Below are 915194 nucleotides of genomic sequence, written 5' to 3' on the forward strand. Positions count from 1 at the left end.
TGATGGGCCACTTGCTATGCATGTACGTTAACTGAAGTTGGCGCTGTTGTAGATTTATGGGTTTCATTAATACCACACACTGCGTAGCTGAGGAGTAACCTCTAATGCAGTTTCATTTTCAAGTACCAATTGACACGGCAACGGCTGTTAGAAGTGATAATATTGGGGAATGAGATGAACACGTTCACCGAGGTCCACCGAATTGTCACCCACTTGGGTGCCTTCTTGACCGAGAGAACAGCGTGCCTGAGGCATATATGCACTTGAAATTGGCGTGGAGGGGCAGTCCTTCCTGTCCCTTCGCTCTGCTACCACTAGTACCCCGCAGTCACCTACTAAAATTTCCCATCTCAGACTCACACAACCGATGCTCTCCCCTCTGCGTGCCATCCGACCCATCTCCCGCAGCCTCTCCCCCTTTCGACTCGCAAGAATGGCCTCCAACACTACCTACACTCCCAACGAGGAGACCGAGATTCAGCAGTGGCTCACCACTGCCGCCCGCCTGCAGCAGACAGCCTCCGCCGACGACGCATCCCCGATCCTCGACACCCTCAACTCCCACCTGAGCACCCGCACCACCCTCCTCGGCACCAAGCCCAGCAAGGCCGACACCGCCCTCTACTCCGCCGTCCGGCCCCTCGTCGCCGCCTGGTCTCCCGAGCAGCGCACCGGCGAGAAGGGCTACCCCCACATCGTCCGCCACCTCGACTTCGTCCAGAACTACCCCGCCTTCGCCGCCGACGTGAAGCCCGAGGAGAAGGTCCCCGTCCAGCTCGATGAGGTCCTCTACGTGAAGCCCCCCGTCGACGCCAAGGCCGAGAAGGAGCGCCTCAAGAAGGAGAAGGCCGCCGCTGCCGCCGCCGCCGGTGGCGACAAGCCCGCCGCCATCCCCGACCGCACCAAGGACAACAAGGACAAGTCCGCCGGCGAAAAGGTCAAGGAGGCCGTCGTCGAGGCCAAGGACAAGGTCAAGGCCGTCGTTGCCGGTGGCGACGCGAAGCCTAAGAAGGAGAAGAAGGAGAAGGCCCCCAAGCCCCAGAAGGCCGCCGCCCCCGCCGCGCCCCTGTCCCCCGCCCTCATCGACCTCCGCGTCGGCCACATCCTCAAGGCCATCAAGCACCCGGAGGCCGACTCGCTCTACGTCTCCACCATCGCCGTCGGCGACGAGCCCAACGACGACACCACCGAGTACGAGGGCCAGGTCTGCCGCACCGTCTGCTCCGGTCTCAACGGCCTCGTGCCCCTCGAGTCCATGCAGGGCCGCAAGGTCGTCGTCGTCTGCAACCTGAAGCCCGTCAAGATGCGCGGCATTAAGTCGTGCGCCATGGTCCTCGCCGCCTCCCCCAAGCTCAAGGAGGGCGAGGTCGACGACCACAAGGGCCCCGTCGAGCTCGTCACGCCCCCCGCTGACTCAAAGGCTGGCGAGAGAGTCTACTTCGAGGGCTGGGAGGGAGAACCCGAGGGTGTCCTGAACCCCAAGAAGAAGATCTGGGAGACCTTCCAGCCCGGATTTACCACCACCGATGACCTGGCTGTCGCCTTCGACGCCGGCGTCGTCGAGGCCCTCGGCAAGCAGGGTGTCGGCAAGCTGGTGACCAAGTCCGGTGGCCTTTGCACCGTTCCCAGCCTGAAGGACGCCGTTGTGCGGTAATGGGAGTAAGAAAGAAAGACAGGAAACAAGAGATGTTGAGGCTCTTTTGATGTCTTTATGGTCATTGATGAAAAACGAAAGCTGAACCTAGAAGTGAATTACTGGGTCATCAAAAGCTAGAAAAAATATTCCCCCCCTTTGCATCTAATAAGCCTCACGTGTTTGCTGTTGGGCCAGGCGTTTGTGACGGTCACTTTTCTGCTAGTTCCCCTGGACTTGTTGCATGGCCTCGTAAAGCGCACACCGACATTATCTTCCAAACGCAACAAGCCGCCATGTGTATGTTTGTTTTCCTTCCCGTTCTGGATCCTTTGAAAACCCTCTCCGTCCATCTTACCTTGCCTTCCCTAAGACCACTCCCCCGATCCTCGCCATCCGCAAACCACAAAAGTCAGAGGATATCCCACACCAGGCCGCCCCCTCCCCACGACCCTTCAAGAGAAACAAGAGCATCCATCGCCCACCATGGAAATCCCACAGCCGGTCCTCAAAGCCGTCGCCGTGGCCCTCTCGATCGGCATCCTCATCGAGCTCGTCGTCCTCGCGAACATCTCCAGCTGGTATCGCGAGAATCGCATGAGCTGGAAGCCCGACACGGGCCGCGCCGTCGCCGCCGACGACGACGACGATGACGGCGAGACTCGCCAGGAGTCTCTCCCTTCCCAGCGAGACACTCGGATGCCGCCGGTAGACCACACGATCTGAATGCGCGCCGCGGTTCTTTCGGTCAGTCGTCAGCTTCGTCAGCTTCGCCCAGTCCTTTCGTCTTCCATCGGGCCAGCGAGCGCTCCGACGCGCGGTACATGCTCCCATGAGACGCGACACCCGCAACATCTCTTGTCATGAAGGAAGCACATGCCAATACAAGTGAGGTGCTGGGTACGTGGAATGCTGTGATACGGACTTGGCAATGGCTAAAGGACTGCCAGCTGTATGAAATAGGACGCCTGAGTTTCTGAGTCGTTGAACCAACTTTTTACGAGCACGAGATACTCCCCCTTAAGTAGCAAGTTACGGGATACCATCACACACTAAAAAAGGACGAACCCTGTCCCCTTTTATGAGAAAACTCTCTTCGCATAGTGACCATGTGCTTTGTACATTTGCAATAACTTTTGAGCTCCATCCGCCGTCTAGGGTATGACCACACACGCGCGCACACGCCTCCCAACTGATAGGAAAATCTTACAGGACTCATGCCTATTTCTTGCCGGCCTTGCTGCTCGCCTTCTTCTTGACCGACGCCACGAGCCTGCTGAGCTCCTCGTCCTCCGCCTTCCTCTCCCCCTTGGACTTCTTGGCCTTCTTGCCCTCCCTCTCCGCGGGCGCCTCTTCGTCGTCGCCGGCGCCGGCCTTCCTCTTCTTGCGGCCCTCCTCGAGCAGCTTCTGCATCGCCTCGGTGCCCTTGAACTTGGGGTTCGACGGGTCGATGGCGTACTCGTGGCTCTCGAACACGGCCTTGAAGCGGTCGTCGTCGACGTCCATCCGGAAGTCCTGCTGCAAGCCGACGTTCTCGTCGCCGCCGGCCGCCGCCTTCTTGGCCGCCAGACGCTTGGCCGCCTTGCCCTTCTTCTTCTTGAGCTTCTCCGCCTTGAGAATCTCGTTCATGTCGAAATGGTCCAGGTGCGCCGCCTGCTCGTTGTCGTTCTCGTCCGCCATCAGCAGCTGCAGCTGTGCCTTCTGCTCCGCCTTCTCCTTTTCCTCGGCTTCGCGTGCCGCGCGCTTCGCCAGGCGCTCTTCCTTGCGGACCGACGTCTTGGTCTTGGACGCCGCCACCGGCTCATCGGTCGTGAAGAAAGGGTCGTCGAAGCCGAGGTCCTCTCCCGCGTCGCCAACCTCTTCTTCCTCTGCGGGCTCTGCGACCTCTGTGGTTGCCGTGCCGCCCTCGCGTCTGGCGCGGGCTGCCTCGCGCTTCTTCTCCTTGCGCTCGCGTTCCTTGCGCTTATACTTCTCGATAGTCGTCTCTTCCTCCTCTGGCTTCTTGTCCTTCTTGCTTTCTGTCAGGGCGGGCGTGAAAGTGATCTCCATTTCGCCGACGGGGCCATCCTTGGACTTCTTTTTCTCTTCCTCGGCGCCCAAACCCAGGGCCTCTCTCATCTTCCGGCGGGCGAGCTCCTTCTTGGAGAGCTTGGGCTCGGCAGCCGCCTCCTCATCCTCTTTCTTCTCCTCGTCTTCGAAGCCCGCGAACGAATCACCATCGTCCTCGCTGTCGCTGGCCAGGTATGCCTTCAGGTCGTTCTCCTCGAGCTGCGAGCGGCTACCGGTAAAAGCACGGTTGATGGAGGCCTTGCGCGCAGCGTCATCGGGGTTGACATCCCATGTGAGCTTGACCTTGGAGTGTTGCAGGGCGTCGGTGGTGAACTCGACGGGCTTGTATCCCTCCGGCATCTTGTCGCATTCGTCTCTGGGCTCGTCGTCAAAGGTGACATCGTCGGGGATGAATCGCAGGTCGAGGAAGTTGGATGATGACTGGTACTCGGTGCCGTCGGTGGCCTCGTAGAGCTTCTGTGCCGTCGTCTTGTCGGAGACGGTCATGACGGCGTAGAAGTATCGCAGCCGGTCGAGCTGGTACTTGCGCAGCGCATCGTGGTCAAAGTCCTCCGCGTCGCCCTCCTCCAACAGCTCCTTCTTGATCGCCTCTTCCTCTGCTTCGCTGTCTTCGCTATCTTCGTCGGAACCATCCGACTTCTTGAAGATCTCCTTCGGAGGACCCTCCAGCTCTTCGCGCCCCATGCGCTCCTTGCCGAACTCGCTAGGGTACACCGAGACCTTCTCGATGCGGCCGCCGGTGGAGGGCAAAAAACTGGCGAACAAAGCAAACAGATCTGCCGATTTGATGTTGTCCCAGTCAAGGTTGACGATCGCTATGCGGTTCGTGACTTCGCCATCCTCGACGTCGGCTTGCTCGTCGTGCAGGCGCGACATGGACGCTTTGGGGTCGGCCACGGCAGTGGTTTCTTCGTCCGACTCGTCGTCGTCCTCGGACTCGGACTCAGACTCAGACTCGGAGAAACCGCCGCCACGCGCGGGATCGTACTTGGCGTTGGCCTTTGCCAGCTCGCGCTCCACCACGTCGTCGGCCTCGACCTCCATACCCTTGTCCTGCTCCTCCTCATCCTCCTCTTCACCATCCTCAGGCTCGTAGAGTCGCTGCAGAGCCTTCTTCTTAGTGTCGGACTTGACTTTTCGGCCGTAACGATCGACTTTTGCGGTGCCTGTGAAAGAGTCGTCCTTCAGCATGCGGGAGAAGCGCTTGTCGATTGTCGTCTTGGTCTGCTTCTTGGACGGAAGTCGGAAGCGAGGGTCGGTCTCGAAATTCGAGAACCGGGAGTCAGCGATTTTGCCATTTTTGCCATTTTTGCTCGATTTTGAAGACATGGTTGCGATGTGGAATTGAAGGTTGCGGGATGATGCAAATCTTCGCCGTGTCGCATGCACCTGGAAAATGCTACTCGGCCGTGGGGGTCGATGAAAATTTAGTGGGGCACTCAATATGTTCTGCCAGAAAGCGGTCAGCTACTTTCTCGGTGAGATTCGGTGAGACTCAGTGAGACGGGCGGGGGTCTCCTTAGACACCTGGCCTGCCAGGTGGCTGTACTAAAACCAGCTGGCAACAGCTGAGCTCCCTTTGAGGAAGATGAAGATGAAGCTATTCCCACCTGCAAGTATATGAATACGCCTTTTGGTTTTTCTTCCTTGCACGTTCCTCTTGTAAATGGAACCTCGCCTCGTGTGCCTTCCGTAAACACAAGCCTGAGGTTTTTTTTTTTTTTTTCCAACACTACCTATAAGAGCCAGCCCTTTTCTTAACCCGCACACCCATTTCAACTTCCACCAGACCACAACACAACAAGCTCCATTCTTTAGTTGCTTGATTGATTTCAGGTCTCACTTATCCCTTTTAGAACCTTCCATACTCACCGCAAATTTGCTCCAGCTACCCAAGCTTTTGCTCTTTCCTTGTTATCCCTCCACCCTCTCCTTCCACCCTCTCCCTCATCTCAAATTTCGAACCCTCTGTGGCCAGGTATCTTTTCTTCCTACTCTCAATTTCTTCATCAAGTTCAGGAATTCTTTTTCTAGACTGCCCCTAACTTGAGTTGACGACGCTCTTGCCTTCATCATGGACTTCCCTCTCAAAGGCCACAAGGGAAAGAAGGCAACCCTTCCGCCTTGGTCGTCTTACAAATTATTAGAAGACAATCCCCAGAACAATTCGCAATCAGAAGAGCAGACCGCCTTTAACTCTCCTTCACACTCAGGAGATCGCAAGCCCGCCAACCTTTCTTCCCAGACTGAGGATGAACTTCTTCAACAGCAATTCATGAGTATGCATGATTTGTACGAGCCCAGTTGCCTTCCGCCAGTGCCCAACACTATGGAGGAAAACTCAGATCTCTTTGTCCGTCAAGAAGTTTTCGAAAATGACAGCACCAAGAGAGAAGAGGAAGAAGACACAGAAATGATCTTGGCCAGCTTGAACACTGTCGCGTCACCAGCTCAATCAACTGCAGCCACTGAACATTCTGCAATTCTAACTAGAACAATGGATTCAGAAGTCAGCCAGAGCGAGGTGGATGATGATGAAATGCAGGAAAGCATGGATGACGAACTGATGATGGACGCTGAAGACGATTCAGAGTACGAGGTCCAAGGACAGGCCCCAGGTACAAAGCTCGCCGGAAAGAAAAGAAAGCGGGTGGCATTTGCTGACGACAACACCACAAAAGATTCAGTCACACGGCAAGCTCGTACAGCCCAAGAGTACACAGCATTTCTCAGACAAAAGGCTGACAAGAACCTGAAGAGGGACTTCATCCGTCAGATCCAGGCGAAGCGTAAGGCAGGTATCACTGACATTGAGTTACAGCCCCCCAAAGCGAAACGCCGGCGGCAGCGAAGAACGACGAATAACCACCTCAGCGACCTAGAAGAGCTTGGTTCTAGTGCTTTGCCTGAACTTGGAGCTATCCCGAACCCCAACCAAGCCAAGGTGTCGAGGCAAGTGAGAATGCGGCAGATTGCAATGGCCACTACCGAAGGAGACAGTAACAGACACCTTGGGTCGCAGCGGGAGGACGCAAGACTGGGGATGAAGATCTGGGGCCGTGGGGCTATCACTTGCGTTGGTGTCTCTGACTACTTGCTGAGGGGCATGAAGACGCCTGTTCGAGGATGGCAGTTACAGGCCTCGGCCCGCATGGTCATCAGAGAGAATGCCACAGAGCGACCCAACGGAGGCATCTTGGGAGACCAAATGGGTATGGGAAAAACCCTCACCAGTCTTCTGCTCATAGTAGGTTGTCCCCCTCTTCCTGAGGACATTCAAGCGGGCTGCGGTGGTACGCTGGTGGTTGTTCCCGGGCCCAATGTCCTAAAGGAATGGTCAGAGGCCATCATCAAGCATACCAGCGACATTCAGCCTGGAGACGTGCTGGTTTTCAAAAAGGGATCAAACACGCTGGAGATCAGTCAGATCGCCCAGTACAAAATTGTGTAAGTCTTGCTTCGTTCGTTGCTCTACTTCAGCCACAGCCTCAACTGACCACTTTTGCCTAGCATCACGACATATCAGGAGCTCCTCAAGTATCCATCGGGAAAGAAGATGGAGGCTCTGATCACGAAGCATGGCAAGGGAACGCAAGCGCTCCGAGCGGCCGTGAAGCAAATCGCCGGCCCCCTGTTCGACATCGAGTGGTACCGCGTTGTGTTTGACGAGCTTCATACCATCAAGAATTCGGAGACTCAGAGTAGGTTCGCCTGTGAGGCTTCTTCACACAGCTGCTAACCGACACCTTCCACAGCATTCCTTTCCTGCTACCAGTTGAACACCAAGAGAGTCTGGGGACTCAGTGGAACTCCACTGATCAACCAATGCAAAGGTGTGACCTCACTTACTGCCTCCCCCTCCCCCTTTGTTCACACAATTGCTAACCAGGAATTTCAATCGCAGAGATCTATCCCTATGTGAAGCTCGTTCGGGTAGAGGGTATAGACACAAAGAAGGACTTCATCCGAATTTACAAGAAGGGAGTAAGTCTTGTGAACACCTGATAGGAGCGACGTTCCTTTAAGCTGATCGAGTCGCAGCCCGATGCCGCCAGGAAGTTGGACGCGTTGATCAACCAGATCACAATCCGCCGGTAAGCTTGATTCGGACTTTATCACTAACCCCCCCCCCCCGCCCCCAGAATAGACTGACATGATGATGGCATGGTAGGAACCATGAAGACGAGTTCTTGGGAAAGCAAATGCTGGAGGGCATTCCCAACTTCGACGCCGAGATCCGCTGGGTCAACCTGTCCGAGGAGGAACGACTCATCTATGAGTAAGTAGAACAAACCAGTCCTCGTCGGATCCTTCGTTTCTAATATGTTATCAAGTGCCATCACCGATCACTTCAAAAGCAAGGCATCGATTGTCGCAATGGCCAACAAGAGAAGAGCCATATCGCACCCCTATCTGCTGGAGAAGTCGTTCCTCGAAAAGATCGACTGCGCGACCATCCGGACGTTGATCGACAGACTCAAGGAATTCGAGGGCAAGAGATGGGTCTATCACCAGATCGGAAGACGTACAAGCAGAGTAGATCCTGACACCGCCTCTGCCAACGCCGTCGCCAGCAGCAGCAGCACCAACACCCAGCAGCCCGACAGCGATGACGAAGAGGGCCCCCCCCCTCTCACGCCCCAGGAAATCAGCTACGCCCCGATGGACCCTTTTGGCAAGTCCAGCTTTGGAGGCATGTTTTCCATGTCTCGCCTGCTCGAGGGTACGATTGCCGAAAAAGAGATTGTCGACATCAAATGCGGCATATGCAAGCAGAGGCAGCAAGCCGACCCTTGGCGCATCGCTGAGGTATGAGAATCGCCTCCCCCCCTCCCCAAAACCCTTTATCCCACATCTTGTTCTCTCCCCTTAATGTTGTGAACCTTGAGAAAACCATATGCTGAGTAGTCTCCAGTGCAACCACATCATCTGCGGTGCATGCTTCTACAAGAAGATGCTCAAACTGAAGAAATGCCCGACGTGCAAACACTCGTTGGACAAGCTCAAAATTGAACGGGTCCCGACCCTCAAGGCCATGGCTCAGGGGCACGTCTCGGAGGTGACGGAGGAGTCTGGCGACGAGGATTCGGACAACGACGAGTCCGACAACGAGGATCCCAAAGACGAGACCTTGGTCACCAACAATGCGACCAGCAGGCAGAAAATTGCGGCGAAAAGCCGCAAGGTCCAGGAGAATCGCGAGAGGAAGAGGGTCATGCGGCGCAAGCACGGTGCCGACTACATCAATAACCTCCCTGTCCTCGACGACAACGACGCCATGTTCGTCAACATCAGCGTGAACTGGAACGGCGGCGTCCCTTGCCCCGGCACCAAGCTCACAGTCACCAAGGAGATTATCCTCCAGTGGCAGATGGAGGCGCCCGAGGACAAGATTATCAGTGTGTTCTGACTGTCTACCCCCCCTCCCTCATCCACCCGTGGTGATCACACTCTCGTCCGCGTTCCTGCAGCACTAACTTTTTATCTTGCCAGTCTTTATTGAGTTCATCAAGACCGCGGTCCTGCTGGGTGTAGTCCTGAACCTCGAGGGGATTCCGTTCGTGTACCTCAACGGCAAGCTCACCACAAAGGAGAAGATTGATGCGGTGGACGCGTTCAAAAATGACCCAAAGGTCAAGATTCTTGTAAGTCAGCCCCCCTCGCCCTGTCGCCCCAGCTCCCCTGAGTACAACAAGTAAGTATGCTGACACTGGCTTCCTCCTCGACAAGATTGCCTCGATGAGAGTCGGCGGCCAGGCCCTCAACCTGACCTGCGCCAACCGGATCATCCAGATCGACTCGTGGTGGAACGAGTCCGCCGGCGACCAGGCCAACGGGCGCGTCAACCGCATGGGACAGCTGAAGCCCTCGCACGCCGTTGCTATCAAGGCGCGCGACACCATCGATGAGTACATCACGGACCTGCAAGGCCGCAAGACGCAGGAGATAGAATACGTCATGCAGGACGACGGCCGCGTCACCGAGATGCTCAGCGACTTTGAGAGGATGGCTCTTACTGCCCCTATCGCGTGGGACGAGACCAAGCAGCGCTTGATCGAAGAGATTGAGGAGGAGAACGGTCCCGAGAGTGTTCGGGGCGTTCATTGATCTTTTGACACAGCTTGCAGATTGGACGCGACACAGACTGGTTCAAGGCGGGAGTTTGCCATTGGGAAAGCGCGGCAGAGGCAGACAAAGGTGGGTAGGTCGTCTGGGCATCTGCAAGGGCTCTTGGAGACACAGACTTTGAGGTTGCTCTAACTACTGACTGCAGGGGAATTGAGGCCCTCTGGTTGGTGATAGGACGGTCAGGGCCTGGTCATGATGGAAGAAAACCTACCTCTCTCGACTTGGTCACTTAGATAGGAAAAGAGGTACGGCATGTAAGAATAGATAGAAAAAAGCACCAAAAGAGACAACCATCTCACCAAACCCAAGCTCCGTGTGCATATGATGAACCAAATGCCCATGGGAGTGTGCCTGTTAGGAGGTCAGCAGAGGACAACCCAGTTACTTAGCTATTGGGACGAGGCTCTTTTGAGAAAGGACGCAGACAGAAAGACTCCTTTCTTTCCCCCCCCAAGAAAAAAAGGAACATCCTTCAGCAAAATTCAGGGGGAAAAAAGGAAAGGAAAAGAAAGAACCTTGGTGTATGTAGTCTGTCAGAGTTGATTTATGATTGCAACCGGACGTCACGGAAGGGGGGCAAAGAAGCTGGCACTTTGCGTCTCTTACCAAAATCTTGCAGACAGAGAGTTTTCTTTCCTTTTTGACGATGATCTCCTGATGTTAAAAAAGTAGCAGACTAACAGGCCCCCCCCCCCCCCCCCCCCCTCCATCTTCCCCTTTCGTGGTCAGTTCTTTACCTGCCCTGGTGTATTACCCTGCCACATCCGGCACCCTGGTGTCCAATCGAAAGACTGCATGGATACCTGCAGAGGCTTGATGGAAGAGTTGAAGGAAAAGGGGGTTGGGGTTGCCGCAGGATCGACACAACCTGGCCAGGAAGCGGCCCTCCACGCCAGCCTTGTACGGGATCAACGACACGGGCCCTGCATACAGTACACTACTACATCGTACACTACACCATATTACCCCTTGCCTATCTCCCTGAAAGCTCAGGGGTCGGGATTCCACCCGAGGCCCCCTTGGCATCCCAGCGCTGTCCACCCGCAGGTGGCATCCACCCATTTTCTCCTTCCGTCAAATTGGAACTTGGATATTTGCAAATGGACGGGTATCCAACAGCCAGGACCCCGTCCTCCACGCCTGACGCCAACCGCGATACGTAACAAGTTCAACTTTTCTCATGACAGGCGCATGTAGGCGCAGGCGGTACAAGGACTCTGGCATGGGAACAGCTTGCGAGAAGAAACCCGACTCTCGCCGGAGTCGACTCCGTTGCCGGACCATCGAATTCCGCGACGAAACGGGTGTGTGACACCGCGAACGCCAGGCTTGCGAAGCGAGTCCTTCGGACTTGGAACCAGCCCTTTGTTCGCCTGAAAAGGAAAGCCCGAAATAACTTTCACTCTAACCTTTCCTCTCAGACAGCTGCAAAAAGTCAAGGTTTGGTTGAAGTGCTGACACGGGAGCTTGGGTACCGGGGTCATCGGTCTGTCGTGGGGGCGAGAGAGAGAGAGAGTTGGGAACTGAACACGGAAGCGCCCGGGAGCTCTCTAAAGACGCACCAGAGTGAGCAGTGTTCAGACTGTTGGCATGGTCTTCTATTCTTGCGAATGACCATAGCGTTGATAACATTCCCGTACGGTAGTACATGCTGGTAGACCGACTTTTGAGGATCTAGGTGGAGCCAAACGATCGACGTCTCGGTACCTTTGGAGCCTTGGTCCTCTGAGGAGAACATCCACGGCAAAAGGGATTACCTTCATCTCCGGTGTCGACATGTTAGCTGATACCAAAAAGGAGATAATGAGTGGCGTGTAGTCTAGTGGGAGGACCGCTGGCAATGGCTAAAGGATTACCTGCCCTGCTCCGATCGCAACAAGTGCATTGCCGGCTCTAGCATCAAAGTCTTTGTCGAGGGCGTCACGCGCTTCACCCAGACATGGTGTTGAGGCGAAGGCCTGAGAGTACCGATAGCATAGTGGGTTTTAGTCTGCGCGTCACATCGTAAACCTAGCGCGCTTATGTCGGGTGTTAAAGCGGTTAGGCTGCATGAGGTCCTCTGACGAACTCAATATGAAGGTCGCGGAGTGAACATCCCGTCACATTCGCAGAGCACCGTCACGGAAGCTGACGGAGATGGTCATAGCTCCCACTGGATGCTGGGGAGTTTTGAATGCTGGACCAGTAGAACCGGTTCGAGGAGACTTGTTTCTCTGTTCCATCAAAGTCTTCCTGCGTCGCATGTCGATTTCCTAAACAAATGGCAGCCAGATTCAGTCGAAGCATTCGGGAAGATGAATCCGATATAGGTACCGAGCGGAAGATACCGTGGGCCATGTCTGAGTCGCAGGTCTCTTCCGGGGTGTGAATGGAATGAATTCAATAGCACGAGATGTGAGCTAGACCGGCTACTAATTCCCATTTCCCATTGGGATCGACATACCCGCCAGAGTTACGAGGTTGGAAACATCGTATTGGCTGTTCGTGAGCCGCTCCGTCAGAAGGCCTTACCGCGGACAAAGAGACGGAAAAGCTCACGGAAGATAAAGTCCGTCGTCCGATGGCTGAGATGAAAGTGTACGTGTAACGGCTCTTCTAAAACGGGGTCAGAGAGCTCGCAACATGTCAAAGAGCCGACTTGCTTCTGAGTTTTTGGGGAAGAACAGCATCCAAAAGTCAAGCTCCCAACAAGCCGTCCGTTCGCAGAGGTGACGGCTGTGCGTTGGCTCGGTTTCGATTTTTTTTGGCAAGGTCGAGGGCGGAGTTGGGGTGCACGAGCGGTGGAGATGCGGAGGTGGAGTTGATTTGATGCCAACAATCGGTTCGGACGGATGGCCTTTTGCGGAGCCGAAACTCCTTGGAGCTGGGAAATAGGAGAACCGGCGCCTGATGGACCATGGTGGCGCCAAGAGTCACCGCCTTACGTGAGGGGGCAAGGGGGCAAGAGCCAGCAAGCCAAGGATGATGGGAGGAAGGGTGGTCTGTCGTGTGGTGCCTCGGCCAGCCCACCAACCTATCCCCTCCCCCTTTGTCCATTTCAAAAATGACAGCTGCGGGATTGCGGTGTTGAAGAATGGCCAAAGTGACCCAAAGCGGATACCCACGGCGCGTTACAGACTTTCAGTTGGTGAACGCAGGTATTCGTGGGTGTGTGGGTGGGGAGCTGGTTCCCCAGGATAGAGACTGGATGAGATAACCACCTAGCTAGGATAGGAGGGGGAGGGGGACCCCGTCGAGGCGCTCACAAACGACAGTCAGTGCCCAAGTCCCGGTCCGAAGGTTAAGCTTTCGATCTCTAACTGGGGTGGCACGGCTCAAGCGTCGGCATCGAGGCCGACAACCAATCACGAGTGGCGCGCAGGCGGGAGTTGGATCAACTCGGCAGATGCCGATACGATGCGATGGGCTAATCGTGGATTTCGAGCTTGCTTGGTCGAAATGAGCAAGGAAGGAAGGGGTGAGAGCGGTTCGCCTGTGTTGGTTCAGGAATTGGCATCAGGTCCAAGAGCAGGGCGGCCAGAAGTTGCAAATCCCATGGCGATGCGGATACAATACCTTAACTTGGTGTTGGCGCCTGTTCCCTTGGGTAGCTATATTAGCTGATGACGCGTATTGCCCAGCCGGCGGGCACTTGACGTTCGAGAGCGGGCTTGTTTTATTCGTCTGATTGTGTTTGAACTCGAGTCTTGAACGGGGGTTGAACGAGGGCTCGGACTACCTGTATTAGTTAAGGCGTGGACTCGTCGAGACGAGGGCCAGGAAGGACAGGCCTCTCCCTCCTTTGAGGGCGAGGGCATGCACGCACCTGGTATGTTTCTCCCGTCGAGCGGATCGCAGCAACAGCATCGCAACGTCGTACTGTCGATGCGGCCAGCCTGCTAGGACAGCCCCAAAGTCTCCTAGGTGCTGCCCTTTAAGGAGCAGCGTGGCCTGTCTGATAGCTTTGAGATCAATAGCGCAAGCCATTCGTGTCTTGCGAGATGAGTGTTCCGGCGCACCGGGAAGGCGAGGCACGGAAACAAGACAAATGTGTGGGTGTGGGCGTGGGCGTGAGCCTGGAAGAGAGGGAGAGAGGGAGAGGGGGGGGGAGGGAGACGATGGGTGACAGATGTCACCAGCCACGGGCCATGGCTCCCAGGGCGTCGAGACGTGTCTTGCCTGCGTTTTCGATCTGGACTGGGCCAATCTCACATCAGACTCGACCCAATGGGAAATGAAATTAGGGGTCGTGTCTCCTGGTGGTGGCGACTGGGAGCTCGGAAAGGCCCAAAGGGGGAATGTTGTGCCGGGCAGCGCGATGCGAAAAAGGAAAATACGGACGTAGAGCTGTTCCCAACCACAAAGAGGCCGGGCGGGGGGGGGGGGCGAGGCGATGGACGTGACGTCCCGTTCCGGTGACCGCATAGGGAGAGACGTCGCTGAAGCCTTTCTTCCCGGGTCTTGGACTCATGGACATGGCCAAGGGGTCTTTGGTTCCATAGCGGTCGTGGAAGGCTGTGAACGAGGACCAATCGACCAATCGACCATTCATCGACCCTTGGTCGGTGTCAAGTCTCTCAATGTCAAAGGGCGCGATACACACCTTGAGTAAGTAATGAGTCGTGATGTTTCGACGGTCGTAACGTCAGTGCGTCGTCTGCTGAACTAGGTAGGCAGGCAGAGGCGGACAGGTACTTCCCTGCCTGGTAAACAGCCAACTACCTGTAAAAGTTGGCTGCCATTGTGGAAAACACAACGGGCGTAAATTGCCATGAGAACCCCCCTGGGAAAGGGGGCAAAACGGAATTTTGGCTCTGAGCATGGACGCCCCCGCCAGCCCGGAGAGTCTCCCCAGCCCGGGCAGCCCCAGAGTCCTGCAGTAGTGCCTGTACACAAGACCTCGACCTCATAGTAGCCCGTGCTTCGGACAACAGACGTTTGGCGCTTGGGCCAACGGACTGTGTCAGCCAATGACGGCGGAAAGACAAGAAGGAAGGCACGTACAGGTAGGGTGCCTAGGCGTCCGCACCGCACCAAGGTACAACACCTACGAAGTCGGGTAGGTAGAAACGAGAGGGTAGGTAGGTGTGGGCAAGCAGAAGCAGAACGAACAGGAGGCAGGTGCGTCCAATCCAATCCAATCCAACAACTGGCCTGTGCGACAGTCCATCATGACAGTCGCGTCCCATCTCAAGTTCTCAACATCTACAATACGAAGTATGGACAACATCGGTGCCTTCCTACCTAGCTAGCTAGCTAAGGTAAGTAGTGTCCGGTCCGTGTATTACTTTCTAGGGATTCGAAAGGCACACCGCCTTACGCCTTGGGTAGCCCAGGTATCCCACCGGCAGAAATCAGGCTCCAGGTTACGGATGCATTGCCCCCGGGACGGAGCGAGCGGGAAAAATCAGAAAGGTTCAGGGCCGAGCTCGAGAGCGCCCGGCCACCTTGACCTGGTCACCTTGAATGATGCCTGACGTGGAGCATGCCCTTCAATTGACGTCATATCAATCATGTCAATCATGCCAGTCTGGTCGGGTCATGTCAGGCCATGTCCGGCCAGGCCACAATAAGACGATGGGGACAAGGGCGAAAAGAACCCCCAATAGCAAGAGCAGAGGAGAGAGAGAGAAAAGGAAAGGAAGAGGCGGGAATAGAAATAAGAAAATAAACCAGGAGTGATACCGTGTCCTGCGCGGCGTGACCTCTCTTTTTGCCCGCGTGCCGCCTCCGTCCCGCCTGCTACGACCCCCTGCCACTTACCTACCCCCTGCTCCACCGCCCGTCTGGAGCAACTCAGGTAGGTAGGCAGGCAGGTAGGTACCTACCCACCTTACAAGCGAGAGCTCCTGCCTTGCCTTAGCTTCAGCTCCACCCTGCTGATTTCGCAGTACGTCTCGGCCATGTGTCTTCCGTAATTCCGTCTCCTGGTTGTCAGCTGCCCCCTCATAGCTCTTGTACACAGATACCAGGTACACAGATGCACAGAGACTCGGATACACATACGCAGATGCACAAAGAGTATATGCATGGAGAACTCTGCGCACACTCTCTTCTCAGCCCTCTCGACGCTTCCGTATGCCGCTTTCGTCCTACTACTCCTCGGCGACGTTGTTATCCATCAAAACGTCAAAACGTCCGTCCCGAGTGTCTGTCCTACCCTATAGGTACATGTAACGCCCACGTCACTCACCCAGCAAGTCGATGGGGGGAAATACCGCCCGGCGCCAAATCTAAATCCGGTCTTGCGAACTTGTCCAAGCCACACCACGACTAACTATGCCCGACAAATCATGCTCGCTACTCCTGCGCTCCCGCTCCTCCACCATTGACTCATTCCTCCGAGCTCACACACTTTATCCCGCCGACAATGCACTTTATGCAAGAGGCACACATAACCTTATCCCACACTCTTACCTACAACAAAGCAAACTTACTGTTCGTTCTGTGCCCTTCATACCTAACTAGCCTTCAAAGCAGGCGGCCGAAGGGTATCCGGCCATCTCTGATTAGATCGTAGGCCCGTCTCAACATGACCATCTACCATCTATCTACCCGTGTCGCTCCTGGACACAGTGGGCACAGACAGGCAGGCAAAAAGCTCGACAAACAAGAGCTCAACAAACAACGAGAGCGCTTCAGAAACCCCAAGAAGGGGTTGTCGCATCCGCAATCCGTATCCGCAGAGATGGCTGAGCTGGCCAAGGGAAGATCCGCCAACAACAGCCTCCCGCCTCTTGTCCACCAAACGAGCAGTCCAGATTCGTATGCTCCATGCCATATCGTCCATCTGTACTCTGTATTTGTATCCGTACAGCAAACATTTCAGTCTTCATGTACCCCTGGCCAGCTCGACTCAGGCACCACTTACGAGCCCCCCGACATCTATCTGTACGAACGGACGGACACTCTCCCTTTCCTTCACCGCATCCGGTACCGTGCCCACATTACCAACTGTCGCCCTGGTTCCCTCGACCCCCAGCCCAGGCACACTCTTGATGGCGCTGGTGCTATCGCTGTCCGTCACTTGTCACGGCTCGCCAAGTCTGATCACTGGGTTTGTGATTTATCCAAACGCTGTCGATGTTGCCGACACCCAACCGGCAGCATCTGCACTGCACTGCACTGCACTGCACTTGCGCCTTGTCAATCGCTGTATCCTGCATTGGACGGCACAAGCCCTGTCGGCACACCTCCGGTCCCGTGCACCTTGGCATGTCGCGACCTGTGGCATACACTGGACGATACATACTGTCATGTTCGATCATCGGTTTAGATGTTGCGACCTCGCTCGCCCTCGCCCTCGCCCTCAACCTTAGTGACTGTAGCCTACGATGTGTAATCCCCCCGAGAGGGAAAAAATATTGCACAATCGGGGGGCCAGCACAGCAGCATATTTGGTTGCTTTTGTTATTTGGCGCCTGGGGGGACCAGATTACACCAGCAGACCAGTCTGACTGCCCACCCCCTTTCAGTCCTGTCTTCTCGGTTGGCAAACCCCCCTGTGCTGCAGCTGTCCAACAAGTGGTTGTCTCTCTCCTGTCTCTCGCCTAAGTGCTAAGTGTCACCGACTCGATCATTAGGACTGGCACTTGACGACTCGACGCTCGACACCCCTCCACCCCCTGGCCAAGAGAGAACTTGACCGCCAACCACCTACAGTCTCTCTTTCTCTCTCTCTCTGCTTCTCCCTCTGGTGACACTTTCAGCCCGGCCGAACCAAGCCAAACTTTGATGCGCGCTCGCGCGCTAGGCAAACACCCCATTTCGCTCACAGACGCCCCCCATCACAAGATCGACGCACAAACACTTACACACACACACACCGCACCGGATGCCTGTTGCACTCACCGCCGCTTATTGGCCGACCCAGCTTCCGCCCAAAAGCCTCAAACCACGACGCTTACAGCCTGTCTTGCTTTTTTCTGAGCGCCTCCGCCTCCCGACCCTCCTATTCGCGTTCAATTGTCTCGCCTGCGTCCGTCCCTTTTTAAACTTCTGTCGCCCTTTCCTGAGCGGCAATCTGATGCCAGGCGGAGAACGGACCTCATCTCCACGCACCACTGCACCCCCCCCTTCTAAGACCTGAAGACTTGCCAACGAAGGGCTTACATGCGCTGTCATCTCTTATAACCCCCATCTCCCCTACACTGCGCCCTGTATGCGTACAATACGTCTCCCCCCCCCCTCACTGGACGCCAAAAGAGATATCTCTGCAATCGTCAATCGATCTCAGCTCTCTCGACAAACATTACCGGCTCAAATCCGATCCCCGATTTGCACCCCGTGATCAGCAGCACCCAGACTCAACGTTCGAACAAAGTGAAGGCTGCTTTCGGCACTTCGGAAACAAGATACACTTCTCCCCTATCAGTGCAGCTTCCAGCTGCGCCCAATCATTGCCTTATTCTTGTGGAGGCTTGGTCGATCACCGTCAACCTGGGGCATCCCGAAGCGACCTTTACACACTGGAGGATAGCCGAGTGACGGATAAAATAGGAGCGCGGCCCAGCGGAACCAAGTCGGTCAGGCTTCAGAAAGAGAAGGGTTTCGAGACAGCCCCGAGGATCCAAGCTTGTATCCCCTCGACCTCGAGACATCTTCACCAACAGGTCCACCACTGGCCACAACCATTCGTCCCTCTCGATCACCATGAGGAATCCGAAGCCTCCCACGTGAACAGACTCCTTTACATCATTTCCCAGCCCCGACTGGCGACCAGGGAACCATAGCCGTCATGGCACCGTGGCCTCAGGATACTGACGCATTGCATTCGCTTGCTGCATCTTTTCCGGAGGTCATCATTGCCCGCGCGACCCCGGCTTACGACCGCATCCCCAACGGTCTGACTGACCGGCAATGGACAATCATTCAATCTACGTCGCTGGCAGTCGCCGCCTTGAGCTTTGCATCCGTCACTCTCGCCTTCTATTGGTTTTCTCGCATGAGGCGAAGCTTTAGACATGAGTAAGTGGATTTTGCTCTCATGGTTCACCGGCTTGCATTCAAATCTCGAAAAACTGGATAGTCTCAGATCCAAGACTGGGCCCGTGTTTGTCTTTCTTGGTGCAGGAATCTCTACTGACACTGAATATCACTTAGTCTTATCATGCTGCTCATGTCGAGCGACATGCTCAAGTCCTTGTGGTTCATCATATTTCCCATCGTCGACTTCAAGACCGGTTCGGTTGCATCAGAATCATCTTTCTGCCAAGCAAGCGGTTTCTTCCTCGCCGTCGGCATAGAGGCGTCTGACATCGCTGTTGTCCTCATCGCCCTCCATACCGCGATTTACATCTTCCGCCCGCGACACTCCGGACGCCAGAGCGGCCTCTATCCACACCGCCGTCTTGCGTTCAGCGTTTTTGCCCTCTTCCCGCTTTTGATGGCTTCTCTAGCCTTCATCAGCTGGCCCGGCTATGTGAACAATGGCGAGTACTGTTACTTACCAGTCCGTCCCGAGTGGCCGAGGCTTGCCCTCAGCTGGGTCCCCCGCTACATGATTCTTCTCACCATTGTTGCACTGTATGCCTACATCTACATATACGTCACGCTACGCATGCGGCGATTCGGTCGCCTCAGCGCCATGAGACGCGCGAGCGCAACACAAATACCGGATGACGGACACTGGGCTCACATCCCCTCGGTGCCCGCTACTCCCACATCTCGTCGTGGATCCGAGACCTCGATGGAGGACGCAGACCGGCACCGTACTTCGTCCACTGCCACCACGATGACGGCTGAGATCGAGCTCTTGCACAGTCGCCAAAAGATATCGTGGAACTGGCCGGCGTACGGCGCTGACGACGACAGCCGGATCCCTGTACAGGAGGAGGTGCTTTCGCCTCGCGCGTTGGAACCTAGCGGCAGTCCCCTCTCAGCAACTTTCGGTCCCATCTCGCCACCCCCCCAGAGCTATATTCGCCGCGACACCGTCGACCTGAGTCCGCCCGACCACCACTACCACCAACAACAAACCAGCTTCAGCTCGCACTGGCAGCCACTGAATAGCCCGACAAGTGCCCGCGCCAAATCACTGGCCAACATTTGGTCAATACTTCGCCGAGGCACATCCCTCGACTCGGACCCCGAACACAACGCAACCCCCTTTCTCTTCCACCCGACCATGGACGGCACGGGTATGGCAAAAACACGCGACAAGATTCGCCGCCAACTGCGACTGCTTTTTGTATACCCGCTTGTGTACATCTTGATCTGGGCGGTCCCCTTTGTCGCGCATGTCATGCGCTGGGACAACCCAGAGGAGACCGGCCCCTTTGCGGTTGTTTTATTATCACTGGTGAGCCTTTCGATACAAGGCCTCGTGAATTCATGTCTGTTTTGCGCCGTTGAGAAGCCTTGGATCGACAGGAAGGCAAAGTACAGGAGAGCACCGTCAAAGACGCGTCAAGATAAAGATGAAAACCGGTACCGGACCGGTCATCGGAGGATATCATCATTTTAGCGTAGTCGTTTTCCCTATTTCTTTCTTTTGTTTTTCCGCCTTGATACCACATGAATTGAATGACCACTTTCTTGATTACTTGGTTTGGGCATCTCGCCTTTTTGTATATCCGCAACGTGAACAATCGATGCAGTGAGTCCTCCCACCGATGACTTGACCGGTGACTTGAAGGTAAGGTTGGGTAGGTAGGTAGGTAGGTAGACACCACCCTCCTGGTGATTCGGGAGCGCTGTCGGCCCGTCGGCTCATCGACCCACACCGTCCGGCGCAGTGGATCCACGCCCGGCGCCGGACATGCGTCGGGCTCTGGAGGTCCCCACGTCAGCGCCGTCGGACAAATGAGGCCGAACGCCCTGTGAATGGCGCCTTGGAGGTGCTCCTATGCGATATTGGTGAGACGTCGTCGTCCTCGCCGGCTGCGTGGTTGCCAACACGGAAGGCACATGCCGCTTTTCGCCGACCGGGCCGAAAATAGAACATGTGAGCTCCTGTTTGGCAAAGGGGACGGACGGGTGAATTGGTGCTCCCTCGTCGGGCGGCCTGGGGAAGTCGTCCCCCCCTGGGTCTTGGAGCAGGGGTGACGATACACATACGACGCAACACGAAGTGCATGCATGTCGCGGGAGGTTAACTGAATGCAAAAACGGTCTATTTTGGGTGGTGTCTATTATTTCTCATCCTTCTTTCCCTCCCCCCTGGTCCCTCTATCTCTCTCTCTCCGTGTCTCCTCGTGATGCACAGTGCTACGCAAGAGTCGGGAAAGATGATGCCATGAAGATTGAAGACAGCTTGAAATGCCGGGGAAAATGATGCGCATGCCATCCAATCCTCCCAAGTGTCTCTTCAAACGCATGCAATGTTCCAGTCCATACGTCTCTGCTGGAAACACTTCAACGTGCACCTTCTCAACGACGCGCCGCTGTGCTGCTAAGGTGCACGGCGTCCCTTTCTATCCAGCGCGCTGGACATATACCCAGTTCGTCGAAAATGTGCAAGAAACATGAAAGTAGTAAAAATAAAAAAAAGAGATTCGCAAGAATGGGTGGGCGCTCGTCCATGCTGTAAAGCGTCGGTATGTCTCGCAGTTTCTTCCGTGACGTTGCTGAGCTTGCCCGTCAGCCCATACAACCCCTGTTGTTCCTCTTTCGTAGATGATGCGAGAAACAGGCGTGGAGCCATTCTCGAGTTGACGTGGAGTTTCTCGTGCCTGATCGAACCGGTGCGACTACTAGTCGTCCTCTTCGTCATCCTCATACTCTATCACGCCGTCGGGGACAACGAGGTCTTCCAGATCTTCCTCCTCCTCCTCTGCGTCACTTCTAAGGTCGTCTTCATCATCCTCATCCTCGTCGTCGTAGTCAGAGACGACATGCATGAGGCCGTCGCTGTTGGTGACGACCCTACCAAGAAGGCTGGCAATGTCCACCAGGGTAATCTTAGGTTTCCTGGCCTTGTCGTCCTGAAGTGCTGCATCGATACTGAGGATCTTAGAGACCTGCATCTGCAACATGCGTTGCTCGATGGGTGTATTGACGATGAAGCGTACAAAGTGGGTTTCCTTTATCTGGCCGATGCGGTAGACGCGGGCAAACGCTTGCTGCTCGACGGCATGGTTCCACCAAAGCTCCATGAGGATGACTCGGTTTCCGCGTGTGAGGTTGAGACACTGGCCTCCCGCACGCAGCGATGCAATAAGAATCTTGACCTTGTCACCGTTCTGAAACTCATCCACAGCCTTGTTGCGCTGGTCGGTATTCTGCTTGCCACTGAGGTAGGCGAAGCAGATGCCTTCCGACTCCAACATGCGGCCAATGACCTTCATTACGACGGTAAACTGGCTAAAGACTGGAGGTTATTTTGTCAGATACTTCCATTGAGATGTACAGCATGGAACCTGAACGTACTTATGATCTTGTCGTCGGGAGCTTCCGCCTGCCATCTCAAGACGGTCTCCTTGAGTGCTGTCATCTTGGCACTGGAAGTAACAGGCAAATCGGGCTGCTTGTCGCTGATCCGCAGGAACTTGTTCGATTTCTTGTTTTTTCCCTCGTCCTCGAAGGGTTGAAACTTGGCGTAATCGTTTCCCTGGATATAGTCTTTGTCTTTGACATTCGTGCCGGCATCGCTCTCGAGGTCTTCGTCCGCTTCGTTGCCGTCCAAGTTAAAAGGTTTGGGGACGCCAATGGTTTTGCGACATCTAGGGCACTTCTTGTAATTTGTTAGCTCTGGGATTAGGAGATACTCGTGGATGTTCCAAGCATGTACCTTTTGACCGAAACGGGCCATCAAACAGCGATTGCAGAAGATGCAGCCGCACTGAATACATTAGTGATAAGTTGAAAACTAGAAACCGCAAGAACTGTAACTTACATGGGCCTTTAATGGATCCAAGGGAGGTTCAGACTTGCAGTGAAAGCATACCGCGGCTTCGAGCTCCTTGAGCCTCTCAAGATACTCAAGCTGCTTGGTCATGTCGAAGCTCAAACCGAACTCACTCTGACCGAACGGCTGGAGCGGTGGTTCCTCGTTCTCACTGATTGGAGGCTCGTCATGATCGACAGCCAGAGGTCTGTCGTTGTTGTTGACATGATGCTCATCGCCAGTAGCTCTGTAGTTGTGCGGAACCATACCGTCCTCGTCCTCGTCCACCTCATCCTGGCTATTTACTTCGTCGGTGTCATCGCAAACAACCATAACGTCGTCGCTCGTTCTAGTGGTGTCTCGATTCTCGTTCTCTTGCGTCGCGCCTTGATTGTACGAACCATGGTTTCGGCTGTATCGTGATTCCAAATTCTGGCTGCGATGATCCCGGAGTTGGTCCTGTCGTCTTTTCTCGTCCTCCTCGATGACCTCTCGCGTACGCGGACTCAGAATTTGGTGCCTCTGAGTCCACGGCCCGATTTGGCTGTAAATGGTGGCGCGACCCTTGAGCGCCTTCAGCTTTTTCTTGGTAATGAGCAAGTCTTCCATAGAGAAGTGCTCCGCCATCATACCCTCGAGTAGGAAAGGATGAGTTGCGACTTGCCGAAGACGGAGCAGCATTACCAAGTAGCATTGAACTTGAATGTCAGTAATGCCGACTTTCATGTCAAGGTTAAGCTTTTGTCTGAAGCATCTCTCCATCATTCTGTTCTCGGTCAGAAGACTGAAATAGCCTGATTACTTTTTCTTGGATATCCTTACCGAAATATCACCATTTCCTCGGCTGACAGCGTGAGATACTGATGCGAAGGGTGAGGAGCCGGCAGATCTAAAATTGGCTGGCCAAGAAAGAAGTCGCCTTGAGTTCTTAAACAACATTAGCTCCCTCACTGTCTAGGTCAAGAATCCGCGACGTTACCTTCTGTACATGACTTCGTCCATGAGTCTGGCATAATTACTTTCGGCATTTTGCTTTCGGAGTCAGCAATTTCCACTTCATAAAGACGAACAGCAACCTTACGCTGGCTCGATACTCTCGATGATAATCGTCAAAGTCGTTCGTTGCAGAGCATCTGATGAACTTCAAATAAGAGTAAATCTCTGCAAGATTTTAGCAAAAGCCAGCAGAAGCATCAGGCTGTCAAACTAACCATCGGGGGAGTTGATGAGTGGCGTTCCACTCACAGCCCAACGATACTTGGCCTGGAGCTCATAAGCCGCAAAAGCCGCTTTGGTTTCATGGTCAGAAGGCCCAATCAAACAGAAGTAAAGGACACTCACAATGAGTCTTGTGGTTCTTGATGCAATGGGCCTCGTCGAGAACAACTCTGTACCAATCAATGCGGTGAAGCTCGCCGGATTCCTCTTCCAACCACTCTCGATATTTTTCCGGATCCGTAAGCTGCTTCTGCTTTGCCTCTCTTGCCTTGGCTGTAGGAGAACTATGTCTGAGTTGGTGGTAACTCGCAAAACTTGTAATCAGTCAGCCTCATCAACTCAACAAGTCTCCCGTGATGGACCCACGGGACTTACACAATGTTGAAGGAAGCCAGGAGGTCAATATCCATCTTGTTGCCAGCCTTGAAGTGCACAATGTTCTTTGCAAATGTCTTGTTGCAGTGCTTTTTGACCTCGGACATCCATTGCCTAATCATTTGCCCTGACGGACAAATAACTAGTGTTGCTCCCTTACCAGTTTCCTTAAGGCTCTCCGGAGCTTGGTTGCCCACAATGCAGGAAAGTGCCTCAATCGTCTTCCCAAGACCCATTGCATCGGCCAGAATACCTCCTTTCGGCAGAAGTCGCAGTTCCTTCAGCTCTCGGCCTAGCATCCAAGCACCGACAACAAGCTGGTGATGCAGCATCGGGCTGTTCAGACCTCTGACTTCCCATCCGCCGTTCTTGCATCGAACGGCGCGATGGCCCCAAGATTTTGTAGCCTCTTGAAGCTCACTCTTTTGCTCGTTCAAAACCTTTGGATGGAAGTAATCAGGTGCGGCTTCTCTCATTTGCTTCAATTGATCTTTTCTTTTAGTTGCTGTGATCCTTGGCGCGGGGGGCAGGTCACCCCGCTCTACCCGCTCCTGGATGGCATCGCGCGTCTGAAGCAGCGCGTCGATCTGTCGTTCATTCTCTTCTTCGTAAGAGTCACTTTCGGTGCTTTTTGAAGTCTTCGTTTTCTGGGTCTTGCGCAAACTGCTGTTGCTGTAAGTTCCCTTACGCTTAAGGCCTCTGGCCTCCCTTTCTCGATCATTCTCTTCTCTCCGTGCCCAATACTCTGCGGCTGTCTTTACGGGAGGCTTTCTCTTCTGTTTCGGTTTCTTCTCGTTTGCATGACCAGATGCTGGTTGATGATTGTCGGAATCAGGCAAGACGTTGCTGGTGAATGTCGTTGCGTTGCCGTTAGTGTGGGCCAAACTTCGCGCTTGACCGAGCTGAGTGTTGGCGGATAGCATTTCGGAAAGCTCTGCCTTGCTCATACCACCATGTACTGCTTTCAACTGGAGCTCACGACTTCTTGCCTCAAGTGCTTCTATGTCGAACTGGCTGCTCACAGCAGGAAGAATGGGATTGACATGGTCCACGGGCTCCTTCTTGATTGCGGGCTCGGTCTTGATTACGGGCTCCTTCTCAGGCACGTCAGTAAGATCGATGATGAACCGCTGGGGAAGAGACCAATGCTTCTGAGCTTCAGGAGAGGCATCCGCCTTTTGGATGACCATGAGGTCGTCATCAGAACCGGGTTCGGTCTTGACGTTTGTGATGTTGTTCGCAGACAGATAAACATCGACCTGCTCTTCTTCTGCGACGAAAAGCTCGCGCGACTCGGCAGGCAGAGATGGGCGAGTAGCGGGTTCGGTGTTGTCTGGCCCATGATCGCTGCGCATCTGGTTGATCGTGTTTTCGACCGACTCATCGAACAGATCGGGCACTTGAGCCTGGTCGTGATTTGCTCTTCTCCGGGCTGTCAAGCCCCGCGACTCATCGCCATCTGACTCATCGTCCTCCACAGGAAAGGAAGGTCCGTTTGGCCGGCGAACAGGCTTCTCTTGAGCATCGGCACCCGGAGACAATGACATGGTGAGCGGTGGGTATGTCGACAGAGAGATCAGTCTTGTGAGACAATGCTCGGGTGTTGCTAAGTAGTCGCTTGAAGTGATGAGGTCAGTGATGAATCTCTATCAGTGGATGTTAGAGAGGTGGAGGGGAAGAGGAAGAGAGTAATTGATTTAGCTGGAATTGGAAGAAAACGGCTTGTGAGGGAACTGGACAGGAGTTGACGAGAAAACGGGGCGGCCGGGTGTGAGAGACTAGCTATGAGGAGGAAAGAAAAACTAACGGGAAAGAAGGAGCAGGAGGTATCGGAAGAAGCTGCCAAAAGGCAGGAAGATGAAGCCTTACAGATAAGAAAACCTGTGAAGGACAAAATCAGCGACGAGTAAGAGTTGAGAAAAGGCAATGGTGGTAGATGACGGAGGTTGATGAAATGGTGAGTAACGGAGGAGACAAGGGTGAGGGCAGAAAGAGTGCGAAGAGAAAGCTATGAGAAAGTATGAGAATGAGGCGTAGGATTAGGCCGTTGTGTCCAGTGGATGAGTGCTCTCAGTTGCGAGAGAGAGAGAGAGAGAGAGAGACAGATTTCGTTTTGTTTGAAAAGAACGAAGAGATGAGTGAGATCTCAGGCAACGTGTTTTGTCTGCAGCTCGGTCTTCAGAAGGTAAGTGCAGACAGAGTAGGTAGACGTAAAAAGCTAGGATGTGGACGCGAAGAAGGAAGGAAACTGCATTGCAAATTGATTCGTGCCTTCCGTATCAAAATTCAGGTGGATGTGAGAAAAAGGCGGCAGAAGAGCCTTTGGGTCGAATTAGTTGGTTCGTGATGAGTTGCCTCACAGCAGATGATGGGAGTCTCTTTGGATGAGAACAACTCAAAATGAGGAAGAAGAGAACGTCACATTAAGAAAAGCCACAAACTCGAGGTTAACGCAAGAAGTTGACAGTTGAAAAGACTAATGTCCAAAACAATCGCTGGTCTATTTGGCTACATGCTGAGAAAAACAAAACAAACAAGGACGCCTCATTCTCGGAGGAAACGCAGGAAACCACGGGCAATGTTGACGCCGTCATGCTCGATATTCGCGCGGTTGATGGCGTCGGTAAAGGTCTCGTCGTCAAAGATGCCCGCCTTGTGGCGGACGTTGAGGATCTCGCTGACGATGGGTCCCGTGAACTCCGGGTGGCCCTGGACTGTGATGAACTTCTTGGGCGAGTAGAAGCCCTGGACGGGGCACAGCTCCGTGTAGGCGAGGGACTCGGCGCCGGGCGGGTTCGCCGTGACGACGTCCCGGTGCATTTGGTGGATGCGCTGGAGTGTCTACGTTAGCTCTTTGTGCGATTGCCGTAGGTTGACCAGGCAAAGGCGTCTTACCATCTTGTCCAGCTGGAAGATCTCCTTGCCCTTGGGCGTGAGCTTTACGTCGACTACGGCCACCTCCCAGCCCAGGTCGCTGCGCTTGACCTCGACGCCCAACGCGCGGCCGACGATCTGGTGGCCGAAGCAGACGCCGATGACCCGTACGCGGCCGCTGTCGATGCATCGCTTGGTGAAGTCGACGAGCTTCAGAATCCACGGGTCGTTATCGAATGAGTTGTGCTTGCTGCCGGAAATGAGGATGGCGTCGACCGAATCCAGGTCCGGGTAGACGGCGTCATCGCCCACGGCGTGGTACACCGAGAGGTCGACGATGCTGTCGAGCGGCGCGGGCGGGTCGTCGGCGCGGGCGGCGGTGCGGAGGAGCGCTGTGAAGACGCCGCCGTAGCCGCCGTACTCGGCGTTGGTCTGCGGCTGCGGCGTGTCGGCCTCGAGGATTGCCAGGCGGATGCGGGGTGGTTGGGAGCCCATCTTGGAGTGCGATATCTGGTGCTGGTGTCTTTGTTGGTGTCGGTGTTGGTGTCGGGGTATATGGTGTGTGGTGTATGATGTACGATGAGTAAAGATGAGATCCGAGACTGAGACTGGTGAGATCTGAATATGTACAGCGAGAAGGATATGAACCGGAGCAAGATAGATATGACAAAGAATGAGTGAGAGAGGGCCTCGTGACAAGTGACAGGTGGTTGCCGGCGCCCCGACCGCGGTCCGCGATGGTGGGGGGCGCTCGCGGGTCGCGGTTGAGTCAGTTGCCCCGCGATTCAGGGCGCCGCCACTCACTGGCAGAGGGCCGATAGCGGGGTGGACTGAACCGCGATAAGAGACCGCGCCAACGATAAGAGGTGTGTTTTGTAAGAAACGGCCGATAAGCCGATAAGAAACCTCGGCCGATGCCATCTGTAAAGTCAATTGTACCCCGTACCACTCTGCCTGTCGTCTGTGCTTGTGCGACTCTCCGACGTCATCCCACCAAACACCTTCAGATTCCATCTAACCCCCGGCGCGCTTCGATACTGAGATACAGCAATCCCGGCGGCAACCCGCATGTGCCTAATGTCCTTGTCCATGCATTGTTAACCTACCAAAGCCCTTCCCCCAAGATATCCGCTCAAAACTCCCGATGCCCCCCAGGGTCTCCCTCGGCGCCTTTCTCGCCAACGCGAGATCGGCCCTGACCGCGCCCGCCGCCCAACGAGCAAGCCCCTTGACCCTCGTCATGGGCAACGAGTCCGCAGGTACGAGAGACGCCTCCAAAGCCTCGACTTGCGACGCAACCAACGGCGGGAAACGCTGACTCGCTCCCTTCCCTTCTTCCCCCTTTCTAAAGACCTCGATTCACTCTGCTCCGCCGTCGTTTACGCCTACCTGCGCACCCACGCCCCGCCGCATACGCTGCACATCCCCATCTCGAACCTCCCCCGCGATGACCTCAAGCTGCGGCCCGAGATGACCGCCGCCCTGGCCCACGCCCGGCTGCGGCCGAGCGACCTCCTCACCCTCGACGAGCTCCCCGCCGACCTCGCCGCCGAGGACACACGGTGGGTGCTCGTCGACCACAACGCCCTCACCGGCGACCTCGCGACCAAGTACGCTGGCAGCGTCGTCGGCTGCGTCGACCACCACGCCGAAGAGGACAAGGTCCCTCAGGACACAGGAGACGAGCCGCGCGTTGTGGAGAAGTGTGGCAGCTGCTCGAGCCTGGTCGTGGAGTACTGCCGCCCGGCCTGGGAGGAAGCCCTCGCCCGCCGGCCCGGGGACGGCGGGGAAGACGCGGACACGGACGCGGACGTGGATGAGCACCTGGCCCGCCTCTCGCTGGCAGCCATCCTCATCGACACGACGAACCTCAAGTCCGCGGACAAGACCACCGACAGGGACGTCGCCGCCGTCTCGTTCCTCGAAGGGCTTACCCCAGCGCCGCCCTATGCGCGAGACTCCCTGTTCGACGAGATATCCGCCGTTAAGGAGGACATATCCTTGCTCGGCTTCCGCGACGTGTTCCGCAAGGACTACAAGCAGTGGGAGGACCGCCGCCAGGTCATGGGCATCTCGGCCGTCGTGCGAAACCTCGAGTACCTCCTCCTCGACAAGGCCGGCGGCGACCAGGGCGCGCTGCTGGACGCGTTCAGGGGGTGGGCCGGGGAGAAGGGGCTAGACATCGGGGTCGTCATGACCACGGCGAACACCAACGGCCGCTTCGAGAGGGACCTGCTTCTGTGGGCGTTTAACGAGGGCGCCGTCGAGTCGTGCAAGGCCTTCTACGAGGGGTACAAGGAGGAGCTGGGCCTGGAAACGTGGGGCGGCGGCCGGTTGGACGAGGCGGCCGGGGGAGAGTGGAGGATGGCCTGGAGACAGAGAAACCTGTCCTCCTCGCGCAAGCAGGTCGCGCCCATGCTGCGCGAGGCCATCAAGGGCTGCGGCACGCGGCTGTGAGCGCTGTCGAGAACGCAAACATCCAGAAGGACCTACCTGCCTGTCCATCTTCCACTTAGGCCAAGCTTGGGACTCCAGATACCGCTTGACGGCGTTTGGACGCAGGTCATCCAAGGATCCATGAATAAAAGATTGCACAACTGGGAAAAGTCTGCTTCAGATGATGGGATGCAAAATGAAATCTCTTGCTTTGGTTTTTTGTTTGTCCTTCCACCAGTCTCTCCGGACGATGGAAGAATACACTATGATACACGTGTTTATGCTTGTTTGTTTGTTTGTTTGTTTGTGTGGTGAGGTGGGAGGAGAAATCCCGCCCGCCGCCCATGTCAGGTCCAGTTCCCCCCAATTTTCTACTTTTTCAAACATCTATATTCATACACAGGACATCGTCTTGGAAACAGATAGTGTGAAAGAGAGAAGCAGCCTCGTGTAGAATCGTGTCCCCCAGGCGTGACCAAACATCTGCTCTTTTTTATTTTTCAAAGACACCGCCCCCGGAGTCATCAGAAACGCCTTTTTTTTCTCCCTCTTGACAGTGAGAAAAACAAATAAAAAGGACAAACGCCGTCGCAATATGCAATCCAGGAATTATCTGTGCAATGTAGCCCCTGCTCGCCAACTCCCCTCTCTCCCTGCTTTTTTATCTCCACAGGCCTTTTTGCTATGTTTTGTTGCGGTTTTTCTCCTCAAGAGAGTGAGAAAAGGAAAAGAGATGGAGAGAGAGAGGGGTAGAGAGACACGACCACACTTAGGAGAAGAAGTACTCGCTCTTCTTCAGCCTCTGGACATCGAAGTCGCCCTTCTCGGGGATGGCCGGGAAAGTCAGCGGGAGCCACACCTGGATGGCGCCGGCTTGTTTTTGCTTTGTTTTGGTCTGGCTGACGACGGTCCGTTCAAAGAATGAGACCTTTGCGTTCTCCGCCATTCTCTCCATCCACTTGGCTCCGGGCGAATCGTCCTTAGCGGCCTCGTCCTCGGCCTCAGGCGCTTCCGCGGCGATCTGGTCATCGATGCCCTCCTCAGACTCGCCGGCCTCGTCCTCGGCCAGGTCTAGGCCTTCCTTGTCGGAGATGGAACCGAGTCCGAGACCCTCCATGTCTTCCGGCTCGGCGAGGGACTCGTTAGCCGACATCTCCTCAAAGATGCTGGCGGGCGTCACCATCTGCTTGCCCTCGGCGACCTGCTCCGGGTCGAGGGAACGGAGGAGCGTCTGTCTCTTGTACTCGGCGAGAAGTTCATCGCGAGTTGACATCTTGAACTTCTTGCGAAGCGCTGTGATCTTCTTCTCCACGGGTGTACCCTGGTTAATCTTGGCGAGGTAGATGGATCCGCGGTACCGGGCCTCAAACTCGGCGGCGAGACGCCCGACGACGTCCTCCTCATGGATTCTAATAAAGGCGTCACGGAGGACACGGTTCATGGTGTTGACGTCGCAGGCGTGGGTCCAGAACGAGTCGTGGACGGCGGCGAAGTCGAGGCCGAGCTCATGACACTCGAGAGCAGATAGCAGCATGTGCGTCGCGTCGAGGGAATGGATAAAGTTGGGAGGGAAGGCCTGAAGCTGCTTCCTGCGGTGGACGGGGTCGGAGCGTTCGGGAATGATCAGGGACAGATCCTGAAGGGACGTCTTGATGCAACGGGTGCCGCTCTTGCGGTACGGCTGTGAGATGGGCATGCGGAGGGGCGTGGTCCAGACGATGGTCGCGCGGAACTGGGCAAGGATGTCGTCCGTCGTCGTCTTTCTGTCACCGGCCTTGGCCGTGGCGGACGACGAGGGTAGGATGTTGTCGTTCTTGATTCGCTCCAACTGCTCGGCGGATAGGGCTCGGCAGACGCGACCGCCGATCTCGCCGAGCCAGTACTGGATGTCGTGGGCGCCGCGGAACATGGACGAAAGGGCTTTGAACACAAGCGTGGCGACGTAGGAGGAGGTGATGATGTTGTCAAAGCCAGACTCCTTGGGCAGGTCCGGGTACAGCGAATCAAGCTGCTTGCAAACTTGCTTCTTGGCGCCGGCAAAGGTGACGCCATAGACGTTGGTCATGACGGTCTGCTTGACAACCTTTCTGGTGATCTTGTCACGCAGGGCCACGGCGATTACGTTGCCCGACTCGGCGTCCTTGGCAATATGCTCCTTGACAATGTTGGCGACGGCCGAGTAGACGTCGGCAGGCTTGTCGCCGGGCTCGAGGTTGACCTGCCGAGCACCCCACGAGTCACCGCCGAGGGCGGCATAATGCTGGAGACCGTTGCAGGTGCCGTCCTGGTGTACCGGGAGATGGGAGACGAACTTTGTTGGCTCCGGGGATTCGAGAGCGGCCTTGAGCTCGAAGCAGGTCGCGAGGCACTGCCACGGGTCTTCGGCCTTGAGCCACCACCGGCTGCCGTCGAGCGGGTTGTTTGCCGAGTCGAAGATGTTGACGAGGTTGTCCATGGCGAACGACTCTCTCTCCTTGAGGCTGGCCTTGTCGAAACCGAAGACGTTGGCCAAGTGGACCTTGAGCCACTTGAGGCCCTCCTCGCCCAGCTCTTTGCCGTTGGCAAAACGAAGGAGGCCTCGGACGTGGTCGGCACCCATGTGGTTGAGGTAGGTCGGCAACGGATAGGCGCGGCCTCGGAAGTCGATGTTGTGGGGGAAGTAAAAGGTCTGGTTCCTGAAGGCCCGGGCGATTTCCAGCTGGAAGTTCATGAAGCAGCGGACCGAGTGCATACCGCCGCGTTCGTTTTCGGCCGCCCTGACTGCCCTGACCCAGGCTCTGTGCGCCAGCGGGTCGTTGGTCGCTTCGGGCTCGCGCGGTATGGGGATGTTGGGGTTCAACGCGGGCAGGTTTGCCAGCGCCTCGCCCGTGTTCCAAGCGGCGAGCATGACGTTAAGAACGGAGGTGTTGACGCGCCATGCCGTCTTGCCCAGGACGTCCAGGCCCTTGAATACCTGGTCCATGTCTCCGCGGGCGATGGCAGCCTCGCTGTACAGCTTCTGGTCCTTGTCGCCCTGCTTGATGCGAACCAGATTGGCCCTGCTTTCCAAAAAGCCGCCCTTGTCGAAGGCCTGCCACGGCTCGGGCTCGACAACCATGGGCAGGTGCTTGGCAAGATAGTCGCCCTGGGGCTCCCGCTTCATGATGTTGACTAGCTCCTTGTTCAACAGTATCATGCCAGTCTTCTTGCCCTTCTTTAGCCGGCTGACGTGGGAGAAGGCGGGCTGATACTGGCTGACCAAGGCCTTGGTCTCGGGGTGCTCCTTTACCACCTTAATCTTGGCCGTCTCGATGAGGGCCGAGAGCAGCGCGGCGCCGACCTTTGCCCGGACGGCAACCGGCCATGGTTTGTCGGCCACGGCGGTTTCACTGAGCTGAGAAAAATGGTTGTTTGTTTCCTCGGCCGACCGTTTGTCGTTCGGCACGTTGGTGGGCGTCGGCGACATGACCATTCGTCTGGATTTCGGCTTTTGTGCGGTCTTTTTTTGCGTCGCAGCTTGATCTCGGATGTCCTCCTCGGCCATCTTGGCAAGACTGACAATGGCCGCCGAAAGGGGCATGCCTCGGTCGATGCCGGTAATGACGGTTGAGCTCAGAGCACCCAGAATGGTGACGGCAGCGAGACGGGTCGGGGTCGAGAGACGCAAAAAAGGCCCGTAGATGCACCGATCGTAGTCTGCGGGACTCTTTTTCACGGCGGTCTCGGCGGCTTCGATTGCGACCATTTCCTCTTTAAACCGAGCTTCCAAGGCGAGTTGCCAGTCGTAGAGTCGCGAGTTCAGGCTCGCGTGCGAGACGGCTGTGTTGAGACCCATCTTTTGCAGCGATTCATTCTCCTCGCGCCAACGATTCACGGCGGCGTCGATGCAGTCGCGCTCGAGGCGAGCTTGGATTTCCCGCCGCTCGCGCAGGGGCAAAGTCGAGATATCGCAGTTCTGGGGAATCTCATCGAACAGACTCAGGGTGTGCTTCAGGGTCTTCAACCCAAAGCCCTTCTGAGGCGTGGCCAAGACCTCGGGCATAGACTGCGGCTGATCGGCTTCACCGGCCTTGCGGGACAGTTCTCCGACGGCAGAAGGCTCGGCGTGTGGTTCAGGTTGAACGACATCAGATGAGTCGGGTCGTGGTTGGGGGGCGATATTGTAATCCGGGAAGATTTTGGTTATGATAGCAAGGTCCTTGTCGCTGAGGATGTCTGCCATTGACAAGACCTGAAGACCGGCCTCCCCGGGGGCCAAGCTCATGTAGTGAGTAATCAAGGCATCGCGATTGGAAATGGATCGCTCCGAGAGCAGCGAGGCCTTGACCATACAGGCGACGGTCTCGGCGGTCTGAGGGAGACCCTTGGATCGAATGTTCAGCACATACCACTTGTGGAGCTTCGCTGCTTGTTCGCGGTCGGGATGCAGGCGCAACTGTTCGAGAGAAGTGCGGAGGTATCGGTTGTATAGGAAAATGAGCTCTTCGCCGGGCAAAAAGTTGTAGAGGGCCATGCGCTTGAGAATCAGTTCGGCGCGGTCGACCTTTCCGACACGAAGACAAGCGTCGAAGACAAGTAGCATCTCGTCCAGGTTTCCCGATACTCCCAATCTGTTCATTTTCTTACGGGGTGTGTCATCCTCCATGGGACCGTCCACAACGAGGGGCGAGGAGGGATCGAACGGTCGCAGTTCATGGATGCTTTGGCGTGTCGAGCCGTTGCCGTACGGCGGCAAGATGGAGCTGGCAAGTCGATCATACTTGGAACTGTCGGCTGATTGGTGTTCGTCGACGCTGGTGGCGAGATTTCGTCCAGCGCTGAGACTGGTCCTCGTAGTCGTGGGACGAGCTGGTTGCTGCTGAGTGCCGAAGCAACGAGCGGGTCGTTGGCTCGCAGCGATTGCGGTCAGAGGGAATCGGGGTGTCGGGCGGAGGGGTCGAAAGACGGCTGCGTGGTGGAGGGAAAGGCTTCTCCGGCCGTTCCTGAGAAGCATCTTGTGGAACAGCTCACGCGACGGGCGGCGCAGACCGAAGGAGTGAGTGGCGATGTCTTCGTTGTTGGTCGAGATTCGCTCAACAGCGCCAGGTCTGTCGGGTGTCTAGCAGAAGTACCGGGGCATTAAAGTATTGGAGAAAAGGGTATAAAAGAACGTAGACTATATTACAGAGTACAGAGAGAAAAGACTTGCTGCGATCCGATGCCAGTGTTCGAGCACATGCAACTTTTTCTTCTGCTCGGAGGGGAGGAGGAAGAGGGAGGTGGTGGAGAGTTGGTCAGTCGCCTGATAACGGGGGAGGAAGAGGAAGATTGGAGCTTGTCGATAGGAGGCGCGAGCTATCAGAATTTTTGCCATTCTTAATTTTTTTCTTTTCTTTTTTTCCCCCTTCTGCTTCTTGTCTTTGGTCCTTCCCTGACTCGGGGCGGGTCAGTCGGCCCCACTCGGCCGGGATGGAGTGGCCAACGGCGTTTGACGGAATATTCTCTGCCCATTCAGAAAGGGGTCTGTGGGGCTGGTGACCAATCAAGCACATTCTCGGTGCTCATTCGCCACAGCACTCTCCCTTCTTTTTTCGCGTCCATCTCACAGCCGACAGCAACGGTACGTACTCTGTGCTTTCAACGCACAACGGATACTTGAGCTAAGGAGAAGGTATAGCATGACTTTGGAGGTAAAAAACGAAAGAAGGGCAGTGTTGATGATATGCAACTGAGCCGTCAATTGTAACTGACTGTATCCGTACGTACATACAAACTATGCTTACACCTGACCAGGCTGCTTGGGAATAGCTGTGGCAGCTCACCTTACCAAAGGTACCTAGGTAGGTACCTAGGCGCGGTGGCCGGAACATTTCCTGCCGAAGCGACAATGTTATGTAAGCACCTTTTTTCGTCCCCGAGCACGTCCCTTGGCGTCACCTCTGCCCGAGCTCTACGAATACTTCTCTGAGAGGTGGATGAGAATTTTGGCTCAAACCAAACCAAGCACAAGACGCGCTGCGCTGCTGCTACTTCACCCTCCAAGATGGCCTCGAGACCAGCCCTTGCAGCTCTCGGCTGCTTGCAGTGCCGCAATCAAGTTTTGAGAGCCATTGCCTCGACCAATCCGGCCACCTTTCTCCGGGCTCCTGTCGCCGCGACCACCTCAGCTGCTCTGCGGCCTCGCAATAACCTACACAGAGCCTTCTCGACTCTGCCCCCCGACACCAACCCCCAAGCGACAGACGAACCAACTCCTCAGACAGCGGAGCAACCCGTGTCCAAAGGAGCCGAGCAGCCCGCGGAACAGGTTGCAGAACCGCCCGCAGAAGAAACAGCGAGCGAGAAGGAAGATACGCCATGGTTCTTACAAGTCGACCCCCCCACCCACGCGCCTACCCAGCAAGCCTCGCCGTTGCCAGAACTGCCGGACTCTTCGCCGCCGATACTCGAGCCGTTGCTGAAGTACGTCTACGAGGAGATGGGTCTCGACGATCTCTCGCTTCTTGACTTGCGCGCACTCGACCCGCCCCCTGCCTTGGGGCCGAACCTCCTCATGCTCTTCGCCACGGCGCGAAGTGAACGCCATCTGCACGTCTCGTCGTCGCGCTTGGTGAAATGGCTTCGCCATCACCACAGGATCGAGGCCAATGCCGATGGACTCATCGGCCCCGGCGAGCTCAAGACGAAGCTGCGGAGAATGCGGAGGAAAGCGAAGCTCCTGGGCACCGGCGCCACGTCTGCCACGGGCGGCGACGACGGCATTTCCACCGGATGGATCTGCGTCAATCTCGGAACCAGCGGGTCGGCCTACAGCGAATCTGCCCGCTTCGATGCACAAGGAAACATGTCGGGTTTCGGTGGACCCGTCAACGGCTCGACCGTTGTCGTCCAGGTCATGACCGAGTCCCGTCGGAACGAGCTGGACCTCGAGCGTTTATGGAGTCAGCAGCTCATCCGGAGCCAGGCCCAGGAGCGCAAGGTCGCAGAGGAAACTTCCGAGTACCACAACCGCTTTGGCAAGTTACCTACCACAGCCGACGTTCGCGCCCGCAAACCCAACTACACCAAACGGACCCAGGCGAGAAGCTTCTCTACCCTCCCCCCCCGGCCGACGGAAGCCGCTGAACAGGCCCCCGCCGAGGCGGCCGGTGCAGGTATTACTCCTTCAGCAGACTCGAACTCCGTCGCAGACCCGCTGAACAAAACTCGCCAGCACGTTAACAAGATCCGATGGGACGGGGCACAGGTCAGCCTCCCCGAGTGCTTGGATCTCCTGAGGGCCATCTTCCGCAGCCCGGCGGCGTCGGATGCTCACGCCCAGAGCCAGGCCGATCTCGCCACGGAAGTCATCACGACGATGCACGAGCGCGGCATGCCCATCATGGACCACGAGATGCTTGTTACCATGATCGAGGCGATAGCAGCCTCTGGCGCGCAGGCCGAGAAGATTCGCAGCATTCAGTCGAATCTGGAGATGGTGATGCTCCAGGGGACGCAGTCCTCCCCCACCGAGGCCCAGCTCGTCCGTCTGCTCAAAGTGTACGCGGCCCAGGGCAACTGGGAGCAGTTTTGGGAGACGTGGGGCGTCCCCGCCCGCTACAGCCAGCGCCGAGGACCGATGATGTACAGAGAAGTGTTTGCGCTTTCCTCGCACACCCGCAACAAGGCCAGGTGCATCGAAACCCTGAGGAAGTGCGTACAGGAGATGAGGCTGGAGCAGCCACCGGTGCTGCCCGACAACACTGTCTGGCCTGACCTAAAGGCATGCATCTGGACTGCCGACCCCGACGCGGAACACATCAGCGAGCACATGGTGTCCCGCGGCGGCCAGTCCACCGAGAGCCACAAGGCGGCCAACACAGAGTTTGTTAGGATGCTGAAAGAGCTCGAAGCCATCCGCCGGAGTATCTGAGTCTTATCTCGGCGCACATGCGTCGTTTGGAATCCGACAATGATGGCCGTCGAGGAATGACGGCCGTGGGGAGAAAGGAGATCTGGGCGAGTTCAACCGTCAGATAACCAAAAAGGGCATCTTGGCCGTTGACGGGCTTCGGCGCTCACCGATGCTCACCGATTGCGAGGCGGCTTGGTCCCTGTCATTGTGGCAGCACTACAACCAGCCATCGGAGACTCGACGATAGAGCCTTTGGAAAAGGTCTTTGACAACCCTGTACAACAACAAATCCAATGTCTTTACAATCTGTATCATACGTAAAATAAGCACAAAAACAATATCGTCGACCTGAAGACGAAGCGAGAATCATTCCACTTTTCCGGGGGCTATCTACACTTTTTCTCCCCCGTCGCAGACCCTGCGCCTACCTGTGTTCCCAGGATGTGTGAAGTTCCCCCATTGTTGTGACGGCGAAGAAGCCCTCGACTATGTCGTTTCTGACCTTCCTCTTTGGGAAGGGCTCCGTCTTATCTCTGGCGAGGTCCGGATTCGGGACGCAAGATTGTGGGGGGGAAGGGATGGGAGGAGGGAACATGGCCGCGGCACGCACTACTGCAGGTGGAATTCAACCTCATGCACCCGAATTTTCCGCCGCAGATCTTGGACAAAATTGTGTCTGAAGAATCAGTCGAACTCGGCGAGAGAATCGGTGGTTGGCCAAGCCAGTGTCTGATATTCTTGCCAAGTGTCTCTCTCTCTCTCTCTGTCTCTCTTTCTCTCTCTCTCTTTCTCTGTCTCTCTTTCTCTCTCTCTCTTTCTCTGTCTGTCTACGGTCATCGGATGGCTGCACCCGGATCTTGGTCCGGCTTCTCGCTATCACCAACGCTTAAACCCCCCGGTCCCCCGGCTTCCGGAAGCCGGCACCCAGGCCTCCATTGATTGTGAGTTCGTGCGACTCTGGGGATTTCCTGTCCAATGACGCCTTGATTTGACTCCTCCGCGGTTGGATCGCCCGCCAAGTTCCATGTTAGCCCGGTACTTATGTGAAAGCTGACGATGCCCGAAGAAGCAGGAGGCACGACGATAGCCAACCTCACCGTGACACCAATGATGGCTTGACCTTTACCTGGCCAACATGGCCCTTGTTCCCACAGATTACCGCCTTTGTGGGAACTCCACTCACGATGTGGCAGTCCGTCCATCGGGACCTGGTCTTGGCTATCCACACGAGGACTGGAGGACCTCTTCCCCCCCTCTTCCGACTGCTACATAACCTGCATTGTCCCGCTGCCGTGACAGTTTCTTCTCTCCTCTCCCGCTTGCCAAGGACCATCTCCCGCCCTTCGCAGCCCCTCTTCCTTTCGTCCCTCTCGTCCCTCCCGTGTCCCTCGCCGCAGCACAAGGGTAGCATCCCCCCGCCATGGCCCGCCTCGCCTCCCTCACATTCCTGGCATCCGCCCTGCCCGGAGCCCTCGCCTGGGGCTCCATGGGTCACGCGACCATCGCCTACATCGCCACCAACTTCGTCGCCCCCGAGACCAAGACCTACATGCAGCAGCTCCTCGGCGACACGACGGACGACTACCTCGCCAACGTCGCCAGCTGGGCCGACTCATACCGCTACACGACCGAGGGCGCCTTCACCTCGACCTTCCACTACATTGACGCCCTCGACGACCCGCCGCACTCGTGCGGCATCGACCTCGAGCGCGACTGCGGGCCCACGGGCTGCATCGTCTCGGCCCACGCCAACTACACCCAGCGCCTGCTGCTCGGGCCGGCGCTCGACCTCGAGCAGCGCCAGATCGCCGCCAAGATGGTCATCCACTTCACCGGCGACATCGGCCAGCCGCTGCACTGCGAGAACCTCGAGGCCGGCGGCAACGGCATCGCCGTCGAGTTCAACGGCACCGACACCAACCTGCACGCCGCCTGGGACACCAACATCCCGCAGTCCATCACCGGCACCGGCAGCGTCCTCGCCGTCGCCAAGGCGTGGGCGTCGACGCTCAGCACGGCCATCGCCTCGGGCGAGTTCCGCGCCGCCGCCCGCTGCTGGGTCCAGGGCCTCAGCCTCGAGGACCCGGAGGCCACGGCGCTGTCGTGGGCCGCCGAGAGCAACAAGTTCGTGTGCACCGTCGTGCTACCCGAGGGCCGCGAGGCGGTCGAGGGCCTCGACATCAGCGGCGCCTACACGACCAACGCGCAGCCGACGGTGAGCATGCAGGTCGCCAAGCAGGGCTACAGGCTGGCCAAGTGGCTGGATGCCATCGTTGCCGAGGTGGCATAGCCTTGGAGACCATTGCCTAGCGGGGAGAGAGATACCGTCGAGAAGACCGTCGAAGTAGACCGTCCGTCGTTTCAGAGGGAGGGCTCCTGGGCCAGTTGAGACGGTCAAGTTGACAATACAAAGAACAATAATACATTTACGTTCCAGTCGGCAAATAATTACTGCCCTTTGTTTAACAAATGCTTGTTGTGACAAGGGAATGCTCATGAACGAAGCAGACCCCCTGTGTTGAGGGGCTTTGAACAAAGCTCCATGCCTCAAACATCGCAACAAATGGATGACAACTGTATAGACATGCATAGACCTTTTGAGCCATACACCACCTAAAGCCTAGGCGAAAGACAGCAGGGTGCCACCCGAGCTGATGACGGCGCTCAAGACCCCGAGATAGTCCACCAGCACGTCGTCGTCCCTGTGCAGGTCCTGCTGCACCCAGATGGCCTGGATCGTGTCCTTGACTCCCTGGATGCTCCGGATGCGGGCGTCCCTCCGCGTCCTCTCGATCAGGCCGACGATGGCCGCCCGCTGCTCATCCCGGCGCGCCTCGCAGGCGAGTATCAGCAGCGGGAAGAAGTGCTCACAGGTGCACGACCCGACGGCGGACCCGGAGAAGACCGCGTCGATGAGCGGGTCGAGGTCCGCCGGGGCCTCCCACGGGCTCTGCGAAGCCCGCGCGAGGTAGATGCGCGTCGCCATCCGGTACAACTCGACGGCGATGGCGGCGTCGGTGGTCGGGGCGGACGGGGCGGGTGCGTCCCCTATCCTTCGCCGGAAACCCTCGAGGCGGTCCTGGTACTCCCGGTCGCGGCTCCGGGGATCACGCGGGTCGACCAGGGTGTCGCAGATCTCGGAGAGCAGGTTCAATATCGCGTGCGTGGGGTTCACGGGGGGCAAGTTCTGCAAAGCTTCCGTTATTAGCACTGAGTGGTAAGAGACAGTTGCATCCCTCGGGGAAGTGTGCGCGTACAGGCCTGTGTCTCGCCAAGGGCGGATACCGGAGATCTCGCTGTCCGTGACTCCTCGGCGACGTCCCCGGGACCAGCGATTTGTGGCGCCAGTGGTGCACGGCGAAGCGAGAAAGAGTCTCATGGTAGTAGACCCAGTTGAGCAGGTGGCCGACATCGCTCTCGTGCGGTTGATCCATGAGCCTGGCCGTCGCCTGGATCGTGTCCATGGCCCCCCAAGTGTGCCACAGCCACTCGCCCGACCCTTCCGACGGTTGGAGGATCTAAGGAAGAACAGTCAGGTAAGCCCGACCTGGTTTCTTTCTGGTAACAGGTTCGCTGCTGCAACCTACCTCGAAAGCCCCGAGGAGCATGGACGCGGCCACCTGGTGGGCGGCCTTTGCCGGGGTCAGCGGCTCGTCCGCCACCGAAGCGGACAGAGACCGGAGTGCCTGTATCTTGAAGCGCGATGCCTGCTCGCTGGGTCCATGGCGGTGGAGGGAGGAGAAAGCAAGTAAGGCCTGGAGGAGAGCGAGGCCGGGAACTGCGTTGTGTGCCAGAGCCATGCTCAGGAGGGCGTCTCGGATCCGCAAAGGACTCTGGCCGAACGTGACCAACGACAGGTGGGCGGTTTCTTGAACTGGCGCGTTTGTGTCAATTTCTCCAGGGTTTTACCAGATGCATTCTTCTATCAGACGGCGCTGCTGCGAGCTTACAGTAGTGGACTAGATCCATGTGGCTCACATTTTGTTGCTGTGGCGGCCCCCATAGACTCGGGGAAGATGGAAGTAGACGAGAGGCGTGCATCTGCCCGGACAGATAGCCGTACAACTCCATATCCCGCCATGTCGTGTTGACGAAGAAGAGGTCCGCAGGCTGGTGACTCGACCGAGTTGATGACACCACCGCCAGCGGCGCGTTACTCCCCGTCATGGCGCGCCTCTCGTCGTTGTCTCTGGGCCACGACAAGCGCATTCCATATCCTTGGCAGTCTCGCCGGGCCTTATCGCAGTTCTTGCAGGTCGGCAGGCCCCCGTCGCACCGGATCTTCCGAGCTAGAGACGCGCGGTTAGTACACGCCCTTTCTTGAACCCCGGAAATCTTGGCGCGAAGAGGGGCGGGCGGGGGAAGGACATGGATTCGAGGACCACGACTGACCTGCGCAAGTCCAGCAGCCTCTGCGAGCCCTCATTGCAGCGACGGATAAACCGGCATGGTTTGTTTTGTTGGGACTTGAGATGCAGAACGTGATAGGCCCCAATATCCAACGATGAGGTTGGTGGTAGTGGTGGTGGTGGTGGTTCGGTTCAGTTCGGGTTCACGAACTCGGTGAAAGTTGCCCTCGATGGGGGCGCTGACGGTTTAAAGAACGTCGCCAGGCGGCACATTGCAGTCAGTAGTCATTTGTCAGCTTTCTCCTACTGTAATCTCCACCCCTTCGAGATGTGTTGCCCAAAGGGAACCAACCAAAAGGATCACTTCCTTGCATCTCATCACCCGTCCCCGCACGAAGCAACTTTTCTCGAGGCCGAGAGCTTGTTTTCTTTCTCGCTTGTCCCGTTTGGGAGACTTGCTTACTTTCGAGGTTCCGACCTCATCCTCACTTTACCCCCGGACGCCATGAGACAGAAGTCTCAGACGCCGACGGATCGTTGGTATACGTAACCTCGCCCTTGATTGACAACCAAAGCGAAGCCTGTTTGACCGTGTGAAGAGTTGCGTAGCTAGAAATTCAGTATAAGATGCCTGCTCCGTCTTCGACTTTCTAAATCGTCCTCTCTAAACACGTCTTAAAGTACACAAATCTCATCCCGGTCCAGTTATACACCACCTCATCCTTCACCGCACATACCGCCTCTTATTCTTGTCAAGACACTCAAGATGGCCACCTACCTAATCACCCAGGCCACCGGCCAGCAAAGCCGCTGGGTCGTCTCGCACCTACTCGCCGCCGGCGCCAAAATCCACGCCGTGGTACGCGACCTCCAAAAGGTCCCCCCAGTCCTGCAGGACCCGAACGTCACCCTCTTCCAAGGCGAGAGCAAGAACTTCGAAGATGTCCTTCAAGCGGCGCGCGGCTGCAAGGGCGTCTTCCTCAACACCGTCCCATTCCCTGGGTTGGAAGTCCTGCAGGCCAAAACCATCGTCGAGGCGTGCCGGGAGGCCGGCGTCGAGGGCATCGTCGCGGCCACGGCCAACGGCACGGCCAACAAGGCCATGTGGGACGACGACGCGACCAGGGAGATGCAGCTGCACGGCTACTTCTCCTCCAAGGAGGCTGTCGAAGACATCGTCAGAGCCGGGGGGTTCCAGGTGTACACCATCCTCCGTCCGGCCGTCCTCCATCACGACTTCTTCCTGCCGGGCTCCCTCATGAATTTCCCCCGCCTCTCCACGCACGGGGACCTGGATCACCTTCTCGAAGACGGCGCCCGCGTGCCGTACACGGACACGAGCGACGTTGGAAAGTACGCGGCGGCAGCTCTGCAGGACCCGGAGACGTTCGGCGGTCAGGAGATCGATCTCGGAAACGAGCTGCTCACCATCGAGGAGGTGCGCGACATCCTCGTCAGGGTCAGCGGAAGGGAGGTCGGGGTGGTGAAGCGGACCGAACAAGAGGTGGAAGAGCTGGGCATCAGCGTCTTCGGCCAGAAGTTCCATCTCATGTCGAACGTCAAGGATCTCAGCTGGACCACAACCGTCGCCAAGGGAGCCCAGGAGAAGTTTGGAATACCCTTCACCTCGCTGGAGGCGGCGTTGCAGAGGGACAGAGCGCTGCTCTTGGAGTGTCTGCCGGCCAACTAGGCTTCCAAAGGTCTCTTTTTGTTTGCTACTGACGCTTCTTGGAACATTCAAGCGGAGATTTTTCCGGGTACGTTGTCAAGTGGGAATAATCATGGTTGACGTGGGAGGAAACGGCCCGTCTGACATGAAGGCTGGCAAATTCTTTCTAGTCAAAGTGGTTAAACACATTTCTCATAGCTATATTATTGAACGAAGTCCCCTCATTTGGCGGATCTCATTGTTTTCAGCACCCTCCATAAATCTCAACAGGCGTATGTTACCAGCCTCCGTGTTCGTTTGCTGAAATGAAAAGGCGACAGCAAATCATGGTGCAAGTCAACCAACTTCCATGCTCGTGAACACATAGAAGATGCTCAAACCCCCATCACATAAACCACATGGACGCCCTGGGCAGTAAGTATTATCCAATGTGTCTTCCGTCTGAACAAACCTCTCAGTCATCTTCAGTAGAATTGCGAAAAACGTGGACAGCTGTTGATGTGTACGTGACAGCAGTATTCCGTGATCAAACTTCCGTCGGCACTGACCAAAGTCAAGAATGCCGCTTGTATCCCCGAATCCAGTATTGGGATTGTAGGAAGACCCCACAACAGACCGAGTGCCATGGTTCCGCAGGATTGACCAAAACCAGATCGAACCTCCTCAGCAGCTTGAGGGGTGTTAGTGAATATCCAGAGTGACAAGACTGTCGAAAGCGGCACGGTAACCAACCTCGACAAAGACTTTGTTCAGCTCCATCAGAGCCACGTTTCGGCCCAGGCAGTGCCATCGACCGTGGCCGAAGACAAGTTCCAACGTGCTCTCCATCACTCTTAATTTCTCTGCGTCGGCCTCGAGCCACCGCTCCGGTCGAAAGAAATGGGAGTCGGCCCCCCAGACGTCCGGTCTGCGGAAGATGCCCCACGCACAGTACCCTATCCTGGTGCCTTCGGGCAGGTGGACGCCCTTGAAAGTGTCACCGGCTCCTCCGTTGGACACTTCTTTCGACATCTGGCCTACGACCGGCGGGAAGATCCGAAGGCCCTCCTTGATGACGGCCTGCAGATACGGCATCTCACGCGCTTCCGCCTCGGAAACGACGGGCCGCGAGAGCCCGGCGGCATCGATCTCGGCCCGGAGGGCGGCGGTCACCCGAGGGCTCGTGATGATATGAAGCACAGTCGCCCGGATCGCCGTCGCCGTCGTGTCGGAGCCAGCCAGACTTTGCATTATTTGTTACTATCAGAGAACGGTACCACGAGGGGGAATTCTGGCCCCTTTCAGGCCTCGTAAGCTGTGGGATGGATTCTTACAGCTGCATGAGAATTTCCGACTCGGCTTCGGCTTGGGTGAGCCCTCGGGCGACAAAAGACCCGAGCATGTCTTTCTTAATCTTCTTTTTGGGCCCGAAACGCGTAGCCGCGACTTGCTTGGCGATACTGAAGTTTGCCAAAAATGGCATTGTGAGCGACTTCCATGAGGCCCAGAGAGAGGCACATCGAGGTGGGAAGAGAACGACATTACTAAACGTGTAATTCACTTACCTCATGATCTTTCCGACACCGATGCTATCTTCCTCCGAGGGCATCATCTTCCGGAAAAAGGGCGACGAGAGGAGCGTTAGCAGCCACGGCAACACACTGGTCATGATGATGGTCGGCATGTTCTGCTCCATCGTCTTGATGTACTCATGCACGTCCGAGTCGGTGTCTAAGTCCCCGAACGGCTCCCCGAAAGCGATATCCGAGATGGCGTCGAGTGTGAAGTACTGTGCCTTCAGTCCAAAGTCGAAAGGCTCGTCCCGGGAAACGTACATTTCGAGCAAGCCGATGAGCCGCAGGACGTTCTGGTCGATTTTGGCCTCGAGGTTCTCGATTTCCTTCCCGGAGTACTGTGGCTGACTTTCAGCTGTGTGATACTAGAAGGGTCTTCGATGCTGGCTCTGTTTTCCTTACACCTGCAGCCATCTTTGACCGAAGTTTTTGATGCAAGTCGTCGTCTCATCGACAGCACGTTGTCCTTTCCAGGCTTGAGCCTCATCCCATCGTACCAATTAGACCGCTTATAGGTCGATCGCACATTGAGCATATGCTTCATCAGGTCCGGATCGCTGGTGATGAGATCGTTCGGCCCGACGCGGACAATGGGCCCTGCTCAGCGGGAAGGAATCGGTCAGTCATTCATTCACACGTCGTCAAGGGGTCGAGGGCGATTAGGTTGAAGCGTGAGAAAGCCTACCGTACTTCTCACAAGCCTCATAGAAGTCAAGATGCGCCCTGCCGCCACCGATCGCCCGGATGAGCCACAACTTGGATAAGCCGGCGGATGGAGGCCCTCGGATGTGCCGCAGCCGCGTGTATTGGCGGACGGTTGATACGACGGCGTAAGCGATGAGCATCAAAACAGCGACCGCGACACTCGCGTATGCAGAGTAAGCCCGACTCATGGTCACCCTGAATATGGCGGACGACCGATTCGCGTGCAAAGGTGAAGGAAGCATGGACGCGAGAGGAAATCAGCGCCTTGGGCTGCGGGAAAGCGAGAGCGAAAAACTCAAAAGAAATTCAGTGACGAAGGTCCCTTGTTTACCTGCCATGTTTGTTCACCAAGGCCATTAGTTCCTGCAAAGAGGCATGCGGGCTTGCGTGATGATATGGCAATGCTGCTTAGTATTGTTAATCTCACGACAATGTCACCATCTACTACCCTTCTTCAACCAATACTGTCCATGGATAACACACTCGCGATGGGTCCAGACTGAAGATTTCTCGGGAAGCGGACACGGCAGATGTGGAAAAGTAGCTTTTTCCGCACGGAGCAAGACCCGGCATGACAAAGTTGCGATCCAATGAGGCGTTTGCCGTGCTGAGAACACACACACACAGACACACTCCAGACGTCATATTTTGGTCTCATCTGCTGTCTGATCCAGATAAGGAGGGGGGGAACATTTCCATCTTTAGCCTTGTCAGGATCAACCCTTGATCTGCAGACTCCGACTTGAGTCGCCAGTTCGCCACGCGCTCCGGGGAGCTTGTGTTCGATGAGACCACATGTCTTTCTTTTGACCTCCTGGAATTCGCATTCTCGATTTTCTCCCTACGTTTAATTCAACGTTTCTCTCAGTCGCACGCCGTCTCTTCGCTTTCCACCAAACAACCCGGGCATCTCATCTTCCGCCCGCCATCCGGCCCCCGAGCAGCTCACCATGGCGGACCCGACCCCGGCGTACGCCGATCCGCTCGAAGCAGACGTCAGTTGCGCAAGAAAAAAGCCTCACGACGCCCGTGGAAGCTCACCTCAATCATAGAACGCGAACGAAAACTACGCCGACAATGATGCGGATTCCGCCATGGGAGTCGTGAGTCGAACACTCGGTCGATGGTGGCCTGTTTTATTGTTTAAAAAAACAAACGCGGAGCCACTGACCAGTTTCTTGTAGTCCGTACTCGAGTCGTCTTCGTCCATGACGAGCAGCATCATGCAATACCGCGAGGAAAACGGGAGGACTTACCACGCGTTTCGAGAAGGGAGTGAGTTATTTTACTTGTTTTGCTGGAGCGGAGCTTTTCTCCTGACGTTGATCGATAACCAGGATATGTCCTGCCTAACGACGCGGTTAGAGACCCCAGAACCCACAACATCGTTCCCAATGCTTCGACGTTGGACATAAGCTGACGGAGAGGTGTGCAGGTCGAAAACGATAGGCTAGGTGAGGCTCACAAGCTCAGGGAGGGGGCCGGGATCTTTTGCTGAGTCCTGACGACCGAAGCTATCTAGACCTCCAACATCACCTATGCACACTCACCTTTGATGGGGAGCTATTCCTCTGTCCGGCGGGTCAGGATAAGCCGCTTTGCCGAGTTCTTGATGCAGGCACCGGCACTGGCATCTGGGCCATGGATTTTGGTAATTACAACAACCTTCAACCCCGGTTCCCAGGCAACCGATGAACGGGCTGACACTTTCTTCCATCGACAGCCGACGTCCACCCAGAGACACTGGTAGGCTGGGAAAAGCACCCGGGAACATCCAGGACTAACAAACCTCCTTCAGGTCACCGGCGTTGACCTCAGTCCGATACAGCCACCATTGTAAGACTTCCAAGCAAAGCGTGTTGTTCATGGCTTATTTCCAAAAAAACAAAACTCAGTGTCCCACCGAACGTAACTTTCTACATCGACGACCTGGAAGACGACTGGACGTACTCCTACAAGTTCGACTTCGTCTATGGCCGAATGCTCACAGGCTCGATTGCCGACTGGCCGAGGTTCATCCACCAAAGCTACGAGTACGTCCACAGGCCATAACATGAACACGGAGCGCACGGCATGAAGCTGCGGAAAGGGCTGATGGTCGATTCAGATTTCTCGAGCCTGGAGGGTGGATCGAGCTGACGGACATCCTGCTCGACTTGCAGAGCGACGACGGCACCGTCGGCCCGGACTGCGCCGCCCAGAGGTGGGCGGGGCACATGCGCGAGGCGGCGGCGATATGGAAGCGGCCGCTGAACAGCTGCAAGTTCTACAAGCAGCAGCTGGCAGAGGCGGGCTTCACCAACGTCACGGAGAGGGTCTACAAGTGGCCCTCAAACCCGTGGCCGAAGGACGGCAGGTTCAAGGAGCTAGGTGAGCGGTGTTCCCTCCCCCCCCCCCCCCCCCCCCCCCCTTGCGCGGGCCATGCCGGTACCTGTAGAGCGGCCGATTCCCGCCAGGTCAACTGACGCGAGGTTCCCTAGGCATGTGGACGTACGAGAACCTGGGCGTGGGCTTGTCCGGGTTGAGCCTGGCCCTGTTCACGAGGGCGTTGGGGTGGTCGAAAGAGCAACTGGAAGTGTTCCTGGTCGATGTGAGAAAGGACATGAAGGACAGATCGATACATGGCTGGTGGCCGATGTGAGTCGAGTCACTCCCCCCCCCCCCCCCTTTGTTCCCCGAACGAGAAGAAAATTGCTGAACGCTTTCTCGTAGATACGTCGTCTACGCACAGAAACCGAAATGAGCAGCTCTCAGATATTGGAGATGCTTGGAGACAAGTTAACGGCAGCATACGACGAAGCAAATATGTTTCCATCCTTCAGAGAGGTTCTACGAACAGTGAATACCATTCGAAGTCATTGCATGATCACATTCCATTATCACAAAAAAGTTGATGTAGTGGCGGCGACAGGACACAGGGAAAAAGGGCGTGTAGTTGGAGTTGGAAAATCACATTAGATTATATATCGGATTTTCTGGCTTGTCGGTAGAGGGTTGCAGAGACGTAGAAGGCTGCATCATATCATGCCATGACCTCCACAAACCGGTCGATTATTAAATTACACTAAATCAAGAAACAGCATGTTTGATCGCTTCTCGGTTCGACCACTAGATCTTGGTGACCACCTCGTCGCTGTGGGCCTCGCTGGTGCGAATGTGGTTGTTGTCCTCGACAGCCAAGGTCTGCTCGTCGTTCAACTTGGGGTTCCTCAGGAGGAAGGCGAAGGCGATCAAGGGGACCGTCAGGCAGATACCGGTGATGGTAAGCAGCCGCTGGACGTGCCTGTAGGACTCGATGATGGCGTCGCGCTCAGGGGTGCCGACGGGGTAGTCGATGATGGCGAACAGCGGCTGGCCGTAGGTGTAAGTGATGAGGGTCTCGTTGTTGAACTGCGCCAGGTTCTGCCGCAGGGTCGAGGGCAGGACCTGAGTCCAGATGGCGCCCGAGATGGTGTTACCAAAGGCCGAGCCGATGTTGTATGTGGCGAGATACAGGCCGGTCATGATGGCGAGGTGCTCGTGCTTGAGGCTGGCCTGGAGGGAGGCCTGGGCAGGGTACGGGAACATGCCGCCGGCGATACCGAGAAGGACCTGGGCGCCGATGACACCACCCTGGCCGGAGGGCGAACCTCGGTAGTGGATCAGCAGGCCAAAGGCGACCATGAAGAGCATGGTGCCGGCGACGATGAAGTACTTGAGGCGGCGGACCTTGAAGACGACGAAGCCGAGGATGAAGCCGGTGATGACGCTGCAGAAGGAGTACAGGGACGTGATGCGGGTGGCCTCGGTGACGCTGAAGTCAAAGGCGACGAGGCAGACGGTGTACAGGTAGTCGCCCTGCATGTACCAGGCCCAGTTGAGGCCCAGGGCGATGCCGAGAGGGGCGAGGATGCCACGGTCCCTCATGAGGTAGAAGGGGACGAGCGGGTGCTTGGCCTTGCGCTCCCAGAAGATGAAAGCGGGGATGCACAGGATGCCAACGACGAGGGGCGCGATGATGTGGGCCTCGTGCCAGGACGAGGTGAAGCCGCCGGCGATGGTGAAGGGCACGAGGATGAGGGCGAAGATGGCGATGACGAGGATGATGCCGATGACGTCGAGCTGCCAGAAGAGCTCGACGAGGAACTTCTTGAAGCCGAGGGCGCGGAAGGGCGAGGTGTATGAGTTGAGCAGGCCTTGCTTCCGGGCGCGGCGGCCGACGATGGACAGGCTGACGATGAGGGGCAGGGCGCAGACCGGGTAGATGATGCACCACATGCCGATGCCCCATTGCCACGAGCTGTCGGTGAGGACGGCGGCAGAGATGTTGCCGCTCACCCAGGTGTTGATGATGAAGGGCAGGGCGGGGATGTAGCTGAAGAGCAGGCGGGCGCGGGTGGAGGTGATGTCGGCGATGATGACCTCGACGAGCAGCATGATCATGGTGTAGCCGACCTGGTAGATGACGGCGCCGGCGGCGAAGGTCTCGACGCCGGTGGCACAGGTCTCGACGATGGTGCCGACGACGTAGAAGACGACGGAGACGCAGACGAGCTCGACGCGGCCGAAGACGTCGGCGATCTTGGCCGAGGTGGGCTGGGCGGCGGCGGCGATGACGGAGCGCAGGACGTTGACGGTGGCGAGCAGCGAGTGGGTGGCGTAGCTGTTGGTGGCGGTGGGCTGGTAGGCGTAGCGGAGGGTGCCGTCGAGGCCGTAGGCGTAGGCGACGAGGAAGACGCCGAAGAAGATGAAGATGCGGTCGGTGCGGGTGATGGCGGCGGTGAGGGCCTCGATGCGGACGACACCGGGCGACTTTTCGCCGATGATGTCCGTGTGCTCATAGGCCGGAGGTGGCGGGCTGGTCATGCCAGCGGCGTTCTTCTCGGGCGAGGAGGAGGTGTCTACCACGGGAGAGACGGGCGTCTCGGCGGCAGACGCGGCCTCGTCCTTCTTGCGTCCAAAGAGACCCATAGTGACGGATGAGTTTGGGGTGGTCTGAGAAGGGGAGTGTCAGTCGAAGCCTCATGAGGGCGAGAATCGGTAGAACATAGAGGCTCTCCCGAGATGCTTCTTCTTGAAGAATCAAAAGTCGGGAAGCCAAACTCCACTTGGGTGCGTCTCGGCACCTTGGAGGGCGGCACCGGAGACTTACCAGATAATGGGGATCTCGGGAGATGCGGTGACGTATCCGGCGCTGGGGGCGGAATATGCGACACAATATCAAGGGTCAAAGTCAGTGCGGACCGAGATGTCGTGCACGACCGAGGTGAATGTGCTCAAGCTTGGTTTTGCACAGACACAACACAGTCACACAAATGACTATGATTGACAACGACTGAGCAGAGGCGCTGATGAACAACCAACAAGACACAGGGCCCTGATGAAGAAGATGATGAAGAGGATGATGATGATGTGAAGAGGAAGAAGAAGGGCAGAAGAGAGAGAGAGAGAGAGTTTCCCAAAAGCTGGATCCGCCTGCAGGAGGAACAAACTGGGACAAGACAGGGAGGGAGGTTACATTGGCCGCCTTTTTAACTTTTTGCACGGTCAACACCAGCTTTTATCATTTTATCGGTACGATCAGAGCCTCCCAGATGCAGGCCGTCCAATCAAGGTGCGCACCGCCCGCCCTTCTCCGGTCCTTGGTGCTCATCGGAGCCATTTCGGGGGGGCGGCCGAGCCTGTGGATGAGCAGCTCACACGCGCTAGCTGTGCTAGTGAGAGAGAGTGAGATTGAGTGAGAGAGAGAAAGAGAAAACCCATCGCCGGGCTAGCTCCTCTAGGGGTCATGTCATGGTGGGTGGGTGGTGGTGCTGTCACTGGCTGGTCACCCACTCACTGCTGGTGGTGGTGTGACGGTGAGTGAGTGAGTGAGTGAGTGATCGGGGATCAGGCCTGCAGTGAAGTGAACGAAAAATTCCAAACCATCAGAATTTTCACTCTTATTTTTTTTATCAGATCCATCTTATCTGATCCTAGCGCCGACGCCTCTGGTCCCATGAACCGCTGGCCCGCCCGATACCGCAAACGGTTACGTTTCCTCGTGGCGTGTTTCCGAGCTTTACATTCCCAGCCGCCCTTGTCTTGCTCGGCTGTGCATTCTCGGAACGTCGGCCATGGCCGTCGGACTGAGCCACTGGCACACTCACTCACTCACTCGCTGTATGTGTGCTTACTCTCACAGGTGAAGAGGTACACTCAGAGAGAAAATGAGGTCGGCTGAGCAGCGAGACACGAATACAAATCGGCCCGGACGACAAGGCTATGCCCATCTGTCTCATCGTCTCTCAATTCTACAGACACAACAGCTTCTTCAGTTCATTAGTCCCACAGAGAACAACATCTTCGGCCCATCGTTCTTCAGAAGGCAACCTCGTAACAGTCCACATGTCCGGACCCCTGGTCTTCCCCCGTACCCACGATCTTATGTCCCCCTCCCCTCCCCCTCCCCACCTCGCGACCCTCCCAGCCATCTCCGCATGCTCCCGACTGGCCCAGGAACGGCGTGGCCAAGTGACCTCAGCATCGGTCAACCCGGTTCGCCTCGATAAACTCGACAAATGGCCGCCGTCAGCGCCACCAACCAAAAAAAAAAACGGCGGAGCCCAGCGGCCGAGCAAAGTCGGTTCTCCGCCGAAAAATGGGCTCACGCCGGCGTCTAGACTCGTGGCTCGCCATGGCAATGTCTCTTTCTCGCGCGTGCTCTCTCTCTCCATCTCTCTCTCTCTCTCTCTCTCTCTCTCTTTTTTGTCTTCCTTGGGGAAATTGAGGCTTATCATCGGCCCATCATCGGCCCGATCTGTGTTCGCTAGAGAATACCATGTGTCTGTATCATTCTTTGTCATTGCTTCCCGAGGTCCCTCGGCTTCTCTCCAGGAACGAAACAAAACAGCCACATCGTCCACGTCATCCACAAGCCATGTATCCTTGACCCTTCCCTGCAAAACCATGTGCCAGGTCTACACATATTCGCCCCCACGATACGCCCACCGGCCAGCCATCTGCACGAAGCTGAAGTCTCTTCCGGCGGCCAAGGAGGAAAACGCCACGAAAAGTCGGGGTTTTGCCCTTTTTTCCCCATCAATCTCGAGACTAAATGCCCGCCTGATTGCCGTCCTGCGCTAGCCTAGCAGCAGCAGCTAGCCCGCCACCATCGATCGACCCAAGTGCCGCTGCCTGCGACCAAGTCTGACGAGCAAGGGTCCCATCCCCCCCATTGACACATGGGAGGAAACAAAAAAGTAGGGTTGCTGCCATAGGAGAGAAGAAGAGTCTGCAGTACATCTGTATCCTCACTGGCCCCCAAAGAGCGTGTTCAGGGTCCCCGCCTCGGTGGCCGAGTTCCCCAGCGACCGATCTGTGTGGGTATCAAAACCAGAGTGTCGGGTGCGACCAGAGGGGCGAGTCCTCCGGCCACCGCTGCTCGCGAAAGGGGACTAGATGCTCACCGCCCGGGTCATGAGGGCCCTCTGCTGGATCCAGGCCCTCAGCCTTTGACTAAACGACTCTATCGTGAGGTGAGGTGGTCGCCGCGTAGAGCTACACTTTCACCTCTAGACCAATATGTCCGCCCCCTCCAACGTCGCTGGCCAGAACACCACCATGGTCAGCCGCATCGCATCGTCAACGCGCCCAGCGGCGGCCAACGGTCAAGTGATACGCGCCGGAGCGACTACCTTTGTCTCCCAACGACTGACCAGCCTCTCCGGCGCCACGGTCTTCCGCCGTCTCATGCGATGCGGGAATCAGATCCCCTTCCAAACCAGTTCGGCAGCTGGATGACCAGCCACGTCGTCTCGAGGCGGCCACAACCTCGCCTTGTCAGATCAGCCGTCCATCTTGGAACGCCTCGCAATTTTGGCCGTTGTTGACAAAACTGATACCCGAGGATCAGGCACAAGAAGCTGGGAATGTTATCGACCGTAGAAATGTGCTGGTGCCGAGCCGCTACGAGGAGACAAGGCATCAAGCCTGTTGAACAAGGCCGGACTCGGGGCAGTAGACGACGGCAAATGTCGCGAGAAATCCAGAGACAAAGGGGCATTGTTAATCACCCTGTAGAGCAGCGTGTCTTCGTGGGGACGTTGCGTCCGGTACTCTGGTTCTCCCCCGTCCTAACGAGTAGGTCGTCCAGGGACAAAGACCTTTTCAAAATGCCAAAAATGCAGTGAACACTCGAGGGCGCCGACGATGGCTGCTAGCTTTGATGATGCCAAAGAAGAACTGGCCCCTCCATGTAAGAACACGGCGAGGCTGAAGCTCCTGGTCCAGTTCTTGATTTATTACAGATCTTGCCTTCTTGCAAGGCCCGATATCGCGGTCGCCAACGTTGACAGTGTCGGGGTCGTTCATGTTTGTCCTCTCGACTCTCCCTAGGCTTGCGTCGTATCTTTGGGGAGCCCCCTCCCCCCGCACATATTTGACACCAGAGTAATGTCCTCTTGGCCGAGTTTGGCCATTCTCATATCTCTCGGGTCTGGGAATTCCTTGGGTACGATGGGATGTTTCGAGAACGGAAGGGCCCAGGGAAACGCCAGCCAGTGGCAGACAACGCGTGGGCCAGATGGTAAATGCCGTCTAACAGGCTGGTCGGGAATTAAGACATAGTAGTCCTGTCACATGATACTTTGGCTGTTTGATACATGGATTATTGAGACTTGTTTTGAGGAGACTCGCAGCGCCGAGTCTCGCCCGAGAATGCGTGGCTGCACAATAAACACCATTGTGTTAATGACAAGTTGTAAAACTTGAAAGAGAGGGGGCACATCCATAGTTCTAGGCCAGAGACAGCGCTCTCAGATCCAGATACGACTGAATGAGTTAAATTGAGGCGCGTCCAGAAAGTCTACACATTGATCGAAGCCCGTGATAACTTTGCTTCAACTGACCTCGTCAATGTGCGTCTATTACGCCGCTCTCTCCTTCTCTGCAGATCAGCCTTATGTTTCTGGATCGAGTCGACACAACGCAACGAGCTGTTTCCACGGTACCCAGCTCCGAACCCTTCCTTTCTCATACTCACACCTCTGATATATGAAAACGCTTTCAGGGCGCCCCTGCCCGGAACTCCTCTTTGTCTGGTCTGTCTGTGGTTAGGGTAGGTGCGGCGCGTCTGTCGTCTGTAGATATGGAGGACCGGTGGTTCGTTCCTGAAGCAAGTGATCAGCACAAACCGTGAGCACTCTCACAATTCAATAAGGTAAACGTGGACTCACACTACTTGACTCGCTTGTCAGTCACTATGTTCAAGATCCATCTCCGTTACAGCAGGAGGTCCATCACAGGAAGGCTCTTTTCTTCATGTTAACCATAGTTCTTGACATAAACACACGCACCTGGATTGTCAAGATTCGCTACCTCCTCGGCTTAGGGTTTAGTAGTTACTTGGATCTCCCACCCAAGAAACTCGTCTTGTTGTGAAGATGAAGCTGAGGTAAAGCCATCAGACTACACATTGGACTATAAATGAACCTCACTTTGCCCTCGTCATCTGGTCTCTTGTTCCAAAAACCATCTCGCTTCATCGACTCGTGTATTCATCCCCCAACAGGGTACGTATGCGTATTCACAACACAAGGGCACGCACAAAACTCCTTCCTTCCCATATCCAAAACCTACTTTCCTCCCTACCACCTAAACCTTCCTTCCAAATTCCCATCTCGGAAGATCCCATCCTCTCCTCAAAAGAATCCTTTTCCTTCACAAACCACAACGCCTGACCCATCAAGACGACCTCAAGTTCCGAACCTCAACCACCTCAACCACCTGAACAACTCGAACGAGCTGAACCTTGCGACGAACGCCGCAACAAGTTCGAGATGGACCAACCGCGAGACGTCCTCCTTCGGGCGGCCGTCATCGACCCCGTGAGCGGCAGACAGCCTGCCTACAAATCGACGCCCAGCCTGATCAACGCAAACAACATTGGCCGTTGCGACGGCGAAAGCTTGTCTTTCGTCGTCCGCTCTCATTTCCTCCATCACATGTACAGCTACATCGAGATCGAAGTTCACCAGCACGGCGTCGGCCTGAACGATTCCCGCGTGGGAACGATGACCGTTCATCTGAACTACGCCACCACCTTCCGTGCCGAGTTTCTGGGCGTCAATCAGACCGCGACGGAGGTGCGGGACTACTTCCACAGTCAGGCAAGCCCCTTCATCCCGTCGATCAAGATCACGCTCGGCGCCGAGGACCTGTTCCTCGACGTCAACGACCACACGCTCGCCACCCTCGGCAATGCGAGCGCCGCCGCCCTCGCCGACCTCTTGCAGCTTCAAAGGGTCATTCGCGGCGCAGACGAAGGCCGCCCGGCCCTTCTCGAGTGGTACGCCGCCAAGCAGAGCAACGACAACGTGGACGCCCTTCGAACCCGTTTCGTCCGACACCAGAACTTGGACCAGGCCCTTGTCGGCCCTCAGTGGTCTCTCGATCTTTGGTACGAGGATACGGATGAACCCCAAGTCATCCAGTTCGTCGACTTCTGCCGTCTTCATCGAGACGTCGACCTGCGCGCCCTCATCTGGCCCCCTCAGCATGAGGTTATCACCCGATTCGTCGATGTCAGCCACTACCAGGTCGTCCACGGCGTGGGAGCCGTCTACGAGCACCAGGACCTGGCCAACGCCTTCACAGTCTTGTCCAGAGTCGCTCACGCCGCCGTCGTCTTCAACAACGGCCGGACCAGCGAGACCTTCCTTCTTCGTCTCACACCTGCCGCTGACCAAGTCGAGTATCTCCCGGCCATCAACGAGGAATGCAACGTCCTGTTGCGTGGCACCCCTCTCGAGATATCTCTGCCCGTCATCCGAACGTCCGATGACCCCCTCTGGTGGCCCGCCAAGCGATGCGACGCCCCTCACGACCACCTTCCCCAGCCCGCCGACGCCATTTACTTTGTCGTCACCGTCCCGTCCGCCTTCCGCGACAAGCCGAACCTCCTCGGCGCACCTCGCAGCGCCAACTTGCGCGCCTGCGTCCGCAAGAACTTCGACAAGAAGTTGCTCAAGGCAGAGATCGCGGCCCTCGCCACGCTCGTCGACCAGAAGGAGAACCCCACCTCGCCGTCCGGTGAGGATCAAGACAACTTCCTCTACCTTTTGGACTTCGTCCCGCTGGAGGAGGAGCGGGAGGTCAACCTCCTCAAGGAGCTCCCAGGCCTCGGCAAGGCTGCAGGCGAGCCTCGCCACAGAAACCACTGGCCCATATCGCTGGCTGCGTCGGTTGACCAGCTCGATGAGCGTCAGCAGCACTTCATCCAAGCTCTCGGCCACATCAGTCCGAACATCGCCTTCCTCCCTGGCCCTGCCAGATCCGGAAAGACAACCCTCATCTTGGTCATCCTGGCGGCTTCGATCCTGGGCGTCCCTGGAGGCCACTGCCCTGCCCTGTGCATCGCCCATAATGAGACTGAGGCCCTCAGTCTGGCCAACAAGATTAATTCCTTTTTCAGCTCGCTCAGAGTGAACAACGCGCCCAAGGTTCTCTATGTCTCTGCCAAGGATTGCAACATCCTGTTGCCATCTGAAGTCTCATGCCCTTTTAGTCCAGCTCAGACTTGTTCCCAAGTTCAGATCGACTCAGTCACCTTCTGGCTGGAGCCCCTTGACAAGATCGCCGGATTCATTACTGAGTTCCAGAATCAAGCCTTCTATGCTCCGCGCGCCCAGGGCAGCAGCGCCAACAACAGCAACACCGACAATGGCCGGCCTGACCCCGTCTTTGTTGCCACCATCAAGCAGCTTGCTGTTGCTCATGTCCTTGCCCACCAACAGGAATACAGCATCATCATCATTCCAGTCACCAGGCTCCTGCAGGGCGACACAATGAGCAGAAATGCTGCTCTCCAGCTTACCAACAGAGTGTGCATGCTCTACCAGAAGATCCTCAAGAACTTCAAGGGCATCATCTGCTCCACCCCTGCCACCGCTGGACAGGCCCCGACCACCTCCTTCAAGCCTTCCCTTGTCTTGTTCGACAATGCAGAGCACATCAGAGAGCTGAGCACCACCGCCCTGCTCGTTCACTACAACCCGCTTGCCTGGCTCTTCTTTGGCGGAACGGACGAGAGCCAGATTAACGTCCCGCCCCGTGCTGACCTTGGTCAGAACCCCTTCACCGCTCAGCTGCGCCTCTCCCTCTTCGAGCGCGCCATCAGAGCCGGCGTGAACATCGGTCGCCTTGATGCCCCCCCTGACACGGCTGATGACTCTGACGACCTGGGCTTCAACTGGTGGAACTTGCCCCCTGCCCACTGAATGGATTTTTCCAGTTCTGTGGTTTCCTTTGAAAGGGTTAATTGGAGTTCAAAGGGATATAGTACCTGCTGGTTCTGTCTTGTCGTTGGAAGGGAGGGATTGGAGTTTGAGGGTAACACTTTCACGCAACGCACAAACATGGTTTGGGACTTGAAAACACAGATTCTTATGGAATACATGCACGGATCCATGGGCTTAGTCTAGAAGCAAACAAAAGTTTGACGATATCCTTTCTTCTTGCATAGTGAGTTGTGGCATATCCATTGTGAGGCATGGTGTTGAAGTACAAGAGCATGTTCCATGGCTTTCTAGACCATAACTACAACGTATTCAACCCCAATTCAAACCCCCTGATTGTCAGCGCAATGCCACCACCTGAATCGTCTGCCCCCTCAAACTCCACCGAATCCGATCCAGACGCCTCAGATACTCTAGCCCAGTCTCCCCAACCCTCCGCCCAGTGTTGATGCCAACGCCCGAGAGCTCATATCCCGCAACCCGTCCTCCGCTCCACGGCTTCACCTCTGCTTCTCCCACATCCTCCGAAACACTCTCAATACTCCTCAGACGAGCGTGTCGATCCACGAGGAGCCAGCGCACGACGCGCGGATACGGCCTCGCAGACTCCAGGGCACTCCTGAAGACAGGCACCCCGTCAACCATGGCTTGGTACGAGATGCTGGCGCCACTCCGCACAAGTAACTTCACGGCCTTCAGCTTGTGCCTGGTACAAGCAACCATGAGCGCCGAGCCCTCTGCTGAACCCTCGGCGTCGATATCCGCCCCGTGCCGAAGCAGCGTAGACACGCAATCCAGCCTATTCCTAACCACGGCGACGCAGAGCGGGCTGAAAAACGCTCCTGGAGTCGAGTTCGCCAGCTCCAGCGCATTTTCCCGCGGCAGCCGCTTGAACAGCCTCCGCAGCGTACCGTCGGCTCTTCGGTGATGCGATTTGATAACGAGCGACAGGAACCCCTTGCGTACGTCCCTGACCCTGGAAAAGTCGAGCCCGTGGTTGAAGACCAGGCCCGGAAACGCGTTGTTCAGTATCACTTTGTGGAGCGGCGTATAACCGGTCCCGTCGGGCTTGCAAGGGTCAAGGCCGAGGCTCATGAGCCAGATGAACATTTCGGGGTGATCCGAGGCGTCGGCGCAGGCGTTAAGTAGACTCATGCCGTCGATGTCGCGGGCGTGGACGTCGGCGCCACGCTCTACCAGCAGCTGCGCCATCTCCAAGTGGCCTCGCCGGACGGCCACGGTCAGCGGGGTAAAAGAATTCAAGTTGCAGAGGTTGGGGTCCGCCCCGTGCTCCAGAAGACGCCTGGCGCTGTCTATGCGGTTGACCATCGCGGCCCCGTGAAGTGGCGTGTCTGAGTTCTCCAAGTCGGACACGTTGACTTCTGCGCCGTGGTCCAGGAGGACCTCCATCATCTCGAAGCTGGGAATCCCCTCGATATTCGTCTCCTCCGCTGCAACCAGCAGTGGGGTCATGCCGAGGCGGAACATGGGCTGTAGATCGGGCGAGGCAACGCGTTTGTTGACGTGATGTTTGATGATGGCGTCGACTGCACCCTTTCCAGAGAACTCCCATGAAGGATCCTGATCGCCTGATTCCGCATCCTCGTTCGCAGAAAACGGTTGCACACCGTGGAGAAGTCTCGGATGATGCTCGGGGGACCGTTTGATCCAGTCGACAACCATACGGACCCTGTCTGGCACGCCGCTGGCGGCGGCATAGTGAAAGGGACTAAGCTCGTGGCGCGTCCAGTCCATCACACCGAGGAGTCGTCTGACAAACCTTTCCTCCGTGCCCGTGCTTGGGAGATGGCTCGGCCGCATGAGCGCTATATGCAGAGCGGTACAAGGATAGTGCAGGCGCTGGGATATGACGGAAAGATGCGAGCACCGATCGACGAGATTCCAGGCGGTCATGCCATGGTCGAGAAATATTTCGCCGAGAGTGAACCGGCCCTGAGCCGCCGCAAGGACGAGAGGCGAGCATCGTCCACAGCGCATCCTGATCGAGTTCATGATCTCGGGTCGGACCATCGTCATGGCTTGAGCCGCCAACTGCTCATAGCCATTTTGGATGCACAACTCCAGCACGGCGCCCAGGACACTGGTTTGGCCGGTGTTCCCAGCTGATGCCATGATTACTTTATGCATCAAGGGTAGAAACTGCTCCATCAGATTCGGCTCGCCGCTTCGGAAAGCTTCCACAAAGGCAGCTGGAATGTTCATCCGGCTGAAATTTTTCGGACCGACATCGAGGAGCAGTTGTACAGCTTCAGTGGCACCTGAGAGGGATGCGAGACTCAGGGGGTTCTGGTTCATCGGGAATGGCAACGTCGCCGTTGGGTCTGCGCCGTGCTCCAGAAGAAGCCGAACGCACGATCCGTCGTCGACGGCGCAGGCGGCGGCAAAGTGAAGCGGCCGCCAGCCATCGGCCGTTTGGGATTCCACATCGAGGTCTGGAAATCCGAGATAGAACTGAAGCACGTCCGCATGACCGTGGGCAGCTGCAAGATGGAGTGCGTTGCAGCGCCATTGCCTTGCCATTTCTGGGACGACTTTCGGACCAACGACTCGAGAGAAGTCGTATGTGCAACATTTACCCCAGGGATGGCCATCAGTGCTACTGATGGACCTGATCTTCTCCAGAACGATCAAGTCGCCACGCGAGGCGGCTGCCAGCGCTGCATCCAATCCACTCGGCAAGGACAATGCCGGATTCGCACCCTTTTCGAGCAAGATGATGGCGGCGTTGGTCTCGCGGTTCTTTATGTAAGCCATGACCATGGGCGCCCCGGCGGGAGTGAGCACGTTGGGGTCGCATCCTTTGTCCACCAAGGCCGACAGCTTATGCGTGCGATGCGAGACCCCATCGTCGAGGAGTCGGAAGAGAAAGTGGGACCTGAAACCGTCGACATCGTTCAGCTTGCTCGGGTCTGCATGCTCGAGAAGCTTGTCAAAAATGGCTGGCGGACAAGTTGATTCCGGCAAGCATGCCGACTCGAGAGCCGAGACGGACTCATGTCGTGCGTGTACTGAGACACCCAGGTCGAGCAGCATCACAACGACGTCTCTATGCTCCTGTTCAACGGCCAGCTTGAGACACTGTACTGCAGCCGGCGATTGTTGGAAGCTCTCGACCTTGGTCGACACCCGCAGGATTGAACAGAGCATCTCCCCCAACCGTACGGGCCACTTGTCGTGAGTTGTAGCGTAATCCATCCAGGCCGAGAGAATCGGAACCAGGGCACATTTGCCCGTCTCCTCTTCATATCTGACTGGGATTGCCTTCTCGACCAAACAATCCACGGCAGTTTGCAAAGACTCCCAGACATTGGAGCCTGGCGGCCACTTAGAAGCCCATGTACCCAGGACGCCGGTAGCGAAGCGCTCCCAGAGCCCGGAGCCTTCGCTGTTGCGAGAGCCAAGCACCTCATCGGTAAATAGACGGTTATATGCGCCAAAATCGAGCGGTCGGTGGTTGACGGGGCGCCTGATTGGTCTATCTGGATCTGGGTCCCAAAATAGCGACTCGTTGAAGGCCGTGAAGATGGTTTCCGCCGGTGACTGCCCGTCCTTTGTCAACACAGGCTCGACGTGCAAGTCCAAGAGCGTCTCAACAAGATCCTCTCCAGCATTGACCTCGAGATAATGTAGGGCGTTCCGGCCGTCATCGCCCATCTCGAATGGGTCGGCGCCGAAATCAATCAGTTTGCGGACCAACTCGCAAGAGCCCCACTCGACGGCGAGGAAGAGGAGGGGAGTTGGACTCTGGAGGTAAGCGGCGTTTGGTTCGCAGACCTCGAGCATATGAAGCGCCCCGGCAGCAGCTTTACGCTTAGAGATGCCCAATCTTTTCGTCCTGCTCAGTGGGTAGATGATGGACTGAGCAATAGGGGTTTGGCCATTTTTCATCAATGCCCTCAAGTTCCAGTCCGTGTGCTCATCAAAGGCGTGGAGAGCATCAATCATGCCAATGTCCGAGTTTGCCGCTGCGATGTGCCAGACGTTGCGGCCATCTTCGTCCGTGTCTGTCGTTCTCGCTCCATGGCTGAGGAGGAGTCTGAGGACGTCAGGTGTCTCGGACAGCATCAGAGGCGTCCTTTGACACTCGTCACGCACGTGAACATCGACGTCATCTCCCGACTGCAGAATGAGGGAAGCCGTGTCTGCGTCGCAAGACTCGACCGCGTCGTGAAGTATGGTAGAGGATTTTTGGAACGGCTCCTCCGAGTCGAGGCATGATGGTATTGATTGGTTGGGATTCCACCGAGGGTCAAGGATGAGTCTTCTGACGACTGCAGCCTTGTGGTCCTGGACGGCTTCTTGGACTAGGTCTGCGTACACCTTGTCCGATACGCTGAGAGGGCGTGACCCTCGACCCGAACAGGAATCAGCTAGGCCATGATGTTCGAGGATGTCATAGATGCCAGCCATCAGTAACGATGTCTCATCGTCGCCGTTGTACTGCATAGCTGCACTGTCGAGAATCTCGGGGAGGACAGAGGCTAGGAACGAGCGAGTCAGCGGAGGCAGCGGTGACGGCCAGTACTGTAGGATCGAGTTCTTCCCATGGAACAGCTGAAGGAACCGATCGTCGCGGCTGAATCCAGCTCGAAGAATGCGCACCAGGGCGTCTGGAGCGTCTATCGACTGACACGTAAAAAATGCCACGGTTGCCAGCGACAACACTTTATCCTGTTGAGACCCAGCCCAGACCGACGTGCCCGTAGCGCCCGCATCCAGAAGAACATGCAGGGTCGGCTCCTGACCGCTGGTCGGACGCCGGTCAGCTACCAGCTGAGCCGGATCATCGTAACGAGCGAAAAGTGCAGTGGGGCCGAGCAAAGCGCAATACAGAGGCGTTCCCATGAGACTTTGTTGGTTCACGTCCTGCTTCTCCAAGTGTATCAGGGCCTTGCATACGTGATGCAGACCGAGGGCAGAGGCGATGTGGAGAGTGCTGACGGACGCATCCGAGGCTGCTGTCATCAACCGACGAAGAGGTGACATGGACAGAGCACCTGACGCGGGTTTGAAGTGGCCTGGCCATTCTTGTCGAGCATACTCGAGGAGCCACTGCAGAAAGTTGGCCGACTTTCTCGGGTGGAAAAGCAGCCTGAGCTCGTTCTCGATGGAGCAGTGATAAGAGTGGGCTATTTTGGGTAGAAGCTTCGCGCAAACAACGTACTCGGGGTGCGTGGCGTCTCTCTCTGCGGCGTAAACCCTGTGAGAGTAGCAGCTGTCCAGTTTGCGATCGAACTCGGGACTCAACAACAGATTCAGACACTTTTCAGGAGACGTTTCTGAAGCCTCACAAGTCAGATCGTTCAACTCATCGGTTTCTCGCTTCCGCGATGGTTTACGAGGCCCGGTCGTAGACAGAAAGACGAGCAGGGTTGCCCAAGAATTGGCGTGAATTGCTGGGCTAAGTTGTGCGTGAAACTGGCGGATCTGGGACGCGAATTCGGGTGGTGACAGTATCTCGGTTCCTCTCCCCGGTGCTACAAAGTCACTCGACCAAGCCTGGGTCAGGTCGTCGAGCATGTCGCCCAACGAGTCGATGAGGGTGTGATCGGGACGTGTTGATGCTGTGTTGTGCTCCCCGTCTGCAAAGTCGTCGAACAGCAGTAAAAGGCTATGGAGAGTGCCACTTATAAGTCTGAGCGCCAAACGAAGCTCGTTATGACTGCCGGGATCGCGCATCGAGAGGTATGCCGTCTGCGTTTTTGCCTGTGTCTCTGTGAGAGCTTGACGGAGACCCCGGCCGCCGGCTTCCATTGTGGGTGGTGGCATTATCGAAAGCTTCTCATGAGGTGCGGTAGGAGAAAGGGGTTCGGATTAGAGTCAGGGTCCGTGAGAACAATCATGGCTCGAGGCTGGCAAGGCAAGTGAGTATGCGGTGATTGCTGTACGGTATTTGATTGTTGATCGTAGTCGAAAGAGGTTGAGGGAGGTCGAGGTCGATGTTGAGGTGGAGAATCACGAAATACGGGCCGTCGCATGTCAGCGAGCGGCGGCTTGCCGCTGTGCTGCGCTCTGTGGCGTACGATGGCATGGATAGAGCCTGAAGCGCCACTTGGGCAACCAGCGGTTTTGGATGGATTCTTGCTTACATAATGAGCTGGTCGGTCGCCGCCACCAGCCACACTCTGCATGATTGCATATCCCCTTAAGCGCCAGAAGACTATAGCGGTTCCACCTTATTTCCCCTCTTCTCCGCACTAGGTAGGTACTTAGAGCACACCTAATGCGCTAGAACAAGCTCACTGAGGCTACTACAAAATTTAGGCTCTAAGCTCTAAAGGCCCGCAAGACCATTGCATTTGCCAACAACTGTAGGCAAGTGACACGAGTCTGCTTTTATTGGCTACTACCCTAAAATGTAACCTTCTGGCGCCTGAGGGGATATAGCTCAAAGCACCTTGCCCTTTGGGACGAACATGTGTGGGAGACAAGCATAAGCAAATGCTTTTTGGATAATTCGTTCTCTTTGTAGGATTTTTCATTTTCATTTTGTTTTCTATTGGAATAGCCGTTGAAGAAGCCAGCGGCTGTCCTCGTCTAACTAAGCAAAATCTGATAGAAACATAGTCGTCAAGTGATAGCTTTTTAAGCGTTGCAAATCGGGGCGCAAAGCGCGTCTGTTCCACAGGTTAGTCAACCTTGCTTGTCAAGAAGCGGAATGGAGAAACACAAAGTCGACTTACTGCACTCGTCCTCGCTGGGCCTGGGACAGGTTCGCTGGCAGTCCTCGCAAGCACCCGCCATGGCAGTGGCGACATAGGTGGCGAGTATGGCGAAGACGATCTGGAAACGCATGTTGGCGGTGTGGCGGGTGGGATTTATCAATCAACGTTGTGTTGTATTGTGGTGAAGGTATCAGGATAGAGTTGGTCGAGACAAGAGATACGATGAACGGATGCGATGTTGCAATGATGGGATGGAATGATGTGATGGAAAGACCAATGCCATTATTTATACTCAACCTTTACCCAACTGCAGTCAGTTGATGATGCCTAGTATTATCATCTCGTTGTATGATTCATTTAGGCCACAGTGGCACGGCGCAATTCCATCACAAGTCAGCAAGCCAAAGACGCGTTGACGGTTTCACTCCTGTTTTGTCATGCCATGCCAAGAAAGTCTGCTGGCTTTCAGGTGAGGGCCTTTTCCAACGTTGAACCTCCCAAACAAGGCAGTTCCGCGCTGTCACAGTTGACGCGGTTGGTGTTAGGGCCCTTCTACACTGACTCGGAAATCGTCATCCAACGAGGAAAAGCCTTGGTGTGTTCATCCAAAAAGGGCGATCCGTCTCGCAGTCAACACCGATCACCACCTCGAGCGAACCCCGAAAGATCGGGTACCGCACTCGCTGAAACAACAGGCATCAAGCTCTCCAGCCTGCCGGGCTCTCATTGCCAATGCTGCTCCGGATCCCTGTAGTGAATGGGTTGGGCATTATATCCAGCATTCTACCTCGCGGCATCTAATGACAAACCGAAGGGTCATTATTTATTCTGTTCATTAATCGGGCTTCGGGGACCCGCGGCATCTACTGACAAACCGAAGGGCAGGTATTGATTCTGTTCATTAGTCGGGTTTCGGGGACCCGCGGCAGCCGGCCGACTGTATGACGTTAGCTCCCGCCCCGTCTGCCCCACCGTAAGTCGCCGGTCGCTAAACCGAGCTGATTTTACGAACGGCAACTCCTGACTCAATGCCGCCACACAGCCGCTGCATGCTTGATTCACGGTGACGGCTGATTTTCTGCCATCTTGTTGGGTTCTACGCCCGCCGGCCGCATCGAGAGCCTTGGCGCATGTTGCTGAGCCCTTGGGGCTGTTCCGTTCTTGGGGTTTAGCGAGAGCGAAGTCTTTGGAAATGGCATGGTCGACGGAGGCGTCCACGGTCAACGACGGAGTGCTCAGAGCCCCATACCGAGAAAGCTTAAATGTCCCCGATTACGCCGCAAGGTTGGAACAAGATCGACATTTCGAAACGCTTCAGTCGCATGTGAGCTCTTACATGGTGCCCCTGTGTTCCTGGATATGAATGCAGGGCTTCTCTTTCTTGCATGTTGCTCCATGGAGGCCAACAGGCCGGGGACTGGATGTCAATCGCACAAAATTAACCTTTCTGTCTCCATATCTGATGGTCGTAGTTGCTGCTGGCATTTATCACCACGAGAAGTCTAAAAGCTCCTAGCCACTGACAACTTTCGCCATATCCCATGACCCTGCCAGCGCTTCTTTGTCCACACTATGCACTAAGGTAAAGTCACTCATTCACTAGAGGCTTAGACCTTCTCCTACACAACGGACGACGCCTAGTTAATTAGACGCAGACCAAGGGAACGTTACTCACATTAGCAGAGCGGACATTACCGTTCTGAAAGTTTTTTCTTCACAAAAGGAATCGGTGTGGGCGGATACTACTAGCCATAAAGTTAATGAAAGGAATCGATGTCAGTGGAAATAACTAGCCTTAAACTTCATAGACAATGTAAGTAATGCTGGCAGAAACTACTTGTCGTAAAGGTAACGATACTGCGTTATAGAGAAGACTTCTTGAACTGAAAAATATAAGTATACATCAAAAGTTCTCTCTGCCTTGCGTATTCCCTACTCTGCTCTTCATACCTTCTCTTCCTAAGCATTAAAGAAACATGAAACTCTCACTTACTTTTCTGTTTGCAACTTCGCTCCTTGGAATAAATGTCCAAGCAGTGCGACAAAACTGCTGGTAATTTTTCAATTCAATGCCAACCTTTTAGACAAACGTAACTAACTAGCACAGGTGTACTCTAAACGGAGATTACAATGAGCACTACACCAAAAAAGCGTGCTACAAATATAGAATTTACACCAACCAAGATTATCGACGCCGTGCTGAGTGCAAACTCCCACGAGGTAAAGTCAATGATGATTGGTCTGAGGTAAGCAAAACTGCCTTCTTTGCTCATGTACAACTACTAATAAATCTAGAAATGTCTTTCTGTCAAAGGAACTGGGGGACAGTGTGCAAACCGCTAGGGTTGGTAAAAATCAACGTATGCGTGCGTAATGTGTGTTTAACACCATTTAGATTCCTCAAGGATTCTAGCTTTGCCAGGCTTAGCATTAATAGACCAGCTTGTCTTACTCCTGCTGCACAAGCAACCCTAAGTAGGAAGAGCCACTGTAGGTTCTTCCTCCTCCACGTATTGTTGATGGCACCGTCATCACCTCTACTCATCAAACAAGTGGCACGATTCCTAGTTTGCATTACGATACATGCATGTCATTTAGCTACGAGACAGAGTTGGCTTGCCATCAACCCGAGAAAAATACGGCGCCGGTTTGTTGTGCAAAACAGTCGAGGCACATGGCAGACCATGAATTACACGTCAAGTAAACCTTATTCAACGGCGTTAAGTGACAAACTTTTAAGTTACTCCCCAGAGCCGGAACGCCCCCCCCCCCCCCCCCATCTCTATGCGGCACACACGCGCACAAGCACATACACTCGCCCACTGTCCTCGACCCGACACAAACACTCCCATAACGGGCCCCCTTTTGTCCTTCATTTCATCCATTTTATAGGAAGAAAGCAGTCATGGCGAAAGCCGAGACGAACAGGGCGGCGTAGCCGACGGCGAGGGGCACGACGGTGCGGGAATTTGCGGTGACGACGGTGACGACGGTGCTCACAGCTGCGGGTAGTTTGGTCAGCGTTCATAAACACCACGCTGGACGTAAGTTTCTAAGTATACTTACCACCGGGAGGGTTCGATCCGGGGGCTGATCCAGCACCAGGAGCAGAGCCAGAGCCGCCGGGCAGAGCCAGGGTCAGAGCCGGGAACAGCGCCGGGAGCATCACCGGGAGCGCCGGGACCAGCAGCGGGGGCAGAAAGGGGCCTGCCGTCGGGGCCGCTGACTGGAGTGCCCTGAGGCTCGGTGATGGGGCGGGTGATGGTGGCAGTGATCGGTGTCGGGCCGCAAGTGGTGCAGGTCTGGACCTCCTTGGTGAAGCCAAGGGGGACGTCGGCGGAGGGGATGGTAGGCTTGGCGGCGACGCCCTTGTAGGTCTCGGTGACCTCGTACTTCTGGCGGGTGATGCCGGTGGAGCAGAAGGCGTCGTACTCGGTGGTGTACTTGACGGTCTGGGCGCAGGTGTTGCAGCCGCAGCGCTTGCACTCAGGGGCCTCGATCTCGACGCAGATGGGTCCGCCGGTGATTGTCGGCGGGTGGATGATCGGAATCGGGGCGCAGCCGGCGCAGATCGGGGGCAAGCCGGGGGTGACAGTGACACACTGGATCACGGTGGAGGTGCGGACGGCGAGGACCACCTGCTGGGCCATGGCGGCGGAGCCGAAGGCGAGGGCGGCCGCCAGGAGGGTAGAAGGTTGACGCATGACGAGGATGAAGCGGTTAGTAGGTAACGACAGGGTTTGTTTGTCGTTTCTGGTGGAAGCGAGTGAGGATGGCCCAAGCCCTCACGGGGGGGGGGGGGGGGGGGGGGGGAGAAGAGAAAGAATGAAACGGAAGTTGAGGCTTCTAGATGTTCAGAAAGGAGTGTGTTGGTTAACGAGAGGACGATACGTATGAGGCATGCGTGTTCAGGACGGTTGCCAGCTTGGAGAGGGTGGAAAGTTGAGGGAGGGCGCCGGGACCAGGACGAGCACTTCGAGGCATCCGTTAGTTGGGGCCCATAAAGGTCAAGCGCTCTTCGAGGCATGTAGATTGAATGGCCGGAAAGTGGTAAACAGACAAGCAATGAATGCTGTTACCTCCCCTCCCCCTTGTGGCTGACTGAGACTCGGAACCTGGAGCGCGTTGCCAGGGAGGGAGTGTCGATTTGACAGGGAGGTTCTTGGGAATCTTGAATTAGCTTAGCTGACTGACTTCTAGCTCGGATATCATGGAACATAACTCCATCCACTCGTTTTCTTCTGTGAGGGGAAAACCCCCTGACCTCGAACAAGCGTCTCTTCCTCCTCAGGCTCCTCGGTCGCCTCGGCGATGTAGTTGCCGTCCGGCCGGCCAAACTCGCCGGCAATGGCCTGTCCGCGACCTCCTGCTTCACCTACCTATCGCACCGACTGGCACCGGCGTCCTGGCCCCCCGGCGTCACCATGACCGTAATGCGGAGGAACCACCGTTACCGTCTCAGGCGGCGCGAACCCGACTGTCCCCTCCCCTCCCTCCGTCGACCTGCGGGAACGTCGACCGCCACCTCGACCATCTCCAGTGGAAGCCTGGCCACGGTCACAGCCTCCTCTACCTCTCCCACCGCCATGGCGCCCCAGCCCGTTATCTTCCTTGTTGTTCCCCGGATCGGCGGCGTCAAGAAATACGCCCTCCAGAAGCGAGCCCTTGGTGGCTTCCTGAAACCCAACAACGCTGGCATCAACCGCGACAGCTGCGCCGTCACCACTGTCTTCAACCTGTTGCTATTCCAGCTCCTCGGCTGCCCAGAGAGGGCGAACTGAACTTCTGCTGTTTGCGTGTGTGTGTGTGTGTGTGTGTGTGTGTGAGAGAGAGAGAGAGAGAGAGAGAGAGAGAGAGAGAGAGATCTGTCAAGACCGGTTGCTGATTTGTAATCCGCAAATTCGACAGCCCAGCAGTGCGTCAACGGAGTGATCGTCGGTGTTACGCTTCCCACGGACTCGAGCACATCGTCCTCGTCCACCTTGACCTCGACCTCATCCACGAGCACCTCCCACACCGCCAACACCACCGCCGCCGCCGCCACAACGTCTTCTACCACCACGACAGTTACCAGCGCCGTCTGAACGGATTCGAAGAGCCTGTTCGCACCTGCATCGAGGACGACTCTCGCTTGAAAAAGTCGTGGACAGTGCTGCCTCGCCGCCGCCGCTGCAGACGTCAGCAATCAGTGTACCTGTTCAGAACGGCATATCAGTCCTCAAAACAGCCTCTCTACCCGTAAATGGCCTTCTCTTCTGAGGCTCTCTAGCCCTCTGGCCCGGAAAGAAGGCGACGAGTCCGTTGCTTCCCCCAAGGCCCCCGATCAGGGCGCATGTTCCAGGTCGTTGGGAAGACAAGTCGGGAATTGGGGTGGTGCTGTCAGTGTTGTCCATGGTTTGTTTCGTGGCCAGTGATGTTTTCTCTGCGTCCTTCGCATGGAGGAGGGGCTGAGTTGATTGTGATTATGTGTCAGTGTTTGTGGGATTGTGAGTGAGTGTGTTGTGCCGATGGCACGGAGAGACGGATGCGGAGTAATCTGAGAGAAGGGGGCTCGTTTCTACGTCAGTGCGAGACTGTGTGTCAGTCGAGGCTGGGTAGTGTACTCCCGAGTATTTGGAATAACCCTTTTTTCATTTTGAACCTGGAGGTTTGTGAGTATAAGATATGCTTGGATGTGCGTGCGTGTGTGTGTGTGTGCATGTCGAATGGCGTTGGCCAAAACTCCGAAATCGCCAAAACGATACTCAATGGTGCTGACATGAACATCTGACGTTGTCCATGTCGATGGCTACACTTTGCTTCACCGGATCGGTCATCAGACATAAAAGAGCAGACAGGTTACATGCAGGATGGCAGACGCGGCGGTTCTAGTCAAAGTGACATCGGTCCAGGGGCGGCAGCAACCAACCAGCACTGACTGACGATTTCATCAACGAGGTCTACTTTCTTGAAAAGGGTGTAAATGCTGCCTCCTCCATTCAACGTGGCGTGCGGCGATCATTCCGATCTACCCACCTATCTCGAACCGGGTCTTGTTGGACTCATCGCGAAGCCAACGCTCGACCGGCGCAGCTTGGAATATATGAGCTCAGGAGGCATACTTGTTTGTGCCATCGACTCACTTCAACCAAGTGAGGATGGAGAAATTACACAATAGCGAGCGAGCAAGTGGCTGCATATTCTGGCCCATTGTTTTCCCCTTTTCATGTCCTCACCGTCTTACCCCTCCCTTCCTTCCATCTCACACATCGAGTCGCCTCAGCCATGCTTCCTTTTCTCTCTCCCTCCCTCTCTCTCTCCCTCCCTCTCTCTCCCCCTCTGCCTCTCTGCAGAGTGTTTCAGATACAACATGGCCTAGCCCGGAAACACACTGATTCGCGCATGGGTTCCCCACAACGTACAATGCCAGCCAGCGGGTTGTGTAAGCTGCGCAGGATGCGTCACGCATGATTCACGGCCCATCGACGTGGCTGCTTGTCGTCGAGCCTTGACTCCTCGCCTCCTGACTGACGGCAACTCAATTTCGTTTCTCGGGACCCGAAGGCGTCGCAACAGGCCAGCCATCACCGTTTGTAGCGGGAGAGCCGTGGCAGGGAGCGAGCGTTGCATGTTGCACAAAGAATTTGAGTGAGTGTCATGGAGGCTTGACGGGTGCCGGAGGCGTCGGTACGTATTTGTTCCCTTCATAGAATACATGTGCAATGACAAGAGGCATAAGACTGTTTATGCTACGTATGCCGAGCTCATGCGGCAAGAAATGGCAGTGATTAAATTTCAATGGAAATAGACACTCATTACATACAACAACAACAATCACCACCACCACCACCACCACCACCACCACCACCACGACGGCATCTTTTTGCCTGTTTGAGTCCGAGACAACTCGGCGTTTGTGTCCATCTTGGTCACCGAATACCCTCCCCCTCTCTTCTTGCTGCTTTCATAACCTCCATCATCCATCACAACTCTTCCTTCACCCTTCCATGCCCCTTCTTCCACCCATCAGTCACACAGACCACGGTGATTTTCATCGTCCAAAGTCTCCCCTCATGTAAGTCCCGTCTGATCATCCTTGCGCCCGGACCCTGGGGGGCGGGATCACGGACGAGCCTTGGCCTGCATGGGCCCCCCTTTCATTATCTTGGAGATTCCATCCCCTCACCAGCGAGGAGAGAGAGAGGTCTAGCCGCGATGGAGATCTCTTCGAAGTCTCCAGCAAAGAAGGGCGACCTGATACACCGAGCCAAAAGCCACGGCGGCGGCGGCGGCGCCGCCGCACTCTACTCCCGCCCCTCCCTCCTCTTCGACAACGGTCGCCGAGCCACACCAAACAGCAACATCACTACGTGTGGTGTTTGTGTTGGCCAGGTTGCGGACACCGTTGGTAGTGTTGGTCTCGTCGTCTGCCGTCCCCTCGTCTGAGTCTCCTAGCCGAAAGAGGGCGGCCGCCCGGTCGCACCACGTTGGAATTCCTCCGTCGGCTCGTCTTAGAAGAAGGGAGACATGTCTCCCATTCGATCTGCGACAAGCTGCTCATGGCACCCGAAACATTCGTTTGGACTGAGACGCTGACGCCAAAGTCCCTCTCTTTTCTCCTCTCCTTTCCTCTCTCTCCTCCCTCCTCTCGCTGCCATCCAGCCAGGTCTGGTTTGTCCATCTTTACTACATACGTACCTACACACCTATTTACATATACACAAGCTGTAATAGACACCGTCGAGCAACCAACTGCAGCATGCGACATCGGACCGTAGCCACCGGCCAAAGCGTCACAACGGCGTCATGCCCCTTCATAATGCCCGCCGGCCCCGACAGGGACAGGCGTCCCAATTAGGCGGTCTGGGAGAGGCCCAAAATAGGCCTGTACTATACATTTTTACCCTCACATCGTCACGCACCGGCCGGGAGATCGCCTCCCCGTGATGTGGCCCAAGATTCGGTTGGTCAACAAGCCTCGTCCCCATACTCTGCTACCAGAACACAGAGACCGATCTGGCCAATGTGTCTTGATAGGTTTTCTGCTACATATCATCGACGTCAGACTTTGGATGGCACGGTTGTCACACCCTGTTTATCCCGTCTCGCTCGACGGAGAGATCCGGGTGAGGAGATACCCAACGCCCCCCCCTTGCCACCATCAGCTCGCGAGCACAACTGCGACGCACGTCCTCATTGCTTTTTCCTGCGCCATATGCAGGCTGTTCCTGTATCAGTGAACGGGGCGAGGCCAGGAACGGTAGACCGACACTTGGCCAGGCCCCTCAGCTCATCGATCATTTAGAAAAACGGCTTGATGGAAAAAGGGTTGAATTGGTTGGCATCTCGGTCAGGGAGCGGGCAGGCCGGTAAGCAGCCATATGATGGACAAGACACCAGCAAACACAATGAAACAGTGACCACCCACCTACCCATCCATCCACACACACACACTCCTGCTTCTGGACAACGGCCCAGGCACAAGGCTCGTCGTTTGTATCCGTTGGCCTGTTCCTGAGGCGCCCTGGTGAGCTAGCAGAGCCCGACCTTTCCCCCGCAAGTTCGTGGCGTCGACCTAAGACATCCCACTGCCCATGGCGTTTGACAAGCCTGGCACAACTCCAAAGAGATGCCCACATGGCGAGTCAGAACCCGTCCGCCGGCGCCCTTTGCTATAAGCACCAACCGTCCGCCGTCTCCTTCATCTCCAGAGGAACCCTGCCACCACCACAACACCTTCCGCCCCTCCTCCTCCTCCTACTCCTTCTACACCTCCTCCACCTGTTCACAAGAGGCATGTGTAGCTGACGTGCGTCAGTGGTCGCTTGAGTGTTATCTGGGCTCCAAGACAAACAACATATGATGCCTTTCCGATCGTCCACCTTCATCGTTTAGACCTCTGCTTCTCCTTCTCGACGTTTTGTTTCCTCCTCTCTCTCTCTCTCTCTCTCTCTCTCTCTCTCTCTCTCTCTCTCTCTCCCTTCCTCCCTCGTCATCGACTTCTTTCACTCGTCTGGCCAAGCCTGCCCCCAAGGGCTAGTAACTGAACATCAACACATTCTTTTCTTGTCACTCATTCTTTGGTTCTTTTCTTCTTTCTTTTCTTTTTCTTTCCTTTCCTTTCCTTCTTTCTTACCAAAAACCCGGATTTCCCACTCACCATGGCCTCGCCCATGTCACTGAGATCGCCAGTCACCCCGCCGTACGATGAGGATTACAGCCAGGGTAGTCCCAAGGGCATGTTCGAGCCCGGCGTGAGAAACAGCCCGACGTCGTCTGCCCTGCCTGTGCCTACCATGACCCTTTCCCCCCCCGCGAGCCCGCGAGGCGCGCGGACGAGCAAGATGCCCATGAGGTTGCGGAGCAACTCGGGCCTGTCGCTCCACACGAACGAAGACGCCTTCCGCCGGTACACCGACTACAACCCCGACGGGTCCCCGCGATCCCCGACCTTCGGCACCGGCCTCTGGTCCAGCCTCGACGGCGTCTCGACGAGCCTGCGCCGCAGCTTCGCGCCGCCCGTCATGGAGGTCGAGCCCGAGACGTTGCCCATTCCGGACTTCCTCGGCCGCGAGGTCTTCCAGATGATCCTCGGCAACACCGCGGCGTCCCAGCGTTTCTTCCACTTCGCCCAGAACCGCGGCAGCGGGCCCGACGTCGAGTTCCTCCTGCGCATCCAGGAGTACTCCAAGTCGCTGACCCAGTTCGGCAAGCAGGCCTCGGCCATGCCCACGCCCGCGAACCTCCCGTCGGCCGTGAACAAGGCCCTCAACGCCGACATGAAGCAGCTGACCAACGCCGTCCTGCCGGGCCTCGAGACCCTCTTCGCCGAGTCGACCCGCTGCGTCGAGCGCCGCATCGCCCGCACGGTATATCCGGCCTTTGTGAAGCACCAGCTCGCCTTCTCCACGTCGGCCGCCATGGCCGGCGGCGCCCGCGTCGGCGGCTTCAAGTACCCCGGCCTCGCCGAGTCCTTCTGCCTCGCAGACGCCCTCGGCCCGGACTACCCCGTCGTCGCCGTCTCGGACGCCTTCGTCGCGGTGACGGGGTACCCCAAGACCGAGGCGGTGTCGCGGAACTGCAGGTTCCTGCAGGGCTCGCTCACCGACCGGGACGCCGTCAAGCGGCTCCGCGACAGCGTCGCGCGGGAGGAGGAGTCGCTCGAGCTCGTCCTCAACTACCATCGCGACGGCACCCCCTACTGGAACCTGCTCTTCACCTGCCCGCTGACGGACGCCTCTGGCAAGCTGCGGTACTACCTGGGCGGGCAGATCAACGTGTCCCGGGGCGTTGGCGACTACAAGGATCTCCTCCGGGTCCTCAACTCCGGCCCGCCGCCGGTCCTAGACGAAGCGAAGGAGGACGCCTCGGGCCGGGAATCTCGCGTGAGCCGCCGGATGAGCCGCGCCGGCAGCCGCGAGAGGAAACAAGAGCGGCGGACGAGTCTGCGCAGCCGGGACAGCTTGCACAACAAGGGACCCAAGAAGAGCCTCTTCCAACCCTTCCGGAAGCACGCGGCGGCGCACCACAATAGCAACAACAACACTGAAAACCAGGAGAACGCGCAGCAGCAGCAACAACACAACAACGTCGACCTCGTCCTTGAGCAGCTGCAGACCGTCTCAACCTCGGAGGAGCGCCTATCCCTCGCATCCCCGATCGACCCGGCCTACCCGGCCTACAGCCGCCTCATCGTCCTGCAGCACACCGACGGGCCCTCGGGCTTCCCGCCGCGGTCGTCGTCGCTGCCGGCCGACCCGAACAAGAGGAAGGCCACGCAGCTCAGCGTGGCCTTCTGCTCGGCGGCGGCGCTCGACGCCCTCGGCCTCGGCCTGTTCGCCGACAGCATCGCGCACCGCGATATCTTCGCCGTGCTCTCGGAGCTGGCGGACTCGCCGTCCGTGACCAAGAGCTTCCGGAACACGGTGCGAGAACGGATCCTGCGGGATGGCAAGTCGGCGACGCTGGACATCATGCTCGGGGGCGGGTATCTGGCGCGCAAAGGCAGCCTCATCGGCCTCGGCGGCGGCGGCGGTGGCGGTGGCGGGCGGTCTTCGAGGGCGGATGACGCGGACGGTGGCAGCGGCGGCGGCGCGAGGAGGCATGGTCGGCCGGTCAGCCGGTCCGGGTTCGCGAGCCTGGTGGGGGATGCGGGTGGCAAGATGGAGAAGCTAACGAGCCACTGGACGCCGCTCAAGACGGCCGACGAGAGGGTCGACTGGGTGGTGGTCATCATCACGCCGATGATGAAGTGAGGGGGGAGATGTGGCTGCGTGGCCGACCTGCGGAAATACAAAATTGTAATTATAATGTATATAAAAACCAAAGGGGGACGAAAGGTGGTTTGGCTGAGTTTCACGAGGAGTTTAGATAGATACCAAGCGGAGTCGTCAACTCCGTCTCTACCCCGAGTCAATACACCGGACATGAGAGACGAGCGCATTGCTATTTGCCCGGGCTGTTCGCATAGTCAATATCGGAAAGGTGAATGCAGGCGTTGTTGTGTATAAGTGCTTCGTCTCGAGAGGAGGAATACCTGGCCTCGTCATTTCCAACTGACATTTGTCTTTGTGTTTGTCCAAGAATACTCGACTCTTGGAAGGAAACACATGTGTGATATGAACCGTGTATGACAAAAGGAAAGATGGGGAGATAAGAGAGAAACGCTCGCTCATCGTAAGCTTCGCTTCTGAGCTACCTGTAGGCTGTGGACTCGGCGAGAGTCAGTTAAAATGAATGAGACTCTAAGCAAGGCGACAAACTGTGGTCTCGAGAATCAAAAATCCGTCGCCGATTGACACCAAAGTCATGGACTTGAGACTCGCAGACAGGACTGAACATGGACCTGGGGCTGCAACAGCAAGTTCGGTTCTGGGAACGGCCAGACTTGGTCGATATCATCGAGATTAGGACCCATATCCCCCTTTTTTCCCCCATTCACAGATGAGCATAGGAAATTCAGGGCCCTTTGCAATGCAGGACCGTTTGCTGTCCTCAACCTCGGGGTATCCCGTCCAGGGCCCAGACAGGTCCATCGTCCGTCCGTCTGCCAGGCTCGCTCTACGAGCACACTTCCATTCTGCGGGGGGAGCGGGATCGGATCATGGATGGGAGATCTGGGGGGTGGGGGGAAGAGGATGACAACGAGATATAAAGCGGCGCGAGGAAAAGGAGGGGGGGGGGGGGGGGGGGGGGGGGGGGGCGTTCATATGGGAAAATGATGAAAGCTGGGAACTTTCGCAATGAAATCACGCCGTTCTTTTCCTCCAGCCCACGTGTACGTGCGTACGTGCGCATACGGGGAAATGGAACGTTGTCTCGACTCTCGACTCCCTCGAGTAGGACCGCGATCCCCCCGTGCCTCCCCCCCTCCCTTTTGCCAAGAACGCGGATGAGCGGCGGCGGCGGCGGGCCAGGACCGGTGGCGGCAGAGGCTCCGCCGGCGTTGCTGCACCCCAGCGGTTCGCCGCGGGCTCCCGAGAGGGCGTTTGGCCACATGATGCATGCATGCAACGCAAGTCTTTACATGTTCCAGTAGTCCGTAATCTTGGTACAGAAACACAACCCCCAGGCCCAACGAGTCGACGAAAGTCTACGCTACGGAGATACACATACAACAGTTGACAAGGGGGGCGGAGCGAGTAAATCTGCGCAAAAGGCCGGTAGTCGGTCGGTCGGTCGGTGGTGGAGCGATCGAAAGCACGCGGGGGGGGAAAAAGGGACCGAATAGGTTTCTTTTGATCAGGGGGACCAGAGAACGGGGAGACTGAGTCACTTGCCTAAGCAGCGGCTGGCAGGCAATAATAATCTACTGTATAATGTATAATGTATAAGCAACGGGGGGCAGAATGGGCAATGGGCAGCTTGGGGAACCTGCGTTGGAAGGACGAAGGGGGAGGGACTTTTGCTCTCCACCGCCAACGGGGATGTGAACATTAGTAAAAACCCAAAATAAAAAAACCAAAAAACAAAACCGGCGCCCCGTGGTGGATATAATCACGTAACTATTAGCCAACGTGGTGGAGTTTTGGCGCCCGTTATCCGTTATGCGCGCCCGAAAACTTTTAACGAGGCGCGCATGGCAGCTGTGTGGTCCATCGCCTGGGCTCTTTGTTTCCTTTGTCTCTCTGCTACTTTTGGTTTCCCAATGGTGGACTGAAGCTTGGTAACTCGGGGTTGGGTTGGGGTAGTTTTGAGGGGGGGCGAGGGAAGGGAGGCGGACGAGGGTATAAGCCAAAGTCAACTGGAGCAGAGTCATACATAGTCTTTGGAAACTCCGTCTCCCCGAGACCGCAAAGATCGGATCTCTTCCTCAGTCAAGCATCCCATGATACCCTCACGCCCGAGCTTACCAAGACGTTGCGGAAGGCTTCCGTGCAGCAGTGGTGGTGGCGGATGAGGCTCTCCCACTCCCGTCCAGGGACTCATGGACTCGAGAGGGTCCAGGTCCCCAAATCGCCACCGTCCGAGTGGGCCGGAGGTGCGGGCCCGAGTCAGTCCTTGCTAAGAATGCACTGCGAGGTGCCGGTCCCTGGTCCACCGTCCCCCGTGTGTGTGTGTGTGTATGTGTGTATGTGTGTGTACCTGCGCATACGGATAGTGTGTGCGGATGCGCCGAGATCGCCTCGGCAGATGTCTCGTATGACACACCTCGCCCGCACTGGGGATTCCCACCTCACGAGGCCGATGACGGCGCGTGGTGGATTATATCAAAAAGAATCTGGGCCCCCCTTCATCAGATGCGCGTTTGGATCAAGGGGATTTTCTGCCGGTTTCCCCATACGTCGTGGTTCCAGTCTTCTTCGCTGTCCTCTTTCTCCCTCTCCCTCCCCGACCACTTACACCTTAATTCCTTCTTCCCATCCTCCCACCTCTCAAGCGCGCCTCGTCTGGTTCATTCGTACCCAGACCCAGCAACTCTCAAACGCGTTCGTGTGTGTGCGTGTGTGTGTAAGACATTGTGGAAAGAGAGAAGAAGGGTCAGCTCAAGACACCGGACGACCGACAGAAAAAAAAAGCCGCCTCATCGCGTCAAGACCACCCACCCCAACCGACGACAACCATGGGCAACGCGGCGGACGTGAGCGATAACCAGGCCACCCCCGACATGTCGGCGGCCCAGAAGCAGGCCAAGAAGGACGACGCCGCCGCCGAAGAGGCGGCGCCGGCCTACGCGCCCGCGACGACGGAGGAGAACAGCGTGCTGGCCGGCGAGGACGGCGAGCTGATCGATTACAAGACCTTGACGTGGTGGTACGTTCGACGACACACCCCCATCCCACCGGGATCCCCAACGATCTGAATCGTGGGAAGAGAAGAAAAGAAGAAAAAGAAGAGAGAAGAAAGCTGACCAACTCCTTCCCCCCGACGAATAGGCAGGGCGGCATCGTCCTCATCGCCGAGACCGTGTCCCTCGGGATCCTCTCGCTGCCCTCGGTGCTGGCGACGGTCGGCCTCGTGCCGGGCATCGTCCTCATCCTCGTCATGAGCTTCCTGTCAACGTACTCGGGCCTCGTGCTGGCCGAGTTCCGCAACGAGTACCCCTTCGTGCAGAACTTTGGCGACGCCGTCGAGGTCATCGGCAAGTCCATCGGCATGGGCGCCGTCTTCCAAGAGGTCTTTGGCTGGGCCCAGGTCACCTTCCAGGTCTTTGTCATGGGCTCCCACCTGCTCACCTGGACCATCTGCATGAACACCCTGACCAACTCGTCCACCTGCACCATCGTGTGGGCCGTCGTCGGCCTCGCCGTCTTTGCCGTCCTCAACTTCCCCCGGACGCTCAAGTACACGAGCTACATGTCCATGGCCTGTGAGTCAACCTGTGTACCCCCCCCTCTTGACTTGGAGGAGACTCTTTGAATGGAGATTTGGGTTTGCTGACCACTCGGTTTCACAGCTTGTCTGTCCATCACCCTCGCCGTCCTCATGACCCTCGGTGACGTCGCCGTCAGCCGTCCCATCGGCAGCGGCAGCATCGAGGTCGGCCGGCAACTCGGCTTCACCGGCGCGTTCCTGGCCGTCACCAACATTGCCATTGCTTTCTGTGAGTCCACCAAAAAAAAACAATGCCACAAACACTCGTCCGCCAATTCTCGCTAACAGTTATTTCCCTCCCTCTCTCTCAGCGAGCCACTCCTGCTTCTTCAGCGTCATCGGCGAGTTCAAGAAGCCCGAGGACTGGCCCAAGGCCCTGGCCCTCCTACAGATCGCTGACACGACGCTGTACCTGCTGGCGGCCATCTGCATCTACGTGTTCGTCGGACCCGACGTCCCCTCGCCCGCGCTCTCGGCCGCCGCGTCCAAGACGATGCGTAAGGCCATCTGGGGCATCGCCATCCCCACCATCGTCATCGCCGGCGTCATCTACGGCCACGTCGCGGCCAAGTACATCTTCTCGCGCCTGTTCCGCAACACCAAGCACATGATCCGACGCACCAAGCTCTCGGGCATCGCGTGGATCGCCATCGTCGTCGGCATCTGGGCGCTGTCCATGGTCATTGCCGAGTCGATCCCCGTCTTCAACAGCCTGCTCGGCCTCATCTGCGCCCTCTTCGCCTCGTGGTTCTCGTACGGCCTGCCCGGCATCTTCTGGCTCTGGATGCACTACGGCAACTGGTTCAAGGACGGCCGCCAGACGTGCAAGTTTGTTGCCAACGTGTGCCTGTTCCTAACGGGCTTCCTCATCTGCGTGCTCGGCCTGTGGGCGTCCATCGAAGCCATCGCGACGGAGAAGGCCACCAAGCCGTGGACGTGTGCGTCCAACGCGGCGCCGTAAATGCCGGCGGTGTCCGGGCTAGGGCTGGTTCCGTCATGGCTATCATGAATATGTAATAAATATAATGTGTTAAACTTCAACTTTTCCTCCTTGAGCACCTCATGGCCAGACGTGTTGGCCCTCATCAGCTCGAAATGCGCGACAACTACAGTCTATTTCGGAGCCCAGCAGCTGACTGTCGGCAACGGTTCGTCCAAAGACTTGTCCGCTAGCTGGCCATATGGTCCATTCAGGTGCAGGATCTGACGGCGCCACTTGTCGTCATGTCCCCAGATGATCTGACTCAAGCTGTGTTTGCTCGGCTTCAGATCCTGAGCCTCAGTCTTGGCACGCGGGAGATTCTCGGCAAGATCACGTGAGCCTATATCCACTCTACTCCACAAGCGCTAACACCATGTGCCGACTGATACCAGCTGGGACCAAGGCACGGGCCCTCACCTGCCTCGTCGGCTTATCTCATCTCATTTCACACCCATCTCACTATCTGCCTCACATCCCGAATTGACTCACTGAGCAAGCAAGTCACTCAAGAAAGAAACATTCCGGGTGAAAAACACAATGGCAGTGACGGAATCAACACGAGTAGCACAAGTCGTCGGCGCTTTAGCCTGTCAAACCCAGTCGTACCTCAAGACACTGGAGGCAGAAGTCATCTCGTGCGAGAAACGGCCTCCTCCCACGGCGGTCAAGAAGAATGGCAACAAGGACAAGAACAAGCCTGCGGATGCCGCCGACGGGAGCAACGCGCAGACATGGCTCATCGAGTTCGCCGACTCGGTCCTCTTCCCCGAAGGTACTCGCCGCCAATCCATCAAAGCCCTGAAGTGAGCAATACATAAGGGAAAAGGAGACGGAGAAACTGACAGAGACCCCGGCGTGTCCACTCCCAGGCGGCGGCCAGCCATCGGACCACGGAACCATCACGCCCCTGATACCAGACGCGGAGGACGCGACCGCGGCGGTCCCCATCCCGATCGAGTTCGTCGAGCGCGTCGGGCTGCGCTGCGTCTACCACTCACCCCGGCCCCTGACGCCGGGCGAGAGGGTCCGCCAGGAGGTCGACTTCCGGCGCCGGTGGGACCACATGCAGCAGCACACCGGCCAGCACCTCCTCTCCGCCGTCATGAAGGCGCACGACAACAGCCTCGACACCCTCGGCTGGGGCATGGGCAAGGGTGGCGCGATGAACTACGTCGACCTGCCGCGCCGGCCGTCCGACGCCGAGATCCAGGGCATCCAGGCCCGGTGCAACGAGATCGTGCGCTCGGCCTTGCCCATCACTGTCGAGACCCCGGTGGATGCCAAGGTCCACAAGATGCCGGGAGACTACGACCAGAGCAAGGGGGTCGTGCGCGTCATCCGCATCGGTGACATTGATCGCAACACGTACGGAGGAGTCTCGTCCCTATCCACCACGCACGATGTTATTGAAGAAAGCTTCATTCGCTAACAGATGACCGATAGATGCTGCGGAACCCATCTCTCGCAAACCTCCCACATCTCCCTCATCCTCATCCACCACGGCGAGCCGGTCCACGGCACGAACTTCCGCCTCTACTTCTCGGCCGGAGACCGCGCCATCGACATGGCGACGGCCTCCATCGGCGCCATGGGGTCCGTCTCGCGGCTGCTGTCGTGCAAGAACGCCGCCGACGAGGTGGTGCAGGGCGTCAGGGCGCTGCAGGGCTCCGTTTCGGAGCTGAAGAGGCGGGAGAAGAAGCTTCTTTCCGACGTGGCTGAGTTCGAGGCCGACTCCGCCCGGGCGAGGCTGCAGCTCGGGAAGAGCGTCTGGGTCCACCGCGCCGACGGCAACGCGGACTTTGTGAAGTGGGTCACGGCCGGTGTCAAAGACGCCGTCGCGGCGCGCGGCGGCGTGGTTGTCGTGGCCACGGGCGAGGAGAAGAAGAGCGGGCAGCTTGTCGTCCTCGGGGAGAAGGGCGGCGTCGAGGCGATGGTCCCGAGAATCAAAGACATCGTGACGGGTGTCAAGGGAGGCGGCGCCGGGGACAAGTGGCAGGGCAAGGTTGTCACTTGGGAGAAGGGCAACTTGGAGGCGCTCAAGAGGCTGGTGGAAGGCTCAGATGCCTGAGAGGGGGTGGGGTTCCAGGATGAACAGGATGAAGGGAGGCTGCCAAAGAGGGATTTCATAGACTACGAACAGCAAAGCCTCAACATTACTAGAACTAGACCGGGCTCCTATTTACAAATACCTATTTACATGAGTGTCTCGGGCGTTTAAGGAACCTCACCACCCAGATCCCCGGACCCAGACGTCCACGATCTGCCTTTTGTCAGGCCGGCTTGAGTCTACAACGAGGTACCACCCGTATAAAGCCCCCGTTACGCACGCATGGTTGGGGTAGATGTCTACCGTCTGCCCGACCTCCAGCGGAATCGGCGGCAGACCGGGCCCCTCCTCCTCCCCCGAGCCCGAGTCCCACGAGAGAACGGAATGCTCCTGGCTGATCCTCTCCACGACGAGCCTCCGACCCTCTTCACGTCCAGGGAACGGCCGGCGGCCGGTGACGCCCCAGCCGCTGTACGACGGGCAGGGTTCCCTCCCTAGGCCCAGCGTGCCGACGGCAACCAGGACCTCGGGCTGCGCCCGCTCGCCGTCGTTGTAGACGCTGCAGACCTCGGCGGCCACGGTGATGGCCACCTCGTCCTCGTAGCCGCCCAGGGTTGTCCTCGAGCGGGTGGATACCTGTTGCATGTCGAGGACCGAGTACACGCCGGCGTGGAGCTCGAGCTTCGGCTTCAACCCCTCCCGCGCCTCGGCCCCGGCCCCGGCCATGGCCATTCTGATCGCCGCGCGCAGGCGCTGCTCGCCCGGTCCCCCCTCCGCGCGCGCCGTCAAGTTCTCGATGGAAGTGACCTGCGGGGACGCGCCGACGCTGACGGTGATCTCTCTCGGGCCTCGGCTCAGGAGGAGGTCCGCATGGGCGTGCAGGGCCTCGAGGCAGCCCTCGATCTCGTCGGCCAGGTTGTGCATCGCCTGGTCGGCCGTCGTGTCTTTGTAGCTCAGGCTGCTGTGGGAGTACAGCCCCAAAAGGGTCGCCCGGCCCTCGGCATCGAGCTGGACGAGCTGTGCCAGCAGCCCCCCCTTGTTAAGCGCCGCCGCTGGCAGACCTGCCCGGTGGTAGCCCGTGTCCACTTTCAGAAACACGCCGACGGGGAACCCACCGAGTTCCTGCAGACGGCCGACGGACTCGAGCTGCGAAGGGTGGTCGACGATGACTGCGAGGCCGTTGCGTCCGAGGTGCTTGCTCAAGACCGCTAGCCGGACAACCTGGGACCCGAGGAGCGGGACTCCGTAGAGCACGTTGACACGTCGGCCGGCCTGCTTGAAGTCGTCAAGGACCGGCAGCAGGTGCTCGATCTCCGCCACAGTAGAGACGATGAAGTTGACCTCTTGTGACTTTTCTCCGGCCTGAAGACGGGCGACTTCCTTTGTCTATCTCACGGGTTAGTAATCCCTGGTGTTAGTCGAGTTGATGGTCACGGATACACTGCTCCGATAAATGGTCCGCTCGGACACTGGCAGTCAACACTACTGCAGCTTGCTTACCTTGTGAGTCTTTACATGAGCCCGGAACCCCACTCCGAGCGACTCTACGGCGTCCAGCATCGACTGGCAATGCCTCCGAATCTTGGCCACGTCCAAGACCGCTGCTGGCTTGGGGACTTCGTGCACATCCTTGCCGAGGTAGAAGTCTCTAAGGACTTCTGTAGAGGGCGCGATGCGCTGCGGGATAGACATGTCGGTGGTGGTGGTGTTTGTCAGAGTTGATGATGGAGACGGCGGACAAGTTTAACGCAGCCGACGTTTGTTTGTTTATAGGCGTTGTGGGCAGAACGTTTGACCGCGCTTGAACTATCAAGCGACTCCGCCCAGACATTGCTCCGAGTTGTCGAAACAGGATTTCGACACGATCTCTTCAGAGATGACTCACAACAAGAGTCCTTATTCTCATACATTTGCGGACTTTGTAACTCCGGGAGGCTGCCGACCGCTACTCAACACCGCGGTTCATCATGTCGCTGAAAAAGAGATTGGACAACTCCATGATATGGAAAGCCTGCTTCAACTCGATGAAGTATTCCTTTGAGATATTATTACCTTTTTTTTTTTTAGAGAGAATTGTATCACAAGACCTATGAAGATACATTATTACCGTCATTCGTCTTCCCTCAGGCTCTTTCACTGGAGCGCGAGGTTCGTTTCTCAACCTACTTTTCAACATGCGACATGGAGAACGCGATGGCACGAGATTCACATACCGACCAGTCCGCTACTCGACCAGGCTGGGACCATTGGCTTATAGCAAACTGCTTTGACTTATTGTCTGGAACATGAATGCTGTAAAGTCATATTCGCAGCAGAGTTGAGAATTGTTGCCAGGCACGAGACGGGTCCAAGACACCCACCCCAGCGAACTTCCGTCAGCGTAACAGTCACGCCTTGGTTCCCTCTGGATTCTAATGACCAAACAACAGGTTGAAAAGAACTAAGACCGAAAGGATTGACGGCATGCTCAGCCATGATATCCGACCAGGGGCAGATGCAGCCCGCCAATCGAAGAACAGCACCTCGAGTGAGAACTAAATGCTGGTGCCTAGCATCATCCCCGGTTTATTTGGCCCAAGGCGCATTGCATTGCCCAACTCGATGCAAGAAAGATTTGACGAAACTCCAATTACTCTCAGGAACAGAGCGTGAAGAGTTCAGAACCCGAGACCAACTTGAAGCAACCGGCACTTCCCACCTTACTCAACCTCTTGCTGTGCAGTCAACGATGGCTTCGTATTACCCCTACAAACCCCTCAACCTCCCACACGAAACCCGCATCCTCACGGTGCACCCCGGCAAGTTCGCCGACGAGGTCCGGTGCAGCATCACGCACCTCTCCCTCGCCTCGCCGCAGGAACCGTACGAGGCCCTCAGCTACTGCTGGAGCAAGGGCGTCGACCGCGACCCGGGCATCGATCCGGACACCGAGATCCCCTGGGCCGTCCACGGCAGAGACGAGGCCGGCAACACTATCGCCGAGTCCGGCCGGTCCAGGTGGAGGGACCTCGTCGACCACCCGTACCAGGGCGAGAACTACATCCGCATGGGGGGCCGGATGCCCGACGCGCCGGTCCTCTGCGACGGCGTCGAGGTCGTCGTTGGCGGCGAGCTGTTCCGCGCGCTGCGGCGCCTGCGGAGGGAAGACACCGCGCTGCGCATCTGGGTCGACGCGCTGTGCATCAACCAGAGGGACGTGGCGGAGCGGAACGAGCACGTCAAGATCATGGGGCGCGTGTACGCGGGCGCGGGGCGGACGCGGGTATGGTTGGGCGAGTCGACGCAGATGGACGTCCACGCCGTGCAGACCATGTTCGCGATATCTGACGTCTTTGACGACTTGTTCGTCAAGCGCAAGGTCGTTGGAGACGATTCGACGATGCAGGAGGTCCAGTGGCATTTCCACAATACCGCCGACACGTCCAGCTTGGACTGGGGTCTGCTGGCAGACTTGCTCGACCGGGCCTGGGTGAGATATCTGCGTGTTAGGTACTTGTGAGTGAGAGGCTGTAAGGTTCTAACCTGTTTGTCGGCAGTTCAAACGGACCTGGATCATCCAAGAGGTCGTCAACTCCCGCGACATCTCGGTCCACCTCGGCTCGATGGAGTTCCCGTGGGACCTGATGGCCCAGATCATCACGACGCTTTCCGCGTTCAAGCTCCAGACGCTCATCAGCGAGTGCAAGGCTTTCAAGGCCATCGGGTACATGGAGCACCTGCGCACGGCGCGCGCCGACGGATCTGGTTCTCCTCCTCCGACGGACCTCCTCACCATGCTCGAGGAGCTGCGAGATTTCAAAGCTACGATTCCCAGCGACAAGATCTACGGCATCCTCGGGCTCGCCCGGTATGAGGATGACTTTGTAGTGGACTATGCCCAGTCTCCCGAGGAAGTCTTTACAGGGTTCGCCGTGAAACAACTGCAGTCTGGTTCCCTGCACATTCTCGCTCACTGCGTGGACTCGTCGAAACCGACGACGTTGGCGCTGCCGTCTTGGGTCCCGGATTGGAGCCGCCCTGGCTGGACCGAGCCGTTCAGGATCCGTGGGCTGAAGGCGTCGGCATCCGGCAAGGCCAAGCCCAGCATCATCATCAATGAGAGCACAGGAGTCTTGCGTATCAAAGGGCGAATTCTCGACGTGGTAGCGGAGATTGAGACAGCAAGACAAATCCCGAACCCGAACCAGCGAGGCCCCTTGGATGGCGGCATCGAAGACGTGGATTTCCCCGAAATGGCACAATACGGAGGACCGACGATGGACGGAGAGCACCTCCAAGGTGACGACGGCGATGACGGCGATGGCGACTCCAAGATGAAGAAGAAGCCCGTCAACGATGCCGAGTACAGGCTTAGAAAGACCATGGAGAGGATGGGCGAGCACGCCGAGAAGTGGTACCGCAGCCTCGTCGACGTCGCGTTCCCCGACAAGAAGGCCACGCCGCGGCTGTGGGAGAACCTCTGGCGGACGCTGATGTGCGACCGCACGCGCGACAACGACCGCCCCGGCGATGAGTGTGCGGCCGGAATGGACGTCTACTACACGAGCGTCCTCGAGCCCCGGAAGGGCATCGCGCGGATTCTGCAGGACCGAACGGATCACCGTGTCGCGTCCCACGGGCTCGCGCCACGGGACGGAGAGGCATATTACATGAGGGAGAAGGTCGCCGCCGAGACGTTCATCGGGGCGCACACGAAATGGACGTATAACCGCCGGTTCTTCCGGTCCGGGGACGGGCGCTTCGGCTGGGCCGTCGACGGGACCGGGCCTGGAGACAGCGTGGTGGTGTTCTACGGGTGCGATTATCCTTTCATCCTCAGAGACACTGGCCGGGGTTCGTTTAGGATCATTGGTGATTGTTACATTCATGGGCTCATGGACGGCGAGGGAATGGAGAGCAAAGCCTCGTTTACGGAGATGGAGTTTGATATTGTGTAAAGGTAGGTAAGGGAGGGGGGGGAGGGAAGCTTATATAGAGTATGGTGTATGAAGACAACAGCAAACATCATCGTCATGCAGTTGGATGCAGCACTCCAGGAAGCAAGCTTTTTTGAAACATCTACGATGAGCGAACAACACGACTCGCCGTGGCGCGGATATCCCGAGAACTAAAGCCAACGCGGAACCCGATCGGACCATCCGGGATCACCCAGGTCTGCGACGGCACGTCCCAGTAGCTTACATCGCGCCGCAGCAGCTCGAAGTCAACAACAGCGGACTCCCCCGGCTCCAAGAAGACCTTCTCAAACCCCCGCAGCACCTGAACGGGCGTGCCCTCGGGGACGGCGTCCATCGGCAACGAGACGTAGAGCTGGGAGACTGTCGCGCCGGCAACAGGCCCGGTGTTCTTGACGCGAGCGGTCACACGGACGACGGGCTCCCAGAGCTCTGGGTTGCCTCCAGGGGCGTTGGGCGTGGAGGGGTCTGGCGCAGCCGCAACGCTGTCGACGAGTTGCTCGACCTTCAGAGACGACTCCAGGTCGAAGGTGGTGTAGCTCAGGCCGAAGCCGAACTCGTACAGGGGATCGATATCATTGGCGTCCAGCTGCCGGTAGTCTATCAGAAGGCCCTCGGTGAAGTTGGCCTGCCAGGCCGTGGGCGACGTGACCTCGGCCTCGGTGAGGTTGACGATGGGGATGTCCGTGTCTTTCGGGTCGACGGGGATCGAGTAGGGCAGCCTGCCCGACGGGTTCACGTCGCCCCAGAGGACGTCGACGATGGAGTTCCCCGTCTCCTGCCCAGGGAGATGGGCCGCCAAGATGGCCGTGACGTTCGGGTTGCCGGCCCATGGCAGCGTGTTGATGCCGGCCGAGTGCGTCACGACGACGGTGTTGGGGCACCGCCTCGCCACGTTCTCGACGACCAGCGTCGAGTTCCAGTCCGCCTCGTGGCTCGTCCGGTCGTAGGCCTCGGACGCGAACGTGTTGAGGAAGACGAGGCAGACCTCGGGCACCGGGTAGAGGCCGCTGAAGTCGCCGGCGGCCAGCACCCTGTTGTTCAGGATGTGCTGCACGCGGGCGCCGGTCCCGCGCGCCCTCGCCCTGATGGCCTCGAGCGGCGAGACGAGATACGTGTGCCTCCCCGTGCCGGACCCGCCGCCGACGGAGAGCGTGCCGATTTCGAAGCCGGCGCCGAAGACCAGCCCGTCGGCCGGATCGGCGGCGTCGTTGCCGAAGACGCCGATGTTGGTCGGGTTCCCGAGCGGCAAGGTGCCGTTGACGTTCTTGAGGAGGACCGTCGCCTCGGCACCCAGCTTCCGGATGAGCTTCGCGTGGTCGCGCCGCACGTCCCGGCTCGGCGGCGGCTCGAGGGGCACGAGGTCGAGCAGGTTCGACTGGGCCGCGATGGTGTAGATGATGGACGGGTCGACGGCCGGGTAGTCGGCGGCGTCTTGGTCGAAGAGGTAGTACTGCGTCATGATGAGCCGGACCATCTCGTCCAGGCGCGCCTCGGAGACGGAGCCGTCCCCGATCATGCGTGTGATGTTCGGCCCCCAGTACGTCTCGCCCGTGAGTGCCTGCGCGTGGCCGATGGGGCCGGGCATGTTCATGTCGAGGCCGTTGTTGATGGCGTCGGCGCCCGAGTGCGTGGCGAACCAGTCCGACATGACGTAGCCCTCGAAGGCCAGCTCCGTCTTGAGCACGTCGTTCAGCAGGGCCGAGTTCTCGCACGCGTACGTCTGGTTCAGGCGGTTGTAGCTGCACATGACGCTCGCCACGCCGGCCCGGACGGAGTCGGCAAAAGGCCAGAGGTACAGCTCGTGCAGAGTGCGGTCGTCCATGTTGGACGAGATGGCGGCGATCTCGGTGCCGTTGGCGAGCCACGAGTTGGTCCGCTGCGTCTCCTGCTCGTTGCCGATCAAGTGCTTGGCGCACGCCTGCACGCCCGCGGCCTGCATGCCCTCGATGGTGAGCTGCATGGCGACGCCCGTGAGATACGGGTCGACCGAAAAGCCCTCCCAGTTGCGGCCGCCCAGCGGCTGGCGTCCAAGGGGCCCGGCGACCGGGCTGTCGTGTCGAGGCACATGTTAGCAAACGAACGAGCTCTTTGGGGGGGGGTTCGAAAGATGGGAAAATAATCTTTGGGAAAACATAAAAACGTACCCGAGCCCGACGTGGACGCCCTTGTCGCGGAACTCGTCGCCCAGGGCCCTGCCGCGCTGGTAGATGAGCTCCTTGTCCCAGCTGGCGGCCGTCGTGAGCCCTGCCGGGAAGACGCTGACGAGGTCGGCGCGGTCCAGCGCCGTGGGGCCGTCGAGCAGGCAGAGGCCCGGGAAGCCGACGCGCTCAACCGGCGCGATGTTGCCGATGCAGCCGCCGGCCTCAAGACCGAGTCGGCCAGTGACCATGCGCGTCTTTTCCGTCAGGTTGAGCCGCGCCACAAAGGCGGCCGCCTTGGAGACGGCCGCCTCCCGGTTCCGGACTGGCGAGGCTGGAGAGACCGGAGAGACCGGAGAAGCAGCTGGTTGTGCTGGACGGCGGGCTGGGGCTGGCCAGCTGCCGGCGTCGAATAGCTTGCTGGCATAGTAGGCCGAGATTAGGATGAGGCCCGTGAGGTACAAGGCGAACACGCCGGTGATCCATGGTCTCGTGCATTTCGGCAGAAGGCGACGGCGGGCTGCTAGTCTGGACCTCTCGGCGGTAGAGCGGTTGTCGTAGTCGAGTTCCTTGGTGGTGCTGATGGTGCTGGTGGTGCAAGTCGTAGTAGTGGTGGCGCGAGGATGATGAGATTGGCTCCCATCGGGCATCATGTCGGTCGAGAAGCTGCAGGACTGGCCGTTCAAAAGGAGCGGCATCTTCTCGTCATCGGCAGCTCGGGGATGCATGGCATTGACGCATTCTGGCTCTCGGGCCTTGGAATCCATGGTGGGCTGGCTGGCGGGCACGGCGGGATCGATGCGTTCGTTGACCGATGCCTTCAACAACATGACACGGCGCGGCCAGGTTTCAAGAATCCGGGGTAGAAGGACGACACCAACGTTCCATGCGTCAGAGGGTTCGGCTCTCTGCTGGGACTATTCTGTTCTTGGACAGAGATCCAAGAACCGTGTTCGGGAGCAGCTTCGTGACGCGAGGTTTCAGGAAGGGGGATGTATGTTTTGGGAAAAGAGCTTGACCACGAAGAAGAGACCAAGGGCGGTCAATGTCATTCTTGCGTGACACCCAGACGGCCCAGGGGAGACAGGCTTTTTTGCCCCTTGACAGCACGCGCAGGGGGGATGGGGAGGAGAAGTGGAGGAGGGGAGACTCTGTGCCTGGTTCCTGATGCGACCGACCCCAAGCAGTTGATTGGCATGACTTTAGGAGAAGCCGAGAAGGGGGAGGGGGCGAAGGGGTGTGAAAGGGCCACATGGCGCGCTGATCGGTGGTTGGAGCCGTCGCGGAGTTTCGGGCTCGGATCCGGCCAGGCCAGGGCCAGGCATCGCCCATGTCATGCACGGTCTGGCGGTCTAGGTCCACGCGTATCACGAAGCGGTACGTGTAAGGCACGATACTCCTGCTTGGTACCAGGCCGTGGAAGGTTGAGATGAACGACTACTTGGTTGTTGATGTAAGGGGACGGGGGGGATCATCAGGAGTACATGCATGCTCGTTGCTTTTTGCGGATAATGCTCGGCCACAGTCAGTCTTATCCGCCGGCGTCGAGACTCGGCCGCTCAGTTGCGCCAAGTGAAAGTTGGTTGTACGGGGTAAGGCAATCCGAGTTGATTCCAATGGATGAGAGATCCCTGTTGAGAAACGTTACCGAGCGTTGTAATTTGCGGCATCGCATCTTGTCTACACGTTCCTCTTGGTAACTCCTCGCTACCTATGCTCACTAATCTAGACCTGACAACACCCTAACCAACTGCGCTGGCATACACCCACCCACCTGTAGGTAGAGTGACTTGCTGATTTCAACCAACTCAAGCTCAAGTTGACCGCCTGTAGGTTCTCTGACCGGAAAGAACAAAACAGCTGTATCTAAGAACGCTAGTCTTTGTACACATCCTCTTCAAATGACGTTATTCAATACACCTGTTTTCGATGCCGGTGGTGGAGCTCGTGGACAGCTGTCCGGGGTCCGGCCGGAATGAAATTTCAACGACTCATTTCGCAACTCCACTCAACCCCAATATCAATTCTCACAATGGATCCTCATTCAACAACAACCAATTGGTCGGTTAGCTCAGTTGGTTAGAGCGTGGTACTAATATTTCACATGAAATGTTGTGTAATGCCAAGGCCGGGAGTTCAAGCCTCCCACTGATCATATCTTTTGCCGGTGTTGGTGGTGATGGTACGTACGTACGTCTGTCTCGATCTTGTTCACGTTTTTTTAAAAGCTGTTTTTGCCCGCCTATTCGGGCATATAGGTTCACCGAGAGAGAAGTTTGGGCAACCAAGTCAGATGAGAGAAACATGTGGCTCAAAATCATTGTCTCGATTCTAAACAGAGTTGATGGATGATGGATGGATGAGCTGTGCTTTCGGACGCTTGAGAGTATGAGTGAGCTTGGCAGAAAAACACTTGGCTGGTTCAACAACCCATCCATCCCTGTAACCTCTCTTCCGATTTCGTGCTTTCATATGCTAAGAGAATAACAACAAGTACTGTCGATACGTCTAGGGAAATGTTTCATTGCAGAGAAGAGCTCTTTTTTGACTACCTTTACACGCTTAAGGGACACAGACGGCCTTTGACCCTGCAATGAATGCTCTGCAGAGGAACTTACATCTTGCAACTTACACATCAACTGGCCATCGACTTCCATTTTTGGCCCTTGAAAGCTCTTCTTCCGACTCGGTGGTGTCAAGACTGCGGATTTAGATAAACAAGACGAACTGACAACAAGCGGGTCGAGCACCAATCGCGTGACCAAGCTCGGAAGCTTGGAACTTCGCAACCAATTCCCAAAGTCTTACCGCAAACACCCTCTCAAATCGATCAGCCCCGAGGCTCAACGGTCGTGCATGACACCGAGCACCCCCCGGTTTCGATTCGTCGCGAGGCCATCGGGACGGACGAGTTTGACGGGGTCACGACCCCTCGCAAGCAACCGCCTGACTGCCACGTCTCTGACATGCGCCATGCCGCCAAGAGACGAATGCGCTCCCCGAGTTGTCTTCTGCAGGCCGTGGCCAGGTCCGTTTCAGCATGGAGAGAAACAGTCTCTCCTGTCAAAAAAGAAGAGAGACCGTTGTCGTCAATGCGGATTCGAGCCCCAGCACCGTCCAAGCGTTCGCCGTCTGCCAGTGCCAGAGCCGTCAATGTCATCATCATAGCTGGGGAATTGATGCGTTAGAACTTGGGGTCTCGGGACACGGGAGAGGAGGCGACCGGGCGCAGGCACGGTCTGACCATCCCAGAACCGACACCTCGGGAACAGATCGTTATAGTACGACAAGGGCCCGTTCATGCCCATCGGTTTCGTAAATAGAGAACTGAGAACCCGGTCTGTCAAGCCACAGGGGTCGGTATGAGATCCGTTCCTATGGTGGCGCGCGTCGAGCGACTGCCAAGGAACTCAAGGTATGAGCAGGAGATGCCCAAATGATGATCACGAGATGATTGGATTTTATATGGAACGGATTTTCGGTGACCGAAAACTCCCTGCCGTTATCCATGGCCTGGTCAGAGCTTTGAAGAAAATGATCGTCATGGAGGCCACGAAATGATCGAGTCGCAATAACATGGACGAATGATTGCCAACTTGCCAACACTCCCAATGCTTTGGTTCAATGCCTACTTTCGCAGATCTTGTATATCTGTACCAGTACTGTATTACCGTCCAGTCTTGTTGTCAATACGATGATGGCTTCATGGATTGCAACAACTTCGTCTTCGTCCAGCCTTCTAGTCCAAGGCTTCGATGGTCAGCTTCTTTTCGAGTGCCCTCTTAACAGTGTGGCTATCGTGTAGGTTGTATCAAGTGCCACAAAACTATACATATTCCCACGGTTCACTCCTATTTCACACATCATCTCGGGTCGGCTCGATACCCTCCGTGCCGAAGATAGTGAAGCGGTCTTGTAACTCTCTGGGCGCGGGCTTCCAGCCGTGGATCTACGACTTCCCTGACCTGCGCCACTTCCTACGATCTTTGCCGTCTCATATTTTAACTCATTACAAACGATGGCCACTTTGCATCTCATTTTCGGAGTCTTCGGAGATCACTCTCAAGTCAAGTGTTGTGCATGTATTGTTCTGCGGGTTTATCAATCTTGGTGTTGAGCTACCGCATCGTGGCACACAGCTCAACACCAAGATCTCATCAAGGGCCGTATGGCTGTGTGAAATCCGACCAATGAATCAATTGATTCAAATTTCGTCATCATAATTATTCCTAGTAGTCTTATCACTCCATTAACAACACCCCAATGGTTGTCGTCTGTGCCAAGTTGCTAGGTAACGCAACATACCTCTTGGGGGCCGACTTTGTTGGGAAGGACAAGACGGGCATTGCTGAGAAAGTGACAGAAAACCTGAGCCATCAGTATTTGGTCGAATAGGAGGAATGCATGCAAATGCAGATGTGGAACAGGAGAATCGAGATGGGCGACGGCCCGAACACACAAGAGCCCGAGGTATCGTTCACTCTTGAGCGCTCAGTGACGTCACGATGAACGGCTCATATTTTGTATCGCACTAACTGGACATGAGTCGATATATCTCCATCACATGTCGGCGTGTTTCTAATAGTGAAGTCCTGACTGGTTCACCACTCTTACAACCCCAATACCATCCAACATCAACTCTGCATCTACCAATAATCACAGTGCAAGATGGCGACCCTTGAAGATCACAACTACACAAAGATGCAACTGCCAACCAACAAGCTGGGCGAGCCTGTCGTTACCTCCATCCCGGAGGTTCCCGTCACGGTCCAGCGCAAGCCTTTCCTACAGCCAGAGTTGGACCAGAAACTCACCCATACCGGTATGCAGGGAAACCATGTCCCAATTGCGGCATTCATAGCTGACTTAAAGGTGTGGCCAAGGTACACCGAGAGCCAACATTGCCGCTACCTATGAAAAGCCCAATGGCACGACGGAGCGCGGCTGGGCGCAAAGACATCGCCACCAAACTGTACGCACTCTGGGCCGAGAGAACAAGAGTGAACGGCTGACGGTGATGTATGTCTAGGTTCTTCAGCAGCATTGTGACTTCTTTGATGCTGTAAGTCGCGCGTAGTCTTCTATCTATCTGGCTCCAACGTCTGACAATCCACGCAGGACAACGACGGCGTGATCTACCCCACGGACACATTCTGGGGCTTCCGGAAGCTCGGCTTCGGCATCTTCCTCTCCCTCCTCTCCGTCGTTATCATCCACAGCAACTTCTCCTACCCGACCCTGTCCGGCTACCTCCCCGACCCCCTGTTCCGCATCTACCTAGCCAACATCCACAAGGACAAGCACGGCAGCGACACGAACACGTACGACACCGAGGGCCGCTTCAACCCGCAGAAGTTCGAGGACATGTTCGCCAAGTACGCCGGCGGCCGCGACTACATGACCGTCTACGACATCCTGGCGATGCTCAAGGGCCAGAGGCTGGTTGCCGACCCGATCGGCTGGGGCGGCGCTTTCTTCGAGTGTGAGTACTATCGCGACAGGTCTTTTTTGTTTTTGTCTTGAATTCAGCACGATCGCTAATACGCCTCCAGGGACGGCGACGTATCTCATGCTCTGGCCCGCGGACGGCCGCATGACCAAGGAGGACATCCGCGGCATCTATGACGGCAGCATCTTTTACACTATTGCTGCGCGAAGGTCTCAGAAATGAGCACTCCCGCGATTCGGTGCACTGGTTTGCACCGGGAAAGGAGATTTTTGAGACTTTTCGTAAGCAGGTTTGACTCATTATATAAAGACTGGCAAGACTTTCGCCTTCAAGACATTGAGTTGTGACTTCGGCCTTGGGAGACATCGCGAGAAATCACAAGAAGTTATAAAGCTGGACGTCTTCGCTGACGTAGATTCCCTGAGAGCAGGCTTAGCATGCTGTCTTGGCCAGTGGCAAGATAAGAATACTATTTGTGAGGAATGAGAACAAATTGACCATGATCAATGTATGATACGAGTACACATCTCTCACCAAGTTCAATGTTTAAAATATTTTAAAAGTGCTGCGTATAAATATGGATACAACTTTGGGGTGTCAAAGTTGCAAAACATCTACTCTTTGACAGCAACCGCAACTGCTTTGTCTACGAGATCTGACACAGACTAGTTGGATGTACCGAGGTCGAGTTGTTGGTCTGGATGAACCATTCGCAAACGATATGTAGTTGGGCTCATGCTTGGAAAGTCATTAAATCATGAATTATAATCCGAGTCGGTATCTAAGATTCTGTTTCTCTCTGGTATAAGTCCCAAGCCACCGATAAACCCCGGTCCCAAGTCATCAAATAAAAAATTGTCGTTAATAAATCGACTGCGGAGGAATCTCTGCCGCCGTAAACGGGTCGACCCAGTACGGGTCGACGGGGTAGAACTCCATAAGGATGTACCACTGAATGAGACTCGCCACCAAGAAGCCGACCCCGGTCATCAACGAGAGCGAGGCAATCGTGACGGCTGCGTCCTTTGAGAGGAGGGTGACGACGCCCACGGCCAGGAAGCCGCTTGCGCCGACCAGGTTCCAGAAGCCGTTCTGCCAGCTCGCGTCGAGGATGAGGGGGAGGTACCAGTTGTTCTGGGACAAGTAGATCTGCAGCAGGCCGGCGAGGACGAAGAAGCTGCCGCCGATGAGCTGGGGCGAGGAGATGAAGATGATGTAGGCGTGCGGGTGGGTGAGGTCGAGCACGCCGGGCAGGGCGCCGACGGCGGCGATGGTGAAGAAGGACCCGGCCAGCAGCTGGAGGACGCCGGCGCGGAAGGCGGTGCTGGGCCAGAAGATGTTCTTGAACTCGTACCAGTTGGCCCACCAGACGAACTCGTCGCTGCCGAGGAGCGCCGGCTTGTACGCGTCGGGCGCGTCCTTCTTGGGGTCCAGCTCGGCGCGGTCGACGTTGAAGGCGGCGAGCAGGCCCATCCAGGAGCTGAGCGTCAGCAGCGAGCTGCCGAGGACGAAGGTGACCTGCGAGGCCAACTCGCTGCCGGGGAAGTCGAGCTGACGGGGGCTGACCGAGTGGACGAGGCTGAAGACGCCGTTCAGGGTGAAGCTCACGGCCGCCATGATGAAGACCATGGTGACAAGCCACCCCATGTCGCGGTACGGGTAGATAGTGAACATGGCCCCGAGCCTGGAGAAGCCGCGCCTGGTCGGGTTGGCCTCCACCGAGAAGATGTCCGGGTCGCGTTCGGGCCTGGCTGCCCTCTCGGCGTCGCAGGCCGCCTTGTACTCGGCGTAGTCGACGTGGTTGAAGGTGCGGTGCCAGATGGCCGATGCCATTTTCCCGTCAGCCGTCCTCGCTGACGGCGGATATCCGATGGAGCTGAGGGAAGGGTACGGCGAAGCCCAGGACTCGCGCGTCTCAAAGACCGTTGTGGGTGGCCTGAGGTAGGACACCCGGCGGGGGTTGAAGCTGTTCATGTTGGACCCGGGTTGCTTGATTCCCTTCTTTTTTATCTTTGGTGTATATCAAGATCGTGTTAGACAGAACGATAGGGATAATGGGAGGAGTTTCCCTTATTCCATGGCCACCCGACACGTCGTTGAAGATGGGGAGATATCGAACCGAACTAAACCACCGGACAAGTTTGGGGGAAGGGGGAACCAAGGGCCCTTATTTACGCCTCGCCCGTTAGTCTCCCCTTCTTCCCCAAACGTCATGAACCTTCTCTCTCTCTCAATCCATCTCTCGGCAGGTCTTCTAGCTTCGCCCGTGCCTGCGAGCCCAGCCCCTCTGGCGGCCTGAGCATGAATATTAGCGTCTGTCGTTTCAGTGCGTGCGTATTTTGGGGGGGGGGGGGGGGGGGGGGGGGGGGAGAAGGGAGGGGAAGGATGGAAGAGACGACATCGGGGAGCAGAACCAAAGCCTCATGCTGCAGGTTTTCCAGGGCAAAAGGAGCATCCGGTCCCGACGGTTGCTGGAATGAACACTCAATGTCGCTGTTGTGAGTCCTCCATATGCTTGCCTCGGTTATCATGGGTGGGTGGCCATGAGTTCAGATGATGTGCGTCCGCGCGTCCATCGGCGGCAGACTCTACTTGCCTTGCCCTCCTTGCCTTTCTCTATCTCACAGCAAGGCCGGCCGACTCGACGGAAGTCCTTCTGAGACACGCATTGCCTTGGTTCCGGTTGATAAGCTGTCGTCCAGAAGCTTAGCACAAAAGTGGGAGAAGGGGGGAGGGGGGCAGCCAGATGAGATTGGTCACCGGTGGCGAACTCTGTCCGGGGGTGAAACAAACCTTGGGCCCCTCCCTCCCCTGTTTGGCAGTATGAATTCTCTCTTTCTGAGTGTGTGTGTGTGTGTGTGTGTCCGCGAGTGTGTGCGTGTTGGGTTTCTTGTGCCTTGGCCCGTGATGTCACGCCAGAACAGTCGCACCAGGGGGCCGACGACCTCCCCGATGAATGCGGCCTGCTCGGCTGCATGCTGGCTGTGTTTCCTGCGTTCGCGGTTGAACATCAATTTTCTCCCTTGTATGCAGCTAGCAGAAGTCCGGCGTGTTAGTCATTTGGTCATCTGTAGACGCATTAGCAACTTGTCCGCACTATGCCGCTCGAACCTTTGACCAACTCCGGGCTCCTAAGCCCCTCTTGACATGAACGATGACCAAACACGACTACGGTTTCTCTCCGGATCACGAGGTTCGCGAGCTCTATCTCAAATTCCACTATCGATCAATGTTTGATTTCTCTCGTGACAGTTTAATAATCAGCGTGGGGAGGTTGACTCTCCTCTCCGAGACAGCTGACGGTTGAGGCTGGGATCTGAGAAATGTTAGTTAGCCGTGGAGCTGCGCGTCATCCTAAGATTTCGCCCTCACTATCTGAACTTTCTCTGTACCAATATCATCTCTGCTGCCAGCCTGCCCTCTCCGCTTTCGTCGAAGAAGGCTTGTTTACCTCCCTACTCTGTATCACTTTGCCATCCCACCTAAGGGAAAACACAACCGCCCTAGCCAAGGACAGCCTAGTTTGTTTCCAGCCAAGTGAGAGGTCACCTCGCACCAAGCCAAAGCCTCTCGAGTGCCTGTTTTTTTTGGCTCGCATATCATTTTGGGCTCCCTCCACTTGTATCCTTAGCGGCGGTCACGGCCAGGCACAATCCGATGCCTCGGCGCGCGGACGTGGCGCACGGCACCAAGTCGGGTTTGTGCTTTGAACATCTCCCTTGCCCTCCCCGGCTGATTGGCAGGGCGAACGATGGGCAGCTTTTCCCCCGCTTTGCATGTGTGTACTCTGTGTAAACACACCAGTTAGCTGACCCTCTCGCCTATCGGCTACTTCCCGAGCCTTGAAGAAAACGGCTACAACGGCTCCTCGGCGCCGGTACCAAGCAAGACTAAACATCAGGGGCAACTCTGTCGTCTCGGCTCCGGGCGATGGCTGAACGCAAAATGCTACGAGGGGGAGCTCGACTTTGCGGTCGTGGCGTCGCTTCGTGTAGGATGGATCCTGCGGTCTTGCCCAGGCTCTTTTGCTCACAGGCGGAAAATTCTTTCGATTGCGAACAGCTTGCGAGCGAGCGGGCGGGCGGGTGAACAGCCCACAACCATAATAACATCATCGGCTGTTCGAATCATGAATGGCTGGGTCTTTGCGCTCGGAGAATTATTTATGGAAGGCCAAGACACCAGAACCAGGCGCCAAGCACTGCCAAGTTTTGACAAGCCTCTCTATCTTCAATGCTTGACAGTCCTACTTTGGGGGGGGGGGAGAATGTTCGTGAGATGTGCGACTCCCCTCTCTGACAGGACGCCGACAGTGCGGTCAACGCAGGTAAACAGGTTTTGGCGTCGAGGGCGAGGTATATGTGCCTCTTAGCCGCGGCAGGGATCGACTAAGTTCGTTATTGAGACCAAAGGCGCCTCAAGACGATCGTCTTGGATCCCTCCTCCCTGGTCCCTTGCCGGCAGCCTCCTCGCCGGGATCGTCCAAGGACCGATTCCAATCGCCACAGGGGTCTTTTTTGGACTTTGGGGAAAGCTTATAGGATTGAGAATCCGAGATTCGCCCTGCATTTTCTCGGCGTTCCATAGGTGGGGGGGGTTCTTTTTTTCTTGTCTTTTTTTGGTTTGTGTTTCTATGGCACTCGAGCGTTGGAATAAACGTTTATCGTTCAGGGGCGCGCAGGTTCGAGATCCAAATAAGCTTCATGGAAAGGGGATGCAACTTTCGCAGTCTAGAATCAGACCAACCATCGATGATTTTGGATTCTCGGCGACGAGTTCCCGGAGGTTAGTCAGTGCAGCTGAGAAGGGCGGGCCGTTTTGAGTTTTCCAATCAGCTGGCAAGGCGGGCTTCCTGTCGAGTTGAAGCTTTTCGCCAGAGCGGATAGTGAGGAGACTTCAGTCGCACTGAACTCTGCCAGGAATAAGCCTCGAGAGCCTGGGTTTTCTTTCCTGTGCATAAAACAAGCACATGCACTCGGACGGCCTGGCAACTGTCAGTCAAGCCAAGTCAGGCCAGATCAGGTCAGGCCAGGTTCAGACAGCCCAACGTGACTCGACTTTGCAGTTGTTTATTATCCCTTGCTGCGAAACGAAAGACGAGGCAGACTCAACCATGAGAATTTGGTCTTGACACAGGTTACATAAACGTCGTCTGGGGCGGAAGCAGACACTGTTTCGAAACTGTTCTGGCATGTGTCTATAAGCAAGTCTTCAACGCTATTCCTCCTCGAACGACCCGGCCAGCACGGGTGGTAACACTTCCAATAAGACTGGAACGTAGTTATGTCTGCCATTATGTAACGCATCTCATTGGGCCCCTAGGGCTTCTCGCAAAAAAAGTCGCAAATAATAGCCCGAATCGGGTGCCGCCGACTTGAAGCACAGACATCTCGTCGTACATTGCCAGGACATCCGGTTGATATAACCTTCGAGGCGGGCAAGACAGCTGAAACCCCCACGACGGTCTATCTCCGCGGCCCGTCTCTTCTGCCGGGGACTTTACTGACTTTTCATCCCTAGTTGGCTTAGTCACCTGTCTCCGGAATGTAGTGACTGCAAGTGGTTGGGCTGCCCAGTCAGCTTCACCACTACTGGGGTAGACCTTTGCGACCATTCACTGGGCTCAAAGGAAGAATTCACTGGGCTCATTAGAAGATCCATGGGTGGCTGTATCACAAGATGCGAGGAGAAATTCGGACTAGATTGTTTCCATAGGTAATGGTAGTTGCAATGAACTGGGTACCCAGTATCGCGAAATCCCGACTCTGAAGGTGAAGTGAGGCGAGGCCTATTTTACCAGTCACCATATTTCTGAACCTCGACGCGAATTTCACTCTACCCACAACTCTTCTCATCCTACTTACTAATTATTCTTCTCTCTTTTTCAAAATCAATGAACAGCGATTAGATGAACCATTTGTCTCATCAGCTTCCAGTACCAACTTCATTCAACCTTTTTGTATAGCACGCTTTTTGGACACCAAATCATCGGAGATAACACGCACAATCGATTGGCGGGCCCGAGAGAACTAACATCAATAATTGAAATGGACCGCCCAAGCTCCAGAAGCAAGCAGACTCATGCGGCCTCTGATGGCAAGTGGCCCACGATGCCCGGCCAATATCCCCAGGTCCGACCCATCAGTTCTCGATCCGCAAGACAAACTTCCAGAAGAAGAGACATGCTGACCGGGAATGACCTGACTCCTAGACAAGCGTCTTCCCGTGGCCCATCATACAAAATGTCAGCGCCCCGAAGCCGCAGCAGCGGTCGCCTTCCCCCGTCGTTGTAGATCCGACGGTAGAGAAGCTGCTCCAGTGGAGCGCCGGCATCGACAAGAGCATTGTTGAGGTCAATCAGAAGCTCGAGTTCCTCCTCCACGAGACCAAGGCCTTCCGCGGGATGGAGACGCACTACAAGAAGCTCCAGGAGCAGACGGCCCTGGGCACGAACTTGGCCAACTCCTGCCAGCGTCTCGACATCCATCAGCAGAACATCTTGGACACCGCGCAGAAACTCGGCAAGACCATGAAGCAGGTTGAGTCCCTGTCCCATGACATCGACCGGCTGAAGGATGGCAACGAAGTCACTGTATCGATCAAGCCTACCCGAAAGTGAGCTTCTTCAACCATGGCTTGATGGGGGGGGCCCAATAACTAAAAGTACCGCAGGGAGAATTAGAGGTCTACATTATGGCAGTACAAGCGCGCTGTCACGAGAAAGGGCTGTAAGGGCATTGTTTGCGGCGTTCTTTTGTTATGACTGCAAGACCACGATTCATGAACACCCACACAGCAAACACATTGGTTTCTTTCTATGGCTTCGGCATGGCTGCATTCAGTTTGGCGCAAAAGTCGGCTGGCACTTATTTATCTGGTATGAACACGCACTGTTAATAGGGTGAGATGGGCTGATAGGTAAATCGGTGAGTAGCATGCGGTTACTGCTTGCTTTCTAGAACATTGCAAAGTATGGAAAGGCGTCGAGAGTTTTTTGAGCATAGGAGCAAGGCCCCTCAGTGGTGGCCTTCATTTTAGTATGGAGTGGGACAGATGGAATCGACTGCAAAGAGATTCTGTAATCATTGCTGCTATTTGCTTTGTTTGTTTTCTGATATTCTCAAAACCGACCCCAGTTGATACATTGAGCTCTATCACTGACCAAGGTGTTGGAGAGTCTGCAAGTTCCAAGTTGAATTAGGTACCCAGGCGCCAGTTTCGCTGTTCACGGCAACGGTAGCAGTTCTCTTACTTTAGAACCATTAGACCTGTCTTATTGAGAGAAGTGTTTGATCTTGAACTGCAAACGTGGACTGTGTAACTCGGGTCAACCGTCTACAAATTTTGGCAGTGGCTAAAAGAATTCGGAAAGGATTTGAGTTATTGGTAATCCTATTCGAATGTAAGGAAGAACGTTTTCCCATAAGAGCCTCTTTGGTCCTGGCATCATGATCCAGTGGTCAACGCCCAGCAGCCCATCCAAGTCCAAGTCAAATTCGAGATCACAGGACATTTTCGAGTCACATCATCCCCTTCAGCATGTTCAAGTAGTAGGAATACCACTACGGTGGCAAAACAAAAATCACGGGCATGTTTGTCACTAAAGTCCAGGGCTGGGATTGCTACATCTCCGATGACACAAATGAAGAAAGTTCACGGTACACTTTTTGGACAACCAAACTTCGCCAGTATCTGGTAGAGAGAACTGAGTTTGCAGTCCGGGTTCTACCATGAGATCAGTAAATGTCAACTTTAGCGGAGATAGGTGCGAGAGATGGCATATCTTCAGGGCGGCAGAGGCATCGGCAGGAGGAGAAATCCATCCAAATCACAACTCGATCAGAGTCGACTAGGACAGAGACTCACTTGCTACACCGGATCACCGTACTGCCAACTAAGTCGATCGTTATACCAAACTGGGCCCCCTGATGACCATGAACCCATCCGATTCATCGAACGTGGCCGGGCGACCCAACCGAGGCTCCATGCCCAGATCGGCGCCCGCACCAAACGAGCCTGGCCCTAGCCTCTCCACAGACTACAACTCTATCAGAGTGATGTTGGAAGAATGGCCCCAAGGGTCTCGGACGATTGCAGACACGGAGACATCCCGCTCATGGCCCGCGAACACCGCATATCCCGCGCTGCCGAGCCCGTTCCCCCCGGCCACTGGGACCGTCGCAAACCACCAATGGTGGCAACAAGCGTCCCTCATGGCGAGACAAGACATAGGAGAACCTTTCACATGGGTCCCAGGAGTCCCGTTTCCCCCCCTGATCGAGCGGTCTCTCCCAACCACCGGCGGCGGCGGTAGCGGTGGCACTCGCCCCGCGGCGTTCCCAACCCGGGTTTCTCGCCCGAACTCGGGCCGTCGAAGCGAGCAGAACAACTCTATGACACCGCTTGAACTGCGCCTCGTTCACGGAGCCTCGCTAATCCTCGCCCCCGACGTGTCTGAGGAGCAACGGCACCGCTGGGCGCGGATGATTCAGATGAGGAGGGACCACCAGGCTCGGAGGAACAGGTTGCGCGCGGGCGAGCCCCGCGTCAGGGTCGAGACTCGGAACACTGACCGGGAGATGACCAACGCGCCTCCCGAAGACGATCTGGGGGAGTTGGTAGAGGACTTTGACAACCTGGGTGTGTCGAGCGATGTGGGGGAGCTGGCGGACGAGTTTGGCAACCTGGACGTGTCGGACGACATCGACGGGGAGATGCAGGTCGACACGCGGCCTGAGACGCAGATGCCTTCTCCTCGGACGCAGACCGTCGTTTCGGATCCCGCGCGTCACCGCTCGCGAATGGAGGGATACAGAGTCTGTAGGCACACGTCGAGGTGTCGTAGAGCCTGCAGGACCGGCTTTGAGACCGAATTCTAAAGGGTTGGCGGGCATGAACACAACGATGAGAGGGCTCGGGCCAAACGAGAGAGAGAATGTGTATGTGTCCTTCATTCCTGTGGGTCGTCGATAGCAACAGGTCTATGTTCATTAATCATGGTGCAAGAGTGTGGAGTGTTGACCTCCGAGGATACCTGTAAGTGCTCCTTTGGCGCATAGTTAGGAGTAAATACTGTAACTTTAATCTTGTATCTAAGTTTGTTGTTTGCAGCACACGTGTTGTGTGTTGCTGATCCATGTAAGCCTAAAGAGATCGTGTTGTTGAAGAGTGGAGCACCAAACATCGGATGCCAAACAAGAGCAAAACCACCCTGCAACCCGACCCTGGGTTGTTTGACTTGTTCGTCGTCTCTCACAGTTAGTTAAACCCTGCCCATCGCACACACCTCTCCTCTACGGCAGGCAGGACAGGAAGTCGCGGAGCCTGTCCAACACCGGCTGCTGCTTCTCCTTGGACGCCGTCGTCTTGTCGTCGGAGTTGCCGACGCTGATGGAGATGTAGCACCCGGCGGTGAGGACGACCTTGGTCTCCTCGGGCAGCCTGTCGTCGGAGCCGCAGGTGGCGACGTCCGGGTCCGAAAGGAGGCCCGGGTTGATGCGGCTGAGCACCCACTTGAACTGGTCCGGGTCGTTGCACTCCGTGTCGGTGACCCGGGGGAAGTTGACGTTGAGCCAGGTCTTGGCGGGGAGGTAGGGCGCGCCGCCGCCGACGATCTTGTCGACGAGGCGCGTCGCGAGCTCGGCGTAGACGGAGCTGCGCGTGGGCACGGGGCTCGTGTTCCAGGCGAGGGCGCCCATGGAGAAACCCGAGAAGGCGATGGCGGGGATGCCCTTGGTGCCGGAGGCGTAGACGGCGGTGCCGATGGTGCTGGAGAAGGGGACCTGCAGCCAGAGGTTGGGGCCGACGTTGGGGCCGGAGACGGCGAGCTCGGGGGCGGCGCCGTCCCAGTGCTCCGGGGCGAACTGCTCGATGCCGTAGCGCATCGAGGTGACGGGGAACGAGTTGACCCAGCGGAGGTCCTTGCGGGTCTCGTTGAAGCCGACGGGGCCGCTGTTGGCGGGGCAGCTGTTGTACTGGCAGGGGCTGTCACGCGGGCTGGGTTCGATGTCGAGGGAGCCTGAGGGCAAAAGGTTAGTCAGTCGGTGAGCATGCATAGAGAGGAAGGCGGCGGCGGCGGCCTGGCGGAGGGACTGACTGGTGGCGGACTTGCTCTCGGCCGGGGCGGAGAGGAGCACGTCATGGCCCGAAGTCCTCAGCGCGTCATTGAAGGAGCGGAGATACAGGTCGGCCCAGCCATCGTCGTTGGACTGTATGATGCGCACGCCCTGGACGGCGAGGACCTGAGCGAGCAGGGCGAAGGTGGCGTCGGCGCGCATTGCAAGGGACGAGGAGGGTGGTCGACGCGTGGGTGGGGGGGAAGGGTGGGAAGGGAGTGTGAAGGCGTACGAAGATCAATTCTTGTCAGTCTTCCTCCTTCTCCTCTTCCCAGTAGAGATGAGCGCGGGACGTAGCGACTTTTAAGTACTCTGTCTGTTGGCAAGCACGTCGATCCGTCAGGGATCAATTATCACGGACGGCCCTTGTGTCGTCCTCATGATTCATCCAACTCGGTTCCTCCTCCGTCCCATTCACAACCTCATCCCCGAACCGGTCCTAACACGTGCCATTGGAAACCGAGCAAGCTGGACCAAAGGGGTTTCCTGCCCGCCCGCCGGTGGTATCATTGACAGGCTGCAGGCGGGCGGAAATGATCGTCGACTCTAATATCAAACATGCCATCCCATCCCCGTCTCAGCACCCAATGGCCGCCAGGCGTGCAGATGCGGCCCTGAATCAGTGAAACGTGTCGCGGAACAACCGAAAAGAGGGCGGAGAGTCGCTGTACGTCCGAAATATACTCTGCTCTTGTCTGTCAGTTGTTAGCTTTATTCGACCTGCCAAAAAAGCATCCCTCCCCGCAAGCCAGAACGATCATCTGCTTGAGCTCGCACTCTGCACGTGGACCGCAGTGCCGACGAGCGATGGCCCAAGAGGGTGGAAGTGCCGATGGGGTTCAATGCAACCATGGCCGGGAGGCAACAGGGGCCAGGGGGCGGGAGGTCCGTCCCTCTCGATATGGAGAAACAAGCTGCAAGGCCGTTGCCGGTCTTTTGCGGTCGTTGCGGTCATTTGCAGGGGGGGTTCATGCTCGTCATTTCGCCATCCGCCATTCACAGTCCTTGGATTGAGTGGTTTTGGAAAGCTTCGTAGAGAAGGGCGCGAAATAGCCAACGAAGGTTTTCCCGCACGATGAGATGACAGCTTGGGAGGGTGGGGGGGGGGGGGGGGGGGGGGGGGGGTGGGCGACTCGATGCTCTCCGGTGATGATCGGCGATCGGTAATCGTTCGGTCGACACACACACACAGTTATCCGAGACCCGAGGGCCTATCTCTTCCCTCTGTAGGAGAGCTAAGAGAAGCAAGCTTCTCTGCTCGATCGACAACTTGACGATGCCGGCCGCCCTGCCAGCCCACAAGAACCCATAAACTAGCCTGCCGCGCTCACCGAGCTGAAGGGATGGATATCCAACGTTGCCCCCGTCGACAACCATCGGAGAACGATTCATGAAACGACGCCACCCACGAACGGCCGCCTCTCAGCTCAACATCTGGCCTGTGCGTGTCAGCCGTCATGTCATGCAACGGAGCAGAGCCACGATGAGCCACCTTGGGGGGGGGGGGGGGGGGGGGGGGGGGGGGGGCAAACAGCAGCAATGTCAAGGGGCGCTTATCGACGGTATTGGAAAGTCCGGCTGATGCTCCCTGATGACAATGCGCACGAGTCTGAGGAGGCGGCTTCTACCGTCCTTCTACCGCGACGATCATGTTGAAAACAGGGCGATGCCCTGTTGGCAATGACCTGTCCTCTAGGTTTACCGATCCGTCTTGGTTGCAGGCGACTGTGCAAGCCATGACTTCTCTCCAGCAGCAACAACAACAAAAGCAGGTGAAAGCGGCTTAATTCTCCTAGACTACTACCTATGTGCCGGGCGACAGCATGCCTCAATACGCGTGCGGAACCGTCACGATGCAGGACAAGAGGACCTGTTATTCCGGCTACTGCGCATCCGTTCGGTCCGGGTGAATGGCTCCACTTGAGGGAGGCCATCACGACAGTGTCGTGCTAAAACAGGATATGTCACATGTTCTCGCGGCGATGAAAAGAAGAAAAATCCTCCCTCTCTGGATCCGATCACTGCAAAAAGTCGGCCGGCACCTCGGGCCCTAGACATTCCTCCGTCAGTACGTTTGCTTGCTCCACCGGGCAAATGAACCGACTTACCCCAGATGTGGAGATTGTCCGGCGATGCCGGGTTGTGGTGCGTCTCCTCTGTGTCGTCGAGCAGGTCGCCATCGACGTAGTGCTCCATGATGAAACGCGAGGGGTCGAACCTGTCGCAGTGTCAGCCTTCTCCGTTCGCCAAGGGCCGTTTTCCTAGCAGCATCCTGAACGCAACGTACCAGTAGTCGAAGATCTGGCTGCCCATGATGTGCCGGCCCACGCCCCAGCAGCTCTTGTGGCCCTGCTCTCTCAACCAGTCGTGCCCAAGCACCTGCGTGTCGAAGTCGTGCGTCTCAAACGACGAGTGGTGCACATGGAACTTGGGGCCCTCGAAGAAGAAGAAGCAGTGGTGGTCGACGAATTCCTTACCGCGCGCGAGGCGGAAGAAGACTGTCACCTTCTTGTCCTTGTTGTCCGGCGCGTGGACGAGCTGCGCGACTTATGTTAGACGACGATGTGGGGTCCATGCGACTTGCGCGACTTGGTAGTCGGCACTCGGTACTCACCTCGCTGGGGTAGAGGTTGAAGTGGCTGGTGTAGAACTCGTACGCCTTGTCAAAGTTGGTCAGGCAGACGCCGAAATGGCCGAGCTTATGCACCGGCGCCGGGCGCTTCGTGAAGCGCTGCTTGTGGTTGACCTCGCGGTGCTTCTCTGTCGGCTGCACAGGGATCGTCAGTCGAGTCCTACACAACGGGTAACCGCCTCTCTGTCTCGACTCACGAAGTTGAACTTGAGGTTAGGAAACCCCGGGTCGGCTCTCTCGACGGGTGTCTGGCCGTAGACGAGATGGAGCGGCCAGCCGTCGACCGGGTCCTTGAAGCTGACACATTTACCGCCCCCCGGCACGTCCTTGAGGTCGTAGATTTCTGTCGCGTCTGGCAGCGTTTTGGAGGCTTGCTCGAGGTCCGCCATCGACTCTACAACGAACGCCGGACCTCCGAACTCATCCTCGGCCGCCTCGATGGCGCATATCACAAACGGCTCTGTGCCGTAGCCGCGATAATAGGTTCTGTTTCCCGTGCGCTGGAACTCGAAGAAACCGAAGTCATCGTAGAACTTGCGGGCGGCCTCGATGTTCTTGTGCTTGTAAAAGACGTGCGCGAGGCGGACGAGCTGGATCTGTCTGTCGGGCATGGCTGCCTGTAATTCGAGCGTAGGCACGGTCGTCGGGATGATTCTGGAGTTGTAGAGTGCAGGCGAGCAGTATTGCGGCGATTTCGAGGCTTTGCCAGCACGTAACAAGCTACAGACAGGTCTTTCGAGAGTTGCAGTCGTATTATTTCGGCTGGTGGGTGGCTCTTCGTCGTATAATGTGCTGCTGGACGTGGGGGATCCATCATGTTTATCTCCCCGCATTACCCCAACATAGGTCCATCGGACGTCGTACGCTCGGTACTTGCGCTGCAGTGTCAGAGTCCGGTGGGAAGGATTAGTGGCGTCGGTCCTGTTCTTGGAGGCGTTGCTGTGCAACTTGGGATGGCGCGATGCCGAAACTCAGACAGCGGTTCGGGGTCGTGGCGTTCGGAGAGATGTCGTCGCCAGCGAATGTGCCGACCCCAGCGTCAGAGGTGCCGCTCAGCACCTCAGGGGGGCGAAACAGACTGATCACAGGTATGGATGTCTCTTTGATCTGCGATCTGCGTCATCCCCATTGCCGAGCGAATCTCCCGAGCGAGATGCCTGCCTGACAGCCCCTTTCGACAAGCCGAGAGTCAGACGAGGGAAGGACGAAATGCGCGTCGGGACGAGTGGCCATAGCTCCCGGGATCAAAAAGTAGCTCCGAATCGATACAACAAACAGCGAAAGTTTGCAGGGCCGCCAGGAACTGGTTGGTTCGTTCGTTCGTCGCCCAGCCGTGGGGTGTCTACTTGTAATTATCGATCGGCACCTTGCCGGCGGCGAAGAACCCCGTAAGTCCGCAAATCCGCAAAGTATCGGTTGAAATGGGGTGTGTCTCATGCAACAGACATTCGGCAAATGGCAACCGTACAGATCTCAACCCTCGACGACACGGCCGTCTCCAGCGGCTTGTCTGGACCACCAGTTCCAACTGACGGCACTTCCGGGCCCGGTCGCCTCCACCCGATTCCGTCCTGGGCCGAATAGTGACTCGGGAGTGGGCCAGCTGGCGGGGGAACGCGTTGGGGCCGATGTAGGCGGGCGGCCTTGTACCGAAAAGGTGAGTCAGGGCCGAAGCCCGCATGGTTAGAGTCCACCGGGGGTTCCCTCGCGTCGGCGCCCTTCACCGCCTCGGCCAGGACATTGACCATCCTCCAATGGAGGACACACCAGTCCCACGATGGCCGGGATGTCTCTCCTCCTTCTTGTCGCAGAGAGCACAATTCTTCCATCCCCGCTTCAAAGCGGATTCCTCATCTGGCGTTGTGGCAGAGTGGTCTAATGCGCAAGACTAGAAATCTTGTTCCTTCGGGAGCGTCTGTTCGAATCAGGCCAACGTCGAGTTAATCTTTTTGTCAGTTTCGCAGGTTGTTTGTCGCGTGGCATTTTGTTTGGAACATTGTCTCCCTAAATGACCTCTCTCATGTCAGTGAAATGAATTGTACCTCTGGATTTGGTCTCGTTTAGGATAGCATTTATTCATGGTGGGCATGAAAATGTCGTAGGACCAAGAATATTCCGCGTCGGCATCTCAATGTCCAAGCCGGATTCAGCATCAGTGGGAGGGACATGATGGGATTTGATTTTTCTCCATGATTTTCCCCTTCCTGTTCGTTTTTGCCCCCCCCCCCCCGTCCACCTATCGCTGGGGCCCTGGAAGGAAGGGGGGCTTCCTGGTCCGGGCGTATCCAAAAGTACGTACCTTTTCAGTGACCCCCACCACAATAGCCTGTGCGCCAGCGCAATGACGAAGCTCATCATCGCCAGGAGTCGCAATCGCAACCACCAGTTTTGCCCCTCCTCGGGATCATTTCACTCTCCCATTCACACCTCCCTCCACCATCGCCTAGATCTTCTCTCCCTCTTCGCCCTCCTCCTCAGCGCAACAAACAGGCAACCGACATCAATCCGTCGGTCAGACCCCCTCACCCGCCGCAATGCCCAAGAAACTCTCCAAGAACCCGCAGGGCGGCAGCACAACAACCCTCGGCACGCCCTCGACCTCGACGACGTCCTCCCTCTCCCTCCCGCGCATCCTCACTGACGACCTCCCGCTGCCCAAGCTCATCGTCTTTGACCTCGACTACACTCTATGGCCTTTCTGGGTCGACACCCACGTCGCCGCGCCCCTCAAGGCCAACGCCACGCACTCCGCCGTCGCCGACCGCCACGGCGAGTCCTTCGCCTTCTACCCGGATGTCCCGCGCATCCTTTACACTCTGCCGCTGGCCGGCGTCAAGATCGCTGTCGCCTCGCGCACCTCGGCGCCTGACCTCGCCCGCGACATGCTGAAGCTGCTGCACGTGCCGCCACCGAGCGTCGACGAAGGCGGCATCGGCAGCGGTAACGGGACGGGCAAGAAGGAGAAGACAAAGAAGGCGCTCGAGTACTTTGACGGCCCGCTCGAGATCTACCCGAGCAGCAAGATCCGCCACTTCGAGACCATCTTCCGCAAGACGGGGATCCCCTTCACCGACATGCTCTTCTTCGACGACGAGAGCCGGAACCGCGAGACCGAGAGCCTTGGCGTCACGATGCAGCTCGTGCGCGACGGCGTGTCGTGGGGCGAGATCGAGAAGGGCGTGGCGGAGTGGCGGAAGAGGAGGGGATACTCGGGGTAGATTGGCGGCGGTTGTGGCGGAGATAGACAATAGGGGGAGGCTTTTGGGATTTTGCTAGAGGGGCGTTGGGGCGGTATTAGGCTTTGTCTGCCTGCGTACACATCATTTACAACACCACATATAGACTACACACGGACGAAATGGACCCGGGGACCGTGCTGTCACAGATGGGATGATCGAATCTAGAGGTGGCCCTGCATGAGACCCAGGGTCCTCGGTAGATGGGACGATGCGACGTCATGAGATACCATGTTTTGAATTAAAATGATGCCTTGAACATATCGTTATTATATGTTTAAAAACTCCAGCCCATGTTGCCTCACCCGAAGATCCTGCTCCCGTTCGTTCCCTTGAAGAGGGCCAGCGCCCTCTGGGGTATTTCGTAAGCCGCACCCAAATTACAAAACAGACCGATGCTGTAATGCCCAACCAAGTGTGTGATCACAGCTTCTAACGATTCAGACCGAAGATGTCTATGCCGCTCCCGTGGGCGGCGACGCCGTGCTGCCCTCGGTGTGCTTCTCGGCGATCTCCTTGGTATCGGAGATGGACAGCCTCTGCATCTCCGACGCCGGCGCCGTCTGCGTTCCCTCCGTCACGCTGCCCTCCTTGGTTACGGGCGTGGCAGCGGGCGTTGGCTCGGCCGCTGGCGCGCTCGTCTTGGACGGCCACGCCTTGGGGACGGAGCAGATGAGCTCCTTTTGCTCGACGCCGTTGACGCTGCCAATGCCGACGCACTCTACGCGGGTGCCGTCCTCGTTCTCGCGCCAAATGGCGGGCCGCGACTTAAAAGAGCTGTGGCCGTTCTCCCACCGCACCACGCCCTCCCACGCCGGGTCGACCGTCGGCTGGTCGCCGAACTTGAACTCGAGTTCGCCGCCGTACTGCTTCGGGATGTTGCGTCGCTCGATGAACTGCTCGAGGGTCGGCAGCACCTCGTGGGGGCTCAGGATGAAGATCTTGGACACGGTGATGGGGTCGAACCAGCGCTTGATCCAGCCCCAGACGGTGGAGAAGAACACGGGCGCGCCGATGATGAAGATGCCTGCACGGGGTCTTGTCAGTCGCTCAATTCATGCTCGGGATGGAGGGACATCGTCACTCACGGTCTAGCGTCTCAGGGTAGTGCGCCGTCGCGAGCTGACTGGCGGCCTGCATGTGCGACTTGAGGTTCCAGAACTGCTTCAGGCTGACCCCGGAGATGTCCACAATGTTGGTGCTCAGCGTGATCGGGGTTTCGCGGTGCTCGCGGTCCTGGAGCTGCGTGGACAAGGGCTGGGTGAAGCGCGTGAGGTTCTCGTAGAGCGCAAAGAGGCGCAACATGCCGGCCGGGGTCTTGCCGTCGAACTTGGCCTTGCTGAAGCTCGAGTCCTTGCCCAGCTTCTCGTAGTTGGAGATGGCCTTGTTGTCAAGCGTCTTGACCTCAAACAGGTAGACGGGAATGCCGCGCTTGTCTCGACGACCGAGCCATTGGGGGTACAGCCGGCGGCTCTGCTCGAAAGCGTCAAGGTCGATGGTCTCGTAGAGCACGTCAATGTCGTTGGCGGCGCGCCAATCCTCCGTATCTTTGAACTGCGTCAGGGCGTCCTCGGGAACCCATCTTCGGGCGCGCAGGTATCGGCTGCAGTATGACGCAAAGGGGGGGGAAAGTCAGAACTACCGCTTCGTCTTCCGGCCATTCCGGCGCACACGAAGGCGCCGAGTACCTTAGGAGGGGTATGGAGAGGAGGGGGGCAGCTCACAGTAGAGTCGGGTCGTCGTGGGACGCTGGCGGGCCAGGCTTGTACAGCCCCTTCTCCTCTACCAGTGTCTTGAAGGCGGCTAACTGCGCCTCCTCGTGCTCGCTGAGGTGGCCCAGATGGCCGTGAGGGTACCCGACGTCGGATACCGTCGAAGCGGCGGATTTGACCCTGGTCGCAGGGTCGGCAGCGGCGGAGTCGGTCGTCATGGTGGTGGTTTTCAGTCTTTCCTCGGTCGAAATGGCGGCTCTTTGAGGGGATGCGGTGTAACAAAATCGCGGTTTCTGGAAGAAGAGGGAAAAGAAGAACGTCTACTCGCCAGCGCAATGTGCGAGGTCGCCCCAAGAAAGGTCTGGGGCGTCAGCGGGCATCTCTCGGGCAGGGCGGGCTACTTGGGGGGCGCGCGCCCGCGGGATGGGCGGGATCCATCGATTTGATGTGGTAATCGGCGAGGAACCAGCACGCAACGTGCGCCATGCGGCGTCCAGGGCGGGTGCCGCCCCCCCTGTGATCAAATTTCGACCCCTGTCAGCTGTCAACTTATCGCCCTCCGGCTCCGTTTGCCCGACTGATCCGGCGAACCAACGGACGAGAATTTTGGATTGATTACATCATACAGCCAAATGCACCTGGTCTGGATCCCACCTTGGACATTTATTGCCCTTCGACTGTCCGCACCGACATTAGGAATAACCTCAGTTCGACGTCAACACCACGGTTGTGCTCATCCACAATCCGCTGCGACTAACCTTCCCACAGCGGTACAATGCACCACATGATGAATCATGCACCTCAACAAACTAGCATGGTGCATATCCCATGCATTTGTCTCCTGTCTAGCTACTTGGCGAACGCCACAGCCTGTGTCCCGGAGGGTGTCGCGCCACCAAGATCCTTCGACGCAAGGCCAGCCAATGCAAGAATCGTCAAATGTATTGCGTGCGAGTCATGGCGGAGACACCAATGTTAAAATAAACAACTTGATTCTCAAAAACAAACAAAAGTATTCAAGATGGCTTTGGAGTGCGACGACGAACTCAGGGTTGTCCTTGAGTTCTTTCCCTTATCGCTGCTGATTGACTATTGTCCGCACAGATCAACACTCGTCTTTCCTTGCACAAAGCAAGTGAATCCCATGTTGGACTTCGGGGTCACGTTCATGCATCTGGAGGCTTCATCCTGACCTCGAGACCATCGAATGCTTCCTTCCGCCAATCGGAGGTCGTGAATATAACTCCACTTCGCCTGATGCGGCAATCTGTTGTGGTCCCGAATACGCGGATAAAAAATGGAGGCATGCCCGGCAGCACACTTGCATCGGACAATATAGAGAGTCAAGACTGGAACTTGGGCAGAAACTATATGGCGGTCTGTTACCGAAGCAGAAGGAAGCGGAGAACGGAGAGATAAGTAGGTGTGTACCTCGATTACCTGCCTACCTGATTTGCTGTGTCCGTATGTCACAATGAACGAGGCACGCCCAAGACACTTTGCATTAGATGTGTCTAGGTAAGCGCCTGGATAAGGTTGGTAGCCACTGCAAGCCATGACAACGAGTCGAGACTACAACAAGAGAAGAAACCACCGGCCGACCAGAATCCGACAACAAGGCAAAGGCAGGTAGTGCACGGCACGGCACCACAGACAATTGTGTGACTCAGTTAGACCATCTACCTATCTACCTACCTAGGTACGCTGCATGCCAAAGTGCAGTAGCTTTTGGCGTCAACCAAGTCTTTCCTACAAAGCTGTGTCAGAACGGGGCACGTTTCTTTCCCTGCACATACATACACCTTGATGGAACCGGTGAGTCAATTGAAAAAGTCTACATGGTTGACCTTGTCCATTCACTTCACACCGTGCGGATGTGCTTGCCTGACCTTTGGACCTGGTGCAGGGTTGTCGGCGCCCCTTCAGTCCTACAAGGGCTGATGCAACGCTGCTCCCTCCCTACTAGCCTTGGAATTCTTCTGTGCAAGCACTTACCAAGTACCTCCCCAGACCGGTACCCTTCCCCTTTTTTGGCATCAGTGGTTGGCCTGGGTCTCCCAAACGGGAACTTGCAAATGTGGATCCATCCCCGAGGCCGTTTAGTCTCACTGGAACCAAATTTCAACGTCGGTCCTGTCAACGTCCGCACCTGCTTCTCGGTTCTTTCCCCAGAAATCTGAAGCGTAACCTCCAGTGCACTCGGTGCTCGGGAAAGACCTTTGGCGAAAAGATAGAGTGAGTTTGTGCTTTCGTTGACCACATGGAACCCGGCCTGGCTGCACCTGCTCATCCTTCCATTCAACATAACCAGCTCAAGCTTTACGGCATATCACATACGACCATACCCACTGGAGAACTCGGGATCCCGTCCGCTCTCCCATAGATAAGCCAGTGAGGGCCGGATTAGTAGTTGGGTCGGTGACGACCAGCGAATACCTGGTGTTGTATGTTTTTTGTTCCATTTTGGTGTGGATCGTGGAATTGAGTCAACTGGCTTGTAGAATGACTGCGAAAGCGGTCCATCCGTGACTGCCCAGGGTGGTTCTCAAATCCAGACCCAGCAGTTCAACCATGCCTAAAGACTGCCCAATTCTATGATGCGCGGGCCATAAGACGTAGCTGCTCGCTGCCACTCACACTTTCCGGGTTTTTTTTTTTGAATGAGATATCAGGACCCACCCCCCCTTTCCCCTACTGTAAAAGAAAGTGGTCGCGGCATCTGGCCGAACAATCGAGGCATCGGAACAGGAAGTGGAGTCGGCACTTTATGGGACACTGGTAAGGCACATTCTCCGGAACCCGATGAGCCAGCAGAGTCAGCACTTGCCGAAAATCCTGAACGAACGCTGGATTTAGCATTAGGTTGTTGTCTAGATGGTCGATGAAGCAGCTGACTGGACAGAAGGTCACTGATCAAGGGCTTCTCTCCAGGCAGAGTCATTTCGGCAGACATGTTGAAGAACATGGGTTACCAGTTCCTCCCGTTCCACGAGTGTCAATGTGAGCTTTGGTTCAGTCGGCCCTCCCAAGGCCGTCTAACACGCTCTCAGCCATCTGAACCACCGAATCCAAAACTTTGAAGGCTTCTGGTTGTGCCAATGGTATTGGGGTCGCCTCCCCTAGGGTATAGGACACCTCAACCATCGGATCCCAGACCTTGGTACGTGGAATGATTGTAGCATCCATCGTAGACGGGTCGAGTCTCCCTATAAGAAGGCTCCCGGTCCCCCTTCAAATTGATCAGGATTTCTAAAAGAATCATCAACCATCAGAATCTCAAGCCAGACACCACTTCACTTCTGTCAAGCTGCTTTCTGATTGACCTTCACATCAAACAAACCTCTTCACACAATCACACACTTCTTCTTCACTCATACCACCTCCTCCTTCATACAAACCTCTCCTGAGACGATTCTTCATCTCTCGGACCCTCACTATCAAACAAACAAACAAACAACCGTCCAAGCAGTTAAGATGAGACTTCCTATTATCTTCACCTCTGCTCTCGCCATCGTCACTCGACGAGGCGAGCCCAAGGACACTGGAAGCCTTTCCAATGACCACCTTCCACTCGACCGTCTCCCCGAGTGCTGGCAGAAGTGCTTCCAATCCACCAACCACGCCTATCCCCCTGACGTTAACAAGGTCGGGATCCGGGACTTTTGCGAGGACAAGCTCTGGCACCTCCGCATGTGGGATATGAACTGGCTCAGCGCCTGTTCGACCTCGGACTGCAACGACGAGGATATCAACCTGGGCCAGACCTGGTTCGAGGATGTGTGCAACGCGCACTAGATCGCCAACATCGGAATTCATCGATTCGATGTCGCCACATCCTCGCAGAGAATAGAGGCACAACTACACACAGACTCTCTCTCTCTCATAGACACACAAACAACCACACACAACCACATACAATTACACAACCATACAAATCCACATACAGCCACACACAACCACACCCAAACACACAGAGACACACACACATACTCTCCATCTCTCTCTCTACCTCACACTCCTCTACATAATGGGTCGGCTTGGAATTGGTTTAAATACAACGGTTTTGTGTCTGTGCCTTCTTTGACCAGTTTCTTATCCAGTGATTCTTCTAGTGCTTGGTCCAATGCCTCATCCACTGACTAACCTAGTACATTGCTTGACATCCTATTGCCATCTCATGCGGTCTTTTATCTGTTGTATTGCCTAGGTGATAAATATTCTGTGCAGTGCCTTACCTTTGCAGTCAAATATCTACATCTATTTTCATACCCTATCTCATAACATCGGTCAACGTTGTCTAATATAACATACAACAGTGACCTCCGTCTGTTTTCTGACTGCCTTGCCCACTTTCCTCCTGCAAGCTGCGGTCTGCCCTATTACTTGCGGAACTCTATTGTCCTGGTCTGTTCTCGTCGCCTTTCTACCTTTGACTTTCAGCCGTCCCCCTCCTGCTAAAATCCAATTTCGATGTGCTACTTCCGGATTAAATGGCTCACCAGCCACGAAAAGAAGTCAGGCTTTATCGTCCGTCCCGTGGAAAGAGATGTGCGGATGACATAGGTTTGGGATGCTGCTTGGGATGCTGTCATTCCCGCTTTCCTTGTGAATCGAACTCTTACCATGTTGCCCCTGCCGTACTTGCCTTCTCCCACGAGCCATCCCCATCCTGCCACTTTGAAATGAGGAGGAGGAAGGAAGGTCTGCTAGACAACAGGGCAGGTGCGCGCCTGCCCTCCGTTCTTGCCTCTCGTTCGAAGTCGTGTACGGCTGATTTCCTTCTTATAAGCTCGCCTCGATCTCGTCCCTCTTCTTCTTCTTTTCTTCTCTCTTCAGCCTCTCGAGATTTAAAACCGGTTTGTCAACCCCGCCCTTTTCGGCCTTTCGCACGCTCGTTCGCCTGATTGACGATGTTCTGGATCGCTGACTTTTCCGTAGTCGAATTTCAAAAACACGAATCTGCCTCTTCGGTTTTGTCGACCTTTTTTTCTCACGGCTTCTGCTCGTTGTCTGCTCCGCCTCCTCTCCCTCTCCCTCTCCCTCGGCCGCCATGTCGTCCGAGTCGTCGCCTGAGTCGGTGCCTTTGGCATTGACGTCCCCCCGGGCTGTCCTCTCCCTGCTTCGGCAGGGTATTTTTGCACTCGTCGTCGCTGTCTTTTTCGGCGTGTCTGCGTGGATCCCGGTCTTGCTCGTGGTCGACCTCATCGGCCACACCTGGCTTGTCACTCACTTTCTTGGTAAGCATCCATTCTCTAATCCTTTCGTCTCATCAATAATAACATTGGACAATTTTCAGTGGGTTCTTACATTCTCCCGGCTTCCGGTCTTCGGAAGGGTCGTCTGCTCTTTCGTCCCGACCCGAACGACCTCCCCCGTGCCTGCACTCTGCTCGGTTTTTACCTTGTCGTCCTTGGCCTCACAGGAGGCAGTCTTGCCCACCTGTGGTGGACTAGTTGTCGTTTGTTGCGGAAGGGCTACCGGTTTCCTTCAGGAGCTGTGCTAGCCCTGAAGCCCACGATGCAGGCCCTCAGGGACCCAGTGGCATCTGCCCACTGGGTTGGTATTGGTCGCCGCCCCAACCAGTGTCTGGACTGCCTGAAAAGGCAGTGTCCTGAAGAGGGAGGGCACCGGCCGATCCTGGACCGCGTTTACCACGGGTACACGCACAAGAGGAAGGATCTCGACTGCTTCCCCTTGTGGGATCACTACGTAAGTCTTATCTCCTCTCTCATCTGGTCTGCAGAATCCATCTGACTGTTTCTCCAGTGTTGGTGGCTTTGGACGCCTGTGTGCTTGCCCACACAGAAATCCTACCTCCTTTTCACAGTGTACATCGTGATCTTTCATCTGGTTTCCCTCGGCATCATTTCGTGGTCCTTGGGATCGTGGTGGTCGACATGGACGCACCTGCCTTACGTCGTCGCCGCCCTCTTCCTCCCGATGGTTTTCCTTTGGGTTAAGCTGGCTCCTTTCTGGGGTCAGTGGAAGAACCAGGTATTCCGGAATCAGACTCACCACGAGTTGGGCACCTTCGTCCGAAACCGTCCGCAACCTGCCTGGCCTATTGGCCTCACAGGGCCGGATGGATTCGAGCATGTGGTCGTCCCTTTCAATCCGTGGGATCTGGGAACAATCGGCAACGTCCGTGCTGCGCTGGGAGACCACTGGTGGCAATGGCCCTGGTTTTGGTGCATCCCTCGCCGCGTCAATGAGTACGGTACGAACCCCGATTGGGACCTTCCCTTTGGTGAGCAATGGAGCAACTTCGTCGAAGGGCGGTCGTTCGAGCTGCCTCAGGGCATAGAGCTCACCCGCCCGCCGCGTGCCATCCGACGTCGACAGGGATTCTCGTCCGAGACCTAGTCTCGTCCGGGGCCTTGTCTTCTGTTGAGATGGTTTCGCTTTCGTCGTTGTTTCGGCCGCTTCTGGTTCTGGCTTCTGGTTTCCGGCTTTCATCCTTTTCGACTTGAGGTCGTGGTTCTCGCCTCGTCGAACGACAATACATGCTTCCTGCCGAGCACACAGGATCATTTACCCCCATCATGATGGGATGGGGTTTTCGCCCCCCGAACAGAGTTTCGGGTTTCTGAGGAGCTCCCCTCGTTAAAAAAGCAAGCCGACAATGTCGCACCTTCACGTGGTGTCGGCTGTCAGTAGTCGAAATCGCGATCGGGCGATCGAAGACGACGAAGCTAACACGACAACGGATCGAATATCATCATCATTCACGATCCGGCCTGGGGTTCTCATTCACTCACACCCGTCACACTTCATCTCTTGTGGCGGCCCAGTCATCATTGCCATCTGGAGAATATTCTCAACTCTGGACCAGCTGCAATCATTTGGGAGACTCATCATCTCTCTTGGTCTTGACCTTGGTTTTCTTTCTCAACCACTCACAGCCTTCGGTCTTCATCCAACTCATCACTTGAACCACTTTCATCAACACTATCTCAACATCTTGACCTCGAACACGGCTTCTCTCAACCACTCACAGCCTTCGGTCTCTCATCCAACACATCACTCGAACCACTTTCATCAACATGAGTTTCTTGACACCTCGATCTCTCATCCACTTTCGCCTTTCATCATAACAAACCAGTCCGGCAAATCGATGGTCTCTGAAGCAGCAGAACCATGACCAACCTCTTGAACCGTCACTTATCTCGACATTCACATCTCGCATTCTGGGGCAGCAGAACCTTCTTGGCTTTCGGCCATCTTCACTTCATCATCCTGGGTCTCGACCATCTTCACTCCGTCGTTTTGACTCTCGGTCATCCCCACTCAATCACTTTGGCTTTCACTCATCTTCACCTCATCGTCTCGTGTTTCTTGGGCAGCAGAATCATGACTTACACTCTTCAACCGTCACTTTACTTAAAATTCACATCTCGCATTCTTGGGCAATAGAATGAATCCCTTTGGGTCTCAGCCATCTCCACACCACCACCATCTTGGCTTTCGGCCATGCTTCATCTTCGCGTGTCTCTGGGGAAGCAGATTTACACTTTGCGGTATCACTTCTTGACTTCATTCACCAACTTCATCACAATCATTTTCTCGACTTCAAAAGTCTGGGGCAGCGCCATCCGCACTTCATCATCTCGTGTTTCTGGGGCAGCAGATTCACGGTTCAACCTCGATTACTCTCAACCTCGATCACTCACTTCATCATCATTTTCTTGACTTCAACATTCTGAGGCAGCAGATTGTTTGGCCTTCGGCCATCCGCACTTCATCATCTCGTGTCTCTGGGGCAGCAGATTCACGTTTCGCGTCTTCACTTCGCGGCACCACCCACACATTTTACTCAACCACTATTTTCCTTCGACATTCTGGGGCAGCAGATTGTTTTCTCTTGGCTCTCAGCCACCTCCACAACACCATATTGGCACTCGGCCATCCACAATTCATCTTGTGTTTCTGGGGCAGCAGATTCACTCTTCGCGGAATCATCGCGACTTCACTCACCCACCTCATCACCATCATTCTCTTGACTTCAACATTCTGGGGCAACAGATTGTTTCTGGCACTCGACCACCTCTTTCACTTTACAACCTTGACTCTTGCGTCTCTGGGGCAGCAGATCCACGCTTTCGGCACCACTTCGCCTTCATTCTCTCATTCCAATCCAACCACACTACCACCCCAACATTCTGAGGTAGCAGAATCTCTTTGGCCACCGGCCACTTTTCCGCTTTATCATCCGTAACTCTCGTATTTCCGAGGCAGCAGATCCACGCTTCGCGATATCACTCTCTCATTCCAATCCAACCACAGTACCGCTTCATCATTCTGAGGCAGCAGAATCTCTGTGGCTCTCCGTTATCTCCTTCACACCGTCTTGGGTTGCAATAGCAGACCCAAACTTTTTCACCACCCATTTCCTCCGGCACTCTTAGTAGTATGCTCGTTTCATCTCTCGACAACCTTGCGCAAGCCATCATTTTATTTTTCTGGGGCAACAGATTCAACCTTCACGGCTTCAACCTTTCCACATCAACCACTCATTTCAGCTCAACATTTCAGCTCAACATTTTGGAGCCGCATGTTCATGCTGCTTTCGGCCTTTCGGCCTTTTCACTTCCACCACCACCTCTGGCATGTTGCGATGCAAAATCAGACCTCCGTCCGTCTTACACCCGTCCTTTTCAGCTCGGCAATACTTCGATCCTAGCCCTCGGCAAGCACCCTCTTCTTTAATACTCATCAAAGAGTTCATCCAAGGGTTCATGTTTCTGGGCCGGCCACAGCAAATTCCATACATCTTAATCATCCACACCTCGTCTCCCTCAATTGGTTCATGAGACTGGATTCCTGGGGTAGTAGGAGCACAACTATCCCTCAGACGGAAAAGCGACTTGGACCCGGGATCTCGAGTCTCTCGGGCACCTGGAGGCACGAGGCATCATCGCATCCGACTCCTACCAGCGCCCGGAATCCAACCATGCGATTAAACAAAGTCAGCATCGCCCTAAATCTGATCGTTCGGCTCCGGTATTCCACGAACGAACCCTCCGACAGGAAAGCCTTTTCGCCAATCCGATGGTGGGTGCTCAGCGACAGCATGTTCTTCCCCATCGAGAAAGCCTGTAAAGCGCATACGCCACCGCGGTCGCGACAGGAGTCCTTGCTTTCTATCGACAATAGCTCAGAAGAGTCTTCAACCCAGGCCCTTTCGTATCGGCCTCTCGAGCACGCACAAGAGTAGTTGCACTCAAAGGGCAAGACGGAGGCACAGTTCTTCTTTGGGAGATACATGTACTTCGATACTTCGCAGCTGACCTCCAGAAACGCTGACTCGAGAGACAGAATCCACCCCTGGCCTGATGAACGCGACCATCAACCTCTCTTTCCACTGTGACTCTTTCCGCCGTCCACAAATTATCGACGCGTTGAAGGTTGGCAGATCGACGAGGCAAGTTCAGCACTATTCTCTGACCCGGGGTCTCTTCTGACCATCAATCACTCTGTCTAGGTCTCCGGCTTCACAGAAGGATCCTCGGGAAGAAAGTGTCCACTGACGGAAGAAAGCACTGGGATGCATGCAACGTTGCCTTTGCACATACTGCTTGGCGACTGCGGGTGCAATTGGAATAGCATGGGTGTTTGCAGTGTGCAGTGATGGAACGATTGATCAAGGAGGTTGAGGTTTTGTTTTCTTCGCCGGTCGCCGACTTGCCTGAAGTAGTGTAAGAACACATCCGGCCGCCCGGGACAGAGGTTCAATGAATCAAAGGTCATGACATTCGCATTATCTCTCTTCAAGTTCTTGATGATGTCCGTTTAGGCTAAAGCGGTGGGCATTTTGCCGTTCTCCCGGTCGAGGGCCACGAGGCCTTTGGATGCAACCCAAAGCAAAGCTCAGCCGCCAAATGTGCAGATGTCGGTTCTGACGACGAAGTTGAGGGGGAAGAAAGTTTTGGTACTGCGAAAGTGATGTTCCGGTCTTGTTTTGGGGATGCCAAGATGCCGAAGGCATTCTGGTATAAATATGGGCTTGTGACAGAAGGTATTGATCAAATACTGAGTCGGATCGTCGGCCAGAGTCGTTCAGCAACCGCGATTGTCGAAACATCAATTTGAACAATGCGCGCTACCATCTGCCTCATCCTGCCATGGGCGGCGCTACTTGGACTTGCGAGGGCACAGCAAGGCGCGTGGGCCCAATGCGGTGGTGTCGGGCACACGGGCGGAACGACATGCATCTCGGGATATTTCTGCCGATATCAGAATGACTGGTATTCGCAGTGTGTTCCAGGAAGCTCTTTACCCACAACAGGCCCAGCCCAACCGTCTCCTTCTTCTTATTCTTCGACTTTGCAAACCACCACGACATCGCCCGGTGGAAGCCCAGTCACGACCCCGTCGGCGACGTCCACGGTGCCCGGCGGTGGCGGCACCGCATGCCCCGCTCTTCCTAGCGGCCTCGGGGCCTCCAGTTCGGTTCTGCCCGATCCCTTCACGTTCCAGAACGGAGGTAAGGTCACATCCAAGGCCGACTGGACTTGCAAGCAAGCAGAAATCAGCTCCCAGCTCCAGCGCCTTGAGCTCGGCACCCTCCCTCCTAAACCGCAATCCATCACGGCGTCATACTCCGGGAACAAGCTCACCATCAACGTGTCGGACGGTGGCAAGTCCACCTCTTTCGCCGTGACAGTCACCAAGCCCAGCGGCAACAGCGTCCCGGCCATCATCGCCTTCGGCGCCGCAAGCATCCCCATCCCGTCGAACGTGGGCACCATCACCTTCAACAACGACGAGATCGCTCAGCAGCAAGGCAGCGGATCACGAGGCAAGGGAAAGTTTTACGACCTGTACGGGAGCGGGCACAGCGCAGGCGCCCTGATGGCCTGGTCGTGGGCCGTGTCCCGCATCGTCGACGCGTTGGAGCTGACGCCCTCGGTGGGCATCGACCCCAGGCGTCTGGGCGTGACGGGGTGCTCCCGCAACGGCAAGGGGGCCATGGTGGCCGGCGCGTTCGAACCCCGAATCGCGCTCACGCTGCCGCAGGAGTCCGGGGCCGGGGGCGCTGGATGCTGGCGGATCGCCGACTGGCAGAACCGAAACGGCTTCACGGTGCAGGATGCCAAGCAGATCGTCGGGGAGAACCCGTGGTTCGGGCCGGCCTTCAACCAGTACACGGGCAGCGTCGACCGGCTCCCGTTCGACCACCACATGCTCGCGGGGCTCATCGCGCCGAGGGCTGTATACGTGATGGAGAACCCCGACTTTGAGTGGCTGGGGACGATGAGCACGTACGGGTGCATGGGCGGTGCGCGGAAGCAGTGGCGGGCGCTTGGGGCGCTGGACGGATTCGGGTACAGCCAGGTCGGGAACCACGGGCACTGCAGCTTCCCCGCTGCGCAGCAGGGCGAGTTGAACGCGTTTATCGGCCGGTTCCTTCTCGGGCAAACCAGCGTGTCGACGGGGGTTTTCAGGACGGACCAGACGTATAACAACTTTAATGTTGATAGCTGGTCGCCGTGGACGGTTCCGACGTTGGTCTGACGACCTCTGACGATGTCTAACCCAGTCTGAGGGGGGTTGATGGTCCGGTCAGGGAGGACATGAGGAGGGTCATTAGGACGACCTTGATGAGGATCCAAATGAGTGTTTGTCTTGGTGGATGATGAGTCAGAGGCAGCCTGGGAACTGTGATTATCGTTTTACTTTTGCAGTTTTGCAGTCATGAGAGAAAATGTCGCTGTGCCATTTCTCCGCCAGCCGCGATGACCTTATTACTAGCCGAACTCTTCTTGAACAAACCCCGATGGTATGCCTCTTCGATTTTCTCGTTCTTCTCATTTTCCAATAAAGTTGTGAAAAGTAAGAGTCCAGCGGCATTCGCTCATTGAACCTCGGGGAACCTTGAGCGCCTAAGGTGAGGCTTCACTTGAGGTAGACTCGGTTGTCCGGGGTGGGTGGATGACACGCGCCTGTGATTCATTCACCGAGGAACGTGGTTTTGCGCTCGCGTCGTGATTGGAGGAAGCTCCGATATCGAATGTGTCATGGTGGATCTCCCATGCCCCCCGGAGCTAACGCTAACGCGACCCCGGGTTCCGCTTCCATCTTCCCCCGTGCTCTCGTTCTCTTGTTCATGTGTTGCTCGTTCCTCTTCCTCCCAATCTTTCCGCATCTATCATCGTATACCCGTCTCTACGTCTCCCAATATCCTTTAGACCTCTCCATCTGACCCCCCTCCCGACACATTGTTGGCTTGTGCTGGGATTCAGGACCTCACGCTCTGTCATCCCCATTCTCCGAACGCCCTCCCTTCGACTCTTATCAGCACGACCTCCAGGAACCCCCACCACGCCATCGCCGCGCTTATCGCCCTTATCGGCAGCCCTGAACCCTACCTCGTTGCCCATCTCGCTGCCTCTATCTCTCTCCTCTCGACAGCCATCCAAGGTCCGATCTAGCCGCCAAACCACCCGACATCACATCGCAACCGATTCCCGCCCAGCATGGCAATCTACGGCGCCGTCCCTCCTCCCGGAGACACCCACAACCCGACCGCCGAAGCGAACCCCGACGTCCCGCCCCAGTCCCAGACCCCGGTCGCCGCCCTCCTCGCCGCCCAGAGCGCGACGGCGGGCTCCGTTGACATCGAGGCATGGACCATCTCTGCCCTCGAGTCCCTGAGTGTGAGCCCTGTTGCCCGCGGTACCGGCGCGCCGCTCGCCATCAACCTTGATGAGCAGGCCAAGGCTAAGGCCGCCGTCACCATCGCCGCTGCCGCCGACGCCGATGACGCGCTGCCGCCCGCACAGCAGACTCCTATAAGAAGGCCCCTGAGCAGGAGGGACAGCCAGAAGAAGAGGGACGCGCTGCTGAAGGGCAACGAGGGCAGCCGGCAGCGTCGTCGCTGGGAAAACGGTCCGTCTTGCCCTGTCCCTCCATATTGTCTCATCTCTTTCATCCACCCGGCTTCCGTTTGCATCCATCACCGCTGACCCTTTCTCTCCTCCAGACCGTCTCGTCGGCGTCCCCAACGTCCAACCCCCTCTCCCTAGCGACTGGGAAGTCCACCCGACCTACCCGGTCCAGGTCGTCCCCTATCAGGTCGCCCAGTTCTGGGACACGGGACTCCGGCAACGCATCGAGGACAAGACGTCCAAGCTGCAGGCCCAGCGCAAGCGGCAGCAGCGAAAGGACGGCTCCGCCACGGGCCTCGGCGTCGGCGAGGTGCCGCGCGACCTACGCGACACGGCCAAGCGCACGCCCGCCGTCCGCGGGTGGGTCCGCGTGCTCGAGGAGCCCGTCCGGGACTTCCTGCGCGACCGCCGCGACGACAGCGACGCCGAGGGCGACAGCGAGGACGAGGAGATCGTCTTCGTCGGGCGCCGGGGCATGGCCGCCGCGGGGAAGGGGTGGAAGAAGGCGCGCAGGGAGGTGGGCAGCGAAGAGGTCGACACGGGCATGGTGTTTGACTCGCTGGGGGATGACGAGAGCGCCTCGTTCAAGTATGTGCATGATGGCCTCCCCTCTCCCCTCCTCTCCCTTTCTTCGACGTTTGTCATGTGGTTTCCAGAGAGAGAGAGATGGGGAGCACCTTCGCCTCACTGGGCATCCTTTGGCTGACTCTTGATTGACATAGGCGATGGCTTACGCACTCCATCTCGGACTACTACGGCCTCCAGTCCCACTCCGTCACGACGGGCGAGCCCGCCCGCAAGGTCGTCTACGTGACGGTGCGCGACACGAGCGGGCGTCCGGGGCCCAAGAAGCGCACGAACCTACCCCGGCCGTTGTGGGAGATGTGCTGATGATGCCTGGCCGACCGACCGACCGACCGACCGATTGTGAACCTCTCGCCCCTCACACGTACTTGTTCAACCACTTCGCCTTCCAACCTGTTTTTGTTCGTTTTTTCCATTTTGGTTTTGTTTGTCATAGACTTACCAGACTGCAACTGTCTTGGCTAGATGGATTGTGCATCAAGGGGGGGAAATCGCCCGATAGATGTGACCTCGACCTGACTTGAACTTAACCTCACTCATGGGGGAAGAGCGCATTAGACATGGGGGTTTCTCTTTTTTTTCGAGGCTCGTTTTGTCCTCTTCTCCGAGCAACTTCTTGAAAGACTTCTTTTCCTTGGGTTCTTGAGGAGACGAAATACAAGACGTGTGTGCCTCCGCTTGACAGCTTCCCGTGCCGTGGGACCCTGGCAGATGTGCCGGTGACGGCTCCGATGGGGGAGGGGGGGTTTAGTGGGGACGGAAGTGCGGTCCTGCTTCGTGATGGTCCTCCGTCGTCGGTGTACCTCTTGCCCCCCGACTGTCCGTGATGCGCGGCCACTATGTGATCCCATGGGCTCGTGTGTGTGTGTGTGTGTCTGTGTGTGTGTGTTCCATCGCTTTCCGTGGCCATGCTGTATAGCTTTTACTAAGCAAGACCAAGGCCGCGGCTGTAGATGCACCGTCCGGCTAGGTCTCGGTTCCTTGTAACGTTGCCTGCAAGAGCAAAACAGCCAGTCCACAGTGATCTGTTCCCCGGCAAATACATCCGGCAAATGATAGCCGTTGAGGAGCACGTTCGATGGCACGGAAGCTTGATATCCGATCCTGCGATCCAGCGCCATTTCAAAACCATCACCATTGGCGAATTCTCAAGTCACGGACAAGATGCATTCAAGGAACAAAGCTAATGCAATTTGCAAGGTCATCCATGATGTGTCATCGGTATGGCCCGCGAGAGATGAGATGAGAAAAATGAGATGGCGCGCCTCACGCCTTTAGTCGTCCGTGGCATTGTAGTTCTTGTGTGGGTCGCCAATGCCGCCCGGGCGAAGAAGGGGTCTCGTCTCCCTTTCGACCTGCCGCTCTTCCCTATCTTGTAGCCGCTCCAGCTCCTCCTCCGTGTCGGCGTACCGCTCGGGATGGGCCGTGTACGGGCCGGGCAGACCCTGCTCCCAGCCCTCCGAGTAGGTCCTGATTGGGTTGGGCCGTCTGGGTTCGTCGACGAGCGCTGGGGAGTGTATGTCCCCGTGGTGCTCCTGGAACTCGTAGTAGACGGCCATAACGAGCAGGACGCCCTGCATGAATGCGGTAAGGATAAAGATGCCCCAGGTGCTCCAGCCCTCCCAGCCCAGTCTTACAAACAGGCTGCCGGCGAAGAGGAAGCCGCCCGGAGTCTGGATGCACATCATAGGGATACTCAGACTGCCGACATGCTTGATGTGGTACGTCGTCCAGATCTGGGGAATGTACTGCACAGCCGCGAGGGCTGCCGCCATGACCCCGAGAAGATTGGCCCAGAAGTCGAGGTGGTCGCGGAGGGCGACGGTGAAGACAACGGTCAGGATTATGACCAGCAGGCCGTGCAGCAGGCAGAGCAGGCCGACCATGATGGCGGTATGCCACGACGGCGGGGTGTCGACGAGCTCCTCATCGGGAATGTTGGCGTCGCTGTAGCGGAAGAAGACGAGGAACAAGACAAGGCTGAGCACTGCGTTAGCATAATACAATCATCATGGAGATGAACAAGGGCGCCAGCGAAGGAGAAAGGGAAACTGAGAGGGAAAAGTTCCGACTCACATCAACGCAAAGGAGATCCACTGCACGCCCAGCTGGGCGATTCCCAGTAGACCAGCGGCGCATTCGAAAGTGCCCAGCTCGGAGCAGCATGCTATGTCGCGCCTCGAGGGAGCGACGGTTAGGATATTGGCAAATCCGGCAGTCGCGGACGTGACTCCCAGCAGGACGAACCACGGCGAGATGCCCTCCGAGGTGCCTCTGGCGATGATGCGGTAGTGTTGAGGCAAGTACGAGACGAGGAGTCCGATGAGGATAATGCTAGAGGCGGCAGGATGTCAGCCTACGTTCGGCATACAGGTGAAAGTAGGGGAGGAGGGGGTTTGTTTTAGCTCACATGGAGATTGTCAGGTTGAGGAAGCCGGGAGCGCGAAGCTCCGCACAGCGGTCGTCGAAGATGGTAGCAACCATCCTTGGAGGGTTATCGTGGAAAGCAAGGCGGTTGCTGGTGTCGGTTTACAGGACAGGTTTGGTCGAGAGCAGGTTGCAGCACAACAACACACAGCCCCCCAGCTGTCGAGATGGTTCTGCTTCGTGCTTGATTCGGGTATCCCCGTGGGCGGTATGTCCGTCGCGACGCGAGTGTGAGATGACGGAGGTTACAAGGCCACAGGCGAAAGCGGTAGGGTGGGAGAGGAAGGCAGGGCTAGCTCGGCATTGCGAAACCGTCGGGGGAGCAGGAATAAATCGGTAGGCCGCGGGATATGAGGTCGTCTCGCTTCGGTTCGTTCGGTCGGTCGGTCGGTGATTTGGGGCGGGGATGAAGCCGAAATGACAGAGAAGATGGTCGAGAGATGGGACGACACTGTGTTGGGTGGGCGGGTACGAAATGGTGTGTGGGCGAGGAAGTCCGGCGTCCGATTGACTAACTGACTGTGTCTGTGTGGTGGGTGAGGTGCGGTTAGCCTGGGCGCAGAAGAAACCGAATTTGAGTCGGCAGAGGGCAGACAAGAGCCATGAATCTGGAAGATGTCTCTGCAAAGACTCACCTGGCTGGATGGATCGCGGACGGGATGGGATGTATGTCAGGTGTAGATTTGGTTGAAACGGTGTGTTGAGTCCGGTGCTGTCTCCGAAAGGTTAGGTTGGCAGCGCAGATAACTAGGTAGGTAGGTAGGTAGGTACGGATACTTGGATGGGCGTACGGGGAGAATAGAAGCCGGATACAGCGGGGTTGGGGATTATGCGACTGCTGAGAGCGCCCCCGGCGCCTGGCTGCCCTGTGTTCTCAGCGCTAGGGCCAGGAACATGCATCGTTCGCAGTGCCATGACGTCGCGTCGTTGCCCTCACTGCGCGCCTGCCCGACGACGTCCCCACGGTATCTCACACGGTAACACCTGCCCAAGCTGGAGCGGGAGGCGCTGGATCCAGGTAAAGGTATCGGTATCTAGGTACCTAAGGTGGTAGCTAGACACCTTCCTAATCCTTACATTACCTTGGGGACCCTACCTAGGTACCTACCTAGGTAGATAAGGTAGGTAGGGACAGATAGATGGCTGGCTACCTACTTTAAGCATTTCCCACCGTTCTGTTTTGCTGGAATTATTTTCTTGGAGAAGCAGGAGAAGGAAGCCAACACCACAGGCTGAGAAAGGCCAGCACTTTCTCTCCCCCTCTCTCCTATCCTTTCCCCTCCCTCCCGCTCCTCTCACCACCATAACACGGACCACATCAAGGCCCACAACGCTACCCTCCAAATCCGTGTCCATGTGCGCTCCTCGGTGAAGCCCACGGTGGAAATGCTCGGCCTTCGGTAAGACAGCCTACTGGATCCCTCACCGAACAACAGTCAGTCTCCCTTCCCCACTCTTTTCCCAGTTGCACGCAAACACAGAAAGCAGCTCACAACATCAGCACAATTGCATGTTGTGTCTTCCTCCCCTTTACCTCACGCTCGGCCACCAGACGAAGGCATCACCACCCTTCATCGCATCCAGCTACAGCCCAATCGACAAGCCTGACTTGTTTTACCTAGCTATTTCTCCTGCAACTCACCGCACATCTCTAACTCGCCCCAGTTGGATCCTCACCACTGCAGATTCTTGATTCGTCTTCACCTCCAGCCTCACTTTTGCGTTGCCAATCACACTGGCCATCGAGTAATGCTAGCGCACCTCTTTGCCAACTTCCACACCGGCGATGCATTCTTCTGAAACCAAGGATGCAGACCCTGTACTGCTTCACGAAACCAGTAGTTCACCGCCCAAGGACCCTTCTGCCCCCTCGCTGGATCTCGTTGCTACTACCGAGATAGCCGCCGACGACCCTGTCAATCTCCCAAGACCGACCAACTTCTTTCGTCAAGTCCAATGGACTGCTGACGGCACAACCCTCGTCGCTTCTACCTCGGACAACTGCCTGTCGGCATACGTCTTGCCAGCAGACCTCCTCAGCCCAACCGGCCGGCCCCGGCTCTTGACGCCCCATGGTCAGCTGCAGCTCCCGGAACCCTTCTACTCGGCCGCTCTGTCGCCCTATTTTTCACTGTCCGAGCCGCAGACTCAACTCGCTCTGCTCGCCTGCAAAGACCATCCCCTCCAGCTGTATCACGTCTTCCCAGAGTCCCGGTCTTCGCCCCCGCTGTGCTCTTACAAGCTGATTCGCCGCGAGACAGAGGAGTACATCTGCCCCGAGTCTCTCCTGTGGTCTTGGCCCGGCACCCATTTCCTTGCCGGTTCGACAAATCGTCTCGACCACTTCGACGTGTCGAGAACCGGTTCTGATGGCCCTGTCTTGACAATCCCCACAATCCCCTCCAAGCGGCACCTTCTCAAGGGCGGCGGTGTTGGTATGAAGGGAATGGTCTCTACCCTGTCAAGCCAGCGCCCAGATGAGTCCGGCGCTTCCATCGTGGCGGCAGGCACTTGGTCTCGCTGGATGGGTCTCTACGACGTGACGCGCACGAACAAGCCCGTGGCGAATTGGAGCATTCATGGCGTTACCAAGGCTCACTTCGGCCGAGACGTTGGCGGCAACGGCATTGTTCAAACCATCTGGAGTCCATGTGGCCGATATCTGGCCATCAACGAGCGCCAGGCAAGCGGAATCCTTGTCTACGATGTTCGTGGGACGGGCCAGCCTCTGAACCTGCTCGTTGGCAGGACCGCGACCACACAGCAAAGGTTAACGTGTGATGTATTTCCGGGAAGCGGGGACTACGGTGGCTTCGAGCTCTGGGCCGGCACAGAACAGGGAAATGTTCTCGTTTATGAAGACGTTGGCGCCATGGATGGCGTCCTTGACAAGTCATGGGACTGGGCCGCCCACACATCACCCGTTGGAAGCGCTGCTGTTCACCCCACCGGCTCCGTCGTCGCCACTTGCTCTGGCGCGTGGACCAGCTATGCGGATCGCGAACTGGACAGTGAGGTTGGTTCTACGGACGACAACGGCCAACCGCGCTTGGCTTCGACATGCATCACCCCTGATTCCGCCCTCAAAGTCTGGACATTGTCGTCGAATACTACAGAACCCGTGGCTCAGGACAACCCCGAAGCCGTACAATGACAACTGTCGGCTAGCTATGACTCTCCGAGTACCATTTTACTGCCGTCTGTGCCCAAACGAAAAGCGTCCACACCTCCCCATTCGACAAGAACCGACTATGAAGGCTTTGCTAAGGCAGAGGTTCATCTTGCCCAGGCTTGGACATGAGCTGCCCGCATACTTGCTTCTTCACATCATCCTCATGCAGGCAGTTGACACATGGATGACGGGCCTCGGGTCAAGGTTACCCAGGCTCTTGGCACTCAAGTCTATCGCCAACAAAGTTTCGCGTGGCATGTAGCCAAGATCTACGAATAGCTTGGGAGAGCAGCTGTTCTGCACGGGAGGCTGCAGTCGCTGACGCAACCTGATGTCGATTGCGAGGATCCCATCCTCTTGCTGCCCGCTTGCATCGCGTGCTGCAGCCTCGGCCTTCCCAACAATCGACTGGGGCAAGGAAATCTCCTTCAGGCCGTCTGGGCCATGTTGTTTCTGCAGAATACTCAGCCACACGGCCCGGATATTGCCTGGTAAATCAGATGGAAGTTGAACCAGTGGGCGTTAGATGTCGAAACTGGCTCATGCCGTGCTGCAAAGAGTCAAGACAACCGAGGTACTTCCCGCGGCTCCGACTTGAGACTGATCAAGGATTGACAGGCGCGCCATCTGCCTCGCATACCCAAGCTCATGCTAGCGAATTCTGCCAAGAGGCCGAACGGGCTTCACTCATTTATCGTCGCATTCCTCTTTATACAACGTCTCTTCAGCCGAACGGCGGGTATCAGCGCGACACTTCCTACTTCAGCGGACCACATGTCGTCACCGCCGACTGACGGCTGGCCGACGGGAGAGGCTGAGCGGCTTGCGACTTCGGCATACTTTTGCATGTCACCATCACCACGTCGTTTAGCAATCCGAGTTGGTATCCCGTTTCCAACATGGCTTGACACGGACCCCCGGACACGCCCTCAAACACGTTCTCCAGCCAGCGTGCGGGCCTGGAACAGCGCCACGACCAAGCGTTCCTCCATCATCGGACCGTTTCTCATTCTGGATGTTGTCGTTGCTGACTAGGGACCTCCACGTAGCAGTCTCGGCCCAATGACCCTAAAAGTTCAGACGAGAGACGGAAGCCTGTTGCTTAGTTGGATTTGGGAGTCGTGAGCCTCCTCGTCGGCCTTCTGCACCAGCCCTTGCTTGAACTGCAACCCTTCCTCCTCGAGTCAGCAAAGCCGATGGTCTCCTGTTTCGGCGTTACTGCTGGGATCCTCGCCACGGCCAGATCAAGTAAAACTGTGATTTACCGGAAGCATTAGGCAAAACGATACGATCCCCATGCATGCGACGTGGCAGCTCATCATGAATGAATGACACAGAAGCCTCGGCACAAAGCAGGACACAAACAAACAAACCAGCCATCGTCCTCTAACATCAATCTCTTCTCTTGCTCTTTCGCGTCGTAACTAGAGGATTGCGGCAACCTTGGGGATAGACAGAGACTGCTTTGATCATCGTCGCAGCGCACGTCTCGGCAATGTGTAACATGGACGGACTTGGGCGACCAGAGTGTGCAGCCGCTCCGTCTACCTCTCTCCACGTCAGGAGTCAAACTTGAGATTGGTACGATCCAAGCGGTCGGCAGTCCACGAGCCGGAAGCTAAAGAAGCCTCGTAGAATATTCCGTGGCGGCTCTCGCCCGATGTATCTGACATAAATACAACTTACGATGCCAGTCGCCAACTCGACGCTCCCCAAGCTAGCACCCCCATCTCTCGCTTTCAGCTTTGCCTTCTTTCGCTTCCAACACCAAATCTTGGCCGGTCTGACTTTCGGGCGGACTCCGATTCGTTCCAGTCGTTTTCTCACTCTTGCCTTTCGTCGTTTCTGATCTAGAGCCGTTGCAGCTATGAGGACCGCGTCTCTCATTGCCGCCCTCGTGGCGGGCATTGCTCTCGCTCGTCCTGGCATGGACATCAAGAAGCTGATAGCCGACGCCCAGCTGCAGATCCGTCAGATTGGTGGCGGTGGCCCTTCGACAGAGCTGATCGGCGACCTCATCGAACTCCGCGAGCGCGAACTGACAGCGACCGGGGCCGCCATCAGGGATATCTTGATCACCGAGGCCTCGGGCCAGGATGTGGATACCTTTTACGACGATTCTGAATTAGCACCGAAGGGCTCCGAGGAGTGCGAGAGTGACGATTGTTGCATTTGGAAGTACATCGCCGACGACCTGGCCAAGCAGATGGTGGGCACTGCCGGCCGGTGCAACAGCGTCGCCCGCGGCGCCATCCGCCTTGGTTTCCACGACGCCGCCGCCTGGTCCAAGTCGACGGGCGGCACAGGCGCCGACGGCTCCATCATCATCGCCAACGAGTGCAAGACGCGCTCCGACAACAAGGGCCTTGAGGAGATCTGCGACATGACGGCGACCTGGTTTGCCAAGTACAAGAAGTTCGGCATCAGCATGGCAGACTTGATCCAGTTGTCCGCCAACGTCGCAACGGTCTCATGTCCTCTCGGCCCTCGCGTCCGCACTTTTATCGGCCGCAAGGACTCATCCACCCCCGCCACCAAGAACCTCCTCCCCGATCCCTCGGACAGCTCCGCCAAGCTGTTCAAACTGTTTGGGGAGAAGTCCTTCACGCCCGCCGGTCTCGTGGCCCTCCTGGGTGCCCACAGCACCAGCCAGCAACGCTTTGTCGACCCTTCGCGTGCCGACTCGCCCCAGGATAGCACGCCAGGCACGTGGGACATTGCCTTCTATCAGCAGACGCTCAACCCCAACGCGCCGCCCGCCGTCTTCAAATTCCAGAGCGACATCCACGTGTCCCTGGACCCCGAGACGAACGAGGTCTGGAGAATGTTTGCAGCGGGGCCGCGCGGTCAAGCCGTGTGGAACCAGGTATGGAAAAAGCTTTCCCGTCACACCTTCGTCCCATCTGATATAACCTTGTTTTCGACCTAACACCTAAAATTCAGGCCTATGCGTCCGAGTACGTTCGCATGTCTCTCCTCGGCGTCAACAACATCAACGACCTGACGGAGTGCACAAAGGTCTTGCCGCCTTTCCGCCCTGCCTTTGAGCAGCCTGACCAAGACATCCTCGACAAGGTCATGGGCTCCGTCATCAACTCGGACCTCGTCAAGCAGGCGTTGGAGAAGGGCGACAAGATTCCTCCCGCCGCATTGTCTAACCCGTAATGCCGAGTCCTGTATCGGGAGCGTACATAATTATTCACCATTCTCTATTCTTCTTCCATAACCAGATTCCCTTTTCTTCTACCATGCCAGCTTGTTAAATATATCTTGCACGTATAACAGTACCAGGGCGTTTCGAGGGTATCGCGTATCATCGCATGCATAGCGGGTACAAAAAGAGAGTCACGACACAAACCATGGGCCGAGGCTGGCCGGAGCCAGGCGTGTACCAGGAGGCTGAAGCATACTCTTGTTGTTCTGTGACGATAGTTTACTTGTAATTCTTTTCTCTTTCCTTTCCTTTTCTTCCATCTCATAAGACATCAAAGTAGACGGCAATTGTAGTTGTTCCTAACGATCCATTCTCAACTTCTGCTCAGTATTACGAGGCAAGCTTGCAAGAATTATGTCAACGGTTGGCACGGCTCTCTCGCTGAGCACTCCCTTCTGGTAGCCGAAGGTGGGATGCAAAGCCCGATTCAGATCACCTGGCGGTGTTGCCACGCGAACCTTGGCCCGAGCCAGCGGGGGGTTTGTTTCGTTCTGTTAAAGTTCTGTAACGAGGCCAAGGGGACCCAGGGCCGAACGCACACGCGGGAGAGGGGGATAAGTGTGCGAGGTGCTTATGGCGTTCGCTACTCAGATCCGTCCGAACAAAAGTTCCCTGCCGACGAAAGGTTTCCGGGAAGTCTCTAGCCTAGACGCGCACTGACTCTGTCGGCGAGATCCCGTCCGCCGAGGAATTCCTGCAGCATGTCCGCCCTCTCGGCAGGGCCCATTCCCAGGAACCGCACGAGCGTTCGGTCTTGGCCGTCTTCTGGATACATGCCCTTGACGACGGCGAGTGCGACCTGGGCGGCGTACATGTTGAGGCCGGCACGTCTGAGGAACACCTCCCATTCCGTCTCTTCAGGCATAAGGATCTGCTGCACGTTGGAGGCCGCCTCCTTGACATGGGTGGCGATGAGGGCGCACGTCCAGCTGGCAAGCGTCTGGTTTCCGCCGGCCACGTATAAAGCTCTGATACTGCAGCTTCCACGGCTGCCAAGAGAGGATGCGAAAGCGACAAAAGAAGCGTAAGCCTCGGCGTCGGCTCCGTTCAGGGGGCTGGCGTACTCCCCCGCGAGATTCCCCTCCGAGACGAGGACGATGAGCCGCTCGTAGAGTGGCGCGACGTTCACAAGGCGATGGCGGATCTGAGAGAACTGCACTTTGGAGCCTGGCAGCGGCTTCTGTCGGATCTTGAGGATAGTGGTGATGATGATGCCCGTCGCCGGGGACGGGATAATGTCAGCCTCGTACGAAAGCGGGGAGTCGACTTCGACGCGCCTAGTGCTGCCCGGGGACCAGGCCCAGGTATTGTGCCTTGTGAAGTCACGGTCCACAAGATCTATGCCTGGGATCTTGGCTTGGATGGCTGAGATGATGCAGCGCGGGAGGTAGACGGAGATGACGATGCGAGGGGGTTCTTGCAAGCTGTCGACGGGCGGGCATGGAGCGTCGGCAAGGACGATGCGTCTTTCTGGCTGGTGTGCCTGGGGTTTCTGTGTATTTGGCGGTGTCTGTTTTGACATGAGTTGGCACGAGGTTCTAGAAGTATTCGTTAGTGACGCCAACGATGGCTTGTGTCGCTTTACTGTGCGCAAGTCCATGTAGTTGGACAGCAGCCGTTCAGTTGCGTTGGCGTCGTTCTCGCCGAGCAATAGGCCGTCTCCCAGGATCTTCGTCGTGTTCATCTGCTTGGCCAATCGTCGGGACTTTACCCCTTCAGTCGGAGATATTAGGCTCGAGGGTTCTCCTTCATCGACATGCGCCGTTTTTCGTTTCCTGATCAGATCCATAAAATCGTCTTCTGACCCGAGTAGACTGAGTTGTTGGTGTTGGTGGTCATCTTCACAAGGAAGCGGCAACTCCTCGTCGTCATTTTCAGCAAGAGCCTTGAGTCGACGTCTATGGTGAACGTAGTCGGCACTGGTTGGAAGCGCCGAGGAGCAACTGCTCCCCAATAGCTCTTGAAATACGCGGGTGTCCCCCACAGACTCTCGTACATTGGCATTGGCTAGGGACACCGGAAAGGGTATCCATCGGAGGTCTCTCTGCTCCTGTGGGTTCCTCGGCCACCGGGGCGATTTGTACTGATGCCCATGCTTGCGTCGGATCCACGCGAACATGGTGGACGCGTCTTGCGTCATCCCTTGCCAGTCTGGCGTTGGTGTGCTGAAATCGAGAATCGGGGGTCGCATTCTGGCGATGGCGTCGATGACCTCGATCTGCTCCTGCTCCAGCTTGTTGGTCATGTCGTTCGCCTTATCCCTGATGAGAAGGTTGAACTGTTCGTCAAAACTGGATTCGCCTTCATCAATCGGAATCTCTCTGTCAGGATCAACGGGGTTGAAGCCTGGGAGCCCTGAGACGCTCTCGATCAGGCCCTGAAAGGCTTCTTCCTCTTGGCTCCTTGATATTTCATCGTCCGACATCGGCAAGATCGGTACCTCCATGATCAAATTCTTCCTTGGATGTTCAAGTGTGAAGATCTCGAAGCTCGGTGTGTCGGAATGAACGCCGATAATGTCGGACGTGGATGCCTCTGGGACTTGATCGTCATCATTCTCGTCATGAAGCTGGTTACGGGCTTGCTCGAGGTCTTCGCTGAGGAAACTTGAAGGTGAAGAAAGAGGGTCGATTTCGCAGACTTCGGCACTTGGTATGAAGACTTCTTCCTCGTCAGAGTCGTTAAGGGTGGGAGCGATCAAAGGAGGAGTCATGACTCGAACCCGTTTCTAGCCACATAGTAAGCATGGTCCGACATTCACAGGGCTTAGAGAGGACACTTACAATGGTGCAACCGACCTCCTCGTCGACCAATCTCTCGAGATCCTTGTCGGCCCAGTCATCGTACAGCGACTCAGCGACGTAGAGTATGTCCTCTTCGGAAAATTCCAGCTCGTCGGGCTCGACACCCCGTATGAGTTGACCATGGAAGTGCATAGCCGAGGAGGGAAGCCCCAGGCCCTCATCTTTCTGGTCGTCCACAGGCTCAAAGGGCAATGTACTCGGCTTGCAGAAGAAGTCGTGAAGCCTGGTTTCCGCCATATCACGGGCCAGGGCCTTTAAGTCATGTCTCGGGTCGCTCTTCAACAACGGGACATCGAGCTTGCGAACCGCGCGAGAGAAGCGAATGCCGGAAAAGGTCGATTCGAGGGCTAGTTTGAAGACTTCTTGTTGGTTATGGACTTCCATGGCATCTGCGAGGACCTTCTCGGCGGCAGTGTTGTGGTGATCTGTCTCGGAGGGGAACAACGGTTCTGGTATCACGAGTGGCTGTACTTCCGGAGGGTCGCCAAGGTCAACCGTGGACGATATGCATTCTGGATATTGGGATAGCTCGACGATAGAATGCCGAAGCTCCAGAAAATGCTTCTCGGAATCGGCGAACAACCCGTGGAACAAGGCGTATTCTGCTGGTTCGGGGTTCTCAGCGGTCATGGCGTTCTCGGGGCGGGTGTGATATAGTAGCTAAGATTCTATCGAGGATTAGGACAATTAGATAGCAGTTTGAGATCTGTAAGAGGACTACCACTGGTGACTGCAGTGGAGGCATCTGACTGCCCAATGTTGTGTATCTCGTGGTTCGTGATGCTAGGCAGAAGTTCATTGAAGGCGACTGCTCATTCAAGAGCAACAACTATCGACCAGCTAGCTCTTGCCTCCTTCGCGAACAAGCAGGGGCTCTGAGGCAGGAGCTCCGAGGTACGTACCCTATCCGGAAGATGGAATGGCGCCGAGCCCTTCCCATTCCGAAGTGGGGCCGGAGTTTGGCATACTGCGCTGCCGCGATGCCGACGGGCATCGGAACCCACGGCTGGCCCGGCAATCTTGCGGGCAATGTGTCGACTTGGACAAATCCACCACCGTCAGTGATACTATCGTGTGTGCTTTTCTGTCATGTGTCCAATTTTCCAAATCTTCAGGTCGTCGACCAACCCCCACTCTCGCCTCCCACTGATATATAAGTCGCGGTCTTGTCACCACGCGCAGTTACATGACTCGTCCACAGGTCCCGTCCTCGTGCCTTGCTGGAGCGCTATTGAATCACACCCGCGCGGCACGGTTCGTCTTTTGGGCAAGTTCCCGATAGCATCGGTCCAAGAGTGGAGATAGGGTTCGACCATCAGATGGAAGACGGCTTAGCGCAAGGGGGGAAACTGGAGACCGAACGACGAGGGGCAGCGGACCACCGCTGAGTAAGGCACGGTCTGAAGAGGAAGCTCGACACATCAGAGACCCCATCAATGCGGAGACGATGCGACTCTTGTTCCTTCCACTTGGCCCAACGATATAAAGAGCCCCTCCGCTGCTGAATTACTACCCTCTAAGCACCGTCGTGTCACCATCTAACTAACCCCCCACTTCAAGCTCTCTCTCCCGACTCAAACAACCACAAATTCTCGCAATGGCAACCCTCGGATCCAAAAAGTCCATTCGCATCGGCGTCATGCTCGAGGCCGTTCAGCTGAGCGACATCATGGGCATCGATCTCTTCGGCAATCTGTCCCGTGCGTACTACAACAAAGTCAAGGATTTCGACCCCGAGTTCGCGCAGTGGGCCGACCACCCGGTCGAGACGGAGTTCTTCTTCATCTCCTCGACCCTCGAGCCTGCCGAGATGACGCCGGGGCTGCGGTTCGTCCCCAACGTCACCTACGACGACTGCCCGCGCGACCTGGACCTCGTCCTCATCGGCGGACCCCTGCTCAACCACCGTCCGCCAGCTGCCGACCGTTTCATGAGGGAGGCGTTCTCCAAGACGAGGGTGTGGCTGACGACCTGCATCGGCAGCCCGTGGCTGGCCAGCGCCGGCGTGCTCAATGGCAAGAAGGCGACGACGAATCGCGAGTTCCTCAAGATCGTAAGGGAGATCCACCCCGAGACTGAGTGGCTCGATCAAAGATGGGTCGTCGAGGAGAAGGAGTACGACGGCGAGGGCAAGGGTGAGCTATGGACGGGGGGTGGAGCAGGAGCTGGTAAGTCTCGTGCCGCGTGAAGATGAGCCGCCGGTGGCTCTTGAGAAAACTTGACGCTCACAATAGGACAGGTCTTTCGATGATCATTACATACCTGAACAAGAACTTCGACCCGGGCTTTGTTCAGAAGCTGGCCCTGGAGGCGATCGCCTTTGAGGAGCTGGCCCTGAACCAGTTTTACAAGACGGCGAGGTAAACTCAGCCAGTTGCTGTTGTTGTTGGGCGGAAGGACAGACGGCACGGACAGCAGCAGCGAATAGCTTCTACGTGTTTTGACATGTGCGAAACAATCCAGAGAATTAATGAGAGATGCCCCCCCCCCTGAGCTAAGCCTGCACGTATCGAATGATGAACTCGGGAGAGTCGTACCGTTCCCAGCTCTCAGGGACGCTTCTATCCGCCATGATCTTCAACGCGAAGATGCTGAGCCGGTATCGCCCGGCCGGCGCCCATGAACCATCCGCTAGGTTCCCATTCCAGGAACTCAACCAGCCGATGGGTCTCCTGTACAGCACGGGATACCCAGCCACGTTCCCCAAGCTTGTGACACCAAGACCAAGGCCGTTGTCCTTTGCGTCCGGGTTCGGCTCGGACCCAGGAGCCGCAATCAGCACAGCCTCGAGACGAACCTCCGCGCTGCCCATGACCAGCCAGAGGAACTGGTCGGGGAGCGCTCCCAGGGGAAGAACTAGATCCGACGTTTCGAGCAGCGGCTGAGCCCAGTCGGGGTGGGCGGCAGGGGCAGCGACCTGGAAGGTCGTGTTCGCGAGCACCGTCGGATTCCTCGCGTCGTCACTGCGAGAGAGAAAAAGACGCTGAGAAGGGAGGACCGTGGCGTTCTTCATCGAGCCGGCGACGCCAATATACGGCACGGAGAGGGCGATGTCGTTGTCGGCGTTGGTGCCGTTGAGGACGACCCATCCGGAGTATACGGGCAGAGTTGCTGCGTCGAGCCCTTGCGGGGGTACGACGCTCACGCTGACCTCGGCACTCGCGTTCGGCTCTAGGGTGAAGGTGGCCGGCTCGAAGGTCAGGGTTGCGTACGTCGTGGAGAGCCCGGGCGTGCTCTGGCGGTAGATGTCGCTGAGCGTGATGGCCGTGAGGGCTGGGGCGTGTGAGACGTTGTAGGTCGCGACCGAGTCCCCGACGTTCGTGACCGTGAAGGAGGTCTCGGATACGAGGCTGTCCGTGTCGTTGAAGGAGATGCCGGCGACGCTGAGGATGGAGGTTGCGTAGGCCGCGTCGTAAGCCTGCACCATGCCCGCACCTTGCTGTGCGACCGGGCCGAGGCCGACGCTGAAGTCTCCTCCGCCGTAGCTCTGGGACAGATTCGGCTTGGCCGTCGACGCCAGGAGTCGCTTGATCAAGTCCGGGTCCCTAGTCCCACGAGCCTATCAAACGTCAGCCCTGCCATCTGTCACGTCGAAAGCGAGGGTCACCGTCAACACGAACTAGTCACGAACGACATACCTGGGAGACTAGGGCAACGATGCTGGCCACGAGAGGGGTTGCCATGGATGTGCCAGACGCCACGGCGTACTCTCCAAGCGCAACGGGCCAAGTGCTCATGATGCCGCCACCCGGAGCACCGAAGCTGGGTGCGAGGCCAAGCTCAAAGGTAGGCCCCCAGCTGGTATAAGCCGACACCTTCCCGGCACTGTCGGCGCCTTCGCTCTGGTACGACGAGATGGACATAACGCCGTCGCCGGAGCTCGGGTTGCTGAGGCCAAACAAGCCCTCGGTGCCGCCGACCTGGTTACCCGCGGCAAAGGTGCAAGGCACGCCGGCATCCACGATCCTCGAGACGGCCACAGAAAAGGCCTCCCCGGCCCACCCGTTGGGGCTCCCGATGGACCCTGTGATGATGTCGCTGCCATCCTCGAAGGCCCTGATGACGCCCGCCAGCATGACGTCTCCCGACGTCAGGCCGCTGCAGGAGAAGGTGCGGTATGCGCCCAGCCTGACGCCCGGCGACGCGCCGGTGAAGCCCATGGGGTTCTCCGTAGCCGCGACGATGCCGGCGACGTGCGTGCCGTGGCCTAGACATTCCTCGAACGGGTCGTCGTCCGGCACGGGCGCGCTGGTGCCGTCGTAGGAGTCGCCGACGAGGTCGTGGCCGAACTCGACGAGGCAGCCGGGGCCGAAGCAGCCGCCGAGGGCCGGGTGGGTGTAGTCGATACCAGTGTCGACGACGCCGATGCGCAGGCCCTCGCCGGTGAATCCGCCGGCGCGCAGCTTGTCGACCTGCGTCATGACGTGCGGCGGCCAGGCGGTCGAGTTCGTCTGGCGCTTGTGTTTGTGCTTGAGGTCCTTGCCGGTCCAGGATACGTCGATCTCGGGGACGGCGATGAGGGGGACGGGCCAGATGTTCTTGACCTGGGGCAGGGAGCCGATCCTGCTGATCGTCTTGTCGTCGTGGTCCTCGACGTTGAAGGAGACGCCCCTGAAGATCTTGGAGTTCAAGTTGAGGCGCCGGGACACTTTGACGATGCCGGCCTCTGACTCTAGGCGACTTAGAAACGCAGGTGCATCCTGATCAGCAGAGTTAGCAAAGTCTCACCCCGACAAAAGTGAGAGTGAGTAGGAAGGGTGAGGATGAGGGTGAGGGTTCGGTGACTTGCCTGGCTGTCGGCAAACTCAACAATAAACGCTCCAGGAACATGTGTCTGCTCGATGACGGGCGTCGTCTCGGACCTCTCGACTGTCGAAGCAACAGCAATAGTCACAAGACTAGCCAGAGCCGTAACAGAAGCTCTCCAAGCGACCATGATGAGTAGGTTCTCCTAAAGCTATGATTGGGTTTCGGGAGACGTTGTTCCTGAACAGATGGATCTCTGTTGTCTACATGCCATAGGCATTTATAGGTTTTCGATTACACGGACGGCGTATATGCGCTCGTCGACGGAAAGGACATCAATGTTGCATCGTCCACCGCAGCACGTCGATAGAGTGAGTGGGCGTCTCCTCCACCAACGGCCGATGGGCCGATGATTACTATCGTTGGCCTCGGTGCGGGGCCAAACCGGGCCACCGAGGGGAATTGAGCAAGATAAGGAGACTCACATGAGATTTCCGCCGTCACAGTCGATATTAACCCACCGGGGAAACGGTTGGAACCAGGGGGGGAAGCTCGCCCGTGCTACTGCATCGAATGCTAGTGTTGTAGCGGCCGGTGGCATCTACTAGGGAACTCATCAACGGGTGACAAGGCGCATAAGGGAAGGTGGTATTCGTGTCCCTGAGAATCCTGGTTATCCTGCGCGGCGCGAATGCGGCCAAACCTTGGCGCAGATTGCGAGTTTGCCCGGGTCGACGAGCCGGCCTCGACATTGAACCATACCAAGAGCCTTATTCGGATCCTCACGCTGTTGGTATAGGAAATGAGAGACACGAGGCTTGTTGATAATCGATCCGGACAGTCGCGCTGCTGATCAACATGAACAAACAGCCCCTCGGAATCATGTCCATCCCCCCCCCCCCCCCCGTCTTTCTAGTACCCGCCGTTTCATTTTCGTAGTCTTCGGCGTTGTCCTGCCTTGCCTTTTATACGGGATTTATTGTGCGGGCTCGTGTAACAGGGCCTCAAAGCTTCGCGTGGGCGTTGCCTCCTTTCCTCTTACACGCCGCATCCACGCAGCCCATGACATCAACCAACCTGTCGTCCTGCAGCCGCGGCACAACAACCTGGACGCTCAGCGGCGTCCCGAGATACACCCTCCTATCAACCTTGCTCTCATCCCAGAGCTCGCGGTTCCTCTCGTCCCAGCTCCCTAGAACCTTGCCACCCTGCGGCCTGCCGAGCTGCAAGTCGCTCTCCTTGACGTCCCGCACGGGCACCGTTGCCGCGGGATAGTCCAGCAGAACCCAACTGCTGGTCATCCCCACGGCGTTGTAGCCATCGATTGGCGGCACGGGGTGCGGTGCCACGGGGCAGACGAGGGCGTCGAGCTTCTGCCGGCGGCGGCCGTGCTCGTCGTCCTCGACCCAGACCCCGAGCATCTCGCGCTCCAGACGTGCGCGTTGGGCCTGGAGCTCGGCGAGGCGCGTGAGCGGCTGCGGCCTGCCCTTCTTGAAGCGCGACGCCGTCCACGGCACCAACGGTTCGCCCGTCGCCTCGATCATCTCGGCCATCGTGACACCCCCGTCGGCGCCCATCAGCTTGTTCATGACGGACTGCGCCTTGGTCCACGCCGGAGGGCATCCCAGTTCGACGACCTTGACTCCGGGGGTCGTCGCGAGGAAGTACGCCACCTCGTCCATCATGTTGGCGATGGGCGGGTGGAGGCTGCAGTTGCCGTCGGTGCGGAGGACGCCGACGACCAGCTCGCCGTGTTTGCCGCTGCCGGATGGTGATGCCAGTGACGATTCACGGGGACCCGGCGACCACGTGGCCGGCATGCAGTCTTCCCCCCACAGCGCGGCCCGGGGCACGATCTCGCGCATGAGCGCGTCAATGTCCTCGACGCTCCGGCCGATCGGACCGGCGACGGCCTGCACCGACGTGCGGCTCAGGCCCTCAACCCCCGTCAGCGCCTGGCCCCCGTAGGGCACGCGGCCGTTGGAGGGCTTGAAGCCGTAGACGCCGTTGCACATGGCCGGCACACGGATGCTGCCGCCGATGTCGGTCCCGATGCCGATCATGCAGCCCCTCATGGCGACGAGGACGCCCTCGCCGCCCGAGGACCCGCCGGCAGTGCACAGCCGGTTGACCGGGTTCATCGTGCGGCCGAAGACGTTGTTGACCGAGTCGAGGCTGGCGAGGGTCTGCGGCACGTTGGTCTTGGCCACGACGACGCAGCCCAGCGAGAGGAGGAGATCGGCCAGGGGCGCGTTCCGCGTGGCGGGCTTGTGGCACAGGTACGCCAGGCCTATGGACGTGTCGACACCGGCGACGTCGAAGGTGTCTTTGACCGACACGGGGAGGCCGTGCAAGGGCCCGAGGGGCACGCCGTGCTCGCGGAGGTGCTCGTCGAGGTACCGCGCGCGCTGCAGGGCCGCGTCGAAGAGGGGCTCCGTCAGACAATTTGTGAGCTGGTGGGCGATGGCCGCGCGATGGCAAAAGGCTTCTGCCACCTCCACCGCCGAGAGACGGCACGAAGAAACGGCCTGGCACAGCTGCGGGATTGTGTACGACTCGGTGATGGAGACTTCGGCCGGCGAGAGGAACCGGCGCGGGATGTCAAGGACGTTCTGGGGCCCGTCTTCAAACCTCGGCGGGTCTTTGGGGAGGACGTGGGGCGGTATGTGCCATTTTGAAGGGATGCGACCTGCTCGTTCGGCCTGCTTGCGTCGGGCGATGGTTTTCCACGATTCCTGCTTTGGTTGGGACGACATGATGAGAGCCAATAATAGTCAATGGAAAAACTGATCCGCAAAGAAGTCACCGCTGTGTTGAAGATGACCTGTGGACCCCCGACCCAAGAAGGACGTCGTTGTTGTGAGTGCTGGAATGAAGCCTTGAGGGAGGGGGGAGGGGGTGGAATGAGAAGATGCTACCTCGGCACAACTCTCAAAGGCTCAAAGGCAGGCAGGCCAAAGCGGCTTTTTTTTGTCGGCTCGGATGCTCTGTTCTCCAAACATGTTACACACAGCATGTTGAGTTTTAGCTGAACACCATGCGGGGAAGCTCAAAGAATCTCTGTTGACGCCGCCTGCGGACGGCCAGGCCGGAATGAATAAAATGTTCTAGACAATAGGCTATAGTGTTTACTAATTTTAAGGATGCCTACTTTACTTCTTTATAAGGTCGACTATGTTATAATACAATTTGTTTCAACTACTTTATGCTGAACATGTTAGCAACAATGCTTTACTTTGTACACAAGGCCAGTTTAAACAATGCCTGCTACTTAACATTTGGCTCCTAGTGATGTCGCATTTGAGGGAAGATACTAAATTGTACTTTCGCTAGCTCAAGCTAATTAGTACATTTAGAATCGGATTTCCTGCTGTAGGCACAAAAACACAGCTTTACATTCTACTGATAGAGAAAATGCTGCACCTTTGAAATGTAGCTGTTTACTTGTCAGAATACTCGGCTGTTGCAGTCAACTCTGCCCGAATACTGTCGAGCGCTTTCACCTGCCTTCCATGCTCATCAAAATTGCTCCGATCCAACCACTTCTCCAAGGCAATCCTTATCACTAGCCACTCGTTGTCGATTATGCTAAACCAACTCGTATCCCTCGACCTTCCCTTCACAATCTGATGGTTCCTCAATGTCCCCTCATACACATACCCGAGCCGCTCCGCCGCCCGGCGGGATGCCGCGTTCAGACTGTTACACTTCCACGACACTCTCCGATACGGCAGAGACTTTCCTTCCTGCACGCGAACCGGCTCCAGCACATTCTTCAACATGACGTAATGCGCCTCAGTTGCCGCTGCCGTCCGCTGTAGCGCCGGTGCAAACAACGCTCCCACCTCAATCTCACGGTGCGCCGTACCAGCCAGCGAATACGCCATGAATCCGAACACCTCTGCATGCCCCACAAAGCCTGCCTCTCCATCCGCCGCTTTCACCGGGTTCAGGTGTGCCGGATCAGCTAGGACGGCGTACAAAATAACATCCGGCACAGCAGCCAGATCGTCGAGTTGCTTGCGCAGGTCCGCTTCCGAGCGGACCTCGTCGAACGGAAAGTAGTCCACCAACCATTGGTTCTCAAGTAGCTGGAGGTTGCGCCAAAATCTGGCCCAGTGAGTTGGCGTTGACCAAGGTTCGAGTGTAGCGAGGGAGCCGTGCAGAACGACGGATCGGTCTGGTACAGCAGCGGGGAGGGTGCTGACGGTTGGGCCGAGTTCTGTGTTCGCGGGGGCGTCGGATTAGTGTGTTGTGCGAGAAGAGACGAAGAAGCGTACAGTCAATCAGTCAGTCAGTCACCTTTGTCAGTAGGAGTTCCGCCCAGGACCTGAACCTTGGAGGACATCTTGGGTGTTCTGGCCTAGCAAGTCACTGAAGACGATGGATTTCTCTGAGTGAAAGTCCGTGTTTGAATACTTATTTGGCGTGAGTTCTTGGAATAGAATAGAAAATGTTGTGTTGGATGGAAGTGATGGATGGGTATGCCTGGGTGAGGAGGCATTTTTGGGTGGTTCAAATGCGGGGTGGTTGAGTGTCACAGGGAACATCGGGCGCAATTGCTGCTTTGCAATTGAGGTTCCACTTTTGCGACATTGAGTCGTCCGAGGCGAGGCGACGTTAGACGAGATTTCTTTTCCAAGGCTCTCATTTCCCATGCCTTGCGGTGATATGGGCTCTGGTCTTTGACATTGGCGATCAGCCTCAACGCCTGCTAGGTCGTCAACCGTCTATAGAGATGCTCCCATTTCATTTGTTTCTGATAAGGTTGTAACATGCGATTCGAAGGACCCTGGCGCGTCTATGTCAGTAATGTTTCGTTGCATAGTGATAGTAGCTGTCGTCGAGGGAGGAAGTGATTGAGACTGCTGTTCCGGTCCAAGTATTTTTTTTACTCTTGGCCATCATCTATCTACGTAAACGGCCTTCCCGTGGGAAGCCTTGAAGGACTGTCTGTTAGTATGCTGAAATCGTAGGAAAACAACATAAAGGGAAATTGCCGCCTTTGAATTGGGCTCTCGCCATCTTGAAAGCCTCTCGGCCAGCCTTGGATGCTAATAAATACCTTTAGTAACTTTTTACTAGTAGTCTACATTCTATATAACTCATCATTTACACAATTAATTAATTACTGTATTCTCCAAAGACTTGATCCTCTTAGCACAACCTATATTGCTATTACTAGCTTTTCAGCCTTAGTTTCTACTAATAGATACTACTACAGAACGCCAACTGTAACAAAAGACTTCTAGGCGTTTTACAATGCGTTCTCTGTAGCCGCGCGCGGTAGTCTTCGCTGGCTCTATCCCGCGGAGTACCACTCCAGGGCCCTCATGCTTTCACATGTTAGACACCTGGAGGAGGTGTAATGCCAACTCGATCAGGGCCATGTCAGCATGTCTTGTCTGAAAGTAAATGCACCGAGGCTCTTCCACAGTCTTGATGTCGGCGAAAATAGGAACAGCTTGAAGATCAACTTCTTACCTCTTCTAGCTTCGCTCATGGATCAGATGCCTGAGATTCCCGAATCTAAAGGTCGTAGTGAACGCTTGCCGAAGGTTGTGGTCAAAAAGAGCGTCAAAGTCGGAAAAGAGGAAGACAAAAGGCAGGCTGGGGGGTTCTCAATCACACAAGGGGTGTGGAATTAGGGAAGACCATGGGATACTTAAGCTTAAGACTCATCGCAGGCAAGCAAGCACCCTGCGTAAGATAAGTCTGTCAGTAAGCAGGCCGGCAACTAACATCATGAGTTGGACATGCCATCTCGTCTTGTTCTGCTCCTACATCCCATACACCATTGCCCTGTTTTCCTTCCAAGGCCTATCAATACCCACCATAGAGGGACCGAGATAGACACATTATCAGGCCTGCCAGGCGGGAACACCAAGAACAACAAAAGCATCACAAAAACAGATGAAAAGGCAAGACGGAGGCGAACAACAGGACCTAGACCCTCTTCGGCCCGCGAATTCCACGAGACTCGAGGCGCCCACCCCCGTTGTCTCAATGCCTGACCGCAGCATGCACTAAACTCTTCATCCGGACCCGCTTGTTGCGCGTAGCAAACATTCAAGGATAAATGTTTGCTTAACTTGAGATCGCCACAGCCCGAATTCGAGTTACGCGGGCGGAACGCGGTTTCTCCGACGGCCGCCCTTTGTTCCGATGTGAGCCAAGTCTTCCAAACACAGGATGCAACTGGTTGGCTTTTACACCCTCTCCCCTGCGACTGTCATTTCCATGGTGCATCAACTGCGTGAACAATCACAGCGCGTTTCCATGGGACTATGGATCATTCACCTGCGGCGAAGTCGTCCGTTGCTCCAATCAACCCCCCAGCCGACCAGGTTGTATCTTCCAACAGCAAAAAAAAGAGACTCCCAACCACACCAACCCAGCACCCGACAGTGGTGAAAGCCGAGAAAGTTCCATAAGTCCGGTTCGAATCCTTGCGTGTAACTCCAAGTTTATCTTGTGACAAGACACCAAGGCCATCAACCTCAATCCGCCATGTGATGAGCTGCTCAAGGCGTCTCATCAAGGCACACGCTGCAGTATCGCGATCCCGGCGCCAACAGCGGAACCCAATCGCATCAAGGTCAGGCCACCGCTTCCGCACCCACTCTATCTCGGATTGGCCGGGCATTGTGCCGTCCAATACCCCCCATGTTTGCTGAAGACTGTTGAGCAGCAGGCCCTGCGGCCTACCTGCTCTATACGGCAACGGCCATTCTGCAGCAACAGCAGCCAAGTCTACATCACCAACACGCATTGTGTGATGGATTGCATAACCAAGAAATACCATTTGGGGGCCTGTCACCCTTGACCAGCTGTCGGATAACGCCTCTCCATAAAGATTGAAGGCACGTCACGCAAGAATCGGTCGATCTAGCATGTTCTCTTTTTCCATGTGATAATGGAGCTTGAAAATGGGTGTTCCTGTTGATAAAAAGCATCCCGAGCCCGAGCTATTCCCTGTTGGCCGTTTTAGTGTTGTTCTATTCAGCAAGTAGCAACTGACAACAATCTTGGATATGGACGTGTTCACTTTGCCTTCTACTGCTTTCAGTCCCGGCGAATTCTTTTACCAGAGCTTCACAACATGCACCATCGCCCTTGCGGTCTTGATTTCTCCTTTCCTGCTCACTTACGTCTTCACTTATACTCGTTTCGTTTTACAAAACCAGAAACAAAACGGCACCAGTACTCGCTCATCACTCGTTCCTCCATACTTCGTTCCTGGACTGGGACATGCCTACTCCATCCTTTTCAACGCCGAGAACTTCCTCCGTTCTCTACAGTAAAAGCAATCCCGTCACCAAATTTCAGTGAGAGCACCTTGCTAACGCCATACGCAGGGCAAAAGCCAAGCATGCGGTACTCTCGCTCTCTGTGCCCCTGGGTTCGCTCTGCTATGTTCTCCCTGGCGAAGGAGTGCGGCTACTCTTCAAGGCGCCCCGAGATCTCGTACCGGTCCCGGGAATATTCGACGCCTTGACAGTCTTCTTTGGGCTGACGCCGTCTGATTACCATGTGTTCAACCATGATCACATCTCGTCTTTTGAGGCAAACAAGGGGAAAGAACACTCGACATCCCACCCAGACGAATCAAGACGAATCATGGAACATCAGCGAAAGGACTTCGCCACCTTCTTGAACGGAGAGAATCTGAGGCTCGTAATGGATAGGTTCTCGTGCAATCTCCGGCAACAGTTCTGGCCCCGTCATCCTCCTCACCCAAGCTCGGAATTTGTGGATGTCCCGGATCTATACAGGTTTGTGCGCGACTCCCTTTTCAAAGCTGAGGTCGAGGCACTTTACGGCAAACGCATCTTCGCCGTCTGCCCCTCGTTCTGCGAAGACTTCTGGGCGTTTTACGACGCGTTCCCTGTGGTCTCGCGCGGTAGTCCTCGCTGGCTCTACCCCGCGGAGTACCACTCCAGGGACCTCATGCTTCGTAATTTGGACACCTGGAGGAGGTGGTGCAACGCCAACTCCCACCAGGACGACGAGGAGCCGGGCCATGCAGAGTCCAACCCGATCTGGGGCACGCGTTACGTGAAGAACATGGTGAGGCGATATGAGGGCCTGGGATTTTCGGATCCCGGGGTTTCGAGTCTGCTGCTTGGTTTTCTATTTGTGTAAGCTTTGCATGAATACCAACTCTTAATACTCACTCCTTGGCTTACACTGGCACCGCAGAACGACAGCAAACACGATACCAGCAGCGGCCTGGATGATTCTTCACACCCTCCTTGACCAATCTCTCGTGAGCCGACTGAGGAAAGAGTTGTCGGTCGATTCCGAGACCACAGAACTCCAAATCGACTACACGGCGCTGTCATCGGCCCCGCTGCTGAACTCGGTTTACCGCGAGACTCTCCGTCTACATGTTGCCGGGACCATTGGCCGCAAGGCCGTGGGCGCCGGAGTCCGCCTCCACGGGGACTCATTGTTGCCTCTTCAATCCGGAGCCACAGGCATGTCGGCAAACTGGCTCGGGGGGTTAGATGAATCTGTCTGGAACACCGGCCGCATCATCGAAGGGGTCGCCGAGCACTCGCTCGAGTCATTCTGGGCGGAGCGGTTCTTAGAATACCCAGACGACCCTGCGAGTGGTCCACTACTGAAACCTCAGTCATTATACACCGCCGCGAACAGAAGTTCCACGCAAGAGAAACCCGTTCGAGACGACTCCAAAGCTAAGTTGTCAAACCCGGCGGCCCTTCGGGGCCATTTTTTCCCATTTGGAGGAGGCACATGGCGGTGTCCAGGAGAGACATTGGCTAAGAACACTATTCTGGTCTCGGTTTTCCTGCTCCTGAGAGAATTGGATGTTGAGATTTGCGATCCTGTGAGTGCGGCCAGAGCCAACTCGCGTCATCGGGCCATGCCGTTTGGAACACATGCTTTTGATAGACCAGTGCCTGTTCGGTATCGAAAGAGGCGTTGGCAGTCTCATTGTTAGACAATCAACACCGAGCCGCGTTTTATTGTTATCCAGCGAGACACGGAATCAGAACCGACTACCGCAGCCTCTTGTATGTTATTTTATTATAAATCTGATTTTTGCCTCTTGAATCTGGACTCTTGAACTGGGACAACCTGGCGTTACAACTTCCCCTACGTTGAGTGGCTGCCGATATGAGTGACAAAGCAAGATATAATGCCGGCATAGCTCTTTATGCGTTAGTCGTATTGGCAAAAAGCAACGCCCCTTCCAGGTAAAGCTTGTCGAGAGCCGCCGAGGCCGTGACATTGTCCACTTTCAGGTTCAACCAGAACTGGTTGGTGACATTCCTGTCAAAGATCCACTCGTTTGAGCCATTCGCAAAGACAAAGTTGCGGCCGTACTCGTTGCCGTACTCGAAAAGGTCCCCAACGCCCTGCATGGCATACAGAACCGTGAGAGGATCCCACGACTGCCGGGGTCGGTAGAAGTTGTAGTAGATGTAGGCCTGGCGGACCGGATCCGACAGCGGGCCCTCGGCAAGGAGCCTGCCGCCGGACAGCAAATCGCCGCCGACCTCGGTGCCGCAGAAGACGATGCGGCCCTGCCAGTTATTGACGACGTGCGCCGTGCGCAGCGGGTTGTCCCCGAAGAAGTTGAACTCCCTGCCCGAGGGGTACCCGCCGCCCATGACGACCAGCTCCGCGACCTTGCTCGCGACGAGCGCGGGGCCGGCGAGGTCCGAGTGCGAGTCGGCCGTGGAGTTGAGCAGGCCCGAGAGGTTCTCGAAGAAGCCGATCGAGACGATGGTGACGGGCCCGTCCGCCTCGGCGAGGAGCTTGCGGTACAGCGAGACGGCGTCCCATGCCTCCTCTGCCGCCCCAAACGGGAGGGAGCCCCCGGAGAAGTGATACGATATCTTGCTCGCATACTCTCCCAGATCGTACGCGAACGTGTCGAGGAAGCCCTCGTCGGTCAACGGCCGGCGCGTCCCTATGGGGACCGCGGGCAGGCCGTAGTGCGCGAGGATAGCCGACGTTGCGGTCACGGAGTAGGTCGAAGGATAGTTGACGTTGACACCGAGCAAGTTCACGTCGGGGGACGTCGCGGCAAGGAGCAGCGCGGCGGTGTCACTAAAAGCCCATCCAAGGTCAGGAATGTAATAATTCTTTTGGGGGGGGGTTGAAAGGTTCAGACTGACTCGCAATCACTGAAGATGTCGGTGTCGATGATGATATTCTTGCGGGCTGCTGCAACGCATCGGGCCACGAGAGCAGCAAAAACGACTCTGGTGATTCTTGCGGACATCATTATGATCAACAACCTCAAGCCGGCTGTTCGAAATGGATGTTGAAGACGTAGGGAGTGAACGTCAGTGACACCGGAACCGGTCTTGCGGTCTTTATTGAAGATAAAAAAGTGACTGATCGGCTCCTATCTCTTCCCCTGGACTGGCTTCCAGCGGTGAACCCAGGTAAATCTGAGCCTAAACTCAGCTGCCGAGCTCCACCGGTCTCCTAACATCGGAGTTGAGCACTGAGAATTATGTAGTCTCAAGGATCCCCCTGCACTGATGTGCTGTGACAAGATAAGCATGCCCCTTCGGAATTCAAGCAGTGGTTCATCCAATACATCTCTCAGTTTTGATTCAACTGAGCTTGATTTTAACATCAGCTATTTTGTGCTCGGCTTAGAGACCTCGGGTTTCTTTTCTTACTTTATCCAGATTCACCTTCGTTACCCGACTGCGGTACACTCACCAATGTCGATTTCCTTGATTTCAAGGCCGATTTGGTATGACTACTGAGCAGGTTCTAAACCAGTCTGATAATATTAATTGGAAAACATAAACCGTGCCGTTGCTAGATGTGAAGAGAAGTACCCATCGCTGCAACGTAGTTCAAAATGTCAAATCTTGTGGACTAGGTATGCACTTTTCTATCATCTGGAAGTAATATGACTGGAGCTGTATTGATGCCCATGCAGAGTTCATGAAGAACACAGGTCGGCCAGCCGTAAACCCTTTCCCAGGAGCTCAGTAAGAGTCGTACGACGGGAAGACGTGGGTCGAAATTTGATTTCCTTCGGAGTCGTATCTCTTTGGGATGACGTTGAGCAAGCCACGGGAATCTCTGGGTTCGTAGTCCAGGCCCATGGTCGCCAACGTGAGAACTCCCACCCCATACGTTTCCTTGAACCATTGAGCCGTCATGTCCATGCCCGCGACGGCCCCTGCTGCCGTCCAGATATTTCCATCGACAACCCACTTGGTCTCGTCAGTCCACCGGACCTTCGGAAAGCGCTTCTTGATCCATGCCAGCTCCGCGTGATTGACAGTAGCCTCACGGCCGTCGAGAACCCCGGCAGTGGCCGCCACGAAAGCCCCGGTACAGTTGGTGAAGAGAGTCTTGCCAGCCTCGACATGCTGACGGATGTATTCCGCGTACTTGGGGTGCAACTCGAAGGTTGCCGGGTTGGGCCCGCCGAGGAGGAGGATGTCAATTTCCGGGGCGTTGTCGACTGTCGCCGTTGGCACGATGGAGACGCCAGCGGTTAACTCCACGGGGTCCAGACTGACTCCAATGTGATGGAATTCAATCTCTGGTGCTGAGGCGACGACCTCGTCGCTCACGGGGTGGTACTCCCTGAGAGCTTTGGCGAAGAGTTTACTGCCAGAACTGAGAACATCCAACGGGCCTACAACGTCGATGGTTTGATATCCATAGGCCAGCGAACCGATGCGAATGGTAGACATGATTGATATGAAGTGTTGATAGAATTGAGGGTCTGGAAACGGAAATGACAGGAATGCTGGTTGCGATGTGATCTGGTCGGAAGATAAACATCGGCCTAAAGAGGAGAGTTATACTTATACTTATACTTTATAACGAAAGTCAATCCCCACAAGCTCATAGAGTCGTTCAAGTCATTGCAGCGACAATGGCTTAGCTCGGAACGTGTCGCCGCCATCTGTCACAAGTTCCGAAGTTGCCCGGAGGTTGGAAGATCCGCGATGGGCTCCAGCTACTAGCAGCCGTTTGTGCGCGACATTCCCGGCACTACGGCCTACAAGGAAATGGTCTTCGCACGGAAAACGGGGACATTTGACGAACGTGCATAAAAACTTGGCGAGATGAGCCACAGGTAAGCTCCGACGCAGCCCGGCAATGAGTCTATTTTACAGTCCGTCCAACGGTCCGGCTCTCCCTACCGGACCTCCATCATAATTGAGTGCCTCGTTGTTCCATGGGACGATTTGTTGATGTAAACGTTTCCGGCATTGTGCTAAACTACAGAAATGACGCCCGACTTTGACCTAGAGATCTCATCCACGCAGCTTGGCTCCGAGAACCGCGGCACGAATTCTCTCCCCGAGGTCCTGATCAACTCTGGCGAACATTACTGGCAGAACCCATGATTAGTAGACTTTTCTTCTTTGCAATCAGTCCGTCGGGGCACTCACCGAAAGCTTTCTCGTGTACCGCTGCAGCTGCACCACCCATGTGTTGGGCGACGTTGTGCACCAGCGCCTCTTGTTCTCCCGGCTGCTGGCCAAGGACTTCCCAAAAGGCTCGAGCCTGCGCAAAGTCGTCGTCGACAACTTCCGAGGTGAAACCGCATACGCGTCCCACCCAGTCCTCGTGGCCGCCAATTGCATAGCCGCTCGCACCATGACTACCGACGTAGTTGACCGGCTTCAAGTCAGATCGCACGTAGTTCGGGTCGGCTCCGTAGTTGTCGCCAAAGGTCATGAAGCCGTCTCGCTGATAGGGGCAGTAGACGGGGGATACCGCCCGATTGCAGGGGAGCTGCTGATAGTTGACTCCGAGTCGGTAGCGGGCGGCGTCGTTGTAAGCGAACATGCGGGCCTGGAGCATGGGGTCTGCAGAGGGCGCGAATCCACGGACCATGTTGGACGGGGAGAAAGCAGCCTGCTCAATATCGGCAAAGTAGTTCGAAGGCTTCAAACAACTATTAGCTGATTGATCTCTGAGCATTTCATGTTTTGGACTGATAGTCAAAGCTCACGTTCTTGTTTAGTGTGAGCTTGCCCACAGGGATGAGAGGGTAGTCGGAGTGCGGCCAGACTTTGGTCATGTCAAAGATGTTCCAGCGATATTTCTCAGCATCCTGGGGCTCCATGATCTGAAAGAACACTGTCCACGAAGGGAAGTCGCCCGCTTCGATAGCCCCGTATAGGTCAGCGGTATGGTAGTCTGGGTTCTCGCCGGCAAGCCTGACTGCCTCGTCTTGCGACAAGTTTTGGACGCCCTGGTTTGTTTTGATGTGAATCTTCACATAGTGAAATGTGCCGTCCTGGTAGCAGTCAATGATTGCCCAAAAGATGACGGTTTGGCACATAGAACAATCGCACGATTACTTACGTCTTTCGTAAGCTTATACGTATGTCCACTGTAAGAGTTCAGGTGTCTGATACTCTTGGGGGTGCCTCGGCCACTAAAGAGATGCATAAGGGCATGGATACCCTCCTGGTTGTTGTTATGGAAACTAGAATGGTCAGCATGAAGATCAACAACGACATCAGGTTCACCTACTCCCAAAACTAGTTTACGGTCAGCAATTGTGCCCAACGCTCGTCTGAGGGATGAACATACCATAGTTGCATCTGTCACGTTTGTGCGAGGGTTCCTTTTATGCGAACGGTTGAGAGACGGGAACTTGATTGGGTCACGGACGAAGAACACAGGCTGTCTAATCAGTTTCACCTCCAGGAGACTGATGAAGGGTTGGCAACTTACGATGTCGTTGAAGACCCAGTCCTGGTTGCCCTCTTCCGTGAATATCTTCATGCCCCAACCCCGAACGTCACGCACGGTGTCGGCGCTTCCTCGCTCGGGTCCGACGGTTGACACCCGGAGGAGGACCTTTGACTTCGTCCCAAGGCCACTGAGGAATTTGGCGGAGGTGTACTGAGATACATCATGGGTAACCTCAAACTCGCCAAAGGCCCCGGCAGCTCGGGCGTGGACAACACGTTCCGGGATGCGCTCGCGGCTGAAGTGCGCCAGAGTCTCGATCAGCTGCGTGTCTTGCAGCAGCATCAGACCCTTGATTGAGTTGCCGCCAAAGTGCTGAGCGGTTGTCGGATCTGCGTAGGGAACGCCTGGACTAAGGTGAGCAAGCAAAAAAGAGACCAAGGTTGGTAGGGAGAAACTTTCATACCCTCGGCGAGTGTGTAAGTGGGAGCGGTCATTGTTCCGGCTTGCTCAGCTCAACTAGAATCGTGGGAGATTGTGAATGAATGATGGCGATTAAAGACGATAAAGTTAGTGGGCCTTTTGACTTCTTCGAAACGATAACGTGTAGTATGACCATTTATGTGATCTCGTCTTTGCCAAAGAATTCAACACCTTATATACATTGACTGAGGAGGATATCTCGACTGGCCTGGGTGAGGTCATTTCCAAGTTTGTAAGGTTCTCAGCCTGTGGCTTGTGGATCAGTAACGGGCTCGTTCATGCGTCAGTCAGCGTGTCTTACTGCCGCACTGCCGCACTGCCGCGCTGCCGTACTGCCATACTGCCGTGCTGTCGGGGCCAAAATAAATTCGGCATTCTCAGTTTTATCGGAATAGCTACATTCATTGACACGAGCCGTGAAATACCTGCTGCTTTGAGATCCGCAAGATTGGCAGGCTCCGCAAGCTGCCAGAACGACATGTGCTCCGAGCAGGCGGCATTCGGCATGATACGACACAGAGAAGCGTGGGCTTCGAGATCGTAATCAACATAATACTGCATCGGCGCTTGGTGCACTGAGTGCGAATTGAGTACTTCGCCGAGCTTATGGTGAAAGAAGCCGAGACAGCGAACTACGCCCGAGAGCGGATCCGACCTAGTCGGAGCCGACAGCCGGACCCGTCGCGCGTCGGCCCGGGTGCGTCGTCTTAGGCGGAAAACCTCACTAATGGATAGTGCCAGTCTGACGATTTGCCGAGCCAGAGTCTGTGTCATCAAATCCATGTGGAATTTATTGGGATGGATGCGGAGTTCCGCCGGGACATGTCATCAATCGGCGGCGTCCTATGAATTCGCGATGCAACGAAGCCACTTCCGGCGGATGACTTTGTCTCAAGCGAAGCCCGAGATCAAGGTGCTGACGTTGGCCAATTACGAATGGCGTATATTGATGATTGCGGGAACTCATGAGGCTGACACTGTAAATACACCCTTGCCTAATCGGCACTTCGGGACGGTGTGTCATCGGCATCATCAGCAACATGAAGATTGACGGCATTGCCGAAGCTTTCGCGGACGATTCCAGGGACAGCTCGAGGCTTGGTTAAAGTCAAAGTACAAAAGAAACCAAAGTTCGCAACGATGAGACCCTATCCCAAGACATCAAATCCTTACCAGTAACATCAACATCTTTCACACGACACTTCCCTACAACCCTAAATCTAATTCCTCCAACCTCATCCAATATGACTACCATCGATAGCACCAAGGACTTCGACTTCATAGTCATTGGCGGTACGACGGCTCATCAAGTAGATCTTTGAATGAATCAACTTGCTAACAACATTCTAGGTGGCACGGCCGGCTGCGTTGTCGCTGGACGCCTGGCCGAGAACCCCAATGTGAACATCCTCATCATCGAGGCCGGCGTCAGCAACCCGAAGGACAACGAAGCCATCACGACGCCCGCCCGAGCTTTCGAACTTAGAGGCAGCAAATGGGACTGGGGGTACAAGACGACCATGATCGACCGCCCCGAATATACTCGCATCGAGAAGCCCAACACCCGCGGCAAGGTTCTAGGCGGCAGCAGCTGTCTCAACTACTACACTTGGATCCGCGGCAGCGCGGCCACCTTTGATGACTGGGCTCCCTTCGGTGGAGATGAGTGGACATGGGCTGGCTGCAAAGAGTATTTCGACAAGCCAGCCACTTTCCACGACGACCAGAGCCTCTTCCCCAAGCACTTGCAGCACATCGGCACTTCGGGGCCCATCCATGTATCCCCTGCCGAGCTTGTCGCTGAGGCCGCTCCCTTCCGTGAAGCTCTAAAGAAGGCCTGGGTCAGCAAGGGTGAGAAGCTGAACGATGAGATCTACGACGGTGAGATGCATGGCCTGGCCACCGCCGTGAGCTCCATCTATAAGGGCACCCGGTCCTCCAGCTGGCTCTTCCTCGAAGGCAAGAAGAACGTGACTGTTCTGGGCCAGACCAACTCCAGGCGACTCATCATTGAAGACGGCCAGGCCGTCGGTGTTGAGGTCATCGGACCTAATGGCGAAGACCTCACTTTCCGGGCCAAGTACGAGGTTATCGTGTCCTCGGGCGTCTACGAATCACCCAAGCTCCTGATGCTTTCCGGTATTGGCCCCAAGGAACACCTCGATTCTTTTGGAATTGAGACGATCGTCGACTCGCCTCACGTTGGTCAGAACCTTCTTGACCACCCTATCATGCCCCACGTCTTCAAGCTTAAGGACGGCTATGGTCTCGACCAACACCTCCTACGTGCCGGTCCCGAGAGAGATGGCGCAGTGTCATCTTACCGCTGGAAGCACAAGGGCCCGTTGAGCAGTGGGCTTCTTGAGCTAGTTGGTCTGCCTCGTGTCGACGACCGCCTCAAGAACTGTCCAGAGTATATCGAGTATCTCGAGCGGAATGGAGGAGTCGACCCCTTCGGCCCTGGCGGCCAGCCTCATTTTGAGATCGACTTTGTCGTAGGTGTATCCCCACCAGAATGTTATCCCTGACTCCTGATGCTGACACAACATCCCTCCAGCCCATGTTCTGCGATGCGTTCCAGTGGCATATTCCCACCCCACCTCAGGGTGACTACTTCACCGTCATCGTCGACCTGCTTCGCCCCCTTTCTCAAAACGGCACCGTCACGCTGAACTCGACCGACCCCCTTGAGCAGGCGAAGATCAACATCAACTTCTTCTCCAACGATCTCGACCTCATCGCCATGCGCGAGGGCGTTCGCTTCGTTGACGACATCGTAATGAACGGAGAGGGCATGAAAGACATCATCGAGAGCGACTACCCGTGGCCCATGCCCCGCAACTCGGATGAAGCCATGATCAAGATGATCCTGGAGCGCTCGCAGACCGGCTTCCGTAAGTTTTTCTTGCCACCAACCTCTCGCATTGTTTCCTAAATCTCTTGAAAACATGACACTGATACTTGCGCAATTTTCAGACCCCTGCGGTACCACCCGTATGTCTCAGAACATCGGACAGGGCGTCGTTGACGGCAAGCTCCGTGTCCATGGCGTGGACAGACTCCGAGTTGTCGATGCTTCCGTCATCCCGGTCATCCCCGATTGCCGTATCCAGAACGCTGTCTACATGGTTGCCGAGAAGACCTCGGACATGATTAAGGCTACTTACCCAGAGCTGTACAACTAGGACAGATTGCCACCCCCCTTTAGCTCGTGGGGTTTATCGACTTTCACCCCGATGAGTAAACTATATAGATTGTGCTGCATTTAGACATAATTACCGAATAGACTTGACTTGATTCTTAAATCTCTCCTTAGACGCCGGAGACTTGGTGCTCACTATAGTTGACACAAAAGTAAAACTCTGCGTTTATCCTGGAACAAGTCAACATCAAGCAAATTAGCGGCTTTAGTTAAATTCCAAAGAAATTCCACATAAGAGAACGCAATGATGTTTACATTTGGGGTTGCCTGAATGTATGTGTCTTTTAATTTATGGAGTGAAGTTTCTTGAGAAGGGATCCTCACAAAGGACGCCAGCGATTTCTCTGCATGTTGAATTATCTGTCGAGGGACTGGTGGGATGAGAGCTCTGCCCATTTCCACCATATGTTTCTCATAACTTCTTAAATTACCAGAAAGACTAAGACGATCACAGATGCTGTTTAAAATGCGCGAACGGGTATTTTAAAATTTTAAAAAGAGCGGTTGTAACACTGAATGTACCCCATTGGTGGGAGATGAATCTTTTGACCATGATGTTGACTGGAGCAATATCACATCTAGGTCAAATACTCGAAGACCTTGAATATGTATCAAGGTACTATGCTTTTCCTACATTCCTTTCCGCCTTCGTAACAACCCAAAAGCTCCTAAAGTTGCCGCCGTCATCGTGGTTCCAACAAGAATGATGAACGCTCGCCACTTTCCAGAGCCGTATCCTGGCTGCACTCCAATGTGATCGCTTCGTTCCAACACAGCGGCGGCTATGTAACCCGAAACAACACCGATCACACCTCTCGTGAACAGCAAAATCCCAGAGACAAACGTCTCCTCAGCTATGCGACTGGGATCGTCCACAACGACAGCAGCCATGTGACTGCGTAGGACCATGAAACTGAAGGCAAATGCACCAAACAGAATGGAAGCAATGACCATGTTCCAGTAGAGCTTACCCAGACCCCAGATCACTAGGACCGCAAAACTGCTAACTAGAGTGCTGAGCAGCATGGGTATCAACGGACCGATCGCATCCCTATACGGACATGCTGTTAATACACTGGTTGTCATATGAGAAAAGCCACGAAAGGAGGCTTACGTGAGGGCTCCAAGTGATATTTGACCAACAATTCCAGACAGAGAGAGGAACGTCACCAACAAGGCCCCCTTTTCGGGGGACACTCCCAAGTCGCTTGCGTAGCTGGGTAGATAGTTGGCTGGAAGATTGTTCGCCAGACTCTGCAGAGTCATCGAGAAGACGAAGAGCCAGAAAACTGGACGTTTGAACAGTCTTCGCAGAGAAGCCGGCTTTTGAGCTGCGGTTGTTGCCATCTCCTCCTGATGTGTACGCCGAGGGCGGACACACATGATACCAAGAGAGATGACGATGGCAGTGAATACAGCCCACCCGATGAGAGTTGTGCGAGGTCCGAAACGCTTCAGGAGAATGGAGAAAATGGGCGATAGGCCAGCCGCCGCGATATTTGGGGCACCGAAACTACGGATCGAGATCAGCCTTACGCTTCTTTCGGCCGCCAGTTTGCTATGTGTCTCACAAGATGCCGTTGGCGATACCACGCCTCTTGGAAAACCACTCGTCCACAAATGTCAAGCAGGGCGCAAAAAGCAGCCCACTTGATAGGCCATACATGAGACCTTGAGTCATGATGACTTGCACTGCCTATAATGATTTAAGCATGGTTTTCTTTTCTTTTGACGGCCAGAGAGGATACACACCGAAGTAGAGAAAGCAGCGCCAAGAGAAGACGCCACTACCAGAACCATACCACTCCACATCATGTAGAATCGGTATCGAGGGTCTGTGCCAATGATTCTGAGTAGGAAAGGGGGTAAAGTTTGCAAGAGACCCTTTGACTGATAAGTTCTCAGGCATCGGTACAGAAGCTCTATGTGTCACTCACAACTACGAGGAGACCAGTGGATGCGACTAGCTGGTTTCCTTGAAGGGGGGGCGTTTTGAAATAGTACTCTCGAAAAACCCCTTGGGTAGCACCAAAGCCTGGTTACGAAGACGGGGGGTTCAGCGAAATGGTTCAAAAGAACTGGCATTTAGAAAACACGCTGGCTCACCCCAAGTGGCCATGGCGATGGCTGAAACAGCCACCAGGCTCGTCCAAGCAGCCCTGCCATGGTCCTGAGGAGGGAGTTCTCGGCCAGATTCATAGCCCCCGTCTTCGGACAGTGGAAGATGTCCAATGACCGACGCCACGTTTGCCGTCTTACTGTTGGGATCCAGGTCTGTCTGCCTCTTTCCAATCGACATCATGGCCACTGTTGAAGAGGGTTCGAAGCTTTTTAAACAATGGTGTGCAGAGAATCAGAAAAATGGTCTGAAAGGTAGAAAGGCCAAGTACAAATGGCGAGCAAGAAGCCAAGACAAAGGTGAAACTTTGAGAAGACATTCAAACGGATGCCACATTTCCCTCTTTTCCACCATTCAATGCAAGCCTATGCCCGTTGTGGAAGTGCTGGAAAGACTCATCAGTGCGAAGGATGCGTCTAGCCCAAGGTATCATGCATAACCGAATGCCCCAAAGCAGTTGCTAAGCCCGGCGCGATCCGAGACGCTGGCTCTGCTGCCTAGAAATCATGATTGCCCTACCAGTACAGAGTAAGACTTGAAGCTGCTAAGCCCGATGTGACCCGGGAAAATAGCCGAACAAGCGGCCCATCCAGTAGTACTACAGGGGGTTGTGTTATTGAGCACTCATCGGCAGCGGAAGTCGGTGTGTGATTTCATGATCGGGTCTCGGTCGTCAGCGGTTATGGTCAGTTCTAGCGAGACAGGTTGGCCGGGGTCCCAGCCACGTCCAGCAAAAGTACCAATATGACTGGGCTTTTCACAGAAGTCAGAATTGTGCTCACCACCTGCCTAACTACGTCTGGTGGTTCAATATCCATGAACGGCCAAGAGAGACGACCTCGTCTAGAATGGCCATCATTGAAGATATCCACCTAGCAATTCCTGTGACAAGAAAAACGATGCAACTCATTTAAAATCTTTATATTGGCGACCTCATCGAACTTTTGTCCTCATGGTCGCCCTTGGGACATACGAGGGAGATGGGTCTACGTCACCACTTCAAGCTAGACGCAGGTTTCCATTCCTGCTTTTCGACAATGTCGCCGCCCTCCTAGACTACCTCTTTTCATTCACAAGCTATGTCGTAGACTTTTCCAGCTAAAGTCAGAGGGTGTGACCTGTAATAACTCTGAAACGAGGCTTGTGGACTATAAAGGGGCGAGAAGCCCACAAAATGGTCTAAGAGCACTGTGAGGAACGTCAAAAGCATTGTGTTTTGCTTGAGGGTGTGACTCTCCCATCGGTTGCGGACCTCGCTACCTGCCCCAAGACGAAATTCTGCAGTCCTCGTCCTCGCCGTTGCCCATGGTGAATATGTAACAGTCTGTGCTGAGGCTGGTTCGCAAATGATTTCGATTTCACGCAATCCTCCCAGCACAACGCAAGCGGAGTTTAACTATCACACTCCAACTCTACACTGGATCAACTCCATCCTCATGCGGATTTGGTATCAAGAGCTTGCAAAGATTGTGGACCAGCAACGATGGGCAATCATGCGCATCGACCGATTTGCCACGTCCCCTCACGCACGGCAATCCCCATCCCAGCAATAAGATACATACCACCGATCCTTTAGGGTGCGAGGCTGTGTGGCTCTTGCGCCCTCAACTGAGGCCATAGTTCGAGAAAGCACGCAGTCCTCATCTTGAACCAGCCAAAGTAACGCTGCGGCATGCGATCTTTTTTTTTTTTTTTTTTTTGAATTATTTTTTTTGCATACCTATTGTTTACCACGTTCCCAGTGGGGGTCGAAAGTCGTAGTTGGCCTGGACGCACTTGATCCGGAAGTTTTCGGTGGCAGTATCGGCCAGGACCTCTTGGTCGGCGACGAAAGACATGATCTGCAGGGACGAGTCACCGCTCTGGAGAGCTTCCATTATGCGGACGTTGTCCGCGTCAGTTTGGCGCAGACGATCCAAGTTGGCACCCCTGGGTTCGAGATCGTCAGGGTTAGAGTAAACACGGAGGGTGAATCGACATCACGATCTTGGCGGCCCCAACTTGACGCTCATTTTCGTATCGCTTTTTGATCTGGATGCGTGTCTGAGTGCGGACGCCTTGACGAGGGTGTCCTAGGCCACATCGGACTCGATGCCGTCTTACGCGGCGCCACAGTTCTTCGTGTAGTAGAGAATTCAGTTCTCATTAAGCCCGCAAACGTCAACACCCGTCTTTTCAAGAAGAGTGGCGAGGAGCTCCAGAATCTCGGGGTCTCTGTCCATGGTTGAAGATGTTGCCACACGTGTTTTTGCCGCGGGCCGTTGGATCAGCTCATGGTTTGTACTGCCAAACATTGGTATTCAAATTTGCACGAAGACCAGACTATTCGGGTGGAGATGAGGAGACTGTTTTGAAGAAAGCTCTTGGTAATGATCAGCACTTGAGGTGTATGTTTTTCCTGGGGTTTTTTTTTGTTATGACCCCGTATATCTCAATAGGCTTTTGGGCAGAAAAGAGACAACTTGAGTGTTGCAGCAGCTGTTCGTGCGTACACACATTTAGCTCTCATATCTCCAAAAGTTGACGCCTTCTGCGGGCAAGTTTCATTAGGTATGGAAACCGCTATGGCGACGGCGTGCGTTGAACATGGTTTATACGAATGAACAAGAACGTCGCTCCTTACCTCCTCCATTCAACATTCAGGGCATAATTCATAGTGAGAATTCGGACGGGAAGGTGTTGGAATTGGCTGCCATAAGGGGATGTCCTGCCGATGACGGTGCTGAATAAATCCCGACAGTCGTTGAAAAGAGGATTTTCCTAACTGAAATACTGAACTCGGCCACTTGCGGAACCTTCAGTCATAAGTATGGCTCGCCACAATACACGACGAGCCAGTGACACGCTCCATAGATATATTTGCCTCTTTAAAACGACGAACACTGGTTAGCCGAGCCCGACCCGAACCCGAAACCACTCCAAGAGGAGAGCTCGCAATCGGGTAGTTGGGGCTGTATTTTGTTATTGATCTGCACGTCTTACAAGCCCCCAACAGTGGTTCAAACCTTATGTGAGAAGCTTCAATTAGACTGAAGACCGACCCAGAACATCAGATATCGAAGATGGCCTTAGTAACTCAGAGCTCAATCACACGACCCGTACTGTGCTCATGTATTAAATTGAAGGATCACATGCTCCCCTGGAGCGGAAACTGTAAAAGAATTCTGCGGGGAGTAAACTATTTGCACCTCGTTCCCCCCTCCCCAACTGCAGTATATCGTTCCGCCTCAAGTGTTTGGGGCCTTGAAGATTTATCAGGCACTTCCAACGCAGTTTGCCTAAACAGAAGAAAAAAAGTCCGCTCGCATCAGCCACGCGAAACCTTGAAATTGCCCCAAATACGAATCCAATGTTGCCAAAGTCAAAGAAAATGGCGTCTGACCAAGTAAAACGGGGGAAAAGTCCATCGGCCAAGGCGAATTGCTCCAATCAAAACCATGGGCTAAGCTTTTGAGTCCCTGGATTGCACGTTAGAAGAATCCGAAAGTCTGGAAGCAGCTCGGTGACGTGGCGCGGTTCGCATCCTGCACTGCCGGCGGCGTGGTGCCGTGATAACCGGGCTGTCCGGGGGGATCTTTCGTCACCCAAATCCAAATCCCATTCACCTACCTAAGCTAGTGCCTTCCTAGCACTGAATCCTAAATCTCGGGAGTATGGAGAATGGCATGCCGCGCAAATGAGCCAGGCCGTTTCGCAAAAATGATGGGCAATACGAGCAGGGGATTGCCGTCTACAAGGCAGCTCCACAATCCATTTCTGGGTCGTTGGTTTCCCATCTCTCGTAGGCACCCCGGCTCGAACTAGGAGCCAGGCTCAATCTTCCAAGTGACAATGTCATGAAGAGCATATACCCAGCGCCATATCAACTGGAGACCCTTCCCCGTCCCGTCCGCCGCCAAGAGAGTTCAATCATGATGATGACGACCAACGTTCCAGAGGTCCGCGTATTGTTCAGATGGCAGATGGCTCCAGCAGCACACGTGTGGGAACCCCTTGGCGGCAAATCCAGTGGCGGCTAGGCCGGCGTCCATGGGAGAAAACCTTAAACGCTTAATTGAACCCGCCGAAAACCGAGACCGACAGACATCTTAAGTGGGAGACTAAAGGAGGTCGACCCACACGACTAGGAAACCGAGACCGACGGGCTGATTGCACTGCCCAGCAAGCCCGTCGAGACTGACGCCAGCGCATGCTGTGCTCGCGTTGGGCGTTTTTGGTCCTTGCTCATACCTTGCTACGGATGAGCAGGAAAATCAGAAACCCATCATAGTGAGATATTTTGCGTGTTAGTCTGTGGTAGTTTGTAATTCGGAATTTCGTATAGAAACACAACTTGACCCGTCCCCTTTCTGTTGATGTCCCCAAGTCTAGATTTCAACTCAACCCATCTTAACTCCATCAAAGCATCCTTCCCGTGCCACGGCAGCAAAGCACAGCACCTCACACCTCTATACGACGAAACCCAAGAACCGAAAATCGCCACGGAAACACCGCCCCTTGAAAACCCTCGCCTAAGCCTGTCATGGATGCCAAACTCGCCAGAATGCCGTTGTTCGACAACCGCCACGTGTTCAAGGTGCAAATCCTCCAGATCATCGTCATCCACGTCGTCCTTGGCCTGTCCGGTGCCAACCTAATCCTCCGGTCCAAGGCCGGGCCGGTGACTCGGAACACGACTATGTCGTTGGCCATTGTAAGAAACCCGCGGAGTTCTGATCTGGGAGAGAGAAAGAGAGAGAGTGTGGACGTGTCCATGGCTCGGGTACCAGACAGCTAACGAGTCCGTTTCAAACACAAAGGGGGCCAAGTCGATGGTATTCCTCGCCTACGAGATAGGCACCCAGCACTTCTCCAAGCTCCGCAGGTTCTCCAGCCTGAAGACCAACATGATCCTCAACTGCCTCGAGCCCCTGTTCTGGGGCGCCGTCGCCTTCATGGGCATCCAGGGAAACATCCAGCGCTGCAACGGCATCACCTGCACCCTCGGCTGGGTCATTGCCGGATGTGGCATCTTTCTCAAGTATGCATCGTCTTCCCCTTTCCACTTCGAGTATTAGTGGGATAAATGCTAACCTGGACCCCGTTCTTGCAGCCTCCTCGCCGCCTACGTCGCCGTAGTATCGTACACCGACTTCCGCTTCATGAAGCGCACTGGCACAACCCGCGGCGTCTCGGTCGACCGCAACTACCCGCGGGCCGCGGAGGAGATCGCTTCGAATGGCTCAGTCGAGCAGCAGGAGACGGCATCGCCGGCGAGGAAGACGGAGCGCGTGCACAGGGAACAATGGACTCGCTGAGCGGAACCAAGCTCGCGGGATTCGACGGCCTAGATCATCTTGCTGGCCGATCCGGGGCTCTGTGTCTCGAAAAGATTTGTCTCATGGCTACAGGATGAATGGGGGATAACGGAATAAGGGGTGGGAAATGAGCCATGGCGTTATAAGACTTGAACGGCGCATCGTCGTGGGGCATGAATTCTCTCCTTTTTGTGTGAGAGCATAAACGTAATGTTAGTTTGAGTATGTTTTGCTTTGTATAGCCTACAATAGAAGTCACGATGGAAACGCGACATCTGCCATATTTGCCAGAGGAACTCATCGTCTATCGCATCTTGACGCAGACTGTCAACATCTCATGCCCGAGAGGGGTTACTCAACATCAGACCACAACTTCCACAACATGTTGTCGCCGAGCACAGAAAGAAGCCGTGACACGGAGTACTGTCCCAATGATGAACCAGAGTGTACAGCGACTTGCTTTGATCTCGGTGAGTATCTTCATTGGGAAGGACGGCCCGACTTGCCTCAACGCAACATGAACAAACGCTGTGTTCCATCAAGCCTTTATTTGCGCGGCTGATGCTCATCAAACGTCGTCGACGACCTCATTGCTCAGTAGCAATTTCAAAACATCTACCCCTTAACATTCCCCCCATTGGCATCCAAGAGAGGTTGACTCGATTGCTACTCCGGCCCTTCCATCAAGCAGCAAATCTTGCTCCGAGCACCTATGAGTCTCTTTCCACAACGCGGAAGATCAGACGACAGCGGCGCCCAGAACTCCGGATGATCAAACACCAGTCCACGCGCCCAATCGCAACTAATCGGCCATCATACGCACCCAAAATTCACTTTTCTAGAGGTTCTCGCCGATGCCATCTTTACCGCTTCCGGATTTGTACATGCGGTTGTCCATGCTCCCCTTCCTAACACAACCTCTTGGCCTCATATTCGGAATCATGAGTTGCATCGTCTGTTTCTCTGAGAAGTCTTTCCCACTTTCCGGCTCTTGTCTAACCGTCAAACGTCCACTTTCGTGAAACCACAAGATCGGGTGTCAGCTCCTCCGCGGCTGCTCTTGCTCTCTTGTAGTCCCGCTCCACATCCCGACCGGGACAACGCTGCCAGAAGCAACATTACGTATGAATCATCACGATCAAGGTGTGAGACGCAAAAAGCGACATTAGCATTCTCGATTACTCGCGTCTCCGAGTTGTCCTAAAAACTATATAGCTTGCGATGGTGTGCTTCTCCTATCGCCTCTGCATCTCTCCTCCCGCCACGACTTCAGCAACTATTCCCTACTAGCTTCCTTCGTCACAGCATATCATTCTAACCACTCGAATCGAGGTCCCAACCTCTCCAAAAGAACTGCCCACTGGCTCCTGGTATCTTGAACAAAAGAAACCTGTAGACAAATGCCCCTTGTGTTGAATCACCACCCGTCTCCCCTGGTCTCTTTCGCGGCCGTTTCGATCATTAACACCATGAGCCTCCTTGCCATCATCTTCACACATAACACCCCCTCATTATCCAACATCAAGTCCCCGAAGACACCACTCTCAGTCCGTATCAAAGAAACTCCCCGCCCTCCTCAACATACTCAGATCGACCAACCCCATCACCCGCCCGTCCAGTCCCCTCACGTAATCGTCGTAGAACCACCAGGCGCCGCACATGCCCGCCCCGACCAGGATCTGCGTGACCCCGAGTCCGACGACGATCGCTTTCAGCCCAGCCCACACGACGACGGTGTTCGGCAGCACCATGACAAACACCCCAGCGAGTAGATTCCGCCAGCAAGCCACGCCGGCATGCATGTCGGCCACGTTGCGCAGGCAGACGCCCATGTTGGACGACGTGAACTGCGTCGAGCGCCAGATGACGGGCCGAACCGCGCCGTCGAGCACCGCGACGCCCGCCGCCAGGAGGCCCAGCAGGAACGAGAGCAGCGGGAATGACAGGCGCGCCCCAACGCCGTCCATCTTGAAGGCGTCCGCCGTGCCGGATGCCCCGGACGCGGACATGACGGCGTGCGTCTCGAGGCCGAAGGCGAGGATGCCTGCGGCGGCGAGGGCCGTGCCGGCTGCCAGGATGCTGACGGTGTCGTAGGGCGTGTGATCAGCGGGCCGCTTACGGTAGAATCCGACCCCGCAGACGGTGACCACGGCGAAGACGAACGGTGCGGCCATGAGTGAGCCGATGGCGGACTCGTTGAGCATCCACGGCATGGGCGAGAAGAGAAGGGAGAGCGACTCGGTCAGGCCCCACAGCGCGCAGTACGGCATGAAGGTCACCACGACGAGAAGCAGCGTCGTCGGCGCGACAAAAGCGCGGGGCGCCTGCAAAAGAGTGGCAAGGTCTGGATCAACGGAGAACGATAATGGCTTCATGGTTCGGAGGTATGCCTTGACGTTCTCCACGGACGGCTTGCCGAGGGGCTTCGGATACCTCGACGTCCACGAGACGGAGGACGCCGGGGTCTGCGCCATGCTGAAGCTGAACCACCGTTCAAAGGATGTTTCGGGGGCGCCGAAGACGAGCAGCGGAACGGCGACAATCTGCAAGGCGTTGATGACCTCGAACTGGACGGTGAAGCGGGCCGCGTTGCGGGATGCGAGGCCGCCGAGGAGGGGCGCGCCCCAAGTGGTAGCGACAGAGAGGAGGTTGTACGCCGTGATGCGGACGTTCCGCTCATGTTCCTGGCTCATGTCAGCACCTCACGTCAAGTAATCGGGAGCCAGATGCGGGAGGAGACGTACAAAATAGGTGTCCTGGATCGAGCCGAGAACAAGGCTGTCGAACGCTCCCCAGCCCAGACCCTGGAAGACACGCGCTCCCATGCACTCCCCGAAACTGTTGCCCGCGCGCATGTTCCACATCGCGCCGATGAAGACCAACACCATCGAGACGAGGTAGACCGGCCTCTTGCCCCAGACCTTGGCCACCATGAGGCCCATGAGCCCCGTGAAGGCCGAGACGACGAGTGGCACGGCCGTCAGGGACGCGACGGCCGTGTACGAGGTATTGAATCTCACCGCGAGCACGCCGTTGACGCTCACGTACGCCGTCTTCATCCCCCCGATAAGCCCGACCGTCATCATGAGCGCAACATAGTTGAGCTCCTTCTTCCACTGTGGCCAGTTCTGCAATGAGGGGGGAAAGAGGCAAAGGTCAGCAAAGCCTCAGATGAAAGGGGGAGGGAGTTTGAACTAGCATCACCTACCAGGGGATCGTCGGGGTCGTCGGTCGGTTGGGGGCTCAGTTCCGTCTTGGAGTGTTTTCCCGTCCCGTACTTGATCCTGCGCGGGCTCATCGTCGTCGAGAAGGAAAGTCGCTTCGTCGAGCTCGTCATGGGTCGGTATCCATCGTCCTTGGGCGGCGTCGGCGGCGGCTTCGTCAGGGATATCCTCCTCGCCGTCTGTTCCGGCGCCGCGTGGCTCTCTTCTGGTTTGGCCACATCGACCTCGGCCTTTTCCACGTCCTTCTCCATGCTACTCATGATATTACCAACCCCGAATCGTCGATCGCTTCTTCGGAATCGTATAAAGGGAGCCCGGCTCCGGTAGTAATGAAAAAGACTGAACCAGCAGTGGGAGAAGTAGAAAAGAAAGTATGGAAAAGGTAAAGTTTGGAAGCCAGCTTGGCTCTTGGAGTATGAAAGAAGGAAAGAGGCTCTCAGCAGGAGTAGAGCGACAGCCAGAAAGCGAATGTGATTGTTGAATTTGGTATCAGATGGTCAAGGGTCACGTACAAGACTCCGCAACTGATACAACATGAAGATGCAAGGTAAAGAACGAAAAGTCGCATTCGACAATGGGCGGGCATCGACCAGGACGATATGTCAACCTGGGCCATATTAGATATAATGCGACCCGATGCGACCTCACGGGCCCTGGGCATGAGAGGCCCCCCTCCGACAGACCAGGCACCATGCACGCGGCGATGACCACGAGTTCAGCCCTGTTTTCGGCAGCATCATTGGACGAGAACATGGTTTACAGGGATGGCGAGCCCTGTCAAACCGGCCCCCCCGTCCGATGTATGCTTGGGCCACCGTCGGCCCAGGCGGGCGAGACACTGAAACGGTCCTGATGCTGGCACTGCCTCTTGACTGTCATAGGGGGGGGGGGGGCGTTGGCTATTCCTTCGTTATGCAGGCATCATCATACGGCTCTCGGGAGTCGGGGCCGTCGGAGGGAGGGAGCCCTGGGGCCTAAGAAGAGAAAGTTTAACCTCGAAGGGTTGTAATCTCTCGATTGCTGTCATACAATCTTCATGCATGAAGTTGGCCAATGTCGAAGAAAGCTAATCCAGCCAAGTGATTGGGGGGGCGTGCGTGCGATGACATTCCAAATGAGACAAGATCGCCGCGTGAAGAGAAAGTCGCAACGTGGGTTTCCCTCGTGCTCTTCGACCAGTCGACATGTTTTTGGGGGTCGAAATTGGAAAACCATTACTGCGCCGTCGGCCGCATGCAGCAGTCGGTAGGATGATGTCCTGACAGCCGCCGTTGACGATGCGTCTGTCAAGAATTCGGTGAGACTTCGATGCGAGGAGTGGGTACCCATGTCTCGGCCCGGTGGGTTCCTGTCGACAGGTTAGCGTCGTCTTTGAGTTCGTCGCAGGGCGCTGATCGCTCCTGTCACCAAGGCATTCGGAACGCGCCAACGCAGCTTGTTTCTCTGGTTCTCGACCAGGACCGTTGTCGCCTTCCGCGGAGTCGGCGGCGAAGGGGTCCCCGTTTCCAAGGTGAACTCTGGCACCAACATCTATCTGCATGCCGTCAAATGGAAGCCTCGTGTTGCAAAAAGCTCATAATGCATGGCGAACCAACCCCGTAAACTCATCCACTTGTCAGCTGAGTGGCTTTTGTTGCCCGGGAGCGAGTGCCTTGAGCTGAATCAACGCTGGTCATTTGCCATGCCAATCGGCGATGTCTCTTCTCACGTCGAATCCCGCTGCAGTTGGCCCTTCGCACACCCCACTGGCCGTGACACGGACGGCCTGGAGGTGACGGCAACTCGAGCATAGGTCGGTGGTGCCGACAGATGGAAAGTAAGAATGCAGGCTAATTCGGGGCGAGAGAGTGGTGAGTGTGGGGTTGCGTTCTTGGGCCTCTCTCCCGGCATCCGGCGGCTTCGCTCAAGCAGAGAGAGACGCTGTCCCCGCAGCGGCGATCACACACGGAGCGGTCGGAGGTGCGTGGAGCCGTCTCTAGGGGAAATGAACAAATATTATGGCTTATGCCCCCATGAAATTAATCTTTCTTGGGGTGCGTTGGCAATCAAATCACTCCATTGCCATGGTCGCGAGCGTCTATGTACGCCGCCGTCCTGTACACGTTGCTGTTCCTCGCTGTTTTCATCCCCAAGGCCGCGAACGGCTTTTCGATCTCTCGACCGGATTTCGAGTCCGCCAAAACGCCGAATTCAAATTATTCCGTGCCAGGAGTTTGAATATCATTCCGACAAGGCCGGTCATCGTCCATTATTACAAGTGCATTATCGTGTCGTGAACAACACTGAAACGTCAGCGTTTTCGATGTTTGGTTTCTGCATTGTTGCGTTGCGACATGGCCGGCCTCGCAGCCTCGACGTGAGCACCGATAGAGATGTTTCGTGTGTAGCCAGCCCCGTATATCCATTCTAGTTCGGCATTTGGGCCTGATCCAGCGCCCATGAACCTGGGCCTAGACTTGCTGTAACGAAGTTCTCTGGGTTTCCCTCAAAAGAATCGTGCGATTCGCATAACAGCCACAGGTTGGGTACGAGATGGGCACAGCGTAGGTGCCACCAGGGCGGTCCCGACCGTATGGGGGCTCTTTGCGTCGAGCTATGTAACAAAACCTGGAGCCCGAAGAGAAGTAAGTGACGTGGCCTTATGACTGCTTAAGTTTTTGCAGTGATTGTTCGAGTCGATAACTAATCGACAGTCTACTTCTAGCCTTCAGGTTGCGTGACAAGAGGGGTGGGTAATTAAAGTGAGTAGGGTGATGTTACGACACGTGAGCAAGTCAGGACTAGAAAACGGCTTGCGGACACATGGCCGTAACAGGCAAGATATGAGCCGTAATTTCAGTGATCAGTATGCTTCTCTGGGGGGGAAATAACCACATTTTACGGCCCAAAACCGGTCGGTGACTGGTGCAGCCTGAAGCAGCGCCTAGCACAAACAACCAGGCGAGGAGGCATCTAAGTGTGCAGGCGCGTAGCCCAGCCCAGATGACAGAACTGAAGAATCAAGGTCACGCAACAAATCAGCACAGCTTATCACTGATTTGACACAGTTCTTGCATTTACAATCAGCAAGTAAAAACACTGGTCCAGCATCTAGTCCATTCTAACAGCAGGAAGCAATCTAACGGGCTTAGCAGAGTTGCTGACCTACACCTCTTAATAATATAGTGACGTTAGGAATAATGAAAGCAAAGGCTAGGAACAGAGTAATAGTAAATTGAGGGTAATACTGAGCACCTTATTTTGTGGTTGTTTCTACGTACAAAGGAATATTTACTATGCACAATAATATATATTCTATGGATATGTAGGTTCCTGTGGAAGCAGGCAGTTATAACTTTATATACATAAGCTCTTTAAGATAGATAGAGCATTCCCCTTCGGCTTTCTAGTAGTTAACTTTATAGTTACCCTAGGAATACTCTAAGCACCCTTTAAGAGTAATAACCACCTAGGTTCATGCCCAGCATATACCTAACTATTGCACGGTCAGGTAAAATACAAATAAACGGATATATCCTTTAGAATTGTTGGTATGTGCTGTATAGGTACTGAACCTTCTATATCCTGCAACCGTTGGTAGACTCCTGTTGCGAACCGGGAACCAAAGATATACAGGATCTTATCTGCATATCATAAAGTAATCCACTAGCTGCAGTAGACGTTTAAGTGGTTTATTCTTAGCTGCATATGACATTTGGAATGATTTAATTTCGCCCTCTCGTCAAAACTATCGCAAAATCTATGCTGGCCCCCATGCTATCCAATCTGACACCCACAGAACTGCGTCCACTCCCAGAACTTCATCGCATCTGGCGCGCCGTCTGGATCTTTCCACTGATCTCTACTGGGGTATGGAGACACGTCAAATGTCAGCCGGTAGTTAAACTTCGGCGTTTCCGGCAGTTTCTCCTTTTGTCTCGCGTCGAACTGCGTGCCAAATGTTCCGGTTTCTAGTGTTATGTGCAGTCTTTTGGGCTTGAAGGCGTCGTCGGTGAGTATGTCCTCGTTGATTGTGTACCGGGACATGTCGGCTTCTCCGAGACTTGGAATTCGCCGTTTGGTTAGAGTCATCTCGAGCATAAAAACTGTCTCAGTTCTGTGGTCGACATTCCGGCCACTGCGCCACCAGCGCTTGTCTTCATCGCTCTGCTGCTTATTCGTCCCGATGGCAAGAAGCTTCCAGTCGAACTCGGTAGCGATCCAGACATTAAGCTCACCCCGGCAAACAAGCTGGCAGTGAGGGGTAGCGCAGTTAGTTAACGTGAAAGATCCCACGGATCTTGTTGATGCGATTGGGAGCCTCACCTTCCCACTGCCGTCTTCACCAAAAGTGATTATGTTCTCGTTTCTAGAATCCCAGTGCCAATCATGACCGCACAAGACCGATAAAACGGTTTCACTCATGGTTGATGCTGTAGGACTGTTTTGTCCTTGTTTGCAGAGGGCTACAGACAATAGCCAGTCTTCCCTCGTCGGTTTCATAGAAGGGCTAGATTTTTATCCAAGCGGCTAGTCGTTCAGCGGTGACTTTTTGAAAACAGTCAAACTACGATTGCGATAACAACCTAATGTGCAGTAAATGAAGAATGAACAGTGTATTACAAACGAAGGACTGGGTTGAAATCTTGCCGATGGGGTCACGTGATATATCATATTGTTCGTCCTATCGGTTGTGGCTGACTAGGCATTCCTCACGAGTTAAAGTGACGTATGTAAAGTGCTTAAAATGTGGGCCTGGAACTCTGGCTCGTATAGATACGGTCCCCACGAGCGGTCCCGAGATGTGGAGCTTGGCAAGGCCGAGCCTCTAAGCAACAACACCACCAATTTATCATGACAGCATTTCTGCTTCACGACACTGGTGCAACGTAATACAATGCGGCCCTAAGTCGACCTCTCCGTTGAGAAACCGCTCTGACTTTATGTGCATTCCTTGGAATGCGTCAAGACTAAGCAAGGATCAGTTACACAATCAGAACCCGCTCTCCGAAGCGAATGTTAAGACTAGAAGCGAATATACGGCCATCTCGACCGGGTTAAGGTGTGTAGGAAAGCAAGCAAGTGAGAAGCTGCTCTTAAAAATAAGGCAGCTAAGAACTGTAGTTGAGCAGTAGTCTTATTGCAGTGCGGAGTAAAAGCGGGCTAGAAATGAGGTTATCTTGCGGCCACGGGACGCGAGGCCAAGAGGATAGCAAAGAGAAGAAGCAGGGAATATTCATCTAAGAATGCGATGATGTCGCAAAATCGGATCCACAATTGCAGTGCGACAAATTGTAGTGTATTTCGAGTGATTTCCCAGTTGCATAATAACACCCGAATACGATGCACACGCACAATTGACGCTTGACCTTTATGGGCCCAACTAACCGATCATACTCTCCACACTAAAGGTAGGCTCATGACTAGAATAATGGCGCAAAAGTATTACTACAATCTAGATGAGGCTAGCTTGTGCCGGGGGCCTGCGGATGAGAGGATAGAAAAGAAAGGAAAGTTGGGAACTAAGAATGTCCAGCGCATCCCAACCATCGACTTACAACATCAGTAATCTAGATTACTGGTATAGAATTGCGCCTTCTGCTTCATATGTTTACCTTACTACCCTAATATACTCTTAATGATTAGTAAAGGAGACCAAGTGTGTCGCTAATAGTGGGATGGATCCACCAGTAACCAGCATATAGGAGATTCCAAGTGCTAGAAGCATGGTTACTTCCATGGCTCATCTGATTTTCAGGCTTCTGGCCATACCCCTGGCTATCTATGTATCTATACATCTAGCCATCTTACCGTTTGTTAGGACGGGCATCGGAATTCTGGTGCTAACCCAGACCAATATCTTTACTTGTATGTTATTAAGTACCTTTCAGGCTTCTTGTACAGACAGGGAGTTGCATTTCAACATGTGGATGGATAATTTCATTCTGATGATGGTGTTCTCCGGCAAACTTGGCAAATCTGTATGACACTGAGAGTGAAGACCATTGGAAGCATTTAAGAATTTAGGACATTCCAAGCCCAGAATCACGTCCTTTTCTCATCTCACACACTCATCATATGCCCTTCACTCATAATCCTTTCCCCCGTCGCTCTTTTATCTTGGCCTATTGCTTTACTGCATTCACTTTAGTTTGACTCCAGGATCCCATACGTTCCCTGTTTAATTCCGTGGCTACTCTGAGATCCGTTGTCAAAATGAGGGTTTTTGCTATTTACAAGCTTGCTTGCCTGCTCTTGACGTCTCAGGCGCTGGCATTGCCCGTGGAGCACAGCCTGGAAAAACGCGCCCAGAATATTATCATTGGGTACAGGACCGTTAGCGAAGTAAGGCTACACGCATCTGTAGACAATCCCATACAAAAGGTGCATGTTCTAACATGAGAACCTAGACCCAAGCAGCCCGATACAACAGAGCTGGCACCCTTACCGATGATGGGAATCTGATTGGGACTCAGATTGGTTCGGGCGTTTACACGACCCCTATGCGAGGTGGCTGGCCGGGAACCTCAAGTAGCTGGTAAGTCCTAAGGCTCTACTATGAATTGTTCGGCGACTGACTGACAAACCTCAGGTACTGTGTCATCATGGCGGACTCGGCTGCAATGGACAAAGTCTACAAGGCCAGGATCCCCCAGACATTCAGAGACAAGAATGTTTGGTTCCGGGGGGACGCAACCGTCGATGCCTACATTAAGCTTGTTGCGCCGTCTGCCAACCCGAAAAAGACTATCCGTATTTCCAAGATCTCCGGTAACGAGGACGAGCTCCAAATGGTTATTCCTCCCGGTCTTCTCAACTCCAACAGGGGTGGCTTGGGCATCACTGCTTCCTGCAAGGAGACTATAGACGAGCTACCTGCAGTCATCGTCGACTACGACGATTGGGTCAAGGTTTTCGGGTCGCCTTGATTGACAACCTTGAGTTGGGTGAACCTCAGAGCAACACCCTTCATCGATTCTAGGCTCAAAGGCGGTGGTCCAGCGAAACCTGAGGATCTAGCTGGAAAAGACTTGGACTTAAAAGTATGAAGGGGCACAGTTCCATAATCTGCGGAGGTTGTACATTTTCCTTTTCATCTTTAATCAACCTGTACGTCAAACAGTCATACAAACAACAGCTAGAGTAGAAGGTATTGGTCACGCGAGTATACATAGGAACAACAGTAATGACAAGCCATGTTCATCAAACCATCCCTTGGAACTTTTGGCTGGTGGTAGTAATAATTTGACTCAAGGCTGAGAAGTAGCTGGACTATAGATTTTAGTTTCAAACAACGAGAATTGCTGGCTAAAGCAGCCAGCCTTCTTTATTATGTACTCTTTATAGTTGTGGTCTTTACGTCTAATTCTTGCTAGTGAAGATTGTATAGTAGCGCAGGTCACCTAATTTATAATTGTTTGATGTTTGAAATCTTGGCTTGGTATCAGCTGCGCACAGAACCGGCCCCTAAATAGGAGCTATGATGGTTGCTCTGCCTGAATTGGCAACTTCTTGCAAAGCCGATTTCTCTATGGCCAGTAGGAGATGGCTTGTGCGAACCAGCAACTCTGATGCCATTGTCAGCTATTATGGTTCCGGGGCAACTTAATCAGGGAGCGAGTTGAGTTGAACTTACCCTCGTAATGAAGGAAGTACGCGACAGGTGGATCCTCGTCCAAGCCATGGTAAGGCGGTAGACGCTCTAGGGTCACTTCGGTGACTCGAAGTTTCAAGCCCACAGTCCTTGCGGCATCAGTCCACAAGATTGTGTTCTTGTCATTACTCCTACCAGCCGGGCAGATGGCACTGCTGGCGGCTGCCTCGGCCAGCCAATTCCTCCACACGCGCACCACGCCATGTGTGATGTTACTGTAGCAAGAGAGAAGGCTGGGGATTGAACCGGACTTGATCAGGCTCGTAGTGGTGCAGAGCTGGGAGAACAGCTCTCCATCGTCCAGGATGAGCTCTTGGGTGACTGGTTCGTCGCCAATATCTTGCTCGATGGGGGCGCCGGGCAGCCGTCGACCAAAAACCCTCCACATGCGCCGTGTCTCCTCGGAAACAACAGGACGGAAGTGCGAGTAGAGCTGAGAAAGGTCCCGGAGATCCATATCTTGTTCACCGGTCCGCGTGTGATTCGGGGAACTGAGTCCCAGGAACCGACATGTCATGGTCGGCGTCGACTGCTTGGCGACAGGATGGTAGCTCTCTAGGACCATGTCGTGGCCTTCCATCTTGACAGTATGGAGGAGGCGGTGTTGCAGGATGGTTGTTGCTGTGGCATCGAAGCGGCGGTCGACGAGGGTCAATGGGAGCAGATCGCGAGACTCGAGTGTGGATAGGACAGCGATCAGGAGCTAGCGGAAGAGGGCACAGTCAGATCGGAAAAGACAGCAAGGAGGGAGATTCCGTGGTCCCAGGAGGAGGTTGCTCACCTCGTTCGGTAACGAGTCTATTGGAGATTTGATGGCAGACATGTTGGTGACGTAGTCAATACGGTAGGGGTAGATAAGTTGGAGGAAACGTATGCTCTGTGCCGATTAGGGACACCAGTACAGGCCCCCGATTAGGTGCCGAGGACGGTCATATTTAAGGTACCCGTTGACGAGGCCAAAGGAACGTCGAAGGGGCAGGAAGTGTGCGGCGGCCTGAGAGGTGTGGACGGAGAGAAGTCGGAGTCGATAAGCACGAGACGGTGGTGCAGCGTATCTGTAGACCGCAAGCGCTAAAATAGATGCCGAAGGCCAGGGCTGAATGCCAGGGGCTGGCTAACTTGCCAGAGAGTCAGGCTATGGCCAATCAACGGGGCCCTTGCAGGTACAAAGGGCGCCGCCTGTTTGGATGGGACACGATGTTAAGATGTGTCTGCTGCGTAACCTGTGTGGTGGCGCGATCGGACTGATCCAATGCTCGTGCTTAGGTGCAAAGTTCATCAACGTCTGCTTCGTCCAGTGGCCGGTGCAAGGTTGATGGGCGCGGGAATCGAAAGCAAGCGAAGTGGGCGCGGTGACATGTCGGGCAGAAGTTGGATGATTCAGTTGCAAGGATTCAACGGTGAGAGTGGAGCATGGCCGGGCCGTCACGGGTCTGATTAGTGTCATTGGCGGTGCGGAATATCCGGCCAATAACCAATTGCTTGGTACGCCCGTGGTGTGGCTTGCTGGATCGGGGAACGGCTTGCCATAGGCTTGTCAGTCCACTGTGGCTTTGCATTCCTATTCAGCCACGACTTGGTAGGTCGCCGGAGTAAAGATTCCACAGCGCACAACTACAAGGTCGAGAATCATCATTTTGCTGTCGACAAACAAAGATTGCCTTTCTACAATGTGCTCGACAGTCGCACCAGAATTCAGTAATCCCTGCCATTTTCTTCCCAGATTCCAGCTTTGCCTTTTGTCTGCCGTGTTTGTCCGACCGCCTCGGATAACATCATCATCACCCCATCCCAAACCATCTTACGAGCAGCGAGCCTCCCCCGAGTCAGAACCCACTTCGGACGGGCCGAAAAAACAGGCGGTGGGAGCATCGCCCTCGGGATTCGTCCTGTTTTCGCAGTTCTAGCCCAGCCTTCCCGGCCTCACAGTCTGACACCACGGGCAGCCAGCCAACCTGTCGCTTAGCTCCTTACTCTTCCTTTCCGAGTTTTCAGCGAAGGTTCGCTCGCCAAAGCCCTTCTCGAACACGGATTCGGAATTCCCAAAACACTCATCCATGCTTCCCGTCGTAGTTCACTACCCGACCCGCCCTCGAAACCAACGCTCGTGGTGTGATAATGCCGTTACCCACAGCGACCGGAACCCATGTGAGCTGTCGATTCTAAACTGCGGCACTTGTATGCAAGAAATTCCCCAATGTGCATGCGCTTGTTCGTTTCTTGTTGTTATCGTACATATGCGCAGCGACTCGGAACCAGGAATCTTTGGACGAGAAAAAACTTCTGCCCGGCCAATCTCCGTCATTACAACTCGCACGCACTCACCCTGATGTGCCTGTCGTCAACGTCATGCCCCTTTCCCAATCGTCTGTATCTTCGAGACCGGCAGCAAGACTACTCCATTTGGACTCATAAAGCAACGGTCTACTGCTCGAGCATATACCACAGTCAGTACCAGAATGGCGTACTGCCGAAGGATCTGATGATCCGAACGTCAGCCTAGATGCTGAGGTCCGTTGCACTCACGCGCCAGGGGACTCGGCGGCCCGGGACACGCTGTCGATCGGTTGCGGACCCGCTGGTTCCTCACGGAGCACGCCGGAGCACGCCGGAGCCCCACCCATTTCCGCCCGGCCGTGCATCCATACTCGGCGATTCTGAAGAAACCAGACGAGCGATCCCGTCGGCCGCCGGCTTTTGGCAAGTCAGCCACTTTGCCCGGATCGACCTTGAGGGACCGGATCGGTTTCAGCGGCTTTGGCTTCCATGCTGCACAATCCCTCGTTCTGTGTTTGATGAAACCCTCACACATCCAGGTCTGCCCACAAGATCAAGACGTGCTCTCATGTGACGAAATCACATTTTCCCCCCGAAGTGCTTTGAAAATTGTTCCAGACCCAAAACCTTCATCCTTGGCCAGCTTGGCCAGTATGATTTAAGAGGTCCACGTTTGGCCTCGCCACACTCAATGCTTTCCCTTGGCGCCCGTGTTCTGCAAGATTGACATGGTCACTGAGTAAGCAATCTGCGACAGACGAACGCAGGCCAAGAACTGGGCCACCGCTTGTATGTGACTATTCCCACCAATTGGGCTGACTAGACCAACCGGTCAGATTTATTGCATAACTATTCTCGAAAAGTCTTGGGTTCAATGGGACTATCAACATTGTCGTATCTTCATAGCTGGCTCTCGTCTATACCTGCCTCATCTTGAATAATAGATATCAGTATGCCATGAGCTTGTCAACTTGCTCAAGGCGAGTTTGGTACAGTCATCGCGTCGATTCGGCGGACATCAATCTATGCCAAAGCCTCGGCCAACTATGTGCAGGACGTTGCTCTGGTGTAACTGATCGCATTCTGAAAAGGGAAGGTATAGGGAGCCGGACACATGCCACGGTATGGCGGGCTCAGTAAGCACGCGAACGAAGCGGGTCAGGCGGAGCGGGCCGATTGAACCCTCACTTCTTTTCATATTCCAGCTAAGGGCCTGGAAGCACGACGCGGAGTTCGATACAGCCTCTCTTCCATAGAAACAGTCTGTGTTGTGGGCAGTGGGGAAGCGAAACTTACTCAGCTGCCGCTGAACGACTAATTCATGCCAAGATGCTCGAGACTCCTGTGATCCAGAGCATTAAGTATTGCCAGTGGAGAACAAAATCAAGTATAAATGAGACGATCATGTCCTCGAAAGGCTCTGTTTTAATTAGAAGCAACAACATCTATCATAACAAGAAAACAGCCCAGTGATCCAACTTATCTAATCCACCTCACGCAAAGTACTTCCTGCCGTCACAATGGTGTCCAAGTTTCTCAGCGTCATAACTGCCTCTCTGGCCTTCTTCGCCGCGTCCTCAGCTTACGTGGTGCCTCTCGAGGGCGAGGACGGCATCTACGTCGTCCGTACCGACGGCTCCGGCGCCGAGGTCCACACCAAGATCGCCGACATCGACCTCTCCCTCGCCAACGCCACCGCCGCCGTCACTGACGCCGAGGGCCTTGAGAAGAGAGCCGTCGCCTGGCCCAGCGGCACTTATCCCGTCTGCGTCAACCTCCAGTGGATCGGCCAGTGGGACTTCTACAACGGCGGCGCCTGGCAGTACTTCTACAACGGCTGCCTGGAGGAGGGCGGCCGGCGGTTTTACAACGGCGAGTCGCTCTACAGCCGTTACGGCACCGCCGTCGCGTACATGTGCTCGTACTCCCCCAGCGGCAACCCTTGCAGCGTCGGGGAGTGGGTGGACGCCGTGAACTGGATTGCCGGCACCTGCTCCGCACGAGGCAACGGATACATGGAGTCCGGTAAGTCTCCTTTCATTGATTTTGTCAAGGTTCGAGATTCCATGCTGACATTTGACAGCGTACCTGAGCATTCCTGGCTGGAAAAAGGTAGGAACAGGCACATCACCTAAACCGCTTCAGCATCTTGGCTGACTCGTTAATTTAGGCATACGGATACACTACTGCTGGTTCCGGGTTCTGCTCTTGAAGAACCTTACCATGAGTTCTCCAGATAAACAACGGGACACAGTTTTGTAGCTACAATACTGATCAGCCATGTTGTTTGAGAAAACAAATGGTCTTTGATATTTTCCGAGGTGGGCAGTCGGTTGAGAAGCGTGATCGTCACCAAGTTACAGAATGGAGTTGCTGGAACCCTTTTCTTCGATTGCTGCTAGAAGTCGTTGGCATCTCTGTCTCGGAGACCGATAAATACCATCGTCATCTATTATGATGATCCATGTTCGAAGGAGCGAACCAAAAACACATACACTGCTTGAGATTGATAAGATTGACTACCATACATATAGCCGGGTGCTCCATCATCGACGAGCCGAAAGGAGTTGCACCTCTCAGGTCGTGTTCAGCAAGGAAAGCCGACCGGCCCAGAGTAGCCTAGACCATTTTCAATCCCAAATAATTGACGAGCGACCTAAAGTCGACAGACGTGTCTGACAGCCACGTGATTACGCCCCCACCCCCCCCCCCCAAAGGTGGATAATGGCCGCTGAGGCTGACGCCAAACCACGCCAAACCAACACCAACAAGCAAAGCAAGCAAGCTACTCGTTTCTCGGTCCTCAATTCTGTATGAACACCCGGGCGCTTCGTTCAACCCGATACTTTGGCATTATCTACGACAGCCAGTCAGTCAGAGTCTTCATAACAACCCTGACCCAATGGCTTCTCTCAACCCTTCCCCAGCCTTCTGGAAACCCGCGGCCCTCCCGCTCTTCACAGGCCTCCTCGCCCTCCTCGGCGCCGCTGACGGGGTCTTCAATCTCGTCAGGCCCGACAGCGGGGCTGCAACATTTGGGCTCGTCCCGCCGCGCCGAGACTCGGTAACGCCCGCCCAGTTTGACGCCTTCCACCACGCCCTAGTCAAGGTCAAGGGGGCTAGGAACCTACACATGTCCTCCTGCATCCTGGCCCTGATCCTCTATGGGAATCTCTCCGACGTCTGCCGGGCGTCGCCGATCGCTGCCACGGCGGTTCGCCGCTGCGTCGGTATCGTTTTGGTGCTGGGAGCCGGTGTCGGGTTCAGCGGCGCAGCCGTCCTTACAGAATACCTGAGCAGCCCGGGGGCATCGGCGGAAGCAGTCGAGGTTGGGAGGGCGAAGGCGAAAGCGCATCTGATCACCAACGTTCCCATTGTTGCTCTCGGGCTGGTTTATTTGTTTTATTGAGGGTCTTTTGTCAAACGTGATGCTTTCTGTATCCCGTATGATTCGATTTCAGGGCAGGGATTACCCTATGCCGAAGGCTCTCATCGTCAAGGGGTATTTCTCTTCTTCTGAGGTGTAGATAAGATGGTATCGGGCTTGGATCCCGTCAAGACTTCTCAAATGTGAGCTCTTTCACGCCGCTAAATGGCAAGTGCTGAATTTTCAAACAATACACCAAATCAGACTACAACAGTAGAAACCAAACACCTAAATCTGACAGGTTCAAGTCCCAAATCTATCATGGTGAAGACGATTTGAATCATAAACTTAACCCAGCAAGAAGAAACTCGGGCCGGCCATCATCAACCAGTGTTTCTAAGGAAGCTTACCGCCAACTTTCCGGGCTTCTCACAGACGTCATTCGTCAACTGCGCGGGTTGCAACGCACGCCTCCAGCATCTTTATTTCTCCACCAAATCCCTTGTCGCGATCCTCATTCTCTTGCCATACAGCCACAGCGGGACAGTTAGAAGCGAGAAGAGCCCCATGAGCATTCCAAAGATGCCGAACGGCTCTGCAGTGCCCTTCTTCTCGACCCACTTGGCAACGAAGAACGTCCAGGCAAAAGCAATGATGGCTCTCATAATAGTCACCATGACGAAGCAATCACTGGCGTGATGTTGATAGGCATCGATGATCTGTGTTTGACGAGATATGTGTCAGTAACCGTTCGTGATTAGAGGAGACTGCTGAACCTACGTAGTTAAACCCGATCGAGGGTAACTGCATCAGCCCAAAGGAAACCATGGCAAACCCGACACAGAGACCAACCCATCCGGCTCTGGATGGGTACTGGCCAGTAAATCCAAAGACGAAGAACCCGCCGGTTGAAATGACGAGAGAAAGGAACATGGTCGGCAGCCTGCTCTCTGCTTCCGCGAAACCGCTGCCCGAAGTCTTGACCTTCCTTTTAAGTTGTTTGTCGGAGAGAAAGTAGGTGTACAAGGCCCCCAAGATGGTGCCGATAATTCCTCCAATATTGATAAGCCCAGCATTGGCTCCCCAGAGATACGGTGGCGCGGCCATAATCTGGGGCCCGACTGTGGAGATTGTGACGATCCCACCAACGAGTCCGGCGTAGTGGAACATGACTACCCAAGTGCCAGGGAATCTGAGCGTCTTCCACGGTGCCAGGAAGTGGCTGGCCACATTGCCGCGATAATGAGTAAATCCAAGGGATCTGCCATAGGTGTATGGGCGGTAGTTCAGGGTTCGGCTTCGGGTATCCTCAAGATGGCTTTCCGTCCCCTTTTCTTCGCATTGCGAGCCAACTGGGGAGTCAATGTATGGGACGACCCGGTCGTAGAGGGTCTCGGGCACGAGAAATAAGGTGCCAACAAAGCAAGCTGCGGAAAGGGCGACTCCGACCCAGAAGATGTACGCCCATCCTACTTCGTAACCGATGTAGCCGCCGGCGATGCCGCCAATCAGCGATCCTGAGGCGAGAAAGACCGTGTAGATGGCCTTTCACAAATGGGTCAGAACCATGAAGACGTTCACGGCATTGTTGGTAAGGTTCGCTCACCATCGCGCGGCCGCGCTCGTCGACGAAAAAGACCTCGCCGATCAGAGCGGGCGCCACGGACTCGGAGGCGCCGGCTCCGATGCCCTGGAACAATCTCGCGGCCAGCACAGAGTTGTAAGAGGACGAAACGGCGCACCAGACGGTGCAGACAGTCATGATCAGAGTCGCGGCGAGCAGCACCGGCCTCCGGCCAAAGATGTTTGACAACGGTACCCACCAGATGTTGGATGCCCCGAGGAACAGAATGTTGACCTGTAGGAGCCGTCATGCGTTAGACCATCCGAGCTCCTGGCATGGGAGGATGGTGGGGACAACGTACAGCTATGAAGTACGACAGGTCGCTAAACGGCCGCACATCGTGTGGGAACTCCTTGAACCAGAGTGAGAGTGCCGGTGCAATGCCTGAACTGGTGAAGTTGCCGACGAAAGAGTAAAGCGAGACGGTCAACAGCAGCCCGAATTTGCGCCATTGGGCCCAGTTGAGGGGGTCTGCCGGGTCTTCGGATGGTTGCGGGAATCGGATCAGAGAGTTGGAAGACCTCAATGACCTGGTAGTGGACTCGTCTTCGGCTATAAGGAGAGATATCGTTGGCATAAAAGTCACGACCAGATGCCACGCATGGCCGACCATCTATACAAGTGTCACATTGCAGTGGTGAGAATGGAACACCTGAAAGCTTACCTAGCAGCCTTACTGTTCCCGGAGGTGTGGCAGTCAAGACATCTTGCTTGCTCAAAGCAAGTGCGTACTTCCAGCCCGACATCGCGTCGGCGTTGGTCAAAAGGTAAGCTGCGTAATGACGGCGACGGTTGCAGACGGGCTCTGTGGGAAGAGGTGTAACACGTACAACTGTGGTAATCTAATAATCGAACTATACCAGTCTTTTTGGTTTCTGCACCGTCTTTATGAACTCCTTGAATTTAGGCTCTGCAACAGTACACTCTTGTTTGAGCAACCTGCACTACTATTACCCCGGATTCCCCAGAATATCCACCTCAAATGACAGCCATGGCAACTCTAATGCTAGTTAGCTGCCGGAGTGGGGGACGAGGGGGTTCCGAGGTGGGGGACCCCAGGCACGGCAAATTGAGGCGGGATTTGCTCGTGGCTGAAGGGACAGCGATAAAGACGGCCATGTTGCAACTTCAGATGAATCGTGATAGAGGGCCGAGACGGTCCAAGGAAGACTAGTGAACCCAGAATGTGCGGCCAGCCTGCATTGTCTGCCAAGGTCTGTGAACTTGCTGATAACCGGCCGACTCACACAACATCGTCACGAAAAATAGTGACTTGTCGGCATGCATCACCAGACGACATTTTTTTTTAGTCAAGTCGCCAAGCATGCTATTTAAGGGATGCAGCTCTCTTGCGTGGTTTTGATAACTGATGAGAGTTGGCATTGACGTTGAGCTATCTTAGTTGGCTAGGGCCGGCCCCGCTGCCGGAACAGGGAGGGGTGGTGGGGTTCCGAGATCGACAGGAGGAGGTTGGTGGCATCCTCGTGGGATAGAGTAGGAACCATAATGCCTGTTTCCGAAGGTCGAGCTCGTTTCAGCGGGCTAGCTACAGGTCGCAGTCGAGTATGGAATCTGTCGGCACTGCAGGGGGCAAGCGGAAGGTGCAGAGGCTGTTCATGGAGCTGACTCTCTTGCGAAGCAGGGGGTTCTGGACTAGAGAATTACGCCCCGCAGCTCGGGTGGCAGAGTGTGAGGCGTAAACGAGAGCCATGCCTGGTACGTGAGCTGGGTGACAGCAGAAGCACGCAGGAAAAAGTCACGAGGTGGTTGTAGAAAGCGTTGTGCAGGTCGTTGAAGCCGTCGATAACCCGTAAGTACCTGCACCTTGCTGTGGTGAAGGCCCAAAGCCGAACTAAGTGTTGTGTTTCAGTTGGCCAACCCGCTCAAAAGTCTTTCACTCGATCTCACACAGACTTCAGCCCAGTTCAAATGTCAACGACAGAACTAGCAACAAGAATGAGCTTTGTAGAGTCGTTCTATGACGTGGATGGCATGGGCGGTAACATGGACTGGTCCGGCAAAACCATTGAGGCATCAAACGGTATCTGTCCAGGGCCGTCCAGCATCATCGCCTCCCAAAACCCCTGGTCCATCGAGATGCCCCCCAACCATGACAGGTTGGCCTCGTTCAAGAATGTTGTTGATTCGGAACCCAACTGTGACTGGTTCGTCGTCGTCGTCGTCGTCGTCGACTCATGCGGCGGCGGCACGGCTTTGGTCAGGTACCACTGCCGTATCCATCTGGCTCGGTGGGCGTAGTTGGACCACCTCGAGCTGTTGTCCTCGAACAGGCGCCGCTTCTGGCCGACGACGAGGGCCACATTGTCCGCCTCCTCGAACTTGTCTCCTACGCGGCGCGTGATCTCCGGCAAATCCAGCTTCTGACGCGCCATGGACACGTCCCAGTCGTTCGTCGTGTCCTCTAGCAACAGACGGTGCGATGCCATCATTGAATATGCCACGTCCGCAATCAAGTTGAAGGGAAGATAGGCGAACACCTCGGCCGCTAGATCCAGCAAAGCCGCCGAAGAGTTTTGGATTGCTTGGAGGCAGTGCCAGAGCGCTTCGGTCCGGCTGTATGGCTCAGTCGGGGACACCGCCTCCGAGGGACTCGCTGCACGTAAGCCTATGCACGGTTCGTATAACCTAACCATTAATGTTTGATAATGAGCCCATAACATGGCTGAGTCCCATGGCTGTCAGTACATCGACTCTGGGGAATGGGGATAAGGTCCGGACTCACGTTGCTCTTTGTTGACGATGGGCTCTTCGAGCGCGATGGCGAGGATCTCCTTGCGAATCGACGACAGAACTACATTGAAGTGTTCCCGAAAGATGGGAAGTGGCTCCCCCTCGTCCCTGTCCGGGCTTGGAAAAACGGCACGAATGCGGTCCCCAACATTTTGCATGCGGATGAGGGCAAGTAGTTGCTGATCAGACGGCAGTTCCGAGGCCTCGCGGATGGCCTTGGAGCATCGCACAAGATGTGGCGTGAACTGTATTTGCGAGTATCTTCGCATCGCCGCGGGTACACTGGCAGCAAACCTTAGTTCCCTTTCGACGATGTGGTCAGGGGAGAGGAAGGAAACATACCTAGACGCGATGAAATAGCCGCCCAGGATTGCCCTTTGCTCTTCAAGGGTGTGTTTTGTCAATTCGGACTGCTTTCCTCGGCCCACAAGAACCCACGCATCGGCCTGCAAGGTCTTCGGCATCCAGCCCAGTGGCCCGCCGAGTGTTTGTATGGTGAAGTCCATTACCAGACCAATAGCCATCTGGAGTAGTGAGTTGGCATTGATGCCCACTTGTTGATGAACCTCGCCCCTGTTTCGACAACTTGTCAGATCAACCCTTTCCCAACACAGACCAGTAACCGTTCCAAGGGCCACGGTTAGGTAAAACTTCGGCGAAGCAGAGGACGAACTCACCAAGCGACGTAGACCACGAGGCCCTGCAGTAGTTCGATCGAGTTGTCCTTTAGGACAATGACATGCATGGCAGCATGTCGACGGACCCAGTCATCAACAGCTTTTTGAACGGCAGCAGTCTGGGGCACGACGGCTTGCATGATGCACCAGAAAAGGAATCGCTTCTTGTCATGAAGCTCGGCGGCCGTTGTGCTGGGAGGGATGGGTACGAAGGGGAAGTTGGGAACCATGCGCGTTCGGTAAATGTTCAGGTACTCCTCCGCCTTCTCGACGGAGAGACTGAAATCAGGGACCAGATAGAAGGTCTTCTCCGTCTGCCCTGCATCCACTCCTGGGGGCATGTTGTGATTTTGGGTCGTGTCTGGACTCACACCGCTCGGAGTGGCCTGGGTGGCTGATGATCGATCGAGGCCAGGCATGGTCAGCCCCGTGTATGGCATCGGGTTGCGATCCCTGCTACTCGGGGTTGTCGTGGTCGAGTGCAGGCCTTGAGCCTCCCGGGACTGCTGCCGTGTCTGAAAGAGGTTGACCAGCCCGTCAATTTTCTTTTCCAGTTCCGTAACCCGACTACATGAGCGTCAGTCGCACTTCGGAGCTTGATAACACGCCGACACTGGGGTACAAAGACCATCAGACGGACTTGGCTACAGCAGGATGTGTGTTGTTTCTGCTCTCCCTTTTTTTACTTACCTCGACTTACCCCGTCTCTTCCTCGGGGCGGGCTCCGGCACGTGGCATGTTAACTTCATGCGGGAACATCTTTGCACACCGTAAGTCCGCTGCAAGTCCTGGTACAAGAGATAGACAACACTGCAAATAATGGAAATTACCTGGAACAGTCGGTCGGTTCATTATGGCCCGAGTCCGGTGGCCATCTACATCTGATTTTCAGACGAGCGCAGTTGGTGCAAGCCCGGGATTTCCTGGCGTGTGCAATGTCGGGGCTTCCGCCGTCGGACATGATGGGTGATTAAGATGCAAGCAAACTTCACCGTCTGGACCCTTTCAAAGAGACATATGAGCTGCATGTATCAAGAAAAAATCTGAGTCAACCGAGGGCTAGCGATCGTTGATGCTCGGTTGAATGCTGGTGATGGAAGAAGAGTCAAGGAGTGTAGACCGGAACCCGTGGAAAGGTACGGGGATCGGTAGCATTCTTAAGCTCCGTAGGTAGAAGGCCAACCATCAATGGTGAGGTATGATTGGTCCTGGGTGGTCGAAGAACCACGGAGTCGGGCGTCATTTTAACCCCCGACATCCGATGGTCAACGACAGGTTGCCGCATACTCCCGTCTTAAGCCCGGATTTAGGATGATATTAGCATCCACTCACTGTAAGCACTAGCCACAGGGATGGCTGTATGTCTGAAGAAAATAGCCTGCAACACAAAATACCAAACCGGAGTGCTGTACCAGGTTTTACTCCTGCTGGGTGGAAGACGAAAATGACGCGGGCATCGGTTTCTGTAAGTTCCGGTAGGTTCCAATTGCCATGATGGTTTCGGTCATCCTGGTCATCGTTGACGGGTTGAGCCCCATACGGACCGATATCGCTAATGGAAGACTTTTGGTCAGAAGAGATGCGAGATGCCGTTTCGTTCTTGGTACAAAAGCAGGACGGAAGCCTCTGACGATTTTGAAGGCTTGAATGACTGTTTGTGTTAGTCACACTCGAAAGACTTTGTTGTTGCGATCTTCGCGAAATCTCGACTTTGGTTAAACCTCCGTCTAATCGCACACTTATTTCGACAATGTAGTTCAACATGCGCCTTACTTACTAGGTAGATCAGACGAGTCCCCAGCTGACGCCTGTTCCTCGCCGTGCTGCTCGTCTTCGAGGCGGTATCCATCTTGTGCGTTATAGCCCCGAACTCCGTCCTCCTCATCGTCGGCTGAGCAATCTCAGGAGTGGTCGCAGTAGGCCTGGTGTCCGTAGCATCAATCGTAGGCCCAAGACACAAAACCCACCTCGGACCCTTGCATGGTTCCAAAGTAGAACTTGACCAAGATCATGCCTCTCCACCAACGTCCGCAATTCACGGCCGCATTCGGCACGGCCGCCGGGATCTCCCAGTACATTTTCCTTACGCTTGACAGCGTCTTTGTCGAAAAGGCTGCTTGGTGTATGATACGCCTCTTCTTTACGCTGGGATGTGGCCCGAGATTGACAGCCGGCAGGATGGTGTTTCTGAATCAATCGTCCCATGGGAGGTGTGACATTCACTGTTGTGCCTTCCTTGCTGAAGCTTCTACCCCATGCAAAGAAACACGCGGTTTCTTTCAGATCCTCGACTTGGTCGGTACATTGCCTCTTATCCCATGGATCATGTGCCTACTGCAGTAGGGCGGAACTGGGTACTCATGGGGTAAGTGGCGCATCATTGTGTGTTGGTGCATCTTTGCTGTATGCTTCCCTCTCTTGCGAGTTGTTTAGTTCAGAGAAGGAGATGAGGCAATGACCCCGTTTTGGACTCTCTTCAGATTTCGATGGCTTGCCCATTCTGGCTGATGTTCTTATTGTTTTCGATGCTTTTCATCAAACTCTATTACATCCCCATCTGGTTCCAGGCTGTTGACAATCACTCTGCTAACCAAAGCGGCATTGATCTCCTTGCATCTTCAAAATCATTGGCCGTGGCAACTACCAGTTCAGGGTTTCTGGTGAGTAAATAAGCGGTGAGATTCCAAAGTGACAGCTGGACCCAGTTAAACTTTTTTTCAGTCAAGCTACATTGGGTATTATGATACGCAACTCATCGCGTCATCGGTCATTTCTTCTCTAGGCGCGGGCTGATGAATTCATTCAATGAAAGAACCAACACAGGGTTTTGATCAGTACGACCGCTCTCTCCGTTTTCACAACTCTACAAGCTCTAATACCCGCCTCAGGATCGCTTCGCTCATCCTAATGGGAATGGGTGTCGGCTTGAGCGGACAATAGACCTCAATTGCTGTCCAGACCGTGTTTGAGGGCCGTGACGTGGCTCCAGCCACTTCTCTGATCGCCCTCCAGAGTCTGGTGAGCGCCGTGTTTCTCGCCGTCATCCAAGACATCTTTCACTCGCGGCTTTATGTTCGCTCTGCACCGAAACGCTCCCAGTGTAGACTCGGCTGTCACCGTTGATTCATCCAAGATTGTGGGTGCGATGCGGAGGATCTATCCGAATCTAGTGGACGGAATCATCGGATTGTACAACATGGCAAACACAGCACTCCGGGACATGTTTTTGATCGCCACCGTCCTCGGATGTTTGATAATCTTTGAGTGCGCCTTCATCGAGCGGAAGAGCGTCAAGAGAAAAGAGCCGAAGACGGAGACGCAGAGCTAGACGGCCATAGACGGGAACGGGGACGGGCAGAAATGAAGCATCCGTTGGCTTTGAGGGGCGACGGACTCGGAATTTCACTCTTTCACAAGTAAACGACAATGGTTTCAAGAGCTTGGGTTTCTTTCTTTTATTGGGTAATGTAGTCGTTCCTGACACGATCACAGAATGCTCACGTTTTCGCTGACATCGAACCTCTATCAACATCAGTCCTAAAACTCTACTGACGCCATCAGTACCCAAAACGTCTTGCCCGCGTTTATCGAGGATACCGCCTCCATCTTCCTGAACTAAATGGGTACCTTGCCGATCTCCCGTAGACAGACCCCTTGCTCTTGTTGCTCGAAGACCTTCCCCCCTCCCCCACAATCAGATTGCGAGTACCAACCTGCGGCCCTCGCACCGTTCGCTCTTCGAAACGACTCCGCAACCGTTTCACCCGCCGTCCTGGCAATGGGAAATGCCATTGAGCCGGATTCCGAGTCGATGGGTGTACTATGAAAATGACTGTGTTCCACGGTTTCTCCTCTGGCAGGTGTGTCGTCCCAACCGGGGAGGGGGTACGTGACACGACCAGACAGCGTTTGACTGACCAGTTTTTTCCCAGCTGTTCGAAAGGGGCAAGTAGGGATCTCCGCTCAGCCGCTTCCACTCTGCCAATGTTTAAGCAGCAAAGTTTCTGCACTCGCTCGTCTCTTATGCTAATTTCTAAGCACACTTCGGTATGCTATACGGCCGAAGAAACGAAACATGGCTTGTTTGAGGCACGGCACAACTCTCATTGGGCAGCTCGGTCATCTCATCTTTGTTCGAGGTAGCCCAAGCTTCGTTGCCGCCCTTGCACCAGTGCGACCACCCCGCCGAGTTTTAGGTCTAGCTTCTTGGGCAGCTTTTCGATCTCATGGTCGGGAGAAGTCTGCCCAGTTCGGAAGTTTAAGAGAGGGAAAGGTTCGTTCTTGTGATGGACAGGGCGGGTGTTGCGGGTGCAAAGTGCTCGTCCCGAATGCGTTGCTGGTTTGGGCTCATGCAGGCCGAGGGTGTTACCTTAAATATCGCAGGATCCTCCTCGACCATCCTCAAAGGGGTTTCTTTCAGGTAGTGTGTCTCTGCGAGAATCATATAGCCTATTGTTTACCGCAGCCGTTGCCCACCCAGCAGATACCCAAGAACCGACCACCACATCGAGCCGTCAAAATGAAGTTCGGCACCCTTGCTGTTTATCTTTCCGCCATGGTTGGAGCCTCTGTTGCTGCCACCATCAACGGTAAGCTGTCTTGCTTCGATTGCAAAAAGTCCGCATATCTGTTGTTGGCCTGTTGCTCACTCGATTGCAGAACGTCAGGCGGCCCCCGCACCGCCGGGCCCGGCACCCCCCAACCCCAAGGTCATTCCCGTCCTTGTCGGCAGTCCGACCCGCGAGAAGTCACTCTTGTTCTATCCTGAGATCGTCAAGGCGAACCCTGGCGACATCGTCCAGTTCCAGTTCTGGCCCAACAACCACTCCGTCACCCAGGCCGCTAACCCCCAGGCGCCATGCGTACCCCTCCAAGATCAAAACCCGAACGCCGTCCACTCTGGCTTCATCCCCGGCGTTACTGATGGGTCTCCCATCGGCACTTTCAACGTGCAGGTCGAGAACACTGAGCCGATGCTCATGTACTGCGCCCAGGGCATGCACTGCCAGCTGGGCATGGTCATGATCATCAACCCGTAAGAGAGCCTGGAAAAACGTCTGTCTACACACTTTGAATCTCACTGACCCCCGAACAGTAAGGCGGATGCGGATGTGCAAGCCTACAGGCAGGCCGCCGGACAGTCGCAGACGAACGTCCCGGCCAAGAACGTTGCTGGCGGCTCTGCGGGCAGGATCCCCTCCAATTTGGCTGTTCCTCCAGTTGTGTGAAGATTAGGCGAGAGAATCGGTATTGGAGTAAATGGTTTATGACGTATATGTGTACAACAATATGTTTGTAATCATGCCTGCACATGGGTTTTCAATGGATCGTTGCTGCTCTGCAGCCACATGCAGCATTCAAGTGTGCAAACTCGATCAAGGAATGGAGTGCAGGGACAAGGGGGCAATGATGACGCGGGCTCTCAGCTGCAGCGTTTGAGTTTGTCTGCACCGAGCTTTGAATAGCACGTCGTCTCCGGGGTTTGAGCGTCGAGCCGCAGGATTTGCCAATGCGTCTCTCCTCCCGCCGGGACACGCTCGAACGCGGACGTCCAAACCCATTCTCACTGATTGGCGCTTTCCCGCTTTGTTGCTTTGCCTACTACGATTATGTGCTGTGGTCTAACGTGATTCGGTGTGTGTTTGGGATAACTTGGCGTCCGATTTTTCTTCGTGTTTGTTTATCTCGGGATGCGTGTTTCGATGATTGGCAACAGCAGCACATGGTTATGTTGAACAAAGTTAGCATTTCTTTCTTTCTGTTTTCACTCCAGTCTAACCACATCTATATCCGTACTTCCAATAAGAGGGTGTTCGTGTATCCTTGGACAGCGCTATTTCAGCGTGGGCACCATGTGAATGAATGCTTCTTGTTCTCTCCCGGGAGCGTCATCCGCCGTATCATTGACCGAGTATGCCGGCAAAGCAGTTTGTTGGCATTAGGTAGTTGGGTCATCTGCCAGCCAACCTGGCCACGTCCTGCTCATTATGGAGATTTGCAGCGAGTAACTGTGTCGTGACGCCTACATAGGTTACAGTTGCTGCATGATAACTGTAGATACACATCTGCGCTATCAGCACAAACTGTAACCTGACCCAAGTTCGAGATGAGGGGAAATCCACGGTTTTTGTCCAACGCCAAGACGGCAATTCGACTGCCACTGACGGATTGGGAATGGATGTCATCCGGTCCATCATTCCGAACTCATGCCTCCAGATTTCAATCCAGACGCTGGGCTGGGTGCTTTGACGAGTTCCATTTGGCTCCGGATTTACTCCGTGCGATTATCTTTCCGGTTTCGGCTCCAGTGAACTGCGAGGTCTCTTTCAAGAACTCTTGGGCAAAGTTTTGCACGTTGGTTTTATGGATGCCTCCCTCCAAGAACTCTCGAAAGGCGGGGAAGGAGATGGATGGGTGGTCGATGCGCCCTCCTGACAGAAAGTCTGTCCATCGGAACCCAGGCAACCAGTGTATCCCCGGTTCAGACGGTAAGTATTTCTTGGCTTTGGAGATACTAAGGAGATGGGGAGGCGAGAGAGAGGAAGTTCGCGCTAGACAGTGAATATCAAGTTTGTCAAGACATCATGAGGCGTCGAGGTGTCACGAATCTGAGCTATTGACCGTACGCCTTTTCGGGGGTCGGCCCTAGGGAATTACCGTAATCCCTCCGCCTCACCCTGGTATTCGGCCGTCCCACCCGTCTGGATGCGAGCACTTCGGGAGGCGGTCAGTCTTCGGTGTCGGCATTTTGTAACCTCCGGATTTCCCGCGTCCAGGTGCGACCTCTACTCACCAGTAGTGAAGAGCCATGTGCGCTTAAACATCCAAAAGATGTGGATGATGCTAGCTAGAAAATTGCAACATAGTGAAGCAGTCAGTGTCCAAGAAGGATTCCCCCCTCACCCGCTTCAAGTTGTGACCAATCACAGCATTTGTGATCTCTCATTCGCTTCTCCATACGCCTGCCTTCAATCTCGGCTTCAATGACGCGTTGAAGTTGCTATTGGGGGAGAGTGCGATTGCATAGGGAACGACAGTCGGCTGGATGGTTTGCTTACATGCGTGTACGTAGGGGACCCAGAATGTCTGCCCCGTATCCAGAATATTGGCATGATGCCGGGATTGTAGTGGCTCAGTCTCGACTTGTCTCCGTTACCCGTGTCCTCAAGGCCTGTCTATGACTCGAATCATTATCCAGCGAGCCAATTACTGCTATATACCGTACGCCTTTACGTGTCTGACAACCTGGTCCGCATCCTGTCAGTCTTGAAGATGTCGTGGTCAAGATACTGTCACAAACGGACGACTGTTCCAAGGAATTGTGGAGTATAAAGGGTGCGCATATCTTCGTCTCCTACTGTGAATAAATCCCATCGCTAAGCTCAAGGACCAGCCAATTGTTGATTTTCAGCGTCCATCGAACGGACTGGCTCTACTACATCGCCCACTGTTTCGTTATAATGAACACGCAACTTGTATTGGCCGTCGGGGCTTTCGCATTATTTGCCCAACTCACGATCACCTTGATACGATGGTTTCGATCTCCCCTTCGTTCAGTGCCTGGGCCGTTGCTGGCCCGCTTCACAAACCTTTGGTACTTTTATCGCGTTAAGAGAGGCAACTTCGAAAAGGTCAACGTTCAGCTTCATGAGCGATTCGGTATGGTCGACATCTCGTTCTCCGGTCGATAATACAATTCGCTAATAGACCCCTGCTTGAGCCAGGCCCAATCGTTCGTTACGGTCCAAATCGATTTAGTTTCAGCGACGCCGAGTCACCCAAGACAATCTACGGTCATGGGACGCAATTTCCAAAATCGGACTTTTACACCACTTTCCAGCCGAGCGAGGACATGTGGAACATGTTTGCGGACCGGGACATCAAGCACCACGCCCACACCAGGAGGTTCTATGCCAACGCATACTCGATGGGCTCCCTTATTCACTACGAGCCCTACCTGAACGAGTGCGGCGCCCTCTTCTCCCAACGTCTTCTCGAGTTTTCCAAGGCCGGAACTGCGGCTGACTTCGGTCACTGGTTTCAGTGTTTCGCGTTCGATGCCATCGCCATGATGACGTACGGAAAGCGTCTCGGGTTTCTGGATCGAGGAGAGGATATTGCCAACGTCATCGACAACCTCGACAACAACCTGCTATATGCGAGCTTGATGGGAATCTTCCCTGCATTGCACAAGTTCGCTATGCCGTTGCTGGCCATGCTCGATGCTCGCATCGGTAGCGGCACGGGTATGTATGTGATCGACTTCACCCGGAAGACGATCGAGGACGAGCGAGCTTCGCCAAAGTCAGTCACCGAGGCCAAATACCAAGAAGACGGCGCGGCTGTCGGTGAGACTTTTCTCTCGAAGTTTCTCGCCAAGCACTCCAACAACCCCGATGAATATAACAATTTCCACGTTCTCACGGGATGCGCATCGAACATGTTCGCGGGCTCCGACACCACCGGCATCAGCCTGTCGGCCATTCTGTACAACCTTCTCAAGAACCCAGACAGCATGGGGAAGCTGCGCGAGGAGATTGACGACTTCACCCGCCGTGGCGAGCTTTCGCAAGCGCCCTCTTTCAAAGAGACTCAAAAGATGCCCTACCTTCAAGCTGTCATAAAAGAGGCGCTGCGTGTCCATCCAGCAGTGGGATTGCCATGGGAAAGGGTCGTGCCCGAAGGTGGCGCCACTATTGGTGGAAGATTCTTTCCAGAGGGGGTAAGTGTCACATCCACTCGTTCAAATCCATTGCTTTCTGGATGACTGATAAACCCTTCCCCTTATCCGCAGTCCATAGTGGGCATCAACAGCTGGGTCCAGCACAGGAACAAGGCACTGTTCGGAGAGGATGCTGAATACTTCCGTCCCGACCGATGGTTAATTAGTGACGAGGCCAGATTGTCCGTGATGAACAGGAACTGGATGCCCGTAGGTTTCACCGAATCTTCGTTGTCTCTATGCCCCCTGGACTAGTCGCTAACTTATTTTGACTGCAGTTTGGCCTGGGGTCAAGGACCTGCATGGGAAAGAATATTTCGATGCTGGAGATGTCAAAGCTCATTCCTAGGATCATCCGCGACTTTGAATTCAAGCTCGAAGGCACTTCTGCCATGCCTGGTTGCTCTTGGGAAACCCACAACGCTTGGTTTGTCAAGCCGCGCAAGTTTTATGCCACGGTACGGTCCAGGAAGACGGCCTAGGAAAGGCATTGCGTATCTGAGTTGGCCCTGTCACCGGTTTTTGCAACCAGTTCGCCATTTAAAGTGGCACTCTTCACGAGCATTCTGAATCATATCGATGTAGACCTACTTAAGACCAAGGACACAAATTTTGTTGCGGGAAAGGAATGGAAGAAGTTGTTTCATGGAAGAGCATCCATGAATGTTTGACAAAAAGCTTTTGTACATGTTGCAGGAACACCGCCTTTCCTTTTCATTCATACATTGTCCCTGTGCCAGCGCCTCCTCTGTCACCTCGGATACTTTCGTCTGATCGAGTCGGTATGTCGTTTGTTTGTTACAATCCTCCGTTCCTAAACAGAACCCCTTGCAGACAGCATTAGATCGCGCCGCAGTAGCCGCAACTGTTGCAAGAGTCGACGACGTAGACGTGGTAGCTGAGGCGGCCGGCGATGCTGCCGGTCTTGTCGTGTCCACCCGTGGGAACGTTGTTGCAGTACGTGATGCAGTTGGAGCTGGGGTTTCCGACCTCTTGGTTGTGGCCGGCCACCGTGCCGCCGATGGCCTTACATTCAGCGTCCATGACGGGATACTGCTCTACCGAGCAGGCTACCCAGCCTTGGACGGGGGAGGTGACGACTCCGCAGAACTGGGCGGCGGCGCAGCTGGCGAGAGCAGCAAGGGCGGCGACGGTGAGCTGCATTGTGATGATCCGGGGTAGATTAGGGTTGATGAGAGATTTGGGTATAGTTATCGAGTTGTCAAGGCTTAAAGAGGAAGGTTGAGTGTGCTTAGACTTTGGTACAACAACGAAGACACGAATTTGATCGTGTTTTTCTGGGAGTCACTCGTTTTTATGTTCGCCCTTACTCGTCAGGAAACCAGACGAACGTCACGGAGGCAATTCGCATCCGGCATTGTCCAATCATTATAGATATAGACCACAACGTGAGATTGATGCTGCGAGATCTCGTGGACAGTGGGGTGTGGACAAACAAAAGCCCGCTTACGATGGTACCGATATATGAAAGCACTTCGGTTGCTGACCGCTCCTTGTGGAAGGTTGCAGACAGATCCAAAGGGCGATAAGGTCCCGATATAGGCTCTACACTTGACTAAACAACAGTCGACAAAGTGGTTACCTACCGGGATCAATCGGACAATCCCCTTTTCGATGAGGTCGTCACAGCGGCCTCTGCAGATTCCCCACCGATCGTCACTACTTTCGGTGTTTTCCCGCCTCAAAAGCGATCAAGGATTCAAGAAGTTCCCACAAGCAGGGCGGGGATGACTTCTTGGGTTGGCAGCTGCTTTAATTGCACCGCCAACTTACCGCGCGGTAGCACTCTGGGAGTACAAGGATGGTCTACGCGGAGGGCGGAGTTGGGCGCGCGTCCGCTGCCTGTCAGTGGTCACAATCGTGGTGGATTTTGCGAAACCGAGCAGACTGCTTGCTTCTAAGGCTCAGGCAGGGAACTGATTACGCAGCAGCAATTTACTGATGTTCTGCCAGGGCCACTGTAGCATTGCTTTAATCGTCGATGTACCCTGTACTCTGTAAGACGGTCTTCTATAACATGCAATCCGCAGAGGAATGGAAGTTTGTCAGCCACACCGGTAGCGTCCACGAGGCTCGTCCCGTGCCACGCCGGTTGGAGTCTGGTTCCGTTCTCAGGACGTGTCCTATGGCTGGGTACATCCACTGCCCACCTCGTCAGGAGATGGATGCAGAGCTGGGCGACCGGGCAACGCCGATAGCTTCCGAGGTGTTGCTTGTCAGGGAAGAGACTGGCGTGAGTGCCAATTTATCCCGGACTGGTCAACATCACACCTCATCTGAGCCTCGGTCCGAGTCTAGACCGCCATCAAGTAGATCCTTCGTCTCCTAAGCAAGACAGGTGCAGAGGTGTCATTCCTTCACGTTCAAGCAGCAGGCTTCAAAACATCCTGTACTGGCGAGGATCGACTCCATCGGAATGTCCTCTCGCTCGGCCAGGCACGCCAATCTCGACTCTGCAGTCATGGATGCTATCTTCCGCCAACCACAGAGCCCATGAGCGGGATTGCTCTCCTGTCTCAAGCACAGGCTTTTCTGTGGCTTTTCCCACGAGTCGGGTACAGGGGTTCGGTTGGGTTGAGATCTCTCCCGTCCCAACGACGACTACGACTACGACGACAACGACGACGACGTCGATGATGATGGGACTCGGATTGGTGCAGGATGCATGCCCCATTGTCGCGTGGCGAAGTGCGTTGATTCACTTTCCCAGCGTGCCAGACCACGAGGTCGAGTGAGACTAGCACGCCAACTCGTTTCTTCTTGTGCGAGCCACCGACTCCAGATCGGCTCAAATGTCTCTGGATCTCGTGGGCGATTGGCCGCCGCCGCTTCGGAAAGTTGCCTGCTCTCTACACACGCGTGGCCCTCGCACTGAGACACTTACATCAAAAAGCCATAACAGGCCTGATAAATCAAAGACATTGGGGCTACTCAGACGAGGAGAGACACACTTGGGGTTTTGATCGATTCGTCGATCTGGCCGATTATTAACTCTGAGGCGCCCAATGGGGTGCCGGGATCGCAGCCTCCCTTATTTCTCCCTGCGTTCCGCTCAACAAGTGCCAACATTCTCGCGGGGAGGGGTTTTTTCTGTCCTTTTTCCCCCCCTCAAAAATCCAGGCATTACGGAAACGTCGGTGAGGATTTTGGTACTTCGGCGTCAATGGGTGTATATAAGGATCACTCGAGGCCGTTGATAGGCAAACTCTTGGTTGATAGTCCCCCATCACCTCGCGCGCACCGACTGTAGCATCGGGTCACGTCTGACAACGGATTCCCGACTCAGAGGAACCTTCGCACATCGAATGGCTTCGGTATCCTCCTTGTTCGGTAATATGCAGGTTCCCATTCTTCTACGTGATCGGAACGTCTGAATCAGATCAATTTGTTGACCAAGTCAGATGAGCCTAGGATTCGCTTCCCGGGACGCCAGCCAGCAAATTAAATCGCAGAACCCGAACCGGTCTGCTCGCCGCGGCCGACGCCGTGTAACGGCGCCCTTGTCCGCTTTGGCACCCTCAGCTGGTTCCAGGCTGTTCTACACTGCGACGCTTCGAGTGAGTGCGTGCGTTCGCCTTGGCTTTGGGAGGGCTCGGACGTTCGAATCTCGTCCGCCGTCCCATCTGCCAACGCGTAAAAGACGTGCCCCGCTGCTGCGGCGGGAAACGTTACTTTGACGGGATACTTTTGGCGCGGTATTCTCCCGTTGCGATTTGCGTTTCAAGAGAGGGGGGCTTGGTCGTGGGGAGGCATCGCCACCTGTTCAAAAGCGCTTTTTGTTTCCCGTCACTCGTGTCTCTCCTCCATCCACGCGTATCTGAGACATCTCACCCTCCCGTGCGACGACGCTCTCTGGTGGATTCTTCAAAAGTTTATTAGGAAGACACTTTTCTCTTCTTCTTCTGTCGACTCCCCTCCACGTTGGACTTCACCTCATCAACATGGTTCTTGTGAACACCCAGGACCCGACGCCCGAGGTCGCTGCCTCGGGCCGTGCCGCGTTGCCGGATTATGTCACGACGCCAAACGCCGTTTTCGACGATGAAGGGGTCCAGTGGAGATACGGCAGAGCGCCAGACTACACAAAAACCCGCAAGGTCTGGAGGGAGGGTGAGTCGCTTCCGAGGGTTTGCCATGTTATCCTGTGAGCTGACACTTTGTCCCCAGGCAAAAAGATGAGCCACAAGGCTGGCAGCCTCGAAGAGATCGTGGAGAACTTGGTCAAGAACTGGGAGGTCGAGGCCTCTTTCAAGACACGGCTTGAGGACTGGCGGACCGTCGACCACGCGAAATACACCTTCTCCGTCAACGGGGGCCCGCCGCAGACGGGCGAGTACATGCTCAAGGTCGGCACTTATAACGCTGTCATCACGCCCAACGAGTACTACAGTCCCGACTACTCCGACTTCGCATCGAGCCACAAGACTTTCAAGAGGATGATGCCTAACTTCGCGTGGGAGGTCCTTGAGGTCTACAGCGGCCCGCCCTGTGTGGCTTTCAGGTGGCGTCACTGGGGGTACATGAAGAACGACTATGTGGGATTTAACGAGTAAGTCTTGAAGTCTTAACTCCTACCTTTTGAGATTCCGTATCAATGGAAAAGGCTGACATGAGCGTTCCCTTCTTTAGCAAAGGAGACAAAGTCACAGCCAAGGCCCATGGAGGACCCATCGACATTGAAGGCGTGACAATCGCGAGGGTCGACGATCAGCTCCGCTTGCAGGCCGTAGACACTTGGTTCGACTCGCTGCAGATGTTTAGGCAGATCGCCCCGGACGGCGTGGTCAAAAAGGAAGCTAAGACTGATAACCGGGGGCCAGAAGCCAGGTTCGACGAGGCGGTGGCGCAAGATATCAAGCTGTCGCCTGAGGACATAAGTAAACTGCACAGCGATGTGGTGAACGGCAAGAGGTCAGGAGGATGTCCTGTGATGATGAATAGGGAGTAGAGGTCAGCATAGAATAGTTAGAAGAACGCAACCAATATGATCAAACTGATTGCCTATCAACAAGTGTCTTCTACCACGTCTGCCTTCTTATAAGTCACGTATGGAAGACGCCGCCGAGCATACCCGGCCCAATTCATAACTCGTCTCTGTAAATTTTAATGCCAACAGCCTGATAGGTGTAGGTGGTGTTGCAGGTTGACCAGAGACTGGCTATGAACGGGAATTGGCTGCGAGCTGGAGCAGGCAGTCGATAGCAGAGCTGAGTGATGGCCAGCTCTTGGGTGGCAAGGAAAATTCCCCGGATTACCGAAAACGTCCCCTCGTCAGTGCCAAAAAGCGGCGCCTCGAAGGATGACAAGTCGTTAAAGGTGTGGTCCGTCTTGGCCGAGTGAATCTGTCCAAATTTTCCCTCGAGAAGGGGTTTTCCAGACAGGACGGTGACAGGGAGGCCTTCAACAACGTAGTCATCTGTTAAAGATACCAAGGAGAAGTTCTGATGACCCTTGTGTACGTCAGGATTATGTCTTGCAGGCTGCCACCTGCAGTGCAACCTATGGCAGAGGCCTCTTATCAGTCCCAGAACAGAATCTATGAAGTCCTCAGAGACACATGCTTCCCATGAAGGTCGCCCTGTCTGTATTGATGCCAAACCAATTCATCTTGTTTTTGATTCATTCCAGTGCTGGTCTTTAGCTCAAAAGGATAGTATTGGAAACCGTTTCAGGTGCTTGTAGAGATGCTTCGGCGGACCATCCCAGCTCGCCTGTTCAGTAATCAACGGTGACGCAGATATTGTCCGGGCTGCCACCCCCCTAGCTGGTCATGATATGAACATTGGTTTTAAAACTGTGGTCGAATAGTTTGTCGCAAATAGCACACCCGCTGTCATGTAGCCTGGTGTCAAATTAGAGTAGAGTATATTGTTAATGTGATGACAGATAAGAGCTAGATACTCCCCAAACCAAGACAGGGGGCTCCCTTGTGGCTAGAAAAAATGTTCTCCCAGGTGATATTACGCACCTCGGCCCTGTCTGAAACAGATTTAGGCATCACAGTATCAAAAAACAAGCAATTCCCCGTCATAAAATCTTTGGGGTTTGCCCGCAGAGCTACCTATGGTCTATGACATGCCGCTGCAGCGTTGGCTGCTGACTCGGCATCAGTGTGTGTAAAGGTCGTTGTGTTACCAGCAGCGAACTTTTATACGACTTGCCTCTTATCTACACAAACCAGTATACAGGGTACGTCCTAGTGAAAAGCTTACAGGAGGCCCTGCGTAGTATGCGCGCGCCAGCTGAGCTGGCTGTTAATTCTAATATCTGTTACCCTCTGATTCAATAGTTGATGAAGTAACTGTACTTAGCTAATCACATTTACGGACAAGCTTCTGAAACCTAGGTTGGTTAGTTGCCAACTTAGAGTATAGAAACAGGAGTCAATGGCCGGCTTGGGCAGTATACGTGTATAACGTGGGGACAACGGTATGCAAAGCCCGTAGCTATGTTGTCAGGGCCGGACGGCCTCGACGCCAAACGAAGTAATCGGAGGACGGGACGGGAGGAGGCGCGAACTAAGAGAGGGGTCCCGCCGGGGGGTACCATGGGCCCACTAGTGTCTCAACAAAAGGGCTTGGGGGGTTATTATATTAGTCCGTCAGGAGCAGGTGGATAGAGAGGAGAACACTGTCATCTCGGGGTCAGGGAAGGCAGGTCGAAATATTACCAACTACTGACGTCTAACCTGGCCCCATGCGACTCCATCACTCTATACGATATCAGCCTGTGACATGTGGGCTGGCTAAAAGCCTTCGGAAGTTAAAGGTAGTGCCTGCCCGAGGCCCGCGCTTTGAACAGACTTCGTTGGGCGCTGGGACTGAGCATCACACAGGCACGGGCAATGCCAATTTTCCAATATGACACCAGCAGCTGAAACCTAGGTCGCAGGGAATCTATCGACACAGAGTCCCTCCCCATCTTGAACATTGTCTTTCTTGGAAACTACGAGTCTTGAAAGACCGTCCAATCGCCTCATGACCATCTTTGACCGGTCCGTAGTCATGAATCGAAAGTACTGGACGACAGCCGAGCTGATTCGGCGACAGCTGGGTGAAAGTTGAAGTTCCTTCATTTAACCCGAAAGCCAAATGTAGAACAACACAGTATGAATGTAGTTGGCTAGGAACTGTTGCTCCAATGACTTGCGGAAATGTTCCATCTGCTCAGTCTGAGGAGTTTCCACATTCGATTCGAGTAATCCACTACAATTTCCCATGGGTCACGTCTCTAGTCTCGAACAATCTTCAACATAAGTATAACCGCGACGTACCCTGCAATGGCTGCCTAAACCCAGAGGCTGTGCTGGAAACTCCAGATAATTGGCCGGTCACTTGGTGCTGGCCCAAACATTGTCGGACTGAACCTCCGCTGCTTGTTAATGCGCTTGACCTTTGTGAGCCCCAACTCATAGACTGAGTCATCGGCGAAAAGCCACCCTTTTTTCACGAACTTAACCAGTAGTTACTCTCTGTTGTAACACCCTGATAAATACCTTGAAATTCTAAGCTTCAGTGAGGCATGTTAGGAATAAACTCCATGGTTAACTCTGGGGGGGTTAAGATGCGGGCTCGATCGACCGTTAGACACCTTAAGGAATCCTCATCCAGCAAACACTAAATTACCCATAGGATCAAGATAGGCTGCTTGTTTGTCTCGTCGAGTCATTTCAGGTGAGTATGTCCCATTGTACTTCAGAACTACGATACAATCGTGATACGTACCCCTTCCCATGTATCCTAAAATTGTGCCGTCGAGCAATTGATCAGTTTGAAGTGTACCCTGAAACTGTTATTGCTTGAGCTTTGAATTGGGCAAAGCCTACTCTTGGCGAAAATAGTGTGGATTTTTACTCGACGGGACATAGGGGCAGCAGCACTTGTTAAACTGCTGCCTAAAACCTCATCTACATCTTTCCGTGTTAGTGGAGGCCATGCCATTGAGCCAAGTATCACAAGCCCCCTTCTGGCCCACTACGTCGCCCTGTGCGCCAAAAGCAGTACTTGATGTGTAGAAGGGCAAATCAGTATATATCCAGCTCGAAGGATGTGCTTTGGTCTAAAGCCAAGAAGATAAGTTCATTGGCTTTCAAGCTTTAAAAGCATTTTCAACACGAAACTCCATTTTCCTTTCTCAACCCAGGACGCGGCCGACTAAAGCAAGATGGTGCCACTCCTTGCAGTGACGTTACTACTTGCGGCTGGAATATCGCCCACACTGGCGCAGTTCAAGTGTGCCAACATCAATGCTGCGGCGGAAAGGCGCGACGCCATAGTTCATCCTGCTTACTATAAGCGACGGGGTGCGCCTAAGCCCGTGGATGTCTACTTCCATGTTACCAGCACGGAAGCGCACAAGGATCGTATTACGGACACGGTCGTTGACGCCCAGGTACTTTTTCCCATCATTCCTTCTTTGAGCTTCTTTGATAACTACGAAGACTTTCTTTCGAGACTGATATGGAGCACTGTCGCTAACACGTGAAATTCCAGTTCAAAGTCTTGCAATCAACTTACCAACGTCACGGCTTTGAACTTAAACTTGTCAACGTCTCGCGAATTGTCGACGATGTGGCAGGCAAGGGCTTCTATGATGCGGACCGCGTCATTACTGACCAAGAGGCCTATATGAGCTGGCGTCGCGCCACTCGCCGTGGTGGATATGACGCCCTCAACGTCTACTTCTTCTCAGATCTAAACGAGTTTGTCGGCGGTCAATGCAATCTGCCCACAAATGCGACCGCGGGTACCGATGCATTCTACCAGGACGGCTGCTGGATCAACGGGGACACTATGCCGGGCTTAGGACCGAGGAGCGCCAACGGCACGGGTATGTCGTCAGAGGGGCATATTGCGGTTCACGAGGTCGGTCATTGGTTCGGCCTACTCCATACTTTCGAGGGAGTAGATCTCTGTGATGAAGTAAACGACGGAATCGCCGACACGCCGGCAATTGCAACGCCCAGCTGGGGTTGTCCCATTGGTAGAGATTCTTGCCCTGGCTTACCAGGTCTTGATGCCATCCATAACTTCATGGATTACTCGAGCTGGTCGGTCGAAGCCCCCAACCATTGTTCCAATGCATCTATTTGCTAACAATTGTTTCAGCATGAAGGAGTTTACTGTTGGCCAGGAAGTGCGCATGCATCAGCAGTTTGACATGTTCAGAAGAAAGACTTGAATAGTGTGTTCCTGGGTTTTCGTTTTGCTGAAGTTTAGAGAAACAACAGCTGCGAGTGTGAAAAGGGAGGTAGCAAGGCAATGAACAAGGCAAAGGAACAACACAGACCTCCGGCAAAACATTCGTCAGAGGAATTAGAAACTTTTGCAGCAAGCAAGAAATGTAGATATACTATTGTTTAAATAGGCAGATTTCAATACTCTGGTATTTACAACTTTTGCATCTCTTAACTAATTACTAAATAAACTAAGAATACTTTCTAATTACTAGACTAAAAGCTTTAAATGGGAAGGAGGAATAATAGTTTTTTTCTCTTCTTATGAATAATAGAATCAAATATGAGATTGCTAATTAGAAAAAAGAATATTTTAATAAGTAAAAGTGCTACTTCTCTAGCTATAGCATGATAGTATATTTAGGCATTCTACTAGTAGTAGTAGTGTTAATACTAGTACTACTAATATTATTAGCCTGAGGTAAACTAAATGCATATATATATATTAGGGGTAAGAGTAGGGAGTCTCTAGTGTAGTACTCTAATATTTGTCGTGAAAAGAAATATATGCTAAGAGGGACGATACTACCTAATGCAGTTTGTAAGTACTAACTGCTCTTTCGCTTTATTCCATAGTTGGTAGCCCTGATCTGGTCGTAATACTAGGATTCAGTGCCTCGGATACCATTTCAAGACCCAATTTACAGGTTTAGATCAGCCATCTACAACGCGGCTAAGTCCTGGGGAAAACCCGTCTTATTAAGGTGGTGCTTCAAGCTATCTGTGACGACGGAGGAGGCAAAAACAGTGCTGTGAAGCGGTTGTATTGTAAGGGGATCCTCTTGAAGGGAGCCCCAGACGCTCGAGATATATATATGCGTGCCGGGGGCCCCAGTAGGGGCGTCCCAGCTACAAAAGGCTGTAGGGTGCCTCGCCACACTATCCGTAATACAATTTCCCCCTCAGTATCAATGTTAAATACCGAGTCGCTGGAGGCATGCATCCGGGACCCAACATAAGCATGGTGGACCGATGAGTGCCTAGTAGTAGCCGCCTCCGCCACCGCCGCTGGGAGCACCTCCACCGGGGCCGGAGGGGCTACCACCACCGGGGCCGGAGGGGCTACCACCACCAGGGGCCGGGGAATAACCACCACCGGGGCCGGAGGGGCCACCACCACCCGAGCCAGAAGGTTTTCCACCACTAGGGCCAGAGGTGCCACCGCCACCGCCCCCACCACCGTAGCCGTAATCTCTACGAAGAATGAAACTGAGGACACCGGGGCTGCCAGAGCCGGTCAAGAGCCGCTTGACATTATCGAAGGCCGAGAGCTTCGAGTCGTCGCGGGTGGCGAGGTCGCTGGTGAGCGGGTAGCCGAGAATGGGAGTGGCCACGAGGGCGGCCGCAAGGATTGAAACGCGCATGGTACTGACGAGGCCAGCGACGTAGGGGAAAGAATGGAGGTGTTGAGTGGTAGTGAATAAGTGAAAGTGTGTGTAGGCGGAAGGCTCTAGACCAGAGAGACTGAAACAATTGTGTTGAGGGCGGAGTGATCGTTGAAGGGAAGACGATGAAGCGAATGTGTTCTGATGATACCAAAATGGACAGACAGAGTGGGAGTCGCGGGCTTCTTATATATGCGGTGTGGAGATTTGTCCCGAGGCTCTGGCGCGCTGAACATGACTATCCGCTAAATGGTCCGTCGATTTGAGGCCGAACTTGAAGCAGGCTATGGAGAAAGGGAGTACGTCTTCCCGTCCATTGGTGCGAGTGGTATGTTCACGGCTCGTCCGCCCTCTTCTTTGGTTATGAGCCTGTTATTTCTCTCTCTTATTTTGCTCGGATACTCGGTTCGATGTTTCGGCGAACAACAATAAACCAAACCAAACCAAACCAAACCAAACCAAACCATGGGGCTGGACAAGACGTTAGTATCGGCCCGGATATCGGAGGCATTTTTGCTCCTAGCCAGCTTCTAATCAAAAGCTTCGAATCTAGTGGAGCTAATGGCTAACGGCTATCGTGGTGGTGTGGTGAAGGAGGCGTTGACCGAGAGGAGATTAAGGGGCTTGGACTAACCTGGACGGACAGGAAGACACTGCCGGATTTCCTAGTCCCGACTGCGGGGTTCTCTTTCTCTTCTCCAGGATTGACAGACATTTGGCTATAGCTCCCGGACAGCTTGCTTAGCGTTGACATCACGTCAAGTCCGAGTTCCTGGCAGAACCAACGAGGCCAGGCCTCGCGATGGCATTGAATGCAGGAAAAGCGGCGCACAGCTCGGAACTTTTGCCTCTCCTGAGACAATGTCCAAAGACACCGATCGATAAACGCCAAACGCCAAACGTCAAACGTCGAACGCCAACGCAAACGCCTATGGCTCTAAGCAAAGACATGGGCGAGCTTGGTTGTGGAGAAAAGCTGTGCGGCAGGAGTGGCTTTAATTGCTTCTTAACTTGTCTAACTGATCTGCAATTGAATTACAGTTGTGCTGCCAAAAGTTTCAGCCTCTCTTTCCTGCCCCACTGACTTTTTCTACCCTAGTGGCATAATACTCCCGGTACACGGCCCTCCGCATCGGCTTGCTCATCTTACTAAACAAAACCAGGGATTTAGCAGGCGCTTTCTCAAACCAGCTCCCACAGCTATGAACTCAGAGCCAAGTCGCTAGTTATCCCATCGACTGCTGAATGACTACAGTACATTGGCCCCCTTTTATCTCCCCACTTTTCCCCCTCACAACAATAGATTAGGCATTTTGATTGGTCAGAAAAGGGCTGGCTCGCCCCTGAGTGGCTGTTACTCCTCATGCTAAAGTACCTACTGTAGTCATTGAGCAGTCGATGGGATACACCACCATGCCGACGTGCCGCTGAGGCGTAGATGATACTCCTCGCGAAAGGAAACAGTGCTCGCTCAGGAAATATTGAACAAACTAGTGATTACGCCGAACAATTCTTTACCCGCGATGTATATAAGAGATGGAACCCGGTCGGCAATGTCCAACCGAAGCCTCATTCCTAAGCAAAAGAGGGCAGTCTCAAGTCCGTCAACATGGTTCTACTCAGCAAGTCAGCATCGACTATAGCAGTCTGCCTCCTGGCTGCCCTCGCCGTGGCTCAACCGGGTGGACCGCCGCGTCCTCCTGGTCGCGGGCCTCCAGGACCGCCACCTCCGGGACCGCCAGCTCGGGGACCGCCAGCTCGGGGACCCCCGCCTCCAGGGCCACCCGGCCGGGGGAGTCCTGCCCCGGCTCCCAACCCGGTATCGCAGACCCCTGCATCACAACGCTCGTCTTCACGGCTATCTTCGCCCACCGCTCAAGTTTCGCTGCAACCTGTATCCACAAGTGCACCGCAAAGGCCTGCTACAACCACCTCGTCCTTGAGCTCCTCCGTCGCAGCTGTGTCGTCGTCGTCGTCGTCGTCGTCGATATCCAGCAGGCAGGCACAGACGTCCCCATCGCCATCCGGGCCGTATGCGATCACGGGTCTGAAGACGGGCATAGACAGCACGTCGGGCCAGCGCCCGCTTCGCCAGAACATCAATGATCTTCAGGCGTCAGGCGCACAATGGTAGGAACCTGCCATGCTGTCGCATGATGGAAGTTTGGTAAGCTCACCACATCGCAGGGATTTATACATTTTAGGCCTTGCTGCAATGCAAAGAGATGTGTCCGAGGACGACAAGCTGTCGTACTTCCAGATTAGCGGTATGTATATTGCAAAAGCCAAGTCCCTGTCCGAAAATCAGACTGACCGGATTCTTAGGTATTCACGGGCGACCCTTTATCCCTTGGAACGGCGTCCAGGCGGTACCGAGCGGTTCCGGCGGCGGGTACTGCCCTCACGGTGTTAGTCTTCTCGTCATACACGACGGTGGTCATAGTACTAACCCCTGAGGTCCCGCAGAACGTTCAGTTTCCGATGTGGCATCGACCCTACGTTGCGCTATTCGAGGTGCGCACATGTCCAATAGGCAATCCGAAACGGGTTTTGGCTAAACTCAGCACAGCAAGTCCTCGGCGGCCACATCCAGGCCATCGCCGCCAACTACACCGGCAGTCGGGCGCAAGAGTACAAGACGGCAGCCGATAACTGGAGAGCTCCCTACTGGGACTGGGCGGCCGACGGTGGTGCCCAGCTTCCTCCGGTTACGACACGGGCAACCATCACTGTCAACGGGCCCGGCGGTCAGGTCCAGCTGCCTAATCCGTTGTTAGGATACAAATGGCAGAGGTTCCCCTTGAACACGGCCTCGAACTACTTCCCAAGGAGCGGCGATCGAAACTGCTGGGCTTGGCCCCAGACGACACGGTGGCCGGACGCGAATGGGAACAACAGGCCTAGCTTGGCCAACCAAGAGCTAAGTCAGGATGACTTGAAGTCAATCACGGTGAGCGTCAGGACTTGTTGCACCATATTGGTGCAGCAGCAATCAGGAGCCAGTTGTCTCACTAATTACGCCCGTAGTATAATGTCTTTACCACCGCCACGGACTTTGAGACCATGGCCAGCACGGGGAGCACTGGCAACAGCTTCGAGGCCGTGCACAACTCCGTGCATGCGGCCATCTACGCGGTCATGGCTTACATAGAGTATGCTGCCTTTGACCCGCTCTTGTAGGTTCTCCTGAAAATTTTGACATGTTGACGTCTGTCCCGGACTGACACGCGTCGCGCCGCCCAGCATGTTACACCACGCCAACGTCGACCGCCTCATCGCCATGTGGCAGGCTATACACTACAACGACAGGATGCAAACCAAGACCCTACCATCCAGCGCTCTCTTTGCCACAGCAGCCAACACGCCAATAACCGCAGACAGTCCGCTCAAGCCCTTTTATCGGGACACGTCCGGCAACTTCCACACAGGCAGAACGGCCTCGGACATCAAGACATTTGGGTATTCGTATCCCGAGATCACTGACTGGAATCAAACCCCGGACGCCCTGGCTCGGCAGGTGACGGTGTCTGTCAACCGGCTGTACAGCCCAGGTGGCACCAGCGCAAAGCTCAAGGCTCGCCACAACAGTCGTCGTTCCGGCTACGCTGCGCACAAGGAGTACACGGCCTTGGTCGACCTGGAGCGCAGCGAGCTTCCGCTGCCTTGCAGTGTCTCCGTCTACGTGAACGGCGAGTTCGCCGGTAAGATAAGCGTCATGAGCATGCCGGCATCGGGAATAATGCATAGCACTGTTCCGCTTAACAAAGCACTGGAGAAGCTGGGTAAAAGCATGGATGTTCCAGAATCCCAAGTCAACAACGGCAGTCCGGCAACAAACGGTACAGCTGCCCAGCAGCCAGCGGTTTCCTCGGAAGATGAAGAGATAATTCTTCAGAAGCAGTTGTCTGTGGAGATCAAGAGCGTGAGTGCTTTTCCACCACTTTCGAACATATTACAAGATGCATTGAATTCTAACGTGTAATAACAGATCGATGGGACAATTTTCCCCGTTTCTTCAGCTCCCTCACTCAAGATAAAAGTCGAGCTACAGCATGTTGTGACGCCCGAGTCTGAGGACAGTTTACCAACCATCACCCCTATCACTACAGGTCCTCTGGCCAAGCCTGTAGAGCATAGTACATCATATTAAGTATTAGAAAGCAGGATAGTTGTTATCTTATATACAGTAGACTTTTCGATTTCTTTACTAGAAGCTTCAAGTTAGAAGGGGGAATAAGAGTTTTTTTCCCTTTTTGTAGATTACAGGATTAGACATTGGATTTCCAGTTGGGATAAAGAATGTCTCATCAAGTAAAAGTGCTGCTTCCCCAGCCATAGGATAATGGTACGTCTAGGCATCTTTGCTAGTAGCAGTAGTACAGGTGCTAGCACTACTGAATTTCTTAGACCAAGGTTAAATTAGATGCGCGTGCATGTGAGGGGTGAGGGCGGGGAGTCTCCGGTGCGGCAGAGCGGTTCGGTTAGAAAAGCATGTGTAGTTGCAAGATGCCCAACAGAGTGCGGGGTTGGAAGAAGAAACAAACAGGGGACCATGAACAAGTGACCCGCGTGCATGTACGGTACTGACTCAATTCATCCAGATCGGTAGAGGGGGAAGGGTCCGATCTTAATATCGGGACAGCAAACCGGCAAATAACAGGCGCGCTCAATCCCCAGCACAGATAAATGGCGAGGCCGTTCTTCAATTGAACAGGCACAAGCGAATCAAAACGTAGGACTCTGTAATCCTCCAATAATCCCTTCAATATGAATCTTTCCTGGATCTTGACAACTGCGCTCGGCGCGTGTGCCGTGGCGGCACAAGACACTCCAGAGCCCCAGGCTCCCAAACTGACCTACCTCTACACCCTCACTGCGCTGCTCAATTCGTCAATTGAGATTGGCACGGGGATCTACAGCGACCGCAAAGTGATTCCCATCATCGGTGGCAGTTTCCACGGTCCCCGGCTGAACGGTAAGTTGTTCCTTTGCATACTCTGTCTCATCTTAGGTTGACTCTAATTGGGAACGACAGGCACGGTCCTCGATCTTGGTGCCGACTGGGGGCTCACGGACTCGAAGGGTGTCTTTCATCCCGATACGCGGTACAACTTGAGGACGGCGGATGGTGCAAACATTTACATCCAGACGAGTGGATCGAAACAATCGAATGGAAAGATTTACCTCAGACAGATCTTCGAGACGGGGAGCGAGGACTACTACTGGCTGAATAACGTTGTCTCAGTGGGGGTGTTGACATCTGGCAATGGTAGCGTTACTATTGAGGGATGGGTATTGGACCTGTGACGGTTGTTCAAAAGAGTGAAATCATAGGCTTGCAAGCTTCTAGACAGCTATCCACGGCTTCAAATCCTATTGAAGCCTAGCTTGGTTGTATACAAGTCTATCAACCGCGAAATCTGGCTACCACTGATATGTCGATGACTTGAATATCTGACAGTCCAATACCCAGTCCGCCAAGGCCTTAGGAATATTACGTAAATGCAGTATCCCATCGGGTGCTGCTTGACCCCATTTTCGCCAAGCCCGGAAATACCCACTAATTATCCACTTTTACTCCGCATTCAAAGGGATACATGACAGTACGTCATGTACCCCTATGATTTCCGACCTACTTTCACCACTAAAACCACCATTTTGGTTAATGCTGTGATGTCTTCTAGCGATTCTGATGCTTCTGACGCTTCTATTACTTCTATACGCAGCTGTATAGTAGTTGAGGTCCTTCCGGAAGACCTTACTACTGCCTGTAATACAGACTGTACGCTAGAGCGCTGTGACGCAGCAACAGTCTGGCCCCACGAACCTCCAGCTGCCGAGCATGGTCTTCCGGGCTCCTTCCGGCCCTTCAACGTGCCGGCCCGGGCCCAAGAGGTACGGCAGCTACCTGCAAGCCCGCTAGAACTATTCATCCAATACGTTCTGCAGGGCCTTGTGGAGCAGTGGGCCTAGTGGACGAATGCGGCGCCGTTATCTAAGGAGGGCCCTAGGGCCAGAACGTCTAGAGTGTATAAGTGGAGGAAGACTTTAGTAGAAGAGATCTACCTCTTCCTAGGGATCCTATTATATATAGGAATTCATAGGGAATCTAGATTATTAACCTACTGGTCGACCCAGCAGCAAAAGGAGGATCCTATCCACCTATTTACGCAGTTTATATCCTAGGACTGTTTTTAACTACTACTCTAGCGACTACGGATATTTAACACTGCTGAATTCCAGCCTAGCCAGCCAGCCCAGCCCAGCTAGGGCTGGGGTTGGGGCTGGGGTCAGACCTAAGATCAAATGCCAGATGTATACCGGAAGGTTAACTAGTGGTCATCCCACATCCAAGAGACTGGGGATTCCCTTTATATACCTGGTTTAGACCTTACAGTTGATGAGGCTATGGTCTGATTTACAGGTCGATCTCTTGAGACGACAACAATTCCAACAAAACCTATCCCAACTGGCTATAAGATCTGGATCCTTGCCTAGTCTGGCTACTGTGTACGGTGGCTGTAGCACGTCCATAGAAAGGGCCCATACGCATTAGTCCCCTAGGCCCAGCCCGCCCAGCCTAGCCCAGCTCAGCCTGGGTGGGCAGCCCGGTCGACTGGGACAGCTGCTGGAAAGCTGGCTCTGTTGACACCAACGCAGCAGGTAGTAACTACCCTTATCTCCCTACTTCCAGCTGCAACCTACCACGTCTTTCTTGACAACCTCTTTGCCTCTATACGTCTCTTTTGTACCCTACAGAATCAACAGGTTGGAGCTTCTGGTACCTGCCGGAAGGATAGTGGGATAGATGAGATCCTAGTTGCTGAGAAAGAGACTAAAGGACGGGGTATCCCCTGGGGCGAAATACACTGTATCCCTACTTTAGATGGAGAGGTAAGCTGCCAGCCAGCCAGCCTAGCCCTGTCCTACCCTGCCTAGTCTAGCCAGCCTACTTACCTAACTAGCAAATAGGTCAACCAGTTCACCTGGAAGGATAATGCCCTTGTGCTCTTCCTGTCAACTGTCTTCCAGGACGGCCAGGAAGTTATCCGCAGCCGCCGTCGCCCAGCTGGGAATTCCGCTGCTAAGAAGGCTGCCCGACAAGTCTTTGGCCCAGACGTCCGCAAGGACCTTCCAGTCCCTAGGGCAATCGATGAATACAACCATAAGATGAATGGGGTTGATGTAAGTGACCAGATGAGGTCCTATTACTAATACAGCCACCCTATTCGTCGAGGGGGCTGGCAGTCAATTGCCTGGAATTTCCTACTAGAAGTGGTAGTTGTGAATAGCTTCCTACTGCAGCTCTGGGGCAGCCCTAGGTGGCAGAAGGTGAAATCACACCACCAATGGCGGCAATTGCTTGCAGCCCAGCTTATTCAGCAGTTCGGACTATTAGCACAAGGGCGGCAGAGGTCACGGCCTAGACGGACTATAGATAAAAGGAATACCTCTATTCCATGGGAACAACATAGAAAGGGGTCGAGGAAGGTTAATTCGCCTTGCTCTTATTGTAGTAATCTAAGGGCAGTAAGAGCCCGCCAGACCCTAGGCGAGATCTCTGGGAATAACCTCACTCGAAAAAAAACACGGAAGGGCTGCTTAGACTGTAATGTACCATTATGTATTGATAGAGATTGCTGGTACCTCTGGCACACTTAGAATCTATAGGCAACAGAGGTATTTTAACCCTATTGGTTAACTTAATAGATTTACAACCCCTTATTGGCTCTACCCTGCTCTTGGCGAAAATGGGGTCAAGCAGCACCCGATGGGATAAAACAGGGAGAATTGAGATTATCAACGTAACGACTTCCAGTGGGATTGGGTTTCCCTTTAGTTCGCACCTAGAGTCTGTCCCCATTACGCTAAAGTAGCAACTTCCTTCCGCCTGCCTGATCTCAATGCTTTCCATGTTGTTGTGAAAGAGGGGGACGGCTCATTCACAAGAGCTTGCAATTATAAGTTATTGGGAAACGGTCAAGTCGCAGATTGCAAAAGAATAGTAAGCGAAAGAGCCAAGAAAGCGTATAGGCAAATGATAGCCGCTTAGGTTCAACTGCTTGGTATTCTATTTGACTCGGGAATCGAATTCTTAAATGGTTTTCTTTAGCAATGAAGGGTATTTCGTTTTGAACATATGTGCATAGCATTCCGTTTCATTGTAATAGTTCTAGGAAGCCTCTTGCCCTCTGTAGCAATTTCTCCTGAGATACACATCCCCGGCTGGCCGGGCTCGCGTTGGGATCGCCATGGTCGAATTCTTGCTATTTATCCGCCAAGCCGCCCACCCTTACATGCATTTTAAGCTGAAATAACCACCTATTGCCTTGGCAATACAAAGAAGATGCAAGGTATCCGGAGCCTAAAGAGTTGGGTTTCCGTTGTCGGAGTTGAGCCGACTGCCGCCATAATGAGTCGCGTGAGTGGGGTTTACAGCAATACCCTCCCAGCAATACTCAATGTTCCACACCTCCCCAATCCGATGTCGGGAATCTACCGCGCTATGTTATTAACAAGTAGATTATAGACAACTGGCTAGTGGAAGGAGGAAGACAGCACACATTGGATTACTGCATCATTTTGTTGTGTTTCTTTTGGAAACTTCTCCTGGTTATTCACTTTGGATAACAGTTGCAACAACCAGTCTTGGCCACGTAGTTCCTTAGCTGCTGGCCAAATATTTGGCAAGCTACAAGAGTAGAAGATGACTGCTCAGATCTCTAACCCAATACATAGTTTTTCTTATTGCTCTCCACAATTCCATTCCAAGATCTCCTATCTTTAGGACTTCATCTCGTCATTTGGCAAGTTTTTGCGCCTTCTACTTCGAGCGGGGCCCTTGGCGTCGTGAGTACATGGCACCGACAAGGATGATGAGAGCTGGAGGGGTAGGCCACCGGAACAAGATCGGCTCTGCGTGCTATTGAATGTAACCCCTTATAAACGGCTTGAAATGGAGGTGAGGGGTGTTCTGCAAAGCTGAACATCTTCAATCGAGCTTTTTCCTGCAACAACTTGGCTCTCCTCGGGTCAATCAAGCTGACCAAAATGTTATCAGCCTCCAGTTTCGAGGGCGGTCGGCTGAAGGCTAGCTTCCTCGGAGCCATTCTGCTCTCATCCGCTGGTCAAGCAGTACCTCTTTCTTTCAACAGCTCATTGACCGCTCATTTGCCCTCATACGGCTCTTTCATCGGAACAACTTTGAACACAACTACGTCCGGCTATCCTCTCGCAGCCCCCGTCGACGTTTGGTATGGCATCGACTTTGCAGAGCAACCCATTGGTGATCTCCGTTTGGCTCCGGTGGGGTGGCCCTCTGCATTCAACGGTACAAGAGACGCCAAGTCGTACGGCAAGGTTTGCATCCAAGAGCCAGGAAATTCAAACTTGGTCTCTTACATCAAGACTGAACTGGAATATGGCGAGGACTGCCTCAATCTCAACGTTTACAGGCCTTCCGGTTTTGGTCCGGAAGATAAGCTACCCGTTTTGATCTGGATCCATGGAGTCGGTTTATTCCAATTCTGTAATTGTACAAAGAGCGTTTGACAACTGTGACACTAACACGCCTGCCAGGGCCTGTATCGCAACGGCGCGGGCATTATCTTTGACGGGGCCTCATTCGTCGCATCGTCTCCTGAGCCTCTCATTGTTGTGACCTTCAACTATAGAGTAAGCACATTGCCGTCCGCTCGCTGCTCTAACCAAGGCTAATGTCATCTTCTCAGTTGGCCGCCCTTGGTTTCCTGGCCTCTCCCGCGTTCTCGGAACTCGGCATCACCAACCTCGGTCTCCAGGATCAGCGTCAACTGCTCCATTTCGTTCGCCGATACATCTCGTCATTCGGAGGCGACCCGGAACGTGTCACCCTAGGAGGTAAATCAGCTGGTGCACATTCCGTTGGCTTCCACTACCAGAACCCCTTTGCTCCTGGAGAGGAGCTCTTCCATCAAGCCATCTTTCAGTCAGGCGGGCCCACTGGCCGCTCGTTCCCCGAAGCTTCGGACCCGGTCACCGTTAAGCAGTTTGAGCAATTCCTGGGGCGGGTTGGCTGCCATGTCAACGAGACCACCGAGGCACAGCTGGCATGTCTGAGAGCGGTTGACGTCGGCCTCATCGAGAGAACAGCGAGGGACCTCTTGGCCGAATACCGGTACAATGGCACTCATCCTTTCCAGGCTGTTTCCAGTGAGTGCCCTATCTGTCCTTGGCTAGTAGTTCTTGCCATCACTAACAGTCAAACTTGCACAGACGCTACCATCATTCCCCGTCTTCCCTCCGAAACCTGGGAATTGGGGTCGTGGAACCGCGTGCCTGCTCTGGTATCTTTCATCACCGATGAGGGTAGCATGTACGCGCCCACAAACCTGACCACGGACGACGAGGCCTGGGGCTGGCTTTCCAACCTGTATCCAAACCTTGACCAAACCGACAGGGAGACATTTGACCGCCTGTACCCCGATCCTCAAACAAATCCCGGGTCCCCGTATGTTGACGCAAGAGGGCAGTCTGCCCAGTTCACGCGGCTGTCAGACGCGTATGCCGACACCACTTACACCGGCGTTGCGCAAGACATTGCCTTCCGCCTTGCGGCGGAGGGGGTTCCAGTGTGGAAGATGCACTGGAACACCAACAACAGCATCACCCCTTACCTTGGGTTCTCACATAGCTCTGACGTCCCTTACGCCTGGGCCGAGCCGGATACGCAATACCCTGAGGCAGGGACGGTACTCGCGAGATACTACGCGAGCTTTGTCGTCGGTGGCGACCCAAACCCCTTCAAGGCGCCCAGTGCCGTTGACTGGATTCGGTACAATGGCGCAGGCTCTGATGGTCTAGGCTGGCAGGTGAGGGTCAGCGCGAATGAAACGCGGATCGAGAAGGATGACATCAGGAGAGAGGCCATTGAGTTCTGGAGGGCAAACTCGAGAAAGCTGGATCATTGAGACGCCCGTTGGTGCTAGAAGGCCGTCGACCATGGGGCTATCAAGTCTAAGCCCCAGACAAGCATGTAGCTGAGAAAGACGGCAGAACGAAATGCATGGCGCACTTGTTTGTGCAAGCAGGCCAGGCCACAGTCTTCTGCCACGATAAGCCGTTTTAAGTACCATGTCCTCGGGTCAGTTTGGACATAGTAGTCTGAAACGACATGTATCTGAAATCACCCAATATGGCGCCGCCGTCGATGGGCCAGTGAGTTCGGTTCTGTGGTCCAGTCGAGAAAAGGGATCCATGTCTCGATGCACGTCAGCCCCCCCCTAAGAGACTGACTGTCGAATAATGAACTTAAGGGCCTGACACGTGGCATAGGCCTTGGGGATGGTACTAAGTAACGGGCTCCTTATTTCGTTGTTCAACGAAAAAATGCAAAACGTCGACGGAGAATGGCGGTTTCTAACCCAGGTGAAGGTTGTGTCTCCCCTGCTGACACTGGATGGCTTATGTTCAAAGTTTCGCCGGGGGGGATGAACATCAACATCCCCGGACCCCAATCTGTGTATGTTCCATCATTCTTAGACGATTCGGCTCAGCCTCAAACTGGGTAGCACTGGCGGTCGCCCGGCGCAAATCCATTATCCACCAAGCATCAAGGTCAGCCTTAGACTTCTTCCTCCCCGGACTCAACATATGAGGAGACAGCAGCCTCGAATAGCATCAGACAACTGTTGCGAGAGTCATGTTCAGCGACTGGCGATTTTGGTTGGCGCGGCCCGAGTAAAAGAACCACATGCCACCGTCAGCACTAGCAACGCGTCGACGCGACACAACGAGGCGGTGGCTGAGGTTCCGCTGAAAACCCCAACAAACATTCCTTCCCCGTAGCGGGGGGAATCTTTCCAGACCGAGTCATTCTCTCACTGGGTATACCAGCCAGGTCCTTTATAATCGGGAACGTCGAACGTGTGTAATGGCGTGCAAGATATCACGAGTTGCTGAGTATCAGTCAGCAGCTTCTCACTGCTTGCGGCGTTCAATTCACATCCCAAAATCCACAACGCAACCGGAACGGTATGGATGATGGTCAAGCCCACATTCTGGTCCTTCACAAAGAGTCGGACGACAAGCATATCCCTCCTGGCTGCGGTGTGCCCAGGCTGCACTGATGTCGACCCAGAGTTTTTGGGGGGCTAGGCTAATAAGTTTCTCGGGTGGTCAATGCTTGGGCGTGTTGCTGTGGGTTGTGCCAATGCTGTTTCGCCCACATGACGAAGCCGTCGCCAATGTGTTGTCTGCCTGCCTGCCATACAGAGAGTACTTAACCCTATCATGGAGGTCTGAATCAGGTTGTGGAACCATCAGAGGTCCCAGTGTCCCCAGAGAATGTAGAATCCTCTCAAGAGGGTCTTTGAAAACAATCCGCACCATGCTTCCTCCCCCAACAAATCACATCGCCTCGACGCATTTCGCGTCCCCATTATCGAAAACCAAGAGCGGGCCGCGTAATCTTAAACCTCGGAAGGTTCGCGACAGTCCCATTGGCTCGAGATGACGGTGCGAGGTCGGACCATTCTACATGGAACCTCCATGAAATCCCATCATCCCATCAGAGGCGGGACGTGAAGCTTCGGAAGCAAGGGGGGGTAGGTACTTTGAAGCTGATCCCTGTAAAGCACGAGAAACGCGAAGAAACGATGCCAGCTCCAAGTCGCCCGGACCGCTTCTTGCTCACGAGCGACGACAGGTTAGACAGGGGAAGAAGCAGTGCTTTTTCTATCGTCCATTGCAACAAACCCTTGGACCGGCTGAAAGTTCTTGAGACGTCACCCTCCAATAGCAAACGCAGCAGCTAGGAACCCTGTAGGAGCTAGCTGCAAGAACCCGTAATTCACCAACATCTTCGACTACCATTATATCTGCCTTATGAACGAGTACAGCCCACAGGACTAGCTGCGCCTCCTGCGTGCCGAGTTGCCATGAGCATGAACTAACTCACTTCCCCTTTCGCCTGATTCGCCTTTACCCCCTACCTCCCCGAAAGCACCTCGCCCGGTCGAGTAAGCACGCAGCGCCCAGCGTCGGGATTGGAATCCCACGACCCAATATGCCACGGCGAGGATGGCCGATCATGACATCATTTCTTAAGCAGGCAGCGACCGGAACCAGAACCAACTCTCAGCTGCGTCCTCTCCCTCGTCTGCATCAGGGTGGCCGGGACGCCCCAAAAGAGTTTTGAGGTTGCCGCCTCCATCGTCTCGGCGGCTACCTATCCGTAGGCTGAACGTCTGGGGCACGCACACCAGCCGGGCAATTTACATGGAGCAAGGGGGGGGGGGGGGGGGTGGGTTGTATGGCTGTCATGTATCAATATTGACAGGGCAAGGCGTGTATGATTAAAAGGGATGCTTCTCTGTCCACTGTCGTTTCGATCTCTCTTCTCTTCCGCCCGGAGGCCGCAAGCATCTCTCACACCTTACAATCGCTCTTCTTTTAGACAAGACTTTCACCGGTCTCTCAGTTTAATAACCCCGCTGTCTGACAACTCAAGCCAGCTCCAAGATGCAGTCCAAGCTCCTCATCGTCGCTGCCGCTGCCACCGGCGCCGTCGCCATCCGGGACCTCTCCGGGACATTCCCGCAAAACTTCCGCCGCGGTGCCGACGCCCTCGAGGCCCGTGACGAGGCGGCCTGCTTCTCCGTCGTCGCCGAGCACGCTACCCTGACCGCCGACTTCCCCGAGTTGCCCACGGCCCTTGCCACTGCCACCGACATCCAGATCCCCCAGATCACCGACCCGTGCCAATTCCCTTCTGTCACGGGCTCCGCCGGCCAGCTCGTCACCTCGTACTCGTCCGCCCTGCAGTCCTGGCAGGACGCCCACATCACCGAGATCCGCTCGCTCTGGTCCGCGTGCAGCGACGTGCCGCAGATCTCCTCCCTGCTCGACGAGTACGGCAACGTCATCTGCTCGACCGCGCTGGCGCCCATCACCGCCAACGGCACCGCCGCGACCACGGCGACGGCGACGGCGACTGTTACCGGCGAGGTTACCGTCACAACCACCGGCGACGCCACCGGTGCCACTGCCTCGGGCGACGCTGCGTCGACGACTGCCTCCCCCGCTGCCGCCGCTCCCCGCGAGACGGGATTGTTCCTAGCCGCTGCCGCCGCCGCCGCTGGCTTCGTCGGTGCCGCAATGCTCTAAGCTTTGGGATAGCTGTGACCGATGACAATGGGATTGGGACCACAAGATGTACATGAGGATAAGCCAAGTGTTGGAACAAGGGATATGATCGGTTGCTCATATGACGGCCTCACGATGTCTTGAGGGCTCATTGTCAACCGTAGCATACTCATGGGGCGCATGTATATATATATATATAATATACCCATCTAGGTTTTTCATGAAGTACTTTCTCATGAGAGTCTGCGTAGACGTAGCGTCAACATAAGGGTGTACGAATGTGGTCGCTCAGGCATGGTCTTCCTGGCGAAGATGGCATGTTGCATGATGCAGGAACCGGGATGGGAAGGGCGGAGTGCCGGCTCGAACCGTGACAGCATGTTGCTCCGGACATGCATGAACAAACACGGGGCGATCAGTGCGACCTGGGATGGGTTTCTGCTGCTTGCTGATAGATGAAGTAGCTGTAGGCGCAGATACAATAGCCCCTGTACAGTCCGCTATGGGCAGTACGATTTTAAACCAAGCCTTGGGATGCAGATAACTTCTGCTGATGGAGGCATAAGCTTCTGTCACAACACTCAGAATCAGCGACGGGAAGATGAAAGTACCTGGACGGGCGTTTGCCTACACGCATTTGTGTCAAAGAGGTCATGTCATTCGCTATACTTGGATGCAAGCAATGTTGGCAGATACGACGGTTCCCTTACACCTGGGTTCGGGAATTCCCATACACAAACGTGCTGGAGAGCGTGAATGAGAAAACACCGAGCATCAGTCCCCACGCCCATGGATTGGTATCATCATACACGATAATTAAGCAAGCTCCCCAATAGATGTTCAACGCCCTACTCCAAAAAAAAAAAACCCCCGGCAGCAACACATCGCCCCTTCTGACGCAACGCCCAAGATAAGCCCTCTCGGCGCAGATCTGAAGTCCCAAAAGCTTGCCAACTCGCGGGCGAGCTACGGTTGCCGCTGTGTTTACGCTCGGCCGACCCATCCGGCGTTGATAAAAAAGTCGAAGATGCGCCCGCCTTTCTGTGAGTCAAGTCTGCAGATCTCCTTAGCCTGCTTCTTCTTAAGGGTGCCGTTGGTCTTGAGAGCCTCTTTGAGAATCTGTTCTTTGATCATAAGGTACGGCTTCGGCTGCAACCGCACCACTTCACAGAGCTTGGCTTCCTCCGGCGTGAGGAGATGTAAGTCTGGTGCGCCATCCTGTGTGAGCTGGAGAGGCGTGACACCGGGCAGGGCCGCGGCCATGTACTTCTGCCGTGTAACAGGGCCAGAGGGAGCCACGCCGTTAGCAACGACGACCGTGCCATTAGTAGAGGCCCCGTTGAGAGCGCCGTTGGCCTGAGGGTTGCTGTCTCCGTTGGATTCCTTTGGCGGAATAGTGCCGTTGGTGCCGTCAGGAGCGGGCGCCGACCGAATGGGCAGCTCAGGTGCAACAAGCAAGGCGGCGCCGCTCGGGGGATCCGGCACAGCGGCTGCCTTAGACCGCTGTGCCGAAGCCAATCGGTCCCTATCCATAGATCCCATGGGTATCGCTTTTTGCGCTCGCTGCGCCTTCTCCGTTTCGTATTTCTCGCCACTGCGCAGGTCACCTATGCGCACGCTGCGCCATTCCTGAAGCTGCTGGATGGCCTGCCGCAGATTGAGCTCATCGATCAGGCCCTGGCACAGACTCTCAAAGTCGTCGTGGTTCATCATCCGGGCAAAAGGCTTCGCCTTGTTAAGGAGGTCCCTCTCTTCCTTGCTCCTCTTCTTTTCCACCTTTGTATTTTCACGGTACTCCAACAGATTGTGTTCGAAGACGACCTTTTTCCTGTCCACACGCTGCGTCAAACGGCAGTTGTAAATGTCCATGACCGTAAGCTTCAGCTCCATTTCCGGCTCCAGCTCCCCCGTCCGGGGATTCAGGCCATCACCTGGGTCGAACTGCATGAGCTGCACTGCTTCTTCGGCCTCGTTGGCGTATTCGGTCTCGAACTCCAAGCGCCCAGGCATGTAGCCCTGGATTTCGTGGCAGGACGGTACCGAAGCAGTCGGCTTCGTCTTGGGCTGTAATGTGGGTGCGTTCTTAGCGGCTTCTTTCCGCTCCTCTATCCTGCGCTTCTTCTTGGCCTGGAAATCTTCCCTAGAGATCTCGTTCGCAAGATCCATGTCGTTAGGACTACATCGTTTCGGCAGCGGGAATCGTGGTGAGTCGACGTAGACTTTGAGATAGTGGTCCCGCACTTCATCTTTGTGGCGAAAGCCGCCAATGTGGTCGGCGATGTCGGCCCATGATCCCAGGCCGTATATCTCCGCGCCCTCAAGCAGTAATAGTTCTTCGTCGGCACCCCAGTCGCGGTCGAAGATGGGGAACGAGTTCTGTTCGATGACTCGGTATGGATGTGATTCGGGCTTGTGGTTCGAGCTAGACTTCCCTTGAGAGAAGCATTGGACGCATAGGTCGTATTCGTTGCAAGAAGAGTGTGCACATCTGATGCGTACCTAAATACAAGAGAAGGTGGTCGTTAGCGCGCAGTGCGCAAGCATGCATGCATTGGTCGATTACTCCGGACGGTGTTGCGCCAGGAGTCGGCAACGGGGCGCAACCCGGACGGGAGCATCGAACCCAGCATGAGACCGACTTACTGTTGAAGTGATGTCTACAGAACAGATGTCGCAATGATATTTGACACCGCCCTCGCCACCCCGTGTGACGGTCTTCTTTCTTATGACTCCCATTTCGTCCAGGGCTGCGGTGGGGACGTGGAGGCCGGCCCCTGGTCAGGCTGATCCGACGACGGCCGAATTATCGCGATGCGAGAGACGGCATGTATGGCGGACGGGAGATATCGGCGAGCAATCGATGTTTTGGTGTAGAAAATGGGTACTATTCGATGCGGAAATGAGCTTCGTCGATGATGTCGATGGGTTTCGGATGGTAAGGCGCAGGCGTGTTGTCCAAGGTCAACCGTCGGGATACACAAAGACGCGGCCAGGCTCCAATCGAATGCCGTCCTGATGGGGATCGAGGACAGAACCTGGAGTGAAGGTTGTCCCGGAGTCTAGCCGACGCTTGGACCATGCGTGTCAGCCATAGTTGTGGCTTACAAGACGATGAGCCACAGATTTCACGGAGCTTTCCGTTACATAATCAATCAAGATTTCCTCCGCCTCCGCCTTTGCGCCCACGAATTCAATCCCTCCGGCTCCGCTATCCCCGCTGCTACAATCCGTCTGTTTCTTTCCATGCGAACGCCATCGCTCTGGCAAGCGACCAGGTTGCGCGGGAGGCATCTGCTATCGAATCATGGTGCAACGTCCGACCGACATTGCGCGCTGCAGAACCGAAGTCGCCCTTTGCCTCGAGAATGTTGAGGAATCTATCCTTTGACGCATGAGTCCTCCGGCTCCTCCCAGCACCAGACCTTTCTCACCCGATCCGCCGTTCCACAATGACGTTCTTCCCCCGAGGTTCAAGCTTTTCCGACAGTTTCCCGCCCGCTCCTCATCTTACAGCGCATAAAGCCGCCCGCTCGACAATGGCGCGCTTTTCGATGGTGGGGTTCGGGGGGCAATTCTTCACCTGTCCCTCCATCCATCCTTCTCTCCAACCTCTCCAACAAGCCCGACAGGCACTGGCGCGAAACCCTCGAAGCAGGGATCTGGACTTTTACTTGGATGAGCTGTTTTGTGGCAGCTTCATCGATTCTCCTGTCACTCGGCAGCTCGCGGCCGAGGGCTGGAGTCCCATCCATTCTTAGTTAGCTTCGTCAAAGAAACCGACACCGTGACTGTTTAAAATAATATCTCGCCCGTCCTTGATGGATATCTGCTCCAGTTCGTAAGCTGTCACGTATTGTTACCTGCTTGACGGCCCTTTCTCTTTTCACAGACGCTACCCCGCCATCACCGACACACCACCCATCTCTTCGTACTGTACATCACCCATCACCCATCACCTATCACCTTTCTGTCGCAATGCCCGAGAATATCCTCGACGACATCTCCCACAGACGGTACAACCCGTTGAAGGACACCTGGCTGCTGGTCTCTCCCCACCGGACCAAGCGCCCCTGGCAGTAAGAATGCGCCGCCTGAACCCGTGATGCGACAATGTGCTAAGATGTACAGAGGTCAGCAAGAGGGGCCGTCCACCACGAAGCTTCCCGAATACGACCCCAAGGCAAGCCGCTCATGTTACCGAGAGTCAAGGATTACGTTGCTGATTTCCCCAAGTGCTACCTCTGCCCTCGAAACCCCAGAGCGGCCGGTGATTCGAACCCGGACTACAAGAACACTTTTGTTTTCGTCAACGACTACAGTGCCGTAAAGGAGGAGCAGGCCGAGTACAAGCCGGAGATTGAAAGCAATGGTAGGTCCATGTTGCAATTCCCGGTTGCTCCGCGCAGATCTGACAGTTCACCAGACCTCGCGTCGTCGCTGCTGCGCGCCGAAGCGGCCACGGGCAAATGCTATGTCCTCACCTTCTCCGAGAAGCATCACGTCACCCTCGCCGACATGACGACCCAAGAGATCGCCCCCGTCATCGACGTATGGACGCACATCTACGCCTCCCACCTCTCCCCCTCGAACCCGCTCTCCGAGGTTGCCGCTGCGCTCGACCTGCCCGCCGCGACCCCCGAGAGCAGCGTGCCGCCCCCCAAGCAAAGCCTGCGGTACATGCAGATTTTCGAAAACAAAGGCGCCGCCATGGGTTGCTCAAATCCGCACCCGCACTGCCAGGTCTGGACGACGTCAACGATGCCCGAGGAGCCTGGCACGGAGCTGGCGCAAATGGCCAAGTACCGCCACCAGCATGCCGGACGGCACTTGCTGGCCGACTACGTCAAGGTCGAGCTGGAAAAGAAGGAGCGCACTGTGTTCGAGAACGAGCACTTCCTGGTGGTCGTCCCCTGGTGGGGTGTGTGGCCGTTTGAGGTTTTGGTTCTGCCCAAGAGGCACGTCCGCGCCCTCGTGGACCTGTCCGCCGAGGAGCGATTGCAGTTTGCCGAGGCCATTCAGGAAGTCGCGAGGAGATACGACAATCTGTTCGAGACGCACTTCCCCTACAGTAAGCACGCCCTATTGTCGTGTCACGGCATCTGACGGCTAATGTTTTTGACAGGCTCTGGTATTCACCAAGCACCCCTCGATGCTACCGAAGAGGAGGCTGAAAACAGCTACCTCCACATGCACTTCTATCCGCCTCTGCTCCGCTCTGCTACCGTGCGCAAGTTCCTTGTTGGTTACGAGCTGATGGCCGAGCCCCAGCGCGACATTACCCCCGAACAGGCGGCTGCCCGCCTCAGGGGTACCGGCGGCGAATTGTACCGCAAGACAATCCAGTAAATGACAGAAAAATACAAAAGCCCCGGTCGCAATATTTGATTATCACCTTCTCTATTAATGTTGCTGGGGTTTAGACGTTTTCATGATCATGTACACACAACTGTGATATAGCATCGACGTGGCCATCGCACTCGTTCATGACTGTGTCATAAGCGGATACACCAATGTCGTAGCCTGCGTAGAGCACACAATGCCCCGACCCTGCCATATTGACCGACCCTTTGGCCTTCCCTTGAACATGACTTATGCGCTCTCGATGTAGAAGTCGCGGACCAACGGCATCCAGATCAAAGCCGTACTGGCAAAGGCGAAGGGGAAGAACTGCGGTAGGCCGAAGGACATGCTCTTGAAAACGAATAACTCGCTGGCAAAGTGACCTAGTGCAACAACGTAGGTCCAGATGGCCAGGTCGTACATGTGGGCGTGGCGCAGGTGGTAGGCGGCGTAGAGACGAACGATGCTCGTGATGAAGGTCCAGGTGCCGAAGCAGCGGGCGGCAAGGGGCGTCGCCTGGTCGACGACGTCGGTCGCGCCGGCGGGGGCAGGGACGAACTTGTTCACCGAGTCCTCCGGGTTGAACTTGTCGGACCGGGCGGGTAGCTTGGGGTTACGGACGTATTTGCCGTCATAGAGGCGGCGCGAGTAGTGTAGCGTCATGAGGTTCTGGGCCGAGTTGCCGATGGAGATCAGAGAGAGCTGGAGGCCGTCTCCTCGTCAGTATCGTAACCTCAGAAACCATGCAAACTCGTCCTGCTTGGGATGCTTACAAGGAGCATGTAGTAGGGCAGAATGCCCTTTGCTTCGGGCAGCAGGTCTGTGATGGACACCATTGTAATTGATACTTGGGGTGGTCTGCGAAACTCAATTCGAGTCGATTGGCGTGAGATTTCAGGAGGAAGATCTCGACGCAAACATAAACATGGTAGGAAGTAGGCCGGTTGAACAAATCAAGATCGATGATTACCTACATAACCTTTGATTGCCTATGTATGGGTGGACTACGATGGATCCGAATACGAACAGCAGCTCATTGTGGCTGATAATATCCGTCTGTGGCTGAAGGAGCAATTTTCCCCGCTCATTGGTTACAGCTATACCCCTCGCATCCTCAAGGGACTCAATTCAACAATTGAGCAAGGTGCCGAGGTGTGGCTGGTGTAATTGATTCTGGGCATGCATTTTCCAACCCTTTGCGCATCTCAACATTTTGCCTGGCTGTGCTTCAAATCCCACGGACGAGACGCAGCATTGGCGTTATTACTATCGTCCTTCCTTCTCCACCACTCTACCTCGACTAATCGACCAAACATTGTGACGATAGTATACGATGGCAGGATTGACAGATAACCTGGCCTACGTGCCCCAGCCTGTTCAGCTTCTGCTGGCTGGTATTGGTGCTCTTTTCCTTACCTCCAAGGCGTTGAGCTACGTGAAATTCCTTCTTGGAGTCTTTTTGCTCAGTGGAACTAGCGTAAGCATCCCCGCATCCCCTCCCTACCTATATGAGAACTGGACTGACGGTGTCCGCCGCAACAGCTTCGCAAGTATGGCAAGCCTGGCACCTGGGCCGTTGTAACCGGTGCATCCGACGGCCTCGGCAAGGAGTTCGCCTACCAGCTCGCCAGCAAGGGTTTCAACCTCGTCCTCGTTTCCCGAACCCAGTCGAAGCTCGAGACCCTCGCCCACGAGCTCGAGGCTAAGTTCTCGGGCAAGATCCAGGTCAAGGTGTTGGCGATGGACTTCTCGCGCGACGACGACGCCGACTACGACAGGCTGGCCCAGCTCGTCAACGGCCTCGACGTCGGCATCCTCATCAACAACGTGGGCCAGAGCCACAGCATACCGGTGCCGTTCCTCGAGACGGCGCGTAGCGAGCTCCAGAGCATTATCTCCATCAACTGCCTTGGCACGCTGAAGACCACGCAGGTCGTCGCGCCCATCATGCAGCAGCGCAAGCGCGGTCTCATCCTCACCATGGGCTCCTTCGCCGGCTGGATGCCCACGCCGTACCTGGCCACCTACTCGGGTAGCAAGGCCTTCCTCCAGCACTGGAGCAGCTCCCTTGCCGCCGAGCTCAAGCCCCAGGGTGTCGATGTCGAGCTCGTCCTCAGCTACCTCATCACGACGGCCATGAGCAAGGTCCGCCGCTCGAGCGCCATGATCCCTAAGCCCCAGGACTTTGTGCGCGCGACGCTGAGCAAAATCGGCTCCGGAAGCTACCAGAACTTTGCCTACACCTACACGCCCTGGTGGACGCACGCACTGATGCTGTGGGTTGTTGAGAGCACCATCGGCGCCGCCCACAGCTTAGCCATCTGGTACAACCTGAAAATGCACGTTGACATCCGCAAGCGTGCGCTCAAGAAGGCTGCTCGCGAAGCCAAAAAGCAGTAGAGAGTCACCCATGATGACGGTACAGAATCAGGGATGAGATGAAACAGAACTGTAAAAGCCATTTCAGCGCAAAATGAGGAGCAGTAAGGAGAGGAGAGGGGTGGCTCTTTATGGCAGCCTGCAATAGTTATATTAAAGTAGCCCTTAATGATCTAGTTTACGCATATGAGGAAACTGGCCTATGCATCATGTGGGCTAGATACGTAGGGGTTCAAACCAGGAGGGATAGATAAATAAAAGTCTTTGTTTAAATGCCAGAACGAGGAAGGCAAAGTCGCCTGCCAACGGCCATCAATCATGGTGCTTCCCACAGCTCAAGCTGCAGAAACAATGGGAGAAAACCACAGGTTCAGCCTTGTGTCCCAATCGGGGTTAGCGCGGGTCCAGGCGCGAAAATTCCAAGTGCCAGGCGCCCCAGCCTCTTTGAGAGCTTCCCTCCAGAAATTGTTTACTGCTTGCTGCTTGCTGCTGCTGTTACTGCCGCTGCTACTACACTTTTGCTGCCCTCTTGAACTTCTCCTCTCACACCAAGAGCCACCGTAGCTCCTAATACTCTCCATCCTTCTCCGTTCTTTCTCTGTTCAGCTCGAGCTGCGCAAAAGCTTCTAGCATTGCAAACGCGCCCTCGGCGATCATCAAACGAAAAGAAGGGAAAAAAAAGACCACGCCCAATTGACAGGAAACAGCCCTGCCACCACCCGTTCATGATTCGGTAGCGCGACCTTCATCCGCCATCACTGGCCGCCAGTTTGCGACGCGTTTTCCAGCCAGCCAGTCACTCGATCGCCTCAGCTGCTCGACAGCAATGTCATACCCTCAGATGACCCCGGTACGGCCGGTACCGGGTGCCTTCTTCAACACGCCCGCAGCTTCGCGCTTCGCTAGCGACAATGAACCCGCCCGACGACGCCTGTTTGCCGAGAGCGATGCAGCTCAGGGAAGCTCAACATCCGGAGGCAGCGGCGCCTTGGTCGGATCATCCAACTTAGCTCCAGCCGCAGTCTCGTCGAGCACAACAGCTGGTGGTGGTCTGGTATCGACTTCTTCGTCGCAACCCACCCAACAGAACCTCCCGCCCGTCACGAGAGCTGCCCAGGCGGTCAATCAATTCCTCCAATCCGACGAGAACTACCCCGAACTGGATTCCTACTGCAGGCGTAAGTCTAGTCTTGCAAGCTGTTTACACCGCCTGGACCCTACGCGCCGTGACTGACAAACCACAACAGCGGGAGCGTCGTCCGAATATGATTTCAGCACGCTTGACTCGCCCTGGGCGCCCTTTCACAAAACCCAGATGTACCCGATCCCGAACCAGGTCTTCAGCCACTACAATACTGGCCAGCTTCAGACACTGATGGGCTTGTTCGCCGAGATCAACCATGCCTGGGTGGTCATCGACAACTCGCTCTTCCTTTGGGACTACACCCACCCTGACCCCGAGCTCATCGGGTTTGAAGACCAACCGCATACGATTCACGCTGTTGCTCTTGTTGCTCCCAAGCCCGGCATTTTTGTCAACACCATCACTCATATTCTGGTCGTTGCAACATCCTCCGAGATGATCTTGCTTGGCCTCTCCGCCGAGCCCACGCCGTCGGGAACGAAGACCGTCTCTCTATACAGCACCAAGCTCAATCTTCCCCTCCGAGGGACCGACGTCAGAGTCATTGCTGGTACTGCCGATGGCCGCATTTTCTTTGGAGGGAGCAATGATACCGATATTCACGAGCTCTATTATCAGCAGGAGGAGAAGTGGTTCTCCAACCGGTGCGGGAAGATCAACCATACCAACCCCGGATGGTCCTCGGTTGTCACCCTTCAAAGCGGCTTTTGGGCACCCAAGTCTCCGGAAGGCCTCCAGAGCATCGTCATTGACGACTCGCGGAAGCTCGTCTACACTCTGTCGACTCGATCTACGATTCGCACGTACCACATGGATGGGCCTAACAAGCTCACCAAGGTTATCGAGAAGGAGAGAAATGCCTGCCTCCGCGACATCACCCACATGATTACCCAGTCTCCTTTGCTCAACGACCGGACGACATTTGTTTCCATCAGCGCCATTCCCTCCCGGGAGGCATCGAAGCTCCATCTCATGGCCCTTACCAACACCGGCTGTCGACTCTTCCTCAGTGCCACAAGCTCCGCCTCGTACATGATCGGTGGCGTCTCTTCCAACACGCCCCCTCAAAGCATGCAGGTCCAGTTCATCAAGTTTCCTCCTTCCGACAAGCCCGGACGATCCGGTACCAATAGCGCCGGTGACGCCGTTATCGATCTGGGTTCAAGGGCGTTGGAGTTGAGCAGGTTGGGAGCTAGGTTTGCGCCGGGTTACTTCCTCGACTTCGTTGTAAAGGAGAATGATCCCAACATCGATCTCCTCTTCGTTTCCGCCCCCGAGACTGGTCGCATCAAGGCAAACTCGTCCTCGTCGGCGCTCAAGTACTACGAGCACGGAAACTGGATCGATATCGGAAGTAGAGCCGAAGATGTTGGTCTGGTGACGAAGCCATTTGCTGCCGCCAAGCAGCCCGTCGGCTTCGGAAACGAGCTCGCGGTCCAGTTCGATGAACCCAGCACCGAGTTTGCCGTCCTCACCAACACCGGTGTTCACATCATCCGTCGCCGCCGACTGGTGGACACCTTTGCTGCTGCCATCCGAGGTGCGGTCGGCGACGAAGGTTTGGAGATGGAAACCAGAAAGTTTATCTCGCGCTACGGCCGCGTCGAGACTATCTCGTGCGCCCTGGCAGTTGCTTGTGGACACGGCGGGGATGCCAGACCTGGCGCGACACGTGCGATCGACCAAGCGACAGAAGACCGCGCGCGGACTGTGTTTGTCGATTTCGGCGGGCAGCCCACCATCACCGAAGCCGATGGGACGCCTCTTAACACAACATCTGTCCGCTTGTCTCCACGACACGACGCTCTCTGTGTGTACCTCACTCGCCTCATTCGTACGCTGTGGAAAAACCATGTCGTTTCTGCTGCTCCAAGCCCGGCTGGTGGCATCGCAATCCAGTCCATGGTCCCTGTTGCCAGGCTTCACTCCGTTCAGGAGCAGCTGGAGCGTCTTCGCAGATTTCTTGACGCCAACAAGAGCTTCATCCAGGGTCTCTCTGGTCCCTCCGACCTACAGAGAGTGGCCAGCAAGCAAGAAGAGGTTGCTCTCCAGGCCGAGCACCAGGCGCTTCATGCGCTGCAGAAGTTGATGGAGAGCATCTCGGAAGGTATCTCTTTCGTCCTCATGCTTTTCGACGAGCGAGTGAGCGACATCTTTACAAGACTCGACGCAACGGCCCAACAGGGGCTGAGGAACCTCACATACGAAAGCCTTTTTTCCCAAGCTCCCGGAAGGGACTTGGCCAAGCTCCTTGTCAAGTCCATTGTCAACCGCAACATTGAGAGCGGCTCCAACGTTGAGACCGTGGCAGACGCACTGCGCAGACGCTGCGGCAGCTTCTGTAGCCCCGATGACGTTGTCATTTTCAAGGCCCAGGAGCAGTTGAAGAGGGCTTCTGAGCAGCTGCTCAATAGCAACCCTTCTCGCACCCTTTTGCACGAGAGCTTAAGACTTTTCGAGCGAGTTGCCGGCGCCCTCTCCTTTGCCAACCTTCATAGTGCTGTGTCACAGTACATCGAGCTCAAGTATTATGCAGGTGCCATTCAGCTCTGCTTGACCGTAGCCCGCGAAAAGGACAGAGGGAACACCGCCCTTTCGTGGGTTCACGATGGCAAGCCCGCTAATGATCCTCGGGCGAACGCTTTCTCCGAGCGCCGGAAATGCTACGAACTCATCCACGAAGCTCTGCAGCACTTGGACGCCGCATCAAGCAGAGAGCCCGAGACTATCGACGGCCGCCTGACGCTGATCGGCACTAAGCGCCTTGAAGCCTACAGTGTGGTGAACGACTCAGATGATGAGGTCTTCCACTTCGACCTCTACGAGTGGTACATCGAGCAGGGATGGACAGACAGGATCCTCGCTATCGAATCACCACACGTCATCACATACCTCCAAAGTTTGGCCAGAACAACAGTCGAACACGCGGATCTTCTTTGCAGATTCTATACACAACGTGAGCGATACTTCGAGGCCGCTCAGGTCCAAAACGACCTTGCCCAATCCGACTTCGCCATCGGCATCAAGGATAGAATCACTCTCCTTAGTAAGGCGAAGGCCAATGCCAATGTTGCCACCGCTGGCGTCGGCAGACAGCAACAGCAAGTCCTTGCCCACGAGGTCAGTGAACTTCTCGATATCGCCAACATCCAGGACGACCTCTTGGAGAGGCTCAAGGCCGACAGCCGTATCGCTCCCGAAAGACAAGCCGAGATCGAGGAGGCGCTCGACGGTCAGGTGATATCATTATCAGACGTGAGTTGCCCTTTTTTTCTTTTCCCCGCCATCGTTGCAAGCTGGAACTGATCACTTCCCAGTTGTTCAACCAATATGCGGATCAAGCAAACTACTATGATTTGTGTCTCCTCATCTACCACAGTGCCGACTACCGCAACCCGAACACAATTGCCCAAACCTGGGTTAGCCTCATCGAGCAGATCCACCAGGAGGCGGTTGATCGGATGGAGGAGGCGGGACCTGGTATTCCTGTTCTTCCCTCGCCATACGAGTCTGTGTCGGTCAAGGTGCAGAATATTGCCCACCGTACGTCGTTGGACAGCTTCATCTTCCCCGTCCCTGTCCTCCTGCCCGAAATCTGCCGGTACGCCGTCGAGTACCACCAGGATGCCGAGATCGGCGCCGACCCTACCTGGCCTGTGCAGCTCTTCCTCAGCCTAGGCGTCTCTCACGACATGGTCACCCGCGTCCTCGAGAGTGTGTTTGACACGCAAGATTACGGCTTCAGCGGCAACAACCGCAACCGCGTCATCGAGCTCATTGTGTTTACCGTTGATGTCTGGCAGCGCGAGGTGAAGCGCCGGGGTGGTACCTCGATGAAGGGGGATGGCGCCATCGGTGTCTGGGTTAAGGATCTGCTTAGCCGATGCGACAACTCGCTACCTCCTGCTGGACACGGTTCGAACCCCGGTGGCATGGACTTGGTGGAGGTGCGAAGACGTCTACGGACGGTTCGGAGAGACGTCGACGGCCTCGTTGAGAGGGGCCCATCTGGAAGCTTGCGCTTCTTGTAATATCTGAAGTTTGATTGTATTGCAGGGGATGATCCGGGTGGTTAGGGCTTCTCACAAAAAAAAGACACGAGAGATACACCTAGAGAAGACTGATTTGGAAGACCGTGGTCTTGTTTGAATTAGCCTCGGGGAGTGTACAAAGAGGACAAAAAAACGACACCTTGTATTTGATGGGGGATGGGGGTTTTGACCGGGCGCGGCTAGGACCAGGCGATGTAGGCTTAGGCTTTGGATGGCCAGTTTGGTGATTTTTTCTTCTTGACGAAGACGTTTCCCAGCGCCTAGGTGCGGGATGTTGACAGCGAGCCGTCTTCGAGAGACTGTGTGACTGCTGTGATGTGATGTTAATGGAGATAATCCCGCCACAATGCGTGAAGTCATGTACAAACTCTCCACCCTTGTCTGTCTCTGCGAAATGCCAACACAAGCTTCGAGAGGAAAATTTGTCTGTGTGATGGAGTACGGCGCCCACGGAGTTAATTGGGTTTGGCGACCAAGATCCTTAACCTCGTTAAGTCTCCCGCTTCTCCCCACGCGATGAGAGCAATCAATTGTGCCGGCTTAGATTGACTCCTTTTTCCAAAGTCCTTCATAAAATTGTTTGGTTCTGGAGATTTGATATTGAAAATGAGAAATGCAAGGTCGCGCATGCCGTATTCAAGGGAGGTTATTGGCAGTCCTATAGCAAGGGAATAAAATAATCCTGGTCGCGTAATAGAAATGCTCCGAGGCAGGGTTGATGACACTCTGCCAAACAGGGCTTCCCTGTTGCGCTTATTCACTTTAAGGTTGTTCCCGCCAGTTATCCCCTAACGTTGGAGCACACAAGAGCTTGTCAGCAACGATGACAAAATAAAGATAAGGATGCATTAACTAAATGTAGCTACTAAACATTAATACTATAACAGTAAAGCTCTTTCCCGTCTCCGAACCACGCACCAGTTCAAGATCAGGCAGACCCCACCAACATTAATGCGTCTTTGGCTTGTCGCAGCTAACCCTAACCTTCACTTCCAAACCCAGTTACTAGATCGTTCCTCGCGAGGAGCCCAGCTGCCATCAAAAGTACCAGCCATGCAATATTTGGAAACGATCTCTTTGCAACCATTGCGAAGATGCGAGGGTAACCAAAACCCGTGGACTCAGATCATAGGCGAACCACTCGCAAACATCATGCTAATGATTGCAAGAACGCTTGACCAATAATCTACAGGGCAGAGTGGCAAGCACCGATAGCCGCAGTGGTGACTCCAGCAACCTTTGCGCCGCACTCGATCGCGGCAGAGACGACGATGGGAGTGGCGGTGCCGACGGTGCCACCAATAGCGGCGAAGGCGGCACCGATGCAGCCGGCGATGCCGGAAGTGCCGGCAAACCCGGCGGCGACGACGCAGCTGCCGCAGGGCACGTTCTGGAAGCAGCCGTTGCGGCCGGACTGGATACGGGCGTTGTGGACGGAGAGGAGCTGACGCTCGACGGCGCGGATGGTTTCGGCGCGGGCGACGAGCTCGCGGCGCTCATCCTGGGGTGCGATGGCGACGGAAACCTCGGTCGAAAGCTCAGCGAGCACGTAGGCCTTGACATCGTCGGGCCAGGCCTTAACGGCCTCGACGGGCTGCTCCAGGAGCCCGGCCCACTCGCCAATGTCGATCTTGGAGTAGTCCGGGGCGTTGATCACGTCGACGATGAGGCCAACGGGGACGTGGACGTTCACAGCCAGCTCCTCAACAGGAGTCAGGGCCAAGGCGACGGTGGCGCTGGTGGCGGCAAGGAGAAGCTTGATGAAAGAGGGAGCCATTTTGGTTGGTTTTTTGGGTTTGGTGACGAACGAAGGTCGGGTGGGCTTTGTGGGTAAATGAAAGTGAGGTTGAGGTTGAGACTGAGAAGACTGAGCTGGTTGGAGTGCGGTATCATAAACATCTCGACGGCGGTATTTCTCTCAGCCTTTATAACTATTTGCAAAAAACCGAGAACTATCACAACATCGGACCATTGAAGAGAGCGCAAGTTCCGTTCAGACACAAGAACACGAGGCGGGAATCGGAGTTGAGGTGCCAAGAAATAGGTAATAAGGTGCCAAGCGTGCAAGAGTCAGTGGTTTGTAGGAAGGTTTCTGGGGTCAAGGCTACTTACACTTTTCCGCGTGCAAATAGTGCTGTCGATGACAATGAGGCACAGAGACGCCCCACCGGCCGGCTTCAAGTAGACCTCCAAGGGTCCGGCCTCCCAATCAAACCCCATTCCCTAGGATATTGAACCTAAACAGACTCTGCGGAACCAGCGGTCTCGGGGCAAAGTTGTTTGTGTTGTCGGACATTGGAGAACTCTTGTAACTCCGCGACATCCGCGTTCGAACACAGCAATAAACATGTACTTGGCCCACTTCTCGTATCTACGCCTGTAAGAGCCTTCTGTGTTGAGCTTAGTGACGCTTGGTCAATTTCCTTTACTCTAACAATCGCGCAACGGACGGGGCGACCGCCTTGCCTTAGCATACTTTCATTCCCCTGGTTAGCTGCGGTCAGACAAATCGATAACCTGAATGCGGAGGAGTTGAATCCGGCGCTGCGTTGAGTATCCTCGCTATCGGGTGAACAGCAATGTAACTGGTTTGCTGTGCCGAAGAACAGATGATGGAGTACCAAGCTGCTAGAGTCAATATCTGGTAATGACTGTTGGGGCCGAGATGGTGACACTATTCCTGAATCGTCTGCTTCGACATTTTAGAACTGCTGAACAATAGAATAAAGTTTTTGTCTCTCTCAGCTGAAAGGCCGTTACCAAAAAGGATTCTGCTGCGTTCTGTTACACAATGGGGGTACTTCAGCCATCGTACACTCCATCTCCGAGGAAATGTTTTTGATTCCTACTCAGTCTTTTACATGATCAGTAACCTCAACATTCTCAACCTGCAAGGTACTGAACTGAGGACTTACCAAAGACGTAGTGAAGTTAGCTTGTTGCGTTGATTAGTCAACACGTGTGGAGGCTAGGGTCACTGTTCGAAGACCAAATTGTAACACAGACACCACAGAGTAACGAGAGAGAGGGACAATTACTAACACTGAGCGTATAATAAACCACCAGCATTCACATACAGTGAAGAGACTGTTTGGGTTGTCACATGAGAAGATTTCGAGAGGACAGGGAACAGGGCTTTCAGTTGCCATCAAGACTGTTGCGGTAGATACGGATACCTCATATAAGCCACAACTGCCACACTGAAACTGTGCACTCACTTTTGCGCTATTATCATAGTTACCAACCCAGCTTTACTAAACTGTATGCTGTGCTTAAGAAAATTAAGGTGCAGGTAACAAATGTGAGTTTGAGTCAGACAGTGAGTCCAGACCACAGGGTTCCAGCCAGGGTTGGAGCCATCCAGACCTCGGCGAGATGTGCCGATTACAAACTTTTAAGGACTGCTAGATGCCTGATGGATCAGCCATCTGGGGGTGGTGTCGTAATGGGTACGGATACCCTATGTAAGCCACAATTGCTGCACTGCAATTGTGGATCCACTTTTGCGCCAGCATCACAAATGAGTTGACACCCGAGGGAAAAGTCAGGAAGGTGTTTCCCTCACATGACTGACAGGCAATTTACTATCCAGGGCAGTCTGCTAAATGTAAAGTTTTTATCCCCTGTAGGCCGTAGTTTGAAGGGCCATGGCAAAAGTTAATTCACAGGTGGCTCATGATTTTGGGAGCATTCTCAACTATTGCCCAGACATGCCGAATACGAAACCAAACCTCATGACAAATGCAAGTGTTGGGACATCGTCAATGTGGTTTCAAGTCTATAAAAGCTGACGAGCGGCCACGGACAAGAACGGTCTCTCTCTCATCACCAGCACTCTACAATACCATTCCACTCTTTCAACCAACATCATCCAATCTTTCAAAGTCTCCTTTGACCAACTCACAACTACTTCAAAATGTTCTCCAAGACCATCCTCATCACTCTCGTTGCCGTCTCATCGGTCTTCGCGGCTCCCTTGGAGTCTAGGCAGATCAACCCCAGTGTTACCCTCTGCAGCAACAAGGACTACAACGATTGTGACACTGTCCACTTCCACTTTGGCATCTGCGGTAAGAAAACCATTTGTCTTTTTGTTTCTCCTTGACTAACAAGCAACAGAGCCTGCTGGGAGACTCAATGACAAGGTCAGCTCGCTCAACGCCAACGGCCACAAGTGCGTCTTCTACAAGTAAGTAGACAAGTCTATTCCCCACCCTCTCTTGTGGAACTGCAATGGCTGACATTATGAAAGCGACACCGGATGCCGCAACGGCGGCGGCCAAATTGACACCTCTGGGGCGGTCTCCAACATCCGAACCCACCCCAACTTCTCCACCATGAACGACGATGTTTCCTCGTTCTTGTGCACCCTCTGAGTACATCTGGGTACAACTCCTACGGACTCGCGACATTGCTCGCAATTGTTTCCTGTCTCATTTTCTTAGGAGTAGTTACGTCACAGACGACTTGTGTGGAAGACGCGTCTTTGACTATGCCATGTAATCGGTGGATAATATGGGTCGCGGATAGTAGTCGGAGTTCTCTTCTTTCACTGTTCGATGCCTTGTACATTGGGCGACCGGGCAGTGGGTTTATTGTGTTGGAACATAGAGCTTCGGTTGCTGATATGGTTACGAACTGACCTCAAGCACCACAAAGCTCTTCAGCTAATAATTTACTTTGTTCTCACTAAAGACCCCATTTCGTGACCCGTTAAGTTCATAGGAATTCCAACACACCAGAGCGACGGTCGAAGCCTGAACCCAGAGTGATCCTTCCACCACTCCAATCGAGCATATTAACCTCAAGGGGCGCTTGGAGGCTGTCAGCATATTTCCAACCAGTGGCTGAAGAACCCAAGACCTTGAGAACCTAGCCGCTTGAAGCCCCTTAACATACCTACCGCAGGAAGCACAGCGTCGAGGCTACGCACAACCAGCCTCCTGTGGCTGAGGTGGGTGCATGCCGCTTTTGTAAGCGGTCTCAGTCGGCTTTAGAACGCAGCCGGCTACAGCAGCTATTCTAACTCTCAACCAAGTATCTCTTTATATGGGTCACAATCCCATCCCTACGTTCGTGGTCTGTCACAACATGCGTGGGAAGTTGACAGAAACATGGAAATGAGATGGGTTATCGCAAGTCGAAATAAGCATTTAAAGGCTAGACGGGTTTGAGTTGCTAGAAGGACACGTGACGCGGGCGATGCAGACCCACCTTTGTTCATTATCCCTTATCGGGCCGCCGCACGGAGCGCAGAGGTTCGGCGACAGCTGTCACTTTTTTGATTAAACCACCCATTTTATCTCCAGTTCAGCTCCGGGGAAAGCTGTCCCTACCCCGGATCGCTTTCCGTCACCCGTCCGTCCCTTTCCCGAGTCAAGGCAATGCACCCCCGGTCGACCTGCTAGGGACCCTTTCTCTGCCTTTGCCTCATCTCGGTGCTGTTTGCAAGACGACGTCAAACCACACGCCAACAACATCATGGCGTCCTTTGCGCATTTCCTGCTGGGCTTCGCCCTCTGCTTGGTTCAGCTCGTCGCCGCCAACCCCGAAGATGGCCTCCCTTCATACCACTACGGCGCACCCATCCACGTCGAGTGTATGAATCGCAGCTCGTGAGTCGCACCCAGAAACTGTTGGATGACATGGCAGCTTCTACTCTGCCCGAAGCCTCGTGTCGTACCTCTGCTAACACCTACCTCCCCTCCCTGCAGCGAAACAGGCGAGCACATCGAGAACTCGAACCACGAAATCGAATGGATTCCCTTCCCTGTCTGCGAAGAGACCAATAAGCCCCTCGAGTTCCGCTATGGCCACGAAGGCGAGCTAAACTGCACCATCCCCATGGTCTCGGACCCCTTCTTCCATCTCCTCGAGTTCTTCATCCATAACGACGCGCCCCTGGCCTGCCGCCTGCCCGCCCGTCCCGCCCCGGCCGTCGAGATCATCGGCGAGAAGCCATACGAGCAGGAATACATCCCCCTCGTCTTCGCCCTCGCCGGCACCCTCCAGCTGAGCCATCTGCACGTGAGCACCCACATGAACGTGCTTCTGCACAGCATGCCGAAGCACCACCTGCGGCCCCACGACTCGGGCGTCCTCGACTCCGGCACCGCCTACAGCACAAGTCCGCTGAGCCACATGGACGGCATCTACACAAAGAGGCTCGTCATCGGTGACCCGTTGCCCCTGCACTTCTCCGTCAGATGGTTCCCGACCCCCAACCTGCCTAAGTCGGAGGGTCACGTTGAGTGGCAGGGCATGGGCGGCCACGTGTACGCCAGCACTGTCTTCTATATCATCACGTCCTTCATCGCGGGCGTGCTCGTCGCGGCGACCTACTTCTTCGGCGTCGTGCTTCCCAAGCGGTTGAGGGGGAGGGGTATGGGCGGCGCGACGCCCTTGGGCTACGGCCTCAACGGAGTCGGCAATGGTTGGGGATACTCTAAAGCCGCCAAGCGGATGGACTAGGGATGCTTTCTTGGCTTTTTTTTTCTTTTCTAATTGGTTTACGAGGGAACCTGTATGATTGCTCCGACTCATGTATATTTGACGCCCCGTCTTCTCAACGACCCTTTCTGATGGACACTTGGAGTTTACTTTTTTGGAAGAAGAATTCGACTGGGCCCTCGCCCTGAACCTGTACGCAGTACGAGATGGACTGGAAAAGGAGTTTGGGACCCGGGTTCGGGGATGCTATATGACCGAACGGGATTGTACGGTATACTCATGGAAATGGAACCAAAAACTCATTGGAATTGCACGTCCGCCCGCCCCTCTACTGGGACTTCGTCTTGCCTCCGGCTTGGAGCCTGCCGAGGATGCGCATCCACATGTCTAACCCCATGAGTGCGGCTATCGAACGTCGGTCAGTGCCTAAACTACGAAGCTTCCGGTCTGGGAAGGTGAGCTTACGGATCACGACCCACGGGCCGTACAGGTTGAAGATGAAGACGTTCTTCTGGGCCTGGCTGTACACGGCCGGGTCCCAGTGGAGCGTGTCGTAGATGCAGGTCAGCGTCGTCAGGGCGCACTCGACGGCGAAGACGAGGATGGCGAGCTCGAAGCGGGGCGTGGTTCCGGCGCGGCCGGAGAACCGGTAGACCATCCAGACGGCCATGGGCAGCTGGTAGACGATCTCGATGTAGGTGAAGAGCTTGAACCATGAGGGTAGCCCGTCGTGGGGCGTGACAAAGTAGGGGTCGTTGTAGGTCGAGATGTAGAAGTCGCGAATCACCTGCAGGAAGTGCAGCGGCGCCGACGGCTCAGCGTAGAGGCTGGACGGGTAGAAAGGTACCAGGTCGACCACTGTTAGGGGACTCTTGGTCAGTTTCATATCCGTACAGGGATCGTGAGATGAGGATGAAGCGGCAAGGTTGTCGGGCTCTCGTCTGGCGAGAACGGCAACAATGCAGTAAGATGACCTGCCGCTGTTTTGAAAACATGAACGGTACTGCCCCAAGTGTAGGTTGACGCGGGAGTGATATGTTTGTGCTTGGGTCCCAGTGGTTGCTTAGGAGCTGCGGACTCACGAAGTATTGCTGAGAGCTGGATGCTTGAAATGACGAGGTATGCGCTGTCGCGCCAGTTTCTGGGTGAGGCCGACATCGTCTATCTCTGTACGTGTGAGCGGAATCGCTCGATTGGGTTTGTGGATGGTGAATGGGTGCGGCGTAACGGTTGCCAGTCACGACGCGATGCAGGACGAGCCCAGGACACGCTGGGAGCGTCGATCAACGCGAGGATGAGATAAAAACACGGCAGAGTCGTGACATGCTGACATAAGCGGCACCTCTCGTCGCAAGGTTGTTTGTTGGTGAACGTAAGCCATGGCATTACCTGTCCGCCGACTTCTACCTTATCCAAATAGAAAGAGTCATTGTTTCGGAGTACGACATGAATTTAAGGGTGCTCACAACATATCGAAGCGCTTCATGGTTTTCCAGCTCATGGGTAACTGACGAGACGGCGATTTCTTCCACCCGTTTTGTAGCTGTTGGCAACGAACGACGTCAAACAACATGCCGCATGATCCTCGGCCAACTCAGCAAACTAATGAACAAAAAAAATATCACCAAATCCTCGGCTCACAAGTAGGGAGTTGCTGCTGGGACGATGTGCTTTACGCGTTGTTTTCCTGGCCATACTTCAGAGCCCATTGTATTCCAAGCTTAGCAAACCTCTCCAGATACACACTGCATGACGACCAAATTGTCACTGCCTCCCAAGCAAAAATACATGAAGCATTCTTACAGCTCTCTCTTATCAAGCTGTTCCCAATAAGGAGATCAGAAGAAAGAGATGCAGAAGCGCTGTCTAATTGCACACGGGCAGAATTATCCTATCATTGAAGCCGCCCTCGTTTAGGTCTCCTTTCTGCCCATTACCAGGGTCAAATATGAGATCTTAGTAGTTGTCAGTGCTACAAAGTAAGCCAGTCTTTCCTTTTGGGTTTATTTCTCCGCAGACGACAGTGCTTACGGTTTTGGCAGCGGAGGCTTGTATCAAGACGGCGGTAGCAGCGAAGATGGCCTGGGCGTGCGCTTTGATCGACTGGATAGACGAACGAAAGCGAAAGCTAGGAATAATGTAATAAGGCCTGGAAGTTGGAAGGTTTTGGCTGTTGAGTGGCGAATGAGTAGGACATTGTGATACGGAGCAGGGAACTTGGTCAAGGAGTTCGAAACGTGATTTTGACGTCCAGGGTTCCATTCTCCTTCATTTGCATGTCCGAAATGCCCATAGCCTCATCGAAAGCCGTGCCACAGAATTAGGTATTCTCACTAGATAGAAAAGTTGAAATGAAGTGCTACTCGTCATAGCGAACCCAAAGTGCACTTAACACAAGGTATGATACCTTTGGAAATGGGAAAGGGGTTGGAGACAAAGTCGGCCTCTTTTGTGGCTGGTCTGCCCCCCCAGCATGAGAGAATAGAATGATGACGCATTTCTCCTTCACTACCTTTCATATAGGATCCAAATTCCCTCTTTCCTTTTCTCCAACTTCTACTCTTGTAGATTGTGATTCAAAAGTATTGTTCGGTCTTATCTTCGAAACGCGGAAACCTGTTGGCTGCAAGTAGAGAGCGTGAAGCTACCTAGGCGCTTGGGAATTCTCTAAAACTCCTGCTCAATTTCATGCAGTGCCGTTCTGTGCCTCGGTCTGTTGAAAAGAACGGGCGCAGAAATTTGGGTTTGTAGGGAATCAATCATATGCTCATGATCCGCGGAGTGCTCCGGTATCTCCGCAAAAAGTGTAGTGATAGGACACCGAAAAGTTATCATGACCCGCCCAAGCTACTCAGCACGAGACTCGGCAGTCCCTTTTAACTCTCGGCCCCGAGATTTATCTCGCTAGAGCCATACGTGACACACTCAGGAAATAAAGCAGAGGTATCACATGTGGCAATGTGGGGGACATGATGATAGTACGAGGCAGTAGATAATCGACGTTTTGGACTCCACGTTAATCGTCCCGTATGATGTACAATGCAGGAAATTGTTTCTTGGGGATTATTTCTTTTGTAGTCCCCGTCCCCCTTTCCCCCCTTTTTTTTCCGTCTTGTGTTTATTGTCAAGAACCCTGCCTGCATCAATGCCCAACAGCTCACATCCACACCAACATGGTTGCAAGCAGAGTGATGAACATGAAAATCGAACCAGCAGTTGCGATTGAAGCAGTGCTTCGACCGTTCCCATTGTTTCCGGTACTATTGTTGTTGTTGTTGTTGTTGTTGTTCCCGCCGCCGCCACCGTTACCGCTGCCGCTGCCGCTCGGAGCCATGTTCACCATGAAGAAGGTCCCGCCAATCGGCCGCCCGAGACCAGCCTGTTGACGGAATTGGGAAACCTGGAAAAGGTCAGCTCGAAGTCCTCTAGAATTTATTTCTTGGCATTCTCTCTCACGTTGAAGTTCTTGCGGTTCATTTTGTCCACACCCACCCCGTCGAAACCCATTTTGTTGAACTTCTCAGGCTGGACGTAGAGTAGATAAACGTATCTGTGCACCCCGCTTCCTGCCTTGGGCTCTGGCGATATGTAGTCGCTGAATGCGGGCGTAGAGTTCTTCATGATGATTGCCGAAGAGAGGACCTCCGATTTCGTCTGCTCCACGGTAAAGTTGCCGGCGAGGTAGTGTCTCACGCTACGATCGGTCGGATTCTCGCGTGTCGGATAGTCAGGTCCAATCTGTCAATCTTCGTAAGCAATCTCTACCAACAACAGTACCTCGCGCCGGATTATTTTACCATGTAAACTATGAACCTGGAGTTCCGCGTGATGTTTTGTGCGTTGGCCATGTTTTCGACGCTGAACTCGAACGGGAACTTGGCCTCCTTCATCTTAAGCCTGGAGTCGGGCATGATGAGAGCTTTGTCGCCATCGTGTGCCCGATACGCGGCATAGAAAGAAACAATGGGATCAAAGGACCCTAGGACATCTGGAACGATCCCGCCTTCCAAGAAAGCCTTGCGGAACTCCCTTGTTGACATGCTTCTCGGTGGCTCTGCATGGGAAGATACCATGGAGGCAAGCAACGCCACGATGCTGATGATGTACTTCATGATGACCACGTATTTTGGTTTTTGAAGAACTTGAGCTGCGGTGGGAGAAAAAAGCTGGCGTCCGTCGCCTGAAAGATGGCAACTAAAGTCGAAGCAGCCAGAGTAAAGCACCGCCGGCAAGCCAACGGCAGAGTGGGATTTAAGAGCCGAAATGATCTTAACCCACGCAAACTATCGAAACCAGCGTTAAGATCCTGGAATCACAGTCTCACTGACCAGTATCACGTCCTCGTGGGCCTACTTGTACCCCCGCGAATCATCGATTGCGTGGGAGACCCGGACATGCTCTTATCATGAGACAGCAATGGTGAGGCTTTCTGGCTCGATGTATCACCTTGGTGCTGTTAAATCGGCCGGACGTGCGCGGGGTTCTTTAGACTTTCTCACACAGAGTTTCAGCAACTTGGGAGTCTGCAGATCATGATTGGACCATGGGATAGAGAGAGGGAAACGAAGCTTTTGACGAAGCTCGCACTCATCCCACTGCATCCTGGAAGATCGCCTCAACCTCGCAAACCATGTCGGAGAACCGGGGAAGAATTCGTCTCGCAACTGGCAGATTTAAGTCCATGTGAACGAACCCTCATTTTCTGCCGATCTAGAATGCTTTACACCACTCGATGACAGTCCGTGTGCTAGTACCATAAGATGTTTTGTCGGCCATCCCGAGAACAGGCAACTGACCTCGCCGGTTTGTCGCTGTACACGAGCGACCAGAAGCCGACAGCGATCCTAAAGTACAACAGCAACTAATCGAGAGGGCAGATGCTTTCATCGCTTGCTACATATTTCCAATAACCTCCGAAGAGTATGCTTGAAAACCAATCTGTCAATCTGACAACAAAGCCTGGAGCCCAAGCTTCAGATCGCCGACGCATTGTTGCTTTTAGGAGCCGAGCTCCGAGAAACCGAGACCAGCTAGCTGCAACCTAGGTCCAACCCTGGGTTAATCGGCTCGGAAGCCTCTGTGATAACCGGCTTAATCTCTGGAGAATGTCGAATCGAAAAGCTGGCTCGCCGGCGGGAATCTTATTCGTGATCAACCTACCAGCACTGCCCTACTTCCGCCTACTTCCGTTAATTTTCCGTCTGTATTCTGCAGCCCAACTGTTTGGACATGACTCTGCTTCTCCAAAACTATCCAATCGGCCAGAAAAACGTAAGTCAAGTCCTGGCGTCAATGAGATGCAGATCACCCAACGTATTGGATGCCAAGGGCAGGCCTCTTCCGTTTCAGGATTTCAAGGGAACCAAGTCCAGCGATAGAGTTCATCAGCTTACGACTGGCCACAAATGGAAAAACTCGCCCTGTAAGACAGTAAGAGTGCGGGCAGTGACCTCAAGGTTGGGCTACCGGCTTACCGCACGCTTCAATGGCCGGCAAGCTTAATGGAATCCACTGTTAACCAGCCATGATTGACACTCAGAGTTTACCAGACTTATTATCATTTCGAACACAAACAGTGAAAGCCTGGTATTGATGTTTGCCATGATTGCAGGTGATGGGAAGGGGATCCCCGTGCGGGTGGACGCAAGGAACCAGCTTCGTCTGATTCGGGGTAGCTACGCACTCGGTTTCTCTTCGTAGCGATGCAGCCCCATTCGCTCTCCGGAGTGTGCCGTAATTACTCTGGGGTGGATAAATTAACCAACCGGCAGCGAGCCGTGAGCTGGGAAACAAGGGGCCAGGCCATTCTGCCCAAGCAATCAACTCTGCTCATGATCCGGGATCTGGGATTGCAGCCGTCTCTCGGAAACAAAGCGGCACTCAAGCACCAACTGAGTGGTAAGCCATTGAAATTGGGCTTCTTTAGTAACTTCATGAACGTGATAATACTTCACTGTCCGAGCCTGCCTGATTACTGACTACAAAATGTGGCTCTGTAATATGTGTAGTTCACATTGGTTGTGCTGGGCATGTTGGTAGCCTGTTGCACATTGACATCTTGGCCATCAACACTTGGTAAGTCTGTTGTGTACAGTAATTGCTACCAAACTGGTGAGAGAATGCAATTTTGGCAATGGCCCAACTATCTTGTGCATTGCAGACAGATGAGCTTGCCAGTCAATGGGCCAAAGAACTGATGGCGGGCATTTTGCCAACCCACGCCTCCGCTTTGCCCTCAACCGCATTGACAAGCCACCTAGCAAGCCCTGCTCTCCTAATAGACGACATCCACCCCTTCTCACCAATCCAACCCGTAAAAATGGCCCCCTCACGATCTTGCCGCCAGCTAGCCTCGTCAGACTCTCCCGGGATCTGTGCAATGCGAAAGATGGTCCAATCGAAGTTTTGACCTTCTTCGTCGAATAGCCTTGCAATGTTGAGCATGTTCCGGTAGACGGTGTTGTTGAACAATGGCATGAGCGTGGTAACCATTGTCTGCATAAGCGTCCAGTGATCTTCCGGTCTGCAGATGGTCAACGTGCCCATTGCGAGGAGACGCTTTACACGATGCTGCTTCATCAACGGAAACAGGTAAGATCGGTAGATGTCCGCGTAAAGCGACGGGTCAATGGTCCGGTCTCTGATATCCGGACCCAGTAAGGACACAACGACGGAGGTTCGAGCCAATGCCGAAGAAAGGATGGCAGTATCGGACATTTGTCCTTTGAGAACCTGTGAAAAGTTAGCTGATATAAGCGGCAACTATTTATTCCCCATGCCCAGGCCCGTTGGGGAGAACGCAAGGAAGCCAACCTCGACGCGAGAGTTGTCAAGCAAATCTCTGGGTATTTTGGACGGGTTCCGTGCGAACACAATCGTCTCGTGTTCGCGATGGACAAGTTCTCTCAGCAAACAGATCCCCGCCGGGCCCGTCCCACCAAGGACCAAAACCTTGCTCTCGGACATGGCTGTTACAAAGTGTCGGCTACGGCTTGGTGTCATGACTTACACTGGTCTCGCAACAGGCGCGAATGCCGCCCTTTTCATAATTTCCAAACCATTGAAAAAAAACACCAAGTGGAGGAGTGGACTTTCATTTTCATGGTGGATTTCATTTCTCATGACGGTTCTGGCATCATTACGTGCATGCGGTCGTAAGTCCGCCGCCGTTCTTTGTTTCCGCACGGTATTCACACCGAGCGGGAAAGAATTTTGGGAAATCCCAAGCGGGTCTCTTGGCAAGAGTGATTGAATACAGTGTTGGTGTCCGAGTTCATACAGAACCGCGCGGGGACGTTGTCTCCTCCCACTCTTCGTTTCGTTGTTTTGCGGTTACACAAGGGTTTCTCAACCATTTCCGACGAAATATTGACAACAGCGGTCGCTCAGAAGCATACGAAAAAAACCGGAATTCGACAGCGCGGACACGAAGGATGCCGCGGGAAACGGCGAGCTGTTGGACGTGCCGACTACGCCACAAGAAGTGCGACGAGTCCATGCCGGTGTGCAATGTCTGCGCCGGGCTCGAAATTACCTGCTACCCCAACCAACCCACGCCCGACTGGATAGATGGCGGGACAAGACAGCAGGCGATGGCGGACCAGTTGAAGACAGAGGTCACGAGGAGCGCCAAACTTCGGAGAGCGAGGAGAATTGTTCAGCGAATCGTCGGGAGCACGCAGGATATCCCCGGCGGCATGTTTCCGCCCAGTCTGTCTGTGGTCGTATCCCAGGAAATTCCTTCGCGGCCCATATCAGCCATCAGCAACGAAACCGAGAACCCGGCTCGAAACAAAACTCCTTCCAGACGTAGATCCGGCACTGAACCGTTGCCCGGCACACCGACCGATAGGCGGTCGCTTATACAGAAGCAACCAGAAACGGAGAGTGCTTCTCCGTCAGCAACAACACTGCCCACCGAGGTGGAGCAAGCTTACATCATGTCTTATCTCGACTATATGTTCCCGGCGCTATTTCCATTCTACAATCCATCCCCGCTCGAGGGCGGCCGTAGTTGGGTGCTCGTCCTCACGCTAGCTAACAAATCCCTTTGCCACGCCGCCACAAGCCTCTCATCCCATTTCTTCGCCGTCGTCCCCGTGCAACGCCGCAAGGAGAGACCCGCATGTGTGTCTCTGGTAGAGCAAGAGCTTTACAGCCAGACGTCGACGGCTATGCGGAAGGCCCAGCAGGACGTCAAGGAGGTCACGAGACGTGGGGTCCACGGCGACTTGATCACGAGCGTGCGCCTGGTAGACAGCATTGTCCATTTGTTGTTCCTGGAGGTCTCCTTGGGCAGCAGCGAGAATTGGATAATTCACCTAGACGCTGGCGTCAACTTGTTTAAAGACATCCTCGACAAACAAGCCATCGAGATCGGGTCTTCAAAGTGGACATCGGTCTGCAAAGAAGTCGGGCGGCTTGCCTACCCCAGCTTAGAAAGCCCTCCGCTGTGGCCTGTTTGGACCGTCGACCAGGCCGCATTCCGATTCTCCGTAGCTGCCCTTGTTATGCAGGATCTGATGGCCAGCATATCACTCGGCCGGACACCGCGTCTACGCGTTGACTATGACGACATCCTCGCTGATGAGACTGTGCCAGAGGAGAGCCCTGACCGAGATTGCCGGCTCCGTCTGCAGTCCTTTATCGGCTGTCAAAACTGGGCCGTAGTGTTGATCGCCGATGTTGTCATGCTTGATGCGTGGAAGAGGGACATGCATGACAGAGGAATGCTATCCAACCTCGAGCTGTTTAAGCGTGGCGCAGAGCTTGAAACCAGATTCCGTGATGGGCTTGCTCGGGTTTCCGCATCCGAGCCAAGGGCGCGCGATCACAGGCCTCCCTGGCTCGCCGAACCAGAACGCGCTGAAGAAGAGGCCAAGGCATGCGTGGTGGTGACGCAGATCTGGGCACAAGCTGGCTTAATATACCTCCACATTGTTCTCTCAGGCTGGCAACCAGCAAATCTAGAGATCTCCGAGTCGATTGACCAAATCATCGGCCTGATGAACAAGCGTGCCAAAGCAAAATGGGTTCACACACTTGCTTGGCCACTCTGCGTAACCGGATGTCTGGCAAAGAGGGAACAGGAGACGACGGTCCAGAGAATGTTCGATCTCATGGGCGACTTCGCAATGTTTGGCTCGACGCGTCTGGCACGGGAAGTCGTAGAGACTGTATGGGAGCACAGGAAACACACAACGACCGAGAACTGGGATTTTGCCGCAATTCTGAAAATCTTGGGTCGTCGGGTGTTGCTCGGATAGAAGCCATCGTCGCAGTTCAACCTGTACTATATTATGACGTCTTACATAGGGATTAGGGGAATTACAGAAACACACTAACCCAAGCCAAAGATTAGGTGTATATGTATGGGGAATCTGCTGCTGTTGGTTCTACCTTCCAGACATGCAGTTGGCTACTTTACTTGTCCAACTTTCGACGAACCGAGATGCTCTTTGAACGCAAGATGTAGTTAACTACACTATTTGATCCATAGTTTACCCGTGGCCTTAGCTGCATCCTCAACAAGATGAGGGTAACATGAGAGGGACTGATGTTGTGTCTTGACTAGAAAAATCAGAGCTAGAAGGTCTATTGCTTGTGAGAGAGAGCGCGACTCATCGCTTCGTTGATCATAAACATCGAGTTGACCTTCGCTGTAAGTGGTCTCCCCTCATGAATCTATCTGCTCGTAGTGCCGTTTCCGGCTACTGAGTACTTCAAGACAAACGGCACCGTCTTGATCACGTCCCAATCCTCCTTCTTCTTCCTGTCACCAAAAATCCTTAGCGCTCTTACCTCCATGGAATAGACGGCAGGCTCCAGAACAGTGCCGTCGGCCAGAAGACCGTTAAAGTATGCTCTCTGCTCTGAGCGAGACACAAACGATAAAGGCCAACCGGCTAAGCTTCCTAGGTTCTCCTCCTTAGCGCCGCTGACACGGAAGACGTCAACTTGAATAGCGGCAGTACCGACGGTGGGCGAGATGAACACATTAGGGGTTGATCCGGTGTCTCCACGGTCAGTAAGAGGAGGGTTAGCTGGATCGGGACGTGGAATGGTGTATGTTTGATTCGCGGGAGCCTCGCTATTATAGTTGGCGAGGAAGGCTTGCGAGGAAGTGAGAACCCGAGTGTCGTACATGCTTCCTGCGACGCCAAGATAGGGCAAGCTCAGAGAAGGAGCGTCGGTGGTACTGGTAAAGGTGATGAAGCCGCTGTAGACAGGAAGGAGGGTTGCGTTGACGTTGGACGGGGGGATGCAGACGACGGTCAACTCAGCGGAGCCGCCGGCGGGAACGGTGATTTTGCTAATCACGGTGTCAGCCCATCTTTTCGTGTTTCACTTGTTGGACATCGACTTACTCTGAGCTGAATTGGAGCTCTGCCCACTCCTCAAGTATAGGATTAGGAAACGAAGCAGCTCTCAACCGGTCCTGACTCGCCGTGAAGGTGTACATGGAGACAGCTTTGCGGTGGCTGACTTCAAAGATAAGATCTGCCGAACCCGTGTTTTGAATAGAGATGGTCTTGTTGCCGACGAAGTGGTCGGTGTCATTGAACGAGATGCTGTCGACGCTCAACACCGCCGTGCTACGGGCTGCGTCGAAGGCTTGGATTATACCGGCTCCCTGCTGGGGCACGGGGGCCAGAATATCGGGGTGCACGACGGTTCCGTCATACCAGTCTAGTGGCTTCGAGGTCGAGGCGACAATGGACCTGAGTCGCTTTGGGTCTTTGGTACCGTGGGCTTCCACGAGGAGCGCGTAGATAGCGGCGTTGAGAGGGCATGCTGAAGCAGATTAGCCTACCATGACTCCGTCTGTGTCGCGTATTGTCACCGAAGAGACCTGGGGTCTTACACATGCTTGTTCCAGTCATGACGCGGTAACCGCCCAAGGCGACGGGGAAGGTAGAAAGGATGTTGGCACCGGGTGCAACAAACTGAGGGCTGGCTTCCAACTCCCATGTTGGGCCCCAACTGGAGAAGGTTCCCATGTAAGAGCCGCCGAGATTATTCTCGAGCTCTTCCAGACGAGTCTTGGTGTTGTTGGCGTTGGGAATAGAGACAACGACGTTGCGTCCCTGCTCAAGAAGGGAGAGCCACTGTTGAGCCTGGTAAGGGGGGATCGAGGCAACACCTTGAATTCCCTGGGAGTAGACGTATTGCTGGTCGCGCATCGTGCTTCGTCCTCGTAAGCTTACTGTGACTGACCTGTGAATTCACTAGGGGGATAACTTACGTGTTGTCGTTGGTGTTGTAGAGAATGTAGCGGCCGCCTTTGGTAACCAAGCGGTCACCCTGGTCGATGGGGTAGCAGCCAGTTGCTCGAGAGTTGGGGAACTCCAGGAGAATTAACTTGTTACTTAGATCAGGGGTACTATCAGGCAGGTCGCTGCAAGCGTTGTTTTCACCCGGTGTCCAGAGTTGGAGCGAGAGATCGCCGACCAGCTCAGGAACGCCCGCCAAATAGGCAAAGGTGGACTCGGAGCCACCCGTTGAGTTGGAGTCCACGGTAAACGTGCCCTCATTGAGAATGGTGGGGAACTTGGAGTTCGTCACGGCACCGCTACCTGCTACACCGCGTCCCGTGGCGGGGGATGAAGCAAAGAACATTCCTATGCCGCCATCGTTGCCCTCGGAAATCACAACGGGAACGCCAGCATCGACGATACGGGCCGCGAGAACTCCCCACGCATCCCAGGCCCAGCCGGCAACACTGCGCAAAGAAGGACATTAGCAAAACAGCCCCGTTGATACAGCGTCGTCACCTGGAGGGGCACACGAACTCTCCATCTGAGCAAGAAATTATATCAGCCCCCTCGTCGAAAGCCCGAATGAAAGCGGCAAGCAGAATCTCGTTGGTGCCCACAGAGGCACATCCCCAAGCGCGGTACGCTGCCAACTTGACCCCCGGCGCGGCGCCAGTGAAGCCATACTCGTTGCCCTCCAACTGCGCGACGATGGTGCCGGCGACGTGTGTCCCGTGACCGGCACAATCATCCATCGGATCCGCGTCTGGCTGCAGCGGCCTGACTCCAGGCAAGAAATCGTCGCCGGTGAAGTCCCAGCCGGCCTCAACGATACATCCGGGGCCGAAGCAACCCCCGAGCGCCGGGTGGGTGTAGTCCACGCCGCTGTCGATGATGGCGATGCGGACGCCTTTGCCGGTGATGCCTTGCTCGCGCAGCTTATCGACCTGGGTCATGACGTGAGGGGAGAAGGTGTCCTTGGTCGAGTTCCCCGTAGTATCGTCTTGGCGCCTGGCGTGGCGGGCATGTTTGACGTTGTTCTTGATCGGGCCGCCGTTGTCCTCGGGCGCGCTGCGCTGGATGGTGCGGACGGGCCAGATGTTCCGGATGCGCGGCGATGCCTCCATCTGACGCCGGAAGAGCGCAGCATCGTGCTGCGTAGCAGCGTGGTTTTTGACCTGGAACGAAACCCCTTTGAAGAGGCTGTTGCTCAAGTCCATACGAGACTCGACCTCGAGGCCTTCGGCTTTGAGTCCTTCGTAGAAGCTCGTGGGGGTGTCATTGTCATCGGCGAACTCGACGATGTAGGTGCCGGGCAAGATCTCATTACCGCTCTTCAGGTCTTGGTTCGTGCTCTCGTCAGGTTTTGCCTTCGCGATGATGGTGGGCTCGTTCTTTGGGAAGACGCGGGGGTGAAGCGGGTTCGCCGCGGCGATATTCGCGCCCAGCAGGGCCGAGATGATCGTGCTTGAGACCCTCATCCTCGTTCTGTGATCACTCGCTCACCGGACGAATGTCAGTAGATGAAGAGAAAATAGAGAACGGGCATGAGAATTGGTCCACGCCGCTCATATGTACAAGCCCATGTCATTGATCTCATGAGCGCTGTTCAAGGGCGGCCCGCGATGTTGTCCCCGCCCTCCTTTTGGCGCTTTACGAGCGAACCCACGCGGCTTGGAGATGAAGAACGGCAAATACGAGATTCTTTCGTGATCTAAACCGCCCAACCCCGGACCTGACAGGGGGGACGATCCACTGCTGTGCGCCTGCCGAGATTCCCGGACGGTACCAGTATCGTCGGTAGGTGATGGCTGATAGCCTGCTTGGCCCATTGTTTTGGTGATATTTTACCGTATGTCGCGGTTAACAATTCATGCCCATAGCCGATCTTGAATCTCGAGCTCAATACATAGTACAACAGTTCTTTAAGAAATCGACATCCGTCTGCAACTCTTCTCTTTCCATGGATTTGTGGGTCGCTGGAGCAGATTGCGATGGAGACAATGAGGGAAGCCAAGACTTTTCGCTTCCTCGTTTTCGCAACCTAACGTAGCATCGGCTTGCAAGGGGAGTGATGTGACAAGCCATTAACACTCCATTCTACTCTGTAGGGCCCTTATGCACACCCCGCAAGCTTCTAAAATCCCCAATAGCGGCCCTGGACCTTTTATCTGTTTTCCATGGTTCTCGGATGTTTGTTTGGTCTCGCTTCAACGCGATGGTGAATGTTTAAAGTAAATGATTCGCTTTGGAGAAACTAAATCGAAGAGCAGTTTGGTAACTTGACTGACTTACAATTTCAAATCTCAGGTATAACGTCGACCGCTGGACATTCAAGGTTCCGTAAGCCTCTGCAAGTAACTTCACACGCGCACCCTAGTAAATATGGTAGAAAGCGTCGAATGCCACTGGTTGTTCCGGGGCAATGTTTCGTCTTTGTACGAGGGAGACTGAAGCATGGAACTAGGGACTATTCTCCAACAGGTATTGAAACAAGCCAAAGCTAGAAAGGTTCAACTTGGTGAAGTGAAAAGTTTCAACATAGCCATCAACTCCCGCGAGAGAAGATGTTGATAAACTCCTTCCTAGGGATATCATGTTTAATTGTCGGACAATACCGTATGGAACTGGTTGGGGTAGCTGCGTAGGTAAAATCTCATATCGATGAGGATTTCTTGAGCTGTCTAATCTCTGAGAACCGCACCAGATACACTTACACTTTTGTATAGCGCTGCTGGGGGAAGGAAGTCATCCGTTGACGGAGAAAGACCTGGGTGTTTGACGCCATCAATATTCCAGCGCAGAGAGCTAAGAAAAGCTTTACGAATCGCGGAAGCTTTAGAGTTCGTATAACAAAGAACGAAGTCGACATTCGTCGATTTACAGTGGCGAGAAGTACAAATGGGGGATCTCTCGTCCAGAAACATCAGATAGAGCATTGTTGGCATTTCTTCTTTTTCTTCACGTTGCAAAACTTCCTTCCAGTGTTTTTAAGAAATCCAAATGGCCGTCATGTCCCCGTGGAGGAGGATACATGCAATCAAGTCTCTGTTACGTGTTCAAGTGAGACGCCGGTTGGATCGGAAAACAGGAGCCTGCCGTGCTATTAGGGTCTTTCGTATGAAATCCACGAAAAGAAAAATCAACCAACCAAGACACAAGATGATCATTCGGTTAACTAAGATTTGCTAGACTGTCTCTGCTGGTCTGGAAGCAAGAGTGGGTGTTACCGGATGGAGCTGGGCACCCCGAAGATGAATATCTACTTGCATCAGCACTACCTGTGAACCTAATAAAGCATAATTAACAATTTCACAACAATTACCCAGTTGCACTCTTCACTGGTGAAGCTACTAGATAGAGAGTTTCTGAACGGACCTACCATATTCGGTCCCGGCCCGAGTGGATTTAGCCGAATCCGGCTTCTCTGGACCCACAGTTATCCGGCCGGTCTCTGATTTCCAGCCCGATCACATCCGTCTTCTATTATAGGACATGACAGCCAAAGTATGGTTTAATGAGTTGGAGGTGGCCGTGGTATATAGTAGCACATAGAGAAGAATTCACGGATACCGACTATTCGACATCTGACTCGGCCTGTCTCAAGTTGCAAAAGCGACCCCCTAGTCACAACAATGTGTGGCATCTCGGCCTGCTTGACTCTCCCACCGGGGCACCATTTCCATACCGAGGCACTCAACGGCTACGCGAATGGAACGGGTGTACAAAACGGGATAAAGACCGAGGAGGATTTTAAAGCCAGCAAGGATCTTCGGGATCAACTGAGCCTGAGCCTAGACGCCATCAGCCACCGAGCCGGATGCAAAGGGTGTCTGGGTCAGCGCCGACGGTTTTGTCGGTCAGTGCTTCCCAGACTTGCAAATCCGCCCTTTACAGAGCTGATTCAATGCAGGGCTGGGTCACTGCCGCCTGGCAATCAATGACTTGACCCCAGGGGGGAACCAACCCATCCACGGTGATGAAGGCACAACTCACGCAGTGGTCAGCGGGGAGATCTACGACCACGATAGAATTCGCCAAGATTGTAAACAAATGGGCTATAGATTCAAAGGTCACAGCGACAGCGAAGTGATTTTTGCACTGTACCAAGCCTACGGCGCTCCCCAGTTCTTAGAACATCTCCGCGGAGAGTTCGCCTTCGTTTTGTACGACGAAGTCGCCGAAAGAGTCATCCTAGTACGAGACCGTTTTGGCATCAAGCCGCTTTTGTGGACAATCATTCGTCAGCCAGATGGCAGAAGCAGACTGGTTGCGGCCCCGGAAGCGAAGGCCTTTCTGCCCCTAGGATGGAAACCCCAATGGGACGTTGGTGCAATTGTCGACGGTGGGTGGATGCAGGGTGGGCGCTCGCTTTTCAAGGGCGTGAGGAAGCTACCACCGGGGCACTGGATGGAAGTTTCAAAACACGGCGTGATGAAACTGCATCAGTACTGGGATGCCGATTACAAGGACAAGGTGTGCTGCAGATACCGGCCTCCAAAAGGTTTCTGTGCTGACAGTGGCGTAGACTGAACGAGAGATGCGAAGCGTTGATGAGATGGTGCTGGGCCTTCGCAAACGGCTGACAGAGGCTATCCGGCTCCGGTTGCGTGCAGATGTTCCAATCGGCATCTATCTTTCTGGTGGTATCGACTCTTCACTGGTCGCCGGTATTGTCACACACCTGATCAGAAATGAGGGCATCAAGATCGGCAACAAGGACGCGACCAGCCGGGTCATCTGTTTTACCATTGAGTTCCCAAAAGAGTCCGGGTTTGATGAGTCTGGTAAGTTTCTAGATCCTGTATTCGTGCTCAATACACTAAGTTTCTGACCATTTCTTCCAGATATTGCGGAACGCACGGCGGAACATCTAGGCGTCCAAATTCTAAAGAAGCAAATCAACGAGAAGGAACTGGCGGACAACTTTGCCGACTGCGCCTTTCATTGCGAGCATCACCATTTCGACCTCAATTGCGTAGGGAAGTTCGCCTTGTCAACTCTGCCAAATGAAAACGGGATCAAAGTCGTCTTACTTGGAGAGGGTGCCAATGAACACTTCGGCGGCTACGCCTTTTCCCCCCCAGATTTGCTGCGGGAATCGGATTTGTCTAAAGAAAGAGTCGACAACCTGGGCTTCGTTGACTACGTTCAAGTCGAGAACGCCCTCGCCAGAGGCTTCGGTGAAAAGGCGGATGTCAAATCGTTCAGGATGCTGATTTTTGTAGCGGCTTGGGTAGTCTTGAGTGAGAGACTTGGTATTCCAAAAGCAGCCCCAGAGGACTGGCTCCAGATCACTGTGGAGGGACAGATTTAGATTGCAGTTTGAGTCAATACGATTGCATGTATTGGTGTTTTACGTCTCCCGGTTTACAGCTACTTCATTTGAAGAGCCGTGACTGGTGCTGTTGTCGCTGCAACAGAGTCCCCCTCGTTTGAAAAGTCTACTCCATCTCGCTCTTCTGGGCCGCATTCGGAACAGCATTGACCCAGGAAAGACGTCGCGAGGTAAAGATTTCTGCAAAGGGAGCCATCGAACTCTGATCCTTCCAGTCATCCAGTGTGCCCGCCTTGAAGTACATCATCCCCTTCGTGGCGGGTCCGTCCCTCCAAAGCGTCACTCCACAGTCACTGCAGAAGTGGCTGATGACTGCGTTCCCGCTCTTGGCGGTGGTCGTGAAAGTCTTCGGGGTACCAGTGACTTCGACGTCTTTGCTTGCGAGGACCCAGTTGAAACCAAAAGCGCTTCCCGAGATTTTTCGGCATTCACTGCAGTGACACAAGGCCTGTATTTGTATCGACACAGTTAAAGTCCCGTTCGTGATATGCATCTGTTTGGAGACTTACGGCTGCCATTGGCTTCCCCAAGATGTTGACCTTGATGGCTTTGCAGAGGCAACTAGCGGTAGGCATCGTGAGTGGTGGTGTGGTGACTGATGGTTTGAGAGACTGAAGCTGATTGTACTTGAGATAGTTGCTCGTGAACGTGACTCTGATAGATCGAACGGCCGTCTTTATCCAAGAAACGTGGTTCCCTTATATAATTACAACCTACGCTTCTCGGAAACGGAAATATTCATCAGCGGCGTGAGCTAATGGTCGCCGACTCAAGTGTGGTTGCTAGTCCGATTCTGGGTCTTGATTGGCCTGCGTAGGTCGGTCGGACGGAAAACAGAAAATGCCGACCGGTATGCCAAAGCAGCGAGGACTGAAGCCGGACTCTCGCGCAAGTTTTCTCGCCTGGTAAACATTCAATTTTTAAAGCGTATAGAGACCTGAGCCGGAAAATTTGTACTTATAGAAACGCCGCGCGGAACAACGTGAATTGAGTTGACAAAATGATGCATGTGCGGATTGGAATCAGTCAATGGGACGTCATGGCACAAAGAGTAAGCAGCTTGAATTTGAAAAGAAAGGAAGTTGAATTGGATGAAACTAGGTTTTAGGTAAAGTCTATCAACCGGTTTGTCCCATCATTGATGTTATCAATCCTATGCCAGTGTCTGAACCAACCCAACGAAGCTTGTCTTTCGCCCATAGCTTGGTATCGTCATCCGCAATAACGGAATTTATAACAGCTACCATGGGCCATAACATGAACCATGCTCGCAAAGGTCTACCGCTTTGTGGTTCGTCGGCTGCACCTTTCTGTGTGAATCCGAGGAGAGTGGAAATGTATTTGCGTAGTATTTCAAGGTCCGAGATCCCAAGCATGGTGATGGCGCCCAGCCGGTCCCCAACGAGAGTCCGTTCATTATCTGCATTGATAATTCGCACCATGAGGTCAATCACTTGAAGCCTGACTGTAAGATACAGACTTGACGCGATAAGGGCGTTGGATCCGAGTGAAACATCAACTACGCCGTTGAAGCCTGTTCTGTTGCCGGGGGTCTCTTGCGACAACTGATGCTCAGCGGCGGTCTTCAGATCCTCAATAATTCTCATGCCCGATTTTAGGAGGGTGAACGTGGTAGATCCAGCAGCCAGGCTGTTGCAAGTCAACATTTCCTCGGCTACGATCTTGAATTCCACTGCCCGGCAAAGGAGGGGCTCAAAGCATGGCCCATCGGCAGTGGGTGCCGTGAGCGTGCGCAACTTAGACCATAGCAAGAAATCACCAGGATAAGTCATGAAGCACTCTGACAACTAAAACATGAGGTGATGAGCATTTAGGACAGCGACTTTTGATAGGTCGGTAGAGAGAACTGACCGCGACAAAGCTGAAAAACGCCAGGATGACTTTATCGATGTTGCCGTTAACCATGACCCCAGATCTGTATTGAAGCATCGCGAGCCCGCCTTCTGAGTGCGGATGACAGCTCGCTTCAGCCTTGACAGACCTGCTCTGGGATGGTCGTGCGGCGATCACCTAATTAGATCAGAACAATGTGGACTACCCCAAAGAAGATAGTACTGTGGACCACTACTCACTTCGAACAGCCCGAGTACAAACATTGCCACGAGAATCGAGTCGTCTCTGCTTATCACCGGACTTTGCAATGCCTCATTGAGTCCTGTCACGGCCTTGCTGTACAGTCGTATCGCCTGAACCATGAGTTCCGGTTGGTTGAGCTGCCGAGACGAGCTAGCTAGGGCCGTTGCCTTCAGAGCGTCGTGGAAGCAGCCAGCAGGGGTCGCTGAAGACATAGTCGGCAGAAGGCTGAAAAACGCAACTCCCGCATCCCGCGAATAGTCTCCGTAAAATTGGTTTAGGGCACAGGTGATTGGGCTGATGTGTATTCGCGGAGGGAGACTGTGCAGCCCGACGAGCTCTTGTCTCTCCCTTAGCTTTCTCGTGACCCTGGTCTGCACTAGAGTCGCTGCGTGGGTGTTTTCTTGCCGGTGCCACACTTCCCAGGGGTTCTTGTATCCCGGGCAGTCCCTTTTCAGAGCCAAGCATCGTTTGCAGTTGGGTCTTCCTTCATCGCACTTTGAGTACGTGTCAGCACGCCGCCATTGGTTCGGTTTGAGCATGACGGGGTCGGTCAGTGAGGGGGAACTGTCAGCCTCTTCAACGTACCTTGACCTTTCTTTTTTTACAGGCAAAGCAGCCGCCGGACGGTCTGCCTATGTTTCCCATTTGTGTGGAAAGAGCACGGCTTTGATGACGGCGTTTTCCCAATGTCCTCTCATGCGCAGATGTTGTGGATGTCTTTGAAACCAACCGGGGTCGGAGAAGTGGAAGGAACTTTCAAAGTCTCCGTGGCACAGCCGGCTTGCAAGCCATGGGTCGAAGCTAAACCTTTTCGAGTCGACCATCCGAGGAGGCCAGTGCGCGCGACTTCTAGTCTCCGAGAAGCATGGTTCATCTTACAAATTCTAGGTTGTGGGTTCAAAAACGATTTATAAGGAAAATGATGGAACCTAGATAGAATTCTGGAGTGCAGTGTGAGGTTGTCAAATAACTATGGTTGCGTGCCATAAAGCTGCAAGGGAGCAAAGTCGTCTGTCTACAATTGCCAATTTCACGACTCTCGCAGCCTTTAAGACACATTCCCTGAACCCGTACCGCATTCCCGCACCCAGAGCTTGCTGAGGTCACCTCGTACCGTGTGTAGACTACTGTTTTAGGATTTTCGACTAGTATACGGAGAAAGAGAGAGAAAAAAGCATCTCGATTGGCAGACCCGTAAGATGTACACCTTGTTGTAGTATTCCACTAGGCTACATGGAAACATAGACACTCACCTTCAAAAAGAGTCGAGTGAATGAATGTCTAGGATGACTAATTCCATAGCAACTCCATGGCTTTGCTAATTTAGGTGTGCGGTCCGACATCAGATCACCGAATCTTGTCCTCTAAGACCCCGAGGGGAGCATCGGCGCGGGACCCGGGAGTGACGTCATGAGCTCACCAGTTTAGGCAATTTTAACAGTTGTCCGCAGTAGTGCTCTGGGATATTAGCCGGTCATCCACCCAACCCAGAGCGCAGAGTCGTCGGGACGATGGCAATAGTGACTTTGCTGCACCCCTTCAACGTTGTGTGCTTTGGGGCGGCATTCGTGTTGCGATTCATGTTGCGAATTGTCGGAGTTTAACTGGCAAAGGAAGAAATAGTTCAATGAAATGATCCTGGACCCCATTCCACTAGACTACAGAGTAGTCTAATGTTGATTCGCACGCAACGACACCATCGACCCCGGACCTTGACCAGATGGTAGGTTCTTCGACTCTCGAGTTGACTGCGGATCGGCCGGGGAGTATCGGCGTTGGTCCCGACATGCCCCCCTCGATGCCGCGTCCGCGAGCCACAATTGCGAAGATGCCCCGCATCCACGGATCCGGGCATAAAAGGACGTCGAGCAGCTGGGGAATCGTTACCCAGAGCTTTCGAAGAAATCCAGCTCATTGTTCAAGATCAGTCATAGCTGGACGATATCGCCCAAACCTCCAACATGTCAACCATCAAAGTCGGTGTCGTGGGCTATGGCTTTGCCGCCAAGAGCTTCCACCTCCCATTTATCACGGCGAACAATGACTACGAGGTGATTGCGATCCTGCAAAGAGCCGAGGCGCCGAGCGACCCGTCTTCGGCACCGGCCGGCTCCCACTGCAAAGTCGACTTTCCCAACATCAGACACTACCGCACCGCCGAGGACTTCTTCGCCGACCCCGACACGCAGCTCATCGTTGTGGCCACCCACACCGACACACACGCATCGTTTGCAGAAAAGGCGCTGCAAGCCGGAAAGCATGGTACGGGCAATCCCGAGCTCCATCACGCGCAAGCTGGTCTTTGTGGATTTTGGAGGTTGACGTTGACAAAATGCACAGCCATCGTCGACAAGCCTTTCGCACGGTCGTCCGAAGAGGCGGACCGCGTCATCGAACTTGCCAACAGCAAGGGTCTGATTCTGACGTGTTTCCAGAACCGTAGATGGGTAATTGAGCCAACCTGACGGGCTTAGTGTCTCATAGGCAACTGACAAACTCACCAGGATGGAGACTTTCAAACGTTGCGAAAGCTCATCAAAGAGGATGCGCTGGGTGATATCAAGGAGGCTGAGATCCATTACGATTTTGAATCGCCCCCTTGGCTCGCCCATATGACCAAGAAGGAATACACCCCCGGAGACGGCATGGCCTTTGGCCTCGGTAAGCACACGTTCTCATCACTTTCAGCGTTGTACGACAATAGCTAAACGCCGTCCGACGCAGGAACCCACAGCATCGACCAAGCTGTTGTTCTGTTTGGTCGTCCGAAGTCGGTGACTGGCTTCTTCCGCGCGCAGCGAGGCATCGACAGTGGAGTCGAGGATTCTTTTACCATCGTGTTGCAGTACGACGGTCCCCAGAAGGACCTCCTGGTCACCGTCAAGACCTCCGTCACCACGCCCATGGCACAGCAGTTGAAGCACCTCGTCCGAGGAACAAAGGGATCATGGCTGAAGGTGAGTCCCATCCACAGTTTTCGCTTTCCTTCCGACCTTTCTAAACACCGCCCCCTTGCAGTTCCAACAAAGAAGCACGTGCCCCCAAGAAGAGCAGATCGCAGAGGGCCGCAAGCCGCTGGAGCCCGGATTCGGCGAGGAGCCAGCCGAGCTGTACGGGACTCTGACTACGTACAAGGAGTTCGACGGAAAGGTCCAACGGTTTGATGAGGCGACAAAGAAGTATGTCGGCAAGTACCCGTCCATCGTCGGTCGCTGGCTGGGCGTGTATGAGAACCTAGCCGATGCCATCAATGGTAAGGCCGAGCTGGAGGTGAAGGCCACGCAATCGCGCGATGCGATCAGAATCATTGAGCTAGCCAGAGAGTCTCACAACACCGGTGCCACAGTTGCGTGGAAGTAGCGCTTCAAGAGTTGGCCTAGTAAACCCACGTAGAGGTCAAGATAGTCAGATGGTCCATACGAGTACGAACACCGACTCAATGTACCAAACCAATCGAACATATGGTCCATTGTTTGTGTCCTCATCTTTGATTGCGGTGACTAGTAACTGCAACAGGTTGTGTTGAGGAGTCGGGGTGACCACTACTGCATCACCAACATTTGTTGATGAACAGTGCTATGATTCATTCTGACCAGAAGAGGGGAGAGTAGTTCATGATCTGCTATGGCCTCTCAAGACAAGAATTCCAATCCAAAGGGATGAAACTTGTTAAATCATAGCCTCAAGATGAGCCTTCTGTTCGTAAGAGCAGGCTTGCTTTTCTGATGTCGGTTTTCCAGTACAGGTTGAAAACTTTTGAATCCTTTGTGTTGTTGATGAAAGGGAACACAACATCATTGTTCTCGTTCAAAACAGGGGAAAGTTCGTCCTTCTAGGATAAGAAGAGGTGAATTTCGCCTGTTATCGCTCATTTTTCGACAGCAAGAGAACAACCAACAAAACACAACACTCCCATAAAGCAAAATGCTGCAACGCCTATTTACTCCCAGAAACCGTTCGAGTCGGCAGGACTTGACAGCCTTCCCGAGCACGTCCGAGCTGGGCTCTCCCAGCATCAGTTCAGGTGAGACTTCGCTTACCGATACTCGAATTGACCAAAGCGCAGGGACTACTGCTACAGCTCCTCGACCGACAACACCCGAAGCAACTCTTCGCGTCAATATCGACGCAGTAAGTGAAGACGTGGCAGACATGACATTGAGGTCAGTCTGCGCGCAAAACAACAGTGCAAAAGACTCCCCTATCACAAGCATCAACCACAACGGAGTCAAGGTCGAAAAGGATCGCTGGATTCAAACTCATTCGGGCGACCCCGTGACTCCACCTCCAGCCATGATACCCTCAGCTTCGCTGCTCAACAACCCGCACTCCTGCGGATCGTCAAGGCGTCCGCCACTGTATGACATTACCTCTTTCACAATGCGGCAGATTGCACAGATAGACAGACGTAACCGGGCTGTGACTGCTAGCGACCAGGCCATGAGCCGAACGGTGAGGGAACTAATGGACTCTGCCCAGGAGATGCGCCGCGCCACGGAGATGATCGAGAGGCTCGCGTCCGAGCTCCAGGGCCAGCAGACCGAACTGGAGATCATGGCTCACAAGGTGCGGTTGAAGCAGGAGATGATGCTCGAGATCATTGACGACATCGCCGCGGTCGCCGAGAACGACCCTGGAAACCTGATGGTCGAGCTCCAGGAGTGGAGGACTGCCATCGTCGAGTCCGACTTAATCACCGGTGTCAATGATCGCTCCCACGAGGTCGAGAGTTTGCTGGACTTGACGAGTGAGCTGAATGATCGATGATGGCTACGGTCTTGCTTGGGTGATTTTGAAGACGAGGTTGGAGATGCCGAAGTGCGAGTGAAGAGTTATAGACAGCAACATATAGATGCAGTGAGAGGTTGTTTTTAAATCAAATCAGCTGATTATACTAGAATGAGTTTTCACTATGCAACATGCGGAACGCAAGGATCTCAGCGGTTCTTCCAAGAATTCGGCAAGGCTTGGTTAGAAACAAGCAACATAAAAGCTGGAGCTGCATTAAAAAAACGGTTACCGCGATCAACCCCCCCCCCCCTTAACATACGCGCACAAAGAAGACCCCATACCCAACCTCATTCTTACACAGCTTGAAGCATGGGAAGGACGGCCGCCCATGTCTCGTTGACGGTCGGCTGGATCTGGTTGGCCGGGAGGGAGTAGCCATAGGTGAGCAGGTCCCTGAGTTTGAATGTGTATGTGTACTTGGACCCGGCGACGCCGTGGACGTAGTCGGCGCTGGAGCCGGTCGTCTGCTTCAGAAGGCGGCAAGAGTTGCCAACCTGGTACATGGTGACATACACGGCCATGATGTCGGCGGCAGCGCGTTCGGCCAGGCTCCTCAGAGACGTCTCATCCGTGCCGACGAGGGTGCAATCGTATCCGAAGGCTGGCGACGTATATACATCAGCATGCGGTTTGTCCCAAGAGTGACTGCCAGGACCCGATCGCGGGAAGGTAATGATGGACAGGGAGAATTACTCACGCCACAGGATATACTGGCCAAAGGAATGAAAGTCGAGGAACAGCGAGATGCCCTTGGAGGCGGAGAGCGAGTCGATCTGGGCCTTGAGGGCCTTGACCTCGAGAGAGTCGCCGGGGGCAAGGCCTTTGAAGGTTTCAAGGCAAGGGTTGGTGGTATCGCTTCCTCCAAACTCCCACTTGAAGGGCCAGTTGCGGCTGGGGTCGCGTCCGACGCAATAGTGGCCAAAGACATTCTCGCGATTCTTGCGCCACAGACGGTCTTCGGTCTGGGTGTAAACAAAGCCTGGGAGAAGTTTATGAATTAGCTATGGCTGGTCTCATTGACTCGTCTGGTCCGAGAGCTGGGCGCATAATTACCGTCGGGGTTGGCGATTGGAGTGATATAAAAGTCAAACTTGTCAACGACGGCCCTGACGACAGGGTCCGTGGCGTACTTGCTCAGGAGCTGGTAGGCCATGTACTCAGTGGTCTGCCAGAAGCTGTTAGTGATTCACTCAGAAGCCACCATGGGGAATCCCCTAAGCTGCCTTCTCACCAAGGTCGTGATCCATTCGCGGGCGTGTACGGTGCCGTGAAGAACAACGGCGGGTTTGGATCCCTTGACTCCGCTGCCCCAGATGTGAATGCCGGTCAAGGCACGACCGTTGAACGTTTTCCCGAGAGTGAAGACCTCAGAATGAGAAGGGAAGCTGCTCTGGAGGTCGTTGAGAAAGGTCAGGTGGTCTGCGTAGCTGTGGTAGGCAGTGAACCAGTTATCGTCGGGAGCTGGGTGTTTTCTCTGTGAGTCAAAGCCAGGGCCGATATTCACAAGTGACAGCTCTTACCAGTATAGTCGGTTGAAAAATACTCCTCGGCGAAAGAAGCGCCCATATCCTCCATAAGGATTGTTGTGTTGGCTGCGAGTTGGCTGATGGCATCGACGTTCTCGGGAGAGGAGACGATGTCGAGCGTATCCCCGGAGTCGGAGTTGAGGATGGCTGCAGCGAGCTCATTGATCTGGTCGGTGAGATTCGCGGCACCCTCAGGGAGAGTAAGGCGGAGGGCCTTGAAGCCGCTGTAGTCTACCTTGGTCAAATTGGGAAGCGCTCCGCCCAGCGCCAAGGAGATGAGGGCGGCGCCCAAGAGGAGTGAGGCCTTCATGATGAACTGAGACGTGAACGATGTCGTTGAAGAGAGCTCTGGCACAGTGAGGCAGAAGGGAAACCTCTGTTTTATAAGCACCCGATGGAAGATCCGGAAGACGAAAACTCTTGGGCGCGGCACAGGGTTGAATAAAGCTTCGCAGGAACAGACCATGGTAGGCGAAGAGTCTAAGTGATAGGGAGGATGCAAAGGTTGACAAGAGTGGATATTGTACCCCGTCAAATGGCATCGAACAAGTATGAAGGGGGCAAATGAAAGTGATACTCTTGAGTAGTCTAGAGTGAGTGGCTGATGTTGTAGTCCTCTCATTTTCCTACCAGAGATGTTGGAATAGTAGGCCGAGCGATCCGGCAGCCTGACAGCAATTGCTGGTAAAGATACGCAGTGCATCGTCTCCCACGAGATCTTGGGCTGTCACATGAGCCTTTCCAACAGGTCCTGGGTCCAGATTCTCGGAAGGGTTATCGAGGTACTTGATCTCTGGAAAAAGTTTGAGGGTAAAATGATTGTCATGGACATGAAGGAAAATGGTTGATGAACCTTGGGGGTGTCGCAAGCACCGCTGTCAGGTTTTAGACACGCTACATGTCTAACAAAAGGGAATTCTCTTCACATCGAGGAAGAAGGGACGATAAATGAATCCAGTCATCAACCTGATTCATCCTTGTCGCGGGCCTCTTCTTCAACTCTGATTCGCAGCTTGGAGTGTTCAGTATCATACACAGCCAATGATGGTGAAGGATGACGTAGCAGAGCCGAAGCAATAGCGAGATGGAAATACTTGAACGAAATAAATACGGATCTGATTTAAATCACATTTGTCACAGCAGCCAGCCCCGTTGCCTTGCCTTGGCACCACCCGCCCTTTTTCACAGATACTTGAACCGCCGAGCCAGAATCACAGAGAGAAGCGCAAAGGCCAGGATGCCGCCCAGGATGCCGAAGAAAGCGTTCAGGTTCTGGTCATCCCCCCAGGGCACCTTGACGTTCATGCCAAAGAGACCGCAGATGACGTTGAGGGGCACGATGACGGTGGCGATGACGGTGACGCGGCTGAGGAACTCGTTGGTGCGGTTGCCCATGTCGATGTTGTCGATGGAGAGCTGGGCGAGGTAGTTGCTGTGGGAGCGCGAGAGCATCGTGTCAAAGTGCACCAGGCTGTTCATCATGGTCACGGCGTGGTCCTGGATGTCGCCGAGGTACAGGGCGATGTCCATGTGCGGCGTGACCTCGTAGTCCTCGGTGCAGCGCTTGGTGAAGGCGCGGAGGACGTCGGCCTTGCCGCCGAGCAGGCGCATGAGGCTCATGACGTTCTTGCGGGTGTAGCCGATCTTGCGGAGGAAGGCCTGGTTGTCTTCGACGCGGGTGATGAAGACCTGGTCCTCGATGGCGTCGGCCTCGTGCTCGATCTGGTTGATGGCCGGGCCGAACGAGTCGACGATGTCGTCGCTTGAATGTTCGATTAGCTTCCGGTTCTTGGAACACAAAATCATAACTTTGACCAAACGTCGATCATCGGAAGGGGGGTGAGACGTTCTACAACTTACATCAGAGCGTAGCAGATCCAGTCGCTGCTCAGAGACACCTGCTCCTTGAGTTGAGAGATGCGGAACCGGACCCGCGAAGCATGCAGGTTCGACGTGAAGCTGAAGCTGATGATGCCCTCTTTGAAGACGACCACATAGACGTTGAAGGGGTGGTAGTCGGTCTCGCCGTCCTCCTCGACGACGGTGAAGGACCGGAAGCAGGCGAAGTAGTAGGACGGGAAGAGCTCGATCTTCTCGCGGCTTTCCTTGTGGATGATGTCCTCGATGGTGAGGGGGTGGATGCCGAACGCCTTGCAGATGGTCCAGACCTCGCTGGCGCTCGGGCTGTTCATGTTGAGCCACCAGACGCCGTCGGAGTCGCCCTCGGGGGGGAGGTCGAACAGAGACCTGATGTTCTCTTCCGGCAGGACGAGGTCGCCGAACTCGGCGGCGTGGATGGTGGACTCCAGCGCGGAGGAGAAGAAGTTGAAGCGGCTCTGCTCGCCCTGATGGACGGTCCTGGGCCGCGGCGGCGGCGGCGGCCGCCCGTGGGCTCCGGTCTCTTTGTCGCCCGAGTCCGAAACCGGCTCGGACGGCATGTCGATGTAGTCCCCGTCGGAAGTGAACATGGGCACGACGGTCGGGATGGAGCTGTCGGGGAGATTGCCAAAGTCGGGGTCCGCGAAGCGGTCACGGTCCTCCGAGTCGATAAGGGTCTGGAGACATTCAAAGTCGATGTCAAGTCCATCCCTCGGGTTCTCGCGCTTGCTCATCTCCCCCAAGAACTTGACCACGGCAACCCGGTCGGAGGTACGTTGGGCATCGGGGACGTCCAACCGGCTGTTGACACTATGGGGAGGACCGCCGCCAGTGCGCTTCTCCGGGCCCGTGTCCTCCTTCTCGTCATTCGAGTCGCCCAGCTGTCTGCGGCCTGGTCTTGCGTCGTGCACATCGGCATCCTGTCCTCGTCGGCGGGCGTTGGCGAAGGCCTTGACGGAGTTGGGAGGAGACACCGTCCGACGGGACGACTCGATGGTAGGACGCCTGCTCAGGGGCTGCATGACGGGGGATTCGAGGTTGGACAGGTTCGCAAAGTCGCGAACATGGCCGGTTTCGGCATCTCTGCCGCGAGGGCTGGAGACGTCGACTTGTCGGGAGGCCATGTTGGGGGACAGCCGCGAGGGGTCCCAGGGCCCTTCGTAAGCATGGTCATCTGTCTGGCGCGCCATGGTATTGTATGATGGGAGGCTTCGCAATCAATCCGCAATGAAAGCTCTCTAGGATCTAATTTGAAGGAGCGTGCAGTTCATCGTTCGTAGGAAACCGCTGCAAGAGAAGAGCCGGTCGGTTGTGCGGTATGTTCACCGTTCAAGGTTCGGCAAAGTGGCGGGATCGTGGGTGTCGCTCCTTGAGACGCGTGCCATAGCCTGGCAAACTCTTGCAAGAGTCTTTTGATGCGCAAACCGTTACCATTCCAATAGTTCGGGTTGAGGCCGCAGTGAATGCGTTGATGAATGAGGCTTATGATAGCTGTTTTTTTCTGGGGGGGGGAGTTTTTTTTTTTTTTTTTTGATCGGGGGATCTAGTCCTGGGAGAGAGGCAGCGAGACGGGCGTTATCGTTTGTGCGATGAATGAAGGACGACGGCCAAAGTTGAAGATGTGATGATAAGCAGCTAGCTGAGCTGGTGGGATGGGAAGGGCACGTTTCAAGCTTTTGGTGAGAAGCGCAAGGGCAAGACTGTAAAATTGTAAAATGAAACCCTTTATTCTTATTAGCCGGGTCCCGATCAGGTCTGTTTCCGGCTGGGTGGCATATCAACACCAGCACAGCGCAGCACAGCACAGCCTCAAGAGGGGCGGAGTCCGAACAAACTTTTCACACGCCTGTACACGACACTAGTGAGTGGTGTCTGCCCAATACAATATCTGCCTCATTGTGTCGGAATCAAAGAGATGGAGAGAGAGGCATTTGCCAATTCATCAAACGCAGCTGATCTCCAGGGCCCATCCAACACACACACTCACAACATACATCGTACAGCTCACCACCAACCCATGAATGCATGCCGACCCTTGCTTCGATCGTAGCGAGAGGCGTGTCTCGGCATCATGAGATAGAGGAATTTTGTGTGTATGAATGACTTGGACAGAGCGTCTCTCGGGGTCTCAAGCCATCGTAGATTGTCTCGCCCTGTTCTAGCCGTTTCTCGCATGCAACCTGGAAGGCATCCCATCTCCTTAGGACCAGGATCTCCGCACCACAGCCCCCCCCCCCCCCCCCCAACTTTTTGTCCGACTCGGTAGGGAACCCAACAACCATCAAATGCCTCATACTGCCGAGGGGACCAGCAGCGGGCGGGCGCCGCGGGGATCTTGCTAAGGGCCCGTAAAGGCAAAGGCAAAGGCAAATTGCCGCCCGCCGAAGAGCCTATTCAACATGTGGTACAAAACCTTTGCGTGGGTGGCTTCAGACGATGCGCACAAATCCGCTGGAAGCAATCGAGAAAAAAAAATGCAGGCATACACCCCATGATCACTTGCCGAGGTGTGTTTATGAGTTGTCGCAAATGACGCCTGGCCCGATAAGCAGTGCATGATGGATGGGATGCGCTGTATGAAGTTAGAGGGCGTTGGAACTAGGGCTTAGAGTCCGTTGTTCAGCGTCACAAGAGGGGGAGGGGGGGGGGGGTGCCGACACGCGACCGATCCAGCAGCTAAGACGACGATTGTGTTTAGTTCCGGACCGGGTTCACCGCTGTCCTGGGAACTTGTGAGCTGGTGCGCCCTTCGAGAAACAAGGCTGTCTATCTGTCTGTCTTCCGTGTTAACCAGCTGAGAGCCGCCCTCATCGATGGGATGAATATGCAGGTAGTCATCGTCGTTTTCGTCGAATGTCTGGCTCTATTTTGCACACGTGCTGGCGCGATTGACAAAATCACCAGTCAAGGTGGCCAGGTGAACAACAGGCAGGCATACAGGGGCGAAAGAAGAAGCATTCAAGGGAGACAGAGCTGGTTGCAAATCCGGTGAAGTTAATTCTCTACGCCTCGTGTTTTAGTGACAGCAGAAAGCAGCGTACTTGGCAAACTCGTCATCCTGCAACAACTGCTCCATCTCGTCGGCGAACAAGCTCACCAGCAGCTCTATGCCGCCGTGGCCCTTCATCGGCAACACCATGCACAGCCGGAAATTGGCGTTGAAGGCGTCCATCAGGGGGCGCAGCGACTCGGGCCTGCCGTCGTTGCCAAAGACGTCGCCGCCAAAGTCGATCTCGTCCAGCGGCAGCAGCAGCACCGAGGTGATCATGACGTCGAACCCGTCGAGACGGGTGAAGGCGTGCTTCAGCTTCGTGTAGTCCGGCACCTCCCGCATGAGGGTGAAGGCGTCCTTGACGAGGCCCGGGTTCACCTTGGCCGCCTGCGCGCGGATCCGCTGCGCGACGTCGCGCAGGCTGGTCTCGGGCGAGGCGAGCTGGGCCACCGGCATCGGGACCTTGTTGACGATGACGAGGTTTCCGGCGTACGACGAGGGAAGCGCCGGGTCAAAGTCCGGCCTGCCGTCCACCGGCGACTCCAGGTACGAAATCTCCCCTGGCGGCGTGGCCTTACCCGCCGCATTTGCGGCGTTGTACCGCGCTTTCATTAGAGCGCGCCAGAAAAGGGCCAACAGCGCATCGTTCGCCGAAAGAGCCGTGTCGTCGTCGTTGTCGTCGTCGTTGGGAGAGCTACACAGAACGTCTTTTTTCAAGTTATTGAAGCTTTCCGGGGAGATGTAGAATATGCTAGACTCCATGGTCCGAACCGGAGCCGATGATGGGGCCATATCCTCCGCCGCCGCCGCCGCCGCCGGGTCCTCCTCCTCCGTTCCCGGAGGCTGGAAGCCAAGGAAGCCCCACGTGTCGCGCGGGATGTCGGAAGCGGGCTTGGCCGGGGATTTGCTCCACAGCCGCTCGAGCAGAGTCCGGTCGAAGCTCTCCGGGGCCAGCCAGCTGCACATGTCGGCATCATCGTGTGGCCGACCCAGGTTTCTGCAGTGCTCCGACCAGGCGCGCATCGCCGTCACCATACCGGTGGCGTCGCTGGCTGAGTGGTGGAACCCGGTCGCGAGGATGCAGCCGCCGTTGACGAAGTTGGCCTGGGCCAGGAACACATCCGCGCCGCCCGTGAGATCCGGCACGAACGGAGCGGCGAGGACGAGTTCGTCGTCAAACGCCGAGAACTCGAATCCGTTGTCGCGGAGGTCCTCGTAGTCCGGTAGCACCTGGGACAGGTTTTTGAATACGAGTTGCCGCGGAGGTTTCTCGGGATCGCTCTGGCCGGCAGCATCATATGAGACGACGATGTGCCCGGGTCTCCAGCCCGGTTGTCGTTTATCACGGGGATAAATGCGGCCGTCGAGGAAGGGGAACTGCTGCAGTGTCGTGCGGAGGCCGGCTTGCAGATGAGAAAACGCCTGCTGGAAGCTGACATCGGGCTTCAGCGGCAGATAGACGATGAACTTGATGTAGACTCGGGGAGGGATGAGATCGAAGACGCTGAGCTGCGTCGTCACAGTTCTCGGCCCTTCGAGGGATGAGCCAATGCCCGGATGGACTGGGGCCGCGGTGTACGTGTTGGTTGCCATGTTTGAAAAGATGTGTCGTCTTCAGCGTGCCACTGCACTTGAAAACCACAATGTAATCTCGAATAGGAGCTGCTATCCAATTCCAGCGTAGCCCTCTGACTTGTCTCTCGCCGCAAAACACTCACTCAACGGAGACGGGGGGCCCACTGACTCGGGATTGTCCATGTTGGTCTCGGATATGTCCGAAAGAGGCAGTGAAGTCTGATGTTTGGAGCGCTTGATTGGTGGCGGCTGCATTCGCCCGCCGAGCTCACCACCTTGACGAACGCCCAAAGATTTGGCCGATGCGATGGAAATTAAGGAATGCCTATGGATTTAAGTGAGGCAAGATAAATGTCTTCAAGTTGAGGACATCACCTCGTTTGATTTAACAATGCACAGCTGATTGAACGTGGCTGCGGAGTCCTTATATAACTCAATCCTAAATCTGCATCTGTCTTTCCGGCCATTTTGTCCGTCTGACTGCTCGAGCGTAAAAGTTCAGCGGCCGAACAACGATGAACTCCGGGTCGTACACCACCGCCTCGGCCGAGGCATTCTCGAAGTGATAACGATATACAAGCTTTGCCATGACACTCTTGACCTCCAACAATGCGAGATTGTAACCAACGCAGCCCCTCGTCCCCGCCGCAAACGGCGTGTACGACATCTTGTGTCGTCCCTTGACGGCGCTGGTATCCCACCTATCAGGGTCGAAACGGGTCGGATTGTCCCAGTGAGCCGGGTTCTTGTGCAGCGAAGGGAACGTGGGGATGACGACGGACCCCTTGGGGAGGAAGTACCCGCCCGGAAGGACGACGTCTCGCTTGGCGTTCCGCGCCGTCTGGAAGGACGGGTTGTGCATGCGCTGCGTCTCCTTTACAAACTTGTCCAGGAACGGCATCCCGCTCAGCTCGTCGTACGACCACGCCTTGGTGGGCGAAGCGCCGTGGTCAACGAGCTCCTGGAGCAGCCGCTGCTGGTTCCCTGGGTACTTGACCAGGGCGTAGACGAGCCAGGCGAGCAGCGAGGACGTCGTCACGAAACCGGCGCCGATCATGATGACGCAGTTGCTGAGCATGAGGTCCTCGGGCAGCTTTTCCCCGTGCTCGTCGGCCGCCCGGCGGAGGTAGTCGGCGACGCTGGCCGCGTGCATCGCTGCATCTTTCATCGGCAGGTCGCTGGCTGCTGTCTTGGCCGACTCCTCGATGCCCTTGGCGACACCGTCCCATAGGAGTTGCCGCACGACCTTGAGCCTCTTGGGCGTGCCGAACGGGAGGTAGCCGTACCAGCTGCCCCGCAGCGAGGTCTTCTTCATGAGGGAGAGGTACTCGCCCAGGAGTCGGATCGTCTCGTGGGGCTTGGTGTCGATCGAGTCGAAGTGGCCCAAGTCCATCCCAAGAATGACTTTCCAGATGATTTCTCCGGCCAGTTTGAAAGTGTACTGGTACACGTTGAAAGCGAGCTCCCGTTCGTCAAGCTCGTCAAAGACGTTGAAGGACCTCTCGACACAGGCCAGAATAGTCGGCGTGTAATGGCGAACGGCCTTTGGAGTCAGGCTGGGCGGGATATACTTGTGCGCCAACTTGAAGGCCGGTGCATCACTGTCGCACGTGAAGAGCGCCTCGTTGTTTCTCATGTAGTACAGCGGGTGGCCGGGGTCCGACGTCGTCTTGGTGAAGAACTCGCCTTCACGCAGGATCTCATGAGACACGTCTGGGTCGTTGGTGAGGTAGATGGTCGTGCCCATGTTGACCGTCTTGACGACTGGCCCGTATCGACCAAAGAGACGGTCATAATTGCCGAGCGGATCCGGGTATATCTCGTAGCGGTTGCCCACGTACGGCAACGGCTCCGGTCCAGGCGGCTCTCGTACAACTTCGCCGTTCACCCGAATCTGCACTGGGCCCTCATTCTTCTCAATGTCATCAAGCGACGTGAGAACGTCTCGTCGATCGTAAAAGCAAATGGCTGCAGGACGGGTCAGCCGCCGCTGTGTACACAGTCTCCGGGACCAGATTCCAAGATCTCACAGTCAGAGTCGGAAACAGAGAAGATTTTTGCAATGCCGGCTTTGAGCTCTTGCATGCTCTTGATACTTGGAAGGCTCAGCGTATGGCATCGTTCGAACGACCCGTGACCGATGGTGAATTGCTGCTGAAACATGACTGAAGTGCGTCGCGGGTTGGGATTCAACTCGTCGGTAAGGGATCGGGCTGCTGCCGGATGGAGGAGCTGCTGCTGCTTTGTTACCAACTGCTGCAAGGTTTCTCTTCTTGAGTCCCAATCAAGCACACGATGACTTCTTCGTCGCTCGTGAGGTTCTCCTACATCGGGAAGCCGACCAGTCCTGCAAGAAACAGTTACCCGGGGATCTCCTTGCAAAAACGGCTCGGGAAAGACCAAAAAGAGAATACCGCGCGCCAGTTGAGTATTATCCGCACGGACATCCTCCCGGGCGATGCCATCTCTGGCTCAACCGTTCTCGAAAGCGAAGCTTGAACGGATTTGCAAATCCGGCACGCCTTGAACACTGGTAAGTCTGGCAAGGATTGAATAGACGTAGGCATGACTTGATTCAGAAAAACCGAACACGGTCACAGGTCAGACAAGACGACATTGCACAGTCGTAGTGTGACATCGGCCAGTTATGGAACAGTATAGTCAGGGCGAGTTGGCGAAACATCACGATGTCGAGAACCTCTGGGTCTCGATCCGTGGGAAAGGTTAGTCGAGAACCTTTATTATGAGAAGAAGTACTAAATAACACAACCAGTTTACAACCTATCTGGCTACGTGGATGATCATCCCGGGGGTGTTGAGGTTTTGAAAGATGTTGCAGGCTCCGACGGTACCGAGAGTTTCGAGTATGTCGGCCACTCAGAGGATGCCTACAAGACATTGCAAAGATTCCAAATTGGTGTCTTGGAAGACCACGTGGGTTTCTTCTTTGCCTCCCAAAGAGTACCATAGATCGCTAACTATCCTTTTCCAAAAGCCCACCAACGAAGGGTCAGATGGTTTGGCCAAGGCATGGGATACTCATCGGCCCACGTTCAACAATGACCCTACAGTCAGTCGGCCGAGACAAAAGATCTCTGCCGCTGCCGCTTTTACTGTGGCGGTAGCACTGATGAGTCGATGGTTCCTGAGCAATCAAAGCTCATCAGAGGGGGCTCATGTGGAAGTGGCCATCAAGCCTCACATGGCATCTTGGGCAGTCATACCTCCGTTCTGGGCAGGGATGTTAGTTGCAGCTTCAATGGGTCTGGGAGGATTTTTGTGCCTTTACGCCACGTTCACACGAACGCTGGAGTACTATAAGGAGGTCTGGGAGTATCCCTCGTATTTCAGCTGCGAAGCCAACAGAACGAACATTTGATAGAGGAGGGACAAAATTAAAGTTGAAGTAATGCTCTCACCAAGAGATCCTGCCATGACTCGCCTGTACCGAGGGCTCTGAATGGGAAGGTTTGGCCGCTCATAATGTTAAGAGGCCAATCCAGCCCAACCCATCCATCCCAATACCCCTCTGTGCCATTATCTTCAGCACTGCAAGGAGGTGGCAGCGGAAACTTCATGCACCAAAACCATGCATTTGTATTTTCTTGGATTGAGTCTGGCTGGTTACGACTCCCTTTGGGGAAGAATGATTCGCAGCGGCGTAGTCGGATCAGTCGTGTCAGTCAAGCAGAGCGGCAAATTTCCCAATGGCGACCCTCTTCGGACGGTCTTCACAGGCCTTCACAGTTTCGATCAGTTCTTGATTCCGGCCGTGATATTTTACAACAATATTCTCAGCAACGAGTCAACGTCGGATCGGATGTTACTTGTTAGTCTCTTCACCACTATGCAGACGACGACGCACTGCATGTTGGTCTTGGGGTGGAGGCGGGGCAGAAGATCATGGTGGGCACATGTGTAAGGTCCCAACTTGTTACTCGATGCCAGAGAAGTTGCTGATGAACGTCATCCTGTAGGGAGCACTTGTTTTGGGGTGTTTTCAACCAAGCATGGGGCGCTGCAGCTGTCTATCCCCTCTACTGCTTTACCCATGCCGAGCAGTTTCTAGAAAAAGAGACCGACTCACATGGGCACCACTGTGAAATCACGGGCCCGGCAACGGCCGAAGAAGCCTTTGCTTTAATCCCGACTGCGGTTCTGGGCGCCGTCGCCCCGGCCATGCTTCTCTATCCAGCCTTCAACTCGGCCTGCGATGTCAACCTGCGGCAGGGATTGATTGCCTTTTACCGTTTCACGCCTCTGGTACTTACAGTCTCACACCCCTTCTTCACCTGGGTTCAGCAGAAAATATCCGTATACTTGGCGTGGCATCCTCGGCCGGCAGATTCGAGGAAGTATGTCGCTGCATCCTTGATGATCTCAGGCGTAGCCGCAGTGGCCGGACACGCATATACTCTACTCACCGCAGGCGGAGATGGGTTTTCTGAAGTATTTTGGCCAGCAGAGCACATTGACCCGACCTTGCCTACGGTCATCGCCGACGGAGCCCGTGATTTCTTGCAATGGGATATTTTCGTCATCACGGCGGCTCTGGTTCCTTTTGCGAACCTCATTTTGGGAACATCTGGTCTAGTCCGGCGGTTGAAGAAGCGGAATAAGTGGTTTTTGGGGTTCTCGGAGTCGTTTATAGGAAGAATTGCCGCTATCACAGTTGCCAGCAGCATATTGTCGCCAGGTGCAGTTTTAGCCTTTGCGCTTGCTGCCAGAGCAATCTTTTAAAAAAAATTGAAACTAGCCTTGGGTCTCCAGAGTACACAGAACGAGTTGACCAACCTCTACTTCCACCAATCCGTCATGACCTATCTGTTTTTCCGACATATTGGGCCACCAACTTGCTTCTGCTCGCAACCTCCACGGACAGTTTTGACAACGGTGATGGACTCAGCAATTCAAACACGGATACATCACTTTCCAGTTCTCGAAAGATACGGTTACGAGGCTCAACTGCTTTCAAAGAGTCAACTGCAAAAGAAAGAAGAGGAAAAAAAGCGTTAGCAAAATTTTTGACAATAGGAGTCGTGGCGAATAACTGAGAGTCGCGACAACACATACCTCCAAAGTCATAAAACGCCTTCTCGACATCTACATCCTCAATGTTGATGTCCATAATTTGAGCCGCGTATCCTTTCAGCACGCCTTCAACAATCTGCGTGGCATCTTGCAAGTTGGCAACTTGCGACATTCTCTCTTTAGCAGATTCGGCATCTATTGGGGCGTCTGAATGGCCGGACGATAAGTGGTTGACTCGGTGACTGAACTTGGGATCTTTTGTCCACAACGCTGATGACGGACCGACCGGCATGGAACTGCCTATACCAAGGACAATCTGAGGTTCAACAGGTTTTCCATCGGCTGTTCGCCCAGCCATAGCCGCCCGCAGTACTGCATCAAGCTCTGGTTGCGTGGTTTGCAGGCCATCCCAACGGTGTTCGTACATCTGGAAGTAGGCGTTCATGTCAAAGTCGCCCGTGAAATGAGCCGAGTCCGTCACGAGACCGACGTCGATCGCCGTCGCGGCCAGGCCTTGGCTCCGGCGGAAGTGGGCTAAGGCGTCTTCGAATGTGTTCCCGGCGGCATAGTTCGACTGAGCCGCGTTGCCGATGACGCATGTGATTGAGGAGAGTAAGATGAAGAAGTCCAAGTTGCTCGGCATTTGGTTGTGGAGGTTCATTGTGCCTTGGACCTTGGGCCGCGTTGACTTTTGCCACTGCTCGTAGGTCATGTTTTCGAAAATGGCATCCTGTTATCGACCTGTTAGACGCGTTGAAAATCGCTGAAATCTATTTACATTGGGGGCTTGGTTCACTTGCCTCAAGGACCATGGCACGTTGGATGACACCTTTGATGTGTCGTCCATCACTCTGGAGTCGCCGGACGACATTCTCAACTTGTGGTGCATCAGCTACGTCACACTTCAACGCGTCAACCCTCAGTCCACGTCGACGGAAAGATTCGAGATCTGTCTGATTCTTCTCGCCTCCGGACCGAGAGAGGAACACCACATGTCCCGCGTCATGCTGGAACATCATCTCTGCTATCTGCAGGCCCAGAGCACCCAGGCCACCGGCGAGAACGTACGTCCCGTCCGCATCGAGACTGAGCTTTGAAACTTCGAAGGGTAGGAGGGTGACTTTGGCGTTGCGATCGACATGCAAAACCTTCAATCCTCTGTCTTCATCCTCGCGAAGTTGCGGTGCAACAAAGCCATTGTCGGCGACGGACTTGAGCAGGCCAGGAGTCTGAAGGGAAAAATTTCCGGCTTCAATGAACTCAAAAACTTCGGCCCATATGCGCTGGGCTAGTGCTGGCCTCGCTTCTAAAAGCCGCGAGGGGTTGGCCGTGACAAAAGTTGCGTTTTGGCGAGAAGGTGGTGTGGACGATAGTTTTGAGGCTCGTCCGGGGTCAAGATCAACAAAGGTGCCAAATTCCCCCAAGCAACCGAAGAGGTTGGGCGTCAACTCGTCTTGTCTGCAATTGAGGATAACGTCTGCTCCGCGACCTTGAGTTTGTCGAAGAACATCTGCCACGCAGGTCTTGGACGCGCTCTCAAACACTCGACCTCGGCCGAGGCCAAACTTTTGACAGATCGAGTGTCTCTCAACCGGATCTTTGATGGTGACAAAGACCTCAGCTCCGGCCATTTGAGATCGCTGTAAGGCTGCCTGGCCAAGTGGGGACTCCGCTCCGTGAACGAGAACTGTCTGTCCTCTCTCCAGTCTCGCCGCTTCTTCTAGGGCATACTGCGCGGCAAATAGGGCTACAGCCGTCTCCAGTATGGTTGACGAGTCAATGCTGGGGGGTAACACTCTGACGAGTCCCTCGCTGGCGATGATCTTGGTGCGACAGGGACCAGTGTGAAGCGCAACGACGCGCTGTTCGGCTTCAGCTGATTTGGCTATTGACGAGCGACCTGAGATAATGCCTGTTACAGCTGTTGTCTGATAGGTTTGTGGATCGTGTTCTGGTAAAGTGCTGGAGACTTCCTGCAGCACGATGTGGTCAACCTCTATCTCAACTTCGCCGTCACCAAGGGTCCGGGAGCCGATCTCTTCTTCGACCCAAGTAAGTTGCCCATCTGTTCGAGTTAGTTTCCACTGCGTGTCCTCGCACAATGTCCCTTGAACAGGCTTAGGAAGCCCATCTTGAAGATCAAGGCTAGTGTCCATGCCGTCGTCCTCGATGAACCTAGGCACAAAGATTGCACCATCACGCTCGGCGTATTCCATCTCAGGTTGCTGATATACGCCTGAAACCGAAACATCCCAAACATTTAGGATGGTTTTGACGACACAGGAAGAATCCACGTTTTCAGACCTGTTTAGATCTAGGTGAGGCATAGTAATGTGTGAATACTCCGTTCGCATGACTCTCAGGAGGCCCTGCGAAGGCGCAAATTCCAAGCCGCCATTCCAGTTCTCCATCAGCCCACCCTTGGTTAGCCAAAGCATATGGGTTACACCAGATACGAGGCGTTTGAACTGCGTGAACTCTGTTTCTGTCCATCTGTTGACCAGAGGCGATTCGACTTCGAGCAAAGAGATAATGTGTTTGCCCCTGAGCTGTTCCGCGTCCGACAAAGTTGCAGGCTTCACTTCGCAGCCAAAAAGGCGAAGTCCTTCTACCAACAGTTTTTCCAGTTGTTGGCATCCCGATGAACGATCAGTTTTGCAGAGCAGAAAGACCTCTGAGGGCTTATTGGTGGGGGTTGGTGATGTGAGCTTTCGTGCAAGTAAAAGTGACAGGCTGCGATCTTCATCTGACAAAATGGCAATTTTTGCGAGTCCAGCAGGTGCAATAAGTGATTCGACCTCTGTAAACGAGGAAAGACCTTTGTGATCGGGGGTGACGACACCAAGTAGGCCCATTGGAGCCAGGGACTCTCGAAGCGTAGACATGGTCCAAAGGTCCAATTGTTGGGTTGTCGGAGCCCTCCATACGATCATGATGTCAAAAATCTGATTATTAAATGGCAAACCCTCTTGTTTGCTGGGCTGCCACTCCCGCAGTTCGATTTGGCCTTGTTCCTCTGTTGATAATGTCTCCAGCAACTGACTAGTGTTGCTTGTGGCAGACGCAATAAAAGTCTTCCGGAGCCGCCAGTTGGTGCCGTTGTTCAAAGGGTCCAGGAATGCTCGAACCGAGTCCCAAGAAGCTTCGGTCGCGTCTTGCATGACTATGAGCATCCTGTAATCGGGTTTCTTGTGGTGTAATCTGTCAAGAAGTATCGAAAGCGTGGTCGAAGCTGCATTGTTGCAGGGAAAGCCAGATTGATCCGCAACTATGCTACGCAGAGACGCAGGAGAGCTGATGAAGTCCACATCCTCCTTCCAACGAAGTTTGGCGCACACCCGCCTTGAGCTGTGATAGCTTGCTTTAGAAGATTCTTGAGAGGAAGTAACTTGCCTCAAAGCGAAATCGCGGGCAATCAACTTGGGGCTGCTGCAGGTTTCATCTGACACGACCAAGTCACCGGATGTCTCGCGACCACTCGTCCGCAAGCGCTTGGCGTAGCCTTTGTAGACTCTACCATGGCCTTGAGGCAGATCCGTGGAGACATACATATGCTTCAGTGTGTATGGTACCGCGGCTTCTTCCATTGGTTTGCCGTCAGAGAACGCAACAAACAGCAGGTGGAATATGGCATCCATGGTCGCTGGATGTATCAGGTGTGGAAACTCGTAGTTGAAAGGCATTGTAGACTTGGTGTCAGGGATTTTGATGGATCCATGGGCACAATGCTCCCCAGAGACGACGCCTGCTTGGAAAACATTCCTGAAGGTCGGCCCGTAGGCAACGCCCACTACTTCAAGCTCATCATAGAACGTCTCCATATCGATCTCTTCAGTGGCGTTTTTCTGAATATCTCCCCACTCGTTCAGAAGCGTGGCCCATTCTGAGCTCGGGATGGCGTCGGAGTTGTGATTACCGTTGCTGGCATACTCCAGGCTGAGAACTCCATGGCAATGCCTTGTCCAAGATCCTCCTGCTTGCGTGGAATAGATTGCAAAAGCCCAAGTTGACGAACGTGTGTCATCAGGCCGCAGACTGACCTCGGTTTGCACAGCCTGCTCCCGCGACGAAACAACTAACCCACGTTCAAACTTGAGGTCGCGAAAAGTGATGCCATTCAGGTGTTTGAACGTGTCCCGTAGCTGATGGGCTGCTTCCATTGCCATCACGATCATGCCTGCTGCAGGGTAGAGCACCGTCCCGGTAATCTTGTGGTCCTCAATCCATGGGTTCTCCAGGATCCGTAGATAGTTCCGCCACCTAGGCTCCATGGCGTTTTGTAAGTCTACTGGCACACCTAACAGATCGGTGCGGGGACCGCGGGGAAATCTGCTCGATCGAGCCGTCGCAGACTCGTGCCAATACCCTCTGCTGTGATTCCAAGGATACGACGGCAGGTCCGGAAGTGATGTTGGTAATGATTCAGGATAGATGTAGTTGACCCTGGAAAGTTTGACGTTATGACCGGAACCCCAGAGTTGCCCGGCCAACTCAAGAGCCGTCACCTCGGAGTCTTTTCCACGGATAATTGCCGAGAAGTATGGCGCCTCTTTGGCTGCTTTGCTCTGGCTGATTTTGATGATCTCTGCAACTGGGCTCTGCAGCGCAGTATGGGGGCCAATCTCAACGAAGGCGCTCCAGTGAATGCGGTTGCGACCTCGCCTCTGCGTTTGTTCCGGCACGTAATTGAGTAAAGTCTTCATAGCTTGTGAGAACCGAACCTGTTCGCACATGTTCTTTTTCCAGTATAAAGCATCGAGGTCCCTTGCAGTAACAGTGTTACCAGTGAAGGACGAGAACATGGGGGCGACTTGGTCTTTTTCGGCCAAGGGAATCAAAACACCCATACGATCCATGTACTCCTGCGCAACGGTTGTCATGTGAGGGGAGTGGTACGCAGTTTTCACGCGTAACATCCTCGCGAACTTTCCATCTGCAGAGATTTGCTCACAAAGTCGAGTAACGGCATCACTGTCTCCAGAGAGTGTCACACTAGACGGACTGTTGACACATGCAACGACGACAGAGCCAGGAGCCACCTGCTCAACGAATTTGGCTGCCTCTTCTTCAGAGATACCAGCTGCTGCCATTGCCCCTACGCGCGGACTGACATTGTCGGCGACTTTGGCGGAGCAGATCCCACGGAGATATGCTACTTTGACAGCATTACAGCGAGACAATAGCCCAGCGGCATAAGCAGCTCCTGGTGGGTGGTTTAGCACCTAGTTTCTTCCCAATTCCCTGGGTGTGATACTTACCGATTTCACCACTTGAGTGTCCCACCACAGCTTTTGGCACAACATCCCACTCTCGTAAGAGATCAACAAGGGCGATTTGCAGAATCGTACAAAGAACCTGGCTATACTGGGGCAAGTCCACGTTGGAGTTCGTAGTCCGTGAAAGCTCATCGACCAGATCCCATGGGCAGCCATAGTGCTCTAGGAGGACCTGCGACCTGTGGATGCTGGTGCGGAAGATGCAATTGTTAAGCAAGTCTTTCCCCATCGCTGGCCACTGGGCTCCTTGACCGGTAAAAACGAAGATGGGGTTGTCATGTTTCGATACTCTTTTGAGTCGAGGGAGTCCCTTTCTCAGCTGAGTCTCAAGCATCGATGAGGAATCCGCAACTACAAAACTCCGGAAGTCCAGATGCGTTCGTCGGTTTGACAGTGTGTATGCCAGATCCGCCAAGAATGAAGAATTTGAAGTTGCTGCCTTGTTCGCCAAGAAGTCTGCGTACAGAGGCGCCAGACGCTCAATGCCTGTCTGGTCTCTCGTACTAAGTACAAAGAGTCGCTTATTTTCCTCTTGTCGTGGCGAGTCTGATCCCATGCTGATACCAGATTCGGAGGAATAGTCCTCCAAATGGGCGGTGGTATGGTTTCCAACGAGTCCGCGGTTTCGGAGGTAGTGATATGCATCGTCCAAAATGACATGCGCGTTGGCTCCGCCGAAACCGAACGAGTTGACGCTGATGCGTCGTTGCCCTTTGGAAGGCCACGCCATGTTTTCTGACGACAATGCAAGGTTCCAGTCACGGAGCTTCAGCTTCGGGTTGAGCTTTTCGATGCCGGCCGTGGGAACAAGCACACCCTTTTCCAGACATAAGATAGATTTGAGCACGCCAGCAAGACCGGAGCAGCCTTCCGTATGGCCGACATTGGCCTTGATACTTCCCACGTAGAGGGGTTCTGTCTCAGACAAACGCGTCGCGCCGAGAGTTGCGCCAATTGCCGAAAGTTCAATCGGATCCTTGGCGATCAGTTGGTTGAAAACACAAGACACTATGGAGTGGGTTTTCGACTTACACCCAGAGGGGTTCCAGTGCCATGCGCCTCAAAATACTGAGTATCCGAGAGCGAGAGGCCGGCTGCCTCGTACGTAGTCCTGATAAGCTCAGCCTGTGCCTCGGAGCTGGGCTGCGTGATTCCCGGTGTTTTTCCATCCGCATTGGTTCCGGTTCCACGAATAACAGCTCGGATGGTGTCCCCGTCCCGAAGAGCGTCCTTCAGTCGTTTTAGTACCAGACAACCTATACCCTCGCCACGGCCATAGCCATTTGCTCGGTGATCGAAAGAGTGCGATATACCCTCGGGACTGAGCATGTGCATTGAAGAAAGCTGATGCATGAAGTTAGGATGCAAGATCAAGTTGACGCCAGCCACCAGTCCCTAGAGTTTTTGTTAGCAGGCATTATCATACGCAAAACGAGATTTTATTGTCACCCGTACCATATTGGTTTCCCTTGACTTCAGCGATTGACACGCCAAGTGAAGTGCATACAGGCTCGACGAACATGCAGTGTCGAGTGTCAAACTAGGACCGCGTAAACCGAAGAACCATGATACTCGGTTCGCAGTCATGGCCTCACTCATACCGGACGCTGCCAAATCTCCTGTATCATAGATATCGTGAGTTGAGAGTTGCTCATAGTCATTCGTCATGCAACCAACGTAAACGCCGGTTTGGGAGTTCATCAAATTGTCCATCAAAACGCCGGCTATTGTTGCTGTTAGTGAGGTCTCAAGTCACACAGCGCAGTTCCAAATTACCATTTTCAAAGCCTTCGTAGCTTACTTCTAGCAACAGCCGTTTCATTGGGTCCGTCCCCGCAGCTTCCTTGGCTGTCATCGAGAAGAATGGTGCATCGAATAGGGACACATCCTGCTCCAGAAAATATCCATGCTTCACGCTGATCTTTAGAGTGTTGATAACGTTAGTGATGTATAGATCAAGAGATTAAACAACCGACTTACTGATCCCTTCCGGTCAGGGTCAGGATGATACCACGTATCTGCATCCCACCGCGAAGGCGGAACTTTTCTGTGGGCACTACGGCCATGGCTGATCATGTCCCATAGTCCGCCAAGTGACGTCGCTTCACCGGGCAAGCGACAAGCAGCCCCGATGATTGCGATTGGTTCTTGTTCTTTGCATGGGATCATGGTGTACTGATCTTTGCTTGTTGACTTGAGATGAAGTCACGGGTCTTGGTAACGAGATGGACGACTTGTAGAATGAACAACTTGCGGAAAATCACATCAGTATTCAATTTGTGTCTCAAATAGAATCCATCTTCAAACCTCAAGACAAACGATCATTCACATCACAGGAGTGTGAATGGCAGTCGTAGTCGCTCGGGTGGATGGTTCTCCATCCCTGTCATATGCCGCATTCGGCCTCTTGTTTTCATCAAACTTACACCCCGGCGCTTCTCATATTGGCAACTCGTACACAAACTACCGAATCTAGCTTCCCGGAAATCCCTACCTGACTACCAAGATTGGAACTCTGAGCTAAAGTTCAACAGGCATTAACTGAATTCCAAAATAATTCTCACTTGTCGCTGTCGCTCGTTGGTTATTTCCTTTTTTCCAAGTCTGCAGTATCGAAATTGCGTCCAAATTATCTCTGTCAAAATGAGATTTCTTGCATTGCATGGCGTCGGCAGTTCTGCCAACATTTTGGAAAGCCAGTTGGCTGGGTTGATGAGTTCGGTTGACGCAAGCTATGAGTTTGTCTTGGTGGATGGCCACGCGCCATCGCACCGAGGGCCTGGTATGAACTCCCTTTCCAACAAGGAGCTTGGAAATGGCTATCTTGGCATCAAAGATTGACATTGACCTGCATTTTAGGCATGAGCCCTGCACTAAGCGGGCCGTTCTACTCGCATACAACAGGATATACACCAGCCGAGATCCAGGCCGCGCACAACGAGATAGCCGCCACAGTTGCTGAACTTGGGCCTTTCGACGGCATCCTGGGCTTCAGCCAAGGCGCATCGCTGGCTTTGTCATACATCTATCACCAACAGGTCAGCGGCGAAGAGCTGGACTTCAAGTTCGCGGTTCTTTTTTCATCCGTTGTCCCGTTCTCCGCGGACTCGACGTACTGCGAAAACGAGATCGAGGAACTCTGCTCATATCGGCGCACTGGCATGATCATCAAGGATCTTGCGCCAAGGCAGCAAGTCTTCAATGATTGTTTGGTTCGGACGTTTCAATCCGCTCTAAAGATTGGGGCGGTCCTACCCGACTTCAACCAAGACTTCTTCCGGGATGATGGCAAGGCGGTTCCCCGCGTCCTTCATCCCCTGTTGCTTTCGGAGCGCATCCGCATCCCCACCGTTCATGTTTCTGGTAGGCGAGATTTTCCTTTCATGCACGACATGCATGAAGTAGGTTATCAGATGTGTGACCCGAGGCTATCCAAGAAGCTATATCATTCCGGTGGTCACCATCCACCCAAAAAAGACTCGGAGATAAAGGCGGTTGTTAGGGCTATAGAGTGGGCCGTTGATCAATATTACAGACAACCTCCGTCTTTTCTCTGAGAGGCTGGGTAGGCGAGTACATGATTTAGATCGTGGCATGTAATGCTTTCCTGTAAAAAATTCAAAGTTGGGTATTTCTTCACCAAGACAACAAACCCCAAATTGCATTTGTGCTGTGCCATAGCTCATGTGAAGGCCGAAAGCAAATCTCGAGAGATTCTGATCTGCGAACCCGACTTCTTGGGCTCCTGGCAATGCTTTGCTTCTATGCTCTGAGCATTGGAAAATTGGCCTAGCGTCTTGAAGTAAATAATTGAAATGAGATCCTTGCTCTCTAAACTACATGAGTACATCTCCAGGGACCAAACGTGGCGAAGGTGTTACCGTAAGTTGAAATGTTGTATCAAAGCCAACTGCTCCAATCTATTCGTTCAGCTTAAGGAATCATCGATTTCTTTAAATCACAAAACTAGTTTATAAGTGAGGTGATTCTTCTTGTAGCTTCCACTCTCAAATCAGAAAATAAAGTCTACAGTAACATTTTTTCTTTTTGGCTCCTAATCAATATCCTCTAGCTCTAGGTATGTCGGTGTTAGATCGCATCGTTCCGCTGGTTGAAGATGTCGGTTCTCTTCGATCTATTTGTGCTCAGATCTTGATGAAATTCCATCTCCATTCCATCGTCCTTTGCGTCTCGTTCATTCTTATTTCCATTCTCAACAGTGACGGCAGGCGATCCCGCCTGCTTCACAGTCTTCCATTGCACAAGGGCACTTCCGGCTATACTAGCGCAAGCAAGTCCCACCGCCACATACCAAGAGTTAGTGAGAGACTTGCTGTAGACTTGCAGCATTGGGCCGAGAGCATCAGGTGGCAGCACTCCCGGCTGTCTGATGCTTGTTGCACCGCCATCGACGATGGCGGTGGCGTTGATGTTCGGCAGGTCTCTGGCTAGTCCGGCCCGAAGCTCGTTGGTAAATATGTTTTGGGCCACGGAAATAAAGATGGCACCTCCAAACGTCTGCAAGAACATGACCAGCGCGGTCCCAAGCGGGATTTCTTCCATAGGTAGGACCGTTTGAACGACAACGAGTGGAGTTTGCATGCTCTGGCCAGAGCCTAAACCATACAAAACCTGGTACCCAATCCAAATCCGTGTTGGAATGTCCGGTTTCCAAGTGGTCAAGAGACCCGAGCCGACGGCCATGAGGATGGTCGATGCGATCATGAAGGGATTGTAGTACCCGATCTGGGTAATGCCTACCCCGGCCAGGATTGAAGCCACGGCTGTGGCGAGAATCAAGGCAAGGTTCATCAATCCCGACTCAACGGCAGACACTCCTTTGATGGCTTGGAACCAGATGGGGATGTATTGTCGCATCGTGAAGTTTGCCCCAGCTGTACATACGGAGAACCAGCATGCTGCAGCAACGCTTTTTTGCGTGATTATCTTGATTGGGAGTGTTGCGTTCTTTCCGTTCTTCGCTTGAATGAAGACAAAAGCAATGGATAGGATGCCAAAGAGGACAATAAGAACGATGACTCTTGGGTCGGCCCAAGGATATGTGGTCCCTCCCCATTGCAGTGCCAACAGAAGACAAATCACTGCTGGCATGAGTGCGAGTGTGCCAACGGGATCAACTTGCATTATCTTTTCAAGCAGCGTCTTGCGTTCTCCGTTATCCGGTCGAGGTGGCTGGTTGAAAAGAAGGAGCATGATGACAAATGCAACGGCCCCAATGGGCAGATTAATGTAAAACTGTGCTCCATCAGCATCTCAAATACCACAGGAGCCTGCGGTGAAAGGATCACTTACACACCAACGCCAGGTCACTTTATCCGTGAAGGCTCCTCCCAGCAACGGTCCAACTACAGAGGCAATCGCATATACACCGCCGACGAGACCGGTGTACGCAGGCCTCTTGGGCAGAGGAATTATGACGGCGATGATAGTAAACGTCCCGGCTAGAATCCCGGCGCAGCCAATACCGGCGATAGCTCGACCCAGGATAAGGACGGTCGATCGAGGTGCTGCGCCGCACACTGCTGACCCGACCTCGAAGATAATCATAGAGATCAGATATAATAGTTTTATGGAGAAAAGCGAGTAGAGTTTTCCAAAGGTGAGTTGGAACGTGCAAGTCGTAAGAAGGTAGGCACTGCCGTACCATCCTATGTCGTTGATTGAGCTGAATTCATCCGTAATCCGCGGGATGGCGGTGGATAAGATGATGTTATCCTAGTGAGTATCAATCAGAAGGGAGTCGCGAACGTTCGCGCGCGGAGACGACATACCAGACCAACTAAGAAGAGCGTTGTGCATAAGCCCAGCGTGATTGCAAGAAGTTTGAGGCCCGTCGGCCCATCGACACTCGGGTCGGCAGCAGAGCTCTCAGGAGTCGGATTATCAGTTGTCGTCGGCTCATCCGATCTGAAGCTCGGGTTTCGACTCTCTGTCTTGCCCCATTTGGACAGTTTGACCGAAGAACGCATGTTGGACCGGTGTTGGGCTGGAGTCTTGCTGGTTTCCTTTTGTGAACACAAAATTGACATGAATTTCAAGTTTTCCAAGCCTTGTGAGAAATCATGAAGAAATTTTGAGTGCCGGTTTCTTTCGATCAGAGACGGTGAACTGGGCCAATCAAGTATGGGTCACACTCCATGTCTACAGTCCGCCAACCTTCCACTTTCGATTTCCAAGCTATCCGTCACATCAACCTGCATGCCACCCATGATGGTTACACTTGTGTGTCACTTTCAACTTTGTTTGTTCCTCCAAGGTCACGCCAGGTTAACATCGTGAGTCATGTTGCCACAGCTCATGTCAACTCCATCTCGGCAGTGCCAGATCTTTGTGGTCGATCCCGAAGCGCCCTTCATTTAAGGTTATAGCTTGAATCAGAGCGTGCGTTCTTGCAAAATGCGTGCGAAGGTTCATGCCCTGGCGCTTCCCCGCTTTTCCCTCTTGGGTCATCCGGAACAAGGAATCTCGAATATGGTTCATACAGTTTCCCCCCTATTCCGAGTCCCTTACATGAATATGCAGTCAATACAGATGTTTACCCGGAATGTGTCATTTTAGGTCGCCCCGGTTACCACAGAGAATTGAGGCTACCCTCAAGACTGCTATCGGTGCCCTAGGGATCAGGCCGAATTAGTCGTTGTTTCGTTGCGAACAATTCGAGGCAAAATCCACTGATGCTTCAAGGAGGTAATAGTACCGGTCTGATTCTGTTGCTATCTCTGTAGACGTGAATACACACCCTAAAGCAACCTTTGTCTCCATCCCAAGAATCATCAAGACTATTTGTTGCAAAGCCAAACATCGTGGTCCGTGTGTAACGAAACAACGACCAGCAAACCGTTTGCACTGATCCAGAATGGCACCGTACATGAGTCATGGAAGTTCCTCGTCTGAGATCAGCTCTCCAGTGGACGGCATGCGTTCGCCTAGAGGAGGGCCAGCAGATCCAGTCGCAGTTATCGGTATGAGCTGCAAGTTCTCTGGCGAAGCGACAACACCAGAAAAGCTCTGGCAGCTTGTTGTTGACGGTAGAGACGGCTGGACGACCATACCAAAGTCGAGATTCAATGCAGATGCCTTCTACGATAAAAACCATTCGAAAATTGGAATGGTATCATAACCGCATCTTTCCCTGCTTATTGGCAACTTTCGCTGACGCATGTAACGATAGTCTAATGTAGTTGGCGGCCATTTCCTCAAAGAAGATGCTTAGTACGGAGCAGACTGGTCTCTGATAGAAGAGCTCCAACGCGACCAAAAGTCCACGCGCGTAAACGAGCCTCGTCTCAGTCAGCCCGTTTGCGTTGCCCTCCAGGTCTGCTTGGTTGACCTTCTCAACTCTTGGGGCATTCATCCCAGTGCCGTCGCCAGTCACTCAAGCGGTGAAATCGCCGCAGCATACGCAGCAGACGCGTTGACGTTTGAGGAAGCCTTGGGCGTGGCCTACTTCCGAGGTCGCCTGACAGAGAAGCACCATAGTACATCTAGAGTTCCTGGAGGCATGATGGCCGTAGGCTTGAGTGTCGAAGACGCATTGTCCTATATGGCGGACCATGGTGTCAGTCAGAGTACTGTGACTGTGGCATGCGTCAATAGTCCCTCAAGCGTCACACTGTCGGGAGATCTTGACGTGATTGAGCGTCTTGAGAAAGACCTTTCTCGGGATCAGATCTTTGCGCGGAAGTTAAAGGTCAAATCGGCGTACCACTCTCACCACATGCTACCAATGGCACAGGAATATTTGAAGGCTCTTCAAGATATCATTCAGCCAAAGCTCAAGTGGCACAAGATTGTTTACTCTTCTCCCGTCACTGGGGACCTCATTGACAGCCCCGAGAAGCTTGGCCCCCAGCACTGGGTCAACAATCTGCTCCAGCCGGTGCAATTCTCAAAATCTTTTGAGAATATGTGCTTTGCGACGAATGCCGAGGAACCTGCCGTTGATTTCATTCTAGAAGTCGGTCCGCACTCTGCTCTCGCAGGCCCGATTAGGCAGATATGCAAAGCTCCTATCCTGAAGGGTATCAACCTACCATACGCGTCCGGTCTAGTCAGAGGCCGGAACGCCGGAGTAACAATGCAATCTGCTGCAGGAGCTTTGTGGTGTGCGGGCTATCCCGTTGATATAGCAGCCGTCAACTGCCAACAATCTCGCGAGAATCTCCGCGTCATCGCAGACCTTCCTCCTTACCCCTGGAACCACTCCAACCGCTTCTGGCAAGAATCGCGTTTGAACGTTGCCCATAGGCATCGGAAGCATGTACGCAACGAACTCATCGGTTCCTTGCTGCCCGGTCCTGCATCTACAAGTCCGATGTGGAGGCATTTTCTCAAGACTTCTGACTTGCCTTGGCTCCGAGATCATCTTGTGCAGTCGGACATTGTATACCCAGGTGCCGGCGGTATCACCATGGCGATCGAAGCCCTGCGTCAGTTCTCTGAGGTGCCTGAAGAGTTTATCGATGGATACTGTCTGAGAGATATCCAGATCAGCAACGCATTGGTCATTCCAGACACCGAGGGAGGCATTGAGGTTCAGTTATTTTTGCACCCATGCAACAACAAGAATCTGGAACCAGGCTGGTACGAGTTCTCACTAAAGTCACCAAGCTCTGACGGCGAGTCTTGGACTGAACACATCAACGGCTACATCTCTCAGCGGCAGAAGTCAAATATCTCCATCGCTCCGATGCCAATTTCAAACGGCGAAAAGGAAGATCTCGAGGAAGATTACTCACGCAATGTCGAATCTGACGTTCTCTTTGCACGACTGAGGAAAATGGGACTTCACCATGGTACGACATTCCAAAACATGCTCAACATCCACGCTAGTGACTCGGGATCGAAATTCCAGTTCAAGGTTGCAGATGTGAAGTCTGCCGGTAGTCATCTGCTCCATCCCACAACGTTGGACTCGATCTTCCAGGGCGCGTATGCTGCCTTGCCTGTCGAGTCTTTCCAGAACTCAATGGTAATGCCCCGGGCCATAGAGGAGATCTTTGTTTCACAGCTCATCACCTCGTCGCCCGGGACACGGTTCGAGTCCCATGCAACTGTCGATCATCTTGACAGGTCCGGCTTCCGGTCTTCGGTTGCCACTTACGACGTTTCTGTCCCGGGCACAACCCTTTTAGAAGTCAAGGGTCTCTTCTGCCAGGCTGTGGGAGGCATCGGCGAGGGCCATGATAGCCACGAGCCGCCGAAGCTTCTTTTCAAGATGCACTGGCATCCTGACGTGACGCTCATGCCAGTATCAACTTTGAAAGATCCGCTCAAGTATAAGATTGACTCCAAAGAACTTTCCGTCAACAAGAAGCTGGTCCGGGCAGCGTGGTACTTCATCCAAGACGCAATTCAAGACTTGATTGCAGATGAGGCCGCACTTGCCAATATGGAGTGGTATCACAAATCGCTCTACAGCTGGATGCAATGCAACTATGAAGCTGGACTTGACGGCACCTTGGCGCGCGGAAGCGCCTCGTGGGCCAAGACGAGCAAGGGCATGAAGCATATGCTGTTAGACGAAGTTGCTTCGGAGAGTGTGAACGGACGCTTGCTGTGTCGCATCGGCAGAAACCTATCCAAGATCTTGAGAAAGCAAGCTGCGCCGCTAGAAGTCATGATGGAGGGCAATTTGCTCTACGAGTTCTACGGCAAAGCTCTTCGTTGCAATCGGTCCTACGAACAAGTACGAAAGCTTATCCACCTTTACTCAATGAAGCATCCTCGTGCCAAGGTTCTCGAGATTGGAGGCGGTACTGGTGGATGCACAGGATCAGTCCTGAAGGGACTTTCTGAGGATACACCCGACGGCCGGTACCGCTTTTCATCGTACACATTCACCGACGTCTCAACTGGATTTTTTGAAGCTGCGTCGAAGAAGTTTGCGAGCTACGGCGATATGATCAATTTCAAGAAGCTTGATATTGAAACCGATCCCGTAGAGCAGTCCTTCGAGGCTGGCTCGTATGACCTCATCATCGCCTGCCAAGTGCTCCATGCCACCAAGAACATGGAGACGACGATGAAGCACGTCCGCAAGCTTCTCAAGAATGGGGGAAAGTTGATCCTCGTCGAAACCACAAAAGACACGCTTGACGTCCAACTTGTCTTTGGGACACTACCAGGCTGGTGGTTGGCAGAAGAACCCGAACGCAGAGGAGGCCCGAACTTGACACTTAGTCATTGGGGCAGGGTTCTCGAGAACAGCGGATTCAGCGGCATCGACTTGGATGTTCGAGACATGGAGGACGACGAGAACTATTCTTTCAGCGTCATGACTTCTACGGCAACCACCACGCCTTCATACCCTCATGAAGTTGCCATCCTAAGCCCATTAAGGGGAATGCCAATGAACTGGACGAACGAGCTTGAGAAAGCGATTCAGTCCACCACGGGTGCTCTAACCACAACTTCAGACTGGACGTCTATCGATGCCACGGGCAAAGTATGCATCATGCTTGTTGAAATGATCGCTCCCTTCTTAAGTCGGCTGGGTCGAGAGGATTTCGTACGCATTCAACGTTTGTTGACGACTGCTCGAGGCGTATTGTGGGTGACACGAGCCGGCCTCATCGACGGGACTGAGCCTGAGATGGGTTTGCATTCTGGTCTTCTACGAACACTACGAATGGAAGACGCCGGCCGGCGATACGTCTCCCTCGATCTCGAGACTACTGAGTCACCTTGGTCTACCAAAAATGCGGGCTTCATTGTGGATGTTCTCAAGGCTTCATTCGACTTCTCTTTCGCCCAGCAGGAGATCGACTGTGAATACGCTGTTCGAGGCTCGCTACTCCATGTGTCACGTATCTACAACCACGACACGGAGAACAGGGCTTTGGCACCAGAAACCTTCGAGCTCGAGCCGGAGCTCAAGGAGTTCAGACCCACTGACCCAACCATGGATCTGAAAATGGAGGTTGGCATCCCTGGGCTTCTAGACTCATTGCGGTTCAGAGAAGTCGAACATTGTGATGCGGCGCTGGAGGCCGACCAGATTGAGATCGAACCTCGCGCTTTTGGTCTCAACTTCAGAGACGTGCTCGTCGCGCTTGGCCAACTTGACGAGACCATCATGGGCTATGAGTGCAGCGGGATCGTTACTAGACTTGGCTCAGAAGCGAAGGAAGCCAGTGGTCTGAGCGTCGGGGACCGAGTTTGCGCCATTCTCCGTGGCCACTGGGCGACGAGGGTCTCTATCAACTGGCCATGTGCCGTTCGGATTCCCGATAACATGTCGTTTGAGGAAGCGGCAACGATCCCCATGGTGTTTGCCACGGCGTATTATGGTCTATATGATGTTGGCAGGCTTGCCAGAGGCGAGACTATACTTGTCCACGCCGCAACCGGGGGAGTTGGGCAAGCTGCCGTGATGCTTGCTAAGCAACGGGGCGCCAAAGTCTTTGTCACAGCTGGCATCGATGCAAAACGCGACTTTGTCATGAAGGAGTTTGGCATCCCCAAAGAACACGTTTTCTCGAGCAGAGACACATCTTTCGGTCCCGCTCTCATGGCAGCCACCAACGGCAAAGGAGTCGATGTCGTACTTAACTCGCTCGCCGGCCCGCTGCTGAAGGAGACGTGGAACTGCATGGCACGATTTGGACGCTTTGTGGAGATTGGAAAGCGGGACATGGAAGCAGCGAAAAGCCTGGACATGAGCCCTCTGCGACGTGCCGTCTCTTTCGCCGCGGTGGACGTATTCCAACTGGGCAAGTACAAGGGCGGCGTTCTTCAAGACGCCCTCTGCGGCGTCATGGAGATGTTCGGGAAGAAGCAGCTTCGGGCTGTAGCTCCAGTGACAACCTTTTCTGTGTCAGATGTAGACAAAGCCTTCAGATTGATGCAGAGCGGCAAGCACATGGGCAAGATAGTTGTCGTACCGAAGAAGACGGACTTGGTCAAGGTAAGACGGCCCTTCTCTCGGGCTCACTGACGACTTGCTAACCATGAATCAAGGTTGTTTCTTCTCCAAAAGCAGCACGCCTGTCATCTGACGCGTCATACCTCATCGTGGGCGGCATGGGCGGCATCGGCCAGTCTATTGCACGATGGATGGCTAGGCATCTCGGTTGCAGGAACCTAATCATTCTTTCCCGGAACGCAAGCAAGCATGACGACTGCGCGCCCCTCATCGCAGAACTCGAGTCATTAGGATGCAGAACTATGGTCCGAGACTGCGATGTGTCATGTGAAGCTGATTTCAGGCGTGTCATTGCCGATTCTGGGGGGAGATATCCGCCTGTTAGAGGAGTGATACAGGCTGCCATGGTATTAAACGTAAGTTGTGGCGCCGTCCGTCAAACCAAAAGTGCTGCCCCCCAGACTAAAGACCTGCAACAGGACTCCATCTTCCCGAACATGAGGTATGAACAGTGGCTGGCTGCCACAAGCCCCAAGATTTCAGCGACCTGGAACATCCACAACAATCTCCCAGATCTCGACTTTCTGGTCATGCTCTCATCCTTGACGGGCCTTGGGGGCAATACAAGTCAGGCTAACTACTCCGCCGGCGGAACTTTCCAAGACGCCTTCGCCAAATACAGAACCTCGCAAGGCTTGCCCGGAGTTTCTATCGACTTAGCTAGCATCCAGGAAGTCGGCTTCGTAGCCAACACAGAAGGGGTTGCGGACCGCTTGACCAAGACTGGTCTCGCTGACATTGACGAAGCTACCCTGCACAAGATCGTTGAGACGGCCATCCAAAACCCGCGCCGGCCAGTCGACCTCAGCCAGCTCATTACGGGAATCTTAGAGTTTGACGAGACCTCCACGGTCGCTTGGGTCAATGACAGGCGTTTCTCATCCGTGCAGTTGAATCACACGGGTCCGAGCGGCTCGCGTGGCCGGACTGACCAGCAACCCGGCGCGGCGGCACGTCTGTCTGACTTGTTGCAGTCCGTGACGAGTGCCATGGATGCAGTGGCCCTCATTCTGGACGCCATCGTCTTCAAGTTGGCGGACATGTTTGGGCTGGACGTGGCCGAAATCGACAAGAAACATCCCGTCTCCAAGTATGGGGTTGACTCGCTCATCGCAGTCGAGTTACGCAATTGGCTGGTCTCCAGCGCCGGAGCCGAGACAACAAGCATATTCGACGTGCTGCATAGCCCAAGCTTAAGTGTTTTGGCCGAAAAGATTGGAGAGAAGAGTCGCTTTGTTGCGAGTGTGGTAAAGCCTGCATAGGCCGAGCAGCGTCTGGAGATTTGTAGGACACACTGCTATCGTCTGAATGTAATTAAACCCATGTAGTCTTGTTGCATTCGGTTATCCCACTATAATTTTCAAACGGACAGCTCTTGGGTAGACGCTTCTACCATCTGCGTCTTGATGTCATTGTAATCAGACATTGCTCCCATGTCTAAACGGTCTATGTAAACCCCGCAGCACGCACAAGGATAAGTACGCATACTAAGTTTAATCGTTGTGCTGTGTAGCCTGCAAGGTTAGGCTAGCAAACCTGACCCCTGTTGACACGTAAATGCGTGTGTACATGCCTTAGTTGCTGGATGTACTCCTGCGAAGCTGAGTGTGGCTACATCCCCGGAATCTACCTGGCAGGGTGGCTAAAACTTTGGCCTGCAACCACAGTAGATAATCCAATTGGAAATATGCCGCGGCCGTTATGAGTTATGTGTCAGCCCGGTCGCTTGAAGTGAATGCGTCAGGATCGTAATTGAAATGTCTGGCCTGGAGTAGATGTTGAATGTCGGCTTTCTCGTTATATCGGGCTGATTAGTGATCAACAGGTAATGTAATCTAGGAGTGATTCAAAAGTAGATTACGAGACATCCGCGCCGCTCCGCATTCTGAACCACTCACCAGGAAGCACTTACGCTGTCACTGTCTCTCGGCCAGATTTCACATGCCTCAGAAAGTAATTTTCAAGATGCAGACAAGCAACGCTCTGCCCCTGTACCAGCTGGTGTAGCAAGTTCCTGTATCTAGTTTGCGCGACTAACTACAGCGTTTCGGCATCCCCGCGGTCACACTTCATCAACAAAGTCCTCATGCACTGAACCCTTCTTTCTGCGCCGAGAAGCGGTGCCAAGTGTGCTTTTCTCGTCCCAACTCTCGATTTGATTTTGCCAATCAGCTGGCAAAACTCGGTGACCTGACCCGTCACCAGAAACCGCAGGACCTGGATCTGAACCGACGAACTTTCGACTTTGTACGACTGGAACCAGATGGCAGCGCCTCCTGCGAATGGAGTCGTGGGCGACTGCGCCTGCTGGGCAACGTCAACGTAGCAGCGGACAGTCTTTTCGCAGATGCTGCTCAGATACTGCCCGGCCATCGCCAAGAGCATCATGCTCTCCGATCTCGATTTGCACAAGTTGCACCCGAGGATGGATTCACACCCTTTGATGGCCTCTCGGCAGCAGTTGAGCAGACCATCCATAATCGGCACCTCCGTGTTGGCGCCTTCGTTCCCGAGCTGCTCCAACAGGTGCGCTGCGAGCCGCAGGCAACGGCACTCGGTTTTCTTCTTCCGCGTCGTGTCCACGCTTTCCAGCAGCGCGCTCATGGGGCTTGTGGCGGCTGGTGCCGACATTTTGTAGGCCACAGGTGTTCCCTTTCTGCTTGGCTGCGCCTTGCTTGCCGTCGGATGGTCTACTTGCGGTCCCACTGGGTGATGTGCCGCGAAGTTCTCGTCTAGGAGCATGTCCAAGCTTGACGACGATAAGCCAGGTGTCGATGAAGATTCATCAACGATGTCAGTACTCTCTACAAATGGACAAAGTCAGCTGGGGAATCAACGAGACCAAGAGAAAGAGCAAACTGACCATTCATGTCAAAGTCAAGCTGAGTCTCTTCTGAGCTCAACCCGTCGTCCCCGCTGTCCTCGATCAGGTCACAATATGACGCATCTTTCCCTAATTCCTGCCAAGGGCCAGAGAACTCTCCACCCTTCATATTGATCATATCTGTCGTTCCGTTTGGCGACAATAGGCTGCAAGAAGCCAGCCATTGGTCAACTTGATTTTGCTCCTCTTTGGCAGATTGCAGGCTGTTGCTGTAGTCCTTGCTGCTTGTCTCGAGTTGTTCAGATGCCATGTTCATACTGGGGCTCAAGAGCCCACCTTGCTCCTGCGACATACTCATGCCAATTGTCGATCCGAGCCCTTGGTTGCTCTCGTCAAAGAGCAAAGTAGGATCTAGCTCGAAGCTATCAGAGAATGTCGGTGACGGGGGTGCCACGGTGTCGTCAAGTGATGCCTGTCGCGATTTTGGTGTTCTTTTCGCCAAATAGGGCGAGGACTTTTGTTTTCTGACCATGTTCCTATTCTTCGGGTAACTGCAATTGTTGGAGCTAGACTTGCATCTATCACACCCAGTTGGGTCGCCGTTGCATCGAAGCTATGTCATTTCCCAGCGGTCAGCTATTGACCATTACGCGGCCAAGAGACGAGATCCAGGTTACCTTCCGGCCTCTGCAGTACTCGCAGGCAATGTGTGGCTTTCCGCGCCGGTTGCGATTTATCACCGACTCTGGATTATTCTCGATGAAAGTTGGCTCCTTGTGCCGCATGTCATACATCAACGTGCCAAACATCTTGCAGACCTGATGCTAAGAATATGGGGGCAAACAATGGGTAGAAGCGTGGTTCGGACGCGGGGGGGGGGGGGGGGGGCGCGGGGTGGATAGTCTGCACTGGACAACTTCAGCAAACCGCCACCGAGGGCTTTGGATCATAGAATAACTGCTCGCCCATCTCTTTTCGTCTAAAAAATGTACGCAACGCGTTCTCAGTGGATGAGGTTCACGGCTCCAATAGCTAGGCCTGGCGGGCAAACCTTAGGTCAGCCAGCCATGGATCTCGTTGAAGTTTATATCACAAGCTTCCAGAATTCAACGTCTAACAATCATTAAAACTCTACCGAACTAGATTTCAACAAGATGGGGTCTCGTGGTAGCATCATGAAAAGTTCCTTTGCAATAGAAGTTGAAGTAACACGATGAAAGAGCGAGCCTTCAGACTTGCATCGCGTTGCGCGGGGGTTCTGGGGTGAGGATTTGACTCGGACTGTGTCAGTCATCGCCTTACAAGCCGCTGGCACAGTTCGGTGTATTCTAACTCTATGCAGACTTTAAGCTTGAGAGCTTCTGACCGCCGTCCGAACGAGAGCCCACCATTGAAGCATTATCCTTTCGTAATGCTTTCCTTATGAGATGGGGATCGTAGCCGATCCGAGCTAGCATCCGAACAGTCAGATTCCAGGTATGACCGTGCAGTTCCGAACCCAAAACGTGAGAGCCTTCAGAATCAAGTAACTTAAAACTTGGCGCCTAATAAAGCTGTATTGGGCTCGAGGGTATTCGTGTTCACAAGTATTGCCGCGCAAACGCCCTGCGGAGTTACCATTCACGTGCACAGGTTCGTGGTGGGACCGTAGCAACGTTTACAACCGCATTTCTGCAAGTCTTTGTTAGACTGTTATTCGGGGAAATTTTCCTTGGACTGAGGTTTAAACCTTGGGCGGAGGTGAGAGATTTGATCGGAGGCGATCAAACCTAGGTGCGCTCAGAATGCTGCCGGCTTGATTGAATGAAGGGGCATGACATTTGATTCAGTCAAGCATATCCATAGTAGGCTACTCATCGTATTAGCATTTGGTTTTGGGTTGGCTCTCGTAAAACTCGATGCGCTAGAGGGTTGGACTAGAGATCGCGGCCAGCCACGCAACATCGTACCCGAATAAGCGGCTTGTCTTGCAACATCTAGGTACTGCTAATTCTTGGATCCAGCCCATGAATCCATGACAATTTTCATTGACTCGTAGATGACCTTTTTGTTTGCTTGCAGGCCTGGCTGCACTTCGATGACACGTGAGGACGATGAGACTTGTTGTGACTCAGCAGGCCAACTTTTTACAGCAGATGCTTGGGAGACTGCATCGATCAACAACGCAGGATCGTTTCGACAATTTTAGATTCTATGCAGTCTCAAGCAACAGACCAAGGGTAGCTGGGCAACTGAACAGGACCGCTGTCATCCATTCGATGTTGCTGTCACGTAAGCCAACCCCAGCTTAGGTCAAGATCCGATGATTACGAGAGTTGCCGAGATAACATCACGCACACGGCCACCACTGATCAGATCGGATCCCGCCCCCCTGAGCCATAAGCGCTGTTTCATTTTGTCTGAATCATCGTGCCTTTTACTCGTACTTCTGTGTCAAGGATGTCGAAATCGTTTCTCCCGTCATTAAATTAAGCTTCGGTCTGAGCAGACGTGGTCGTAAGGTTTCGGCAATTCCCAAAGGGGAGCAACCGAGTCGCACAACTACCCCACCCCAACTTTGCCTATCGTTCTTATGATTCGGCGGAAGTTTTGGTAATGTCCGAGGGCGCTACACTTCTGTGATGTTCTGTGAGAGCAGTCATAACCTCTGTCCAGAGATATCCATCGGGCTCGTCGAGGTCAAGCTGTTCGGTCATCCAATCCGTGCCAATTCAAAAGCCAAACAAAAATGGATTCGTCAATCAGTTCCCTTCATGAGGAAAAACTCGGCTTTATGGCTGTGCCCTTGACTCAAAGGCCTACCACTGGCTGGATGCTCAAAACCGACTTGCTTGCGTACGGTGGGGTTTTGGTATGTGAATTGATAGCCGACGAAGGATAACACAGTGATTCTCAGGACTAACCTTGGGGACAGGCTCTTGTTTGCCCTCTTTTGCTAGCTCTTTATAACTATTATTTCCATCCCATAGCACATGTCAGAGGCCCTTTCATTGCATCTATATCTCCTGTGAGTTCTGAATGGTTATCCTCAGGGTGGTATCATTCCTCGTGCTCAACAAGAAGTATAGATCTGGCTTATTCGGTCAGTATCGGGGCATCGACTGAACAATGATATTGAGCGAGTCCACGCAAAGTATGGTCAGTTTCATAACCAAAACCACCCAAGGTCGTGCTCTTGAGTTAACTCTGACCCGCAACACAAAGGACCCGTTGTTCGAATTGGCCCCAACGAATTGTCGTTCGCAACCGAAGAGGCCCTCAAGACGATTCATAATCCCGGGCTGGACAGCGGCCACTTCACGAAGCAGGGAACCATCGAGTCGCTTCTCGCAAAACTCATTTGGGCCGCGCCGAACCTACTCACGACCACCGATAGGACGGCTCACAGACGGCTCAGAACTGCGTTGCAGCCTGCCTTTACGGCCAAGGCGCTGATGGAGCAGGAAGACATTGTCCTGCACCACGTCAACAGGGCTGTCGAGAGCTTAGGCGCAGAACTGACCGACAAAACGACCGTTAGCATCAGCCATCATGTCGGTAAAATGATTTGGAGTATTGTTGGTGACCTGTCGTTTGGAGAGCCGCTATTGCATGACCAGATGAGTACGGCTAGCCGCATAACCGGGTTTCCCGTGCATGAGCTGACAGACGGATACAGGCACGTATGAGAAGATGAAGTACACCTATGGCAAAGGGGCGCCTCTGTTGGAGCTGTTCCAGTTCTTGACCGAAATTCCAATCTTTGGCGGGCTTGCGAAGCTGCCGGTCATGACCGTGCCGCACGTATTTCGAGTCCCGAAGAACTTTCTTTTGATGAACCAGCTCAGAGGGTGAGTGAAGATGTCAACTCCACGACCGATTGCACTCTAACAAGTCGCGGAAGATGCATCGAACGACAAGGTGGGCGGAAGGACTTCCTCACCGCCATCCTCTCCGCGAAGGAGTCGGCAGGCCTGACCCAAGCTGAAATCCTGAGCAACTCCGCTCTTTTCGCGTAAGAGGACATCGATCCCCCTGACATCTCGAAATACCCTAGTAAACCCTAATCCGCAACAGTATGGTCGGCTATGACACCTCGGCCACGACTCTGTCCGCCGTGTTCTACCACGTGCTTCGGGAACCCGACCACTACAGACGGATCCAGAAAGAGGTCCATGGCGCTTATTCGTCGGTCTCGGAGATCACGGCGCAGAGCGTGCTGCGTCTCTCGTACCTGAACGCGTGCGTCCAGGAGACGCTCCGCCTCACGCCGCCCATCAACGGGCGCGGGTCGCACCGCATCTCTCCGGGCGCCATGATCGACGGACTCTACGTGCCCAAGGGCGTTAACGTGTCGGCCGACATCTGGACGATTCAGCGCAGGCCCGAGTACTGGGCGCTCGCGGACAAGTTCAGGCCCGACCGGTGGACTCACAACGGCCCGGGGACCGTGTTCGAGCACGATGTTCGGACGAGCTACCGGCCCTTCCTGGTGGGACCCCGGGTGTGCATTGGTCGCGAGATGGCGCTGCAATCCATCCGTCTGACCGTGACCAAGATCGCTTTCGTCTACGACCTGGAGATGGCGAACCGGGACACTTTCGTGTGGGAGAGGGACGCCGGGAACGATTATGTCTGGCACGACTACAATGTTTTGGTGAGAAAGGCGGCCTAGTTTGACGCAAATGGGCTTAGAGACGTCTTGGCTCTTTAAAAAAATCGAAAGATATAGCATCTCATTACCGATGTATCCTAGCTGAGTTGGAGAAAATGGGGCGAGAGGAAAGTAATAGAAAAACAACATCGGGCGAAGTTCTTCCGCTTCGAGTTTCAAATAAGAGCTCTCATCGAGGCATTGATCATGATATGTAATTACTTAAGGAACACGGTAGGTACCCAATCTACAGAGAGAAATCCTTGAGCCCTCTCGTGGTGCCATCGATCCCAAGCTCCTCCTTCTCGTCCGGCCCGAGCAGGCCCAAAGCCTCACGGCGGGTCGGCGCTTCGGGGTCAAAGTATGGCTTTTCGGCCAGGGACGTCACACGCGTGCCGTGACGCGGATGGTTTCCCTCGTAGTCCCAGCTTGCGTTATGGATGGTAATTCTGTATCGCGTCAGTCCGGAGTGTCACTACCAGATCAGATCGTCTTTGAGCCAACCTGTTATCCCAGAGGGCGCTGGTATTGGGGATCCACTTGAAGCGGACCTGGATGTCGACGTTCTTCTCGTATACGTCAAAGAGGTAGTTGAGGATCGCGTCGCTCTCCGCCTTGTCGAGGCCGATGATCTGCGTCGTGAAGAGGCGGTTGACGTAGAGGGACTTCCAGCCCGTGGCCGGGTGCACCCGGACGAGGGGATGAGCCCGCTCGATGTGCTTGGGCCCGGCCTCGGGGTCGTTCCGGTCGAGGTAAGTGTGGGCGGACCTGTAGACGGCGTATTTCCCGTCGATGATCTTGCGGAAGTCTGGGGACAGCTTCTCGTAGGCGGAGTAGCCGCTGGCCCAGAGTGTGTCGCCGCCGATAGGCGGGACGGCGTCGTTGTGCAGGTGGGTAATGCCGGAGGGCTGGCGCTCGTGGACCAGATCCGTGTGCCACCTGGAAGCTCCGCCGGGGTTGCGGAAGTTGGCCTTTCTCTCGGTGGCCATCAACGCGGGCCAGATGACCGTGACGCCGAGAACGCCGGGGACCTGCGGGACTTGAGGCTACCGGGGGGGCTGTTATTAGTATCCGGCTCCCGGATCAGACGCCGGAAAAAGCAAAACTTACGTGGACCTCGACTTCTCCGTACCAGTCACCCAGCTCTTTCTGCTGCTGCGGAGACAGATCCTGGTCCCTGAAGAAGACGACGCTGCGCTCGGCGATCAACAGGGCGAGCTCGTCCTTCTGCTCCGGGGTGAGGTCCTTCAGCTGCAGGCCCTCGATTTCCGTGCCGATGTGGGCCGTCAGGTTGGTGACCTTGGTCGCGGCGCCGAGCAGGTTCTTCTTAGACTTGTCCGCCCTCGAACCGGCGTCGACGTACTCGCGCTCCTTGTTGCGAATCTTGTACGCGTCGTCCAGGTACAGCGGCCGCGAGGGGCGGTAAGGGTACCCGTTGGACAGGTCGACTCCGGCCTTGACCAGTCTCGCCTTTGTGGCCTCGGGGAGCCCGAGGGTGTCTTTCCGTGGCTCCGCCACGTCAGTGATGGATGGGTCAATGGGAGCGGGAACCATTGTTTTCGATCTCGGAGGAGCTGGGGGGGTCTGATGGGGTAAATGGGACCAGATTGAGAGGGGGTTATGGACAATGTGGGTTGAATTTGAGCTATATTGACAATGTCTTGATCTACAAGTCCAGTCTAGAAACTGGACGCAGACAGCCTCTTTTATGTCTTGAAATGCAACTGCTCTGATTTGACACGATGGTGGTAATACCGTCCCCAAGGATTCGTCAACGTGATCATGCTCACCAAGAAGACAGTGATTACCAATAATCGCGGGGTCAAATCGCCCTTCCGGAGGGAACTATCTATGGTTTCATATGCATCGAGGGTGACGAATCTAGGAACACGGGCGCATTATCGAGCCAGACGGTCCGCGGGATGTCGGGGACGCGCTCGCCAACCAAAAGTCGCGGGCAGCACGCGATCGATACCAAGGCTGCCTTGTTCTTCAGATTGGTCTCTAGCCAAAGATGATGGAGGGTTTAATCAGCCGGCCGTTGGACAGCATCATTGTTGGTCTCTTGGCCGAAGGCCCCGCCTGCCCCCCGCGCGTTCGCGGATCCGGGGGGCCGTCGGTGCATCACGACTCACGGGTGGGGTTGCGCGATACAAGGGCCTGATTGTGTGCTCGACAACGAAACCATGGAGCCCAATCCCCTTTGAGAGATCATCCTCGCAATAAAGCATGCTTCGAGCTAGACCGGTGCGGAGAGAGGCATTATTGGAAGGAAATGGGGGGAAACCCATCAGCCTGCAGATATCTTAAGTCCGACTTCTCCTCTTTCGATGCTCCAGCCCGTGGTGGCGTATGTGTGTGTGTGTGTGTGCTACCTCCGTGGAATTCATGGATTAGTGGGTAGCGACATGACTGTCGTCGTCGTCGTCGTCGTCGTCTGCCAAGCTTCCAAGACTGGTTAACTTTGGCAGAACAGCGGTTCATGTTCGGCCAATGTACTTGGCTTTTTCAAAAGTTGCAAAGAGCACCAAGCTCATGCCCAGACTACTTGGCGTGAATTGGCTTCGGATCGTGCCGTAGAGCCGCAACGACATTCGAGGCACGCCCGTCGCAGTAACTACAGATATGTGAGAACATGTCGTCGGATGTTGTCCGTCGGGAGGGCGACACACGCGCGCCTGTGTCTGCAGCACGCCATTGTATCCAGAAACCTCGTCAGCGACATGTCCAGTTTTCCCCCCCGTTGCCTCTGCAAGAAGTCCGATGTTGGTCCGATGGACCCTGGACAAGGATGAAAAGATTGGGAAAAAAAGAATAGGAGGGGGAAAAAAGCGCAGATGGTTGTATAAAGCTCTATGGCTGCTCAGATGGAATGTGAGCTTTTGAAATTTTTGATGCGATCCAGGCGCGCAGTCGTGTTCCTCTCATCGGATATCAATTTCACCTTTGGAATCCCAGCCTAGCTAGCTTGGCCTTTCACGATGGGAACCCCTGAGATCGAGAAGACCGCGGTCACCGACTCGCCTCGGAGCAAGTCGCCGACTTCTGTCGGGGCCAAGGAGTCGCAACCCGCCGTCACCGAGCTCTTGCAAGAGGAGCCGAAGCTCACATGGAGGTCATACGTTTGGGACACGCTGGACAAGTCTCCGGAAGAGCGCAAGTTCATGTTCAAACTCGACGCCGTCATCCTCACCTTTGCGAGTCTGGGGTACTTCATCAAGTATGTTGGCTGATAAACCACCCACAACACCCCGGTGAGCGCCGAGGAGTCTCCATACTGACCTATTGTCCCAAAGGAACCTAGACCAGATCAACATTAACAATGCCTTTGTGTCCGGCATGAAGGAAGACATGAAGCTCTTCGGCAACGAGCTGAACTACATGCAAGCATGCTGGACTGTCGGATACGTCATTGGAGAGATTCCCAGGCAAGTAAGCCTCTTCTCCTAGAGAGCCTCGGGACGCAATGTTGACTTTGTCACCTGCAGTAACATCCTCCTCACTCGTGTCCGACCCTCCATTTGGATCCCCGCCTGCGAATGCACCTGGGCCATCCTCACCATCCTCATGATCAAATGCACCAACGTCACCCAGCTTTACGTCCTCCGATTCTTTATCGGTCTTGCCGAAAGCACCTTTTATCCCGGTATGCAGTACATCATCGGATGTTGGTACCGCAAAGACGAGCTCGCCAAGAGATCCTGCATCTTCCACTCCAGCGGCTCCATCGGCTCCATGTTCTCAGGATACCTGATGGCGGCCGTGTATAACCTCGGCGGCGTCCACGGATGGAAAGGGTGGCAATGGCTGTTCATCGTAGACACGGTCATCTCGCTGCCCATCGCTATCGCCGGCTTCTTCTTCCTCCCGGACGTGCCGGAAATCACAAAGGCGTGGTGGTTGACCAAGGACGACGTGGCGCTCGCGCAGAAACGCATGCAGCTCGAGGGACGCGCCAACCGGCAGCCGTACACCAAATCAAAGATCAAAAAGATCCTGACGAGCTGGCACATCTACGCGCTGACGATGCTGTACATCTTCTTCAACAACGGATGCGGCATCATGAGCCAGCCCGCGTTCCAGCTGTGGCTCAAGGGCGAAGGCTATAGCGTCAAGGACTACAACACCTACCCTACAATCACGTCTGCCATCACCGTCGTCACGACGTGGATCTACGCCTGGTCCTCCGACTCTGTTTTCAAGGGCGAGCGGTGGCCGCCCATCGTCTTTTCCGGCGTGCTCAACGTCGTCATCTACTCGAGCCTGGCGGCGTGGACGATTCCCGACGCGTGGAAATGGGGCTGTTTTCTGCTCGTCGGCTTCGGCGGCGGCATCAGCGGGTTGACATTCGCCTGGGCCCATGAGATCTGTAAGGACGACAACGAGGAGCGGGCCATCGTGACAGGCTCGATGAACCAGATGGCCTATGTCATCCAGGCTTGGTTGCCGCTCATCATCTGGCAGCAGGTGGAGGCGCCCCGGTATCCCAAGGGGTATATCACCATGATCTTCTTCGCGGTTGGCATGGCGGGGACGTCTCTGCTGATCAAGTATCTGCACCGCCGTGAGTTGGGGAAGAAGGCATTGGGAGTTGCGGCTTAGGACACTGAACCTGAATGTGCTTTTTCGTCGGCCTCTATGATACACGAGAGGCGCAATACTGGACACTAGAAATGATCAGCAACTATTTGCATGACACCGAGAGTAAAAGTTTGAAACAGAACTGTACTCTCTGTTGACACACTGAAACAAGATGAAACCATGATGGTCGTGCAGCTATATTATTGTGATTGTTCAACATGCAGACAGGACCCATTGGCCTCGTGACTATGGATCCGAGTTGCCATTCGGATCAATGATGACCAATTCCACTAGAGATTCCAATTTTCTACTATTTCTAGTAAGAAGAAAATCATTACGATTGAGACCACAGAGTACAAACGAGAATACTGAGCATATGGACATGGACATATGCTCTGTAAGACAGCACTCGTGTCATACTCCGCCCCTACAATGTACACACGCAGTAGCAAACTCACTTGGTTCTCGAGATCCTTCAGGAAGAAAGCCTGAATTTAATCGGAGACGTCAACCGCGTCCAGCTCCCGGTAAAGCTCTCGTTTGACCTCGTCGCTCGCCCATGACATGTCCACCCCGTTCCTCGCCAGCGCCACCATGTCCGCCTTGGTAAACCGGCAGTACGTGTACGCCTTCTGCATGTTCCCGTCAACCCACACGTCGTGCATGTACACCGGGTCGTCGCTGTTGATGCAGAACTTGACGCCTCTGTCCCACAGCGCCCGGATCTTGGGGAACAGCACCTCGGTCGGCGTGCGTCGGTGGTACGCGTGCGGGCACAGCGTCAGCCCGATGCCCCGGTCCAGCAGGCCGCGCAGCAGATCCTCGCGGTCCGCCGCGTCCAGGCCGTGGTCGATCCGCTCGGCACCCTGCCCCGCGCAGACCTCGAAGATGGCCTCGCGGACGTGCTCGTGGGTGTCCTTCTGTCCGAAGTCGCAGTGCATCGTCACGTGCAGGCCGTCCGCCTTGGCCCTGCGGAACCCGGCCTCGAAGAGCATCGGCGGCCTCTCGAAGGCGTTGCTTGCAAGGCCGACGGCGTGGAAGAGGCCCTTTCCGCCCTCGACAGTGCCGGCGGCCCACGGCCTCGCCGTCTCGTACGCCGCCAGCCCGTCCTCGAGGCTCTCGTCGCGGATGAAGCAGAAGATCCAGTTGGACCGGACGCCGTGCAGCGCGGCGCCGTCGCGCTGGGCCCTCAGATAGCCGTTGAGCACGTCCTCGGCGGGCACGCCGCGGCGCGTGTGCGCCTGGATGTCGAAGAAGGGCTCGACGTAGCGGACGTTCATCTCGGCGCAGCGGCGGAGGTAGTCCATGGACATTTCGTAAAAGTCATCCTCGGTCTTGAGGACCTCGCAGCCGGCGAAGTAAGCCTCGAGAAAGGTCGGGATGCCGGGCACGCGGCCGTTGATCTCCGGGCGGTGGTTGAAGAAGACATTGTAGGATTCCAGCAACGCCTCGTAGGTGTCGTACTGCAGGGGCACGTTGTTGCGCTTGGCGAGCTTCCACCGGAGGGCCGGGAGGAGGGTGCCCTCGATGTGGATGTGCAGCTCGACCTTGGGGAGGGCAGCGATGAAGGGGGAGATTTCTAGGCCGTTCATGGCGGATGGTTCCTGGTTGCAGATTCCTACTTGATGGCTTTCCGAATGGGTGAGAAGCGATCCTATGACGATGAGCCAATCAACCAATGGCTTGAGATAAGTCAACGCACTGGCACTGAGATTGGTCTTTCTTCATTGCCGCCCTGTGTGAAGTGATATCTCGCTGGTCTCTAGCTAGGGCGGTTTTTTTTATTTTTTCCACCAAGCCCCGCCATCTCGGACAACAGCCGACAGTCCAAGCACTTGTATTGGCAAGAAACGTATCGACATTTGGTGTTGGTATCTCACTTAGTTGTGGAATCATCACTAGTTAGTTACTCAGACCTGGAATGAGGGTTGGGAGGCCGATATTCGCAGCCATGTGGGGTAACAGGATTCGATAAGAGTCAACACTAAGCAGGGTTTAGACTTTTTTCAGTTGACTTTTTTTCAGTGGACTTTCTTTTGCCTCAGTAGCCAACCATGATTGTTTGGCCTCTTTACACGTGAATCGTTTCTCACGGCCTAATCCACGGCTCAGACGCTCAACGGGAAACTGTCCATTCACATCTCGTCCAGCCATCTCAGATCCTGTGCTCGCTTTCCACTAGGCCGGTCTCTTCCGATCACTCTCTCCACATAGGTCTTTGTGCGGTGTTCCTGACTGGCGGAGTACCGTCGCATCCTGTCGGTTCGGATATTCGCCGACAGGACGAGAGAGGAGGGAGAGAGCCTAGAGGTGGGACGATATCCCCAGAGCTCAGGGTAACACCGTCTATTCAGCGGAGTCTAGCGGCCGCTGACCGGTCGGACCCCTCTTCTTAGTTCATCGTCTCCGCGACCGTGTGTCTGCTTATCTCCCTTGCCCGTTGTTGTCCGTCCCATCTAGCCGTCGGCGAAGCCTCCGGTTCGCGGTGGTTGGAAAGGCAGACGGGGGGGCCAGACGCGTCGTTTTTGGTCGGCCAAGATCGGCAGAGATAAGCATCTTGAATTGTTTTTTTTTCTCACCCCTTTCTCTCCGTTTGCTCCCGTTCGCCGCGGAGAGTCGCACCAGCCCCTCCCCGCCGTGGGGTCTGCGTAGAATGGCAGCCCTCTTCAAAAGGGCGACCACCCGGTGGCGGTCCCGGGACGCGACTCTCTGCGAGCCCGTAACGAACCCGGGCTCTCTCGCAGACCATCACGACGACCACGGTGAAGGGCAGAGCTTGATCGCCAACATGGAATCATCATCCGACGCCCAGCAGCACCCTCCCGCTGAGGCGCGGGATGGGGAGCGACAGCACATTGATAGCGGCATGGCCAAGAAGATTGTCCGCAAGATCGACCGCAACATCATCCCGCTGCTCTTCATCACGTACATGTTCAACTTCATGGACAAGACCATCCTGTCGAGCGCGTCCGTGTTTGGTCTGAGGAACGACACCGTAAGTTGTTTATCTGTGCTTTCCAGGACTACCGAGCCTACACTACCGTCCGATCATCAATGTCGTGCTGATCCACGATTACTGACGACGGCGCACAGAACCTCAAGGGCCAGAACTACAGCTGGGTGTCGAGCATCTTCTACTTTGGCTACTTCGCCTGGACGTACCCAACCTCCATCCTCATCGCGCGGCTGCCCGTCGCCAAGTACATGACGGCCAACACCTTCTTTTGGGGCGCCGTCGTCGCCCTCACGGCCGCCTGCCGCAACTATGGCGGCCTGCTCACCGTACGCTTCCTTCTCGGCATCGCCGAGGCCACCATCACGCCGGCCTTCATGTTCCTCACCTCGACCTGGTACACCCGCGACGAGATCCCGACCCGCACCGGCATCTGGTTCGCCGGGAACAGCGTCGGCGGCCTCGTCGCCTCCTTCGTCGCCTTCGGCTTCGGCCACATCTCCAACGACGACAAGGTCGGCCCCTGGCGCTGGATGTACATCGTCCTCGGCGTCCTGACCTTCGTCTGGGCCTTTGTTCTCTGGATCTGGCTGCCCGACACCATCTCCAAGGCGCGCTTCCTCACGGCCGACGAGCGCCGCTACGCCGCCGACCGCGTCGTCGTCGCCGGCACCGGCTCGACGGAGAAGACGGCCTGGAAGTGGGACCAGGTCAAGGAGTGCTTCGTCGACCCCAAGACCTGGTTCATCTTCGGCCTCGAGATCATCACGCAGATTCCCAACGGCGGCACCCAGAACTTCGCCAATCTCGTCATCAAGTCGTTCGGCTTTACGAGCCTGCAGTCGACCCTCATCAACATCCCCTACTCGCTTCTCTCGGCCGGCATCATCGCCGGTACCGGCTGGCTCGCGGGTCGCTACCGCAAGATGAACTGCATCCTCATCGCCATCATCGTGCTGCCGTGCATCACCGGCGCCGCCATCATCTACTCCCGCGACAGCGTCAGCAGCGGCGTTCAGCTGTTCGCCTACTTCCTCCTGTCCCCCGGCCCGGCCGCCATGCCGCTCGCCATGTCGCTCGTCCAGGCCAACTACCGCGGCGTCACCAAGAAGATGACCATGTCGGCGTTGCTGTTCCTGGCCTACTGCGCCGGCAACATTGCCGGCCCCCAGTTCTTCAAGGCCGCCGAGGAGCCCCACTACAACACGGCCTTCCGCACCATCATGATCTGCTACGCGCTCGTCGTGGTCCTGGCGCTCGGCCTGAGGTTCTACCTGCAGTGGATGAACGCCAAGCGCACCAAGGAGGAGGGGTACGAGGGCAGCGCCGGAGGTGCGGGTGCTGTCGGTGGTGGCAAGGTGATGCAGGCGGACGGAAACGCCAATGATGTTGCGGATATGGTTGACCGGGTCGAGCTGCGGCCCGAAGACTATGAGGATGTGACCGATTGGAAGACTGCCGGCTTCAGGTATCGCCTTTGAAAGAAAGACTTTGCGTGGGCGGGTGGTGTTGTATTTAGAGACGAAGCCGAGGTGAGATGTGTAAAATTTGCTAGACTTCGAGATCGGTCGTTAAAGAGTAAATAAGAGAGAATGTTGTCGCTGGAAGCGACGGAATGTGAGTCAATAGTCGGAATAATGAGTTCCGGGTGAGATGTTCCCATGAGAGTGAACAAAGCATCAGCCGAAGTTTCCAAGGCGTCCTTCGCGTCATCCGCATACAAGGACCGGGATCGTGTGTCGGGCTTAGAATAGGAGGTCAGGCTTGATTCGGTGAAGGTGCCATGTCGTAAGAGCCGCGACTCCTTAATCAAAATGAGCGGCAACGTGATGCTCGACCGCCGCCGCGTCTCCCTCAAAATCGCCGCAGACGGGACAGGTCACCACCTCGGACGTCGCGCGGGGCGCCGTCTCCTCTCTCTCCATGTCGCGAGCCGCAGCGGGCCTGGCTCGTCCGCCGTTCTTCTGCTTCGCCGGGCGGATATAGGCCTCGAGTCCGACCTGCGACGGAGGCAGGCCAGCCTCAGCTTCTTGCCGACGACCCCGTTCGCGCTGCGGCGGTCGTCCGCCTCCGAAGTCCAGCGATCCCGCGGCACTAGCTCCCACAACATCTTGCTCTGTGCCGGCCGAGGTCGTCTGCGCTCCAGTGTGGGATTGCACCCTTCCGACCCGTCCATCGTTGAGCCGCACTTTGATGCCGCGAGGGTGGTTGCCGCGGGTCAGAACATCCTGGACAGTCCCGGAGACGGTGCGGCCGGTGGGTTGGTCGGCCTTGAGAACGATGTTGACGCTCGCGCCGCGGACGACGGTGGCTATTGTAGGGACTCGGCTCATGACTGAAGGAAAGCCTTGCGTTGATGAAAGTCGTTTGTGTGTTTTGTTACACGTCATTAAGGTAAGGATTAGCTCAGAAAACCCCGACTGGGATTTGGAGCTTGTGGCTATGACCCACTGACTCCATGAAAAGTCAGCCAGTTGGAGAAAGCCTGTCTATGCTATAAAAAAAACCAACGGAAATTTCCAACGGCCTGGTGGCGCAATGGTGGCGCTTTCTTTTGATTACCACCTACACACAGTAGTCCTTCCCTGACATGTGTTTGTTAGTCTATGTGCGGCTCCCCCGGGGAGATCTGTTGGTCTAGATCCAGGCTGGCCTTCGGGAGTTTTAATACAGTCGACAAGTGTTGAAAGTCACGCAATTCCAAGCAGTCAATTATGTCAGAACAAGATGTGGAATATAAACCCTCGTGACAATGGAAATTTCTAAGGCCTGATGGCCTAATGGCTAAGGCATCGCTTTCCGGTGGCGAAGATTCTGGGTTCGAGTCCCAGTTGGGTCGACTTTTTTGCCAAATGCACACCCATTCGATGCTGATTCTTATTGGTGTATCAGCCAGAGTTGTTTCATTCGGTATGGCAACGCACTGTCAATTGGTGTGAGTGACAAAGGCGCCAAAGCCACGGCCCGCTGTATAGGGCCGTCTGTCGCCACCCGGTGTGGAGCAACCGGAGGATGAGTAACGAACGGCCAATGCCTGTGCTAGCTGGATTCTAGCATCGCATCAATAGCTATTGAACAGTTTGACTGAAAGCGGTTTCCCCCACAACAGATTGGGCTCAAGGTCGTAATTTACTTATCCTACCCAGTAAATGTTGTCTTCGGCGGTAATCAAACGGCAGCCTGAAAGAGCTTCTCTAGCAAGCAATGAAAACCTGAAGCTTCTATCCGGCCTCCCGGCCTCATCCTCCCAGTCTAGTTATGATCTGGCTGCCTCGGATCAGGCAACTACGAGTCTAATTCTGACCCGCCGTTCTTGCGCCCTGGAAGCTTCTTCTTTTGTATTTCATCTCCTCGACTGTCGACCTTTTTGGCTCTCACTTTGCCCACCTCTTCACCACATCCCTCTCTCGTGTGAAAAAGTACGGCCAAAAGTTTCCGGAGTAGACTTTTGCGTTCAATGAGAGTACTGAATGCCTTCAACAGGTAGCAACGTATTCTAGGTATCTCCACTTCCCTCTCATTCGACCTCTTGAACTGACCAGCTCATTGAAGCAGCCACCGGCTTTCCTCACTCATCAAGAGACGTCTTTTTATCCCACTCCAAGCTCCTCTCAACTCCGGCTTATTCGACGAACTCATATTCTTGTGTCCGGTTTTCCTCTCAACGAATGTGCTGCTCGTCACTCAGCTCTCGGCACTCGGCAGCAGCTTGACATAATGGCGCCAGATCACGCATATGCCATCGGAGAGGTCTGCTATAACATCTGGCTTAATGCGTTCGACGATGGTCTCCTGTCAAAGAAACCCCGTCCCAAGGGCCTGTTCCTGACTGTTTCCGAATTTCTCGAGTACAAATGGACCGAAACGACTGGCGAAGTGAAGAAGACTTGGAAACAGCGCACCGACAGCTGGCGTCCACCAACCTCACAAGAGCAGAACCTTGAGAAGTATCGCAGTGATCATCATTGCATTTGGGTCGGGTGGTTCCTTCCGGCACTATACATTGCATACAACAACCAACAAGATCAGGAGGCTTTGAAGGGAGAGTGTGTCAACACCTACGACGTGGAACCAAAGGTTAGAGAGAATCAATATTTTTCGGCTACCCATAAGTCGTAGCTAGGAGGTCCTTGCAGCAGGAGTGGCTCGAGGCCTTGTTCTCTTTACAACGACGTTGAATGTGGCTGTATAATGCACGAGGAGGGCTCAGTGGCTTCACATGGCAGCGGGTGTGGTGTGTCGTGAAACGCTGCATTTACGTCTGGAAAATCTTCATCTGAAAGTGGCTTGATTAACCTCATGTACGTGTTGCGGAGCGTAGCAGGCCGCCAGTTGGCGTGGGTTCGCGGCAGCGGGCCGGAGCGGCCCTTCGGTCCCGGCGAATGGCCTCATATGCGTGGGGCTGTCACGCCAGCATATTATGACTCTTAACCTTCCACTCCTCAGGCAGTCTCTCTCTTTCGTTCTTTTGCCTGAAAGGACTTGGCTATTAGCCAGGTCACAGCCAACCCTATCATCGGGCCCAGGCTACCAAGTAGAATGTTTCCATGTGTTGTTGCTGCAAACTATCGTTCAACGCTCTGATGTCACAAGGGCTGGCTCTCGACCTAATGTCCCGGCCTGGTGTCGCCAACCTTCCGGCCAGCCGGCAGTGGTGCTGTGACTGATGAGAATATCAAATCGCCAATTGGTTCAGTGCGACTGTCCAGCGGGTCCGTCTGTACGTACCCCGCAACAGATCCCGTGACCGCGCGACTTGAACATTGACGCGTCCCTGGCTTAAACGGCACTTTCATACCCCTCTAGTGGCGATTCTCCGCCGAGTCGTGACGCCCTCGCCGAGGGTCCCCCGTCGCTCCCTTCTCCAACAAGGAACCACCGACATGCATCCCGATTTGCATCACAATGGCAACCTCGCTCTCGCTTGACTCTGAAGACGAATACGGCTACGATCTTTCTCCCGAAGACGAGACTCTGCTGGGCCGGCTCATCACCGACGTCGCTGCCCCCACATCCTCATCGTCGCAGAACCACGTCTTTGCGCCTACCACCTCAGACCTAGGCATCGGCACCGTCGCCGAAGAGGAGTCTCGACTCAACGACATCCCTACCGATGCGCTGTCTTACCAGTCGTCCGGGTTGGCCAAGGGACCCCTGCGGCTTGGTCGCCATCGCGGCCAGAACCCCACAGGTGCCCCCCCGTCGTCACCTGGCGGTGTCGTCGTCTGCTACCCGGATCGTGAGTTTGCAGCTGATATCTGGGCTTTTTTGGTCGAAAACTGACTGACTTGCAAGCGTCTAGTGAGCAAGGCCCTTGCCAGCAATGACCGCCTTCCTTCACCACCCCAGCAGGCAGCAGAGCGGGCCGCTTCCGAGATTCGGACAGCCAACGACACCCGATCGCCGCTTGTGCGGTTTCGCTCCTTTCCTCGAAAGCCGTTTACGGTCACCGACTTGACCTCCAGTGCCTGGTGCGAGCTACAGTACTTCTACACGCTTACCCGGTTACCGCATGGCCGGAAGACACGGACGGCAGCCATGAAGCAGGGAACCAAGGTGCACCAAGACCTTGAGGACCAAGTGCATACCACCGTCCGTGTCGAGATCGCGAGCAAGGAAGACGGCTTCGGTCTGCGGATATGGAACCTGATACAAGGATTGCGGACATTGCGAGACACGGGTATGACCCGCGAGCTCGAAGTCTGGGGCTTTGTCGACGGGAACCTCGTCAACGGCGTCATTGACGGCCTGAGCTTCGAGAATCCTGACCCAGAGTTTATGGAGCAGCTGAGCCAGGGGACAGAACCCCAGCGTCAGTCAAGCATCACGGCCTACTTCCCGTCAAATAAGCCGGCGAACGTGCCCCAAATTTACCTGACGGACGTGAAAACGCGGGGTTCGATGAAGGCACCGAACAGCCCGGTGCTGCTGCGGCCTGCAAAGGTCCAGCTCTTTCTTTACCAACGGTTCTTGTCGGAAATGGCGGCGGACAAGCTGGACTATCTCCGCATTTTCCGCCGGTACGGGCTTGACCCCGACGTGCCGTTCTCGGACTCTTTTATTGCCCAGATTGGCAGCTTGCATGACGAGCTGTTCGACGTTGACATGTCTCCAGATGGCGACTACATCCCGCCGTCATCAGCCTCAACGAACGGTGAGACCGAAGTTTACGAGGAGTCATCAAACCAAACGCGCGCCTCTACGCCAGACTTTGTCAAATACAGGACCCTGCGCGAGCTGCTACCGCTCTTGAAAACTGAGTTGAGGGACACGCTTCCACATGGCGCCGACTCTGTCGGGCGGTTGCTCGCCGTCGAGTACAGGTACCGGGGCGACGGCTCGCTTATTGACAGCCTAGTCTTTCCCATGGACGACCGCGCACTGGATCTCTATCTGGGCAGCACCATGGAGTGGTGGCGAGCGGACCGGGAGCCGCGTGGGGTGCAGATCGAGGAGGCGTACAAGTGCCGGATGTGCGAGTTCGCCGGAGACTGCACTTGGCGGTCGGCCATGGACGAGGAGAGATTGCAGAGCACGCGGCAGCGGCTTGCAAGTCGCAAGAAGCATGTTGCAAATGGCTAGAGTTCTTGGGGTTTCCTTTTTTTTTTTTTTTGGACTGTATCCTGGGTTTTGCTGCTTGCGAGGCGCATCGGTTAGATGAGGAATTCCATACACGTACATCAGGTTAGTCTTTGGATATGAAATCTCGAGCTATAACGCGCTACAGACAATGTTAACACTGGGCAACGTTACAACGTATCAGAGAGACGCTGAGTGTCTCGTGTGCATGGGCGTGTCGAGTTTTGGAGCAGCTCGACGGGAAATGTATTCCGGACTCAACCTTCCACCTCTTGCTTCGTGGCGGCTAGCGAAGAAAAGGGCTGAACACTTGTCCGCTTTTCGGCCCGCGTCCCCGAACCCGCCCCCGCGTCCGGGTACACGGCAACGGGCTCATGGTTCCGCCGCATTACTGATATGCCCAGGCAGGCTGTCACTGACTTGGGACCTGACCACTGCAAGTTCCGGTGTTTACCCATTGCGGCCAGTCAAAAGCTCGACGGGGAATTTTTCGCTCCTCAAGTTAAGATCCACCTGCCCGATCTAAGTGGCTATTTGTGGGGATGGAAGACGTGGTTCGGGGCGGAGCTTCCGCATGTGCCTCTGGAGTTTGGCGATGAGAACCATCCCAGCTGGCTTGCGTCCCTCGTGGGGGTGTTTGCCCAGTCTCACGACGGAATAGAAATTCCTGGGGACTTGGACACGCTGGGTATGTGTCCTCCATCCTGGAGGGGTGGGGTTTCCACAAAAGGCCCCTCGACCTCGTCTTCAATACACCTCCAAGTTGCTCTGCTCAATCCTCCCCGGACTACTTCTGAAGTTCTGTCCACCAAACAAACACCCTTCTCAAACCACCGAGAGCCCTCACATCCATAACATGGGCGCTACATCGCAAAAGGACCCCGAGCTCCTTGGCCTCGCTCGGACCCTCAAGAACACGCCGTGGTGCGAAAACTACGAGCTCATGGTCTCGGGCATGATGTACAACCCCGTCGACCCCGTTCTTGTCGAGGGCCGCCACCGCGGCCGCCGCCTCGCTCGCGAGTTCAACGACCTCGACCACCGCGAGCACACGGTGGACGGAATCAGCGAGAAGAAGACCGAGGTCCTGCAGCGCATGCTCGGGGCCGTCGGCGCGGGGACCTACATCGAGGCGCCTCTGTTCGTCGACTACGGGTGCAACGTCGTCTTTGGCAAGAACTGCTTCGCGAACTTCAAGTACGTCCACCTCGTCTTCGTGAAATTCGGGAGCATTATGCGGACCATCACCGACTGACCTGGCCTCTTCTCCCTTCTCCTACAGCCTGACAATCCTCGACGTGAGCCTCGTCATCATCGGCGACCGCGTCCAGTTCGGGCCCAACGTGAGCATCTACGGCGCCGGCCACGACACGAGCGTGCTCTCGCGCATCAAGTTCGTCGAGTACGGCCTCCCTGTGCGCATCGAGGACGACTGCTGGATCGGCGGCGGCACGATCATTCTTCCAGGCGTCACCATCGGCCGGGGCACCACCGTCGGGTCTGGTGCTGTCGTGACCAAGAGCTTGCCGCCGTACTCGGTCGCCGTTGGCAGCCCCGCCCGGGTCATCAAGACGCTGCAGACCGTCGAGGAGGAGCTGGCGGACCCGGCGAATCCGTACCGGGACTTGCCTGGGAACTTGCCCGATAGGGAATGAAAGGAGTGGGACGCAAGAAAGGGAAAGTTGAACTGAATAGAGAGGAGGGCTGGCGTTGACTTGGCGCATTGAAATAAAATCGTGGACACGCACCGTTTCTTAGACGAAATGCTCAAAGGGGCAACTTTTGTTGCCACTTCTCCCATATGTAGTTCTTCGCCAACCTGTGTCTCCAGTTCCACATCTTCTCGACTTCCCCATTGACAACCAGAAACATACAGCAACTAATTAATCGTTAATGCAAGAGGCCAAATGATAAAATCACAACGCAAGTCACCATGAGCCCCGGGCATCCAACCTTCCCTGAACTACCTATTCACCCAGCACCCTAACAGACTAGAGCACCACAAACGCCTGTGTGGAGGCAACAGTCGAAGACTAGTTCTTCCTCAAACGTGCCAGCGCACGCAGGAGAAAAAGCTGAGAGAACCTTCGAGAGCTCCAACGATTGCACGCTTATGAGCAGGTAGCTGAAGGAGTGCAATGGATTCTCCTACTAGACAGAAGACAACCTCCTGAAGCGTACAGGACAGCTCGTTGAGGTCGTTCAGGCCACCAATGAGGCATGGGAGGCTTGCGCGCCAGACTTATCGGGCCGTAAGTGGACGACTTTCAAATAGGACCCTTCCTTTGGTGCCCTAATTGCTATCATCTCTGCTTTTGAGAAGCCGATGTCGCTTGTCGCTGCGTCGTCTGAGGAAACGGGGGTTCTAAGGGTGCATAGGGCGCTAGGATTGATTGGTCTGGACTGCGAGAAGCCTTTTGGAGTTGGTGTTGAGAGCGTGGAGGAAATGCTCAAAGGTTGGTCGATGAAGCCGTCACTGCAGCCAAGGAAAGACGTAGAGGTAGCTTCGGTTTGAGCTACATGTGGTGAAACCTCTCACAGACAGTGTATGGTTATGCCAGGTCCTTCTGGTTCTTCTCGGACGACTATGTACTCAAAATCATTTCACAAAGCTCTGTCAACTAACCATCACATCTTCTGCCGTTTCTCAAGTCTTGTAGAACACTAGTAGTTACTTCAAGAAACAGTAGGCACGTCGTCCCTTGTGCTATCCATTTGGTTTCTGGCAGTTCTCGTTTCTCGGTGTTTCTCTATCGGAGCTTCGCTGGGAGCATGTCTTTTTTTTCTTTCGCCAACGTCACCCAATCCAAATTATGCTCACCGGCAAAATCTTTTCCAGATGTATCGCAGTTCTTTAATAGACATTGACTCAGTCTCGTTCCATCCCCTTCTTGCACCCCTTGCGCCTACATCATCGCGGTTGAAATGAGTATCACCGACGTGGAGAGAAGCCAAAGAGACAATGATTCACGCCCCTCAGAATCCGGCATTATATCTACAAGACCATGCTTTCCGACTTTCGCCACCCTTGTGACCTCAAAGCCTGGATACAAATATATGGATACTGAAACATTTCAATGGCAACTTCATCATGTTCTCCTTGCTGTCGCCTGCATCTTTCCATGCGGAAAGTGGGAGCCACAAGCGCGAATACAAAACTATCCTTGGGTTGAAGATGAGAAACATGGGTTGAAAATTGAGGCAAACATACTTTCCCTTCGGAAATGCATCCGCACCTGCCGCGATACCTCGATAAACTTGTGTCAAAGTAGGTGAGAGATACACGCTTCGTAAACAATCTCAGACAGGACCGCTTGAGGTCTCACTGCACCAACCATCTCGTGTTGGCTTTTGTTGACTCCCCTACGCTCTTGGATACCAGCATGATGACCTCGCCCATCCATAGCCAGCACAGCGCAACCGGGATCAAGGCAATCAAGACCCACCACAACTCGACCGTCAGCCTGCGCCTCAGCCAGCGCTGACATCTCGCACTAATCTTCCGGCGATGAGAGCACACTGGAGTGCCGTAGACCAAACATCCCAGGCCAGGCCTCGACTCGCACTCTATGTGTTCTCGCCGTCTCTGCATCAGGAGCCTGGGACAAAGATCAGTAAATCCGACAATGGCTGCCACGAATCAGGTGACTCGTCCCGGGGAACATACGGCACGCTGCCCCTGCAGAAGCGAAGGTCGCTGCCGAGGTCACATCGTTTGTCGTTGGGACACTCGAGATGCAGCATGCGCCGCTCCATGAGCCACTCGACCTTGAGTCGCACGCCGGTATCGACGAGGTAGTAGAAGTAGCTGCTTGTGTGCTTCAACGAAAGCGCATCCGGATAGATGAGCTGCTTTGAGATGAGGAGATGGATTTCTGCGGGTAGGTCCGTGAAGTCGATGCGTTTTCGATTGTCGTCGGAGGCTTCGCTATCGGCTGGCCGGACCCGCGACTCCGTCATCGGGCCCGGAGTGGGTCGTTTGCGGGCGCGGACAGGCTCCATCATGAGATGGGGGATGGATTGGGAAGGTGCAAAAGGTGTGCAACGAAGGGAACAATGGCACAAGAACTGGATGATTGTCCCTTTGGTTTGGCTCGGGAAGAAGAAAGAAATGCCCTGGGCGAACGGTATTGCCAATGCGCAGAAGCAAGATATAGGCCGGGGAATGCTGCTGCCTCGCGAGGGGGGGGGCCCGGTCGTCGCGTGGCTTGTTCCTAGCGTGTCAGATACGAAGTTTCAGTGCCGGTCCGCCGCCAGGAACCACATGACAGCAGTAACGCCGGCCGCGGTTGTCAGCCCCGACGGTACAGTTGCCTAGTGTGGCTGGTTTCAGGAACCGCTTTTGCCGAAATCCAGGGCGCTTAACTGATAGACGTGGCCGACTGCTTCGAATAGGCAGCATTCCTGCCTTCGGCTGCCTCCTATTGCGTGCGCCGATTTGATCACCGGGGTGACCCAAGCCTGGGGTTTCCAGCAGGGCTACAGCAGGGCTGAGTGAGTTACAAGCATGAAAGCTTTTCTGTTCAATTCAGGGCTATCGTACCAATACTTGGCTCTGGGCTGATAACTTTCGTCACAGTGCTGGTCAAAGTGTCTTGAGCTCCCCGCACGCGGGTAAATGACATTCAGTCGAGTGCACAGGTGGCACCGGCTGGCCATGGTCCCATAACAAGCATTTACTCATACTTGCTTGGGTCATGAGAGATATGAAGAGAATGATTATTTCGATCGTTTCCCCTGTCCAAATTCAAACCCCTTTTATCCCTTACCGGTGTCTGTTTGAATTCAGGCGTCTTTAGCCAATTGGGCGTCTTGCCCTGCATCGCAAGGTAAATATTTGTCGGATTACAGACTACATGACTTATCGGCTTGAAAGCGTACATGAGGGTACTCACTTACTTGGGGGGAAAAGAGGGACTGGGGTTTCCTTTTCAATATCAAATACAGTATCCATGTATTATAAGAGAACAAGCCGAAACCGGAACGGGGAGATGACTCTCGTCCCGTAACAGACTCTCAGAAGGCATCGATGCTATTGAATACATCACGTAGCCGAGGACATGCTCAATTTGACTGTTTTGCCGCGGTATACTGCGTACTGAGATATGTTTCGGTAAGACTTCGAGCAGATTAGTCCAACACCCTCGTGTGCCGTGTGCGCCATCTCAAATCATACCAGTCAACCATGCTGGCACGAGGTCATCATCTAGAAATAAAGCAAGGCTTTCGGCCGGGCAGAATAACAGTTGTTGTTTGGAAACGCTGCTGAGGCAATTCAGGTCAGGATTTGGGACCTGAAAATATTAACATGCACTGGGTTGAAATTCATGAAATGCTTTCCAACTCATAGCTTTACGTTGACCCGAACACTGAAGCTCGACATGCTAATTATATGAGATACGAACTGAGAGGCATCTCCAGTCCTGCCAGACGAAGAACGATGACACGCCCTCACCAGCTTTGCTTCGTCACATCAATTAGGTTATTAAACAGGGGGGAGCTAACATGTTTGATCGTAGTCTGGTCTTTCACTTCTTGCTTCTGTGAACTGTCCCAGAACCCGAGTCGGAAATCAGTGGAAATGTGTTTTTGATGTGTTGTGTTTCCTCTAGTCTGACTCCCAACAACGGAGCTTTCAGCCGCCTTGTCCCCATCGCAGAATCAATACCATTTTCTTGATTCATCGACCAAAAACCACAGCGATTAGGCTAATTATGGACCGATTCACCAGAATTCCAGCTCCAAATTTTAGTTATCGTTACCCCGGACACAACTCCCCATGGAATCGCCTCTTCCAAGATGCAAGTTGGTACGACAAACGATTGGTTGTCGGTGGCTCTATGTTATTTTTTCCTGACGCCGAGGACTTCGGGCACTGAATTCCAGTTGGAGAAGGCCAAGTGCGCGCCATCGTGATCCCATATCGCGTTATCAGCACGCAGGCCAAAACCTCCCAACAAAACAAAAAGAATTCGGCGGAATGTCGCATACCTGAGACAGACTGGACGCTGTTTTTCACCTCATCCGATCAGGGATGAATATTCAATCCAGCCACTTGAGATGACACAATCAGTCATCCCTAGCACGTTGTTAGAACACCGTGATTCCAATTCGCAGTCAATATCGTTGAACATTGCGAGGTCGGCTGCAGGGTTCGAGGCAGCGGAAAGGAGGTATCCAACACATAGTGGAACATCGACATTTTTCTTCCTATTCCGTCATTCCTAGGCTGGCTTGGATCATCGTCTAGTCGACTCAGTCAATTTACGTTACCTCGAGCTGGCGACGTAGTGGTCAGCCAAGCACATTATACAGAGCAAGATACGTGGTGAAGAGCAGAATGGAATTGCTGGGGTATTCGGCATCATGGTTGACGTCTGAATCAGTCCAACAGGGGGGGGGGTCAGAGTCGCTTCTCAATCAAATTAGCAAGGTGGTATACTTGCATGCCGATTCTTCTTGGTGAGATAAGCCCACGAGGTGGCCACATGCTTACTGGAACGTGGGTTGCCGAAGACTGGAGATTAGTTCAGGGTCCAACTCTGGCATGTCACCGCCGTTTCTGGACATCGGTACCACGACTAGCTGTTTTCCAGAGGGTGTCTTCCTTCAGCTTGAACCAACGGGCATGGGAAGAACCTGCAACCGTCCAATATGTGTGACCATGCGGTGAAGAGTCGGCCAGAAGGGTAGACCTCGACTCATTTCAGCTGAGCCGTTCAACGCCACAAAAACGCGGTCGACACATCCAGAAATGTTTTCGTCAATCGCGAGGTTGGGGGGTGCAACCACATTTGAACCGAATCAAATATTGGGCTGCGGAGAGCGAGGGCTAGTCTGCGGCTGACGAGCGCCCGAGACATCCCATGACACGTGTTTAGCGTCGGCAGCTAGGCGGGAGCACCCTTCGGCACGAGCCTACTAGTCTCTAGACGACAGCATCTGCCACGAGACTCAGTCCTCTTCCACTGTTCAGACTACTTTGACCTCTCTTCAATGGCGTTTTCATAAGGTATGGATGTCTGATTGCTGTGGGGTTGTCCCTAGTGGCAGCCGAAAAGTGTAAGTCGTATGGAATTGTGAAGTGACGCGTTCTTGGCACATTACTTGTCCGCATTGCTGCACATTCAGCTGTCCGCTTCCAGAACGTTAGGACGCTAGGGAACATCACCATCACTCACGGGCACTAAGGCTCTCACAATCGTAAGAACTCCTGTCTGCCTTCTGAATCTCATGTTAAGTCGAATATAAAAAGGACACTCGAACCCAACGAAAATGTGCTGTCTTTTCCCCATCACACTTCATCATACTTTCCTACCGCGCTTCCCTCAATAACACAACATCGACCAAAAGTCGCACATTTTCTCTTCCGTATTGACCTGAGTCTTGTCTGTATTCATCATGTCGTCCCAGCAGCAACCTCGCCCTCTCTCTCACCTTTCGCCTGTTCCGGCTGACAAACTCTTTGCCCTGTACGACAATAAGAAGAAGACACTGAGCCTAAGTGCTGAGGGCAAGGCTGTTCACATCACCACGGACATTCAATTCAAGCGACTTCCTTTCCTTGGAGGTCTCCTTTTCGAACTCCAGGGATGGGTTGGTCCAGTTACCCAAGGCGACCAGCCGTACTCCATCACCGACTCTTTTGATGTCGACCTTCCTAGCCCTGCTCTCCCTTCGGGCAACGTCGTTGTCAGAACCGCCAACAACAAGCGATGGGTTGTCGAGATTGAGGGCCTCGGCTTGAAGAAGACACAGCCTTCATCCAACGATGCTGTCGACCTGCAAGTCCCCGAGACTCGGCTTGTCCCTCCCCCGGAGCCCATCATCACCGGCCTTGGTCAGACCTTCACCATCAAGCAAGCCGATAAGTTCACCGGCGAGGGCGGCAGCGTGAGCATCTCCTTCAACGATGACTTCGTCTCTCTGAAGGACGCCGGTATCCAAGACAGCAACAAAATCCAGTGGGCCTTCACATCTCACCAGACTGGAAACACGGAGGTGGTCGTGTTCGTGGGCCAGACCAACCCTCCCTTCGTGTATCGCATTCCGTATCACGTCACCATCGTGCCCTCCAACGAGGCTTCTAACACCAACCTCAAGGCCTCAGCCCTTTTCTCAGTCGCCGAGGTTCCTGCCAACGGCACCAACGGCAGCACCAACGGAGCTCAGAAGAACGGTGCCGAGGCTGTTGGCCTTCCCTTGTCCTGGGATGGGGTTGTCAACGTCGGCCTCAATCTGATCAAGAAGCAGTACCCCGATGCCGTGCTCTATGTGGTCGAAGCCAAGCCTGCCACCACCAAGCCCGTTCTGAATGAGTGGGGTCTCTCCAAGATCCGCATCATCACCCGAATTGGCGGCAACAAGACTGCCATCATCCAATCGACCGGATGGGGTCAGTTCGGTCAAATCGAGGTCCTCCCTCACCCCCTCTTGGGAAATTCCTCCATCCCTTGGCCTTTGTCCTTGGACATCCACGAGGCGTTTGCAATCCTTCGCAAAGCAGGGTACCAGGAGTCGGTTTACGGTGTTGTGTTGCGTCAGCCTGTGACCGCCACCGCCGACCAGCCGTTCTATATCTTCAACATCGGAAACCAGTCCATTGCCGTCGGTGTCGATGACCGCAAGGTTCAAGACTTCGGCCCTACCGGACAAGAGACTCAGCAGTCCTAAAGGGCTCTTTGGCAAAGGGTAAACGTGGATAGGCGAGATAGAACAAGGAAAACCTAGTACCTCCTTTCTTTAGCAGTCTTATTCTCAATCTTGATACTTCAGTGGTTCAACATCCACCGCCTCAAGATATCTTCTAGCAACTAAGTAGTGTTACAATTAATTTACTTTATATGGCCTAACCAATCCCACAAAATGAGGAGAGTCCCATGATGAGAGAGCTGTCCCTCCACCACCCCGAGTGCTTAACTGACTTCCATCCACCTTCGGCACATCGCCAGCGGTACTGATTTGCAGTGCGTTTCAACAAGATGCCATGTATTCCACTGATCAAGGATCTATCTAGTTTGGTATGGACTTCATATGTGATAGGCTATTGCCAAACTTGCTCCGTGAATGATATGTTTAAACCTGTTGCCATCCTTCGACCTTGTAGCGTCTCACTTGGAAGTAACTGTCAAACTGGCTAAAATACACCTCACTCCTGAGAGCCCCGCTACGGCGGAGGTTCCTGGTAATTATACTGAGGGCCAGCTGAACGGGCACGTCGTCGTAGGTACCGCCCTCTGCTACTGACTCCGATAATGCCACCGACTGCACTCTCGCTTTTCGCACCTGCGCCAACATAGAAGCCCTTATACGTGATCTCTCATACGAAAAATTCGATCATCGACCATCGAGCGCGCCTTTGATCTTCGCCCCGACGGTAAAATCATCCAAGACATTGGCTCTGTCACGTCACTACCACGGCTGGTTGAGCACTGTTCTCCCACTGCCTACTTCAGCACCAGGTATTCCCCTTCAAGTTTCCGGATCCCACGAAATCGGCGCATAGGAAGATTCTAGCGCTGTTTCTTGCCGATCCGGCCATCTCGACTACAATCACCTTCAACGTTCCGCCACAGCAGAAACACTGAGGGATCCATCATGCAAGTTTGAACAGTGAAAAGGATAAATTTCCGCTTGAACTCTTGGGGGATGGAGTAGGCAACGTGGAATGGTCTTGGGGGGCATTTGAGAGTAACACCGGCCCCTTCTATCAGGAGAGGGAGCATTGCAGCTAGTACCAGGTGAAGACACACCGTTGCCCAATTTAGTTGTGTACTTTCAGAAGGCTATCTAGACGTTTAAGGCCACCCAAACGGACTAGAGTACGTGTTTCGTAACGTTAATCATGCAACCATCAACAGGTCAGCGCCTCATAATCATTCTGACCTTCCATTCCTGCCACATACGACCATACCCATTGGAAAACTCGGGATCCCGTCCGCTCTCCCATAGATAAGCCAATGAGGGCCGGATTAGTAGTTGGGTCGGTGACGACCAGCGAATACCTGGTGTTGTATGTTTTTGCCCTTTCCTGAAGAGAAAGAATGATAACGTTTTGCTTCTTTGTGGGTAGACCGGTTTGATACAGACTGCTTCAACTAGGCGGGCGAGCAAGTACAGATCATGAAGGGCAACTAGGACGCATTGTCGTGGATCATCGGTTGTAACGGATCCAGCCGCCCTCCTCGACATTCTGCCTCCTTCATTTTCCCCTCGGCTTGAGCCATCTCTTGCGGGTTGAGAAGACTCAGCCAGCATGGAAAATATGATCCCAGGCCCGTGACGCGGCCATTACCCGGAGGACTGGCCAAGCCCATCCGAGCGAGTCGCTCTCTATCCCAAATCGCGAACCCCATATTTCTATACGGTCGGAAACCAGCATACTTGATGGGCGAGTGTGCGTTCCTTGCCATGCTGTCCACAATCCAAAGTCCATCTGCTGGCAGTACCAAAGAAGACCTCCGGGTGACAGAGTTGGCTGGCATCCTGTCCATTGACGGCGATATGTCCGTTTGAGAATGGGTGGGCAATGGCAGGCGGCCAATGGGGCGAGTGGGATCACGGTCTCCGCAAAACCCCAGGCCCTTCAGGAACTCCATTGCCGTCATGACCTCGTGATAGGCAACCTTGAGGTTACTAGTATCACTGTCGTAGAACGACTCAATGTCAAGTTCCTCTGGAGCCCCGTCCCTATCAACCGGAGACTGTACTAGCGACGTGCGCGCCGCACTTTTCAGCTCCAAAACGAGTTGGACACGCCAGAAAGCACGAGTGATGCGCTGTTCCTCTATCCAAGAGGGCCGAAAGTCGTCCAGCCACTCGGGTGCAGCGTCCAGCCGGCCGTCTGTCGTCGCTGCCACCAGCTTCGCGAGATAATGGCCGATACAGAGTCGGCTCAGGGCGTGTACCTGGCTGGCGACCGCTAGCACGGAACGCATCACGTGCAACGAGGGTTTTGCCGTGGTGTCCATGGTCGAAATGCTGTAGCCCAGATCCAGGCTCTGGCCAAGCACAATACCGGCTTCACGATCTCTGATCTTGCCAACGAGCTGGTCTAGAGGCGTGCTCCGGAATGCGCCGGCGCGGAGGGAGACTATGCATCGTATGGCATCCTGAGTCTGTGATGGTGTGATGCCGTCGGTGACGGAAGGCCAAAAGATGTCGTCACTGTATTGGTTGAAGACCCGGCTCGCAACGGGCGACGAGATGAGCAGGTTCCAGAGACAATGAACGTCGCCGATTTGGGTGAGTATCTGGAGCACGACCTCCGTTGGCAGGCTCTCCAGGTGGGCGTCTGACTGCTGCGACATCGCTTTCACTGAGGGATCGGTCGTCTCATCTGTCGCAGTGGAAGCAAGCTATGATGATCATGTTCTCCGTGGCAGGCGAGGTGGCATCGTTGTCGGTGGTCGGAGACGGCCCATTCGGACGACTGACCCCGCACTTTCTCCGAGTCGGCGAGGGGATCGGAACGTGACCCGGCCTTTGATAAGGCATGGTTCCCTGTCACACATAGGCCGTTGTCGATCCACGTTGGATCTTGACGTCAATCATTTCAAACAGTCACGAAAGTATATCGAGTGCTACAAGACGACCCCGCCTTCTTGCTCCTTTCTCTGGTCTCGTGACTTGGGAGCTGCAGACATACGACGACCGACGCCCAGGCATCTTTATGACATGTGGTGTTGGGTAGCAAAAAACTCTAAATGGACATGGAAACCGCAACGGTCAAATGTTTGATTACTCAACATTTCAAGGATGGTCAGGTTGATGGACGCACTGTGGTTGCAAGCGATAGTTTTACCCTTATGCCAGGTAGGATGTACCTGTCAAGGTGCAGCCACACTTGTCTCCACGGCAGTGCATCCGGTTTACTCACTTACTCAAGCTTTGTTGCCAGCCAGTCAACATTTTGACAAGGGCTAGGCTACTCTACTCAGTCCATCCCTGCGCAATACCAGGCCTGGGGTTGAAACTTACCGCATCCCATAACAGTTGACACAATGAGGAAATGTCTAAATCGTCCTATCGCTGAAGGGCAACGGTTGCGGCTCCCACCTGCCCAAGGTTTCTCATTTCATCCAACAACACAAGGTTGACGTCGATTGCCAAGTCCATCTCAATAAGCGATTCGCAAAAGTTTCCCCATTTTTTGAAGAGTAAAAACACGCCTGCCAGCATGTGCGTAGCCGCAAGTCTATGTGCAGCATCCCGAATGTTTGGGGCCATCGGCTGGAAGCAGGGCTAAGATCGAACCATGCGGTCTAAGCGTAAGTTGGTCCGATGGAACCGGACTCAATGTTGGAGAAAGTAAGCTATTTTGGCGTGAGCATAGCTCGGCAGTTGCAAAACCTGTTCAACACCTTGGCTTTTCGTTCTCGGTACTCTCACGAATGTCGTCGGGGTTGCCCGAGTCTCGAGGGCATGGGCCATGGGCAACACCCGGCTCACACTCGTGGCGATCAAGAGCATAGGCCGAGCCGAGCTACATTAGGTTGGCAAAGGCATCGTTCTTCAGTGATGAGGACCATAGAGTTTCTCGCCCACCTCGGCCCAGCCGTTGACATCCTGAAACTCGGTGTTGTCGCCAAAAATGTCCTCAAGATATCGAAAAACTCGGAGATGATAGGGTTGAATCCGACCACGTGAATGAAGTCGTGAATCTATATCTTTTTTGACATGCTAAATAACATGCATGTTGTCCTCACGCTTGTTGTCGCTGCTGTGGAACCTGACGAAGACGGTGAACTTCTTGAACCATGACCGCGTCCACTGGGACCGTAGTTACCCAGGTGTGCTCCTCACAGTATGTGCCATCATAATCCACCCCAATTGAAGAGTGATGGGTATTGTTCTGGCATGGGTCGGGATGGATTGGCCTCTGAGAAGGGCTATTCGAGGTCTAGTAAACGTTGGAAGCATGGCAAGCGTCTGACCCAGTTACCAATCTTAGCGCAGCAAGCATCTGGGTCATCCCCTGTACTTGGAGATGTCGTTTCAATGACTCAATCTCGAACCATCCTTAATTAGGCTATACCTAGCTCAATAATCATATTAATCCCCGCGACTTCATTATAGACAATGTTAGCAGTAGTAAGCTACGGTCCAGTGTGAGATACATTCTTCAGGATCCTGGGATGGAATCAGCTGGCAGCGCTTGCTTGTTCCTCGACAAGCTTGATCCTAGGAGACAGGTAAGCAGAAGACTGTCATTGAGATGATTCTGCCAGCCGTATAGAATAAGACTTGAACTAGTCAAATATGGTAATGTCGCAGGTGTCGTTTGTAAATATTTCAATCAAATTAGCCAAGTCGACCGAGACATTAACTCTAATCAGCAAGTTTATAAACTGATGGCAAGGCCGGCTAAAGTTGTCAAAGAGGAGTCAATATAGTTCAAGGCTGAAGAAAGACTACTGAGTAGGCCGAATCAGGCAATCGACTTCCCATAAAACACACTTTAGCCTTTCAACACGGCAGGCATAAAGCCATTGGCCTATCGGCGTTGTCGGCTTTTCGGCTATGGATAAACTAGCGCAGTAAAAGACCAATAATATGATCATTTTCGGGAACTTACGAGTCAGTAGGCACTCACTTCATGATGCGACAAAAATAGGTTTACGTGTCTTGACAGGGTTCTTCAAACAAGGCTATTGACTGACATGAATGTGTAAGTTACCTTGTGGTAACATACCTCAGTATCAGCCCACGCGGCCACGACGGTAAGGACGTCGATGTGGATCAGCTTCGCCGAAGCTGCGTTCCAGTCCGATGGGCCTTCCTTGCATGCAGGAGTAATCAAGACAAACAAAAAAAAGGTTAACGAGCAAAAGTTTAGCTCCAATTCGTTTCCTCAAGGCGAGGTGGCTTCTGCGGTTGGAAGACGGATACGAATTGAAAAGTTTAGGTAGCACGGCCCATGACAACGAGTCTGTCCTCTACGCAAAGTCAGCCTCGGCCTATCCGACGCGAGTAGCACACTACCATATGATAGAAAATTTCTTAGTAAGTACGGAATGATAAGCACAAGATGTAAGTCTAGGTGCACAGACTTAAGGCTGCGGGAAACTCAATATGTGGTCATTGTGATTGCTCGATAGATCGATCTATCACATCGACTATTCCAACGGCCGCAATGGTATTTTGCGGCCGCGAAAACAAACTATTTGGCTCATTTATTCTTGTATTCTGTCATTTAAGGGCCTGGCTACAGGTGTGTCTATTGGTTAGCAAGAGACAAATTAAGCCTTTTTTCTAACTTTCATTTTTCAAGCATAGTAGAACGTGTTGGCTAGAATTAAAATAGCTCAAACCGAGGGTCTCTGAATATTAGCAGGGACGGAACAATGACTTCATGTGGTTCTATAATAATCATGATACATTTACTCCTAGGTCTGACGTGATTCCGCAGCCCAAGCACTTACTGGTCTTATGCTTGCAGTCTCAAATAGCACTGGAGACTTCGGTGAAGCTCGGCAGACACTGAATGAACGGGCATTTGTCTGAAATATTGGATAAGATTAAATCGCCACCAAACGCTCCGGATGTCTGATTGGGACAACAGACTTTTGCGGTATGCGAGTACGAGCACCTCAGAAGGTCTGCTTCCATCGACGAGACACAGCATAGTGAGATGAGCGCCGGTTTGTTGTGACAATCACCCAGGGATTGTCTTGTTGCACACACGGTCGTGCACGTGCTTGTCTGCAGCGAGGAGTCCGGGCATCTCGGACTCGGCTGAACGCGAGACATGCGAAAAGTCCGACAAGATTGAATCCGTAGTCCCATCATTGCGCTCAAGATGATGGGAAACCACTCTTTTTAAAGGGAAATTCACGACAAAATCATACCCAGACACACATCTATTTGATTCCCCTCTAGCTTGGTTTTGCAATCTCAAATTTGCTCGTTGCTGTGTTGTTCGCGAGAGTAGCTGCAAGATCAAGACATCATGGTCGGCTGTCAAATACTACACGTTCATTGGCCCCCTTCGATGACAGTGACTCTTCCGGAGTGGGGCCGACACGGACGGGGTTGACGCGACCCTTAATGCTGGAGAAACAAATAGCGACGCCGGACAAGGCTCTGACTTTCGACTCTACCGCTACACGCCACCATCTCCAGCACTTTTGCGTTTGACATCTTGATCTGATTCATGTTCGGCGCCTATACCATGCCGGAACTTTCCACTTCGCAGCCTTCGTCATCTGTGGCCTCTGTTTGTCCCCCCCCTCCCCCCGATCAGTCCCAAACAGGGCAGTCCCCGCGGTCAGCCCCTTTGCTTCCGCCAGTACTAACATCTGCTCAGTTCAGACGACAGATTATTGCGGACGAACATAGTAGCACTACGACCCCACGGCCATCGGTGGCTTCGTCATTCAAGCGAGGATGGTACTCGCCGGCCTGGCACTCTATGCTGCCTCGATTTGCACGATACTCAGCCGCCTGATCCAAAACCCACAAGCCGATCACCTCTATCCTCCGAGTTCCATGGGTTAACAAGGGTTTTTTCCCGGTTGACATCATTGCCTATCCGATGCAAGCTGGGGTGGGACCCAAGGTGTAGGGTCCTTGGAGCCTTACGATATTGACGAGAAGATCATTATCGTTTGGTTCTTCTAGATCATCGTGTTTGAACTTTTTATTGCCACAATAATCCTTTTTCAAAACTTCAAAACCATATCAACAGGAAACCCCCCGCCAGACCGATCGATACCATGGCTCCTTGACGAAGATATCTCTGGGTCATCTACTCGACTAGTCTCGTCATCAAACGTCTGCAAAGCAACCGCGGCTATCTTGACTTACGCGAAACTTTTCTCTACCTCTTCGATACGGTCCTTTTGGCGGCGATCATGCTAGTGTTCTTGGCTAGGTGTGTAGAGGATTTGGAAGAGAAGGCTTCTAAAAACAGCAGAGAACACCTAGCCCCAGCGACAGTTCTTGCATGGTGGAAGCTATTTCAACATCAGTGATATAGGGAGACTCACTCGGAAACGAACAACCTCATCTCGGATTTCACAAGCTTGATCCACCAGGGCAGCACCATTACACTACTTGGAAGGCAGTAGGCCAGGCAGGGATTTCAAATGCAAATATCGGTGGTTTCCATTGTTGGGTCTCTAATCCACGATCTATGCTCGTCGTCAAGCAATTCGTACGTCTTTGCATACAGATTGCTAGCCCAAACGTCCAGCCACCACTGGCTACGAAGCTGCCGCAGGAGCATGCAGAAATGTAGGAAAATCACCAAGGCCTTCTGTCTGGACTCCCGTAGAAGTGGCAGAAAGTCGTCGGCAACCATGGCAATCCAAATAAAGACATCAATGATATCTTGCGGCTCCGAGCTCTCGTAGAAGACTCCGTATGACTTGTACAGCTCGTTTATGGCATAGTTGTATATGGCCAACAACCCGTCGTCCCTCTCCGACGCGTTGATGTTGGCTTCCAGGTCCCCGAGATGAGTGTGGTGGCACGGGGCCTCTCTGAACTGGAATTGCGCGACCGTCCGGCTGATGATGGGTGCGATCAGTGGATTGTTGTTCGGTTCTCCGACCAAGTATCTTGTCCCGCAGAACAACACGATCCAGTCGGGGCTCTGTTCTGCGGAAGCCACGGACGCGTCGTGCAGGTATTGAGAATTGGCCAGCACTAGTGGCCGACAGGTCAGCTACGACTACATGTGTATTCTGTTCTGGAGCCACTTACCAATGTAAATGGTCAAGACCGAGAAAATGAACAGCGGCGCCTTGTTATCGTCTTGAACATGCTGCATCAAGCTGACGGCCGTCCGCGAGGACATCTCGTGATGGGCCATGGACTTTTCCAGCAGATTGTCTTTCCTTTCCGGGCTCAAGTATGCTATGTGAAGTGCCGATAGGGATAGTATGCTCCGCATGACATAGTCACACTCAAGCCCCAGCTTTACAACGTTTATGCGCCAAAACTCGCGCAAGAGGGGGTTCTCAGACAGAGTCTGAGCGGTGAAGTTGCAGTAGTGATGGAGTAGCTCAAGATCGAGAAAGTTCAAGTCGCCGGCGTGCTGTGAGAGAGACAGCATTGGGTCCAATGACGGAGAGGACAAAAAGCCACAGGCGACGCCGTGTTTGATACAGTTCTTGCATGCTGGCCTTTGTTCGTCGCACTAGATGTGGAAGGTTAGCCTATGCCATACGCGGTTCGCCAACGTCTACATCACCCTCCCACCGGCACGGCACAGCCGGTTCGGGATACAACGGCACTGGCACGAACACCCACTGTCCCAGGACAGTGGTTACAGCCCACCAATTGAGGGCGTGACTGTATATATACACCCTATAAGAAAAGACCGGCGTGTACATACTTTGATCTTCCTAGATTTGCAGGTCTTACAACCAGTTCGAGTCTTTGGATGGGAACGTCTTGACGGGTTCGACTGCATATTCGTACTCGGTATACGTTCGAAAGACGCGTCTTTGCGTGTGTGAAAGATCCCGAGAATCGAGACGTCGTCAGGTCGATGCTCGGATGATCTAGGCCGGCATCTCTGCCGCAGGAAACAACCTCAGTGATGCTGATCGATCCTATCCAGTGGCTCAAGTATACACAGGAGCATCGGTTGCGTGTACGGTGTACCGTTGAGAGATCAGAGGACGATTAATGGAGAGGGGGGCACAAACTGCACCGGTCCCGCGGAGGGCCTTCGTATTTGTTGTCGTATTCGCACTTCTCGGGTGAGGTGATCTAGGGGGCTGGCTAGGCTCGACGAACAGGTGTCATTGGATACGTGGGCGCCACAATAGGCTTGTCCTTGTCTTGGATCGCCCGCTGATTTTTGCTGAGTCAGGAGCTCTCACTGTGACAGAGAGCAAGTTTTCCTCCTGCTTGATGATATTTTGTCGATAGGTTCCCAGTCTATGTAACATGTCGAAGCCCACCCTGTACCGCGGAGCTGGGTTCGAACAGGCGCTATGGGTATTGTACTAGCTTAAAGTAGATCTCAATTCCCGGCAGGCCTTACTCTCAAACAGACAAAATTCTATTATCAGGCCAACCGTACAATATTGTCGGTAGCCGCTGTGTAAGCAGCATACGCCATCGTCTAAGCGGCCTGAGATCGGCTTCGACATCCGACCACACCACCTCCCAGCAGGGCCTGTCGCGGCATTAAGGTGTCTCATTCGGAGAGTCTTTCTAGACTTGTAGTTCCCCAGACCTAGGACAGAGTTTGCTGTCTGATCACGTACAAAAGCTTGGCATTCGCTTATCATATGTGTGCGTGTGTGCGCGCGTACTGCATGTACCGCTGCCAATGAGTGTACGCTCCCGCTGAAGACGGGGTTTCAAGTAAGGCGGTATCGTTGCCAGTACAGGTCTGAGCACTTCCCTGTCCAAACTTTTCGTCTACTGTGCTTGCACTTAGCGAGCCTCCAAACGGCAGGTGAACGCGACACGGTCGACAACGTGCCCCGGAAAGAGTCGTTAACATTCGGGTAAACTTGCGAGTCAGGGATATATGCCATGGCCGGGGAACTATTTCGTCTTAGTGTACTGGATGAAACCTTGGGCGTGACCATGGTTTGATGTGGTGATTTGATGCAGCCTTCAGCAGCTTTGCGGCGTGCCATGGATCAAAGAGCGGGCCGCCGTGCAGGGCTGCTGCTACACGAAAACGTCTAGTGTTTTTCGTAAGCCCCTAACTCCCCAGGCCAATGCAAATCCCTGACGGAGGCAGCAAAACGTACAATGTACACGATGATAGGCACGATGCCTGAGCGTCGTGTGGTCGCTAGGATATGCTTACTGGCCCTAGTCACTGCGGCCCATAGTACGATCCGGGCTACTCTACTATTTCTGACAGCGGAGTGGACATACCGAGTTCGGTTGTACACCTATCGTGCCACCAGAGTTGTGATCTTGCAGCCTTAAATGGGCCTTTGACCGATCCGGGGCACCGGGACGGGGATCTTGGCCTTGGGCTGCAAGTCGGCCCGGAGATGGATCATTCGATCTGCCAGGACAGGCTTCAATATGTTGCAATCGTCCGCCTTACGGGCGAAACTCTACAAGTCGTCTCATCGATATTTTCTGATTGTCTCGTGTCTCTTGGGGGCCTCAACCATGACGCTAAGAGTTTCCGAAGGAATCCGAGCCACCAGCCTAACAGATACACCTACTTTCCGGAAACCAGCCCGGAGACCCGGCTAACCGGCACCGTTCGGCAATAGCTAGAGTCGATATCAGTCAAGCTTGAACATTTTTCAAGTTTAGGTTGTAACATCACCTGATAAACTATCGAAAGGGCAAGGCTAGGAAATCCCCTCGCGTCAAGTGTGGCATACAGAGCCCTGGTGATCCTGTCATCGAAGAATGTGAAGACAAGACGAAACACTGCTACAGTTCCTACGAAATTAACGCGATGCTATGACCAGTCTCGGTCAGCGATTTATTGTTTTCTATTGCGTTGCCACAATGAAAATGGTTCTACCTCTGTGCACAATACGACCGGTGGGTAGAGTCGCTTGCTGAGCCCTAGTGGAGATTCGTCGAGCGCACACACGATCGCTCATGGATCTCAGTGTTCGAGGTGTCTGGAGATCGTTGCGGACATGCCTCAGTTGGGAGAGTGTCAGACCGAAGCGAGCTTAAGGTTCTATTCAACTTCATTCACATGAACTGCAGGTCGTGTACTCAATCCACACTGCCCGCAATCTTTGCTTTTTGCAGCGTAACCCACACACCCCGTCATCGTAACTGGATGACAGGGCTGTCACTCCTTGGAAGTGCGGGATGGCTGAACTAGCAAGCTGTCTGTCAGTCAGTACAGATGGGTCCTCATGAATCAGCCCCAGCCTGTCTTTTACCCCTGTTTGTGCTTGTTTCACTGTTGTGGAATTCTTTTCTCCGAGGCTGTATCTCCCCCTGTTGGTGAGGGGCAAGGATTGAGATGCCGCTGTCAACCATTCTACTGGGCTGGACCTAGTGGGTAAGCCGTACTCGATTCCCTTTATAGATTTGAGGTATTTTAGGCGATTGGAAAAGGTTCTGCTGTTGCTCTATCCTTTGTGTCACTCTGCAAAGTGAAAGTCGCTTTGGCTCCTTACGAACCGAACTGGTTCAACTTTCCAAGCACATGACGACATGGGTGGTGGGTGAATCATCTCCACCAGTGAGAGAATGAATGAATGCCCTTGCTAGGTGTCATTGACTAGTGTCCGACGGCCTCGTATCGAGGTATCATGTAAGAACAGGCTGACTATCCCTGCATCGCATACATTATCTAAAATCTGCTACCTGCTTGTCACTTAATACGGATTGCTAGAAGGTAGTGAGACACTAAGCACTTAGTCAGGCTAGAATACATGCTACTAAACAGGGATGCATATAGCATGCTTGAAATTCCTTCTAATGTGCGTGCAACTTGATTACTATTCAACTCTGAACACTGAAAATTACTTTCCCAGCCACACTCACTCTTTACCAACTTGCAAAGATATTTTCTACCGGTTCTTAAGAGGCTGTAGATGTTTCCTAGCAGCTATAGTTGGAGAGGGCGTTGCCTTTTCATCACAGTATTGCTTACACATCTTCTCTCGTTTGAGGATCTCGATCCAGACTGTTTTGCATTGTCCTTAACCTCGACAATGTGTCATATCTAAGAATCTGCCGGAAACAATGCACTTGAGTACGCAAAACAAAAATGAGAGGCGGCCCACTTCGGCCATTCATGACCATCTGTCTGTAACACAACAAAGCAACAGAGCTCTGCTTCGAACGGTCTGGAAGGTTTGTCGGCTCTGGCAGCATGATTGCGCTTGTAATTTCGAATATTTCCCCCTTGCAGGTTTGCTACCAGTGCGTCGTCCATGCCAGAGTCGTCCGTCGTTCGTCGGTCGCCCCTTTTGTCTACCTCAATCAAAAGTGCCCTCCCTTAGCTCTGCGGTGTGACTGACAACAAATGGGCTTAGCTTGCCAAGACTCCTTTTGCCAGTCCTTCTGATTGTTTGGTAGATTGGGAATCGGTCTGTTTACCCAGTGCCCTAGCTCTGACCATTGAACTTCAGAGAAGTCGATTTCAGTTTGGTATTGTTGGAATGCCGATCGGGTTCGATGGGAAAATGGAGACGACGGCCTGGCTGGGCCAATCAGATCATACGGATCCACCTCCGTTAGAGTAGGTCCGTCTGGCCAGCCATGTCACGGCCTTCGTCGATTGCTGCTACCCTTCAGTTAGACCCTTCCTTCTACCCACCCAACGAATCCACGAATAACCTCATACCTATTGAGCAATTCGTTTTCACTCGAGTGACCTTTGATACCAACATGTATTCTTTGAAACGATGGTTTGCCAACAAACCTGTAAGCCTCTGCAGGCCGCTGGCTCATGTCACGTCAGTCTCATGCAGCTTGTATTGATGACATACTTGTCACCATCCTCTTTTGTCATGGCCGAATTCTCTGGAGTCGCAATGATTATAAGAACAGCTTCGGTAGCACTTAATTTCTCTCCCATATCCTCTTCTCCGGAACGAATACCATTCTCGCGTTCTCTATTTGACCACACATGTTTATCTTTCGTCGCCTTCCTCTCGAACATTCAAAATCTTCCAAGATGCCTACCTCCCTACGTCTCGTCTTTTTCATCACCCTGGTTTCTTTCTTTCAGGTCGTCTTCGCTTCGCCAGCCATCGGTAAGCCTGTGGGGACAACATTTAGCGGCGACGAAAGAACCGCAGGAAAGAACAAGTCAAGTCAGTGGCAGAACGCAGGGGGAAATAGCATCAATTCGGGCGAGTGGGATAGCAAGAAAAGTCCAGCAGCCGACACGCCTTGGATCTTCTGCCCCGGCTACAGGGCCTGTAACCGCCTCGGCGCCATTTCGCATGCTCGCAACATGGCCCGCGAGATCGATAACGATGTCAAGCGCGTCAAGGACGCTGAGTTGTCTTTGCCAGTTGCTTGGCAACCCAACTGGAAGGAATGCTACGTCGAAATCCGCAAGTCCACGGTCAATGTCACGAGCTCCTTGGGCGACGACCACATCCGCCTCGATGGCTTGCCACCTGTCTGCATGGCTCTCGCAACGACTATCACACATGCCGTTAACGGTTCTGTCGCTCCGGTTGTCTGCGGCCCGGCCTGCATCGAGCACGAGGAAATGACGGACGAGCTCTTCGAGAAACTTCGAATCATGTTGAACCTTTGAGGGGTCTTCGGGACTTTCCAGTTTCTCAACGGATAGCACTCGGGACAAGCGGGCGGTGGAAGTCCGAAACGAAAGCAATCGTTCTAGATTCTTGGGCCACATTGAAGCCTTCGACCATAAACTTCTTGTCGTTCTTCTTATAGTGTTATTTCATGTTACTGTCCATGGTCAAAATGTCACAGCAATCACTGTTCAATGAAGTTTGTCTCCTAATTAGTACCTTTGTCCAAACCAGCGACAACAGACTCTCCCTCTGTGTTTATAATATTTGATCAGAAAATTTCACTTTTCGCGGTCTTTCTTGGCGACGGCATCTTGCTCACTGGACAACTGCTTCCCCTGCCGCCTTCGAAATTAATCATACTCTACCACGTGTTGGCAATCATCATGGCGACTCTCGTGTTGTGGCTTTGTGGTTGCGATACGTGGATGCTTCATATTGCCCTGGAGTGCCAAGATATATATTCAAATCGTACAGAAATCGTTGACTTGTCTTTTTATCTCTTTTGAAATAGTCATTAGGTCTGAGTACGTTTAAAAAATGTAAACATAAACCCCTCCTGATCATAATATTGTTATGTTGGGCGCCAAGAACATGAGGCATATCATTGGTACTATATCACTTTTCTCTCAACAAATTCGTTATTTATCATTCATAATGGGCTGTAAGAGCCTCGTTGCCATCAAATTCAATGAAAAAGCCTTACTCATTATATCTATAGAATGGCTGACATTCATGCTTCATGCGGAAGAAACGTTTTTCACTCTTACGGATAGAAGGATGGCGAGATTAGTGAACGGAGTTAAAGGCTAAAAAACGCAGTTACGTGAGCTCCAATTGTGCTGAATTCCAATTCATAGAAAGAACGAGAGTTTTTCACTCCGGTTCTACCCCATTTAGTTGAGTTATCGGTCAGGTTGTTGGGTTGTCACGAGCCCAGTAGGTTACCGCCGGTTACCCAGACTTTGAAGAATTCGGATATAGGAGTGGAAAACTCCCTTAACGGACGGTCTCAACAGATCTTCATAAAGGGGAACAAGATAGGACTTCGGGGCATTGGCTCCCCCCCCCCCCTCGAAGCTCCGCCTAGGAAGCCTTTATTTCTACATATTGGCTTTCGTCTTCCAGTCGTTAGGAAGAAGCAGGCCAGAGATGGATTCAATCACTTAACCAGTCCTATTCTTCAGTTGACCTCTTCACTGTGTATGGCGGCTCTGACATGGGTGGACTTGTTTTGAACATCGCCAGTCTCCAACGATGCTCAAGCCACTTGATGACTCACTTTATGGTCTGATACAGCAGTTACACGCCACATACATGTACCGGATCAAATTATCACATTCTATACGTTGAAGGCTTCCACCTTCAGAGACGGGCTCGACCCTATTTCGGGCTTTGGCAGAAGGGGCAGGTCAAATCAGAAGGACACGCCCTCCTCAGACTTGCTAATGATGTTTCCCAAGTGAGAACTCCGCGCTCCATACGGTGTTGATTAGATACCAACCTACCAGTCGGGTACCTCAATGACAGGTTCGCTATACAGAGCGAAGGGGTAAGACAAAATATAGGGGATAATGGGCGACTGGATTCATCTCTAGCCTTCTTCTTCTTCCCTAGGCTAGAAAGCTGAGGGCCTATATATACCCATAAAGATCCCCTAGGCGGAGCTTCGAGGGCCATCGGTGTCCTGGGGGCTATTTCAGGGGTCCGTCGAGATAGTCCGCCACAGGTATCTTCCACTCCGATGTCCGCATCCTTCAAGGTCTGGGCAACCGGTGGTACCCTACTGGACTCGTGACACTCAAAGAGGAGAGCTTAACACCCGGCGTTTCCGCCATCGCAGAAGCGGGCAGATATATCAAGTATGAGACATCGTTTGATACAACGCGCAGAAGTGCGGAAAGACTGTTTAAAGTCATGCATTTTCATGAGCCTCCATGGGAGTATCACACGTCGCAGTTCTGGAATGAGCTCAGAAAAGCTTTACCCCGCAATATGAAACAAATCATTTTTGGCGTCAGCTAAAGAACCAGTGACATTTTAGATTTAGTCCGAGGCCTTGGAACCTGACCGTGATGGGCCGTTTGCTGTGGCACTCAGGGCACATTTCAGCAATTTGAAGTTGCTTCCAAATGAGTTCATTTTTGACATTGAGATGTCCAACATTGGGCAGATACTAAACGACTTTTGTTAACATTTAAACTCACATGAATAGCTAGGTCAAGTTTAGGAACAATTTGAGTGATTACCGTCTCGGCTTTTCCTCAATACGCTCTCCAGTGTTGAGGCGGATGACTTTTGCTGATCAAAGCTAACAGAGCCTGCCCAAAGCGAAATCTCCCTGTAGTGTGGAAGAAACATTGTTTCAGTATCAGAAACAAGCTCTTTTAGATCTGCACTTCTTCCCTCGATCATTGGCGTGTGCCGTATGTCTGAGGCTGTCCCAGGCCGACAAGACAGCTTGGTACCGAAAGGTCGCATGGCTAACACCGACTTGCTTGGCAAGAAGCCTTTAATGAATCTTACCGTCTCTTTTCCCTGGGAAGCAGTTAGTACGAACGAAAGACCGAAATGGCCTTCGCAGAATTCCTTGTAAAGATAAGGAGGCAGATATGGTAGTAATCAACGAAGACGCGTTGAGAATGTTATAGGCTGCTGTTGTTACTATTATAAAATACGTGATATGTGAGCAGAGCAGCCCCGACCACGTTGCCAAAAACGGGGAAATTCCGCGGAGTGCTTCCAGCCTAATGAACTAGTGGATAAGAGAATCAGGACAATGTAATCGGTTGGCTACTCTGTCAGTGATGTGGAGGCCAACATGGAGTTTGGTTCATCCCAGGAGACTCTTAGGTGGTTGGGTTCAGACGAATGCAGTTCCTAGTCAATTCATAATTGAGCCAATCACGCTATTCGGCTGTATCACGCCCAATAATCGGAGTGAAGTTCCGTAGGACCACATGATCGCTTCGACTTGCTTTGGTCAGACGTCTGCAGTCACATGAGCCCAGCTGATTGTGATTGTCAAGTTAGAAACTCTAATTCAGTAAAAGATGTAATTAAGTATTTCTCGGTCTCTCAAGGATAGTCACGGCTACCAACCCTATGGTACTGAACGCTGATGGTATCGGTGAGTTCGAAAACGGTCCAGTGGGTGACACAATGTCTTCACTTCGGGTTAACACCGACACCATTTCGAGTCATTGAGAAATGCGTACGCTTTTCGCTGAATTGGAAGTTCATGTTGACTCACGAACTCAGCGGATTCAGCAGTCTGTCCACCCAAACAGCCGTGAAAGATTTTGTCTACTGACTCAGGAAATTGCATCTGATCAAATGGAAGTAGGGGCAACCTGGCCATTGGTGTCTCAGATTGAGCTATGCGCAAGTACTGTCAGTCGATAAGCTTCCACTCAAATTGCGTCAACTCGGGCGATCACTGCTTCTTTCAGCGTCGTAGAAAAGTATCTCCGTCGTTTCTCGCATTCGCCTCCATGGTTTTTTCCCCTTCCCACAAAATTTCGTTGTGGGATCTGACACTGCCTCTCCGCCATCTGGACACGCTGCGGGTAGTGCAACATCAGGGTGGGATGCATGCACCACGACCGATCAGCGTACAACAGCAAGAATCTGGGGATTACTCAACTCTAAGAACGATCATCGCGGGGAAAGAAGCGATGATTCTGCGAGCCCAGCCTGAGAGATGCTTTGGCCATTCGTGTTTTGGTATGACAGTCGCCAAGATTGACATGACGGTGGGTTTGGAGATCGTTATCCTGCCCACAACTTCCATAACAGTATCGACACAGCTGCCACAGCATGACGTCTCCTTACTGTAGTTCCAACTCCAAGATTCCAACCAATCATACCTGTTCACGCAGCAGACGGCTGCTCGCGATCAATAGAATGTGTTGACGCATCGGGGCGGCAGCCCATGTAAACCGATGGCGTGACATGCGCGGCATCCCCGCGGCCATGCGATTGGTCATGACATGACTAGGATATCTAGAGTAATTGCAAATGCACATCTTTACCAGACCTAGGATCTCGCGAGCAAACGACCTTCCGCTTTGGGTTCGTCGTCTTCAGAGCAGAGCTCGTAGTTAACTGTGAAACCCAATATCAGCTGGTGTTGGTGAAGAGTCTGGGCCCAAGGCCAATGTCCTACAGGTACGTGGTGCAATGCCGTACTACGATTCGTCCGCACGTCGAATTGGGCCGGGGCTGTACTAACCGTCTGGGTTTCCCTAGATTGTGGACTAGGAACCCATTGCCATTAACCTTAATGCCAAGATTAAGACAAACGCTGGGACTCCAACATGACAATGATTATGTTTCCATACCAAGATGAGCACGCCCGACGAGGCCGCTGGGCGAGTCAAGAAACATCGGATGAGGTCCTCCCGTTTCGACAAGCCACGAAGCGACATCATTGGGCGTCCTCGGGATGGCACCAAGATTGTTTTGCCCCAAGCGCGCCTCGTGGCCGGCAACTCCATGGAAGCCGTTATAGGCTAAAACGAAGGCGAAAGTACGCTTACTACTCAGAACCCGTTGTTGCGAGGTAATCGGTCTGCCGCCGACAGTGGTGTGGAGCACTCCCCGGATGGCCAACCGGCTGCGACCCTTTCTTAACTTGCCTCCGTTCAAGTCATCCTGCCGAAGCTTCCATTCCCAGTACACACATGCTGTAATGCGGACCGGCAATCGGGAACCCTTTCAGCCTTAATTTTACCGGAGAAAAGTGTCCGTTCAACTATTGTTTTCAAGTCAGTCCAAGATGAAAGGTCTACACAGCAACACCTCGCGTCATTCAAGAATGCTGGATAGCGTCATCCGCGGCCATCCGGTCCACTCCTCACGCGTTTTCTCCAAAAACATTGGAGATCTACCACCAGGTGACGCCCATCGCCCTCCACAATGTTGTAATAGAAAACATTTGGGTTTTGGGGGGGAAGAGAAGGGGATGCGCAGTATGCAAGGCACAGACGCGCCTGGCAGCACGCAAAAGGCCCTTATTCCTAGTCAATATCAGTCCTACTTTAATATGGTCCCCACGTCTTTCATTCATACTTGCGGAATTACAATTCCATCCCCGCACACCTGCGTTTGTTGCCTGACTAGCATCAACCCGGCCAAAGCGGTCCATATCAGAACTATTTCGGAAGTGATCAGCTATCTGAGACGAACCACTGTGGACGTTTGGATGGATATTACCTATACCAAGCTTGTGCCTAGAATAAGAGAAACATCTTGCGTGATTAGGTGGACTCGTATAAGATAGGTAGAGTCGGGACCATCTACCTCCATTAGCCCTGTTTCTCGCCACTCCCTCAGCTCTTCACAAACACAGTCGTTCTGTTTGATACAGTCAATCTTTTTCGCATTGCTATTCGTTTCTAATTCAACATGTCTTACCACTCATTCTCTTTGAAGCATATATTGCTGGGCGCGACTCTCCTCCATGGACTTACTCTCGCCTCCCCCATCGGCGATCTCGCCCCTCGAGCCGTCAAAGTTGTCGACGCGCCCATTGCCGAAATCACGCCCAATGTCATCCACCACGGCCCTCTCGATGACGAAGGTCTACGGCGCCTAAAAGACTCCTTGATCAGTCCAGAACGCCGGAGGTCAACGCCCGAACCTCATAGAGTGAAGCGCCAGCTCACTCCCACAAGCACAATTCAAGGCAGTCTTACGGTCACTACCAAGGATGCTTTTGTTTCTATTGATGTGGGCGAACTCGACCTTATAGACAGCGACTCGGCCAACTGCCACTCCCAAGTGATCAACGGACCCGTCAACGGCATCCAGATGTTCATGGGAGCAGCCAACATTCGTGCCATGAATGTCACCAGTGCCACTGGGAACACGACCCAGATCCTCTCCGTAAGATCCCATCCTTCATGCCCTCTCCTCTCTGAATCTCTGACTAATCCGATGAGCTGTTTGCAGAACCTCACAGACACCAGCACCGATGCCGGTGTTTTCGTTTTCGACGCCAACGACAAAATCAAGGAGTTCAGCATCCGGGAGAGTAGGGGAACCCTTCACGGCTTCAGCTTCACAACGGAGAGCGGAAAGTCGTACACGGCGGATGCGACGGCGTTGAAAGACCCGCCCCCCATGGTCAAGGTCCCCGTCGGTTCCGGAATCCTGGCCCGCATCCGCGTGGAGTACTGTGATGTCGGTCTCTTTGGCCACATTGGCTTCGACTTCCTCGACGAACTCCAGTCCATATCCATCAGCAACATCGCATACTCCGGCTTCACCAACGACTTCATGCCCGCCGGCCCCGGCCAGACCATGACGGTTGGCTCCCAGATCGTCGACAACCGCAACTCCTCCGCTGAGCAGATCATCACCCTCTGGACGACCGACACCGTGACCAAGTCGCGCACCGTCAGCGTGTCGAACATGTGGAATATCGGGACCACTCATACAATAGAGGCCGAGGTTAGCGTCCCACTCGTCACCAAGGCCAAGTCGTCGAATGCCTTTACCTGGGGATTCACGAGGACCACTGTAAGACCCCCCATCTCCCCATCTCCATCCCGCACTTCCCACACTTTTGATCCCTGAATGAACACATGCTGACAGCGTCACCAATTAAGGGCACGGAAGAAACCGAATCCGAGACCTTGACCAAGACTGCCACCATCAACCTCAAATGCCCCCCCTTCAAGTACTGTGTCGGCAGCTCCTTCTTCACCATCTTCAAGCTCGATGTCGATATCGAGGCGACCTTTCGCGCAAAGACCAAAACTGGCCACGATTTTACATGGATGCAGAAGGGCAGGTACAAGGGCGCCGACTCCCTTGCGTTGCAACTGCAGGTCGACGAGGCGGATAACGTCATTGCAAAACGCGCTACCAAGATTAAGCAAACTTGATTCTGATACCCCCCTTTCATTTATTTTTCATTTATTTTTGGAGTTCCAGCGACAAACACATCAGCGATATGATTCCCTTTGTTTTTTTAAGTAGCGGGGGACATGACAAACGGTTCCCTTTATACCAAGATAGGCAATGAGAGAAAAAAGTTCTCTCTGGAGGCAAAAGCCTACCCAACTACGTAATTCAATAAACGTTTTACGGCAAATTTTTCCTCGTCTTGACCAAGTTATGACGCCTCGTGGTTGAATTCGATATCGGCTCTTCCCGACCTTAACTACGGTGATTTTTTTCAGGCGCCAGGTCCCATTGCTAAAATGGGCGAGCAGCCGGTTTCTGCGGACCGGTGACCCAGCTATACACATCGTAGGTATGGTCATCGTCCACCTCAATTGATATATCCTGTTCTGTTGATCTTAATTGGTCTAGAGTCTGATGGCAAAAACGCCAGGGGTAGTGATGGGTGTTTCGTAACTATTGACTGAACACAGTGCAACAGGGTTATTTATGTACAAGGAACGCGGAGCACAATCAGAGGCGGCGGGTGGAGTAGAGAATTATCCGGAGGGCGACGGAGCAGTGTCCGGGGACCACGGCGGGGCGGGGCGGGGCGGGGCAAAAGATCTGATCGCTTGTCGAGTCCGAGAGACAGAAAGACTTTCTTTTGTTGAACGGTAGCAATGTACATGCGACAGCAGTAGACGATGGCAGCCGTGGACGATGCGCGTAGTTTGCGAGCTTCAGGCCATCAAGGATCGGGACACTGGCTCAAGAGGCCGTCTTTCTCCTCGTCGTAGGATGGCCTTTATAAAGTGTCTTGTCCGCTCTGAATAGGTTCGCAGCGTGCAATGCGCTTGTTGCCACCAGGTGGGCCGGGGCGCTTCGTGACGCGCGTGGTCTTGACCAAGGGGACAGGTGAAGCCTGCCTGCCAGCCTGCCTGCCACAACGAGACGGCAGGTACCACACAGGACCAGAACCTGGGCCAGCAGACCAAGGCCGAGTCCACTTTATCAACAGTCAAGTGTCACTTCTCCCAACGACGGAGAAGGTGGTCGAGGGGTGCTGCAGCTCTCGTTCCTGCCGGCTCCATTCTCGCTGGCCCGTTCTTGGTTCGTACTGTTTGATCACCGGCCAAGTCAGTCACTTTTTCTCTCTGCCCCCTCCCGCTCCCCAAGCCCTCGATTCCACTCTCTAGGTACGTTACTTAGGTAGGTACTAGATGCCTGCCCCGCTCTGTCACATTTGTCAGCACATAAAGCAACCCGCTGGAAATAAAAGAGGCCGCCAAGCAAGCAAAATTCAGGACGATCCAAGCAACGGAGAAGAGTCCGACGAGCGACCTCGGACTCGTACAAAATCCCGCTGTCCAATACGTTGGGTGCCGTGAGAGCTCAAAAGGGCGTCAATTTGAATGCCGGCCCAGCCTGATATGCTGTTGATATCTCCAAACGCCATGATGCAGGTCCAGTCTCACCCCAACTCCGCCCAGCCTCCGTACCATACATACCATCCCATGAACCCATCCACCCTCGGCCGCAGCCTAGGTTAGTCCTCGAGGCAGCCCTCATTTTTGCCTCTTCCCCTCCGTCCGCTTTGTTCTGCCCTCTCCCAAGACAGAGGCAACTCAGTCCTCCCCCAGACTCTCTCGGACACAGGCTCGGCACCGCCTCCGGAAGTCCTTATTCTTGCCCTCCCTCTCCTCGCGGAACATGCGCGCAGCCTCGACGTTGGCTGGCGACTCGTCGTTGGGCCCGTGGAAGAGGCTGATGGTGCTCAGCAGGATCGTCTCGGGGCTCTGCACCGGGCTCCACCGTTCCGAAGCCGCCTCGTAGCCGTACTGGTCCTCCTCCGGCGGGTGCAGGATGGAGATGCACAGCCGCCCGTCGGGATAAATGTTGGGGTGGAACGGGATCGGCGTCTGGAACGTCAGAGAGGGCGGCATGAGCGGGTAGTTTGGCGGGAAAACGAGGCGCGCGCGGAAGTTGCCTCCTGTTCCGAGGGTAAGTTGGGGTTAGCAGATGTACGGGCAGGGTGGCGAGTGTGTCCCGAGGGAAGCTGTATTTGTTTTGAGGGGCAGGAAAGAAAAGGTCGCACCTCCGTAGTATTTGCAGTCGTCGCTGATCATGAGCATCACCTCCCACTCAAAGATATTGTTGTCGTTGACCAGACCGCACGATATCCCCGGTATGTCCTTGCCCGTCTGCATCTCCTTGAGCTGCCGGCCCAGCAGCGACGCCGCCGCGGCGGAAGACGATGCCATGGTATCGTGGATTCTGTGGCGGCGCAAAGTCTTTGTCAAGCTTTACGATCGGGTATCCTCTCGAGGGGTGGAGTGGGAAGGGGTCTGGAATTTCGATCGGTGGGTGACACTGGGAAGTAGGTACACGCGCTGGCGCAGGACCAGAAGAGACGAGGCGAGACGAAATGATGCGAGACTCGGTTGGATTTGGGGTGGTTGTTGTCGTACCGGTGTCGTTCTCAAGATCGTTGTGTGCAGGGTCAAACGCGGTGTCGTGGAGCGGTTTGTCGCGTGCGAGGCGAGTGCGGGCTTGGAGTGGTGGAGGGGGAGGGAAATGGCGGCAGGCAAACCGACAGCGGTACGGTAGGAATGGTCGAGGTCGTCGAAATCGGAGCCAATGCGAGTGTGGGGTTACCCGTTACCCGAGCTGCAGGGGGTTTGATAGGTGTCGGGGGATAAGCTCCATGTGTGTTTACCGAGACACACCGAGCTCTCCAGCCGGTGAGGTTGCCGCTTCGGTATGGCGGACGGTGCTGCCACCGCCATATAGGTACCGTAAAACGCCGGCGAACATCGTGATGAACCAGCCTGCTGTTCCACGCTGCCAAACAAGGGTATCATTTTTGCATCCTGCGACATCATACAACTCTTGAACCACGCGAACCCCTTTCTCCACCACCAAAACCCAACCCTCCAACCCTCAATCAGATTATTTCTTCTTGGCCCCTCCGAAGCCGGTGATGCCCATCGCCGCCATCATGTCATCCTCGTCGTGCTCGCCCTCGATCCTCACGTCCTCCCCGTACTCGAGCTTAACCTTCTCGGCTGCCTCCCTCTCCGCCCTCCTCTTCTCGTCCGCCTCCTTCCTCTTGCGCCTCCGCTCCTCGGCCTCCTTCAGGCTCTCCTCCTCCCGCAGCGCGAGGCGTTCCTGTAGGCTCGTCGCCTTCTCCTTCTCGAGGTCTTGGATCCGCTGCCAGTGCCACTCGATGCGCTCCCGTACCTCGTCGGCCGTCGCGCGCCGCACCTCGTTCGTCTGCCCCGTGTTGGCCAGGTGCTGCGGCGTGTTCATGTGCTCAACGTACTGCTTGTTGTCCTTAAACGTAAGGTCGCAGGGCTCGCAGTAGAAGCCGGCGCCGCGCCCGCGCTTGCCCACGCCCGCGCCCGCCGGCACCAACTGCGTCTTGCCGACCTGCGCGCTGAGGTCCAGCACGTTGCGCCTCGCCTGTGTGAATGTTTCGTTGCCCGTCAGGGGCTTGTGGTATTTCTTGCCGGCCAGCTTCGCCTCGTATCGCGCCTTGGACTCCTCCTTTTCCTTGGCCTCGCGGTCCTTGGCCTTGGCGGCGTACTCGTCAAGGTCCCATGTTTTGCGGAAGTCGGTGTCGCCCGCCGGCGCGCCGTAGGCGCTTCCTTTCTTGTCGGCCATTTGCGCGAAGATATGGTGTGTGGTGAGGCGTCTGTGGTTTCGGCACAGGGGAAGGGCGCGCGTATCGTCCTGGTGGAGGGTGTTGTGCTGGAACTCTTGCTGCACTGCACGTTGGGTGGCTAGATGGAAGCAGGTTCCATACGCGTTCGATGATGGAATTTAATGCCTTGGGGGGATATCTAGCCCGGGGAAGGGAGAAAGCCGACGAGGCTGCAGGGGTTCAGAGGAGAAATTTGGTAGGCAGGGAGGGGATTGGGCTAGGTCCAGGGGCTCCAGGGGTGTGATGGTGGGGTTATAACGCTAATAAAAAAAACGTCTACCCCTCCATCCATCCCGCCGCCCGCCTCCCCATCCAAGACGATGCGAAGAGAAAAAGCTGCTCCCAGTCCCGTTTGAGAGTTCCTCGTGACTGTCGACCGACGAGTGTCCGAATCTTTAATCCTTCTTGGCCTTCCCAAAACACTACCATCCAAGATGCTGTACCTCGTCGGCCTCGGTCTGTCGGACGAGACCGACATCACCGTTAAGGGCCTCGAGGTCGTGAAGAAGGCCTCTAGGGTCTACCTCGAAGCCTACACCAGCATCCTCCTCGTTGACAAGGCCGTCTTGGTGCGTTGACTCGTCTGTCCCTTTATCTTCTGTCTTACAATGAGGCTCAACCATGGGAGTTCTCTAACACCTCTATTTTGCCCCCCTAGTAGGAGAGTTACTATGGCCGCGACATCGTAGTCGCCGACCGCGAAATGGTCGAGTCCAACAGCGACGAGATCCTCCGGGACGCCCAAACCGAAGATGTCGCCTTCTGCGTCGTCGGCGACCCCTTTGGCGCCACGACGCACACCGACCTCGTCCTGCGCGCGCGCGAGCTCGGCATCCCCGTCCGCACCGTTCCCAACGCCTCCATCATGTCCGGTATCGGCGCCACGGGCTTGCAGCTGTACAACTTTGGCCAGACCGTCTCCATGGTCTTCTTCACCGAGACCTGGAAGCCTGCGTCCTTCTACGACCGCATCAAAGAGAACCGCGATGTTGGTCTGCACACGCTTGTGCTGCTCGACATCAAGGTCAAGGAGCAGAGCCTCGAGGACATGGCCCGCGGCCGCAGGGTCTACCAGCCGCCGCGCTACATGACCGTCGGCCAGTGCGCCGCGCAGATGCTCGAGATCGAGGAAGAGAAGCAGGAAGGTGTTTACACCGCCGACAGCCTGGCCATCGGAGCGGCGCGCGTGGGAGGCAAGACTGAAAAGTTTGTCGCTGGCACATTGAAGGAGCTGTGCGACACGGACGAAGCCCTGGGAGGCCCGTTGCACAGCATGGTACTGCTTGGCAGAAGGGCGCACGAGCTAGAGCGTGATTACATCCGCGAATTTGCTGTCAACAAGGAGACGTTTGATAAAAGCTGGAACGCAGAATATGGGAAGCAATAGTCATCATTCATATCCCGTAATTCGGGTTGGTACTGTCCCCCCGATAGGCCCCCTGCTGTGTGCTATTTGTACATGTTCTTCATTACCGATCCGTCCTGACATATCAAGAAGAAGAAGCCGCGGAACGATACTGCTCCACCTCCTGAGACGACACCTCCCTCAACTTGTTGACCTGAGCCGCGTTGCCCGTAACGACACCCTCTGCCAGCTGGACGACCTTGCCGACAATGGTGGCGTTGCTAACGGCGTAGGTGATGCTGGTAGTCTTGACACGGATGATGCCAATGCGAGGATCGTTCTCGGAGCCATCGTGGGTACCGTCACCAAGATCGCCGAGCCAGGCCTTCAGGGTGGGGCTGTAGTGCTTCTTGACCAACGAGCGGTCGGTAATAACGCTGGAGACACCTGAGACGGACGCCCAGTCGCCGGAACTGTTGATGAAGGCGATGTTGATGTGGGGGTCGCTGTCGATCTCGTCCGTCTTGTGAGACTCGGTGTTGGTGTGGAAGAGCAGATCGATACCGCCGTTTTCCTAGACAAAGTGGTTAGTAGGTTTTCTCTCGTGATTAAGACGCTCGGCAGGAACGAACCGTGGCAGCAAGAGCCATTGCGCGGGAGACGAGCGCGCCCGACTTGGCGTCTCTGGTGGTCATCATTCCAAACTTGGACTTCTCGGCGAACTTGACAAAGGTCTCGACCTTCTCCTTAACGGAGACGTCATTGTCAAGGTTGGCGGCCTTGTAGGGATCAGCCGTCTTGTTTCCGGTGTCTGCGTTGGAGAAAGACATTGTGATTGAGCTTTGAGAGGATTGGGTCTACTGAAGAAGAAGATGGATGGTGGTTGTGTTGGATTATTCTTGCTCAGTCGATGTGAATTGACTTGTTGGTGTTTCTTTTCGTCAAGAGTACGGGGGAGCAATGGGTTTTGTTGACGAGAGGTTTTGGCTGCTAGACCATTTGAACCCATTAGGCGAGCTGACCTCATCGCCATCGCTACACTATCTGTAGCAGGCACGGCCATTTCATCATCGGAAAGCACGTTAGGTGACTGTGGTTGCGCGGAGGGGAGCTGTCATCGGCAAGACATGATGACGTCAAGGGCGGAGTAAGGGGAGCACTGCGGTTCACTACGACACGCAGAGACCGCGGAGCCAGAGGCGAGACTCATGGGCACTGTGGCTCGTTGGAGACCTAGGTAGACGTAATTTATGGGGAGCACTCATCATAGATCATCTGTCTGCTTGCTTGCTTGCTTGCTTCGCCCGAGCTTTGTTCAATGCGAGCATTGGCCGGAAGATGGCTGAAATTGGGCCTAGCTGACATTTGACGTTGCGCAGGGGCGTTGCTGCTTTTACTGGGACAGGAGAACGTGACGAGCGAACAGATGGGGCTTTAGCCTCTCTTTCATCGAGTTCTCATCCGGATCTCGTATGAATGAAGGGGAGGGGAGGGGTTCGTTCGATGGGACGAGCGAGGAAATGTTTCTCTCGTACAGGTATCTGCACAGTGGCATGTTGATCCTCCTCTCAGCTTGAGATTTCTAGCTGTGCGTGTTGCGTGCGCCAAAGCCATTGCGGGGCATGGTCTGTGTGGCTTGCTCTCTAATGCCATGCATCTCTTCTGCACATATCTAGCAAAAGTATCTGTAGGCCATTGCAATATGGAGCATGGAAACTCCAGCCTCAAGAAAGGATTGATTGAGTCCCACCATGGCCATCGTTGCTTGTCCAACACCCAGATAGTGCAATTCCGGCAGGTCCCATTACGTCGAAGTAGGTGTCCGTAGGTACAAGCCGATCTTGCGTCCAAACATCGATCGTGAGACAGCTCGGGAAGCTGCTTCGGGTGATCCAAGGGTACCGTTAACGAATGACCTGTACTTCGTACCTTCTCTTACCCGAGCTCTCAAAGTAGACCCGTCATGTGGCGGGTGCAAATCTGTATGTGTTGTTACAACTGCCAGTCAATCGACAAATCCGGAGCTCGTGAAGATCCCGGGCCGAAGGTGCGACACGAGCACGAGTGGACAGTGTTGGGGCTCATACCTCCCTCTTACTTTTGTCGTCCGGCCGGTTGCCCGCTGTAGCATGGTCTAGTTTCTGTTGCTTCTAGATCCGACCAGGGGCAAGACACATTAGCAGATGCGGGAGACACCTGTACAAATCGCTTTCTTGCCTGGCTACTAGCTTACCTAGGACATCCTTCCACATGTCATCTCCTCTTCCCTCCTGCTCCATTCTTGAACCCTTTGCTCCCATGTCAGCATTGTAGGTCTGTACCTCAGAAGCTATCGAGGTAAAGGGGTTCGGTAATCGTTCGGAGCCGACTCGTCTCCCTCCTCCTCCGGTCCCGGCTCCCTTCCCGGTAACGTCCATCGATCAAAAAGCAAAAAGGGAAAAAAAAAGAAAGAAAGAACCGCGTCGTCATTCCCCGATTGGGTTGCCCACGGAACACTTGATCTTTTATGTCACGCATCTGCAATGAATCGGCAGGCAGTCGCAGGCTCGCAGCCTGTCCCACTCGTCGGGAACCCCACCAACCAATTGCTGCATCTCCCGACTTGTGTGTCGTGGCAGTCGCATGAGCGTCTGTCTGTCTGTCTATCTATTTACTTTTATCAGGAGCTGCTGTCGTCGTTGAACCCAATCTACCTAGGTATTATCGTTGCCCAAGTAAGGGAAGAAAGGGGGAACTGGCATCACCTACCGCTTAGTACCTTCATAGCACACACCGCACCTGCCCAGACATGTAATCTTTCCAATCCGTCAGCCCCTCTCCCTCTCTTTCCTTCCCGTCCCGTTACGTGCACGCAGCCCATCATTCCGTATACCACCTAAGGTACCTTGACTGTGTACCGAACCAAGTTCTCACTTCAACCTGGGAGGAAGGGATGAAGAAGGGAAGGAAAGTGCTCCCACGCGTCGCCTAAAAGAAGCTCTGGCCAGGGTTTCGGCGGACGTCGGCAATCGTCAAAGCTGAGACGGGACCAGAATCCCCAAGTGAAAATCGGCTGCCGCTCTTGCTGCTCATGTGCTGGAGCTTAGGTGCTGCTGTCCGTTTCCATTCGCCCTTTCCTCTGTTGGAGTCTGTCTGGTCTGGGCAGTCAGTCCCTTCCCTTCGCACTTTCCACTTTCCCCCGTCCACTGTCTCCCTCCCACCTAAAGCACCGCTTACCCTTTTCCCACCCTCCGTCATCTTCGACCCTTTTTCTTCTACTTTTCTTCTCCTTCCCCTCGTGACTCCTTCAACTTCGATTATCTCCGTCATCGCTTAGAGCACTGCATCTCTTCCGATGAAGGACGAAACACGGCTGATTGCACTGATATTGGTCCTCGCCGTCATTGAACTAGCGTAGTGATTTTGATTCCCAGTCACGATCACCCGACTCTGGCGACCAAACCCGGGCAAGCCGGATACGGTATTTCAACGCCCGACTTGACGCCAGGTGCTCAGCAGCAGAGAGCCTGCAACAGATCCTCTTTCTCCGCTCAGCGACCTCATGCAACCTGCTTGATTACATCCACACAACCGAGAGTCGGTCAATCGCCCACCATCACCCACTTTCGCCGAGTTTATTCCTCCGCGACTCGACGACATCTCATTCCCTCCCTTACTCAACCAATCGCCAACCCAACCACTCACTCGGCTTCTGATCTCACCGCGGGCTTGGCTGACTCTCTCCTCCACCAACTAACATTGCGAAGCGGCCCACCATAACTTCAGGACGAACATCCGAACCACATTCTTCTTCAAACCCCCGTTTCACCTTTTCACGCTTGTCGTGGGTCGCATCGCAACCTCGACTCGCTTAAGTGACTCGTCATACCCTGCTTCGCCGGAACTTGTTCCATTTTGTCAACCCCCGGCTTCCTAGGCGTCAGTGAAGTTGTTCGGCAATCAAATCCGTCGCGGATGCTCATCGGAAATCCGGCGGGCAGCATACTTTTTTCTCTCGCCCTGACCTTACCCATTTTCACCATCCCGCCACGCCAATCACGTCAACCGGTTGCAATTCAAGTTCATCGGTCGCAATTCGCCGCCGTTCGTCCCAGCTGACTAACCTTGAATCCCCTCAAGCCTTAAGGTCGAAGCCATCTCAGCCCACGACCATGGCGCATCGAGATATGGTGCGTTTTCTTCCGACAACTACCGTCTGTGTTGTGTGATCTGACCGAGATGCAGGAAATCTTGCCGTGGGAGTGTCGTGATGTGGAGGATCACGCCGAAGCTTACTACAACCACCCGCTTCGGTCCAAAAACAAGGTGCTCGCTGATGAGAACGAAAGATTGAAGAAGCTTCTCCGCGAAAACGGCATCGCTTGGTCGTCCATCTCCGCCGCCTACCAAAGGCAGGGCCGGGCTGGCCGACGCACTCGCTCCTCCATCTCGTCCCAGACTCACCCGTATCCCTATCTACCGACTGAGGTCTTGTTGCGCATTCTCAAGTACTCTTTGACGTCCAAGGACCCCATCATTGATCCTCTGTCGAAGCTCAAGCCCGAAAACCTGACCCCCCACGAGAGAAGTCGCGGCAATCAAATTGCCATTCACTTCTTGGTGACATGCAAGGCCATGCACGAGGAGGGCAGTCGCATACTGTGGGGCCAGAATTCTTTCGCCTTCACCACGCACGAGGCCGTTCGCAACTTTGCCGACCTGGATTTGGCCTACCGCAAGAACATCAAGCACGTCAACTTCCGTATCATTGCCCAATTCTTCGACGACAAAAAGCGCAAGCACAAGCTCGAACGGTCGTACCACCCCGCCCTCAAGAGCGATATTACTCTTCGCACGATCCCCCGCGTCAATGAGCATACCTACGCTCGCGGCGGCTTCCGCTGCTACTCCTGGGGTCAGGTGACTGACTTCCTTCGCGCTCTCCGCGCTCCCTACGACCCGAAGCACGACCTGAAGCTTGTCCGCCCAAGACTTTTTCCCGGTCTCGAGTCTCTCAGAATCGACCTCGTCAACTTCTTGGACGACTTCTTACCCATGCCTGGCAGCGATCTTCACGACATGGCTTCCCATGAGCTAGGTTGCTCCCTCAACGAGCTGCAAGTAACCGGCCTGCCCATCGATGACGCTGGTAGCAAGGCGACAGGTGAGCTTACCGGCCTTTTGCGCGATGAGGGTCTTTTTCTAGCCGGTCTCCCCTCGTTCGTTCAGCTCAAGAACGCGCTCAAACCACTTCCCGGTATCTCGAGTTGCGCCCGTGTTGTTCGGGCCTGGAAGACTTTGAAGACGAAGAAGGGTAGCGACGATTCGTCATCCAACGATATTGATTCGGATTCAGAGTCAGAGGTGGGCCATCACCATCCTCGCGAACCCATCATGCCGCCTGCCCCTCGGGAGGAGGGCCACCCCAAATCTGCGCCCAACCGCAAAGATCTCACCATCTGGAAGAAGGTACCCAAAACCAGAGATGGGGACGAACGCCAGTGGACTGAGTTCTGTCGTAGCAGTGGCTACCCCATGGAAGATATTGAAGAGATGATGGGCGATGATGATGAGCTTGGTGTCTGCCCCTGCTGCGGCGAGCCTCATCCCAGTCTGCTCGACCTTCTTGAGATGGACATGGACATGGACGAGTTTTAAGTGCCGAGCATCCTACTACGACAGGCATTTGTCTTGACTTGTTGGTATCAAACGGCTATACAATATTGAGGACTAAGGATCATTTGAAAAAATGGACGCGTCAGGAGTTTGTCACGCATGGTATTCGAGGGGTGGTTTGAGGATATCGGAAGGAAAAGCTTACGGAGTTACTTTGCTCAGGACACGAGATTATGATACCACACTTTGCCAAGGGCACATAGATACCATGTTTAGCTAATGATGGGGCACATAAGGTCGGCCTCTACCCCATGCTATGGAATTCAAACAATACTCACGATACCCTCAGTTGCCCAGGTGATTCATGTGCTTATAACTACGTTTGTAGTCAAGACCCCATGGTCAACAAATATCGGTTCTTCCAGATCATGCCTGAGAGGTTAAGATTGCGGCCATCGTCTGCGGGCCTATCCGTATTTGTTTCGCCGCTAGTCCGTATACTCAAATGACCTACCTGGTACTCCCTCCATCCTTTTCACTTGGGTGGGAGGAAAAAGAGTCCCTAACAGGGTTCAGGTATCCCGTTGACTCCTTGTTCCGCAGATCTGTCTCCAAGTCAGCAACCCTACTCACCGCGCTGTCAACGTTCCTCTGGACATCGGAGAACACCTCGCGGAGCTTGTAGACGTCCCACGATCTGCTGAGCTCGTATTCGTCGGGGACGGTCCCCTCGGCGGCCAAGGTCGCCCTCCGGCTCCCGGCGCCGGGGTCGACAGCGGTAGCGGCGGGGCGGGCCCAGGACTCGGGGTACACGCTCGTCTCCCTCCGCTTAGCGTTGTTGTTGACACGGTCCGCGTCGTAGACAGCGCGTTCGACGTCGAGGAGGCGGCGCCGGAGGGCAGCTAGGTCGTGCTGGCTTCGTTTTATCATTGCATAGAGCTTGTAGGGGTCCCACGTAGCGTCGATCTCTGCCTGGGGGGTGCGTAGGGCTGGCGGTGATGAGAGTGAGGAGGAGTAGGAGGAAGGAGAGTAGATCTCGTCCCAGTCGATTGAGAGTTGGTGGTCGGAGAGGAGGGGCATGCAGGAGTCGTAGTCTGGGCGGGCGCGGAGGGCGTCGAGGGCCGCGAGGGTGGGCGCGTGAATCGGGCCGTGGGTTGTGTGGTATGCTACCACGCCTCGCTGGGGGAAGGTGAGGCCTGGGTCCGGAGTAGAAGGCATAGCTTTGAATAGGGTCTTGTTGGTTGTCTAACTTCCTGAGTAGCGTCAACTGGGAGTGAAGTTGGGCTCTTGCGTTTTGCCGACCTGGTTTATATAGAAGATCTGTGGGAGGCTTGGCGCAAGGAGCTCATGGTGAATACTCGCTGTTGGGTCTGCGGGACGGCAGCCCAACGCTCGGGGGTGCTTCTGGCAGTTATAGGGGGCGACGTGAAATATGAGTTTTGAACAATGCCTTTCAAGTCTTTGTTTGGCTTACTTCTGCAAGCCAAAGTCATGTTCTGGTACATTGTGGGGGGGCATCGGAACAGTACCGCTCACAACAGTGGGCGGGTATGTTGTTTACAACACGAAGCCTGGAAATGTTTTATCTTGCACCGCGAATACAAAACATTGGTTTCTTCTGCTCTCGTCTTGTATCATCTTGCTCTTATTCATCTCGTCAGCTTGGAACTTCATAGTGAATGGGAAGAGTAGCATGTCTTCACCACAACCGCGATCGGGTATGGATCGTCGGGTCCGACCAAGGCTTCGAAAGCGCATGGATTGCGATTCTGCCAAGGGTGCATTACTCCTCTTCGGATGTAATTCAGCCTGTTCCGGTGCAGGCACCACCTCACTTTGCAATCCCCTTCGGTTGCTGGCCTATCAAGTATCCTTGATGCGCCAACGGTCTGTGAGCATGACCCAATCATAGGCTCAAGTTAACCCGTTCTAACTGAACGATGCAGTTGTTACCCTGCACTTGACTATCCAACCGAGATGGTGGACTCCGCGAGCGTGCCACTGTGACGCTCTGAAATCCCAGATGAGATAAGTGGTGGCAGGGGGTGGCCATTCGTATTTAGGACCCATTACCCCCTCATTGACTTGACATGTGAGAGTTTCTGCTCTTCGACGCCCATATTCTGTCCTTCATCCCTACAATTTGTCTTTAAGTAAGTGTAATTGTTTCCAGTACCCTCGCGAGTGACAACCCCCTATAATCCCTAGCGTGCCCGTCCTCGTCACACTGTGCACTCGCTTATGCAAGTAGGCCTTGAATAGCTCGACTCTTTTCGCCCATTTCCCTCCGTTTAAAACCGCAATACCCGGAAATGCAGAACCCTCAAGCTGACCAGACGGTAAACTCTGTCCCCCAGGGACTAAAATGGCAAGTGAGGGCTAATTCCAGCCTGCGGTTTTCTAGCCTGTAGAGGTAGACACCGCCGAAGAGTCTGATGATGTGAGTGTTTCCTTTCGAGCAAGCTCCAGCAACGTGCCTCGGTGGCTTTCGAGCATGATGGCTAACTGTAGATCAGCTCCACGAGGTGTCCTCTCTGGCTTCGTTGCGCTCGAGCATCCTTGAGCATCAAGCCGAAAATGGCCGGACTTACCACTCCATGAGTGCTGGAAGTGGGTAGCACAATCTTTATGACCGCATCAGCGATGTAGCTGATTTCTCGTTACAGAGTACAGTTATCCAAATGACGAGGTAAGGTTTCGAGGTTATCAACGACGCCCAGCGTTCATTGTGAAGACAATTGTTGATTTCGTTCATGACAACAGCGAGAGAGCGACCGCCTAGGTAACTACTACAGCACGCTTGCTTCAACATCAACAGGCTAACATGGCGCAAAGATTTGCAACACCGCATCTGGATAATTTGCCTCAAGGGCGAGTTGGCAATCTCGCCAGGCCACAAAACAGCCAAGCGTGTGCTAGATATGGGTACCGGAACAGGTATCTGGGCGATTGACTATGGTACGTGCATGCGCTCTCATCGATTCCAGATTTTGGTTAAGCTGACATAGAAACATAGCGGACGACCATCCGTCGGCCGAGGTTAGCTTCCCCCAAGGTACACGCGGGATCTTGTCTGACACGTTCTAGGTCATCGGCGTTGATCTTAGCCCCATTCAGCCTGAGTGGTGAGTGTTGTGCATTCATTATTTGACGGCCTTTCAACGAATTCTGATTGAGTTAAACAGGGCCCCCCCGAACTGTGTATTCGAGCTGGACGATTTGGAGAAGAGCTGGACTTGGAACAAGCCCTTTGACTTCATCTACTGTCGGGCCATGGAGGGTTGCTTTTTGAACGGGCCAAAGATGGTCAAAAAGATCTACCAGTAAGTAAGCGATCGTGATTGTGGATGGCGATGCCTCCGGGATACCTAGGACCTAAACATTATGCATAGGGCCTTGACGCCGGGTGGTTACCTTGAGGTCGGAGGACTAGAGCTCCCGCTGGGGTGCGATGACGACAGCGTACCCAAGGACTCGTCCCTATGGCAATGGCACACGCTTCTTCAGGAGGCTGCCGAGAAGATCGGGCGGCCCCTAGAGGGGCTGGGGAAGGAGACGGAGGCCATGAAGGATGCCGGCTTTGTCGACATCACGCGCAAGGACTTCGTCTGGCCGCTGAACTCGTGGCCGGCGGACCCGCATCTGAAGGAGCTTGGTGATTGGCATCGTGCCAATCTCGACATGGGAATTGAGGGGCTTTCCATGGGACTGCTCACTCGTGTCCTGGACTGGACCAGGGAGGAGGTTTTGGCGCTCTGTGCTGGTGTTCGGAGAGATCTGCGGAACAGAAGAATGCATGCGTACTGGAAGATGTAAGTGCCGACTGATCGAAATAGATCTGCGGTAGGGTCTATTACTAACACTCACAGTCATGTCGTCTACGCCCGGAAGCCAGAGAAGACGGAGGAGTTGGAAGAGTCAAAGGAGTCGGAGGGTGAGGCCGCGGAAGAGGCTGCAAACTGATTGAAACTTTGCCGGTTCTCGGCCATGCCGAAGCGTCTTCGCTGCCACTACTTTCTCCCTAGAGGCATCCCGAACCTGTCTTGGTAGACTTGTCTGATTTCCCTGGCTACTCAAGGAGAGGAGTCATGCATATGTCTACGGAGATGCTAGAGAATTCGATGATTGAACGGCGGTAACAGCAACTGGAATGGCAGAACGGTTTGCCTCGTGTGAACTAATGTTCAGTTTCTCCCAACCACTTGTCCGTCTGCCGCCTCAAGCCCGGGCAAGAGACAACTGTGGCGGCCCCTTTACGTTGCCCGCTGGACCGGCGCCGGACTCGGCACCGGCAGATCCCCACATCCCGGGGGTCGGTTGTGTGGAGGTGCTATCCGTGAAGTTAACCTTAAAAGACTCGGACAAACCGCGCGCAGAGCACGCTCGCTCCCTGGCGGCGTTCCCTAGCTCGGATTCGGGTCAGTCGGCTTTACGACAGGGATCAACCCCCCGTACGCACTCTATCTAACCCTACAGACTCCCTTTAACAACCACTTACGCGTCTTACTGGCCGGAAGTGCTCGTACTCGCCCCATCAGAGTCCATAAGAGCCTATTCCATCCTGCCTGGGGCGTACGGCAAGCTTTTACGTGTAACACGTTGCCGTCTTTGCCCAGTCCTTTCCCACCTCCTCCTCACCTCGCTCTGGCCCCGTTTCCCACCGACTTCTTGTTCATCCGAGCTTGTCTAGTGCCAAGTGCAGCCAAAACATCATCCATCTCCTAATTGTCCCTGTCAGGTCATCGGCGAGACCAACGCGCATCAGACAACCTCGGCTTTGCCCCACATCTGGAGAAACAGCACATATCTGTACTCTGTAATTATCTGCACATACCATCGGACTCCCGTGGCCACCGTCATCTCGCCTACGAGATATGCCGCCCCGGAAGGGCAGTCCCAAGGTCAAGACGGGCTGTCGGACATGCAAGTGTGTTTGACCACACCCACCGCTAAACCGCCAAGCTTTTCCCTCTCCATCATCTCGAGCTGACCACCCCCTGAAACCCCTTTAGGGCCCGAAAGGTGAAGTGCGATGAGACCAAGCCCAAGTGCAAGCGGTGCACAACGAGCGGCCGGCAGTGCGCCGGCTACGAGCCGACGCTCGAACACGGCCTATCGTGGTACCGCCCCCAGCAATTGACCGCCCATGACCAGCGCGAGGGCAGGGCGTTCCAGTTCTTCTCCCACATGGTCGGGCCCGTCCTATCCGGGCCCATGGACGCCTACTTCTGGACCCATCTGGTCGTGCAGTTTAGTCACTTCGAGCCCGCCGTGCGCCACGCCGTCTTGGCCATCAGCTCGCTGTACGAAGACTTTCACGACGGCGCCCGCGTCACGCGACAGAAACCCGGCAACGACTTCGCGCTGAGGCACTACGGTGCGGCCATCCAGCGCATCAAGTCGGCCGAGGACGAGCAGCTCGTGCTGCTGGTGTGCATCCTCTTCATCTGCGTCGAGTACCTCCAGGGCGACGTCGAGGCCGCCCTGCGGCATTGCAAGCACGGCATCGTGATCCTCAACCGGGTGGGATGCTCGTCGTGGGCTCGCGAACACATCTTGCCCATCTTCCGCCGCCTGAGTTTCGTGTCGTTCTACCTCGGCGTGAAGCCGCCGCCGGACGCGGCAGTACCGGGCCTGATCGGGTTCGAAGTCCCGCTGCCCCCGGAGTTCGAGAGCGTCGCCGAGGCGCAGAGCGCCATCGACGACCTGACAATGCACATGATCGAGTACGTCTCGTCCGTCGACCGTTCCGCCTCTGACCGACAGGAGCTCGAGAAGAGACTGCAGGAGTTCCACGCCAAGCTGAGCCGGTTCGACGCCGCCATACCGCCGTCCGATTCCTTGACGAAGATCGCCATCTGCAACATGATGATGAAGTTCGAGATGGCACGGATACAGATCGACACCATCCACGGCACGGCGGAGACGAGGTTCGACGAGCACACCGAGTCCTTCCGCAGGATCACGGCGCTCGGGCGCCGCGCCTCGCAGCTGAGGAAAGCGTTTCCCGACGAGCGGCCACAGGCTTGCTTCACCTTCGAGGCCGGGTCCCTGTCGACGCTGGGATTCATCTCGATCAAGAGCCGCGACCTGCAAGTGCGGCTGGAGGCGCTAGCGCTCATGGCCGACCTCGCCGCGCCCAAGGAGGGTTTCGTCGACGTCGGCACGCTGTACAGGGTCGGCCGGCTCGGCATCGAGATCGAGCACGGCGTCTCTCTCGCGGACGGCGAGATAGAGAGGGACCCGGCCGCGTTCGCGGCGTTGTCGTTCCCGCCGGAGGAGAAGCGGTTCTTCGCGGCGCCGATCGACCACGAGCTGGACGTGATCAAGAACGAGGACGGCTCGGTCACGTATCGACGGACCGTGACGTTCCTCCGGCGCGACGCCGACGGCAACGTACACGCACGGCAGGAGTATCTCACGGACGAGCTGCCGGGCGCGGTTTCGTCCCAGGTGCCGTGTATGAGATGCTCTAAGCCTATGTAAGACAGACTGACTGTAATGAAGATTTTCTATGATGCCGTGTAAGCAGTATTCCTGGTGCCTCGAAAAGCCTCCAAATTTATTTGCTTGCTTGCCTATGAAGCCAGGGTATCCCATGTGAGCCATGTCCTGTCATGACCCTGGGATGCCAGCAGTGCGGCTGCATCTCCGAGCCTTCGAGTTTCTTCTTTTTTCCGACCCATTCTACATGATGCTAGGCTGGTCTGCGGCCCAGTGCCAGCCTTCCACCACACACCTCACAGCACACGTAACCCTGCGAGCGTCGCATGGTCAATCTTACCTAGATATCTGCCTAGAACACAAGAACATGTGTAAAGGGCCCTCATGGTGATCACATGGCGGGCGCTCAAGTCTCTTGCTCTTTGTTCTGCCCAGGTCGCGCCACTGCTTTATTGAAAAACCAGTATGCTCTTTCGATACATGGCCTGCACCTGTTGATTGAATACGTCTTTTGTCCAGATCAATCAAAGAGTAAACAAACGCCTGAAAGTGCTAGCACCCTTACACTAAAGGTCGAGAGAGACCAGAACGCCTCGGCTTTGTATGTCATACTTTTCTCATCCACTCTTGTCTCTCTCACCCACACACCCAGAAGCCAACACCTAGCATGAAATTCAGAGCGTTGTTAGCCCAAACCCGGTCGCAAGGTTCGAAGCAAGGGACGACATTCCCAAGACGGAGCTAGCCAACCAGTTTCCGACGTAGGTTTCAACCTCGGCGGGCTTTTCCCACCTCATCCAATGCGAACCATTCACCTCCCCCCGACTCAAATTGTCAAAGTACGTTTCCATACCCGTCGATAGGGATGGGGGAAGCGTCGGGTCCAAGGTTGCAGCGATGAACAGGGCAGGCTGCGAGAACTTGCGGGTATACGTGCCGTTGCCCGGCACTAGTGCCAGCTCGTCCTCCCAGTTTAGCTCTTGGGTGCGATACCAGTTCAGCGTGTTGTTGAAGGGTTTTCTAGTGAAGCTATCAACGTAGTAGTCGATTTCCGTCTTGCTGAGCAGGGGCGTGTCTTCGGTTACACCCTCAAGCAAATTGAAGTCAAGCCCTTTGCCGCTAACATCGATGGCTAGTTCGCCGCTGGGGCCTACCACCCCATAGATGGTGTTGAGGATTTGACGCACGCGTGTGGCGTTCTGCGAGCCGATCGGACCAACGTAGTCCTGGACATCGTGTTGTGAACGAAACTGCAGCTGGTAATGGAACCCAGGCCAGCTGACAGCCAGATCAGTGAAAGAGGCCACTGGAGGCACAAAGGGCGTGTTAAGGACGTAGAGGGCAGCAACAAGCTCTGGGTGCCACATGGCGGTACGATAGACCACACCACCACCGAAGTCGTGTCCGCCAAGAATGATGCGTGACAGGCCGAGATGGCCCGCAAGGGCGGCAATGTCATCCGAGGCGCGCTTGAATGTGCTGTGTAATCTGGTCAGTCGTTGCGAGCTGTCGCCAGCTTTCAAAGCACAGCGAGTTGGTGTGTGTGGAGGCTCACTAAAAGCTGGGGCTCTCGGGTGATTCAGTTCCTCCGTATCCCATCATGTCCAAGGCGACGACCCTCATCCCCTTGGAAAGAAGGAAGGGAATGTGGTTGCTCCATCCTAGAGATAAATCGGGCCATCCGTGGACGAGAAAAACAGTGCCGGCTACCTTTTCTGACGACGGGTTTGCGTGGATATAGTTGTACTTGACCCCGTTGAGGATGGCGGTCTGGTATTGAAACCTGGGGTCGATAAGGGCAAGGGTATCCATTTGAGAAGGTTTGGGTAGACTTTAATGGAGATGGTGATGGTTTCAAAAGGTGTTGTTGATGGGGGGGACCGTCGAACCCTTTAAATATCAGTCCTTGTCGTCTAGCCCTGGCTGTACACATTGAGATATATGACGAGCCCAGCAGGGGCATCTTGACGCTCCGAAGCTAGTGGGCAGCAGGTGGTTCCACTTGAAATGGCATTCAACGCCCCGACGGACCCGAGAGAGACGAGGACTGGAAGACTTGATTAGTAGCAGTAGCCGTCCTCCGTGACAATATGCGGCCATGAACTTATCCGTAGGATAAACGCGCCTTGAAAGGTCAGTCTTTCCGTTGTCAGCATAGGTCCTCTTAGACCCAATCCTTCCTCTCATGCTTTACACCGGAAGGGCAAAAGCACATTCAAAATCGATCTCTATAGCCTCTACATTGGATTTCTGGCGATTGTTTGTTCAATTTGTGCGTGTTGGAATTGAATAACTTATCCAGGTTGAGCCGGCATGCGGCCGACTTGACTCGAAAAGGGGGAAAGTTGGTTATTTTTATTCTCTTCGCAAACCCCAGTGAAAATTGCGGTCCGAACTCATCTTGAAAATAATTCCAAAAGCTACTGACCCCTAAGAGTTGACAAGTCATACAAGAGTTGTGATTAATATTCAAGTCCGAATTGGGAATGCTCTTAGTTGCCCGTCCTCTTTTCACAACAATGAGTCAGTCCTGCAGCCCAATTAACCTTATGGAAATGGTTATTGATACAATATACTTGATTAGTATCATTTTCCATATTAAGAGAATAGGCTGGTATAGGAGCTTGTCAAGGCATAGCGCTAATCACCGTGCAAGTAATAATGTGTCAACTGCAATGGATTATTTCTCTGGAAGACTAGACCCTTACAACTCTTAATTCTGATACAGAGGGAAACGATATATCTATCAAATGGAAGCGTGTTAAAACACGGTGCCTAATTCCTGAGACCACGACTATTTGGGGATACGTTAAGAAACATGAACCTCTGTAGAACTCCCCTGCGCTTATACATCGTCGGGAGTGAAAATTCTCTCAATATTCTACCTCCATAATCTCTATGTTCTGAAAAATGAAAAGATGCAATTGGGTTGGTTGATTATTGCGATTAGTCTGCTCAACTGGACGAGCAACTTGTCCATTGCACGTACCGCAAAAGAATGCACAGGAAAATTACCATCTTGCTCCGGTCGCCTACTCACTGCACCGCCAAGCAAGGAACGGTGGGCAAGGAATGGCTTTTTGCAATTATCCAGGCTTTTGCTATTTTGACTGTCTCGCAAGGCGAGGACAGCTTTTGAGTTCTCATGTCTTCTCCAAATGCTTGGGTGCCCAAACTTGCTCTGTATTTTGATGAGGACCATCGATCATTGTATGTCAGTCAAGAACAAATTTTGTACGTCAACAGACTTAATGTCGGGACCGCAACGGGAAGACTCTCTATTGCTTGTCTCAAGTACTTGCAGGGCACTTGCAACGCAGTGCTAGGTCTTGCTCCATGAGACGGTGGATCGGAACCACTGCATGCAGTCGCATTTCACTGAGATCTCTGCGTCGCAGCTCAAGCCCTTGATGCATCACGTCGAGAAACGTGTGACGATTTGCTGCACACTTGAATATGACATCGCAGCACGACTTGGTTAATGCAGAACTCCACTTGCGGCTGTGCTGCCAGAAGTTTCGAGGGACAATGGTGTTTCTTTGCCACTCGGGCCCAGGGACTGGCAGCCTCCTTGATTAAACAACTCAAGGGCATCGATCCTATCTTGACCAAGAATGCACTCGATGCCGAGAACATGGAGGGAGGGACCATGCTGATCAAATTGAATATGGATCTCATCCAGGAGAGCCTATCGTATCTCGACAGCCAGTATGAGAACGACAGGCTTACACATGCTGAAGTACGGTTGTTCATCGTCGTTCGCAAGAACGCCGTTACTTATTGAGCAACTGAAGTTCTTACACGGAAGAAGGACAAGCTCCTAGTCATCTTTTGCACCGGTCAATGAGCCAGTTCAACCCGAGGCCTCTCTGGCGACTTTTTCTCTTACTGTTTCGTTGTAATTACAATGTTAGACTACTCGAACCATTCCTGCATATATCTATAGACATATATCATGCTGAGCTCTGTCCAAGCTTGCAAGAAGTTCCCTGAGAGGGCGCAGCTGATAGAAGGAGGAGCAAGGGCCCAGATGATTCTGTCCAGAAAGCCATGATACATTTCCTTTGAAACACACGGCGCTAGTTGTAATTCCCTTCATTTGCGTAGGTATATTAACATGATAGGCTTGCGCGGCCTCCAGGTCCGGCTGGGACATAGTGGCGGTGGGCCGTGTCGACGTGGGGCTTTTCCGAACCGGATTGAACCCGGACGATGACCAACTCGCATTTGACCCACATTCCGGGTCCCGTCTAGTGTCATGATGCTGTTCCGACCGACCATCAACCCGATGAGATTTCCGCAACAGACAACGTATAGCGATTCAGGAGGTGTAGGAGCGAGCCCGGAACTGCCGAATTGCGAAAAGGGGTAGGGTCCATCGGCTCACGGGGGTCGACTATATCATGGCCGGTCTACCCCCATCTAATCTTGAGTGACAGCGAGGATCACTGGTAGGCTTCCAACACATCAATTATAAAGCTCTTCCTGGAGCAGCGGCTCAAATCACTTATCTCGGTCATAGCAACCATGCCCTCTCCCTACTGGGCCCTCGCGGCGGTCGCTCCGGCCTTTGTCAGCGCTGCCACGCTCGCCGACGTCTGCACGACAGCCCACGCGCAAGAAGCCCTCCCCGCGGCCGGCTTCATCCCCGGAATCACCATTGACGCCTCCTCGGTAGAGACGTCAGTAGTCAGCAACGCCTCCGTCAGCTCCGAGTGGTATCCGGCCAGCACCATCGCGTACTGCAACGTCACCTTTGCGTACTCCCACGACGGCCTCGCCGACGACAAGGTCCACGTTACTTACTGGGTGCCCGCTCCCGACAGCTTCCATAACCGATACGTGTCGACCGGCGGCGGCGGCCTCGCCATCAACTCTCAGAGCCAGTACATCCCCACGGGCATTATCGTCGGCGCCGTCTCGGGCATCACCGATGGCGGCTTCGGGTCGTTCAACACGCAGTGGGACGCCGTGTTCCTCGCGGCCAACGGCACCGTCAACTGGCAGTCGGTCTACATGTTTGGATACCAGGCACACAACGAGCTGGCGACGCTCGGAAAGGAGTTCACCAAGAAGTTCTACAGCGTCGGCGACGACCAGAAGATTTACTCGTACTACCAAGGCTGCTCCGAGGGTGGTCGTGAGGGTTGGAGCCAGGCCCAGAGGTTTGCCGACCAATTTGATGGCCTTGCTATTGGCGCACCTGCGTTCAGGTGTAAGTGAGATTCAACTCCGACAAGACTCTACGTTGGGGTCTTTGTACTGACGGCACCAAAAGACGGACAGCAGCAGGTCAACCATCTCTCGGCCAACGTCATGGAGCAGACGCGCAACTACTTCCCTCCCTCCTGCGAACTCGAAAAGATCCTCAACCTAACCATCGCCGCATGCGACCCCCTCGACGGCAAGACCGACGGCGTTGTCTCCCGATCAGACCTCTGCAAGAGCACCTTCGACTTTAGCACCACCGTAGGCCAAGCTTACTCCTGCGAAGCCAAGACTGGTAACAGCGGCCCCGGCGGCTTCGACGGCCTCGAGCGCCGCCAGATGCCCACGAACCCGACTCCGGCCCAGAACGGCACCGTTACCGCCGAGGCCGCCACCCTCGTCGCCGAGTACTACGACGGACTCCGCGACTCCGAAGGCAAGCGTGTCTACCTCAGCTACCAACCTGGCTCAGCCTTCACCGACGCCGGCACCGCATTCGATGAGGCGACGCAGACCTGGGGCCTAAGCATCTCTGGCCTCGGCGGCGAGTGGGTGGCGCGCTACCTCCAGCTCCGCGATACCAGCACGCTCGAATCCCTGGCCAACGTCACCGCCGACACCCTCCGCGACTGGATGCTCCTCGGCATGAACAAGTACGCCGACTCCCTGCAGACGACGTACCCGGACCTCGGCGGCATCCGGGCCGCCGGCGGCAAGATCCTCCACGTGCATGGCGAGCAAGACGACTCGATCCCCGCGGGCTCGTCGGTGCACTACTACGAGTCCGTCCGCGGCGTCATGTTCCCGGGCCAGGGCCTCAACGAGAGCTCGGCCGCGCTCGACGAGTTCTACAGGCTGTACCTGGTGCCCGGCGGCGCCCACTGCGGGTCCAACGCGAACCAGCCCGGCGGCGGGTGGCCGCAGACGACGCTGCAGACGGTGATCGAGTGGGTGGAGAAGGGCAGCGCCCCGGACAGGCTGAACAACACGGGCGTCGGCATCGACTCGCTCTGCCGTTGGCCTCTGAGGCCGCTGTGGTCCAACGACGGGGCGGCGTTCGACTGCGTCTACGACCAGGCCTCCATCGACAGTTGGAAGTCCACGTTTGATGCGTTCAAGGTAACAGTCTACTAGTAGCTCCCTGGTCGTAATGACTCCGGGTGTTTCTGTGTGTGTCTCTCCCCAGTCGTCGAGAGCCAGCTCGCGATTTGTGAGGACGTCGATGGAGTAGGAGAATCTTCTTGTACAAAGCACATAAGTGCACACGTAATAATAGATCTATCATCGAGTGTTCGGGTTTGCTGCCCTCTATGTGAAATGCACATGTCTCATGTCCGGATTCGATGTGAAGAGCCTAGCCGCGAGTTAAGATCATAGTCGCGTTCTGTCATACACAAAAAGAAATTAAACAAATCTCGGAGATACAACACTGCACTTCTACTTCTCAAGAACAGAAGTCCAATCGTTGTTTGTAGCCCACTCTTCCCATGTTGTCATGGGGCAATCGATACCAGCCTGTGTATGTCTGGTTAACATCATTCACTCTCTGTTGATGCAATCGGCGGTTCCTCGAACCGTCTTGCATGGTCGGGAATCTCACCTTTATAAGATCCGCCGCAGTCAAGAGATCCATACCACCGTCGTACCCCGGATCGGATGAGTAGGAAAACATGTACGCGACCTCGATACCGGTGTCCCTCTCCCCCGTCGCCTGAACCATCTCTTCGTGCGAGATTTGCCGGTAGTCCGCCTTGACGTTCGTCACTTTGGCCCACGTCTCGAGGAACTGTGGCCAAGTGCAGGTTGTTCCTTCGGCCATGTAAGCCTTCCCTGGCGGCATTTGGGAAACGGCGTATGTGAAATTGCCCATGTCGCTAGCCGGGGCAAAGTGAGGGATGGGCTTCTCAGGGGATGTGGTGAAAGCCATGGTGAATGTACCGTCAGGGTTCTTATCTAAGATCAGCATCTAGATTCCACGGAGAGAGAAAGAGAGAGAGAAAACAGTCGCACCTTGCCAAAGTATGAGTTGGGGAGAATGTTGTAACTCGTGTAGAAGAACCCCGTGTGGATACATGACATCTTGGCCGCCAGTGCGGGATACTTTTCATTCACGTAGTCTGGGAAGACGTCGGCCTTCGCATCGAAGTGATACAGCTCCTTGAACCGCCCGCCACTGCACCGCCCGGCATGGCTCAGCGTCGAGGCCAGAAAGCCGTTGTCGTCCAGCGAGTCCACAGTTGCGGCCGCGGCGTCAGCGATATTGCGGCCTTGGCGGTACTCGACGTCGTAGGCGAACCTCCGACACGAGACGCCTCGCCTCTGCGCCTCCGCGCGGCAGTCCGGGCGGAAGAAGGGCTCCCAGTAGTTGGTGACGCTAAAGATGACGTTGGCGCCGCGGAAAGCGGCCTCGAGAGACGCGACGTCCTCGAGATCCGCGGTGACGAGTTCCACGTCCGGGCCGAGGGCGGCGAGGGCGGCCGCGGAAGGGGAGGAGACGTCGCGGGTGAGTGCGCGGACGCGGTATCCTGCGGCCAGAAAGCGGCGGGCGACCGAACCGCCTTGGTTGCCCGTGGCGCCGACGACGGCGATCAGCTTTTGGGTCATGATTCGGTGGTAATGGTGTGTGAGTAAAGGTGATGAAGAAGGCGGTGAAGAGGGCAGTGATGAGGATTGAAGAGACGTGGTGGAAGGACGACGGTTAGTGTGATCTTAGGATGGACCCTCCAGTTTGAAAGGGAGGGATTGGGTGATTTGAGGCAATGATCAGTGGTCTAAACTCTTCGTAATTGTCTCTCGAGTCCTGGGTGTGTTGGATGCCGTGCAAATAAATTGTTTGACGAAGACGTCGAGGCCGCTCAACTGACCAAGATAAAAGCCGGCATCCAAGGAATCCGTCGACTTTCCCCTCCATAATGCGGCCCTTTCCCCGCCGTCTTCGTGGCACGACAGGCCCCAATGCTGTCTTTCCCCTGGTTCAGGCACACTAGGGTGAGATAGTGCCTCTCTGAGTGAGACCACTCCAAGCACACTAAGTCAGACTCGTGCTTTTAGTGAAGTACTCAAGGTGATATCAAAGGGTCGATATGAGGGTGGAGCCCTGTCATCCTTCTCCTCGCATACCGAACGGCCATTGGCAGACCCGAGTCCCTCTAGTCTGATAAAATGCTCACAGGCCTTACCAAACATGGAGATGCCGAGCGGGAGCGGACCCTCATGGGCGCTAGAAACTGCTGTCATGTACGGGGGCGGCACGGGCGTTGCACTCGATGCGGATTAGGGAACGATCTCCCGGTTGTTCATTGGCGTCTTGCTCGATCCAGCTGGGTTCACCTGGGCTCTCGACTTACCATGTGCAAGGTTTTTCCTAGAATCCTTCTGGAGTTCGTCCAATCCGCCCCCGTCGGTTCTTTTCCTAGGCTCCCTGTCTTTCTCTTTTGTTCGGATGTCTCTCTTCCTCTCTCTCACCCTCTCCCGGGTGGTGTGACACTTACTTCGTTGAGCCGTCTTCAGTCATCCCCTTCCAACAACGCTGGACACTCTCACATCCCACACTCAACGTCCAACAACCAGCAACAAGCCTCTACGTGAGACAGCGGCAAAGAGTGCACGAGTCCGTCCTGGAACCCTAGCATATATGCTTGCCGATCACTCTCTCCCCCCCGTCCAATGACGCCGACTCCAACAACTACCGGCGGTTCCAGTACCGTGGACTCGGGTCCGACACCAGGCATTCCCCCTAGCGCCGACTCAGAGTCAGTGCAGACACCGACGACGTCTTTGACTACGGGGACAGCTGCGGAGACAACAACAACAGCTCCAACTCCTCAGCGGGCCGCAGCTCAGACGAGTATCCAATATCTACTCAATCCTGTCGAGGATGAGGCCGTCGAGCCGCTCCAGGTCGATGTAAGACCGTCCGCGCAGGCGGCTGGCCTCTCCGTCGCAAGACCGGGATATGCATGCTGACCTTTGTTTCCCCTGCTCTACAGACCGACATTGCCAACCCCGGCGAAGATAGCGACTCCGCCTATGGCTCCGACAGTGGCACCGCCTACACGGGCTCCATAACCTCCTCCATTTTCCACTACCAGTACGAAAACGGCCGCCGATACCACGCCTACCGCGAGGGCCAGTACGTCCTCCCCAACGATGACCAGGAGCAGGAACGCCTGGACCTGCAGCACCACATCTGGCGCTTGCTTCTCGGTGGCCAGCTATACACGGCGCCGCTGCCTGCGCCGGAGGACCGGGAGGCCGCCGACATGCGCATCCTAGATCTCGGCACGGGGACGGGCATATGGGCCATCGAGATGGCCGACGAGTACCCCAGCGCCCAAGTCCACGGCGTCGACCTCTCGCCCATCCAGCCGGAATGGGTCCCGACCAACTGCAAGTTCCACGTCGACGACTACGAGGACGCCTGGACGTACCGCGAGGATGAGCGCTTCGACTACATCCACGGCCGCGCTCTCAGCGGCACCTCGTCCGACTGGGCGCGGTTCTACGACCGCGTCATGGGCGGGCTGAAGCCCGGCGGATGGGTCGAGATGCAGGAGTACGACGCGTGGATCTTCAGCGACGACGACAGCTTCGAGAGGGCCGTGTGGACCAAGGAGTGGGTCACGAAGCTGGACGAGGCGAGCAAGACCTACGGCAAGCAGATCAACGTCGCGAGGCACCACAAGCAATGGATGATCGAAGCGGGCTTCGAGGATGTGCAGGAGCTTGTGTACAGGGTGAGCCTTCGCCTACTGGTTCCGTGTCGGATTGATGGACACTCCTTTGAGGAAGTTGCTGACGCTTGGTTCCAGATACCAATCGGCCCCTGGGCAAGGGATCCAGCCCTGAAGGAGCTTGGCCGTTGCGAGCTGGTTCACATGCAGATGTCCGTCGACTCACACACGCCGGCACTCTTCACTCGGGTCTTGAACTTCACTCACGAACAAGCCCAAGTACTGATGGAGGGCGTCAAACGAGAGTTCCGCAGCAAAGACTACAGGCTCATTACTAGCTACCGCTTCATCAGGGGGAGAAGGCCGATGGCGTGAGATCGATCGTCTAATGACTTGGTGTTCTACCCCATTCTACAAACGACTTGGGAGTTGGTATGTTCATGTAGTGGGTTTCCTCATGAGCAGTACACAGCAGTACCTAGCATCAGCCCTTGGAAGTTTCAGTCTCACAAGAGCAAGCACATATCGACACGGCCTACTGTTTTCAAACAATGTCAACTGGAATGGAAAGTAGAATGAAAGATGACAGAGATGATTGAAAACTGGTCTTAGGTTTATTACCATCAAGTAGACCTATCCTGGACTTACTCCCTTAAGACGCACGGAGCTTCACTCGTGTGGTGGCCGTTGTGATCCAGGTAAGACCCTGGCATATTCTTGCTCTACCTCTGGGAGCTTTGCAAACCCATCTCCCGCTGGCTCTGACGGCGGCTCTGGCGCAAATGATTGTAACCCTGGCGCTGCTGAAGGGGGTGTAACTCCTGACATACCCCAGGCTATGTGCTCACTTGTCGTCAGCTTCAGCAATTTCGGGGCGGAACAGGCTATATGTGAACATGTGTGTGTGTGCGCGCACCTTGATTCCCGAGGTTGATGGCCACCTTGGTAAACACTGCAATCGACATGAACGGCGAGATGCACTTGTTTATGAGGAAGCCGATCACAAGCTTATGTGCTCTCTTCCTCAGCTCAGGGTCGAGTACCACGGAGCACATGAACCAAAGAGACGGGGTCTGGCCCACAACCATCACGCCGATCAGTTCCAGGATGTGAGCGCCCTGGGCAAGTCCGCGGATGAACAGCGCCGTGTTCAGCACCCGGTAGTACACCAAGCTCATCCGAACGACCTCAACCGCCGCCGCGATGCGCGTGGCCAGGATCATGTTTTCGCCGGCAAGGTAGAAGAAGTTGTTGAAGTACGCGTTCGAACCCCATCGCCGGCGTTGGCTCAGATAGTGTCGCATGGTTTGCGGCGCCAGAGTCTCGCTCACGGCGCCGGGGACGAACAGGGTACGGAGATGCGTCCCCTGGGAGAGCATGGAGTACGTGAGCCGCCTGTCGGTTCCCTGAGTAATTATCTCGATCAGCAAAGACGGGACTTTGAGTGTGTCAGCATGTTATAATATGCATCATACCAAGTATTGAACCTGGTGGGACAACATCATGTTTCCCGTCACCGGCTCGGCGTATTTTCTCATCGCCCCTGCCATCTCTTCTCTGACTGCAATCATTGTGATGCATCCCGGTAAACAGGTGACCTTACCGACGAAGCCCTCTGCCCTCCTTCGGACATATTGTCCGAAGGTGTACTTCTTGGGATAAGCCTCAACGGTTCCACTGCCTGGGCAAAATAAATGGGGCAGAGATTTACTACGCACCTGGAATTGTTGGTAGAGATTCCAAAACGACCACTCATATCCCTTTTCTAGTCCAACCAGCACAAGACCGCAGGCCGCTATGGTACTCTCATCCCGGGCCACTGCTTCTGCCAACCGCGTGATGGCACCCCTGCGTACAGTTGAATCGGCATCAGTACAAAACACCATGTCGAAGCCTCTGAAGGATGTACCCTCTGTCAACACTGGCAGGACACTTTCCCATAACTCTCTCCGAAGCAGCTGTGTGTACGGCGGTACGTTGTGTCGAGGATAGTTGAAGAGGTCGTGGCACAAGATAAGGGAGTCTTTCTTCCCGGCATTTTCGGTTTTCTCAATGACAATCACCGGTACGTCCGTGATAAACCCCGATGTGACCCGCAAGAGGCCTCTCTTCCACTTTAGAGACGTATACGGCCACTCGAATTCTCTAATGACCCGGGTCATACGGCCTCGGATGTCCTGTGGCTTGCCATCGAGGATGACTACCATGACCTGGCGATGAGGGTCGACGCCATTGTCGCGAAGCGAGTAGATCGTTTGGACGATCTGTTCCTCGCTTTCTGAGTAGGCCGGTATGAGCGAAAGAATCCAGAGCGGCGGGACTGGGAGTGGAGGTCGACAGAAGGTCCGAATTCTCTGTATGAGTATTCCAAGAATCGATACAACCGTCGACAAGAAGTCCTTGCTCTTCACCAGCAAGATGACTATCAGCGTGAGCTTGCTCTTCTGGCCTAGGACGGCGGCTATAGCCATTGAAATGTTCACCAGAGCCAAGACACCAAGAAAAACGATTCGCTGGTTTCTTATGTCTTTTGTCGTGAGCACTCGGACCGGGTTGACGGGATCCGGGTAATTTGGGCAAAGACCGGCCTCGATGTTGTCTCCAGGCTGCGTACTCTGGTTGCTATAGGTGACCTCCGGTTCCTTGGAGTTCATGTTGTCCATAATAGGGGCGTGTGTTTTTCAAAGATGAACTGATTGCAAAAGTCACCCACAACAAGGTAGTCCGGGACATGTAGGAAAGAATTGCAGTTGTTGGATATATTTACATCTCCTCCTGTCAGAGTTTTGACTCTTAATAAACGATGGCAAAGGATCAAATCTCTTCAACAATGGGTGTCCGTTTTCCAGTTTATCCCATAATCCATACAGTACACCTGTTTGCGGCATGTTCCGTAGAGTCTTTGCTCCATGAAGATGTGTCCAAACCAGAAAATAAGGGCCGCTCGTCAGATTACCCACAATTGGATTGACTCGTGAATTCTGGTAGAGACGCAAGCGTCACAACAATTCTTAGATTTCGCAGCATCTATCCTGCGGTTCAGCTTGTGGAGCGGGTTTGAGCCCGAGTAACGAGATGCCAGGAACGCCAGCCAGTCTATTAGAATATAGTGTCATACTGATGTCCAGTTGAACTTCTGGTGTGTTTATCGTACCCTGGTCAGTCTTCTGCGCTCTTTTCTGAACGAGACGAACGGATTCTCTCAGAGCCTTTCCTGTATGCGGATGAGACGTACGATAAGTAGGTTTGTCGTTTTCCAGAAGCGGGCTTCGTGGCTGCAAAGGGTAAACAGACTGAGTGTTGTCAGCCCGCGATGTAACACTGACCCCTGACCTCGTCCTCTTGGCACCAGACCATGCGGCCATTTTGTGCTAGCGACGTTCTAGGAATCCATCTTCTACTTGAAAGACTGAGAGTTGACTATTCACGACTCATGATCAGAATATTACTGCGTCAAGGAAAATACGACCCCTTCAACATTCTCTGATTGAATGTTCTGCATCCGGCACATGAGGTTTTACTCCAGATGCTTCCAAATTCATGTGGCTCCCGTTCAAACTGGCTGTTATAAAAAGCATTTGTTTTCTTCGCTCAACTCCAGAGCGTTCAACATCATCCTCTCAGTATCCCTCAAAACCCTTCAAAGAACCAACCTAGCCATCCTTACACGTTGTGCTCTCTGCAAAACCACAATGTCTCCTCCAGTGCTCCTTCCCAGCAACGTCTCTGATTGGAAGCAACTGATGCCTTCAGCACGCAAGCTATCACAAGTGCCGGAGGCCTTGGGAGTCGGTCCCGAAGATGCCCCTTTGGTCGCTGTTTTGGGTGTGGGATTTGTAGGCGAGGGGCTCGTCGACGCTTTCTCGTCCCGGTATAAAGTCCTCGGCTTCGATATCAGTGCAAAAAGGGTCGACGACTTGCGCCAGCGGTATCTGGTGAAGCCAAACGTCAAGTTCACGACGGGAGAGACAGATCTCGGCGTGGCCACCCACTTCCTTGTTGCGGTGCCCACCCTTCTTCTTCCCGACAGGTCCATCGACCTCTCCTACCTTCGCAGCGCCTTGTCCATGGTTGAAAAATGGGCACGGAGGGGGTCGACCGTCGTGATAGAGAGCTCAGTCGCTGTCGGTCTCACGAGGGAGCTTCTTGGCCCCATCGCACGCTCGCGCGGGCTCTTTGCTGGAATGTCTCCCGAGGTAAGTGATCAAGTATCCTGTCCTGGATTTTGTATTCCAGATAAGCGGCAAACTGACGTTGAGCAGCGTATCGACCCAGGCCGCACCGAGCCACCGATGCATTCTATCCCTAAAATCGTGTCTGGCTTGGACGACGTGACCCCGGGCTCGCTGAGGGTGATCTCGCGACTGTATGGTCGAGTCTTTGACACCATTGTCCCGGTATCAAAGCCCGAGGTGGCCGAAATGGCCAAGCTTTACGAGAACTGCCAGCGCATGGTATGCATTGCGTACGCCAATGAAATGGCCGATGCCTGCGCTTCGCACGGCATCAACGCGTACGAGGTCTCTGACGCTGCTGCGACCAAACCCTTTGGCTACCTACCGTTCGAGCCGAGCCTCGGTGTCGGTGGGCACTGCATCCCCGTCAACCCGTACTATCTGTTGTCCAACTGCGAGTTTCCTCTCCTTCGTGCCGCGGCCGACCAGATGGGCAAGCGACCCGCCAAAATTGCTCACCGCGTCGTGGACAGTCTATTCAACGAGTCCCGGAAGATGGAACAGGGTCACGCGGGCGGCGTGAATACTATCATGAAGTGGGTGCTCGTCGTTGGCATTGGCTTCAAAGCCGGACAGAGCCACATTGTTAACTCGCCGGGGCTGGAGCTCGCGAACGAGCTAGCGAAAGATCGCCGGGTCCACGTCATGTTTGCTGACCCTCTTGTTCACCAGAATGACGTGCCGCACATCCCACGGCTGGCCGACAAGGACTGGAAGCGCGAGGAGCTAGAGATGTTTGACATGATCGTGGTCTCTCACAAGCAGTGGGGACTTGACTACAATGTGCTAGGGAAACTTGATGGGGTGGTCGTCCAAATGTGGTGTCAAAAACAGTCAGGAAACGCAAGTGTCTTTTAGTTGTTGGATTTACTAAAAGAGTCCCTGCAAGCTCTCTACTTACAACAATTTCCCAACATCGTTCGATAAGCCTCATCCTGCTATACAGTCGTGAAACTACGTTGAGATGGTTTTCGGTGCCACTCGCCGCTGATCATCTATCTCATTGGCGCCGAATACTGCCGTGCTTTTAAAAGATGAAAGAGCCGTTGAGGTAAGGGGCTGGGCCCCATCTCAGCTCCGTTAGGGGCATTGCATTTGATGCTACAACGCCTTAACTCTGGCTATCGCCATGACTGAATGATGACCGAGGTTATTGTGCCGGTTGGCCCATAGGCTTGGCGTAGCGCTGGACTCGGACACGGCGAGACCCAAGTCATGCAGGCCGTGCAGTGCAGCAAAGACGCCGACCCTGTCTGATGCATCCCATAGCCAACCGCCCGGAAACCCGGTCACGGTTTCGTGGAGCATCTCTCAAAAGTGCCAGCTACCCGGGATCTCATGAGCCAATTTACCCAAACACGGGTGCGCAGAAGAGGGGTTTGCATATCCGTACATGTGTCCACTCCCTACGCCGCTCTCTCGCAGCGAAGTCGGCGGCTGGCATCCGGTATCATTCGATGGTTCGTTCCCGTTCCCTCAACTTCCTTTCCAATCTCTCTTTCCTGACCATGAGCTACAGCGGACGCGGGGTAAGATTCAGTGGGCAGCAGTTGTTTTCTTGCTTGACAATTTTCTTTTCCGCCATGTTGCGACCGAGGTCCGGTTCCTGGGCGGCGAACTGCTGACCTCAATGAGAGTGAACCTCGGGAGTAGGTACAAACTGCAGTAAGTATTATTTATGATCATTGCTTGATTGCCCGTCATCAGTCGCCAGGGGTGTGTTCCGTCCAATTAGATCCATCGTTTCCAGTTTCTGTTGGTGCAGGCTTGCATGCCAAAAGACCAAAAGCGTGTTGGTCCGCCATTTTCTCTTCCCAAAACGAGTTACCAACAGACAATTCCCTCGACGAGGATCCACGCACGCCACAAATTCCCACCTTTCTCTTCCGACTCTCCCACCACCCTCTTTGTGTGCGGGTATATTTGTCCCTAATACTTTTGTCATTGAAAGAAGAAAAAACCGTACCACCGGGCTTGCTTGTCGCCCCCAGGAACCCATCGCAGCTTATTCAGAGTTTTCATCAAAACCGAGAGACCCCGACCTTCTGTCCTCTCGGCTGAGATGTCGAGCGACCAGATCTCCAACATGTCTACCCCAGAGACATCTCATGCCCCAGCCTTCCTCGAAGCCGAACCGTCACTCAACACCGACGCCGACTCTGCGACAACAAGCGCCGATGAGGCTAGCGACGGCGAGTCTGCCGGCGACGACGAGTCCGACCTGGACTCCTCCCTCGGCGCCGAGGTGCAGCCTTCCACCATGTCTCTCCGCAGCAGCATCCTCCGCTATCGCGAAGAGAACGGTCGCACATACCACGCCTACAAGGACGGCGCCTATCTCATGCCCAACGACGATCTCGAACTTGACCGCCTGGACCTCCAACACAACCTTTTCCTGCTCACTATGGGGAACAAGCTCTTCCTGTCCCCCCTGGACCACGAAAAACCGCCTCAGCGCGTTTTGGACATCGGCACGGGAACCGGCATATGGGCCATTGACTTTGCGGACGATAACCCGGCTTCCACCGTCATAGGTGTCGATTTGAGCCCGGTGCAGCCGTCGTACGTGCCGCCTAACGCCTACTTTCAAATCGAGGACATCGAGGAGGAGCCGTGGTCATTTTCGCAAAAGTTCGATTTCGTCCATAGCCGGATGAACACGGGCGGCATCCGAGACATCCCCAAGTTGTTCCGGCAGGCTTACGAGAACTTGAACCCGGGGGGCTGGATAGAGACCACTGACGGCGCCCTTGCCACGTCCGATGACGGGACCCTGAAGGAGGATTCGGCGCTCTACCAATGGAATCTTTTACTGTCCAAGGGGACGGAGGTCTTGGGCACGCCCTATGGCGCGGCCCCCACGTACAAGGAACTTCTTCGCGAGGCCGGGTTCATAAACGTAAAAGAAGTGATCTTCAAGTGGCCAACAAATCAATGGGCCCGACACCCTAGGCATAAGGAACTTGGTGAGTGTCATGACATACCTTCCTCTAATGGCTGACAGTAAACCCAAACGGATCTCTTTCCATGTTCCAGCTTTCATTACAGGCAAATCAGCTTGGTAAAAGAAATGGTAGTTAACTAATCGCATAGGTACTTGGAACTACGAGAACGTCGTGATGGGGCTAGAAGGCCTCTGCATCGCAGTCTTTTCTCGCGTGCTAGGGTGGTCAAAAGAGAAGGTGGATGTTTTCCTCGCAGAGGTACGGAACGATCTGAAAAACAGGGACATCCATGCATACTGGCCCATGTAAGTTTGGGCGTACTCAGCTGGTTTAGGTTTAAACTAACCTTCGTAACAGCTACGTGGTTTGCGGGCAGAAACCATCATGAACATTATGAGAACAGAGCACTGGTTGTCTTGGACAAGCTCACTCCCAATCTTCCCAGTGGGTTTCCTTGATGATTGATGATGACTGGATTACGTCAACATGCGAATCAAACGTATTCTGTCTAATCACAGTAGCAGAAGATCCAATCTTTGTACATAATACAGGTTCCTACAATCAACAGCCCTTCCAACCTTGATACCCAACTGTAGTGTAAGAGGCTCATCAAATATGTTCCATGTCCAACGGTGTCTTCCTGGGAAGTTTCTCAGACGGTGAAGAGCCTCCTATCCTGGCACAAAAAGCAATTCTTCTTCCGAATTGTGGACAATAGCCGTGCTTACTTGAACACTTGTTCTCAAGTATGGACTGTCAGAACAGGGGATCTAGGCAGCTCATTACTGTTCAGACACAGCCCTATGACAAAAGTTCAACTGTGCCTGCGTCACAGTAGTCCTACGCTCACAGTTGAGAACAGGTACTCAAGGGCACTGTCATTGTTAGCAACGTACGAGACTAGCGGCGTTCTTTTACCAAACACTTACGCATTGCACATACTGAGAGAAGGATAAATTAGCTTCATCTGTTTCGCCCAACCATGCGGGTAGATATTCTACTTACGCCATCGCCTAGGCAGGATTCCAAGACCGGCTGTCCATTTCGTCCAGGGTAGGAGCACGTTCTGTATTGATAGTAAGGGCCCCTAATACTTCCGGGCTCTTGGCACTAAGTTGAAGGTGTAAGTACAAAGCATCGGCAGTGCGTACGTCTCGAGTAGGCTTACACAGTAGACATTGGGCTAATCGCTGTCAGTTTGAATCTGTTAAATTGGACTGGACATCATCAACTTACGTATGAGCCTGGACATGAAGCACCCGATGGCATGCCCCATCCAGCGTTGCAGTGGGCCGCGTTGGAGACTGCGACCAGAGCCAGGAGCGTTGCGGCGGTGTATTTCATGATTGATAGCGACGGCACATGAACGAGGTGGAAAGCGTCTAGTACAATGAATGTGTGGAGGGAGGAATGATGGCATTACAGGAGGCGACAGAAGTTTTAACAGCCACCCTCTTGTGATTACCCCCTTGTGATTACTCTGGCGTTCGTTTTCCTCGGCTTCCGTCGTATTGCCGTGTCGATCCTGATACTGCGCGTCGACGTCCTAATGCGTACATACCCGAGTCAGATATGTACTAGTAGATGTCCCGCCACGAGAAGTGATCAATTTAAGTTTCGGTAACTAGTCTCTCGTGCGACGATAATATTGGCTCCTCATTAACGCCCCATATAAATCGATTAGTTCACTCCAAAAACACAGCCAAGGGCACTTATCTAATGCTGGTCCCTAGCTTGGCATCTCATTTTGGAATACCTCCCAAAAACCGGTCAGGCCACCACTTCAATTATGTTGGGAAACAAAGCGGCTTCAGATCGAACAAACTCGAGCTATGTAGCTTCTTAATCCTCTTTCACCTGTCTCTTTCATAGCTTAGTGGGAGACCATCAATCTGCCGCAAGTCAAACATTTCGTCGGAGGTGGCAGTGTACACCGCCAGGCCTGAAGAGGCGCCGTGGTCTCGCAACTGTCGGACGGCCGGCCCCATTACTTCGGCTATCCCTGTAGCGGGTTCTCAAAGCTGCAAAGCCGGGATAGTAATCAAGCCTTTGATCTGTACAGTTGATTTCCGCAGTCGGGGTTGGCTCCGTAACCGTTGGCGGTATGTCAGCATTCCCGGGGCTGTGATTCCTGGATGTCGAACAAAAGTTTCCAGGGTTTGGGACTTTCCGCCATCAACTGGGTCCTGTCAATTACCGCATGATCATGGAATTTGATTGATCTCCACTAAAAGATGCACAGGTATTCGAGTTGGAAGCTCAGGGATCGACAGTCTTGAACAGACTTGAAGGCCTCCCTCTCTCTCTCTCTCGGGCCGTTCCTCTTTTAAGTTTGAAATACACCTACTATCCCAGGTCATCAAGAGACGAAATATCAGACCCCCATAAGGACAGACAGAATAATCGCCAGGCCCAGAGCGAAGGCGGCCTGACCGCTCGCCACCCGCGCCGTCGTCATACCGTCACTCTTTCTCGGGGCAGCACCAGATAACTGGCCGCAGCGGGGCTCCATGGACTGTGGGAACATCAGCACGGTGCCGTTGCCGACGTCTCCCGTCGGCATCGTCGCGTTTCCGCCGATGGTGAAGGACGCATTCGTCGACTCGAACCCATCCCTCCGGCCCACCAGCACCTCGACACTGCGGAACGCGACGGCTGGCGCGTCCTGTGCTAAGAAATGGCCTGCTGTGGAGACGGCAAGATACGTCAATCCCCTCTCGGAATGTACCGTTCCCATCACGCCCGCGCCGGCAAGGCTCTCCGGGTTGTTGTTACGGTGGTACGGCACATAGAGCGGCGCCGTTGGCTTCGTTTGGAACCCGAGTTGTCCGCCCCACGTCAGGTTCTGGATTGTGAGAAGCGTGCCGTCGTCGATGAGTACGAAGTCTTTGGTGCCGTGGGCGAGGATGACGTTGCGGGTCTTGTCGATTACGTTGGGCAGCACAGGTTGGCTGCCCGGTCCTTCTTTGATTGAGTTGTCAGTCGAATTGAAGAAGATAGGCGTCTCGCTGCAAAACTCCCATTGCTTGTCCACGGGGGCGTTGATGGCGCGCTTGACATCCTCTCGGTTGAAATACACCGGCCCAGCTCCTTTCGGCCTGTACATAAAGCCGTCAGTGAACCCCAGGGGATCGTACTTGAGCGGGCACAGGTTGGTGACGGTATAAACGCTGAAGCATGGCGTGATCTCCATCGCAGCACCCAGGACCATGGTCCACACATCGCACTCCGGTTTGACATTTCCATCTTCGTCGACTCCCGGGGGCATCCCCGGTTGTAGGCCTGCCGGCGGGTAGACGAGGTATTTACGCATGTACTCGTCGTAGCCGCACTTTGCACTGGCGTCCTTCACCGTCCGGCGGAAGGAATCGTTGAATGCAAGCACATTATCCCATCTGTCAATGAAGGACGCCACGGGGATCTCTTCACCAACGCTGTCGACCGAGTATACTCCGTCAAAGATCTGCATGCCCGCAACGTTGAAATAGTTCTCGTCGTTGCTGTCAACCATGGCACTGGCAATGTACGGGCAGTACATTCCGCTGTAGGAAGAGCCGGTGACGTAGATTTTGTATCCCTGCATGGCGAAGGTGTCGATGAAGTTGCGCCAGAAGCCGAGGAACTGTCGAGCTACGTCGAACTCGTCCTTGGCGCTAGGCACACCCTGCGAGAACCCTGCGCCAATAGGCTGGTCTATCCAAACTACGTTGGTGATCCGGTGCCAGCTCCATTTGTTTCTGATGGGCTTCAGCATGCCCGGTTGCCACAGCATTGGGCCATTCTCTGATAGAAGCTCTCCTGTTGAAGAGCAGCCGGGCTGTGGTGTTGTAATCAATAACGGTTCCAACCAGGCCGTTGTGCTCGACTTACACCTCCTGTCAGCCAGATGAGAATCTCTTTGTTGGCTGCCTGGCTCTCGGACGGGAAGAACCAAAAGTACAACTGTCCGGCCGTATCATTGGTCTTATCAATGTTGAGCAGCCCCGCGTACGATTCGCCAACGTCGAAATCGATTTCGGGAATCTTGGTGCCGTTGACCACGTATTCTTTTTTTGATGCCAAAGTCAGAAATGTGTTTGGCTACTACGAGCGAGAGAGTTACCCACTCCGAGTCTTGTTGGTGAGAAATTTCGGTTCCCCTTGCACCTTGTTCACAACATTTTGAGGTACGTCTTCCTCCGGGCTCGGAAACTGCTGCTGAGAGAGCGATGGTTTATACTGTTTCAAGTTCAAAGTAGCAGAAACAGCCGCGGAAAGCAGGGTGGCCGCGTGATACCAACGCATATTGTAGGATGGCGCCGTCGTGAGGTCAGCTCGTCGATACCCCTACACTTGTCTTGAGCAATTAAACATCGCCCTCGGCAATGGAACGGATAGGTGATGATGAAAGTGGGGTAGAAACGGCGATGTGCTGGCTTTTAAGAAAATTCCGCCGGTAACATTTATTTTAACATTCCTCGGAAAGGCGCGATGCGCGTTTCAAGATGTGCCTGGGGAGGGGGATCACGCTCGGACCCGAGAAACGCTGCGGCGGGAAACACACATCAGAGTCACCTCAACTGGGTTTCGCCTGAGCTTATCCCAGGTACATGTACCATCGGACCGTAAAGCCGAGGGAGCTTCTGAAATCTAAGAGACTTGGTGGTAAATAGTCCGGCCAGACGGTGTCTGGAAAGCCTTGTACCTGGGGCTGTTGAGGCGAGCTAGCTCTACAGGAGTTGTGATGCACACGCCAATTAGCTTCTCAATGAAGTTCCCTGGCGGGGGGGGTTTTTTTTTAAGCTGACCGATGATAAATGTTTGTTAGGTTGTCTCAACATAATCCCGTAGCATGAGCTTTGCCGGAACGGGTCTGTCGTGGGTTGAGTTATCACTTATCGTTCAGGGAACCATGTATAACAATCGCTTGAAGGTATTGTTTGTTGCTTCTGTTTCTCTCAGAAACACACCCAAACAGTAAGAATATCACAGAAGACAAGGTGGGCGATCTTTTCTAGAGGCATAACCCCTCTGGCGTTAAGCATCATATGCAAACGTATTTTCATACGTAGAGCTAGATGAAGCTCTAGGTTGAGAGGCCGGCTTCGATAAAGGTTACTTGGTGGAGTCAATAATGCGAGGGTTTTACATCATCAAAGCCACGGGCAGGAATGCCGTAACTCCCTTTCGTCGGCGGATGTTAAGTAGAATTGCTTGATGTTTTTCGTTTGGGGCAAAAATATCAGATGACAATCTGGAGATTGCTGATGTCTGCATAGAAAGCATGCAACTATCAAGGATCACAGACCACAGCAAGTCCTGGTCTCATGACTTCTCTATCTTTCTTTCACAATGTTAGTTCTCGGACCTAGATTGAACACCGCATACAACCTGCCCACCACTGTCACTGTTGTTGCACGCCTCAAATGGCAAGGTATCCCGGGCTGCAAGGGCCATCCCATCTTAACCAGGAATCTAGAACTCTGTTTAACAAGTCAGGAACAATTCAAGGCAAGGATTTGTGTACATTTCTTCGATGGTCTCTTCCTTCGACTCGGTAGTCAGCATCTGGGTAGCATCTTTTTTACGCAAAGCATGTTCTTTGTTAGAGCATTCTGCCACTCTCGAATGGAAACTTGCTCATGGTCATAACTGTGTGGCATCTGTACCAAGGTTCTATAAATTGGATCTTATGGGGCAGACTTTGGGCTATGGTTCGTCACTGTCTGTCCTTCTCATGGAATCAGAAGGATGGGCAGGGACAAAGGTAGACAGAATGCAGTATACAGTTTGTGTTTGTATTCTCTAATTTTCTATCACATGCCTTCGACATCCCCATCAGTGTACGGAAGATACACGTCGTCAATGCACTACTTTCTCAATAACTGATTCAAACCCCTTCCAGGCACCCTGCCAGAACTAGTTACTTGCTAATAAGCGCACCAGGTCCGATGCAGAGAGCTTCAACATTCACATCTGAGTTTAGTTAACAGGAGGGAGTAGAGAACTTCGAGCTGCACCCGAACAATAGAGGGGTAAAAACAAAACATAGGTCCATCCAGGATTCGAACCTGGGCTTACGGAAGATCTGAGTCTTGAGGGAATCAGAATCCGACGTCCTAACCAACTAGACTAATAGACCGTGGAAGACTCCGCATTCGCTTTTAGTCCTGTGGGATCGGGGTGGCATTCCGGAACTCATGTTTCGCTGGAGCCAGGGCCTGGAAGTTGTTTCTGTGGGGGTTATCCACATGCAAAAACCACCTCTAATTGACCCTTGCTCATAAATTCTGCTTATGGATGGACTCTTCAAGCGACACGCTCTTGTTAAGATACAATTCAAACTAGTCCTATTCTAAACCTTTGGGTCTAAACTCAGTGTCATGAGACTAGAAACGCCCAAGGAATGAAAGATGACGCATGCGGAGAAACATTCTGTAGCTGGTTCATTTTACTATGTTTAGGCTTAAATCGATTACTTGGAGAATTTGTTTTGGAGATTTCGAAAGAAGGGAGCTAGATGTGAATCTCATTACCAGTCCAGACCTATCTTTTAGTTGACTACTTAACTCTGTGGCACAGCCCCTTGAAAATAAGACAAATTGCCTCCTGATCATGTGAATGTGGCTTGAGCTGCTACAAGTATGTCGGTGGTAGTCCAATACGGTCCCGGTGAGAAGCAGTAATAGTTCTGCGTTCAGATAAGTGAGGTGTCGGAGGTAAACGAGGAAGGGAATTGTGCTCTAATGATCATGTCCCACACTTCACGAATCGTCGCTCATGGTGTGGATGCTTTTAATTACAGCCCAAGACCTGTCCTTGCACGAATGAGGTGACATCGGACATGGTATCGGAGGTCTCAGGTGACATCGGATCAGATAAGATCCATCTGATTAGACAAGCAACATCTGATTTGAGTCTGATTCGAGGGACTACTCCGCAACGGGATCCATCGTGCATCCCACATTCCACCTGGTAGTCGAGGCTTAATAGCTGCTAATGAGAAAAGATCAGCAAGCCCCCCTGCGGTTCTCCGTCACGCGAAAGCGGGATGCACTTACAAGGAGGGGTGAGAAACCTCAGCCGGATCTCAGGCATGAGCCCTGAAAAATGGCGCACATTTCGTGGGAGAATCTGAGAAGTCCTCATGTCTAGCCTGAGCGAGGTTTGGTGTTTCTCCTCCCAACTCTTCAGAGAGTGGTCGTTGCGCGAATAGCTTCTTTCTGGTCCCTCCTTGTTGATCGTAAAGATGACCCTACTCAAGTACGCTACGCCGCAAAGCCTCGAGAAGCTTGGTCCGCTTCTGCAGTGGAAGCTTCTCGTCGTGGCCGCCATCCCGCTTCTTGTGATCTTCTATCTTCAACGGTCCAAGGCCCCTACCCTCGACATCAAGCAATTCTCGCACTTCCCCCAGCCGGAAGAGGCGGATCCGCAAAGAGGACACTGGCCATGGATCGAGAAATCCGCGGCTCTCGGTGATCCTCGCAGGGCTTTTGGTAAGTGCCGAGCGAGGTTCTGTTTTTGGACTGGGAACAACACTGACAGACCAATCTCGCACTCGCACAGATGAAATCCTCTACGAACAAGCACAGAAGCTCGGTTTCCCGCCCGTCCTCCTAGTCGACTGGCGCCCGATCGAGAAGTTCTTGATTCTGTTCATTCTGGACAACGAGGTCGCCGAGCAGGTTACCAAACCATCGAAGCAGTACAGTACCAGCGTGCCGAAGCATCCCGCCATTCAGCATCTGGCTCCTCTGGTCGGCGCGCGTTCTCTTGTTACGACGGATGTGAGCCGTTCCTATTTCACACTAGCAACACGTGTTTGATGATATGGTTCTGACCACAAGTGGCGCAACAGGGAGATGAATGGAAGGGCTTGCGCAAGAGAATCCTGCCTGGCTTCCAGCCGCAACATCTCCTCAGTCTGGTGAAGGTCATCGTGGAAAAGTCGCAAACCTTTATCGAGCTTATGGAGCAGAAGGCCGCCACTGGTGAGGAGTTCTGCTTGGAAGGGTATACCACGAATCTGGCTTTCGACGTCATTGGTGAGTCTGGGTAAGCCCATAGCAGATCCATCGGCTTGATTACTCACTATTCTCGTAGGTATCGTCACATTTGACATGAACCTCAACGCGCAGATTGATGGCAAGCAGAGTGATGTGCTGTTGACGTACAGCGCGTTGTCGCAGGCCTTCAACAAGCGGGTGCCCGGAAAACACTGGTTGCGGACCTACTTCACCGAGAACGAGCGCACAATCAGGCGCCTTGACAAGAGGCTCGACGGCATTCTCAAGGAAGAGATCGTTAAGCAGCACAAGAAGCTGGTCGCCGGCGACGCCACGGCATCCCGAAGTGTGGCGACACTGAGTCTGCACGGCATCGATGTTCTGACTCCCGAGATTCTCCAGCAGACGAGCGACACTTTGCGGGGTTTCCTCTTTGCCGGCCATGACACGACGAGTATCCTGTTGCAATGGTGTTTCTACGAGCTTCATAGGCGCCCCTCTTCGGCGAAAGCTCTGAAGGACGAGCTTGACGAAGTTTTCGGCGCGGACACGAGTCCGAAGTCTGTCATTGAGCAGCTCTTGAGCCCTGAAGCCGGAAAGCTGTTGAGCCGTCTGCCCTGTAAGTGAACCGCAACTCCCGTTTCTAACATGTGTCTTTGGAATACTTGAACCATCAAGCTTGTTCAGGCTGACTTTGGCCAAACTCAGATACCGACGCAGTTATCAAAGAGGCTCTCAGACTTCACCCGCCCGGCACGACAGCCAGAGTCGCCCCCAAAGGATCCAACACCACTCTGACTTTGCCAAACGGGCAACAGCTCGTCGTCGACGACCTGTGTGTAACACCGAGGGCTTACATCATCCAACGCCATCCCAAGCTCTTTGGCGAGACCAAGGATGACTTCATCCCCGAACGGTGGCTCGGAGAAGAGGGAGCCAAGATTCCGGATAGCGCGTTCAGGCCATACGAGAGAGGCCCGAGACGCTGTACCGGGTCGGAGCTTGCGAACCTCGAGGTTCGCATCGTCCTGGCTTGTGTCGCGAGACACTTTGAATTCGTCAAGGTCGGCCAGGGCGAGCTGGAGCTGGATGAGAAGGAACAGCCTGTGCTCGACGACAAGGGTTTCTACAAGACCAAGTCCACGATGTTTTCCGTAAGTGAACTGAGGGTTGCGGATGTGTCCAAGGGCTTAGCCGATGCTAATTGATTGATCTTCTCGTAGACTCACCTTGTCACCGCGAAACCCGTTGACGGGATGAAAGTGAAGGTTCGCATCAACGGTCAGACGCAGTAACGAAAACGACTTTACCGGAACATTCTACAGAGGCAGGATGGATGAGATAAATAGAGGATCGATCCGGACTATTTTGCTCCATCGTAATGCTTGCCAGCACCATTTTACCAGTTATAAGCCCTGGTATCAATGGTGTCAGGGAACAGAGTGTTTCACCACCCATCTACAAAAGGATTGTCTCTGTGGCTCATGGGAATGTGTAGTCCTCCGGATGGGGACAACGATTCTAAATCTCATGAGAATTTAAGAGAATTATGCATCATCATCCATTTCTCCATAACCTCAGTCCCGTACAATCAAAGGTGTCCCAATCAGGCGAGAAAACTTCATCTGTGGCCAAACATGTGAAAGGGGTTTGAAGAGGAAGGTAAGGCTCCCGTCCATAACCCAGAATGACCTTCCTTACCAGGCAAAGGGTCTCGTGTAAATTTCCATGGCACGTTGCAAACTGAAAGAGATATGCTGATAGTGAAGATAACAATGTTCGCGATGGAGGGTCGAACGCCTGGATCCGGGACATCGTTTCTTTCACGACTCGAACGGTAATTTAGGAAACGGCTTTTATGCTTGCCCAAACAAGCTTCTTGGTCCACAACTCCCGAAATCTATAGAGGGAAAGATTAGCCCCGACCTAGTTTGCCAAGTTGCCAAGTATGGGTAACAAGCAGTCAGCGGTACCTTTCATCGCTACTACTGGGATGGAGGGAAGCTAGGCTAACGGGAAGGAGTTGGCCTTTGCATATAAGTAATGTCAAGACAGATGATCCGGATGTGATCCGATCGACCATAAGATGAATCGACATGAGGCTCTTTGTAGTTGAGGTCATGAAAAGCAGCAACGGACACGGGATGACCCCCTTTGGCCCGCTGTGGCATGTAATGAACCATTGAACAGACCCGTCAAGGCATGTATGGGACCGAGTAAAATCGTTTTCTTTCCTTATCGCCGCTGAGGTATCTATTACCTTGATGATCGGGATAATCCAGAAGCAAGTGGCGGGAAAGGCCGTCTCCTCCGCGACTGCTGGGCCGCCGAAGTGGGGGCTCCGAGGGCCGAGGGTCGAACAGCCCCGATGAACCGTTGTTGGCCCCTCTGGAGCTGTCAGATGTGAGAAGTGCCGCCAAGGAATGGTAGCCTTCATTCGTGGTGTATGCGACGGTCATGGACCGAGTACCTTTGTGTTGCGGACAGTTTATTAAACATTCTTAGCCATGGGATTGTAAAAGCACAACAAGCCGGCTGAATGAAGCCTGCCGTCAACGACTGGCTCTTCGGGTGCTGATCTCCCGGCAACGAGTCGAGCCCAGTTCAAGACATAGCTATCAGCCTTTGATGCATATAAATCTCATGACATCTGTCAAAGCATGCGTGCATCGAACAAGCCACGAGAAACGGTTAGGCGACTCACATCGTGGGCAAGAGAGAGAGGAATCACACACAGTTGCATTCAACTCTTCCACCCATGGTTCTCCCATCGATGGGAACTCTCGGACGAAGACTCTAGAGAGAGGAGGAAAACCAAGCCCAGACGCCAAGTCCAACTAACGAACCAAACCCACCAGCTTGTTACGTAGTCGTGTGCGACGCTGCTGACCAACCGACTCGAGATCGTCCACAAGCCCAAACCATCCAGAAGGCCGGAGTCGTGCGTCCCACCAACTCCATACTGCTCAGCCCGAGTTCTCCACGTCGCTTACAGTTTCTCGGCGAGGGTCCGGAGATCCGAATATGAGGTATTTTCCCAACGAAAGGAACGAATAAATTTTCACCGTGTCCGATCTGCACTGCGCAACCGGGTCGGTTCCAACTTCCCTGATTCGGAATGGAGACCCCCTCGTGTTGAGAGCCGGAAAGGACCCATGGAGAGCCTCCACTCCTGGAGTATGCTTATATTGCGAGTCCACTCGAGGCCTGCGATCACTGCCCGACTTAGTCATGACTGTCCGCGAGTCTGCGGAGTGCGTCCCGATGCCGCAGTGTGGTGGTCGACTATCAATCTCGTCTAATCAATCTCATCTTATCAATCATGTTAGTATATCACGTCTACCTACCTCTAGCCCGAGGGGAGGGCGACTCTGGGTGTCTGTTTGTCCCTCTAGCCTCTCAACTTTGGACGTGTCCTTCCATCCCCTCTCTTGAACATCCTTCACTCGGGGCACCATGAAGCTCATCACTGTGACCTCGGCGCTCCTCGCGCTGGGTGAGACGGCCTCGGCCAGCCTGTACCCCCGGTCCAACACGACGACTACGATCCGCAATACGACGTACGACTACATCGTCGCCGGCGCCGGGACCGCTGGCATCGTGGCCGCCGAACGCCTTGCCGCCTCGGGCCTCAGCGTGCTCCTCGTCGAGCGCGGCGGGCCGTCCCTCTACATGTCGGGCTACCGCAAGACCATGCCGTGGAACGACACCGTCACCATGTACGACGTGCCCGGCATGTCCGACTACACGGGTGCCGACCCGGACCTGCAGTACTGCCGGGACCTCGTCATCGCCGCTGGCTGCATGCTCGGCGGCTCGACCATGCTCAACGCCCTCATGTTCGTCCGGCCGCGCGCCGCCGACTTCGCCGGGTGGCCCGAGGAGTGGCGCTGGGAGAACGGCGTCGCGCTCGCGGCCGAGGAGTTTTACGAGCGTCTCCCGGGCACCATCCTGGCGTCCGAGGACGGCAAGCGGTACGACGACGGCGCGTACGAGATCATGTCGCGCTTCCTCGACGCCAACGGCTGGAGCGAGCAAGACGCCTTGAACGATGTCGAGGCGAAGGAGTTGATGTACTCCCACCCCCCGTGGTCGGTAAGTCGTGCGAATGGGCTTCCATGCCGGAAAGGAAAGGAAGGATCTGCTCTGACACGCTCTCACAGATCGCCCATGGCCTGCGTGACAGCCCCGTACGATCCATCCTCCCCGACGCCGAGGCGCTGCCCAACTTCACCCTCGAGCTGCACGCCAAGGTCCTCCGCGCCGTGCGCGACGGCGGCCTCGTGACGGGCGTCGAGGTCGAGAACGACTCGGGCGCCCGGGAGATCATCAACCTGGCTAAGGGCGGATCGCTCGTTCTCGCCGCCGGCTCCCACTCGACGCCTCGCGTGCTCTTCAACTCGGGAATCGGCCCGGCCGCGCAGATCGAGATCGTCGCGGCCGGCACGACGGGCATCACGCTGCCGCCCCGCGAGCAGTGGATCGAGCTGCCCGTCGGCGAGAACCTCAAGGACCACGCCGTCGCTACCGTCGTCTTCCAGACCGAGAAGGACGCGCTGGTCGCCCTGCCGGACGCGGCGTGGACGGACCCGGGCCAAGAGTCGGTCGAGCTCTTCGCGCGCGGCAGCGGCCTGCTGGCGCAGTCGGGCCAGCGCCTCAACTTCTGGACCAGCGTCAACGCCACCGCTGACGGCGCCACGCGCTACATCCAGGGCACCGTCCGCGCGGATGCCAACGACACGATCGGCGTCAAGGTGTACCTCACGCACGGCACGACCTCGGCCGGCACCGTCGGCATCACGGCGGACGGCACGACCAACATGACGCGCACGCCGCTCCTGCACACCGAGGGCGACCGCGAGGCGCTGATCAAGATGGTCGACACGCTGCTAGGCTACGCCCGGCAGCCAGGCAGCATCCTCAGCGTCGCCGGGAACGCGTCGGCCGAGGCCATCGTCGCCACGGCCGGCAGCGGCAGCCACTACCTGGGCACCGCCCAGATGGGCGCCCGGAACGACGGGAACAGCGTCGTCGACCCGGACACCAGGGTCTGGGGCACCGAGAACCTGTTCGTCGTGGACGGCAGCATCCACCCCGAGGTGCCGACGGGCAACACGCAGGCGCCCATCATGGTGGCTGCTGCGTTTGCCGCCAAGAGAATCCTGGCTCTGAATGCTCACTGAGTGCAGTGCAGGTTTGGAGCTGGGACATCTCTAGGCGGTTCCACCCAAATGTAGATAAACCATATAATCAAGTGGCCGGCCGGCTTTGTGTAGAATACAAAACAACAAGATGGACAAAACTAACAGAACTGTTCCCACGATCCATCCTCGGTTGATGCCTCGCCGAGATAATGCCAAATAGAAGGTTCCCGTCAGCCTCGTTCAGTTTTTAACAGAACAGACATGTCTCCTAATGGTTGGAGGCACAAGTAAAAGAACGGCAGTGAGATACTCAACTCGTAAGATGACTTCTTGTCGTCGCGTATCGTAAGCTGTGTCATGCCGCCAGTTGGTGTTTTGGAGAACCCCGGAACTAGAGCAGCGAACGGCGCGCTAACCTACCTGAGTCGATCAGGCCATAGCCCTGTTTGCTCCAATTGACGTCGCCCCAAGTTGGCCCACAACCCACAACCCACCCTGTAGATGGGACCCATGAGTCTGTATGATCTAGCTAGATAAGTGGAACACGCACTTACCCTCTCGCTCACAGGATTCTCTGTTACATGGTTTCGTGGTGTAGTTGGTTATCACGTCAGTCTAACACACTGAAGGTCTCCGGTTCAAGTCCGGGCGAAATCAACTTTTTGCTCATCGCAGGTTGTTTTGCTTGGGCTTCTCTTGTTTCCTTCATTGTCAAAGTTCCGTTTTCTTGTTGGCAACTCTGGCAACTATTGGTGTCTCTGGATGATAACTCCATTTGAAATTGTCCCAATTATGGGATATTACGCATATGTATGTAGACAAGTCTTGTGGAGTCTGTCCTCATAAACAACTGCAAGACTAGGCACTTCAACTGTCAATCACTCCTACGACACGTCCTACGACGCGGTCCCATTCTTCGTCCCAGCGCAGGCTGCCTTCCTTCGCAGCCCCTGCTTTCAGACTCCTCAGCTCGTCCTTGCCGCCCTCACTCAACAGCCTTGTCAAAACCTCGGCCAGCTCTGTGGCCGTTTCAAAGCCGCATCCGTTCACGCCCTCCTTGACCAGCTCGCCGAAGCTCTCGTACGCAGAATACGCTGCCACAGGTAGACCCGAGCCGAACATGTCGACCACTTTCATCGGCAAGTCGACTCCGGAGCTCGACTTGTGCAGGCAGACGCCGAGGTCGGCGCAGGAGAGGAGTGTGGCATACTCGCGGGTGGACAGCCAGGCGGTCAGGATCGTGATGCCGGGGAGCTTGCCCTCGAGGCGGAGGTTCTTGATCTTCTCCTCGTACTCGGCCTTTTGGGGGCCCTTGCCGGTGATGATGGCCAGGATAGGGTGCCGCCCGGCGCCGTTATCGGTGACGGCTTCTTCCGGGTGCGCATAGGCGACGAGGGAATCCAGGAGCAGGCCAAAGTCCTCGTCGGGTGTCCAGGAGGTGCTGCTGACAATAAGGCGGGTGGTGCCATCGATGATTTGTTGGGCGACGTCTTTGGTCTCTTTGAGGCGTGAGAGAAAAGCGAGTCTTGACTCGGATGACTCGATGGGTCGGAACACCTCGGCCGGACGGTCGTGCAGGGTGAAAATGGGCTTCTTGAAGCTGTAGGGCTTCTCTTTGAGCTGGCGGGCCATGGCGTCGGTAACGGTGAGATTGGCGGTGGGCACGATTCTGCCAAAGTATGTCTCATACTTCTTGTAGATCCACACCAGAGGGTTCTTCTGGCTGCGGCCGGTGGCCATGATAGACCAGCCGTAGTTATGCCAGTCAATGAGGAGATGACTTCCTCTCAGAAGAGACACGAGCAAAGCTAGGTGCAGGGTCGGGATGGACGGGGGGTTCTGCGAGAGTCAGCTGTGCATTCGGACGAGGTGACGGGTCATCACCCACCTGAATGATGATCCATCGGGCTGGTGGCGCCGTGTAGGCCAGGACGTAGAAGATGGACCAGGCTTGCCAGACCACCTTGGCGGGCTTATTGATGAGGAACGGCAAGGTGTTCCATTTGAAGACGGTCGGTAAGGGAGGCAGGGGGTATAGAGCAACTCTCTCGTTGCCGACGAGGTCCGGGTGGCGAGCCGTCTCTTTGTAGCCGACGAGGTCGACCTTTCCTCCATGCTTCATGACACTCAGGGCATGGTACTGCATCCTAGGGCTGCGGCCTATGTCGCCCAGCACCAAGATCTGGATGTGGTCATCTTTGGGGTTCTCAGCCGCGTGGTAACGGGTTGGAAGCAAACGCGTGACAAAGTTAATGCCCAAGGCGGCGACGAGTGTGGTGACAACGCCAGCAAGGACGGAGAGCACGAGAGGCACCAGCGACATATTGACAAGGCGTCGTGGCAGTTGAGCGCGTGGCTGAGCGCAAGGGGTGTCGCGTGAGCTGAGGCGGGTGGTGGGTGATGAGACTGAGAGTCGGTTGTTGTGGAGTTTCAAGATGATCGCCAGCGGACAGTTCCCCCCTCCTCAGGTGTGCGAATGAATGTGGTGGTATCGGCTACGCAAAGTTGGGCCGTCCTGTCATCTGAAGTTGCAATACACCGTCTTAGCGCATGAGGGAGCCGCCTGTGATGTGGTGTGCTGGCTGTATAGATGGCGGGCGACCGGGGACAAGGCCTTTGTTATTCTAGGGAAAGGAGGGAGAGGAGAAAGATGAAAGTGCCCAGACAGTCGCGTGACCCGACGATGGCCTCCTGTTGAAGACTGCAGAGGCGGGGAGGCTGAGAAGATGTTCTGAAGCTGCTTGACTAGGCCTAGATCCCCCCTCCTTCCAAGAGCTTGTCCTCGTTCGCGCCTTCCAACTTGGGATGGACTCTGCGATGTTGCAATGGTGGCGCCAATCAGGGTCGTCGCAGCCGATGTGGAATGGTCACGTGTGCGATAAGACAGACAGATACCGCAGATATCAGTACACTCCCTATGTGCCTAGCAGCGACAGTGCACTCGGTACGTATCTCTCTGGCCTGCCGAAGGGGACTCGGGTAGCTTCGTCAGTCTGCATCAGTCTGCATCAATCTGCATCAACATGCATCAATCTGATTGTTCATAATCATCACAATTCTAAATGGAAGAAAAAAGAAGAAGATTAACAACAACACCAACACTCAATCTGCGCTTTCGTCGCCCAATCAATCAATGGGAAACCTGCTGCTGCACATGCAAAACAGACACAGACCATCGGGAAGCCTTAGCAGCAAGAGAAAAAAGCAACAGCAAAAAAATGGTCAGCAATGCGTGTCAATCGGCGGTATCTGGACTTTCAAGACGCTCAGACAGGCATATGCCTGCCCAGGGGAGTATATCACGATTGGTCTGCATAGGTACACTACGGATGCAATGATAGGGAATTGTTAGCTATCTACAGAGTACCTACCTCGCGCCCGTCTCTGTAGACTTTGTCCCTCATCAGAGAACATTTGGACCAGACTGTAATCGAGGTCGCATTATCGCATATCCCATCTGCGTGTCTTGTCTCTCAGCTGCACGGCCAACTTTATGCAGCCAGCTCAAAGCTTCCGAACCCGGCATGGGCCAAGCATCTTCCCCTCTCCTCTCCTGAGTCCTGATGGTCGTCTAGTTCCCAATGACGAATCACAGACACCGCCACGACGAACGTGCCGCCCACCTGTACAGAGTACTCTCCACTGTACTCCCCACACGGAGAAATCTGCAGGGGTTGACGGCTGGATTCCTCATTGGGACAAGGTGGGAGATTCATCTGAAGGCGCTGGGTTTGAAAGGAGGCACCGCCCGACAAGCCATGCATCCCGTGGGTTCGGCCAAAGAAAAACAGCAAAACAAAAGAAAACCACAACAACGCTGGACATCCCACCTTTGGGAAGCGTAGCGTCTTTAACAACAGATCAACCTTCGGCTTGACTCTTCTTCAGCCACACACGTCTTCTTCCTCTCTTTCCTCTCTATCTCTCTGTTACGTCGGCTCCCTTCTTCCAGTGCTTCCAGCATTGTCATTGTCTGTGCGACTCGCCGGCACGTCCATCGACGATCAAATCTCCCGCCTTTCCCCTCCACAAGGCCCTCCTCTAAGCCCAGCCCAGCCCAGCTCAGCTCAGCGTTGGGATTGCGGCGCAACGTCATTGACGGGGCGACTCCATTCCGTCTCTTTCGCCTGTACAGATACGTCCCCTGAACCGTCGCCGCTGCCGCCGCCTTCGGCTCCAGGTGCACTGCAACGACCACTACACTACGACGGGCACACGACTCTGCCGTCCTCTCTCCTCCCAATTCCACGGCGCTGGATGTCCCACGACACCTCAATTGCAACACATTCGTCGCCATTTGCCCTATTCGCCGTCAGCCTTCGCCGTCGCCGATACACCGGAGAAATCACACGCATACAGCGCGGATAGCCTCCGGCCCATGACTCGGGTTTACCCACGATAGGGGGGTCTTGGTAAAGATCCCGCACTAACGGGTCCTCCTCGGTGGAGAGACGAACGGCGACGACCCAGAGAAAACAGGACACAGTGGACGAGCGACATCCTTTCCTTTCTTCTGTCTCTCTCTCTCTCTCTTTATCTCTCTCGCCCGTCCCCGCCGCCGCCGCCGATAACGACAGCGACCCCGGACCCGGGTCCTCGATCGACGTCGACCACGCGTCGTAGTCGACATGGCATCATCCTACGCCTTGCCATCCTCCGCCTTACCGCACGCCCACCATCATCACATGCACTCCCACTCACACTCGCCGCCGTCTCTCCATGCTTTGAAGTCGACAATGTCCAACGGCGGGCTGCACACTCACAGCCAGAGCCAAGACTCGATTGGCAGCGGCCACAACCACGATCACGATCACTCGCAGAATCACAATGGCCACACGCACGGCGGCCACTCGCACTACCGCGCGAACTCGAGCCAATCTTCCTTTCCCCGAGAAAAAGCGCCGCCTCAATCGCTCGCGACAATGGACGGCTGGAAGACGGACATTACGCCAAGCGGACGCCAGCTGTTGACCCCCACGACAGGATCTTTCTCAGCAACGTTCCAGCCTCTCAACGGCACGACGACGACCACGACGACAGACCACCACCACCATAACCACGATCACGATCATGATCACGATCACAATCACTCCCATGATCACGATCACGGCCATTGCGATGGGCATGACCATCATGGTCATTCGCACGCTCACAGCCACAGTCACGGCCACAATCACTCGCACGAACACGACCACGCGAAACCGTCATTGTTCACAAGGGTTCTGCTGAAGTACACGCCAGCCGTTCCGGTCCTTCACACCATTCTCGTCGAGAAGGACTCGAGGAGGATCTTCTACTTCATGACGTGAGTTGGTTGATAGAATTGCCGGTCTTGCCGCCACTGACATGAAATGCACAGTCTCAACTTCGGCTTCATGGCCGTGCAGGCCTTTTACGGCTACGTCACCGATTCTCTCGGTCTGCTGAGCGACACGATCCACATGTTCTTCGACTGCTTCGCCCTCTTCGTCGGACTTTGCGCCGCGGTCACGAGCAAGTGGCCTCAGAGCCAGCGTTTTCCCTTTGGGTTAGGGAAGATCGAGACGCTGAGCGGCTTCGCCAACGGTATCTTGCTGATGTAGGTATTTGATGCCGTGTGACACGATGCACTACAAAAACCAAAACAAACCAAGGCTAATGGATGCTAGGCTGCTGAGCGTCGAGATCATTGTGGAGGCTTTTGAGCGGATATGGGAAGGCCAGGAACTCCACCGACTGCGAGAGCTTCTGATTGTCAGCTTTCTCGGCGGCGTCATCAACCTGCTGGGTCTGTGGGGCTTCGGCCATCATCACGGGCACGACCACGGTCATGGGCACTCTCACTCACACGGCGAACACGATCACGGACACGATCACTCGCACGGGAAGAAGCACAGCCACGCGCACTCGCATCACAACGACAACATGGAGGGCATCTTTCTGCACGTTTTGGCCGACACAATGGGCAGCGCGTCGGTGGTGGTGTCGACAATCCTGACGTACTACACGGGATGGACGTTCTGGGACCCGCTGGCGTCGTGCGCGATCGCGGTGCTCATCTTCCTCGCGTCGATCCCGCTCATCAAGTCGTCGGCGCGCAACCTGATGCTCAACGTGCCAGACGACGTCGAGTACAACCTGCGCAACACGCTCGCGGGGATCCTACAGCAAAAGGGCGTCGTCAACTACTCGGTGCCCAAGTTCTGGATGGATGACCGCAGCAGCGAGGACTCGGGCGACAAGCTGCAGGGCATCGTGCACGTGGTAGCGGGCCGGGGCGCCAGCCTGGACGAGGTGCGGGATCGGGTGCGGGACTACCTCCTCAAGAACTCGATGGACATTGTGGTGCAGGTCGAGAGGGAGGGCGACAGCAGTTGCTGGTGCGGCGTGGGACGGTCGACGGGGCTGGCTACGACGCCGCTCAAGGCGAGGGCTTTCTAGGAGAGCTCGGCGCCGGAGAGACCCATGGCGAAGACGATGGAGCCGTTGGCGGATGACGATGTCTACGCGAAGCGGGATTAAGGAACGTCTGGTCTCTATGGATAATCTTATTCTTCCGTAGATGGTTTGGGCAGTGGGAAAAGGCACGCAAAGAACCGTGTGCAGGCTTGGCGACAGATGAAAGCCCCTCTTCTTGGAGAAAAGAAGGGGTTTCGCGAGTCGCGGCAGATATTGGACCCCCCCCCCCCGCAGCCTGCCGCTTTGAGGCGCTGTTGATTCTCGTTCGGCTTGTTGCGGTTGTGTGGCTTTCTTGACCTACGACTTTTTTTCTTCTATTTTTTTCCCCTCTGGAGGTCTTGGGACGGTTTACACACCGCGACTCGACATCATCACAGGGCGGCATAGCGATAAGTCATACAGAGACTTATAGGGGTAGGGTGTGCGGTGCGACAAATTAGGAGAGGAGAGAAAAGAGCAAAAGACAAAACAAAGGTAGAAAAAAATATTAGATACCCACCTAAGGCCAAAGAGGTTCGTTGCAGCAAGTGATGGCGACTTGGCGCGAGACATCCGTCAACCCGACATGCTACAGGAAAATGAGGCCATGCCCTCGGGGCCACGGCGGGTGTCATCCCGGCCTCCTCCTTGCCTCCGTTGCCCACCTCCGTCTGCCCGGAGCGGTGATTGGGAAAAGGACTGGGGGAAAGGGGGGGGACTGGACGTGCAGACACACAAAACTAGGGGTTCGTGGTGGAAGAAATTTTGGGGGAAATTGGGTGGTTTGGATTGTGCCGGATCTGGCGGCTGAAGACGGATGGGTTGCGACTGCGGGCTACTGCATGCCCCCCTCCCCCTTTTTTTCTAAGCTATGGAATACATGCGCAGTCCTTTCCCCGCGGATTTTGCATCATCAAGGCATTGATTTGGGGGTGAGGGGTTGCGATGCGTGAGGTTAGCCGTGTTGTGATTTGGCATTAGCACAGGATGGAATGTCACATGTATTCCCAGGGGGGGGGGATGTGGAATTGACTTTCGTCCCATACCCCGCGTCATCTACACACGCTGGTTCATCGGTGGCGGAAAGAAAGATTGGATAAAGGGGGAAACGAGTAGGCTCTATTCAACTGCGAGAAGTCGTCGACACAGCCAACAAGACATACACATAATTCAGGAACACACACGCACATACACACAACATAGAGATATTCTTCGTGCATACATGTCCATGTTTTCCCCAGGTCGACAGTGCAGCGCTAGCGGGGCCCGCAAGCCCCCCGCCAGACCGCCTTCCTTCCCCCAGACCCCCCAGACCGGAGCTTCCTTCAGCTTGCTAGGTAGCTGCACCACAATGAGCCGAACGGCCGAGGCACCGGTTTTTGGGCGGTATTGTGCCATCATCGCGCAAGCGCTGGGCCGACAGCACCCAGCCCGCCGCCATCTGAGGTCACGGTTTCATCCCGCACTGGGATGAGCTCTCTTGGGGGAAGAGAGAACATAAATAGATAATAATAAAAACCCCCATAAGAGACAAAAGTGTCCTTTTGGGGCCCTTGGTTTTCTCACGCGCCAGCTTTTCTGTTGCACAACATCGATCGATCGGCCTTTGCACCTGGACATTTTTGTCACCGCAAACGGAGCATTCATCACAAGCCATATTCCCCCCCGTGCCTCAATCATCAGTGGATACTTACCCGAATCCACCCCCCAGATAACCCCCTCCGCGCGCCCCGTACCTCCTCCGGCTCCAGGTGGGGGACCCAATTGCCAATTGCCAATGTGCCGAGGCTCGCTGTGACGTAGAAGCTCTCACGCCCAGCTTCCACTCCTCCCACTCCCGCTCTCGCTGCCTCCGTCTCTCCCTCGCACCGACGCAGGAAAAAGAAACACCTCCAGCGGACGACCGAACCATCCACCGCCTCCGTCCACTTCCACCCACGCACGCACGCGCGCGCGCACGAGATAGCCTTTTCCTCCCTTACCGCTAACCGGACTAAAAACTCGCGCCAGGAACGGACCGCACGGGACTCTGGATCAGGAACCACTGGGAAGCACCACACACGCACCACCATCACGATTCAATCCACCGGCACGTGAATCCTCCCTCCTCCCCCGGACGTTCTTCCTTCGCCACGACAACAACTACCACCGCCGTCCAACACCCTCTCCCCCTTCCGCGCCCTCCATCGCGAGAACCTCTTCTCCTCCTCCTCCTCCTCTTCCTCTCCCCCCTCCATTCCTCTCTTGTCACAGCTCTCCCACACATACAACCACGCACACAATGGCGCCCTCGACCTCGGACGCCGCGGCGTCCATCAACGCCAAACTCCCCTCCGCCCTCCCCGGCGCCGTCGCCGACAAGATCCCTCACATCCCCGAGTCCAAGGAAGAGCTGAAAGCCGACACCAAGGCCGCCGCCTCGGGCCTCGCGACCCAGCTCCGCTCCCTCGCCGCCGGCGGCTTCGGCGGCGTCTGCGCCGTCGTCGTCGGCCACCCCTTCGACCTCGTCAAGGTCCGCCTCCAGACCGCCGACAGGGGCGTCTACTCCTCCGCCATCGACGTTGTCCGCAAGAGCGTCGCCCGCGACGGCCTGCGCAGGGGCTTGTACGCTGGCGTCTCGGCCCCGCTCGTCGGCGTCACGCCCATGTGTACGTTCATCCATCCCTCCCTCTCCTCTTTTCTCCCTACTACTGCTCCTTGTCCTCCCAAAATCCAACGACGTCCGCTGACAGACACCCCTCTCCAATAGTCGCCGTCTCCTTCTGGGGTTACGACCTCGGCAAGTCCCTCGTCCGCTCCTCCTCCTCCGATCCCTCCGCGCCGCTCTCCATCGCCCAGGTCTCCGCCGCCGGCTTCTTCTCCGCCGTGCCCATGACCGCCATCACCGCCCCCTTCGAGCGTGTGAAAGTCATCCTTCAAGTCCAGTCCCAGCGCCTCAAGCCGGGCGAGTCGCCCAAGTACGCTGGCGGCGTCGACGTCGTCCGCCAGCTCTACGCCGAGGGCGGCCTGCGCTCCGTCTTCCGTGGCAGCGCCGCCACCCTCGCCCGCGACGGCCCCGGAAGCGCCGCCTACTTCGCCGCCTACGAGTACATCAAGCGCCGCCTCACGCCCAAGGACCCCGTCACCGGCAAGCCCTCGGGCGAGCTGAGCCTGCTCGCCATCACCGCCGCCGGCGCCGCCGCCGGCGTCGCCATGTGGATCCCCGTCTTTCCCGTCGACACCGTCAAGTCGCGCCTACAGACCGCCGAGGGCAACGTCACCCTAGGCGGCGTCGTGCGCGAGGTCTACGCTCGCGGCGGCCTCCGCGCCTTCTTCCCGGGCTTCGGCCCGGCCCTAGCAAGGGCCGTGCCCGCCAACGCCGCCACCTTTTTGGGCGTCGAGCTGGCCCACCAGGCCATGAACAAGGCTTTTGACTAAAACAGCCGTTATTTGCTGAGGCCGAGCAAGAGAACTAGAGGTTGAGGGCGCGGAGGAAGGTGCTGGGCGACACTGAAGAATGAGAGAGTAAAGCAGAGAGGAGCGTCAAACAACGCTAGATTTGCTGTATACACTACGGGCGTTTGTGAAGGAGGCACTCGTGGACCTTGGATTTTTTAACACAACATTTTCTTATGTCCAGCTTCATCTCTTCAATTTCGTCACGTCAACCCAAAATAGAAGCGTCGAATTCGACTTTATACAATGTTACCTCGTGCCACAGCGTCCTTCCTGCTACATGGAACAGCAAGAAAGTTGCAAGCATGACAAAAAACTTGTCTTCTGTTCTCATTGACAACGCATCTGAGTGCATGCCTCATCAAAATATTGAGGGGGGTTATGATTTTCGGAGTAGAGTAGAGAAGAAGAAAAGAAGAAAAGAAACGATGGCCCCCTTCCCGCTCAATGCTGGGTTTTTTTTTTGTCCCATCTTGTGGGCTATTAAAAATGTTGATACTGATAAAACCATGATCTCAACCGCCCGCAACCTTGATTTTTCATTTGTCCCTTGGTGTCGACTACGCCATGATGCAAGAACCGAGAATGATGACTTGGAAAAAAGTACAAATGATTGCTTATCCTTTGCCGCCCAAATAAATATGCGTCTGGTGTTGTTTCGTATCTGTGTACACTCTGGCTGTGCCACTGTCATGCTACCCTGTGCTGTACTGCCGTATGCGACATCGTAGGCTCGTCTGAGTCTGATTATTGTACCCATTTTGCTTTGTAACGCATGCATCTCTCATGCCGGGCTCACCCGGGCTCACCCCCCTAGGCGCGCTCGTTGACGGTCCATCGCCGCTTCGACGTCGTCATGTCGCGCATAATCTCTGTCTCCCCCAGCGGGCGAGGCGCTCCCCAGAGGCCGCCGGCGCTGAACGTGCCCAGCTGGGGGATCTTATTCTCCTCGTCGGTGCCGTCGCTCGAGGTGGGCCGAGAGATCTCCTGTAGCCTGTGCGGGACCTTGGCGGGGCCGCCGAACTGCGGTTCTCTCCTCTCCGGCGTCGGCGGCTTGATAATCTCTTGTCCGGGCTTGGAGAGCGCTGCCAGCTTCTTACGGTGGTCAAAGTCCGGGAAGATGTCATCGTCCTCGTCCTCCTCTTCTGTCTCCTTCTGCGGCGTGATGGGCGACCACAGCCCGACCGAGAGCGTCGGCGAGGGTTTCGTGAAGCTCGTCGCGCCACTTCCGACTGTGATTCCGGTTGTGTTAAGCGTCGGTGCCCTGGGCAGGGAGTATGTGTTGTTGGAGGTGCGGCGCATGCTGCCTAGGTTCGCGTTCGCCGAGTTGCTCCGACTGCCTGGGAAGGCGAAGGAGTCCGGGTTAAGGGTGATGGACCCGGGCGTATACGTGTTCACAGACGCAATACGGCCCCGCGGGTGTGGCTGGCCGTTCTGCGAGTGGTTCGAGGCGGTGGAGGGAGCCCTGGACAAGTTGTGGGTGGCAGACACGGGCTGCCGCAAGTGCTCGGTGTTGGCAAACATTTTCAAATCGTAATAGTGGTGGACGGGAATGAGGCCTTTCGTGCCAGACATGGGGTCCATGTCTACCTCTGACATGGGAGTGTCCAACCCCGAGGGCTCGGAGTCGCGGCCCGGCTTTCGGGCCGCTACTGTCAAGGAAGCCATCGCCACATCCATGAGAACCGGCTGGTGGGTGATGGCACCGATCAAGGCGTTGCACCCGGCGCCATGGGAAACGAGAATGACCACCGGCTCGACGTCGTCCTCGTCCTCGTCGTCAATGGCACACTCGGTGTCGCCGTTGAAAGCCGTCTTCACCGTCTTGGTGACCATCTCGGCGGGACGCTCGGCCGTGGTGTACCAGTCCACCAGCCTCTGGATGCCCTTCCTAAATCGTTGGTGCATGGCCGTCCACTCCTCGCCGTACTTGCCGCCATCGCCCCAGTCCAGGGGGTCCCTCATCGAGTCCCACTGGTAGTCAACAGAGACGCAAGCATCCCGCGCATGCGCCACATAGCCGTCGGGGATCTTGGCGCTAGAGGACAGGGCATAGTTGGGGCTCGGGGCAAGATATCCATCACTTGGGTTGTTCGGGTTGGCGGGCTCTGGCAGTGCGAACCGGACCCGCTGGCTCGAGGAACTAGCCGTGCTATCGGCACGACTTCGTGGCAGAGCGCCGGCCATGGAGGATATGTTGTCGAGACCGAGGATGGAAGGCGAGTTGGAGTCGGCCGAGCCGGAGCGCTCGGGAGCTGCCCTGAACTTGGGGCTGTTCCAGAGTTGACTCTGAGCCTGGCCAACAGAGTTAGCGTGGTGGTGGGCATGCTCGACGATTTGGTCATGAGCGCCGATGTTCTCCCGTCGCAGAAGATCAGCCTTTGCACCTGCCAGCATCATGGCAGAGCCCGGCGGGGGTGTGATCATCTCGAAGTATTCAGGCGATAGCCATTCGCCCAGGAAGGCATCCAGCCGGAGGGTGGACTTCTTGATCTTCTTCTTTCTAGAGGACTCGGGGTTGCTCTCGTTCGTGTCGACGGACAGCGGACGGGGATCTTCAGCTACGGCAGCCGGGAGAATGAAGGGCGAGGCGGAAGGGTTCGTGGTAGGCGAGGGCATCGGGTAGGAGGGAGTTCCCGGGGGAGGTGCCTGGGCCAGGCCGGCGCCAATAGCGACAGAGGTTTGGACGCATCGCAAGAATGGCGAGCTGTGAATAACGACCTTGAACTTGCGTCGCTTCTTCTGAGAGTCGGCGGAAGGGTCGCGACCGTTGGAAGACCTGGGGTCGGCGGCACCATCAGCTTCAGCCTGTCGGAGGATGTTACCGATGCGGATGCCGAGGGCCTTTGCTTGTTGCCAGCCGCCGTAGGTCAAAGGAGGGTCGTAGGGAGTCGGAGAGGTGAGATGCCACTTCTTATCGGCGGCGTCCAGACGAGCGCCGTGCCTGCAGTCTTGTCAGCCTTCTCCTGGAAACTTTTTTGAACAGGTGGGAACTGAAGGAAGGCGGCCTACCTGACGACAAAGATGTACGCGGGCGGACGCCCCATGTTGTCGGCGAGGCGGGTCGGGGATGCAGATGCCCAGTCAGAATGCGTAGAAAGGCTGACTTGGAGGTGTTCGGCGAAAGACCAACGGCGTGGGTGACTGGTCTAGTGACGAAAGAAAACGGACGGGGGATCAAATAAAGACGGTCGCAAAGGCGGCTAGAGACACCAGCGGACACTGGCGGAGCCAGAGGATCGGATGGCTTGGGCAGGCGAAATAAGCTTTGGCCGGTGGCGGAGGACCACGAGAGGGCGAAGGCGAGGGCGAGAGCGAGAGCCGTCAGTGAGGCAGGCTGCGTTTAGGCTTCAGGGGTCCGGCGGGCTAGGTAGCGTATACGTAGGATGAAGGTGGAATGGCCGAAAAGAAGTTATGGCGAACCAGAGAACAAGCGAAGGTAGAGTAGAGGCGGAGGCGAGGGATGAATGACAAGCGCAAGAGAGAATGGATTCCAGAAATTCTGCCGCGAGATTTTGTGTCGGTTATCCGGTGTCTGGCGCCCCTCTCCGACCAGTTCGACACACACACAAACACACACCCGACTTCGCATGCGCTAAGAAGAGACTGGGACTAGGACTGGGACTGGGACTGGGACTGGGACTGGGACTGGGACTGGAAAACGCCGGGGCCCAGAATTAGGGGTCGGTCGGCCGGCCAGTGGTCGGAAAGCGAGATGTCGTGTGGAATAATCAGTATTTCGGCTGAGCTTTCGACCGCGGCAAGCGGGAAAATACTGATGCCGTCTGGCAATTGCGGTTGGACCCTACGTCTTGTCCCGTTTGTCTTGGTTGTCATATCCAGACACTCAGGTAGCTAAGTTTGCAGGCTACAGAACAAACAAAAAAGCAAGCACATAGACGGCTGTGTTCTGCCGCTGACGCTGCCGCCGCCGCTGCTGCTGCTGCTGCGCAAAAAGATCACATTCACATATGATGATGCAAGGGCCGGGGGCATGCCAGACACAACGGGTTTGGATTGGATTGGTGTGTGTGGTTCACAGGTTTGGACGAGTGCCCCTCCCCCCCGCCCATGGAGATCCTTTTCATCCAGTCCTGCAAGTCCACCGAGTCCAGGCCAGAAGCAAGCAATCAAGGGTTTGGGGTTGCGCGGTTGGCCAATGGTGGTGTGGTGTCGCCGAATGTGTCAACGAGGGGGTTGCAGTCCTGCAGATGCAGATGCAGATGCAGCGACTCCAACGGGTGACAGGCTGGGAAGACACTGCGAGCGAGGGGAGGATGATCCATACACATGGGGTATCCAGTATCGAGGGGTAGACGAAGAGTCACGGAGCGGCACTGTCAATGTCACTGCACTGCCGTTGCCGGGTACTTTGCTGCAGACTACCACACGGTGAGGAAGCAAGTACCGACCGGCAGTGAGTCAGGTTGCTCTGGATGGGCTTGCTGCTGCTGCTACGCCAGATGCGTCAGCCGTTGGAAAGAGCACGATGTATCCGTATTCAATATGTAGCCCCTCGAGAGGGGTCGCGCCATACATCGCATGGAGCAACAGCCAACAGGTGCAGAATGCAAAGAGAAAAGCCTCTTCGACCCTCGTGCATGTGATTGTCCCGCTCTCGGTTTTTAGCGCTAAACGTCATAGCGGCACGCGGGGGGTTAGAAAAAGAAAAATGTTGGAAGGGAAGGGCAATGGAAGGGCAATGGACGAAAGAATGGCCGAAAATACCAGGTGCCGCCGTCTTGAGAAATAAGCTTAAGTAATCAAACTTCAACGGTCCGACACAGACACACTTCATCTGAGCTCGGCTGTGCAGGCTCCCTCGGAGACTGTACTGCAAAATTCCCCCCGTACATTTCCGCCGCTTCGAGTGTCAATTTCTCGTTGCGAGTTCACAGGAATATGCACCTAATCCTTTACGTCGTCGTCCCTTGATATGCGTGGCTGGAATCACACGATGTTGACGCCAGTCATCACGCTGTCGATCGGCATCAGAGACGGAAGACGGGGAGGAGTCACCGGCTCACCTCGGACTTTACTCCTCCGAGCTCTGCCCACCTTGGGTTTCTAGGCAAGTAGTCTTTAGCTTCCCTGTAGCTCCCCTGGGCCATCGGCTCCACCGCCCGTAGACTTCATCCCATGTACGGAGTAACACCAGCCACATATGATCCCGCAGAGTGTGGCCCGCGCACAAAAGCCACATCCCCTCTTCCCTTAACATGGGCATGAAGGCCCCCCCCCCCCCCCCCCGCGACCCCACCATCACCGCCCGGTGTCAGCATCCCAATCCAGCGTCGCCCTCGACGTACTTATATCGTGAGACTCGGCACCTCTTCGGGCTCTCATCTCCTCCTCATCTCGTTAAACCTGTCAGAGGATATCACATAAATTGGTTGACAACCTGGGATTCACACTAGTCTAGACGCATCGTGGGCATCCAAATAGAAAACCAAAAACACCCGCGCACCCGCGCAAGCACAAGAACAAGATGGCAGCAGCCCCAGAGGACGGCCAGGTCCCAACCCCCCCGGAGAACGTCAAGGCGCGCCTCAAGGAGTCTTACGACATTATCGCCCCGGCCTACAACGACTGGACCGCCCAGCACTCGTCGCTCCGCATCGAGTACCTCGAGAAGCTCATGGAGAAGCTCCTCGCCGCTAAGCCGCTGTCCGGCCAGATGTCTCTTGTCCTCGAGCTGGGCTGTGGCTGCGGCCTCCCCGTCACCGAGCGCCTGCTACTGGCCCCGGACGTCTTCGTCACCGCCAATGATCTGTCGAGCACCCAGATCGCCTTGGCCCGGGAGAACCTCGCCCGCCACGGCACCGACCGCGTCGCCTTCGTCGAGGGCGACATGATGGGCCTTGACTTCGCCGACGCCTCCTTCGACGCCATCGTCGCCATGTACAGCATCATCCACCTGCCGCGCGACGAGCAGTCCGACATGATCCGTCGTATCGCCAAATGGCTGAAGCCCGGCGGCCTGCTGCTCGCCAACTTCGCTTCGGAGAATATGCCCGGTCTCGTCATGGACAAGTGGCTCCATGACAAGGGCTGGATGTACTGGAGTGGCTGGGGCGCCGACGAGACTCTAAGCAAGGTCAAGGACGCCGGCCTCGAGGTCATCCTCAACGACGTCGTCCAGGACGAGGTGGACGCCACTTTCTTGTGGATTCTGGCCAAGAAGTAGGCAGCGAAGTAGTTTGTCCCAAGTGCGAGCATAAGCATTCTCAACAATGCAAAGGCGTGGCTTAGACGGTCGGGAGTCGATGGCAAATACGGAGTAGGGTGCACTAAGATGCGGGTGGAGATTCTGCTTGATGATTAAGTAAGGTACCTCCTTCAAGGTACCTTATCACTACTCAATATCACAACTATAATTGCAGACGCACAATGCTCGTCAACAGACCGATTCGAGGGGTCAAAGACACAAATTTTTCCTTTACATCGAATATGGAATGATACTGGTTTTATTGAGGTGTGAGTTGCACTGACCGGAAGGTAAAACATGTCTTGGCAGCAACTCTCGTGTCCCTTTGGGTGGTGGCTAACCTAAGCTACTGTATTGTAATTAGTCAATCTCAACTGGGGGGGGCGACATGCCAAGACAACTTCAGAACATGTCAGCAATATGTGAATAGCGTAAACGAAACACTTGTGGTTTTTCTTCTTCGATTGCGGCCCCTCACGGTCCATCACGGTGTGCAGAGCGGTTGCAACATATTGTCAATGCTCGCGAGTTGCACCTAGAACAAGCACTCGGACACTCTCTCGAACAGAGCTTCTTGCTCACTCCCTTTCCGCTTTTGTACTATTTTCCCATGGCTCTTATCAATCCAAGACAAAAGTAAGACAGACAATCAGAAGCTGGACAATTTTCAACAGCTGCTGCTGCCCCTGATGGTGCACATGTTGTTGCAGTCGATGTTCTCGGCATATGGCCCTACGCAGTCGCACCTGTTCGTCGGGAGGAGTCTACAACAGCAGTCCTATACGGCCAGTAAGCACTATGGTCATTTTGTAAGTCGATATATTGATTCGTTTACCTTGGCGGCTACGCCGCTGATGATGGCAAAGGCCGTGACGAAGACAGTGAACTTCATGTTTGAGAAGGACCTGGAAGATTGTGTGATTTGATGAGTGAGGAAAATGGTTAGAAATGCGGTGCTGGGTAGACTTGGGTTGTCCTGAGGGGTTGCTGGTGGTTCTAAAAGTGTACAAGGAGGAAGAGAGGCGTTTTATAGATAAACCTGGATGAAAACGTGTTGCAAGTCCTTCCAGGACAATAACAAGCCGCATCCCATAATGTGGGTTCACCGACCCTAGAACAGGGCATGCTTGCGGACTTGGCTGGAGTGTATAAACTGATTTAAACTTCGTGGAGCAATTTGATATAGTTATAAATTGATACGGACCCGAAACCGAACCCCTTACAAAGGCAATGAACGGCTGTTCCTGACTCGTTCCCACTAGGGCGTAGGGCGTTGCGAATCTATACACCATGCAGACAAGTACGAGAGCAACCCCACAAGGCCAGGACTACGACGGTTTGCAATCTCAACAGAGTTCAATCGTTACAGTAGAGATAGCCTGTTTGGGACTCAGGGAGGAGCACGGCAGCTTGCAACCGGGGCATATCTAGTCATGGACATCCGAGTGCCAAGGAGTAGTACGAGGAGGCCGTGGCAAATACTATTGTCGCCGTCGGAGATTAGGTTTTGTCCGTTGCTGACCAGACATAACCTAGTAAGCAGTCGATAGCTACTCAGTGTGCGAGCTGAGTTTTGTGATTCTTCATTTGCAACAGAGTATGGGTGGGTCATGGGCCCATTGCTACAAATCTGATCACGGATTTCGGGCCAACCGGGCGGGCAGTCAACCCTGTAGCCGGCTACCACAAGTCAAGAAGAATTGTCTTGATGTGAGCATGCGGATGATCAATCGTCAGTTGCCAATCTTTAGCAAGGTGTATGTTCACGTATAGCTCCTCAGCATCATACATCGTACTACAGAAGAGGCGCCCCAAATATAAACAGAGTTGAAATACCCCTTGTTCTATTCCATTTCTGTGCCGTTCATAGACTTGCCAAAGCTGACTGGTGCAGCAAGCTTCCCCATAGTTTCCCTGCAACCCCGAACGATCCCTCACTTCGGATCTCAAGCGAGTCCCCCAGGCCGCGGAAGCAACGGGAGCGGAATGACACATTCATATTGCATACCGCAGCTCGGTCTTATCTTCCTGTTCGAGAAATGATACCCACCACAAGGCTCACCGCCTCAGCTATAGAAGCTGCCGCCTACAGAAGAAAAAGAGGCGACATTCAAGCAACAAATGCCAACCTACCTGCCTACCTGCCGACCTTACAAGATAGTTTCAAGAATAAAAGAAACCAAGCCTGGAACAATTGGTAGTCTGGGACGGGTTGGTAAATGGTCTGTGCGGCCGGGGGTGGCGGGGCTTACTAACGTGCCCCCTTACCAATCCGTCCCTCATCAACATACCTTACTCCAACTCGACTTGATACGAGTCCTAGGACCCTTACCATCGCACTCTACGACATTGCAGCAAGGTAATTCTGATTACTTCTTCACGACATTGGGATCGCAACAGCAAGTCGCCATGAAGCTCTCACGCCTCCTGCAATTGCCGGCCTTCCTAGCCGCTGCGACGCTGGCCCCGGCAGTGTTTGCCGAGCACACGAGCAACTGGGCCGTCCTTGTCTGCACGTCGCGATTCTGGTTCAACTATCGCCACCTGGCCAATGTGCTCTCCATCTACCGTACTGTCAAGCGCCTCGGCATTCCCGACTCGCAGATCATCCTCATGCTGCCCGACGACATGGCCTGCAACCCGCGCAACGCGTTCCCCGGAACAGTCTACAGCAACTCGGACCGCGCCGTCGACCTGTACGGCGACAACATCGAGGTGGACTACCGCGGCTACGAGGTCACCGTCGAGAACTTCATCCGCCTGTTGACCGACCGCGTCGGTGACGAGATGCCTCGCAGCAAGCGCCTCCTGACCGACGACCGAAGCAACATTCTCGTATACATGACCGGCCACGGCGGCAACGAATTCCTCAAGTTCCAGGACGCCGAGGAGATTGGCGCGTTTGATCTTGCCGATGCGTTTGAGCAGATGTGGGAGAAGAAGAGGTAGGAACATCAACAGCAGGAACCACTTGCTAGCGGCGGCGGATGCTAACCAATCGCTCAGATACCATGAGATCCTCTTCATGATCGACACCTGCCAGGCCAACACCATGTACAGCAAGCTCTACTCCCCCAACATCATCGCGACCGGCTCCTCGGAGCTCGACCAGTCGTCCTACTCTCACCACGCCGACAACGACGTCGGTGTCGCCGTCATCGACCGGTACACGTACTACAATCTCGAGTTCCTCGAGTCGCAAGTCCAGGACCTGAGCTCCAAGAAGACGGTCGGCGAGCTTTTCGACAGCTACACGTACGAGAAGATCCACTCCCACGCGGGCGTGCGCTACGACCTGTTCCCTGGCGGCGCCGACGCTGCACGCAGCCGCCGCATCACGGACTTCTTCGGCAACGTGCAGAACGTTGAGGTCGACGGGGCCAAGAACATGGCCCTCGATGAAGAGTTGCTGGAGCTGAGCCAAAAGATCGCCGCGCTCAAGCGGCGGGTCGAGGAGTCCGACGCCGCGGCGAAGAACGCTTCGCTGGCCGATAAGGACACCGCCCAGAAGCCCAACGCGAAGGCCCAGGCCAAGAGGGTAAAGATGGCCAAGCCCTTGACAAACGACAACTGGTGGGAGAAGAAGATCGTCGGCGCCACCGCTTTAGTCGGATGCGCCCTTTTGTGGATCCTGGGGTCGTATCTCGAGGTCCCGAAGCAGGCGGAAGACGAGAGGAAGAAGACGGCTGGTCAAAACGGTCACCCCACAGTGAAGGCTTGATGGATCTTTCTCAACCTTTTTATCTTTGCGTCTTTTGTGTCTTTTTTGACTTGCATGATATTGCATCCTCAGCATGGCGTTTCATAGGACAGGGAAGGGAGGGCCATACCTTGATAATATGGTATGTGCCTCGATGACGATGAGCGACATTGAAGTTTTTGGGTAATTTGTATTTGGTCAAGGAACATTCGTATTACTATAAATGCATTCGTGTTATGTTGAAATTAGGCGACAGACTTGCTGTGATGCTGCAATTACATCCGTCAGGTCTGTCGAGGTGCGATGCTGGCACATTTATCCGGAGTATTTCCAGACGGGTCTCTCTGGGTCTCACCTTGCTCACTCTCCTCACCTTTATACTCACCGAGCTTCTCACCGAGGATTTCGCTCTCACTCTCAAAAATCAATCATGCCCGCCGTGCCTGACATCTGTGTTTGAACAAGAACACATCGCCTCCAGCATATCCTTCATGGAGTTCCGTAGGCAACCTAAAGTCTGTGAAAATGGATAGATCCAAGGTCAGTCATGTTAGATTTCTCAACGTGCTTTCGGCATGCTCCTTCCCTGCTGGTCTTTGGGCCTGATCCATCCACTGTTCGCGTCTATTACATCGCTCACCTCCAGTTGCCCATAGCCTGTTGAAGGCAACAGGAAGGGGGGGCGCGGTTTCAATTCACGAGACCTCACTCATCCATCTCATTCTGTGCTTATCCTTGCACCACACCTTGGTCTTTTCATGCACACATATCTACCTCTCTTGCGGCATGAGATGCACCTTGACCTGATGAGCCTGTCGCGGATGAGCCTGTCGCGGATGAGCCTCACAGTCAACTTTTGAGGCTGCCGTCGCGAATCATCCACGAAGCAATTTGCCCTCTACCCACATGTTTTCAGGCGGCTGAAGCCGGGCGTCATGGACGACTTCGAAGCCCTCGCAAAGCGCTCGCCCCAAACTTCTCACCCTATAACGAACTGCTGACGCGCGAACTACCCTTCCAGATCCCGCCCCTCAAGACGCTCACCCTCAACTCCCGACCCCTGACGAGTCACGCCCTCGCCTTCTCCTGCGACGCCGAGCTCGCCGTCGCCGCCGACGACTCGGTCCACGTCTTCCTCCCCGAGTTCCCGACACCGGAGGAGCCGACGTCCACCACCGGAAAGCCGCACCACCAACACCCCACTCCGGCAGACGATGGCACCCGAGAAGCGGCGGATGGGGACCCCGCCGGCGTGGCGGCAGCCGCGGCCGTCGCCGATGCCCAGGAAAACGGGAAAACCACCCGCCAGCAGTACTACACCTACATCCTCCGCATCCCGACCTCGCGGAAGCCCGACCCGCGCATGAACGCCTCGCTCTTCGCCGCGCAGGGCCTCGCCATGCCCTCTTATGAGGACGACCTCGCCGCGTCGGCGGGCATTGGCGTCGCAGAGGACCCATCTTCGGCTTTCGAAGGCGTCGGCTCCGGCACCGTCACGGGGTACGGCGCCTCGCTGAACCAGGTCGTCGCCGTCGAGTGGTCGCCCGCGGGGCTGGGTCGCAACCTGCGCGCCGCGCTGGCCGTGATGATGACAAGCGGCGCTCTCCTCGTCTTCGGCGAGGGCGAGGGCGGCGGCGCCGTCGACCTCGGCGTGCGCATGAGGAACTTTAGGGACTGGAGGATTCTTTGGGGCGTCGGCGCCAACATGCCCCTCCCGGACGCCGGGAGCGAGGACGGCGCGTACCTCCCCAGGGACAAGGTGCGGTCGTTCTCGTGGGCGAGGTACCTGGGCCCCGGGCAGGCTCTGATGGCGTACGCGACGGATCAGGAGGAGGTTGTCGTTTTGAGCGTGCAGTACTACCTCCCAGATGACTCGGAAGGCGGCGAGTCGAATGCGGGATCGTATGTTTGGGAGGTTGATGAGCTTGCGAGGTTCGACGCGAGAGGACCGCACCCGAGTATAAACGTGCGTCTGGCTTTGACGAAACACCCTCGTAGTACCTGTGGCTGACTGAAGCTGATGATACCCACTCAGATCATGGACCCCGACTACATCCCCTATACCTCGGCTTTCTCCCTGAAATGGAGCCCCTGGCTCCTCTCGGACGGCTCCAGGACCGCCGTTCTTGCGTACTGCGCGAGGAGCTACGTCGGCTTCCGCAGGATCACGATCCCCAGCCACTGGTCGCGGGGCGCGAGCGTCGCCGTCGCCATCGAGGAGGCGGACATCACCGGGATCTGCACGAACCTCCTGTCCGACGCCTTCGTGGAGTGGGAAGAGGCCATCTGGGACCGCGGCGGGGCCAAGGTCTGCAGGGGTGTCATCGCGTCTCCTTTCAAGGGTCTGCCCTTTCAGGTCGCGCTCAACGGGCCGGAGGGAACGGTCAAGGAGCCTCATACTACGAGCGTCTGCAACACCACCTTTCCAGAGGACACCACATCGCCCGACGCGACGAACCCCATCACAAGTACGTGTCCGCCCAATGATAGTCTGCCCTCGCGCTGACCTTTTTCCACCCTCTTTTTCCAGGTCTCATAATCCATCCCCCCGACCTGTCAAAGCAGAGCAAAGCGCCTAGCTACTCTCTCATCCGCCTCTCCGCCACGGCGACAAACGACAACTGGTTCCAGCAAAGTACCGGCGACCCTTCCTCCGCCGCCGCCGCCGTCGAGTCCCTCCCCAAATGGGCCGACACCATCTCTTCAACAGTCAAGCTTTCCGTCCCCGTGGCCATGCTCGGTCGCGGCATCGGGGTCGGCGCGGCGGGGGGTGACGCCGAGTCCGTCGCTTCGGGCGAGGATTCCGACTCGGACGACGACGACTTCGACCTCCCCGAAGACGCCGGCGAGCAGATCCACCCGTACCGCGTGCGCATGTGGGGCATGGCCATGTCGCCCGCCGGCGGCATGAGCGCCGTCCTGGTCTCGCAGCACGCCACGCAGAAGCCCGAGAAGTCCGTCAAGACCAAGGTCATGTTCGGCGCACGGTCCGGCCCGGCCGCTGCGGCGTTGCCTAACCCTCCCCTGTCGGGCGATGCGATGGATGTGGACGGGGACGAAGGGGGTGCCGCCGGCCCCGGGAGGAGCGAGGTCGCGTCCTGGGCGAGGCAGAGCACCGAGGCCAAGATGTGGGATTGGATGTATGCTGGCGGCCCTGCCGTTCCTGGAACGCTCGGGTCTGACGGAAGCGCGAGGGCCGGCAACGTCTCGTTAAGGATGAGGCTCGAGGGGGTCAAGAACAAGCAGCGGTGTGTGTTCTGCCAGACGCCGCTGGAGGATAAGGGCAAGGAGTCGGTGTGCGGCAGAGGGCACATTTTTGGTGAGACGGTTTTGCCCCTTCTGCTCTGCTCCCTCTCTTTTGTTGTTGTTTGCATTCCTTTCTGGATGAATGGCCTCGCTGACTATCAACAGCTACCTGCGCAACAACCGGTCTCGCCATCCTTGCGCCTGGCATCTCGAGGGCCTGCGCTGTCTGTGGTCTCCGCTGCCTCATGACGAAGGAGGTTGTCAAGATCGCGCAGGAGCATCTCGGACTCGATGCCAAGGTCGAAACTTCGGAGGAGATATGCGGTGGATGTGGTGGCAAGTTTGTGGTATGAGTAGTATCTGTCGTGTACTTGTAACATAGCGGGCGGAAGGCTGGAAAATGCTTGTATCGTCCCAGTAGCCAAAGCGTAACAAACGCATCTTGATCTGCCATGTGAGTTCTTTGATTACAAGTCGTGACGAGTAACCTGGTCGTTATGCGCCAAGGTATTGTTGCCTTCCTTTCTCTGTTGAGCCTGTCACATGTCAGGAGGATCAAGCAAGGAACAGTTTCATTGCCGCATGTGTACATGTCATAATTTCAACACGTTGAGCATCTTCAGTAACTCTTGTTTCATTGGCAGCTGGCTCTTCTATGCGTGCTGGAATAGCCCGGCTGATGAAGGGTTACTCTTCGTGTGTTCTGCTTCCAATGGTCTTCTAGATCTGTTTGCTTGACAAAGCCAGGTCTACGTCCCCAGTTCCCCCCATATTCAGCGAGCAGGTGGACAATGACATGTCCGGGGCTCAGTACTTGCCGATGCCAGGAAACTTCACCCACTGCGTATCGTAGCAGCCGATGGCGCCATCATAGACCCAGATGCCCTCGGCTAGAGGAAAGTGGAAGGAGGGTCAGCGAGAGCTTTCGGATAGGGTGATGGAGACTCGATTGCCAGTTCACTTACAGAGGTTGATCTCCCTGACGACAAGCTTCTGTTTCTTGGTCTTGCACTCGCACTGCATGATGACAGGATCGGTCTTCGTGAGCTTGCATTCGTCGCAGTACAAGCCGCCGCTGTTGAAGAGGGACAAGTATCAGCACATTGTCGTTGCGGCTGCTACCAAAGGAAAAAGGAAGAAAAGTCAAGGGCTGGTATGTGAGCCTGAGTGAACCGACTGTTTGGACCACAATAGGTTGCCGTCGAAGTTGCCAATGCATTCGGAGAGGTCTATTCGGGTGACGGTCTTGATGCCAGCATTGTCCCTGCACTCTGCATGAAGACGCCAAAGGCCGCGATAGACACTATTGTCGACGAAGGGAATCGGTTCCATGAGCAGTTGTATGTTCTTGCAGGACTTCTGGAAGCAGTCAGACTCGAGAGGACAGTCGCGGGCCAGAGCCTGGGCGGCCATGAGCGAGAGGACGGGGATGATGATGCCGAAGCCCTTCATTTCTGCGGCTTGGTTGACCTTGAGTGGACGAAGTGATGTCGCTGAGAGAAGGTAGAGCTTGCAGAGACGCAGGGAGGTGCGGAGGGAACTGTCCTGGTGGAGAGATGAAGTAGAAGGGCTGGCCGTGTTCGTCTGAGATGGCCTGGATTTAAGTACTACGAGAGAGAAGACCAGACTACCCCCAAACACGAATCACGGAGTGAATATGGGCAGTCAGTGGAGAGAAAGCTTGCGATGGTTTACTCACGGAAGATAGGGCCGAATCCAAAGGAAGGGGAAACGGGGTGGGCGTTCACAGGTGTTCTTTCCATGTACATTGGCAGGCACTCCATGGATCTACTTACAAGTTACAACTGACTGAGCTCGTCGGTATGACACGTAGCTACTGTGATCATGGGCTCTGGTTACAGTGTATCAAGATAAGAGGAACAGTTCCCCGAGTTACACTCAAACTTGATCACTATGTGAAGCTGAGGCATCTCAAACTGCTACGCTTTGTCTCCCTGCATTAACTGGCATCCCCAATAATGGAAAAAAACCAAGAAGAGGATGCATAGAATGGCATCTGGCACAATCACAATCATGAGGTTTTCGGACTGCAGGGTGGAAGCATGATTGAAACGATACGTTCCATGGCCACCGTCTTTGTCGCAGGGCTTGTTTGCTCCAATGCTGTACACCTCGAGCCAACCTCGAGGCCTTTTCCGACTCGAACCCAAGCCGCGATTAGACATGGACGAAAGATAGGTTAAGCATATACGGTGTTGCGACTCTGCAGCTCCTAGAGAGAAGAGCCTCCCTTGCTTCGTCCCATGGAGTCTGGGGAAGCCAGCAGCAGCATACTACCACCACAACCGGGACCTTTTCTTGCATCTCGAGTGCAACCTTGCATCGACGAGGTCCTCTAGGCTCCCCCCTCCCCCCCCCCCCCCCCCCCCCCCCCCGTGTGGGACACACTCTTGCGTTGAGAAACGGTTCAAACTGGTCTCCGTAACTGCATTCCCCTACATGCCGTCTTTGAGTCCGGGGGCTATGAATGTTGCAAACGACCCTCCTCTATGGCGCCACAATCTTCCAAGGACTCTTCGCGAACCGGTTCGCCGGATCAAACTTGCTCTTCAACTCCACCAACCTCTTCGCATTGTCTCCGAAGCCCTGCTTCACATCCACCACGACACACGAGTAGTTGTTGTACTGCCCCACGCCATCGTCCTCGCCCCTGTGGTTCCCCTCCTTGATCCTCCGGGCCAGCTCGCCGTGCCATCGCCGGATGGACCCGTCCTTGTCCGGGTCCGTCCAAGACGCCAGCACCAGGACGTCAAAGTACATGCCGCGGTTCGAGTAGGCTGTTGCCCCGAGCGGGACGCTGGCCACCTTGTCCTTCTTATAGATTTCCACGCCGAGGAGGCTGGCCCGCATATCGTTTCCTTGCTCCGTCTCCGCATCGATGTAAGCGTAGAAGTCTCTGCTCAGTTCTTCCCATTTGGACAGCTCCAATGGCGCGGTGACGGTGGTGCCTCCGGTTATTCGTCTTGAGCCATGCGCAAAAACCTTGTCGGACATCGTGTTTGCCACCGGGTAATCCATCTCGTTCGTCATGTTCATTATGGGACCCAGTTCGATGAGACCCTTGAATGCGCCCTCAACGGCCTCTTTTCCCGTTCCGTTGTGGAATGGCTGAACCATAATCAAGGGGGTCGAACGAGAGGGCGGGCCGTAAGTAAACCCAATGATCATAAACTGCCTCTCGTCCATCCTCTCCACGAAGGCGTTCGTCCACGCGACGAGCTCAGGTAGCTTGGCTATCGGGAACATGAGGGGTCCTGACCAGATCCTCCCCTGCGGAAAAACCTCCGAGGTGAAGCGCGTGACGACCCCGAAGCTCGCGCCGGCGCCTCGGAGGCCCCAGAAAAGGTCCGCGTTCTCCGTCTCGGAAGCGGTGACGATAGCCCCGTCGGCGAGCACCACCTCCGCCTCGACTAGGCAGTCGACGGCGACGCCGTGCTGGCCGCTTAGCATGCCCTGTCCGCCGCCCAGGATGAGACCACCGACGCCCGTGTGCGAGACGGTGCCGCCGACAGTCGCGAGGCCGTGCCTCCACGCCTCGGCGTCGACCTCCTTCCAGGTGCAGCCGCCGCCAAAGGTGATGAGGCGCTTCCCGACATCGACGAACACGTCGTGCATGAGCTCCAGGTGGATTACCATACCGCCGTCAGACGAGGAGGTCCCCGCGGTGGAGTGGCCGCCGCTGCAGGTCGTGAAGGGAATCTCATGAGCCGTTGCGAAGCGGATCGCAGCGGACACGTCTTGAGCCGACCGCGGTTTGACAACCAGAGCCTACAGCTTATTTAGTAGGAGCACATATCCGGAAGAGTATCTGGGTGATCGTACCGCTGGTTTGATGCAGACGACGGACCACCGGACCAAACTGGCTTCATATCCCTCGTCGCCGGGAAGCAAAACCTCGCCATTGACCTCTGCGCGGAGGGCTGGGATATCTTGCTGCCACGGTACCATTTTTAGTTGACGAAAACAGATATTGTTATGTCGGCATGGGTCCTTCCTTCGATGTAGTGGCGTCGTCGCCAGTCTTTATAAATGCGAGTAGGCGAGTCGATCCGACGTGGCGCTGACAGCTGCCTCACCCTTCCCCCAGATCCCCATTATCTCGGATAAACTCAAAGTAAGAAGCATTGAATGTATGAAGGGAACTCTGAGGATTACCTTAGGCTTTCTTGGGTGACTGGTTGGGTGTCAATGCCGCGTTCCGACTTTTCGGATGATGTCCATCTGCTCAAAGTTGTCCTAGCTGAAAGAGGGTCGATTACCGATTGTTAGAAGCGGTGTGAACCCTGTTTCAACCAGCTTGGAAGCCAATCGTTCTTCATCCTTTTCCTGGCGAGAGTGAATCTCAAAACGGAGTTTTGAAGGAGAAACACCCGAATACTATACGATAACTTACATAGCACGGACGACTCTTGGCGGCAGACGGAATGGGAGGGAACAACAGCCTTTCCGAGGTTTCTCGTCCGAGAAACCCGATTCAATTCGGTCTTACATAAAGGCTTCAGGACACGAGGCTAAGTGCTGAAATCCAATGTCGAGGTTGACTGGTTTCGCTTCTCTCTCTCGTCGACAACCAAGTTGGATAGGGCTTACTTGCAGCAGGCCAGCAAGACCAATTAGTCAAGCTGGCTTCACGATGCGAGGCTCCCATACGTAATGTAACGCACTTAGTGGTTGTCATGAAGAGCGAATGCTGGGATGGGAGGTGGTCTCTCCGTGTTTCCTGCCCAGCTTCTTGCCAGCTCCATGATTCCCCGGCCAACTCCCATCGTCAGTTGAGTGAAACAGAATTCAATACCCTCTTTCTTCGATACATACAAAACCATCTCCAACCGATAACCAGAAGGATTTCATGATCCAACACGCAAAACAGACAGAGGGGGCTCGGCCCGTCAACCCTCCCCCCCCCCCCCCCCCCCCCCGAGGCCGTCGATGACCCAAGGGTTTCGCCAAGACTCGTCTTCGACCCCGCAGTAGCATCGATTTATTTAAATCAACACCAAAGGAACCCTCGGGATGCCGACCGGCGTCACGCACCACGCCGAAAAGTGTAATAGATGCACCGAGCAGATCGTTCATACATCAGGACAGCGAGTGGAGCGCAGTTCTTCCCATTGCACAGTGGTTCCCCCTTGATTGGAGGGAAATTGGGCCGATATGCGCACCAAGGAGCGGCGGGCAGCCCATCGTCTACGAGAGTCCTTCCTCCCCCGCTCGACATACATACATACATGCAAGTCTGCAGACGACTGCTGCAGCTTCGTCGTTTGCCGAGACCAAGAGTGATCTCATCCACATATTCCATATATCCGCCCCCTGTAGATACACGGATGCAGGACATTGCATCAAGGCATCAATATCTGCCCCGGCCCCTCCTCCCATGGCTGTAACGGCAATGGGTGGGAAGGGGGGGGGGGGGGGGGGGCGGATGGCCGCTCGATCTGGTCGTTTAAATAGTCGTCGAAACCCCCCGATACCAAAGACGGATCACCACGGCCGCGACTGACCGGCGATCCCCAAGCGACACAATGAGGACCTCCCCGGCGACCTGGGCGTTGATATCCTGCACCGCCCTCACCCTGAGCGAGGCGCGGTCCCTCTGGTCCTCGGTCCCCGCGACGTACGGCGACACGAGCGCCGACACGTATCTCCTCAAGGCCGGCTACCCCATCGGCAACGGTAAACTAGGGGGTGAGTAGGACTTCTCATAATATTCAAAAAACTGCGAGTCGACCGGGGATTCTAATTGCTCACCATGATCCAGCCATCCCGTTTGGGCCGCCCCACGCGGAGAAGATCAACCTCAACATCGACTCACTCTGGGCCGGCGGTCCGTTCGAGGCCTCGGTGAGTCCCCGTCCCTCTCGAGAAGAAAAACAAAGGAGGTCAAGGCTGAATCTCTTCTTCTTAACTCAAGAATTACACGGGCGGTAACCCTTCAGAGGCCAAATACCAAGCGCTGCCCGAGATCCGCTCGACAATCTTTGAGAATGGCACCGGAGGTAAGCCGTCCTCCCTCTCGGGATCAAACAACACCGAACACCAATCTCTAACCCTCCTCTCCCTTTCCTTTAGACGTCTCCCCGCTCCTCGGCTCGGGGCAGTACTACGGTGGCAACCGCGTCCTGGCCAACCTCACAATTTCCATCGACGGCTTGGCCCCCTACGCCGCCTACAGGCGCACCCTCGACTTGACGACGGGCGTCCACACAACGTCCTTCACCGTGAACGCGACGGCCGCCTACGAGGTCACCCAGCTCTGCTCGTACCCGGACCAGGTCTGCGTCTACCACATCGCCGCCGCCGCCGCCGCCGCCTCCTCACCTTTCTCCTCGAACGCAACCACCCTCCCGACCATCCGTCTCGGCTACGAGAACCAGCTGGTCGCCAACGACACCTACGACGTCATCTGTGCAGCCGACCACCTCCGCCTCGCCGGCGTCACGCAGCTCGGCCCGCCTGAGGGCATGAAGTTCGCCTCCATCGCCAGGATTGCCGACGAGACGACGCCGACGACGCGCTGCACCTGCGCCGGCGAGCTCGAGGTCACTCCCGCCGAGGGCCAGACGACCCTCACCGTCATCATCAGCGCCGAGACCAACTACGATCAGAAGAAGGGCAACCCGGAGAGCGGCTACTCCTTCAGGGGCGAGGACCCGGGCCCCGTCGTCGACCGCCTCGCGTCCGCAGCCGCCGCGAAACTCTTTCCCGACATCCTCGCCGCCCACGTCGCCGACTACCAGTCCCTCCAAGGCGCGTTCCGCCTCGATCTCCCGGACCCGCTGGCCTCGGCCGAGAAGGAGACGGCCGCGCTCATCGCGGGGTACGCCTACGACGGCGCCGACGCCGGCGACCCGTTCCTCGAGGCCCTGCTGTTCGACTACTCGCGTCACCTGCTCGTTTCGTCGTCGCGCGCCAACTCGCTGCCGGCCAACCTCCAGGGCCGCTGGACCGAGCAGCTGTGGCCCGCCTGGAGCGCCGACTACCATGCCAACATCAACCTGCAGATGAACTACTGGGCCGCCGACCAGACGGGCCTCGCCGCTACCCAGGGCGCGCTGTGGGACTACATGGAGGACACCTGGGTCCCACGCGGCACCGAGACGGCCCGCCTGCTGTACAACGCCACCGGCTGGGTCGTCCACAACGAGATGAATGTCTTTGGGCACACGGCCATGAAGGAGGGCGCGAGCTGGGCGAACTGTGAGACCTCACCCCCTGTCCTTTTTTTTACCCGTGAAGACGTGTCAGCTAACAAATCTCCCATCCCAGACCCGGCGGCAGCGGCTTGGATGATGCAGCACGTCTGGGACAACTTTGACTACACCCAGGATCTCGACTGGTTCGCCCGCCAGGGCTACCCCCTCATCCGGGGCGTTGCCTCCTTCTGGCTCTCTCAGCTGCAGAACGACGCCGTCGCCAACGACGGCACCCTCGTCGTGAACCCCTGCAACAGCCCCGAGACGGGGCCGACTACCTACGGCTGCACTCACTACCACCAGATGATCCATCAGGTCTTCGAGGCCGTCCTCCACGGCGCCGCACTCGTCGATCCCCAAGACGGCGGAGGCGACGACGCCGCCTTCCTCGCCGCCGTCTCCGACTCCCTCGCCCGCCTCGACAAGGGCGTCCACCTGACGTCTTGGGGCGGCCTCAAGGAGTGGAAGCTTCCCGACTCCTATGGCTTCGACGGCAAGTCCACGCACCGCCACCTCTCCCACCTGGCGGGCTGGTATCCGGGCTTTTCCGTCTCGTCCTTCCTCGGCGGCTACGCCAACGCCACGGTCCAGGACGCCGTGCGCGAGACGCTCGTGTCGCGCGGCATGGGCAACGCCGAGGACGCCAACGCTGGGTGGGCCAAGGTCTGGCGCGCCGCGTGCTGGGCCCGCCTCAACGACACGAACAGGGCGTACGAGCAGCTGCGCTACGCCATCGACGTCAACTTCGCTGACAACGGTTTCAGCATGTACTGGGCCATGAGCCCGCCGTTCCAGATCGACGCCAACTTCGGGCTCGGCGGCGCTGTGCTCAGCATGCTGGTCGTTGACCTGCCGCTGCCGTATGCCGCGAGGGACGACGTGCGAACCGTAGTCCTGGGACCGGCGATCCCGGCGAGATGGGGTGGCGGCAGCGTCAAGGGGTTGAGGGTCAGAGGTGGCGGTGTGATTGACTTTAGCTGGGACGACGAGGGTATCGTGGACAATGCTGTAGTCGTGTCTGCGAGCAAGGCTGGCGGTGGTAAAGTCCGGCTTGTGAACATTCAGGGGAAAGAATTGGGTGAACTCTAGAACGTCCTTGAACGAACTACTATACCGCCAGTCAGGCATGGAAACATGTCATCAAGCCTCATTCTCAGACCCATCTTCAGCCCACCCTTTGACAAGATAAATTGCGTTTACTGCTGCAAGGCTTGCTCACGGTGGGAGGAAACTCTGGCAGCCTGTGTTAGGACCATCACAGCAAATCTCGTTGAGTAAGTATTCTTATCGTATTCGTCACCGGCAACGGAATGCCGTTTCGGCGGCATGTCGAGGCACAACCGAATCTTTCCTCAGGACCATACCATCCCTCCTCTGGAAGTTTGTACACACACCTTCTCTCCCTCTCTCTCTCATAGCCAACTGCCCAATCAGGCCGGTTTCAATGTACAGTTCCCCAATATCTGGAAGAGTCTGCACGGTAGGTGTATATATATGTACAAAACTGAGAGAGAGGTCCCTTCTGAAAACAAGACATTACATGAATATGAAAATATGGCACAAACGCTCAAGCAAACATCTCTGTACAAATTGCACAGAAAGAAAAGAAATCAAAGTCGTGAGATGGAGTCTGTCTTTTAGCCAGCAACTCCAGTAGCGGGGTACCCTGTTAAACGCTGTCAGCAGAGGTTTCATGCAGGTTGATGGATACGAGAACGACTTACACCATGAACATGTAGCAATGATGGCATACAGACAAATGAGCTGCAGCCCCTCGAGCCAATGACTCTTGCCATCGCTGATCAGGTAGTTCACTAACAAGACGGCAACAAACAGCACAGCAACCTGAAAGAGATCGAAGCTGAGTGTCATGGCGTCGTTGCCCATGCCCCAGCCAATGATGACCAACAGCGGGATCAAAAATAGCGCAACCTGCATACTGGAGCCGACGGCGACACCGATTGCAAGATCCATCTTGTCCTTGATCGCGACAGTCACGGCCGTGGCGTGCTCGGCAGCGTTTCCGACGATGGGCAACAGGATAAGGCCGACGAATTCCTCGCTGATACCACCCTCCTTAGTGACGTAGTCAATGGAGCTGACCATGGCCTCGGCGCAGAATGCGATAAGGACAGTTGCAAGGGTGAGAGTGCCGACGGCCACGAAGAAGTGCAGCTGCGGTTCTTCTTCGTCATCCTCCTCGTCGGGACGCTGCATCATGATCCGGCTCAGCTCCTGGCGCTCATTCTCGCCCTCGCCGCGGACACCAGTCTGTGCCATTCGAGCTCCAGTGCCGGCCAGCCCACGGGCAAGCGCGCCCTCCTTGAGGCTACCACGGCTCCACGGCTTGGCAGCAACCTTTTGCGACTCCTCGTTGAAGACGGAGTTGTGCGTCTTGAGCTGGAAGAAGAGGTATGAAGCGTAGATGATGAGCAAAATGACGGCGGTGCCTCGCGAGAGGGCTGCGACGTGGACGGGGTTGTCGGTGCCGTCATTCTTGTCGAAGACGGTGGGGACGATGACGGAGGCGACGGCGAGAGCGAGAAGGGAAGCGGCAGTCTGGGCGACGGTTGTGTTGAAATACTGCTCGGATCGGTTCAGACCGCCAAAGAAGAAACAGAAGCCCATGACGAGCAACAAGTTGGAGAGGATAGAGCCGATAAGCGAGGTTTGCACAATCAGAACCTTGCCCTCGGCCAGCGCGAGAATTGCGACGATGAGTTCGACGGCATTTCCAAAGGTCGCGTTGAGGAGACCTCCCAAGGTCTCACCCGTCCTCAATGCGATTTCCTCGGTAGCGAAACCCAGCATGGCGGCCAGGGGGATGATGGCGATGAAGTTGACGACAAAGACGGCAATCTTGTTGATGGAACCGACGTAGCTAATGGCGATTCCGACAGGGGCTGCCAGTATCAGAATGTTGATGTACGAGCTGAGGAGTGTCCTTTGGAGCTGGTTGGCGACAGTGAAGGGCGTTTTCGGTTTCACGTGCCTAATGAGGCCCGACTTTTGCTTCTTCGGCTTTTCCATCTCCTCCTCTGGCGGCACTTGGTCGTCCTGTGCAGCGTCGGCCCTCCGATTCCTCAAGACACCGGCATCCTCGGATTTGTTGTCGAAGGCGGTGTCGCCGCTCCCGCTCCCCGCGGCCGACCTCGTCTCTTTACCCATGCTGTTGCGTATGGTATCGGAGTCTCTAGGGGCGGGCTCGCTCTGGACGTGATGTATCGCCTCGTCTGTCTCTGGGTCCTCGGCGGCACCTTCACGCTGGGCCTCGAGGTTCGCGCCATCCCAGGTGGAGCGCTTGCTGGGACCCGTCTCCCACGACACGTGCCGAAAGGGGTTCCAAGTCTGCTCTTGACTCCGGCGGCTGAGGCCATGAGCTTTGCGTTTGATGTCGAAATGATTGACTGAACCGGTGAGATCCGGCATGGTCAGTAAGTGTTGGCAGCGGGTTGACGCTGTGGTATGGTCGGGAAAGAGAGCTCGAGATAAGAAAGAAAAAAAGAGGCAAGATGGAAGGGGAACGGTTCGTTAAGTGAGATAGGGTAATGACGTGAAACTGGCTGTGTGGAGAGCAGGTGGGAATGAGATGTGGAGGGATGGAGGAAACAAGGGGGGTGGATGTATGTAGAGTGCCCTTCGCCGCCACACTTGACTCGACCAATGCACAGATGATTGGGGGAGGTGGGTTGGGCTAGGGGAGCAGTCTAACGAATCGTCTGCCACCTTTTGGGAAAAGGGAGAATGGAGAATGGGTAATAAAAACAAAGAGTGGGAATTGGGATATGAGAGAAGTGATATGGAAACAAGACGGGGTGTTTGTGTGTTTGGAAAATGGCTTATTGCTTTCTGGTCTTGCCATGCGAGAGAGACAGAGACGATGCAACGGTGACGGGGATGGGAGACGGGTAATGTAAGGCTAGGCCGGTTTTTTGGTTTTTTTCTTACTCACAGGAGTTCATGCTCGCAGCAGGCGACAGTGATGAAGGTTTGGATTGGTGGTGTGTTGGCAGGATGCTTGTGCCTATGGTCTGTAGCAAAGATGGGATCGCTTCAGGTCAGCGCGCAGGCGATGAGACGAAACGCGAACCGAGCTGTGATGTCGGGGTCTTGGTGCTGTCCTTGGTTCCGGTATCCCTACTTTGGATTGGTGGTCGTGGGCAGAGAGGGTCGAGTGCCGTCGGTGCTGCTCCCGTTATCTCTTATGGCTGGTGTGTTGTGGCGCGGCAGTTGGGTGTGAGAGAGAGGCCTCCTTGGCGATGCCGGGTTGGGCTGGACGCCGGAGATGAGACGGGGCCCCGATGAGCGGCTCCGGTTGGAGGTGTTTGTTGGCGAGGAGCGAGGTTTGCCACGAGCGGTTGTGGCTGCCCACTGAGACGGACGGAAAGGACACACGACGACTACGACAACGGCGATGACGACGAATGGGCGCGGGCGGGCTGTGTTTCTGTGGTCTGTTTCTCTGTCTTTGTCTGTCTGGATTGGATTCGCAACGGCGGGTGTATCGACCGGGTAGCGCAATATGCACGTCGGCGAGGCAGTGCTGAGCAAAAAAGTGGGAGCAGAGCAGCGGGTGCGAGTCGTGCAGTTGGCGTGTTTGGCGCTGGCTCCTCGGCCTCGGCTTGGTCGACGTTACTCGGCTGAGGCAAGGCGAGAGGGGGGACAGATTAAGTTACTAAGGTTGGATAGGATAGGAAAAAGTAGGTTGGGTTAGGTTAGGTAGGTTGGCTGAGTTGTGGCAGAGCCGTGAAAGGTTCCAGGGCGATCGATGATTGATGGAGGGAAAAGAAGCAGACCAGAAGGAAACAAAAACGAGAAAAGCTTTTGGGAAAGATGGAAGAAGGGGAAGGGGACGGGGAACCTTTACCTGATGGTCTGTCTCTTGGGCCCCTTTGATCCCCGTGCATGCTTTTCCACCTACGTTCCTGCTAATAGATGGCAGTTACTACAAAAAGTCGTCGCTAGTGTAATTAGCCATGTCGGGAATCAAGATGAATGGCAGATGCGGCCGTCGGGCCTGGCGTCGTTTCAAGTGGCAGACATACGTCAGAACCAGTCGCTTTAGTGCGGTTCTGAGCCCGTCTGTTGCCATTGCAACTCATGTTCCTCTTGTACGGGCCCCGGACTGGATGTATGGATAGGAGTCGGTAGCTTCCTTCTCCTTCCTCTGGTCGATGATTGATTGATTGATTCCTTCCGTCGACATTGAAGATAAATCTGGACTGGTCTGCCAAAGCGGGGCAGCCTCCTTCTGTTGGCAACCAAGACCCCCCCTCCCCTTCCCTCTTCCCTCCCTTCTTCCCCTATTTGATTTTCCATGCTTCTCTCCTTCCCTCCTCTCATCAAATGAGGCCCCAGCGGCCGGAAACGATCCAATCACAGAGTCACAGACGAGCCCCCAATCTTGGAAGGAAACCGCATAGTACATGCATGTTGACGCGACGTTGAATCGGTCGTTCAACGTCGTGTCGTCAGCGAACCCCCCCGGTGACGTGCCAAGCCGACGCCACAGCCCATTTCGATCCTGCCGTGCATCCAGTGTAGTACGCACAGCAGACAAGCTTCCGCCAAGAACCGGACACTCTCATTCCTTCGCTGGCAAGGTCAATTTGCCAAGCCATGAGATCCCCTGCCAAGGCGGTAAGCAATCGATCTCGTCGCCTTGGCTTTTCACTTTTCACTCATTTCCTTGCTTTTTTGTTTTTTGTTTTGCTGCCTCTCGTCCTCTAATGTTTCCCATCGAAGGAATCCGGAAACGACTGGAATGAAACGGCCGTTCGACGACTCGAATGGAGGAAACAAAGAGCCATGGTGCTCGCATCACCGTGCACCAACCTCTGGGTGTGCACAATGACATCAGCCACCCGATCTTCCCGCAGCCACACACACATCTACTCAGAACAAACACCCATCACCTTTCGAGTCTCATCCCTCACTGAAAAACACCGCTTTACACCACACGCATTGACAGCACATACCTCCAGCCGCCCCGTAAACTCGGCCTGATGTCGCCCGCCTCTCCCCTCACACTCAATTCAAGGCCGGCAAGGCTGCTTCCCTCTCAGCTCTGACCATAGAACAGGAGAGGGAGGGGCTCCTTACGATTGACTTTGAGCAATCAACCAGCCAAGCAACCATCCAAGGCGGCCGGCCACCTTCCCGAAATCCTAACACTCGGAACGCAAGATACTTTTTGATGGATTCTCTCGTCAAATTCTCATACAGGCGCGAGAAGCCCTCCTTACCAGACCTGTCACCAACCGGTCTAGACCGACCCAGGGAGAGAGTTACGATGCGCACGCACCCAATGAGACACTGCTTACAACCCCCAAGCCACGAGCTTTCGACTTCCCCGAGTCCCTCAACGGCGGCCCCGACAGCATCGTGAACACAGTAATACAGCCACCTCAAACAGCCTTTTCAAACAACCCCAACCAACCACAATGCAACTTGGTAAGCAGCCACATCTGCCGTGCGACGAACGGGTCTGCATCCCCCTTCATCCCGGCCATGACGGGCCCATGCACAACCCGCCATGCCCCGTAATGCTGTTGCGCGACGCCACCAACCCATCTCAGGTCAACCGTGGCGCAGCAGGCCCACGGGAGACCTCGAATGGCTAAGCCACACCCGCTCCGCTGAGTGTCCGTGACAAAGTACAACACACGACGGACCAAAAGTGCATGCAGCCCGTTAATGTGCTCATGAGCTTCATCATCATCTACGCTGGTACACGTATTCACACGAAAAAGGTCACTTACCCGTGACCGCCTGCCACGCTTCGCCATGATTGGCGCGGACTCATTCGCCCGCTCACTTACTTACTCACCCACTCACTCACTCAATCTCGCTCCCTCTCACGAGCCTCCCTCCTCGGGCCCCCGCCGCCCAGCCCGAGTCCGTCCTGCACACTCGCCCTCCTCAGAAACTGCATCCCCGCCGCAGGACTGCTCATGAGGCTCCTCGGCCCGGGGCTCGGGCTGCCCCCCAGCCCCCTCAACCCTTCCGGTCCTCCCCCGCCCACTACGCCTCTCATCCCCTCCAACCCCCCTCCCGGCCCCGAAGAATGCAGATCCCCCAACACCCCTGCAGGCAGGCCCAGCATCGGAATGCTCGCCTCCGGTACAGCCTCCAGCCCCATTGTCGTCGGCCGCATCGCTCCCGGCGTCGTCATGGCCTGCGGTGGACCCCTCTCCAGCGTCTCCTTGTAGAACGCCTCCAGCCCGGCCCCGTCGCTGCAAAACGCCTCCAGGTGCTCCAGTAATGATATTGGGTCTGCCGCCCCCGCGCCTAATCCAGACGCACCACCACCGCCGCCGCCTATTGTGCCGGTCGAGCTGTTGGCGCCAGACTTCATATCCGAAGCCCGAACAGCGGGGCTTCCGCCCGCATAAAACAAGGGCTTCACCATCGGGCTGTTCATTGGCGTCGGCTCGGGGATGCCGAACGGCGTATAAGACCCGACGGGAATGATACGCCCGCCGCCGCCGTTCGCCTCCCGCATGTCCTTGAGCTCCTTGTCCCGCGCCGCCGAGGCTCGGTTACTAAACAGCCTGTTGGCGAGAACCAGAAAGTCCCCGTCGTCCGTGATCTCGGCGAGCAGCACGCCTGACCGGTGGATGTACTGCGAGTACTTGAAGTCCGGGCGGCCCCAGGAGTAGCTGACCTCCACGTCGCGCGGAAAGTTGGACGCCGCCTCCATGTCGAGCACGAAGTCCAGTCTCCGCATGATGGCCTTTTGGTAAAAGTGCTTGCCCGGCGCCGTCTGCGGCGTGAACGAGTTGGGCTCGTAGTACGTTACCGGCTGCTGGCTTGGCGGCGGCACCGATAGCTTGATGATGTACGGCCGTCGAAATGGGTTCACCTCGGTGATGGCGCAGGCCTCTTTGATGGGCACCTCAACGAGCCTAAGCCCGTACGTCGCTGCCTCCCGAGCCCAGCCCTCGATGACGTCCTCAATGAGCTTCGCCGTCACGTTCATCCAGTCGATCCGGATGTGATAGCAGTTGTCCGGGTTGTGCAGCCGGTCGTAATGCAGGTCCACCCGCTCGGGCCGGTACGACCGCTTGCGGTGGTCCACGTCGTACTTGATGACCTTGCTGAGTACCACCTTGGGCATCTTCTTGTTGTTGAGCATGACCGAGTACGCTGTCGGCGTCGTCGCCCCCGAGATGGGCGAGTTTTCTTCATTGATGGACGTCGGCCGCGAGATGATCCCCGGACGCGGTGAATCGCGCGGCAGGTTCTCCGACATGGGCGTGGACGGCACCGATACATCGCGGCGGCGCGAATTGAACCAGCCCGGCGGGTGCGGCTTGGCGTACTCGCTTGCGATAGAATAGAAGTATTGCCCGTCCCTGAATGCGTGACGTTTCTCCACGTGCTCAAATAGTCCACCGCGGTCCTTCCTGTCGTCCGACCTGTCGTACGTCTTGACCATGAGCATGTTGCCCAGCTGCTCCGCCTCCTCGCGGCTGTCCAGATCCTCAAAGTTGTCCATTAGCCACGTCGTCATGTCGGACCCGATGAAGCAGTTGTAGTGTAGCCGCAGATGCCACCTCCGATTCTGGAGCTTGACGCCGCCGTTTTCGACGGGCTGCTGTATCGCCTCGGCCAGTGCCGCCAGATTCAGGTTCGACTTGCGGAAGTGTTCTCGGCTCGAGATGAGCTGGCCCTTGCGGTTCTCTCCCATTCCCTCCACAAGCGGCAGGTTATCCAGCTCGGCCGCGATGACGACCGACGGGTCTTCCGTCTTGTAGACAATATCCAACGGGTTGGGGTCCCGCTTCGACTTGGCCGTCTGGTATCTACGCTCGAACGGCGGGATGTACCGGTACTTCTGCCAGGACAGCGACAGCCGCCTGATACCCTCCAGCCGAACCTCCTCGGCGTTGTCACCGGCCTGATTCCTAGGCACGGCCGAAGACCGGGACACCATGGGGATCAGCACGAACCGCGCTCGCCAGAACCGCAGGTTCTCCGTCATCTCGTCGTGGTGCCCCGCTAGATACGAGTCAATGTAGTTCCAGTTCCTCTCCGGCCTCGGCGTTGAGATATCCACCTCCTGCGTCCGGTACCCACGATCCATCAGCGTCCGGATCGCGGGGCGATACAACGGGCCCGAGTTGGAGTGCCCGATGGTCGACTCGGCCGGTTTCCGTATGTAAATGTTCACCTCGACCTCAGTGCCGTTGACGCACGAGAGCTGGTGTATCGTATTGCCCACCGACAGAAAGATGCTCGTGCCATCCTCCATCGCCTGGCCGCGTGAAAAAATGTCGGCGATTCGCAGCAGCCTCTGACCAAAGGCTTTCGCAACGGACGGACCGATGACGACCTGGAAGCCCTGGGAGAAGCGCAGGCTGATCAGCTCGCGCAAGAACTCCTCTCTCGACTTTGGTTCTTCAGTGAGTTCGTCGTCAGCGTTCTGCGCAATGACGTAGGGTTGTCTCTGGTACTCCATGTCAAACTGTGATTTCGTGGGAAAGTACTCCGTCGTCAGTGGCACGGCGGCCGGGCAGCAAAGCGCCTTCCACTTCATGACCTTCATTTCCGAGGTCCTCGGAAACACATGCTGCCAACGGCTGTATAGCACCGTGTCGTCGACCTTGTTCCGGTCCGGGTTGGACGGGTTCAGGACCGTGAGCCAGGGCGAGATCGCCGTGGTCGGCGATAGTGTAGACGGCAGCTCGGGCATGACCCCGGCGCGCAGCTTGCTGTTGAACATCTTGGTATTGTCATCCTCGGCCCGCAAGACATGCGAGTTCCGCTGGTCGGGGTCCTCGCGAAAGTTGTCCTTGCGCGCAAGGGACGGCGGCAGAACTGAGCCGTACCGATGCTGCTGGCCGATCGAGCTCTCGCCTCGGCGTGACGATTTCATATTGATGGGGATGCTTGGCGTGGAGGGCAGATCCTTGAGTGTGTCCCTCGAGTCGGACCGGAAGAGCTTGGGGGAGAATGACGACGGTGACGCTGTCGCCGCCGGTTTGATGACCTGTGGCGACGAGGGCCGCGGCAGCGTTGACATGACCAACGGCGTCGTGGGGCTCAGCACGCTCTGCTCCGTTGACGCCTTGACCGTCTCGAAGCTGGCCTCGGCGGCCACGACCTTTGGCGCCGCGATGCCGAATCCCCGTAATCCGAGACTGATCTGCCGCATGAACCTGGGCGGCTTCGCCAGCGAGCTCGCGGACGATGCCTTGTTGGACGTCACGCTGCGGGAATCGGGCGTCGACGAAGAAGCGGAAGAAGGCGTCGGACCTCCTGCGGAGTTTGCCGTCGTCTGGGAGTGATGATACGTAGCTTTCCGTGCGGCGGCGACGATGTCGGCCTTCTCACTGTCGCCAATGTTCACCGACAACTTTCGTCCCGAGGTGACAGCCGCGAGGCTTTGGTTCGGCACAATCTTCTTTTCGGGCAGCGACGTGCCAAATAACCCAGCGTCCTCCATCAGCTGGCGCCTCGTCGTCTCCTCCAAGTCCCGCGATGCCCTCGCATGTGCGGGGCGTCGCGACTTTGGCAGCCGCGCCCTCGTATCGTCGTACTCCTGCAGCTGCTTCCAGAGAGACTTTTCGCCCGGCTTGACGAGCCTATCGGGCATGAATTTCTGGAACCCATAGACATGGTCGACGAGCGTGTCCATATGGCGCCTTAGCGGGATCACGGCGACCTCATCCGTCCCACCCAGCCGTGACCGCTGAGAGGAGCTTTTGGACTCGGCCGTGGTGATGGGGAACAGCGGGTCGGCCTGCAGCGGTGTCGTCTCAATCTCGTTGGTCTCAAGGACGCTCCGCATTTGCAGGTCGTACATACGCGCGCGGATCGCAAACTCGTCGCTCTCCTGCTCCTCCTTGTTCTCGGAGACTGAGAGGGCGATGCCTTGATACGACAGCGCCTCTTCGGATGTGCCGGTCCAGTACGATACATGCAGCCACTGCGGCAGCGCGTACGACCACTCGTCCTGCGGGTTCGCCAGGGTGTCGATGCGGTGAGCGAGCTCCAGCCCCTTGGTTGGGGACAGCGACTCGGACAGCGACTGGTAACTGCCGACGACGGGGGTGGCCTGCTGCTTCGGCGTGCTCTCGCGGCTCCGTACGGACCTCGTGCGCGAGAGGCCATGCGAGCCCTCAGACGTCTGCGGGTTGCGGTACCGGAACAACGGGACAGAGTGGAGGGGCATCTTGGGTACGCAGATGAGGTCGATGCCGATGCCGTTCCCGACAAGGGCTTCTGTCGTTCTTCGCAGAGATTCGTATTCGACCTCGAACACGCCGGGGCCAGGGCTAATGACGGCGATGGAAATGCCCGTCCGCATGAGATCGCGGTCGACGTAGTCATGAGCGAACTGCGACGAGGCCAGGTTGATGGCCTCCAGAAAGTTACCGTGCATTGCCAGCGACGACTCTGCCTTGACCCTGTTGGAGGTGATACCCTTGCCGCCCGTCTCCTCGGCCAGCGGTACGAAGGCGCTGCCGGCCTTTTGATGGTGCAGGCTGATGTCTCTCCGGAAGAAGTTGAATTCGCGCTTCAGCTGATAGAGGATCGTCGTCCACTCGCCACTTGCCATCTCGCTGACTACGACGCGGTAAAAGTCCTTATAGGGCCTGCGTTCGCCCGAGATCTGGACGCCGGTGTAGTAGTCCCCGTGGAGGGTGCTGGTCGCCAGCTCCGTCGTCAGGCCCGTGTCGTACTCGACTCTCGCGAATAGCACGATGCTGACAAGGTGTTTCGCTTTGAGCTTGGCCCACTTCTTGAACAGAGCCGGCAAGAAGCCGTTGACGACTTTGTTGAACAGGATCTCGCCGGAGCCTTCCGAGTCAAAGTCCCACATCTCACGGGCCATTTGTATGAACAGCACGTAGCGCGCTGACTCGCTCCGGAAAATGGGCCTCGTGTTCCTCGTGAAGAAGGCCGAGTGCGTCTTGCTGCCATCGACATACACGGCCGTGACCTGGGCCTTGATGGTGCCCATGAACAATATCGACTGGCCTTTGTAGACGGTCCTTTCCGTCAGCTCGCCGATGGCAAGGCGCCACATGTCGGAGCGCGAGAGGTACTGGTCCTTGAACGAGAGCTCGACATGCGATGCAGCGGTGGCGGGGCTGTCTGCGTCGACGGGGGTCAGAAGCACCTGGGTGCCTTTCTTCATTCCAAAGGCGTCGGCGATGTGCTTCACAACGTAGATGTCGACGTTGGGCAAGCGGGCCCTAAGCTCCTTGGACATTTCCTTGGCGACGAAGAAGTATTTCTTGCCCAGGACGACGCCCTCGGCAGCGGCATTATCCCCCTGCGATGAGCCCCCTGCTCCGGCGCCGACGCTGCTGCTGCTTCCGGCAGCGGTACCTCCGCGAGGCGCATGGTCCTTGGTCGCAGTCTTATCGCCCTCGGTCTTGAGCACTGTGATGGCCACCAGACTGCCCGGCCTCACGTCGCCTTTCACCAGGTCGGGGCTCAGGAGCACCTCGTCGCGCGAGTAGCCCTCGTTGACGGTGACAGTGCACCTCCGCTCGAGGCGGCGCTGCTTGACGGAGCTGGATGAGTTGTCGCCGCGGATGGTCGATGCGCTGGAGACAGTTTCGGGAGACTGGGGCGAGTCGACAGACGAAGTCGCCGAGGGCGGTTCGAGGCTGCTGCGGCTGAATTGACGCAGGTGGGAGGACCAGTTGGGGCCCTTGCGCAGGGATGGGGTTGCACTGGCATTGCGAGGCATCGTTGGCCGACACGAAGGGTTGTGGTCAGTCAGAATGGTGTGTTGCGCCGGATGAAGAGAAGTGGAGGGCTCGTCAAGCTGGGCCTTCGCAATGGTTTCGCAGTAGCATTTCGGGGGGGTTTTGTCGGTCGGATACGGTGGGATCGGTTGTTCTTGTGCGACGGCAGGTTTGAGCTGCGATTGCGTGTTGTTGATGAGACTCTTATCGGGCGCGTGCTGCTTTCCCCCCCGAATGACGCTGGGGTAAGGTAGTGTTGGCCCATCGTTGCAGCTCCCATTGCGACGGCAGAATGATGGATGTCCAGGTCCCCATTCACAGGTGTTACACCACCTGCTTCTTTCGGCGAGTTACCCCAAGTTGCCCCACCTAATGGGAGGTGAAGAAAAGGTACGTATCTCTATCGGCGACGCTTAGGAAACTGACTGGGACAGTGACAGACATTTGGACCCCCGTCGTTCTCACTTTTACCTCACCCCGCCTCACCGGACCGCGGGTTACTACTTGACCGAGAAATGAGCAACCCAAATCGTCCAAGTCGTCCAGGTCAACATCGTCGTCATATCTCTCGGCCATTCATCCCACCGTCTCGTCATGGCCTTAACAGACGAACACCAGCTCGTCGTCACACACATCACATCTCGCGATATCGCCATTGAGGTCATTAAGGAGAAACATGCCAACTTGTGAATGACAAGATTCCCATCCTGTGACACTTCCGACGGCAAGAAATCACGCACGCTCTCTTCTCCCTCGTTGGCCGCCGAACCAGAAATGAGAAAACGGGAACGAGGCAACGCAGCTATCCGAGGATCCCTGTTGCCTGAGAACATAGCATTGTGTGCTTGGAGAGAGAGTGTGTGTGTGTACTGCAGACTCTCTCTCTCTCTCTCTCTCTCTCTCTATCCTCGTCCCAACTTCTGTGTGCATACGTAGCATCACGAGTCATCCTCCCAACCTTGTTCGTAAGGAAACTCTCTCGTGCCCAGACGGAAATGCCGCCGCTTCCTCGTCTCGTCCACAGGAGCACCCGGCTGCCTGTACGATGACCAGCACACAACTTAGCCTGTGCGACCGTTTATCAAGGTGTCCCGTCTCTGTATCCCTCCCGCCATCTTGAAGACAACAAAAAGGATTGAGAACCGTACGCGTTAAGGTCAACGACGTTTCCTCCCTCGAATCTTCCGAGTTGCGAGGTCCATCAGACCCACTGGCTCTTGTCATCGAAACCCCCATAGCAAATCATCATGCGCTTCCATGTCACCAGGAAGCAGCGCCTGGTCGCGACCATCGCCATCTCCGGCGGCTTCTTCGTCGCCGAGCTCGTCGTCGGATTCCGCACAAAGTCGCTGGCCCTCATTGCGGATGCCTTTCACTACGTAACAGACGCTACCTGATCGCTGTAAGCTTTGTGTCGGTACCGGAGGCTGACGGAGTGGTAGATGAACGATTTGATAGGGTTTGCGGTTGCATTGCTGGCAGTTACTGTAAGGTCAATCACACTCTAAACGCTTGAGGACGGTGGTGATGGGCTGACCCCAACCCCCTCCCGCCCTAGTTGTCTGACCGGAAGTCCTCGCCCGAGACGTTGACTTTTGGTTGGAGACGCGCCCAAGTACTTGGCGCGTTCTTCAATGGCGTATTCTTGCTTGCCTTGGGAGTCAGCATCTTTCTCCAAGCCGTCGAGCGATTCGTCAACCTCACTTGCGAGTATCCGTGCCCCAGAGTCACTGAACAGACAACTTACGTGGAGTCTAGTCGTCGAAGAACCAGTTTTGATTCTCAAAATGGGCTGCATTGGACTTGGCCTGAATGTCCTCGTCATGAGCTTTCTTCATGGTCAGCATAACCCCTAGCATCGTCTGCACTGACAATGTCGCCTGACCGGTTTCCTTTATAGAAAGCCATCATGGTCATGATCATGCAAACGAGAAAGGGCAGAACGATAGACAGCCCATCGAAGAGCCCCTTGGTACAGGCGGGACGTCGTCAGTGAATGTATGTAGGTGCCCGTTTCCTTGTTGGTTCTGAGTCTGACTGCTCGTAGTCAAAGCAAGCGACTTCAGATTCCAAGGAAGAGGATATTAAACACGGCCACCGCGGTCGAGATCTCGGCATGCTCGGCGTCATGATCCACGTCATTGGAGATGCCATCAACAACGTGGGCGTCATAGTGGCAGCCGTGGTCATTTGGAAAGGTGAGGGGAACGGCCGATTCTATGCGGACCCCGGTGTCAGTCTCTTCATCGCCCTGACCATCATGGGTTCCGCATGGCCGCTCTGTAAAAGGGCTGGTCACATCTTGCTAGAAAGCGCGCCACCTGATCTTAGTTTGGACGATGTCCGGGCCGAGATAATCAAGGTATGATTCCGCCTGCGAGCACCAAGAAGCTTGTGACACTTATGGATACCAGGTCTCTGGGGTCGAGTCAGTTGCGGATCTCCTCGTATGGAGGATCGACCAAAGAACTATGCTGGCTACTGCCCATGTCATTGTCACGGATGACAGCGTCAACAACTTCAACTCAAAGGCGACAGCTATTGGTGCAGGGCTACGGCCATATGGAATCCAATCCATTGCTTTGCAACCTATACGTCAGCGTCCAGTCACCCCGGCTGCGGTAGGACACGAGTCTGCAAGTGATGTTTCGGAGGTGTCCAAGGCTACTTGATCAAGAGGTTGCACTTGTCTTCTCGTGAAAACGGTTGGTCTGGACGAGACGAGAAGCTCTGTCCAATCACTCGTTTTCAGCAAGCCGAGGGTTGGGTCGGAGGCTTGCATAAAAACGACTGCTCGTCAGTCAGATGTACGGACACGAGCTCGAGAGCCGACCTGAAATAGACAGTTGCCTCAAGATAACCCTGTCTTACGTGTGACGGGATGTTCCCGTCATGCCAATGTGGATGATGCAAGAGGGCCATGAGTGGCATCGCATCGACTCAACGCTGCATAGCTCACGGCTTTGCCGAGTAACACGTTGAATAATGTTGCATGAGGAAACGCCATTCGGCAGCTTGCATGTATTCTGTGCTGTTTTTGCCTCGGGAAGAGGCGAGGATAGTCCGTCTTATCGTTTCAATGGGGACAAATAGCGCCATGGACGGTACGGTACGGTGGGCTAGTTGGTCTACCTTCATTCACATTCTTGAACGTTAAGTTAGAAGCCCCCGAAAGTAGAGGTTTCATGAGATGGGGGGATTAGGATGAATAGGGGCTGCTACGGTCGTGAACTTCTGTGTCCGATGTTCCCTTTTCCTTCCAGGTAGGCCGACCCACTTTCTGTACACAATTGGGAAGAGTGAATGCGCTACACTCGTGTCTCTTGCGGAAGCGAAGACAACCAGCGCGGGATGACGAATTCGATCACGGCGATGCCTACGGTTGGCGTTCGCCATTCTCGCATGACATGGCCTCATGTTAGAGCCATCTCTTCGAGAAGCATCATCGCTCTGAATACTTGATTCTCTTGCGGTCCCAAGTCCATGGCACGAACCTCTTTCCTGCGGGGAATGGTGGGCGCCCCCGATGTGCGTGGGAGTCAATCTGCCGAAGGTGGATGCATTGAGGATGGGGGTTAAAAGCTGCATTTCCGAGCGGTAGACTGACGTTGCCCTGGCGCATATTGCTGGGTGACGGTTTGTTGTCTCTGGTTGAGGTATGCTTATACTTCCATGAAGGTCGGTAACAGTCACAGATTGAGGGCGCTTTGTGCCACCCCCTATCAAGAGTGAACTTATAAACTGCATATGGGCTGCATGCAAGCCGCTACTTCAATGGCGATCTGAAGATACTGAGTAGCTGGTGCCATATCTCAGACGCAATTGTGCTTGCTTTCCGGACATGGAGTCGGGAGTGCAACTACGACACAGTACTGTGGTCTTTTGATGTTCTGAAAGGGTTCAATCCTAGTTGTGCGCTGTTGCCCAAAGTGAGTGCTTCTATCAAGGCTGGTATCGATATCTAACATCCCTTGATAGATACAATGATATCAACACCTAGGACAACACATTATGAACCGCGTGCAGCTGACATGCCCCTTTGGGAAAAGATCATTGCTCCTCTACTGTCATCAGTAAGCCGGGCTGGGCCGGCCCGCGGACTGGACGGACGGGGTGGGTGCTGGTGCATCGGCATGGATAAACGGCGGTCTCCAAATAAGCAAAGTCGTAAAATCTGTCGGAATTACTAGGGAAGAGACCCCTCGCCCATGACAGGCAAGAACCAAAATGTACAACCCGACCTTCCCGGCTGATATTGGGGGGCGAGGCCGCGCCGCGATGAGAGGGCTCGGCGGAGCAGGGCCGACAATGGTGCGGGTGCAAAGTGGCAGATGTCCAAACAGGTGAGATCTTCCATGGCTGATGTCACTAGGATGCCGACGACGGGGAAACGTTCCGCTGGGTATGTAACGTCGAATGGCCATGTCGGAGAAATCGAGAATTGGGATGGGATGGTGAATGGGCCGATAGGGGGGTGGTTCCCTTGACCCCGGTGCAGGACACACCGCTGCCCTTTGTAATTTGGATGGCCAATAGCTGCCAACGCAATCCTCGGGTTGATGCGAGGGATGAGATCATACAGTGGTATCAGCCTTGGAAACTTGCAGGCGTAATCAACGGCGAGGTAGGTCGATAGATGCCCGCTCACCGCGTGGGTGCTTCCGGCTTCCGCTTGTTATCTGTGGCTCGTAGGGGAAGATGGAAGAAGTTACTTTATCACCAAGACGATAGACAGCACGAGCCAGGCAAGACGAGTGGAGGTCAGGGTTGCTCACGAGCTTGCGGGCGAGTAAGTTGTTGGCTCTTGTTGCAAGGGCGAAGTGCCCGGCGATGGAAGACTACAGACGAACCCTGGGTAACCGTGCGTTGGGAGACACAATTTGGCGACGATGCGATTGCTGGGCAGCGAAGCCAATAACCTCTCCCCTGCGATGAACGGTGTAGAGTAGAGATAGCCCGCGCGGAATCACCCTCCGAGGTTGGGAGCCATGACCTGCCATGAGATGGGTTCCAACACGCTCGCACACCGTTCCCTTCGCAAACAGGAAGATCGCAAGGGGCTGAGCCGGGGTGCCTGATTGAGTGCCTATCGTGGAAGGTGCATCCAGTGCCGTGACCTGATCGGCGGGCTTTTTTGTTGGCGTCGAGGTTGGCTTGGCCAGAGCTAGGGACGATTGTTGAACCGGTTCTTGGAAACGGCGGCCGGGTACCAGGGGCCAAGGTTTGCGAGGATCGATGCTGGCCGGCGGCACAGGTGTCAGTCACATCTATCGTTGAGAGAAGGTCGATTTGATGCGCGCTTCGCGTGTCCATGCACGGATAGTGTGTGTACGACTACATGGAGTCTGTCGTAGCGTGTGTGACGGCGAGCATGGAGTATATGGATGCAACTGCGTATCGAATTCCGAAGTTATCGGGGCGTAGTATTTACGCAGAGAAGACGTAGAACATGCAGTCGGAGGACAAAGCTGGCACATGGCCGCAAGGCGGGTGACGGCAACCACATCAGACGCAGCAATTAGCTTGCAGCTGCCCTACGTGTATGTGTCTCACCGGTAGCTGACACTGCAGCTCGGCTAGGCCTCACTCAACGCGTGGGCATGTGCCGTCAGTTCTATTCGCGGGCGTCGAAACACTCATCGTCGTGGCGGTGCAACGTCGTGAGAACATAGCGCGGACAGTGTCACGTTGGGCGGAAGTTGAATTGCGAGTCGTACGGAACCCGACGAAGAAGAGTTACGTAGACATGCTGGGTAATTTGTGTCGGTTTTCCTTATCCGTCTCCGGCTGGGCCGTCTCCGGCTGGGGGCTATGGGGTTTTGGGCGCCCAACTGGCAGGGGAATGGTCATCAGTGACAATCATTCAAAGTTCCGGTATCGATTCCGGGAGCCGAGCAAGGGGCTTGCAACCCTGCCTGGCCTGCTCTGGCAACGACGACACGCTTGTTCTGATCTCTGGGCAGCAAGCAACGCCAGGGAAACACACAAGTCCTTGGCTTGACTAGTTGCGTGTCGAGGGCCCTATGTCCCATATTCCCGGTTGTCAAAGAAGGGGGACAGGGGAAAGATTGGGTCGATTGGTGACTTGGACGAGGTGCGGGCCTGGAGATGATGTCTGCCGGTTGGTGACAACTTCTCTACGGTGTAGGCGGGTGGTGACCTTTGAGAGGCGTCGGTGTCTCACCGAATGTTTGCCCCACTGTGGTTACACTACTCCATACAGTTGGCCGTGTGGTGGCTCACCGCCGAGCCAGTCCCATGGGAATGTCGAGCAGCAGGTGATGTGCATCATCGTGGCCGACGTTGACTTGCATCTATCCCCCCTCATCCCCTCGGCGGTGTCGACCAGTGAGTGCGTCGTGTTTCGGTCTCGAGGACCCCCGCGGCGGGGCGTGAGATGTTGACCATCTGTAACGATTCGAGCAGCACGCTGGAGCCACCGATAGCTGGAACATAGAGACGAAGGCCCATTAGCTGGCAACGGGGAACCCCCCCCCCCTCCCCCTTTTTAGCACAAGCGACTGATGTAATTCGGGGAACACCTGTCAGTGACCGCAGGGGTATGCCTGGGCACTGACAGCAAGCGACCGATGGCCGGCGGCCTATAGAGACGTGAACACAGGAGATTTGTAGGTCCGTCGGGTCGGCTCCGACAATGAGACAGTGAGCTGACGACTCGCCGAGTGACGAAACGGGGCGGCCGCAAGTACAGATACGGTCGGGAGCTGACATGCTGTAAGACGGTCCAGAATAGAAACGCCCTCTTGGTCGTGCCCCGTGACGATGGAGCCTCGAGTTGAATGGCCAGCCAAGGGGGAAAAGAAATGGTCCAGCCAAGACAAACGAATGACGGCGGACGAGGACGCGAACGCGACAAAGACAGGCGAACAAGGCCCAATGCGAGGCTGATTTGTCGCCGGCGGACGATGCCCTATGGAGAGGGGGAGGGGATATCTGTTTTGGGGAAGAAAATCGGACGGCGTGGAGCTCAGGATCAAACGGCGAGGAAGTGACTGGCCAGGGATTGCAAGCCAGAGCGAAGATGCTATTCGGGGCCATCGCCTTGTTGTTGGTTGACCTGAACGGTTTGGAGCAGTGGAATGACACCAGTTCGCCCCAAAATCCAGGGTCTTCTGGTCACGGGCGAGCTAGGTATGTACCGAGGAATAAGGAATGAGGGTATGCAGTGTTCATTAATAACTACCTACCTAATTGACTGGCTCTTCCGGGGCCACCCCGGCCCATAAGGACGCTGCGTTTCCCCCTCCTCCCTCTCTCCCCCGTCCTTTTCTTATGTTATTTTACTTTTTGCCGATTTTATTTCCTTTGTCGAAAAGAGAAGGAAATTTTCTGCTGTTCGAGTGATCTCCCCTTCTCAATGTCGCTCGCTGCCCAAATGTAGAGGGGCAGAAGCCGTCAATAGGTAGATTGGAGGAAGACTCGAGAGCCGAAGTAAGGTACCTAGGCACTTACCCTACCTGTAATGCATGGATAGGTACCTTAGGTAGGTAAGGTATCTAGGTAGCCTACACTTGTCAAAGGTACGTACCCGGCATTGGACGGATCGGGCAAGGCAGAAAGGCAGAGAGCCGGGGGGCCGTTCACCGCATTTTGCGAGTGGCCTGTGGGATCATTGGAATGTCCTCTGTAAGGCTGCTACCATGCATGCCACGACACCGTACCCATGTCGATTCTCGGGGGGCAATACACCGCGCCGTACCCTGCCTGCAACTGCAACGACCTGCAAGGAGAAGACGTCCGTCATGTAAGAATAACATACGGAGATCCCAGGTAGGCGCAAAGAAAGAAAGAGGGAGAGGGAGAAAGGGGGTAGAGAGAGAGAGGCACTCTGAGGTCGGGTGATGGGAAATGCGAGATGAAGTGGCTGCCGCTGCCGTTGCCGCGCCGTTACCCGTTTCCCGTTACCGCCTGTTGTTGCCGCTGCATCTACCGCTGCTGCTGACCAAGTCCTGGCTGACTGACAGAAGAAAGGAAGTGTTGGAGACAGATAGACTTGGTTGTTGGATGCGACACTCGGATTTAGTCAGGCGGGGTAATATCATGTGGGTGATGGCAAGAAAGAGAGGGAGAGAGAGAGAGAGAGAAAACAAAGCGACAGACGGCGCCAGAGGGGAGGGGCGGAACGGAGCCGATAGGTACGTAGCCTTTTGGAGAAGAAGATGGAGGAAGACGCTGTAAGGTTGCTGTAACTTCCATGCCTTTGTCAGGTCCAGATCCCGATCCACTGGACTTGGACTGACTGATCCATTCAAGACCCCAAGAGCCAAGAGATAATACGTGCCCCACCTGCTATAGCCCACTAACACCGGCCCACCGACGATTGCGGCACTTCTGCCTCTCGCGCTCTCTCTCTCTTTCCCTCTCTCTCGCTGTCGCCGTCGCCGTCTTGTCGCTGTCCTGCCTCTGCCGCTACCATCGCCCCATCATTCCCACTACCGGGCTTTCCTCTTCGAGTCCTACCTATTACTCCTCTCCCTCCTCCTCTTCCTCACTCGCCTTCCTTTCTCCAACACATCCTTCACTCGCCGTCGACAGACACAGACACAGGCACAAACACAAACACAGACTCGCACACGCCCTCGCCCACGCGCGGCGCATCATGGACGACGCAGACGCGGGCTGCTTTTAACCGACAGTGACAGCAGACGAGGATCCCCTTAGCACACCACCCCTCCCGCCGCCACCCTTACCACCCTTCGTTTCTTCTGCCTGTTGACCAGGTCCTCCCGTCCTCGACTTGGACGAATCCCCGCCGACCTAATTCGCCCTCCTCAGCTCCGACGTTTACCACCCACCGAACCGACACACCTCAACATCCCATCCCATCCCGCCTACCTCCGACGCTCCCAGACCTCCAAAATATTATTATTACCACAACCCATTCATTACATTACTTCATACCAACTTCCGACCACTTCCCGCCTCCCCTGCGCAACCCAACTCCCCGAATTCGCCCCGTCTACGGTCCAAATATTATCACCCTCCTCCCCCGTCTATCCCGCGTCCGAACTGTCACTCAACTCTCCCCCTTCCATCACACTCTCTCCAACAATCCCCGCGCTATTACCTAGTGCCGAACACACACACAGAGAGAGAGAGAGAGAGATAGACAAGCAACGCACTCCGGCTCGACTCGACCACCTGCAGTTGGCACCACTGCCTCCAGATACCGAAGCTTCCCACCGAACCGAACCAACCGCCCCCGGCTTATTTTGGTCCACCACTGCCATTCGCCGCCTTTGTCCCGGCCATTTGGTTCCCTTTGACTGCGTCACATTCAACCCGTCTCCCTCTCTCTATTACTCTCTATCTCTCCTCGTACTCCTCATCCCTCTCGTCATCATTCACCCTTTTCCGATCGACCGATTTCGACAGAAGAAAGTCGTTGCGTCGACACCACTACACTCCTCCCTCGTCCCAGCATTCCTCGAGACTCTCATCGCCGCCTGTCTGACGCGCTCGCTCCCTCGCTCTTGACGTCGACACCAAGGTTTACTCTTGCGACCTTAAACCGCCCTCATCCCCGCAATCCCCTTCGGAGCCTGCACCTGGGTCCTCTGCTTCTCCTTGCGCGCGTGCCTCAGTTTGCAGACTGTCGTATCTGGCTACCCACCTACTGCAACACTTAACCGGCCTCTCATCTGCCCAACTTTCGACCTCTCCCGCCGTCGCCTCATCGTTTTTAAGCTTCGGCCCCCGGCTAGCCCTCTCCAACTCCCCGTGCACCCCTCAACTCTGTTGGTCTCAGCCCGGTTCTAGCCACCATATGCCGACCTGCGACAACTGAGCCTTACCCTGCCCCATCACGGTCTCTCACGCCGCACACACTCAATCACATGGAATTTCTGTCAGAAGCAATCATGTTCCATCTGATCCGTCACAGCTGCCTACCCTGCTGAGAAAATGGCTCTCCTCCCCAGTTTCTAAACGACACGAGAGTCAACTAGCCTCTCAACCACTGACTGCCTATTTTCCCCCTCATCTCTTTCACGATGCTGGGGAAGCTCTTCAACCTGGGCACCGGGAGTGCTACAAGTGTACCTGGTCCCTCGCAATCCCACTCCAGCAACATCAACAATAATGCCGCCTATAGAGACGTGCCCCAGTCCCTCGAGTCTATGCAGGAGGATATCCACACCCGCAACCTTCTGTTTCCCGACGCCGAAGCCTTATACCAGCATCGGAACGACCAAGTCTTCCCCTTGTCTATGGCTTCCGCTCTTCCTCTGGCGTCCATTGCAAGTGCCTTTGACTACGACGGCGACATTGACCTCGACACCCGCCATGTTCGTCTTCTCATCATGCAGGACGCCGTAGCTTCCCTTCCCGCCCAGCTTCTCTTCGACAGCCATCCTGCGCCGCCAAAGCCGCCCTCCGCTGCCGCCCCCGGAGAGCGATCTGTAACAGGATTTGGAACCGTACAAGACTCTCACAAAGTTCCAACTTCCCCTAGAAAGAGCAGCCTGAACCAGACATCCCGCCCCCTGGTTATTCAACCGGACAGTCCCCAACCCCGCCAGGGTGCTTTTGACCGCAGGGCTTCGATGCAGGGCCGGGCTCAATCTCAGGCCGAGACTGACTTACAACGTGCACGGAGAGAGTACAATGACGAGATTCACGCTTTTGCCGGCTCCGTCTTTGGGAACTCGGAGCTGATGGCCTACAAGGGCACTTCAACAAAAGTCCACATTGTCCCGACTGAAAACCGCCCGGAATATGGAGGCTCCTACCTAGGCGACGGCCGCGGCTCTATTGGCCGATCCAGCATGCGATCCAGTCGACTGGCGCAGTCTTACACATCGGACAGTGTCTCGCCCATGCAACCACCTCCGTCCTTCACCTCGTCTGCACCAAATACGCGTAGTCCACCAGAGAGGAGGAAGATTCTCATCACTCGGCTGTTTCCCGTCTTGCTCCCCAGCGACGACGACACGCAAAGCGATACTCCCTTGAGCCGTTTCTCGGACCACAACACAGGCTTTCCCTTTCCACAGTCCGCCGACGACGCAAACGCCCCCAAGAAGAAGAAGCTGCAACCCAAACAGAAGCGCACTCCCATGTACGCAGTTGTGCTGGTTGTGCAGCTGCCGCCCACCTCGGGTCCCATGGCCCCTCCTTCCACCATTAGGTCCAACTTCCGCGGCGCCAGCTCCTACACGGACCAAGAGTCCTTCCCATCTTCCGTTAACTCAGCCCGCCGCTCAGGATGGACCATGTCTGGATCCGGGTTCCCCATCGACTCAATGGAATCCTCTTGCTCGACCGATGTCGACGACAGGATGGACACCGTTACGCAGCACTGGGATATCATTATGCGAACGTTGACACATCTTCAAGGGGTAGTCGCTACCACGCTTGGCGTTCTGCTCAAGCAAGCCGACATCACTTCTCCGGACCCCTACCCTCCTTCGGCGTCTTCGTATGCCGGCAGAGGTCCATCCATCGGCGGTAGGAGACACGAGGAGCCGCATTTCGTCAAGCCTCCCAAGACCAATGCCAAAGTCATAGCGCTGCAGCCTCACTGCCTTCAGAACGATGACAACATCGTACAAGAGGCCAACTCCGCCAGGATCCGCGTCGTCACTGGTCTTCGTGCCCAAAGGGTCATCACGGCACAGGGCAGATGGGGCATCTGGAGGGACGAAGCAAGATGGATGGCCAGGAAGGCCGGCGAAAAGGAGCACGGCTTCTTTTTCTTCAATCTCCTGACTGGGTTTCTTGCGACGCACACCGACTGGCTGAACGCTATGAGCCCGGCATGGTATCGCCGAAAGCACTATCAACAACAAAAGGCAAAGGGCGAAGACGACCTCTCCTTGCCAGCACGAACTATTATCATCGCTTCAGACAAGATGCTTGCACGGCGTCTCATCTTCCTCCTTTCCGCATTTCTGCCATCGCACCAGCATCTTTCATCAGTCAAGACCCATAGGCCGAGCACCTCCACGTCCTTTGGGGCCTTTTCCCAGTCGCCTCCTTCGCTAATCATTCCGATCCTCCGCGAGGAATCACTGCGGCGTAAGATCAACAGACGTCCGGGCCACAGGCGCGTATCCCATTCACGCACAGTCAGCCAAAGCAACCGTATATCCGCCGTGCCCCCTCAGCTCGCCCACTTAAGCATGGAAAGCCATCACGAGAGACGCGTTTCGGATGCTGCCTCCATACGGTCGAATTTGCCCATCCCAGGCAATGACCAAGTCAGCCGAAAGAGCAGTGCGGCAACAACCACGACAATCACCCCCGAGACCACCATCCCGCACTTCACAACTGCCCAAAGATTCGAGAACCGACGAAGTCTTCGACCCGGCAGCAGTGGCAGCGTCGCCGCCGACGACCTCAAGAGAACACTGAAGCGAGGCGAAAGCTCGGGACACGTGAGCTCCGCCAGCACAGACTCCCGCGTGTCGAGCTCGCGTTGGGGCAGCGTCATTAGCACCCTCTGGAACGGCAAGAGGAGAGACTCGACTGGCCTCACCACCCCAAGCCACCCCTACGGTAGCAACCCAACCTCACCGACCAAAGCGACGCCGGGGGGGCGTCGGGACAAGCTGGCGGAGATGGTCAGAGAAGTCAGGACCGAGGGTTATCATCGAACAGATGATCGCAACCATGGCACGGTGGGTAATGGCAACGGTCCTACGACCCCACGCGGTTTCGATGACCAGGTCAATGATGACCCGATCGAGAGAGTCGCTTTTCCTGAGCGAGTTCCCGATCCCAGCGGCGACTTCCGGTCGCCCGTCAAAACGTCGATCAACGCGGAGGATGGGGTCATTGACGTCGACATCCCCTTCCCTGACTACATCACGTCTTTCGAAACCGCAGTCAGCTCGCCGTCGAGCAGCGGTTACCTGTCCACACCTGGTATCGGCAGCGGCTTGGAAGGGTTTGAACAGTTTTCCCGCGTCACGATTGACGGCGACTCCCCGATGAACGTTGCCGGGTTTCTCCAACAGTACCATCAAGATTTCATCCTGCAGGCCGTCTCCCCTCAAGACACCCTCATGGAAGACATCAAGAAGTCCATGAGAGCCGAGCCGACCCCGTTCGTCACGCAGCCATTCTACTCAACCGAGCAGCCCGCCGACCGCTGGGTCGATGTCAGCAGTGCTCTAATCGCGGACACGACAACCCACACCATTAAGCGAATCCGCTACCGTAGACTCATCCGACCCAGGCCGTTCACGGATAGGTCGGCCCCCCTCGGCTCCGCGGGCTCAAGCGCTTACAGCGCTGCTCCGATGACCCCTTCAATTCTCCCTTACGAAACGCAGCTGGATGATGAGTTCGTCGAAGAGCCCATCGCGAGTCTTGACGAGGTCCTCATTGAAGCTGTGGAAAGAGTGATTGCGCAGAGTAACGAAGTGAGCAAGCAAAGTTCTTCAAACTCATCCCGGTCGACGAGCAAGAGGCGAGACCGTAGCAATAGTGAGGCATCGGTGTCGGCTGACTCGCATCACACAACCCGCATCCCTGTGGCGTCACAAGAGGTTCCACGAGACCAGTGTAAGACAGTGGTCTTATCGGCTCTGGACGAGATCATTCGTGACGTTATCGAGGAGAGGGACCATGACACGCCTGACGCCAACCTCCAAGCGCTAGACCGAGACCGCGAGAGCACTCTTCGAGAGGCTGTCCGAGTCTGGCTGGATGCTGTCGACTCTAGCGAACAGATATAAGCCCGCAACAACTACAGAAAAGCAGTCTACGGTCATCTATACTAGCTGCACTTCGCGTTGGCTTTACGATGTAATGACATGCAGCAGGGGCCATAGACCTGATGGTCCATGTATCACCACCAAAAACGAAACATTTTCCTTGGTTCAAAGACAGATAAACCGAATTGAGATACCCCAAAGTAGAGGAAAGGCATTTTGGCTTGTTGAAAGAGCGTATTGGCCTGCGGTTAAAATCAACGGCGTAAGAGACGGCCCATACACACAACATGGGGTCTCCGTTGGCGTTTTGGGAGGGCATGGGTCTTAGACGGATGGGTTTTGTCACGCATGGCCACCCTTTGAAAGGGAAACGGGGATGAAGAGGCGTCATGTCGAGGGGCTGTAGGTCCGTTTCTAGCTAGGAACGTATACGGAATAATAGGGAAAGGGCATTTCCTGGTATGACTTGGTTGATGACATTTGGAGAGCTTACTGATATTATGTGATGAGATGGCACGCGGGCTACGATGCTCCGTACTTCCAGTGCTGCCGTACTTGCTTGCCATCGTTAGGAGCGGTTAGGGGCCCCGACGTAGGAGGAACCGGCTTTGGTTCTTGGCCGCGTCGAAGATTTGCAGAGGGACTGCGCACAGTGACATGATGATTACCTACTCAGATGGCCGGCTATCCGGATGGTGTGGCTCTCGACGGTGGGAGAACCGGGCCATCATAATGGGACCTGTGATGGATGGGGGGTAAGGGCCGCCCTGACCAAAGCAACACCCCATATTAATGATAGCTTCATTCGCATCACTCACTCCCTAAGCACACACAGCTGCCATATTCTATCGTCTTAGTATTGACTGCATATCTCAAGTTAACTTGCGGCCCCTCACAGCCTAGCTAGGCGGTGGCGGGGGAAGTAGGTATCATTCCAAAAAGCACAAAAATGACGATGATGATTGAAGACGAAACAATCCCATCGTTTCATGAAAGGGGGCACATCTTTGGCCACAAAACCACCCACGCCTTCTCATTCCCCGCTCGTGAACACAGAACGCCCCTTTTTTTGGTTTCGAATCCTCGCCTTTGCCTGGCGAGAAAAGTGAAGAAAAAACTCTTAAAAATCATGTGTGGTGTGCAGGAACGCCAAGCACGGCCAGGTGCAACATTTCTCGATCCCCATTTCTCTTCCTGTTCTTGATGCAAACCATTGTACCATCGATGCCATGTATGTCTGCGGCGCAATGATGACGATTGTGGTGGTGCACATGTACAATGGGGGAGGCAGACTGGTCGAGTGCAGAAGGATATGTATGTGCACTCTTTACTGCCCTCGTTTCTAAAGTCGCCAGTGCAATCGCGTCCGTTGTCAAATCGGAAAATGTTCGAGTAAGAAAAGAAAGCTTGCTGATGTGGCGTCTGAGCGCTCAGACAAAATCCATGTCATCAAAGTCACCATCCGCATCGTCCTCGACCTCGGCCGGGTTTGGATTCTTGCGTGGTCGGCCGCGGGGTCTCGGTCGAGATGAGGAGCGGGCGCGCTTCTTGCGGTTTCCGGGCAATGAGCCAGCTTTCCTCTTCCGACCTCTGCCGTCGGCTGCGAGGCCGTCGTCCTCGCCCTCGCTGGGCGTACCGGCATCTTCGCCGTCGAGGTCCTCTTCGTCAGCCACCTTGAACTCTTTGTCGACGTTCATCAACTCCACGAATGTTTTGCACTTCTCCAAAGTAGCCTCTTGCGACGTCAGCCCATTCATGTGCGAGTTGACCTCCTCCCAAAACTTGTCTCCTGTCACGCCTTGGACCTTGGTCGGAGCCTTGCTCAGGTCTTTCGCCGCGAGCTTTGTCTTTGTCTCACGCTTGCTTCCCAAGCCGTAGAGGCGCCGAAGATAGGTCCTGGCTTCCCAGAGGCAAAGAAGTATGATGGATCCAGACGTGAGCTGGCGAAGCCTCTTGGGAGGGATGGTCAGCTGGGGTTGCGTCGGCTGTCCATCACCCTGCAGATCATCTGGTTTGTCCATGTCCATGCGGACGTTGAATATGTCGGACTCGATCACGTGCGCCATGCTGGGTCCGGTTGTCGAGAACAGCTTTTCCATTGCATGGACCGTAACCAAAACCTCTCCGACCGTCACATATTCGAAGTAAGCCAGGTTCTCAATCATGAACCGTGCGTATTCGACATGCGGGGGAAAGGCTGCGGAGACGTCGAGCTTGGCAGAGTCGAAGTCGACCTGGAAAACCAGTTTCTCAAGGAACTTCTGTCGGTTTTTGGACTTGCTCACCTTGAGCACCTCCATCAAAAGATGAAGTTTCGACTGGAAAGGGTTTGTGGTTGCGCCGCGAGTGTCTTTGACAATGTCCCGCTGATATTCATATGCAGCTTGGATGGCCCTGACATATTCTCGCTCAATAACGGTTTCGTGTTTCTCATGCAGCGCTCGATGCTCCATGAAAGCGACCTCGGATATCTTGGTCATCGATGAAGTCTCCAGGGTGATCAGGGTCACACCTGTTTCTTTGGGATGAACGAGGCCCTGGCGGTTGATGCTGCCAAGAACCTCAACAGCAAGGAAGGCGTGCTCATCCTGCGATGATAAGGCGATCCGAGTGATCTCTTTGAGGAAACGCTGGGTGGTGGCGCTCGCCACGTCGTCGTAGTTGGTTCCACCCATGACAGTCAACTCGCGCTTCTTGTCTCCCTCGGGGCCAGCGACGGCGGCGGCTGTAGCAGCCTCCGACCGCTTCTCTTCTGTGACTAGAAATTCCTTAAACGACCGGAGGATGGTGCTCTCCAGTGCTGGAACTCTAGCCTCGAATACTTGCTGGAATTTGGTGTAGACATTCGGCGAGACGTAGTTTCGGGGATGGGCCTGGCATATGAGGCCGATAGCATCAAGCGCATGCTTGCGAGCCTCCATGAGCTGCGATGCATCGGCCCAAGGCGACAGATTGTCAACCATGAGCTTTGCAACCGATGTGCCGGAATACTTGGGGAAGATCTTCTTGAAAACGTCAATCTCGGAATCGAGATCGCAGTGCTTACCAACCATTCCGACAATCGTCGAATATCTGGCAAACTTCATGAGCTTGGTGGCATCCATTTGCGTGTTTCGCATGCTGGCAACTCCGCGTAAGCTGGATGCGCCCAAATATGCCAGCTTGTCGCGATTATCCAATAGATCGGCGATGATCCACAGACAGGCCACAACATCGTCCAGTAGGTTCTTGCTGAGCCTGCCAACCGAGTTTTGCAGCTGCTCTCTTACTTCGCGAAGGAAATCAGCGTACTTGTTCGAGAGTTGCGGCAAAACCTGGCGGTAAATAACGGTGACGGCTTTGAAGACAGCCAGGTCATCAGCGCCACTGATGCTACCAAGGTGAGGCTTGAGGAGTCTGATCTCCTCAAAGGTGAAGAGCTTCGGGTCGGCCTTGGCAAAAATCTGCAGAACTTGCAGTGCATCTCGTCCGGAAGGAATCGCAGGGTCGTCTGAGTCCAGGTTGTCGATGAGCTCGAACATCTTCTCAACCAGCTTCATGCTAACGCCGAAAGGCCCGTTGTGGGCCTTGTTCTGTCCTCCCAGGATGGACTGGAGCACTTTGTCGAGGACAGCGCCCACATTTCCGGACTTAACCGTCTGAATCATGAGCGCGACGTGGTCGGTCAAGGATGTTTTGAAGGCCGCTGTATCATCGACTTGATAGAACGGAGCAAACCAGACCTCTTCAATCATCTGGCGAGCCAGTTCCCGCACACCTTCGTCCGGGTCTTGCACCCGATGCAGCAAGCCGTTTGCGATGGCGCTGCGGATCTCCCGACTCTGGTTGCGCAGATAAATGTCTCGAGCCAGCTTCATCGCCCTCTTGCGCACGCCGATGCCAGAGTCGATAAATCTTTCAATGATCCTCTCCGCCATCTTGTCCTCAAGTCTCGGGCGCAATCCAATGCACTTTCCCATCAAACCAATGGCAGAGTCACGCACTTGCGGCGAAGAATCACTCGAGCAGGTAATGATGAGACGGACAACCACAGAGTCACCGTCCAAGATGGCGGGATCCGTTTCCAGAAGTTGGTTGATGCTCTTGAGACTCTTGCTGCGGACGGTCGCCTGATCACTAGCCATGGCGTTGAGGAGGACGTTGAGCATGGTCTGAAAGTGCTCGCAGAACGGTGAGCGCAGGAGGATGATTGAGTGGGCCAGCTTTGCGTGGTTGTTGGTGACGTCTTTGAAAGTGTATTCGTTGGAGAGCCACCGACGGTCCTCGATCATCATTCGAAGCCGAAAGGCCAGGCGTCCAAACTCCTGGTCAAGAGAATCGTGGGTTTCCTGCATGGCGTCGTATCCAGAAAAGATTCTATGAGCCCAGTCTGCAATCAGAAACGAAATTGCGCCCTGCAAGTGAGGATCTTCGCCAGAACGCCGTTGCAGATGCTCCAGTGCCGTTCGATACGGCCCAGACCACGAAACATCGTGCTCGATTCGGGTCTTTTGCTCCAAAGCGGAGGTAGCCAAGTCCGAGAGGTAGCGAGAAAGTTCATTAGAATCGCTGCCCTCCATCGAGTAGGTGATCTTGCGGACATGTGACCGCAGTTTGGAGACCGCAGCGCTCATAACACCGAGAAGTTCTAGGGCCATGTTCTTGGCAGGTGCCGCGGTTCTGTCTCCCTCCCAGAGTTTCATCATGTAGAAGGTCATTTGCCGCAGGATGAGCTCGGCGGACGGCCAGTCGGGAGAGTCAAGACATTCAGTAAAGTCTTCGACGAACAGGTCGAGCAGGTTGCGGTAGGGTGTATCGCCGGACTTGGTAGACTTGAGAGCGCGATTGACCATGAAGTTAACAACGTAGTTGGCGTTGTGGGTTGAGGCCTCTGTCAAGGGCAGAGCTACAGCCTTCAGTTCTTCCAGGGCAAGCTGATATTGCGAGGCACCCGCTTCCTCCGACTTGATTGTTGCAGCCACGGCTTGTTTTCCAGGCTGTGTCATCTCCTCGTCCCCGTCGGCATCGTCGTCCGCCATCATCGCCAATCGACTGCGCGTGCCCTTCTCGTCGACCTTGCCAGAGCTAGCTTGGACAAGACGCATAATGAGCGCCGACACTGGCTGGATGCTCCCGCCATTTGACAAGCGGAACTGGCGCGCGCTCTGCTTTCCGACGGGGAGCTTTTCCAGTGAAGTCAAAATGTCGTCAAAGATGCCGCGACGTTGCTCAGGCTTTGCGAGGAAGATTTGGCAGAGCATCTCCATTGCAGTAAGGCGAATGCCATCGAACCTCTGTACTCCGACAACAGAGTCTTTCTCCAGGTATGCGTTGTCCACGAAGAGGAGACTCGATGCAGCAAATTCCAGAGTGCCAAGAGCGGTGTCTGAAAGCTCAATACTTGTGACGAGTTTGGCGAGGAGCGCGAACAGCTTCTGGCAGTTCGTAAGGACCGGGCCGATCGCCTTTTTATGGGGCTGCAACAGTTTGAAGAGGGCAGACGATGAGCCACTGCCTCTCATCTCAACGACGGGAATGACGATGCCCTCAACAACACCCTTGAAAACATCGGTCGACTTCTGGATGATCTCCTCCGAGTAGATCTGCTTCTCCTCTCTGCCGCCACACATTATGCGAAGGCACGTACGGGCTGTCTTGAGACCCATCTCAATGTCCGGCAGTTGACTCAGCCAGCTCGTGACATCCGACTCGCCCCAAGACTCCTCGATTCTGAAGTCAAGGTTGAGGGTATGCGTCAGCCCCGCTTCGCTCAGTTTCTGGATGTACTGAAGGTCCTCGATGGATGCTTGATCGTAGCTTCCCAGATCGATCGCCTTGGCGATAGCTGTCTGTAGCTTCTGCTGTGTTGACCCTGTCAAGATAGCCTCGTTATCGCTGTTCAAAGTGGCGACCTGCTCATGGCCAGGTTCGTTCCCGAGCACATTTCTAATGGAATCGAAAACGGCCTTGATTAACCGTTCGAGGTCCTGCAGTGCTGTTTCGGCCCGCTGACGTTGGTTGAGGTTTGTGCTAATATCATCCTGTCGGCTTTGGTAGGCGCCGTCCTGTCTGCGCATAGACAGTCCTAGAGGCTCATCGGGGGAGTCGGGTACCGCCATCTCGAGATATTCTTCCTTATTGAACCCCGGAGCACGCGGCAACTCAATGGCGAAGGACGTCTTTTGGACATCAGATCCTCCCGGCGTTTGAGATTTGGGAGGTGGCATAGAAGTGAGTCCAGCAGAACTGGGCTGAGTGGTATCAGATTGCGCCAGAGGTTCAGATTGATGTTGAGGCAGAGGGGGAGGCGTCTCCTGCTTCAGGTTAACTTGGGTTGGTGTAGGGACCCGAGTCACATCGGAGGGATTGACGGTCGCCGGCAGCGGGACGGCTTGGTCGGGGACATCCACGTAGGCTTTGGGATCGAATTTTTTGGAAGGGATTGCAACCTCGAAACGGAAGTTGCTTCCTCGATGGGCTTCTGCACTCGCCGAGGATTGCTTGAGTGGCGGTGGCGCACTTTTGGGTGTCGACGGAGGCTGAGGCGGCTGGTGGGCAACTTGTCCGTTGACTGAGGAAGGGCCAGATGTACCAGTGAGCGGTTTGATGAATGTTGGTGCCCTATCAAACACCATCTTGGCCACTGGCGAAAGACCGGCGCTGAGGCTTTGTGGAGAGCCAACAGAACTCGACGGAATGTTGGTATTCGGCTTGGGGACGGTCTTGAATTTGCTGCATGGGACACGGTATCAGAAACTTAGGCATGACCAGGCTTTAGATCGCTTGACTTACAAATATGTCCGCTGGTTGGGCTTCAGATCGTGGAGAACATGGTCAACGGCGTACTTGAGGTGCTTCAACCCATGGTTCTGGTTCTGTCCGGTAGCTTCCTTATTGAGACTGTCGTATTCCTGGCTGTTGAACATGTGTGAAATGCTCGAAGCAAGCGAGCCAGAGCCGAGAGTCGGTTCGGGGATGAGGTCTTAGAGATGTTACCAAGTAGATTCAAGGGATTTTGCGTGAAGATTCCACCTACCTGGAGTAAACGGAATGACGGAGGTCTGGGGAGAGTAAGGTAACGCCTCGGGGAGTGTAAACGGCCGCGCCATGGAACGCTGGTCCGCAACTTGCGGCTGCATATAGCCGCCGTTCGGCGGACCATTCTGGAAGGTCCCTTGGCTGTTGACCATTTTTTCTGTGTCCTCAGACCTAGGCCGAGCCTCAAGACATGTTACTTCGAGAGCCGAGTGAAGGATCGAGGCGCTGTGCGAAAGCTGGTCGGGAGGGCGTTCGGACGTAGGAAGCGCGCAAGCAAAGAAACCAGCGCCGTCGGGCCAAGTCAGGTGGAAGAGAAAAAGAACTAAGATGGAAGTGATAAAGAAGAAGCCGGTCGCATGGTCCGGAATCGAACAGGTGCAACTGGAAAGAAACAATGTCGAGATGCGATCTGGCGTACGTCGTCGTGATGGGATGGGAAAGTGGGAAGGTTGCGACAGCCTCGCGTGGAAGGACCCTTGTCCGTCGCGAGGCCCGTGCAGTAGCTTTAGGCGGTAGGTACCTTTGGTAGAAAGTGGCCGGTTGTTCCGTTCCTGCCTGTCTGTAAAGTTCAATATGTACCCTGTACCCCATGAAATCTATAGATTGCTTATGTAATTCTTTCCAGGGGTCTGTGTACAGAGCACTTCCCCCGATATTCCACAATCGATAAGGAAGCGCTGAGTGCTAGTGCCGAAAATCTTCCCCCGGCAGAAATATTTTGTCGGTATTTGCTGCTGCGATACTCCATTTGATCACCACAGATACTACCTACTCGGCCGGCATTACAACAGACACCGCATCCCATCACCGCCACCTGTTTGCAATCATGTCCGCTATTGGAACGCTTGTCTTCTGTCACGACTGCGGCAACTTGCTTCCCGCGTCCATGGGCACGGAGAAGAACATCCTCACCTGCGACTGCTGCGGCGCCGACAACAAGGGTAGGTTCACCGCCGCCGCCTCCGCCGCCGGCGTATTCGTAGCGTGCACCCCGAACTGACGAGATGTTGGCGTCAGATACCGGCTCCAAGACGATCGTCACCCAGACGAAGCCCTCCGATTTCCCGTCCCAGTTGCGACAGAAGCTGCAGTCCAATGTCCAGGCCGTCGACAGGGCCAACGTGAACACGGAGGCCACGATCAGAGAGACGTGCCCCAAGTGCGGAAGAGAAGAGGTCCGCTTCACTGCCGTGCAGCTCCGCAGCGCCGACGAAGGCAGCACTATTTTCTTCACCTGCGACTGTGGCTTCAAGTATGCCGATTCCCTTTCTCTATTCCGAAAGTGCTAGCCACAATGCTGACTGACTGTTTTCCAGATGGTCTCATAACAACTGAAATACACTGAACTTTTTACCCGTCGCTTTTGAAGCACCTAATCCCACCCATTATTTACCTGCCGAACCCAACCTCCACAAAGATCTAGATCACCTCCATGCTCAAGCAGCCGCCTTGGTGGCGTCGGGAATCAACGCATACTCGGTCTGGCCGCTGGACTCGAACTCGGCCATGTCCAAGGCCACGATGACGCTCTCGCGCACGACCTTTTCCTTGTCGTGCAGGAACTTCAGGAGGGTCTCCTCGACGCCCTCCTCGTCGCCCAGGCTTCCCAGCGCCTCGGCGGCCTCGTGGCGCACCATGCTCGCCTCCTCGGTGTTGCTAAGCGCCTCGGTCAGCGCGGGGATCGACGCCGGGTGCGATAGCTGGCCGAAGACGAAGGCGATCTCGTGACGGAACAGGGCGGACGGGTCAGCCAAGCCCTTGGCGAGGGCGAGCACGGCGGGAACGGCAGTCGGCAGGTCGGGCGGCGACGCGAGGTCGCGCAGGGCGAACATGGCGCGGTAACGCTGGAAGAGAGGCAGCTTGGGGTCCATGAGGGTCTTCTCGAGCTCTTCGACAGAGCGTTGGGACTCTTCCATCGGAGGCGCGGGGTCTACGGAGGTGAAGTCGCTGCGGAACAAGAGAAAGAGGACATAGGCGTTAGCTTAAGAATGACGATACCTCCTTTTCTCTTTCCTTCTGTCTCCTCCTTTTCAAAGCGTGGTTACCGCTAGAGCGGTGCATGTGCCGACAACGGGAGACTCTTACCTCTTGCGCAGCTTCTCCAGCTTCCTCTGCTCCGAGTTCTCCCACTCGATTCGGTCGATGGCGATCTCGCACGTCTCGGTGATGCAGACGTCCTCGCCCTCGCGGTCTCTGTATTCCCTCAGAATGTCGAGCTGGCTGGCATCGCCCAGGGCGCCCAGGGCCTCGGCGGCCTCGTGGCGGCACATAGGGTCCTCCTTCAGGTCGCAAAGGACATCACGCAGGTATGGGACGGCGACGAGGTTGGCGGTCTGGCCGAGGCAGTAGGCGAGCTCGTGCTTGAGCAGGGCCGAAGGGGAGGCGAAGCCGGCGGCGATGGCCTCGATGGCGGCGTCGCTGTCGGGGCCCTTGCTGTTGCAGGCGACGTGCTTGAGGGAGAAGAGGGCGCGGAAGCGAAGGGGCAGCGGGGTAGTCTCGGAGGTGACCGTCTTGCGCAGCTCGGAGATGGTCTTTGTCTGGTCGGCGGCGGCGATGGCCTCGAGCGTCTCGCGCGTCTCGGGGAGGTCTGCAGAGGGTGACATTTTTTTCTTTGGTGCTGGGCTTGCTATTGCGCCTATGGAATGGGGTATCGTTCTATGCGCAAAAGAGAGGCAGAGGAAGAAAAATCCAAATGGGTTGCCAGGGAATGAAATTGAAGTGACTCAAGGGCGACGGAGCAGAAAGGGCGTGGGCCGATGGTCTGCGAGGGTGGGATGGGCCAAAAAGACTTACCTCCGAAGGGTCGTCTGGGTTCGGATCTGATAAAGAAACTGTAGAAATTTTGCGAGGGGCAACAGCGGGGTGGTTTGGGTTCCGATAAGATCTGCCCCTCACTGTAAGGTACCTTGTAGTCAGGCAGGCAGCCCTGTGATATGTGAGTACGACGACAGGTTGGGCTCTCAGTTCCGCTACTCTTGACAATATAGTGTAATGAAACAAAACATATCCCAATCATCAATAGATCCACTGGTCTATTAGTCTAGTTGGTTAGGACGTCGGATTCTGATATTGGAAATTCCGTAGGCCCAGGTTCGAATCCTGGATGGACCTCGTCTTTTGGCTCATAGCCCTTCAGAGCATTTTTAGATCACTTCTCCGTTTCTTTTTTGTTCCTTCTTCTCTGCCAAGTTCAAGATGTCTTTGTTTGAGCGGACAAGACTTCGCATGTAAGTAGGTGGTGGCGAGTAGGTGTTTAGTCAAGTTGCACCAGGCGTTAATGAATGACTCTTGCTCTGTTGAGTGGGGCCACCACCTCCGCGGAACCGCTTCAAGGCTGTTTCGCCACCACTCACAGCGTCTCGTTTGGTCAACCACCATCCCATTCACCTACCTACTGAACTCATTTACTCTACAAATAATATCTAGATGATGCAGAATATCCAGCTTTGAACTCGGAAACACATATCCTAAAGTCTGCTCTACCTGTCAGTATCACCGTGCCGCACACGAAGGACTTGAGAGCCACATTTTCTGACATTTGCAACAGAACGGACTCTTCCATCCGGCTTATCAATCAACTTCACCTCAGCTGCGCCGCCTCAAGTTCAACGCCGGTCCCGGACCTGGAACCTCGCTGCGAGGCAACTCATAACTGCCATTCCTTTCACTCTTCTGGGACCTTCATACGCCTGGAGGGAACTTATCTTCCATCGACATTCTTTTCACCTCTAGCACCCTTCTTATTAGATTTTTTCTTTCTTTTTTTTAGAAAAGAAATCAAGGAAAGAAACCCCCCAAGATGGCACCCTCTTTAGAAGAAGACCCGGACTCGGTTCAGGACGTCCTCGCCAATCCGCTGAAACAGAAACCCTCCCTCGTCGCGCCAGAACCGGAACATTGCCCCGGCCCGGAATCCGCGGCGGCGGGCACGGCCGACTCTTGCGCCGGCTGCCCGAATAAGGAGATCTGCGCCGCGACGGCGACCAAGGGCCCGGATCCGGACATCCCCATCATCGCGTCGCGCCTCGCCTCCGTCGCGCACAAGATCCTCGTGCTCTCGGGGAAGGGCGGCGTCGGCAAGTCGACCTTCACGACGCTCCTCGCGCACGCCTTCGCGACGAACCCGGACAGCACCGTCGGCGTCATGGACACGGACATCTGCGGGCCCTCGATCCCCAAGATGCTCGGCGTCGAGTCCGAGACGGTCCACGTCTCGGGCGCCGGCTGGTCCCCCGTCTGGGTCCTCGACAACCTCGGCGTCATGTCGATCCAGTTCATGCTCCCCGACCGCGACGCTGCCGTCATCTGGCGCGGCGCCAAGAAGAACGGCCTCATCAAGCAGTTCCTCAAGGACGTCGAGTGGGGCCCCCTCGACTTCCTCCTCGTCGACACGCCCCCCGGTACCAGCGACGAGCACCTCAGCGTCAACACCTTCCTCCGAGACAGCGGCATCGACGGCGCCGTCGTCGTCACAACACCTCAGGAGGTCTCGCTGCTCGACGTCCGCAAGGAGATTGACTTTTGCCGCAAGGCCGGCATCCGCGTGCTGGGGCTCGCCGAGAACATGGCCGGCTTCGTGTGCCCCAAGTGCACGAACCAAAGCGAGATCTTCCGGGCGACGACGGGCGGCGGCCGGGCGCTGGCCGAGGAGATGGGGGTGCCGTTCCTGGGCAGCGTGCCGCTGGATCCGCGCATCGGCATGGCGTGCGACTACGGCGAGAGCTTCTTCGACAGTTTCCCGGATAGTCCCGCATGTCTGGCGTTCAAGGAGGTTGTGAGGAACGTAAGCAAAGAGATAGGGCTGAACGAGAAGGACGTGCTGCCCGAGTAGATGGGGGGGGGGGGGGGGTTGTGTCAGGGGCACGCCGCTTCTCTGCTTTTATTTCCCTTCCTTTCTAACGAGTTGACGTCTTTCACAAAACAAATAAACCAAAAATGATATCCCCCTTCCACTCAGCATGGCTTCGGTCCACAGATGAGAAGCATTTATATTATGTACGGGATCGCCGCGAGCCGACGTCCTGTTTCTTTTTCACGGGCGACCAACCTGTGGCCCCCCTCTCGACTGTGCCTACACATTGATCTCTGTCTGTATGTATGTATGTATGGATATGTGCATGCTCTGCACATGCTCTCAGCCCCGTCTCCCTCACGCAGAACCCAACTTCTGTGGTATCTCCTCCAGGTCCTCAGCGTCCTGGATGTCGATCACGCGACCGACCTCGCTCGTATTCCGCATCAGCTCCTTGGCGCCGGCGTACAACATCCGTATCTCGTTGTTGCAGGTGATGGGGAGGTAGTAGATCAGGACGTAGGGCACCGACAGGCGGCCGGAGGGCTGTCAGGGACCTCTTGGTTAGCTGGCTGCTGTTGCCTACCAACTCTCGGTATTCTTTTCTTCCTCTTTTTCTTCTTCTTTTTCGGCAGGACGTACCAGTGTAAGCGGGTAGCTCAGCAGCACGAAGCGCGGGCTGTGGTCTGGCAGGTCGTCGCTGATCTCGTCGAGGGACTTGTAAACGACCTTGTCGTCGTCTTGGCGGATCTCGTGCGTGTTCTTATCGATGTAGTCTATAGGATGGGGGGGGAAGGCGCATCAACAACGTCAGCTATCGGTGGATCGCATGGTTTGTGTGTGTGCGCGCAAGATGGCAACGAGGACGGGCCGAGGGAAACGGACGTACAAATGACGGCTTGGGGCTCATTGGACCGCGAGGTCCCGAGGCGGAACTTGCGCAGGTGGTCCTTGGTCTCCTGGGAGAAGGTGTAGAGTCGCGATTCGGAAGCCTGAAAAGTCAGCCCATGATGATTCGGACGGACGGGGAGGGTGCGGCGGAGGGGAGGACGAAGAAGCGGGACGCACCATGGCTATGACTGCGGCTGGTCAGAGAAAGAGGTTGTGCAGTATGCAACGGGGTCCAGCGAGGGAGAGACGACAAAACGAACAGACGGAACGAACTTCAGGCTCTCTCTCTTTCTCTCGTGTCTTGCTTCGGTTGCTCCCTTGTTGCAGCACCAAGAACGTCAGGCTAACGAAGTCAGTCAGTCTGAAGCCTGGTCGGGCTGCGCTTCCCCGCCCCCGCTCCCTCTGCTCCTTTCTCTCAGCGTATCGAAGCCCCCGCCATTCAACGGGCGGCCAGAGTTGCCCCACTCGGTGACCTCATACCCGCCAACACCACGCCGTAAGCTTCGGTCCCCCGGTCAGCTTTGCGGTGTTCGGCCCGCAGTGTAAGCCACAGTTCCGACGACCGTTGGATCTGATACAGCTGCCGTCTCTGCCTCTAAACTCTTTGACAATGTACTGTCGAATCCCCTCATTGGTCAGTTGTCTCTCGATAACTTAGTCCCATAGATTTCCCTCTTACTGTACCACTGAAGAGAGCATGGGAGTGGGATGAGGAAAGATGGTGAGTGACAACGGGTAATTATTTATTTGTTTTGATTCTGTAGATTATTCCATTTGTTCGCCGTTTCTTCTCTTCATTACTTAGTATGGCAACTAAACATCAAAGAGGCACAGTCGAGCCCGAGTCATGGGTATAGTTTGATCCAATCACCCATTCCGTTAAGCACTCGAATTCCTCAAAACTCGCCCAAGATACCCACCCAGCAGCCCGACCAAGGCCGGCCTCTCAGGTTCCTGGGCCAGTAGTACAAAACAGCCAGTCACTCACGCATGTGATACACAAGAACCGAAAGCAGTGTCGTTGTTTCCGTGCTTTTTTTTGTAAATGGGAATGGTACCAGGACGGAGGACTGAATGAGGACTTGCTGTGTACCACACATCAAAAGCGTTCCCACAGCCAGACCACGTGACTATTCCGTGATTGGCCGTCGCCAAGCCGGAGTCGGAGCCAGCAGACGCGCTGTGACAGCGCTCCGAGCTTCACCTCCGCACCTCCTAGACTCCTCTCCTCTCCCCCCTCTCCCCTTGCCGTATCCGCTCCGTCCCGTGACTTGATTCGTGCGAACTCCCTCTGGTCTGCAATAGGTAGACCTTGCAGTCCTATCCCGCCGAAACCTTCCGTGTCGTGATCTGCTTTCCGCCGATTGTTTTGACGGTTTCGATTGTCCCTCCAGCGTATGACATCATCGATTCCTGTGTGAGCAAAAGTCGAGCAGCCGAGGTACACGACGCCCCCTCTAAAGACTCGTACAGCATAGAGAGCGAGACACACAGCCGATACACACGTACACATACGCAGATACACGCACACCGCGAAAGGCTTCATGTTCGCCCGCCTCACCCAGCTGTCCCGCCACATCCCCTCGGCCCAGACACTCACCCAAGCCGTCAAGCCCGCTTTTCCTCTCTCCGGCCTCGCCCGCGCCAGAATCATGGTCTCGGCCGACGAGCGCAACACCCGCACCATCCACACGGCGGCATGTCTGATTATCGGGGATGAGGTGCTCGGTGGGAAGGTGAGTTCTTGCACCGTGGCGTTCCGTCCAATTGTGTGGCTGAGTGAAGCACGAGGACTAACCGCGTGGCGTGTTCGCAGACCGTTGATGTGAGTGAAGCCATATGTCTGCCTTTGGCAGTGTACATGATAGGTGCCGTGGGCGTGCATGTGTTGACCGATTACCTCAGACCAACTCGGCGTACATGGCCAAGTGGTGCTTCTCCTTGGGTATTGTAAGTTCTCCAATGGCCTGCCGAAGCCTGCGAAGGTGTGCTGAGTTGCGGTCAGAACTTGAAGAGAGTCGAGGTCATCGAGGACGATGAGAGCGAGATCGTCGAGGCCGTCAGGCGCATGAGCGACCGCTACGACTTTGTCGTTACCAGGTTTGTCGTTCCAGCCCCGGTGCGTCGTGGCCGGAGCTAACAGCAATGCTGCAGCGGAGGAATCGGACCAACGTAAGGCCTTGGACCAGAACCGCCCCTTACCCAAGGGTAATAGACCATGGCTCATATGTCGACAGGCACGACGACATCACCTACCAGTCAATAGCCAAGGCCTTTGACCTGCCCCTCGTCCTCAACCAAGACGCCTTCGAGCGCATGAAGAGGCTCTCGAAGCCGCACCCGAACCAGCCGCACTTCGACTGGGACGTCGACTCCCCGGCTCTGCAGGCGAAGCTGCGGATGGTCATCCTCCCCACCGACGAGAAGCGAGACCCCAGCAAGCAGTTCCTCTTCCCCCACGAGGATCTCTGGGTCCCCGTCAACGTCGTCAACGGCAACATCCACATCTTGCCCGGCGTCCCGCGCCTCTGTGAGCCCCTCTCTCTCCCTTTGCTTGCGCCACCCCCTCCCCCACTTCTCACTGGGGCAGTTGACTGACACCCTCGGGATAGTCGAGAAGCTCCTGGACGGCCTGAAGCCGAGCATCGTGCCCAGGCTCACCGACCCGGAGGGCAAGGGCCTCTGCCGTGTGCTCATCTCCACGCCGCTCCCGGAGAGTGCCGTCGCCGGATACCTGACCCAACTCGCGGCCAAGGTGGAGCCCAAGGGCGTCAAGGTCGGCAGCTACCCTCTGTGGGAACAAAACGGCACGGTCACGCTGGTTGGACGGTAAGTGGCGACGACCAACACCATCCCTCCCCCCTTTCGAATCTGACTTGGTGGGTTCTCGAACAATGACCGCTGCTGACTCTCTGGCTGTAGGGACCAGGCCTTCATCGAGAGCATCGTGGACGAGGTCGTGGAAGGTGTTCAGGGCAAGCGCGTATATGCCGAGGGCGAGGATGATACCACAGCCAAAGCGGGAAAGGGCATCGAGTAATTGATATTCCAGCAGCAGAGTCAAACTCAAACCAGATAGCAAACCCGCACAATTCTGACGAATGTGGCGCCGCTGTACCCATCACAATTCCTCGCCTGCGGGGTGTTCCTGGGTGTAATCCTCTCATCTCGAATCTGGGGCGATGTAACGTGCTCCTTGCCGATCTAGAAAGAGCGGCATCGAGTCACCATCATCATCTTCTTCTTCTATTCGGAAGAGTCGAGTCTTTCGATAGCTCGAACAGGTCATCCGCCCGTTGTCTCGTGCACTCAATGTCGACCCTGCGTCGCCCGGGTCAACCCTGAAAGGGGACAGGCGGCGGAACCGGGAAGACGCGCAAAGGCCACAGATGGGCCCTCACCACGACCAATTTCAGCCCACGTGGTGGAGGTATACGGATAGACGGAGGTGGAATCGAACGCCGATCTCTTGCTGATGGTGCGGGAAAAGGGACAACTCTCGCACAGACCGAAATGGCGTCGCAGGCCGTTGATCCCTTAATTCAACTCGGAGTGCAGTGCTGCATCGCGAGTTGCCTCCATCCAACATCGAGAGGATCGTCGCGAAACCCCTGTCAAAGGCGATGGCACCACAGGCCACCCACGAGCCCACGAGCTCAGTACCCTGGACGCGTCGACGCCCTCGGCCGCCACCACGCGCCGGCTGCAGATTGCGTTGCTACAAGCCAGGGCCCCAGGGGGGGGGATAGAAATGATCTTCTAGGGCTTCTAGAAAGACGAGGGTCCATTGCAGTACGGATAGTTAGTTGTACGAGAATGGCTTGGGTGAGCGAGATATGCCATTGCCAGCCGTCAGGCTACCTACCCGTTGGAGACTGGCTTCGTTTCGCCGGGAGATGAGTGTGGATTAGAGCTCGGTGTTATCGTGGACGCCAGGGCGCGATACTCCTCAATGTTTGGCTGTATTTGGGTCGCGTGACGGCACGATGGGGCTACTGCTCGCGGATCCTTATCGACGAGACGAAACCACTGTAAGCAAAGTACTTCGTAGGGAGCCAGAACCGTCTACACTGGCCAGGCCATGTCCGATGTGCTGCAACGAGTCAGCCAAATAAGACGACGTTCGGAAAGGTCAGTTCATGCCCCATAAAAGCATGTCCCCGACTGATACAACCCAGTCAGTAGTCATCGCATTGTCGACATTGAACCTGCCGGGAGCTTCTTCTTCTCCTCCCCCCAGCCATGCCGCACTGTGCCACCGGGCAAAAGCTTGGAGATGCCTCCTCAGCGCCTCTCGGGTTCGGTCACGTCCACTGAGTCGACGTGGTCCGGCCGAGGTCAATCACGGTTCAGTGCCAGACTGTTGCTGTCGATCAATGCGATTGGGGTCTGGAGCGGGCGAAAGGACGCACGTGGAACCGCCGTCGCTATCGCCACCAGTTGGTCTTGTCAGGGCTCAGAACGGCAATCCTGGAAAATCCATTCGGTGTCCTGAATGCGTTGACTGTTCTGACTGTTCTGGCGGTCCAGTCGTACGTACTTCACGCCGCAGGCCCGGTAGTAACGGCTTCTAGAAGCACGAACCCCGCCAAGGTATAGCTCCTCGCGGGGGGCCATGCCCTGTTAGCCATTCACGTACATGACATATCATTGACTAGCGATTGCGGTTGTGACTGTGGCACTGTGGTTATGGACGAAAGCATAAAGGAAGTCAAGTGGGAAGTGAAGCGGATGTCATTCGGTGGGCGAGTTCCAGAGATCCTTTGTCCTTCCAAGTTCTCCAGGACCCTTGGCAATAAGTTGGCCCTGGACAATCATCAATTTGACTTACATCATTTCCATGTCGTGCAGCAACCCCCAAGAACCAGTAGCAGACAAGGCGAAGAGAGGCATGGCCTGAGAATGCCCCTGTCACCTGGACACCTCCACACCAAAGTGTAGTATCCATATTGGAAGTTGCGGAGGTAACGAAGGGAAGCGACCTGAGCGCAATACAATGAGGGATCGACACGATTGATAGTGATTTGTTTCGGGAAGATGATCCGCGCTGTCTTACCGGCCGGGCCATGCCAGCTCGCTCGCTGAGGAGGAATTGCAATCGGTGCCAGCGCTTTAGCCTACGGGCTCCGCAGCGAACGAATCAAAGCTCCTTCTACGACGGCCGCTAACGACCAAGAAGAGCCTCTCTGACTCGAATGTGCTGTATGGACTGCAGATAGATGGTTTCCATTCCTCTGTGCACAGCATGAGGAGAACTAGCGGAAGATCTGACGGTTGACGAAGCTTTGCTAGCGGGGTGTCTGACTAGAGTAGCAGTTCCGTCAAGGCGTCAATGGATGGCTGATGTAAAGCCGGCAAAGGTTCAGATGTCAGGACTACTTAGACCAGGTTGGCCGATATCATGTGTGAGAGGAATAGAGAGAGGTCTGGGGGGGAAGCTTCGTTTCGGTCTGGAATTTTGAGTTTGTGGTGCGGCGAAACCATTGACCAGATGGAAGTTTCCATGCCATTTGGGAGCTTCAGTATCGTCCGGGCAGACGCACGCTCGACCCGTTCTATCATTATGACAGAAGGTCCCCGGCAACTTTGAGGCCCCGGGGTGCAGTAGCCCCCCTAGCCGCGTCGTTGAAACGGGAAAGTTGAGGGGCTCAAAGCAGTGTTGGCTGCAGTTGACCCCCAGTCAGCTAGAGAGCGACCGAATGCATGGGTCGTGACTGCTGAAGCGCCCCTCTTCCACGCGCGTCTTGGTGGAGTTGCTCGCCGTACTGTGTGCCGATGTGCGCTATACTCAACTGCTGCCTAGTGCTATGCTGCAGTTTGCTCGTTTTTGCGTCGATTGGCTCCGTCGAGCACTGCCTATCAAGATGTCTTCCCATCCGTCGTGCTCGGAAGGGAAAGAAAAAGAATAAGAAAAAGGGTCCCCGTATTGGAAACTTGAAAAGAATCGATGTAGTCCTTTTTTGATGAAACCACCAGTCCGTGTCAATGGGCTTCCGTTCTTGTTTGGAGATGCGGCTGTGGATCGCACCATAGTCGCAGAATGACTGACATCCTCGGATCGTGTTGGCTGCATGCGGTGTCCGATGATGTGCGTGTGCTACAGCACAACGGGGCAGCCATGCATATCCATGGCTGGCTAGAAGAGAGCCTGGATGGCCGCATCCGGATCCTGGCACTCGTGACTTATGGTAGCCATGCACTTGACGTGACGGCTGATAGTCGCCTTGATGTAACATGGTGCTCGACCCTCGACATATCCGCCGGCAGTAATCTGTACTCTGTACCGTATCTCAGTCCGCATCCATCTTCTGCACGGGAGGGAATTTCAGACGACGTTGTGTGTCCACAAGCGGGAGGACGGATATGACATTGTGCGTTCCAATGCCTCCGCCCTTGCATATTGGCTGCTGTTACACGCTGACAACGCGCAGACTCATTGTCTCCTAGCGAATGCCGTGTGCGATGGATGAACAGGGAGCGAGTGGCATGAAGTGTTGCAATTGTTGCTATCAAGGTTCTGGGCGCAAATCGAGGAAGTCAATGTGTGTGGATTGAGTGAGTGAGCGAGTGAGTGAGTGAGTGGGAGAGAGTGTGTGGCTGGCATCAGCGCCACCAGTTGGCACAAGGATCGGTTGAGGTTGAGCATAGATGGTCCACGTGGATGTGAGAATACAGAAAAGGGCATCTCAAGCCAGTATGACCTATAAGAAGCACCGCCGCGGTGAACAGATAGATTGATTTGTACCACGAATGGCGTATCTGTAGCAGATGGAGGCGATCCAACATCTCTGGGACCGTGTGCTAGGTGCCATGTACAGGGGCCAAGGAGGCGCCAAATGTTGCCGTCGGTTCCTTGAAGTTGACATGATACTATTGCCAGTGGTCCGATAGCGACGCGCGTGGGTGACGTTTGTCCTGGATGGATCGTGACGGACTTGTCTCGCAAGTTGCAACGAATTGGACGGTACAGGTAGTCATCGACAGGAATGTGGTTGGGGCGGAGCTCAGCACCAGTACACAACCAACTGCCCACTGTCGGTTGTTTGACTCTAGGTACGATGCAAGAACAGAACAAGAGATGGGTTTCAAAGGCAGAGCCACAGGAAACAACCAGCGGGAACTTGAGATGTATGAGTGCAAAGTACGGGATGCCGTGGAGGATGGCTCGTCCTTCGATTTGGAGCTTGAGATGCAGAATTCATCGTCAGCACGGTGCGAAACGATACGACACGGTGCCGCTAGTGGTGTAAATCGGGAGCAGAAGGAGCGCGCAAGCGCCGATATGGTCAAAGCTCCCCACGGCGGAGATCCATATTCCAAACCCTTTAGTTGCATATGGCCATGTCCCTCGGGCCGGGTCACGAACCCAACTGAGGTACCTTCCGTAGGTATTCGTGCAGCAACTATGTGTATGTACGGGTCTCCCGGTGCCGCCTTGTCAAGGACCGGTAATTGAGGTGGGTGCCTTGTCAATCGTTTCTTGGATCCTAGTCTCCGGATAAAGAAGACGATTACGGTTGCTTTTTGCTTTTCTGTACGTTTTGTTTTACAAGCTACGACATGTCTCTGGAAACCGACGACGGACAACGACCACAAGTAGAGCGGACGCGACATGCGGTTCGACAATTCCTGCAGATCCGCGTTGCTCGCAACATCAACAATCGACCAAGGCAATACCGCCAACACGTCGGCTTCAACTATCCTGGTTTCCTCTGCACCATGCCCATCGCGTCCGATGTTGTTGGTGGCGCTTCTGGGCATGGCCATCAGCAACCAACCTGACCTGTTGACACGGAGCAAGCTGGCAAGCAGCTTGTGGGAAACCCAGGAGGCTAGAGCGGACGTCGGATGAGCTAGAGCTGGAGCTAGCAGGTTAGCAATAGGCAAACCAAACCGGCTCATCTCACTCGCTGTCCCATGTAATGAAGGTAATCAGCAGTGTGGAGCTGTTGAACCAGGAAAATGCGATACGTCTTTTCCCACTCTCCACGTTGGATGTTGGCACGTCGTCCTCCCATGTCGTTTTCCCGTCCAGATGAGATGACGGATGAAATAGGGGCGGGCCCAGATGTTGTGATTATAGACGTAAGATTAAACGACGGCCAAGCGGTGAAGCGGTGAAGAGCAGTACTCGGTATCTTTGGAGAAAAGCAAGCCGAAAATTCATGACGAAACCCGTCTCGTTACCGTGCTGGAGCTCTCACCCTTCACGGCCCCGACTGACGTCGAGTACGGCGGACAAAACAAAACGTTTCGAGACTCGGCCGTCAGTGTACAGAGTACAGTAAGGGAAAGCGAGCTGGATGAATACATTCCCTATAATGGCTAATCGCACTGTCGCGCGTACAAGCCAGGAGCCCATTTCTTGAAAATCTTCCATCAGAATAATTGTTGGAATTGCCGCTTACTTGCAATCCATCCCCCCGGTTCGTCCAGATCAGTACGTACCTGCTTCAAGAGGTGGGTGGCCTTAGCATTGAGGTGGAACCCTCCATTTCGCTCCCACTGGCACGAACCGCCACGCCCCTCCCCTCTCAATCTCATTCTCACCCTTCTCCCCTTTCCCTTTTCCTTTTCCTTTTGTCCACACACACACCACTTTAATCGATCGCGCCCCCCCCCCCCCCTTGCACTCCATCAACGAGAGCTGCCCCCCCTCGGCTGCTTTGCTGCTGGTGGGCACCTGCAGGCATATGCACCGGGCCTCTTTTTATGGTTCCAGGTCCCCCTGCTGCAGCCGACGCTACTGCATCAGAAGGTCGCGGCGACAAACTCCAACATTGCAAACCCTTTTTATTTTTATTTTTTAATCGTCCTCCTCATCCCGACCGAATCCCACCCTTTATTCTAGCACTCAGTATCCGCATCATGCCAATCACTGGGGGGTTCTCCATTGTTCTGGTTGATCGCGTTATTGCAATGTCCTGACGCACTCTATCACGACCCTATTCGGGCGTAGCAATCAATGGTCGTCAATTGGGAATCGGGGCCCAATCCCTATGTTTACCCCCCTGCTTTTACGCAAAATCAGCTTGCCGCCCTACGACGTAATTCACTATTGACGTGCCGTCGCCGCGAGTAGTGCTTCTGCCATCCATATGCTCTCTCGTTCGCTCATCTACCAAAGTCCGCCGACAATGATGTGCGCAGTGCCGCATGTCGCGTCGTCCCTCAACATGAGTGGTGAGGTTCGCACATGCGCCTGGGCATCCTGCGACTTTGGCTGTCAAATCAGGACGACGGCGCTAAACGTCGAGTCTTTGCTGACCAACCGCTGTGGCCCGTCCTGGCGAAGAGGACTGCGACCAAGCTTGGTTCACAAGAGGCCAATGTTTCTAGGCAAGGCAGAGTACAGAGTACCTTCATTGTGGGTTGTAGGTTAGGCGGGGGCCGAGAGCGAAAGGGCGTCTCTTCTTGGCGCGGCATAAGCCGCACGCATTGGGTCTCGAATGGGGCTAAGAGCCTGAGGAGGAGAGGTGCGGAGCGAGAGAGCCTCTAATGGATAACTACAATACAGCACACCCACGCAATGGGGGAAAAGGTCTGGTCAGACTCGGGCGGACATGGCCGTACCTCGACTACTGACACAGTCCGTAGTTACGACAGAAAGGAAGTAGAGCAGCGGCGAGACGAGGCCGTAGCATCAGACGTTGGTTATCTCTGCCTCTGTTGCATTCTCTCTATGTGTGCTTGTAGCATCGGATCTGTTTAAGAACATAAGTATGTACTACTTATGGATAAGGTACCATCGGAGAAGGAGGATACAGACCCCCTTCGGAGATCTCAGTACGACTACCTAGGTAGTGGAGGTAGGTAGCAACAGGGGCAATAGGAAGGAAGACGAGAGCGAAAAGAAAAGAAAAAGCATGGCCAGGGAAAGAGCAGAGGGTCAGTCAGGTCCAGGTCGGGAAAAGAAGGAGGGGCCAGGGAGGCGAATTCTAAGGCAGGAAAGAAAAGGTAAACCCCCGGAGCGTGTGGGAGTACTGCGATTTCTGTCGTGCAGCAGCTGTCATAGCAGGTACCCCGGGACGCTACGCTGGTACCTTTCACCCCCCCCCCCCCCCCTTCGTATCCCGACTTCAGGCAGGTACCTCCCTCAGCCAGGCTCAGGAGGAATAAGGGAAGGAGCAGGGGAAGGGGGGGGGGAGACTAAGAGAGGCGGGCAAGAGGAGGTGCGGTCCAGCGCGCCAGTGCTGCTGTGCTTGCCGTGCTTGCTGCTGGTCACTTTCAGTGGTCCGTTCTCCTTTCACTGGACCGACCCGTTTCCCTCCATCTCCACATTTTGGCCAAAAAGCCCCCCTTAGCAACGAAACACCACCCCATTCTCTCATTCTCCTTCTCGAAAGACCGTCTCTGCTGTCAGTCCCGGATTTCTGCCATCGACCTCGTCGTTTCACCTTTAAACTTCGCAATCCGGCCTGTGCCGTCCCAGATTCCCACCCGTCCGTTTCGCTCGCTGGAAGCCCGTCCCTTTTTTCCCGCCACGCTCACGCTCACGCCGACGCTCACGCCTACGTCCTGTCGCCATTCACACGCTGAGCCTTGCCGAATCCGTCGACACGCCAAATCGCCCGGCTGCTTCGCTTGCTGCTGAACCGTCTCCCGGATTCCCCTACGTCTTCCTACAACAGCTGCCTCGAGCCATCAAGATCGCCCACGAGCAAGACCATCGCGAATTCTTCCATCTCCCAATCGCTACATCACAACACAATGGCGTCCAAGGTTCGTCGTCGCCACCTCCCGTTTCCCTTCATTTCTTTTGCCGCCTCGTCGCTCCGTCGCTTCATCGCTCCATCGCCCCATCGATCCGTTGCTAACCTGTTGCCATCTCGTAGTTTCTGAGGGAGTACAAGTTGGTCGTCGTCGGCGGCGGTGGTGTCGGTAAATCCTGCTTGACCATCCAATTGATTCAGAGCCACTTTGTCGACGAATATGACCCTACGATCGAAGGTGCGTCGTCCCGAACTCCTTACTCCACCGTTGGATGGGACGGCTTCGAATCAATCGCATGCTAATGTCGCTCTCACCCATTTCAGATTCCTACCGCAAGCAGTGCGTCATCGACGAGGAGGTCGCTCTACTCGATGTCCTCGACACGGCCGGTCAGGAGGAGTACTCCGCCATGAGGGAGCAGTACATGAGGACGGGAGAGGGATTCCTGCTGGTTTACTCCATCACTTCGCGACAGAGCTTCGAGGAGATCACCACATTCCAACAGCAGATCCTGAGAGTAAAGGACAAGGACTACTTCCCCATGGTCGTCGTCGGCAACAAGTGCGATCTGGAGAGCGAGAGAGAAGTCACACGACAAGGTATGATTCTGATCCCTGCTGTGCCGCGACGCCGCATGAGGCGGCTCCTTTCGAGGCCCAGGCCCGGTTTGGATTCATTGATGGAATGAAAAGTAGCTGACATCATTCACTCGTGCGCGCTATAGAGGGAGAGGCCCTTGCCAAGTCATTCGGCTGCAAGTTCATCGAGACGTCGGCCAAGTCCCGCATCAACGTCGACAAGGCTTTCTACGATATTGTCCGAGAGATCCGTCGGTACAACCGCGAGATGCAGGGCTACTCTACCGGCAGTGGCGGCGCCTCGGGCATCAACGGCCCCCCGAAGCCCATGGACGTCGAGAACGGCGAGCAAGAGGCAGGCTGCTGCTCCAAGTGCGTACTAATGTGAGCGGTCCTTTTTGGGGAAAGGGAGAGCAGCAGGAGCAGGAGAAGGGGTGGGGGCGACGCTAGCAGCTGCAGAGCTGTGGAATGAATACCCTGGGCCTCGACTGGGCCTGGTGTGGGATGATGGCAGATGCCAAACGCAACCTTTCTCTCCGTCTGGCTTCTTGAGCGGTCCAAGCTGACCCATCATATGTCGATTGGAGAAGAGGTGTCGACATGGAGGGCCAATGATGAAAAACTTGATTGATTTGCATCGGATGGGGAGTCGGGTTCTGACTTGTTGCACACTTTTGGGAACTTGTTCTTTTCAGGGCAACTTCATGGACACGAACATGAACACAGTCACAACCACAGCATACATGACTGGTATGTGTGGCACTGGGACAAAAAGAGTACCGTTCATGTCACAGGGCTATCTGAGGGACCCTCAGTTGGGTGAGGATGCCATGAGAAGAAATGGCTGGAGACATGTTGGTCTGCCATGCCAGCCCAGAGAGAGAGGCAGAGAGAGAGAGTGTGTGTGTGTGTGTGTGTGTTTGTGTGTGTTGGCTGCAGGCCCTGGGAAGGGTGGGCTTGAGATTCTTTACTACACAACTTGGGAGGGTTATTTGAGACCAAACATCGGCTTGTCTCTGTCTCTTCTTTATATCAGTACTCCTTTTTTTTCTCCGCCTTTTCATACTGTAATTTCTTCTTTCTTCCGAGACACCGTAAGGTTTTTCCGAGGTCAGAGTCAGTCGTCAAGTCATACAGATTCCCTTTATGTTAATCCAACTAGCAATGTGCATGCCTTTCTTTTTCCATTTTTTGCATGTGACTTCAACCGTTGAGCCAGGGTCGGGCGAGATCCCTTACTTGTGACTTGAGTTACAGGCCAAGACTGCAAGGACGTTTTGTGCCGAGACGACTTGATGTGTTAGTTGTCATGTGTGGCTAGCATTGGCTAGCACCAGCCTGATAGTGCTTGAAAGTGTATGTTGATACAAAGAAATGAATAATTTGCATATAGATGTACACAGGAAAGGTCTTGACTGTTTAATAAACATGCCTACTGCCAAACAAGTATCGATTGTGCAAGACTTTGATTTAGTTGAAAACCGGCTAGTTATTTCTACTGGACCAGCTTGAGCCTCTAATGTTCAGTCACGGATGGCATTGCCACATCATTATGACCACCTGGTCCTCGACAGGCGAGGTGATAGATGCTGTCACCATTTAACCTGAGAATGTCACCCTGACACATGTAAGAAACTTGCAGATAGAGAGACCTCTGGATCTCTCAACAAGTCCCTCTTCCCGCCAAGAGACGAGCCCCTCCTCTCCTCTGTGGCCTGGTTTGGCCTGGTTTAGCCTGTTACCTCATGCAGCCAGCCTCCCACTCGGCCTCAACGGCGTCATGTCGCTCAGCCCAGAAACATCCATCTAACAAACCAGTGAACCACTCACACAGATTGCCAAGAGAAAAACGCCAGAATTTCTCTTTTTCTTTTTCCTTCCCTTTTTTTCCTTCTTTTCTTTCTTTTTATTTCCCTTTTCGTCCTTTCTTTTTCTTACTCGCGCGAAACCAGCTGCAATGTGCTGTACAAAGGACCAACCCCCCACCCACCCTGCCACAAAACCCCCCTCCTCGTTTCGCCGCTGCCATGTCATATAACCGCCCGGTTCCGTCCGACCTCTATCGCTACTCTAACACCTCCTCGACGACAACGCCGGGCATCGGGTCCCAGTTCTGCTCCCAGAGCGTCACGGGCTCGACGCCGCCGAACCATTCGTGCACGCCCGGATGCAGGCCCCGCTCGAAGCTCTCGCAGACGACGCCCTGGCAGTTGAGGCACAAGTAGACGAGCGCGTCGGCGAAGCCGTCAGTCGTGAGCCGGCTCGGCCGCTCCTTGCAGAAGAGGCACGCGTCGGGCCCGAAGTTGGTCACGGCCCACTCGGCCACGAACATGGTCTGCACCATCATCGCCGCCGCGAGCCGGTACCGGTGGAACTGACACAGCCGCCGGCTGAGCAGCTTGGCCGCGCAGAGGCACCCCGTCACCGGCTTCGCCGCACCGGCCCCAGCCCCGCTCCACGACCCGCCGAACTCAGCCCCGGCCTCCTCCGTCACGGCGCACACGGAGCACGCGTAGGCCCGCATGTTGAGGAACTCCCCGCGCGTCAGCGGCGAGGGCCCTTCAAAGAGTTTCTTCTTGCCCTTCATGTCGCACCCGTCGCAAACCGCGTACGGCTGCGGGCGGACCATATGCTGGAGGTTCTCGCAGTGCGCGCCGTTGCGGACCACCGCGCCGCACTGCGGCTGGCTCTCCTCGCAGCGTGTCTCTTGGTACTCGGCGGCAAAGTCGGCGTCAAAGTTGGCGGGCTCGTCGGGGATGTCGCAGAGAACGTTGTACCCCGGCCTCTTCCACTTGAACAGGAGCTCCCTCAGGTTCTTCTCGTACGCGGGGGGGTCCCACTGCGTCTGGTACGGCGGACGCCGCTGCGCCTGCGGGTGGTCTTCGAGCTCGAGGAGCACCCGCTGGGGCGCCTGGACGGGCCTGACGTTGGCTGGGACGTCCATGATTTCGGGGATCGAAAACTGGCGGAGCTCGACGGAGATGAAGCGCATGTCCCTGACGTAGAGGTGCATCGCCTGCCTGATGTCGGCGGCGACGCGGTTCTGCTCCTGGACGTCTGTCTCGTCCACGTCCATGGAGAGAGCCGGGTCCACAACGACCTCGGACCCCTGGGCCATGCGGTAAAAGTCGCTGTCGGATGTTGTGTCTTGACCACTGCTGATGCTGATGCTGCCGCTGCCGCTGCCGCTGCCACCGCCGCCGCCACCCATGATCCGCCCCAATTCGTCCCGGTTCTGAGGCGGTCCCCCGAACGGAGGGAAGTTTTCGTTACCCGGGGGCTGCTGACGACCTCCGCGCTGGGCGTTGAAGTTGCCCACCCACGTCTCGTAGCCCTGGCCTGTCTGGAGCGCCTCTTGGGCGGCGTTATTGTCGCCGTAGTACGTCTGATTGGCAGGGTTGTTGGACAACGCTGACGCCGATACCGTGCTCCCGCTATTAGAGGCATTCGGCGGCGAAAGGTTGTTGAAGAAGGCGTTGTACCTGCCGCCCACGCCGGCGGCCACGTTAGGAGCCTCCCCCGGCCTCGACGGAGTCTGCGCGGCGGCGTAGGCCGCCGTGCTGAAGGCGGCGCTCGCCTCGGCGCGCTTCGGCTTATTGGGCCCGATGAGCTGGTCCTCCGGTACGTGCCACCGGCCGCTGTTGACGCCGTCGGGCCCGTAGCCGAGCGACATGTAGTAGTCGGGCGTGTCGGCGCCGACGGTGCGGCCGCGCTTGCACGTCCCGCTGCTCCAGAGGTCGCACGCCCTGCCCTTGTCGTGGCAGCTGTCGCAGGGCCGCTTGCGGTCGCACCTGTCGCCGTTCTCAAGGCACGGCTGGCACCCGAGGAAGGTAGTGGCCCGGTCGCTCGAGACGCGCGAGTAGCCGATCATCCTGCGGTCCATGTGCGGCAGCGTGCGCGTCAGCCCGTCGGCCGGCCGGATCTGGCACGTCAGGCCCCAGATGGAACACTTGGCGCACGCGAAGCCGGCGTCGTCGTTATTGTAGCCGCGGCAGTGGACGTCGTTGGCGGCGCAGTTGGTGCACTTGTGCCGGCCGGTCCGGGGCCCGGACTTGTTGAGCGTCGTGACCTTGTCGCCGGAGCCCGAGTAGGTATACGGCGCGTCGTACTGCACGCCGGTCCAGGAGTCGACGCAGGCGAGGCCGTTGGCGTCGCAGCGGCCGCACTTGTACTCGCCCAGGCGCACGTCGAGGATCCACGAGCACGGCTTCCAGCGGCGCTCGCCGATCTGCGAGTAGCACTCGCGGCACATGTGGCGCCACCACGGCCGGCGGTCCGCCGCAATGACGCCGTCCCGGGGCTCCGGGCGGTCCCACATGAGGGCGGCCGCCGGCGGGGGCTGACGCACGAGAGCCAGCACCCGCTCCTCGTTGTAGATCTCGCAGAGCACGCCGTCGATCTTGCAGGGCGTGCAGCCGATCTTGACGCGGTCGTCAATGTCGCACAGCGTCGGCCGGTTGGACCCACGCTTCTCCCGGCACCGCACGCAGCAGCTGGCCTCGAGGTCGAAGTGCGAGTACGTCGGCCGCGAGTTGGCGAAGCGCTTCTGCCAGTACTCGCCGCCGCGCACCGTGCACACGTGGTCCGGGTTCGCGAGGTTGCGGTACTTGGTGCACTGCGAGCACTCGATCTCGTTGGCGTGGTCTGCGTCGCAGGGTTTGTCCTGGTGCCCGCCCTCGCGGCACCAGTCGCAGAGGCCGTCTCCGGGGACCCCGAGCTGCGGCCGGCGGCGGTAGAGGGGCGGGTTTGGGTTGTCGCGCAGGGGTGCCGGCAGGAGCCGCCGGGGTCTCTTCTGCCGCCGGCCGGTGTCATTGGCGTCCTCGTCGTCCGACGAGCGTCGGTGCTTCGGCGGCGTCGCCCTCAGGGGCACCATGTTGTACGAGCAGGTGATGCCCGCGACGACGCAGTGGTTGCACGGCTCGTGGCCCGAGCAGAAGGCCCTGGTCTTGCGGCAGTTGTCGCATTTCCTGGGGCTGGGGTCCGGCGCCGGCTGCGTCCGGGTCCTGGGCGCCGGCGCTGTGTAAGCGTTCCCCTGCGGGAGCACCGAGTTCGCGGGCGTGAAGTGCTCCGTAGTCGGGAACTGCTGCGCCGGCTGCGACTGATCCGGGAGAAGGGGGTTTGTGTTGGGCACGGCCGAGAGGCCGGCCTGTTGTCCTTGGGGGCTCATTTGTGCTTGGTTCTGCTGCGTGATGTTCCCGGTGAGCGGCCACGTCCCATGCTCCGGCTGTTCGCCATAGAACCCATAGTACTGTGTTTGCGTCTGTTGCGTCTGTTGCTGCTGCTGTGGCTGCGGCTGTTGGAGTTGTGCCGGCTGTTGCTGGCTCGATGATGAGCCAGTGTTCGTGTTTGCTTGAGGCCGGTCAAACGTAGGGAGGGCGATCGTCGACGGCACCCGGTTAGACATGGTCTTCGCTCTATCTGCTGCCCAAGGGGTCGTCTAGCTGTGGCTGATTCAGTTATTTTCTCGCGACCTTGTGCTGGCTTCAATCATGAGTGTCGTGGGCGGTACTGCTTATAGTCCCCTAAACACCTCGCCCGCTGTCAAAGGTAAGAAGTAGATGCCTATGTCTTTTGTATTTGGTGTAATCTGCCAGCGTGACTTTCTTGGGGGGCGCGTTTACATCTGCTGAAGCCTTTCTGCCATCGAAGATGAGGGTGGAGTGTTCGTCTTCCCATTTAATATCCTGTAGTCTGCTCTTCCAAGGGCAGTTTGCTTCTGCCGATTGTTTCCAAGTTATCATTATTCACACAAAGGGGGAAGAGGGCATTCGCGAGTCCTCCCTTGTTCGGCGACGCTCCTTGCTGTCCTCGCGAGCACGGATCTCATACCGCCAGGAAAGCTTTGTACTAATTCGGGGACGGCACTCACTTTTCTCTTCTTTATCTGTCAATGGAAGTGATTGTCCTGCATGCCATTCAGGAAACGTTTGACGTATCCGGGCGGTTCTGACTGACGACTTACACGGCGGATCCCATGGAGCTTTGGGAGGGTTCCAGAGTACCTTGTCATTCAGAGCATCCTGCTGCCCATAGTGCTCTATTACTCTTCAAAGGGGAGATGTCATGTCTTGTGGTCAAGGCTATACGGAAGACCGGACACATTAGAGCCGCCAACCTCACCTTTTGTTCCGGAGATGATATCTTAGCTGTTACTCATGCCACGATTCAAATGAAGACCCCCCCCCCCCCCGACCTATTCCGAGTTTTCTTTTGGAGTGGCTGGCCTCCGTCACCCTTCCGAGACTTCACTTTTTTGCAGACCGGTAGTCATCGTCTGGTGGTTGCTATTATATCGTGTCAGGCTGCCGGTTGACAAATGGATCCCAAAAGCTTGTTCTACTAAGTATGTGCCGGAGATGCGGACAAATACCCGCCCGTAGATGACTCTTTATTTGCTGGCCCTGTATAAGATACCGAAACAACGGCCGGCGGTGAACGCTCGATTGGCGTCTTGCAATCGGGCTCTACGCACACCAGAGACTCCATCTCACATCTCTCACTTTTACCCCATCACCTGCGCCGCATACGCCAAGTCGCCGACCCACGTCCAGTCCACAAACTCATTTCCCTCGGCGTCGGCGGTGAAGTTGCCGTACTGCTCCCCTCCCTCGTCGCATCTGACATACAAGCCCTTCAACCCCGGGAGCGCGTCCCGGACGATCTCCCCAGCGCGCCGCGTGGCCGCCATGTCCTCCGCCTGCACTTCCAGCCAGGGACTCAGACCGTCTTCGTCGAAATAGGCGTTGCCGCACCAAAGATGCCCGCCGTCGAAGCCGAGGTCCAGCTCGGCGGACCGCGGCAGATGGAGTCGTCTGAGGTTCGGGAACGCGGCCAAGAGCCCTGTGAGTTCCTTTGGTATCGAGAAGTCAGTCTCTACGACCCCCGAGGCAGAAGATTTGTGAAGAATCATGGGGGGTGGGGGCCGGTGTGACTCGAGTGTACTCACTCGCAACTGTTGTTCTTCTCCAGATGAACGGAACAGGTTGGACCCAACCCCGAGCTCTTCCATGTCACGTCTCTCCTCGATGATGGCTAAAACCCAACTATTAGCTCACGCGCTTCATCAAACACTTCTCTGTCAGTGTGTCTCGCGCGCGGCGGGGGGCTCACCGGTGCAGTTGGCGCCGGGGCGACCGCAGCCGCTGTCGCAGATCTCCATGCTGTGGAACGGGTCGGCCGCAGGGGCGTCCGTCTCGGGATAATGGGCGGGCGTGGCGCAGAGCCACGGGTACTCCATGTCGAGGCCGAATTGCGGCATGCCCGGGGACGACGCGTCGCCGAGCCAGGAGGAGACCAGGGGAGTCCGGAAGGACGGGCGCTGCCATGCCATTGCGACGCCGTGGAGGAGCAGCGCCGAGACGAGGATGAGGGAGGACATGGTCGGTATCTTCATGTTAGAGGTGGAGGGTTTTCCGGGAGGATATCGCACTTGTTTCTCGTGCGTGATGTGTACATAAAGTGAGAGCGGCAGAAGATGATGAGACCGCTCGACTAAGTAGGTAGGTGACGAAGCCCTATTTGAGCATTCTGATGGCGCTTCATTATATGGCAATCATGGCATCTGGGATACGTACGTGGCAGCACGAATCCATCGAGACGAATCTTGGCCGGGAACGCCCTTGGCGGAGGTCAGGCAGGCGGGGGAATCGCTCATACGGAGGAGTCATGGCGGATGATGGACTAGCTAGCGTTGCTGTGCCGTAAACTTGGATATGGACAACGTACAACCTTACGGCGATCAGGACAGGTGGAATTTTTGGCCCATGAACCACCTCCAAGGGGCCATGACTCACTGTCTGAGGAAGTGGATGGAATCAAAGAACCAGACATTACTGAATTTCAAAGGTGATCCCTTCTTGGTATTAAGAGGCCACATCGCCTCATCGCCTCATCCAGTGCCCCGACCGATTAATCTTCCTCGCCAAGAACAGGCTTCTCGCCTTTTGCAGATTCCAAGTCACAAAAATCACCTCCTCCTTCCAAAGCTTTTACCGAGCTTCGGCTCCCAAACATCTTTCTCATGGTTATCGTGGCCGGGTCGTAAAGGAGCGTAAAGGGTATCATGACCAAGTCACCTCTCCGTATGGATGAAATATGGGAAATAAAAAGTAATCCTTCCGAAATGCGCCCGCCACACGATGCAAATTATTCATTATCTTTAAGGAGTGTCGTGAAATCCGTCTCTGAAATCAATATCTGTCGTTCATCTCGTGCTCTCATTCTGAAAACGCTAGAGTTGAGTTGTCTCTCGGTGAGACGATTGTGAATGAGTGTCGTGAATAAAACCTTCATGAACTTTTACCGCCCAAATGTGTATAACCCAACATGAAATAATTGTGATATGTATCGAAGAAAGAGTGGATAGAAACTAGATGAACAGAAGAGCTAAAAGCGGCGCGATGACGACGAATAGGGTTGAAGATGCGGATTTCGCCGCCGCACCCGTCGGGACGACGACAGGGCCGGTGGTGCCAGTGCCCGGAGATGATACGGTCGATGAGGGGGCTTGCGTTCCGGAGGCTGATCCACCAATTCCGCCCGTTGCGGTGGAAACTGAGCTAGCGCCGCTTGTTGCGGTGCCTGACGATGCCGTCGAAGGATTCCCCGTCGAAGATGTCAAATCGCCTGTAGAGACGCTCGTAGAGGAGCTTCCGGCGGGATCAGAGGCACCTCCGGCCGACGTTCCTACCACGGCCGACGTCGAAATAGTTGCGGTCACGATTGTGGAGCCAGACGTGGCAGCAACCGTCGACGACGCCTCAGAGGTGTCTGCTGAGTTGACAGCCGAGGACGATGAAGAGACGACGGTGCCTGTGCTCTGGGAAACGATTGGAGTTGGCGTTGGACTCTGCGATGTTGATGCTTCGGCGGGCGTTGTGGTGGTGGTGTCCGGAATGGGCACCGCCGAAGTCTCTGTAGAACCGGTGTCTTGGCTCGCTGTGGTCAAGATGGCCGAGCTCACCTGACTCTGGGGCGGCAGCACAGTCGCAGAAGTCGGGCTCTGGGGCGCCTCGCCCTCACAGAACGAGATGAACTGCTGGAACTTGGGCTCGAGGTAGACCCGCAAAGTCTCCTTTTCGTCCTCGACGTTCTCTCTGACGCACTGCCTGCACGACGCCAAGTCCGTCTGGAAGGCTGATGTGGGACTACAGATGCTAGTGACCTTGCCGGTGGATTGTACCTCGATGTAGCAATTGTTGCAGGTGTCGAAGCAGATGGCCGGAACGATCGTTTCGTCACGTTTGTTAAGAAGCGAGCGGCGCTCGTAGACCCTGCCTTCCTTGTGATGCTTGGCAGTATGCTTGCCGTCCTCATATGAAGAAGACACAGGGGCCGGCGCTACTGTCACTGTGGATTGTGCCGGGGGCGGGAAGTGCGTCAGGTCGGTGGCGGAGGCCCAGTTGCCAGTCGTGATGGTGGTCTTCTTGTGGCCCTTCTTGCCCTTCACTTTGGTGACGATAACATCGTAGTCAAAGATATCGTAGGGAAGACCAAATGCGTTGGGGTTTAGGTTGAAGTATCCATCGTTAGGGGGATAGTAATGCGTCTCGTTTTCTTTCCAGGTGGCCAGGGTGTACGACGGCGCAGGAATACAGTCTCTTGGGTTACAGACGTAATCATCTGCTGGCGAGTCGGCCCACAAGCTGCAGCCGGCCGGCTTGGGAGGGTTGCAGACGTATCCAGGCTGGCAGCCCCAGGTGAGGTTTGACCTGGGGTTGAATTCGACAATAGGGTTGACGCCAGGAGTGTTGGTAGGGGCAGGGCAAACCGTCCGGTCAGTTTGGGTAACGGTCGAAGGAGGGAGGGTCAGAGTGATGGGTGGGAGGGTCAAGGTTGAAGTGACAACGGACGTTGGGCCAGGGATGACGCTCGTGATAGTGGTCCCGTCCTCAGTGATAGTCACGGTAGAAGCAGGGGCTGTTTCAGTGACAGTCGTCACCACCGTCGAACCAGGTAGAGTGGTTGTGGAGGGGGGCAATGTAACGACATCTGTTGTCAGAAGAGTCAAAGTAGTCCCTGGCAGTTGGATGGTTGTGACCTGTCCCGCGATTGTCGATACGATTGTCGACCCTGCAAGAGTGATCGTTTCAGGAGGCGGCCGGATTGTTGCTGTTGCGGTAGTGGCAACCAGGATCGTAGTGAGCTGGCCAGAAATGGTAGTCGGCACCTGAATTGTCTCCTCAATCGTCGTAGTTATCAGCACAGTCGTGATCTGGCCGGGAAGCGTGGTTGGTACAACGATGGTCGTCGCCTGGCCCGAGATCGTGGTTGGAACCAGAACGGTACTGAGCTCTCCAGAAAGCGTGGTTGGAACCAGGATCGTTTCTTCGATGGTAGTAGTGACCACTACCGTCGTGAGCTCGCCAGCAATTGTTGTCGGTACCCGGACAGTAGTAACCACCCCGGGGATTGTTGTCGGAACCAGAATCGTAGTGAGCTCGCCCTCGATGGTGGTGGGGACCAGAATGGTTGTGAGCTCTCCGGGGATCGTAGTTGGAACCACGACAGTCGAGAGAGCTGTCGCGGTCCTCGTACGCGTGACGTAGGATACGACCGGGACTTCAGAAACGATTGTCCGAACGCTCGTGATGTAGGATGTCTCCCGAACCGTTCTCTCATCCGTCACTGTCACTGGGTAGCTTGTTGACAGAGTGATGGTGTCGTAGAAGGTTGTCGACACGAAGATGGTGGTGGGCGACGTGTATTTCTCCGTCAGTGTAGCCGTCCTGGTGGCAGTAGCCGTCCGCGTCTGGACCTCTGTGAATGAAGCAGTCACTGTCGCCGAAGTGGTGTAGGTTTTGTAGCTGAAGTACGTCGAGACTGACCAGGCCGTTGTTGTTGTGGTGTGGTCGACTGTGATGGTGTACGGGATGCTCGTTGTGTAGGCAAAAGTCGAGATGATCGTCGTCGGAGACACAAACACCGAGGTCACTGTGGCCGTCCTGGTCACTGGCTTTGTGATGGTCGCAAAGTCAGTAATCTTCTTTGTGATGATGGCTGTGTCAGTGAACCGTTGTGTGTCTGTAAACTTCTGCGTCTGGGTGAACTTTTGCGTCACGGTGTCCGTAAAGTAAAATTTCTTCGTCCGAGTTTCGACAGTCGTGTAGGTCTTGGTCACATATATGGTGGAGCTGGAAACAACGGTAGTTGGCACGACGGTGGTCAAAACGTGCGTCGTCACAAACGTCGAGATAGAGGTGTGAATCTTGGTGGCAGTAACCTCTTGAGTTTCCGTGAACTTTTGCGTCTCGGTGTGCTTCTTGGTCTCGGTGTACTTCTGCGTCTCGATCTCCTTCTGGGTCTTGGTGTAGCCTTGAGTCACAGTCAGAGGTACTGTGAAGCTTTCGGTGAGGGTCTTCCAGATCGTCGTTGTGCGAGTCTCGCAGACTTCGGGGTGGGTGCGCTTCTTCCTGCCATAGCCGCCATTGGTTGTTGGCGCCGCGTATGTCGGAACGGGTTCGACAACGGGCTTGCACCTGGTAGCCTGTCAGTTCAAGTCATCTTCCCTCTGAAGCGACACGAAATTGACATGAGAATTTGAGCGCGAGATTTCGTCCCTGTCTCTTCTCCTCTGTCCCCTAGTGTTGTCCTCGTGTAGAAGTGACAGGCAGCGTAAGAGTAGAGCGGTATTGAAAATCAACGTGTTAGGCGTCAAGCGACCATTTACACTTACAGAGCAACCGTGGTTGTAACCGGGTATGACTTGATGACAGTTCGGGTCTCAAAATCCGTGGTCGTGTATCCTTCCGTTGTAAAGACCGTTTCCTTGGAAACGACCGTGATGCTGCTTTGGATGAGTTTTGGCTCTTGGCTGATCAGATAAAACGCTCAACTTACGTGGATACAACAGGTTCCTTCTCAGTAACCGTCTTGGTCACAACATTTGTCTGAACATCTGTATGGACATCTGTCTGTTTGGCAGTGACAGTGACAGTCTCCGTTTTCTTCTCCACGACCGTTTCAGTCTTCTTCTCGGTGACTGTAACCGTCTTACCCCACGGGCATTTGGAACCCCAATGGATGCAGTCATCAGTGTTGGTGTCGTAGGTTGGTGACTTCTTCTCTGCGTCGGTGGGCGTGGGCTCCGTTTGCGCTACAATAGAGGAGGCAGGCTCAGCGGTAGGTTTAGACGCTGGCACCGGCGAAGAGTCCACCTCGGGTTTGAGCGAGGGGGCAGGTGAAGATGCCGGCTCAGGAGCGACCGAGTATTCAACAGAGGTCTCAGGAGAGGACTCGTTCTGCCTGGCATAGACTACGCGACCATCCTGCGCCGTGACACTGAGGGCCAAAGCCCCCAAGGCCAGAAAGGATGTGAAGCGCATGGAGGCGAGCTGGATCAAGCGAAGGAATTTGGAACCAACTGCCCAGTTTCAATGCAGCATACAAAGCTTGCCGCGTTGCAACGATGGTACTAACGAGTGTAGGAGGGCGGCTGGTTGAAGCTGAACACGCACAAAAGAGCGCCGGCCAGAGGGTGGGTGCAGGACAGACTCAAAGAAGACAAGAATGGTACCTGGGGGCTCATATGTATGCACAATAGGTTGCAGCAAGCAGGAAAAGAGGCTGAGAGCCAGGTCGACAAGACAGCCTCACCTGAACCCAGGATGAAGAGGAGGAGGAGGAGGAGGAGGAGGAGGAGGAGGAGGAAGAGGGCTACCTCCAGCAGGTAGGATGAGGTTCCCCGCAAGGTTTAGCCAGAGAGGTCAGTCCGTACCCCGTAAGCTACCTCGCGCTCTGTCCTTTTGCGGGACCTCCGTCTGAGGTGGTGTTAACAAAGATGGATGGGTGAGTGATCTAGAGGCTCGGCATCTCAGGAGCACAGCACAGTGTAAGAGGAGGAGGGCATTGGCTAAACAAATAAACGAGGGATGAAAAGAGGCAGGGAAACGAGATGCCAGAGGAACCCAGCACGATGGGGAGCTAAGCTCTAGGCCCACGTTTCCCTCGTATACTGATGTGCCACACGATGACGGGGCATGCCCTCAGACGGTAGTTGGGGGCAAATAGAGATGTGCATTTCTGCCAGAGAGAGGTTCAACCGAAGGCCATTGGCAAATGCAAGATCGCAATGAAAGCAACATGAGGCACAAGAAGAGAGAGAAGGCCGATGGAGGGGTGGACGCATCGGAAGAGGGGCGTGATGCCCCACCGAGATCCTGGTCGAAGCTGCAGAGATGACGGCAGGGATATAGACCGCAGTTGGCAGCAGGCCCTTGCTTCGAATGGCAGGCGAGGTTCAAGTTGAAGGCGAAGAGGGAGGTGTGACAACAGGGCGGGTGGAGGACACCCAAGAAGCGAGTTTAACGGAGAGAAGAGGCGAGAAGGCACAGACTTGGACACCTCGATCACTTGGGTACGCGTCCCGAAGGAGTTTGCTCATGCCGCGCGCAGAGGGTACGTCTTTAAACATGTTCACCGATAGCCACATTCAAGCAAGCCATTGAGGCGTGGCAAAGGTAGTGCCAAGCCTGGCTAAGATATGGAGCTTAATGCCGGGTGCGAGAGTCAAGATGGCGCACAGCCTTGAACCAGCCTGTAGCACAGTCGTCTCCGGCCGGGTCAATGATGCATTACGCCGAAGTACTTGGAAGGGGCAGAGGACAACAGAGAGCCAGCTAGGGTAAGACAAAGCCGGGGAAACCAGGTGCTGAGTACGGATAGGCGAGACAGAGAGTCGAACCCGTGTGGGCCTTGTGCGTGGACGGACACCTCGGCGGGAATGCTGTCCGGTGTTCATCCCATCTGCGCGCCCTGGGCACAAGAGTGAGGTTGGGCGGCATGGGCCGGCCGTTGTCTTCGTTCCTGGGGTGGGGGTAGGGGGGTGATATCGGCAAGGGCCAAGACCAAAGAGACTCCTGCACATGCAGGGAACATTTTCTTGGGCGGAGGACGTGAGTGGCCAGCCTCTACTCCCCTTACACAAGAACTGACCATCGTGCTGTATGCGTGCATGGCGGGTCGAAGCCGTGGTGCAATATTGCGTCGTTGGACGGGGCCAGGTCTCGAAGATGACGGCGGAGGTGGAGCGCGAGGGTAACGTAATGAGCACTTACTCGTCCGTCAGACCGATGGATAATCTCGGGCGTGGACGTGGACGTGGCTGGGGCGCGGGAGGGTGGTATTGATGCGGGAAGCGGGATGTGAGGCGCCTGCAACGGTTGAGGTCCGGCGTGGGGAAAAAGGACTGAAAATCATTGACCGAGAGATGCATGCGGTATTGCTTCCGGATGGGCAGATACGACGGGTGTGTCTTTTACGTTTTGGTTGAGGACGAGGTCGAGGCCGAGTCTGTGGCAAACGGCCAGAAACAAGAGCTTGAAAGCGCTCTTTGCACAAATCAATGCCTGTCTTTCAAGAAGCGACAGGCTACGTGCGTTGCGGGTGCTCCATCATGGCCAACGAAGGGGGCCATCTTGGTATGTCTTTCAAGTCTTTTCCGAGGCGGCAACGCGCAGTCGCCTGCAGCGGGTGCGATTGGAAAAGAAAGCCCGGTAGTGCGAGATCAGTCCAGAGGTATGTGACACTTGTGCACATTGTGACTTGGTCTGGTGTGGTTTGCAGGAGAACAATGGATGACGGGATCGTGTCTTTGGGAAGTCTCCGTATCAACGGTCCAAGGCTGCGGATGCAATGGCCGGCATCGTGGTGCGGCGAGCAGCCGGAAGGAAGAACGAAGCCAGCTCTAGAACGCCTGATGTTGGGTTGATCCTACAAGACATCTTCAGTCTCTCGCGATTAGTCGGAGTCCCCGACCATCTGCCTGATGAGAAGATGGATGTTGCGGCTGAAAGCCCGTCAGCATCACCAGCCGTAGACGTGGGAGAATCATTGGACTTGAGGTCTGGTCATGGCGTAATCGCTGGCCACGTCTTCCATGGAACTTGTAAGCCACGTCTGTGAGACTTGAGACTGAGACTGGCTGGATCGACAAGGGACATGCCGTAGCTAGCAGCAAGTAGGCTGGAGGCGGTCTTGCGATCGGATGAGAAGACGAGAATGAACCTGGGAAAAGTAGAAGCGTGTGTGCGAGGGTGTAAGCAGCGAAGGAAGAGTGAGGTGGGATGGGATGGGTCGAGATGACATGATGACATGACCAGGAACAGGGGAGCAAAGGGAGTTGAGTTGAGTTGAGTTGAGTTGAGTTGAGTTGAGTTGGGTTGAAGTGCGTTGAAGTGCGTGAGAGTAATAATAGAGACTGGCCCAAGACGGAAGGAGGTTAGCGCAGGAACAGGGGAAACATGTTTCTGCCCTATGGGAGGAGCTGCTCGGATCTGATCCTGGACCGGGAAAGAGGGGTAGCGAGCGGATGGGGAGGGGGCAACTGTGGGTTCTTTCCGTCCGTGCAGCGCTTCCAGCCGTGCCATATTTCTCATTGGCTGCAACCTCGATTACCTCATCAGCAACATCTAAATTGGGTTTAGCTTATGATGTGTCTTCCCCCAATCCCCATCTCTGTCTCCATCCCTATTCATCATTTTCCCATCCTCATACTTTGTGTATCTGTACTCTCTCGGCTCCAAGCATCTTTGTACTATCTTCACTTTGTTCCATCTACATTTAGCCCAAGCTGGCATGGCGGGTGTCCGGGACGCAGGCAGATCGGTCTGTCCCAGAGCAACCGTTTCCCGCCATGTCCATCGCTGCAGAGTATGATCAGCAAAGAAGAGACATTACTATAGAGTAGGACTTTGAGGTTTGGCCGGCCCGGCAAAGAAGCTCCTTGCAAGCCACACACAAGACACACAACCTACCTACATAGTGTCCATTGGTTCTCCTCCACCGCCACCGTTATTGTCAAGGATGCGTCTTACTCGACCCATCCACAGGGCTGACACCTTCATCGCCCTCGTGTTCGTTCCCTTCATCCTCATCCTCATCCTCATGCCTTCGATCGTCTGCCACGGTTATCCGAGCCTGGTCTGACAGACCGCACAGAAATACCCCAGTTGCCGATCCCCAGTCCGAGCCTGCAGCTTCAACTGAGCTGTCTCTCATCCAGACCTCGAAGGGTTGGCTTGGCGGCGACCATCTATTGACTGACTTGCAGATATTCGGCCATGGTCCCCTGCATCAACCAATGCCACTACACCATCCTCCATGCATGCTGATGCCCGGACAACAGCAGCCAGCAGCCAGCATGGTTATGGAGTGGCATAGGTATCCGTAGGCAGGCAACAGCCACCTGCGTCCGACTGGCCTTCACAATCTTCTTTCCACCTGCGTCACCGTGTCTTCACCCTGAATCATGTCACCGCTTTCGATATGCTGTCCCGCCCGAACCCCAAGTCTACCCGGATTGTTTTTGAACCATCCGTCAGAGATGCTATGAGTTGAGTTGAGTTGATAGTAACAGCGGATGTGCCAGATCCAACAGTTGGAAGACCTGTCCACCTGACTCGGCTTCTCGTTTCTTCGGTCACACGGCTTTCCCTCCTCGAATCCAAATACACCTGGGTAACGTTGCCAGCCCATCCCCGACGGCTTCCTGTCTCTGCAGGCTAAAAAGTGCATGCTTGTACGAATACTTCTGCCATCGTGGCTGTGCTGCTGCCATATCCCCACGCAACGCAGGACAGCCTGATCGTAGCACACCGTTTGCTAATTGCACACTGAGGTCCTACATTCTGTTTGGGTCCAGTATACTCATTTATACAAGTCTTGTACGTTGAAACGACCACTCCTGGACACGAGACATTGCCCTCGAGACCGGTCAAGCTAACACTGGCTCAACTCCTCGCCCGTGATTTCGCCGTTTCCGGGCCATAAGCTGAAGGAGGTGATTTGATCTTTCACCCTTCTACAGGCCGAAGACAAGGCTGGAGCGGTTCATGGTCAGCACCAAGCCCGCTACCTGTGCCCCAAGAAATGCCAACCACCTCCCCTCCCTGCCCACCAATCATCGAAGAACTGTCTTCCACCCCTCAAGAAGAACCAGTAGGAGCTTCCCAGCCGTGTCAGTCATCCTCTCAGAGCCTGCCGAGCCGGGCTTAGATCGGGGGGCCCGAAGAAGACTTGCATACAACCATCCCCTCCTCTGCTTCTACCACCCTCCCCTCCGTATTCTTGATTGCCTCTTCTTTCTCGAAGTCTTACAGGCCGGAACGGCCTTGCACACCACACAAACGGTAATGAATTGGATGGCACCTTCCAGTGGCAACAATCTTATCAGAACCGCTCCCGTCTTGGTGGCTCCCCTTCATAGGGCCACTCATTGCCACCGTACCGATTCGTCCGTCCGGGCACACGGCGAGAGCGACGCTGCGGGGTTTGATCCATATGCGTGCTGTTCATCTCACTGTTTTTTGTTTAATCTTCCACTACCCTTCATAGAACCATCCCAGGCGCGCTATTGCCGTGTTCTTCGGGTCTCGGGCACAGGCTCACTTGATCAATCTCAAGATATCCTTGACAGGGCTGCCCATCGCTTTGCAGGCCACTCGTCAGCCTCCGCCCGCTCTTCTGCTTATTCTCTTCTGCTGCGCTGCCTCCCAAAAGACTTCGCCACCGCTTCTGGGAGCACTGTGCTGCCTTCCAAATAAGCACGCCGACTGGCCACTATGTGCTGAGACAGCTGCCGGCGACGTGATATTTACCCCCCAGCGCCTCACCAAGCCAGTGACTTGACGAAGCTGTCGAAAGATGGTTTTCTTGCGTTGTGCCTGGCTTGTAGCCTTTGTCGGTCTCGTGGCCGGGCAATACGATGGATGGGACCTCGAGAAAGGCCAAGTCAGCTCGGAGATGTGCTTTTGGTACTCACCAAGAGGTCCGTAGCACCGTGTCATGACGGATACCCAGATGCTAACAAACCTGAAGCTGCTGTTATTCGCGACACTCTATGGCTTGACGGCGGCAGACTCTACTGGACTCCAACGTACCGAGATGGAAGTGAGGGGCCCCCGGAAACCCTGGGTACGTTTCAACGCGCATCAGTCGTGAGCCATCTTTGACATCCTTGCAGATAACCCTTTGGGTTTGATGTACTCGTTGAACTTCAGCAAGCCCTTTGACAAAACCACAAACATCACCACGCTGATCGCCACCAAGTCCAAGGCTTTGGGAGGCGTCGGCAACGCCAACAGCTTCGCACCAAACACCATCGACGGCGCGCTGCTTCACAACGACGCTGAGTTCTTCTTGTACGGGGGAGTCCTTCCCAAGCGGACGGATGCTTTCGATCCTCCGCCCGGCGATAAGGTGATGGCGTTACGTCTCCACGCATACGGCCCTGAAAAGCCTAGTTTTCAGAATGGCAGCGGCGACAATTATGATCTCGGGGACGACGTGACGCGGTACGTTGCCCATGGAGGAGCTGCCAGCGCTCCCTCCGAGAACAAGGCCTGGTATGTAGGCGGCATGCGCTCGCCTCTCTGGGGCGAGATGTACATGAGCAACCCGAACCGCTCGCTGAACGCCGTCAACGCCTCAAACACCCTGATCACTCTCGACATGTCCGAACAGCTATTCGAAAAGTTCTCGAACCAGTCGTTGCCAAGCATCATCCGTGCAAGAGCAAACCCCGAGGTCGTTTGGGTTCCTATCGGGGCCCAAGGTATTCTCGTCGTTCTGGGAGGTGTAACCTACCCCGAGTATGTCAACTTGAGTCACAAATCTGAAGACGCCGCCAAGAGCGTAAGTCCTGCGTCTATCGCTTATTAGCATCGTACCTAACGATTCGCACAGCAACAAGAGAGTCCCGCGTTCATGGAGACCATAGACATCTATGACGTAGCCGGCAACAAGTGGTACCAGCAGAAGACCGAGGGGATCAAACCCCCGGCCCTTGCCCGAGGCTGTGCTGTCCTGGCGCCGGCACAGGACTACTCGAGCTTTAGCATCTACTACTATGGCGGATACGACGGAATCAGTGCCCAAGAAGACTTTAGCGATGATGTCTGGGTTCTCTCCATCCCATCCTTCCAGTGGACCAAGGTCTATGAGGGTAGAGCTCTCCACGCGCGCGCCGGCCATCGGTGCGTGATGCCTTATCCTGACCAGATGATGGTCGTAGGCGGCTACACGGCCATGCCCGGGAGAGGGAATCCGCCCTGCCTCGAGGGAGGAATCATTCAAGTGTTCAATCTCTCGAGCGCAGAGTGGCTTGATGGATACAGTCCGAGCAAATGGTCCAACTACACCATACCGACCGCCGTCGTCAGCAAGATTGGAGGCGACGCAAAGGGATCAGCAACAAAGAAACAACCCGAGGGATCCGGATGGGCTGATCCAAGTCTGGCAGCCATCTTCGCGACGCCGTATGAGACTTCAAAGATCCAAACGTGGTATCCCTACACCGAGTCGAAGGAAACTACCCGGCCCACCATCCCGGACGGCGGAAACGGAGGCGGAGGCGGCGGCGGCGGTGGGACACCGAAGTGGGTTGCCCCCGTTCTCGGCGTCGTCCTCGGTCTCGTCTTCATCACCGCCATCCTCGTCGGCTTCTGCCTCTGGCGCCGCCGCAGGGTCCTCCGTCGCGGAAACGGGACCGCAACCCAGACGGAGGATAACGGCTCGCGCATCATCTCCTGGATCAGGGGCCAGCCAAGCGAGCCGGCCAAGGCGCCTACTGTCACAACCGAGGAGACGCTTTCTAATCAGGACATGGCCGAGGTCCGCACGCCGCCTCCGGCGCCCGCGGCGTCGCCCGCACCGCGGCATTTTGTCCACGAAGTGGCCGATACCCAAATCATCGCCGAGCTTCCAGGTACGTTTTTGAAAGACAAACATTTTCTAAGCGGTAGATGACGCTGACCAACAACCTCAAGACACATCGCCGCGCCCGGAGCTTCACGGGGTCGGCCTGACGCCCATCGAAATCATCAACAAGCACACCCACTTCGGCACCGGGCAAGGCTCCAACGTCCCCAACCAATCGTCCTACTACGCCTCCGTCTCCAGCAATGAGAACGCGTCCACCCTCTCCCGCTCCTCCGGCGTCCTCGGCTACCAAACCCGCGCCCAGTCGCCCGACCCGGGACCCCCATCGCCACCGATCGGCACGGCCGTCGTGCCCGCGCCCGCGGGGGGCCGCGTCGGCTCCGACGTCTCCGGCCTCAGCGACCGCGACGCGAAGCATCTGAGGAGTCTCAGCGAGGCGACGGTGAGCTCGGCATCGTCGGGCGGCGAACAGGGCGGTGCTGGCGGTGGGCCGACGGCGAGGGAGCAGCAGCAACAGCCGCGCGGCGTCCCGACCACGGTGCCCGAGACGCCGACGCCCGGTCACCCGAGCCCGTTGAGCCCGCCGACGGGGGCGTCGGACGGGGAGGACTACATCAGCGCGAGGATGCTGCCTGTGAGCCCGGCGGGTACGGCGACGATGAGAAGGAGCATGTTCCACGAGAGCGAGGATGATCTTGGATCGAGGAGGTGATTTACGATAGGGTCTTCATGGCACAACGATTGTACATTGGCGTTGAATGATTCCAAGTCTGCTTATATCATCTTTCACGTAACCTCCATCGCTCAGCGCGCTTGGTCTGAGAACGCGTTCTCGGTCGATCCAGCATGCTTCCTTTTACCACCTTGTCTAACAGTGCTCACAGAAGAAGGAAACAAGATGGGACCATGATCCCAAAGTCCGACAGCAGTGACGATGGGCCGGCTCGTTTCGTAGTCCGATGGTATTGACGAACTGGGCGGGATTCGTTTCGGAAAAGAAGGAAAATAGCAGACATGATTTCCAAGATATGGACTTCCGTGGTTTTCTGGCCAGCTGACTCCCAAGCGAGGTTTTCCGTTGTTATTGTAGTACTATACATGATAGCCTCGACGGCCGGAAACGCCTTTCACCACGGCCCCAGCATATGTGAAGATGTTCCGTTCCCATAACGCACTGGAACCATCCTTGTTTCCCCCCAGCACAACCCGAAGAAACGGCAAGAGTGCTTTGCTTACACGGTCATTCTTTGCCCATGTCCGAGACACAAGTTTTCCCATCAGAAGCTTGTTCCAGAGACAGTGAAAAGAGAGGGGGGGTTCCTCGATTGAACCGCTTGTGCGAAAACACAAGGCCGGAGCCGAGTCGCAGGCGGCCGGCCGTTTCTGAACTAACAGCCTGTCAAGAGAGGGGGTTTTCCACGTGTTGAGAGACCATGCTACAACCATGCATTGAGCGGAGTTGACGCTCGAAGCTCATATAGAAACTTGGTAATACGAAGGCTAGTCCGTGTCGAGTTTTGCATACATTTTGACGGTGACCACGAGTAGGTAGCCGCAAGTCAACTGCTTGCGCGACAACAACACGCCACAAAGTTCACCATTTATCAGGCTTCCTGCGGTATATCTATGATTCGAGGAGAATGAGCAACAACGGTCCATTCTGACTGGTAGCGGTGGCGCGGTTCCATAACACCATCCTCTAGCTGGTAGAGCAACACGGCATCACAAGTCCGTAGCCTCTGGCCGACAAGACGTTGGAGAGAACCCGAGGTACTACTCCATGGAAGTGACTCAGCCGCCAGAAACGTGTTTCGATAACCCATCTTCTACCTACTTCCTATTCTCCAACTACCCCCTCCCCGGTATCGAATAGTAAACCGAGACACCTGCGTACCGCGCATCATGAGGCTCACGTTACTTCCGCGCTTAGAGCAGTTAACTCGGCGCCGTCCGGATCCACGCTACTCAGCACGTCGTCAAGCTCGATGCCAGATCCGGCCGGAGCAACGCCGCCAGCCTCGCCGCCAAGGCCACGATGACCATCGTCGTCATATGCGAGAACGAGTAGTTCAGAACGCACGAGGGCCGTCTGCGCCAGGATCCCGCGCGACCGCTTCATCGTGCTGGTCTCCAACAGCGACCGCGGCGACGAACACCGGGACCATCAGGGCCGGGCCGGCTTTGCCGACAGGAACCGGACCGAAATCAGTATCCTCCGCATCCTTCTGCCGCGTCACGGACCGCCCCGCCTTCGCGATCCACCAAAGGGACCCCAGCACCGCCAAGGCGTTCTGATCCGTGGGCGCGCCGGAGATGGTCGGCTCCGACAGCCTGATCCGCGACGGTAAAGGCGAGGGCATGATCATGGGCGTGGTGCTCGCGGCGATGACTCGGCGCTGGTCATGTCGGGTTCCTCGACGCCGACAACCAAATCCCCGGCTCGGTGCTTGAGCACGACGACGGGGGCAACGAGCACGTGAGCGGCATGCGCGCGCAGGTGTTCCACATGCTTGTGCCACTCGCTTGTCTGCGCCGCCATCGATAAGGAAGTCCCTGCACAAGTGAATGGTGGACGAAAGAGATGCTGAGCCGCGGTCAGCTTCCGTCCAGGGAACGGGTCTACCCGGCCCTTGACGACCTGGACCAGGTTTGTCTTTACAGAGTGCTGCTAGGAAGGTTCCAGAGTCACTAGGTGATCGCGCTGAATGTTAAGCTTGGGGATCGCTTGCCTAGTTTCCGATCTTCTTTTGGCCGAGGTCTGGTGGCTGGCAGGATGGCTGACAGTTATATGGGTAGGTATCGCCCTAATGATAATGTATTGGTATCGCATGTGGCCGGCTCGCCGTACCTACAGAAAAGCAGCCTGTCGATTACAAGAAATGAATGTAACTGGGGCTTCGGCTTCAGCCTCTTTGCTGCTTTAAATGGAGGAATGTCGGTATGGTTCAAGTGCAGTTAGTTCATGACAAAATACAAACTTCATTATGACTGAGTCAAAGACGTGAGCAGCGTCTTGCTTGATGCATCCTTCGCGTTCTTCTGATATCTTTTCAGCCATCATGGGCAACTTTGCTCATCATCAGCACTCAAAGGAAAATCACCGGTGGTGGGCAACGCATGCTGTCATCATTTATCGTCTCTTCGCTTGGTCGCGTCGTAGAAATACACTATAAACCCATGCCATCGTGTCATGCCTCGCCGACCTTACGCTGCTTCTCTCGCGGGGAATGGGTGGAGGAACTGATGCTGGCCTTGGACGACGAATGTCTCAGCGACCTTTCTGCCACCGACTCGGCGCCGGAACCAGTTTCGCCGCGACTGGCGTTGCTCTCCCTGGCCAGGGGCGAGGGAATCTCGGGTGTGACGGATCTCGACTCGATATTCGGACGCTTCGACTTGGACACGGATGCCATCTTCTTCCTCCTCTTGTCCGACGCGTTGGAACCGGTGCTCGCCTTCCTACTGACGGTGCCGTCGCCGTCGTCGCTCGTAGCAGCGACGGAGGGCGCCAGGCTACGGTTGGAGCTCGTGGAGCTGCGACGATGGACACTGGTACTGCTACTGCGGCGTCGATGCTCGCGCTCGATGGCGGCGGCACGGGGGTGGATCGTCGTCTTCTCCGGGACGTGTTGGTGGCGGACGGGGGCGGGGCCGGAGCGGTCGATGCGATGCCAAGGCAGCCACCAGAAGATGCCCCAGCGCTGTTTGGCGACTTGGCGGTCGCGGGCAGCGAGCTTCTTCTGGATGATGGCGCGGCGCTCGTTCTCCTTCTCCCAGTATTCGGTGCGGTAGATCTCCCAGTTTTCTCGGAATGTCGGGGTGAAGGGCTTGGCCAGCAGGAGCAGCTTGACGTAGTCGCCGCCGGGGGCTAGGTCCTCCTCGTGGCCGCCTTTTTCTTCGTCTTCGACCAGGACGGGTAGCGTTGGATGGTTCTCGGCGGTGAGGTTCAGCTCCTTCTCGACCTCGCGCAGGGTGGAAGGTTCGACGTAGCGGTAGGAGGAGCTCGCGGTATGGGAGAAGAGGCCATATGTCAGGAAGAAGCCAATGGTGGAGAGAAACTCGGCCCACCAGGGTCGTCGGATAATAACCAGCTTGGCGTTGAAGCCTCGGAGTCCTCTGTTGGAGATGGCGAACCAACGTCGTGGCCAACGTATGCCCCGTTCCCAGATGCCCGTAGCCCAGACCAGTATGGCGGTCATGACACCGCCCATGAAGCAGATTTTCTCGAATGTCTCGACGCCCCAGTAAACGGAGCCGCCGATGCCGCGGCCGTCCTCGCGCGGGGCGAAGAAGAGGGCGTAGCCAAAGCCGCTTATCCAAGCGGTCAGCAGAGTGAAGAAGAAGGTGTGATGGCGGCGGCGGGCGCGCAGCTCGAGGTACTGGGCGCGCAGGGAAGCCTCAAGGATGAGGAGGTTCAGGTAAATCATGGACGGGGAGCTCGGGGTGTGGCTCAAGGGGTCGCCCTGCTTGCCCGAGTCGGGGACAACGCCGGTGGTGCCGACGGCGGCCTTCATCTCCTTACCGGGAGGCGGGGCGCCCTTGACGAGCGAGTCGAGCTCGTCGGCCATGGTGGTGGTCGTGAGTAGCGAATGATGCTTGGGCGTGCCGTGGGAGGAAGATTTCGACGGCGATGCGGCGGTCAGGTTCCCTTCGGAACGGGATTGAGGGAGGGAGGGGCCTTGACGGCAGCCGTGGTCAGCAACGCTTTGCCGACATGCGCGGTGGTCGGAGCGGAGGGTGCAGGTGCAGGTGCAGGTGCAAGCGCAAGTGCAAGTGCAGAAAACGGGTGAGCAGACACCGAGAATGCTGCGTTTGCTGCACTGCCCGTGTTGTGCGTTTGTGTGTGTGGGAGGAGTGGACGAAGCTCCGTCGACGTCTGCCGGCGAGAGACAAGACAAGGGCGGAATTGGGGGAATTTGGTAGTCAGATGTCAATCAGGCCGGCACAGGTTGGTGGTGGTGGTGGTGGTGGTGGCTTGGGTGTGGAAACTCCTCCGCCTGGTGGCAGGTGTGGACAGCAGAACGTCATAGCGAGGTGGGATGGCCCGAGCGCAGTAACCGATAAGCGATAACGATAGCGATAAGGCTTGTTGTTGGGGAGTGGAGAGAGAGAGGGAGCACTTTTTGACATGTGCAATTTTGGTTGAAGACTGAAGGGTGCAGATTTCAGTACTTTCATGTGGCGTCGCCAGTCGCCAGGTTAGAGGAGAGATACACATTGTCCAGGCTGACCGACGCAGAACCAGCTAGGTAAGGCCTACCTACGCATGTTGTATCTACAATATTAAGTGCACTCATTTTCCCAACTCACGTGTATTCGTACATGACAGTGGCTGAAGAAAGAGTTCTTCCGCAGAGCCGATGGGATAGATATGAGACACGTTTGTCAGCTACGGACCCGAGATGTTCTGTCTCAATCAATTCCCGATCGTGTCATTAGACGTTTTGAGACACCTTCGTCTCTTCTCGTGCCAAAGCCAATCGGGGTTCTGCAGGAAGGTCTTTCGCACGTTTATTATGCATTCTCCGAATAACATCTGTACACCGTATCCGTACTCACCATCAGATTGTTGCCTGCATTGAGCCAGTGCCCCCTGGACCGCTGCTTACTGCATCCGGGTTAGACCGAAGGCCTGCGATCAGTAACAAGCAGCATCAGTAAACATCATCACTGGTGGCTCAGACGGGGCGGCCGGGCCAGAGTGTTCCAGGGGACAGGCTGCCTATTTCTGCAGTGAACCAAACCACTGAGTACTACAAGTACGTAGACGACAACGGGAAATCGGGGGCTTGGGGGGCTCCTTACTACCGACACGGCGCAATTCAACCCGCCGCCCCACTCGCCAGCTCGCCAAACCCGCTAAACTCCGAGTGCTAAGTCCATCTATCGTCTATCGCCCATGAACCGATCCCGCAATCACTGTACGGAACGTGATCCATCCCCCATTCCGCGTCTCTGGTCCATCGTCCGTGGTGCGTGTCCACCCCTGCCACCAAACCCCTGCCGCTCAACCGCTCTGGCTGCCTGGCCCAACAAGCTTGTCGGTTTTTTTACGGAGCACACGGGGGGCCCAGGGGGTGGGGGGGGATGTCTTTACTGTTTCCTCCCACTCTTCGACTCGCAACAACCCATACACGCCCTTCTGTGCTTCTACTGCGTCACCACTCACTCCTCGCCTCGTCTTACCCGTCTCCCTTAACGCCGTCCCTTTGTCCTACACGGTACTCTATATTCCGTACACCGTCAGCTCGCTGCTGACTGATGAGTCGTCGCAAGTTTCATTCAACCCGCTGCCCGGACTCGCACACCCGCCGCCCGCGGCCACACTGACACCACTCTTCACTCCCCTCCCCCGGAACCCTTTACTCTCTCTTGTTACGCCCATATATAGACGGTTCCCCCGTCGCCACCCACCAGGCTTCCGGCATGCTACACCAACAAACTGCCTCTACTCTAGTAAACGGGTCGCGACTCAAGCTTGCTTCCTCATTCATTACTACCTCCACCACGGCCACCGTCAAGTCTCCCGCCCCCAGCGTACGTGCCTCCTCCGAGGACTCCGTCCCTCGCCGATCCCACCAGACAATGGCCGCCGCCGCCGCCCCTCCCGCCGCCCCCACCGCGACAACCCGGCCCCCGGGCACCTACTTCCCTCTGGGATACAAAGATGCCGTCTACCAATGGGTAAGATCACCAGCATGAGCTTTGCCTTGTCTCCGTGTCGTTCTCGTTCCTTTCCGCTGACGAGAGCGTCTACAGTGGAGCAGCGTCACCCCCCAACAGGCCGAGCGAAACGTCCTCAGCCACATCCCCTACCTGAAAGAGGCCCGCGAGAACGCCTCCCTCGATTCCGACAAGCATGACCCCTTCGGTCCGCGGGTATGGAAGTCGCAAATGGTCGAGCTCTCCGGGAAGGATCGCGCCCTGAACGAGTACTCTATCGAGCGTGTCGGCGAAGAGGTCGACAACAACCTCGTCATTATCCACGGCTACGGCGCAGGCCTCGGTTTCTTCTACAAGAACTTTGAGCCACTGTCCCGCCCCAAGGGCTGGAAGCTCTACGCCCTCGACATGCTTGGCATGGGTAACTCCACAAGACCGCCTTTCAAGGTCACCGCCAAGGACCAGCAGGGCAAAACGGCCGAGGCTGAGGCCTGGTTCATCGATGCCCTCGAGGAGTGGCGGAAGAAGCGCAACATTGACAAGTTCACCCTCATCGGCCACTCCCTCGGCGGCTACCTCTCTGTCGCCTACGCGCTGAAGTACCCGGGCCACCTCAAGAAACTCATCCTCGCCTCCCCCGTCGGCATCCCCGAGGACCCTTACGCCGTCAACGCAGCCATGCCCGAACCCGAAGAGTCGACGTTCCAAAACGAGTTCACCCAAGACCAAAACACCGTCACCAACGACGACCGGAACTCCATGACGTCCCGCGCCAGCAAGAGCGGCGCCAAGAACTCAAACAACGCGCCGAAGCGCCCCTTGCCGGGCTGGCTCGTCTGGCTATGGGACGCCAACGTCTCCCCCTTCAGCATCGTCCGCTTCACAGGGCCCCTTGGCCCGCGCTTTGTCTCCGGATGGACCTCACGCCGCTTCAACCATCTACCCCCGGCCGAGTCGCAGTCCCTGCACGACTACGCCTTTTCCATCTTCCGCCAGCGGGGCAGTGGCGAGTACGCGCTGCCCTACATTCTCGCGCCGGGCGCCTTCGCCCGCAGTCCCATGGTGAACAGGATAGACGGCGTCGGCCGGCAGATCATCGAGAAGAACGGCGAGAAGCTCAAGGAGACGGGCGTCCCCATCGTCATGATGTACGGCGAGAACGATTGGATGGACGTCGCCGGCGGATATGCCGCGGAGGAGAAGCTCAAGCAGGCGAAACTGCAGGCCCTCCTCAAGGGCACCGACGAGGAGAAGAGGAGAGAGAACGGGTCCGCCAAGGTGCTCATTGTTAATAAAGCCGGACACCACCTCTACCTCGACAACGCCAGCCAGTTCAACGACTACATACTGAAAGAGATGGAAGAGACACAAAACAGCAAGCTATAGACGCACATTGTCTTTTTTTCTTCTTTTCTTTTCGAGAGGGATGTTGAAAACGCTGGCGGTAGGGCTTCACAGCACTCGCCAGCCAAGAGGATTTTCACTTGTCTGGGGCGTTTTCTGTTTTGTTTGTTTCTGGGAGTTGCATTGCATGACTACAAATACAGTTCGAGCCTGACATGGCCGACGGGGAATATCCAGTGGGAGCGTTTGCTTTAGTCACTGAGTCTGCTCAGCCGGCTCATATAGATGGACACTAAGAAAGACACTGTGCATTTCTTCTCTATCTGGTTCTGGTGCGGATGCCCGTGAATATGCCGGAGGGCTCGTGCCAGGGTTATGGTTAGTGCCGGGGCTCGGCCGGCCCCCGCATCGCAGCTCTATCCCCGTCTCGACCGAAACCTTGCTCAACGTGCCCCGATAGGCGTCAGACGTCCATCCAAGAAGGAAGAATAGGAAGAAGAAAAGAGCAGTCGACTTGCCGCAATCGAATTGACCTACAAGCGACGCAACTGAAGTGTTGAATAAGAGGGTCAACCAACTATGCTGCTGCCGTGTTGGCCTGCAGCCCCGATCGATGTCTTTGCAGTTCGTATTGAAACGCCGTTAGGATGCCAGCGAAATAGGTAACGACACCACCACTGCTGGAGACCTTTCATGTGTCTTGATTTTCTTGGATGACACTGGTGTACCGAGCAGCTATAGGTAACTGAGACCGCTCTGCCAATTGGGGCTGCAAACCCCACTCCATGTTTGCTACTGCTCAAGAAGGCAATTATTTCATTTCTCGGCGTCCCATCCCTCCGCGGACCTGAAATCAACAGTGTCACTGGGGTGGCTTGTCAAGAGACTCTTCGTCTTGCATTGAAGCCATCACAAGCATTACATGGGTGCCGTTTGTACTCATCGCTTTGTTATTTGACCGCAACACCTCACTCTCCAACACCCTTGTCACCCGCATGTACTACAGCTCTAGATTATATAGAGGCCATGGTTGTTGTTTTTGCCCAATCTTCCCAGGACTTCAAGCCCCTCTGTCTGATTCTCTTTGCCAACTTCCAATGTCTAGAGCGCCTGGTATCCTTCAACATTGTCCAGCTTCCTCTCAACCTCGTCTTCATTCATCATATCCACATGCGTCGCCATCTCAAATCACCCCTACCTCCAGCCTTAGCACAGCGGTTGCTAAACCTCGACGAGTTCTTATACCAGGACACCGCAACTTTACATCTCAAGCTACCTGCACATATGCTTGGCCCGGCAGTCGGTAAACTTGCCCATAGTTCCCCATCTGGGCATCGTTGCCATTTACTTCAAGCTGCCAACTTTCATGCTGGGCTCAGCAATCTCTAAGCTTGCTCATGTTGCCAAGTCAGTGGAATCATGGCTTGCTATCTGAAGTCAAAAGTGACCTTCTAGCTGAAGTTGTCTACTCATATGCTCAGGTCGGCAACCAACAGCAAACTTTCTCAAGCCTCTTGATCAGGGTACCGAGGCCTTCTATCCGAAGTCATCTGTCCATATGCCTCACTCAGCGGGCTGTGACCTGATGTTAAGCGACTCAGTAAGGGACATTGTGACCTTTCATCCCAACATCGATTCTCGCTTATCATGGTGGCGATGCTGAAGCAGTGAATCATTGCCTACCCTTTGCCAATGCATCCTCATGGTATATAACTGACCTTTCCAAACCCTTAATCACCGTCACTTCGGCCATTCAGCCAAAAACACACTCATTCTTTCTGCCCCCAAAGCCTAAGCCCAAGCAAGCCCAGGCCCAAGCCCAAGCACATCAGTAACTCTCACTGCAGCATTCATTGTTGCCAACCGACCATTTCTTTCTCTCTGGAGCCACCGAAGGGATTGACTTTCTAGCAATCTTCTGTCCACCTTATCACTGCACTGGTTGCCTTGAAAGCCACCACGCCATCGCAGCTTCCCCGCAAAGCTTCCGAGTAGAAAGGTGTTGCCGACTTGTATCACAGCATTGGCCATTGCAACCAACCAACCAACCCATTTCTCTAGAAACCGTCCAAAAGGTTTGTTTGCCTTGTCGGCGACCTATCAGCAGCTTTGTTGCTAACCCACTGTCTTGAAAGCATTCAGGCCATCCGAACAGCCTCACAAAACTTCTCCCGCTGGAAGGAATATCCCATTCAGGGCTGCCAGGATGTCCGGCCCTTATCCAGACCAGTTTCCCTTCTCCTCGGACAACAGCTACCAGCCACCCCATATATATGAACAGGGCTACAATCAAAACACCTCTACCTACATGTACGACCAGTACCACCAGCCACCCCACGTCCCGCAGTCCGTCGCCCAGCCGCAGTATTACCAGCCAGGATACTCGCAAGCCCGGCCATACACAGTTCCCGACGACAACGACAACGACGAATACGACGGCCGACGCCCGTCCAAACGCCTCCGTTCCGGCTACCGGTACCGCGATCGGAGAACTTCCTCAATCCCGGCCCCCCCTTGGGATCCCAACCGCTCCACAACCCCGGACTTCGAACCTCCCCTCCAAGCGCGCATCTTCTCCCCCCGAAGCATCCCGGGCGGTTACTCCGCCACCCTCACGGCGTCCCTCTCGATCCCGGACACCGTCGATGACGAGGAGCGCCTCCGCCGGCAATCCGAGATCAAGCACATCCTCCAGTCGACCACCCCCACGGCCCTCCCAGCCCCCTCGCCGCGCGTCAAGAGCCCGCGCCCGACGTCCGTCTCGGCCCCGTCCCCGACATCCGTCTACCGCATACGCGCCCGCCCGAAGGAGATCCAGGTCGGGCCCATGCTCTCGCCCCGCTACCTCGGCGCCTTCACCCGCGTCGACGACGTCCCCGCTGGCCCGGAGCGTGACGCGGCGGTGGAGCACAACAACCGCCTCGCGGCCGCGCGGCTCGCCGAGCTGAAGCGGCGCAACAACGCCGCGGCGTCGCGTAGCCGGAACCGTAGGGAGCGCGCCGTCGTGGGCCGCACCGAGGCGCTCTCGGCCGCGAGGGCGCAGATGCACTGGTGGAAGGCTAGAGCCGTCTCGCTCGGCGCCGCGGCGGGTGAGTGGGACGCGCTGCCGGAGATGGCGGTGCGCGAGGCCCTCGTGGCGGACTACCGCGTCGACGCCCTGGACTACTCCCGCGACGACCCCGGAGAGGCCCTCGCCGAGGCCAAGACCGCGAGGAAGGCTGGCGTCGCCAAGAAGAAGAGAAAAGCGGCGAGCACGTAGTGAGGAGGAGGTAAAGAGTGAAGAAGAACGAGAGAGAGAGGGAAAAGGAGATTGTGTGGTGCGGGTATTTGTTGGACAAAGTCAGTGGAGATCTTGAGAGGCTGGGCTTCTCTTTTTCCTTTTTTTTTTGGGGGGGGGGGAGGGGGTTCTTTTGACGGGATATCATCGTTCTGCTTTGCTACATCTGAGTTTTAACTTTTGCTTTAAGGGGAGCAGGGAGGAAAAAGGCTTCATTGGAATGGTTAAAGGACAGGTGTACGGATATCTACAAGGGCAGATTTCGCGAGCGGACTCTTAACCACAGGGGGAAAATCCCAAGCTTCAATACGACAATTGGTTTCCATTACAAGCCGACGTGGACTGTGTTCGACTGTGGTGATGGCGAAGACACAAGTAAACCCAGCAGTTGCAGAAGCCATCCGGAGCCTTCGTGAGAAGTGAGGGACATCTCTTCTTGCAGAGTGAGCAACCGGACGTACGGAAGAAACATAGGATACCATAGTCTCCGCGTTTCTTCCATTACACTGTCCGACTTGACAACAGTCGATCACGGCGGAGTCGTGAGACTCCTTTCTGAAGACATAAAAAAGTCCAACAGTGATTCCAACAGTGATAGCAGCTCGGTCAATTTCATTAGCTGCTGATAGTAACCAGTGGTATCTCTCGTCCAAAGCGTCATAAGCAGTTCAGGCCCATCATCTATCTCCCAAGGAGAAAAACAGCCCCCCTTCGTTCACCGTCGGAACACGGTGGGCGGTTACTGCGTACGGCAATCCTCCATCCCAGGCCCAAACTCCGGTCATTACCCAAGTGCAGTCAGTCAAATTCCAAATCCTCCTTTTCTGTCACCCTCAAGTGACTGTTCTAATGCTCTCCTCCGCAGGCGTGTGTTTCGTTTCATGTAATGTGCGACAGAGCTGACTGACGGCGTTCCCGCCGCCGCAGGCGAGCCTCTACTGCTCGCTGTCAGACGGCCGAGAGCGCGACTTGCTCTCGGCCTGGAGGCCGCCCATCTCGGACCCGTGGCCCGTCGAGACCCCGTAGCAATCGGGGTCCGACAGACACCCCTTGATGTAGTAGAACAGCACGATGACCATCAACACCCTAGATCACTCTTCGTCAGCTCATGACCTTTCTTCATCTCAAGGGAAGAAAGGGAGTTTATCGCAATTCCCAAAACATACCAGTTGATAGCGCCGACGGCGGCGGCCCCGGCCATGCTCCCGCCGTACCGCTTCTCCTCGGTCGTCGGGCCGAAGCAGGTACTCTGAATGCACGTGTTGCCGAGGAACAGCGCGGCGATGCTCGCGGACCACGCCCACCCGGACAGCCAGAAGAGGCAGGTGGCGGTGTAGCCGACGAGCACGACGACGCGGAGGTACAGGTGCGCCGCGAAGCGCTCGGCGGCCATGGCGCCGCCCAGAACGACGACGGTGAAGAGGGACTAGCAGACGAGGTTAGCGGAGGATGTTCCTGCCTGGAACCTTCACCTCAGAAGATCTCTTGCGGACAGGAGACGACTCGCGGCTCGCGAGGACCTGTGAATCGAGAAAAGGGGGAGCAAGCAGTAGCAAAGGAGGAGGGGGGGTCAAAAGGAACGTACGACGAAGAGCATGAAGCCTGGCGGCCCCGTGTAGCTGCTCGAATAGGCGCCCAGAAGTGACAGGCAGTAGGCGCAGGCGGCGAGGACGGCGAGCGAGAGCACCAGGGTGGCGACGCGGACGACGGAGAAGAAGACCGGCGTCGGCGGGACGCCCTTGCCCATGAGGCCTCTGATGTTATTCGAGCCCGTCATTTTTTTTTTTTTTTCCTTTTCTTTTCCTTCTGACGATTCCTTTTGTGTATTCGATTCGAGGGAGTGGCGTGTGTGGAAACGAGTTGGTAACCGAGGGTCCTTTCGAGTCGGGATGGCCTTCACTACGATTCTCAACTTGACTATTAGATAGGTGTTGAGCCTGTTGTATTGCGACGGTGAATGATCTTTGACGATTAAAATGTGAGAAGGAGCCTTGGTCTTCACCGTTCACTTGGAAGCAAATAAAACCACAACAGACAACGGAAACGAGAGTGTTGAATGACGGCAGGACAAATCAACAAACCAAGCCCTCAACGAACACCACCCGCGCGCGCTGGGGAAGTCGGTTTCCTTATACACACAAATACACACACACATACACATACACACAGAGAGAGAGAGAGAGACTGATTCACACTCGAGCTACAGGAGAACCATCCCCCCTTCAAACATGCCCAGTCCGTGGTCTTGCATGACGACGGCCCCAGCCCGAGAGATTTGACGTGGGAATAGAAAAAGATCCAAACTCATGGGCCTGCGCCACAGTTTCGTTTCCAATGGGTCATGACCCAACTCCGGGCCAACTCCTGAAAAAGGCTCCTAAAAAAGACGCCTGGATTAACACTTCCATAGAGAGACGAACATACACACACACATACACACACACACACACACGCTCGGTCCATGGATGGCGGCTGATCGACAAGCCCCCCCTGGCGCCCCCTTCAGGAACGCGCCTAAAATAAGGGGGGAGGGGGGACGGATGCATCAATGCATAAATAATAAAAAGCAGGTCTTCTCCCTTCGCCGTCATCTGATTGGCCAACGTGCCCAGTCATCACGGCAGTGCAAAATGCATCTCGCCTCTCCTCCCTTCTTCCCTCTTCGGTATCGACCCCGTCGATCAGCGGTAACCAATTGGGGACGGGGGATAGTGCCGTACCGCATGGCAAAGCGGTTCCTCTTCTTTGGATTGAATAGACACACCACGAGAGGAGTAAAAAGGGCCACCGCTTACTTCCCGGAGGCAGCGAGCTTGCTTCCTTGACGCTCCCGTCTTTAACGAGGTTTCAGAACTCACCCACCAAGGGGGGGTCCTCCTCGTCGCAGGTTTCAATGCGCGTATCCGCAAGTCGTCATGGTTTTCGTCCCCCTCTTCGCCCCTTTTCCCTTCCAGCAGGAAGATGGAGAGAGAGGGAGAGAGGTTCTTCCCCCCTCTCCCCATCATCGTATCACATTTCTGTCAAGCACCTGTGCGCGACTCGTCACGAGAGGCCTAATGGGGGGGATCGTCTAGCGAGCCCGCTCGAATCAGAACAAAGACCCCAACCAGAGATCCCCCCCCCTCTTGCGATTCATCAGACGAACCACACTGCCTCAATGGAGCTAGAAACTCGCCGGCAGCGACGCTCGAGCGGGAGGAAAAGGGTAGCAAGTCGAAAAGTAAACAGAGATTTTACCCAGAAAGAAAAAAAAAAAGAGCAAAAAAAGGACGGGAGAAGCCGTAGACACAAGACAACCAGTGTAACCAACACTGCCACCCCACCCTCTCGAGCCCTCAACTCGAGCCTTGCATCTCACATCTCGCGCCTTAAACAGATGGATATATCGCACGCCCAACTCCCTACGTAGCCACCTGCAGCATCTCTCTCCTTTCGCATCCTTGACATACAACCCTCGTCATCAGCCTCTCCCATCCAGCTAGTGACGCACTCCCTTCCTCTCGCATGCACACCTCCCCCATTATGCCGTGAACGACCTACTTCTGTACCAGTTCATCCCATTCATCGGACCGGCTCGACAGACTTCCATGTCGAGAACCCAGGATGATGTTGCTCCTCTGGCGTTCTGGTTGTCATCCATCCATCGCCCGAACAGGTGGGAAAGTAAGTTCAAAACTTGGGGCTTAAAAGCGTCATAACCCCAGCCTCTAATCCGGCTTTCTTCATTCAACTGTCCTATCCCTCTCAGTGTCGGCCATCTCATTGTGGTTCACCGTCAAACATCAACTCATCGTACCTGCCTGGGGCTTCTTGCGGTTGGTTGATACAGATTCTATTGTGGCATTGAGGAACCAGCTTCTATCGTTGTTGCGCCGTTCCCTACTCGTGCATTACTCGTCAATTCATCCGACGATGATGATCATTCGACGACACTCCTCCCAAAGTGTCACCGCGATCTATACTCCCAGGCTTGTATGATTTAAAACACGACCAAAGTGAACAGGCGAGATCCCGTGCCTGCCTATATCCCATAAACTAGAAATGCATTGTACAGTCTACCCATTGCTTCAAAAGTTGGCCACGGCGACCGCGATCGCCTGCGAGTCCGAGTGCGAGATGGACACGCTGATGTCCTTGAGGCCAACCTTCTGGGCGGCAGCAGCGGCGTCACCGTGGAGCTATACAACTGTTAGTAATCTCGTCCTTGTGAGATGCACGCGGAGGTATCGCTTACCTTGACCAACGGGGCGCCCGACTCGTCCTTGGCAATCTCGATATCCTTCAACGGCGCGCCGGCACCCTTGCCTGGCACACCGAGCGACTTGAAGACGGCCTCCTTCGCGCTCCACCGACCGGCGAATGAGCTCTGGGGGCTGGCCGCTGACTGGCAGTACTTGATCTCGCCAGCCGTGAAGTTGCGCTCAATGAAGGTCTCGTTCTCAATGTTGATGGCAGAGATGTCCTCAACATCGACTCCGACGTTGCTGTTCTTGTTGACGACCTTCTTGGCGAGGGCCTCCATCATATCCTGCGTGGCCTTGGCCGCCGTTGACGAGACCGTCTTTTCAGACGCCTTCATGAAGTTGGAGGGGTAAGAGATGGTCGACGTCTTCTTGTCCTCCGTCACGCGAGCATCAGGGTTCAGGAGGACCTGGCTGAGCTGCTCGTCCGTGTAGGGCGCGTTGGACTTGGCAACGAAGAGCGTGTTGTTGACCAGGCCGTTGTGGAAGAAGCGGTACGCCTTCTTCTGGCGAGCCTGTACCTTGGCAGAGTACTCCTCGTACGTCTTCTCATCGAGCGTGGCGAAGAGGTACTTGGGGTGAACACCGATAGCCTGGGCACCCTTCTGACCGAAACCGAATGACGTGACGGAGAAGGCCTTGATGCCGTCCGTCTGGATCGTGCGGCTGGGGTACACAATCATGTCGAACTGCTCCATGATAGGGTCAACGTTGTCGGCGTTGCGGTTGCCGGGCACCAGGCCCGTGTTGAGGACCTGCAAGCAGCCGTTCAGCATCCAGGCACCGGCGGCACCCTTGGGGTGACCAGTGAGGTACTTCTGGAAGATGCCCATGACGGCGTTGCCCTTCTTGCGACCGAGGTGACGGAGCTGTTGGCAAATAACTGAGGACTCGTTCTTGTCGTTGGCCTTGGTCGAGGTTCCGTGGAAGGAGGCGACGGCGAGGTCGTCGATGGTGAGACCCCACGTGGCGAGGGCACCGCGGAGAGGAGCAATCTCTGGGTTGTTCTTCCAGAAGTTGTTGCCCAGACTGCGGAGGACGTCCTTCTCCTGGCGCTGGGCCTCCTTCTTGATGTGCTCGGCGCGGTCATGAGCGTACTCCTTCTCGTTGATCTCCTGGCCCTGAGCCTTGATGGCCTCGACCTCGTCGTAGAGGTACTCGAGTTCAGACTCCTGCCACTGCTTGATCTGCTTCTTGCGAAGCTCGATCTGGCGGCGGCGGTAGTTGATGTCGAGCAGAGGCGAGGGGAACTTGCCCACGTGCTCACGCGCGGTGGTAAGAACTCCCTGGCCGGGGGCGGGAACGGAACGGCCAATCTTGTCGGTGGCAGTGGTGGTCAGAGCCAGGATACCGTGGATGGGCATGCCCATGTCGAGGGCGAGCTTGGCCGTCATGAGCAGCTGGACACCGCAACCCTGGGATTCCATGAAGCCGTTACGGGTCGTGGTGGTGGGGCGGGACATCTCGCCGGGGGTGCGGCCGTGGGCAATCTCGTCGACAGCGTTGCTGGTCGCCTTCATGTTGGCGAACTCGTAAGAGCCCTCCTCACCAAAGTCGTCGAAACCACCGACAAACACCACGCGGGCCTTGCCCTCCATGATGGTCTCGTAACCAATGTCGACGGACTCGACAGCAGTGGCGCAAGCACCGACGGGGGTCTTGATGGGACCAGAGGAAGAGATCAACAACATGTTAACCCAGGCGGCCATGGTGTTGATGAAGGACTCCTGGAGAATGTCGTTCTGGACGGGCTTATCCAGGTAACGGTCTCTGTGCATGCCACGAAGGGCGCCGGCACCACCCATACCGGATCCGATGCAGTTGCCGACCTCGGAAACGTGCACGTACTTGTAGAACTCGTAAGGGTCGGTAATACCGGCCGACAACAAAGTCTCAGCAACGGACACCAGGACGAAGAGGGTGACGGGATCGACCTGGGACACAATGTCCTCGGGAACACCGTATCTCTTGGCATCCCAGCCAGTAGGGATCTGTCCGGCAACAAGTCTGTCGAATCGGAGGGCCTTGGGGATCAAGAGGGCGGCTCCCTTCTTCATGCGGACAATGTACTCGCCGGACTCGGGGATCTCAAAGATCTCGACCTTGTCGCCGTGCTCACGCTTGAACTCCTCGGCAGTCTCCTTGGACGCCTCGAAGGGCTCGAGGTCCTCCTCGATGACGACCTCGTGGAGGAGCTGCTTCTGCTCGGGGTCATAGCCGCCGAAGAGCTCAGGCTCAATCAGACGGATACCAGAGTGCTCAAGAATGAACTTCTCGTACTTTTGCTTGATGTCCTTATCGTCGACGGGCTCACCAGTCTTGGAGTCGACCCAGCCGGAGTAGGGAGCGGGCTTGCCCTTGATGGGACCGTTGTGGTTCTTGATCAGACCCATGATCCAGGCCATCTCTACGCAGCCCTCAAGAGAGAACTCGCCGTGGGCCTCCATCTCCCAGCGAGTGCGGGAGTTACCCCAAGGACCAACCTCGGCGAAACCGGTGACAACGACGACTTTCTCGAGGTCGACCATGCCCTTGAGGCGGTCGTTGAGGGGAGCAATCTCCTCCTCCCAGTCGGGAAGGTTGGGGAAGTCGAACTTGATGTTGGCGCGGGGCTCAACAACAGTCTTCTTGTAGAGGGCCTCGGAGTTGGGGCCGTTGACAACCTTGTTCTCAATGGCGTTCTCCTTGCTGACGGCACGACGGACCTCGCTAGTGTCCATGATGTCCTTGCGGAGCTTGGTCATGGTCTGGTTGAGGTCAGGGATGAACTGCAGACCACCGTTCAGGTCGGCGAAGACAGGCTCGCTCTGGCAGAGATCGACAACGGCAGGGGACAAGAGACCCAAGAGGTTGAATGCCATCTCCTGCTGAGAGAAGGTGCGGACGCCGAAAGCCTCGACACCCTCGGCAACGATGTTGTTGCCGCTCATGAGGCCGGTGCCACGAGTCCAGCCAATGACGGCACCGCAGATGGTGAGGTAGTGACCCCAATCCTCGGAGTGCCATCTGTTGAACAGGGTCTCCAGGGCAAGCTTGGACTCCGAGTAGAGACCGTCGTTACCAAAGGTGCCGTGGTTAGGGGACAGGGGCAGGACGACCTGGGCGGGACGAGTCTCGAAGCCGCGGTCAGCCTTCTGGGTCTTGACGCTGCCGAGAATGCGGAGCAGGTTGGTCAGCATGATGCGGTGAGCGAGCTCAGAGCGAGAGTCGATCTGGTCAATCTGGCGACCGTTCTCGGGAATGGCGGCGAAAGGAATGATGAAGTCCAGGTCCCAACCGAGGCCGTTCTTGGGGTCGTAGATGTAGTCAACCAGAGCCTCACAGTCCTGCTTGCTACCCTGGTTGAAGGGCACAACGACAAGCTGAGAGCCGCGGGCACCGAAACGGGTGTACATGGACTGGTAGTACTCGGTGACCTCACGAGAGAATCGGCTCGTGGTGACAACAACCTTGGCACCACCGCTGATAAGACCCTGCAAGACCTCAGCTCCGATGGAACCAGCACCGGCACCCGTCATGAGAGCGTGCTTGCCAGCAAAGCTGACACCGTCCTTGGCGGCCTCTTCGAGAGACTGCAGGTAGTAGCCGGTGAGCTTCTTGCTGTAGTCCCAGCCGTGAAGGCTCTTGCGCTTAAGGTGCAAGAAGGGAATGGTCTCGACCTTGCCCTTGGGTCCGGTAGCAGGCTTCGCCTTCTTGGAGGGGCTGTCATCGTTGGGAATGATCTGGTTTTCATTCATGGCCAATGAGCGAAGGACGTCGCCATACAGGTTCTTGATCTCAAGCTGGGACGTCTTGGACATCTTGTGCTGCTCCTTGATGAGCTTGTAGATGCGGCGGAGGTCGTTCTGGACCTTGGTGCGGTTGCCATACTCGGAGATCTTGCCGCCCTCGGCCATCTGCTGGACGTAGTGCTCCAGCTTGCGGCAGCTGGCGCGGGGGACTTCTTCGTAGTTGAGGTTTCCACGGGCGTCGACAGTGGTCTGGGGGCCAGTGGGGACGGCAACGTCCTTGTAGACAGGGTTGGCGTTGAGGACCTCCTTGCAGTTCTCGATGAGCTGCTCACCGAGCTCCTTGGCGAGCTTGTAGGTCTCGCCACGCTCGGCGGGGCAGTTGTCGATGTGGTACTGCATGAACTCGACCAGCGTGGGGTTGGAGCGGTTCATAATGCGGATGCACTGGCTGACAATCTCACGGTCAACGGCCTTGAGGCGGCCAAAGATGATGTCGTAGTACATGTGGAGGGCATCCTGGCGCGCCCAGTTCCAGGAAGAGTCGTACGAACGAGCCTTGAGGGAGCTGAAGACGGGTTGAATGCCGGCAGCGTAGAAGTCGCCGTGCTCGGCGGTCCAGAGATCAAGCTGGGATTGGAGCACCTTCTCGGTCTCTTGGGAGTTGATGTATGCCTTGTCGCCGGCGCGGAGGTCGAGCTTGAGGTACCTCGCAAGGAGCTCGAGCTGCTGCTTAAACAGAGCACGCTGGTCCTTGGTCAAGGCGTCAATGGCGGCAGGGTCCATCATCATGCCACCGCCAGAGGCACCGGCAGCAGCACCAGCCTGGGGAGTGGACAAGCTGATGCCGGCGGTCGCAGCGTACTTCTGGGTGACATCGTCGAGGAAAGCCTTGGCATCGCCTTCGGATCCCAAACGAGCGGCAGGCTCCATGGTGAGAGCAAGCAGCAGAGTACCGTCCTGTCTTCCGCTGCCGAGGCCCCATCTCGACTCAAGGTATTTTCTCGCGGCCGTAATGTTGAAACCACCAGGCATCTTGGAGGAGATCAGGCGCGCAATAAGGGCCTGGGACTGCTTTCCGAGCTGACCGTCGAAGGTGGCTTGCATGGAAGAGCCAAGCTCGTCCAGAGGGACATCTTCAGGCTTCTCTGGTGTTGAACCGAATTCCTTGCCAAGGTCACCGAGGATTTCGTTCTGGAGTGTGGACTTGCCTGGATTTCAGAGGTTAGCTATTGTGGCGGTCAAGGGGCTTTGAAGATTTTTTTCCCCCGCTACTTACCACCAACAAGATCCTTGATGGCCTTGCTCAGGGGCACCTCAGCCAAGGGTTTCTTGAGCTTCTGAGCAATCAGAGCTCGCAGAATGTCGATGGCCTGGACGGGAGCATCGGCAATAGAGGCGGCAGGGCCGGCGCTGGGTGGAGGAGCAGCGGCAGCGGGAGTAGCTGCGGCGGCGGCTGCAGGGGCAGAAGAAGAGGCAGCGGCGGGCGCGCTCGACGTAGCGGCGGCGGGCTCTGGTTCCTCCTCAATGGGGTCTGCCTCGTAGTAAATCTCCTTGGCGTCCTTGTTGTAGCAAAGAATCTGACGCTGGACCGACTTGGCGGCATCGTAGGCTTCGTACTTGGAGGCGAGGGTGCGCTTGGCCATTACGCCAAGGGTATCGGCAGGACCGATCTCAACCACCCTCTCGGCGGTCTTTTCGGCAAGGAAAACATCTTGGGTCTCAATCCACCTCACGGGCGAGGCGAACTGGTAGGCAAGGAGCTCCACAAGGAGCGTGTGGGCAAGCTCTTGCTCGACTTCGGGACGCATGATTGGCAGCTGGGGAGGAAAGCTGGAAAGCCCAATGACACGGAGCTGGGAGAAGAACCGGGAAACTGAGGGTATCTAGTCGTCGACGAAGTTTGCAATGGGAGGGAACTGGGTGTTATCCGCAGGAAACCGTGGTAGAGTCGGGGTCCCTAGGATAGTTTGGTGGTGATACGAGACTTGCGGGAGGGTATATGTTAAGCAGACAAGCTCGCAAGGCTTCTTTTTCTTTCTCTTCTTCTGCACAGAAGGTGGTGGCTGTTCAAGGGAGGAAGAATCAAGTCCGCGCCAGAGAGAGGGAGGGACAGACTGGCGAAGGCGAGCGAGGGAGATGCAGAGAAATTTGTGGGAGGAGTTGTCGGGCCACGGATGAAGGGAAGGCGGCTGGATTTGATAGAAAAAGAAGTAAGCCGAGAGAACGGGTGGGAGTGAGAGAGAGAGAGCGAGAGGTAGATAGACAGATTCAAGGTCGATGGCTCTAGCCCCTCGATATCAGGTCACTGGAACTTGATTGACTTTCTTGGGGGGGCGTCAACGTTGTGAGGAGGACAACAACTGGAAAGGGAGGGATTGGGACCAGTCCCGTCAAGAAAAAAAAAAAAGGGCGATTGTTGAACCAGGCAAGGGCCCCCCACCGGGTCAAGGAAGGCAGTGATGAGTGCCCAGAGGAAGGAGAGAGAGAGCGCATGGTGCGAGTGGGAGTGGACGTCGTGGTGGTGGTCCCCAAATGTCGAGGTACCTCTGACGATGCGAGGTACAAAGCATAGTTCGCCCCTAGGAGGATGTACATGTAGTGGATTGGGTGGATACGTAGTTGCGGTACGTAGAGGCTTGAGCAAGCAAGACTGGGCAAGGGAAGGAAGGACCATGTTTCGACACATTGTCACTGGCTTCTCTTGCTCACACCCTTTTTTTTCTCTTTGCTGCCGCGAGGGACGTGGATGAGGCCCCGGAAGAAACAGAAAAGTGGAGTCACAGATTTGTCTTGCAATGGGCGCGAACCCCAGCGCGTGTTGTCCCCTCCCTCCCCTTCCATGTTTCCCCCCCGATACAGGTGGGAAAGCACAAAAGCTCCTGGTGTGGAAGTCGTCAAAGTGGGGTGGTGTCATACTGTAGAAGGTGTGTGTGCGTTGGCTGCCCGGTACGCCGCAACGCCTGTAGAGAGCTCCTCAACCATATTCAGACGCTTTCCCCAATCGAGCATGGGATGATCAGGGGGGGTACTTCCCCACAAAACCATTTCATTGGGGGAATGCAGGGTGGGACAGTGGAGACTGATTGACTGCCTTTCTTTTTTTTCTTGGGAGGGATTGCAGGGAGGCAAGCCATCATTGACGCGTAGAACTCGTGTCTACCTAGTTGGAGTTGGAGTTGGGCTGGGGGGTTGTTGCAAGGATCTACACAGGAGTAGCCTACGAAGTCCAAAGAAAGAGTTGGTTGTGTTGTTAGTAGCCACCGAAATCCCACCGAGAGGTGGGATGATGATTGTCGATAACCCTCCTCTATGATGTGCCCCGTGGAGTTGCGAGTTGCGAGATGTTTGCGAAGAAGCATCCAAGCCACGCAAAGCATAAAACTCTTTGAGGCTAAGCCCATTCTTACTGTGAGCCACCATCGATCGATGCTGATACGCAAGATATCGATCGAAAATGTAAGTAACCTGGCTGGATCAACCGAGCGAAGCGAAGCCAGTCAGTTCACCCATGTTCTGTGCAAGGAAACGGCCCAAGTGTTAGGCGCATCGCCGTCAAAGCTTCATGTATGCATTATTGACAAGTCCCAAGTGACTCCCTCTGGACGTTTCGACATCTCGTTTTCCAACGCGAGCTCGGCCGAAGATATCGATGCTGCCACCTCTTCAGTCAGCCTACCGTGTAATGTCATGTCGTGAGGCGACATGAGACAACACGAGGCGCGTCGTTAACTCGTTATACCTAGCCATGGCTTGCGACTGCCAACGTGGACTAGTGTCGACTGGCACGGCCGGCTTATTGTGGCGCGCTCGTGTCTGTCTAGAGCTCTCCTCGGAATGGCTTCCTCGCATCCCTTTCCCGAGCTGCCGGAATGTTGGATTCGGGCTAGAGTCTAGTGGCAGCCACTTGGCCCCCCCTCGACGTGAGCTAGTGCGTGTAGGTAAGCCTTAGACCGGCGCGAGGCTCTGTGCCTGAGACCTCTCTAAGCTTTACCTCACATCACTTTTACGGGTAACCTTTGAGATGTACGGATACCCGTTCTGGCGACTCCCAACCTTGATTCTCTAGGGTAGGTGCTACTATCAGTCGCCCCTCCTCCTTATCGCCGCATTTCTGTTGGCCGCCGCCGTCGCAGCCTGGCGCAAACATTCAACCAAGCTGAAGCTGGAGCTGGGTCTGGAGCTTGTTGGAGCTCTGAAGTTTGGTGGGGTGCCTGCCGAAGCCGATAACGATAAGCAGACGCCAATCGGGATTCGGCTCGTCTCGTCGCGACGGGAACTCTGTTGAAGCCATCATCAACGGACTCGTTCAACTAGGTATACGTGTACGGATACGCACACATGTACGAATGCGGCAAGCTGTGGGAAAGTGGTGTCATTGATAGCATTTTGGCCCGTCAACCAACGGGGACCCGGAAAGCGACACCGCAACTGCTCATCAACAAGTTGTCAGGAGAAGGAGATGGAAGAGTGAAATAAGTGGGAGGGGAGAAATGGGAATTGGAGGGAGAGGAGGGGCAAAAAGTGGACGCCACTCCAGGAACCCGCCAAAACTTGATGGGGGCGATGTAGCGGTACTTGACATCGAGGCTTGGTTTTGACGACAGCAGTGTTGACGCCCAAGCTTCCCCCCTTTGAGTTTCGAGTTCGCTGTTTGATGTGCTTCAGCTCCAGCCTTGACCGGGAGCTGAACTGGTGAGCTGGCCCGGCCGGCTTCCTTTGCTGACATATGAGTAGTCTCTGACGGGACGCTCCAGATCTTCAGTAGATGAGCCACCGAGAAAGGTGGGTGGGTGGGCGAAGACCTCGTCCGTCTGTTTGCTGGTTGACAGATGCCGTGGGCCACTCACTGGTCAACAAAACCATCATGATGCACAACAGATGAGATGCTGCGGATCACATCACCCGTTTGTCTTCCTACGACTGGCATTCTCTACACACTATTGGGACGAGCTCCTCCGAGGGCACCGAGAGACATCGATGGGCAATCGGAGACCGAGCAGGGCAGCTCGGTGCAACAAATCGTCCAAATTCGAGAATTCCAGCCCTGTTCCCATCGGTTCGTGCTTAAAGTGCTGGGCTAGGCTGGGCAAGTGGGCTGTCTCGCAGCTGCACGATCCTCAGCGCCAGTTTACCCCTCGTCGAAGGGGGTTCGGGAAAAGGAAAGACAAAGGAGAGGTCTGCCATCGAGGGGCTTGCAGGGCGTGCCAGGCATGCATTCCTCGAGGAGCATTCGCGTGGCATGGCCCAGAGATAGCTCTCCCGCCCCAAGGGGCCAGCGAGCCAGCTCAGCGTGCCCAGCCCAGGAGAGGAGGATCGGGTGCGGTGTGAATCTGATGCGATACGCTGCGGTGGCGGGGTCCCTGCACATTGTTCGTGGCATACCGTTCTCCCTGCCGGCTACCCCTTCCTCAGGGTCCCGCGCATTTCCCATTCTCCCCAGCATCAGCCCCAGGCGTGGGGTGAAGGCGGTGGGGAGAAAAAGACGGCAGAAAAGCCGGTTACGACGTTAGCAACTGTTGACCGCCTATGGACCGGCCAGGGAGCTGCGGGAACGTAACGGGGCCTCAAGTATCGTGTACTTAGTGGGGTCCCGCACACCACCTGGGACATCATTCGGGGTCCCGGCCGAAGTGAATGATGGATGGGGTTTGTCATCTGTTTTTTAGCCAGCACATACACGTTGAGAAGCAAGCCGTCCGGAGGCGAAACAACAAAAATAATCACGGACGGAAACTTTCTCAGCGAGGCAAGTCGGCAGCGAGAGGTGCCGCACAGAACCCGGGAAAGCCCGCGGCGGCGCGGACGGTCTAGTGTTGTTATCGTCAGTTTGATGCATCCGGGGTAGCAGCGCGGCATCTTATCGGCGTATATATGCGTCAAGTCTGGTTCTTTGGAGACATTGGACCGGCGTGGAAGAGCCGAAGATGATGCCATTTGGCCGAGGATTCGTGCGTCCACTGTCTGATCTAGCACACACATCTAAGTACAAACCAGCAGACAGTGCCGGTCCTCAGTGCTAAGATTCCGCGGCAGAGATCCGGAAACAAGATGCACACTACCCGAAAGCGCATTAGACGAGGGAGACAGGTCACGGTCCGCAAAGCAACTACAATGTCATCGTGGTTGGTTGTGGTTGTAGTTATCGATGGCTACTGCCCAAGCGAGCGCGGGAAATCAATCTTGAGGACGTCCAATGCGTGAGTGTAAGTACCGATACATTGCCGCTCGTTCTCCAACAGCAGCACCCTTGCGGGTCCCTCGGGCTGCATGAAGTCAAGGGTGGAGCTGGAGGGGTGGATTGGGTGTGCGACCATCCCCAACAGAACTAAAAAAAAATTTGGCGAGACATTGGGATTTGAGACTTTTGGAGAGAGAGAGAGAGAGAGAGAGAGAGGGACAGCACGACCATGCAAGGCAGAAGAGAGAGCAAGACAAGTCCATTTGCCAGCCACGAACACGCTCTTCAACCGGAAAGGCGCGTGCGAGGCAGAGAAGGCGGGTATGGGGACGTCTGGAAGGTACCTATTTCACCTCACCTGCCTTGCCTCTTTCCTTGGCCGCCAGTGCCAGTGACATTGCCAGTTTCTGTTCTGATGCCAGTGGTCACTTCCTCAGATACCTCTCCGAGTTGGCAGCACTGTAAGATAATACCAGATACCAGTCCCAATAGGTAGGTATTGTATGTGTGCAGCAGATACAAGTTACTTCGGGCCAACAGGCTTCTTTCCGCCAGCCCGGACCAACTAGATTCATTCCAATCCAATGTTCATGTCCCCAAAAATGACACGGCCTGATTTTCTTAATCGTTGAGTTCCATCTCCCTGAGCGTGCTGCATGTACCTGACCGTTCCCTGGGTACCTCCTTCCACCCGTCCCCTCTTCCACCCCTCCTGCCCCCAAATTGGATCAGAGACCTCCAATTACGTTGGCGGGATTGACGGGATTGACCTCACTCGCACCAAAAGGCAAGCAATCTCAATCAACAGGTACGGAGTCCGATGTACCTGGCCCAAAGGTTGGAGCCATCCACATCGCATCCACTTCCACACCACACGAGTGACCACACGCCGCCCGCCCTCAATCAATGAGGTGTGAATGTACACAACCTTCCTTACCTGCTTGTGCCTGTCCCAATTCCCAATCCCACTAGGTATCCCATCAACCCATGTCCAGACATTGAGACCCGGACAGACAGACACACGCTCCCTCCTCACTCCTCACTCGCACACTACTGTACTCACCAGACCCGGGACCCAGACCAAGACCGGAGACCCAGACCGCAGCAAAAAAGAGTGTAAAGGGATGCCGTTGAACTGCCTCGCCTTCCCGTCATAACCACCTCCAAGCACCCTCCCAACCTTCCCTTGATCATTCATCCAACTCTTCTTTAACCTGCCATCTGCCACTCTTTCCCTCTACCCTCCCACAACTTCACGTCCAGGCCAGATTTTGCAGGGCAGTCTTCTCGTTTTCTTTTCTCTTGTCCTTCATAGACCAATTGCTCTCGGAGAACCAGAGACACAGCTCTAGACGACCATCCCCACCAAACAACCAAATACCACCCACCACCCACCCAAGCCGACTTCACTGCCTCTTACTTTTCCCCCCGCCGTCCCGGAGCATCTTGAAATAGCTGCCTCCTGCTCTTCGCTGAGTACACGGAGTCACAGATAGGTAAGCCACTATGATTTCTCCGTTGCTGCAGTCCCAAGACTGGGGACGAGCAACATGCGGAAGAGAGGACGAAAAAAAAAAACACGAATATCGGCTAACGTGGCGACTGAAGCTCCATTCGCAGGCCACGAAAAAACTTCACACGCCCCCTTGATACCCCCCAAAAACCCGCCATCATGTACGGCGCCGGAACCGGCCCCCAGACGGGAGTCTCTACACCCCGATCCAACGCTTCTCTGCGCCCTCTGACTCTCCGCCACGGTTCTCTCGAGACCTCCCTCCTAGTACCGACCGCTCTCCACTTCCACGCCTCGCAACTGAAGGACCGCTTCAATACTACTCTTCCAACCGCCACAGATGAGCTTGCCCAAGATGATGAGCCGTCATCTGTTGCCGAGTTGGTCGCGAGATACATGGGCTTCGTCGCCGACGAGGTCGAGAAGGGCGAGGATGACGAGTCAGGCTCCTACGAAGAGGTCCTGAAGCTCGTCCTTAATGAGTTCGAGCGTGGCTACCTCCAGGGTAACGAGGTTCACGCACTTGCCGCCACCCTTCCCGGCATTGACGCCAAGAAGCTGGTGGTTATTCGCAGCTACTACCAGGCCAGACAGACCACTGGTCGTTCAATCAAGGCCTACGGATCAGCGCTCTTCCGCGCTGCCGACGATGGCTCCGCCGATATCTACACCATCTTTGGCGGTCAGGGCAACATCGAAGAGTACTTCGACGAGCTGCGCGAGATCTACAAGACATACCAGCCCTTCATTGGCGAGCTCATCCTCAATGCCGCCGAGCTCCTCCAGACGCTCTCTAAGCACCCCGAGGCGGAGAAGCTCTACCCCAAGGGCCTGGACATCATGAGATGGCTCGAGAGCGAGGACGAGACCCCCGACGTCGACTACCTCATTTCAGCGCCTGTCAGCTTCCCGTTGATTGGTCTTGTCCAGCTCGCTCACTACGAGGTCACCTGCAAGGTACTCGGCGTCCACCCTGGTCTGCTCCGCGACCAGATCAGCGGAACGACTGGTCACTCCCAGGGCATCGTCCTTGCCGCTATCACGGCCGCCGCCGAGTCTTGGGAGTCGTGGAAGGAGCTCGCGCCCTCTGCTCTTACCATCCTCTTCTGGATCGGTGCTCGCAGTCAGCAGGTCTTCCCTCGCACGTCGCTGACGCCCACCATGCTGAGAGAATCCGTGGACAACGGCGAAGGCCTTCCCACACCCATGCTTAGCATCAGGGACCTTTCTCAGGCTGAGGTTCAGAAGCACATCGATGCCACCAACAAGTACCTCCCCGCGGACCGCCACATCTCCATTTCCCTCATCAACAGCCCGCGCAACCTTGTTGTTACTGGCCCTCCAATTTCCCTGTACGGCCTGAACGCCCAGCTTCGCAAGGTCAAGGCGCCGACCGGCTTGGACCAGAACCGTATTCCCCACGCCCAGCGTAAGCTCCGCTTTGTCCACCGCTTCCTCCCCATCACTGCGCCTTTCCACAGCAAATACCTTGCTGAGGCGACGGAGCTGATTGACGAGGACCTTAAGAACATCAAAATCCCCTCCAAGGCTCTGGGCACTGCCGTCTTTGACACCAACACCGGCAAGGACCTTCGTGAGGCGGGCGACAGCAACATTGTCCCCACCATCGTCCGTCTCATCACTAGAGACCCTGTCAACTGGGAGAAGGCTACCGTCTTTCCCCAGGCGACTCACGTCCTTGACTTCGGCCCCGGTGGCATTTCCGGCCTGGGTGTTCTCACCAGCCGCAACAAGGAGGGCACTGGTGTTCACGTCATCCTTGCCGGCGCCGTCGACGGCTCCATCACCGAGGTTGGATACAAGCCCGAGCTCTTTGACCGTGATGAGGAGCACGCTGTCAAGTATGCCGTCGACTGGGTCAAGGAGTTTGGCCCTCGTCTGGTGACCAACTCCAACGGCGACACGTACGTCGACACCAAGATGAGCAGACTGTTGGGTCTCCCCCCCATCGTCGTCGCCGGCATGACGCCCTGCACTGTCCCCTGGGATTTCGTTGCTGCAACCATGAACGCTGGCTATCACATTGAGCTGGCTGGTGGCGGTTACTTTGACCCCGGCATGATGACTACCGCTTTGAAGAAGATCGAGGGCGCGATCCCGGCTGGTCGTGGTATTGGTGTCAACCTCATCTACGTCAACCCCCGCGCCATGCAGTGGCAGATCCCCATGCTCGGAAGACTCCGAGCTGAGGGTGTGCCCATTGAGGGTCTGACGATTGGTGCTGGTGTTCCCTCCGTCGAGGTCGCCCAGGAGTACATTGACACCCTTGGTCTGAAGCACATCAGCTTCAAGCCCGGTTCCGTGGATGCGATCCAGGCCGTCGTCAACATCGCCAAGGCCAACCCTACCTTCCCTGTCATTTTGCAGTGGACTGGTGGTCGTGGCGGTGGTCACCACTCGTACGAGGACTTCCACCAGCCTATCCTCACTATGTACCCCCGTATCCGTCGCCAAGCCAACATCATTCTTGTTGCCGGCAGTGGTTTCGGCGGTGCCGAGGACACCTACCCCTACCTCACGGGTGAGTGGTCCAGGAACTACGGCTACCCTCCCATGCCTTTTGATGGCACCCTGTTCGGTAGCCGCATGATGGTCGCCAAGGAGGCCAAGACCAGCCCGGCTGCCAAGCAGGCCATCATCGACGCCCCCGGTGTTGACGACAGCGAGTGGGAGAAGTCCTACACTGGCCCTACTGGTGGTGTCATCACTGTTCTCTCCGAGATGGGCGAGCCCATCCACAAGCTCGCGACTCGTGGTGTCTTGTTCTGGGCCGAGATGGACAAGAAGATCTTCTCCCTCCCCAAGGAGAAGCGTGTCCCGGAGCTGAAGAAGAACCGTGACTACATCATCAAGAAGCTCAACGACGACTTCCAGAAGGTTTGGTTCGGTCGCAACCGCGCCGGCGAGGCCGTCGACCTGGAGGACATGACCTACGGTGAGGTTGTTCGCCGCATGGTCGACCTTCTCTACATCCGTCACGAGCAGCGCTGGATCGACCCTACCTTCATTAGACTCACCGGCGACTTCATCCGCCGCGTTGAGGAGCGCTTCACCTCCACCCCCGGCCAGGTCGCTCAACTTCAGGATTTCAAGGACCTCCAGTCGCCTTACGAGACTGTCGAGAAGATCCTGTCCCACTACCCTGACGCCGAGACACAGCTCATCAACGCCCAGGATGTCCAGCACTTCTTGATGCTGTGTCTGCGCCCCATTCAGAAGCCTGTTACCTTTATCCCCACTCTCGATGAGAACTTTGACTTCTACTTCAAGAAGGATTCTCTGTGGCAATCCGAGGACCTCGGTGCCGTCATCGGTCAAGATGTCGGACGTACCTGTATTCTCCAGGGACCTACCGCTGTCAAGTTCTCGAAGGTCATTGACGAGCCGATCAAGGACATCCTCGATGGCATTCACCTCACCCACGTTGAGTACCTGACCAGGGATCTCTACAAGGGTGACAAGAAGGCCATCCCCACGATTGAGTACTTCGGTGGCAAGCTGATCGAGACGGACATTCCCGTCGAGGACGTTGACGGTCTTACCGTCTCATACGACGACGCCCACAAGAACACCTACCGTCTGTCGACCTCGCCCACGGCTACTCTGCCGAGCCTCGACGCTTGGTTGGCCTTGCTTGCTGGCCCCGACCGCAGCTGGCGCCACGCCCTCCTCACCTCCGAGGTTGTTGTCCAGGGTCAGAAGTTCCAGACCAACCCTCTCAAGCGTATCTTTGCTCCGGCCCGTGGCCTCTTTGTTGAGATCCAAAACCCCAAGGACCCCAAGAAGACCAAGATCATCGTCAAGGAACAGCCTCGCCACAACCAGTACGTTGATGTCATCGAGGTCAAGCTTGAGGGCCAGAATGACATTGTCGTCAATATGATCAAGGACACCACTGCCCTCGGCAAGCCCGTCGCCCTTCCCCTCAAGTTCACTTACCACCCCGAGGCTGGTTACGCTCCCATCCGTGAGGTCATGGAGGGCCGCAATGACCGCATCAAGGAGTTCTACTGGCGTGCATGGTTCGGCGATGAGAAGTTTGACCTCGATGCCGATGTTAGCAGCAAGTTCGATGGTGGCAAGGCTACCATCACTGGCGAGGACATCAACGACTTCATCCACGCTGTTGGCAACACTGGCGAGGCCTTCGTCGAGCGTCCCGGCAAGACTGTTTACGCCCCTATGGACTTCGCCATCGTTGTTGGCTGGAAGGCCATTACCAAGCCCATCTTCCCTCGCACCATTGACGGCGATCTGCTGAAGCTGGTACACCTGTCAAACGAGTTCCGCATGAAGCCCGGTGCCGAGCCCCTCAAGAAGGGTGACGAGGTCTCTACCACCGCACAGATCAACGCCGTCATCAACCAGGAGTCTGGCAAGATGGTGGAGGTCTGCGGCACCATCTACCGCGATGGTGAGGCCGTCATGGACGTCACCTCGCAGTTCTTGTACCGCGGTGCTTACACGGACTACGAGAACACGTTCCAGCGCAAGATGGAGACCCCGATCCAGTTGCACTTGGCCACCAGCAAGGACGTTGCTGTTCTTAAGTCGAAGCAGTGGTTCAACACTGATGACTTGCCCCGTGACCTCGACCTTCTCGGACAGACTCTCACCTTCCGTCTTCAGAGCTTCTACCGCTACAAGACCAAGACGATGTATGGCAGCGTCTCGACCCAGGGCCAGGTTCTGCTTGAGCTGCCCACCAAGGAGGTCATCCAGGTCGCCAGCGTTGACTACGAGGCCGGCCAGTCCAACGGCAACCCCGTGGTCGACTACCTTGAGCGCAACGGTACCCCGCTCGACCAGCCCCTGCATTTTGAGAACCCCATCCCTCTCAGCGGTCGCACTCCTCTCCAGCTCCGTGCCCCTGCCACCAACGAGAACTACGCTCGTGTCTCTGGAGACTACAACCCCATCCACGTCTCGCGCGTCTTTGCCAACTACGCCGCCCTCCCCGGTACCATTACCCACGGCATGTACTCCAGCGCTGCTGTCCGCAGTCTGGTCGAGACGTGGGCCGCCGAGAACAACATTGGTCGTGTCCGCAGCTTCCACGCCTCCCTGGTCGGCATGGTCCTCCCCAACGACGACCTCCAGGTCAAGCTTCAGCACGTTGGCATGGTTTCGGGTCGCAAGATCATCAAGGTTGAGGCCAGCAACAAGGAGACCGAGGAGAAGGTTCTCCTCGGCGAGGCCGAGGTTGAGCAGCCCGTGACTGCCTACGTCTTCACTGGCCAGGGCTCCCAGGAGCAGGGCATGGGTATGGAGCTATACGCCAGCAGTGAAGTCGCTAGGGAGGTCTGGGACCGCGCCGACAAGTACCTGTTGGACAACTATGGTAAGCCACACACATCTATGCTGCACTTTGAGTTGTTTTCTCACTAATTATTTGCAGGCTTCTCGATTACCAACATTGTCAAGAACAACCCCAAGGAGCTCACCGTTCACTTTGGTGGCCCTCGTGGCAAGGCCATCCGCCAGAACTACATGGCCATGACGTTCGAGACGGTTTCTGCCGATGGCAGCATCAAGTCGGAACGTATCTTCAAGGAGATTGACGAGAAGACGACGTCGTACACGTACCGCTCGCCCACTGGGTTGCTGTCTGCGACGCAGTTCACGCAGCCCGCCCTCACGCTCATGGAGAAGGCCAGCTTCGAGGACATGAAGTCCAAGGGTCTTGTGCCCAGAGACTGCACCTTTGCCGGTCACTCCCTGGGTGAATACTCGGCCCTCGCGGCCTTGGCGGAGGTCATGCCGATTGAGAGTTTGGTCTCGGTTGTCTTCTACCGTGGGTTGACGATGCAGGTTGCCGTCGAGCGCGACGCAGCCGGTCGATCCAACTACTCGATGTGCGCCATCAACCCCAGCAGAATCTCCAAGACGTTCAACGAGGAGGCTCTGCAGTTTGTTGTCGACTGCATCTCGGAGGAGACGGGCTGGCTGCTCGAGATTGTCAACTACAACATTGCCAACATGCAGTACGTTGCCGCCGGTGACCTGCGCGCTCTTGACACCCTCACGGGTGTTACCAACTTCCTCAAGCAGCAGAAGATCGACATTGAGGAGATGCGCGGCAACATCGATGAGGCCAAGGGCGCGCTCAAGGAGATCATCAAGGGCAGCGCCGAGGCTACGCTGAAGAAGCCGACGCCGTTGGAGCTCCAGCGTGGATTTGCGACGATTCCCCTGCGTGGCATCGACGTGCCTTTCCACTCGACGTTCTTGCGGTCTGGTGTCAAGCCGTTCCGGTCGTTCCTTCTCAAGAAGATCAACAAGACGACGATCGACCCCGCCAAGCTCGTTGGCAAGTACATCCCCAACGTGACGGCGAAGCCGTTTGCCATCACAAAGGAGTACTTTGAGGACGTGTACAAGCTCACCAACTCGCCCAAGATTGCGTCGATCCTGGCCAACTGGGACCAGTACACGCAGGATGGACCCGCGGCCACCGCAGTCAACGGGGAGCACGAGGGACCGGGAGCGGCTGCGTAAGGCTGGCTAGCTGCAAGGTCAGGTAGGGGATGAAGGAGGTGTGTGTGGAGCTACGTTGTTACGAAGGACAAAAAAAAAGGGAGAGGATTAGATGATTCAAGATGGGCTCACTGAACGACTCTTAGACGGCGTAATCGTTGTACAAACTAGCTGGGGAAGCTGTTTCCGGACGACTTGTTTTTGTTATGTTGCAGGTTAGAAGTGGTTTTCGTGTTTGGCAAATTTTTTTTTTTCACAGTATAGTTTGAGGCGTTGATTGTTACGTTATTATTTAATGGTGGCACGAGAAGACAATAGAGAGCAATTGGTTCAGCATTGTTTCCGGAGTGACTCGAATGGAATTAATAATGGCCAACAACAAACAATAGCTGCACGGCTCGGAGAGAGAGGAGAATGGCGGCGTCGACAAGGGCGCGTGTGATTAATTACCTGACGGCGTCGCTTTGTCCGACATTGAAACGAGACTGGCTAGTGACACGATGACTGATGCGCGGAGGGTAGGAAGGGAGGGAGTGAGGAGAGGGGGGGGGGTGTAGAAGGCTGGGGACAAAGCACGACAGGAGGTTGACAGCGGGGGATCTACGAAGGGAGGCTGCAGGGACCCGGGAAGCAGATGGTTCTCCCGAAGACGAAAGGGCGCAGCAGAAGCATGCGGGAGGATGGGGTGGGTTTGTTTTGGTGACTCTGTGGTTGGTTGGCTGTTGGTCATCGAGGTCAAATAGGAGATGATGATGCATTGGACGACGACGAGGCTGGTATGGATGGATGGATGGAGGTAAAGGGAACCTGGTTAATCGGTCAAGGCGACTGAGTGACTAAACCAGGCAAAGACGGCGGTTATCTGAAGAGATAACGAGATAAGAGAAGATGTGAGTGATGGCGGTGAAGCTGTCGAAGCTATCCGGATTGAGTCAAGGCAAGGCGTAGGTAGTGAGTGTGAAGATGCGGGCGGAGGAGGGGGAGGTGAGGAGGAGGAGGGGAGGTGAGTGAGGGCCAATTGTTGTTGTTGTTGTTGTTGTTGGGGGGGGGGGGGTTGCGCTCGCACTATGAATATCAATAGGTAAGCATGTTCAGTGCCAGTACCCGAGGTACCCAGGTCTTCTGTATCCGTAAAACAGAGCATAGATACTGATACAAAGTACCTTCTACGGAGCAATCGGGCAGCGGCGAGCGCCGTGTGACGTGCGACCGGTGCGCTGCGAAGTGCGAAGTGGGGGGCGCGTAAACTGCCCGCTGAGCTCCACGCAATCGGAGTCCCGGAAACACGCTTCCAAGGGGCCACCAAGAGGCCCAAGGGCCAGACGCCACTTGGCCGGTTCTCTACCTAGTCATTAGTCCCTTTTGTCCTATTGTGCTTCGTATTTGGACCGGCTATTCGAACACGTGTGATGTGTGGTGTTAGCCGGGAGGGGAACCCAAAGCAAGCTTCTTTTTGTCTCGGCGGTGCTCTTCTGACACTCCCGCTCTAAGGCACGCACCAGATTAAGCTACGCAACTTGCTTGTAGGCCTGGCCTTTCTCTAAGTATCTGGATGCCTTAAAATCGACCGAGGTTAGGTACCTAATTACCTGTGTAAACCTACCTATGGAACAATAGGTGAGCCTGACCCCTGTCAATCCATCTTATCTATCCTGGGCTACCTTACCTTACTTGACTTGACCTGACCTAAAACGATAGCAGCAGCAGCAGCAGCAGCAGCACATGCTTTGATGCGCGTCATCCCGTCGCACTGCATATATGTATCGGGCGCTCTCCCTCTTTTCTTTTTGGACGACTTCCCGCTGCTCTCGTGGTTTGTTTCTTTTCGGTTTTCTCGGAGGTGCTCATATCCTTCTAGAAACCTTGTACCGCCGACCTTGAACGATCCCAGCACCACCACTACACTACCCCCACCACCCAACCACCGCGTCCTACCTTTTGCATCGACCCGTGATCTGTTCCCGTGAGCAGGACCTGGTAGACTCGGTGACCTCTTTTTCCCTTCTAAATTCTTCTGGTTGTTCCAATCCTCGTTGTGAGACTCTTGTTGTCTCGGCACAAACAACGTTATCATCTGCCTTGGACCCCCGAGAGAAGACACCGTGGGGTTTCCCCCGCCCCGGACTCTGCCGACGGCAACCGAAACAACGGACAGAATATCAATTACCTTTGACATCATCGCCTTGACGTCTACTATCCAACCGGGCCCGAGTTGCGATTGCTGACGACGACTAACGACAATACGAAAAAGAAAAAGAAAACCAAAGAAAAAAGAAACAAAGGCCCGTAGCTTCAACACATTCAACTGCTACAAGATCGCAGCAGCACTCGCAGAGGCAGAGATGGGCGATATGATCCAGGACCTGCCCCCCGCGGCCTCTTCTTCTTCTTCTCCGTCTCCTTCTTCCACATCACCGGCGACACGGCGGAACCAGCTCTTTCTCGGCACCTTTGTGCACTCCAAGACGAGGGAGACGCTCGAGTATCTTCACGATGCCGCCGTGTGCGTCGACGAGTCGGGTACCATTGTCGCCGTCGAGACGGGATACGACCTGGCAAGGGCTGAGGCCGAGCTGCTCCCCCGCCTAGGGTGGGAGATGGGCCATGTCGAGGTCAATGTGGGGAGGGACGGCCAGTTCTTCTTCCCTGGCTTTATCGGTACGTTGCTCATGCTTTCTTTCTTATTCCCCCGTCCATGTTGGTCCAGCGTATCATCTCGGGGCCGCCCGGGGCCGGGCGAGTGCAGACAGACACAGGGGCGTAGACATGGAACGCAACAAGCATGAGGCACCTTCGCCGCGAGACATTGCCACGCCATCTTGACGCTAACATCAATCAACCTGCGCCGACAGACACCCACGTCCACGCCTCGCAGTACCCCAACGTCGGCATCTTTGGCAAATCCACCCTGCTCGACTGGCTCAACACCTACACATTCCCCCTCGAGTCGAGCCTCAAGGACCTCGCCAAGGCGAGGCGCGTCTACACCGCCTGCGTGCGCCGCACCCTCGCTCACGGCACCACCACCTCGGCCTACTTCGCCACCATCGACGTCGACGCCACGAACCTGCTGGCCGACATCTGCCTGGCCCTAGGCCAGCGCGCCTTCGTCGGCCGCGTGTGCATGGACCGCGACGGCCTGTGTCCCGACTACTACCGCGACGAGTCGCCCGCGGACTCGCTGCGGAAGACGAGGCAGACGGTCGACCACATACGCTCCATCGACCCGGCCTTTGACATCGTCGCCCCCATCCTGACGCCGCGCTTCGCCCCGGCCTGCTCGCGCGAGGCCATGAGGGGCCTGGCCGACATGCAGGAGGAGCTCGGCCTGCTCGCGCAGACGCACGTCTCGGAGAACGAGGGCGAGATCGAGCTTGTGCAGCAGCTCTACCCGGAGAGCGAGAGCTACACCGACGTCTACGACGCCCAGGGCCTGCTGAGCGAGCGCATGATCCTCGCCCACGCCATCCACCTGTCGGAGAAGGAGGCCCGCACCATCGCCGACCGCGGCGCAAAGGTCTCGCACTGCCCCTGCAGCAACAGCAGCATCACGAGCGGCGCCGCTCAGGTGCGCTGGCTGTGGGACATGGGCATCGACGTCGGCCTCGGCACCGACATGAGCGGCGGCTACAGCCCGAGCATCCTCGACGCCGCGCGGCAGGCCGCCCTCGTGTCGCGGCACGTCGCCATGGGGCTGCGCGGCCACGAGAGGGAGAGGGCCAAGCTGACGGTCGAGGAGGTGCTGTACCTCGCCACGAGGGGCGGCGCCCACGTCGTCGGGCTGCGGGACAGGGTCGGCGCGTTCGAGGTCGGCATGCAGTGGGACGCGCAGCTGGTCGGCCTGCCCCTCGTCGACGAGGACGGCGGGCAGGGCGACGGCGGCGGCAACGTCGACGTCTTTGGGTGGGAGAGCTGGGAGGACCGGGTGGCCAAGTGGCTTTACAACGGCGACGACCGGAACACCAAGATGGTCTGGGTCAAGGGGCGGCTGGTGCACTCGGCGAGGTAGGCGGCCGGCGCCAAAGCCTTGTGGTCGAATGATTGATTGATTGTATATGGGGTTTGTGATCTATGTGGGAAGGCGATATGCATTGGGTTCGGCGTCCTTTGTGGCTCTCGGGTTAAGGGAGTTGGCGTTTTGATGTTCGACCACCGGGGCCGAGTGGTTAGACATGACGCCTAGAGTTATGGAAACCTGTTTCTTCGGCAATGCCGTGGTTTCCTCTTGCGGTCTGTCTGCTTGATGTTCACGGGTTCATTGCCAACATCGAATCGTGTCAATCTCCACCTCGGTGGATGCTTTGGGGGGAAACGGTGGTCGTGGCAGCTTTTGTCTTCCCCAGTACTCAACCATATTGAAGAATTCCAAGCGAAGCACTTGACAAGTCTGATGATTAACGTTCGGTTTCTTATTCTTCTTGCGATGGTCTGCTTAGACATGCCTAGATGGCGCTATTCCGTGATCATCAGATGGATAACAATGGCATTGTTCTCAGCTTTTTGTCTCTTTGATCGTGGTGCTTATTCTTACAAGAATAACATCTCTCAGACAACAAAGCATCGTCCGCCTAGTAGTAGCGATTACAGCTCATCGTCTCGGGGCTTGATATTCCTCGCCGCAACCGCTACACTCTGGCACCAAAGTCGGGCCTTGGTACAACATAAGCAGTTGCTCTTTCAGCAAGCCCTCGGGAACCTCGGTTGCCTCCTCCATAGACAAAACATATAAATATGGTGTCTTTCAGCTTTTTACCCGGCGTGATAGTCGAGGTACGCCGCCGCAGCGGGGTTTTTGCGAGGAACTCGTTGGCCGTCAGTCGCCTTGGCAACGCGGTCGGCGAGTCCCCTCGCCCCGTGGACTGCGAGACGGAGAGGACGATTCACCATTCCACAAGAGCAGCTGGCGGCGACGGCTTTGGAAGCACCGGATCGAATGGGAGAGCAGCTTGGCCCTGCTCTCGTCGTGTGACGAGCCCTGCGCCGTGTAACAGAAGCCTAAAAGAAGCTCAGAAAGGTGGTTGTAGAACATGGTCAAGTTCTTTCTCATGATCCCGACTTGACGGGCACACTGTCGAAAAGGCAAGGCATCGGCAGTCCGCTGCGTGATGGAGAACATGCATCCTCCTCCCAAGGACCCGGGATCCTTCTTCAGAGGTGCGCTCTGGGCCTGTGCCAACCGTGCCGCCTCCCCTCACAACAAGTGTATTCAAGCCCTGGCCGAAGCGGGCTCCAACATCAACAGCAAGAAAAAGAAGACGGAGAGACGACACTTCATATGGGCGTCGAGCACGACGACATGGGTCTCGAAGCAGACGCAAAGTTTGGAGGGAAGGGCAGCATCGCGGAGCTGGCACGTCGGCGGGGATGGGCTGTATGGTCCAAGTCCTGTCAGTGTTGTTTCCCTGTACATTACAGGAACCGCCTGATAACTCACAACTTGGGGTAGTCATCAATGAAGCAGTCTGGTTAGTGGGTGTAAAGTGGGTGATGACCAAATCGAACGGACACACCGCGAGCATGACATGCCATGGACTCGACTCACGCGGTGCTTGTTTTCTTCCCTCACCTTGAGACTCGTCTCAGAAATAGGTCTTAGATCTCAAGCGACTCATACATTCGCTTTGGCTGGTAATGGTGCGCCTTAACCTCAACAGGAAGATGATGAAAGCGTGCGTCTAGTCCGGATAGATGACTGGTTAGGCAAAAAACAAAGTGACCAACCTACAATAATGTCCCACGTCCATACCCATAACAAAACATCGGGACTGCCGCGCCTCACATCGCGCTCATGGTTGACTCGTGGGAGGTCGCATCGGCCAGGCGGACCGCCCCTGAACTTACGCGGCCGCGAGTCTTGGCGGCCCGCCGCTGACGGAGGGACGGGAGTGGTCCCGGGGCACCGGGGGTCCTGGACCCCGGCTCTCGACGGTAATGCCCAGACCGTGATTGGTCAGGCCCGTGACTTCAATGCTAGCAACTGCCGAATGGGACAATCGACCTGAAGACGTGTGGTAGTTCTTCGGGATGTGGGAGGGACATCGTCTTGGGGGGGCGGACATGTGGTGGAGATGGTGAAATCTGGATATGGCGACTTGGGTGGCAGTTCTCATAATGATAGATCCGGACAGACAGAAGCGAAGTCGTCGCAATTGGGACGAACCTGTTTACTGGATCCTCTTCAGGGTTCTTCGGGACGAAGCAGGGAACATGTTTTTGCTCTCGGGGGCGGGAGAGTGTAGAAGGAGGATTTTCCCCAGTTGACCATTTGACCATCTGACTTGTTGGAAGAGTAGAGAGACGTATAAATGAGGAGTGTCTCTCGTCGAACTGATCACCCTCTGTTGAAGCAATCAGTTGGTACTCGATAGGATCATCTCCAACAATATTCCCTGGACACGACTCTCGCTAGACCCATCTTTACACATTCTTTGACAACCCATTCTTTTACTTGCATCATGCAGTTCCAGCTCTTTACCCTCGCCGCCGCCGCCCTTCTCTCGGGCGTGGCCGTAGCTCACCCGGGACACCACGACGCCCCGAGTCACGCGGAGATCGCCCGCCGCTCGAACCTCGCGAAGCGCTGCTCCGTCCAGGCCGGCCAGTTCGCCGAGGTTCGCAAGAAGCGCGCCGCCGAGAGGCGCTCACTCGTCAGCCGCTCGCTCCCTCCCGTCCGGCGCGACACGAACGTCACCATACACACCGAGGGCCCTCACTACAGCACCATCCAGAACGACACGTGCGTCCTGACCCCCGAGGTCACCAAGGGCCCCTACGTCTGGCCGCGCTCGCAGACGCTACGCCAGGACATGAGCGAGGACCAGGTCGGCGTCCCGCTGTACCTGGACATTGGCGTCCTCAACGTCAACACGTGCGAGGTTATGCCTGACGTCCTGGTCGACCTGTGGCACTGCAATGCCGTGAGTGGTTTTCTCCATATGCAAACACATGCTCGAAGAAGAGCGCCCTTCGCTAACGTGGAGAGCCATGAACAAGACCGGATCCTACAGCTCCTTCACGCACCACAACCCCGACACCCCCTTCGAGGAGCTCCTCGAACAGCTCAACGTTACCATTGGCCCGGACCTGGACCTCCACACCGACGACACCACCTGGCTGCGCGGCATCTGGCCCACGGACGCCAACGGCATCATGGAGATGAAGACCGTCTTCCCCGGCTTCTACGTCGAGCGCACCATCCACATCCACGCACAGGTCCACACCGACTGGTCCGTCCGCAGCAACGGCACCGTCGTCGCCTCCAACGTCGTCAGCACCGGCCAGCTCTTCTTCGACGAGGACCTCAGCCGGCAGATCATGGCGCTCGAGCCCTACGTCGGCCACACCGAGATCAACCGCACCACCAACGATGTCGACACCATCTTCGCCGACGAGTCCGCGGGCAACTGGAACCCCAACATGGTCGTCGAGCCCCTCGACGGCGAGGACGTCACCAAGGGGATGCTGGCTTACATCACCATTGGCGTTGAGGCGTAGGGAGTGTGAGGGGCTGTGGAGGGGGGGGGGCACGGTAGGCAGAAGGGAAGAATCGAAGACAATTGGGAGATAGACATATCAAGATTTGATTATAAGGGTAACGTTACCCGTCTCTTCACGTGCCAACGTCCTGTCCCCTAGACAATCACTTAATACTTCGGATCATGCTTCGTGGTCTGCGGGAGCAGTAAGGGCTGAAATGTCTCTACTCATCATTGATGGTTGAGTTAAATAGTTCTAAGCGTAAAAATACGTTGGTATCGTTTCAAGTCGTAGCCTTGCGGTTAAACAAACGCAAACATCGTACGTCGCACTCGCCCATACTAGAATACACATTAAACGTATAACACAAGTGTCGTCTATTTCACCTCCCCTTTGATCAGATATTTTTCGGCTCCAGCTGCTCCTCGGGAGCCGCAACGACGCGGCGGCCGCCCTTGGCGCGTCGATCCTCGCTGAGAGACTGCGCGAACTTGGACCTCTCCCGGATGACGGGGCCCTTCCAGTAGATGAGATACACCGGGATCGTGACCAAGAACGCGAGGCAAGCGAGAACTGTGCTCGCGTACTCGGTGTGGCGGGAGTCGCCAATGTTCTCGTAGAGGGGGGTCGAGTACATGGCGGCCACGCCGGCGAGGAAGTCCCGGGCGAAGCCGTTGCCGCCGGTGGCCGAGGCCGAGTACGGACCGTAGGCGGCGATCATGTAGTCCACCGTGCTCATGTAGATGGCGAAGTTGGCGATGGCGATCAGGCACGAGAAGATCATGGGTGCGATCCAGTGAGACTCTGGCGGCCCCATCGACGTCCAGGCGAAGCCGAAGAGGCCGATCGTCTCAAGGGGCGCGAGATACAGAAGCCATTTCAGACGACGCTCGGGGGCCAGCGCGTCGGGCCCCTTTGCCCTCATGACGCGGTGGTCTCTGATGATCCAGGGTACGTAGGAGATGTACGCCAGAACGTAGCCGATGTTGATGGGGATGAAGGCCCAGGCCTTCTGGAGGGTTCCGAACCCCCACTTGTTAAAGACGGGAGTGAAGCCCTCCTGGAAGGTGAAGATCAGGGCGTCGGAGAACCCCGAAAGCAGAGAGCAGGACAGCACGATGGGCTCGCGGACGAACATCTCAAAGGGGCGCATCCACGTGATGGCGAACTCGTGCATGGACAGACGCGGCTTCTTGACCTCGTTGGGCCCGTAGATGTTGGTGTCCTCGCCGGATCTGCGGCGGCGCCTGGCCTCTCGGTCCATGATGATGGTGGCGCGGCTCTCGGGCATGAAGAAGTGGACGAACTGGACGACGGCGCCGAAGATGAGCTGGATCCAAAAGTTCCAGTACCAGGGGAGGAACTTTTGGATCGGGCCGCCCACGACGGGGCCGACGGATGTGCCGAACACGGACGAGAGGACGACGAAGAGGACGGCCCATTGCTGTTCTTCGGGCTGGTAGAGGTCGGCGACCATGCCGAGGGTGACGCTGCCGCCGGCCGAGCTGAGACCGCCCTGATGGAAGTATTAGCCGATCTGTACCATGGCCGTAGGGTTTCCCTTCCACAAACCAGTGCTCGGGCGACGACGATGCTGCCAAAGTTAGGAGCTAACGCGGCGAGGATCTGCCACATGTTGACCAAGAACAGAGAGCACCTGTACTCCGGTGTTAGACAAATATTAGTTCCAGCCACCACGAGTAGTTAGCAAACGCAAAAATACTGACTGCAAAATCTTCCATCGCCCAAACTCCTCGCTCCAAGGCGCCCAGAGCTCGCAGCCGAAGGCGTAGAGGACGAGAAAGGCGCACTGGCCCGTACGGGCGGCCTGCTCGCTGATGTGGAACGCCTCGCTGAGCGGGGTGACGGCGCTCGGGTAGACGCTGGTGTTGAAGTTCATCGAGACCTGGACGGCGAAGATGGAGGAGAGGAGCATCCACTTCTTCCGCGCCGGCCAAGAGTAGCCGAGCAGGTGGTAGCACTCGTCCTCGGTCATGACACGCTTCCCGTCGGCGGTGTACTCGGGCTGTTTCCGGCTGCTGCTCGCCGCCGTCAGGTCGCCGTGGCCCCGGGTTCCTTCGGTCTCCTCATCCCGGCCTGGTCCGTCTTGGAAGAAGGCAGCCCCGTTGTTGGACCGGTTCTCGGACTCTTCTCCGAGCGGGTACTGGGCTTTCTCGGCGTCGAAGCTCGGACCGACTCGCGTCGCGCTGCTGTCCCGTGTCCGGGCCGTGTCGCCGACGTTACTCGGCCGGGAGGCCCGCGGGCTTTCGGGAGGTGGTGTGGAAGCCCCCATGTTGTTGGCCGGCTATCTGTAACAAGCAGCCTTCCGCGGGGCGAGTGTGTAAGGCCTGTGATGTGATCGAGAGTTGACGTAAGGAACAGATAATTGTAACGTCAAACAGCGTTGGCGCGGTGTCTTGATGGTTGATTTGGGGTGAGGTAAGCGTGTCTCTTTAAATAGCAACTATTTATGATCGTTCAAAAGCCCGGCTATGAAGACTGATAGGAATCGACGACCAGACATTTTTGTCCTGCTCAAGACCCGACCCAGCCGAGACGACGTCTTTATCAGTCAACGGCTTTCCCCCTCTGGAATACCGCCTACCGCGGGCCTCCTACGTCAAACTGGAGAAATGACGCTATCAAGCCAAGACGTTACTCGCAGTCCTACGAACATGGTCACTCTGTGACTGTCGGTGGACAAAAAACAAAAGGGGGTCCTCTTAGAAGATCCAACGACGTATGAATCGGGCCCGGCCAGTCTCCGCACGTAATTCGACGTTTGTATCCAGCGGAGCTGGAATAGTGGACAACACCGAACACAAAAAAACAAGACCGAAAACAAACAGCAAATAGGAGGAAAAATCAAAGCACACCATCTTCACTGGAGACGGAATCGCAAAACTTCGCACGCACCACGAGCTGCGGCTTGACATCATAGCGAGTGCGAAATCGCGGAAATGCGGGTCGGCGGTGGGAACTATGACGGAAACCGTGGAACCCGACGAAGCGCGAGTCCATGTCCTTCATCGCCGATTATCACGGGTTTCGAGGGGGGGGCGGGCGATTTGCGGTCTCGCCCAAATCCTGAAAACCACGAGATCGAGAATCCGGTGTGTCTCGTGCCGATGGACAAACCCCCCCCCGCAGCAGCTGCTCTATGTATGCTCCACGCTCGGTGACGGATTGCTAGTTATGGTTAACCCCGAAGCATACTCCTTCGGCGTCCGTTTGACGATGCTGCGCATGTACGATGATGCTGCAGCTCCTCACTAATGAGTGGAGTGAAGGTACGAAAGCAGCGACCCCGTGGGGAGTCGTTTTGGACCGATTCAAGTAATCTGGGCTGGTACGAGCCAGCTTGCTTCAATCGCTTACTGAAGTGTTCTCTGACATGAGGGTTCAAAGCATACAGGCTTGCTCTCCGAGTATGGTTGTGTGAAGAGCCAGGCTTGTTTCCCATTGTCCTTGGCGTTCAGTTGCGAATCTATTAAGGATTGATTAGCCATCCATGAGACTGTATTTCATTTGGGGTTGGGGCCGAAGTGGTTCAGGTGTGTTCGAATAACGGCAGACCGAGTAGGCTTCTTGACTCTCTCTATAACATTGAAAATCGGTTTAAAAAGGAACAGGAAAGCGTCTACGACCGTCGGACGTCGTCGTGACGCCAAAGGGCCAAGCTGGCCAAGCGATCTCGCCGCGACCGATCATCCGACCAAAGGTTGGCGCCGTGACGGCAAAGTATGGGCCTTTGAAGCTTGACCAAACAAACCCCATTGACATAGCCGCATGCGGGAGAAAGACTCATGATGACTTCGAATCCAGGCTAGCGAGAGCGAAGAGGGCCGAGCCACGAAGATTGGTCACCTGGTTGGGGCCCTGCTGGAATTATTGAGCTGATTGAACCGGTCGAGCCGTCCGTCCAAGAAAGATGACCGGCTGATTTCCTTGAGATTTCTGACGGCGGTTGCTTTATTGATTCAATCTTTTCTGATTTTGTCTCAGTGGGACAATTGTTGAAGAGAATTCTTTTCCATCAAACGTTACGTCAAAAGCGAACGGCTTCAAGTCTTCCGCAACGATTGAACCGCGTATACCAGGGTTAGGGTTAGGGTCAAAGGACACCCACCCCCAAAGGAGCACCCAGCCCCTGCCTTACCCAAAGGGTAAGAGTGAGTGCGGAATTGTCAATGACACTTGCGGCGCGAGAACAACACCTTCATAGGACTACCTGTCTTGAATTGACCCCGCAGTATTTGTCTCTCTGCTGAGCGTGGCGATAACGAGTCAGGGTGAAGCTCGAACATGGTGTAGAATTGGGACACTGCTCTCGTCTTTGCCAACTTCGGCGAGGGATTTCTCCGACCAATGAATGACATGTCTGCAGGTAGGACAGCTGGTCTCTGCCGGGATTGTGTCAATAGTATCGCCTGCACAACTAGCGAGTCTAGAAAATCGAAGGATTCCCGAGAGAACGCGGGTGTGGCTCGCCGATGAGGAATCAAGCAAGTGCCGAAAGGGGGGGGGGCTGCCTACCAGGCATCCGTCATCATCGCCTCTTGTGAGAAATCCTCAGCGGTTGGGTGGGACGGGACCGCCGGAAGGATGGATGACGCAGAGAGAGGGAGCGAGATTCCAAAGGGAACGATCTGACAGGTTGTACCGACTAGAGCGTTGGGGGCCAAAAACCAATTTCCAGGTGCAGCCGGGCTTGATCGAAGGAGGAAGATGCTGGGCCGAAGAACCCAGAATGGAAATCAAGCTCCAGGTTCTCGCAAGGAAAAAAAGAAGAAAAAAAGAAGGCGCAGTCGACACGAGACGAGGTCGGCAAACCCTGAAGAACATAGGATTTCTAGCGGCGTCTGGGCGATGGCTTCAGGCACGACGAGGTGTCCCAATGGCTGGTTAATGAGAGCCCCCCCCTCCCTCCACCCTCGCGATGACTGCATCCTTCGGAGGCTGCGCTGGGTTGGTTGGCGCATAAGCGCTTGCATGAGAGAGCGAACAGAGGGCGTGGGGTTGACATGGGCAAAAAAAAGATGATGGACTCGACGTGTTGTGCGATTGGCCGGGCCGGGTCCGGATGCTCGACATAGAAAGCTGAACAGGCCTAGCAGCCGACACAACACACACACACCTGAGCTGTGCATGGCGCTTCCGAGGCGTCAGACCTTAGTCTCTTGGTCTTGGACGGGGTTGGCATCCTTCTGAGCAGCTCTCTCTCTCTCTCCCCCTCGAATACCAATTCCTCGCTTCGCCGGTTCGCATGTGAATCAACGGCTAATGGCCCATCAATGGAAGCCGACTTCGGAGACAAAGGCAATGGATGCAAGGTCTCGAGTTGGCGCTAAAGAATGGATGCGGGAGCGCTTTTTACTTGGTGCCATTCTTCACGCAAGGATCAAGACTATTCTGATTATGTTGCATGCCCGAAAGTCAACTGGAGATGCAGCACACGCAACCTAGCAGCTGCTACGCCCTGAACGAAACATGTCCACCAGAGATGACATCAGCGCCGATGGTTTAGTGGTAAAATTCTCCGTTGCCATCCAGCAGCGTCGGGGAGCCGGGGGTTCGATTCCCCCTCGGCGCATATCTTTTGCAGTTTTATTTACATCGTGTCTTGTTTTGTAAAGCTGGGCAGGCTTTTTTGAACATTAAAATATCCTGCCTGGATCGTGCACATATATATATGTTTCTCATCCTTCCGGAATACCTTTTGTCCCATTCAGGGACCATTACAGTCTTGCTACCGAGTCTTCTGCCAAGAGATGCTTTTGCACCTTGCCCGAGCCTGTCCGCGGGAACTCCCCTACAAACACAGTCTCTCGCGGTACCTTGAACCGAGCAAGCAGCGTCTGGCAATGACTGACCAAGTCTGCGTGAGCGAGCTGGGAGCCCGGTGCCGCGATCACGTAGGCGCGCCCCGCCTCGCCCCAGAGCTGGTCCGGCACGCCGACCACTGCGACGTCGACGACACCGGGGTGCTCGGCCAGCGCGGCCTCGACCTCGGCAGGATACACGTTCTCTCCCCCCGAGATGAACATGTTCTTGCGCCGGTCGATGAGAAAGATGTACCCGTCCTCGTCGACCCGTCCGACGTCGCCGGTCCGAAACCATCCATCGTCCGTGAAAGCGGCGACGTCCTCGTCCCGCCGGTTCCAGTAGCCGGGGGTGACGCTCGGACCCGACACTAGGATCTCGCCCGGCGCACCAACGGGAACATCCCGGTCCCGATCGTCGACCACTCGGACCGCTGTCAACGGGCCTGGGAGACCCACAGAACCGGCTTTGACGCCGATGAGATCACGGGACAGCGGCATGCCGGAAGCCGTCCCGATCTCGGTCGAACCGTAGCCATCGACCATCCGGACACCGCGGCCCAGCCACCACCTGACGCGGGCTGGCGGGTTCGGGGCCCCGCCGGTGAACAGCGCCTTCAGGGTGGCCCATTCCGACGGGTCAAAGTTGGGTGCGCGGGCGAGGGCTTCGGCCATCTGGGGCACGCAGAAGTAATGCGTGACGCGCAACCCCGCGTCGCTGAGGCGGGCGTTGGTGACCTCGGGGTTGAACTTGGGCGACACGATGCATGTGCCGCCGTGCATCACGGCCGGCCCCGTCTGGGCGATGAGGCCCATCAGGTGGAACATGGGCCCGTCGCAGAGGAAGACGCTCCCGGCATCCACCTCGGTCAGGACGCCAAAGTTCCACGTCGTGGCTAGCATGGACTGGGCCGTCAACCGGACGCCCTTGGGCGCCCCGGACGTTCCTGACGTGTAGAGGATGACCCTCGTCTCGGTCGAGGGTCGCGCGTCCAGGCGAGGGCCGGGCTCTGCGGCGTCCACGGCCGCAGCGAAACTGGAGAAGCTGATGTGGCGGCAGCCAAGGGGCAGCAGGCCCGGTGGGTCGGGCTCGAGCAGATCAGTGAGGAGAAGGACGGGCGTGCAGTCGAGCAGCAGCTTGGCGAGCTCGGGCCGGGCGAGTCGCCAGTTGAGCGGGACGTGGACGGCGCCCAGTCTCGCGAGGGCGTGGTGCAGGATGATCTGATGGACGCTGTTGGCGGAGACGGTGGCCACTCTGTCACCGGTCTGGATACCACCACCCCCCAGTCCGCGCAGGACGGTCGTCACGCGCTGGACGTCGGCGTTGAGTTCCGCATACGTCCACCGGCGGTTGGTCGAGAGGTCGATGCAGGCCAGGCCGGTCGGCCGTAAACGTGCATGAAGCAGGACTGGATCCGGGGCGAGGAAATCCATCAGTTCCGACTAGGGGGGGTTGCTTGTGGCTCGACAAGGAGGGGATCCAAAAATCAATGAACAGAGAAGATGTAGCGAGGGCTCGGTTTTCTCTCTTGTGAGAGAGAGTTGCCGTCCTGGTGGAGGTTTTTAGTGGAATTATACCGTGTTGTTGGTATTAACTACTTGGACAATGAGTCTCGGAGAGTAAACGTTTGTCGATCCTCGGCAATCCCTGTAGATGCTGGTATCGTTGAGTTTGGTCCAAAGTCACAGATTTGGTAAAGATGTCAAGGGTTGGTTGCTCTATAGGCGTCGAACTTGTGAGAAAAGGACAAAGTTTTGGAACGCATGCGAGAATAGGGAACTTTTTATGATGGATTTGAAAGCATCTCTCCTTCGTATTTTCTGCATCAACGAGACTCGGTCGGGCCTTTTTCCATTTCTAGTCGTCGTCGGTCTTCAGCATTTTCCCATGGGCCTTTTCACGTGCAGATACCCACCCCCCTCTCACTCACTCCATATCGCGTGCAGGCTTCCATTCCCAGGCTGTGAAGGAACCGGCGGAGACGGATTCTACATGCAGGTCATATCTTTTGGTGTGTGTGTATGTGTGTGTGTGTGTGTGTGTGTGTGTGTGTGGGGTGGACTAACAACCTCGTTGCTGCGCCGTAAGACGAGACCCTAGATCCTGCGCATCCTACCAACGGATTAGTCCGTATCTGTACGCAGCCCTTTCGAATCGGGAAAGACTTTGTGGGGATACACCATACGGCTCGTCGCCGGCCGATGGGTTGACGCATCTCTTTCTTTCTCTCTCTGTCATATCCACACCACTCATTCACCCACCAGCGCAGACCACATATGTGCATTGCGGTCTCGGTGGGCCAGCGAGGCCGTCCATCTTCCTGTCTGTCCGTCTGTCTGTCTATCTGTCTGCCTGCATTCTGCAAGAGCCCAGCTGGGGTCCAAGACTTTGAGCTCACCGGAAAGCCCACATACGCATGCCGACCCCGTCTGACCGACCTCAGCCACCCGACCCGGCCTTGGGTCTCGATGTGGTCGAACCAAATCCATTGGCCAACCCCGATGTTCCTGCTGCGCCGTGAGCTATTTGATTGCCTGTTCATCCTATGTACCATGATGCCTAGACTTAGTTACGTGCGGTCCTCAAGATGGTATTTACGTACACACATTCACACACACACACATAGTCACATACATACTGAGCATGTGAGCCGAGGGAAGCTGACTATGGATACCTCGGACTGGCGATCCAGTGGGATCAGGCATGCCAGCTGCATGCTCGCACCGACACCATTGAATTGACAAAGGGACCTCTGGCCGTCTCCCGATCGCGTGCCTCGAGGATGAGCATGATGACACTTGTATCGATTTAGATATCCCTCACGGCAGCGAGGGAACCTGCATATCTTGCACATAAGCTCGGCATGGCCCCATGAACCTGACATGAACTGGCTCGTTCTTCAGCGCAGTCGAAATCAGGCTGCATCGTTTTTGGGGAGCAGCAGCAGCAACAAACAACAGCAAACCGAAGGGACTCAAAGAAATCCTCCATCCCCTTCCCCCCCTCCCCGAAAGGCAAAATTTTTAATTTTTTTTGCGTCAGACATCATGTGCAATGATGCTACTACCCCCTTAGCGGGTGCGGCTTGCAATGGAGAGCGTCATGACGCCAACCTCTACGAGCCGATCGCCATCATCGGCATGGGCATGCGGCTTCCCGGCCGCGTCCACAACGCCGCCGACTACTGGGACCTCCTCGTCAACGGCAAGAGTGGCCGTTGCCGTGTGCCCGAGAGCCGGTATAACGTCGACAACTGGTACGGCCCCGGCAGGGCGATGCACGTCCCGACCGAGTTCGGGTACTTCCTCGAGGAGCTGAACCTCGCGCACGTCGACGCCAGCTTCTGGTCCTTTACGAAACAGGAGGCCGAGCTCATGGACCCGCGGCAGCGCCTGTTCCTCGAGGTTGCCTACGAGGCCTTGGAGAGCTCCGGCTCGACGTCGTGGAGGGGCAGCGACGTCGGCGTGTACGTCGGCACCATGGGCGAGGACTGGTCGCTTCTCGAGTGCCACGACCAGCAGTGTCTCAACCAAGTCCGGCCAGACGTGTACGGCGACTACATCCTTGCCAACAGGGCATCGTACGAATTCGACCTGACAGGCCCGAGGTGAGTTGTGGCTCCATGGCCGTTTCTCTCTCTATCTGTCTCTCTATTTCTCTATCCGTCTCTCTATTTCTCTCTCTTTTCCTCCCTATTTCTCTTCGTACACGAACTAACACCCGGGAAACCAGCCTCGTCGTACGGACCGCGTGCTCCGCGTCCATGGTCGCGCTGCATCAAGCCTGCCGGGACCTGCACAGCGGCGACTGCTCGTCGGCCCTCGTCGGCGGCGCCAACCTCATCCTCACGCCCAAGGACACGGCCGTCATGCACCAGAACGGGGTGCTCTCACCCTCGGGGTCCTGCAAGAGCTTCGATGCCGACGCCGACGGCTTCGCGCGGGGCGAGGGGGTGTCGGCCATCTACGTCAAGAAGCTGTCCGACGCGGTGAGGGATGGCGACCCGATCCGCGCCGTCATCCGCTCCACCTGCGTCGCCGGCAACGGCAGGACGCCGGGGTTGACGACGCCGAACCCCGTGATCCACGAGAAGCTGATAAGGAGGGGGCACGAGATCGCCGGCATCGCCGACTTGTCCAAGACCGCCATGGTCGAGTGCCACGGCACCGGAACCCCTGTAAGTCGACTTTTCCCGACTCACACGCACGCCGGCAAATCGCCCGGGCTAGCTTATGCTGACGACCTCTTTCTTGCTTGGTCACTAGGTTGGAGACCCGTTGGAAGTGAGTGCCGTTGCCAACATCTGGGGTCAGGATGGAATCTACATCGGATCGGTAAGCCTGGAACAATAGGCCATGTGCCAGTCTCTCTCTCTCTATCTCTCTCTCTCAACCGGCAACTAGTTTAATTAACACGCGGATCGTAAGGTAAAACCAAACCTCGGCCACGCCGAAGGAGCGTCGGGCCTCTCGAGCATCATCAAGATGGTTCTGGCGTTGGAAAACTCAACGATCCCGCCCAACATCAACTTCAAAACGCCCAACCCAAGAAGTGAGTTAGTCTTGTGATACCAATTATGACCTCCGACTTTGATGGCTGCTGATTTCAGTTTTTAAAAGTCCCATGGGAAAGCGCCAAGCTCAAAGTCCCGACAGAGGCTCTGCCTTGGCCGACCGACAGGCTTGAAAGAGTCTCGGTCAACAGCTTTGGCATCGGCGGCTCCAACGCCCACGTAAAGACGCCTCTACTGTTTTTCGCCCTTTTCAAAGCTGATACAATACGTCTTTTAGGTCCTGCTCGAGTCAGCTGCTTGCTTCGGCCTCCCTCCCCCAGCAGCAAAGCTTACGAACGGAACCAAGCACGGTGCTCTCAACCAACGCTTGCTGGTGTTATCTGCCACGAACCCGGATTCAGTCCACGCCCTGAGCAAGAACGTCGGGGAGTACCTGAGCCAGTCTCCCGAGAGCTTACACGATGTAGCATACTCACTGGCCTCGCGCCGGGAAGCCCACACGCATCGCGCGTTCTGTGTGACGGATGGCAACACCCCGCTGAAGATGTCCCCGGTCACGAAGCCGAGGAGCCCACCGCCCGAAATGGTTTGGGTCTTCACCGGCCAAGGGGCGCAATGGGCGCAGATGGGCAAGGAGCTCGTGGAACAGGAGCCCCTGTTCCAACAACGGATCAACGCTCTGGACAAGGTTCTCGCCGGCCTCTCGGAGCCTCCGCCCTGGACGTTGAAGGGTAAATTATACCGGCCAAGCCCAAGAAAATCCCGAACGCTGTCGGGTCACACCGCGTGCTAACCATCCTTTCGCAGAGATACTTCTGGCCCCGAAAGACGAGAGTCGGCTGTCCGAGGCCGAGTACTCGCAGCCGTGCCTTGTCGCCATCCAAGTCGCCCTCGTCGACCTGCTCCGCTCCTGGGGCGTCGCGCCGAGCGCGGTCGTCGGGCACTCGTCTGGGGAGACGGCCGCCGCGTACGCGAGCGGCGCCATCACGGCCGAGGAGGCGATCCTCATCGCCTACCACCGCGGCCAGATCACCCGCATCATCAAGGCGGCCCACGAGGGAGGCATGGCGGCCGTGGGGCTCGGCCGGACGCAGGTCGAGCGGTTCCTGCGGCCCGGGGTCATTGTCGGGTGCGAGAACTCGCCGTCCAACGTGACCCTCTCGGGCGAGGCCGATGTTCTGCAGGAGATTCTGCGGGAGATTCGGTCGAGACACCCGGAGATAGTTGCAAGGAGCCTCCGCGTAGAGTGCGGTTATCACTCTCGTAAGTTTTATACCACTTGTTCTTCTTCTTCTTCTTCTTCTTCTTCTTCTTCTTCTTCTTCTTCTTCCCAAGTCTGCTTCATCACATCACTAACTGCAACAATCAATAGAACATATGGAGAGCGCGGCCGGTGATTTTACATCGCGTTTAGAGGGATTGTCGCTACAGAACAAAAACCCACGCGTCCCGTTCTACTCCTCAGTCACCGGCGTGAAGAACACCGACATGTCCCACTTGTACTGGGTGCGAAACGTCGTCTCGCCCGTCCTATTCAGCACCGCAGTCCAAGCGGTCCTGGATGACTTCAAGTCGCCCGTCTTCGTCGAGCTCGGCCCGCACTCGGCCCTCGCCGGACCTCTCCGCCAGATCATGCAGGTCAAGAACAGGACGACGGCCTTGTACGTCCCGACCTTGGTGCGCAACCAGGACGCAGTCAGCACTGTTCTGACCGCGGCGGGCGAGCTCTGGTCGGCCGGCGCCGAAATCGACATTGCGGCCGTCAACCCCGCCGGCGCGTTTCTGACGGACTTGCCCACGTACCCGTGGCATCACAAGGAGGAGTTCTGGCTCGAGGGTAGACTGCCTCGCAGTTGGCGTTTCCGACCGTTTGCCCACCACGAGCTCCTCGGCTCGCGAGTCGAAGAGATTTCGGACGCGTGCCCCGCCTGGAGATGCAACCTCCGCCTGCAAGATGTCCCGTGGCTCCGGGACCACGTCGTCGGAGACGACACCGTCTTCCCTGCGTCGGGGTTCATCTCCATGGTCGGGGAGGCCCTGAGACAGCTCACGGGATCCGTCGACTTCACCCTGAACCAGGTCTCCCTCGAGGCCGTTTTGGCGCTCGGCGACAAGGCGGTCGAGCTCGTGACGGTTCTCAACCCGGCGGCGACATCGAGACCACAACAGGGCCAGCCGGCAACCTACGACTTCTCGATATCATCGCTCAGCGAGGGAAGCGAGTTATGGATCAAGCACGTCTCCGGCCACTGCAGAGCCGGCGGCTCCGATCGGAAACACGTCTCCCCCGAGATGCCCGCCCTTCCGCTTCCGCGCCGAGTCTCGGTAACGTCGTTCTACAACACCTGGAGGAGATTCGGGCTGAACTACGGCACCGCCTTCCGCGGCCTCTCCAGCGCCAGCTCCCACGTCTCTGAGCGGAGGGCCGTTGCGACCCTCGACGATAAGCACTCGGCGTACGGAGACGCGGTCTATGCGGTCCATCCAGCGACCCTGGATGCGAGCATGCACGTGGCCATCATCGCCGGCTGCCAGGGTCTGGAGCGAAATTTCAAGAGGCTGGAGGTGCCCAAGTTCTTCCAGGAGATCTATGTCCGAAAGCCCACGGGATCGATCCAGGTCGTCGCGAGCGCCGGGGCCCCGGAACAGGTCGCCGCCTCTGCGGCCAACGTCGTCGGCGTCTCTGGGGGAGAAGTCGTCATCGACATCTCCGGGCTGCAAGTCCGCGCCGTCGACAACAGAAGCAGCAGCAGAAGCTTCGACGAGGGGGAGGAAGAGGACACGCACGCCGGCGTCGTCCTGGAGTGGAAGCCTGACATCGACTTCGCCAGCCCCGCGCAGCTGTTGCGCCGGCGCCGCGCGGACGCCCGCTCGCAGGTGCTCGACGAGCTGGTGCTGGCCTGCATCGTCGACCTACGGGCCCAGCTCCAGTTCCTCCCCGCCACGCAGCCGCACCTGGTCGGCTTCAAGAGCTGGCTCGACGCGTCGTACAGGGAGGCCATGACGGGGCAGTACCCCGAGATGCCCGGGTCGTTCGAGATCGCGACCATGGGCCACAAGAAGCGGCACGAATTCTTATTGAAGACGCTCGAGGCCTGCAAGAACGCCGCCGGCGCCGACGCCGGCGCCGCCGTCTCGGACATGGCCCACGCCGTCTACCGGGTCCAGTGCTTCGGCGCGGGCTGCTTCTCGGGCTCGCCGCACGCCGTCAAGATGCTGACGCAGCCCGATCACTTCGCCGCGTCTCTCAGGTTGATCGACGACGTGGACCTTTCCGACTTCCTCCGGCTCATGCGGCACAAGAAGCCGAACATGAGCATCCTGCACATCGATCCCACGCCCGAGCCCGACGACGTCTCTTCTGTCTTCCTCCCCCCAGGAGGAGACAAACAGACTCGCGGCACCTACGTCTACACCGGTAAGCACGCCAAGCCGGCCCAGCTGATTGAAAAACGGTTCCGATCAGCACCGGTCGCCAAGTACAAGCAGCTGGTGATCGACGAAGACCCCATGTCCCAAGGATTCGCAGAGGAGTCGTTCGACCTCATCATCTCCCAGCCCACCATGTCTTCCTTTTCGATGGACTCGATCATCAACATGCGGAAGCTGCTGAAGCCCCGAGGTCGCCTGGTCCTCCGGCATACCAACCCGGCCTCCAAGGTCCTCCAGCTGGCCTTTGGCCTCGTTCCCGAGTTCAATCACGGCGCCGAGTCCCCGGTGCAGCCGGTTGACCTGCGGGATCAGCTGAGCCGTGCCGGCTTCGACGACGCCTCGGCCGTCACCTTCACCGGAGAACACGGTAGGATCACCGTGGCCACGCCTTGCCAGTACTCCGCGAGGCCGACGAGGGCGAGCGTCCTTTGCCAAGACCCCAGTCATCCCGACGTGTCCGGTGTCCTAACGCTACTGCAATCCCGAGGCTTCGCCCTGCAGTGTTTCTCTCCCGGACAGGATCTCCCGTGGGGCCAGCCTGTCCTGTGCTTATTGGATCTCGAGTCCCCGTTCCTCCACACCATGGACGCCGCGCGCTGGGAGGGGCTCAAGAAGTCGTTGTTCTCGGCGCAAGACGAGAAGGCGCTGTGGGTGACGGGCGCCTCACAGGTGGGCTGCAGAGACCCCAACTACTCCCTGACGCTGGGCGCCGCACGCAGCGTGCGGCGGGAGCTGTCGATGGACCTGGCGACCCTCGAGCTGGAGTCCTTCGACGCCGACGGATGGGACGCCACGGCCGCCGTGTTCGAATCTTTCGGGGGCCGGGTCGTCGGCGGCGGCGAGATCGAGCCAGATACCGAGTACGTCTTTTCCGGCGGGGCGATCCGGATCTGTCGGTTCCGCTCGGTCAAGGTCCTGGACGAGCTGAGAGAAGGGCGCGACGACGACGACGTCCCGAAGCAGGTGAAGATCGCCAAGCCCGGATTCTTGCAGACGCTACGGTGGGAGGAGACGGAACACGTCAACCTGAGCGGCGACCGTCTCCAGATTGCGGTACGAGCCGTTGGGCTTAACGTCAAGGTATGTTCAATGTTCATCCGGCCCAGAGATTCAAGGGGTGAGGGAGGGAAGGGGAGGGAAGATTGTCACATTAACACCGTTTCTCTAGGATCTACATGCTTCGCTGAGTTCAACCTCGAGCGACATCAACGGCCTTGGCAACTTTGGGCTCGAGGGCAGCGGTGTCGTTGTCGGCGTGGGACCCGATGCTCGACAGTTCCGCGTCGGTGACCGGGTCGCCTTCAGTCACGACAACGCTCTGTCTACCCTGGCCACGTTGTCCGAGTCGCTCTGTGCAAGGATGCCAGACACGATGAGCTTCGAAGAAGCCGCGTCCACGCCATACTCGTTCGGTACGGCTTTGTACGCGTTGATGGAACTCGGGAAACTGAACAAGGGCCAGGTGAGCCTACCGCGGTCGCTGATATCCGCGCATCTACTGACTCCTTCAGTCCGTATTGATTCACTCGGCGTCCGATGCTCTCGGGGTTGCCGCAATCCAAGTGGCCAAGATGATTGGTGCCGAGGTGAGTACCAACCCCCTCTCCCCATCCCCATCTCTTCTCTGTTTCTTCTTTCTCTGACTGAGCTATTTCTTTCAGATCTTCTGTACCGTCGAGACCCCGGAACAGGGAAGTTATCTCGCCGCTTCCTACGGTATCCCCCAGAACCGCATACTCAACTGCAAGGACGCTTCTTTCGCTCAAGGAGTCCTCAAATCGACTGGCGGCGTCGATGTTGTCTTCAACACGTTGTCCGACTTCATCCAGGAGTCCTGGATCTGCGTCGCGCCGCTGGGCACCCTGGTTCATGTTGTCCAGGATACGACGACCCGGCCAGCGATTCATCTCCTCCATATGGATCTTTCGAGTAGCAATCGGACGTTCGTAACCGTCGACTTGGATGATCTGAGGGTTCAACGGCCGCGGGAATGCACTCGGTATGTACTTCTTCCGGTTGGGTCGATTTCGTGATGCTTTCCAGGTCACTGACACAACGACACTTAGCCTTTTGGAGCAAGCTTTCACACTCACCAGGTTCGGCCTCAACAAGCCCGAGTCAGCGATCAAGACCTTCCCGGCGTCCGATGTTTCGTCGGCATTCCAGCATCTCCGATCCCCCAAGCGCATCGGACGGGTTGTCGTGACCATGCCCGACAGCAGCGGAGAGCTACAAGCGCGTCCCATGCGCTCGAAGATGGTCCTCCGTCCGGACAGGACTTACATCATCGTCGGCGGCGTCGGGGGCCTTGGCCAGGCCACTGCTCGGTTCCTCGTCGAGAGGGGGGCTCGCAACCTGATATTCTTCTCGAGGTCGGCCGAGGAGTTCGCAAAAGGCCATCCGGAGTACTTTGGCGAACTCGAGTTCCTCGGCTGCAAGGCCCAAGCGGTTTCTGGCAGCGTCGACGACATGGCCGATGTGGTTAAGATGGTCAACACTTCGACCACTCCGGTTGGCGGCATATTACACGCAGCCATGGTACTCCAGGTGAGTCCTCCCTCCCTGCCCCCTTTGACCGTGACAGCCCTTTTGGCGGATCTAGTTATTTACTCATAGACACCACCCAGGACATGAACCTCGCCGACATGACCTTGGAGCAGTGGCAAGCCACCGTATCTCCAAAGGTGCAGGGGACGTGGAACCTCCACTACGCCCTCCAGGCCCAGAGCGAGCCTCTCGACTTCTTCTTCCTCTTCAGCTCCCTGTCCGGGCTGGGCGGCCAGATCGGCCAGGCGAACTACGCCGCGGCCAACGCCTTCCTCGACGCCTTCGTGCAGTACCGCCACGCCCAGGGCCTCGCGTGCTCCGTCCTCGACATTGGCATCATGGAGGACATTGGCGTCCTCGCGAGAGAGACGAACCGCCTGGAGGCCCTGCGCACCATGTCGCAGCACTGCCTCCACGAGCAGGACCTGCTCGATGCCATGGAACTGATGATCAAGCGGTCGGGCGGCAGCCGTGAGAACGAGGGTGGACGAAGCAGTGGTCCAGCGGATGGGTATACGAACCCGAGCCAACTGGCCATCGGTATGAGATACTCTCCGTCAACAACGAGCAGTCACCGGTCCGGGTGGCAGCGGGACCCACGATCTCTGTTTCTGGCGGACCCGTCGACGTTTGCCGGCCAGCTCCCCGACGACTCTCACGAGGCGGACAGCAGCAGCAGCAGCACCCTGAAGGAGTTTCTCCAGAGCTGCTCCTCGGACCCGGCGAGGCTGTCGTCCGACGAGGCGAGGGAGTTCCTGGCGCGGGAGATCGGCGGGACCCTGCGGGGGTTCATGATGCGGCAGGACGAGGAGATCGACCTGTCGCTGCCGCTGCAGACGGACTCGTTGGTGACGGTGGAGCTACGCAACTGGTTCCGGCAGAAGGTGGGCGTCGCCTTCACCGTTCTCGAGCTGCGGAGTGCCGACAGCATTCGGGCGCTGGGCGGGTTGACGGCCGCGAGACTCGCTGCTGTACACGCAGCGGAGGGTTAGATGGCAGGCTATTGAGTTTGTCGTTCCTCGGGCGGGAATTGTTCACAGGCTTTTTGTATAATAGGAGAGTGTTTTTTCTTATTCATTTCCAGCTTTGATGTTTGGGTCTCATAGCGTTGTTTGTTTTTTAACATGGTAAAATCCAAGGGTGTATGACAACAGAGAGTGCCGCTGTTTTCAGAATTTAACATCACCGAATAACAGCGAACAGAAGAAGAAGCCCACTGACGATTCTGACTCACGTTAGGGTCCTGGTAGACGGAGCCTGTAAACCACCACATCATCCAACTCGGAGAAATTGGAGGAGTTGACAGGCGAGCAGGGCGTCTTGGCCAGGCAAAGCAGGAGACTGAGGCCATCACCAGAAGCCGAATCCCAAAGGGCGCGCCACGCTGCTGTGGAAACGACTGTGGATTGTAATATCACTCATGGTCACTGCTTGTGATGGTGTTGGTGTTGCTGCCAACGCATTAGAAGTGAAAAACGTTGAGGAGGCTGGCATCTGCTAAGTACGACTGAATGATGATTGAAAAACAGATTGATCTGAGTTGGGAGGAAATGGGTCCTATTTCACAAGACTCTCGGTGTACAGTTGTACAGAAATTGAAGCGAGACGGGGGAGAGTTGTCGTGTTATGATTATGATCGATAATGGGAGAAAGCATGGCGATGGCTCACACAACGAGGTGGAAACCTGATATTGACAGCTTATACATGTAAATGCGGCCAAGTTGCGGCGCAGACCTCTTCACCCACATCATCTACGGAGACAAACCACTACAAGGATGAGTAATGTTGCATCCTCTCGCTCGAAGGTCCGTTCCGCAAGTGTTTTCCTGCTTTGACACAAGCTGAAAAGGCGGGCTTGCGCCACAGGTCAACACCCGAATCCTTTCGGCGGCTCGGGCCAATGAGACCAGGCGTCCGTCACCCATCATCGAATCCCCCTATATCCATTGGCGGCATGGGATTCTAAACCATGGAACTCCTCCGGTCAGGGTAATTGCGGAATCGTTGTAGTTACACGCCTCTGCCAAGACACAGCAGAAATGGAACTCAGCCCTGTGGATGTGAGCCCATGTCATATTGCCGCCGCAGACTCAGAGGCCGACCGAATCTTAAAACACAGAATTGTCGCTTTGGGTCCAGATGTGGGGGAGGGGTCAGCGATGCATTATAGATAGCACCCTGTCCTGCCAGCCAGCCGGAGCTTCCGGGAGCGCCGCCTTTGTTTACATCCGAAGGTGTCCGGAACCTACAGTTGACGCGGACCACCCCCACCTCAACCACTTCCACATCAAGGCGCAAAGCAGTGAAGAGAGATCTATACTATGATGTTATAAGAAGGATACAATACATCCGCCTTCCATTGCCGCAATCCAACGCTATAGAGCCGATAATAACTCGCCCAGCATTCTCTCTCTCTGCCTGACACGTTGACTTTCACCATGGCCGTCTCGCTGCCGGCCGTCTTGACAACCCTCGCCCCCTACCACCTCCTCTCGTACGCGACCCTGCTCGGCACCTCGCTCTTCCAGACCTTCGTCAACACCAAGATCTGCTACACCGAACTCCCGAGGTCTGCCTTCACGACCCTGCAGAAGCGCCTCTTCCCGGTTTACTTCCGGTGCCAGGCGCTTCTCCTCGTCCTGACCGCCGCCACGTTCCCCCCCTACGGCCCGGCGTCCCTGCTACGGGACAGGCGCGACTGGATCCCCTTCGCGGCCATCGGCCTGACGACCATGGCGAATCTCTTCACGTACGGTCCGAGGACGCGGCAGGCCATGATCGACCGCACGCATCAAGGTGAGAGAGTTCCTGCGGTCCCGAGCACCCCCCCGCCCCCCTCCTCCCGGGATTAAACGTAAGTCGTGGGGCCGACTGCTGACTCGGGGGTTCAGAAACCCGCGACGCAAAGCGGCCTGATGGTGTTGAGGAGCCGAGCCCGGACATGCGCGCCGTCAAGAGGCGGTTCTCGATGAACCATGCCATGAGCATCCATCTCAACCTCATCGGCCTCTTCGGCATGGTGTGGTACGGTGTGAGGTTGGCTTCTAGACTGAACATTGAAACGGACTGAGGGAACCTACCCTGTCGCTTGGCAGTGGTGTTGAATTGTTGGTCGACAGTCTACATCCCAGAACTGTTGCACGTCATCAGTTCCTGGAGGAGAGATCACCACCATAGTCGGCCGTAGATTTCACAAACCAATTCACCCGCTTGGTACGGGTCTAGGCATGGTTCTGAGATTGTGTAGCCGACCTGAAAGATGGGAGTCAAGTCGGAGGAATGATCATGGAACGGCTGGCTCCAGAGCTGGACTTGTACAATAACAAACTCCGTTTCAATGCAACTCTATCAACTTTCTAAAGCTCCTCGGATACCACCGTGGGCCCAGCACCAGGAAGCTTTCCCGTTGTAGCAAGCCTCCTATCGTTCATTACTCATGTGCATCCATAAACATGCCCACGCGCGCGCCGAGGGGGGGGGGGGGGGGGATTGGCGGGCCGGGAGGCAACCGAAATCATAAACACTCACGGGTCGTAGTAAACCAGCGTGTCCTGGGCGCCCTCGGCGGCAATGTCGTAAAAGTCCTTGCAGTCCGAGAAGGAGATCTTGGGCTGCCCCGCGTAGAAGGCGTCGTACTTTGCGTCGAGCGCGTCCCGGAGGTTCTCGACGCCGCCCTCCGGGTGGACGCGCTTCCAGGGAAGCCGGCAGGTCTCGGCCTTGCAGCTCTTGAGGACCAGCAGCAGCGTGTCGAGGCGGTCCTGCACGGCGCTCAGCGGGCGGTCCAGGAGACGGCCGGACGCGCTGCCGGCGAGGTTGGTCATCTGGCCTGGGTCCTTCTGCGGAAAGGGGAGGGTTCATTCAGTATGAGGCCGTCATAACGTCTCGAAAGAACGTGGTCGGGTGTGATCTGGGGGAAAAGTGCTGCTGACCTTCATGTCGTAAAACTCGCGCTCGTTGCTGCACCAGACCGAGTAGAATAGGCTGTAGCCGTCGCCGAGGACGCGCATGGCCTTGTACGTGTTGTTGGCGGAAACTATTTTTCGTAAGAAAAAGGTCCTTGAATCAGCAAAAAAATCTCTCAGTCAAAAAAGAGCAGAACGAAGCTGCAAGGGGGCCAATCAATGCCACTTACCACCCCCAAAGGCGTCGTACCCCCGCTGGGTGCCCCAGAACTCGACGTTGACATGGTCATGCTTGGGGTCGTTCTGGGCGTTGGCGATGCCCTCCTCGGAGAAGGGGATGGGGGACCCGTCAAAGTCGTCGCGCAGGGTGATATTGGCGATGGAGAAGATGGTCGGGGCGATGTCGGTGTGGGTGGTGACGAAGTCGACCGTCTTCCCCTTGGGCACGCCGGGCCCGCGGATCAGGAAGGGCACGTTGATGTCCTCCTCGATGGCGCACGTCTTGCCGGGCTTGAGGCGGTGCTGGCCGATGTGGAAGCCGTTGTCCGAGGTGAAGATGACGTACGTGTTGTCGAGGACGCCGGCGCGGTCGAGGCGGTCGATGATGGCGTCGACCATCTCGTCGACGGACTGCAGCGTCTGGAGGCGGCGGCGGTAGTAGTTGTCGCCGTAGGCCACCTCGGTGGCGTTCAGCTGGGGGATGATGAGGCCCCAGTTGGCCATGCTGGGCTGTTGTTGTTGGGGCGCCGTGTTAGAGCGAAGATCATCGATCGATACGACCCGGACCGGGAAGACACGCGAGGGAGGCAGGGCACACAGCTAGTGTGTGTGTGTGTGTGTGTGTGTTATGGAGTCAACAAGTCACGCGCTCACCTTGTCGGGGTTGAAGTTGTACGTCCGGGGCACGGTGACGTTGGAGAAGAGGTTCTCGTGCCTCTTTGCCGGGATGGGCGGTGTGGCGCCCGGGCTGGTCTCGCCGCCGAGGCCGTTGTTGTGGGGGCCGATGGGCGCGACGCCGAGGAAGAAGGGCTTGCTGCCGTTGTACTTGAGGGCGTCGTCCAAGAACCCCAACGCCCTGTCGGACACCAGGTCGTTGCTGTACTCGCCGGGGAAGCTCTGGGGCGGGCTCTGGTTCCTCTGGAACGTGGCGTTCAGGTAGAGATAGGTGTTGGGGTCCAGGAGGACTAGTTCGTGTACATCAGCATGAGGGAGGGCACTCTACGAAACGGTCTTTCATGGAAAGGAAAAAAGAAGAAGGAAAAAAAAGAATAACAAAAAAAGCTTACAGTCGCTGCCGGTCCAGCCCTTAGGGAATGGGTTGTTCCAGTTGTCGACGTCGTGGGAGTTGAAGAGCTTGCCGGTGTAGTAGGTGTTGTATCCCGCATCCTGGAGCCAGACGGGAAGATACTTCTCATTGTAGCCCTGGGACACAAACTTGGGATAGCCGCCTATTGCGCCGTTAGGAACCACCTCTCCTGTCTAACGTGTCTAACGAAGACATGCTTGTGAGGATTCAACTCACCATGGGGAGGGGTGACGTAAGTAACGTTGGTGTTGTGCGCCGCCTGGCCGGTCAACAAGCTGACGCGAGACGGGCAGCAGATGGCGATGGTGCAGAAATGTTTGCAGTAGTAAGTGCCCTCCTTGACAAAATGCTTCTGGACGTAGGGCATGTAGTCGATGGAGCCAAGCTGCTCGTCTTGGTCGTCAGTGAGGATGAAGACGATGTTGGGCTGGCGCGGCTGCACAGTCCGGGCAACGACGGCAGAGGCGCCGAGCGCCAGCGTTGCCAGCGTCGACAAGCTAGGAACCGGCAACATGATGATGATGATGATGACGATGCTTTGAGTCTCGTCTCGGAGAATAAGCAGCCCGAGTCGGAGGTGCAAGCAAAAAGAACCGGGTGTCGAGAAGCACCACCACTCCGGCTAGCCCGCCGAGACATGGAAAGATTCTTATATGCCGTGCGCTATTTTACCATTGCCGGAAAGCCCTCTTCCAGAACCTGATTCAACTGACATCAACAGCAACGGCAGCAGCAGCAGCAGCAGCAACATCAAGTCTTACCCCAAAAAGCGTGGGCTACGTAGGGGACCCGAGTTCCGGCCGGCCCTTGGTGCGATCAACGATGTAACGGGGTCCTGGTGGCTTCGTGGTACCGCCGGTGGACCCCCGGACAGCGTCCGCACCAGGAGTGAACCAGACTCGACCAACCGGGGGCGACTCTAGGACTGCGGAATGGGCCCCATGGACGCTGTCAACGGCTTTTCGCAATCGGGGCCGTCGATTTCGCCATTTCTTCCCTAACCTATTTCCACCACCCACCCGCATGGGCGGATTCGCCAGGAACCAGGACATCATCTGCTGGGGAGGGGAGGGGGGTTGGTTCCTTTTTGGAGCAGCAGGGAAACAATCTATTCTGGCTCCGCCCGGAGCCGACGGACTATGATTTTACATGGGATGGGGCTGGTCGATGGCGAAGGATTGTCATTGCTGGCATACTGCGACCTTGGCAACGAACGGTCTGGCTGTTTGACTCTGGGCTACCGGCTATCCAGGCTGATGTTGTTGCGCGTGCTGTTGTGTTTTGTTGTGTTTTGTAAGCTGGTCGATTGTATTCGCCGCGGAGGTTGTCGAGGACAATCCAAGGAACCGGCAGAGGTGTCGATTAGAAGTAATGTACAGCAACAAAGCACGTCGTATGGTTGGTGACAGGGATAAGTGCACCGTTGGATTGGATTGGGTTGTTGTATTGATAGTGACAGTCTGATAGAGCAGCTCGATGTAATAACTTAACCTTGAAACCAGAAGCTTAATCTTCACAGAGAGATCGGCGCTAACGTAGGATTTCAAGCCACGTGGAGGACCTATTGAGTTTTTTCAAAGGGAACTAATTGTCCAGACTATTTGGAAGAGCGAAAATGTAGGATTGACTGAGAGGGTTGAGAGGTTGCAGCAAGCTTCAGACTGAGGGAGTAACCACAAGAAGAGATTGCACCTTTGGTTTGGATGTTGAGTTCCACTCCGAATCTTCAGATATTGCAGGCAAATCGTAGTGGTGCCACCAGGTGTGAGCGCATAGTCAAATGTTGCATTCATAGAACCCCAATATGGAGGACCGACCAACGCATCCAATCAACAATTGGATACCCACGAACCTGGCCGGCTGGCGCAATGGTAGCGCGTCAGACTTCTACTGTCTCTCCCGAGATGTAGCGATCTGAAGGCTGCGGGTTCGAGCCCCGCGTTGGTCAACTTTTTTGGTATTTAGCGGCATTGCATTCGTGTTGGTTCTCTAAACAGAGCCCTCTCTTTTTTGGCGTACCTAGCTAGATGTTATTATAAAAGGATGGCTGCTTGTGGGTGAGACACTCTTAGGTGATGCAACAGACGGTAACGGAATCCAGAAACAGAGCTAGTCATTATGAGAATCTAACAACGGCATTCTTTTTGTTCCAGTCTGCTTCCGGATGTGTATTTTGGCTACCTGCCTTAGTTAGGTACACCGTACAAGTAGTTCCCTACTTGAATGCGCTTGCAGGACCCTGACCGACTCTTTACGTCATGCAGGTACCAGAAACGTTTCGGTGTCCGAATCCGGCCTTCGCTTCTCACCGAAGACTCACCGAAATGCCCCCACTTAATTCCTGATGGTCGCATAATCGCAAACCGCCCGCGTCAAGCTCCGGCTCTGCTCCCTCTCTCCTACGGCAAGCTTCAGAGCCCAACACCCAAAATGGTACGTTCCGCCGTTTCCCCTCGGACAGTCGACGATCTGGCGCCTACACATGCGTCTTGCCCGCAACAGCGCCCCCCTCGTCTCGTGCTATGATCCGCTGACGTTGCCGTCGCAGTTACCCCTCGGCCTCTTGAACGCTGCCCAAGGGCACCCCATGCTCGTGGAGCTGAAGAATGGCGAAACCCTCAACGGCCACCTGGTCATGTGCGATACCTGGATGAACCTGACGTTGAAGGAGGTCGTGCAGACGAGTCCGGTACGCGACACTCGCCGATAATCCCCGAATACACCAAAAACCTCCTCACACAGCTTGGGTTGCGACTGACGATGATGCAGGAAGGTGACAAGTTCGTCAAGATCCCCGAAGTCTACGTGAAAGGAAACAATGTACGCCCCGAACGCCATCCGCACCCCTCCACAAAAAACCCAACGATATGCTGACGCGCCTTTTTTTTGCAGATCAAATACCTGCGAGTCCCCGACGACATCATCGACGTGGTCAAGGAAAACCAGGCGAACCACCAGCAAGGAGGCTTCCGCGGTGGCAGAGGAGGAAACAGGGGGGACCACGGCGGTCGCGGCGGCGGCGGCGACAGAGGCAGAGGCAGAGGCCAGGGCCGCGGAGGACGCGGCCGCGGTAACCGTGGTGGTTCATGATGATATGCCCGACACGATCTCGACGAGCCAACCGTGGCGCACCCGAATACCCTCGATGGTGGTCCTACATAATGTCGACGAAGAGAATCCCCTTTTGGAGGTGCAGACTCTTTATCATCTAAGGGTCTTGCGCGAAAGGAAGGATGCATGCATGCGGCTGTCATGCTGGGCCGGAGGGCGCACTGGAGGACAGAATCGCCGCCTTGTGGCCCGCATCGGAGGGGGGGGGGGGGGGAAGCATGCGAACCGACAGAATCATTTTACGTACTTTAAGCATAACAACAAAAAAGAGAAACAAACCCCTTGAGAGGGTCACGACAATTTTCCACGTTTTTGCTAATAGCGATTGATCCTAGCTATCTAGAGAAGTAGGTATTTTGGGTACCTGTTCGTAAACCCCCATCTCGACCATGGCTGCCAAACGCACAAGTCACGTGACTTGGCAGACCGGTGCATCATCTCGGTGAGAGAAGCTCCGAAATCTGCAACCTCCCAAAGCCCCCCCCCCCCCCCCCCCCCGGGATTCAAAGCTCCTCCCCGCCCTTGCGCCCGCATACTTCCACCCTCGGCTTCATGTCAGGCTCTCGAGCTGTCTTTGACGGGCTGTGGCGCTGCCTTTGCCCTTCAGCCGATGCATACGTCGCGGCCAGACTCCTCAACTCGCCCTCTCTCCCTAGAGTCTCGATCGCGACGAGCCACCGAAGGCGACCCGTTCCGTCTTCCCGCGGCCCCGCCATTCGCACACAATGCCGTCGACACGCGACTACCGCGGCCTCCGTACCACGCTCGGAAAGGAATTCGGCGCTGGCCGACGATGATAGAGCTCCAACAGACGATACAGCCTGGTCGGAAGGACAGCAGGACACGGCGCCGACCGAAGCCAATGCGCCCGACCCAAACGAACAGCTGCGAGCTGCGCCGCTGTCCGCCATATACGATGCCTTGCGAGTTCTGAAAGGCCAGCCAAAGAGCTTTGACAAAGTTACAACCTTCATCACACACCTTGCCCAGTACCGGAAAGCCGAGTTGAGCCCCCAGCTCTACGAGCACCTTATCGTGGCGACGGCCGACGTCAAGGGCTCGGCGGCGATGTTGGCGCAGCTGTTTGCCGAGATGAAGCAGCTGCAGATCAAGCCGACCATCTCCATCTGCCATGCCGCGCTGGCTGTATGTTTTGTCTTCCAAGGAGTTTTTGGCGTTGGAATCCTTCTTCTGACTCCTCCCAATGACAGGTCCTCGCCGTACACCCCGACTACCTGGTCCGAAACGAGGTCATTACGGCCCTGAAGCAGTCGTGGGCCGATGTCAGCGTCGACGGGCAGAGCCACATTGCTCTCGGCCTGCTCCGCGATGGACAGCTAGAGATGGCGCTCGACGCGCTGGAGTCTTTGATGGACAAGCAAGTCGCCATCCCCTCGTGGGTCTACGACATCTTCATGTTCGTATTCGCCCAGCACGGCTTCGTCGACGAGGCCATCAAGCTGGCCCATGGTAAGGTCCATACCGGGAGTGAAGTGAAACTCGCCGTGTGGTATATGCTCCTCGACACATGCGCGCTTGCGTATCACTACGAGGGCACCAAGTACATCTGGGGTCGGCTGCTGGACACGGACAGGGAGCACCTGTCGGACGGCGTCCTGCTCAACGTCATGAACACGGCCACGAGACAGCACGACTTTGAGCTCGCCACGAGCGCGGCTCGCCTCGTCACGCAGAGGGGAAGCAAGCTATTTGCCCACCACTACGAAGCTCTGATCGAATGCTACGGCGGCGCAGGGGACATGACGAGTGCCCTGCGGGTCCTCTGCATCATGTTCAGGGCCATCTCCGTCGCGCCCTACGCCAGCACCCGCTCGATCTACAGCTGGATCAAGAAGCACCCGGAGAGCATCGACTCGGCGCTGCAGACCCTGACGGAGCTGGTCCCCAACTACAAGGTCCCCATCGCAGCCCTCAACGTCCTAATCGAGGTTGCCGTAGACTGCCACGGGTATGCCAAGGCGTTGGAGATCTACAAGAACGCGCACAAGTACACCGAGGCGGCCCCCAACCACGTCACCATCCGGTACGTGCTCCAGGCGTGCGACGACCTGGAGTCCCTCAAGGCGCTAGTGGCGGAGAACCCGGAGCTGGCGCTGAAGGGGGACCCGGGGGTCTTTGGCAAAGCCGTCTACGAGTACGCCGTGGCCGGAGACCTCGACCTGGCGTACAGGTGCGTCGCGCTGTACGGCGAGCCCCCCGCGGCGTCTGCCGATGAGGGGGAGGCGGAGAAGCCCGGCAATGCGGAGCCGTGGATCCCCAAGAAGACGCTGCTCACGCTCGTCAGGAAGTCGCTCGACGTGCAGGACGAACGCGTCTGGTGGCTAATCGAGCAGGCCGAGAGGCGGAACATGGACGTACAGTCGGGCATCGCGAAGCTGATGGCTTCCTTTGCCGAGGAGATCAAGCGCAGCACGGGGCTGGCGCAGGAGGACCGCACTTTCACCGAGGGCCTGGAGCCGCAGCATCACTCCACGTCGTGACACTGAGAGGAGCCCTTGTAGCTGAAGCGCTCATGGCGGAGCTTAACATTGCGTCCCGTCAAGCAAGCCGCGTAGCGATGCTGAACAACGCCGCAACATTTGTACAACACCTTTGTGGCTCAAGAGAGCTACTCAATACCAATTGTTTCAACGCATCTTTCTTTGCTTTTGGCTATCTCATGGCACATGACCATGGCACATGACTACTCTCGTACACTTTCCCTATGTCGGACAGCACCAACCTTATCTTGACATTGATGAAGAGTGAAGACGCCCAAGAGACCAACTTCAGTCACACAGATCTTGCTCAAGTCCTTCATTTTGTCAACGTCTCACACCCCCCCCCAGTGTCCCGGAAGTGGGTCGGATTTCAAGATTTTGAAGCCTCAACAGTCCATAGCACATCATTCCTCTCAAGGCTTGGCAGCCGCTCGATTTATAAGTCAGTTCACGGCCACGGAGGGAGGACGTGCCGTCTCAGACATGGCAGCCATCTATCTATTTACCACTAGGCTTAGCTCGGAGCAAATCACATTAACCTTTTTTGCTCGTCGGCCAATCAAGAGCTGCATGGAGAGACATCTCTTTGGTAGATAGATCAACCTAGCGGATCTTGCTGATAAATCCACTGCAGTCCGCACGAAGGATTAGTGATTATGCCGCGTAGTGGCTGTTAGTCTCGGCGACATCTCCACCCTGATGCTCACTAACACCAACGACTTCGTTGAGGGAACATATCTCAATTTCCAGCGCCCGCACGCCATCCCACCGCACCTCAACGTCATAACAAGACAACTTGGAGGGGGGGGGGGGGGGGGGGGGGTCTAGAGGGACGGGAAGTATGTGGACGGTTCAAACACCCTGGCGTTACGGTAAGATCTTACCGAATCCCAGGGAAACAGATTTACGAAGCCTGCCTCTCTCCCTAGTCCCCCCCCCCCACCCTCTTGCAGGACTTCACCATTCACGCCTTGTTACACTGGGGATCTAGTCCACGCGTGTCCCATTCCGGCTACTTCGAAGGCTTGGTCATGACTTTGATTCATAATACCACATGTTTCAAAGAGTTGCGCCGCACTGCAGTCATCCATGGCCTGGACGCCCGATGCCGTGGCCGGACCAATGCTGTAGTGCTATACTGCTGCTCTGTCATCAGCCGGTAGTCATGGATGCACTCTTGCGTTGGCAACAATTGTGTTCGCCCGGCCGGTGGAGGCCACCATGGTTTTGGGAGTATATAGTCGAAGACATCTCATGTGTCCAAGTTCGTCTCTTGTGTTATCAACCCATCCAACTCGATTCTCCATCGGCATAGCCCAATACAGCAGAGACCACCAGCGTCTTGAAAACCACAACAAGAAAGCCAAGCGCTTCAAAAGCACTTGAGCCACTTACAATAATCACCGTCGAAGACGAGAAACTCAACATCCCCAAGTCGTCGCAACACCGCCAAACGCCCCCATGGCGCAGATAATTCGAGATGCCCCCGTGGGCCAACTAATTCGTTTCGTCACACGCAACAAGTTTTTCCAGTATCCCGAAGAGAAGTCCGACTTCCAACTTCCGCAACAGTGGCTCGACGTCCTCAACTCGGAGAAAGGGATCCCGGAGGAAGAAGGAACCACAGGTGCGGCGTCGCCGAGGACGTCCGAGTCGACCCATATCGACGAGCAAATCACGCCGTACCCCAAGGGTGATGTTGAAGACGCCGCTCCGTACGGCGCCGCCCTGCACCGGACGCGGAGTAGGGAAGAGACGGCCCCTTACACCCAAGACCGGCTCGAGGTGGACGAGATCCACGAGATCCAGAGGACCAAGAGCATCCCGATTGCGCCCAGGAAGACAAAGGACGGCGCGATCCTGGTGGACTGGTACTTCAGCGACGACGCCGAGAACCCGCAGAACTGGTCCAACGCGAAGCGCGGCCTCATCACCGCCGTCATCTGCGTCTACACTTTCGTCGTCTACATGTCCTCGGCCATCTACATGCCCTCCATCGAGGGCGTCGTCCACGAGTTCGGCGTCGGCATGACCGAGGCCTCGCTGGGCCTCGCCCTCTTCGTCCTGGGCTACGGCATCGGGCCCTTGCTCTTCTCCCCGCTCTCCGAGATCCCCCGCATCGGCCGGAACCCCGTCTACATCGTCACCATGCTCCTCTTCGTCGTCGTGTCGATCCCGACGCCCCTGGCCGGCAACTTCGCCGGTCTGATGGTCCTCCGCTTCCTGCAGGGCCTCTTCGGCTCGCCGTGCCTGGCCTCGGGCGCCGCCTCGCTCGGCGACATGTACAGCCTGCTGAACCTCCCCTACCCGCTCATCGCCTGGGTGTCCGCCGCCTACTGCGGCCCGGCCATCTCCCCGCTGCTGTCCGGCTTCTCCGTGCCCGTCATGGGCTGGCGCTGGTCCCTCTGGGAGATCCTCTGGGCCGCCGCGCCCGTCTTCGTCGTCATGTTCCTCCTGCTGCCCGAGACGTCGACCCCCAACATCCTCCTGCGCCGCGCCGCCCGCCTCCGCGCGTTGACGGGCGACGCCCGCTTCATGGCCCAGTCCGAGATCGACCAGCGCGACCTCCGCACCTCGGCCGTCGTCATCGACGCCCTCATCAAGCCGCTCGAGATCACTCTCAAGGACCCGGCCGTGCTCTTCGTCCAGGTCTACACCGCCATCATCTACGGCATCTACTACTCCTTCTTCGAGGTCTTCCCATTAGTCTACCCGGTCTACTACGGCATGTCCATTGGCGAGGTCGGCCTCGTCTTCCTCTGCATCCTCGTCGCCTGCCTCCTCGGCGTCGCCGCCTACGCCTCGTACCTGGGCTTCCACATGATCCCGCGCATCAGGAAATTCGGCTTCCCGAGCCAGGAGACCCGCCTCGTGCCCGCGCTCCCGGCCGCCTTCGGGCCGACCATCGGCCTGTTCATCTTCGCCTGGACGGCGTCCCCGGCCATCCACTGGATCGCGCCGACCATCGGCATCACCGTCTACGGCGCCTCCGTCTTCGTCGTCATGCAGTGCATCTTCGTCTACGTGCCGCTGTCGTACCCGCGCTACGCCGCGAGCCTCTTCGCGGGCAACGACTTCTTCCGCTCGGCCTTTGCCTTCGCGAGCGTGCTGTTCGCGCGCCCGATGTACCTGAACCTCGGCGTCGCCCGCGGCACGAGCCTGCTGGGCGGGCTGAGCACCATCGGCATCATCGGTATTTGGCTGCTCTACTTTTACGGGGCAAGGTTGAGGTCCATGAGCAAGTTTGCGGTGTCGTCCGAGTGAGGCGGCTTGCGGTTTGAGGGTTGATGTAAGGGCGTTGGGCTGCGGTGTCCGGTGTTTGGATTTTTTCGAAATGGCGTTGTTTTTCATTACTAGAAGCTTGCGTAAGCAGCGCAAGACATGAAGAAAATGTTAGACTTATAATGTAATGCCATCACATTTGTCAATGTTGCGCATCGGACCGCATGTGGACGTTTGGGACCTTTTGGTCCGACTGCAAGTTTTGAGCAGTCAATTTAGCCGAGTTATGAAAAGCTAAGGGGAGACCTTACTGAGAAATAATAAAAGCATGCGCATAAGTTATTAGAATTAGGTATGAATTAAGAAAGCTTGGAGTCGGGCCATTTGAGATGTATAAAATCAGTTTAATAGGTTTTCCTATTTTATAGATCTCAAGTCGTCTAAGTTACTAACCTAGAACAGGGAAAGACTAAAGCCAACTTATACTGACCTACTTTCATATTTATATTGACTGACTCCATCACCTCATGGATATCTTCAGGGTCAAGACCTGATCGATACTTACGTCGCTTGCGAGCTAGGGAAGCCGGGCACACGTGGGAGGTCTGAGGGACGGCGGCGTTCCTTACATCGAGTTTGTGTTCCATGCCCCTTTATAGACATGCAAGAGACGATGGTCTGTTGGATAACTCCACGGTACCAACTTGATCGATCAGTCCGTGTCACCAATGCCCGCAACTCATGAGAACGCATTTCTCTAGCCTTCGCACCAAAACCGCACCTATATAATTATCTGGGAGGAGCACCGTGGAACGGGCTTGACGCCGAGAAGTAGGGCTGGAACGAACTCCAAGTTCGAAACGTGGTTTGAGAATCGCACGAAGCTTGGTGCAGACAGGGACTCGGAGATTGTCTCGGCAGATGTCCCAGAACCATACGGCCCGTGACGCCTCCAAGCCACCTTCAGCTTCAGGCAACAGAATGGGTTGTGATCACCCACGTGCTAGAGCCATGACGATCATGTTCCACGCAAGCCGTAAGGCCTTTTGATCTGCCCTCGATGTTACGCTGAGATGCTTTTTTCTAAGAGACCACAGAGCTGTTTGTTGGACTCGGAGGCGCCCCCAAGCTGCAAATGCATTTGCCGGACTTCCCCATTCCGTGTTTCTAGAGGTGAGCACACGAAAGCTGACGTCTAACAGCACACTGGCCAACGCAGAGAGAATTGGCGTCTGGTTTCTTCGTCCCATCATCCCCACAGCTCCACCGAGATCCCGGAACCTTCACCAACATATCCACACGCTAACCCGGAAGTAGGCATTATTCTGAGAACTTGGATGCCATCGCCAGGGTTCCCCCCCTGGGGCAAGGGGTCCCAGCGGGTGCTTCATCCCATTAAACTTGCACTGCGACACATGCGATAGAACAGCGGGACCGAGGGACAAAAAGCCGGAGGACGACAGTCGCTGGGTGTTTGAACTGAAAAAGGCTATGCTGCATTTGGTTGCTATCGTGAGAAAGGAGGGATGAAGCGGGATTTGTGCCTAGGGCCGTCTCTTGCGACGAAAAAGGGCAAACATATATCGGGAGCAGCCTGGAGCATTTCTGTTATGAGCAGCTTCTCAACAACTCATGCCATTGTGCCAAACCTGCTCAAGAAAACAACAACCTTTACGATAACCATGGCGACTGCTACGGAAAGACCCCTTGTTCAGTCTTCTATTGCTCGATTCGACGCCACGGACCCCTCGACCACGACCGAAAAGCTCGTCAACATCATCAACCGCGACGGCGGTGTCATCGTCGAGAAACTCATCGACCGTCGGCTGGCGGAAGAGATCCGGCGGGATCTGAAGCCGCACTTTGACGAGGACATCCCCGACAAGTACGGGTTCTTCCCGGCGACGACGCAGAGGGCCTCGGGCCTGCTGGGCATCTCGGACGGCTGCGTCGAGCTCGCGTGCAGCCCGCTCTTCACCTCCGTCGCCAACGCCCTGGTCTCCTCGTCGTATACCTTCTGGAGGGGCGACCAGCAGAAGACCGTGAGCGGGAAGCCCATCATCTCCTCGACCGTGGGCTTCCGCGTGAACCCTGGCGGGACACAGCAGGTGCTGCACCGCGACGACAAGTGAGTTCCTGGCGTTCCCTTTCAACGTTTTCTCTCGTTTGCCTCGGGGGGCAACCCCCTCACCCTCCGCGTCACTGACATGTTTGGTGACAAAGTGACTATCACCCCCACGACAAAACGCTGCCCGTCATGATCGGGTGCGTCACCGCGTTGACCAAGACGACGGCCACGAACGGCGCGACCGTCGTGATCCCGGGGTCGCACCTCTGGGGCCCAGACCGCCGACCGCTGGACTCCGAGACCGTTCCCGCGGAGCTCGAGCCCGGCGACGCCCTGATCTTCCTCGGCAACCTCTACCACGCCGGAGGGGCAAACATAACCCAGTAAGTCATGCAAGCCCCCCCCGGACCTTGAGGGTTCATTCATTTGGGTTGGACACCCCGAAACTCCAGGCTGACCCTATGTGGCGTACGTCTTGAATAGAGACGAGTATCGAGAGACCGTCGGCATCTTCCTGTGTCAGCCGACGCTGCGGCCCGCGGAGAACCAGTTTCTCATGGTGCCGTTCGAAAAGGTCAAAAAGATGAAGCCGCAGGCCCAGAGGCTGCTTGGCTACGGACTGTGCGAGCCCGGCGTTGGATTCATGAAGTATCAGGACCCCATGAGAGTGCTGTTCGGAGTCGAGGACGAGGAGACGGTCAACATGTGATGGGTTGGGTTGCCCCCCCCCCCCCCCCTCTCTGTTTATACATACATGTAGAAATGGGAACATCATTTCAAACAACCAGGATTCTGTTGCCCGCGGCCTCTCTCGCTTGTGCTAGCGGACGCCAGTCGGGGTCGTCTCCGGCCCAGAAGGTCTCGAGAAAGTCGACGGCGTCCAAGTAGTGGTTGAACCGGGTAGCCCGGTGGATCGCCGCGAACAGCTCCAAAACCACTTTCTGCCTCGCCTGGTCCCGGTAGCAGGCGGTGCCGGCGATGAAGGCGGGCCACGGCAGATTCTGGACGAAGACGGCCTGGTCCTCGAATCCCACGAGGTGGCGGAAGAGGCCGGAGGCCGCCGCGTCCCATTCGGTGCCGCCCTCGTCGGCGCAGCCGAGACACCGGAACGAGTACAGCAGGCCCGCGTTGTGGTACACCTCCACCAGGCAGACGAAGTCGCGAGACAGCCTGGACCCCGCGAGCCCCATCCGTCCCGCCGCGATCAGGTCGGCGCCCCTCGCCTGCGTGAATTCGGACTGGACCATCCGCAGGGTAAGGCGGCGGGGTTTTTCTGCGGAGCCGGTCGGGAGGTCCGCACCCGTCGATGCCGTCGATGCCGTCAATGTGCTGAGCGTGACCTCGTGCAGGAACGCGAGGTACTTGGAAAACAGCTGGTCGTCGGAGCCGGGCGCGGGCGTGATGGCGTCTCGGATGAGGGACGGGTCGAAGGAGGTCGTCGCGCCCAGGATGTTGTCGATGGCCAGCTGGTTCCGCAGGAACGCGAAGAGCTCGCGGCCCCCGGCGGTCCAGGTCGCGTCGCTGAAGAGGTTGACGATGGTGCGGGCCGCCCGCCGGTGGCCGTCGGCGACCTGGGGCGAGCAGCGGGCGTTCTCGAAGTTGGCCATGATGAGGATCGACGCCAGCATCCACTCGGCGTCGGCCATGTCCTCCTGCTGGTCCAGCTCGGAGCCCCCCATGAGCCTCGTCGTCATCTCCCGGGCCCGTCTCTGGAGCACCGTCAAGCACCTGTTGCGGGAGTCCTCGGCAATCACCGTGATGCTCTCCGCGGGGAGGGTCCAGGTGCCGTGCTGGGCCGCCAAGGCCATGATGGCGAAGCGGATGGCCGGGTGGCTTTCGGCGAGGGGCACAACTTTTCGGCGGTAGAAGTTCTCGTCGGAGTCCAGCCAGACCATCAAGCCAGCCACCTTTTGCCTGTAGTAGTCCATAAAGGCCGCAGTGGGGCCGAGCAGGTCGCAACTCGGGACCCTTGGAATAGTGTCCGGCCCAGACACGGTGGCTTGCGTCCTGGAGCCGCCGGCTTCGCAAGGTGTCGGGATATGCGTAGACACGTTGAGTGATGGACGATTAGAGGTTTCGGATTCGTCTTGGACCCAGGGCCCGGGCCGAACGGGGACCGCCCGACCCCGAAGATATCCTCTAGCTGCCACCCCGTTCACCCATCGGAGCTGACGGTTATAGCCAGGGCACTCCAGACCCTTCTTGTGGCATTTGGCGCACTTCGGGCTCTGAAAGTCGCACCGGATCCGACGACGCTCACAGTTGGCGCAACCTTGCTCATACATGTCAGCGTTCGTGGTCATAGAAAGCGACCTTTCGATAGCTAAGGAGATGATGGGCTACCTTTATGGTGAGATGTGAGCGCTTTGGCGGTGGAACCGGCACGGCTTCTCTTTGCGTCTCCTTCCGACATGATATGTAACAGACATGACGGGGGTTCTTTAAATCATCGAGGGCTTGTTGCTGGCTCAGTTGCTGGTCAAGGAGGGGTTGAAGGAAGGATTTGTCCGCCGAGGTGCGGACAGACAGCGGGGATTTATCATTTTTTATCTCATGTTCGTTCCGGCAAAATGGGTCTCCGGCAACGGGCCCGGTTGGTCGGCGCGCGGATAAAGTCAAACTGACTTGGAGAGGTACTATGGTTCTGACTTCGTCCAGCTTCATGGACAAACAACGGTGGTTTTTTCGAGTTCAAAAAGGTGTTCTATGCCCAAATCTTGACTTGTTGGTTGTGGGCAAGGGGTTCGAACGGTTCACCTGAACAAACTGACATGCGTTCGTTCCAAAACAACTGTGAATTGCCGAGAAGACTTTGGTCACGAACTAGCAACAACATCTCACTTCTATGGTTTGTTCATTGCCTCGTGGGCGGGGAAATATTGCATGATTTTGAAGGAACTTGACTTCAAATACCTCTTCAATCCATCGAGGGCTTAAATCCCATCACGAGATGGATCTACAGCACCTTTGTTATTTCCTGAAGTCATGGTTGCGTTTCCCTCTCCAAATGCAAGGGTTTTCAGATCTTGTTCTTAGACCAGCCAAGTGGCTTGATGGTGTATTATAGATCTGGTCCTGGCTAATTCTTCCCTATCGCCCAATTCGCTGGGGCAGACCCAATCACAAACCATAGGTGCGATGTAGAATATGCTAACGGGTATCGGTTTGAGTAAGATTCCGTCCGCGTGGCACTAAGCCTAGCTGCATCAAATCTTCTTACCCCAGGGGAATCCCGTCACCTGCCTTGGCATCTCAGGTTAGTCAGTGTTTAGTCCGTCCCAGTGACGAATTAGATGAGTAACGTGAACAGCACAAGATGGCGACTAGACAACAAGACTCCCAAGTTAAGTCTCAGCTTCAGGGAGCCAGACGAAGCCAATCTTTCCGCGCGGGCTTATTCTCCGATAGAGGCAGATCGGGGATCACTAGCTGGGAACTAAAACGAAAGCCTAACATAACAACTACCCAGATTTCACATTTAGAAGTGGCGCTTTTTGTTCGGAACTTTGGAAATCGTTGGAATATATGCGAGAGGCCCTCTGGTGGGCTGTCAACTGGATCTGCACGATGGTGATCATCTGACGCCTCTCATGGAAAGGAACCACTTCAACAGTCACTGTCTCTCTATTCTTCTTCTTCATACCGAGCTTCTTCGTCTTCTCACGCCGCTCAGTGGCCCAGCCCACTCACTTTTAGGATCAGCAGCCCAACCTGACTGGTAGTGAGATGCTTGAGAATGTGTCACATCAGACATGTCTTGGCGCAAGCATCGTAATGGATAACGCGGCAACCTAAGCCATATGATCAATATAACTAATGTGGTCAGCATGGCCACATGAGTTGTATGGAGGGCAAGGGGTCAACGCGGCCAGGGTGGTCAAACCCATTTCCATGTGTACGTGGTCAGCATTCTTTGTACCATGAAGATGGTAGATTTCACCGTTCAGACAACTATATAAACGGTGGACGTCTTGGCGACTTGGCGTCTGTGTTCTTTCTTCTTCACCAAGATCAGATTCTTGTAACTATTCCCTGACTTACAGGGAAGGACTTAGTTACTCGCGTGATCAACCTTTCTTTCTACTTGCAAGCCCCAGCATCCTCCTCAAAGACCTCAGGATGACTCGCATGCTTTCCATCCTTGCCACTGCGGGCATAGCAGCAGCTGGCGCTCTTTACGGCGTTGACGGCCGTCCGTATCCAGGCACCCCCACGCCCGTCAATACGGCGGCCGACATCCAGTATACGTCAACTGCCAGCGCCGATGTGGCGGCGGCGGCGGCAACAGCCAAGACTCTGTCGCCCGTGTCGAACGTAAAGGGAAAAGCCTTCAACCGCATCGTACAGATCTACCTCGAAACCACGGCTTACGAGAACGCCATTGCCGACCCGAACTGCAAGGCCCTTATCAAACAGGGCATCTTGCTGTCCAACCTCTACGGTGTAGCGGCCCCCAGCCAGCCCAACTACGTGGCGCCGGCCAGCGGTGACTACTTCGGCACCAACAGCGACTCGTTCCTCCTGGTCGACCGCAACGTGTCCACCATCGTCGACCTGCTCGAGGACAAGGGCATCAGCTGGGGCGACTACAACGAGGGCCTTCCCTACACCGGCTTCGAGGGCTTCGAGTACTCTAACCCCGTCGAGGGCAACTACGCGCGCAAGCACAACCTGCTCGTACGCTTCGACTCGATCACGCTCAACTCGGACCGCCTGGCAAAGATCAAGAACCTGACGCTCTTCTACAACGACCTGAAGAAGCAACGTCTGCCGCAGTGGGTGTTCGTCACGCCCAACCTCTACAACAACGGCCACGACACCAACATCAGCGTCTCGTGCAACTGGACGCGCAGCTTCGTCGAGCCGCTGCTGAGGAACCCGAACTTCGACAAAGGGAACACGCTCGTCTACGTCACCTGGCAGGCCAACGGCCAGTACCCGACGGCCCGCAACCACGTGGCCGGCATCCTGCTGGGCTCGGCCGTGCCCCGGAGCCTGGCGGGGACCGTCGACGACGCCTACTACAACCACTACAGCGAGCTGTCGTCGGTCGAGGCGAACTGGAACCTGCACACCCTAGGCCGCTGGGACGTCGGGGCCAATGTGTGGCGCCTCGTCGGCCGCAGGACGGGCGACGCGATCCGCGCCTGGAGCGTCCGGATCGCCGGCGACAGCTTCGCCAACTACTACTGGAACCAGAGCTACGGCGGCGTCTTCAGCAGCGCCTCCAACACGTCGCACCTCTACGTCGCCCCGAACCTCGGCATCCTCGGGGGTTACTGCCGGACCGTGCTGCCCGCCATCGCCCGCCTGTGGTACGGCTCGACCCTGCCCGATTACTACCGCGACATCATCGAGGTGCCTGATGCTCTGCATCCGCCCAAGGGCTATGGGGTGCCCATCGGGCTTGAGCCGGCCGAGCCCATCACGACTCCCATTCGTGTGTACCCCGTCTAGATTGAGTGGTGGCTGGCTCTTGTGGCCTCAAGGACTTGAGAGATATAGTGACAAGAGATGTTCCCCATGGATATCTGGACTTGATGTGTTACGGTATCAAGGTCTGCTTCCACTTGTACCTAGCACCTTTCATGGGAACTAGAAACAACTCTCAATGATCTGACATGTCCAAGTCTTAAAGGTACCGGTGCGGCCTCGCATACAAAGAAAATAGAGGGTCTTGATGTTGGTGCACACAGCCACCCTACCACCCTCTTGTGATGTGCTTGTGTCTTGGCCGACGCTCTCTACAATCTTGAACGCCCGCTATGGGGTCCTCCAAGTACAAAAAAAGAAAAAAAAAAACACAGTGCTAAACACAATTGTAGAAATGTAACAACTACGTGTGATCATTGTCAGCGCTGGTGGACTCTGCTGCTTAGGAAAAGAAGTAGAGAAAGACTACAAAAGAACTGTCGCTGCTCTAGCATCATCGTGCTCAACCCCACACAATGCAAGCTAGTATCGAAGAAGATATCATAACAGCATCCTAGCTTAGAGCGTAAGATCGTGCTCAAAGCCTAGTGGTTCATGGATCTGGCCGCCTACATCATACGATGCTGCAGACGATCCTTTCTGATCCTCTTTAACGCCTGCTGGAACCCCGCCATCGAGGTCACGTAGGTTGGCATGTTGTTAGAGCTCTACACCCTTCGTTGTTGTTTACTGTCTTGATGAACTCTCTTGGGGTGGCTCCAATGGAACGGTCTTACGCAAAACACCTGCACCTTGGCCATCTTGATAGGCCACTCTAGCCCGTATCTTGGCAGTTTGTAACACACACACACACACCAGCTTTTCAACCGGTCAAGGCAAACAAACGCTTTAATCGCCTCATTTCTGCACTCTTACCCCGCAACAGGATCGAAGCTGTGTAACCATAACAGACAAGACCTCTCTCCCTTGGGGGAAGGGGGAGGGAGCGAAATCACGACGTCGACACTATGCCCCAGACACGATCGTGGGGTGTTCGATTGGTTGTAACCCCCCCTCACACACTACCCAGGACTCCTCCCGCTGAAGACGCGGGTAAGAGGGCGTCGGCCCGTCGCGCCTGGTCTAAGGCCATGGTGTAATTGGTTGACGCCCTTGAGGCGGTCTCAGCCAAGCCTTGCCCTGCCCACACCGATTGGACGGGTTGCTGAGGCGTCTTCCTGTACAGGATCCATACATGACGGCGGCTGAGCTCGGCTTATAAGTTGTGCCGGCTTGATGTGTATACATCCAGCTCGCTTGACTTTGTAGACTTGTCGCCAGTTCGCTCTGGTGATGATTCGTAGTATACGCTACCTACGCTGGTCATCGATGCAGAAACAATACAGTGCCACGCCAAACACTCGTACTCAGTAGCATATAGAGATCTAGAGAGTTACAATATCCACTGCAGGTTCGAGCAGCACTTTAAAGAAGGTCGCCTGGCCAAGAGCTCTTGCACAGCGTGCTCTAAGTTGTGGGTGGTTGTTAAGAATGGTCGGTTATCCGATGTGCTTTGTCAATGTTGCCCCCCCTGCATGCAAAGAGACAATATTTTTCCTCACTGGGGGGCCGGTGAGGACGATATGCAATGATATACACCACCAAACAGTCAAGTTACACATCTGTGGCTTGGTTCTTGCTTCATGTAGCTAGTTGTAGGTAGAGCCAAATCACTCCTGTCGCCAGAATACGAGACGGCTGCTTGGGATGGTTGCAACACCGACGTCTGCAATGCAGCCATTTACGAGTATGGAAACATTTGTGTATGTCTTCACTGTTCTCCGCTGGTTTTACGTTAGTTCCGTCCAAGATACTCCCTCCTTGATGAGAGAGATGGAATTCCACATGCAATGTGTAGAGGAAGACGGCCAGGTTGCTGCCTCCATGTGTATACGAATCATCACCTGATGATTGATTATAAGTAGGACCATTTTCCTTCCCACTCGATTCCCAAAATCCAAGATCAAACAACACAAAAACTTCCTCCTCTACCAGTCTTTTGCAACCCACATCAGCCTTCACAGACCACTACTGAGCCCCTCTCACCTCTATCAATCTGCAAGAATGTCAAACAAGACCTTCGATTATGGCGATCTGAGAATCTCCATGACCTCTGCTTACAGCTGGGTCTGGGATGACACCGGCAGCGGTGCCCGTCGAAGTGTCTGTCTATGGACACCATCCCCTCAGGGGAACCTCTGCCCACTCGGAGACTACGCGGATCCCGCAGGCTATTACGAAATCAACGGTGGCAAGCGAGCATCGCTCATCGTTGGGCAGAACCCCAACACGAGGCCGGCCAAGTCGGCGGTAGCCAGACCAACCGACTACACTCGAATCTGGATCGACAATGGCTCCGGCGGCAAGCATGACGGGGCCATCTGGCGCCCAGTGGCCCCCTCAGGATACGTAGCACTGGGTGATGTTGGCTGCTATGGGTACGGCAAGCCCAACGTGAACAAGATCTGGTGTGTGCGCGAGGACCTCGTCGGCTACGGCAAGTTCCTGGCGAGCAGCGCCTGGGACGACGGTGGTTCGGGAGCGACCCAGAACGTCTCCCTCTGGGCGACGCAGACGGACACCGTAGGCGTCGATGGCGCAGCGAACATCCCAATCATTGCCGACACGTTCCGAGCACAGAGCAGTTACACGCGGCCGGGTGGTGAAGCTGCTCGCGTTCTGCTACTGCCGGTCGGGAAGCAATATCAACGATTCGAGACCACCATTCCTACGCTCAATCCGAACAAGCTTCCCGAGAAGGGTGACCAATTCTCAAACCAGGAGCAGTGCAAGGTGACACTTCCGTTCCACTGCTACTTCAGCCCAACACACCAGGAGAGCTTGGACAATATCCGCAATCCGTTTCTGACCATCAGCCGGTCCATCGCGTGGTACGTGGAAGGGGTGTGGGGGAACAAGACCTCCAGCCCCTTCACGCGCTCTCAGAGGCTTCTCTACGGTGTCAGCAAGGAGACACGCGAGGAGATGACGCACAGCGTCGGCGTGGAGATCTCGGCCACGTACGGCGTCGAACTAGCCAGCGCCTCCGTGAGCCTCAACTACCAGTTCACTTACAACACGTCGACCTCGTTCACCGAGTACAGCGAGAAAGAGGTCACGCAATCTTTTGACGTGAACGCGTGGTACGCCAAGGTGCTCTTCTCCAAGCACGTCTGGATCAAGTGTTCGCGCCTGGACAGCCCCGTCGTCTTGCATCAGATGGAGATGACGGCGAATGACGACATCTACTTTAGCGGCTGCGACCTTCCACATGAGTAGGCTTCTGTGGCTTCAATCGCAAATATGGGAGGTGGGCGACGTTGACGCATCTGGGGGCGGGGTGGGGGGGAGGATTGAAGTGCTTGTCCTTTTCAACAAAGAGACTAGACTTGACACTCTTTTATGGCGAGGCGGTTTGTTTTTAGCAACACAGAACGGATCTTCTGCTTCCACTCAATCCCGTACCGTTTGTTTCTGTCCGCAGGCTACTTGTAAATTGAGTGTAGCGTTTGGTAATGTTTCTTTCTCTTGTGTTACTTTTCGGAAGGACCTTTAAAGCTGAAATACACTCTATTTGGACCCTAACCCGTCTATTTAAGGGATCTGAAACTTACCAGCTAATGGTAAAGAGGACCAGAACTGAATGTGGTCACCTATTCATGCCTATCCTCTATCCCACGGCCCATGACATCCCGGCATCGGACGCATATTTGATAGGCCTGAAATTCTTCCCCTTCGAGGTGCCATCAATGGCCAGATTACGCGCTTGTGACAGCACCATGAGAGAAACGGTATGAATTAAACAGGAACACAATGCCGAAGAAAATGATGATGGCGAGCCACAGGAAGAGGAGGAGGACGAGGGGGAGGAGGAGCAGAAAGTGGTATAGGCAATGATAGGAGCCGTCAAAATGAGGATGAGGTCTTGAACTATTGCTAGACAGTGCCTCTGAAAGCGGCGGCCTGTCATCCAAGCTTCAAAATCAACAGCTTCTTGACAAACTAATTGGAGGTTGGGGGATAGCTACGCGGTAATTAACGAGCAAAGGGTTGCCACGCGACGCTCTCTTGGTGCACGACGTCGTCTATCAATGTACGCATGGGAACCCAATCAATCTAACACGAACTTCTTAACGGAATTCAACGACGGAAACCGAAGCGAAAAGCGTCCCGGGCAATTGCAGATTGTGTGAGACTGGTTATATAAGACTTCAGGCCTATAACTGCTGCAACTTTGATCAGGCCTGTTTAAATTCCTTGCCTTGTCTTTTTGTACAGCATCCGCTTCTCTTAATATCATGTACAACTATACCCATTAGAGAACTCAAAAAGTTGTCCGCTATTCATACATGAGTCGATGAAACGCAAAATTTGGATTGGATAACTAGACGGTATCGCAGCATAACCACACCTCTATAACGGACCAAAACTACCACTTCTACAAGCTACCGTTGTTGGTGGACCTGGGATTGGTAATCAAACCAGCAAGTCCACGCCGATTCACATAAAAAACCAAACGTTGAAAACCCTGCGTCATTGCAATTTCTGTTGATACCTGCAAAGAAACAGGCCAAAAGGTCCGAGTCTCGTGGCTCCCACCCTTCTTCCACTTACTTTCTATCAGGCCCCCTTTTCTGCTCCAGCGACCTTACCAGGAGGAAAGTTCTGGAGATCTGGGAGACACCATTCCTCCCGAGCACGAGGGCTGAAGAGGAGGTCCTTTGAGTAGAACTGGTTCCACAGAGAAACGTCCATCAAGCTGGGGGATTCCAAAAGAACCTGCCCAAAGTCGTCTCGGCTGGGGAGGCACGGCAACCCACGCTTGACCTGGTAGCCAACTCCAGCTAAGCGTAACTGTACAAGCCAGAAGACAGTCATGGTTCTATAGGGTCCAGAGACCAGCCAGTCAGCGCCTGCAAATACTTGGAATACACGCCCATTAGGCCTCACCTGTGGGGGCTCTTGGGAAATTTCTTCGAGTCCGCCTCTCGCAGTCGATTTAGAAGGAGGATGAACAAATCAGAGCACGCGACCATTCCCTTGCCGGCACCGGCGGCATCCAGCATGACGAAATAGCCAGCCCGGAGATGATTGTAGTGATCCCAAGACTCGATCGTGCAGTCCAGAATCGATCTCCAGAACGCATCGGAGCTCGGGGCGGCCTCGTTCGCTTCGAGGATCCGCGCTTCCAGTAGCTTGTGGTCGGAAGCCGCGTCTTCCTGGGAGACCTGAGGCTTTTCCACCGTGTGGCGAGGCGGTCCGGTCGCGCACCTGTTCTCGAGAAACTCGGCGATCTCGTCCACGACAGCCTGCATCCCGTCGCTCGTGCGGGCGCTGAGGCCAGGCGTATCGAAGATCCTGACGGTCCAGTCACCGGCCCACTGCGCGTCGACGGAGGCCAGACAGCGCCTCGCATTTCCGACGTATTGGTCTCTCCGGGCGTCTGGAACGATGTCCTGCTTGTTAAACAGGATCCACATGTCGCAGCACTTGGTCTCGTTTCGTAAAAAGGGCATTGATCTGGAGAGCTCCTCAACGGCTTCGACGAGCCGGTCTTGGTCAAAAACGTCGATGACGAAGATGACGAAGTCTGCTTTCTGTGGGCGACTGGATCCCCAAGGCGTCCTGAACCCATTGCATCCTTTTCGATTCGACGCGTCAGCCCTGGAGCGTAAGGGTCTCAACAGGCACATCATAGAGTCGTCCAGCTCGGTGGAGGCCCAGCATCACTCACCTCCAAATGACATGAGCTCATACGTCGATCCGTTCTTGAACCTGAAGGTCTCGATGAGTTGGCCGGCGAGGTAATTCGGCGGGACCCGCTCAACCTCTTTCGCCCCTTGCATGAAGCGATACATTGCCGTCTTCTTGCCTGCGACGTCCAGGCTGACGATGAAGGCCCGGTGAGGGTCCAGCCCTTTGCGGCGGAAAGACACTGATGAGATCAGTAAATAGCCACATGCGGCTCATTGTAAAACCTACACATTATGAAGTCGACGATTGTGGCTGGTTTTCTTCCCGTGTGAGGCAAGAAAATCCCGAACATGAATCGTAAAACACGTGTGACCATGAGTTAACGTATTAAGATCGACAAAAGAGTCCCTAGCAGAAGGATGGAATTCTTTTAAGTAGAGTCATAAGCGCCGATTTTTGACAAGAGAGACATTAAATCCACGCGGTGTCGTTGAAATGTGTCCTCACTTGGCTGTAAACGCTTAGACGGGCTAATGATAGGCAGCCAGAATTGCCCCCCAAAGGTGCAGGCAACAGCCAACCAAGCCAGGTACAGCGTCATATCACCCGCTATTCTGCCTGACTTCTCCGGAGTGACGGAAGAGCATACTCTAGAGAACCTGACGTGAGGGAAACCACTAGATGAGGCAGTGTAACGCGGAAGGAGATTAGGAAGATGTACCATACCTGGGTGGAGGCTTTGGCCACGAGCATTACATGCATGTAGTGAGAATTGAGGTAGATGTTGCGGCATCAACAAGAATTGGGGCGGAACTTGATCTCCATTCGGAAATGATTAGTTAGACTTGTGTTGGTATGAGTAAGCACCGGAGCCTCAAAAAGGAACACACCTTGGTCTGAGATGAGATTGTTGGATTTCCGGAGGACTGTCCGAGAAAGAAGAAGCAGCTGGAGCTCGCCCTTGGACAGATAGATACGCTTTGATGGCTACTGGTTTCGGGAGGGAGGGGTTGCCTGCTACGGGCTTCGGGCAGTAGGCTTTATGGGGGGGCCAAGGCGCCTGGGAAAAGAGCTGCTAAAGGCCTAGTTGGACAGCAGGGAGCAGCAAGCGCGCAGTGTCACACAAGATACCTAAGTGTACCTGTAAGCAGCAGTCATCACCTGCCGGTAAGTGTACTGTATATCTACCTGTCTCTACGATGTAGTGGGTACTCGTGCGTTGGAGGGCGCAGGGACCACACAACACAGACTCCATCAGCGGGGAACAGAGAGTTTGTTGTGATCAAGTGTGTAGCTCTAACGAACGGATACACCCGCTTTTTGTTTTTTCTCTGCTTCTGCGTTTTGCTTCACTTTCTCCTTCCTTGCTTCTTTAGCCCTTCAGCCCAGCGTTACGTAAGGCCACTCAGCACTGCTGTGGCCTTCAGCCGCGCAGCCGTGCAGGATTTCTGCCCCGCCAGTCCAGAACCGGCTGCCCCAAGAGCTGTGTCAAGGATGATAAAAGCACCATTAAACTGGCAATGTAACTAAATAACTTGAACGGCCGCCTCAGAGCTCTAGTATTTTTTGCGCCTTATAAGACTCTACAGACAGAGGTCCATCGGCACACAAGGGGACAAGTCCACCGTCGTCCCGCTTGGCCAAGAGCTATGACTGGCGTTGGAGGCATCAAGGGGAAATGTTGCAGCCAAGAATCAGAGGAGCAGCCAGTTTAATAAGAGAATAAGAGAGGCAGTTAAAGCACAGAGGATTCAAGAAAAGTCCATATCAAAGAGGCAAGTAGATAGATATTAGACACTTTAGGCTGTTGAAGGCTGGCCAAGCAGGAGGCCCCCAAGACATTGGATAGAGCCCCAGTAAATAAGAGAGAAATAAGAGGAGTGAAATATGAGTCTGACCCTACGACTCCGCTCGTTGTTGCACGGATACCAGACTGGGGAAGTTAAAGCTGCAAGTTGAAGCTGTGAAAAGTGATGGGTCCGGTCAATCGGTGAGTATTGCATGTGTGTAACTGGGATGATACTGGGAAGATCATGCCAACTGTTAGCTTCCACGGCCGCGCAGGGGGGGGGGGGGGGTTTCTCACATCCGTTCCATTTTTAACCGATACCGAAAAATGTACTTCCGGGCATTGCCTACCTGTTCGTTAGAGTTACACTCGCAATCAGAACAAACTCTCCGTTCTCCACTGTTGGAGTCTGTGTTGTCAAGGATATCCCTTGGCACCTACAGTAACAATACTCTAACCATATTTATACCTGCTTCTCTTTTCGTTTACAAGCTCCTCCTAACACCCCTATCATGAAGGACAGTGCTGTTTCATTCGGCCTTAGTTCCAAACTTTAAGGGCAATAGCCGGCCGGCTTGAAGTGATGTGTGACTGACCAAGTTCTTAATAAAAGTCACCCTCACGCCGGGCAGCTAGCCACCATTTCGATCTCGCGGCCAAGCTTCTGTCCTGGCAAAGATGCGTCCGGCCTCGCCTGCGTATTCGGCCTATCTTTTCTTACTCCAACAGTGGCCCTTCTTCGTTTCGTGCTTTGAGGTCCCCGATTCGGCCAACCTATCCTCCTGGAGCCTACCGTCCTGTTTTGTAAGCTTGCCGTTCCTGTTCATGCGCGTTGCTTTTGCGACGATCTTCACACTATTACAATTTCCAGGCATGCATTCGGTTCGCTGACAAGCGCCGAACTCGCTAGGCACCATGCATGCGCACATGGTGCGGCAACTTTCTTGAGGGCGCTGATCTGATTAATAACACCGCGTGCATCTGCAACGAGGCAGTAGGCAAAGTCTTTGACGATGTGACCAACACCTGTCTTCAAGACAAGTCGGATTGCAGCAGTAGGGAGTTTTGGAGTGTGTTACTATCCCTCCCCGCATTCTCACACCTACATATACGGCACACCCCCTTGCATGCCATCGCAACAAGTTCGCCCGTTTGGTGCCGCGGACTGACATCGAACCTATTCGACCTCAGCTGGGCACCGCGTTGTACGTATACTCCATGAAAAGTCGGGTTTCAAAACTTCAAATTCTCTAGTGGCTCTAATAATGAGGTACAAGGACGACTAACCAGACGTGTTTGTAACGTAGTATGCCGATAAATGCGGTCTCGGGAAAGTGACCGAGGAGTTCAAAGACAACCCTGGCTACGTCCCGCACATTGCCACAATCGTGGGAGTCGAAACTACATGTTTGGGTCTCCGCCTGGCCTCCAAGGTCTATCGCTTTACGTCGTGGGGCCCCGACGACTTCCTCATTGTGGCAGCCTACGTAGGGGGCCCAACCCCCTCAAAAGATGAGAAGGACTTCAAGCTAATTCTGTTGTTTCTTTTAGATCCTTTCCGTCGCTACCTTACCACTCACGATTATAAGTTCGTCCTCCTAAAGCCGGTGCATACGCACTCCCCTCGTTCAACTCCACATCGCTTTCCATGAACCTCTTTTCACATTTCGTCAATCGCAGAAAACGAACCGACGCGGATGCTAACACCTACACCACGTCAGAGGCTCGAGTCGGATACAACTCAAACTTCTGGAACCTCAACTTTGACAATATCGCTCTCTTTAGCAAAGCAAACATTGCTTACAGCATACTTTGCACCGTATCCCTTGGCTTTACCAAATCGTCGTTCGTGTTGTTTCTTTTGCGTATCTTTCCTACATGCAGTAAGAGGTACAAGCGGATACTTTGGGCTACTGTCACCCTCATAGTCGGCCTCACCCTGAGTTTCGTACTCAACCAATTTCTCATGTGTAACCGCGCCTCGTGTTTGTGGGAGAACACAATGCAGCCGTTGCAGGGATGCAGGTGCCATGACGCGTGGGAAGGAACGGGGGGGTTTCCAGGCATGAATGCGGCGCTGGATGTCTGGTGTAGGTGTTTTTTACCTACTGTTTCTCTCGCTCCGGAGAACCCATTCTTAACCTGGACAACAGTGATAATCCTACCGGTTAGGCAGGTGGTCAGAACGGGATGGCACTGGAAGCAAAAGTGCCATGCTGCGGCTATGTTCGGTCTTGGGTTCCTGTGAGACTTCTTCCCTGACAGCCATCTACACCGGCTCTGGTGTTGGGGGTTAGAAAGACCCTTCATGCTGACCTCGACCAGAACAACAATTACTGCAGTAATGCGAGTAGTGAGCGTACTTCTGCGCGATGATTCTGCAGGTATGCCCCCCCCCCCCTTCTTGCAGCACAAGTAGCTGCTTGTTTTCATCCTCCTGGAAATTTTGTACGTAGTTAACCCTGGCAGGTTCGGATCCTTTGGATATACAGCTGTGGTATGCTCTGGAGTCTGCTACAGCCTTCATTGTGTATGTTTTGTCTTCCCCAAATCTCATCCGGATGCCAGTGCACAGCTCTACCTGGGGGCCTGCCCCCACCACTCTCGATGAGATTTCTTGCGACTCGTAAAGGTCTTGCAACTGACTTTTTCCCTTCGTCACAACAGGGTATGTATGCCATCTATACGTTTGATGGTGGTACGAAAGATCATTCCACATCTGTGGCCACGATCCGTCACCCGTCCCCCGCCGCCCAAAGAAAACAAAACCTCCCAGCCAAGCGTGGCCGGGCTCAGGACACCTAGCAACGTTGACACAGACAACAATTTGGTATCGCCACTTCAAGAGGACAGTCTCCCACAGCTTGCAGACATTGGCGGCCTTTTACTGAAAAGGAACGATGTGTGTGAAGTCACAGCATGCCCACCAAGCCATGCTAAGACAGAAGTGAGTGGGGAATAGTAATGTTATAATTCCGTTAGTACTTAATGTTAGTGTGACTCTAATATAGGATATTGGTGAAGTAGTTCTTGAGCTACTACCATGCTCTTGTTGTGTTTACCTATCAAGATATTTATTGCTTTTCAGTCAAGAAGTAAACTTTTTTTTTTTTTTTTTTCAGCTAGTCTAAATAGCACAAGCACTAGAAATGGGTTGGGGAGAGATGATAGAACATTTTGAATAAAATGTAAGATAAGGGGGATAAAAAAGTACGGAGAGAAAAGAAACCCGCATTTCTAGGTCAGAGGGGTAGTATCAAATATGAGAGACAAAGAATTGTTGATGTATTTGCAAACATAAACCAAAGACGCCTTTGAGTCCTTACAGCTCAACGCCTCTGTCGTCCTGGGTCAAGAGTAAGTACCGCTTCTGCGTGAAGGCTGTGGCAACGGACAGTACATATAGTGAGAACTGAGCTGCACGTTGAGGCATCAACAGGGACTGGGGCAGAACGTGATTATCAATTATGAGACTGCCACACCGTGGTTTTGTTCCAAAAAATGACACGATTAGTAAAGGCCATGACGTGTACTATCCTCATACCTACGTTGGGGCCGAAGTCGTATCTCCATGTGGCGTCACAGATCATCACTCCAGCCCAAATAAATGCTTCGCCCTCGCCATAAGGGTTGGATCCTCTTGCACCATGCAAAAGTAGGGGCCTTGGCCCTGGGCCAGCAGCGCCGCGGGCGTGTCGAACGCGACGACTCTGCCGCGCTCGAGAACGAGAACCTTGTCGTAACGAAGCTGTATTTCTGTTAGAACACTCATGGAACTTCTCTCTCTCTCTCTCTCTCTCACTGATGCCTAGGTGTGAGTAACTGGAGTTGGAACATACGGTCAAGTCCAGTCGATGCAAGATGGCCAACGTGGTGGTGTCTCTCAGGTTCTCGCAAATGATATCGTGGCACCGGGCCTCGGCCTCAGCGTCCATTCCCGAGGTCGCTGGGAGAATGATTAGATCTGTCTTGGATGGTTTGGTCAAATGGAGCTTCGTCAGGGAAACACACCTTCGTCTAAGATGAGAATCGTGGATTTCTGAAGGACTGCCCGAGAAAGGAGAAGCAACTGGAGCTCGCCCTTGGACAGATTTATGCTTTTATGGTTGTTAGTTTCGGGGGGAAACGAAACCACTACTTCCACCGGTCTGGATATCTTACTTGGGGCCCACGATGGTATCAAGTAATGGTATTTCTTCCGAGTCTTTAATCCCCGAAAGCTTGTCGGTGATGGCTGGCCCGCCGCAAACTCCCAACGCATCCAAGATTTCTTCATCATGATGCAGGCCCAGCGGATCGAGATTTTGGCGGATAGACCCGGAGAAGACAATCTGGGTCTGAGGCATGAGAGCCAGGCTCCGGCGGAGTCGCACAGTCGTCACGTCCGCAATGTCGACGCCATCGATGAGGGTCTCCCCGGCCGTCTGGTGCATCAGTCGCAGCAGACACATCACCATTGAGGACTTGCCGGCGCCGGTCCGTCCCACGACGGCGACCTTCTCTCCCGGTTTGACGGTGAAGCTGACTGACTGGAGAGAATCCGGCAGGCTCGGCTGGTAACTGGCACTCACGCCCCGGAACTCGACTCTGCCAAACTGTGGCCAAGCCGGAGCCGGATCGCTGTCCGAATACGGCGTCGACCCGTCACGATCGGCCGGGAAACCGTCTTCTTTCCCGTCGACGGCGACGGCGAAGGAGTACTCGGCAATGCGGGCGACGGAGACGGCGTCCGCCTCGAACTGGGCGCTGATCTTGGCGATGTTGCTTAGGGTGCCGGTGACCTGGAAGACGTAGGTCATGACGAACCCTAGCACGCCCGGCTCGGCGGCCCCGGCCAGCAGGAGGCCCAGGGCGGCGACCTGCAGGACGACGGACAGCACCTCGAGCCGGACGCCTAGCCAGAGGTCGATGCACGACAGCGGCCAGAGGGCGCGGACGTTGCGCGCGACGAGGTCGCCGAACGCCGCGGCGCGGGCCTCGAGGACGCCGTGTGCGGAGAAGAGGACGCGGCCGCGCTCGGCCTCCTGGAGGTGGTCGAGGAGCGGCGCGCGACTCTCGGCGTCGAGGTGGCGGAGCTCCCGCAGCTTGGCGAGGTACGTCTGCTGCAGGGCGTAGCACGCGGCCAGCAGCGGCGCGACGAAGAGGACGCTGGCGGGCATGGCGGCGACGAGGACGCCGCACGAGAGCGCCAGGTTGACGAACTGGCCGGCGAGGGAGGCGATGGAGGCGTTCAGGGAGCCGTCGACGCGGGCGACGTCGTTGGTGAAGAGGTTCAGGAGGCGGCCCGGGGGCGTGGCCTGGAAGAAGGACAGGTCGCGGAGGAGAACGCCGGAGGTGAGCCTGCCGTGCAGCGCGGAGGCGGCCGGGACGATGCAGAGCCGGTAGAGGAGGTGGACAAAGAGGAAGAAGAGGGCGGCCTGGCTTGCGGAGAATACGGCGAAGAGGAGGAGGAGGTCCCAGGGGAGGAGGGTGACCCGATCGACCCGGGCGGCCATTATCTTGAGGACGTAGGTGCCCATGACGGACGAGGCCCGAGCCAGGAGGAGTATGGAGATTGCGATGGGCCACCCGAATCTTCTGGCCGAAGACAAGTAGGCGAGCAGCGGGCTGTTCTGGGCTGAGGGTGCGGGCGGCTTCTCATGGATGATGATGGGTTGGGGAGTATCCGGGATAGGTTCGTGTGCTACGACTTCAGCCTCGGCAACGCGGACAAGAGGCATCTGGGCAAGTCCAAGGTCAGTCAGTATAGGCTGGATATGATCATATAAGCTAAGCAGAATAACAATACTACCTTGGTGAGAGATGTGAGAGTATCCGACATGTTCGCCTCCCCCATATCGGCCTCCAACGCAGCATTCGTCGGCTCCTCGGCGCCATCGACGAGCTGGACATGACCATTGCCCAACGCGTTCCGTATCGTGCCGCCTGCGATCTCGTACAAGGAGTCGGCTTTGCGTACCAGCAGCGCGTGAGAGGTGCAGACGACCCTCGTCGATCCATCGAGTAGCCCACCAGGACCCAGTAGATGGTGTGTGATATGGCTCGCCACCCTGACGTCCAGCGCCGCAAGGGGGGTGTCGAGCAGGTAGACGTCGGCCCGCGAGTACGCCGCCCTGGCGAGGCAGATGCGCGCGCACTGGCCGCCGGACAAGGCCGACGAGCCGGCGATGACGGTGCCGTCGCCGTCGTGGAGCCGCGCAAAGTCGACATGGAGGCAGCAGGCCCTGACGCTCTGGGCGTACCGCTGCGCGTCGTAAGGCCTCCCGAACAGGATGTTATCGCGGATGCTGCCGCGGACCAGGACGGGCTTCTGGCCGACGTAGGCGATCTTTGGGTGGCTCGAGTGCCGCCTCCTCGCCCGCTCCATGTGTCTGCAGAGGAAGAGCAGTAGGGTCGATTTGCCGCAGCCCATGGCCCCCGTGATGATGGTGAGCTCGCCGGGGCCGATGGACAGGGAGCCGTTTCTTATAAGCGGCGCGGCCGCGTCGGGCCAGCCCACCTCCAAGTCGTCGTGCGAGAGGATGGGCATGTCCGGGGACCAGCTCCGGGTGGTCGATGTCTGCGTGAGCAGCCCCCGGCCAGCGGCGGCAATCTTGGTCTCGGACAAGCTCAGGTACGCCTGTATGCGTTTGCTGGACGCGTGGACGCTCTGCACCGTCGAGGCCAGGCTGGAAATCTGGCCCAGGGTTGCGTTGAGCATGGTGAAGAGCATGATGGCGGCGAAGACGAGCTCGTTGGTCAGCGGCCGGCGCATCAGGAGGACGACGCCGAAGGCGGCCAGCGTCAGGGCGGACGGCATCGTCTGCATGTAGGCGACCAGCCCGGAGGCCGACACGGCGGCGTTCCGCAGGGTCTCGAGCTCCCTGGCGCGCCGCTCGGCGATGGACCGGACGAAGACGGGCTCCCACGCATGCATCTTGATGCCCTGTATCGACTCGAGCACCTCGGCCAGCAGCTTCGCGCGGGCGTCCTTGGCGGCCAGGTTGCTCGAGATCCAGACGGCCATGGACCGGAGGAGGAGGCTCAGGACGGGAAACATGATTGCCTGTGTGCTGCTGTTAGTCGTGAGCGTGTTTGACGATGGAATCATGGCTCGTGTTGGCCGGTTTCTTGTGGGGGGGGTGAGGGGGGAGAAGACGGTGAACAAAACGTACGATTAGAACAAGGATAGCGATGAAGGCCGGGTAAGGCAGCAGAACAGCCAAGCCGCCCAGGCAGAGAGCGACCTGGACCGGCATGTTCCATACGTCGGGAAAGCTCTGGGCGCTGCGGAAGAGCACCAGGGTGTCGACCTCGGCGAGGGTCGAGAGGTCGGCAACGGGCGCGTCGTCACCGGCGGGGCTGAAGTCGCCGAGGCGGAGCGTCTTCCGGTGAAGCGCCGACGAGAGGGCGCTCCGGTACTGCACGGCGAGCCTCCGGAGGTGATAGCCGCTGAAGTTGCCGGCGAGGGCGCCGAGGACGCGGGAGCAGAACATGGCCATGACGCTGGCGGCCGTGGGGCGGGTCAGCAGCCGCTGGAGCTGCCAGGGGATCGCGAAGAGGGAGGCGTCGCAGGCGAGGCGGAGGAGGGTGCTGACGACGAGCTGGCGGCGGTGTTCGCGCGCGATGAAGCGCCAGTACAGGTTTGTTGCGGCCTTGTCGGGCGAGGAACAGGCGGCGGCGGCTTCGACGAGCCGTGCCTCGTACTCTTCTGACGGAGCGAGCGCCGGGTTCTCCGGGAGGTCGTCCAGGCGGAGGACGTCCTGGACTTGGATGATGCGGCCCAGCCAGCTGTACGACAGCTTCTCTACCAGGCTGCTGCTCTGTGTCGAGCTGGAGGGCACCGTCGTCCCCTTTGGTCGAGAAGAGCCGGGACCGGCGTGGAAGACGTCGAGGAGAGACGTCGCAGCCAGGATCCAGGGGAACAGCCAGTCCAGTGGGAGAGGGGGTCGAGGCAGAGAGGAGGAGTCGAAAAAGGCCCATGTCAACGAGCCGAGTAGGTGGTAGACGCCTCTGGCTGTCGAGGGCTGGCCGAGGAGGAGGCCCACGACGTTGGACAGGGCCCCGAGGCATGAAGTAGAGAGGAGGAGTGTGATATGCGTCTGCACTCGCGACTCGGCTCGTTGTTGCAAGAGTATCAGACCGCGGACGCAGTACGCCGCGATGCAGATTTGGAGGGCCTGGCGAGTGAGCTAGCCGACTTATACAAGGGCGAGCTGACTTATACAAGGGCGATGCAGAATATGTCACTGGGGGGTTTAGTTGGTACGTACGATTTCAAAAAGCCGGCTTCTTCCAAAGGGTCGAACGAGTTGGATTGCTGGTTGTCGTCTCCAAGGCCGGATCAAGACGGTGTGAGTCAACAAGCAGAAGGTCGAAATCAGTTGAGCGAACCTAGGTCATGAAGAATGAATGATGCTTATCAGCTACCGACGTAATCAACTTTGAAGGATTGTCTTCTTCTCAACCCCCCCCCCCCCCTTCCCCCGGCGGCGGAGGCGCACGTTGTGAATGATAACTCATGGGATTTAACTTACACGGCCACGTGAGCGTGAGGGGATGCCGGCAGCCACATGGATTCTTCATCAACCGACAGCGGACTCTGAACTGTTGTTACTGGGTTGTCTCCGAGAACCCCGGCCACGATCATGTCAAGCCATGCTGAAGACGCCATGACAAGACGATGCTAAAGCTGTGGTAAAAGGAATGAGGGGCGTTTCTTTCAGTGAGAATCAGGTAACTACAACAGGGCGTCGAGCGGTTCCATATCGGCCGACTGTTCGTTCCCCTGGGGAAACGATGAGTGTAAGTACAGCCGGATCTCACCTCACGTCCATCTCCCACCAGGAATTAATTAGTTATCTCTTCTGGACCAGCTTCTCAAACTGGTATAGCGGCGCTCTTCCACACCCATTTAGGCATGGTCACTCTCAAGTTGCCAAGATCCACCGTTGTCGGCCGTTCATCCCTGCAAACAACCGACTCGGCAACCTCGGTCTCTTCTTCTCTTGGTTTGACGACCAAACATCATCTCACCCGATAACAGTCCCCTTTCCTCTCCTTGATGAGAGTCTCGGACTGAAGGACAGAACAGCGTTACCAACCCCGTACTGGCGCGGGCCGTATCAGTCATCATACCAGGCCATATCAGTCAATTAGTCATATCGGAGAAAAGTCTCTCTCATGACAGGCGTGAACCAACAGCCGGGGGACGACACGATGACGCCCCTCTCGAGACCCAAGAAGACGGACATAGTCAGGAAACGGACGGGGTGTCAGAGATGCAGGAGCAGGAAACGAAAGGTGGGAGGGAGCCTCCTCGTACTGTTCTAGCACCGATGGTCTCCAGCATACATATACTAACGGGCCCTTTTTCTTCCCTCCCGGGTAGTGCGATGAGACTCGGCCAGAGTGCCTAGCATGCGTCCAGCGAGGCATCCCCTGCAGCGGGTATCAGAGCCGCATCAGGTTCAAGGACATCTCTGATCGGACGGCCGAGATGTCCAAGAGGGTCGAGGCCGCGCGGTGGTCGGCGCTGCGGGATGAAGACGCGGCCAGACTGCGCTTGGCCAAGGGGGGTGCACGGGATATTAGAACTCCAACGAAGGATCGTCAGAACGAGAACCACCGGGGCGAGGACCACGCCGAAGAGAACGCAAGACGGATCCTCGGGTGCGACTTTGACGGCGCCGCGGACCACACTTCTTCACCCGTGGCCATGCTCGACCTGGAGAATGCCTCCTTGAGACAGATCCTCGAGCAACAACAACCGCTGAGCTTCTTGGGCGACGAAGTCAACGACGACACGGATCACGCGGCGCGCTTGAGCCCCTCGCTGTCTATGGGCGTGTTCCCTTTCTCCCGTCCGCCGTTCGAGGTCTCTAACCGGTTCGACTTCCTCTCAGCGGCGCCGGAGACGTCCCGACGCTTGATCCCGTCGTTGTCGCCAGATAATACCCGAGACCCCCTTGCGTTATGGAACTCATGCGCGACCGAGGCAGACGCTCCGTCCTGGGAGGACATGCTCGACTTTCCCGACCCTTCTTCGCATGCCCAGACGCCGCTCCTTGGGGGGGAGCCTACCACCACACTGTCGACGGTAGTACGACAGCGAGGCGCGGGCATCACGGAGGATTCCCTGCTGGAAACCTTTGAAAAAGACGTCGCGCCGCGGATCGCCCTCCAGATGCTGCCTTTTACCGACCTGTTCCGTGCCAGCACCGGCCTCCGGGCCGCCGCTCTGGCGCTGACGACCGGCTATCTCCGCCTGTGCCGGACCTCCGACCCGGAGCCAACATCTCCGGGGACCCGGCCCGGCCCGGTGGCCACCGGCGTCCACTGCCACTACTACGACTTCGCCGTCGCCGATCTCGCCCACCAGCTAGAGATGTGTCCCGGACCCGAAGCCGCCGACGCTCTTGTCTGCGCCGCCATCCTCCTCGTCTACCGTGACATCGCCGTCGGCTCGCACCGGGACGTCTGCGGCCACCTGCGCCAGCTGGAGGCCCTCTCCGCCGCCGTCGACGACCTCGCGTCGCGCTGCCACCCGGCACTACTCCGCGCCTGGCGGCTGTTCTCGTTCGACATGAGGCTCTGCTCGCTGGTCACGCGCAAGTCCGTCGCCGGGCCGCCCCCGCCGCCGCTGCAGCAGACGTGCGCCCCGTGGGACAGCCGGCTGACGATCCGGGACATCTTCTCCTCCCTCTGGCGGCTTCACGGCCGGGCTGTCATGGAGGCCTCCTTCTCAGAGTCCGGCGGCGGCGGTCCTGCGGCGGCGACGAGGCAGAGCGCGTCGAGGCGGGCCGTCCAGTGGCTCTGTTCCGTGTTCGGCCGGCGGTGCGACCTCCGCCAGTGGGAGCAGCGCGACTACCACGACGAGACCCTCTCGGATGATGCCATCACGACGCAGTGCCGCGTGTTCGAGAGTAGACTCGACGCGTGGCACCGCGCCACCGCGCGGAACGACCTCCCCGTGCCGTGTCTCGGGACGGGCGCCGAGGGCGTGGTCGCCGGGGGTGGCTTTGGGGCCGTCGTCCCTTACGACATCCCCGACCGCAGCGCGGCCATCGACTACTCGCTGTACCTGATCTCCCGCATGACGTGTCTGCATCTCCAGTCCCGATACCAGGCCCGGCGGGATCCCAAGCACGCGTCCGTGTTGGACTCGGACGTCCTGGCGAGGGTCGCGCTCGGCATACTGCTGAAGACCGGGCCGGCGTGGCCGGCGGCGGCGTTCGGCGAGCCAAACGTCCTGACGCTGCTCTACATGACCGCTCTGGTGTCCGAAGGCGCCTCAATCGCCACGGCGGTGCTTGAGGGCGTGCTCCCCCGGTTCGGGAAAGACAGGGACCTGCCGGCGGTGGAGCGGAACGAGATGCTGTACATGGAGCGGCTTATGGAGATGGTCGTCAGGGAGAGGTACCGCGGCCGGTCGGTCCGTTTCGCGATCGACAGCTACGACGAGGACCACAGGAGGGATGCGACGTGTTCATCGCGCCAGCGGAGGATCGCCGTCTTTGGCGACTTTGGCGGACGAGGTCATTTCCGGGACGTTGTGTACATGGGTGCGAATGCTTGTACGGATGTTATATGAGGAACTATCGACTCAAGTACATGAAAGACTGGTTGAATACTGATTGATACAAGATGGTGATGGTAGTAGATATGATGGACATTGAAGCCTCGGTAGAGTTGCAAACAGGAGGAACCACACACGCCTTGAGTTCTCACAGCTCAACGCCCCTGTCGTCCTCCAACACAGATTGGCCAGACTGATCCTGTGAGAAGGCCGCGGCCTCGGAAACAGGGCGTCGTCCCTTTACGTCCTGCCCGTCGAGGTGATCGAGCCAGTGTTTGACGAGTTTCAGTGAGGACACCGGCTGGTCGTACGGGACCTGTGAGTCGAGAGAGTCAGCAACGCTTCAGTCCTCATGCATTGTCCACAGAACCCAGATAACCAAAACTCACCATGTGGCCGGCCTCTTCGACCTCTGCCAACCAAAGGCCGGGAACCGACTTGACCCGGCCGGCCCGTCCACCAGACGACGTCTCCCACGGCAGTTCTGCCCACGGCGTGCCTCGGAAGGACGCCTTGCCCTCCCACTCGATGCCCCGGAGCGCCTCGAGGACGCCGTCGGGGTTGCAGATGATGTCCGTCACCCCGACGTACAAGAGCACATCGAGCGGCCTCCGGGATCCGCCACCGGCTTTCTTGCTAATATCGCGAGAATACTCCAGCAGCGCACGGAGCGCGGCCGTCGTCGGCGCGACGTAGTCGCCCGATGCCGAGAACCTCTGGAACGTGGGCCAGTCCTCCATCTCCCACCTGGTTTTGGCGCCCCGCGTCCGCAGCGCGATCTCGAACTCGCCGTCCAGGACCGCCGGCGAGTTGAGATACCGGACGGGGTCCGCGACGTCCGGGTAGCAGTTCCCCGGACCCGGGCAGTGCCTGCGCCGCCTGTCGTAGACGCTGCGCGTGGCCTTCTGGAAGACCTCCAGGTAGTCGGCCCCGCACGCGTCGACGGCCATGGCGCACAAGGGCGACGCGGCGCTGCCCTGCTCGCAGGCGCGCAGCAGCTTCTCGCACCGCGGCAGGGCTCCTCCGAGGGACTTGCAGTCGTCCTCCTCGAGGTGCCTGGGATACTCGCCCCGCCAGCCGTCGAAGCAGCTGACTTCGTGCATGGAGGGCGCCTGGACGGCCGGGTCGATCCACGGGTTCCCGACCAAGATGGACCGCAGGGGGATGACGGCGCCGCGGGCGTCCGGCGTGTGGTCGAAGAAGGAGTTGTACTCGAGGATGCTGGCGGCGAGCGTGGGGACGTAGCGTCCGGCAAACGACTCTCCGGACAGGTGAAGGTCGACGGACGCGAGCCGGGGGAAGGCCTCGTACAGCAGCCGGATGAAGGCGACGGAGTCTAGAGACGACGCCGGCGTGCGGGACGGCATGGCCGGCGGCGTCCCGTCGGTCCTGTTGTCGACGTAGGAGAAGCCCACGCCGGCCGGCTGGTCCAGGTACACGACGTTGAAATGCTCTGTCCAGGAGTTCGGGTTGAACCTGGTGGCGTTGGGTCCATCGATCAGACACGGGCCATTCTCGAACAACATGCCGTGGAGAGAGCTGCCTCCGGGGCCCCCTTGGTGCCATATCACGAGAGGGGCCGAGGCTGGATCATGCCGAGCTTCATGGTACCCTATGTGTATCTGTTCGTCAGTAAATGGTTTCTGTAAGTAGCCGGCTGCTGTGGTGGGGAAGCACAGAAGAAGAGGTGGCGGTCGTCCATGTCGGCCCAGCCCGCATGGTGAGCCGAACCGCCGTTGCAGAGCTTCGTATCGTCGGCCGCCCAGGACTTGTATCGAATGGCGTAATCCCCAAAGGTCGAGTTCACAGTCCTGTACCCTGAAGCCGCGGCGGCGGTGGCAGGTAACAACAACAGACTGGCGGTGACGGTGGCGGCGGCGGCCAACATGCGAGGCTTGTCGAGAAGCATCTTGGACGTGATTCTCCGCTGACTGTTGATCTTGGTCTCCGTTTACCAATCATCCAGTTCGTTCGGGTCGGTAGAGGAGGGAAAGACAGGCATATGATGCTTTTAGTTTAGTATGGCACTCGATGTGAGTGAGATGCCTGCTGCATGTTGCACGCGTCGGCCAACGGCGGCGGATCGGATTTCCTAAACAGGAAAGTTTTCGGGAAACACGTCATCCGTCTCCGAAACTCCCGCTCCGATACTTACGGCCGTCGACCAGCTTAGAACAAGATAGCAGCCGTCAATCACCAGTTGTCCTGGACCGGTCGGTATCGCCACAGGAAGGACCTCACCCATTGTTTTTTCCGGTCTCTATAACGTGGCTTTTGTCACTAAACATGTCGCCTCTGCCTCCCTCCAAGAGGGGCTGGGATACAGTCCAGCCCGATCTCATGATAGACCTCAGCAGGAGACTGGCGGCGGATGAGTACCACCCCATTAAGAACCCAGAGGGCATCATAGACTTGGGATCGGCCATCAATGGTTTGATGCAGCAAGACCTTGGCCCCTGGGTCCAGCGGCGCCTCAAAGGCCTGCCTACCGCAGAGCGTGAGTGATCCCAAACTCACACACGGTCGACGACGGAGGGAGGGACGGAAAAGCTGAACTCACGATGATGCTGCTGCAAGACCTCCAGTACAACGACACCCAGGGCTCTGCCAAGCTCCTGCAGTCCGTCGCGGGTTTCATGAACTGGTACTTCCGGTGCCGCAAGCCTCTCGGACAGGACAACGTCCTGATCGCCAACGGCGTGACCACCCTGCTGAACTCCTTGGCCTTCAACATCGCCGACGAAGGCAGCGCCGTTCTCATGCCGACGCCGAGCTACGGCATGTTCTCCCACGACGTCGTTACTAGAAACTCGCTCCACCTCGTCCCCGTGCCCTGCGACGACATCGTCGAGGAGCGCTTCCGATGCAGCCAGGGGAGCGCCCGCGCGTCCTCGGCCTGGCATTCTGAGCTCGTTCGCCGCTTAGAAAGGACTTTCAAAGACAACCTCTCCACCGGGCGTAGGACCGCGGCTGTCCTGTTGGCGAACCCCGAGAACCCTCTGGGCCGCTGCTACGATCCAGAAGTGCTGCTGGAGGTCTCGCGGTTCTGTGAGAAGAACCGGCTGCACCTCGTCGTGGACGAGATATACGCGGCGACGGCGTTTTCAAAGCATCACAGCATGCTCGGCTTGGACCTCGGGTCCAACGCGGAGAACGTGCATGTCCTCTGGGGCATGAGTAAGGTGAGACTGTGTTGCTACTGTTGAGTTCTACCCTCTATCTTTCTCTTGATGGTGACATCTATGCAGGACTTTGGATGCGGTGGTCTCCGGCTCGGGTTCCTGGCCACTTACAACGCGAAACTCCATGCCGCAATGAGGACTTTGAGGTATCTTTCTTCAGCAAATACACTCTCATCTCACGAGTCACTGATCTTTTAACATGTCCGTCCACAGCATGTTCGGTTGGGTCAGTGCATGGAGCGCCACAGTGGCGTCCCTGATTCTCGACGATAGACACTTCCTGCAAAACACCTACTTCCCGACCCTCAAAAGGCGGCTGGACACCCGCAGAGACCAAGTTATGGCACAGCTCGCCCAGCTAGGTGTCCCTTTCGTGTCACCGGAAGCCGGCTTCTTTGTCTTTATCAATCTCTCGAGGTGGCTCGACAGAGTCCCGACACATGCCAGACGCGGCAGCGCCGAGCTCGAGTTGCTATCTCGACTAATGACAAACCGTGTGTTTCTGGAGCCGGGCCAGGTAACGTCGTCTTTCGATAGGATCATGTTCACGGATGATTTTCTGACAATGGAACCGCCTCCAGGCCTTCTTCTCCGCCAGGCCGGGCTGGTTCCGTCTAAACTTTGGGAATGACGAGAAAACCGTCGATCTTGGCCTCAGGAAACTGGCTGCCTTTTTGCAGTCAGTCACATTTCGGGAGAGTATAGACGATGCCGAGGACGAAGTAGTCCTCGAGAAGCTGGGCCATGCCTCTCACCAGCTAGGAGAGACTACTCGGTTCCGGCGATGGAGACGTCAGCTCTGTTTCGGAGCAGGTGACGATGCGTAGAATAGTATGCATACGTAGTGAGAACAAAAATCATCAACCACGGGTTTTCTTTTTACAAGCGAGAATATTGACACGAACAAATACATGTATAACCAAGGTCTTGGCTGTTGGCTTCGGCTGGAACATGGAAAATAAACCGTTGGCGACATGACGAATCAATCCCCTGCCATAGGAAATACGTTTAGGACGTTTACTTTTTGGTGATGAAGGCTTCTGATACCGCATTAATATCCAGCTGGAATCAACTTTTTGTTGACCTATTATTAAATTACTAGCTAGAACTGCACGTTCCAAATAGACACCCTCACTCCTTGATGACGAATTCTACAGCCGACTTGCCTCGATTCCCATGTTCTAAGTGACGCCCTAGTCAAAAAAGTCCGACAACGCTGCCAGAAGTACTAGTATCCTTTATCCACGCTCTCATCACGCGAGAGACAGCCAGCGGCTGGTCGTGGGGGGACATGTGGCCGGCCTCGTCCACGGTCACCAGGGCCAGGTTCTTGACCACCTTCGCCGTGCCCCCCAACGACATGTTCTCGCCCTTGACCTCCCCGTGGTACCACGGCTTGAGATTCTTGGACCGGAAAGCCGCGTGGCCGCTCCAGAGCAGCGACTCGTACGTCCTGAGGATGCCCTCGGTGTTCCTACGGGGTTGGAAAGTCAGCGAATCCCTACTCGGCCTGGTTGGGGGTGGCTGCCTACACGATGGCGTCGTTGTTCCCGTTCAGAACCAAGATGGGCGTCTTCTTCTGGTCCAAAAGACGGGCTATCTCGCGTGTCGATGGAATGAAAACGTCACCCTGCTGGGACCAGTTTGCGTTGAACTCCATGTTGACCGGTTCGAAAGTCCGCGGCTGGAAGCCCAAGGCCTCCTGGACCTCTTCCCGGTTGAGGTACTTCCTCACCTCTTGCATCCCTGAACACATCGTCAGTACACTCGGCAGCTCAGTACACAAATACCCGCAATTTCTTGGGGGCAGGGGGCTCGTACCCAGACGCCCACACATGGGGGGATCGATACACTCCGTCCTGTCGTCGTAAGGGTTCTGCCCCCCGGGGACGACTTCGCGCTGGTACGGCTCCGTGGCCTCCACGCAGTTCAAAAGGGCCGTCAAGCAGACATCCGAGTCGTATGTCGCAGCACAGAGCCTCCCGAACTTCTCACACGCCGAGTAACCCCGCTCCATCTCCTCGCAAGTGGACGCGTTCAGGCCGCGGCGGCGTGCGTCCGTCGGCTCTGCGGTGCAGAAGTGGTCGTACACGCCGAGAGAGACGTCCGAGTAGTCGACGAGGGCGTTTACCAAGACGATGGAGTCGAATCTTCGTCGCATGAGGTCGGCGTAGACGGGGCAGTACTTGCCACCGAAGGACTCGCCGGCGAAGTGGATCGGTCTCTTCTGGAGAGAGGGGAAATACTCGCCGAGGAAGACATCCAGGAACTTGTCCAGGTCGATGGCCGACTCCTGGAGGTTTTTGGACCAGAGGGTCGGATCTTGCGGGTCAGAGAACCCAACGCCGATGGGCTGACTGTGAACGTTGGATATTCTAATGAGCCCACTTGTCTCTGGTGCAATGAGTTTTTTTTTTTTTTGGGTTAATTGAGACTCACTCGATGAACAGCATGTTGGCGAATTCCGTCCAGCTGTACTCGGATCTCACCGTCTTCTCACCGTCCTCTGTGACGCTACAAGGACCAATCTCATGGAAAGCACCCAGGAGAGATGATGCGCCGGGGCCGCTGTTGCAAAATGTGAATACTATATCTTTACCAGAGCCAGTTGGTATTGAGAGCATTTACCCGTTGAGCCAGATGATGAGGGGGGCATCCTGGGGCTGGTGCCGGCTTTCAAAGTACCCTATTTGTTCTCAGTCAGAAAACCAGAAACGAACAAGCAAGCAAGCAAGAGAGAAGGAAGAAGCTGGAATGCTTTCGGACGTACAGAAAAACATGTCCCGCTCGGCGTTGAGCGGCACGAGGCCGCTCCATTGCCTGGAGCCGGCATCGCAAATGGTATCGTTCTGCTCGGTGAGGCGTCGCTGTACCGGTCGGATAGGCCGTTCCATCTCGTGGAGTTCATCCTGGACCAGCGTCCACTGCGATGGTTTACTGGTGGGGATGGCGCCTGTTGTCCTAGCCAGCAGTGCCTCGGCTGCCAGGAGCGACAGCGCGCCCAGGGGAACAATCATGGTGAAGTATGATGATTCAAGTTGGGCGGTAGATTCGAGAGACTTCGAGTGAGTTGATGGCAAGGCAGAGGAGCTCTGAAAACGCCAATATCCCCCAATAAAGAGCCGGACATGCTGGGGATATCGAAAAACTACCTATTTAGGAAAGCGGATCCGCCGCCGGCGCATCCCGGCATTCGGTCCGGGATCGGTTCCCGTCCAAACTCGACATATTCGGCCTGCCAGCCAGCCACTGGAGACAAGCTGTGAGATAAACCTCCCATCTCTGTGGCATGCAATCGTTACGATACACTCACAAACCGGAGTAGCCGCCATGTCAAAGCTACTACGACTCTTCATTTGCTTTGGTGCCCTCGCCGCCTGGGCCAGCGCGGCCGGGACCTTTCGGGTTCGTGAGCCGCCCGAGTCGCTATGCCCCACGGCGGGCGACGGCATGGTCGGCTATTATGACTTTGGTGAGTTTTTACCTTGCGGATTTGCGTTGCATCCAAACGGCTCACAGGCCTACTTACGCAGACGACGATGCGAAGCACTTGTTCTTCTGGTTTGCTGAGAGCCGCGGTGACCCCGCCAACGACCCCTTGGTGCTCTGGATGAGCGGCGGCCCTGGAGCCTCCTCCGTGGCTTTTGGGTTGTTTGAAGAGCTTGGCCCATGCTTGATCGAGAAGCCGGGTGCTGCCAAGGGGAACGAGTATGCGTGGAACACCAATGCCAACGTCCTCTTTGTCGAGTAGGTCTTGGCCGCCGCCGCCGCCGCCCCCCTCCATCACCAAACTTGGCGCCAGACGAGTAACTTTCTGATTCACCGTGTGATCCAGTCAGCCCGTCAGAGTAGGGTACTCGTACTCGGATGATCCGGTCAAGACCCTCGCCGAGGCGACCGAAGACATGTATCGTTTCCTCACCGCCTTCATCGCGGAGTACCCTCGTTTCGCATCGCAGGACTTCTACATTATCGGAGAGTCCTTCGGCGGGACGTGGGTCCCCGCCCTCGCGCGCGCCATCGACTATAAACAGTCGTCCCCGATGGCACACGTCGTCCGCGCGACCTCGGCGGGGAACGCCAGCCGCCCCATCAACCTCAAGGGCATCGGTCTCGGGAACGCCCAGCTGTCGCAGTCGCTGCAGTGGCCGGGCTTCTACCCGACCGGCTGCGGGGGCGAGGAGCCGCTCTTCAACGCGACCGCCTGCGCCGCCATGGAGGCCGGCATGGCCGAGTGCGTCGCGATGCTCGAGATCTGCGCCGGCAGCGCCGACGTCTGCGGCCCCGTGCTCGACCGGTGCCGACGGCAGAGCGTCTTCCTCATCTTCGAGACCGGGCTCAACCCGTACGACTTCCGCAAGCCCTGCAAGGTCCCGGGCCTGTGCTTTGAGGAGGCCGTGTGGATCGAGGAGTATCTCAACTCGACGGAGGCCAGGAAAGCGCTTGGCGTGCCTCTGGACGTCCAGTTCAACAATGTTGACGAGGAACTGGGCGCCGACTTCGTCGCTTCCGGCGACATGGCCGCAGATCCGATCGGATGGGTGGAGGATCTTCTCGACAAGGTATGTTTTCAGATTGGGGGTCCAACCAAATCTCATGGTTGTATCAGCAACGCTGACCAAAATCACCGGAACACAGGACTACCGTGTGTTGATCTACGCTGGGAACAAGGACTGGTACTGCAACGCCGAGGGCGAGCGGCGTATGGCCGACGGGATCCGTTGGGAGCACCAGAGCAGCTTTCAGGCCGCGCGGGCGAGGGACTGGTCTGTACGAGGGCACGTCGCCGGCAACCTGAAAGAGTACGGCAGGTTAGCGTTCGCCGAGGTGTACGATGCAGGGCACATGGTCCCCGCGGACAAGCCGGAGGAGGCGCTTTTCCTCATCAACAGCTGGCTAGGCGGATCCCTGTAGTTAGCATGAGCTTCATCAGCTGTTCGCTCGGTCTGAAATCACGACCAACTTCGACAGACTATACTCAATCAGCTCAGGGGGGGTGTGATGTGAGTCTATGCGTTCTCCCATTTCAGTCAACTCTACCAAACGGCAACTTTACTTTGTCTTTTATTCAGCGCAGAAGCAATTGGTCCTATAAAGTGAAGAAACATTAAGAGCCAGAGAAGAACAGCATTCGGAGAGAGCATGAAACAGAGCACATTGTACTGAACCTTGCCAACACACAGTTCTTCAAGAATTGTCACAGCTTTCAATATTGCCTCTACGATTTGTCCAATACTACCTCAGGACCTACGGTTCACGTGCCAAAAACCCCCACTCCTGCAGCAAACTACAAGATAATCCTACACTCTCGTGGTGAAGATAATCGGTTTTCAAGTATACCCTCACAGCAGTCAAGCCGAGAGACTGGCCGAGAGCGCCCTCGGTTTAGACCTCCGATAAGGGAAGCCCACATCCCTGGCCGATATTGTCGCCATGATCCGGGGTCCCGCGTCAATGACTAACTAACACGGCGCCGTTTATTTCCCAAACAGGCAGCGCGGGGTGGAGGGGGGGAGGGGGTAGGCCTTCTTCATCCTGAGAGATAAGACACTGTCTACCAGGATACAAACCCGATGTTAAAACCCAGTGACAAGATGCCTGGTTCTGTTTCCACACATTGATTCAGAAGAAAGAAAGAGAGATAAAATACGCATTTATCTATTTGCTTTTAAAATTTAAAATTTTGTCGTGCCCTTCTGCAAGTATCACAAACCATGTCTTCTGCCGGCGAGAAGCCGATGTCCACGCCCGGCCCGGATATCAAGAACGGCCCCGCCTTCGTCGCGGATGCCGACGAGGGGAAGTCCATCAACCTCGGACAGGTCCTCGTCGACGACACGTTTCTGCCGCTCCGGGATGTCGAGCCGTATGACGGCCGCAGGATCCTAACCGTCAGAGCCGTTGTGACGGGGGGCCTCCTGGGGTCGCTGATCGCCTGCTCCAACCTGTACCTTGGTAAGATGGGCACACCCACCTGCTGACACAAGTTGACGTGATGATTAAGGCCTCAAGACCGGCTTCGGCGCCGACGCCACCCTCTTCGCGTCCATTTTCGGTTTCGGCATCCTGAAGTTCCTGGAACGCTCCAAGGTGTGTGTGTGTGTGTTTTATGTTTGTGTTTCCCCGCGTGTGTGCGTGTGCGTGTTCAGTTCCCTACGGTTTGATACTTTGTACGCATAAAATCATCCTTCCCTCTGACACCTCTCCCCCGTGGGCAGCTCCCCTTGGTCTCCGGATACTTCGGCCCCCACGAGAACAACATCGTCCAGGCCACGGCCCTCGGCTGCGTCGGCGTCGGCTTCATCTTCGTCAGCGGCGTCCCGGCCCTCATACAGATGGGCCTCCTGGGCTCCGGGGGCTCCGGGGGCACCGCCAGCTACGGCGTCCTGGTCTGCCTGACGTTCCTCTCCGGGTTCTGGGGGCTGTCCTTCGCTGTCCCCCTGCGGAGCCTCTTCGTCCTGAAGCTCGCCCGGCCACTAAACCTCACGTTCCCCCTCGGCACCGCCTCGGCCATCACCATCAAAACCCTGCACTCCAAGTCCGAGGGCGCCCAGGCGTCGTCGCGGCGGAGCCTCGTGTCCATCAGTATCGCCTTCGCCGCGTCGCTCGTCTGGGCCATCGCCAGCTCGTACGCGCCGGGCATTCTGTACACCTGGAACGTGTTCTGGTGGATATACAAATGGGGCGGCCACGGCATCATCGCCGCCGTCAGCTGGGGCTGGCTCTCGTGGTCCTGGTCACCGGCGCTGCTGGGCATGGGCATGCTCGTCGGCCTCAACCCGGCGCTGTCCTTCGTGCTGGGGTCAGTCCTCGCCTGGGGCATCATCGGGCCGATCCTCGTCCACCTCGAGGTCGCCTCGGGTCTCCCCGTGAGCGCCGAGTATCCCGGCCTGGTGACGTATAACGCATTCAACCCGACCAAGTTCAGGGACGACCCTTCGCCCCGGTACTGGATCCTGTGGCCGGCCGTCTTCATGATGCTGGCCGTGTCCCTCACCACGATCGCGCTCGAGGCCAAATCCTTTGGGAAGCTGGCTTGGTACGGCATCACGACCCTTCGTCAAAGGTTGTCAAAGGACCGACAGCAGCAGACGACCATCGACCAGGGAGAGAGCACCGTGTTCGACCCCGTGCCCGAGCAGTACCGCATTAGGTGGTGGGAGTGGCTCGGCCTCGGCACCGTTTCCTTCGCCATCGCCATGACCGTCCTCCCGCTCCAGTTCGGCATCGGTGCCGATATGAGCCTGCTGCACCTCGCCCTAGGCTTTTTCTGGGCCATCGTCGTCATCCAGGTGTTCGGCGCCGTGGGCTCCTCGCCCATCAGCAGCGTCTCCAAGGGCTCGCAATTTATCACGGGCTCCATCATGCGGGACCAGGTCGACAAACTGGGCGCCGACGTGGCCGCGCGGTCCAACCTAATCGGCGCCACGGTATCGTCGGGCGCGGCGCAGCAGTCCGCCGAGCTGGTCCAAGACTTCCGGACGGGGTTCCTCCTCGGTACGCCGACGCGGCCGCAGTGGCACGCGCAGTTGATGGGGACCATGATCTCGACGCTCGTGATGCCGGGGCTTTTCCTGCTCTTCACCAAGGCGTTCCCGTGCATCCTGGACCCGGCCGCCACGTACTGCCAGTTCGCCACGCCCTCTGTCACCGCGTGGCGCATCGTCACCGTCGGCATCCTCTCGCCGGTCATGCCCATAAGCACGTCCAGCTGGATCGCGTCCGTCATCGCTGTCGTCTTGGGCGTGGGGGCGACGGTTCTGAAGAGATGGCTCAGCCTTCACCCCACGCACAAGCACTGGGAAGCTCGGGTCCCTAACATGGCCGTCGTCGGTCTGGCCATGACGGTTCCCGGGTCCGTCTCCTCCATAACGTTTGCGCTGGGGGCGGCGGCGGCGGCGCTCTGGGCCAGGTACGGGAAGGAGTCGCACGCGACATACTTCTATTCGGTATCTGCTGGCGCTATTGCCGGGGAGGGTGTTGGGTACGTGGTTCTCAGCATTCTTCAGATTGCCGAGGTTGCAGGTCCTACGTACTTTGGAACGAAGCTGGGTTGCGTTGCCGAGATTTGCTAATTGGGGGTCCTGACGTATGTGTTGCCCGTGATGGCATTTGATGCTGTTGTTCGAAGACGGTGTCTGGAAAGTGTTAGTAAATACTGGATGAGTGATTTGCTGATAGCACAATATATCTAGAGCCTGCGTAGCGATCACGATGTGTTTGTTACCCTTATCCGTTCGTGTGTCCTTCTTGATGGTTTAGCTATAATTTCCTCAACATAAAGATTCGCAGCGCCGCTCCCGTCATTTATCCTTTGGAGTTGTATTCGAATAGATGTCCTCCATTCTGCCTGTATTGAAGTAAACAGGCGGAAGAAGTTCATGATACATCCCTTCGCTGGCTGGATAAAGACAATGTCGTCATTCCTGTGCAAGACCACAATTGCTGCACGGCAACTATGGGACTGTATTTGCGCCTTCACAGAAGAAAAGTGACCAGACGCAAAAAGAAACCCTCCAGCTAAGTATAACGGTCGTCGACGGGGTTCGGTCTGGACTCAAATTAGTGTCCCCCGTGATCCTACTCCGTAGTGGGGCCGACCCGGGTCCGGGCTGGATCACAGTCGCGGGTCACGGGGGCATCGGGGCGGCGCGGAAATCCGGGTCAAGAGGCCGAAGCTTGACGGGGAAACAAGCTGTCGAGCACGACTTAGCCCTCACGCTGGCTACCTAGCGAGTGGTAAGCCCCAGACGCGCAGCAACACAGCCAGCAACATTTCTCTGGCATCTATCCCCCTGTTTTCTTTTTGCCCTGCTCGGCGGCATTAATGGGCATGTACGTCAATCCTGTCGTGCAAAGACATTCAACCCAACCCGTTGAAGAGCGTGTCGTGGTTACATCACAGGCCAGGAACGCTTGCTGTACAATGCAGACATGCCGAGTCCTCCGAAGTACTAGCCCTTTCGACGTCGAGTGACCTACCAACTAAACAGCATGCAGCTTGTATCGCCGCCGATTTCGGAATTTTCGAGATGCCAACGCCCGGCTTGGGCTGACCGAACTGTGTCTTGCATGAGATCCTGGGAGAGCCTGGAAGACAAGCGGTCTTCCCCCGCACTAGTTGGTCAAGTTCTCGCGTAAGATTTTCTTCCTCACCCTTGCAATCAATCAGTGGGCCGAGCCGGCATTCGTCACCGGGACCCCATTGATGGATTGCATCTTCCCCGTCCGATGCTTGCTCACATGGGGCCTTGCGGGGAGGCGAGTTTCTGCCCTTTCTGCAGAGGTACTATCAAAAGTACGTAACGGTAACGGTATCAAGCGACGACATGTCTGATATCTTTAGTTGTTTTGTCAGGAATCTTGCTAGAACCGTGCTAGCCCTTAAAAAGGGGGACTGACAGATTGCCACCGAAGTCGTCTCAGGGGCCAGCCTTTTTATGCCCCCCCCTCCCCCCCCCCCCCCCCCCCCCCCCTTGCATATGATACCTCCTCAGGCTCTATCAAGCTAGGGGCGCCGCCGGCGACACAAGCCGCCCAGCCTTAGAGATAGATAATGCAGCTTGCCGATACCGTGGTCCATCCACCATAGCTCGGATGCCGCGACCGCAGCACCGGGCCGGTCGCTCTGGAATGTCTATCCAGGCGGGCCCATCGCAGCTCGACTTCCAACAAATCTCACGCCAATATTCCACAGGCAAGCCACTCCTGTGGACAAACCCGTATGATTTCACATCAACAGACGCCAGGCATGGGCCGCGACACGAAACCACACGGTGACGGCGAAGGCGCTGCCACCGCCAAGATGAGCAAGGCGCAATCGGCCGACCAGCACGACGACGTCGCCATCAACGCGTCGGGCCACGTCCAGGAGCTCGAGCGGAACTTCAGCCTCCTCTCCCTCGCCGGCGTCGGCCTCGTCGTCGGCAACGTCTGGCCCGCCATCGGCGGCTCCATCCTCGTAGCCATCTTCAACGGCGGGCCGCCCGGCGTGCTCTACGAGTTCGTCGCCGTATCGGTCTGCTACTGGACCGTGGCCGCCAGCATCGCCGAGCTCGCGAGCGCCGTTCCCTCGTCCGCCGGCGTCTACCACTGGGCCTCGGTGACGCCCGGCCGCCGATGGGGCCGCGTCGTCGGCTTCTTCGCCGGCTGGTGGAACTACCTGGCCTGGGTCCTCGGCGCCGCGAGCATGGCGTCCATCTTCGGCAACACCGTCGTGCAGATGTACGCCCTCAACCACGCCGGGTTCGAGGCGCAGCCGTGGCACGTCTTCGTCGTCTACGTCGTCGCCACCTGGCTCGCCTGCGCCGTCGTCTGCCTGGCCAACGGCGCCATGCCGAGGATCAACGACTTTGGCGTCGTCGCCATCCTGGCCGGCTTCCTCATCACCGTCATCGTCGTCGCCGTCATGCCCGGCCGCGACGGGCGGCCGCCCCACGCCTCGTCGTCGTTCGTCTGGACCGAGTGGACCGCCGACATCGGGTACCCCGACGGGTTCGTCTTCGTCGCCGGCATGCTCAACGGGGCCTTCAGCGTCGGCGCCGTCGACGCCACGACCCACCTGGCGGAGGAGATCCCGAACCCCCAGCGCAACGTGCCCATCGCCCTCGGCTTGCAGCTGAGCATCGGGTTCGTCACGGGCTTCTGCTATCTCGTCACCATCATGTACGCCATCAACGACTACGACGCCCTCTTCGAGTCCCCATACCCCATCGCCGAGATTTACCGCCAGGCCACCGGGTCCGCCGCCGGTGCGACCGGCCTGCTCGCCCTCGTGCTCATCTGCATCGGCCTGACGCTGATGGGGCTGTACATCACCTGCGGACGTACGCTCTGGGCCCTCGCCCGCGACGGCGCGAGCCCCCGACCCGATGTTCTGGGGAAGGTGGACCGCAGGCTGGGGATGCCGATGTGGTCCACGGTGGTGTCGGCCGTGTTGGTGACGGTGCTCGGGGCCATCTACGTCGGCAGCACCACGGCCTTCAACGCCTTTGTCGGCAGTTTCATCCTTCTCTCCAGCAGCTCCTATCTCGCCGCCATTCTCCCTAACCTCTTGGCGGGCAGGAAGAGGATCGCCTACGGGCCCTTTCACATGCGGGGGTGGATCGGCTTCGCCGTCAACGGCTTCGCCTGCGCGTACATGCTGGTCTGGTTCGTCATCTACTGCTTCCCTTACGCGCTGCCCACGGATGCGCAGTCGATGAACTACGCCTGTGTGATATGGGGAGGTCTCACGGCTTTCGTTGCCCTGTGGTGGTTGTTGGGGGCGAGGAAGGGGTACGAGGGCCCGACGACAACGGGAGGCGTCGTGGCCGAGATGGAAGTCGGTGACGCAAGACATGCTGCGTGATGTGCATCGTTCTTTTGTGTGTCTTGGGGACTGTCCCTGCCAGGTATTTGTTTCGAGACATGTTGGCTAGTAAAAAACTCAACGTTGCTGTATCAGATGCTCGCTACCATCTTGTCCAGGCTGTACATCACTACTAGAACAATGAGTGAGCTTTAATATGACTCAGTTAGATTGCCGAATGACTTGAAATCAAGGTTTTCCAAAGACTGGAGCTCTGAAATAAGAAAGAAGAATAAAGGAGTACTCAACAGGATGGATGGAGACGACCATGGCTATCTTCCATCACGCGGCATGAAATTGACTGCATTGCATCCCTCCTTTTCGTCCGTGAATGGATCGGATACCGTAATATCTGGGGTTTTTCCCCATTGGGCGATTTTCCCTGCATCCAATTATCCGGTACAAGCTATTGCTGTTGGTCCAAAAGGGAACGCCACGGCCCAACTGCAGCAACACAACGTGCTGCAAATACCTGCATAACTACAGGACACCGCCCCTCTTCTACGCCGTTCCGCGAAGAAGCCTCTTCTCACCGACGTTCCAACAGAAGATGCCCATGTGGGTTTGCGACTCGGAGGGTTGCGGTCGGCCAGCTGTCCGCAACCTCGGCGACTGCACACTCTGCGACCCTCGGGTTTCTTGAGAAGACGGGCGTGCCCGCTCCCAGGTTGTACGATTTCGCGTTGGAGCACGCCGACAATCCCGTCGGAGTCGGCTACATCCTGATGGAGAAGTTGCCGGGGAGATCTCTCCGATGGTCCACCGCGACCCAGGAACAACGGAACACCGTCATGAGCCAGCTTGCCGATACGTTTATCGAGCTTCACAAGTATCCGTTCGACGTCCTTGGCTCTCTCGACCGGCCGGGCGAGTCTCATGTCGGGGCACTTGCTCGAGAATCGCTCACCGACTTTGCACAGTCCGATATGCGGGCCATCGGGCCATTCTCTTCTCTTGAGGAATACCACAAATCGTCGCTTCAGCTCGTCTTGGATTTGATTCTTCGCGGCGAGATGTATTCCAATCTAGCCGTGAATGCCTACCTGATCCACCGGTTCCTCATCGACTTGATTCCCTCCGTGCTGCCAGAGTCAGAGTCAGAGCCAGAGTCAGAGCCAGAGCCAGATACCCAAAAGTTCTATCTGAAGCACGCCGACGACAAGGGGGATCATATCCTGGTGGACGACGATTTCCACATTACGGGGATTATTGACTGGGAATGGGCCCATACCGCGCCGCCAGCTCATGCGTTCAACTCCCCCATCGCCTTCCTGCCGGTCGCCGACTTCTACAACGGTTCGAACGAGCTGGGCGACGACGAACTTGCTTTTGCACGCCTGTTCGAGGAAAAGGGCCGCCGGGATCTGGGCCGGTGTGTTCGGCGCGGCCGGTTGCAGCACAGGTTCGCCTTCTGCTGCGGGTACGACCTCGCGGCGGACTGGAGCGGATTCCAGGGCCTGTTTCAGGGGCTCCGGGACGCCGTCAAAGTGGACGAGGGCATGGGATGGGAGGACTGGAAAGCCGTCGCGATGCGGCGCTATGGTGAGGAGGCCGGGCTGCAACTGTTGTTGTCACGAGGAGATTTATAAAGGCGTTAGTTACTGGCTAAAGTCTTGTCGCTTTGAAAGGTGTGTGGTTCCAATAAATAAAAACCCACGTCTCTTGAGTATAGTTCTTACTAGGCAGTACGAGTTAGAATGTCTTCTCTAGGTTTTCCAGGTGAGAGGTTTGTCATGGTGGTTGCAATTGAGCAATGGGGTCGCAAGTTGTCAACTCCACACTCCGGGTCATTTATCTTATTTCTTGATGCCACATGTCATGTCATGTCATTGTAGCAATGGCCCTGAAAGCATCTTGAGTAAGTTGGAAAGTCTAACGATGAGTAGGTAGGCGTCTATTGTGGAGGACTACACTTTGGTATGCTCTCTCGTAAGAGTCTCTCCCCTACACCCTTCACATCTCAGCTTGGCATAGATCATCTTTAACTTGTTCCTCGTCCCACAGCCCCGCCCAACTCCCATACATCGTAGATCGAGGCAACCGCATGATCTACCTGTACCTGTAGTACAGACTCTAGTGCTCTCTATCCACGGTTAGATACTGTCTCGTTTCTGTACAAGGTACTTGTCACTCCATGTCTCACCCTTCTCCCCGACATATAGACCGGACGAAGGGTGGCCTGTGTCTGCTTAGATAAGCGCGAGTTTGACGATTTAAAAGGCGCCTTAACCGCCTCCAGCCAACAAACCCATCCAAGCAACCAATCACTTGCCATCCCCCAACAACCCCCCAACACGCACCCCCATCACCTCTCCATCTCCATCTCTCCATCTCCGACTTCGCCCCCCCCCCCCCCCCCCCCCCATCCCTCGGGCCGTTCAGGTACAAAGCAAGGCAGTAGGAAGATCTCTCACCAGTCCCAACACACACACACACACACACACACACACACACCATGAGGAGCAAGGGTTCGTCGTCGGCCGTCCTCTCGCGTGATGCCAACCAGTCGTCATACCCTTACAACCTCGGCACGTTTCATCGGTCTGTGAGCACGACCAGCACAGATGCCCAGATCTGGTTCAGTCGCGGCCTGACCTGGGCGTATGCCTTCAACCACGAGGAGTCGGCGAGGTGCTTCCAGAAAGCCATCGATCATGACCCCTTCTGCGCCATGGCCTACTGGGGCCTCGCCTTCGTCCTGGGGCCCAACTACAACAAGCCGTGGAAGGTGTTTGACGGACACGACCTGGCCGAGACCACCAGGCGCGCACACCACACTATCATGCAGGCAAAGGGCCACTCGGCCAAGGCGACCCCCGTCGAGAGCGCCCTCATCGACGCCCTCATCCGCCGCTATCCGCAGGAGACGCCCGCCGAGGACTGTTCCCAGTGGAATCAGGACTACGCCCAGGCCATGGACTCGGTGATGCGGGCCTATCCCGACGACCTCGACGTCGTCGCCCTCTGGACCGACGCCACCATGAACGTCACGCCGTGGAACCTGTGGAACTACAAGACCGGGAAGCCCACCCCCGGCGCCAGGACCCTGGAGATCAAGGACGTCATGGACCGCACCTTCAGGCTGAGGGGCTCTCTGCAGCACCCGGGCCTCCTCCACCTGTACATCCACCTCATGGAGATGTCGCCCACTCCCGAGGCCGCTCTCACCATAGCCGACAACCTGCGCGGCCTCGTCCCGGACGCCGGCCACCTCGAGCACATGCCCACCCACCTCGACATCATCTGCGGCCAGTACCGCCGTGCCATCGCCTCCAACTCGGACGCCATCCGCGCCGACTCCAAGTTCCTCGCCCGCGAGGGCCCCCTCAACTTCTACACCCTGTACCGCTCGCACGACTTCCACTTCCGCCTGTACGGCGCCATGCTGTGCGGCCAGTCCAAGGTCGCCCTCGAGACGGTCCGGGAGCTCGAGTCCACCATCTCGGAGGATCTCCTGCGCGTCGAGTCGCCGCCCATGGCCGACTGGCTGGAGGGCTTCCTCGGCATGCGCATGCACGCCCTCATCCGCTTCGGCCGTTGGGACGACATTCACGCCCTCGAGCTGCCCCGGGACCCCAAGCTCTACTGCGCCACGACGGCCATGACACACTACGCCAAGGGCGTCGCCTTGGCCGTGCAGGGCAGGACAGGGGAGGCCGAGCAGGAGCGGCGCCTGTTCGCCGAGGCCCTCGAGCGGCTACCCTCGTCGCGCGCCGTCTTCAACAACACCTGCCAGGAGATCCTGGCCATCGGCGAGGCGATGCTGGACGGCGAGCTGGCCTACCGGAAGGGGGACTACGACACCGCCTTCGCGCACCTCCGCAAGGCGGTCGAGAGGGACGACGCCCTCCCCTACGACGAGCCCTGGGGCTGGATGCAGCCGGCGCGGCACGCCCTCGGCGCGCTGCTGCTCGAGCAGGGCCGCGTCGAGGAGGCGGCGGCCGTCTACAGCGCCGACCTCGGCATCGACGAGTCCCTGCCGCGGGCCCAGCGCCACCCCAACAACGTCTGGGCCCTCCACGGCCTGTACGAGTGCCTGGTGAAGCTCGGCCGCGACGATGAGGCCAGGATCCTCAAGCCCCAGCTGAACCTGGCCCTGGCCGTCGCCGACGTGCCCATCAAGTCGTCGTGCTTCTGCCGCCTGAGGACGGTCGATTGACAGACACGGTCGCTGAGGCCGCCGTCCCAGCGCGGCGGTAGCCTCGGCGACCCTCGGGAACCACGAGCCAAGTTATGACACTTGGCTTTCTGGGGGTGGTGATGGAGGTGGTGGTGGTGGGGGGACGCTCAGTGGTGACGGAGCATTGGATGGTGATGTAAGGGAACCATACACTGATGGAGAGTATAGTGAGTAGCAATCAGGGGATGGGAGGGTTGGGAGGGGTGTTGGAAGCAAGACATCGGCGGCGGGATGCATACGGCAAACGACTTACAATCGAAACCAGCGGGCTCGTTCTCAGGTTTGAGTGACTTTTGGTGTCTTTGGTGCTTTCTAGGGAGATGCTTGGCAGCTTGTTCGATTCAATGAGCATAGTTAATAAACGCAGCCTGGCTTTTTTGGAATCATTGAAAAATCAAACCAGCACTTTGACGATGAGACGACCTACGTGCGCTCCTGGTGTATCAACATATTTGTAGCAGAGGATTGACCAGCTTAACATCATCTAGATTAACCCTAATTCTGAAAGAAAAAAACACAAGAAGGTATTGTGTTTATGGCCGAGACAGCTTCGTATGGTTGTTGGCGCGACCTTGGGGCATAGCGCCAATCACGTATAAGTTTTGCTGTATAAACTGCGATGTGTTATTTCTGTGAAAGGCCGGGCCTTTCGGACCTGTTCATGTCAGTATAGAAGGAATTCTATACAATAAATCAGAACACAAGAAGTCTGAAGACCTGTACAATAGGGCACCCAAGTTGGCAATACTCCCTTCCTCCCAAAACGCTAACCCTAATCAAAAAGGGGGCAATGCCTGAGTAACCAACTGGGTGCTATTTTAATGTGTCAGCGGCCCTGGTGCAGTTCAGGTGGTCGTTTCCGTACATGCTTGACAGTAGGGGTCGTGATAGGCACCGTCGGCGACAAACAACCATTTGAGCCAGAGACTCCGCTACTTCGGGATGTATATGATGGCTCTGTTGCTTTCTCATACCTTTAAGTAACTTACCTGTAAGAGCGGTCACGCGAAATAGACGTTGTGGCTCACACCATCCAAAGTGGCTGACGAGGCACAGTTGTGCTTCACGACAATCCTACAAGACATACACACCCAATAGGTCAGCTTGTAAGCGACGAAACCTCGCCCAAGGAGTTGATTTGCCCATTCCAAGAGGCTGACCCCACTTATCGAGGGGAATGCAGCTGTCATGACGCGTATATCTGGCTGTTTAAGTCGAGAAGGATCAGACAGCTAGCCTACAAAGGATCGGCTTTCAGCGACATAAATACCACAGGCTTGGCTTGAGGATAGCCGCAATGTTCGCATATCACTCTCAGTGCCACGATCCCCGGACACCAAGCCCTTTTTACACTTGGACTGGTAACACGGCGGGGCAATCTGCAGCCCAAGTTCCAAAAGCGAAACTTGGCAAGACTAAACCATACCATACCATACCATACATAAACACAACTCTATACTGTACGATATGGAACGGCCGGCAATGCGCCAGACGCCGCTGTCCGCCTCCAAACTAGGCATGGATCGGCGGTGGTGGCTCCTCACCGTCCCCGCCCTGTGGATCGTCGCCCACAATGCCCAGTACATCTTTGGCATCCCGTACATGGGCGACCCGGAGGTGATGTGGGCGACCCGGCGGAGGCTCTTCGGCAAGCTCCACATCCTCGGCAGCGGCTTCGCCATGTTCTGCGGCCCCTTGCAGTTTCTCGGCGGCCTCCGGCGTCACTACCCGGCCGCGCACCGCTGGATCGGCCGCGTCTACAACCTCGGCATCGCGGTCGGGGGCGCCAACGCCTTCAAGATGGCCTTCGCCGCCTCCTGCCACCCCCTCGGCCAGATCGGCTTCGCCGTCCTGGCCGGCATCTGGCTGGCCACGTGCGCACTCGGCCTCCTCGCGGTCCTCCAGGGCGACGTCGAGGCCCACAAGCACTGGATGATACGCAACTACGCCGCGACTTATGCCGCCGTTACGCTGCGCGTCCAGATGCCCGTGCTCATGGCCTCGGGCATGCTTCCGTACCACGCCGCTGCCGTTGCCGGTTGGACGAGTTGGATCCCAAACCTCGTCGCGGCTGAGTGGTGGATAACGAATAGGTCCCTTGCGAGGAAGAAGCTCAAATCGAAGTAAAAATGTCTTGTATTGTATAGCCCTTCCACGGGTCTTCAAACTGCTTCTAAAAGAGTTCTAAAAGAGCAAGGACCGTTCTTTCGGGGACATCTGGGACGAAAACAGTACTTCGGTGCCTATGGCCGATATCTAAATCAAAGGCCAAACATTCACCCTCGTTCAACTTCGCTCGCCCTTAAAGCAGCATCGCTAAGACTTTTAGGCATGTTGGTAATGAGAACGCCCCAAGACATCGCCCACAAGAATCAAGACAGTTTTCTAACCAGACCTCACTCTGCTTCAGCCCGCTTGATGTCATGTCACATCTTTTCACAAGCGTAGGAACAAGCAGAGTTCGCTTCCGGCAACAAGCTGATGTTGGGTAGAAAGTGATAGATATATACGTGGGTTTTTCCAAAAATGTGTGTATGTACAGGTTGGTCTGAAAACGGTCCCGGGCACGCCCGAGACGCAGAAAGTTTATACTCCCAAGTGTGTTGTTTTGTTGATGTCGGACTTTCCCGGAGCCCTCCGTGATCTCATGTTTTTACTCAAACAATCCACCGGCTCTTGTCCATCGTCTCACTCGTCCGAGATGAGCGTGCGATGGCACATGTCCTCGAAGCAAAGCAACCTTGTCCCAGCGCAACAAATGTTGGGGAGGAGCAGGCTTAGCAGGTGCCGGCCTTCTTGGGCTCGCAGCCGCCGGCGCAGCCGTTGTACTTCTGGCACTTGGTCTTGGCGTCGGCGCAGACGTTCTTGAGGGTGGCGCGGTCGCCCAGGTTGCTGTTGATGCCGGCGAGCTCGCCGCCGTTCTTGGCGGTGATGCCCTCGAGGTTGACGGTGCGCTTGCACTGGGACTTGCACTGTTGGGTTTTTTCTCTGGTTAGCCTCGGATACAAGGATAACAAGGGATTTGTGTGTGTGTTTATGTGTGTATAGCAATACAGGATGGACTCACGTTGCCGCAGGAGCGGTAGAGCTTGCCGTAGTCCTCGACGTAGTAGTTGATGACGTTGACGGTACCGCAGCCGTTGTGCTGGATGACCTTGTCGGAGGCATGGTAGGCGCCGCCGCCGATGATCCAGGTCTGCTTGCCGGCCTTGTCGTTCTTGATGGAGATGGCGTCCTCGCAGACGTCCTCGAACCAGACGAACTCGAGCGTGCAGTGCCCGTTGCAGTGGACGCCCTCGGCCTGGTTCTTGCCGATGATGGCGTTCTTCAGGGTGCCGCCGGCCTGGATGTAGAAGACGGAGTCTTTGTAGTCTGCGGTTGTTTTTAAAAACACATGTCAGATACTGGTGGTGGTATAGGGATAGGGGGGTGGTGAAAAAGAAAGAGTGCCCGTGGACGAAAAAGGACTACTCACCACCCTCGGACTGGCCGCCGCAGGCACCGGAGCCGCGGTCGTAGCGCTTCCACTGTCCGTCAAAGACCTGGCCGGACTTGATCTCGATGTAGGACTTGGAGGAGACGGTGCCGGTGGCCTTGGGGACGCCGCCGGTGTAGCCGTTGCAGGCGAGGGCGCCGGGGAGGGCAGCCAGCAGAGGCACCAGGCCGAACTTGAAGAACTGCATTTTGGATGAAAAGGGTAGAACACACACGTGGGTGAGGGAGAATAAAATAAAAATAAAAGAATGAATGTAGTAGTTGGTTTAAGGTTGAGAGAGTGTGAGTGAGTGATGGGCAGCAAAACCCGAGTCCGAGAGGGTCGGACAAGATCACTTATATACAAACCTTTCGGTGGGTAAATGAGTTCATGTCGTAGCTAGTCCATGCCAAGAGAGAACTTGGCTTCCTCTCTCTCTCTCTCTCCCCTCCTGTATTTCTCTCTGTCCCTCTCTCGGATCCTCTCCCCGTCGTAACTGTACGACTCAAGAGAGAGTCCAGACAAACGCGCCAGGAGTCATTGCCAAGGGCGCCATGCTGGGGTCAAGTTGAATGGCCGCAACCCACGAGGTGGCGGAGGAGGAGAAAGTGAGTGAGTGACTTGGCAAACCGCACAGGGATCAATGGGACATGCCATTTCTGAATGCGTACACACACAGAGAACAAAGGTGGGTTTCGGTGGATGGGGATACCTGCATGCTTGCTTCTGGGTGATGCTTGTCGTTGGCGATGGAGTCCGTCTGGAGATTTGCTCCGCGTGCCGGCGTTGGCGCGCGTGGGAGTTTGGGTCTTCCTGTTCCCACCATACCTCCCATTGGGTTCTATTGGGTCCTTGGGAACGGTACCTGATTCTCTTTCTGCAATCAACGCCGCATGCAGGGGCAGGCTAAAGCAGGGCCCGGCGTGCCGGATGAGACTGAGGGGAGAAAAGCAACCTGCTTGAACGGGTAATTCTGCGCCCGTTGTTGCTACACACACACACACACACACACAGAGAGAGAGAGAGAGAGAGATAATAGATAGATAGAAAAGAAGTTGTGAGGCACCTTGGCGACACTGCTATCTGGGAATGTGTTCGGAACACTGGAATCTCGTCGGCTCGGCGGTGAAGCAAAGACGTCAGAATGAACTGCCACACTCATGCGACCCAATCAGAAGCCGTTACCGACGGCGGGAAAGAGATTAAGCTATGTGACATTGGTGATGGGAACCCGACAGCCAGGTTTTTTTTTCCTTCCTTTCTTCTTTTATTTTCTTTCTTTCCCAAGCAAGGGGGTAACCTTGACGAAGAGTTGACAACTGGCAGACAGCAGCTTACTTGCTCCAGTGTCCATAACGAAAAAAAAAAAAAAAGAATTGGCGGCGAAGGGCCGTTCTAAGACTTCTATAAGGAGGGGCTGCGGGAACATTTGGTTGCTTGTTACTGTCTTACTGGATCCGTACGTACTTGTTGTGGGCTGTAAAGGCGGAGTTGCCAAGACCCCTAGAGTTCTCTCCAGAAAAAAAAATTGTCTTCGCTCAATGGATCGTATGCATATTGGGGGGGATGGATTGCCGTGGGTGACAAGCCCTGGTCCGGTGCTGGATGTTGATTAACGCCAAGAGACAACTCGCCCCAAACACGCCTTGGAGAAGATTGCCAGGGGGGAAGTGCCCCGCATCAGGTTCTTTGGAGTGTGTCGATGTATTTCCCTTGACGCCGGTTTTGTTCGTTCTCTTTTCGTGACCAACGCCAACGGGAATCGACTCACCGTCACAACTCGTGCTCGGCGTCGACGTGAGTCTCGCCGAGGGGGGCGGAAAAGAAGAGTCCATTGACCCTACCGCAACCGAAACCGAGGCCGTCACTTTCGATTCTTCTCCTTCTACAGTCGGAGAAGCATGTCTTGCGTTGGGTTCGAACACACCGATCCAACGGACAGCTGTCATCCGAACTTCAAAAGTAACCAACCTTCCGCGACGCCGTCCCTTTTTCCCTTTGCTTATGCTCTGCATCCCGGCCACGCTTGTTGATTGCTCCCCCAGCAATAGTCTCACAAGGCCATTGGACCGTCAAGGCTGCCTCCTACGTGCCCAGCCCTTGGAACCTTCCTGTAGTCCTCCTCCCATCTCAGGGATCTCTAGGAGAGAGAGACTATCTCCCGCATCCCCCCCCTTACCCCTCGTCAAGTGATCCGTTTCCGGGGCTATGTTGAATGTCCATCCGGCTTCTCTCCGAAGAGCACAGGCAGCCGGTCGAATCGCCCTCGTCCCGCCGCAAGGGGATCCTTATGCCCGCCATACCGGACTCCGGTGTCCGATATATTACTCTGTGTGTGCGCCCCTACCTACCCATCCATCCGTACCTAGTGAAAAATGAGAATCCCTTATTCATCCCCCGAGAGTTCCGCGAGTATCCGTAGACGTATCCCAGTTCCCATCACTTCAGCCAAGCCAGCTCTTAATGTACGAATGAATACCCGCAAAGCCACCCAGAGCGTTGGCCAGAGCTTATTCCCGATAAAGCCTGAGCTCCGTCTCTACTGACTACATCCTGGGCAGGTCCATCCTTTAACCCCTGATCTCTCATCGACAACCCCTGGCGGCGTCGGCGTCGGCCTCGGGTCCGAATCAAGACGGTTGCCAACCCTTGCATTAACGCCGCCCACATATCATTTGAGGAATGAGGTCATCCAGTTAAGCTCATTCGGGTTGCCTCTTTCGAATCGGGTTCTCCCATGCTTCCCCCCCCCCCCTATCCCTATCAGGCCCGCTGCCGTCACTCATCTGCTCCCCTATTTGAACGGGGCCGGCCCTACCTGAAGCCTCGGAGATTGGGGAAACAACGCTTGAATCATTGAAACAACTGCGTTCGGAAGGTCAAGCAACCCTTCTCCACCCGTCTTGCAAGGGGGGGGGGGGGGGCGAGGGCAGAAAAAGTATGGTTCGGTCCTCGGCGGTTCCCCACGTTTGGCTGCCACTAGAGGAACAAAATTTCCTAGCTCGACAAAAGACCTCGACTAACATCGGCAGACAAGGCCAATAATGGTCGGCAGAGAGTCTCGGATGTTGTCATACCCCCATTGGCAGTTGGCCCAACGTGCTCACTTCGGGACATTCATTACCTTGACCGTTTGGTTCCGTTAGCTAATGGCTCGTAACTGAGGAAGAGGCTTATTGACAGATCTTCTTTTGGGGACGTCTTCGTGAGCGATCTCAAGCCCATCATCCCCTATTGACTTATCTACGCATTGATCCCGTCGCGTCATCATACGCGGGAGGCACCGGAGAGAGCAATGAAAAGAAATCACCAGTATCCCAATCCCCGTCCAACCCTGCTGCCAAGCTTCCTACGATCCCACCACATGGATACCACTAGTATCACAAAGGCTTGGCGTAATTCGGTCTTACCTGGCGGTAAAAGTCCAGTAGCCGCCGGGTTTGTTATCGAAAGCTATCGCCTTCACGATCCAGGCCCGGTTTAGAATCGCCCAGTCGATCTCACTTGACCTCCTGTTCTGCGTTATCTTCTTCACTTTTCCACTTTTCGTCTTTCTCCTTTTTTTTTTTTGTTCTTTATCTTACAAAGAATAACAATACAAGATTCCTCCACTCAGAAGTCGGCGACTCTTGGCCCGCGATCCGTCTACTCGGTTGGGCTAGCAGAGAAGCCGAATACCACCAGCCTCACGGGCTACTCCGAATGTTTGCAGGGGAACCGTCCAGTCGGCGAGCAGCCTTGCGAAAGGGGTAGGCCTGACGTGGTAGAGTGGCCAAGAGTCGAGAACACACACGGCTAAAGACTGAACTGTTTAATCTATACGTGGTAGGGAAGAGGAGGGCATCCCGCCGGCAAACCGTCCAGGTTGCATCGTTCGGCCGCACGATAAACAAGTCTCAATCTATTCATATTGACCTTCCCGCAAGCTCGTGTGGCCCGCAGGTCTGGGTCTCGTCAAACCCCCATACTTCGCCCGCCGCAGCCGCTCCCCCGTCCCGTTTGCCCATTCACTTACTATGTACAGGAGCACCGTATATTGACACCCACTCAGAAGCAGCCGCCGACTCGTGGATAATCCCCTTTCCCCAGTTGTAAGCTGTCGCTCCGCCTATGGTCAGAACTCGGCGGAACATGTCATTCTCGGCGTGGTTTCAGGTGAGCCTTGTCCTGCGTCTTTGGAAGCCCGCAACGTGTGGCGACCCTTGGCTTTTCCTGTGATACAATGCCACCTTCTGTGAAAGTGAAAGACCATGGGTGGCCACCAAGAGGCTCTCACATATTGACTACAAACCCATGTCCGAGCAAACGATCACCTGCACAGTCCTGGCAGCATGACACCGCCATTCTCCAGCTTCCATATGGCAGACCGACAAGGCCTTGGCCCTACGGGGCGTAATGGGGTCCCATGGCACGGTCTCCCGTTGGAGTGCAACCTCAGCAAGCCCCCCCCTTGGCAGGCCTCCTGGTCCAATATCGTGTTATTCCCGCCGACTTTTCTGCTCGTTCCACAGACCGTTGCACGACACCAATACAGTCCTAGCCAAGACCCCACCACCTCTTTGAACGGAAGCCATACTCTCAGCCTCGCGCAAACCAGTGCGTTTGTTTGACGAGGAGAATGGCGGTTTTCTCGGCCAATTCTCGCTCGGGGGACCCCTTTATCATCTCTAGCCCGTGCCGCCAAGACGGACGGAAGTACTCTATACGTAGAGTATTGCTCCGCTATTTTGATGATCTTGAGATAAAGAGATGATAAAAGTTTTTTCTGGGGCCTTGACTATCGGTAGCCAGAGCTGGATGGGATTCTATTAGGGAGTACACTATGCTTATTTGACCGCTAAAAAAGGGTGTACCAAGCCAGCTACACTCCTCAATATACTGAGAAGCGACTATGGGATACTGTCAGGGAAAAGGGGGTTACAAGAGTGTTATGGGATGCCAAAACTATTGGCTAGCTATCTGGGGATTATGAATCTCAGATCCTGTCCTCCACCAGTATTTCCTACACGAAATTGTTTCCAAGTTCTGCAGGGCTCAGACAAGAGCTCGACCGTCCTGAAAATGGAAGTACATCTTCACTATCATCCTGACATGATACGGGTTCCCTCAGGCTCCTACCCATAGCCTCCTGCTTCTGCTCTGCTCATAGGTCTATGATCTGCTTCGTGTCAGTGTCGACTGGCCGTAGTATTGTTGTAGCGCTTAAGGGACTCCATAAACAAACTCCAGGAGGAAGGAGAATAAGCACCGAAGCTAACTGATAAAATCAACAGATGTTGCAAGCTGGCCGTTCGCAAACATACATAACAAACAAGTTGCGGATGATAAAGTTTGCTTTCCAGGTCCAAAGCAACCTGGAAACAAACTCCAAGTGAAAACATTATTAATTACACCAAGAAACACAACAAAAGGTCCTGTCCATAGACATTGCATTGGATCTGGGGGTCAACTTTGGCGTCCTAACGTCAAACTTCGTGCGTTCCAAGTCCATCCATTCTAAGTCGACGCAAGAGGCTCCGAACCGTCTCCTCGCAGCAATCTCGGGTACCTCGCCTCCTCGCCCCTGTCCACCACGGCTTCCAGGAACGCGGCCAGCACGGGGCTCATATTCTTCTCCTCGGCTTTGGCAGCCCAGTCCACCATGGACAGGCTCGCAAAGGAGCGGCCGAACCGGTGTTCCATGTAACTCCGGAACTCGTGGACGGGAACCACATTCCCCTCGGTATGGTGCACAATCCGGAGCTGTTGGTACGAGACTCCCGACTCCGTCGTCTCCCGGAACGACCCGACAACTGCGGCGGCCGCCGTCGGAAGCTGGCACATGTCCAGAAACCCGGAGAAGGTGTCCAGAGACGGGACGGCACCGAGGAGGACCGAGTACTTGTGGATCATGTTTACGGCGTCCAGCTCGTCGGCGTCGTCGGACATGAGATAGCCCGTCCGGTGGATCGTGACAGGCAGGCCCGTGGCCGCGGAGCAGTTCTCGAGGAACCGCTCGCACACCCACTTGGTCGTGGTGAAGCCCTCGCGTCCCAGGGCGGCTGGGGGGTAGTGCGACGAGACGGGCCGCTCGGGGTACGAGGTCTCGCCGCTGAAGAGGACGACGCGGGGGCTCGAGATGTAGTGGAACGGGATCTTGCGGGCGAGCGCCAGGCGGGCGAGGAACCTTGTCGACTCGACGTTCTGCGTGCGGATCGAGTCGTAGTTGTTCAAGCAGGACCCCTCGGCACCGGCGTGGACGACGATGTCCGCGCGGGTCTCGAGGTGTTCCCGCTGCGCCGCCGTGAGGCCGAGATCGCGTTCGCCGAGGCCGCCGACGTAGACGTGTAGCTTGTCGCTTGGCAGCGCGAGGCTCGCCTCTCGGTCCGGGGGCACAGCGATGCAGTGGACCTCGGCGACGGAGGCGTCCTCGAGGAGGAGACGCAGAAGCCATGCGCCGAGCCCTGCGTGGGCGCCGGTGAGGAGGACCACTGTGGAGGAATCCTCCCGGCGGCCTTTCGGAGCTGTCTGGGTAATGCCGTTGAAGTGACTTGACGACGACGATGACGACGTGTCAGCATCCATGACGAAGGACGACTCGCCATCCCAGAACTCCCAGTCAACGCCGCCGCTCTGCGACTCCTTTGCGCCGCGGACGGCGGCGGCCATAGAACGGAGGGTGCTGGCCTCGAAGAGCTGGATCAACGGCACGGAACAGCGCCACCGTTTCTGGATCGTTTTGCGGAGGTTGACCAGAAGCAACGAGTTGCCCCCGAGCCGGAAGAAGTCCGAGTCAGAGTGGATGGCCCCGGCCGCCGCCGTTCCGTTCCGGATGATGGTGTCCGGAAGAACCGACTCCCAGACGAGGCCGAGTTCACGCTCGAATGTCGACAGCCTTTCGCCCGGCCTAGACGCCCGGGTTGTCGTCCGGGCGGGAATCGGGATGCGGTCCAGCGCCGGCCGGTCTAGTTTCCCGTTGTGGTTCATCGGCAGCCCGTCAAGGGCGACAATGACGGACGGCCGCATGTACTCGGGGAGGGGCAGGCTCGACGGCAACGACTCGAGGAACTCGTCCACGTCTTCTCCGTCGGCACTTCCGGGGGCAACCACAGCGAACGCAACAAGCGTCTTGTCGTCCTCGCCGCCGCGTACCGTCACGACGGCTTCGGCGAGCTTTCCGCCGGCCGTCTTCAGGATGTTGGATGCCACGTCGTCGAGCTCGATGCGGATGCCCCGGATCTTGACCTGCGTGCTGCCGCCGATGCGGCCGAGGACCACGAGCGAGCCGTCCGGCTTCAGGTACCCGGAGTCCCCCGTACGGTACATACCCGTCCACCCCCGAGATATGTCTTCGGGTGATGCGAACGGATCCGGCACAAAGGCCGAGGAATGCCGGGGGCCGGAGTCGGAGCCGGAGGACAGTCCTAAGTACCCCCGACTGACGCCGGCACCCCCGATACACACTTCGCCGGCGCAGCCGTCTGGGAGCAGGTTCATGGCCTCGTCGACGACGTAGACCGAGACGTTGTCAAGGGTGCGGCCTACAGGGATGGGCTCCTCGAGGTCTTTTTCATCGTCCCGGCTGTAGGGGACCTCCTCGACGCTGCAGAAGATGCACGTCTCTGTCGGCCCGTATACGTTGAAGACTTTCACATTAGAGCACATGAACCGCTTGAACCGGCCGGCTAGTTGCGGTGTGAAGACCTCGCCGCCGACGACGACCGTCCGGAATCCGCCGCACGTCCGGAGGGTTCCCAGCGCGTCGTGCCGGAAGATGTGCTTGAACTCGGCGGGCGTGCCGGACATGAAGGTCACTCCCTCGCTCTTGATGAGCCCGACGACGGCGGACGGGTCCTGTCTCTGGTCCTTGGATGCAACGACGAGCGTGCCCGCGTTGGAGAGCGCCATAAAGATCTCAAAGGGGCAGAGGTCGAAGCCGACTGAGGTCTGCTGGAGCACCACCTCCTCTGTGGCCGGCCGGATGCCCAGGCGGCGTGATGCCGCCGCGATTATGTGCTTGTAGTTCCCCTGGGTGAGGAGGGCGCCTTTTGGCACGCCCGTGGTGCCGCTCGTGTAGAATAGAACGCCGGGCGCATCGGGCAAGGATCGATTGCCCATCGGAGAAGAGGAGGAGGAAGAGGAAGAAGAGAGTGTGTTCAGAGTCGAGATACCTTCGTGTGGCTCCCCGAGCCGAACTGCCAGGCCTTGCGTAGCGCCGTGGTGGAGGATAACCACCGGCTTGCAGTCCGCCACGATGCGGGCCAGTCTCTCGGCGTGATTCGTCGTGTCGAGAGAGACAGCCACCAAGCCGACTTTCAGGACGGCCAAGAGGGCGAACACGTAGTCCGCCGACGGCTCGAATAGAAGGCAGCAGAAAACCGGTGGCGACGACGATGCGGCTTTGCTGACGGCGGTGGCCTCAAGTAAAACAGCCGCGATCCTGTCTGTCTCCGCCGCCACGTCGCGGTACGAGTAGGACCTAGATCCGTCTTTGAGGGCAACGCGGTCCGGGTAGGCCTCGGTGATGTTGTCGATCTGGCGGGAGATTGTGCCGGGCCACTCGTCCTGCACGCGGAGACCGCGTCCGGTGAGGGCGGAAGAAGAAGACGCCGCCGAGGCGAACCTGGCCCTGCTGCCATGCATAGATAGCTCGGCGACGGCGGACTGCGGCGTCTGACACGCGGACTCGAGCAGGCGGACGTAGCAGTCGAGAATGGATCGGCCCGCCTCCTTGGAGTAGAGTGCGTCCTGGACGGCGAAGTGGAGGAGGGACGTGCCGTCGGGGGTATCGGTGATGCTGACGCCGAGGTCGTACGGGTTTCCGGAGCTCCGGGATCGGGCGTACGTGAGCTCGGCAACGCCCACGGAGCCGAGCCCGAGGATGCCGAGGCGGTAGTTGATGATGACCTGGAAGACGGGGCTGTGCCGGGCGGTACGCGGAACCTGGAGCTCGTCGAGCAGGGCGTCGAGGGGCATCGTCGTCGCGTGGGCGAGGGACGAGAGGATCCTCGACGACAGCCGCTTGCACAGTGACGCAAAGGTGTTTGAGTCCGTGTCTTTGCTGGCGTCGATCCCGTCGTCATCGGGGTGGATCCTGACCCGGACCGGCACGATGTTGACGAAACACCCAGCTGTCCCGGAGAACTCGGAGCCCGACGGCCGGCCGGCGTCGACGGCGCCGATGCAGAAGTCGTTGCTCCGGGACAGCCGGGCGACCAAGGCCGAGAGCACGGCGAAGTGGAAGTGAAAGGGCGTCACGTGCAAAACACTGCTGCTGAGCTGCCGGATGCGAGACACGAGGTCCTTGGGGAGGACGGCCTCGACGACGGTGGTGGCGTACCGGCTCGTGGCCCTTCGCGTCTTGGTGTGCGCCATGGGGAAAAGGGGCAACGGGGCGTCTTCGAGGAGGCCGGCCAGCTCGCGCCTCCAGAAGCCGACGGCCTCGGCGCAGTCGCCGCGCTCCACCCGCTCCCGCTGCCGGACGGCGAAGTCGATGTACTGCGGCACGGCCGGCAGCTTCTGCCCCTCGTAGGAGCGGGCGAGGTCTTTCAAGAGGACGATCCACGTGACGCCGTCGATGGCGATGTGGTGACTCGACAAGATGAGGGTGTGCCGGTCCGGGGCGTGGCGGAGGAGGCTGAGACCGAGACAGACGCCCTCCTCGAGGTTCCAGCGTCGTCCCGTTAGCGCGGCATACTCTTGGTCCGCCGTCTCCTGCGAGGCCTCGTCGACGAGGCGGAACGGGCACGACGAGGTTGCCGTGACGGCCTGCATCGGCTGGCCCGTCTCGGCGTCCGTGTAGAAGCGCGTTCGGAGGATCTCGTGGTGCCGCGTGACCTGTTGGAACGCCCGCCTCAGCCGGTCCGCGTCGAGGGGCCCGCGGAGTTCGTACATGGAGGTCTCGTTGTAGGTCGTCGGGTCGTCCAGGAAGCCCTGGAGGAACCACAGACGCGCCTGGGCGAAGGACATGCGCGCTTGCCGGAGGATGAGCTCGGAGGCCTTGCGTTCTTTGAAGTATCCGTCCTCTCTCGATCCTTCTTTGTTATTACCACTGTCTGATAGAGTTAGTGGTGTTGGCAGTGCTGCTGATGCCTCTGACCCCGGCGTTCCAGCAGAATATGAAGAAGATGATGATAACGATGACGATGATAAAGGCGTTGGCATGGCATCCGGAGTGGTTGACGAGGACCCATCAGTGTTGTCTAGATGATTTGCTGCTTTCTTGACGGCCGGTTCAGATACAAGATCCTGAGCCATCTCATTCCTCGTAGAGTTGTCGCTGCTGTTTTTCGCCTTCGCCTTCGCGGCCAAGGCGGAGGTCGACGCGGCTCGACAGATGGACTCGCCCGTCGCACCGCTCAGGATCTGCAGAACGGATACGTCGGCGCCAACGACGCGGCGGAACCATGCCTGGACTTCCATCGCCAGCAGCGAGTCCAAGCCGAGGCTCACCAGAGGCAGATCCATCTTGGCCCCGGCCCCTGGCGGGAGCTGTAGCAGACTCTCCAGCCGCTGCGCGAACGCCTGTCGGACCTTGTCCAGGACGGCCTCCTCGTCGCCCGATGATGCCGCGCGGATGACAGCCTGGACGTCTTCGACCAGAGACGACGAGGACCCGCCGGCGCTCGTCTCCGCTGCGGCCGCGTCCCGCTTGTCCCGGACGTAGAAGGCGAACCGCGGCTCGGGCGCCCAGAACGGCCTCTCGGCGTCGTTATCGCTTATGGCCAAGCCCGCGATGAGCTCACCGCGATAGGGGTGAGAAGAAGTATAAGAAGAAGAAGATGAGGAGGAGGAGGATGATGAGGAAGAGGACAAGGACGAGGACGAGGACGAAGCAGAAATGGAAGAAGGTCGCCCTGACAGGATGCCCTCGGCAAACATGACATGGACTTCTGCCTCACACAGCGCGAGAACACACATGCTGCGTAGCTTCTTGGCCACGATGGGGTCCTGCCGGGTCACATATCCCGTGTCCGAGATCATGCCGACGTCGACCACAGACCCGGCGAGCCCGCGGCGTCTCCGGTCCGCCGCGAGTCCGGCCATAAAGGTGTTGGCCATGTGGTAGTTGGACTGGCCCGGCGTGCCGATGACGCTGCCCGTGGACGACAGCATGACGAAGAAGTCGAGACCATCCCCGCGGTCCGAGAAGATGCGGTCGAGGTGGATACTGCCGTTGACCTTGGGCCCGAGGACCGTGTTGACCGAGGCGGCGTCCGTCTGCGCGAATAGCCCGTCCGAGAGTACCATGGAACCGTTGCAGACGCCGGCGACGGGGGGCATCGTGCGAGCCACCTCGTCCACCACTTCCCGGATGCGCTCCGGACGCGTCACGTCCATGGCCCGGACGACGACCGTGGCCCCCCACGCCCTGGACATGGACTCGATCCAGGCCGGGCTGACGTGCGGGTCCCGGCTGGCCAGCACCACGTGGCGGACGCCGCCGTCCCTGATCATCCACGTGCAGATGGAGATACCGACGTCTCGAGTGAGCCCGACCATGAGGTACGTCCTGTCCGGCCTGAAGAGCTGGCTTGGGGGCACCGGTTGGAGCCGGGCCTCGACGGGTGTCGTCCGGGCACCGCGCCAGTCCACGACAGGCATGGGGTTCGGGAAGGATGACGTGGAGTTCAGGTCTTCCAGGGATACCAAAGGCGGAGGCGGCGGTGTGCTTGGCCACTCAGGGACGGTTGACGCATAGGCTTCCTGGAGCAGACGAGAAACGGGGATATCACCGCCCGACCAGGAAGTTGGGGGAGGATGAAGGAAGCGTCCGATGCAGGGCTTCTGCTGCAGAACGAACGGAGGAGATACCCTGGACAAGAGGACGTCGGACTCAGCATCTCCGACGGAATCTCCCACGATGATGGCCGTGGTCCTGATGGGTATCACGGACTTGAGCACGCGAGCCGGGCTGGCCGGGTGGATGAAGCCCAGTCGTGCCGGGTCCGTCGACGTGGCGAAGACGCGGACGCCGTGCTCCTCGGCTTCCCTCTCGAGGACCCTCACGACCGTCTCGTCGAGGCCGTGAGCCCATAGGACGTGGTCCCGGGGCACCGAGCGGACCCAGGCCCGGGCGGATAGAGTAAGCGCCACAAGGCCGAGCATCTCGGGACGGAGTGTTTCTCCTGCGGCCGGCGTATAGACTTGGGTACCGGGCACCTGCACTACGGAAGAGTTGCTGGGCGAGAGCACGACGACTGCTGTGCTGCCGCCGACTTTCTGGGGCTTCTCGGTCTGCGTCTGTCGTCTTCCCAAGCCCAAATACTGCGGGGGCTGATACGGGAGGATGGTCAAGGGGGCGAGCGTGGAGAAGTCGATCTCGATGGTTTCTGTTCCATCCCCTTTCTCCGACACGACCTTGGAGCTCGCCACCAGTCCTGCTGCTCCTAGTCCTGCTTCTTCCTCTTGCTGACGGGCGATCTCGACTACGTGAGTCTCGGTCGTGACATCCTTAATGATCCTGCGCCGGGTCGAGTTTGCGCGGTCGTTGGGCTCCCGGCACTCCTCGACGCGCGGGATGAACAACTGGTTATTTCGTAATGACAGCTCCGTCTCCAGCGTTACGAGCGTGTTGTAGCTGCCATCGTTGCCATCTTCTTCACCAACACCGCACGCTGCACAGAGGACCAGGCGGAGAAAATGCTGTAGGAGCGTATCTGCGTCCGGCTTCGACTCACCCTCGAGGTCTAGCACCTGGAGACGCCTCGACAGGGCGGGCTTCTCGGCGCGGAGGCCACGGCACAGCCCGACCATCATATTGGAGAACGGGTTCGATATCCCGGCGTTCCGTGTCACCAGCAACATGCCCTCGGCGTGGTCGACAAGGGCCTTGAACCCGGCGAGCGTGTCCTCGTCGACGCCGTTCATGCTGAGGGACGGCCGGTCCAGCTCGGCGAGACACAGCACGAAACACTGCTGCGGCAGACCGAGCGACGATGACGATGAGGACGACGACGACGACGACGACGACGATAACGACAACTTCCCAATGCTCCGTACGTCGGGGAAGTACACGACGTCACCCTCACCATGCCCCGAGAGTCGGTTCCGTATCGAGCGGACCATCTTCGACGTGGCAAAAGACGAGCCCCCGACAACGACGAACCGAGTCGATGCCGGCACCATGTGCGTGTGGAGCAGCGGCTCGCGGATGGCTTCCACGGTCTCGTCGATGGCTTGGCTGACAAAGGAAGAGAACGTGGAGAGCTCCTCGTCCTTCTGGTCGCCGCTCAGCAGGTCGATGCCTCCGAACCCGGCCCCGCGGAGCTTCTCGTCCCACGTCTCGACGGCGGCTACCGGTCCGAAGCGCCGGCACTCCGTGTCCCGGGCCAGCCACCACCCCTCGAGGCCGCCCATGATGACCTGGATCCGGAGGTGGTCCGACGAAGGCTCTGTGGCGACGAGAAAGCCGCCGGGCCTCAGCAAGCCCCGGACCCGACCCAGCACGGCCCCGATGTCGTCCGAGACGTGCAGCACGTTGGCGGCGATGACGATGTCGTAGGCCGGCGCGTCGAACCCCTGCTCGGCGAACGGCAGGCCGATGTCGAGCTTCCTGTACGTCATCTTATGCGCGTACTCGGCGAATCGCTTCTGCGCCTCCGGGAAGAAGGCCAGCGACACGTCGGTGAAGGTGTAGCTCCCAAAGTGACCTCCGACGGCCTCGAACACGGCCGACGTCGTGGCCCCCGTGCCGGCGCCGAGCTCGAGGATGCGCGCCTTGGGGTACCGGTGCGACAGCGCGCGCATGTAGGCCGAGACCTGCCTTTGCGCGTTCCGGAGCCCGAGGCCCTCGCGGTAGAACCGGCTCAGCTTGTCGTCGGCGAAGAGCACGTGGACCATCTGCTTCTCGTTGCGGAACACGCTGCCGGCCTCGTCGCCGACGGTCCGGAGCAGCTCGAAGTCGACCTGGTCCTTGTTCCTCGCGAGGATCCCGTCGATCGTCTCCCTTGTGTCGTCCGCCCAGGACTGGTTCTGCTGCTGCTGCCCCCGCCACTGTTGGTGGTTCGACGAATTCTCCACGTCGTCCGCCAGAGCCGTGAGCTGCTGCACCATGAGCTTCTCGTGCGGCTTGAGGTTGCCGACGCCCACCTCGGCCGCCGAGGCCAGCAGCTTCCGGCAGAAGAACAGGGCCACGCGCTCGGCTTCCTCCACGGCCGCGTCCTGCGGCGGGTCGTAGTCGATGCCGAAGTCGGAACCCCCGAGCAGGTCAGCCTCCCACCTCGTCTCGGCAAAGAGGATGCGGTCGTTGGCGGCGCTGGGTCGACCGAGTGCCGCCAGCGTCATGCCCTCGAGCTGGAGCCAGGGCCGGGTGAAGCCGTCATCGGGCGAGTAGATGCTGACGTCGCCGCTGATTTTGGTGGCGGACGCTTCCGTCGTGAAGGCGTCGATCAAGACGTCGACCCGTCCGCTGGTTGACGACGGTGTGAGAAGTCTTTGGGGGTTTACCGTGATTTTGTTGAAGCTCTGCGGCAGATACGCCGTCCATAGCCTCTCGGCCGTGGGAGCGTTGAAGGCGGCAAAGACCTGTATTTGTGGTGTTAGCTCGTTGGTCGGTCTCTTATATTTGTTTCAATGTGTCTTCACTCTCACTCTCATTCTCACTTTCGCTCTTACTTTCACTTTTACTTTCACTCTCTTCCACTGAGATATGTGGTCGAACCAATTTGAAGTACACAAAACAAACTACTTACCGGTTGAAGAGCAACGTCGATAAGAGCCGGGTGATACAACCCCCCGTACTCCATCTCCTCCGCGGCCCACGACGCAGTCGCTGTCGCGATGCCGTCAACACGGCGCATCGACTCGACGCGCTTGAACAGGTCCTGGTACTCCAGCCCCGTCTCGCGCACCGATCCATAGAACCGCTCGACATCGACGGGGCTTACAGAGGCCGGAAGCGGGTCGGCGCGGGGAGGCAGCAGCTGCAGCAGCAAGCCATCCGGCGACTCGCCAAAGCACAAGGAGAGGGTCCCGAAGCACGTCCGGTCCACGGCCCCGGTTGCGGCATCCGGGCAGACATAGACCGAGAAATCAGCCGTGAGCTTTCCTTCTCCACCGCTCTGACCGCCGGCCGCGTCTCTTACCTTGACCGACGTGATTATCTCCACGGGTCTGGGGCCGTCCTCGAGCTTGAGCGGTCTCTCGAGCGTCAGGCCGTCGATCTCGACCAGCGCCACGAGCCGGTCCCTGGCGACGAACCGGGCCACCTCGAGCATCATCGCCACGTACCCGGCCGAGGGGAACAGGACCTCTCCTTGGAACGAATGGCCGCGGAGCCAGGGGAGCTCTTTCAGGCTCAGGAAGTTGCGCCACCGCGGCTCCCAGTCCGAGTCGTCGGGGCACCGGTGCCCAAGGAGGCGGCTGCCGTTACCCCCGGACCGCAGCCGGTGGTTCCGCGATAGCCTCGACTCACGCCAGATGGGCGCGGCATGATCCCACGAGTAGGTCGGAAGATCGTGCACTACCTTGGGCGCCGGAATGTCGTTGTCCGCCCGGTCGTCGTCACGCCAACACGCTCGATACCCATCATAGTCGAGAGCTGCTGCTTCTGCCCCAAAGTTTGACCAGAGGAAACCGAACAGCTCAGAGAAAACAGTGGCGCAGTTCTCCCCCCTCTTCATGCTTGCGCAGTAGGGAATCTGTCTCCCCAAGTGCGGCCTCACGGTTTGGTTGACGGGCCCTTTCAATGCCGGGTGCGGGCCAACCTCGACAGCAACATCAAAGGGACCTCCGTTGGTCAGGGCTGCCGTGATGGCGTCGGTAAAGAGCACCGGTCTCACCATGTTTTCGATCCAGTATGGCCCGCCGAGGTCATCAAGCCTCCGGTCCCAGTACCGGTCCGCGTTCCCGTCCACGCTGGAGACCCAGACACACTTGCCAGCCCCGAGCGGGCTGATGCCGCACGCGCGCATGGCCGCAAGATACGCATCGGAGCAGGCCTCCATGTGCGGCGAGTGATACGCCTTGTCGGTCCGGAGAACCCGGGCAAACACGCCCCTCTCGTCCAGCGCCGCCTTGGCCTCGACAACGGCGTCGACGTCGCCCGAGAGCGTGACGCTCGAGGGCGAGTTCTTGGCCGCGAGGCAGATGCGGCCGCGGAAGGACTCCTCGCGGCAAAACTCCTCCGCCGCGTCGGCGCCGACGCCCACGGCCATCATCGAGCCCCGGCCGGCGAGCCTGCTGGCGTACAGGCCCCGGTAGAAGGCGATCCGGATGGCGTCGGACATCGAGAGGATCCCGGCGGCGAACAAGGCGGCGATCTCGCCGGATGAGTGGCCCACGACGGTGCTGAAGCGGACGCCGCTCGCCTCGAGCATCCTCGCGAGGCCCATCTCCACGGCCGTCGTGGCGGGTTGCGCGATCTCGGCCTCGGCGATGCGGCTAGCCGAAACCGGTGACTTTAGCAGCTCGTCTCTCAGCGACCAAGACGGCGCATCGGGCAGCGCGGCAAGGCTCCGGTCACACTCGTCGATGGTCTCCCTGAAGATGCGGCTCTTCTCCATCAGTTGCTTGCCCATGCCAGGCCACTGAGCGCCTTGGCCGGTGAAGACGCCCAAGACACCGAAGCCTTCGGACGGAGACACCAAGCTGGAGACGGGTGTTCCTATCGTGGGTTGGTTGTGTTGTTGTTGTTTTTCTTGTAGTTGGTGTGTATCAGTAGCAGAGTCGCCCACGGTTTCCTCGAGACTTCGCAGCAACTCCTGACGAGACACCGCCGAGAACGACTTGCGAAAGGTGAAGGCACTGCGGCGTGTCCACAACGTCCAGGCCACGTCCCCCAGCTTCACCTCAGGATGGTCACGCAAGTAGCGGGCCAGTTTCCGTACGTTCTCGAGCAGCGAGGTCTGCGAGTGCCCGCTAACAACCAGGGGAGAAGCTACTACCAACTCCGTCTCTGTCAGTGGTTCATTTGTTTCTTTCCTATCATCACCATTGTTTTCCTCATCATCATCTTCACCGTATGACTCCAGGATGACGTGAGCGTTTGTGCCGCCGAACCCGAAGCTGTTGACGCTGGCACGCTTCGGCTGTCCCGCCGCCGGCGCCGGCCACGCCGTGGGCTCCGTCGGCACCTGGAGGACGTGCCGAAGGCCCTCGATCTTTGGGTTCAGCGACGTGAGATGCAGGTTGGGCGGGATCGTGCTGTGCTTCATGGCCAGCAGCACCTTGATGACGCCCGCGAGCCCGGCGCAGCCCTCCAAGTGGCCGACGACTGTCTTGATCGAGCCCACGAGGAGAGGACGCCGGGCCGTCGTGTCCGAATTTGTTTCTTGTTTGTCAGAGGAGGATGCAAAGAAACTGTCGTATATGCCCCTGGCTTCGGTTGGGTCGCCGGCCTGCGTTCCGGTTCCGTGACTGTAGCGCGTATAGATAATGTCAGCCCATATACACACACACAAACACATACACATCTCGCTTCCCATGTAGAAAGTTACCCTCGGCCACAACATCGTGCATGCTCCGTTCGCCTCAAGGTAGCCCGCGGCTTGCTGCACTTACGCCTCGAAATACTGACACCTCTCGTCCGGGTTCAACGGGTCCAGTCCCGCGGCCCGATACGTCTCGGCCGTCAACCTCGCCTGCGCCGCGGCGCTCGGCATCGTGATGCCTGGCGTGCGCCCGTCCGAGTTGACGCCCGAGTTGCGCACCACAGCGTGGATGGGATCGCCGTCCCGTACGGCTTTCGAGAGCGGCTTCAGCAGCAGCGCCGCGACACCTTCGCCTCGCGCGTAGCCGTCCGCCTGCGCGTCCCACATCCGGCACTTGCCCGTGGGCGAGAGCATCCGCAGCTTGGACTCGCTGATGTACATGTCCGGGCCGAAAATGAGGTTGGTGCCGGCGACGACTGCCGTGTCCGCCGCGCCGCCGCGCAGGTCCTGCACGGCGAGGTGCATCGCCACGAGCGAGGACGAGCACGCCGTGTCCAGGCAGATGGAGGGCCCGGCGAGGTCGAAGAAGTACGAGATGCGGTTCGCCAGGATCGCGCGTGAAGTGCCGGACGCCGTGTACTGGGACAGGTCCTCGGTGTCGCGGTATTGGATCGTCTCGTAGTCGCCCGTCATGACGCCCACGAAGACGGAGCATCGCGAGCCCCGGAGCCGGTCAACGCTCAGTCCGGCCGACTCGGTCGCCTCATACACGGTCTCGAGGAGGAGCCGCTGCTGAGGGTCCATGGCCTCGGCCTCGAGCGGGCTGATGTTGAAGAACGTCGTGTCGAACAGCCGCGGGTCCTCGTCGAGGAAGTAGGACTTTGTCACATTAGACTTGCCGTGGTGTTCGCCGTTCTCGTTGTAAAACTTGTCCAGCCTAAGGCGGTCTACGCCGGGCTCCCTCGACAGGTCTCTTCTGCTGTTCAGCACCTCCCACAGCTTACCTGGCGTGTTGGCGCCGCCGGGGAACCGGTGTGCCAGTCCTATAATGGCGATGGGTTCCATAACGATCTGCGGTTCTTCATGAGATTCATGAGAAGGAGAAATCCAACAACTAGGGGGGAATGGGAAGCTCATGTAGCTGGCCGAATTTACTCACCTTTTCTCTCTTGCTGTAATAGACAAGTAGGTTTAGTGTACTCGTCAGTCATCAGTTATGGTGAGCTCGTTGAAAGGTTTTCGTGCGAATGCGCAAGTTTTGAAGATGAACAAGTCCTTGAATATCGACCAAGGTGGTCCAAGACTGAACGGACAATGGCGTCTTCTTGTCAGATCTGTTGTGCTGCGACTGGGAGATCGCTGCAAACCCGACATGCTGGATCTCATCGGCACCCTTGTCGCTAGGTAGAGTTTCGTATGACAGGGCTTCACTCAAGCAAAAGTCCGGCTAGTCATTCCGGCTCTGGTATCTATCTATGTGTTCCGCCCCAAGTCCGCGGTTGAAGCAGCAACATATAACAATCTCATTAAATATCGTGTCCACTTTCTATACTACACGATTCAAACTCTATAGGTAGAAAGAAAGCTTATGGAATGAGTCCCTTGGCCATCCAACCAGCTTCTTGCCGGTCGTGTGTTCTGTCAATAGCGTGACAGGCCACGTCCAACACTTGCATGGACATTTGATAGCCGGAACGGAGGGCCATCTTTAGGAGTCAGATCGCATCGTGGACGGCATCGGATACGTAGTGGATGGCTCACGAGTCAGGGCTCGGCGTCGTCGGAACGTCTCATCTATGAACGGCTTCAAAGTAAGTTCAAGGTACGCATGCATTAATATATTTTCCCTTGGATGCCTAAACGGCTTGCAAGTACAATCTCAAGCAAGGGTGACTTGTCTTTACATATCTCGCATATCCTGGAATCGGTCGTTCGAGGAAATATCACCCGGCGACCCGGGACAAGGTTTAGTGATCTAGCCAAAGCCACTTCAAACCTTCTCCAAAAAGAAACTTGTATGTATTCTGGCAACTCTTCAATTTGACAACCGTCAGACTTGAATTATTACATTCGGTTGCTTGCTCACTCACAAATCTCCAATAATCATCCAGATAGCTCGCCTACCATCATGACGCAGCCCGAGAGAACGAGAAAGGTCATACTGGTCCAGAGCCCGGGGACGGCCACGGTAGCAACAGTTCCCATACCGATACTGTCACCCACCAACATCCTCGTCAAGACGGCATGCGTCGGCCTCAACCCCTCGGACGCAAAGATGGTACAGGCCGGTACGCCCCAAGGCTCCATGGCGGGCCTCGATTTCGCCGGCGAGGTGGTCTCCAAGGGATCTCAGGTCGGCTCGCACATCCGGCCCGGCGACCGGGTGTGCGGCGTCGCCTTCGGATACAACAGAGACAACGATGCCACTGGTGCCTTCGCCGAGTACGTCGTGGCCGAGGAGCATCTGGTCTTTGGCATCCCCGACGGCCTGTCGTTCCAAGAAGCCGCCACTCTCCCGTGCGGTCTGCTCACCGGCGGCATGGTTCTTCACCACTCGATGAAGCTGAGAGACGCACCCGCAGATATGACCGCACACGTCTTGGTGTACGGTGGGAGCACGGCCTCCGGCATATTCATGATACAGCTTCTCAAGCAGTAGGTCCCCTCCCCCTCCTCTCCCTCTCTCACTCCCCCCCCCCCCCCCCCTTCCGACGCTTCTCGGTCTATACTGCGAGCCTCGCCCCCCACTCCGTTGACAAATGAACCCAAACAGTGCCGGATTCATACCCGTAGCAACATGCTCGCCTCACAACTTCCATCTAGTCAAAGAGGCCGGGGCCGCGGCCGCCTTCGACTACAACTCGCCCACGTGCGCATCTGACATCCGCGCCCTGACCGACGACCGCCTGGCCCACGCGGCCGACTGCATCACCACGCCCGCGTCCATGAAGATCTGCTACGACGCCATGGGCGCCGCCGGCGGTCGCTACGTCGCCCTCGACAGCTTCCCGATCGTGTCCCACTCGCGGCGCGCCGTCCGGCCATCCTGGGTATTCGCCATGAGCGCCTTCGGCTGCGCCGTCGACTGGGTGGCCCCGTACAAGTGCCATCCCACCCCGGCCGACCGTCTGTTCGCCGAGACCTGGATGAGGCGGGCGGCCGGCCTCGTGCGAGATGGGGAGGTCAGGCCGCTCCGGTTTCGCATTGTGGGCGACTCGCTGGGGGATGTGAGCAAGGGCCTCGAAGAGCTGCGACGGGGGACGGTGTCGGGCGAGAAGCTCGTCTGCATCGTCAACAGGTCCATCGTGAACCCCGTTTGACTCGAGTCAGGCTTTAGATACGATGGACTATATGCCCGACTTCGTATACAGAGTAGGGAGGAAGTTAATTAGTGACATGAACCAGCGGGCTGGAACGTGTCATTTTTCTGCCCGATATGTTTTAAGCTTGAACTCAAACAAAATAGGTTACATCAACACGAGTAGTTGCCAAACTGAACAGAGTTTGGGCTGCCTTTCAGGGTCTTCTTGGAGGAACCATGGGTGGCACGAGTCAGCGTTATTGGACGCGGTGTCCCTATCGTCCCAACCTAAGGACGAACCAGGCCATCCATCCGCGCGGCTGGCATCACCGCCTTTCTCTCCAATCTCCCTCTGCCTCTCTGGCTCTCTCGTTTTCTTCCATCCTCGGGCGATGGTCTTGTGAGACTCTGTTTTGGTTTTTAGTTACATCCTTCCATGCCAAGCATAATGTCTTCCCCCAAAGTCCTCATCATCGGGTGCGGCGTGGCCGGGCCCGTCGTGGCATGCTTTCTAAAGCAAAAGGGCTATGAACCCATCGTTTTCGAACGAATAGAATCACCGGGCGACGTGGGCGCCTCGTTGATGATCTGCCCCAACGGCCTCAAGGTCCTCGAGCGCGTCGGGCCCATCCCCGACAAGCTGTTGGAGAACGGGCCGCCGGTCCTCGAGCTGTGCGACCACAAGGCTTCGGGCGAGGTTCTCGGCGGCTCCGACATCCCGACCGCGTTCGCCAAGCGGTACGGCCAGCCTGCCGTCGGGGTCAAGCGGACCTTGATCACCTCGTGGCTCAGGGACATGGCGGAGGAGAAGGGCATCGAGCTGAGGATGGGCTGGGCGCTCGAGAGGATTGAAGAGTCCAACGATTCCATCACGGCTTTCTTCGAGGGAGGAAAATCCGAGACCGGATCGTTCCTCATTGGCTGCGACGGGCTGAAGGCCACGACCAGAAAACTGCTCCTTGCGCGAGCCGGCCTGCAGGACGGACTGCCTTCGTTTACAGGTTTGACACAGGTACGAACTCGGTGTTTTATTTGTTTGTTTGTTTGTTTATTTGGCTTCCTGCACACTTCCGTTTTTATCAGACGATACGCCGGTGATTGACTCTTTTGGTGATCTTCTTATGACAGACCGCTGGGGTTTCGCCGACCCCAGATGCTTTCCGTGGACGTCCCGGGGCGAGGAACTGGTATGGCGAGCTGAGCCATGTCATCTGCTACGACATGACCCACGACAAGACGTCGTGGGCCCTGACGCTACCTGGTGAAGCCGTCGAGGAGGCGTCATGGGGTTTGTTCGATGACGAGCAGAGAGCGGCAGCCAAGAAGGCCATCTCGATCACGTTGGCGGCCAAGGGATGGGATCCGGTGGTGCTGGGCTTGGTCAACTCGGCCGAGCGCCTGATCAAGTACGGCATCTACGACCGCCCGGAGCTCAGCCCGGAACAGTGGTACTCGGGACGATGCGTCATGATCGGGGACGCCGTCCATCCCACGAGCGTCCATCTCGGTCAGGGCGCCAACCAGTCATGGTGAGCTTCCAAAGAAAAAGAAAAAGAAAATAGAAAGGGGAAGGCCCCGGGTTCGCCGAAAGGGACCCCAAAAGGCCACTGGCTGACATGAACTCCAGCGAGGACTGCTACTATCTCGCAGAGGCGATCCCAGACTTCGACCACACCAAGCCGCTCTCGACGGAGCAGCTGTCATCGATATTCAAGTCCTTCGCGGAAAAGCAGCAGCCGCACACGTCCGTCTTGGTCAACGGCGCGAGGGCGCTCGGCCGTGCTCGCGTGGCACCGCCCGAAGCTTGTGTCCAGCGCGACGCGGCAATTTCCCAGGCCATGGCTGATCGAGCGGGACTTCAGGCAAAGTTCGACTTTACCTACTCGAGACCGTTTCAAAGACCCTCATAAGAAGGGCCTAATGGTGATGCAGTGGACTAAAGTTGCGTAAAGAGAACCCGTGTTAGACTTTTGCTAGATTCTTAGTCTTCTTGCTTCAGAAGTGGCATATCTCGGCGTCGTCGACTTGGTTTGGCAATCAATCGCATTGGAAGACACTCTGAAACGTTGTGAGCAGTTTTGTGAATGCAGCCTGTGATTCCGGATTAGTGGGGCCGTGTTCGGTGTGGGGCGTCCGCGTCTGGCCGATCCGACGCGGGCACGCAGCCGGCGCATGGCTTGGTCCCGGTACATCGTCTCGCCGGCTCGCCAGCGGTTTTCCGGCTCCAAACTGGCACATGGCTTTCTCGCAACTTTTAGTGACATTTCGTTTGGCGTCTCTCGCAAGTTGAACAACTCGGTTTGCGTTCGTCGGAGAACAGAGCAGTCAGCAAGGGGCTTACGTAGGGCCAAGTGCAGACGATGGAATCAAGAGACGTCGAACGATGGGACAGGGAAATTTACTACTATCGCTACTGTTACCACTGCCTCATCTACGCCCCCCTGTCCTCGCAACCAATGTATCCGTGTTTCGACTTGATGTGATGGCGCACAACAATGTTAAACCTGGAAGGGAGGGAAACTGATGCCGAGGGTTGTTGGTTTTATTGAAGACTCATTTACGAATCAAAATTACACTAGGTTTTTGTGTGTGTGTGTCGGGCAAAAACGAGGCCATTAATTCCTGTCAGTAATTAACGCCTTATGAATCAACTCGTGACTGTGTGTGTGTGTTTGTGTGTTTGTGTCCCTGACTATGGCAGATGCAAACACCAAAGAACGAGATAGTCGGCTTTCTTAATCACCCCGGGAACAGCCAAGCTAGTTACAGTCAAGCGTCTTATCACGACCCTTCCAGGACAATAGGCCGACAGTAATTTCAGTGCACAATACATTCGTCGTGGAACTGCAGGCGTGGAATGTCTATTTCAGGGTCTGTTGCCATCGTAGAGGGGCTGTGTTGGTTGACGCCCGTCTGCCGGACTAGAGCACGTGGAGACGTTCGGGACAATGCCGAACGGAAGCGGAGCCGAGAAACCCCCCCACCATGCGAACCATTCGTTAGCGAACGAAACCTATTTTTAGACACGATACCGCGGTATTTCGAGTCTGGGCTGAGTCCAACGATCCCGGTAAGACAATGAACTGGATATGGTTCTTCACATGAATCTTGTAGAGAGGAAAATGAGTCTAGCATGTGGGCAGATCCTGGCCATCCCTGCGTGTCACGTTACCGTCGATGTTGGCTGGGGCAGGGGAAGATATCTCCCACCCCCTGTCAGTCTCGGCCCTGCCAAGCTTTTCCTTTCCAGAGACGGACATCTGCATCACAAGTGTCGCGATATGCCCCCCAGCATCATCGTGTTACTAGAGTTTTCACAACTGCCCTTTCTCTCCATGTTTCCCGTTCGACATCACAGTCTGGGCCTGGTGGACCCTGGTATGTAGGTGCCAATCTGGAGCTTCCTGCGGTTGTAATCCTTGGAACTTTCATCGTCAAAGAACAACTTTCACTTACGTTGGATTAATCACCGAGCCTCTCATCTTGACCACGTACTTTGGATTTGAAGATTTGGGGTCTCGCCACACCACCGTATTGAACCTTACCACTTGTATAAGCAACAGACCATTGTTCGCTGTTTGAATCTTATGTCAACCTACCTAGTCTGGCTCCGAATTTTGTACTGATGTGATAAAACCCAAATGCCACAACACAACAGTTTGTTCTGAATCCATGTCTCCAACAACACCGCAAATGTTGGCTATATAGCCTAGGAAATAAATAGCTGTACAGTATAAGACTTCATGTATCACGCGTATTATTACAGTATTACGACAACACATTAAGCCGCCCTATCAGGGCATCTTGAACCCCCATAACCCCGTCTCCCCCGTCTCCCCCTTCCTCACGAAGCTGAATCCCCCCAAAACTCCATGATCGCCCTCGAGGCATTCCTCTGCGTCCGCCACGTCTCGGCCGCCAGCGAGCTCCCGTTCCTCTGCAGCATGCCCACCCAGTCGTCCATGGCCTTCCCCCGTTCCCCGACGCCCGCGAAGTGCACCAGGAAGTCCCCCCGCCGCGCCTGGTAGTCCGCCAGCCCGGCCTCGTCCTCCCGCTCGAGGAACGTGCTCGCGTTGCCGCCCGGGTACGCGTTGAACCACGTCTGCGGCACGAACTGCACGCCCTTCTCGAACTCGGGCTCCCCGATGAGGAACCCCATCGCGCTCTGCTCCGTGAACGGCAGCTCGACGTCCGGCCGGTAGTGCCGGAAGGCGAGGACGGCGCTGAAGAGCTCGACGGCCCACTGCCCGACCCGCAGCAGGAAGACGCCGTTGTTCAGCCCGTTCCAGTCCTTGGTGGCCAGGAGCTGCACTTGGTCGTCCGGCGCCTTCTCCCCGCCGTCTTTCTCTCCCTCTCCGTTATTGGTGGCGGCGGCGCCATCGGTCCGGCTCGGGGGCAGGAAGCTGGACGCCGGCCGGCACTGGTCGAGGATGATGGTATCGCGGTCGACCCAGAATATCCACTCTGCCCGCTCCCGGCGCGGCTTCAGCATCTCGTCCAGCAGCATGGACAGGAGGAACGCCGGCTTGTTCCAGAGGTCGTCGACGAGCGGCGAGCACATGACCTCGAGCCGCTGGCCGTGGAGCATCGTGTGCATGACGTGCGTCTGCAACGCGTCCTGGTAGTGTTTCTCGACCTTGCCGAAATGCGCCGTCGCGGTGGTGACGCGGACGGCGGCCCCCCTGGATGCTGGGTGGTTTGGGCACGCCGACTTGAGGGTCTCGAACTGCGCCAGCACATCGGAGGGAGTGGGCGGTAGACAATGGTGTTCTCTGTGGTTCGGCGGGTGGGAAGAGGTGACGTGATCGATCCGAGTCGTTGTCGAGTTGACGGTGTATAGCATCAGAGTTCGGACCGCGGTCAGTAGGAGAACGATGGAAACGAAGACTTTGATGGCCAGAGGGGACACCAAGACCTGCAGAAACTTCGGGCGATTCATGGCTCAAGGTTAATTTTACGGAGATCGGTATGATTGCTTAACTTGAGTGATTCGACGAGTACGGGCCGTCTTTATATTCCAACTCGTCCAACGCCCTGTGACATGACATCGTAAGTGACTCCACCGACTCTACAGCATCACACCGATAGTCGACGATCTCCTTCCCTTTTCTCCTCTCATAGATTTTTGACCTGGTCTCCCCACGTCCACCGTCAGTCGTGAGTGCGTCTAACACCGTCCAAGTGACTTGGTGTACCCCTGCCAGGTCCATAGTGTATCCCACCGGCAAAGCACGAGCGGGTTTTACAGAAATGCAGATAGGGCCCAAACGGACAACCGGCACTCTATGGCCTCGCTCATTCCCGGCATGGCCTATTGCAGACTAGCATAGGACCTTACTTGGGTTCTCTCTGCTCTACCCACCCGCCAACGTGTGGAGACATTCTAGGCACGAAAATGGCACACACTCGGTAGCAACTTGGGAGGGCATTCGTAAGCCTCGGTAAATTCGTCCCCAAGGAAATATTTCTGTAGTCGTCTTTCCACTACCAAACCCTGAAAAAGGGCACAAGCCTCTCCTCTCGGGGGTATTTTGGTATCGCGAAACGGGCCCTAGGGTTTCTAATACGAGCCACGTCAGGGGGAGAAGAGGGGGGGGGGGGGGGAGGGAGGGACATATGGCGTGCTCGGGAAGACAGCTTTGTCGTCGAGATACAAGTGCGGCTGAGTCCACAACAACAAAGGGCGCAGCCCCAGGATCCAGTTTGCTCTATTCCACAACCCTGCCCTTCCAGAAGACCTAAATCCAGGATGAACATTGCTTTGGAGGCTGCGCAGCCGTCTGAATTCCGGGCCACGCGGGGCCGGCTGTTCGCCCATAGAAGACGTCCAACCTGGCCCAACCCTACACAGTTCGCTCGCCGGCAAGGTGGGGGGCAGACAGCCAATCTCGATATTTTTCATCTGGCACCATGCTCAGAGGATGCGGGTTCTCCCAAAAGCTAACTCTTATCCTGACTCTGACACGACAGACAGGGTCCTGGCGTTGCTGAACCCCAGTAAGTACACCGGGATCATGGATGATTCAATGACAGTTGTAGTATCCGGGAATTCAATCCCGACGACGCAGGCTCGCAGATTGCGGGCAGGAAAAACGCAGTGATAGATGGCTCCGGACTCACACATGCTAGTTTCTAAGGCATCCCCCCCCCCCCGGAACTAAGCTACATCACCGCCAGCGGAAGAGTCAAATTTTCGGAGCCTACTGCCTCAGCCGCGGAGAAGCCCTCTTCAAGAAGGTCGGCCGAGACTCGTTTAGGTTGGTAAACTTGTAACAAATAGAATAAGGGGCAGAATAAGACTAATAACGTCAACAACCCCTTATTCGTCCACCCCCCTTATTCGTCACCCCGCATCATAAGCATCACAACATAACTATTAATCGCTGAAATTAACACAACTAATTATCAGCTACTACAATACAGCTGCCAACACTTCCACTAGGGCTTCTACTACCGCCGGTTTCATCTAGACCATCGCTGACTTCGCCAGCCTCAATTTGAGCCCTGTGGATGTCTTTGATCCTTGCAAACTTAGTGTTGGGGTCTATCTTAACTGCCTTACGTTTCCTCTTCCTTATGCTGTCCATCTGGGACTCCATCATGCTGATCTTCAGCTGGGCAGCTCCCAGCTGATAATCCTTATCATAAAAGGCCTTTTGGACCTTTCTGAATAACAGCCGTTGGGTGCTGTTGTTGCTATTGCTGCTGTTATCCAACTTGCTGTATAAGTCCAGGTGATCCTTGAGCTCAGCTGGCTTCCTTGGTGTATTCCACGTGACTATAGTCGTATGAGAGTCCCAGTCATCAGCAGACCTACTCTGAGGCTGCTGATTTAGTGCTGAAGGGCTGTTGTCAGGCACCAAAGGATTCCTAAGGGGATAACTGGCAGAGACAGGCCATAACCCTGTCCGCTTCCACCCACTAGTGATATTCTGCCCTGTCAGAGCTGCCAGACGTGCCTTTCCATAGCAGCCAAGGAAGTTTCTCTTGCCCACAACAGTTGAATCGTTCCAGAGGTCCAAGTACCCTAGTTGCTTCCTATAGGCAGCCTTCAGAGGCCCAAAGACTGACTGATCAAGAGGCTGGAGGACGTGTGAGGTGTGAGGTGGCAGAAAAAGTAGGTAGATGTTGTTTTGATAGCATAGCCACATGAAGTCTGTTGAAACGTGGCTGCTGTGGCCATCCAGGATCATCAGCCTTGCCTCCGCCTTGCCCCCTGCCCCTGTCAATGGAATAAACACCTCCTTCAGCCACGTGACTGCTGTCTCGTCTGTTGTCCAGCCATTCTCAGTTGCTGTGAAGGTCCAGGTGGTATAAGGGCCAAGATCAAGAGGAAACCACTGCTGTTGGACTGATTTACCCTTGAATATAACAAGGGGCGGCAGAGCATGCCCATCAGCAGAGATACACTCGATCATAGAGGTCCAGGCTCGCGATCCAGGCTGTTTCCGCTGGACTGCCTTCACTTCAGCACATCCAAGGACTAGGCCGTTAGATCCCTTGCCCTCAAGGATTCCAGTCTCGTCGATATTATATCGATTACGTGGCTTTATAGCCCTGACTTCTGGTATGGCGAGATGCTGAAACCATGGTCTGATGATATCAGCAGTTGCTCCATTAACACGGTTGGAATCGATAGATCGGCTTCTTTTAACCTTGATAGATGGGTTCCTTTTGATAAAGGCCTGGATCCAGTTCTTTCCAATAGGCTGGCTATCGCCACTGATCTGAAGGATCCTTTCTGCAAAGTCCTTCAGCTGGCGATGGGTTGGTGGAAGGCGTAGGGCATGCTGGATTCGCACCCATTCACTTAGATGATGCTCTTGATCAGTCGATAATCGCTGGCGATAGTTATTGCCTATAGATCTGGTTTGGCAGCCTCGCATGCGATACTCCAGTGTTGATCGAGGAATCCCCCATTCAATTGCAGCCCTCCTGACAGACTTGCCATCAGTAACAGCAATAAGGGCCTGTTGGATCTGATTTTCGGTATATTGACTCATAATGATAAGAGTAGTCTGTAGTGAAAGATTGATGTTGTTTGAGTAATAATTGCAATTGTTATAATAGTTTGAAATGAGGGGGTAGAAATCATGATCATAGGATTACGCGTCGTGCGGGGTGACGAATAAGGGGGGTGGACGAATAAGGGGTTGTTGACGTTACCGTTTGCGGCCCTCTCACAGGTATTGTGCTACTGCAGCAAAAAAGGTTTACGTGGTCAGAGATTCGGGAGACCAAAGTTAGAAACACATGTGTCTTGCTATCGCGGTCTTCCTCTGCGGCGGGTGGAAGCCTCCAACGCCAACAGCAAAGCATGTTATTGAGACTAGGAGACGGGAGAAAATGTAGTCTCAATTTCAAACTGTCATACGGGAACAACTGGACAACCGCCTGAGTCTGCTATCCTGGAGTTTAAGGGGGAAGGGGGAAGGGGGGGGGAAAATACTACTAAACACAGTCATATGGTCGGTCGATAGAGATAAAAGGGGGGTGTCAGTCAGTCGCCAGGTACACACATGATAGAACTCCCAAGTCCGGAATATCGCCTCTCTCTCTCTCTCTCTCTTCCTCTCTCTCTCTTTCTCTCTTTCAAATACGGCGAGGGCCCCGCGCGCGACCGGAAAAAGATACGAGGTGGGGTACGGACAGCCCATGTGACTCGATGAGGTTTACGGCAAAAAGGCCCCCATACCTCCCCATCCCCATGTCGATTTCCGGATCCGAAGCCCTCGGATCTCCAGCCCCCGGACCGATCCCGTCAAAACGTCGGAAACCCGAGTACGGCCGCCGCAACCGCCGCGCGTCCACCCCTTCTCTCTCTCTCTTCTTCTATTCTGCTACTAGCGTTGAACAAAGAAATAGTATTTGCCAAGACCCGACCTCTATCGATCTGTTTTTCTGTCGGCGGGGAAATCTCATAATAGGCAGGCCTCTTCCCCGCTCCGATTTGTTTCATTTTTAGCATGCAATTGATCACGGCTGACCGTCCAGGGTCTATCTGGGGCTTTGACATCTACGGCCTATCCATACAATACAATATGAGCTGTAGCCTCTCCCGTATGTCACCACTAGGTAGGCCGGCAAATTCAACGGTCTTCTTCGCAACACAGACACACATAAACAAGGCAGTACTTTGTATGTAACTCAAAATTCATTTATTCAGCCTTTGAGCGGCAAGCCTGCGATTCACAGGGAGCCTTCACGGCCCAGAAAAGATTACAATACAGGACACGTCGAGGTGAGCCCGTAGGCACCCTCCACAGAAACGATCTAGTGTTTCCTCGCTTCCTATGCCCAGAACACAACAGTCGATTCCGTCGTCCGCTTACCGTCCAGGCAGTTCCCGAACAGCCCGTGATTCCTAGCTAGGGGACACAAAACTTCTCACGACTTACGACATGGCACGCAAGAGAAGTGGCTCCACACGATCCGCCCGCCCCTCCCCTCTCCCTCAACGGCCAGGGCCATGTAGAGAGTTCTTCAGCAGCTCGTACATGTCGTTATCGTCCCCAGCATAGCTGTGATTCGGTATACCGTCAGGGTTTTGGTGATGGTGCTGCTGCTGGTATGCCTGATTGCCGCTGCTCGAGCTAGTGCCGTAGTTCATGGAAGCGCCGCCTCTAGCCGCGTATCCTCCCGAAACGTTTGCCGATGGGAACGATGTATTCGTGCCCGATCCGAAACCATACCAGCTGTGCTGGTCCGATTGCGTAGGCTGTTGCTGCGTTTGAGACGAGTACGAGCCGTACGACTGAGACGGTTGCTGCTGCTGCTGCTGGTTTTGTTGCTGATGTTGCTGCTGGCTTTTGTGTCTTGTGGATGGCATGGCTTGGCTAGCCGTTGCCGCATTTCGCATATTGAACGACTGCAGCGTAGAGGACTGTTGCTGTGGTTGTTGTTGTTGTCGTTGCTGCTGCTGCTGCTGTGCTGCCGACGAGGACTGCGCGTACGGGTTTGTAGTAGGCGTTTCGGTGGCCGCTTTATCTCTATAAGGCTGTTGCGTGTTATGGCGAGATTGGGATTGGGGTTGGGAGTTGTGCATCTGCCCGGACCGCGGATTGTTGTTCGGGGTATACGGCAGGTTGCTGGTATTGTTCTGGGGCGTCATGCTGCTTCTGCCGTGGTCGTATGACGTGTATGTCGAAGGAGCTGCAGAGGTGGTCTGCGGCGCGTACGGCTGATACGCCAGTTTCGTGTCTGCTTCCGCCAAGGTGTTGCCCCCTGCGTTCGGGTATTTCGCGCCGTAGGTATTGTAGTTGGAAACACTGCTCAAAGAATGGGTGTCGCTGTTGTTGTATGTGGTGGTGTCAAGCGTTCCTCGGGTCGTCGACGGCTCGACAGTATGATGAGACGGACTCGGCCGCTGCTCGTTGACGGGTGTGCGGGTTGACGCTCGATGGCCGGCTCGACTCTTAGCTCGAACCGTCTGCACGGAAGCTTGGAACGGCGAGACAACTCGCGGTGCTTGGGAGACTTGAGCTACTCCTTGCGTGGGAGAAGGCTGCTGCTGCTGCTGCTGCTGCTGCTGACGCATAGCGGCTTGCGCTGCAATCTGTTGCGTAGTATCATTGGCGGCCGCCGACTGTTGACTGACAGCGCTTGGTGTAGGTATCTGGGCTGACTTGCGCGACCGATGTTGCCGCGCCGACATGGATGGCGACACCGTGTTTGTCGGCTTGGTCGGTGACATGCTCTGCCAGTTCTGCGCGTAGTTGGAGAGCGGAACGGCGCTATCGGTGATGGGTTGCTGCTGCGGGATCCCGGTTGGCAAGCTGCGGCGTGTAGCAGTAGGAGAGGTTCCCGTCGTCTGAGGACTCTTGGTTGCAGGCTGATGATGATAACCAAGACTGCCGGCAGTAGCCGCCTGTGAATGACCCACGTTCCTCGTATCGGCGGGCTGAACAAAATTCGCCGCATCCGCGTTTGAGTGAGTGTAGGCTGCTGTAGTATCGGTAAGAGACGACGGCTCCGCGTAACTCACGCTGACCAAGGTCTCGGAATACGAGGACACACTCTGAGATATGCCCATATCGTTAGAAGCAGTGTGCGTATATGACAGTTGATTGTGGCCAGAGTTGAAGTAGTCCTGGCTGGGAGTCTCGGCGGCTGGAGTAATCATGTTGGCGACGGGCATATTGGACGTGTAATCGATGGTCTCGATGTCATCGGGCTCCTGCTCCTGCTCTTCAGTTTCCGCCTCCGTCTCCGGGGCAGTTTCCGTCTCGAGAGCAGGCTCAGGCTCAGACTCCGGCGCAGCCTCGGGTTCTGGTTCAGGTTCGGCTTCCGCTTCAGTCTCATTTTGGTCGTCGTCCACCAGTACCGATGACTTCTCCTCCTTCTGTTTGGCCGCCTGTTTTTTGACAAGGGGGTATTGACACTCGACGCCCTCTTCCTCACACAAAGAGCAAGTAGGCTTGGCTCGGTCGCACTAGTTTGAGGCGAATTAGACTGGACTCCGCGAGCCCCGCCGGCGGGGAGGATGTGGACTTACCTTGGTCTTTGCTCTTCTGCAAGCAATGCAGGAACCTCTCGAGACTTGCCTTAGCGGAGTGCCCGCGGGGGCCGGGGTCAGCTCTTCCTCCTCGGCATCGCCAGCCGCCGCCTTGGACTTTCGCGGGCGTCTTTTCTTGGTGGGGGCGGGGGATTCCAAAAATGATGCGGGATCGTCAGCAGTTCTCGCTTGGGCGGCAGGTTGGTCAGACGTGGGTGGTGCGCTTGTTGACGATGCCGGGTTGACATCGCTGGGATGCACAATTCGAAGTCTCTCGGCGCCGTACTTGGCCAACATGGCAAGGGATTCTTTCTGGAGATCCGGAGACTGGTTGGCGAAGATGCTGAACTGCTCGGTAGAAAGACTCTCTGGGTCGACACCGCTGTCGCTGAGGAGTCTGATGGCAACTTCACGACGCCGGGCGGCTTCGGCCGGAGGCACATCGAGGACAGCATGTAAGTGAACGCCACTTCGCACGGCGGCGTCGGCCTTGGTCAAGACGGTGGCCGTTGACGGGTCGTTGCCAGCGGCCTCTTCTTGCGCACCCTGACCGTTCGCCGCAGCCGCGGCCTCCGACTTCGTCTTCCTCTTTTTCTTCTTGGGTTGACTGGGCGTCCCATCCCCATTTGCCTCGCTTTTCCTCTTCCTCGGGGTCTTGGCCTTTTTCGGCTTGTCGCAAGCGGGGATGAGGGAAGCCGGTGGTGCTGCAGGGGGCAGCGGCCGGAAATGCTCAATCATCTCGCCGACGGTCTTGTGGAAGGGCGTGTGCTCGTACTTGATGTTGATTGTTCTCGAGTTCTTGGAGAAGGCGATGGTAAGAGTGCCGCGACAATCAAACGCCGGTCTGCCTGGAACATGGTCAGTCCTCGGTGCTCCTCATCAATGCGCCGCAGCGTCAGTCACGGCTGGTGGTTACCTGAGATGACGGGTTCCAGCTCCTTCTGACTATACTCTCCAATGAGAGCCTTGTTTGCCGTCTTGCCGACCTGGCGGTTCCACATGGCGACAGAGTCCTTGCAGATGTAGGTGAAGGTCCAACCGTACTGGCCGCGCGAGACCTCTCGGACGACCCAGGTACTCTCGTCTGCTGTCGACAACAGGCCAACAATGTGTTTGGCAACAGATCGCTGGATTGCAGGGTTGTCGTGGGGCTGGCTGATGATGGTCTCGTAGGCGCGCACAACCTTCACGGGCTGGCCCTCGACGATGCGGGTTGGGACGCCAGCCAAGGCGGGATCGTTGGCCTCGGGCGCTTCGGCGTCGGTCTCACGGATGGCGAACTCGACGGTGGACGGCACCTCGAGCGTGACGAGGACATGTTCGCATCGCGTGGGGGTCTTTTTGAGTTCGAGATCGCGGCGGAGCTGGGCTGGGAGGTCGTCGGGGCGTGCGATGGATGGTTTGTTACTCGGCGCGTCGCCATACGAGGGCGCCAGGCCCAGCAAGGCCTCGGCCATGGCCGGATGCGATTCTCGGGACTGTGCGCTGCGATAAATAAAGGCAACGAGGCATGACAGTCGCGACTTGGCGGTCGGGGATTGCTGGGTGGTGACCGAGTGCCGCTCGAAGGCATCGATGGACGGCGACGGCGATGGCGATGGTTTGGTCGGAGTTGTTGCGATTCGCCCGCGCTGGGGGCGCCATGTCGCGGAACCGCGTTGGTGAATGGGAGTGTTACTGGGATTGGGACTGGGATTGGGAGTAGGACGGGGAGGGTTCGGCGGGGACATGGACGTGAAAGGTGGAGGCAAGGGTGGAGTGTGCGTAGCTGTGGCGCAAGCTCCACCCCCACCCCCCAAGCCCCCGTCCCCAAGCAGGGGCTGCTGCTGTGCTCGACCTGCCGCCACAGCACGCTCGGGTGAGCCCGTGGCTGTGACCATTGCACCTAGGAATTTGCTTAGGTAAGGCAAACGGTCTAAGTACCTGTGAGTTGGTTGTCGCGCACTTTCAATGCTGCTACTCCGTTTCGTCAGTTGGAGTAGATATACAGGGAAAGAGAAATGAAGTCGCCGCGATTTTCGTGCTGCAGGCGATGCAAGAGGTCAAGAAGAAAAGAGGAAGAAAACATCGGGTAGTGTGTCTCTGTCGTCGGTGTAGTTTGTATCGGTCGAAATGCTTCGCGTCAAGTCGTTCGTTGTGAGTACTGGAAGTAGACGAGAAGTAAAGAAGAAAAAGTGAAAGTTGCGAGTTGCGAGTTGCCGAAGGAGTTGCGGAAAGAGTACGTACTGGCTGTCTCCTCTTGTTGCGGTTGATCGGGAAGGAAACAGAAAGAAGACGGAAGGAAGGAGCAGCCTGCCTCTCTGTTGCTACAGTTGCAGTTGCCTTGCCTGATTCGGATTGGTCTGCATCGAGACTGTGATGCTTAGGTGAGTGCCCCTATTCACCTGATGTGAACATGGGATGAAGTTCATCGACCAACCAGAAGAAAAACGCTGCTGCTACCTGGGTTTAATCCACGCCATTGCTCACTCGGCCATTCGATTTAGGTAGGCAGAACATCACACAATCAGTTTGAAAACAGCGTTGCCTGGCAATGTCACGGTGGTAGCTGTGATGCGTTGCATGATTTTCATTTTCGACTACATGAAATGGAAAGGAAAAAAGACCTAATGCCATGCGGGCTATCCCCGTTGTTGTGTTGTTATTAAAGAAACGGAGCTCAAACTCCGGAGGGTATCAATGGTATACAGGTGATGTGACGGGTAAAGCATGGAAGGGGGGACGGAGGGTTTAGTAGTAAATCTTCTCGTCCCAGATCGGGGGTCTTGCGCCCTCCGAGTCCCACACGAGCTTGTTCTTCTCGTCCAGCTGGCATCCCTCGTCCGTGATGGGGATGATCTTGCTCGTCTGCGCAATCTCGTACTTGGATACTCCCGCAGAGTCCTCGGGGATCCAAAGCAAAGGAGGCAAGCTCGAAACCGAAGGAGGGTAATAGGCGTTATCTTGGATGGCGCCGGGGTACATCTCGTCGATGGTGGCCGCGTCGTGGGGGACCAACTGGCGGAGCGTGAGGTAGTCGGCAAAGATCCAGGGCTTGAGGAACCGAGTCACAATGTTTCCGCCCTTCTCGACTGTGTTCTCCTCGCCGCCGGGGCTGAACTTCTTGATGTTGGGGATCTTCTTGAACAGGTTGCTCGAGTCGCCGTTCTGCTCCTCCGAAACGCCTCGGCCCGAGTCCTTGCGGTCCATGCCCTCAATCTCGGCGCTCAGAGACTCCTCCTCCACCTGCAGTGTTCTGGGGAGTGTGTACATGAGAGGGTCCAGCACGCTGTTCATGGTAAGGTGGAACAGGACGGAGAAGATCAAGAAGACGATCATGAGGACGAGAGGTCCAATGGCGACCGACACGGCGAAAAGACCAATCAGACAGATCTCGGCCAGGTAAACGCCGGCGAAGAGCTGCTTGAGGGCGCGGGGGTACAGGAGGCCCCTAGTGTCGATCCTGGTGTCGGTGACGAACAGGATGTTGTAGCGGTACGAGAGGTAGAACAACCCCATACCAATGGTCGAGAAGAACAGCATGAGAGGTGCGATGATGGCATACGTAATGCCTGCGAGGGTGTTAGTCGGGGGATCCACCAAAATGGAGGCTTGGCTGAGTGGGTGGCTCTTGTTATGGACAATGACTCACTAATGACCGCAATGGTTGTGTAGACGGGGAGGACGCTTCCCCAAGAGATGGCCGCCAGCGTGGACCACTTCTGGTAGAGCGCTCTGGGCGTGTTGGTGAGGAACTTGAGCACGGCCACGAAGATGGCGAAAGCGACCACCTGAGTCAAGACGCCAACCGCGAGGGTGATACCCTGGACGATGAAGTAGCTGATGTAGAAGCTGTACGACTTGGGCAACGCAGTGGACAGGGTACCGAAGATGGAACCGGGGTTTTCGGCGATGGCTTGGATCGTTGCGATGGCCGATCCGGAGATGGTTGTTATCAGGAAGACCTGGATCAGCTGGAACCAGTAGTAGGCGTTCTGGGTGAAGAGTTCAACGCGGGAGTCCGAGGGCTCGCCAGAGAGCTTGGCGCAGAGGCGCATGATGACGGGGACCAGCGACATGAGAACGGCCAAGGCGACACTGGGAAGCAGGCCGGACACGACGCCCATGATAACATCTGGGATCTTTTGAAGCCAGGTCAGGAAGGACACCTTCTCGAGGTAAGACACCTGCGAGATGATGCCGACGAGGGTGACGGGGATGGCCCAGAAGATGATGAGGGCGGCGATGAAGGCGATGACTGCGTAACGCCGGACGACCTTTTGCCACCACGAGACCCGGAGGGACTTCCAGATGACCTCGGTGGGCTGGATTCCGATGTACTTGGGCGTCATCTGAAGGGCCTGGTGATGGGTCGTGACCTGGAAGGCGGCCTGAGCATCCGACTGGGTGTAAAACTCGGCGAAGACGGCGGGGATCTTCTTGTACTTTCCGGCACGGTAGTCGGCTTGGGCGGCATCAACGGCGGGGATCAAGCGTTGAAGCTCGGCGCGGCACCATTCGATTGTGTCGACCTTTCTGCCGACGAGGCCCAGCAGGCCGAGGCGGTGGGTCGGACGCTTCTTCTGGGGGATCCAGCGAGCAGCGGCATCGCCAGACTCGGTGTCCTGGGCGGAAGGGGTCTTGTCGGCAGATGCGCCGTTCTTGACAGCCTTGAGGCGCGCGGCGTTGGCGAGCTTGATAAGCTTGACTTGGGCCTTTTCGAGCTTCATGGCAACCTTGTCGCGCTCCTCGACGAGCTCGTCGAGCTTCTCGGTGTCGCCGGTGATCCAGACCCTCTTGATCGACTCGCTGAAGAGCTTCTTGAACTTGGCCTCGTCCAGGTAGGCGTCGGGGACCGAGGTGAAGAGAACTGTGCGCGACGAGATGCGCTTGGCGTAGGTCGGGGAGAGCAAGAAGGCTTGGCGCAGGTTGATGTAGAAGATGCACTCGCGCATGATGAGGTACATGACGAAGCCGTAGAAGAGCCAGCCGATGAGGGCGTGGGCGTACAAGCGGTTGAGGCCGGAGGAGACGGTCACGTCGATGTTGCTGTACGTCAGGATGTCAAGCTGCTGGGCCGTTCCTCCGCCCGTAGCATTGACGGGAAACAGGACGGGCCAGGTCATGATGAGGCCGACCAAGCAGATGGTGGCGCAGATACGGAGGAAGCGAAGAAAGAGATAGGAGTCGAGGGACTGGTGCTTGAGAGCATAAATGTCGGGGATCTTCCAAAAGTGAGCAAACCAGTTGAAGATGCCGCTGGGCAAGCTCGGCGATCGTTCACTGTAAGACGGTCAGTAGCTGGATCACGCGCCACACGTCGTATACACACACACACACACACGCACATACGCACGAGTGTATGTATGTGTGTATGCGTGGACAGACAACGATTAGACTGACCTTTCACGCAAACTGCCGAGGTAGGTTCGCGGCGCATAGAATCGACGTTGGCTCCGGCGAAGGATAAGGAAGATAACGAGGTAGACGCCGGCAATAGGGGCGCAGACGGCCAGAGTGCTGACCAGACCGGAGATGGAGCTGCCCGACTCATCGCCGAGAGCCTCACCCCTATTGTCCTGGCCGCTCTGAAGATCGTCGAGGGTCGACATGGCGACGAACAGGCGAATCAATACGCCTCTAGGTCGTTGTGGTGATGTTGATGATGGTGGTGGAAATCCAATGCCAGAGTAAAAGGGAAAAGTAGACAAAAAAGTGGTTGAAGAGAAGTAGATGTAGTAGATATCTGTGTGTGTGGTGTGGTAGTGGTGGTGGTGGTAGTGGTGGGGAGGGGGGTCCCTGGGGCCAAGGCGGGTATTAAACAGGGAAGGGCGTCGAGTCGTGTCTAGTATCAAGTGTCGACGGTGTCGTGGCTCTGCAGCTAACCAGAGAGACAAGAGAAAGAGAATTCAATGGACAGGGGGTGACCAGAAGGAAGATGGAGACGACGTAAGGAGGGAGGAAGGGATGATATGTACCGTGTCGAAAAAACCGGGCGCTGGGAAATGAGACGATGGGTTTGGCCGTGAGCTAGGTAGGTTGACTAAGGTACCGCCTAGGTACTAAGGTAAGGTAAGGTACCACCTAGGTAGGCTGGCCCAGGTTGCCTGGCTAGGTTGGAAGGGTTCAGGGCGATCAGCTACACAAGGGACTAGCCGCCCAGAGAAAGGTGAGAGCCGAGTTACGCAACGCAAGCGGTAACTTGTACTTGTAACGGGACGGGATGAGAGGGTGAGGACTGAGGAGTGACGGGGGAGCAAGCAGCAGAGCAAAGAAGAAACAGCAGTGAGTGACGTGCGTGACGTGAGGACTTGGGCGCGTCTCCGAGTGTCTCAGTTGTTCGTTAAGGCGAAAGGGAGGGTGACGCCACACGAGGGCGCTAAGGGGATATGATGTTGGCGGTGGTGCTATTGCTAGTTGTGGTTCGTTCTAGTGGCCAGTGGTGGTGCAGTGGATGGATGGGTGGGTGGGTGGTTCTTCTTGTTGTTGTTCTTGTTGTCCTCGTTGTTGTTACTGTTGTTATTACTGTGCTATCCGTACTGGCGTGCCCACGCTGTCGGGTGTGCAATGGGAGGAGGCAGATCTCGGTGGAGAAGGACAAACGCGCCGGACTCTGAAAAAGCTGGATGGATCGAGTCTTGTGAAATAGAGTCTGCGGTCGGCAAGGTCCGTGATGATGGCTGGTCCGTACTCCTTGTAAGTCTGTACGGATACGGATACTACTAGGTATGGGATACTCTAGAGGCTATCTATGAGACGAATGCCCCGGGATCGAGGATGGGCCCTCGTCGTCCCTTATTCTTATTTTTCAAGGGTCTCGCCGACTCATTGCCCACGAGGGAAGCATGGAGGAGCACACAAGAAAGAGGGAAAAAGGACCAAAGAGGCCACCGGGACTTACAGATTCGGCACCCCGGTTCGGCAAGGCCTTGGCTGGGCCTGTCCATTCATTCATTCCATGCGCATTCCAGCGTACACATCCCACCGACACCTACACACACCAGCTGAATAGAGTCTGTCCAGCCTACCTACAGCTAGCTTCCAGCTTCCTCCCACCTCGCACGCAGAGGCCGCCCAGATTGAACTGGCGGTTGGGAATTGAGAACGGGGGGAGGGGGGAGAGAGGGGGCCGCGGCCACCAAGGAGAAACAGGGCGCAGGAGTGGTGTGTTCCAGGTTAAGCTATCGGTAGGTTAGCTGGCACATGCGATGGCACACGCGATGGCCGCTGCAGCACTGCCAGCCAATGCGGGCGATGACGCAGATGTGCCCAGCCCAAGCATCAATGTGTGCAGTTCGATGTAGTGTGTGTACAGAGTATCCGTAGTAGGTACCTACCCATATTGCGGTGGGTTGCAGCATGTGTGCAGCTTCCTTCCCTCCCTCTCCTCTCTTTCTTCTGTCTGTAGGCTGTTCCTTCCTATTTCTCCCTCTCTCTCTCTCTCTCTCTCTCTCCTTCCCCCCCTTCCCTGAACCAAGACAGGGGCTAGCCGATTTGAAGGAGGTTGACAAGCGGATCCATAGTGGAGACTTGCTCTCTGAGGACGGCACTGCACGGGCCAACCGGTGGTCCCCCAAAACATCGATAGACAATCGCTGGCCAGTCAAGTGGGAGTGGGTCATCTGAGAAGCTCATATTGCGTCAGTGATTGGCTGTCAGTTCTGCAACTGGAAACCTCCTTCACGATTCGACCCTGCCCTTTTGAGCACTGGGTGGTTTTGGCTTCTCTCCTCTTGTTTTTCCTTTCTTTGCTTTTTTTTTTTCCTCTTCCATTAATTTTCTTTTCTTTTTTGCTCTGAATCGGTGTTGACTCTCGACTCGGGCGATTATGTCACTGGTCCAGACCTCTCCATTCTCTGCTGTCCAGCAGCTGTATCGATATCCATATCTGTATCGTCATCCGTAATTGTGTCATTAGATAGGTACAGTAGCGTTTCTGTCTGGTCTGTCAGATACACACTTTCCCAAGGTCGTACGTACACCGACTTCGACTTCACATCGTCACTTACATCACAACCGCATGTGCTCCGGTTTCCCTGCCCTGATTCAAGGCATTCCCTTACTGGAAATATCGTCGTCGCGTCTCCACCAGCCCTGCCACCCGCCGGCAGAGTTGCAGTCGACCCCGGCAGATAAACGACACCTGGTCGGTATCATTCCAGGTTTGTTCACCACTTAAAATCTGATCTCTGACCCCTCCCTCTGCAGGGCTCGTCGTGGTTGTTGCAACTCGCAGCCCCCCCCCCCCCCCCCCCCCCCCTTTTCGCCACTCACTCAACCCTCGACTCCGCGGGCTGAGCCATATCCCAGTTCCCATCCGCTTTGCGCTTTTGGACCCAGTGCAAGGACAACCTGAACCAACTCTTCTCCTCTTTCCACGGGCTACGGCATCTTGTCCGACCACCACCGGCCACCATTCCTGCCGAAACTTCTTGGTTTGTTGCCGTTCCCATGAGCGCTTTTCTCCGGCCGCAACGGGGGGCGACGGAGGAACGGCACCAGCCAGCAATGTCACCAGCAACGGCCAGCCACACGGCACCAACCCTACCGAGTGACATCAACGTGCTTGGCTCAAGTACTACCTACCTCAAGTACTGCCTACCTACTCGCCGTTCGAGAAATGCGACGAGCGAGAGACGCAAATTCATCCACTGACGCAATGCAATCCCTTCTTCGTGTTTGCTACCGAGCCCACTAGAGCCAGCAGCACACGCTGCCTCGCGGCTCTTGCGCGTTTCCTTCGAAAACGTCGATATCATGCCAACCTGTTAAATGATATGCGTGTCGGGTCGATCCCGGAAACACGAACGGGCCAGACACCAGCCGGCTGGGCAGCCTTGATGAACGTCATCAAACATGCCCGGCCAGCGGCGTCGCTTCACTATGGCGTACCTCGACGCCTCGAGCTCGATAGGCGAGCTCGCCCAATATCCCATCCATGTGCGCGCCGGTGCTTGTCTGGCACACTGGCACCGAGACGGAAAGATGCATGATGGTATCTGTGCGACACCGATCCTGGGACTCTTTTCGTTTGCCCCATTCGACCTCACGGCCTTAGCGTCGGTTGCCCATGTGCCAAACCTCTTTCGGCCGCCCTATCAACCCTCATCGGCGCTATTTTGCGAGAAAATCTCACATCTTTCCGCACCCACATGTTGGCTGGCCCCCTCCATCCCCACGGTACCATTGATAGATCGCCTTCTCTTGGACCCCTGCTTGGCTGACGAGGGAAATTGGCCAGCTGTGCTCTGACTAGACAAGACATACAGGCAGAGCCTGCCTAACCCATTGACAAAGCCGTCCGCCTGGGCCTACGCTGCCAGTGGTGTAGTCGACTCACACGCTGCCACAATGTATTCTATCCGTACGACAATCGACGTGGTCACCACTCGCAATCGCACCGTCGACGCCTTTGTTTTTTCTTCTCCCCCCCCCCCCGTTTTGTTTTCCAACCGTCTCCTCGCGTCAGCATGCTCCTGAGTCCTGACGCGCCCCGGTCGGGAATGCAAACCGCGCCCGCGCCCCGCGAACAGGAACCCAAAGCACGACGGCTTCACCTGCCAGAGCGCACTAGCTGCCCGATGGGTGCCAAATGCAATCTTCGGCGGCATCTGCTCTGCACACCTCTTCCCTGTCCAGCTGGACCTGCTGCACCTCTTGCAGATTCCTCGTCGTGTGCTCCTCCCAAGTGCGCGCTTCCCAGCTGAAGAGGTCGCGTTTCGGCCGGCCCAGACCCCCGCCATACCGCTCTCGAATCCTTGACTCCCCTTCATCAAATATCCCGGACGACTTCGCCTCAATTCCGGACCTCTCCGTTGAGAAATGAGATAACGCGGACCCTAGCCGCCGTTCTAAACTTTTTTTTTTTCTTTACCCTTCTCACCCGAAACACCACCATCGGCGATACTGACCCATTGCACTCGCCGGTCAACGGTCGCGGGTCCCCCCCCCCCCCCTCTCTCTGCCCCCCGGAGACCGCTAACTGACATCTCCAATGAGGGAGTAGGCAGGTTGGCACTTGGAGAGATTACCACGGGGCCAGTCCTCCTCGCCCTTGGCTTGGCGGCCGTCGTGAAGGTGCATTCTATTCAGACCGATCCGTCGCCTCGCCTTACCTCACCTACCATGCGCAAGCAGGTAATGGGCATGTGACATCCCTAGAGGGGCGTCGTAAATTTTGCCAAGACATGCGAATATGGCCATGGAGTTGCTCGTTTGAGCGGCCTGCACAATCTCGCCAATTTAGAAGCTTAGGGCTCTGCTCCACGCCACGCCTCTCTCCCTTTGCATGGGATGGATGAATGGATGGATGGATGGATGGATGGGGCCTGACTCTCGGTCCGACCGGCCAGTTTTGGAGTTGTGCTTTACTCAAGAGATCCTCAATCCTCATTGTTGTCTTGTACTCGGACGAAGACAAAGACAAGTGGGAGGGATACTCTCTCTGTCTCTGTAAGAGAGAAGAAGGCCGCGCTGGTTGTGCAACATGATCCCGACGCATTGATGGTGCTCCAACTCGAATCTCGTTGCGTTCCCATGATTCGAGCCTTTCCCAGGCAAGCACCAACGGTTGCGCTATACCATTCAACGACTCGAATGGGCCAGTACCATTGTTCTCACAAATAGAAAAGCAAGCAAGCAAAGCAAACAAGTTTCTTGCTTGTTGTCGTTGCGCGATCGAGTCTTTGTCTATGCTGACGGTGTTGCATCCACCGCTGGAAGCATCGTGGCACCTCCACGATGAGGACGGAGGCAACATGTATTCGCCGCATCCCTCGAGACCGACAGCAGTGATAAAACCCAAGCTCCCTCGAATATGTCTTTCTCTCGCCGGTGTCGTATAGAGCTTGTTCTCCTCGACCGCATTCATCGGCCACGCGTTCTCGCTGTTGGCTTTGACCTGTTCCACAAGCGCTGATATCGGTTGTTGTTTTGTGTCACCATGTCTTCTTCACTAGATTCCACGAGCCTAGAGCCTGCTCGAGGCCACATCGACAACACCCCGTACGCCGGCGCCTATCAATCTCGCTTCACCGCAGAGGTTCTCCATCCGGACGGTAGCCACGGCTCCAGCCACCCTTCTGCCGTCGGGCTGGACATCCATCTCCTGCGTCACGTCAACTGCGGCTACCTCTCGACGCATGGGCGTGCGCCGACGCTGCTCGCTCTCAAGCAGCATGCCCAGGCGCTGGCCATTCTCATAGCCAAGCTGGCGCCTACGACCGAGTATGCCGAGGTCAACAACCAGAACAACGTCCGCGGGCGCATCAAGAAATCCTTCAGGGACAACGAAGCGTTCGACTGGCTCAACGACCTGAGTCACACGTACCAGAACGACGACGAGTGGCATTACAAACCGCTCAGCGACCTCATGAACCAGATCCGGCACCAGTCCGATACCCAGGACATCATTCACCACTGCCCCCTGCAATCATTCGAGGAAGACAGGGAGAAGAGGACGAAGCCACGGCCATACGCGTCCCACGGCGTCCTGGCGCTCCACGCGAACGAGTGCCTCGAAATGCTGGACCACGAGTACAGTGCCACAGGAGGCCTCATGTCGCTACTGCCAACCGACGCCGAGACGGACTCGGAGGAGATGAGCGCCGTCCGCAACAGCATCTTGGGGCAATGGCTGCTGTTCAACCAACACCTCGTGGCGCGCATGCACGACCTCGAGCTGGGGTACGCCAACGCTCTCGACGTGACGGCCGGCGAGGCAGCCGTGCCGATGCAGATGGTCTCCAAGATGGGGCCGGACGCCGCGTCGTCCGGGCGCGAGGTCGCGTACCCGCAGGACAAGTGGGTGCTCGCCAACGCGGGCGACGACGTGTTTGACCACCTGCACCGGGTGCTCGACCGGGAAGAGGCGCAGATGGAGTTCAAGAGGGAGATCTGGACGGCCAACGGCACGTACGGCGAGCGCATGTGGAACGAGCAGCGCGGCGGCGACCTCTACGCGCGCGGGCTCGTCTTCTACGACGTCAAGACGCGCTACTACCGGCTGCAGGGAAAGGGCCGCAGCACCATCTTCATCCTGCCGGCACACGGGGTGCACCCGGCGGTGCAGGAGACGCGCAGGCTCGAGGTGACGCCGACGGTGGTGTCGGTGGTGACGCCCATGTTCCCGGCGCGCGTGTCGGACTGGGAGAGCAAGTACAAGGACAAGCTGGACGAGGCGACGCGGACGGAGATCCAGAACCACCGGCTCGTGACGCTGACGCAGACCATGACGGAGCAGAACGAGACGCTCGCAACGGCGCTGGCCAAGGAGCAGATGACGAACGCGCAGTTCGAGAAGCACTACGGCACGGCCGAGTCGAGGGACGGGCCGCGGCGCCTCGAGAAGGCCGTGGCCACCCTTGAGGCCGACCTGGGGAAGAAGACGGAGGAGCTGCGGGCGTTAAAGACGGAGGTGGCGGAGGGCCTGAAGAAGGTGCCGGCCGTGTATCATGGGCTGTTCCCGGTGCCACCGGCCGCGGTGGAGGGGACAACGGGAGGCTCCACGCGGGCACCCAGGGGAGGCCGGTCTGCGATTGTCGTTGACTGAGGGGGGAAGGGTGGTGGGCGGCATCTGTGGATGTGAAAAATTGGTGTTGCTTTGACTTGCTCGCGATGCGTAGTGCCTTGTGTTAACAGCGAACGGATTGCGGCCATGTTAGACGATGGGCGTCCTAGGAGGACAAACAGAGCAACCGCTGCGAGAAACGAGTCGAATAATTCAAACGGTTCGGTTCACATTGTGTACGACGTCCAACATGTGATTCCAGGTCGTTTCTTGTGGTCAGACAAACACACAGCCAGCCGGTCACCCAGTCAGTAATGATGCATGTACAGTTAGTAGTAGTAGTAGTAGTGATGGTGGTGGTAGTAGTGGCATCCGTAGTTCCACGCTAGTGTCACAAAGGATGAATTTGTACGACGGCGGTAAAGTGCGTATCCGTAGTGACTGACCAACTGACCGACTGACTGACCGACTGACTCTGGGAGGGGGGAAGAGAAAAGCATCAGAGCATCGTGAACAAAGAAGAGAGCATCAGGGGTATAGAACAGGCTAGTCCCAATTAGTACTAGTGGACTATCGATAAGCGAGCGGGTCTGGATAGCCGAAGATCCACTTTAGGTGGACCGTTGCCCCGGCGACGGAACATTTGCTTGTTCCGCGGCCCCCCCCCTCCCCTCTTGATTCTCCCCTTCTCTTCATCTCCAAAACAATAACCAACCTCCCCCAACCCTTGCGACGTGCAGCTCGCAGCTCGCAGCTTGCCGCTTGCCGCTAGTCCATCGAGTTCTCGAAACCAAGGACCCAGTGATGGCCATTTGACAGCTGTCCATTGGTCCGTTCCGCCCGTGAGCCCTGCGGCGCAGATGAGAGACATGGAGACCTGGTTCTAGCCTCCCGGCCTAGCCCAGCATCCTCCCTTTGAAGATTTGAAAGTGCGCGGCCTCGACGGGCCTCCGGTGGTACCCTGGCGCCATTCTACACGGCATACTACCGTCATTCATCGTCGAGCTTGGTGTTCCATGCCCTCCCAGACTCCCACCGGACCCGCGAACCCCTCCGTTGCCCCCCTGCACATCGAGCCGTTCGGTTTGTTGACATGCCACCTATCCCATCCCATCCCACATCCCACATCCCACACACACACACACACACACACACAGCCTGCTTGCGAGCCTGCAGATGCTACATGACTGCTGCTGCTGCTGCTGCTGCTCTCCAACCTTGCAAAGAGATACCCACACGATCCCCCAGCCCCTCGATTTGCCCATCAGATCAATCTATCCATCGTCTGGCCCAGTCCGGGGTCCCTTTCTCCATCCTAACCCAGCTCTCTGGCATCCTCTTTCCCGCATGCCCGTGCTTTCTTCCCTTCCAGCATATCATTTTCTCGCGCCAGAGACAAGACATCGCAAAGGCCTGACTAGTCAGCCAGTCCGAGACGGACCCCGAGAACGATAACTTGCTTGTACGTCGCATGGTTCGCAGCGCATCAACGAAGGCATCACGAGAACTACTAGCCCGCAACCACAACCACGAGGAGGAGGAAACAAGACCATGAATTGACCACCGCTCCAGCGGTTGGCGCACACGATTACACAAACCGACACCCTGGGTGGACGGACCACGCCCGCAAACAAACGACAGGCCTCCACGGACGATCATGGCCGCAACGGCCTCCCGGTGGGCCTCCCGGACAGAGATACCAGCAGCTACCCGCAAGGCCACTATCAAGATCAAGCACAAGACCAAGTCCAAGACCAAGACCAAGACCAAGACCACCTCCCTCGCCGCTGTCGCCGCGTCCTCCGCACTGCTCTTCGCCTCCCCGGTCTCGTCGGCCCGGCAGACGTTCCCCTACGTCCCGACGACCGTCCTGCTCTCCCCTCCCTCGCTACCGGGCTCGCCAGCCAACAGCAGCAGCGCGAATGCCGGCATTGCCTACATCTTCCACCCCCGCGGCGCTGGCCTTGAGCTACTGTCCGTCAACATCTCTGCGACGGCCTCTGGCGCCGCGAGCCTCCAGACGCTATCGACGAGCCTGCCTTTCCTCGATGGCGCCACAGACACAACGGCGTTCCTCCCCACGATGGCGGACGACGGGTCCATCGTGGTCCAGGCGGGAGACTGCATGTCGGCCGAGGGCTACGACGTCTGGACTTACACGCCGCCGGTGACCGACGGCACGGCCACCACTTCCGATCCATGGCACAAGACGGCGGCGACATTGCCGAGCACTGGCGACTCGGACGCCGGACCGTATGCCCTCGGCGCCGGCATCAGCTTCTCGGCGACCCTCGCGCCTACAATGTCAGACCCCGTGCTGTACTCGTACGGCGGCATGTGTCTCGCCCCGACGACGGATGACTCGGCCTGGCAGGCCAACGGGACGTACACCAAGTCGATGCTCCGCGTGGCCCCCTCGGGCGCTGGGGGGCAGGATCAGGCGTACACGGCGACGTTCGTCTCCGGCAAGGGCCCCGCATTCCCCGAGGCCGGTTTCTCCTTCACATCGTTGAGCCCCTCGATATCGAACCGATCCGGCGTCGTCACGCAGCAGAACCGCTACGTCCTGCTCGGCGGCCACACGCAGCAGGCATTCATCAACATGAGCTCGGCCGCCATCTGGAACCTGCCCGAGGAGTCGTGGAGCTTCGCGACCGTCGGCGGCCCGCGCGACGTCGGCAGCAGCGAGCTCGCGGTGAAGGACCTTGAGAGGCGCGACGGCGCCGACGATGTCGAGAGCCGGTCGGGCCACACGGCGGTGCTGAACGAGGACGGGACCGCGCTCATCGTCTTGGGAGGCTGGGTCGGCAGCGTGTCGCAACCGGCGTCCCCGCAGCTGGCGCTTCTGGAGATGGGCGACACGTACGGCGACTGGACGTGGTCCATTCCCTCGCAGCAACCGGACGATGGCATCTACGGCCACGGCGCCGCGATACTGCCTGGGAACGTGATGATGGTGTATGGAGGATACGAGATTATGGCGACTTCTGGCTCGAAGGCGAGGAAGAGACAGTCCGGCGGCACGGGGCTGAGGTTTCTCAACATGACTTCAATGTCGTGGTCCTCAAGCTATTCGAACCCGGACTACGCCACCCCTTCAGACGGGGCCGGGGCCGGGGCCGGTAATAACGACAACATCAAGAAGATTGGGCTGGGCGTCGGCGTCGGCGTCGGGTTCGCTGCCATCCTCGGCGCTTTCGTTGTCTACTTCTGCTATAAGAGACATCTGCGCAAGAAGAAGGAGGCGAGAGATGAGACGGTGCGATCGCTGGCGCAGGATGCGTCGCGTTTCCTGCATCCGGACGACGACATGATGGAGCGCGACGACGGATCCGCATTCCCCTGGACAGGCCACGCCTGGTATACGGGAGGCCCCGACCCCTACGAGACCATCGATCGGTCACTCGGGTACGAATCGTTGAGGTCCGGTCGGAACCCGGGAGGAGGCCAAGGGGGAAACTACCAACCGCCCGGCCTGCTCATCCCGCGCAAGCCGATCCCTCGCGCGGCCAGGGGCGCGTATCAACCGCCTGCGAACCTCTCTACGCCGGGTCACATCCACCCGATCTACGAAGCCGACGAGGACGACCCGGAGCACGGCAGCAACGCGCGGGCCTCGCGGCACAGGAACCAGGAGCCCTCGACGCCGACAACGCCCGGATACGCCGACCCGTTCATGACGCCGACGGGCTCCGTGCCCGTGCTGAACCCAGGGAACCGCAACTCGACGACGCCCAGCCCCGAGGCCTTCCTGAGACGGGACCCGGAGGTGCAGGACTGGCAGTCTGACGTCGACGCCGCCGAGGCGCTTCTCGCGCGCATGCCGTCGCGGCGCAACAGCCGCGTGTCGCCGACGCGCCGTGAGTCGATGCGCTCGGCCCGCTCCATGGCCGACGACGAGCGGACGGCGAGCAACGTCTCCGAGTCAGCCCGGAGCGCCATCAGCGTGCCGACCCGCCAGGCGTCGACGCGGCACACCGCCAGCCCGGGCCCCAACAACCTCAACCTGACAATCGTCACCGGGGCCGACAACCGGCTAGGCACGTCGTCCTCGTCGAGCAGCAGTGGCCACACGTACTCGACCGCCAAGAGCACCTTCAACGCCCTCCAGGCCGAGGGCCCCTCGCTGCTGCTCCAGGGCCGACCGCGGCCCGGAAAAGACCACCGCGCGGAAGGCGATGACGGAGGATACAATGACGATGACGAGGACGGGTACAACTACGCCGCCAACGTGCCCGGCAGCCCCAGCAAGCACAAGCCGCGGCGGTCGCTCGGGTGGCTAGGCAGCCTTCGAAGAGTCTTCAGCAGCGGCGTCAACAACGAGTCGTCTGACTCGGGCCACAGCCACGAGAGCCCGCGGCGCCTGTCGCTGGACCAGGTCAGCTCGGACTACGAGCCGCGGCTGATCGGGCTGTCAGGGATCGGCGGCGCCGAGCTGCTGCGCCGGAAGCAGGGACGGCACGACTGGGACGTCGACCAGCGGTCGCTCGACGAGTGGGACATTGAGAAGGCCATCGAGCAGCGGCTCGTGCAGGTCATGTTCACCGTGCCTAAGGAGCGGCTGCGCGTCGTCAACGCCGAGATCGAGCGGGAGGAGGAGGTCGTCCTCGTCGACCCGGACAAGGACGAGATGGACGGGCTGGACAGGCTGGAAGCGGACCTCGAGAAGAGGGCGTTGGTGGAGGAGTACAGCAGGGACAAGGGCAAGGGTAGGGTGCTCTCCGTGGACGACGAAGATGCCGTTGCCGCCGCCGCCGCTGCTGCTGCTGCTGCTGCTGGGGGCCAACGAAGGCCAGACTCTCCCGGAGATGGGTCGCCCGTTCGCGGGAGGCGGCTTGTCCACCTCCCGCCGCCGAGGGACGGCAACACAGGCCACCAGCACCCGTTGCCAAGCCGGGAGGACTCGACGGAGCCGCGGCCGTCGCTGACGCTGCGCACGGCCGAGGTCGTCAGCGTGGCGCGGCCCAAGACGAGGGTGCTCAAGATGGTCGAGAGCTTCGAGTCGCGGAGCAGGGAGGGCAGCCCGTCGCTCGGCTAGAGGCCCGGCGACGCGGATCGCGGCTCCTTGTTCGTGTCGTTCTCCGGCGTGGCGCCCGCCGCGATGGCGGGGGATGAGGAACGAGGACGGGGACGGTGACGACAAGACCGGCTCTACGGCTTTTCTACGAGTGATGAGATGGATGATGACTCCTACGCCCGGATCTGACAACGGGGAAAGGTGTCTTCCGCCCTCGAGGTCGGTGCGTGCAAGGAGGGGAAGGACTACGAAGGAGGCAACTCGTTTGTTTGTGTATATGGACTCTTGGGAACCGGGCACTTTGGCGCGATAGGGGACATGTTTATCGGGATACTCCAAAGGGGGAGAAATTCGGTAGGGCGGGAGGGTTTGTTTTTGCTGTATTTCTACATCTGGCGAATATTTCATCTCTCTTGTCATCTCTGTACGCGGCGATGCCCCCCTCCCGTCGCATTTTCAGAGGTTTTCTTTCTTTCTTGCTCTATTTTCTTTTGACGATTTACGTTGGTGGGATCTTCATGTCTACATATGGCAAACGTGTGTTGGATGCTGGGACGGGGCATCGAATCTAAGCGAGTTTGCTAGAAATCGAAAGACATTTTTCAAATGCAATCTACGTCTGGCTGTCATGTGTGGCTCTCAGTCCTCCGAGTCCCCATCGAGTCATCAGAGATATGGCGTGATGGCCGGTTTTCTGCAATGTGTGTGAGAGACAGAGAGAGAGAGAGAGAGAGAGGGTCTTTCTGGTGGTTGATGAGCGGACCAGATAACGGAATGAAGCTAGGAGAAGGAGAGGTGTACATGGCTGTGGCTCTTGCGGCGATGGAGATCGTGGGCGGGCGGGAATGGAGGTTGTCTGGAGCAGGACGGGTCTCGTCAAGTGTACCTCGGTTAATTGAGATATGTACACAAACAGTTACGAAGCCGGAAGCAAGTTGTCCGCCTCTGTGTATATCTTCTTGGGCCGCGTGGTCTGGTGTGAGTCAGGGCGAGGGGGAGGTTGTGATTCAACTCACTGTGTAATCAAGCATTGGCGGAGCGCCGGCCGGCCAGACGGTCTCAATATGTTTGCGGTACCTACCCAGGCAGGATGTTGGACCGACTGCAAGAGTGAGACGTGACTAACGCGACGACGGGGATGAAGGGAGAGGGGGGTGGGGGTTCGGTTGGCTAAGCTATCCCCGCGCCCCAGGGGCCCGGGCTTCAAGGATGAGGTGGGAGAGAACATTGTTGTTACGCGTCGCGATGGAAACATGATCAAGATTGATCTACAGACCGACGACGTTCGGCGCGGGGGGTGTGCCGAGGCGGCATCACGAAGGCGCCCCCCCGGGAGAGCCCCGTGGCCCGGACGGCGCGCGACGGAGGCACGGGGTCGGGGGATGACATCAACCTGCAGGGGCCGGAAAGAGCAAGGCATCAACAAGGACAGGTTGAGCCCCGTCCCGCACCGCCTTGGAGAGAGAGAGAGTGTGTGTGTGAAAGAGGGTGGCTATCGTTTGGGGGGGAAGTATCTCGATTCCGACGACACGGGCACGATGCCGGCACGTCGGCCTCGATGAGGGGATTCACAGGCCGCCTGGACGGCTACGTCAGAACGCGGAGCATGTGCCCAACACGAAGGACAACCAACAGCCTCCCAGCCCGGAGTATCTAGAGCCTGTAGCATGGGGGTAGGTGTCCCCTGTCTGCTGGCACCGTTGTCGGGGTTCGTGTCTCGGCGCCACGAACCTGTCTCTCTTCTCTGGTGTGAGTGAGTGACTGAGCCAGACAGGCAGACGGCAGTGGAGCAGATGGTCGGGGCCACACCCTGGTCTCAGGTGATAGAGAGAGATAGAGAGAGAGAGAGAGATGAGGAGGAGGGAGGGCGCGCTCAGGCGGCAACTAACCCTAAGAGAGAAGGCCAGAGGCGCCTCGGTGGCGGGTAGAACGGTGATGTCAGTCCCTCAGTCAGGTGAGAGGCAGTGAAAGCGCAGAGGCTCTGTGTGGTTGGCGCGTTTCTCCCCAAGCTAGCTCCCGCGAACGGTCGACCATGTGGTTCCGGGGAGAATTGAGCTTGGGCGTGTTGGTGTTGGTGGTGGTGGTGTAGTTTGTGGGTGGTGAAGTAGAAGGATGGCGGATGGGGGGGGGGGGGGGGGGGGGGGGCCGCACGGTTGGGAGAGGATCGATTAGCCTCTGCCTTAAATAACACTTTTCCTCATGATCCGGCGTTTTCAAATATTCCCCGACCATGGTTGGAATAATAAAGCATTAAAAAGAATTAAAGTATATTAAAAAACAATTTACAAATTCTGTATGATTGTCGTAGGGTACACACGAGACACGCTGCTACGGGATGAGATGACTGACACATGCCGGCGGCGCATCGCGGACGAGCTGGCCGAGGCGTTTTTGCTTGACTTGACCGTCAATCGACGCGGGCTTGCCTCGATTTCACCGACGGGCCTGGGTTCTTGATTCGGGTCACGTTCTGTCAGTCGTCACTCAACAAGCCTCCCTCATTGGGGACAACCGGAAGAACGCCAGTGAGCCGGTCGACACTACAGCCAAGAGGAAGAGTGAATGAAGCCTGCCCGGTGTCCCGGGGGGGGTTGGAGACCATCAGTGTTTTTCTTCTTTTTTTATTTTTTATTTTATTTTTTAATTCGACTGTTTTTTTTTATTCATTTATATCCTGCTCAATTGTTCGTTACTCACTTGCATCTTATTCCATGTGTATCCCTGTATTCCTGATGCTCATGTTTTGTCGTCACACAGGCCATGGTTGTGAGCTGGAGTAGTAGGTACGAGTCTGCAACAAAAGACGAGCGCTGAGAGCCAAGGTCAAGAAGCCTCTGGTTGATTACTGATGATGGCGCATTTCCGCCGGTTGATTATTAATTTTGTTATGATTTTTCAACATAGTTTTGCGCACCGCAGTCGGATGCTTCGAGGTACGAAGCCGTACGAGGGTCGAGATGGGAGATGAACATGAGGGTGTGTGGCTGCTCCAAGCTCGTTTCGTCTCCCAACATCCTTAAGAACTCGCATGTGAAGGTTTGAAGCGAACGGTGACAACCCTCCTAGCAATTTGTTGTAAGGAAGCAAAAAGGTGAGAGTAAATGGACAAAATATAATAGTTGTTTAAACGAACTAATAAAATAAATAAGCAATTTATCATGTTGATATCTGCAGCCGAATATACGGCATGCATGTTACAGCCGATGACACCACCACCACCACCACCACCACCACCAACACCACCACTTCGCACCACACCCCATCAACAATTAAACTAACACACCACACACGCCATCACCACCAACTCGACAGCGGCCTTACCGTTTCGACGCGACGGTAAAGACGGCTGTCCCTAGAGCTGCCTAAAAAAATGAATGGAATTTTGTTTTTTAAAACACGCCGGCGCCAACGGTCCGCCCCTCTTCACCTTTCTTCACCTCCCTCCCGCGTCTGTCGGGAAGGCAACCCAATCCATCCCCCCCCCCTTCACTTCACCGCTCGGGAAGGCTGACTTGGACATGCATAAACACCACGGTCACCGGGTCCCTTTTTTCACTGATGCGTTGGCAATCCGTCCTCTATCTCTCTCTCTCTCTCTCTCTCTCTCTCTCTCTCTCTCTCTCTCTCTCTCTCTCTCTTTCTCTCTCGCTTTTCCTCCCTTGCTTCCCCCTCCCACCCAGCGTCGCAATCCCCTCCGTCGCGAACGGGTCTTGAGGACACTCGTCATCGAAGAAGAGGAAGAGGGATGGATGGATTCCCAGGGTTCAACTCATCACGGCCAACACCGTCCCGCGAAAGTGCGCCAACCAGTCTTCCGAGCTCGGGACGTCTGCTGATGAACAACGTGCTCGCTGGCCTCTCACCGGCAACCCCCAAGCGTCGATATCAACGTCGACATCGAGATGATGGAACAGCTGTCACCGGCCACGCAGTCTCCATGAGTTTGGCGATGCGCAAGAAAGAAACCGACTGTTGATGGCTGCCGCCGAATCCTTTCTCCTCGTCCTCCTCCTCCCCCCCCCCACGCTTCCTCCCTGCGCCCCCCCCCTTCGCCGAGTCTGCTGAGACTGGGACTGACCGAGTTTCCAGAAAGACAAAAAGTGGCATTCTTCTTTTCCATCCGACTGCCGCCTCCCAACCAACTTGTCACGAGCCGCTCGCTCACGACGAAGCGGTTCTTCTCATCCACTCGCCCGTCTCCAATCCCTATCTATCCGATTGTGCTTTTTATTTATTTTTATTTTTCCTCACTTGCCATTTTTGTCTGTAGCCGGCTTACCTATTCGCCCCGCGCTTTACCTTACCTTACTTGCATTGCATCAAACCATCAAACTGCGCCAGCGCTGCGCAGTGCATCCGGTCGCCTTCCCCGGACCAACCGGCGTTGAATACCGTACCCTCCACCTCCCTCCTCCTCCTCCTCCTCCTCCTCCCCGATACGAAAGGCGCGCGTTCTTTCGCCAGAACCGCAGCGGTTCCTTTGTCGCCGGGCTGTTTCCCACCCATTCCCATCCTTCTCGACGGTGGGTTGGCCCCGTTTTCTTGTCCTTTCCTGCTTGTCCTCCCCAAAGCTACCGTTAACGAGCGAGGCGCTCGTCAGCCTGCTCACCGTTGAGCGAGGCGTGGGCCCTCCCTCGCCGATGTGGCGTCTGCCGTGCTCCCGCCGCCGTCAGCACAACGTGCAGGCCCCCCCCCCAACAACAACACCACCCCCCGCCCTCTTCCTCTGCAGCTGCCGCGATCGACCCGATTCTAGATGGGACCCGCATGCCCTGTGGTGCTGCAGCTGCCGCCCAAGGTGGTGAGTGATGCTGTGTAATCCTGCGATGCTGTGATACGGAGTAAAGGAGGGAGGGGGGCTGGGCTGCTGATACCCCCTTTTGCCTGACCCCCTCCTCCCGCTTTGGAGGGGGAGGGAGGGGAGTAACCCAACGGCAGCCTCTCATCTCCGGGTCATTTACCGCCCGCATATGCGGGAAACCAAGACACAGGCGAGGCGGCATGTGGTTGTCGGACCCCCGCCCCCGCGGCCGGACTGTCTGTGTGTGTATCACTTGAGGCCCGGCGGGCGAGGTTGCAGCAGCGACGGCCTCTCTCACTATACAGAATCCCCAGGTCACCCTCCCCTCCCTCCCTGAACCTCTTGTCCGCCAACAACAAGCCAAAGACTAATAGAAAAAAATATAATAAAACCAAAAGAATTTCCTTGTTGGGGCAGCGATTGAGCAGCCACCTCATTGATACCGGGCGCTTGGATTCGGTGACTTTTTTGTTTTGTTTCACCATGGGTTGTTTTTGTTGTTTCCTGCCCTGGTACCACCACCACCACCACCACCACCGCGAGTGTGCCCGATGCCGAAGATTGCATCGTTGAGACGCGCCAACTCACGCAGGCTCGATTGTCACGCAGGGGAATCTCTCCAGCCCGGGTACTGGTTCTCACCTTCGTGTTCTTCGGTGAGTTCGTCCAACGGGGTAAGATTCGTTTTGGATCATTGCAAGGCGGTGAGAAAGCTAGAGAATTCAATGAGAGAGGAAGGAGAGGGAGGGGTAGGATTAGATAGAAAGCCTTGTTGAATTGAATTGATACCTGTGACCTTGTATTCTTCCTTGCTGCATCCAATAATCCTTCTACCTGCACGACCAAGGATGACCCGGAGGCCCGTCGGCTGACCAGACACAGTGACTTACTTTCATTGCGTGGCTCGTCTTGTGCGAGGCGTTCACCATCATCATCATCGCCCGTGTTTTTTTCAGTTTCACAGTGAGACGGCCCTCCCGCCGGGGAGGGGGTAGTTCGGGTCCCACACTTCCCCCGACCACCGGACGGTCGGCACGGGGTGTAACTACCTAGGTCCACCTCGGACGGACACGGCCCCACCGCTATTCCCCGGTGGATTCCACAGAGACTCGCAAGGTCATGAGACGAAAACTCTCCTCCTTTCTTTCCCTTCTCCGTTCCTTCTCCGAACACTCTTCCCCCCCCCCCCCCCCCCCCACCCCTCTAATTCGTTGTATCAGCACATGACAACCGAAATGGAATTCGACCGGAACTGGTGCAAGTAGATCTCGGGATGAATGGCCTGCAGCTAGCGCAGTGGGAGCAGGAGCATATTCGGTGACTCTGACAGATGAGCTGCACCCCATTGCAAAAGTCTGCTGTAAGAGGCCAGGCCATCGACAGCAATCTACTTACAGACCCTGTACAATCATGGTTGTGTTAGTTTGTGTGGCTGGTGCCAGGCTGGGCACTGGGCAGTGTCTCACACACTGTAGCAGATGAGTCGACCGGCATGAACACCCCTCCAGCTGCAAACTGCCTATACTATGTACGGACAAAAAGCTGGGCGAGGGATGACGACAGGCGCTAACAGGTTTGTATGAGAAACCAGGAGATAATCTGTTAAGGAAAGAGGGTCTTATGCCCCACTATGACTCACGTCGACTAATCGCGCCCCAATGGACCACGACATGCATGGTTCATGGGTCATCATCTCCCACCAACACCAACACCAACACCAACTCCAACACCAACTCCAACACCAATTCCAACTCTCACGCACTCACTCACTCGCACATCCATATCCACAATCTAGTACTACCCTGGTCCGGAGCCCGCCACTGCCACTGCCACTGTCACCGTCACCGTCACCGTCACCAGAATCGTCATATAGGGGCCCCCGTCCGTCGCCTCCGAATCCGCGCTGGAGAATCTGTTCGACCATCGACAGACATCAATCCCGCCACAGACGACAAGCACTGCTCTCTGCCCGCAGCTCACCCGTGTCCTTGTTCTTCGTTTTTGCTTTTCCCCAGTTCAGCCCATCCACATTATCACAACGTTGGGCACATTTCCATTACCACCTCCATTTCCACCTCCATCCCCATCCCCATCCCCACCCGTCAGCAGCATGATCTCCCTCACAAAACAGGGCGGCAACACCCACCAGCAGGCCGTCCCCCGGCCCCGCACCGACCGCGTGGTCCCCAAGCCCGTCCCGGAGGCCCAGTCCAAGGATCCCCGCGGCTACCAGCTCGGTCAGCTGCGCAAGCGGTACTCGCCCCGTGAGTCCACCGCCGCCGACGGCACCACCACCACCCTGGTCTTCCGCATCAAACCCTCGGACCCAGATTTCCCCTTTGAGCTGGAGCACCTCGAGTGCGAACTCGCCGTGCCCGAGGACTATCCCGAGGCCGTCCCCGTGCTGCGCGTGCGCAACAGCGATATCCCCCGCGGCTTCGGCATCAACATCGAGCGCGGGTGGGACAGGCTTGTCCGCGAACGCCAGGGCGCCACCTTGCTCTCCCTCACCTACGCCCTCGACAAGAACCTCGAGAGCTTTCTGTCCGAGCAGGAGGTGGCCACCGTCAAGCTTGTGAATTTCAACAAGGACGCCAAGGACACCCGCCATCTCGAACCCTCAACCTCGTCCGCAGCCATAGCCGTAGCCGCCGGTGCGTCGTCTTCCGCTCCGTCGCCGGCTGCCCAGACCACCAGAGCACCGTCCCCGGCCCCGGCCGTCAGGCATTATACGCCCGAGGAGTACTTCACCAAGGAGGAGATGGCGGCCGCCAAAGCCCGGCGCGCGCAGGAGACGCGCCAGCTCGAGACCCGCATGGGACGCCTGTCCCTGTACCGCCGCTCGCCGGACGGCATCGTCTACACCCTCCCCCTCGAGCCTCGCCGCCGCGCCGAGCTGCCATCGGGTCTCCAGGGCGTCAAGACGGTGCATCTCATCGTGCCGCTGCTCTACCCGCTGCAGCCGCTGCGCATCCAGCTCAACGAGTGCGATTCGCAAGCCGCCGAGCCGCTCGAGGAGTTCTACGTGCAGAAGGCGGCCGAGCAGAAGCAGATGACTCTCACAAGCCATCTGAATTATCTGGCGCAGAACATGCACGTCCTTGCAAAGCAGGCTCTAGCGCCGCCCAAACGCGACGTCCAGCCAGCAGACCCGGCGCCGGTTCCCGAAACGGATGCAAAGGAAAAGGCAAAGGCCGCGGCTACGGCAGATGACGGCCGGAGCCACATCAAATTCATCCCGAGGCCCCCTGAATGGGGCCGTGCTCGCGGCGCCGAAGGCGGCGATACGTCGGACGACGACGACGACGACGACAGCAGCAGCAGCGGCCAGAACACGGAAGACGACTCGGACGAAGGCGGCGGCGCCGGCCTCGACGTTGAACCGCCCGGTCTCGCTTCGGGCCTCACCCCCGAAAGGGGCACGGCCATCTCGTTCCCGACCATCGAGCTCCACAGCATCGAGCTCTTCCAGGTGTCCATCCTCAACCTCAGCGTCAAGTGCTCGCGCTGCAAGACCATCAATGAGATCACGGGGCTGCGGCACGAGGTGCCGCAGACGGCGAGCTGCCGCAAGTGCGCGGCCGGGTTTGCGGCGCAGTTCCGGCAGCAGCTCGTGCACGCCAACTCGACGCGCGCGGGCTTCGTGGACCTCACGGGCTGCACCGTCGCCGACATGCTGCCCAGCACCTTCATCCCCGTGTGCGCCAAGTGCTCGACGCCCAGCCAGGGCCTCGTCTCGGTTCGCGGCGACGCCACCACCAACGTCTGCCGCACCTGCCACGGCAGGTTCACCTTCAAGATCCCCGCCGTCAAGTTCCTCGCCATCTCGGCCGGCGGCCTCGCGGCGCCGACGACGGGCCCCGTCAAGAAGGCCGAGAAGCTGGGCCTGCACGCCGGCACCCCGCTGCCGGACCGCGGCGCCTGCGGCCACTACAAGAAGAGCTACCGCTGGTTCCGCTTCTCGTGCTGCGCGAGGGTGCACCCGTGCGACCGGTGCCACGACGAGGCCGAGAACCACGTCAACGAGTGGGCGAACCGCATGGTGTGCGGCTGGTGCAGCCGCGAGCAGCGGTACTCGCCCGAGGCGTGCGGCTTCTGCGGCCGGAGCGTCATCGGGCGCAAGGGCAAGGGCTTCTGGGAGGGCGGCAAGGGCACGCGGGACCGCAAGCTCATGAGCCGCAAGGACCCGAGGAAGTTCAAGAGGGTGGGCGGCGGCGAGGCCTCGAAGAAGAAGGACTAGGAGACGGCAATTGGATGGATGGATGGATGTATGTATGTATTGATGGTGGTTGTCGGGGTTCAGATCAGATAAGAGGTGTAACTCTAGATGTTGCCAGGTTCCGCATCACGATGTCGGCCTTGTTTGAAAGACATCACACCTGAGCCACACATACAACACACACGCACACACACACGTCGTCCCCTGAGCGCCGTCGTGCCACCACAGTGCCACCACAAGGAACGATACGCTATCGAGGCGACTATCTTGACTTACACCCTCAGTGTTGAGGAGGACTGTCCAACTACATACACCCTCAGCATATCATAGACGTGACAGTCATCCTGCCAAGCGCTCGCCTCTCGGGCGGCAGACGGCCGGGCGGGATTCGTTGTGCACCATCGAATTATGCAGCGCCGGCTGAGGATAAACCGTGATATGCCCTCCTATTATCTCCAAGTCCATTGGGCGATAAATCCGTCCATCCGTCACATGAGGACTCCTGTACAACGCGTTATGATTGGGAGGGGGGTTAGGGGGCGTAAGACCTCAAAGGATCAACGAATGGGCGGCGGAAGGGTGGTGAATGAGGGCGGGATTGGTCGGGACGGTGAGCGCCTCCAATGCCACCGTCACACGTCCAGGGGATGGAAAATACGACGGGTCGATAAATGTGTGAAAAAGTAGAATATTTTGATTTTTTTTTTCTACTAAAAAAGAATTTGTATTTTGTTTACGATATTCCACAGGATACACACATATTCGGTCAATACGGTGGCAACCCCTTCAAAAAGAATTGGTTGATTTTACGCTCGATATTCACGACTATTCTTTACGCCCCCCTCCCTCCCACCCCCTGAGATGCTCCCCTGGGACGCCACCATCGTCTTCCGCGGGTTTCCCCGTCCATCCACTCAAACAAAAACTAATGCAGAACGTAAAGACCGTTTGCCTACCTCCTAAAGAGAAAGTCTCGTCTCGGTGCAAGTCCAACTACCCCACGCCCAGCCCAAGGAGGGAGGCGTTCGGTCAGGGGAATTGGGGGGGGGGGGGGGGGGGGTTGAGCAGCTCGACAAGAGACGAAGAGAGGAAAGCTGGCCTCCCTTTGCCCCCGCCTCCCCCTCATCCGCCAGGTGAGGAGAAACAAAAGCCGTTGGCGCAAGAAAACCCCACGAATCAGAATGCCGTCTAGGCCCGGCGCACGTAGCGAGTTCCGGGGAGGGAAGTTAGGCTGACCGGCTCGCCGGGGCAGCCGGTAGGACGCAGCCGGAGAACCCAACCAGCTGGATCAAACCCCAAGCGGAATGCCACACATGCATGTGGGCGATGGATGGACGCATCGTTCCAAAACGGCTCGAAGCGAGCCCCCTCCCCCCCCCCCCCCCCCCCCCCCGGGAGAACGGGTCCGCGCCTCTCATTTTGGGCATATCCTTCATTCTTCTGAAAGGCACAGCGAGGAGAGGGGTCGGAGATGAACCCCCCCTGTGCTATGCGAAAAGAATGGCGAGTGCAGGATGCACGATGCAGGCCGGTATAGAGGAAGCTTGCGTGACAGCTCGGTCGGATGTAAGATTCGTTGCGGGGGTGGGGGTAACATCCCGAGAGGAAGACGACGGCCCGGGTCTAGACCGTCTGTTGATGAGATCCCCCTTGTCCCCCATCTCTCTCTGTCTATGGAGCAAAATTGGCAAAAACATGTGGTGGTGACCGGTGTGCAAGGGGCGGATATCACGAACGCCTCCAACCTCTCTCTCACTCCAAGGGCGGGACGGACGGGCCTCGACACCCGCGTTTGGAACGAACCCAAGCAAGCCTCAAAACCGACGAAGACGAACTCCAAGCCGGGGAAAGGGGGGGGGGGGGAAGACCTCCCTGCCGCGGAATGTCTCGCCCTGAGGCGACGAGCTCGAACCAACAACGCCTTCTTCGGTGCCCGCCATCACGGCGCCGTCTGGTCCGGCAGCGGCCCCGCAGGCAATAGAGCTCCGATAGCTCGCCTCTTAGTCTCTCTCTCTCTCTCTCTCTCTCTCTCTCTCTTCCCCTCCCCTCCTTCTCCGCAGCTTTCCCTCAGCCTCTCAACCCCATTTTGATCCAATGGGGTTCCCCCAAGCCAGAGCGAGCTCTAGTGATTGTTCTATAGTGACGGTTCACTGGTTTAGAGGAAATCGATGGAGGGGGGACCATCGAGACCAGGTGAATGCCGGCGTCACACGCTTCATCAGCCCTATCGTCCGGAAGAGTCGTTCCACCCTGTTAGGCGCTCGCCACAAACGCCTCATAAAACTCGTGCAAATCCATTCTCTCTCCAAGGGCCTCCTGCTCCCTCCCACGCCAATGTGACGCTCCGCCGTCCACCGGCACAACCTAGATCTCGGTGTGTGGCAGCGTGCGCAATAGGTCATCTTCGGCCTGCCGTTCGGGGGTGTGTGTGGGGATTCAAATGGGCCCCGTCCGCCAGCCCGCCGGCAACACTTCCCGGGAGCGCGCCGAGGCAACCCAAACCCCTCACCCCTTTGCCTTTCTCCTCCTGGAAGCCTCAGTTGCGAAGGGGAGGGGGGGGCGCTTCACCCGGCGTCTGGGCCGGGCTGGTCGGGCGGGCAGCCTGGCCGCCATGCCGTGTGGCTCAGCGGCGCTACCCCGGATGCCCCTTCCCCGGACTCGGCCCTGTCTACTTTTGCTCGGAGGCTTTGAGGCGGTACCTGACACCGCCCTTGTGGTTGTCTTTTTTTTTGGAACCATTCACGGGCTGATTTCAAGATGCCTCGACATCGTTGGGCGGAGCCAATACTTTGGTGGCCGTTAGTCGTTCACCATTTCGTGTAGGAAACTCTCTCTCTCTCTCTCTCTCTCTCTCTCTCTCTCTCTCCATTGCCAACGGGGCTGGCGGGCGCCCACTATGCCCACACACTCTACGAACATTTCACATGAGCCATATCGCCGTCTCAGGTTGCGTCGTGCCATGCGTCGTCGGGTGGGCGGGCAGCCCTGTGCTTTTGTGAGTTTTCTGCATTGTGTTTGCCGTGTTGGTGATGTGGCCCTGGAAACGACTTTGCACGCACACCCTCATGAGTCGCGCACCTGGCCATGTCGAGTCTACCCCGGACTTCGTCCTTTCTTATTTAATTTATTTACCCCAGAGTCCAACCTGCACGCCCTCCATCTTTCGCTCAATCGACCCGAGGCGGATTGGTTCATGAGGCAAATCATATGTTTGTGTGTGTGTGTGTGTGCCCTTACACGCAGCGTCCAACTATGAACGATTCCAAGTTCCCTTCCGGTCACCACCGTCATGAGTCGCCGGTGCCGTCGTCGTCCTTTGGTCGTCGATATCAAACCGCACACCATCGAGAATCCGAAATACCACCAATGGTGTTGACAGAACATACAACAGTGGGATGTCATCCGTGTCAGGAATTGGCATGTGAAGCACCCTGCCTGACTCCCTCCCTTTTGAAGACAAAACCGACGTCGCGAGTTTACACGGTAGCACCATCAACCCATCCAGAGCAGCTCTCCTCGTGAGCATGTGAAGTGCCCCAAGCTTCCCGGCGCCATGAATCAGCAATCCTGCGTCCCTCGTCGCAGCGTCCGTCGATCAGAGACAGCCAGAGAGAGAGAGAGAGAGAGAGAGAGAGAGAGAGGGACAACGTCGAGTCCCGTACCCATGAACTTTTTTTCTGACTTGATGCTTTTCGCTATCTCAACTGATGATTTGCCATAGTCTGACCTGTCCCGTTAGGGCAAGAGAGGAGGAGGGGAAAACCCACGTCCTCAATCACCAATCAAGGCCTACGGCGACATGTTGGGATTCCGGTGAGATTTGACTCGTCCGCCCACGCCCGCCAAACTCTGTAATTCTCTCTCTCTCTCTCTCTCTCTCTGTCTCTCTCCAACTTCCTCTCCCTCTCCATTCAAGTTCCGCGCGTTGAGTATCCCATGAGATGCAACAAGTGTTGGGATGACGAAAAACACATGACTCCACCGCAGGGCCCCCTCTCCCCATCCCCCTCCCCCAACTCTCCCCGGTCCATTTTCGCCCGTCTTTCGTCATGCACATGCAGGTACGTCGTTGGACGAGAAGGATGTACTTCATGCGGCGAGGGGAAGGGAGATGGCCTGGACCGCCGGCTCTTTACTACCCTCTCACGCCTGCTGATCCACGGCTGTATCAAATGTGATTTCAACTTTGCTTGTGATGAGAGCGCGTCGGTCGAGTCCACCCACTACTACGGATACACTACACTACTCTACGAATCGCAACCGCGCCCCTCTTGCGGCAACGCGTAATATGGTCGAGGGGGAGGGGGGGAGGACGTGAACTACCTTTCAGCAACAGCCCGGTGATCAAATGATCAAGCAATTAATTACACGATCGACCCGAAAGTCACACACACGCACAACTCACACAGACACACACATTGTGAAGTTGGCTGCGAATCTGGAACATGCCAACTGGGGAGGGGGTCATGGCCTGCCTGACCCGAGAAGGCTTTTGCCCCAATTCGTTCAAACTACTCTGCAGAGCACACTCTGCTTTCTACACAATTTACCCCACAAAAGACCGGCAGCAGAGCCGCGGCAGACCGAGTCTGACAGCTTGCCTCAACCACAGCAATGGATACGGGGAACGGGGGGCGTCCCATGGGTGTGCAAAGAGCCAAACTTTGTTCGCGTTTACGGCTCAGTCAGTCATATGACAATATCAACTCTCACTCTCTCTCTCTCTCTCTCTCTCTCTCACTCTCTCACTCTCTCATTCTCACTCTCCACCCCCGAGGCTGACAAGAAGCGGCCATTACCGCTCAGAGAACGAACGGCTGCCACCCCCCTCCCCCTTCCCCTTCTTCCTCCTCGACGCCTGACGAGCAGCATCCCCTGTCTCGAAATCGGGTACGAAGCCTCTCCTTTCTCCAGGGGTTGGCCCTGGAAGTCCGCACGTCTCCCCTCGCTGAAAATTCGGCCGAATCTTTTCCTCTTCTCGTGACCGCAACCCCAGGCGCGCGCCCCCCCCCCCTCCTTGGACCTGGAAATCTCCGTCTGGGAACTGGACGTGTCCGCAAAGGAGCCGCAGTGCCTCCGACACTTTCTCCGGGAACCTAGGGCTACGCGCGAGGCTGCCTTGCCTGCCTGTGTATAATGTACAACTACTGAACGGTTCACGTGTACGGATAGACAGACGTAGGCGACTGACTGCTGCGGACGCTGACTTATAGGCCCAACTCGTGTCCTGCGAATGGCACGGCAGCTTCTGACTCGGAGCATCCCGACAAAACCGGTGAACCACATACTTCGTACGTCTGGTCCCGTTCCAAAACGGTCGTGGGTACGAGGGTCTTTGGAAGGTGTTGCAATTCTTGAATTTTATTTTCTTGCCGTCATTGACGCCGCGACGCCGTGCAGGGTAATCACTCCGCATGGTGTGGACGGTTCGTAATGAACACATAGTCGGGACCTGTCAAGCGAAGGGGGGCGGAGATGATCTGCTCCACCGCCCAGCCATCGGGAACATCGCAAGAGACATGGTCAACTTGGATCAGAATCGGCCCATGTCTCGATTTTTATTTTTCCCCCCTCGATGAGGCCTTGACTCTTGGCGTACGGAATACCTCGGTCTGACGGGCACGGCAGAGAGAGAGAGCCCTGCGCGGTCTCGAAGCCGTGAATCACGTCTCCATAGCCCCTCCGATCGTCCCAAAATCTTCTCCCCTTACTTTGAAGTCCCCCCCCCCTAGGGCTACCACAGCGGGCCGCCCAATAACTGTATTGTCCTGGCCATCACACGATACTTCCTGGAAAGGAGAGAGTGAGAAAGAGGCATGTCCCGTCTTCGATGCGTCGCGCACGCTCCCTCGATATGTGGTATCGACCCGGTCGAGACCAGCTTCGAAGCGCCTCACAGTTGAGAAACTCTTCACCAGGATAGCAGTGGAGAGGCGTAGTAGGCAGGCTCTCCGAGGTGCAAACTCGACTCATTCCCCCCAGGCATGCTCTCATCCAAGCGCAACCTCCAGCCGTCATCTGCAACAGAACAACACCAGACGTTTGGTCAGTTGTTGGACGTCTCCGGCATCGAGTTCCCCATTGGGGCTGTCAGAGTTCCGTCATTCTCTGATCCAGTGGTTCTTCAGGAAGAAAAGAAGAAAAAGGCATGCGAGTCATGGTTAGGCTTTGTGACCATTGACTGGTGGTGGGGGGGTAAGCGGTCCCGGGGCGCGGCTCCGTTCCCGGGTGGTCGCTACCACGACTTTGGGGCAGTCATCCAGGGCCCAGGGGAGGGTTCGGCCTTATGTCCTGCTCTGTTGACTGGTGCGGAGATTCTCCGCTTGAGTCGGCGAGAGGAGGAAGGGGGGGAAAACGTGGCAGGGAGATTGGTTGGGTCTGGGGGTGAGGGAGATGGTGAGGTGAAAAGGGGGGGGGAGTGTTCTTGTTTCTGTGACAGGCCAAACCCTTGTTGTTTACGGGAGAGGACGTGCGCTGCGGTTTTCTAGAAGGCATATTGGAATATTTTGAAATTTGGAGAAGACTCTCCATGGTTGTATTTTCTCTTTGGGGAGTTAATTTTTTTTCCAGTTATTTTTTCTGATTTTCGTTATCCGTCCGTTCGTGAGAACGGACCACAGATTCCCCTCCCCTCCCTCCGTTCCTTGACTCGCCGTCAAACCAAAACCGTGTCCGTTTTGCACACATTGGGCAAACCAGATGTTTGATCCGTCGGGTATTGAAGCATACTGTAGATAGGCATCTCGAGCCGTTGAGATGGGCACAGTTCGTGGAGGCTTTGCATGCGGTGGATATGACAGCCAACAGAGACGCGTAAGATGCTTACACCACGCATGTCACACAGCTAACACGGCATGCATTCATTCGGTGGCTATCGCCCTCGTCGCGTCCAGCTGATGTGTAGATGGCCATCCCGCCGGATGTACATGAATGAGTACAGAGACGGGAGAACAGCGCAGGATTGGGAATGATAGACGATGCCGCTCATCAACAGGTGCGACGTCTGACGGTTGCGAGACAGCTCCGGAAGAAAACGGTCAGACGAAAGACTGGACATCCTCTCCCAATAAACAAAATAAAATTAAATAAAAGGAATGGATATTCCGACTCCCAAATAAACCCACAGCGTCCGTCAGGTCAGGCAGGCCTGTCCGTACTGGGTCGGCAGAAAATTGGCAAATTGCAAAGGAAAAGGGACGGGACCTGGAAGTCGACCCGCCGTTCCCCGGGAGGGCCCCAGGGTCAAGAGATCAGACCGAAGAACCAAACGGATCCGGCAGGAGTAACCGCAACAATGGAAGTACGTGTGTGTGTGTGTGTGTGTGTGTGTGTGTGTGTATGGATATGCTGTGCTATAGTACACTTGGTTACGATCGGGGTTGCGAAGTCCCGCCTATCGCAACAGTTCGGATTGTCATCCGGAGACGGAGGAGGCCCAGCGACCTTTTTGCTTTGACAGAGAAGGGTCCCAAGGCCGTCAAAGCGCGCTCCAAGCACACACACACACACACACACACACACGCTACGCAAGACAAATCGCGGTTCGCCGCATCTCATACTGGGGGAGCCCGCGTTTCTTCCCTTGCCTCTCCAGATGGTCGAGCGTGCATTCATCCATCCGCCTGGGGGCGACGGCTTAGGAGGCTAGACGAAGGCGGTGTTCCTGATACCTCGCCAGCTTTCTTCAACGATTTCGCCTCCCTTCCTCATCAAACAGATCGACTCCTCCCGAGACACGTGTGGACGACCACAAAGGCCGAAAAATTCGGCGTGAATGGGGTGAATGGTCAAATGACGAGAACGCCTGTAAACTCTGTTCTGGTGAGGCTGACCGTCCGGTCCCCCCGCCCCTTCAGGTCCTCGGCATAGGACGAAGTAGAGGGGGGGGGATGGGGGTTTCATATGCCCCGGATATTACACTCTTAAGGACGCTGACGCGCGGAGCCGACTGCGATTGCGAAGCGCCATCGAGAGCGGAAGGACAATGCCCTTCAGGCATTGTGACGCGGTCGAAATGTTACCTCTCCCGATGCCGAGGAAGCAGGCCACCGCGAGAGGACGGCTTGATGTCTAGTCGCCTCGCGTGGCTTGTCCAGGATCACAATTCCCAGTCTCTCTCTCATACATAGTACATATGCTGTAGACTCTCACGCACCACCCCCCCCCCCCTCGCCCTTGCCTTCTCCCCTGCCCCTTGTCTAGCATGGACCGTCACGAGCACACTTTGGGATCGACGGCCTGGGCGGGCGGGCGGTTACAGGCAGCTGGCACCGCGCATTGCTTACTCCGGCCAGGGCCTGCTGCGTCAGGCGGCAGAGGTGCATATTGATTGATTGCTTGCTTGCTTGAAAGGGGGGTTTCGGTCGGCATTTGGGGCATTGCTGGCAAAGGTTACGACGGTCACGGGGGGTTAGGAGGAGCGGGACCTGGCAAAGCAAAGCAAAGCAACGCCATTGACCAAAATGCGCTGGCCAAGGCGGGAAATACACGCACCCACGCTTCTACCTCGGATTAGCATACTCAGAGCTTATTGCCTGCTTCTTCCCGCAGCAATTGCCTTCTTGGAAATGCCGGTATCTGGGGGGGAGAGGCCACATGCCATGCAGATGCGCATCGACTCGACCGGTGACGTAGCTTCGCATAGGCCCAAGCTCTCGGCTCGGTCAGCTGCCCTGCCTTCGTCTAATGAGGTTGTCGGTATCTCCGGGCGATGGTGGCAGGAGACCACATGCGCCGCCGCCGAAATTGCTCCCAACCGTGGTGTCAAAGGCGTGGTGGGCAGTCGGTGACTCGAGTGCGAATCGCCGTGACGGGGGGTTTTGATCGGGATCACGATCAATGCTGCAAGGAGAAGGGGAACAGAGGGAAGACGGGAACTGGAGGAACTGGACGGTGCGCACTTGATACTGAAAGCACTACCATGCTCATGGCTGGGCCTCATGATGATCGACCTGTAGCATCACGGAAGCTATCAGTCCATCTATTGTGTAAGATGAGACGACGCATTGAGTCAGTTCTTGTTCCCAATGGCTGACAGAGAGATGTACCTGCAATCACGGAGAGAAATTGCGGACGTCTCGGCGTGTGGGGACCGGGATGCGGAAGCAGCGCGGGTCGGCCCCATAATCGGAGCGTGTAACTGCCCGGGCGCTGTGGGCCGGTGCCGGCGTTCCTCTGTCTCCATTCACTCAACGGCAATTCATCTCGACATAACACTCCTCTCGCCACTACACTCCACACTGTTTCATTCTGGATGGTGTCTGGTTAGCCAATTTCACCCATTTTTAGAACTAACAAGCAGATGTACCTTATCTGGAAGACGTCTTGCTTGTCCCTGTACATCCCACCTTCTCGACAGTACCCAATTGGCCCGGATATGAGCGAACCTCGGTGGCGAGCGAAGAAACTCGTGTGACCACGGCCGAAGAAAAAACTCAAACGGCACATCAGGACCAACACATCCGAACCGACCAGGGCATATCCAGTCGCCGGGCACCAACGAAAACGGTCTCCTCAGACCGAGGTGCAGATGCTTTCCATGCCGCTTGGGGTTAGCGATGCTAAGCTACTGCTAGCCTGACGGCGCGGTCGCCACGAAGGGAAATCCATTGCCGTCTTCCATTACCGACCGTGGTGATCTCCGACGGCCCCGGGGGGTAGGAAACTGCTCGAGAAGGCTGCCGTCGCGCTGGGATGGCAGGGTTCGTGTTAGTTCTCGCCCGCCGTACGAGCCGGGTCGTCCAACCCATCGTCCATCCCCTCCAAGTACGAGATGGGGTCGGCAGATATCCGATCCGCGCTTGCAGAGAAACCAACTACGTGGAAATTGTCCGGCGGACGGGTCGGAAAACTAAAACTGTCTCGTGCGTGCGGGATTGGAACCAAGGCAACCAAACCACAGGCAGTCGTCATAACTAAAGAAGACGGGACCTCGACCTCTATCGCCAAGTGAAGACGAGTAGCTTCGAATGGCTGTTGTGCTATCTAAGAAAAACGGCCTAGATCTTTCTAAGGGAGTCCCCCGGCAGTCAGCTGCAGCCGGCTGCAGGGTTACCGTGGATCGGTGTAGCGGTCTGAAATCACAACGTCCCCCCGGGACAACGGAGGACAGATGACCGGATGATGATGATGATGATGATGGCGGCATTCTTTCCTCGTTGGCAGTCGTTTCGACAGGAAAGGTTGAGCGAGCCAAGAACCTTCGGAAGAACTGTCGGACACGTGTACCTCCTCGTGGGACAAAAGATGAAAGTCTGGGTTCAAACGACTTACAAGTCTACAACCATGGACACCCTCTCGCGGCGTCGAGGTGCATGGTGACCGCATCTAAAACTCTCCCATTTGTTTTTCCTTCTCTATTTTTTTTTTTTCTGTGTCCCGATCTGACCTGACGTGTCACGATAAGTTCCTCTTCTGACTCATCTAACCTGGAGGCCGACTCGAGCTTCCCTCCTCTATCTCAGGCGGTATGGCATCTCCGAGTCTCCTCCTCCTCCTCCTCCTCCTCCTCCTCCTCCTCCCCAGGGAACATTTCGGAGGACGATGACGTGGTCCGCGTTTCTTCGGACGGAATTGGTTCGGACCCTGATTTTTGTTCAGCCTGACCAAGGAAACTTTGCGATGCAGGCCGAAAAGCAAAAGAAAAAGAAGAAGAAGAAAACCTCCCCGAACAAAAAGAAACCCAAACGTATCAAAAGAATAGGGTTCACGCTGACACTTCCCCTCCTACAATGAAACGGCGCCTTTAGTCATGAACCTCAAATCCCCCTTCTGCCAAGGGTCGCGGGAGCTATGCCACCGCGTGTTGACTGTCCAAGGCCACTTCATTCTGCAACTTGGCATTGGATGAACGCCCTATTCACCGAATTGACGAGACTTGGCCGAAAGGACAGACTTGCTGCGGCGTTTCTTCATCGCCAAACCCTTCCCCCCTCCCCCCCCCCCCGCTGACCCCGGTGATTCTTCACATGTTCGTCTCCAACACTCCCACATGCTGCAGCAACCGCCGCACTCGCCCTGCAGCTCTGCGACGCGCTTGGTGTTTCTTCTTTTTCCCCTCGATCACGGGTCCGTGGAAGTGCGCTCAAAACGGCGGATAAACCACCCCCTCCCTCCTTTCCCCCCACACCCTACGCGATGGTTATGGGCGACGTTCGACGAGCTCGGGTTGCTTCGAGAGAAGCGCATTTAAATAGTGGCGTGACTTGGTGCGTCTTGGGACGTGAGACATTTGTTAATTTGACAGGTTTTCCCACACGTCGGCTTGCCGTCCCCTCCCAACCCTAGTGGCCGGCACTGCAGATTCGGGTAAAGACGGCTGTGTCGCATCAAACCATCACCTCGATGAACGATAATAGTTACCCGAGCGGCTGGTAAGATGGGTTCACAAGAGCATAGCCGATACGACTCCCCCGCCAGACCACCGAGTTCCTCAAATCGCCCGGCTTCCCAGCGGGTTGGACGTCGTCTAATAAATCTCCGGGACTGTGGCTGACGAGGGCGGTGTCGCTGATGAATTGGCTGGCCTCTTTTGTTCTCTACAAGAATCCCTCGCAGGCCACAATCTCCCGCCGTAGTGGGTGTAGCGAGCCCGGCTTTTTGGACTAATTGATTTACCCAAACATACAGCGTTCTGCGCTGGCGTAGAACATATCAAGACACCCTCTCTCCCTCGGCCGTAGAATAGTTCTAGAAGGTGAACGGGGTAACCTTCCGTCCCAGGAAGTGAGTCCCGGAAAACTGCGAAGAGGGGCCGAAAGAGGGCCCGGGGAAAGGAAGCCGGTGGGTGGCTTGAAAGAAGGGTGTTGCCCGAGCAAGGGTGGGTGATTGGCAAGAGAAGGGTGTGATGACGCCGAAAGGGGGGGGGGGGAGATGGAAAATAACCAGAAAGGATATTAATTTAATAGATAAAGATGGTGGTTGGAGGGAGGTGACGGGTGAGGTTTTCCTTGGCATGCTACTCCCACTGTTTTGAGAGCAGAACCCCGAAGTCTACCGACAGCAAGGTGTGTCCGCAATACCCCCGTTCCCACGAGGTGGTGCCGGGAAGGGACCGACACCGTCGGAGGGGGTGGGGTTCTTCTTGTACGATGTACGGCGCCGGCCATGTCATTGAGGATGGTTTTGTTCGACTCGCGTTGAGGCAAAAGATAGGATGACGCCTTAGCAACCCCCCCATTCCCCTCCCCTCTCGAGATTGCGGGGAAGAAGAGAATAAAAGAGAAAGAGAAGAGAAAAAGGACAGGGAAGGGTGGACAACCGGGGGAAAGGGACTGTTTGGGTTGTGTTGGGAGGGACGGGTTCGATACGGCGAGCATTGCCGCGAATGATGACGGTTGCACACGGCGAATGAGAGAATGACCGAGTGCTCTCCGGCGTTTTAGCATCAAGCGCTCACGGCCAATCCAGAGCCAGAGAAGCCTTCGAAACCTAGGACATCGACGTGAACTTCATTCCTTCTCTGTTAAAGAACGTTTCTCATGGCTTCCGCAGTACACGACGACATGACCTGTTCGGAGAAAGGACCCGGTTGGACCCCGACACTCGGTTCGAATTCCGTCCCGGCAATGCGAACCCGTCCCTGCGGCTGGTTGCACTGCTGCTGCTGCTGTTGTTGTACCCGAACGCCGTGCAACTCGAGAGCTGGGAATTAAGGTTGCATTCCATTTCTGGATAGCCCGAACACCACAGCAGCGCTCCAGACTTCTGGTCCCTGGGCGTTGGTGTAAGCTGCCACGACTGACGGCTTAGGGTAAACCCAATAAAACCGGCGAGAAGGCCGAGTTTGCGCAGCACCCAAGAGACCATTCAAGAGTTGGATTAGGGAGGGGTGGATGGGCGTGGAGTTACCTTTTGTCTATTGGAAGGCAGACGTACCCGCGGCAACATGACTGGAAGTATCTCGAAAGGTACCGTATGTACCGCGGATCACCGCGGATCCTGAGTCGTTGGTGAATTTTGCTTCTTCCGTTTTCTTTCGTAGGCATACACCAAACCAGGTCATGACATGGGCATCATCATGATCTCAAAAAGAGCAGCAGCAGCAGTCACTCTGATTAACCGCGCCAGGGCGGGAGGGGCCCGTCCGTTTACAGGAAACAGATGTGTCTTGGACTCTTGGATCTGCTCTCCCAAGGGGGGGGGGAGGGGAGGGTGTTGGCAGTCAGGTAGACGCTCCAATGGTGACGGGCATGTATGACATCAACGCCCCATCGCCGATGACGGATAGCTCCCTCACCACTTTCCGTTTCCAAGCGTTCTCCCCAACCCCCAACCCCCAACCCGGCTATCCTTCGTCGTTTGGAAGTGGATTTGGAAAATCACCAGATTCTTTTTTAGATCCAAGTTGATCGATTTGGGGAGCATGGAGACACGTCGGTGATCAAGGCCGGGGCGTTCTGACACGGACGGGAGGGGTGCTTCGGGCGACAGTCATCCGTCCATCAATGATGTCGATGTGTTTTGCTTGGTGTGGAGAATAAGGGTCCATGGGGTTCAGCGAAAAAGACAAAACTCTGTCTGGATCTGGGGAAGACCTGTCACCGGGTCGCCACGATTTCGTCAACTCTCGTCGTCCTAGCCCTGCGGATGGGGAGGAGATGAGGGGTTCGTGGGTTTCCAAACCGATCCTTCTCTCGAGGGGGGATGGTCTGGAACAGATGAACGAGTCAAGTCGCCTTGGAAGGGGAATTAAAAAAAAAAAGACAAGAAAACAACAAGATCGAGGTGCAGAGCTCCCCGAGAATCACGGGGACTGATCGGCGGTGGTCTGGAGCCGATGGAGTCCAGATGTCGGATCCGGGGTAGACGACAAACGTCATTCTATGGCTCCCCCGTGGGTTCCTCTGCCGCCAGGGGTGGAGGAGTAAGATGGGGGGGGGCGTTTGTTTCTCGTGTCGTATGTTACCCGTTCCGTTGTCTATCATTACGGCATAAGGATTCATCGTCCCAAGATTGAAACCACAATGGACTCCGTTTTGATGTCTGTCAGACTCCATTTGCGTAATAAAAATAAAAATTAAAACCTACGAGACCAGGAAAGAAAAGAAAATGAGGGGGGGAAAAAAGATATACTGAAATACCGCAAAAATTTTCGAATATTTACCCCCAAGAAAAAGGAGAAAAGAAAAAAACAGCTAGCGCATGGAAGGATACCCGGTTTTCTAGACCGTTTGAAACTCTTGAGAAGCAAACGCGATCAAATACAGCGAGAAGACACACGCCCCCATCTCTCACACATCATCTCCTCCCCTCCAAAGATTCGAATTGAGTAAGAGAATTTGTCTTCGCTCATGCAGAACATGCCGCAACAATTCAACTGGAGAAGGGGTGCGGGGGGGAGGAGATGCACGTCAAAAGTCGGTGAAGAGAGTACTACCGCCGCCCCGGCTGACTGCCACGACAACACAAAGTAAAGCGCCTAGGCCCCGGACCTGAAGAAGGTGTGGGGGGAGGGGGTTTTCTCTTCAAGAAAAATTCTCAGTTGGAGGTGACACACCAACGTCAGCTTCAACAGTCAGCCAGTCAATCAGTCGTCTTGCTGTGGTGGGAAGAGAGTCATTCCGGCCGCCGGCCACTATTTGAGTTAGTTGCAGCAGCCGGCATATACTTGATCAGTCAGGTCGTGTGAAACACTGGGCTTCACTTGTCATCCAGAATCACAGTCACAGTTGCCAGAGTCCAACAATATCAGCATCTTACCAATTGGCATCCGGCCCTCCGCAGGACTTGAACAGCGGGGTTGAATCACACCTTCGACTAACAGTTGTGGTTGTGATTCCGTGCCCGGGGTCCCTTCTGACCAGTAACACGTATCATGCATTGCAACCCACAGCTCCGTCCTTGCCCAAGCCGCTCCCGCCGCCAAACGGTCCCCAGCCAAAATAAAATGCGTCCAAGTCTCATGGCTCGAATTCCACGCATGCCCACAGGCTGGCCGGACACCGCTCGAGATGCTTATTACGTGCAGCATGCCGGCCGATGCGACAGGGGAGAGGGGCTTCCAAAGTTAGGAGTTCTCCGGAGCTCCTTGAAAAGAGTCATCGCGTACACCCTTCCTTGTATGTTAGTAATCTGACGTGTTCCTTTGGAATTGCTTCTCTCGCGAGTGGGGGTGAAGGTCTCCGAGTGCGAGGAGGGGTACAGGCGATTTTCGTGTGTGTATGTGTGTGCGGCGTCGGGTTTTGGTGTCCCTTTGCATCTCTAGTCGAGAAGCACCAAAATGCCTCGCCCCATCCCATGGAGGGGGTAGAGCATCGCGAGCGAGAGCTTCGGGCATCAACAACCAGCTGCCCCCCGCGCGCGGGATCAGTCACACGGAGAGGGGGAAATCGTGATGGGTTCTCCGGGCTGGCCCCTTTCCTCATGGTCGGAACGACGACCCTGGGAGGCGCCAAACATGTAAGCCGAGAAGCCCTAGGCATCGGGGGCATGGCGCGCGGTTGCTGCGTCCGGGTACACCTGGAATCCCAAAGTCCCTGCAGGATCTCGCCGCTCGTCACACAGATTCAGCACACGCCCCCCGAAGGGAATCTAGCATGATACCGCCGGGCTCGTCAGGGCTCTCGTGTGGTTCCGCGTTCCGCCGCCGCCGCCGCTACAGCATGCTCGGGCATATGCCGACCAAAGACTGTTACAACATCTTCAAAGAGCAGAGGCCCGGCAACGCCCGGGGTCCCTTGCCTGCGTCGTAGGGTCGTCTGGCCACACGCGGAGACAAAAGGAGGGAGCAATGGCTGTAAAACGGAAATACTTAAAACGAAGAGAGAATTTTTTTTTTTTTAGTATCCGGGCCGCGATCCAGGCATTTCCTCGCAAAAAAAAGATAGAGTCGAGAGACAGAGAGAGAGGAAGAGATACACACACACACACACACATACAAAGAGTGGCCCGTCAGCCTCAGATAGCACAGCCACACCCTCTCGGAGAAGAACAGGGAGAGATGAGGCTTGGACGCTGAACGCTACTGACCCACTCACCGCGTGACCTAAGAGCCCCCGGCCGAACGGCAACGCCGTCTCCACATATACTCAAAGTGCCACGAGCCACACCTCGCACAGCCCCGGCCAGCCCCATCCCCGGATGCTTACATACACACGCTTTTGTATGGGTGTGTATGTGCAAGTCCCGTTTGGCGCCACACACACACAAACACAGAGAGAGAGAGAGAGAGCGAGCGCGCACGTCCGCCTACCCACGTGCTTTGGGTCTCCGGTCCCAGGTTCAGGGGAACGAACGGGCCAATCACTGTACCCTCCTTTTGCATCGCGAACACCCATTTGCCAAAGCCGGAGCCTCCTTTCTTTGCATTTACTAGCCCCATACTCCACAGTGGAGAATCGCTCACGGGAGCGCGGAAGGGGCTAATACTGTAGCATCCAGACAGAAAATATCACAATAAAAATGAAAATGAAAATGAAAATGAAAATTGAAGAAAAAAGAAGAACCGCCCGCCCGCCCTCCCCCCCACAAAAGCAAAAACCCAATATTGACAATGGGTCGGATTGAACAGTCAGCAAGCAAGAAATAGAGAGAAAAAAAAAAGACAACAGAAAACCCCAACAATGCACCGGGAAGACCCCGATCCCCTACCGCCTCCCCCCCCTCCCACGGCCTTATTATGGAGTCAAGCCGCAAGTCCAGACTTTCTGCAACTCGATGCTGCTGCGAATTGTATTGATGATGCCAATGCACTGTCGCCAAATTTGACCTCGCGGGACGTGACCTCTGGTGCTCTCCCTGAGTTCTTCGATGCGTTCCCCGTCCGTCTGTCCGTCTGTCCGTCCCTCGTCGATGCCGAGCTGGAACCGAGATGGTTTCGTCAAACCGCGCGACGAGACGAACTCTTGTGGATACGCGCTACGAGTTCTCTCTGTCCCAGCCCTCTCCGCCCTCAGTACCCGTGTACCAGAAGGATTTCTTTGCTTCAGCATTGCTTCAATCCCACCTCGTCCCAGTCGACTCGATACGTCTCCGCGACACCCACAAAGACAAAGACACCCGCCGTCCGTGACCCCCCCCCCTCCCGCTTGACAATGCCGGCTGGAGGCCGCGCTCCGGGCGGTCGACATTCCGCACTTTCCGTGTCATGCAGAACGCCCGACGAACGCGACTCGGAACCCGCCACCGGCCAGGTTTGCAGCGGTGGCGTCGAAAGCCGATTCCGATACCGCGAAACAGGAGGCTTGGCAGGCTCGATCGTCTGCCCTCTCTGTCTCTTGTCTCTCTCTTTCTTTCACTCTCTCCTCTTTCGTAGAGTTCACGGGCCGGGGCTCCGGTGCTTATTAAGGTAGGTAAGTAGGCAAAAAGAAAGGTAGATAGATAGATACTGCTCGTCGTAAGCACGGCCACATGGTTCCGTTCCCGCGTCCAAAGGTTAACCTGGAACCGGCTGGCCGGTAAGGGTCAGAATGCCCTTCATCGGAAGACTTTCCGCAATTCGAGTTATTGGCGTGCTATGTGTTCGGCCTGTTCTCGAACCCCCCCCCCTCGGACCCTTTTTATTTTTATTTTCTTATTCTTTACTGTTTGTTGTCCTATGTTATTTGAGTCCGCGCAGACCAACCCCTCCACCCCCCCCGACGCAGATGATCATCTCGGACGGTCTAGGTCCCGGGTCTAGAATACGGGAACTACTCCATAATCATAACCTACTGGAAAGTCGTGTCATGAAGAAACGCAAAATGGATGAAGGAAGAAAAATAACCCGGAGGGGAATGCCAACAAAAAAAGAAAGAAAGAAAAAAAAAAACCCCCCAGAAACCTCCACGGTGGCTCGATCTCAAACCCATGCAGCTCGCCCGCCGCCTACCTCAAAAACTTTTACCTTCTCTTCAAACACCCAGCGACTGACGGTCTGGACGGTCGGAGATGCGAACGTCAGCCATGCAATCGTCAAACCAAGCTACCCGATGCATGAGCGGCCGTCTTCCAGACTTGTCCAAAGACTCCGGCCCCTCCCCCCTTATCGAAACATGCGCTTCTCCATAAAGGCGCCGAGTCCGTCCCCAACGGCGATGACGGGCTTACACTTCCACGCCCTTCCCGGTCCCCCTTCTCCACGACGTCTTCCCAGTTGTCCAGCCCGGAGCAAAGAGAGTTCCAGCGAGATTGATCGCGGCTCCATCGCGGAAGCCCCCCCCCCCCCTGTCCGTGACTAATGCAGCTGGACGCGAGCCACGCGTGAACATGACCGCACACCCGTGAAAGCCCTTAACTCAGGCATCAACTCTCCTTGATACCACTACCCGTACCTCCTCTCCTATCAACGCATGTGTCAGCATTGCTTGCCCCCCTTCGATGGACGTATCAGACATTCAGTCGGTTGGTCTTTGTCAGCGGTTTCGCCGTACACTGGATGGAGTCGAGCCTAGACCATACTAACACATCAGATCCCATTCATTCCCAATCGTCTCAACAATCCACCATCAACCCCCCCTTGGCGCCATGATTCCTCCTCTTTTCATTCCCTGCCAAGTTAGTCAGCCGAATACCTCTCCCTCCGCCAACGTTGGACGTGGAAAACAGACGCCATGAGGAGCCACGAAAACTCGGAAGTACTTCCACTGGGCTCTTCAGAAACCGGCAACGTGCCGCGACGCACGGCGACGCACCCTCTCAGCCCGCCACAGCTCGGAGGAGGCAGACCTAACGCCTCTAGCGGGCAGCCGGTCCTCTTGCGCTCTCTCTGTCCAGACAGGACTCTTTCTTCCCTTTCCTCATCAACGCCATTCCCCATCAAAAGCCTCTCCATCCCGCTCTCCCCCTTTCTGTCTCCGTCGCTGTCTCTGTCTCCCTCCCTCCCTCTCTCTCTCTCTCTCTCTCTCTCTTTTTCTTTCTCGCCAGTGCTTTTGCCAACAGAAACGCAAGCAAGAGGTCCGGGAACAGGGGGAGAATCAGAACGAACAAAAGACATTAAACGTGTGCCAAAGTGACGCGGGGGCCCGTGGTTGTTCCCACCCGACGTCTTGGGTTTCTTCCACTGCTGATTGAAAACATCCACCGTGTGTGTACATGTGTGTGTTTGTGCGTGTACAACATCGCAATTCTCCCCTCCTCCCAAAAACCCACACGGCCGGTAAGCCTCATCCGATGATTCCCGTTTGCAGTGACAATGCGACATGCCCGTGGACGCACATGTCTACACACGTCAACGCCCTCACCTGACAGCCCCAAACCTAAAAACACTTGCCCCTCTCACTCTGGTCGCCCGCAGTACACATGATGGTAACCACATCAACAACACCAACAGCACCTGCGACAGGTGAACAAGGAGAAATCCCCGCGGACCCCCCCTTTGGGTACACAGCGAGTTCTTATGTAAGCACTCATCTCATGCAACAGGTCTCTCTCAGTCACAGGCCATACAAATGGCAGAAGGAGGGGGAAAAGGCCTAAGGCGCTTGTGTAACCTGTAGACGTTCCTAACCCTTCCCCTCATCCCTTCCTCCTCCAATTCCTCTGAGCAGACGATACCGGACTTTCACATGTCCATGACAGCGGCCGAATAAATGCCCAAACCTGTCCTTGTCCCCCCCTTAGTGCAGCCCTGGCGCAAAACAATCACGCCATTCGCCTAGGGGGGGAGGCACAGTACGCTCAAGGTCAGCATGGCCGGGTCTATGCGGCGGTTCATCCTTCTCCCAACGAGTGCGCACCCAGGCTCGTGATGGAGCACTCGCGGCTATAGCGTACGAACGCACCTGTAAGCGTGGGCGGTGAACGCAAGGACGCCGCCGCCGCTCCTGCTCCGGATACCTGCCTACCTACCTACATGCCTACCTATGAATCCCTTCAGTCATCAGCGGCAGCAGCTGCAAGTCATCAGGGCAAAGTCACCAACCAGAGTTGTGTTGGTTTGGCTCTCCTCCCATCTCATCATGCCCCAAAAGATTGCCGTCACGAGACACAATGGGCGAAACTATGATTGATTGAATGGCCAACTTTTATTCATGTTTTTTTTGCTAAAAACTCTTTGGACGATTTTGCGATTTTTTTGGTCTTGTTTGTCGTCATCTCGCTTTTGTGCAGCCCATCACATGCGCCGGACCGCTTCACTGCTCGCGCGAGCCTTTTTTTTCCTTTCTCTGCCTCCCTCTACCAAGTCTTCCCCCCCTCGGCCCTTCTCGCGGGGAACCTCCACTTTTCGGACTCCTCAGCCCGGTTTTTCCTTTTTTCCTGTCGTCAGCATGCCCACAACAGTAACCGAACCATGTCCGTCCGGCCCTGCTGTTGAGGTCGCCCTCGGGTATGCCTTCTGTAGCTTTGTCTGAAACCCCCAATTGGTCCTATCCATAGAGTACAAATCCTCCCCTACCCTTGTCTTCGTCCTCCTGGTTTTCTCCCGTACAAATCTGTCGACAACCGTGTAAATGCAGATACCCAGACCCATTGATAAAACATGAAGGTGGTATGTTGCGAAAACAAAACAGACCATGGTATCATATGATGAAGAGACGCCGTGCAAATGTGAAAATTAGAATCAGCTTCAAGAGACCCCACGCTCTGGCCTGATGAATACACCCGGGAGCCAAGATGCCCCCCTCCATTGTGGGTGTCACAATCCTGGAACTGGGACCCGTCTAGTCCCAGCAGTGCGCACCCCAGTATTAGGGTGATAGTGATGTAAAGCAAAGCTGGGTGCCATGCTGCCGCGCGCGCAATGCAATGTAAAAGCAACTAGAAACAACTGTGCTCGAGCGGGCCCCATTGGCCACACGCTCGTCGGATATCGTGATAAATATGTGCTTTGAGTGCGGTATCGTTGTAGTATGCGGTCGTGTGTGTAGAAGAGGTGCTTCACCATCCCTTGGAGTGATAACCTCCAAAGTTATCCGTGTCCTTGGAAAAGTACTGGGGGTTGGTGGTGGTAGGGGCGTCGTCGTCCTTGAGGCACACCTTCTCGGGGTACTGCTTCAGGTTGGCCACGTCGTGCGAGGTGTGACGTCTCTTGAGGACGGCATTGGCCGTCGAAGACTTTTGCTGGCGCTCCCAGAGGAGATTGCGACGGAGAGACTCTGTCAGCTCTGTTGCCAGCATGTTGCGGCGCGTGGTTCGGGGCGACAGGGCGGCCTGGAGGTGACTGTGGCTGGCCGTCGCGTGGATGGGCTGAGCGGCGGACCGAGGCACCTCGGTGATGGGCTTCAGAGGAGAAGAGCGAATGCCGCGCTTCATCATCAGAGGCGCGTCATCCGAATCATTAGGGGAGACGGCCAGCGTGGGAGGAGCCGGGTGGCTGGTACGAGACCAGGGGAGTGCCGAGGTGGACTGGGAGGCGATGTTGCCAAGGTTCTTGCTGGTGCGGTCCTTCTGCTCAATCATGAGCGTGATGAGCGAGCGGCGAGATGTCAGGTTGACCTTGGAGTCGACACGTTGGAAGAACGTCTTCTCGTCGATGCTCGACTTGTTGCTATCCTCGATCGAGTCTTCCCAGTCCGACGAGTCGTCGTCGTCATCGATGGCGCTCTCGTCGACGTAGTCGGTCTCCGAGTCGTCAGCGATGGCCGAGTTGTCGTCGTTGATCATGCGGGTCGAGACGTGGTCCGCAAACGACGTGGTCTTCTTCTGGCCAGTGATAAGTGAGCCGGGCTGGGAGGCGAGAGCGCTCTTCAGGGAGCTGTCCTCCTCCGAGGAGCCGCCGACCTGGAACATCATCTTGCGCTTCGGCGCGGGGGCAGGGATGGATCGCAGGTTCTCAATGCTCTGGCCCTGTTCGCTAGAGGAACACGACTCGCCAATGGAGAACATGGGCTGCTTCTTGGACTGAATGGGCTTGGCTGCGGGCGACGATCTGGGTTCGGGGATGGCGGCGGGCGAGATGACCTTGGGGGAGGCGGGGGTAGCCCTCGAGATGGGGATCTGGGAGGGGGAGAAACCATGGACGACGGTGGTGCGGCAGGTGATTTCGGGGGAGGCAGGCTCCTGGGACTGCTCCTCTTCAGATGACTTGCAAGGAGACTCGGTGGTGGTGGACCCCGAGTGCTCGTAGACGGGGGAGGTGGGTGCCAGGTCGAGCGTCTCCTTCTGGGGAGGCATGTAGGGCGAGGTGATGTGAGGCAGGGGCGCGGACAAGGGCTCGTTCTCCTTAATGATGGAGACAACCATCTTCTCGAAGTCGCCGGATGTGATGTGGCGTTCCTTGCCTCTGCTACGGGTGCTGGCGCACGAGTCTTGCCTCTGAATTCGGGGGCGGATCTCGAGGGGAGCGGACAGGGAGGAGAAGTCGACGGCCTCGTCGTCGTTTTCAGAGTCGACACTGCCAGATAGTTGAGGGATGTCTTGTAGCCTGCTGGCCTGGGGAATCTCTCTGGGAAGGCTCGTGGCGGTGACGGAGGCTTGTTCGTCCTCGGTGCAACAGAAAGTCTCACGGTTCCACAGGCGCCAACTGAGGTTCTCTAACCTGCGGCCCTGTTCGACGGACTCTGCGCACTTTGCAAAGACTAGATGTAGACGACACAGGTCAGCGGATACGTCCAGGCCAGCTCCCGAGAGCGAACAGGCCGGGGTTGAGATGCTTACCGGTCCACATGCTGTAGAGGTTCTGGGGGTTGGATGTGTCAACCTTGTTGATGACATTGGTGTCCACAGTCAGGACGTGGGTGGCGAGAGGATAAGGCATGGTGCCGAGGCGATGTGCTCGGACAGAGCAGTTGATAATCGGCTGTTCAGGATACACGATGGCGAACGAGGTTGGAATAGCACCCAGCGCGAGGGTGTCGAGGGGGTGAAGTAGGGGCGGAATTCGGCACCTAAGGCGAAACGGAGAAGATGCTGTCGGGATCAACAATGAATCGCTCGCGGTGGTTCTGCGGGTGGCAGTCAATATTGTCCAACGTCGGTACGGTGCGTGCGCGATATGGACGTCGGATTCGAAATCGGACAGGAAGAGCGGTTGCTGGCGTCGAGGTAGGAAAGGGCGACGACAGGAGAAATCTGGGACGTGATGGCGTTGACGGGATGGGAGGCCGAAGGATGGTTGGTGTAGATGCGCCGAAAGAAGACGGTTCGAATCGATAGGCGAGATGGTGCTGGTGGAGCAATGAAGTAAGAGGAGAGCAAAGGGTGGAAAGTCTGGGGGAAGACGGTTGTTAATAATTATCGTCAACTCTTGCTTGTCCCGGAAGAGACTTGGAAGATGTGGATTAGATGGCAGCGGAGTGGGATGGATGCATGTAAGTAGATGTAATGTGCGATGGGTACTGGGAAGAGATGGGGATGGATGATGGATGGATTGGATTGGGGGGTGGGGTGGGACGAGAAGGGGTGTTGAGATTTCGAGGGGGTGGGCGACAAGGGAAGGGGCGTGGGAGGAAGAGGGGGGGGGGGGAGTCGCGGTGAGGAAATACAATTTACTCATACCATGGGGGGGAGGGACAGAACATGACATGGGCCCAAAAGAATGAGAAGACAAGAGGGAGGAGGATGGAGGAGAAGCGAGCAGGGGGCCCGGGGAAAGGGGAGGGGGGGTGGATGGGGATGATGGGGGGCAGCAGCATCTGAGAAAAGAACAGGAAGGAGGGAGGGAGGGAAAGACGGAGGGAGGGCGGAGAGGGAAGCTGTGGGGGTACGTACCTCCAGCAGCCTACAGGTACGATGTACTTGTATGGGCCTTGGGACCTTTGGGACCTTGGGACTCAGGCCTTGTTCTTTCTTTGATTTTTCTTACCCTCTTTGGAGCAAGTGTGGGTACGCAGGTACATACTATACGATGCTGAGCTCGAGTATCCGTACCGCCGCCGCCTTCGTTTGTTGCCCTGGAGGATCATCTACCGCCTTCCTAGCGATACCTAGGTAGGAAGCGAGGACGGGAGGGAAAAGACCGCTGGGGATGGATCTACCTACCGTCATGAGTGTCCACGGTAATGTCCAACCTGACGCCTGTTTGAGTTTCCGTCTGTTCACCCGTATAATGTAGGTGAATGACGGCACTTCTGGCTCAGGCCCGGGTTTATGACAGAGGACGGATTCCAGGGGTTCTGCGTGTCTTTGGCGAGGGCTGCTCGGTACGTGTCCGGTTATGCCGACACCAAAGCCAGAACCAGAGAGAGAGAGAAAGGCAAGTACCTCAGCACTGCGTAGCCGGTCTAGAGATACAAAGCTCGGCGAGAAACACCACCAGAGCACACGCGTTGCGTTGCGTTCGGGGAAGGTCGGCACACTGTCTCGACGGGGCAAGGCGTGGGTGGCTACCCCAGGAACGTGAGCGAGGCCCAGGACTTCAGCGTATCCGCACACTAGGGAGGTACATGAGTACTGAGTAAGATACGTATATACCGTGTCTCTGCCTCTGCCTCTGCCTAAGCCTCTCTGCCTCTGCCTCTGCAGAGTCTTCTCTCGCTGGCGGGGAATCTCAGTTGCGCCTTTTTCACTAAACACCGAGCCAAGCCTAAAAGGGCATGAAGGAGATGGGGGAAAGGGACAGCAACAGCGCTGGTCTCCATACGGCAGCCCAACGCGCTTTTTTCTGCCGAGCGGGTGACCAGGAGTGGTTCCCCTTTAAGTCTAGTGTGCTTTGATGACGCTAGTCCACTTCAAGCAGTACTTCCTCCCGTTGAGGAGGCAAACGTCGACGGTCAGCAGTCCGTCCGTGTGCCCTTCTCTCCTCTGATCTCCGTTCCGTCCGTCCTCCACATTTGACATCCTCGGCTTCAGGAACGAGAACCGGAAGTACGACTACAACCATAACCGGGACCTGGACCTGAGTACCGTCAGCTTGTTCAGCCTACAGAGTAGTCTCCACGTTCAGCTCCACGCCTGCGCCTGCTCACGGGACCGTTCAGATCATGTGACGCCACCCCCGGCCTTCGCCGTCTTTGTCGCGTCAAGTCTCTATTGTCATCGCCATCTCCAGACATCAGGCTCCCGACCCCATCAGATGTCCGTCCGTCCGCTGGTCACGTTGCTCACTGTGACTGGCTTCTCCGCCACGACGTACAAGTGCTCCAGCTCCGGCTCCAGAGCACCCTACGATTACAGGTAGACGCCCAAACTCCGAGAGGCCTGCATAGTGAAACGGTCTCGACTCACGCACTCCTCGTAATACGGGGTCTGTCGCCAGCTCCCAGTGGCTCAGCACCTCAGTCGTCGTCTGGCCGAATATGCGCCGCGCCTCATCTCCACGTTTTCCACTGCAAAAGTCTCCATCGGCCTCTTCGAGACCGCCTCTACCCTCCACCTCCGGTCCTCCGTCGCGCTTTTCCCGTCAACCGTCATTCGGTACCTGACCGAACGCCCTCATACTGCTCAAAAAGGACAAGCGTGCTTTCTAAATGCCCTAATGGGATTGGCGCCATCTTTGGATCGACTCTCGTGCCGGCACTGTTCCCCTTCTGGCACCCCCATAGACCGCGACGGCCTAGACCGATTTAGGCCTTTCGACAGCTCGCTGCCCTTTGCAGCGATGTCCGTCTGGTCACGAGCCGCCATCAATGCCACTTCCCGCCGAAACGGATCGCTCTCCATCTCGAACCGTCAAAGACCAACGTCCCAAGACGCCTGTCCCTGTAGCTGTCTGTCTGTTCCCGGTCCAACTGCTCACATGTCCTGCGCCATTGCTGCTCTTTTCCGAACATAGGAACGGGGTTGACAACAAACCCAGCAAGCAGTCAAAAACTCAGAGCGGCCATGCGACCGACAGACGAGTGCCAACTGGCCGTCCGTCTCTAACAGATGCTGCTGCTGACTTCGGACCAACCCAACCCGATTGTTCTTCCGCCTGACCCCAACCATCGGGACGACCGCCAATCGCCTCCCCGGAAAACCCCTCCGTCCTTCACCGGCAGGAGGGGAAGGGGCAAACGGATGCCTGTTCCGGTCCCCCCCCCCCCCAATACTGACTCCTGTCCCTGAAAAACCGCATCACGAGTTGCACAGATCGCCGCAAATACAGTGCCCTTTGATTGCACTGCCATAGCTTCGTCGCCGGATGGACGTGTTGCGGACTTCCCTTTCGACCCTTACTCGATCCTCGTCGCGACACGCTCCGAATGAGACGTCGATGGGGACAGAGGCAACAATTCAGGAGGACGACGGCCCGCAGGGCGCAAAAGTCGTGTTCACGGGACTGCTTACTATGTGCGATGGCGACGAGGTCGATTCGTTGTCGTCGTTCCCCTAAAGTTGCAAAAGTTGGTTGCGGCCGAATCGGCGTCGGCCCGTCTTTCAGCGCTGACACGGCGATGTGACATGCTCTGACCCCCCTGGTTTGCTTGCGACGGCGTGCCGCTTGACTGGTTGCGGCGCGCCTCTGTGCTCGTTCCAGATTCGACCCCGTGATGATGTTGTTGTTCATCATTCAGGTCATCGAGCCCTACTGCTTGTCGCGTACAGTCCATCTGCTGCTCGCCGACATGACTACGTGCAGACTAAGCCCGCGTGAGAGACGTAGGTAACGACTGGAGTCTCGGGTGCGCAGTAGTAGTGGTGATAACACCACCGCTGTCGATGCCGATCGCAAAGAGACACCCTGTCATTCATTGCCTTGCCCAGATATGGACAACAACACGGACGTGCACATCAGGGCTCATAGGCTACGAAGCGACTCGCAACAGCGCTTCATTACTGGATTGTGCCGACCGCTCTGCTCACAGCGCATCGCCTCGCTCAAACCAATAACTTTGCGGTTAGCAGGCCGTCATGGGATTCAGTATTCGAAGCAGCAGTCATACACACACACACACACACACACACACATCACGGCAGGGCGGGCGGGTTTTCCCCATGCCTTGCCCATCCGAATGAGTTGCTGTCTGTCTTGTCAGAGACATTTGGGTGCCAACTCAGAAGTCGACAACAGAAGACAGCCACGACGCATGCAGTTGAGGTCAGAAGGTAGCGTTGAGGCGGACCGGACGGCCACCAACATGCCAGGCCCCTCATCAGTTCCTCTTCGGGCTCGGTTTTTTTTTTTTTTTGTTCCTGGACCAGGTGAGACAATTTCGTTCCCAACCCTCAAGCCTTCGACATGGGCAGGATGGTCACCAGGCCCCGAAAAGTGCCTTGTCAGAGCGATTGGGCGAGTTTGCATTTGGGACCCTTGGAACGTCATATTTTCCCGCAATGCAGCTTGCCAGTTCCCGGATAAGATGTTCTCTCTCTCTTTCTCTGCGTCCCTCTGCGTCTTTCAACCTGTTGCTCCCAGTTGCCTCACAGGCTCACCGCTTACTCCGTATTCATGCCTCAACGACCGCCGCTTGTCTGACAGCCCACTTACACGCTCAAATAAAACGCAACATTTGCCGTCCAGTCGGACTTGCAATGACAACAGGTTTGGTCAGGTGACAGGTTGCCTCCAGGGCCAAGTCAAACCCACGTCGTCGGCACCCCACGCCTTGATAAACGTGAGGCAAACACTGCAGACTGCGGCCGGGGGCTGAAGCCACTGCCCATCGCTTCGTACTGAAGCCGCGCCACGCCCGGAATCATGACGGCCCTTCTGCGCGGGATGGGATGCTGCTTGCTCGGTGGGAGCAGCCGTCCGTCGCAGTCCCCCCCCCCCCCCCCCATGTTGTCATTTGTCATGTCGAGCATGGCACGGGTGACGAAAAGTTGGGCTGTGGATGGGCTCACATTCTGCCATCTGGAGACTGGAGCCCAAAGTGCTCAGGACAAGAAGACGATTGTTCGGTGTTGATGTCATTGCCGTCGTCGGGGAGGGATTCGCGCCCTCGTCAAGCCCAAGCTGGTGGGGAGGAGGGTGTCACCGGAGTCAGGGTAAAATGAGCACTCTATCAATCATCGCCAACGCTAGCGTCCTGGAGTTGGCTTCGCAGAGACGGTCGCCAGGGGGCACCACACTTCGACGTCCGCGGCCGCCCAACAGTCCCGAGACCGCGGTAATCACACTACCTTGCGTGTGGGGCCGGGGGACGGGGGAGGGGGGCCGGGGGGAGACGGCTGCTGGCCAGGCTTGCATACTTGCTTCTCCTAGGCTCCCATCGTAGAACTCATATTAACTGCTGGTAGGTTTGTGGTTAAAAGGGTGTTTTCTTTTTTCGCCGATGACTCAGGCCGTTAGTTGGGGCTCATAAAGGTCAAGCGTAGAACTCATATGGAGCCCAACAGTGGTACTGTAAGTGTTTACAATGTACGGATACTGAGGAACACCAAGTATGGTGACAATGATAAGAGAGACAGCGACAAGGTGTTTGTTTTTCAGGCATGTGGATCTTGCAGTGCAGTTGAGTCGGCCAATCGCACAAGATGCGATGCACAATGACCGTTGGAACCGGGGATGGGAATGGGTGCCTGAACAACGAATGACATGATCCTTTCCCAAACTCCCGGAAACCGGTGTGCATGGATCGTGAAATTGAGGGCAGGGCCACGCAAACAAGTGCAATGCAGCTGCGTAGCCGTAGCCGGTCAGGCACCTCGATCGACGATGGCACGCCAGAGCCTCCTAGCAGGGCACGTCAGGCGCCAAGGTCATGAAAAGAAAAGCAGCCGATACGAACGGGCTTCCCGTTCCAACAATCCGGGTTTGATGGGCATCGTTGATGGGAGTGCCGTTATACTCGTCGGTTCTTCCAGGTAGTTAGTTAGTGGTGTTGATAGTAGTAGTGACTGGCCAACGGCGCCTGGGATTATTTCTCACGAGAAGGGCGACGGCGGAGCATTCGCCTGGAGCCGGCCTTTCTCAGTCGATGCAGGGGGGGGGCCGGACCGGGGGGGGGGGGAGCGGTTCCTGATTCTGGAAAGATGACTGATCCATCCCAATCAAATCGACTTTTCTACACCTGGTCACCGGTAGAGCAATTAGGAAGGCCGCAAGGCGGGATTTTAGACACTGGGTCTTTGCTGTCACACCCAGCTTCCCAAGAACCGGGGACGAGCGGACTCCACCGAGAGAGGCGAAGGCGCCTGGGCCTCGGCTTGGATCGCGGTGTCCCCCTTCGCTAAGGGAAGGAAGGAGAGAAGGAGGAGGAGGAGGAGGAGGAGGAGGAGGAGTCTTGGAGAGATTGAACGGGGGATTGAACACCTCCAACGACTTACAAAAGGTTCCCAGGGGGCCGGACACCAACACACATACACACCCATGATGAGACGAACAATGGCCGGGCCCCCGGTTCATTCATTCCACCCATATCTACTAATTTTTCCACTTCCTCTCTCTCTCTGCCTGTCTCTGCTGCGCCTTTCATGACTTGGGGAAGGGGGGTGGGTGTGAACTACCATCACATTATTTGCCCCGACTCGTCGGCAAGAGCCAGAAAAATGATACATCGCACCAGCCGCCCGGGGCAACAGAGTTTGCGAAAGACGCCCAGCTGTGGAACAGTATCACGGCAGACATGGGGGGGGGTTGTTCACGAGTCTTTTTGGCGGCGGACGGAGCCGCTTCCGGTGTGGCCCGGGGCCCCGAGTCGGCGATGGCGATGGCGATGCCGTGTCAGCCACACATCGGGATGACACAGCCTGAGGTGTCACACATCCATCCACCTGCTGGAGTTCCGACTGGGGGGTGGAGGGTTCACGCCGTTACTGCACAGTCTAAGGTTTGGGGGAAAAGCAACTACCGGCGCCGAACCTACCTTTGGGACCCCGGGTCGGGTCTATCAGACAGCTTGCAGAGAGACGTGAAAGCAATATACTTGGTGGACGACGACGAACCCGCTGACGGGCCTTGGTCGAGGTGGCAGCAGCGTCAAAGGGGCGCTGGTCAGATGCGATGCGCCCAGCGCGGTTCGCGGTCCGGGCAGCTCTTCCATCCCGATTGGAAGGGCTTTTGCACACCGACAAACGGCTTTTTTTCTTTTCTTTTTTGCCCCAAGTTCTTTTTCCTTCGTTGGCCGCTGTTGCGGTGAACCCCCACGCCGGGGCAGTGGCAGCGACGGCGGCAACATACACCAACTTCCCAATGGGGAGATGGAGGGGGGAGGTTTTTTTGCTTGGTATTGCAAGCCACACTGGGTATAGCTGAGATCCTTCCTGCCTTCCGCTGCGACCCTCGTCGGGTTGCAGGTCACAGTGAAGAGGTTGTCTGTCGGTGAGTGCGTGGGCGCGTAGGTTAAAATGGGGGGGGGGGGGGGGGGGGGGTCATCCATTGCAGGGTCGGAGATTAGGTGTGCGTATGTGTGATGAATTGGTCTTCCATGCCGTTTTCGAGAAAAGCTGGGCATTCCTTCCCCCCTTCCCCCCCATCCCGTCAGTCTATCTATGGGCAAGGGGACGAAGAACATAGATGAATGAGGGTGAGGCGATGCCGGAGATGCCGCACGCGTGGGATGCTGGACTGCTGGGCGTCCTATCCTCGCGTTCAGGTGCGTTCTGCTCCTCTGCGCGGATGCGGGATGTGGCCGACGTCCCCCACGGCCGGTAATCCGTTCACGGGCAATGATGGTGCCACCCTGCCGCCTCGGTGGGACTCGCCGAGTGCGCCGTGGGATGTTTAGCTAACTGTCGATCGAGTCCATCTTTTTGGCGAAAGGGGGGGCTAAGCTATGGTCTAAGCTCGTTTCACCAACATCGAGGACGGCGTGTTGTAAGACGTCCATCTTTGGGGTTCAATGCTCAGGCCCTGCGCATGTACGGGGAATCTAGGGAGGCAGAGGCATCGTTTGGCCAGTCAAGGGAGGATAGCGGACACACGTGGCTGCGCCTGTAGCGTTTTGGAGGAGGGGGGAGACAGTAGTTTCATTCATGGCCCAGCTTCTTTATTCCTTTTTTATTCTATTTTTTTTAGCCGTCATTCATTCTGTTTCCATCTATACAATGTATACGGACAAACTTCACTGTCCTTTCCTTTTCTTTGGCGCGTCCAGTTCCTCACTCTGTGGGCGTATGTTTTAGGCCATGAGGGTGTTGTACACTAGGACAGGGACCGACCAACCTGCAAATGGGGTTCTTACAAGGGACAGCGGGACGGCCTTTGGCTGAGATGGTTGAGTAGGGACGTGTGTTGTTCGGTGGGATGCAGCTGTTTCCGACCGAATTCGTCACAATTCAGGGAGATGATCAACGGAGGAGAGTCAAGAAGGGAAGCCTCTCGGGTTTCAGAGGATGCAAATGCACGCGGAGAGGTGGTGCCCGATTGCATCGTCTCCCTCTCCGCCCCGGCGATCGTTTTGGGGGAAGGGGGGGCGGGGGGGTTGTGTTTGGGGGGGAATGCTCAGCTGACCTTCGTTTGTGGCGGAAGAGGGCGAACACTGGCATTGGCACCTCCGGGACGGACGGGATAGCATCCCCGGCGGATGGACGGGGGGATGGGGAGTATGTGTTGACTTATCATTGCAAATCGGGACGATTCTGCGTCTATTTGGGGTTCTTCTTTGGGGGGTGTCGTTTGGGACACGCCGCACAGGAAAGGGAGCGATGTCATTATCGACGACAGTGACCGATGCTGCTCTGCGAAGCCTTTTTTGGCACTGGGCTGCAGGTCCGCCCGTACGGGCGTTATGCGTGTGACGACACCGGGGGTCGATTGGAACGGGGAACAGGGGAGTGTAAGCTGCGTGAGTCTCTCCTCTGGTATGGGTTTCAATGCTCGTTGTCTCTAAAGTTGATGGCTCTCTACGTAGTGTAGAGAGAGAGAGAGAGAGAGAGAGAGAGAGAGAGAGAGAGAGAGAGAGAGAGAGAGAGAGAGAGAGAGAGAGAGAGAAGGGAAGTAAGTGGTTGATGGTGATAGGGTACGGGACGGTATTGGTCAGTCGTATTTTCGAGATTTAACGTCCGTCCCCCCGGCCGCGCTTCCAAATCCTTGACTGAGGCTTCTGGGCAACGGCAAGTTCATGCAGCAGAGGGGGTGCGTGGGAGGAGGGGTGACGTCGGCGCGGCCAACAATGGGCGAGCGGCGCTCGATCACTGCCGCCGCCGCCATATTATGTTTGCTTTTTGTTTGCTTTTATTTTATTTTGTTATATAAATATTCTTGGGGGGGGGGTTCTGTCTTATGCCGTCGACTATCAGACAAACGCGGCTACGGGGTGCATGTGAGCCGAAACATGGGGAACTGGGGGGCGCTGATCCGCGGTTGCCGCTTGGTTGTCGCCGCCGACATGTTTGGCCAGAAGTTGATTGCTCCAAGCAGGAAGGGTTACTGCCGAATTGGGGGTGAGGTTTTGCCATGGTGTTTGTGATGATAGCATCAGACCTGTTGTGGGTGGCCGTGGTGGTCGTGGTTGACGGCGACAGTACGGACGTAAGTCAATATGCGATGTTCCCAAACGGGTGACGAAATGCGATGACATACCGCCCGTCTGGGGGGAGCGGTGAGAGTGCATGCCGCATGGCAATCCATCTGGCCCTGCACTTCATTCTGTTGGGACCATACGTCTATTTTGGATGTACATATCCTCCTGTATCTCTCTCTCTCTCTCTCTCTCTCTCTCTCTCTGCAGACCGCAGACTGCAGGGTTTCGTTTCTGCGCATGTAGGGGAGCAGATGGACGATGGACCCCTATGACATGGCACGCTGGTCGCTGGTACGGACAGCCCTTCCGGCGGGATAGACCACGCGCGGGAGCGGTGTAAGCCCATCCCCTTTCTTGTTTAATCCCTGGCATACTGGGCGTTGCGACACTCTGAAGACTCATTTCATCGGTAGTGAGATGCGTGTCACTGGAGCAAGCCCTTGGTGTTCCGGACTGGCGGTCCGGGACGGAGACAGTTGAGGAGGAACAAGAAACACCGCCGCTGACCGAATCTTGAATCACTCACTGTTCAGTTGACTGTTCGGACTGGATAAAACACGGCCGGCCATAACGGTCGGGCTGAGATGTATGTCCGTCGGAGCATTTAACAGATTTAAAAAGAAAGAAAGAAAAGGAAAGGAAAGGAGAAAAACCATACCAGAGTCTTGTCTTGTGTAACCCGTGGCAGACCAATGATGGAATGTGTGTGTATGGTGGTGGTGGTTGTGGGTAGACAACTTTGACGATGAACATGGTTTATTTGGTTCGGACATGTCTGCAAAGCATCCTGATGACCAGCATCTCACACCCGCCGCCGCCATTCAGCCCCAAACGGCGCTCCCACCTTATTTTTTCCCTCTTTGCTTTTGTTTCTTCTCCTTCTAATAATACTACTACTACTACTACTACTACTACTACTACTACTACTACTACTACTACTACTACTACTACTACTACTTCTTCCTCTCTGCCGCCCTCGACTCGGGTGTCTTGTCTCCTGCTTAGCGTTCTGAATCAGAACGTGGCTGGTCGCCGGCTTTAACGGGACAGGATCGGCGGCCTCTCCGTAGGTGCGTCCCTGGCACACCCTAACCCCGCGAACTGCTGGCTGCCTGTCGAAGGGGTTTGAAGGATCATCGGAGTCGGTCGAGTCTAGTCGAGTCGTTAATGCAGACTCGGCCCTGGCGCGGGAGTGGCCAGCATCCGCGGCAGCTTGACGCCCAGTCCGCGGCCCGGGGCGAAACAGGTGGAATCTCAGATGTTATTTATGCCCTGCGATTCGACCATGTTGGACGGGGAGGCTTCCTTCACCTATCACCTGACTTCTGTCATCTCCGACAGCACAAGGATGAGGGAATGAATAGTGAGCCACGGGAACCCGTCTAGTATTATTTTTTGTCGACGTATGTGATGGCGATTGGGCCGGCGGTTGAGGACCCAGAGGCTCGTTTTTGTTTGTATCTGGGACGAACAAACTGTATGGCGCCCGCCTAACGGAAGACTTTGTTTGACACTTGGAGAGGTAGGAGCGCGGTTCAGCGAACGATGCAAGGGAGCCCGCCAGTGGCAAGGTACATCTCGATTCCCCTCCGTCTCAAGAGAAATGCAGGGACAAACATGCCTCGGAATTGGTGGACTTATTACTCCTATCTGTTGACGTAGCAGGCCCAACTCCTTGAGCCCAGAGGCTTTTGGCAATGATTCGCAAAAAAAAAAGACGTCAGCGGTTCCGTCACCTCTACGCTTCCGCCCCCGGGTTTTGCTCCAGGCCACGATTGGCGAGCTGTCGGTCTCAGGAACGGATCTTTGGGTGGCCACGGCGTCGAGGGCATGGGGGGGTGGGTGACATGACATTCCCGCGCGGAGCAAGCTGATCTGCAGTGCGGCGTTGAGCTGATCTGAAGCTTATTGTCGGGCCCGCTTACCTACTGTCATGTACGTGAGGAGTTTATGTAGCTAATATAACAATGGCGAAATCGGACTTGAGACGGACCGGATTAGACTCTGGTTGCTGCTGCTGTTGTTGTTGTTGTTGCTGTTGCTGTTGTGATTGCTTGTTGTTGTTGTTGTTGTTGTCGTATGTAACGTATTGTAGTGATACGTCAACTGAGCATCACGGGGACTCGCCACGGGCATTCCATCGGCTATCGTCTAATAAACGGTGACGAGGGGGGAGGGGGAGGTGAACGATATCCGACTTATTTTGCGCCCGCTCATATTTCTTCCGGTAATAATGATAATAATGATAAACAATATTAATAAAACCATATTATTATTTGCGAGTAACTTGCGGAATGGGAGACCACAGAATAAGCATGAACACGAAACCTCAAAAAGGGACCCAGCTGATGGTTTCCCCTCCCTCTGCTCTCAGGGGGGGGTGTGCGTGTGAATCGAGAGTGAGACGAACGTGATATGGCGCTGAACAGTGGTCCATCAGCATTCCTTTCCTTTCTTTCTTTCTTTTTTTTTTTTTGTTTTGATGGACCGTCTCGGCGTCTCCCAGCCCAAGAAAGCCGCTGGACCGCGCATTCCCGCCCTCTCTTCCGGACATCCTCCGGATCGCTTCCCCGGACGGGAAGGCTGCCAGGGCGTGGCAGGCCTGGCCACACACGCACACACACACACACACACACTCATCTGTCCTGAGACAGCTTCAGGTGACATTCGGCCGGAAGATAGAGCAGGAGAGTATTTCTGGGTTCTCTGTCAGGCTGGCAGTGTCAGGAACGCCGCGTGCGTCGTTGGCAGGCGGCATTGGAGGGGGAAAAGGGAAGCCAATGGCCATTTGCTGCAAGTATCCGTACCACTTTCGCTGTTCTAGATTCGGCCAGCCGCACATTCCGCCCAGGCTGACTGGCTGGCGGCGCGGATTTCCATTGCGTGAGATTCCCGCGATGCGCAGAGCTGTCGACGGGGGGTCACGGATCTCGTCAGTTGTCACTTGTCACATCCAAGCCCAAAGTGGCGGGTTCGCGGCTGTCATATATTCCCTTCCCAGCAGAGGGAATCTCTTGCGCCGGGGAACTCGGAATCCAGGCCTGAGATGAGATGGAGGGGAGGGGGGCATGCGTCCACCACCACCACACGCCGTCAGCGCGACATCGAGATGTCTATTTTTCCCCTTCCCTTTTTTTTCTTCTATTTTCCTTTTTCTTTCTCTCTTTCTTTCTTTTTCTTTCTTTCGCAACATCCGCTCGTAAGGGATGTCGAAAAATGCCCTCGGTGTCTCCCGGGGCCGAGAACCTTCAGGGGTGGTGGGTGGCCTTATTGGGGGGGGAGCATTCGATGCCCTTGACAGCAGATGGCGATATTCACATGTGGTTCTGGTCCCCTGTACTCTACCAGAGCAGCCCGCCGGCCCCCATTGGCATGATGGAGGGGTAAAGAATGCCACGACCGTGTCTTCCCCGTCCGAGACATCGAGGACCTGGAAGTCTGCGATGAGAGACGCGGGGAGAGACAAGACTCAGCAGGAACCCCTGTCGTTTTGCCTCGAGCGCTGGCCACACCGCGTCCGGGTCCTTGGGTTTTTTTCGTGTTAAAGACCTTGGACTGCATCTTGGAAACGGTTCGGATGGATCTAGTCCTTGGGGTGACCCGCCCCTTCTCACCATCGCATCTGGGCCACGGCTCACAGGTTGCGACCTTCACTTGGTTGTGTAATGGATGCAACGTGACTGATCAGGCCAAAGGAAAACTCTTCATCCCAGCTGAGAGAGAGAGAGAGAGAGAGAGAGACGAGAGTGAAAGGCAGCATAGCCTAGAGGACGACGCGCACAGCCTTTGCTTGCCCGCCAACGTCTGTTGCCGTCCTTCCCCCCAGACTGTTCGTAGCGCACCAACCACGAGGGACTTTGTGGAGGAAAAGGTCCTGGCTGGCCGGCCGTCAGGCTCCAGAACGCACAAAGAATGAGCTCCGGCACCAGTGTCCGGAGTCGGCCGCGGCTCGTCTCTTGGGGAGGCCCGGCTCCCTGTCATACTCCTTGACAGGGACCAGACGGCGACGGGGTTCGGTGTTGGGGCCGAAAGGGGCAACTGGATTATCCAAAGTGCCCTGCGTGCTTGATACAGGCGCGCCAACATTCAGCAAGAGAAGCCATTCTAGCCTTATCTAGTTGGCTTCGAGAGCGTAGGACAGCGAACTGTTTTGTTGATGAGGTACTCGCGATACTGGAGAAGCCAGCATTCCTTTTCATTGACAATGTCTTTTCTTTGCGGCCGTCTTACCCCTCGTCATCTTGGATGGACCATTCCCATTCTACACATCGTTACACGTGCATCCATCCGTATGTGACTGGTGGGCTTTTGCCTGCTTCAAGGCTCCCTATATCCCCGACCTGGACATCAAGCACATCCCCACTTCCCCTCAGTCTTGGATTGCTCTCTCTGGATGTCAGTCAGTAACAACCTAGAAGTCGAGGCATCGTGTGCTGGATCTCTTGCCGCATTCCCCAGTTATTTCCCCCCGATGAACGCGCAAATTACCGGTAGCGCGACTATCATCCATGTTTACCCACGTCGGGACCCTTTCTAAAGAGGGAATACGGATTCTTGAGCGATCACGGGATGGGGATTCTTGGATGATGGTGGCAAAAACGCCCATGCCCGTAATCATCCTTCATGTGCAACTCGGACCCTGAACAGCCAGCGCTCACGTCCGGGGGGGGAAGGGCTCGATGCGCAAGGCGCATGATCAGCGATGGTCCCTCGTCGGAGATCGCCCAAAGGGCGAGGGCTAGCCATCCAGTCCCATCCTGTAAGATCTTTGGGCCTGGAGCGATGCCTCGTCTCTTGGGGCATCTCTTTGCATCTTACGACAACCCTCACGTGGAGAATATCCTACGGAACCGAGCTGCACCTATGTCGTGTGCGGTGTTCGGTCCATTTGGCGCCGGCCGGGCGCGCGCCTCTGGGGGGGAGAAAGCAGCGTGACATTCTGCAGCCCTGTTGCTCGTCACGCGGCAATAAGGATCCTCCACCAGTCGGCGCCGATGGCTAAACTCGGCGGGTAATCCGCCTCGCCACATGGCCCCGGTGTTTGGGTGTTTGGGTCTCGTCGACTGACTGTTCGACTGTGACCTTAAGGGATCTATCCTCTCGGTTCTGCAGGAAGGGTCTCCAGCAGCCCCTCGCAGTCTGGCAGAACCATTTGGCGATATCTTCGCACCGCTATATCGGAGTGGTCTGGACAGTGTCTTGTTGTCGTTCGCCATGGTGTCCCCTTCAACAACAACAACAACAACAACAACAACAACAACAACAACAACAACAACAACAACAACAACAACAACAACAACAACAACAGCCAGGTATCCAAGAGCTATTTGGGTAGTTCTAGAGCCTACATACGGACCCTTCTCCTATGTAGCTAACCATGACTTCAAGACATGTCCAACACGGAACAAACCCCCCCCACAAGTGACTGGATCGGCTCAGCCTTGACCCAATCCTCACGATCATGCTCCTATGCCACGGACGCTGGGGAGAGATGGGGCGGCAACGCAGCACGCGCTGGCTTGGCCCTTTCGAACGTGCTAAAGTGCTAAGTAGAGCTCTTTCACAACTCCCCAACTTCGTCCCGCACAAAGAAAAAGCGGAGTGTGCTGAGAGGGGGTATTACAGTACGCTTGGCCTTACCTCCTCCACCTCTCTGTCCCTCTCGGTCCCCCTCGTGGCAGCCCAACGATGATGGAGAGCTCTTGAAGCCTAAGAGGGCCCAGAGGCCCAGAAGCCTAGAGAGGGGGGAGCATTGCCCGAGCAGACCCGAATAATGTGGAACCTGGTCATCACGAGAAGAACCAGTGATGGGGGCAAGCCTGACCTCACGCCCCCCCGGCAGCGGGGATGGGGGATGACAGGTCCCTGCAGACCGAAGTTCTTCCAGCCTTTGAGAGGGTGTTTATTACGCAAACCACCCCTGGTTTCTTCACGTTTGGGGTGGTTCTCCTCTTTTGCTGCGCGCTTGGAAACACTCGTGACATGGGAATATCACAGTGGCCGCCCATACGGAGTCTGTGGTGTCGATGCAAGAGGGACCAAAAGAGAGAGAGGGGAGACAACGGGCTTTGACGGTCTTTTTCCTCCTCTCTTCTGTCCTGAAAGTGGGCTCCCCGACTTGCCCTTCAAGACAGCAGACCTGGTTCGGACTTGGAGAAGGAGGAGAACCCTTGTCTTTTCTCTCTTGTCGCGGGTCGGGGCCCGCTCCGTAAACCATCAACACCGCAGTTGCACCGAGTACCATCGCGTCTATCCTTACAGAGAGAGTACACTGCATCTTCACTCTACTTTAGTCTATCCACAACGCCGGGACTTTGGTCACAATGGCACTTCGTACACGCTGGCCTGTCAAGGCTGTCAGGCCGAAGCGTCGAGGGAGAATTTCTCGGCAAAAAGAAAAGGTCACGATGCAAGAAATTCGATTCAAAGGGGCAGGGAATCCACCATCAGTCAACAGTCTACAGTCCACAATCCGTCCACAGTCCGTCCACAAGCTACATCGTGACATGCAGGGCCAGAGAGCCGAACCTCATTTTGCTCGAGACGAGACCATGGCTGGCACTCCGGAACCTCCTCCGCAACGCATGAGGTCGCATTCGCATCGTGGCCTTGGTCAAGGAGCTTAAGCCCCTCTCCCCATTTCTCCGACTAACATGCCATGACATGATTCTGTTGCATATAATTTTTTGCGTTCCGTTTCTGGTGCTACATACACAACCACTGTCTGACAGCTCATTTCCGAACCAAGAAACTGGAACCGTCGCAGAGGATGGTTGGCATCCAAGCTGTAGACCCTGGATCTTCACTCAACCACGGCCATCCCAGAACGACCAACTTTTTCTTCCGCTCCTAGTCCTAACGTACTATTTATTACACTATATTTCCGTAATGGGAGATTTTGGTTACTAGTGTGTACCTGACGAAGCGGAAAATCAGTGTACACTCGCCCACACACACACACACACACACACACACCTCGAGGACACGATTCAGGGTCTTCCCATCCACCGCCTCCGGTTCTTCTTCTCATCCGATCTTGCTGGACGTTACGCTCATGGTCATCCATTCGTCCACCCGACCAGTCGCCCCCGGATGAACGTTTTCACCTTGTTTCTCATGCAACCCACCTCCCCCCAAAATCGTTCCGGCCGCGTCTTGTAGAATGACGAATTCAACCCGAGTTCCGAACTAACACGGCGGACAGAATACCGACGAGGTCCACCGCCACACCCTCTCCTTCCCCCCTTCGCCAAGCCCATCTCTCCGCATTCTGGCAAACTGGGAAGCTTGCGAAATGCCGTGCTGGTCAGCCTAGAGCGGGGGGACTGGGAGTGGGAGCCACGAGAACGTGGAGCATCCACGAAGTTTCCCCGGAATCTCGCCTGGATTGGCATACTGGGAACCATGGAGGAGATGGGATTGAGGCGGCCTCGTCGGGTCGGCTTTTGCCCGGCAACTCGCCTTCTCTTTTCTTTCTCTCTCTTCGTGCTGTCCTTGTCCTTCCCTCGGCCAAGTTCCAGCGGCGAGGCGACTGGGGCATATGACGACCACTTGGCCCATGTCACTCGTCAATGGCAGGCAGCACTAGGTGACTTTGTAAACCGCGGTGAGCCTGGGGCCGTGATCCCTGACTTGGACTGGGGGCGGCTGTGGTGTGTATCAAAACGGAACCCGGACGAAAGACGCCGCCGTCAATCATGTTCCTAAGAAATGTCTTGAAAAATGAACAATTCAGAGAATTTTAAAATAAAAATAAAACTTTAATTTGTTATTATTATGGTTGTTTACTTTGGTGTACTTTGTGTCAGGGTGGTGATCATGTTCAAAGACATCTCTATTTCCCCGTCTCGGAGGCTAGTTGCAGGCTTCGTCCTGTCGTTTGTTCTCATGACTCCTCAGGCCGACGGGAACGAATCCGTTTGCGGACGGAAAAGAGACTTGCCTGTATTGTAACCTAGGGTCGACGCTTGCAACCCTATAAGTTTTCCTTTCTTTTCTTTTTCCGCATCTTGTCGTCCTCTGATCAGAAAAGAAAAAAAGACAACGAACAGCAGCGGCTCAGTCAGCTTCTTGTGTCTCGTTCTGGCAAATTGTCATCTTGCCAGCCTTGGAAAATTCGATGATCACACCATTCTCCCATATGTGTAAATCTCTCGCCTACCGGCATCACAATTGGGATGCGGGTGGGTGACATTGAAAATGGGAGTCAGCCAACATGTATAGATAGGTCTGCCTCTACCGCCATTGCACATACTCTGGCTGAGCCTCCTGGTCATCAGTCTTTGTGCTGCAGCTCCAGGCTTCAGCATCGCATCGCAGTATCCATGACTTGATCCTTTCGTCGTTGGCCCTCACACAAGTGGCTGGACTGCTCTACGTCCCATCCCCAAATAAGCATCGTGCTTTCTCGCTCCCAGTGACGCACAGATAGACCAAGGAATGAGTACTTCTCACAGTCGCTGACTGGATGTGGTTGCACCTTATGTCGTGGCAGAGACGGTATTGGATTCCAGCTCCGTCTATGTTCTGTTTGGAGGCATATGGATGGATCGTTCTCAGTCCGTTTCTTCTCGTGAAACCCTCAAGTATCCAGTGTCAGGTGTTCATCACGCGCAACCGATTGAGGGGAGGGGACAAATGATGTTTCGGGAACGTTGCGAAAGGAGCAGATGCAACCTCGGCGAGGTCTTGTCCCCCCGGATGCCCCGTCCGTCCGTATCGTCGTTCCGGCGCTGCTGACCTGCGCCACCGGGAAGATCAAGGGACGAGTTTCCCCGTTCGAAATGAGGAGGGCATAGGAGGAAAGGATCAAAGAAGAGATGCGCCGCTCGCCAAACTCTCACACCACAGACCAGGTCAGATGTGCCTGCTTTCGGCATCTAGCGCCGCTGCCACGCCACACGCCTGTTCGCTTCAACGGTTGTCGGCGAATGCGACTACCCCAGGACGGGAGGAGAAAGAGAGAGAGGGGGGGGGGGGGGGGGGGGGGGGGGGGTGCGTTCTCACTAAAACGATTGTATTATGATGGTTCTCCTCATTGGCGGCTGGTTTGACTCTATTGCGCTCAATGCGGTGTGAGGTCGCTTGCTCCGTTGGAGAGACAGCTCCAGAGGCGGCGGAGGAGGAAAGTCATGCGCACGTACTCAGCGACTTCTTCGCGTCAATGTCGTTTACTGCGGCGGATGAGAGAGAGATAGAAAGAGTCAGGGGCCCGGAGATGCGGTGAAGGGTTTGAGACCGTCCCCTCCGAGGCATCGTCCTACTGCAGGAACTGCACCCGCCGCGCGGCATGTGAAATGCCGCCGTCGCCGCCCGGGGCTTTAACGTGGACGTGAGGGCATCATCACGAGTCGCGGTTAGAATCTACCGGCATCGCTTCGCGGTCTAGCTCAGGGTCTCCCACGGAGAAGCTCTGGTCCCGCTTGCATTTGCGAAAGCTCGCGTGCCTAGCTACATTTCATGCAGGAGGTCTACGATGGCACGCCTCGAGAACAGTCATCATCTCCCCACGCATCCTGAATCATCATCCCCCTCCCCCCACGGTCGGCGTAGTTGGCGGCAATCACGGGCTTACGGGCGAGATTGGGCTGGTGCAAAGCTGGGGACGGGCCGCGGCCGTGGGTGAGATGAGGGATGACCGTCAGCACAGCGTCACGTTTGGCCCCCCCTTCGGGAGGTCGGGTGTGATTGATGTGTTGGCGAGTTGGCGCCGCGGCTGAGCTCCAAGGTACCTCGATCCTTGGGGTGTCAGGTGAGTGTGCTGTTTGGCGCGGCAATCGAATGAGGTCTTTGTTTTATTCTACTTCCATTAGACAGCGTGACTGGCATCACCTCAATCGTGAGGCACACAACGAGGGCATATCGGCGTGAAAATGAACCGTTTGAGAAAAGTGGTATTGGGCAGACGACATCGATCAGCAGGGCGGCATTCGGGCGTCGCGCATTCTCTTTCTCTCTCTTTTTCTCACGTTGTTCACATGGAAGGCCATGGGTTGCACTAGCCCTCGGCTCCGTCGGCTCTCATATGCTTTCTGATAAAAGTCTTCTGCGAAGACCACGAGCGGCATGAATCTTGCTGACAACGGTAGATTGGGGGCCGAGATGCTAGAAATCATGAGATGTGGCGTGGTGTGTTCTTGCTCGAGGAGGAGGAGGGGCGTATCATTGAACACGCGAGACAATGAACACTTGGTCCTAGATAGCGAGGCCGATGGTGGTCAGACGTTGGCTGATGGGATTGCCTTCGGTGAGTCTGTGAACGATCTTTTTTGCAACGTCGATGAGCGTAGAAAGCATGCCTGCGGCGCATGTTGATCCCGTCGATGGTAAGATCGTGGAGCGGCCAGGATTCGAGCGTACGACGTGCGGGAGGCGTTCACAAATACAATTACGACGCCAAAAACGACCTCATCACCATGGTTCTACTTACAAGGAGGGACCCGAGTGAGTGTGATTGCTCTCAGTCTGTCTTACCCCTTCATCCGGACGAGGCAGATTGTTGACAGCACATTGGCAGCAAGCATATGAACCACCGACGTAGCTCTCGCCGATCGTCTAAGGCGTTCAAGTATCAACTAAATCAGTTGATGTAATGATTTCTCCTCATTAAGCCAATGGTAACCCAAAGTCGTAGTGCCATGCTCGAAGATGCGGCGTTTTCCCGCCATCACCCTCTCCCTGTGTATGTCTAACAGACAGCAGTATATATTTTTGGCAAGCCGGATTACAACTTTTCAATTCCTTAAGGGGAAACAGTCCATTTGTTTTTGTACTTATTCAAATACTAGAAACGTGTCTCGGAGCACCTGCCACGCCATCTACCTTCTTAAGGCTCCCCAATGGCTTTGGTCGGCTGGTGGTGCCCTCATCAGACGACGATGCTCACAACTCGATATTTCCCCTGATACTTCGATAATTTACACCTCACGATTGTAGTGACACAGGGCTGTGTGGCTGTTGGCCAACGTTGTTGGTATGGCGATCCAGTGATCCACACGTAAAACAGTTGGCCAGTTGCCACCGAATGAAAGCTGGGATTGTGATGTAGGGCGTATAACTAAAGCACCTTTCACTTCGGTCAGATGCAACAATTTTGACACCAGGTATACTGCCTTCGACTTCTGTACCGAGGCGATATACCATTGAACCCACGGGCACAGGGTTTGGAACCTGGCCCTGGATAGCAGATGCACCTAGCCGTTCGGCTTCAGAAAAACCCGCCGTCCTTGTGTTCCTGCAAAGGGTTCACAGTACGAGCAGTCCTGACAGATTTCATACTCCCAACCCAGCAAGAGGCGCAATACTCAACACGAGATTCAGGTACGAGGCAATTGTCAGCCTCGAGCGGCAATACAGGATACAAGGAACCGATCCGTGACAGACACGAACTCGGGGCTGGGTTTCACGACGAGGCATCTTGGTCGACCTAAGTATTCGTCGGTATAAGGCACTGCCCATTTCAAGTCTCGAGAGAAACTGAATCCAAGATTCATCTCAGGGCGCGCAAGATGAAACCTGAATGTCATGCGGCAAAGTTTGTGTAAGGAGTCCAAGTTTCCTGCTTCGTACGTCGTTCCAGAAACCACTTCTCACGTCATCCTTCGCGTCGTCCTTCCATCGCCAGTTAATTCTTCCCCACGAGAACCCATGGAGCATACGGGGAGTAAGACATAAGCCACGTTCGTGCTTTCAGGAACTATGGATTTCTATACAAACCTCAAAGCAGAAACGCCCACAAGGGCGGCAAATTCAGGGGAGAAGGAAAATACGAGGCTGACGTCCTCAAGTGCAACGGCGCAGGCCAGTGTCGCGAGCTGAATAGCGATCGCACGGCCCGGCGCATCGAGTGGGCAGTGGAGGCCGCAACCCGACCCGAGCGAGGACGCCGTGTCACGGAGGGGATCCGCCTCGAGCGGTGTCGTCCAGCAGGGCTCGCGGTGTTGCGGTGTGGTGATTTGTGCTTCACACCCGCGCGCAGAGCTTGGTTCCAGACGCGGGATGGTAATGCAATCCTCGGCCTACCCCCCTGATGGCCCCGCGGGGGGGGCTGCTCCCCCCCGTGAATCAGCATGCAAGTCTCGTGGGGGAGAAAGAGGGAGGGAGGGGTGGGACGAAAGGGGAGGGGGTTGACGGGTGGCACGACTGGATGGAAATGTAGAAGGCATTACGACTGGGTCAGATCTTGTCTATTCCTGGGCAACGTTCTACAGGATGGAAGGATTCGGGAGGTCAGTTGGCCTTTCCGCACCCCGGGTTTGTGTTACCGGGCGCAACTTGGATTCTCTGTGACGGCATAGGGGAACCGGAAAGATAATTCAGCGAGAAAGGAACCGCACGGCCGGCGAGAAGTCTTGGACTCCGACGCCCGCCTGTGCCGTCCCGCTAGTTACGAGTGGATAATTTGAGGGTGTCCAGGTCAACTGGGAGAGAGAAGATCATGGCTTCCAGGAGGGTGAAACTGATGATCCCCGTGTGCCAGCTTCCTCCAGCCGTCATTCGGTCCGGTCCCTCCAGTAGGGTCTGACGCGGCAAGATTGGAGAGCGGGATGTAACTTTGTTGGGAAATCCTTCCGCTGATGAAGTCGACAAGGTGTGTCGTGACCGTTCGAGGTGCCAGGGGTTGTTGACTCTCGGTCAGAGGTGGTGTGCCCCCGTCACCTTTTGGCAATACCAGGCTCGGGACTTCGGGCCAAGTGCCTCTACGGCTTCAAGTGTTGGTGGGACTCGCTCGTGGTCTCATGGACTTTATTCAAAAAAAAATTGTTCCACTCCTCTTTGCCCATCGGAACGAGTCTGATTAAGTATTCATGTCCTACGTATCAAAGAAAAGGCAACTTCAGCCGCCGTGATGAGCGGAAGGGCATCCTCCCGGGAGCACAAGTGTGATGAGATTCTTCTTATGATGTCCAATTAGAAAATTACAATGAGTTACTGGTGAACAAATATTTGATTGACTTGCCTCGCTAACGGGCCTGAGGGTTCCATGGGGTAAGATCAGGGGGATATTGTAGTCCGTACCCCGGACTTTGTAATGATGACCTAGACTCAGTGTCAAACGGACGCTGTCTTGTTTTTTTGTTTCCCCCCCCCACGGCAAATGCTTCATTTTCTTTCTGGAGGGACCTATGTTATCCTCGTAGCCTCAAGAAATCATCACCACAACCGCTCTATGGCTCATGCTGGCCTTGCCATCTATCCACGCGACGACGCATCAGCCTCAGTCATCTTGTTCCAGGAAGCTGGGATCGTGATGTTGAGCTGATCACCGAAGAGAAAAGTGTCTCATTTCCCCAGAAATCCCAGAATGCCACGTCGACAAGGGTTCACCTGTCGACTGCCTTCACCGGTAACTAGTCTACCAGATCGGGAGCTCGCGTCTTTTAGGCTAAACGCGTCGGATAAAGGCTGCCGCACTCACCGCTGCACATTGAGACAGCAAGAAGGTTCTTGGTATGTGTAGGTGCGCTTCAGAAGGGCTAGTAGCGTGGGGAGTCTCCCATGGTTCATGACCGGCGAGATGCTGTGCGTTGATGGCGATGGATGGAAAGAGGTGCACACCTCTCGCGCAGTGGCTTATGTCGAGTGACCTCTTACCGTATCCCGCTTGTATCGCCTTTCAAAAGCGGCGAAAGCCTTGCCGGCCATGCCACTTCGCCACACAAGCTGCAAATATCGGACAGTGAACCGGAAAATATCCTCCTCTGTCCTGGACATCGAGTACCTTGAATGGGGTCTTTTCCGTCCGGGACAGCACAACTCCCCACGCACCAAAACGGTGCTGGCCTAGTGATGATACGTCCTGCTCGCGGTAAATAGGCATGGTAGTTGCGGACTGGCGACCGTGACCACGTGGATCGACAGCGTGTACAGCACATGAGAGGATCTACCGCTGGACGCGTCTGCACCTGCGACCCAATAACGCTTGAGGTGACTACACCATCAACATCGCAACATAGCCAGAGCTTCCGCAAAGGCGACGTACAGCCTGGTTATATCCGCTGTAAGGGGTCGGGTGACGATATACCGTGCTGGCAATCTGGGGAAACGGCGGTTGCCTGCGTTTTTGGTTGGCCCTGCGCAGCGTGGATGGAAGTAATGTGAAAGAGTTTCCGCCCGGGACGGGTTATCGGAACGAAGTATGAGACACGCGGGCTGTGCATCTTTGATGGTCATCTTTTCTGGAAGCGGTTGGTAGTGATGGGGAATCTCTCGGCGCAGTTTCGGATACAGCCTCGTGATGCTGCTGTCCTGTTGCAAGCTGGGGTTCCATGCCGCCTTCGCCACGCTGAATGTCAGCAGTTGATGGTTGATTGGAAAATGTGAGCGATACCTTTCACCCAGCCAACTCAAGTGCTTCCCCCCCCCCCCCCCCCCCCCCCCCCCCCCAACGTTCAGGGTAGAAGAGACATCCCTGGGTGATGTTGATGGACCTTGGAGACCAAAATGGAGGTGAAGAGGTCAATCAGGAGTTCAGGACGCATCTCCTCCATCCTCATATATCCACACCTCTGATCTATGGATCCGCAAATCCTGCGCGGTAACCCGGCTGTTCTCCCGTGAGGTCGGTGATCCTGATGAACTGGCTGGGGTACGCCGAAGTGTCTCTTGTGAGAGATGGTAATCGGGTCCTTGCTTTCTGATGATGGCCTAAATTGATGATCTGGCAGAGGAAGTAGGACACCTGACTGATTGCTACCGGTATTGTCAGCCTGCCATGTCAACGTCGCCTGACTACGGCCTCGTCCTGATAGCCCCATGTTCTTGTGAGTTTCGATGGTAAGTAGATGGAGATGCCTCGTCAACTATGTCACACCTGAGCCTATTCTTGGAACTGGTTTCCACTGCAATATCAGACCAGCTCGAAAGAGTCCTAAGGAGTTGTCATCAAGTGGTACGTAGATGATGCTCGGCGTGCTGTTTTATGAGAGTATGAACAAAGACCACGAGCATTGCTTCGCATGTATCTTTCATAGTAAGGACATGCAAGACACCGATCAGTAGTACCGCATGTGAGCGCATGAGAAACAGCCTTACATGACGTTTGGGAGCCAAGCTGGACACTCTCCTTGGGGGTTTGGGCCAGTCCAGTGCCAAGGAGGTTGAAATCTCTTAAAAGGGAGCTTCTGATAAACTCCCTTCGGCTTGGTTTCCAATGCCCTGGGTATTGAAAAATCGCAAGAGACAAGAACAAAGTCATTTTGATGATTAAATCTATCGGGATTGACTTGACAGGATCAACCAGGTGGTTATGGGCATACTGATTTTTTTTTCCCGACGTAAATTAGCATTCATATTACCGATGGATGTCACTTTCCTGTCGATTTTGGCCTCGCGGAGTTCATGATACATCGTCTAACGACCTTAATCAGTCATAACGTGGGACTACCGCTCCATGTAAGGCCCGTACGCTCCGATTATACAAGAAAATTGCAGATTACCGATGTGAATGACGGACGGACGTTGATCACTATAAATCACCGGAAAGCCTCCAAAGATGCGGTAAATTCATAACCGAAGCCTGGACTCATCTGTCTGGTGCACCCCAAAGTGATATTCCTGGCCGGTAGCTGACCATGTCTACAATTGAAAGGCAATAAAAAGGGGAACGGAGAAGAGTCTTTTGCCAAATAATGTTCCATTTATATCGCTACTTGCGCCGCCCCAGAGGAATTTCACCCGAACATACTCGTCCGATAACAAAGTTTACGACTTAATTCGAGGTAGGAAACATCATTGAGAAGTCGCCGTTGATGTGTCTGAAGCTCTCATCGATAGTTTCAGTTGCCTCGGGCTGTGTTCAACCGGTATTTAAGCTGAAAGATTTAGTTGCCTGCATTTGCATCTGCGCAGATGGGTAGCAGCCGTTAATGTGGCCACTGAATTATATCATGTCTATGATAACTCAACAGCGATCGAGAAGCCGAATTTTATTGGACCCCGAGCAGTTGAATAGTGTGCCTCAAGACTATCTGCCTAAACACAAGCCTGTTGCTATCTGTGTGGCCAGCCCGAGAGAACTGTACTCTGAGTTGGTCATGTTTTTCCTCTGTTGGTAGTTGATGATGCGTGTAAGCGACTTAAAAGTACAAACTCGATGCTTTCTGAAATTCGAAAGACATCAAAGACCCAAGGTGGACGAAGAGAGGCATGTCTGAGTTGTAGAGATTTGTTGCCATGATGTGGACAAGGAAGTCATTCTTTGATACCGGATACCAGACTCTTGACTATGTTGAATCTATGGGTGCTCGAGTTAGGGTTCAACCACTCTCCAAGGCAACAAAACGGAAACTAGGATATCGATACGGTTCCCTGAGTAGATTGAGCGAAATCTTTTGCATGGCCTCGGCCCTGGAGGGGGGTTATGGATGAGTCTGCCCGGGACTTCTATTACGATGACCTGACACCGGGATATCACAACTCACTCTGCACGCCAATCAAGTCCCGATCATTGATGGCACGACAGAGAATGACAATCTAGTTTGGCTTTTGCTCTATGCTCTCAACCAGCAAATCATACCTGCCCTCACTACGCCTTGCAACAAACTCCCCATTGATCATGTCGTTGTTTTCCGCCCGCGACAATGCCTTCTCCAAACTCTCTTCGATTCCAGTCGCAACGTGTCGCGCAGCAACTCTGTCCCGAGCCAGCGTCGGTTCGACTCTCACAAGCCATCGGTCGTCCACGAGCGCTGCAATCCGTTCCCACGGCTCCTCGCCCACGAGCAGATAGTTTCCCTCGACGATGCAGACCTCCACATCCGCGTCAATGGTAAGCCCACAGGGAACTGGGTCCTTCAGCTGATGGTCGAACGTCGGGGCCAGGACGGGCTGCAGCCCTGCAGCAGCCCGCAGCTGGCGGATGAGGTCGACGACGCCTTGGCCGTCAAAGGTCCACGGCGCGCCGCGCCGGGCGATAGCCTCCGCGGAGTTTGGGAGCGCTTGCAGGGCTTCGAGGGGCAGGTGAAAGCCGTCTGCGGACAAGACTACGGACTTGGGGTGCGGCCCCGGGGATGTGTTGATGGCGGAGACCACATGGCGGGCGATGGTTGTCTTGCCGCAGCCCGGCGGTCCCGCGAGTGCGATTATGAGACGAGGATGTCTCGTGATTGTGCCGGGTTCCGAGCTTCTCTTTTGGTCCCACTTGCGTAGAATGCGCTGAACAAGGGATTGGTAGGTCGACTCCATGTTAACCGGTTGTATTGGGTTGAGTTGGCATGGGCCTTGTAATTGAGCGGGAATGTTGGATATGGCCAGCCTTACAAGTGACAGAAGCAAGCGAAGTCCGATTGAATCAGTGTCAGAGCTTTAACTACATGACTTCCGACGAGGCTCCTCCCTCTCCGGACACTGTGCCCCGGCCTGGGAGGCGTATCGGACTACAGTCACCCGATCTGAGTCCGGCTCCTCATAGCGGCAGCCCCACTCCGACCGGCGCGGCAGTATCTACACATACCGCGCCAACATTAGTAACCTTCGGCTCTCTACGCAACCAAAACGAGTCCAACTGTAGGAGAGTCCAATAGAATAAGAAGGCTTTGGGCTCAAATTGCATACGTCGGCAAGGTGACGTGCTTGAAATAAACGAAGCAGTGAGCATTTGAGAGGCGTTGTAGGCATCTGTGGCAGCGCGGCCGGTGGTTAATATTGAGAATGCCCTATGGACCTTGGTTGAGAGAGTTCTGGACGAACTTTTAATGGTGGTAGTAAGTGAGGTAAGCAGCACGAATATTGATATCCGGCGATCGGGTTGGCGCTGTTAAATGATCAAAAAAGGAGTATTACTGATAACTGCAAAAAATGAATGTCTCAATTGATTGTGGAATCTAACCACTAACTCTCCCCGAGGTGGGCTCGAACCACCAACCTCCAGATTAACAGTCTGACGCGCTAGCCAATTGTGCCATCGGGGATTTGAGATCTGATTGGATGACGGCCTAACCGCAATAAGTTATTTAAGTACCTCCCCAATGTGTGCTAGAGCCCACTCTGATCCTGTGTTGGTGCATGTCACTGCTAATGGCATGGTTACTCTTCAGAGCTTCCCCATTTGATAGTCTTCGGCCTTGTAGGTTCGAATTGCAGCTCTTCCACCCGATTTAATCCAGTCTATCTGTTATGCCCAATTGATTGATTGGTCAAGCCGGATCACAGCGCCGGGCGAGGAAACTGACAGACACCACAGGGTTAAAGCCGGTTGGCCCGATGAGTAAGGGAGGGCCCGTGCCACAGGCGCTTGTGCGAGCTTGTTTCGTCAGATGTTGAGATTTGACTGGGAGTGGGAGGAGTGAGGGAAAGTGACATGTCGAGAGAGTTGGGCAATTTGACTCAGCCTTGTGCGGCTCAGGGCCCTGAACCTTGATGAAAACTCTCGAGAGCCGTTTGGACATCTACTCCTCTTTTACCCCGAGTTGCGATATTTTTGATTTGCTTCGACAAACGAAAACGAAACCACTTTTGGCGGGCTTCGTGACCATGGTCGGTTTCCCGGGTCGGTTCCACGGGCTTTGAGTGAGACTACGTCAGCGGGGTCTCTCCCTCACCTCACATAGGTACGCGCGCCAGGCTTGGATAGGACAGCTTCGGGTACGTACTGAGGTAGGTAGGTACCGGACCACCCCGCGGAACACAAGCAACCTGAGTTGGAGGGCGCGCTGCCCCTCACCCCCCTACCCCACTACGCCCTGTCGCCTGCCCTCGTCCCGTCCCTCATCACTCATCTCGTACCTCGTGCACATTCCCTCCCGAGCCCGACCCGGAGCCCGATCTTGACGACCGACTATTGTCATTCTCATTGCCATAGCTCTACCTGATCTACCTACTCACGTTCCCGGCGACCGACCACCTACTCGTCTCGGGTCGCATCCTTTGCGCTTATCGACGACCTCCGACCATCGCCCAGCGTTTGTCCATTTGCCTAGGTACCCGCCAGCGATAACCCCCCTCTCATTAAACTCCTCCTCTCTTAGCCACCCAAGCTGGGCCGCGCCACTGCCATCGACGCCTCTTTTCTTTGAAGTTACCAACCGCAGCGTCTGATTTCCGGCATCATGTTCTCTCAGGTAGGCCCTGACTTCTACTCCTCATCGTTCCCACTTTCGGCCCCCTCGGCAAGCCATGGCATGCGCGGGGGCCGACCGATCAAGTTTGATTCGTCCGGAGCCACGTTCATGTCCATGCCGCATGACGAATATATCAGGGCATCATGGGCACCTAAACAACCTACAACATGTCTTGAGCGGCTCAAGGTACTGACTTGCCCATAGAAGAAGCCGTACTCGGCCGTTACGGTGAGCATCGAGACGCTCACCGCCGAGACGTACGAAGAGGATGACTTGAGCGGCATTCCCGACCTCGTGGAAGTCATCAAGCTTCAGGCGTCCGGCCCTGGAGAAGCCGCCCGCGCCATCCGCAAGAAGCTCAAGTACGGCAATGTTCACCGCCAGCTCAGAGCTTTGACCATCTTGGATGGCCTCATCCAGAACGCCGGCCCTCGTTTCCAGCGTGCTTTCGCTGACGAGACCCTGCTGGAACGCCTGCGAGTTTGCGGAACATCCGACCTGTCTGACCCGGATGTCAAGAAGAAATGTACCGAACTCTTCCGCAGCTGGTCTCAGTACAAGAGCACTCCCGGTTTGGAGCGCATCGCCAAGCTGCACCAAGTAAGGTCAGCCGTTTACCGAAGTTGGTAGCAGTAACTAACACACCGTTTTACAGGAACTGCCTAAACGCAAGGTCGCCGTCACCCAGGAGAGGTCCAAGGCTGTTCGGGAGACGGAGAACCCGTTTGGCGAGGAAGAGGAGGACAAGCCTTCCTCGCCCACGGGCCGTGCAGGGGAGTCCTCCCAGCCGCAGCGCACGCCCTATCTGCCATATGGCGATTCTCCCAACGCCAGCACCACCTCTGGCCACGCCAAGTCTTCGTCCCGGTCCGGGAGCTCTTTCTTTGGCTCGTCCAAAGATAAGAGCAAGAAAAAGGACAAGGACAAGAAGGGAAAGCGCAAGCCCTTCAACCTGGAGTTGGAGAAGGATGCCATGAAGGGCGCCATTGCCGAGAGTTCCATCGCTGTCACCAACCTGACCAACCATCTCCAGACCATTAACCGCGAGAGGGAGCGCATCTCGGAGAACCCGCAAGCTGTTGAGCAGTTTGAAGGTTGCAAGCAGCTCAGGCGGAAAGTCTTACGCTACGTGAGCTCGCCATCATCGTCGTCCTTTGCGAGACCCAACTAACGAACTGCCTCAGATCCACCATGTTGAATCGGAGGAGTGGCTCGGCAGCCTTCTGAGAGCCAACGATGAGCTGGTCACCGCCCTCATGACGTTCGAGCAACTCGACCGGTCCATTGACGCCGACAGTGATTCTGATGACGAGCTTGCCGAGCAGGCTCACATCTACCGAAGTACGACTCTCATTATGAAGTTATCCCGTCTCTCTCTCTCTCGTTCTGACAACCTTCCAGTGGTCTCCGAAAAGGGCAAGCAATCCATGTCTCCACCCCCTCCCGACGTTTCTGGTCTGAGCATCAGCCACACGCCGTCGCCTCGTCCGCCTCCCCCACCCCGCCCGGTTCCGAGGTCGAGACCCGCTCCCGCTCCTCCCGCCGCGCCACCTGCGCCGGCGAAGCCCCCCAGACCTCCTGTCCAGCAGGTTCAGCCCGACTCGGACGAGGAGGACGACGATGACCCGTTCGCCGACAAGAACGCGCTCGAGACCCCAGCCACCGAAAGGACAGAGCCAAGATGGTGATGCTGCATGACCGGCATGTTCCATCACATGCGTCCCCCTGTTTCATTTACCCAACGTTCTTATCGAAGGAATACCCAGCCATGTAGGATGGGGTTCTCTGTGGCCAACAGGCTGTTTCTGTTGGCGGTTTTGGAACACACAAGTCATGTAGCGAACGAAGCGCCCGTTTAGATTCCCAATGACGAAGCGAGTCGAGTTGAGCACTTATGATATCTTAATCCTAGCCACCGAGTGCCGTTGGGCTGCTCACTGGATGCAGGAGTCCAGTCCCCCTTTTCCGAAAGCTCGCAATCGGTCAACATCGACCTTCCACTGTTGGTCCCGCCTCGGCCGCAATCCCCTTTTGGGAACAGCGCCCGGACCTCATGGTCCCCGCCGAGCGCCCATTCCGGACTCTATCGCCCGATGCCCCCGCCGGAGATGCTACGATCCCATCGTCCCTCGGCGACATGTGCCATGTGCCAATATTGCCCTCCCCTTTGGACCCTCTGGCCGGGACCAGCTCCATCCAATGAGATGGGCCCTCACGGGGCACGGGTATATTTCTCCCACCGTCAATAGCTCGGCCGAAACACAGCTCCCCGTGCCGACACGACGGACCGACAAACAAACGTCAACGTGAACCCCCGCCGCGGCTCCGATGCGACACCAAATCAGGCCGTGAGGTTGCAATACGGCATGATGAATCGATAGCATAGATAGCCTTGTGACCGTTTTTGGGATCCCTTCGTGACTCGCGCAACGACAGCAAGTGGGGGTGACCGATGGTAACGCGTGCGGATGTGACAAGGAATGAGATGAGATTCTTCCTCTTTCGGCAAGTCGTGAGGTGGTTCATGAGGCCATCGTAAAGGGCACACTGCATGACACATGCAGGTCTCGGCGGAGAGATATTGTGACGGTGATACGAATCGGGCGCTCTCGCAGGCCAGGACCAGGACCAAAACCAAGGCAAGTGCGCATGCTGTATGGTGGCATTGAATGCCCAGCATGCCTCCATCTCAGCCCGTCTGGATAGATATATGAGCCCGGCTCCCTCCTCTCTCCCCCGTCCCTCTCGGACTCCGCTCGCCAGCCCTCAGCAAGCGTAGGACCGTTTCTTCTCATCCCCCAAGCCGCCAAGATGCTCGGCCTCCTGTCCCTCGCCCTGGCTGCCGCCGCCGCCACCGGCGCCCACGCCGCGAACACAACCACCACCCTCCGCCCCGTCCTGCGGCCCGAGTGCGACAAGAAGGACCCGGCCAACCTCGTGCCGTCCAACGATATCACGCTCAGCTATGGCGCCGCGGACGAGAGCCTCGTCAGCGTCGTGCTGGCCATGAAGTACCCCTCGGTCGTGCTCGAGGAGGTCGCCGCCGTCGCCGCCGTCGCCTGCGCCGACGCGAGCATCGCCGTCACCTTCAGCGACGCGGCCGCCTTCGCCCAGACGTCGCGCGAGTGGAACGCCCTCGACGACTTCGTCATGGTCACGAACCACCTCGGCAACTGCGACGTCGCCAACGAGCGCGGTTTCTTCCTGGTCGACACCGTGACCTGGGACGAGGCCTCGCTCCGCGTCGTTGCCAACGCCCACAAGAGTGACGTCGCCAACACGGCCAGTGAGTTTTTCTCTCTTCTCTCTTTCTCTCCCTCATCGTCCTCGTTCATCTTCTGAACAAAATAACTGACCACGCCCCCAGCCTCGACGGAGATCTCCTTCTCCAACGTCCCCGTCCAGAACCCCGCCGCTGCCAAGCGTGATATCAAGCTGGACGAGGGCGGCCTGCACATCACAAACACGCTCGCCCTGCCCGCGGCGACGTCCCTCTTCACCTACGACCCTTACGTCGCCATCACCGCCGACGAGGCCTCGCTGACCTCCAACATGACCTTCTCCGGCAAGCTCAAGTACACCATCATCCCGCCCAAGGTCGAGCAGCTCGAGCTCGACATCGATACCTACTTCGCTGCGTCCCTCGGCCTGACCGTCGACGTCAAGGCACCCTACTCTGGAAACTTCACCTACGACCCGGAGGACCTGGGTTACGAGTAAGTCTTTTTTATTTCTTCTCCCCCCCTTGATCATCTTGCCCATGTGCTCTCTGCTCTGTTCCATCCCCACCCGGCCCAAACTGACGTTCGACAAGCTTCGTGGACATCCCCGGCATCATCAAGCTCGGCCCCGCGCTGGGCTTCGCCATCGGCGTCGAGCTTGAGGCGGACGCCGTGGCGAGCATCACCACGGACCTCGGCCTCACCTTCCCCGACGCCAAGCTTCACCTGGACCTCGTCGACTCCGCCGCGACGGCCGCGACGGGCTGGGACCCCGTCTGGACCGCGCACGCCAACATCTCGGAGCGGGCCGCCATCGGCGTCAACCCCTACGTCGACCTGGGCGTCGAGCTCGTCTTCGAGATCCTCGGCGGCGCCATCGACCTCAGCTCCGGCGTCACCACGCGCTCCAAGCTGGTCAACGACTTCACGCTGTCCGCGAGCCAGGGGGTCGGCACCGGCGGCGTCGGCATCGGGCAGGACAACACGGGCTGCCAGGAGGGCTTCGCCGTCAAGAGCGACTTCTTCTTCAGTGTCGTCGGGTTCGCGACGCAGTGGTGGTCGCGGGAGCTGTACAGCGTCGAGGTCCCTGTCGCGGACGAGTGCTACACTTGGTTGTAGGCGGTCGGTCGCCGACCCGCATGGTCCGACGATAACGTCAACCAAGAAGAGTATTCGAGAGAGAAGCTCTCAATGGGCCAGTGGGCTTATTTTGGTCGACCAATTGGTCGACGGCGGAAAGACTAGTCACCCGCGTGCAGTGCACATGATGTTAATGGACACATCAATCTCGATCAAGTAATATAAGTTAATTTATTCATCAATGAGCTCAGTGAACCCCCGGCCAGCTCGAACGAACCCGTCTCTAGTGCACAGAACAGGTTTGTATGGTGATCCGGTCATGGTCTACCGTCAAATCGAGTCGCACCACCCGTTCTACATCGAAGGACAGCCTCAGGCATACCTGCCACGTGTGGTCCACGGATCTCAAAACCAGATGGCCTTGAAGCTTCAGACCAGCAACCAGAAACAAGAACCAAATTGAGGGCTCCCTGTTGACTGAGCCTTTCGGAAAGAAGGTGGGGCAGCCGGTCACGTCTTCCAGAAGGGTCGGCGTGCGCAAAACGCATAGCGAGACAATGCCCAAGTTTCTCCAACAGCATTGGGCCATGACGGAGCACCTCGAGCTCCAGACATATTGGCCTTGTTGTTTCGGATCTTACAAGGCCACAATCGCAATACGCAACACCAAGCTTTCACACACGCAAGACTGCCATGCCAGTGTGCTTCTGCACACATGGTGCTCGGTGTGTCAATTTCGTATAGAGCCATATCCAAAATCTGTGCATTAGGTCCAACATGATGGTATGCCGAATATCGGCAGATGAGAAGATGGTTAGCCATCTCGGATCATGTTTCAAAACTTGTGCGTACTCCAGTCCTTGCCCTTCCCCTCTTCCTCGTCGTCGGTCTCCTCGGGATTGCCGTTTTCTTCGGCATCGTCATTCTCTTGACCATCATCCAGGCCGTCTTCGTCTTCGCTGTCATCCTCGTCGTCAAGATCGGGCATGACAATTCTGTTCAAGAAGGTGATCTGCTCCTTGGTCAACCAACATCACACGAGGGGGAGCTGGCGGCTTACAAACGGGTGCATGGCTGAGATGATCTCGCAGACCTTCTCCTGGGCGTCTTCCTTGGTGAAGATCTGGTCATCGACCTTCTTGCTCATAGTGAAGTTTCGCAACTTCAACAGCTCGATATCGCGATGGTCCGCCAAGTATCCCTGCGAAACAAAGTTAGCCAACTGCTCATTCTTCCTTTGACGAGCCTTCTTCATCCTCGGAAGGTTACCGTTGAAACTTACCTTCGGTTTGGTCTTCAGCGCGTTGCCCTTGTTTGTCTCAGCAAACGCTTTTAAAGCCGCTTCGTCGCCCCCTTTCTTGGCTGCCTTGGGCAGAAAAGTGCTCTTGAACCTCTCGTCATTCAACGCCCTACGCCAACGTTGCGGCCGCTCGTCGATGCTCGCCCTCAACTTTTGCAGATGCGATGCCTCGGGACACCACAAGCCGCCGCCGACGAAGCAAGAGCCTGGCTGCAGGTGGATGTAGTAGCAGGCGTAGGGGCCTTTCTTCCCCGTCCTTGACCATGCGGCAGAGAAGTGCGCCTGGATGGAAGGTCTTAATACATGTGTTTACTGAAGTGGCATGGTTCTGGGAACGTGAGACGGCGTACCTTGTAAGGAGTCGGGTCCTTGCTGAAACGAATGTCACGATGAATCCGGAAAACCAGGTCCTTGGCTGGCAGCTCGGGAACTGTGAAGTCGATCTCGGTGATCTTGGGGGAGATGGTCTCGACGAATGAGTTCCAGTCCTTGAGCGCACGTCTGTATTCGGCGTCGTGGCCTGCGGCGGTGTTAGATTTTCCTTCGGGCCAAGAGTGAATGCGAGTGGGGTCTACTTTTGAGCCACGACCTCTGGTTGTGAGCCTTCAGGTCCTTCAAGAAAAGGATTGTGTTCTTGTGCACAGTGTCGTCCGAGTAATCCATGCCGTCTAGGGGCCGGAGCTTCACGTGCGGAATAAAGGTGACCCTCTCACCCTCGAAGTCGTCCTCGTCCTCGTCCTCATCCTCTTCCCCTTTGTCATCTTCGTCGAGCTGTTCGTCTTGGTAGCCGTCCTCGGACTCTTCAACTTTTTGCTTCTTCACAGCCCTCGCGCTCGCAGTCTTTTGTGGTGTCTTGACCTTGGATTTTACATTTTGAACCTTGGGTTTCGCGACTTGAATCTTGGGCCGTCCCCGTCCACGCTTCTTAGGCGGGTCCTCTTCCTCATCATCATCAACCTCACTCTCGGGCACATCGCTCTCATCTTCAACCTTGCCATCGCCTTCATAACCATCGTCGTCGTCGTCCCGGTCCTCGAAGTAACTGCTCTTCTTGGGCGTGCTCGAGACGCGCCGGGACCGCCGGCTAGGCGCTTTCTCGGCCTCTGCAGGCGGCGACGCAGCACGGCGTTTCCGGGGTGGCATTGGAAGTGCTGTCGTTTTGGTGTGCCTCAACTGAACCGGGCAAAGTGTGCTGCAATGCAATTCGCCGTTCGCGGGTGCAGTTATAAATGACTTTGTCGACCTGGAAAGGTGTAATGCGTCATTGGGCCCAGTAGAGCGCGGGGGTGGACGCGACGAGAACTGACGCAAATAAACGCGAGACCATGTGACTTTGCACGTGCCCTGTGTTAGTCCTCACGGTTCAGGCTGGTATCTTGGTCTGACAGACATGACATAACAGGCGGGGTTTCTCTATCCATTGCAAGTATGTATTTCATTATTTCTTGGCTCTCTGGGTAATTTCGGGTTACAACTCCGACTCGGGGATGGAAACTAGCATTTGCAGCCTTCATGCTCAACCACATGACGGTGATTCCTAAGTCCAAGCACTGTTGGTCTGGCGCCTATAAGCACAAGGAACCCGACCATAGGGCCAGTAGGTGGGCACGTTGTGCGGGCACAGCTCACGCAGCTCAAGTTTTGTGTAGCGCGGCATGCCACCTGCTTCTGGAGCTGGTACTCATAGTCCCCGAGCACTTCGCAGTGATATGTCTGGTCAGGGGCTATCATAGACGGCTGGATTGTCATGCATGATCCCCATCGGAAGACAAAAGACTCGCCAACATGAAGGAACCCTCGTGTCGACGCAGTCCAGACGGCCCGCAACAGATTTAGCTTGTAACTCCAAAGTCCCATGGAGGAGTAGCAAAGCCGATCAAGCGGAACGACTCAACACCTGCTCCAGTACATTTCGGGACACGGCTGATTCTGCCGATGTCAAAGCCCTCGCCAAGCCACTCACTTCCCATTCGTTCATCGACCCAGGACTTCCCCAGGCCGGCCGCCAGCTTGTAATTTTCCCTCTCGGCCGAGGGGCGCGCACATACGGCCTCAGTTAGGTACGTTGCTGGACATCCCAGTGCGCGTGGGGATTCCAAGACCGGGCATCAAACCACAAGTACTACTGCATTCACCCCCAATACGAGAGTAATGGTCAAGACATCTCTTTTTCTCATTATTCATCCACAGCCTATCAACACCGACGTGAATCCAAAACGCAATGTCGCCGCACAGCTGCAGTAGCAGTAGCAGCAGCAACAGCAGCAGCAACGCGACCACCCCCCTCGAACCGAGGGGCAAGCGGGCCTAGACCAAATAAACTGTACAAGCGCGAGAAAAAGCAAAACAACGGCCAACCTGCAACTATTCTCCGATCCTCCCCCTACTACATGACTGACCAAGATACGTTGAAACACCATGCGCGAGAGACGCCAAGCCGGACCGTCCCCCCCTCCCCCTTGTTCCTTGATTTCTTACCCTCCGAATTCTAGCTGGTACCTGTCTGTCGGTACTCCGCCGGTTCGACGCGCCGAAATCCCGACCGGGGGTGCTCTCCAATATGCTAGGGCGGGGAAAGCTAACGACACGCCAGACTTCAATTCGCTCCCTTGTCTCCCTCTCTCTTTCACTCTCTCAGCAATTCGACGTCAAACGCTTCTGGCCGATGAGCCGCTTTATCCCTCATCCACACGGCAACGCTACAGTCCTTTTGAGAACGTCGTCATGGCACTGCCTGTCTCTTTTCGAAATGGGAATGGGTGGGGGGCGGCTTCTCAAGGTACGAAAATGGGCTACAAACAACCTAATCGGGAGAGAGGGGCATGCCTTGGCACACAACGGTCGACTTTGCCCCAACACCGAAAAGAGGCTCTTTAACTCGCTGAGAATCCACATAGTTCCGTGAGGTCCAATCATCTGGTACAAGGTGCATTATATCGCTGTCCGGGCCCGTCACCCGAGGTTGGGATCATGGGCGATGCGACCCAGGGGCGTCCTGTCCCGGGGCTTCTCGACCAAGTCGGCGTACCCGTCGAGACTCGAGCCCATGACCCTGACCATCTCGAAAATGTGCGAGCCCTTGAACGTCTCCGCCCAGAGCCGGATGACCGCTGCGGCCAGCTGCCTCAGCCGTGTGCTGTCGTTGGCTGAAACTTCGCTGCTGGCAGGCTGGCCGGCAGCGGGCCCGCCTAGGGACGGATCGATGGGCACAGCAAACTCTGTCTCGTCGAGCATTCTCCTGACTGACTGCAGAAGGTTCTTTTCTTCCGGCGTCGCAGGGGGGTCGTTCGGTCCGATCGACGCGAGGGTGAGTAGCCACTTGGATAAAAGAATAGCGCATTCGAAGTTGCACACTGCAAAGAAAGCCAGAGTCAGCACGCGGAAGCCGCTGTGTTAGTATCCAGGGTACTCACGCGAGTGTTGGATGCTCCATTCCAGGCTCTTGGTCCTCGCAACGTAGTTGACGCCGGCCTTGACCAACATGGACAGGGCATGGATTGCCTGGAACACGGCCCTGTGCAGCCTCAGAGTGCGGACCAGAAGGGGCATGTTGCTCAGTGATGAAGCGACCAGCATGTGGTCCCGGGTTTCGAGTGATCTGCTGGGCGGGATTTCCGTGTACAGACGAATGTACGCCAAACGCAGAAGAGCAGTCGAATTGAACGCCACCGGGCCACCCGGGAACGAGTCGCTGTTGCCAACATGCCCTGCGTCGGCAGCACGCAATTGGTGTCGATGCTCGAAACTGACCTGCCATATCCGCAAAGCCGCCGTGACCTCCTCCACGTCCTCCGGTTTGAGACCTCTCTGATGCCCGAAAGGTGAGCTCAGCGCAAACGAAGTTTGCTTCAGCAGGTAGATGTGCTGCAGCAAGGCGTGGATGAGGACGTAGTTCCCGAGGGACGACATGTGCGGCGGAAGCCCTTGGGGCGAGGTTGTCAAGACTCTAGAAAAGGCATCATGGACAGTGATCTCGGCGGACGGGTAGTTTTGTCGGTCCTCCTGCCACTGCCACGCTGACTCGGCCCTCCACAACCGTGATGGGTAGGGTAAGAAGAGGCCAAGTTCCGATGTGAGGATTAAGGGCGGCATGTTGTACGCAATGCTGCACAGGTTAAAGAAGCAGTATGCTATCAGCTTCGTCCGCGTGGCGCCTTCGAGCCGGATCCAAGTCTCCCAATCCGGCGCGACACCGGGACTGGACTCGGCGACCAGGCCCTCTTCACGGACCAGCATAGCGAGGTGGCTCTGTAGGGACAGCGCCTCGTGTAGGATGGCCTTGGCTCCCCAAAGCCCTACTGCGAAGAGCAGCAGGACGGCCTGGGTCGTCTCCAGTCGGGCTTGGGGCGTATTCGGCGAGCTATGGCTGGTTAGTACTTGAGGAACAGTAGACGAAGAGTGCACTAACAAGGGCTCTCGGTGAGTGTCCTGTGTCATTGGGCGGTCCTGTTGTGCCGAAGCAAACGTGTGGCGAAACCCGGAGCTGGGGGAGGGTCGTGTCGAGTGCGGGCTGTATGCAGCTGGTGTCGGGAGCAGCGCATGCACCTCGTGACTATGGCGACGTCGAATTTGCTCGAGGGCAACGGCCTTTGCGGCGTACCACAAGGCGTGACCTCGGTGGCTTTCGAATCGATACTGAGCACCGACGGCCAGAATGGCGAGGAGAAGCTCGGGTGCCATTTCGGCGGGTGTCAGGGTGGGGATGTGAAGAAAGGGGAGGTATTCGTGGAAGCCGCTGATGTAGCCCTCGAGGAAGCGGGTTAGGGTGTGGCGAGAGGGGAACACGAAGTCGTTGGGGATGACGGATGAGAACTCCTCAAGTCTGTTCTTGATGACAGTATGGTCTGCGGCGGAGATCCGAAGGGGTGCTCTCATTGACTCGTCGTGGCTCCGCGGTCCTCCCTCCATCCCCTCCCGGCCGTCGGGCTGGACCGAGGGAAAGCGCGAAGGAAACTGTGATGATGGCTTGGATGGCCCACGATGATGCAAGTCGCCGGAGCGCGGCCAGAGACCGCCCATCTGTTGGTCAGACTCGAAAGGAGGCGGGAGGTAGTGGGAAGGCGCAAAGTCGTCAAGGAAGATGTGATAGTCGTCGTAAGGCGCGGGCTGGGGCTGGGGAGCGAAGCCGGGGGCTAACATGTTCTGGTCCTCGCGCGGGCGCTCGGGATACCCAATCGATTCCTCATACGACTTGATCCTGGCATGGTCCGAAGGTGGACGTCCCATATCCGACATCATGGGTTGCTGCATAGGGTTTACTTCGCTGGCCAGAGCCGCATCGGAGAGCAAGTCGAGGTTGCAGGCAGCGGCACGGGCCGGACCTGGCATGCGAGGATCCGGGCCCAAGGTGGAAGCCACAGCGGTTATCGACTCCTGGTGGTACTGCGACTGAGAGGGGCGGCGGACGCCCAGCATCTCGTGGTCGACATGACTGTCAGAAGAAGATGGCGGGTTGTGGGTGCTGGAAGAAGTCTTCCTTGGGCGGCTGTTCTCCTTGCTGCCCTCATTGAGATGGACGAGCTTCTCATGGCGGACGAGAAGATCACTGATGTCCATATAAGCATATTCCTGTGTCAGATCCGAGGGGAGTTGGCCGTGCTGGGGACGAGCATGAAAGAACAGGGAGGGAGGAGGTGATGGAAGAAGAGGAGGTGGAGTCAAGAGTCGGGGTCTGGGACGGGGGGGAGAGTCGTGGGATAAGGCAAGCTGGGTTGTGTGGTGGTAGTAGTGCTTGTGTAAGGCGGGCAGCATGTGGTGGTGTCGTTGTGGTGGTAGGTTGGGAGTACTTGGGCGGAATGGTAAAAATGACGAATGGCCGGGGGCAAGGTTGATGGACCGGACTCACCGTCGTCCGAACGTTTTCCCACAACGAGCCCAACCGCAGGCAAAAGGTTTCTCCTTGGTGTGCGTCCTCTCGTGTCTCTGGACATGCTCCACACGCCTAAGATGCAAAAGCAATGTAAGCTGGCAGGAAGGTACAGCAGAGTAAAGTGAGAGAGTGAGAGAGCCAAGCAAGGCAGGGCAAACGTCAATCAAGTTGGGGGCGGCTTTTGCGCGAGGGGAGGGGGGGGTGGGAGAGGAACAACTCACCTGAAGCGCTTGCTGCAATACTTGCACGGCAACGTCTTGGGTTTTTGCTGGCGGGCCTCCCCAATCTCCCCAGGCGCAGCAGAGACTCCGTGAGGAGGCATGCCTTCTATAGACTGAAGAGGGAGCATTCCGTGGAAGCCCTATCCTCGAGAAGGCGGCTAGGGTAGAAGAGGAAGGGAACACAGTATGCTCGGTTAGGTATGATTAGATAGGTCGAGGGCCTCCGAGGTCACACAGCACAAGAAAGTGGGGGAAATAGGAGGAGGGGGAGGAGAAAGAAGAAGGCGGAGCAGAGTTGACCTCGGAAGGGGATACTTTGCGGGGTGACGCGCCGTGTATCGATATGGGGATTGCGGAAAAGAAGGGAGAAGTTTCAACCTCTGTTCGAGAGCCGGTGTGTAAGCGTGGAGGTCGAGGTATTCTATGCTACCACTCGTCTTGGGGGTCCCTTTCGATGCAAGGCTCTCGTGAGCATAAGCTGGACCACGGGCGGTGGCGGCCGGCGTTTCCAAGCGACTCGTGACTTCAGGCGTTGCTGCTACGAAGCATGCAGGGGGGGCCGCGCGAACGACGGAGCGAGAAGCTGGTATTCGGAGAGGGATGCGTCGGCGGTAGCAGTAGGGCGGGCGAAAGTTAGGAGGACGCAGGCGAGTAGATTTGGGGAAGAAGGAAAGAAACGGTGTCACGGCACGGCGGCGGCGGTGGCGGCGGCGGCGGCGGGTGACACGAGGGATACGATACAGGCTGGGAGAGGCCGAATATCAAGGGAACGCGCGGTGAGAAGTCGGGGCGGCCAGTGTCTCTGGATGTTTATGCGTGAGTGTGAAGACACAAACAAGCATGCATGAGAGGAATTGGAGCGTCGACGAGGGCGTACTCGGCTCAAACAAGCAACAACAACAACAACAACAACTGGGTGAATGAAGTGGGCGGCGAGGTCGAAATGAAGAGCAGGGAGGGGGTGGGAGAGCAAAAGGCGGGGAATTGATGGAGATGAGGAGACGGACGGTCTCGGGAGAGGAGGCAGAAAGAGGAGGTGGATGGATAAGGAGGGGATGGGGATGAGGAGATTTGGGAGAAGAGAGGCGAGTGAGCTGAGTGGCCAGACACGCTGAGCAAACGTAAACTTGGAAGGCGAGTCAGAAGCGGATGCGGAGGGCAACGGCAACAGCAGTAGCAGTAGCAGCGATAGAAAGAGAGAGAGACGCTGCTGAGAGAAAGGCAGCGAGCCGCGGCAGGTTCCCTGAGGAGCCGAGCGTCGAGGTGAGAGCAGGAGAGGTAGGGTTAGCCAGAAGCTAGAACCGGCTGGAAAGCTTGGGGAGCTGAGAGCTGGCTGGCCGGGATGATGAATGGGCTGAAGAGGGGGCAACACGGAGATCTCGGCTGTCTGCAGCGCGCTGTACGACGAGGCAGACGGCAGCTGGATGGATGGTGAGGAGAAGCAGGACAAGATCGACCGACACCGAACACCACGCTGCGATGGCTTCTCTGGACGGAAGATTCGCAGATGTTGGTAGATGAGAGGTGGTTGGGGTGTGTGTGTGTGTGTGCGTGCGTGCGCGTGTGTGCAGATCTTCGAAAGTTGTCGCGTGAGGAGGAAAGACCCGGCTGTCCAGTGGCGGGTAGAGGATTGGCGATGATGTGCCGCGGAGGATCAATGGAGGGAACCAGCCTTTGGATGCAACGTCGATGCTTCCAATCTGTCGTGGACAACCGCGTGCAGGAGAGGGAGGAGGATAGGCGAGATGAGCGGCGCGGCGAGGCGTGAGGAGCAGAGGGGAGGAGTAGGATGAGGAGGTGAGGAGGAGGAAGCGGGGGCAAAGTGGAAGCGGTGGTGTGGTTGAGAAACGTGATGCGGCGAGCTGGTGGTGGACGAACAGGAAGACAGTACAGGTACAGAGTAGAGTACAGGTAAGGGTGAATAGATGAAGAGAGAGTGTGTGTGAGAGGTGAGGTGAGGTGAGGTGAGGTGAGGTGGTGGTGGTGGTGGTAATGTGGAGAGAGTGATGAGGAGAGAGAAGAATTGGCTTCCGTTGAATGGGGGAAATCCAGGCAGGGAATCTGGGGTCTGGGGTTGTCTCCTCTCTCTCCGCATTGGAGAAGCACCAAGGTCACAAGTGCCAGAGCCAACTCCTCCCAAGGTACCGTACCGCCGTACACACCTTGGCCTTGGTGCTTGGGTGCTATGTACCTAAGCTTGCCCACTTCGCACTATTTGTCCATTCTGTGGGCAGAAAGGTTCCCCCTCTCAATGTGAGAAGAGAAGGCGAGGGAACGCGCGAACACGCCTGGAAATGGTGGCCTCAGCAGCAGTCTGTCTCTGGAGATTGGTACCTACTGTACGTGGTGTGTGTACTATACCAAGTTTGAAGGTGACTTTGGGGTTGACATGTGGAAAGTACATTTTCTGCAAAGATCCGCCTAAAAGGTACCTTGTCCACGCCGTCCAGCCAGGTTTCGCCTTGCCTGAGCCAAGCACTCCAGGGGCCAGCCCTGCCCAACACCCCTAAACAAACACACACACACACACACACACACACACTCTCTCTCTCCGGGAGGGTTGCATGTAGTGGGCTGGACGGGCAAGGGGGGGCTTCACGGCCCTGGCCATGAAATCATTCCACGTCGCCAAAGGCAGTCGGCTGGGTATCCGTACAATATGTTGGTGATATATCCTGTACCTAGACGCCGAGACTTGGTTATGCCTACTGGTTGATCCTATTTATGATGAACAGCTGTAAAGCGCAGCGCAAGTTAAAGCAGCTGGCAGCATAGGTAGGTAGGTAGGTCCAGTACCTAGGTAGGTAGGTAGCAAGGCATAACAAGCACAGTCCAGAATTTCCATTTCGTCTCTAGGTTTTGCGCTTTGCCCTCCAACCTTTGCCGGTGCTCCTCCTTCTCCTCCTTCTCCTCTTCCCTCAAACACTTAGATCTCATGCTGAGTGAGTCCTGACAATTGACAGCCGTCTTGCGGCAGGACTAGCAAGCTCCCATCAGCTGCCAGTCCCACCCCCATTCTGAACTAGGAACCCGGCCCCGTCCGTGCCAGCTACTGCACTGACGTTGCGAAAGGAGGGCATGGCATGGATGATTCTTCATTGCTTCATGAGGGGCGGGGGTCGACCCCTCGGGGGGGAAGACAACTGGTGCCGTGGTGCTTCAAGACGCACCAATGGCAGCTTCTCAATAGCGGCCATTCACGACAAGGAACACCCCCAGCCGAGAGGGCCGCTTCCGCCAACGAACCACCACTCGCTCGTCCCCTTTTTTCCCCCTTCTTTCTTTTTTCATTTTTGGAGAAACCAGACGAAGCAGAGCAGAGCTACACAAAAAAAGTTTCCAAAGCAAACAGCTGAATCGGCCAGACTTCGTCGATCACGCCCCTCGGGACACACCCCGCCTCTTCGGCCCAGATCAGCTTCAATCCCGTCGCGGCGAAATAGGGCGAGGTGAGGCGAAGCGAAGCTCGGTATGCCCTTTCTGCCCTTTTACCCCCAGTTGCCGTTTGTCATGAGAGCCGCCCCCCCCCCCCGGCCCCCTAGGCGACGGCGGCCATGACATCCTTGCACGAGTTCAGAGGTCTAAGTAGCTCCATGTCTCCAAATGCGGAGTCCGAGACGCGCACTGGAATGGACCGGCCGGAGCTTGATAAGGCACAGAGGGGGTTTGGGAAAACGTAAAATCTCCCGAGGAACTCTTGCTCCCTTCCTCCAGAATGACAAGGCGACTGCCGCCGCATTCTGTGTGCACAGTAGTCAGCATGGCGTGTGACTTACCCACTTTGGCCGCCGCTTCAGACCGGACAGAGTGTACACATATATTGAGACCAGTGCACAAGAGACCAGAGTTGCAGTTGGGTGTCTCAGTGTAACTGCAACGCAAGGGGGGCCAATGCAAATGGAAAAGGTAAGAAAGGAAGATTGATATTGTAGGCTGCCTTGCCTGTGGTGATAACCCCAAGAAGCGATGATGCAGCAGCAGCAGCCTGTGGCATAGCATATCTGGCTGTGTCCGATAGGGGGCCATCATGCTCAACGGAAAGTCCCTTCACCACCCTTCACCATGCTCGAGAGACACAAATGCATGCATACACGTCCATCATTCCCTCTTATCTTGCAACACTTGTCGTTCCCATGAACAAAACCTATCTCTCTCTCTCGCGCCCCAGGCATCCGGCCGCTGCGTCGCTGGCTCACTCTTGCCAGATGAACCCATCCAACCGCCTCATCCCACGCCTAGCCGGCCACCCTCTGTTTGTCAGGCCGTTCTGGGTGGCGGGAAATTGCAGTCTCATCCTCTGGGCCACATGCCTACCTAAGTATGGACCTCCATAGACACATCGTCCCATCTCCAAATCTAGGTCAAGAAATTTCCCGATGGCTGCACCTCGTACCGTAGTGGGCGGACGGCGTTAGTGTATGTGTGTGTGTGTGTGTGTGTGTGTGTGAGCGGCAGCGAGATGGGATTCTACTGCCTAGCACACTGAACAATACACTACAGTTGCTCCCCCCCCCCCCCCCCCCCCCTCGACATAGTGAGTGGGGTGGATGCGGAGGCAGGCACACGTTGGACGCGGATGCAAACGCAGGCGCAGGCGCATACGCACCAGAGATGCAGGACCAGCCACGAACAGGCCCGAACCAGTCGCGACAGCGGCAGGAGCAACAACTGCAAGCAACCGGTCAAGGACTCAAACGAGCACCTGCCCCAAGAGAAAAGATGCAAAGTGTGGGGTAAGGCGAATGAGCCCACCGGTAGCCGGGTCTGTGCTCCGTCATGCCCCACCGTCCGGATTTTCCTCCCGTCCCCATTTCATCTCCCCCCCCCGTTTGCAGTCTCACCTCAACGGCCAAAGGACTAAGGACTTCTTTCCACAACGCTCAGGTCGACGACCTGTGGGCACGCGCCGTTTTGCGAATTTTCTTTTGCACCCGTAATGCCGAGTAGGTAATCTGAGGAACATCTCGTCATCCTTGAACCCCCCCTGGTCCTTCGCCGGCCCACCACCCCACGTCCTTTTGTAAGTACCCAGGTGCCGCAACCACCATGTCTGTACGGATACAAAACGACCCCAAAACCAAGGCGTCAGTTTACCTACCTGGGCCTCAATACTCTTTTGTCGGGGACCTGACCTCGGCGCCAATGTGTCAAGCTCCCCAAGCTCCATCTGGCGTTGCATCTACCCCCCTTCCCAATTCGTGTCGACTCCGAGCTGTGTTTCCTTTTTGGGGGCCTTCCTCTTCACCTGACCTCGAACTGTCCGGGAAAGGAGGCTTGGGTTCGCGATATCAAGTCTTCTCGAGCCCCTTCGTCGTGTCATTCTCTCCAGGGAAACGGCAGTTTAGTCATCCTTCACGACGGAGAAGTCGGAGCGAAGACCGCGCCGCGTCCTTCCATCTTCGACGCGGAGTCATGCGCCGGCGACACACATGCGCGCGCGCCAACATACACATGACACAGAGACACCCGCTCTGGATGGACGGCGGATGAATTCTCGGGCGAGGAAGCAACTCGGTCTCGACATGTCACTATTCAGTCATTCGCAAGCGGGGAAGGGGGAGAGGGGGGCTTCTCTACGAACACCACCCATGCAGTCCCCCAAATCCATCAATACGACCAAGCATTCGGGCTTGGAGCCCTCTTGATACCGTTATTTGTCTTGGCTGGACCACTCACTTGTACTCCCGAAATTGTATGAACGGACTGCCAGGCGCCAGAAAGCAACTTTCTGCTCTAGCATCCTCCCGTATATCTATGGTGCTTATTACCGCGTGCTAACAGCGACAGCTGAGGCGCCGATGACGGCAGCCACCGAGTGCCAGCATGAGTTCCTCCAAAATGCCAAGGCCGCCGCGGGAACCGCGATGCAATGTAACAGGCAGTTGGTGTGCATGGCCTGCCGACAAACATCCCAAGTAGCCCATGTCGTCACCGCTTCACTTATAAATCCCAGTGACCGACTTTGCTCGTGGCCGCGATACACGGTACGGGCACGTGGAGCGGTGTTCGAGTTGTTGCCATGAATTCAAGTCGGCGCAGAGGGGCCTGAGGCCGGTTTCCAAGGGCTGTTAACGTAGCGTTCCGTCCTTGCTCAAGACCGCTATCCCTCATGGTCGACCGATGGGTCCAGAGACAATCCCTATCTGCACTGGGAAAACAGAGTGAGGGCCGCGGCGTATAAGAAATAATATCCCCCCCCACCTCTCGCCTTTGATGCTTGATGACGAGGGCCATTTCTGTTGCGGAGGTGCTTGGTGCAAACGACATCTATGAACACCGTCTTAGTCGTTTCTGATCTTGGTCAGATACTCGAGTGAGCGCTGCATTGCCGATGTGAAGCTGAGCCCATATCGGTTCAGAACCACTCCCGTTCCAAAAACCCCCCTGGGCTGTGCGCCGGGCACTCTCCTTCAATGCTCGGTCGAGCTTCGAACATGAGCCATTGTTGCGAGACCGCGGACGACGTCGGCCATGCTGCCGTCTAGCCTCCCTTAGTTTGGCTGGTCTCTCCCCATTATGCCCTCGCCACGAACCTATGGCATCTTATCCCCAGCCTCCCAACCCATGCTTGTCCCATGTCGTGCGTCCCGTTCCCTCTCTTCACTTGCCCCTGACGCCAAACAGATGCCTCTCCTACCCACCCCGGAAATCCTGTAACGCCCGTCGTCCAAAGTAACTCGTCTCCCAACCTTCCCAAGACCGCCGTCAGCCCTCCAACAGCTCCTCCGGCCACCGCACCTCGAACCCGCTCACGGTCTTCTGCACCTCGACGTCGCCCGGGTCATCCTCGAACAACGGCTTCTCCAGCTTCTTCTCCAGCACCTGCTCGACCAGGAACCCCCTCTCCCTCGCCACGTCGAAGAAGGCGAGGTCCTTGTGCCGCAGCCACGGTCGGTACGACGTGAAGAAGACATACGCCACGCCATCCCTCCTCCTCGCCAGCGCGTCCCAGATCGTGTCGACGAGCTTGCCATGCTCCGAGTGCCGGAACAGCAGGTCCGCCAGCACCAGCACGTCAAACTTCTTCTCCTGACACCCCGCAGCCGCCAGTGCCGGCTCGGAGAGGACCTCGAGCAGCGGCTTCACGTCGGCGCCCCAGACGTATCCCTTGGGCACGACGATTCCTTCCAGATCGCCCGCCTCGTCCACGTTCTTCTGCATCGTCTGCACAATGTCGACGTCCGGAAAGTCCGACACGACGACCTTCTTGGCGCCCAAGATGCCCGCCGTCAACGACGGCAGGCCGGCGCCAGCGCCGAGCTCGAGCACCGTCCGGCCCTTGACGCGAGTCGGGTCGGACTCGAAGTAGTCCGAGACGACGCGGCTGCCGTTCCAGAGGTGGTGCGCCTCGGTCGGGGAGTAGCCGACCAGATGCAGGGTGAGGACGCGGCCCGACGACAGGGTGTGGGTTTGGAAGGTGGGCGGCGGGGTAGGCGGGTAGTAGTCCTCCGGGTCGGCGAAGAGGTCGCCCGTGTCGCCGTCGGCGACGTCGCTGACAGGGCTCATGGCTGTTGCAGATGCGTGTGTGGCGGTTGGGTGAGAGGGATAATGAATGAGGTCTGAAACGAACCAGTCCGAGAAGGCCTCTGAGAAACAGGGTCTCTTTTTGGGATCTCTTGATAAGCTTCACGGGAATGTAGGAATCCTGCAGTTGCTTGTCAGAAGCTGATGATGTTGAAGAGACCTAGAGAAACTCACCTGAAAGGGTGGATGGATGCGGGGTGATGAGAGAAGTTGTGTCGCAATTTTTGCAGTCTTTTTTTCCTGCAATAACTGTGAAGTTGTGGGTACAGTGCATGGTCTAAACTCGGCGTCATACACTGTGAAAACACAGCGCATTGTTTAGCATTGTACAGTGCGGCTACCATTGTGCTTTGTCCAAGAACATGTCACGGTTCTGAACCACGGCTTCAACGCCTCAAGAGATCTACACCACCCTATCTCTTCATATACTAGTATTCTACATCGAGTCTACAAGTTGGAAGCATCTAATGTAACAAAGGCCTCACTTTATTTTCCTCATTCGCGGATACGCATGCCCGCCCGTCCCTTCTGTAGTTCATGACTCTCCCAAGGTAGCAACCGCCATGATGAGCTAGAGGGGCAGAAAGTCATTTCTTCTCTCCTTGAAGTTCAATCTCTGCCATCCGAGGTAATTTGTATGGTGAATGTTGACCGTTCAGGTAACAGCTGTCGACGCAATGCCTTCATGATACCTTTTGGCCCCTTTGACACCATGACCGAGACCCAGCGGAACCTTAGGATGCTTCCGAAGATTGGGACTTTATCTCCAAACTCTCGCCGGAGTGGGTGGCTGTTGATGACCAGCTTGAACTCCAGGTCCCTCGCAGCACATCCGAGCCCTTTTTTTCCAAAGTCGTCTTCCTCGCTACCTACTTAATGGGCCTACCACGCTCCTTATCACGGCCTCTCCTATAGAGACGTACTAAGATGGGAACAGGGTGAAGTCCCCCCCATGCCAGGTAGTGTTTGCTCGGACGGAATAAGACATCGATCGAACATCCCAAGCCCAATATCTCTCTCAGCTCTGCCAAACCCTCTCCTTCCTTTCAGCTTTGCTCATGCCCGGGAATCTCCTCGCTTGAGGTCTGCCGGAAAAAGAATAAACACTGTAAAACCGCACACCTTTCACGCTGCAACCCACACGTCGCAAGAATAGCAAGGTACGGAGGCATTTGAGATGTCCTTCCCAGCCTCATCAACGACATATACATTACACGGCCACAAACGGGCTCTCGCCATGTTGACCCACTCATGCATAACCGCTCGTGTCTACCCAAATCTCTGCCTCGCCAGCTCCCTCAGCCCCTTCATAACCCCTTCCTCCCTCTCGCGATACTCCCGGACCCTCTCCTGCCTCTCCGCCTCCCTCGCCCTCGCAATCTCCTCCCTCCTCACCTCTCTCTCCGTCTTCTTCCTTTCCTCCCGCGCTTTCATTGCCTTGAACTCCTGCAAAGAGTCCCCGCCCCCCATGAGTTCCTGCTCCGCGACCTCTGGCACTCCGCCGTCTCCGCCGCCCTTGTCCCGGAACTCCTTCATCTTGTCGTTCACCAACGCCTTCTTCTCCAGCTGCCTCTCGCGCGTCCCAGCTTCCGCGCGCGGCGCCACGTCGTCCAGCCGCTCGCGCTGCAGCTTGCGATCGTCTTTGCGCTGCTGCCGAAGGTCCGCGATCCGCGCCTCCCTCTCGCGCTGCGCTTCCTCGGCCAGGGTCTCGCGGTGGAGGGACAGGTCCGCCATGCTCGGGATGCCAGGGCCTGAGCGTTGGCCCCCTTCTCGTGCCGTGGGCGGGGGTCTCGGTCCGAGGTCATCGTCATCCTCATCATCGTCCTCGTCATCTTCAATCCCATCCTCATCACCAACCCTCCCACGCTTCTCCTCCATCGCCTCCTCAGATTCATCGCGCCCCGCCATGTCCCTTGGTCCATCAATGCCCTCCTCAATGGCCCTCTCCTTGGCCGCAACAAACATCTCGGGATCATACCACCCCTGACTTAGCTGCCCGCGATTCCACTTCCCCACAAAACTCTTCCAACGGCCCCGTACCTCCCGCTCGTCCATGTCGCGGATGTCCTTTTGCTTCTGCAAGTCGAGGTAATACGCCAGCAACGGCCGAAAGACTCCGAGCTCCGACTTGGATAGCTGCCGTGCCTCGTAAGGTAGAGGCTCAGTAGCTGCGGTGGCGGGTTTCTTGCTGCTCTGGTCTTTGTCTTTGTAGCCCCGATGGCGATGATGGTGGTGTCGGTGATGATGGCTGGACTCCCGGTCGCGGTCCTCCCTGCGCGGAGACCGCCTCCGCTCCCGACGCGAGCTCCTCTCGTCGATGGGTGACCTCCGTCTCGTCTCATCCCGATGTCGCCTGGGAGACCGCGATCGCGAACGGGTGCGGGTCACGGACTGAGAGCGCGTCCGTCTGTGTCTCCCTTCCTGGTCCCTCCTCTCGCCTGAGTCCTCGTCCGCGGGCATTATAGGCAGGTGTCCAATCTAGGTAGAGTGTCCCTCAAAGGACTTTTGTAGGCACAGAGATGAGACAAACACTGTCAGACTCGAGTCCCAATGTTTCTTCCTGCAGACGGATGTTGCTACCGGCGCCTCTGGTTGGCAAAGCCGCAATCAAGCTTTCTCCAAAGGTGACATGCAAATCGTACGTCAGATCACGCAGTTGGCCGACAGGGTCCCCCCGAGATGCCTACACCAGTTAAATTGGATTGGTGGTGTGGATGGTTGATGTGCTGTCCTGTTTGACCACAGTTTCAGCGTCGGCAATCCAACCACGACGGCAAGGCCGATCTGCCGGAAATTGACCAAGCGCTCCTTGATTAGGCACGGCAGATGGTGGGATAGAGCAGCGGGACGAAGAATGATGACGAAAAGATGGAACAAGACGAAGAGGGTAAAATGGAATATGGAGCGTTAGATTGAACGCATGTCAAGTGCCGTTGTTGAAGTTCAAATTGAGGTTAAGGTTGAGGTGGAGGTTGATGGTTGGTTGTTGGTGTTCACAGGAGAAAGAAAGCCCGTGCCGCCGCAGGCACTGACCGAGTAGAAGAAAAAAAGGCTGGGGGGGGGGCTGGATCCTCAGGTCGGTGCTGGGGCCATCCGGAGCCGTGGGTACCCCAAACTCGGCCCCGGGAGGCACCGCACTCTCGGGTCAAACGTGCCGAGTTCCCCTCACCGACTTTCGACGACCGGCCCGATGCAGCTTGAGAAGACCCGGTGGGTTTTCCCTCTCTTTCTTCGTCATGGCCTCAAAGTCATCTCGGGCTTCGGTCTGCTACATAATCTTCGAAATTCTCATCACTGTTCAAAGCGCGACGCGATAGAGGGGCTAGGCAAGACTTGTGCAATACAGCCATCCAAGGACCGTCAAAATAATAATCTCTATAGGTTCTGCGACAGAGCCAGTGTGGGGTATCGTCTTTCACAAATAACACCGCAGATGCAAGCCATATCACGGCAGACCAATGCCGACCTAACCACCCCCCAAGAGGAAGAGAATCAAAAAGGAGAAGAAAAAAAGCCGATCCGTCCCTTTCGTACGTCGTCGTCGAACTAGGTTTGTGGTTTCAAAAAAAGCATTTCACGCAGAAGCCTACTTGCCATCCGCGAAACCCTTCCCCGGCCATCCGTCCGTCACAGGACCCAAATTCCGCGTCATGACTCGGGGACCGGCGAGTTGTTGTGTATCGAGCAGCCGAGGCACTGGCAGTCGTCCCCGCAGGGACATGACAATGTCTCACCCGCGCATCCCTCCCCGCTGAAGGGGTAAGTGACGAAGAAAAAGTCGCTGGCCGAGAGCGCCTGTTCTTCACTCAGCCCCGACGCAGCGTCCGAAGGCGTCTGCGGCGCGGGCGGAGAGCCGCCAGCGTCTCCACTCGTATGGACTCCGGTTCCGTTTGCCACGACAGACTCCGAGTGTCCGTTTACACCGTTAGCTCCGTTTGTCACTCCGTAAGAGTCTTCTTGCATGCTGAAGTAGGCAGACCGCACGTAATCCTGCGTCGCGTCGTTGTAAGGGTGGGCTGCGCAGCCCACGCACTGACAGCCGTCGCCGCAGCCGCACGTGTGTGACGTCGATTCGGGTATTGTCGATGCCGTGCCGTTAGGCGTGTAGAGCGGGTTCGGCGGCATGGCGTACGCCGCAGGCTGCGGCATGGGCTGGCCGTACTGCAGCGCCTCCATCGTCTGCTTCCACTGCTCGGGCTGCAGCGGCGACATGAAGGATCCATACTGCGGTGGGTAGGTGAAGATGGTTGGTTGGAAGTAGGACTGGTACATGCCCTGCGGCATGCCGATTGGTGTTTGGAAGGGCGACATGGCGATGGCGCTCGACGGCGACATGTGGTCATTGGCCATGTGGTGTCCGTTCGTCCCTACGTTGGTGTCTATCGTGGGCGCCTTGTTCGAGCAGCAGCCGCCCGTCTTCGGTTTCGGTTGTGTCTTTGGGCTCGAGCTGACACTCGAAGGTTGTGTAGAGGTTCCCTCGGCCTTGCTCGGCGCCGAGCAGCACGAGCCTCCGGTGCTGGTGCTCGTGAGTGACGGGGGCGGAGGGGTGGGCTTAACGGCCCCATTGGCCTTGCCTGAACAGCAGGAGCCTCCATTCGTAGCGACCACTGGTGCGGGAGCGGGCGCCGGCTTTGACGTACTGGTTGCCGAGGCGGCGCCGTTCGTCCGGGACATCGACATTGGAGGCCGGTGGGGGAACATGGGGGCGGTCATCTGCTGGGTGAACATGGGGTACATGATGGGGTGATGATAGGTGCCGTTGATGCCGTTGACGCCGGGCATGATGGGCATGGCGCTGTACTCCATTGTCGGTCTCGGGGCGGGGATGGGCGGCATGGCGGCGACGGTGACTTGGGGGATATGGTTCGACTGCGCCATGTCGTAAGGCGGCAGGAGGTTGATGTTGGCAGCGTCCATCCTCTCGAGGTTGGCCGGGTCGAAGGACTGCTTGCGACTGGCAGACTTGGCGGCCGTCTTCTGGACTCGGAAGGAGGCGGCGGGGGCCTTGGTTGGGGACATGGGCGGAACATCGCTCGCGGGCGACTCTGCCTTGACGAGGCCCGGCGACTCGGTGGTGGGCGTGCCGTTGCTCGAGCCGCAGCCGCACTTCTGCTTCCTCGGGATGGCGGCCGTCACACTGCCGCAGCCGCAGCCGCGGGCGGGCGGATGAGGACATGTGCTCAGCGGGCGGCCGGGCTTTCGTACGGGGACCATTAAACGCTCATTCGCGTGTGTGCATTTCGTGGAACGGTGACCACGAATACATGGCTCGCTGAGCGACGTCGGACGGAAGGGTCAGCCACAGGGTCCAGCGGGGGGGGGGGGGTGCGGGGTTCGAGGGAAGCGAAGGCAGAGAGAGAGAGGGAGAGAGAGAGAGAGAGATAAACAGGAAAATCGCAGGGTTCGGTCGATAGGAGAGAAAGGACGGCGCGACGGAGGGTAGCGGGCGGCGTTGAAGCGGTATGGCGACGAGAAAGCAAATTTCGTGACGACTTACCAGGCCATCTTCTGGCCGTTGATGAGCGGCATGGTGGTGGGCGGCTGTGGCGGGGGAGGGGGAGCCCTCAAGGTCGCGACGGTAGGCGAGGGAGGAAAAGAGATTTTGGCGGGTAACAGAGATGGATATTGAGAGAGAAGCGAAGAGCGAGGAGCGAGGGGCTCAAGAGAAAACGAGAGCTGCAGTGAATGTCGCTCTGGCTGCGACTCCAACAAACCTTGGACCCTGAGAATGAGCCGCGGGATGAAACATGGAGGCGGGCGCCAGCTCTCGGGGTACAGCGGTTGTCTGTCTGTCTTTGTCTGGATCGTGTCGTCGTTCTTGTCGTCGTCGTCGTCGTCGCCGTCGTCGTCGCTATCGTCGTTGCCGTCCTTTTCCGATTGGGCCTGGATTTCACAGCTGCGCAGGCTTCTGTGTACGCGGCCGCGGCGGCGGCGGCAAGCGGTCGGTGGTGTACCGGTTCAGGGTGGCTTGAAGGCGACGATGAGAGGGGAGGCGGCGCCCTTGAGTGCAGTCCGTTTGGGGCAGGGAGTCGGATGCTGTCGACGGAAAACGTCGGGGTGAGAAGCTCGATATTGGCGAGAAACGAGCGGCGTTTCAAGGAACCGAAGAGTGAGTGGGAAAGTTGCGCGCAAGGCGAGACAGACAGGTAAGGTATTGTGAGAGTGAAGAATGCAAAACCGCCCGGTCGGCAGAGCGAGTCGGGTTCGCTGTTCGGAGGGCACGACTCACGCAACAGCGGTAGCGGTAGTAATAGCAGTAGTAGGTAGCAGAAGCAGCAGTGGTAGTAGCAGCGGCAGTAGCAGCGGCAGTAGAACTAGGATCGCCTTGTGCTCAAGCGAAAGGCTGGCTGGCCGGGACTACCTAGGTTAGGAGCTAGGTAGATAGGTACCTAGGTAGGTAGATAGGTAGGTATGTAGGCAGTAAGGGAGCGACTAATCGAGTAAAGCTGGCCTAGCCTGGCCAATGAGCAACCGAGCACCACTGAGAAGAAAAGAAGACGGAAATAAAAGAACTAAAACCACCGGTGAGTGAGTGTCAGTCTGAGCGAGTGAGTGGGTGAGTTTGCGACGAGACCCGAGGATAGACTGCAGGCGAGGCAGAAACGGCCTGGGTGGGTGGACCGCTTGCTTGGGTGGACGGACGACGCCGGGGGAGACCAACGAACGGGGTCTGGCCTGGAACGCCGAACCTGCATCCACTGACATTGATTCATTGTTGTTGATTGATTCCCTCACCTCGACTGGTTCCGTTCTCCCGAATGACCGACTCCCTCGCCTTTCGTCTCTTTGGGATATCCAGTACGGAGCAGTAGGTAGGTGTGTAAGGCCCCTCCAATAGTACCAGCAAAGCAAGCGTACGGTCCCCCAGCCCAGCTAACCCAGCTCGGAGCACCTAGGAGGAAACACAGTAGCGGCCGGCGGGACGAGGGTATGGCACGGGGGTCTGAAAGAGGTGACGACTGACGACTGACGAGGATGGAGAATGGGCGATGGATCCCGGTAGCGCATCGAAACTGCCCCACGTGCGGGGGGTTTATTACCTGTACACATATTGGCGCCGCGACCGTCCTCGTCGCCTAGGTCTGCAAGTACAATCTACAGTCAGTCGCTACACGTGTACGTAGGCAATGTGCTCTGCACACATACATACACACACACACAGCGTCTCTCTCCCTCTCCCTCTCTTTCTCCTTCTCTCTATGTATGTGTAACTGTAAAGCCTGGAAGAAGAGTGTCGACAGGCTATCGGACGGATGTGAGGTAAGCCGCATGATGCACACCCTAATTATCAGCACAGGTAGAATCGGTAGTCCCCTATCGTACCTGAGTTGAGCATGAGATGGCCCATGGCCCCTTTCTCGCCTACCTCAAAAGCACGGGCAAGGGTTGACATAATATCGATCCCAGGGTTCTTTTGAGCATATCCGCCCGTGCGACCACCTCGTTATTAACCGCCAAGAGTATGCCGTTGTCTTACACCACCATCCGATTTAGCTGCTTGCACTTCATATAACAAGCCGTCCTCCTCCCCCCACCCGAGAGAGAGGAGAAGAGGGTCAAAATCCAACGCTCAGATCTCTGCTGCGGCGACACTGCCTAGCCTATGTATGTCATATACCCCCCCTCGTGGTGGTGGTATCGCCACGAGGCCGTGGGATACGGGAGGGCCATGCGAGGCCCGGTTAGGTTGATGGATTAGACCTAACCAATGCAGATCATGGTCCAACCGACCAACCGATGCGCCGAGAAGCCACGAACCCGGTCATTTTGACCGGCGAAGAAGAACGGCTGTGAGGTTTGTGTTATAAAACGGATAGTAGGCAGCCCTGGAACCCGAAGCCGTCTCGTCTCGCCCGGCCGGGATGTACATCATCATCCGTCCATCTAGTAAGCCGCCGAGAAACATCATCGTAGTCCAGCAGCCGATCCCCCGACTGCCCTCCCAATAGGCAAGTAGGCAAGCAAGCAAGCACTGCTTCGGCCTTACTTCTTCTTTGAGTCGGGTCTGCGTCTTGATATATTCTGAAAGCTCCACGCCCATCGCATCGGCCTGCCACTCCGCCCCTTCTCCCAATTCCTGTGCCCTCCGTTACGAACGGAACCGCGCCCAAGGGCCCAAGGGTCCAGCTCCGAGATTTCATGCAACACACAACGCCACGCACTGTTGCAGCAACTGCTGCAGGCCTCTGCCCTGCTGACTGGTTGCTTGTCGGTGCCGAGTCCATGGTCAACTAACCAGGCTTAGGACCCTCCCTTCCCCCTCCCCTAGGTACGGAGACAGCGTGCCATCGGAAGTGGTGGCTGTAGAGACAAGGCTTCTCTTTGAACAAAAGTCAGTGCCTCTTTCTCTTCAGTGTTGGAGCCGGCATCCCTGAAGGATCCGATCCGCACGCAACCTGCTTATCCGGTCGGTATGTGCTGTCCTTCTCTTTATTTATCTTTTTTTGACCGTGTAAGTAAGTTATGTACATGGTACTTTTTTGGCCTGCCCCCCCTCCCCGTAATATTGCACCAGGTTCACCTCCTCACCATAGCACCTATCCCCGATCCCGGGCTGTGCCTATCGACTACAAACTCCTACGGCCACGAGCTCTGTATGAGGAAAGTCGAGCGTAAACGGAAGTGAATAGGGGGGGGCGGGACGAGAAGACGTGGGAGGAGGAGGGTGGGAGCGAGCAAGTTAGAAAGAAAGGAAAGGGAAGAAAAAACTCCACCGTCAGAGGCTCGAGAGGCCAGGGAAGTGAGCAAGTTTTGATTGGCCGGATCCGGCACCAAATTCAACGAGACGGTTGTCGAACGAGAGTTACCACCTTTTTCCCTCGGGGTTTTTTCCCACCACCACGCCCCAACCAAGACCACTTCACACATGACGAAGAATGCGTATCCATGGCTGTGCAGGAATAGCGTGCTGCCGAGGGTTTGAAAAGATGGATGGGAAATGTTCAAAAAAAAGTGGGTATTTGTGATGTAACTTGGGTCTTTTGTGCCGACTCTCATCGGCTGTTAACTGAGCTTCTCGTTTCCAATGCTGCGTGCTCTTGGTCCACGAGACTTCTTCTGTCTTGCTGAATGCTCTTGTCGACGGCCGGTGGAACACGTCGCCAATTGAGAGTGATAATCGGCCGTAGAGGAAGCTGCCATCTGCTCCGTAAAGTTGGATGCCATGTATGTCCGGATGAAAAGAAGAAAATCATGGTCAGTTCGCTGCCATTGCTGCTGGCATATCTCTTCACCACAAAACAGAGACTTGTCCTTACGTATCTCCATGCAACGCCTTCCTGAGCGACACTCGGCGACACAATATTGGAAAGTCGTCCTACCGTCCTTCATGTGCGGGACGAAAGCCAGGCCCCTCCACCTGTACCCTGTCCGCCTGTCGTCCAGTCAAGACATCTGTGTTTGTAACTCTAGGCATTGGCCATTACTGCATATACCTCGAGTCTTCGTTGAGTGAGCAAGATTATCAATCACCCGATCAGCGGCCGCGCCGCACCGCGCCCCTGGCTTGGTCTTCTTCGAGGGAGGGCGGCCAACTCCGCCTGATTCCGCCACGCGCGGCTACTTGCCCTCATCGGATTCCCCAGAGTCAGCAAACATATCCACCGCTCTCATCCGTTTCCTAGCCTGAGCCTTCGGCTTGGTCGATAGCTGTAACCGCCTGGTTGCATGCGCTTCACCAGTATCACCATCCTCTGCTGTTTCCTCCACCTTGCTGGACTTGGCTGGTATTGGTTGGTCCTTCGCTTGTTCACCTGCGTCACCATTCTCATCATCCTCCACCATCGGCTCTCCTTCGACATCGTCGTCCGCCATGGGTTCTCCCTCCACATCCTCCTCGCTCATTGGTTCACCCATGACGTCGTCCTCTTCCATGGGTTCGCCAGCGACGTCTTCTTCGTCCATTGGCTCGCCTTCGACATCATCATTTTTGTCAGCCGACGTCCGCTTTGATGCCGTCTTGTCAGGGGTGCTGATGGCGGCGGCGGCACCGGCGGTGGTGGAGGTGGCAACATCGACACTTGGCGTTGAGGCCTCGACTAGCTTCCATTTGCCCTTCTTTGCTGCATCGTCTTCGATTTGCTCCTGTGTCTTAGAGGATGGCGGGTTATCGAAACTGCTGGCGAACAGCTCCTGACTATCCGTCGGGAACACACACCATCCCTCCCAGAGGCCGAGAACGAGCCCGACACTACGCTTCCACTTTTCGGCCCGCATTCGGCCCCAGTTCAGTTTCTCCGCCATCAGGCCAAGACCCTCAAAGGTTTTGCGTTCTTTGAGCACCCCTTCAAACATCTGTCGATACCGCCAGGCGCGCTGCATGCCACTGCTAGACGACGCCGACAGCACGTCGCTGACAACGTATAGACCTACGAGGCTTGGGCCGCTGGTGTCGAGTCCCTCCTTATCGGCCTTCTCTTCCGACTCGGGCAACGGTGGTTCGGAATAGTCCTCCTGTCTGGTCTTCTCTTTAGTGTTAGACTGGAACTCAGGATTGGCCGCCGTTAGTGCGAAGGGCTTCTCGACATTCGAGACGATCATGTCGACGACCTCTTCAGCGCCCCGGCTTGCGTGTGTGAGAGCAAAGGTCGTGACACGGGCGATGTCTCCCTTCCGTATCTTGGATAACGTAGAGGGTAGGCGAGACAAGAGGTGGGTTAGCTTAGCTTTGTCGAGAGGGTTCAAGAAGGTGGCCTCGGCCTCGGGGCCTTGGTTTTGGTTCTCGCGATTGTCTCCGTCAAAGTCCTCGTCGTCTGAGGAGTTGTACTCCGAGTCCGACACGAACTCGTCAATGCGGGTGACGAACTCGTATGGCAGGCCCTTTTCCGGAGCCTTCCAAGCGTGACTTCCGTCGAACAGCGGCAAATATCTTCCCTTGTTACTGCGAGAAGAGGCCCCTGTGACGATTTCCCACAGTCGCCAACGATACCAGATACCTCCTTCGCTACGGGCATTCCAAATCCATGCCCACTTGTCCTCGCGCTGAACCTCGGGGCGGCTCATCAGCAGCGCCTCGAACTCGACCCCGTGCTCAAGGACCGACTCAATGGTTTTGTTGATGAGCTGGATCATCTTGATGTCGTTTGGCGGCTTGACGGGTACATGTAGGATGCTGCTTCGGTTAATGGGTCCTCCAACGGCGGGGGCATAAGAAGTCGGCGGTGCAAACCCCCGGTGGAAAGCATGTTGCGTGGTCGCGCTGCCCGGTGCCGTTTGCTGCGAGACGGGTTTGGCGCCAAAAGGCTGCGATCCGGCAGACGTACCACCAAGCGTAGATGCCGCGGCGGTCACCACAGCTGAGGAAAGGTGACGGTGTAGTGAGAGGTTGAAGCCGTAGCCAAGGTAGCGGTTTTGGAGCGAGCTGACCGCTGCGTCGATGTCTGTTGCTGCAGTGTCCTGCGACAATGTGACGATGGCCACGGCGCACTTTCTCTCCGTGCCAGAGGGGCCCACAGGGGGCAAGATTTTGACGTTATCGACCGTCAGGTTTGTTGGTATCAACGACTTTATGAAGGCGGGTGACGTCCCTGGCGGCAGCTGAGAGAGGCGCAACGTTGGCCTCGCCACTGCCATCTCCTCGGCTCTCGAGTCAGAGTTTCCCTCGTCCTCGTCGTCGCTGTGGTTGAATACTCTAGCGACCGACATGGGTTCCTCTCGCTCCTCGAATCCAAGCCTGCCGTCTCTGTCTTTCTCTTGTCGGAATGCATCGAACGCTCTCTTCCTTCCAAACGACCCTAGCGAAGGCCCCAAACTCCCCGGGCCACTCTTCGAGCCGGGAACGAAGCCCAGGCTTCCGGGACCACTCTTCAGGGCGGGTGCACCAAAGTGTCGTTTGGACGCTGCGACTGCGCCTAGCGGTGCGCCGCCACCAAAGCCAGGAGCCTTCGGAGGGGGTCTTTGGGAAGGCATGGAGCCAAATCGGCCGGTGCTGGCGGTGGCGTCGTCATCGTCATGATCAAAGCTCTTGACGAAATCCTCGTATACTGCAGCTGTCTCGGCGGCCTCTCGGGCCCTCTTTGCTTCTGCTTCGGCCCTCTGTTTCTCGAAGGCGGATTGCTTGGAAGGTTTTTGGAGCTTCGCCTCCACGTCGGGAAACTCGACGAGGTCCTTGGCCGACGACATGTCGCTATCGCTATACTCGAAAGTTGTGTTGTCGCATAGTCGAGAGGAGGTTATATCGCTCGCTCGCTGCCGGATAGTTCCCAACGGCGATTGTCAGGCGGCGCGGAGTTGTACGAAGGGAGATTGAAATGGCCCAGGTCTGTTGTAAATGAGAGGTTGCGGTTCTTCCATCTCATCCCGGTCGCGTTCGTAGTGTCGAAAGCACTGTGCGGCAGCTGCCAGCTGTGGGGACACTGACACACAGCACTGTGGCTGGGCACTCAGACAAAGCCACACGCGGTAACCTTTGATTTACACACGTCGAGTGCCAGAAGCAACGGTCCTAATGTCGCTGGTGCCATTTGCTTCAACTCCCTTCCATCAACTCTACCGTAAAGCAGTATGGAACGACAACAAGCCAGGCTGAGTAGATGATCGCTTGAGCAGTGAGAACAGCAAAAGCGACAGACAGTGGGAGTGGAAGATGAACGTAACCCCTGGGCGTTTTCCAAGGCCGCCTAGACAGGCATGGAAGAGTTGGCCCAGACACATGATGCCAACCTTGCAAAGAGCCAAAATCTACTACTTCCACCCATACTTCCAACAAACAATCCACAGGGTTCCAATATGCCAAGTGGCTAGAACAACATCTACCACCTAGTAGATTAAACAGTCGACTGCCCCGTGATAATCGATACACAATATCTTTCGGACAACACAGGCAGTAGATAAGACAAATAGATAGCTAGCATGCCTAAAGACGGAGACCCTCGTTCCAGTCCAAACCTGCCGCTTTCGTCCGGCTATTTTAGGCACACGAACAACCCCTCAGCCAACTCTCACGTCCATTCAACGCCAGAAATCCACGCCTACCGCATGAACTGCTTAGACCTCAAGACCGCATCCGCGGCTGCTACTTTTCGTGTTCGACAAGGCGCGCACGCCGTCCAATCACGCGGGGGCAGGGCACCCTCTCGAATATCGATCAACATCCGCATCAAGGGTTGCCACCAAAGATTCCTTTGTCACATCTGCCGTCGATGCTTCGGATACCGCGCGCCCACAGTCTCTGAGCCGAAAAGAGGAAAGATGGAGAAAACGCCACCATCACGAGGCTAAGGACCGCCCCTCCACCCCCCTCCCCCCCCCCGGCTTGTCCCCATAGACTGTCTGTCTCGACGGTAGCGGCGGCATCTCACGTCCAGACCCTGCTAAGCTATCACGGCATGGCCAGCCAGATCTGGGGGAGACGAATGTTTTCAACCCTCGGCTTCGAAGTCTCATGCCGCGTCAAGTCGTCAACAGAAGACATTGCCAAGTGGCTTCAACATGTCTTCCTAGCTTCGTTATATCCGAACTATGTGCCGCCTGTCAAACAGTGTCGGCATTCTTCTTTCCTTCTGTAAATGTGACCGACATATATGTACTGCGCTCGTCCCGCCCCGTCCCAGCCAGATTGATGGTGGGTGTTTTCAATCCTTTCGTTTCGAGTCTTTCAATAGCTCTCGTCCCACAATCCATGTCGGAAGGGAGCCCAAGGTTTTCTCAAAATGCTACCTACCGTGTTTATCGCCCTCTCCGGCAGCATCCTGCTCCCCCGCGCCCGAGCCGACGAAACACCGATCCTCAGGAGCGTAGGCTCCCTGCTATCCTCTGGGGGCTCATTCTTCGGTCTCCCAATCAACTTCGCCGCCGTCGGCGTATCATGCGGTACCGGCAGTGTGGTGTGCAACGACCACTGCATGCCCATCGGAAGCAACTGCTGTCCCGTCGAGGGCTACTGCGAAGCTAACGCCTACTGCTCCGGGGACGGATGTTGCCCGCTTGGCAAGGTGTGCTCCGGGCCTCCTGCGAAATGCGGCGACAAGCAAGTGCAGTGCGGCCTCTACTGCATGCCTGAGGGCAAGGTGTGTTGCTCGAATGGCGAACACTGCGATGCCGGCAAGACGTGCGTCCCGGGCGGCTGCTCCGACACTGGTAGTGGAGAGTGCGAGGACGGAACGTTCGTCTGTGGCTCCAAGTGCATCCCCTCCGGCAAGGTGTGCTGCTCAGATGGAAGATACTGCGATGCTGGGGAGACGTGTACCCAGGACGGTCTTTGTTCGAAGCCTGGCGGAAATAGTACCAGTACCGGGTCATGCGGTGCAGGAAAGGCCGCTTGCGGCACCAAATGCATGCCTCTTGGCGCAGTGTGTTGCTCCACCGGATACTGCAGCGCAGGCGAGACATGCAACGGGAGCGGATGCTGCCCGTCCGGCAAGGTATGCTGCCCCACTGGGGGATTCTGCGACGCTGGAGAGATATGCGCCGGAGATGGAAAATGCGGCAAGAACAGCAGTGACGACAAGCCGTGTGGTACAGGACGCGCCGCTTGCGGGAAGGATTGCATGCCTCTCGGCGCCGAGTGCTGCTCCGGAGGCGGGTACTGCGATGCCGGGAAGAAGTGCCACCTCGACGGCTGCTGCCCGATTGGCAAGGTATGCTGCCCCAACGGCGGATATTGCGATGCCGGGGAGACTTGTGTCGCCGGCGACAAGTGTCTCAAGAACGGTGGGATCGGAAGCGGCATTACCCAAAAACCGACATCAAGCGTGCCCCCGACGGCCGCCCGTGCAACGACCTCGAGCATACCCCAGACCACGGGGGTCGCCCAGGAAACACCGGCGCCGATGTCGCCGAGGACCACGTTTGCTGCCCTGGGAACGTCATATAGCGAGGGATTCCCGGACGCTACAGGGACGGACTTCGACGGCATTGTCTTTGAAACCTCGAGTGTCATGACGCCAACATCTACGGACGCGCCGGGTGCGGCACCACGATTGAGATTCACCAACCGCGCTGCCTTGGCCGCGGGCTTATGCATGGTTGTACCGTGGGTCGTCTGAAAAAACGAGTATGCGATGGATAGGTGCCGTGTGATCGGAGGCGTTTTCGGGAGCCGGATGAAGAGTATATGTAGTATTAAAACGGGTTAGCAAAATAGGCTCGCCATGACGAAATATCAACATGCCCTCGTAATGGTCAATCCTGACCTTGCCTATCACCGAAAGTGCAAGTATGGGCGAGGAGTTTCGATCTGATATCCCTTAAACGATGCTTTGGTGTGAAAAAGGACCCAAGCCCGAGAGACCCCAGAAAGCAGATTCATTCTACTTGCATTGCGTGACCAAATAACCCGAGAAACAACTGAACAATGGATATCCCAGTCAGAGACCCCCTTTTTTTTACTCCCGCATCATGATCGAGGCAAACTCATCATCTGGCTCACATGTCAGTGTCAAATTTCATTGAAAGTGGGCGACGTCTCTCGATAGGGCATCCTTACAGTCAATCGACCCGTCACCGTCCTTGTCGGCCATCTGAATCATCTCGTCAATCTCGGCCGGGGTCATGTTCTCGCCTAGCGAGGTCAAGACGTGACGCAGCTCTTCGGCGGAGATGGTGCCGCTGCCGTCGCGGTCAAACACTTTGAAAGCGTTCTTGAGTTCTTCCTCGGCATCGCCAATCTGGACCTTTTGAGCCATCAGGTTGAGGAATTCTATGGTGTATGTCAGCACACGCAGGAAGGATTTTGATGAGTGGGCAAAGGCTACAGTTTACATACCGTTGAAGTCGATGGTGCCGTTGTTGTCGGCGTCGACCTCGTTGACCATGTCGTTCAGCTCTGTGTCGCTTGGGTTGAGGCCCAGGGACCTCATGACCTCGCCCAGCTCCTGGGCGGTGATGTCACCTGCGAGGACAAATGTCAGTTTTCATGATGGGATGAAAACAGCCCACAGGCAAAATTGACGAGCAAGTTGAGTAGCAAGATGAGACGGAGTAGGTCTAAGCCACGTCATTTGCGCTCCTGCAAAAGGGGTCGAGGTGTCCAAGCAAAACCAAAACGATAATCCTAAGAAAATGCAGGAACATGAAGTACTGACCAGTCCCATCCTTGTCCTATTCCTCTTGTTAGAAGTACGCCGAACAGTTTGAGAGTAGAGGAGTTGCGTAGAGTTGGGAAAATGCGCCGCCAGCCTGATGACTGGGAGGGAAGAAGAGGGGGGCCAAGGCAGGAAAAAGGGAGAGGTCGAGGGTCAAGGGGGAAGTGGGTGAGAACTTACGAAGAGGTCAAACACCTCCTTGTATTGCGCCTTTTGCTCTTCAGTCAACCCAGATGCAGCGGCCTATAGGGCGCAAGTCGGTCAGAATGGTCAGACAGTTAGTAAGGAACAGCCCGATCCTCACCATTTTTTATGTGGACGTCTCTGTTTCCTTTGCGACGGATTGTTTGTGAAGGAAGTTTTGGTAAGTGAGAGGTGGTTTGAGACAGGGAAGACGGCGTGGGACAGCTGAAAGCGGGGAGGGATGTGACGACAGCCCCGCACAGTGTAGACAATAGAATCAAGGCATCAGATCGCACAGTCTCTTTCTGTTCCAGGTTGCATCAACACTTCCTTTTTTAGAACCAAACCCATCAATGGTCATCATGAAGTCAGTCAGCCTCATGGCTAGCTGACTCCATTGGTCCTCTAATCATCTTAATGCAATCAAACCAAGCAAAAACAGGGAGGACGGTAGCAACTACTGCCTACCTGCTCACATAGGCAACCAGCATGGCCAGGTCCCTGGGGTAAAACAACACAACCTCTTCTTACTCACTCTCTCTCTCTCTCTCTCTCTCTTACTTCCACAGGCCAGTCAGTCCAGCCGATTCAATATTTGATACAGCATCATCGTCATTATGTGATACCAAAAATTGCAAAAGAATCAGGGCCCAACCGCGATTCGAACGCGGGGCCTCGCCCAATTGATGTGCTGTGCACACGGATCGTGAACCCGAAGGGCGAATCATACCTCTAGACCATTGGGCCTGACAATGCTTGTTAGCGTGTGGGGGAAGTTTGATGCTTATGACTCAATGCGGGAAGTGGAGGCTGCGGAGGAGAAGGGAGCTGGCGTGAACCGCTATTTGGTCGACCCTCAATGGTATGTGCACAAGGTACTTTAGGTAAGCGTAAAGACAGGAAGGAAATGACTCGACAGAAGGGAATGAAGAGAGATGGATGAGCACAGAGAGATAGGGGAAACACTCTTAAGCACAATTGATTGGATTGCTTCAATTGAAGTGACATGTTTGGTTGGCCTGGTTGCGCCTGAAGTACCAACTTGTTTTCCGGAGGCATCAATGGAAGGGAGAAACGCCGACTATTTGACCTTGGACCGACGACCCCAGTGCTCTTTCCGCTCTTCGTTGTTGGCAAGCAAGGGTGACGTCGCCAGAACATCTCACCCCATGAATCTCATCTCCAGACAACATCATGTCCGAAAGTCATTCGCGCAAGACCATCACACATGGCCTGCATCAATATGGCCAGGCGGCCAGGCCAGCCTCTGGAAAACCACTCGAGTGCTGCATTGCATTGCGACACCTAACCCACCGCCTAGTACCCTTCATGCAGAGGCAGGCCAAGGCTCAAGAGCCCACCACCCTTCCCTGGCCGTCAAACCGGCCGATGCCTCTCCACTCCACAACCAACCGCCGTTGGCATAACATAGCATAACGATCGGCCCTGCGCAAAGCACCCGCCCTCCCAGGTTGTTCCTCGCAGGGGGGGAACGGGGAACGGGGGGGAACTTACGATACAGATGTACACCGACGGAGGTGACCCCGCCAATATCGACAAACCCCCAGCACCGGAAGGCACTACCGATACCGACTGTCACTCTCCAGAGGGTGGAAAAATTCTGACCTCCGATAACGCCCCTCTCACGGGACGCCTGCGTGGTCGCCCTCCTCGTCGTCTTGTGCCATCCCATCTTGTCGTACGCATTGTGCAACGTAACGTTTCTTTCCTGGTCCTTTCACCTCAACCCCAGATATACTTCTTCCTGGTCTTCCAATCAAACCCGTGTAATCCACCTCCCCCAATCCATCCGTTCTCCTCCCGCACGCCGGCCCCCGCTCCGAATCACACACGAAACTCCCGGCACGAAGCCATAGCCCTACACGCATCACACACAATGCCCTCCGACCCCACGGCAGCGGCGGCGGAGCCAGCGCCGTCCTCGATCCTTATCATCGGCTCCGGCGTCTTCGGCCTTACAACTGCCTACGAGCTCGCCCAGCGCCCGCGCTACGCTTCCACTGCCATCACCGTCCTCGACCGCTCCCCCGTCCCCGGTCCCAGCGAGGACGCCGCCTCCGTCGATTCTTCTCGTATCATCCGCGCGGACTACGCCGACCCAGCCTACGCCCGCCTCGCCGCCGAGGCCCAGACCGAGTGGCGCAAGACCGAGAACCCTTCCGATCTCGGCGCCGAGGGCCGCTACAGCCAGTCCGGCCTCTGCCTCGTTGCGGACCCGACCCCGACCGCCTCCTCCGCCTACTCCTCCTCCCCCTCCCCCTCATCGGAGACGGTCAACACAAACGCCCAGGCCAAGCAGAAGGCCAAGAAGACCTCGCTTGAGTATGTCCGCGAGAGCTACAACAACGTCGTCTCCCTGGCCGGCAGGGATGGCGACAAGATCATCAAGGAGCTGCCCACGCCCACCGCCATCAAAGAGTTCCTCGGCACGCCCATCGCGCCGGGTACGTGGGGCTACATCAACCCGCTCGCCGGCTGGGCCGACGCCGGCGCCGCCATGTCCTACCTTGCCGCTAAGGTCCAGGCTCTCCAACGCGTGCGCTTCGTCTCCGGCACCGCGATCCACCTGAACTACAGCCCGGACAGGACGACGGTCACGGGCGCAACGCTTGACGACGGCAGCGTGCTCTCGGCCGACCTCGTCATCGTTGCCGCGGGCGCCTGGACCGGCCAGCTCGTTGACCTCTCCGGACAGGCCATCGCCACAGGCCAGGCGGTGGGCTACATCGACATCACACCGTCGGAGCTTGAGGTCCTCCGTAAGATGCCCGTCACCCTCAACTTCAGCACAGGCCTCTTCATGATCCCTCCCGCGGGTCTCCAACTCAAGGTCGCGCGCCACGCCTTTGGCTACCTCAACCCGACACCCATCCCTCACCCTTCGCCCTTGTCTCCGTCCTCCGCCAGGTCCACCGTCTCCCTCCCCGCGACGCATCTCACGGATCCGAGGCTCAAGTTCCCTAAGGAAGGTGAGGCCGCACTGCGCCAGGCCGTCCGTACTATCGTGCCCATCCCCGCCATCCACGACCGCCCCTTCGTCCAGACCCGCTTGTGCTGGTACACCGACACCCAGTCGGGCGATTTCCTCGTCTGCCACCACCCAGAGGCTAAGAATCTTTTCGTTGCAACGGGTGGCAGCGGCCACGGCTTCAAGTTCTTGCCCGTGCTGGGCCGCGAGATTGTCAACGTGCTCGAGGGGCATGGTGATGAGGTTTTCACTGAGAAGTGGCGGTGGAGGGAGGTTGCGAGCAAGGCGAACGCGACGAATTTGTACGAACACATCATGACTGAGGATGGGAGCAGAGGGGGCATTCCTGGACTACTGCTGAAGCAAGAGCAAGCCAAGTTGTAGACAAGGGATGGTGTAGGTATTGATATACACGCATGTCGTATACATAAAAATGTAGATAACGGGTTATATGTGGGATGTTTTGTACAACTTACCTACACAGGAGCAGTATACAGACAAGCATGACAAGGGTGCCACAAACACAGTCAAGGCATGGTGCACATCGACAGACACACACAAAGGAGACCAGGTAGATTTCATGATCATAGAAACAGGTTGTGGCATTGTACTAAAAAGCAACGCCCACTCATATCAGCTCGCATCAAACCCGCAGACTAAAAGGCAGAGTAAGACTGGAGTGATCCGTCTAGTCACCTGGGGTAGGAAAAGCTAGGTGACTTGACTTCGCGAACCTGTTTTCTCTCCTATGCTCACAACTTTCCCCACCCAGCCCTCTTGGTTCCTTCAAACCCACTGTCCTGAAGGCAACACCAACTCCATCCCCGATCTCTCTCATGCCTTGTGGTTTCTGTTACCACCTCCTATCCCTTCGTTCACAGACCCCCATGCATCTAAGTCGCTTCCATTAAAGAACGGCAAAGTCGACCTGCGCATCTGCCGTCGACGATGCCACAAGCAATCTATGTAGTGCTGCGGTATGAGAAATCTTGTTCTTTTCGTTTGAATCAACCACCTGACCGAGAGCCTCCGATCCAGGTTTGACCTCCTTTGCCAACGCCATTGCAATGCAGCAGGGAAAAAAAATCAAAGAAACACAAACGGGCGTCGAATGAAACCAGGGTGGTGGCAAAATTGCCAGGTGACGAACGCTCGATTTTTTTTTGTATGATGTGCGGGGGTAAACAGTCGTGGTATCGTGAAGAAAGGTGTCTAGTCGTACAAGTCGGCGATGTTGGTGTTGTATTGGTGGTGGTACATCGACATAGGTCGATGATCTTGCCCTTGGCTCAGTACTTTTATACTTTGCGGAAATCTAGCAACAGTTAGTTGATGAAGCGAGGAAAAGTGGCATGGTTTGTACTGACCCTGAAGCACAGGGTAGATCATCTCGAAGGCTTGGTAAATCTCCTCGCGAACCTTGGCACCGGTGAGGACGATCTTGCCACTGACGAAGATGAGAAGCACAATCTTCGGCTTGATCATGCGGTAGATAAGACCAGGGAACAGCTCGGGCTCGTAGGAGCTGAAGTTGTGATGGCGCGAGGCCAACCCCTCCAAGCGGATGGGGAATTTGATATCGCAGGAGCCGACGATATTCTGGATCTTGAAATCCGTGAACTTGGCGTTGAATCCCAGTTTCTGAATGATGCGGGCGTACTTTCGCGAGGCAAGCTTCGAGTCATCCTCGGACTTGGCACCAGTGACAACCATCTTGCCAGAGGCGAAGATTAGAGCCGTGGTCTTGGGCTCGCGAATACGCATGATGACAGCAGCGAAACGCTATGGGCCAAAATTGTCAGCATCGCGTTCATGAGGAGCTCAACCGGTAAGATATACCTTGGGGTTGTACTCTGCGTTTCTCGCGTGCAGGGCAATCGTCTTGAGGTCCAAGCGGCAATCGAGGTTGACCGTGGCAACGATATTCCTTGAGCGGGCGAGATAAGCCTCATTGATCGCAAGAAAGATCACTCATGATATACATACTGCAACGTAGGAGTCAGGCCGCTGCCACCTTGCGTGGCGGCGGGCGTCGCAGCGGGTGTCGCGGGAGTCACCCCGGTACCGTTTGCGCCTTGCTGGCCGTTTGCGACGGGCGCCTGTCCATTGACTGGCACCTTCTCGCCGTTAACAACAGGGGCAGGAGGAAGCTCATGGGCGCCACCAGGGAAGGAGAGAGATCCAGGTGCGGTGAAAGCCTTGGCCTGCGCAGCGCTGGTAGGATGGGTCTGAATTGCCTCCATGTTTGCGGTTGATGGGTAATCAGAAACCGTATGAGCAGTACAGACAACAGATCTGCGGTCGGGTAGGTTAGTGATTTGATTGATGATGATGTGGTAGTGATGGGAGTGGTAGTAGTAGCGATGATCCAAAGAGGTGATGGTCTTGCGATTCAGGAACTGATAATATTGAATGGTATGGTTCGCGACGGACAAATTGTTTGGTCGTGTTTATTTCAGGATTGGCCTAGGCCATGGGGATGGGGGGGATTTATACGTGGGTGGGGGGTAGGAGGTGAAGGAATTCGACATCGAGAGACTTGTGCTAGGCAGGAAGGAACGAAGCGAAAATGGAGGAAGGTGCAACAGTGCAAATGTGCGCCAACGACAACGGCAACCAGGAAAAAGAGTGCGTACCAGATGTGGGAGATGAACAAGTGAATGTCTCCCCTACAATGTCTGTTCGACAGGTAGGTGTATGTGCGCGCGGGATTTTGCGACGCAATGGATATGCGATCGAAGCCGAGAGCTTACAGGAGCCGCGAAAATGCGATGCAGATAATCAAGTGAGATGGGCGGACGAGTAGGTCGCGGGTGTCGTAGGCGTCGCTTCGATAATGTCGCGAAAGACCCAGATACCACCAATTAAACTCGACGTCTCGTAATACCTCGTCACGTTCAGTGCACTAAGTGTCTCTATTCGTCGACGAAGTTGCGCGATGTCTACAGAGGCGCAGCGACTCGTTCTCGACCTGGTTGTCGTCGGAAGGGATCGCGCGAGATGTGTAACGAAGGGATGTCTTGAAAGGAACGTATTCCAGTCCTATCTTTTGTTCGTTCAGGGTGGGGGTGTCCGGTGACACTTTCAATTAAGAAGCGATTACACCAGGTGCCCTGAAGGGATGACAAGTTCCGTCGTTAGTTGGAGGTGAAGGTAGAGAAAGATCGACCTCGAGACTGGGAAATAAAGTCGCGACAGCGATTTATTGATCCCAAGGAATTGCGAGGGAGATGTCGTGTTCTTGGGGAGATGTAGGTGAGGCGACGTTGCGATGATGACGATACAAGATCGTGATTGGAGGTCTTGGGCTGGGTTGAGTGGGGGTGGAGAAGGAAAATTAGAAAGGCCGAACGTGAGTGGATGACTACGTAAGGCCGTCGGTCGGAGCTTCCGCGCAAGAATTTCGAAACAAGCGGGTTGGAGGGAGGCCTGCCTCTTTATAATTTTGGCCATCGCCTGCTTGCGCAGTCGCCCCAACGACCCTCCCCTGCCACACCACCCAGGGGCCCCAGGTAGCCAGTGCGCCGTGGCGGTTGGTCCTGCCTGACATTGCCTGTGCTTAGCGGCCGCGCTAAGAGAATGCACCCAATCACATTGCGCGAATGCTCTCATTTTATCTGCTTCCCGGCTCCAAGTATCCCTGCTGCGACCCCCCCCAGCCCCTGAAGTACCAGGGCACCGCGTTCCAGGTCGCTGTACTTGATCACGGAATCCATGGATTTGCTCAAGTCTCTTCTTTGCGACAATGCATTCTGGCCAGTGCTGGCCGTCTCCTTGCCTCCCTCCTGTGGCCAGCATCTTTCGCGCCTTTGGACTCCTGATTCTTACCACCCAGGCCCCCGTTGATGGGTCTATGTCATCATCGTCCACCACCGTCGTTGTTTTGTTGCCCTGGAGCCTGCTTTCTTCCCTTTTCTTATTCTACCCTCGCATTTTCAACTCTTTTACCTCGTCATTGGTGTTTCCCTTCCCTACCCTTCGATCGTGACCCGACTCGCTTCCACATTATCTTCCTGGCCCATCCCTGATGGCCATCAAAATTACCCCTTCAGCAATGCTTCGTTTCTGTCGACCATCATCCACCCCGACTGCGCTCCTCTTCCATCCTCTCACTTAGCCGGACCTTTCCACAATGAGCTATGTATGCGCTCTCCATGTCTTTTTTTTTTTTTTTTTCGCACATCACCAACCGACACGACGTGGACAGCGACAAACCCGTTCGGATCACCACCACTCACTCGCTGCGCCCGCGCGACGCGTCTGGTCAGCAGCTACACTACACCGTCACACATCGCGAAACCTACCAAATCTGACAGAAGAACGAGGACGGGTTAGCGCCAGAGCCAAACAGATCAATCGGATCGAATGGCGCGCTGCATGGCACCACGACCGCTCAGTCCTGGCCTGCCAATCCACTGGGTTTGTCCATCAATCCAGCCAGGTAATCGGCCGTGGGCCTTGTCGACACCATCCGGACGCCAACCAAATGCAATCCCCCAGGCGGCGCTACCTCGTACGGGTGCCGCTACAGTCAAGACTGCCGACCCATTCCGCCATTCCGCCCGCTTCTGCCTACTTCTCCCAGCTCCGACGCCAGACCCAGCATGCCGCGTCAGTCAGGTAAGTAAGTCCCTTTGATAGCTACACCACACATCTTCCAGCCATTTGGTGTGTTGGTCTGGACTGATGCTGACCGGGGCCCCCCTTCCATCTCACCCCTTTCTTTTGCTTCCCCTCCTCCCTTCCCCCCCTTTTACGATTTTTTCATCCTTCCCTCTTCCAACCTTCCTCCCTCTCCAAACACACACGCTAGTTGGCTGAAACACTGAGTCCGCCTCCTACTCTGATGCCTCACTGACGATCAGCACCGACACGAGTTCTGTCAGTGCAGAGCTGCGGCAGCGGCAACATCAGAATCATCGTGGCGCCGGTCTCGCCGTCAAATCTGACAGCAGGGTCACCAGACCACGTTGTCGGCATGTCGCCCGGACGCAACGACATGACGTGGGGACGGAACGCACAAAAAAAAAAGGTCATGACGCCCCAGCGACACAAACGCGCGAAAACGGCACTTTTGGCTTCCTTCTTCATGGCGCCTGCGCTGCTTTCGGGCACCCGCGGCCTACTGTACTGGCAGAAATTCTATGGGCCGTCCCAGCAACCAGACGGCTTGCGACGTGTGAGTCATTGACTCCAGTCCGGCTCCAATCGGCCAGTGCCAGCCAGACATGGCAGGGGGAAACCCGAAAAAGCATCAAAATGGCTGGGCCGTGGTGCGTGTTTGTGGCTCCTTGCTCGCCTCCCTCCCCGTATGAGGGCTCGCGCGTACCCAGTACGCGAGGCTTGCCACGCCGCGGTCCATTTTGTGGCAGCCACTGGAAGCCCGAACTTTCGCCCGAGAAAACTCTGTCGACACCCACCAAGGCCCTCCAACCCCGATATAGTCTCTTGAGGTTGCCTCTCTATCTCTTTGATAGCCATGACATATCTGGCGCTCGACGTGATCTGTCCTGCTCCGTTTGACACCAGCCCGACGACGCTTTGGCGCTGCTTTGCTTGGGTGGCAGAAGAGAGGGCGCCTGCAGCTTTTTGCAGATGCAAATTTTACTGCAATCTTATGGCAGGTATCGGGTACCAGGGCCCTCGCAAGACTGGAGTGGTGGTCCGTGCACTTGGAAGTACCTCTGGAACCATCTTCAAGTTCAGATACTTCCCCAGGCTTTCGGCTTTGCCTGCGCGACTCATGCATGTGCGAGCCTCCATCCTAAGGCCAAGCCTTGAATATCTCGTTCTGTCGCGCTGCGAGCGGGCTGTTCGCTTGTTGCATTTTGTATTTTGCTTGCTTTCCTCCCACACGGCGGTTTGAAGGTCGCTTCTCGGCCTTGCGGGCCTGTCAGAACTCCAGTCGCGCTGCGACTCATGCAAATGCAACTTCAAACACCAGAGTCCGACACGACAGCCTTGTTGGAGTGGCTCGCTCACCACATGTGCTTGGCCTTTCCTTCCTCCCTCGGAGTTGTGACATGTCTCGCTTTTATCGTACCGCTTTCCAGCCTGCCCCCTACTTACTGCCTCCCTTGCCCTCGTCCATCGTGGATTCGCGTTGCTCAAACTCTGCTGCCCACACCGCAGGATGGACTTTGAGCAGCGGCATCTGCAAACGCGAAGAGATGCGGGAAGAAAGAAGTTGGAAAGGCGCAACTTTAAGCAGTTGCGCGAGTCGATCTGCTGGCACGCGAGGTGCCACGCTTTCCAAGTTTCACGTGCTGGATTTGGCACCATCGGCCAACAACACTCCAGGCACTGCGGATGGGCAACCTGCCACGGCACGGCCCAATCTTCAATCGTGCAATGTGTCGTGTTCCAGCCTCGCCCAAAGCATGGAGTCCAAACCCCACAAGTGTCTTGCAATCGCGCTCTCGTGCGTCTCCGATATCGTCCCCTCCCCATTCCTCTCGAGTCGGGGTTTACCTCCGTCCTCCGATCGGATAGGTGTGGTCCAACAAAAGGGGTCGCCAGCCCTCCTCATTGCCATCGCGTCGTATCGACTCAATGCCGCCCGTCGCTCACCATTAACTACCCCACCCCCTTCCTTATTCATCCTGCCCATCCTGTCCATCCATCCATCCATCCATCCATCCATCCATCCATCCATCCATCCATCACAAGCCGAACGACGTCGCCGGAGTTGGGACCCCTTGACTTCGACCGTTTTCCAGAACTCTTCCGCTCATGCACACACGAAGTTGAGAAAGTGGCGGGGCCGTTTCTTCCCTTTCTTCGTCTGATATGCCACTGACAGAATCGTTGTGTGTCTTCCCCCTGAAAGGAAGGGGATCGCTGCGTACATTTGGCCACCAACCACCACCCTCCATTTTCTTTTGGCTCACAATTTTGCACTGCCCGGAAATTACGCTCAGTGTCTCAAACAACCTGCTTTAATTCTCCTTTGCGCCTTCCATACGCACAAAGTACACGTGCTGGGCCCCATGAACTTGGAGAGGAGGATACGGTTGGGACATTGCGGGCCCCCAGATGTTCTAAGCACATGTCCTATTCTTGTCTCCTCTGTTTGTCCTATGCCATTAACTCTCCTCTCGCCCTCCTCTTCTGGCATACTGTACAGACGTCGCATGGTTCCTTTTCTTCTTCTTTTCCCCATTCTGTCCGATGTGATACGCGCCTCCATGTTGATAGCAAACAGACGAAAACAAACAAATGGATATTCCCCCAAGCGCCAGCCTCCCCGAAAAGTGTGGTTCTTCCATGACCTTGACGGAGTTGAGATTCCTCCATCTCAAGACATGTAGTACTTGGGACCCTCGCCGCCCTGGGGCACCTGCCAGTTGATATCCTGGTGCGGCGCCTTGATGTCGCACGTTTTGCAATGGATGCAGCTGGAAAGCACGAGTCAGTCAAAAGCCATTCATCGCCAGTCCTCCGGGCCGGACGATGGGAAAGGCAAGGGGGCGAGGAAAGGATAAGGAAGGTTTGCGACTCACTTTTGCGCGTTGATCTGGAATCGCACACCGAGCTCCTTGGTGTCGTCCTCGACATACTCGTACACGCCCGCCGGGCAAAATCGGTTCTCGACGCCCTTGAACTTGGGCCACGTCTCGGCCGCGTGCTTCTCCCAGTCCTTGACCTGCAGGTGCACCGGCTGGTCCTCCTCGTGGTTCGTGCCCGTGCGGCTAACGCTCGTGAGGATGTCGAACGAGATCTTGCCGTCCGGCTTTTCGTACTCGATCTTGGGGTACTTGTCGGCCGATTTCGTGGCTGCATGGTCCGGAGTCTTGTGCTTCAGCGTCCACGGGACACGGCCCTTGAGGACGTACGCCTCGAGCCCGGAGTAGGCAATGCCACCGTACAGGCCCAGCGGCGTGTGGAAGGAAGGGCGGAAGTTGCGCACCTCCTTCAGCTCCTTCCAGATGGGCGACTCGCGGAGCTTGTCCTCGTAGTCGTACAGGAACACGGTGCCCCGCTCCTCGCCCTCGCCGACGGTCTCGGACGACAGCGCCGTGAAGGCGGCCTCGGCGGCGAGCATGCCCGACTTCATGGCGTTGTGGGTGCCCTTGATCTTGGGCAGGTTCACGAAGCCGGCCGAGTCACCGATGAGGGCACCACCAGGAAACGCGCATTTCGGTATCGACTGGAATCCTCCCTCAATAAGGGCGCGCGCGCCGTACGTCAGGCACTTGCCGCCCTCGATGACCTCCTTGTACATCGGGTGGTGCTTCATCTTCTGGAACTCGCCGTAAGGCGAGACCCAGGGGTTCTCATAGTCGAGGGCGACGACTAAGCCGATGCTGACGAGGTTGTCGCCGAAGTGGTACATCCAGCCGCCACCGTAGAGATCTTTTGAGAGTGGGTAGCCCATCGAATGCGTGATAGAGCCCTTTTGGAACTTTTCGGGCTGCACCTCCCAGACCTCCTTGATGCCGAGCGCGTATGTCTGGTGCTGGCTGTCACGGCGCAGATCGAACTTCTTGATGACCTGCTTGCTCAAGCTGCCGTGACACCCCTCTGCGAAGAGCGTGCAGCGCGCGTGGAACGCCATGCCGCGCTCGAACGTCTCCTTGGGTTTGCCGTCGCGGCCTACGCCGAGGTCGTTGGTCGCGACACCCTTAACGCTGCCGTCGACCTCGTTATAGAGCACCTCGGAGGCGGCGAACCCCGGGTACACCTCGACGCCGAGCTCTTCGGCACGGTCGCCAAGCCACTTGGTGAACTGGTTCAGCGAAACAATGTAGTTGCCCTCGTTGTGCATCTGCGGCGGAGTCGGCAGCGGAATTGACGATGTCTTTGTGAGGAAGCGCATGCGGTCGCCGCCGGCCGGGGTGGCGTACTCGAAGCGGTCCGGGTTATCCTCGGAGAGCCAGTCCGGAATCAGCTCGTCGATGGCGGTGGGCTGGATGACGGCGCCCGAGAGGATATGGGCGCCCATCTCACCTGCTTTTTCGAGGAGGAGGACGCGGAATTCTTCATTGCCGGCCTCGTTGGCGAGCTGTTTTAGCCGGATCGCAGCGCTGAGTCCGGCGGGGCCTGTAGGCGGAGGACTGTGTCAGCTCACGACTTGGAAGCAAAAGCGATGAGGTTCCTACCGCCGCCCACAATGACAACATCAACTTCGTCGGATTCACGCTCAATGGTTGCCGGGTCGAACTTCTCGTCCTCGTCGCTCTGCTGTGTCCTGCTCGTTGTGAATGTGCGCGCGCCCAGCGGCCTGAAGGCCGTGACGGCAGGAGCGTCCCTCCGTGTCGACGGTAGCCTGCTCGCAGCAGCTCTAGTGGTGGTTGTGATGCTTGCTCTCGCGACGGTGGAGAGGCCGGCCTTCGCCGCCCGTGTAAGACCGAAACGGCATGTCGAGAGGTTGCGCGTGCTGCGCTGGAGATTCCTCGCGAGGGGCGAGGCCGAGCTACTCATCTTGGCTGCGAAGACGATTTGTGTAATGTGGGAGGTGGCGTGTCTGTCTCTGTCGTTCGGTAGTAGTTATCCTCCCTTCGAAGACCGGACTCGTTGCCGCCGCCCTTGAGCGCGTAAGTCGAGAAGCTAATGAGGGACGCAGGCGCAATTGATGATTGTACTCTGCTCTGTCCGTCTGGTACCTTTGCGGTTCGTCAATTGGAGAGAGAGGGGAAGAGGGAAGTTGGGATTGAGGTCGTGAAGGGTGAAAAAAAGAAGAAGAAAAAAGGCGGCGGGTACTTGGACCAGGGACTTGAGGTTCCTGGCGAGAGCTCGTCGTCCCTCTCTGTCTCTTTGCCTCAGTACTTACTCTGTACTCTAATACGTAATGCGAGCGAGGGGTGGGCAAGATGCTGGGCGACTTCTGACTCTCTTTCTCTAAAGCTTGGGCGGGCCCAGGTTTCGCGAACTGTTGATAGCCGAGAGAAACCGGTCGCCGTGCCTTGGACTCGGGCTGTACTTGGTCAACGCTGCACGCCTGTGTGAAAGATGGAGGTACAGCCCCGGTACACTTCAATGGTCTTTTTGCAGCTGAAAGGTACCTCCGTACCAAAGACCGGGAGAAGCCGAGCTAATTGAATGCCACAGCCTAAGGGTACAGAGCACAGAGTAGTAACCGTCAGACCCGTCATGGCTCAGCTCAGAAAGGCGGCTGGAAAGAGTTTAACCCCTAGGCCCTTGGGCCGCATGCAGCCAATCACCGCCTCCAAGTTTCAAATATCAACTGGGTCACTCCGAGGTCGTCTCGGCACCAAGAGTCAAGAAGCCGTCGGCATAGCTTTGCATTTGGCCGATGACCCGCATCCCTTGCACCATCATCATCAGTGGCAGATGTCATTGATTGATCAACACACACACACACACACGAATGTACAATTGTCATTGCTGGTGAGTCCTTCAAAATACTGAACGATGCTTCTGTTCTCTCATACATACAGGCGCGCGACTTCTATTTGGAGTCGTCCTTAACCTTCCTGGAGTGTCCGGGTTGGCGCTGCTGTCTTAGATGCGACAGTGACGGGGTAGCTGGGAGGCACATCTTCCTCCCTCGTGCCCCAATCGCTCTCCTCCGAGCCCACCGTGAGCTCCAGCACTCCGCCGTGGTAGAAGAATTCGTGCGAGATCCAGTTCTTGGTGTAGGGCTTGCCGTCGAGCGTGGCGCTCTGGATGTAGATGCCCTCTGCGAGCTCCTTGTCATTCCTGGCAACTTTTCGGATAACAGCGGGCTTGGCTCCCCTCGACCTGAGCCGTACCTCGGGGAAAAAGGGCGGGATGACCAGGTACACGTCTTGCCCCGCGACGGGGAAGAAGCCCATCATTGCAAGCGCGCTGAAAGCGCCCATGGCACAGTCGTCGTTACCGGGAATCCCGTTGATGGTGGCATTGAACTGCGATGGGATATAGCTGCGCGTCGTGCGCGAGCTGAGGCCGGGTCTCCCGGCGTAATGGAATTGGAACACGGTGAGGAAGGCTTGTTCATTGCCCATGTAGACAATGTTGCCGCTGTGATAGTACTCGAGCCTGTCGACAAACGCTTCCCGGCCGCCCATGAGCTTGATTAGCGTTGCCATGTCCTGTGGCGCAAAGAACGAGTATAGCCAAGGGGATCCCTCGTACGTGGCCTGCCCCGTATCGAAGTAGCACAGGTGCTGTTCCGTGTTGGGCGAACAGATGCGGGTGTTCTGGTACGTAAACGAGCCGTTCACCAGCTTCGGCATCAGGAATCCCGTATATTTTGTCCGTTCAACCTCAGTGTGGTCCTTGCCCTGAATGATGTCTTGCTGGTCTGGGTTCCAGAGGTTTTGCCAGTTGGCGCTGCGCTGCATATACTTGGCAAAGTCGTCGTCGTGGCCGAGGCCTTTCGCCATCTCTGCGATGCAGAAGTCGTCGTATGCATACTCGACTGTGCGGGAAATAGAGCGGCTCTGCGGACCAGTCGAGATCTTATCAAAGTGATCTACAGCAATGTAGCCTAGCCCGAACCAGCTTTCGAGGTTGCCCCGGCCTTCGACGCCAAAATGCTGCGGCGCGACTGCATTTATCGTCAGACAGTCGCTGCATCCCATCATAGCAGTTACATACCTTCGGCATCCGAGACCACGGCCTCGTATGCGGTCTTCCAGTCCACGCCATTGGTGATGTTCTTGAGGTAGGCGTCCGCAATCACAATGTCGGCATTGGAGCCTCCCTGGCTGAACCCTTTACAGAACGACATCCTGCAGTCCGGAAGCTTACCAACGAATCTGTAGATGTCCAACAAAGTGCGAACCATTTGCGTCTGCGCCTCCGGGTCTACAATGGTAAGCAGTGGGTGCTGGGCCCGGAAGGAGTCCCAGATACAGTAAAACGAGTCAAAGTACGGTTCGGACGATTCCCACAGCGGGTTTTCGCCCGTGTAATTCTGCGGCGAGAGAAAACTTCTGTAGAGACCAGACCAGAAGGTAGTCTTCAAGTCTTCGCTTACACCCGCAGTATCGAGTTCCACCACCGAGAGCTTCTCGCTCCACGTTGACTCTGCAGCGCGTACGGTGCCATCGAAGTCGAATTTTGGTATCTCATCCTCGGCATTCTGGCAAGCCTTGTCGACGGAAATGAAGGAGAGGCCAACCCGGGCGAGGATCTGGTTGTTCTCGGGCCTCTCGAAGTGCAGCCACGCGCCGGCGGCACCGGTAGGATTGTGCATGCCTCGGGTGAACTCTGCCAGATATTTCGGCTCCTCTTGGGGATCATCGCCTTCGAACACACCAGACTTGCGAATTTTGGCTCCTCGGAAATCGGCACAGAAGAATGCCCTGTAGTTGCCCTGTCCAAAGGAGGGTCTGAAAGTGCCATCGCCAATGACACGGCCCGATTCGTACACTTGGATACCTCCGCTGGATCTGCTCTGGGCAATATCCGCGAGGTCGATGAGAATCAGAGGGCTGCTAACAGCGTTGATAGTACCATGGTTAGCGACGTCCACAAATGATACTGTGTCGTTGGGTGAAAAGTTGAAGCGGTACAGCGCCGTACGCTCGCTGACCGTCATTTCAGCACGAACGGTGTTTGTGAGGTCTACGGAGAAGTAACCTGGACGAGCCACGACCGAACCGTTGACACGGAAGAGGCTTCTTTGGTCCGTCGTGTATTTGCATGCTAAGTAGTCATCATTGGCGCAGCCAGGGTGAGCGAACAGTGGAAAGTTGCCCATGGACGGCGACTATACATGGGTCAGCAATGCAGATCAAGACATCTCATCGGGTCAGGAGGTCGTCTCACCCCTCCGGTTCCTACACACGTCAGTTAGGCAACACCCCAATATGAAGACGACAAAGACCCACCAGAATCATGGAAATGGGAGAAGCCGGTTATCTTGGAATTGTCTGAAACCCAGCCCGCAGCATTCTCAGCGCGAGAATCCGTGTCTGCGCAAGCCTTGGCCATCCCTGGCAGCGGGCGTTAGCACAAGTATAGCTGGCAGCGGGGAGACGAGTAACACGAACCGTACGGCAACGATGCACCGGGGAACACATGGCCTGTGGCAGTCAACTAGCTGTCGTTGAGATGGGGTCGCAATTCCAACTGACCTCCGTTGACGGTTCCAATCAAGGGGTCAACATATTTCAGAATGGCGCGCTGGACCTTCAAATTTGACTTGGAATGGAGCAGACGCGATAGCCCGCGAGACCCGGAATGAGGCCACAACGTAAATAGGCATACGACGATGGCGGCGAAGACCAGCAGTCGCACCGGTCGGGACAGGCCGATGGCAGGGATCAGGATGGCCATGTCGGGCTTCCGATGGGCAGCGGCCGGTCGAGAAGCACGTAGAGAGAATTGCCGGAACGGGGAAAGACCGAAGCAGCCGGGTAAGACAGCGCGTCCCGGATGCCGCCAGGGCAAAAGGAAGAGTGGACGCTTCGGCGTGGGTGGGCGTAGTGGAGTGCTGCTTAATTGATTCTGTCACGTGTATGTATGCTTTCTCAGCCAAAACCTGTCAACTAAGTTGACCGTGAGTAGAAGCTCCGATGCGTGAATGGGTTTCCAAAGGAGAAGAGGCCGAGATAGGACCTAATCTGAAGGGAGGCTTATATGGATGATGTCGTTCGGCGAGCGACCCGGCGCGACTTAGGTTGACGGTCAACCGAGTTGGTGTGGCTCAACTTCAGCCAAAGTCAGTCAAGTCGCTATAGCTTGCGCTTGGCTCCGTCCGGTTTCTTCGAGACGAGGTCATGCAACAAGTGCAAGCGCAAGAGACAAGGCTTGGACCATCGATTCGGGTCAGGCTCCAAGACAAGAAACCGTGGAAGGAGCAAAAGGACAGATGTGTGAATATACAGGTAGGTAAGAAGGGCGAGCAAGCTGTGCCTGGATGGGATGGATGGATGGAGACTTGCACTGAAGGGGAAAACAAGGGTCGGAAGGCAGGCTATCACCTCCTGAAATGGTCTCGGTCTCGGTCTAAGGGCGCCGCCAGCCTACAAAAGGGCTAGGGTGTCAACGCTACTTAAACACCTGCTGAGCAGTTGACTGGTTGTCCCGGCCTGGGTGACCCTTTTTTCTCAGAAATGCAAACCTGGCGGATATCTGGCGGATATCTGGCGGCCTTCAGTTTCAGGTGCCTAGTGTGGTTAGACCTGCCCGTATTAAGGTTAAATGTTAGTGCGACTCCTGCCGATTTACCCATAACCGCTAACGAGTCACTTTTCCCGTTTGTCAACCCCTCTGACATGTATACAGAGTATATGTGCTCCTTTCCAGCCTGTTGTCAGTAAGCGTTCGACATGACTAGGTACCTTAGGTATAGCTGCCTGGTAGAGAGCACTATACTGAGTCAACTTTACCATGTCTGACGGATGTCTGGCGAACTAGTACATGAGCATACAACATCCATCCGTAGATTGAATCATGTCATTCAGCAGCATTGCTCTTTCTCTCTCTCCTCCTCTTAGCCCATCCAGGTCGATGCGTGGCGTATTGGGACGGATTCACCAACACAATGCACGCAGCCAAGTGACTGCCGTTGCCGTTGCCGTTTCCTATCTTGGAGATCCAACTGCATCAAGGCGGAGAACCCCTGTCTCTGTCATCCCGACGTCGGGCTTCACATGGCCCCAGTGTCTCGTTCCATTTCTTGACGGCTTCTTTGGCATCTTGGTCGGGGACAAACTCTGTCTGTTGAGCGCCTCCAGGGTCCCCTCCTCATTACGTTGGAGACTTGGAGAACAGCATACCTACCGCTTCTCCCCGTTCTTCTTCTTCTTGAAGCTTACCGACATGCTCAAACAATTCTTATGGTCTGAGCTTCGGACGAGATGCCTGCCACTTAAACATCGCCGCAGCCCATGACTTGCGCATCCCGTGTTGGATGTTCTCTCTCCCGGCATCACTTTCATCTCTTTCTCTCGTCGCTCGTCTCTCTGTTTATCTCTTCTTTCACCGCCATGGTGCTAACGGCGCGCAGTGGACTACCAAAAAAGCCGAACGACATCATAGCCTCCTGCAATACGTGACATCGCTGTCAGTCTCCATATACAACGTTTCCCCACCCCGCATCTTGATCGTCTCCCCCGCCCATCTTCCTGGGTCACAAGACCCGTCTAGATCCTAAAGTCCACCTCCTGATCAGGAGGAACATGGTCGTCTCCATCTGATCGATCCGGCACTTCTTATTTTATTCTTAAAACTGTGCCCTCGCTGTTGAAAGCCAGGCAACGCGACGCCCTGCGGTTGTGACCGTATTTCATTTAGACTGTCAAATGCCTCTTTCAACATGGCCCTTCTATGCGCTCTTGTCGGATTCACTGGTCTGGCGGTAGCAGCTCTCAAACCCAACTGTCCACACTTTACCGACTATGCGGCCACTCCCCACGAGCCCTTCTCCGAGGGTATCCATAAGCTATCGTATCAGCGTCCGGCGCCTGAGTGCCGGACCGCTAGCTTCCCCGAAGTCGAGAAGGTCATCACCGAGATGAAGGCGCTCGTCAAGGACCCGGACCTCTACCGTCTTTTCGAGAACACCTTCCCAAACACCCTCGACACCACCATTGCCTGGACCGGGCTAGCCAGCGAGAACCCGGATGAAGAGCTCAGCTTCATCATCACCGGTGACATCAATGCTGAATGGCTGAGAGATAGTAGTAACCAACTACAGAGCTACCGTTCTCTGCTTAAACCTAACTCGTCCGAGGGCTCCTTAGCCGCCCTCTACCGCGGCGCAATCAACTTACAGGCACGTTATGTCCGCTTCGCTCCTCACTGCAATGCCTTCCAGCCTCCAGAGGAATCCGATGTGGCTCCCACGGACAACGAGGCCGGCGGCGGCTCCGACCACATCTTTCCGGCCTACTCGACATCCTCGTTCTTCGAGTGCAAGTATGGTGTTTGTGTCTCCCCATACACTCATAGCAGCTGACGACCATGCCAGGTACGAATTGGACTCCTTGGCCGCATTCCTCCAGCTCTCCCACGACTATTATACCGCCACCGCCGACAAGGACTTCTTCGCTCGCTTCAACTGGTCCAAGGCCGTCGCCGTCCTCCTCAACACGACCGACGCCCTACGCGCAGGCACCTACGCCGCCGACGGCACCCTTAACCCATCGCCCGTCCTCTTCGAGCGTAAGTCCGTTTCGTCATCGGAGACACTCTCCAACGGCGGCAACGGCGCGCCCACCGAGGGCAGCACCGGCATGGTCCGCAGCTTCTTCCGCCCCAGCGACGATAGCTGCATCTACCAGCTCTTCGTGCCGGCCAACATGATGTTCACCCGCTACCTCAACTCGTGCGCCGAGATCATGGACAGCATCGACGCGGGCCTCGCCGAGCGCATGCGGGACTCGGCCAAGGCCGTCCGCGAGGGTGTCGAGGCCCACGGCAAGACGACGCATCCTAAGTTTGGCGAGATTTACTCGTACGAAGTGGATGGCTTCGGCAGCCACAACAACATGGTTCGTGCCCTCCCCGTCCTTCTCTCGACGTTCCATGGCTAACCTTCGAATCCCCCCTTCCTCCCCTAAAAGGATGATGCCAACATCCCCTCACTTCTTTCAGCCCCTCACTACGGCTACCTGTCCGCCCAGGACCCGGTCTACCAAAATACCCGCCGCTTCGTACTCTCCACTTCGAACCCCTACCAAATGCGCGGACCTGTCCTCAACGCTACGGGCGGTCCGCACATAGGGCCCGGCAATGCCTGGCCCATGGCCCTGATCGCGCAGCTCATGACCTCAGACGATGACGACGAGATCGCAAACGGCCTGCGCCAGCTCATCGGCTCCACGAACGGTCTCGGCCTGATCCACGAATCGGTGAATAGCCACGACGCCTCCAAGTGGACTCGCTCCTGGTAAGCCGAAGGAACAACCCTCCCCCCCCCCCCCCCCCCCCCCCCAGAGGTTGATAAAGTGTATCGGACTCCTGACGTTTGTCTCTTTGCAGGTTTGCCTGGGCCAACGGGCTTTTTGGGCAGATGTTGCTGGACGTAAAGGAGAGGAAACCACATCTGCTTGAGAGGAGCTACCAGTGAAGAAGGTGGAATGGAAGAATTAGAGGAAACCTGTGTCGGGGACATCATGGGAGGAGGAACATACATGATTTGCTATCACCGCCTATTTGGCAGCATCAACATCTTGCGCCCTCAAAGACGTCAATATGGCCTGACAAAGGAATTTACACACTTGGGTGAAATTTCCTGGTTTATGTACATTATAGCTACATCCACGTAGGTAAATGAACACAGGCAAAGATACCCAACACCAAACCTTAGAAGATGTTTCGATCACAGGATATAATGAACACCATGATTCATGGTAGCCTAGTCAACAACCTGCCAGCTTCATTTGGAAAACATCAAACCGTCACATGTCGTAAATTGATAAATTTACATTTGCGTTCTTCTAATCTTACGTCATAACGTCATTACTACCACCACTGGTGTCTATCTATGTTGGTCAAGCAGCGGGCACGTTTAGCTGAGATCAAATCCAGCACCCGATGATACAGCATAGAGCAACTTCTTCCTGAGCGTTTCCTGATTCTTGTACCGTGGCAGCTTGAGTAGGTTCACGCAAGTACTGGTACTCGGCAATCTCTCCTGGTCCTCACCTCCGTCTCGGATGCTGAATCGTGGGCTTAGCTGCGAGAAGCCCAGTAGGGGCGCCCGTGGGGTGCTCGTCACGTACTTGAGCACATCCCGGCGCTCTCGGTCCGAAAAGTTGGCCATGACCTTCCAGAACAGCTGCACCGTTGGATGCTCCAGTCCATCGTCTCCCACCTCGTACAGACCCGAATAGACTGTGTTTCTGCGCAGGTCCTCAATGTCGATCTCGGAGCTATCGCCGCCCACGAGACGCTGTAGTTCGTTCTGGTTGAACATGGAAAGCCACGACGGCGCGATGATGGAGCGGAGTCCGCGGAGAAAAGCAGCCGTCTGCTGTGCGGGCTGAGCAACGAGGCGGTGGCGAGCGACGTAGGATATGTAGAGAAGGCGGTTATCGTTCGTGACTGTGACGTTTTCGCCGTTGGGAATCAGATTTCTCGAAATGGTACGGGTAGGCTCTCCTGGCAGCGAGACTTGGTCATTAATCGTAAAGTCCAATGCCAGGTCCGCCACATTCTCGTTGTAGTTCTTCAGACGCAGCATGCCCTGGTAAAGTTCCTCGTCCAGGTCTCTCAAGTCATTGACGTTGCCGCGGTAGCTGTTCTCTCCAGTCTGCCCCGAGATCCACTTCAGAAGGAAGAACCCAGCAAATGCAATGTCGACGAGAATTCCTTCGTACATGCATTTTCCAACGATTCGGCCGAGGAACTCGAATTGCCGAAGTAGATCTTGCACCTGCTCATGCCACTCGGCGGTGCGCTCGGGAACTCCGGCTCGTCTCAAGGCTTCCCTGAGCTCATCCATTGCCGTTGGGTTGGGGTAGAGGAGGCCTTGGCTGTTGGCCGAGAACAAGGAGATGCCGTCCATCTGACCAAAGGCTTCCGTTGTGACGCTTGTTAGAAATTCCTTTGTGACTCCGCCACCATCAATGCCAGCTTCCACTGTGTCGAACTGGTCAACAAACTGGATCTGAATTGGTTCTTTGAGGCCTTCTCCCAGCTCATAAAATTGTTCAAAGGCGTCCTGAAAAACCTGGCCTCTCCTGATTTTGCCGTGGTGTCGCCCAGCAGCACTCCTGCCAGGGGAGCGCAGAGGATTATGCAGCATGGTCATTCTCCATTGATCGGCATCCATGCCTTCCCTGCGCTTGTGCTTGTCAAGATAGACGAATTGTCGGAAGATCTGGACACGAGTGTCGAAAGGGATGACGAAAGGCATGTGTCTCAGGATTTCCAACTTTGGTCCAATGACGGCCAGCAGACGGTCGCGTTGCGCCTTGCGTTGCTGGGACCGAAGCCTTTCGATCTGAGCATGTCGAGAAACTCGCTGTCCGGCCATAGTGTGAATAATTCCATCATGCAATCCGCCCATGTTCGCATCTTCGTCAACCTCGCCATCCTCATTATCGCTCGAATCGGATACTTCGTTTTGTCGCTCTTGTTCGGCCACGACAGCGCTAACAAACCCCTCCATGTCGAATTTCGAGGTCATTAGCCAATGGTCCCGAGGCAAGAATGGCCGTCGAGAATCCCGCTCGTACAGAAGTCGCATGGCCGTGGTGACGATGCTGCGAAGGCTAGAGAGGTCAAGCCTGGTATCAGCTGCGTTGCCTTTGAGGCCCTGGCTTTTCTCCTTCGACGGCTTTGCGGTGTTGCTGCTACCGAAGTAAGACTCAAGCTGGCTCATCGATATCGACTCGGATTGCTGAACGCCTTGTAGAATATCGGCTGCATTGTAATGCATTGTAAAAGCGAGATGCTTGAGCACAATTGTGAGGTTCTTCACTTCGGAGAGAGAAAGCCCGCAGGACCTTAACCGAGACATCTGACCTTCGCTCCGTACGAGGCTGGGGTGAATACTGCTGAAAAAGTCCTCGTCGTCACTCAGACGAAGAATGAAAATGTATAGTTCGAGGAACAGCAAAACTAGCCTCCACTCCGGTTCCCGAGAGGAGTCATTCGACTTTGAGGACTTTGAGAGATAGTCCCGCAACAAGCCTGTGACTGACGACGAGTCTTGTAGAATTTGCTTGTAGATGCTCGTTTGGCTCATGGCTTGCCATAGAAACTTAATCGTTGGCAGGCTGCCCGTGCTCGAACGGACATCGCCTAGGAAGAGACGCATGCGAACGTCGTCGCCCTGACCTGGGAAACATCGGAGAAGTGTGAGAATATAGCCAGACAACAGGCTCGCTGTCCGAAAATCGTGACTCGATGATTGTGAGCCGAAGTGACTGCAGGGTGTTAGCAAGATACCGTGGGACAGAAAAGGAATGCACTCACGTCGTGAGCTCGCCCAACAGCGCAGAGATACCGTCTCGGTCGACCAAAGATGTGAGTTGTTGGATGGCATAACCAGGCAGTGGCCGAAGCAAGGTTTCTTCTGCGCTACTGGAGTCTGTGTTGGGTGAGGTGGATTCGGCCGGTTTGACAGAAAGTCTCAGGCTTATTTCTGTGGACAAGCTCGAGAGTTGAATATGGAGTGCGTCCAGGTGCTTCAGCCCTTGGTAGTTGGTGCCCGTCTTTTGATGTAAGCCGATAAAATGTGCCAGCAGCCAGATTTGGCCATCCCGACCCACACCGTGTATCCGTCCGTTAGTGTATGCCGCCGTGATGGCCGAGGCAAGGCGGTCTGAATCAAGATTCTGGGAGATTGTATGGGCGGGTCTCTCGAGAAGGTAAAGGTCATTGCGAGTCAGAAACGACAGCGCGAAAGCTTCGTAAGATGCCGACAAGTATTCGTCGGCGAATGCGGCTCGCAGCGGCACGAGGACAGCTCTTGATGTTGTTTCCAAAGCAGTCGTGTCTGCACCCAACACTCCACATAGTTCTGCCAAGGCTGTGTAGTATTGTCGGAACGACTTCGATAATGACTCGGGGGCAACGTTTACGATGTGCGTGAGGAGGTCGAGAAGGAGTTTGATATCGTCTGTTCCTTGTCTGGGATAGCCATTAGCCAACGTAAATCACGGCGAGATGGGCGAATGCGGACCTTTTCTTGAGTTTAACATCCAGAGTCTCCACAAGCGTCTTCACGAATCGCGACAGTCGAGGGGGGGCAAGCCGGTCAGGGGAGAGGCATTCCAGGTTGGTGGTGGTCAGGTCCTGAGAGAAACGGACGACGCGTTCGAGATCCTTGTCGTGGGACGACTGGAAAGTTGTCAACAGCAGTGGCAAGGCCATCGACAGTCTCTGCTGTGTAGCCAAGTCCGAGGTGCTCTCGTACAGAGCGTCGAAGGCCTCGCGGCGGGAGTCTCGAAGTCGTCTCCTGACCCGGTGACCCCTCCACGTCTTCTGGATTTTGCCAGCGGCCTTCAACCTATCTCGGTCCTGTTGTCTCTGGGCCCGTTCGGCTTGGGCGTTGGAGACGGTCTTCGAAGCTCCTGATCCGGCAGTGGGAGTCCATGATGTGGCGCCGAACGGGTTGAGATTCTGACCGCTGAGGTTCACGTTCCGGGGGCGACGGGAGTTGCCTGTGAAGGTAGGAAACATGGTTTCTCGAGAGACGCGGTGTCTTGGAAGAATCAGCGTGGGTGGTGGTAGTGTTGTTGCATGTCAAGTAGAGATGCCGCAGCTCAATGATGTGTCAGAGGCTGCGAGGGTGAAGGGTGTTGCGAACGCGGTTGGCTTCCAGAAGCTTCAGCACCTTCGGACGGGCGTGGTGTATGTAATCGAACTGTCACTGGAGTGGGAAGGGGGATTCACAGGCTTGAATGATTGCTGGCGGGGTCTGCAGTGAGCACGGGTAAGGTGAGGTAAGCTGGGGCTGGAGCAGGCCCCGCCTCGATACCTACTGTAGAAGGACCCGATGCACGGGACAGCCGGCGGATGGGTACCTAGGTAGGCAGCACTCACTAGTGGGGGGGATACGTACCGTTCGTTACCTACCTAGGTAGAGACAGATAAGAGGATGGGGCAGCTATGATAAGGCAAGCTGGGGAAATGAACACACAAATGGACGTCGTTGAGACCTAATTCTGGGCGGGCCGCCATAATGATGACGGACGACGACTTGAATGCTTGAAGAAGGCGTGTAGGCATGGCCCGACAACAAGCTTTAGGGCGATTCAAGCAGTTGCAGTTGAATACTTGGGCTTGTAGTATGCGTATACCTAGGCTCAGGCATTCAGGGTCTTCCATTGCACGGGCAAAGCAGGAAGAAAAAGGTCTACTGTGTACGTCGCTCGAGGACTTTGCTGATTCGGAATTAGTAGCGTACCTTCTCTTCCTCATGCGGAGTGTCGGTGTAGCAGCATGCAGCTGGTGAGTTCTCACGCTCATCCGCCTCTGCCTTGGGCGCAAGATGACTTTGTCCTGTCAGAGGGAATGCCTGCGTCCGTCTTCTTAGGGAGATGCCACAGTGTTAGGCGCCAATGGCAGTTACTTAGTTTCAGCAAGCAAGCAAGCAAGCAAGCAAGCCGCAACCCGAGCTGTCATTGCAGGTGACCGCTTGCTTTCGATAGAGTGAACTCACCTATCTATCAACACCTGTGTCACCCCGGTCGTCCGTTCTCTATCTACACTGCTCTGACTGCCCACCCAACCAACCTGCCTAACCAGGGGCGTCAAGCACCCGTCGAGCGGGAAATTGCCTGATCATGGTCTCGTGTTCTCGTGGTCCTAGCCTCCAGCAATACATGACGCATTGGTACGTTCCAACGACGGGCTGGTTTGAGCACTCGGATCATGTCCAAGGCGGCCGCCGGCAACTAACGATTTTGATGGAAGCGCCAATGCTACTTCTTGGGGATGTGTGGCACAGACAAGCGTTTTCTGGCATCCAAATTGCAGCAGCCCATGCCTCCAAAATTCGTCCTTGCTTTTCTTTCTGCAAATGAGCACTGTCATTGATGTTATCTTGTCGCACAAGGCAAAACTAGGCTGGTTGACAATTCTATATTGCGACCATCTGCCTCGTCTCTCTGTCTTTCTCTAACGGTTCTGTCTGTGCGACTGTATCTATCTCTTCTCTGCATTCGTCGGAAGACGCCCATCAAGCTTGCTATTTTCACACTTGGCATTTGGGGTTCAGTGTTTGTACACATTCTGGCAGCCTGTAGCAGGCAGGGAGGGTTCGCTCTGGACAGCCGTTGCGGTCGCATGGAATCACAATTTTCACTCCTAATGATGGTGTCCCCACTAGCTGGGTACCTCAACGTCTCGTATCGGTCAAGCCGTGGGCTGCCAAACGATATCTTCATTCGTGGCGTTTCGTAGCAAGAGATGATAGCGACCGCATGACAGGCACTTGGCCCGTGTGTACCTACCCTGCTGGCACATGCCCTGCTTCCTGCTGCTGGCTGCTGCCCCTCGACAAAATCTGGAAGGCGGGCAGGAGGGTGACGGACAGCGACGAAGAGGCCAGCCAAAAATCCGTTGGTGGGAAGGCACGCCGCACCACCCACCCTCCACTGCAGGTGGCAGATCCAGTAAAAAGAATTAAAAAAAAAAATCCATCTGCGAAAGCCACTTTGATTGAAATTCTCTCTCTCCTCCTCTTCTTCTTTTCTCCTCTACCAACCACACAAACCCTATCAACAACCCCCCTTCACATCTAAAGAGGGTCTGGCAAGGAGTACGTCTTTCGTACTTGTTCTCTGTCTCGCTCACTTTTTTCCATCAGAAAAAAAACTTCTAAAAAAAACTTGAAAATCCCCCATCAAAAATTTCCCGCCTCCATATCGGATTCTCCCCCTCCTCCTCAATCGCAAGAAGAATACCACAAGAGGCCTCGCTCACCGAACCTCTTTTTCTTGCTTTTACCTCAGCACCTGCCTGTCAATCTCGCAACAAGTGCCCCTCGTGTGTGTCGGTCAGACGTCACACATCGCCCTACCCTCACTCGACAAGAAAGGCTCATCGTCGCTTCCTGTTGCCCTTATCCCCCCTCCTTCACCACACGCCGACCGGTCCCGTTTAACGACCGATCGTAAGATTTCTTGACTTGGTATGTGCTTTACCCCCTCGGCTCCCTCCCCCCTCACCTCAGTCGACCCGGGTCCGATTTGTGCGGGCTTGCGACTTTCTTACCCCGCCTCCGACGTCTCTGAACCACACTTCAACTCAAACCAGGCCCTCTCTAATAAGTGTCCGCCGTCGCAGTATCCTTCCTCCGTGTCAACCCCAACAACACCGATACAATGGCCACCGCTACCAACAACGGCGCTGTCGACCAGCTCGCCAACGACCTGAGCAACGCCTCGCTCAACGGCGCTGACGCCAAGGCCGCTCCCGCCATCAACACCAACGTTGAGTCTGGCGCTCAGGGCGACAATGCCGACACCGCTGGCCCTACCCCCAGCTCGGCTGCCCCCCACCCCCAGGCCTCTGCCTCCCTCTACGTCGGCGAGCTCGACCCTTCCGTTACCGAGGCCATGCTCTTCGAGCTGTTCTCCCAGATTGGCTCCGTCGCTTCCATTCGCGTCTGCCGCGATGCGGTTACCCGCCGCTCCCTCGGCTACGCCTACGTGAACTACAACACCACCTCCGACGGTGAGAAGGCTCTCGAGGAGCTTAACTACACCCTCATCAAGGGCCGCCCCTGCCGTATCATGTGGTCTCAGCGTGACCCCGCTCTCCGCAAGACCGGCCAGGGCAACGTCTTCATCAAGAACCTCGATGTCGCCATTGATAACAAGGCTCTGCACGACACCTTTGCTGCTTTCGGCAACATCCTGAGCTGCAAGGTCGCCCAGGACGAGAACGGCAACTCCAAGGGCTATGGATTCGTCCACTACGAGACCGATGAGGCTGCTTCCCAGGCCATCAAGCACGTTAACGGCATGCTTCTCAACGAGAAGAAGGTCTACGTCGGTCACCACATTCCCAAGAAGGACCGCCAGAGCAAGTTTGAGGAGATGAAGGCCAACTTCACCAACATCTACATCAAGAACATCAGCGGCGAGGTGACTGACGACGAGTTCCGCGACCTCTTCACCCCCTTCGGCGACGTCACCTCTTCCTCACTCGCCCGCGACCAGGAGGGCAAGAGCCGCGGCTTCGGTTTCGTCAACTTCACCACCCACGAGGCTGCCGCCAAGGCTGTTGATGACCTCAACGGCAAGGACTTCCGCGGACAGGACCTGTACGTTGGCCGAGCCCAGAAGAAGCACGAGCGCGAGGAGGAATTGCGCAAGTCTTACGAAGCTGCTCGCATGGAGAAGGCCAACAAGTACCAGGGCGTTAACCTGTACATCAAGAACCTCGATGACGATGTTGACGACGAGAAGCTCCGCCAGCTCTTCGCCGACTTCGGTCCCATCACCTCTGCCAAGGTCATGCGTGACAACGCCACTGACTCTGGCAACGAGGACGAGGGTTCCTCTGAGGAGAAGGAAACGGAGGCTAAGAAGGACGAGGAGGAGGAGAAGCCCGAGGAGGCTAAGACGGATGACAAGGAGGACGCTGACAAGAAGTCGGACAAGAAGTCAGACAAGAAGCTCCATGGTAAGAGCAAGGGCTTCGGCTTCGTCTGCTTCAGCAACCCCGACGATGCCACCAAGGCTGTCGCCGAGATGAACCAGCGCATGGTCAACGGCAAGCCTCTCTACGTCGCCCTTGCCCAGAGGAAGGATGTCCGCAAGAGCCAGCTCGAGGCCAGCATCCAGGCTCGTAACCAGCTCCGCATGCAGCAGGCCGCCGCCGCCGCCGGCATGCCCCAGCAGTACATGCAGCCCCCCGTCTTCTACGCCGCCGGCCAGCAGCCCGTCTTCCCCCAGGGTGGTCGCGGTATGGCCTTCCCCCAACCCGGTATGGCCATGCCTGCCGTCCAGGGCGGCCGCCCCGGTCAGTTCCCCGGCGGTTACCCCCAGCAGGGTGGACGTGGTGGTCTTCCCCAGCAGATGCCCCCCGTCTACGGCATCCCTGGCCAGTTCCCTCCCGGCGCCCCCTACCCCCAGCCCGGCAACCCCCAGTTCCTCGCCGCCATCCAGCAGGTTCAGCAGGCTACCATGGGCGGTGGCCGTGGCGGTCCCCAGGGAGGCCGTGGTCCCGTTCCTCAGGGCATGCCCCTGCCCGGCCCCGGTATGCCCGGCTTCCCCCCCAACGCTCGCCAGGGTGGCAACCAGCCCGGCGCTGGTCGCGGTGCCAACGCCAACGCTCCCCGCAACGCCCCCTTCCCCCAGGGCGGACGCGGAGCTAACGCCCAGGACCTTAACAACGGCAGCGTTATTCAGCAGCAGCTCGCTGCTGCTGGTGGCAACCCTGGACAGCAGAAGCAGATCCTTGGTGAGGTCATCTTCCCCAAGATCCAGGCGATCCAGCCCGAGCTCGCCGGAAAGATCACCGGTATGCTCCTCGAGATGGACAATGCCGAGCTTGTCAACCTGTAAGTTTTTATCAGCCTTGAGAACAACGAATCCACACTGACACTTTGCAGCATTGAGGACGAGTCCGCTCTCAAGGCCAAGGTCGACGAGGCCCTCGGCGTCTACGAGGAATACATCAAGGCCCAGGGTGGCGAGGAGGGCGAGAAGAAGGCTGAGGAGACCAAGGCTTAAGCCGTCTCTTCGACTATCACGCAACGTCATGAGCATGATTTCCTTATGTCATCATACCCCTTATTATCGGGCATCCTTTCGACGACCAGTGAGCATACGACGACGCTCATGAGGTCATTGCTCAACACGGATTGGGAAAAGTTATTTGGAATGAGGCGGCATAATCGACTGCATTTTTAACGCCAAAGGGATCTCCACGACATGCATTTGTTACGTTGGCAGATCACTGCAGGATCTGTCTTTGAACATCCCTGAGGCCTGCATGTATGGATAGACTTCTCCATTGCCTTATAGGCTGTAAGAACGGGTGGTTTGCTTGCGGGCTGCCCCCTGTTCTCGTTCTGCCAGGAAGGCTTGTTGGGATGCGTCGTTTGCTGCCCCGCAGTATGTGGATTCTCCAGGAAGGCGTTTTACGGTTGTATGTTTGAGTCGCGCGAATCGCCTGGCTTCGCTCGCTTGCGATGGCACCAATACCCCCACACAGAACGGTACTCGTTTCTTCAGGACAGGCACATGGTGGTTATGAGGAGAGAGTAGGTGGGAAAGTATCTCCTAATAGAAAGTTCATAGGTATCATCTGCCTCTTCACCGTGGTGATGTATGATGTCTGGTCTGGAATGCGGCGGTTTGGCCCATTTTACCCCAAGTCAGCCACTCTTGACAAGGCCTCTATCTCGGATTTGGGAGAAATCACGGGGTGACTTGGGTGATGTGCCACTTGAGAAGACTAGGTTCGCTCAGGGTTGCGATGAAGGGTCGGACCTTTCTGGCTCTCTCTCGGGTTCAACAAGGTTGCGGCGTCCGAGGCCCCTCCGCCCCTACGTAGGGACGGACGGCTTCGGATGTCAGTTCGAGATGACGGTCTAGAGAGCCTGTCTCCCCGGATCAAGTAAGATGGGGTTGGGGCACGCGACGATATAAAGAGCGCACACCGTACCGCCCAGGCCGTTGAGGAATCCCAACCCAGGAACCACAGGCAGTGAGTCCAACGATGGCGCGCCGTCCATGTCCTAACAGCGTGTACTTGATTCGAAGTAGGGAAAAGTGAATGTCGTTTCTGGATCAAAATACGGCTCCTTGACGTGGATGGGAGACATATATCTTGCGAGAAGACTATGTATACTTCTGGCGAGTCGGTATATAGATGGGCCCAGACGTGCATAAGGAGGCTGCTTGAGACGGCGATGGCCGGTGGCTCAAGAATCACCACGCGGTTCTTTCAAGCAATTCTAGGCATTGCAGTGGGGAAAATGCAACCGAGGATATCTCGATGAAGAGGGCCTCAAGTGATCTCCGCTTCAACAAAAAGAATTCGAAAAATTGTCTTCTAACAGGACCACCGGCGGCAGAAGAAGCCTGGCGGCACCAACGAGCGCTTCGACCGCCCAGGCGTCCACAAGGGGGCAGCTGTTCGTCTTGGTCAACGCCGCTTGCTTCTGAAAACCATGTGTGATCCCAGAACCTCACTAAAGGCTTCAGTGAGATACCGAGACTGAGGCGTTCAACTGTCTGCTCTTAACCGCGGAATGGTGATGCCTGCTGTGACACAGTCTTGGAAGAGAAAAAGCCTGAATCTGTTCAGATAATGCAGCCCGATGCTACCACCACTCGAGCGTACTCGACCGCATCGGCACCTCGCCCTTGACTTTGTCCTGCCCTTCAGCCCTCTCCCTCGATCCAGATACCTGTCGCGGTTAACGGGAGACCCGCGTCAGTGCCACAGGCAGGGTGGCCTACCATCCGCATTACCCAGCTGTGGTGAAAGTTTGTGCTAGCCTGTCCTACAGCGTCGTCGTCGACCTGAAAAGCACTGGTACGATAATCCTGGAATAGAGCTGGTCGACAAGCAAACATGGGTGTCAAACCCTGAGTAAGCCCGAGAGGGTAGCAATGAAGGGAGACACCGTAAGATTCTCCAGAAGAGAGTCACGTATACAACTAGGATCAAGATAACGTAGTGAGGCTAATTACCAAAGGAACTCTCAAACAATCAATCCCATGAAAAGTTTAGAGGATGCCAGGATCTATGTTGGGTTGGGAAGACGAGGGAAGGGGCGTCTCGGCGACGTTTGCGACTCGCAGTTTCACTCTCACAAGACTTAAGCTATGTCGTCGTCGCATTCGACCAAGGCTTTCGCTTTCGAGTCTCTAGCACTCGACGACTATTCCTTTATGCCGTCCTTTGCAAACCGTCGCTACATGATCTGGTTTATGCCCGACCACAAGTGCATTCGTTCAACTCTCGGCCTTGGTGGCGTCCTCTATAGTGGTTTCATTTATTTAAATACAAAGCCTTTCCCGACATGAATCTCCAGTATAGACGAAATCCTTCCATAACCCAAACGCCTGACAACATAGCCTGAAAGAAAATAGCCAGTCCTTCACTGCCTCCTTCTCGAAAACTCATGATAGAGCAGACCATCCCCCAAATACCCCAGTGGGTTCCACCAGCTGCATACGCTCGGCGTCGGTAGGTAGTCCTTAGTACAACCCTTTGTTTCCATCCAATACATAGAGTTTCCCCATGAACCATCCCCAACTCCCATGTAAATGCGTGCGAGACATTGGCATCTCTTTCGGTGCTTTAGTCAATGTCTATCCGGTTTAGCAAAAACGCCGCGGGTGTTTTCCCTCTAACAGCCACCTAGTATGTCACGGCAGTATACAGGGACAAGCAACAAGAATGGCAACGCCAAAGAACAATGGGTGGAAACGGAATCCAAACCATGATGCCCTTAGGCTGTACGACCGTACGTCCGCTCCTCCAGGAGCTGGCGGTTGTTCCCCGCATTGCCATAGAGCATCTCCATCAATTTGCCCTTCTGCCGGGTGCGCACGCCCTCGAGATATCCGCCGACGTCTTCGAGTCCGCGAATTTGATCGTCAAGAGTCAAGGTACTCGAGTTAACAGACCTGACCAGCGGACTAACCAGCTTGCGCCGCAGATTCTCAAGATTGGCCTTGAGCGCCATGAGCTTGCCGTTGTGCTCGACGAGGATGCTTTTATTCCGCACCGTCTTCTCCCTCACATTTTGCAGCAGCATGCGATTCCGCTCATATTTGGCCACCTCAGCGGCGTTGGCGCCCAAGATGCGCGTCCAGAGTGACGACAACAAGTCGGCGTGCATGTCGTCTTGCGCCGAGGCCTCGCGGACGACTGTGCGAGCAAGGTTGAGAAATTGATGATCAATCGCCTCGAACAAGGCGAAAAGGGCAAGAGAGTGTTGAAGTTCAGAGTTGATGGCGTCTTCGAGCACAGTGAGGAACTCATTGAAAGTGCGCTGGAGGGCGAGGCGGGTGCGCTGCGGGTTAGACATGCCAAAGATGTACCTCGAGAAGGAGCCAAGGCGGGTTGGGGTGCCGAAGCCGTCTTCGAGTACGCCGGCCTCGGAGAGAAGGTTGTGGATGTTGTCAAAGGCGGCGGTGAAGGGGGAGGACGGCAAATGCTGGACTTGAGAAAGCTCTCTGCGCGCCCAGTCCATGACGATGAGAATGCTAAAGCCAGCGTCAGAATGAGAAAGGCCACAAGTGTGTACATGAAACTTACCCATCAATATCACCGTCAACGTTTGCGAAAAACTTGGTCAACTCAACAGCCAGGGTCTTTAGACTGTCGCTGAGATCATCCAGCTCCTTCACGATAATGGGCGCAGACGTCATGTTGCTTGAGCGCACGCTCTCGCCGAGATCCCATACCGCGACACCTGTTGCCTGCAGATCGCCCACCTGCGACACACCGTTCTCCGAAAAGTATATGAGCGGCTCGAAGGAGCGCGCGATGCCGGCGACCTTGACCAGATCGGGGACGGGCTGTTGCGCGGCGGGCTGGAACAGGTTGCGTGTCGCAGTGATGGCGAGAACAGCAACGAGGATAGACAGGACCGTGGACGACCACGAGTGAGTTAGGAAGCGCCACTTTGAGCGAAAGAAGTGGACGAGAGCCTCGATTGGTTCTGTGCGCTGCTGGACTTCGGCGCGCAATGCGAACCTGATATCTTTAGGTGATGTCAGTCTCATATCTTCCGATTGCACATGTGACGTTTTGGCACGATGATTACGCTTGCGCTTAGGACAAGGGAGCATACAGTTATCTTGATTCAACGTGCCCTCCGACGGACTTGTCTCCTTCCACGGGATATCCTCCAGTTTAATCGTGGTATTCTCCATCTTGGGCTCGGGGCTCGGCGATCGCCTCTTATCGGGACTCATGCTACCCGTCGGCAACCTTGTGCGCATGGCTTTGCGCAACACCGACTCATGCTCGTCGCCGTCGCTGTCGTAGTCGGGGCTCGACTGCCGCGATGTGGCGCCGAAGGCGCGACGAGACGGGGCAAATGCGCCGAGGAGGTCATCACTCCTGCGCCAGAAGCCGCTGTCGCGACTCCCGTTTCCGAGGCGGCGCCAGGCCGGAGGACTGTAGCCACCGGCGGATACTGAGTTTTCGGGGTCCGGACCCAGGTCGCTCTCGTTGTCCTCGGACCGGAACCCCGAGTGGTGCGACGGGTAGCCGAACAAGTTCCCGGTCGTGGGCCTCTTGTTCGGGGGTGGGGTCGTCGGCTCGAAGTCGGCCAAGGAGGCGTCTAAGTGATCGAGAGGATCGAAGGTCATGGCCGGCGGCTTCGAAGCCATCATCATAATGCTGTTGGTGATATCCGTAATTTTGAGAGGAGTGGCGGTTGTTGCGACGGACGAGTGCGCCGCTGGCCTCGGCGGGTGGAGCGGGAAGAGCCTTGTAAGTGTGCGTTGGTGGTAGAGGAGGCGGCTCGACCGCGGCCTCTGCAGAAGTGGTCTTGGTGTTGCGACTTGTGCGCTTGAAATAGCTGATGTTGGGGACCAAGGTAGGCTTCCAAGAGACTTGGACGATGTATAGGTAGACGAAGACGAAGGATAGGGTGAGTGTTGCGACGTATGTGCTTGGAGCGATGGTGATGCTCAGCAGGGAAACGTTGTTGTTAACGGTGACCAAAGACGGCATAGAAAACATGAGGAAGGATCGGAACCCGGGCGCGCACCCCTTCGCCGTGTTCGTCTCAGTATTGCGACAGAGACGTGAGTTGCTTTCTGCAGGTCGGCGGCTGGGGGGTGAAGGCAGAGAGAGAGGTACCTTGTTGGTTTACGCAGGGTGGGCGGAGGAGGGGTAGCGGGAGATGACCCGTAAGAGGGTTGTTTGTAACAACTGGAGCCCAGATAGGATGATTTTGGATTGATGTAACCGATCAGGGAGAGTGTATCGTGTAAGTCCAGCCCAGTCCGAAAGTGGCTCGGTTTGATGAGGAATGAATAGCGCGCGAGCGATAAAGGGTAGGATAGTTAGGGAGATAGTACGAGGAAAGGTTGAATTTGAGTATAGATCTAATGTAGGCAGGTAAGGAAGGTATGGTAAGGTGACAAACTGGGCGGCCCCCTCGGGATCGCTCTCTCCCACTCTATTCTGTCGCAATGACGGTAGGGGGTGGGTGGAAGGAAATGTGTAAGTGTGCGAGGATACTCAAAGTGGCCCGCAGGAAACGTGGGAGAGGCCAGAAAAAGCGGGAAAGGATGCAACAGACGGGCGGGCAGCGGCAATCCCACAAGCTTGGAAGGGGAGAGGGGATCTGATGCTTCCTCCCAGAGTCTTTTCTAATGCAATACTCGCTGGATCCCCATGCGGAGCGAGTTGAAATCGAGAGGTTGGGAGCTCTGTATCCACTTGCCAGGTTCGAAGCGATGGGCCAATCATAGCTCGTATCAGTCAAGGGAGTGGCCGTCTGGATTGGATGGGAGGGGCTCTAGTGGGGCATTCACAGTCATCGCAGTCGAGGAGACTCGGGCTCAGGACTAGAGTCTCACGGCACTCAATGCAGGGACGAGCAGGTAAGGATACGGATACCTGGGTACGAATACATAGGTACCCAGCACCAGTCGACTCCCCTTCTCCCTTTTGTAACGCCCTGGCTTGTTCTCAGAGAAGGGCACTGATTGATGGGCGGCAGGGAACACGCCTCGACGCCACTTTCTCGTCTCTGATTCGACTGTCCCTTCCCTGCGTCCGTGTACAAGAAGCTCCCGCGTCGTTCGTGTTTTAGGAAACAGGCGCGTCTTCCCCTCGGACGTTTAAGTGGCTGCAGCTCAGTCACGGGAACCGATGGCAGGACGACAAGGGAAGGCGGGGCTCATCCTGTCGTTCTCTTCTCACCTTTTCAATACAGCTAGGTAAACAAACAAACAAACAAACAAACACAGTCGTCCATCAATCAACCTTGAACTCTCGCGCCATCAGAGTCGCCCACCACAATCCATGTTCGGGAGCATCCGATTCGACGACGCCGCGCAACGGGCGGAGAAAGCTCGTGAGGCCGCACAAGTCACAAGACCCAATACTCAACCAGCCCCTACCAAGGTGGCGACTCGTTCGCCTGCTGGCAATGTTGTCCCATGTCTATCAGGACAAATCTCAAACGCTTGAATCTCTCGAAAAAGCACCGCGGCCCCGTAATCCACACCCCCTACTCCTCTCCCTCATTTGGTTCGCCAGATTCACGAGTTCCCCTCTCAGAAGGTACCCAGAAAAAGCAACTGAGCTGGCCCCAATCAGCCAAACCCATTATCTTATCACCCCGCATCAAAGATCCACTCACCGAATCAACACTACCGCCGTCACCGACAAGACATCACCCCCTCCCCCCTCCACTGCGGACAACGACGACGATGCCATCCTTCCCCTCACTCCTCGAGTGACTCGTTCATGAACCATGGGGAACGCCCACTTATCCTCGAGCTATTGTCGAACATAACTCTTCTTCTCGTTTGTCGGCAGTTATGCAAGCCATCAATCACTGCTCGCATTAGCATGTCTAACCACCTATCCGGGGTTGCCCTCACTGAAGCTCACTGATACCTTCAACCACTCCAGCCCACTCCGGCCCACTCCTCACTTGCCTCACTGCTAGACTGTCAACTTAAAAAAATCGGGCAATGATGCCTAACAATCTGGTATTGGTACTGTAAATACCGCTATGCCGCTTTTATGACAACGTTATCCGTCAAATCCTTACAGGAGAAACCCGAGAGCCGTGCGTAGGATGTATCGACCCAACCACGCTTGCTATCTTCATGTCCCATTCTCAAACCAGAAAAAATTGCCTCCCACCGAACGCCCTGGAGCACCTAAGCGTCCGACCAATGCCTTCCTTTGGGCCGCGACAGGTTCATATGATAGATAAACGAAAAATATGCCCTGCCGTCGGTTACAGGCTCTCCCCTCGTTTTATTTGCTCCATCTGGCCGAGCTCTCGCTCCTCGACCAGCGATGCTCTTCTCGTGCTGAAACGATCCCAGAGTCCTGATAGCCTACGCCTCGGCGCGGGGTCCTTCTAGTCGATCTTCGCGTTGGCGAGACTCTTGGTTCCGGGATTGTTCAAATCGTTGACCTGCTTGATGGTGCCTCTCTTGTACTTGCTCTTATTGCGGAGTCGCTTGCGGGCCACCATGACAGGCACCGAACTCTTGGTTACTAGGTAGTTTGAAAAGGATCCCAATATGACACTGTACCGCTCGTTAGCAGAGCTGTCACGCAGCAATGAATGTGCCAGCACTCACCCTTTGAGAGCACTACGGCCACGACTGCCCAAAATCACCAACGTAGGGCTGACGAGATCAATCACCTCCGTGATCAGGTGCTTTGGGTTCTTGCAGTGGACTACCTCCACAATAACTCGTACTTGCAGACGCGTCCGTCGCAGCAGCCGCTCGACCCGCTCTTGGATGTCATACACTGCACGACGGCGCTCCTCCTCGGCCCGGCCGCGCTCTCTACTCGACGGCGCCGGTGATGACGAGTCGCTAGCATTCAAAGCCGAGGCTCGCGGGAGATGGGGGTAGGACGGGCCAGCTGTCATTCCTGGCGGCGCCGCCTTGTTGCTCGACATGGCGTTAATGGCAGCTGCCTGTTCCTGATGGGCTGCGCGCTCGTCGGGGACCATGATTCCCTCGGCTGAGTAGATGCCCGTCTCTTCATCCACGCAATAAATGCAAATCAGGGTGTCGCCGTCTCGCAAGACTGTGCCTATGGTCCATTCCAGCGCATGCGTTGACTCCTCGCTGAGGTCCGTGGCCACGAGGTACTTTCTCAACCTGTGGTGCTCCTCTTCGGCCGCCTTCTGAATCTGATCGAACTCGCCTCGCATGATGATACGGAGAGTTCGGGAGAACTCTGGGTTGTTGAGAATCTCCGTTCGAGAGAAGGCCAGTCTCTGGGCCCGCTTAATGTCGTTGAGGTCCTCCTCATCATCCGAATTCACGGCGGAAGCCATTCCCGAGCCAGGCTCGTTATCGAACGCCGTGGTTGGGCGGACGCCAGCTTTCGGCTTCGCCCTCTCGCCAGTGGGCTTAGTGAGTGTAATGGATGGCTCGTCCAACAACGACTTGTATTGATACTGCGGTTGCTTGGAACTGACCGCGAGGCCTTGGGATTGGTCAGCGTCTCATTTGACATTGATCTAGGCGGGGGGTGACTTACGCTCCTCCTCGGCAGCAGCAAGCAGGCTGAGTGTCTTGCGGTCGGCCTTGCTTGCCTCGGAAGACTTCACGCCACTTTCCGAGGATCGAGGTGACATCTTACGTCCTCTCTGGCTCTCCTCGTCCGAGGAGCTGCGTGCATCGTCGTCGCTGCTGTCCTCAAGCTCCTCTCCATCGGGACTAAGATAGTCTTTCGTCAGCCGGCCGACACCGGCATCTTCTACGCTAGACTTCTTGCGGCCAGCCAAACCCGAAAGACCGCCGCCCGAGAATGCGAGATTCGCATCTGAAAGTTTGCGGTAGGCGGTTGATATGTCCACTACACGGCCGTCGTCGAGGACGGCAGTGCCAGGGATCTGTTGAAAGCGCCCGCTGACGTTGGGCGAACGGGAGCGCATGCTCAGTCGGCCATGAGGAGACTTGGATTTGCTGCCTTGACCCCTGCTTGAACTTCTACCGCCAAGGTTGATGGAGGGGTTGCTGGCAATAGAGCCATGACGGGCCCTGTCGCCTGGAAGTACAATGCCAGGGATCTCATTGCCGCGCATGACATCGGCCATGACGCCGCCCGACTTCTTTGCGCCGGGTCCCTTGCCGCCTTGGGTGTTGCGCTTCGGCATAGCCTGTCCGATGTTGTTGGTAGATATAGCAGAAAATTGGTAGTCGGCAGTGGGATCCAGGCGGTTGGCGGCGGCGCGGGGGCCGAAGCTGGGCTTCTGAGAGTGGGAGTCGGAAAAGGTCCGTGGATGAGGTGCGCGGGATTCGACGGGAGAGCTGGGACCGGCGCTGGCGGCTTGCTTGGGGGCCGAGGTGTCGATATCGAGCATGCTTCGGACGGGGGGCGGAGGGCCGCTGATATCCAACATGCTGCGCACCGGCACAGCGTGCGTCCTAGCGGGGCTCTTCTTTCCAGCATCGTCGCCGACATCCAACATGCTTCGTACAGGAGAGCGAGGCGAGGTGTAGGGCGACGGCGAGCGTGCCGAGACGGGTGAGCCTGGGTTCCAACCGGATCTATTAGGCGTACCCTCGAGTAGGGCCAGAACATCCCTTCTCTCCTCGTCCAGCATGGCCTCCATGCTCATGGGCTGACGCGACATGCTGAGCCGCGTCGACGGTTGCTCTGCGCACTTGGCGGGGAGGATGCCTTCGTCGGCAACGGGTGGGTATCACAGGAGCGACAGAAGAAAGAAGTCAAGTCGTCGGGCGTGGGATGATGCTGATGGTATCGTCTGCTTGAAATTGAATACGGGCGTGCTGGTCGGGTCGGGGTTGGTTCGTTTGGTTCGTTCGGGGTGGCGGTAAATCTAACGGGGAATGATCTTGCGGTGTTGGCGTTGGTGGTGCAGGTTGTTCGGCAGAAACAGCATTGTGTAGGCACAGTCAAGAGAGGTCGGCGGGCGGAGCGAGGCTTCCTAGATCATGGCTTCGTGGGTGGACCAGATCAGAGGTGCGGAAGGAGCGCTGGGTGTGGAGGCCTAAATTAGCTTGTGAAGCACGAGTCGAGTTCGCCAAGGCCGGGTGAAGGAGGAACAGTAATATTTAGGAGTAAAAGGTAGGTAAGAGAGGGGGAGAGAGGAATCGAAAAAGTGCGGTAGGTGAGAAATAGCAACGAGTCGCACGAAGACAACGCACGCGCACGATTGGTAGCGGTGGTGGTGGTGGATGGAGCAAAAGTAAGGTATCCTAGTCCAAGTCAAGCCCAATGTCCTCCCGTCATGTTAGGTTCTCTGGTGGTGGCAGTAGCTGCGCAAGCGCAGGCTGGGAACGAGCATGAAAGGTGGGGACTTGTAGATGGGAGAATGGGATGCGGTGGAGAGTTTAGTGGTTGAAGAGTGGAGGGTGGAAGGGAGAGGCAGAGCCTAAGAGGTGGTGGGAGGAGGAAGAAGAGGGGGCGGGGAGGGATCAAGGAGGGGTACGTGCACCGCTTTTTAGCGTCCCAGTCTTTGGTCCCTGACTGTTCTTTGTGGCCCGAGTGACTTCAACACTATAGTGCATGGGACGAGGTAAAATGACAGACAAATCCGGAGAGATACATGTGTACAGAGCAGCACACTCCCCACCCCCGAAGACACTCGTCAACCGCATCTTCAGCTAGTTGTTTCCCCCTCTAATTTGCATCCTACGAATCTCGACCTGCATAGACTCGTGGGAAGGGGAAGAGGGCTCTCGCGACTGACCCGGGATTCGAGAAGAGAACACGAACTGGAGGGCGGCAGCGGGTCGCTAGAAGGGTTGCCAATATAATGGATCCATGGGTGATGGATACCTTAACCGGCTCCAGTTCCAGCCCATCGCCTTGCCCAGCCCCGGCCCCATCCAGGCTCGCTCCCCCTTGGTGCAGAAATCCCGTCTTCAATTTGGAGGCGTCGTCATCACCAGTCTTGGTACGGGCGGTACCTGCCCACCCTGGAAACCTGGTGAGGTACAGATAGGCCTCCCCAATCACAGCCTCATAATTGTGTCTGATACGTGAACCTGACTAGATGAAAGGGGATGTTTGCATGTGAGTGAACTAATCTGTTTGCTGCCGCAGGGCATTGGTAATAGGTAGGTGTTGTGTACTGCAAATAGCCAGCCGCCTGTTCTCTCAGACCAGGCGGCCTCCGACGAAGACAAAACTCAATCCGACGATGGGGACGCACACACCCTCGCCCCAACTCTTCTGCCGACGGATGCACGCCATTGACATGCAACCCATCCGAACGAGAGATGCTCCGAGTCTGGTCGCGCTTCGCATGTTTGCTTGACTGGGCGGGCATCAGGCTGGTTGTGTCCCGAGCCCCCCCCCCCCCCCAGCGATCTTTAGACTTCAAATGATGGGGGAACATCTGATAATATCTGGCCGGTCATTTACAAGTTATCATGATGTTAAACCGAGATCGATAAGGCTGTTTCTACAACGCACTGCAGTGTGATGTAAAAAGCTGGAGAGAGGGCAGTGCAGGCCGACGAGAAGAACCTGGCTGACCTGGCTGGGTTGGGGAAAGAACGACGTCTTGGACGGTTGTTTGATATACCGGTGGTGTTGTCCACGTGGGGCAGCGCGGCGGTAACCCGCGATCCATCAATCGATCAATCATTCCAAGTCGAAACACCCCGAGATGCAAATCAACGAGTGACGCATTTCGTGCTCGTCCCTACTGCATTTTGTGCACTTGGATTTACTTTTATCTACCCCGCCCTGCGCGTCTTCCGAAAATGAATTCTATGGCGCCAACCTTCCCGGGTCTTCGTCGTCCGTAGCCTTCGTCAACCTCCGTCTTGTCCCCCCCCCCCCCCCCCCCCCCCCCTCGGTGAACGTCTATTCAGCCGGGACACCGCAATAGAGCCTTGAACACGGCCCATGGCCCATCGTGAACGGGACTTACTACCCATGTGCCAGACTGACGGTGTGATGACGATGCCGGCGTCCATCGCCAAGAGCACCGGCCTCTTGGCGGGAATACGCCGGCTGCCTCTGCACTGTGCCGCCTACGATCTTACGGTAGGCCGATCCATCATCGTCCGGACTCACGGCCGCCATATAGGTAGCCGGGACACTCACTAACCCGGGTCCAACTGTCGTCACGCACAGTCCGCCCAAATGTCACCGCGTGCCGAGGAGACTTATCACACGGGACGTTCCCCAGGCCTGCCTCTTCGCAGAGTCACCAGAGTATGTACCGTCAAGACGATCCGATGATGTGCGAAGAGTTGGGTATTCAACCTCATGTACCAGGTCACAGGGATAAGGGAACATCGAGCTGTCGTCTCAAGTTTTCGGGGCCCTTCTTTCAAACCTTGGTCAAAGATGCGTTGCTTTTCTAGTCGCAGTGAAGTTACATCCCCACGGAAGAGACGGTGCTGCTACTTACAGGCTGCCGTCTTGCACTACCAGTGTCGTTTGTCACAAGAAACGCCCGTGTCCAAAGGCTTCTTCGCAGGGAACTGCCGTATTCGTCGCATTTCCAGGCTCCCCAATTGCTGTACGCCGAATTGGTCCCTTGAACAGGCGCCGCTGCACCTCATCATCTTCTGGGGCCTCCCCGCCCTTACCTCGGACGTTCATAGTAAAATACTGACAGGAAACACGCTCATCTTGAGCACTTGACATTGTCGGGGTGAATATAGTACAATATACAGTTCTTTGTTTACACTTTTTCTTTCCTGCTCGAATAGCGGCCCACCTTCACTACGATCTCTAATGCGCCTTGACGGGCTTGACCGTCAAGTTGGCACGCGTCGCAGTGCCGAGCTTGTGCAATGTCAGCCTTTTGTCCCAGACGCCCGACCGTCCCTCAACAACAGCGATGACCTCGTCGGCCACCCGGTGCGGGAACTGCGTCCGGCCACTGCCCTTGGACGGCTTCTTGTTGACGACGTCCAGGATCCATTGGAATGCGGCCCGCCGCCTCTGACGCACGGCCAGCGGCACCGGCAGCTCCAGGGGGCGGCCACCACCAGCTCCGCCCGGGATGCGGCGGATCTTGAGCAGGGGCGCCACTGAGTCGATGGCTAGCGTGAGGTACAGCACGGGGTTCAGAGGCAGATGCGCTGGCGGCGGGGCGCCCGGGAGGAGCGGGTATCGCGGGTTGATGATGGGGGGAGGCGAGGTTCGGAGGAAGTTGAGGACCATGGCCATGTTCTGTGTAACACGTGCGTTAGCATGCGTCTTCTCTTGCACGCGGAAGCACACATCTAACTATCGAGATGGACTTACTCTTTGCGCTTGTGCCTTCTTGCCGTCCCGCATCATCAGGTTGGTCAGCTGGTCGAGCACAGGGTGGTAACGAGACTTCAGGTGGCTGTGCGGTGGCAGAGGGAGGCTCGGTAGGGGAAACTTGTATCCCGGACGTTGCGACGTCGCGATCTCCGTATCTTGGGCGTTTGTGAGCAGTCCGCCGGACGCCAGGACCTCGAGGTCACGGAGGGGATCACCGTTCGACGGTGTAGGGGGGATGGCGCCTTCGTTGTAAAGCGCCTGCTCCTGTGCCTCCGTCAGGGCGCCCTCGAGCCCGGCGCTCTGTCCCTTGGCCGCGATGACGAGCTCTTCCAGCGCCGCGGCGGCCTCGTCTGTTGTTGACTGCAAATATCCCGTCAGTCCTTCTTCTCTTACTCTCACCCTCCTCTTCTCAGCCACAACATATTCCTATGTGTCCATCATCGGCCGTGTCCGCATACCTGTTGTCCCGTTGCAGGCTCCGAGCCAATCTGGCTCTGAGGGAAGGCAGCATTTTCAGATGGTCTCAGAGTTGGGGGCTGACTCCGTTCGCCCTTGTGCTCGTCCGCGTATCCTCGTCTCGTCGCGGCCCAGACCGGAAGTTCCTGTCGGGGGGTCAAGGGTCGGGAGCGCAGCACGAGCGTCCGGCCGGCGGTTCGCAGGCTCGGCCGCAGGGACATGACTGCCGTGGATACGATAATGTTCCGAAGACGTGGGTTGCCAATTGAGGTGTATTGGGGCGTTGTCGAGCTGTTCGGGGGTGGCAAGAAAGTTGCCTGGCGCCGTTCCGACTGGGTTTGAGTCGCAGCCAATCCGTGATACACGAAAATTATTGAGTCGCGCGGCTGTTCGCTCCACACCTCCCCTAACTGCTGTTTCTCTCTCTCTTCTTTGCTTACCTACACATCTGAACTGCCTTCTTAGCGTCTGCTGGATAAATGGTAACTCCGGAGACCGAACCTATTTGCATGCACAGGGTGCCTATTTCTCCAGGCCCCACCCCGGTCAGAAGTCGGTCTGGCCCGTGCCGTAGGCGGCTTACAATCTTCGTCTTAGGTAAGCTCAGCTCCCACTGTCATCGTCATCGGTCATCGAGCGAGGAGATGCAGACCTTCTTCACCAATGCCACCACCCCTTTTCAACAACGCAGCCCTTTCAAGTTGTCTTGCTTTGCTTGCTCGAGCCAACCACTCAATGGACTCTCCCTCGCAGCGCGGCATTTAACCCTTTTTGAACCGAGCCAAACACGTCGCGGTGCTCCAAAACCAACGTCCCATCCCATCCCCATTCGGATCTTGCCTAACCCAATTCACAGAACAGCCTGTCTTTACTCCCCTCTTTCTGATCCCTTTGCCAAACCGCACGATGTCCAGTTGTGTCGATATCCCGCATCCATCCTCCTCACATGTGTTTTATGTGGGCGGCGGTGAGAGGACGCAACAACCGCCAATACCAGCAGACATGACGATGAGAGACACGAGTTCCCGATGTCAATCCCCATGCCGGGGCTTAGCTCGATCGCATCCCGCTTACATGTCGTGGCACGCCGCCTCTCACACACGTTCCGTCCACATGCAACTGCAGCCTATGCATGCTCTCTTCCTGTCTCTCTTGACCCCTCGCTGCATGCTGACCGAATTGGACGGACCCATCATTGAACACCAATGATGCGTGATCAGCCCGCCGCTCGTGCTGCAGAGTGTGTGCAGCTCCTGCAGACGACATTTAGCGGCTCTTTCCCCACCTCCTCATCCCACTTCTGCCCTCATGCTCTCCGGTCAATTGCTTGCACATTGCAGCATGACCCTATCTCTTTTGTGGGGAGATCTGTCATTCTGCGGACACGTTGCGGTTCATATTGCCATTCCATTGACAGTCTCCGAGCGTGGCAGACGATCGAGTGCCGCGGTGGCAGGCGGCTGCGTGCTGTCCAGTACAATTTGTTGGAAGCTCGGGGGACCTCAGTTGGCGTGAGATCTGCCGCCCGTCCCTTTCACTAGGTAAGTAGGCAAGCTCCCTAGTTTGGTTCTTTTCTTTCTTTTTAAGGCCGAGGGAGGGAGGATCGCTGCGCGTCAACACCGCACCCACCGTGTCTTTTCTTCCGGCGGTAGTGATAACAGCACCGAAAAGGATGTCACTATAGGTGAAAGCGTGTTTTCGCCCTGTCCATACCAATCGACACCCCTTCTATTCCCATCTTTCGCTGCTGATCTTATTGAGGGTAAGTAGGCCACCACGAAGCCACTGATGTCCTTTTCCTTTTTTTTTTTTTTCTTCTTCTTCTTCCTTTTCTTCCTTCGTAAGCCACTTCGGAACAGTCATTTCCGTCACGATAACGTGGAAAGGCAAGCATTGCACGTGGATTCAATGCAAGCGGCTGGGAAGAGGTGGGTACAGTTGACACAAGAAAAAGGAAGTTTTCTCCTATTTGGCTCTCTTCTCACCTCCCAGAACTATTGCGGAAAGGGGGCCCTCTTCATCAACTTGGATATTGTCCAACTATCTTCCCCGCCACATACTTCCCTTGCCTTGGTAGTTGCTTTTCCCTCATAACGCCGCTCTGGGAAGAAGAAAAAAGAAACCCAAGGATTTCCAAATTGCAACCAGATTACGGACAAGGGCAGTATCGTAACACCGCCGCACACAAAAACAAAAAGCCCTCATGACCGTCGGCTGTCTGCCGGTCCTGTCTTGCCAAGGTTCTGTCTCATGTCGAGATTTCTCCAGACCATGATTCCACCCGTGTCTGACATTGTGAGGAACATGGAAGGGGGAAAACCCATGCTGACCCCCCTTCTTCGACTTGGCCTGGTGAAAATGTCTCTCGTGCGCCATTTTCCCCCAACCAGCTCAACACCCAAATTGTTCCCTTTGGAGTCACCAATTGACCTCAGGTAGAAATGTAGTCGTACGCCGATATCCGTGGTGTCCCCCATTCTGCCGTGTGGCATTGGCCAATGTCTCCCAATCCCAACTCCAGGTGTATTCGTACAAGTGAACAGTCGAACAAGGGCCCAGGAAAAGCAAGCAAAAGTAAAACGTAGGGGGGGGGGGAGAGCATCAAGTGCGACGCTAGAAAATGATGCTTTGACTGGTGTTCGCCGCAAGTTGCCGGTGTTTTCGCATGCATGTCTCGGTTTCGTTCTCACCAGCTCCCTCTGCTGTTCGCTGGAGAGCTGGGATTGGATCCGGTGAGATAATTGAGTGCCATTTCCGCGGCGTCTTCTTTCGCGTTGTTGAGGTTCTTACCGTCGTACCAGAATCGTGCGGAGAGGGTGCGTCCGTGAACCGTGACTCGACTGGACCAAGCTGTGCGGCCGCCTACGAGACAAAACAGTTAGCGACCTGAAAAAATTGGCGCAAGGTGATCCGGCTTCCAAAGCTTACCACGTCGGTCAGAGACGATTTGGAAGACGGGAGGCAAGATGTTAGCCTCGCGGCAGGCGTCTTTCAAGGTTTGTCAGCTTCCTCAGGGTCATTGTGGCGAACGTGGCGGCGTCCTACCTTCAAGTCGCTCCTGCCAGGTTCCTCCTTGGCTATTGTAGGAAGAAGCAGACATGGCGGTCGTCGGGTATGACTTGCTGGAGTACATGCAGTGCAAAGCTATGCTCGAAGCCAGAAGAGGCTCTACTCTAGAGTTCAAGGTGGTCGAGAAGGGAAGCTTGTGGCGGGAAGAAGTTACTGATGGTTTTGTAGTCGGTGGGATCGTGGATATCTCGAGACAATCTATAGCGGCATTCGGTGGTTCTTATACTCAGGTCAGATCAGTCGTGAAACGGATGGGGGTAGTCCCATTGGAGTAGAAAGATTATGATGTGGCAGGACGAGATTAGTTCGATGCTGTTCTGGAGGCAGCGGATTTGTTTGCACAACGATTGTGAGGACGGGTAAGGGATCAGTTGGGCTGGTACCCTACGGCATGCTGCATCTTGGGATGGGTAGATGTGGGAGGAGAGAAAAGGAAAGGAAGATGAGAGAAGAGGGACATGATCCAAAGATGTAACGACACAACATCATGTCCCGAGTCCGTTTGGGTTTAGAACGGCAGAACCACGTCGATTTTCTATGTTCTTTCTTTTTGTTTTTTTACATCCCCTGGTACTTGTCTCTGATGAGCAGCTAGGCGGCGGCGGCGGCGGCGGCGAGGAGAAGAGGGGTGTGCCACTTGGGTGTGAGTACTTCTGCTCATCCGATGCCAGACCATAGACCACAGACCAGACCGACGGGCGTGGGGAGTGTGGCACTGGCGGCAGAACGTCGTGATAAACTTGGGCCCTTAGCGTCATCTTTTTTAGTGGTTTTTTTTCCTTTTTTGATTTCAATCTTCCCCCCCTCCTTTGCACTTCTTCTTCTTTCGTTCTGCCGTCTTCTTTTTTTCCCCCCCTCACGTACCCTTGGATACATGCTTGTCCTTGAACCCCCGCGTGGTTTACCGGTACATGGGTGCCGACAGTCATGGGTTGATGGACAGGAAGCTGCGAAATATGGGCTTGCGGGACCTGAGGCAGGGTGAAGAGAGGCGGGAACACGCTACTCTGAAGGGAGACTAGGAATCGGACGCTCTGAGCGAGCAGTTGATTGGGACGTAGCTGACCAGGACTCCCTTACCCGGCGCCCGGGGGGTTCCAAACCAAACAGAGCTGGCGTGGAGTGCCGACCCGTCTGGGTGGAAGAGGGAAATGATTGGGAGCTTCAAGCCGCAGAGACAAGGGCTTGTACACGGCTACACTACTAGACTCGGGGGGAGTGGACAGACAAGGAGGAAGGAGTGCAAGGTGCAAACGGTGGGAAAAGGTAGGTTGCGCGTTGACCAGGGGTCAGACTGGAATCTCCAGCCGAGAAAGGGAGAGGAAACGAAGGTTGCGGAAAGCGGATGCACACAGCCTGGATGTATCCATGAGAAATAGGATTATGTATCGTATCCTGCTCATGCACAAAAATACGTACGTACCTGACCTGCTATCTGGTACTTGTGAGCCTTCGTGGAGATGTTCGCATCCTTGGGCGCAAAGCGAATGATGGGCCGACGAATAAAGACAAACGGGAGAACTGTACAGAGTACAGGTAGTAGCGGGAGAGGGAGTGAACATAGGAACAACAGCGAGGCTGGAAGGCTGGAGAGGAAGGGCTACGATGGCACCACGTCCACGCAGCCAACGCTTCAGCCGACCCGGACTAACCGTAGCCAGGGCTGTGTGCCGGACTGCTGTGTTGGACTGGTTAGCAATTGTTGATCTACGCGTGAGCATGTTGAGCTATCTGCAAGGTGAGGTAAAAGGTCAATGTCTCGACATTGATGGCACTGACATCAGATAATGCAAACCGACGATTGGGCAATCAAGCCAAGGTGAGGCAAGGCGAGGCAAAGGACGAGAAGAAGCAGAAAGCTGGGTGTCCATCCCGTATGCACAGAGCACTTGGCTCTGGCACCGGGCAGCTCTCAGAGCCAAGGTATTCGTACGGGGAGTACGGATATGCTAACAACGCCAGGGCCCTCTCCATCGGCGGCATCAGCTCCGCCAACCGGTGAAGCGAAACGGACCGGGGTGGTAATGCTAAGCAGGCTGGGTGGTTGGGCAGGGGAACAGTGTCGCCTCCATACATTGCGACGAAAGGAAACTCGGTCAAGACCGTTTGGGCTTCATCGAGACCATCCTCGCAACCATGAACTGATGTTGAAGGATGTCACTACACAGCATGCAAAGCAGGGGAGAATTAAAGGCCGTTGAGCCACGTCGATTTCGATGCGCGATGCGCGATGCGGCAGGGAAAGGGCGGAGAGAGTCGAGTGATGTATCCGTATGTATCATGATACTGATGTAGTTAGTCGTGGGTGGTGGAGGGGGCGGGAGGGGGTGGGATCGGGCAGCACTCGCTCTCATCATTACCTTTATTTGTGTTCGGGTGGGGAGAGAAGGATCGCGGCAGGGCGGAACAGGACATTTCTGGTAAGGCGGGCCAGACCACAGATGACGACGATGATGATGATGATGATGATGATGATGATGATGATGATGCTGCTGCTGCTGGTGTTGGTGCTGGTGAGGGAATTGTGGATTGTGAAAGACATACACAGTCCTCTCTGTACTTGACCTGAGGTGGAGAAGCACACTATGCAGTAATCAGGATGTGCAATACATACGAGGACAAGCATGTGGTCGCAGACTGTACAGAGTACAAAGTAGATACACTACCTACCTATCAGTATCCCGGCAGCGTGTGCCAGTAGAGTAGCCTGGGTTATGCGTCTTAGGTGCTTTCCTCTTGTGCTGTTCGCGTCCCGCGTGCCGCAGAGAAACACAACCAGCTCATGACGGCTTGTGTTCGTCGTTCGAGAGGGAGGGAGGAGGCAAGGTACGTGCATCTCCGTCTTCTTCCCTTTTTTTTCTTCTTGTGGTTGGCTTTGTTGGCTTCGCTGGCGAGACCGGCTGGTTCGGGTCTAACTCAGGTCCAAGAGCCTTTGCCGGTGGTTGTGGCAGCATTTGAAGCCTTGAAAGACGGGCGCCCGGGCGGGATCGACCAGAGTGACAGGCGGCCGGTGGGTTTGGGCGGATGCAGCTTGGATGCAGCTAAAGCAGCACGTACAGTAGTAGCAGGCGGCACAGAGGAACCTGGAACGGGTAGTTCGCAGCACAGTCGGAGACCATCCAAAGTCGCGCGGTGGCGGACGCGGTCCAAGTTGGTCTGTGGAGAGGCCTTGGTGGCCTTGGTGGCATCGGGGAATGGGAAAGCCCTAGCCGGAGGTGTCCCTAGCTTCTTAGCCTGTAAGTCCAAGGAACCGTCATGCTTCCCCGAAACGAAGGGATCAGGCAGAGGGGTGGGAAGGAACCGGGAAGCCGGGGAACAGGGTCGAGGGTCGCTGCTGTTGCTATTTGTCGTTCACTGTGTTTTCCCTTTCTCCCCCTGGCGAAGACAGAAGCAGGGAGGGAGGGGTGAGTGACTGTGTCCGTCGAAGTCTGTCGAAGTGGACATGGAGAGAGATGTTTGTGATGTTTGTGACCGCTCCGAACAGACAACAGATACGTACCTACATCATCTAGAGGCAAGTCTTTAATTCCAGTAGGCAGGTACGGGTAGGTACGAACACATCCCGGTCCACATCCACAACCACTCGGGCAAGTACATAGTAGGGTGAGGTCAGACTTATGCTCGCCCCGTGGTAAGCATCCATAGGTAGGGTACGTGGCAATGCGAAGCTTTGCTGGCGTTTTGATTGTTTCGTCTGGCCTCGAGCCTACACTACGCTACCTAAACATTCAAACTGTCGGTTTCTGCCGCTGTCTATGTCTATTGCCTACCTATCATCCGATAAGCCGTTCATCTCTCGCCGTCTTTTCTTGTCTTGTCTCCCAACCTCTCTTGTGTTCGGACGGAGAAGGGATGCTACTTACACTTTCATAGGTCACATGGTGGCGCTTCCCCTCCCAGAGGGGCAGACACTAAACGCAAGTAATACGCAACGCATGGTGTGCACTCGACACGCTGAGGTTGCCGTGACATACCGAAGGACGAGCCGGGCAGTTCGGATACTCTGCTCTACACGTGTACTCTGTGTCTAGATACAAAGGCATTCGTAGGTAGGCCATAGACGAAAAGATTGACATGGGATGCAGCAGCGGTGCTCTCCCTCCCGCAACGAGCATGGCGACAAGAAGAGAGGAAGAGAAAGCAGCGAGGAGCCACAAACTCAACATTCAATACTGGGCACTTCACAGCCCGCCCAGCAGCAGCAGCAGGGTCGGGGAGCAGGGTTCAGGGACAGTGCCAGGGCCAGGGTCAGGGCCAGGGCTCTTCAGGCCAAAGGTTTCTGCCCCTGTCCTGGTCGTCAGGTCCTGTCTTTGAACTCAAAATCGACAAGAAAAGAGATCTCATTACTTCCCTCACCTTGCTCATACAGTGAGGCGAAAGAGAGAGCAACTACCGCTCAGGCGCTCAGCTTTGCTTTGTCACCGCCTCCCGCACCTAAATGCGACCTCACATCCACCGGCCTTTCCGCCCGCCATATCCGTAATTCGTCCATCGTCCAGGTTTCGTCCACTCGGTCTTATTTACCATCTTTCGTCCACCAGAAGCTTTCCCGCGCTTGCGTACACACGAAAAACTCGATTTCCTCCGCAGGTGCCAGCAAACAGTCCGTCGTGGGCCAGCATTCCTGCAAAGTATCCCGGCCCGACCGCGTCGCTGACCCAATATTTGCTCGTGGATCGGCGTTTGCCCTTGGCGGGCCCTGACTAGGCACAGGAACAGGGGCGCCGAAACTCGAGAGAGCGCAGACGGACTGCGGCATGTGCGAGCGAGGCCAGGGTCCATCTAGTTTGCGAGCTGTTAGTGACCAACCCGTCGGGACCAGTTCCAATGTCCCCCGGACCTACCACTTTGCCTTTGCCTCTGCCACTCCCTTTCTCTCTCTCTCTCTCTCTCTCTCTCTCTCTCTCTCTCGCAACATGGACGCTCTGCCGTGCACCTATCAGCCAATACTCGCTCCAAATGTCGATGCATGGACGCTGCCTCGGGAGTTGGGGGTGGAATGCACATCCCCTAGCCCATCCGTGTAAGTCCATTGGAGACCATCGGTTCGTACCTAAACATCAACGACACCCACAAATACCTACTCTCACTCTGCTCCTGGAGCCCCTGCCGACGCTAGCTACCTCACGGGAAGTCACAGAGTCCGAGTCGGGTTGGATCCGTGTTTAGTGCCATGCTCCTCCCGAGTAGGTCGGTCACTTGTCGCTGGTCAGTACATAGCTTTCCGGCAATCCAACCCCAGTACGGAGTACTTAAGCCTCTCCTCGTTTGATCCCACCCGTCCGGGGTATTTTCCGCTGTTCGAAAAGGCCAAAGACTTAGGAAATCCAACACCAAGTCTTTGCTCGCCAATGTCGCGTCAGTCGAACAGATAGCTAAATCAGCGACTTACTGAATGTACCCCCATCGTCAGATATAACATGTTGAACACAATTCTCCCTGCTCTCATTCACACCTCCACAACGTACCAACTTTGCTGATGACGGCAATCTGTTTTCTTACTGCTTTGTATGCCCCTCCATACACGCGCAGCATTACGATCAACCCCCCTCTGTACTTGCATGGCGTGGAATCGGCTTCCAATGGCGTTGACACGGGGAAGCTTGAGCAGCAGGATGCCTATGCGAGGGTGCTCCGAGTCTCGGCGGAGTCCGCATATCCGACCATACCCAACTTGAATGTCAGCATGATCTCCATCAATGTACCAACCGACAATTGAGCCTGGCGACATGCGCATGGCGATCAGAAAACCTGTCAGGTGGCTCAATCCGTCTATGGCCACGCTTGCCTGCTCCGGTTAATATATCAGGAGCATGCGGTGTGCTTCTCGATCCTTCATTGCCCTGCGAGGCGCCGCCAGCGCAGCAACAGCAACTAATCCCTTTCGGATCCAGGAAGTCGACGTCAAATATACAATTGCCGGCTGTGTCTCACCTTGAGACCATGACACAGGCAGCCCGAGCATCCATCAGTCAAGACACCCGAGATGAGGATGCTGCAACTCTCCGCAGCAAAGCTACCGCGCCGTGCATCGACCCCTTCTCAACCGAGCTACGTGTCGGTGCCAGAAATGTTTCTTGGCCCAATTTGCTACATCGTCTATCTGCTGGCGGCTGCCTGCCTGTTCCCGCCCTTCTTCGGGCTACGTGAAGCACTTCCTTGTTCTTCTCTATATGCCATCGCCCGCTCGGGTGGCCGCATAGAAGCAAAGACGCGTCAACAATCGCTCTTGAATGGCTCGTAAGCACGTAAGAAGAGCATCACGTCGAGAAGGCCTGGTTTAGGTCGCCGAAGCCCTTCGCCACAGCACGAAGCTCAGTCGACAGCTGCGATCTTGGCGAACAAGTAACTAAAACTGTATGGAGATTGGCGTTCAAGAGGAAAAGCAATGCTAATCACTGCTCACAACGTATCAAACATGAACGGCCTTGCGCTGGGTATGACCTGTAGCAAGGCTTCTCATCATGGCCTTGGTAGGGACACAACAGTTCACGATTGAGCCGCTTAGGCTTGCATTTGCCGGTGGCCTTGTCGTTTGATGACAAGCAGATGCCAGGCCGAGACCATCACTTTGAAAGTCTCCGCTCCCGTCGTGGTGGGCCTTCCTTGTATGACGGACATATCGGGCACAATATGGCCGCTTAGAAGGTTGTACTTGGGCTAATGCCCAAGGTATTCCGCCTTCTGATCCGGCATGGTCCTCCCCGTAGGCAGTTCCGCGTTGCGTGTTTCGCGTCAGGCAATGTTCCTGTGATTGATATGAGCCGTGGAGACCAAGGCCGAGTGCCAGATGACGTCCCTTGACGTCGGATCCGTCTTGCGCGACGTGTACGCTGTGGCACCAAAGCCTCAAAGAGCCGCTAGATTGGGAGCAGATGGGGCGACACCGATCCCGGGTATGCCCATCCAATAGTCAAGCACGGCTGAGGTGCGTTGGCCAGCTGGCGGTTAGGTATCAATTAAACCGGAGTGTGGTGTGTGTGTGTGTGTGTGTGTGTGCGACAATGCAGCCGGAAGGGGGGGGGGGGGGGGGGGGGGGGGCTCGAAGACAGGCAAATGCTAAGATCCAGTGCGAATGAAATAGAAACATAACGTCACAGCTGACACGCGCCTTGGGACATCACTCTATGTGAGTGAACAATGTAGGCAAGAAGGGTATGGTTTGTGCCCGGTGGCCCGTTGGTTACGCCACAGTAGCCATGAAGATTTGCTGAGCAACCCGCCCAATCTCTATTGCTACATGTGTGTGTGTATGCATCTTACTCACTCTGTCAGAATGAAAAAAAAAAAAAAAAATTGAAAAAAAAAAGGAGAAAAAAGACTAGAGTCGTCCCTCAGGCACCCCCAGAAGAAGTCTTCTGGATCCGGGAATAGTCCCGTGGACGGAATTTTGGAGTGCCATGTGAGATGCCGGACGGCAGACTTGGCTCCCCAGTCGCTCTACGGATACATAATCACAAAATGGGTCTGGGAAAAACGCGGGGGAGGAAATGGTGGAGGCCGAGTTACCTCGGTTCGTCTCCACAGGCGGCCCCATGGTACCGGTCGAGGGGGCTGAGCGTGTCGTCCTTCTGTCGATCGCCGGACTCCCGAGTCAGCTAGTCTGCCGTCAGGCTCGTGGCTTCTGTTCCCTTTTTCTCATTGTGGTGATGTATGTTGCTTTCTTCATCATTTAGACCGGCTTTTCTATTTGGATACCTCCTTGTTGTCTCTCCCCCTCTTTCCTCGTTTCCTCCCATCAGCGCACATAGTCAGTTCGTGCCCGCCCGCCACAGCGCTATCGAATAGAGAACGTGTCCAGATTTGCCCAACATGCCTTTCGACACCGAGCTGACCCGACGATTGGGTATCAAAGGTAATCTCAGAGCCAGGAGAAGGAGGATGTAAACTTACGCACGCTGACACGCTCTCTTCACTCGCGTCACAGTGCCCATCGTCCAAGGGGGCATGCAGCACGTCGGCACAGCCGACCTCGCCTCGGCCGTGTCCAATGCCGGTGCCCTCGGCATCATCACCGCCCTCATCTTCCCGACCCCCGAGGAGCTGCGCAAGGAAATCCAGCGCTGCAAGACGCTGACGACCCGCCCCTTCGCCGTCAACATCACTCTCCTCCCGGCCCTTGTACCCCCCGACTATGCCGCCTACGCCCAGGTCGTCATTGACGAGGGCATCCGCATCGTCGAGACGGCCGGCAACTCGCCCGGCCCCGTCATCAAGCAGCTTAAGGCCGCCGGCGTCACCATCCTGCACAAGTGCACGACGATCCGCCACGCGCAGAGCGCCGTCAAGCTCGGCGTCGACTTTCTGAGCATCGACGGCTTCGAGTGCGCCGGTCACGTCGGCGAGTCGGACATCACAAACTTCATTCTGCTGTCGCGCGCGCGCCAGTCGCTGAAGGTGCCCTTCATTGCCAGCGGCGGCTTCGCCGACGGCCAGGGGCTTGCGGCGGCACTGTGCCTCGGCGCGTGCGGCATCAACATGGGCACGCGCTTTATGTGCACACTCGAGGCGCCGATCCATCACAAGATCAAGGAGGAGATCGTCAAGGCCCAGGAAACGGACACGGCGCTGCTCCTGCGGCGGTGGAGGAACACCACGCGGCTCTACAAGAACAAGGTCACGGAGGAAGCCATCAAGGTCGAGCTGGAGAGCAAGTCGGGAGAGTTTTCCGAGATCGCGCCGCTCGTGAGTGGGAAGCGGGGCAAGGAGGTCTTCATCACGGGCGATCCCGACTATGGCGTAAGTAGCAGGCAGACCCGTTCGTTCGTTCTTGCGGAGGCGAAGCAGACGGTTGGGCTAACATTTTATCGCAGGTCTGGACGGCCGGGCAGGTCATTGGGCTGATTCACGACATCCCCTCGGTCAAGGATCTGGTTCCCAGGATAGAGAAGGAGGCCGAGGCAGCGTTGCGGGAGAGGCTATCGCTCATCAAGCCGGCGGCCAAGTTGTAGATAGCAGGCATACACACTGCTGTCTGGAGAGAGATAGAGAGAGATGTAGAATAATGGACCACCATGCGTATTGTGACGATTCTATCCAAGTTACGATGCTTTTTTTTCTTCTTCACGCCGTTTGTGACACCCGCATTGTTGCGAGTCCGATTCTGGCTATTGGACCCTGTGGGCGATGCTGTCATGGCGTCTCATGTAATTGGCTTTCTGCCTGTCGTTGACTCGCGGTGCATCTTTCACATGTGATAATTGAGAGAGTAATCCCATACACGACACCAGGCCAACACGTGTTCAGCCATGAAGACAAAGCTCCGGGGGTTCTGTTCTGGTAGGTTTCCCAGCCCAGCGTCTCCGGTGCCGTTTGGCCACGGTACAATGGGCCCAGATTTCGGAGGGGTCAAGCAGGACAGGCTACCACGGTTGCTCAGCCAAAACTAATGACACCTCGTGACGGTAGAAAAAAAGGGAAGATGGTCGCCAACAGGTAACTCTGTACTCCGTACTCCGTACATAAAATGGAGATCACCTGCTCGGGCTCCATAGGCTTGTGACGCAAACCATTGGGGGGACGAGCAGGGGAGTTGGAGAGTCCAAGTGCCAAATGAACTGCAGTGTCCAATGGGGGGGGGAGGGAGTTTCCCCCGCAAAGACGCCTGCCTATGTACTTGCCTCACTGGCACTGGCAGCACAGCACAAAACAGTACGGGGGAGGCGGCGCAGCCGCAGCGTGGAGAAGGGCAATGTCGCAGCGCAGCAACAGCCAGAAGCAGCACATTCTCCAGCATGTGAAAATCCCTAGCGCAGCCTTCAACGCTAGAGACGTGGGTCCCCCCTCCGGAGTTTCGCATCCAATGCGGTGTGGGAGTGGGACACTCTTCAAGTGCCTCGGTCGAGAGTGCTCCCAAGAGACCCCCCAGCTGACATCAGCGCCGCCTGCTTTTCTCCAGCTAACCCAAAGGTCGAGGTGGCATCGCGGTTCGCCTTTGTTTCTTGTCGGTAGTACCCCCATTCTTCGACATCCGAGGCTCATTGTGCCGTCTGAAATCAGACCCAGACATTCTTATCCGTTCCACGTCTCTCGTACCCTTTTCTTGTTGATATACATCACCCATCCATCCACCTTCGTCTTTCTCTCCACTGCCGTCTGTCCTACTTCTGTCTGATCTACCCGCCATCATCACAACCCGCATTTGAAGCTTTTACAACTGTTACAATGGGTGGTGAGTGCCAGCATTTGATACACCGAGACACCCGCCTTGTTTCCTGCTAACTCGATTGCCACCCAAACAGCCCTCGAGAGATTGACTCAACTTGGCGGCCAGTTTACTGCTGGCGGCAAGGACAAGATCCTCCAAAAGAATGCCGACGATGTAGGCTTCCCGTGCTCACCCTTCTCCAGTGTTCCCTCGGTCTAACCGTCCTCCCCTCAGGTCGTCGTCACTGCGGCCCTCCGCACGCCCTTCACCAAAGGTGGCAAGGGCGGCTTCAAGGACACCCAAGCCGCCGACCTGATGGCCGGTGCCCTCAAGGCCCTCCTCGAACGCTCCAAGATCGACCCCGCCCTCGTTGAGGACATCGCCGTCGGCACTGTCCTGGCTCCCGGAGGTGGCGCCACCGAGATGCGCGCCGCCGCTCTCGTCGCCGGCTTCCCCCAGACTACTGCCGTCCGCACTCTCAACCGCCAGTGCTCCTCGGGTCTACAGGCCTCCGTCGACATCATCAACCAGATCAAGACGGGCATGATTGACATCGGCATCGGCTCTGGCGTCGAGAGCATGTCTACCCAATACGGGTATGTCTACTACACTCCCTCTATTTCTTGACACCTGAACTTTTCCTGACTGACTCGTCCTTGTTCAGTCCCGGCGCCGTCTCCGAGTTCTCCGAAACCCTCGAAAACTTCCCCGAGGCTGCCAACTGCAAGGTCCCCATGGGTGTCCTCTCTGAGAACATGGCCCGCGACCTCGGCATCCCCCGCACCAAGCAGGACGCCTTCGCCGCCTCATCGTACGCAAAGGCTGCCAAGGCCCAGCAGGAGGGTCTCTTCAATCAGGAGATCGCCCCCCTCAAGGTCAAGTTCGAGGACCCCAAGTCGGGCGAGACCCGTGAAATCACCGTCGACAAGGATGATGGCATCCGCGCCGGCGTCACGGCCGAGTCGCTCGGCAAGATCAAGCCGGCCTTTGCCAAGGACGGTGGCATCCACGCCGGCAATGCCTCCCAGGTCTCTGACGGCGCCGCCGCCGTGCTCTTCATGAAGCGCTCCACCGCCGAGCGCCTTGGCCAGCCCATCCTGGGCAAGTTCGTGTCCGCCGCCATCGTCGGCCTGCCGCCCCTGCTCATGGGCCAGGGCCCGGCCAAGGCCATCCCCGTCGCCAACGCTAAGGCCGGCATCGCCACCGAGGATGTCGATATCTACGAGATCAACGAGGCCTTTGCCTCGCAGTGCTTGTGGAGCGCCGAGCAGCTTGGCATCCCCTTCGAGAAGGTCAACCCCAAGGGCGGCGCCATCGCCTTCGGCCACCCTCTGGGCTGCACCGGCGCGAGACAGATCTCGACGCTGCTGTACGAGCTCAAGCGGACGGGCAAGAAGATTGGCAACACGTCCATGTGTATCGGCACCGGTATGGGCATGAGCGCCGTGTGGGTTGCCGAGTAAACGGGACAATGATGTGAGATGATGAAACCTTGTACTTTAGTTAAAGCATTGGGCCTGGCTGTACACCAACAGAATGGTTCTTGGATTTAGGCGTATGAAATACGACGGTATATGAAGTCTATATACTCGTAGATGACGACTGCTGATGTCTGGTTCATGTCCCTACGTACATGTCTTGGTTCGTCATCGGTCGAGACTGCCCTTCATGTGAAGAACATGCATAGGACACCTACGAGAGCATCTGTCGAAGTTGCATGTTGGGGGGGATCAAACATCAAAGGCTTGCGTGTCACTGCTACACTATGAAACTGAAGCTGTCGACGACCAGCCGTCCTACACATCCTAACCGCTTCAGGCGCAAAATCTTCTTCCTCACGACCAGAGACTACGCTCCAGCCCGCAATGAAGAAAAAAAAAAAGGCCTGTCAGACGTCCATCGACACCCACCCCGGCTGCGCGCCCGAAGGCAAGACCGCGGCCGGGGACGAGATCATCACCGCTCTCTATACAGCAGGGCCCACAAGGACGCAGCCGCCTCCCTTGCGGGGGGTGCGAGAGCAACCAGAGTTCTTCACTCTAGGGTGTCGAGGATATAACTCATCAACCAGGGTGGGATCTGTGGCTCCTTTAGGGAACCAAGAAAGGGTCGAATACTATAGAAATGATTCTCCTGTAGATGCTTGGTTAGCGCGCTGTTTCGCCTATGAGGTTGCGGTGCTTCTGCTTGCAGGCCACCAGGAACATGGAGAACATGAGTATGGGGTAAGACGTACTGAAGTATTGTCGACATAAGGAAAAAAAGAAGGGAAATGTCCAAAGTCTGCGCGAGAAGGATGCTCTTTTATACCTGTTGGTTGAGATTTCGGGACGGGTGGGGCGGTGGTTCGGGCCCCACTGCTGGATGGGAAAGCACCGAGTGCCTTCCGTTCCAAATTTTCTGCGCGGTGGGGGACGGCGTGGACAAAACAGATACAGATAGGACAAATGGAATGAAGTGGAAGGCGCGCGTCTCAGGCTACGTACGAGACGGGAAAAAACGTCTTACAAATGAGCGTAAGGGACGTGATGAGAAAGAGATGGACAGAGTGGGATGCGTAATTGCGACTATGCTTCCAGTACAGATGCCGCAATGAATAGACAACTAATTCACTGCTTAAATAGACGTGTAGCAACTCAACAACAACAGAGGCCTAATGGAATGTCTAGAAGTGTATGAAGTGCTTGTCCTTATTCAAAGTTCAACTTTCATGACTTTGACGATGGCTCGATGAGTCTGTTTTGCTTCTTGAGTCACAAACTGGACAAGGTTGTCAGCAAGCAATCAGCATTGAATGGTTTCGTGGTGTAGTTGGTTATCACGTCAGTCTAACACACTGAAGGTCTCCGGTTCAAGTCCGGGCGAAATCAATCTTTTGTTTTAGGACGTTAACTGTTCTAATGCCATGGATTTGTTTCCAACCCCGATTTTTGCCAGTGTCTAATTGTAGCAGGAGGATGTTAACAGTAACGTCCTATTTAATAGGCCTTGTAGCACATGAGTGTCTACGTTAGACTACCTGTGCACGCACATAATCTTAAAGATCTACAAGCTTGCTAGCACTGCTGTTAAACGCTTACCTTTAAAGTCTAAGGCTTTAGGAAGCTGTCCTATCAACATTCCCTAAGCACTAGTTAGTTGTAGGTTAAATCCCTTAAGGTAGGCTACATGCTGCACTGTTCTCTGATAGTCTAGATCAAGGGTTATGTCACAAGCCTAATTGTAAGCACTGCAGTCACTAGTTGCCTGCATGTGTAGATAGTCACACTAGATACACGTGCCTATAGAGTAGATAGTCTTATTCCTAGTGAAACTTCCCCTAAGGAAGATGAACTTGAAAGATATGTACTCAATTGCAGCTGCACTTTTGCTAATGCTGTTTGCTTCTCTTCACCATTCAAACGTGTAGATCGGCGACCTTACTAGGCTTTATAGTCCAGCAACTGTGCAGCCTATCGACTCTGCTGCACCTTACGGTCCAGCCATCACGCAACCTATCCTATCTATCGGACTGCAACAGCTGCCACAAGGGCTGTGTTAGGTTGCATGTTGTTCTTTTAAGGCAAATCTAGTTGCCATCATCTGCGCTGGCGTCGATACAGCTTGCATACCTAGGTTTGGCTTAGCACTGCATTCCCTAGCAGCTATTTTATTCTATTCTAACTATCAAACGCAAAACTCTAAGGGGGAGGAACAAAAGGCGCACCTGGACAACAACCTTCCTGTTTAGAATTAGGTAATGGTTGTTGATTCTGGTTTGGATACCGGGAAGCGGTTTCCGTCTGAAGCCAGGGTGCACTGCCCAGTGATTATGTAACACAACATCTCACTTGCGTCATGTGTCATGATCACCGCCTGCAAGATGTGTCACAAATTCACAGCATTCTCATGTATTTAAAGGCAATAAGGGGAAATTCATCAGTTGAGACTTGCAGCTTATATTCTGACTAAAAATACATAAGAAGAGACTAACAAAACGCTAAAAACACATCAAGCTCCTCAAAACACCAAAAGTGAAGTTCTCCCCTTCCAGAATCGAACTAGAGACCTTTCGATGACAATGTAACCATTACAGTCGAACGTGATGAACCAACTACACCAAGGGGAGGTACCAAGGCTGTGCCTTGCTCGGTGGATGCTGTTACCGAAGAGAAAATCACTCAAGAGGGGTCGCAATCTCATTCTTCAGATCAGCACCCCCACAGGACCCTCCTTCATCTACCACATGTTGACCTGTGACCCAACGCCGATGAAGACACAGGTCTGGGGTGTGTCTTGCTTTAAATGATTGGTTATATTGTTCGCTATGTTCAATTCGAATCACAACAAGTTTGACATGCCATAAGCTCTCAATGTCTTAGATTCTGTGGCTTTTGACGTTTGCTAGAGTGGGTCCAGGTATCATTAACAAGCGGGCTTGCCAGTTCAATAATGATTTGTCTAATGACCAGTCTCTGTGAAATAAACGCTGACTGGGAGTTGGAAACGAAGTTTTCACGGAGTGACTTGAGACTTGATTTCAAATGTATTGGGTGGTCAATGATGGGACCGAGAGCATCAACAGCTTTGATTTAGAGGAAGTAACCAGGCCAAGCAGGAGCTAGGAAAGCACTTATGGTTAGATGGATTGTTTCCTACCCTTTCCCATCTCAGACAACGAGAACGGAAAATATACAAGCCTGCTGCTTTGCCTCTCTGTATCTTCATCTTTTCTTTTTTCTTTCTTTTCGGGACACTGCCTCTTCCTCTTATTCTTCTTTTCTCTCAAGTTCAATACACTCAGTCCCCTCAGTCCCTCTCGCTCGCCCGTCCGCCTCTGCGCTTGCGGTCACCGGCACCCGCGTCAATTTTTCGTCGGGTTCCTTGTTAGCCCCTTCGCCCAAATCGACAGCCTCATGTCAACTAGCATCGGACTCGTTTTCCTTCAACCCGCCCCTTTGGAAAAGGAAGAAAACTAATAAAGCACCAAAAAAAAGGGGACGCACAAATGCTATTGTGGCTCCTGAACTCTGTTGTTGCATCTAAGCCAGTCCAATATTCGGGAAGGTAACTAAGGTCCCTTGCAGTACACTCTTGCCCCCCGTACTAACCTTTTTCAAGTTTAACACACTTGGGAGCCGGAGCCCGTTCGAAGTGGCCCGAACCGGGAATTTGCAGAAATGGCAACCCAGGCCGGCCAGTCCGGTGGTAACAGATCCCAATCCGAAGTCGCCCGAATGATCACTGTCCTCAACGACCAGATCTACACGGATCCTACTAGCGACATTTCAGATGATCCCAATTCCGAAATCATGGTCCAACCCCTGGGAGCTTGGAAGACGTTGAAGCTTTACAACAGAGCCTGCTGCCGGTATAAACTACACATGCTTGATCGCCATCACTACGCCACGAAGTCCGTCCGCCAGGGACACTTATCGGCTCCCGAACCGGAGAAGGACGAAGTCCACAGCCTTTCTGGTACCAAGTCAGTCAAGAAGAAAACCTTTGTCGCCAAAAAGAACAACGGGCCCCACGAAGACCCTTCCGACTCAGCTGAATACGCCGACGTTTATATCGGCGTCGACTGCGACACTATGGCCCCTGTAATTATGCGGGGAAAGCAGCAACGATTGATGAGGGCGCCTGATACCGGTGACAACTTCAACACGATCCACGCCCATATCGTCGGGTGCAACACAGTCCCATCGGTCATCAACCCCCATTACTCTCTGCTGAAGAAAACTCGGCTTTCTTTCGCCAAGGCAGTCTCAATGGGACCCTACGCAATCGATCAATTTCCCGATGCCATCAAGCAGGAAATCAATGAGGAGGCGGTCCTTGAATATCGCAAGGACATCGATTATAAGCTCCATCTGGGGGTCCCTTGTGAGCCAATTCAAAACACCAGTTTGCACCCGCTTTCCTTCGCTGCGCTGGACCGAACGTCGCCGAACAGTTTTCAGATGATGGACTTCTTCTGGCCCAAGATGAAAACCATCGAATACCCAAAGACAATTGGTCAGGCCGTTCTCGAAGCCCTCGAAGCCTTGCCTCACGACCTGGTACTCGACAACGTGGCTCTGGCCCTCGCCCTCATCTGGTGCCGGCTGATGGACGAGGTCGACTTCTATCCTGAGCTGCTCGTCAAAGTGAGCTCGAATGCCCGCAAGAGGTCCAAGATCAAGCCTGTCAGCCTCATCGTATTCTTGGTATACGGGTCGCATTTTCTTCGACTCCATAGCTGGTCCTCGTTGGCCGTGTACGGGCATCCGTTTCGCGCCATCAGCTCCCTCTATGAGAACGATGTTGCGTTCCACAAGAACCTGCAACTTGACCCGAAGCTCGTGGACGAGCTCGCGATCCGCACGGAGTTCAGGATGATAAACCTGCAGAAAGATGACTAGAGGTTCATTCTGCCGCAGACATTTCCTGGCTCCCCCGAGCCGATGCCCGCCGGTCGCGGCCACAGAGCCCGTAACGTACCGGCTGTATGGGATGTCCTTCTTCTCGATGATATCCATACCATTGGACTCCCTTCCTACCGCAACAATGCCAGGTTGGGCGAGAAGTGGGTAGGACCCCTTTTCTGTCACCACCTCTTTCACGAGCATTGGATTCCCGAGCGCAACATGAACAGCTCCGTCTTCAGCAGTATGACGGCCCCCTTTTACCGAGTCGACGTTCTTCACTCCTACCAACCGCCCGAGTCGTCGAACCTCAATAGCCTATTTTGGTGTGCACCGGCCAATGTCGTCCAGTCGCGTTATTCAACCATCGCCTTCGTCGACAATGCCGTCCCCGAACCCCCCCAAGTTGACGGGCTCGCATTCCAGAACAACATCGTTTTCAATCCCGCCGGGTACTTTCCATCGATCCCATGGGGTCTCTGGAAGAACGAGTTCCTTGAGCGAGTCGCCAGCGCAGCAAATGGCGGCAAGAGTCTGGCGGAAATCGGCTTCAACCAGAACAGTATGCTTCCTGAGTGGGACGGCATGGACCAAAAGTTTGTCAGAGGAGGCCCAACTATCTCACCCCTTGACAATAACCAAGTTAGTTCCAATGCCTCTGTTACCAATTTGGGTTCCGAGGACGAGGAACCCGATGAGCAAGAGGAACCAGCGGAACCAGATGAGCCCGATGAGCAAGAGGAATCAGTGATTCCAGGGGAGCCCGTCGAACAAGAAGAACCAGTGGAACCTGAGGAGCCTGTCGAACAAGAGGAACCAAGGCGGTCCGTGGAATTCGTCGACAGACAGTACGTGGACGAGCTTTTCCGAATTGCCCAAGTCCATTTCATGATACCCCCTCTTCATTTCAGCGACTCGATGAAGCCCATCATCAGTCTCGTTGCGAAGCATTACGAAGCCCCAGACAACATTACGCGGGACGAATTCGATATGGAGTTTGGGTATGCCGTGGAAACGTTCAAGGAGCTCTATGATGCAGTGGAATATATAGTCGATGACATTCCGTTGGCGGAGGAAGATTTCGAAACGAGAGTGGTCGACTCAGTTGCCGCTCTCCTTGGACTGGAACCCAACGCTGGCATTAACGGTATCAAGGAGGTGAATGCCGATCTGGCTGCCAAGCTTGATGCCATTCGGTGGCAAGCAACTCACGACATCGACGGGGTCAGTTTTGCCGATGACTCTTATTTCAAAGAGCGCCTCGATGAGGTTCTCGGCCATCCTACTATGGAGGTCTATGATTCTCTCTTTGCGCTGCAACAAGCCTACGAGTCGTTGAAGGATGTAGTCCCTTCGTCCGAAGTCTAATCGGGGTTTGAGCCCGCTCCTTTGGAACATACAGCGGCTCCGAACCGCACAATATTCCATTTGACAACAAAGGTTTCCTGAGAACCAACTTTGAACACATTGTACTACCACACTCAGTACTCTTTTAGTTTCATGGCAATATCACTCATAACACTATTCCGTGGCCGGTCTGATATGTTGGATGTGAGTTTCCCCGGCACCCATGTTGTTTTCTCTTCAGACAGGAGGAAAAAAAAGGTTCTTAGACGGAGAGCGTCTGCAATTGACACCCTTTCTCCTTGGTTTAAGACACCTACAACACGGCTAGAGTCTCAATTGCGTTCTTACTCACTCATGTATATCAATATGTGATGCTAGTGCAAAAAGAATTGGGGTCGTGGCGAAGAGGGCTCTTATACGACGCCTAGAACGCCGAGAGCGTGTCATATGGTATCATTTGACCATTACCTCTAAACAGTGACCAAGCAATCCTGTCGACGAGACACTCCGCATCGACCCCTCGTACCCCTCAGAATCCTTCAACTTGCGTCCCGATTCCCTTCTCTCGCGCAAGTTGGACCATGTGCATACCGACTGCCAAATCCATTAACCCCAGCCCGACGCTCTTGTAAATCACCGTCCCGTCCCGGAGCCACTTGACCAGGGCATCCTCCTTCTTGTGTTTGTCGGACGACCTCTGGCTCGAGCTCCGGCGCAGCATGCTCGGCCCCTTGCTGCTGTGGCTACCGGTGGTAGAGTCCTTGCTGATGGACGATCGCGAATCCGACACGGAAGCCCCGTCGGACCCCGTGAAGGCCGACTTGATGGAAGGCGTACCCGAGAAGTCGAGCTTGTCGAGCTCCGACGGCGCGATGCTCGCCGTCTCGCCGCCGGTCTCGGTCTCGGCAGCCTCCTCTTCCTCGTGCATGCGGCGCAGCATAATGAGCTCCCCGAGTCTGCAGGCCCTCGTTAGCTTGTTGGCTGAATCTCAAAACATCACCGTGGCCAAGAACACTCACTCGACGAGCTGCGTCGGCTGCAAACCAGCCGCGATGACCTCCCCGGCCTCCTTGAGCGCCCCGTCCAACGTATCCACCACAATCACACCGCCCTCGGGGGCATGCTTGTGGAAATGCCAGTGCGGCTTCTCATGCTTCGTTGCCTGGAGCAGCAACCCCTCGGGTAACTCCCTCATGCTCGGCGTATAACTCCCAATAGCCGCAACAAGCCTCCCTTTCCTTCGGCCCTCGTGGTTCGTCAGTACCTCGGCCTCGAACAGGTCCTCTGTCGACGGCGTGCAGCAGTACACCACGTCGGCGTCGCGGATCTGCTCCCTCTGCAGCCGCTTGAACTCTCCGTACCCGGGAGTGAGGATGCTGAACGTGGCCTCGCCCCAGCCTTCGCGCTCCTTGATGTGCGCGGGCACCTCATAGAACTGTCGGAGGAAGACGCGCGCCTGATCCGAGAAGCGGCGGTTGATGACGTTGACGTGCTTGATGGTTGAACCGCGGATGAGCAGGGCCAGGCGGACATGCCAATAGGCCTGGAGACCGACGCCAAAGACGGTGACGGTCTTGACCTGCCCTCGACGTGCAAGGAGACAGGTCGAGGTGAGGGCGGTGCGGAAAGCCGTCAGAGTCTTTGCGTGGAGGAAGCCGACAGGCTGTCCGTCGGGGGAGAGGAGGGTCACGGCACCTGTGGGCTGGATGCTTGGCTTTGAGGCGTCTTGGGTCGCTCTGCTGGAACTCAGGGTCACAACTGCAAGGCGGGAGGAGGTGTTAGTGTGGGAGAGGGGAGTGTACTATTGTGAGAAGGACGCGTGAGGCTTGCCTTTGCATCCCATGCCCTGCGGCCCGACCGAGGGCATGTACAAGGTCGTCGCGCCCGTTTTGAGATTCTCGGTCGACATACGCTCCGGTTGGTGATATGTACCATCCTCGATGTTGTGGGTGTTGGTCGAGTATTCGTGGAGCGCTGTTGATATGATCTTTCTGAATCCTTCAAACTCGTCGGTTGTCAGGTCGGCCAGGATCGCCCTGATCTGGTCGTCGGTGAGAACCGTTAAGACCATGGCTTGTTGCGAAGTAAAAGTATCTAACCTTGAAGGGTTATCAGAGTGATATCGAGCAAAGATGGTGAATATGTTTGGCTGACTAGAAGCGATGAGAGGTTCGTTGTGTGCGATATTTGATCCAGAGCGGGGTTCCCCCTTCTCTACTGACTCAGGCTTACGGCGGGGGCTAACGTCGTGTTAGTATCACTCGAAAGGCTAAAAAGAAACACATCTCAACCACCTGGTTGTTGGTTCGTACGATCAAGTCCCTACCGGCTCATCCGCGCCAAGATTTGTGAAAACATACGCCTCGCGACGAGCAAATGCCACGATATGACGCAATGGTCGCATTTCTAGTTCTTTGGTGCTGACTGTCACCCGTTGATCTCCAAATAGCGCGGCCGTACACACATCTTTCCACGAATCCCCAAAGTTGCAAGGTTCTCGCGAGTCTTTCGCGATGAAAAACATTGGCAGAGGGTTGTTCCGGGCCAAGACAACGGCTGGAGACTCACACTAAACTTGCCGGTTGACTGCACAAACGAGCTTGGCTGACCACCTTCCACAGCCGGGAGTCCGGGGATCCGGAAACGCGGAGGGCCCGGCATTTCGGAGGCGTTGGAGGGGTGCGTCCCTAACGGCGGGCCGAGCCCCGGTTAGGTCACCTACACAGTCCGGGACCTGTCGGATGTGCTTGTGACAGCAGACAAAATGCGGTCGCCTGACAGCCTAGTTTCTGCCTGCTTGGCTCCAAATCATGATGTCGCACGAAAAAAATTAGACGGGGAGGGCTGTCTGAGTGTGCTGTCCTCGTCCAGTGATAAAATGTCGTGAAAGACACGAAATATAATTGGCAACGTGCTTTTCCCTCTTCATCACGGCTAGAGCCGACCTCAAGGTTCTGCTCTTGACCATCTGGGACTGGGACTCGGACGAAGACGATTTTGCCCTCGTCACCCCAAAGACAGACGTCCTCCCCTGGACCTGGCGCCAACGCGGCCACCTCTGCAAGGCCCCCCAAAACGGATGCAGTGATTTAGGAGATGAAGGTGCTTGCGCTAGCGTATCTGTGGTTCTCACGCCCTTGCCTGCCTGTGGCCTTGTTGACGGAGACATTTGGAAGTGGAGAGAGACATGATTGCTTGATGACCCAGGCATTTCTACAGGCGTGACAAAACCACGGAATTCCAGGCACCCAAAGAATGAACGAACCATCAATGGGCATGTCGTGGCTGTGTATCCACAGTAGGTAGCTATGAATGGGCCGGGGAGGGAGAGGCTTTGACGAGTACACGTCTGCTCACGCCGCCACGTTTCCCACCGGACGCGTCTACCATTGATGCCGTGTCGGTTGGTAGCGAGTGGGAAGTAAGCTGCCCGGAAGGTTGACGATTTGTACTGAAGCAAGCATCGGATGTGGCGAGTTTTGAACAATTCGCAACTTGAAGACGTTGTTCACAAGCTAGCCAACAGCTACTTACTAACTCGTCTCGCCCGCCTCTGGCACTCAAGTTGGCACATACTGAAAACACATTAAGTTTAGTAACATTGACAACAAACCAGCAACTGTTCATCGAGACAAATTACACAGCCATCTACTTCAATCGCGCAGGGGAAAAAAAAAAGAAGGGGGACCTGACAACCTGCCATGCTCGAAGAGGATCGACGACAGTGCATCCTCACTTCTCCCTGAGCTGAGGCCCGGGCCCGGAAAGTGTCAGGACGTTGTTTCATAAACCTCTTACACCTCACCCCTCCAAAAGAACCTACCCTCCTGGATCCACCGCAGGGTCAAAGCCTGTGGCTGGACGGCCGCCCGTTTTGGTCTCCAGCAGAAAGGCCACGATGGAAACGAGACTTTTCGGGCAAGAGGATAATAATTTGGATCACTTTATAGACTTTGAGAAAACGAGAAGAGGCAAAAGAGACAGGGCATTTGATGACGAACGACGTTTACAATAAGCTAGGAATCTTGATTCAATGAGCTCGTAGAGTGGCAGATCTCGCAACCACGGGGCGCCTCTTCACTCACCTCAAGGGAAAAGAGAACAGCAAAGGGAACCATCCAATCACAGTAGCAATTTTGCCCAGATCCGACCCTGTGATATTTCATCTGTTTTCGTTTTTACTTTGAAAACTCAGTTGAGCCGTCCCAGGCCCTGAGCACCTACCTCAGCTGTATACGTACTACCTTCCAATTGCTAGGTACCTGTAGCTCGCCCGAGATACAGCAAGATCCTTTGGCTGCCGGGCCAAACCCCCCCCCCCCCAGAGACAGCCAGTGGACGACGACGACGACGTGGGCCCTCCTAGCCAAAGCGAGCCCATCTGACTGGTCCAGACGACGGGGACCTGCCACCCCAAGCCCACTGTCCCCCAACGTCCAAGCCTCGAACTCGGCACAAGAGGCTACGTACGACGCACTTGGCCCTGCGCCCCGAATTCGTAGACCTCTATCTTTCCCCGGGAGCTGACAACAAACCCGGCCACTCCATTCCACCAATTCCACCTCATCCACCCGCGACACCGAAGCTTTAATCCACGCAACATCGCAATCGAACCGTCAACAAACAACTGACGCATCGCAACATCGTCAAGTCGCAGCCCTCGCCCGACACCGCACACGAAGCCCCGACTTCTCTGTCTCTCCCTCCGTGTCGATCCCATCTCCGTGAGCTTGATCTCGGCCCATCTCCACAATAGCTCGGAAAGTCCACGTACGCCAACACCAAGAAAAGTTTCCTACCACAACAAAAACACCACACATACCGCCAACATGACGCTCAAGGAGGAGTTCGCGACTAGAAACTTCAGTAGGTGCTTCTCGACTCCCTGTACCCCTCCCGCTCGCCCATCGTTGCTTGCGCCGGATTGTCCCTCCGGCATACTGGCCTGGGCCGGGTCTCCCCGTATTGAAGCCGTCGCTAACCTGTCAACATAGGCATTTACGGCCAATGGTAAGAGCTCCCGCCGTCTTGTTACTTGCGCATCTCGAGCGATGAACCCCTCTTCGATTTCTTGGAGTCATGGACGACCGTCGTTGCAGCCATTCCACAATGTGCTTCTGCGGTTGCGTTCAGGATGACGATCGTGTGGGACATTGACGCTACCGGACAGACAATAGCTGACTCAAGAACCAATGCAGGCTGGGCGTTCTGTCCATGATTCTGTGCTTAGCACTGGGCATCTCCAACATCTTCACCATTCATCCCCTTCTCATCATCTTCTGCGCCCTCGCCCTGTAAGTTCATCATGGCCTCCTGCATCCTCACTCGGAACTCCATCTAACGTGGGCCGGGTCCTCTTAGTGCCTCCGCGCTGGTGATCCTCTTCATTGAGATCCCCTTACTGCTCCGAATCTGCCCTACCTCGTCCACCTTCGATGGCTTCATCCGCAAGATCTCCACCAACTACATGCGCGCTGGCGCCTACGCCGGCATGGCCGTCATCCAATTCCTTAGCACTATCATCGTCACCAGCAGCTTGATCGCCGCCGGCGTCTTCCTCTCTCTGGCAGCCATCTGCTACCTCCTCGCCGGCATCAAGGGCCAGGCCTTCGTCGGCAGCAAGACCCTGGGCGGCCAGGGTGTCGCTCAGATGATTGTCTAGGAGAAACGCAAACAGCAAGACGGTCGCGGTCAAGAGGCGTAGACCGAAGCATCGCCCGCGGCCGCGGCCGCAACCGCAACGACAGCTGAACCAGCATGGGCAAACGTCAATGATATCCAGTGCCTGGAAGCACGCAGAAAACGGGGATGATGAACAAGGGGAATGAGTGTATACAATCGTGAGTATTGAAGGTCCATGGCGGTCATGACTGCGTGTGACGCGCAATGGCGCGGAGTGGTCGCAGAGACAGGCGTGGACTTTGTTTTTTGATATGCAACGGCCGGCATATTCGGAAAGGAACTCGGCGTCCCGGAACAAGCTTAGGCTTCGTGTGTACGACTTCGGTTGCGCTTTGGTTCCTAGAAGCTCCGGATGTTATGATAGCTTTCTTCATTGCACTGAATTTACTGTTTTGAAGCATTCCCTTCTGGCTGCGCCGGCCCATGGTGTATAGCGTGTTCTATGCTCGTGAGTGGCCGTACTGACGAGAGGATTCGAATTAACCCAAACTGGGGTTGCACGCGTTCTTGGAATATAGACCTGCCAGTTCACAGGCGATCCGATGCAAGCTCCCAGGCAGTCTGAAGTTGGCATAGCTCAGTCCTAGCAGTTTGCCAAGCCAACGGCGAAAATGAATATTACGGACGACTGGTCAACGGGGAGCTAGCAGAGAGCTCGGTCGTTGGTTCTGCGGGTTGGTTAGTTCTAAGCCGGGGCCGCGTACTACTAAATCATAAGCAAGCCCCATACAACCAAACCCTGCACTTCGTGAAGCTCGTGACCACCAAAAAGTCCGATTCGACACCACGAATGACCGTTCTCGTGCGCATGTACCCCAACAAGCCGGCTCTAGCACGAGGGGGAAATAGCCCCCTTTCCGCCAGTTCCATGGTCTCCGTTGACAAGATTGTGAACCAAGCACGATGCCCAAACCGTGGTTGCTTGCTGGGTGTGCTGTGGAACCCCGGATATTGACGTATGCCTCGTCATCCTCCGCAGGGGAGGATCTTGCATTGCTGGTATTGCTCAAGCTCTCGACTCGCCAACGTGGATGCCGAGGGTCGAACAGCTTGGGGGCGAAGAATCGATCTACTGCAGGGGACACAGTGCGGTATCATCAAGAGTCTGAAAAGGAGGAAATCGCAGGGCATGAGAAGCCATGACATGCAGGAATTAGCAACGCGATGTCTACAGTAAGGCCCGTCTTTAGCATACGTCTTTGGCCCATCTTTTGCTGCGAGAGGTCGCTTTCGCCCCCATTGTTATGGAGGGCGAGGAGACAAGAAGCCGAGACGACATGGCACTTGGCCCAATGGCGTCATTCAGCAGCACCACCGTGGGAACGACGGAGACGGAGGAGTGGCTGGAAGGCTCTGGTCCGCTCCATTAGAGTCCCATGAAGAAGCCCAACGGGGCTTCTGGTCCCGGCCCGCCGGTCTTTTAGCTCATGGCGGTGACGAAGCTCCCCGTTTCTCACCTCCACAGGGGTCCTGCAAGATGTGAAGAAAGCAGTGTACCTGTAAAGGCCGGGCAGTTCCACGGATCATCGAAGGCGAGAGTCCAGAGAGGACAGAGTTGCTGGAAATTTCGATTTGCTTGAGCTTGTTTTAATCGGATCGCGTTCCTGGTTTCGCATGTCGCCAGGTTGCCTGAACACCTGTTATCGTCCGAAAGGCGAGACGGCTGGCTTACTGGGGCGTTTCCAGGGACATGCGCGGATCGATTGTCGAAAAATGGGGCTGCTTGTGGCTCTCCCGTCTCCAGTTGATGGAGTACAGTGGCGTGAAGTAAGAACGGAACTACTGGACGGAAGAACCCCCACCTCGGGGTGTCGAGTTGAGAGGAATCCGTAACTCTGACGGAAGTTGGGTGGCCTGGCCACCTCCCCGGTCAACAGAGCGAACGGTAACGGCCGTCAAAAACTGTCGGGATCGGGACGCGACATTGATGTCGAAGACACGGACGGCATGGACAGACGATCCGATGTGCTTTCCATACGAAAACCGTTGCTTCCTTAACTGTAAGATTGAATTCGACTGTTGGAAATGCCGCATCAAAATGCCTCTCCATATACCCCGCATGCGTGTTCGCTCCGGCGCCCGTTGACGTGCAGCCGAGTTGCCAGAGATGGGAGGCGGACGGAGCCAGTTGAGTCCTGGTGATAGTCCAGTCGAAGCGCCCGCAGTTGCAGTGTGAGAAGCCGACAGATTCAATTGACTGGACTATGTCTCTGGTTTGTTGCGGCGAAGGGCGAGTACGTATCCGCAAGGATGTTACTGGTGTGCTGTTGTTATGCATTTTCTCAAGCAGTTAATCCAGGAAAGAAAGTGCTGTGAACCACATCACTCCAGCATTCATTCCAATGGTAGGTTGAGGTTGCCGGTGGGCAGGGTTGTCCAAAAGGGCTATCCCTTTTTGTTCTGGTGTGGGATCTGTTGTATCGAGATCCAAACGGACGAGACGCCGCCTCCTGGCCAACTGCGAGCCGGTGTATCGTTTCCATGCAGGCAGAGCTTGCAGCATCTCGTGGTCTGGATGGTGGGGCGACGCCTTGAGACTCTCACTCGGGAGGACGAGACTGAATGGTGACTGACTGAGCAGCACTCGACGGGGAGGGTTTGACTCTTTCCACGTTCCGGCAACCAAGTCGAGCCGCACTGTAGACTTGGTCAACTGGTAGCGAAGTGCAGCAAAGAGCGGAAGGGAGATATGTACCTGGCTGGGCCTCTTCTTCCCGGTTCACTCATCCGGTTCCTGGCAAGGTACCTATGAGATCCGAGGCGGTACCTACTCTCGGGACCGCCCATGCCCTGGGCGTGGACCCGCCTGAGGCTGGACGTCTGGGGGCTGGTCGTGGTCAGCGGGTGACTTTTCGAACTTTTCTCAGTGGACAGTTTCGATTGGGGCGCGGGCGGGCTCGACCTTGGACCAGACAACGCCGTGTGGAGCCACCGTCCACTGTGGTCCTTTGACTCCACTGTGGGCTTGGTTGTTGACCGGCTGTCCTTTGCCTGCTCGCCGCCGGACCTGGTTGAAGAAGTTGGCTAGGCATCTGTTGGGTTATTATTCGGTTTTCCTTCTTCTTCTTCTTCTTCTTCTTCTACATGTAGTCCTCCTTTTCGTCCCTTGTGCGATGGTGAAAAAGAATGAGCAATGCTGCGAAGGCGAGGACGAAGAAGAGGACGAGGACATGATTAAAGTCAAGAAGCCAGTCCGAGGCACAGAGTACAGAGTACTCTGTACAGACTGAGAGAAATGGCTGCATGTGCCTGGGCCGGTGCGCCAAGGAGAGGCCGGTTGGGAACAAAGGAACCCCCAGCGTCCCCAGCTGGACTATTCTTGACGCAGGTGACTCGGGACAGGATGGGTTTCGCGTTTCTGATTCTAGATTTCGACGCTGACGCGAGCACGCAAATGGGACGCAGAGCACGTTTGACCTAGTCGAGCCACTGGCAGCTGATGGCCGAGGAATCCACCACGGCCGTGTGTCGCGGGTCCTTCCTCTTCCCCGTCTTTTGCTGCTATTTCCAGATACCAGCTCGGGATCCCTGAAATCGGATGGGCAAAACGGCCGGCGATTCTGGATTTGTTGGACTCGGCTCGTTCTGCGTTGCGTTTGTGTTTGTGTGCTGTTGCCGCCGTCACCTCGTTGAGCAAGCCTCCTGCGCGCGCAGGCTTGCAGGTTTGTAGACTTGCGGTACGTCGATCGATCGATGTATAGGAGTCAGCATAGTGGAGGGGCCCTCGGACAAATTGTCCCAGGGAGCAACGAGGGAAGGCCTAACGACACGTAGAGCGGAAAAGGTTCGGTGCCCGTCAAGCCTGTCCATGAACGGCTAAACTCGAGTCAACGATAGGGACAACTCACTTACTGCTGATGCTGCTGCTGATGCTGCTAATTCTGGTGGAAGCAAACGTTGCTTTGTCCGGTGACTTTGGGCCATGCAAATTAGCAACTTTGTTGGCTGTTGAGTTGATATCATTGGAAAGGGCGGGCTTCCCCTGACACTGGAGAACCAGGTACACCAAGAAGTGCACAACCGCGATGCAAGGCAGGAAAAGTACATTGAGCTGCTGTATGATGCACTAGTGGGCAAATGGCGGGGTACTGTGGATTCCACAAACCACACCACCATGTACGGTACCAATAGCTACAGCCAAGCACTGTGTGACAGCAAGAGCTACAACATAGGCTGGGTGTACATACTCTGCAGTAATACATCGCCGGCGCAGCTTGTCTGGACGGACCAAAACTTACCCTCGCTTTCCACCGACAGTCGATATACAGTGAGGTACTAGAGGTACTTGTCTCTAATGCCCGCTGTACCGGCATCGAGCATCCCTGCTTCTGCCCCAGGGAATACGTCGCTCGTGACTGGCTCAATGGCGGCAACAGCACCGTCACCAAGCCAGCTGGTTTCGTCAAGGCAGAATATAAAAACTCGAGGCCATGGTGACTTTTCCTGCTGTCTGACCCCCCTTGATTTGCTCGTCATATCAATCCGTTCAATGCCTTTGCTCACCCTACAAGCTATTTATTCCACCATCCTACACTTGTTCGTCACCTCCACTGTGTTGCAATAACACCGACAAGACGGCCATTCCATCCGGTCCACAGCCTAGAATCCTTATCCCTTATCTATCTCTCTCCCTCACTCCCTCACGCACAACAACCTAACCGAAGCTGTAAGTGGGCTCCCCTCAGCGCGTCGTCATTGTCCTTTTCATTCCCGCATCCATCCCCCCCAACCCCCATCCTCCGCCTTCTCGCCTCCCTGCCCTGAGTAGGTTTCCGCCTGGAATCCCTCCCACCTCCAAGCGGTCGTCATCCAATGCTCTGCCACCCAATGTCAGCACACCACCATCATCTGCCACTGCTGCAGCTGGTTGGGGATGGGGAAGAACAAGGCAGGCCCACCTGGACTACCTCCATACCTATACAACCCAGCGTGGCTCTGCTGGGCTATCGCCATTTGTTGGCATTGGCACACCTGTAGCCGAGCGGGAGTTGGGGGAGGCCACCCGCTGCAGTGTGCAATGTGCGTGCGTATCCCATCGCGGTATGACACACGTCGTATCACTAAGAAGCGAGGCAGACCTCCTCTCCGCCCTGATCCAAAACGAGGCTCGATTGAGCAACAAGTCCCCAAACTGCATTTGCCGATTGCCCATCCGGTTCTTGTCATTTCGCCCCTGCTGGTCTGGCTTGTCAAATTTACCTTATCCTCCTTATCTTGCTCCAGTTCTGCTATCTCGCATCCAGCTGCGACCCTATTACTACGTAGCTGAACAGGGCGGGCGTCGAGACACCCGGGGAAGCGCGAGCCAGGGGGGCCATGATCTGCTCTTTGCGCTTTTTTGCTTTGATACACTCATTACCTACCTACCCACCCATTGCCTACACCGCCAGAAATCACATACTAATCGCAGTCTACCGCGTCCAGGTCCCCCGTCACTTTTAGAACAAAACCTTAGCACCCAACCACACCCGCCGCTCAATTTATCGATCACTCTTAATACGACCGTGTACCATCTTCCTGCCACTTTCCCACATTGTCGAGAACATAGACACACAAGCAAACATGTCTACCGCATCAGTACAACCTCCCGTCATCCCTCCCCGGCCCTCCAGGAGTCAGGACAGGGAGGAGAACACGAATACTTCGTCCCTACCCAAGATCCCTCCTCGGCCTATTAAGCGTTTTGACCGCTCCATCTCTCCGAATCCCGATCGCTTTGCGCCTTCGCCTCTGAATGAGAGCCCCTTCTCAAGGAGTCCCAAGGCCACCCGTTCGTCACCGAGCAATGGTTTCTTGTCCTCGCAGGACCCCATTCACAACCGTCCTGGCAGCGTCTCCATGCCTTCTGTCGGCGAGGAGGGCAATGAATACGACGTCGTTGGCGAAGGCTTGGCCAAGTCATATCCTAAGGCCCCTGCCTCGCCGGAGCACACCCGCTTCGCTGCCGAGGACCTCAAGCTACATGCTCCCAAGCCCACTTTCCCGGCTCAAAGCGCGAAACAGAGGGTCATGGCCGTTACCCGTACCGACTCCGACAGGGCTGCCTCCTATGGCATTGGGAAGCCTAGCAGCGAAGAGGCCACCAGGCCCAATAGTCTTAGAAGGAAGGCCAGCTCTAGCGGCATGTCGCAAAAGTCGGAAAGTGCTTTTGGCGACGAGGAGCATGGTATTCCCGAAATTGGCCAGCGTGTGCCCATGAACCCCAACCTCGGCGACGTTCAAGCTCCATCTCCTGCGCCGGGCTCCGGCGTCACCGAGGGCCTCCGCTCGGGCACCCCTCGTCACCATTCCCGCAAGCATAGCTCGCGCGGTTTCAACGAGCTCCCTCCCGGCAGTTACGGTCTCCATGGCCATACTTCAGCACCTCCGACGGACAAATTCGAGAGGGCTTGGTACGAGAAGCACCCAGACTTCCTGAAAAAGGACTGCAAACCTTCCCTTCACGATCGTCAAAATGACTACGCCATGAGCAGCACGGATTTGAACAAGATTGTCAAAGAGACTCATAGCCGAGGTTCAGGAATGGGTAGGCTGACTTCAATGGCCCCCCATATAAGGACGACTGCTAACAACCACAGGCACCTCCGCTGCGTATGTTGGTACTCCTAGCGAGGAGGTCGGTTATCAGGCGTCCGAGGAGTACACCTCCCGCATGTCTTCTCCCGAACTTCAGCGCATCAAGTCTCCCCTGAGTCCTCTGAGAGATTCTCACCCCGAGCTCTCGGTCTCGTCGCCTGACAACGCAGCCACCCCTGGCAGCAATGAGGGCACGATTCACGTCGATGAATCTCACAACCGCCGCCGAAGCTTCGTTTCCCACGATCCCAGTCACGAGACTAAGTACAACGCACCCATCCTAGCCGAGGACGAGCTTGAGAAGGGCGCGCATCCCTACGATCTCCAGCCGGCCGTCGAGCCGCCGCCAGAACGCTCCGGTAGTGCTTTCGAGATCGAGAGGGCCCCGAGTAGACCCACAAGTAGACCCACCAGCATGTACAACAACCAGTCACAAACGGAGCTGACATCGACTCCTCTGGAAGACGTCGAGGAGTACGAGCCGCTGTTCGACGAGGACGGCACTGAGGTGAAGAAGTCCGACTCCGTGGCAAACACTTGGAAGCCTCGCCACAAGTTCCCGAGCAAGGACGTTTGGGAAGATGCCCCCGACAGCGTGAACTACACCGCCGAAGTGTCGACACCCGAGCCAACGGAGACGGAACGTCCTTCGTCCAGGCGTCGCTCCGAACTGCCTACCGAGAATCCTGCGCTTGAGTTTGCTCGTAAACAAGAGGAGCTTGCTGAGCAGGAAGCCCGCGGCATCCACATCAAAGAGAAGAAGCCGGTGCCTGTTGCTCTGCAACATGTGAAGGACGAAGCTCGACCGCAAATGGCGAACCGCTTCCCCAGTCGCGATGTCTGGGAGGACACACCAGAAAGTCTGATGCACGAGGCTGTCGTCGATACCCCAGAGCCCACCGAAGAGTCCCCGGTCGAGAAGCCGTACGTTCCAGCTCGCCCCCAAAAGAAGGGCTCCGATTCCAGTGCTTCTACGGAATCGCCCTCAATTCCTGAGCGCCCGAGGCCCAAGCACACTCAAAGCAGCGATGATAAATCGAAGCCCACGGTCTCGGAGAAACCTAAGCCTCAAGTTCCAGTCCGCCCTGCCAAGGCTTTCCCCTCCGGTACCGACCTCAAGGATCAGGATTCTGCCCCGAAGCAGAAGCCAGCTGTTCCGGCCAGGCCTGCCGGAGGTAAAATTGCCGCCCTTCAGGCTGGCTTTTTGTCTGATCTTAACAAGCGCCTGCAAATTGGTCCTCAAGCTCCCAAGAAGGACGAGCCGCCTGCTGCAGAAGCCGTTGAGGAGAAGGAGAAGGCGCCACTGTCCGATGCTAGGAAAGGACGTGCTCGCGGCCCCCAGCGCAGGGCTCCTGCAGCTAAGACCCTAGTCCCTGCTGCCGAGCCCAAGGCGGGACCTACGTTGTCCTTCTCCCCATTGAGAACTTGCTGGAGTATCGGTGACAGTGGAGTACTCGAGGTCGAAGAGGCATCAAAACTGGAGCTCACCAAGGAGCCAGTCCCCCAGGCCGAAGGTACTTCGGAGGAAGTTGAGGAAGTCAAGGAAGTCGGATTGGACACAGAATCAGTTGAGCCTGAGACCACAGCTGAGACGGTTCCGGGAGAGCCAGTCGCCAAGGAGCTATCTGAAGATAAGCCCGAAGAAGCTAAGGTCGAGGTTCCCGCGTCTGTCGACGCCGAGGTCGAGGCGCCGAAGGAAAAGGCCAAGACCCTTGCTGCCAACACTGCTGGCGAGCCTGTGATCGAGACAACCCTGGCGGATAAGAAAGAAGATGTTGAGCCCGTCGAGGTGAAGCAGACGGGGGGCGAGGCAGCTTGATTGCCATAGGTTGCCCAACACGAGAGTGAGTTACTGTTGTATGGCACGAAGTGGAGAAAAGCATTAGACATGCATCCTGTTTACATGCATGGTTTTGCTTCGTCGGTCTGATGGTTTCTGGGTCACCGAGTACCTTCCCTCCGTTCCCTAACTTTTTTTGGCCGCAAGGCTTAACAGCGTTTTTTTGTGTTGATTAGGTAGCAATCTGATACTGCGTTGTTGTCTCTTTCCTATGGAAGGACAGCGTACCGCCCTACGCGTCGGCTTGTGGATGAAATCATACATAGCCTGGTGCGTGATGTAGTCGCCTACGTACGTTCAAGGTAACCCGAGGATGCCAACTTCATCTGATGTCATGATGATATCCTTCTTTACGGTAAGGGTGTATTATCGTCCTGTGCCCCTTGCATACACAGTAACTTACTAGTAGGTAAGTTGAAGACCCCCAGTCCAAGGAACAAGAACTGGAGTGGCCTAGAACGATATGATAGGTAAGTGATGAGCTTGGTTGAAGATAGCTGAGTATAGGTGTATTGGGCTATTGGATGCACGTGACAGCAATTAGGTACTCGTAAACCAGACATCCAGACTTAGATAATTAGTTGTTCATTTAATCCTAGAGAAAAAGACTAATATAGTCTGACAGAAAAAAAAAAGAGGGGTTCGCGCAGAATGGCTCACGTCATGGACTGAACAATAGTGACATTACCTGAGTCCTCTGGTTACCGGCGGCGCCACAGAATACCAAGCATCGGCTAGGTAAGTCTATACACGTTCAAACCTGAGAATCAAGCGCTCGGCAATTGGTCTCGACGTGTAGGTGTCGTCTTGTTCAACGTTCGTGTCGTCCACGATGTGCGTGGTGAAGTTTGTCCAGATTGCCGCAGCAATAACTTTCATTTCTGTGTCAATACATTATCAGCCCGTCATCCCTTTACACCGTTCACCAGCCTCCCCCTCCCTCCTCTCTTTTCTTTCTTTCTTTTTCCTAACGCGCAAGGGATGGGGACGCTTGAACTTACCGTTCATAGCAAAGTTGGATCCGATGCACATCCTCCCGCCGCTGCCAAACGCCCAAAAATATCGCATCATCTGCCTGCGCTGCTCCTTGTCGATCTCCGGGTTCTCGAGCCAGCGCGTGTGATCCCACATCTCCGGCTTTGGAAACACATCGGCATTGCGGTGCAGCGCGTAGCCCAGCGCGGCGACGCGGACGCCGCCGGGAATGTGGAGCCCATCGAGGCGGCACGGAGGGTAGTGTGGGGTCCGTCGTGGTTCCGGACCGGGGATCGGAGCGTGCAAGCGGAGGGTCTCCATGATGATGGCATGGAGGAGGGGTAGAGCGTCGATCTCTTTTGGCTCCGGGAGAAACGGCGGAAGGGATGCGGATGCGCCCGAGGGCATTACCAGGGTCGGGGAGAGTGTGAGGAGCTCCTGACGGAGAGCATATTGGAGGGTGGATGATTTAGAGAGGTGCCAGGCGAGGTATGTCATGGCGATTCCGGCAGTTTCTTGGCCTGCGAGGACCTGATCCATTACCTCAGAGGCCATGAACAGATCTTTCTGGAAGATCGCAGTTGGGAAGAGGAGGGAGGCCTCGCCGTTTGCGAGGCGTTCCCTTTCGATGCCGGCCCCTAGGGCACGAAACACGATGGGTTCGTCCGCGGGGTCTTCATGCCCGTCTTGTTTGAGAACAACGCCCGCGGCCAGGGAGGAAGTCTTAACTTTTCCGTGGATAGATTCGTCCGCCCTCTCGCACAGCTTTCTGTTCCACGCGGCGATCTCGGCGTTGGCGGTGTCGACCCACGCCGGGTACGGCTTCCACCTGCCCCCGGTCATCCTGGCACAGAGCGCGGTCAAACGCGGCAGCTCTTGGGGCCAGAAGCCGTGGTTCGCGCGGGCCAGGTACAGCTGGAGCCAGTGGTCCCGGTAGGCCTTGTCACGGAGGAAGTCCGTGGCGTTGCGAAGGCCGAAAATGTAGGCCGTGATGAAGTCCATTGTGGTGGCAAGGAAGGTAGAGAAGACATCAATGCCGGCACCTCCCAGGGGGTCATGGGACGCCGATGCCGAGAGGAGGGGGAGCAGACGGTCGAAGAGGATGGCGCGGGACTGGGACTTGGCTGCCGGAGAGGCTTGGATGAAGGATTTGGAGTAGACGTTCGAGATCATGCGTTTGCGGAGGGAGTGAGGTTTGGAGAAGAGGGTTGAGAACATGCACGGAACGCTCCGTTGGCCGTCAGTCATGGATAGATACTACTCTTCCTTCTTATCTTCCCTCCCCCCGCAATGAAATCATGGACATTCGGAAAGTGAACTCACCCATAGTTGTCAAAGATGGAGTACCACTCATCCTTTTCGAACCCGCCTTGATACACCGTGTTAAGGGCATCGTAGCCGTCAACGCTCAGCTCGTTGGGGGCGATCCTCACGACCGGTCCCAGTCGGAGGTGTGCTTGATGAAGAGTCCCATTCTGGCAGTTCGTCTTCCTAGTGTAGAGGATCCATAGAGGTGAGATGTGACACGACCAATGCGGAGCGGCGAGCTTGGACAACGGGGAAAGGAAGAGAGGATAGAGGATGAACTGGTAGAGCAGCCAGACGGCGATGCTCGCGATTGAGACAGGAATTACGTTGGACCCCATATCATTACTGTAAGTAGAAGCGAGTCTCTAATGGAGGTTAAAGTATGAGCCAAGATATTCGAGTTCGGCGTTGATTCCTGCATTGGCTGGATGATAGCGTGAGTACGAGTGTGACCCCGAGACGGTGCACCCTAGGAACTAGCCAAAAGTACCTAGTTATGTACTTGCTGGCTCCTGTGCCGACTACGCTCTTGCCTTAAGTACCTAGGTAGGGTGTCTTGAGACTGGACCATGCGGGGTGGTGGTCACTGGGTCGTCAGTGCTGTTGCCGGTGTTGTCCCGGAGTTGTTTCGAGTTACCATCGAGTTACCATTGACTTGCACTAACAGCACTGTGGGGGTCCATTGACAGTGGCAGGAGCACAGAACAGACATATGCATTTAACCGAGCTGCCATGTCATGGGTCCCTGCCAGGCTTGACTCTAGGCTGCTTGCTACTGCATACTCTGGTCATTGTGACTCTTCAGTGAATCATCTTTCAAATGCACCTCCATGCCCTCTGTAGTACAGCTCTTAAGGGAATTGGTTTTGTCCCTCGGTGGGAATTTTATATGAAGTCCTAGGACTTGATCTACACTTCAAACACAACCCCTGTACCAAAGTCCCTCTTTGTAGTTGCCTCACAGACTATCCCCTAACACCTACTTGGGTAGCTAGAAGACTTTTCAGGGCTCCTTCTCACTCCATCTCAGCCAATATCACACATACACGCACCAACCCGTCCGTCAGTAATCCAACTTCCATTACCATACCCTCCCCAGAGCACACCATACTGGCCGATCCCCGTTTCATCATCTTATCATTTCTTTTATGACTCTTCATGTCACAAAAAGCCAACCGTCAAAGACAAAATAAACAGACTTCTCAAACAGACTGGGCCAAAACCACAATGTTTGATCAGCTTCCAGACGATATCGTCTTGGAGATCGTCTCCCACTTGAGAACCGCCCGCGATGTAGCCCGCCTTGCGTCGTCGTGTAAATACCTCCACTCCCTCCTCAGCGAGGACGGCTGGCGAACCTTCGTCCGGACCTGCTTCCCCCTCCTGTCCCTCCCATTGAGCAAGGCCCCGAGATGGGATGTACTGGCAAACAACCTCACCAGCCAGGCGCGGGCCTGGGACACAAAGGCCTTCCAGCCTGTCGCCTACATGGACAACCACCGCCGGGACGGCAACTACTTCACCGGCTACACCAATGCCGGCCGCCCCTTTCACCCCGTCATCGACGCCCGCCTTGCCTTCGACAATAGCTGGGAGGTCGCAGCGTGGGGCGCTGGTGAGGACGTCGTCGGCCGGTTTAGACCGCTCAACAGCGGCGGTCGAGGAGACTCCGACGCCTGGTTCCGCATGGAGGGGAAGACCAAGGGCTACGAGGCGGGAGTGGGCGACGTCACGGCCATCCGCCTCGTTGAGCCCGACGGAAAGCTGGGTCTTCTCGTTGGCAGGGCCAATGGCGATCTGCAGCTCGTCTCGGCGGCCCCGGGCAGCGCCGGCAGCGCCCTTGCGAACTATAGAATCCCCGCGCCCACGGGGGGCCTTGAAGCGACGACATGGACCTCCATCGGCTCCATAGATACTCTGCCCAACCAGTCGTCGGTAATAGCTGGCAACCGTGCCACCGTCAGCATGTTCTCCCTAAGTACCACCGAAGAAAACGGCAATGGCACCATCCCACTGGATTCGCAGACTTTTGAAGTCCCCGGTCAGGGGGGGAGAACGCAGTTCGTCCACTCGGCCAGGGCCCTCAACAACGACACCGTCGTCTGCTCGCTCTCTGGCGATGTCAACCCGATCCGCTACCTCACCGTCACCCCTTCAGGCTTTACCCCCTCGCTCGCATCAAAGAACCCATCCTTCCTCGCCTCCCGCGGCATCGACCCGGACAAGAAGCAGACCGTCCGCGCGATTCACCCCGTCAACCCGGGCCCCGCAGGCCACTCCAACCACCTCTTGAGCGCCTGGGACGACGGCACCATCCGCCTCCTCGACGTCCGCACGCCGTCTCCCTACGACGTGCTCTACCGCGACATGTACCAGCCCTTCGAGACGCACTCGTCCCTGCTGGCGTACGGCTCGGACCGCTTCGTCGCGGGCAGCAACGAGCTCGAGGCCCTCAAGGTCTTTGACTTCCGCTGGAGCAAGTCGTACCACCACTCCGCCGCGCTGCCGTGTTGGTCTGGCACGCCGTTCCCGGACCCGCTGCGGGGAACAAGCAGCCGCCCGCTGAGCATGCGTGGCGTCGGGTGCGACCACGCGAGGGGCCGGGACTGCGTGTGGCACGAGCACTCGCGCAGGGACTATTACCGCCCTAATTACCGGTTCCACGTGATGCCGTTCCGGGACGCGGCGCGGTCGTCGACGAGCCGTATTTTCTCGCTGGCCAAGGCGTCAGACGTGTCAGAGTCATTCTACGTCGGGCTCGCGGGGGCCGTAGCCGAGTTTTCCACAGCGCCCGGCATCGTGGAGCAGCGAGAAGGGCAGCAGGAGGACGTCGTCGCTCCGGGGGTGGCCTCGGCGGCGGAGAAGAGGGGGTGGGCAGCGAGGGCTTCGCAGTTCAGTTTTGCCGAGACAGGCGACGGGCTGTTAACCCCGGGCGTGTCGATGAGTACCTTCATGCCGAGGCTGGTGCAGCGGTTCGGTGACGAGGTGGGCGCGCCGCAGTATCAGAAGTGGTGGGCCAAGACGCCGCCCAAGACGGCGGCGTGGCACCGATGGAATGAGAGCTTTTGGCGGCCGACGCACTTTACGTTTTGAGGTGGTGAGTTACATTCACCAAGTAGAATAGCAATCATTTTCACGAGAGATAGAAAGAGCTTAAGAGAATGGTGGAAGAACCAAGCTGGCCATGGTTTCGGGAAGGATACCCAAATAGCATTTCGTGTGTCCGGAAGTATGCAGCAAGCGACGTTTGGCACAGTACTGAGTTGGAAACGAAAGGTAGACGAGGAATACACAAGACAAATAAGAACCAGTTTGAGATCATCTAGCACCAACACCTAGCCCGGGTAAAGTAGTAGTACGCATCACCAGCGACTATTCCGCTCATTGCCTCGCCCTGCGTCACCCTTCCTCTCCCTCTCGATCATCGCATCGAATTCGGCTTGCGCCTTGTCCTTCTCTGCGGTTTTCTCCTTGTCGACGGCATCATAAGCGTAGTACGCATCAGACTCGCTCTGCTGGTTCTGGGAACCACCAGGTGCCCGCGGGGGTTGTCTTGAAGCCTGGCGTAGGCGATCCCACGCCGAGCCAGTTTTCGATGACTGAGTCGATGACTGGAGCCCGGTGTTTGGTGAACTAGGCGCACTAGGCGATGCGTCGTCAAAATCCGGGTCGTCGGATGCACTTCTATTTTGTCGGAAGGTCGAGTTCTTTGAACCCCATCCGCGTCGTTCCTCCGGATCTCTAGACGAGTCTAAAGGAGGAACATTGTTCAACTGATTGGGTAGGGTGTAGCCATCGGCGAAACCCGATCCACTGAGAGTCTCGTAGTCCTGGTTCTGTGCTGAAGCATCATTGACGCCGCCTTTTCTCCTCTTCTCGATGAGTTCATCAAGGTGATCCAAGATCCTGCGGTACTCTGCAATTTTGCCCTGCAACAAGGCAATAGTCTGCTGAAGTCCCTGGACCTCCTTGTCGGCGTTTTCGGACCCGGCTTTCAGGGCCACTTGATCTTCCGTGGGGAACTTGGCCAGTTCTCTCTCGAGCGCTTGTATGGCAGACACTGTCCGCTGTCGTTGCCGGTCGAGTTCGATGGGCGGCAACTTGGCAGCGGTGGTCAAGACTAACCTCTCCGGCTTCATGTCCTTGCGGAACTGAGCGAGACGCTCATCGCGCTGAGCGGTAGCCATGGCCACCGCGGTCGCATACGAGCCCATGAAAGGGGCAATCAGTATACTGGAAAGGGCGAAGTAGGCCACGAACCTCGTGTTGTGCCACAGCCGGTTCGCCAAACGGCCTTGCACAAATGGCGCCTTCGCGGTAGGAAACAAATCGGGGTTGAACTTGACAAACTTGGGCTGGAAGAACGGGAAGCGGTAGGTACGGCGGCCGATCCACGTCAGAGTAGCGCCCAGCACCGCGCTCAAGGGAACTACCCAGGCAACGGTCTGCGCTTCCTTGTAGGCGATGTGGCAGAGGACGTTCACTTCTTCCTGGGTGGGCTGGCGGCCGATGCCCCCAGCGACGGCGCCGAGCATTTTCTTCATGTTGTCGGTATATCGCTCCGGTCTGCGAAATGTGAGACGTTGCAGAAGCGTGAGGTCGGGAGGCGGGATCTGGTAGTCCGGAAGGCCAACAGCTTCTTGGTCGAAGCCATTTTTATCGTCCGAGGTGGGGAATGCCATCTCTTTAACTAACTTCAACTCCAGGCCACGCTCGATTGGGTCAGGCAGCTGTGGGATGGTGATAGAGAATATTCGAAACGAGCAAGTGCTGTGGAGCGCCGTGTTTGAGTGAAGTAAGTGCTGGGATTTGGGCTGGTCACCTCATCTAGAGATGATTCATCCGTTGGTGTTCATCCCCAGAATCCTGACGTAGGTAGTCGTGGACCGAGCTCTCAGGTTGGTTCAAGCTCTGGTGGGTCCACGCTGAGGTCGACAGAGTGGAGTACCAGTGGACGAACTCACACACCGGGCATTCGGCGCATAGTTTCTCCCTCTCAACTCGGGACCTTACACAAGGCACACGAAACCTTCAATGAAGAGCTCAGCAAGTGATACCCACTGCCATGACAACTCTGCCAGATACTATAGCACCTTACTGTGTACATAGTAGAAGCCTAGCTAGGCGGACAATTCGAGCGCACTCCTCGGTCTGAGATGAGGCGAGGTACCCGGCTCACCCAAGATGTCGCTGTCGCTTGCCCTTGCTGCACCCAAACTCCACAGAAGTGAGACATTCAGTCCGCAATGAACCACATACGCTTGCCCAAAGCGCGACGTCGAGGGTGGACTTGTTGCAGCAGTGATTCCAACTTGTGGAAAGGTACTTCAGTGCAGTAGAGAGAGTAAAAACATGTTGTAGGTACCTTTAGCAGATACCTTTAAAGTGGCCCCACAAAACACCGGGAACGTGCAGCGACGCGAATTCAAGCAAACGATGTGCAAGCGCGTCCCAAGCGCGTCGAGGGACCACCATTCAGCAGTATCACTCCCTCGAGGCACCCCCTCTCGGCTGCCTTCATGACCCTTGCACTGATTTGATTGAACTTTCATAGCAGTCCATGATAGTTTCTATCATCGCTGAGGTGTCAATCTCACCGATATGCCTCTCAAGAAGTCGTACTCGGAGCACGTTGGTCTGCCGTCAAAGGTACACCACAGAACATACCCCTCAACGCGGTGCGGTGCTCGCTAACTTTGTCCCAGAATCGCTCGTGGCAACGCTCCAAAAGCAACCCAGTCAATGTCGGAACATCACGGCCTCTCGCTCCCGTATCCGACAAGACGAAGAGCAAGCTGAACCAATTCCAGTTTCAGTCCGTAGCCAAGACCGAGGCTTCAGACCAAGAAAATGGCACCGAAAACGAAGACGGCATCCGACAGACTCGAGATGGCGCCGCCATCACCCCGACAACGAAGTTGAGCTGGCACGACCTGATGGAGTCAAACGCGCCCAAAGACCAAGACAAACAAAAGTCGCCTAGCGAGCGCATTCTTTGGAACAATGAGCGGGACAATGATGATCGAACGTATGCCGCTGCTCTCTCGCCGATGATGCCCCGCAAAGGTCGCAAAAGGGCCAGGAGCTCGTCGCCCATTTCATCTCCTGCACCACACACAAAACCTGCTACGCCGACGGTCAATGTGAAGAAGCTCAGCAAGGCACTCAAGTCGCCACATGCTGATCCAACCTTGGAGCTTTGGGATCGTTTCTCTCTTGCCAATAATGGCAATGTAACGCCTCTGGGCATCACGAACCCGACTCTCGCCAATCTGATGTTTTCATCGTCTCCGCGAAACACCAAAAACGCAGCCCCTCTTGCGAGCGACAGCAGCTTACGAAGGGCGATCAGCTGCGGTCTTAATTGGCCAAAGAGAAGAAGAGTCGATCGCTCGGATACACCCACACTGACTAGCACTTTGACCCGGGAGACGACCGACAGCTCAAAGAACTCGCTGGTAACGGCGCTGTTAGATACTGTTACTGGCAGTATGCACGAAGGCAGCCCGCCACAAGAGTCAGAGCCATCTGTGGACCATGAGCCTGAATCACCAAGTCCCACCAAAAGAAAGACCACGACAACACGGCCTCTATCGTTCTCGCCATCGCGAAACCCACCGAACCTACTCCCTCATAGTAACACCACCAACCCTAGTGTTGCAAAAGACCTAGGACTAGATGTGAAGCCGAAGGCGGTTTCGGCAGAATCGGACTATGGTGATGTTGACTTTGACGAGTTCGACGAGTTTGATGACGACACGTTTCTTGAGCTTGAGGCCAGCATTAGCCTCTCGAATCCAAATCAAGACGCCCTGCAGAGTACTCCCACACCCGCACGCCCTATTGAAATTGACCAGCCCTATCGGCAAGATGATGCCAACGTGGATGACGAATTCGGTGACTTAGATGACGACATCTTCGAAGCTGCGGAGAGTATCATCGGCAATGCGGAATTAAATGCCGTATCTCGAACACCGACTGCCGCAGAACTGCCTGCTGCGGCAGCCGTCAATGTCTTTCCGCAAGATGACCTTGAGGATGTCTTCGGGGATGACTTCGGTGGAGACTTCGATTTCGACGCAGCAGAGCTTGCGGCAACGCAATCGGCCCAGCAACCCCACACGTCGTCCACAACAGCTGTACGTCCCAACCAACGGCCGCCGCCACGGTAGCAAATGCTAAGATGAAGGTAGACCAGTCAAAAGCCTAAAGCCATTCAGAGATATCTGGTGACCAACGTCTTAGACCACGATTACACAGACGAGCGCGGGCTGTCCCGGCTGGAAAAAGTAGGTGAATGTACCTGGTCAAGCAAGCTATTGCTAACGTAGAATGACCAGATTTTGATTGTCCAGGCCGAGAACACCAAGTCCACGAGGACGATTCATCTTCGGGGCGACTGGTATGAAACGCCTGCGCACCCGAAGGCATACGTACACGTCATTGGGACGTTTTCGCCGAGTGGTCAATGTACCATTGACGATTCGCACAACATCTTGATATTGCATCCAGATCAATTGATATCGGCCACCGTCGTAGCCGATTCTTTTACCTGCATACGCCGAGCAGTATTGCAAGACCGCGTAAAAGCGACCAGTGAGGCGACTGCACCTTTGGTCTACGGCACAATGCTCCATGAAATCTTCCAAGAAGCCCTCATGGCGAACCAATGGGATCTGCGGTTTCTCAGTGGCGTCATTGATAGAGTTATGGAGAAGCACATTGAAGATTTGTATAAAATAAAGGTCGGCACAAGCATTGCTAAGGAACATCTCCAGTCGAAGATGACGGAGTTGAGTTGCTGGGCCTCGGCTTTTGTAGCATCTCAGCCAAGAGTATGTCATGTCTCCTTCTACCATCCTGCGTCGCTAACCTTTGTTGAAAGCCTGACGCTGTTGTGCTTGATCGCAATGGAAAGAAGGCGAACATGTGCGTCAGCAAGCTGCTCGATGTCGAGGAACACGTCTGGTCACCCATGTACGGCCTCAAAGGCAACATTGATGCAACTGTGCAAGTCACGATGAGGGACGGCAAGGACGTCAAGACACTGACGGTCCCGTTTGAAGTCAAGACAGGCAAGCACGCCAACAGCAACCACATGGCTCAAACCGCGCTCTACAACCTCCTTCTTTCCGACCGATACGATCTCAACATTGTCTACGGTGTCCTCTACTACATGGAAACTTCACAAACCATGCGCATCCCAACGATTCGGCACGAGTTACGACACATGATCATGCAGCGGAACCAGTTAGCGTGTCATATCCGAGAACGCAGCGTTCAGCTTCCATCGATGAAGAGAAGCAAGAATATGTGCGGAAAGTGCTATGCGAAGACGTCTTGTTTCATTTACCACAAGTTGGCCGATGGTGGTGACGGGGAGACGAGCGGCATGGACAAGGGTTTCGACGAGGTTGTCAAGCACCTTACGCCGAAGCATCAAGAATTCTTCCTTAAATGGGAGAATCTCTTGACCAAAGAAGAGAAGGAAACGCAGAAATTGAAAAGGGAACTCTGGACGATGGTGAGCCAGGACCGGGAGAAGGTGGGAAGATGCTTCTCCGACGTCATCATCGAAGAGGGTTCTTCGTCCGAAGACCTTGGAACCTCAAAGATCAATCGCTTCAGCTATACCTTCGTCAAACGAGTTCCGAACCCAAGCCATTCTTTCCTGGAGTCTCAACTGGCTGTCGGGGAGCCTATTGTTGTGTCGGACGAGCAGGGCCATTTTGCCCTTGCCCTGGGCTACGTTACCTCCGTTCGCAAACAAAGGATCACTGTTGCAGTCGACCGGCGCCTACACAACGCACGCATCAAACAACCGGGTTTTGACGAATCTGACAACCAGGTGTTTGCTAGCATCATGGAAGTTGTCCCAGAGGGCTGCACCGCAGATCAATCTCAGGGCAAGATCAAACAGGCGCCTATTCGATATCGACTCGACAAGGACGAATTTAGCAATGGCATGGCCACCGTCCGCAACAACCTCGTTCAGACCATGGCCGAAGGCGTCTTCGGGTCTCGAGAGATTCGACGTGCCGTGGTGGACCTAGTGCCGCCGAGGTTCAAGACAGCGCCTACACAATACGTTGTCGCCGACAGACAGACCCTGAACGTTGACCAGCACAGAGCCATCGAGAAGGTGATGAGCGCCGAGGATTACGCGCTAGTGCTTGGTATGCCTGGCACGGGCAAGACGACCACCATCGCTCACATCATTCGGGCTTTGGTGTCTCAAGGCAAGAGTGTTCTACTTACTTCATACACGCATACCGCAGTCGACAACATTCTTCTGAAGCTTAAAAACGACAAAACGCCGGTTCTACGTCTTGGAGCACCCGCCAAGGTTCATCCAGAGGTTCAGCAGTTTGCAATTCTGGCTGGTCAACCTATGAATTCCTTCGAACAGATCAAGGAAGCTTGGCACGACACGCCAATCGTAGCAACCACTTGCCTCGGTGTTGGACATGCGCTTTTCAACGAACGCACTTTCGACTACTGCATTGTCGACGAGGCGTCCCAAATCACACTGCCAATCTGCCTCGGACCGATCCGGATGGCCAAGACATTTGTTCTCGTCGGAGATCATAACCAACTTCCGCCCCTCGTGCAAAATGAAGAGGCCCGAGAGGGCGGTCTTGACGTGAGCTTGTTCAAGCTCCTCTCTGACACGCACCCGGATTCAGTGGTCAACCTGGAGCATCAGTACCGTATGTGTGAAGACATCATGACCCTCAGCAACACACTCATCTACCATGGGCGACTGCGATGCGGTACTGAAGAGTTGCGGTTTAAAAAACTCGACGTGCCAAACATGAACGCAATCAAGAACCTCCACTACGACTCGACATCGATGCTCAGGCTAGGGACATCGAAGCCATTTTGCACATCCATGGCTGAAAGCTGCTGCTGGCTGCGAGACTTGATAGACAGCGAAGCTCGGGTAAGGTTCGTCAACACCGATACCTTGCAACCTCTCACTCGAGAGGAGGCGAAGGGCAACCGGATCGTCAACCCTGCTGAGGCACGCATTGTTGTTCAACTCGTCGAGAGCCTTCTTACGGTAGGGGTGCCTGACGGAGAAATCGGAGTGATGACACATTATCGCTCTCAACTGTCATTGCTGAAGCATGGTCTCCGTGGCCATGTAGGCGTGGAGATGCACACTGCCGACCGATTCCAGGGGCGAGACAAGGACGTTGTCATTCTCTCGTTGGTTCGCAGTAACGAGAACTGCAGTATTGGCGAGCTGTTGAAAGACTGGCGACGCATCAACGTCGCCTTCACTCGTGCCAAGACTAAGCTACTTGTTATTGGAAGCAAAAACACCTTGAAGGGCAGCGGGAAGGCCGAAATGCTCAGCAAGTTCATCAGTCTAATGGAGGAACGAGACTGGATCTACGACTTGCCGCCTGACGCTCTGGAGAGTCATTTCTTCGATGACACAGCATCACAATTGACCGCCAGCGGAATCTCTCCCAACAAGGTGAGAAACACCAGCCTAAAAAGGGGGACCAATCCATACAAAGGTCCGAAATTGGGCCTGGACGTCGACAAAGAGAATCGCCGACCTGAGCCCAAGAGGGCAAGAATTGGAGAAAAAGTACTTATGAAGGATAAAGTCATTCTCAGGGATATACTTAATGACATGACAAACGGGGCTTATTGACATACGCATGGGCTTGGAGTAACGGCATTGGTTCGTCATGGCGAAGGAGTATGTTAGTAGTACGCTGTCAGGATTAAACGACGAAAGGCTTTGGTTGGTAGGCAGTATTGGCGCCACAACTCAGGAAATCAGCATAGGAAATTCTACGAAAATATTTTGTTTGTTGTATTCTCTTCCGTCTATTTTTCAGTGTGATATACAGAGGTCAAGATCTGTTGAGCAAGGATAGTCTTGACGAACTCCCAAATCTGGCCCTTCTAACCATTTATTGGGAAGGCCTGTTGAGGACACTGAACATGTTGGGAACCTGACTTTCAAATCGAGAGTCTGACGCAGCCCTAGATTAAAGCAAGACATACCTCTAAGGAAACTGATGGTCTTGGCTGACTTTGATATCGACATCTTCCAGGAATCATAAAAATGGACACAAAGTAGACAATAGCGTTTGCAACATCAAGAGCATTTGGTGTGCATCGAGCTGTTGGAAAGTCGGGTGGAGTCGGAAAAGCCACGTGACTCGGATGACTAACGATGCCGACGTGGATCCGAGAATCCAACTCCAATCGAACAACCTCACCACTGAGCTGCCAACGACGCAAACTCCGACTACCGCGCGCCCGCGAAACGCAACCCCCAAAACCCGCCTTACCCATTACCAGATCTACGTCAACTGGGTCGTCTCAAATCTCCCGCCCCCGCGAAGCACGAGGAACCTTATCCAAACCGAACGATGCCGGCGATACGTCCGACTACGGCCATCCGCGCCGCCCGCGCCATCAAGACCACCGCTCCATCCGCGAGGGCCTTCTCTGTGACGGCCCGCCGCGCAGGCGGCGGCTCCGACTTTGACCCTCCTACCGGCTGGCTCTGGGGCGTCAAGCCCGGCGAGAAGTACGAGAAGGAAGGCTGGGAGACGCCCTTCTACACCCTTTTCTGTGGAGGCATTATTGCTACCGGCGTTGTCCTTGCCTTCAAGCCTGACACTTCGTAAGTGCCGGCCCTATCTTCAGTGCTTTTGGGAGAACATTGTTGGTTCTATCTTACCCACTATGTGGCCGTTAAAGGCGCTTCTACGGGGATGCTTCGAAGCCAATTGAGTTCGGGATGAGGTATTTTGATGTCGGACATGAACCGCGGCTAACGTTATCCACTTCCCGGGAAATAGCCTCGACACCTGGGCTCTCGAGGAGGCCAGACGGAGATTAGAAAAGGAGGGCATCCTGCCGGACCCCGAGAAGTGAAGATGGAGAATTGCCATCTGCTACGAAACTCTGCGACAACCCCGAATCGCTTTTTATCTGGACCTTGATACGACACTATAGAAAGGGATGGGGCATCGGGGCAACGGAACACACGCACACAAAGATACCGAGCCGCGAGGATGGACCTTTTTTATATGGTGAAAGAGGGGAGGGGCGAGAAGAGAAAGATAAAAGAGGAAAGGAAGCTCATCGTCGGTATCTGGCGACGGCGCTTCCTTTTCCGGAAAAAGTGTACATGACCCTGCCCTTGAACTAGTTTTCCTTTTTCCGACACTATTCTTACAGTATGAAGACTTTTCTGATCTTCAGGGAACCTCTCGAATTGCTAGATTTGCATTGATGATGCCCGGCGGCGAACCAAGAAGCTCCATGACCGGTGACCTGGGACAAATCGATTCAATCTGGTCATGATACTCCTTGACCAGGGGTTTGACGGAGCTGTGACACGTCGTTCTTTCTGGCATAACCATCCGGACGTCCAGGCCCGACCAGTGTTAATTGTGAGTCGGGTCAATTGCTGTTTTGGTTGACTCCACATGTAGATTCAGTGTAGGTTTCTGAAGCATATCCCGCTTAGGAGTTGGGAAAGTCTTCAATGACACGGCTTGCATACAATTGATCATGGAGAATGACTTACAAAGCTTCTGGATGTTTCTATTGCACACGCTTTCTTCATGGATATCTACAAGTCTACATACCTGCCGCTCGATTGACCCTTGTTTTACGCAGCAACGTAGCTCCACTCGTGCTCCTCGTCACCATACTGTCTCGCCTCCATCCAGCCCTTCATTCTCAGGGCAATCTCACCAGACTCCTCAGACTCGGAAAGGCCGCAGTTGATAGACTTGCCCTTCCAAGCAATCGTACGGATGGGGCTGACAATGGCAGCAGTGCCAGCGCCAAAGGCCTCAATGAGACGGCCCTCGGAAGCGGCCTCGTCGAGCTCCTTCATGGTGTACTTGCGCTCCGAGACCATCCATCCCTCAGGCACCAGCCTCTCGCGGGCCAGGGACAAGACAGAGTCGCGGGTGACACCCTCAAGAATGGTGCCGTCCAGGGGCGCGGTGACGAGCTCCTTCTGGCCCGTCTCCTTGTTCTTAATGGCGGCAAACATGTTCATGGTGCCGACCTCGGTGACGTACTCCTCTTCACCAAAGAGCCACAGGTTCTGCTGGTGACCGCGGCTAGCGGCCTCAAGCTGGGGCACAATGCACGGCGCGTAGTTGGCGCCGAGCTTCTTGTCGCCGACGCCGCCGGGCCAGGCGCGGACGGCGTAGTCAGTGGCCTCGAGGGAGACGGCCTTGAAGCCGGTCGGGTAGTAGGGACCGACGGGTGAGGCGATGACATAAAGCAGGGCGGAGCCGGGGGGGGCCGACGCCGAGGGTCTTTTGGGTGCCGATCATGGTAGGGCGGAGGTAGAGGGAGTAGCCGCGCTCGTCGGGGATGTAGTGCTTATCGAGCTGGACAAATTTGGAGATGAGGTCGATCAGAGAGGTGGGCTCAAAGGTGGGCAGGGCGATGCGGGCGGCCGACTTGTTGAGGCGAGCCATGTTCTTGTCCGGGCGGAAGAGCCTGACCTTGCCGTCCTTGTCCTTGTAGGCCTTCATGCCCTCGAAGCACTCAAAGGCGTAGTGGAATACGCAGGTTGCAGGATCAAGGGAGAGGTTCTGGTAGGGGACAATCTTGGGATCGAGCCAGCCCTGTTCTTGGTTCCATTCGATGGTAAGCATGTGGTCTGCGGCAGGACGGGTCAGCAATGGCACTCGTGCGGCAAATTAATCAAGGATCCTGACCGGTGAACTTGCGGCCGAAGACGAGCTCTGCCGGGTTGCCCAAAGTTCCTGGGTTCTTGGTCTTCTCAATTGTGAGTTTTGAGGCGTCGAGACCGAGGGGCTTAGCCACGGAGGCAGCTTCGGGCTTGACACTGTAGAGTCTTGCCGATTGCCAAGTGGTGGCTAACCTGGGAGAGCACTTGGGTACAGCTCTAAGGGCGCCAGCGGCGCGGGGGAAAAATTGCCGCATCATGGCGACGGTTTTCGTTGTGGTGTTTGCGGGTAGGTATACAGGACAGACGATGAAGGAGGTGAAGAGTTTAGGACGAGAGAAACTCTAAAAATCAAGTTGCGAGGAGTCCTTGATAAACAACACAAAAACGACAGTGACTCCTTCAAGAAAACGAACACGGGATGCGTCAATTACGGCGACAGTGAATCCAATTGATCCAATCCAATGCTTGATAAAAGGACAAGAGAAGGTTGCACTCTGTCGGGAGTAGGGCGCAATTTGAGGAGGGCGCGGAGGTCGTGCAAAGAGTCAGAAAATCGGAGCGTTATCGGACCCGTTAGAGGTGTAAGCCGTCGCTATCCATTGCCGGTCAGGGCCCAAAGCTGCTGTGCAGGGTCCCGGCTCCGGAACCGTCCCGCTCTGTAAGTGCGAGGTGAGATGCATCCAGAGCGTGGAAGAAGCTTAGGTCAGCGACCACATTGATTGGCCTGGGTCTTGAAAGACCGTCCCCGGCAGAGCTCCGACGGAAGTGGGCTGCCCCCAGCTCAGCTAAGGTGTGCCCAACTTATTCGAAGCCGAGCCTTAAACGCAGGGGTGGAACTGTGGGATCATCGCAAAAAGCATGGATATTGTGCTGATTGGACTTTGGGACGCCCTTGCCTATCAGCAACGTGGAGGTTGACGCGGCTGCACTTCAAGCCTGCATCTAGACTGAACACCAGCTTGCGAGCCGACTTTCCAATCCACTCTGACTACTGTTTGTGTTGTGTGCACACCCTGCCTGCATTTCTTTCTCATCGCGCTCCAATTGGGCGTTGTCTCCGGACCCTCAAAGGACATCCTGTCGACATCATTGTGGTGGTTGTGGTGTGCCCCTCCCGCCCTGCATCGATCCCATCCAGAGACAAAGGCCCTGCCACTCTCCCCAAGAGCGCGCGCAACTGACAGCCAAGCCTCGACACGGCGCGAATTGCATATTTTACTCCCTTGGCCGTCATGACGATCGAGTCTCCTCGAGTCCTGTTTCCCCCGCCTTGACGACGACGACGACGACGACACGAAGACGACGAAGACGATCCGAGCCATAAGACACCATAACGACAACCATGTTCTCCTCGGCGCTCAAGTCGATATCCTCGACAAACATCACCGCCAATTACTCTATCTCCTCGACCCAGACCTCGTCCGCCGGTCCCTGGAAGATTTACGACTGTAAGAAGAAGTCGACGGGGAAGCCTTATAGCGTCTTCGTCTTCGATAAGAAGGCTCTCGACGGCCATGGCAGCAGCCTCGGCCGGTCCAGTGCATCCGCCTTCAAGCGTGCGACCGAGGAAGTCATCGAGCGCCTGAAGAAGGAGGCCTCGAGCCTGGCGAAACTCAGACACCCGAGCGTCCTCGAGCTTGTCGAACCCGTGGAGGAGACAAGGGGCGGCGGGTTGCAGTTCGTCACCGAGGCCGTCACGGGCTCGCTGGCGGCCCTGCTGCAGGAGAAGGATGATCAAGAACGAAGTGGTGGGGTCGGCGGGCGGTCGAGCCGCTATGTCACCGAGGACTCGGACGGCGTGCGCCGCCGCCGCGAGTTGGAGATTGACGAGCTCGAGATCCAGAAGGGGCTGCTGCAGATCAGCAAAGCGCTCGAGTTCCTGCATGAGAATGCCGGTCTGGTTCATGGAAACCTCACGCCGGATGCAATCATTGTGAATGCCAAGGTAAGTCATTGGCGACGTCTTTCAACGAGGCTAAGCAACCCATACATAATGGTCGTCTGAGGTTCCTAACCTGAAGTAGTCGGACTGGAAAATCAGCGGCCTGGCCTTTTGCGGCCCCTCGGAGGGTTCCAACAAGCCAACCTCCTTCCAACCCATCAGCTTGTCAGAGGTACTCAACCCAGACCCACGGTTACCTCGTTTTGTACAGCTGGACCTCGACTACACCTCACCCGACTTTGTCATTGACAACAACTTCACCAATTTCGCCGATATGTTCTCGCTGGGTCTTTTGGCAGTTGCTCTCTACAACTCACCCCACCGCTCGCCTATAGAGTCGCATGGTAGCTTGTCAACTTACAAGCGGACGTTCTCTTCTTCATCGACAGTTCCGTCGGCGTCGAACGGGTTCTTATCATCACGACCTTTACCCAAGGAGCTGGTTCAACACGTCCTGCCGCGGCTTATCACCCGCCGACCAGCGCAACGTCTAACGGCTAGAGAGTTCCAAGAAAGCGAATATTTCAACAACGTGCTTGTCTCGACCATCCGCTTCCTCGATTCTTTCCCGGCAAAAACACCAAACGAGAAAGCTCAGTTTATGCGTGGCCTGGTCAAGGTTATGCCTTCGTTTCCCAAGACAGTCATGGAGAAGAAACTGTTGCCAGCATTGCTTGAAGAAATGAAAGACAAGGACCTCATAGCACTGATTCTCCAGAACGTTTTCACCATCATCGACTTGCTGCCGTCTGCGAGACGTGTTTTCGCTGACAAAGTAAGGCCGGCGTTAAAAGCAACCTTTGCTCCGCCCCCTAAGAAGGACCAGCCTCCAGAGAGGGACCCTACCAAAGACGCCGGTCTGATGGTGGTGCTCGAACACATGTCAACCATTTGCAACAACTGCAACGGCAAGGAATTTGCAGATGGTGAGAGAACCCTCCCAAATTGTGATTCAAGAAGTGCTGTGTGCTGACACATTAGCAGACATTTTGCCCGTTGTTTACGCGGCAATCGAGGCGCCAACCCCAGCCGTGGTCGACGCAGCTCTGAGGGGCCTGCCATCCATTTTACCAGTCCTCGACTTTAGCACTATCAAGAACGAGCTCTTCCCCGTGATTGCGGCTGTATTCAGCAAAACCAGCAGTCTCGCCATCAAAGTGCGAGGTTGCCAGGCCTTTGTCGTTCTCTGCGGCGGGACACCAGATGGCCAAGACGATGGGCTCGATGCCTTCGGTGTCGCAAAGAAGAAATCTTCGTCATCTTCGAGCATGCTAGACAAGTATACAATGCAGGAAAAGATCATCCCGCTGATTAAGGCTATCAAGACCAAAGAGCCTGCTGTCATGATGGCAGCTCACGGTGTTCTGCGAGTAGTTGGCGAAGCCGCTGACGCCGAATTTGTCGCGATTGACATCCTCCCCATCCTTTGGCAAATGAGTCTTGGACCTTTGCTCAACCTGAAGCAGTTTCAGAACTTCATGGACCTCATCAAAAAGTTGTCCAAGAGAGTAGAAGACGAGCAGACCAGAAAGTTGCAAGAGCTTTCTGGTACCAACGGTGGTACAGCCGCGCACAACGAAGCCTTCATGGCTTTCGGCGGCGTCAGCGGAACCGCGTTTGATACCAACGGAGGTGCCGAGGACGACTTCGAAAGTCTCGTCAAAGGCAAGACAATACGGACGTCAACTTCAGACGCCTTCTCAAGCTGGGAAGAGGCACCCGCCGCAGCAAGGGTTGCCTCACCTGCACCCGGAAGTAGGTCTGCAACTCCGGCCTTTGCGTGGTCAACTCCACCCCCGACACAGACCGCACCTCCAGCATCCAAGCCTCAACCTAGTTTCCGTACGGTAACGCCCGATCTGGCCTCATTTCAAACAATGAGTCCAACGTCGACTCAGTTCTCTAAGCCTTTGCAACCCACTACACAAGCCTCGATACAGCCAGCGCAGTCAAGTTCAACAGTCAACTGGTCCACGGCCTCGGCGGCGACTTCCAATCCATGGTCGTCATCCTCGGCTTCGACGCCGGCCTTTTCGCCCGGTAATTCCATGTCGCCACCCCCGAGCTCCGCTTTTGGTGGCATAAGTACGCCCATGTCCAACATGTCGCTTGGTGGGCAACGGCCAGGCATGTCACAGTCATCGTCGTTCTCGTTGCCACCACCGCCTTCCAACCGCTCAATGGGCTCAGCCGGGTCATCCGGGTTTAGCCTGCCGCCTCCGCCTAGTCACACACCGCCAGTGCAATCAGGCATGAGCGCGTTTAACAAGCCTGCAGCCAACAGCGGCATGGGGATGATGAGCCAACAACCGATGAGCAGTATGAGCAGCATGGGCTCACGGCCTGGAATGAGTATGGGCAACATGGGGATGGCGTCTGGTGGGAGCATGAACAGCATGATGAACAGCAACTTAGGCTCGATTAGCACGGCTGGGCCCCAGCAACAACAGCAGCAGAAGCCGCAGCAGAAGAGCGGGTTGGACAAGTACGAAAGTCTCATTTAGCGGTTCATTGGACATAGCACAGCATAGTCGTCGCAGCCGCGTGCATCCCAGAGTCGTTTACATGTTACACATGCGCGCATACAGACGAAGGACACGTTGATAGAGTTGTCGGTGTTTAGGGGCGTCAAAGGCTGTGAAGAATGCTTTGAAATGATGCAAATAGATTTGGAGAGTCTAAAAGCCACGCATATCGACCAGTAGGGCTGACGCTGAGATGAATAGAGAAGCAAAAATACATTCGAAACGACGCGTGAAGCCACATACGGTGATTGTCAAACGGGGTTGAAAAGGATGGCGTTCAGGGCGGTGTGGTGGGCCAGAGAAGCCCCCTCCCCTCCTTTTTGCCAAGTCAATGTTCTATAAGATGTGGACTGATAAAACATCGCGCGTCGTAAAGGTGGCACATGACAAAAGAGGAATTTCAGCCCGCGATATTCGCCACAGTGAAGAAGGCCCCTCAGTGGCGGAGCGGTTTCGATAACTCTCAACTATGAGTAGAGTCTGTGGGAGTGGGGTAGAGCCGAACCGGTTTGCGTTCTGTAAAATGCGATGGTCTATCCAAATGAAGATAGCATGGGAGTCATCGCTCTAAATTGATTACATCTGTGTTTTGGAAAAGGAACCGATATGTTTCTAGGACCGGGAGGGGGGAGAGGCGAAAGGTGTGTCCATGATGCGATGATTTGCGGAGGATGATGACTGCGGTCGACTTACTCGCCCGAGGAGGGGATTGTGACCCGCCCAGATGGTAGAGGCGGGCTAGTTGCGCAAGTCCATCTCGATCTGACACCTCTTGTTACCTGTCAACTCTAGAGGTGTACCGTTAATAAGGGCGGGACCGGCCAGCTCTGAATAGTGTTCAGTGTTGGAGGGCAAGTCTTATCAGTGGTTTGACCGACAGAGGAACGATCGGTGTCCGAATGCCGCCAACCTGCCGCGTTTGTCTCTTCACTTTTTGGAGGGAGAGTGAGAATGAGTTTGAGAGCCGTGGGTAGGTAGGCTGGTCGACTCTGCTTTTCGCTTGACGTGTTGACCCTGGGCAACGCAACCAGCCAGGGTCGAGGTGCTTGGCCGGTCACATGCAGGACAGACAGAGTTGGTATTTTTCCTTGGGGGTTAGTATCCTGTTCTAATAGCACTGTAAAGAGGAGGGAGAGAGAGAAGGATACCATAATGGATTGACAATGGCCGTGCATATGAGGAGGGAGGAGAAGGGTTGTGGGACCGACAGTTGTTTATTAGGACGGTGGATGTGCAGAGTGCCAACTCGGGATGTCGTCAGGTTGACGACAAGGGAAAGATGGACTGTTGACGGCGAGAAGGAAGAGCCTAAAGACAAATCTGTGTCGATGTGTCTCTGCTGCTGCGAGCCTGCTAGAGCTCCGTGGACAACAACCTGGAAGGGTCAAAGATAAGGGGGATTTAGGTTAGTTACCTAAGTTAGGTACATTGAGTACATTTTTGGGCGCTAAGGAGTTGAATCATCCTGGGAGCGTCACTCGCTCGGATGAAGCCAAGACACAGTACGGTGACAGTAGTCACAGTACGGAAACATTCTTCTCGTCTCGAGGCAACGCACTTCAGGAAACTCGTCCAAATGCCTCAAGGAAGCAGCATTTCTCTGTGCAGTTGATGGACGTTGCGAGAAATTACCGATTTGGCTTGGCTAAAACGAAACCCGTCGGCAAGTTGTTGATGGGAGGCATGACCGACAGGTACAGCTAGACTGTGTGGTATAGGTAGGTTCGGCTGGTGGCGGGACAGTGTGGTGGGCATGCATGGCAAATATGGTTGGGGGTTGACCTCTTTCTTTGTACGGTGGAGGTACACGCGAGCGCGCGCGCGTTTGTGTGTGTGTGTGTGTGCGTATGTCTTACCCGACCCAACCCAGATCCAAATCCAAATTCAAATCCCCCGGTCGGACATTTGCCAAAGTTGGTTTGATGGGAGAATTATGATTTATTTCACGACTCACCACAAGCAAACTTAGGCAGCGTAATGCCAACGGCGGTCGGTAGACGGGGGCCATCAGAGGATAGACAAGTTTCATTTCGAGCCAGGTTCCGAAACTCTCTATAAGGGAAAACGGGCATGAGAGATGGGACAAACGGGCGATGGGTGATGACAAGTGGAGGAGGGATTTGCGATTGCGTTTGGTTCTGCTGGGGTTGGTTGGACGGGGTTGTACACGTTCACAGGCCGCACACACCACCACTTACTCACCCACCCATCCGTACCGACCTTACCTTACCTTACCTTACCTACCTAGGTACTTACTGTGTCTATGTCATTTATTTTAATTTTCTCCGCAGGAGCTGCTGCTGCTTGGTAAAGGTAAAACCCAGTCTGTACACCGACGACTCGCCGCGTTTGGGCAATCCGGGCTAGGTCTGACTTTTTGTTCATTTCTTTCCCAACCTTGTCCGACTCTAACACGGTTGACGAGATCTTTTGAAGACTGCGCTGCTTTGATGCTGCTGGTGCCCTGATGTTGTCCATCAATGACAATCATGAACGCAGTTTTGCATCGCCCATGGGCTGGCGGTCGGGCGATCTGTAAGCAGGTGTATCAGCGTACAGGCAGAGTTAGTAAACTGGATATAATAAGAGCGTAATGAACGGCATACAGTTCCCTCTCCCCTAGCACAGCATGTCATGGCATTGTTGAATCTGCATTCGCACCTGCGTGTGCTGCGTATTGATAGACGACTAAGACGGAGCCACCCTGGTCAACGTTTTTGCCTTTATTTTATTTTATTGCCTTTCCCGTTTTTACCTGGCTTGGTTTCCTTGGACTGGCCGAGGGGACTGACTGGCAGGTGCCCTCGTCGTATCCCGTCTTTCTCTCTCTCTCTCTCTCCGGTCTTGACTGTCTTGCTCTCCGCTCAGGCACAGGCACATACACACTCACTCTCTCACCTCGGACCATCCGTCTTTCAAAATCAACAACCTGATTGATGCTATCTTCTTGGCCCCCCTCCCATCTAGAACTGCTTACGCATTGCAGTGTTCTCCCACTTCCGTGTGCGTTCCCTTTCTCTCCCTCCGGAACTCGCATCCCTTCTCTGCAGACCGGCTAGAACGCCCCCTTTCGTTCCCAGTCGCTTGCTGACCTCTCATTCTGTCTCCTACCTTCTATCCCCCCTCTCTCTGTCGCACACACACACATACACACACACACACACTCTCTCTCTCTCTCTCTCTCTCTCTCTCTCTCTCTCTCTCTCTCTCTCTCTCTGATACTTCACCTTTACCGACGAACGACGGACGACGTTAGCTTGATTCCTTGCATCCCCCCTTCCACTTTTTCTTATCATTTACCGCGCCCTTCCCCCCCCAATTTCATTCGGGAACCTACACTTGAACCGAGCCCATCCATCAATTTGAGACCATCCCATCCGTTCCGTTTCGGTCGGTCGCCATTCATTTTTCAGCTTTCCACATCCGAACCCTGCAACTCTTGTTTCTTTCCGCCCTTCCGTCAACACAACTCAAGGAAACCGCCGACTATTCTTCTCCTCTCGCCTTCCGTGGCCAACTTACCGGCCGTCAACGAGGCCGCGTTTTCGCTTTGCTCCACGCAACCAACCTAGACTGTTGTTGGATCATTACTGCTAGCCCTCATACAAATACTCTCTCCAACTGTCTCCTCTCGTCTATTGCTAGACACAAATATCCAAGCAGGGCACAGTGTCTTCTCCGTCACGCCACCCTAGGGAGATGACCGACGAGTTGTGAGCGAAAAAGGCGGAACTCGGCCACATCAAATCTCATTTGCAGCCAAGGCATCCTTTTTTCCGTTCTTCACTCACACATACTCTTTCGCCCACTCACACCCTTGAGAGCCCGACCGTCCAGCAACCTTTAAAACTTCTCCCTCCCGCACATATTCCTTACCTGCACTCTTCTACTCCCTTCTGTTCTTCTCAGCGCCTCTCCTTCTCCGGCTCTCCATCAACCTTCCTCGAACGTGGGCTTGTGCGAGGCAATTCGGAAAGGGAGAAGAAAGAAAATTAAGACCCGAGTGTTGTTTCCCTCTTTCCACACTCTGGCCGCCAAATTCTTGTTGCTCTTCATTTCGCCTCCACCAAGCCCATACCAGCCCAGTCTTTGTCCAGTCCATCCTTCTGCCCTGTCTCACAAATCAATCATCGGCTGGTCGGCAGTCTCGCACCCCATCAACCAGACACGTACACCCGGCTAGCTATCTACGCTATTTTGCTCAGCTCGGCTCTGGTCTATTGAAACCTACCATCTCATCCACCGACTTTTCTCTCTTCTCTTTGCGAGTTTCATCAACCCTCTATTGACTCTTTCCCCTCCTATCCCCCCGCCACCAAACCTGTCAGAGCCAACAGAATTGGACACGCCGGGAAAGTATGAAGACTCAACGGGCGGCAACCAAGGCCGTCACGGTCAAGAAGCGCGGCAACAACAAACCCAAGGGCGCCGCCCCCGCCTACAAGATCGACAACCCCAATCCCCCGGAGAACCCAACTCTTGAGGAAATCAAGCACGCCGTCGGCCTCCAGGAACTCGAGGAACGCGTCAAGGATGCCAAGGAGTCAGCATGGGAGACGGACTCGCTTCTGGAAGATGCCATCGCTGAGATGGGCGATGCGAAACTCTCCTCGGATGGTAGGCCATAGTTACTTACTCACTCCCTCCCTCCCCCCTCCCCCAGGCAAACATGACAATTCACTGCTACTTTTAGCCTTGGGTTACGTGTTTTTTCCTGTTCTGTCTTTGATGTGCTAACCCGCCCAACCAAAAGATCCTGACAGCTGCACGCCTGACGAGGCCATGGGTCTGCGCCACCAACTCAGAGCCCTTGGTCCCGCGGAATTCTGTAGAAGAACTGTCGATGCCGGCCGCTACACGGCCAAGAAGCTGTTGTCAGCTTTTGGCCTCAAGCCGCCCGCCTTCCTTGAGGGCGCCGAAGACGAGGCCTACTTCAGTCTCTTGTCGCTGGCCATCAGCAGAGAGTTGTCCAAGCGTGCCAAGCTGTTCCGCTACAACACGGTTGACGACGCCGTTGAGCTGCTGCAGCGGAGCAAAAACATCATCGTCCTCACCGGCGCCGGTATCTCGACCTCGCTTGGCATCCCTGACTTCCGCTCAAAGGGCGGCCTTTACTCGCAGCTCGAGCACCTGGGACTAAACGACCCGCAAGAGGTGTTTGACATTTCCGTCTTTAAGCAAGACCCGACCATTTTCTACACCGTCGCCAAGGACATCCTGCCCTCCACCAACCGCTTCACGCCAACTCACGCCTTTATCTCGATGCTCGAGAAGCAGGGCAAGCTGCTCACCAACTACACGCAAAACATTGACAACCTCGAAGCCAAGGCCGGCATCTCGCCTGACAAGCTCATCCAGTGCCATGGCTCGTTTGCCACCGCTACGTGCGTTCAGTGCCGCTTCAAGTGCGTTGGTGAGGACATCTTCCCCGACATCAAGGCTGGCAAGATCCCGCGCTGCCCGCGCTGCATCCAGAACCTCCGACCCAACGGCAGCACGAAGCGCAAGCGGTCGGCGGGTACAGAGCGCAAGCGCCGCAGGTTTAGCTCCGACGACTCGGTGTCGGACGGCGAGTATGATATGCCTAGCGCGGGCGTCATGAAGCCAGACATCACCTTCTTTGGCGAGGCGTTGCCCGACGAGTTCAGCAGACGCCTGACGGAACACGACCGTGACAAGGCGGACCTTGTCATCGTCATCGGCACGAGTCTGAAGGTGACACCGGTGTCGGAAATAGTGAGCTGGCTGCCGGCCAATATCCCCCAGATCTACATCTCGCGACAGGCTGTCAACCATATCAACTTCGACATCGACCTGCTCGGCGATTGCGACATCGTCGTCTCGGAGCTTTGCCGCCGTGCCGGCTGGCCGCTAGAGCACGAGATGGTCCCCGAGGGCCAGGTCGTCGATGTGAAGCCCGACGGCGGATGCGTCAGCAGGCATGTCTTTGAGGTAGTGAACCCTCGACCCCAGCCTCCGCTTCTGTCTCAGCCTCAAACTCAGCAGTCGAACGATTCTAAACAACGACGGCCGCGAGTGATCAAGATGGAGCATGGTACTGCAAAGCCGAAGAAGGAGCCCAGAAAGCCCAGAAAATCTGCCTGAGCCCGAACTTTTTTGTTGTGTATGCGATGGGGATGTTTCTGAGACGGCGACAGTCTGACGACGATAACTTCTTGGTTCGATTTTCCTTCTTCCTCTTCTTCGTCCTTCGTTGTTTCGACATTACAGATACCCCCCACTCAGGCGTGGATTGATCTCAGAGCGCGCTTCAGGCGGTCCTCTTTTTGATGGGTTGGGCTGGGCTGGGCTGGTACACTCAGCCATTCCCACCCACCACGCCAAAACTTTGATTCGACAAACCGCCCCAAACTGAAAGCCCAAAGCCCCCAAAGCCCAGGACGGAACGGAACTCTTACCGGTGGCAGCGACGAATGCGTCAACGGGCTTGTGGCTGTGGGCCATCGCACACACGTCGCACCCGCTTGGTCATTTCCTGCACAGCATGTCAAGGAGAGGGAAAGGCCTGGCAGAAGAAGCCTGGGCAGAAATTGGTTCCCCACCGCCACGGCACACTATCGCGGCTGAGAAAGAGTTGCGGTCTGAGGGACAAAACACATACACACACACACACACACACACACGCCCGCCCGCGTTGGCGCCATCAAACCCGACTAGTCATTTTCGTCTCACGACTTGCGGTTTCCTCCTCCTCGCATGCGACGAGAGTGTTTTCTAATTCAACCGAGACATCGTCTTTTCCCCCGTCCTTTTTTTTTTTTGTTTCATTGCCAAGTGCAGGCGGAGAGAAGGGTCGACACAGAAGGTTTGTAGACTTGGGAAAGGAAAAAAATTGGCGTCATCGGGGTTTTCATCTGGGTTTTCTATCTTTCTGTGTGTTTCGGAGAGCCTGTTTTTGTTTTGTTCACTTTTTGCTCCCAGCTAGCCACCCCTCTGCTTTCCTTTTGCTGAAATACTCAAACCCCCGGCAGAGGTTTCCTAATTTTCCTTTTCTGGTCAGCGCTCAACAAACATTTCGTTGTGCTCGCGAAGGTATAGAGCCGTAACTGAAGGACAGGCTTCTTCGATAAGCTGCCTGAATAGACGACCATGAAACTTTTCATTTACACAAAGGAAACGGAAAACTTCCCGACTCGTGACTGTGAAGCATGCCCAATTATCAGAGTAATATGCATAGCGGCATAGGATGAAAAGTTCACTTGGCGATGACTCAACCCCGGACGGAAAACGCTTCATTGGGTCGTCGTTTCCCTCCGTCTTACGTGTACCCAACCCATTGTCCGAGAATCCATATGCAGAGCGCTCCAACGCTAGCTAATCTGACGGTTCCGGGCTACACAAGTCCGCATTTCCGCCTCATACAATCCTGCCCGAGGAGGCTTCGCGTGGTTGATGGTGAAAGCTGGATAAAAATGTATGCTCTGATGCTTGGCGGGAGAGGCTCTGAACGCGATGCTCAAGCCTAGAGTCGAGCGCGCGTTTCCACGTGAAACTATGATGCCTGTGAATCCTGGTGGCGGGGCGGAGTTTTGGCTAGCCCCGGAGGAATTCGCACTCGGGCTTGTCAGCAGCTGGCCGGACGTACATGTATGTGATTGTGACGGAGAGCCTTCCTAGGAGGGTGGGTTGACAACGCCACTAGGTACCACGTGAGGGCCCGTGGAGGAGGAGAAGAATATGGGTTGAAGAAGGTGACTTGGCCGACTTGCCACCTGGAATCCGAGCAGCAATACATAGTTGATAACAATGCAGCGAATTTTTTTAATTGCCATTACGATTGAACCTTACAAATTTAGCGGCCAGTGAGTATCAATGTCAAACGCCGGATTCCAAACAGTAAGAGGCTTGGTACTTTTCTCCATCGGCATGCGGTTGAACTGCTTGCCCATACATGGGAAAGCCAATCCACCACCACCAGAAAATTCTCAGTCACTTTTCACTCACAAGTCAAGTCGATGTTGGATGGAATTGTCTTTGTAATTAATAGTTCTCTCAGCCGTTTTCAACCCATCGCGGCTTCTTCCGTCGTCCTGTACGGGCTCTATGCTAGAAAAAGAAGGAAAATAAAAGGAAGACAAAGGCAGTGGGGTGGAATAACTCTCCCAGAGGCAGCATAGCCTGCTGCGCGGAGACCCATATACTCGTTTAAAAATATACATTGCGCGCTCTTTATTGGGCAATTCCGTTTGTTCGTTCGCCCAGAAAACACCGCCTCGCCATATCAACAATGTCGCCAGCACCGGGCGACAATAAATGTACTCTTATTCCCGCGCCGTCTTCTCGTCTGTGCGTTCCTCACGCGGTTCTTCGCGTATCGAGTTTTCTCGGGAAACCCCTCTCCTAGCGTTGCTGTCAGAGTCTTCGCTATCACGACGTCTGCGATCCGCCGGCGACCAATTGGCCGCGATACCGGCAGCCACAATGCCCGCCATGACAGTTGGGGCGCCGAGTGCCGAGTTGGACCGACTGCGCGAGCTGCGGGAGCGCTTGCGAGAGTCAGGAGTCGCGGCGATCGAGCCGAAGCTATCCTCCCGTGTGGGTGTTGATGGAGACGTGACTGAGTTGCTGCGCGAGTGTGACGGGCTGCGCGTGCGAGCGAATGTTTCCCGGGGGTGCTGTACCGCAAACTTGAGGTTATTCAGGCGGCCTCCCTTCATACGCTTAATAAACGCCAGTTCATCACGGACGTCCGAAAGTGGCGCCGGGTACATCTCAAACTGCTCCTCGTCCGACACCGTGAGACCAGGGACGGTGTCCTTGGCACGGCGTTTGAGGTAGTCAGGGACAAGGCGCTCGATGAGAGCGTCAGGAATGAGACGGACGATTACACCGACCGGAATTGAAATCAGGCCCAGAATTACAGCCATGGCCCATTGCGTCCCGGTCTGGCCCTCGGAAGCGATCTGAAAAGCAGCGCCACCGACGAAGACGATGAGGACCTGTCCACCAATCATGATAGCGCTGATAGCGATGAAGAAGTAGTTCTTCGTGAGTCCCTCAAAGATGTTAAAGTTATTGTCCAAGCGACGGTTGCTGAAATGCGTTAGTCCAGAACTGAAGGTATAGTGCTAAGAATCATATACTCACTTCCACTGGTTGAAGATCTGCATCCACACGAAGGTGTTGAAGACCAGCGTGGCGATCTGCTCATCAGGGATGTGCTCGGGACCGGGGACAATAGCTTCCTTTCCATAGAAAAGCATAAACGTAATCGCAAGCTGGTAGACCGCCTGTCCAAGAATCATCTTCCACATGGTCGTCGTAATAATTGACGAGTTACGTCTCTCGGGCTTCCTGTCGAGCACGCTATCTTGAGGGGGATCCGTGGCGAGAGCGAGGGCAGCAAGCGTGTCCATGATCAGGTTGACCCAAAGCAGCTGCACAGCAGTCAAGACCGAAGTGCTGCTAACCGCAGTAACAAACGTGAGAATGACGGCAGTGATGTTGACTGTAAGCTGGAACTGAAGGAATCGCTTGACGGCGTCGTTGACGGCACGCCCCCATTTCAAGGCCTTGACAATAGAGTTGAAGTTGTCGTCCATGAGGATGATCGACGATGCTTCCTTGGCAACTTCGGTACCGGCAATACCCATGGAGAAGCCAACGTCGGCCGTCTTAAGGGCAGGAGCATCGTTCGTTCCATCGCCGGTCACAGCAACAATGTCCCCCTTGGCCTTGAGACGCTTGACCAAAATGCGCTTGTCCTCAGGGCTGGAGCGAGCAAGAACGCAGAGTCTTGGTATGATAGCCTCTTGCTCAGACCTGGTCAAATTGCGAAATTCGGGGCCTTCCATGACGATACCGTTAGGCTGCAGGATCCCGCACTCCCTGGCGATGGCCTCGGCGGTGAGCTTGTTGTCCCCAGTAACCATGCGAACCATAACACCCGCTTTTTGGCAAAGCCTGACGGCTTCGGGAACCCCCTCGCGCAAGGGGTCTTGGATTCCCACCATCCCGACAAAAGCCATGGATTGGAACATGAAGTCGAAGTCGACATTCTCGCCCCCATCGACACGGCGGGCATTGCGAGGGGGCCACTGCTCAAAGTCTCTGTAGGCAAGACCAATGGTTCGAAGCGATCTAGAAGCGTAGGTGTTGATGAGGGTGGTAATCGTTTGAAAGTTTGGCTCCGTCATCTGCGCGAGCGCAGCGTCCTGTGAGGGGTCCCGGAAGATCTGGGTACACTTTCCAAGAACAATCTCAGAGGCACCCTTGACATAGACTCTTGCGCGTCCGTCCGGAAGCTGAACAACTACGCCCATGCATTTGCGGCCAGAGTCGAATGGAATGAGTTGAAGAATCTTGGCGTTCTCGCGTTCCTCGGCGACGGGGCGCATACCGAGGTAGTCACGGGCTAGGAGAAGCAAGGCTGTCTCGGTCTTCGATCCGACATATGTCTTCTCGCCGTCAACATCGCCCTCGAACGCCGTCGAGTTGATCGAAATGGACTTGACGAGAATCTCCTTGACCGGCGCGCTGAGCATCTTGGCGAACTCGGCGATTGAGATGTCATCAGAGCCATCCAGAGTGGCGTCAACCTCACCGCTCAGGCTAGAAGGCCGCTGCCCGCCGAAACGGTGCGTGGTGCCGATTGTGCCAGCAACGACCTGCATCTTATTTTGCGTCAAAGTTCCAGTCTTGTCCGAACAGATGGTGTTGGCGTTGCCCATGACCTCGCATGCCTTCAGGTGTCTGACAAGGTTCTGGTCCTTCAACATGCGTCTCGTGGCAAACGACAGAGCCAGTGTGACGGCGAGAGGAAGCCCCTCCGGCACAGCCACAACGATGATGGTGACAACGGTGATAACGATGTTGATGAAGTCCTGGCCTTTTTGGGCTGGAGTGACGGAGGCCGGTTGCTTGGGGAGTCTAACCAGGAATTCGATGAACAGGACGATGAAGAGCAGCAGGCCAGCAGCACCTCCGAGTTTGGCAATGTATTCGGCAATAGTGTTGAGCTTTGACTGCAGCGGGGTAACCTCGGGGTCCTCGTCCAGCGCCATGAGAGTCTTTCCGAACGAAGAGTGAATGCCTGTTGAGGTGACCATGAAAGTACCGACGCCCTCCATGATTCTAGCACCGGACTGGATAAAGGGGTCCAGCTTCTTGGGATCGTCGCCGTTCTGAATGGCGCTGAAGACCTCCTCACCATTCCGTTTCTTAATGATATCCGACTCTCCGGTAGCCTGGGACTCGTCACACTTGACGTTGAAGCCCTCAATGAGAATTCCGTCGACGGGGATGAGGTCGCCCGGTTCGAGATGAATGACGTCTCCAGCCAAAAGTTCGTGAACGGATAGTTCAATCGTCTTACCCGAGCGGACAACCTTGACATTACGGTCTTTCTTCCTCTTGTTTAGCTTGGCAAATTGCCTTTCCTTGCTGTAATCATTGAGGGATCCCACGATGACGACGATGGCGATGGCGACAACGATAGCAACACCCTCAACCCACTCGACCTTTGGCTCGTCCGGTGCATGCGGCAAACCCACCGTTTGATAGATGCCAATGGCAAGTGAAACAACCGCGGCAGCGGTCAAGAGCATGAGAACTTTGTCTTGATAGGTGATCCACATCAGTTGAAGAAGAGTCTTGCCCTTCTTCTCGGGGATTCGGTTATCCCTGAAAACGCGCTTCCGGTCGGAGAAGCCGCTGTCGCCGTGCTTGTTGTGATGGCCGGTGTTCTGCCTCGCAGGGGTTGCCGGTGCTTCGCTCTCCTTGAAATCGCCGGAGGAGCTAGTGTGGCCTGTCACCTCGCTGAAGGAGACTCGCCCATCGAGATGTACCTCGTCCAAACTCAAGCCAGCCTTGCGATCACTTCGGAGGCCCTTTTCGATACCTGCCAGACCCCCAAGCGCATAATACGCAGCAAGACTTTTGGGGTTGAACATCTTGTTGAGCTGACCAGGGGTAAAGGCGAAGGGGTTGTTATCCACATTAAAATCACCCTCGCTCCCCTTGTCGGGTCGCAGGGCGGTCTCGTCGTTCATAATCTTGTCATTGGACAGGGGACTAAGCTTCGTGGTCTTTTCGGTCGACTGGCTCAGAACGGCGATAGTCTCACCCTGGGAAGACATGTCGTCAGAGTCGATGGAGTTCTGTCTTGAGCGCAAATTGCTGGGTACGGCCAAGAAGGCGCGGTCGTTTCCTCTCAATGTGGCAACTGGACTCGATACATTGTGCGGGCTCAGAGGTCTGCTGCTGTCCTTGGCGTCGAAAGACGTGTCGGCTCGAAGCTTCGGCTTTGCAGGCTTCTCCAGTGGTCCTGACCAAGGAGCACCGGTGCCTTCGGGTACTGTCGTCGGGCTGACTTCTTCATCTGCGGGATGAGCGGGCGAGTTGGGGAGGTCATCCTGGGGATTCTGTGCCATGACTGGTGCGGTGCTCGTGTTGTCGACACCGGTGGCAGACGGGTCTATGGTGATCGTCGGGCTAGGAGGAAACAAAAACGTCAGTTCTATACCTCGCAGTCGGAGAGGCGCAGACGTACGCTCGATTTCTCCGTTGTGGTGCAGGGCCATCCTGAGGGGCGGGAGCGGAATCCATGACTCCAGGTCAGGCGCAACACAGCCGCGATGGTGCGGCGTCGTCTGATGGTAAAGCGAGGCGAATAGAGGCCGCCAGTGTGGTTAACGGATAAGGCAGCGTGAGGCTGTGCTGGCAGAGTACAAGGAGGGAGGCAGCCGGGCGGCGAAGAGAGCGACAAAGCCAAGCGAGCTAACAATATTGTGAAGAGATACAGGTAGCGATGTCGCGTTCTTGATGTATTGGACGAGGATGACGTGGGCGTGTAGTCTCGCTGATGGCGACGGTGATGGCGGCGACAGCGGTGGTAGTTGTATCAGGAAGGGTTGTGGTCCAATGTCGAGGACGTCGTCGTTGTTGTCGTCGTTGTTGTCGTCGTGAGTTTTCGTGTCGAACATCGGCGGGTGTAGTGATGGTTGATGGGTTGAAAGCTTCTTCGAGGGTATTGTTTTGTTTTGGTTCCTGTCAGAACATTGATCGTTTGGTGCAAGACTCTTTTCACACGCCCATGGACACACAATCTCCCACTCTATGAATACATGGTGGCAGGCGAAGCAACGGGGGCAGAAGGAAGCAGGTGAGAAGGGAAAGATGGAGAAATGGGACGTGAGGTTCGTTTCAACTCCAAGCGGCTACCCAGAAGCCAAGACCATAGAGAGGAGGGCTCGAGACAAGCAACAGCCAGAGACAGCCCAAGACACGGGAGAGAGACAGGATGAGGAGTCTTTTGCCCTCACCCCTGGTCGCATCCCTCCTGTGTCTAGGAAGAAGGTGGTTGTACTCATACCATGGGCGTGCTACGTGCGCCACTGGCGCACACCCAAAGGCCAGAAGATGGAGAGTTTGGATCTCCCACATGTGGTGCCAAGAAGGAGGCAGTGCAAAGAAGTATACCTTATTGGCTGGGTATGAGGTCCAGAGCAGGGGTCGGCCGGTGCACTATGTTGTGGAGATTTAGCTAACCCCTTTCTGGTTTAGCTTGCCGTCCTTGCTTGGAGGTGGTCCCAGTAGGTTGTCAGGAGAAAGAAGCTCGTCTTGTCCAGGTTGATCCAGGTATCGTCCGCTGTGCCCTGCAATACCAAGTACATTGTTCTACTTTTGAGGACCCACTGCACCCTGCTTCTCTGTGGGCGCCTGGAAGACCCACCGGGCCTTGTGTGGAGGGTGTGCATTTCACACAGTACGTTGCCAAGGCTCCAATGTACTTTTTCCCCCTTCCATTTTCCTTCTTCTTGGGTCTCTCCGTCTTCGACGACAGACGTTCTGTGGTTCAATCGAATTCCACACTCTCTCATCTCTGCTCTTTGATCCATACGCCTAACCCAGTTCCGCTCCTGCTGCCACCGACGTTGATTGCATAGCAGTTCCAAACTCAAAGCATCCTGGTCACTGGTTATCTCTGCCACCTTGGCTTGGAGTGTTATTTGTAGGTATGATGCCGCAGTTAGGTGGACTTGTTGACCCAGGGTGTTCGACCTGGAACAGGCCATGATTCAAGACGAAAGTGAACACGACACGACGACTGGTTGCCACTGTCCACAGTTTACTCAAGTCCCCCGTCGTTCGGTTATTCTTATCAACCCACCGGACATTCACACTCCACAAGTCCACCGCCGGCGCTACCTTTACGCGACCACCGCGTTTCTGTGCCTCCTCTTCCTTTGATTTCAGCTGCGTAAATACGGATCGGGACCGGCCATTTCTCGTGTTTCCTCGTTGCCAGTGACGGAATTCCTGCGGCACTGTACTCGGTATGCCTCGTATCAACTACAAAGCCCTTGGCCTTACAGCCAGAATACGCGGCGAGCGGCCGGACAACAACCCCCAATCCTCGAGGCTGAGCATTAGGCTGACTCCCGACACCTGGCGGCTGTTGCCCTGCTTAGTATAGCTGCAGTAGTGAGAAGCAGGCTACGCTTTGGAAACCTCTCAAACGTAGCCTGGCACTTCTTGGCAGCCATGGCTAATCGCTTGACAAATAAACAGGTCGATGAGGCAATAGTAACAATGACTGCAACAGCTCATGTTCATGGCCCAAGGGTTTAAAGGCCACAAAAAAAGAAACACATGGACGGGGACAAAAAGAAGAGAGTTTAGCCTCCCGATCGTAACTTCTTCTTTCCATAGAGATCGGGCCAAGCATCTTCTTGATTATCTCCTCGTTAGTCACAATCCTGATAATGTGTACTGCTCTTCTGGTCCTGTCTACTCCAACAATACTGACCATTTCACCACCTCGAGGTATCGTGGGAAGTCCCCAAATCCAAAACGCATACAGTGCGGCAGATTAGGGTCGACCCGGCAAAAACGCCGAATGACGAGTTGCAATGGTGAGGCGACAGCCTATGATCGGCAGCCAAAGCATCATCCTGCAGCAACAAAGCTGTTACAGTTCTCGATGTATAATCAGATGCTCTGTACATTACCTACACTACTCACACTCCCTTCCAAAATTTTCACCTCCGTGGTCTATCTGATAAACCAGCGCGGGGATTCCAGCACCCTTGGGCTCACAAAGCTCCAAGCCTGACCATGCAACCTTGAAGCAGGCGTTCTCGAGACGTTCTCGAGAGTCACAACCGGCAACCCACGTCAAACGCGCGCTTTCGTTTTCTCTCAGACACTTTTGCCGTGTCATACCAGTATCTAGGTTCGAATAGGCGACCGGTGCCTTGCTCGTCACGTTGTCAAATCTACACCAGTCCGGGGAACCGGGGATCAAGGGCAGACCTCTGCGCAAGGACGTACCTTGCTCGGTGAGTTCAGACCGTCGCACCTTGAGAAGGCACCTTCCAGACATGAGATGCAGCGATGCAAAGCATTTCTCATAGTTGCATCATCTCACACGGAAAACACCTGGCGCTATATCTGTAAATACAGCGGCCGATGACGGCACATTGAGATGGCGACATCGGCTGTCCTACACTACTATTGTTCGGTACGAACACTAAGGCGCAGCGGTAAGCGTGCTGACTTGCCCAGTCTGGCAGGTCGCGATCGCAGGGTCGATACAAGCAATAACAAAAGTGCCTCCCCTCTCGTCGGGCGATTAAGTTCCGCAGAGAGGTACGTATCTGTACTCAGAGAGCTCAGAGTTCAACGGCCGGGGGGGTGTGCAACACCATCAACGCGACAGATGCCACAATGCCAAGACAATATTCATGCCAACGCTCGATGGGGCTCTTGGAATTGCATTCGGACTCGCATGGCTGGATGGTCCCTCACCTACAGATATCTCGGAGTCAGGAACGAACAGGGCTTGGGTCCGTCTACTTTAGGTATGCTCGCCTCGAGCGCATTATTTCCAGGGAGCTCCCCATAGTTACAGTGTCAAATCTGCCGATTGCACCAAATAAGACCATCTCGTTCGACACCGCCAACGACAATGGCGCACCAAACAGCAAATCGGCGCTTCGGCCGGAAAGTACTGACAGATTACCGACCACCATGCATAATGGCGCGCGAGTCGATTGCTTCGGCGGTCATCACGGCAGGCTACCATTCGCATTCGAGTGGGGAAAATGCGCCTCACCTCTGTCGACGACGCTTATACGTCAGCCTCATTGCGTTGGCGGGCGTCTCTACCTACCTCATCATGTATCTATCTCGCCGGCTGCCTACTGCTATTGGGATTGCTCGTCCATCATAACACCCCGGGGGGGGGGGGGGCCAGGCAGCGCCGTGGGCAAATCGTCGACGGGAGAAGCATGAACCACAGAGGGACTCGACACCCTTCGTCTTATTCCAAGTCCCGACAGACGTCGTAATCCGGTAGGCACGTCTTGGCAAAGGGGCATCGCCTAATGCCAAGAGGGGAGTCGGTCGTCTCTTGGCCTTAGTCTCCGGTTGTTGTTAGTTAAGGAGTTAGGTGGGTTGTCGTTCGTCGAATTTGTCTCTCGTCTGGTTGCCTGCCGTGTCCCCTTCCTTGCTTCAATCCTCGTCATCTTCATCGGACAGGGGAGCCGAACCGCAAGAGGCAAATTGGCATTCCGCTTGCGAGGTTTCGCCCGACTGCTCGCTCACCCACTTCCCGGTGGACGATTGTCATTCGGTCTCGTCTCCTATTAACCGCGTGAGGATACAGAGCCCCAAGGTCGCAAATCAGTCACTCGCAAAGGCCCAGGGCAATCTTGGAACCAACCATGTTTGTTTGGGAGCCCTTGCCCTTGTCACCGGAATGGCAGGTATCCACTACTTAATCCCGTTGCCGACATGAGAATCGAAGGCCTTACCGAATCGGACGGCCAGAGGGCACTTCTGTGGGAACGCGAGAGAGAGGGAGACGGTGCCACAGAGGGTCTGGAAGCAGGTCCTTCTGGATGCTTTGGAAAAACACCACATGCCTGTTTCCTGCCATTGCTAGAAAAACCTGCTGTTCAGTGTTCACAGTTTGCCCTAGATGCCCGGTCTCCTTTGCTTTGATCGACTCGGCTGAGTCGACTCGCTAGCAGGGACTTTTGCTCCGCATGATCCTCGTCATTCTGGTACTTCTATCGCGGACCAATCGTCGAAGATGGCGAGAGGGGGGGAGGGGGCGAAGTCTACGGAATGATGTGTACCCGCATCCAGACTCGCCTGCCGGCGCCTGTCCCATGTGTTGTCTCTAGGTAAAGACATACTAGAAGCTGGTGATGGGGCCCAGAAGCAACTTGTCGGCAACTGTCTGTTGGCAACACTGTGTGTTTGAAGAAACCACAACAGCCTCCCAAGGCTCAAGAAGGTAAGCAACAGATCCCAGCCAACCATTTCGAGATCCCCGGCTTTCTCAGCGACCATCCGAGAGCCGGCGAAACATCCACTGCCAACCATCGCCCGCTGGCCATTGTGCACCGTCCACAAGCCACTCTGATGGCTTTTTGTCTCCGCACCTCTCCCCACACTTGGTAGTCTCTCGGATCAAGGGAGGCTAAACCCAATGGCGAGTCTAACACTTACACTACATACGGAAAGTAGGAAAGTCTATTGAATCTCATCTGAAAGCCATTACTCGCCAATACAGCGTAGCAGGTAGTCGAATACGATTGAGCTGAAGAAACCCATGAAGCTGTCAAGTTTCGCTAATGACATCGGACCCTGGCCGAAGTCTCGCTCGCTCGGTTCCCCCATCAATTCATAACCCGAGCCATCCAGCTTGACCTGTTTGCCTGGCACTCCTTCCCCCCAAATCTCGCACGATGGCAGTCTAGGCCATCCAAAGTGCGAACACGATAACCCGGACAACTCGACAGATGGAATGATGAGCAACTCAAAAATGCAAAACGGCGCACCTCCATCGCGCTGTGCCCATTCCGCGGCGTCCGCTGGACCAGACCCAAGTGGGATACTCTGGTTCTGCCGGGCGAGCCAAATAATCGGCCAACCAACCGGCTCGCTCGCCGTCAAATGGACGATGCAGATCGTTTGAGGCTGAGCAGCTTCGAAAACCCTCATTTGCAACCACCACCGCAACAACATGACGGGAGGGACGAGAAACTTCGAGTAAGGTGGCGACTCCCGAAGCCGCTTTCTGTCATGTCGTCCGCCACTTCGGATTCTAGTCGGCGGCCTCTGCGATCGAGGACCCAGGTTGTCATGTTGTGTCACCATACCGTCAAGTGACGCGGTTTCGTGGAACCTGTCGGTGTTGTGGCCGACCCGGGTCCGCCATGGAGGCTGTGCATCACCCGCAGAATGTAATGTTTCATTGCGCAAACAACCACGTGCGATGCGCCCGCACCGTGTCGGCCATGGACGACATGCGCGACGAAACGCCAAAGGCTCCGAGGGCGATTGCGCCTGCGCCTGGCCTCTGTGTACCCCCGATCGGCGGTCCCATGGGTACGGTCTCGCCGTCTTGTCGTTGTATCAATTCGAATCATTACACGCCCCAATATCCGGCTGCCGGGCCAGGAAATGCCTCGTCTGCCACAATCGCAATTATAGTATCTTGGGAAACATCCGAAGGAAAAAGACGAGTTACAAAGACGAGTGCCAGTCATCCAAAAATGGCATTCTTGGACAGAAAATGACAGGTATGACCCTCTATGGATGACTGGGTGTGTGTGTGTGTACTTCGCGGCCCCTTCTTGGCAACGCTTGGCAAGCGTTGGATACTGTGCTGCGGCCCTGGACGGATGCCTCCATCCCCAAGTGCCAAGACCCATATACAAAGCGCAGAAAAAAAGAGCCAAGATTCTTAGTTCCCGTTATCTTGGCAGCCTTGGAGGGCGTAGTGAAGGGGGCATGGAGATCATCGCGCCTTGGCGATTTGCGACATCACTCTTTCCTTTGCCTGACGACGATGACGACGATGCAGGATTTCCAAGGTATTTCGGAGCCTCGTGGGCGCGGTAGAAAGTCAGAGACTCTGGAGAGGGAGTTCTGCCTTGTCATACCAGGTGAGGAGAGATGTATGTATGTATTTGATATGTTGTGTCATACCGATTGGGGTTTCCCATTGAATAGCATCATCATCTTGTCCGGATCTTAAAGAGGCCTTCCCAGAATACGTGATGATATATGCCTTTTCAATCCTTGTTGTTCTTTTTTTTCTTTTCTTCTATCTGCCTGGCCGTTCAGACGAATCTAAGTGTATACGCACCTCATCTTCGATTGCCAAGTAACAAGACCGTCTCCCTCATCGTCTCCCGAGCTCGACCCGTCTGACACGGATCATCTCGCCAGACGCCGCACCCTCGGCCTCAACGCCAAAGAACCCGCCAACGGCCGTTCTCAGCGACTCTTCCCAGAACCCGGCGACGACGCCCTTCAGGTCCCCACCTGTCTGCTTGAAGTCCGGGAACGAGTTCACCTCGAGCAGCCACGGCCTCGCCTCGGCATCCACCAGAAAATCAAGGCCGAAGACTTCAAATGCGTTGCCCAACGGCTGGAAGTGAATCGTCATCTCGCGCGCTGCCGCCTCGAATATATCTCCCGTCACCTCGCAGATGCGCTCAAAGATACCCTCCGCCGTTTCAACCGGCAGACCTCGGTTGCCCTTGTCCTCCTCGTCCCCCGAGGCCACGAGGTCCCAGAACTGCTTCACGGCCGGCAGAGCGGGATTCTCCTGCCCGCCCTGGAGGCAGGTGTTCGTCAAATGACCGTCCAGGTCCGCATCCTCCCACGGCGCGCGATACGCCTTACCTGCGAACAGCGCTAGCATCGGCCTGTAAACGTAGACGTCGAGGCTGCCGACGCAAAGGACGTACGTGCGGATGTGGAATTTGCGTGCGTCGCCCGGGAGTAGAAGGGGCGGGTGGATGTACGGCTGGGCGATGAAATGGCGGAGGTGCGACGTCGTTATGTAGTCACCTCCCTTTGTACCCTCGACCTTTGCTACCTCTTCGTCCTCGTTCACGTCCTCGTCCTCGTCGTCGCTGTCGGGCCTGCCTTCCTCCCACTCATCAAAAATTCCCTGCAACTCTTCCATCGACCTGAACAGCCGGATCCCCTGCCCGCGGTCACTCATCCCCGGCTTCAATATCCACCACTCCTTATTGTCCTTGTCCCCTTCATCCTCTACGATGTTCTCGTTCCTGTCCATGCTCTCCCGTAGATCAAACGCCTCGACGAGCGCGTCGTCCAGAAACTCGGCGTAGTCAACCTCAAAGTGCTCGCCGCGCTTGACGTGCGTCTTGAGCGAAGAGCTAGGGTGTTTCGCGATCCAGTGGTCCACCGTCGACGAGAGATAATGTTTCCGGATGAGGGCCTTGCGGATGATGTAGCTGTTGACGAGTGCCGTGGACGGGTGCGCGGCGACGTGGTCGAAATCAAGGGATTCGTACGGTGCTATGTGCAGGATCTTGGTGTCTGGGGACGGGAGAGCAGCCGCGAGGACGGCGCCGGCACCGGCCGATCCGGCAGGTGTCGGGATGAGGGAGTAGGCGCCAGGGAAGAGCCGTTGCATGGCCCCGAGAATGAGAGGCTGGACATATGGGTCCTCGTAGTTGATCAAGGCGTGGAACTTTGGGTTCGTGACGGCGACTGGCTGCTCGTTCTTGGTAGGGTCGCTTCTAATAGGAAGCTTAGTCGAGGACGCAGCATGTTCCTTCGAGATTCCATCGACCTGAGGGCTGTCACTATAGATGAAGAATACGTGAGAAAATGCTTCCGTGGTATATTGGCTGCGAAAGTGTTGGAGAGCGTAGAGTACATGCTGAGCCTGACCGCTGCCCGCTGCCCTCTCAACCGTCTTGGCTGTCTCTTCTCGCCCCTTTGTATCATGCATTCATGCTTCAAGCTTCCGTGTTGTAATGGTCTGACATCCTACCCGGCTTCTTTCGCCATGTCATGCTCTCTCCCACTCTCACACACTCTCTCGCACAGAAACATACAGCACACACTCTCTCCTAGTGATCTCAAAGATCAAAGGGCACACTTACAGAATCAACTCCTTTTGGTGAAGTTGCTCGGCAGCATGCCAGAAATTGGCCTTGAGCGGCGTGACACTGTGTCGACGAGTCAGCAGCACATTCGGGAACGGCAAAGCATCCATCAAAGGGTCTAACATACCTCGTGTAGCCCTCCTTGACAGCCCACCCATCGTTGCCAGGCGCCGCCTCTTCAACGCTCTGATACACATCCGTGAATCTCGGCGCCCACTTGAAGTGCTTGTGCTTGTGTCCACCTGGACCCTCGCCATCCGTCTTTTCTCTCTCACCGCCCCATGCCTCACCACCAGTCCCCTCTCGGATCTTCTGCTCCTCCTCGTCCTCATCGCCGACATCTCCATCAATCTCCTGGAAGCAGCTGCCGTCGCGCCAGTAGTTTTGCAGCATGTTGGTAAAGTACGTCTTGTGCGTCTCGACGCCTTCAACGAGCGGTACATTGACGCTGTACAAATCAACCTCGTCGCCGGCCGGCCATTGCTGATACAGCTTCTCGACGACCTTGACCGAGTGTCTCGCCGCACCTTCAATGATGACGGGGTCATGGTTCCGCGAGAAGAAGGCGTAGCTCAGGGCGATGGCCTTGCGCTTACAGACGGCGGCCTCGAGAGCGCCGCCCAGTGTGCCTGAGCTCAGGGCGAAGACGGCTGTCGTGTTGCGGCCGTAGTTAGGTCCGCTGACGACGAGGTCGATGGGGCCGCGCTCCTGGAAGAAGTGATGCAGACCGATCTGCACGCACGAGGCCGGGGTGCCGTCGACGAGGATCCACTCATCGTCGGCGCCGGTGGCCGAGGGCCGCGTCGAGGTCGTGCCCTCGGTACCGAAGAGGCCCTCCGTGGAGGGGCGATAGTAGAGCGGCTTCACAGTCTGGCCGATCATGTGCGCTTTGCCGATCCAGGAGCGTTGGGTGTGCGGCAGACACACAGAGACGACGTGGCCGGCCTGCTGGAGTTGGTGGACGAGGGAGTGCACGTAAGGGGAGGAGTGAGGCGACGGGGGGCCGTCATCGTTGGTGAGGAGGATGTGCATGTTGGGCGGTTGTTTGGGGTGTTGCTGTTGATGAGTTACTTGAATCAATGAGGGTGAAGAGAGAGAAAAGAAGCCCGAAGTCGAAGATTTCGGGGTTGAGCAATGCCCCGCGGCAAGAGACGGACGGATTGGTCTTGGCAAAGATGGTCACGGTCACAATGACCACTAGACGTCGAGATGACAAACCCGAACGGCAACGCTGTCTGTAGAGGCCGCCAAGTGACAGCTAGCAACCCTGTGATTGAGCTAATTGAAGCCCACTGGTGATGAGTCGTGAGTTACCTAAGGGTTTGAGTAACGGAACTTGACGAAGCAGAGGACTCGGAGCGCAAAGTGGGATGGAGGGGTTGCAATAGTGGGGCAAATTGACGTTTGTTGGACACAGGCGTTCCCGGTGCCCGCTCTCGGAGTTCGAAATGGCGGGCAACGTCGGACCTTCCTACAGCACCGAAAACATCCCTTCCTAGGTGAGGTAGGTAGGTACCTAGGTATGGCCAGGTTGATCTTGGCTTAGGTAGGTGGTACGGATACATGAGCCATTTCAGACAAATGCTGATGGGAAAATGAGGGGAAAGATCCCTTCCAAGTCATTTCACAACTCCTGCGAAACACCAATTGAGGACTGGAATGTGGTGGCGTTTACAAATAGTTCTTTATACCTATCCTAGACTGGAGACCCCAAAGAGAAGAGCTGTACACGGCGCTCTTACTACACGTAAAGCCAGCCTTTCATACAGCTTGACCAACGCCAATGCCTGGTCCCAGTCTGCGCGCTTCATAAGCGTTTTCCCCCGTTATCCATGGAGATAAACAAGTCTACCATGGTGAAAGTTGGGGTTTCAGCTGGAGACATCTTAAGTAACCCCCCAGCTACCATCGTGTCCCCTGCCCATGAAAATAAACTAACCATTACACAAAAGCCTATCAAAAGAATTGACTGTCCTCCTCCCGTAGCCCATGCTTGAAGAACTAATGATCCGGACCCCAATTGCCTGGATATTTAAAGAAGGATGCTCATAACTAACTCACTCCACAGCATCAGCCACGAGTACGTTTCGAGGCAGGAGCTGGCAGGTCATCACCTCCGGCGCGTTTGGGAGCTGAACTCTCATGACGGCTCTTGACCCGTGGCCAGCCATCGAACGGACTCTGTCGGCCCCTGCGCTTGATCGGGGTCGCCTCCTCCGACTTCAGACCAGATCGGGTGGTGCGTCTGGTGTCGGGGGGTGTGGCAACTGTCCGGCCGAACTTGGGTGCTTGCGGGGTCGAGGGGCATTCATCCTGGTACTCTGCCGGGGTCTCTGGAGTTTCCTCTTCATCATCTTCCTCCTCAAGGTGATGATCTTCGATGTCGGTGACGGCCTCCTCTTCCTCAAGGGTGGAGCTGATAGCAGACGTCTTGGGTGCAACGGGAAACAGCAAGCGGGGCTTGATGGAAGAGCGCGTGAGGGGCCTGCGGATGCGAGATTCGCTCGAGCTGCTCTCAGCGTCGTCCTCCTCATCTTCGTCCTCGGGCTCAGCGAACTTGCGGAAGATCTTCTTTCCTCGGCTGCGACTATGTTAGCAACGTTCCTCCATTATATACACCCAGCAATTAGCTTACAAGACATAGACCATGCCGTCCTCACGCTGGAGCGCTTTGTCTACAGCTTGGGGGACTTCGCCGGGAACCGCGACCCTGCGCTTGCTGCGGCGACCGGGGGGCTCGCGATCGACGACGGCGCTATCGCCGTAGAATGGATTGTCGACGCTCTCGTCAGCCTCGGGGATGCGGTCTTGCGAGTCGGTAAAAATCTCGATCTGCTGTTCGACTTCCGTGGCTGTGACGCTCTCCAACGAACTGCCGGAATACTTCTTCGGGGTTCTCTTTCTCTTCGGGGTAGCCAGTCCCTCCTCTTCGGCCGGGAACAGGTTGCGCGCCACCGACTTGATCAGGGCGCTCTGCTTCTCCGAGGGCGCCTTCTTAGGCGTCTTAGCCGGCGTGGGCAGCATACCGGATCGACGGGTGACGGAAGTGTTGTGGGGTTGATGACTCGTTCCGTCAGTTCCAAGCGACGAAGCGGCGTGAGAAGTGTTGGCGGCGGACATAAATCCAGAAGCTCTTTGGACGGAATCTTGAGCGGGTTGGCGCTTTTTCTGGGGGGTAGAAGCCGGCGACATGATGGCGGCGGCGATGGAAGGTGCGATGGGTTTGCGGGTTGATCGTGGAGGAGTGCGGTGGGATGGCGGTTGGGGGGAGGGAGTTCGGTTGGCAGCTCGACGAGACGAAATACGCGCTGACTTGCGAGGAGAGTAGGGTTCCCAGTTGTCGCTCCAGCCGTGCTTGGGTGTGGGTGGAGTTCGGATGGTAGGGGGAGGTGAAGGTGTTGATACTGCGAAGGCGGTCGCCATTGTATCGGAAGGGGTAGGCAAGCAGCCCGGTGGTATGGTATTCGATGTGTCGTTGCTTCCTATTCAGTTTCCTTTTGATGCTCCAATTTGTGCATGCAATTCTGCTCGGGGTGGCAAGTGCGTGCCTTTGTTTTGACGCTGAGAGTGGATGGGTGATACGGATGAGGTGAGGCGATTGAAGATAAGGTGAGGTGAAAGACTTGGGATGAACTCAGGCAGTCTGAGTTCAAAGAGAGGACCAGACCTGAATGTTTCGGACAACACTAGGCAGGCGCAATGTAATGAAAAATGTGGGAGTTTATGATGCCTCTGGTTGCTCTGGCTACAAGTGTTGTAAGTGAGAAGTGGATGTGTGGAATGGATTGATGTTCGCGATCATGGGGTGCGGCAGTTGGGGGTGCAAAAGGCAATGGGCGCAAAACGTGGGAGGAGGCTGGAGGCTGGGAAATGCAGAGGCTGGGGGGATTCTGGGTGAAGTGAGGAGAGTGACCTGATGGTGAGGTGGAGCCTGATTCTTTGCAGCGCACCAGCCCCAGCCCCCGTTCTGCACCTGCACCTTCCTTCCATTGCCGCTCAATCGCACTCAAGCCTCAATTTTCCATTCAGATTAAGCGAGCCCCACTACCCTATCAGCGGAGGAGACAGAGGGACAAGGGACGAGAGACGCGTCAACTACTCAAATTCTGAGGATCGCGTATTTTCGCGTAACAGCAACAGCCGATTGATTGAGTGTTGCCCAAACGCTTTTCAGCGCTGTCGGCTGCAGGGGTCTGTCTTCTGCTGCTGCTGCCCCTCACAGAAGGCGCATCGCATCCCACATTTCCCGTCCAAACGGCGCCGGGATCTGAAAGTCTCAATCCATCAACAAATAACGTCACACCCGTCCCCCCTTCCGCGTTGCGCCTACGACTTAAAGATACCCATCCACTGGAAAGAGCGCGCGCCCCCAAAGAAACTACGTTTCCTTCAGTACACGCTTAGATCAACAATAAGCCAACAAGACGAAATACCCGAGTCCGCATCAGCAGCAGCCAAACCCCCTACTATGGCTGACTACACCGACGATTCCCTCACCGAGGGCGTCTGGGCGTCACCCCAACCCGAAGGCGAAAGCCCCCCTCCATCCGATCGGCCCAAGACCCCGAACACACCAAAAACCCCAAAGACACCAAAGACACCTGCAAACCCAAACGTCACTTTCGACAGAGAAGCGGCTTTGCGGAAAGAGCTGGAAGGCGTACGCAACATCAATGCGGCCATCGAGGGCATCATCGCCACCCTAGACAAGGCCAAGGGCAACATGAATGTCTGCTGCTATGTCCCACGCTCCTATGTCATGATTACAGCTGACCTATCCTTCGCAGACTGTCGGCGGTACCGTATCTAACGCGTCCACCCTCCTCAACACATGGACTCGCATTCTTTCGCAAACCGAACACAACCAGCGACTCATCCTGAATCCCAACTGGCGCGGCGCTAGCAATGACTTGGTGGAAATGGAGGCCGAAGCAGTCCAGAAGCAACAGCTTGCCGAGAGGCGAGCCGCTGAAGAGGAGCGGCGGCGGGAGGCTGCTCGTCGAAAGAGAGAGGAGGAAGAGGAGGAGCGACAAAGACAAGCCGCCGTCGGCAATGCGCCGCGTGGTCGAGTTGTCTCTCGCGGCCGGGCTCGGGGCACCGCAAGCACCACTCGCGGCCACGGCTACACGAGTAGCACATCGAGGATCGGCAGAGGCGCCGCGAGCATTCGTGGTGGGTATCGGGGGCGAGCTAGAGGTACGGAATAAGAGCATGGTACAAGTTGTTTGCGAACAAGCACCGATACCCAACAAATCATTCAGGCGGTCGGCCGCTGACTACCTTGGCTTATTTCTTCTTGAAAAAGTCGCTCATTTTCTTCATGCCCTTGGTGTTGACCTTCTCCAGTGCCTTGACACCGCGGCTCTGAGAGGCCTTTTTCTTCTTCTCCTCCTCTACCTTGCGCTTCTTCTCGGCGCGAACCTCTTCCTCTTCCTCATCCAGCATGCGCTTCCTAGAGTAGTCGGCCATGGAACGGGATGATGCAGCTTCCGTGCGAAGCTTAGCCAGTTGAGCCAGGTAGTCGTCAAGAGGCGAAAAATCGACGCCCGACGTTTCTTTGTCGGCGAGGAGCTCCTTCAGACTCGATGCCATCCCTGTCGCAAGGTAGCTAGAGCAGATGAAGCCGAAGGCGATCCTGAGCCTTTGGAGACCCATCACTTCGTCGGATGCTTGGATCGCGCTCACCACCGTCTCCTCAACGACCTCACCTTCGACAGACGTAGCCACCATTGGAGCATTCGAGGTAGAAGTGGCTGTGCTGTATTCTGTCGAAATGGAGGATTGGGATTCCCCGGACTCGTTCTTTGCCACGTTTCCACTTGATTCATCGGTGGATGTCTCGAGGTCCTGCTTGGCGACTGTGTTCATGACGGCTTGTGACTTTTGCACTTGAATGGGTGCCTCCAGGGCTTTCTTGACAAACTTCTCCTCCATCGTAGCGGGGAGGCCGCTGGAGCCCATTGAGCGCGCCTTCGATAGGATCTGGAGAATGAGCTTCTTCTCGCTTAGACGGTACATCTTCTCATCGCCAGCGTCGACGGTATCGCAAACAGACTCCATTCGTGATTCGAGTAGAGCTTGCGTCTTGGGGCATCGGAGGGCTTCGGACATGTGGGAAGATGACATAGACAGCGCATCGAAGTGATCGTCCCTGGAAAGGAAGAGGCGCTTCGTCCCGGAATTATTTGTGCTGGTAGAGCTGAAGAGTACAGGTACTAGCAAAAAGAGGGGGTCGACGAGCGTCGCGACGAAGAGATCCGCACCGTTGGTGACCTGGGCATCGAGCTGGGACTGTTCCTTGAACGCCGGCTCCTCCAGATGGCCAGCGGCTGTCTCAATCAACCAGCTTCTGGGTGTTGTCTTCGGCGCTGCAATTTTTGTGAACTCGTAGATGCCCGTGTTGGGGCAAAGAAGGTAGCGAGTAGGTTTCGAGTAGCGAGGGTTGGGCAAGGAGACTATGCGAGCGTCTTTTGTTACTTTTTTGGGGATGACGAATAGTTTCGGGGCGTTCGATGGCTCCTCAGGCAAGGTGTATTTGGCCGTCGAGGAGGCGTTGGTGGATTCTATTTTTGCTGCCGGCGCAGACTTGGTTGATCTTGTTCTCGCCATGTTTTGCTATGATTGCCGAAGTTGAGCGAATGAGGGAGTGGTATACAATAGAAACAAGGTAGAGAGAGAGAAAAACCAATTGACAAAAAACTCCACGGATAGTAGGATGCAAGGCTCGTCAAAAGGAACGAGGATTTGGCAGTGGACTGTTACGTTAAGCTTGTGATGGTAGTGAAAAGGTACTTTAGTATGATTGGTGCTCAAACCCGTCGCAACTCGACCCTGCTGCGCTCAGACTAAACTATGACAGCAGACGCGACGCGACGAGACGACTCAATTAGAGAGTGGAACGTGCCCCCAGGGGTTTACCGCGATCAACCAATGACAGCGACGAAACCCCCAAGATGATCCACGTCAAACTCCTCTTCTCAGACTAGTTGCCCAGGCTTATCGCGACGACAGGTTCAGATGCAACAATTCGATAACGATTCGAGGCATTCCTACCGCACTATTCGTACTTTTTGCGTTACCTTACTTTTCCTACACCAGGTGGCTAGGCTTGCTCGCCAACACCGACGTCGCTCCTTAAGCCGCCTCTTCATCTTTCTATCTTGGTTGACAAATTCTCCTTTGTTCTTTGACTGCGATTATTTGTTTGCCAGCACAGACCCCTCTCATTTGCCATCAATCGAGTCTTGCGCTGCCCCCCGACGAAGCTGACTAGGCCGGCTGGCAGGTCATGGGCCTTGTGGCGTCGGAGCTCTATCAAGTGGCCTTCCCTAGGAAAGGTTGGGAGACGGCTGTTACGCTCTCTACCACGTCATCGTGATCACCTGGCAATATGCCTCCTGGTTAGTTACCCCAAGAGTGGGACTTCTGGTGACCAACATCATAACATTGAAGTAGCCCCACCCAACGAGCCTCAGTGGCCTCCTCGATCCCCTCACGATGTTCTCGCCAGTACACCAGGCGGCCGCGACCGCCTACGACGTCTCGCCAATCGAACATCGCCTTCTCCGTCGCCGCTGAGGAGGGGACGTGCAAACTCGACGCTATCAGCGCGGTCCTTGAACCTACAAGACGAGATGGACGACCACGAGGACGACGATGACGACGAGGAAACGCTTCAGTTGAAGTTACAGGAGATCCAGGCCAGATTGAGACTGAAAAAGTTGCAGAGCGCAAAGGAGCGAACGGTGGGCGCTGTGTCTCCCCGGCGTAGATCACCACCACCGCAACAGTCAAGACCGACATCAACAGGCCTAGTGCTCGGCGCAAGTCGAGCGCCTGCGAGACCCGAATCGCAAGCTGCGATCGAAGTGCCCGTGTCTCCCATACGGAAGATGCAGCCACCACAGCCACAGGCATCGCCTAGTCGGGTCTTGCTAGGCATTGACAAAGGGCTCAAGGGCAAAGATGTCTCGTTGAAACGAGCACCAAGTGTGTTGCGCAGGAACGCGAACTCCCAAGACGGTCAGCAACAGTTTGGCGGCTACCTCCAAAGGTCAAGGACTCCGGCATTGCAGACCGCGAACGAAATACAACGGCCCTTGAGCTTCAACGAGAGGCTAGCCGCAGCGAGGACGCAAGAGGTTGACCGCCAGGACTTGAGAGACAGAGTCCGGCAGGCCAGGTCTGGGGCTTTTGAGATCGGACAGAAGGAGATTGACCAGTTCAAAGAGGCGGCAGTCGATCTTCCGGAGCAGCCTGACCCTACGCCGCAGTTCAGCAGAGACGATATCCTGGGTGCTAAAGCCAAACCCGAACACGGACCAAGGAAACTCAACGATATACCTCCCCTTCCGGCACCAGCGCCAAAAGACACCAATGACCCGCAGGGCCTTTATGAGCCTCCACCTGACTGGATGATGGCTGGAAAGAAATCTAAGGTGGCACCCGCAGATGTGCCCGAGTCAGAAGCATCGGCTTTCGAGCCATACTCCAGCTTCCATCTCTCGCAGCGCATTCTTCCGCATCAGGTCTTGACAAGGACCTTGTCCGGAAAGAAGATCTTCAAAATGCCAGAATTACTGCGCAAGGTCAAGGGTCCCGAATTTCAGCTTCCAGATATCGAACAAGACATTGTTGTTTTTGCCATTGTCGCGAAAAAGTCGGAACCCCGCCAACACAAGCCTCGACCGGACCAAAACGGGAAGCAATCAGATAGAGGGAAGTACATGGTCATCACACTCTGTGATCTCAAGTGGGAGCTCGAATTGTTTCTCTTTAATACGGGGTTCACCCGATTCTGGAAACTCACCGAAGGCACGGTATTGGCTATTTTGAACCCAACAATCATGCCACCGCCAGTAGGCCGCGAAGCCACCGGCAAGTTCAGTCTGGTGATCAATTCTGATGCCGACACCATCATGGAGATCGGAAAGGCTCGCGACTTGGGGTTTTGCAAATCCATCAAGAGGGATGGGGGGTTCTGCAACTCGTGGGTCAACAAAAAGAGAACCGAGTTCTGCGAATTCCATACCAACGAGGCCGTGACCAAACAACGAGCGACGCGCATGGAAGTAAACTCGATGGACTTTGGTGGTATCGGAAAGAAGCATCGATGGAACTCTCACGATGTTCGGAAACCAGAACCGGAACAAAAGCAGGGCAAATACGACCGGGAAACACACAGCCATTGGTTTGCCACGAAATCGATGAGCTCTGCGCAACTCATTGACGGAGCCCAATCACTTGCTGACCGGAGAGAAAAGGAAGAAGGGCTGAAAAGGCGGATGCTTGCCCAGGAGCGCGAGAGGGGAATCATGCAGCGCCTCAGCAAAATAGGCGCCGGCGCCGGGAAGGAATACATGACGCAGTCGGAACGCACCCGCAACGCCGCGTCTGCGTCTGCCCTCTCTTCATCTGCTCCGTCAGCCAGCGTGGCCGAGGAGCGACAGCGTGTCGACGCGAGGAATATGGGTCTGATGGCCCCCAGGAGTAAGGAACTGGCGATTCATCTGAGCCCGATCAAACGCAAGAGGCCCCAGAGCGCGCAATCCAGCTCCTCGGTCGGGGCATCTTCGTCGGCCGCGACAGGTGCGAAAGGTGGTTTCGGCTGGGGCGGCAACCTCAAGGATAAGCTGGCCAAGATGAAGGACGGCGACAAGTTGAGCAATGACAAGCCGCCGGTGCGAAAGAAGACGAGGTTTGTGACAGAGAAGGGGATCCGCGAGGCCGGGAGGGAGAGTCTGGGAATGGACCTGCCGCAGCAGTCGGTTTCTTTTGAAGATGACGACGATGACGATTTGATTATTGTGTGAAAGATCAACAGCAGCAGCAGCATTTTTATTTCGGTCTTAGGGTCATAATGGACGGGGAAATTGGTTGGAAAAGCAGCACCGGATGGGTTGTTTGGGCGGTAGGTGTCTTGGGCTTCTCTTTTTACTTCCTCTTCTTATCTCATGTTCATCTTGCAGAGTAATGACTCGTGGCAGAGTCCGCTTGAAGCGGTTATCGTTACTCATCACGGATTCCTAAAGACGGGCTAAAGAAAAAAAAAGGTTTAGAGGTGTACCACACGACGCGTGGCCACGCGGTTGGCGAACTTCTTTCTTTGGCAGGAAGAAAGGCCATTGATTTGAGACATCATGAGGTCGTATGCTTTGGAGGCTCAACCTAAGGGATGGGAACGCAAATGTTTCTCTTCCTTGCCGAGCGTGACTGCTCTCGGGCTAAGTATCTCGTTGCCTCTAGACGGATGGCTTGCGTGCAAGTAATCTCCCTGGCCACAAATCTCACGATCACGTCCCAGCCACGTAGCTCGACGGTTTCACATCACTATTTCTACCCAGTCAGACTCCTTACCCCTAAACCAACACCAACTCCAACATCCTGCCCTGCTTGAGGAAGTCGTAGCCGATCCAGCCCCTGCTGAACGCCTCGCCGTAGAGTCTGGCAGACTGCACGTAGATGTTCTTGTACGCAGTATCGAACCCGACACCCCTCATCATAACCGTCTTCCCGCCGCAGGGCTCCTGACGCGAACCTCTCCAAAGAAGGGAGGCGTCGCGAAGTATGTCGCGAAGTATGTCGCGAAGTATGATTCCTGCCCCGCCAGGGGGAACACATCTGTCAACAAAAACGCGACGAAAGCGCCGATGGCGCCCGAGTTGTCGTTCCCGGCAGCCCGCCACCGTGTGGCGTTGAAGACGAAGGGATACATATGTGGATCCGCTCCGCCGCCCAGGCGGCCGGCGTAGTGGTAGAGGTAGTTGGTGAGGAACACAGGCTCGTTGGAAATGTTAGCCAGTGCCGGAGTGTGGAAGTATTCGAGGCGGGAGACACATCCAGCTGATTAGGGTTGCGGTCGAGTGCGGGACGTCGCTGAGAGGCGGTAGGTCGTTGCTAGATGGAATTGTACTGCGGCGCGGTTTACGTTTGATGCTGCCAGATGCTTGCTACAATCTTCTCGCTCGGACTCGATGCCAGCGAGCAGAAGCCGGCAAGGTTCGAGCGGGCTATCGGGTCTTGAAGGCCCCAGGTTCCGTTTATGTACTTTTGTAGGAAACTCCCAGAGACTTCTGATACGGTTTCCACAGATTCTGCCAGGCGCCATATACTTGTTGTGAAGCCCCCGAGCCAGCGTCGCGGGACAATAGTCATTGTACGAACACTCCAAGAGTCCTCGACAAAGCGCCTGCTTACTCTCTCCCGTTCATGTCTGATAAGCATAGTGACGGTAGGGGAACTCGGAAAGGTTCATATGCAAGTAAACCTTTGTCGTGGACCCCGCGCGTCTGCTTTGAGAGACAAGTGGTATCGGGTTATGTATGATGGATCTCGTGGCAGCCCGAGATTGCCGAGTCCTTGAAAGCATGCAAAACTGGCTGCCAAGCACATATCATGATGTGGCGTGTTAGTGTTCCAGCTTGCAGCTCGCACATCTTGAACCGGATCTCCGCCTACGCACGCATGCACGCACGCACGCACGCATTGCAGCGGAATTGAGCGAATGTCCGACTTTGGGGTTCATCGATGGGTGTTGTGATTCCATCCTTCTGGTCCATCTCAACCGAACGCTGCGAACCCAAGCCTCTTGTAAGTACTTCTACGAAGCCGACGTTGTCGCTTGAATAAATATTTTGGACTAGGATACAGTAGCCGATCAACCTGAACCCCCCTCTTAGCTCGTCCCCATTACAGGGGGTAGCTCCCATCCCCCTCCATCTAGGTACCTACCTACCTAGGAACTTTGGAGTACCTACGTACCTGATGTAAGGTAGGCGCCTTTCTCTAACTAGGTATCTCGGGACTCGCTATCATTCACTCTACAATCTCCCGCCCTCATCCGAACTTCGTCTCCTTCTCTCAAACCAGACAAACTCAATGAGAGCGGTGCAGGATCCTCGAAGGGGCCCCTTGGAGGTTGTTCGCCCGAAACACTCAATGCTCCAGCTTGGCCCCCGGAAAATCACCCCGTCGATGGAGAAGGACACCTGGACCCTTTAATGCGACCCTCATCATTTCATCAGCCTTTTTCATCTTCATCCCCGTTCTCTTTGACCCTGTCTTAACCTTGTTTTTACTTCAGTCCTATTCCCGCCGAGGTTTCCAGTCATCTGCCAGTTTGTGAACCCAGAGACTCACAACCCCGATTTCACTGCTTGCCGCCTACACCATGTTGGACATATATCAGCTGAACCTCGCCGGCTTGCTCCTTGCCTGTGGCGCCCTCTTTGCCTCGGGAAGACAGGAAAAGCAAAAACTCGCTAGGAAAGATGTAAAGAAGGACGCGAAGCAGAAGCAGAAGCAGAAGCGGCAAGGCTCTCAATGGGCATTCTACGTCGTCTACGCCCTCGTCATGGGCTCGGACTGGCTGCAGGTAGCATTACTCACTCCCCAGCAAGCAGTATCGCAACGCTCACACTGAAATCGCCTTCAGGGCCCGTTCCTCTACTCGTTGTACACGAATGAACACCAAATTTCGTCAGAACTTGTCCCGACTCTCTTCACCACCGGCTTCGTCTCGGGCGCTGTGGCCGGTTACTTCATCGGCTCCCTCGCAGATCGCCACGGCCGCAAGGTCAGCTGCCTCTTCTTCTGCGCCGCCTACGCCCTCTCCTGTATCCTCACCACCATTCCCAGCATGACACTGCTCTTCCTAGGCCGCGTCCTGGGTGGCTTGGGCACCAGCCTGCTCTTCAGTGTCTTCGAGAGCTGGATGGTGACGGACTTCCACGCCCGCCGGCTGGGAGATCAGGGGTTGGACCTGTCGCGTACGTTTGGATTGATGAGCACCGTCAACAGTGTCGTGGCCATTGTGAGCGGCGTGGTAAGCGAGTGGCTCGTTTCCGCGACGGGGACACGCAAGGCGCCCTTTCTGGCCAGTGTGATCTTGTTAGTCGTTGCTTGCAGCGTCATTGCCAGTCAATGGGTAAGATGCACCGCCACTTTGCCTCCTTCATGCCACAGCTGACTGAGAGTAAAGGATGAAAACTACGGCTCGACAGGCCAAGCGTCGCCTTCGAAAGCATCAAGGAGCAAAACGGCCAGCCTCTGGTCCACCATGACCGACAAACGCGTTCTCGCAATTGGCCTCGCCTCGACAATGTTCGAGGGCTCTATGTACCTCTTCGTGGTGCTCTGGTCCCCGGTTCTCGTATCCGCCTCCTCCTCCCCTGAGACCCTCCCTTACGGCATCATATTCGCCTCATTCATGGCCTCGACCCTCCTCGCCTCTCTCTTGTATCCGCGTCTCCTCACCCTCGTCTCCACGCCCTCCCGTTTGCTGCTCTCGGTCCTTCTCGCCGCCAACGTTGTCTTCTTTGCTCTTGGTACTGGTGCCCCGCGCGCGGAGCAGATTACCTTCTGGCTTTTCTGCCTCTTCGAGGCCTGCGTCGGTCTGTACTTTCCATCGATGGGCTATCTCAAGGGAAAGGTTGTAGACGACGGCGTCAGGGCGCAGGTGTACGGCGTGTTGAGGATCCCGCTCAATGTCTTTGTGGTGGTGAGCCTGATGTTCAGCAGTGACGGGCAGGCGGCCAAGGTGTTTCTCGTTTGCGGCATGTTGCTGCAGGCTAGCTGTGGCGCGTTGTGGCTCATGGGCGGGCAGGATGCGTAGATCGTTTTCTGTGGACGTAGCCACAACAAGAGAGAATGAGAGCGCGAGAGATAACCGAAGAAGCAGGCGTGGCATATGCCATGTTCACAAGTTTGCTAAGGAAATAAGCCAAGCTCCATATTCCCGGAACCGTTGCGTCAGGACACTGATCGTCAATCCATCATTTGACTGTACGCCGCCGTCCTCACCGACTGACGTCTACTTAAGCGCCCGTGAGACACTGCCACGGAACAGGTCCCTCATGCCGTCTAGGCACCACGTCTCTCGCTCGCCTTGGTATCGGGTCTCATCGTGCCACGTTTTGGCGGTCTGGTGCTTCCGGCGGTGGTACCTTTTCATCACCACAACATCCATTTGTTTGACGTCGCGCAGTGTGTGATTATACTTGGTGTTTCTGAAGCCGACTACGATGTACGCCGGAGACGCTCCGCGGCGCGCAAAGAATACCAATGTCAACCGATGAATTAGACGGTCACAAAACCACAAGAATACCGCTAGAAGTGTCTCACTCTCAAACTTGAAAGGGCCGTTACTGTACACCTTGAATGACTACCAACACCCTGCGCCTCACTTTTTCGCGATGCTGGCCGCCTGGCCTTGGAACGAGTCAAATGAAACGTAGGGTGTCCTGTCATGCCGTATCGCTTCAGGAAATCACAGCTTGCCAAGCGATCCGTACATACATACATATATAGCCGCCACCACTGACGGTTCCACAACACGGCTATCTAGTTGCTGATTGTCAAGGGTCGCGCTTTCGCGGCGCGACATTGTGCTGCACCGATCGTCGGCAGTTCGTTAAGCGAATCGGGCGCCACGAAGGTCACGTCCTCCAACTCGATCTTCAAGCTCGGCACGCGGTCCAACGGCGTCGTTGTTCCGTCAAGCTGGGCGAAATCTCCATCAGCACACGCTTTCCATCTCCCAATAGAAGATTGACTGCATATCCAAAGGAATTGGGGGGGGGGGGGGGGGGGGTGTAACGGTCGGACTCACGTTATTGATCTCAACCTCCAACCCGTACTCGACGTCGCCCAGTACACTCTTCGACGAGAGCCCACGGAAGCCCGCCATCTCGACCCCCCTGCTCAGTGGGATCTCATCGTAGCTCTTTCCCTTCTTGGGCATGTCCAGCAGCGTAAAGGACCCGGCCAGCTTGCCCTTCAGATACAGCTGCACCTGGCACGGCAACTCCAGCTCGCCCCTCTCCACCTCGACCTTGGCGAAGTACTCCCTCTTCGTCACTCCCTTCCGCCTCCTCAGCCCCTGAAGCGAGAGTCTTCGCTTTTCCTGCTGCTCCGACGGACCGTACAGGAGGTTCACCGTCCTGCTGACGGCCATCTTGGTCTCTCCCGGCGCCTGGTCCCAGAACCGCATGGGCGCGTACGTGTACCCCCAGTCGCGGACGTGGGTCACCGACTCAGTTGTGAGCGGGCTGCCTCCCGAGCCCATGAATGGCCAGATGGGATACTGCGGCGTCACCGTTGTGCCCGCCGGCGTGGCGAACATTTCGTTGGAGGAGTACGAGAAGTGCATGTTGGCATTTTCGAAGTGAAGGGCTTGCCAGAAGGCGATGAGACGGTCGACGTTGGCATGATGGAGCCAGCTTTGATGAGAGTTAGCAGCAATGTCTTGGGCTAAAGGGATGCGGTTGTCACCTACAACAAAGGTTCAAAGGCAGACGTCGAAAGAGTGAGGAGATCCTGGCCACATGCTGCTGCGACGTGGACTTCTCCATGGGGTCCTTCGAAGTTGGCCCCTTGGCTCTGAGCCGAAACCATCTCATGGAACGTGGTGGCCTTGACGAAGACGTTGTACTGGAACTAGTTAACGAGAAACATCTCATCACACGACCAACAGAACGAAACTCTACATCCCTGTGAATCACAAGAGTCGCGAAACTCACCGTCTTCTCCTTCAGGTTGAAACTCGCGAGCTTCTTGTTGGCCGTCTCCGGATAAGTCTCGCCGTCATTGGCGCAACGCCTCGTGGAGTTCGTCCCATCGAATCGACCAAAATAGCCATCGAGAGCGGATTGGGGATATTTGAACCGGTACAGCGGGTTCCGGACGGCCGCGGGCTGTACCAAGCCGGCTACGGGCTTGTTGACGATCACCGTCGGCATCGCCGTCACAGGCGGGACTTGGTGGTCTTCGGCCCAGTCCCAATACGCGATGCGCAAACTCTCTGCAGCTTCTAGGTACTTCCTCTTGTGAGGTTCTGGGTAGGAGATTGCAATGCGCTTGGCCTGGCGTACGAGAACTTGCTGCGAGCAAGTCAAGTCATGGTCAACGCGAAGCTGGGTTTGTGAAACGGTAGTACGAACCTCATATAGCGAGAGATAGCCGCGATGCCAGGTGCCAAACAACCCTTGCTAGGAATACCTTAGTCAAAATGCAGGTTATGCGTGGCATCCGACGACTTTGGATGGCGTACGTTGTGAGGACAGTATCCTGCGTTTGCTCCCGTCTGCGGTCCGCCACCGGACCAGGCCATGTATGGCTGGCCGTGGATTCCTGAAAGCCTCAGCAAAGTGAACAAGAACACTTTAGGCGCCTTCTCGAATACGAACCCGCTATCTGGAAGTAAGACGTTGGATCCGTCTCGTTTGCATCTTGCATGGCAGTAAGAGCTGCAATGTAGAGATCCCTATGGGATCGTGAGCGACAGCAACCCTCGTCCGAGGGGCGGGTAGTACCACTGTGGCCCTCTTTCGTCGAAGATGCTGTTGATGTTCCTCCTGATGGGCATCTCGCCGGTTCTCGTGTTGACGCCGGACCTAACCCCGGCGACCGGAATCTCTTGCGCGGCGGCAGACCATTGAACGGCCGATAAGACACCAAAGACTAGTATGAACTGAAGAGCAGTCATCGTGTAATCCAGTCAAAGGTCCGAAGGCCCAGATACAAAGTCATGAGAGTCCAAAAAGAGGCGAAAGAATCAGTGCCACTTCTGCTTTGCCAAAAAATCAAAATGGAATCGGATTCGACTTTATCTGTTTTCTCTCTGAAGCGTTTAAGCTCTCCATCCCTCTTCCACCCGTCCCAGGGGTTGACCAAACGAAGCCCGTTGTATCCGTCCCTTCTACCGGTCCCTTCCACCCCCCACACTGTTACCAACCTTGTGGCCCGTTCAACATGCGGCATGGAAATACTTGATACGGCCTACGCTGCTACTGTCGCGTGTTGTTGCGCAACATAGTGACGCTAGTCGGCTGAAAGGCCACCCTACCCTCCCTTATGCTCTCACAAGTAGGTCGATAGGCGCATGCTAGATGACGAGATACTCTGAATCCAGGAACGATCGTATGTCTGACTAAATTTCCAGATGCAGGATGAAAATAGCAACGGCGGCAGTCGTTTTATCGCAGATGCCCAAGCCCGCCATGGATCTCCGTTTGTTCTGGGAGCATTGGCCAGAGACACTCGCCTTGAACAGAGAAATCTCCTCGTCCCGCCGATTGTTAGACCGAATTTGGATTCATGAACTTGGCGGGTGGCTGCGCGCATATGCTGCTGGGTGAATAGGTGAACAAACACAGCGAGAACGAACGCGGCGGTCAAAGCCGGGCCTCTCCTTGCCCTCCTGATACTTTTCCCTGCCGCCTTTAATGTCGACTATCTGCTATCTTGGCGTTGAACAGCAGACTTTGCGGTCCGTTGTTGATCACAACGTCCTTCCAGTCGCACGAGGAGAGCCATCCACCACTGTTTACGCAGGGTCGTCGCTCCTCTATGATGCAGCCAGCCGATGGTGTAACGTCGCGAAATCCATGAATTTTGGGTCATTTTGCTGTTGCCTTCACCGCTCGCGAACTTATTTTCGATATACATGGAAAGCGCCATGCTGTCTTTCCAATGGGCTGTAAGTCCCACGCTGCACGGTGTACATGAAGTTCTCTGACGTGGCAAAGTTAGGGTTATGCGAGTGCCATCGGAAGGTATTTCCTAGCCTCTGCAAGGGCCAGGAGACTTAGACTTTTACTTTCTGTTGCGTCGTTGAAGATGGATATGCACGGAGTGTAAACATGTGTCACTATCAACACTAGGATACACTTGCTGGCATCATCAAGTGTCTTATTCAACGTTTGCACTTGATGAACTTGCTAGTCTAGTCCAGAAGACGAAGAGTTTTTTCTCATATTGAAGATAAAAATATGCCAAAAGTTGCCTTCAGCGATGCAACTTTTGTCAGAGTAAGGCGTGAAGAATAGAGTGAAGTTGTCTCGGACAGCTCTGTCCTAAACGATACCCCTGGGTGTGAAGTTGAAAACAGCCATGAGTCTTTTCTCGGGTAACATTATCCATACCCTCCATTTTTGCCGGGGACTACCCATGTAATAACTCCATGAGCTTATGATCCCATTAACCTGCGGGTTCCTACGCAGCGCCGACGCAGTCCTCGTCGTCTGTTTAGGTTGGCCCGATTCTAGTTCATGTCTTGATTTACCAGGCCTACAGGGACTTCTCAAGAACGATGAGATCCCGGTAACCCTCTTTCCACTTCGCCATTTGGTCCGTTGTTGGCTTTGGCAAGGGACTCCGGGCGACGCCTCCATAACCCAACCATGCTTGAAGACCAGCCTTCACGCCAACAACGCCCCCTTGGATGGCAGTCCAATCACCCTGTGATACGATCTCCTGCAGGTATTGAGCTTTTTGGTGGTTGCCCTCTTGATAAAGCTCAATGGTTTTAATGCAGGCCTTGGGGGCAATGTTGGCCAGGCCTGCAAGGATGCCGTGTCCTCCGGCCACGAGAGACTGAATTGAGAAATCTGCGGAGCCAGCCAGGACAAGGAATTCAGGAGCCGCAGCATTGGGACTCCTCGCCAGTTTCCTCGTGGAGGCCGCAACGCGGTTCAACTTGCCCGTGTTTCCGCATGTCAGCTTGACGCCGACAATGTTGGGGTGTTGAGACAGTTGGACGATGACGTCTGAAGATAGGTCCAAGCCTCCAACCGCTCCGGGGAAGTTGTAGATAATGATGGGGATCGGCGATGAATCTGCGACAGCGTTGAAGAATTCGAGGATGGTTTCTGAAGATGGCGCAAATAGACCCGAGTAGTAAGACGGAGGGAGAACGAGGGCATAATCTCCGCCAGCAGCCCAGGCTTCGGTGCAATATTGAATGGTTTCGCGAGTACTCTGGCTTCCGCAACCGACGATGATGGGCATGTGAGAGAATCCAGCGTCATTGAGGGCTTGCCGAGTCGTTGACGTGACGAGCTGGCGTTCGGCGTGAGTGAGATGAACAGCCTCCCCGTTTGACCCCTGCGTGGCAAGGCCGGTGACACCAGCCTGGGCGAGTCGCACAGCATGGCGAGAGATGGTGTCAATGTCCACGTTTTCCGTGCCGGTCTCGAAGAAGCACATGGTCGGTACATAGACCCCGGGAACAAGTGGTCGGGGATCATGGAGACCTACACCGAGCGATGCGCTGTCATACGAGCTGCTGAGAAGAGAATGCGACTTGGCGGGGGCTAGGCTGCTGCTGACTTTGAGATTGGAAGAAGTGCTCGACTGGAAGGAGATGCTGCCGAAGCCGGCTGTGAAACTACCTGCCGGTGAAGGCGCGTCCTGGTGAGGGGCCATGGTTGGTGCAAAAGTTCTGTAGAATATGTTTTGGTCTCAAGTATGACGGCAGTGAGCACAGCGTATGTTGTACGAAGCGTGCTAGATGTGTTATAGCAATGACGGGAAGATGTGACGGAAAGTCTGGTCGGGAAATAGAACAAATGGTTGACCAAGTCATGTATCTCGTAGAGCTGGCGGGCTTGAGAATCCAATAAAGACTAACACGATGTGTAGGTAAAGAGTGGTTATCAGAAAGGGGACGATGGGAGCCTTTTTAATAGCCGAGAGAAGAAGAGCGAGAAAGGACTGGGCATAAGGCAGGGCCCTGTCATACATTGCCTCTTCGCTCGACAGGTCTATCTTAGTCTTGCTGCAAGTCGTGGCGTCCAAGACAGCTTCATGGCACCATGTTTGCGATGGCTCGCCCCATGCAATTACCCAGCGTCGCCCAAGATCAACAGCTAGGCCAGGGCTCGGCCGGACGAACGAATTTCTGTACGTACAAGTAGGTAGGCACATCCTGCCAGTCGCGCCATGCGAATGGGAAGATAGGAGCAGGCCACTCTGACTGCGTCAAGGATTCGCCCTGTCCGGCTGTGGCACAACGATAGTGCAGCAAGAAACCAGGGATCGTTAGGAGAATTTGTAGCGCCTGGACCAGAAAGCTGCGACACAGTGCGTGAAATTCGAGGTAGGGTTGGTGCTTGATTTCCCATGCAAGAGAAGAGACGGGCGTATGCCGAAAAGAGAGGTGAGGGTAGGATGTCAGAGATCCGAAGCTGACCCAAACCAAATCAGGCGAGACATGGTCGGGGTCAAGGAGGATTTCTTCTGGGGAACGCCTACAGGCCCAGGCCCCAGCTGAGTGGGGGTTAGTTCGCTCTAGCAGTCCCCGATGTGCCGTACCATCTCAACGCCGCTCTTATTTGAGGGGGTTACTTGTAGAGTCGGTTCGTCGGAATCCCCGGACAGAGCCATCGTTGAGCAGCACTTGTGAGCTTCAGATTGTCCATTCGTCGTCTGAAACGAATTATGCCGCGAATACACAAGAGCTCCAGCCGCAGCATGATACGATACGAAACGAAGTGCGGGACAGATGCTGAATACGGCCACGACAAAGGCGCGTGAAGGTTGTCTGTTCCTCAACACGGTACGGGTGATAATAGCAAGTCCATGACAACGTGGCCGCCATCTATGGACAGAAGTTTTGGTCTCGACATGATGCTGAGAAAAGAACTGCTGGAGCAATGACAGTCTGTGCAATTCAATTCCAATTGGGGGGTTGACTTGTTCCTGTATGGTGTTACCAGGCTGTGGTACAAGCACAAGTGTGATTTACAGACATGTCATGTGTTCGACATCCGAGACTTGACATGCTGAGAGCCCCGTCAATGAGCCGTGACGACCCTCGATGAGCCAAACAAAACCATGACGGTACAATAGGGCATTGGCCGATGCCAACCTGGCCAGATGACGTCGCGCCAACGACCATGAAGCGCCCTTTCTGCTGGTGGAGTAGGAATGCAGTGTGGTCTATGAAAGATGGTGAGCGTGGACCGACCTTGAAGGACTGGTAATGTTACGATGATGTCTTGCGAGAGCGTTCGGACCTTGGCCCATCCAACTTGTTTTTTCCTTTGGGGGAGGGGTGGCAATGAGACTTTGTTGTTAAGATCTGCAGATGGTAAGCGTAACGGCGATGGACGGCAGTGGCTGTATTTCGAGCACACGCCGTATTTGTGCTGATCTGGCGCAGGGTTGGCTCCCAAGTGCTATCATGACCTGGCTGCCAGGTTGTCATTCGCAGATGGTCCACGTCGAACGAAGTTCAAGCGGCTGTCGTGGAATAGTCTTGGCAGCGGTGAAGCACGGCTGTATGGTTGTATTGTCGTATGTGGTCCCAATGCTGCAGCCATTCGCTTTTCGAAAGTGGCCGAGTCAAAAGCCTCGGTCGCGTCGACGGGCATGTTCGGGGTCTCGCAGCCAATTGGAGGTCGCTCATTTCGAGCGGATGGATGCATAGGACACGGGATCATGACGCTTCCGCAGGGCATGTGACTTGAGGAATGCAGTGTCTGCAGGTCCTGACGAAGTCAGGGCCGCGCGCTTATACGTTGGACTCGGCCAAGAAGTGGAAGTCGGCGGAAAGTCCATTTGCATGTTGCACTGCTGTGAAGACGGAACGAGATTGTTGCATCTGTTGGGTTGGGCGGGACCCTTCTGATGATTGACGTGGCAATGACATGAGACCGAAGATGAGAAGGCCACAGGAAGATGAGAAGATGCCATCATGAGAACTGGCGAGAGCGAGAGTGACAGCTGGGGTTCAGATGACGTGAAAGAAGGTTGTGCGGTGTGCCCACGAGATAATGCTGGGAATGTTTCAACAACACGATAAGCAGACTAGGTAACTAAAGTACAGGCCATGCCACCATGAGGTACCAAGGTCTTCGCAAGTTTTCCAACTTACCTATAGACCTTACATATGCCAACACTCTTTGTGTTCTTCCCTTACACGTTGTCGTTCTCCTCAGGGATCTATTCCGAGCACAAATCGGTGTGAAGCAACTCCTGATCGTCAACGACGGCCTCTCGGACGCAGCGTATTCTTGGGGCCTCAGAAGAAGAACCGGACGCAATGGCGAGAAAAATACCCATCTTCAGGCGCCACACACACACATACACACACACACACACACACACAGCCGCAGCTGCGAGTCATCTTTGACTGGAACAAACTATCCACCCACTCACTCTCTGAGGCCTGGCCGCCTGTTGGCTTGCATGATGCAGGAATCTTGCCAATGGAACCCCGCAGCCCAATCCCCAAAGATACTCGAGGATTGTCCATATCGGGACAGTGTCCTCGTCATGTGTCCGCAATACTTTTCAAAAGCTAGCATTCCCTAGTCTAGTCTCTCTGGATGTCTGAATCAACAACAGAGAGGGCCTGGCGCCTGGAACTCAACCGCGCCGTATGCCTTGCTGTCATCGGATGCCGGACGGATCGACAACCATCAAAGGGCACTAACCCCCACGCTATTAATCCACAACCTACAATCAGCACCTCAGGGCCACCACCAGCCAGCCTCTTCAGTCCGGAAGGGGGTGTGGGTGGCGCTCCTGTCATGAGTCGCCGTCAACTCTTCCGCGGGATCGAAGCTTGTGGCAGTCTTTCACGAGTTCAACAGCTCGTCCCATGTAGCTGTAGCCGTGTCGGCGATGCCCAGTATAATTCTGCTCGCAGTCTGATGTTGCCGGATCTTAGACACACATTTCTGTTTCTACAGGTCCTACTATGTATGCATCAACCAACGCTGCGTAGTTCGCCGAACCATACTCTTACACAGGCAAAGGGCCCGCCCGTCATCTTTTGCGAGCCGACGGCGGTCAACATGGCCTTCGACCCCTGCTTGAAAGGAAGATGCATCCGACATGTTCCCACAAGATTCCTGCCGCATCAGCGCGTGACCAAGAAACGGGCTGTAGGTGTGCCCGAGTTCTTGGCTAGAAGCTGGCGACAGTGTGCGTCCTGACGTGTCTCACAGTGTTTGTCCGCTCTCGAAACCACCACCCCAATAAGCTCGCCGGGGCCTTTTTTTGCTGGGCTTTCCATTGGTATGCTCGGGAATAGCTGGCGTCGGCTGACCTGAAATTCCCCAGAATGCTTCAGAACTCCGTCTACGCTCTACGCGGTGTAGACGTGGCCTCGGAAGCGCTCCGTTCCTACTACCTGGTATTACAACATCCCTCATGTCGGATAGCGGCACATCGCCACTATCGCCCTCTCCTGCTTTCCGGACAACGGGTTCCCCCCCCGCACTTTGTAGAATGCTCATCTGATGTTCCCTTTTGCAGCCATCAAGTCGTCCTCCCTCAGCCGCACCGTGTCATGCTTTCATCGACTCTGTCCCTTTTCTTCTCTCATAGTTTGCTTGGAAATACGGCATGCGTCTTCTCTCCCTTCCGATTGACGGATAAATGCCCCATCCACCGCAGAGCTTCTGGCCTCAATCGCTCGCCTCGTTTCGGTCCCGCCTTCAGCAGGCGATCCATAGCTTCCTAGCCGCGGCAGAACTGTCACCTTAACGGGGCGCCACCCACCACTCGCGTTACACAACTCCCACTCCTGCCGTTGGCCGTTCTAGAGGGAACCAGGCCTCTGGCACCGCATCATCCTTACGAAGATCAGCACCGAGCCGCCTGTGCCACGTCTGCGGCCTTGGAAAATCCGGGGGGGCGAAACGTCATGCGTTGCTGATCTCTACAGCAGCCTGACCTGTTACGGAGCCTGACATGGCCGACGCCATCCCCGTATGGACCATGGCGCACAACTCTGCTCGGCACTTACATAATGCACGAGAACACATTCTAGCCGCTGTCTCGCTGTTGATGCATTTCAGACCTGTCAGCAACATCTTCTTCCGTCACCTTGGTCATCGTGGAAGCTCCGGAACTTGCATCTAAGCCGCTCAATGCCGGGATAACTCATCCGGCAATGGGCCCACTTACACGTGTCGTGGTTACCCTGGTATTCGGGGTCCAACAACACGTTCCCTCTACTTCGAAGTGGGATGCCATGGTCGAACCGCAGGCGTACGATGAGAGAACATGTTGTCTCCTATCCGCTCTACCGGTTGCTTGACAAAGAGCACGGCTGCAATTGTTTCCTCTCCATCGTTCGAGAGGCACATCGATGGTCCACAAACATGTCGCGGTTACAGTCGGTGAAGTGCTTTGCCCTCCAAACGGTTGCGAATCCTCGTACACCATTGTTTTCGTCGTGCCCTTGGCGTTATTATTATCACTGTCCTTCGATTTCCTTCCCCAAAAGTTCAGCCGCGTTCATCATCGTGCCACTCGGAAGCACCAGAGCTAGGTTTTCGAATCTCGGACTTTCTGCCGTTTGTCTAAGCACGTTTCACCGAGACATCGACTGTTGGCTTTCTGGAATGCTTTAGAATCTCTGGCCCACCTACAACCTGTGCCCCCCTTCCTGACATGTGAACAGGGTGTCTACTGTCTCTCAGCACTCAACATATCCAGAGAACCTGTGCTTGTACTATCAGTTACATGCCAATGAGACTGTCTCGTTGAACCGGGAACCCCCACACCCCACGACCTTTATGTGCGGGCGGGACAAGGGATGTCCACAGACTTTCCCGAAGGAGCTGGGATGAAGAGGCAGTCAACCCCGGACTCCATTCTAAAGGCCGGCTCTCAGGACTTGAAGGGGTCTCAGGGGTTGTCTCCAGGGTGATCCCCAGCGGCAGAAATCGAGGCAATGCTTTTGAGACGTGAGCTGACGGCGACCAGCCTGCCTGCTAGCCTGGGACTAGCAACCGTCAATATACCTGAACAGGCTCTATTCCGACGACATCCCTCGCATAACACAGTTATTAAATCCGTGAGACACCATGCCTGGCTCAAGACTTTAGCCTCAAGTAGTCGAGGAGCAACGATATCAGTCACAGTATATTCCACACTGCAACCGTCGTGTGGATGCCAAGTAAAGCTACTTTGCAATGAAACCTTAAGGGCAGACGTAGGTGTTTTAAACGAATCAAGACCTCTCTGGTTCAGTTCAAGGCCTCCAAAGCTCGAGTCGAGCATTTCAGCTGGAACACCCGGACATGACATACCTAGACTTGAATAAAGGAGGTATCACCTACGCGCAGTACAGCCATTATCTAAAGCAGTGAAGTTGTATCGCAGATTTGTTGAACTCAAGATGTGCAATATCCCCGTAATTCACTTCGATATCACACTTGGCAGGCGTTGCTCCCTCAACGGCGATTAGCTCCTAGTAGGAAGCAGCCTCACATGCAGCGATGACCACACCCCGTTCTGATTAGGTCCTGCAAAGTCAAAGTTTAGCAAAACGACGGTATACGTCTCCCCCGACAGGGGTGACGACCTGTGTTTGTTTGCTACAACCCAACGGCAACCGCCAGACTCATGATAAAGCTTCACTACTATAGGTAACCAACCTGGCTATCGAGTTCCTGTTTCTTCCCTTCTCGGTAATCTCCCGGACGCCCTCCGAGATGCACGTGGCAACCCTCGCCCTCAAGGAACTCGAGCAAATCTTGTAACATTTCCTTCGAATACCAATGGTCCAGCTCGCAGTATGTTTCGAATTGGACGTTGCATCCCATCAGCTGTAGTGTCCTGCAGGCCTGCTGACCATGCCGCAGCAGCACTTTGTCGTCCCTGATTCCGTGGCCGAGAAAAACGGGTGTGTTTTGGAATGGCGGTACTGATCCGAATGAATGTGGCGGAAGACCAACCTCTTCCCGTAGCATGCGTAGAGCTTCTTCGAGGGGATTCGCCTCCGAGTCATCCTGATTCCAGCCAAAAGGCGATCCATCGCTTGATGAGCCGAAGATGTTGTCATCCGGCTCTATCCGGCCGGTGTCCTCGATTTCGTCATCCATGGCATGGTGACGGTCGCGCAGGGTGTCCTCAATTACTCCGGCCATAGGCAGCATCCCGCACATGCCCAGAAACCCGCCGAGAGCATCACCTTCCCACAGTAGCAAGCAGAGGAGTGCAGCAGCGCAGCCTTGACTGAAGCCGCCTAGGAATACCCTATCAGTGTTTCCTACACGCGAAGCTTCTTCCCTCATGAGCGCATGCACAAACTCGATAGTTTCCCGTGCATGTCCTAACACGGCCTCCTCCCAATCACCACTCCCGTCATACCATTGGTTGATGATGGAGCGTCGATAGATTGTCGCCCTGGATCGAGGCGCAGTTGGAAAGACGAATTGTGTGTGTGGCAATGCTTCTCTCAAAGTGAAAATGTTGGATCTCGGTCCGCGAACCGTTGTGGAGAGAAACGGCGGCGCAAAGATACGCGCACTCGACCCCCGACCGTGCAGGAAAATGATGGAATGCAGGTGCGGTTGCTTCAACGGCGGAATGACTGTGGGGCTCGGGAATGCATGGAGTGGCAGACGTGGTTCATCAGTACCGCCAGGAGTAGGCTCTAAGTCGTGGCCTCCAGGCATTGTTACCGAGTTTGGAACATTCAAAATCTGTCGCTGGACCACGGCGGGATTGGATGAAGTTCGGCCATGGGGCCGAGAGGTCCCACATTCGGAGCGGGGACTCTCCCGAGGCCCGGTCTCCGCTTGCCTACTGCATTTGGTAATTGAAGATGAGAGCCATCCAAATAGGGCGTATGGAAAAAATGATGTCTGGCATCCTGGGAGAAAGGCAGCAAAAGAGACCGGAAATTGCACCTCAAAATGTATCCTTTCTTCGCATTCCATCTATCATACGTAATGGGTGTCTTCGTTTCCCGATAAATCCTTCTTCATGCCTTCCGGCCGGCAGCCGACTGCTAGTGAGTCAGCAACCTTATGTCAGATAACATTGTTGGCTCAGCTCACTGACATGGAACTCCCTCCACGCACCACCAATTATCCAGTGAAGCAGCCAAACTAGACGCCATCGGATCCCGAACACATCTTGCCGTTCTCACCGTGCACTTTTACCCTGTTTCTGGGCCCTCAGAAGATTTTATTGTGAGTGGGCAGTGGGAGAGCTATTAGAGTGATCCAGCGACCCAGCTATTTGGAAACAGGGCTCGCTGGTGTAGGATAGCCTGGTCTTGATAAATTCACAGTAAACAGGGTAGTAGCCAGCCTCTATACGGTTTGTAACCGTTAACACGTCTCTCCTCCGCGAGTCGGTATAAGTATTATCCATTATCAAATTTCCATATAAGAAGTTGTGCTCCTGTCTGATGCACTTCCTGATCTCTTCGATGATTCCAACGGCGTTGTGGATGAGATCAGTGTCATAGGCCACAGCAGCAATGCTGTCTCTTAAGATGTCAACGAACTCTGCATTATTTGCGTAGACGTGTTGCTGGTTGACAGAGTTACTATCAGAACGGGAGATGTATTGATGGGCAATGGTCGACAGATTACAAGCACAACTTGGGCGGATTCCATTCTTCCCACTTATCGGCCGCTCGATGACAGCTTCGGTGCCGGCAGACAAGGGTATCACGACTTCAACGGAATGGATGGTTGCTAGTCTCGTTGTTGAGATATAAGAACATTTGATATCTCCAAACCTAGTCAGAACTGGCGTGTCTCAGAGTATTGAAAAGTGCCGAAGCTCCGAGCCACGAGGTTGGAGGCGGAGGCGGAGGCGAAGGTAGTGGGGGAAACTTTCCCTTCTAGACTGGCTATTTCAGTATTCCGTGTTGTTTTTATGGGGCTGCTCGGGTTTGGTCAGGCATATGACATCCGAAATGGTTATATCGACCTGCTGCTTCTCGCAAAGTAGTCTCTGAGCATCTTCCTGGTCAGTGGTCATTGGGCGCATGGTAGGCTAGATCGTCATTAGAAAAAGGGTGAGTGATACCGTTTGATGGGATGGCACGCTGTTTTCATGATCTGTCAAGCAAGCAAAAGAGGAAAGAAGCCGAGTTTAAATTGGTGCAATGAGCAGTGGTTTAAATCTTCGTTCATTTGCCAACGATATGGCTATTGCGGTTCCGGTATCTCGAAACGCCGGAGGCTACTCAGGCCACGTATTGGATCTGTCCTCTCAGACAATGGACTCATTCGACCGTATGCACTCTTGAGTCTAAATTTCAGGTTGAGCATTCTAATCCAAAAGTTCTCAAAATTATCCTCGTAGATATGATAATGTTGCTCGCATGCTGTCAAAAAAGGCAAACCTCATCCTCGGCAACCATTTCAGATTTATGGCGAATACATTGACTTTCTCGACGACATTTCTCTATGCCCGAGAAAACTTCGACCTTTGAAAACGATCAACACTGAATGTGGAGTAAATATCCAAGGCCCGGAACAAGATCTTGTGCGTCACTGGAACCGGGGGTTTACCCCGGCGACCATGAACACAAGATGATAGGTTCGACATACCGGAGGCAGCCTGAACCACAAAACATGACGTACAACGTTTAATTTCATGTGAATCCATTGGCCGGTGCAGAATTCAATTTTCTAAACACACCGGGAAGCATATGACGTCCCAGTTACCTGATAGACATGGATCAAGTCGCCTACGTGACTGTGAACGTCTGGTAAGTGTCTAGTGCCTAGGTGGACCATAAAGTTCTCGGATGTATCGCCTGTCCCTGTATTGGCAACATATTCTTCGGTATCTCAGGATGGAAGATTTGATTATCGTCACACCAGTACATCTCTCTATCGTTGGTCTCGTCGACTTCCGCTTTGGCTCTTCCAAGCTCTGCCAACGAGTGTACTCCCATGCTCGTGATGCGTCATCTGTTTCAGTAGCCAATGTATCAACATTTCGCTTTCGATGGCATATTCAAGATCCAATTCTGGAATAAAGTATCCCTTGAACTCGTCATATCGATGGTAAAGTCCCTGATGACTGAACTTACAACAAGACGTTACATCATCAGCCAACTCTGGCGAATGGCCTGGTTCTCTCGTGTCAAATTCACCTGGTGTCACGCAACCAACCCCTTGTTTATACGATCAACTGTGTTGCCTCTGATCACGAAGTCAAGTTAAAAAAGCGGCCGGGATCGCCTTCCTAAGTTCTGCACTCCGATATACCAATCACAGGTGAGTTTCCTTGACCTGCGAAAGGCTACGCGATCATGGAATCTTTGACTTGGACATTGCATGTACTTTATTTGGACACCGTCTCCTTCGTTCGGATTGTCTCCTGCTATAACAATCATAACGCTGATAGACGTTGATGCTTGCCAACATTGCATTTGTCGAAGACTACTTACACACCACAGGATCGACTGCGAGTTTGTTTCCAAGCTTTCGTTGGCCGTAGCAAAAGCATGAAAGACTCACCAGGTCGTCACTACATATTTTATTTTAGGCAGGGGACCCTAAGGCGGGGTCGAACAGCGGCTCAACTTCTTGAACGTGAGCGCCAAGAGGCAAGAAACACTTCTGGCAAGCGGTGTTGCTGGGAGTCTCAATCGCAGAAGAAATGGAATAAAGTACACTCACTAGTAAAAGTGGGTTAAGAACCTCGACTGTCTCTACACAATGAGAGACTGAGAATGCTTGTAAAACAGTGTGCCCTCAGGCTTACGTCAATGTTCTGACAATTTGCATTGCGCCCTATGCCGTCATGATGATCAGTTTTCTGACGCGATGGATTTCTTCAAGCTGCACCACCAACAATCGGTAATTATCCGAAAGAACAGCGACGAAAAAATGCACCTCCGATTTTGCATGGGTATCTACAATGCGTACGTTGGCCAAGCATTCTATACCGTGACCTGATACCCGGACCTACGGCTGTACGGCTTGCTCCCAAGCCCAACGAACGGTTCGCGTAAACCCGTCCCTGTTACATCTGCCCTCTCGGAATTCAACCATGGACTGGCGGAGCGCGTGCAAATTCCGGTTCTCATTTTGGGCTGCTATGATTTGTGACCTCTTCTCATGGGTCCGGAGCCTGCTGCTGCTCCCCTCGAGCTGTTACGCGGCGGTGACGATGATCAGCCACATCCCGCCAAGTTTGCGGCGTTCAATGATGTCGCCTCCCGAAGTTTATCATGTTCTGTTGGCATCTTGTACAATAGTCGGATATACATAAGGAAGGCATTGACATCAGTCTTTAGGGGGAAACTTTGTCTAAACAATAAGGTCGATTCATCATTTGAACAGAGCGTTACTCAGCACCGGTGACGAAGCTGCAGCCACAAACAAACTCACTTGTCAGATACAATCACATCGATAATAAACATCGCACCGAGTTCCTTGCCAAATTCTTTTCGATGGCTACGATGAACCAACGTCGTCCCTTGGACGCCCCTCTCGACGGCCCCGTCCACCAAAAGAAGCCCACCGGTCTTCTCACCCGCTTCGTCCCAGCCCGCCTCCAGCACTCTAAAGCCTATTCGCTGTTTCTACGCCTTACGCGCGTGACACAGTTTCTCTCTTCTGTAATCTCACTTGGTGTCTTCTCACAACGCCTCTTCAAGGTCTACCGTCTCGTCAACTCTATTAAGACTCGCCGTGGCGTGAACGGGTCCTATGGTGCCGTCGAAGGCATTCTCGCCGCTGCCGTGCTTTACACCCTTATCACGACCCTCCTCGGATGCATCAAGAAAAACTCCAGTCCCGGCACCAAGAGTTGGCTCCGCTGGCTTTGGGTCGTGCTCGACCTCTTATTCGTGGGCGCCTTCATCGCTGTAGCCGTTCTCACTTCGCCCAACGGCGGCATGGCTGGCCCAAGACAATGCTATAATGAGCGAAGTCTTCGAAATGGCTCCAATAGCACTTCCGGCGAGTACGCAAGCACCGATGACACTTGCAACTTGCCTTGGGGCACTTTCCTTCTGGGTATTCTGAGCACGTAAGTTCCTCGTAACCATCTTCAGCTGCGATCCGAAGTGCATACTAACACCATGTGCGACAGTCTCCTTCACGCAATTACTGCTTCTTTCCACGAGGTTAGAGACCATCACCGCAGAAATAAGCTGAGTGCTGCCGAGGAGGAGAAGGCCTTGCACCGCGAACAAGTCGAGCCTGGACATAACTACAACGCGCCTGGCCATGTCGCCGCTGGACACAACGGAAATGGACATAATGGGATCCGCCATGCTACTGCCGCGCCAGGATCTGGTCATGTCGGAGATGGATATGCAAGTGAGAACGTTAACGGATCCGTACCTATGCAGTCCCCGGGCAATGCTCGGTATTAGGGACATGACAGGGTTCATGCTGAGTTTACATTTGTCTTGTTGGAATATTGAAGGCGTGGAGCGACATTTTTCTTTTGAGGGCATATTAGTAGTGCTTTGAGTGTTTTATTTATCTCGAAATTGTTATCAGAAAAGTCAGTGGAAATGGTCGTAATATTGGAAGGGTCGAAATGCCCCACAACGACTTTTGCGCCACATTGACATACTGTTGTCAGTTTCCTTAATTTTACGACGAATGAGTTCACAAATTTATTTAACTCTTCATAGCTCCTACAACGGCTAGCAACGAATGGGGGTTACCTAGGTAATTAGGTGAAGCTCGGTTGCATGCTGATGAAATGGCCCTCTGGGGTGTAAATCGTCAGAAGACAAGTGAAATACGTGGATTTCGGGTGAACCACCGCTCATTGAGTCCTAAAACTGCTCCGGGACAGGAAGAAACTGGAGTACGGTATCCCTTTGCATGCGACGCTCACAAATGGAATCGTGGCTAAGTGGTAAAGGCACCGACTCAGGATTTATATGACGAAACAGGACATGATGGCAGTCCAATCACCTCGACCTTGTCTCAACTTCCAACAACAGAAACAGAAGGAAAATTACCCCAAGATACGTGGCTAGGGCGGCGCCTCTTGAGTCCACACTGGCACGCAATGAGAAAACACATGGCAAAGAAAGAAAAAGGAATAGCAAACGTCGTCTAACCAGAAACCGGGCTAGAGTCGACTTGTAGTTAAGTCACTTAATGAACTAACAAGCGACTTGTTTCCAAAACCTGAGGATACGAAGTCTGGTTGTCAGCAGGCTATCAAGCTTCAGCATCGTCATCGTCATCTGCCTCCTTTCACCCACCAAGTATCCGCATATTCCATCCTCGGCGGAGCATCAAGATCAACCAAATACTCTTACATGAACGCATTCTAATTCTAGACTCTGGAAGGAAGAATGTCTGCCGTCACTGCTTCGATGCAGCAGTCCGAGGCTCCCACTGGCGCCACTGATGCCGCCTGGATGCACAACTACAACTGACAGGCATGCCAACCGTGTCGGCCTCAAGGCTAAACCACTGACCCAAGACATCGAAATCAATGTCTGCATCGCTGACTCGGCCATATCTGAGGCTTCCATCGCATACGAGCTAGGGGCGGAAGCGGGCTTCAAAGAGGACTTTGCCACTTAGGGCTCGTCCGTCGAGCCAGGCAGTCCCGATCAGCGCAACGGAGCAATCTGGTGCGGCCAGGCAACCCTCCCTCCACCCGACCAGTTCCGTTGAGGGCGCTATGAAGTTTCGGCTTCGGCGGCTCACTTACTGATGTCACGCGCAGAATTGAGTCGCGTCTGTCAAGAAACCCGGAATCGAGATCCTCGGCATAAGCAATAAGCACGGCGAAGTCAAGACACTGAATGGCACAAGATGCCCATGCGCTTGAATGAACCTGCTGGCTTCCTGGGGGCTTAGGGAGAGGAAGCAAAGAACGACCGCCTGGTAGTCGCCCCAGAGATAAATGTTCTCATAACATCCGCCGACTTCATCGAAAGATCCAAAGGGCAATACCAACGTCTACTCACTTCGTTGGGACGAAGCTGGAGGGAGTTGTGAAGTTGGATTGACCGTAACTGTATCTGTAGTGTAGACACAGGAATAGCAACTGAGCCCAGCGCTCAATGGGAACCTGTCGGAGACGCCGTGGCGGGCCTTCGGGTCCGACTCGTGCCCCTGGCCGCTCCCCGGTCTTGCAGCACCTTGCGAGAGTTCTCCAAAGTAGGCTGCTCGGAGCGGAAAAAGGGAAGAAGTCACAAGGCTGACTGGCGTTTACGTTGCAGCTGCTAGCCCTAAAGACGAGGGGTTGCACATGCCAAGGTGTGGATAGGTCATCCCGCAGATAGAGAGACTTTTTACGAGGTTTCTGTCAAGATTAGCGAAAGGGTGGCAGATGCTCCGTCTGGAATGGCACGCCGCCATTCTTCGTTAGCCTTTGCCCTTAACCGCTACCGGGACTCGGACACGGGCGATACAGAGGGTTGCATGGGGGTAAAGACGGGTTCGGGCGTTTGGTTCGAGTTAATTTTAGAGACACCAGTGGCGCCTTTTCGCTCTCATTCGCCCTCATTCGCTCATGGTCCTTCGCTTTTCAGGGGACCGCCTGCATGTTCGTCTTTGGGAACCTTGGCCTCGAGGCGCCCACTGCCGGGGACTGGCAGAATCGCGGATACCTTTTGACTTTCTGGAAGGCTGTTTCTCGAAGGCCGAAAAGATTGGCTTGATAGCTCCGAGGCGATAGTCGTGGCGTGCTGCCAGTTGGTCACACAAACTCGGCAATGCGGGCAGGCTGCAACTCGTTTTCAAAACCCTCCATCCCAAGCTTTCTGTCCGCCGTATGTTGTGGTACCTGCCAAACGAGCATACCCAAAGGCAGCCTCGTCCTTAACGCAAGCCTTTACTGCAAGCCCTGCGCCTCCTCCACATTCAACGTGGAGAAAGCATCAGAGACTTCTGTCGGAACGCTCCAGTCGTGGAAAGTCTCCACGACCAGTACACAGTTTTTCGGAGACAAAGAACCGTCCCCTGGCACGATGGGGATGGATGGGTAAGGCCGGATGGCGGAGGGGGCTTGGTGACGTTTCGGCGCCAGGATCGGCCTGCCTCGCCGCGTTTTGAGCAAAGAGGTTCCCCAAGCCTCTACTCCTCTGTCGGCCGAACGGGCCGAGACTGCTGAATGGTTGAGCGAGAGCAAAGACCATGGCCAAATGTCGACTGCTGGCTTGCACTGCCACCGCCTGGACAACTTTTGAGCGAGGCAACCTATCCAGCCGGATACGAGGGCTCTAACACTACCCATTGAACTGCTAGAGCTTAGGCATGTATCCCGGTATCCGTATAACGGAGTTCAGAGATGGGTTCGGGCTCATGGAACGTTACGGGCAGCGACACGGAGCGACCGTTCCTTGCCCCTATGACTCACATTCCCCCTGACGGCAACGCGCTTGTTAGGACCCAAACACGGCTTCGCTCCAGTGCCGACGCCAGTGACATAACAGATGCTGCTTGCAGTTCTCAGCTTCTCGGGGCCAATCTTGGTTTTTCGTGTTGTGAAATGGCGCGTGATGAGCGGGAGCTCCATGTCGGTCTTGGCCCCTTGGCCATATAGCGGAGAATTACGAAGATCTCTGGAGTTTTTTCGGGGCATCGGCACGAAGAGATGGAAAAGGGCTAGAGGAAAATTCGAGTTCATCTTAGCTGGCGGAAACAGATGTCGCGATGGAGAGGAAGAGGGGGCTGCCGGCCAGCGGACGAATGACGGGGAGAATAAGACACTGAGACGAGAGTCTTGAAATTGATGAAAATCACGATGGGAAAAGGGGCTCGGCAGCATTGTGACCTGGGCACAAAGCTCATTTGTTCACGTCTCCGAACCCGTCGAAGCTGAAAGCTGGTTCGAACCCAGGCAGAGGGGGTAAGAGAGGCCTAGGCGAAAACCCCCTGTTTCAAGCATGGCATGGCGAGTTGCAGCCAGCTTCTCTGGTTCATGATGCCTAAACTCTCGGAGCGTCAGACTGGCGGTATTCGATGAGACAAACGGGGCATAACAATTATTTATAACTTATAAACCGTTTGGTGAAGGCAGTACGAATACAGAGGATCGAGAATCGAATGGGTTGCGTGACTTGGCTGACGGTGGCCGCGGGGCTCGGTGATCTTGACTGAAAGGCCCGGGCGGTGGATTGAGCATTTGTCTGTAAGGGGTACCCTTGGACGATAGCCCCGAAATGAGACGAGCCCCAGGGACTCTGGTGTAAACGCGCTGAACCAACCAAAGGGGCGGTAACTCGGCGTTGCTAGTTTCCAGAACTCCTTTCTTCTGCATAGCAGGGCTTAGACCAGCTTACCTCCCGGCGTTCTACGCGCACTCTCTTCGTTAATGGCATCAGTAGGCTGGCAACGGAGCTCACTCAACTGATATCCAGTAGGTATTCGTGGGTACCGCGACTCTTAGTAACCTGGAGTACCGAGATCTGACGGTGTGCTGCGGCGCCAAGGCGCAAGTTGAGAAGGTGTGGTGGAGTTTGGGGGATCTTCCTCGGTGGATGAGGGAATAGGGAAAGAGTTTGGCCTCGCAGCGGGAGGCACACGGCCAAACACGGCATCATCGTCAGGCGACGGGATCCCGAAATTGCGCTGTCTCTTGCGTTGTTGTTATTGACCAGGAGTCGGGTTTGAGCGAGGGGCAGCGGGCCACTGTGTCCGTATTTGTGATTCGAAAGCTCGGATACTCATACAGAGCAGAGATTGGAGAGAGAGACACACACAAGATGTAGTGTGCTTCGTACCATGTCCACCTGCACACGGATGCACCGCAGGCCCCTTCACCCCCCGGCCGCTTCGTCGGAGAAGTCGAGTCTTCCGCGCTCCACAGGCACCAAATGGTACAAGTTGCGACGGCAGCCTGCAGTCCGTATGTATCCTGTGTCTTGGACCTGGGAACCCTTGCAGCGTCCACTGACTGTGGTTACCCCCTTTGTTTTTCAGGCGAAGGAGGTGTTGGGCCACACTGGTTTGGGTACCGGATAGGACATCTCGAAGGAACCGGGCGAACCTGCACGGTAAGCTGAGGAAGCCGTCAGCTGGGTTGTGCCTCGCCTCTTGTATTGTGTGCCAGTCAGCAGTGAGACGAAGCCTCCTTTCTCCCCAATAGGACAGAGCTGGTGAAAGGTTGACTGTAGACCTGGGGTCTGAGTAAGAGGAACACACATATAGTGTACGGATACGGATGTTAGCACTCCATCTGCGCGGCAACGCGAATCCGACTAGTGGTGGGCGTTGGGCGGGTGTGGATTGAGGAACATGGAAACAAAGGAGGCGGGCGGCTCGACTCTCGACTCACAAAGGAGAGAGGAAGTGAGCAGTCGGCTGACACATTTGACGTCCCCCCCCCCCCAAGTGCTTCCCCATGTCACCCGGAAAAGATTCGCCTCGTGGCAACGCAGCTCTGAAATGCGCTGGAGAAGAATGGCCTAACGCAGCGTCAGCGAAATCGATGGCGATGGCGATCTTCCTGGTTTGATGGATGGAACTCCGCTCTAGATCACGAAGAGCAAGCTCTACAGTATACTAGCGTACCACTCGGGTGACGAAAAAACAACGCCTGTTTCCCTACCTCTGCCACACCCATAATCGGCGTTGTTTTATGTCACCCGAGTGCGTTCCTACCTTTTCAGAGGCTACCAACCCAGTGATTGCATGGTATGTTCGTGCTCCGTGCTCATCTCCCCTCTTGCTGATCAACCATCTCCCAGCATCGACAATCCAGGTTGGTACTCTGTAGTGTGTCCTAAGTGGCATTTACCAGGGAATTATGCTTGATTGCCCGTGGGTCGCTGTCCGCAATGATGTAGTGGAAGTACGAGTACAGTCCGTCTGACAGTGTCTCAAGCTCTGACCTGCATCGCTGTTGCTGGGCGGGCTCTGTTTATTTCCAGTGTCTGTGCTTCTGGGTACGTACCCACCTGATGGGCAGAGAGAACAAGGATACGTACTCTTTGGTCGTCTGGTGTCCTGCAGTGCTTAACTCCCAGTAGATCCATCAGAAACGCAGGAACAGACCCTACCTTAGGTAGATACTTGAGGCTGGTAAGGTAGGTAGATATGTGAGTAAGGAGGTACTGGATGGCAGGCCTTTCTTCCTCGTCTTTTCTTTTCCCTGTTCCCGATCTCACTCCTGCACCAGCAACACCAAGAACAAGAGGATGAACAAGAACAACAACAACAACCAATCAACACATTTGTGTGCGTTGTCACCACCACAATCAAATACCTTCTCTGCTTCAGTTTGGAAACAGTACCTCCCCCTACTGTACCCCTTCTGCCTTACAGGAATGAGATCCTGGTTGAGAAAGCAACACCAGCGCCACTCCACTCGGTGTCTTTCTTTTTCAGGCAAGGCCATGAAATCTCACGACTTTTATTGGCTGTCTATGCAAGTGCAAATTAATCCTTTGGGGACTTTGGAGCAGAAGCAGCCCACCATCGATGGATGGCCTCCGTAGCCCAAGCCCACTTCAACTCCATGTCCCCTTTTTTCTTCTTGGTCATGCCGCCACACAGCAGTCACAGGTTGCAACCCCTTCACTACCTACCAACAGTCCCTCCTGCACACACCTACCAAAACAGCAGCCGGATCAACCGCCCTGGCTTGGGACACAGTGAATGGTCACGGCCCCGTCACCCCGGTCAACCTAACCTTTCCCTGAGGGGCCAAGTGGTCCAGGGGTTGCTGATGGTGCAGGCTTGGTCGATGGCCACCACCACCACTAACACCACCCCAGTCCCAGGGTGC

At 55.6% G+C, this 915194-nt stretch overlaps 288 protein-coding genes across 288 annotated transcripts; 152 read left to right on the forward strand and 136 right to left on the reverse strand.

Moving 5' to 3' along the window:
- The first annotated feature begins 332 nt into the window (after positions 1 to 332).
- Positions 333 to 1791, forward strand: CDEST_10886 (Putative tRNA-binding domain, nucleic acid-binding, glutathione S-transferase domain superfamily). Its single transcript, XM_062927042.1, has one exon. It carries the CDS (start codon positions 368 to 370, stop codon positions 1652 to 1654), a length of 1287 nt encoding a protein of 428 aa, XP_062783093.1. The 5' UTR covers positions 333 to 367; the 3' UTR covers positions 1655 to 1791.
- Positions 1792 to 2119: 328 nt separating this feature from the next.
- On the forward strand, positions 2120 to 2827 carry CDEST_10887 (uncharacterized protein; the record flags this gene model as incomplete). Its single annotated transcript, XM_062927043.1, has 1 exon — positions 2120 to 2827. The coding sequence occupies one exon, from the start codon at positions 2120 to 2122 to the stop codon at positions 2357 to 2359; it is 240 nt and encodes a 79-aa protein (XP_062783094.1). The 3' UTR covers positions 2360 to 2827.
- A 1-nt stretch (position 2828) lies between these two features.
- CDEST_10888 (Putative pre-rRNA-processing protein Esf1) lies at positions 2829 to 5071 on the reverse strand. Its single transcript, XM_062927044.1, has one exon. The coding sequence runs from the start codon at positions 5030 to 5032 to the stop codon at positions 2855 to 2857; it is 2178 nt and encodes a 725-aa protein (XP_062783095.1). The 5' UTR covers positions 5033 to 5071; the 3' UTR covers positions 2829 to 2854.
- A 706-nt stretch (positions 5072 to 5777) lies between these two features.
- CDEST_10889 (Putative helicase, Zinc finger, RING-type, Zinc finger, RING/FYVE/PHD-type) lies at positions 5778 to 9811 on the forward strand (the record flags this gene model as incomplete). The annotated part of the gene is made up of 10 exons (XM_062927045.1): positions 5778 to 7150; positions 7214 to 7404; positions 7459 to 7536; positions 7608 to 7687; positions 7745 to 7797; positions 7875 to 7982; positions 8038 to 8512; positions 8619 to 9102; positions 9197 to 9348; positions 9434 to 9811. The coding sequence occupies 10 exons, from the start codon at positions 5778 to 5780 to the stop codon at positions 9809 to 9811; spliced, it is 3372 nt and encodes a 1123-aa protein (XP_062783096.1).
- An 8186-nt stretch (positions 9812 to 17997) lies between these two features.
- On the forward strand, positions 17998 to 20365 carry CDEST_10890 (Putative G protein-coupled receptor GPR1). The gene is made up of 2 exons (XM_062927046.1): positions 17998 to 18778; positions 18914 to 20365. The coding sequence occupies exons 1-2, from the start codon at positions 18549 to 18551 to the stop codon at positions 20274 to 20276; spliced, it is 1593 nt and encodes a 530-aa protein (XP_062783097.1). The 5' UTR covers positions 17998 to 18548; the 3' UTR covers positions 20277 to 20365.
- Positions 20366 to 21504: 1139 nt separating this feature from the next.
- On the reverse strand, positions 21505 to 25777 carry CDEST_10891 (Putative helicase, Zinc finger, RING-type, Zinc finger, RING/FYVE/PHD-type; the record flags this gene model as incomplete). The annotated part of the gene is made up of 10 exons (XM_062927047.1): positions 21505 to 22121; positions 22181 to 22484; positions 22542 to 22592; positions 22647 to 23403; positions 23460 to 23564; positions 23617 to 23669; positions 23719 to 23798; positions 23849 to 23926; positions 23979 to 24169; positions 24231 to 25777. The coding sequence occupies 10 exons, from the start codon at positions 25775 to 25777 to the stop codon at positions 21505 to 21507; spliced, it is 3783 nt and encodes a 1260-aa protein (XP_062783098.1).
- Positions 25778 to 26774: 997 nt separating this feature from the next.
- On the reverse strand, positions 26775 to 27599 carry CDEST_10892 (Putative glutamine amidotransferase domain containing protein ChyE; the record flags this gene model as incomplete). Its single annotated transcript, XM_062927048.1, has 2 exons — positions 26775 to 27062; positions 27126 to 27599. 2 exons carry the CDS (start codon positions 27597 to 27599, stop codon positions 26775 to 26777), a joined length of 762 nt encoding a protein of 253 aa, XP_062783099.1.
- A 483-nt stretch (positions 27600 to 28082) lies between these two features.
- CDEST_10893 (Putative DDH domain, DHHA2 domain, DHHA2 domain superfamily, DHH phosphoesterase superfamily) lies at positions 28083 to 30248 on the forward strand. Its single transcript, XM_062927049.1, has 2 exons — positions 28083 to 28363; positions 28456 to 30248. Exons 1-2 carry the CDS (start codon positions 28249 to 28251, stop codon positions 29559 to 29561), a joined length of 1221 nt encoding a protein of 406 aa, XP_062783100.1. The 5' UTR covers positions 28083 to 28248; the 3' UTR covers positions 29562 to 30248.
- Position 30249: 1 nt separating this feature from the next.
- On the reverse strand, positions 30250 to 34803 carry CDEST_10894 (Putative DNA-directed RNA polymerase, phage-type, DNA-directed RNA polymerase domain superfamily). Its single transcript, XM_062927050.1, has one exon. It carries the CDS (start codon positions 34510 to 34512, stop codon positions 30310 to 30312), a length of 4203 nt encoding a protein of 1400 aa, XP_062783101.1. The 5' UTR covers positions 34513 to 34803; the 3' UTR covers positions 30250 to 30309.
- Positions 34804 to 35480: 677 nt separating this feature from the next.
- Positions 35481 to 37787, forward strand: CDEST_10895 (Putative ATPase synthesis protein 25). Its single transcript, XM_062927051.1, has one exon. It carries the CDS (start codon positions 35542 to 35544, stop codon positions 37408 to 37410), a length of 1869 nt encoding a protein of 622 aa, XP_062783102.1. The 5' UTR covers positions 35481 to 35541; the 3' UTR covers positions 37411 to 37787.
- A 257-nt stretch (positions 37788 to 38044) lies between these two features.
- On the forward strand, positions 38045 to 39686 carry CDEST_10896 (Putative S1/P1 nuclease, phospholipase C/P1 nuclease domain superfamily). The gene is made up of 2 exons (XM_062927052.1): positions 38045 to 38337; positions 38459 to 39686. The coding sequence occupies exon 2, from the start codon at positions 38813 to 38815 to the stop codon at positions 39680 to 39682; it is 870 nt and encodes a 289-aa protein (XP_062783103.1). The 5' UTR covers positions 38045 to 38337; positions 38459 to 38812; the 3' UTR covers positions 39683 to 39686.
- A 1-nt stretch (position 39687) lies between these two features.
- On the reverse strand, positions 39688 to 41947 carry CDEST_10897 (Putative zn(2)Cys(6) fungal-type DNA-binding domain, fungal transcription factor). Its single transcript, XM_062927053.1, has 5 exons — positions 41785 to 41947; positions 41343 to 41681; positions 40980 to 41266; positions 40650 to 40910; positions 39688 to 40579 (listed from the first exon to the last, which is right to left on the reverse strand). Exons 1-5 carry the CDS (start codon positions 41816 to 41818, stop codon positions 40013 to 40015), a joined length of 1488 nt encoding a protein of 495 aa, XP_062783104.1. The 5' UTR covers positions 41819 to 41947; the 3' UTR covers positions 39688 to 40012.
- An 82-nt stretch (positions 41948 to 42029) lies between these two features.
- CDEST_10898 (Putative NmrA-like domain, NAD(P)-binding domain superfamily) lies at positions 42030 to 43557 on the forward strand. Its single transcript, XM_062927054.1, has one exon. The coding sequence runs from the start codon at positions 42508 to 42510 to the stop codon at positions 43429 to 43431; it is 924 nt and encodes a 307-aa protein (XP_062783105.1). The 5' UTR covers positions 42030 to 42507; the 3' UTR covers positions 43432 to 43557.
- A 406-nt stretch (positions 43558 to 43963) lies between these two features.
- On the reverse strand, positions 43964 to 45910 carry CDEST_10899 (Putative cytochrome P450; the record flags this gene model as incomplete). Its single annotated transcript, XM_062927055.1, has 6 exons — positions 43964 to 44080; positions 44143 to 44632; positions 44724 to 44849; positions 44955 to 45318; positions 45366 to 45560; positions 45649 to 45910. The coding sequence occupies 6 exons, from the start codon at positions 45908 to 45910 to the stop codon at positions 43964 to 43966; spliced, it is 1554 nt and encodes a 517-aa protein (XP_062783106.1).
- Positions 45911 to 46618: 708 nt separating this feature from the next.
- CDEST_10900 (Putative S-adenosyl-L-methionine-dependent methyltransferase superfamily) lies at positions 46619 to 48411 on the forward strand (the record flags this gene model as incomplete). The annotated part of the gene is made up of 10 exons (XM_062927056.1): positions 46619 to 46663; positions 46721 to 46771; positions 46853 to 46943; positions 47191 to 47319; positions 47392 to 47414; positions 47467 to 47504; positions 47564 to 47701; positions 47776 to 48038; positions 48125 to 48305; positions 48381 to 48411. The coding sequence occupies 10 exons, from the start codon at positions 46619 to 46621 to the stop codon at positions 48409 to 48411; spliced, it is 990 nt and encodes a 329-aa protein (XP_062783107.1).
- A 222-nt stretch (positions 48412 to 48633) lies between these two features.
- Positions 48634 to 51195, reverse strand: CDEST_10901 (Putative major facilitator superfamily, MFS transporter superfamily). The gene is made up of 2 exons (XM_062927057.1): positions 50800 to 51195; positions 48634 to 50642 (listed from the first exon to the last, which is right to left on the reverse strand). The coding sequence occupies exon 2, from the start codon at positions 50616 to 50618 to the stop codon at positions 48777 to 48779; it is 1842 nt and encodes a 613-aa protein (XP_062783108.1). The 5' UTR covers positions 50619 to 50642; positions 50800 to 51195; the 3' UTR covers positions 48634 to 48776.
- Positions 51196 to 55465: 4270 nt separating this feature from the next.
- CDEST_10902 (Putative P-loop containing nucleoside triphosphate hydrolase) lies at positions 55466 to 57904 on the forward strand (the record flags this gene model as incomplete). The annotated part of the gene is made up of 1 exon (XM_062927058.1): positions 55466 to 57904. One exon carries the CDS (start codon positions 55466 to 55468, stop codon positions 57902 to 57904), a length of 2439 nt encoding a protein of 812 aa, XP_062783109.1.
- Positions 57905 to 58261: 357 nt separating this feature from the next.
- Positions 58262 to 63697, reverse strand: CDEST_10903 (Putative ankyrin repeat-containing domain superfamily; the record flags this gene model as incomplete). The annotated part of the gene is made up of 1 exon (XM_062927059.1): positions 58262 to 63697. One exon carries the CDS (start codon positions 63695 to 63697, stop codon positions 58262 to 58264), a length of 5436 nt encoding a protein of 1811 aa, XP_062783110.1.
- A 708-nt stretch (positions 63698 to 64405) lies between these two features.
- Positions 64406 to 64982, reverse strand: CDEST_10904 (uncharacterized protein). The gene is made up of 2 exons (XM_062927060.1): positions 64627 to 64982; positions 64406 to 64560 (listed from the first exon to the last, which is right to left on the reverse strand). The coding sequence occupies exons 1-2, from the start codon at positions 64736 to 64738 to the stop codon at positions 64529 to 64531; spliced, it is 144 nt and encodes a 47-aa protein (XP_062783111.1). The 5' UTR covers positions 64739 to 64982; the 3' UTR covers positions 64406 to 64528.
- Positions 64983 to 67494: 2512 nt separating this feature from the next.
- On the reverse strand, positions 67495 to 68312 carry CDEST_10905 (uncharacterized protein; the record flags this gene model as incomplete). Its single annotated transcript, XM_062927061.1, has 2 exons — positions 67495 to 67603; positions 67675 to 68312. The coding sequence occupies 2 exons, from the start codon at positions 68310 to 68312 to the stop codon at positions 67495 to 67497; spliced, it is 747 nt and encodes a 248-aa protein (XP_062783112.1).
- A 720-nt stretch (positions 68313 to 69032) lies between these two features.
- On the forward strand, positions 69033 to 69389 carry CDEST_10906 (uncharacterized protein; the record flags this gene model as incomplete). The annotated part of the gene is made up of 1 exon (XM_062927062.1): positions 69033 to 69389. The coding sequence occupies one exon, from the start codon at positions 69033 to 69035 to the stop codon at positions 69387 to 69389; it is 357 nt and encodes a 118-aa protein (XP_062783113.1).
- A 2413-nt stretch (positions 69390 to 71802) lies between these two features.
- CDEST_10907 (uncharacterized protein) lies at positions 71803 to 72033 on the forward strand (the record flags this gene model as incomplete). Its single annotated transcript, XM_062927063.1, has 1 exon — positions 71803 to 72033. One exon carries the CDS (start codon positions 71803 to 71805, stop codon positions 72031 to 72033), a length of 231 nt encoding a protein of 76 aa, XP_062783114.1.
- Positions 72034 to 72979: 946 nt separating this feature from the next.
- On the forward strand, positions 72980 to 75843 carry CDEST_10908 (Putative PAS domain, RGS domain superfamily, RGS, subdomain 2 protein). Its single transcript, XM_062927064.1, has one exon. It carries the CDS (start codon positions 73749 to 73751, stop codon positions 75840 to 75842), a length of 2094 nt encoding a protein of 697 aa, XP_062783115.1. The 5' UTR covers positions 72980 to 73748; the 3' UTR covers position 75843.
- A 1-nt stretch (position 75844) lies between these two features.
- Positions 75845 to 76884, reverse strand: CDEST_10909 (uncharacterized protein; the record flags this gene model as incomplete). Its single annotated transcript, XM_062927065.1, has 2 exons — positions 75845 to 76703; positions 76823 to 76884. 2 exons carry the CDS (start codon positions 76882 to 76884, stop codon positions 76394 to 76396), a joined length of 372 nt encoding a protein of 123 aa, XP_062783116.1. The 3' UTR covers positions 75845 to 76393.
- Positions 76885 to 78348: 1464 nt separating this feature from the next.
- CDEST_10910 (Putative amino acid transporter, transmembrane domain-containing protein) lies at positions 78349 to 80442 on the forward strand. Its single transcript, XM_062927066.1, has 4 exons — positions 78349 to 78840; positions 78963 to 79396; positions 79484 to 79630; positions 79713 to 80442. Exons 1-4 carry the CDS (start codon positions 78650 to 78652, stop codon positions 80360 to 80362), a joined length of 1422 nt encoding a protein of 473 aa, XP_062783117.1. The 5' UTR covers positions 78349 to 78649; the 3' UTR covers positions 80363 to 80442.
- A 322-nt stretch (positions 80443 to 80764) lies between these two features.
- CDEST_10911 (Putative translation protein, beta-barrel domain superfamily) lies at positions 80765 to 82635 on the forward strand. The gene is made up of 3 exons (XM_062927067.1): positions 80765 to 81155; positions 81253 to 81748; positions 81827 to 82635. The coding sequence occupies exons 1-3, from the start codon at positions 80921 to 80923 to the stop codon at positions 82449 to 82451; spliced, it is 1356 nt and encodes a 451-aa protein (XP_062783118.1). The 5' UTR covers positions 80765 to 80920; the 3' UTR covers positions 82452 to 82635.
- On the reverse strand, positions 82608 to 84153 carry CDEST_10912 (Putative alanine racemase, D-serine dehydratase-like domain, PLP-binding barrel; the record flags this gene model as incomplete). Its single annotated transcript, XM_062927068.1, has 2 exons — positions 83931 to 84153; positions 82608 to 83816 (listed from the first exon to the last, which is right to left on the reverse strand). The coding sequence occupies exons 1-2, from the start codon at positions 84120 to 84122 to the stop codon at positions 82608 to 82610; spliced, it is 1401 nt and encodes a 466-aa protein (XP_062783119.1). The 5' UTR covers positions 84123 to 84153.
- Positions 84154 to 85158: 1005 nt separating this feature from the next.
- On the forward strand, positions 85159 to 87367 carry CDEST_10913 (Putative heterokaryon incompatibility; the record flags this gene model as incomplete). Its single annotated transcript, XM_062927069.1, has 2 exons — positions 85159 to 85899; positions 85967 to 87367. 2 exons carry the CDS (start codon positions 85159 to 85161, stop codon positions 87365 to 87367), a joined length of 2142 nt encoding a protein of 713 aa, XP_062783120.1.
- A 46-nt stretch (positions 87368 to 87413) lies between these two features.
- Positions 87414 to 90573, reverse strand: CDEST_10914 (Putative glycoside hydrolase, family 3, glycoside hydrolase family 3 domain, immunoglobulin). The gene is made up of 2 exons (XM_062927070.1): positions 89533 to 90573; positions 87414 to 89436 (listed from the first exon to the last, which is right to left on the reverse strand). The coding sequence occupies exons 1-2, from the start codon at positions 90354 to 90356 to the stop codon at positions 87489 to 87491; spliced, it is 2772 nt and encodes a 923-aa protein (XP_062783121.1). The 5' UTR covers positions 90357 to 90573; the 3' UTR covers positions 87414 to 87488.
- Positions 90574 to 94116: 3543 nt separating this feature from the next.
- On the forward strand, positions 94117 to 95489 carry CDEST_10915 (uncharacterized protein). Its single transcript, XM_062927071.1, has 5 exons — positions 94117 to 94348; positions 94410 to 94498; positions 94556 to 94588; positions 94645 to 95008; positions 95079 to 95489. The coding sequence occupies exons 1-5, from the start codon at positions 94195 to 94197 to the stop codon at positions 95195 to 95197; spliced, it is 759 nt and encodes a 252-aa protein (XP_062783122.1). The 5' UTR covers positions 94117 to 94194; the 3' UTR covers positions 95198 to 95489.
- A 347-nt stretch (positions 95490 to 95836) lies between these two features.
- Positions 95837 to 97290, reverse strand: CDEST_10916 (uncharacterized protein; the record flags this gene model as incomplete). Its single annotated transcript, XM_062927072.1, has 1 exon — positions 95837 to 97290. Exon 1 carries the CDS (start codon positions 96947 to 96949, stop codon positions 95837 to 95839), a length of 1113 nt encoding a protein of 370 aa, XP_062783123.1. The 5' UTR covers positions 96950 to 97290.
- A 3732-nt stretch (positions 97291 to 101022) lies between these two features.
- On the forward strand, positions 101023 to 101594 carry CDEST_10917 (uncharacterized protein; the record flags this gene model as incomplete). The annotated part of the gene is made up of 2 exons (XM_062927073.1): positions 101023 to 101106; positions 101187 to 101594. 2 exons carry the CDS (start codon positions 101023 to 101025, stop codon positions 101592 to 101594), a joined length of 492 nt encoding a protein of 163 aa, XP_062783124.1.
- Positions 101595 to 102903: 1309 nt separating this feature from the next.
- On the forward strand, positions 102904 to 103854 carry CDEST_10918 (uncharacterized protein; the record flags this gene model as incomplete). Its single annotated transcript, XM_062927074.1, has 1 exon — positions 102904 to 103854. One exon carries the CDS (start codon positions 102904 to 102906, stop codon positions 103852 to 103854), a length of 951 nt encoding a protein of 316 aa, XP_062783125.1.
- Positions 103855 to 104001: 147 nt separating this feature from the next.
- Positions 104002 to 106175, reverse strand: CDEST_10919 (Putative survival protein SurE). The gene has a single exon (XM_062927075.1). It carries the CDS (start codon positions 105250 to 105252, stop codon positions 104269 to 104271), a length of 984 nt encoding a protein of 327 aa, XP_062783126.1. The 5' UTR covers positions 105253 to 106175; the 3' UTR covers positions 104002 to 104268.
- Positions 106176 to 106871: 696 nt separating this feature from the next.
- Positions 106872 to 108652, reverse strand: CDEST_10920 (Putative glyoxalase/Bleomycin resistance protein/Dihydroxybiphenyl dioxygenase). The gene is made up of 5 exons (XM_062927076.1): positions 107920 to 108652; positions 107705 to 107857; positions 107378 to 107628; positions 107199 to 107308; positions 106872 to 107140 (listed from the first exon to the last, which is right to left on the reverse strand). The coding sequence occupies exons 1-5, from the start codon at positions 108553 to 108555 to the stop codon at positions 107109 to 107111; spliced, it is 1182 nt and encodes a 393-aa protein (XP_062783127.1). The 5' UTR covers positions 108556 to 108652; the 3' UTR covers positions 106872 to 107108.
- Positions 108653 to 110079: 1427 nt separating this feature from the next.
- CDEST_10921 (Putative HAD-superfamily phosphatase, subfamily IIIC, HAD superfamily) lies at positions 110080 to 110943 on the forward strand. The gene has a single exon (XM_062927077.1). It carries the CDS (start codon positions 110257 to 110259, stop codon positions 110938 to 110940), a length of 684 nt encoding a protein of 227 aa, XP_062783128.1. The 5' UTR covers positions 110080 to 110256; the 3' UTR covers positions 110941 to 110943.
- Position 110944: 1 nt separating this feature from the next.
- CDEST_10922 (Putative CRAL-TRIO lipid binding domain, CRAL/TRIO domain, CRAL/TRIO domain superfamily) lies at positions 110945 to 113018 on the reverse strand. The gene is made up of 3 exons (XM_062927078.1): positions 112683 to 113018; positions 112047 to 112561; positions 110945 to 111985 (listed from the first exon to the last, which is right to left on the reverse strand). The coding sequence occupies exons 1-3, from the start codon at positions 112886 to 112888 to the stop codon at positions 111414 to 111416; spliced, it is 1293 nt and encodes a 430-aa protein (XP_062783129.1). The 5' UTR covers positions 112889 to 113018; the 3' UTR covers positions 110945 to 111413.
- A 351-nt stretch (positions 113019 to 113369) lies between these two features.
- Positions 113370 to 113649, forward strand: CDEST_10923 (uncharacterized protein; the record flags this gene model as incomplete). The annotated part of the gene is made up of 1 exon (XM_062927079.1): positions 113370 to 113649. The coding sequence occupies exon 1, from the start codon at positions 113446 to 113448 to the stop codon at positions 113647 to 113649; it is 204 nt and encodes a 67-aa protein (XP_062783130.1). The 5' UTR covers positions 113370 to 113445.
- A 2495-nt stretch (positions 113650 to 116144) lies between these two features.
- On the forward strand, positions 116145 to 116465 carry CDEST_10924 (uncharacterized protein; the record flags this gene model as incomplete). The annotated part of the gene is made up of 1 exon (XM_062927080.1): positions 116145 to 116465. The coding sequence occupies one exon, from the start codon at positions 116145 to 116147 to the stop codon at positions 116463 to 116465; it is 321 nt and encodes a 106-aa protein (XP_062783131.1).
- Positions 116466 to 117720: 1255 nt separating this feature from the next.
- Positions 117721 to 119033, forward strand: CDEST_10925 (uncharacterized protein; the record flags this gene model as incomplete). The annotated part of the gene is made up of 3 exons (XM_062927081.1): positions 117721 to 117907; positions 117967 to 118379; positions 118437 to 119033. The coding sequence occupies 3 exons, from the start codon at positions 117721 to 117723 to the stop codon at positions 119031 to 119033; spliced, it is 1197 nt and encodes a 398-aa protein (XP_062783132.1).
- Positions 119034 to 119807: 774 nt separating this feature from the next.
- Positions 119808 to 120885, forward strand: CDEST_10926 (uncharacterized protein; the record flags this gene model as incomplete). The annotated part of the gene is made up of 3 exons (XM_062927082.1): positions 119808 to 120040; positions 120106 to 120187; positions 120247 to 120885. 3 exons carry the CDS (start codon positions 119808 to 119810, stop codon positions 120883 to 120885), a joined length of 954 nt encoding a protein of 317 aa, XP_062783133.1.
- A 399-nt stretch (positions 120886 to 121284) lies between these two features.
- Positions 121285 to 121884, forward strand: CDEST_10927 (uncharacterized protein; the record flags this gene model as incomplete). Its single annotated transcript, XM_062927083.1, has 2 exons — positions 121285 to 121302; positions 121351 to 121884. 2 exons carry the CDS (start codon positions 121285 to 121287, stop codon positions 121882 to 121884), a joined length of 552 nt encoding a protein of 183 aa, XP_062783134.1.
- An 870-nt stretch (positions 121885 to 122754) lies between these two features.
- On the forward strand, positions 122755 to 124214 carry CDEST_10928 (Putative Cellulose-binding domain, fungal, alpha/Beta hydrolase). Its single transcript, XM_062927084.1, has one exon. It carries the CDS (start codon positions 122763 to 122765, stop codon positions 124182 to 124184), a length of 1422 nt encoding a protein of 473 aa, XP_062783135.1. The 5' UTR covers positions 122755 to 122762; the 3' UTR covers positions 124185 to 124214.
- Positions 124215 to 124220: 6 nt separating this feature from the next.
- Positions 124221 to 126788, forward strand: CDEST_10929 (Putative R3H domain-containing protein). The gene is made up of 3 exons (XM_062927085.1): positions 124221 to 125558; positions 125653 to 126145; positions 126280 to 126788. Exons 1-3 carry the CDS (start codon positions 125147 to 125149, stop codon positions 126446 to 126448), a joined length of 1074 nt encoding a protein of 357 aa, XP_062783136.1. The 5' UTR covers positions 124221 to 125146; the 3' UTR covers positions 126449 to 126788.
- Positions 126789 to 126847: 59 nt separating this feature from the next.
- On the reverse strand, positions 126848 to 129319 carry CDEST_10930 (uncharacterized protein). Its single transcript, XM_062927086.1, has 4 exons — positions 129205 to 129319; positions 128553 to 129094; positions 128219 to 128476; positions 126848 to 128122 (listed from the first exon to the last, which is right to left on the reverse strand). The coding sequence occupies exons 2-4, from the start codon at positions 128624 to 128626 to the stop codon at positions 127417 to 127419; spliced, it is 1038 nt and encodes a 345-aa protein (XP_062783137.1). The 5' UTR covers positions 128627 to 129094; positions 129205 to 129319; the 3' UTR covers positions 126848 to 127416.
- A 553-nt stretch (positions 129320 to 129872) lies between these two features.
- Positions 129873 to 132207, forward strand: CDEST_10931 (Putative WD40/YVTN repeat-like-containing domain superfamily). Its single transcript, XM_062927087.1, has one exon. The coding sequence runs from the start codon at positions 130356 to 130358 to the stop codon at positions 131721 to 131723; it is 1368 nt and encodes a 455-aa protein (XP_062783138.1). The 5' UTR covers positions 129873 to 130355; the 3' UTR covers positions 131724 to 132207.
- A 2-nt stretch (positions 132208 to 132209) lies between these two features.
- On the forward strand, positions 132210 to 135240 carry CDEST_10932 (Putative hem peroxidase, peroxidase, active, heme-binding peroxidase Ccp1). The gene is made up of 2 exons (XM_062927088.1): positions 132210 to 134607; positions 134685 to 135240. Exons 1-2 carry the CDS (start codon positions 133609 to 133611, stop codon positions 134904 to 134906), a joined length of 1221 nt encoding a protein of 406 aa, XP_062783139.1. The 5' UTR covers positions 132210 to 133608; the 3' UTR covers positions 134907 to 135240.
- Positions 135241 to 135595: 355 nt separating this feature from the next.
- Positions 135596 to 138389, reverse strand: CDEST_10933 (uncharacterized protein; the record flags this gene model as incomplete). The annotated part of the gene is made up of 2 exons (XM_062927089.1): positions 135596 to 137683; positions 137739 to 138389. The coding sequence occupies 2 exons, from the start codon at positions 138387 to 138389 to the stop codon at positions 135596 to 135598; spliced, it is 2739 nt and encodes a 912-aa protein (XP_062783140.1).
- An 878-nt stretch (positions 138390 to 139267) lies between these two features.
- Positions 139268 to 140125, forward strand: CDEST_10934 (Putative class I glutamine amidotransferase). Its single transcript, XM_062927090.1, has 2 exons — positions 139268 to 139927; positions 139999 to 140125. The coding sequence occupies exons 1-2, from the start codon at positions 139357 to 139359 to the stop codon at positions 140121 to 140123; spliced, it is 696 nt and encodes a 231-aa protein (XP_062783141.1). The 5' UTR covers positions 139268 to 139356; the 3' UTR covers positions 140124 to 140125.
- A 1-nt stretch (position 140126) lies between these two features.
- CDEST_10935 (Putative peptidase S8/S53 domain, Fn3-like domain, peptidase S8, subtilisin, His-active) lies at positions 140127 to 143392 on the reverse strand. The gene is made up of 3 exons (XM_062927091.1): positions 142549 to 143392; positions 141398 to 142459; positions 140127 to 141318 (listed from the first exon to the last, which is right to left on the reverse strand). The coding sequence occupies exons 1-3, from the start codon at positions 142693 to 142695 to the stop codon at positions 140254 to 140256; spliced, it is 2274 nt and encodes a 757-aa protein (XP_062783142.1). The 5' UTR covers positions 142696 to 143392; the 3' UTR covers positions 140127 to 140253.
- A 49-nt stretch (positions 143393 to 143441) lies between these two features.
- Positions 143442 to 145394, reverse strand: CDEST_10936 (Putative amidase). The gene has a single exon (XM_062927092.1). The coding sequence runs from the start codon at positions 145259 to 145261 to the stop codon at positions 143510 to 143512; it is 1752 nt and encodes a 583-aa protein (XP_062783143.1). The 5' UTR covers positions 145262 to 145394; the 3' UTR covers positions 143442 to 143509.
- Positions 145395 to 145803: 409 nt separating this feature from the next.
- Positions 145804 to 147064, reverse strand: CDEST_10937 (Putative GNAT domain, acyl-CoA N-acyltransferase). Its single transcript, XM_062927093.1, has 2 exons — positions 146808 to 147064; positions 145804 to 146727 (listed from the first exon to the last, which is right to left on the reverse strand). Exons 1-2 carry the CDS (start codon positions 146851 to 146853, stop codon positions 145946 to 145948), a joined length of 828 nt encoding a protein of 275 aa, XP_062783144.1. The 5' UTR covers positions 146854 to 147064; the 3' UTR covers positions 145804 to 145945.
- A 2475-nt stretch (positions 147065 to 149539) lies between these two features.
- CDEST_10938 (Putative cytochrome P450) lies at positions 149540 to 151658 on the forward strand (the record flags this gene model as incomplete). Its single annotated transcript, XM_062927094.1, has 3 exons — positions 149540 to 149805; positions 149864 to 150646; positions 150708 to 151658. 3 exons carry the CDS (start codon positions 149540 to 149542, stop codon positions 151471 to 151473), a joined length of 1815 nt encoding a protein of 604 aa, XP_062783145.1. The 3' UTR covers positions 151474 to 151658.
- On the reverse strand, positions 151509 to 152921 carry CDEST_10939 (Putative inosine/uridine-preferring nucleoside hydrolase domain, ribonucleoside hydrolase). Its single transcript, XM_062927095.1, has 2 exons — positions 152657 to 152921; positions 151509 to 152588 (listed from the first exon to the last, which is right to left on the reverse strand). The coding sequence occupies exons 1-2, from the start codon at positions 152764 to 152766 to the stop codon at positions 151688 to 151690; spliced, it is 1011 nt and encodes a 336-aa protein (XP_062783146.1). The 5' UTR covers positions 152767 to 152921; the 3' UTR covers positions 151509 to 151687.
- Positions 152922 to 153362: 441 nt separating this feature from the next.
- On the reverse strand, positions 153363 to 154264 carry CDEST_10940 (Putative class I glutamine amidotransferase). Its single transcript, XM_062927096.1, has one exon. The coding sequence runs from the start codon at positions 154208 to 154210 to the stop codon at positions 153491 to 153493; it is 720 nt and encodes a 239-aa protein (XP_062783147.1). The 5' UTR covers positions 154211 to 154264; the 3' UTR covers positions 153363 to 153490.
- A 574-nt stretch (positions 154265 to 154838) lies between these two features.
- On the reverse strand, positions 154839 to 156999 carry CDEST_10941 (Putative catalase core domain, catalase, mono-functional, hem-containing, Catalase superfamily; the record flags this gene model as incomplete). The annotated part of the gene is made up of 4 exons (XM_062927097.1): positions 156640 to 156999; positions 155841 to 156580; positions 155485 to 155772; positions 154839 to 155417 (listed from the first exon to the last, which is right to left on the reverse strand). Exons 1-4 carry the CDS (start codon positions 156668 to 156670, stop codon positions 154839 to 154841), a joined length of 1638 nt encoding a protein of 545 aa, XP_062783148.1. The 5' UTR covers positions 156671 to 156999.
- A 901-nt stretch (positions 157000 to 157900) lies between these two features.
- On the forward strand, positions 157901 to 159841 carry CDEST_10942 (Putative glucose-methanol-choline oxidoreductase, FAD/NAD(P)-binding domain superfamily; the record flags this gene model as incomplete). Its single annotated transcript, XM_062927098.1, has 4 exons — positions 157901 to 157949; positions 158007 to 159151; positions 159214 to 159550; positions 159633 to 159841. 4 exons carry the CDS (start codon positions 157901 to 157903, stop codon positions 159839 to 159841), a joined length of 1740 nt encoding a protein of 579 aa, XP_062783149.1.
- Positions 159842 to 160383: 542 nt separating this feature from the next.
- CDEST_10943 (Putative major facilitator superfamily, MFS transporter superfamily) lies at positions 160384 to 162270 on the reverse strand. The gene is made up of 6 exons (XM_062927099.1): positions 161965 to 162270; positions 161796 to 161893; positions 161611 to 161742; positions 161430 to 161554; positions 160973 to 161371; positions 160384 to 160909 (listed from the first exon to the last, which is right to left on the reverse strand). The coding sequence occupies exons 1-6, from the start codon at positions 162158 to 162160 to the stop codon at positions 160489 to 160491; spliced, it is 1371 nt and encodes a 456-aa protein (XP_062783150.1). The 5' UTR covers positions 162161 to 162270; the 3' UTR covers positions 160384 to 160488.
- A 1434-nt stretch (positions 162271 to 163704) lies between these two features.
- On the reverse strand, positions 163705 to 163854 carry CDEST_10944 (uncharacterized protein; the record flags this gene model as incomplete). Its single annotated transcript, XM_062927100.1, has 1 exon — positions 163705 to 163854. One exon carries the CDS (start codon positions 163852 to 163854, stop codon positions 163705 to 163707), a length of 150 nt encoding a protein of 49 aa, XP_062783151.1.
- Positions 163855 to 166499: 2645 nt separating this feature from the next.
- On the forward strand, positions 166500 to 167274 carry CDEST_10945 (uncharacterized protein; the record flags this gene model as incomplete). The annotated part of the gene is made up of 3 exons (XM_062927101.1): positions 166500 to 166670; positions 166777 to 166997; positions 167070 to 167274. The coding sequence occupies 3 exons, from the start codon at positions 166500 to 166502 to the stop codon at positions 167272 to 167274; spliced, it is 597 nt and encodes a 198-aa protein (XP_062783152.1).
- A 1544-nt stretch (positions 167275 to 168818) lies between these two features.
- On the reverse strand, positions 168819 to 170758 carry CDEST_10946 (Putative MFS transporter superfamily; the record flags this gene model as incomplete). Its single annotated transcript, XM_062927102.1, has 3 exons — positions 168819 to 169958; positions 170019 to 170402; positions 170483 to 170758. The coding sequence occupies 3 exons, from the start codon at positions 170756 to 170758 to the stop codon at positions 168819 to 168821; spliced, it is 1800 nt and encodes a 599-aa protein (XP_062783153.1).
- A 3496-nt stretch (positions 170759 to 174254) lies between these two features.
- CDEST_10947 (uncharacterized protein) lies at positions 174255 to 175058 on the reverse strand (the record flags this gene model as incomplete). The annotated part of the gene is made up of 1 exon (XM_062927103.1): positions 174255 to 175058. Exon 1 carries the CDS (start codon positions 174978 to 174980, stop codon positions 174255 to 174257), a length of 726 nt encoding a protein of 241 aa, XP_062783154.1. The 5' UTR covers positions 174981 to 175058.
- A 1635-nt stretch (positions 175059 to 176693) lies between these two features.
- On the forward strand, positions 176694 to 177406 carry CDEST_10948 (uncharacterized protein; the record flags this gene model as incomplete). The annotated part of the gene is made up of 3 exons (XM_062927104.1): positions 176694 to 176822; positions 176888 to 177015; positions 177070 to 177406. The coding sequence occupies 3 exons, from the start codon at positions 176694 to 176696 to the stop codon at positions 177404 to 177406; spliced, it is 594 nt and encodes a 197-aa protein (XP_062783155.1).
- Positions 177407 to 177728: 322 nt separating this feature from the next.
- CDEST_10949 (Putative F-box domain-containing protein) lies at positions 177729 to 179771 on the reverse strand. The gene is made up of 3 exons (XM_062927105.1): positions 178913 to 179771; positions 178114 to 178834; positions 177729 to 178045 (listed from the first exon to the last, which is right to left on the reverse strand). The coding sequence occupies exons 1-3, from the start codon at positions 178952 to 178954 to the stop codon at positions 177945 to 177947; spliced, it is 864 nt and encodes a 287-aa protein (XP_062783156.1). The 5' UTR covers positions 178955 to 179771; the 3' UTR covers positions 177729 to 177944.
- A 588-nt stretch (positions 179772 to 180359) lies between these two features.
- CDEST_10950 (uncharacterized protein) lies at positions 180360 to 181547 on the forward strand. The gene has a single exon (XM_062927106.1). The coding sequence runs from the start codon at positions 180635 to 180637 to the stop codon at positions 180980 to 180982; it is 348 nt and encodes a 115-aa protein (XP_062783157.1). The 5' UTR covers positions 180360 to 180634; the 3' UTR covers positions 180983 to 181547.
- A 322-nt stretch (positions 181548 to 181869) lies between these two features.
- Positions 181870 to 183058, forward strand: CDEST_10951 (uncharacterized protein). Its single transcript, XM_062927107.1, has 3 exons — positions 181870 to 182433; positions 182492 to 182520; positions 182579 to 183058. The coding sequence occupies exons 1-3, from the start codon at positions 181929 to 181931 to the stop codon at positions 182618 to 182620; spliced, it is 576 nt and encodes a 191-aa protein (XP_062783158.1). The 5' UTR covers positions 181870 to 181928; the 3' UTR covers positions 182621 to 183058.
- Positions 183059 to 183166: 108 nt separating this feature from the next.
- On the forward strand, positions 183167 to 183818 carry CDEST_10952 (uncharacterized protein). The gene has a single exon (XM_062927108.1). It carries the CDS (start codon positions 183311 to 183313, stop codon positions 183815 to 183817), a length of 507 nt encoding a protein of 168 aa, XP_062783159.1. The 5' UTR covers positions 183167 to 183310; the 3' UTR covers position 183818.
- Position 183819: 1 nt separating this feature from the next.
- On the reverse strand, positions 183820 to 186240 carry CDEST_10953 (Putative sugar transporter, major facilitator superfamily, MFS transporter superfamily). The gene is made up of 5 exons (XM_062927109.1): positions 186064 to 186240; positions 185701 to 185951; positions 185382 to 185633; positions 184556 to 185320; positions 183820 to 184494 (listed from the first exon to the last, which is right to left on the reverse strand). Exons 1-5 carry the CDS (start codon positions 186143 to 186145, stop codon positions 184258 to 184260), a joined length of 1587 nt encoding a protein of 528 aa, XP_062783160.1. The 5' UTR covers positions 186146 to 186240; the 3' UTR covers positions 183820 to 184257.
- A 370-nt stretch (positions 186241 to 186610) lies between these two features.
- CDEST_10954 (Putative zn(2)Cys(6) fungal-type DNA-binding domain-containing protein) lies at positions 186611 to 189932 on the reverse strand. The gene is made up of 6 exons (XM_062927110.1): positions 189658 to 189932; positions 189518 to 189586; positions 188828 to 189394; positions 188493 to 188723; positions 188143 to 188432; positions 186611 to 188082 (listed from the first exon to the last, which is right to left on the reverse strand). The coding sequence occupies exons 1-6, from the start codon at positions 189786 to 189788 to the stop codon at positions 187376 to 187378; spliced, it is 1995 nt and encodes a 664-aa protein (XP_062783161.1). The 5' UTR covers positions 189789 to 189932; the 3' UTR covers positions 186611 to 187375.
- A 905-nt stretch (positions 189933 to 190837) lies between these two features.
- Positions 190838 to 191620, forward strand: CDEST_10955 (uncharacterized protein; the record flags this gene model as incomplete). Its single annotated transcript, XM_062927111.1, is given in 4 exon segments — positions 190838 to 191154; positions 191168 to 191192; positions 191308 to 191487; positions 191549 to 191620. 4 exon segments carry the CDS (start codon positions 190838 to 190840, stop codon positions 191618 to 191620), a joined length of 594 nt encoding a protein of 197 aa, XP_062783162.1.
- A 12-nt stretch (positions 191621 to 191632) lies between these two features.
- On the forward strand, positions 191633 to 192155 carry CDEST_10956 (uncharacterized protein; the record flags this gene model as incomplete). Its single annotated transcript, XM_062927112.1, has 3 exons — positions 191633 to 191746; positions 191768 to 191856; positions 191927 to 192155. 3 exons carry the CDS (start codon positions 191633 to 191635, stop codon positions 192153 to 192155), a joined length of 432 nt encoding a protein of 143 aa, XP_062783163.1.
- Positions 192156 to 193271: 1116 nt separating this feature from the next.
- On the forward strand, positions 193272 to 194088 carry CDEST_10957 (Putative cupredoxin). Its single transcript, XM_062927113.1, has 3 exons — positions 193272 to 193416; positions 193487 to 193862; positions 193923 to 194088. Exons 1-3 carry the CDS (start codon positions 193347 to 193349, stop codon positions 194053 to 194055), a joined length of 579 nt encoding a protein of 192 aa, XP_062783164.1. The 5' UTR covers positions 193272 to 193346; the 3' UTR covers positions 194056 to 194088.
- Positions 194089 to 196198: 2110 nt separating this feature from the next.
- On the forward strand, positions 196199 to 198381 carry CDEST_10958 (Putative cytochrome P450). Its single transcript, XM_062927114.1, has 4 exons — positions 196199 to 196486; positions 196552 to 197549; positions 197622 to 197759; positions 197828 to 198381. The coding sequence occupies exons 1-4, from the start codon at positions 196288 to 196290 to the stop codon at positions 198029 to 198031; spliced, it is 1539 nt and encodes a 512-aa protein (XP_062783165.1). The 5' UTR covers positions 196199 to 196287; the 3' UTR covers positions 198032 to 198381.
- A 1-nt stretch (position 198382) lies between these two features.
- On the reverse strand, positions 198383 to 198822 carry CDEST_10959 (uncharacterized protein). Its single transcript, XM_062927115.1, has one exon. It carries the CDS (start codon positions 198711 to 198713, stop codon positions 198390 to 198392), a length of 324 nt encoding a protein of 107 aa, XP_062783166.1. The 5' UTR covers positions 198714 to 198822; the 3' UTR covers positions 198383 to 198389.
- Positions 198823 to 201048: 2226 nt separating this feature from the next.
- CDEST_10960 (Putative NTF2-like domain superfamily protein) lies at positions 201049 to 202572 on the forward strand. Its single transcript, XM_062927116.1, has 3 exons — positions 201049 to 201680; positions 201738 to 202119; positions 202200 to 202572. The coding sequence occupies exons 1-3, from the start codon at positions 201512 to 201514 to the stop codon at positions 202516 to 202518; spliced, it is 870 nt and encodes a 289-aa protein (XP_062783167.1). The 5' UTR covers positions 201049 to 201511; the 3' UTR covers positions 202519 to 202572.
- Positions 202573 to 205621: 3049 nt separating this feature from the next.
- On the forward strand, positions 205622 to 206665 carry CDEST_10961 (Putative peptidase M43, pregnancy-associated plasma-A; the record flags this gene model as incomplete). The annotated part of the gene is made up of 2 exons (XM_062927117.1): positions 205622 to 205961; positions 206063 to 206665. Exons 1-2 carry the CDS (start codon positions 205734 to 205736, stop codon positions 206663 to 206665), a joined length of 831 nt encoding a protein of 276 aa, XP_062783168.1. The 5' UTR covers positions 205622 to 205733.
- Positions 206666 to 207785: 1120 nt separating this feature from the next.
- Positions 207786 to 208169, reverse strand: CDEST_10962 (uncharacterized protein; the record flags this gene model as incomplete). Its single annotated transcript, XM_062927118.1, has 1 exon — positions 207786 to 208169. One exon carries the CDS (start codon positions 208167 to 208169, stop codon positions 207786 to 207788), a length of 384 nt encoding a protein of 127 aa, XP_062783169.1.
- Positions 208170 to 209799: 1630 nt separating this feature from the next.
- On the forward strand, positions 209800 to 212340 carry CDEST_10963 (Putative tyrosinase copper-binding domain, di-copper centre-containing domain superfamily; the record flags this gene model as incomplete). Its single annotated transcript, XM_062927119.1, has 8 exons — positions 209800 to 210320; positions 210378 to 210457; positions 210516 to 210598; positions 210657 to 210704; positions 210760 to 211140; positions 211218 to 211366; positions 211434 to 212112; positions 212179 to 212340. The coding sequence occupies 8 exons, from the start codon at positions 209800 to 209802 to the stop codon at positions 212338 to 212340; spliced, it is 2103 nt and encodes a 700-aa protein (XP_062783170.1).
- Positions 212341 to 212901: 561 nt separating this feature from the next.
- CDEST_10964 (uncharacterized protein) lies at positions 212902 to 213695 on the forward strand. Its single transcript, XM_062927120.1, has 2 exons — positions 212902 to 213165; positions 213226 to 213695. The coding sequence occupies exons 1-2, from the start codon at positions 212958 to 212960 to the stop codon at positions 213495 to 213497; spliced, it is 480 nt and encodes a 159-aa protein (XP_062783171.1). The 5' UTR covers positions 212902 to 212957; the 3' UTR covers positions 213498 to 213695.
- Positions 213696 to 217186: 3491 nt separating this feature from the next.
- On the forward strand, positions 217187 to 219262 carry CDEST_10965 (Putative carboxylesterase, type B, carboxylesterase type B, active, alpha/Beta hydrolase). Its single transcript, XM_062927121.1, has 4 exons — positions 217187 to 217700; positions 217770 to 217865; positions 217922 to 218381; positions 218445 to 219262. Exons 1-4 carry the CDS (start codon positions 217242 to 217244, stop codon positions 219137 to 219139), a joined length of 1710 nt encoding a protein of 569 aa, XP_062783172.1. The 5' UTR covers positions 217187 to 217241; the 3' UTR covers positions 219140 to 219262.
- A 2326-nt stretch (positions 219263 to 221588) lies between these two features.
- CDEST_10966 (uncharacterized protein) lies at positions 221589 to 222487 on the forward strand. The gene has a single exon (XM_062927122.1). The coding sequence runs from the start codon at positions 221691 to 221693 to the stop codon at positions 222333 to 222335; it is 645 nt and encodes a 214-aa protein (XP_062783173.1). The 5' UTR covers positions 221589 to 221690; the 3' UTR covers positions 222336 to 222487.
- Positions 222488 to 223169: 682 nt separating this feature from the next.
- CDEST_10967 (Putative Zinc finger, ZZ-type, SANT/Myb domain, SWIRM domain, Homeobox-like domain superfamily) lies at positions 223170 to 225286 on the reverse strand. The gene is made up of 2 exons (XM_062927123.1): positions 224958 to 225286; positions 223170 to 224813 (listed from the first exon to the last, which is right to left on the reverse strand). The coding sequence occupies exons 1-2, from the start codon at positions 225048 to 225050 to the stop codon at positions 223299 to 223301; spliced, it is 1608 nt and encodes a 535-aa protein (XP_062783174.1). The 5' UTR covers positions 225051 to 225286; the 3' UTR covers positions 223170 to 223298.
- A 774-nt stretch (positions 225287 to 226060) lies between these two features.
- On the forward strand, positions 226061 to 227894 carry CDEST_10968 (Putative galactose-1-phosphate uridyl transferase, class I, HIT-like superfamily). Its single transcript, XM_062927124.1, has 5 exons — positions 226061 to 226390; positions 226443 to 226494; positions 226548 to 226683; positions 226738 to 227382; positions 227437 to 227894. Exons 1-5 carry the CDS (start codon positions 226290 to 226292, stop codon positions 227658 to 227660), a joined length of 1158 nt encoding a protein of 385 aa, XP_062783175.1. The 5' UTR covers positions 226061 to 226289; the 3' UTR covers positions 227661 to 227894.
- A 6-nt stretch (positions 227895 to 227900) lies between these two features.
- CDEST_10969 (uncharacterized protein) lies at positions 227901 to 228493 on the reverse strand. Its single transcript, XM_062927125.1, has 2 exons — positions 228428 to 228493; positions 227901 to 228356 (listed from the first exon to the last, which is right to left on the reverse strand). The coding sequence occupies exons 1-2, from the start codon at positions 228488 to 228490 to the stop codon at positions 227904 to 227906; spliced, it is 516 nt and encodes a 171-aa protein (XP_062783176.1). The 5' UTR covers positions 228491 to 228493; the 3' UTR covers positions 227901 to 227903.
- Positions 228494 to 228922: 429 nt separating this feature from the next.
- On the forward strand, positions 228923 to 230310 carry CDEST_10970 (Putative short-chain dehydrogenase/reductase SDR, NAD(P)-binding domain superfamily). Its single transcript, XM_062927126.1, has 2 exons — positions 228923 to 229131; positions 229197 to 230310. The coding sequence occupies exons 1-2, from the start codon at positions 228988 to 228990 to the stop codon at positions 230052 to 230054; spliced, it is 1002 nt and encodes a 333-aa protein (XP_062783177.1). The 5' UTR covers positions 228923 to 228987; the 3' UTR covers positions 230055 to 230310.
- Positions 230311 to 230506: 196 nt separating this feature from the next.
- Positions 230507 to 235898, forward strand: CDEST_10971 (uncharacterized protein). The gene is made up of 3 exons (XM_062927127.1): positions 230507 to 231211; positions 231281 to 234432; positions 234495 to 235898. The coding sequence occupies exons 1-3, from the start codon at positions 230860 to 230862 to the stop codon at positions 235206 to 235208; spliced, it is 4218 nt and encodes a 1405-aa protein (XP_062783178.1). The 5' UTR covers positions 230507 to 230859; the 3' UTR covers positions 235209 to 235898.
- A 262-nt stretch (positions 235899 to 236160) lies between these two features.
- CDEST_10972 (uncharacterized protein) lies at positions 236161 to 237122 on the reverse strand. The gene has a single exon (XM_062927128.1). It carries the CDS (start codon positions 237004 to 237006, stop codon positions 236416 to 236418), a length of 591 nt encoding a protein of 196 aa, XP_062783179.1. The 5' UTR covers positions 237007 to 237122; the 3' UTR covers positions 236161 to 236415.
- A 1922-nt stretch (positions 237123 to 239044) lies between these two features.
- Positions 239045 to 240320, forward strand: CDEST_10973 (uncharacterized protein). Its single transcript, XM_062927129.1, has 3 exons — positions 239045 to 239299; positions 239349 to 239418; positions 239482 to 240320. The coding sequence occupies exons 1-3, from the start codon at positions 239146 to 239148 to the stop codon at positions 239603 to 239605; spliced, it is 348 nt and encodes a 115-aa protein (XP_062783180.1). The 5' UTR covers positions 239045 to 239145; the 3' UTR covers positions 239606 to 240320.
- Positions 240321 to 240710: 390 nt separating this feature from the next.
- CDEST_10974 (uncharacterized protein) lies at positions 240711 to 241700 on the forward strand (the record flags this gene model as incomplete). The annotated part of the gene is made up of 2 exons (XM_062927130.1): positions 240711 to 240844; positions 240944 to 241700. The coding sequence occupies 2 exons, from the start codon at positions 240711 to 240713 to the stop codon at positions 241698 to 241700; spliced, it is 891 nt and encodes a 296-aa protein (XP_062783181.1).
- Positions 241701 to 241872: 172 nt separating this feature from the next.
- CDEST_10975 (Putative sigma intracellular receptor 2, EXPERA domain-containing protein) lies at positions 241873 to 242961 on the reverse strand. Its single transcript, XM_062927131.1, has 3 exons — positions 242762 to 242961; positions 242145 to 242537; positions 241873 to 242084 (listed from the first exon to the last, which is right to left on the reverse strand). The coding sequence occupies exons 1-3, from the start codon at positions 242835 to 242837 to the stop codon at positions 242008 to 242010; spliced, it is 546 nt and encodes a 181-aa protein (XP_062783182.1). The 5' UTR covers positions 242838 to 242961; the 3' UTR covers positions 241873 to 242007.
- A 1703-nt stretch (positions 242962 to 244664) lies between these two features.
- Positions 244665 to 246021, reverse strand: CDEST_10976 (Putative phosphatidylethanolamine-binding protein). The gene is made up of 3 exons (XM_062927132.1): positions 245477 to 246021; positions 245136 to 245417; positions 244665 to 245079 (listed from the first exon to the last, which is right to left on the reverse strand). The coding sequence occupies exons 1-3, from the start codon at positions 245789 to 245791 to the stop codon at positions 244837 to 244839; spliced, it is 840 nt and encodes a 279-aa protein (XP_062783183.1). The 5' UTR covers positions 245792 to 246021; the 3' UTR covers positions 244665 to 244836.
- Positions 246022 to 247856: 1835 nt separating this feature from the next.
- On the reverse strand, positions 247857 to 248681 carry CDEST_10977 (Putative NAD(P)-binding domain, NAD(P)-binding domain superfamily; the record flags this gene model as incomplete). Its single annotated transcript, XM_062927133.1, has 2 exons — positions 247857 to 248411; positions 248493 to 248681. 2 exons carry the CDS (start codon positions 248679 to 248681, stop codon positions 247857 to 247859), a joined length of 744 nt encoding a protein of 247 aa, XP_062783184.1.
- Positions 248682 to 249112: 431 nt separating this feature from the next.
- CDEST_10978 (Putative zn(2)Cys(6) fungal-type DNA-binding domain, fungal transcription factor) lies at positions 249113 to 250986 on the forward strand (the record flags this gene model as incomplete). The annotated part of the gene is made up of 1 exon (XM_062927134.1): positions 249113 to 250986. The coding sequence occupies one exon, from the start codon at positions 249113 to 249115 to the stop codon at positions 250943 to 250945; it is 1833 nt and encodes a 610-aa protein (XP_062783185.1). The 3' UTR covers positions 250946 to 250986.
- Position 250987: 1 nt separating this feature from the next.
- Positions 250988 to 254598, reverse strand: CDEST_10979 (Putative peptidase S8/S53 domain, Fn3-like domain, peptidase S8, subtilisin, His-active). Its single transcript, XM_062927135.1, has 5 exons — positions 253472 to 254598; positions 252925 to 253401; positions 252544 to 252866; positions 252047 to 252473; positions 250988 to 251991 (listed from the first exon to the last, which is right to left on the reverse strand). Exons 1-5 carry the CDS (start codon positions 254413 to 254415, stop codon positions 251364 to 251366), a joined length of 2799 nt encoding a protein of 932 aa, XP_062783186.1. The 5' UTR covers positions 254416 to 254598; the 3' UTR covers positions 250988 to 251363.
- A 1971-nt stretch (positions 254599 to 256569) lies between these two features.
- CDEST_10980 (Putative asparagine synthase, rossmann-like alpha/beta/alpha sandwich, nucleophile aminohydrolase) lies at positions 256570 to 258251 on the forward strand (the record flags this gene model as incomplete). The annotated part of the gene is made up of 4 exons (XM_062927136.1): positions 256570 to 256789; positions 256848 to 257410; positions 257463 to 257721; positions 257782 to 258251. 4 exons carry the CDS (start codon positions 256570 to 256572, stop codon positions 258249 to 258251), a joined length of 1512 nt encoding a protein of 503 aa, XP_062783187.1.
- Positions 258252 to 258378: 127 nt separating this feature from the next.
- Positions 258379 to 258765, reverse strand: CDEST_10981 (Putative CENP-V/GFA domain, Mss4-like superfamily protein; the record flags this gene model as incomplete). Its single annotated transcript, XM_062927137.1, has 1 exon — positions 258379 to 258765. The coding sequence occupies one exon, from the start codon at positions 258763 to 258765 to the stop codon at positions 258379 to 258381; it is 387 nt and encodes a 128-aa protein (XP_062783188.1).
- Positions 258766 to 259349: 584 nt separating this feature from the next.
- On the reverse strand, positions 259350 to 261101 carry CDEST_10982 (Putative zn(2)Cys(6) fungal-type DNA-binding domain, fungal transcription factor). Its single transcript, XM_062927138.1, has 4 exons — positions 260955 to 261101; positions 260366 to 260863; positions 260145 to 260303; positions 259350 to 260080 (listed from the first exon to the last, which is right to left on the reverse strand). The coding sequence occupies exons 1-4, from the start codon at positions 261012 to 261014 to the stop codon at positions 259391 to 259393; spliced, it is 1407 nt and encodes a 468-aa protein (XP_062783189.1). The 5' UTR covers positions 261015 to 261101; the 3' UTR covers positions 259350 to 259390.
- A 1122-nt stretch (positions 261102 to 262223) lies between these two features.
- On the forward strand, positions 262224 to 263832 carry CDEST_10983 (Putative gfo/Idh/MocA-like oxidoreductase, NAD(P)-binding domain superfamily). Its single transcript, XM_062927139.1, has 5 exons — positions 262224 to 262631; positions 262710 to 262816; positions 262874 to 263030; positions 263094 to 263326; positions 263388 to 263832. The coding sequence occupies exons 1-5, from the start codon at positions 262331 to 262333 to the stop codon at positions 263727 to 263729; spliced, it is 1140 nt and encodes a 379-aa protein (XP_062783190.1). The 5' UTR covers positions 262224 to 262330; the 3' UTR covers positions 263730 to 263832.
- Positions 263833 to 264749: 917 nt separating this feature from the next.
- On the forward strand, positions 264750 to 265136 carry CDEST_10984 (Putative peptidoglycan binding domain-containing protein; the record flags this gene model as incomplete). Its single annotated transcript, XM_062927140.1, has 1 exon — positions 264750 to 265136. One exon carries the CDS (start codon positions 264750 to 264752, stop codon positions 265134 to 265136), a length of 387 nt encoding a protein of 128 aa, XP_062783191.1.
- Positions 265137 to 265453: 317 nt separating this feature from the next.
- Positions 265454 to 267152, reverse strand: CDEST_10985 (Putative peptidase M14, carboxypeptidase A; the record flags this gene model as incomplete). The annotated part of the gene is made up of 5 exons (XM_062927141.1): positions 265454 to 265761; positions 265858 to 266139; positions 266214 to 266325; positions 266392 to 266621; positions 266681 to 267152. The coding sequence occupies 5 exons, from the start codon at positions 267150 to 267152 to the stop codon at positions 265454 to 265456; spliced, it is 1404 nt and encodes a 467-aa protein (XP_062783192.1).
- Positions 267153 to 267616: 464 nt separating this feature from the next.
- Positions 267617 to 270237, reverse strand: CDEST_10986 (Putative Mg2+ transporter protein, CorA-like/Zinc transport protein ZntB). Its single transcript, XM_062927142.1, has 2 exons — positions 268547 to 270237; positions 267617 to 268448 (listed from the first exon to the last, which is right to left on the reverse strand). Exons 1-2 carry the CDS (start codon positions 269752 to 269754, stop codon positions 267869 to 267871), a joined length of 1788 nt encoding a protein of 595 aa, XP_062783193.1. The 5' UTR covers positions 269755 to 270237; the 3' UTR covers positions 267617 to 267868.
- A 1103-nt stretch (positions 270238 to 271340) lies between these two features.
- CDEST_10987 (Putative chloramphenicol acetyltransferase-like domain superfamily) lies at positions 271341 to 273149 on the reverse strand (the record flags this gene model as incomplete). Its single annotated transcript, XM_062927143.1, has 1 exon — positions 271341 to 273149. The coding sequence occupies one exon, from the start codon at positions 273147 to 273149 to the stop codon at positions 271581 to 271583; it is 1569 nt and encodes a 522-aa protein (XP_062783194.1). The 3' UTR covers positions 271341 to 271580.
- A 421-nt stretch (positions 273150 to 273570) lies between these two features.
- On the reverse strand, positions 273571 to 275294 carry CDEST_10988 (Putative cytochrome P450; the record flags this gene model as incomplete). Its single annotated transcript, XM_062927144.1, has 2 exons — positions 273571 to 275099; positions 275162 to 275294. 2 exons carry the CDS (start codon positions 275292 to 275294, stop codon positions 273571 to 273573), a joined length of 1662 nt encoding a protein of 553 aa, XP_062783195.1.
- Positions 275295 to 275426: 132 nt separating this feature from the next.
- On the forward strand, positions 275427 to 275630 carry CDEST_10989 (uncharacterized protein; the record flags this gene model as incomplete). Its single annotated transcript, XM_062927145.1, has 1 exon — positions 275427 to 275630. The coding sequence occupies one exon, from the start codon at positions 275427 to 275429 to the stop codon at positions 275628 to 275630; it is 204 nt and encodes a 67-aa protein (XP_062783196.1).
- A 148-nt stretch (positions 275631 to 275778) lies between these two features.
- On the forward strand, positions 275779 to 276101 carry CDEST_10990 (Putative cytochrome b5-like heme/steroid binding domain, cytochrome b5, heme-binding protein; the record flags this gene model as incomplete). Its single annotated transcript, XM_062927146.1, has 2 exons — positions 275779 to 275854; positions 275905 to 276101. 2 exons carry the CDS (start codon positions 275779 to 275781, stop codon positions 276099 to 276101), a joined length of 273 nt encoding a protein of 90 aa, XP_062783197.1.
- Positions 276102 to 276720: 619 nt separating this feature from the next.
- Positions 276721 to 277871, forward strand: CDEST_10991 (uncharacterized protein; the record flags this gene model as incomplete). The annotated part of the gene is made up of 2 exons (XM_062927147.1): positions 276721 to 277049; positions 277109 to 277871. The coding sequence occupies 2 exons, from the start codon at positions 276721 to 276723 to the stop codon at positions 277869 to 277871; spliced, it is 1092 nt and encodes a 363-aa protein (XP_062783198.1).
- A 73-nt stretch (positions 277872 to 277944) lies between these two features.
- Positions 277945 to 285607, reverse strand: CDEST_10992 (Putative Acyl transferase domain superfamily, polyketide synthase, ketoreductase domain, thiolase; the record flags this gene model as incomplete). Its single annotated transcript, XM_062927148.1, has 7 exons — positions 277945 to 278892; positions 278972 to 283365; positions 283421 to 284414; positions 284471 to 284833; positions 284894 to 285162; positions 285215 to 285359; positions 285419 to 285607. 7 exons carry the CDS (start codon positions 285605 to 285607, stop codon positions 277945 to 277947), a joined length of 7302 nt encoding a protein of 2433 aa, XP_062783199.1.
- A 474-nt stretch (positions 285608 to 286081) lies between these two features.
- Positions 286082 to 286995, forward strand: CDEST_10993 (Putative serine hydrolase FSH, alpha/Beta hydrolase; the record flags this gene model as incomplete). Its single annotated transcript, XM_062927149.1, has 2 exons — positions 286082 to 286220; positions 286298 to 286995. The coding sequence occupies 2 exons, from the start codon at positions 286082 to 286084 to the stop codon at positions 286993 to 286995; spliced, it is 837 nt and encodes a 278-aa protein (XP_062783200.1).
- A 532-nt stretch (positions 286996 to 287527) lies between these two features.
- Positions 287528 to 289428, reverse strand: CDEST_10994 (Putative major facilitator superfamily, MFS transporter superfamily; the record flags this gene model as incomplete). The annotated part of the gene is made up of 3 exons (XM_062927150.1): positions 287528 to 288694; positions 288752 to 289174; positions 289231 to 289428. The coding sequence occupies 3 exons, from the start codon at positions 289426 to 289428 to the stop codon at positions 287528 to 287530; spliced, it is 1788 nt and encodes a 595-aa protein (XP_062783201.1).
- Positions 289429 to 290315: 887 nt separating this feature from the next.
- Positions 290316 to 296647, forward strand: CDEST_10995 (Putative Acyl transferase domain superfamily, phosphopantetheine binding ACP; the record flags this gene model as incomplete). Its single annotated transcript, XM_062927151.1, has 3 exons — positions 290316 to 290570; positions 290673 to 295367; positions 295421 to 296647. The coding sequence occupies 3 exons, from the start codon at positions 290316 to 290318 to the stop codon at positions 296645 to 296647; spliced, it is 6177 nt and encodes a 2058-aa protein (XP_062783202.1).
- Positions 296648 to 297422: 775 nt separating this feature from the next.
- On the reverse strand, positions 297423 to 299018 carry CDEST_10996 (Putative zn(2)Cys(6) fungal-type DNA-binding domain-containing protein; the record flags this gene model as incomplete). Its single annotated transcript, XM_062927152.1, has 3 exons — positions 297423 to 298189; positions 298249 to 298822; positions 298887 to 299018. The coding sequence occupies 3 exons, from the start codon at positions 299016 to 299018 to the stop codon at positions 297423 to 297425; spliced, it is 1473 nt and encodes a 490-aa protein (XP_062783203.1).
- Positions 299019 to 300937: 1919 nt separating this feature from the next.
- On the forward strand, positions 300938 to 302863 carry CDEST_10997 (Putative cytochrome P450; the record flags this gene model as incomplete). The annotated part of the gene is made up of 7 exons (XM_062927153.1): positions 300938 to 301060; positions 301124 to 301216; positions 301278 to 301347; positions 301414 to 301812; positions 301868 to 302039; positions 302093 to 302203; positions 302266 to 302863. The coding sequence occupies 7 exons, from the start codon at positions 300938 to 300940 to the stop codon at positions 302861 to 302863; spliced, it is 1566 nt and encodes a 521-aa protein (XP_062783204.1).
- A 226-nt stretch (positions 302864 to 303089) lies between these two features.
- Positions 303090 to 304396, reverse strand: CDEST_10998 (Putative TauD/TfdA-like domain, taurine dioxygenase TauD-like superfamily; the record flags this gene model as incomplete). Its single annotated transcript, XM_062927154.1, has 3 exons — positions 303090 to 303291; positions 303347 to 303888; positions 303953 to 304396. 3 exons carry the CDS (start codon positions 304394 to 304396, stop codon positions 303090 to 303092), a joined length of 1188 nt encoding a protein of 395 aa, XP_062783205.1.
- Positions 304397 to 305823: 1427 nt separating this feature from the next.
- On the forward strand, positions 305824 to 307444 carry CDEST_10999 (Putative major facilitator superfamily, MFS transporter superfamily; the record flags this gene model as incomplete). The annotated part of the gene is given in 3 exon segments (XM_062927155.1): positions 305824 to 306062; positions 306139 to 306274; positions 306293 to 307444. 3 exon segments carry the CDS (start codon positions 305824 to 305826, stop codon positions 307442 to 307444), a joined length of 1527 nt encoding a protein of 508 aa, XP_062783206.1.
- Positions 307445 to 307706: 262 nt separating this feature from the next.
- On the reverse strand, positions 307707 to 309296 carry CDEST_11000 (Putative adenosine deaminase domain, adenosine/adenine deaminase, metal-dependent hydrolase). Its single transcript, XM_062927156.1, has one exon. It carries the CDS (start codon positions 309013 to 309015, stop codon positions 307918 to 307920), a length of 1098 nt encoding a protein of 365 aa, XP_062783207.1. The 5' UTR covers positions 309016 to 309296; the 3' UTR covers positions 307707 to 307917.
- A 180-nt stretch (positions 309297 to 309476) lies between these two features.
- Positions 309477 to 311993, forward strand: CDEST_11001 (Putative major facilitator superfamily, MFS transporter superfamily). The gene is made up of 2 exons (XM_062927157.1): positions 309477 to 310418; positions 310517 to 311993. Exons 1-2 carry the CDS (start codon positions 310077 to 310079, stop codon positions 311855 to 311857), a joined length of 1683 nt encoding a protein of 560 aa, XP_062783208.1. The 5' UTR covers positions 309477 to 310076; the 3' UTR covers positions 311858 to 311993.
- A 188-nt stretch (positions 311994 to 312181) lies between these two features.
- Positions 312182 to 312709, reverse strand: CDEST_11002 (uncharacterized protein; the record flags this gene model as incomplete). The annotated part of the gene is made up of 1 exon (XM_062927158.1): positions 312182 to 312709. One exon carries the CDS (start codon positions 312707 to 312709, stop codon positions 312182 to 312184), a length of 528 nt encoding a protein of 175 aa, XP_062783209.1.
- A 1067-nt stretch (positions 312710 to 313776) lies between these two features.
- CDEST_11003 (uncharacterized protein) lies at positions 313777 to 314665 on the forward strand. Its single transcript, XM_062927159.1, has 2 exons — positions 313777 to 313876; positions 313932 to 314665. Exon 2 carries the CDS (start codon positions 314094 to 314096, stop codon positions 314493 to 314495), a length of 402 nt encoding a protein of 133 aa, XP_062783210.1. The 5' UTR covers positions 313777 to 313876; positions 313932 to 314093; the 3' UTR covers positions 314496 to 314665.
- Positions 314666 to 314928: 263 nt separating this feature from the next.
- CDEST_11004 (Putative exonuclease V) lies at positions 314929 to 316989 on the forward strand. The gene is made up of 2 exons (XM_062927160.1): positions 314929 to 315615; positions 315679 to 316989. Exons 1-2 carry the CDS (start codon positions 315282 to 315284, stop codon positions 316956 to 316958), a joined length of 1614 nt encoding a protein of 537 aa, XP_062783211.1. The 5' UTR covers positions 314929 to 315281; the 3' UTR covers positions 316959 to 316989.
- A 581-nt stretch (positions 316990 to 317570) lies between these two features.
- Positions 317571 to 318818, forward strand: CDEST_11005 (Putative trimeric LpxA-like superfamily, hexapeptide transferase). The gene is made up of 2 exons (XM_062927161.1): positions 317571 to 318152; positions 318238 to 318818. Exons 1-2 carry the CDS (start codon positions 317812 to 317814, stop codon positions 318608 to 318610), a joined length of 714 nt encoding a protein of 237 aa, XP_062783212.1. The 5' UTR covers positions 317571 to 317811; the 3' UTR covers positions 318611 to 318818.
- A 1182-nt stretch (positions 318819 to 320000) lies between these two features.
- Positions 320001 to 321049, reverse strand: CDEST_11006 (uncharacterized protein). The gene is made up of 2 exons (XM_062927162.1): positions 320623 to 321049; positions 320001 to 320554 (listed from the first exon to the last, which is right to left on the reverse strand). Exons 1-2 carry the CDS (start codon positions 320958 to 320960, stop codon positions 320278 to 320280), a joined length of 615 nt encoding a protein of 204 aa, XP_062783213.1. The 5' UTR covers positions 320961 to 321049; the 3' UTR covers positions 320001 to 320277.
- A 3307-nt stretch (positions 321050 to 324356) lies between these two features.
- Positions 324357 to 325628, forward strand: CDEST_11007 (uncharacterized protein; the record flags this gene model as incomplete). The annotated part of the gene is made up of 1 exon (XM_062927163.1): positions 324357 to 325628. One exon carries the CDS (start codon positions 324357 to 324359, stop codon positions 325626 to 325628), a length of 1272 nt encoding a protein of 423 aa, XP_062783214.1.
- A 1348-nt stretch (positions 325629 to 326976) lies between these two features.
- On the reverse strand, positions 326977 to 328492 carry CDEST_11008 (uncharacterized protein). The gene has a single exon (XM_062927164.1). The coding sequence runs from the start codon at positions 328262 to 328264 to the stop codon at positions 327089 to 327091; it is 1176 nt and encodes a 391-aa protein (XP_062783215.1). The 5' UTR covers positions 328265 to 328492; the 3' UTR covers positions 326977 to 327088.
- Positions 328493 to 333039: 4547 nt separating this feature from the next.
- CDEST_11009 (Putative fungal transcription factor) lies at positions 333040 to 334014 on the reverse strand (the record flags this gene model as incomplete). The annotated part of the gene is made up of 2 exons (XM_062927165.1): positions 333040 to 333605; positions 333663 to 334014. 2 exons carry the CDS (start codon positions 334012 to 334014, stop codon positions 333040 to 333042), a joined length of 918 nt encoding a protein of 305 aa, XP_062783216.1.
- Positions 334015 to 338544: 4530 nt separating this feature from the next.
- Positions 338545 to 339138, forward strand: CDEST_11010 (uncharacterized protein; the record flags this gene model as incomplete). The annotated part of the gene is made up of 1 exon (XM_062927166.1): positions 338545 to 339138. One exon carries the CDS (start codon positions 338545 to 338547, stop codon positions 339136 to 339138), a length of 594 nt encoding a protein of 197 aa, XP_062783217.1.
- A 5311-nt stretch (positions 339139 to 344449) lies between these two features.
- Positions 344450 to 346190, forward strand: CDEST_11011 (uncharacterized protein). The gene is made up of 3 exons (XM_062927167.1): positions 344450 to 345028; positions 345095 to 345664; positions 345754 to 346190. Exons 1-3 carry the CDS (start codon positions 344549 to 344551, stop codon positions 346030 to 346032), a joined length of 1329 nt encoding a protein of 442 aa, XP_062783218.1. The 5' UTR covers positions 344450 to 344548; the 3' UTR covers positions 346033 to 346190.
- A 1162-nt stretch (positions 346191 to 347352) lies between these two features.
- CDEST_11012 (Putative ubiquitin-conjugating enzyme E2, ubiquitin-conjugating enzyme/RWD) lies at positions 347353 to 348744 on the reverse strand. The gene is made up of 2 exons (XM_062927168.1): positions 348129 to 348744; positions 347353 to 348023 (listed from the first exon to the last, which is right to left on the reverse strand). Exons 1-2 carry the CDS (start codon positions 348292 to 348294, stop codon positions 347659 to 347661), a joined length of 531 nt encoding a protein of 176 aa, XP_062783219.1. The 5' UTR covers positions 348295 to 348744; the 3' UTR covers positions 347353 to 347658.
- Positions 348745 to 348982: 238 nt separating this feature from the next.
- CDEST_11013 (Putative U4/U6.U5 small nuclear ribonucleoprotein component Snu23) lies at positions 348983 to 349891 on the reverse strand (the record flags this gene model as incomplete). Its single annotated transcript, XM_062927169.1, has 1 exon — positions 348983 to 349891. The coding sequence occupies exon 1, from the start codon at positions 349694 to 349696 to the stop codon at positions 348983 to 348985; it is 714 nt and encodes a 237-aa protein (XP_062783220.1). The 5' UTR covers positions 349697 to 349891.
- Positions 349892 to 350030: 139 nt separating this feature from the next.
- Positions 350031 to 351146, forward strand: CDEST_11014 (Putative tetrapyrrole methylase, diphthine synthase, tetrapyrrole methylase, subdomain 2). The gene is made up of 2 exons (XM_062927170.1): positions 350031 to 350305; positions 350398 to 351146. The coding sequence occupies exons 1-2, from the start codon at positions 350171 to 350173 to the stop codon at positions 351121 to 351123; spliced, it is 861 nt and encodes a 286-aa protein (XP_062783221.1). The 5' UTR covers positions 350031 to 350170; the 3' UTR covers positions 351124 to 351146.
- A 1-nt stretch (position 351147) lies between these two features.
- On the reverse strand, positions 351148 to 352037 carry CDEST_11015 (Putative general stress protein, FMN-binding split barrel). Its single transcript, XM_062927171.1, has 2 exons — positions 351714 to 352037; positions 351148 to 351655 (listed from the first exon to the last, which is right to left on the reverse strand). Exons 1-2 carry the CDS (start codon positions 351909 to 351911, stop codon positions 351227 to 351229), a joined length of 627 nt encoding a protein of 208 aa, XP_062783222.1. The 5' UTR covers positions 351912 to 352037; the 3' UTR covers positions 351148 to 351226.
- Positions 352038 to 354297: 2260 nt separating this feature from the next.
- Positions 354298 to 357015, forward strand: CDEST_11016 (uncharacterized protein). Its single transcript, XM_062927172.1, has 2 exons — positions 354298 to 355250; positions 355306 to 357015. Exons 1-2 carry the CDS (start codon positions 355233 to 355235, stop codon positions 356716 to 356718), a joined length of 1431 nt encoding a protein of 476 aa, XP_062783223.1. The 5' UTR covers positions 354298 to 355232; the 3' UTR covers positions 356719 to 357015.
- A 31-nt stretch (positions 357016 to 357046) lies between these two features.
- Positions 357047 to 357894, reverse strand: CDEST_11017 (uncharacterized protein; the record flags this gene model as incomplete). Its single annotated transcript, XM_062927173.1, has 2 exons — positions 357047 to 357052; positions 357310 to 357894. 2 exons carry the CDS (start codon positions 357892 to 357894, stop codon positions 357047 to 357049), a joined length of 591 nt encoding a protein of 196 aa, XP_062783224.1.
- An 884-nt stretch (positions 357895 to 358778) lies between these two features.
- On the forward strand, positions 358779 to 360897 carry CDEST_11018 (Putative S-adenosyl-L-methionine-dependent methyltransferase superfamily). The gene is made up of 12 exons (XM_062927174.1): positions 358779 to 358829; positions 358928 to 359015; positions 359081 to 359116; positions 359193 to 359286; positions 359343 to 359365; positions 359440 to 359458; positions 359512 to 359634; positions 359693 to 359715; positions 359764 to 359801; positions 359862 to 359999; positions 360069 to 360488; positions 360546 to 360897. Exons 2-12 carry the CDS (start codon positions 358989 to 358991, stop codon positions 360637 to 360639), a joined length of 1035 nt encoding a protein of 344 aa, XP_062783225.1. The 5' UTR covers positions 358779 to 358829; positions 358928 to 358988; the 3' UTR covers positions 360640 to 360897.
- A 385-nt stretch (positions 360898 to 361282) lies between these two features.
- CDEST_11019 (Putative zn(2)Cys(6) fungal-type DNA-binding domain-containing protein) lies at positions 361283 to 363179 on the forward strand. Its single transcript, XM_062927175.1, has 2 exons — positions 361283 to 361603; positions 361689 to 363179. The coding sequence occupies exons 1-2, from the start codon at positions 361551 to 361553 to the stop codon at positions 363160 to 363162; spliced, it is 1527 nt and encodes a 508-aa protein (XP_062783226.1). The 5' UTR covers positions 361283 to 361550; the 3' UTR covers positions 363163 to 363179.
- Positions 363180 to 363794: 615 nt separating this feature from the next.
- CDEST_11020 (Putative alpha/beta hydrolase-1, epoxide hydrolase) lies at positions 363795 to 364932 on the reverse strand (the record flags this gene model as incomplete). Its single annotated transcript, XM_062927176.1, has 2 exons — positions 363795 to 364599; positions 364676 to 364932. 2 exons carry the CDS (start codon positions 364930 to 364932, stop codon positions 363795 to 363797), a joined length of 1062 nt encoding a protein of 353 aa, XP_062783227.1.
- Positions 364933 to 367647: 2715 nt separating this feature from the next.
- CDEST_11021 (Putative tannase/feruloyl esterase, alpha/Beta hydrolase) lies at positions 367648 to 369462 on the forward strand (the record flags this gene model as incomplete). The annotated part of the gene is made up of 2 exons (XM_062927177.1): positions 367648 to 368335; positions 368399 to 369462. The coding sequence occupies 2 exons, from the start codon at positions 367648 to 367650 to the stop codon at positions 369460 to 369462; spliced, it is 1752 nt and encodes a 583-aa protein (XP_062783228.1).
- Positions 369463 to 369611: 149 nt separating this feature from the next.
- CDEST_11022 (Putative NmrA-like domain, NAD(P)-binding domain superfamily) lies at positions 369612 to 371141 on the reverse strand. The gene is made up of 3 exons (XM_062927178.1): positions 370339 to 371141; positions 369929 to 370276; positions 369612 to 369843 (listed from the first exon to the last, which is right to left on the reverse strand). The coding sequence occupies exons 1-3, from the start codon at positions 370930 to 370932 to the stop codon at positions 369766 to 369768; spliced, it is 1020 nt and encodes a 339-aa protein (XP_062783229.1). The 5' UTR covers positions 370933 to 371141; the 3' UTR covers positions 369612 to 369765.
- Positions 371142 to 371739: 598 nt separating this feature from the next.
- CDEST_11023 (Putative S-adenosyl-L-methionine-dependent methyltransferase superfamily) lies at positions 371740 to 373668 on the forward strand. The gene is made up of 3 exons (XM_062927179.1): positions 371740 to 372234; positions 372318 to 373064; positions 373140 to 373668. Exons 1-3 carry the CDS (start codon positions 371995 to 371997, stop codon positions 373374 to 373376), a joined length of 1224 nt encoding a protein of 407 aa, XP_062783230.1. The 5' UTR covers positions 371740 to 371994; the 3' UTR covers positions 373377 to 373668.
- Position 373669: 1 nt separating this feature from the next.
- Positions 373670 to 375664, reverse strand: CDEST_11024 (Putative chitin synthase, nucleotide-diphospho-sugar transferase; the record flags this gene model as incomplete). Its single annotated transcript, XM_062927180.1, has 3 exons — positions 373670 to 373837; positions 373918 to 374419; positions 374477 to 375664. The coding sequence occupies 3 exons, from the start codon at positions 375662 to 375664 to the stop codon at positions 373671 to 373673; spliced, it is 1857 nt and encodes a 618-aa protein (XP_062783231.1). The 3' UTR covers position 373670.
- A 1029-nt stretch (positions 375665 to 376693) lies between these two features.
- CDEST_11025 (Putative UDP-glucose/GDP-mannose dehydrogenase, NAD(P)-binding domain superfamily) lies at positions 376694 to 378094 on the forward strand (the record flags this gene model as incomplete). The annotated part of the gene is made up of 2 exons (XM_062927181.1): positions 376694 to 377197; positions 377264 to 378094. 2 exons carry the CDS (start codon positions 376694 to 376696, stop codon positions 378092 to 378094), a joined length of 1335 nt encoding a protein of 444 aa, XP_062783232.1.
- A 480-nt stretch (positions 378095 to 378574) lies between these two features.
- On the forward strand, positions 378575 to 378861 carry CDEST_11026 (uncharacterized protein; the record flags this gene model as incomplete). Its single annotated transcript, XM_062927182.1, has 2 exons — positions 378575 to 378696; positions 378756 to 378861. The coding sequence occupies 2 exons, from the start codon at positions 378575 to 378577 to the stop codon at positions 378859 to 378861; spliced, it is 228 nt and encodes a 75-aa protein (XP_062783233.1).
- A 202-nt stretch (positions 378862 to 379063) lies between these two features.
- On the forward strand, positions 379064 to 380765 carry CDEST_11027 (Putative S-adenosyl-L-methionine-dependent methyltransferase superfamily). Its single transcript, XM_062927183.1, has 3 exons — positions 379064 to 380202; positions 380330 to 380486; positions 380539 to 380765. Exons 1-3 carry the CDS (start codon positions 379299 to 379301, stop codon positions 380567 to 380569), a joined length of 1092 nt encoding a protein of 363 aa, XP_062783234.1. The 5' UTR covers positions 379064 to 379298; the 3' UTR covers positions 380570 to 380765.
- Positions 380723 to 381660, reverse strand: CDEST_11028 (uncharacterized protein). Its single transcript, XM_062927184.1, has 5 exons — positions 381418 to 381660; positions 381350 to 381364; positions 381187 to 381291; positions 381111 to 381122; positions 380723 to 381056 (listed from the first exon to the last, which is right to left on the reverse strand). Exons 1-5 carry the CDS (start codon positions 381523 to 381525, stop codon positions 381048 to 381050), a joined length of 249 nt encoding a protein of 82 aa, XP_062783235.1. The 5' UTR covers positions 381526 to 381660; the 3' UTR covers positions 380723 to 381047.
- An 895-nt stretch (positions 381661 to 382555) lies between these two features.
- CDEST_11029 (Putative peptidase S10, serine carboxypeptidase, alpha/Beta hydrolase) lies at positions 382556 to 384465 on the reverse strand (the record flags this gene model as incomplete). Its single annotated transcript, XM_062927185.1, has 3 exons — positions 382556 to 383998; positions 384052 to 384227; positions 384288 to 384465. The coding sequence occupies 3 exons, from the start codon at positions 384463 to 384465 to the stop codon at positions 382556 to 382558; spliced, it is 1797 nt and encodes a 598-aa protein (XP_062783236.1).
- A 2096-nt stretch (positions 384466 to 386561) lies between these two features.
- CDEST_11030 (uncharacterized protein) lies at positions 386562 to 386896 on the reverse strand. Its single transcript, XM_062927186.1, has one exon. The coding sequence runs from the start codon at positions 386775 to 386777 to the stop codon at positions 386607 to 386609; it is 171 nt and encodes a 56-aa protein (XP_062783237.1). The 5' UTR covers positions 386778 to 386896; the 3' UTR covers positions 386562 to 386606.
- Positions 386897 to 387409: 513 nt separating this feature from the next.
- On the forward strand, positions 387410 to 389743 carry CDEST_11031 (Putative cytochrome P450; the record flags this gene model as incomplete). Its single annotated transcript, XM_062927187.1, has 6 exons — positions 387410 to 387656; positions 387727 to 387947; positions 388019 to 388205; positions 388264 to 388785; positions 388875 to 389320; positions 389390 to 389743. 6 exons carry the CDS (start codon positions 387410 to 387412, stop codon positions 389459 to 389461), a joined length of 1695 nt encoding a protein of 564 aa, XP_062783238.1. The 3' UTR covers positions 389462 to 389743.
- Positions 389744 to 390908: 1165 nt separating this feature from the next.
- CDEST_11032 (Putative glucose-methanol-choline oxidoreductase, FAD/NAD(P)-binding domain superfamily) lies at positions 390909 to 393675 on the forward strand. Its single transcript, XM_062927188.1, has 2 exons — positions 390909 to 392261; positions 392330 to 393675. The coding sequence occupies exons 1-2, from the start codon at positions 391623 to 391625 to the stop codon at positions 393347 to 393349; spliced, it is 1659 nt and encodes a 552-aa protein (XP_062783239.1). The 5' UTR covers positions 390909 to 391622; the 3' UTR covers positions 393350 to 393675.
- A 322-nt stretch (positions 393676 to 393997) lies between these two features.
- Positions 393998 to 396121, reverse strand: CDEST_11033 (Putative chitobiosyldiphosphodolichol beta-mannosyltransferase ALG1). The gene is made up of 2 exons (XM_062927189.1): positions 395199 to 396121; positions 393998 to 395149 (listed from the first exon to the last, which is right to left on the reverse strand). Exons 1-2 carry the CDS (start codon positions 395631 to 395633, stop codon positions 394178 to 394180), a joined length of 1407 nt encoding a protein of 468 aa, XP_062783240.1. The 5' UTR covers positions 395634 to 396121; the 3' UTR covers positions 393998 to 394177.
- A 659-nt stretch (positions 396122 to 396780) lies between these two features.
- On the forward strand, positions 396781 to 400332 carry CDEST_11034 (Putative cation efflux protein). Its single transcript, XM_062927190.1, has 3 exons — positions 396781 to 398615; positions 398670 to 398888; positions 398959 to 400332. Exons 1-3 carry the CDS (start codon positions 397939 to 397941, stop codon positions 399728 to 399730), a joined length of 1668 nt encoding a protein of 555 aa, XP_062783241.1. The 5' UTR covers positions 396781 to 397938; the 3' UTR covers positions 399731 to 400332.
- A 967-nt stretch (positions 400333 to 401299) lies between these two features.
- Positions 401300 to 403161, forward strand: CDEST_11035 (Putative mitochondrial carrier domain superfamily). Its single transcript, XM_062927191.1, has 2 exons — positions 401300 to 402375; positions 402477 to 403161. The coding sequence occupies exons 1-2, from the start codon at positions 402009 to 402011 to the stop codon at positions 403142 to 403144; spliced, it is 1035 nt and encodes a 344-aa protein (XP_062783242.1). The 5' UTR covers positions 401300 to 402008; the 3' UTR covers positions 403145 to 403161.
- A 1-nt stretch (position 403162) lies between these two features.
- CDEST_11036 (Putative histidine phosphatase superfamily, clade-1) lies at positions 403163 to 406611 on the reverse strand. The gene is made up of 2 exons (XM_062927192.1): positions 406175 to 406611; positions 403163 to 406106 (listed from the first exon to the last, which is right to left on the reverse strand). The coding sequence occupies exons 1-2, from the start codon at positions 406207 to 406209 to the stop codon at positions 403976 to 403978; spliced, it is 2166 nt and encodes a 721-aa protein (XP_062783243.1). The 5' UTR covers positions 406210 to 406611; the 3' UTR covers positions 403163 to 403975.
- Positions 406612 to 408435: 1824 nt separating this feature from the next.
- On the forward strand, positions 408436 to 409573 carry CDEST_11037 (Putative S-adenosyl-L-methionine-dependent methyltransferase superfamily). Its single transcript, XM_062927193.1, has one exon. It carries the CDS (start codon positions 408651 to 408653, stop codon positions 409347 to 409349), a length of 699 nt encoding a protein of 232 aa, XP_062783244.1. The 5' UTR covers positions 408436 to 408650; the 3' UTR covers positions 409350 to 409573.
- A 210-nt stretch (positions 409574 to 409783) lies between these two features.
- On the reverse strand, positions 409784 to 410401 carry CDEST_11038 (uncharacterized protein). The gene is made up of 2 exons (XM_062927194.1): positions 410206 to 410401; positions 409784 to 410148 (listed from the first exon to the last, which is right to left on the reverse strand). Exons 1-2 carry the CDS (start codon positions 410260 to 410262, stop codon positions 410038 to 410040), a joined length of 168 nt encoding a protein of 55 aa, XP_062783245.1. The 5' UTR covers positions 410263 to 410401; the 3' UTR covers positions 409784 to 410037.
- A 1378-nt stretch (positions 410402 to 411779) lies between these two features.
- Positions 411780 to 413091, forward strand: CDEST_11039 (Putative peptidase C13, legumain; the record flags this gene model as incomplete). The annotated part of the gene is made up of 2 exons (XM_062927195.1): positions 411780 to 412315; positions 412377 to 413091. The coding sequence occupies 2 exons, from the start codon at positions 411780 to 411782 to the stop codon at positions 413089 to 413091; spliced, it is 1251 nt and encodes a 416-aa protein (XP_062783246.1).
- A 420-nt stretch (positions 413092 to 413511) lies between these two features.
- CDEST_11040 (Putative transcription factor IIIC, 90kDa subunit, transcription factor IIIC zinc-finger) lies at positions 413512 to 416744 on the forward strand. Its single transcript, XM_062927196.1, has 5 exons — positions 413512 to 413610; positions 414092 to 415036; positions 415106 to 415538; positions 415601 to 416389; positions 416482 to 416744. The coding sequence occupies exons 1-5, from the start codon at positions 413596 to 413598 to the stop codon at positions 416667 to 416669; spliced, it is 2370 nt and encodes a 789-aa protein (XP_062783247.1). The 5' UTR covers positions 413512 to 413595; the 3' UTR covers positions 416670 to 416744.
- A 379-nt stretch (positions 416745 to 417123) lies between these two features.
- On the reverse strand, positions 417124 to 417768 carry CDEST_11041 (Putative cyanovirin-N; the record flags this gene model as incomplete). The annotated part of the gene is made up of 3 exons (XM_062927197.1): positions 417124 to 417206; positions 417282 to 417391; positions 417494 to 417768. The coding sequence occupies 3 exons, from the start codon at positions 417766 to 417768 to the stop codon at positions 417124 to 417126; spliced, it is 468 nt and encodes a 155-aa protein (XP_062783248.1).
- A 1056-nt stretch (positions 417769 to 418824) lies between these two features.
- On the reverse strand, positions 418825 to 420285 carry CDEST_11042 (Putative berberine/berberine, FAD-binding domain, PCMH-type, FAD-binding, type PCMH, subdomain 1; the record flags this gene model as incomplete). Its single annotated transcript, XM_062927198.1, has 2 exons — positions 418825 to 420105; positions 420160 to 420285. The coding sequence occupies 2 exons, from the start codon at positions 420283 to 420285 to the stop codon at positions 418825 to 418827; spliced, it is 1407 nt and encodes a 468-aa protein (XP_062783249.1).
- A 1486-nt stretch (positions 420286 to 421771) lies between these two features.
- Positions 421772 to 424704, forward strand: CDEST_11043 (Putative six-hairpin glycosidase superfamily, alpha-L-fucosidase). Its single transcript, XM_062927199.1, has 5 exons — positions 421772 to 422025; positions 422099 to 422181; positions 422252 to 422336; positions 422410 to 423537; positions 423607 to 424704. Exons 1-5 carry the CDS (start codon positions 421863 to 421865, stop codon positions 424620 to 424622), a joined length of 2475 nt encoding a protein of 824 aa, XP_062783250.1. The 5' UTR covers positions 421772 to 421862; the 3' UTR covers positions 424623 to 424704.
- A 101-nt stretch (positions 424705 to 424805) lies between these two features.
- CDEST_11044 (Putative calcium/proton exchanger, sodium/calcium exchanger membrane region) lies at positions 424806 to 428411 on the reverse strand. Its single transcript, XM_062927200.1, has 3 exons — positions 427486 to 428411; positions 425258 to 426940; positions 424806 to 425199 (listed from the first exon to the last, which is right to left on the reverse strand). Exons 1-3 carry the CDS (start codon positions 427493 to 427495, stop codon positions 425171 to 425173), a joined length of 1722 nt encoding a protein of 573 aa, XP_062783251.1. The 5' UTR covers positions 427496 to 428411; the 3' UTR covers positions 424806 to 425170.
- A 1937-nt stretch (positions 428412 to 430348) lies between these two features.
- CDEST_11045 (Putative DEPDC5 protein) lies at positions 430349 to 436480 on the reverse strand. Its single transcript, XM_062927201.1, has one exon. The coding sequence runs from the start codon at positions 436240 to 436242 to the stop codon at positions 430375 to 430377; it is 5868 nt and encodes a 1955-aa protein (XP_062783252.1). The 5' UTR covers positions 436243 to 436480; the 3' UTR covers positions 430349 to 430374.
- A 1007-nt stretch (positions 436481 to 437487) lies between these two features.
- CDEST_11046 (Putative cation efflux protein) lies at positions 437488 to 438912 on the forward strand (the record flags this gene model as incomplete). The annotated part of the gene is made up of 7 exons (XM_062927202.1): positions 437488 to 437619; positions 437683 to 437727; positions 437799 to 437946; positions 437999 to 438079; positions 438141 to 438238; positions 438288 to 438602; positions 438655 to 438912. The coding sequence occupies 7 exons, from the start codon at positions 437488 to 437490 to the stop codon at positions 438910 to 438912; spliced, it is 1077 nt and encodes a 358-aa protein (XP_062783253.1).
- A 1220-nt stretch (positions 438913 to 440132) lies between these two features.
- On the reverse strand, positions 440133 to 441617 carry CDEST_11047 (uncharacterized protein). Its single transcript, XM_062927203.1, has one exon. The coding sequence runs from the start codon at positions 441551 to 441553 to the stop codon at positions 441002 to 441004; it is 552 nt and encodes a 183-aa protein (XP_062783254.1). The 5' UTR covers positions 441554 to 441617; the 3' UTR covers positions 440133 to 441001.
- A 2816-nt stretch (positions 441618 to 444433) lies between these two features.
- CDEST_11048 (Putative folliculin-interacting protein) lies at positions 444434 to 449958 on the forward strand. Its single transcript, XM_062927204.1, has one exon. The coding sequence runs from the start codon at positions 446254 to 446256 to the stop codon at positions 449941 to 449943; it is 3690 nt and encodes a 1229-aa protein (XP_062783255.1). The 5' UTR covers positions 444434 to 446253; the 3' UTR covers positions 449944 to 449958.
- Position 449959: 1 nt separating this feature from the next.
- CDEST_11049 (Putative armadillo-like helical, sister chromatid cohesion domain, Scc2/Nipped-B family) lies at positions 449960 to 457530 on the reverse strand (the record flags this gene model as incomplete). The annotated part of the gene is made up of 4 exons (XM_062927205.1): positions 449960 to 456633; positions 456694 to 456883; positions 456938 to 457442; positions 457519 to 457530. 4 exons carry the CDS (start codon positions 457528 to 457530, stop codon positions 451353 to 451355), a joined length of 5988 nt encoding a protein of 1995 aa, XP_062783256.1. The 3' UTR covers positions 449960 to 451352.
- Positions 457531 to 457655: 125 nt separating this feature from the next.
- On the forward strand, positions 457656 to 458884 carry CDEST_11050 (Putative Zinc finger, TFIIS-type, DNA-directed RNA polymerase subunit/transcription factor S). The gene is made up of 3 exons (XM_062927206.1): positions 457656 to 457880; positions 457957 to 458191; positions 458256 to 458884. The coding sequence occupies exons 1-3, from the start codon at positions 457766 to 457768 to the stop codon at positions 458272 to 458274; spliced, it is 369 nt and encodes a 122-aa protein (XP_062783257.1). The 5' UTR covers positions 457656 to 457765; the 3' UTR covers positions 458275 to 458884.
- A 1-nt stretch (position 458885) lies between these two features.
- Positions 458886 to 459749, reverse strand: CDEST_11051 (Putative armadillo-like helical protein). Its single transcript, XM_062927207.1, has 2 exons — positions 459019 to 459749; position 458886 (listed from the first exon to the last, which is right to left on the reverse strand). The coding sequence occupies exon 1, from the start codon at positions 459540 to 459542 to the stop codon at positions 459021 to 459023; it is 522 nt and encodes a 173-aa protein (XP_062783258.1). The 5' UTR covers positions 459543 to 459749; the 3' UTR covers position 458886; positions 459019 to 459020.
- Positions 459750 to 460319: 570 nt separating this feature from the next.
- CDEST_11052 (Putative flagellum site-determining protein YlxH/ Fe-S cluster assembling factor NBP35) lies at positions 460320 to 461772 on the forward strand. Its single transcript, XM_062927208.1, has 2 exons — positions 460320 to 460424; positions 460487 to 461772. The coding sequence occupies exon 2, from the start codon at positions 460739 to 460741 to the stop codon at positions 461768 to 461770; it is 1032 nt and encodes a 343-aa protein (XP_062783259.1). The 5' UTR covers positions 460320 to 460424; positions 460487 to 460738; the 3' UTR covers positions 461771 to 461772.
- A 198-nt stretch (positions 461773 to 461970) lies between these two features.
- CDEST_11053 (Putative actin-depolymerizing factor domain, Glia maturation factor) lies at positions 461971 to 462989 on the reverse strand. Its single transcript, XM_062927209.1, has 4 exons — positions 462800 to 462989; positions 462621 to 462723; positions 462374 to 462507; positions 461971 to 462277 (listed from the first exon to the last, which is right to left on the reverse strand). The coding sequence occupies exons 1-4, from the start codon at positions 462800 to 462802 to the stop codon at positions 462089 to 462091; spliced, it is 429 nt and encodes a 142-aa protein (XP_062783260.1). The 5' UTR covers positions 462803 to 462989; the 3' UTR covers positions 461971 to 462088.
- A 1177-nt stretch (positions 462990 to 464166) lies between these two features.
- Positions 464167 to 465662, forward strand: CDEST_11054 (Putative MoaB/Mog domain-containing protein; the record flags this gene model as incomplete). The annotated part of the gene is made up of 8 exons (XM_062927210.1): positions 464167 to 464358; positions 464439 to 464447; positions 464528 to 464572; positions 464628 to 464722; positions 464777 to 464794; positions 464860 to 465152; positions 465235 to 465451; positions 465545 to 465662. 8 exons carry the CDS (start codon positions 464167 to 464169, stop codon positions 465660 to 465662), a joined length of 987 nt encoding a protein of 328 aa, XP_062783261.1.
- A 7264-nt stretch (positions 465663 to 472926) lies between these two features.
- Positions 472927 to 475072, forward strand: CDEST_11055 (Putative small GTP-binding protein). The gene is made up of 4 exons (XM_062927211.1): positions 472927 to 473344; positions 473458 to 473572; positions 473659 to 473934; positions 474060 to 475072. The coding sequence occupies exons 1-4, from the start codon at positions 473333 to 473335 to the stop codon at positions 474299 to 474301; spliced, it is 645 nt and encodes a 214-aa protein (XP_062783262.1). The 5' UTR covers positions 472927 to 473332; the 3' UTR covers positions 474302 to 475072.
- A 906-nt stretch (positions 475073 to 475978) lies between these two features.
- Positions 475979 to 479317, reverse strand: CDEST_11056 (Putative zn(2)Cys(6) fungal-type DNA-binding domain-containing protein; the record flags this gene model as incomplete). Its single annotated transcript, XM_062927212.1, has 1 exon — positions 475979 to 479317. One exon carries the CDS (start codon positions 479315 to 479317, stop codon positions 475979 to 475981), a length of 3339 nt encoding a protein of 1112 aa, XP_062783263.1.
- Positions 479318 to 480290: 973 nt separating this feature from the next.
- On the reverse strand, positions 480291 to 481706 carry CDEST_11057 (uncharacterized protein). The gene is made up of 3 exons (XM_062927213.1): positions 481024 to 481706; positions 480860 to 480945; positions 480291 to 480763 (listed from the first exon to the last, which is right to left on the reverse strand). Exons 1-3 carry the CDS (start codon positions 481304 to 481306, stop codon positions 480416 to 480418), a joined length of 717 nt encoding a protein of 238 aa, XP_062783264.1. The 5' UTR covers positions 481307 to 481706; the 3' UTR covers positions 480291 to 480415.
- Positions 481707 to 481761: 55 nt separating this feature from the next.
- CDEST_11058 (uncharacterized protein) lies at positions 481762 to 486236 on the reverse strand (the record flags this gene model as incomplete). Its single annotated transcript, XM_062927214.1, has 3 exons — positions 481762 to 485390; positions 485588 to 485698; positions 485752 to 486236. 3 exons carry the CDS (start codon positions 486234 to 486236, stop codon positions 482282 to 482284), a joined length of 3705 nt encoding a protein of 1234 aa, XP_062783265.1. The 3' UTR covers positions 481762 to 482281.
- Positions 486237 to 488141: 1905 nt separating this feature from the next.
- On the forward strand, positions 488142 to 488435 carry CDEST_11059 (uncharacterized protein; the record flags this gene model as incomplete). Its single annotated transcript, XM_062927215.1, has 1 exon — positions 488142 to 488435. The coding sequence occupies one exon, from the start codon at positions 488142 to 488144 to the stop codon at positions 488433 to 488435; it is 294 nt and encodes a 97-aa protein (XP_062783266.1).
- Positions 488436 to 488635: 200 nt separating this feature from the next.
- On the reverse strand, positions 488636 to 489278 carry CDEST_11060 (uncharacterized protein; the record flags this gene model as incomplete). The annotated part of the gene is made up of 2 exons (XM_062927216.1): positions 488636 to 489109; positions 489237 to 489278. The coding sequence occupies 2 exons, from the start codon at positions 489276 to 489278 to the stop codon at positions 488636 to 488638; spliced, it is 516 nt and encodes a 171-aa protein (XP_062783267.1).
- Positions 489279 to 490169: 891 nt separating this feature from the next.
- Positions 490170 to 494281, forward strand: CDEST_11061 (Putative galactose oxidase/kelch, beta-propeller, kelch-type beta propeller; the record flags this gene model as incomplete). The annotated part of the gene is made up of 5 exons (XM_062927217.1): positions 490170 to 491677; positions 491728 to 491823; positions 491873 to 492543; positions 492595 to 493615; positions 493677 to 494281. Exons 1-5 carry the CDS (start codon positions 491554 to 491556, stop codon positions 494279 to 494281), a joined length of 2517 nt encoding a protein of 838 aa, XP_062783268.1. The 5' UTR covers positions 490170 to 491553.
- A 1357-nt stretch (positions 494282 to 495638) lies between these two features.
- CDEST_11062 (uncharacterized protein) lies at positions 495639 to 495935 on the reverse strand (the record flags this gene model as incomplete). Its single annotated transcript, XM_062927218.1, has 1 exon — positions 495639 to 495935. One exon carries the CDS (start codon positions 495933 to 495935, stop codon positions 495639 to 495641), a length of 297 nt encoding a protein of 98 aa, XP_062783269.1.
- Positions 495936 to 496363: 428 nt separating this feature from the next.
- CDEST_11063 (Putative sporulation-specific protein Spo7) lies at positions 496364 to 498513 on the reverse strand. The gene has a single exon (XM_062927219.1). The coding sequence runs from the start codon at positions 498135 to 498137 to the stop codon at positions 496758 to 496760; it is 1380 nt and encodes a 459-aa protein (XP_062783270.1). The 5' UTR covers positions 498138 to 498513; the 3' UTR covers positions 496364 to 496757.
- A 426-nt stretch (positions 498514 to 498939) lies between these two features.
- Positions 498940 to 501888, forward strand: CDEST_11064 (Putative alpha/beta hydrolase-1). Its single transcript, XM_062927220.1, has 2 exons — positions 498940 to 500253; positions 500329 to 501888. The coding sequence occupies exons 1-2, from the start codon at positions 499996 to 499998 to the stop codon at positions 501616 to 501618; spliced, it is 1548 nt and encodes a 515-aa protein (XP_062783271.1). The 5' UTR covers positions 498940 to 499995; the 3' UTR covers positions 501619 to 501888.
- Positions 501889 to 503782: 1894 nt separating this feature from the next.
- On the forward strand, positions 503783 to 504835 carry CDEST_11065 (Putative basic-leucine zipper domain-containing protein; the record flags this gene model as incomplete). The annotated part of the gene is made up of 1 exon (XM_062927221.1): positions 503783 to 504835. One exon carries the CDS (start codon positions 503783 to 503785, stop codon positions 504833 to 504835), a length of 1053 nt encoding a protein of 350 aa, XP_062783272.1.
- Positions 504836 to 505788: 953 nt separating this feature from the next.
- CDEST_11066 (uncharacterized protein) lies at positions 505789 to 506630 on the reverse strand (the record flags this gene model as incomplete). The annotated part of the gene is made up of 4 exons (XM_062927222.1): positions 505789 to 505939; positions 506020 to 506279; positions 506320 to 506373; positions 506439 to 506630. 4 exons carry the CDS (start codon positions 506628 to 506630, stop codon positions 505789 to 505791), a joined length of 657 nt encoding a protein of 218 aa, XP_062783273.1.
- A 1925-nt stretch (positions 506631 to 508555) lies between these two features.
- Positions 508556 to 515283, reverse strand: CDEST_11067 (Putative holo-[acyl carrier protein] synthase). The gene is made up of 3 exons (XM_062927223.1): positions 514102 to 515283; positions 509088 to 514033; positions 508556 to 509031 (listed from the first exon to the last, which is right to left on the reverse strand). The coding sequence occupies exons 1-3, from the start codon at positions 514631 to 514633 to the stop codon at positions 508921 to 508923; spliced, it is 5589 nt and encodes a 1862-aa protein (XP_062783274.1). The 5' UTR covers positions 514634 to 515283; the 3' UTR covers positions 508556 to 508920.
- A 1835-nt stretch (positions 515284 to 517118) lies between these two features.
- CDEST_11068 (uncharacterized protein) lies at positions 517119 to 517691 on the reverse strand (the record flags this gene model as incomplete). Its single annotated transcript, XM_062927224.1, has 3 exons — positions 517119 to 517253; positions 517353 to 517573; positions 517628 to 517691. 3 exons carry the CDS (start codon positions 517689 to 517691, stop codon positions 517119 to 517121), a joined length of 420 nt encoding a protein of 139 aa, XP_062783275.1.
- A 2304-nt stretch (positions 517692 to 519995) lies between these two features.
- On the forward strand, positions 519996 to 527337 carry CDEST_11069 (Putative Acyl transferase domain superfamily, maoC-like dehydratase domain, fatty acid synthase). The gene is made up of 3 exons (XM_062927225.1): positions 519996 to 520499; positions 520612 to 525878; positions 525936 to 527337. The coding sequence occupies exons 2-3, from the start codon at positions 520676 to 520678 to the stop codon at positions 527033 to 527035; spliced, it is 6303 nt and encodes a 2100-aa protein (XP_062783276.1). The 5' UTR covers positions 519996 to 520499; positions 520612 to 520675; the 3' UTR covers positions 527036 to 527337.
- A 1174-nt stretch (positions 527338 to 528511) lies between these two features.
- Positions 528512 to 531383, forward strand: CDEST_11070 (Putative metal-dependent hydrolase, composite domain superfamily, guanine deaminase). The gene is made up of 3 exons (XM_062927226.1): positions 528512 to 528631; positions 528716 to 529672; positions 529867 to 531383. Exons 2-3 carry the CDS (start codon positions 529357 to 529359, stop codon positions 531021 to 531023), a joined length of 1473 nt encoding a protein of 490 aa, XP_062783277.1. The 5' UTR covers positions 528512 to 528631; positions 528716 to 529356; the 3' UTR covers positions 531024 to 531383.
- A 2086-nt stretch (positions 531384 to 533469) lies between these two features.
- CDEST_11071 (Putative intradiol ring-cleavage dioxygenase, core) lies at positions 533470 to 534508 on the forward strand (the record flags this gene model as incomplete). The annotated part of the gene is made up of 2 exons (XM_062927227.1): positions 533470 to 533931; positions 534008 to 534508. 2 exons carry the CDS (start codon positions 533470 to 533472, stop codon positions 534506 to 534508), a joined length of 963 nt encoding a protein of 320 aa, XP_062783278.1.
- Positions 534509 to 534887: 379 nt separating this feature from the next.
- On the reverse strand, positions 534888 to 536783 carry CDEST_11072 (Putative major facilitator superfamily, MFS transporter superfamily; the record flags this gene model as incomplete). The annotated part of the gene is made up of 3 exons (XM_062927228.1): positions 534888 to 536006; positions 536063 to 536147; positions 536218 to 536783. 3 exons carry the CDS (start codon positions 536781 to 536783, stop codon positions 534888 to 534890), a joined length of 1770 nt encoding a protein of 589 aa, XP_062783279.1.
- Positions 536784 to 540228: 3445 nt separating this feature from the next.
- On the reverse strand, positions 540229 to 541746 carry CDEST_11073 (Putative AMP-dependent synthetase/ligase domain, AMP-binding, AMP-binding enzyme domain, ANL; the record flags this gene model as incomplete). The annotated part of the gene is made up of 1 exon (XM_062927229.1): positions 540229 to 541746. The coding sequence occupies one exon, from the start codon at positions 541744 to 541746 to the stop codon at positions 540229 to 540231; it is 1518 nt and encodes a 505-aa protein (XP_062783280.1).
- Positions 541747 to 543360: 1614 nt separating this feature from the next.
- CDEST_11074 (Putative Acyl transferase domain superfamily, GroES-like superfamily, alcohol dehydrogenase) lies at positions 543361 to 551797 on the forward strand (the record flags this gene model as incomplete). The annotated part of the gene is made up of 13 exons (XM_062927230.1): positions 543361 to 543920; positions 544046 to 544490; positions 544579 to 544647; positions 544741 to 544864; positions 544933 to 545045; positions 545104 to 545557; positions 545634 to 546089; positions 546199 to 549338; positions 549427 to 549720; positions 549770 to 549844; positions 549920 to 550257; positions 550325 to 550805; positions 550886 to 551797. The coding sequence occupies 13 exons, from the start codon at positions 543361 to 543363 to the stop codon at positions 551795 to 551797; spliced, it is 7461 nt and encodes a 2486-aa protein (XP_062783281.1).
- Positions 551798 to 553081: 1284 nt separating this feature from the next.
- CDEST_11075 (uncharacterized protein) lies at positions 553082 to 553876 on the forward strand (the record flags this gene model as incomplete). Its single annotated transcript, XM_062927231.1, has 2 exons — positions 553082 to 553602; positions 553698 to 553876. The coding sequence occupies exons 1-2, from the start codon at positions 553245 to 553247 to the stop codon at positions 553874 to 553876; spliced, it is 537 nt and encodes a 178-aa protein (XP_062783282.1). The 5' UTR covers positions 553082 to 553244.
- A 286-nt stretch (positions 553877 to 554162) lies between these two features.
- CDEST_11076 (Putative sulfatase, alkaline-phosphatase-like, core domain superfamily) lies at positions 554163 to 556528 on the reverse strand (the record flags this gene model as incomplete). The annotated part of the gene is made up of 7 exons (XM_062927232.1): positions 554163 to 554226; positions 554335 to 554642; positions 554736 to 554839; positions 554939 to 555527; positions 555582 to 555892; positions 555995 to 556156; positions 556231 to 556528. 7 exons carry the CDS (start codon positions 556526 to 556528, stop codon positions 554163 to 554165), a joined length of 1836 nt encoding a protein of 611 aa, XP_062783283.1.
- Positions 556529 to 558444: 1916 nt separating this feature from the next.
- Positions 558445 to 559104, forward strand: CDEST_11077 (Putative like-Sm (LSM) domain containing protein, LSm4/SmD1/SmD3; the record flags this gene model as incomplete). Its single annotated transcript, XM_062927233.1, has 4 exons — positions 558445 to 558447; positions 558563 to 558703; positions 558784 to 558834; positions 558907 to 559104. 4 exons carry the CDS (start codon positions 558445 to 558447, stop codon positions 559102 to 559104), a joined length of 393 nt encoding a protein of 130 aa, XP_062783284.1.
- A 573-nt stretch (positions 559105 to 559677) lies between these two features.
- CDEST_11078 (Putative tetratricopeptide-like helical domain superfamily) lies at positions 559678 to 561626 on the forward strand (the record flags this gene model as incomplete). Its single annotated transcript, XM_062927234.1, has 2 exons — positions 559678 to 560271; positions 560337 to 561626. The coding sequence occupies 2 exons, from the start codon at positions 559678 to 559680 to the stop codon at positions 561624 to 561626; spliced, it is 1884 nt and encodes a 627-aa protein (XP_062783285.1).
- Positions 561627 to 563087: 1461 nt separating this feature from the next.
- Positions 563088 to 564890, forward strand: CDEST_11079 (Putative major facilitator superfamily, MFS transporter superfamily; the record flags this gene model as incomplete). Its single annotated transcript, XM_062927235.1, has 1 exon — positions 563088 to 564890. The coding sequence occupies one exon, from the start codon at positions 563088 to 563090 to the stop codon at positions 564888 to 564890; it is 1803 nt and encodes a 600-aa protein (XP_062783286.1).
- A 1640-nt stretch (positions 564891 to 566530) lies between these two features.
- On the forward strand, positions 566531 to 567625 carry CDEST_11080 (Putative phytanoyl-CoA dioxygenase; the record flags this gene model as incomplete). Its single annotated transcript, XM_062927236.1, has 3 exons — positions 566531 to 566976; positions 567072 to 567299; positions 567400 to 567625. 3 exons carry the CDS (start codon positions 566531 to 566533, stop codon positions 567623 to 567625), a joined length of 900 nt encoding a protein of 299 aa, XP_062783287.1.
- Positions 567626 to 567692: 67 nt separating this feature from the next.
- Positions 567693 to 569219, reverse strand: CDEST_11081 (Putative zn(2)Cys(6) fungal-type DNA-binding domain, fungal transcription factor; the record flags this gene model as incomplete). The annotated part of the gene is made up of 1 exon (XM_062927237.1): positions 567693 to 569219. The coding sequence occupies one exon, from the start codon at positions 569217 to 569219 to the stop codon at positions 567693 to 567695; it is 1527 nt and encodes a 508-aa protein (XP_062783288.1).
- Positions 569220 to 571035: 1816 nt separating this feature from the next.
- Positions 571036 to 572373, forward strand: CDEST_11082 (Putative phosphoesterase, alkaline-phosphatase-like, core domain superfamily; the record flags this gene model as incomplete). The annotated part of the gene is made up of 1 exon (XM_062927238.1): positions 571036 to 572373. The coding sequence occupies one exon, from the start codon at positions 571036 to 571038 to the stop codon at positions 572371 to 572373; it is 1338 nt and encodes a 445-aa protein (XP_062783289.1).
- A 1994-nt stretch (positions 572374 to 574367) lies between these two features.
- On the forward strand, positions 574368 to 575669 carry CDEST_11083 (Putative vacuolar protein sorting-associated protein). Its single transcript, XM_062927239.1, has one exon. It carries the CDS (start codon positions 574453 to 574455, stop codon positions 575665 to 575667), a length of 1215 nt encoding a protein of 404 aa, XP_062783290.1. The 5' UTR covers positions 574368 to 574452; the 3' UTR covers positions 575668 to 575669.
- Positions 575670 to 576919: 1250 nt separating this feature from the next.
- On the reverse strand, positions 576920 to 578404 carry CDEST_11084 (Putative small GTPase superfamily, ARF/SAR type, P-loop containing nucleoside triphosphate hydrolase). Its single transcript, XM_062927240.1, has 4 exons — positions 578371 to 578404; positions 578123 to 578323; positions 577339 to 578029; positions 576920 to 577270 (listed from the first exon to the last, which is right to left on the reverse strand). Exons 1-4 carry the CDS (start codon positions 578372 to 578374, stop codon positions 577009 to 577011), a joined length of 1158 nt encoding a protein of 385 aa, XP_062783291.1. The 5' UTR covers positions 578375 to 578404; the 3' UTR covers positions 576920 to 577008.
- Positions 578405 to 583460: 5056 nt separating this feature from the next.
- Positions 583461 to 588524, reverse strand: CDEST_11085 (Putative AAA+ ATPase domain, ABC transporter type 1, transmembrane domain-containing protein; the record flags this gene model as incomplete). Its single annotated transcript, XM_062927241.1, has 8 exons — positions 583461 to 583619; positions 583711 to 583817; positions 583883 to 583968; positions 584033 to 585621; positions 585663 to 586916; positions 587026 to 588030; positions 588124 to 588244; positions 588388 to 588524. The coding sequence occupies 8 exons, from the start codon at positions 588522 to 588524 to the stop codon at positions 583461 to 583463; spliced, it is 4458 nt and encodes a 1485-aa protein (XP_062783292.1).
- A 355-nt stretch (positions 588525 to 588879) lies between these two features.
- On the forward strand, positions 588880 to 591444 carry CDEST_11086 (Putative zn(2)Cys(6) fungal-type DNA-binding domain-containing protein). The gene is made up of 2 exons (XM_062927242.1): positions 588880 to 589153; positions 589242 to 591444. Exons 1-2 carry the CDS (start codon positions 589034 to 589036, stop codon positions 591441 to 591443), a joined length of 2322 nt encoding a protein of 773 aa, XP_062783293.1. The 5' UTR covers positions 588880 to 589033; the 3' UTR covers position 591444.
- On the reverse strand, positions 590809 to 593437 carry CDEST_11087 (Putative peptidase S10, serine carboxypeptidase, alpha/Beta hydrolase). Its single transcript, XM_062927243.1, has 3 exons — positions 593106 to 593437; positions 591818 to 593040; positions 590809 to 591744 (listed from the first exon to the last, which is right to left on the reverse strand). The coding sequence occupies exons 1-3, from the start codon at positions 593335 to 593337 to the stop codon at positions 591577 to 591579; spliced, it is 1623 nt and encodes a 540-aa protein (XP_062783294.1). The 5' UTR covers positions 593338 to 593437; the 3' UTR covers positions 590809 to 591576.
- Positions 593438 to 593714: 277 nt separating this feature from the next.
- Positions 593715 to 595437, forward strand: CDEST_11088 (Putative aminotransferase, class I/classII, pyridoxal phosphate-dependent transferase, major; the record flags this gene model as incomplete). Its single annotated transcript, XM_062927244.1, has 5 exons — positions 593715 to 593925; positions 594006 to 594610; positions 594677 to 594756; positions 594824 to 595127; positions 595192 to 595437. The coding sequence occupies 5 exons, from the start codon at positions 593715 to 593717 to the stop codon at positions 595435 to 595437; spliced, it is 1446 nt and encodes a 481-aa protein (XP_062783295.1).
- Positions 595438 to 595698: 261 nt separating this feature from the next.
- Positions 595699 to 597683, reverse strand: CDEST_11089 (Putative peptidase S10, serine carboxypeptidase, alpha/Beta hydrolase). The gene is made up of 5 exons (XM_062927245.1): positions 597381 to 597683; positions 597239 to 597296; positions 597050 to 597178; positions 596143 to 596967; positions 595699 to 596084 (listed from the first exon to the last, which is right to left on the reverse strand). Exons 1-5 carry the CDS (start codon positions 597625 to 597627, stop codon positions 595808 to 595810), a joined length of 1536 nt encoding a protein of 511 aa, XP_062783296.1. The 5' UTR covers positions 597628 to 597683; the 3' UTR covers positions 595699 to 595807.
- Positions 597684 to 597880: 197 nt separating this feature from the next.
- Positions 597881 to 599759, forward strand: CDEST_11090 (Putative peptidase S10, serine carboxypeptidase, alpha/Beta hydrolase). Its single transcript, XM_062927246.1, has 4 exons — positions 597881 to 598082; positions 598144 to 598357; positions 598446 to 599172; positions 599249 to 599759. Exons 1-4 carry the CDS (start codon positions 597941 to 597943, stop codon positions 599522 to 599524), a joined length of 1359 nt encoding a protein of 452 aa, XP_062783297.1. The 5' UTR covers positions 597881 to 597940; the 3' UTR covers positions 599525 to 599759.
- Positions 599760 to 600324: 565 nt separating this feature from the next.
- Positions 600325 to 602685, forward strand: CDEST_11091 (Putative oligopeptide transporter, OPT superfamily; the record flags this gene model as incomplete). Its single annotated transcript, XM_062927247.1, has 3 exons — positions 600325 to 600565; positions 600615 to 600721; positions 600829 to 602685. 3 exons carry the CDS (start codon positions 600325 to 600327, stop codon positions 602683 to 602685), a joined length of 2205 nt encoding a protein of 734 aa, XP_062783298.1.
- A 1676-nt stretch (positions 602686 to 604361) lies between these two features.
- Positions 604362 to 605960, forward strand: CDEST_11092 (Putative amino acid/polyamine transporter I, amino acid permease; the record flags this gene model as incomplete). Its single annotated transcript, XM_062927248.1, has 1 exon — positions 604362 to 605960. The coding sequence occupies one exon, from the start codon at positions 604362 to 604364 to the stop codon at positions 605958 to 605960; it is 1599 nt and encodes a 532-aa protein (XP_062783299.1).
- Positions 605961 to 606751: 791 nt separating this feature from the next.
- On the forward strand, positions 606752 to 607549 carry CDEST_11093 (Putative aminoglycoside phosphotransferase, protein kinase-like domain superfamily; the record flags this gene model as incomplete). The annotated part of the gene is made up of 1 exon (XM_062927249.1): positions 606752 to 607549. One exon carries the CDS (start codon positions 606752 to 606754, stop codon positions 607547 to 607549), a length of 798 nt encoding a protein of 265 aa, XP_062783300.1.
- A 778-nt stretch (positions 607550 to 608327) lies between these two features.
- Positions 608328 to 610174, forward strand: CDEST_11094 (Putative tetratricopeptide-like helical domain superfamily). Its single transcript, XM_062927250.1, has one exon. It carries the CDS (start codon positions 608416 to 608418, stop codon positions 610117 to 610119), a length of 1704 nt encoding a protein of 567 aa, XP_062783301.1. The 5' UTR covers positions 608328 to 608415; the 3' UTR covers positions 610120 to 610174.
- Positions 610175 to 611408: 1234 nt separating this feature from the next.
- CDEST_11095 (uncharacterized protein) lies at positions 611409 to 612503 on the forward strand. The gene has a single exon (XM_062927251.1). The coding sequence runs from the start codon at positions 611608 to 611610 to the stop codon at positions 612265 to 612267; it is 660 nt and encodes a 219-aa protein (XP_062783302.1). The 5' UTR covers positions 611409 to 611607; the 3' UTR covers positions 612268 to 612503.
- A 125-nt stretch (positions 612504 to 612628) lies between these two features.
- Positions 612629 to 613999, reverse strand: CDEST_11096 (Putative pectate lyase PlyH/PlyE, pectin lyase/virulence factor). Its single transcript, XM_062927252.1, has 3 exons — positions 613616 to 613999; positions 613208 to 613512; positions 612629 to 613112 (listed from the first exon to the last, which is right to left on the reverse strand). The coding sequence occupies exons 1-3, from the start codon at positions 613821 to 613823 to the stop codon at positions 612918 to 612920; spliced, it is 708 nt and encodes a 235-aa protein (XP_062783303.1). The 5' UTR covers positions 613824 to 613999; the 3' UTR covers positions 612629 to 612917.
- A 5112-nt stretch (positions 614000 to 619111) lies between these two features.
- CDEST_11097 (Putative AMP-dependent synthetase/ligase domain, Acyl transferase domain superfamily, thiolase) lies at positions 619112 to 632103 on the reverse strand (the record flags this gene model as incomplete). The annotated part of the gene is made up of 3 exons (XM_062927253.1): positions 619112 to 628120; positions 628288 to 630952; positions 631097 to 632103. The coding sequence occupies 3 exons, from the start codon at positions 632101 to 632103 to the stop codon at positions 619112 to 619114; spliced, it is 12681 nt and encodes a 4226-aa protein (XP_062783304.1).
- A 991-nt stretch (positions 632104 to 633094) lies between these two features.
- On the forward strand, positions 633095 to 634286 carry CDEST_11098 (Putative GroES-like superfamily, alcohol dehydrogenase-like, NAD(P)-binding domain superfamily; the record flags this gene model as incomplete). The annotated part of the gene is made up of 2 exons (XM_062927254.1): positions 633095 to 633621; positions 633740 to 634286. The coding sequence occupies 2 exons, from the start codon at positions 633095 to 633097 to the stop codon at positions 634284 to 634286; spliced, it is 1074 nt and encodes a 357-aa protein (XP_062783305.1).
- A 429-nt stretch (positions 634287 to 634715) lies between these two features.
- CDEST_11099 (Putative FAD-binding domain, FAD/NAD(P)-binding domain superfamily) lies at positions 634716 to 636177 on the forward strand (the record flags this gene model as incomplete). Its single annotated transcript, XM_062927255.1, has 3 exons — positions 634716 to 635279; positions 635396 to 635796; positions 635895 to 636177. 3 exons carry the CDS (start codon positions 634716 to 634718, stop codon positions 636175 to 636177), a joined length of 1248 nt encoding a protein of 415 aa, XP_062783306.1.
- A 1933-nt stretch (positions 636178 to 638110) lies between these two features.
- Positions 638111 to 639225, reverse strand: CDEST_11100 (Putative glycosyltransferase 34, nucleotide-diphospho-sugar transferase). The gene has a single exon (XM_062927256.1). It carries the CDS (start codon positions 639204 to 639206, stop codon positions 638112 to 638114), a length of 1095 nt encoding a protein of 364 aa, XP_062783307.1. The 5' UTR covers positions 639207 to 639225; the 3' UTR covers position 638111.
- A 4211-nt stretch (positions 639226 to 643436) lies between these two features.
- On the reverse strand, positions 643437 to 647641 carry CDEST_11101 (Putative zn(2)Cys(6) fungal-type DNA-binding domain-containing protein; the record flags this gene model as incomplete). Its single annotated transcript, XM_062927257.1, has 3 exons — positions 643437 to 645698; positions 645762 to 646609; positions 646678 to 647641. 3 exons carry the CDS (start codon positions 647639 to 647641, stop codon positions 643722 to 643724), a joined length of 3789 nt encoding a protein of 1262 aa, XP_062783308.1. The 3' UTR covers positions 643437 to 643721.
- Positions 647642 to 648348: 707 nt separating this feature from the next.
- On the reverse strand, positions 648349 to 651839 carry CDEST_11102 (Putative CSC1/OSCA1-like, 7TM region, 10TM putative phosphate transporter, extracellular tail). The gene is made up of 3 exons (XM_062927258.1): positions 651144 to 651839; positions 649393 to 651023; positions 648349 to 649312 (listed from the first exon to the last, which is right to left on the reverse strand). Exons 1-3 carry the CDS (start codon positions 651350 to 651352, stop codon positions 648492 to 648494), a joined length of 2661 nt encoding a protein of 886 aa, XP_062783309.1. The 5' UTR covers positions 651353 to 651839; the 3' UTR covers positions 648349 to 648491.
- Positions 651840 to 653979: 2140 nt separating this feature from the next.
- On the forward strand, positions 653980 to 658718 carry CDEST_11103 (uncharacterized protein). The gene has a single exon (XM_062927259.1). It carries the CDS (start codon positions 656683 to 656685, stop codon positions 658288 to 658290), a length of 1608 nt encoding a protein of 535 aa, XP_062783310.1. The 5' UTR covers positions 653980 to 656682; the 3' UTR covers positions 658291 to 658718.
- A 376-nt stretch (positions 658719 to 659094) lies between these two features.
- On the forward strand, positions 659095 to 663855 carry CDEST_11104 (Putative galactose oxidase/kelch, beta-propeller, kelch-type beta propeller). The gene has a single exon (XM_062927260.1). It carries the CDS (start codon positions 659906 to 659908, stop codon positions 663284 to 663286), a length of 3381 nt encoding a protein of 1126 aa, XP_062783311.1. The 5' UTR covers positions 659095 to 659905; the 3' UTR covers positions 663287 to 663855.
- Positions 663856 to 669795: 5940 nt separating this feature from the next.
- Positions 669796 to 672793, forward strand: CDEST_11105 (Putative Zinc finger, CHY-type). The gene has a single exon (XM_062927261.1). It carries the CDS (start codon positions 670177 to 670179, stop codon positions 672304 to 672306), a length of 2130 nt encoding a protein of 709 aa, XP_062783312.1. The 5' UTR covers positions 669796 to 670176; the 3' UTR covers positions 672307 to 672793.
- A 2699-nt stretch (positions 672794 to 675492) lies between these two features.
- On the forward strand, positions 675493 to 676006 carry CDEST_11106 (uncharacterized protein; the record flags this gene model as incomplete). Its single annotated transcript, XM_062927262.1, has 2 exons — positions 675493 to 675768; positions 675818 to 676006. 2 exons carry the CDS (start codon positions 675493 to 675495, stop codon positions 676004 to 676006), a joined length of 465 nt encoding a protein of 154 aa, XP_062783313.1.
- Positions 676007 to 682667: 6661 nt separating this feature from the next.
- Positions 682668 to 683200, forward strand: CDEST_11107 (uncharacterized protein). The gene has a single exon (XM_062927263.1). It carries the CDS (start codon positions 682828 to 682830, stop codon positions 683017 to 683019), a length of 192 nt encoding a protein of 63 aa, XP_062783314.1. The 5' UTR covers positions 682668 to 682827; the 3' UTR covers positions 683020 to 683200.
- Positions 683201 to 692209: 9009 nt separating this feature from the next.
- On the reverse strand, positions 692210 to 695777 carry CDEST_11108 (Putative nitrogen regulatory protein areA, GATA; the record flags this gene model as incomplete). The annotated part of the gene is made up of 3 exons (XM_062927264.1): positions 692210 to 694721; positions 694801 to 695408; positions 695641 to 695777. The coding sequence occupies 3 exons, from the start codon at positions 695775 to 695777 to the stop codon at positions 693082 to 693084; spliced, it is 2385 nt and encodes a 794-aa protein (XP_062783315.1). The 3' UTR covers positions 692210 to 693081.
- Positions 695778 to 696998: 1221 nt separating this feature from the next.
- Positions 696999 to 697743, reverse strand: CDEST_11109 (uncharacterized protein; the record flags this gene model as incomplete). The annotated part of the gene is given in 3 exon segments (XM_062927265.1): positions 696999 to 697171; positions 697189 to 697474; positions 697618 to 697743. The coding sequence occupies 3 exon segments, from the start codon at positions 697741 to 697743 to the stop codon at positions 696999 to 697001; spliced, it is 585 nt and encodes a 194-aa protein (XP_062783316.1).
- Positions 697744 to 703364: 5621 nt separating this feature from the next.
- Positions 703365 to 703884, reverse strand: CDEST_11110 (uncharacterized protein). The gene has a single exon (XM_062927266.1). It carries the CDS (start codon positions 703598 to 703600, stop codon positions 703391 to 703393), a length of 210 nt encoding a protein of 69 aa, XP_062783317.1. The 5' UTR covers positions 703601 to 703884; the 3' UTR covers positions 703365 to 703390.
- A 3594-nt stretch (positions 703885 to 707478) lies between these two features.
- On the forward strand, positions 707479 to 708208 carry CDEST_11111 (uncharacterized protein). The gene has a single exon (XM_062927267.1). The coding sequence runs from the start codon at positions 707618 to 707620 to the stop codon at positions 707954 to 707956; it is 339 nt and encodes a 112-aa protein (XP_062783318.1). The 5' UTR covers positions 707479 to 707617; the 3' UTR covers positions 707957 to 708208.
- Positions 708209 to 714718: 6510 nt separating this feature from the next.
- Positions 714719 to 715026, forward strand: CDEST_11112 (uncharacterized protein; the record flags this gene model as incomplete). Its single annotated transcript, XM_062927268.1, has 1 exon — positions 714719 to 715026. One exon carries the CDS (start codon positions 714719 to 714721, stop codon positions 714911 to 714913), a length of 195 nt encoding a protein of 64 aa, XP_062783319.1. The 3' UTR covers positions 714914 to 715026.
- Position 715027: 1 nt separating this feature from the next.
- Positions 715028 to 715387, forward strand: CDEST_11113 (uncharacterized protein). The gene has a single exon (XM_062927269.1). The coding sequence runs from the start codon at positions 715059 to 715061 to the stop codon at positions 715344 to 715346; it is 288 nt and encodes a 95-aa protein (XP_062783320.1). The 5' UTR covers positions 715028 to 715058; the 3' UTR covers positions 715347 to 715387.
- Positions 715388 to 715424: 37 nt separating this feature from the next.
- On the forward strand, positions 715425 to 716046 carry CDEST_11114 (uncharacterized protein). The gene has a single exon (XM_062927270.1). It carries the CDS (start codon positions 715598 to 715600, stop codon positions 715838 to 715840), a length of 243 nt encoding a protein of 80 aa, XP_062783321.1. The 5' UTR covers positions 715425 to 715597; the 3' UTR covers positions 715841 to 716046.
- Positions 716047 to 720797: 4751 nt separating this feature from the next.
- Positions 720798 to 721659, reverse strand: CDEST_11115 (Putative phosphoribulokinase/uridine kinase, P-loop containing nucleoside triphosphate hydrolase). Its single transcript, XM_062927271.1, has one exon. The coding sequence runs from the start codon at positions 721593 to 721595 to the stop codon at positions 720885 to 720887; it is 711 nt and encodes a 236-aa protein (XP_062783322.1). The 5' UTR covers positions 721596 to 721659; the 3' UTR covers positions 720798 to 720884.
- Positions 721660 to 723143: 1484 nt separating this feature from the next.
- Positions 723144 to 725594, forward strand: CDEST_11116 (Putative LAS seventeen-binding protein). Its single transcript, XM_062927272.1, has 5 exons — positions 723144 to 723469; positions 723674 to 724069; positions 724125 to 724598; positions 724654 to 724810; positions 724871 to 725594. The coding sequence occupies exons 1-5, from the start codon at positions 723458 to 723460 to the stop codon at positions 725155 to 725157; spliced, it is 1326 nt and encodes a 441-aa protein (XP_062783323.1). The 5' UTR covers positions 723144 to 723457; the 3' UTR covers positions 725158 to 725594.
- Positions 725595 to 726233: 639 nt separating this feature from the next.
- CDEST_11117 (uncharacterized protein) lies at positions 726234 to 728001 on the forward strand. Its single transcript, XM_062927273.1, has 3 exons — positions 726234 to 726755; positions 726837 to 727185; positions 727284 to 728001. The coding sequence occupies exons 1-3, from the start codon at positions 726281 to 726283 to the stop codon at positions 727807 to 727809; spliced, it is 1350 nt and encodes a 449-aa protein (XP_062783324.1). The 5' UTR covers positions 726234 to 726280; the 3' UTR covers positions 727810 to 728001.
- Positions 728002 to 728034: 33 nt separating this feature from the next.
- On the reverse strand, positions 728035 to 728369 carry CDEST_11118 (uncharacterized protein). Its single transcript, XM_062927274.1, has one exon. It carries the CDS (start codon positions 728349 to 728351, stop codon positions 728088 to 728090), a length of 264 nt encoding a protein of 87 aa, XP_062783325.1. The 5' UTR covers positions 728352 to 728369; the 3' UTR covers positions 728035 to 728087.
- Position 728370: 1 nt separating this feature from the next.
- On the reverse strand, positions 728371 to 730334 carry CDEST_11119 (Putative hypothetical protein CHP02453). The gene is made up of 5 exons (XM_062927275.1): positions 729646 to 730334; positions 729421 to 729590; positions 729053 to 729352; positions 728831 to 728971; positions 728371 to 728782 (listed from the first exon to the last, which is right to left on the reverse strand). Exons 1-5 carry the CDS (start codon positions 730211 to 730213, stop codon positions 728606 to 728608), a joined length of 1356 nt encoding a protein of 451 aa, XP_062783326.1. The 5' UTR covers positions 730214 to 730334; the 3' UTR covers positions 728371 to 728605.
- An 893-nt stretch (positions 730335 to 731227) lies between these two features.
- CDEST_11120 (uncharacterized protein) lies at positions 731228 to 737163 on the reverse strand. The gene is made up of 5 exons (XM_062927276.1): positions 735161 to 737163; positions 734916 to 735011; positions 733479 to 734615; positions 732484 to 733430; positions 731228 to 732423 (listed from the first exon to the last, which is right to left on the reverse strand). Exons 1-5 carry the CDS (start codon positions 735286 to 735288, stop codon positions 732023 to 732025), a joined length of 2709 nt encoding a protein of 902 aa, XP_062783327.1. The 5' UTR covers positions 735289 to 737163; the 3' UTR covers positions 731228 to 732022.
- A 4701-nt stretch (positions 737164 to 741864) lies between these two features.
- On the reverse strand, positions 741865 to 742881 carry CDEST_11121 (Putative lysine methyltransferase, S-adenosyl-L-methionine-dependent methyltransferase superfamily). The gene is made up of 2 exons (XM_062927277.1): positions 742859 to 742881; positions 741865 to 742805 (listed from the first exon to the last, which is right to left on the reverse strand). Exon 2 carries the CDS (start codon positions 742664 to 742666, stop codon positions 741866 to 741868), a length of 801 nt encoding a protein of 266 aa, XP_062783328.1. The 5' UTR covers positions 742667 to 742805; positions 742859 to 742881; the 3' UTR covers position 741865.
- A 957-nt stretch (positions 742882 to 743838) lies between these two features.
- Positions 743839 to 745673, reverse strand: CDEST_11122 (Putative style cell-cycle inhibitor 1). The gene has a single exon (XM_062927278.1). The coding sequence runs from the start codon at positions 745142 to 745144 to the stop codon at positions 743954 to 743956; it is 1191 nt and encodes a 396-aa protein (XP_062783329.1). The 5' UTR covers positions 745145 to 745673; the 3' UTR covers positions 743839 to 743953.
- Positions 745674 to 746019: 346 nt separating this feature from the next.
- CDEST_11123 (Putative copper fist DNA-binding domain-containing protein) lies at positions 746020 to 749119 on the reverse strand. The gene is made up of 2 exons (XM_062927279.1): positions 748182 to 749119; positions 746020 to 747956 (listed from the first exon to the last, which is right to left on the reverse strand). Exons 1-2 carry the CDS (start codon positions 748211 to 748213, stop codon positions 746333 to 746335), a joined length of 1656 nt encoding a protein of 551 aa, XP_062783330.1. The 5' UTR covers positions 748214 to 749119; the 3' UTR covers positions 746020 to 746332.
- A 487-nt stretch (positions 749120 to 749606) lies between these two features.
- On the forward strand, positions 749607 to 751301 carry CDEST_11124 (uncharacterized protein). Its single transcript, XM_062927280.1, has one exon. The coding sequence runs from the start codon at positions 751148 to 751150 to the stop codon at positions 751298 to 751300; it is 153 nt and encodes a 50-aa protein (XP_062783331.1). The 5' UTR covers positions 749607 to 751147; the 3' UTR covers position 751301.
- A 1-nt stretch (position 751302) lies between these two features.
- On the reverse strand, positions 751303 to 755124 carry CDEST_11125 (Putative CID domain, SWAP/Surp superfamily protein). The gene has a single exon (XM_062927281.1). It carries the CDS (start codon positions 754802 to 754804, stop codon positions 752243 to 752245), a length of 2562 nt encoding a protein of 853 aa, XP_062783332.1. The 5' UTR covers positions 754805 to 755124; the 3' UTR covers positions 751303 to 752242.
- Position 755125: 1 nt separating this feature from the next.
- CDEST_11126 (uncharacterized protein) lies at positions 755126 to 757669 on the forward strand. Its single transcript, XM_062927282.1, has one exon. It carries the CDS (start codon positions 756334 to 756336, stop codon positions 757666 to 757668), a length of 1335 nt encoding a protein of 444 aa, XP_062783333.1. The 5' UTR covers positions 755126 to 756333; the 3' UTR covers position 757669.
- Positions 755931 to 759087, reverse strand: CDEST_11127 (Putative EF-hand domain-containing protein). Its single transcript, XM_062927283.1, has 6 exons — positions 759011 to 759087; positions 758887 to 758949; positions 758707 to 758722; positions 758388 to 758513; positions 758109 to 758321; positions 755931 to 758042 (listed from the first exon to the last, which is right to left on the reverse strand). The coding sequence occupies exons 1-6, from the start codon at positions 759011 to 759013 to the stop codon at positions 758008 to 758010; spliced, it is 456 nt and encodes a 151-aa protein (XP_062783334.1). The 5' UTR covers positions 759014 to 759087; the 3' UTR covers positions 755931 to 758007.
- Positions 759088 to 760786: 1699 nt separating this feature from the next.
- CDEST_11128 (Putative FAD dependent oxidoreductase, FAD/NAD(P)-binding domain superfamily, MTOX family) lies at positions 760787 to 762262 on the forward strand (the record flags this gene model as incomplete). The annotated part of the gene is made up of 1 exon (XM_062927284.1): positions 760787 to 762262. One exon carries the CDS (start codon positions 760787 to 760789, stop codon positions 762260 to 762262), a length of 1476 nt encoding a protein of 491 aa, XP_062783335.1.
- A 2-nt stretch (positions 762263 to 762264) lies between these two features.
- On the reverse strand, positions 762265 to 765266 carry CDEST_11129 (Putative TATA-box binding protein). Its single transcript, XM_062927285.1, has 5 exons — positions 764515 to 765266; positions 763865 to 764173; positions 763718 to 763805; positions 763242 to 763660; positions 762265 to 763193 (listed from the first exon to the last, which is right to left on the reverse strand). The coding sequence occupies exons 2-5, from the start codon at positions 764119 to 764121 to the stop codon at positions 763091 to 763093; spliced, it is 867 nt and encodes a 288-aa protein (XP_062783336.1). The 5' UTR covers positions 764122 to 764173; positions 764515 to 765266; the 3' UTR covers positions 762265 to 763090.
- Positions 765267 to 766243: 977 nt separating this feature from the next.
- On the forward strand, positions 766244 to 767069 carry CDEST_11130 (uncharacterized protein; the record flags this gene model as incomplete). The annotated part of the gene is made up of 3 exons (XM_062927286.1): positions 766244 to 766297; positions 766379 to 766502; positions 766765 to 767069. 3 exons carry the CDS (start codon positions 766244 to 766246, stop codon positions 767067 to 767069), a joined length of 483 nt encoding a protein of 160 aa, XP_062783337.1.
- Positions 767070 to 768492: 1423 nt separating this feature from the next.
- Positions 768493 to 771736, reverse strand: CDEST_11131 (Putative electron transfer flavoprotein-ubiquinone oxidoreductase). Its single transcript, XM_062927287.1, has 3 exons — positions 770980 to 771736; positions 769381 to 770920; positions 768493 to 769275 (listed from the first exon to the last, which is right to left on the reverse strand). Exons 1-3 carry the CDS (start codon positions 771299 to 771301, stop codon positions 769176 to 769178), a joined length of 1962 nt encoding a protein of 653 aa, XP_062783338.1. The 5' UTR covers positions 771302 to 771736; the 3' UTR covers positions 768493 to 769175.
- Positions 771737 to 772221: 485 nt separating this feature from the next.
- Positions 772222 to 775848, reverse strand: CDEST_11132 (Putative glycosyl hydrolase family 92, alpha-1,2-mannosidase). Its single transcript, XM_062927288.1, has 6 exons — positions 774907 to 775848; positions 774823 to 774855; positions 774661 to 774765; positions 774599 to 774609; positions 773423 to 774539; positions 772222 to 773372 (listed from the first exon to the last, which is right to left on the reverse strand). Exons 1-6 carry the CDS (start codon positions 775106 to 775108, stop codon positions 772306 to 772308), a joined length of 2535 nt encoding a protein of 844 aa, XP_062783339.1. The 5' UTR covers positions 775109 to 775848; the 3' UTR covers positions 772222 to 772305.
- Positions 775849 to 776897: 1049 nt separating this feature from the next.
- Positions 776898 to 779066, forward strand: CDEST_11133 (Putative metal-independent alpha-mannosidase, six-hairpin glycosidase superfamily). The gene is made up of 4 exons (XM_062927289.1): positions 776898 to 777694; positions 777747 to 778269; positions 778342 to 778667; positions 778760 to 779066. Exons 1-4 carry the CDS (start codon positions 777093 to 777095, stop codon positions 778845 to 778847), a joined length of 1539 nt encoding a protein of 512 aa, XP_062783340.1. The 5' UTR covers positions 776898 to 777092; the 3' UTR covers positions 778848 to 779066.
- Positions 779067 to 779141: 75 nt separating this feature from the next.
- Positions 779142 to 783098, reverse strand: CDEST_11134 (Putative ubiquitin-protein ligase E3A/B/C). Its single transcript, XM_062927290.1, has 3 exons — positions 782412 to 783098; positions 781703 to 782359; positions 779142 to 781653 (listed from the first exon to the last, which is right to left on the reverse strand). Exons 1-3 carry the CDS (start codon positions 782909 to 782911, stop codon positions 779289 to 779291), a joined length of 3522 nt encoding a protein of 1173 aa, XP_062783341.1. The 5' UTR covers positions 782912 to 783098; the 3' UTR covers positions 779142 to 779288.
- Positions 783099 to 784891: 1793 nt separating this feature from the next.
- CDEST_11135 (uncharacterized protein) lies at positions 784892 to 788478 on the forward strand. Its single transcript, XM_062927291.1, has 3 exons — positions 784892 to 785366; positions 785522 to 787745; positions 787797 to 788478. Exons 2-3 carry the CDS (start codon positions 785560 to 785562, stop codon positions 787915 to 787917), a joined length of 2307 nt encoding a protein of 768 aa, XP_062783342.1. The 5' UTR covers positions 784892 to 785366; positions 785522 to 785559; the 3' UTR covers positions 787918 to 788478.
- Positions 788479 to 790094: 1616 nt separating this feature from the next.
- CDEST_11136 (uncharacterized protein) lies at positions 790095 to 793506 on the reverse strand. The gene is made up of 3 exons (XM_062927292.1): positions 792003 to 793506; positions 791465 to 791912; positions 790095 to 791412 (listed from the first exon to the last, which is right to left on the reverse strand). Exons 1-3 carry the CDS (start codon positions 792550 to 792552, stop codon positions 790653 to 790655), a joined length of 1758 nt encoding a protein of 585 aa, XP_062783343.1. The 5' UTR covers positions 792553 to 793506; the 3' UTR covers positions 790095 to 790652.
- Positions 793507 to 794788: 1282 nt separating this feature from the next.
- Positions 794789 to 798280, reverse strand: CDEST_11137 (Putative universal stress protein A family). The gene is made up of 3 exons (XM_062927293.1): positions 796415 to 798280; positions 795496 to 796360; positions 794789 to 795441 (listed from the first exon to the last, which is right to left on the reverse strand). Exons 1-3 carry the CDS (start codon positions 797511 to 797513, stop codon positions 795270 to 795272), a joined length of 2136 nt encoding a protein of 711 aa, XP_062783344.1. The 5' UTR covers positions 797514 to 798280; the 3' UTR covers positions 794789 to 795269.
- Positions 798281 to 800244: 1964 nt separating this feature from the next.
- On the reverse strand, positions 800245 to 801927 carry CDEST_11138 (Putative small ribosomal subunit protein uS7). The gene is made up of 3 exons (XM_062927294.1): positions 801577 to 801927; positions 801116 to 801478; positions 800245 to 801040 (listed from the first exon to the last, which is right to left on the reverse strand). The coding sequence occupies exons 1-3, from the start codon at positions 801793 to 801795 to the stop codon at positions 800597 to 800599; spliced, it is 1026 nt and encodes a 341-aa protein (XP_062783345.1). The 5' UTR covers positions 801796 to 801927; the 3' UTR covers positions 800245 to 800596.
- Positions 801928 to 803512: 1585 nt separating this feature from the next.
- CDEST_11139 (uncharacterized protein) lies at positions 803513 to 805134 on the reverse strand. The gene is made up of 3 exons (XM_062927295.1): positions 804620 to 805134; positions 804503 to 804562; positions 803513 to 804436 (listed from the first exon to the last, which is right to left on the reverse strand). Exons 1-3 carry the CDS (start codon positions 804705 to 804707, stop codon positions 804261 to 804263), a joined length of 324 nt encoding a protein of 107 aa, XP_062783346.1. The 5' UTR covers positions 804708 to 805134; the 3' UTR covers positions 803513 to 804260.
- Positions 805135 to 812237: 7103 nt separating this feature from the next.
- Positions 812238 to 813684, forward strand: CDEST_11140 (Putative nitronate monooxygenase, aldolase-type TIM barrel). Its single transcript, XM_062927296.1, has 3 exons — positions 812238 to 812498; positions 812571 to 813382; positions 813457 to 813684. The coding sequence occupies exons 1-3, from the start codon at positions 812456 to 812458 to the stop codon at positions 813592 to 813594; spliced, it is 993 nt and encodes a 330-aa protein (XP_062783347.1). The 5' UTR covers positions 812238 to 812455; the 3' UTR covers positions 813595 to 813684.
- A 905-nt stretch (positions 813685 to 814589) lies between these two features.
- On the forward strand, positions 814590 to 816382 carry CDEST_11141 (Putative thiolase). The gene is made up of 4 exons (XM_062927297.1): positions 814590 to 814814; positions 814885 to 814964; positions 815025 to 815386; positions 815455 to 816382. Exons 1-4 carry the CDS (start codon positions 814808 to 814810, stop codon positions 816251 to 816253), a joined length of 1248 nt encoding a protein of 415 aa, XP_062783348.1. The 5' UTR covers positions 814590 to 814807; the 3' UTR covers positions 816254 to 816382.
- A 3567-nt stretch (positions 816383 to 819949) lies between these two features.
- Positions 819950 to 822544, forward strand: CDEST_11142 (uncharacterized protein; the record flags this gene model as incomplete). Its single annotated transcript, XM_062927298.1, has 3 exons — positions 819950 to 820258; positions 820757 to 820918; positions 821174 to 822544. The coding sequence occupies 3 exons, from the start codon at positions 819950 to 819952 to the stop codon at positions 822542 to 822544; spliced, it is 1842 nt and encodes a 613-aa protein (XP_062783349.1).
- Positions 822545 to 823052: 508 nt separating this feature from the next.
- CDEST_11143 (Putative ornithine cyclodeaminase/mu-crystallin, NAD(P)-binding domain superfamily) lies at positions 823053 to 824594 on the reverse strand (the record flags this gene model as incomplete). The annotated part of the gene is made up of 3 exons (XM_062927299.1): positions 823053 to 823479; positions 823543 to 824281; positions 824354 to 824594. The coding sequence occupies 3 exons, from the start codon at positions 824592 to 824594 to the stop codon at positions 823053 to 823055; spliced, it is 1407 nt and encodes a 468-aa protein (XP_062783350.1).
- A 2358-nt stretch (positions 824595 to 826952) lies between these two features.
- On the forward strand, positions 826953 to 829782 carry CDEST_11144 (Putative TVP18/Calcium channel flower). The gene is made up of 4 exons (XM_062927300.1): positions 826953 to 827389; positions 827518 to 827533; positions 827722 to 827817; positions 827885 to 829782. Exons 1-4 carry the CDS (start codon positions 827353 to 827355, stop codon positions 828183 to 828185), a joined length of 450 nt encoding a protein of 149 aa, XP_062783351.1. The 5' UTR covers positions 826953 to 827352; the 3' UTR covers positions 828186 to 829782.
- A 1658-nt stretch (positions 829783 to 831440) lies between these two features.
- On the forward strand, positions 831441 to 831626 carry CDEST_11145 (uncharacterized protein; the record flags this gene model as incomplete). Its single annotated transcript, XM_062927301.1, has 1 exon — positions 831441 to 831626. One exon carries the CDS (start codon positions 831441 to 831443, stop codon positions 831624 to 831626), a length of 186 nt encoding a protein of 61 aa, XP_062783352.1.
- Positions 831627 to 832666: 1040 nt separating this feature from the next.
- On the forward strand, positions 832667 to 837259 carry CDEST_11146 (Putative altered inheritance of mitochondria protein). Its single transcript, XM_062927302.1, has 3 exons — positions 832667 to 832871; positions 833630 to 834731; positions 834784 to 837259. The coding sequence occupies exons 2-3, from the start codon at positions 833768 to 833770 to the stop codon at positions 836598 to 836600; spliced, it is 2781 nt and encodes a 926-aa protein (XP_062783353.1). The 5' UTR covers positions 832667 to 832871; positions 833630 to 833767; the 3' UTR covers positions 836601 to 837259.
- Positions 837260 to 837365: 106 nt separating this feature from the next.
- Positions 837366 to 839242, reverse strand: CDEST_11147 (Putative cytochrome P450; the record flags this gene model as incomplete). Its single annotated transcript, XM_062927303.1, has 3 exons — positions 837366 to 837493; positions 837623 to 838824; positions 838920 to 839242. 3 exons carry the CDS (start codon positions 839240 to 839242, stop codon positions 837366 to 837368), a joined length of 1653 nt encoding a protein of 550 aa, XP_062783354.1.
- An 889-nt stretch (positions 839243 to 840131) lies between these two features.
- Positions 840132 to 841997, forward strand: CDEST_11148 (Putative F-box domain, WD40/YVTN repeat-like-containing domain superfamily; the record flags this gene model as incomplete). Its single annotated transcript, XM_062927304.1, has 1 exon — positions 840132 to 841997. The coding sequence occupies one exon, from the start codon at positions 840132 to 840134 to the stop codon at positions 841995 to 841997; it is 1866 nt and encodes a 621-aa protein (XP_062783355.1).
- Positions 841998 to 842001: 4 nt separating this feature from the next.
- CDEST_11149 (uncharacterized protein) lies at positions 842002 to 843790 on the reverse strand. Its single transcript, XM_062927305.1, has one exon. It carries the CDS (start codon positions 843584 to 843586, stop codon positions 842267 to 842269), a length of 1320 nt encoding a protein of 439 aa, XP_062783356.1. The 5' UTR covers positions 843587 to 843790; the 3' UTR covers positions 842002 to 842266.
- A 601-nt stretch (positions 843791 to 844391) lies between these two features.
- CDEST_11150 (Putative PD-(D/E)XK endonuclease-like domain superfamily, DNA replication factor Dna2) lies at positions 844392 to 849718 on the forward strand. The gene is made up of 5 exons (XM_062927306.1): positions 844392 to 844553; positions 844610 to 846043; positions 846098 to 846193; positions 846245 to 846739; positions 846790 to 849718. The coding sequence occupies exons 1-5, from the start codon at positions 844506 to 844508 to the stop codon at positions 849571 to 849573; spliced, it is 4857 nt and encodes a 1618-aa protein (XP_062783357.1). The 5' UTR covers positions 844392 to 844505; the 3' UTR covers positions 849574 to 849718.
- Positions 849719 to 850145: 427 nt separating this feature from the next.
- Positions 850146 to 851135, forward strand: CDEST_11151 (Putative NADH:ubiquinone oxidoreductase, ESSS subunit). Its single transcript, XM_062927307.1, has 2 exons — positions 850146 to 850560; positions 850739 to 851135. The coding sequence occupies exons 1-2, from the start codon at positions 850304 to 850306 to the stop codon at positions 850812 to 850814; spliced, it is 333 nt and encodes a 110-aa protein (XP_062783358.1). The 5' UTR covers positions 850146 to 850303; the 3' UTR covers positions 850815 to 851135.
- A 421-nt stretch (positions 851136 to 851556) lies between these two features.
- On the reverse strand, positions 851557 to 853182 carry CDEST_11152 (Putative aminotransferase class IV, branched-chain amino acid aminotransferase II; the record flags this gene model as incomplete). The annotated part of the gene is made up of 3 exons (XM_062927308.1): positions 852629 to 853182; positions 852212 to 852570; positions 851557 to 852135 (listed from the first exon to the last, which is right to left on the reverse strand). The coding sequence occupies exons 1-3, from the start codon at positions 852858 to 852860 to the stop codon at positions 851557 to 851559; spliced, it is 1170 nt and encodes a 389-aa protein (XP_062783359.1). The 5' UTR covers positions 852861 to 853182.
- A 284-nt stretch (positions 853183 to 853466) lies between these two features.
- CDEST_11153 (Putative protein kinase domain, armadillo-like helical) lies at positions 853467 to 857269 on the forward strand. Its single transcript, XM_062927309.1, has 3 exons — positions 853467 to 854548; positions 854628 to 855471; positions 855530 to 857269. Exons 1-3 carry the CDS (start codon positions 853946 to 853948, stop codon positions 857047 to 857049), a joined length of 2967 nt encoding a protein of 988 aa, XP_062783360.1. The 5' UTR covers positions 853467 to 853945; the 3' UTR covers positions 857050 to 857269.
- Position 857270: 1 nt separating this feature from the next.
- On the reverse strand, positions 857271 to 858313 carry CDEST_11154 (uncharacterized protein). Its single transcript, XM_062927310.1, has one exon. It carries the CDS (start codon positions 858243 to 858245, stop codon positions 857859 to 857861), a length of 387 nt encoding a protein of 128 aa, XP_062783361.1. The 5' UTR covers positions 858246 to 858313; the 3' UTR covers positions 857271 to 857858.
- Positions 858314 to 859937: 1624 nt separating this feature from the next.
- Positions 859938 to 864657, forward strand: CDEST_11155 (Putative Sirtuin family, DHS-like NAD/FAD-binding domain superfamily). Its single transcript, XM_062927311.1, has 2 exons — positions 859938 to 861687; positions 861824 to 864657. Exons 1-2 carry the CDS (start codon positions 861429 to 861431, stop codon positions 863173 to 863175), a joined length of 1611 nt encoding a protein of 536 aa, XP_062783362.1. The 5' UTR covers positions 859938 to 861428; the 3' UTR covers positions 863176 to 864657.
- Positions 864658 to 864937: 280 nt separating this feature from the next.
- Positions 864938 to 870364, reverse strand: CDEST_11156 (Putative P-type ATPase, HAD superfamily, P-type ATPase, transmembrane domain superfamily). The gene is made up of 3 exons (XM_062927312.1): positions 869582 to 870364; positions 866179 to 869523; positions 864938 to 866124 (listed from the first exon to the last, which is right to left on the reverse strand). Exons 1-3 carry the CDS (start codon positions 869635 to 869637, stop codon positions 865353 to 865355), a joined length of 4173 nt encoding a protein of 1390 aa, XP_062783363.1. The 5' UTR covers positions 869638 to 870364; the 3' UTR covers positions 864938 to 865352.
- A 1672-nt stretch (positions 870365 to 872036) lies between these two features.
- CDEST_11157 (uncharacterized protein) lies at positions 872037 to 872417 on the reverse strand. Its single transcript, XM_062927313.1, has one exon. The coding sequence runs from the start codon at positions 872414 to 872416 to the stop codon at positions 872048 to 872050; it is 369 nt and encodes a 122-aa protein (XP_062783364.1). The 5' UTR covers position 872417; the 3' UTR covers positions 872037 to 872047.
- A 2951-nt stretch (positions 872418 to 875368) lies between these two features.
- Positions 875369 to 879310, reverse strand: CDEST_11158 (Putative survival protein SurE-like phosphatase/nucleotidase). The gene is made up of 3 exons (XM_062927314.1): positions 878107 to 879310; positions 877977 to 878042; positions 875369 to 877673 (listed from the first exon to the last, which is right to left on the reverse strand). Exons 1-3 carry the CDS (start codon positions 879009 to 879011, stop codon positions 876233 to 876235), a joined length of 2412 nt encoding a protein of 803 aa, XP_062783365.1. The 5' UTR covers positions 879012 to 879310; the 3' UTR covers positions 875369 to 876232.
- Positions 879311 to 879643: 333 nt separating this feature from the next.
- On the reverse strand, positions 879644 to 881818 carry CDEST_11159 (uncharacterized protein). The gene is made up of 2 exons (XM_062927315.1): positions 880615 to 881818; positions 879644 to 880560 (listed from the first exon to the last, which is right to left on the reverse strand). The coding sequence occupies exons 1-2, from the start codon at positions 881400 to 881402 to the stop codon at positions 880050 to 880052; spliced, it is 1299 nt and encodes a 432-aa protein (XP_062783366.1). The 5' UTR covers positions 881403 to 881818; the 3' UTR covers positions 879644 to 880049.
- A 629-nt stretch (positions 881819 to 882447) lies between these two features.
- CDEST_11160 (Putative DASH complex subunit Duo1 protein) lies at positions 882448 to 883186 on the forward strand (the record flags this gene model as incomplete). Its single annotated transcript, XM_062927316.1, has 2 exons — positions 882448 to 882708; positions 882767 to 883186. The coding sequence occupies 2 exons, from the start codon at positions 882448 to 882450 to the stop codon at positions 883184 to 883186; spliced, it is 681 nt and encodes a 226-aa protein (XP_062783367.1).
- A 2-nt stretch (positions 883187 to 883188) lies between these two features.
- On the reverse strand, positions 883189 to 884793 carry CDEST_11161 (uncharacterized protein). Its single transcript, XM_062927317.1, has one exon. It carries the CDS (start codon positions 884586 to 884588, stop codon positions 883266 to 883268), a length of 1323 nt encoding a protein of 440 aa, XP_062783368.1. The 5' UTR covers positions 884589 to 884793; the 3' UTR covers positions 883189 to 883265.
- A 223-nt stretch (positions 884794 to 885016) lies between these two features.
- On the forward strand, positions 885017 to 888475 carry CDEST_11162 (Putative minichromosome maintenance protein). Its single transcript, XM_062927318.1, has 2 exons — positions 885017 to 885379; positions 885435 to 888475. Exons 1-2 carry the CDS (start codon positions 885370 to 885372, stop codon positions 887789 to 887791), a joined length of 2367 nt encoding a protein of 788 aa, XP_062783369.1. The 5' UTR covers positions 885017 to 885369; the 3' UTR covers positions 887792 to 888475.
- CDEST_11163 (Putative glycosyl hydrolase family 92) lies at positions 888338 to 889133 on the reverse strand (the record flags this gene model as incomplete). Its single annotated transcript, XM_062927319.1, has 3 exons — positions 888338 to 888445; positions 888517 to 888759; positions 888933 to 889133. 3 exons carry the CDS (start codon positions 889131 to 889133, stop codon positions 888338 to 888340), a joined length of 552 nt encoding a protein of 183 aa, XP_062783370.1.
- A 716-nt stretch (positions 889134 to 889849) lies between these two features.
- CDEST_11164 (uncharacterized protein) lies at positions 889850 to 890400 on the forward strand (the record flags this gene model as incomplete). The annotated part of the gene is made up of 1 exon (XM_062927320.1): positions 889850 to 890400. Exon 1 carries the CDS (start codon positions 890149 to 890151, stop codon positions 890398 to 890400), a length of 252 nt encoding a protein of 83 aa, XP_062783371.1. The 5' UTR covers positions 889850 to 890148.
- A 575-nt stretch (positions 890401 to 890975) lies between these two features.
- On the forward strand, positions 890976 to 891652 carry CDEST_11165 (Putative molybdate-anion transporter, MFS transporter superfamily). The gene has a single exon (XM_062927321.1). It carries the CDS (start codon positions 891037 to 891039, stop codon positions 891589 to 891591), a length of 555 nt encoding a protein of 184 aa, XP_062783372.1. The 5' UTR covers positions 890976 to 891036; the 3' UTR covers positions 891592 to 891652.
- A 667-nt stretch (positions 891653 to 892319) lies between these two features.
- On the reverse strand, positions 892320 to 894462 carry CDEST_11166 (Putative tyrosinase copper-binding domain, di-copper centre-containing domain superfamily; the record flags this gene model as incomplete). The annotated part of the gene is made up of 7 exons (XM_062927322.1): positions 892320 to 892478; positions 892588 to 893197; positions 893254 to 893408; positions 893498 to 893965; positions 894028 to 894107; positions 894164 to 894240; positions 894290 to 894462. The coding sequence occupies 7 exons, from the start codon at positions 894460 to 894462 to the stop codon at positions 892320 to 892322; spliced, it is 1722 nt and encodes a 573-aa protein (XP_062783373.1).
- Positions 894463 to 895715: 1253 nt separating this feature from the next.
- On the reverse strand, positions 895716 to 897334 carry CDEST_11167 (Putative aldolase-type TIM barrel). Its single transcript, XM_062927323.1, has one exon. It carries the CDS (start codon positions 897180 to 897182, stop codon positions 896046 to 896048), a length of 1137 nt encoding a protein of 378 aa, XP_062783374.1. The 5' UTR covers positions 897183 to 897334; the 3' UTR covers positions 895716 to 896045.
- A 291-nt stretch (positions 897335 to 897625) lies between these two features.
- Positions 897626 to 897880, reverse strand: CDEST_11168 (uncharacterized protein; the record flags this gene model as incomplete). The annotated part of the gene is made up of 1 exon (XM_062927324.1): positions 897626 to 897880. One exon carries the CDS (start codon positions 897878 to 897880, stop codon positions 897626 to 897628), a length of 255 nt encoding a protein of 84 aa, XP_062783375.1.
- A 539-nt stretch (positions 897881 to 898419) lies between these two features.
- CDEST_11169 (uncharacterized protein) lies at positions 898420 to 899064 on the reverse strand. Its single transcript, XM_062927325.1, has 2 exons — positions 898748 to 899064; positions 898420 to 898697 (listed from the first exon to the last, which is right to left on the reverse strand). Exons 1-2 carry the CDS (start codon positions 898963 to 898965, stop codon positions 898553 to 898555), a joined length of 363 nt encoding a protein of 120 aa, XP_062783376.1. The 5' UTR covers positions 898966 to 899064; the 3' UTR covers positions 898420 to 898552.
- A 4075-nt stretch (positions 899065 to 903139) lies between these two features.
- CDEST_11170 (Putative phospholipase/carboxylesterase/thioesterase, alpha/Beta hydrolase) lies at positions 903140 to 904177 on the reverse strand (the record flags this gene model as incomplete). Its single annotated transcript, XM_062927326.1, has 1 exon — positions 903140 to 904177. The coding sequence occupies one exon, from the start codon at positions 904175 to 904177 to the stop codon at positions 903140 to 903142; it is 1038 nt and encodes a 345-aa protein (XP_062783377.1).
- A 514-nt stretch (positions 904178 to 904691) lies between these two features.
- CDEST_11171 (uncharacterized protein) lies at positions 904692 to 905575 on the reverse strand (the record flags this gene model as incomplete). Its single annotated transcript, XM_062927327.1, has 2 exons — positions 904692 to 905253; positions 905547 to 905575. 2 exons carry the CDS (start codon positions 905573 to 905575, stop codon positions 904692 to 904694), a joined length of 591 nt encoding a protein of 196 aa, XP_062783378.1.
- A 2363-nt stretch (positions 905576 to 907938) lies between these two features.
- CDEST_11172 (uncharacterized protein) lies at positions 907939 to 908859 on the forward strand (the record flags this gene model as incomplete). Its single annotated transcript, XM_062927328.1, has 2 exons — positions 907939 to 908510; positions 908574 to 908859. The coding sequence occupies 2 exons, from the start codon at positions 907939 to 907941 to the stop codon at positions 908857 to 908859; spliced, it is 858 nt and encodes a 285-aa protein (XP_062783379.1).
- A 1000-nt stretch (positions 908860 to 909859) lies between these two features.
- CDEST_11173 (uncharacterized protein) lies at positions 909860 to 910039 on the forward strand (the record flags this gene model as incomplete). Its single annotated transcript, XM_062927329.1, has 1 exon — positions 909860 to 910039. The coding sequence occupies one exon, from the start codon at positions 909860 to 909862 to the stop codon at positions 910037 to 910039; it is 180 nt and encodes a 59-aa protein (XP_062783380.1).
- Between the last annotated feature and the right edge of the window lie 5155 nt (positions 910040 to 915194).

The sequence above is a fragment of the Colletotrichum destructivum genome, chromosome 7 (genome assembly GCF_034447905.1).
Source record: "Colletotrichum destructivum chromosome 7, complete sequence".
NCBI lineage: Eukaryota > Fungi > Ascomycota > Sordariomycetes > Glomerellales > Glomerellaceae > Colletotrichum > Colletotrichum destructivum.

Coding starts and splice junctions, on each gene's coding strand:
- CDEST_11036 (XM_062927192.1), bottom strand. CDS start 406,209: ATGGGGCGTCCGCCCGCGTACATCTTTGTCGTCAG. Junction 406,107..406,174: donor GCGTACATCTTTGTCGTCAG/GTAGGCCGCCTT, acceptor ACAAGACTGCAG/GCACGGCGCTCGTCTGGACG.
- CDEST_10975 (XM_062927131.1), bottom strand. CDS start 242,837: ATGTCGGCCTCACCCAGAAACTGGCGCGACAGCGCATACCTCGTCATT. Junction 242,538..242,761: donor CCAGCTCTCAGCAATACTTC/GTGAGTCCGCAG, acceptor GTCCCCTAACAG/TGGTCGACCTGGTACCTTTC. Junction 242,085..242,144: donor CGGCCCGTGGGTCGTGATCC/GTAAGCTCACCT, acceptor GACGTTCGATAG/CCGCACTCATGGGGTTAGAC.
- CDEST_11045 (XM_062927201.1), bottom strand. CDS start 436,242: ATGCCTCGCAATGCCAGTGCAACCCCATCCCTGCGCAAGGGCCCCAAC.
- CDEST_11050 (XM_062927206.1), top strand. CDS start 457,766: ATGTCCGCTATTGGAACGCTTGTCTTCTGTCACGACTGCGGCAACTTG. Junction 457,881..457,956: donor CTGCGGCGCCGACAACAAGG/GTAGGTTCACCG, acceptor TGTTGGCGTCAG/ATACCGGCTCCAAGACGATC.
- CDEST_11022 (XM_062927178.1), bottom strand. CDS start 370,932: ATGACCCAAAAGCTGATCGCCGTCGTCGGCGCCACGGGCAACCAAGGC. Junction 370,277..370,338: donor CCAACTCATACTTTGGCAAG/GTGCGACTGTTT, acceptor ATCTTAGATAAG/AACCCTGACGGTACATTCAC. Junction 369,844..369,928: donor CTGCGGCGGATCTTATAAAG/GTGAGATTCCCG, acceptor AGACATACACAG/GCTGGTATCGATTGCCCCAT.
- CDEST_10964 (XM_062927120.1), top strand. CDS start 212,958: ATGAATCTTTCCTGGATCTTGACAACTGCGCTCGGCGCGTGTGCCGTG. Junction 213,166..213,225: donor CCACGGTCCCCGGCTGAACG/GTAAGTTGTTCC, acceptor TGGGAACGACAG/GCACGGTCCTCGATCTTGGT.
- CDEST_11064 (XM_062927220.1), top strand. CDS start 499,996: ATGCTACACCAACAAACTGCCTCTACTCTAGTAAACGGGTCGCGACTC. Junction 500,254..500,328: donor AAGATGCCGTCTACCAATGG/GTAAGATCACCA, acceptor GAGCGTCTACAG/TGGAGCAGCGTCACCCCCCA.
- CDEST_11138 (XM_062927294.1), bottom strand. CDS start 801,795: ATGTCCCTGCGGCCGAGCCTGCGAACCGCCGGCCGGACGCTCGTGCTG. Junction 801,479..801,576: donor AGCCTGCAACGGGACAACAG/GTATGCGGACAC, acceptor GGATATTTGCAG/TCAACAACAGACGAGGCCGC. Junction 801,041..801,115: donor AGAAGGCACAAGCGCAAAGA/GTAAGTCCATCT, acceptor CGTGTTACACAG/AACATGGCCATGGTCCTCAA.
- CDEST_11095 (XM_062927251.1), top strand. CDS start 611,608: ATGGAACGGCCGGCAATGCGCCAGACGCCGCTGTCCGCCTCCAAACTA.
- CDEST_10919 (XM_062927075.1), bottom strand. CDS start 105,252: ATGCGCGCCGACGCCACCTTCGCCCTGCTCGCTCAGGTCCTCGCCGTC.
- CDEST_10971 (XM_062927127.1), top strand. CDS start 230,860: ATGTCATACCCTCAGATGACCCCGGTACGGCCGGTACCGGGTGCCTTC. Junction 231,212..231,280: donor ACTGGATTCCTACTGCAGGC/GTAAGTCTAGTC, acceptor AAACCACAACAG/CGGGAGCGTCGTCCGAATAT. Junction 234,433..234,494: donor AGGTGATATCATTATCAGAC/GTGAGTTGCCCT, acceptor ATCACTTCCCAG/TTGTTCAACCAATATGCGGA.
- CDEST_11038 (XM_062927194.1), bottom strand. CDS start 410,262: ATGAAGTTCACTGTCTTCGTCACGGCCTTTGCCATCATCAGCGGCGTA. Junction 410,149..410,205: donor TCAGCGGCGTAGCCGCCAAG/GTAAACGAATCA, acceptor CTGGCCGTATAG/GACTGCTGTTGTAGACTCCT.
- CDEST_10973 (XM_062927129.1), top strand. CDS start 239,146: ATGTTCTCCAAGACCATCCTCATCACTCTCGTTGCCGTCTCATCGGTC. Junction 239,300..239,348: donor CTTCCACTTTGGCATCTGCG/GTAAGAAAACCA, acceptor AACAAGCAACAG/AGCCTGCTGGGAGACTCAAT. Junction 239,419..239,481: donor CACAAGTGCGTCTTCTACAA/GTAAGTAGACAA, acceptor ACATTATGAAAG/CGACACCGGATGCCGCAACG.
- CDEST_11159 (XM_062927315.1), bottom strand. CDS start 881,402: ATGGCGACCGCCTTCGCAGTATCAACACCTTCACCTCCCCCTACCATC. Junction 880,561..880,614: donor GACGGCATGGTCTATGTCTT/GTAAGCTAATTG, acceptor ACATAGTCGCAG/CCGAGGAAAGAAGATCTTCC.
- CDEST_11146 (XM_062927302.1), top strand. CDS start 833,768: ATGTCTACCGCATCAGTACAACCTCCCGTCATCCCTCCCCGGCCCTCC. Junction 834,732..834,783: donor TAGCCGAGGTTCAGGAATGG/GTAGGCTGACTT, acceptor TAACAACCACAG/GCACCTCCGCTGCGTATGTT.
- CDEST_10914 (XM_062927070.1), bottom strand. CDS start 90,356: ATGTTGTTGAAGGCATCGGTCAACGAACGCATCGATCCCGCCGTGCCC. Junction 89,437..89,532: donor GGCGTCCACGTCGGGCTCGG/GTACGTTTTTAT, acceptor TCGACACGACAG/CCCGGTCGCCGGGCCCCTTG.
- CDEST_10901 (XM_062927057.1), bottom strand. CDS start 50,618: ATGGGTCTCTTTGGACGCAAGAAGGACGAGGCCGCGTCTGCCGCCGAG.
- CDEST_11048 (XM_062927204.1), top strand. CDS start 446,254: ATGCTGGGGAAGCTCTTCAACCTGGGCACCGGGAGTGCTACAAGTGTA.
- CDEST_11102 (XM_062927258.1), bottom strand. CDS start 651,352: ATGTCGACCCTCGACGATCTTCAGAGCGGCCAGGACAATAGGGGTGAG. Junction 651,024..651,143: donor CTCGGCAGTTTGCGTGAAAG/GTCAGTCTAATC, acceptor ACCGTCTTACAG/TGAACGATCGCCGAGCTTGC. Junction 649,313..649,392: donor CACAACCATTGCGGTCATTA/GTGAGTCATTGT, acceptor ACACCCTCGCAG/GCATTACGTATGCCATCATC.
- CDEST_11090 (XM_062927246.1), top strand. CDS start 597,941: ATGTCAAAGCTACTACGACTCTTCATTTGCTTTGGTGCCCTCGCCGCC. Junction 598,358..598,445: donor GCCAACGTCCTCTTTGTCGA/GTAGGTCTTGGC, acceptor CGTGTGATCCAG/TCAGCCCGTCAGAGTAGGGT. Junction 599,173..599,248: donor TGGAGGATCTTCTCGACAAG/GTATGTTTTCAG, acceptor ACCGGAACACAG/GACTACCGTGTGTTGATCTA.
- CDEST_11161 (XM_062927317.1), bottom strand. CDS start 884,588: ATGGCGAGAACAAGATCAACCAAGTCTGCGCCGGCAGCAAAAATAGAA.
- CDEST_10959 (XM_062927115.1), bottom strand. CDS start 198,713: ATGCAGCTCACCGTCGCCGCCCTTGCTGCTCTCGCCAGCTGCGCCGCC.
- CDEST_11132 (XM_062927288.1), bottom strand. CDS start 775,108: ATGGCCATCCTGATCCCTGCCATCGGCCTGTCCCGACCGGTGCGACTG. Junction 774,856..774,906: donor GATTGGAACCGTCAACGGAG/GTCAGTTGGAAT, acceptor TGACTGCCACAG/GCCATGTGTTCCCCGGTGCA. Junction 774,766..774,822: donor CGGTGCATCGTTGCCGTACG/GTTCGTGTTACT, acceptor GCCCGCTGCCAG/GGATGGCCAAGGCTTGCGCA.
- CDEST_10935 (XM_062927091.1), bottom strand. CDS start 142,695: ATGGTCGCTTGGAGAGCTTCTGTTACGGCTCTGGCTAGTCTTGTGACT. Junction 142,460..142,548: donor TTGAGTTTGCCGACAGCCAG/GCAAGTCACCGA, acceptor TCTGCTGATCAG/GATGCACCTGCGTTTCTAAG. Junction 141,319..141,397: donor TCGTTGCCCTAGTCTCCCAG/GTATGTCGTTCG, acceptor GACGTTTGATAG/GCTCGTGGGACTAGGGACCC.
- CDEST_11018 (XM_062927174.1), top strand. CDS start 358,989: ATGCAGAACCCTCAAGCTGACCAGACG. Junction 359,287..359,342: donor CCACTCCATGAGTGCTGGAA/GTGGGTAGCACA, acceptor TTCTCGTTACAG/AGTACAGTTATCCAAATGAC. Junction 359,716..359,763: donor ACGACCATCCGTCGGCCGAG/GTTAGCTTCCCC, acceptor GACACGTTCTAG/GTCATCGGCGTTGATCTTAG.
- CDEST_10893 (XM_062927049.1), top strand. CDS start 28,249: ATGCCCCCCAGGGTCTCCCTCGGCGCCTTTCTCGCCAACGCGAGATCG. Junction 28,364..28,455: donor CATGGGCAACGAGTCCGCAG/GTACGAGAGACG, acceptor CCCTTTCTAAAG/ACCTCGATTCACTCTGCTCC.
- CDEST_10890 (XM_062927046.1), top strand. CDS start 18,549: ATGGCACCGTGGCCTCAGGATACTGACGCATTGCATTCGCTTGCTGCA. Junction 18,779..18,913: donor AGGCGAAGCTTTAGACATGA/GTAAGTGGATTT, acceptor AATATCACTTAG/TCTTATCATGCTGCTCATGT.
- CDEST_10894 (XM_062927050.1), bottom strand. CDS start 34,512: ATGCTTCTCAGGAACGGCCGGAGAAGCCTTTCCCTCCACCACGCAGCC.
- CDEST_10920 (XM_062927076.1), bottom strand. CDS start 108,555: ATGCGGGGAGATAAACATGATGGATCCCCCACGTCCAGCAGCACATTA. Junction 107,309..107,377: donor AGCCAGATCTTCGACTACTG/GTACGTTGCGTT, acceptor ACACTGCGACAG/GTTCGACCCCTCGCGTTTCA. Junction 107,141..107,198: donor GGACAATCTCCACATCTGGG/GTAAGTCGGTTC, acceptor AGGAATGTCTAG/GGCCCGAGGTGCCGGCCGAC.
- CDEST_10954 (XM_062927110.1), bottom strand. CDS start 189,788: ATGTCCGACGGCGGAAGCCCCGACATTGCACACGCCAGGAAATCCCGG. Junction 189,395..189,517: donor AAGAGACGGGGTAAGTCGAG/GTAAGTAAAAAA, acceptor ACGCTCATGTAG/TCGGGTTACGGAACTGGAAA. Junction 188,724..188,827: donor CTCGTGGTCTACGTCGCTTG/GTGAGTTCGTCC, acceptor TTGTCGAAACAG/GGGCGAGGTTCATCAACAAG.
- CDEST_10939 (XM_062927095.1), bottom strand. CDS start 152,766: ATGATGTCCGCAAGAATCACCAGAGTCGTTTTTGCTGCTCTCGTGGCC. Junction 152,589..152,656: donor GACATCTTCAGTGATTGCGA/GTCAGTCTGAAC, acceptor ATGGGCTTTTAG/TGACACCGCCGCGCTGCTCC.
- CDEST_11055 (XM_062927211.1), top strand. Junction 473,573..473,658: donor ATATGACCCTACGATCGAAG/GTGCGTCGTCCC, acceptor CACCCATTTCAG/ATTCCTACCGCAAGCAGTGC. Junction 473,935..474,059: donor GAGAGAAGTCACACGACAAG/GTATGATTCTGA, acceptor TGCGCGCTATAG/AGGGAGAGGCCCTTGCCAAG.
- CDEST_10966 (XM_062927122.1), top strand. CDS start 221,691: ATGCAGTCCAAGCTCCTCATCGTCGCTGCCGCTGCCACCGGCGCCGTC.
- CDEST_11006 (XM_062927162.1), bottom strand. CDS start 320,960: ATGATGGAGCCTGTCCGCGCCCGCAAACGACCCACTCCGGGCCCGATG. Junction 320,555..320,622: donor TTCTGCAGGGGCAGCGTGCC/GTATGTTCCCCG, acceptor TCTTTGTCCCAG/GCTCCTGATGCAGAGACGGC.
- CDEST_10915 (XM_062927071.1), top strand. CDS start 94,195: ATGGCGACCCTTGAAGATCACAACTACACAAAGATGCAACTGCCAACC. Junction 94,349..94,409: donor CCAGAAACTCACCCATACCG/GTATGCAGGGAA, acceptor GGTGTGGCCAAG/GTACACCGAGAGCCAACATT. Junction 95,009..95,078: donor GGGCGGCGCTTTCTTCGAGT/GTGAGTACTATC, acceptor ATACGCCTCCAG/GGACGGCGACGTATCTCATG.
- CDEST_11033 (XM_062927189.1), bottom strand. CDS start 395,633: ATGTCGCTGGTGCCTCTCGTGCTCTCCGTCCTTGCTGGCGTTGTCACC. Junction 395,150..395,198: donor CCCGATGGATCATCATTCAG/GTGGGTGATGAC, acceptor TGACTCTCGCAG/AACCCCCCGTCCATCCCGAC.
- CDEST_11150 (XM_062927306.1), top strand. CDS start 844,506: ATGCCTCTCAAGAAGTCGTACTCGGAGCACGTTGGTCTGCCGTCAAAG. Junction 844,554..844,609: donor ACGTTGGTCTGCCGTCAAAG/GTACACCACAGA, acceptor ACTTTGTCCCAG/AATCGCTCGTGGCAACGCTC. Junction 846,740..846,789: donor TTGTAGCATCTCAGCCAAGA/GTATGTCATGTC, acceptor CTTTGTTGAAAG/CCTGACGCTGTTGTGCTTGA.
- CDEST_11000 (XM_062927156.1), bottom strand. CDS start 309,015: ATGAACGGCCTAGAAATCTCCCCCTTCATCGCTGCCCTCCCCAAGGTC.
- CDEST_10960 (XM_062927116.1), top strand. CDS start 201,512: ATGGTTCTTGTGAACACCCAGGACCCGACGCCCGAGGTCGCTGCCTCG. Junction 201,681..201,737: donor CCGCAAGGTCTGGAGGGAGG/GTGAGTCGCTTC, acceptor CTTTGTCCCCAG/GCAAAAAGATGAGCCACAAG. Junction 202,120..202,199: donor GACTATGTGGGATTTAACGA/GTAAGTCTTGAA, acceptor TCCCTTCTTTAG/CAAAGGAGACAAAGTCACAG.
- CDEST_11004 (XM_062927160.1), top strand. CDS start 315,282: ATGGCAACCTCGCTCTCGCTTGACTCTGAAGACGAATACGGCTACGAT. Junction 315,616..315,678: donor CGTCGTCTGCTACCCGGATC/GTGAGTTTGCAG, acceptor GCAAGCGTCTAG/TGAGCAAGGCCCTTGCCAGC.
- CDEST_11105 (XM_062927261.1), top strand. CDS start 670,177: ATGATCTCCCTCACAAAACAGGGCGGCAACACCCACCAGCAGGCCGTC.
- CDEST_10969 (XM_062927125.1), bottom strand. CDS start 228,490: ATGGTGTCCATCACAGACCTGCTGCCCGAAGCAAAGGGCATTCTGCCC. Junction 228,357..228,427: donor TGCCCTACTACATGCTCCTT/GTAAGCATCCCA, acceptor GACGGCCTCCAG/CTCTCTCTGATCTCCATCGG.
- CDEST_11047 (XM_062927203.1), bottom strand. CDS start 441,553: ATGGACACGCGAAGCGCGCATCAAATCGACCTTCTCTCAACGATAGAT.
- CDEST_11035 (XM_062927191.1), top strand. CDS start 402,009: ATGGCGCCCTCGACCTCGGACGCCGCGGCGTCCATCAACGCCAAACTC. Junction 402,376..402,476: donor CGTCGGCGTCACGCCCATGT/GTACGTTCATCC, acceptor CCTCTCCAATAG/TCGCCGTCTCCTTCTGGGGT.
- CDEST_11034 (XM_062927190.1), top strand. CDS start 397,939: ATGGCATCATCCTACGCCTTGCCATCCTCCGCCTTACCGCACGCCCAC. Junction 398,616..398,669: donor AGGATCTTCTACTTCATGAC/GTGAGTTGGTTG, acceptor TGAAATGCACAG/TCTCAACTTCGGCTTCATGG. Junction 398,889..398,958: donor GCCAACGGTATCTTGCTGAT/GTAGGTATTTGA, acceptor AATGGATGCTAG/GCTGCTGAGCGTCGAGATCA.
- CDEST_11083 (XM_062927239.1), top strand. CDS start 574,453: ATGTCAAACAAGACCTTCGATTATGGCGATCTGAGAATCTCCATGACC.
- CDEST_10943 (XM_062927099.1), bottom strand. CDS start 162,160: ATGATGTCGATTGGAAAGAGGCAGACAGACCTGGATCCCAACAGTAAG. Junction 161,743..161,795: donor CCACTGGTCTCCTCGTAGTT/GTGAGTGACACA, acceptor TATCAGTCAAAG/GGTCTCTTGCAAACTTTACC. Junction 161,372..161,429: donor GGTATCGCCAACGGCATCTT/GTGAGACACATA, acceptor CTCGATCCGTAG/TTTCGGTGCCCCAAATATCG.
- CDEST_11111 (XM_062927267.1), top strand. CDS start 707,618: ATGTCGAAAAATGCCCTCGGTGTCTCCCGGGGCCGAGAACCTTCAGGG.
- CDEST_11089 (XM_062927245.1), bottom strand. CDS start 597,627: ATGATTGTTCCCCTGGGCGCGCTGTCGCTCCTGGCAGCCGAGGCACTG. Junction 596,968..597,049: donor GCCAACATGCTGTTCATCGA/GTGAGTCTCAAT, acceptor CAACGTTCACAG/TCAGCCCATCGGCGTTGGGT. Junction 596,085..596,142: donor GGGAACAACGACGCCATCGT/GTAGGCAGCCAC, acceptor CCAACCCCGTAG/GAACACCGAGGGCATCCTCA.
- CDEST_11115 (XM_062927271.1), bottom strand. CDS start 721,595: ATGGAGTCGACCTACCAATCCCTTGTTCAGCGCATTCTACGCAAGTGG.
- CDEST_11131 (XM_062927287.1), bottom strand. CDS start 771,301: ATGAGTAGCTCGGCCTCGCCCCTCGCGAGGAATCTCCAGCGCAGCACG. Junction 770,921..770,979: donor TGTTGTCATTGTGGGCGGCG/GTAGGAACCTCA, acceptor CTCCGCCTACAG/GCCCCGCCGGACTCAGCGCT. Junction 769,276..769,380: donor TTCCAGATCAACGCGCAAAA/GTGAGTCGCAAA, acceptor CGTGCTTTCCAG/CTGCATCCATTGCAAAACGT.
- CDEST_11136 (XM_062927292.1), bottom strand. CDS start 792,552: ATGATGATGGCTTCGAAGCCGCCGGCCATGACCTTCGATCCTCTCGAT. Junction 791,913..792,002: donor CACGTTGAATCAAGATAACT/GTATGCTCCCTT, acceptor CATCACCTAAAG/ATATCAGGTTCGCATTGCGC. Junction 791,413..791,464: donor GTTGACGGTGATATTGATGG/GTAAGTTTCATG, acceptor CGCTGGCTTTAG/CATTCTCATCGTCATGGACT.
- CDEST_11124 (XM_062927280.1), top strand. CDS start 751,148: ATGTACATGGTACTTTTTTGGCCTGCCCCCCCTCCCCGTAATATTGCA.
- CDEST_10950 (XM_062927106.1), top strand. CDS start 180,635: ATGCTGAGGTCCGTTGCACTCACGCGCCAGGGGACTCGGCGGCCCGGG.
- CDEST_11053 (XM_062927209.1), bottom strand. Junction 462,508..462,620: donor TGAGCCCCAAGCCGTCATTT/GTACGTCCGTTT, acceptor CCCATCCTATAG/ACTACATCGATAAGAACACG. Junction 462,278..462,373: donor TGAGCTACCCGCTTACACTG/GTACGTCCTGCC, acceptor GGTCCCTGACAG/CCCTCCGGCCGCCTGTCGGT.
- CDEST_10930 (XM_062927086.1), bottom strand. CDS start 128,626: ATGGTTGCTACCATCTTCGACGACCGCTGTGCGGAGCTTCGCGCTCCC. Junction 128,477..128,552: donor CTCAACCTGACAATCTCCAT/GTGAGCTAAAAC, acceptor TGCCGCCTCTAG/CATTATCCTCATCGGACTCC. Junction 128,123..128,218: donor TGGATCTCCTTTGCGTTGAT/GTGAGTCGGAAC, acceptor CGCAGTGCTCAG/CCTTGTCTTGTTCCTCGTCT.
- CDEST_10928 (XM_062927084.1), top strand. CDS start 122,763: ATGCGCGCTACCATCTGCCTCATCCTGCCATGGGCGGCGCTACTTGGA.
- CDEST_10904 (XM_062927060.1), bottom strand. CDS start 64,738: ATGCGTTTCCAGATCGTCTTCGCCATACTCGCCACCTATGTCGCCACT. Junction 64,561..64,626: donor GCCCAGCGAGGACGAGTGCA/GTAAGTCGACTT, acceptor CCTGTGGAACAG/ACGCGCTTTGCGCCCCGATT.
- CDEST_11165 (XM_062927321.1), top strand. CDS start 891,037: ATGACCGACAAACGCGTTCTCGCAATTGGCCTCGCCTCGACAATGTTC.
- CDEST_10888 (XM_062927044.1), bottom strand. CDS start 5,032: ATGTCTTCAAAATCGAGCAAAAATGGCAAAAATGGCAAAATCGCTGAC.
- CDEST_11043 (XM_062927199.1), top strand. CDS start 421,863: ATGAGGACCTCCCCGGCGACCTGGGCGTTGATATCCTGCACCGCCCTC. Junction 422,337..422,409: donor CTTTGAGAATGGCACCGGAG/GTAAGCCGTCCT, acceptor CCTTTCCTTTAG/ACGTCTCCCCGCTCCTCGGC. Junction 423,538..423,606: donor GGGCGCGAGCTGGGCGAACT/GTGAGACCTCAC, acceptor CTCCCATCCCAG/ACCCGGCGGCAGCGGCTTGG.
- CDEST_10934 (XM_062927090.1), top strand. CDS start 139,357: ATGGCAACCCTCGGATCCAAAAAGTCCATTCGCATCGGCGTCATGCTC. Junction 139,928..139,998: donor GGGGGGTGGAGCAGGAGCTG/GTAAGTCTCGTG, acceptor ACAATAGGACAG/GTCTTTCGATGATCATTACA.
- CDEST_10932 (XM_062927088.1), top strand. CDS start 133,609: ATGAGGACCGCGTCTCTCATTGCCGCCCTCGTGGCGGGCATTGCTCTC. Junction 134,608..134,684: donor GTCAAGCCGTGTGGAACCAG/GTATGGAAAAAG, acceptor CCTAAAATTCAG/GCCTATGCGTCCGAGTACGT.
- CDEST_11169 (XM_062927325.1), bottom strand. CDS start 898,965: ATGACAACCTGGCAGCCAGGTCATGATAGCACTTGGGAGCCAACCCTG. Junction 898,698..898,747: donor CGCTCTCGCAAGACATCATC/GTAACATTACCA, acceptor CATCTTTCATAG/ACCACACTGCATTCCTACTC.
- CDEST_11156 (XM_062927312.1), bottom strand. CDS start 869,637: ATGGATTCCGCTCCCGCCCCTCAGGATGGCCCTGCACCACAACGGAGA. Junction 869,524..869,581: donor CCACAACGGAGAAATCGAGC/GTACGTCTGCGC, acceptor GTTTCCTCCTAG/CCCGACGATCACCATAGACC. Junction 866,125..866,178: donor CAGATCTTCAACCAGTGGAA/GTGAGTATATGA, acceptor AACGCATTTCAG/CAACCGTCGCTTGGACAATA.
- CDEST_11027 (XM_062927183.1), top strand. CDS start 379,299: ATGTCGAGCGACCAGATCTCCAACATGTCTACCCCAGAGACATCTCAT. Junction 380,203..380,329: donor CCCTAGGCATAAGGAACTTG/GTGAGTGTCATG, acceptor CTAATCGCATAG/GTACTTGGAACTACGAGAAC. Junction 380,487..380,538: donor ATCCATGCATACTGGCCCAT/GTAAGTTTGGGC, acceptor CCTTCGTAACAG/CTACGTGGTTTGCGGGCAGA.
- CDEST_10898 (XM_062927054.1), top strand. CDS start 42,508: ATGGCCACCTACCTAATCACCCAGGCCACCGGCCAGCAAAGCCGCTGG.
- CDEST_10968 (XM_062927124.1), top strand. CDS start 226,290: ATGCCCGAGAATATCCTCGACGACATCTCCCACAGACGGTACAACCCG. Junction 226,391..226,442: donor CGGACCAAGCGCCCCTGGCA/GTAAGAATGCGC, acceptor TAAGATGTACAG/AGGTCAGCAAGAGGGGCCGT. Junction 226,684..226,737: donor GCCGGAGATTGAAAGCAATG/GTAGGTCCATGT, acceptor ACAGTTCACCAG/ACCTCGCGTCGTCGCTGCTG.
- CDEST_11119 (XM_062927275.1), bottom strand. CDS start 730,213: ATGCCACCCCGGAAACGCCGTGCTGCGTCGCCGCCTGCAGAGGCCGAG. Junction 728,972..729,052: donor CGCTGAAGACCAAACCGAAG/GTAAGTTTCAAC, acceptor TTTGTTTCGCAG/GGATACTTGGCGGACCATCG. Junction 728,783..728,830: donor TCTCAGCCATGCACCCGTTT/GTAAGCCGCCAG, acceptor ACCAAGGAGCAG/ATCACCTTCTTGAACAGAAT.
- CDEST_11126 (XM_062927282.1), top strand. CDS start 756,334: ATGCTACCTACCGTGTTTATCGCCCTCTCCGGCAGCATCCTGCTCCCC.
- CDEST_10979 (XM_062927135.1), bottom strand. CDS start 254,415: ATGAGGGTCTCAAGCACGATCATCTCGGCCCTGCTGGGCGCGAATATC. Junction 252,474..252,543: donor CATGACTGGAACAAGCATGT/GTAAGACCCCAG, acceptor AATCTGCTTCAG/CATGCCCTCTCAACGCCGCT. Junction 251,992..252,046: donor GAGCTCCAATTCAGCTCAGA/GTAAGTCGATGT, acceptor CACCGTGATTAG/CAAAATCACCGTTCCCGCCG.
- CDEST_11144 (XM_062927300.1), top strand. CDS start 827,353: ATGACGCTCAAGGAGGAGTTCGCGACTAGAAACTTCA. Junction 827,818..827,884: donor ATCTTCTGCGCCCTCGCCCT/GTAAGTTCATCA, acceptor GGGTCCTCTTAG/TGCCTCCGCGCTGGTGATCC.
- CDEST_10951 (XM_062927107.1), top strand. CDS start 181,929: ATGGTGTCCAAGTTTCTCAGCGTCATAACTGCCTCTCTGGCCTTCTTC. Junction 182,434..182,491: donor CAACGGATACATGGAGTCCG/GTAAGTCTCCTT, acceptor GACATTTGACAG/CGTACCTGAGCATTCCTGGC. Junction 182,521..182,578: donor GCATTCCTGGCTGGAAAAAG/GTAGGAACAGGC, acceptor TCGTTAATTTAG/GCATACGGATACACTACTGC.
- CDEST_11057 (XM_062927213.1), bottom strand. CDS start 481,306: ATGAAGATACCGACCATGTCCTCCCTCATCCTCGTCTCGGCGCTGCTC. Junction 480,946..481,023: donor CCCCGGCGCCAACTGCACCG/GTGAGCCCCCCG, acceptor GTTGGGTTTTAG/CCATCATCGAGGAGAGACGT. Junction 480,764..480,859: donor GAGAAGAACAACAGTTGCGA/GTGAGTACACTC, acceptor TCGATACCAAAG/GAACTCACAGGGCTCTTGGC.
- CDEST_11051 (XM_062927207.1), bottom strand. CDS start 459,542: ATGTCACCCTCTGCAGACCTCCCCGAGACGCGCGAGACGCTCGAGGCC.
- CDEST_11052 (XM_062927208.1), top strand. CDS start 460,739: ATGGCACCCTCTTTAGAAGAAGACCCGGACTCGGTTCAGGACGTCCTC.
- CDEST_11063 (XM_062927219.1), bottom strand. CDS start 498,137: ATGGCCGACGAGCTCGACTCGCTCGTCAAGGGCGCCCCGCCTCCCGGT.
- CDEST_11096 (XM_062927252.1), bottom strand. CDS start 613,823: ATGCAGTTCTTCAAGTTCGGCCTGGTGCCTCTGCTGGCTGCCCTCCCC. Junction 613,513..613,615: donor CGGCGGCCAGTCCGAGGGTG/GTGAGTAGTCCT, acceptor AAACAACCGCAG/ACTACAAAGACTCCGTCTTC. Junction 613,113..613,207: donor TCTACCGCTCCTGCGGCAAC/GTGAGTCCATCC, acceptor AAAACCCAACAG/TGCAAGTCCCAGTGCAAGCG.
- CDEST_11070 (XM_062927226.1), top strand. CDS start 529,357: ATGGGCGATATGATCCAGGACCTGCCCCCCGCGGCCTCTTCTTCTTCT. Junction 529,673..529,866: donor CTTCTTCCCTGGCTTTATCG/GTACGTTGCTCA, acceptor CTGCGCCGACAG/ACACCCACGTCCACGCCTCG.
- CDEST_11121 (XM_062927277.1), bottom strand. CDS start 742,666: ATGAGCCCTGTCAGCGACGTCGCCGACGGCGACACGGGCGACCTCTTC.
- CDEST_11103 (XM_062927259.1), top strand. CDS start 656,683: ATGTCTTCTTCACTAGATTCCACGAGCCTAGAGCCTGCTCGAGGCCAC.
- CDEST_11114 (XM_062927270.1), top strand. CDS start 715,598: ATGCACCTAGCCGTTCGGCTTCAGAAAAACCCGCCGTCCTTGTGTTCC.
- CDEST_11005 (XM_062927161.1), top strand. CDS start 317,812: ATGGGCGCTACATCGCAAAAGGACCCCGAGCTCCTTGGCCTCGCTCGG. Junction 318,153..318,237: donor AACTGCTTCGCGAACTTCAA/GTACGTCCACCT, acceptor CTTCTCCTACAG/CCTGACAATCCTCGACGTGA.
- CDEST_11069 (XM_062927225.1), top strand. CDS start 520,676: ATGTACGGCGCCGGAACCGGCCCCCAGACGGGAGTCTCTACACCCCGA. Junction 525,879..525,935: donor GTACCTGTTGGACAACTATG/GTAAGCCACACA, acceptor AATTATTTGCAG/GCTTCTCGATTACCAACATT.
- CDEST_11157 (XM_062927313.1), bottom strand. CDS start 872,416: ATGTCTGGAAGGTGCCTTCTCAAGGTGCGACGGTCTGAACTCACCGAG.
- CDEST_11044 (XM_062927200.1), bottom strand. Junction 425,200..425,257: donor CATTGCTACATGTTCATGGT/GTAAGTCGTTCT, acceptor AGCGTTTAACAG/GGTACCCCGCTACTGGAGTT.
- CDEST_11019 (XM_062927175.1), top strand. CDS start 361,551: ATGCCGCCCCGGAAGGGCAGTCCCAAGGTCAAGACGGGCTGTCGGACA. Junction 361,604..361,688: donor ACGGGCTGTCGGACATGCAA/GTGTGTTTGACC, acceptor AAACCCCTTTAG/GGCCCGAAAGGTGAAGTGCG.
- CDEST_10886 (XM_062927042.1), top strand. CDS start 368: ATGCTCTCCCCTCTGCGTGCCATCCGACCCATCTCCCGCAGCCTCTCC.
- CDEST_11003 (XM_062927159.1), top strand. CDS start 314,094: ATGGCGCCAGATCACGCATATGCCATCGGAGAGGTCTGCTATAACATC.
- CDEST_10937 (XM_062927093.1), bottom strand. CDS start 146,853: ATGTCCTCCAAGGTTCAGGTCCTGGGCGGAACTCCTACTGACAAAG. Junction 146,728..146,807: donor CGGAACTCCTACTGACAAAG/GTGACTGACTGA, acceptor CCGCGAACACAG/AACTCGGCCCAACCGTCAGC.
- CDEST_10908 (XM_062927064.1), top strand. CDS start 73,749: ATGGCCTCGCCCATGTCACTGAGATCGCCAGTCACCCCGCCGTACGAT.
- CDEST_11008 (XM_062927164.1), bottom strand. CDS start 328,264: ATGTCGCAGCAGTCAGACGCCCACCTGGAGAGCCTGCCAACGGAGGTC.
- CDEST_10953 (XM_062927109.1), bottom strand. CDS start 186,145: ATGTCGGGCTGGAAGTACGCACTTGCTTTGAGCAAGCAAGATGTCTTG. Junction 185,952..186,063: donor GGGAACAGTAAGGCTGCTAG/GTAAGCTTTCAG, acceptor CTCTCCTTATAG/CCGAAGACGAGTCCACTACC. Junction 185,634..185,700: donor ACCTGTCGTACTTCATAGCT/GTACGTTGTCCC, acceptor CGGCTCCTACAG/GTCAACATTCTGTTCCTCGG.
- CDEST_11014 (XM_062927170.1), top strand. CDS start 350,171: ATGCTGTACCTCGTCGGCCTCGGTCTGTCGGACGAGACCGACATCACC. Junction 350,306..350,397: donor TCGTTGACAAGGCCGTCTTG/GTGCGTTGACTC, acceptor CCCCCCTAGTAG/GAGAGTTACTATGGCCGCGA.
- CDEST_11154 (XM_062927310.1), bottom strand. CDS start 858,245: ATGCACGGCCATTGTCAATCCATTATGGTATCCTTCTCTCTCTCCCTC.
- CDEST_11167 (XM_062927323.1), bottom strand. CDS start 897,182: ATGGCCCCTCACCAGGACGCGCCTTCACCGGCAGGTAGTTTCACAGCC.
- CDEST_11030 (XM_062927186.1), bottom strand. CDS start 386,777: ATGATCAGGAGGCAATTTGTCTTATTTTCAAGGGGCTGTGCCACAGAG.
- CDEST_11032 (XM_062927188.1), top strand. CDS start 391,623: ATGAAGCTCATCACTGTGACCTCGGCGCTCCTCGCGCTGGGTGAGACG. Junction 392,262..392,329: donor ACTCCCACCCCCCGTGGTCG/GTAAGTCGTGCG, acceptor ACGCTCTCACAG/ATCGCCCATGGCCTGCGTGA.
- CDEST_11153 (XM_062927309.1), top strand. CDS start 853,946: ATGTTCTCCTCGGCGCTCAAGTCGATATCCTCGACAAACATCACCGCC. Junction 854,549..854,627: donor CAATCATTGTGAATGCCAAG/GTAAGTCATTGG, acceptor AACCTGAAGTAG/TCGGACTGGAAAATCAGCGG. Junction 855,472..855,529: donor CGGCAAGGAATTTGCAGATG/GTGAGAGAACCC, acceptor ACACATTAGCAG/ACATTTTGCCCGTTGTTTAC.
- CDEST_11087 (XM_062927243.1), bottom strand. CDS start 593,337: ATGCTTCTCGACAAGCCTCGCATGTTGGCCGCCGCCGCCACCGTCACC. Junction 593,041..593,105: donor CGACCGCCACCTCTTCTTCT/GTGCTTCCCCAC, acceptor AGATACACATAG/GGTACCATGAAGCTCGGCAT. Junction 591,745..591,817: donor TCGAAGAGGCCGGCCACATG/GTGAGTTTTGGT, acceptor CTCGACTCACAG/GTCCCGTACGACCAGCCGGT.
- CDEST_11086 (XM_062927242.1), top strand. CDS start 589,034: ATGACAGGCGTGAACCAACAGCCGGGGGACGACACGATGACGCCCCTC. Junction 589,154..589,241: donor GCAGGAGCAGGAAACGAAAG/GTGGGAGGGAGC, acceptor CCTCCCGGGTAG/TGCGATGAGACTCGGCCAGA.
- CDEST_10896 (XM_062927052.1), top strand. CDS start 38,813: ATGGCCCGCCTCGCCTCCCTCACATTCCTGGCATCCGCCCTGCCCGGA.
- CDEST_11113 (XM_062927269.1), top strand. CDS start 715,059: ATGCGGCGTTTTCCCGCCATCACCCTCTCCCTGTGTATGTCTAACAGA.
- CDEST_11155 (XM_062927311.1), top strand. CDS start 861,429: ATGAAGACTCAACGGGCGGCAACCAAGGCCGTCACGGTCAAGAAGCGC. Junction 861,688..861,823: donor TGCGAAACTCTCCTCGGATG/GTAGGCCATAGT, acceptor CCCAACCAAAAG/ATCCTGACAGCTGCACGCCT.
- CDEST_10986 (XM_062927142.1), bottom strand. CDS start 269,754: ATGGCGCGCCAGACAGATGACCATGCTTACGAAGGGCCCTGGGACCCC. Junction 268,449..268,546: donor TGGATCTGCTACGCTCTGAT/GTAAGTTGTAGA, acceptor CGAACATTCAAG/CGACGACATCGTCGACTCGT.
- CDEST_10921 (XM_062927077.1), top strand. CDS start 110,257: ATGCCCAAGAAACTCTCCAAGAACCCGCAGGGCGGCAGCACAACAACC.
- CDEST_11015 (XM_062927171.1), bottom strand. CDS start 351,911: ATGTCTTTCTCCAACGCAGACACCGGAAACAAGACGGCTGATCCCTAC. Junction 351,656..351,713: donor CAATGGCTCTTGCTGCCACG/GTTCGTTCCTGC, acceptor CACTTTGTCTAG/GAAAACGGCGGTATCGATCT.
- CDEST_10895 (XM_062927051.1), top strand. CDS start 35,542: ATGGCCTCGAGACCAGCCCTTGCAGCTCTCGGCTGCTTGCAGTGCCGC.
- CDEST_10957 (XM_062927113.1), top strand. CDS start 193,347: ATGAAGTTCGGCACCCTTGCTGTTTATCTTTCCGCCATGGTTGGAGCC. Junction 193,417..193,486: donor TGTTGCTGCCACCATCAACG/GTAAGCTGTCTT, acceptor ACTCGATTGCAG/AACGTCAGGCGGCCCCCGCA. Junction 193,863..193,922: donor ATGGTCATGATCATCAACCC/GTAAGAGAGCCT, acceptor ACCCCCGAACAG/TAAGGCGGATGCGGATGTGC.
- CDEST_11094 (XM_062927250.1), top strand. CDS start 608,416: ATGAGGAGCAAGGGTTCGTCGTCGGCCGTCCTCTCGCGTGATGCCAAC.
- CDEST_11100 (XM_062927256.1), bottom strand. CDS start 639,206: ATGAATCGCCCGAAGTTTCTGCAGGTCTTGGTGTCCCCTCTGGCCATC.
- CDEST_11158 (XM_062927314.1), bottom strand. CDS start 879,011: ATGCACATCCTCCTCACCAACGATGACGGCCCCCCGTCGCCTCACTCC. Junction 878,043..878,106: donor GTCAAGGAGGGCTACACGAG/GTATGTTAGACC, acceptor TCGTCGACACAG/TGTCACGCCGCTCAAGGCCA. Junction 877,674..877,976: donor CACCAAAAGGAGTTGATTCT/GTAAGTGTGCCC, acceptor CTTCATCTATAG/TGACAGCCCTCAGGTCGATG.
- CDEST_10911 (XM_062927067.1), top strand. CDS start 80,921: ATGGCAGTGACGGAATCAACACGAGTAGCACAAGTCGTCGGCGCTTTA. Junction 81,156..81,252: donor CTCGGTCCTCTTCCCCGAAG/GTACTCGCCGCC, acceptor GTCCACTCCCAG/GCGGCGGCCAGCCATCGGAC. Junction 81,749..81,826: donor GGTGACATTGATCGCAACAC/GTACGGAGGAGT, acceptor GATGACCGATAG/ATGCTGCGGAACCCATCTCT.
- CDEST_11149 (XM_062927305.1), bottom strand. CDS start 843,586: ATGGCATTCCCCACCTCGGACGATAAAAATGGCTTCGACCAAGAAGCT.
- CDEST_10982 (XM_062927138.1), bottom strand. CDS start 261,014: ATGGGAAACATAGGCAGACCGTCCGGCGGCTGCTTTGCCTGTAAAAAA. Junction 260,864..260,954: donor GTAAAAAAAGAAAGGTCAAG/GTACGTTGAAGA, acceptor ACGTACTCAAAG/TGCGATGAAGGAAGACCCAA. Junction 260,081..260,144: donor CGTTTTTCAGCTTTGTCGCG/GTCAGTTCTCTC, acceptor CTCATGTTTTAG/TTGTCAGAGTGCTTCATGAC.
- CDEST_11116 (XM_062927272.1), top strand. Junction 724,070..724,124: donor GCATCGCCAAGCTGCACCAA/GTAAGGTCAGCC, acceptor ACCGTTTTACAG/GAACTGCCTAAACGCAAGGT. Junction 724,811..724,870: donor GCAGGCTCACATCTACCGAA/GTACGACTCTCA, acceptor ACAACCTTCCAG/TGGTCTCCGAAAAGGGCAAG.
- CDEST_11140 (XM_062927296.1), top strand. CDS start 812,456: ATGCCTTTCGACACCGAGCTGACCCGACGATTGGGTATCAAAG. Junction 812,499..812,570: donor CCGACGATTGGGTATCAAAG/GTAATCTCAGAG, acceptor CTCGCGTCACAG/TGCCCATCGTCCAAGGGGGC. Junction 813,383..813,456: donor CGGGCGATCCCGACTATGGC/GTAAGTAGCAGG, acceptor ATTTTATCGCAG/GTCTGGACGGCCGGGCAGGT.
- CDEST_10976 (XM_062927132.1), bottom strand. CDS start 245,791: ATGAAGTACATCATCAGCATCGTGGCGTTGCTTGCCTCCATGGTATCT. Junction 245,418..245,476: donor CCAGGTTCATAGTTTACATG/GTAAAATAATCC, acceptor GAAGATTGACAG/ATTGGACCTGACTATCCGAC. Junction 245,080..245,135: donor TGAACCGCAAGAACTTCAAC/GTGAGAGAGAAT, acceptor GACCTTTTCCAG/GTTTCCCAATTCCGTCAACA.
- CDEST_11040 (XM_062927196.1), top strand. Junction 415,539..415,600: donor CGCGACGAACCCCATCACAA/GTACGTGTCCGC, acceptor CTCTTTTTCCAG/GTCTCATAATCCATCCCCCC. Junction 416,390..416,481: donor CGGCAGAGGGCACATTTTTG/GTGAGACGGTTT, acceptor GACTATCAACAG/CTACCTGCGCAACAACCGGT.
- CDEST_11067 (XM_062927223.1), bottom strand. CDS start 514,633: ATGCGTCCCGAAGTCGAGCAAGAGCTTGCCCACACGCTCCTTGTGGAG. Junction 514,034..514,101: donor CATCAAGGATCTTGTTGGTG/GTAAGTAGCGGG, acceptor TCTGAAATCCAG/GCAAGTCCACACTCCAGAAC. Junction 509,032..509,087: donor CGGGCGCCCCGTTGGTCAAG/GTAAGCGATACC, acceptor ACAGTTGTATAG/CTCCACGGTGACGCCGCTGC.
- CDEST_10929 (XM_062927085.1), top strand. CDS start 125,147: ATGGCAATCTACGGCGCCGTCCCTCCTCCCGGAGACACCCACAACCCG. Junction 125,559..125,652: donor GCGTCGTCGCTGGGAAAACG/GTCCGTCTTGCC, acceptor TCTCTCCTCCAG/ACCGTCTCGTCGGCGTCCCC. Junction 126,146..126,279: donor GACGAGAGCGCCTCGTTCAA/GTATGTGCATGA, acceptor TGATTGACATAG/GCGATGGCTTACGCACTCCA.
- CDEST_11011 (XM_062927167.1), top strand. CDS start 344,549: ATGTCTTACCACTCATTCTCTTTGAAGCATATATTGCTGGGCGCGACT. Junction 345,029..345,094: donor ACACGACCCAGATCCTCTCC/GTAAGATCCCAT, acceptor AGCTGTTTGCAG/AACCTCACAGACACCAGCAC. Junction 345,665..345,753: donor GGGGATTCACGAGGACCACT/GTAAGACCCCCC, acceptor TCACCAATTAAG/GGCACGGAAGAAACCGAATC.
- CDEST_11110 (XM_062927266.1), bottom strand. CDS start 703,600: ATGACATCGCTCCCTTTCCTGTGCGGCGTGTCCCAAACGACACCCCCC.
- CDEST_10940 (XM_062927096.1), bottom strand. CDS start 154,210: ATGTCTACCATTCGCATCGGTTCGCTGGCCTATGGATATCAAACCATC.
- CDEST_11134 (XM_062927290.1), bottom strand. CDS start 782,911: ATGTTTCCTACCTTCACAGGCAACTCCCGTCGCCCCCGGAACGTGAAC. Junction 782,360..782,411: donor GATGTTAAACTCAAGAAAAG/GTCCGCATTCGC, acceptor TGGCTATCCCAG/ACAAGGAACAGACGATATCA. Junction 781,654..781,702: donor CTGTTGGGCGAGCTCACGAC/GTGAGTGCATTC, acceptor AACACCCTGCAG/TCACTTCGGCTCACAATCAT.
- CDEST_11125 (XM_062927281.1), bottom strand. CDS start 754,804: ATGTCGTCGGCCAAGGACCTCGTCGAGTTTCCCGACGTGGAGGCGAAG.
- CDEST_10972 (XM_062927128.1), bottom strand. CDS start 237,006: ATGGCTCCCTCTTTCATCAAGCTTCTCCTTGCCGCCACCAGCGCCACC.
- CDEST_11129 (XM_062927285.1), bottom strand. CDS start 764,121: ATGGAGGCAATTCAGACCCATCCTACCAGCGCTGCGCAGGCCAAGGCT. Junction 763,806..763,864: donor GGCCTGACTCCTACGTTGCA/GTATGTATATCA, acceptor CGCCCGCTCAAG/GAATATCGTTGCCACGGTCA. Junction 763,661..763,717: donor ACGCAGAGTACAACCCCAAG/GTATATCTTACC, acceptor TTTGGCCCATAG/CGTTTCGCTGCTGTCATCAT.
- CDEST_11137 (XM_062927293.1), bottom strand. CDS start 797,513: ATGTCGCGTCAGCCCATGAGCATGGAGGCCATGCTGGACGAGGAGAGA. Junction 796,361..796,414: donor TGCTGCTGCCGAGGAGGAGC/GTAAGTCACCCC, acceptor ACCAATCCCAAG/GCCTCGCGGTCAGTTCCAAG. Junction 795,442..795,495: donor GGCCGTAGTGCTCTCAAAGG/GTGAGTGCTGGC, acceptor CGAGCGGTACAG/TGTCATATTGGGATCCTTTT.
- CDEST_11127 (XM_062927283.1), bottom strand. Junction 758,322..758,387: donor CGGCACCATCGACTTCAACG/GTATGTAAACTG, acceptor CATACACCATAG/AATTCCTCAACCTGATGGCT. Junction 758,043..758,108: donor CGGTGACGGGTCGATTGACT/GTAAGGATGCCC, acceptor CATGTGAGCCAG/ATGATGAGTTTGCCTCGATC.
- CDEST_11139 (XM_062927295.1), bottom strand. CDS start 804,707: ATGTACTCCAGCAAGTCATACCCGACGACCGCCATGTCTGCTTCTTCC. Junction 804,563..804,619: donor CTGGCAGGAGCGACTTGAAG/GTAGGACGCCGC, acceptor AAACCTTGAAAG/ACGCCTGCCGCGAGGCTAAC. Junction 804,437..804,502: donor AATCGTCTCTGACCGACGTG/GTAAGCTTTGGA, acceptor TTTGTCTCGTAG/GCGGCCGCACAGCTTGGTCC.
- CDEST_10931 (XM_062927087.1), top strand. CDS start 130,356: ATGCATTCTTCTGAAACCAAGGATGCAGACCCTGTACTGCTTCACGAA.
- CDEST_11135 (XM_062927291.1), top strand. CDS start 785,560: ATGGCCACCGCTACCAACAACGGCGCTGTCGACCAGCTCGCCAACGAC. Junction 787,746..787,796: donor AATGCCGAGCTTGTCAACCT/GTAAGTTTTTAT, acceptor GACACTTTGCAG/CATTGAGGACGAGTCCGCTC.
- CDEST_11122 (XM_062927278.1), bottom strand. CDS start 745,144: ATGCCCGCGGACGAGGACTCAGGCGAGAGGAGGGACCAGGAAGGGAGA.
- CDEST_11141 (XM_062927297.1), top strand. Junction 814,965..815,024: donor TCCAAAAGAATGCCGACGAT/GTAGGCTTCCCG, acceptor TCCTCCCCTCAG/GTCGTCGTCACTGCGGCCCT. Junction 815,387..815,454: donor AGCATGTCTACCCAATACGG/GTATGTCTACTA, acceptor GTCCTTGTTCAG/TCCCGGCGCCGTCTCCGAGT.
- CDEST_11123 (XM_062927279.1), bottom strand. CDS start 748,213: ATGCCGCTCATCAACGGCCAGAAGATGGCCTG. Junction 747,957..748,181: donor AACGGCCAGAAGATGGCCTG/GTAAGTCGTCAC, acceptor GACGTCGCTCAG/CGAGCCATGTATTCGTGGTC.
- CDEST_11104 (XM_062927260.1), top strand. CDS start 659,906: ATGGCCGCAACGGCCTCCCGGTGGGCCTCCCGGACAGAGATACCAGCA.
- CDEST_10910 (XM_062927066.1), top strand. CDS start 78,650: ATGGGCAACGCGGCGGACGTGAGCGATAACCAGGCCACCCCCGACATG. Junction 78,841..78,962: donor TACAAGACCTTGACGTGGTG/GTACGTTCGACG, acceptor CCCGACGAATAG/GCAGGGCGGCATCGTCCTCA. Junction 79,397..79,483: donor GAGCTACATGTCCATGGCCT/GTGAGTCAACCT, acceptor TCGGTTTCACAG/CTTGTCTGTCCATCACCCTC.
- CDEST_10958 (XM_062927114.1), top strand. CDS start 196,288: ATGAACACGCAACTTGTATTGGCCGTCGGGGCTTTCGCATTATTTGCC. Junction 196,487..196,551: donor TCAGCTTCATGAGCGATTCG/GTATGGTCGACA, acceptor TGCTTGAGCCAG/GCCCAATCGTTCGTTACGGT. Junction 197,550..197,621: donor GAAGATTCTTTCCAGAGGGG/GTAAGTGTCACA, acceptor CCTTATCCGCAG/TCCATAGTGGGCATCAACAG.
- CDEST_10983 (XM_062927139.1), top strand. CDS start 262,331: ATGTCAACCATCAAAGTCGGTGTCGTGGGCTATGGCTTTGCCGCCAAG. Junction 263,031..263,093: donor CGGCATGGCCTTTGGCCTCG/GTAAGCACACGT, acceptor CGTCCGACGCAG/GAACCCACAGCATCGACCAA. Junction 263,327..263,387: donor CAAAGGGATCATGGCTGAAG/GTGAGTCCCATC, acceptor GCCCCCTTGCAG/TTCCAACAAAGAAGCACGTG.
- CDEST_11012 (XM_062927168.1), bottom strand. CDS start 348,294: ATGGCATCGTCTTCCGCCGCGGCGGCGTCGCTGCTGGGCCGGCAGCTC. Junction 348,024..348,128: donor CGACTGCAAATACTACGGAG/GTGCGACCTTTT, acceptor CCCTCGGAACAG/GAGGCAACTTCCGCGCGCGC.
- CDEST_10897 (XM_062927053.1), bottom strand. CDS start 41,818: ATGAGGGCTCGCAGAGGCTGCTGGACTTGCGCAG. Junction 40,911..40,979: donor TGCTCCTCGGGGCTTTCGAG/GTAGGTTGCAGC, acceptor GTTCTTCCTTAG/ATCCTCCAACCGTCGGAAGG. Junction 40,580..40,649: donor CCTTGGCGAGACACAGGCCT/GTACGCGCACAC, acceptor GAAGCTTTGCAG/AACTTGCCCCCCGTGAACCC.
- CDEST_11037 (XM_062927193.1), top strand. CDS start 408,651: ATGGCAGCAGCCCCAGAGGACGGCCAGGTCCCAACCCCCCCGGAGAAC.
- CDEST_11084 (XM_062927240.1), bottom strand. Junction 578,030..578,122: donor TGAGCTCATGTCATTTGGAG/GTGAGTGATGCT, acceptor CGAATCGAAAAG/GATGCAATGGGTTCAGGACG. Junction 577,271..577,338: donor TTTCCCAAGAGCCCCCACAG/GTGAGGCCTAAT, acceptor TGGACCCTATAG/AACCATGACTGTCTTCTGGC.
- CDEST_10936 (XM_062927092.1), bottom strand. CDS start 145,261: ATGTCGTCCCAACCAAAGCAGGAATCGTGGAAAACCATCGCCCGACGC.
- CDEST_10949 (XM_062927105.1), bottom strand. CDS start 178,954: ATGTCTGCCATCAAATCTCCAATAGACTCGTTACCGAACGAG. Junction 178,835..178,912: donor TAGACTCGTTACCGAACGAG/GTGAGCAACCTC, acceptor CTCTTCCGCTAG/CTCCTGATCGCTGTCCTATC. Junction 178,046..178,113: donor GTACTTCCTTCATTACGAGG/GTAAGTTCAACT, acceptor CAATGGCATCAG/AGTTGCTGGTTCGCACAAGC.
- CDEST_11023 (XM_062927179.1), top strand. CDS start 371,995: ATGACGCCGACTCCAACAACTACCGGCGGTTCCAGTACCGTGGACTCG. Junction 372,235..372,317: donor TCGAGCCGCTCCAGGTCGAT/GTAAGACCGTCC, acceptor CCTGCTCTACAG/ACCGACATTGCCAACCCCGG. Junction 373,065..373,139: donor TGCAGGAGCTTGTGTACAGG/GTGAGCCTTCGC, acceptor GCTTGGTTCCAG/ATACCAATCGGCCCCTGGGC.
- CDEST_10967 (XM_062927123.1), bottom strand. CDS start 225,050: ATGGGAGTCATAAGAAAGAAGACCGTCACACGGGGTGGCGAGGGCGGT. Junction 224,814..224,957: donor CTGTAGACATCACTTCAACA/GTAAGTCGGTCT, acceptor TCTTGTATTTAG/GTACGCATCAGATGTGCACA.
- CDEST_10922 (XM_062927078.1), bottom strand. CDS start 112,888: ATGACGACCGACTCCGCCGCTGCCGACCCTGCGACCAGGGTCAAATCC. Junction 112,562..112,682: donor CACGACGACCCGACTCTACT/GTGAGCTGCCCC, acceptor GTCATACTGCAG/CCGATACCTGCGCGCCCGAA. Junction 111,986..112,046: donor CTACCCTGAGACGCTAGACC/GTGAGTGACGAT, acceptor GACCCCGTGCAG/GCATCTTCATCATCGGCGCG.
- CDEST_11107 (XM_062927263.1), top strand. CDS start 682,828: ATGACGTGGTCCGCGTTTCTTCGGACGGAATTGGTTCGGACCCTGATT.
- CDEST_11133 (XM_062927289.1), top strand. CDS start 777,093: ATGGCCCTTCTATGCGCTCTTGTCGGATTCACTGGTCTGGCGGTAGCA. Junction 777,695..777,746: donor TCCTCGTTCTTCGAGTGCAA/GTATGGTGTTTG, acceptor CGACCATGCCAG/GTACGAATTGGACTCCTTGG. Junction 778,270..778,341: donor TCGGCAGCCACAACAACATG/GTTCGTGCCCTC, acceptor CTCCCCTAAAAG/GATGATGCCAACATCCCCTC.
- CDEST_11028 (XM_062927184.1), bottom strand. CDS start 381,525: ATGAAATACACCGCCGCAACGCTCCTGGCTCTGGTCGCAGTCTCCAAC.
- CDEST_10965 (XM_062927121.1), top strand. CDS start 217,242: ATGTTATCAGCCTCCAGTTTCGAGGGCGGTCGGCTGAAGGCTAGCTTC. Junction 217,866..217,921: donor TTGTGACCTTCAACTATAGA/GTAAGCACATTG, acceptor TCATCTTCTCAG/TTGGCCGCCCTTGGTTTCCT. Junction 218,382..218,444: donor TCCTTTCCAGGCTGTTTCCA/GTGAGTGCCCTA, acceptor AAACTTGCACAG/ACGCTACCATCATTCCCCGT.
- CDEST_11151 (XM_062927307.1), top strand. CDS start 850,304: ATGCCGGCGATACGTCCGACTACGGCCATCCGCGCCGCCCGCGCCATC. Junction 850,561..850,738: donor GCCTTCAAGCCTGACACTTC/GTAAGTGCCGGC, acceptor CCCGGGAAATAG/CCTCGACACCTGGGCTCTCG.
- CDEST_10970 (XM_062927126.1), top strand. CDS start 228,988: ATGGCAGGATTGACAGATAACCTGGCCTACGTGCCCCAGCCTGTTCAG. Junction 229,132..229,196: donor TTTTGCTCAGTGGAACTAGC/GTAAGCATCCCC, acceptor CCGCCGCAACAG/CTTCGCAAGTATGGCAAGCC.
- CDEST_11117 (XM_062927273.1), top strand. CDS start 726,281: ATGCTCGGCCTCCTGTCCCTCGCCCTGGCTGCCGCCGCCGCCACCGGC. Junction 726,756..726,836: donor TGACGTCGCCAACACGGCCA/GTGAGTTTTTCT, acceptor CCACGCCCCCAG/CCTCGACGGAGATCTCCTTC. Junction 727,186..727,283: donor CCGGAGGACCTGGGTTACGA/GTAAGTCTTTTT, acceptor ACGTTCGACAAG/CTTCGTGGACATCCCCGGCA.
- CDEST_10952 (XM_062927108.1), top strand. CDS start 183,311: ATGGCTTCTCTCAACCCTTCCCCAGCCTTCTGGAAACCCGCGGCCCTC.
- CDEST_11118 (XM_062927274.1), bottom strand. CDS start 728,351: ATGCTGTTGGAGAAACTTGGGCATTGTCTCGCTATGCGTTTTGCGCAC.
- CDEST_11120 (XM_062927276.1), bottom strand. CDS start 735,288: ATGCTCCCTCTTCAGTCTATAGAAGGCATGCCTCCTCACGGAGTCTCT. Junction 734,616..734,915: donor GGGAAAACGTTCGGACGACG/GTGAGTCCGGTC, acceptor TATGGACATCAG/TGATCTTCTCGTCCGCCATG. Junction 733,431..733,478: donor GACACTCACCGAGAGCCCTT/GTTAGTGCACTC, acceptor AACCAGCCATAG/CTCGCCGAATACGCCCCAAG.
- CDEST_11001 (XM_062927157.1), top strand. CDS start 310,077: ATGGCAGCCCTCTTCAAAAGGGCGACCACCCGGTGGCGGTCCCGGGAC. Junction 310,419..310,516: donor TTGGTCTGAGGAACGACACC/GTAAGTTGTTTA, acceptor GACGGCGCACAG/AACCTCAAGGGCCAGAACTA.